Genomic DNA, 1,072,638 nt, shown 5'->3' with positions numbered 1-1,072,638 from the left:
GTGCCCAATTATACTCTGATTCTTATATGAGCCAAGGATAATAAAGCCATTGTGACATCACTGATGTGATTGGTTCTTAGGCACTTTTGGAATGAGGCATTATGACATCACAATATCTGCTCTGGATACCAGAGACTCATTCTGTAGTGTCTGTTTCAACCTCAGTCCTTCTACACCAGCATTCTTCAAAGCAAAGCTTGAGGGTCAGTGGTTGTGGCCATTCATACTCTGATTCTTCCCTCTTTCCTTAAAGAATGACATGAAGATGGTTTCCCGCGGTTATCCGCGGGGACGGGAACGGTGATGAATTTTGTCACCGTGTCATTCATAGGGAGGGTTGAAAATGACTGTCCTTGGGTTTTATTTCTAATACCTGTATGAATACCATTTGGTGCAGGATAAACATTTTAGCATATAATGGGCACCATGTGATGCAACATCCCCTCCCCTACCTACATGGGCTGCTATAAAAAGCAGTTTAGTTTTGCATAAATGCAATAGCCTTTGAAAACATAACCATTAAGGTCCCTAACGTATTGAAGCATACAATTGCTTTTCCAAGTGTAATATTGAACGTGCACTTTACTAGTACAGTACTTTTGGGGTTAGCTTTATGAAGGAAGGAGTCATGAAGCACATACATAGATTGTAAAATGTTCATCCATGCATGTTTTTCAGCTGCAAATATTCACAGTTCAAGAGATGATGTAGATTTTCATGGCTGCATTTTAGCCCACTTTTGTATTTGTCATCTATTTTAGGTGAACTGCTATTCTGTTCCAATACTTGCCTTTTTTGCTTTCTTTAGATGGTTTTGAGTTTTCATAATCTTTTCTTGGAAATAATTAGCAAAATTCTCTGCTGTAATGAGTGCCAGGGTTCAGAAGCTGATGTGGATTAGCTGAGAGGTTATGCACCATCTTAAAAAGTTCCTTAGAAGCATTGCTGCTATTTTTTTATTGGTATAATATTTGTTCTGTTCCTGGCTACTCTTTTTTTTTTTCTTTTTCTAGAAGTAAATCTGCTGCCTCTGCTCTTCTCAAATCCTCAGCTGACGAAAATTGCCATGCCCTCTCCTATATTCTTGGTTTAGTATCGTTAAGTCACTTGAACACTATGGCTCATCTCTAGATCTAGCTTGCTTATTAGCATCTTGATGAATGACAACCAAAAAGGTTTTTTTTCTCAAGTGATATAAAATATTTGTGAGATACATTTAATGACTTGCTAAACAGTCATAGTCCAGTAGGCTAATAAAGTAATAGTGAAGGAATCTGAAACTGTGGAGATCTGTTCTTCCATGAGTGGAGCCTAGCATTTTACTGACCCCACTGGCATTATTCCCAGATATTAACGTCCTGGTCCCTGTCTTGGGTTTTGGCATTGAGTATCGGGTGCTAACTCTTAGCTGGTTAAGTCTGATATTCATCATTTAATCAGCTGTGGGTTACTGTGTAGCCTTTATGTGGTCCCATTTATAAAGATAAGTGCTGATATTAAGTACTTAACTGACCACTTTAACTGCCCAGGTGCTAAATCTGTCCCCAGAATGCCCCCTAAATAGTCAGTTTGCAGTTTGGTGCTAACTGGTTAAATGCTGCTGAAAATTAGTGGTCACCCTGACCAGGTGATTAACAGGCCAAGATCCATTTCTGGCTGGTTCACTTGCTTTTAATATTGACCAGGACATCTTTTCCATTTTCCTATGTCTAGATCCATTTATTCTTCAATTACAGTGTGAAATCGTTGAATATAATCTGACTATAGTAATTCTGATAAATTCAGTTACCTATCAGGATATGCTTCACCCTTGATGGAGATTAGAGCATCTAATTTATGACCAGCATCATAGGAGTAGTATAAAGATTATTTCAGGTTTATATATAATAATTTTGCAGTAGTTCACTGAAGCAAAAATTGTGCTAATTGGTCGCCATGCCAATGTATGTATACTAAATTCAGTTTGTGTGCTGGCAGATGGGAATAGCCAGTGCCAACTTAAGCTATCTTAGGGATCCTTTTACAAAGCCATGCTAATGATTCCAGCGCAGCATTTATGATGAAGCCCACAGCAAATGAATGGGCTTTGCCACTTTTGCCACGCTGAAATTGCTAGCACATAGGAAAATGGATTACAGGACCGGAGACAACATGGATTCACTAGAGATAGGTCTTGTCAGACAAATCTAATCAATTTCTTTGACTGGGTGACCAGAGAATTGGATAGAGGATGTGCGCTAGATGTGGTGTATTTAGATTTTAGCAAAGCTTTTGACTGTGTTCCACACAGACGTCAAATAAATTGAGTGCCATCGGAATGGGTCCTAAAGTGACAGGCTGGGTCAAGAACTGGTTGTGTGGAAGGCAACAGAGGGTAGTGATAATGGAGATCGCTCCGAGGAAAGGGATATTACCAGTGGTGTGCCTCAAGGTTCTGTTCTTGGTCCTGTTCTTTTTAACATTTTTATAAATGATATTTCTGAAGGATTGTCGGGTAAGATTTGCATTTTTGCGGATGATACCAAACTCTGCAATAGAGTAGACACGCTGGATGGTGTGAATAACATGAAGGAAGACCTGACGAAGCTTGAAGAATGGTCTGAAATTTGGCAGCTAAAAATTAAAGCTAAGACATGCAAGGTCATGGTATTTGGTCTGCAAAAACCCGAGGGAATGGTACAGTTTAGGGCAGGGATCTCAAAGTCCCTCCTTGAGGGCCGCAATCTAGTCGGGTTTTCAGGATTTCCCCAACGAATATGCATTCAAAGCAGTGCATACACATAGATCTCATGCATATTCATTGGGGAAATCCTGAAAACCCGACTAGATTGTTGTCCTCAAGGAAGGACTTTGAAGACCCCTGGTGGGACTTGGGTATGATTGTATGTGATGATCTTAAAGAAGCCAAACAGGTTGAAAAGGTGACAGCGAAAGCTAGAAAGAAGCTAGATTGCATAGGGACAGGTATGGCCAGTAGGTAAAAGGAGGTATTGATGCCCCTGAATAAGACTGGTGAGACCTCATTTAGAATATTGTGTACAATTCTGGAGGTCGCATCTTCCAAAGGATGGATTCGGTCCAGAGGAAGGCTACTAAAATGGTGTGTGGTCTTAGTCATGAGGCGTATGGGGACAGACTTAAAGATCTCAATCTGTATACTTTGGAGGAAAGAGGGAGAGGAGAGACGTTTAAATACCTATGTAATGTAAATGTGCATGAGTCGAGTCTCTTTCATTTGAAAGGAAACTTTTCAATGAGAAGGCATAGGATGAAGTTAAGAGTAATCTAAGGAAATACTTTTTTACAGAAAGGGTGGTAGATGCGTGGAACAGTCTCCCAGAAGAGGTGGCGGAGACAGAGGTTGTCTGAATTCAAGACGACCTGGGATAGGCACGTGGGATCTCTCAGAGAGAGAAAGAGATAATGGTTACTGCGGATGGGCAGACTAGATGGGCCATTTGGCCTTTATCTGCCGTCATGTTTCTATGTTTTGCAAAAGGAGCCCTTAGTGCATTAGACAGACCCAACTGCTGGTTAGACTGTCATCCCTGTATGATCTAAATAATCACTGCTGTCTTGAGAAAAAGCAAACAAATATTTATGGGATAGCTAAATTTTCTTCTGGCTTGAGGGTAAATAAATGTCCTCATTTTTTCTTAAAACAAAAAAAAAGCAGACAAAACTTTAATTTAAAAAATGTACTTGCTTTGCAAAAACCTACATATATGTTAGAGTGGTTACCGTATCATTCAGTTACAATGCAAGATTAATTTTAGTGTTATACATTGCATCCAATCTTCAGTTATGACTTTACAATGTTATAGTTTAGATTTTGTATCTAAAGCAAGGGGCATTAAAATATTTCTCATACAACAAACAACATTCAAATATGTTGTGTTTAATGTGCAAATAGTACATTGAATGCAAACTTAGATTGTGAACTTTCCAGGGATAGAAAATGACCTATTGTACCTGAACATATAAGAAGAAAAATATGTATTAGTTTTAATGTTTCAAGACCACCCCCAACCTGTCAGTGACTTGATTGGTTTCTGGAGTGTTGATACGAACACACCAATTGTCTTCTACTGTGCAGACAGGTTCAGTTGATTTTGTTGTATTCTGACCTACAAATAATAACCTGTATGATAAAAAAAAGGCTTACAAAATTTACCTCTACAGTAAAGTGTCTTAACATGACAAATATAACCCCCCCTCCCATATAACCTCCATGGTTAAAAGTTGAACCGATGTGGCTGGTGCCTACCGTCTTAAGACTTCAAGCTCCTTTCTTACTAACTCAGCGTGAGAGCCACTGGAAAGAGCAATCAGTGTAGCCCAAGATGATAATTGTAAATGACAAGCTTCTTTCAAGTAGTCTTCTGAAGCGTGCTCCAGGTCATGTTTCTCTCTCTCTGTTTCTTTTATTAAAGTTAAGGCTACAAAGAAGTAGGGTTTTTATTTTTCTATTTCTTGAAGGATGGAAAAGAAAAAGACTATTTTTCTGAAGCAATATAAAAAAATTGAGATGCATTTGTCATTTCCAATTCTTATTTTGTTTCATATTTTTTAGAATTTATAGTTTTTTTGCGTGGCTAACCTTTGATTCCAAAGTAAACAGACTGCACTAACATACATAGTTTCATAAAATTACACCTTATTGTTTGCCTCTGTAACCCTGTTTTTTGTTCCCTGGATACTTCATTTTCTAGGTGTGGGTGTAGCCCTCTAGTATTATTTGTGGAGAACCTTGTGTTGCTGAGGTTGAGCAGTGGTTGGTATTCTACTTTTCTGATTCCTGCCAATTCTGAATGATTGTTCAAGATCAAAGGGGTATTTACTCGGTAGTTTGTTTGTTTTTTAAATTGAGTACAGCACAAGGTAATATGTAGAAACAAAACAAAAACATAAAGAAAAAAAATGTTCTACTGTAGAAAATAAGACAGCAGCATTTTCTTCAAACAAAATTTTACTGGGCAGAATACCATATATACTCAAATATTAATCGGGATTTTTGGGCCAAAAAATTGGCCCAAAAATGGGGGTCCTGGTTTATATTTGGGCCTTGATATGCCAACTGATAGGGAGATATACAATGTTATTCTGTGATGATTATTAAATCTCTATTTATTATTATCACAGCTCTATAGATAATAATTAAATTTAATTATAATTTATGAAGTGTTCAGACCAATACCCGTGAATTCTGTGATCTCACTGAACTGGGGTACATATGGGACCATCATCACACTTCTAATGTCCCATTGCCAGCCTCCTTCTTTTATATAATTGGTAAGACTCTTTAATACTCATTATATATGCTTGTAGATAGTTTTTTAAAAAAACCACACTTATCTTGATGGCTGTTCCACTAGGCTTGGCGTTGTTCTCTTTAACTTCCAGCTCCAGTGAGGTAAAGTGCTTAAATCATAAAGAAGGAGGCTGGCAATGGGACATTAGAAGTGTGATGATGGTCCTATATGTACCCCAGTTCAGTGAGATCACAGAATTCACGGGTATTGGTCTGAACACTTCATAAATTATAATTAAATTTAATTATTATCTATAGAGCTGTGATAATAATAAATAGAGATTATATTTGGGCCAACATCTCCCAGAATTATTGTAGGCCGCCGCTAGGCTCTACACCCTGTCCTCCCTCCCTGCCCTGTTCCTGTACCTCCTTTGCCAATCCCTGGTGGTCCAGAGGTGCAGTGGACAGGAGCGAGCTTTCCGTCCTCCTGCCCCATTTCTAACCCAGTAGGTGATGGCTGCCGCGAGATTGGGTTTCTTCAGCCGCTGAGTGGCACTGAGCAGGAGCGTGCTCCATGTGCTGGAGAAACATTATCAGTTCTTGGCTCTCCCTGTCGGGTTGGCAACAACACCCCACGTGTTCACCAAGGTGATGATGGTGGTAGCAGCACATCTGCGCAGGGCAGGATTGCAAGTGCATCCATATCTGGATGACTGGCTGATCGAATTTTGTATTAAAAATGAAATGGAAGATTCTAAGGGAAAAATCCTGAACACAACATCCGGAAATGGTTAACTTAGAGTCAGAGACTGCTGTTCCAGTCTCTAACATAGGAAGGCTTCTGTGTGAAGATCAATGAAATTTGAAACTGTCAGCTCAGGGAGAGGGGAAGACAGCCCCTCCTTTCCTCTAAGGCTGACCAATTTTCAGCACTGTTTGTAGGTGTAACATGAAACTTAGTTTTTCAAAGCAGGCTTAGAACATTTCAGCATCTTGCCCGACACATAGACAAATTGAATGACAAAAAGAATATTGAATATGTAATAAAATGTTAATGTATATTCAGAAATGAATGTAAACACAACAAATGTAATTTCTGAAATTTTTAAACGTAGAGGAATTTTCTTTGTCTAACTTTAAACACCACCTCTGTTAATTTTGATTAGCTGACAGCCAATGATGTCACACTGAGCCAAAGGAATATAATGGGGGGCTTCGAAGTATAGAGCTGAGCTCGTCATCAGAAGGCCAGCATTTTGGCAACTATAACGACCTCCCACTAATGCAACTAGCCTTTTGATGTCCATGATAGAAAAATAGAAACAATAAAATTCAATATTTTGGTAAAACCTTGCGTTAGCGTCATTTTCCGTGTTTTTTTTGTTATTTTTCACACCTTGAGTGAAAGCTAGCAGCGTAATTGGTAACTGCAGCTTTATGAGTGCGCTGGCATACAATACCCATGCTCAGAGTGAAGAAGAACTTTCTAGCATTGGTTCTAAACCTGTCCCCTTTCGATTTCTCCGAGTGCCCTCTTGTTTTTGTTGTTCCTAGTACACTAAAGAACCTGTCCCTCTCCACCCTCTCTATGCCTTTCATAATCTTGTAAGTCTTTATCATGTCACCTCTGAGTCTCCGCTTTTCCAGGGGGAAGAGCCCCAGTTTCTCTAACCTTTCAGCATATGAAAGGTTCTCCATACCCTTAATCATTTGTGTTGCTCTCCTCTGGACCCTCTCAAATATTGCCATATCCTTCTTAAGGTACGGTGACCAATATTGGACACAGTACTCCAGGTGCAGGCGCACCATCGCCCAATACAGCGGCAGGATGACTTCCTTTTCTTGTAATACCTTTCTTGATAATACCCAACATTCTGTTTGCTTTCTTTGAGGCCGCCGCGCATTGCGCCGTTGGTTGCATTGTTGTATCCACCAACACTCCCAAGTCTTTTTCAAGGTTATTTTCCTCCAGTACCAACCCCCCCATTTTGTAGCTGAACATCGGGTTCTTTTTCCCTATATGCATGACCTTGCATTTCTCTATATTGAAGTTCATCTGCCATTTATTCACCCACTCCTCCAATGTTGTCAGGTCTCTTTGCAGTTCTTCACATTCCCCTATAGTTTTAACCCTGCTACAGAGTTTAGTGTCATCTTCAAACTTTATAATTTTGCACTTTGTCCCTGCTTCCAGGTCATTTATAAATACATTGAGCAGCAACGGCCCGAGTACAGACCCCTGTGGGACACCACTCGTTACCCTTCTCCAGCTCGAGTAGTGGCCCTTCACTGCAACCCTCTGCTTTCTGTCTGCCAACCAATGTTTAACCCATCTATGTACGTCCCCTTCCACCCCGTGGTTCCACAGTTTCCTAAGTAGCCGCTCATGAGGTACCTTGTCAAAGGCTTTTTGGAAGTCGAGATATTTGATGTCTATGGGGTCCTCTTTGTCCATCTGGCTGTTTATCCCTTCAAAGAAGTGTAGTAAGTTCGTTTGGCATGATCTTCCTTTGCAGAAGCCATGTTGGCTCGTTTTCATTAGCCTATTCCTTTCTATATGCTCACAGATACTGTATTTTATCAGTGCTTCTACCATCTTGCCCGGCGCTATTTTCCATTCCTCCAGGATCACCCCTGTTTTCAAGGACAGGTTGCAAACTTTTTGGAGTATTTCCGCTATTTCAGTTTTCAGTTCCTTTAATACCCTTGGGTGGATCCCATCCGGGCCTAGGGATTTGTCAGTTTTCAATCTGTCTATCTGTCGGAGGACATCTTGGAGGCTTACCTCTAATGTCGATAGTTTTTCTTCTGGGTCTCCATTAAAGATTTCTTCGGATTCCGGTATATTGCAAGCTTAAGTTTCCGTTCACTCTAGCTCTCACCATTGCAATGGTTTTAACCAGGACCAGAATTTTCAGCACTTTTGAAAACTTTGACAGGCATTTTTATCTAGCTGGGTTCTTTTTTTAATGTTTTGATTCTGTTAGTTTGCCCACTTCTGCCAGACAATGCTATGTATTTTTCTATTCAGCCTCACTCTATAATAGTTTTCTTGTTTAGAAGTTCAGTTTCTTCTTTCTTAGACTTTGAACCCTAAATAAGTCTTTCAAGAGAATCTATTTGTCAAAGTATAAATAACCTTTTTTATATATATAATAATTGATCAACTAGAACCAGTTTTATTTTTCTGATAAGGTCTGTTGACAATCTAAGAGTACATTTTCTGTGAGGATTTCATTCATTGTGGTTTTCACTTTTAATATGTTTTTCACAGATTCTCATAAGAACATAAGAATTGCCATACTGAGACAGACCGAAGGTCCATCAACCCCAGTATCCTGTTTCCAACAGTTGCCAACTCAGGTCCCAAGTACCTAGCTATATCCCAAGTAGTAAGACAGTTTTTATGCTGCTTATCCTAGGAATAAGCTGTACGTTTCCCCAAAATATCTCAATAATGGTCTATGGACTTCTCTTTTAGGGAATATTCCAAACCTTTTTTTAAACACCGCTAAGCTAACAGTTTTCACTACATTCTCTGACAACAAATTCCAAAATTTAATTACATATTGTGTGAAGAAATATTTTGTTCAGTTTGTTTTAAATCTACTGCTTAGTACAGGGGTGTCCAATGTCGGTCCTCGAGGGCTGCAGTCCAGTCGGGTTTTCAGGATTTCCCCAATGAATATGCATGAGATCTATTAGCATACAATGAAAGCAGTGCATGCAAATAGACCTCATGTATATTCATTGGGGAAATCCTGAAAACCCGACTGGACTGCGGCCCTCGAGGACCGACACTGGACACCCCTGGCTTAGTAGCTTCATTGCATGATCCCTAGTTTTAGTATTTTTGAAAAGAGTAAACAATTCATTTCTACCCTTACCACTCCACTCAGTATTTTGTAGACCCCTATTATATCACCCTGAGCCACCTCTTCAAGCTAAAGAGCCATAGCCGCTTTAGTCTTAACTCATAGGGAAGTTGTCCCATCCCTTTGATCATTTTTGTTGCTCTTGTCTGTACCGTTTCTAATTCTGCTATATCTTTTTTGAGATACGGCAACCAGAATTGCACACAGTATTTGAGGTATGGCCATATCATAGAGCAGGGGTCTCAAAGTCCCTCCTTGAGGGCCGCAATCCAGTCGGGTTTTCAGGATTTCCCCAATGGAAATGCATGAGATCTATGTGCATGCACTGCTTTCAATGTATATTCATTGGGGAAATCCTGAAAACCTGACTGGATTGCAGCCCTCAAGGAGGGACTTTGAGATCCCTGCCATAGAGCAATACAAGGGCATTATAACATTTTCATCTTTGTTTTCCATTACTTTCCTTATAATTCCTAGCATTCTATTTGCTTTCTTAACCATCACCGCACATTGAGCCAAGGAGTTCAATGTGACCTCAACTATGACACCAAGATTCTTTCATGGGCAGTGATGCCTAATGTGGAACCCTTTATCACTTTGCTCTTGCTTCCATTAAACTTTATTTGCCATTTTGATGCCCAATCTCACAAAGTCCTCTTGCAATTTTTCACAATTCTCTTGTGATTTAATAACTTTGTGTCATCAGCAAATTTAATTATCTCACTAAGCTATTTCTATCTCTAGATCATCGATAATGTTAAAAAGCAGTGGTCCCAGCACAGACCCCTGGGGAACCCCACTATTTATCAATTGCTATACCTCAAAAAATATCAGTTTCAATCAAGTTTCAAATTATATTGTTGTCCTTGACTTGAAGAAAACAACTAAAAGCTTTAAACACCTTAGGAGGTGGAAAGCCTCAGATCCCCACATGTCACCAGAACTTATCTTGCAGGCAGTGCTAGAAAGAGAAACCAATGTTCTGTATTTTTATTGCAAATCTTACTGAAGAATTCCTTCAAATAACTGAAACAAAGTATGCAGGAAACTTATCTTTTGTGCCAATGAATTGTTCTTTAATGCTAAGAACCCCACTATCCTCCATTGAAAATATTGACCTACTCTCTGTTTTCTGTCTTTCAACCAGTTCTTAATCCATAATAGGACGTTACCTCCTATCCCATGACTTTCTAATTTCCTCAGAAATCTTTCATGAGGTACTTTTGTCAAACGCCTTAGGAAAACCCAAATACACAATATCAACTGGCTCACCTTTATCCACACGTTCATTCACCCCTTCAAAGAAATGTAGTAGATTTGTGAAGCAAGATTTCCCTTGACTAACTCCATATTGGCTTTCTCTGATTAATCCATTCTTATATATATATGTTCTGTAATTTTGTTCTTTATAATAGTCTCTACCATTTTGCCTAACACCCTTTTTAAAAATCAGTGTCACGTTGGCCACCCTTCAGTCTTCTGGTACCATGTGGAAAATATAAGAGGTGAGGTGCAGAAAGGGAGAAGTGAGCAGAGTTACTTTTAACCTTGCCCAAGGATGCTCTGAAATAATTGTACTAATATTTCCAATCAAATATGTTAATTAAAAATAACAGAGTACAGTAAAACCTTGGATTGCAAGTGTTTTGCAAGACAAGCAAAACATTTTATTAAATTTTAACTTGATATACAAGCAATGTCACATCATCACAACTGAGCCGATGGTTCTTCTCTCTCTGATGCTGCAGGAGTGTAGTGACTGTTCTAAATGAGCAAAGTCTTGCAATACGAATACATACAGTATACACACGTCACATCATCACAACTGAGCCGATTGTTCTCTTTCTGATGCTGCAGGAGTGTAGTGACTGTTCTAAACAAGCAAAGTCTTGCAATACGAGTACATACAGTATACACACGTCACATCATCACAACTGAGCCGATGGTTCTTCTCTCTCTGATGCTGCAGGAGTGTAGTGACTGTTCTAAATGAGCAAAGTCTTGCAATACGAATACATACAGTATACACACGTCACATCATCACAACTGAGCCGATTGTTCTCTTTCTGATGCTGCAGGAGTGTAGTGACTGTTCTAAACAAGCAAAGTCTTGCAATACGAGTACATACAGTATACACACGTCACATCATCACAACTGAGCCGATGGTTCTTCTCTCTCTGATGCTGCAGGAGTGTAGTGACTGTTCTAAATGAGCAAAGTCTTGCAATACGAATACATACAGTATACACACGTCACATCATCACAACTGAGCCGATTGTTCTCTTTCTGATGCTGCAGGAGTGTAGTGACTGTTCTAAACAAGCAAAGTCTTGCAATACGAGTACATACAGTATACACACGTCACATCATCACAACTGAGCCGATGGTTCTTATCTCTCTGATGCTGCGGGAGTGTAGTGAGTGTTCTATATAAGAACATAAGAAGTTGCCACCACTGGGTCAGATCAGAGGTCCATCGCGCCCAACGGTCCGCTCCCATGGCGGCCCATCAGGTCTATGACCTGTGAAGTGGTCCTGACCATTTCTGTAACCTACCTCTACATCTATCTTGCAATACAAGTACGTATAGTATTTTGTATTAAAGTTTTTGGGTTGTGGAATGAATCGTCTGAGTTTCCATTATTTCCTATGGGGAAATTTGCTTTGATATATGAGTGCTTTGGATTACAAGCATGCTCCGGAACGAATTATGCTCGTAAACCAAGGTTTTACTGTAGTCTTGTTTCAAAAGGCATTTGTTCAATGGAGACACATTGAAGTCAGAAGTTTAAATGCATCTTTATGGTCTCATATGCTGTCCTGCCTTCTTTACCTATATACCTAAAATGATGACATTTTTCTACCTTCATATAATTGGTCAAACATATTTTATACCATATAAAGCATTTGCATGCAGATTGGGGGATTGGGTTTCCCCTTAAGGAGGAATTCCTGAATTTACATTCTGATACTAACTTAAATCAATAATAAAAAGAAAACCAATTCCTTACCTTTTCCATTCTGTTACACCTCTATACATTTCCTTTTATAACCTAAAATGAATTGCTTTATGCTCTAGTCCAGGGGTAGGGAACTCCAGTCATCAAGAGCCGTATTCCAGTCGGGTTTTCAGGATTTCCCCAATGAATATGCATGAGATCTGTTTGCATGCACTGCTTTCAATGCATATTCATTGGGGAAATCCTGAAAACCCGACTGGAATACGGCTCTCGAGGACCGGAGTTCCCTATCCCTGCTCTAGCCAGTAAACTGGATATAATTTGACATCTTTTATCCTCTCACTCTGAGCAGAGTTTTGGTTCTACCCTGCCCAGGTTCAAAAGAGCCTCATCAACTCTCAAGATTTTACTAAAATTTGATCCAGCACATCTAGCTCAGTGTCTCTCCAACATTTTTAGCGCCAGCACACTAAATGGAGCAAATGTGTTTTTTTGCAGCACACTATAATTGAAATTATAACATTGCAAAACCAACCAAAAATTAAATCTGAGATTTATTGAAAGTTTTTTAAACTATGGGCTCCTTTTATGAAGGAGCGCTAGCAGTTTTAGCCGAAAAACTACCGCCTGCTTGAGAGGAGGTGGTAGCGGCTAGCACACGTAGCATATTCCACGCGTTAAGGCCCTACCGCGCCTTTGTAAAAGGAGCCCTATGTATGGGTAACTGTAACAATGGTGAAACTAAAGTAGATAGAATAGAATAGCTAATCAATGCGATGGATGTGCTTGTTTTTGAGTGCAAATTAACTAAAAACGCGACTTGATAGTTGACAAGCAGACATGCATTTCATCATCCACCATCTGCAGTCGTTCTCTCTTTTTTTAAATTTAATTTCTGTCGGAGCTGAAAATTCAAGCTCGCAAAGATAAGAAGATCCAAACAATAACAAAGCCCTGATTGCTTTGTTGCTCAAGTTAGCTTAACTACTGCATTAAACATTTACTTGCCATTAGTTTTCAAGAACCAATTGTGTCAAAGAATGATGCTTGCCTAGGTGGTTGTATCCTTATGATGCACACAGACTCTCATAACATTGTTAGACTTTGCATACATGATGTACATGTTATCTATTCTAGTGTGTACTTATGAAGAAAATTTGTAAAAATAAAGTAAAATTCTGGAATCTCTCGTGACCCACCAGGAATCTGTTTGGGGCACACCACTGTGCTGTGGCACACAGTTTGAGAGACTAATCTGTTGTTGTAAGTTGAAAATATTTAAAGTGAATTCATCTAATTATAACAGCGAATATCACCTTGCATTTCACTCATCAGTCCCAAATATATTCTACAATGCACAAATCCTGTAGTGACAATGTCGGTATTGTATAATATCAAAATTATAAGCCACCATTTAATCCACGTGCAAAAACTGAACAAGTCCCCAAATAAATATCAAACACAGCTAAACAATGAATAATAAAATATGTCTAGGGAGGCACATAGCTTAGAGTTCTCATGACATATGGGCACAGTATGTGGCATTGGAATGAGGAATGGTGACATATGGCATGAGGACTCTAAGCTTTGTGTCTTCTTAGACATATTTTATTATTCATTGTTTAGCTGTGTTTGATGTTCATTTGGAAGGTCCCCATTTCAATTAAGGAGTGGTTTTATTCATTGCATTTCCTTTCTCTATTAGGTTACTTGGGTATGTCACAATAGTCTGTCATATTTTTGTGGCATTAAAACTTTGCCATTAACCATTTCCAAAATGGTAATATGGCATTTCATGTTTAAATGTTTCAGTGGCAATTAAGGGATGATTCTTTGCCTAATTTTCAGTACTAGGGAAGCATATTAATGGTGGTATTTTATTTGCATGCATAAAAGACCACTTACAGAATACCAACTAGTGAAAAAGAATGCACTATGATTTGGTGGTGTGTACTTTGCTAGTGGGCAAGCACATGGATGGAGTTTGAGCAGAGCACAGCAAATGTACAGAAATCTTTTCCAGAGAAGGGAAAATGGTTAAAAACAGAGGACGTGAATTGCTGCGATGCGGTAGATTTAACAGTTTTGTCAGGAAATTCTTTTTCACGGAGAGGGTGGTTAATGGCTGGAATACTCTCTAGAGGCAGGTGTTGGAGATTTTAAAAAGTGATGGAACTCAAAAAGGCATGGGATGAGCAGAGAGGATCTCTGACTACAAAATGAATGGTATAAAAAACAAAACTTAAATGGTTGCATGTGCGTATCTGGCAAAGGACATAAAAAGATTTGAAGCGGTCCAGAGGAAGGCGAGAAAAAATGGTAGGAGGTTTGCACCAGAAGAAATTTGAGGAGAGACTGGAAGCCCTGAATATGTAGACCCTAGAGCACTGGTCTCAAACTCAAAACCTTTGCAGGGCCACATTTTGCATTTGTGGGTACTTAGAGGGCCTCAGAAAAAATAGTTAATGTCTTATTAAAGAAACTAGTATTTTAGCCCGTTATATTAACCGGTGCTAGAATATATGTCTGTCTGTCTGTCTGTCTTTATTTCCATCTCTCTCTCTCTCTCTCTCTGTCCTGCTGTCTTTTTCTGTCTGTATCTCTCCCTGGCCCCCTTTGTCTGTTTGTCTTTCTGTGTCTCTCCCTGTCCCTGTGTCTTTCTTCTTTTCTTTCTGTCTCCCTTCCTCCCCCTGGTGGTAGAATATATGTCTGTCTTTCTGTTTCTCTCCATACCCCTGTCTTTTTCTTTCTGTCTCTCTTCCTCCCGCTGTTTTTCTTTCTGTCTCTCTCCCTCCCTGGCCCCCTTTGTCTGTCTGTCTTTCTGTCTCTCTCCCTGCCCCTGTGTCTTTCTTCCTATCTCCTTCCCTACTTCCCTGTCCAGCAGCCGCAGCATTCCCTCTCCCTCTATTTACTGCAAGAGGAGCCTGCATGGACCTAACAGCCCGAGCCCCCAGCAGTGTAACTTCCCGGCGGCTCCTCTCACGATCGCCGCCTTCTCCGACGCAGGAGCGGCTCTTGAGAGGAGCCACTGCAGCGTCTTTGAGAAGTTGAAAAAAACTTTGGCCCGTCTCCGTGCTCGGCCGCGGCGGGCTAAAGTTGCCGCGGCCTGCAGCCGCCGACAGCCGCTGCAGCCGACATCTGCCTTGCCGTATTTTTTTTTTTAGTTGAAAGACGCAGCGGTGGCTCCTCTCATGATCCCCACCTGCGTCGAAAGTCTGATGCAGGCGGGGATCGTGAGAGTAGCCACCGCTGCGTCTTTCAAAGAACCGTAAGCCGCGCATGCGCACTTCCTATGGATCGCTACAGCTCAAGGAAAATGGACCCATGCGATGGGAGTGCGCATGCACGGCCTAGCGTTTTATTATATTAGATTACAATTTTGCATGAGGTAAAACTCCTTATAGTTTATAAATCTTTCTTTTTGGCTAAGTCTTAATAATGATCAAGAAACTATTTTATTTTACCTTTGTGATTATGATTAACATACCAATGGCCTCAAAATAGTACCTGGCGGGCCGCGGGTTTGAGACCACTGCCCTAGAGGAAAGGAGGAACAGGGGAGATATGATTCAGACGTTCAGATACTTGAAGGGTATTAAAGTAGAACAAAATCTGTTCCATAAAGGAGAAAATGGTAAAGCCAGAAGTCATGATTTGAGGTTGAGGGGTGATAGACTTGGAAGTAATGTTAGTAAATTCTTCTTTACGGAGAGGGTGGTTGACGCGTGGAATGTGCTCCCAAGGGAGATGCTGGAGAAGAAAACTGTGACAAGAGTTGAAACAAGCATGGGATAAACACAGAGGATCTCTAATCAGAAAATAATGGTTATACATTGAAGGAACTAAGGCCAGTACTGGGCAGGCTTGCACAGTCTGTGTCCTGTATATGGACATTCAGTTGAGGACAGACTGTGGAGGGGTTTGATAATTGGGATGGTTAAGATGGGCTGAAGTGAGCTTTGATGGAGACTCCAGTAGATAGAACCTAAGCACACTTCAGGGCAGGTCTCCTGTGGTTCTGGCCCAGAAATATGTAAGAAAAAGGACCATTTAAATTAAATAATTAATTTATGGAGCATGTATGGTTGGGCAGACTGGATGGATCGGCTGGATAAGTTGGAGCTGTACTCACTCGAGGAACGCAGAGAGAGGGGTGACATGATCGAGACATTCAAGTATCTCACGGGCTGCATCGAGGTGGAAGAAGATATCTTCTTTTTCAAGGGTCCCGCGGCAACAAGGGGGCATCCGTGGAAAATCAGGGGCGGGAAACTGTACGGGGACACCAGGAAATTCTTTTTCACTGAAAGGGTGGTTGATCGCTGGAATAGTCTTCCACTTCAGGTTATTGAGGCCAGCAGCATGCCTGATTTTAAGGCCAAATGGGATAGACACGTGGGATCTATTCACAGAGAAAGGTAGGGGAGGGTCATTGGGGTGGGCAGACTAGATGGGCCATGGCCCTTATCTGCCGTCTATTTCTATGTTTCTATGATCATTCAGGTCTTTATCTGCCATCATTTACTATGTTACTATGTTTGATGTGTTGAGTGGTACTTAGATGATGACTCTGGCTTTGTAGAACTAATGCTAGTACTGGGCAGACTTTCACAGTCTCCTTATATGACAATTCAGATCAGAATGGGCTGGAGAGGGCTTCGGTGGAAACTCCAGTAATTTGGAATGTGAGGACAGTGCCAGGCAGACTTTTATGCTCCGTGTTCCATAAATGATAAGATATTTTGGATAGACTGGAGCGGGCTTTGACGTCAACTCTAGTAGCTGGAGCCTAAGGACAGTGCCGGGTGGACTTCTATGGTCTATGTCCCAGAAATGCCAAAGAAAGACAAGTTAACCACAAATTAATAAACAGTATTTTTGGGCAGACTGGATGGACTGTTCAGGTCTTTACTATGTTAATATTGTTTATCTGTTTTGCTGCCCTGTTTTAACATCAGAAGCCTCAGTGATTTAAAAGCAGTGAGTGAGAGAGAATGGAAACATCAAAGCCTTCTGTGATTATTTTCCTGTGAAACAGCTGACTTGAGATAAAGATTCAGAAGAGCGTGGGAGCTTGTTACGCTCAATTTTTACATTAGAAGCCTCAGTGATTTAAATGAGGTGTTTAACGGTGTGCTACCATTCAGCACGGGGTTTAAGGAGCAAGTGTGCCTTTGCCTAGTGACTTTGATTAGCAGCTTAGCTCTGGTAGTTTAAAATTGTTTCGTTTTCAGTGGCCCAAACTGTTCCTGCGATCATGCCTGCAAGATCTCACCATGACAGTGTACACTGATTTAATTTAGGCTGGCTAAGGCTGTTTGCAATGACCTTCCCTAAGGTCGGGATGCTGTGGAGCAAAACAAAAGGGGTAATTTTACTTCTCAAACTAGTACTGTTAAGGTATCGAGGGCTTAGTTTAAAGTTTTAGAACAATAAAACTGATGCATTTACCAACTCTTGCCTCTTATCTGCAGGGGACCCGTTCTTGAAAAAGCCTTTGGGCGAAACTGGTTGAACCTTAAGGTCCTTCCCGAGGTTTAAAAAAAGAATGAAGAAATAGTTTAAGTTTCAAGTTCAAGTTTCAAGTTTATTAGATGACTTGATTAACCGCTTAAACAAATTTCTAAGCGGTGTACACTTAAAATTTACATATGTTAGGGAACAAAACAGTCCAAACAATTAATAAATAAAATTATTATGATAAAAATTAACATTACTAAACAATAGGTAAGGAGGGATGAAATACAATTCGTAAAGAAAAGAAGAGACATCAAGGGAAAATACAAGAGGGAAATAAGACATCCAGGGGGAATAAAATAAAACAAAACAATAAGATAAAAGATTAACTTGCGAATGCATCTTTAAAAAGAAAAGTTTTTAACTCATTTTTAAATTTCGCGAACTCCTTCTCCTCCCGTAAAAACATAGGGAGGGCGTTCCAAGTCTGCGGTGCTGTACAAGAAAAAATAAATTGTCTCCTTGTATTAATAATTTTTAGTGAGGGAATGGATAAAAGATTTTGTTCGCTAGATCGTAATATTCTCTTTGCAGAATAAAGGATAAGTAAAGCTAAGTACAAAAGTTTTAAAGTTGTATAAGAAAAGTTTATCGATTTGCACAAAACATAGAATATAGAGCACAATCACTTTAAAAAAAACTAAGGTCTGATGATGAATAAAAGCCAGAAAGAGAAACAAGCCTTCAAATAATTTGGCTGGTGGTTGGCTGGAACTGAAGACCATAGAGGTACTTAGAAAGGTATTATAAGACAAAAAGATCACTTAGAAATTAGGCACTTTGAAGTTTATTATATGTCATTGTGGATTGATGGTGTATATTACATAGACAACGTCATAGACAACATTGGGCTATTTTAATACATCATTCCCTAAGGTCAGACATGAATGATATGATGTCCCATAGGCCTTTGCTGACATTGGTTAGGGTAATGCTAGACTGACAGACAGAAAGGTACAATTTTATTTTCGTCAGAGAGTTTTGAACCATGTAACATGTAAATTTTGTTTTTCATGGTTGTAGAAGTTTAGTGGGAGGCCTTACAAATGTTCAAGCAGTTAATTCTATAAAAAATTGGAGTTAGTAATAGCTTTCTCAGTATAAGCTAGATTTTCGATGTTGAACAGAGACCTTCTCCCCCCCCCCCTTTTTTTTTTTTTTACAAAACTGTAGTTCGGTTTTTAGTGCCAGTCACGGCCGTAACAGCTCCTAAGCTCATAGAATTCCTTTGAGCGTAAGAACTGTTATCGCCAGGACCATCACTAAAAACCACGCTACGGTTTTGTCAAAAGGGGGAGGGGGGGCTGGTTAGCAAAAGATGATCGCATTTCAGCTTCACAAATGTGTCTTACAAACTATGCATCTAATATAATAAAATGCTAGGCCGCGCATGCGCACTCAAAAGTCGTGTTCCCTGATCCGTCACGGAAACATGAGTGCGCCTGCGCGCCCACGGCTCTCTCGCGCTTATGCTCAAGCCGCCGCCATGGCTCCTCTATCAAACCGCACCAGGATCGAGAGAGGAGCTGCAGCGGCGGCTTTCAACTAAAAAAAAAAAAAGTTACACAGCTGGGGGTAGCTGCGAGGTTGCAGCGGCCTTCCTCACCCCCGACTCTCGCTGTGCACGGAGCTGCGACGATCGGTTTGAAAAAAAAAAAAAAAAGGGAGCCGTTAGCCTTTAAGCAGCTCCCTCTTAATTTAAGGTAAGTCAGTGGCTTTCAATTGAAACACGGGCGGGCGGCTCGCAGACAGAAGGCTGCCGAAGCCAAAACGAAGCTTCCCGGGGGGGAGGGGGGGAGGACGGCACGGCAAGCGACGGCAAGGAGGGAGTGGGAGCAGGCCGCAGAGGCTATTGGTGCCTGCAGGCCGCGGCGGCTTTAGGCTGATGTCGGCATGGGAAGAAGTGCTGATGGACCGGGGGGGGAGGGGGGCAAAAAAAAAGGAAGGGAGGCCTACTGCTGGACAGGGGAAACAGAAAAGAGGTACTGCTGGACAGGGGAAGAGGTGCTGATGGAGAGGGGGGGGCAAAAAAAGGAAGGGAAGCCTACTGCTGGACAGGGGAAACAGAAAACAGGTACTGCTGCACAGGGGAAGAGGTGCTGATGGAGGGGGGGGCAAAAAAAGGAAGGGAAGCCTACTGTTGGACAGGGGAAACAGAAAAGAGGTACTGCTGGACAGGGGAAGAGGTGCTGATGGAGGGGGGGGCAAAAAAAGGAAGGGAGGCTTACTGCTGGACAGGGGAAACAGAAAAGAGGTATTGCTGGACAGGGGAAGAGGTGCTGATGGATGAGGGGCCAAAAAAAGGAAGGGAAGCCTACTGCTGGACAGGGGAAACAGAAAAGAGGTACTGCTGGACAGGGGAAGAGGTGCTGATGGACGGGGGGGGGGGGGGGAAGGAACGGAGGACTAATGCTGGACAGGGGGAGCAGGAAACAGGTACTGAGTGGTGGACAGCCGAGGAAAAAGAAAGACAGAAAGAAAGAAATACAGAAACAGGCTAAGGAGAGAGAGAGAGAGAGAGAGAAAGAAAGAAATACACACACACACACATATTCTAGCACCCGTTAATGTAACGGGCTTAAATAATAGTATTTTAATAAGCCTAAGAATTTTAAAAGAGGAGGGGGGGGGTTGGCTTTTATTTATAGAGAAAGCTTTTGTATGAAGAAATTTCTGTTACCAATCCGAGTGACATAAAATGCTTAGGGCTCCTTTTATCAAGCCGCGCGTGACTTTTCATCACGCATTAACCTCCCGCGCTGGCCTAAAACTACCGCTTGCTCAAGAGGAGGCGGTAGCGGCTGGCGTGTCCCACGGTTTAGCGCACGCTTTTACGCGTGTTAAACCCACCAGCACGGCTTAGTAAAAGGAGCCCTTTGTCATTCCCTCCAAAACATTGAAGAGGTTATGTTTGATCTTAGTTTATTGTCCTCTTAATTCTCCAATAGTTTAGATAGAATTGTTGATGGGGTTAATTGCAGATTTGTCTCTGAAGTTGGACAAACTTATGGCATAAGACTTCAACGTGCCAAATCTAGCAAAGGGTTCAAAGAGACAGTTTTGTTTTGTTTTATGGCAAAATATGGATTTCTCTCAGAAATTTACGCAGCCTACTCACTGACTAGGTAATACACTACTCCTAGATTTGGGTTTTTGCTTCTCCTTCTGTTTCATCTTTTTGGGGATATCTTTTTCTTCTTTTTTTTTTTCCATAAAATTTTTTTAAAGTTTAGCAGCAAATGTATAAAACAAGAAATCAAAAGGGAGGGGGGGGGGGTCTGGGGGGTTGGGTTGGGGGGTTGCAGTTTGTTCTGATTTCTATGAAAAATTGTGAGCTGCTTCTTTGTATTCTCTCTTGTTTTTGTTTCTTCTTGTTGAGCTCAATAAAAATAATTTGCCAATAAAACAAGAAATCATATACAAACTTCTTATTATACAGGATGAACAGAGCATATTGGAAAACAGGACTAATGAAGTAGTTGTGATTTCCCCATTGCACTGCCGAAGAAATGCAAGACTACAAGTCCCAGCATGTACTATGGTAAACCCAGGGCTGGATCTCTGTGCTGTGAATCTGGATCCAGTTGACAGCCCCTTAAATACTGTTACCATTTTATGTGCATACATTCGCTTACATCTAGGTGTGCGTATTTATACCAGCTATAAGGGAAGCGTAAGTGATCATATCTAGATGTTTGCACATTGTTGGCCATTTGTGCTAAGATTCTTTGAAGGAAAGTGGGGACCTACTTCTCTGTATAGAATAGGCTTAAAATAAGTATCCTATAGGAAATTATGTTTAATCTTAGCCCAAATGGCCAACAATGTGCAAACATCTAGATATGATCACTTACGCTTAATGTGGGTTTTCAATATTTATTATTATTATTATTCACAGTCTTTATCCTTGCTTTCTAATGATTTGATCTATAATTAAAAAACCTCAACTTGTGTTTGGTACCTGCAAAGAATTTCACTTTCAGCTATCTGTAAGTAGAATAATTAGAGCTAAGGAAACCAATTAAACATTATACTACATAAGGCAATTCATAGTAAACCTTCTGGGATTTCAGCTTGGCACAAAGGACTAATATTAACCTTTTCCTATCATGTGTCTTGGATGACGGGACATTCCAAAAATGACATAGACAGTGGATAAACAGTCTGTATGGACTAATAAAGAGCCAGGAACACAAAATATTTGAATTGACAGACTTATGACTTATTTACATTATGTTTACAATAGCCGTAAAGGATAACGGTGAATAATACAAAACTTTGCTAAAATAATTATGATTGGAATCAGCGTAACGTAAAATTTATTACGATAGGAAAAGGTTAATGTTTTTCTTTTTTATTTCAGTGTTGGATAAATGTAACAATTAAAATATACATCCCCAGGCAATTTAACGTTTCCCTTATTTCTGTTTCTAGTGTGCCATTTTTTAGTGAATCGTCCATTTCAAGGTCCCATGGAGGGGCATTTTCAATGAGATGTCTTAAATTTTACTTTGGACGTTTCTGCAAGGACGTCCAAAAGCCGGGTCGGGGAAAACAACCTTTTTCCAAACCACAAGATGTCTATCTCTTTTGGGTCCTTTTGAAAAATCAGAATGTCCAAAACAAGCCCACGTGGATGTAGGAGGGGGGGGGGGGGGCTAGCATTTTAATGGACTGGCCACACCGACATGCCACCATAGTAGTGGGGCACTGCTGTGAACTTCACATAAAGGGTGTCATGTACACATTTCACCATAACCCCCTTATAGTATATGGTGAGCCCTCCAAATCTCCAAAACCTACTATACCCACTTGTCTATCATCCCAATAGCCCTTATGGCTGTACAGTAGGTTTAGGGTGGGTTTTGGTGGACTCACACATTCCACCATAAATGTAATCGGTAGGGTGGGATATGGGCCTGGATCTCCCTCTCTCTGACTGACTATACCACCCACCAAGCTACTCTAGACAACTGCTTGCTACTCTACTAGGATTTCCCATAATATCCACAACTGTCATAGGGGCTGATATGTACTGTTTGTTTCACATCTTGGGGGTTGGGAGGGAGTTGGTGACCACTGGAGGAGTGTGAGGGGGTCATGCCTTCATGGATCCAGTGGTCATCTGGTAGTTTGGGTACCTTATTGGCCCTTATACATCTAAATGACACTTGGGTGCAGGTCTAGGGGTCTGGATTTTCCATACAACGGGGGCTGGAGCGGGCATGAGGGTGTGATGGGGTGGGCCTGGGTGCGGGCCTAAGGGTCTGGATTTTCCAGATGGAAAATCTGGTAACCCTAGTATAGGGTAGCAGCGAAACAGGATCAGTCGGTGTACATGTTCTCAGTAGGCCAAACCTCAAGATTGTGATTAGTTAGGGAGGGACAGAGGAGTTCAGTAGAGTCTATGTCTTTGCCTTCAGTTCTTAAACCTTTTTCCACACTCTGCGCTTAGTTCAGACTTGATTCTTTTAAGACTAATGTAATCAATCCAGTCTCCCTAGCACTGTTCCCTCTAAACTGAGTGGGAGTCCTCCAATCGTACTACTGCCAGTGCGGGGTGGTGTTTCAATATCATTTTTTTAATTACTAGAGACGTTACCTAGAGTCTGGTAGCGCTTTCCTCTCCTTTACCACTAAAAATGTGGTAGAGAAATAGCGCCACCCACAGCCAGGACTGTGTAGTTGGAGGACTCCCGCTCAGTTTAGAGCAGTGTCTCGCAAACTTTCTGGCTGGCGGTACACTAAATCCAGTGCCCCGGCCAGAAGGCACCCGGAGGTGCGTGGATGTTGACACGATGATGTCACACTTATGCATGGCGTCATTACATTAACATCCGCGCAGGCATGGAGGCCCATCTAACTGGAACCCACTTTGGTGGAAGGATCCGAGAGGTGCAGGGAGAGGAGGAGAGTCGTCTGCACTGGCTGACTTAAGAGCGGCCCAACAGCCCAAGATCTCACAGATTATTTGATCATACTCCATCCAGTGATCCTACTAACATCCCTACTGATTGCCAACTACCCCTTGCTAAATGCTCTACTTTTTCAAAGAGTTAATTTAAAGGGCTCTCATTCAGAGTCCATTCCTCCGTTCCTCTTAAAAAATTTTTTTTTCATGTTTTGGCCCTTTCATGCACTCCCTTATCTTAAATAGCCTTAACTCTGGTCTATTACCATCCTCATGGAAAACTGCCACAATTTTGCCAATAATAAAAGGCTATAAATCCAGCCTTGAGGATCCCTCAAATTATTGTCCTATAGCTAACATTCCATTCTTAGTGAAATTAACTGAAAGGATAGTATTTGATCAACTATCAGATTTCGTCAAATCAACTAATGCGCTACATCCAAACCAGACAGGGTTTAGGAAAAATCATTCTACGGAGTATTCGCTGATTGGCCTAACTACAAATATACTTTATTATCTAGATCATCATAACTCTGTAATCCTCTTTTCTTTAGATTTGTCAGCAGCATTTGACACTATTGATCATGTACTGCTTCTTGATAGACTAAAGGCCTTAGATATCTGTGATCAAATACTTGATTGGTTCAGCTCTTTTCTTTCTAGCCGTTCTTCTTTAGTTATCTTTAATGATTCCGTCTCTAAACCTTATACCCTTAATTACGGTATTCCACAAGGATCCATCCTATCTCCACTATTCAACATTTTTCTGTCTCCTCTATTGATTCTATGTCAATCTATAGGCTTTACTACCTTTACTTACGCTGACGATATTCAACTCTCTCATCCACTAAACCCAGAAAATAAAGAGGAAATACAGTGGAACCTTGGTTTACGAGCATAATTCGTTCCAGAAGCATGCTCGTAAACCAAAATACTCGTATATCAAAGCGAGTTTCCCCATAGGAAATAATGGAAACTCGCTTTGATACATTCCCCCCCCCAAGACCAGCGGTGCTGCTCCCTCCCCCCCTCATAAACTGGCACCCCCCACCCGAACTTGAACTTACCCCCCGTCTGGCACCGGCACGCAACCCACAGGACATGCTGGTGCCGTTAGAAGATCTTCCTGCCTCTGCCGGGCCTTGAGCATGCATCTGCGCATGCTCAAGGCCTTCTAATTCTCCGTCTCGCCGAGGCAGAGGCAGGAAGATCTTCTAGTGGCACAGACACGTCCTGTGGGTTGTGTGCCGGTGCCACACGGGGGGGTAAGTTCAAGTTGTTCGGACAGGGGGTGCTGGTTGGCGCGGGGGAGGGGGAGGCCTTTGCGAGCGGGGGGGGAGCGATGCCGGTTATAGGGGGGGGGGGGTCCTCGCAAATCGAGTCAACACAAGTTTTGCTGGAATGTTTTGCTCGTCTTGCAAAACACTCGCAAACCGGGTTACTTGCAAACCGAGGTTTGACTGTACTTGAGATCAACACAAAGCTAGAGAAGGTTAAACAATGGCTTAGTTGCCACATGTTAGCTCTAAACATACAAAAAAACAAAAGCTCTACTGTTTCCATGGAAAAAGGGAATAAGCTTGAGTGCCCCTTTCACCCTTGATAACACTCACCTGGAGCTTGTATCATCCTTAAAAATACATGGTGTCACCATGAGCATATAAGTAACATCGTAAAATCTTGTTTCTATAGATTACGAATGATCCGCTCAGTCTCTAAGTTTCTAGAGCCAAAATCATGAAATATATTAATTCATTCTTTAATTATTGCCAAACTTTCATTATTAATAAATATTACGCAGAAGGAAAAGAAGCGATTACAAATAATCCAGAACACTGCCGTTAAACTTATTCATAACGGTAAAAAATATGATCACGTTTACTCCTTTTCTGATCAAATCTCACTGGCTTCCTATTAATCACCGCATCACTTTTAAAATTTTATTACTAGTATTCAAAACTCTTGTTACTAACGAACCTCAATTTATCATTGAATCACTTATTCCTTTATAGTACGTCGCGTTCCCTGCAGTCTACTAACCATAAGCTCTTAGTAGTTCCCTCCCTGAAAATTATTGGAACTCGACGACAAGATATGTTCCCGGTGATGGCTCCACAACTGTGGAACACTTTACCTCAGCAATTGAGAGCGGAAAATAATTTGAGTCATTTTAAAAGTAACTTAAAAAGTTTTCTTTTTAAAGATGCTTTTAATCTTTAAAATTCGTTCAAAAATTTTACATTACCTTCTTCCAGGTTTCCACCTCACCCCCCCCTAATGTTTTTTCATTTATGGTTCTCTCCTGCACTCTAAAAATATTGAATTGTAGTTCTTCCCTTTTTTTTACCTAGTGTCTTGGTTGGTCTGTATGTCTGTAGGGCTTAACTATTGTTTTAAAATTTTTAAACCTTATGTTAAAATAAATGTTGGGTTTTTTTTTCAATGTTGTAACTCGCTTAGTAAAAATTAAATCAAATTAAAATAAACTTGAAACTTAATTTGTGGTGCCCAGTTATAGAATGACCCCCATACTGCCAGTCATCAATCCTGGTTCAGACCAACTTGGAAGCCCAAAGGAGAGAGAAGCTGCCAGATCACCCCACACCCATACCCCCACTCACTCTCACTCACACACACCCTCCCACTCTCTTTCTCTAATACAATGGCTTCTAACTTTTGCCATAAAATAAATTACATTAAAGTACATACTCTGAGAAAGACAGGGTTTGCTAATTCTTTTTTTTTTTTTTTTCTTGATTTCCCTGCTCTTCTATGGCATTCTTTTACTAAGTTGTACTAAAAAGTGATCTCTGCATTGAGGCTAATTTTTAGCATGGCTTTAAAATCTAATCTAATCTAATCCTTAGGTTTGTATACCGCATCATCTCCACGTTCGTAGAGCTCGACGCGGTTTACAGTAGGAGAAATAGGAAGGAACTACAACAGAGGGTTAGAGGTAGAAGTGTGAAGAAAATTTAGAGGACTTGGGATGCCAAGATATAAGAGTTTCCTTGATTCCTAAGTTGGAGGGAGACTTACATTTTTTGAGAAAAGCCAGGTTTTCAGATGTTTGCAGAAAACTTGGAGAGAGCTCAAGTTCCGAAGAGGGGCCACAATTTTGCTTTTTCTGTTAATGGCCATGCACTAATCTCATAATTAGTGCATGGCCATTAGCACATGAGCGTTAATGGCCATGCACTAATCTCAAAATTAGTGCATGGCCATTAGCACATGAGCCCTCAGTATTTTGTAGGTGACAAGGGATCTTGTGTCAATCTTGCGCTAATTAATCAATGTGTGCCAGTGCTGCCGTGCTAACTGATTAGCTTAGGGCATGCCTACTTTCTACCCTCAACCATGTTCTCTGTGCTAAGAAATAAAATGTATTTTTAATGCATGGGTGGTGCCTTCTGAGCCTGAAGTTAGGGCATGGCTCCAGCACACAGCCCACTAGCGCCGTTTTTAAGCAGTGCTAAGCAGTGGCGTACCAAGGGGGGGGGAAGTCCGCCCCAGGTGCAAGTCCTGAGGGGGTGCTCCCGGTCCGGTTCCCCCCCTGCGTCCGGGTCAGCCCCCGACGTCTGGGTCTCGCGTCTGGATTACCCCCCCCAGCCTCCCCGCACCATTTACCTGGGGAAGCAGCCTGCAGCAAGATCGCAATGCCAGCGATCTTTACATTGCTTTGGCTCTGTTTCCTCCGCCGCGGTCCCGCCACTCCTCTGACGCCAGATCCCAGCAACAGGTACTCAATAGTGTAATTCCTGAATTAATGGTAATGAGTTTATACACGGTCAGCATATGTGACAAAAACCACAATAAATTCTATTGAGTTGAATGAAGCTGCTGCAGTTTACTATGGTAACTCAGTACAGCCACACAATGACTGTGAAACATTGTAGCTACCATAGAATGATGATTCATAATGAATACAAGTCAATGGTTACATAGGAAACATTAATTTAACTCTCATGATACCAAGTCTTGTGTTATAGTTACATTATAGATTTGTTTTTTTAAATGAATGTTATATAATTATTATTGAATGATATTTATTTTTTAATTAACAGAGTACAAGATTTTTTTTGCCCGAATCACACTACTAGCAGTTCTTTGGCATTTGAGAAGTTTATATCACCTTTTGGGTTCCTTGAAAAAGAACTTCAAAACATGGTCCATGTCGGGACCTGCTGAAACACTTGAAAGCTAAGTGGGAATTTTCCCCTTTCTTTTGCCATTGAAAAATAGTCTTATTGTTTGAATAGCACGTTCACTTAAAGTTTTTTTCACAAAGTCATACACAGTGATGGGGCGGTGGGTTTGGCTATAGGAGCCACGGCTCTTGGTCAAATCTCACAATTCTGAGTGTATGTGAAGATCCAATTAATTTATTTCATAAGGCAGATATACACTTTATTTATCTACTTTTGCATTGAGAAGTCCTACCTAGCTATATAATACTTAATTACTTTGACTTCCTAGTCATAGTAACATAGTAACATAGTAACATAGTAGATGACAGCAGATAAAGACCCGAATGGTCCATCCAGTCTGCCCAACCTGATTCAATTTAAATTTTTTTTTTTTTAATTTTTTTCTTCTTAGCTATTTCTGGGCAAGAATCCAAAGCTTTACCCGGTACTGTGCTTGGGTTCCAACTGCCGAAATCTCTGTTAAGACTTACTCCAGCCCATCTACACCCTCCCAGCCATTGAAGCCCTCCCCTGCCCATCCTCCACCAAACGGCCATATACAGACACAGACCGTGCAAGTCTGCCCAGTAACTGGCCTAGTTCAATCTTTAATATTATTTTCTGATTCTAAATCCTCTGTGTTCATCCCACGCTTCTTTGAACTCAGTCACCGTTTTACTCTCCACCACCTCTCTCGGGAGCGCATTCCAGGCATCCACTACCCTCTCCGTAAAGTAGAATTTCCTAACATTGCCCCTGAATCTACCACCCCTCAACCTCAAATTATGTCCTCTGGTTTTACCATTTTCCTTTCTCTGGAAAAGATTTTGTTCTTTATGTTACGATAGAACATATTTCTCCACTTAATTTACACCTTGTGACATAGCTGTACTTTTGCCATAAAATAGGTTGGTATTACAGTAAGACAAAATGAAGAATCCAATGGGTCTGTAGTAGACGTCATAACAGCAAGAACAAACGAAGATGCAGAGAAGATGTACAAGATTCAGGATCTTTATTGAAGACAATTAACTGTTGCTTTCCAAATTATGGTTCAGAAAAAGAAACCAATGCCTTTCTTCCTGAACAGTGCCAAATATAGACAGCAGATGTAAATTCTCAAAATTGACACAATTCAATCACTAAATTGAAAATAAAGTCATTCTCCCCCTACCTTTGTTGTTTCCCTCGCTCCATGCTGTGCCTCAACTAGGTACCTCCCTCCGGTGGGTGCCTTACCTTCTGGCTGGCTCCTGTGAGGCTGTTTAATGCAGCCCTCGGTGTGATGTGGTGTTTTCATTGCCGCCCCTGGTGTTATCTTCTGGCCGGCTCCCTCTTCCTCACTGCTGCAGTGTGCACAAAGCTGCGGGCAGTGGCTCTTCACGCGTCCCGTGCCTCATCCAGAATCATCCCCTCTGATGTTGCAACGTCAGAGAGAAGGCTTCTAGTTCAGGCACAAAACGTGCGTAGGAGTCGCCGCCCTCGGCTATATGCACACTGCGGCAGTGAGGAGGAGGGAGCCGGCCAGAAGATAATACCGGGGACGGCAATGAAAACACCGCATTGCGCCGTGGACCGGATTCGGCCTGCGGGCCTTGAGTTTGACACCTGTGCTCTAGGGCATGTTACCCTGTCAAGAACTACTGATTGGAATAAATTCAGTCTGTAAACACAATGGAAAGCAAAAGATGTGAATCATGAAAGATCACCAAGGTAGAACCTTTTAAAATTGGCACTTTGTTGCTCGTCTTAAGTAACAATCATATTGTATCAGTTTTCATTTGATTATTGTTATTGAAGACAGGAGAAGGTTTGCTTTTCAGTCCTTCAGTCCCTCCTTTAGATGTTTCCTGCACGAAGAACCTGGGCATCCACAGGAACATTAAGATTTGCTTATATTCTTTACGGAAATTCTTATTAAGTAGTCCATATATTATGGCATTAAGGCAGCTATTGAAGTATGCCATAAAGTAGCTTACAATGAACAAACACTCTGGAATTCTTGATGCGATTTCCGAAGGGCTGATGGCCACCGCCAACCCAATGAAGTTCAGTGGCGCCCAACAGATGGCAAAAATCACGAACACGACAAACATCGTGAGAAAGTTTCTGAAATCACTTGGCTTCATTCTGGATTTCATCTCAGACTTGACTTTTCGTCTCACCTGAATGACTAAAATCCAAATCTTCAGGTAACAGAAAGTCACGACAGCGATAGGTACTATGAAATGAATGAAAACCAAAGTAATGGTATAGGAAGAGCTTACTGTCTGAACAAAGGTGCAGGAGTAGACTCGTGGATCGTATTCTAAGGAACCAACAAAGAAATTTGGCACAGTTGCAACCACAGTTAGTGCCCAAATTAGGCAGACATAAATCATTGTATTCCAAGTACTGTAAAGCTTATCGTAGACAAAACTATGGCAAATGTAGCAGTATCGGTTGAGTGCAATTCCTGTGATGTTGAAGATGGACCCGATCACACTGAGTCCCATCACAAAGCCACTGACTTTACAATGGATTTCGCCCAAGGACCATCTATTTTTGAAAATGGCCACCAGCACGAGTGGATACGGGTATAAGGCCACCACAAGGTCTGCAAAGGCCAGGCTCACCACAAATGCATTACCTGAGGAGAGAAAGAAACACAACACATAAAACAGCAGCATTTTTACGCAGTTTTGAAATTGTGCTTTCATATGGACAGAGGAAGAATGCAGAGGTAAGTATGGAGAGAGTTATTTTCAAAGCTGTGTGTGAAGCAACAAATTTGAAAATTGCCTTCTTGATATGCAGGAAAGGTTTATGCATGTACAGCTGACAAGGTTCTTGAATTTCCCCTTATCGCATTATTTGGCATCGATAGAACTCCTGAGGATATATAGGAGAGATGTTTTACAATATAATCAGGTGGATTTATTCACACCCGATAACCTATATTACAACTAAAGAAACAAGAAGGAGAATTGATAACATTGTTTCTCCTGATAGTTTAAATGTCTCCCAGCTTCTTGAATCATCTAAAGATGTGATTACAAGACCATTCAAGGCAACATACGCTTAACTTCCGTCTTTTAAATATCATGTTTTTACTGCAATGACTTTTTGATTTTAAGTTTATTAGTATTGCCTGTAAGGTCCATTCGCAAAATCATTTATCATTTTCCTTCCAATCAGTGCAAGTTATTCATGTGTGCACAGAGCCATGCCTAATGTTATCATCATTTTTTTTCGATAAAAAGGGCAGTGTCATCTACTCTGTTTTAAAGGTTAGACCGTATGTGACCTTTCATATATAAACCCTTCTCGGCTGTATGTTTTGCTAACTCATTTGTTTATGATTTTTAGCCATGACATGTTATAATCAGTCCTTTCTTTATTCATTCATTACTTTCTACTAAGTAAGAGAATTTATGTATAAGGTGGTTTGTCTGCCTATTAATTATCCACGGTTGGTCTTCCACTCCAAGATAGTAATTTTGTCCTTTGTACATTTTACATATTGTATTGGGTACTATATGGAATTTTTAAATGTGTTCATTTAAGATATATTAACGTTTTTTACACGTGAGGATTTAATAATTTTATAACAAATATACTATATAATTTAATTAAATTTAAATTATTTATTATTTATGGTAAGTCTTCCACTCTATGATAATTATTATAGTTTTTATAATATATTATATTAGGTTATATATGGTATTTTCATATGTGTCTATTCATGATATATTAATGTTTTCATATGTGATGATTCAATTTGTTTACGATAAATGTTTTATATACATTATATCATCTATTTTAATTTAATAACGGTGCTTCATTTGATCATATGTTGTAATTTATTTTAAGTCCATATTTTAACTTCTCTTTTTCTTTTATGGTCCATGATAGTTTTTTTACTGCAATCTTTTCTACTGCAATTTTTTGTGACCCATTTTTCTTCCCTTTTCTACCATATAATTTTCTCACAATTGGGTCTCTCTTCTTCTTTTAACATTCCCTTTTTCTTTTTTCAATATTTTCTCTCACTAGTACTGTTTCTTATGTTTCCTTATTTGTCTCCATTATGTCTACTTCTGATGCTATTAGTCAATCACTATCAACCGACTCGTATTTAATTTTTTCCTGTTGTTCTCTCACAGTTACTTACGTCCCCCCAATGTCTATTTATACTTCACACTACTATTAGCTGCTAAACATTAAAATCTGGTTTGATGTTATCTTTCCTGCATGTAGTCTACCAATATTGCATGCGGGATTGTCACTCTTTTAAAACACATAAAATATATATATATACTTGTCTTTACGTCATTAGATTACAATGTTTAATATTATGATCAAATATGATCATCATGTCCTTCTATGTTTTTTTATTCGTACCTTTCAATCCTCACCTTTTTATCATCATTTTATTGTATTTTTTAATATTGTTTAATATGATTTTAACATTGTATTTTGTGTTACATTTGTACTCAATAGGACCCCTGATGAAGGTTGTCCGAAACACGGACCGTGTTGAGTCCCTTGTTTGGTAAAAAGGTTTTTAGATATATTTTGGTTGTCACAATAAATTTTGCCTACATCGTTGTACATATCTGCAGTTCTGGTTTGTTTGCTCCTGGTTGGTTTTTTCACTCCAGACAAGGTTGGACCTTCCTCTTCCTTTGGTTTTCTTGCTTTGTGATTACAAGACGAGCCACCTTGTTGGTTACTTTTAAATTGGAAATCGAAAACCAACTTATTCTTAAGTTGTATTTTGTGAAGAAACAAGCTTTGTTCTGTGGACAGCTAATGGTTTTTCCTGATGTGTCCAGACAGACACAATATAGGAGGAAACAGTTCCTATTGCTTAAGCCTTAAGTGCTGGCAGTGGGGGCTAATTTCTTCCTAAAATTCCCATGCAAGGGTCTTGTAAATTATAAAGCTGATTCATTTTGTGGATCCATCACAACTGGAGAATTTTTTGATTGCTAAAGTTGTTTTGAAAAGTTTCAGATACTAATTCAGACATTGTAGAGAAGGGATCTCTAAGTTCCTCCTTGAGGGCCGCAATCCAGTTGGGTTTTCAGGATTTCCCCAATGAATATGCATGAGATCTATGTGCATGCACTATTTTCAATGCATATTCATTGGGGAAATCCTGAAAACCCGACTGGATTGTGGCCCTCAAGGAGGGACTTTGAGACCCCTGTTGTAGAGGATTAGTGACATATTGGAATAGGCCTTTGCCTGTAAAGGATGATTATAAATGGTTACCTATACAAAATTCTTATTACGTTTAGCACTGAGAGGCCTCGTTGATGTGGACTTGAAGGAAGTTTTATTACGAATAGTAAGTTTTCATGTTTGAATTTGCTTTTGTCTTTTTCCTTAATTTTTTTTTGTTATTTATGTAACAAATGCCAATAAAATATTAATTAAAAAAAAAAAAAAAAGTATGGAGAGAGTTAATTTCAAAGCTGTGTGTGAAGCGATGAATTTGAAAATTGCCCTCGTGATATGCAGGAAAGGCTTACGCATGTACAGCCGACAAGGGCCAGATTCATTAATTGATGCCTATAGATAGACCCCCGACTGCATGCCAATCACACTTAGGTGTCCTTTAAAGGACTGCGCTTAATGGTACCTAACTTAAAACTTACCACGCATTAGCATATAGCGTGCGCTAAATCGATTGGCTAATCAGTTAACGCACCTTAGTAAAAGAGGGCCCTAGGCCAAGTCTACATTGCAACCTAAGTCTTTCTCAACCCCTAAACATGCCTACTTTGGTGTTAGGTGCGGCTAGGCACCATGCGATGGGCATTTATTGTTTGTAGAATCACGCCTAAGATGATAGGCATCTATCTCTCAATTAAATTTTATTTTTTTTCCAATTACGAGCTTGTTAAAGCTCATTATTGAAGCCAGTTTGCTAAGGGCTCCTTTTACAAAGCTGCGCTAGCGGTTTTAGCGCACGCACCGGATTAGCGCACGCTATAGCGCACACTAGCTGAAAATCTACTGCCTGCTTAAAAGGAGGCGGTAGCGGCTAGCGTGTACTTTTCCGCGCGTTAAGGCCCTAGCGCAGCTTTGTAAATGGAGCCCTAAGTAACCCCCCCCCTCCTTTTTTAAGCTGTTATAGAGATTTCGACCATGGCGTGGAGCGCTAAATGCTCACTATGAGCGTCGGAGCAGCATCAGAGCATTTATCACTCTGGGCCATGGTAGAAACCGCTTACTGCGGTTTTAGATCTGAGAAATCTGTACTGAATCAGGTAAATCAATAAAACCTCGTTGATACCTTTTTCTTCCATGAGCCATATTTTATGCATGACCTGCATTTAGGTTGACGCCAGCAGTTGTCGTCACGATGGGAATAGATCTCGTCCAAGAACAGGTCTCGCTTGAATGGTTTCTCTAACGTATTAGACATGTACAAGCTTTCTTAAGCCATTAGACAGGCGTGTCAATTTTTCCAAGTTCCAAGTTTCCAAGTTTATTTACAGTGTGATATACTGATGATCAGACAAATATCTGGACAGTTTACAGGTGATTAAAATTAGAGTTTAAAAAAAGTAATAATAAAAATAAAAGTAACATAGGGTAACATAAAACCCAGATAAAGACAAAGATACGGACAAAGGGCAGGATTCACTAACCTGCCAGATCAGGCCAGATTCGGGCCCGATCCGGGCAGGTCCAACTAATTCAGTAAACTTTAACATGCAGATGAGGGTGGTTGGAAGGATGCCCCCATCTGCAGGCATGGATCGTGCTATAGCGATCCTCGCACATGCACAGACCAGAGTTTTTTGTTTTTTTTTCTTCTTCTTAGCACAGCCAGGGCTGCAAGAAAGCCTACAAAAAATGCTATTGCTGGAGCTCAGGGCTGTTTTGGCGGGTTAAAACCACAGGCTTGCAGTGCGGGGAAGGGTGGGAGAGTTGGGGCAGGCAGGCATGTTTGGGGCTGCAAGAGATCGGGGTTTTATGTAACTGCGATCCAGTTAAGATTTATTAGAAAGAAAAAAAAAGATAATAGTGAATTCAAATAAATATCTAGAATGCTGCTTCTTTTCATAAATATTGTAAAAAAAAGGTTCACTATTTTGGTCTGTAGCAGCAAAACTGAGACACAGGTTGGTGGTGCCTTATAGAATAAATGATTTCTTGGAGCATAAGAATATCTGTGCCCATGATCTAAGTGGATGTAGCTGTTTTTCCGCCAGAATACTGGAGCTGTGAGGAGTTGATATATTTGGGTTTGATAGCTGCCAGAGGTGAATGAAAGGCCTGCATCTGTATTTGTAGACAAGACTATAAACAGAGTGGAATGCATTTAAAATGGAGCAATTATGGAGACCTGTATTTTTCTATTTTTCATTAAAACATGTTCCATTTACCTTTCCATTTCCAGGCGCTAAGGCACAAGGAAGTTTTTTGTGATACCCTGGCTTTTCCTGACATTGCATTTTAAACAAGAGCATATAATCATTTACATAACAAAAGAAATGGCAGCGTCCTAAGCTCCCTTCAGGTATTCTCTAACAGCACGGTTCAGTACCGTTTGAAGGTTTTAGAAAGCGCACAGCTCAGATTATCTCCTCAGAATTGCTGAATATTTGTTTATTTATTTTATTGAGTTTCATTAGCCGCCTTTATGAAGAGATTCACCCAAGGCGGTGTACAGCAAGTACAATTCAACATAAACCTTATAATTTTTTTTGTTTGTTTTGTTAAATCTTTATTCGTTTTTAAAGCCAAGACAAAGTGCAACATATTATCATATGTAGTTAACAGAATAAACAGCACTGAAATTCATCAAATATTATTGTATGTACATATCCCCCTCCCCCCCCCCTCCCGAGAGTGTTCAAAACATTCATACGTTCAAACCTATAGGTTTGGCATAAGGTTTCCCACCAGAAGCAATAGTTTCAGGTGGGAAACTATTCTTATAATTTTAACAGCATAACAGTAGTAAAAAGGCCAAATTGACATAAACATAAATAAACGACTGAGGTAAATTGAAAATCATCACATTGAAACTTAATAATAAGCCTACCATGAAACAATTTCAAAAATAAACTTATTTAACAGCACTGAAATTCAAATAGCAGAGATATACTATAATACAATGTGAAACATCTAATAAGGGGCCCGTTCAAGCTGGACTTCAGTTTTGACTGTTTTGATTTTATTTTCAATTCTTTTTAGTTTATGATATATTTTTTAATCTCACTTATTGTTTTACCACTTATTTTGTTTTATTTTATCATTCAAATTTCATTTAAATTTCCCCAGAATTCTATTGCTTCAACGGTTCTCCCTCTGCATCTATTCTTATCTCCCCTCTTTTTTCAACCTTTCAAAGTCCTTTAGATCATTGTAGTCTTATTAGAATGTTTATTTTCTTATTTTTCTCATCTATTCTCTATTTTATTTCTTCATTACTCTACTAATTGTCATTTTTCCAGGTACTTTAGTTAGATTGTGAGCCTTCGGGACAGTAAGGGAATTTCTAAGTACCTATTTTACTTATAATTTTAATGCACCCTATTGTCTATTTTTCTGTAAACCGCTTAGAATCCTAACGGAGTTTAGCGGTATATAAGAAATAAATTACATTACATTACACATATTAGACCATTCAAACAACATAGATAGGATGCTAATGCTTTTCTACAATACAGCTTATCATAAAGCCGAGGTGTCAACTGCAGATATTAGATGAGGACAAGATAGGTAGTAGAGAGTCTGTTGGGATAAACAAGTGTATCATGGCTCACTAGTATGCTTCCTGAGATGCTGGGGAGGAAGAGAGGTGCCAACGCCAGCTGACTGCCTACAGGACATGCCTCTCATGGTGGCAATCAGCCAGCACCAGCCCCTCTCCTCTCCATGTGTCTTTCCTGCCAGCACCCCTCCCCCCCCCCCCACTGGCAGCTCAGGGCTCATCTGGAGGACCTTCACACATGCGTGGATATGGACGTGATGACATAATGCAAACGTGTGATGTCATCACATTGACATCAGTGCGCTTCCAGATGCCTCGATCGGGACACAGAGAGGCTATGGGACCAATGGGAGGCTAAACTCAAGGTCAGTTGTTTGTACAGTTAAACAAGATATAAGGACCAGATCTAAGTTACCACGATTGTGGTAAGAGTAGGGTTACCAGACGTCTGGATTTCCCTGGACATGTCTGGACAGCTCATTCTCTGACTCCTAACACAAAATTCCCTTAATGTATGACTTAGCACACGGTAACCTTTGAAATACTACAAAAGCAGTTAGCAAGTCTGTGTATTAACTGTTACTGAATGCTAACACACTTTGGTAAAAGGTTCCCTTGAGTTTGCTTTTTCTGAATATCTTCATTGTCTCTTTTTTTCGTATTGATGTATAGAAATGCCTTTTAAAATTGCCCTTTATATTTTTACCCCTTTTATTTTCAGCAGCTTGCAATGCTGGTCTCAGGGTGGCTGCAATTTTCAAGGCTGTATTGTTTATTCCTCTGATGAGCCAAAACATTGGTGAAACAAGGTCGCTTGGTGGGAAGATTGGAGAAGACGTGACTGCGTTAGAGCTCAAGTCATCTTTTGTCAGCTAAGCCCTTGAATGTGCCTTCGGGTGACTTTGCCCTTTTCTAAACCTGAACTGTTCTGTGAGGGAGTTTTTTTTGCCAGTGAAAGTATTAAAAGCTGTTTTGATTTGTACCTTTTGGTTCTATACTGCTACATTAGTCTGAGGCTTTTTCTCCCTCTTTTTGGGTGCATGCTGGGTTTGAAGAGGGGATGCCATGATCACACATTTTGACTCATTATATGAACATATTATATATTGTGCGTCCTCGTATAATATGCAAATTATTATACAATTTATGCTTAATGTGCTATTAAACTTTTAATATTTCTTAGTTTATATTCCCTTAAGCAAACTCGTTTTCATGAGCAACTGTGTCTTTTAACTCTCTATTGCCACCTGGTGTTAGATGTGAAAAATAGATCTGCTGAAAGAGACATGAGGGGAAAGCTACATTTTGACCAAAGTGAGCATTTTTAGAATAAGCACTATGGTGCCAACTGGTCCAGATTCTCTTGACAGTACTGAACCCGTCCTCAATTTACCCAACTGCATGCAATTGCATTCCCTAAGAAAAACAAGGTGAGAAGTCCTTGCATGCAGTGGGGGGTCAACCCAGGACTGTAATCATTCAAACCCAGTGTGAGAAGTTTCATTTCTAAAATTATGTAGTGCCTTACAGTTAAGTATATCAACAGACTGGTATTTTCCATACAGTTCTGTTTTTTGACTTCAAGCTGGCCCTAATTATTATTATTTTTTTAAACCAAAGCTGCGCAACGGCCGATTATCAAGCCTGATAAGAAACAATGGGGCAGCATTCTAAACTATCAGGCATATGAAAACCTGTTCCCAGCAGAGAGACAGAGATAATAACTGGTGGATAAACAGCGCAAAATATTCTAATCAGGACCCAGGAGGGGTAGCAATGTAATAATGACACAGTTAGTTCTCAAGCCAAAATTCTTTTGCGTAATCTGACATTTAGGGTTTCTGTAAAATAGGAAATGGTTAGTGTTTCATTCTTCAATCTGCTCTCAAGTATAATTGTCAAGGAATTCTTATAAAAACTCCTGTATTACCAGTGGCGTAGTGAGGGTAGGAGGAGGCTGGAGTGGAGGCACCCTCCCTCCACTCCTTCCCACCCCCCACTCCACACTTGCATTATCTCTTCCCCCCATGTACCTCTGTAAATCTTCACCAGTGCGAGTGGCTTCACCAGCATGCTGCTCACACCAGCGTATGGTTTTCCTCTGATGTCACTTCCTGGCCCCACGACCCATAAGTGATTCAGAGGGGAGCCAGGCCGGCGCGAGCAACAGGCAGGAGAAATCACTCACACTAGCAAAAGTCTACAGTGGTACAGGGGAGGGATGGTGCAAAGCATGGCTTGGTGGGGCAGAGCGGAGAGGTGCCAACGCCCCCCATTGAGACGACTCCCAGGGCAGTCTGCCCCCCTTTATGACCCGATTTCCCTCTGACCTGATTCACTAACCTGTGTACTGATCCGATTCTGATCCATGCATGCAAATGAGGGAAATGGCATGCAAAGTAGGCAGGGACACGATTCACAAAACAAAAATCTTGAACACCGACTGGGCTGGCCAATCAACAAGAAGCAACTGCTGGGGACCAGTTGCTCACGTCCTTTCTGACTGTCCTGCCAGTCCTGCAGCCCTGAAATAAACCCACTCTCTGCCTCTGCTCTCTGCCGTGACCTGCTCTCTGCCTCCCCCGTCTCTCCTGCTCTCTGCCGCGACCTGCTCTCTGCCTCCCCCGGCTCTCCTGCTCTCTACCGCGACCTGCTCTCTTCCTCCCCCGGCTCTCCTGCTCTCTGCCGCGACCTGCTCTCAGCCACCCAACTTTCTAGCTGATCTCCTGCCCTGTTCAGCCCCGACTCACCTGCCCTTCCTGGCGGGTTTAAAGCAGGTTAAAACCATGGGCTCATGAAGTAGAAAAAAAAAAACAGTCAAAAAGTTTTTAAAAAAGCTCTGCCGGACATGAAGGGCTTGCAAAAAAAAAAAAAAAAAAAATGCTGAGAGCATGAGCAGACCATCTACAGGCAAGGAAGATGGTCTGCGCATGTGTCAGGATCGCACACTAGCGATCTGTGCGATTGGAGGGGGGGACGTTCCTCCGATCGCCCTCATTTTAATTTTTTTTGTTTTGTGAATTGGTCGGGCCTGCACAGATCGGCCACGGAGCGTCAGGTTTGTGAATCTAGCCCTATGTATTACCTTAGTTATCCACTCTATTACCTTACATACTGATTGAAATTTGATTCAGGCAAACAAGCTACTTATTCTTATCAAATAGTACTTATCAAATAGTGTGTGAGACACAAAACGTAAATATATGCACAAAAGTGTAATTATGCATTTTGCCCTAAGGGGAGGGGTTCGATATTCAAGAGATTTATTCAGTTACCTTCAGAAGTTAACAGGTAAATATTTATTTAATTAAAATTCAGGTCTGCTGACTGGTTAACATATAACCAAAATTGTTGCCTTGTTAAACTTTTAACCAGTTGAGAAAAGGAGGGTCAGAGACATTCCAGGACATGATTAAAAGTCAGCTGGATAACACTGATATTCAGCCTTCTCTGATAACTAGTTATCACTCAGAGAATAGTTAAGCTCTGGAACGTGTTGTTAGAGGATGTGGTAAGAGTGGATAGCGTAGCTGGTTTTAAGAAAGGTTTGGACAAGTTTCTGGAGGAAAAGTCCATAGTCTGTTATTGAGAAAGACATGGGGGAAGCCTCTGCTTGCCCTGGATCGATAGCATGGAATGTTGCTACTCTCTGGGATTCTAGAATCCTGTTACCCTTTGGAGATTCCGTATGGAATGTTGCTACTATTTGGGGTTCCGGAATCTTGCTTACTGTGAGATAATGGAATGTTGTTACTCCTTGGGTTTTGGCTAGGTACGAGTGACCTGGATTGGCCACCGTGAGAACGGGCTACTGGACTTGATGGACCATTGGTCTGACCCAGTAAGGCTATTCTTATGTTCTTACGTTAAGGCTATAATTGAATTATTTTCCCTTCAATACATGTTAAAAGGCACTAAAGCACGTTTTAGTAGCAAACTCCACCAACATATTAGGTTACCCTGGATTATTCACTAATGAGATGCAAAACATGCAAATGCATGTAAAGCAGGTCATTAGTACATGGATCACAAGTAACATTATCCCAGGGAAGCCTTAATCTTCACAAACCCAGCGCCTTAAGGACATGCACCCAGAAATGCCATTCAGAGTCAACGCACCTACGCCACCTACTCTCACCAGATGCTGCTCAGTGTAATATGTTTTAGTGTCCTGTCTATATTGTAAATTATGTCACCTCAGTCCTGTCTCAATTATATTGTGGATGTACTTTGTAACCCATTCTGGTCTCCTTTGGGAGGACGGGCTCAATAATTGAACAAATAAATAAATAAAAATAACCCCAGCCAGATGCTGGGGTTATTTTACACCCTGGGTGCACTGTGCAGCAAAGCCATGTCCTGATGTAGTTAGCATGTTTGAAAAGAGCCACTAAAACACAATGTAAGCCGTCCCCAATCTCATCCCATCACAATCATGCCCTCCTAAAAATGAATCCCTTAAAATTCAAACCCCACCCCTTCTGAAACTCCTCCCCAATAGACTACATCTTCACCCCAAAGGCATCAAAGCTTCCTCCCCTCAACCTACCTTGTCAGTTCCCTAGTGTGTAGTGGGCTCAAACAGGAAGTGATCCTCGGTCGTTCCTGTTCTTTCTGGCACTGGGTTCAAAACGGCACTGGCAATCCCTAGCAGTAGTATCACAGTGGGAGTCAAGTTGCTGTATAAGGGCCTGTTTTGCCTCGTATTCAACTGGACCTCTAGCTGTAGTACCACAAGACTACCACAAGGGCTTGTCAGCACCCTTTTGAAACTGGCACCAGCGAGGGCAGGATCATTGGTGATCATTCCTGATCAAATTTGGGCACCAAGTATAGAATCTGGGGAGATAGCATGTGGACACCATGGAACTGACAAGGTAGTTCTGGGAGGCCTTCAAGCCAGTTGGGGAAGGCTTTTCATGCCTGGGGGGGACTTCAGGGTGAAGGGATAATCAGTTGGAGAAAGACTTTGGAAGAGTTGGAGCTTTGGATTGGGGGGGGGGTCTCAGGTAGGGGACCTTTAATTGAGGCGTGTTCTTTGGAAGGGTAGATTTGAATTGGAGGGGAGGACATTCAGGGAATAGTACACATGCCTAGGAGCATTTGGCTGCATCTTTAGTTTGCACATGCTGAGGAAAGTCAGGGCACAATTTTATCAAGAACATTATTTATTACTGGTACAATCCACTGTATTGGCCCAGTTGGACTACTGTAATTCTATTTATTTGGGTATTAAACAGGGCAGTTTAGATCATCTCCAGTTAATACGGAATACAGCGGCCAAACTTATTTTTGGAAAGAGAAAGTACGACCATGTTTCCCCATTGCTGAGAAAACTCCATTGGCTTCCGGTCCATCATAGGATCCAGTTCAAGTGTGCATGTGCGGTTTTCAAACTCCTTTATGGAATATTTGACTCTTTGATTCCCCTCAGTGGGAATTCTTTTAGATCCTGCTATTCAAGAATTACAACCATTCACAAATTAGCATTTCCTTCTCTGAAAGGTATTAAATGCACTGGGAAGCTTAGTAAATCCTTTACTTTTAAATTGGTGAGAATTTGGAATGGACTTCCAAATTCTCTAAGACTGGTAGATCGATTATTTCAATTTCGAAAAAGTTTAAAAACCTGGTTGCTTTCACAATAGTTAATTTGATTTTAGCTGTCCTATGGTAATTTTAAGCAATTCAACACACTTTTTTCTAACTTTCTCCATCCATCTATTCTAACCAATTTCTGTTTTTATCCCTCAATTTTTACTTGTTACGTTTCATTTTTTAACGAACTGTAAACCGAGTCGAGCTCCTTAGGGAGTAGATTTGGTCTATAAAATGAAGATTAGATTAGAACATAAGAAGTTGCCTCCACTGAGGCAGACCAGAGGTCCATCTTGCCCAGCGGTCCTGCGGCGGCCCATCAGGCCTATTGCTTGAGCAGTGGTCCCTGCCTATTTCTATAACTTACCTCTTACTCCTATCCCTATAACCTATCTCTGCTCCTATCTGTACCCCTCAATCCCTTTGTCCTCTAGGAACCTCTCCAAACCTTCTTTGAAGCCCTGCAACGTGCTTCGGCCTATCACAGCCTCCGGAAGCGCGTTCCATGTATCCACCACCCTCTGGGTGAAAAAGAACTTCCTAGCGTTTGTTCTAAACCTGTCCCCTTTCAATTTCTCCGAGTGCCCCCTTGTACTTGTGGTTCCCCATAATTTGATTAGATCTTGGTGGCCTGATGAGCCCAGAATGGTAGAATAATGCTGCTTATGAGGCTGCAAACAGGCAGCATTATTCATTTAACATGAGAGTCGGTAATCTGAGGTGCTGAATTACCACGGTTGCGAATTAAAGCGCAATAAAAGTCTGACTTTCTCCAAATTTGATTACCTTAGCACGGTGTGTTGCAAACTTTTTAAGCCGCTGGCACACTAATCTCAGGGCTGTGGCTGGAGGGCACCCGGAAATGCGTGGAAGTCGACGTGATAATGTTTTAAAAAGAATTTCCCTGCAACTTCATCGAGTGTCCCTTAGGGCTCCTTTTACTAAGCTGCGCTAGCGGTTTTAGTGCATGCTTAGCACGCACTGCAATACCAAACGTGCCAAACGCTGATGCCTCCGCAGAGCCTGCGTTAGTATTTTTCATTTAGCACATGGTTAGCGCACGCTATGTGCTAAAAACGCAAGCGTGCCTTACTAAAAGGAGTCCTTAGGGCATTTTTAGCGCGCGCTAGCCAAAAATCTACCGCCTGCTCAAAAGGAGGTGGTAGCGGCTAGCGCCCGTTGCAATTTGGCACGTGCTATTCTGCGCGTTAAAGCCCTAGCGCACCTTCGTAAAAGGAGCCCTTAGTCTTTAATTGTTAAATGATGAAAGAAATTTAAAAAAACCAAAAAAAATACCACCTTGTTGTTGTTGGTAGATACAATTGTACCAGTTATACTTCTCCCTCCTTATTCGCGGGGGATAGGGGCAGAGCCGGACCGCGAATGGCGAAAAACCGTGAATATCCATCTCTGACCCACCCCCGCCTCCCCCCCGGCATACCGGCCTTACCTGGTGGTCTAGCTGGTTTTCGGGACAGGAGCGATCTTCCTACACTCCTGCCCCGTGCAGATAGCCATAAGGAAAATGGCTGTGTGGAGTTCCCATAGTCTTCCCACAGCCATTTCCTAATGGCTATCTGCACGGGACAGGAGTGTAGGAAAATCGCTCCTGCCCCGAAAACCAGCTAGACCACCAGGTGATGCTGGGGGAAGACAAAAATATGGGTTTTTTTTTCCTCCTCTCCCCCCCCCCCAAAAAAAAATTGCGATTATGTGAAATCGCGAGTAGGGAAACCACGAATGGGGAGGGGGAAGTGTAAATGAATTTTTCCCCAACTAGCTCACTTGGCACAAAGAATAAGCATTTTGGGCCGTTTATGACAGATTTCACAGATCTGCTAATACGAGATGGCATTTTAGCTACAATTTTCTCATCAAGCTGTGTGTGTTATTGTTCCACTGAAGTTGCCCCTTTGAAAATAACTATGTATGATCACTTAGGTCTGCCCTAGGCAGTCTGTAGACATGCCTTCCAGTGTGTAAATGAAATATTTCAAGCTCCCCTGTTAAGAAAATTATCTGCATTCAGCTGCCTTATCATCAAAGGATTAGTGGTTTCCCATCTTTTACACTACTGCAATTGTGGTATTACAGAATGATGGTCATTTAAAACGGTGTTTCTCAGCTCGATCCTGGAGCACCCCCTTGCCAGTCAGGATTTCCACAATGAATATGCATGCACTCGATTTGCACGCACTGCCTCCGTTCTATGCAAATTTCTTTCATGCATATTCATTGTGGATGTCCTGACTGACAAGGGGGTACTCCAGGACCACTAACTTAGAGCACCAGATTATAAAGAAGGTTTCAGGAAGATTTATATTATTATTGTCATTAATAAAGCATATTTATTTATTACATTTCATGAGATAAGTTTCTCTGTTGCTTGCTGCCTATATTAAAATCGTTGCTATGATAAAACTGATCTAACAATGTATCACAGAGTGTACATTACAAAACACAGTCGTCATATATATAAAAAAAATTGTAAAATTTTAAATTTTTTTAATGAAGTGTTCAGACCAACCACTTATGTGCTCAATGGGTTCAAGCAATAGTGGCACATGGGTCCATCACAGCACTTCAAAAAGTCCCATGCCGTCCGGAAACTTTAAATAAAGCCATGGTACATATCTTTGCCTTATCAGCGGTGTTATTCCATCTCTGCTACTTCTTGCTACCCCTTGTATGCTGTTACACCGTGTTAAACTCCCTTGTGAAGTAACCCCCCTCCCCCCCGATCCAAATGCTTCATCAGGAAGGGAAACTCTCAGAGACTACATAAACAGTAATGTAATGTACACTCTGTGATAAAGTGCTAGAGAAGTATTTTCCTACACAGAGGGTTTTTGTAGCATATTTCTCCCTATTTTGGTCTATATGATAAAACTGAGCAATATGATTACACCTAGGGTTGTCAGATTTTGCAATTGTAAAATCCGGACGCCCTAGGCCCGCCTCCAGGCACTGCCATCTCCACCCTAGTCCCGCCCAAGCTCCGCCCCCCTCCCACTGCCTGCTTTGGTCGGGCAGGAGGCAATCCTCGCATGTGTCCTTTAGACCTTCTGGAAATTGCCTTCCTCCCCTGCACGGGGGAGAAGAATATAGACAGTACAGGGGAGGAGGACAGTTTGCAGAAGGCATTGCTCCAGGAATAGACAACCATTTACATACAGAAACCCTTTGCATTAAAATGAGTTCAATAAGTTCTGCATGTTATTTCTTGAGTCCTCGGTCAGGTGTAGTGCAGCCACACTAATGAGCTGGGCAGCATGCAAACGCGTGAAGAGCAGCTCATTTGCATGCCAATGAGGAGCAGAATTTGCATAAAAATCTTTACGAGCTGCAGTACTCATAGTTATTCTTTTACCAAGCTGAGGAAAAGTAGGCCATAGCATGTCCTTACATGGGTTTTCCCTATATATTAAGGTCATTTTTCCCATAACCACAAAATGGAGGAAGTGCAAGGGGGGGAAGCACATGGGGGGAATGGCACGGCGATGCCAGCTGCCACTGCCCCAGGTCTCTCCTTCCCTCACTATGATGCTGTTCAAGAGGTATAGCTATTTTTGCAGGCCGATGCTCGGAACCTCCCGCCAATGCTAGACGATTAGCGCCAGAATAGCGCCAGCATTAGGGTGTTCAGAATGTTCAGAGAGCACTAACGCTGGGGGACAATGTGCGTGCTAAAGACGGCTGGAAGCAGCATTAAAATGTAGTCAATCCTATTCAAATAAGGTCTTTAGCTATTCCCTCCCGATGCTCAGAAACAGCGCACAAACTGAACCCTGCCCTTACCACTGAAAATTCAACACCAGCTTGGAGCTAGTGTTAGGGCGTCTGAAGAGAGATTAAATAAAAGTCCCGACACTAGCCTCATGGGTCCATGAGCAGCAGGGGGAGGGGTTAGGCCACTGCAAGCACCCTGAACTGTAACGGGCCCCCTTCTCTCTTTATGCATCCTGAAACAGGCTCATTATTAAAGTATCCTGTTTCCCTGAAAATAAGACCTATCCCGATAATAAGCTTAGCATGATTTTTAAAGATGTTCCTAATATAAGCCTTACCCCAAAAATAAGCCTTAGTTAAGATCAACCAATGAAGACTCCTCCCAAAATGTTCCCGACGTTCCCCAGTTCCATTCATGACACTAGTGCTGCCCGATTCGCTGAAAAAATTGGACTCGTCAATTCAGCGACCCCCACCCTGGTAAGACTTGTTATACCTCCGCTTTGAGGCCTCCTAAAGCAGCAGTGGTGACAGCGCTTCCTTCCCCCCCCCATGTGCGGCATCTTTCCTCCCCTCTCACCCATCCCCTTGTGCAGCATGTTTCTATCCCTCCCTTCCATCACCCTGTGCAGCAGAACCCCACTGACCCTCCCACCATGAGACTGACATGCCGTACCTCAGTGATGTGGCAGAGGGAAGACCCCGGCGGGGAAGGCCGCAAAGCAAGCCCCTTCAGAGCGTTGCTGCCACTGCTGTTTTTGGAGGCCTCAGAGTGGAGGTATGTCAGTCTCACAGTGGGAGGGTCAGTGGGGTTCTACCGCACAGGGGAATGGGAAGGAGGCATAGAAAGATGCTGCACGTGGGGGGGTGGGGGGGAAGGAAAGAGGAAGAATTGGGGTGGAGGAAAGGAAGGGAAAGATGATTATTGTACAAGAAAAAAAATGACATCCCCCCAAAATAAGCCCTAATGCATTTTTTAGACCCAAAATTAATATAAGCCACTGTCTTATTTTCAGGGAAACACAGTAGGTGGTGAAGGAGATGCTGAGTCAGGCATCAGTGGTGAGCGCAACTGCATATAACTAGTCATGGGAGGGAGAGGAGCTGAATAAGTCCCCATTTAACCATAAGCTCCCTGCACCCTGGTTTGTAGTAGGAGGGGCCTAAGACTCTGATTGGCCCAGGCACCTAAGGCCCCTCCCATATAAGGGGCTTTAAGCACCCAGGCCAATCAAGGCCTTAGGCCCCTTCCCGGAGCCTGGGCCAATTACAGTCTTAGGCCCCTCCCAGTGTATCCCAGGGTGGGAGGGAAGGAGTGAGTGAATGAGAGAGAAGAATCAGGGATCTCCCTGTTGGTGATAATCACGACAGGGGAATCCCCGATCAGGTGAGCCAGCAGGACTTCCCAAAGCTGCAGTTTGGGGGAGACCTTCCAGCTCACCTGATCAGGGATTCCCCTGCCATGATCAACTGATGGCTGGCTATGGACTTTTGTCGGGATCCCCTGGCAAAGATAGATACCAGAAATGTAGGCCAGGGTTTTTCGGCCTACATTTCTGGTGCCTGTCTTTGAATGAATCGCGCTTACAAAGGTGCGATTTTCTAACTGGTGCTGTTGTGTGATTAACACGCAATCAGTGGTCGCTTTTAAGGCAGGGGCCAACATGGGCAACGGTTAAAGCATCTGGGGGCAAGTGCCTATCTAGGTGCCAAATTTGGGCCAATGAGTGTTATATCACAGGTACTACAGGGAACAGTACAGTTTAGGGCAATGGTTCCCAAACCCTGTCCTGGGGGACTCCCAGCCAGTCGGGTTTTCAAGATATCCCTAATGAATATGCATGAGAGAGATTTGCATACCTGTCGCTTCTATTATATGCAAATCTCTCTCATGCATATACATTAGGGATATCTTGAAAACCCGACTGGCTGGGGGTCCCCCAGGACAGGGTTTGGGAACCACTGGTTTAGGGGGTGAAGAACTTATGTGCATGACAGAAGACCAGGACTTGGGTGTGATTGTATGTGGATGATCTTAAGGTGGCTAAACAAGTTGAAAAGCTAGAAGGATGGTTTTAAGAAAGGTTTGGACAAGTTCCTGGAGAAAAAGTCCATAGTCTGATATTGAGAAAGACATGGGGGAAGCCACTGCTTGCCCTGTATTGGTAGCATGGAATAATGGTACACCTTGGGTTTTGGCAAGGTACTAGTGACCTGTATTGGCCACCATGAGAACGGGCTACTGGGCTTGATGGACCATTGGTCTGACCCAGTAAGGCTATTATATTCTTATGCTAGGTTGCATAGGGAGAGGTATGGCCAGTAGGAAAAAGGAGGTATTGATGCCCCTTTATAAGACTTTGATGAGACCTCATTTAGAATATTGTGTACAATTCTGGAGGCCGCACCTTCAAAAAGATATGAAAAGGATGGAGTCGGTCCAGAGGAAGGCTACTGAAATGGTGCATACGAACATAAGAACTGCCATCTCCGGATCAAACCCTGGATCCATCAAGTCCAGTGATCCGCACATGCGGAGGCTCCGCCAAGTGTACCCTGGCATAGTTTTAGTCCCCATATTACTGTATGCTTCTCAAGGGAGATGTGCATCTAATTTACCCTTACCCGTATCACTCTATAGGAGACAAATGCTGGACGCAGTATTCCAGGTGCATGGTCTTCGTCTTAAGGTATATGGGGACAGACTTAAAGATCTCAATCTGTATACTTTGGAGGAAAGGCGGGAGAGGGAAGATATGATAGAGACATTTAAATATCTACATAATATAAATGTGCATGAGTCGAGTCTCTTTCACTTGAAAGGAAACTCTGCAGTGAGAGGGCATAGGATGAAGTTAAGAGGTGATAGGTTCCGGAGTAATGAGGAAATACTTATTTACAGAAAGGGTAGATGCATGGAACAGTCTCCCGGAAGAGGTGGTGGAAACAGAGACTGTGTCTGAATTCAAGAGGGCCTGGGATAGATACACATGGGATCTCTCGGAGAGAGAAAGAGATAAAGGTTACTGCGGATGGGCAGCTCTATGACCTCACAATGCAGGTGCACAGAGCCTTAGCCTATAGGAAGAGGAGATGCAAATGTTAAGAGCCTTAGCCAATAGGGAGAGAAAGAGATAATGGTTACTGCGGATGGGCCATTTGGCCTTTATCTGCCATCATGTTTCTATGTTTCTATGACTCCCTTGGTACACTAAGCTGTGATAAAAGGCCAGTAGGAAATAGAAATAGGTAATGACAAGCACCTAGATTTTGTTTTTTTTGGGTTTTTTTGAAGTGAAGAAGAAATACAATATGACAAAAGCAATCAAGTGTGCTTGTTTTACCAACTATAAGTAATGCTTTGACATTTCCAGCTTTTATGGCCATATTTTATGCTTTTCTTCTATTTTCTGGTAAATAACACATTTCCTCTTACTGTGCAGATTTACACTTTCTCTTGTTCGACAACATTTTCCTTTTACCCTGCATTGAGCGGTAACAGTTTTGGAAGGAAATTTGCCATGAACACAATAAATGCTACAAGGTTCTTAGATTTTTTTTTTTTTATAATGCGATTGCTGATGGCTTTGAATAAAATGATTGATGGGGAACTATGTCACAGTTCTTATGTTAAAAAGGTCATAGGTATATTTTTTTAATAGGTTCTAATCATCCACCAATAGCAAATAATAAGTGACGTGATCAAGGTCACAAATCCCTAAAATGTGATTTTCTCTCAATGATGTAACAAGGGAATGTGTGTAGAAGAGGATAAAGAAAAGGAAAAAAATGACCTAGAGACAATAGTACAATATTAATACATAAAAGGAAGTACAATTACTTAAAAAAAGAAAAGAAAGTGCAAAGTGAAAGATAAATATTAGAAGGAAAGCATAACATAAAAATGCATTTATATGACGCAGTACCTTAGGAGTTCTATGCAGTTTACAAAAGAAAACTGAAACAGTGACAATAAAAGCAAATGACCTAGAAATTACAAAAAATTTCTTAAATAAGTAGGTTTTCAATCATTTCCTGAACTGCTGGTAAGAGACAGAACCAACTAACTCCCTCCTTTACAAAGCCGCGCTAGCGTTTTTAGCACCAGGTACGGTGGTAAGAACGCCGATGCGCATAGAAATTCTATGAGCGTGTGATTTCTTAGCACCGCCGCAGGTGCTAAAAATGCTGGGGTGGCTTTGTAAAGGAGGGGGTAGCCGATTTATAATAATAATAATAATAACTTTATTCTTATATACCGCCACAATCTTACGACTTCTAGGCGGTTTACAATGAAGAGAAACTGTACAGACAGCGAATTATAGAGCATTGAACATCTAGTGATAGTAACAGGAGAGTTACAGGGTCTGTGTATTACACGGTTTCACAATGAGTAGCATTATACAGTCGACGATATTCAGAGCATAAGTAGGAGAAGAGAAAGGAGATTTACAAACTCTTTATCACAAGAAGCTGCCTGAAAAGATAGGAGTTGTTGAAAATAGCTCTTGTATAAACGACCCTTTATCGACGGAAAAGCAAACAAATTACAATTACATCTTGGGCGTTGTGAATTAATGAATAAAAAAACGATCCACAAGATAATCAGGTGCTAAACCATGTAAGACTTTATAGCATATACAACCTTAAATCTGACTCTGGCTTTGACTGGTAACCGATGTAGTCCTTGGTAATAAGGTATAACATGATCTGAATTTTATCAGATTGAAAATTAATTGGACTGCCGTGTTTTGCATGAGGCGGAGTCTATAAAGATTTTTCTGATAACCCGCTAAGTAAAATATATTACAGTAATCCAAAACCTACCTACACAGCCATACAATAAAACTGCATCTGAGTCTTAATGGTGGTTCATTAGGCCACTAAGTCAATAAAATTGACCACCAATTGAAGAATCCAATATAAGGTGATAATGTTGGGTTTTGACAGACAAAATCACTCCTGTGATGGGAACAACACTACACTTGCATCAACCTGCTCGCTCACTGCGATCAGCAAAGGCAGTCTTGATGGATGTACCCGCTTTTAAGAGAGTCTACTCTGATGATTACTGCTCCGCTATCTTCTACATTGCTGGCCCAATCCTCTGGAATACACTACCGGTGGAATTGCATACATAAAGGAATTAAAAAATTGAAAACTGTTTCAGCAGGCATTTGCAGCCACTTGACTTCTACTGCCATTAATTAAAATGATAGCAGGTGAATTAATGTGAATGTGCTAAATTTGTTTTGCCTAATTGTTACCTTTTTTATTACTAGGAATGGTCTATTACATATTGATTTTGTACATTGACTTGTGATCTGCCTAGAACTGTACAGAGCAGAATATAAATGTTATAAATAAATAAATTTTGCCATTCCACTGTGGCTTGAGCACATCTGAGAAGCTGAAAGCTATGCTTTCGGTAGTTTTACGACCAGCAAGGCCTCCCAAGGCAGACAGGTTTCAGAGGAGATGTCAAACTAATGATGTACCGCCCAACGTCAAGTTCGGCAAGACAAAGAATGACATCTCAAGGATATTTGTCAGAAAACTGAATCGGAACATGTAAATGGAAAAACTAGATTAGCGTATCGGGATATTAAGAGATCACGGTAGAAATTCCAACTTCGATTGGGGATGCTTAACGATGCCAATTGAATGATACTGAATCATCTAGAAAGTATTAAAAAGAGACAGAAAGAATATATAGAAAATTTATACAAAAAAAGGCAATGAGGATACCATTGGGGAAACTGGAGAAGAACCAGATCTTTTAAAAGAAGTCATAGCAGCAATTAAAGATTTATTGTAAAAACAAGCCACCTGGTATAGACGGTATTCCAATTGAATTAATCAAAGGCTCAGAAGGTGCTGTCATGGCCCTCACTCAATGGTGTCAACTGATTTGGAAGGGAAAAAAAACATGGCCAACCAATTGAAAACATAAAAAAACTGGGATAGACCGAAGGTCCATCAAGCCCAGTATCCTGTTTCTAAAAGTAGCCAACCCAGCTACCTAGCTAGATTCCAAGTAGTTAAACAGATGTTATGCAGCTTATCCTAGAAATAAGCAGTGGATTTTCCCATGCCATCTCAATATTATACTGAAGAAAGGCGACACCAAGGACTATAACAACTGCAGAAGAATAGAGCATTGGTTTCAAAGTTGGTGGCCAAAATATAAATTCTCATCACTAGCAGCAATGAAGACATGCTGTATCTACTGAGAAAAGTTAAAGCTGAAAGTCATAACATGGGATTCGATCTGAATATAAACAAGATGAAGATCACGAACACAGAAAATGATGAAGATTTTGAGCTTGAAGGCAACAGAATAGAAGATGTAAAGGATTTCTGTTACAGATGCCGGTTAGAGAATTGGGTTGCCACTGAGCTGATCACGGCAAGGGAATCTCCCTGCCATGATCAGTTTAGCAGTAAGGAACCTGTCCGTCCTGCCCCCCCCCTCCCGCCTGAAGATTACTGGCAGGAGGAATTCCCAGTCTCTCATTCCAGAACCCCCAAAGCTGCCCTCTACCCCCAAATGTCCGCAGTAGGAAGAGTGCCCAATTTCTCCTGCCGCCGCTACCCCAAGACATCCCCTGGTAGGAGGAATGCCCAGTCTCTCCTGCTGGAAACCCCCCCACCCCCACGACACATCCCCCGGCAGGAGGGCTGCCAAGTCCCTCCTTCTGGAACTCCCCCACTCCACTCCTGAGATATCAAAAACCTCCCCCCCACCCCCTGACACATCCCCTGGCAGAAGGAATGCCCAGTCCCTCCTGCTGGAAGGAGGAAGTGACATCAGAGAAAGTTCCAAAGTAGATACAGCAGCAAGTTCGTCACTGTTCGTGCCAAAGTTAAAAAGATACGGGGAAGGGGTACGTGCACGCAGCAGGGGGGGGGGGCGGGGAAAAGGGCAGGAGAGAAGCACCACCGCTATGGGTGCCGGTCACCCTCACTACGCCACTGTGTAAAGGTGTGTCCTTAGATCATAGATAAAAATGGATAATGCATAAACCAATTTCAAAGAGTAATTGAAATTGTTTTGAAAAACGAGAAAACAAACAAGTCCTGAACAAGCCAGTTTAATAATCAGGAGCCTCCCCTGGCTGTTTAAATCTCTTTGAATATTCATCCCCAGCAATTTTGTTTGTCTGAGGATAATTGCCATAAAACAAACTCATAAGGGGAGTTTTATGGGAACTTTGGACTTTAAGGGAATGGTACTCATACTATAATCCATCCTATTTAAAAATTATATACTTGATACACTTCTCTGTCTTCAAACAAATCAATACATAGAAGAGAACCATCAAAAATCAGTCTAATGCCATTCTTTGAAAACATTGCCTAATTCCCACCCTGCAAAGTCCCTCCTTGAGGGCCGCAATCCAGTCAGGTTTTCAGGATTTACCCAATGAATATGCATTGAAAGCAGTGCATGCAAATAGATCTCATGCATATTCATTGGGGAAATCCTGAAAACCTGACTGGATTGCAGCCCTCAAGGAGGGACTTTGAGACCCCTGCAAGTGTATACGTACATTATAATCACTGGTCTAATCACTCTTTTAAGTTAATTTTTTGTAATGCATTTATTAAAGCATACACTTGCTGATTCATAAAGTATATCGAGGATGCCATTTTAAGTAGGACTGATTAGTGTGATTGACTGGGATGTTTATCCCTTTTCAATGTATGTTTTTCAGGGTTTGAGATCGCAAAATTGTCACAGTAAAAACACAGTCACACGGGAAATGAGGGCAGATTTTTTTAAAAGCCCCTGCATAGTCCATCCAGTCAGTCCAAGAAGGTTGCCAGAGTTGCACCTACCACTCCATGCAGATACTTTGAGGGGCGGGGATCCAGGGGCAGAGCACCCCCTTCTCTGGCCGGAGCATCCCCCTCCTCTCCTCCAGGCAGTGAGAAGGTGCGTGGATCAGTTGTGGGGCTGTGGGCTGACTGTGCATGGCCGTCGGCTCCGTTGGCCCCTCCCACCCTGGAATAGGAAGTTAATGTCAGGCCCGTGACTGCTCCAGAACCCCCAAACTCCCTGCACCCGGGGCGGACCACCTCCCGGCCTTGGTACACCACTGGGTTACAGTTCTGAATAAACACTGGTAACACTACCTGGGCAGTTGACAAGTCATCAGCATACCAACCAAACAGAGGCAGTTATATAATATAAGGTGCCACGATCCTTCAATACCATGCCAATGGTCAAAAGAGAGGTTTTGTGATTCGTCACATTCAATATCAATACCTGATTAAACCAACAATCCAGCCATCTTGCTAATTTACATTTTACTCTCTAATTTCAACCTTAAGATATCGTTCCTTCCCTCATGGAGATATGTGAGTATTTACACTCATACCTGTAGCTTATGATATAAGTGTGATATAAAATACACATATTGATCCTGATTTGTGTTTGCTATTTTTGGGACAAACTGTTGAGGTCTGCCTAGCATTGGTGTTTCCCAATCACTTACAGATTTTTGCCATTTTTGGTCCCAAGTAGGCGCATGGGCCCCGATTCTATAAATTGCGCCTAGATCAGCGGCATTTAGCCAATTTCCATGCGGAACGTAACATTTTAAAATTGGCTTAATTGACATGATAATTAAAAATATCATTAAAAGCCAATGATTACCATACTAACATAGTACATGAGACCAGATAAAGACATGAACAGTCCAACCAGTTTAAGTTCTGCATGGAAATCGGCTTGGCGCCTATCAGCACATACGTGAAAAGTAGGCATGGGTAGGGGCAGAATTTGGACATAGAAGGCATTAGGCACTGGTATTTTAGGCTGGGAAAAACCTGGGCCTAATATAATGGCGCCAAGGTTGTAGATGTCTACTAGCAAGCAGCTAATTTGATTTAGGCGCAGGTGGGCATGATTCTATAAACAGCGCTTAAATTTGACAGACATGCGAGAGCCACCATTTCTGTAGGTGCCTACTGACTTAGGCACCGTTTAGAGCAGTGGTCTCAAACCCGCGGCCCTGGGGCCACATGCGGCCCACCAGCTGTAGGAATGATGCTGCACACACAAGGCTCAGAGTGGGATTAGGCGACCTAAATGGATGGTCTCTCCACCTTTTATTGAGAATCATATTTCCATTAATTACTTAGCTAATGCTCTACAAGGTTATGATGTCATAATGCATTTACAGTGAGGATTAGACCAAGGCAATACCTTGTTTATCTATTTCATGTGATTCTCAAAGTTACTATCTCACGTGACATATGAATACATAATAACGGTTACAATAAAGTGATTCCCAATGTGTACATTTCTGATATGTCTCAAATCTTACTATGGTATGTGACAGTCCAAAGGTTATAATGCATGCTTCTTAAACTCTCTTGATTAGTCTTGCTCAAGCAGTCTGATTGTTGCCCGTATAAGGGATGCTTAAACAAGATAAGGAATAAGATAAGGGTAAACCTATGTCAGGTTAATAAGTGGCAAGAGTCGGGGAGGGGAGAATGCCTCAGCATTCTGTCTCAAGGTGCAAATCTTGTCCTTGCTTAGAATGAATACGTGACAGGAGGGAGAGGGAATGAGAAACAGGGCCTCAGATCCAAACACAGGCCAAGATCCACACACAGGCCTAGATCCGCACACAGGGCCTAGGTCAGTGTGCCGACCTGGCCTGTGTTCAGAACCGCCTGTGTGCCAATCCCGCCTGTGTTCTGATGCCCTGGATCAGAACTTATCAGATCTCCATCCCTACAGTGAGCCCACCAGGACAGACAGGGAAAAATGCTTGAGTACCTGAATGTAAACCACACAGGTCTCTCATCCAGCCTCTGTATGCCATCGTTTTCATAGGCGTCGGAATGGGGGAGGCCATAGGGGCCATGGCCTCCTCCAAAATTCTCTGCCACCGTGGATTTGGCCCTCCTGCCCACCCTTCTTCCGGTGTTTGCTTAAATTTTCAGGCAGCCACTGTGCAGCCGCTGCGCAGTGTCAAACAGCAGGCCTGCCCCGGAACCCTTCATTCTACTTCTGGAGGCAGGCCTGCTCGTGGACGCTGCACGGTGCCTGCTGAAGATTTAAACTAAAGCGCCGGGAGGAGGTGGGAGGGGAACTTGGGAGCTGTTTAGAGGTCGAGAGCCAGGGTGGAACTCCTGGCCCCTCCCCCAACAAAGCAGTGCTCTGCTGCCTAGGATTATTTTTAAGTAAAAAAATACACGGGGCTGGATTTGCACTAAGACCCTGTTTTACTAAGGTGTGCTAACCGATTAGCTCATGCTAATCAATTTAATCAGTTAGCGCACCTTAGTACAACAGGGGGTAAGTGTTCTCTAACGAGTGCTCTGCATGGAGTGCCCTTTACAAACCACTAGCTTGGCACACTTCTCGCACCTAACTTCGGGCTTCAGCACTAATGCCTGCCAAAAGCCAGGGCAGTTAAGCATGCAAATCCAGATATGCTAATATCTGGGAAATGCCCCCATCCACAAATACTCCTCCCATGACCATGCCTCCTCCTGAGTTGCATGCTATGAAATTTAGCCATGCATTTTATAGAATAAGGTAGCGTCTCTATGGGCCAAAATACCGGGAACAAATGGAATGGATACGAAGATCGGCATCTACTACTGACCTCCAGGGCAGTCTGAAGAGACTGATGGAGAAATGACGGACGAGATTAAACACGAATGCAAGGGAGGCAACACAGTTATCATGGGCGACTTCAATTATCCGGAGGTAGATTGGAACCTAGGCAACTCCAGCTGCAGTAGGGAGACCAAGTTCCTGGATGCTGTAGGCCAGTGTTTTTCAACCGCTGTTCCGCGGCACACTAGTGTGCCGCGAGATGTTGCCTGGTGTGCCGCAGGGCCGCCATCAGGGCAGTACTACCAGTCCTGCATTCAGGGGCCTGGAGCTGACAGGGGGCCCGAGGCAGGGGCGCCAGTAGCTCGCCAAGGCAAAGTGAGTCGATCACCCAGGACTCACTTTGTCTTGGCGATCTAATCTATCAAGCCGATAAGTCTTCTTCTCCCCGACGTCAATTCTGCAGTCGGAGAGGAAGTTCGGGCCAGCCAATCGCTGCCTGGCTGGGCGGAACTTCCTCTCCGATTGCAGAATTGACGTCAGGGAGAGCATGCGTCGGCGTCGGCTTTGGGGTCTGTTATCCATTGGTGGGTCCTGTTCCCCGATGGCAGCGGCAGTGGCAGTGGCTTGGGGAACGGCAGGGAGAAAGAAAGAAAGGGGGCAGGCAGGGAAACAGAAGGAAAGAAGAGAAACAGAAAAAAAGAAAGAAAGGTCAGGGAGAGAGGAAGAAAAAGTTGGGGGAGGGAATGAGGTGTGGAGGAGAGAAAGCATACAGGCTGATAGAAGGGAAGAAAGATTGGATGCACAGTCAGAAGAAGAAAGTGCAACCAGAAATCACCAGACAAGGTAGGAAAAATGATTTTATTTTAAATTTAGCAAAGTGGAGGCAGTATTACCACAGTTTTCAAAGGAATTTGCCCAAATAACTTAATAGTTAACTGGGTAAATTCCCAGAGATGAAAACTTCCCTTCACTTACTATGCACAGTTCTGAATTTATATCTGCTGTCTATATTTTACAATATGGTCACCTTTTACTAAACCGCAATAGTGGTTTTTAGCGCAGGGAGCCTACGAGCGTCAAGAGCAGTGCTGGGCATTCAGCGCAGCTCCCTGCGCTAAAAACTGCTATTGTGGTTTAATAAAAAGGATGGAGGGTATATTTGTCTATTTTTGTATGCTATAAAAACCAAATACAGAGAGAGACTGAGAGCTGTTGACGAAGAGCTACGTGTGTGTCTTTCTTCGATTCCAGCCAGAATATCAGCTTTGTGTTCAGCCAAACAGGCCCAGGTTTCGCACGGAATAAAGTATTTTATAATTTTTCACTATTCTGTTTACTTAATATTTCATAATAAAGTAATTATAAAATACTTTCTTTGTGTTTATTTGATTCCTATTCAAGAGAATTACTTTATATATAGTCAATATAGGCACAGAGTTAAATTTTTTAACATTTTCTAATGGTGGTGTGCCTCGTGATTTTTTTCATGAAACAAGTGTGCCTTTGCCCAAAAAAGGTTGAAAAACACTGCTGTAGGCGATTGCTTCCTGGAGCAACTTGTCAAGGAGAATACGAGAGGAAATGCAATTCTGGACTTAATTCTAAATGGAATACAAGGACCGGCACAAGAAGTAGAAGGGATGCTGGGAAACAGTGATCACAATATGATCCACTTCAACCTAGACACAGGAACAAAAAATTGATCCAGAACGACTGCCATGGCACTGAACTTCTGAAAAGGGAACTACGAAGGGATGAGAGTCATGGTGAGGAAGAAGATTAGGAAGAAGATAAGCACTGTAAATACGCTAGAGCAAGCATAGTCCCTGTTTAAGGACACAATCACCGAGGTGCAAAATCTATATATACCACATATCAACATGGGTTCCAAGAGGAAAAAGAACAAGGAACTGGTGTGGCTCACTGTAGCAGTGAAGGAAGCGATCAGAGACATGAAGACTTCGTTTAAGGAATGGAAAAGGACATAAACGGACGAAAACTTGAAAAAGTACAGACAACATCAAAGCAAGTGCCATAAGGTGGTAAGAGGGGCTATAAGAGACTACGAGGAAAAAAAGCCAGGAGGCAAAAAATTTTAAGTCATTCTTTCAATATATTAAGGGGAAACGACCCACGAAGGAAGCAGTGGGGCCGTTAGATGACCTGGAATAAAGGGAGTACTAAAGGAGGACAAAGCCATCGCCGACAAACTGAACACATTTTTTTGTGTCTGTATTTACCGGAGGATATATCCAATATACCGGAAGCCAACAGGCTATACACAGGAAATGAAGACGGGAAACTGACAGGGTCGACGGTCAGTCTAGAAGAGGTTTGCAGACAGATTGATAGACTTAAAAATAATAAATCCTCGGGACCAGATGGCATCCACCCGAGGGTAATCAAGGAACTGAAAGAGGTTATAGCTGAACTGCTTCAACTAATAGCCAATCTTGTCGATCAAATCAGGAAAGATTCCAGAAGACTGGAAAGTGGCGAATGTTACACCGATCTTCAGGAAAGGTTTAAGGGAGGATCTGGGAAACTACAGACCAGTGATCTGACTTCAGTACCGGGGAAGATGGTAGAGGCACTGATAAAGGACCACATCATCGATGACCTTGACGGACACAAGCTGGTGAGGACCAGCCAGCACGGCTTCAGCAAAGGAAGATCGTGCTTGACAAACTTAGTGCACTTTTTCAAGGGAGTAAATAGGCAGATAAACAAGGGTGACCCAGTCGACATTGTATATCTAGATTTTCAGAAGGTGTTCGACAAGGTCCCGCATGAATGTCTACTTTGAAAAATTGCGAGCCATGGAATCGAGGGTGATATATTCACGTGGATTAAAAACTGGTTGGCGGATAGGAAACAGAGAGTGGGGGTAAATGGACAATACTCGGACTGGAAAAGCATCACGAGTGGAGTGCCACAGTATTCAGTGCTCGGGCTTTTCAACATATTTATTAACAACCTAGAAATTGGCATGATGATTGAGGTGATTAAATTTGTGGACGATACAAAGTTATTCAGAGTAGTGAGGACATAGAAGGATTGTAAAGACCTACAATGAGAAATAAACACACTCAAGGAATGGGCCGCAAAATGGCAAATGAGGTTCAATGTGGATAAGTGCAAGGTGATGCATGTTGGTAACAAAAATCATATGCACAAATACAGAATGTCCGGTGCTATACTCGGAGAGAGCCTCCAGGAAAGAGATTTGGGAGTACTTGTAGACAAGTCAATGAAACCATCCGCACAATGTGCGGTGGCGACGAAAAGGGCAAACAGAATGCTCCGAATTATTAAGAAGGGGATCACAAACAGATCTGAGAAGGTTATCATGCTGCTGTACCGGGCCATGGTACGCCTCCACCGGAATACAGTGTCCAACAATGGTCGCCGTACATGAAAAAGGACATATTACTACTCGAAAGGGTCCAGAGAAGAGTGACAAAAATGGTCAAGGGACTGGAGGAGTTGCCGTACAATGAGAGGCTAAAGAAACTGGGTCTCTTCTCTCTTGAAAAGAGGAGAATGAGAGGGGACATGATTGAAACATTCAAGATATTGAAGGGAATTGACTTAGTAGAGAAAGAGAGATTGTTCGCCCTCTCCAAGGTGAAGAGAACGAGAGGGCACTCACTAAAGTTAAAAGAGGATAGATTCCATACAAATGTAAGGAAGTTCTTCTTCACCCGGAGAGTGGTAGAAATCTGGAATGCTCTTCCAGAGGCTTTTATAGGGGAAAACACCCTTCAGGGATTCAAGAAAAGGTTAGATAAGTTCCTGCTGGACCAGAATATACGCAGGTAAGGCTAGACTTAAATAGGGCAGCCATGTGAGCGGACTGCTGGGAATGATGGACAACTGGTCTGACCCAGAAGGGGCAATTCTTATGTTCTTAAGACATAGGGTAAATTCACACTTAACTCCTGATTACTTCAAATGTAGTGCTTCTTAGCGCCAGTAGATGGGTTGGGAGTAGGATGGTAAACTGTGGCAATGAGTTGAGGTTGGGGAGGAAGAGAGACTATCCTCTTTCCCCGAAAATAAGACCTATCCTGAAAATAAGCCCTAGTTAAGATTGACCCCTGACGTCCCTCCTCCTGAATGGCCCCGACACTCCCTGACTCCATCCTTGACACGTGCTGCCTGATATGCTGAAAAAATCATACACATCAATTCAGCAACCTCCACCCCTGCTGCTTTAAGAGGACTCAGAGTGGAGGTATGTCAATCTCATGGTGGGAGGCTTGGTGGGGTTCTGCTGCATAGGGGGGATGTGAGGGAGGGAGGGATAGAAAGATGCTGCACAAAGGGATGGGTAAGAGGGGATGAAAGATGCTGCACATGGGGGGGGGGGAGAAAGGAAAGAGGAAGAATTGGGGTGGAGGAGAGGAATGGAGAGACGATTGTTTTACATGAAAAAAATAAGACAACCCCGAAAGTAAGCCCTAGTGTGTTTTTTGCACCCAAAATTAATATGACACTGTCTTATTTTGGGGGAAAGTAGGATTTGTAGTGCTTCGTGGTGTAGTGAGGGTGAGAGGCGCCCGGGATGGTGCTGCCCCTCCCCTGTCCTCTTCTCTGCCCCCTCCTGCCATGTGCGCATCCCTTCCCCTATATCTTGTTAGCATTTCTTGTGCGAGCAGCAACCCCAACCTGCTGCTTGCGCCAGCGTCGGCTCTTCCTATGATGTCGCTTCCTAGGCACGGGTCCAGGAAGTGACATCAGAGGAAGAGCCGACGCTGGCACGAGGATCAGATTGGGATTCTGGCGCCAGGAACGTTAAAGAGGTACGAGGGAAGGGTGCATGCACACGGTAGTGGAGTGGGGAGCGGAGAGGAGGACAGGTGCCTGAGCCCCCACCAAAACAGCGCCCGGGGTGGACCCCCCCCTTACTACACCACTGGCAGTGCTACCCCTAGAATTTAATTTACCCTCAAGTAGAGAATGACACAGGGACAAAGTTTGTTCCCATCCCCCAACCTGCTCCCTAACCATGTCCACTTATACTGTAGATAACGCGCACTGGATGTGGTGCGTAATACTTTGTGCTATGCACCTACCAAGCTGTGTGCGCAAGTTTCAATTAACTCCAATTAGTATCAATTGTGAGATGTTAGTTGCCAATTATCGGCACTGATTAGGCCTATTAGTTAATTAAGTTATGCGCATACATTTGCTATGTGCGCTGATGTATGTGCATAACTTTAGGCACCTTATATAGAATTTGGACCAAACTCAAGCAAACCACATTCTTTTAATACCACAAAAAGTTTGAAATCACACAGTTCTCTCAATAGAATAGGCCAAGGCCCTGAATCTATAAAAGAAGCTTAAGTTTAGATGCCTAGATTTGCACGCCTAGCTGATCTAGGCACCGAAATTAATTTTTGTTCATTGGCTTAATTAAAAGTGCCATTAAAAACCAATTTAAAAAAACATAATTAGCTGATAGGAAAAGAAAACAAAGTTATGGATATTATTCCTAGAGTTGCACACTGTGTAGCCTAACATAGAAAAAGTCTAGGATGGGGTATACTAAGCTTTATTATCCTAGAGGCATAAACTAGGAAGACCCCCCCCCCTTTAATATATATATTATTACATGTTTTATATGATAATGCAATATAAGGGTGGGTGGGGTGGGAAAAGGGTAGGGATATGTTTTTATGTAATATATCAATGATTGTTTGTAAGTGATGTAGTTAATGTAAATCTGAATGAATATATTTAACACCTAATCTAATTTTGAAAATGAATAAAGAATATTAAAAATATATATATATTGGACCCCAGTTGGCAGTGGTAGAAGGGTCCCTTGAATATTTTTTAACCAAACATACTGGGTCATACCAATGGTCTATCTAGCCCAGTATCTCATCTTCAGGGTGGTCAATCCAGGTCACAAGAACCTGGCAAAACCCCAAATATTAGCAACATTCCATGCTACCAATCCAGGGCAAGCAGTGTCTTTCCCCCATGTCTGTCTCAATAGCAGACTGTGGACATTTCCTCCAGGAACGTGTCCAAAACGCTTTTTAAAACCAGCTACCTTAACTGCTCTTGCCACATCTTCTGCCAATGCATTCCAGAGCTTAACTATTCTCCGAGTGAAAACATATTTCCTCTGATTGGTTTTAAAAGTATGTCCCTGTAAGTTTGAGCGTCCCTTAGTCTTTGTAATTTTGATGACGTGAAAAATCGATTCACTAGGACCTGTTCTACAACAGCCTCTTTTACAAAGCCACGGTAGCGGCGGTCGTGCATCAATAGCCCTGAAGCCCTTTAAAGCATGGCTTTGTATAAGAGGCTGTTAGGATTTTGTAGACTTCAATCTTATCTCTAATCTGAAGTACCCTAACCTCCTTAGTCTTTCCTCATAGAGAGGAATTCCATCCCTTTTATCATCTTGGTCACTCTTCTTTGACCCTTTTCTAGTTCCACTGTATCTTTTTTGAGATGGGCATCCGGAATTGAATACGATACTCATGGTGAGGTCTCACCACGGAGCAATACAGAGGTATTATAACATTCTTAGTCTTGTTTATTATCCCTTTCCTATTAATTCCTAGCATCTTGTTTGGTTTATTGGCCACGTAATCTTTTTTTTATCGAAGTCAACGACATGACTGACAAAGGATTATTAGACATCCTTGTTGTTAAGTGTTACCCGCTCATCGACTCTCAAATCTAAATCGTATTGCTCAGAACAGTTAACTATTATTTCATTTGGGAGTGTGTGGGCGCAGGGGTTAGAGCTACATCCTCAGCACTCTGAGGCTGTGGGTTCAAATCCCTCACTGTTCCTTGTGACCCTGGGCAAGTCACTTAATCCCCTCATTGCCCCACGTACAGCAGGTATAGTTTGAGCCCACTGGGACAGATAGGGAAATATGATAAAGTACCTGAATATAAACCACTTAGGACATAAGTGGTACGCTTCTCCCTCTGTTATCGCGGTTTCAGCATTTGCATTTTTTTAGCTTGCTGGCTCCTCCCCCCCCCCAATTACTTCAGCTTGCATAGAGAAATCGCTGATTCCAAGCGTTTATAGAGGAAATTGCCGATTCCCGGCACTTTCTTCACCGTGTTTTGCCTCTCCTTCAGGAACAGGCCAGGTCTCCCACCATGTTATTCGCGGTTTCACCCTATTCACGATGGTTTTTAATAGAAAACAGCGAAGGGAAGGGGTAAAACGCGGACCTCACGGACCTGACGGACCTCGCGGATCTAAACCCGTACTGCCTTAAAAATCTGAGGTCCGTGTCGGTCCGTGTCCTGCCGCTTGTAGTTTCTGTCGCTGACAGACTTTGATTGAGATTTGAGCGCTGACGGATCCGTCTCAGCATAGGGAGGGAAAAGTGTTAGGATCCGTCAGCGCTAAAAATCTCTTCGAGGTCTGTCAGAGCCAGAGACTAGTGCTGGAGCGGCGGAGCAGAAGCCAAGAGAGCGGGGACACAGGTTTTGGACGTGCGTTATGGAAAAGAAGTCTCCAAAGTCCAGCACTAGTCTCTGGCTCTGACAGACCTCGAAGAGATTTTTAGCGCTGACGGATCCTAACACTTTTCCCTCCCTATGCTGAGACGGATCCGTCAGCGCTAAAATCTCATCAAGGTCTGTCAGGGACAGAAACTACAAGCGGCAGGACACGGACCGACACGGACCTCAGATTTTTAAGGCAGTACGGGTTTAGATCCGCGAGATCCGTGAGGTCCGCGTTTTACCCCTTCCCAACAGCGAATAACATATAAAAAAGTTATTCGCGGTTTTTCTGTGTTTGCGGTTCTGTTAATCCCCTATCGCAGCGAGTACGGAGGGAGAAGTGTATATCAATAAATAATCTCCAGTCTGCCAGACCTTAATAATTCAGAAGAGTTCACAAGTGAAATGGTGACGAAAAGTTCGTACGGAACTTTGGGGAAACAAATTTTTCAGCTGTGCCAAGCCTAAGGAAAGACAAGCTTGAAATGTACCAAGACCCTCCCACAGTTGCCCGATCTCACCTGAATTTCTTAGCTTCCTATTTCTGAAGACGGAGACGATCACCAGGAGGCTGCCGACGATGTCTACCACGGTGGTGAAAATCAGCACGCTGGACAGCGCAGTGACCGCCCAGGCAGCTCGGGGAGCCTCGGACAACTCCCAGCCACTCCAGTTCCTTGCGATCGAGCTGTTCTCCAGCATGTCGAAGGGCTCCGCTCCTCCTTTATCTTCTTCAGTCTCCCGAGCTTGTTAATTCAAAACTGCACGCAACAGCTTAAGGAGCCCATGGTCTACCCCTTCCAGCCTTTACTTCCGGCGGACAGACTGACTGCTAGCCTGGGTTCACAGTTGAGGGTGAGATGGATTTAATGCCTCGTCTGCTTCGGTTCCACCCGCTGGCTTTGGGATTCGGAGCGGCGGATGTGTTTTGGAGGGAGGTTGGGGGGGGGATCAAGAGAGGTGTGTGTGTGGGATGGCCAGAAACAGGCAAGAGGGAGAGAATGAAAGAGCAAGTGAGGCAATGGAAAAATTAAAAAAAAAAACCCAACAACCCCCAACCCAGGTAGGAGAAACATGCAAGAGGTGATGGAGATTCAGAGAATGTTTGGAGACAGAACGCAAAGCAAAGAAGAATCGGGGAGAAGAAAGAATGAAAGATGGAAGTGGGAAATTCAGAGAAAGAATGTGACAGAAGAGAAAGAGGTGGGAAGAGCTCTTGGTCACCCGCTTTTCTACTGCTAGCCGAGGAAATGAGGACGAGGATGACCTTTCCTCTCTAATTACACGGAACATGGGCGGAGAAAATGTGTGAGACCAACCGATGTAGATGCTGGATAGAGAAATCCTTTGTCGACAGAAGCGCACTTCTGTAGAGTAACTGGCTGCTTCTGTGTAAGACTTCTGGAGCCAACAGTTATTTGAAGAAGCCAGGGCTGCCTTGAACGAAAGCTGGGACTACACATTTCCTGGCAGTGCAGTTCACTTCAATAGCTCTGTCCTGCCCTTAAAATGAGCTTCTTTAGACAGTTTCTTCAAAGCTCTACAAGAGTTAGAATGAAGATCCAAAATGTGGATAAAGAGAGTTTCAAGTTTATTAAAAATTGGATATACCACCTTATCATTTATTTCAAGGTGGTTATACATTTTAAAATAGGGTAAAAACAGATAATACAATTTAACATAACTTTAACATAATAAATATACACGATTAGACGAAACAATAACATACACCAGAGTTGTTCCTTTTAGTCAATCTTTCTCAATGCATTCCTGGAGACACATGTAGCCAGTCAGTTTGTAAGGTTTTCAGGATTATCATAATGAATATGCAATAGATAGATTAATATGTAGTCGGTCTCCTCTGTAGATATACATCCAATGTTTATTCATTGTAATAATTCTGAAAACCTGGCTGGCATATTTTATCTAACTTTGTACAGTACATAAATGGGGCAATACTTACATAGTTACCACAAGAAGTATTCAGCTTGATGAAAAATATATAACATTAGAACTACAACTTTTTTTTTTTAATAAATGAAAAAAAGGATCTCAGACATCCATACCACTAGCCAAAGGTCAGTTGGTAATAGTTGGATGAAGATATTCATGGATCCTAAAAAAAAAACCTTTATTTAAATTTGTTATATATAAATTTTTGTGAAATTTTTAAAATAAATAATCATTTGTTTTAATCCTCAGTAATAGAGAATGACAGTTGTAATTGATGAAGTGGAGTGAAAGACCGAGGAGCATGGTGGTCTGGAACAGTCAGATGTCACGAAGTGGAATTATCACCCCTGACGCAGCGATAGTTCGTGAAACGGAGGGTTCCCCGTTGGGTGGATTGACTGCCCGGCTCTGGTGACACAGCCAATAGCAGCTAAGTTTTTCTTTTTGTTCTCTTCGTTTTACGTCTGAAGTTTTTGAGCTGTACTGTGATGTTCCCTGCTTTAACCACCCATTGATATCATCATTTTTGCTGTGTAGGCGTGCTTTGATACTGCTTTGCAGGCTACTATAGTGTTTTGATTCGGAGACATTTTTTGTAGGAGAAGTCATTGAAGGAGTGGAGTTTTTTGGCCAAATGAAGCTGAACTGAGGCCTTCTCTCCACTTCTTTTTCTTTTTCTCCTTTTGTCTGTGTGTGTCTCTTTGGTATGATTGAAGGCCTTGTAGTGGAGAGGGTGGTGGATGCCTGGAATGCGCTCCCGAGAGAGGTGGTGGAGAGTAAAACTGTGACTGAGTTCAAAGAAGTGTGGGATGAACACAGAGGATCTAGAATCAGAAAATAAGATTAAATATTGAACTAAGGCCAGTACTGGGCAGACTTGCACGATCTGTGTCTGTGTATGGCCGTTTGGTGGAGGATGGGCTGGGGAGGGCTTCAATGGCTGGGAGGGTGTAGATGGGCTGGAGTAAGTCTTAACAGAGATTTTGGCAGTTGGAACCCAAGCACAGTACTGGGTAAAGCTAAGAAGAAAAAAAAAAAAAAAAAAATTTTAATTGAATCAGGTTGGGCAGACTGGATGGACCATTCGGGTCTTTATCTGTCGTCATCTACTATGTTACTATGTTACTATATAGTGTTGCAGAGTAGAGATCTTTTTTCAGATAGGGTTTTGATATTGAGTGAATAAGTGGGTATAACTGACCCTGATCCTTAGGTGTAGTGATTTAGTGGGACAAATTTTTCCCCCATCACCGCGGGAACTCATTTTTCCATCCTGCCCCGGCAAGTTCTTTTCATGGTCCTGCCCCATTCCTGCAAGTTCTGTCCTCATCTGCACAAGCCTCAAACACTTTCAAATCATAAGTAGCAACATTCTAGAGCTCAGACTGTGATGTCATAATGCCTCATTCCACCAATATCTAAGCTCCGTCCTCATCTGCACAAGCCTGAAACTCTCTAAAATCATGTGTTCAAGGCTTGTGTGGTTAAAGCAGAGCTTACAGGAATGGGGCAGGGACAGAGACAAAAATCGCAGGGACGGGACGGTGGAAATTGAGTTCCCATGAGGATGGGGACAAATTTGTCCTTGTGTCATTCTGTACTCAGTGAGGTAAATAATCAATATTATACAGCCTTTTCTCAAAATCAGCTTTTGTGTCTGTTGTATCAAAAACAACGAGAAAAAGAATCTCCCAAGCCCCAAGAAGGAAAACTGTGTTCAGGGAGAGAGACTGCCCACAAGGACGGTTGGAGTAAAACAATTACTCGCTTAAGACAATCCTAAATGAATAAAGGATAATTTATAAAGAGAGCCCTCAGTCACACAACCAACCTCCGACCTCCGGAGGAAACGGCTGCCACTGATTTGCACCTAGAAGGTGTCAACTGTGAAACATCCTAGGGCTCTCTGTGAATTTAGTGCTAAATAACACAAAAGTGCTATGGTGCAAACAAATCAAAAACGTGCACTGCGAGCAGTCTCTTCCCCTGAACCAGGGGGGCAAAAGATACAAGTGTCATTTTCTACTATCGCCAATCTGCTGTAGCCTTTTGACTTCCAGGCTCCCGCACAGCGTCAGTCGTTCCTGAAGAAGGGGGAGTGCTCCCCCGAAATGGAGTCCCGTTGGACGTTTGGTGACTTGCTGACTGCTTACCAGAGAAGCTAAGTATCTTCTTTTGGCTTCAATAGATTGAATTCGGACACTTGTATCTTTTGCCCCCCTGGTTCAGGGGAAGAGACTGCTCGCAGTGCACGTTTTTGATTTGTTTGCACCATAGCACTTTTGTGTTATTTAGCACTAAATTCACAGAGAGCCCTAGGATGTTTCACAGTTGACACCTTCTAGGTGCAAATCAGTGGCAGCCGTTTCCTCCGGAGGTCGGAGGTTGGTTGTGTGACTGAGGGCTCTCTTTATAAATTATCCTTTATTCATTTAGGATTGTCTTAAGCGAGTAATTGTTTTACTCCAACCGTCCTTGTGGGCAGTCTCTCTCCCTGAACACAGTTTTCCTTCTTGGGCTTGGGAGATTCTTTTTCTCATAGTTTTGTCAGCTCCCTATTTTTCGGGTTTTTCTTTGATTCAGTATCAAAAACAACGCCATGGATGTCCTTTATTTCATCCCCCCAAAACTCCATGACTCGACATGTATATGTTTCGGCCCAAATGGCCTGCTTCAGGAGTCTCGTGAGTCTTCAAAATGCTGCGATAAATCCACTAGTTTGCCAAATATCCAAGGCGCTGATACAATGCTTCAAATCATCCGACAGCGTTGACAATAGCCAAAAATGTATCCTGAACGTACTGTATTGCAGCATTGTATCAGCACCTTTACCTGCCATCATGTTTCTGTGTTTCTATGTTCTTAATACTTCCAGCACTTGCATCCAGAAATACTGAATCTTGGGACAAGTCCAATAAATAAGCCAGTAAGTTCCAGAGTTTCCACAAAATCACGAACAAGAATCAAAGGCTCCTGGATCTCTTTAATCCTAGCGCCTGTATCAAATACAGTAGAACCTTGGTTTACCAGCATAATTTGTTCCAGAAGCATGCTCGTAAACCAAATTACTCATATATCAAAGCGAGTTTCCCCATAGGAAGTAAGGGAAACTCGCTTGATTGATTCTACCTCCTCTCCCCCCCCCTTGCAGCCACCGGCGCTGCTCCACCGCGCCCCACCACATCCCTAAAAAGACCCCCCCCACCCCCAAGGCCACTGGTGCACTTCCACATCCCCCTGTGAACCGGCATGCCCCCCCTCCCCCACTCACAAACGCCACTTCCCCGTAAACCGGCATCACCCCCCCTCTCGAACACTTGCCCGCCCCGAGATTCTCAGAGAGAACGCGAGCCAGAAGGCCTTGAGCATGCGCAGATGCTCAAAGCCCAGTCCAGCAAGCAGCACGATCTTTGGGCACCGGCACTGGCACCTCCTGTGGGTTGGTGCTGCATGCCAGTGCCAGATGGGGGGTAAGGCTTCAGTTTGGACGGGCGGGCGTTCACGAGGGGGGGGGGCGATTCCGTTTAGCGGGGGGACTCGCAAATCGAGTCAACGCTCGGTTTGCGAGTCACTATTTGCGAAAATGTTTTGCTCGTCTTGCACAACACTTGCAAACCGCATTACTCGCATACCGAGGTTTGACTTTACTATCCACAAAGCACCTAACAGCGGAAGCTGGAAAGGCCCGCTTTCTGAATGTTAACATCATTCTGCCCATCAAACCCTTAAACACATCCCCCAAAGAAGACACGTAAACTTGCGTGGAGAAAACCTGGCCGCAGCCCTGTTTATTGTAAATTAACATATTTAAATAACATTTAAATATAAATAACATTACAAAACAACTTTAAATAACCATTTTCTATTAACCTTCACAATGGTATCACCATTGCGACCCAGATCCCGAGCTACTGACACAGATGTAAATGGCTCCCGACCCTGCCATCTAAGCAAGGGTCCGAGGGGTGGCATGTCCCCACATGCCCCATTGTCCAAGATCATCAGACCAACCAGGCACGGCTCCCAACCGGCCCACCGCTCATCTCCATGATGAGACCAGCCGCCAGTAGCTCGGGATACCGCCAACCAAACCAAACTCTCACCCCAGGAACTAACGGGCGGGAGGGCGGGAAAGTTGTCTCGGAGGACCGGAAACCGTTAAGGTCCTCCGAGACCCTCCTTAAACAACCCTCCACCCCCCGTCCCCACCAACGGCCACGACACTAACCAATAAAACTTATCCCTCGTCAGGAAAGCCTCTACCCATACCCTTTTTCCTTACCTAACCCCCTCCCCTTTTTTCTAAAGCTTACCCGACGGACGGCCCCGCAGGCCTCCCAGCTCCACGTTAGAGCCGTCCGTCGAGACAGGCTCTCGGACTTTTTATTATAAAAGTTTTCTTATACAAGAACAAAGGGTGAAATGTTCCTATGTGCTTTCAGCATATACTCTCACCTACTGTGACTTACTAAGCTCCACCCCTTAATCTTGTTCCTAATTACACACATTGTGGTATTCAGCCTATGCCTGCTAGGTCTCTCCCCAGAGTAGTGCACAAACCAGAAGCAGAAGCACTAGAAAATGATACGGTGACAAAATTCATCACCGTTCCCGTCCCCGCGGATAACCGCGGGAAATAATCCCATGTCATTTTCTAGTGTTTATTTCAACCTCAGTCCTTCTACACCAGCATCCTTCAAAGCAAAGCTTGTGGGTCAGTGGTTGTGGCCATTCATACTCTGATTCTTCCCTCTCTCCTTAAAGAATGACATGAAGATGGTTTCCCGCGGGGACGGGAACGGTGATGAATTTTGTCACCGTGTCATTCTCTACTAGAAACAGCACACTTTAAAACCCAAGCAGACAGTTTTGAGGATATTCTGTCTCTGGCCTCTAGAGGGAGCAGGAAAGCAGTTCTGCCTGCCCCACTCCTGCAGGCCTTTGCTCCAGAGAGCAGAACAGCTAGGGAGGCAGAGCTAAAGAAAAAGCAGCAAGGAAGGCAGGAGAGCTCAGGGTTGAGAGTTCTGGGTGGACCTGGTAGAGGCTAGAACAGAGCAGCTGGGGCCTGGAAACCAGGAAATTCAAGCTAGTGAGCTGGAGCCATACCATGAGCAGCTCACTGGGACACTGCTTATGGAAGTCTGCTGTATTAAAGGCAAGTGAGTTAAAATTGCCTTGTGTGGCTGGAAGTTTGTGCCTCACTTGTTGTTTTGGATTTACTTGTGAAGAACTGAATATTTTTTGGATAAGCCTTATTGCTGTGTAACCCTGAGAAAGGTGGAACCTGATTGAATTTTAAAAGAACTGGGGTTTTTTTCTTCCCTCTGTGTGGGGGAAGGGCAGTTAGTAGTCCCAGGAGGTGGGGTGGACTTTTTGGTCTGTACAAAAATTCCCAGCTACTTTGCCATGTGATACCATGCCCTGGAATGGTATCGCAAAATTCTGCAGTGCATCTGATATTGAATCTAAAGAAATGTGATTATCTTTCTTTTATTTGTTTAGTAAATTTGGAAAATGATTATTGGATGGTTTTAATTCATAGAAACATAGAACATGACGGCAGAAAAGGGCCACGGCCCATCTAGTCTACCCACATTAATGGCCCACCCCCTAACTACCTCCATGAAGAGATCCCACATGCCAATCCCATCTTTTCTTAAAATCTGGCACGCTGCTGGCCTCAATTATCTGTTGTGGAAGATTATTCCAGTGATCAACCACCCTTTCGGTGAAGAAATATTTTCTGGTGTCGCCATGAAATTTCCCACCCCTGATTTTCAACGGATGCCCTCATGTTGCCGTGGGTCCTTTAAGGAAAAAGAGATCCTCTTCCACCTCGATACGGCCTGTGCTGTAAATTTTGTAAATTGTATAGGAACGTGATGTATCTGCAATTCATGAATATAGTTTTATGTTATGGTAACTTGCAGAATCCCCAGTTTTCGCTATTGGCATTCACCAAGTCCTCAATATGTCATCAAACTAGAAGAAGAAATGACTCTTCAGCTACCATATGAGTGTTCACTCTCCCTCAGAAATGAAATATAATTAAAGATGGAACCCATGTAACTGCATAATAAGATACAATTTACTCTTTTCTACTTTGTTAGTTTGGCAGTAATGTGATAATGATATTTTTGTACCCATGTTCTCTCAGTCAAGAACATCAAAGTGTGCCTCATCAGGTGTTACCATTCTGAATAACACATGTTTATGGCAACCAGGGACCTGCTGGGAAATGGACAGCAGGGCAACACAAAGATATATTTTCTGCTTGAATTGTTCAGGAAATTCTGCTATGCTCCGGATTAGAGATAGATCTTGAATGCCTAATGTTGGTTCATATTGCACATGGATATAATACGCCAAGACAGATGTCTGGCATTGTATAACGCTCTAGTGAGACCTCATTTAGAGTAACGTGAATAATTTTGGAGAATGCATCTTCAAAAATATAAACAGTATGGAGTCAGTTTAGAGGATAGCTAATAACATGGTCATTAGTCTTTGTCAAAGAGCATATGAGGATAAACTAAAATAATTCAATATATATATTTTGGAGGAGAGGGGAGATATGATAGAAACATTTCATTTATTTATTCAGTTTTCTATACTTTTCTCTTAAGGGAGCTCAGAATGGTTTACTTGAATTTATTCAGGTTCTCAAGCATTTTCCCTGTCTGTCCTGGTGGGCTCACAATCTATCTAATGTACCTGGGGCAATGGGGGGATTAAGTGACTTGCTTGGGTTTGAACCCACAACCTTAGGGTGCTGAGGCTGTAGCTTTAACCACTGCACCGCACTCTCCTATTTATTGCCATTGCAAAAACTGAAATCCATGCTACCATGCTGCCCCCACCTAAACCCAACCCAACCCACAACACAACCCCTTCCAAACAAAATGACCTCCATGGTATTCTGGTATAAATGCACAGGAGGTCAGTCTATTTCAGCGAATTGGGCGGTTTGAAGAGGGAAAGTCCATCTAGCACTTTGTCACTCTTTTGACATTTTTCTCTTTTGAAAAGGAGCCCCATATACTTATTCTGACATTGTTATATCTATGTTTCTATAAAACTAAAAGATGGCATATTGAACAGTCTGCAGTGGAAGTAATAATTTTCGTGCACCATGATAACAATGAAAGGAAAGATTGATTTATTCTCATTCCAGCAGAAGAAGAAAAAAAAAATAAAAAATAGAAAACCCCCCCAAATACTTAAGCAAAATAATTTTTTCAGAAGCTAGCATTGTATTAGGAAGCATTCTGTTATTTTATTTCAGGGCAGGAGGTTCCAGTAAGTTTTAAAAAATAAAGACACTGGTCTAAGGGGTCCTCTTATTATGGTGTACTAACTGATCTGGTGGGCTCACAATCTGTCTAGCATACCTGGGGCAATGGAGAATTGAGTGACTTGCCCAGGATCACAAGGAGCAGCGCAGGATTTGAGCCCACAACCTCAGGGTGCGGAGGCTCTAGCTCTAACCCACTAGGCCACTCCTTCCTCTGAAGAAGATAAAAATGTGTGCATGTATTCTTGAGCAAAAGTAGCTGCACCTTTTCTGCCACCGCCATGGGGGTTTCCCTTTGGGTAGTAGAGTCTAGGACTTGTGCTATCCTTGGCTTCAGCTGTTGCCACTTCATTCTTTCCCTTGCTCGGGTGGTGCCCTTTACTTCTTCATTTCAAAGTACACCGATTTCTACATCAAGTTATGCTGGCTTTAACTGGAAGATCGCATATGCTATAGACCAGTGTTTCTCAACTTCTTCAAGCCAAGTCCAACAAACATCAAGCAAATAACCCTGCCCAAACTCCGCCCCTGACTCCACCACCATAATAATAGCACTTCCAGCCTTTATCCCAAATTCCCTCCTCCTTTCTCCCTTTGTCCCACGATCATGTCCCCTCTCTCCCTTACTTGCTACAAAGCGCTCGCTTCCTTCAGGGCCGCTGGCCTGGCTGCTCCTTCCTGCCTTCAGCCACACAGGGACGCGTCATGGGCAGCGGCTCTTACATGCTGCACGTCGCTGACCCACAAACCTTCCTTCTGACGTCAGAGAGAAGGCTTCCGGGTCAGCCATGTGAAGCGTGCAAAAGCCGCTGCCTGTGACATGTCCCCGGTGTGGCTGAAGGCCGGAAGGAGCAAGCCTGAAGGAGGTAACTGGGATCTCCCACTGACACGGAAGGCTTCCCTGAGACATCAGCTCTGACATCGGAGGGAAGCTTTTTCGGGTTGACTTTGGTGGAGGGGGGAATGCAGGAAGGAGGGTATGGGATCCCCAACTGTGGCGCTTTTGCAGAGAGGGACAGGCAGAAAAGAGGGCATGGAAACCCTGGCGGTGGCGATTAAGGAGGAAGGGGGGGCAGGAGACCTGCACAGTGCCGCATACCCCTAAGCAGTGTTTCTCAACACGTGGTATGCATATCCTTAGGGGTACGCGAGCCACATGTTGGGGGTATGCGGCACTGTTTAAATCATTATTTGACAAAAAGTGAATTCCTATGATGGTGTGCAACCAAATAGTGGGTAATATTTGCTCATTGGCTAATTAAGCCCAGTAAAGCATGGGAGCAGTGTTCCCGCTAAGCTGTGCTGGCGTGCGCTGGCGCACAAAATATTACATCGCAGCGCACAAGTTTCTCGTCACAGCGCACACACGTGCTTGCAGGCAGGTGAGCTGGCAGTCCATGTAACGCGTCGCAAAGGTAAGGGGAGGCTGGGGGAGGAATCGGACGTCGGGGTGGGGGTGCGAGCAGGGAGGGGGGCGATCGGAAGAGGCGTACGGCAGATGGCAGGGCGGCGAGAGGAGAATCGGGCGAGTTGGCTCATAACTTGCTGGCGCCCGATATTTTTAGCTCACAGTGAAAAAAGTTTGCTCACAACACCCGCCCGCTTAGAGGGAGCACTGCATGGGAGCCTTCCCTTCTGGGTTTTGGGCTTCTTCGAGCTTATTGCCTTACACCGAGGATTCACATCATTACACAGAAAATTTTATTATATTGGGAATAAGTTCTGCACTTGAGGAGGAACGCCCGTCAGCAATTTCTTGTCTCGGGCTCAGGTTCACTGAACTCACCGTTCTGGGCTTCAGTTTGGGCGGGCGGGCGTTCACATGATGGGGGGGGCGATGCCGGTTAGCGGGGGAACTCGCAAATCGAGTCAACGCTCGGTTTGCGAGTCACTATTTGCGAAACTGTTTTGCTCGTCTTGCACAACACTTGCAAACCGCATTACTCGCATACCGAGGTTTGACTTTAATATCCACAAAGCACCTTATAAAAGTTTTCTTATACAAGAACAAAGGGTGAAATGTTCCTATGTGCTTTCAGCATATACTCTCACCTACTGTGACTTACTAAGCTCCACCCCTTAATCTTGTGCCTAATTCGTGGCCGAGTTCTGCCGAGCGAGCGATTCAGAATGCAGATTCAATATGCAAATGATCTGATTGGATGCATGCCCTACATATGCAGATTATTCTTGTTGGTTGTAGATGCCATTTGTGCATGCGCTTGCTCTTCGCACAAGTGAACCGTGCGCTGTCTACTGCAGGGCCACAGAACATGCTTTTTGTGCAGCCAGATTGCGTAACAAAACACGCTTTAAACCCGCAGGTTAAAACCACGGGCTCGCACTGCACCTTTTGAAGAAAATATATAAGAAGGGAGTAATGTACAGTTTTATTTATTTTGAGGGTTGTTTTGTAACCTCGATACTGGGATTTCAGGGCGGCAGAGAGCAGGAGAGTCGGCAAGGACAGTAAGTGATTGGTCCTCAGTCACTTCATTTTGGCTCAGCAAACCCAATCGATGTTTCTTCTTCTGTTTAGTGAATTGATGGCTTCCTACTTATGCATGCCGTTTCCCCTCATTTGCATGGGCGGAGGGATCGGGTGGGAGGTTAGTGAATCAGGTCGGGGTCAGAGAACGATCGCAAACTGGTCGAGCCACGATCGGGACATAATAGGTGCGTTTAGTGAATCTGGCCCCTAGTGGTTTGTTTGTTGTTTTTTTTTTTTGGGGGGGGGGGGGTCCTTTGGGAGAGGCACGAACGAAAAGCAAATATCCTACCTAGGAATGGCATTAAGCAGGCTGGACACATCTGTCAATGCACTTTATGCAGCAAAGACGCTGCAGCAGAATTTGTGATTTTAATGGCGGCTACGAAAGAAATGTAGCAAAGGTGAAAGCTGAAAACGCAAGAACAAATGTTTGTTACCTTAAGTAAAGATCAAACCACTGCATAGAAAAATGAATGGAAATCCAAAAGAAACTTTTGTGATTGTGTCAGCAGGAGTTGGAAAAAAAAAAAGAGAAATGGGTCAGTCGTGCCGAAAAGAAAAAAGATTTTGCAAAGTAGATCCAAGCAATTATTAACTAAAAACTAAGCTAATGGCAATTTCATTCTGCGAAAAATAGAAAAAACCATAAACGACGGAAGAAAAAGGATGTGTTTAGCTGTCAGAAGAAAGCTTTGAAATACCAGGACAGATGCTGATGTTAAAGCTTTGTAGGCACAACAGGCAGAAAAGCATGCTGAGCTTGACTACAGAGGAATGGGACTTTTATACTGCTTTTTTTCTGTGTGGTATACGTATTTTACAAACAAGAAAAAGCAATAAAGTACAAGATGCCAAGTTCTTGATAAAAAGCAAAACCTTTAATTGCAATCCTTATAGCTTTAAACAGTTTGTATCCAAAGTATGGACCAATTGTGTGGAAAACCGGGACCCGACACGGTCCGTGTTTCGAAAACACACTTCTTCCTCAGGGATCCTGCTAAGATGGAGTAAAACCCACTTTCAGGAGAACCATAAGGATAACAACTGGAAATAACACAATGGTATGGACAGAACAACAACATTTGGTGAACTGGTTGTCGGGTAGACTGCAGAGGGTCGGAGTAAAGGGACAATATTCTGACTGGCGGGGAGTCACGAGCGGTGTGCCACAGGGATCGGTGCTGGGGCCGTTACTCTTCAACATATTTATCAATGACCTGGAAAAGGAGGCAAAGTGCGAGGTTATAAAATTTGCAGACGATACCAAACTGTGCGGCAGAGTTAGGTCCAGGGAGGAGTGTGAGGACCTACAAAGGGACCTGGACAAACTGGAAGACTGAGCAAACAAATGGCAAATGCGCTTTAACGTGGAAAAATGCAAGGTCATGCATATAGGGAAAAAGAACCCGTTGTTCAACTACAAATTGGGGGGGCATTGTTGGGAGACAGCAGTCTTGAGAGAGACTTGGGTGTGCTGGTGGATGCATCACTGAAGCCATCTGCACAGTGCGCAGCAGCCTCGAAAAAAGCCAACAGGATGCTGGGCATCATAAAGAGGGGCATAACAACCAGGACGCGGGAAGTCATCATGCCATTGTATCGAGCGATGGTGCATCCACATCTGGAATACTGCGTTCAATATTGGTCGCCGTACCTCAAGAAGGACATGGCAGTACTTGAGAGAGTCCAAAGGAGAGCAACGAAACTGGTAAGAGGGCTGGAACACTGCTCATACGCCGAGAGGTTGGATAGGCTGGGGCTCTTCTCTCTGGAAAAAAGGAGGCTCAGGGGAGATATGATAGAGACCTTCAAGATCATGAGGGGCATAGAGAGGGTGGATAGGGACAGATTCTTCAGGCTGAAGGGGACAACAGGTACGAGGGGGCATTCGGAGAAACTGAAGGGAGATAGGTTCAAAACAAATGCAAGGAAGTTTTTTTTCACACAAAGGGTCGTGGACACTTGGAATGCGCTACCGGAGGAAGTGATCAGGCAGAGTACGGTACAAGAATTCAAACAGGGATTGGACGGATTTCTGAGGGATAAAGGGATCGTGGGATACTGAGAGAGGTGCTGGGATGTAACACAAGTATAGAAAGCTAACCAGGTAATAAGTATAGAAACCCAATCAGGTCGTGCATGTGCAAGACCGGAGGGTTAGGACTTCGATGGGAAGATAGGACTTCAATGAGAAACCAAGGTGGCAAGGGAGCCCCTTCTGGTGATTCAGACAGGTCGTGACCTGTTTGGGCCGCCGCGGGAGCGGACTGCTGGGCAGGATGGACCTATGGTCTGACCCGGCGGAGGCACTGCTTATGTTCTTATGTTCTTAACTCCTGTCTTGAATCCCTGGAGGGTGTTTTCCCCTATGATAGACTCCGGAAGAACGTTCCAGTTTTCTACCACTCTCTGGGTGAAGAAGAACTTCCTTACGTTTGTACGGAATCTGTCCCCTTTTAATTTCAGAGAGTGCCCTCTCGTTCTCCCTACCTTGGAGAGGGTGAACAACCTGTCTTTATCTACTTTGTCTTGAGTCCCTGGAGGGTGTTTTCCCCTATGATAGACTCCGGAAGAGCGTTCCAGTTTTCTACCACTCTCTGGGTGAAGAAGAACTTCCTTACGTTTGTACGGAATCTGTCCCCTTTTAATTTCAGAGAGTGCCCTCTCGTTCTCCCTACCTTGGAGAGGGTGAACAACCTGTCTTTATCTACTTTGTCTTGAGTCCCTGGAGGGTGTTTTCCCTATGACAGACTCCGGAAGAGCGTTCCAGTTTTCTACCACTCTCTGGGTGAAGAAGAACTTCCTTACGTTTGTACGGAATCTATCCCCTTTCAATTTCAGAGAGTGCCCTCTCGTTCTCCCTACCTTGGAGAGGGTGAACAACCTGTTTTTATCTACTAAGTCTATTCCCTTCAGTACCTTAAATGTTTCAATCATGTCCCCTCTCAATCTCCTCTTTTCAAGGGAGAAGAGGCCCAGTTTCTCTAACCTCTCTCACTGTACGGCAACTCTTCCAACCCCTTAACCATTGGTATACGTGTTGCTTTGTTTGAGTTGTTTTCTGTTAAACAAATGACTGTCGCCGTGATTTCTAGAAAACCTTTAGCTGGAATATTAAGCCAAAATTTTAGGCAATGTGTGTCTGACCTATTCAAGCTGAGCTGCAGGAAGGGCACATGTACAGTATATTTCGTCAGTCATCCAGAAGAAGTGAATTAATCTCATAAGACGATGCCTAAAGCAAAAAAAAAAAAAAAGAACAATCTACATTTACCTTATTTCATACAGATCAGAAACCTACTGGCTTATACCTCATGGGTTCATAGCTTATTTCTGAACTAAAGACAATTTATCACGAACAATGAGCCAGCTCTGATTTATAAACTTTCATCATGTGGAGGGGCATAATAATAATAATTAAAAAAAAAAACCCATGTCTAAGTCCCCTTTTGGCCTAAATGTTGAAAATGAATTTTTTTCTTATAATGGCCTGCCTCTACGTTCAGCTGTTTAAACACCCAGACTACCACTACGGCTACACTAACACCATATAATCAACCAAAAAAAGACTAAGTCCCAAACTCCCAACACAAGAGCTTTAGGCAAAGGAGGAGCCAGTTCTTTGCCTAAAAGCTGGATTCTGTAACTGGTGTCTGTCAAAAACAACACTGGTTACAGAATCCACCCCCCCCCCCCCGACAATGATCTGGGCTGGAGGGAGCCCAAGCCCTCCTGCCCCGGTAGGCTGTGACCCCCCCTCCCCGCAATTACGATCGGGCCAGGAGAGAGCCCAAGCCCTCCTGCCCCATCGAGCCACGACCCCCCCTTCAACAACGCGGCAGGAGGGAGCCCAAGCCCTCCTGCCCTGTCGAGTTGCGACCCCCCCTTCAACATCAGGGCCGAAGGGAGCCCAAGCCTTCCTGCCCCGTCGAGCCGCGACCCCCTCTTCAACATCGGGGCTGGAGAGAGCCCAAACCCTCCTGCCCTGGTGAGCCACGACCCCCTTTTCAACAACGCGGCAAGAGGGAGCCCAAGCCCTCCTGGCCCGGCGACCCCCACCCCGCCGACTACGATCTGGGCGGGAGGGAACCCAAGCCCTCCTGCCCAGACAACCTTCCTACCCCCCACCCCCACTACGATCGGGCAGGAGGGATCCCAGGCCCTCCTGCCCTCGGTGCACCCCCCCCCACTGTTTCAGCGGGTTACGACATTTTCTAATAGGGACTTCAAGTCCCTATCCCAAAGTGCTGACTGAAAAGAGAGATGTTGATGAAACTTTTTATAATGACAACCTTTTATCGGAGGAAAGTTAAAGAGACCATGAGCTTTTTGCATACGAGTTGAATGAGCAATGGTGAATGAATCCACTAAATAGCTAGGAGATAGACCAAATAAGACTTTATAACAAAGGCAGCCAAACTTCAACTTAACACGGGCCTCAACAGGCAACCAATGAAGTTCCCGATAATAAGGGGACACATGATTGAATTTCAATCTGAAGATGAGATGAACTGCGGCATGTTGTACTATTTGCAATCTTAGTAGATTCTTTTGTGTGCCCGCTAAATATCTGTCTATCTAGAGGTATATATGTTGCTTCCCTATCTACCTAGCTATTGAAAGAGCTGGCTGCTAAGCTCCGTCACTTACCCCTCGATCTAAGAGAGAATAACCACGCCATGTGCTATGTGCATTAGAACAATACTGATATTTTATTGTTACAGGAGTATAGTCTTAACAATACATAGCATATCAAATAATCTTAAAGAAGATCTCAGCATATAATCAAATTAGCACATAGGAGAGAAATTTATGATATGACAGAGTGCCGGTATCTATCAGTGTAGAAAATGGCTCCAAGAGCCCAAACTGCATTCTTCACATTCTTATACTTTTTATGACGTCACTAGAGGATCACCTGATTCCTTGTAAATTATTACTAACTTTACCCTGAACACGTACTGTTTCTGCCTCCCCCCAACCCCCCCAGGCTTCATGAACAAGAGTTGCCTCCTTGACCATATAAGGCACTACCTCCATGTTCTTTCTTCTTATCTTGTACCTGTGTAGACAGTGCTCTTTACTCTATAGAAGGGGTGTCAAATTCAATCACATTAAGGGGCTGAAATCCATAACACAGGCTAAGATGCGGGCCAGACCCCACCCATCTCTGCCCAGTCTCAGACCCAGACCCCGTCCCCATAATAGTACTAATTGCAACACCATTTTTGTCATTCATTTTTCATATATACATACACAATATAATACACACACAATATAATCATATTAACAACACATAATGGTTAACCACAAAATTAAATTACACAAAACACACTGTATGCTTCTAAACATTCATTCCTACCAGAACACAGATAACCCCTATGCAAATACGGGACCAAAACTTAAGAGCTCCTTTTACTAAGGTGCGCTAGCGGTTTTGCCACATGCGTTAAACGCTAACGCCTCCATAGAGCTTGCGTTAGTACTTTTCGTTTAGCGCGTGCTAAAAACGCTAGAGCACCTTGGTAAAAGGAGCCCTAAAAGTGCTAACATATACAAACGAAACCCTAAGATTCAAGACTCTGCATGTAGTACAACCCCAGAGAAAAAGAAACAAATGTATGTCCTTCTGAACAGTGCAAAATATAGACAACAGATGTAAATTCTCAAAATTGACACAATTCAATTGCTAAATTGAAAATAAAATCATTCCCCCTACCTTTGTTATGCCTCAATTAGGTGCCTCCTTCTGGCGGGTGTCTTACCTACTGGCCTGCTCCCGCCTGGCCTGCTGCCCGTGGTGCGATGTGCGCTTTCATTGCTGTCCCTGGTGTTATCTTCTGGCCGGCTTCCTCTTCCTCACTGCCGCAGTGTGCATAAAGCCGCGTGCAGCGGCTCCTCGCGCGTCCCGAGCCTCATCCGGAAGCCTTCACTTTGACGTTGCGATGTCAGAGAGAAGGCTTCCAGTTTTTGCATGATGCGCGTAGGAGCCACCGCCACCAGCGGCTTTGTGCACTGCAGCAGTGAGGAGGAGGGAGCCGGCCAGAAGATAACACGGGGGAGGGGGGGCAATGAAAACGCTGCATTGATCGTACTGTGGGCCGCATAAAACAGCCAGGCGGACCGGATTCAGCCCACGGGCCTTGAGTTTGACACCTGTGCTCATTCCAGTCTGCTTGGTCTGAGCTGTCAGCCAAGGACATATGAAGTCATTTGTGGATAAAGTCCAGTGTCCAGCATTGAAAGTTTCCTTTCTTGAGAAATGGAAACTTCCCCATCCATTTTGTAGACTTGGGTTTCAGTCTGCACCATTTTGTATACCTTTTTGCCTCCAGCAACTTAGACAGGTCAGGGTCCATCTCACTATCTCTCTATACCACTTATATCCTAAGTCAGGAGTAGGGAACTCTGGTCCTCGAGAGCCGTATTCCAGTCGGGTTTTCAGGATTTCCCCAATGAATATGCATGAGATCTATTTGCATGCACTGCTTTCAATGCTTATTCATTGGAGAAATCCTGAAAACCCGACTGGAATACGGCTCTTGAGGACCGGAGTTTCCTACCCCTGTCCTAAGTGGTTTTACATTCAGTTATTTTATTTTATTTCCCTCTCTGTCCCGGCGGGCTCAAACTCTATCTAGTGTACCTGGATCTGTGGCATGCACTCGACATGGTCCATTAATTTAGTATGAAACCTTCTTCTGGGGTCCGTACTGGTTGAGCCACAAGTTATAGACCGGTTTAGCGTCCATGTATTTTAGCGCTGGATTATCAAAACAGCTTTCTGTGGTCTTTTCCGAGCTTCCTAGCAGTCTCCAATTTCATCACAGCTTCTCTCACACAACAGAGGTTTTTTTCTGCCAATGAGGAGGCACCGTTTGGCTTGTGAGAACTTTGGGTCCCAAGCTGTGCCCTGAGGCTTTTCCTCCTTTATCACTGTTTGACTTTTACATCCTTTTAAATATGTTGGTTTTAATATTGTACTTGTACCTATTAGGACCCCTGATGAAGATTGTACGAAACACGGACCGTGTTGGGTCCCTTGCCTGGTAAAAGGTTTTTAATCAAAGATTTACTTGTCATAATAAAGTCTGCCTGCATCGTGTACAAAGTCTGCAGTTTTTGGTTTGTTTGTTCCTGACTTTTACAAGTGGACATTTCAGTCCGGACATTTGTTCTTTCGGGTTTAGTAGGAGGGAAACATCAGACATTTCCCATGTCAATTTTTGCCCAAAAGTACATATGTTATTGGGAAAGTGTGCATTCTTCCAAACTACTCAGTGTGTTCTATTTGTGAATATGGTGCAGTCTGTGAAGCGTGAAAGCGCACTCTGGTTGGAGAACGATGCGCACTCTTCCAAAAGAACGTGTTCTAGTTATGGTATTGACCAAAACAAAAAAAAAAGCAACAAAATGAAAATTCTTATAAACATGTGAAACTAAAATAAAAATACAAAAATATCTTGTCTGCAAAATATCAGCTGCAAAACCCATTTAATGAAATTAATGCCATTATCATGTAAATTATTTTCTGTATATTGCATGTATAGAAACAGTAGGCGATACCTGTGTATTAGACTAATTCAATACATCTGTGTCTAGCTTTCGAGAACTTTCTTCCCTTTATCAGATCACAGTTAAAAAACCCCCCACAAGGGTTACCTGGGTCTGAATAGAACATTTCTTTATTCCCCTGATGGAAAGAGTCTAGATCCCAGAAGCTAGATAGAGATGTAATGAGATTGTAATGGAAGCGGAGCCATTGAACACAAATAAAGAGCATCGGTTCTTTTCTCCCGGATGAACATGCTTTTGTTCTACCTTCGTTTCCAGGACAAAATAGATTGCAAATGATGGTAGCACAAGCATAGATTTCAAGGAAGCGGGTTAGTGCTTTTGCAACTGCTGATGTGCATTGAAAGTGGTGTTACTGCAGGCTTCAGCACAATTAATATCACTTTTCATTAGTTTACAAATTGTTTCATCATCTTCTAACAGTGTCTCTCAAACTGTGTGCCACGACACAGTGGTGTGTCCCGAAGAGATTCCGAGTGTGCCACTAGAGATTCTAGAATTTTACTTTATTTTTAAAGATTCCCTCCATAAGTATTCACTAGAATAAATGACACGTACATAAGACTTGCCGCTGCTGGATCAGACCATTGGTCCATCGTTCCCAGCAGTCTGCTCCCGTGGTGGCCTTTAGGTCAAAGACCAGTGCCCTAACTGAGACTAGCCTTACCTGTGTATGTTCTGGTTCAGCAGGAACTTGTCTAACTTTGTCTTGAATCCCTGGAGGGTTCCCCTACAACAGACTCTGGAAGAGCGTTCCAGTTTTCTACCACTCTCTGGGTGAAGAAGAACTTCCTACGTTTGTACGGAATCTATCCCCTTTCAATTTCAGAGAGTGCCCTCTCGTTCTCCCTGCCTTGGAGAGGGTGAACAACCTGTCTTTATCTACTAAGTCTATTCCCTTCATTATGTTGAATGTTTCAATCATGTCCCCTCTGTCTCCTCTTTTCAAGGGAGAAGAGGCCCAGTTTCGCTAATCTCTCACTGTATGGCAACTCCTCCAGCCCCTTAACCATTTTAGTTGCTCTTCTCTGGACCCTTTTGAGTACGGTGACCAGTGCTGGATGCAGATTTCCAGGTGGGGGTGTACTATGGGCCGGTACAACAGCATGAAAACCTTCTCTGATCTGTTCGTGATCCCCTTCTTAATAATTCCTAGCATTCTGTTCGCCCTTTTCGCAGCTGCCGCACATTGCGCGGACGGCTTCATTGACTTGTCGGCTAGTACTTCCAAGTCTCTTTCCTGGGGAGGTCTCTCCGACATCCTGTATTCATGTATTAGATTTTTGTTACCTACATGCATCACTTTACACTTATCCACGTTGAACCTCATCTGCCATGTTGATGCCCATTCCTCGAGCCTGATTATGTCACATTGCAGGTCTTCGCAATCCTTCTTTGTCTTCACTACTCTGAATAACTTCATATCATCTGCAAATTTAATCACCTCACTTGTTTTACCATTTCCAGGTCGTTTATAAATATGTTGAAGAGCATGGGTCCAAGCACCGAACCCTGCGGCACTCCACTCGTGACGTTTTTCCAATCAGAGTATTGTCCATTTACCCCCACTCTCTGTTTCCTATCTGCCAACCAGTTTTTAATCCACATGAGTATTTCACCCTTGCTTCCATGGCTTGCAATTTTTCGAACTAGTTGTTCATGCGGGACCTTGTCAAACGCCTTCTGAAAATCCAGATGTACAATGTCGACCAGGTCACTCTTGTCTATCTGCCTGTTTACTCCCTCAAAGAAGTGCAGCAAGTTCGTCACATATGCAAGAGTCTGTCGATGATATGAGCATCTGTGTATGTAAGGATACAACTGCCCAGACAAGCATCATTCTTTGACGGCCGCGGCAGGGAACCCGCCCCCCACCCATGAAGTCAGCCAGCAGGAGGGATGCCCACTCCTTTCTGCCACCACCTCGAACCTCCACCTGACACTCTCCGCAGCAGGAAGGATGCCTACTCCTTTCCACCGCCACCCCCGAACCCTCACCCGACACTGACCGCAGAAGGCGGGATGCCCATTCCTATCAATCCCCCAAACCCCTGACACTCCCCCCTACATCCAATTGGCAGGAGGGATGCCCACTCCCTCCTGCTGCCGGCCCTGTCAATCTCCTGGACTATCTTAACTCCCACTGAATATATGGTTTGCTGGATTGGCTGGTGATCGGCTCTGTCACGTGACGTAGCCAATCACTGCCAATATTCATCAGCTTGTCTGGCTAAGACTAGCGGCTAGATAGATCTACCTAAAAAGCAGGTCATCTTCTGCCGCTTTGCCTTAGCAGGCCAGCTAAGTCCGAGGCAGCACAATTTGACCCAGATATACGCCCTTGAACCAATTAGAAGGCTAAAAAAGTAATTAGCTAATCTCTGTTGTTGCTAGGTGCTATTGACAAGTGTTCAAGTCCTAGCGACTTGATGAATTACAGGTCTAAAAAAAAAATCGGTTCTGTGCTAGTTTGGTAAGGTCCTCCAGCGTCATCCCCATTGTTGTTTACAACCTGTCCAGCCATTTGATTGCACGGCACTCTCTTTGCCTAGTTCCTTCGATCTTCCCAAACATGATGTCCTTCTCCCATGATCACTCTCTTCTGATGATGTGACCAAAATAAGATAGTCGTAACGTAATCATTTGTGCTTTGAGTGACTTTTTAAAATTAAAATTTTAGTATTCATATACCATTTATTAATTTTAGTATTTATATACCACTTAGAGCCTAAGAGGCTCTTAATCAAAACTTTACAATGTCTAAAAACCTGCTTAAGTCAGCACTTTGACGTCCTAATAGACAGGACAACCAAGTGCCGATAACCAAACTGACTTTCTGGATGCCACTGTCCACCCAGAGCTGAAAAGGTCATATCTGGAGGAGTGGTCAGGGCAGTATTTGGGTGGGATGAGGGCTGAGTTACTTAGACATCCTCCAGGGATAATCAACATCCTGGACGAAACTTAGACGTTGTGAGTTAGACGATGTGAAAACAGGTATAAGTGCCAAAAACGTATCCAAAGTGACTAGATAACCACTGCAGAGACAAAGTGAAGACCCCCCCCCACACACTCCCCCAGTGTTCACTGACACCCTCACACCCCCACAAAGATCAGAATAAAAAAGTACATACCTGTCTCCAGAACATCAGCACCTGGTATAGGAAAGCCTCGTAGAGCTGCACACAGGTGTCTTAAATAGCCTAGGGGGTGGGCGCTCATAGAATTCCTATGGAAAATGTCCTTTTCAAAAGGCAAATCACTATCCCCCTCTTTTACACATGCAAAGCACGGGTTTTAGCGCTGGCAGCTCCGACGCTCATGGAAGGGTTAGGACAGCCATTATAGTGGGAGATTCAATCGTTAGGCATGCAGAAAGCGGGGTGACTGGTGAACATGAGGATCTCTTGGTCACTTTCCTGCCTGGTGTGAAGGTGGTGGACCTCATACATCAACTAGATTTTAGATGGTTCTGGGGAGGAGCCTACCGTTTTGGTACATATAGGTACTAATGACATAGGGAAACATAGTAGAGAGGTTCTGGAAGTCAAATTTAGGCTCTTAGGTAGGAAGCTAAAGATGAGTACCATTGCTTTATGTGATATGCTAAAATTAATATAGAGTTATTGACAGATGATGATGCTGGTGCATTAGTCTGTTTGGAAAAAGTTTGGTTTCAACAGCGGCACTGCTGAGGTCATTGCCAGAGGTATCTACTCTCTGGAATTTGAGATTTATATTCTTTGAAGTGATTGTTTAGTCAATTATGCTTAGTAGATAAAGATATAGGTGCTTTTTGAGATATTTGTTCATCATACTTGTGCTCATTATTTATATTTTTATGCAATCCAGTATAAAAGATAAATTAGCAAGCCACTCGCCTAACGTCATACCGAGAGCAGCAGCAAGAGCAAAACAATCCCACAAATCAATTTTCTTGTATTTATTCGAGTTATCTTGACAACTTGATATATCATTATATGTAATCTACGAGGGGAAAATGGCAGGCAGAACAGAATTGAAAATTTGTCCAGTGAGGAGAATAATGCATTACATGATGTAGAGATAAGGGAGAAAATATCTTTTATGAAGTGTGCTATTTGAAATCTTTTATTTTATTTTTTTTTCAAATCTGGTTTTCCTTTTCCGATTTGTTCAGAATAATACTTACGTTTGGCTAGTTTTGGTTTTGGTTTTGCAGTTTGTGACAAACCTAGCACCAGCACTAGTTTTGCCCTAATAGGATCTGGTGCAGAAGAGCTGACCAGGTTAATTCTGGTGACCAACTTGAGGCTGACCTCCCTTTCCAATATGACCAGAGCAGTGGTGATCTGGATCAGGGGCAGGCAGACTGGCAGCAACAGCAGGCTGTTCATAAGGCAGCAAGGGCAGCCAAAGATAAACTAGGTGAGCCTAGGAAACCTAGGCAGTACAAACAAGAAAAGCCTGCAGTAGCACCAAAGCCCATCCCCCTCTACAGGCTGAAGGGGATTGACTGTGGACTGATTAAAAGCAGGCTGAAGCAAACAGCAGGGGGAGGAGAGAGTGATGAGGGTGAGTCACTCCAGCAGCGCAAGAGCTTTGGAACCAGGAAGGAAGGACAGAGGTTCCAGATTGGCCAATGCAGGAGGTGGAAGAAAGCCTCCCCACATCAGACTTCCAGAGCCCTGAATGTGTGGAAGGTATGGAAGTGCAAGATGCTGGCCCTATGCTAGAGAGCCAGATAGAACTCATGGACACTAACTGAAAGACAGTGAGTAGCTGAGAAGCAGCTGGTGTTTTTTCCTTTCTCTCTTTCTGAGCAAGAAATGCCTTAGAAATTTACTGCCTGTCTTTGAGTTAACCATTATTTGTGGTGTAAGAAGTATACTTACCTGAATGCTGATAACTGTCTTTCCTAAGGTAAAGTTTGGAGCTAAAGAACTTGGGAACTGAATGAATGGGCTTTTGTTTTGAAACCTTACTGTGGCTACCGTTTTCTTGGTAGTGTAATCACCTGATTTCCCACAGTTGTGCTGCCTTCCAAAAGGTAGCTGCAGTGAAAGTAATCTCGGAGCAAAGCTGTGCTGTGACCTGCTGCCTATCTAAGTACATAACTTTTGCTGCTATAAGAATTATCTGGACTTTATATGTTTGCTGGAAAGATATCTTTCATACCTCAGAGACAAATACTGCTGAGAGGAAGTTTGGGTTTTGTTTCTGAATATCAGTATAAATTCATTGCTGAACCAGAGTGCAAGAACTCAAGCAAGGCAAGCTGTATTTTGGTTTTTCTTTTGTATCTTTCTTTTGTTTTGAAGCTGAATTTGTGAAATGCTGCAGATATTTGCCTTTGTGTTACACCTTTTTGGACCACCAAGGTCAGAATAAAATCCATTATTCTTTCTTGAAGAACTCTGTCTGAGGTGTGGTGACTTGAAGCCAGGACTTACCTTGTCTTCTCCCAGGCCTAGGCAGTTTCCTAGGGCCAACCAAAAGTCCTGAAGATACCCCTGGTCATAGAGGACACGTCAGAGCGTGTTGTCACAGTTGAGCTCCGCACTGAGGAATGTTTGTGACAAGTTGTTGATCTTTTTGCTCCATAAGATTTTGACTTCTTCCGTTTTCAGCTTATTCCATTTCCTTTCTAGGACTCTATAGTCCCGTTTCAGTGATAGCAGTTCTTCTGTAAACTAGGGGGAGTTTCTTTTATCTATGATTTTTTTCCCCCCATTTTTTTAAGGGTGTATTCCATCTAGCACTTCTTCAATGTTCTCATTCCATTTGTTGATGGCTAGATTATGAAGTTGATGGCTTGGTTATGAAGTTTTTCCTTCATTTTTTTGCCAGAATATGTTATTATCTAGGGTGTGTAAACTTGGTTCTGATGAATTTCAATTACAGGCAGAAAGCGTGGCATCAATCTCTGTGTGTCCGTGCTTCCGTGCCACGCATGCGCAGTGCCTGCCTCAGCTGATTTCCTGCCCCGATCTCCGATGCCAGCTAACTTTCTGCCTTCTCACTACGCTGCCAGTGCCGGGACGCCTCTTCTTCTCACCCCTGGACCAGCAGCGGCAGCAGCCACGGTTTCATCAAGCAGCCGCAGGGCATTTGCTAGGCTGGCCCACTTCGATAATGTGAGGCGGGCTGGTCTATCAAAAGCCACAAGGCTGCCCGAGTTAGTGGATGCTTGACAGGGGAAGCAGGGAAGGAGTGATGCTGGACAGGGGGAGGTAAAAGGAAGGGGGAAGGGCTACTGCTGGACAGGGGGAGCAGGGTAGGGATGCTGCTGGACAGGGGGGAGAGACAGAAAGAAAGAAAGAAAGACAGACAGACAGCGAGCAGAGAGAGAGATAGAAAGACAGACAGACAGACAAGCGGCCAGGGAGAGAGACAGAAAGAAAGACAGACAGGCAGGGGGCATGGAGAGAGACAGAAAGAAAGGCAGACAGGGGAAGAGAGGCAGAAAGAAAGACAGAAACGCACAGGGGGCAAGAAGAGAGACCGAAAGAAAGACAGACATGGGGAGAGAAGCAGAATAAAAGAAAGACAGAAAGAAAGAAAGACATGCCTAAATCTACATATCTATTCTAGCACCCGAAATGTAATGGGCTAAAAAACTAGTGATTACAATATGTCAGATTTGAAATGAGTATCCTGCCAGAGCTGGTGTTAGACAGCAAGCGTGAACTAGGACTAAAAGAGAGGAAAAGTCTTTTTAAATTTATTTTGTATCCCTATATTTCTACTAAGATTAACCCCCTACTTTGCTGGCGTGTAGCGTGGATTTTGGCACCGGCAGCGATTGATCCGATGCTCACAGAAGTCCTGTGAGCGTCGGAGCAGTTGCCGACACTGTCGGTGTGGGGCCCACATTCTGCGTTAGTAAAGAAGGGAGTAAGTATCTTAATAAAAAAAATTCGGCCTGCGACTTAGCCTGTGTTTTAGATTTCTGCCCCTTATGTGATTTGAATTTGACACCCCTGCTCTAGTGTCTTGGTAGAGATGCTAGAGAGTGACATGGTAACCATTACCGTGGTAGTTCATGCCATGGTTTTGCTCTGTCCCAGTTTTTGGCAGTTTCACCTGTTTATATCATTCTTGCTATTAATGCTTGGCCTGATCAATTGTCCTACCATGCTGTTGTTTTCTATATGTTTGTGTGTGTGTATGTGTGTATGTGTGTGGGGTTGATTATGTGTGTTTGTGTGGGAGGGGGGTTTGATTATTTGTCATTTCGGGGGGTGGGGGTGCCTAGAAAGAAAATAAAATTTGAAAGCAAACATAAAAACTGATGTTCAATTATGGATTTACGCAAGTCCATTATGGGAAGGATTCTTGCTTTAATGGGGTGTTCTCAAGGACAATGGTAGGTAGCTTTGGATAAACAAAGAATGTTTACAGCATTTTTCATTGACTTATGTAATCTGTTCAATGTGTTTTCACCAATATTTCTGCTGATGTTCCAGAACAAGTTACACAGTGATTTGAAAGAAATGTCATGGACAGACAATAAAAGGCCATGGTTGGAGCTACAGAATTATATCTGACTAGTGTTTAAGCCTGTTACATTAACGGGTGCTAGTAAAGCCTCCTTCCCTCACATGTCCCCTATTTTCAATCCCAGCTCCAAACCCATTTTTATCCCTCCCCCCCCCCCGCCCTCCATCCCCCAGTCCCCTTCTCCCATCTTTTCATCAGGAAGGAGCAAAACCAGTTCAAAACTGTTCCACCCACCCCGTGTTTCCTACCTCCGTGTTCGAAAATGGAATTCGACATGGAGGGACACAGCACACTGTCAGGAAACACGCCGTCCTAAGTGTGCATGCGCGCTTAGGATTTTATTATATAGGATATCTTTTGGTTTTAAATTGAACAATGTGTCCCTGGGCAAGTCACTTAATCCCCCCCCTCCCATTTCCCCCAGGCAGATTGTGAGCCCACCAAGACAGACAGGGAAAAATGCTTGAGTACCTGAATAAATCCATGTAAACCGTTCTGATCTCCCCGGGGAGAACGATAGAGAAAATTGAAAGGTATTTAAAAATGATAATTGAGCCTGCAGGTAAGGATGGGTGTACTGGATGAGTCATATGGTATTTATCTGCCTTCATTTTTCTTTCTTTCTATCTGACCAAACAATGAATGAGTAAAATCAATCTTCAAATGACTTTATATGTTCCTTACAATTCACATTGTCATCGCTACTCTTAGATTTCCTTCACTTGCTCTCCAAAGATTTTCATCTTTCTATGTGTGCAGAACCTTCCCCCCCCCTCAAGCTCTCATTTCCTTCTTTAACTGAATCAAATTCATGTGCTAATTTATCAAGAGTTTCACTTAAGATTTGATTCCTTAGAAATAGTTGGTCAGCTACTTTCACACCTTGTAGTTTCTGCATCCAGCTCAGGTAGAACCTCCCCTAATTCCTCCCAACATCTTGTCCATCAATAGAACCATGGTTTCCCACATTGGCACTGCATCAGACTCTAGCATGCAGTGGCATAGCAAAGGGGGGGAAATTTGCCCCAGGCGTCCTCTTGTTGTGGGGCGCCAGGGAATAGACTTAGTAGATAAAGACAGGTTGTTCACCCTCTCCAAGGCAGAGAGAACGAGAGGGCACTCTCTAAAGGTAAAAGGGGATAGATTCCGTACAAATGTAAGGAAGTTCTTCTTCACCCAGAGAGTGGTAGAAAACTGGAATGCTCTTCCGGAGGCTGTTATAGGGGAAAACACCATCCAGGGATTCAAGACAAAGTTAGACAAGTTCCTGCTGAACCAGAATGGGCGCTGGTAAGGCTAGTCTCAGTTAGGGCGCTGGTCATTGACCTAAGAGTGGACTGCTGGGAACGATGGACCACTGGTCTGACCCAGCAGCGGCAATTCTTATGTTCTCTGTGCCCCCACTCCCACACACCACTTCCCTCGTACCTTTTTAACCTTCACGGCGCGAGCAGCAACCCCCAACCTGCTGTCACGCCAGCGTCGGCTCTTCTTCTGATGTCACTTCCTGGACCCGTGCCTAGGAAATGACATCAGAGGAAGAGCCAACGCTGGCGCGAGCAGCAGGTTGGGGTTGCGTCAAAATGTTACCAAAGGTACGAGGGAAGGGAAGGGGCACACGTGCGGCGGAAGGATTGGATAGGGTGGGGGGTGGAGGGCACAGGAGAGGCACCATCACCTAGGGCACCTCTCCCCCCTCGCTCGCCGCTGCTAGCGTCACAGTACTTCCCTCTCAATTCAACATCACAAAGGCACTACCAGCATTGATGAAAACAAGAGAATTGACCCCATGATCTCCACAGACAAATCCAAGAAGAAACGAAAAACCATGTGGAGAAATGATGTTCCCGAGTTGGACTTTATTAATATTAAAATAATATATATATATATATTTTTTATTATTTATAATTTTCAAATTAAATACTTTGAAAAAACCAAAACAGAATATGATACTCCCAATTTCCCCATTGGGGACTAAAGTTTTACAATATAAATAAGAAAATATAATACAAAATATAGTCCTCAAACTGAGTGGGGGGGGGAGGGCAATGATATTAATCCTCCAGGGAGAGGAAATTTAAAACAAAAAGAAATACTAAGCCATAGAAATTGAGCAAATCTTTCAACTTTCTAACTGACTTGATTCTTACACTTTTCTCCTAGGCTGAAAATGAAATCCCCTTATCCTCTAAGAAAGGGGTGTCCAATGTCGGTCCTCGAGGGCCGCAATCCAGTCGGGTTTTCAGCATTTCCCCAATGAATATGCATGAGATCTATTTGCATGCACTGCTTTCATTGTATGCTAATAGATCTCATACATATTCATTGGGGAAATCCTGAAAACCCGACTGGATTGCGGCCCTCGAGGACTGACATTGGACACCCCTGCTCTAAGAAGAAACGGAGCTGAACTGGATAATAAAATATGTATCTAACCTCCTGATATGAAATAAAACATTTACATGGAAATCTCAATTGGAAACAAGCACCTAAGGAGAGTATTTTATCCCGATAAACTAAAAATTCCTTTCTCTTAGCTTGAGTCCACTTAGAAACGTCCGGAAAAATATATATTCTTTCACCTAAATAATTAATTTGCTTCAAGCTATAGTACTGCTTTAGAACCATCTTTCTATCTTGGTAAAAGACAAAGGTAACCAAAAATGTTGCATGGCCAGTGAACTCGATACTTGATGATTCCAGTTAAAGCTGTTCCATCTTGCTCTTCTCCACCTTCATTCTTGTCTTTAAAAGTCCTTTTCAAAAAGTGTGATAGTTTTTGTTACCGGAGGAAAATTGGTCTCAGAAATTTTCAATATAGTAATCAGGAAATTCTTAAAAATTTCCCTCGGGGGCATAAACTTAGGAAACGGAATATTAAAATAATATTAAAACTTGGCAAACCACATAAAAACCTCTAGGACGCAGTCCGCTGAAAAGCTTTGGACCCAACACGGTCCGTGTTTTGACAGAATGCCTTCTTCAGGGGTCCTATGAATAATATTATAATGAGTTTCATGCCATAGTATCCTGCGTGCATAAAGGCATCATGTGATAATTGAAATGAATGAAATGCCAGGCTTAATGTGGTATTGGGCTCACTTTCCTGATGCCGAAACTTAAACCAACCAAGAAATGTCATCTGTAGCTAGAGCTCACCACCTGCTAACCATTTTGCCCCCACTCTCTCCCACTGGTATTCGCTGTGGCCCTCTTTTACTAAGCCACGGTAAATGTTTCTACTGTGGCCCAGGGTGCCAAATGCTCCAATGCTGCCCCGACACTCATAAGAATTCTATGAGCATCGGAGCAGTAAGCACTTCAGGACGTGGCGGCTTAGTAAAAGGGGGAGTTTGTTTCTACAAATTAATATATGCGTTCTGTTCATGTTTCCTTCTTACATATTAATCATTGAGAACTCAGTTCTGCTCCTGAGTGTTCAAAGACCTCAATAGTGTCTTTAAACCAGCATTCTTCAATGCAAGGCTTGAAGGTCAGTGGTTGAGCTCATTCATACTCTGATCCTTCCCTCTCTCCTTAAAGAATGACATGGGAATGGTTTCCCGTGGTTAACCACGGGGGATGGGGGGACAAATGCTGTCCCTGTGTCATTCTCTATGACTTCAGTCAGCTAGAGCAGTCTCGCAAAATTTCAGGCTGGTGGCACACTAAACCTAGTGTCCCGGCCGGAAGGCACCTGGAAGTGCATGGTCATTGACGTGTTGATGTCATCGTGCATGCGTGAGGTCATCGTGTTGACGTCCGTGCATGCACAGAGGCCCATTTGGCTGTGACCTGCTTTGGAGGAGGGATCCGGGAGGAGGGATGGTGGGGGGGCAAGAGGACAGATGCCGGCGAGGAGGAGACTCATCTGGTCCGGCTGACTGCCTACAGGACGTGACTCTCCTCCTCGCCAGTGTGTCGTGGCACACCTGAAATTTCAGGAGGCACACAGTTTGCGATACAGTAAGCTAGAGTTTAGACAGTTTATGAAGCCTTGAAACTGTTCCTGCTCTCTGCTGCATAGTATATTATCTGCCTCATTAAACAGCATTCACTAGTTATTTCTTTTAGATTATTCTGGGATGAAAACAAATCACACAGCGCAGATTCTAATTGTACAGACATCTTTATAAAGCACATTAGCAAGCACAAAACCAGCAGGTTCTCAGCAGTTCATATAACTAAACAAATCAAAGAATTCTTCAGATTAAGCCAATTCAGAAAGGAAAACAAAGCAGTTTCTGTACCGAAGGCACTTTTTCAGGGTTGCGTGAAAAACAGTTCTCTTTAATTTTTTGTTAAAACATGTGTGTACTTTTCAGAAGCAGAGATACCTGTAGCTTATAAAATTCAGGTGTACTTTTTTTTTTTAATGCAGCTCCAAGATTCATCTCTCTGCCTACCTGGGCTACATCAAATGACCCTTGTGGGGAATAATTTCATGAGGCCGTTTCCTCATGTAAAATCTGTCTTGAAAACACTGAAGTTATACAATTGTGTGACCGCATATGTGTGCAAGAAGTACACGAAGGAAAAGTATATGCCTCTTTTAACATGATCTGTGCGCAGTCATTGTCAGGACTTACCCCCGTCTTTTACAAAGGTGCGCTAAACACTAACACGTACATGTTATCCTATGGACGCATTAGCGCACCCGTTGATTTAGTGCGCGCTAAATCCGTACTAAAATGCTTATCACGCCTTTGTAAAAGAGGGCCTTAGAGTAGGGAGTTGTGATATATACCCATATGTCATAAAGTATACAGGAATTCCAATATAAGGCTTTGAGTCTGTAAATCTCTATAGAAGGATAAATTCTATAGTATAGTTGGAGGGATGGTACAATATAAACCTCCCCTAGACACCTTCTATATAAATGTAGGTTATCATATGAGTTTTCCAGGCCCTCAGAGGGCCTGGAAAACTCATATGATAACCTACATTTATATAGAAGGTGTCTAGGGGAGGTTTATATTATACCATCCCTCCAACTATGCTATAAAGTATACATGTACACGTATAAGTATAATTCCATAAAGATTCCTTGGTACTTGACACAAATGATCAAGCTTTATCAGTCTCCTAGATCTTAAAGTAGACTATGCTAATATGAGAGTACAGGCAGTCCTTGGGTTAAGAACGAGTTACGTTTTTAGAGCTGTTCTTAAGTCAGATTTGTATGTAACTCAGAACTTGTAGATTTTAAGATTCTTGCTGCTTATCTCTGCTTCCTGCTGACAAAAGGGTCAACTGCCACTCCAGTGTTCCCTCTAAGGTACACACACTGCTCTTAATGTGGCCATTCATCATTCCTGAATCTTCTACAGGAGAAGTGTAGGAGTCTATGCCACTGGAAATACTTCTCATTGACATCAAATGAAGCCACGACCGCGTTCTTAAGTATGAGTTGTACTTAAGTTGGGCGTTTGTAACTCGGGGACTGCCTGTATCTATAGTTTCAGTAGCAGGTGCACTACTATGGAATAATCTGATAAGACAGCTGAGACTGCTTTCTGATAGTCAAACATTTTAAAAAAAGGATTGAAAACAATTTACCCCCACCCCTTTTTACAAAACCACGCAAGAGGTTTTTAGCACCTGCCAGCACGCTGAATACTCTGTATTGCTCCGACTCTCATAAGAACTCTATGAGGGTCGGAGTAGCACAGAACATTCAACGCCAGCCAGCACTAAAAACCACTTGCACAGTTTTGTAAAAGGGGGGGGGGGGTTGTTTGTGGAGGTATTTTCCTGAGTTATGTCCCCAATTGTGAATACTTCAGATGAATCTGTCTATTTGCAATATGATGATCATGTTTGTATTTTGTAAACCACTTAGGTTTAAGTGGGTTAGAAATGTTTTAAATAAATAAATATGTGCCTATCTTTTAAGTGATAAAGCTGGTGTAAATGCTAAAAAGTATGCATAAACTATTGTATTCTATCATTTCTGTGCAACTGTGTACCCTTTTGCTTTTGCTGGCCGCTAGTCCTCGGACAACCGCCGGATAGGAGTTTTCTCGTGTCTTAAGGCTTACCATATTTTGTGTTGTATGGTTCTAAGAGTTTATGGGGAGACCCAATAATTCACAGTGAAAACAATCCTCCGATGAAAACAAAAACTGTGGATACAGATGTTCTGGAGATAATTTATTAAACACTGACATATAAAACCATGAACATTCAAATGGCTCATCTAGTCTGCCCAACAAAGAAAAATGGGGAGACCCAATAATGCCCATCTGCAATAACCATTATCTCTCTCCCTATTGGCTAAGGCTCTTTATATTTGCATCTCCTCTTCCTATAGGCTAAGGCTCTTTACACCTGCATTGTGATGTCATAGAACTTTATGGTTATAGAAACATAGAAACATGATGGCAGATAAAGGCCAAATGGCTCATCTAGTCTGCCCAACAAAGAAAAATGGGGAGACCCAATAATCCACAATGGAAACAATCCACCGATGAAAACAAAAACAAAAAACTGTGGATACAGATGTTCTGGAGATAATTTATTATACACTGACATATAAAAACATGAACATTCAGTTAAAAAAGTACAATGATAAAAAATACTGTGATAAAAATCCAACCGGACCCTACACGGTCCGTGTTTCGGCGAACACGCCTTCCTCAGGGGTCCAATGATTTGCAACCTCACATATAAAGCGTTTTTTTTGCTACTTCAGCTTGTCTGCGGTGTTCTTTGCTCACATGTTTAAAGACAATAGACTGTTTTCAGTCCAATTCTTTATAAGTGAATTTGCAAACAATTGGACCCCTGAGGAAGGCGTGTTTGCCGAAACATGGACCGTGTAGGGTCTGGTTGGATTTATACCACTGTATTTTTTATCATTGTACTTTTTTCATTGAATTTTCATGTTTTTATATGTCAGTGTATAATAAATTATCTCCAGAACATCTGTATCCACAGTTTTTTGTTTTCATCGGTGGATTGTTTTCACTGTGGATTATTGGGTCTCCCCATTTTTCTTTGTTGGGCAGACAAGATGAGCCATTTGGCCTTTATCTGCCATCATGTTTCTATGTTTCTATAACCATAAAGTTCTATGACATCACAATGCAGGTGTAAAGAGCCTTAGCCTATAGGAAGAGGAGATGCAAATATAAAGAGCCTTAGCCAATAGGGAGAGAAATAATGGTTACTGCAGATGGGCATTTTTTTGCTACTTCAGCTTGTCTGTGGTGTTCTTTGCTCACATGTTTAAAGCCAATAAACTGTTTTCAGTCCAATTCTTTATATGTGAGTTTGCAAACCATTGGACCCCTGAGGAAGGCGAGTTCGCCAAAACATGGACCGTGTAGGGTCTGGTTGGATCTTTGTCACTGTATTTTTTTATCACTGTACTTTTTTTCATTGAATTTTCATGTTTTTATATGTCAGTGTATAATAAATTATCTCCAGAACATCTGTAGCCACAGTTTGTTTTTTTTTTTTTTTTTCTAAGAGTTTATGACACAAGATCATTCGGACCCCTGAGGAAGGAGTGTTTTCCGAATCATGGACCGTGTCGGGTCCTATGGACTCACACTTGAGAACCATTTTGATTATTTTTTTTATCTTTTATCCAGGGTTGAATGCTACATCGAACCCATTTTTATATCTTGTACATCGTCTTCTGCAATTTTTATTTGCTTTTGTTTTTTGCAACTGTATACCCTGTCCATGCTGGACCCAGAGTCTGCCCATAAGGATGCCATCTTCAAAGTACATACCATCACATCTAGGCACCATGTTATAGATTAGCGCATATTTGGAATTGGCATTACATGCATCCGTGCACACATACACAATATATACCAGTATTCTGGTCATTTACATGCATTATTAGCATCTAAGTGTTGATGCCATTCTTACCGAATTGCCCTCGTGGAACGTATGCATGTATTCACACCTTCTTATGCTTGATTTTATAATAAAAAGCCTGTACAAGAAGTCCAAAAAGGTACTTATTATAGGTCTACTGGCAGTGCTATAGAAATAATTAATAATAGTCATAGTAGTCTAGATTATAAGGGCCCCATAGGCATCTATGTTCCATTATATAATAAGTTCCGGAGTCCTATCCCAACAATGTGCAAATGCCAATATACAAATTTGCACCTGCTCCAAAGTAGGAGAGAATGCTGAGCTGTGGAATCCTCTCATTTGCATATTTGCATAAGCTGGGGCAAATATGCAAATGAGTCTTCTGTTCCTCTGCAGCTGAGAAACAGTGTGGGGCTATGGAAGCTGAAGCCTGGATAGCTCGTGGTATCCTCTGACATCCTCTGCTGGGGCATGATGGGAGAAGTATGCAGATGAGCCTTCTGAGGTCAGTTGAACCATCATTATCTCTTCTCTGACATATTCATATTGAAAATTAATACTGAATTCAATATCTCTGGAACTTTTTGAAATAAGCAGGCAAAACTGTGATATGTCATTTCACTATATTATCGAGAGTGAAAGAAATGAGTGGCCAAAGGTGTTTCAGAGAAAGAACTGTCAGCTTCCTCCTTTGATGTTCTCAAAAAGTGTCAGAACGATATGAATCCTTGTCATACCTGTGTTTTTTTTTTTCTGGAAGAAGGGACATAATTATTCTATAAATGAGTAATACAACTGCAGCAATAGTTTTATGCATTATGACCCAATAATGGGTAACCAACTAAATACAAGAAAAAAAAATCCCAGAACATTTCTCCTTACACTGTTTTATATAGTAGTTTTACATCGACTGTGTCAAAATGCAATATGAATTTCAAAGAAGGTCCTGAATGGAGAAGTATCAAATCTGTATCCTTCGCCACAAACATCTGCTTTCTAAAGAGCCTGAAATACCATTATATCTAATATAGGGGACCCATTTACTCAGCTGCATTTATATGCATTATTAACCAGTTAACATGGATTTGGGGGGCCACCAATGCACACGAATCGGCATTTACACAACATGTTGACAAATAAGCCAGGCGCAATATGAGAGGAAAAATAAGGTTGAAAATAACCGTGGGAATGATGCTGGAGGACCTTACTGGATTAGCACAAAACCAATCTCGTTTTAGATATGTAATTCATTAAGTCACTAAGACTCAAACGCGATGTGAATGTGCTAGCTAACAAGTTTCAAGTTTATTAAGATTTGTTATCTACGCAATATCATATATTTCAATGCGTATAACAATTTTTAAAAAAATAATTATAAAAAAGGGGGAGGACAAAACAAGACATTGTATACTAAACTAAACTAAACCTTAGGTTTGTATACCGTGCCATCTCCGCAAGCGCAGAGCTCGGCACGGTTTACAGAATTAAGAGGAAAGGAACTACAATGAAGGATAAAGGAGAGGGACTAAGAGGATAGAGAGGGACAGAATACTGGAGAATGGGAGGTGATTAGATTTTTGCAAAGAGCCAAGTTTTCAAGTGTTTGCGGAAGGATTGGAAGGAGCTTGAGTTTCTGAGTGGGGATGAGAGGTTGTTCCAGAGTTCTGTGGTTCTAAAGGGGAGAGATGTTCCAAGTTTTCCTGCGCGGGATATACCTTTTATAGAGGGGAATGATAGTTTCAAATTATATATGTTCTAATACATACTGGTACAAAAGGCAAGGGGGATGAACACTTTCAAGAACATGCCCCACCCATGACACACCCTTCCTGGAAAAATCGACTTATTGGAATCAGAAAACAGCCAGTTTCTAATATGAGAAACCTTTTCTACAAGAAGACTTGGAAAATCCAGGTGTCAAGTCTTCATGGCTTTCTGTTTGTCCACCATTAGCACAGGTCACACCATTCCCCTATTAGCTGAACCCTCTCCATACAGAGGGTGCAAACATCAGAATTGTGCACACCTGCGATAGATGTACTCATATATGATATTTAGCAATTTTTGGGCTACTGGGAAACCTGTTTCTAAAGCTCAGTTTCTCATTTCAAACTGTGATAGATTATCTGTTAACAACTGCAGTATTACCACCTAGTGGGTCTCTTTCTGTTAGATAATTGCCATGATACCAAGTCATCATTTTGCTGTACAATTTAGATTGTGCTTTTTACATATCTGAATTCCCATTTCCCATAATTTGTGTCTTTCTCTGTAATGTCATTGAAGATGTTTGAATGAGGATCTGCAGGAATTGGGGGAGGGGGGAAGCATAAAGAAGCTTGCATCGCCAGTCGAAGAAAAAGGCATGTAAATTTATCTCATGCATATTCATTGCGAGTATCCTGAAAACTTGACTGGCTGGGTGTGACCCAAGGATTGGGTTGAGAACCTCTGTGATAGAGTAAACACTAATAGAGGTTTTATCCCCTGCTACCTTTACTGAACTTTCAGTAAAAGGACTGAACATATCTCATTTGACAGACACACCTGTAAGCATATGTTTGATAGCCACATACAGCACAGTTACTTACCTGTAGCAAGTGTTATCCAAGGACAGTAGGCAGATATATTTTCACATAAGGGTGACATCATTTACAGAAACTGGCATGGTCAAAACATGCACTGTCACTTTAAATTTTTAAGACTGCCCCTCTACATTCTTCCAGTTCCACCTGGCTCCACTCATTCCCTCTCTTCCTTCACTGAATCTGTCCACGGCCCGGCAAATCCCTTCCTATGTACCTCATTATATTTGCAGCCGACAGTAGGAATGCACATCAGCTCTACACTGGTCTCTGCAGGCTTCCCCCTGCTGTGTTCAGCCAGAGGAAACAGGAAGTGATGTCATTTATTGCAGGACGTAGCAGAGGGAAGACTGCAGAGACCAGTGCAGGCAGTGCTTGTGAACATGATTAGGTACATGGGGAAGGGGAGTTGCCAGGTTGCAGGTGGGGGGCAAATACTAGATTTGGGGATGGAGAGAGAGATGCAGGAAAAAGGGAGGGGGAAGGGGTTTGGAAAGCCCACACAAAATAACCAATTTGGCTGCACCACAGATGTAAATTTAGATCTAGATTTATAGGGGTACCACAAAGCTCCAGAAAAAGGAGGATGGATTCAGACATCCGGGTTTTACTTCAATTTGTCCTCCTTTTCCTGGAGCCATATGGTAACCCTAATCTGGAATAGCTGAAGAGTTGTGAAGAGGTAGTCTTGCTAGGTGTTAATTGCTTATTAAGTGTGATCTAGAGCCCACTGAAGTTGGTGAGGTTTCTCTCTATCCTGGTGCTATGAAATAAAAAGGCCTTTATTAGGAGAGATTTCAATGTCCAGGGGGATGAATTTAACAGCTTGTTAGCCATTTACTATTTTGACACTATGGGCTGGATTGTATAAATGGCGCCAAGAGGTGCCTACATTGCAGGCTCCGCTTGGTGCGGTTGTCAATCAACCACCTGTTGCCATTTATAGAATCCTGCCTACTGGTGTCAAGGCATGCTTAGGCATCACTAGGTGTCCTGGGGGTAGATCCTGCTATATTAGGCCAGGTTTTACCAGGCCTAAATTACCGGCACCTAACTCAGATGCCTAGTGATGCCTAAGTCAACCATGCCAACTTTTCAGAAAGGCATCATTAGGTGTTGGAAGTCTCCTTGACTTAGGCATCGCTAGGCCCTGTGTGGAATTCCACGCCTAACTTTTAAAATTTTAATTTTTAAATTAATTGTTCAATTAACTTCAATGACGTGGTAAATATCCTGAAAACCCTGACTGGCTAAGTGTGACCTGAGGACTGGGTTGAGAACTCCTGTGTTAAACACTAATACAGAATTTATCCCCTGCTTCTGCCTCCCCCTCCATTCCCCAAAGCCCTCTAGAAAGAGGATCCCTCATCTCCAGTTCTACATAAAATTCCGCTCCCAAACCCAGCCTCCCTCCTATTCCTCCCTCACCCAAACACCTCTTTTGCCTATCATAATGCTCCCTCGTTGCTACTCTCTTCTCTGCCCCTCCCTTCACCTTCCTGTCCAATCCAGCTTACCTAGCTCCCACCAATCAACATTCTCTCTACCCTTTGCATCGCTTCCCATTAAGATTAAAACAATTTGCAATTACCACACCATTTATGCTAACTGAGGTAATTTAGGTTACGCATGGATTTTAGTTAGGCATCGCTAAGCGACCTCAACTAGGGCAACATTTATACATTCTGGCCCTATGTCTATACTGGTGATTGAACAACTTTTGTGGATCATACTCATGGCAGGAGGTCATATTCTGGAATTATTTTTTTATACAGACTCCTATATTCTAAGTTAGGAGTCTCAGAAATACACATAATGTTGGGACTTATATCTCATCATCACCAAATAAAACTTCCCAAACTATTATTTATGACATAAAATTGGCCACAGCTTTATTTACATTTTTCATTTAACTTTAGTATTGAATATCAAGATGAAAACAACTTACAATACTCAACAATCTCAACTTTTGGCCAATTTGGCAGATTGACTCACTGGAGCTATTTAGTGACGAAACTAGCTCCACCATTAACATCATATTTTCCATTATGACCTCTTGTGGCTTGTAGTGTCGTCAAACCACACCATAACTTATGGCGCTGCCACCCAGAAGCCCATATTTCCAATTATTTACATATCAAGTTTTAAGTTTCAAGTTTCTTATAAAATTTGATTAATCGCTTATTCAAAATCCTAAGTGATGAGCAAATCAGTAAAATTACAAAATAGGGGGGGGACAAACAAAAGAAAAAAACCCTGAACTTTACAAAACATATTGAAGACTAACTTGACAAACATAATAAAATGTGAGGAAAGGATGGAGACAGAAATACAATTTGGTTGATAGAAGAAAAGACACTTATGGTTAAAAACAATAGGAAGGGACAGAATCTTAAAAAAGTTAAGCCAATAAAAATGAAGCTCCTAGACAGTCCTTTTAGTCATTAAATGCGTCTATAAAGAGAAAGCTTTTAAGTTTGCTCTTAAATTTATCCAAATTTTTCTCCTCTCTTAAGTAAATAGGGAGGGAATTCCATGTTTGAGGAGCTGTAACGGAAAAGATGAAGTGCCGTCGGGTGTTAATAATTTTAAGTGAGGGGATGACTAATAAGTGTTGGGCATTGGACCTCAGTGATCTAGATGAGGTATAAGGAATCAATGATTTGTAAATGAGAGCCGGAGTTTTGTATATCAGAGATTTGAAGGTAAGCAAACTTAATTTGTACATTATGCGATGTGCGACAGGAAGCCAGTGTGCTTTTTTAAGAAGAGGAGTCATGTGATCAAATTTCTTAGCAATCTTTATAAGTTTGATTGATGCGTTCTGCATGATCTATAAACATCTGATTTCCTTTTGTGCTATTCCCTTAAATAGGGCATTGCAATAATCAATTTTTTGAAATAACCAAGGAGTGGATTAATATGTTAAGAGACCTTGGACATAAAAATTTTGATATTGAACGAATTTGACGAAGTCTGTAAAAAGTTGATTTAACAATGTTACTAATATGATCATGGTAGGTTAATTTATCATCAAAGATAACCCCTAAGATCTTAATGCTACTTATCAACTGTAGAGTGATACCCATAATAGAAATGGGAAAAATAAGTTTGAGACTGTCTTTCCAGGGAAAGAACATAACGTTTGATTTATTAATATTAAGAGCTAATCTGTTGATATCCAGCCACTGGTGAATCTGTTCAAGTTTCTTATTAATTGCTAATGTTTCGAGAGAACTGTTGGGATCAAGTGGATGTAAAAGCTGGATATCATCTGTGTAAGCAAATATGGTAAATCCAATAGATTGACAAAGAGTCATGAGAGGTGCCAGAAAAATATTAAACAAAAGAGGAGAAAGAATGGATCCTTGTGAAATACCATATGTTGCTGAGAAACTTTCAGAGGTTGTGTTGTTGAAGGACACAGTTGATGAGCGATTTTCAAAGTAGGATTTAAACCAAAGAAGAACCTGGTCCGTAATACCTATGGATTGAAGTCTATCTATTAAAAGATTGTGGTCAATTGTGTCAAACGCTGATGAAAGATCGATAGAGATCAGAAGAACAGATGTATGGTGATAAAGGTAGTAAAGTATGGAAGTAGACATGTCAATCAACGAATGTTCTGTAGAATGCTACTGTCTAAAACCAATTTGATTTGGATGTAAAATATTCATTTTTTCTATAAATTCTGATATTTGATTAAATACTATCTTCTCAGTCAGCTTTGCCAAGTAAGGGATATTTGCAATTGGCCTGTAATTGGATTTTTCTTCAAAACTGATTTTATGATCCTTAATAATGGGACAGATGACTGTTTCCTTCCATGCTGTGGGCATAATGCTTTGAAGACTTTCATTAATTAGAGCAGTGATTCCCAACCCTGTCCTGGAGGAACACCAGGCCAATCGGGTTTTCAGGCTAGCCCTAATGAATATGCATGAGAGAGATTTGCATATGATGGAAGTGATAGGCATGCAAATTTGCTTCATGCATATTCATTAGGGCTAGCCTGAAAACCCAATTGGCCTGGTGTTCCTCCAGGACAGGGTTGGGAACCACTGAATTAGAGCAAGATTGAAAGGACCGAAAGTTGCAAAATAATGTTTAAGAATGAAAGGGAGAATTGATTCTGCTTGAGTACCCTTAGTATTGAAGGTTTTAATAAGGGATTCGATCTCTCTAAGATTGGGGAGACTAAATTGTGCGCATTTTGAAGATAATGATGACCTTGGCTCAGTTTGATCTTGGACTGGACTACAATGTTGATTCATGGATAGGTTTTTCCTGATATTGATGACCTTATTTATAAAATAAATTGCAAGTTCTTGGTCTGTAGGCAGGGTATTAGAGGTTCGATTTTGTTTTTTAGTTGTAGAAAAGGTTCTTTCCTAGGCCAATTCCAACAACTACGATTGCCCCCACCCAATCCCCAAAGCCCTTTAGAATGAGGGCCCTCATCCCCAGTCCTACATAAAATTCCACTCCTAAACCCCTCACCCCCAACTTCTCTTTTGTCCACCAAAATGCCCCCTTGTTGCTACTCTCTTCACTGCCCCTCCCTTCTCCTTCCCATCCAGCTAGGTCAACCTAGCTAGGACAACCTAGCTCCCACCAATCAATTTTCTCTCTATCTTTTGCTTCCCTTCCCATCTTTCTTGTCCTGCTCTGCACCACCCCTAACTGAATCCCCTTCCAACTCCCTTATTTCCTGGCTTCAACTTCGCCCAATGTTATCAGTCACCTAGTTCAGACTGGGTGGCCCCCTAAGATGGATAATTCTGTAATAGTGTGCCCAGAGGGCGTCTATGTTGCACCTTTTCTATAAAAGAAAGTAAGGTTAAAGGGTCATGGGTAGTAACCTTGAATATTGGGACAGACAAAAGGTCCATCAAGCCAGTACCTAGCCAACCAAGGTCACAAGTGCCTAGCAAGATATCAAAAGAATAAAACAGATTTTATGCTGCTTATCCTAGAGAAAAATAGTGGATTTTCTCAAATTCCATTTTAATAATGGCTTATGGATTTTTCTTTTAAAATCTGAACCCAACAGCAGCTTTCATCATATTCTCTGGCAGTGAATTCCAGAGTTTAAGTACATGTTGAGTGCAGAAATATTTATTTCAATTTGTGTTAAATTTAGTACTTTGTAGCTTCATTGAGTGCCCCCTAGTCCTTGTACTGTTGGAAAGGAAAAACAACCGATTCACGTCTACCATTTCCACTCAGTATTTTATAGACTTCTCTCATATCTTCCCTCAGCCATCTCTTCTCCAAGCTGAAAAGCCCTAACCTCTTTAACCTTTCCTCTTAGTGAAGTCATTCCACCCCCTTCATCATTTTCATCACCCTTCTCTAATTCTGCTATATCTTTTTCGAGATGCATTGATCAGAATTGCAGACAAGATGCATTCAAGTTGCGCTTGCACCATGGAGCAATACAAAAGCATTATAATATTCGCAGTTTCGTTCAACTTCAGCTGACATCTTTCATTGATCTATTTTTTCAAATAACCGCAAACTGAGTCAAAATCTTCCTCAGCAAAATTGAACAGTTTGTATGGACAAAAGGAAAAGAAAATAACCCTCATGTGTAGTGAGTGACTTCATAAAACAATTCCTCTGTATCAAATCAAAGCCCAAATTTGAATTACAGTAGCTTCAAAGATGTAAGCTTGCCCGAGTTATTCTTTCATGAAATATGAAGCAGCTACACAGGGGGTCTTTTACTAAGGCGCGCTAGCTGATGTAGCATGTGCTAAATGCTAACGTGTCCATAGAATATAATGACTTATTCCTCCAAGGATAGCAATACCTTCAGCTATCTTGGTATACCCTCATGCATGTATAGTATTATATCATTCTAAAGGATCCTCAGCGGCACCACTTAGGGCTCGATTCACTCTCATTGCCCAAAGCTTTACGTGTCAGATCTTCATCGGGTCCTAATTTAACTTAAATATATCATTTTTATATTGTCATTTTTTACTTATGTTTTAATTTTATCTATTTGATCTAATTTTCAAAAAGCAACACTTAGCTTAGTGACTTGTGGTCTCTGGCCCAGGGATTGTCATACCGACATGTTTCGCTATTAGCTTTATCAAGGAACTTCCCCTGGAGAACAACAAAAGTATGCATTAAGTAGTGTACATTTATTATAGCCCTCTAAGTGCCCTAAGTATATTTAAAAGACACAAAAATAGCAACATGTATTTACCAGATATTCAATCGCCAGCAACCCGACCGCCAGCAATCCAGTAAAATGTTACTATCTCTTTAAAACCGGCAGGCCGGCTCGTGACGCTGTTGCCACGTAATCACGGGTGTACAGTGTACTCGGGCTCGGCATTATTTAACTGCAGTTTAGAACGCCGCCGCCATCTCTGTAGGTAGAGTGGTCGGGTTGCTGGCGATTGAATAGCTGGCGATTGAATATCTGGTAAATACATGTTGCTATTTTTGTGTCTTTTAAATATACTTAGGGCACTTAGAGGGCTATAATAAATGTACACTACTTAATGCATACTTTTGTTGTTCTCCAGGGGAAGTTCCTTGATAAAGCTAATAGCGAAACATGTCGGTATGACAATCCCTGGGCCAGAGACCACAAGTCACTAAGCTAAGTGTTGCTTTTTGAAAATTAGATCAAATAGATAAAATTAAAACATAAGTAAAAAATGACAATATAAAAATGATATATTTAAGTTAAATTAGGACCCGATGAAGATCTGACACGTAAAGCTTTGGGCAATGAGAGTGAATCGAGCCCTAAGTGGTGCCGCTGAGGATCCTTTAGAATGATATAATACTATACATGCATGAGGGTATACCAAGATAGCTGAAGGTATTGCTATCCTTGGAGGAATAAGTCATTGATTTGAATCCCTTGTGAAAAGTTATTGTTGTGCTATTGTGAAAATTCCATAGAATATAATGGGCATGTTAGCATCTAGCGTGCGCTAAATCAGCTAGTGCGCCTTAGTAAAAGACCCCCCCAGTGTCTCTTAAACTTTTTTAGCTACGGCACACTAAACAGACCAAATGTTTTTTGTTGCACATTATAACTGAAATTGCAAAACCAACAACTGTAGGGATGGAGATCTGATAAGTTCTGATCCAGGGCATCAGAACACAGGCAGGGCCAGCACACAGGTGGTTCTGAACACAGGCCAGATCGGCACACTGACCTAGGCCCTGTGTGCAGATCTAGGCCTGTGTGTGGATCTAGGCCTGTGTTTGGTTCTGAGGCCCTGTTTCTCATTCCTTCTCCCTCCTGTCACGTATACATTTTAAGCAAGGACAAGATTTGCACCTTGAGACAGAATACTGAGGCATTTCTCCTCCCTTCCTGTCACATATTAACCTGACACAGGTTTACCCATATCTTATTCCTTATCTTGTTTAAGCATCCCTTATATAGGCAACAATCAGACTTTGTCTGAGCAAGCCTTGACTTAAGGCTAATCCAGAAAGCTTAAGAAGTATGCATTATAACCTTTGGACTGTCACATGCTATAGTAAGATTTGAGACATATCAGAAATGTACACATTGGGAATCACTTTATTGTAACTGTTATTATGTATTCATATGTCACATGAGATAGTAACTTTGTGAATCACATGAAATATGTAAACAATGTATTGCCTTCGTCTAATCCTCACTGTAAATGCATTATGACATAACCTTGTAGAGCATTAGCTAAGTAATTAATGGAACTATGATTCTCAATAAAAGGGGGAGAGACCATCCATTTAGGTCGCTTCATCCCACTCTGAGCCTTGTATGTGCAGCATCATTCCTACAAACAACAAATTAAGTTTGAGAATTATTTAAAGTTTTTAAAGCTATGCATGGATAATTGTAACAGCGGTGAAACTAAGGGCTCCTTTTACTAAGCCGCGTTAGCGCATGCCACTTTTCATCATGCGCTAACCCCCGCGCTGGCCATAAAACTACCACCTGCTCAAGAGGAGGCGATAGCGGCTAGGGCGGCCGGCGGTTTAGCGTGCGCTATTACGCGCTTTAAACCACTAGCACGGCTTTGTAAAAGGAACCCTAAGGGCTCCTTTTACAGAGGTGTGCTAGCGGTTTTAGCGCACACATAGGGCACGCTAAAATGTTGTGTGTGCTAGCCACTACCGCCTCCTTTTAAGCAGGCGGTAGTTTTTCGGCTAGTACACGCTATAGTGCACGCTAATCTTGTGCAAATTAACTCAAAATGTGGCTTGATAGCAAATACTCATTTCATCATCCACCATCTGCAGTCGTTCTCTTTTTTTTTTTTTTTCCAATTTCTGTCGGAGCTGAAAATCCAAGTTCGTAAAGATAAGAAGATCCAAATGGTAACAAAGCCTTGACTGAGTTGGATAGCTACTGCATAAAAAATAAAATTACTTGCCATTTCGTTTTCAAGGACCAATCACGTGAAAGAATGATGCTTGTCTGGGTGGTTGCATCCTTACGTACACAGACGCTCATAACATTGACAGACTCTTGCATACACCACGTACATGTCATTTATTCTAGTGTATACCTTTGAAGGGAAGTTTTTAAATAAAGTAAAATTCTGGAAACTCTTGTGGCATACCTGCAATTTTGTCGGGGCACAAAGTTTGAGACACTGCTGTAACACAAGGAAACCAGAAAAGTTCTTCTGGCCTGTGCCTTTTTACTTCCTACTTTACGGGCTATGAATTCTGATATTTCGAGGCCACCTACTGTTTAGTTTGAAGTATTGCACCTGGATTCTATATAGAGAGATAGATCAATGTTTCTTGACCTAATACTCCCCCTCCTTTACTAACACGTAGCAAGTTTTAGTGCCGGCAGTGGCGGTAACTGCACGTCAGAGCAGTTACCACCACTGCCAGTGCTAGAACCCACGCTACTCATTAGTAAAGAATGGAGACTGAGCACTGCTGGACCTCTGTTTTCATTAGAAAAGCAAACTGGCAAGCATTATGACAAGCTGACAAGTCCATCAAGAAATTCATGAATGCTCTTTGTGATATCCCTAACCTACATCAGGGGTGTCAAAGTCCCTCCTCGAGGGCTACAATCCAGTCGGGTTTTCAGGATTTCCCCAATGAATATGCATGAGATCTATTTGCATGCACTGCTTTCGTTGTATGCTAATAGATCTCGTGCGTATTTATTGAGGAAATCCTGAAAACCTGACTTGGATTGTGGCCCTCGAGGAGGGACTTTGACACCCCTGGCCTACATGTTTAAAGAAACTACATATTATCATTAGGCTAAATTTATTGGCATGAAATCTCTAAGAAATATGTAGATTAGCCAGAACCTTAAAGCATGACTTTTTACATGACATAGAACACATCTGATCCCATGAGAGCTTAGCTACATTAAGGTCTTTGTTGAGGGACCATATTTAACGTGAGAGACTGGAAGCCTTGAATATGTACACCTTAGAGCAGGGGTTCTTAACCTGGGGTCCATGGATGGGTTTCAGGGGGTCTGTGAGGGTTAGATAAAAATTAACATATATATTCACTTTACAGTCTGGTACTGTTGATTTTTCTCGCAGATAACGAGAGAGTAGATGTAGCAGTAATAATGTTAGTAGAAAACATAGTAGATCTGTTTTAATTTGCACAAGAGGATTGTATTTCATAATTATAATGAGTGGCCATTACTTTTTTGTACAAAAAAAGGAGTGTTTTTTTTTTTTTTTTAGAGTGTTTACTTTAAAGTTTAATTATATTTTGTGTATGTTACACTTTTTGTGCTGATATTAGTTCCTTAGGGTTACACTTTTTTGTGCTGATATTTGTATGAGACAATATAATCTCGATAAATAAAGTGCATTATATTTATTGCATTCAAAGTTGTGTTTATGTGAATATTTCTGGGGAAGGGGGTCCATAGTTTTCATCAGATTCTTAAAGGGGTCCGTGATTCAAAACGGATTAAGAATCACTGCCCTAGAGGAAAGGAGGGACAGGGGAGATATGATTCAGATGTTCAAATACTTGAAAGGTATTAACGTAGAACAAAATCTTTTCCAGAGAAAGGAAAATGGTAAAAGCAGAGGACATAATTTGAGGTTGAGGGGTGAGAGACTCAAGGGTAATGTTAGGAAATTCTTTATGGAGAGGGTGGTTGATGCCTGGAATATGCTCCTGAGGGAGGTGGTGGAGAGGAAAACAGTGATAGAGTTCAAAAAAGCATGGGATGAACAGAGGATCTCTAATCAGAAAATGATGGGTATATATTGAAGGAACTAAGGCCAGTACTGGGCAGGCTTGCGCGGCCTGTGTCCTGTATATGGCCATTCAATTGAGGACGGGCTGGGGAGGGCTTTGATGGCTGGGATGGTTTAGATGGGCTAGAGTGAGCAAGTAAATGGAGCCTAAGCACAGTAATGGCAGAGCTCTGGGTTTCTGGCCCAGAAATATCTAAGTAAAGGAACAATTTAAATTAAATCATTACTTTATAGAGCATGTATGGTTGGGAGGACTGGATGGACCATTCAGGTCTTTATCTGCCGTCATTTGCTATGTTACTATGTAAAGCTGCAAAAACATCATTGATCCTTTTAATCCACATGCCTTTTGATGCATTTAATATTGTAGATCACTCTATCGCTGTGTCAATGTCTGGAAATTACTGATGCTAAATTTCAGTTAAGAACATAAGAAGTTGCCTCTGCTGGGTCAGACCAGAGGTCCATCGTGCTCAGCAGTCTGCACTTGCGGCAGCCCATCAGGTCCATGACCTGTCAAGTGGTCCCTGACTCACCCTATAACCTATCACTACCTCTGTGCGTACCCCTCAATCCCCGTATCCTTCAGGAATTTATCCAAACCTTCTTTGAATCCCTGCAGTGTGTTCTGCCCAATTACAACCTCCGGGAGCGTGTTCCATGTGTCCACCACTCTCTGGGTGAAGAACTTCCTGGCATTGGTTCTAAACCTGTCCCCTCTCAGTTTCTTCGAATGCCCCCTAGTGCTTGTTGTTCCCCACAGCCTGAATAATCTGTCCCTGTCTACCTTATCTATGCCTTTCAGGATCTTGAAAGTTTCTATCATGTCCCCTCTAAGTCTCCGCTTTTCCAGGGAGAACAGCCCCAGCTTTTCTAGCCTGTCAGCATATGAAAAGTTTTCCATACCTTTTATCATTTTCGTCGCTCTTCTCTGGATCCCCTCAAGTATTGCCATGTCCTTCTTGAGGTACGGCGACCAATACTGGACACAGTACTCCAAATGCGGGCGTACCATTGCACGATACAGTGGCATGATGACTTCCTTCATCCTGGTCGTGATGCCCTTCTTGATGATACCCAGCATTCTGTTTGCTTTCTTTGAGGCTGTCGCACATTGCGCCGATACTTGCGCGACAGCCTCAAAGAAAGCGAACAGAATGCTGGGTATTATCAAGAAGGGCATCACGACCAGGACGAAGGTTGAGGTATCCTTGTAAATGTTTTATTATCTTGGATAATCCTAATCTCATTGGTTCCTCATTTGCCTCCCCATCAGGAAGCTGTGTGCTTTTGATGCAATTGGTGTTGACTGTCTGCCAGCTGATTTGCAACACTGGACTTTTGGCAAATTGCTGTTGTATATGCCAAGGTGGAATCATCTTCATTAGTTTGGAATTATTTGACAGTACTACCAGCAGTTGTTTCTATATTTCATTTTATGTTATAAATAATAAACTGCTATTTCCAGTTCATAACTCCACTTTTGCTGGTTTCTTGGTTTACCGGTGTTCTGTGATTGGTCTAATCGTAGATATTCCGTAAGGGGATTACTGCAAACACTTATCAATAAAATTATCCCTTAGTTATTAAACACAATATATTCACTTGATCCTCAGCTGGCTCCTCCTTCATGTGTTATTTATATGCATGGGCCATTATCGTCATTTGACTTTTTTTTATACATATATTTTTATTTTATTATGAATAGGAATTTTTGTTATAAATTAATCACTTATCTTAGTAAAGCTGTGGCTCTCTCGACATCAGGGTCGAGGCTGTAATATGGAGAAAGCTAACATGAATGACAAATAAAAAAGTAGCGTGGTGATAAACAGCCTCGACCCAGATGAAGGTTGATTGAAACATGATCATGTCGGGAGAGGCAGTTAACAGCTGTACTAAGACCAGTGATTAATTTATAACAAAAATTCCTATTTATTCAGCATAAAAGAAAAATATACGTGTGTATAAGAAAAGGTACTATGACGATAATGGCCCACGCATATAAATAACGCATGAAGGAAGAGCCAGCTGATTAATTGAACATATTATGTTTAATAACTAAGGGGTAATTTTGTTTTATAAGGGCTCCTTTTACTAAGGTGTGCTAGCGTTTTTAGGGCACGCAGGATTTTAGCACGCGCTAAACCCGTGCTACGCTTCTAGAACTAACACCAGCTCAGTGCAGGCGTTAAGGTCTAGCGTGGGGCAATTCAGCACGTTAAAGCCCTAATGCACCTTTGTAAAAGGAGCCCGAAGTGTTTGGTCTAATCATAAACAATCATTCCTATATTTTTATGAGCTTTTTCAGCTGCAGTTAATTTTGGAAGGCAATGGGACTGTAGGGGATAGATCCTAATGTTAATATCAGAATATCTGAGCTATTAAGAATGATAAGTTTTAAAGCAGCTTCACTGGCTTCCTGTCGAATACGGGATAAAACTCAAAATCCTGTTTATGATATTTAAAATAAAGAGCAACAGTCCTGCAATTATTGCTGCTGGTTTACTGCTATATCAGCCCTCCAGAAACTTGGGATCAGCAAATAGTTTTCTTGGACGTTCCCTCCTTTGATGTTGTCTGATTAGATGAGTAAGAACATAAGAATAGCCTTACTGGGTCAGACCAATGGTCCACCAAGCCCAGAAGCCCGTTCTCACGGTGGCCAGTCCAGGTCACTAGTACCTGGCCAAAACCCAAAGAGTAGCAATATTCTAGAATCCCAGAGAGTAGCAACATTCCATGCTACTGATCCAGGGCAAGCAGAGGCTTCCCCCATGTCTTTAATAACAGACTATGGACTTTTCCTCCAGGAATTTGTCCAAACCTTTCTTAAAACCTGCTACGCTATCCGCCTTTACCACAGCCTCTGGCAATGCGTTCCACAGCTTAACTATTTTCTGAGTGAGATCTCTGTGTTTGAGAGAGATCCAGAGTTTGGAATTGTTTAAACAGGAATTGAAATATTTTTTTAAAATTTCATTAGCCATTTAGAGGGGACTAGTATGGTACTATGAGAATCAGCAGGAAATACTTTATTAAAACAGCAGAGACAGTTATGTATTTTTAGGAATGTTTACTGAATATATTTTTTTTATTTTAAAGGTTTGTCTGCTGATGTATTTGTTTTAATGATTATGCACATAATAACTATAACTGATTTACTAAGAACTGTATGAAATCCAAATATATAAGCACACATTTATAAAAAAAACACTTATCGTAGGTTGAATCTTGCCATATACTATGCATACGTATACAGTACACATAAATGCCATTATTCTTAAAATGTATGTGCGTAAGAGACGATAACTGTCGGTTCTTATGTTATAGACTTGCACTTGTGATGTATCTTTGTATTATTATTCCTCAGATCCTGTACTCTGCAGTGCCCCGAATAATCATTTTAAGACTATCTAGATAAAATTGCTCAGTGTAATGCAGTAACATGCCCTAGCCACAGGACAGCAAAACGCATGCTCAAAGACAACAAACAAGAGTCAACACAAGTCCCACATCTGCATCTCAATGGCCACGAATTTGGACTTTGGAGTTGAAATGTACAGCATCAGCATCTATGAGACAAACTTGGTTTTTCTTGTTGCATAGGAATTTTTGGACCCCAGTTCGTTTGCAAAAGTTAGACAGTTCTAAATCTAATAGATGCTGGCATCATCTGATGTTCTATTATCCATTGATGCTTGATTTTTGGAAGTCGACATGGGGCCAAATTAATGTAGTACTTGGGTCATCAATACCACTGACTTACAAAGCCATAATTTGTGGTACTCTATTACATGTTAAACCTTCTTTGGATCACTACAAAAGCTGGTTTTTCTTAATAAACACGGGAATAGCCATCCAGATGATAACACACAACTGGAAGAGTTATGATAGACTTAATTATACTTTCTGGTGGGCAAACCTATGTTCTAGCTACAAATATGAGAGAATGAATGCTGAAATTTGAGGATATAGTAATGCATTTGAAAGGGTGTGGAGCCCATTGACATCATTTATTGAGTCACAATAATTGTCATGTACCTTTTTTTAAAATCTGTCCTCCTTACACATCCAGGGTGGGAGGGAGGGAGATGGAAAAACATTATAATTATTATTCATTATATTTATTTTATTGAAATTATACATGTGGTTTTATTTTCATTAGTTAAGGGGAGGGAGGGGTGAAAATGTTTGTTGTTGAAATATTTGTATATTAAAGTGCTTTTCTTTGATTCGTTTATATTTAAATTCACTGTATTGCACTGTTAATAATTGAAAACTAATAAAGATTTACAAAAAAAAAAGTCAACACAAGTTTTTTTTTTTCTTTATTTGAAAATTTTGTTTTAACCATCAAATCCCAGAAGTTACAAAGCTGTACACTGTAGGTTTAGGAAAAAAAAAAAACACAAGACCTTAACACTGCCCACAGTAATACATGGAGAAACAGTTATCCTTAACTGAGGAACAAATTCCCCTTTTGCATAAGACTCATTTTCCTATTGTTCGTGGAGAAATGGCGTATCTCAACAAATATTTGAAATGGTACATAAATCGCATATCTAGTATCTGTGCAAACAAATTCATTTTAAAAAGTCAATAGAAAACATTGTCTTAAAAACAAACAGAAAACAGTTAAATGAAAGAGAACCAAAAGGAAGATTACAGTACATTTGAAATGGTTAATACCATTTTCCAATCTAAAACATTTTGTTTTCTTCATTTATGTTAAAAGTTTATTCTTCTTTAGGATGACATTCTTCAGAATTAGGTTATTTAAAGCAACCTGATTGGCATCAAATATCTATAAAAGCCTGAAAATTTTTAAACTCCCTTATATACATTTATACAAACATGTATTTTTTTTTTTTTAACATCAAAACATACATCTTTACAAACCAGCCTGTTTACAACAGGGAAAAAATGTACATCACAATCTTTTGAATACAGTGCTTTAAAAAAAAGAACGCTTCTACTTTGGAAACACAATTGTCACGTTCCACAATGCAGTAGTATGGCCTTATAAAATGTGTAATATAAGAGTGACTTAGGGGAATTACTATCACGCGGTTCTAAATGTTATTCAAAGATATGAGATTAGTGCATCCTCAGCCTGGTAAAAACGAACCATAAACGTTTGATCTAATACCACAGATTTATTATTGCTATTTATTATTAGAAAGATTGCCCTTTTTTTTTGTTTTGTTTGTTTTTCACTTTCAATGATCACGCTAAATATGGACGGGGACTACGAAAGCAGAAATGAAATCGTTGAAAAGTAGTTGTCAAAAGTCACAATGTCTTGACGCTTCTGCTGTCAGGGTGCTAATTCCAAATCTTTCTTTATAGGGTGGAGCACTCAGACGTGCTGAATATGGAAACCTTTCAAATGGTACTTTCGGCAGGTTTCACTTAGCAGTCCACATGCTGCCGGCAGGTTTGCAAAGGAACCTACAATTAGAACTCTGACCTGCCTTATTTTCTGGAGCATTTACAACAGTATTTCTCAAGTCGGTCCGGGAGTGCCCCCTTGCCATTCAGGTTTTCAGGGTATCCACAATGAATAAGATTTGCATATCATGCAGGTAATGTATGCAAAACCAACCTCATGCCTATTCATTGTTCATATTCCTGATAAACATGACTGGCAAGGGGGCACTCCCGGACCGTCTTGAGAAACACCGATTTACACAGCCATATATTTTCAAAGAGCTTTTCTTAAATAATGCAGTGGGACTATTTACTAATAGTTAACATGTTATTTGCCCTAGGGCCAAATTATGCAGCTGACCCTGTGAAAAATACCGCACGTTAACATTGTTAGCATGTGCTGTTAGTAAATGACCTCTTAATATAGATACCGTGTAAAGTGGAATGTGTACAAATACCTGGAATAATCTACTAGAGAATGACACGGTGACAAAATTCATCACCGTTCCCGTCCCCGCGGATAACCGCGGTAAACCATCTTCATGTCATTCTTTAAGAATCAGAGTATGAATGGCCACAACCACTGACCCATAAGCTTTGCTTTGAAGAATGCTGGTGTAGAAGGACTGAGGCTGAAATAGACACAAAAAAATGACATGGGATTATTTCCCACGGTTATCCGCGGGGACGGGAACAGTGATGAATTTTGTCACCGTGTCATTCTCTATAATCTACTACAAGTCGTTCGCAATGAGAGTTCATTTCATAAATTTAAGTCTTTATTAAAAACCCACTTTGTAAATTTGGCATTTAATCTGGCCTAAAACTTTACTTTAGTCTTGATTGTTTTCTGCAGACCACATTGACATTTTTTTTTACCTACTGTGGTTTTAATGATATTTTTATTTCTCTCTTGAATTGTAAGATTAGGCCTTTCCTTTTAATTTTGGCGCTCTTTTCTTAACTTGAGTTGATTGTTTTTAATGTTTTGTAAGCCGCATAGACCTATTGTAAATTGTGACATACCAAATTTTAATAAACATAAAGTTATATTTGTACTGTACCAAAAACTCCCAACTAGGGGCCCTAATTGCAGCTGCCTGGTGACGCCTAAGTTCGCAATCCGCACCTAAGTTTTATTTTTTAATTAGCTTAATTGGTGTGGTAATTGGCCATGCCAGTTTTCAGTCAGCCAATCAACCCCTCCCGTTAATTAAACAATTTAAGAGTTTGGCACTGAACTCTTAGGACAACTAGTGACGCCTAACTGGAGATGCCCTCCCACGCCTTTCTCAAACGGCAGGCGTGATTATGGGTAGAGAATAGGGGTGTTTGAGTTAGATGTCATTAGGCATCTGACATAGGCGCCACCAAGTTAGGGGGTCCTTTTACTAAGGCGCGCTAGTCGTTTTAGCACGCGCTAAACGCTAACACGTCCAAAGACTATAATGGACGTGTTAGCATTTAGGGCGCACTAGAACGGTTAGTGCACCTTAGTAAAAGGACCCCATAGTGAGTGGAAAGCTGGCCTAATGGAGCAACACCTATGTCTGGGATGTCTACTGATGCCTAAGTCTGCTCAGGCACTGCTAAGTGCGATTCTATAAATGGCGCCTAGTGGTTGATTGACGGCCACGCCGAGCAGCGCCATTTATAGAATCTGGCTCTATGTGAATAGAGATGTAGGAATGTATTTGAAATGAGTTCACCAAATAGTCTGACAAATCTGAAAAAGATATATCTGAGCTTTCCTTGAATTGGTTCAGAACATACTTTTTAAAAAACAAACAAACAAACAAACCCAAAATTCAATTCAGATCTTAAAAAAACAACAAAAAACTTGGAAGATTTTGCAGGCTTCACCTTGAATTGAAAGGATAAAATGGGGGGCTGTTTGATCTAGAATTCCCTTAGATCCACCGAGAAAAAAAAATAAAAATCAAGTGCTTAAAAGATTGAGGGAAAACCCCCTTGATATCTGCATTAAAATCAAAGCAACTGTGAATCATTCACATATCTCTCAATGAATGCCAATGAAATGTTATAGTGAATGAGCATATGATAAGGGTCCTTTATGCAACCTCTCTTCTTTAATAGATAGATTGCTTCCTTCCACTTCATGCACAACATACAAAGGAGAACAGAAGCTCATGCCTCACATTTGCAAATGGCCACCATCGCTATTTATTGCATAATCATCAAAGAGAGACTTTGAGCAATTAAGGGCCTGATCTTCAAAAACTTTTTTTTTATATTCTGTCCATTATTTAAAAACAACTTACTCAGTCAGACCCTACGTGCGTATTCTGCTCAGTCAACAAACTGTACACAGCTGAATCATCTTTTATAGCTTTCTGAAAATGGGACTTAAAAATATTTATTGTTATCAGTTCTTGGGAGTGAGATTTTCACATGGACCATCACTGTACGAGACAAGAAAGACATCACCACATCTAGGATGTGCGGAATAATGATTAAACCTGTGCATTCTTTGGTTATGTTTAAAAAGTAATATGGCTACCATTAGACTACTTGGATGTACAGTGACTAATCTGTTTTATTGGACTTTGTGATAACATCCTTAAAATAATATATATATATATATATATATATATATATATATATATATATATATATAAATATCCGCCCCTTTTACAAAACCGTGGTGTGGTTTTTACTGCCGGCTACGGCGGTAATAGCTCTGACTCTCAAAGGAGCTGTTACCGCCGTTACGGTTTTGTAAAAAAAGGGGGAGGGGAGGTATAGCAGGTGCTCTATCATCTAGAATCTACACCCTTACTGAAGAACGGCAATTTCAAAGCTCCTATTGGAACTGCTTCCACTGCTTTTGCAATTATAACAAAAGAACATTTTAAATATTGTTGTTGTTTGTCTACACAAACACTGCGATGGAAGGGAAAACATTGCAAAAGCGGCTCTGGTATGATAAGAATGTGTCACTATTACAAATATATCTAAGTCAACTAGTTACATATACGCGTAGATGTCAAATAAAAGAGGTATCTAGAGAGATCTCTTATCTCTTCACTGAAGACAATGGCTGATGGCAAACGGGATCCACTGATTTTCATGGGATATGTGCATATAGTTAATTCTGCTGCATAGATTTTAGTCTTACCCAAAGCCGTAATTCACGTACGTTTCTGAAACTAGACCACTGCTGTTGACATGCTGGTTCAGGAGTAAGCCACTTTCCCTTTCATAACCCGCAGCACTGCAGATAAGTACCGTATGTTATGTTTTATAAGGTAGGCTGCAAAGTGCTAGAAAATCACTTTATAATTATTTGCTATTTCGTTATTTTTGTGTTCTGCAGTTTTTGGGTATGAATGGCCTAAGACAAATACTCAGCGAGAAATGTCAAGGTACAAAAACAGAATGGGTACTGTTGTACATTATTTTTTTTTAAAGATTATTGCATCAGATCAGTTTGATGTTACCCATTCATGTCTAGACATCTTGTTCTCCACTAGAGATTTCTTGTTTTGCTTTTGTACATGTCTACCATATTCTTTACCTTCCTTGAACACAAGGTATCTGCTGACAATGCACTTTTAGGAGGGCATTCTCTAAATGGTGCTGAGATTTTGGTGCCAGAAAAAATTCAGCAAAGAACGCTATTTTATTAACGGTGCTCCGGGTTGAGCACTATTTATATAATATCACCTAGAGCCCAAATTCCAAAAGTTGAATACAGGCAGTCCCCAAGTTACAGATGCCCGACTTAAGTACAACTCATACTTAAGAACGTTGCAGCTGCATTTGATTTCACTGAGCAGTATTTCTGTAGCAGATTCAGGAATGATGCAGGGCCACATTAAGAACAGGGTGTGGTTGTGCATTCTGTACACTGGTAGGGACAGTTGGCCCGCTTGTCAGCTGGGAGAAGAGGTAAGCAACAAGAATCTTAAAATCTACAAGTTTTGGGTTACATACAAATCCAACTTAAGAACGGCTTTAAAAGCGTGACTTGTTCTTAACCTGGGGACTGTCTATACTTATATTTAAACCGGCTAAGCACATTAGGAATTATAGAGACTGCACAAGTTTCACATAATGGAGAAAAAAGACCTCCTACAAGTTCCAACTTCATGAGACTGAATATATTTTATACTAGTCGTTAAGCCCGTTACATTAACGGGTGCTAGAATATGTGTCTCTCTGTCTTTGTTTCTTTATCTCTCTCTCCTTGGCCGCTGTCTGTGTCCTTCTGTCTCCCTCCCCCCCCCTGAGCAAAGCTGTCTGCCTCCAGCACACCCCTCCCCCCAAAGCAGCCCCCTTTCCCTCTCCCTAACTGTCTCTCCATGGCCCTCTTCTGTCTCCCCCCCCAGTGCAAAGCTGTTTGCCCTAAGCACACCCCTACCCCCAAAAGCAGCCCCCTTTCCCTCTCCCTAACTGTCTCTCCATGGCTCCTTCTGTCTTCCCCCCAGTGCAAAACTGTCTGTCCCCAGCACACCTCCCCCCTCAAAGCAGCCTCCTTTCCCTATCTCTCCATGGCCCCTTCTGTCTCCCCCCAGCACACCCCTCCCCCAAAGCAGCCCCCTTTCCCTCTCCCTGTCTCTCCATGGCCCCTTCTGTCTCCCTTCAGCACACCCCTCCCCCCAAGCAGCCCTCTTTCCCTCTCCCTCTGGCCCCCTGTATTGATTCCCCTGCTTACCCTCCCTGCATTCCGGCGTCTTCTGGCCTGCTCCAGGCCGCGATCATGGTGGCCGGCCCCAGCGAACCTCACAAGCCGCTCCCCAACCCGGAAGCACGCTCCCTCCCGACGCAATCCCGTGTGTCAGAGGGACGTGCCACTGAGGCCGGAAAGCAGCCCGCGAGCCCTGCCAAAGCCGGCCACGATCGCAGGCTGCCCCGAAGAGAAGGATCAGCGGCAGCGGTGAGCAAGGGCAGGAGGTGAGGTGCTTGCTTCTGGTTGGTGAGGAGCTTGCTTTGGGTTGGTGAGTGAGGAGGGGAATGGCCAGAATGATCACTAGCCGCGTTCTAAAATGGAACTCGGCCACGGATCAGAAAACGCCAGGGATCACGATTTTTTAAGAGCGCATGCGCGCTCTAGGGTTTTATTATATAGGATATAGGAGCTTCTCTAGTCGGTCAAAAAACCTACACTTTAAGTATATCACTCCGTTGCAGTCTTCAAAAAAAAAAAAAAATTGCAAAAATGTTTTTAAGCACAGTTTTCATAGACGCAGTCCCATATCATTCACAACTCATGAAAAAAAGCAAAGTCCAGCTGTATTGTTTATTTCGCATTCACAAAAAAACCCCAACAGCAGCCCTGTTTCACCTTCAGCTTCATCAAGGGCTGTGACATTATTTCTCCATCAGCAAAACACAAAATTCTTTGCCAAACACAAAATTCTTCACCCTCACTAAGGGATTGCATCAAATGGCTCAAAACACAGAAGAAACTGGGTTCATCTTTCTCTGCAATTTTTTTTTTTTTTTTTTAAGACTGCAATGGAATGATATCCTTAAAGTACAGTTTTTTTGACCAATGATTGGAGAAGCTCCTTTATATAAAATATATCCAGTCTCATGATGTTGGGACTTGTTGGAGCGAGATATCTGAGCTAAGGTGTCAGGTCAAAACCGCGGAAGACAAAGGCGCGCACCGACAACTGAGCGCAGCATGGAGGCGCGCGCCGAAGAAAATAACTGTTTTTAGGGGCTCCGACGTGGGGGTGGAACCCCCCACTTTACTTTATACAAATCGTGCCACATTGTGGGGGCGTTGGGGGGTTGTAACCCCCCACATTTTACTGAAAACTTCACTTTTTCCCTAAAAACAGGGAAAAAGTTAAGTTTACAGTATAATGAGGGGGGTTACAACTCCCCAAACCACCCACAACGCCTCCGCGATCTGTATTAAGTAAAGTGGGGGGGGCTCCCCAACAAAATCCCCCCGTCGGAGCCCCTAAAAACTGTAATTTTCTTCGGCGCGCACCTCCGTCTTGCGCTCAGTTGTCGGCGCGCGCCGTTGTGGTGGATGCCCTCCCTAGGGAAGTGATGGAGAGGAAAACGGTGACAAAGTTAAAAAAAAAAAAAAAAAAAAGCATGGGATAAACACAAAGGATCTCTTATCAGAAAATAATGGGTATATATTGAAGAATTAAGGCCAGGATTGGGCAGACTTGCATGCTCTGTGTCCCGTATAGGGCCATTCAGTTGAGGGTGGGCTGGGGAGAGTTTCGATGGGCTGGAGTGAGCTTTGATGGAGATTCCATTAGATGGAACCAGAAATATTTAAGGAGAAGGACAATTTGAATAAAATCATTGATTTATAGAGCGTGCATGATTAGGACACACTGGATGGTCCTTCATCTGTCATTTACAATGTTTCTATGGGCTCCTTTTACTAAGCTGTGTTAGCGTTTTTTAGCGCACGCATTTAAGCGCGCGCTAAATCCACGTTATGCGGCTAGAACTAACGCCAGCTCAATGCTGGCGTTAGCGTCTAGCGCGTTTGCGCTATTCCACGCGTTAATGCCCTAACGTGGCTTAGTAATAGGAGCCCTATATCTTTTTCTCCACTTTTTGAAACTTGCGCAGTGTCTGTCGATATAATTGCTAATGGGCTTAGCCTGTTTTTTGATTATATTCTCTTTTCTTTTTTTTTGGTTTTGCTAGTAAGATTATATAGCTTTATAACTTTAGTGTACTTATATTTAAGCCAGCTGAAACCTGGTGGAAATGCCAGTGTCCAACTCTGGACATTTTGGTGCAGAAATGGGGCTGTTCCATAACCCTGGCGTGTAACGCCTACTTCTGAGTTGCATACTAGGGGATTTAGGCGCAGGGAGATTTCAATTACTGCCAATTAACTACACTAATTGATTAACACCAACTAATTGGCATGCAAATTTTGGTGCCATCGCTAGATTCAGGGATTAATGTTTGTGTTTGCATGAGGTATTTGAACAGGCGGAACCTCTTATTAGAAGGCAAAATAATTCAAACTTGATACTATTTTCATTGGAGAACATTATTAAATCGTAGACCAGATTCTAATGTAATAAGACCTGTGTAGCAGAAAATCACTTTACCATACCCAAGAAAAATGAAGAACTTGCTTTGGTTACTCCTCCGCTGGGAAATCATATCTTAGGTCAAATAATCCAACTTAGTACCTTGACTTCTTTCATGTATTTTGCCAAACATTAAGGGCTCCTTTTACGAAGCTGCGTCTGGGCGTTAACGCGCAGAATAGCGCCCGCTACATTGCCGCACGTGCTGGACGGTAACGCCAGCATTGGAGCTGGCGTTGGTTCTAGCCGCGTAGCGCGCGGTACTATCCCGCGTGCGCTAAAAACGCTAACGCACCTTAGTAAAAGGAGTCCTAAGACTCAGTGACCAGCTGCTATCCAGGTCACTGTAGTTTAACTTTAAACCTTTGGGATTCTATTCCCCTGGACTGCTTCCGTATTTAATACTGTACGCTCTTTTGGATCAAGTACCTGGAATGACTTTTACCAGCCTTCCTACTTAGCATCACTATACATTTTACAATACGTTCACATACTTCTTACTACAGTATCTCATTCATATATATTTAAATCTCTTTTTTTGGACTATGTCCTTGTCATTTTCTTTAGAACACATTCTCCTTGGAATGCCTCGATTACACTGATGTTTGCAGGTATCAACCCCTTTCTCAAGAAACTTTGACCTGTTTTCTACAGGAATCACATCGTGCAACCATAAATCTCCATACCTGATGGTGCCCAGTCCACCTATTTTTTTTTTTTCTTTTTTAAATAAAAGAGGAAACATTGCATAAAAGTTTCTAAGCTACCTTCAGATTTCATGGCTATGCAACAATGACCCTTGAACAATCATTTCTTGCTAATATTATCCACGGCGATGGATAATGGTGATGTAAGAGGTACCTACTATTCTATCATTTTTTTTTTTATAGCACAATAATGCCAGCATTTTAAAGCTGGAATTTATTAAAGAAAACTAAAAAGGCCAGGTTCAAAATTTAAAAGACAAAGTCTGTCTTGCTGTAAAAACACTGTACAACGCTCTTAGCAATAAATAAAGGGGACGTACCGAAAGGATTGTCAATTAATGGCATATAGTTTTAAGCGGGTGTCCTTTCTTAAGTATCTAAGCCTATAATCTGTTAACAAATTCATGTTTTAAAATATTCGCCTGCTCGCATCTTTCACATGGCTCCTCATCGTACCTTTATTAATAATAGGCCAAAAGAGCCTTTTTCATACTTGTGTCTGATGTTGGGTCTCCCCAAAAGGAATGTGAACCAGGCTTAGTTCTTCCACACTTTCATAGTCACTTATGGCTACTTCAGAGTCAACGAAGCCGCAACTCGCTGAAATATCTGAACAGGAAGCATCCATCGAGCTCTGCATAGACAGGCTAGCCTTATCGACATCAATGTTTTCCATTGTCTGGCTTGAGCCTGCTGCAAAAGTACTAAATTCTTTGCCAGTCTGAGATGAAGTTATGTCTGTTTCATTTGGGAGTTGATGGGGCGGAAGGTATTGGCTCGGATGGAAATGTGGCCGCCGCCGACAGTCTGGACTGAGAGTGCTGGCCACGGAGGTGGGTTGCGTTGGGGGCAGTGTATCATATTGGTCTGTGTATTCCTCTGGAAGCGGTGGAGGTAACTGGTCCTGGTTTAAAAATTCTTCATCCTGTGGCGGGGGAAAATCACTGTCTATATCATATCCGCCAAGATAGTAGTCTGTTTCTAGCTCCCTCGTACTCCCATGATGTACTGAGGTCCCATCTGCTGATTCGTAGTTAGGCGTCTCCTCAATGTCAGATAAACGGGCATTTGGCATCCAGTCAGAAGTGTCCCAGTGATATGCTGTGAAGTGAAATAAATAAAAAGAAAAATGAACTTCTCTAGGGTAAAATTAAACGGAAATATGTACGGCATGCACCTGTTAGAAATGGTTTAAATTCATAATTAAGCATGCAAAGCAAAACCATTGACATGCTCTGTTTAGATCAGCCAAAGTGTTATGCTGGAGGAAAAAAAGCTGACATAATGGATTATCGTTCCATAAACAAACATCAAATATCAAGCATCACAAAGCATTATACACATAGGGACATAAGCACACAGTAAATATAAGCAAAACCATTCTGGAGAACAGAAGAACTGATATCACTGACGGATTAACCAAAGTATTATTTCATGCCAGCAGTATATACTCTTATTGAACACTCGTATTAAAACAGTTTGAGCAACATTAATCGTACAATAAACGCCATGACAAATGAAATGAGTGACTTTGAGGTGATGCGCATGGCCTTGCCGTGAAAAAAACAAAGAAAAATAACCTTTTTAATATGTGCATATTTGTATTATATATGACAACTCACACATGCAGGAATTTGACACAACAGATTCAGTATGGGGAAAACCAACAAACAAATCAGTAGGTCAAACGCAGGAGGCCAAGCGTGTGCTGGAAAAGTCACCTCGGTTGTAGTTCTGCCCTTGATCCATAACAGACACTGATTGGTTTAATGAAGAAAAAAAAATAAATAAATGATACAAAAATGAGGTAATAAAAGGTACGGTAAAACTTTTTTTTTTTTTCTTCTTTTCAATTGCATGCTTTTTTGCAATCAGACGAATTGCTATTGTCATTTAAAGACAGCGAAACTAGGTCTCTCTCTCATTTGTATCGTGGCACGATGCCATGGCTTGTAACTCATTTCAAGTTGATTTAAATAAAGTTAAAAAAAAAAAAAAAGACTTATCAGTAGAGGAACAAGGTCTTCGAAAAGACCGAATATTCGTTAACATTCTGGAACTACGATTAAACTACCATGCATAAAATTTGCAGCTCTACAGGCTGAATTATGAGTACATTTATGCCCACCATTACAACCTGTTACAAGATATTGACAAATATAACAAAAAAAAAAATTAGAAATACCTTCGTTTTCTACATTGTCAACAACGTTGTTGACTAGATGTATGACAGTCACTATGGAAGCTTGTGGGCGAGGGAAAGCAAAACAAAAAGGTAAAGAAGGGGAGGGAAGGACATCTGTAAGTTAGTATTTTACAACACACATTACATGTTACTGCAGTCAATCTTTTTAACGAAGACAACATTGCAAAACAATTATACTCCTGCCTCTCGTCTCATTTCTTGCAGAATTCAGTAAATGCAAAAAAAAAAAAAAAAACCCCACAAACAACAACAACCCAACAACCCCTCCCACAAAACACCTTCATAAACTAGGTCAGCGCTTCCAGAGGAACATATGTGCAGAGGAATACTGGCCTATGCATTCAAACAAAACCGTGCAGTAGAATCATTTAACCGATGCATTAACCCGACTGCTCGACATCAAACATTTTTAATTAATTTCTCTCCAGGGATAATCTTGATCGCTCATACGGATTAATGCGCTTATTCAGGGCAATCGCACGTATGTTGGTGCCTGAATATTTTTCACAAGAAGAACCAAAAATTAGGTGCTAAGGTATAGGAAATGTCAGGACGAACGTTTAGATTTCCATTTAAATATGAATATCCCACTCAGATATACAAGGCAAGGCAAAAAAACAAACACCTGAATCCCCTAGAGTTTATTTATTTATTTTTTTTGCTGTTTTCTCAGCAACCGCTTTGAATTTTAATGAGAAACGTTACAATCTCATTTAGTCATCATACTTATGTATTATTTAGTACAAAACATTTACCCCGCCTCCCCTTTTACAAAACCGCGAAAGCGAATTTTAGCGCAGGCCAGCGTGCTAAATGCTCTGCGCTGCTCCTGACGCTCATAGGAACTCTATGAGTGTCGGGAGCAGCGCAGAGAATTCAGCCCGTTGGCCTCTGCTAAATACCGCTTTTGTAAAAAGGGGGGGGGGGGGATTAGTTGAAACAATGATTAGTTGAAACAATGATTAGTAATTGAGCAAAGTTGCTCTTTGAAAGTACTGATGTGTTCAGCTCTGCGAAACGCACCTCTTTTGTGATATGGTTTATTGACTGCTGTCCGCACCAAGTGAAACGTGCTTTCAAAGAACAACTTTACTCAATTACATTCAGCTAATCATTGTTTCAACTAAAATGTCTCCAATACACAAATCCTATAGGTATTGATTTCCTGTTACACTTCTTGACATCTTTTCAATCAATAACCAGACTCCTGAGGCAGGCCCTCCGGGCCGAAACACGATCTTGATTATACAATGAAGCAACTGAGCACCAGAGTCCACCTTCGCTGTTGTTGGTTTTTTTGCTTTCCATTTTCGAGAAGGCGATATCTCCTGCTTCTTCGCGTGGTTATACAGTACAAACATTTTTAAATGCATGACAATTGCCGGGTGGGTAGTCTGTATGTTTAAAGATCATTTCATTCCATGCTGAGTCCACGCAGGTGTGGGCGGGGTTCCCGGCAATATAAGGCAGAGCTTCAGGCAGGAGCAGAGGGAGGTGAATGGAAGCAGGCGAGACAGAAGAAGGCAGAGGAGCAGGTACCTAGCCTACACTAAAGCCTGTTGTGGAGATGTTGGAGCTGAATGAGCCTGGGCAATTAACTCCACCAGCACCCATGAGGAGTACATGGAGGTATCTGAGGAACTACCCTTTGTAGAGCAGGGCGTGGCACAGCTGCAGGACTGAAGCCACAGAGGCCATCTCGGAATCCACTGCTGCTGCTTTGTGTCTCTGCCACTGGAATGTGTGCGTTTTGCTGAAAGCCAAATTTTTACAGTGCATATTAATTTATTTGGATTTAGCTTGCACCTTTTTCCGCAGTAGTTCAAGGAAAGCTACATTCAGGTACTCTATGCATTTCCCTGTCCTCTGAGAGCTCCTTTTTCTAAGGCGTGCCAATGAACTTAGTGCACGCTAGATGCCAAGAAGACCGTTTTATTCCTAAGGGCTCCTTAGCATTTAGCTTGCGCTAAATCCGTTACCCGAAGGGAGGGAGGGTTAAGTGATTTGCCGAGAATCATAAGAATCATTGGTGAGACAAATGGGATTTGAACTCTTATGCCCCAGCAGGTGACCTACCCCAAAAGCGGAGTTTGGATACTGGTATTCTATGAAGAAAAGTAAGCACCCTATTATAGAATTACCTTCAAAACTACATGACTAATTCAGGTAAGCTTAGATAGAAATCTCTGTCCGTTCTGGACGCCTTAAATTAATTAACAAGGAAAAGAAGCCTAAGGGGCCTTTTACCAAGCCGCAATGAGCTCTGACGTGTTCTTACCGTAGTAAAAAGGGACTTCCCTCGGGGTACATGGAGGAACATTTGTGATTGGTGCCCACGTCCTACTTATAAAAATAGATTTTATTTTTTAGTGCTGGGGGTAGGTTGGGGACAGAGAGTAAGCATATTCTGGGCTAATCAGTTAGCTACACTGCAGCGCATTAACCAATTAGTGCGTGAGTCTTTATCGCATACGAAATAGGTGGCGGTAGAGATTGTGTGCTAATGGCCAAGAGCTAATGAGAAAATTAGCGTGTGGCCATTAATTCAGAAAACAGAAAAGCAGCCATTTTACCCATGCAGTAAAAATAGCCTTAGTGCACGGGAATGATAAGGACGCGCTAAAGCCAATTTTTTCCTGCAGTTTGGTAAAAGGGTCCCATAATTTATTGTATGTACTGTCCGTAATCAAAGAGTCATTGCTATTCTTTCCTAGTGACACCATCTGCATTGGAGATCTCCCAGATATTAGAATATGTATCCCCCCTCCGTATTTACGGGTTCAGAACTTGTGATTTTGATTATTCGCAGTTTTCGTCTGGGTGACCCACCCCTGCCTCCCGGACCTCTCCACTTACTTTTTAAAACCTGGTGGTCTAGCGGTGAAGCAGGGCAGGAGCGATCTTCCTAAGCTCCTGTCTTGTGCAGAGCCGGGAACAAAAATGGCTGCCGCGAGTTCCTGAGAACTCACGGCAGTCATTTTTGTTCCCAGCTCTGCATACAACAGGAGCGAAGGAAGATCGCTCCTGTCCTGCTTCACCGCTAGACCACCAGGCTTTATAAAGTAAGTACAGTGGAGAGGTGCGGAAGGCGGGGATGGGTCAGAGTTGGTCCTAAAGTTATTCGTAATTTTTTTGTATTTGGCTGGCCGGCTTTGCCCCTAAGCCCCGCGAATATGGAGGGAGGATGTGTAACCTGCTCCTGCAAGCATTCTCCAGTGGATGATTACTCTGTGTTGGATCTTAAGTGCTGCAATGATCTGATGACTCTATTGTGTAATTGGTGTTACTGATTTTTTTTTTTTATGCATTCATTTTTCGTATACACTTTTTTCTTTTATTATTATGTATGTTGCATTGTAAACCGCTTTGGTTAAGGCAGTATATAAATGTGGTAAAAAAATAAATAAACAAACCTCACATTCAAATAGGATCTCAAATTGCCTTAAAAGAGAAGAAGCCTTATGATTTCTTCTTCAAGATTTAAGTACCTTATTGCTGGCTAACCTGGAATCTGCATTTTCATTACACAATTAAAAAAATATATTTTTCATGGGCTGATTTTGACCCGGAAAGGTGATCTTCTTTGTGAACTGAGATCTTAAAAAGCCAATATTCAAAGGTTTTATACATCCAACTTTGAGAGCAAGAGGGGCATAATCGAAAGGGACGTCTAAGTCCAATGACGTCCAACTCGCAAGTCGTCCAAAGTAAAAAACAGCCTAGGACACATTTTCGAAAAATACGTCCAAAATTTTTTTACTTTCGAAAATCGTCTAAGTATACGTCCTGCCGTTCTGATCGTCCAACTCGCTAAATTGTCCATCTTTATACCACATTTCCATCCAAGTCCAAAACGCCTAGAACAAGCCCTGTTGAATGTGGGAGGGGTCTGCAAAGTGATGGACTGAACACCCAGACATGGCACCTAAATAGTGTGGTACCTTACAGGGCATTGCTGTGAACTTCACAAAAAGGGTGCCATGTCATCATCTCACTACAGCTCCCTTATAGGTCATGGTGAGCCCCCCAACCCACCTCCAGAATCCCCTAGACCCACTTATCTACCACCCTAATAGTCCTTATGGCTGCAGGAGCCTCTTATATGCCAGTACAAAAGGGTTTTAGGAGAGTGCACGTTTCATTATCAATGCAGTGATTACAGGGGCTTATGGGCATGGGTCCTCCTCTCCATGAATCCCTAACCCACCCCCAAGATGACTTAAGCTGCCTCTGTGCTGGACGACTAGGCCAGGCGGCCAGGTGATCATGATCTGGAGGCTGAATTTTAAAGGTGTGATTAATATTTTTATGGGGTGGGGGAGGGTTGGTGATCACTGGGGTAGTGTGTGGGGGGGTCTGTTTTATGTATTTGCAGTGCTTATCTGATGACTTTAGATGGGATTTTGTGACTTAGACCATGTTTTACATGGTCTAAGTCACAATGTCCAAGTTCCGTCGATCCTGGGCTGTATAACTTTCGGTTATACATGCTGTACGACTAAGTCTAAGCCGGCCCACGTCCCGCCCAACTCCCGCCCTCGACACTCCTCCCGAAACGCCCCATTTAGCTCTGGTCGTTCAGTGGCACTATGAAGGCCTAGGTCGTTTAGAAATACGTCCAAAACCCGTTTTTAGTATCGGCACTTGGACGTATTTGGGAAATGTTCGTCCAGGTGCCGACTTAGGCCAGTATTTGGACGTTTTTCTCTTTTGATTATGAGCCCCTAAGGATCTAAATTGGCCTTTTGGAAAATTTACTAGGGCTTGTTCTATTGATCACTCTCTCCTCAAAAATGGATTTCCTGTCCTATTAACCCTCTTTCTTCCTCCCCTCTTAAAGTCAATCAATTTGTACCTTTGCTTAATCTTTGTAAACCGCATAGAACTTCACGGTATTGTGGTATATTAGCTGTTATTATTATTATTATTAATTTCCCAAATAATTTATACTCATTACTAACACTGATTACTTACAGACCCAGAAATGAAGCACACATCGGCGCCATTCTTCTGCGCCTTTCAATTTTTTTTCACTTGAAAGGCTTATATTTAAGTGCACAAAACAGGTGGCAATGTGTCGAGGACATGTCTGGGGGTCCGGACAGCTTTTCAAAACCCAGCACTTTGTCTGGGTTTTGAAAAGCTTCCAGCTAAGCAGCGACATTGGGACGGCATCTGTGCATGTAACGTGGTGATGTCATATGCATGCATGTGATGTCATTGTGTCACACCAGCGCGTGCACAGATGCCCTCTCGACACGCGAACAGCTTGAGGGGGGCAGGGCTGGGGACAGAACAGGGCATGACTCGGGAGGAATGGGGCCAGGCCGGACGGAACTGGGTCCAGGGCCATGGGTCTCGATTTTCATTTTGGAAAATCTGGTAACCTGCCTTTCACTTTCACAGGGGTAGGGAACTCCTGTCCTCGAGAGCCGTATTCCAGTCAGGTTTTCAAGATTTCCCCAATGAATATGCATGAGATCTATTTGCATGCACTGCTTTCAATGCATATTCATTGGGGAAATACTGAAAACCTGACAGGAATACGGCTCTCGAGGACCGGAGTTCCCTACCCCTGATATAGAATCATGGCCACCTAAGAAGCCTTAGACTCTAAGGCTTCTTAGGTGGCCATGATTCTATATCAGGGGTAGGGAACTCCGGTCCTCGAGAGCCGTATTCCAGTCAGGTTTTCAAGATTTCCCCAATGAATATGCATGAGATCTATTTGCATGCACTGCTTTCAATGCATATTCATTGGGGAAATCCTGAAAACCTGACTGGAATACGGCTCTCGAGGACCGGAGTTCCCTACCCCTGCACTTTCGGATCTGCTCATTTTTTTCTCGTTACCAGTGATTAGAGCAGTGTCTCTCGAACTTTTTTTTTTAGCTCTGGCACACTAAACGGAGCAAATGTTTTTTTGCAGCACATCACCATCGGAAATAGTAAAATTGCAAAACCAACAAAAAATTAACCCCCCCCTTTTACAAAACCGTAGCGTGGTTTTTAGCGCTAGCCGTGGCAGTATCAGCTCCGACGCGCAGAGTAATTCTATGAGCATTGGAGCTATTACCGGCACTAAAAACCACGAACGGTTTTGTAAAAGGGAGAGAGGGTAAATGAGTTATTTATGTAAAGTTTTAAAGCTATGCATGGAAAATTGTAACAGCGGTGAAGAATTGCTAATCAATGTGGTGGATGTGCTCTTTTTTTTTTTTTTTACTGAAAATTAACTCAAAACATGACTTAATAGTCAACAAACAAACATGCATATCACCATCCAGTCATTCTCTTTTTTTAAAAATTAATTTCCGTCAGAGCTGAAAATTAGAGAATGACACGGTGAAAAAATTGGTCCCCGTCACCGCCCCGTCCCCGTCTCACCATCCCCGTCACCGCCCCGTCCCCGTCTCACCATCCCCATCACCGCCCCGTCCCCGTCTCACCATCCTCTTCACCGCCCCGTCACCGCCACTGCCACCCCATTCACCGCCCCGTCACCGCCACTGCAATCCCATTCACTTTTCTTTATTTACGTATAAAGGAAACATTCTTTAAAACTTTAAAACTTAGTTAAATATTAGTTAATAACTATACAAAAACAAAACACGCAGAGAAAAAATTAATTAATATAAATTCTCAAAACTGACACATTTTGATCACTAAATTTAAAATAGTTATTTTTCATACAGTTTTTCAATCACTAATCTTCCACCACCCCTGGGGCTAGCAATGCAAAAACAAACACGACATGTACTTTAAATGCTTACAATGTTAGCCTATATGGTAAGTAGACGCGGCCGCTGTACCTAATCGCGGCAAAGATCTCCCTGCCGTGATTAGCATAGTGACCGCGGCTACGGCTGCAAGTCTCCCCTCCCCCCAGCGATCACGGCAGGAGGGCACCCAACCCCTCCTGTAGACCCCCCCAACGGCCCTCCCGACAATCGCAGCAGAAGGGTACCCAACCCCTCCTGCCGGTCCTCCCAATGGCCTCCCCTAAGATCGCCGGCAGGAGGGTACCCAACCCCTCCTGCTGGACCCCCCCCAACGAACCCTCCCACCCCGGAACCCCCTTAGTCTTACTTTCCAAGTTGGACCGGACGGCTCCTCACACGTATGGCCAGCAGGCTTGCCTCCGTCCAAATGAGGCGGGCCCGCCCCTACCCTGCCCAACCCACAGGATCCTAGGGCCTGATTGGTCTAGGCACCTAAAGCCACTCCCGCTATAGGAGGGGCCTTAGGTGCTTGGGCCAATCAGGCCCTAGGATCCTGTGGGTTAGGCAGGGGAGGGGAGGGGCGGGCCCGCCTCATTTGGACGGAGGCAGGCCTGCTGGCCAGACGAGCGAGGAGCTGTCCGGTCCAACTTGGAAAGTAAGACTAAGGGTGGTGTTTCGGGATGGCGGGGTTTGTTGGGGGAGGGACCGGCAGGAGGGGTTGGGCACCCTCCTATTGGCGATATAGGGGGCCGTTGGGGGTGCCGGCAGGAGGGGTTGGGCACCCTCCTACCAGTGAGGGCGATCGTCGGGGGGGGGGGGGGGGGTTCTATTGGCAGGAAGGGTTGATCTGACAAATGAGGAGCACGGTGAAAACACAGGTAAATTGCGGTTCCTAGAGGGGGGGACATTGGCCTGTGGGGACAAATCTATTCACCGTTTTTGCGGTCGGTGAAAGGATTTGTCCCCGCGTCTGCGGCGATTTATTAATGAGGTCACCATAACCCGCAGCCAAACCGCAGCCACGCAGCGGTTCGCTGCGGGGATCGCTCCCCATGTCATTCTCTACTGAAAATCCAAGTTTGCAAAGACAAGGTGATCCAAACAGTAACAAAAAACCTTCATCGCTTTGGTGCTCAAGTTAGGATAGCTACTGCATAAAAAATAAAAATAAAATGACTTGCCTCTAGTTTTTAAGAAACAATCGTGTCAAAGAATGATGCTTCTCTGGGCGGTTGTCTCCTTACGCACACAAAAGCTCAGATCATTGACAGACTCTTGCATTCGCTACGCACAAGCCACGGCCCAACAAGTCTGCCCACTCTGATGACCCACCCCCTAATTTCTTCCTTGAAGTGATCCCACATGCTTATCCCATTTTCTTTTAAAATCCAGCATGCTGCAGTGGAAGACCATTCCAATGATCAACCACCCTTTCGGTGAAGATCAACCACTCTTTCGGTGGCGGTAGGTTTCCAGCATTAAGAGCAGGGGTTTGTCCTGACTTAGTACGAGAGACGCAGCGTCGTCGTTGAGAATTCTTGTTATTGAAGCCTGGGGTTACATCTTTGGGTGCTACTTTTAATTTGCAGCACCCTTGTAAATGTATTGTTTCCATATCAAGCTGTTAAATATGTCTTTTGTGACCCAAACCAGTTGACTACCTTTTTGTCCTTAACCCGTCTGGAAAAAGAACAACCCTGAGCCCTTATTTTGATGGAATTTACGCTTAACTCAACGCTTTTGACCAGCCATAATCTCAATGGAATTTTTGTTTATCTAGACCAGGGGTGTCAAAGTCGATCCTCGAGGGCCGCAATCCAGTCGGGTTTTCAAGATTTCCCCAATGAATATGCATGAGATCTATGTGCATGCACTGCTTTCAATGCATATTCATTGGGGAAATTCTGAAAACCCGACTGGATTGCGGCCCTCGAGGACCGACTTCGACACCTGTGATCTAGACTATAACATTTTGGGTTCAATTTGAGGACCGGAGCATAATTAGTCAAATTTACTTTTCTTTTCTTGATATTGTTTTATATGATGGAACTGATATGCCTAATTTTGCTTTCTATACAAGTTATGCTTGGTAATTAAGATTGAAAATGTAATAAAAACTTTAAATACAAAAAAAAAGAGCAGGGGTTTGTGTGTCGTTCTCTACGTATTGGGAGGGGACAGCAAAAGACATCATTAACATATGTTTGACTAAATTTAAATACAATCTGAGGCCATCTTTGGCGTACGTTTTGTTCCCTGCACAAACAGCCTCTTTTACAAAGCCGCGCTAGCGGCTGCTCTGCGCTAACGGCCCCGAAGCCCACGGAGAATTAAAGGGCTTCGGGGCTGTTTCTGTGCGGCTTTGTAAAAGCAGGGTTTAGTGCTGGTGCTAGTCCAGTGTTAATCGGAACCGACATCAGCGTTAGGTTGTGAGCATCGGGGCCCTGGAGAGATCAAGAGTCTGCGTTACAGAAGCACAGACATTTAAGAGAATATTGAAAACCTTTTCTAACAAATACTAATGGGATTAAAGAGAGTATCAGAACCAGCTGAGAAGGCTTGATTGCAAGTTCTCTCTTTTTCAGGATGAAAAACGTGTCCAAACATGCATCAGCAAACCAAAAAAAAAGACAGAGAAGGCAACTGAATAGGAAGTCCTGCAGATGCCCCAAAAAGGTTTTTCCAGATGCAAAGCTGTCGAGGCTAAATTCATGTATTTATTGGCTAGAAATACAGAAACATGGCAGCAAACAAAGGCCAAATGGCCCATCCAGTCTGCCCGAACGTGGCATCCTCTATCTCCTCCTCTCTAGGGTTACCAGATTTTATGATTATAAAATCTGGACCCATGGCCCCACCCCCCCCACCCCATTCCACCCAAGACACGCCCTTTCTGCCCCAGCTTCGTCCCCGGCCCCGCCCCCTCAACCTGTTCTCGTGCTCGGAGCCGCGTCGGGAGGGCATCTGCGCATGCGCGATGACATCACACACATGCACGCGACATCACCGTGTTGCATCCGCGCAGATGCCCTCCCGACGCGGTCCCGAGCTGGAAGCTTTTCAAAACCCGGACAAAAGTGCCAGGTTTTGAAAAGCCGTCCGGACATGTTCTCTAAAAAGAGGATATGTCCGGGAAATCCGGACGTCTAGTTAACCCTATTCCTCTCCCCAAGAGATCCCACACGCCTGCCCTGCCCACTTTCATGAATTCAGACACGGTTTTTGTCTCAATCACCTCTACAGGAAGACTATTCCACGCATCTACCACCTTTTCTGTAAAAAATGTATTTCCTTAGTATTTCCTAACTGTGCTGAACTACGGAAAATACAATTAAAACCGACAATGGCCTACAAATCCATTTCAACAGTATAAATAATGGTACAATGTTTGAGAAACAACCATGCAAAGTGATATCATCACAGCCTCTCTCGGATTACACAGTGGGAATGTTCAACAAACACCCCAACAGTTAAGGGCTTCTAAGCATTTACAGGACTGAAATCAGAAGGGATGCCCCTAGTGCAAAAGAGCCCGCTAAGAATGGGTCTAAATCCATGACAATAATTCACAATCCATCAAAATTCATATCAAAAAGTTTCAAGTTTCAGGAAAAAAATTTTCGCGATTTGATTCGATTCAGCCTAGTGAATCAATTTTTCGATTTGATTTTCCTGCCCAATTGGGTGTCTTTTCAAACATCCTGGTGGGTTTATTTTATAGCCTCTTCACCCCCTTTGCCCTCTCCTACCCACACTGGCGCTGTGGTGTAAACAAAATAAACAAACAAAAAAGACTTTTCCTCTCTCTGTTAAATCCTAACTCACGTTCGCGGTCTAACACCAGCTCTGGAAGGATACACATTTCAAATCTGACATATTGTAATCACAAAACAAAAAATAAAATTATTTTTTCTACCTTTTGTTATCGGGTCATTATTCAAATCATATTGGTCCCAGGCTCTGGGACAAACGTCTTCTGATAACTCACTTGCCAGGGTCTCCTGCCTATTTGTCGTTTTCTTCTTTCTTGGTGCTAACCATCCATCTTCCATCTCTGTCCTCCCCTTCCACTTCCCTTCCCTCCCTCAGAGGTCTAGCATCTTTCCTTTTTTTCATCTGCATCCCTGCATCCTCTGACGACAGAGGAGGGGCAGGACCTCAACAGAGGAAACAGCTCCGAAGCGGTACTAAGATTGATAGCTACCGCGATCTTGTTTGCAGGCTGTTCCTGGAAGGTAAACAGTGCGGGGAGGCCAGGGAGGGAAGTGGAAGGCCAAGGGGGGTGGAAGCCGGAAGCCGGGAGGAGGGGGGGAGTGAGCAGTCCTTCGGGGTGGGACAGGCAGGCAGGCCTTCAAAGTGGGGGGGACAGGTCTTCAAGGGGGGAACAGGCCTTTAGGGGGGGACAGGCAGGCCTTCAGGGGTGAGATAGGCCTTCAAGGGGGGGGCAAGCCTTCAAGGGGGGAGGCAGGCCTTCAGGAGGGAGGCAGGCTTTCAAAGGAGGGGACAGATCTTCAAGGGGGGGACAGGCAGGCCTTCAGGGGTAGGATGCAGACCTTTAAGGGGGGGACAAGCCTTCAAAGGGGAAACAGGCCTTCAGGGATGGTGGCACAGGCTTTTAGGGGTGGGGTGCAGGCCTTCAGGGGGGGACAGACCTTCAATGGGGGACAGACCTTCAGGGGATGGGGGCCCTGGTATAGAAGTACACGGAGGGAGGGAAGGGGGGGTTCAAAGAGATGTGCATATGCTGGACTTTGGGGAGGAAGAAATGGGTCTGAAAATAGAGGAGAGGGAGAGAGATGATGGACAATGGGATTTATGGAGGGAAGGAACAGAAAAGGAGAGAAGTTGGACGCAAGAGATGGTGTGGATGGGGGATAGAGATACTGGATAGGAGGGTAGTTGGGAAAAGAAAGGGAGAGATGGTGGACCCTGGGGTGGTGGGGAAGGAAGGAGAGATGCTGGATGAAAGGGTAGTTAAGAAAAGGTGGATCTGTGGAGGGAGACAAAAAAAAGGAAAGATGCCAGACCTCCTGGGAAGGGAAGAGAAACGGAAGGGGAGGACAGAGATGGAAGATGGATGGTTAGCAGGGAGAAAGAAGAAAGAAGGAGACCCTGACAAGCAAGTTATCAGAAGACAACCAGAGCCTGAGACCAACAAAATTTGAATAATGACCAGACAACAAAAGGTAGAAAAACTAATTTTATTTTCTGTTTTGTGATTACAATATGTCAGATTTGAAATGTGTATCCTTCCAGAGCTGGTGTTAGACCGCGAACGTGAGCTAGGATTTATCAGAGAGAGGAAAAGTATTTTTTGTTTGTTTATTTTGTTTACACCATAGCGCCAGTGTGGTTAAGAGAAGGCAAAGGGGGGAAGAGGCTATAAAATAAACCCACCAGGATGTTTGAAAAAAAAAAACAAAAAAAAAAACCCAAACCACCCGATTGGGCAGGAAAATCGAATCAAATTGAAAAACCAATTCAATAGGCTGAATCGAATCAAATCTAATTTTTTTCCCCTGCATCGGGCAGCATTAATGCTCACGCCGGGAACGTTAAAGAGGGAGAGGGAAGGGGCGGGGCCTGCAACAGGATGGGGGGAAGGAATGGATGGCGGCAGAGAAGGGGGCGGGGCACCATCGCCCCAGGCGCCTCTCACCCTCGCTACGCCACTGCTGCTACCTCTGAACCGTGGCGCCAAATACACGAACTAGATTAAACTGTGCTGCAGGTATTTAACATTAGCTAGTGACTGTGGGGTCCTTTAACGTGTGCTAACACTTCCATTATATCCTATGGACGTGTTAGCACGCATTAGCATTTAGCGCGCGCTAAGACGCACTAGCGTGCCTTAGCAAAAGGACCCCTGTGTGAGCTGAATACTGAGTCTTGTGTTTTTGTGCCTCAACCCTATACCGATCACCATGTGCACTCAAAGCAACATTCTGTACACAAATAATTTATGAAATTGCTCTATGGGTTCATCATTCGACATGTAATATCCATCTTATCCATCTTATAATGCACACCTCTCTGTATAAAAAAAAAATTCAAAAGCACCATCCTTCTGCTGTCATGTTTATAATATCACTTAAGGGGAGAATTCAACGGGTGCTACCCGTTGCCCAAAGGAATATAATGGGCATCTTTAGCATTTAGCATGTGCTAACACGGTTAGCACCTGCTGATGAATTCCCCTCCACGTTTCTATAACTCGAGAGCTATACTAACTTCTACCAGAATACCTATAGTGGGTTACATTATTTCACATTTAAAAAAATTAAAATAAAACAGAGGTATTAACAGGAAGGTGTGTGGCATAATACGCTCCTTAATAAATCCACGTGCCATCAGTGAACCGTCCAGATCTTAAGAGATGACCAAAAAAAGCATGCATTTCCTTATTCTGCATGGATGAAATTTTACTCGGTGGTGAGAAATCCGGGGCTTGTGTCGTGTTGGCATTCTTGATGAAAAACCAAGTGGATAAAGAGTCCCCGATGGCCAAGGAATGCAGATATTTGAATGAATTATGAAGTGAGTTGGTTGCTGCTTTGTTAGGAGATCAGTTTAGTCAAAAGGAATGACTATGAATGAGTTCTGAAGGCATGGAAAATATCTGAAGTCCCAGCAAAACACAAGAATGCAATAGAGCTACAAAGTCGAGCTTACCATTGTCATCCCCCGAGTCCGACTGGTAGGAGCTGAGAGACTGAACTTCTGAATTGCTGCCTTTATTACTTCCCGTGAAACAGGTCACCTCTTCAGCCGCATCAACTCCTTTATCTGAATTAACAGCAAAACAAAACCAGGCGTGACAAACTAATTTGGAGTCACTTAGACCCATATTTTCTAAATGACGCCTTAACTTAAGGAGCCAGTAGGTGCCCTACTGGCATCTAAGTTAAGTCCAAAACGCCATTTAAAATGGTACTTAAAAGAAATTTCAGCGCTGGAATCCCCTGGAGGCATTGCAGGAGTGGTTAATGCTGAAAGTGGCACAATTCACGTCAAAGGTAAGCGCTGGAAAAGTAGGCCTTGAAAACCCTGGCCTATATGTTTTGGGCGCCTACCTTTACCGGAGGTGCGGATTCTCCAAACAGCGTCATTGCGGTGATTGACACACGATCGGCGGCTGCTGATAACGACACCGTTTAGAGAATCCGGCCCTAAATGTGTATACTCATAGGCAAGGGATGTCATCACGTCGACATCTGCACATATGTAAAGGCCCTTCAGTCACGGCCCTGAGCCTATTTCTACGCCGGTAGGGGTTACTGATGGAGGAGAGGTGGAGGAGACGCAGGTGAGCAGGAGAGGTGCCAGCGCTGGCTGACAGTCTACAGGACGTGCCTCTTTGCCTCTCCTCCTCGTTGGCGTCTGGCAGCACACTTGGAATCCGCCATGGCAAACAGTTTGCAGTACACCGCATTAGTCAATTCAAGAGCAATTCTAAAAATTAGGCACGATAGGCGGTTGGTAGCTCAGATGTTTGGGGAAGGGCTAGGGCAGGAAGGAGCATGGCTGCCTCCCTCTCCTCTTAGGGGGAGAGGGAGGCAGCAGTCACTTCTGAACACAGCTGGGAATGATTCCTTCAGCTGTACTGTCTGGTGTAATTGAACCAGCTGCCTCCCTTTTCTCAAATATATGTACACTCCTCCCTCCATATTCGTGGTGGTTAGGGGCGGGACATAACTGTGAATACGGAAAAATCGCAAATAACTTTTTATATGTTATTCATGTTTTTTTGTAACAGCCACCGTTATTACTATTGAAATCTCGAATAACAAACTATGGTCATATTTGCGATTTTTACCCATCTCACTCAGTTCTCAACTCCCTCCCTCCCTCTCAAGATCCCTAAGATACTGGCAAGCAGCGAATTTCAGGCTGATAGCAGGCAAGCAGCGTTCTTCTCTGTGCACGCTGGGAAGCAGTGATTTTGAGGGTGAAAGCTTGGAAGCAGCGATTTTCTGAGTGAAAGCTGATAAGCGCCAAAACTTTTTATCGGTCCAGTACAGGTACTTTTCTCATGATGTAATTTTAGGGGAAGGAGTCAGCACGCGAAAAATCACGAATAAGCAAAACCGTGAATGCTGAAACCGCGAATACGGAGGGAGAAGTGTAAATATTTTAATATTTGGCTCCAATCGGCCCTAGTTTCCCAGTCCAGCATCTTTTTGTTGGCCATGTGAGCGGTGGTGTTCAGCAGCACTTAACAGAAATTCTGTGGTTATTGGCAGCCAGAAAAATGATTAGACTATCAATTTTTTTAGGTAGGCTGCCAAATGCCATCAGGCTTCAGATCTATTAACCTTTGGGGGAGGGGGGATGGGACCTATATACCATTTTTTTCTGTGTGGTTTACACAATAAAAAAACAGTTTACATATTTTAGACAGGCACTTATTTTATACCTGGCTTGCCCAGAGTCACAAGAAGCTGCGGTGGGAGTTGAACTCACAACCTCAGGATGCTGCTCTAACCACTAGGCCACTCCTTCCTCGAGATCCTCATGTCAATTTTAAGGATTAAATATTGAGTCTGAAGAGCTGCAAAGTCATTTGTCTTGACACTTACTGCAGCTTAAATATTACACATCGCTCTGGGACTATCTGGAAGTGCTGGAGTAGAGTGTTAAGTTTTCTGGAAAACTATGTGGAATGGACCTGGACCGAATGTTGCCACTTGTGACCTGCATATTCAGTGCTGCCTACTCTCTTGATATCGGCACTGAATATACAAAGCATCATTTAAGCACTGCTCTCAGTATTTAGACAAAATCCCCATCAACAGTAATGCTTCAATTTTGGGACACCTATTTATTTAGTATATAAATACATTCAACCTATATGTCATGAAATTGTACCTCTGTATGAACTAAACAAATGTAGCATATTATATAACCTCATCTATCCTGATTATTAGATGAAGCTGGTAAAGAAAATCACATTTACAGCAAAGAATATAGCAATGACGTATCTTATTCATCAAAGTTTCCATGTTTTCCCAGTCAGATCTATAATAACTTTCCTATACAGGCAATTACCACATATACTCGAATATAAACCAAGATTTTGGGGCCCATTCTTTCTCTGCAGTAAAAAAATGGAAGTCTCGGCGTCCATTTTTACAGCAGAGAAAGAATGGGTAGGAGCGAATGGGAATCTCTCCTGTCCCAACGCACCGCTAGACCACCAGGAAATCATGGTAGACCTTGGTGTGGGGGAGAGGGTGGTGGTTACTCTTGCTTGGGAAAAAGTGAACGCCAGCTCTGGTCTTGTGGGGATGGGAGCGCTGGCATGCAATGAGTGTGGCAACAAAATCTGATGGTTCAGGGGGCTTGCGGCAGCAGTGGAAGAGGAAGGGGGGGGGAATGGCATCTCAGTTTATATTTGAATGGGCTTATATTCAAGTATATATGGTATTTGTCCTTTTGGGAAGGGGTTATTAATAAGTCGGCACTGATCTACTGCCTTATATTTGAGATAAACATCCAATAGTACAACTTATATTCTCTATCATGAAAAAAATATCATAGAAGCTTCTACTCACCCTCAGTCTCTGTATCCCAGACAGTCTTTCTAAGAGAATCGCAGTCAGAATGACAAGGAGACATGGCTGGAAGATTTGGAGCAACACTGCACACTACTACACCCCGTCTTGCTGTAAGTATCCGAGGAGATTCCGGGTGAAATGTCGTCATCTCCTGATGCTCCACCCCAAGACTGTCAACCATTTTATCCAAGTTGCTCCTTGAATCACTTTGGAAACAGGGGGTATAGGCCATTGGTCTCACAGGTACCTGTGGCGGCCCAACCTCTTGGTAAATGTTTCTAGTGTCTCCACTATTCCTCAGATTTTTGAACTGAATCCCGTTGGTTTTATTAAGCAAAGCTGCGGTGGCTGGGTCTTGCACTAAGGTGATATTGTTGCGCGAGTAGTTTTTCCGAAATACTTTCTTGCGGAAAACTATAAACAGGATAATTAAAACAAAGATAACAAACAAGACAACTGCTATTCCAATCAGCTCTTCTTTCCCAACGTAGGAATGTCCAGCTTGTATGTTGGGTACCACCATAGGTCTGAGACCACAGTACTGCCCCATGTACCCAGCAGTGCAATTGCATAAAAATGAACCAAATATGTTCACACATGTTCCACCATTTTCGCATTCTTCTCTGTCACATTCATTGATATCTTCTTCACACCTTTAAAAAAAATATAGAGGTCTTAGAGGAAAAGCCTAAGCAATTGCTGAACATGCTATAAAGTAGGGTTATCAGATATCCGGGAAAATCTGGACGTGTTCTCTTTTTTAGAGGACTGTCCGGGCTCCCAGAAGACTTTCCAAAGCCCCGACAGGCTCTTCACTGGAATGGGTCCCTTCTGTCATTCTTCTCTATCCTATGTAGCAATTCTCCTTCTCTTCAAGTGTCACAGTCAAATTTCCCTGCAACTTACAGCTTTTCCATTTCACCTTTTTACTCCCCCCCCCAGGACACTCTCCTCATATAGGAAATAAGCTTTGGCTTCTTCCAGCCTTGATGCAGTCCTTAGCCACTCCTTGATAATGTGGCCTACTCCAATTGGGTCTAGAATGCACTTTGGCCCAATCGGTCCCCCCGACAACACATATTCTACGATTGGTCCCATGCAGCTGCTAGTGTCATTTATCCTTTATTCTTTTCTTTTCTATATGTTTATCTGACATGTTCGTAAACTGTTATATCTTTCCCTCTGTACTCCTGCTGTATTGATAATAAAAATCACAAAACACTGTATGTCCTGCGTAGCCTCTGGGTTAGGGTTATCAGATGTCTGGATTAGAGAATGACACGGTGACAAAATTCATCACCGTTCCCGTCCCTGTGGATAACCGCGGGAAATAATCCCATGTCATATTTTAGTGTCTATTTCAACCTCAGTCCTTCTATACCAGCATTCTTCAAAGCAAAGGTTGAGGTCAGTGGTTGTGGCCATTCATATTCTGATTCTTCCCTCACTCCTTAAAGAATGATATGAAGATGGTTTCCCGCGGTTATCTGCGGGAACGGGAATGGTGATGAATTTTGTCACCGTGTCATTCTCTAGTCCGGATTTCTCTGGACATGTCCTCCTTTGTCCGGGCTTTGAAAAGTTTCCAACAAGTGGCCATCGGGCATCCATGCACGTCCGGATGCCATGCAATAACATCATACGCATGCAACATCATTGTGTCCTGCCCAGCGAGAGCAGGCAGCAGGGGCGCGGGCTAGAATGGGATTGGGGCAGTACTGGGGTGGTAATAGGTGGAACTGGGCGGGCCTGGGGAGCGGGTCTAGGGGGTCTGGATTTTCCATTTGGAAAATCTGGTAACCCTACTCTGAGTACTGAAGAGTAAGGAGGCTGCTATAGGTGAATAGGCACCACTTAGGCCAAAGGTCCCTGGTGCTCCTTAGAGCAAACTTACAGAAGTACCGGCCCTCTCCCAAGAGGCACTTATATATAACGGAAACACACTTTGATCATTGTCAATGGTTCCCAATCCTGACCTCTGGCCCCACAGCCAGTTGGTTTTTTCCCCAGAATTTTTACAAGGACTCGGCACGAGATATTTGCATAACTGGACACCCAGTATATCTGGATTCATTTCATACATACTCTCTGCAGATATATTCTGAAAACTTAATTGGTTATCGAATGGCTATCAGCCTTCACAGTATTTATAGAATTGCTTACGTCACTCCTCTGAGTCCGATCCTGCAGCTGCAGATGAAAGCGTTCCCTCTGGGATCGCAGGACCCTCCGTTGCGACAAGGATTTGGAAAACAGGCAGTAATCTCAGATTCACAATTCCTGCCAATGAACTGAGAAGGGCAATTACACTGGTAACCTGCACAGGGAGAAAAAATAGAAAAAAAAAAGACCAAAAACCTTAAAATAAACCATAATTGATTTGGTACCAGATATACTAAAGGATTTTCCCATCTGTGAGAAAAATGTTTAGTTCAAAGGTCTGTTGATACATAGCTACAATATTGATGTATACAGTGTTCCATTCATCAGGTTTCACACTTTACTAATCAACTTAGAAATACACGGGTCAATATTGAAAAACTGTGATCAGCATTTAAATATTTTATATAGAAACATGACATCAGATAAAGGCCAAATGGTCCATCTGCAGTAATTATTATCTCCTCCTTTCCCTATTGGCTAAGGCTCTTAACCTTTGCATCTCCTCTTCCTATAGGCTAAGGCTCTGTGCACCTGCATTGTGAGGTCATAGAGCTGCCCATCCGCAGTAACCATTATCTCTTTCTCTCTCTGAGAGATCCCATGGTGCCTATCCCAGGCCCTCTTGAATTCAGACAGTCTCTGTCTCCACCACCTCTTCCGATCATGGTATTTAAGTACACCGTTACCTTCAGAAAGGGAGCAATGAATATACAAATACAGTAGAGATTGCTGTCAATGTCATACAGATAGCTGGCAAAACCCAGCCACTATCCATACAATTATATGGATAAATTTAGGACAATCGTTTTGCGGTCCTTAATTTATAGCTAAGCAGGCAGTGGCTGAAATATTGCCAGCTCTCTGCACACTCGGGTTTAATGCCTACTCTTTGCCCCGGAACTATCCAGACTAATTTTAAACAGTGCTATCTATATAGTGCCACTAAACACGCAAAGATAGAAGGATTTTATATTTAGCAGCCGGGTCATTTTTGATATGACGTCCAAATCTGATTTGGGACATTTTGCAAAAAAGGTCCAAAAATTCAGTGCCATTTTCAAACCAGAAAAACATCTATTTTTTTGTTTGAAAATGGCCCTAGTTTAGATATTTTTGTGCTCAGTGCTTCTTTCTTTAAGGGTCATTTTCAAACAACAATAACAAAAAAGGTCCAAAATGCACAAAAACAAGTCACTGGGATGTTCTGGGGGCCAGCAGTCTTACTAGACTGGCCCACACAGGCATCCCAGCAGAGTAGTGGGGCAGCCTATGGGGAACAGCAGTGAACCTCCCATAAGTGTTTGCTTAATCACTTTAATAGTAATCAAACTTATCTTAATGATTACATGCAGCCAAGTCCAATAGGACCTGTTTCACTGGAAAACCAACTTCTTCAGGGGGTCGAAATGATTTAAGACTTCTTCTACAAAAAATATATATACAATAAAACCTTGGTTTGTGAGCATAATTCGTTCCTGAAGCATGTTTGTAATCCAAAGTAATCGTATATGAAAGCAAATTTCCCCATAGGAAATATAGGAAACTCAGACGATTCGTTCCACAACCCAAAAACTTTAATACAAAATACTATAGGTACTTGTATTGCAAGACCTCGCTCATTTATAACAGTCACTAAACTCCTGCAGCGTCAGAGAGAGAAGAACCATCGGCTTAGTTGTGATGATGTGACGCGTGTATACTGTATGTACTCGTATTGCAAGACTTTGCTCGTTTAGAACAGTCACTGCACTCTTACGGAAATTATATCAATCTGACTCTAGAATGTTGATGCAGAATTCTGGGCTCCTGCACAGAATTCACATACATTAAGCATCCAGAGTCAGATTGATATAATTTCCCATAGGCCTGTGCTGACATTAGTTATGCCAACTGAAAATGCTGATTGCTAGCAATAGCTATGCTGACAAGCGTCACAGAGAGAAGAACCATCAGCTCAGTTGTGATGATGTGACGCTTGTATACTGTATGTACTCGTATTGCAAGACTTTGCTCGTTTAGAACAGTCACTGCACTCTTGCAGCGTCAGAGAGAGAAGAACCATCAGCTCCGTTGTGATGATGTGACACGTGTATACTGTATGCACTTGTATTGCAAGGCTTTGCATGTTTAGAACAGTCACTGCACTCTTACAGTGTCAGAGAGAGAACCATCAGCTCAGTTGTGATGATGTGACGCATGTATACTGTATGTACTTGTATTGCAAGGCTTTGCATGTTTAGAACAGTCACTACACTCTTGAAGCGTCAGAGAGAGAACTATCGGCTCAGTTGATATGTGTGTATATTGTATGTACTTATATTGCAAGGCATTGCTTGTATATCAAGTTAAAATTTAATAAAATGGTTTGCTTGTGTTGCAAAATACTTGCAAACAAGTTACTTGCAATCCAAGGTTTTAATGTATATTAACTTATCAATGCTTGCTGAAATAATCAGGTTAAAGCTTTCAAGTGACATGATCATTATCAAAATTTACCCCCTTTTTACAAAACTGCAAAAGTGTTTTTTTAGCACCGGCAGGCAGCGCTAAATGCTCTGCACTGCTCCCGACACTCATAACATTGAAATAATTATAAAACATAAAAATATAATATAAAATAAAATAATAATATATTTTTTGGTCTTAGCACAAAATAGAAAAAGTTTGATAATGATCATTTCACTTGAAAGCTTTAACCTGATTATTTCAGCAAGCATTGATAAATTAAACACTTACGGGATGTTTTTTAGGGGCAATGATAGAAACTTGTAACCAATAGTTCTCAGATCTTTGGGATAAAGTTGATCTTGAGTCGGTTTCCGAGACCCTTTTCCTCTCCATTATGAACATTATAGAGCCCGATTGAGAATGTGAGACTCTAGTTCCATCTAGTGGTGACAGCGCTGCAGTGAACTTCACATAAAAGATCCCAAGTACACATCAAATCATTACCCATTTAAATTGTATGGCAAGCCTTCCAGGAATAGCATAAAATGTACTGTACACCACTACAATAGCCCTAATGCCTGTAGGAGTCATTTATATGTGGGTTCAGTATGTATTTTTAGATTCTGAGGCTCTCACACTTTTCATCACAAGAGTACTAGTTAGAGTGGGATATGGGCCTTGGTCCCCTTCTCTACAATCTACCACACCAACCTCTAGGCCAGTGGTTTCCAATCCTGTCCTGGAGGACCACCAAGCCAATCAGGTTTTCAGGCATGCCTGTCACTTCCATTATATGCAAATCTCTCTCATGCATATTCATTAGGGCTAGCCTGAAAAGCCGATTGGCCTGGTGGTCCTCCAGGACAGGATTGGGAACCACTGCTCTAGCCTACTCCAGGAACCTGCATGCTGCTCTAAGAGGAACGGCCATTATATCTGCAGTAGTCATAGAGCCTGTTATGTACTGACACTTTCACCTGGTCAGTTTAGAAACATAGAAACATGATGGAAGATAAAGGCCAAATGGCTCATCTAGTCTGCCCATCCGCAGTTACCATTATCTCTTTCTCTCTCCAGTCTCTGTCTCCACCAGTCTGGGAGACTGTTCCATGCATCTACCATCCTTATGGGCAGTTTGTCATTACTGAAACTGGTATAGCCTAAAACAGGGGTAGGCAATTCCGGTCTTCGAGAGCCGGAGCCAGGACAGGTTTTCAGGATATCCACAATAAATATGCACGCGATAGACTTGCATCTCAAGGACGCAGAGTATGTTACTCCATCTCATACATATTCATGGTGGAGATCCTGAAAACCTGACCTGGCTCCGGCTCTCGAGGACCGGAAATGCCTACCCCTGTTTTATTGCCCTAGATGTTTTTACAATGTTCCATTATTGCAGAAAAAAAGCCAAATCATAAGCTTGCCTTAGTATCATCCGAAACACGCCCCCTACATGCTGGGAAGCAGTGATTTTGAGGGTGAAAGCAGAGATTTTATCAATGCACACTGGGAAGCTGGGAAGCAGCGATTTTCTGAGTGAATGCTGGTAAGCGCTAAACATTTTTATCGGTACAGTATAGGTACTTTACTCATAATGTAATTTTGACTTCTGGATATTCCTTACAAATTGAGTTTTCTACCAAGATTCTGGGAGTCCTTTTCGACTCCTCGCTTTCTTTCAAGGAACAAATGATTAAGAAATGTTTTTTTTAATCTGCGTATGCTGAGGAAGGTCAGACAACTCTTTCATCACCGTCACTTCTCTATTTTAGTTCAGTCAATCATATTATTCACCTCGATTATTGTAATGTTATCTACCTCAGTATTACAAAAACTTGCCTTTATAGATTACAACTGCTGCTAAATTGATTTTTTGGGAAACTGAATGCTACTGCTAAATTGATTTTTTGGGAAACGTAAGTTTTATCACGTGACACCCTTGCTTCAAAGTTTTCATCAGCTCCCTCTTTTCTTTAGAGTTCAGTTTAAATGTGCTTGTGTTATTTTAAAAATTCTTTATGGTATCTTCACTCCTCTAGTTTCTTTATCCTGGAATTTCTATAGATTCTCTTTTGCAAGAGGTGACCAACAACTTAAACTATCTCTTCCTTCCAGAAAAGGGATTAAAGGAGTTAAGATTTTTGGCTAATCTTTGATTTTTAAGTTTCCCCAACTTTGGAATAATCTTCCGCTCCTTTTAAGAAGTTCTGGTTCTCTTCCATTCTTCTTTAAACTTTTGAAAACCACTTTATTCACTAAGTACTTTGGAAATTAATTTTCTTCAAAAAAAAATTTTTTTTTTTTTTTTTTAAATGGTTCTTTTTGTTTAAGTTAACTATTGTAAACCGAGTTGAGCTTTCTTAGAATGAAAACTTGGTGTATAAAGCCAAGGATTAGATTAGATTAGGAGTCAGCATGCGAAAAATCGCGAATAAGCGAAACTGCGAGTGCTGAAACCGTGAATACAGAGGGAGAAGTGTACTGTAACTTTGGCAAATTGTAACCCGCTAACTGCATGTTAACCTGTAACCCATTCGGAGCTCGTTGGGGAGAGCGGGATCGAAAATGAATCAAATAGAAAGTAAAACATTTACCACCAGATGGCATACTTGCACAGCTCCCTCCGTTCTGGCAAGGGTTCCTCTCACATGCATCAGGATACAAAACACAGCCCAGCTTTAATTCAGTCAGGCCAACCACTTCTGCAAAGCTGCTCCGCTTGTTTTGAAGTGGGAGCTCATTGTTATTCAGCACAACCGAATCCAGACATCCCTGGAAGCCGCCCAATATCTGTGTCGTCCTTTTGTCAGTTAGGCTTCGGACATTCTCCACTTGCACCTGAGCTCCGAAATAAACAGAGCTATCTGTGCTTAGGGTCTGGAAGTACAGAGGGGCCTTGCGGCGCTCAACGTAACTGTCATCCAGTGACAAGCTTGTGAAATTCTGATTCAGTTCCAAGAAGACGGAGTGCCAATTTCCATCATTAACCGCTCTGCCAGAAATTCCCAAGATTCCAGGGCCACTTCCACAGTCTAGCTGGAACCACAGCTTGCCGTCTACAATCTACGAAAAGCAAAACACAAGAAATGCAGTATTTTAGTTATAAACTTGAACAGGTGTTTCTGTATACATGCATTTAAGTTTGTGTGCAAGTATGTATTTGGAACATTGAGAGCTTCTGTATTTATTCCACCTAATTGCTTTGATACTCTTTCATTGTACCCTTTATTTAATTTGCCTCTACTCGTGTTTGCAAAGTATAAAATGCAATTTGTGTGTTTTGAGCAAAAGAAACAAAAGATGCACGACTTAATGTATACTTTGCCAATAAAAATCTATATAACCAGCTTATGTAAACAGATCATAAATATTATTTTTGTAGGACATCAGAAGTAACACTTGTTGGACCAGAATAGCTACATGCTATACCACAGTGTCTTATCAGTAGTCCCTTTTTTTGAATTTTGTTTGAGCCTTAACACGTATTAGAAAGGAAAAAGGGGGGTGGGGGGGAGAGAGCCTTGAAACCACCCTGGTGGCGAAACATGATCGTGTCGGCTTGTTCATTTCCTCCCCAACACGACCACAAAGATAAGTTTGTTGATTACTAAAATGATACTTATTTTGAAAACAAAAACACCTAAGGATATTTACTGAAGATACGATGCAGTTTTAAGCACGGTTTTAACTTTCACTACTATTACATTGAAAATTCAAAAATACAGGACTACTGATAAGACACTGTGGTATAGAATACAGCTATTCTGGTCCCACAAGTGTTACTTCTGATGTCCTACAAAAATAACGCTGTAAGATTTATGATCTGTTTATATAAGCTAGTTATATAGATTTTTAATATCTTATGCTTATTTAAAAAAAAACTTTTCAATTTTGAGTGCCTTTGATACTATTTTGCTAATAAAACCTATCTTTTAACAGAGCCATAATATCTAAAAATAAAAACCCTGGGACACCTGGTATGCTAAGTTCAGGCAGGAAAAATCTGGATCCACAGAATACCATGGAGGTCATTTTGTTTGGAAGGGGACGTGTTGTCGGCTGGGTTTGGGTGGGGCAGCATGGATTTCAGATTTTGCAATGGCACCAAATGGGAGAGTGTGGCGCAGTGGTTAACCCTTTCAGGACCAAGGGACATATTTGTCCCATAACTTTAAAATCCTATAAATTTTGATTGGGATAGTCTACAGTTCTAAATTTGATACGTACGGATTCCATATGATACTGCCTTTATGTAAACAAACTGGTTCCGACATTCATTCATTAGCGTCGTTGCCAGATTGACGAGAAGATTCACTTGCCACACTGTCCATAAGCCAGAAGTGTGATTTTTTAAAATAAAAATAATGATATTTCACAAAAAAAAATCAATTTTTTGGCATCTGCAAGCCCTTTTTACCATAAAAATGTCGTCAAAACCACAAAAATTGGCCTACGATCCTTATGGTCCTGAAAGGGATAAAGCTACAGCCTCAGCACCCTGAAGCTATGGGTTCAAACCTGAGCAAGTCACTCAATCCCCCCCCCCTTGCCCCAGGAATGCCTCCTGAAAAGTGTGGATAAAAGCAGACAAGCCGTCCAACAGCATTTCATGGTGAGTGTGAGGGAGTTTCTAGGATAATGATCCTCTCCCTTTATAACACTTTTCCAAAATTGCTCTCCCCTCTCATGCCCTCTCCCATCACGGACAAACAGAAAGCCATGCAACAGCGCAAACACATACAGCTATACACAAAGTTTCCAACTTTATTTAAAAATTTCTATCCCGCCCTAGGGAGAACCTTCAGGGCATCTTACAATCTAAAACATAATAAAATAACAATACAATGTACAACCCCCCCCCCCCCAAATATAATACATAAAATTAGGGTTCAAGGGAAGAAATACATTAAGGGCTCCTTTTAGTAAGTTGCGTTAGCGTTTTTAGCGCGTGCAGCATTTTAGCGTGCGCTAAACCCATGCTATGCGGCTAGAACTAACGCCAGCTCAATGCTAGCGTTAAGGTCTAGCGCGCATAACAATTTATCACGCGCTATTCTGCGCATTAAAGCCCTAACGCGGCTTAGTAAAAGGAGCCCTAAATTTAGCAAAGAGAGAAAAATATTAACATTATTTTCCAAGATACCAATAATAATCAAGTTTCAAGTTTTATTTAAATTTGATGGTTCGCTTAATATTTCTAAGCGAATTACATAAAATGTACAATTGGGGTAAAAACATTAAAAATATTAATAAAGTTTCTACAATAAATAAAACAGAGCAATTTCAAACTGACAATACTGACAAATTATACAAAACTGGAATGAATTGGAGAGAACGAGAGGGAAAAAGTTACAAAATTTTTGTTTCCTAATAATAATAATAATAATAACAACTTTATTTTTGTATACCGCAATACCACAAGCAGTTCACAGCGGTTTAATAGTGGTACCCGTTAAACTTGAGAATATGCATCGAAGAAAAGGTAGGTTTTTAAGTTTTCCCCGAACTTATCAACGGACCGTTAATAGAGAAAATTGCCAACACACAAACATGTATGCACAGACCTAAATTTGTACTACACACTTCCTACCACACACATGAACAAGACATACAAGTACATACATGCATGCAGGGACTTTGGAAAGAATTTCATGGACCTTGCTCTGCATAGTCTCCCTCCACGTTCAGGATGTGCAGTTTTGTAAAATCAATGTCCTGCTGTACTTGCTGGCACATGCTAGTTTCCTAATATATATTTTACAAAAAGAATGAATTCAGCAGAGCTTTCTATAAAATACTTGGAGAACTGTGAACATCTCAATTCCTTTGTACGAGTAGAAGTCCTCTGCGAAATGGGGCTTTATATCATTTATCAAGCCTTGCATATCTGGGCAAGATCATCCTAGCTTCTTGTGACGACTACATTTTCAGGGCAGTGGAGTTAGGAGATATTTTTGGTGCAACAGATGTGGCTGGTTTTCATGCTGCTTGGGATATACCACTTGTAGTCATTTCTCTTTTACAGATTCTTGTTTGTCCATAATAAGAGAACTTAGAACCCTTCACAATTTGCATCACTTCCTCCAATGATGTCCTTCACTGACTGTGGAACAGTAACATATCCCTCTGATTGATAGCACCTAACTGTAATTAAATTTTGATTTGTGGAGCTGGTGGAAAACGGTGACTGACGGATGTAATGAAGATTATATTGACTCTTTCCCCCTCCCTAGTGCAAATTCTGAAACCTACTGATTTATGAATTACCACAACTGCAGTTTCCACTGAGGTGCAGGGCGGGATGGTCAGTGGCTTTAATGCTATTATGCAGAGAAAGCTTTTAAGTTCACCTGTTTTTATTCAGTTTTCATACCAGAACAAACCATTATACAACCACAAAACATAACCAAATAGCATGCTATATTAACATGAAGGTAATAAATAAAAATAAAATAGAACAAAAAAAGAAAGAGATATATTTTTTATTTGACTGATACATTTAAGTCCAATCAAAAGGCCTTCATCTTATTTTCTTTCTTTGTTCTGTTTTATTTCTATTTATTACCTTTAAAAGCAGACTAACATGGCTACCGCACCATTCTGTCCATTTTGGGCCTCAGAAAACAGTCAGACTACGCTCTACACCAGGGGTGGGCAACTCCGGTCCTCAAGGGCTGGAATCCAGTCGGGTTTTCAGGATTTCCCCCAATGAATATGCATTGAAAGCAGTGCATACAAATAGATCTCATGCATATTCATTGGGGAAATCCTGAAAACCCGACTGGATTCTGGCCCTCGAGGAACGGAGTTGCCCACCCCTGCTCTACATCAATAAGACTACGGTAGTTAACAAGTTAAAACCTTGAAGGATTTACGTGTACATATTGAGACAGCTCTGACTTTACAACCACATAGTTCATCTGTGGTAAAATCGTGTTTTTATTCATTACATCAGATCCGTTGTTTTCGTCCCTTCATTGATACCCCCAGTCAGTGGTGTAGTGGGGGAGGGTGGTGCCTGGGTTGGGGGTGCTCAGCATTGCCACACTATGACCCCCCCCACTCCTCCTGGCCACTTGGGCGTCCCACCCATGTACCTCTTGAAATGTTCACCGGAGCAAGCAGCATCTTCCGCCTGCTGCTTGTGCCGGCCTTGACTCCCTTCTGATGTCACATCCTAGTCCCGCAACCAGGAAGTGACATAAGAAGGGAGCTAAGGCTGGCACGAGCAGGAAGTGGAAGATGCTGCTTCTGATGGTGAATATTTAAAGAGGTATGTGTGTGTGTATGGGGGGGGGGGGGGCGGAGAGGCGCCGGCACCCCTTGTAAAGATGACACCCGCTGCCCCCAGTTCTGCTACCCTTCTCTATGCTTTAGATGCGCGGACTCAGTAATTCACAGGTTTTTCCACAACCTACAATGCGCCCAGTCACAGGTACCAGCTGCCCTCAGCCGGCGTGCACTCTGCAGTGAACGCAGCTCCTCTCCCTTCCCGTCTAGCAAACAGTCATGTGAGTATAACAGCTGTCCCGCCTTGCTGGAAACAGGAAGCAATCTCGGAAGAGGTTGGGACCTCAGAGAAGGGAATGATGCGGGTAATATAGGCGAGTTTACAGTATTTGCGGTTTTTCAAAATTCACAAGGGCTACAGGAATGTAACCCCCATGAATTTCGGGGGAATACTGTATATCCCATAATGAGTCCCGTTTGCATTCATTTATTTTTTTTTTCCTGCAGTCACATTGTTCTATTTCAGTGTTAAGCAAACCAAATTTCACCAATTAACATGAGAAGTCTGAGTTACATCTTTCCAGTTTGTGAGAAAAATCGTCAATGCCAATGCCAAAAAGTCACTTCCTATACAAAGACAAATTGGGAGTCATAACTAAAAATCTCCAAAAAATTACTTTATAAGACAACATCTACTGGATGTGCAGCAATCTACAAATATCTGTGCAGATATATCGTCAATCAGGCTGCAAGGCCCCACAATACTATAACATATGGACAACTGCAGCAAGACAGATCAAGATGGGCTGGAGTTAGCTTTGACGGCAATTTGGTTGCCTACTCTTTTAAAACGTACAAAGACTAGGGGACATGTCATGAAGCTTTTAAGTAGCACATTTAAGGCAAATTGTAGAAAATATTTTTTTTATTTCAAAGCTTAATTAAGCTCTGAAAGACAAGGTAAAAGTAATTGACGTAGCTGAGTTTAAAAAGTTCCGGTGGAAAAGTCCTTAAAGTACTGGAGAGAAAGTCACTGTTTATCCTACAAGGTAAGCAGCATGGGCTTTCTACTTTTTGGAACCTTGCCAGGTACAGTATATGTGATCTGAATGAGCCACTGTTGAGAAAACAGGATACTGGACTAGGTAAACCTTTGGCCCGATCCACGTGGTAGTTGTTATGTTCTTATAAAATCCTTTTTCTCATTTCAGGTGAAAGCCTGTCCCTGTATCCCACAGGCAGATCATGAACCAAAGCAACCTTCTACAAAGGCTAGTTCCTATTAAGCAAATGTTACACGACCATCCTGGAGATGAATAATTTATCTGCAAGTGTTGTCTGATGATCATTTATAACTCATTAGCAGGCTTCATCAGCAATTCATCTTAATCAATGAATAGTTGCCTTGCCAATGTATTTTTCTTGGGGTAATATCTCTCTTGAGCAGAACTAGAAAACTACACAGTACATATTATTAATCATGTTTGGGGGAGGGGGGTTTGGGGGGGAAGAGAATTTTGTTGCCAGTTGCATATTACACTACAAGGTTTTCAAACACCATGTGGGCAAACAAATTAATATCCCTATTTACAGGCACACTAGCCATCACATTTATGGAAAATAAATAAAAAAGGCTTGGATGTGTGAGCTGTTTAGAAAAACTCCAGCCATGACATATAACTCAGCATGTTGTTCCAATTCTTTTTTTTGACGAGCAGAACAAGTTGAACTACTAGAAACGACGTTAAGATAACTTGGATCTCGTACATATTAACACAAGCAATATAATAATTCTTTTGGGACACAGTCAGAGATAGCCCATCTGTAGTCGCATACCAAGGATGCCTACTAAGCTATCCAGGGAAATAGTTAGTCAGTGGCACTACATTTCATAAGCATTTCTTAAGAGTCAGTGTATTTAATTAAAACATCGCTTGCTCCAAGTTTGGGTCCTATGAGCACCTGGGATTGATTCCAAGCTCTGATCTTATGTAGCGCACAGGATCCCTGAACTAGATAAACTGAAAACACTGACAAAATCGCTTACTCAAGCCATACAAGGTAACATGCTGTCAGCCCTGAATTTATACAGGCTTAGGCAGTTAAACTGGCGTGTTTATTGCACAAAGGAACCGTTAGTATGGTTTAACCAGGCAGATCCTCTAAGCCATGTAGGGACTCTTACTGGAAAGTCCCTGAAAGATAACACCGTAATCTTATTAAAATTTCCCAACCTTTGCTTCTTTTTAAATTTCAGTAACAGATGTTAGGAGAGAATAATGCTAGCTCCATATGCTTGGTAATTACACCAAAGACAAGGAAATTGTAGAAACGTATATTTAACTTATTCCAGTTCTGTCCAGCTTTTTCCTCTCTACTATATCTATGGCCTGGATGCTCTGGTTAGGCCTGTTCTTGCAATTGGAAGCTAAGCAGACTCAGGCCTGGCTAGTACCTGGATGGGGTCCCACTGGGGAATGCCAGGTGCTATAAGTTGAATGCAACTGTGCCGGAGAAGGCAATGGCAAACCACTCCTGTATTCTGCTTTCAGCCATCACAGGGAGGATTCCTCACTGTGCATGCAGCCATTAGTGCTGCCCGTTTCACATCAGTGAATCAATTCATTTTCATAAAAAAAAATCGGGCTATCCAGTTCATTGACCAACCCTCCTCCCCGCATATCTTCGTGCCTTCTAAAGCAGGAGCAGTAGCGTTCCGGCAGCGAAAAGCCTGTCCTAAGCCCTGCCTCTTGCTGGCCGTCCGCTGCCACTGCTGCTCCTGCTTTAGGAGGCCCGATGTCAGAGCTCACAGTGGGGTGGGGAGGCAGTTGGGAAATGCCCCCCAATACATCTCCTCGCTTATCTCCCCCTATGCTCACCCCCCCCCCCCCCCCCGTGATCTCCGCTCATCGGGCAAGCCCCTCTTATCTGTACCCTTCTCTTCCACTGCCAGCTCCAGACTCTGCCCCTTCTTTCTTGCGGCGCCGTATGCCTGGAGCAGGCTGCCTGAATCAATACGTCGTGCTCCGTCCCTAGCAAATCCAAGCTAAAGGCTCACTGTGTTGAAACTGCTTTCAACTCTTAACTCCCACTCGCTGCTCAGATACCTATACCCACTGTATCATTTCCTCTACCATAATCTCCCCAACCCTGTAATGTCCGGTCTAAATTAGATTGTAAGCTCTTCTGAGCAGGGACTGTCTATTGTATGTTAAAATGTACAGCGCTGTGTACGCCTTTTCAGCCCTTTAGAAATAATAAATAGTAGTAACAGTAGCATCAGCGCTAGCACTGTGGGCACCTTCGGTTCCGCAGTTTTAGGTGGTTCCCCAAAGGCCGGCATCTTTTCCAAGTTTCCATGTTTATTTAAAATTTGTTATACTGCCTAATCAAGCTTCTAGGCGGTGCACATTACAATAAGATACATAAATACAGTGTTCCCCTGCGAATTCGCGGTTCGAGAACTTAATCATTCGCGGTCTGCTCCGACCACCTCTTCCTGTAGTAAAGTCAGGCTACACCAATCAAGAGCTGCGTGTAAATGTCTGATTTCTTTTTGTGTTATACCATTGTAAAGGACATTACAATTGTCAAGACAGGAAATTACAAGAGAATGAATTAATATGTTTATGGAAGGTGTGTCGTCCGGCTTCCCCTGGTGGGCCTTCCCGGTACATCATGGGATAAACTGGGGAAGGGCCTAAGGTCCTGATTGGCCCAGGGACTTAAGGCCCCTCGGCCAACTGGAATCTTAGGCCACTCTCCCAGTGCATTCTGGGATGCACTGGGAGTGGCATAAGATTCCAATTGGTCAGATCCCTTAGGTCACCCCCTATAGGAGTGGCCTAAGGGATCTGGCCAATTGGAATCCTAGGACATTCCCAGTGCATCTTAGAATGCACTGGGAGAGTGGCCTAAGATTCTGGTTGGCCAATGGTCCTTAAGTGCCCGGGCCAATCAGGACCTTAGGCCCCTCCCTGGTGCATCCCACGATGTACAGGGAAGGTTCACCATTCAGTGGAGGCAGGCCTGCCGGCTGGAGGGAGTAAACATCCCTCTGGCCGGCCAACTAAAAAGATACTTGTGGGGGTGGGGGGGTTTGGCAGGAGGGACTGGGCATCCCTCCTGCCAGTGGATGTCTTGGGGGTGGCAGCAGGAGGAATTGGGCACTCCTCCTGCCACAGACATTTGGAGGTGGGGGGGAGGGAATTTTGGGGTTCCGGCAGGAGGGACTGGGCATCCTTCCTACTGGTAGTCTTTGTGTGTGTGTGTGTGGGGGAATGGATTCTCTGCTGTGGCCACTAAACTGATCGTGGAAGGGAGATTCCCTTGCCGTGATCAGCTTAGCGACAACCTGATTCTCTAACCGGCGTCTGTGACATGGACGCTGGTTAGAGAATCGTGATATTAGGCGGGCTTAGGCGTCTGTCCATGAGGACAGACGCTATTCTATATAGGATGCCCGTATGCGATTCTCAAAAGCCGCTTAGGTGGCTTTGAGACTGGGCGTTCTATACAGAATCCGGCCCATTTTAATTAACTCCTGTAAATTCACCCAGGCATTTTTATTCTTAATGAATTCAGGTGGCCCTGTATCACCCTGTATGCTTTTCAACTGCAGCAAGAATATCTCCCAACTAATTTGATTGGTACAACTTTTTTAGCCCATGGAGCTGCCGGAGTGGCAACGCTGTGCTTTACATCAGATCAAGTTTCCTCATGCTTTGCTAAAACATCTTTGTTACAGGAGTGCCCCCCCCCCCCAACAAAGATGTTTTAGCAAAGCACGAGGAAACTTGATCTGATGTACATTGCCACTCCGGCAGCTCCATGGGCTAAAAAAGTTGTACCAATCAAATTAGTTGGGAGATATTCTTGCTGCAGTCGAAAGGCATGCAGGGTATGGAAGAGCGATAGCCATAGCTAAACCATGAAAATCAACAAGCAGGCATAGTTAACACATGGGGGATATCTTCACGCACAATAGTGGCAGTATGGCCTGACTAGGTGGTCCTACTGGTTTTTTATTAAAGTGTGTTATTAAGTGGGCCCATCCCATTTTGCACATGTCAGATTTGTTTAATCACATCACTGCACATCCTTCTTAACATATAGCACAGTTACTTACCGTAACAGGTGTTATCCAGGGACAGCAGGCATATATTCTCACATGTGGGTGACGTCATCTACGGAGCCCCGGCGCGGACAGCTTTTCAAGCAAACTTGCTAGAAGTTTCAAGTTTGCACACTGCACCACGCATGTGCGTGCCTTCTGCCCACTAGAGGGCGCATCCCACCTCGTGGTCCTCAGTTCCATAACTAGCTTAGAAGCCATCCCCGGGGAGGTGGGCGGGTTGTGAGAATATATGCCTGCTGTCCCTGGATAACACCTGTTACGGTAAGTAACTGTGCTTTATCCCAGGACAAGCAGGCATGATATTCTCACATGTGGGTGACCTCCAAGCCAAACCAAAAAGGGCAGGTGGGAGGATGGCAAATTTAAGAAAACAGATTTTGTAAAACTGACTGGCCAAACCGGCCGTCATTCCTGGACAGAGTGTCCAGACAGTAGTGAGAGGTGAATGTATGAACCGAAGACCAAGTGGCAGCCTTACATATGTCTTCCATCGGGGTGGAACGGAGGAAGGCTATCGAAGCTGCCATTGCTCGGACCTTGTGCCCCGTGACTCGACCCGGGGGAGGGAGGCCAGCCTGAGTATAGCAAAGGGAAATGCACGCCGCCAACCAGTTAGACAGAGTGCGCTTGGAAACTGGGTGCCCTAATCGATTGGGATCGAAGGACAAGAATAATTGCGGGACCTTCCGATGGGACTTGGTGCGTTGAAGGTAAAATGCCAACGCCCTCTTACAGTCAAGCGTGTGAAGCGCCGTCTCGCCAGGATGGGAGTGGGGCTTAGGGAAGAACACAGGAAGGACAATGGACTGATTGAGGTGGAAATCAGAAACAACCTTCGGGACGAACTTAGGATGGGTGCGGAGGACCACCTTGTCATGATGGAATACGGTGAAGGGTGGGTCCGCAACCAAGGCTTGTAGTTCCCCAATCCGCCTAGCGGAGGTGAGGGCAATCAGAAACACCACCTTCCAAGTCAGAAATTTCAAGAGGGACTTGTTGAGTGGCTCAAAGGGTGGTTTCATCAGTTGAGCTAAAACCACATTCAAATTCCATACGACTGGGGGAGGTTTGAGCGGGGGACAAACCCTGAGTAATCCTTTCATGAAGCGTGTCACCAAGGGATGGAGAGACAGAGGGCGTCCATCCAGGTGTTGGTGGAAGGCGGAAATCGCACTAAGATGGACACGCACCGAAGTGGTTTTCAGGCCAGAGCGCGACAAATGGAATAAGTAGTCCAGAACCGAGGGTACCGGGGCCGATACCGGGTCCAGGAGGAAAGATGAGCACCAGGTGGAAAACCTGGTCCATTTCTGCGAATAGCAAAGCCTCGTCGAGATCTTGCGGGAGGCTTCCAGCACTTCCCTCACTGATTGAGACAGGTCCGGAGGGGTCAGGGAACAAGAAACCAAGCTGTCAGGTGCAATGACTGCAGATTGGGATGTAACATGGATCCTTGATTCTGAGATAGCAGAGAAGGACAGACAGGCAGAAGAAGGGGTTCCCTGGCGCTGAGTTGGAGCAGTAGGGAGAACCAGTTCTGACGCGGCCACCGAGGAGCTATGAGAATCATCGTGGCCGTGGACGATCTGAGATGTACCAACGTTCGCATGATCAGAGGGAAAGGAGGGAATGCATAGAGGAACTTCCCGTCCCAATCGAGAAGGAAGGCATCCGCCTCCAGACGATCCCGCGAGTACATCCGAGAGCAATACAGTGGTAGTTTGTGTGTCTCCGGAGAGGCGAACAGATCTACCTGTGGCGTTCCCCAGCGAGCGAAGACCTCGTGCAGAACTGCTGAGTGTAGAGTCCACTCGTGGGGTTGCAGGAGTCGACTGAGTTTGTCCGCCAGACAATTCAGTTCCCCCTGGATGTAGACCGCCCGGAGGAAGATGTTCCGGGAGGCCGCCCACTCCCAGAGGCGAAGGGCCTCGGAGCAGAGGGGCCACGACCCCGTTCCCCCCTGTTTGTTCACATAGTACATTGCTACTTGGTTGTCCGTGCGGACGAGGACCACCTGGTCCTGTACTACGTGAACGAAGGCTCGAAGTGCTAGGAAGATGGCCCGAAGCTCTAGCACGTTGATGTGACAGCGACGGTCCTCTGCCGACCACAGGCCCTGTGTGCGAAGACCGTCGAGGTGGGCTCCCCACGCGTAGTCCGAGGAGTCCGTGGTCAGAACCTTGCGAAATGGGGGAGTGCGAAAGATTAGTCCCGTGGACAGATTTGAAGAGTCTGTCCACCAACTTAGCGATTTCCGCAAAAGCGGAGTCACCGAAATGAGGCGCGACTCCGGATCGCACTCCTGGCGCCATTGTGATGCGAGTGTATACTGAGGGATCCTCAGATGCAGCCTCGCAAATGGCGTGACGTGTACCGTCGAGGCCATATGGCCGAGCAGCATCATCATGCGCTTGGCCGACACCCTTGGTAGTTGAGAGACCTGGCGGCTCATCCGTACCAAGACTTCCAACCGTTGGGTCGGAAGGTAGGAGCGCAGGCGCACCGTGTCCAGCACCGCACCTATGAATTGAAGAGACTGAGCCGGCCTCAACTGAGACTTTGGAAAGTTTATCTCGAATCCGAGGGTTTGCAGGAAGGCAATAGACTGTCGGGTCGCTGAGATAACCTCCTCCCTGGTCGGGGCTTTGATGAGCCAGTCGTCCAGGTAAGGGAACACATGGAGCCCGCGAGACCTCAGGGCTGCCGCCACTACTACCATGCACTTCGTGAATACTCGTGGGGACGCGGCCAGGCCGAAGGGCAGGACTCTGTACTGGAGGTGTAGGTCTCCCACCTGGAATCGTAAGAATTTTCGGCAGGTGGGGTGCACCGGGACATGGGTATATGCTTCCTTCAAGTCGAGGGAGCACATCCAGTCCCCTTCCTCCAAAAGAGGATACAAGACCGGGAGAGATAGCATTCGAAATTTCTCCCTGGCCAGGCATTTGTTGAGCTTCCTGAGGTCGAGTATGGGGCGCATGTCCCCGGTCTTTTTTGGGACCAAAAAGTAACGGGAGTAAAATCCCGTCCCCCACTGGTCCTTGGGGACCGGCTCGACCGCCCGAAGCTTCAGGAGAGCTTTGGCTTCGGTCAGAAGGGTCGGTAGTTGCGACCGGTTTGCACAAGGCTAAATTTGGGGGACTGTCCGGTGGCGAGGACACAAAATTGAGCGAGTAGCCTTCGGAGACGATCCGGAGCACCCAAGCGTCTGAGGTAATCGCGGTCCATGCCTTCCGGAAGGACCGAAGACGCCCCCCGATGGGAAGGGGTTCTGGTGAAGGTGCGGAGGGGAACCCGCCCCGTCCGCTCAGCCCGTCAAAAGGAAGGCGCGGGCTTAGAAGGGCCCTGCGCCGGGGCTTGGGTTTGTCCCCCTCTGCCTCGTTGAGACGGACGTCTCGGAGGCGGTCTTGAGAAAGACGGGGTCGACTTCTGGGGGTACCGGCGCGGCGGAGGCCGGAAAGGTTTCTGCGGCGGGGGCCTAGGTTTGGGGCGGACCAGGGATGCTAAAGAGCGTTCCTGTTCCGACAACCGCTTGGTCGCCGCCTCCAAAGACTCGTCAAATAATTCGGACCCCACACAGGGCAGGTCTGCAAGACGTTCCTGCAGGTTTGGGTCCATGTCGAGGGTGCGAAGCCAGGCCAAGCGGCGCATGGCCACTGCGAGGGCCGACACCCTCGAAACCAGCTCAAAGGTGTCGTACACTGAATGGAATAGGTACAACCGCAATTGAGACAGGTTGGACATAAACTTATCGAATCCTGCTCTTTGGGAGTCCGGTAACGAGTTCCGATATTGAGGAAGGTCCTTCACCATCCCACGCAAGTAGGAGGAAAAGGTGAAGGAGTAATTTAGAACTCTGGTGGCCATCAGAGTGTTTGAATAGAGGCGACGGCCAAACTTGTCCAGGGTCCGCCCCTCCCTGCCGGGTGGAACCGCCGCAGAAACCCGTGAGGGCTGTGATTTTTTAAGGGCAGATTCCACCAGGAGGGACTGGTGGGAGAGCTGCGCCTTATCAAACCCTTTCGGGGGAATCGTCCTATACTTTGATTCCATTTTTGACGGGACAGACGTGCCTGTAAGAGGGCTCGACAAGTTCTTCAGCCAGGTCTGCAGGAGGACACTGTTGAGAGGGAGTCTAGGTACCTCTCTAGGGGGAGTGGGAAGGTCCTGTTCCTCTAGAAATTCCTTGGAATATTTGGAACCTACCATCAGGTCAATCCCCAGGGCTTGGGCCATGTCCTGGACAAAAGATGAGAAGGAGGACGGCCTAGCCTGGGGGGACGGGGTTCTCGACCGTCCCGCTGAGGAGCGGGGGGAGGCCTCATGGGAATACTGAGGATTCCTAACCGATCCTGAATCCCAGGATCCTCTCTCCACGGCCCTCGAGGGGGAGGGTGAAATCATCCTCCTAGGGGAGTCCCTGGGGGAGGATCCCGGGGTCCGTGGGGTCCTCTCCCGTTTCCTCGGCGAGGCGGCACGGGAAGACTTTCCCCGGGGTGAGCGGAGGAGCCTCGGATTATCGAGGCGCAACTCCGACACCTGCAGCGCCTCGCCCCCGAACGACGAGGAACGATCGCGCCGAGGCGAGCCTCGGGGTCGCTTAGGCTTCCTCGATCGGCGCCTCGTCCGAGGTCGCCTCGAGGGCGAGGCGTCCGGGGAAGATCCCGAAGCCGAGGAGGAAAGTCGGCGCACTCTGCGGAACTTTTCTTTTGGGCGGACACTGCGCTCAGGAGGCTCCCCCGAGGTCGAGGTCCGGGGCGGGGCCGAGGCCGAGGTGGACGGGGCCGCAACACCCGAGACCGAGGTCGCCGAGGCCGGGGCTCCCGAGGTCGAGGGAGCCGAGACCGGGGCCTCCGAGGCCGGGGGCGCCCCGGCCGAGGTCGACGCCGCCGGGCCCGCAGCACGCTGCAGCACTTCCAGGGCTCCCGACAGCTCCGATGAGATCAAGGCTCGAAGGAGATCCTGGAAGGCCGGAATCCCCACGAAGGTGGGGAGTTCCGAGTCCGGGGCACACTCCCTGGAGGGCGACCTCGGTCTCGAGTATTCCCTCGGGGTGTGCGGAGTCGAGGTCCGATGCGGGGTCGGGGTCGACCCACCCGCTTTGGCCTGACTCGAGGATGGCTTCTTTGCTGAAGGGGATGGAACAGAGGACTTACCCGAAGTTGGCTTCGATGACGACGGCTTCGAAGATGAGGGCCGAGGCGACGCCGAGGCCCCCGAGGACGCCGAGGCCGAGGTCAAGGCCGGGGCCGAAGCCGAGGCCGACGTCGAGGCCTTGGGCGGCGCGTCGACGGCGAACAATTCCGCCATTCTGGCCTTACGGCGACGGAGGGCCCTGTTCTGGAAGGTAGCACAGCGATCACACGAGGCTGTTGGATGTTCGGGCCCAAGACAGACAATGCACCACCGGTGAGGGTCGGTGATGGAGAGTAGTCTCTCACACCGGCTGCATTTCTTGAATCCCGTAACAGGACGGGACATCGACGAGAAAAAGAAGAAGGCCGGGAACGACCGACGTTCCCCGGCTCAGGCTTCCGGGAGCCCCCGGAGCCCAACGAAAAACAATTATTATTATTATTTTTTTTTTTTTTTTGTAAAACGGACGAAAAATAAAGCAGCACCGCGATTAATCCGATCAATAAACAAACTAAACGCGGCAGCTAGAAGGCAAAAACACTGGAGCTCAGATCCACAGGGCTTTCTTGCTCCGCGGAAAAATTTGAACTGAGGACCACGAGGTGGGATGCGCCCTCTAGTGGGCAGAAGGCACGCACATGCGTGGTGCAGTGTGCAAACTTGAAACTTCTAGCAAGTTTGCTTGAAAAGCTGTCCGCGCCGGGGCTCCGTAGATGACGTCACCCACATGTGAGAATATCATGCCTGCTTGTCCTGGGATAATCACATTTTTCACAATGTTTAAATATATTTACCTTACTGTACACGCAGTGGCTGCAGAGCGACTGAAAACAATATTGCAAAATACAGGGTAGAGGTTTAATTATCCGTAATTGCTTAAAACGCCGATTTTATGTAAGAATTTCATTGAAAAGTGCTAATTTATCCACAAAAGGCTTTTGACCCACTATGAAGAGTAATTGTCTAGGGCAGGCGCACAACCAGTCATTATCCAGCTGTAACACTTTATCTCATGGGTAATAAACGTTACGGAGAAGGAGGGGGCCCGAGTAACCACTCGCTCCTTTTTCAGCTCATTCATCAAATCTTTGGCTTCCTCATAAAGACGGTTTTAGGGCATTTCAGGGAAGGTTCTGCATGTCTAAGAACAGCTCAAACCAGGTTAACTATAAGTTTTCTTTGAGGGCATAAAGCTGTTTTGTAGGACTACTCTGAACCTTTGAGGAAGCAAATATAGACCACCCATGTACCAAGCATCTCTCCTGGATCATGAGCCCATCCGTTTGATATTTCACTTCAATGATGCAATGGAGATTTTTTCTTGTTTTTTTTTTTTTTTAAATAGATTTAGGCTTTTGGTATTGATTCCTTTCCGAATGATCACATACATTAATTTGAGAGGTTCACAGGCAACTGACCTACTATTTATTTTATGGATGGACGTGAAAGTATCTTAAATATGAATGATGAGATTAGGCCTTTTTTTTTTTTTTTTTTACATTATGGAGTCCACGAAGAACTTTTGTAAGATTTGGTGGAATATCAAATTTGAATAACCATGTTGCATCCACTACTGCTACCTCTTTTAGAAAGACTAGTCTTGCTCACAGCCACAACCCCCCCTGGCCAGCATCAGTTGCCTCTGTCCATCTGATCATAATCAGAAATTTTTGTGCCAAAATGGAGCTAGTGCAGAGAATGGAAGGAAGCCAGGGCATATGGTGGTAAGAGCCAATCAAAAAAGAAATTTACACCTGGCTCATGGCACAATCACAATATTATTTAGCTGCAGATTAACAAGGATAATTTGCATTTCTAAAGAACCTATTATCCAGATAAGGTAACCAATGTGTCTTTTAGTTCTTCAGAAAAATATCTATAGCCACCTCTGGGAAGATGTTGTGATAGCAAATTTCTGGCTCCCAAATTGTATGAATTTGTTGAAAAGAGTTGGAAAGAATGAACATTATTACTGTTCTCCCTTGAGGTCACAAAAATGAAGGAGTCAATTTTATTATACACATTAATGAATGAAAAACCCTTGCATTTTTAATCAGAAGTGCACAGTGCATGTAAATTTGCCTATGTTGATACAAAATCTATGATAATAGGCTAATGAGATTCAAACTATGCAAAATTGCTCATTACTTAGTGTAGTGAAAAAGTATGCATGTGCATTAAAATGTGGATCATAGACACATTAATTTGTGGGTTTCTGAAAGAAGTTGAAAATATTTTACTTTGTGCTTGCTTATGCTCAGAAGGGCCAAGCTGGGTATTTTAATTCAGTTTTTATGACTGGGGAAGACAACGGCAAACCACCCTGCTAATAGACTGCCAAGAAAATATCATGCAAGTAACAGCCCCATAAGTCATTCACAACTTGTGCACAGAGGGCCTATCTTTGCTTTTTAATTCTCTAATGTACCCTCATTGGATAGATATAAATGTCGGCTTTTCCTTATTATGACCGGGATAGCCATGCAAATGGTTACCCGTAATTGGAAAAATTGGGATCGCCTTAGTTTTACTTTTTGGTGGGCGAATTTATGCTTAAGTTATACGTATGAGAAGATGAATGTGGATATTCTAAGATATTCAAGTTAGTTTGGGGCCCATTGACATCTTTTGTGGATTCGTTATAGTTGGCTTTTATCTTCATTTCTGCTGGGATAATACACACACATCCGGGGAGGGGGGGGGAAGAGGATAGGGAGTGGGGTATATCATTTGTGTGATTTTATTACCTGATGAAAATGTTGGTTGGGTGGGTTTTTTTTATTGTTGTATGGATACTGATTGATTAAGTGCATATATAATTATTATTATTTGTATGTATATTGTATTGCATTTTTTTGGCAACTTTGAAAACGCAATAAAGATTTTAAAAAAATAAATAAAAAAATTCTCTAAAGTTGTAGTCCAGTAGATGTCACTAAAGTCTGTGCTTTAAGGAAAAAGGATCATTTGCAATTTTTGTCTGAATTTGGATGAGGATCCATGTCAGACAAAACCCTTAAACCAGCAGGTCTCAGTACTGCTAGAGAAACACAACTTAGAATTTTTAGCCCTTACACAAGTAGTTTAGAAAAGAAAATACTTCCCACAGAATAGAGGTTTTTTGGCTTGGTGAATTCATAACATGCTTTGAATGTCATGAAAGCATATGATTCTGCCAGAAGTACACTGCCTTTTAAATTGAATTTTCCTTATGTTCAACATATACGACACATGCACCTGTTTCAGTCTACTTTTGCATATGTGGAGGGGCATTTTTGAAAAAAAAACCCCATTTAAGTTCAACTTGGATGTTTCCAGCTGAACGTCCAAAGTTGGAGGTACAAAAATGGCCATTTTCGAATGGCAAACTGCTCGACGTCAAAATATATATTTTTTGAAAATCGTCTACTTAGACGTCTTGGCCACGACACATCTAGGCTACCAGTATGTCTAACTTTATACCCCATTTTCGATCAGAAAATTGAAAGTCTGGAAACATTCCAATTGATGTCCAACAATTTACTGTTCACATAAGAAGTTCAAACATGCACATAAAAAAGCTATTTTATGTGCATGTTTGAATTTCTCTTGTGAACAGTACATGCATCGGTAAACTGTTGGATAAAAATTGGAATATTTCCAAACTTTCAATTTTCGACTATTGAGCTATCTATTTGACAATCAAAATCAAGACTCCTGATGCAGGCCTAAAGGCCGAAACATGTACGTGTCGAGTCTTTTATCTGAAGAATAAAAGCATCAAAGTATCCCAGTGCTTTTGGCCACCTTCACTGCTTTTGTTTCTTTGAATTCTTGAGAAGGTGGTTTCTCTTAGGATGCCTAGCCACGCCTAAGTCTGAAAAGTAGACGTGGTGAGAGGCAGAGATTAGAATTGTTAGGTGTCCAAGTTAGACACTGGTAAATTAGGCCTAATATACTGGCACCTACCTCTAGAATGCCTAGCAAAGCCTAAGCACGCCTAGGTGTCACTAGGAAGGATTCTATAAAGAATGATTAGTGGTTGATTGACAGCTGTGCCAAGTGGTTATCATTTATAGAATCCAGCCCTTACTAAGTGCGTCCACGTTAACCAGTTAGCACATACTAATGCGAATGTGCTAGCTAGTTGACACTTCCACGCACATTCACCGTCCATGAAACCCTCCTAAATATATATATATCTATATATATATATAAACCAAAATAAAACCTAACATGCACCAACAAGCAAAATACCATAAAGTGCTTTTAACAGGTTTTGTCGTAGCATAATTTCACACGCTAAGAGGGCATTAGGGCTTAATACCCTTTAGCAAAAGGGCCGCTTAATGACCTAATGAGTGAAATGTTATCAGGTCACCATTCAAGTTACAAAAATGATCATGCCAATGACTTTGCTTCATTACCTTGAGGATTATACAGGGATTGGCTCTGGTGTACATGATAATGCCATTGTTTTGGAGTGTTCGGAGTCGCAGGGCCAATTTGAACTCATCCTTCTTACTATTCTCAGAAATCCGATATTTGATGTAGCTGTTTCCAGCAAAACTAAGCGATGTATGTCCTGAAAGAAAAACATTACAATGGTTTATGTTCATTTTACGACCACCAGACCAAAAAAAAAAAAAGGGAAACAAATTCAATAATAAAGCATAACACAAGCAGCAAACAAACCATCGCTAAGTGAGATTAACAAACTTTCAGCTGGAGCAGGCACAATAAATGTGCATTTTCTATTTTTTTTCCACTTTTTCTTTACTTCTGAGTGCTACGAGTAGTTCTCTATGCTCATAATCCCATTTTCCTGTGGGCTCTTCCAAACATGTCATGAATAAGTGTCCCAGTCAAACAACAGCTAAAAATAATGTGAGTGCAATGGTACACACCCACTTATCTTAGACAGACAGGACGGTGTCAGGTCAAAAGCACGCCGGGACAAAGGCGCGCGCAGACAATTGAGTGCCGCGCGGAGGTGCGCGCCGCAGAAAATTAGTTTTTAGGCCTCCGACGGGGGGGCGTGGGGAGGAACCCCCCACTTTACTTAATAGAGATCGCGCCACGTTGTGGGGGGTTTGGGGGTTGTAACCCCCCACATTTTACTGAAAACTTCACTTTTTCCCTGTTTTTAGGGAAAAAGTTAAGTTTACAGTAAAATGTGGAGGGTTACAACCCCCCAAAGCCCCCACAACGCCGGCGCGATCTCTATTAATTAAACTGGGGGGGCTCCCCAACAAAACCCCCCGTCGGAGCCCCTAAAAACTGTAATTTTCTTCGGCGTGCGCCTCCGTCTTGCGCTCAGTTGTCTGCGCGCGCCTTTGTCTTTCGCGGGGTTGTCTATGAACCAGACAGGACATATAGGGATTGAGGAATTACCCGCAGAGAGAATAAAAGGGTGAATAAAGGTAATTCTATGGTGAGTGGGAGTTAGGAGTTGAAAGTAGCCTTGAAAAAGTTGGCTTTCTTCTGCTTTTTATTGTTATGTCTTTTAAACTTGTCTGAACCCCTCAGAGCTGTCATTTTAGCCACAGCATCTGAAATTACCTCATACTCACTAAGGGTTTCTTTTACTAATCTGCGATAGCGGTTTTAGGGCGCACTAAATTGCCATGCGTGCTAGATGTTAACGCCAGCATTGAGCGCGGCAATTCTGCGCATGCTAAAAACGCTATCGCAGCTTAGTAAAAGGAGCCCTAAATATCATTGGCTCGTGTTGCCTATGGTATCATAAATAACATTGCACCCCTGCATAAACCAGTCACATCTTAATCCATATGTTAGAAAGAATTTATATTAATTTAATATTTTAAAAACGATGAATTAATTTTTTCCTATAGCTACATTTCTTTTTAGTTTTTAATTGGTTTTAAATGATGCGGTCAACTACGGTGTCTTTTATTGCCATGTAAACCAATTAAGTTAGGCGGTGAAGGATACCTACCGCCGCCCAACCTTCTCTGTTCCTACAAGAATTAGGCCAAAATGTCTCCAGAATTCAAAATCACCATTATATGTAATAAAAATGAGCCAATTAAGTCACTATGAGATCACATTGGGAAGAATAACCCAAATCATAGTTATCGGATGCTAGGTTCCACCTTTGGGGGTCAATGCCCAAGAAAAAAAATTTGGGTGCTGATATTGTTGACAATACACTGAAACCTTCGGCCAAAAGAGCAAACCAGATGCTAGGAATTATTAGAAAAGGGATGGAAAACAAGACTAAGACTGTTATAATGCCTCTGTATCGTTCCATGGTGCAACCTCACCCTGAGTATTGCATTCAATTCTGGCTGCCTTATCTAAGAAAAAAAATATAGCAGCACTAGAAAAAATTCAAAGAAGAGCGACCAAGATGATAAAGAGGATGGAACTCCTCTTGTACAAGGAAAGTCTAAAGACGGCTGAGGGGAGATATGATTGAAGTCTACAAAATCCTGAGTGGTGTAGAACAGGTACAAGTGGATTGAATTTTTACTCCATCAAAAATTACAAAGGCTAGGGGGGGGTGGGTGGGACACTCGATGAAGTTATAGGGAAATACTTTTAAAACCCATACGAGAAAATATTTTTCAACTCAAAGAATAGTTAAGCTGTGGAATGCATTGCTAGAGAATGTAGTAAGAGCAATTTAAGTAGCTGGTTTTAAAACAGTTTGGACAAGTTCCCGGAGGAAAAGCTCATAGTCTGCTATTGAGACATAAATAGGGGAAGCCACTGCTTGCCCTGGATGGGTAGCTTGGAATGTTGCTACTATTTGGATTTTTGCCAGGTACTTGTAACCTAGACTGGCCACTATGAAAATGGGTTACTGAACTAGATGGACCATTGGCCTGACCCAGTAAGACTATTCTAATGTTCTAATGCTCTTGAGGAGCGTGTGGCGCAGTGGTTGGATCTACAGCCTCAGCACCCTGGGGTTGTGGGTTCAAACCCCGCGCTGCTCCTTGTGACCCTGGGCAAATCACTCAGTCCTCCATAGCCCCAGGTACGTTAGATAGATTGTGAGCCCACCAGGACAGATAGGGAAAATGCTTGAGTACCTGATTGTAAAAACCGCTTAGATAACCTTGATAGGCGGTATATAAAATCCTAATAAACTTGAAACTTGAAACTTATGAATGAGACATTATGACATCACAATATCAACTCTGGTTACCAGAGACTGAAATTCTTCTCAGTAAGGAGTAAAGTTATCAACACGGGCTACTGTTAAGACATGTAATTAGCACAGGTCCCATTGTATGCAGTGAGGTCTAATAACTGGGACTAACATTAAAATAACCTATCTTAACAGTAGCTCACAGTGATAACTTCTTCCCCTTAAACCACTTGTGTTCACACCAGATGACTAGTAGTTACTATTAATCTGTACCTGAACAATCTCCAAGTTTTCCTGGCGGGCACTGACAGATGAATGGTCTTCGACTGAGCTCATATCCCACACACTGCATATCACCAGGACAAGGCTTCTCCATGCAAGGATCTGTGGACCCAGGGCATAGTCCTCCTAACACGAGTAGAAAAAAAAAAGGTTAATCTGGAATATACAATAGGTTATATTTGAAATAAATGAAACCCAAGCAGACAGATGGCCCCTAGGAGTGTGTATTCCCATTTATTTAGGCACCTAAAAAAAAACATATACGCATATCATTTGTATGCCACGTACCTATGATTTAACACTCGTTCAATCATTTGTGTGCATATGGGTAGCTAAAAAAGAATGGGTTAAATCAGGGGTCTCAAAGTCCCTCCTTGAGGGCCGCAATCCAGTCGGGTTTTCAGGATTTCCCCAATGAATATGCATGAGATCTATGTGCATGCACTGCTTCAATGCATATTCATTGGGGAAATCCTGAAAACCCGACTGGATTGCGGCCCTCGAGGACTGGAGTTGCCCACCCCTGAGCTAGACAAATGATGTGTCAGATTAAACCAGGGGTCTCAAAGTCCCTCCTTGAGGGCCGCAATCCAGTCGGGTTTTCAGGATTTCCCCAATGAATATGCATGAGATCTATGTGCATCCACTGCTTTCAATGCATATTCATTGGGGAAATCCTGAAAACCCGACTGGATTGCGGCCCTCAGGGAAGGACTTTGAGATCCCTGGGTTAAATGAACATGGAAAAAAACATGAAAAGTAGAAAAAAAAAATGTGTTTTTCTGACCCTGGGCAAGTCACTAACACTCCATTACCCCAGGTACATTACTCAGATTGTGGGCCCATCAGGCCAGACAGAGAGAAATACTTGAGTACCTGAATGTAAAGCCAGTTAGGCTATATAAGTGGTCTATAAATACTTACTTAAATAAATAAATGGGCTACCATTTTTTCATTAAGGGCTCTTTTAACAAAGGCGCGCTAGCGGTTTTAGTGCACGCTTAGCGCGTGCTAAAATGCCACGCGCTAGCCGCTACCGCCTCCTCTTGAGCAGGCGGTAGTTTTTCGGGTAGCGCGCGCTAATCCGGTGCGTGCGCTAAAAACGCTAGCACACCTTTGTAAAAGGAGCCCTAAGTTTTAGTGGTATGTAACAAATGATGCACAAAAACACTGCGCAGGTCATCAGATGATCAATGAAGAGTATTTTCCTGAGGATTCTTGCTATATTCCATGTTAAAACAACAAAAAAAGTAATATTTTATGAGCCTAGGCATATATGGGAGGAGGCATGATTTCTCTGTCACAGGTAATCATTTAGGAGAGAGTGGCGTAGTAGTTAGAGCTACAACCTGAGGTTGTAGGTTCAAACCCTGTGCTGCTCCTTGTGACCCTGGGTAAGTCACTTAATCCCCCCATTGCCCCAGGTACATTAGATAGATTGTGAGCCCCCCAGGAGAGACAGGAAAAATGCTTGAGTACCTGAATAAATTCATGTAAACTGTTCTGAGCTCCCCTGGGAGAACAGTATAGAAAACTGAATAAATAAATAGTGTGAAAAGATTCAGCCTCTGATCACCAGAGCTGGTACTGTGATGTCATAATGCCTCATTCCACCAATGCCTAAGAGGCAACCTCATCGGTGATGTCACAATGGCTTCATTGTCCTATACTTGGCTCGCTTTTACTACATTTTGATTTCTAGAGCAGCGCAGTGGTTTAAGCTACAGTCTTAGGACCCTGGGGTTGTGGATTCAAACCCACACTGCTCCTTGTGACCCTGGGCAAGTCACTTAATCCCCCCATTACCCCAGGTACATTAGATAGACTGTGAGCCCACCAGGACAGATAGGGAAAATGTGTGAAGTACTTGTATGTAAACTGTTTCAAGTGTGGTTGTAAAAACTACTAAAAGGCAGTATACAAGTCCCTTTCCTTTTACTCAGCTGCAATAAGTGCTGGCTTATACTTACCGCAGCTTGAAAGAGTTTGCCACAGATGCACTCAGGTGTCCAGTGATAATTTTGCACTTTGCATCATATATCATGTCTTCATTTTTTTTTTTTTACAGATGGGGCATGTCTGGGGATGGAGAATGGGCATTTCTATGCTAATCAGTTAGTGCATCAGTAATGCCAATGCGCTAATTAGCATGCAAGCTCTTATCATCTGCAAAATAGGTAGAAACATAGAACATGATGGCAGAAAAGGGCCACAGCCCATCTAGTCTGCCCACCCTAATGGCCCACCCCCTAACTACCTCCATGAAGAGATCCCACATGCCAATCCCATCTTTTCTTAAAATCTGGCACGCTGCTGGCCTCAATTACCTGTTGTGTTAGATTATTCCAGCGATCAACCACCCTTTCGGTGAAGAAATATTTTCTATTGTCGCCATGAAATTTCCCACCCCTGATTTTCAACGGATGCCCTCTTGTTGCCGTGGGTCCTTTAAGGAAAAAGAGATCCTCTTCCACCTCGATACGGCCTGTGAAGTATTTGAACGTCTCGATCATGTCTCCCCTCTCTCTGCGTTCCTCGAGTGAGTACAGCTGCAACTTACCCAGTCATTCCTCATACGGGAGATCCTTGAGACCTGAGACCATCCTGGTGGCCATTCGCTGAACCGACTCAACTCTCCGCACATCTTTTTGATAATGCGGCCTCCAGAAATGTACACAGTATTCCAGATGGGGTCTCACCATGGATCTGTACAACGGCATTATGACCACGGGCTTACGGCTGACGAAAGTTCTACGGATACAGCCCATGATTTGTCTAACCCTGGATGAAGCTTTCTCCACTTGATTGACAGTCTTTATGTCTTTGCTAATGATCACCCCCAAGTCACGTTCTGCTACAGTCCTTGCTAGGATCTCACCATTTAGGGTGTAAGTCCTGCATGGATTTTTGCTGCCAAGGTGCATGACCTTGCATTTTTTGGCATTGAAACTTAGCTGCCAAGTCTTTGACCAATGCTCCAGCAGGAGTAGGTCCTGCGTCATACTGTCGGGCATTGTGCTTTCATCTGTTGTGCGGTTGCCTACCATGTTGCACAGTTTGGCTTCTGTGCTAATCTTTTTTCATGGCCATGGGTTTTCAATTCACGTTCTTTGAGGATAGTCCCAAAACCCAACTGGCTGTGGCATTTTGGAGCCCTGTGGGATGTTCTTCCGAGAAGAGATTTGCACATGCATACAAATTGTTATAAAGCTCCCTGTTCTATACAAATGGTGAAAACCCCCCAAATTATCACCATTCCCTTCCTGTTTTCTGTACAGCTGCTCTTTCACTGCCATTGCATTCTTAATCAACTTTGACATTAAGAAAATGTAAGGTATTATCATCACACTTACAGTGTTTACTTCTCCCTAAATATAGTTTCTTGATGTACAGTCTCTTGATTCGGTAAGTATAAATATTTAAAATTCTTTTGAACACAGGAAGAAAAAAAATATATATATTGTGAGCTCTTCCAGTCAAGCTAAGTCATTTATTCTAAAAGAAATTGTCAGTGCGCAGTAAAGTTTACAGGGCAACGTATAATCAAGTACTTGAGAAGTAGGGCAGCAACTGCAGACAGGAAACAGATCCTTCTGCCACTAATGCACTTTTGTACAAATCAGGCTTGATTCAATACAGCAGAGATATCTTCTGAAAACGGAAAAAAATTACTGTTTTCAAAACTGACGAGGCTGACACAAATCCTGAAGAGGCACTTATTTTATTTTAAGCAGCAGACAGTTTAATCTACCTGCTTTATCAACGGACCTTACAAGGTTCCTAACTGCCTTCAAAGCCGTGGAGGACCATTTTCGATAGGACGTCTAAGTCTGACTTTGAACGTTTCCCGCAAGATGTTCAAAGTCGGGGGCGGAGAAAAGGCCATTTTCAAAACTGTTAAAACTGTACATGGCCAAAAATTTTTTCCAAAATTTGTTGGCTGCCTCTCACTATTTCTCTTCACTTATCTCTCCCTGTGTCCCCCCCCCCCCCCCCGCCCTTCTCGGAGCTCTGCTCAGCTGATAAGTTCCTCCTATCTGTGCCCTTCTCTTCCTCTGCCAACTCCAGACTCCGTCCCTTCTACCTTGCTGCACCGTATGCCTGGAAGAAGCGAGCTCTGTCTCTGGCAGTGTTCAAGGCCCAGTTAAAAGCTCACCTCTTTGAGAGTGTTTTGGACTCCTAACTCATCTCACCTTGGGTTCTGCATCCCTAACCTTATGTGTCGTGTCCGTCCAAGTTAGGTTGTAAGCTCTTCTGAGCAGGAACTGTCTATTAAATGTCAAATGTACAGCATTGTGTACGCCTTTCAGCGCTCTATAAGTGATAAGTAGTAGTTGTTGTAGTCTTGGCCACCAAGACGTCCAGCCATAGGACACTTACATTTGTTTGCCATTTTCAACCACAAAAACATCCAGGTTCAAAACATCCAAGTGCAGACTATATAACCCATATATAATGTATGCTAAACCCCCTAAATCTCCCCCCAAACCTACTATACCAACCTGTCTTCCACCACAGTAGCCCTTATGGCTGCAGGTGGCACCTATATGGCAATATAGTAGGGTTTTGGTGGCCTCACACTTTCCACCATAAGTGTAGTGTTTAGAGTGGCTTATGGGCCTGGGTCCTCCTCTCTACGGTTCACTAGCCCATCCACCAGGCTACGTAAGACACCTGCATGCAGCTCCACTAGGCTTTCCCATAGCAGTTACTGCTGTTCTAGAGGCAGGTATGCACTGCTTCATTCACACCTTTGTGGGGTGGGAAGGAGCTAGTGACCACTGGGGGAGTAGGTGGGGTCATTACTTAATCCCCCCCAGTGGTCATCTGGTCAGTTTGGGTTTCTTTTCGACAATGACATGCTTTTAGAACAGGTCTAGATCCAGGACATCTTGGGAAAGTTCTGATAATCACCGCAAGACATCCCAAGTGTTAAGTGTGCCCAAAGCTCACCCATAACACGCCTCGATGAAATTTGGATGTACAGTGGGCCAAAAGCCTAGCAAGATGTCCAAAAAGACGGTTTTGAAAATTGTCACTTGGACATCGTGGCGATTGGGATGTCCAAATGCCAGTTTATGCCGTCTTTTGGACGTTTTCCTTTTTTGAAAATGAGCCCAATAGTATTATTCACTCTTTCCCCCTAAATTTGAGAGGTCATAAAGGCGTGGCTTTCATCCCATAACTTATTTGATTTTATTTACAGAAAAAATTCTGAAGAGGCTTGGGGGGGGGGGTGTGCAATTTTATAAAAGGGATCCCTAGAATTAGAAAGCCTAAGGATGTGTGTAAAGAACCTATTTTATAAAGGAACATAGGCACCTGTGTTCCTTTAGAGCAGTGGTTCCCAAACCTGTCCTGGAGGACCCCCAGGCCAGTCGGGTTTTCAAGATAGCCCTAATGAATTTGCATGGAGCAGATCTGCATTCCTGGCATCTCCATTATATGCAAATCTCTATCATGCATATTCATTAGGGCTCTCTTGAAAACCCGACTGGCCTGGGGGTCCTCCAGGACAGGTTTGGGAACCACTGCTTTAGAGCAAGGGCTGTCAACCCAGTCCTCAGGATACACCTAGCTAGGCAGATTTTTAGGATCGGCATACAATGGGAGCAGTGCATGCAAATTTATCTCATGCATATTCATTGTGGATATCCTGAAAACCTGTCTGGCTGGGTATGTCCTGAGGACTGGATTGAGAAGCCCTGCTTTATAGAATATTAGTGTAACTGAATATGTACGTTTAACATTTAGGTGAGATCATGTAAGTCAGTCATAGAGTTTATATCTAAGGGTAGCAGATATCCCAATAACTTACAGTATTCTGTGAATTACACGCATAATTGGGAGCCCCGCCTATGTTCCGGCTCTGTGTACACCTACCTTACAACTACACGCAACGTTAAAAACAACACATACATACCATATGCACAGAGAGCACACATACATGTACAAGAATTGTAAATAATTCCCTATCCCTAAGAACTGTCATACTGGGACAGACCAAAGGTCCATCAAGCCCAGTATCCTGTTTCCAACAGTGGCCAACCCAGGTCCCAAGTACCTAGCTGAAACTCAAAGAGTAGCAACATTCCAGAGCTCAGAGTGTGATGTCATAATGCCTCATTCCACCAATGCCTAAGAGCAAAACTCAGGAGTGATGTCACAATGGCTTGATTGTTCTATACTTGGGCTCACCTAAGAACATAAGAGCTGCCTTAATGGGACAGAACGAAGGTCCATCAAGCTCAGTATCCTGTTACCAACAGTGGCCAACACAGGTCCCAAGTACCTAGTTAGATCCCAAGTAGTAAAACAGATTTTCTGCTGCTTATCCTAGGAATAAGCAGTGGATGTCCCCAAACCATCTCAATAATGGCCTATGGACTTCTCTTTTAGGAAATTATCCAAGCCTTTTTTGAACCCCGCTAAGCTGATTTCACCACATTCTCCGGCTACTCAACTCTGGTCCTCAAGGTCCAGAGGAAGGCCAGGTTTTTAGGATATCCACAATCCTGGGGTAGGTGCTGTTTCTCTAGTTGCCTACTGATAGTCAACTCTGGCCATGCCCCATCAGTTGGCACACAGGCTTTTCAGTTACTTAGCAGCAACTGCAAAACATGAACATACTTTACTAAACAGGCCCCTAACTATGGAGTTCCAGCAAAACTGGTTGAACCTGGAAGATAAAGACCTTTGGAATTTTATGGTCTTGAATTTCTTTATTTTCTATTTATTTAGTAAATCTATTTGCAACAGATTAAAAAATTATATATTGTTTTGTACAAAAAAAAAGCCTTCTGAGCTGGTGAATATGCATCTCTCAGTCAGATGATCCAACTGAGATTTGGGGATGTGCCTGTGTACGTTTTTCAAGCCCCCTTTAACACTGATTACATCTCTGGCTTTAAAACAATAAATCAGTCCTGGCTTCGTTATCAATCACTGCTACCTTTTAGCTGATTCCAGCTTCTGATATGCAATTCAAATTCATCAGGCCAAGGACAGAATCTGATGCAGAGATTAGGTGGTGGTGCATGCTTTTAAAGAGTATTTGTGAGATTACAGAGATCAGTCGCTTTGCTCTGACTGTATAGTTTCCGTAGCTTTGGGGGCTTACGAGCTTTCTTTGATGCGTAAAATAGTTTTATGAGCGGAAAATGTTTATCATATTGTCATTTGCATAACGTACAAAGAAATATTTCATGGTAACTGACCAGAAGGTAGATAGAACTGCATACAGATTTGATTTGAGAACATTATGACAGGTATTTTTCTCTTTTTTAATTACTTGCCTCTACGTTTGGTTTTGTTTTTAAACATACTCCCAGTGTAATATTTTCATCTGCAATAGATCCTACCATAGAGCATACCACACCATACATTTTTCTTCCATACCGCAAATTTCAGCTAGGATTCAATGCGGTTTTACAAGATTAAGAACACTGAATGAAGGATAGGAGTTAGGCTCCCGAGATTTCGTTATAGATCCAAGGAGAAAAGGTGGGTCTGAAGTTTCTTCTTGAACATGTAATACTGGCATGGTTGTCCTAGGTAGAAAGGGAGTCCGTTCCATTTCTTGGGTCCCTGGTATGCAAACTTTGATTCAGGAAGCTTCTTCCTAAATATGCGCGAAGGGGGGGGGGAATATGCATGAAGGGGGGGGAGGCTAGTTTGTACCATTGGTCTGTCCTTGCATTTAGGAAGGATTGCGTAACTATGTCTGCGACAAGTCCTGCAGAGTTATCCCCATGGATGGCTTTGCGGACCATGCAGGCTAGGCATACCTCATTCACCTCCAGGGTACAGTCAAAAAGGAACTCCAAGAGGTTTGATAAGGAAGCAAACAGTCCCCTGTGCGTGTGAATCTTGAATCTACGATGGTGCATTTACCCCCTTGCTTTACTAACGTGTAGCGAGGGATTTAGCGCTGACAGCGGCGGTAACTGCTCCGACGCTCATACAATTCCTATGAGCGTCGGAGCAGTTACCGCCACTGCCGGCGCTGAAACCCATGCTACGTGGTAGTAAAGGAGGGGGTTAGTCTGAATGAAGTTTATTTTCAAATCCCGACAGTGTATATATATATATATATATATATATACTGTATACCCACAATGATCATTGCAACTTAATCAACTTGGATTGTCCACATTTAAATTTTGCATATTTACATATCTATTTCCAGATATCTGGCTTTAAGAGAGGAAAAGAATTTGGCCAAGCCACGTTCATTGAGGATGCCTGTGTTTTGATTTTTGCTGGCAAAGTCTAGAAAGATTTTTTTCCGCTTTTATATAACTAAGTCATATTAGTCAAATGATACAAAATAGCTACCTTATTTTAATAAAATATGCATCTGCTCCTTCCTTGGCTTTGCTATGCTACCGTCTGAGGGGAATTATGCAAAATTAGATTAAGCATCAGGAGGGGATGGTTTCCAGGAAATTGCAGCAGACTATGGCTCTTTGCAAATTATACCCATAAATGTAAAATAGAGCACAGACATCATGTGTCAGAATAATTACTCTACCAAGAGGTGATAAAAATATTTGGTGACATAGAGGCCCCTTTGTAATATCTTCACTGTGAAAAATTGTGGTTATTAGTGCAGGGGGTCTCATTACAATCTAAGATGTCACTTCATTTCTACATATAATTGACAGCAGGAAATTAATGAAAACTCTCCCCTCATGCATACAATATAACTAGAAAAATCAGAGAAAATATACACTTTTCTACCTTTCACAAACCTGAGCTTTGTGAAAATCAGCGAGATTTGCTGTTTTGACATTTCTAAACAATTGTGCCTCCGAGTGCTGAACAAACACAATCTAGATAAGCAGCACACAGCTGGTTTGCGGTAAATTGCACATTTTTGGTCTCATCTGGCAGCAGTAAACTTGTACGATAAAGAAACAAGAACCAAACGATATCCCTGAAAAATCTATAGAGGTATTAAACAAAACAGACTCGTCAACCGAGAGTCAAAAGTTTATATAATTTATCCCACACACACACACACACAAAAAAAAATCTAAAGATAACATTCTAAAAATCATTCAAAATTTGAGAAAAAAATATCTAAAACATTTGAAGAAAAATCTGAAAATGTTTCACAACGGTGCACAATATAACACTAGAACCAAGACTTCTCAGAGTAAGTGTCCAAACTAGAAGTTAGATGAAATTCAAATACAACAAAGTGAATGCATTTATACATACACTCAGATATGTGTAATCCGACCAAGAGCCGTGGCTCCTATAGCCGAACCCACCGTCCCGTCACTGTATATGACTATAATGCTTGTGATATTGGGGTGCTTCTTAAATAATAAAAGTATAGGAGCCACGGCTCTTGGTCGGATTACACATATCTGAGTGTATGTATAAATGCATTCACTTTATTGTATTTGAATTTCATCTAACTTCTAGTTTGGACACTTACTCTGAGAAGTCTTGGTTCTAGCGTTATATTGTTATCGAGTTTGACCTCTCAGCCCTGCATTTTTTCCACAGTGCTTTCCCTCACCGCCAGCTATTTTTGACTTAGTCTCACGACGGTGCACGCCAAAAAAATTTTTTTCCAACAATTTATAAACAACAAATTATAAAGAACAAAAATTCCAGGGCTCCTTTTACTAAGGTGCGCTAGCGTTCTTGGCGCGCGCTAACCCCGCGCTACATGCCAATAACTAACGCCAGCTCAATGCTGGCGTTATCGTCTAGCTCGCGGGGCAATGTAGCGGCTGGGTAAAAAGGAGCCCCTCGTTGTCACATGCTTGGCCACCTGTGAACGTCCCAACCTGGATGTCCCGTGAACAGTCTTCATACCTAGAAAGAATCTAGAGAATTTTATATATCGCACCTAACGCTGTGCACTATTTCCGCGCCCATTTTTTGGGTGCAGAAAAGCGTTATAATGGAAGCAAGGCGCTGATTTGAGCCAAATGTGGCAGATCCCCGTGGAACTCCACTTAATTGCCCAGCTATAGAATAGCGCAGATCTGGAAAGGGAGCCTAATGATGGGAAGGACATGAGAAGGTCAGGAGAATGCCATTAAAATGCGCACAGTGTTATTAAATTAGGGGGAATCTGTGCCCGGATTTACACCTGGTTTCCATTGGTGTAAATCCTTGTGTCCAAAGTTGGGCACTGATTCTGGTGGTATGTGCTGCAGGCGCACTCTTTATTGTTTTACTGTATATTGTATTTGAATTAGTAAAACAAAACAAAATTAAAAATATAAATCCCTTGGACTAGGCTCTAATACCATCAACAAAAAGTGGATAAAAGAGACCTCAGAATATATACACCCAAAACAGCACAACTTCATCATGTAAAGTGGGTTATTTTCACAGTCACTGGTCTCTAAAAAACTCCACAGTCCACCCACAGTATCAAAAATCCCAATCTCCTTGAACCAAAGGATATTCTAGAACACACAGCTTGCGCAAATATCCAAAATAACTGAAATTGGTACAAAGCCAAAATTGTTTCCAATAAATCAAAGAGTCGGACTCGACAGTGGCCCTGTTTCGCTTAGGCTCTTTTAAGAGTCCCGGCAAACTTCATTCATAGAACCAATCAACTTTAATCCAAAAACATAAGCACATGTTCCATAGTGACTCACCCACAGCAAGCAAATTCAACTGAATCAGTCCTTGGTTTAAATCCCCCAGTTCTAGTTCAGTTGCACCCGATGCCAATCACTCAGGTGATCTTCATATGTCACTACATTGTCCAATGAACTTCTCAAATGTAACAAAAACCTCCAAACGAAAACTAACTAGAAATAAAGGAATAAATAAAAAGAAAAACAAAAAAAGGAAAAATACTAAAACTAGGAAATCCAAAAACCCTTTGGCAACGCCAACGTGATGATATCATAGCTAAAAAAAGATGCTGCCCAAAACAGCGCTGCGATAATCTTTGCCAACAATTTTTGTGCAACAAATCAAAAATCAAACACATACTCCAAAAACAAAACAATACTGTATCAACCACTTTTTCACTTCTTTCAGGAAGCAAACATCAAAAATCAAAAAAAGGTGTTCTACTCAATGCCACTATTCAGACCTCCAGGAAACACAGTGTAGTCATAAATCCATCTTTGCTCCATCTGCCACAAACATCTTAATGTTCCTTCTGCGGATTGAAGCTGGGATAGAGTCCAACACCCAACACTTAAAGTATGAAAAAGTATGGCCAGCAGCCATACAATGAGCCACTAAAGGAGAGTCTGTCTTGCACAAAGATATACAACTTTTGTGTTCAATCAGCCGTGTTTTCAAGGCTCTAGAGCAGTGATTCCCAACCCTGTCCTGGAGGAACACCAGGCCAATCGGGTTTTCAGGCTAGTACTAATGAATATGCATGAGAGAGATTTGCATATGATGGAAGTGATAGGCATGCAAATTTGCTTCATGCATATTCATTAGGGCTAGCCTGAAAACCCAATTGGCCTGGTGTTCCTCCAGGACAGGGTTGGGAACCACTGCTCTAGAGGATTGTTCAATGTACAGAAGTTAGCAGGGACAAACAAGGACATGGATAACATGTGTAGAAAGACAATCTGTAGTCAACTTGGATCTAACCACCAAATGCTTAGTGGGGTACGTAAACGTTTGAGTTTCCAACATAATACAACACAGAACATTGACCATATTTTATGTCCAATCCCGCCCTCAGCTATCACATTAGAATGAGACCACACATCAGACTTAACATAAAAGGTCCCTCAAATTAGTTGCGTGAAAAAACCCATAAACTTTGTATTTTGAAAACATTGATTTCAGATCACAAAGTTTATGTTTTCTTTTTCACGCAACTGTAATTCATTTTAAATGTACCTGCCTAATTTTCAAGATCCTACATGGCATTCTTCCTCCCCTAATCCTACTATCCTGGAATTCTTTGAGACCTGACACTACCAGATCCGCTCACATACTTAAACTATCTTTCTTCTCGTTAAAAGGCGTCATGTATACAGGGAAATTAGGGAAATCCCTTTTCTTCAAATTCACCTAGCTTTGGAACAACCTCCCTGCCCTGCTGCGGAACCTAGGCTCATTCCAATTATTCCGAAAGCATCTGAAAACCTGGCTTTTCTCCAAACGTAAAGCTATCTATTTAAAATGTAAAGCTAGCTATCCTCTTCTTAACCTCTAATTTCTTATTATGTCCTTCCTTCATTTATTGAATTACCTGTAAACCGTGTCGAGCTCTATCTTTATGGAGATGATGTGGTATACAAACTTAAGGTTTAGTTTAGTTTAGTTTAACTTTGGCAAGAGAAAGAGCTCTTGAGATTTCAGAAACTTGCCAAGTTGTGCCTATTTGCCAGGTATTTGGTTTTTGGAAGATCACAAGACGCTATCTTTTTTATTACTAGGGATGAGTTGGATGGAATGGGTACTGAGTTTGGAATAGGGACAGGGTTGTAGGGTATGAGGTAGGGAATGACAAATTATTTTGTAATTTGTTTTTTTTATGTACCTCACCTCAAACTATATGTTAGTTAGAGAGTTGTATAATCGAGTGGGATAATTAAATAAAATTAAATAATCTAACGCAGAACAATTGGCTGATTTATTACCTTCATTATTCTGAGAGGAAGTCTGGGTCATTTAGGTCAAAAAGATCTCCAGATGTAAATGATTCCTACCAGAGCCTGAAGAAACAGGTCCCTTTGCCTCTCTCTCGCCTCTCCCTCACACAAATTGAGGAAATACTGTCCCTTCACCCCTTCTTCTCCCAAGGCTCTTTAAGTGATTGAGGTAGGCTCAGCTTCAGAATTTGTTGACAGACAATAAAAATGTCTGGATCAGAAATTAAGCTATGAAGATTTACTGTCAGGTGAGGTAAGTCAGAGAATTGGTACAGAACTGTAATTTTCAATCCTATGTTCTGGAGGCCACTAAAGAACTGTTAAAAAATTGAAAGGGAATTTCACATGATAGTACTATGAGGTTGAGAAACTTGATTTCCTAACATATCCTGCTTTCAGATCTTCCATGACTCGTTGCATAACGCCAGACTCACATATCCAAAAATGCATGCACATGGAGATTACGTACCGTTGCAGGAGCAGCGAACGTTTCTGTAGAAGCGTGGACACACAAAACTGATTCGTGCTGTGCTGTAGCTCATCAGAGAGTGTGAATCGATCGACAGGGTTTGCTCACAATGCTGCTCTTGGCAGTCCAGTCCAGAACAATTCTTTTCCAAGATAGCAGAGATACGGACCACGTTCTCCAAATTCCTCCTCGCGTTCGAAAGCTTCTGGATCAAATAGGCTGGTTTATAAAATCCACCACTGTGGATCTGTACTGCAAAGAGCATGTCAAGCTGGTTGGTGCCCACTACAGGCTGAATGCTTATAATATGAAGGCTGTCTTGTTTTTGGGTAAGGACAGCATTCCGAAGTGTGCGTCGGAACCCATGCATGTGAATGCCAACAAAATCTTCCGGGGAAATGTTCTCAAATCGGATCGTGACAGCGTTCTGCAACATCTCCTGAATCAACTGCTCCACATGGACGGTAACATCCACAGGCACTTGGAAACGGCCATCGCTGACAGAGACATTCAGGACGTATTTACCACTATCTAGCCCTCCCAGAGCAACGATTTTTCCGTCATGGCCATTGACCTTGTACAAACTTTTCTGCTCCGACTTCAGGGTATAAGTGAGTACATCGTATACATCTTGATCTGTGGCATGGATCTTCCCAATGACGCCCCCAGGAAAGTCATCTTCCATGGTGATGATAAAAATCTCCAGTGGGATGGCTGAGGGCTTATGGATACTCTCTTCGATCACTCGAACCTGGATGTAGGACTGCGATGCCAGCTGAGGTTTTCCAGAATCCTTTGCCTGAAAAAAGATTGAAAAAACAGAAATAAAATTAAATACTATCACTTGACAAATCTGCTAGAAACTTCAGCCACCAAAACACCCCTATGCACTTTGCGGCTTTGCATATTATACAGCAGAAATCATTTGCTGAATCAGAAGCCAGGGATTTGTGTGCAGAAAGTGTTGCTAGAGAAGGAATTAAAAGCATCTTCCTTAATCCCTACCTTCTGTCTATCTACAGTTTGAAGCCTGAAATCTTTCTTGGAACATATTTTGACTGGATTTTAAAAGTCTTCTAATAAGGTGACCCCATGGGGATGGAAGGCTTTGGAAGCAGGGTTTGTCCATATAATATAATGGACACGTCAGCTTATGGATACTTCCATGGAACCTGAAGAAATCCACATGGATGAGAGTTAAGTGAAATTTCCTGACTGTTTGTGGGTTTTGAATTTTGTTTTTTCTTTTGGGCTGTCTGGAAGCACAAGGCGAGTGCAGGCAGCGTGAGCCGTGCTAGGCTCACGGCTGGATTTGGTGCCTTATTTTTGGGACATTGAAGGAAGTGTGTTTTGTGCATCCAAACAGAAAAAGGCAAAAGTAAAAATGCACAAAACACATTTCCTTCAATGTCCCAAAAATAAGGCACCAAATCCAGCCGTGAGCCTAGCACGGCTCACGCTGCCTGCACTCGCCTTGTGCTTCCAGACAGCCCAAAAGAAAAAACAAAATTCAAAACCCACAAACAGTCAGGAAATTTCACTTAACTCTCATCCATGTGGATTTCTTCAGGTTCCATGGAAGTATCCATAAGCTGACGTGTCCATTATATTATATGGACAAACCCTGCTTCCAAAGCCTTCCATCCCCATGGGAGTCCCGTGGGCCAGAGGGGGGTCCCCATGGGAGTCCCGTGGGCCAGAGGGGGGTCCCCATGGGAGTCCCATGGGCCAGAGGAGTGTCCCTGTGGGAGTCCCGTGGGTTAGGGGGGAGTCCCGCGGGACCCCCGCGGGATTTCCGCGATCCCCGTTCCCGTGCAGACCTCTAATTCCAAGATGCACTTGGAAATTCTCTCTAATCAGGTAGGTGACCCGCACCACTGGGAAAGATACTGCAGAGGCGGCTTTAGTGTATTGCAAATATCCTACTCTGTCAAAACAGTGCTTCAGGTCCCTATATCAACGTACTAAATACTGTAAATACTACTTAAGACCTTAAATCTGGCAGAGCAAATGTAAACCTTGTCATGCAAACACAAAATACCTGTACTGAAAGTAGATATTCTGTCGCAACAGTACGTTTGAAGGTAACTGCGGATCTTAAAACCCCATCCTGGTCTAGCAGGAATGCCGCCTCCTCGTTTCCAGACAGAATGGAGAAGGTGAAAGGAGGGCCATTGTGAAAAGAGTCTTTATCCGTCACCATCAGCTGCAAAATACTCGTTCCCATGGGTTTATTCTCCTTGAATTTAAATTGAATAAAAGAGACATGAGAAATACCACACTGGATCGGATCCAATGTTCAATAAGTCCAGCATCCCATCCTTAACAGTGGCCTTTCCAGATCACAAGGATCTGAAAGAACAGATATTCTCTTCCCCATCCCCCAACCAAGAATGAACCCAAAAAATTTTCAAATGTCGATATTTCATAGTGTTAGTTAAACTTAAGCTCATCTGTATGTATGTATTTATTTTTTATTTAAAGATCTTTATTGAAATATTCAAGTCAAACACAGAAAACAATGGTAAATAGAACATTTTTTAAAAATTATTTATTGATTTTCTAAACTTCAAAAGTGCAATACGCTAATATATATCATATAAGTTAATAAAAGCACATTAAACTTACAAATATACATAACCAACCATTTTCTCCCCCCACCCCCCAACCCAATGATTATTCAATAAAACACAGAAACGTGGAGGGGCATAATAAAAAAAAACGTCTAAGTCCCCTTTTGGCCTAAGTCCTTAAACGTTCAAAGCAGAAGCAGAGAAAATGTCCATAATCAAAACAAACGTCCAAAAGGAGTTTTGTTTTGATTATGGCCTGCCTCTACTAAACACCCAGATCACCACTACATCTACAAGTACACCCCCACGACGTCTACACTTTTTGCCCATAATGAACCCCAAAAACACCTAAGCCCCAGATGTCCAACACAAAGGCTTTTAGGCGAAGGAGAAGCCAGTCCTTCGCCTAAAAGATGGATTCTGTAACTGGTGTCTGTCAAAAACAACACCGGTTACAGAATCCCCCCCCAACGATCCAGGCAGGAGGGTGCCTAAGCCCTCCTGCCCTGTCGAATCGCAACACCCCCCCCCGACAACATCGGGGCAAGAGGGAGCCCAAGCCCTCTTGTCCTGTCGAACTGCAACCCCCCCCCCCGACAACATCGGGGCAAGAGGGAGCCCAAGCCCTTTTGCCCTGTCGAATCACAACCCCCAACCCCGATGACATCGGGGCAAGAGGGAGCTCAAGCCCTCTTGCCCCGGAGATCGTGCCTCCCCACCTCGCCGAGTACGAGCATACCAGGAGGGAGGCCAAGCCCTCCTGGCCTGTCGAACCGCAACCCCCCCCCCCCCGACAACATCGGGGCAAGAGGGAGCCCAAGCTATCTTGCCCTGTTGAACCGCAAACCCCCCCCTGACAACATCAGGGCAAGAGGGAGCCCAAGCCCTCTTGCCCTGTCGAACCGCGACCCCCCCGATGGCATTGGGGCAAGAGGGAGCCCAAGCCCTTTTGCCCTGTCGAACCGCGACCCCCCCCGATGACATTGGGGCAAGAGGGAGCTCAAGCCCTCCTGGCCCCGGTGACCCCCCTCCGACACGAACGGGCCAGGAGAGAGCCCAAGCCCAACTGGCCCCGGCGACCCCCCCCTCTGACACGAACGGGCCAGGAGAGAGCCCAAGCTCTCCTGGCCCCGGCGACCCCCCCTGACTGGATTAGGCCAGGAGGGAGCCCAAGCCCTCCTGGCCCCAGCGACCCCCTACCCCCCACTACAATGCGGGCAGGAGGGATCCCAGGCACTCCTGCCCTCAACACAACCCACCTCCCCCCAACGACCGCCCCCCAGATCCCCCGATCGGCCCTCCCCGCCGACCCGCGACCTCCCCACCACCCACCCCCCTTCCCCGGGACCTTTAACGTTGGACGGATGGACGGGTGCCAAACCCGCCCGTTCAGCAGGCCAGCCGGCTCCAGAATGGGGCCGGATTGGCCCAGCCGTCTGAAACCTTGCCCACAGGTGGGGCCTAAGGAGCCTGGGCCAATCAGAATAGGCCCGGGAGCCTTAGGCTCCTCCTTTGGGCGGGGCCTTAGGCACATGGGCCGGGTTGGCCCAGGCGCCTTAAGCCCCACCTGTGGGCGGGGTTTCAGACGGCTGGGCCAATCCGGCCCCATTCTGGAGCCAGCTGGCCTGCTGGACGGGCGGGCTTGAGTTAATTTGCACTCAAAAACAAGCACATCCATCGCATTAATTAGCAATTCTATTCTATCTACTTTAGTTTCACCGTTGTTACAATTACCCATACATAGTTTAAAGAACTTTAAATAAATAACTCTCAAGTTTAATATTTTGTTGCTTTTGCAATTTTATAATTTCAATTATAATATGCCGTGAAAAACATTTGCTCTGTTTAGGGTGCCGGAGCCAAAAAAGTTTGAGAGACACTGGCTTATTAGAAACAATATGGTAACCCCAAATTTGTTATTTTCTGCAAGACTCTGGCCACATTTCTTGTGGAGTGAGGAAGAAGGCAATGCATCCTCTGCAAATAAAGAAAGCAACTTTTACCCGTATGTGCTAGCGTCAGAACTCTGATCAGATGTCACCATGCTCTGAGAGGACATTGCTTGTGACCAGATATCCAGAATGTTTTTACAGGCTAGCTGCTTGCATTTTTAGCAGATGACAACGCAGCGGGGACATTCCACTTAAGATTTAAGCTTGACATTATAAACCTTCAGCAGCCTGTAAATATGCACTGCTAGAGACCTTGGCTATCTGGAAATATGTTGTGTCAAGCTGATATGGAAATGTGACTTCTGTTACCAAGATATTGAACTTTTCAGTTTGCCTTTCATATGCTAACATTTCTGACACGGTGAGATTTACTTATGTATAATATTCTGCGGAAGATTTTTTTTTTCTTTTTCAGCTTGTTCCTTTAAATACTCTGCTAGGAATGCCTGACCTTTGAACATGGAACGTTTGAAATGGTTCTTTTTTTTCTCACACTTCTGTTTCCTCCCGATTCTTTTGTATTTCCAGCTCTACTGTAACCAGGACTGAGATCTGCCACAACAAAATCTCATTTAGAACTAAAAAGAAAGTTTTCTGTATTTCATTTTTTCCCCCAATACCAACACACTGAGCCAGGGCCACTACAGGGGTTTCAGATACCCTAAGTTAGGGGTGGGCAACCTGCAGCCCACCCTTGAATTTTATGTGGCCGGTGAGATCACAGAAAGTACACACAGAAAATGGCGTGCACAAACATTAACCAGAGTTTTGTTGTCAGTGGAGCTCTGACATATACACTATGAGAGAAGACTTGTTTGATAACGTTAGTGCATGTTTTGAAAGACAGAAGTATGTGGTAACAGACCATACTGGTAATAATTTATATTCATTTCGTTTTGTTGGCAGTGAATTACATGGCACATTTGTTAATCTTCTGTGTGTGGCTGAGGGGAGATATGATCGAAGTCTAAAAAAATCCTGAGCGATGTAGAACGGTTATAAGTGGATCGATTTTTTACTGCATCAAGATTTACAAAGACTAGGGGAGCTACAGAGTAATACTTTTAAAACCAACAGGAGGACACATTTTTTCACTTAGAGAATAGTTAAGCTCTGGAACACGTTGACATAGATGGGTTTAAAAAAATGTTTAGACAAGTTCCTGGAGGAAAAGTCCATAAACAACTGTTGAGACAGACATGGGAGAAGCCACTGCTCACCCTGGATGGGTGGCATGGAATGCTGCTATTTAGGTTTTAGCCAGGTACTTGTGACTTGGGTTGGACTCCGTGAAGACAGGATACTGGGTTACATGGACCATTGGTCTGATCCAGTAAGGCTATTCTTATGTTCTTATCTGTCAGTGTCTGCTAATGACCCCCTATTCTAATCCCCTGCCCCATGGTTCTGATCCTCTAACAAACCCGTGGAGGGGCATAACTGAAAGGAACGTCTAAGTCCGTTTTCGTCCAAGTCGTCCAAAGTAAAAAACAGCTTAGGACACATTTTCGAAAAATACGTCCAAATATTTTTTTGTTTCGAAAATCATCCAAGTATACGTCCTGCCGATCTGATCGTCCAAGTCACTAAATCGTCCATCTTTATACCACATTTTTGTTCAACGTTTCGTCCAAGTCTAAAACGCCTAGAACAAGCCCTATTGGACGTGGGAGGGGGTCTGCAAAGTGATGGACTGAACACCCAGATATGGCACCTAAATAATGGGGAACTTCACAAAAAGGGTGCCATATCTTCATCTCACTACAGCTCCCTTATAGGTCATGGTGAGCCCCCCAAACCACCTCGAGAATCCCATAGACCCACTTATCTACCACCCCAATAGCCCTTATGGCTGCAGGAGCTACTTATATGCTAGTAAAAAGGGTTTTGGGGGTGTATAGGGGAGTGCACATGTTTCAATATCAATGCAGTGATTACAGGGACTTATGGGCAGGAGTCTGTATTATGTGTTTGCAGTGCTTATCTGGTCGCTTTAGGTGGGTTTTTGTAACTTAGACCATGTTTTAAATGGTCTAAGTCACAACGTCCAAGTTCCGTCGATCTGTGCTGTATAACTTTTGGTTATACATGCAGTATGACTAAGTCTAAGCCTGCCCACGTCCCGCCCAAATACCGCCCTCGACACTCCTCCTGACACGCCCCATTTAGCTATGGTTGTTCAGCGGCACTATGAAGGCCAAGGCCCAGTTTTATTATCGGCACTTGGACGTTTTTGACTGATGATCGCCCAAGTGCCAACTTAGGCCAGTTTTAGGACATTTTTCTCTTTCAATTATGAGCCCCTATAGTTGTTATTCTCTTCCATAGTCTACCCAGTGGTTCTGATCTCCCCAATCCCTCCCTCCACCCCTTGAACCCCCACAAAATTTCTAGGCACTCATGGGACTTACTCAGAGATGACCTCTAGTATGTCTATGCTTTTTGTTTTTATTAAAACTTGTTATACCGCCTAAGCATACTACAGGTCTAAGCGGTTTACAATAATAGTAGTCTAGTGGGATGGGGCAGAAGCCCCTTCTGCTCCTACTCTGTGTGCCTCTGGGTGTAAAATGACAGTGGCAATCCCTAGTGGTAGTCTTGCGGCACGATTGCTGGGAGCCAGCCTTCCATATAAAAGCGAACGCCATTTTAAACGGAGCCACACGGAGCAGGAGTAGAAGGGGACTTCTCCTTCCCCATCCCACAAGATTACCAGGGATCTATGCCAAGTATGTCCTGTGCTTGCCTAGAGGTTTTGGGAGGGCCAGGGGTGAAGAGAGGAATTGTAACCACTAGTGGGTATGATTGGAATCACTAAGGATTTAGGGGAAAGAATAGATGCATGCAGTAGGAGTGAGGGGCTCTTCAGGGAATATGGATTGAAAATTATAACTTCTATGGGAAAGAACATTAGAAGGGGAGATCTGAAAGAGGATCCATTTGGTGGATGGGCTGAAGCGTCATCCAGCAACCTGGAAGTTATGTGTCTGCTGATTTTAACTTTTTTTTCTGGGGCAAGAAAAAAATGAGGTTCACTTTATAGAATTTGACCCTCTGTGTATGAAAATAGCCTCAGTTTTCTCCTATCGTGTATAGTTTTTGAGCAAATCGCAAATATTTATAGCATGAGAAGTCATAATGTAACACATTGTGCCGATTTAACTAAGAAGCAAAAACCCTGATTCAAAATCGACGATTTAATCTCAACTGTGCTGATGAAGCTTGAAAATTGCCGATGATGCAATACAGCGCACTGATGATGATGCAATAGGCCTACAGAGAACTGCATATTCCAGCTCTGCCTCCTCACCCATAATAATTTAATTATATAGCACATTAGTACATCATCATTAGAGTGGGCAGACTTGTTGGGCCGTGGCCCTTTTCTGCCGTCATCTTCTATGTTTCTAGCTTAAAAAAAAAATCTAATTTGAGGCAAGCTGTTTTAATATTTCAGATTGTTATAATATTTACTCCAAGCATGAGAAAATATAGTGAAAATGTTAATTTTTGCATTATAATGCTCTTTTGCCAAAAATCAGAGGATTATACCGAAAAATTAAGGTCAGTTTTGAATTCAGCAACCTCAAATCACCATAGAACACCCACTATAATTCATGCCACCAAAACCTCTGTTGCACAGTGTTACTCAGTGCCAGCACCTGCACAGCTATGAGACAAAAGTGAGGAAAGCCTTTTGTGTGCTTCTATCTGGCCACTTAGGAATAGGGGCATCGACACTAAATATTACTGATACCTAAACTCCTGGCTCTCCATTACCCAGACTCCACCTGGGTGTTTACAGCAAATATTCAGCGGCACTGCCTGGCTAAGAGCCATTCAATATGGTTTAATCAGGCAGAAGCCTCTCTGGCCCACTTAAACCATGCTGAATATTGACCATTTCACGTCAGAAAACAACCATTTAACCAAAAACAAAAACGAAGTACAATGGTACCTTGGTTTACGAGCATAGTTCGTTCCAGAAGCATGCTCGTAAACCAAAACACTCGTATCAAAGCAACTTTTTCCTTAAGAGTTAGTGTAAACTAGAACAATTCGTTCCACATCCCCAAAAACTTAATTACCATTAGCGACGCCTCCACCGCTGCCTCTGCCATCCACGCGGCTCCTCCAGTTCTCCTCCTCTGCTGCTGTTCGCTGCCTCTCACTGTGGGTTGTGCGGGTGGTGATGGTGCGCCCCGGCTCCAGGGTGCTGGCTGTAAACAAACCACTGCCGCCACCGAGCCCAACTAGGCACCGTTGGCCCTGCCGCTCCAGGACGCTGCCCTCCCCCCCTGGATGTCACTACCCCCTCTGCCGGGACACTCAAGTGCTGGCTCACTCCTGCTGGACGCACCCCGACTCCCACGCTCCACCCGAGGCCACCGGCGCTGCTATCGGCTCATCCCCACCCCTCTCCGACTGGCCCTATCCTTACCCCTGCGCTGCCAGTGATAGAAAGTGACTGCCGCCGATCTGCTGCTGAGCCTTGAGCATCTACGCATGCTCAGGCCTTCTGGATCTCACCCTCTCTGAGATTCTCATGAGATCTCGAAGGTGAGGGTGAGGTCCAGAAGGCCTTGAGCATGCGCAGATGCTCAAGGCTCAGCAGCAGACTGGCAGCAGGCCATTTCTAACTCCGGCGGCACACGGGTAAGGACAGGGCCGGTCAGTAGATGGGGTGGAGACGATCGTGAAGGGAGGGAGCAGCGCCGGTGGCCTCGGGGGGAGCAATACTGCCGGTTCCCGCGGGCGGGGCGGGTAGGGGCTCGCAAATCGAGTCAATGCTCGGTTTGCGAGTTACAGTTTGCTCGAGTGTTTTGCTCTTCTTGCAAAACACTCGCAAACCACGTTACTCGTAAACCGAGGTTTGACTGTATATTAAGATTAAACATAGAAACATGATGGCAGATAAAGGCCAAATGGCCCAACTAGTCTGCAGTAACCATTATCTCTTTCTCTCTCCGAGAGATCCTACTTGCCTATCCCAGGGAGGGTCATTTCAAAGATATTTCCGCTTATATAACAAGAATTTATGCATAGAAATGGAGTATTTATGGTCAATACATGGACCAATGTACACAAATATTGGAGAGGCACTCCTAGGGGTGATGCTGGGGCTACAGGAAGGGGTACACTTATATTTTCATAGAAAAAGTACCTTTCACACAGCAGGTGCAAATCTGTCTGTGTGGTCTTCCAAAGTTAGTCTTCACAGTGGAATGTTTCCCCTTCCAAAAACTTAAGTCTAGGTAAAATGCAGACGTGTGCATTTACTTTTCCAAAGATAATTTTTTTTCCCCTTTGAGAACGGAAAAGAAGTGGGCGAAACGTATCTGCAGACTTCATACCTGTGTGCATTGTTTGAGAGTTCCCCTCATTACTGGTTCCAAGTTTCCATATTTATTAAAGGCAGATGGAGAAGATAAACGCACCTGAATAACAGCAGTGTAGTTGGCCGGCGTAAAGACAGGGGCATTATCATTTACATCAGAAATGTCTACGTTGACGGTTACGGTCGATGACAAGGAAGGCACACCACTGTCCCTGGCTTCAACCTGCAGTGAATATCCAGACACCTACAAGTTTAAACAAACAAACATAGTTTTGAATAAAAATGTTGTCTTTATGTTTGTAATTTGCTTTCCCTATCGAGCTTCTATTAACCAAATTTAGCCCAACCCCCCCCCTACTCTCACACCAAGGACACGTGTCAAGAGCGACTTCTTTGAGTTGACAAGGCAGGATGCAGGTGTCTTGAGAAGATGATTTCTTTTTTTGCTCACATTTTTTGCTTTTGTAAATGTTTAACTCTTCTCTCTCTTCTTTTGTTGCCACATTCATTCTTTATACTCGTAATAATAATAATAATAATTTATTCTTATATACCGCCAAACCGTCAGTTCGAAGTGGTTTACAATAAGAAAAAAAAAAAACAAGACAAACAGCGAATTACAATACAAAAATCAAATGCTTCTCAGAGAAATACAAATTGCAATTAAGTCAAATATTTTTCAAACAAATAAGTTTTAAGAGTTTTTCGGAATAGATAATAAGACTGAGTTTGGGGGCATAAGAACATTCCAACATGAATTCATTACACTAGCCTGAAATGCCAAGGTATTCCCTTATCAATACAGTACCTGAATAGAGTACACTGAAATAATTATGATTCCTAATGGTGCTAATGGCCGATTAGGAAGACTTTTTTTTAAATTTTTTAAATAATATTTTAAGCCTAAACGCAGATCTAAAAATTCAAAAGAGCTTGTACTTTCCAGAACAGTAAGAAACAAAATAAGCAACTGAAAATGAGAAGCTCCCTCCCTCCCTCTTCCATTCCCTCCCCACCACAATAGCAGAAAGATATCACGCTAGCAAGAACTTTAAAACTATCCCCCTCTTCTACTAAACCGCGCTAGCAGTTTTAACGCGGGGAGCCGCGCTGAATGGAACTCAATGAGCTTAGGGAGCAGCGCGGGCCATTCAGCGCGGCTCCCCGCGCTATAACCACTAGCGCGGTTTAGTAGAAGAGGGGGTATTGTCAGAAATAAATGAAAACTTAGGTCCTCTTTTACTAGGCTGCGGTAGAGGTTTCTACCGTGGGCCGGAGCAGTAAATGCTCTGACGCTCAAAGGAATTCTTTGAGCGTCAGAGCAGCATCAGAGCATAGCAAAAGGGGACGTGGTTAGTCAAATAAGAGGATCTTAATATTTTGATTTCTTGAAATGGTCCTTAATTTTTGCCCTGCATCACCTATGTAGCACCCTTCATCATATTTTTTTGCCAAGCCATCATCTAAACTAGAATATTGAAGTAAAAACAGTTAACCATTTGGACGGTTATTGCTTCCACAGGTAAAACTGTGCAGTACTCTGCAGATATGGGATTTTATAAACCTACCTCCCCCATATTTATAACTGCTACATGGGAAGGTGTGCCTGGAGGTGGGATTTGGAATTACAGTATATGAAAACATTTACATTTTCAAAGCTACTGAAAATATAAAAGTTTTACTTTACATGTTTTTACTTTAAATATTTTACTTAAAGTATTCAGACAAATTAGGAGGTATAAAAGTGTGTGGATATTTTCTGAGAGTAGTTTTCAACACAAATATTTCTAATTTAAAAACCGTACATAGTTCCCAGCGTGGAAAGCGTGCATATACTTTCACCAAAGTGAGTATTTATGAAAATTACTCCCTGTACCAATAAATAAAGGAAGAGCTATCTGCAGTTGTGTATCAGGGAGAAGGTCCCTGATATGCTCACCCTTTGCTCCCTTTTCCTCCCCCAAAGTGCCCACATACTCTCAGGGATGGCCAGCAATGGTCCTGCCTGGTCCATACCAAGAAAAGGGAACCCACAAGTCAATGGCAGGAGGATATAAGCCTGTCCCCAGCTCTCTGCAACAAAGTGTAAAATGTTAAAAGAAAAGATTAAAAGGTCTAAACTTTAAGATTTGATTTCCCATTACAGGCCCCCCTCCATATTCACAGGTTTAGGATTTGCAACTTTGGGTATTCGTGAGTTTCTAAACCCTGACCTCTCCCACCTTAGTTTAAAAGTCTGGTGGTCTAACGGTGAAGCAGGGCAGAAGCGATCTTCCTACGCTCATGCCTCATTGCAGATCCACAAACTAAAAAAGCTTCTGTGAGTTCCTGTGGTCTTACGAGACTATAGCAGGAACTCATGACAGCCATTTTTATTCATGGATCTACACGGGGCAGGAGTGTAGGAAGACTGCTCCTGCCCCACTTCACCTCTAGCCCACCAGGATTTAAAAGTAAGGTGTAGAGAGGTCTGAAAAGTGGAGGTGAGTCACAGTCAGCCCTAAGTAAGGTGTGGAGAGGTCCAGGATGCAGGAGGGAGCTGGGTCAGAGTCGGCCCTAAAATTATTCGCAAATTTTTCTTATTCGTGGGCTGGCTTTGCCCCTAACTCCTGCGACTGTGGAGGGAGGAGTGTAAATTACATTATAAGCCCTTTGAGGACAGGAATTACCTAGTGTACCTGAACGTGACTCACTTTGAACTACTATTTAAAAATGTATGAGCTAGGTCTAAAAAAATGTACACTTGGATTCAGTGGTAACTGAGATTTCAAATTCTCTCTTGGAAATATTTTTTTGGATTTGCAGTTTAACTCTCTAAACAGTAAACTATTACAAGACATATTCCACCATCTTCAATCAAAGTGTACTGTGACGGATTGAGGGATTTTCCCTCTCTAGGACTTCTATTATGCCACTGGGCAGCAAAGGGCATTGTGCATTTGGGAAAGACTACAGCTCCCAGAGGGCTCTGTGTTCCATGGCTCAGTGCTGAGTCAGAAGGGCAGGACTCAGGGAGGTGTATTTCTGCCCAGATTTTAATCAGTTAGGCCAGGGGGAGGTCCCAAAGAGAGAGATCCCAGAGAAAGAGGTCCTGAGCAGAGTCTGCATTTGGTTGAGGTAAGCCAAACCTTATTTGTAATGTGTGAGGCAAACTTAAAATAAATAAAAAGCATTTACTCGTATGCAAATGTGTTCTTTTATCTTTTGACCTCTCCAGGAAATTCAGGCCAGCCTGCCTCACCAGGCTGTCTGTTACATGTACAAAATAGAATATAAAAAATTAAAGCAAAAAGACAAAATATCAAATTACCATTTTGAAATCACACCTAAGCAGGCAGTAAATAAAGCACAGTAGCTTACAAGATGATTATGAAAGCATAAGACTTTAATCCTTACCTTTTCTCTGTCTAATTTTTCTTTAATTTTTACAAGTCCCAAAACAGGATCAATAGTAAACTGATGCTCTCGATCACCACCAATGATGGAAAACTGAATCTGTCCATTTGAAGGGCTATCCAGGTCTTCCACCATCAACTTTGTAAGAAAGAGAAACATGCACAGTGTGCGGAAAAAGGGTTAATGAAACGTTTCTACTTATGCATTAGCATAAAGTGAAATTCTATAACCTAAAGCATGCAAATGTTTAGAATGCTAGCAATCATGCAGGTATGTGTGCAGATATGCACATACATGCCAGCAGGGCACCTAAGTGTTTTTCTGCAAATACTCACTTAAGCTACACAGTGTGTATTTGCAAGGGAGGTGTACACAGGGGTAAAGCAAACTTTCACATGCTGTATGATTTATATTCTACCAGAACTGCAAGACTCACATTACTCCTCTCTTCAGGTCACTTCATTGGCTCCCCATCCATTTCCGTACACAGTTCAAACTCCTCTTACTGACTTACAAGTGCATCCACTCTGCAGCCCTCCAATAACTCTTCTCACTCATCTCCCCAAATGTTCCCCCCCCATGAATTCTGTTCATTGGGTAAGTTCCTCTTATCTGTACCCTTCTTCTCTACTGCCAACTCCAGACTCTGTTCCTTCTATCTTGCTACATTGTATGCCTGGAACAGACTTCCTGAGTCAATACGTCAAGTTCCGTCTCTAGCAGTATTCAAATTTAAGCTAAAAACCCATTTTTTTGAGGCTGCTTTCAACACTTAACTCCCACTCACCATAGCATACCCATGTTCATCCTATCTTTTTCTCTGCAAGAAACTTCCCAACCTTATATGTTATGTCTGTCTGTCCAAATTAGATTGTAAGCTCTTCTGAGCAGGAACTAACTATTGCTTGATAAATATACAGTGTTACGTATGCCTTTCAGCAATACAGAAATGATAAATAGCAATACTAGTAATATACATCCCTACTGCATTTTCAGTATGCCTGCTTGTATGTCAACTCTATAGTTGGTATAAGAGCAGATGTCTATATGTGACATTATGGTAACATTCTATAACAGAACCTAGGTACGTTTTGTTGTAGAATAACATATCTCCCCATTCCTACCTTTTTTCCAAAGTACCGGCACCCATGGGGATTGATAGTTGCCGGATAAATGTAGTTTCTGGTTTCTTGAGAGTTGCTATTAAAAATAGGCCTAACTAATACTATACCCCATACTATGTCATACCATATACTCTTTCAGACAAATTACCAGACATGTGGTAGGCAAAGCATGGGCGCACTCAGGTGTGGCGTGTCAAGTTTACTGCAGGAAATTGATTTTATTTTCATTTACACTTGGCTGCCATTTTTATTTAAAAATGGCTGCCACTTTCATTTTTATTTATTCTAAGATTTTTTTTCTGGTTGCTTGAGTTCCGGTTAACAGAGTCAACTGTACTCATTTTGAGATCTATAAGTCTGCCCCCATATGCTTTATGATGAAGACCACTGACCATTTTTATCAATCAGTGTTATGTGTCTAGCAATAGCAGGCACTGGCCTAATGTCTACAATTTTAAGTTTTGAGGGGTTTTTTTCAATTCATTCATGTTAACACAATATCAAAATCTACAGTTCCATATGTTTCCATACATCGCTAGGGTTACACAATAAACACACAGATAAGAATTACCAGAGCAAAATTAAAATTTTTTTTTTTAAAGTTAAAGACCCATGCTTACCATAATGACTGAATCGCCAATTGATGCATCCTCACTGATTACTGCACTGTAAACCTCTTGGTTGAATTTTGGGGCATTATCATTAACATCTGTTAAGTTGATATTCACTGTAGTGACGGCACTTAGTGATGGGGAACCACCATCTTTTGCTTCCACTACTAAGTAGAAATCTTTGTGTGTTTCATAATCCAGACCAGCCAGGACAGAAATCACACCTATAAAGAGTGCAAAAAGTTTCGAAAGATTTGAAAAAAAATATAATAAAATACAAACACTACAATGCCAACTGCTGAAGAAAAAAAGAACCATTTTTTTTTCAGTTCAAAAGTTTTATTGAACCATTAAAAAAATAATAATAATTTATATCCAGAAAAATCTACCTCACATTTGTAATGGACAAGTTTGTAGAACAAGTCAACATGTAGGTAGATGAAACAGGCTCTTATCCTCAAAGGCTTTTGCTTCAAGAAATCTGTTACTTTAAGGGGCCACCAGAATTTTCTAGTCAGCATTCATAAATTGAGACTGTCTAGAAGGGGCAAATTGTGGATTTTTTGGTTTTTTTTTTACAGTTTAGTGGTTTTAAGCAAACTAGAAATTTGTAAAATAAATAAATAATAAATCTAACTGTAACTGGTTAACAACCACAAACTTATTTCACATAGGCTACCACAGACTTTCAGATAATCATGATGTTTTCTCATTATAAATCTGAGCAAAATCTGAATTGTTCATCTAGATCTGAAAGATTTTGTAATTGTGTCAATTCTCTGTGTCATCCAGCCCCTTTTCCCCCTGCCACCATCAAAATAGAACTTTTAGAATGACTTTTGGAATTCACATATCACAAGATGTGTTATGTTCGGTCATAACAAAGGCCAATCAAAGCTAGATAATCCAGGTCAGCAGGATCCCATAGGATGATATCAATGATGGTTTCCTCAAGTCTATAAGGCTAATAATGGCATATAGACTTTTCCAATATCAAATAAATTTATATAAATCCTTTCTAAACCCAGCTATGCTAACTGCCTTGACTACATCTCCAGCAACTGTAGAGTCAAAATAACAACCCCCTGATTTGTTTTAACTGTGCTACTAGTTTAATCGAGACTCCTCTTAGCATTATTTCAAAAAGTAAATAATTGTTCCCTATTTGCCCCTCTTATGATTTTATATATTGCATGACTTCCCTCTCTTATCTTTTCTCAAAGCTGAAGAGCATTAGCCTGTTTAGTTTTTAAATCCTCTCTAGCACTCTGGTTATCTCTGTATCTCTTTTAGCTTCTGAGCTGGGGCAATATGAACAGAAAACAATACTACACCTCAAGTATCAACTCGGACAACTAAACTATTCCCTGTCCTAGAATCTATTCTGACAACAAATGAATCCTGCAAAAGTATACTACTTTGTTTGTAATTTTTATACCAACTTCCTAGTCCCCTGCTTTCCCTACCGAGCTTCTATTAACCAAATTTAGCCCGACCTCCCCTACTCTCTCACAAAGGACACGTATCAAGAGTTGACAAGGCAGGATGCAGGTGTCTTGAGAAGATGATTTCTTTTTTTTGCTCACTCCAATCGCCACTCTGTTTCTCTTCTTTCATTGCCACGTTCCTTCTATATACTCATTGTATTTCCTTATCAATACAGTACCTGAATAGAGTTCTGAGAAGAACTAATGTATCACTGAAAATTATGATTCCTAGTGGTGCCAATGGCCAATTAGGAAGAATTTCTTTTAAATTTGTACTATTTTAAGCTTAAAAGGGGAAGGGAATGGGACTTGATATACCGCCTTTCTGTCGTCATCATTAAAGAAGTTCACATGCTTATTTAAAAGCTTATAGCCCACCTATAAGATAAGTGGGTTTCAAAATTCATACATAAATCACAAATACATATTATGGACAAGTTCTTATTTTGTACCTGGGGCAATGGTGTGTTAAGTGACTTGCCTGGAGTCAGAAGTTGCTACAGTGGGAATCAAATCCAACCCCCCAAGATCTATTTAGCAACTGTAAACCGTCCAGTATCTGTTTGATGGTCGGTATAGTAAAATGTAAATAAACTTGAAAAATAAAACCTTGATCTAAGTCTGCTGCATTAACCACTATGCCACTGCTTCCTTCAAAGAAATTCCAAACAAGTTACATGCTTAAAGTGTCACACTCTTGTGTAGGGGTTGTTCCTTCTTCTCACACCTGGGGTTAGGCCTCTCTTTTTCACTGATGTCAAAGAAGCATGAACCATTTTATGCAAGAAAATCATCTCTGCTGCCTGCCAGGTGCATTCTGGACTTGTTTACAGGAATTCTGTGTTTCTTCAGCCAAGGACATCTGCCTAGCTCAGCTCCTGAGAAAGTTGGAGGAGGGATGAGCTGCCAGGATCGGTATGTGTCTCTCTTATTTCTCAAGGACGGTACACGAATATACAGAAAGACTACTAATTGGAATTGTTTCTGGATTGGTTGGAGGCAGGTCATCTGATGAAAATTAAGGAGAAGGTGCCTAATTAACAGTTAGTCTATGCTGAGGTATAAGGGAGCTTGGATCTTAGCATAGGTTTCTCAGCACACCTTCTATAATAATAAAATCTGATAAGTTACCTCTTATGATTAGCTCTACCAGAGAGTGAAGAAAACAGAAATCTTTATACAGATCAGGGTTCCCTCACATAAGGAAACTGTGGCAAACGTAATTTACACTTTCTCCAGTGACTAACGGACTGTTCCTGATCAGAGGAATTTTCACATCTGCTATGCTGAAGGAAACGGACGAATTCCATCTCCCTGTTCTGATGAGGCATAACCTTAAAGTGGTGAGAATAAGGAATTATCTATCTTCTCAGCTGGGTCAGATAAAATTCTATTGTTTGGGATAAGGATAGTTAAGTCCTGTGGTGATAAGCTATTTTTAGATTTTTGCTAACGAGGAATTATTAGTATAAGGAATTACTTAGTGTATAAGAATTAGTTATATTTACTCATTTACTTGGGGATTATTATGTAATAATTTTGTAATGAGATATATGTATGTATTCAGAGACATTGTGAATAAATAATTAGTTATTATTTACTGCTGGCTTGTGAATTATATTTTTCTATTTCTATAATAAAATATTTCATATAGCTCTGGTCTCTGTCTTAGTATAAACTGGCAATTACCGAATCCGTGGAGGTATTTATGGTGTCCTAGATATGAGATGTGCGCATGACTTATTTATGTAGCACTAATTTATTATACCCATAAAATCTACCTACAGTATTGAGGACTCGTCTACCTACACTTGGACCAAACACAAAGATTGGAAATCCTTAAGTCCCACTTGTTGAGGGGAGAAGTGAGTAATCAAACTGAAGTTTACAATGCAAGAGGGGCAGAATGCCCTAGCTATACATTTGTTACGTTGCATTATGTATTTTACAAACCTGTTTTGGAGTCGATCCTGAATTTTCCTTGTTCATTCCCAAACCTGACGCTGTAGGTAATCTCTGCATTTGTGCCAATATCTTTGCTTGCTGCAAAAACAGTGAGTATTTCCGTACCCGGGTATGCATCTTCTGGCACTGTAATGAGATAGTCTTTCTTTTCAAAAACAGGAGGGTTGTCATTGACATCCAGCACTGTGACGGTAACCACAGCCAGGGAGGAAAGTGACAACACAGGACTTAAGTCTGAGGCCTTTATGGTGATGTTGTAGGTTGACTGTAGCTCTCTGTCCAGTGGCTTCTCTAAAGTAATGATTCCTGATGTCCTGTCCACGGTAAAATGGCCATCTGCAGGGTTTGCCAGAGAGTATACCACTTTTCGATTCACCCCTAAGAGTACAGTAAATGAAAAAATTGAGAAATGTTTCCCTGAACAAAAGAAGGATGAAACTGATGTATTATTTGAATCACTTTTCTATCACCTTCATCCTCCTTCCCTTCCCCTCTCCAAAATATAATTAAATAAAAGCAAATTGTGGCAACTAGAGTGAGGAATATGAGAAAGAATTATATTTCTATTTAAGTCAATTTGTATATGCACCTCTAAGAATAACCTTTATTTGTTTGGGTGACAAGAAGGCTTCCCTATATCTTATGATGTATAAACCATTTAAAAAAAAGCTGAAGCTGACTCTGTATTGTAACACCTTTACAGAAGCTCATGTAAACTGCTCTGAATTGACTTCCCAGTCATTAGTAGCAGTATAGGAGCTTTCAATAAACATAGACATAAATAAGGCCTATTTTACAAAGAAACAAGATATTCGAATTGAACCCACAAATTTCCCCTGTCCCCATGGAATCTAATCCTGTCCCATCCCTGCGAGTTCTGTCCCTACCCCATTCTTACAAGTTCTGTCCTCATCTGCACAAACCTTGAACACTTTAAAATCATAAGTGCTCGAAGCTTCTGCGGTTAAGGCAGAGGTTGCATGAATGCGACAGAACTCACAAGGACAGGTCGGGGATATTAAGATCCCGCGGGGACAGGGACAAATTTGTCTCCATTCCATTCTCTAGAAGCCCAGGTTGAGCTGTGCTCAGTTCTGGCACCTTTTCTGAAATACCTGGAGGTCTACAAATATATTTTCTAAAATATGCATAGAAGGAGTAGCCATTTTAGAAATAACACGTGGATAAAATGGGCAACACGAGCCCATCCACTTCCACATGAAGTTGCTCCATTTTATAAACCTACATGTAAGTGCTGCAATTAAGTAATGAGCCCACAAGTTAATCAGTTTCATTCTGAAGGCAGAAATAAACAATGGAAACATAAAAGCATGATGGCAGATAAAGGCCAGATGGCCCATCCAGTCTGCCCATCTGCAGCATCCACTATCTCCTCCTCTCCTAAGAGATCCCATGTGCCTATCTCACGCTTTCTTGAATTCAAAGTCTTTGTCTCCACCACCTCTACCGGGAGTCTGTTTCACATATCTATCACCCTTTCTGTAAAAAAAACAAAACCAACAAAACGATATCTTTAGATTACTTCTGAGCCTATCACCTCTTAATGCCATCCTATGCCCTCTCATTCCAGAGCGGTTGAGGAGAATAACGCCCTTAAACCTTCATGTAAAGCCCTGGCCAAAACAAGCACTTAAAACCTGTGGCATAACACTGAGCTGGTGAAAACCAAATGGGGAAATTTTCCCCCTACAGACGTGCGTTCCATTTTTGAAATGTGGAATACATGTTTTATGTTTTTTGCTGTGCCCGAACCTTGCCTCCTTGAAATGTCTGTGGGTATGGATGCCCTTGTGTAACTGGCAACTTTCTAAAAATCACTATTTGCACATCGTATGTGCGATCTTTATGTGTAAGTACCACTATTTACACGAGGAGAAATTTTTAAAATAGAGGCCACTATAAAGAGCTGAATCAGTGAGTCCATTGCTCATTCATCTAATAATGCCTGATGATTTTCATATGAGGGCAATAACAAGCTAATCTGTATTTCTATTCATAGGCAGTTGTAGGTCACGGGCCATGACCTGACCAATATTTTGTCCAACACATCACCAACTAGAAAGCTGGAGATTGGTTTGTTTGGTCCCTCCAACCAAAAAGGTGTTCCACTTGATCTAGGGTTACCATATTTTGGGCTGCAAAACCCCGGACACAAGGCCATGCCCTGTCCCGCCTCCACTCTATTCTGCCTCAGCCCCGCCCAGTGCCGTGTTACTTATCGTGAACAAACTCTTCACTGGTGTGCACCAAACGTTCCTCAGTGCACGACAACTCTACTGAGGAGCGTTTGGTGCACACCAGTGAAGAGTTTGTTCATGTTAAGTAACAGATTTTTTTTGCACAGTTGAAAGAACACGAAGAGTTTTGAATGACTGAACATTTGTTGGTGTAATATCAATATAAATATGATCATAAACATAACTAATTAAATCAAGCAAATGGAGGCACGAGGAGATTTTTTAAGCCGATGAGGTTTGTTCCCTCTCTAGTATGCATACAAGATCAGCTCTAGCAGCAGACGGGGGGTTCTGAGGCTTTTTCCTCCTTTCAAAACAGCTGTCCCTCCAGCTTTAATTACTTTCACCAAGAGGGTTTAAATGATTGTGGTTTAAAACAATTTTTTGAATGATATAGTGAGAGGTTGTATTGCATAGTGGATGATTTTGAATCTCTCTACCTGCTTTAGTGTTTGCTTAGATACAGTGCTTTCTCCATGTCTACCTTAATAGCAGACTATCGACTTTTCCTCCAGAAACCTGTCCAAACCTTTTGTGAAACCAGATAGGCTCACTGCTTATACCATATCTTCCAGCAACAAGTTTCAGAGCTTAATTATTAATTGAATGGAAAAGTATTTTCTTCTGTCCATTTTAGCAACTAATCTTTTTCTTCATAAGAGAAGAGATCCATCACATTAATCTTCCTTCTCAGCAGCTCCATTTTACAATAAAATTAAAGAAATCTTACAGAAACATGGCCTTTCTAGTCTACCTATCCATGTACGCTACTATCCCTTCCTCTCTGAGATCCAATGTACTTGTCTCAAGCTTTCTTGAATTCAGATACATTTTTTTTTTATCTCCACCACCTCCATCGGGAGACTGTTCCACGCACTTACCATCCTTTCCATGAAAAAGTATTTTGTGAGACTACTTGAGTCTATCCCCTTTTACCTTCATCCTTTGCACCCTCATTCCACAGCTTCCTTTCAACTGAAGGAGACTCACCTCATGTGCATTTATGCCACGTAGGTATTTAAACATCTCTATCATATCTCCCCTTTCCTACTTTTCCTCTAAAGTATACGTTTTAAGATCTTTTAAGAATGTCCTTATATACTTTATGACAAAGACCACTGACCATTTTAGTAGATGTTCTCTGGAATGACTCCATCGTGTTTATATTATTTTTGACATTGCAGTCTCCAGAATTGTATACAGTATTCTACTTGATGCTTCACCAGAGTCTTACATAGGGGCATCATTACTTCCTTTTCTCTACTGGCCATTCCTCTCCCTATGCACCCAAGCATCTTACTAGCTTTTGCTGACGCCTTTCTACCTGTTTGGCCACCTTAAGATCATCACATATGATCACACCCAAGTTCTGCTCCTCTTTTGTGCTCATAAGTTATTCACCTCCTAAACCAGTGCATCGCAAACTATGTGCCGCCAGAGTGCCTCCTGAGATTTCAGATGTGCCGCGACACACTGGTGAGGAGGAGGGTCGTCCACGCGATGAGAGGCACGCCCTGTAGGAAGTCAGCCAGCGCAGATGATTCTCCTCCTGGCCGGTGTCTCTCCTCCTCTCCCTGCACCTCCTGGATCCCTTCACCGAAGTGTGTAGCAGTCAGATGGGCCTCTGCACATGCGCGGATGTCGACACGCACTTCTGGGTGCCTTCCAGCTGGAAAGTTTGCGAGACACTGTCCTAAACTATACCATTCTCTCAGGCTTCTGAAGGCCAAATGCATGACCCTTCATCTCTTAACATTAAATCTTAGCTGCCAAATTCTGGATCATTCTTCAAATTTCACTAAGTTCCTCTTCATGCTATCCATACCATTAGGGGTTGAGCAAGGGACATCAACGCCTTTGTGAAAGCTTCAGGTTTGAAAATAATAATACATGCAAAATGACACCAGTGCAAGGTTTTTAAAATTATAACCAAGATTTATTGAATTATTGTTTCTATTTTTCCATTATTAGATCAAAAGAATACAGCATCATTGCTTAACGTTGCGCTAATGGGAGATCGTCATTGTGGCCAAAGGTTGGCCTTCTCACAACGGTCTCGGTCTCATATCTCCGGATTTTCTATTATATACTGTTAGCTCATTATGACATCAAGTTTGACAACCAATAACATTTCATCAAAGAGGTGGTCTTAACAGTTTAGACAAAACAAAATTCCTCCACGTTTCCAAGTTAGGCAGTTTTAGAAAATTACTTTTGATTTCTGAATTAACATTATAACATTATTCAAGATAATCTACAATTATTAATAGGGTGCTGAGAAATTCTCAGCCCTAAAGGAAAAAACTCTTCCTAAGCTGACAGGTTCAAACTGCATAGCCTTACACAGAAACCTTACTCTGGAGGAGGCGGGGGAGGGGCTGGTTTCCCCCTCTCCTTTTATGCTGACAGTCTCACACACAAAGCGCAGGAGTAGTCTCTGACTTAATCACTCCCAGATGTTGCCTCAGGATTTCTCTTAGATTGCAAAAAATATATAAATATGTTTTTCAAAACTTATTCCTTTTGTTCAACACAGTCACAGCCATCACTCCAGGGGCCCCATTCATTCCATTCATAACTCGGCCATTCATACTTAATGCATTTTATATCTTAGTTTAGGACACGTGATCCTTCTTTACCAGTCTAAAGCAAGCACATCTGGTGTTAATTAACCCCACGCTGCTGGGAGCGGGAAAAACTCAGAGAGGACAAAGAAGACAGAAAACCAGTCACCGGCCCAAGATAGTGTCCAAAGACAGGACAGATATAGTACACACAGAGAACCCAAAATGGATTCCATGTAATCATGTAATCATGATTTCCACCATGATTTGGCTCAACAGCAAAGTACATAAGAAAACACCATTCTTTCCCTTATTTTAATCTTTAGTGTGTTTTTATTCTCTGGCCTTAGCTACATTATATTTAAATTTTTATTCACCTGTTTTTCCGTACGCTTCTATTTGGGCGTAGTCCTTAACTGACACAGAATTGTCTAACTAGAATTACCTAGAATCATACGAAAAACTGGCGCTTTTGTAGAAAAACGTCCACAAAAAATACTGCACTTATCATGCTCCGACATCCATTCCATTATCGTCCCATAAACAGCACCCCCTGCTGGCCACGAGCCACTACTCCTCAGGGTATCTACCCTGTTGCTGATTTTGGTATCTTCAGTAAACAGGCAAACCTTATCAGGCAGTCCTTCAGCAATATCACTTTAAAAATGTTAGAAAGAACAGATCCTTATGGCACACCACTGGTAACATCATTTTCCTCAGAGTTAGCTCCATTTACCACTACCCTCTGTCGCCTTCCACTCAACCAGCTCCTAACCTAGTCCATCACTTTAGGGCCTATACCGAGGACACTCGGTTTATTTATTAGACATTGTATGGAACAGTGTCAAAGGCTTTGCTAAAATCTAAGTATACCATGTCTAGCGCTCTCCCTTTATCCAACAATCTGGTCAACCAGTCAAAGAAATTCATCCAGAGTAGTGAAGATGCAGGAGGATTGTGAAGATCTGCAACGTGACATAAACACACTCGAGAGATGGGCTGCGACATGGCAAATGAGGTTCAACATGGATAAGTGTAAGGTGATGCATGTCGGTAACAAAAATCTTATACATGAATACAGGATGTCTGGGGCAGTACTTGGAGAGACCCCTGAGGAAAGAGACTTGGGAGCACTGGACAAGTAGATGAAGTCGTCTGCATAATGTGTGGCGGTAGCGAAAAAGGCAAACAGAATGCTAGGAATGATTAAGAAGGGAATCACGAATAGATCGGAGAAGGTTATCATGCCGCTGTACCGGGCCATGGTACGCCCTCACCTGGAATACTGCGTCCAGCACTAGTCAACATACATGAAGGACACAGTACTACTTGAAAGGGTCCAGAGAAGAGTGACTAAAATGGTAAAGGGGCTGGACGAGTTGCCATACAGCGAGAGATTAGAGAAACTGGGCCTCTTCTCCCTTGAAAAGAGGAGATTGAGAGGGGACATGATAGAAACATGCAAGATACTGAAGGGAATAGACTTAGTAGATAAAGACAGGTTGTTCACCCTATCCAAGGTAGGGAGAACGAGAAGGCACTCTCTAAAGTTAAAAGGGGATAGATTCCGTACAAACGTAAGAAAGTTCTTCTTCACCCAGAGGGTGGTGGAGAACTGGAACGCACTTCCGGAGGCTGTTATAGGGGAAACACCCTCCAGGGATTCAAGACAAAGTTAGACAAGTTCCTGCTGAACTGGAACGTACGCAGGTAGGACTCTGGTAGGGTACTGGTCTTTGACCTGGGGGCCGCCACGGGAGCGGACTGCTGGGCACGATGGACCACTGGTCTGACTCAGCAGCAACAATTCTTATGTTCACTGTTCTCTGAAATCACAAAGATCGCAGTTTAACATAATAATATGGAACCAAAGAAAAAGATCACATAGACAACATTAAAACATCTCTTTGGTACTGAGATACCAAAATATATATTTTAACTTAAATAATGATGAACTGGAATGTTGTCTTCATACATTAGCCAGCACTCCTGATAGAGCTCACAGTGCAGTCAGCTGTTGATGTATTGCAATGTAAATCTGCTTGCTGAGCCAGTCTCCCATAATGAGACCTGAAGGGAAGGCAGTGTATGCTTGTTCATTCCACATGAGCGTTGCTATTTTAAAGCTAATTAAAACAGAAGGGCTGCAACAACACTGCATACATTGCCCGACTGCCAGCTGATTCAGCAGCAGGGTCTTTGCAGAACTGGGCTGCCTTACAAGCACGAAAAATGGGCTTTGGTGTCCACATTCATATCATGACCTCAGTGTGCTGTGCTGCAATCCCAGAATATCATGCACCTACATATAAATGAATGTGATAAAGAGGGGCCACCTGGAACTCTCTTGCACCTTCTTTATACATGCCCTAATATGCAAATTTATTGAATAGTAATATGTTACCTTTGTCATATAAATCTATCATATTGCGTTCTGCAAATCCAGATAGCTCGTTACCAGCATCATTCAATAAAATCTTTGATTCTATGATTGTGCTAGCCATTCATCATATTATCTGCAATCGGAAAGATAACTCTAAGCTTAACTTCCTTGAATGGTGGAACCATCTCTGTGTTATTAGGAAATAGGAGGAAATAATAACGATTAAGTCTGACCTCGGTTCTGGGGAAAATGGCGGAAGTGCTGATAAAAGATAGCATCGAAGAGCATCTAGAGAGGCATAAACTTATGAAAACAAGCCAACATGGCTTCTGCAAGGGAAGATCATGCCTAACAAACTTAGTGCACTTCTTCGAAGGAATTAACAAACGGATGGACAAAGGGGACCCCATAGACATTGTATACTAAGACTTCCAAAAAGCCTTTGACAAGGTACCCCATGAACGCCTACTTCGGAAACTAAAGAACCATGGGGTGGAAGGAGACGTACACAGATGGATAAGGAATTGGTTGGCGGGCAGAAAGCAGAGGGTAGGAGTGAAGGGCCACTACTTGGTCTGGAAGAAGGTCACGAGTGGTGTTCCGCAGGGATCGGTGCTTGGACCGCTGCTATTCAATGTATTTATAAATGATCTAGAAACGGGAACGAAGAGCGAAGTAATAAAATTCGCAGATGACACCAAGCTATTCAATGGGGCTAGGACTAAAGAGGACAGTGAAGATTTACAAAGGGACCTAAAAAATCTAGAGGAGTGGGCGACGAGATGGCAGATGAAGTTCAATGTAGAGAAATGCAAAGTCTTACACGTAGGAAACATAAACCCGAGGTATAGCTACACAATGGGAGGGCTGTTATTGAGTGAGAGTTCCCAAGAAAGGGACTTGGGGGTAATAGTGGACATGACAATGAAGCCATCAGCACAATGTCCAGCGGCTGCTACGAAAGCAAATAGAATGCTAGGAATAATCAAGAAGGGTATTACAAGCAGAACGAAAGAAGTTATCCTGCCGTTGTATCGGTCGATGGTGCGCCCGCATCTGGAGTACTGCGTCCAATATTGGTCGCCGTACCTAAAGAAGGATATGGTGATACTCGAGAGGGTTCAGAAGAGAGCGACGCGTTTGATAAAAGGTATGGGAAACCTTTCATACGCTGAAAGATTAGAGAGACTGGGGCTTTTTTCGCTGGAGAAGCGGAGACTTAGAGGGGATATGATAGAGACGTATAAGATCACGAAGGGCATAGAGAAAGTGGAGATGGACAGATTCTTCAAACTTTTGACAACTACAAGAACGAGAGGGCATTCTGAAAAATTAAAAGGAGACAGATTCAGAACCAATGCTAGGAAGTTCTTCTTCACCCAACAGGTGGTGGACACCTGGAATGCGCTTCCAGAGGGAGTGATAGGACAGGGTACGATATTGGAGTTCAAGAAGGGATTGGACAATTTTCTGAAGGAAAAGGGGATAGAAGGGTATAGATAGAGGGCTAGTATAGAGGTCCTGGACCTGATGGGCCGCCACGTGATCAGACAGTATTGGAGTTCAAGAAGGGATTGGACAATTTTCTGAAGGACTATTGCAACGTCCTATACAAAGGGACTACCTTAAAAGAAATACGTAGACTACAAATTCTCCAAAACACCGCAATAAAAATTATCATGAAAAGAAAAAAATTTGATCATGTAACCCCACTGTTAAAAGAAAATCATTGGTTACTGGTAAACCATAGAATTACTTACAAAATAGCCTTACTCACACATAAAATATTAGTAAATAAAGCCCCAGCATTTCTAGAAAGATTTCTAATTCCATACTTCCCTGTAAAATCTCTAAGATCAGAAGAAAAATCTCTGTTAGTAATTCCCTCATTAAAAATGATCTATTCAAGGAGGGATATGATCTTTTCTGTTACAGCTCCTCAAATTTGGAACTTGCTTCCTTTCAACATAAGAGAAGAAAAATTACTTAACAAGTTCAAAGGCCTACTAAAAAGTTGGCTGTTTAAGGACGCCTTTAACTGACCCATTTAAAATCACATGACCTCACTCTGGAATATATCTGGACAAGGAACACTCTTAAGTAGAAATTAAGTGGGTAACATTCCCTACCTAACCTTTTGTCTCTTTACCTATCCTTTTTCATTTATTTTGGAATTGTATTTACTCCATTTTTTTTAAACCCCCCCCCCCCCTCAAATGTATCTTTATGTTATAATTGGTTTTAGTGTCCTGTTTGTTGGAGTTTTTATTTTATTTTTTTAATCTTTGTAAATCGCATTGGGTTTGGATATTGCGATCATATCAAATATTTTAAATAAACTTAAATAAATAAACTTGAAACTATAGATAGAGGGCTAGTATACAGGTCCTGGACCTGATGGGCTGCCGCATGAGCGGACTGCTGGGCATGATGAACCTCAGGTCTGACCCAGCAGAGGCACGGCTTATGGTCTTATTAATATTGCTAATTTTACTAGAACGTGGGCCCCCCTAGATGAGTTCTGTAAGGACTTCAATGATAGCGTTAATTGACCCTATTATGCTATAAGAGTACGCATCTTAATCTATTGTAGTATTGTATTATTGATATGCTTTATGTACATTTCTGCAATGTAGTACTGTATTTCTGTTATGTTTATCTATACATTTCTGTAATTAAAAATTCAATAAAATATTATAAAAAAAAAAAAAGAAAGAAAAAAGAGGGGCTGCCTGTTTTCATCAGGGCACATTTTCACTTAAAATCTGACAGCGCTTTTCAGTGCTACAGCTTCTGAAAAGCACCGTGAAAAAGTGAGGGGTAGGAAGTTACACGCTTCATCAGCTTTATATAGTGTGCTGCATTCATGTCAGCCTGAGTGGACATCTATTACTCTTCTTTATATACAGTACAGAGATGTTGCGACAGGGGCACAAAGATTAGCAGTCAGAACAGAAAAGGACATGGGATAGACTTGACTGAAGATAGGTGAAAATGGGAGGGGGAGGGAAAGAAACTCTTGGGAAATCTGACCTGCAGGCGTGTAATTGAATTCCGATTGTATCCTTCACCAGGGACTGTATAATGCTCTCTAAAGCCCCAAAATACCCAGGACTTCTTAATGCACAATATTTTTAAAATTGGTATGAAACGTACACAGATAAAAGTACCCCTAGAAATGCTGACGCGCAGTTAATGTAAACATAGATACACTCCTCCGACATGCTTACTTTTTATTCATGTATGTGGTCACACAGTTTTATAAATGTTCTTTGCTGTACGTGTATGTGGAAAAAGCTTTTAAAAATTTTATTTTTATTTATTTATTTAAAAACATTTATATTCCACATATCACAAAACTCTGTGTGGATTACAAAATACATACTTCTACCTTCTATGGTAATTACCTTTTAAGAGGGTAATTTTACAATGGACTTTTAGGCCTGGATTCCTGAAATGGTACCAAAAGCTAGGCTACAGTAGATGCCACACCATCGCCTACATTAATTGATTTTATTGGTTTTAATTGGTATAATTGACCGTGTCATTTAAAACTAATTAAATACTCATTAAAAAAATTGTAGGCGCCTATCAAAAGGCCGCTGGAACCAAGTTATTAACATTATATTACATAAATTCTTATATACCGTAACCCAGGGGCTGGAGGAGTTGCCGTACAATAATAGATTAGAGAAACTGGGCCTCTTCTCCCTTGAAAAGGGGAGACTGAGAGGGGACATGATCGAAACATTCAAGATACTGAAGAGAATAGACTTAGTACATAAAGGTAGGTTGTTCACCCTCTCCCAAGTAGGGAGAACGAGAGGGTACTCTCTAAAGTTAAAAGGGGCAAGATTCCGTAAAAACGTAAGGAAGGTCTTCACCCAGAGAGTGGTGGAAAACTGGAATGCTCTTCCGGAGTCTGTTGTAGGTTAAAACACCCTCCAGGGATTCAAGACAAAGTTAGACAAGTTCCTGCTGAACTTGAACGTACGCAGGTGAGGCAGGACTCATTTAGAGCACTGGTCTTTGACCTAGGGCAGCCGCATAAGCGGACTGCTGGGCACGATGGACCACTGGTCTGACCCAGCAGCGGCAATTCATATGTTCTTAACAGCTAAGAGATACTAACCATTTGTAGTACGATCATAATAAATTAATAAAAATATTTACCAAACAAGTGGGTTTTCAGCGATTTGACACACCACCTTTCAAGGGGCCAGTTTATATAAGACTGAAATTTAACAGATCATGCCAAGTGTGTCTTTGGTCTGTATGCCAGTTCCAGTGACCTGTATTTGTTATGTATATTGCCTAGTTAGTAATTATTAACAATAAAATATCCATTTCAAAATCTCTACTGCACAGAGGTACTCGATTGAAAAATTTTCGATTTGGGGGGTACTTGGCTTGAAGAAGTTGGGGAACACTATTCTACAGGATGGTACAGAGGGGGAAAGAGAGTCATGAAGTTTGTTATTCCAAGAATTTGACAGAAACCCAATGACCACTCAAGCAACATGGTGGATCCTTCCAAATGTCGAACTGGCAATCACATTACATTATATTAGTGATTTCTACTCTGCCTTTACCTTGCGGTTCAAGGTGGATTACACAAAAGTTGTTATTATAATAAGAAGCAATACACCTCAAAATTTTTGTGAAACTCACTAAATTATCATCAAAAATAGCTAAAACACAAGAGAGAATATATCCAACTCACTAAATTATTGGATATATTCTAAATTATTGGATATATTCTCTCTTGTGTTTTAGCTATTTTTGATGATAATTTAGTATTATAATAATAAGAACATATTGTTAAGACATTAAGAAGTACTTAAGGAATAGTTTGAGCATTTTCTAATTTGTTAAGGAGTAGTTGGTAATTGGAGGAGTTCAAAGCCTGTTTGGAGGTGTTATATTGGTTTTATGTATTTTTTGAAGAGCAGGGTTTTTGTTTCTTTTTTTGAAGGTTTTGTAGTCTGTGGTCGAAGTCAGCTGATTGGTGAGCTGTCGGTCCAGTTTAGCTGCTCTGGTGGTCAGTAGGTTGTCATACATTTTACTTCTTTTGACATTTTTGGTTGGTGGGTGTGTGAATATTGTGGGGGTTCTCCGGTGTCTGGTTGAGGTGGATAGGGTTAGTCGGTTGTTCCAGTAGGTAGGGCTTCACCCATCACCCCAGTGCTATATTGTCCTAAGCCCCCCACACCTACTCCCCCAGAGAGAGAAAAGCTATCTTCAGAAAAGAGCAGCAAGTCAGAGTGAGGGAGATGTTATAGATCCAGTTTACAATATCAGTGGTGCAGCTGATGAGAGAAACACATACTATCCAACCCAAAAAAAACCTCAAATACTTGGTCTCATCAAGTCCAATACCGAACTTTTGACAGCTAGGCTTAAGCAGTGGAACTTGTTGGAATGAAAGTGTGCAAGTCACAGATCAGAGGAAGTATCACCAAGATTTGGGTCTGGTTGGATTTTTACCACTGTATTTCTTATCATTGTACTTTTTAAATTGAATTTTCATGTTTTTATATGTCAGTGTTTAATAAATTATCTCCAGAACATCTGTATCCACAGTTTTTTGTTTTCACCAAGATTTTTCCACCTTCTTCATCCATCAAGATGCCAGAATGTGACCAGTCTGTTTGAGGCAATTGGAATTACCTGTAACCTGAAAGAGTGGTATCTCTTCATTGACAGCTCATCCAAGAGTATCAAAGCCGTGCTGGTACATAAAGGGACCAAGTACCCATCTCTTCCACTGGTCTCAGTGCACCTCAAAGTGGGATGCGACAGCATCAAGACCTTACTAGGCACCTTGAAGTATGATGAGTATGGCTGGGAGGTCATTGGAGACGTCAAAATGGTGGCATTCCTAATGGGTCTCCAAGACAGTTTTACCAAGTTTCCCTACTATCTCTGTTTTTGGGACATCAGGGACACAAAGGTGCACTACCAAAGGCCAGACTGCCCGCAGCAGACTGAGTTTCCTGTGGGAAGAAACAACGTCAAATGGGAACCACTAGTGGACTCATGGAAAGTGCTGATGCCACCACTGCACATAACTGGGTCTAATGAAACAATCTGTCAGAGCTCTAGATATAAATTCGGCAGACTTCAAGTTCCTTCAAGACATCTTCCCCAGTTTATCTGAGGCAAAGGTCTAAGCTGGTGTCTTTATCAGACCACAAATAAAGAAGATCCTGGAGAGCAAAGAATTTCTCAAGAAGCTAATTAGGAAGGAGAAAGTGGCTTGGAACAGATCTGTCACAGTGGCTTGGGGGCTTCCTGGGAAATCACAATTATCTGTGAAATAAGAAATTCAAGCATTATAATATTTGCATGACATGCAATTTAACTCTATTAGGAGTAAGCACATTTTCACTGACTCCAACTCTAGTAGCCCAAAAATTGCATCCAACTTCAACTCTATAGCCCTGATAAAAACACTCTTATCCTTTAAGAAAACTGTCACCTGGATTGAAAATTGGTTTAAAATCAGTTAGGCACTCCTTATGACAATCTAAATTAAAATAAAGCCATGTTTGTTTTCTGAACCTAGGAATTATTTCATAGCTTGTACACTCCTGAGCTTTTGTTTGGAACTTTTTCATAAAAAGCTCATTTATTCAACTAGAAAGAAGACGTATGTTGACTAGAGAGGTAAGACTCATTAGACCAGATTCTATAAATGGCACCTAGTTGTGATTGTTAATCAGCTGTGAAGTCCTTTATAGGATCACACCTAGCAATGCCTAATTTACTACAATGCCAAGCGATGCCTAAGTCAACCTTGCCTATTCTCTGCTCCTAACCATGCCTACTTTTCAGGTAGGTGCTGTTAGGTGTTAGAGGGTGCCTCGTCTTCGGTGTCGCTAGGCACCGGGCCAATATCCGCACACAACTTAAATTGAGAATTAAAATAATGATTTTTAAATCAGTTTTTAATGGCGAGTTCAATTACCATAACTAATAACAAGTTTGTTAATGATGAACTGCAAAAGAGGTAGTCTGGGAAAAATTCTTTAACAAATAGCAAGCCTCAAAATCAAACAACAGGCTTCAAAATGAACCAATATTAGACTCAGAAACCCCACTCACTTCACTGGCTTAAGTTTAATAGTCGGGAAAAACAGAACAGTGAAAAAACTCCTCAGTATTGTAAGAGAGAGAAAAAAAGACTGTTCTACAAAAACCCAACTTCCTAATTCATAAGAACATAAGAATAGCCTTACTGGATCAGACCAAAGGTCCATCAAGCACAGTATCCTGTTCTCATGGTGGCCAATCCAGGTCACTAGTATCTGGCCCACACCCAAGGAGTAGCAACATTCCATGTTACCGATCCAGGGCAAGCAGTGGCTTCCCCCATGCCTTTCTCAATAACAGACTATGGACTTTTTCTCCAGGAAATTGTCCAAATCTTTCTTAAAACCAGCTATGCTGTCCACTCTTCCCACAACCTCTGGCAATGCGTTCCAGAGCTTAACTATTCTCTGAGTGAAAAAAAATTTCCTCCTATTGGTTTTCCCTGTAATTTCATCGAGTGTCTCCTAGTCTTTGTAATTTTTGACAGAATGAAAACTCGATCCACTTGTACCCGTTCTACTCCACTTTGTAGACTTCAATCATATCTCCCCTCAGCTGTCTCTTTTCCAAGCTGAAGAGCCCTAACCGTTTTAGTCTTTCCTCATACGAGAGGAGTTCCATCCCCTTTATCATCTTGATCGCTCTTCTTTGAACCTTTTCTTTCGCCACTGTATCTTTCTTGAAATAAGGAGACCAGAATTGGACGCAATACTCCATATGAGGTCGCACCATGGAGCGATACAGGGGCATTATAACATTCTTAGTCTTGTTTACCATCCCTTTTTTAATAATTCCTACCATCCTGTTCTTGTTTGCCTTTTTGGCCCTCTTATGCAAAACATTAATAGTTCAGGCACTTATCTTAACATCCCGGATCACATCAGATCTAGCTAACTTCTTTCAAATAGTCTTATAAATTCCAATCTAGCCAGAGAGGATATACAGTCCCAACAATCCCGACAAGGGCCCCTTGTTTCGCAGCTTCCCACTGTGTCAGAAGAAATAAATTTACCTTGACTGCAAGAGGTCAATTACCATCCCATTTAAACCAATTAAAAATAATTAAGTTGCACGTGGAACTAAGTTAGACATCGTCAGGCGTCCGTGATTAGGGTACCGTTTATAGAATTAGGCCCCTTATCAGAATATATTAAGCAGAATAATAGAGGGGTACAAGTAGGTGCAGCTGTCTTTTGACTTGGATGAATATTTCTTCCGTACTTACCTACATCAGGGTCTGTCGCCTGCACCTTTGTTAACAGAGCTTTAGTGGCTGTGTTCTCGTAGACACAAGCGTTGTAATGATCTGATGAAAACTTTGGTGGGTTATCATTAACATCTTCCAGATATAAATGGATTTCTGACTGGCAGAAGCGGCCACCTCCGTCTGTTGCCTTGGCGATCAAGTTATACACAGGAACATTTTCTCGATCCAAAAGGAATAATGTTTTCAATTCGCCTGCAGTTGATAAAAAAAAGAAAGAAAGCAGAATTATTAAAATATGGTAGCAAAGGCTGTCACCGTTCAGCAGTCTACTTGTGGGTTCAATCCCCGCACTGCTCCTTGTGACCCTGGGCAAGTCACTCAGTCCTCCATAGCCCCAGGTGCGTTAGATAGATTGTGAGCCCACCGGGACAGATAGGGAAAATGCTTGAGTACCTGATTGTACAAGATAACCTTGATAGGCGGTATACAAACACTTAATAAACTTGAAACTTGACTAGGACAACTCAGTTGTATAGAATTATCAAAATAAAATACAATCAAATAAATTTCAAGAGAAATTCTTTTGAAGTTCTTCACAGCACAACACTGAAAAACAAATTAAAGCTACACTTTAAAATGACAAGCTGATGAAAGGGGAGCATGAGAACCCAGTTATACAGATCGAGCTTTCTGACTGGCTCAGAAGGGAATGCTTCTTTGAGACCTGATTTACTACGGCTTTTTTCACTTTCTGGCTCTGGGGGGGATAAAAAGCTTAGTTCAAGTTCAAGCTCAGGTTCAATTTAATCTTGATATGCTGCAAAATTGGGCCCCTTGGCTTACAAGTTCAGATTCTGAGGTCTGTGACGGGGAATAAAAAGAAACCTATTTTATACCTGTTTTATAAAGGCAACAGAAACAGCCATGTATCGCTATAAAATAGGCTCGCAGGGTAGCCCTCAGAAGCACACCATGATTCTCACACAAAATTACACCAGCACCAAAAGTGTACATGCATGCACATGTTCTACAAGTGCACAAAACACAAGTATACAGTGTTCAGTGGTGACTAAGAAAGCAAAAAGAGTGTTAGGAATGGAAAACAAAAACTGAGATTATAGTAATGCCTTTGTATTGCTCCATATTGCAACCGCACTTCGACTGCTGTGTGCAATTCTAGTCACCGCATTGCAGAGAATATGCAGCAGAATTAAGAGGATGGAATGACTTATAGGGAAGGTGAAAGAGGCTAAAGCTTTTCGGCTTGGAGAAGAGATGGCCGAGGGAAGATATGACAAGAAGTTTATAAAATACTGAGTGGAGCAGAACAAGTAGACATGAATTGCTTGTTTACCCTTTTCAAAAATACTGGGACTAGGGGGCATGCAATGAAGCTACTAAGTAGTAAATTTAAGCTCTGGAATTTGTTGTCAGAGAATGTGGTAAAAGCAGTTAGCTTAGCAGGGTTTAAAAAAAAGGCTTACACAATCTCCTAAAAGAAAAGTCCATAAACCATTATTAAGATGGACTTGGGGAAATCCATTACTTATTTCTAGGATAAGCACCATAAAATCTGTTTTACTCTTTTAGGATCTTGTCAGGTACTTGTGACCTGGATTATCCACTGTTGAAATAGGATACTGAGCTTGATGGACCTTTGGTCTGTTCCTGTATGGCAACGTTTATGTTCTTACATTGCTCAGCCCCACTCTATATAAACTAAGCCCCCGGGAACGCCTGTGTGCAGACTGTATAACAGAAGATGATATCTTGCTGTGCAATTACTTGTTATACAACTACACGCAGGAGAATATAAGAGCTATTTCCTTCACGTAGAACATGCTTGACACACAGAAAAGCTTTATAAAATGACCTCTTTAATGTCCAATTACAGCAGTGGGAAAAGTTATCAAGCCATGTTAGGCCTTATCTCATGAGAATCTCGGAGAGGGTGGGAGCTGGAAGGCCTTGAGCATACGCAGATGCTCAAGGCCCTTAAGCGACCCAGCAGAGAACACTGGCGGCAGGCTCTTTCAGCACCAGCATACATATGGTAAGTTGAGTGCCAGTCAGTGGGGGAAGGAGGTGGACAGCAATGACGATTGTCTTGGGCGCGATTGGAGGAGAGCAGTGCCAGTGGCCTCGGTGGTGGAGGTGACTGGAGTGGAGGGTAGCAACATCGGTGGCCTCGGGGAGGGGGGGGAGGGGAAAGTTTGGAGTGGAATGACAGCAGCAACATTTGTATTCGGAAGGGGGGGGGGGCTCGAATATAAATAGAGACCCCAATTTTTGGCCCTTATTTTGGGCCAAAAATCTCGGTTTGTATTTGAGTACTGTATATATGGCAGTTAAGCCTATTTTTAATAGTAACTCTCCAGCAATCAGAAACTACATTTATCCGGCATCTACCAATCCCCCAGGGGTTCAGGAGAACTGAGAGTCTACAAAAGTACAGTGAAATTAGAAATTAAAAATGAGGCAGAAAGAATGAACGGGGAACAAACCACATACTTTTAAGTTCTAGAATAATAAGCAATAGTATTATGCTAGAGAGGGTAGACTAATAGCCCCATTTACGGTAACGATTCCCGCATGGCAAATGTGACGCAGCCTATTCAGTTCCTATGGGCTGCGTTGCATTTGCTGCACCATGACTTGCTACCGTGGCTTTGTAAATGGGGCTCAAAGTGCAGCACTAGAAAATATTTCTTCATCAAATGGGTGGTAGATGCATGGAATTTTCATGCAGGGGAGGTGGGAGTAATAAAATTCAGTGAGGCCTGGGGTTAAGACAGAGAATCCTTACTTGTGAAGAGAAATCCAGAAATTAGCATGGGTCTCTTGCATCGCAAAAGGAAGTGCAATGAGCAGGTTATATGGGCCTTAAGGTCTTCATTGTTCTTACCAGCTGTCATAGTCTCTGTTCCTTATCTGTCCAGGAAAGCAGGGTCCAGCTGAGCTATTGCTTAGAAGGCTTATGAACTACTCAGGCTTAAGTCTTGAATACTTTTCTGATCACTGAGGCAACTGGGTCAGACCAAGGGTCCATCTAGCCTGGTATCCTGTTTCCACAGTGCTCAATCCAGGTCATAAATACCTGGCAGAAACCCAAATAGTACGAGGGGCCGCTGAAAAGTTCTCAGCCCAACCACGAAGAGAATGATGCGGAGCCATGAAACTTAGGGCTCCTTTTACAAAGGCGCATTGGCGGTTTAACGTGCGTAATACCGCGCGCTAAACTGCCGGCCGCGCTAGCCGCAACCACCTCCTCTTGAGCAGGCGGTAGTTTTTAGGCCAGCGTGGGGGTTAACGCGTGATTAAAAGTCACGTGCGTTAACTCCGCTAGCGCGGCTTGATAAAAGGAACCCTTAAAGTATTAAAGTACTTGGAATTATCATTGACAATAAGTTAAATTTTTATCAACAATTAGGCTCAGTAGTACAAAAATGTTTTTACGCGTTGCAAATAATTCGTTCAATTTCTTCTTTGTTGGAGCCCTCATCCCTTGACATCTTGATTCATTCTCTCATTACTACTCATCTCGATTTACCAGGGTCTTACCCAAAAGGAACTTCGAAGATTACAGGTTGGGCAAAATACTACAGTAAAACGTCTATCGAAGGCTAAAAAAAATATGATCATGTTACTCCATTTTTAATTGCAGCTCAACGGTTACCGATTTCACACCGATTGATATTTAAAATATTGCTTTTGACATTCAAAGCTAGGCAGGATCATGCACCAGCATTTAAAGACAAATTACTCTTACATTCCTTCATGGACACTCAGGTTACCGTAAGTCAACAAAATTTGCTTTTGGTACCATCAGTTGGTCAAATAACTTATGATACTATCTGTAGATGTACATCTCCTTATGAGTGGCATGAAGTGACATGGGTAAGGGTAAGCTAGATGCACTTCTCTTTACAAGAAGCTTAGAGCGATATGGGGACCAAAACTATGCCAGGGTACACCAGGCGGGGCCTCCGTGTGTGTGGATCGCCTGACTTGATGGACCTAGGGTCTGTTCCGGAGATGGCGCTTCTTATGTTTATTATCTATTTTTTTCTGTAACAGCCCCTACATTATGGAATGCTTTATTCATTTTTTAAATTTTATTTAAAATGTTTATAATCCACCTTTATCAAAGGTGGCTCACAATATCACATGCATAATTCCAATTTACACATTGCGGGGAAACCACATACAACAATGGGAAATATAAAACAAGGGTGCATTCATATAACTTCACATCTATAGCAACAGTACACTTCACCCATTTACCAAATCGCATCACTCTTGAAAACGGCAAAACATGCAATAAAAATAACCTGATCAGATATATCCCTTGCTTAAAATAAGAAGGGGACATCGTCATTAGCAGAAGAGCATAACTTTCTGAAAAACGAGATATTATCTTAAGAAAGCTTGCGCAAACAAGTTATAAGCAACCTTTACCTGTCATATCTTCACTATGAATCTACCTTAGTCAAATTCAGAGCCTGTTTGAAAGCCTTTTTATTTAAGGATGCATATGCCATGTTAATATAGTTTATTCTTTAATTATTTTTTAGCCCTTCTTTTTTTCCTCATGTTGTTTTCCATTGTTATTTTCTTTGCTATTACGATAATGGAGTTCTTCCTTTTTTCCCCATTTTCATTTTTATTCTATAAAATTATTATTACTATGTCTTTCTCAAGGATAATACTTTATTACTAAGCTGTGTTAGGGCATTAACGCGCATGCTACAATGCCGTGCACGCTAGACGCTAACTCCAGCATTGAGCTGGCGATAGTTCTAGCCGCATAGCGTGGGGTTAGCGCACGCTAATCTGCCCCGTGCGCTAAAAACGCTAGCGCACCTTAGTAAAAGGAGCTCTTACAGATGGAAAAAATGGAAAATACTATGAGATCTAGGAACCTCAGATTTCTGAATTTTCTTATATCTCATTATTTTTCTCCTTTGGAATTACTAAAAATGCACTTGAAGGATATACTCTGTTATATCCACAAACTATTTTTCCGGATAATCTTTACTATATACCTGGGGGTTCCAAAATGGTTTCAGAAGAGGGGGGGAAAGATCAATTAGTGTCACCCGATAGCTTAAATATTTCTCAATTCCTAGTCATCGAAAGATTTTATAGCCAAAAGAACAACATTGTTGGTCACCTTTAGGACTGAAATAGAAAAACAAGCCATTCTTAAATTATATTTTATAAATAAAAATGCCTTGTTTTGTGGTCAACAGATAAATATCTTTCCAGACGTCTCTAAACAGACGCAATACAGGAGAAAACAGTTCCTGCAACTCAAGACTCGAGTCTTGGCAGTGGGAGCTTCATTTTTTCTTAAGTTCCCATGTAAGTGTTTAGTGACATATCAGAATACCAGAGATATTTTTGTTGATCCAGCTCATTTAGAAATTTTTCTTCAAGATAAACCTAAATTAGATATATTGCCTGTAACTAATGCAGAGGTTGAGATGGAGTGAAAATAGAATATTCATTTGCCTGACTTAGAAGATTTTGGTAATATTGTTTTTGGGGTAAAATAACATTATTCGCAGATGACGCCAAACTAAGCAATGTAGTGGGCAAAAGCACAACAGACATAAATTCAATGTCCGACAACATGATGCATGACCTACTCCTACTGGAGCGCTGGTCTAGGTCCTGGCAACTCAGCTTCAATGCCAAAAAAATGCAAAGTCATGCACCTGGGCAGCCAAAATCCATGCAAGACTTACACCCTTAATGGCGAGATCCTAACAAGAACTGAAGCAGAACGAGACTTAGGGGTGATCGTCAGTGAGAACATGAAGACTGCCAATCAAGTGGAGCAAGCTTCATCCAAGGCAAGGCAAATCATAGGTTGCATACGCAGGAGTTTCATCAGCCGTAAGCCTGAAGTCATTATGCCATTGTATAGATCCATGGTGAGGCCCCACCTGGAATACTGTGTGCAATTCTGGAGGCCGCATTACCGTAAGGATGTGCTGAGACTGGAGTCGGGCCAGAGAATGGCCACCCGGATGGTCTCGGGACTCAAGGATCTCCCGTACGAGGAACGGCTGGATAAGTTGCAGCTGTACTCACTCGAGGAACGCAGAGAGAGGGGTGACATGATCGAGACATTCAAGTATCTCACGGGCCGCATCGAGGTGGAAGAAGATATCTTCTTTTTCAAGGGTCCCGCGGCAACAAGGGGGCATCCGTGGAAAATCAGGGGCAGGAAATTGCACGGGGACACCAGGAAATTATTTTTCACTGAAAGGGAGGTTGATTGCTGGAATAGTCTTCCACTTCAGGTGATTGAGACCAGAAGCGTGCCTGATTTTAAGGCCAAATGGGATAAACACGTGGGATCTATTCACAGAGAAAGGTAGGGGAGGGTCATTGGGGTGGGCAGACTAGATGGGCCGTGGCCCTTATCTGCCATCTATTTCTATGTTTCTTGGTGACTCCTACAGGACATTCAGCCCCCATAATAATGAGGACTTGATGAGATCATTTTTTCTTTTAGTTTGATGTATTTTCTTTGAATTTATTGCCTGAAGTTGTTATATGCTGTAACAAACCAATAAATTTATAAAAAAACAAACAAACTACGGTCTCCTTTTACTAAGCTGCGATAGCGGTTTTAGCGCGCGCAGAATTGCCATGAGCGCTAGATGCTAATGGCGTTAGTTCTAGCTGCGTAGCGTGGGTTTAGCGTGCGCCAAAAACGCTATCACAGCTTAGTAAAAAGAGCTCTATGTCTTTCTCATTGCTATTTATTTATTATTTGTGTGTAATTTTAATTATTTTTACCTTTTTAATTGTAAACCGCACAGACAACCGATATCAAGCCTTTAATAAACTTGAAAATACAAGTTATTCCACACTTTTCTTTAACACTTTGTTGTTTCAATGATATGAAATAATAACTTGTAAATTTCATGGCTGCAAATCATTCTGTTCTTGGTTGGGCTGAGAACTTTTCAGCAGCCCCTCCTATTGTGATGTCATAATGCCTCATTCCACCAATGCCTAAGAGCCAACCTCATTGGTGATGTCACAATGGCTTGGTTTCCTTATACTTATGCCCATTTACTAAATGCATTTGCCTCATTGAAACATTGGGCTGAGAACTTTTCAGTGGCTCCTCTATGCTATCGACAATTGAAACTGTGATACAAAACAGAAATTTTACTATGAAAGATATTCACTTTAATAGCACACACCAGTGCAATAAAGTTAAGCATCCAGGGAGTATAGTAAACCACATTACCACTTTCAGAATCAACAAAAAAATGATCTGCTCCGAGTCCATGTAATGAATACTGAATTTGAGCATTGGTCCCAATATCAGCATCTCTAGCACCAATCTTAAGAATGGCTCTGTTGACTGAAATATCCTCTGGGAATGAAGCTGTGTATGAAACCTAGGAAGGAAGCCAGACAATAAAACATTAGACTGTCAGTAATGGTTACTTTACTTTAAAATCTATGAATAATTGGCAGATTTGCTTGATTACCTTTGATTGTTTTCAGTAAAGGGAATAGGTGCCAAGTAGTTTTCCCAAACACAGATTGGGGGGGGGGGGAACCCTTTCATATATCAGACCCTTAGACTCTCTTTATGAATACATAAATGATAATGCAGAATAATATGAAATGCTAGACCAGAGATGAAACAACACTGGCAAAACTCATTTGGCTAGCATTTGCACTAACCAGTAATCCACAAGTTTAAATCGTGTTATAGCTGACTTAGGGCTCCTTTTATTGCACGTGACTTTTTATCATGCGTTAACCCCTGTGCTAGCCGAAAAACTACCGCCTGCTCAAGAGGAGGCGGTAGCGGCTAGCAGTTTAGCACATGCTATTACGCGCGTTAAACTGCTAACGTGGCTTCGTAAAAGGAGCCCTTAGACTTCCGTCCTTTTGAAGCAGGTAGAAGTACTTGCACATTTTTACTGGGTTAAATAATTGGGCAACCTAGGAACATAAGAACAGCAATGTCTTGTTTCCAGCAGTGGCCAATCCAGGTCACAAGTACCTGGCAGAAACCCAAAAAGTAGCAACATTCCAGAGCTATGACTGTGATGTCATAATGCCTCATTCCACCAAAGCTTAGGAGCCAACCTAATCAGTGATGTCACAATGGCCGAATTGCCCTATACTTGGCTCACATAAGAACAGCCCTACTGGGTCATAAGAACATAAGCAATGCCTCTGCTGGGTCAGACCTGAGGTCCATCGTGCCCAGCAGCCCGCTCACGCGGCGGCCCAACAGGTCCAGGACCTGTGCAGTGATCCTCTATTTATACCCTTCTATCCCCCTTTCCAGCAGGAAATTGTCCAATCCTTTCTTAAACCCCAATACCGTACTCTGCCCTATTACGTCCTCTGGAAGCGCATTCCAGGTGTCCACCACACGTTGGGTAAAGAACTTCCTAGCATTTGTTTTGAATCTGTCACCTTTCAGTTTTTCCGAATGCCCTCTTGTTCTTATATTTTTTTTGAAAGTTTGAAGAATCTGTCCCTCTCTATTCTCTCTATGCCCCTCATGATCCATCTAGTCCAGGGGAAGAAAGAGGAATACAGAAAAATGAATGCTTTAGCACCTGCATGGCATTATTAGAGGAAAAAGAATGGCAATGCCAACTAACCTGATCACAGATGGGGCTATTATCATTAACGTCAATGATGGACACTTCCACCACTGTCTGCGTTACAAAAAGTCCATCAGTTGCGGTAATGTTAAGAAAGTAAATGTCTTGCTCTTCCCGATCTAGAGGTCTCTTCACGTAAACCTTCCATTCGTTCTGCACCAAGCCAAGGGCAAACCTTCCTTTGTGATTGCCTCCTGAAAGTAAGACGGGGAAAATCTTTGCGTAAAGCATTTACATTGCATATACAATAAACAAGTGTAACAGCTATATCATGAATTATGCCTACTAGATGTACAATAAGAGAGCTTAAATATTAATAGTAAGGACCAGCACTCTCTCTGAGATTATTATTCATTAAAATTTTACAAAACCGTCACCATTAATGGACAGTTGAGTTCACCTTTTAAGAGCCACTACACTGAAGGAAGGACAGACCCAATCTCTCTGAAGGCTCACGCTTCATAAACCTTCAAATATGAAGAATCTTCTGCAGTTGCTATGTATCAGCTTGCCAGTACTTCTACATAGCTGATTGAACAATTTTCAGCACATAAACAGGCTTTACACATGAAGATTTATAAAATGATTCTGCTGGTCAGCTAAGGAATCTTCATCCCTCTCTGCCCACAACACTTTTATCACTCTGATCTATAAACTTTATATATGGACAGTTTTTATTGACCTCTGGAGAGCTGAATTTGCTGGCTTTCTTTCCTTCTTTTTTTGCAAAGAGATTAAAAAAATAAAATTGATGTTTTCCCTGCAGTCCTTTTATGCCCAGAAATATATTCAAGTGTCTAGGCATACGGAGTGGGGTGCGCAGTTCCTATTCTTTGAAGGGGGCAATTTTATAATGTACATGTTAACATGGAAATCCTATTTTGAACGCATTAAAGTTATCGTATAAAAAATACTCATGGATTATGCATGCAGAAACATACTGTTCTTATCTCAATTGCAGCTTTACTTCTCTGCGACTCTCCCTTAGGGCTCCTTTTACAAAGGTGCGTCAGGGCCTTAACGCGCGGAATAGCGTGCGCTAAAATGCCACGCGCGCTAGCCGCTACCGCCTCCTCATGAGTAGGCGGTAGTTTTCCAGCTAGCGTGCGCTAATCCGGTGCGTGCGCTAAAAACGCTAGCGCATCTTACTCAAAACACTACGGGAGAGTCGGATGACAGTAGCGGCACGGGGGAAAAACCTTGAAAAAGCATTACATTACATTAGTGATTTCTATTCCTCCATTACCTTGCGGTTCAAGGCGGATAAGGAGTTATTTGGACATTTAGGAATACATAAGGAGTTATCTGGACATTTCCCGTGGTATTATGGAGTAGAGCGGGTTGCTATTGGGGATTGAGATGATTCTTGCTGTGTTAGTTTGTCTTTAAGAATTTATTGAATAGCGGGTTTTTTAAATTTCTTTTCTGAAGGTTTTGTAGTCTGGGGTTGTGATCAGTACATTGGAGAATTGGTAGTCTAGTTTTGCTGCTTGAGTGGCCAGGAGGCCATCGTACATTTTTTTCCCCGTTTGACGTTTCTGATTGGAGGGTGCGTGAATGGAGTGTAGGTTTTCCTATGTCTGGTTGTGGTTGTTTGGATTAGTCAGTTGTTCAAGTAGGCTGGGCAGTCTCCGTTTATGGTCTTAAATAGTAAACAGTAGAATTTGAATAGTATTCTTGCTTGTATTGGGAGCCAGTGTGAATCGAGGTAAGCCACAGCGAAATATGTTGGACTTTATGTCTCTCAGGTCGTAAATCAATGATAGAAGTAAAGCTGCAATTGAGATAAGTACCTCTATCCTAAGAAAATTAATATTGGATAAAGGACATTGTTTTATAGTAATAATAATAACATATATATCTGATGAATAGTTGAATCTAAAGGCCGGTGAAGAACTAACACCTGAAGTTCCCCGCTAAAGAATCATGGTCATGCGGTAGAGGTGGTGAAACTGAGGCCATAAGAAGTAAATTTGATAAAGCTAAAAAGTGACTCGGAGGAAGATCGTGTATGCTATAATAACTATATAGCTCCTGAGTATAACTAATTTGGTGAAATCGACCATCCAAGTAAGAACGTTTTCTATGTTACATTTGGTATAGGTGGAGCCATAATCTATGAGCACTATTTATACAATGCATTCATATCTGCATATTTTATGCATGAACATTTATTCCTGCAAAGGCTGTTTATAGTTTTCAGGGTAAAGTATAAACTTTTTTGTTTTATGTTCTTTTTTTGTCTTATTCACAAAGCACTATGGTCTATGGCTCCTTATTACTCGACTTCTACTTTGGAAAATTTGCATCCAGCGAGATATCTCAGGTCTGCAGGTTTGAACAGAGTTTCCCTCTGGCGGGGCTAGAGGAATAGAGCAGGCCCGCCTCTGAGCTCTGGACCATGACAGACACGGCATGCTTTATAAAACACCTTCAAGCTAATCTTTTTTCACGTATGCTTTTGACGTGGTATATTAAGTTTCTCTTATGTCTGAGGTAGCATGGCTCTGTGGCATTTAAAGCTGGTGTGCTATATTTTCTATTCTCTTGTCTTGTATTTTCATTGAGATGCTTTTCTTGTTTTTATTATGTAGGTACAGTTGTGATCTGCATAGTTGGTATGTGGAATAGAAATGTGAGAAACAAATACTAACAGAGAAAAATGAAGGCAAATAAATATTTGAAGTTTCTATTTAGCTGTAATTTCTGTTGGTTTAGTAGGGTTAATTTTCTATAACGAATGTAGTTCTACCCCTGATCCCTCCCTATCTTGTCTTATTTTATTGCACTCTCCTATTCCCTATTTTAGAATTTAAGCCACTTAGATGGTTCTACCAAAGAATTTAATGAAATTGAAACTGGAAACTTAATTTTATAAAGACATATACAGTGGCATTTTTGAAAGGACATTGCGAGGGTATCTAGAATTCCCTCTCGTAAAGGAACCCAGGAATGTGGGAAAACAACAAAGGTGGTGATGAGAAACCAAAAATCAACGCCGGCCTCTGCTGCGAAACAGACTCGAGGCACCTTTCTACAAAGGCGTGCTAGCCGCTATCACCTCCTCTTGAGCAGGCGGTAGAGTGCGGTAATCCTGTGCGTGCGCTAAAAACGCTAGCGCACCTTTGTAAAAGGAGCCCTTGGTCTGTGAACCACCTGAGTTCTAAAGACAGGCCCTCCAGCTCCTCCAACAGAAGCAACAATTATTTTTCTCCAGTCTGGTCCTGGGGGGGTGGGGTGGGGGGCTTAGTCGAGGAGTCTACCATTTTATAAAAGAGAAACAAAAGCAGAGCACTTCCCTTCCTGCTGAAGGCCATGCTGGAAGATATTCAGCCAGAGATGGAAGACTGCAGTTTTTGTTACTGAAGTACCAAATTATCCTTTGTTTTCCACTTTGCTTCACAGAATTACATTGTTTTGAAAGCGGTCTGAAATATGACTGTGGGACATTACCTGCCAGCGAGTAGATGTAGCTGCACGTAACAGTATGTGGGTGGACAGAGCTTGACCCCCCAACAATAAAGCAATTATTTTGCTACTGCATTATGACCAGCTTTGAGCTGAAGGACAATTTCCTGGATATTTTTCTTATAGAACATTTCAGCTATTTGCATTAAGCACCACAGAGTGAAAAGAGGCCGGGGCCACGCCCGATAACCATCATCTGGCAGCCAATTGGGACGCATGTAAAAAAAAAAAATCTGAGGCACGACACCCACATTGTAGGTCTCCGGAGCATGTCTATTTGGAAATGCATAACGACGTTTGAGCAAGTCCAAGTCGGGGTGTGGCTTTGCCCGGAAGTGGCCTTGTGTCTCTACATGTCTACGTAGACGCGAGACAGACGCCTTACATTTCGGGACATCTGACCACACCTGTAGACGCGATTCTCTTTTGCACGCTAATGTTGATTGACACGTAATCGGCAGCTGCCGATGGTGATGTTCAAAAGAGAATCAGGCCCGGAGCATGTACTTGCAAAAGCTAGTATCCTGTGTGCAAACGATGCTTACATTTAGCTGCTAGACCAGGGGTAGGCAATTGCGATCCTCGAGAGCCGGAGCCAGGTCAGGTTTTCAGGATCTCCACCATGAATATGTATGAGATGGATTTGCATGCACTGCCTCCTTGAGATGCAAATCTATCTCATGCATATTTATTGTGGATATCCTGAAACCTGACTTGGCTCCAGCTCTCGAGGACCAGAATTGCCTACCCCTGTGCTAGACTGAGGGGGGGGTCAAGACTAGAAATGCTATAATAGTAATACATAATTGTTTAACGAATATGATTAACAGAAAAACAGAGACTCCCATCCCTACCTTTAGAAAAGCAAAAGAAGTGCAAGAAAAGATCTCGTTTAGCTTCCTTAATGACAAGAGGATTCAAACTGTGAGCAATCAATAGCAATCTCGAAATACTACAATGGGTCTCACCAGTCAGTCTCAAGAGAGGATGTAATACACTATAGCACTTGTTACCAAGACAATTGCATTAACTGTTGATTATGCAATCAAGAAATGGCAGCAGGTTTTATTAAGGAATCCTTTAATGAAGGTTCTATCATACAGCTGCCTTCATGCTCATTAGGTTTTTCAGCAGGGGGAAAAAAAAAAGGGGAAAAAAAAAGTTTACATGACACAGGAAGACACATTAGTATTAAATAGCCCTAACGAGGGGTCATTTAAGGAGCCCTTCAAAGATAAGCACTGCAATTAGGTGAAATTTATTAGAGTGGAAGCTGGTGAGGAGTGGAGCAGACGAAGCAGAACAGCTTTTTATTATGCTGGAACACTGACACTGAACCGGCAATATTACTTTTCCACATCATTTAACCGCATGCCGACAGAAACCAGCTTAGAAGAGAAAAGGAAGGAAAAGAACATGTTCCTTTGGTTAACTGGGAGGGAGGTAATACCATTCTGCTCACCGTGAGATAAATTAAGCCTGTGGGGGAGGGAAAAAAAAAAATCCTGGAATTGCACTGGCAGTAACATTTCCAGAGATTATTTACATTTGTGTAAAAAAAAAAATTGTACAATGACTTCTTCCACCTTCCCTCCTCATTCTGTAGCTTGTGGTCTACTATTAGGCATCAACCCCCTGATTCTATATATGCCGTCCAAATTGAACGTGTAAATAATTCGGAAACGAGCTCTGAACCATCAACAATCCAAATGTGTGCGTTCATCTAGATGTGCTCTATTCCAGTGGTTCCCAACCCTGTCCTGGAGGACCACTAAGCCAGTCGGGTTTTCAAAATAGCCCTAATGAATATGCATGGAGCAGGTTTGCATGCCTGGCATTTCCATTATATGCAGATCTCTCTCATGCCTATTCATTAGGGCTGTCCTGAAAACCCGACTGGCCTGGTGGTCCTCCAGGACAGTGTTGGGAACCACTGCTCTATTCTATAAGGCACGACACCTAACTCCCACGGTGTGTATCTCAAAAAAGAGGGCATGACCACGAGTGTGTCGGGGAATTTGGAATTACAAAATACTGCCTAACTGCGCCTAATTGGAGACTGGCATTTACACCAGGTTTTAGTAGGTGTAAGGCTGGTGCCCAAAAGTTAATCCATGCTAAACCCTATTCTATATTGGGCATAGGAAGAACTACTCTCTACTCCCTGACATGCACCCTGAAAACAAAAATTAAAAATGTATTTTAGCACACGGTTAGCGTTAGATAGATTGTGAGCCCACCGGGACAGAGAGGGAAAAATGCTTGAGTACCTGATTGTAAAAACCGCTTAGATAACCTTGATAGGCGGTATATAAAATCCTAATAAACTTGAACTAATTAGGCAGGTACTGTGGGATGCCTGAGCGCATCCCATGGTACACAGCTTTAAACTATGTTAGGAAGTGTGTTAGCGCTTAGCAAAAGGGTCCCTAAATTAGGCTCATAAATATAGGTAAATGAATGATAGGCCCCAATTTTTAGCCCTAACTTTGAAGCTCCTAAATTCTGAGGAGAATTTTCAGTTTGGTTGAAAATAGGGGACAAATTTAGGAATCTAACTTAGGTACCATAGAGCCCTATTTTGCATAGGAAACTGAGGAAGGAATTGGGACGTCCAGGTCTCTATGGAACAACGGGCATTTTGTAAAGGACACCGATAAATTCTTGTATACCGGCTGGCATGTACAACTAAAGCATCAAAAGGTGGCACGAGTGTAGAAAAAGAGTGGCAGTACTCAGCTTCCATCATGGGAGCCAACTTTGCAAAATGATTGAGGGTGCTAAACCCAACGGAGACTAGTCCTCCTTGGACACAGTTAAGGAGTTTGCTCAATATTGGGGGTGCTCAAGCATCCACAGAGCTGACCCCAATATATAAATGCCAATGATTATACAAGGAAGTATCAACTTTTGCTATCTCAGTGTATAAGTGGCAGCTACTATATGCGTAAAGGTATCTTGTCCCATTTCTGTATATATCTCAATTGCACTTGTACTCTTGGCTACCTAGTAAAATGTTTCATTGTATTCCGTGGCGTAGTAAGGGTAGGAGGTACTCGGGGCAGTGGCACGCCATGCCCTCCTCTCTGTGCCCCCACTCCTTCAGCACCCCTCGCCTCCCCCTTTCCACAATTGTACTCTCCCTCCCCCTCACCTCTTGATCTTCACCAGGATGAGTGGCTTCTGCAAGCATGCTCCTCGCACCAGCGTTGGATTTCCTCTGACATCACTTCCTGGCCCCGTGACCTGGAAGCGATTCAGAAGAGAACCAGGTTGGCGTGAGCAACAGGAAGAAGTTGCTTGCGTTAGTGAAGATAATATGGAGGTACAAAATGGGGTGAGGGAAGGGATGGCGTGAGGGTGGCATGGAGAGGTGCCAGAGCCCCCACTGACTTGGCACCCGGGGTGATCCGCACCCCTCTTATTACGCCCATTTAATTTATGTTATTTGAATGTTGTAATGTGTGCCTTTTAGGTTTTTTGTTGGTATTACACTGACGTCATAAATATCTGTTATCACGTTGTTATCATAAATATGTTATTACGCTGACATCATAAATGTCTGTTATTTGAATGTTCTTTCATACTATTACAGTATCATTTGTATTCTGCTAAATTTCTGTTATATGATTGTTCTATAGTGCTGTATATAATTCTGATACTGCTCCATGTCAGTATTATTACTAGAACTCGATTTGCCATCTCCAGGTTTTACTCATTGACTGAATTTATGCTTATATTTGGTCAATTTATTATTGTTATGCTGTTAATGAAATTGTAAATTTTATGTTAACCCTTCATTTGGCATTGTTGCTCAGAAGCAGCATGTGTCTTCTATGGCTCTTATGAGGGATCTGCATCTCCAAACGCCTGTTTACGTGGCACTGTTGCTCTCGTTCAACATTAAGTTAGGTAAAGCAGTCGTTTCGCCGTCTGCCAATTAACCTGCTGTACACTGCTTTGGGTGAATCTCTCCAGAAAGTCGATTAATTTAGAAAAAAAGAAATATTTCATACAATTATAGGTATGAGTGCATCCAATTAAGAAACAAACCATCAAAAGGTAAAGTTTTACATTTTAAAAGCTAAAAAAGCTACAAGACAGCTAAGCAGAATTAGTCCAGTATACAAAAAGGAGCAAAAATGTATTATAATAGCTTTGAACTGACTCTTAAAGTGGTTTCTATTGAGAGACCTCACTATTTTCAAAGAACAATTGGAATTTGTTTTGGGTTCCCTGAGGAAGATGCACTGGCTAAACACGGTCCATGTCGAGACCTGAACTATTTTTTGTAAGATAAGTGCACTTATTGTTCATTTATTGTTGTTCCACAGGTTAGTTTTGCAAATTAATACCGCATAGAAACTTATGGTACAATTGAAAAATACTAGGGAAAGAGAATGGGGACTTGTATACTGCCTTTTTGTCACTTTGGCATTTCAGAACTGACATTCAAAGCGGTGGGCACTGGAGGATTAAGTGACTTGCCCAGGGTCACAAGAAGAAACACTAGGGTTTTATCTGAAAAGCAGTGAGCCACAGCCCTTCCTCAACTAAGGGCCCTTTTTACAAAGCCTCAGTAACGATTCTTCCGTGACAAATGCACCAAAGCCCATTCAATTCCTGCGGGTTTTGGTGCATTTGCTGCAGAAGAATTGCTATCGTAGCTTTGTAAAAGAGGCCCACAGGGCCTGATTCTCTAAAGGATACTGGTTTGGACAAGTTCCTGGAGGAAAAGTCCATAGTCTGCTGTTGAGACAGACATGGGGGAAGCCACTGCTTGCCCTGGATTGGTGGCATGGAATGCTGCTACTATTTGGTTTTTTGCCAGGTACTTGTGACTTTGATTGGCCTCTGTGAAGACAGGATACTGAGCTAGATGGACTATTAGTCTGATCCAGTATGGCTATTGTTATGTGAGCCAAGTATAGGACAATCAAGCACTGTTAAGGTTGGCTCTTAGGCATTGGTAGAATGAGGCAATATGACATCACAATCTGAACTTTGGAATGCTACTATTTGGGTTTTTGCCAAGTACTTGTGACTTGGATTGGAACTCTGTGAAGACAGGATATTGGGCTAGATGGACCACTGGTCTGACCCAGTAAGGCGTCCTTTAGCGAATTGCATCTTTTTTTTTTCATAACAGACACCTTAAAATGTAGCCCAACATTTTACAAGTATACATTTAAGGCATCTGTCTTGTGCCTACGGAGACATATAGGGATGCTTACGGATGCCCAAGGCCACTTTGGGTGGAAACCACACCCATGCCGGCCTTGATGCCTCCATAGGCACGAGTAAGACACCTAAATTGTAGGCATCCTTCGCAGCATGGATAAAAAAAAAAAAAAAAAAAAAAGTGTGTCCCAATTGGCTGGTAAGAAGGCAGTAAGATGTCTACCGGCTCTTACAATCGGGACACCGTTTGAAGAATCGGACCCTAAGCGTCCAATGATTAAGGATTGAGAGATTTCACTTAGGATCCATTGATCCCTGCTGGGTCTCTTTATGTTCTCTGAGCACACTACCTTATAATGTTTTATAACATTCATTTTCAAGAGATGTGGTATTTCTGATTATGCTACAGGTGTTTCATTATCAAGCACAATTAATGCCTCAATCACTACTTTCAAGGTCTGGCTGAAACAAGCCTTTTGCAGAAGCTTATAAGTACCTCAGAGGAGATAAAAATTTAAAAAAGGCCACTGGGGAAATGTACTCTCATTGAAAAATGGTAAATAGTAAATACCTGTACAATTTTTTTCACTATCAAACCACACTCTCTTTAAATATATGCACTCCGGGTCATTTGCACGTGTATTCAATATGTGTGCTCTGGGCCATTTGTAGAGATATGGAATCTATATGTGCAAATACTGGTTATTACATGTGGAGATGTCATTTAATGCTTCTAAAATAATCTAAATTTAGTAGATCAGTTTTTGTTTTTTTTTGTTTATGGAGCACAGTGGGGTTTTTTTTTTTAGTATTGTTTTAAACAATTGCTTATCTCTGCTTTCCAAAAGAGGTTTCAGTTCTGCAATTTTCCTAAACCAAGACAACCGTTCTCTCCAGTATTATAAAAATATCTGGACCTCTGCAAATAAAGACCTGGACCTCAGTGCCACGCAAATAAAGACTAATTGTCCCCCTCCCCTCTTTTTGTCAGACAAAGTTCACAGGGACCTTCCACAGTCTTGAATCTAAAACGCTATGTGCTTCGTCCTATGTCTGGAAGAAAAGAAGTGGGGAGGGAACCATACACATAAACCTGAGATTGTATGTGAAAACAGGGCACGGTTAATTCTATGTTCTTCCACACTGTCATACTATTTGCCATCTTTGACCTAGTATACAGCCGTCATATGAATGAAGCAGTGAAGCAAAGTTACGTTATGTATATGATTACAAGGTGTTTTGCCCGTATGACACTACTCTTATTTCCTTGGCATTTTGAGCAGTTTACATCACCCTCTGGGTCCCTTGAGAAAGAATTTCAAAACATGGTCCATGTCGGGACCTGCTGACACAGTTGAAAGCTAAGTGGGAACTTCTTTCTCTCTTTTGCCATTGAAAACTAGTTGAGCACTTGAACAGTATGTCCTTTTCAAGCTTTTTTTTCAAAATAAGTCATACACAGTGATGGGGCGGTGGGTTTTGCTATAGGAGCTAATGCTCTTGGTCAAAGTTCACAATTCTGAGTGTATATGAACACTTTACTTATTTTATAAGTCAGATATATATTTTGCTTATTTGCATACTGAGAAGTCTTATCCAGTTATACTAGTATACTAGTATAATAGTTTGTTTAATAGTTTGTTTAATAGTTTGTTATGCTTTTTTATTCATTTATAAATTTATTTCCCCTTCCTATTTGTTCTTTCCTTTATTATTACTCTTCCTTTCCTATCCAATTATTGTAATTTCTTCCCTATTTATCCTCACAATTCAAGTATGTCTCGATACCCTAACTAACATTTTATTATACGTTTGTAATTAAGTATGTTTAATATTTAAGTAAATTTTAATTTATATTATCAATAACATTTAATCTGCATGTGTTTAGGTTTCAATCTGTATGTATTAAGGCTTTGTAAATCGCTTAGTGATTTAAAATAGGCGATTCATTAAGAATAAATAAACTTGAAACTTGAAACTATACTATATGCCTTATTTACCAAATTATGTCTGCCACACTGTCTACCATGCTTCAATCTCTCATGTCATGTCTGCCACACAATGTATGCTGTTCCATGTCTTCTATGCTATATTTCATCATGCACACCTGCCTTACCAATTTTGCCAAGTCACGTCATACTATGTTACCCATGCTTTGTAATACTAGGCTCACCATACATGCTTGTTATATTATGTTTTACCATGCTTTGTTAACTATGTTTTGCCACTCCTGTCACACCCTATTTGCCATGCTATGTCTGAGAGTGTGGCGCGGGGGTTGGAGCTGCAGCCTCGGCACCCTGGGGTTGTGGGTTCTGACACACGCTGCTCCATGTTCTGAGCTCCCCTGAGAGAACGGTATAGAAAACTGAATAAATGAATAGTGTGAAAAGTTTCAGCCTCTGATAACCAGAGCTGGTACTGTGATGTCATAATGCCTCATTCCACCAATGCCTAAGAGCCAACCTCATCAGTGATGTCACAATGGCTTCATTGTACTAGACTTGGCTCACTTTTACTACATTTTGATTTCTTGAGTGGTGCAGTGGTTAAAGCTCCAGTCTTAGCACCCTGAGGTTGTGGGTTCAAACCCTTGCTACTCCTTGTGACCCTAGGCAAGTCATTTAATCTCCCCATTGCCCCAGGTACATTAGATAGATTGTGAGCCCACCAGGCCAGATAAGGAAAACTGCTCGAGTACCTGAATAAATTCATGTAAACTGTTCTGAGCTCCCCTGGGAGAATGATATAGAAAACGGAATGAATAAATAAATATAAAAAGTACAGTGCAGAATTAAATTATAACGTGAACATGATCCTGCTTTAAGTTCTACATGCAAAGAGCAACTGGCATGTTTATCTTGAGTTTCTGAAATGGGGAAGAAGAAAAAAACTGAAACAGCTATGAGGAAAGTATGTAATTGCATAAATATTTAGAAGAAGCCCTATAAATCTGATTTGGTTTGATTAAAATCGTATTACTGAAATTTGCAAATCTCCAAGTTTTCTCTCAAGTAGGCCAAATTTCAGGAGTGCTGGATTTGTGGGTCCTTCAGCATGCTGATTACATTACTTCTCTGTACTGTAGCTAAGTTTCATTAGAAAGAAAATTCATTTTAAGCAGTATATTCAAATCATCTGGCCACATGTGGGAAGTGGTAAAATTAATTAAAATCAGTTGGTGGCTGATACTGTCTGTAGCAAAACGTGTTTACAGCAAATGGAAACTCTTTATCACCGTAACTGATTGGGAATCCTGCGGCTCTTCCAAACCGTATTCTGGAAATTTGTAGGGTCTGCAATTATGCAACTCGGTTTACATATATGCAGATAGAGTGGTACCTTGGATTACGAACATAATCCGTTCCAGGAGCATACTCGTAATCCAAAATGCTCTTTTATCAAAGCGAGTTTCCCCATAGGAAATAATGGAAACTCGCTTTGATACGTTCCCCCCCCCCTGAGAACCGGCATTGCTCCCCCAAGGCCCCCCCTGCGATCCGGCACCCCCCTCCGCGATCCGTCACCCTCCCCCCGCGATCGGGCACCCCCCCACGCCGCTTCTTACAGTCATCTGGGCACCGGCATGTCCTGTGCTTAGTGCCGGTGCCCGAAGATCATCCTCCTCTTCTGCTGGGCCTTGAGCATTTGCGCATGCTCAAGGCCCAGCAGAAGAGGAGGACGATCTTCGGGCACCGGCACCAAGCACAGGACATGCCGATGTCCAGATGACTGTAAGAAGCGGCGGGGGGGAGGGGTGCCCGATTGCGTCGGAGGGGGGTGTGCCGGATCGCAGGGGGGAGGGTGCTGGATCGCAGGGGGGGGGGGGCGCTCGTAAATCGAGCCATGCTCGGTTTCCGAGGTGCTGATTTTGCAAATGTTTTGCTCGTCTTGCAAAACACTCGCAAACCGGTGCACTCGTAAACCGAGGTACCACTGTACTTATTTCTTTACCTGGGACAATGGAGGATTGAGGTCCAAATTCTGTAACCGGCGCCTGTTAGGCACGTATTTCGGAGGCACCCATGTAGATAGGCGCCTATCTAAATCGAGTAACAAGCTCAATTAAGCTTTTTAATCCGCAATAATTGAAACTTATGTGCCTATCAAGGAAGAGCGATTCTGCAACAAGGCGCCTCTAAAAATTTAGGCGGCCTTCAAAAAAAATAGGCGCTATGCACGTTAGGCGTGGGCGTGGCTACATGTTAGGCGCCTTGTTGCAGAATCGCTGCTCTTAAGCGTGCTTAAGCGCTCAGCTAGACGCCTAACTTTTAGTTGTGCCTAGAGCTGGCCTATTTCTAGGGCAGCTCCAAAAGAGGTTCCGCTCAGCACCCAATTTTACTTGAATTGCGCTGAACAGTGCCTAATTAGGCGCCTAACTTTTGGGCGCTTCTTATAAAATTTGCCCTTAAGTGACTTGCCCAGGGTTATAAGGAGCAGTGCTAGGATCGATCCCACAACCTCAAGGTTCTCAATCAGCAACTCTGTCGCTAGGCTTCTCCTACCGCAGGGTGTTACCATTTCAGGATGGTCTACTAGCAACAGGATGGTCCGTGTTTCGGACAACCTTCATCAGGGGTCCTAATAGGTACAAATACAATATTAAAACAACCATATAAAAATTAAGATAATAAAAGTGCTGGTAAAAGGTTTTTAGTTAAGATTTATTTGTCAAAATAAAATTTGCCTGCACCGTGTACAAGTCTGCAGTTTTGGTTTGTTTGCTCTGGTCTGTTTTTTCACTGCAGACGAAGTTGGACCTCTGGTTCTTTTGTTGTTTTGCTATTAGCAACAGGAACACTTTCCTGAAACTTACACGTCTCAGGTAGCAGGTGTAAATCCCAAAGAACATAAATGTGCATTCCCCTTTTGAAATAGGAAATACATACAGTAGAATCCCAGTTAACTGACACTCAACCAACTGGCAAAAAAAAAATCCTCCCCCCCCCCCCCCCCCCCCCCGAGACCACCTTCACTACTATCCTCACTCCATCCTCCCCCCCCCCCAAGGCCACCGGCGCTGCTAGCCTCCACTGCAACCACTCTCCCGCTGAGGCCATCGGCACTGTTCTCCTCCCTTCGTGCCCAAGATGATCGGCTCCTTCTGCTGAACCCATGCTGACTCTTGTCTCATTAAATCATGTTTGTCTATGTGTTTCACAATTTTGTTTTTTTTATAATTGTTTCCACTATTTTTCCCGGCACTGAGGACAGGCTTACCGGTCTGTACATGGGTGGGACTCAGTCAGGTCCTCATGACATCAGGGGTAGGAGCAACAGTAAGCCTAAAGCCGTTACCCTGAAGTTATCTGGGCACCAGGCTGGTATTTAGACCAATGCTCGGTTGGCTAAAGTTAGGGTAGCCTTTTTAGCTAACTTTAGCCTCTTACTTAAGTGGCCAGCAGTCTGAAGATTCCTACTAATTGATTAAGTATTGGCTTAGCACAAGCACCATTTTCGGACCACCTCAGCACCAACCGGCTAGTGCAGGAGCGGTTAGTACTGATAGCCACTGCACTGTTCAGTTAAGTGCACTGGCTAACCACTAAAGTGGTTAGGCAGGAACAAACAATTTAACCAGGTAGGACACTCTCCTGCCCAGTTAAATCACATTGAAAATAGGTGGTTATATTATATATCTTCAGGTGATTATTTTTGTACAAGGAACGCAAACTAAACTGCCAAGTATGAAGGTAAGCACATAGAGGGAATGGGAGAGAGTTTGGCACCAGAGCTGGTATTGTGATGTCATAATGCCTCATTCCACCAATGCCTAAGAGCCAACCTGATCAGTGATGTCACAATGGCTTCATTGTACTATACTTGGCTCACTTTTACTACATTTTGATTCTAGAGTGGTGCAGTGGTTAAAGCTCCATCCTCAGCACCCTGAGGTTGTGGGTTCAAACCCGTGCTGCTCCTTGTGACCCTGGGCAAGTCACTTAATCCCCCCATTACCCCAGGTACATTAGATAGATTGTGAGCCTGCTGGGACAGACAGGGAAAATGCTTGAATACCTGAATAAATTCATGTAAACTGTTCTAAGCTCCCCTGGGAGAATAGTATAGAAAAATTGAATAAATAAATGGTGATCAAACTGCCTGCACTGATGCAAAGTAACTTGCCTCAAGTTCAGATCTGGAAAACATAAGTAATATATCTACATCAGTATATGGCCTAAACAGGAAAGTGTCGAGAACAATTTTGCACAGCTTTTTACCATGCTCTCTCGTCTAAACTATCTCTGCTTTCATTAATTACAGATTTTGCTACCATAATGGTTCTCACCTGTAATATGGTAGCTCACTTGTCGATTCACATCCTCCGTGTCTTCATCCCAAGTACTAACAACTGCCACAACTTCGCCTGGAGCATCACTCTCTTTCACAGAGCCCCTGTATACCTCTTGTTCAAAGACTGGTGCATTGTCGTTTATATCTGTCACAGTTACTGAGACCAGTGTGGTTGCTGAAAGAGTCAGTGTTTCTCCAAGGTCTGAAGCCACAACTGAAAATTTATAGGTGGGGTGTTTTTCGTGGTCTAATGCTTCCAGGGTGCTAATCCATCCACTGTTGATATCAATTATGAAAGATTCCGTGACTTTGTCCACCTCTGAATCTGAGGCAAGAGTATATGTGACTTGCCCATTTGCACCCCAGTCTGCATCTAAGGCCTTTACTTGGATAAGTTTTGTTCCTATTGGCATGCCTTCCATTATTACGGCATCATAATGACTGGATTCAAAAATAGGCTTGTTGTCATTTAAATCCAAAACTTTGACCTCGACATCCACAGTTACTACAATGTCAACTTTATCTAATGGTAAAATTGCTGAAACTTTGAAATAAAACAGAGGATTTGCCTCATGATCAAGTCTTTTATCTAGTTTTAAAATCCCAGTGTCTTTGTCCATGACAAAAAATTCATTTTTGTTATTTTCAGCCAGTTCACCATTGACGGTACTGTACACAGCATTCTGCCGTGGCATAATGTACAGGTAATCAACAATGCTACCTATAGATGTATCTTCCCGTAAAGTAAAAGAATATTGGGGTTGAGGAAAAGCAGGTAAAATAGTTTCTGAGGGCAAAACGTGAATGTACACTGGGATGAGAGAATGCTTAACTGGGATGCCACCGTCAACTGCTTTCACGAAGAAGGAAAGAACTGTACTTTTCAAAAGATTAAAATTGCCTTTGGTAACCATCCATCCATTGTCAGGGTCAATTTCGAGGAGATCGGCTACAGACACTGAGGCCTCACTATACAGTGAGTAGGTGATCCTAGAATTTGCTCCATCATCTGGATCAAATGCTTGGACTTGAGCGACCAAATGACCTTTTCCAACATCTGCTTTGACACTTGCTCTATACTCTACAGTCTTAAATTGTGGAGCATTATCATTTTCATCCACTACTATAATTCTCACAGTGCAGAAAGCTGCTCTTCCACCACCATCAAGGGCCCTCAAGGAAACACTGATGTCACTTTCCAAAGGGCTCTCCCTGTCTAGTTTCTCTGTTGTTACAATTTGTCCTGTGTTATCAACAAAGAAGCGATCTTTGGCAAAATCATTGATTATGGTGTAGCCTATTTGACTGTAGATCCCAGAATCCCCATCTACTGCTTTTATATGAATTACTTTGGTTCCAGGGGCTGCGTTTTCCCTAACTTCCGCTACATAAACACTTTGGGCAAAAATGGGATTATTGAGGTTGGCTCCAAGAATTCTGATATGTACTTGTGCTGTGCTTGTGAACAACCCATCAGAGACAGAAACATTTAGACTATACATTGGTTCCATCCTTTGTTTACGATGTTTGGAAAGTGTTATAACACCACTTTTGCCGTCTATAGTAAAGCTTATGCGATCATTGCCAGACAAGATGTTGTATTCCAATCTGTCGAAGTCCGAGCTGTCGGCATCTGAAGCTTGGACACAAGTTACAAAATGACCCCGTGGAGCTAATTCACTAACGTATGACTCGTATATTAATTGATTAAAAACTGGTGGATTATCATTCAAATCCGTCACAAAGATAGTAACGAGAACTTCACTACTGATTGATGGGAATCCACTATCTGTTGCCCTCACTTTGAAACTGCATTGTTGCACTAGCTCATGATCTAACATACGAGCTGTTAATATCAGACCACTTGTGCTGTCTATGTGAAAATAGTCAGTGCTATTAAAGATATCCTGCACTATTTGATATCTTACAATTTTATTTTTTTCAGAATCAGCATCAGTAGCAACAACCTGCAACACTGGTGTCCCAATCAAAGATGCCTCAGAGAGTGTTGCACTGTATGCTGAATGATCAAAAATGGGGGGATTATCATTGACGTCGTTAATATTTAAATCCACAGCGACTTCAGCCCGAGCACCTGTAAGAGCATCACTGGCTCTTACTGTTAGCTTAAAAACAGAGTTTATTTCATAGTCCAAAGGGCTGACGACACTGAGGACTCCAGTATCAAAATCAATATTAAACTGATTGTAGGGATCTCCATCAACAATTGTATAAATAATTCCCTGGCCTTCTGGACTGGTTGCATTGATGCTCAGAATTGGGGTATGCATTTCTATATCTTCATTTATAGAAGCTGTGTAGAAAGGCTTGTTAAATACTGGCATTGCTTTGTTAACAATAGTAATAGGAAGTTCTACAGAAGCAGATAAGGGAGGATTACCCCCATCCTTTGCAATTATTTTAACTCCATATTCTATATTAGACAAGTCAGAATTAAAAGCTTCCTTTAAAATGACGCTACCAGAATGTTTCTCAATTTCAAAGTGGCCATAGTCTTCATCTAGGGAATATGTTAATTCACCATTTGTACCTTTATCTTTATCTATGGCTGTTACACGATATATAAGGGTACCAGGCTCTGCATCAACCTGTACTGCAGCATAGTATGGAAGACCTACAAAAACTGGAGCATTGTCATTCACGTCCTCAATGTTGACTCTGACAACTACTCGTGCAACACGTAGATGGTCAAGTTCACGACTTGCTTCCACTATCAATTCATACATCTCTTGTTCTTCTCTGTCAAATGGCAGCCCAGTTGTTTGAATAACCCCAGAAGTGGATTTAATATTAAATTTGTTTCCTGCATTTAATATACTATATTTCAGAGGCTCATTGAGATGACTTCCCATTGCATTTACAATGGCTACCTTCGTAATGTTGGTGCTGTTTTCCAAGATTGAAGTAGAATAGAAGCTTCGGGTAAACTGCAGTCCACTATCCATGACTTCTTTTACTATTATTGTTGCCATAGCTGTGCTATAAAATTTTCCATCAGACACTCTTATGATAAGTATGTAGTGATCTTTGGAAAGACTATTGTTTTTGACTGTAAGCACTCCACTACTTGAATCAATTGCAAAATTGTTCATGTTGCCATCAATTAGACTGTAAGTCAATTCAGGTGGAACTTCTGAATCTGGATCTTCAGCTCTGACTTTAAGAACCTCAACGCCAACATAAGTAGGTAACAACAGGATTGTCTCAAACACGGCTTCAGTAAACACTGGTGGGTTATCATTGATGTCAGTTACTTCAATCGTGACTTCAACTGGACTTTCGGCTGTAAGTTGTGGGTTACCACTGTCTCGGACATGCACGTGGAAATAGAAATGAGCTATTGTTTCATGATCTAAATTTGCAATTGTCCTGATAGCACCGGTGCTGGAATCCACAGTAAAATATTTCTTAGCAGTAGATTCAACTATCTGATAAACAAGCAAGGCATTTTGATTGCTATCAGCATCTGTAGCTCGTATTACCATTGGGTTGTTGTCAGAGCTTCGAACTATACTGTTGATGGGAGCACCCTCACTTATACTGCCAAAATATTGTGAATAAAGAAAAACTGGAGGATTGTCATTTTCATCAACAATCTGAACGGTGACTGTGGTATTTGAAGCCATACCTGCCATATTAGTCACTTGTACAATTAGCTGGTAAGAGTGTATGCGTTCGTAGTCCAGCGCTTTCTGACTGGTGAGGACCCCAGAATAAGGGTTGATGGCAAGTGCTCCATCAACATTCCCATCCTTAATTTCATAAATTAGTGTTGACTGACTTATTGCTGAGAGCAAGAGCACCGAGGTTCCAATATCCACGTTCTCATTAACTTCTGCCTGATATTCCTTTTGAGTGAACTTTGGGTGAGAATTATCTGACATCGTCAAGGAAATGCGGACAATTGCGGTTGCAGACAGTGGCGGTGATCCCTGATCAGTCGCTTTGACGGAGAGTACAAACTGCTCAGTCGCTGACGAATCAGGTTCTTTGGATATAGTAATGATGCCTAAAATGGGTGCGATCTTAAATGTATTTCCAATGTTTCCTGGAAGAAAAAACAAACACAAAAAAAATTAAATTAACAACCCTTAGAAGGGTAACCTTGACGCCAACAAGTAGAAACATTGCTAATAGGGAAAAAGAACTAGTTAGCCTTGGGAATGTACATAATACAAGGCAAATACCTCTGAAAATTATCACAGAATAATTTTATAGTCAACATCTAAGACCTTAAAGTAATATTTTTTCACATAATTGCTATTGTAGCATTGATCATATCTTCCTACATTTTGAGATACTGGGGAACCTTACATACAGAAAATGTTAATAGGAATAGTAATTAAAGTGTGCAATGTTACTGTGTGCTGATTAATAATGCCCATTTTAGGTCTACTACAGTGGGGGCCCTCAGTCAGTCAGGTTTTCAAGATATCCTTAATGAATATGCATGAGGCAGATTTGCATACCTATCTCCTCTATTATATGCAAATCTGCCTGATTCACGGGCTTCGGATAAATTTGCTTCCTTTCGTCTGTGGTCCTCTATACTACTTTTGCTCCAGGATTAAAGCATAGGCAAACCAGGCCATGTAGGTAGGGACCAGATGTTTAGGGGTGACCCTCTCCGATGTGTAATTCACTGGTTTCCAATCTGTGATGTTGCTTCATCTATCTATGTTGCTGTCTCCCTTTGATCTGCTCATTATGCTTTAATCCTGCCTTGGTCTCCTCCCACACCATTTCTGTATTCCTGTTAACACAGAGAACCATGAAAATCTTTACTCCAAGTCCTCTGGCTAAATTACTTATCACTGACAGGACGCAGCTGCACTCTACCCATCCTAGAACTTATGGAGCTTCAACTAGAGGTATGGGGGAAGGAAGAGGGGGGTGCGGGTGGAAGGGAGGAATGGGAAGAGGCAGGGGAGGGAAGGGAGGGTTCGGGTGGAAAGGAGGAATGGGAAGAAGCGGGGGATGGAAGGGGGTGCGGGTAGAAGGGAGGAATGGGAAGAGGCAGGGGAGGGAAGGGAGGGTGCGGGTGGAAAGGAGGAATGGGAAGAGGTGGGGGAGGGAAGGGAGGAATGGGAAGAGGCAGGGGAGGGAAGGGAGGGTGCGGGTGGAAAGGAGGAATGGGAAGAGGTGGGGGAGGGAAGGGGGTACGGGTGGAAGGGAGGAATGGGAAGAGGCAGGGGAGGGAAGGGAGGGTGCGGGTGGAAAGGAGGAATGGGAAGAGGTGGGGGAGGGAAGGGGTATGGGTGGAAGGGAGGAATGGGAAGAGGCAGGGGAGGGAAGGGAGGGTGCGGGTGGAAAGGAATAATGGGAAGAGGCAGGGGAGGGAAGGGAGGGTGCAGGTGGAAAGGAGGAATGGGAAGTGGCAGGGGAGGGAAGGGGGATGCGGGTAAAAGGGAGGAATGGGAAGAGGCAGGGGAGGGAGGGTGCGGGTGGAAAGGAGGAATGGGAAGAGGTGGCGGAGGGAAGCGGGGTGCGGGTAGAAGGGAGGAATGGAAAGAGGCAGGGGAGGGAAGGAAGGGTGCGGGGAAAGGAGGAATGGGAAGAGGTGGAGGAGGGAAGGGGGGTGCGGTAGAAGGGAGGAATGGGAAGAGGCGGGGGAGGGAAGGGGAGTACGGGTGGAAGGGAAGATTGGGAAGAGGTGGAGAGGAGGAGGAGGGGTGTCGGCCCAGGGTGAATTGCTCCCCCCCTTACTACGCCACTGGTTCACCGCACTAGAAAACAACAGCAGCTTCCCCCACGCACACTTCCATTTTTACCATGGTTAAATCTGTGATGATAAAAATATTACAAACTGAATTAATTTCGTTATACACTTCCCCCTCCGCATTCGTGGTGATAGGGAAACGGCATGTCAGCGAATAGAGAAAAAATGCAAATAACTTTTCCTATGTTATTCATGGGTTTTTTTGTAAAAAAAAAAACCCCAAAAAAGACACAAGACCGTGAATAACCTGACCTGTTCCAGTAAAGAAAGTGCAGCTGGGAGCAGCGATTTTCTCTGTGCAATGCCGGGAGCAGCAATTTCCTTTGATGTAAATTTGGGGGCGGGGCCTTCGATTGAAAAACCGCAAATAACCAAAACCGCGGCCCGCGAATACTGAGGGGGAAGTGTATACACAGATCTGAATCCCCCTTGTTTCCAATTACCAGATCGTGATCTTTCAGGTTTCTGGTTTATTTAAAATTTGATAATATCACTTATAATACTTCTAAGTGATGCACATTTTTAAAAACTAGAGTCAAATGTTACAAAAATTAAAACATAAACCAAATCAATTGCTGACTAACATGATATAGAAAGACCAAGAGTAGAACTACAATAATTATAGGAAAGAAACAAATATGAGAAAACAAAATTGGTTATTAGGGGGAATGTCTGGAGCTTCATATGGTTGATGCTTCTTTAAAAAGAAACATTCAGTTAAAGGTTTAAATTAATTTCCAATGTGTGCAGTATTTATTTTCAACAACAACAAAAAAACCACCAAAATATTCCACAGGAAGAAGGAAAATCCAAAACAAAAAAACAGTGGAACCGATGTTCTGGATGACAACATTTATTAAAAATTTATTAAAATAAATTAAAAACAGTCAATATAGTTAAATGCAGCTACATGTAAAAAGTGCACATGGGATACAAAAATACACATAGTAGAGCAAATGTGTAGTACTGTATGCAGGTGGTGCGGATCCGACACGGTCCATGTTTTGGCTATAAATAGCCTTCCTCGGGGGTCCAATATATGATGATAGACCGATTTGAGTGTAAATTAAACCATCGAGTAAATGAATCCAATATTGTAAAAAGCAGCTCTAAAGCAAATCCACAAATAGTGCAATCAAAAGCAGCGAGAACAGCCTCACAAAGCATGTGGCTAGCAGGAAGCGGTATTTCTTTTCAGGAGTTCTTTATTGTCATGCTTAATAATCTGAGCTTTGGCTCATCTGCCCATCCCCCACCTCTCACTGCTTTCCTTTTTTTTGTTTTTTTATTCCTGGCCTTGTCAGTCTCCCTCCATGGTACTGGCAATATTCCTCAACTGTTGTCTCCTCCAGGGTAGGATTAACCTTTTGGTGGAAGAACATTGAGTCTCCAATGTATTATAAACATATTTTCAACTCCCCGCATGGGTCTGACAGATGAAAACCAGCAGAATAAGTGCTGCTCACTGATTCCTCTAGGCCAGTGCTTCAAAAACTTCAAGCCAAGCACCCCCTAGATCAAACAAATTTCAACCGAGTACCCCCGAGCTCTGAGCAGCAGAGATTTAAAATGGGCATTTTGTTGTCAAACAGTAACTAGGTAACATACATAACAAATACAGGTCACTGCAATTGGCATCAGTGGCACGGTATTTGGGGCACCTGTCCTCTTCACCGCACCCTGCTCCTTCTCCATCCCTCCCACTACTCCTTCCCTCATACTTCCTGCCTCAACTTCCTGCTCATACCAGCGACGGCTCTTCCTCTGACGTCACTTCCTGGACCCGCACTTAGGAAGTGATGTTAATGGAAGAGCTGAAGCTGGCACGAGCAGCTGGTTGGAGTTGATGCTTGTGCTGGGAATGTTAAAGAGGTTATGGTGGAAGGGAAAGGACACGTGTGGCAGGAAGGGTTGGGGGTGGAGAAGAGGTTGAGGGACGGGTGCCACCGCCCCCAGGTGCCTCTCACCCTCGCTATGCTACTGACTGGCATACAGACCAGGACACACTTGGTGTGATCTGTTGTATTTGAGCCTCATATAAACTGGCCAATCAGAACGGCATTTAGCACCTGTATACATGGAATTTAGGCGCACCCACTTAGGCCAATGAAAACCATTGACTACGTTTTACGTGGCGCGATCATATACATTATTGAGTAAATCCACATTGTATGAACATTTTTTTCCAAATTCTTGGTTAACTAAATTTCTGTATATCACATTATTCTTGTATTTTTCCATAGCATAATCTTTTGTTAACCGCATTGAACTAAGGGTTATGTGGTCTAGAAATTCGCTATTATTTTATGTTATTCTATAACACTGCGCCTAACTTTTAGAAACACCCATGCGCCTCCCCTTGCCATGTCCCCTTTTGAGGGTCATGTACTAGTACTTACGTGCACCACTTTTTAGAATGTACTTAGAAAGGATTGGCCCGTAACTTCTAATTAGTACTAACTAGTGTGAATTATTAGGTGTTAACTGCCAATTATCAGCGCCAATTACTTTGTTAAACAATTACGTTGTGCAAGCATATCTGTGCTGCACACAGATTTGAGCACGCAACTTGGGTCACACCATACAGAATCCATGCCTTATTGCATGGGCACTGAGTTACTATTTGCCCAGGCACATAATATGACCCAGCATAGCCTAGTCACCCTCCATCCGATCTCCCCCCCACCCAACAGTATTCCTGTTCCTCCAATCTGATGCCACCCGATCCGATCCCCTCCCAAGAAGATCCTCCCACCTACTGCAATCTGATTCCCCCCTCCAAGTCCCTGCCTCGCTCCAAACTGCCCTTCTCCCCAGTTCTCAACACAGATCTCTGGGACTTATGTGGTCATCTAGTGGGACAAGGTGGCAGCAGTTCTCTTGTGCTCCTACCCTGTCTGATTCCCTTGGTATCAAAATGGCACCAATGACTCTTAGTGGTAGTATTGTGGTTCTACCCCTGGGAATCAGCTTTCTGTGAGGCTACCACCGCTTGGGGTTGTGAATGCCATTTTGGAATTTGGTGTGTGTGTGTGGGGGGGGGGGGGATAGTATTAAAGTATAATTTAGCTGGTGGCAATCACTGTCCGCTAGATACATATGTTAATTTTCTTTAAACATACTCGCATAAAATGTACCCTTTTGGACTTGGTTTCAGTTCAAGATCCTTTTATACACATACAGGAGGTGGGAGGGGTGGGCTTATTTTTGGGGATGGGAGGTTGGTCTTAAGTTATTTATGTATAGTTTCTGAACATATTGCTAATTTATGTAAAATTTCTTACGCTGTGTATCAGCTATATTTTGCTATATAAAATTAATAAACAATTTTTAAAATAAATAGAAAAATGCTGACTGTTTATGTGCAAGTGTAAAGTCTACATTAGGTTTTACCTATAGACGTCAAACAAATTTTCAAGGTGAAAAAATTTTTCTTTCAAAATCTGACTAGGATGTACACAAAAAATTAGTATCTGGTATTTGTGCTGGTACATGTTCCATGTAAAGTTAACAGGCATACTTTTGAAAATGCAAACATACACATGAAAGGGTTAACCCTGCCAGAATTCCATTCCAAGCCTTTCTGCACATTAAATTATGCAGAGAGTGTGAGCAATTTTCAAGAATGCCCATTTTTTTTTTTGTGCTGAGCCTCCTGTTTTATGTGTGGAAATGACTTTGAAAGTCGTTTTGCATGCGTTACAAATGTTTATGTTTTTTGAGAGCTTTTATACCACTGCTAATGACTGGGGAGTCAATTCAGAGCGGTTTGCACGAGCTTCTGTAGAGAAGTTACCATACAGAGTTACAAAGAGCTTCCGCGAGGTGTTACAATACAAATAATCTGTGGAATTCAAGATTTACTATATGCACCCGTTTTGCATTCAGAAATGTCACTCCTGCTTTACTTAAAACATGAATAAATGCTATCTTGCACTTCATATATTTGTTTTTCTTTTTTAAACTTCGGCGCTGGGTTTTTCTTTGAGACCGTGAAGCATTTGAACTTTGCAGTCAAGAGCGACCTCGGCTTATCAGACAGGCAGGGTTCAGAGCAAGCTAAAGACTTCATCCTGTTACTGTTGGTCTTTGAGTCTGTTGACACACAACCTACCAACCACTGAAACATTTGCTACACGCACGGCGATGTAAATTTTTTTAGTGAGCGTGCTCTAACCTGCTTCGATTGTGTACAGCAGCTCTGCGTTTTCTCCTTTGTCTCTGTCCAGAGCAGTCACTTGTAGCACTGCGGAGCCAACCGCAGCGGATTCGAATAGAGATGCTTCGTACAAAGGGCTGGTAAAGTACGGACTATGATCGTTCGCATCTTCCACGTTAACAATGACTCGTGCCAAGTTTCGTCGATATGGAAACTCCTGGTCTCGAACCTTTCAGCAAGACACAGAATACAAACACACCTTCAGAAACAAATTATTGAACTTATTACATGTTATATCCGTATTATATTTCATATTCATAAACATGACTTTGTAGTTATATCGCTTATGCTATTTTGTTGTTACGTGCTATCGGTATTCGTTTGCATTGTTTAATGTTTGCACAAAGGGTTAGCTGAAGGGACAGGTTCGGTGACCCTCCCTGGTCTATCTTTAAATGTGCTTGTCGTTCTCTTCCAAGCACTGGCAGAATTTCCCTAATGCTACCCATACCAGTTCCAGCCATCTTTCCTCTGCTGCGCCCTACCCCCACTTTGACATAACTTCCTGTTTTCACAGGGGTGTGGCAGAGGGAAAATGGCAAAGCTGGTGTGGGTAGTGTTAGGGGAAACGCTGTCAGTGCTTGGGAGGGGACAAGAACTGCACATAAAGCTAGCTCTGAGGGGAGGATTGCCAGATCCAGGGATGGAGGCTTTGCCTGTTGCAGGGGAGCAGGCTGAGGGGAGTTTTTGGCGCCTTGAGCCACTGCTTTCCCTGATCCATGCCTTGAAACAATCCTGTTTACACACATTTTGGTTTTGTTAGGATTGAAAATTGAGTCTAAACTTTGCATTAAAGGATAGGGACTTGAATAACGCCTTTTTGTAGTTACACAACCTTATTCAAAGTTTACATATAGGTACTTAAGCATTTTTCCCTGTCTGTCCGGCGGGCTTACAATCTATCTAATGTATCTGGGGCAATGGAGGGACTAAGTGACTTGCCCAGGGTCACAAGGAACAGGGAGAGTTTGAACCCACAACCTTCAGGGTGCTGAGGCTGTAGCTTTAACCACTGCGCCACTCTAGAATCAAAATGTAGTGACAGTGAAGCCATTGTGACATCACTGATGATGCTGGCTCTTAGGCATTGGTGGAATGAGGCATTATGACATCACAGTACCAGCTCTGGTTATCAGAGGTTGAAATTTTTCATACTATTTATTTATTCACTTTTCTATACCGTTCTCCCAGGGGAGCTCAGAACGGTTTACATTAATTTATTCAGGTACTCAAGCATTTTCCCCTGTCTGTCCCGGTGGGTTCACAATCTATCTAATGTACCTGGGGCAGTGGAGGGATTAAGTGACTTGCCCAGGATTACAAGGAGCAGTGGGGGGGAGGGGGGGTTTGAACTCGCAACCTCAGAGTGATGAGGCTGTAGCTCTAACCACTGCTCCCCATTTAGGCACCCCAATGTTGCATGGCGAGAGCCTATTCTATAAGAGCACCCGGGCACCCAGATACCATTGCAAAATAATGGTGTAACATGACTTTTGTGCACCTTACAAAATTTGCGCACCCACAATGACATCAGCCACAGACCCAGCATAAGTGCAGTTGCCCACTGCCCACCACTCTAGTCACCAGATTAACCATTCCCCCTAACCTTATCCATGGCATTTGTTTGTCTATCTTGTCTGTTTAGAACGTAAGCGTACGTCTGGTAGCGCTATAGAAATAATTAACAGTAATAGGAGTAATAGTGGTTGCGTAACTGTGGGCAGATATGCGTAACTTGCAGCATTCTATAACTTACCCCCTCTTTTGCAAAGGTGCACTAAGCTTTTTAGCACATGCTAAACACGTGCTCAACGCTAACGCCTGCATGTTATCCTATGGACACGTTAGCGGTTAGCGCACACATTGATTTAGCGCGCGCTAAATCCGTGCTAAAACGCTCAGCAAGCCTTTGTAAAAGAGAGCCTTATTCACATAAGTGGGTGATATTCCTCTGTGTAATTTATTTAAGTCTGACATAGTAACATCTCGTAGTAACATAGTAAAAGATGGCAGATAAAGACCCGAAAGGTCCATCCAGTCTGCCCAACCATACACTCTCTATAAGTTAATGATTTAATTTAAATTGTTCTTTTTCTTAGATATTTCTGAGCCAGAAACCCAGAGCTCTGTGCTTAGGTTCCATCTACTGGAGTCTCCATCAAAGCTTACTTCAGCCCATCTAAACCATCCCAGCCGTCGAAGCCCTCTCAAGCCCATCTTCAACTGAATGACCATAAGTGAGACACAGACTGTGAAAGAATGCCCAGTATTTGCTTTAGTTCTGCGATATATACCATTATTTTCTGATCAGAGATCCTCTGTGTTCATCCCATGCTTTTTTGAACTCTCACCATTTTCCTCCCCACCACCTCCCTCGGGAGCCCATTCCAGGCATCAACCAGCCTCTCCGCAAACAAGAATTACCAGGTATACGCCACCATTCACAATGCTTTTCGCTGCTGCAATTACATGGTTGCAGATGATTTTGGGTGGTATTGAAGTCTGGATTTTCTAAAACCGAACTGTTGATTGTCACTTCAGATCCTTTGGAACACATGCACCTTTTTCATGCATGCTCTCAATGGCTACAAAAACAAGCGGGAGAAGTACCATGTAATTCCCAAATGCATGAACTACTCAATTTTGGGGGGCTTTATATATTGTTGCCAAAACACAGTCTGTTGGCAACAGTATATAAACCCAAAAAACGTTGTGTAGCGAGATCATTGAGCTGAAGGGTTTCGAGTTCTTTTCCTCCATAGTTTTGTGCTTTTGTAGCATGGTGAGTCTATAATTATTCCAGAGTGGATAAGAACATAAGAGTTGCCGCTGCTGGTCAGACCAGTGGTCCATCATGCCTAGCAGTCCGCTAACGCAGCGGCCCTCTGGTCAAAGACCAGCGCCCTGACTGAGACTATCCCTATCAGTGTATGTCATTGTTCAGCAGAAACTTGTCTAACTTTGTCTTGAGTCCCTGGAGGGTGTTTTCCCCTATGACAGACTCCGGAAGAGCATTCCAGTTTTTTACCACTCTCTGGGTGAAGAAGAATTTCCTTACGTTTGTACGGAATCTATCCCCTTTCAATTTTAGAGAGTGCCCTCTCGTTCTCCTTACCTTGGAGAGGGTGAACAACCTGTCCTTATCTACTAAGTCTATTCCCTTCAGTACCTTAATGTTTCGATCATGTCCCCTCTCAATCTCCTCTGTTCGAGGGAGAAGAGGCCCAGTTTCTCTAATCTTTCGCTGTACGGCAGCTCCTCCAACCCCTTAACCATCTTAGTCGCTCTTGGATCCTTTCGAGTAGTATCGTGTCCTTCTTCATGTACGGCAACCAGTGCTGGATGTTTTGTACATATACAATCTATGCTCAAAGGAACTCCTATGTAACTATCACATGAAAGAAAGTACAGTAAAACCTTGGCTTGCAAGTGACTTGGTATGCAAGTGTTTTGCAAGACAAGCAAAACAATTTATTAAATTTTAACTTGATATACAAACGAGGTCTTGTAATTCAAGTACATACAGTATTTCGTATTTAAGTTTTTGGGATGTGGAACGAATCATCTGAGTTTCCATTATTTCTTATGGGGAAATTCGCTTGGATATACAAGTGTTTTGGATTACAAGCATGTTTTCAGAACGAATTATGCTCGCAAACCAAGGTTTTACTGTATTATCTTTTAGCGCGTCTACTTTTTAATGTATATGCATCCCTTTAACATTTTATAATAGCCATTGTCCACTTGTTAAATGCTTCATATGAGGAAAATGCTTTACAAAATTACTCCACAAAGTAAAAACAAGACAGTTTAAAGCGGCAACATTTGTGTGCGATTGTAAAACATCTGCCTTACCATTACGGTAATGATGTGCCTGGACTGGGCTTCGTGGTCCAGCTTTTCAGCTGTGTACAGCACCCCGGTGTTTGGATCAATCCTAAATTTTTTCATGCTGGTGGAATCGAGGCTGCTGTGAATGGTGTAGCCCAGCTTGTGTTTCTCATCTTTGTCTGTGGCACCGATTTGCATTATTTCTGTGTCGGGGAGGATGTCCTCAGAAATAATAACTTCGTAACTTGGCTGGGTGAATTCAGGACCATTGTCGTTGTTGTCAAGCACTTTGATGAACACCTATAAAACAGGGAACACAGGTTACTGGATTTTCATGAAGTTTTCCAGAGGTACCGAAATGCACGAATGTAGGGAAAAGGAGAGTTGCAATGCACATCATTAATCTGAGTCTCCTATCGGTGAGAGAAGACTGCTCGGGAAAACAGAATTCTAAGGGAGAGCACCCCATGCAACAGCTATCAAGAACAAGGCCCAAATGAAAGTCAGAAAGATCTATAATGGCGATGCGACGATTCAAAATAATATCATCTCTTCCAAAATGCAGCTAGTTGGTTCAGGTGCAGAGCTGTCAGCTACGCATGCCAGATGCTGGGGTGCTCTCCCTTAGAATCTGTTTTCCACAGCAGTCTTCCCTCACCGATAGGATGTGCTTCGGTATTAGAGGGATGGATACTTGAGGAATTTGTCTGAAGCTGTGTTTTGCTTAGTTATTGTATGGGGTTTGTTTAGTGAAAAAAAAAAAAAATTGTCAATAAAGATTACAATTAAAAATTTAGTCCACTTCTAAGGCACAAAGAAGCATTCACATTACTTCTCTTCAACACATATTCCCGACGTTAATAAAATTCACCAGCATAGGAATGTGGTAAGAATTGGTTGCAGTTTTAGTGAGTTTATATTTAGTGAATACTTGATATACCGTCTTCCAGAAGGAGAATCAAAGCAGTTTGCAAAAAAAAAAAAAAAAAAAATTTCATAAGAAAGAAAAGAACTACAATTTAGTAACAGGATAGACAAAATAAAGAAGGAGAGGAGGGCAGTGTAGAAAGGGCAAGGGCTCATTTCTAAACAGCAGCCGGACCAGATCCGTGTGCCTTCAAACTGGCTCTGAATCAAGGATATGATCGCCTGGCCCAGATATCCCAGACGAAGGGGTTCTAGAGAGAAGGTAGGATGTGAAAGAAAGCAGAGTGGTGCATTGGCCGCAGACGAGAGCAACAGACAGAAGGAAGAGTGAGATAGTGTTAAGTGAAGGAACATATGAGTAGAGCACATGAGAGCGTATACAGAGTAAAGAGAGAGAAGAGTTAGGAGGGAATCCCTAAACAGAGTACCTTGTGAGTCAATGTCAAAAAATTATGTTGGAGTCGATAGGGTGCTGTATTAAAAGTGGAATAGCATGAATGTGTCAGTGGGCATGGGAGAGCAGTTGCCTAGATATGTATTTAAGGTAGACCACATTAATAACATTACAGTAGTCCAATGTGGACACCACAAGAAAGTAGAGAAGTGTTGCACGAGCACTGTCATCTAAATAGCTGCAAAGAGACAGGATATAATGCAAGTATTCATGCACATGGGTAGAACTGAACTGGAGTTCTCAGACATTTGCATAGATTATAAAATATGTTAATCTATGCACCACGTTTACGAATAATCTAGGTGTGGACACTTACCCTTGCTCAAGAGCAGTTGTAACTGTCCATACCTGCAAGGTAGGCACAATTTCTGTCACTTACATTCAGTAGTGTAGTAAGGGGGGAGGGGGGATGACCGCTCCGGGTGCCCTGTCAGTGGGGGTGCTGGCACCTCTCCGCCCCACCACACCATGCTCGCGCCATCTCTCCCCCCACCCCATAACTCTGTAGATCTTCGCTAGTGTGAGCAACTTCTGCCTCTTGCTCGCACCAGCCTGGTTCCCCTCTGAATCACTTCCGGACCAAGGGGCCAGGAAGTGACATCAGAGGGAAATCCGATGCTGGCACAAGGAGCATGCTGCAGAAGCCACTCGCACTGCAAAGATTTAGAGGTTTGGGGGTGGGTGGGAGGTTGAGCGCGAGTGGGGAGTGGGAAGTAGCAGGGAGGGCGCAAAAAGGATGTTGCGTGGAGGGGGGAAGAGTGCGCTACTGCCCCGGACACCTTCTACCCTTACTATACCACTGCTTACATTAGTATGTTATAAAGACGCATTAGCACCTATCTGTTTTTATAAAATAGTACCTTAGTTGGCATCTTAAACCATCTTAAACCAGGCAACTGATCATAAAATTAACCTCCACATGCATTAGCATATACCAGTGCGGTAGTGTGCTTCAGTAAGTCTAGCTGTTAGCTTGTAAATAGGCGTCCCTGACAAAGTGAGGTTGTCTTAAATCCAATTAAGGCATATTAGAGTTTAGAGTGTAAAGCTGCTAAGAAAAGAGAGATACTCATTGTTTCTGCATATAATTTGCCTTGAGCTTTGAATGAAAAGGTATCAACTAGATACAAAAGCAAAATAATGATTAAAATATAAGACTTCCCATACTGGGACAGATTAAAAGTCCATCAAGCCCAGTACAGTGGTGCCTCGCATAACGGACGCCTCACACAGCGAACGCTGCGCACAACGAACTTTATGTCTTGATCCGTACAACGAACTTCGTTTCACACAACGAAGTCGCCCGAGCTGCATCCTTCCGCGCAGGCACTGCGCTTAACTGCCCTCTCTCCGCCTGGTTCCCTCTTGCCCCCCCGACTCCCCGACACGATCGGGGCAAGAGGGAGCTCAAGCCCTCTTGCCCCCCCGACTCCCCGACACGATCGGGGCAAAAGGGAGCTCAAGCCCTCTTGCCCCCCCGACTCCCCGACACGATCGTGGCAAAAGGGAGCCCAAGCCCTCTTGCCCCGCCGATTCCCCAACTCCCCGACAATATCGGGCCAGGAGGGAGCCCAAGTCCTCCTGGCCACGGCGACCCCCTAACCCCACCCTGCACTACATTACGGGCAGGAGGGATCCCAGGCCCTCCTGCCCTCGACGCAAACCCCCCCTCCCCCCAACGACCGCCCCCCCCAAGAACCTCCGACCGCCCCCCCAGCCGACCCGCGACCCCCCTGGCCGACCCCCACGACACCCCCAACCCCCTTCCCCGTACCTTTCTGTAGTTGGCCGGACAGACGGGAGCCAAACCCGCCTGTCCGGCAGGCAGCCATCGACGGAATGAGGCCGGATTGGCCCATCCGTCCCATAGCTCCGCCTACTGGTGGGGCCTAAGGCGCCTGGGCCAATCAGAATAGGCCCGGGAGCCTTAGGTCCCTCCTGGGGGCGGGGCCTGAGGCACATGGGCCCAACCCGACCATGTGCCTCAGGCCCTGCCCCCAGGAGGGACCTAAGGCTCCCGGGCCTATTCTGATTGGCCCAGGCGCCTTAGGCCCCACCAGTAGGCGGAGCTTTGGGACGGATGGGCCAATCCGGCCTCATTCCGTCGATGGCTGCCTGCCGGACAGGCGGGTTTGGCTCCCGTCTGTCCGGCCAACTACAGAAAGGTACGGGGAAGGGGGTTGGGGGTGTCGTGGGGGTCGGCCAGGGGGGTTGCGGGTCGGCTGGGGGGGCGGTCGGAGGTTCTTGGGGGGGGGCGGTCGTTGGGGGGAGGGGGGGTTTGCGTCGAGGGCAGGAGGGCCTGGGATCCCTCCTGCCCGTAATGTAGTGCAGGGTGGGGTTAGGGGGTCGCCGTGGCCAGGAGGACTTGGGCTCCCTCCTGGCCCGATATTGTCGGGGAGTTGGGGAATCGGCGGGGCAAGAGGGCTTGGGCTCCCTTTTGCCCCGATCGTGTCGGGGAGTCGGGGGGGCAAGAGGGCTTGAGCTCCCTTTTGCCCCGATCGTGTCGGGGAGTCGGGGGGGCAAGAGGGCTTGAGCTCCCTCTTGCCCCGATCGTGTCGGGGAGTCGGGGGGGCAAGAGGGCTTGAGCTCCCTCTTGCCCCGATCGTGTCGGGGAGTCGGGGGGGGCAAGAGGGCTTGAGCTCCCTCTTGCCCCGATCGTGTCGGGGAGTCGGGGGGGGGCAAGAGGGCTTGAGCTCCCTCTTGCCCCGATCGTGTCGGGGAGTCGGGGGGGCCAGAGGGCTTGAGCTCCCTCTGGCCCCGATCGTGTCGGGGGTGCCAGGGACCACACGGAGTCACCCACCGTACCACCCGATTCGGGTAAGCGCAGGTATCGGTGGGTGGCTTATTTGCGGGGGGGTGCCTTATTTTACATTTTTTTCTAAAAAGGGGGGGCTGTCTTATTTGATGGCCCTGCCTTATCATCGGGGAAACACGGTAGAAAAAAAAAAAAAAATGAACAGTTAAGTCCCAGTTTTTGCCGCTGAGACTCTGCCCTCTCACTGTAAAATTAGACTCTACTTAGTCTGTCTTTAAATTTAAAAAATGTGTGTTGTTTTAAAAAACAATTATGTTTTTAGATGTATCTAAATAAAAATAATAACCAAAAATTTATCTTTTTTTATGTCATCTTAGCATATTTTATGCTGCAGAACGAATTATTTTGTTTTACATGTATTCTTATGGGAAAACGCGTTTCACACAACGAACGTTTCACATAACAAACTTGCTCCTGGAACGGATTAAGTTCGTTGTGTGAGGCACCACTGTATTCTGTTTCTAGTGGCGGCCAATCCATCTCAAAAGTACCTGACAATATACCGAAAGAGTAAGGGCTCCTTTTAAGAATGCCGCGGTAGCGGCTTTACCGCGCGTGACTTTTAATCACGCGCTAGCCGAAAAACTACCACCTGCTAGAGAGGAAGTGGTAGCGGCTAGCGTGGCCAGCGGTTTAGCGCGCGCTATTACGCACGTTAAACCGCTACCGCGGCTTCGTAAAAGGAGCCCTAAAAGACTTTCATTGCTGCTTATCTATATATATATATAAAATCGGAGGTATGTATGTGTGTATGTATGTGCCGCGATCACGCAAAAACGGCTTGACCGATTTGAACGAAACTTGGTATGCAGATCCCTCACTACCTGGGGTGATATGTTCTGGGGGTGTCGCAGCCCACCTGCACACGTGGGCGGAGCTACAAACAGAAAATCAGATTTTACCCATTCATGTCAATGGAAAAAATGTAAAAAGCTGCCATTCTCACAGTAATTCAAAAACGGCTTGCCCGATTTGAACGAAACTTGGTATGCAGATCCCTCACTACCTGGGGTGATATGTTCTGGGGGTCTCGCGGCCCACAACTCTATGTTGCTTGCTCAAGGGTGGGTTCACCCAAGAATTTATATGTTCTTGCTCCTGGAGGTGAAACTAAAATTGTTGTTTATAATCAAGTTTTTCGTTAGTTGTATTGTATTCATTTTGTCAAATATTTCACATTATAATTTGAATATATGTGTGTGTGTGTATGTATGTATGTTCCAGCATAACTCTTCAATGCATGGACAGATTTCAACCAAACTTGACATACACATTACTTACTATCTGAGGACAAACACTGTGGGGGTGGGAAGGGGGGGATATGTAAAAATGATTGAAAATGACAGATTTTAGTATCTACCCCATAGTGTTTTCGGGCTCACACATGAATACTCAGCATAACTCTGAAACACATGGAGAGATTTCAACCAAACCTGGTACACATATGACTTACTATCTGGGGAAAAATATTGTGCAGGTGGGACGGGGTAAAATACTGTGGGGGTGGGAAGGGGGTGATATGTTAAAATTATCAAAAGCGACAGATATTAATGTCCAACCCATAGTTTTCGGGCTCGCAGAGATGAATACCGACACTCCCGATGCCGTTTAAGTCTTAGTTCAGCCCCATAGAGAGGGACATTCCTTTGGGACATGTGGAGGGTAGGGGGTTGGGACATGGGGGTGGGGCATATGGGACATGTGGGGGGGGGGTAACGTGGGGGGTGGGACATGTGGGACATAGGGGGGTGGGACATGTAGGGGGTTGGACATTTTGGGATAAATAAATATCCGGGCAGTGCCGGGTAATCAGCTAGTCCTAGATATAAGCAGTGGATTTTCTCATCTTAATGTTTCAAGTTTCAAGTTTATTTAAAATTTCTTATACCGCCTAATCAAGCCTTCTAGGCAGTGTACAAAAATGTTAAAACCATCTATTAACTAAAATACAGTTAATCAAGGTTTATGGACTTTTCATTTAAGAAATTATCCAAACCTTTATTTGAAACCCTGCTAAGCTAACTGCTTTTACCACATTCTCTAGCAACAAATTCCAGAGTTTAATTACACAGTGAGTGAATAAATATTTTCTCTGATTTGTTCTAAATTTATTACTTAGTAGCTTCATTGAGTGTCCTCTAGTCCTTGTATTTCTGGAAAAAGTAAACAAGCTATTGACATCCACCATTTCCACTTCATTCAGTATTTTATACGTTCATTCATTTCTCTGTCATATCAGTAATTTTACTTACCTAGTAATACATAACACAGTAGATGGTATGTGGGGTCCAGGACAATGATTGTCGTGGCATAAAGATCAATAACGGCCAATGCCATTATTCATGCTGGCCTCCATTCCACCAAATGATCAGATCAAAAGGTCAAACATTACTAGATATTGAAGTCCATTGCACTTTATCTTATTCTGCCAAAAAAATGCTGCTCAGGAAGGCTTAGGAATCATTTCAATCTGCTCTTTAGATATTAAGTTCTGCTGTGTGATGGCTGAGGCATCAAGAAGTATTCCATTTTTATTTATTATTTAAAATAATTTATATTCCACCGATCCTACACTACTCAGCAAATTATAATAAACATATATAACAAAAAATGTAAACAAAATGTGGGCAGTTATAAAAGATGTACAAAATCATTTTCCCAGTTGCTTACTATAAAACTTATCAACTGAGGCAAAAGTCTCAAGGAAAGGGTTGTTCATTCAAAACTTTCCACCCCTTTTACAAAAGATTCCTTTGAGCGTTGGAGCTTTTACTGCCGCGGCCAGTGCTAAAAAATGCGCTACAGTTTTGTAAAAGGTGGTGGTGGTGTTTGTTGTCCTCCTCCTCCTGTACTCAAAATAAACATGTAGAAATTGAGAGCGTCTTCAGTCAGCTGCATAGTTACCTTCAAAATAATGACCTTCTCTTACCTTAAGCAGAAATAAATCCACTCTTGTGTATTTTCCCCCGTCCCCACAGGAACTCATTTTCCTGGTCTTTCCCCGCGAGTTCTTTTCCTGTCCCTGCCCCATTCCTGCCAGCTCCGTCCTCATCTGCACAAGCCTCAAACACTTTAAAATCATAAGTAGCAACATTCTAGAGCTCAGATTGTGATGTCATAATGCCTCATTCCACCAATGCCTAAGCTCCGTCCTCATCTGCACAAAGCCTCAAACACTTTAAATTCATAAGTAGCAACATTCTAGAGCTCAGATTGTGATGTCATAATGCCTCATTCCACCAATGCCTAAGCTCCGTCCTCATCTGCACAAGCCTCAAACACTTTAAAATCATAAGTGTTTGAGGCTTGTATGGTTAAGGCAGAGCTTAAAGGAATGGGGCAGGTATAGGGACAGCAACAAAATTTGCGGGGACGGGTCAAGGAAATTGAGTTCCTGTGGGGACGAGGAAAAATTTCCCCCATGTCCTTCTCTATTGTGTATCACAGGTCAAGTCTTGAGAAATTCTGCTTCCCGCTCTCAGCTCCTTCAACTTCTGAGTAGCACAGCTACATTTCCCACTATGGCTCTTTGTGATCTTGGGCAAGTCACTTAACCCTCTACTGCCTCAGGCACAAACATATTGTAAGCCTTCAAGGAAAAGGAATCCTAGTGTACTCACTTTGAGCTACAACTGAAAAAAAGATGTGAGCTAAATCCAAAATCCCTTCCCTCTCTTCTCTAGTCAGACTTCTCCGTTTCCCTCGTGTTATTCCATTCCGTATCGTTCCTCTTCATCATTACATCTTGCACCTCAGAGGTGGATCTTGCAAGCTGCAAAATCACAGCCTCACTACGGCCTTTTGTTTTAAGTGCTAAATATGAATGTTTTCAAAGTACGAAAGCAGAGGGGAATACGAGCACAGAAGTATCACCAGATGAAAAGAAGCTCAGTAGGCTGCAAGTGAAATTTTATTCAGACAGAAACTCAACACTGCAGTATTTCAGCAAAGTATTGCTTTAGCGATGCAAAAGTGTCGGTGTCTTTTGCAGCTACAGCATATGACTGTGCTGTTTGAACACGCATTTGTTTGTGAAATGAGGAGCCAAGGACATTAACCCAGGCAGGCAATACTTTGCTGAAACACTGGCAATGTTGGGTTTCTATTTGAATATAATTTGTCTCCGTCTTCACTTGTGCCTGCTGCATTTCTTATTATCCATGTATTTTCACAGTATCAAATGTAGTACTTCTGCTGTTTTTCAAAAAACATATTTGGATCCCTGGCGTTAAACCAAACTAAGAATTTCTGAAGGGACTCTTCCGTTTGGGACCAAATCATGAAGATATTCTTCTATAAATCTAAAGTACTAATAATTTCTGGCATGTTTTAATTTCAAAAACTGAAGGAAATTTAAGTACTAATGTTTATGTGAAACCGACAGATTGCAATAATTATCTACATTATTCTAATTGTCACCCTGAGAAACTCAAGGATTCTTTACCCATCAATCAGTTTTTATGCATTGCATAAGAAGAATTTGTCATAAATTTTTGTCCCGAGGTTATCCCATTCATGTGGTCAAAAAGGCGCTCTACGTCAATAGGGATTTATTACTGCAACCAAGGAGACAAAAACAAATGGACAGACAAATTTGTGTGCAGGGTTTCACCAAATCCTCAGCACAGATTGCTAACATTATATATAAACATTGGCACGCTTTAGCTCTTCCAGTTTTTCAATCAGGTCTATGTACTGTATAGCCTCTTTCAGAGGTCCAAACATTAGTAAAAAAAAAAAAAATAGTATATACGTATGATACGGGTAAATTTAATCAAGAAGGACAAATTAAAGCCACCAATAAAGGACACACTATGGGCTCCTTTTACTAAGCTGCGATAGCGTTTTTAGCGCATCCAGAATTTTAGCGCGCACTAAACCCGCGCTACGCGGCTAGAGCTAATGCTAGCTCAATGCTTAGTAAAAGGAGCCCTTTGTGTGGCAAGTGCTCTTTTTGCACCTTGACTATACAAAGTATATTCTGGGTGCATCCCCACATAGGACAAAGTTACACCTTACCTTCATGTGATTCAGATTTTGTTGAGTATATCATTTTATGTTCAGGTAAAAACATTTATATAGTCTGTTATTAACATGGGGGAAGCCTCTGCTTGCCCTGGATCGGTAGCATGGAATGTTGCTACTCTCTGGGGTTCCGGAATCTTTTGCTACTCTTTGGGATTCTGAATGGAATGTTGCTACTCTTTGGGTTTTGGCCAAGTACTAGGAACCTGGATCGACCACGGTGAGAACAGGCTACTGGGCTTGATGGACCATTGGTCTGACCCAGTAATTCTTATAGATCAAACAACTAGAGAACATAAGAGCCATTTGCATACAGTCACTATCACTGTCCCTATGATACTGCACTTTCTACATATGGGTCATCAATTTTCTCAGATAAGAACATAAGAAATGCCGCTGCTGGGTCAGACCAGTGGTCCATCCTTCCCAGCAGTACGTTCACGCAACGGCCCTCAGGTCAAAGACCAGTGCTCTAAATGAGTCCAGCCTCACCTGCGTACGTTCCAGTTTAGCAGGAACTTGTCCACCTTTGTCTTGAAAACCTGGAGGGTGTTTTCCCCTATAACAGACTCCGGATTAGATCACTGTATCGCAAACTGTGTGACGCAGAACGCTAGTGTGCCTCCTGAGATTTCCGGTGTGCCGCGAGACGCTGGGGAGGAGGAGAGGCACCGGCGCTCACGGCGAGAGGCACATCCTGTAGGCAATCAGCCGGTGCCAGTGCCTTTCCTTCTCTCTGCGCGTCTTCCCTTCTGGCAACCCTCACTGGTGGCTCAGGGCCCGACTGGAGGGTCTTCGTACATGCGCAGACATCAACACGATGACCACGCATGCGCATGGCATCATCGCATTGACGTCTGCGCACTTCCGGATGCCTCGAGCCGTGACCACTACGTTTAGTGTGGTGCGGCTCGACAAATTTTTTTGAGATACTGGATTAAATGGACTATTATTGACAGAGTTCCTCCTTCCCCCTTAGGAGGAGACAGAGCTCAACGTTTATTAGAGAAAGAACAATGGTGGCTATACCACCTAGGCGGCCTCTCCCAAGGGGTTTGAATGATAATATAGAGTGGAATTCCATCATATAGTGTTTTTTTTAATAAGTAATTTCATAAGTATTTTTGTTAGTATATCATCTCATCCAAATTAATTATGTTTACTCTGTGAGCAGGATTTAAGCTTGTGTTGGTTCAATACGTGACCACATGATGCCGCAATGACATCAAGTGAGTCTCGTTAGGCCTCGCATAGGATGCTTTCAAATGTTCAGGAGGCGTCTCCTTTCAGTTTACTTCAATATAAGGTGAGAATTTAAGTTTATTTTTTGCGAAAATCTACATACCCTGATTGCTTTTCAATGAAAGGCTCCTGAAGAAGCAATGAAACAGGGCACCTCGTTGAGCCCTACAGCAGTGTTTTGATAAGATCTCCGAAGGGGACCCATTCATAGAAGCAACTGCTATATACGGATTGTCAGTGAGTTCCACATAGCGTTGGAGCCAGATACAGTAACCCCCCTTTTTACTAAGCCGCGGCAGAGGTTTCTACCGCTGCCCAGAACGTTAAGTGCTCTGATGACGCTCCGATTCCTATGAGTGTTGGGGCAGCGTCAGAGCATTTAGCGCTCTGGGCCATGGTAGAAACCTCTACCGTGGCCTAGTAAAACATATAAACATGATGGCAGATAAAGGCCAAATGGCCCATCTAGTCTGCCCATCTGCAGTAACCATTATCTTTCTCTAAGAGATCCCACATGCCATCCCACGCCTTCTTGAATTCAGACACAGTCTCTGTCTCCACCACTTCTTCTGGGAGACTGCTCCATGCATTTGCCACCCTTTCTGTAAAAAAGGATTTCCTTAGATTACTCTGGAGCTTATCACCTCTTAACTTCATCCTATGCCCCCTCACTCCAGAGCTTCCTTTCAATTGAAAGAGACTCAACTCATGCGCATTTACGCCACGTAGGTATTTAAACATCCACCTTTCCTCTAAAGTATACAAATTGAGATCTTTAAGTATGTCCCCATACGCCTTATGACGAAGACCACGCACCATTTTAGTAGCCTTCCTCTGGACCGATTCCATTCTTTTTATATCTTTTCGAAGGTACGGCCTCCAGAATTGCACATAATATTCTAAGTGAGATCTCACCAGAGCCTTATACAGGGACATCAATACCTCCTTTTTCCTACTGGCCATAGCTCTTCCTATGCACCCTAGCATCCTTCTAGTTTTCGCCGTCACCTTTTCAACCTGTTTGGCCACCTTAAGATCATCACACACAATCACACCCAAGTCCCGCTCTTCTGTCATGCACATAAGTTCTTCATCCCCTAAACTGCACTGTTCCTTTGGGGTTTTCCAGCCCAAATGCATGACCTTGCATTTCTTAGCTGCCAAATTTCAGACCATTCTTCAAGCTTCACTAGGTCTTTCATCTGCAAAGAGGCAAATCTTATCTGACAGCCCTTCAACAATATCGCTTATAAAAATATTAAAAAGAACAGGCCCAAGAACAGAACCTTGAGGCACACCGCTGGTAACATCCCTTTCTTCAGAACGATCTCCATTGACCACTACCCTATGGGCTCCTTTTACTAAGTTGGCGTTAGTTCTAGCCGCATAGCGCGGGTTTAGCGCATGCGGCAATTCTGCGCACACTAAAAACGCCATCGCAGCGTAGTAAAAGGAGCCCCACCTCTTTTATGAAGCTGCGTTAGTGTTTTTTTATCTCCGGCCGCGGTGGTAAAAGCTCCGATGCTATGATAAAAAATGTTAACGCGGCTTCGCAAAAGACACCTAGTTACAGAATTGCCCTTATTATGTCTGACACACTAACAATAACTGGGATTTTTAGAAATTCCCTGCTTTGGAAATTTTAAGACTACAACTCTGAACAATCTCTGTAAAGTTATATTGTCATACATAATGCAAATTCTAACAAAAAAAAAAAATCTGCATTTCCTTAAATGAGTTGCTAATACCAATCAATATTGCTATCAACAACCAAATAAACTATTTTCATGAAATTAATGTTGACAAAAGATATTCATAACTAGTTCAGACTAAATCCCCAAATGCAATTTATGAGAATTCTAAGAAAATATTTTATGTTATGTAATATGTTTGAAAATTAATTGTTTGGTTTTATTTATTAGCATTTTGCAAAGCTACTGCAAAAATTACAACCATTTTTTTTTTTTTTTTACATATAAACTATCATGATGTACAAAGTGTTCTTTTTCCTCCCATCCCCCAAATGTATTCTTCAGGACTGCAAATGCCTTAAATTAATTCTGGAAAACTCATACATTTTACAGTATGCAGTGTGACTGGAAAGGTTTGACCCACCTCTCTTCACATTTAAGCACTGCCCTAATTTATAGTCGGAGCATGCGTTCCTCTATAAAAGATTTTCTTCTCCATACTGGCTTCCTATTTCCCACAGCCAAAGGCATTTTAAATAAAAGATCTCATGGGCCACTGAAGCTTATAAATTAGGCAAAAGTGAGGCTCAGAGTACTACTAAAGATTTTATATTCAAGACGGTGACAGAAGGACCTAAGGAAACACAATGGAATCAAAGCAGGACAAAACCCCCATGCAGGAAGTCTCCCCAAAGCCTGTTTTAATGTTGCCGAACACAATTACCTCTGGTTAATTCACAAACTCATTTTGAGAAAATGCTGGGAAAGTGCCAAGAACTGCTTTGCAAATGACTTAAACAAGAAGTATCCACTTGGTTAATTGCTTGGCCGGGACACTGTGTTGTTGTACTACAAACTATTAGGTTCCTGAAACACTTAAAGTTGGCTTATGAGTGTTCATCATCTGAACATCTAAACATCTCTTGATGAATGAAAAAGGAAAGAAAATGTTCCTTCTAATTTTTGATGGGCTGTGGACCAGATTCTTTAAATGGCATGGAGAAAAAAAAAACATTTTTCTGTGTGTGGCTACAATCAAAGCAGTTTATATCTTTTAGACAGGTACTTATTTTGTACCTGGGCAATGAAATGTTAAGTGGCTTGCGCAGAGTCACAAGGAGCTGCAGTGGGAATCAAGCTCACAACCTCAGGATGCAGAGGCAGCTACTTTAACCACTAGGCCACACCTCCACTCCACTGAGTGTTGAGTTCCGAGATGTCATCGTTTATAAAATAGGGCACAGTGCACATAATACTGACACAGCCACTTGTTCAAATGATCATCTGTAAACCAGTGAGTGGTCTCCAACTCCAACCCTTTGCAGGGCCACCTTTTGGATTTGTAGGTACTTGGAGGGCCTCAGAAAAAAATAGTTGATGTCTTATTAAAGAAATGACAATTTTGCATGAGGTAAAACTCTTTATAGTTTATAAATCTTTCCTTTTGGCTAAGTCTTAATAAAAATATTGTCATTTATAGCTAAAGAGACATATGATCAAGAAACTCTTTTATTTTACTTTTGTGATTATGATAAACATATGGAGGGCCTCAAAATAGGACCTGGCGGTCTGCGAGTTTGAGACCACTGCTATAGGCTAAGGCTCTTTACACCTGCATTGTGATGTCATAGAACTCTATGGTTATAGAAACATAGTCTATATCCACATAGCACAACCTCAAGAGTATAGGATAACAAGTCCAAGTGTTACTCTTAAGGGAGAAAAGACCTCAGTGTCTAATAGGGAAAATCAAAGCAACCCATATAGACAGGCTAGTTGCAAATATCACTTGCAGCCAGCAGACACATCCTCGGTCAAAAACTCCCAAAAAGTTGAGGACACAATTTCACAGTGAATTTCAACAGTCTTAATTCACCCGCTTCAATTTCTGTCAAGAAATCCCTGAAGAAGTGCACCAGCGAAACAGGGAACCCTGTTGGATTATGCTAGTGGTGATATTTAGTAGCTGCTATGCTCTGAGTTTGTCTCCTATGGAGTGATTTTCTCCTGCTTCCAAGCTCCAGGATCAAGTTCTTGTGTTTGCAATTTGATTGAGAAGACAACAATTTTCAGATAAGTGTTTTTTTTGAAAACTTTTTGAGACTTAGAATTAAGACTGTTGAAATTCACTGTGAAATTGTGTCCTCAACTTTTTGGGAGTTTTTGACCGAGGATGTGTCTGCTGGCTGCAAGTGATATTTGCAACTAGCCTGTCTATATGGGTTGCTTTGATTTTCCCTATTAGACACTGAGGTCTTTTCTCCCTTAAGAGTAACACTTGGACTTGTTATCCTATACTCTTGAGGTTGTGCTATGTGGATATAGATTTATTTAACAGCCTCTCTTGGTTCTATTTATTTTTTTATAGAAACATAGTAACATGATGGCAGATAAAGGCCAAATGGCTCATCCAGGCATCCACTATCTCATCCTCTCCCTATTGGCTAAGGCTCTTAACATTTGCATCTCCTCTTCCTATAGGCTAAGGCTCTTTACACCTGCATTGTGATGTCATAGAACTTTATGGTTATAGAAACATAGTAACACCATGGCCATCCACAGCATCCACTATCTCCTCCTCTCCCTTTTGGCTAAGGCTCTTAACATTTGCATCTCCTCTTCCTATAGGCCAGTGGTCTCCAACTCAAACCCTTTGCAGGGCCACCTTTTGGATTTGTAGATACTTGGAGGGCCTCAGAAAAAAATAGTTAATGTCTTATTAAAGAAATGACAATTTTGCATGAGGTAAAACTCTTTATAGTTTATAAATCTTTCCTTTTAGCTAAGTCTTAATAATAATATTGTCATTTATAGCTAAAGAGACATATGATCAAGAAACTGTTTTATTTTACTTTTGTGATTATGATAAACATACCGAGGGCCTCAAAATAGTACCTGGCGGGCTGTGAGTTTGAAACCACTGCTGTAAACTGTTTAAACTGCTACGTGAAAAACCTGTCACGCTATTCAAACAACAAAATCAAGCTTTAAAGGCACTTAATTGATGTCATCATTTTAAGTTTCAAGTTTATTAGTGCATTTGATGAATCGCCTATTAAAATTGCTAAGCGATGTACAAAATCCAAATAAAGAATAATAAAAAGAAACTAACATTTAACAATGTGGTTACATAAAATACAGACATGAATCGGGAGGGAAAAAGTTAAAAGTTACAATCTTAAATTTTTGGTAGAAAAAAGGAAAGAACAAAAGGTAATTAATCCATAGCAATGTTAGGAGCATCTCTAAAAAATATAAAAGTTTCAGATATTAAAAGCATCATTAAATAGATAGGTTTTTAAAAATTTTTTAAATGTTGCGATGTCATTTTCAATTCTAATGTATTGTGGCAAAGCATTCCACCATTGAGGTCCCATCACTGTGAACATATCAGATCTTCATGTTCCTATGATTTTCAGAGAGGGCACTGAAAGCAGATTTTGACCAGATGATCGAAGTGGACGTTGAGTTCTGTGTGGGATTAGATATCTAGATATAAATTGAGGTTCATTAGATGCTAGTGTTTTGAAAGTAAGCAACATTATTTTAAAGATAATCCTATGACCGATTGGCAGCCGGTGGGCGTCATGGTCATATTTTCTCGCGTTATATATTAATTTGATGGCTGTATTTTGTATTAACTGAAGTCTCCTTTTTTCTTTCTGGGTAATATTAAGAAGAAGTGCATTGCAGTAGTCAAGTTTTGCTATTACTAAGGAATGAATGAGTATCTTAATCGAAGTTAAACTGAGAAATTTGGCGATTGAGCGGATCAGTCGTAATTTAAAGAAGCAGTTTTAGACAGTAAGAGAAATGTGTTCGTGATAGATCAATTTATCGTCTATTATTACTCCGAGGATTTTAACAGAGGAGACTAAGTTGAGTGGAATATTATTAAGAATGAATGGATTTGACAGAGTTAAGTCTTTTTTCCAAGAGAATAGCATTGATTTAGTCTTATTTATATTTAGCGCTAATTTGTTTGTATTTAAGTGAGGCTCAGGCTGAACAAGTGGCTGTGTCAGTATTATGTGCTCTACCTTACTGCTTAAGTGCCTTTTTTCTTTTTAGATGCAGCACTTGGATCCCCTGAAGAAGTTTTAGTGAAACGGGTCCCCATCGGGAGATAAGTGCTTGCCAGTTGATGAATTTTGATTGCATGTTGGGATCAGGGCTGTGGAGTCGGTAGAGAAATATTTCGACTCCGACTCCTCAGTTTCTGGTACCCACGACTCCGACTCCAGGTACCCACAATTGTCTCCTCGACTCCAACTCCACAGCCCTGGTTGGGATAATATTACCCGGTTGGGATAATATTATTATATGTTCAATGATGGAGGTTTTTTTTTTTTTTTTTTTAATGCCAATGAAATAAATCTAGTCCATTTTAGAGGGGTTAATCCATATTGCTTTATAGTTTTGAACCCCCTCTGGACTTCTGAGGCTTTTTTCCTCCATTTTTTTGGTAGATGAGATCTCATTATTTGTTACTGCTGTGCAAAATTTGATCTTTTGCGTTTGTTTTAATGCTTGTTTGGAGAAATAGCCAAGTGGTCAATGCATCAGGCTGACAAGGAACATAACTTGGTTCAAATCCTGCTGCTCCTTATGATCTCAGACAAGTCACTTAACCCTCCATCGCTTCAGGTACAAAATATTAGACTGTAAGCCTTCTGGGGATAGGGAAATATCTAATGCCCCTGAATGCAACTCGTCTTGAGCTACTACTGACAAAGGTGCGAGATAAATCCAAATAAGCTAGCTGGACAAACCTCCTGAATAGTGATCTCTAAACTATCAACCTCCTGAAATTCCTGCTAGAACAAAACTAGTTGTGAAATCAACCTGCTGAAATTCGGAATGTGTGATCAGTTTCTGTTTCAGTAGCCTAATGGTTAGTACGGTGGACTCAGATCCCGGGGAACTGGGTTCAATTCCTTGTAGTTCCTTTTTACCCTTGATAAGGCACTTAACTCTCCATTGCCCCAGTCATAAAAATGCCTTAGATTGTGAGCCCATCAGGGACAGAAAGAGTATCTGCATATTGTGTGTACAGTGCTGTGTACTTCTAGTAGTGCTATAGAAGTAAGCAGTAGTAGCTTCCTAAAAAATCCCATTATCTGTATTTCATTTGATGTCAAAAGTCATTCACCCTTTTTTCATTTAAGTCAATGCTCTAAAGAATCCTCTTACCAAATGTTATTACTGCCTTCCAATCCAAAACACCGGATCACTGGAGAAGGACATCATGTTTGGGAAGATCGAAGGAACCAGGCGAAGAGAGCGACCTGCAATCAGATGGCTGGACACGGTGAAAACAACCATGGGGATGATGCTGGAGGACCTTACCGGACTAGCACAAAAACGATTTCTTTTTAGATCTGCAATTCATCAAGTTGCTAGAACTCGAGCATGAGTCGATGGCACCTAACAACAAGAACCTTCTATGGCTGGAAACCGTTACATTAAAGTAACGAGTATGACATATGGCTTCTGCAGAACTACTCTTCAATGGCAAAGATCTACTATTTAGTGGAAGGAATGCATTCTAAAATTACTAATGGAAGGTCAGGCTCTTCGGAAGATCCAAATAATGTCCATGCGGGCTCAGCGTGGCTGAACGTAGGAACGTGGCACCTAGAAAGCTGAAAAGGCATTTACAGATGGTTTCAGAGATGCCTTGGAACTCTGATCATTTTTCAAAAGTAAGCTAGATAGTCATGGGCCAAAATCCCTTGGGCACACGTTTGGATTTCTTTTATTGTTAGCAGCTACTATTACAAATTGATAGAGAGATTTGGGAGGAGGAAGTAAACTCTGGATCAAGTCCCAAGCAGCCCATATAACATCAGAAAGGAGAGACTCCTGAATCAGGATTCTTTTTGGTGGATTTTTTTTTTTTTTCATCTTTTGTAGCAAAAGCCCAGAGAGAACAAATTCTATCTTAGAAGGGTCATAGGAGGGCGGTGTACAGCTTCAGCCTGATAAAAATGATCTCTTTTCCAAGCATGGCCTTGAGCAAAGATGAATTAAGGGGAGTTAAAAAAAACTCACTGACTTGCCTCTAACCTAGGACTGCTAGAAGTTAATCAATCTGACAGATGCCTTCATAGCTTGTATGCCATTAATAAATCAAAATTTCTCTTTCTCCCCTGCTTGAATCACAGCATGAATGCATTTATATAGATCTTTTCTGGCACAAAATATAGCAACTGTATTCTTGCTACAGGTTCAGAAGGAAAAACTAACAAATGTCTCTGAACATTCAAGCACTCAGCTTTGTATGATGCTATAGTTTGGCATCTTTCGTTGACATTCTCATATGAGGAAAGACTAAAGAGTTTGGGGCTCTTCAGCTTGGAAAAGAGACGGCTGAGGGGAGATATGATCGAAGTCTACAAAATCCTGAGCGGTGTAGAACGGGTCTAATTGGATCTATTTTATTTTTATTTTTTTTACTGCATCAAGATTTACAAAGACTAAGGGATACTCGATGAAGTTACAGAGTACTGTATTTCCCCATGTATACGCTACGGCCTATACATGGGTTTTACAAACCCGTGTAAGGGGCGCGGCCTAGTTATATGAGGCGATCTATATAAAATTTTTAAATCATTCCCCCCACCCCTGGTATCTTTTTAGGAAGCCCTCTCGCTGGCGCGTGGCTTGGGTCTCCAGCAGTGGAGGGCCACCGCAATCTCTTCAGCATCCGGCCTGCCCCCGCACTGCTTGATGAGTGGCTAAGGTCAGTTTTCGCGAGTCCCGTGAGTCTCGCGAGAGCTGAAGTTGGCCATTCAGTGGATGGCGCAGGAGCAGACCGGATGCCGAAGAGATCACGGCTGCCCTGCACCGCTGGAGACCCGAGCTGCGCACCAGCGAGGGGGCTTCCTGAAAATGTACCAGAGGTGGGGGGGGGGAGATGAATATAAAAGGCAGAGGAGGTACCAAAAGATAAACCGCGGGTAATACCATGGGGTGGCTTATCTTCCATTTTTTAAACATAGGCTGCCCTTTTCTGCAGTCTATACATGGGTGCGGCCTATATGGGGGGAAATACAGTAATACTTTTAAAACCAATAGGAGGAAATATTTTTTCACTCAGAGAATAGTTAAGCTCTGGAATGCATTGCCAGAGGATGTGATAAGAGCACTGCTTGCCTTGGATTGGTGGCATGGAATATTGCTACTATTTGGGTTTTTGCCAGGTACCCATGACCTGGATTGGCCACAAGTAGGAGAAAAACCAATGGAGCACTTTGACTCCAAAATAGCTCAACTGGTGGAACAATAGATCATGGCTGACAGAATCAAATGCAGAAGTTACATTAAAAAAATCTGAAGAAATGCAGAATTTGGCCTTTCAGTATGGTCATTAAGTATCCACTGCACCGCAGAGAACCAGCATTTGGATTCATACCGCATCAGGAGATGCCCCTGAGGTTGCCCCTGACGAAGGATACGAAACGGGGCTCTGTAGGGCGATCAGCTGGCACCCCGTATAAACCACAGCGGTCAGCAAATTAAGATAAGTTCCTGAATTTGGAGCATTTTTTGACTTATGATAAAACTGATAAGACCGACTAAGACAGGAACTTCTTTAATGTCAAATTAGATGCGTTTTCAATCTTTGATCTTAAATTCTTCAGTTGGCTTAGTTAAGACACTAGGATATTTGGGCTGCAAGTTAGGGCTTTTGTAATAATACAGTTATACAGAAAAAAAGAAATAGAAAAACATTATTATATTAATTACAGCATTTATAGGAAGTAGCCCACTGGGTGTGCAAGGTGATGTAAGTGGGTAATGTCTGTCGGGCACGTCTGTGCTACTGGTGGTATTGAACCCGGGTGAACTCACTTTAAAAGTTGTTCTCAACGAGTTCCCACCTACTGATTGACACCCTTCAGTGGGGCTCTATTAGTTACAATGAGCCAGATAGGCCTGTAACCCTTGTGGAGCTTGAAGAATAAGACAGCTGGTCTTTATCAAGAGCATTAAGTATCCACACCATACTGTTGATAGTTAAAAAGACACTGCATATCACAATAGACTTGAAATTGCTAAGAAGAACACACTTAATTATTTTTGCCAGCAAAAGAAGGTGGGTTTCCTGCTGCATTTCTGGGGGTTGCCGGAGCAACCTACTCTTACTCTATTGTTATCGATAGTGGGGCAGTAATTTGCCACGACAACCTTTAAAACGCCATAGGATGTCCAGTGGCATAGTAAAGAGAGGGAGGGTGGCAGGGGGCAGACCGCCCTGGGCGCCCATGTGGGTAGGGGCGCAGGCACCCCTCCTCCTCTCCGTCCCTTCCCAATCCTCCAATCCATGCGCATGCCCCTTCCCTTCCCCCGTACCTCTAGTTGAAGTTTGTTGCTCTCGGCGGTCAACAACGTGCTCTTCGCGACCCCGTCGGTTCTCCCGCTGACGTCGCTTCCGGGTGCCGCGCAGAGGAAGTGACGGCAGAGGGAGAGCCGACGGAGTCACGAGGAAAACGCTGCTGACCGCCGAGAGCAACAACTTTAACTAGAGGTACGGGGGGAAGGGGAGGGGGCATGCGTGGCAGGGGAGGGGCGCTACCGCCCCGGACGCCTCTCACCCTTGCTAAGCCACTGAGGATGTCACTAAATACTTTGTTTATGTATAAGTAACATTTTGAACAGGTGTCAGAGCTAAGGACATCACACCTCAATCCCCAACATCTAAGCTTTGCAATGCTCAGCTATGGACATCATAGAAATATAACTGCAGATAAAGGCCAAATGCCTATCCACAGCATCCACTATCTCTTTTTCCCCCTAAGACAATGTCCTGCAAATTTTTTTTTGCTCTGGCACACTAATGGAGCAAATGTTTTTCTGTGGCACACTCACAACCATGCCGTTTTCTACCCCCAGCCCTGCCCCAACTCAAGCCCTGCATGTGCGGACGTCAATGCGATGACATTGCACACGATGTCATAACGTTGACATCTGCACATGCACGAAGGCCCTCAGGGAAAACAAGACGAGGTTCATGTGGGAGAGGAGAAGAGACATCGATGCCGGAAGTGACACTCATATGTGTCCTTCAGTCCCTGGCGGCACACCTGGAATCTCGCCACGGCACACAGTTTGCGATTCACTGCCCTACGGGATCCCACATGCCTGTCTCATGCTCTCTTGAATTCAGACTCACAAAATTGGCACTCGGCACTTGTTGCCCCCCTCCCCCCAAACCTCTTGTTACTCCCGCAAGTACTACACAGACTCGCCGCTCTTCGACAAAATGTGGATTTATTAATGGCCGCAGCCGTAAATGCCCTACTACAAACATATACAATCAGCAAATACCAAGATACCAAAACATAAACCATGAACATTTTGATGCGAATACTGCATCTCAGTTCATATAGCCATCAACTCATCTGTGGATTGCTCAGCATATCTGGCTAGGCTACTGTTGTGTTCGTGGGAGAGCCGTTCAAGCTGCCTCAGCCTTCTCCCCATCCCGTTCAAGGAAGGGGCCATTCACCTGTCAGTTATTGAAATCATGCCACACGGCCTTCCCACCGTCCAAGCAGGGAGACAAGCCTCTGAGTGTTTACCTCACTTGCTTCTGCAAGGCCACTTTTTTTGCTATCAACAAATGTAACGCTGTGTACTTTCTTAGCTGTATGCTGTGCCTATGACCCCACTATGATTTTCCGCCACTGTTGCATCTATGGCTGCGACTGGTTTTCCTTGGGGCGGGAGGGAGGGAAACGCCACAACGCTTCCATGGCATAGGCCGAACTGCAGCCTCCGCCTCAGTTCAGGTCGCCTCACCCTCACTCGCCCCGCTCCTTGTGCCTACGTCCCTGTCCCTAATTGGCCTCGTGCCTGTTTCACTCTGCCCCTTTTTCCCTAGCCCCCTCCCCACCATCCCCTTTCCTTCCCCGGGCAATGGCCTTGGCCCTTTTGCCGTTGCTGCCCCCCCCCCAAATACGGTGGGGCGCTTGTCCTTTTATCAAAGTCTGATCATTGGAAGCTGGTTTTAAAAAAAAAGACTGAAGTAAAATCAAAGCCTGAAATTGTGATCAGCTAAAAGGTACTGACTGAAACTGCATGAAGAGGTCACACTGACAGGGAGAAAAACAAATTTCAGTCAGGTAATGGATAACAAAAATCATTAAACAAAGATACGATCTCACCCCTTTAGAAACTTTTCTAATGGATAAACCTGTTTCCGAGAAAATGTTTTTTGTTTATTTTATTGTGAGTTATAAGCCAAATTGGTTTGATTTTTAACTGCATTTTTCCTGAGATGTAATAATGATAATGTCCCATAATGCCAACTATATAATTTATATATTTTCCTATTTTCTTTGTTATGTATAATTAGAGAGAAAATAATAACAATTAAAAATCATTAAAATTTACATCTGCCATCAAAACTTGAGTGTAATTAGGTACAGAATGGCTAAGCTGAGAGTGTCAAACCATAAAAATTGAAAAGATTTTCTCTCATGGAAAACAGAGGAAGGCCACAAGCATCACTGTTGTGGGGGGGGGGGAGAGAAAGATTGAATAGATTCCCCCTGTGCTGTCTACAGCTTTTACTGGACAGTCTTTACCATAGATTTTCTCCGGTTTTGTACTGAAAACAAGGAACTCCTCATGGCCAAGGACTACTGAACTTACTCCTCCTTTTACTAAACCACGATAGCGGTTATTAGCGCAGGGAGCTGCGCTGAATGCTCTGCGCTGCTCCCAATGCTCATAGAGTTCCTATGAGCATCAGGAGCTGTGCAGAGCATTCAGTGCGGCACCCTGCACTAATAACCACTATCGCGGTTTAGAAAAAAAAAAAAAGGGGGGGGTTTACTTACTTAGTTAGCACTTCTCTGAGAATTCCCTTCAGTTAACCCTTACTTCTGCAATCTTAGTCTTATCAATCAGACTCTGTAGTTCTTGAACAACTCTCTTTAATAACATGAAGTAAAGAATAAACACTTACAATTAATGATTTCAAGGCAGTTCAACTTTCACAGAATTTTCTCACTCTACTAACCCATCCTATTCAAGGGAAAGCTGGGAGTGTGTCCACACACCTTGTGGAAAATAACACTGTGCTCCAGATTTAGATATTACAATCTAAACTGTATTAAATTAGCAAAAATATAGGGAGAAAATCTGGTGGGAGAACAATTTTAGACCCAGATTCTCATACAGTCATGTGGTCTTACAAATATGGCAACTGTTCTAAACTAAACTAAACTTTAAGTTTATATATCGCATCCTCTCCACGGAAGTGGAACTCGGCACGCTCTCTGGGAAAAGTATATTTCCACCTGTAAAATAAGTGCTATATAACATAATCCTAATAAATATGTGAGTACTTACAGAACAGCAAGAGTGGAGTAGAATGGGTACAAGTGGATCGATTTTTCACTCCGTCAAAAATTACAAAGACTAGGTGACACTCGATGAAGTTACAGGTGAATACTTTTAAAAGCAATAGGAGGAAATATTTTTTCACTCAGGGAATAGTTAAGCTCTGGAACGCATTGTCAGATGTTGTGGTAATAGCGGATAGCGTAGCTGGGTTTAAAAAAGGTTTGGACAATTCAAGGAAAAATCCATAGTCTATTATTGAGACAAATATGAGGGAAGCCACCGCTTGTCCTGAATCGGTAGCATGTTGCTACTATTTAGGTTTTTGACAGGTACTAGTGACCTGGATTGGTCACCGTGAGAACAGGATACTAGGCTTTTGGTATTGATTCTATTCCGAATGAACATATTCATTAATTCAAGAGATCCACAGGCAACCAGCTCACTGATTAATCTTTTTTTTTTTTTTTCTGAGAATGGATTCTGATTGTATCTTAAATATGAATGAGGAGCTTTATGTCATGGAGTTCTTTTTCGTTTTCACCTTGTATTTTATATGTAATCCACTTAGAACTTTTGCAAGATTTGGCAGAATATGAAATTTTAAAAACATAAACACAGAAACCCATTAATTTTAATTTAAGCCAATTATGATGTGCTAATTGCCAATTAAGCTTTCTAAATATATACTATTTTACTTTTCTGTATATCGTTGGCCACGAATTTGGACTTGGAGGTTGAAATGTACAGCATCAGCATATATGAGACATTACATAGGACTTTTTGGACCCCAGTTTACAAAAACTAAATAGTTCTAAGTCTAATAGATGCTGGCATTGTCATATTAATATATGGACTCTGGATCACTTGTTATATTTTTGTCCATTGATACTTAATTTCTGGAGGTCAATTTGGGGACAAATAAATCTTATTCTTGAGTCATCTATTCCCTTAAACTTATGAAGCCATAATTTGTGGTACGTTACTACACGTTAAGCCTACTTTGGATAAATATAAAAGCCGTCTTTCCTTGATCATGACGGGAATAGCTATCCAAATGGTCACACATAACTGGAAGAGCCACGACAGAATAAATTACACATTTTGGTGGGCAAATGTGTGTACCACATATAAATATGAGAGAATGAATGCGGACTGTATGGGGTTTAGTAGTTCATTTAATAAAGTGTGGAGCCCATTGAATACATTTGTTACCTCGCAATAAGGGTCATGTATCTTTCCTTTTCTTAGATTTCCTTACACATCCAGGGTGGGTGGGTGGGTGGGGGGAGGGAAATGTATTTTGAGGATTTAAATTACTTAAATATAATATTGTAATCACATCATATGTCTTATTGTATTAATAATTGGAAGAAAATGATTGTTTTATGTATTACTTGTGTAGTTAATAGTGCGTTTTATGCAGTATTTTATGTTCAATTAATTTTATTGCACTGTCGAAGTTTGAAAATCAATAAAGATTTAAAAAAAAAACAACTTTCTAAATAATTTGGGCACCTAACATTAGACATCTTTTATAGAATCTGGGCCTCAGTGCTGATAAAATTGGACACTCAGAATTGTTTTATAAAATATACTTCGGGATAAAAATAGTGTCAGGCACTGAATTTGGCGCTCAGCTTTGGATGCAGGGACTTCAACTGAAAACGGGGGTAAATTCTGGCGTGCAAATTGGGTGTGGATCCATGCTATTCTGTAACACCGCGTGCATCTTTTGCGAATGCCCTGAACCACCACGCCCACTGTACGATACAGTGTAGGAACCCATTATTACAGAATCGTGCATAGTTAGATCGACACCCAGATCATAATCAGTGCCAATTAAATGCTTGTAAGATCCAGTAATTAAATCATTGGAGCCCATTAACTAATTATTTCGAGTGGGATTAGGGATCTGTCCCAAATTTAGATGACCTTTATCAAATCCTGGGATAAGTGCACAATATTGCTCACACAAGTTATAGAATAAGGTCAGTTGTGTGCATAACTGAATTTAATAATGAGCTAATTGATGTTAGCTAGCAATAAGTGGCACTTAATGTTAATTAGTGCTAACTGGCAGCAATTAGTAGTTAAGGACACAACTCATGGTGCATATTTTATAAAATATTTATTTATGTTAGGCATTTACCGTATTTTCACGCATATAACGCGTGCGTTATACACGGTTTTTACAAACCGCGCATAACCTTGCGCGTTATACGCGTGAGCGCGTTGTACAAAATTTTTTTTAACATAGTTCCCCCCCCCCCACCGATTCATCACCCGGAAGGAGCGCTCGCACTCCCACCCCGAAGGACCGCTCGCACCCCCACCCGAAGGACCGCTCGCACCCCCACAGCCTCCCCCCCTCCCCCATGGAGAAGCTGTCTACCTTGTTTCCAGATGCCAGCCCAGCTGCTTCCTCTGCCGGCGGTCCTGCCCCTTCTCAGAGCCCTGTGCTGCGCTCCTTCCTCTTCAGGCGGTCCAGCTCTTTCTCTGACATCAGAGAAAGGGCGGGACCGCTGGAAGAAGAAGCAGCGCAGCAGGGCTCAGAGAAGGGGCGGGACCACCGGCAGAGGAAACAGCTGGGCTCGCTGGCATCCGGAAACAAGGTAGACAGCTTCTTCATGGGGGAGGGGGGGAGGCTGGAAACGAGCAGGCGGGACCAGAGGAGACTCGGGGCAGGGCTGGAAACGAGCAGTCGGGACCAGAGGAGACTCGGGGCGGGCGAAAGGAGAGTCGGGCGGCGAAGGGAGAGTCGGGGCGGCATGCGCGGTATATGGGTGTGCGTGGTATATAAAAATTTCTGTACATAAATTTGTGTTTTCTGCGCGCTATACCCGTGTGCGTGTTATCTACGTGAAAATACGGTATATACCGCCTATCAAAGTTATCTAAGCGGTTTACAATCAAGCACTCAAGTATTTTCCCTCTCTGTCCCAGTGTGATTAAAATCTATCTAACTTACCTGGGGCAATGAAGGATAGCGTGACTTGCCCAGGGTCACAAGGAGCAGTGTGGGATTTGAACCCACAACCTCAGGGTGCTGAGGCTGTAGCTCTAACCATCAGGCCACACCTTCCTCCAAATTGCCAATTATTAGTGGATTTGTGTGCAAAATCCTTAGCACCCAACTGCATGAAGAGTGTGGATCAGGGAGGGGCAGGTCCAGGATTTGTGCGTACATGTTATAGAACACATACAGTTATACACTGGTGTAAGTGTTTGCACTTAAGTTTTGGCATATAAATGCAGCCTTATGCTAGTATTCTATAATGGTGGCTATACATGCAGAACCACTGTTACTGAATTAATGTTTAACTGGAAGAATTATGACAGATTAAATTACAATTTTTGGTGGAATTCAGTTTGCCATATATATAAGATGGAGCGTACATTTGCAACACAAAAAGGATATATCGATAAGTTCAAGAAGATTTGGGGACCATTAACAGATTTTTGTAATGATTGATATAATTTTCCCATAATAAGATACTTGTTAAAGGAGGGGGGGTAGGTTTATTCTCTTTGTTATAAAATATAAATAAATTATCATAATACTTGTTATATTATGTGCAACCAACAAAATAAGGGGAGGGAAAGGGATTCATAATTGAATAATAGTTGATAAAATCATTAAATTTTATATGATGTCTAAATTATAATAAGGATAATATAAGATATGTTGTATGTAAAGTATGTTATGGAGATTTCAAGTGTATTTTTAAGGTAATTGTATGAAATTTTATGACACACTTGTTGTTATATGAAAAAAAATCAATAAAAAATGTTAAACCTAAAAAAAGAATTAACGCTTAACGCCCAAATGTCTGACGCCTACCTTTTGGCAACCTTTCTTGAATATACCCTAAAGTCCCACCAAATTTTTTTAGAGAAGGGGTTCACACCCTTTAATATATGTTCACAGGTCAATTAAATGGCCTACCTGTGTGGTTGCGACATTTGTTCCGTCAGTGACTTCCACAGTCATGTTGTATATGGATCTCAGTTCTGCATCAAGTGGTTTTGCGATTACAACCGTGCCAACTCCCTTCTCGATATCAAAGGAACTGTCAAAATTTCCACCTAATGATAACATACAAACATACCAGCTTTTAGAAACGTGAACTTTTTGGTGCAATGCATTTTGGTCACTTTTTGTCAGGCTTTTGCTACTGTTGATCAGAAGCTTCATATTTGTATGAGGACCAAAGTTACAATAAGTCTTCTTTCACAAGTTTATGTTTGTTGAAAGTTTCTATATCGTTACTAATGATTGGGGAGCCAATTTAGAGCAGTTTATATGAGTTTCAGTAATAGTGTTACAAGACATGAACATTTGTATAGGTGTAACAATACAGAGTTAGTGTTTTCTGAGATGGTTTTCAATACAGACACATTTATACCATAGTCAATCATCCTACATATATACATATACATACTAGTATCGTGTACTATGTACTAGTACGTATATACATATACGTGCTAGTATCGTGTATTATGTTAATACTAAATCCTAGTTATTTGCACACATAATACCTGTATCAGAGGCTGAGTTTTTCATTTTTTTTAGCCCCAGTCATCCCTACCTCCTCTAAAACCTTGGAATCCAAGTGAAAATCCTTTAGCCCCTTTGGATTCTGGTACAGGAACATACTGTGGTTTGCCAGGAAATTCAGCTTCCTGTCTATAATAGCAAGGATTTCCTGCTTCCTAGGAGCTGTAAATGCTACCTCTAGTGTAGTTCCAGTTCTTACTGGTCTGCAGATCCAGGGTCCAGTCTTGGAATCTAATTGAGTTCTCAGACTTGGAAACAAAATCTCAAACAAGGACTGCTTTAGGAAAATCAACTTTGTTAACACTTCGCCAAACATGACTTATTTTTGGCCCCTTCGATACAAAACAACGGAGAGGACAGTCCACCAGTGACCAAGTCCACCAACTTCTCCTTAAGGCTGCCATCATAAGAACATTCAAAATGCATGGTCACAGGGTCAGTATGTCCTGATGCTGAACTCACGACCATGCCACTCAAATATTAAGGAACAAGAAAAAAGAATGCTGCTCCAGCCCAATTTTCTCCTGGCTGATGCAACTGGGGAACTCCACCAAGCATGTGCACCATATAGTTGACTCTAATTATTTTACCATTTCCCAAATTCTTGCACCCTAGGCAACTACCTAGTTTTGCCTTCTAATGGATCCAGCCCTTTCTCAAACCCAATATGGAAGCATTTAATTGGTTGCTGCTTTTTCCCACCTTTAGCTATTTACATTATAATCCTGCTCATGTATCTTAGTGTTTTAAGAGAGGACTTAACGTGTAGGATGAGGTTAGGCTTGTTAATAACTCTGGAGGAAAACAAATGTATTTTGCATTGAATATTTCTAAGAAGGAATCAACAAGAGAAAAGAAAAGGAAAGCACAACCAGGAAGGAAGTGAGCAAGCACGAACTAGTGAGATGAGAGGAGAGCTCACAAAGGGGCCCTTCTACCATAGGGTATTAAGCACGTAATATGCAAATTAGCACATGTTAAACCTCTTCTGCACAAGCACCCCAACTCTTGGGGCTCCTTTTACTAAGGTGCGCTAGCGTTTTTAGCGCATGCAGGATATTACCACGCGCTACGCGGCTAGAACTGACGCCAGCTCAATGCTGGCGTTAGCGTCTAGCATGCGCGGCAATGTTGCGCGCGCTAGTCCGCGCGTTAATGCCCTAACGCAACTTCGTAAAAGGAGCCCTTAGTGAAGTGGATTAGCAGTTTGCGGGCATTAATTAGCACAATAAGCGCATTTTGCATTTGAGGCAGGAAGTAGGCAGGGCATAGGCAGAGAACGGGTGTGGAAAGCATAGAAACTTACCACGTGCTGTCAAATATGCTTTTAGGCACTGAGGAGCGCAAATGTCAATCATCCGCTAGTTGCTGTTTAAGGGCTCCTTTTACAAAGGCGCGCTAGGGCCTTAACGCACGTAATAGCACGGGCTAAAATGCCACGTGCACTAGCCGCTACCGCCTCCTTTTGAACAGGCGGTAGATTTTTGGCTAGTGCACGCTGTAGCGCGTGCTAATCCAGTGCGTGCGGTAAAACCCGTAGCGCACCTTCGTAAAAGGAGCCCTAAGTCTAAGGCACCGGTATGCACTGAAACCTTAGGCGCATCCCATTTATACCAGAGTTTTCTTAACCTAAATGAGTGCATCTAAGTTAAACCACGCCTAAAGTCCACCCAAAATCCGCCCTTAACTATGCCTGCTTTCTGGTAGATACTTACCTCGAAGTGGAAGCCGCCAACCAGCTAATTCATTGTTTTTCAATTGCTTTTATAATGTGCCGATTAAGCCTAATTTAATAATTAAGTTAGGTGCTAAGTGCGCTGATCTAGAAGGTCCCTGACTTCAGGTACTGTTTATAGGATCTGGGCCTAAATACCTGAATTAATTGTGCTAATGTGTGGTAATGAACAATTGCACCCCCCCAACAATTAGTACACAGTCTTTATACTTAAGGCTCATTAATTTTTCCTGTTAAAAATTGCATTAAGTACAAACACTTTAGAACACTTTAGTAGAAGGACCCTAAGTTGGGGGAAGGAACTTAAAACTATAACCTCCTTCATTATGTTCCTCCTTGGCTTTGTGTTTTTGAAAGAGTAAACAACAGATTGGAAATGACCTCTTTCACTCCATTCATTATTTTATAGACCTCTATCGCATCTCCTCTAATTTCCTTAACCTTCCTATGGTCTCCTTCCTCCTCTCTCCTACCACTGATGTTCCTTTACTTCCAACCTACGTAGGGGCACTTCAATTCTATTACTGTTTTGACTACTATTGAAAGTCTATTTCAGACAATATCTGAGAAGTAGAGAAATATCCGAGAGATCTAAGACCTTCGAGTGTCCTTATATCTATGCTGGTAATGAAAGATCAGCATCTTCTAATGAAAAAGAAAATTAATAATTTAGCAAAAAACGCTCCATCCCAGTAGACTCACAAGGACCAGTAGAAAATATTTCTACATAAGTTATTCAAACGTGACTGGTTGTATATGAATATTTCAAAGGTTCTCCACTTATGGCTCAGTCATATATTGTCTACATTGCATTTTCAGGCGCTATTAGCTTTAGTAATCCCAGTAAATTTATATTTTAAATGTATATTCCAAAGATCACTACAACCAAAGAGGAAATTGAGACACTGGAATTCATTTTAGACAGTGATTAGGTTCAAATTTGGTTGGTCTGTCAAATTTAATCATTCTTATTAAATGGGCTCTGTGGTACCAGCACCAGTGTGCCTTGCATTTCATTTCTTCTTTTTATTTTAATTTTTTCTATTTGTCAATTTCATTTCAGAGAATGCAATTGTTTCAGAAATAATACTCTACTGCCCTGACAAACCTAATTACTATCTATCACAGTGTCATGCTATAGCTCAGGTTAAAAAAAAAAAAATCCTCCTTTCTGAATTAAAGGTTTAGAAAGACTGTTTGCTTCATAGGCCTTGCTCATACTTGGACCCAAAATGAAACAAATATTACATTGAGTTATTGTACTTAATACAATTGTGAGCAAAGTTAAAAGGCTCCCAGTACAAGCACGCATACAATACAAATTCTACTGCACCCTATTCAAAGCCCTAAATGAAACGGACCAAGCTATCTGAACAACCGCCTAATCAGGAAAAACACATCCAGACCAAGGAGAACTCAAGCACACTTTACCCACCCCCCCAATCAAAGGCATACAAAGCAAAAAAATATATGACAGACTATTAGCCACCAGAGCAGCGAGACTAGACCGCCACTTCTCCAATCTGCTGACCACGACGCCCCACTACAAAATATTCAGGAAAGAACTGAAAACTATACTATTCAAGAAATTTGTCAAATGATCTAACCAAACCTTATTGACCCTCCCCCAGATCCCGATGCATACTATATCTATCAACCTTGTAATCTCCCTGGGAATGCCCAGACCAATTCTTATTGTAAACCGCCTAGAACTGAAAGGTATTAGTGGGATAGAAGACACCAATGGAATGTAACTGTTAAAAAAAAAAAATGTAATGGAACTTTTCTTAGGATATGATTACTTAAGAGTATGGGTGCTTGGAGGGATAATGTTGACACTGCATTCAAACAGAGATCAACTGAATTTTGTTTTTGGTGTCTCTGGCCGAACCAGCCTGAAATCTGTATACGGCCTTGTTTCACTTTCAGTCAGAAATATCAGTGCATTTATGGCCTACGCAAACTTTGGAATAGCTGCCACTCCCTCTCTCCCTCCCCCCAGCAGAAGAAGCCTCTTTCCAGTCCCACCTGTAATAGCCCCCGCCTATGTCTACCGTACCAGATTTCCTGGATAAGTAGCCCTGCCCCTGCCCCTCCCCCACACTGACCACATACCTCCTTTCCCGAGCTCTGTTGTCTGGTGATTTTATTTTTCTACTCATCTTTTCCTAGTCTCTGGTTGCACTTCCTTCTGTCTCTGCTTTTAACTCTGTTTCCAGGTCCTTCTTATCAATTTGTTGTTTTTTTCTCCTTCATTTTCTGCCCTACATCCATCTCTGGCATTAACTTTTAATATTCAACTTTCATTTTTCTGCTTCCTCTTCAGATCTATCTACTTTTCCCTGTCTTCCATTCCCATTTATCCATGCACACTCTCTCCTCCCTCTCTCTGCACTTCCTCATCATCTATGAGTGCCATCTCCTCCCTCTTTCTTCTCCCCTATCTATAAACATTTCTTCCATCTCTCTTCCAGTCCTCATCCCTTCAATCCCGGTGCACCATGTCCTCCCTTCTCTCTTTCTCTCCCCTTCCTCTCCATACCTATGTACCATCTCCTCCCTTTATTTCCCTCTCCTGTCTTCCTCCTTTCCCGCTCCTATGGTCTGGGATCTTTATCATCTCCTTCCCACATTCTGGCATCTCTCTCTCCTTCTTCCTTTCCCTCCTCCCCCCTTTGTGATCTGGCATCTCTCTGTCTTTCCCTTCCCCTCCTTTAGTCTGGAATCTCTCCCTCCTTGTTCCTTTCCATGGTTTAGCATCTTTCTCTTCTTCCCACCTCTTCCCCATCCAGTGATCTGAGATCTCTCTCCTTCCCCCCTCCTATGGTCTACCATCTCTATAAGCCCCTTCCCTTTCCTCCCCATCCCCACTGTCCAGAATCTCTCTTACCCTCCTCATGCTATCTCCATCCCCCCCCCCCCCCCCGGTGGGATCCTGTGCTTGCTCAACGGGCGCTGCTGTAACTCTTTAGCCAAAGTAAACACGCTGCCTTCGGTGACCCAGAAGCTTTCTCACTGCTACTGCTTCCCGCCTATGCGGAAACAGGAAGCAGTAGCATCCGGGTTGCCAAAGGCAACGTGTTTACTTTAGTCACGCTGCCAACAGTACAAAGAGTTACAGCAGGTCTACGAGGTGGGGGTGGGGGAGGACTCTGGAGAGGTGTGGGGGAGGAGAACTCCAGATAGGTACGCAAAAGTTCTGAACAAAAGTTCTGAAATTAAGAAGCCACCTGGATTCCTGACACAGTCCTCAAAAAGAGGACATGTCCTGGGAAATCCGGTCATCTGGTAACCCTAACTGTACTGATGATCTAGTGTTTAGTCAGGGCAGGAATAATTCCCAATTGCTCCTTATCCTGCTGGTTCCACCATCAAAATTGCTACCAGGAACTCCAGGGGCAGGCAGCTGTAGGAATCACCACTGACCCGTTGAAGCATAATATTTGAGAGTGGGGTTGGGGATGTGAGTAAATATGTTGCAGGAGGGATGAGAGTGGTGAGACAGGGATATATGGTGGACATAAGGGTAGAGGGGAAGGAGAGATGATGCATGGGGAGAAAGGGAGATATGGACATAGGGGTGGAGGGGAGGGGGAGATGGCACATGGGGAGAGGGAGAATGGACATAAGGGGGGAGGGAAAGGAGATATGGATATAGGAATGGCGGAGAGGGAGAGATGGTGCAATGGACATGAAACAACTCTGCGGAAATACAGTGTCAAACGTCTCAAATTGTTTTTCTTTATTTTCTGTACGTACTTGAAATTTTGTTTTTGTGTTAAATGTGAGCAATGTTTACTTAAACCCCCTTCTCTACCCATTGCGGTTCTTTGTAAATCTAGGGTCAAACATTTAGGATAAAATGGCTTTGCACAGGCGCCTTAATTCTTTGGTATAAAATGGGCTTCTTAGCATTTAGTGCACATTAATTCCCTTAATGCTGCTTGATGATTGTCCTCCCCCCCCCACTCCCTAAATCCTCTATTGCCGCAGGTACAAACTTAGGTCTCCTTTTAAGGCCACGTTAGGCCTTTTCATCGCCAGCCAAGGCATTATTAGTTTTGATGCTCAAAGGAATTCTATGAGCATCGGAGCTTTTACCGCCACGGCCGGGGATAAAAAAGCCTAACATGGTTTCATAAAAAGGGGAGGTTAGACTGTGAGCCCTCTGGAGACAAGGAAATACTTACTTCCTCTCTACAAAACCGTGCTAGCAGTTTCTAGTGCAGGGAGCCGCGCTGAATGGTCCGCGCTGCTCCCGACGATCATAGGAACTCAATGAGTGTTGGGAGCAGCGCGGCTCTCTGTGCTAAGACCCGCAAGCGCGGTTTCATAGAAGAGGGGGGTTAGTGTACCAGAAAGTAACTTGCTTTCTTAAGCTACCTAAACATCTTCATAACTTCAGTCAATACAGTGGTTAAGGAATTATTCATTCAATTTCTATATCGTTCTCCCAGGGGAACTCAGAATGGTTTACATGAATTTATTCAGATACTCTAGCATTTTTCCCCGTCTGTCCTGGGAGACTCACAATCTATCTAATGTACCTGGGACAATGGGGGGATTAAATGACTTGCCCATAGTCACAAGGAACAGCATGGATTTGAACCCACAACCTCAGGGTGCTGAGGCTGTAGCTTTAACCACTGCACCATTCTAGAATCAAAATGTAGTAAAAGTGAGCCAAGTATAGTACAATGAAGCCATTATGACATCACTGTTGAAGTTGGCTCTTAGGCATTGGTGGAATGAGGCATTATGATGTCACAATACCAGCTCTGGTTATCAGAGGCTGAAACCTTTCACAATTTTCTATACCGTTCTCCCAGGGGAGCTCAGAACCATTTACATGAATTTATTCAGGTACTTAAGCAGTTTCCATGTCTGTCCAGGTGGGCTCACAATCTATCTAATGTACCTGGGCAATGGGGGGATTAAATGACTTGACCAGGAGCAGCATGGGTTTGAACCTAGAGAATGACACGGTGACAAAATTCATCACCGTTCCCGTCCCCGTGGATAACCGCGGGAAACCATCTTCATGTCATTCTTTAAGGAGAGAGGGAAGAATCAGAGTATGAATGGCCACAACCACTGACCCGCAAGCTTTGCTTTGAAGAATGCTGGTGTAGAAGGACAGAGGATGAAATAGACACTAGAAAATGACATGGGATTATTTCCCGCGGTTATCCGCGGGGACGGGAACGGTGATGAATTTTGTCACCATGTCATTCTCTATTTGAACCCACAACTTCAGAGTGCTGAGGTTGTAGCTTTAACCACTGTGCCACATACTTCCCAAATCAAAAGAGGGAAAGGATAGGGTAAAGATGACTTCAGAGGGCAGATATTTTTCAATTTAATTTACCAGCATCTGATGACCACTGACAGAAATAAATTTACAGTAGAAAAAATAGAAGCAAAAATTACTACTGCAAAGGTTTGAGGATCTGGGGCCTGGTCTGATAGAACCATTGCTTATTTCTCCCCCCCCCCTTATGCATGCCTCGGCACTTACTGCTCACAGCTGTCACAAGCACTTAATGCTCTTTAATTGCTAGTGAGCACATAATTGCCCTTGACATTTACTTAAAGTCAAAGGGACAAGAATGTAGTTATGAACTGCTATAAAATTACATAAAAAATATTTAACCTAAAAAAAAAAGATGTCATCTCTCAATTAACATTTTAAATTGATTTACAGAAGCAATAGCTAAAAAAGAGAAACCAGGCAAATACAAATAATTTGCAGAAAGAAGTTTTAATTTGTAATGTGAAACTTAATGGAATTAAATGCCAATTCGGGAGAGTATTCACTTCTGAAATAGAAAGTTTCATATTCATAACCCTAAAAGAAAACAATTTTAAATGTGCCACCAAATTTCTACAGGTGTGATCTACATAGCTGCTTTTACTTATTGGAAATGGGGGGGGGAGGGAGGGGGTTTACCAGCTTAACAGGGATCCCAGATATAAAGGCAAGCTTCAGGACAGGGTCCTTTTTGGTCTTGCATCATTTAAAAAAATGGAGGTGCCCTTAGGTGCCTCCAAAAAACAGCGCCTTTGTCGTGACAAAAGAGGAGTCTAAGAGCGCCTATGGCAACTGTAAGCATTGTAAACACCGGAAGTGGCCATAGGCGCCTCTGTAGACGCGATTGTCGTGGAAGGCTTTTAAAACCCTGGCCTACATTTCCAATGCCTACATTTCACAAAGCCGCAATTCTCCAAATGGCGCCGTTGTGTGATTTACACACGATCAGTGTCCATTTTGTAGGTGGCCTTCAATAATGGCACCGTTTGCCGAATCCGGCGGACCTTAGGAAATTGGAAGACTTGGCGTCCAAATGGTAGATGAAATTTAATGTGGACAAATGCAAAATGATGCACAATGGGAAGAATAACCTGAATCACAGTTACCGGATGCTAGGGTCCACCTTGGGGATTAGCGCCCAAGAAAAGGATCTGGGTATCATCGTAGACAATACGATGAAACCTTCCGTCCAATGTGCGGCGGTGACCAAAAAAGCAAACAGGATCTAGGAATTATTAAAAAAGGGATGGTTAACAAGGCTAAGCATGTTATAATGCCTCTGTATCGCTCCATGGTGCGACCCCCATCTGGAGAATTGCATTCAGTTCTGGTTTCCTTATCTCAAGAAAGATAAAGCAGTGCTAGAAAAGGTTCAAAGACTAGCGACCAAGTTGATAAAGGGGATGGAACTCCTCTCATAGGAGGAAAGACTAAAACAGTTAGGGCTCTTGAGCTTGGAAAAGAGACGGCTGAGGGGAGATATGATTGAAGTCTACAAAATCCTGAATGGAGTAGAATGGGTTCAAATGGATCGATTTTCCACTCCGTCAAAAATTACAAAGAATAAGGGACACTCGATGAAGTTACAGGGAAATACTTTTAAAACCAATAGGAGGAAATTTTTTTTCACTCAGAATAGTTAAGCTCTGGACTGCATTGCCAGAGGTTGTAGTAAGAGCAGATAGCATAGCTGGTTTTAAGATAGGTTTGGACAAGTTCCTGGAGGAAAAGTCCATAGTCTGTTATTGAGAAAGACATGGGAAGCCACTGCTTGCCCTGGATTGGTAGCATGGAATATTACTACTCCTTGGGTTTTGGCCAGGTCCTAGTGACCTGGATTGGCCACCGTGAGAACGGGCTGCTGGGCTTGATGGACCATTGGTCTGACCCAGTAAGGCTATTTTTATGTTCTTATGTTCTTAAGTGCGCATGCCTAGCTTTGATATATACCAAATTAGGCTAGCATTTTATAAAGGAAAATAGGTTCCATCTATCTGTGAATGAAGGCTCAGAGCGCAACACAGCCTGGGTCAATAACACAGAAATATCAACAAAGAAAGCCTTCATTTAAAACACACCAGATGTATGAAGCCTGTTAGAAGGTTAATGGGGTCAAGGTACGATCAGAGTGCGAAAGACATGCTCAGAGGGAAAGAAAAATCCATACCAGAGGAACTAAATAACTAGGTGCCATCAGCCTTTATCGCAGAGGATTGTGTAGGGATTCCCAAAGCTGAGTTCATTTTAGAGGATTCAATATCAATAACTGGCTGAAACAGATATGACAGCAGAAAATTTAAAAGAGCTGAGAAACAAAACTGTACCTAATCTGTCTATATGTTCCATCTGCACGTATACCCTATGCTGTCTAGAGTACTGAAATGTTTTAATGTATATTCTGTTGACATTGTAAGTCGCATACTATGCCATGCTGTCTACTGCTATTTGTTTATTTTTACTGCTGTAATGGTCTATTGCTAATATCCATCTTACTTTTGCTGTACGTCGCCCCGGGGGAATATCTTCAACAAGGTGGTATATAAATCTAAATAAATACAGCATTAGTCTTGTGGATATACTATTCGTTATGCTGAAATAAAAAGGTCAAAATGGCTTTTCGTGACAGGGTGTCATATCTATTGATGTTTTTCATGTTTGTCTGAAAGTACAAAGGCAAAGGAGCTCTCTAGCTAATACATTATATTTAAGTTGTTTTGATATAAGGGAGAAAAAGTTGGTTCATGGATCAAACACTGGATAGAAGGTATGAAAGGTAGAATCGACAATCCATTTCCACAGTGGGAGAAGGTAGACAATTATGTCTCACAAGGATCTACAGTATTTTGAAACTAGTGTCGCAGATGTCTGGTGGCTCAGAACTGACGCAGCGGCAAGGTCAAGGAGACCAACTGGCTACTGAGGGATGTTTCCGGAAATTGCTGGAAAATAGGGTGGAGCTCAGGGAGGCAGAGCAGGGACAGGTGATGTAGGCCTCAGGAAGTGTTTAACAATTTCCAAAGGAAGGCCAAGGGGAAGGCCCAGGTCACTGGTAATGCCTTTCAACAGCTCTAAGCTAAGGCTCAAATCCCAAGATCAGTCCCCTCAGGCAATCAAATTGGAGGCAATCAAAACGGCTTCCATCAGCCCACAAAATCATGGTTAGGATAAGCTGGAGTGGGCTTCAATGGCAACTCCAGCAGTGGGAACCTAAAGACAGTACCAGGCAGACTTCTATGGTCTATTGCCCAGAAATATTAAAGAAGAGACAATTTAACCATGAATATACTACATAATGAGTGTGACTATTGGGCAGACTGGATGGACTGTTGGAGGGTCTTTATCTGCTGTTATTTACTATGTTCCTATACCTCTACACTGAAAATTATAATGGCATTCTAGAAACCGTAATGATGTATAAAGAAATACCACTAGTACCACTTATCAATTCATAGCACTGCTAGACATACACAGCAACGAACACACAGAGATTCACAAAAGTTCTGTAAAAGGTGCGTCTTGTGGAACATTTTGAACATATAAGAGCTGAGTAAGAAATAAGCATTTACTATGTCAGAGCCCTGCCCCCTCCCCACCAAAAGAAACCCCCCCCCAAACAGACTAAGCTTTGCACTAAATTGCCACGGTTCTATCACCACAGGGGCATTTTTAGATCAAAAGAGAACACAGACATTTTGAATCTCATTTTAATCATGAGGCGTAAGTTACCCTGGGAGAGCAAATGGAACGAGGAGAATTTTATCAGCATGCTTTCATAAGAACCTTCTAACACTGACACCCGAGCAGCTCTGCAGTAGGCACGAGGCAGAGGAGAGAGAAACGTGGGCAAGCGTTGTGGCGGTATGCGCTGGCCTGGTGTCCCTATTCTGACTGAAAATGTTTCTAGGCAACCCTAGGAACAATAGCATAGTGAGGGTGAGAGGCACTCTCCCCTGCCCTCTTCTCTGCCCCCCCCTCCACGTGCACCCCTCCCTTCCTCTTTAACTTTCCTGATACGAGCAGCTTCACCAACTTGCTGCCCACGTCAGCTCTCCTTTTAACATCCTTTCCTAGGCGCGGGACCCGGAAGTGACATCAGACAGAGAGCCGACACTGGCGCGAGCAGCAATTTGTTGTTGCTGCTTGTGCCGGTGAAGAGCTAGAGCAGACATGGGCAAACTATGACCCACAGGCTATATCCGGCCCGTTTAGTTTTTTAATCCATCCGAATCCCGCCGGCCTCAATCCCTATATACTTCCCACCAGAGCAGCATCGGGCTGGCAGTACTCTAAGCAGGCTGTTTCGCAGCATTCTCTCATAGGGGAATTCCCTCTGCCACATCACTGATGATGTCATCAGTAACATGGCAGGCCCTGATGAGAGAAGGCCGTTTAGAGTGCTGTTTAGAGTGCTGCCGGCCCGACACTGCTCTGGAGGGAGGAATGTAGGGCTCGTGGTCAGCGGGGTTTGGATGGAAGGGAAGGATGGAGAATCAGTGGGGGTTCGGCTGTTCGGCAGGAGCGGATGTTCAAGGGTTCTGCTGCACGAGGGATGGAAGGGAAGGATAGAGCTGGGCAAGGGTTCTGCTGTACAAGGGATGGGAGGGAGGGAAGGATGGAAGCTGGGCAAGGGTTCTGCTGCATGAGGGATGGGAGGGAGGGAAGGATGGAAGCTGGGCAAGGGTTCTGCTGTACAAGGGATGGGAAGGAGGGAGGGAAGGATGGAAGCTGGGCAAGGGTTCTGCTGCACAAGGGATGGGAGGGAGGGAAGGATGGAAGCTGGGCAAGGTTTCTGCTGCACAGGAGGATGGGAGGGTGGTGCTCTTGGTCCGGCCCCTCTGTCAAATTTAAGAACCCATGGTGTTCTACAAGTCACAAAGTTTGCCCACCCCTGAGCTAGAGGTATGGTAGGGGGAAGTGGAGGAGCGGTGCAGGGGTGCCAGCACTCCCACCAAGACGGTGCCCGGGGCAGACTGCCCCCTCTCCCTTACTATGCCACTGCCTAGGAAGGCCCACTTTGGATTCAAGCCTGTAAGAATTTTATAATTCTAAAAGGTCCCTTCCCTGAACCACTAACCTATACATTCCACTATCCCTGGATGGATTAGTTTAAATTGCCATCAACCTTTATTAAGGAGACCACACATGGATTGATTAACATGTTCCATTCCGATAATGGAAGCATTTCTGGGTGGAACCTGTGATTTGGTGCCCTAAGGCAAATTTATACTGTATAAAAACTTGAGGCACCTCAGTACAGCCATTCTATATATTTTTTTGCATTTGATTGCATAGTGCGGTAAAATCTTTCTGCTGAGAATAACATATGAGAAATTCCAAAGATAAAGGCAAAGTAATTGGATAACAGTAATTCAGGTGCTATCAGAGAAAAGTATATCTAAAAGTCAGGTATTACATTTTGTCCTGTTGCAGGCATTTGTGAAAATGTAATTTAATTTGTTTCAGAGAACCAGCTTTTCTTTTCCTTTCCATTTTTCTTTTTTAAATGCAGGTTTGGATGGATGTATTTTAGAAATTTTAGAAAAAATGTGTTTGCACTGAGGGTACCTTCTGTTGAACAGTTCTGCCCGCAAGCTGTCTGTAGAATATAGAACATCTCTCGAGCATGCTTGCCGCCTTGCAGAAGCGCAGTCAGGAGCAGAAAAAGAACAGAGTGCAGCAAAAGGTGAAGAAAAGAGATAAACGAGGGAGAGCAAGTTAGAAGTACAAAATATATTAGGAATGATATTAGCAAAGTATGACAAAAGAATTTTAAAACACATAGGGAGCATTAACATAGCGTCAACTGGTACAGTGGGGGAAGAGATGGAGACGTCTTAAGTGTGTTACATTAACATGCAAATGCGCATTGGTTTGCTGTACAATATACACTGCAAGGCTCAACTCACCCAAATTTAGAAACTAAAAACTTTCTTGAGGAAAAATATTTGCTACAGTCACGGGGTGGCCAGTTTACAAAGGCATCTATGGGGCTAAAACTGAAATGCAACCTTTCTTTTAGTCTAGCAATGTCTAGCAGGTTAGGGTGCCTCAGAATGCCATCCCGGTAAACAATACTACTCAGGATGGTAACAGTCCTCATAGACCCTATACCACCTCTTCTCCTATTCTTATTATGTTTGCTTATTATTATTTGTGCTTTCACTGTTAACACGTTTTTAAAAACTTTTTTTTCTTTTTTTTTTGTGCACAAATATATTTAAATATTGTGCTTTTCTGTGATTACTGGTCAAAAGTTACTTATCTTAAAGCACCTCATACTCCGACGAGCCCCGTTTCAAAATTGATTTCATCGGCTGACCTAATTAAAGGGTTCCACACTCGTCCAGAGATTAGAGAGCACTGCTAAACATTGATATAGTAAAAGAAAGGTTGCATTACGCAAATTATATTAGTTGAATTCTAAAACTGAAATGGGCACAGGACTTTAGGCAGACAGAATGAATGAATTATTCTTGGCACCCGACCAACCGTATTGGCATGCTGTCTGTTTGCACAGCCATCTGATCTTCAAATGCAAATTACCCAGGTAATTTTCATCTGAAGAGCAAGTAAGTTTGTGTGGAGAGAAACTTATTTGCACACAATGTCGGGTAGGTGGCTTATTTAAACTTTGGCCAACTGCATGTTTAAAATAGCACAATTCAGTGACCTACGTCCAAAGTATGGTCTGAAACACCTTCACATGTCTTTTAGACTAATATTACCACTACTGTTTAAAATTTCTATAATACTACTAGAAATATGCATGCTATACCAGTGGCAGAGCGAGGGTGGGAGGCGCCCGGGCCGGTGGCGTCCCCCCCTGCTCCCTCAGCGCCTCGCTTGCGCCCTCCCTTCCCTGTTAACTCTTTAAATCTTCAACAGTGTGAGCAGCTTCTCCATGCTGCTGCTCATTCTGGCACTGGCTTTCCCTCTGACATCACTTCCTGGCCCTGCAAACTAGAAATGATTTCCGAGGGGAGCCAGGCTGGAGAAGTTGCATGAGCTGGCAAAGATTTAAAGAGGTACAGGGGATGCAAGCATGGCATGAGGGGGGGGGGGGGGCGGAGATATGCCAGTGCCCCCACCAAGATGGTGCCCGGGGCAGTCCGTCTCCCCCCTTGCCCCCTCTTACTACACCACTGTGCTATATACATACATTCAATCAAGTACTTAAAAAAGATGTTCTCTGCTCACTGGACTTTGTAGTCTAGTTAAAGACAAACAAGAAACCTCAAAAAATGTGTTTACTGTAGAAAAATGCTTCAATTGAAGTTTAACAGCAGGAGAGCCAGAGTTTAAGTTGTTAGTTGGGGGTTTTAGGCTGGATTTGAGAATGGCCAGAGATGGGAGCATGAAACATGACTAATCCCTTCTCCGAAATGTGCATTATTAACTTCTCTTGGCAAAAGGAGAAGGATCAGTATGCTCCCACCATGATGTAAGTTTGAATTAAAGACAGAGGGCCATACTTTGATCGCCACACTGGTGCAATTCGTGCCCTCTACACCATTCACACAGCCTTTCTCTGAGGAAACAGAATAAAGAAAAAAAAAATAATACACAGCTGTTGTTTCTGGTCATTAAAACTAATTCTATCATTATATGGAAAGAACAAAAACGATTTTATTGGCGACAGGGCTAGGACACATCCAAGGTGAAATCCTAAAAAGAATTAAAAATAAGGCCTACATCAGCTGCTCCAAAGAAACTTTTCCTTCTCAAAAAGTCATTTCTCAAACTGCTACTAAAGAAGCATCAATCTTCATCAGAACCTTCAAACCACATCACTATTTACTGTGCTTCGGAAAATTAATTATTCCATCGAGTCATTTACATCACATTACATTAGTGATTTTTATTCCACCATTACCTTGTGGATCAAGGCGGATTACAGAAGAGGATTTCTGGACATGTCCAGAGGTGTTACAGAGTAGAGTGGGTTGCTTCAGAAGATTGAAATGTTTCATATGGTGTGAGTTAGTCTTCATGGATTTCTTGAAAAGTAGGGTTTTTATTTCAATTCTGAAAGTTTTGTAGTCTAGGGTCGGGATTAGTAGATTGGAGAGTTGATGGTCTAGTTTTGCTGCCTGTGTGGCTAGAAGGCCATTGTACAGTTTCTTCCGTTTGATGTCTCTTATTGGAGGGTATGTGAATGGTGTCTGGGTTCTCCTGTGTCTGGTTGTGGTAGTTTGGATTAGGCGGTTGTTCAAGTAGGCTGGGCTGTCGCCATTTATGGATTTAAATAGTAGACAGTAGAATTTAAATAGTATTCTTGCTTGAATGATTCATCGTAGTCATATTTTAAATGACTCATGGTAGTCATATTTGGGGTTCACAACTCTTTCAGTAAGAGACCTGTCTGGGACGGAGGAGGACACTAATAAACCAAAGCATACGTAAGTAAGGGCAAATATAACTGGTGTCCCCGTTTCCCATGAGCCATCATTTAGCACGGCTTTAACACTTGTACTACATCATCAAATACTGTAATCTACTTAATAACAGACAACATAAATTAACATGAAGCAGGATTATCCACAACAGAGATTGACATGGGGACACATTTTTTCCCATCCCCGTTACCTTTGTCACTGTCCCTGTCCTATTCCTATAAGCTCTGGCGTAACTGAACAAGCATTGAACACTTATGATTTTCAAGTGTTTGACGCTTGTGCAGATGAGGACAGAGCTTAGGCATTGGTGGAATGAGGCATTATGACATCACAATCTGAGCTCTAGAATGTTGCTACTTATGATTTTAAAGTGTTTGAGGCCTGTGCAGATGAGGATGGAGCTTAGGCATTGGTGGAATGAGGCATTATGACATCACAGTCTGAGCTCTAGAATGTTGCTACTTATGACTTTAAAGTGTTTGAGGCTTGTGCAGATGAGGACAGAGCTTGAAGGAATGGGACAGGGACAGGAAAAGAACTCACCGGGATGGGATGGGATGGGAAAATAAGTTCCTGCAGGGTCGTGGAAAAATTTGTCCCCGTGTCATTCTCTAACCCACAACACATTTCAGTATCATGGTAGCTTTTGTGTTTTTTTCTTTTGGGCATTAATCGCTTTCCTTTCCATCTTCATAATGTCTGGATATGAGTATTTGCAACATACAGAATTGTCTACATTCCTTTGTGTATTGTTGCTGTGTTTGGTTTTCAGTAGCTCCCTTCACGACTCTGTTCTTTCCTTCGCAAGAGACAAGGGCCCAGATGCACTAAAGCCAGCGATTGTCGCTAAACCGGTTTTGACAGCTTTAGCGACGATTGCATTTGTTGACTTGATGCACAAAAAGGCTCACCGCAAATTTTTCCCCTCGATCGGCCATTTTCCGATCTGGCCATGCAAATTAGCTAAAACCCCATGCAAACTAGCCAAGCGATTGATGCACTAACATTAAGTGGCTATGCACAAAAAAAAAAGCAAGGGTTTTAGCGATCAAAAAAAAAAAAAATAAAAATCGACAGGTGTCATCGCAGTAACTGTGTTACAGACAGGTATGGCTGTTCTTTTTTTTTTTAATGGCACAGATATTTTTAGTATGTTACACATGCAAAATATGTGTCCCATAAAAAAGAAGAAGAAAAAAGCACCCACCTTCACCGATGATGGCCCTCACTGTCGACCCTGGACGAATGCACCGGGAATCCCTTCATCCCGCACTAGCAAAAATCGTCAGGAGGGATACCCATTCCCTCCTGCCTTGACACCCCCCTCTCCACGCAAGAAAAAAATGGCAGGAGAGATGCCCACTCCCTCCTGCCACCAAAGGCCCATCCCCTTGCCAGGCGCCCCCCCAAAATCCCCTCCCCTCCCAATCCCTCCCCCCTCAAAGGCCAATCAGGGCACAATCAAATTCATGGGGAAAACATCTATTCGCACAGTCTTCCCAACTTTAGATTTTTATGGACAACCCTTGTGTGCATTAACATACTGATTGGTTAGGCAGTATATAAAAAGTAAAATTATTATTATTATTATAGAAAAGAACTGCAATCCCTTACAGAAAAACCATAACAATCCCTTGTAGAAGGCAACTTTATATGGGAAAGTTTAATAAGAGTTCAAAAAATCACGGACAGGATGTTCTATGCTTTATCTCTACAAAAAAGACTCACAATTCCTTCATAGGACAAAACCTGTGACAAAGCTGGAAATCGGAGCAGAATCAAATCTATTTGTGTGAGAGGACTCTAAGGACATATCCAAAAAAGACGTGTGTACAGTCTTCTGAATGGATGACTGTGGGCATGTCTGGGGTAGGAGGAGAGGGTAACAATGGACAATCTATAGTGCTCCTCTTCCTGCATATTCCACATTTCTTTTGTCCCCTGTGATTAGTACTTTCTTTTAATGCCAATACCTTTCAAACATCTTCACTTACTGAATAATAAAGACTGTTTAGGTTTCTACTTTATATAGCTCACACAAGGAAAAGTAATTTGGGTGAGTCAAGCTCTATAAGTTAATTTTGTTGTTTCTTTCTTCAAAAAAACCCCCCAAGAATCAGCTCTTTAGGGTTCTACGTGCAATTGCAGGAGCTTACCAACCACATCGAACCACAGGGGGATATTAGACGGCTGCACGGTGACTACACCCACTATTTCTGTCACTCTGTCACTTTCCATGACCGTAAAGTTGTAATATAGCTCATCAAAAGTTAGTGGAACAGGAGAGGGTGGGGGTTTCTTAATCCATTCAATGTGGAGGCGTGCAGCAGAAAACTTTTGTGGACGCCCATTGTCCACTGCCTTTATCTGTCAAAAATAGAGAGAGAAAGAGATCGGTGAAAACGGATACGCATTTCCAACCGCTATGACTTGAATCCAATATTGTTAATAATTACGCCACACTTTTGTATGCATGACATACAGGTACAAAAATACCAGCAATCTTCAGTCACACACAGAATTGTAACTAAATTTTAAATGCAATTAATCTTTTTTAAAGATACATATAAACCAGCCAGTATATTTTTTTCTATTATTATAGGACCTGAGAGTAAAAATGATTTAACAGGGTAGGAGAGAACCCTGCCCAATTCAATCATACTGGACGTGTCCAAATGCTAATATTCAGTGGAATGTATTCATACAGTCCCTGATTCTATAAAAGGTGCTTAATGTGAGGCACATAAATTGGCGCACACAGACGATCTAAGCGCCTAAATTAATTCTCCAATTAGACTTAATTGGCACCGCTAAGTGAAAAAAAACAACAATTAAATTAGATTGTAGGTGTCTAGTCCAAGGGACTTACCAGAAAGAAGGCATGGTTGGGGTGAATTGTGGGCATCTCTTGGACGTGTCTAGGTGCCAAAATTGGACTTAGTTACTGGTATTTAGGTTCTTAAGTTGGTCTATTAAAAGGATATGATATGATTGAATTATTCCTTGGGGTTATGATAATTCTGACAGTGCCCACTCTATGAAACTCATTGTCGTCAATCCTCCGGGAAGAATCTTCTTTAGACAAATTCAAATCTAATCTAAAAAATTTTTTGTTTAAAGATGCCTACAACTTATAACACCTAGAATCATAGTCTTATTCTTCAATTTACAATTTCACATGAAGAGCGCATCCACTTCCTATTGTACTTATCCTATTAAATTATTGTATTTCACCCCTATACCACACGTATATGAATGTCTCGTCTCTATTTGTGATTTAGTATATGATGTCCCAGATTTTAAAAATTTTTTATTTTTTTGTACACTGCTTAGACTTTTATTAACCTTTTCCTATCGTAATAAATTTTACGTTAAGCTGGTTCCACTTGTAATTATTTTAGCAAAGTTTTGTATTATTCACCGTTATCATTTACGGCTATTGTAAACATAATGTAAATAAGTCATAAGTCTGTAAATTCAAATATTTTGTGTTCCTGTCATGTACTGTATGTCCCATGCCATGGGACATACGATGGCAACGACATTTTTGGAATGTCCTGTCATCCGGGACACACGATAGGAAAAGGTTAAGCGGTATATTAGTTCTCTGTAAGAGGTGCCGACTCCCTTGGACCTCCATGTCAGCTCCCTCCATACAGAAATTTTTTAAGTGTACTCAAGAGTTTACAGAGAAACCAGCTGGGGTATTCGATTTCAAAAAGCAGTGCTCCACTATCAGGTCCAATCGTTGCACACTATGCTGCCCACATACGAATGTGAATGCACAAACTTTTTATTGCTGAAATATTCCCCCAAACTTTTATGCTGCTGAAAGTAAGGAATCTTTATTTAACTTTGAAGAGAAATCCTGGGTTCTAACATGAACCATATTTCATCTTGAGCTTCTTCAGAGAACCCAAACAAAAACTGTTTTCATTCATAGTAACAAAGTAAATGACGGCAGATAACGACCTGAATGGTCCATCCAGTCTGCCCATTAATTAGACTCATTAAAATACATGATTAAATTAACTTGTCTCTTCTTTGATATTTCTGGGTCACAGACTGTAAAGTCTGGTATTGTCCTAAGTTCCAAATCTAATCAAGCCGTTGTGACATCATTGCTGAGGTTGGCTCTTAGGCATTGGTGGAATGAGGCATTATGACACCACAATCTCAGCTCTGGAATGTTGCTACTCTTTGGGTTTCTACCAGGTAACAATAGTAAATGATGGCAGATAAAGACCTGAACGGTCCATCCAGTCTGCCCATAAGTTATACCCATTAAAAAATACATGATTATATTAACTTATCTCTTCTTTGATATTTCTGGGTCATAAACTGTAAAGTCCACCTGGTATTGTCCTAGGTTCCAAATGCTGAAGTTGCCGTCCAAGCTCACTCCAGCCTATCCAACCATTCTGTTTGCAAGATATCTACCATAAAGTCAGTTAGTGGAGCTCCCATCGATGCCCTCCCTAGCCCAATCCTACACCAAATCATCACATATTGGACACAGACCGTTCAAGTCTGTCCAGTATCGGCCTTAGCTCTTTAATTCACATTTTTCATTTTCTAATTAGAGATCCTCTATGTTTATCCCACGCTTTTCTGAATTCCATCACCGTTTTCCTCTCTACCACTTTCCTCGGGAGGGGAAGGCATTCCAGGCATCTACCACCCTCTCTGTGAAAAATAATTTCCTAACATTGCTCCTGAATCTTCCTCCTTGCAACCTCAAATTATGCCCTCTAGTTTTACCATTTTCTCTTCTCTGGAAAAGATTTGGTTCTATATTAATACCTTTCAAGTATTTAAACGTCTGTATCATATCTCCCCTGTCCCTCCTCGCCTCAAACAGTGAAAAGTGCTCTCTCTCTCTCTCTTGTGTCATCCACACCACCCTCTTACTGGATGTGGTGAGGAATCGGTGTGCACTCCTGCACACCCTTACACATGACTTCTAAGAGGCTCTGTGTTTGGCATAGCCTTTGTAAAATACAATGGGAATTTTCCAGTGCTTGACCTGGACATCTTAACTCCCCTCTCCATGTTCTATCTGAAATTAGCCTTTATGGGAGCAATTCCGTAACTAGGCATCTAATACAAGCCTATTCTATAAAGCAGGGGTTCCAGTTCAGTGAGGACCACACTCTTAAGGATTGAGGGAAGAAGCCAAATAGGATGCAGAGAAGGATCTTGAAATCTGAGCTAATAATTTTGACGGTTATTGGCAGCATAACTATGTACTACTCTAATTATCAGCACAGTTAGGGCCAGATTCTATAAATGGTGCCCACTGTAGGCGCCACTTGGCACAGTTCTCAATCAACCGTTAAGTATCATTTATAGATACTGGCGCCTAGGCAAACTTAGGCGTCGCTAGGCGTTGGCGCCACTCCATTAGGCCAGCTTTTCACTCACCTAATTTGGTAGCATCTATGTCGGAAACCTAACTCAACCACGCCTAGTCTCCGCCCATAACCACTCCTACTGTCTGAGATAGGCATCGTTAGGCGGCCTTAAGTGTGGGAGGGTGCCTAATCACACCCACTTTTAGGTAAGCACTTTGGACAAGGGCCTGCTTTTTATAGAATCACATTTTTTGTTAGGCATCTAACTTTCAATTAAGTCCAATTAACAATTATGAGGTGTTAAGTGTGAATTATCGGTGCAGATTAAACCTATTACCCAATTAAGTTAGGTACATACATCTGCTAGGTGTGCTGATGCAAGCGCCTAACTTTAGATGGATTATAGAGAATTTGCAAGTAAATACTGGAGATAAGCACAAAGATTATGTTTATGTTTCGCCTGTGCTCTCCTTGCAAATTTGCAAGGTAGTATTTACAGGGAATCCTGGCATTTATGCACATCTGTGTGTACACTGGCATGCATATGCCATTATTCTAAACATTTATGCATAAGCATCGGAATACATTGTTAATTTAATTTTTATGCCAGGTTTGTACATATCGTATTCAGTAATACAGTATGAACTGATGACCTTTTTTAAAGAATACAAAACTATTGGTGAAACATTGTGTACATAATACTTCCTTACCGTTAAGATGTCATAACTTCCTGCTGAGAATTGCTTTCTGGAAGACACCATGCCAGTTTTAGGGTCAATAAAAAACTTTCCATCATCATTGCCATCTACAATGCTGTAGGAGATCTCTGCGTTTGGTCCTTCATCCCTGTCAAAGGCGAAAGCTCGGTATATTGGTTCACCTCTTTTCTTGCGATCCCTCTCTGGAAGCTTGATCTGATACACTTTTTCTGGAAATTGAGGTTTGTTATCATTTTCATCCAACACTTGAGCCACCACCCATACTGTTGACTGCTTAGGATTGAGACCGCCATCCGTGACTGTCACCTGAAATAATACATAAAATAGTTATGTAGTTAAAAAGAGCATAAATATAAAATCATTTTAGTAGCCACACCATTTTAGTAGCCTTCCTCTGGACCGACTCCATCCTTTTTATATCTTTTTGAAGGTGCGGCCTCCAGAATTGTACACAATATTCTAAATGAGGTCTCACCAAAATATTTTACAGTGGCTGAACAGGTAGAAAACACGACAACATAAGCTAGAAGAATACTTGGGTGAATAGGGAGAATGGCCGGCAGGAAAAAGTTGATAATATCTCTGAAGAAATTTCTAGTGAGACTTCACTTAGAATATTGTGTACAATTCTGGAGGCCCACAACTTCAAAAGATATAAACAGGATAGTCAGTCCAAAGGACAGCTACTAAAATGGCCAGTGGTCTTCGTCATAAAATGTATGAGGACAGACAAAGATCTCAATATGTATACATTGGAGGAAAGGAGGGAGAGAAGAGATATGATAGAGATTTTTAAATGCCTAAGTGGAATAAGTGCACAGGAAGCAAGTCTCTTTCAACTGAAAGGAAAGTCTGGAACGAGGGGGCATAGGATGAAGGTGAAAGGGGACAGACTCAGAGGTAACCTGATGAACTATTTCTTCACAGATAGGGTGGCGAATTCATGGAGTGGCCTCCTGACGGAGGTGGTAGTTTGGGACAAGTAAACAGGATCTCTAAGGGAGAAGAATGGAGAGTAGATGGCATGGATGAGCAGACTGGATAGGTCATATGGTCATCAACTGCCTTAATTTTTCTATTTAATCTCATAATTGACTAAATCAAATATTCCTTATGATTGTGGAGAACATGAAGATGCTATACATACGTTATCCAAAATCAGAGAGGCATATACGTGTGTAAGTACAGATTCCCTTTCTGTCAAGTCAATACTAATTTAAAGAAGGGCTGCACTGGTTTGAAAAGTCAATTTTTATCTGGATTAACAAATCTAAATCTGCTGAGTATGAGGTATTGGAAAAATGGACTCATTTAATATACAGCAAGCAAGCCCCAAAGACTCAGACATTCAGCTGAAATCCAGTATGCTTTCATCATTAAATCAATATTGGTTTCAAGATTTTTCATCTACAATTTAAAAAGGAATAGAAAGATGCACCAAGAGCTTTCTCCTCCCCCCACCCCCATAGGATCCAAACATTTTGCTTTGAATTATTCCAACTAACTCAGAAGAAACTCTTTATGACAGCATAGCAGAATACACTGTTTATCTATGTGCAGTTATAGCTAGCAGTCCCAGGGGTTACAGGCAAATTTGTGGTTTTCATCTCTTCACTGTTTCATCGCTATATAAATGGCCTTCCACTTAGCACAATTCTCAGCTTACCATTCCAGCTAAAGTATTAATATCCAGAAATTCATTGCAATTATAATTATATAGCAGTGGTTTGTAACACACAACAAAATCCACCAAAAGCTATTTATTAGATCTTTTTATTGTTCTACCTGAACTTTTTTGATGTACAGTAAGTATAACCTGGACATAGATAAACAAGAGAGAGATAATGGTTACTGTGGATGGGCAGACTAGATGGGCCATTTGGCCTTTATCTGCTGTCATATTTCTATGTTTCTAATTGCAGCAGTCAAAAATATTCAAATAACAGTATATATTATGGCAGTGTTTTTCAATCCAAGACCTGCAGGTTGGGTTTTTTCATTGCCACTGGCAAGTCATGCTTCTAATGTTGGGCTTTGCTCTTTTCCTTCCCTTTCCTCAAGAATCTCTTCCTGTTACCTTCTTCCTTTACCTGGCTCATAAGAACATAAGAATTGCCGCTGCTGGGTCAGACCAGTGGTCCATCGTGCCCAGCAATCCGCTCCTGCGGTGGTCCCCAGGTCAAAGACCAGTGCCCTAATTGAGACCAGCCCTACCTCCATAAGTTCTGGTTCAGCAGGAACTTGTCTAACTCTGGAGGGTGTTTTCCCCTATAACAGCCTCCGGAAGAGCGTTCCAGATTTCTACCACTCTCTGGGTGAAGAAGAACTTTTTTATGTTTGTACGGAATCTATCCCCTTTTAACTTTAGAGAGTGCCCTCTCGTTCTCTCTACCTTGGAGAGGGTGAACAATCTGTCTTTATCTACTAAGTCTATTCCCTTCATTATGTTGAATGTTTCAATCATGTCCCATCTCAATCTCCTCTTTTCAAGGGAGAAGAGGCCCAGTTTCTCTAATCTCTCACTGTACGGCAACTCCTCCAGCCCCTTAACCATTTTAGTCGCTCTTCTCTGGACCCTTTCGAGTAGTACTGTGTCCTTCTTCATGTACGGCGACCAGTGCTGGACATAGTATTCCAGATGAGGGCGTACTATGGCCCGGTACAGCGGCATGATAACCTTCTCCGATCTATTCGTGATCCCCTTCTTAATCATTCCCAGCATTCTGTTCACCCTTTTCGCCGCCGCTGCGCATTGCTCCCTACCACTATCATCCAACCATCTGAGTGTCTTCATTGGCAGTGATTAAGTTAGGCTGTTTGGCCAGCCCTAGGGGCATTTCCTTCTGCTGGAACTTCTGGGAGGAGAACACTGCACAAGAATGGAGGTGAAGAGAAGAGGACAGAAATGCTGCACATGGATGATGGGAGAGTGTGGCGCAGTGGTTAAAGCTACAGCCTCAGCATCCTGAGGTTGTGGGTTCAAACCCCCGCTGCTCCTTGTGACCCTGGGCAAGTCATTTAATCCCACCATTGCCCCAGGTACGTTAGATAGATTGTGAGCCTGCCGGGACAGACAGGGAAAAATGCTTGAGTACCTGAATAAATGCATGTAAACCGTTTTGAGCTCCCCTGGGAGAACGGTATATATAAAAAAAAATTGAATTGAATTGAAAAAGTAGGGGAGGGGAAGGGAAAGAAAAAGGGAGGAGGTGCACATGAATGGAAATGTGAAGAGATGAGGGACTTCAAATGATTGAGAGAAGGGGGAGGGAAAAGAAGAGAGATACTGCACACAGATGGAGGGGAAGAGAAGAGGGAAAAATGCTACACATGAATTTAAGAGAGAGGACATTAAGGGGAGAGAAAAGAAGGAAATGCTGTACATGGATGGAACGGACGGGAAGAGAGAGAGAGAGAAGATGCTGTAAATCAGGAGTGTTCAACCGGCGGCCCCGTGAAGTATTTTGTGCAGCCCGGTTGAGGGCGATGCAGTGTTTTCCTCTGCTGCCCCCGGGTGTTTACCGGCTCCCTCCTCTGTCTTGCTGCAGCGTTTGCATGTTTGTGCAGACCCAGAAACATTTTTTTCGGCCAATGCGACCCAGGGAAGCCAAAAGGTTGGACACCTCTGCTGTACATGGAAGGAAGGGAAGATCGGGAGGAAATGCTGCACATTGATGGAGGAGAGGGGAAGGGAAGGTGAGAGATAGGGAGGAAATGCTGCACATGGAAGGATGGGAGCATTGGGAGGGGAAGAGAAAAGAAGGAGATGCCGCACATAGATGAGAAAAGTTGCAGGAAAATAATCTCAATTAGAGTATGTGTGGTAAGCGAGTTCTGCTGCAGTATGAGTGACTAAATAGGAGAGTACTGTTTTGCATTGCACTTAAAGTTAGCCTGCATGGTTCACAAAGCGATCTATGGAGAAAACTCGGTGGGACTAACATCTGATATCAAAGTCCCATATTCCTTCTTCAATCCACGTGTAACACAACGCTTCAAACTACCTGTCCTGTCACTTCAAAAACTACGGCGGAAGAAGATGTTTGAGGCTACCTTCGAATACCAAGCTCACCACATTTGGAACAAACTACCAATACAACTAAAACAACCCACCACATACCTTGACTTCAGGAAGAAACTTAAGACATACCTCTTCTCCCTATACCCACTCTCTTATCTTCACCCCTTCCTTCCAACAACCACCTCCCACTCTAATGATGCATCTTCCAAAACTTGATCTAATTTTTATTATAACCCGTAGAGATTTCTTGCACTGAACTGTGGTATATAAGACACTGTATTGTATTAAAAGTATTTAGAGCTGTCATAATATGCATAGTAAGATAGTAGATGTTGGCAGATAAAGACCAGAATGGTCCATCCAGTCTGCCCAACCTGATTCAATTCTTGGTTTCCCTACTAGCCTCTCACTTAGGCTATTCCTTCATCATTCAGAAATATGTATTTTATCTTTGTGGTCAGCTCCCTAAGTTCCTGGATACTCATTATTAATATATGTGGAATAGATTTGCAAGCACTGCCTCCATTGTATGCAGATTTATATCATGCATATTCATTAAGGATATCCTGAAAACCTGACTGGTTTAGAACCATTGGGTATGTTGTGAAAAAGCTTTCAAAACAAAAGAAGCCAGCACAACAGCCAAAATTTAAAAAAAAATTATTTGTTCTTTGTTAAAATCAAACTTAGGAACAAAAAATGCCGTATGACAAACCAATCTCCAATGTATTATCTTCATACCACCATGGCGGGTCTCGCGAGAACTGACGGCAGCCATTCAAGGAGTGGTGCGGGACCAGGCAGGAGCGCGAAAAGCTTGCGCCTGCCTTGGGCGCCGCTCTGTCGCAAGAGATGAGGACTCGGAGGCAGCAGTCCAGCGAGGGAGCGCGGAAAGCTCCTGCCGATACAGCTGTGGACCGCTGGAATTTAAAAAAAGGTATGTGGGGGGGGGGGGGGGATGCCTGCCCTACCACTACCACCAGAGGGGGGACAGGGTACAGGGCAGGGCAGTGGGACAGGGTACCCAAGTTTATTTTCAACTTTCAAGTTTATTTTAATTTGATGAATCGCTTATTTAGGTTTACACCATTTGGTTCAGAATTTTTTTTTACTTGGTTTTTCCTCCTCTACAGGTAGGTGTGTCTTATGGTCAGGTGCATCTTATAGAGCAAAAAATATGTTATATGCCACATCTATACCATTATATACTCCACTCCTATATCTCCTGCACTAAGGAAAGGGAAAAAGAAAAAAATAGTACTGTAAGTCAATATCCCACTTCTTAATCCATAAAAGGACATTAACTCCTATCCCGTGACTTTCTAATTTCCTCAGAAGTCTTTCATGTGGTACTTTTGTCAAATGCCTTTTGAAAATCCAAATACACAATATCAACAGGCTCACCTTTATCCACATGCTCACAGAAGAGCTAAGAACAGGAGATAAAGGGGGAAGGGAGTACAAGGAGTCTTTTGGTTGAAAGGCAAAATTTTAGATATCTGCCTCTCATTGCTCACTGACCATCTGCTTGCTACATACTTCTTTTTACATATAAAAAAGTTTATGTTTCTTTTATGTTTGCACGTACCAACAAATGCTCCCTGCACACTCTCCAGGCTTAGAAAGGTTTGCTGTTCCCTGCTCACTCTCTTGCTCACTCAGCAAGTAGAGAATGACGTAGAAGGCCTATAAACCCAACCTCCATCCCAGAAAATTGAAAGTCTTGATAGGAGGACTAGGCTCACAAATCACACTGCTCAGTGGAGAATCATCTCGGAGTCCTAACACTTGTACCACTCGGCGGATACGCAGTAAAATTACTCATGCTGTCAACTGGGTTGCTTTGACGTTCAAGGGCGAGTCAGGGCAACAGCGATCTTCTCAAGCTTCTGCCTGCGCAGTCTCGCTGAAAAATGGCTGCTGCAAGTTCCCATGGCAATTCGTGAGACAGCTTCAAGTCTATTATTATTATTATACTATATTATAATTATTATACTAATAATTTATGTATGTTTGATTCTGTAACCTATCTAGGTAAATACATTTTAAAAATCAATAAGATTCTAGACGAATTCAAGTTTCAAGTTTAATAATAATTTGATTAATCGCTTAATCTAAATTCTAAGCGATGTACATAATAATAAAATTACAAAATAAGGGGAATAATACAGTAAATAACAAAACTAAGACTAACGAGACTATTGACAAATTTAACGAAACTAGGAACATAAGGGAGGAGATGGATAAGAGTTACAATTTGTTTAAAAGTTATAGAAACAAATAAGGGAGATACATAAGGAGAGGGAAGATAAAAATTACTTTAATAAAATTATAGAGAAAAAATAAAATTAGTTAGAAGACTAAATGACTAAATAATAAATTTACAAAGGCATCTTTAAAGAGAAAGCTCTTTAGTTTACTCTTGAATTTTTCTATATTGGGTTCTTCCCTTAAGTGGCTAGGGAGAGAATTCCAAGTTTGGGGGGCCGTGACTGAAAAGATCAATTGTCGTCTAGTATTAATGATTCTAAGGGAAGGAATCGTCAGCAAATGCTGTTCAGCGGATCTTAATGTTCTATTGGAAGTGTATGGAATTAGTAACTTGTAGATGAAAGCTGGAGTTTTAAAAAAGAAGGGATTTAAATGAGGAGATGTGTCAAATAATTCCCCCTTCTGCTTTTAGCTTAAAAGGAAAATTTCAGTGTTTTGTTATGGTCTGGTCTAGTGTCAATGGTCACACACACAAAAAAAAAAGAAAATAGTTTGCAACCTCAAATCACATCTAGAAAGGAATTTCTGACAAATTAAGAATGTAAAGCTGTTGCCTCCCACACCCTTTTATATAAGAAATGAGAGAATAGGCATAGCTTCTAAATTACAGTCCATGAATTCTTGTAAATATGGAACCTAGCAACGACACTGCGCAAACCATGGAAAGAATAACACAAGAATATCAATGCATCATCTTCTCTACTATTGTAAATCAAATTATTACATTTTGAAGCAGCATGAGTACCATCCCAGAAGTCAAATATCTATTCTGAAAATGTGATCTGCACACAATCCTATATTAAATCTCACAGTAGTAAATTTAAATAAACCCTAAAAGACTAGAAGTAATAAGTTTGATGCTTCAGATAGAGCACTATATTAAAAGTGTCAGTTTTTTAATGGGAACCCAGAATATGTTTCACTTCTAGAATCATATTTCTCTATCACTGGGAATTACTGCAGTGTCTATGTTCTGATTTCTTGCTCTGATTTTGTTTGTTCCACCATGCAATCATTTTGAAGCCCAGGTCAATGCCTACTCTCTTGCCTACACCATGATACAGGATTTTTAAACAAAGGTGGTGAGGTGGAGTAGGGCTAGGGAGCATAAGATGAAGCTACTAAGTAATAGATTTAAAACAGACTGGAGAAAATATTTATTCACGCCACGTTTAATTAAACTCTGGAATCAGTTAGCTTAGTAGGGTTTAAAAAGAGCTTGGCTAATTTCCTAAAAGAGAAGCGCATAGGCCATTATTCAGATGGCTTGGGGAAATCCACTGCATATTCTTAGGATAAGCAGCATAAATCTGTTTTACTTGGGATCTAGCTAGGTACTTGGACGTGGGTTGGCCACTGTTGGAAACAGGATGCTGGGCTTGATGGACCTTCGGTCTGTCCCAGTATGGCAGCGCTTATGTTCTTATGTGAGCCAAGTATAGAACAATCAAGCCATTGTGACATCACTCCTGAATTTTGCTCTTAGGCATCGGTGGAATGAGGCTTTATGACATCACAATCTGAGCTCTGGAATGTTGCTACTCTTTGAGTTTCAGCTAGGTACTTGGGACCTGGGTTGGCCACTGTTGGAAACAGGATGCTGGGCTTGATGGACCTTCGGTCTGTCCCAGTATGGCAGCGCTTATGTTCTTATGAGATACACTTAGTAAGATTTTAGCTATGCATAATAATAATAATAATAATAAAATAATGATATCCACAGCAATCAGATTCTTAATGAACACCTCCAATGATATTCTGTCTCAGGATTTTGGATTTAGGTCACATCTTTTTGGCAATGGTTCAAGACCAGTTACATTCAACTACAGTTCCCTGCTCCTGGCACATCTAAGTTTATACCCATTGGAGGGTTAAGCAACCTGTTTATGATCATATACTGTGTCAGGAAAGTGGGGGCTTTAGGGATCCAATTTTGCACTGCAAACTTAACATCACTATCACTGCCTAATGCAATTGGGAATTTGGGGATGGGATAATTAATCCATTCTATAAAGACCAGAAAAAAAAAATAAATTAAAATTGGTTTTGATGGGTGGGGGAGGGAAGGGCCAGACCAAGGGTATCAGATTCCATTGGCAAACCTTCAGCTGTGTGCCCCCACCCAAAGGTGTCTAAAGGTCCCAGCACCCTCTTCCCCTTCCTATGCCCAAGTTGCCAGCACCTCCCCTTCCCCTCTTCAACTCCCTTCCCTCCCCCAGGTTGCCAGCATCTCACCTTCCCTTCTAACATTTCCTCTTCCGTATTCCATCTGTTTCTGGGCCACTGCCAATGCTTCCTCCTCCTACACTAGCCCAGAGAAAATAAGAGTATTGTGTGGGCCCTGTAAGCTGAGGCTCATATTGAAATGTGCAGAGCCCACCCCTTCCAAATGGATATCTCTCTCAGGGGGAAGGGGATGAAGGAAAAGGCAGCAGGCCTATACTTACTGAGCCTATGCAACGCTCAATATTTTCTTGGTCAGCATGGTAGTTGACTCTGTTGGCTCACAAACAGCGTTATTCCTGCAAGATGGGATTCAGCAACCTGTAGTGTTGGGATACCGCAGGCTGCTGAATCCCATGGGGCATCAAGGTGCAATAAAGGGCGAAACTTTACCACAACTTAAAGAATCCCCCCCCCTTAACCAGCTATGCTTTAGCCAGCTCTGGAAACCTTGAAATTCATGATCGGTGTCCAGATAAGACCTGGCTTTGAATTTCCAGGTTTAACGTTGGCAATCAACAAAATACTGATCGCTGCTGGCTGAATATTGCTCCCTTTGAATATAAATTTCTGCATGCAGCCCTAGTAAATTTTCATAGAGCAATTTATGACTATAACTATCAAGGAGCACAGATGTTTTATTTAATTTTTAAGCCCGTCCTCCCAAAAGAGCTCAGAATGGGTTACAAATCAGGTATGCAAGCATTTTCCCTATCTGTCCCGGCAGGCTCACAGTGCCTGGGGCAGTGGAGGATTCATTTAATGCCCATCATGCCCTTCCAACACGCCTAACGTATCTGGGGCAATGGAGGGTCATTTGAAAGTACTATCTCTGGTGCATCAAACTTTAAATCGGAAGGTACCTTGTTGGTTTCAAGGTCTATGGAAGATATACGGCATAAACCTGGTAAAGATTTACGATCTGCTGGTAGCATGAAATTAGCATGTCAGTCCCCTTAAGTGTAACTTATATATCAACAGAGAAAAGCATGTTTATGATTGCAGGGATGTCTCTGTGGAATAAGTTATCTGGCCAAATACAGGTTTGTGTTGAGTATTTGCTTTTAAGAAATTAGTTAAGACAAAGTTATTTGTTGATGCTTATTTCTAACATAGCTTAATAGTTATTAATCTTAAACTGCTTTATTGGCTACTGCCATAGTTTTACTGATAGTATCGCCATGGGCGACATTTGATGTTACAGCTATATGTATGTTGATATTGAGTTTTGTTCATTGTGTTTGTGTTTTATATTTTATGTATGTTAATTTTGTAAACCACTGAGTTTCTGGTGGTGTAAAATTTTTTTAAAATAAATAAGTGACTTGCCAAGGTTCACAAGGAGCAGTGCAGGGTTTGAACCCACTTCCTCAAGGTGCTGAGGCTATAGCTCTAACCACTGTGCTACACTCTGCACTAATGTCTACTGCCGGGCTTCTGGTCCTCGCAGGCCAGGTTTTCAGGATACTCACAATGAACATGCATGAGAGAGATTTGCATACCAAGAAAATTTCAAATTTATTAGATGTTTATATACCACTTATCAAGGTTTATCTAAGCGGTTTTTACAATCAGGTACTCAAGTATTTTCCCTATCTGTCCCGGTGGGCTCGCAATCTATCTAACGGACCTGGGGCTATGGAGGACTGAGTGACTTGCCCAGGGTCACAAGGAGCAGCGTGTGGTTTGAACTCGCATCCCCAGGGTGCTGAGGCTATAGATCCAACCACAGCGCCATACACTCCTCATTGTGGATATCCCGAAAACCTGGCCTGCCTGTAGGTCTCGAGGACTGGATATGAGCAGCCCTGGTCTACTGTGTGGTATAGCCTGTGTTAGCTGCTTAACACAACTTAGGGCTCATTTTTACGAAGGTGCGCTAGGGGCTTAACGCACGGAATAGCGCGCGCTAAATTGCCCCGCGTGCTAGCTGCTACATGCGCTAATCCGGTTAGTGCACCTTCATAAAAGGAGCCCTTAGTAAGGCCCCATAGTTTCTTAGTTTTCTAGACCAGTTTCATTTCTATTAAAGGCATCTTCCAGAAGTGCCATGCTCACAGTTCAAAGGAATAAGCAGTTTCCAGTATGTTTCACTGTGAAGTAAACCTCAAATTCTAAATTACACATCCTATGCCTCACGGATTTACCTTCCCTTCATTTTCTATTCATAATTCTCTCATGATTCCAGTCTTTCCCATTAGTGGAAATTAAATACCTTCTTAGAATCTCTTTGAAATTGATGATAATCACTATTAAGTTTTATTTCGCCATTAGAAACAGATGACACGAATGTATCCATTCACAACAGGACACTTTAAAGATTTGTTCAACACAATGGCATCTGATTGCTGCCCCAAACTAAACTGAAATGTGCTAATTTCTCACATTTAGTTTCACCTTCATCATTACAGTGCCGCTAAAACGATTGAGAAATTTATTTTTCTTTTTTTTTCCCACACATCTCTAGATAATTCTAATATTAGCAAATTGAAGGGAAATTACCAATCCTCTGACCAGTCCTTCAAAGTCATAGATACATCAGGTGTTCAAACTCACCAAGGTATCCAATTAGCGAGTTCATGAATATTTACTGAAGATTTATATTTATGTTGACAAAAAACGATGGAATCAATCGTTGCTAGTCAACTCACTAACTATCTTGAGAAATTTTCGATACTTTTACCTTTTCAACATGGATTTCGTTCAAATTTCAGCACTGAAACACTGTTGGTTTCCTTACTCTCAAAAATTCAACAATTACAATTACAAAATAAATATGCCATTTTGCTTCAGTTTGATCTATCCACAGCATTTGACATAGTGCATCACGATATTCTGCTTTACTTACTCTCAGACATTGGTCTCAACCAGGTTGTTCTGGACTGGTTTTCCAAATTTTTATTGTCTTGCTCTTATTCAGCCAACATTAAAGGCGACATCTCAAAGTCTTGGTGGCCCCCTTGCGGGGTTCCTCAGGGCTCTCCGCTTTCCCTAATCCTGTTCAATCTCTATATGACTACATTGAGCCTTTACAAGTTGACAGCTTAGGAAACGTTCACCTATGCAGATGATATCTTTATCCTGATTGAGATTGATTCTGATCTCACCAGTCTCACCTTTAAAATAAATCACTGTATTTCCAATCTCCAAGCTTGGGCTATGTCTGTTCAGATGAAGCTAAATTCTGCAAACATAAAACTTTTATGGCTAGGCCCAAAATTGGACTGTCTTCCTCCATCAGTAACTTTGGTTTCCGGGGTTTCCTTGCAGATTTAATTTTCTTCCAAGATACTGGGAGTTCTCATAGACTCTTCTCTTACTTTTAAGGACCAAATAAACTCTCTTGTTAAGAAGTGCTTTTTTAGCCTTCGAATGCTGAGGAAGGTCAGAGCTCTTTTCCATCAACAGCACTTTTCTGTTCTGGTCCAATCCATCATATTATCCTGGTTAGATTACTGCAATGCAGTCTATCATGGCGCAACAAAGACCAACCTTCAAAGACTACAACTGATACAGAAATTAATCTTTGGAAAAAGTAAATTTGATCATGTGTCTCCTTTGCTTCTAAACCTTCACTGGCTCCCGGTCCATCTCAGGATCCACTTTAAATGTGCACGTATAACTTTTAAAATTCTATATGGTATTTTTACCCCTCTTGTCCCTTTATTATGGAATGTTTATAGATTCTCTCATGCAAGAGGTGCCCAACAATTCAAACTCTCCTTTCCTTCAGTAAAGGGAATCAAAGGAATCAAGAAACTCGGTCAATCTTTTGTTTTCAAATTAACTCAACTATGGAATGAAATTCCTCTTATCCTACGAGCCCAGGGGTCCTTTTCCATTTTATCGCAAATCTTTAAAACTATTCTATTTGCTAAACACTTTAGAAATCATTCGCATTAATATTCTTTGATTTTGTTATTTCTCTTTTATTTTTTTATATTTCTTTTAGTTACTGTTAACCGAATCGAGCTCCATTTTGGTTGAAGACCCGGTATACAAAGCTAAGGGCTCCTTTTACTAAGGTGTGCTAGCGTTTTTTAGCGTGCGCTAAAGATTTGCGCGCGCTAGCCATGCACTAAACAAAAAATACTAACGCAAGCTCTATGGAGGTGTTAGCGTTTAGTGCGTGCGGTAAGCGCATGCTAAAACCGCTAGCGCACCTTAGTAAAAGGAGTCCTAAGTTTTTGTTTAGTTATCCATACACTACTTTTTATAATTGAGGATAATTCAAAATGGTGTACTACTAACTACTATCCATTCAGTCGTGTCCGACCCTTGGATACTCTGTGGGCCAGATCTCACCATGCTTCCCTGTTTTCCACAGCTTCTTTCAATTGCTTGATGTTCATTCCCATGTCATTCTTGATGGGTCACTTCCTAACAGTAACCTCACATGTCAGAGCCCTCACTTTCTTCTGGAAATGGTGGTGGGATTATTCACGAGTCAACGTCCAGTATTTTAGTACAGCCACCAGGGGTCTCTGTTAAACATACAAAGCAGAACACCTTAGAGGTCTCTCTACATTCATCTTTAGCTTCATACGGTTCTAAGCTTGTCTTCACAGGCATTTTAATTTAAAAGACAAGAAACTAGTACTTCACATTGATACCAAATACTTAGATATTTTCCCAAATGAAACCTGTGTGGACCTCGTTTTTTTCCTGCACATGGTTGGAAGAATCCTTCACTTGACAACTGCCTATTAGCCAAAATAAATTCAGATCAGTATGAAAGCGGTTTCGTTCGATTCTTAAAGAGAGAAATTGTAAAAGCACTTGTCAAGATGGGACTTTTAATCCAACAAACTAAAGTACTTCGATGCTCTGTTTGACTTTTAGCTGCAATTTAATGTCTCTCTGAGTAAAGCTTCCAAAGAGATCTGAAGCAAGTGGTTGCATTCTACGGTTTCTTTTCCCAGGCAGGTGAGACTGCATGCTGTAATTTTAAGACTAATTTACAGAAGAATTTGGAGTAAAAAGCACTTCAAAGAAATCACATTATAAGACAGGTCTAAGTGAGGCTGAATTTATTGAAAGGAAAATGAAAAGGCTATGTAACAAAAAAGAAACAATATACTTGCTGCTCAGATGCATATGACTGTCCTAAGTAAAGTAAGGTGTCAGATCAAAAGCGCGCCGGGACAAAGGCGCGCCCAGACAATTGAGCGCAGCGCGGAGGCACGTGCCGCTCAAAATTACTGTTTTTAGGGCTCTGACGGGGGTGTGTGGGGGGGAACCCCCCCCACTTTACTTAATAGACATCGCGACGCATTGTGGGGGCGTTGTAACCCTCCACATTTTACTGAAAACTTCACTTTTTCCCTGTTTTTAGGGAAAATGTTAAGTTTACAGTAAAATGTGGAGGGTTACAACCCCCCAAACCCCCCATAACGCCGGCGCGATGTCTATTAAGTAAAGTGGGGTGGTTCCCCAACAAAACCCCCCATCGGAGCCCCTAAAAACAGTAATTTTGAGCGGCGCGCACCTCCGCGCTAATTGTCCGGGCGCGCCTTTGTCTTTCGCGCCGTTGTCTATGAACCGAAAAGTAACAAGGAGCTATTTCTCTGTATTACTCAATGGGCATCCCCTTGAATGAGATCATGCAAAACCCTCCAATAATTGCAATCCCATTATCACGATGAATCGCAAAACTATGTGCCATGTCAGGGATTGAAGGACACATGACGTATACCGAGTGTCACTTCCAGTGTTGGTGCCTCTCCTCCTCCACACAAACCTCGTCTCGGGGCTGTGTTTGGAAGGCCTCCGAGCATGTGCGGGTGTCGACGTGATGTCATCGTGTACATGTGGGCATGCGTGTGCTGTCATCTCGTTGATGTCCGTGCATGCTCAGAGGTCTTCCAGACACGACCCCCAAGCAAGTATAGGACAATCAAGCAAGTTTCAAGTTTAATAAGTTTTTGATTAATCGCTTAATCATATTTCTAAGCGATGAACATAATAATAAAATTACAATATTTAGGGAACAATACAATACTTAAGAATTAAGTCTATCAGGATTATTAACAGATTTGACAAACCCATAAACACAAGGAAGGGAAGGGAAATGAACTACAAGTTATTTAAGAGAAAGCAAGACACAATCAAGGAAAATACATAAGGAAAGGGAAGCAGAAAATTTCCGTAACATTATACAACAGAAATAAAATCAGCCAGGGAACTGGCTAATTAGTTATCAAAGGCATCTTTAAAAAGAAAGGTTTTTAAATTACTCTTAAATTTCTCCAGATTGCACTCTTCCCTCAAATAAATAGGAAGAGAATTCCAAGTTTGAGGGGCTGTAACAGAGAAAATAAATTACCGTCTCGTATTAATAACCTTAAGAGAAGGAATCGTCAGCAAATGCTGTTCATTAGATCTCAACGTTCTATTAGAAGTATAAGGGATTAATAATTTAAAAAATAAATGCCGGAATTTTATAAAGTAGGGATTTGAAAGTAAGTAGACATAACTTATAAGTTATCCGGTAAACTACGGGAAGCCAGTGTGCTTTCCTAAGAAGGGGTGTTACATGATCAAATTTCCTTGCTTTTGATATGAGTTTAATAGAAACGTTTTGAATAATTTGTAGACGTTTGATTTCGCTCTGATGAGGTTGGCTCTGAGGCACTGTGGAAAGAGGCATTATGATATCACAATCTCAGCTCTGGAATGTGGCTCTCAATGGGGTTCTGGAATCTTGCTATTCCTTGAGATGCTGGAATGTTGCTACTCTTTGGGTTTTGGCCAGATACTAGGGACCTGGAATGGCCACTGTGAGAAAGGACTACTGGGCTTGATGGACCTTTGGTCTGACCCAGTAAGGCTATTCTTCAGTCTCTTCTAACCAAAGAGCGGCACTGAAGTTCTGATCCAGATCTTTTGCTGTTGACGGTGACTTCAGCTGGCTTGGAATGCTGTTTGGGAAACTAGGGTATTGATGTAGTAGCAGAACTCATCTTTTACAGAAAATTTAGGGGGGGGGGAGGTGGATTTATTCAGGTGCTTCTGGATTAATATTCAAAATGATTTGTTTGGTCAGAGGGGATGCTGGCTGCACAAACACTTAAAAAAACTGCTAGGAGTTAAAAGAGATAATCTTCTCCATTAAAATATTTCTAAAATTATCTGTCCAAAAAAGTAATGGAGTGGTCTGGGGGAGAGGGGACTTGGAGACATCTAAATTATATATTCAGCTGCTAAATACCGTATATACTTGAATATAAACCGAGATTTTGGGGCCCAAAAAAGGCCTAAAAATAGGGGTCTTGGTTTTTATTTGAGGCTACCACCTGTAGTGTCCCTTCTCTACCCAGAAATGGCAGTTCCCCTACTGTCAGCCCCCCCTCTCTGATCCGGCAACTGACCCTACCTCCCTCTTCACCCCTCTTCCAGCAGTAGTCTCGCGAGGCTCAGTCTCACGAGGCTGCCACTGAGAGTCTCTGCAGCCATTTTTCAGTGCCGAGAGCACAGGCAGAAATGATTGAGAATCGCTCCTACCCCAACACCCCACTAGACTACCATGGAAGCAAGGTAGGCCTGGGAGTCCTACCGCTGGGTCCCAGAGGAGGGTAGGCCATGTCTCTTCATTGTGGGGTGAAAAGGGAGGGAGGGAGAGGCGCACTGATGGCAGGTAAATTGCCAGGTCAAAGGGGGGAGGGCTGAAGGCAGGAGAACTGTTGGTGAGGTATGGGTGAAGGGACACCATCAGGAGGGAGGGTAGGTGGGTAAGAGTGCCTGTGGGATGTAGGGGAGGAATGGTAGAATATAAATCCTCGGTTTATATTCAAGTTATCATTTTTTCCCTACAAAGGGGGGTAAAAATGGTATCTCAGTTTATACTCGAATGGGTTTATATTCGAGTATATACACTAAATAAAATAGACAAGCCACACAAACAGAAGGTGAAGTAGAGTGGTCCAGTGGTTAGAACCACTGCCTCCACGCTCTGAGGTTCAACCCCAGTGCTACTCCTTTTGACCCTGAGAAAGTCACCTAACCCTCATTTGCACCAGGTAGTTAGATTGTGAGCCCACCATGACAGATCAGGTGAAACTCTCAGAGTACCTGATCAACGTAAACCACTTAGGATATAAATAGCAAAATATAAAAAAATAAATCTGAAATGTCAACTTATATGTGGATAGAATCAGCAGTGCTCTGTAAACATCAGTGCCAAATACTGCATGCATGTGATCTGCATAGTATACATTCTCTTTGCAACTGGATATTGATGTCTACATGTCCAGTAAAGTAGAGGAAAGTCATTTTGATTACTCTTCCCCCTTAACTGTACCTTGCAAATAATCATTATTGGAGCAAAACTTCATGCCCCTCTTGCAAAATTTATCATTCCTTACTCTTCTCCTTGGACCCTCAGATCAGCTGACCAGAACCTATTGACTGTCCCCCCCCCCAATCAAGGAACTTTATTACACAAGAAACACTAATTTCTCTGTTACAGCCCCAACCCTCTGGAATGCCATGCCATCTCACCTTCGCCAAGAAAATTATCTTGATAAATTCAAAAGTAAACTAAAAACCTTCTTATTCCAAGACGCATTTGATAATACCCCTTTCCAATAGCACTGCAGTATACAAAAAGAACCGCTTTTAAGAAGCGACCTTCTCTCCTGGTGTCTTTTCCTGCCCCCCTCTTCCCCTCATTTATTTAATGATGTAATTACAAACTTTCCTTCCCCCCTTTCCCTCAAACTTGCGCACGTCAAGGTATTCGTCAATTTTAGGCTCCTTTTACAAAGGTGCGCAAGTGTTTTTAGCGCGCGCTATAGTGCGCTCTAGCCAGAAAAACTACCGCCTGCTCAAGAGAAGGTGGTAGTAGCTAGCACGCGCGGCATTTTAGCATGCATTAAGGCCCTAACGTGCCTTCGTAAAAGGAGCCCTTTATGTTGAACTTTTTCTTTTTACCCCTACTCTTAAATTTATTTTAACGTTTTTAGCTTTGTAAGCCGGACAGATTCATGATGATGGCCGGTATATTAAAATGTAAATAAACCTGGAAACTTTATCTCTGAAAAGAAACCCATAGATATCCAACATATACCACAAATTTGTACAGTTTCAGCCCAACATGACATGTTTATACAGGAAAACTGAAGATACTGAGAGACGCAAACATATGCCCCTAGAGGAGCATTCGCAGTAAGTTTTCATGATGTATAACAGAACAGCCTTCAAATAACGGAATTAAACGCCCTTAAAACATGGAAATGATTCCCCGATGTTACTGCCAGGAGACTATAACAACTGTATATCTTTATAAGGCAAGTGGAAGGATTCAATACAGTGCTATTTCTCATAATGGCTGTGCTTGTTAAGTAAAGCGTACTGTAGTGTACTCTTTTGGAGAAACTGCACAGGGATCCACAAAACCAATTTGAGCCTGGTGGGTGGACTCCAATCAATAAATCCAAGACAGAGTTATTAAAAAGCATGCAATAACTGAAATAAAAGCCTTAGAAATCTGATTCTACCTTTGAATCAAGTAACTCAGATGAGGAGGCCCAAAAACAACAACAAAAAACACCAACATAGATTATTACAGAAAGAAAAAACAATGGGGGGGGGGGAAGGAAGAGACATTTCTAACAGCTAGATTTTACTCCAGTGTTTACCGGCAACAGAATATGGCATACTTCAGGTGATCAAATTAACAATGCAATCAGTTTCTGCAGTAGAAATTATTATTATGTAAAGTGGTGCAATTTCCAACTTAACATATAAGAGGTTTATACCCTATTGAGAGCTATAGGCATCCAACCAGGCTGGTTATGATTGTTTTTGTTAATCTGAAGCAGAGTTGTTAAAGCTGTATTCATATTTTTAATATTATACATTTGTTCAGCTTTAAACTGGACTTGTAAGTCTTGACAAGGATGAAGCTTTCTGTGCTAAGTACTTGAACTGGACATTTTGATGCAGATGGTTTTCCTGAAGCAGTTGTTGACAGTGTTTTGTTTTGGGGTTTTTCAGTTTTGCAATTTAAAAAACAATTTAAAAATAGCTTTGAATGAATGGTTTAGTTTTAGTGCAATAATTAAAACTCCCGAAAAGGTTTTTCCGACACTGTTAGTGCTGGTTTTCATCTCACTAATTATGAGCACTTAAAAACCTTTTTAATATTATATTTGATTGCTTTAACACTAGTTGGGGGATTTTCTTTGAGGGCAACTTAACATTTTAGCATGGTTACCTCATAAAGGACTCCTTTTTACTAAGGTGTGTCCACAGAATATAATGGACGAGTTAGCGTTTAAAGTGCACTAAAAAGGTTAGTAAACGGACCCAAGCATTGGTTGTACGAGTGCCTAGATTGTCTATGCCTTAATCCTGCCTGGTTTAGGAGGTCAATTTTCATTGTCGTCCATAATTAGTCTGTAGCTTTGCAGGGCATCACTGAAATCATGCTTGAAGTGGCAACGTGCTTCTTCCAACCTGTGGCCTACTCCAGCTCTGAAAGACTGAAGATGATTCAATCTCAGCTCTTTTGTTGAAGTCCCCGCAAAACAGAGGGATTTAATGTGTCATCTGAAGAGGAAAATAACAGCATTCTCATCACTTCTTACCTAGGGTTTTAGAAAAACTCAAAACAAAAAAAAAACAACAACAACAACTTTACAAGCTCCCTGCAGGATTAGATAACTGCATCTCATAGTGTTTTGCCTGTGTGTCTAGTCCTTGTGAATTATAGAATACTTTGCTCTGACAGGTCTATTTGCTGTTGTCACTCTTATCTACTCCCATGATTTAACTGGATTTTTCTTTTCCTTCCTTCTGAATTGATCACTGTTGTGAGTCTACATGTTCCCTTCAGCGTTGGAGGTATCCATCTTTCTCCCAGTTTCAAGCTTTTAACCACTCTTCTAGCCGCCCCTTTTCCGTCTGTGAACAGCCCATTGCTTCGTGAATTGCTTGAACCAGATCTTTTCTAAACTGGGTTGGAGATCATCCTTTTACTGAACCTTATCAACTGCTGCACAATTAGGATTTCATAAATTCATTCCCCTCTGCTGAAAGTCTAACAAGCAAGACAGCAGTCAGAAGTTCACGCTGAGAATTTTTCCCACCTGTGCTTATTTTAAGAGATTACGTAGTGTTTTGTATTATATGCTACTCCTGGCGTTTTATAATCTCCTTTATGATCTTTCTCTTCTGATCAGTAGACAACTTAGTCTTCCCATTCATTGCATTTTTAGACAAGAGGGACATGTTTTCAGATGTTTCTTTATGCATGGTATAAAAAGAACCGTTGTATAGTCCTTCCGATTAAGTAGTACAGTAGACTCTCAGTTAACCAGCACTCTGAACCAACCAGAAAAACAATTGTCAGAAAAAAAAATTATCTCCCACACTCCTCAGACAATGCCCAAAGTCATGCTTCTGACCCAATACACCCCTCCCTCCCTCCAGCTCCAGAAGCTGCCTGTTTATCGGCACTTCTTCTGCTCACGGCTGCCACTACTGCTTCAGGTGATGGGGGGCAGGTTGTCAGGACTGGCTCTGCTGCATTGGGAATTGAGGGAGGTAGGGAGTTGTCAGGAGTGGCTCTACTGTTTTGGGAATGGAGGGAGGGAAGGGGTTGTCAAGATTGGCTCCACTGCATTAGGAATTGAGGGAGGTAGGGAGTTGTCAGGAGTGGCTCTACTGCTTTGGGAATGGAGGGAAGGAGGGGGTTGTCAAGACCGGCTCTGCTGCTTCAGGTAAGGGAGGGAGTGAGGAAGGGAAGGGGGAAGACAAAGTGGGGGGGAGAAGAGGAAGACAGAAAGTGGGAGAGAGGGAGAGAGAGAAGTGACCCAAAAAGAAGGGAAGAACAGATGCTGGACCTACAAGTGGGGGTTGATAGAGTAAAGTGGAAAGGGAGACAAAACTATTTTTATAGTAACTCTCAAGCAACCAAAAACTACAGTTAACCGGCATCCATCAATCTCCACGGGTGCCAGATAGATGAGAGTCTACTGTATGTGTAATGACCTCATTAGAATCCAATATCTACTGCTTCACTTCTTAATCCAAACTTCAAACTAAGATGTGCAAATCTCCTTATTTTTATAACATTATTCAAGTTTGTTACTGTATATACTTGACTATGAAAAAAAAAAAGTAAAAAGCCTAAAGACTGGAGTCTCAGCTTATAGTGAAGTAAGAAAAAATTCTTGTGCTTCCCCTTTCCACCCGCAGTGCCTAGCATTTCTATCTTGCTTCCTGCCCCCTCCCCCTCCATGAAGACAGACATTTCTTATCACTTCATCCTGGCTGCTGCCGCCAACACTGACACAGAAATGAAAGCAAGCCGGGTTGGTGTGGCTTCTTGAGCATTTGCGGATCCTCCCAACACGTGGCCCATCATGGGAGGATCCCCAGGCGAGTCTGTAATTCGCTCTAGAAACCTCACAAACTGTGCTTCAAAAAGAAACGTAGAAACATGACGGCAGATAAAGGCCAAATGGCCCATCTAGTATGCCCATCCACAATAAACATGATCTCATTCTCTCTCTGAAAGATCCCACATGCCTATCGGGTTGTGCATGTACATATTCTGTCCATGTAAACTGGTTTATGCGGGAAGAAGTTTATGTATGATTCGAATCAAATATAAATAGTCCAGTAAAATAAAAATAAATCTGTACAGTTCCACAGGAGCTTTTGTTCTTTATAACAGTTGCCAAACTTTCCAAAGTCACCATAGGTTAAAATCATCACTCAGAGGCAGATTTACATGTGACACTGCAATCTGCTTCTGAGTTGTATTCAGGAACGCAGTCTTACACAACAGAATAGGAAGATGTTCTGTAATGAATGTGATTATGGCTGTCTGAAGAGATGTGGCCTTGTGGACTAAAGGAGAAGATTAATGATTGACTGACTTAAGAAATAAGTCCACTGCAGTAACTTTAAATCAGAATAAAGTTATGGTTTATTGTTCTCGATATACCACCTTTCCTATGTACACAAGGCAGTTTATATCATAAAATACAATTAAAAAGAGAGAAAATGGAAAGGAAATTTAAAAAACAGCAAAGTGAGCTATAACTGTATTTCTGCAGTTTTCCTTTGTTTTGCCTATAACCATACCATACATAGTTATAATAAAGAACATAAGAACATAAGCAGTGCCTCCGCCGGGTCAGACCATAGGTCCATCCTGCCCAGCAGTCCGCTCCCGCGGCGGCCCAAACAGGTCACGACCTGTCTGAATCCCAGAAGGGGCCCCCTTGCCACCTTGATTTCCCATTTAGTCCTATCTTCCCATCGAAGTCCTAACCCTCCAGTCTTGCACATGCACGACCTGGTTGGGTTTCTATACTTATTACCTGGTTAGCTTTCTATACCTGTGTTACATCCCAGCACCTCTCTCAGTATCCCACGATCCCTTTATCCCTCAGGAATCCGTCCAATCCCTGTTTGAATCCTTGTACCGTACTCTGCCTGATCACTTCCTCCGGTAGCACATTCCAAGTATCCACGACCCTTTGTGTGAAAAACAATTTCCTTGCATTTGTTTTGAACCTATCTCCCTTCAGTTTCTCCGAATGCCCCCTCGTACCTGTTGTCCCCTTCAGCCTGAAGAATCTGTCCCTATCCACCCTCTCTATGCCCCTCATGATCTTGAAGGTCTCTATCATATCTCCCCTGAGCCTCCTTTTTTCCAGAGAGAAGAGCCCCAGCCTATCCAACCTCTCGGCGTATGGGCAGTGTTCCAGCCCTCTTACCAGTTTCGTTGCTCTCCTTTGGACTCTCTCAAGTACCGCCATGTCCTTCTTGAGGTACGGCGACCAATATTGAACGCAGTATTCCAGATGCGGACGCACCATCGCTCGATACAATGGCATGATGACTTCCCGCGTCCTGATTGTTATGCCCCTCTTTATGATGCCCAGCATCTTGTTGGCTTTTTTCGAGGCTGCTGCGCACTGTGCAGATGGCTTCAGTGATGCATCCACCAGCACACCCAAGTCATTTAAATTCAAGAGAGAAAAAAGTACACTTCACCTTCCAGATTCACGGGTTTAGTAGTTGCGAATTCGGTTATTTGCAACTTTTTCCTCTGCCTGATGTTTTAAGTTTTAAAGGCTGCCCGGACCTTCCTGGTGGTCTAGTGGTGATGTGGGGCAGGAGCGATCTTCCTACGCTCATGCTCTGTGCAGAGCAGTCATCAAAAATGGCTGCCGTGAGTTCCCGTGGTCTCACGAGACTACAACAGGAACTCACCGCTAGACCACCAGTTAAAGTCTAGGGAGTTCCGGGATGCAGGAAGGAGGCAGGGGTGGGTCAGAGTTGGCCCAAATGTTATTCGCAAATTTTCCATATTCGCTCTGCCCCTAACCCCAGCGAATATGTAGGGAGGAGTGTATTACACTCATCCCTAGTGCTGACCATTTTTCATGAATTCATTGTATGCACCTTCCAGAGGGTTCCAGGAGACAAGATAGCATCAGTCAGTTTCTTTCTCTAGCAGTGAGCAACAATTTCACTATTATGATACTGCTGTGAAACACAGAAACATGTCCCCATACGCCTTATCACGAAGACCACACACCATTTTAGTAGCCTTCCTCTGGACCAACTCCATCTTTTTATATCTTTTTGAAGGTGCGGCCTCCAGAATTATACACAATATTCTAAATGAGGTCTCACCAAAGTCTTATACAGGGGCATTAATACCTCCTTTTTCCTTCTGGCCATACCTCTCCCTATGCACCCTAGCATCCTTCTAGCTTTTGCCGTCAGCTTTTCAACCTGTTTGGCTACCTTAAGACCATCACACACAAGTCCCACTCTTCTGTCGTGCACATAAGTTCTTCACCCCCTAAACTGTACCGTTCCCTTGGGTTTTTGCAGCCCAAATGCATGACCTTGCATTTCTTAGCATTAAATTTTCGCTGCCAAATCTCAGACCACTCTTCAAGCTTCACCAGGTCTTTCTTCATGTTATTCAAACCATCCTGGGTGTCTACTCTATTGCAGATTTTGGTATCATCTGCACAGAGGCAAATTTTACCCAACAGCCCTGCAGCAATATTGTTTATAAAAATGTTAAAAATGAACAGGCCTAAGAACAGAACCTTGAGGCACACCTTTCCTCAGAGCAATCTTCATTGATCACTACCCTTTGTTGCCTTCCACTAAACCCGTTCTTGATCCAGACCATCACTTTGGGACCCATCCCCAGGGCACTCAGTTTATTTATTGGATGTCTGTGTGGAACACTGTCAAAGGCTTTGCTAAAATCTAAATACACCACATCTAGCACACTCCCTCTATCCAATTCTATGGTCACCCAATCAAAGAAATTGATCAGATTTGTCTGACAAGACCTACCTCTAGTGAATCCATGTTGCCTCCAGTCTTGTAATCCACAGCATTCCAGAAACTTCATCATTCTCTGTTTTAAAAGCATTTCCATTAATTTGCTTACCATAGAAGTCAGACTTATTGGCCTGTTATTCCCTACTTTTTCCTTACTTCCACTTTTGTGGAGAGGGAGCACATCCGCCCTTCTCCAGTCCTCCGGTACCAGTCCCGACTCTAGAGACTCATTGAAAAGGTCAGTCAGCGGAGCCACCAGAACTTCCCTAAGTCCCTTCAGCACCCTCGGATGTATACCGTCCAGCTCCATCGCTTTGTCTACCTTTATTTTAGCTAGCTCGTCATGACCACAATCCCCTGAGAATCGATCAGAGTCTACCACTCTTCCATCCGTATTCATGTTTGTCTTCTGCAGTCCTGCTCCCAGCAAACATAGCCCCGGCACTGAGGTTGGAACATGAGATTCAGGACTTAACAATGTATCCATCTCAAGCAGTAGAGTTTCCTCCAAAATTCCTCCTGCAAAAAATGCTGTCCCTGAGAGAACACTGATAAAGCTCTGAACCAACTGAGAAATTGTTGGTTGAGCAGAAGAGGTAACAGTTTTTCTCTTGCATTTACTCATCACAAGCACAGGTAAAGCAGGGGAAGAGAAAAAAAATTCTGATTCTTAGTTAAGGTTCAGAGAAATATTTCAAGCTCCAACACAATACTGCATGCAGGCGGCCATCTTGGCTTCCCTGCAACCTGTCATCTTTTCCAGGCAGAATACTAAAGATGTTTGCAGTTGCCTTGTATGCCTCCAGCAACCAGTCTTCTTTCAAGTTGCCTCCCTTAAGATTCTAGCCAGACTTGACACCGCTTAATTGCTTAGTGGTTCCAGAAGTTTGTGTGCATATAAAACACAAATGGATTGACCAGGATATCCCTAATGAAAATGCATAAGGTACATTTGCATGCATTGCCTTGTTATTTGCAAATATCTCTTGAATACTCATTGGGGATATCCTAAAAACTTGACTGGTTGCAGCCCTGATGGATTGCAGTTTAACACTGATACTCTAATAAATTGTTTCTTGTGATTAAGGAGCTCATTTTACAACCCCAATGGGCAAAACAAGAAGCTAATGTTCCAAACAGTGAGGATTTTGCTTCGTGCTTCTCTGAGAAAGTAGATGGACTCAGTGATGCAGTAAGGGAGCGTGTGGACCACCCCAGGTGACGTATCGGTGGGGGGCACAGGCACCTCTCCGCACACCCCCAAGCTACACTCACACCCTTCCTTCCCCCCCCCCGTACCTCTTTAAAATATTTTCCAGCGCAAGCAAATACTATAGCTTGCTGCGCACACAGGTCTGGCTTCCTCTGGAATCACTTCCGGGTTATGGGGCCAGGAAGTGATGTCAGAGGGGAAAGCCAATGCCAGCACGAGCAGCAGGCCGAAGAATCTGCGCATGCTAGCGAAGATTTAAAGAAGTATGGGGTGGGAAAAGAGGGCATGAGTGTGGTGTGATGGCATAGAAGGAGCTGCGGACGGGGGGCAGAGAGGAGGGGGAGGGTTGGTGTGGAAGGAGTGGGAGGGTGCAGAGGAGGGCACGGGACAGGGACACCACCGCCCTGGGCACCTCCTACTCCCGCTATGCTGCTGGATGGACTTGTATATTTCAAGCCTTGGGAAGATTAAAAGATTAACATTTTAACAACACATAACCCCTCTTTTACAAAGGTGCGCTAAGCTTTTTAGCGCGCGCTACACATGCTCTAAACACTAACGCGTGCATGTTATCCTATGGACGCGTTAGCACACGCGTTGATTTAGCGTGTGCTAAATCCATGCTAAAACACTTAGCACGCCTTTGTAAAAGAGGGCCTTAGAGATATGCATTCATTAGCATGCTTTCAATTTATTGGTATACCATTAAAAATTGATTTACCTAATAAATGTTCACCTACAGATCAATGTATGATAAAAAGTTCTAATACCCGTTAAAATATTTATTAAAAGAACACACAACTCAGACTGGAAAAGTATCTTAAATTGGCTAAATTGTCTGATCCCAAAACAAGACCCTATACCAGGTTTCAAAATTGAACAACAGTGTACTATAATTTTAACCTTGTATGTGTCCCTTTTCTTCCTTCCCTCTGTAGGTCATCTATTATTATGAGGGAGAATAAAAAATTAAAGGCAACTGTTAAATTATGCGATAACCAGAACACAGCTAGCAAAATGCAACTTATAAGAACATAGGAATTGCCGCTGCTGGGTCAGACCCGTGGTCCATCGTGCCCAGCAGTCTGCTCATGCGGCAGCCCTTAGGTCAAAGACCAGTGCCCTAACTGAGACTAGCCTTACCTGAGTACATTCCAGTTCAGCAGGAACTTGTCTAACTTTGTCTTGAATCCCTGGAGGGTGTTTTCCCGTATAACAGCCTCCGGAAGAGCGTTCCAGTTTTCTACCACTCTTCCTTACGTTTGTACAGAATCTATCCCCTTTTACCTTTAGAGAGTGCCCTCTTGTTTAGGACTCAACACATAAAACCATTTGCTCTGTAGTCCCTCGTACGTTGCCTGTTGGCTAGTTCATCCACGCACAGTGCAGTGCTCAGGCTTTAGTCGTGTGGCAGCCACAAGGTCAGAAACATGGATGCTCCATTGTAAGATTGCACCAAAGAACAGTGATGCAGTGGTGGGCTTTCTTCGGACAGAGGGAGTAAATGCCTTCATTAGAGAAGAACGACAGATAACAGTGTCTCAATTGGCTGAAAATTTGGATATCTGTCCCGTCTGGACTTTTGCCGTTGGGATTATTTAAAATATGCTGTTTATGAATTATTTTAAATTTATTCCATTGTTTTTACCCTTATTCTTTTTATTTTATTAACTGAATTCTATTGTTTAATGGTTCCTCCCTTCTATTCCTTTTTATATATTACTTTAATTCATTTACATATCATTTACATAGATGGTGCTCCTAATGTAAAGTTAGGAAGTTCTATGAAATATTCTACATACTTCTCTCCTTTCCTCCCTACCCTCTTCTACCCCCTTCCTCTATAATGTCGCCTAAAGCTTGTATAGGTATGTGCGACGCACAAATGGAATAAATAAATAAATATTAGCCATGGATCTACATTTGCCTTAAAGCATGATGACCTGTGATACAGGAAAGTCTGTGTGCGATGGTTTCCCAAACAGCTGACTGATCGTCACATGCAACAGCATGTGGAGGTTGCAACCCAGTTCCTGAGATGGTTTGAAGAAGGTCTGAGGACTCTGGAGAGGATGGTCACCGGCAGTGAGATGCGGGTGCATCACGGCGACCCGGAGAGCAAAAGACAAAGCATGAGGAAGTAAAGGAAGAGGTGCTCACCTGGCTTCGGGAGCAGTCAAAAAACTTCTCTGCAGGAATGCAAGTTGAATGAGACAACAAATGTGTCGTCCTGCATGAGGACTATGCGGAAAAGTGATATGTTTAATTGTTCACAAGTTACTTCTATTAAAGCCTTTAATGTATTTTGCCTTTACTTTATGATTTACCCTCATATTTTGTCTCTGAAATTCCTGCAACCTTTGGCTTTTGATCATTTTCATTTTACAGTACAAATTACGATTAAATCACTTTCTGTTGAGATGTTTTACCTACTGACTTTATCATGCCAAAAACTGGAGAATTAGAATTGTCAAGATATTAAGGTATATAAATCTTGGAGATTGGAAGAGAGATAAGGGTAAGGGGTCATGGATTTAATATTCTGCCTTTCTGTGATACAACCAAAGTGTTTTAGCTGTTATATGCTGGTACTTTCTCTGTCTCTAGTGGGTTTACAATCAACCAGAGATTAAACCAATGAATAAATATTTATTAAGAACCAATAAAACAGAAATTCTGTCCGCAAACAGATAAACAAAAAAACTGGATATACACAAACAGACTAATATTAGTCTAAACTAGACTGTGGTGTAAAAAATGCAAGGAAAAGGACCTCAAATACCTGCACTGTGGGTTAACGATATTATCATTGACCCCAAAACCTTGCAAAATAATTTTATTTTAAATCAACAACTTATTTATTTGGTAAATTAAGTTTTAAAAGGAAGAAACACTTGAGGAGAGGCTAAGATAGTTTAGATGAGCTGGAGTGAGCTTCAACGTGACTAACCCCCTCTTCTACGAAACTGCGATAACAGTTTCTAGCGCAGAGAGCTGCGCTGAATGGCCCGCTCTGCTCCTGATGATCATAGGAACTCTATGAGCATCGGAAGCAGCGTGGCTCCCCGCGCTAGAAACTGCTATCGCAGTTTAGCAGAAGAGGGGGGTAAGTTTTTGTACCTGGGGCAATGGAGGGTTAAGCAGGGAGCCACAGTTCCCCAGGTTCTCAGCTCACTGGAAAAAGGTCATATTTTCTCTGTTACAGCTCCCCCAAAATGGAACTCTCTTCCAACTTATTTAAGAGAAGAATGTTCTCGCGATAAGTTTAAGAGCAACTTCAAATGCTTCCTATTTAAGGATGTTTTCAACCTTTGACTCTTTGAACCAGGATATTGATTTGGATGGACCGTTGAGGTCTTTATCTGCCGTCATTTACTATGTTACCTGGCAGAAACCCAAAGAGTAGCAACATTCCAGAGCTGAGATTGTGATGTCATAATGCCTCAGTCCACCAATGCCTAAGAGCCAACCTCAGCAGTGACGTCACAATGGCTTGATTAGATGACAACTTCAGCATTTGGAACTTAGGACAATACCAGACTTTACAGTCTACGGCCCAGAAATATCAAAGAAAAGACAAGTTAATCTAATCATGTATTTTTTAATGGGTATAACTAATAGGCAGACTGGATGGACCGTTCAGGTTTTTATCTGCTGTCATTTACTATGTTACCTCTTTTCCCCTATTGGTTCTGTAAGTATTTATTATGCTAAGTTTGTGTTTTTTTATGTTGTATTACCCTAACTGTTTTAAATTTTTTTTTACTTTGTACATCGCTTAAAAGCAAGATTAAACAATCAAATTTTTAATGAAACTTGAAACTTGTGTGTGCACCATGGGCAGGGGGTAGAGGGCTACAGGTAGGTGCAAGAGGTTGTGCTTGGGACGGCTGGAGCGAGTTGGAAAAGGTGGTATGTGCCATGGGGGGGAGGGAAGGGGCTAAAGAAATATGGATGGATGTGAGTGTGTGGGGGTCTGGCGAAAGACAGGTGGAAGGGCATTTTCAATAGGAGTCTGTCTACTACTTCTACTACTACTATTTATTAATTCTATAGCGCTGAAAGGAGTACGCAGCACTGTATATTTTAACATACAATAGACAGTCCCTGCTCAGAAGAGCTTACAATCTAATTTAGACAGGACATTTCAGGGTTGGGGAGGTTATAGTGGGTATAGGTATCTAACAGCCGTGAGGGGGAGTTATCTCCCTTTCATTAGGCTGGCAGATATGGATTACCCCATAAGAGATAAAAAATTATGTGTGACAGGAAGGAGCAGTAGGCTTATACTATCATCCAGCTGGTCAGGATGAGAAGACGGGGATATACTAACAGAACTGGAAACAGACTCTATTATCATGATCTTTGCTCTCCCTATGATTAGTTCTATTTTTTTTTCTTACCTTTTGGATGTTTGGACATCTTGGGAAAGGTGTCCAGAAATCCAGTTGAGAAAACATCCATTCTTACAACAGCAAAATGTCTTTCCTTTCCTTTTTTTTTTTTTTGGGGGGGGGAGGGAATGACCTATCGAGATGTTTTGATCCTTAGTATGCCTATCTTTTATGGCCATTCTCAAATATAAAGACGTCCGCATGAAAACTGCACAAAAACCAGTTTTTCGGATGTACTACCAGCAAGCATTCTTAGCAAACTGTTCACACAGAGCCGAGCACAACAGACGGGCCCTGCAGTGAATGTCACATTTCAAAGTCCCAGGTATATCACTATAAACTGCTTACATTGTACGGTGAACCCTCCAAAACCCACCCAAAACTTACTGTACCCATCTGTACACTACAACAATAGTCATTACGCCTGCAGGTATCATCTTCATGCAGGTACAGTATAGTGATGTGTGTACCTGAGACATTTAAATGTGACATTCAATGCAGTACACCCTAACAGTGCCCCTCTGCTTTCTCTCCTGGGCTCAGTTGTATGTCTGAAGCTGTAAGAAGGTGTGCTGAAAAGTTCTCAGCCCAACCAACAAGAGAATGACGTGGATTTGGTTCAATCAATAATATGAAACAATATCAAAACACAGAAGTTTGTTTCTGCAAATTGGCACGCAAGGAAATAAGATAGCATTCTTTTCAGCTACAGTGGCAAAATAACGCTCAGAATTTAGGAAGTTGGTTGCTTGGGCTGAGAACTCAGCACCCCCTTGTAATACAGGCTAGATTAGAATGTACTGGGGTTCATTTTCACATCTTTGGTTGGTGGGAGAGGATCGGTGACCACTGGGGGATTAAGGGGGTGTCATGCCTTAATCCCTCTAGTGGTCATCTGGTCAGTTTCGGCACCTATTTAGCATTTAGACACTTTTAAAATAGGCCTAGCTCCAAACGTCTAAAAAAAAGCCCTGGATGTTTTGTTAAAGGTTTATTTACACCTGCAGAACATCCAAGTCCTAAGCCTGCCCAAAACACGCCCCCTTGAGATTTAGACGCACTGGAGACAAAGCAACCAGAAATATGTCTAGAAAGTCTGCTTTGAGAATGCCCACTTGGGCATTTTGACTAGTAAGATGCCCAAGTGCTGTCTTTTTTGAAAATGAGCCCCACAGTCATGGACGGGGGATGTGTATAAGCAAAGCAACAAGCCGTCAAGCACAGCGTGATTTTCTCTGCTCAAGCAGTTTTTTGTTGTTTTTTTTTAACCTGCATCGTTTCAGCAAAGTGTCCCCTGAAGAAGGCGTCTTCTATACGCCGAAACTGGGATCCTTGTTGGGACCTACTGTTTCTAATAAAGACTTGTTTTGGTTGTAAAGACATCCCCCTTGTCTTTCCTTGTTGTTTTGCTTGTATGCCAAGGCGAGGGGCTCTTCTGTTTGCCTCTTTGGGGGATGTGTATACCATGGGATGGGGGAGGGCTGGAAGAAGATGGATGACGGGCAAGTGCCGTGGGGGTTTGCATGGGAGAGGAGGAAGACCTCAGAGGATTTATTTGCTTTTGCTTATTTAAACAGTCTTACAGCAGGAATATTTAACGTGAAATACATTAAAACCCTTCATCCAGGCATATTTTATTTCATATTTCTGTGCTGTGGGTTTTTAATCAAAATTCATTATTGCACTATGAGTTAAAAAAACATGTTTCCTGTACTTTTCACTAGATTATGATATTGGTGTTTTATTGCAAATTTCCTGTTGCACTCTACTGTATTATGTAAGGCTAATAATATTTTGTTGTTCTTACATTTTCACATTAAAAATTATCCCATTAAATTTAAAGCAATGCAAATGTCTGTCCTAATATATAGTATGGAAGATTCCCTTGTATTTAACTAAAGCTTGTCTTGGTTTTATTGTTGTGCATACATATTTTATCACTTTGTAAATAAAAGAAAGCAATAAAAAGAATTTCCTCATGTGCTTATCTGTTTTTGTTCTTTATTTTAATGAAACTACCCACCAAACACGGCAGTTTCCATAAAAGACCTGTGATAAAGAAAACCGTAATATTTTTAATAATGAATAACATCCCTCTTCGATAGTAATTTAAGATATGAATGTCTTCCATGTGGACAGATAATGCATGCCTTTGAGAATGAAAGCAGAAAGTGAAACAGCATCGGAATCTCTATCAGCTTACTTGGCTAAAATTTAAGTAAAAGCAAACTGTGTTTGAAGCTGGTGTTTTGTGTGAACACATTTTACTGGGTGTGTAGATCATAGCTTGATGACATTAATTCTTGGTAGAGCTGAGAACTGAACAAGAGTTAAAACTGAGAGCAGGACAGGGAATGGATCAAAGTGCTAGAAACAAACTAATAGAAACATAGAAATATGATGGTAGATAAAGGCCAAATGGCCCATCCAGTCTGCCCATCCACAAACTCCTTCTCTCCCTAAGAGATCCCACATGCATGTCCCACACTTTCTTGAATTCAGACAGACTTGGACTTTAACTGCCTTCATCTACTGTAACCTTCTTAGTAATGAGAAGGAAAATATTATTACCACTACTAAACTTATCCCTCGGTATTCGCGGGGGATAGAGGCAGAGCCGGACCGCGAATGGAGAAAAACCGCAAATATCTTCTCGTCCGGCTCTGACCCTTCCCTGCCTCCCTCCCGCCTTTCCCCCAGCATCCCGGCCTTTCCTGGTGGTGTAGCAGGCTTTCGGGGCAGGAGCGATCTTCCTACGCTCCTGCCCCATGCAGATCACCAATAGGAAATGACTGCCATGAGTACGACAGCAGCCATTTCCTACTGGCGGTCTACACGGGGCAGGAGCGTAGGAAGATCGCTCCTGCCCCAAAAGCCTGCTAGACCACCAGGTAAGGCCGGGATGCCGGGGGGGGGGAAGGCGTGAGAGAGGCGGAAACGTGATAAAATATGGGTTCCCCCCCCAAAAAAAAAAAAATCACAAATTTGTGAAACTGTGAGTGTGGAAACCGCAAATAGGGAGGGGGAAGTGTAATCATTTCTATACAGCTAAGAGACTTATGCAGTGTTGTACACATTGACACTAGATGTTGTCACAAACACCCCCTAGAGAGGTGTTGGATAGTGACAATTCCTTATGACTTGGCGTGTCCCCTTCTACCAGGGGAATCTTCAGGGCTTGCATCCGACTCTAGGCGGTTGCCTGGGTCTGGAAAGGTAAGCAATTAATCTCTTTTCCCTTTCACAAAACCAGGCTGTCATGTAGTCAAAATCAATGGTTTTAATTTACACCAGCGGTCAAATGAGTGAACATAATATTTCTTAATCCAGCTTTGCAGTATCACCAACCACAGAGAATGCACTATGTCATCCAGCATTCAGAATAGCATTTCAAAGAGAAAAAATATATACAGTATTTGGAAAACAGCACAAACAAAAACATGGGCTTTTAAAGTAACTTCAACCAAACACTGCAGCAAATGATAGAGAGTTTTCAGTTCTTTGTATAAGGGCAAAGCCCTGAGTCCTAATTGCAGTATATCACAGAAAAAGAAAACTTGGAAAAGCAAAACTTATCTTCACTGAACAATACAGCTCTTGTTCAGCACTACAATTAAAGTTACTTTCTGGAAGCCAGAACTTCTTCTGTTTTGTCAGTTATTCTCAAACCTCTATTTTCACAAAATAGAGCAAACCAGCAAAAGACATTGCATACAAGAAATATGTTTCAAGAAAGGAGAACTTCTGTTATTCTCTGGGACCTCAAAGGTATCCTGCAACAACCAGGCTCTGTATAATTCTCTCAGGTTGCTGAAACAACTATCAGCAGAAAGCTCAGCTGAACGGAGTTCTGCAATTAACAGCAGCAACGGCAAACACAGCGCATAATGTCAGGAATTCATAACGCTGATTTTAAACAGTTTCCTTCAGCCTAAGCATAAGCAGTGCATGAAAATTGCAGTCTTTATAAATGGCAACAGTTTTACATTCAGGATGACTTTTAAATTCAGGTAAGGAAAACTCTCTGGCAAAAAGGCAAAACTCAAAACTAATGAAAAACATATAGCACACTGTGCCTTAAGGAGAAACAGCAAACTTCACTACAAACACTCACTCATTCAGTTAGTCTCCTTTTGCTCTGGCATTGTTTCTGTGCTGGCACAATCCTCTAGGAATTCCATGCTTTCACAACTTTCTGGAGCATAAAGGTGTGAGATGGGCAAACTCCCTTTCACCTCTTCCATGGGCCAGTCTGGGACACCAGAATCTGACCAGTTTGGGAAATGCTCCTGCCTTTCCTGAGCCTGCTTGAGCACGTCTGCCATGTCACTCTCCACTCCCCTCTCTGCTTCTTTCAGCCTGCCTTTAATCAGACCAAAGCCACTCCCCTTCAGCCTGTAGAGGGGGATGGGCTTTGGCTCAGCAGCAGGCGGTGTAAGCTCCAGCCTTCCTTGTCTGCTCTGCCTTAGTTTTAAAGGAACAGGCACCTTAGCTTTAACTGCCTTAGCTGGTTTATTGACAGAATTAGAATACTGCCTGCCTGCCTACTCAGAGTCACCCTGGCCACCTCCACTTCTGCTCTTATAGCAGGGGAAAGGGAGGTCAGCCTCAAGCTGCTCAATAGAGCTTACTTGGTTAGCCTTTCTGCACAGGATCTTACTGCTAGATCTCAGGACAAAGCTTGTGTGGGTGCTGGGTTTGTCACAATGTCCAAAGTCGGCAATAAAAAAATGCCTATTTGCAAAAGGCAAACCACCATATGGCTAGAAATAATTTTTTTAAAAAATCCTCTATCTGGACGTCCAGGCCATTGGGATGCCCAGACCGCCAGGACGTCTATATTTATACCACATTTTCAACTAAAATTTCATCCAAGTCCCAAATGCCCAGAATAAGACCATTTGGATATGGGAGGAGTCAGTCTTGTAATGGACTGGCCTCCCAGACATGGCAACAGAGCAGTGGGCTACCTTAGAGGGCACTGCTGTGAATGTCACATAAAGGGCGCCAGATAAACATCTCATCAGAACTCCCATATAGGTTATGGTGAGCCCCCCAAACCTACTATACTCACCAGTCTACAACCTGAATAGCCCTTATGGCTGCAGATGGCACCTATATGGCAGTAGAGTAGGGCTTGGGGTTTTTTGGTAGTCTCACATTTTCCACCATGAATGTAGTGGTTAGAGTGGTGTCAGGTCAAAAGCGCGCCGGGACAAAGGCGCGCAGACAATTGAGCGCAGCGCGAAGGCGTGCGCCGCAGAAAATTTCAGTTTTTACGGCTCCGACGGGGGGGGGGGGGCGTGGGGGGGAACCCCCCCACTTTACTTAATAGAGATCGCACCACGTTGTGGGGGTGTTGTGGGGGGTGTGGGGGGTTGTAACCCCTCACATTTTACTGAAAACTTAACTTTTTCCCTGTTTTTAGGGAAAAAGTTAAGTTTACAGTAAAATGTGGAGGGTTACAACCCCCCACAACGCCAGCGCGATCTCTATTAAGTAAACTGGGGGGCTCCCCAACAAAACCCCCCTAAAAACTGTAATTTTCTTCGGCGCGCGCCTCCGTCTTGCGCTCAGTTGTCGGCACGCGCCTTTGTCTTTCGCCGAGTTGTTTATGAACCAGTTAGAGTGGTTTATGGGACTTACTACTCCTTTCTATGGTTCACAAGGATACTTAAAATACCTGTGTGCAGCTCTACTAGGCTTTCCTACACCAGGTGCTGATGTTCTGGAGACAGGTATGTACGTTTGTATTCTTTTTATTTTTTCAAATTTTCAAATTTACAATTTTTACAGAATAAAGAAAAAGGAGATAATAATCCAAATATTCCAGAAAAAGAAAAGGTCTAAAAACATTAAATCAAAGAACTCCAACAAACCCACATTACGGGGGAAATTCACCTATTTTTTTAAAGATATGTCTCAAGTAAACAAAAATCTGTAAATTTGTACATAAAGAAAATAATATAAAAGAAATAAGTAAGTAAATCTACCATTAATCACATTAGTCAAATTCTCAGACAAGTTCTTCTAGTGGTGTACAATTGCTTTGAACTCCAAACTAAAATCTGAAACCACTTCTTTTAAGATATTAGTTTCATGTAATTTCAAAAACTGTTCAAGTTGCAAAGGGTCCCAAAAAATATAGGCTTTTAAAAAATATTTCACGGGAACTTTAAAAAAATGTGGCCTCTATTGCCACTACTCGTGGTTTTAACAAATTAAATGCCTCCTAAGCTGGGTGGTACGAGCCACATCTGGGGAAATTAAAACACTATCACTACATAATTTTGTACTTTTGTTTTGAAAGTAAGTCTTCATTTTAAGCATTTTATCTGCCTCACTATTACATTCAATCAATAGAGTAGATCTTTCTCTAATTAAATCTTGAGAGTCCTCAAGGAACCCAGTCAAATCAAAATCTACAGATTCTAATTGATTTACTCCTAATTCAGTTGAAACTTTCTTTTTCTGAGGTATGTAGTATTGATTAAGTACGGGAATAGAATCTGCATTGGCCAGTCCCAAGATTTCTTTAAAATATTTTCGTAATAAAATCTCAGATGTTATCAAATGAGTACTGGCCTGTAACTTATTTTCCATCATTTCAATCCTTGAGTACATAATATGGGAATCGTTTAAACCTGATACTGAAACCACATGCATAGTAGAAACCTGAGATTCAGCTATTGAGAGACATTTATCCAATATTTTAAAATTGGAATCAACGTCTTCCAACTTCTGACCTACACTTTGAGAAAACACAACGTTCTGAGTGGCTACAATCCCTCAACACTTAAATTTATGTTCCAAAGATCCTTTAAGAATATATAATCTGATGCGGTATACAAACCTAAGGATTAGATTAGATTAGATTAGATAATCTGGGATCTCCTGTGACTCCTGGGTAGATAAGGCAGTCTCCTGGAAGGATAATGCCTTAGGCATCTCCCTAAAAACCATCAGGGAAGATGTCTGTGTACTCCCAAAGGATCCACAGGAGACCTATCGGGACCCGATTCTGGTCCCAAATCCCTTGATATTTCTGGAGAGGGAGGAGTTGTTCTATTCAAGGGACTGAGTGATGCCCCTAATAAGGAATCAGCGTTGCTTAATTCACTTGTAGTTATTAAATGGTGATCCATGGGTCCGGCTAATACCAGAGTCGATGTTGAACTTTTAGTTTTCACCTTCCTTTTCACTATTTATATGAACAAAATTTAAAGCCTCAAATCAATACTTAAAAGGAAAAGAAAGAGAAAAAGGAAAAATTCCTCATACTTACTAATGACTAGTGACTCCAAGGCACTCTCAAAGCATATCTTTCTCTTTGAGCAAAGGCCAATATTAACTTTGAGCCATGAGATATCGGCAGTTCTTACTGCAGCTTAAAAAGAACCCTTAAATAAAGAATGGTTAACCACTTTTCTTTTTCACAGGATTGGATTTCAAAGAACAGAATTGGTTAGCATGGCTCGAATTCTACTACTATGCTAACATATAAATTATTTTTAATTTGAATGAGGTGCAGATTTAAGTGATATGGATATCAAAACTGGGAAGCACACGATGTTTCACTGAATTTGGAGATGCAGAACTGTTGCATTTTTGCTTTGTGCATTTGAGGTTTTAGTTGGAATCCGTTTGCAATAATCACCGGCCCGTTTTGTGGGAATTCAATTTTGCAGCTCCCTCAAAACCGTCACACTGTAATCCGGGCAAAGCATTGTTGTATTATTTCTGCTAAGCCACCGAACAGATGAATAATTAAAAATTAGAGATGTGAACAGAAAATTACTCTGCATTCTGGAGAAAACAATTGGTGCAGTACCGAAAGCAATTCCATATAACTGTGCTAATTCATCCACTGGCATGAGAGCATATTGTGCTTTGGTGCAATCCCAGTATGCTTTTCACTTTTACAGCTTAAAATGAAGATCATGTTACCCTCTCAATTAGTAGATCATATTCTCAGTCAACAAAATTAATGCTAGATTGCACTGCTGACATGTGCTTGGCCTCTTCACGATTGCTAGCACTCCTAACGAATTGCTCGGCACAGCTAGACGTGCGGTTCATGCTCTGTACTTCTCCAATACTCCCCAATGGCACAAATTGTCGATTCAGCAAAACTAGATGCATGATGGCAGCTTGTGACTTAACACTATGCAGACATGGTTGGCTAAGAACGCTGAATTGAAGCCAGGAAATAATTCCAGATTAGCCAGACGTCCGGATTTCCTTTTGAGAACATGTCCGGAGGTCTGGATGGCTTTTCAAAATCCAGCACTTTGTCCGGGTATTGAAACGCTGTGTCGGGCAGGGAGGAAGACCGCACATGCGCGGTCATCATGTGCACGTGATGTCATCACCTTGCGTCTGCACGGACTTCCTCCCTGCCCAAAAGCAGGCAGCAGGGGGGCGTGGCTAGGGTGGGCTTGGGGGTGGGATTAGGGCGGGGATGGGCAGAACGAGGCGGGCCTGGGGCATGGTTAGGGTTCGCAACTCTATCTCAACTTTGGCCCTCCTTTACAAAGCCGGCGCTAAAAACGCTAGCGTGGCTTTGTAAAGGAGGGGGAGGTTTATGTTGGCTACCAATAGGTCATAGGTCAAATCTAAGATCCTGTCTTTTGGCATTTCATGGCTTATGGGGGCGTGGACACCTCTATTTGAAGAACAAGCTGGATTGGAATGACTCACAACAGCCATTACATTCTCGTCAAGAACTCTGCTAGCAGTGCCCAGCAGCAGGGAGATAAGAGGGTGAACTGAAGCACGAGAACGTGTTTTTGCAGTGGAACCAACTGCCAGAAAATATCAGGTGGATAATTTCCTAAAACAAAAGTCCAGACTTGAGAAATCCACTGCTTATTTCTAGGATAAGCAGCATAAAATCTGTTTTATTCCTTGGGATCTTGCCACTTGGCTCTACTGAGCAGGATTAAGAACATAAGAATGGCCTTACTGGGTTAGACCAATGGTCCATCTAGTCCAGAAGCCCATCCTCATGGTGGCCAATCCAGGTCGCTAGTACCTGGAGAAACTCCAAAGAGTAGCCACATTCCATACAAATCTCAAAGAATAGCAAGATTCCGGAATCCCAGAGAGTAACACGATTCTACAATCCCAAAAGAGTAGAAACATTCCATGCTACAGATCCAGCGCAAGCAGTGGCTTCCCCCATGTCTGTCTTAATAACAGACTATGGACTTTTCCTCCAGGAAATTGTTCAAACCTTTCTTAAAACCAGCTACACTATCTGCCCTTACCACAACCTCTGGCAACGCGTTCCAGGGCTTAACCGAGTGAAAAAAATATTTCCTCCTATTGGTTTAAAAGTATCTCCCTGTAACTTCATCGAATGTCCACTAGTCTTTGTAATTTTTGATGGAGTGAAAAATCAATCCACTTGTACCCGTTCTGCTCCACTCAGGATTTTGTAGACTTCAATTATATCTCCCCCTCAGCTGTCTCTTACATGTTTAATGTACAGTGCTGTGTACATCTAGCCACTGTTTATGTATTTGAACTTTTGTATGAAGGCAAAGACACGGCCTTTTCCTTAAAGCCTTGTTGATAGATCTGGTAGGGTAAGAACCAATCATTTCTGGTGAAGTATCTATTATATGAGTGCTATACAGAATCTGGGGGATTGATCATGTTTCCGAATGAATATTAAGCTCTTTGGGTTTTATCCGAATGAATAACAAAGTCATTTTTATGAAGGGAGGACAGAGAGTAAGGGTACCGCACACTTAGGAAGACCCCCCTCACTCCGGCCCCGCTTACTACGCCACTGGATACAGAAGCACTTGGTTACCACCAAAAATGTACTGGCATCTGCCCACTGTAGTGTCTTGTTCGCTATTTTTCAGCTGAAGGCAGCTTACTGCTAGGGAGTACTATGCTATCCTGCTTGTTCTCTGAGATACCAAGTTGCTTACTTATAGCATATGTTCTCCATAGGCAAGTTTTTACATACCAACCGACATACCAAGGAGTTGTGTTCTACTCAAGCTAAACAAATAGACGAAGCTAGTCATACATGATAACAGCAGGTAAGAAGTGATTCACTTTCGCAGTGGAGTGACAAAATCGGAGTAAATGCTAAACTCGAGTAGCTTTTCCGCATTGGCCCAGTCAGTGAGGACTTGGGGTGAAGGGACAATACTCAGGCTGGCGGAGTGTCCCGAGCGGTGTTCCACAGGGGTCAGTGCTCGGACCGCTGCTGTTCAATGTGTTTATAAACGACCTGTAAACGGGGACGAAGTGTGAGGTTATAAAATTTGCAGATGACACCAAACTCTGCAACAGGGTTAGGACCGCGGAGGAATGCGAAGACCTACAAAGGGACCTAAACAAACTGGAAGAGTGGGCAAACAAATGGCAAATGCGATTTAATACAGAGAAATGCAAGGTCATGCATATAGGGAAAAAGAACCCGATGTTCAGCTACAAAATGGGGGGATCGGTGCTAGGGGAAAGCAACCTTGAAAAGGACTTGGATGTGCTAGTGGATACAACAATGAAATCAACGGCACAATGTGCAGCAGCCTCAAAGAAAGCAAATAGAATGTTGGGTATTATTAAGAAGGGTATCACAACCAGGACGAAGGAAGTCATCATGCCGCTGTATCGAGCGATGGTGTGCCCGCACCTGGAGTACTGTGTCCAGTATTGGTCGCCGTACCTCAAGAAGGACATGGCGATACTTGAGAGGGTCCAGAGAAGAGCGACGAAAATGATAAAAGGCATGGAAAACCTTTCATATGCAGATAGGTTAGAAAGGCTGGGGCTCTTCTCCCTGGAAAAGCGGAGACTCAGAGGAGACATGATAGTGACTTTCAAGATCATGAGAGGTATCGAGAAGGTAGACAGAGATAGATTCTTCAGACTAATGGGGCCCACAAGTACAAGGGGGCACTCGGAGAAACTGAAAGGGGACAGGTTTAGAACCAATGCTAGGAAGTTCTTTTTCACTCAGAGGGTAGTGGACACATGGAACACACTGCCGGAGGCTGTGATAGGACAGAGTACACTCCAGGGTTTTAAAGAAGGATTAGATAAATTCCTGAAAGATAGGGGGATTGAGGGATACAGATAGAGGTAGAGATGGGATATAGAGAGAGTTTAGATAGAGACCAAGGGGATTTAAGGGTTCAGACAATGATCACCGTACAGGTCATGGGCCTGATGGGCCACCGCGGGTGCGGACTGCTGGGCGCGATGGACCTCTGGTCTGACTCAGCAGAGGCAACTTCTTATGTTCTTATGTTCTTATATCCTACTGTCCAGAGAGAAGGTCTGCTACGGTTCATAGTCAAAAGCACGCGCCGACAACTGAGCGCAAGGTGGAAGCGCGCCGAAGAAAAACAGTATTTTAAGGGGCTCTGACAGGGGGTGTTGGTGGGGAACCCCCCCCACTTTACTTAATAGAGAACGCGCTGGCATTGTGGGTGGTTTGGGGTGTTGTAACCCCCCTCATTTACTGGAAACTTAACCTTTTCCCTCTTTTTTAGGGAAAAAGTGAAGTTTTCAATATAATGTGGGGGGGGGGTTACAACCCCCCCAAACCCCCCCCCAATGCCGGCGCGATCTCTGTTAAGTAAAGTGGGGTTCCCCCCCACACCCCCGTTGGAGCCCCTTAAAATACTGTTTTTCTTCGGCGCTCTTCCGCCTTGCGCTCAGTTGTCTGCGCTGGGTTGTCGTTGTGCCTTTGTCGTCGCGCACTTTTGACCCGTCACCGTCTGCTACAGATAAGTAACTTGGCTCACTGTGTTAACTGAATGGTAGACTCAGAAGTGCTGTGAATGATCCAAACAGTTAAAGCTCTGCACCTAAAACACCTTAATTTTTGCAGTTAATCTATGTTTAGGTACTCTTAAGACAGGTGCAAACTCTTAGGTATCTTTACTAATTAGGGGCTTATATCTCAGAGATCATGACTGAATCTGAGCTATGCGCATATGTAAATTATTTAAATTTTTGGAATCATAATGCAGTTGGTGTTTTTTTGATATTAAAATGCATGGAACAATATTCTACAAGTATATAGCAAAAGATACATGCTGAGTTTTGGGCTGTCTATTTGCTTGCTTGTCATGTTTATCAGATACTGCATTTTAATATGTTGCACATTGCTTTAGGATACCTAAAGAGGGATTAAGAAATGTAATAAGATGAAATGAAATTGAAGTAAAAATGAAATTGACTTCCTCGCTGTCACAGCTCTACCTGCACAGTATTAAATTACATGTTTTTAAGTTGCAAGTGTATTAGTAATTATTCTAAAAAAAGAAAAAAAATAATTATTTTCCCATTTGTTTGAAAGTATCATAAGAATATACTTACTGGGTCAGAGCAATGGTCCATCTAGCCCAGTTTTTCACGGTAGCCTTACAAATTTTTATGAAAGGTCTGCGCTGTCGTAGCCTTACTTTCTTGTCAGTGTCTAATTTTTTCACATGACTGTATATTAAAGAACTAAGGGCCAATACAGGGCAGACCTGCGCTGTCTGTGTCCCGTATATGGCCATTCAGTTGAGGATGGGCTGGGGAGGACTTTGACGGCTGGGATGGTTTAGATGGGCTGGAGTGAGCTTTGACGGAGACTCAAGTAGATGGAACCTAAGCATAGTACCGGGCAGAGCTCTGGGGTTCTGAATCAGAAATATCTAAGAAAAAGGACAATTTAAATTTACAGAGTGTGTTCAGTTGGGCAGACTGGATGGACCATTCGGGTCTTTATCAGTTGTCATGTACTATGTTACTATGTTAATGTGGAACTCATTCACTCCATGCACTGCAGTTACAACCACTAAAAACAGGACCTTCCAGGTCAGAGTTCACAGGTTGAAGAGAGCTTTCATCAGCTGAGGCCCAAGGTTTGATGATGAGATTGTGAACTGCTGGTGACTAAAATCTTGCAATATTTATGCAAAGGGACTGGCTCCTCTGCTTGTTCTCCGCTGCTCTTCCTTTGTGAAACCTGATTCACTGTTCATTGTGGGCAAACCTAAACAAATTCGACACTTCAGGAAGCTTGAAGAGAGGCCCAGCATGAATTGAACCACTGCAGGTCGTACAGAGATTAGTTTTCATTTTACACGTTGGTGATAAGTGCAAATTGCAGAAAGCTGTACACTAACACAGTTGTTTTTCACACCTAATCTAGACAAATGTAGACAGTATTGAAACATTTTTTTTATGTAGGACAGAAAAAGGGGTCTAGGGTCTCTTCCATTTAAATCTGTAAGACCTTATCTAGTGGCATCTTTCCTGGAAGCCACTAATATTTATGAAATACTGTCAGGCAATTTCAAAAGAAGCTATTATTAGCATCTCAGCATCTAAGTTGGGAAGGTGAGGGACTCAGTGTTGGGATGCAACAGAATTTGTTGAGTTTGCATGATCAGTGATGAGATATTCACCAGTTTTGTGGGACTTTCTTACAGAAAGAGAGCCACACCTGTCTCAACCAATGCAGGGCAATGAGAATCATGGTTCCCTGGTCTTGCCTGAGTTTCAGAAGAATCTTCTTTATCAAGGGTATTGATGGATACATGTACGGAAGACCCCCCTCCTCCCACACATACAGACCCACACCTTAATCTAGAAGGAAGGCTTCAGAGGCTAATTTACCATGTTCTTCTATCATGGAACAAAATTGAGATGCCTTCTTGTTCCAAATAGTAGCAAAAAAGACCTACTGAAGGATTGTCCCACTATCAAAATATTTTTGAACCACTTCTGCCATTAAGGGACCAATGTGCCAGTGTGTATAGTTTAGATTTGTCTGCCAGAGAGTTGTCCTTGTCTGCCAGATAAGTGTCCCTGAGGGCCATTCCATGAGAAATGGCCCACATCCTGACAATCTCCCAATGATTCTGTTCTTTCCTACTTGCTAAGTAATATATTGTAACTTGTAAATAACAATACAATTTTGTTGGGCAATCGATCTTTGAAAGCCTTTAGCATTCAAAACTGTTGTTAATTCCAGGAAATTCATCTGGTAAAGTCTTTCATGGAGGTAGGGAACTCATGGCAGCTATTTTGATGACGGCTCTGCAAGGGGGCAGGAGCGTAGGACGATCGATCTTGCCCCAGGTTGCCGCTAGACCACCAGGTAAGGTCTGCGGAAGGTCCGGGACACAGGAGGGAGGTGGGGGTGAGTCAGGGCCAGCCCTAAAAATGATCCGTGATTTTTCAATATTCACGGGCCAGCTCTGCTTCTAACCCCCGCGAATACGGAGGGAGGAGGGTACTTAGATTTATGGGACTTACATCATTGCATGAAGGAAATATTAAAATTAGTTATTACCCAGAACAAGAGGTCCTCCTCAGGAAGTTGTGGAGAAACTAACAAATGTTTGACTCTAATATATTATCTTTGGACAAACATTTGTCAGCAGTTGAAACTCAAGTTTCTTCTTTTCAGGCAGATGCGTCTTTTTGTGGGGCAAAAGTGATGCTATTTCTTGAGGGCCACACAGTTAAGGAGAAAGTCTTTTATAGCTGTGAAGCCTAAAGTGTTAGCCTTGGGAACAACTTTCATTTTAAAAATTCCATGTAAATGTTTAGCTAGTTATCAAAGTAAAGATTACATTTTCGTTCATACTTTGCAATTAGAGCAAATTCTTAAGGCTCATGGGAAATCACTAGATAAAGGAGTAAAAAGCGTATACTGCACCTTAGATAATTGGAATTAATTTTCCACTATTACCAGTTATTGTGTAAAGATGAGATAGGTATGTTTTGCTCCCTTGATGAGGGCTAGATGGAATTTTTATGATATCTATGTATATCTTTATTGTTTCCTATCGCTACTGTTATTTGAATTCCATATTTTGTAATTTCTTTTTGTAAGAAATATTATTTTGAATTAAAAAAAAAACAACTTGATCAATTTCAATAAAATTTGGGATGCAACATCCTGAATACATTTGCAATAAGTCTATACTCGCACTGGTCACCTGACGTCAATTCACTACCTGGGTTCTTCAACTGTGACAATATTTTCTTCAGTGTGAACTAATCAGGACCTGCTACTTCCTGTCTAGCAATCAGATGAGTCCATTTCTTGCAACTTCTTCAAAAAATATTCTATGCTGACCTTCTTCCACCACTTTTCTGGATACACTTGCACTAGTCTATGAGATTTCAACTTCTTAATAAATCTTGGAGCAGAACTGATAAACTTTCCTGTGATAACACTTAAGTGTTAAACCAACACAGGATACACTCATTCGAAAGCCGCCTTCCTCACATAAACAATTAAAAATACATAAATTATAGTGATAAGTACTCAGACCCAAAACCTAAGTGCTCAAATAGTGATATTAAGCAGAGGTTGTACAAGGGATCATCACAGCTTCTTATCGGTCCCTGACCGCTCCTACTGTTCTAAATAATGGCAATAGAGTTGAAAACAATTTCACTTAGCTGCACACTGGAGCAGATGTTCCTTCATGTGCACCTCTCTAATTCACCAGTTCCAACAAATATTATATTACCATTTGTGCATCTCTATAACCACTGCATTCCCTCTACTCGAGTTTCACAAAAAAGATGCTTCCTCAGGAGGGATTTAACAGTTGCATGGCTACAGGACCACTCAAGCACAGAGAAGCCAGGGAATGAGTGTATCCTGTCTTGGTTGAACACTAGTCTATGAGAACCATAACCTTTCTCCAGATACAAATTTTTAATTCTCCTGTTTGACAACCATGGTAGCTATGTTTAAAGCAAAATGGCGCCTGCGTGTGTCATGATATTTGCTAGATGGTGGCAAAATCGTTTAGGTGAGGTGGCCAATGTAAATGTAGGCTTACTGCAAATTTATTCAGGAATGATATACCTCAAATGTTATTGAAATTGGTCAAGTTTGACAGTTATGCAGAAAACAAGCTCTGCATAGGTATTTTTTTCTTCTGAAATGCAGTATACAGTATAGGTCTACATAAAGTTATACGACTGAATTCTATATATGGTGCCTAAAGATATCAGTGCAACCCCTCTTCCCCCCCCTGCTGAATGCTATTCTGTAAACAGCAATTAGAGTTAGGCGTGGTTAATAGAACAGTGCTTACGCCTGGGAATTTTAGGCAGGCTCATTTGTATCAATTGAAACGTGTTGCAAATCCTCACGCCTAAATTAGACACAGATCCCCTTGCTCTATAATTACATGCGTAAATTCTAGGAATGCCCCAATCTGCCCATGACCCTCCCATTCCAGTGTCCCCTTTATGTACTCGCAAATAAAATTTAGGTGTGGACCTATGCACCTCAATTTATGAAACTTTTTATTAAATCCAATTAGCTAATTGGTTCAATATTCAATCAAATTGTGCATGCAAATTGGGTTTACGTCCAAATTTGTGCCCATATCCCAACGTGCCAGGGGATAGAGCCCAAGGGAAAGGCAATTGGATAAAAGAAATGGTCCAACTGGTTATATTATCTGCCATCACAGCTGCTCCTGTTAAATTTCATTCTCTCCAAATTATGTAGTTATATCATTCTGGTCACTCTCTTTTTTAATCAAGAGTGTGGGACTCCCTCCCCCAGTCTTATTGGAAACAGTTATGCACACATGTATTGAAAATTATAGAGCAGTATATTTCTGTCTCTCGATGGCCACGTATTTGGACTTGGAGGATGAGATGCACAACGTCAGCATCTATGAGACAAACCTGTTTTTTCTTGTTACACAGATCTTTTTGGACTCCTGTTAGGTTACAAAAATTGGACAGTTCTAAATCTAATAGATGCTGGCACTGTCATCTAGACTTTGGGACATTGGACCATCTGTTGTTTTATTGTCCTTTGATACTCAACTTTTGGAAGTCAATATGGGGACAGATTAACCTCAGATTGGAATCGACAATCCCATTGACTTATGAGGTAATTATATGTGGAACACTACTTTATGTTAAGCCCCCCATGGATCGTTATAAATGCCGGCTTTTTCTGATTATGACTGGGGTAGCCATACAGATGATAACTTGAAATTGGAAAAACTGTGATTGTCTTAATTTTTCCTTTTGGTGGGCGAGCTTATGTTTAAGTTACAAGGACGGATGAACATCTGTACATGAAGATGACCGTTCCGGACGACTGTCAACAAGCACAACAATGGATATAGTATGCTTTGTAAATCAGTGTGCCAACAGGCGTGCAGCTGAGTGGTCGCGTTGTGTTGTTCTGTGCGATTTAGTAAGGTTGTGTTTTAGTGACTCGGTGGATTTCAGTATGACAGATTTTACTGAGCAAAGAATCTGAATCAAATTTTGTTTCAAACTTTAAAAAAAACTGCTGCAGAAACCCATTGTATGCTCCAGGAAGTCTTTGGAGATAATCAGGGCAGGATTAATTCGTTGAGGGCCCCTAGGCACACAAGTACACTGGGCCCCCTGCCCCGCCCCACCCCACCATGTGCCCAGGAGGAAACAGGAAGCTGCGTCAGAGGGAAGCTTTGGGCAAGCAGCACCGCTTGCACAATTACAGTTCCCGTTGCCTTTCTTACTTGCGTTGCTTGCTTGTCTTACTTTCTGTTGATGGGGGGGGGGGGAGAGCCGTGTTGCCGAACGGGGTGGGACCCGCGTTGCTGATCGGGGGGGCCCGCGTTGCCGATCGATGCTGGAAGGGCCCACCGCCATTTGTTATAAACAATGTTGATGCCTTCCTTCATCGGGCCCCCCTGACCATTTCGGGCCCTAGGCACATGCCTACTTGGCCTATTGGTTAATCCTGCCCTGGAGATTATGCTATGTGCCAAAGCAAAACCTTTCTTTAGTACAAATGCTTCAAGGACGGACGAACATCTGTACACGAAGAAGACCGTTCCGGATGACCGTCAACAAGCACAACACCGGAAACCATAGCAAAAGTTCATGAGACTATCCTTGAAGATCGTAGGCATATTATCCACAATGTTTGTGAGATAGTAGGACAGTCATAAGGGACAGTTCAATGAATTTTGTCAAACAAATTGAACATGAGATGAATTTCTGCGAAATTTGTGCCAAGACTGCTAACCGGTGAACAGAAGGCCCATCGCGTTTCTGTCTGTTCGGAATTTCTAGAAACATTACAGTGATTACGCACTCTCTCTATTCGCCTGACCTTGCCCCCTGTGATTTTTTTTTTCCTATTCCCCAAAATGAAATTACGACTGAAAGGACACCGTTTTAACACGATCAAAGAGATCTAGGCAGAATCACAAGAGGTCCACATCAAGGGGTTCACCCCAAATGACTTCCATAGATGCATGGACTCATGGGAAAAAACGCTGGGATCGCTCAAAGGGGACTACGTCAAAGGAGATGGTGGAAACTAGGTATTTCGGTAAGCAATTTTTTTTTACAACTGAATTCCCAAAACTTTTGGGTAGCACCTCGTAAGTACCTGTCTAAAATACGTAAACTGCTTTGACTGTAACCACAAAGAAAAGGTAGTCTATCAATTTCCATCCCCTTTACCATGATATGAGCTGCAAAGAGCTTTCCCACAAGCAGCATGTTTGACATCTGTAAACCGCTTTGGTTGAATCACAGCGAGGTGGTATATCAAATCCATGATCTTTTACCTACAATATAAAGCTTTGGGCTCCTTTTACAAAGCTGCGATGGCGTTTTTAGCGCACGCAGAATTTTAGCGTGTGCTAAACCCGCGCTACGTGGCTAGAACTAAAGCCAGCTCAATGCTGGCATTAGCGTCTAGCACGCGGAGTAATTTAGCGCGTGCTAAGACCGCTAGCACAGCTTTGTAAAAGGAGCCCTTTGTTTCTTTATTTTCTGAAATGGGATCATTTTAGAAAAAAATTTTAAGATTCACCATACTACTCCCCTTCTAACTATGCACATTGACTGCAGTAGGAGGCACTCCTGCCTTAAAATTCTTTATCACCTCTCTTCAAATTAAAAAAAAAAAAATCTGAATTCCATCTTAAATCGCTCATCTTTCCTTCATCCATCTGCTCTTCTAACAACTAAAACAGTTTTCCAAGGCTCATCTTCATCCTTGTAGTGTAATGTATTCTGTAATTCATCAACAGTTGTCTTCCCTGCCGATGTGCCTGTTTCCAGGGGAAACCCCTGCAGAGACACTTCTTCCTGAACTCCTGGCTCTCGAATTGCAGGCACGCCTATGTCATGGTAAGAGAACCCCCACATTTCCTGCTAAAATAGACTTTTCACTGCAGCCCTCCCTAGAAGGATATGGTTGTTTGTAAGAATTACCGTTCTGGGCTAGGCTCTTCATTTCATCAGGCATTTTTGTTCTGCTGCCAGAAATATCTTGCGGCAGATGTGCAATCAATCTTTTACCAGCCCGGCTTCTTAGATTTCACAGCACTGCGTTTGGTGCAGATCCAGAAGGATTACCTGTCATAAATTTAAGACTTCTCAAGAAACCTTCTTATATGTCTATAAAGTTTTAAGGAGATAAATGAAACCAACAAACCTGCTGCAACAAAAATACAGACAAAAAGAGCACTCAAAAAACGCTCTGCTAGGTTACAATAATTATTTGAATGTTCCTTGAAGAAATTCAAGTACTATTAAAAACACACTTCTTTACTATAGCTTTTAGTTCCCAATCCGGGTAAGCAGATTTAGGCCGTTTGATTTGACTTGCTTACTTTTGTTTAAAGTACTTTTTTGAGTGATTGTTTTTGGTTTGTGAGTAGTCCCTCCAATCAATAATTTTTTATGGTTTATTGAAAGCTTCTATACCGCTACTAATGATTGGGTAGTCAATTCAGAGTGGTTTACATAAGCTTCTATAATGGTGTTACGGTACATGATAATAACAGAGCTCTGTTTTCTTATATCCTTATTATTATTTTTTTTTTTTTTAAAGAAAATAAGAATAGCCTTACTGGGTCAGACCAATAGAAACATAGAAAGTGACGGCAGATAAGGGCCAAGGCCCATCAAGTCTGCCCACACCAATGACCCTCCCTTACCTCCCTCTGTGAAGAGATCCCACCTGTCGATTCCATTTAGTTTTAAAATCAGGCACACTGCTGGCCTCAATTACCTGTATCGGAAGACCATTCCATCGATCCACCACCCTCTCGGTGAAGAAGTATTTCCTGGTGTCGCTATGCAATGACCCTCCCCTGATTTTCCACGGATGCCCTCGTGTTGACGTGGGTTCCTTGAAGAAGAAGATATCCTCCCCCACCTCGATACGGTGCGTGAGGTATTTGAATGTTTCGATCATGTCTCCCCTCTCCCTGCGTTCCTCTAGTGAGTAGAGCTGCAATTTATTCAGCCGTTCCTCATATGGGAGATCCCTGAGCCCTGTGACCATCCGTGTGGCCATTCGCTGGACCGATTCAAGTCTCAGCACATCTTTGCGGTAATGTGGTCTCCAGAATTGTACACAGTATTCCAGATGGGGGTCTCACCATGGACCTATATAATGGCATTATGACTTCGGGCTTACGGCTAACGAAACTCCTACGTATGCAACCTATGATTTGTCTGGCCTTAGATGAAGCTTTCTCCACTTGAGTAGCAGTCTTCATGTCCTCACTGATGATTACCCCTAAGTCTCGTTCCGCTAGTAGTCCATTTTCATGATGGCCAAACCAGGTGACTAGTACCTGGCCAAAACCCAAGGAGTAGCAGGAGGCACTGACAGTGACTCAGAGCACCAAATCTGAGCTGAACAGGCTTTCCCTCTGCTTCGACTTGCTGTCCCTGCAGAGGCAGGACGTTGCAGCAGAGGGAAAGCTTCTGGACCGCTAAAGGCAGCTTGTCGAGCTGTGTTACACTGCTGGAAGCCTGAAGCTTGCAGGCTGCAGTATGGAGGGACCAGATACTGGAGCACCGCTCCCCCCTCCCCAATGAGCTGCCCCTGGGGAGGACTGCTCCCCCTGCCCCCCCCTTGATATGCCACTGATTGTATGTGAAAAAAAGAGTTTAAAATCTTACCAGCATTAAGTCACATACATAGTTGACTTGATCCTTGTTTAGTATACACTTCTCCCTCCGTACTCGCGGGGGATGCGGGCAGAACATAGCCGTGAATACTGAAAAACCGCAAATAACTTTTTGCATGCTATTCGCGTTTTTTGGGGTAAAATAGACCTGAAAAAGATAATAAACCGTGAATAACCTGACCTGCGATTTGCTCCATACAATGCCAGGAGCAGCAATTTCCTTCAGGAACCACCAGGAGCAGCGATTTCCAATGTGAAACTCCGGGTTCAGTGATGAAAATTAGGGGGCGGAGTCAGCAGCCGAAATATCGCAAATTAGCAAATCCGCAGATGCGGATACGGAGGAAGAAGTGTAGTTAGATTTTCTAAGAACAGTTCCAGATTGCATGGAACTCACTCCCTGGACATATTAGAGAAGAATCTGTACTAGACAGATTTAAAAATTCACTGAAAACTTTCTTTACAAAGATGCTTTTGAAAATTAAATTCTTTTTTGCCTATATAATTACTGCAGACTCCCTTTTTACTTATTTATTTAAGCATTCTGCTCTCTCCTCTCTTCCCATCCTATTATGTTACCCTTCAATTTTGTTTTTCTCCATAATTTTGAAGTTCTACCCTCTCTCCTCTTGTTTTCTGTAAGTCTGTCTATAAATTTGTCCTGTTCGTATAATTAAATGTTTTTTGTTATCCAGATTTTAACATATATGTAATTCACTTTGAAATTATTTTTATAACCATTTGCATCAAACGTTAATAAACATGAAACATTGCCGACACAGGCTCCTCCTGACAAAAACACTGTCCCATGTTGGGTCACTGCAATCTCTAAAATTTGGATAAACTGTTGCTTGGCCCTTCTCTGGCTCCTGTTGCAAGTCCATTGTCCTACCGCACTATTTGTTGCTGTGATTGTCTCCATGGTGGTTTTCAGGAATTGCTCTTCTTCCCTGAAAATATCCATGTAATTTATAGTATTCTAAGTGTGAGGAGACATGACAAGATACTGCAAAACAAATACAGTAAGACCTTGGTTTGCGAGCATAATTCATTCCAGAAGCATGCTTGTAATCCAAAGCACTCGTATATCAAAGCGAATTTCCCCATAAGAAATAATGGAAACTCAGACAATTCATTCTACAACCCAAAAGCTTTAATACAAAATACTATATGTACTTGTATTGCAAGACTTCGCTTGTTTACAACAGTCACTACACTCTTGCAGCATCAGGGAGAGAAGAACCATCGGCTCAGTTGTGATGATGTGACGCATGTATAATGTATGTACTCGTATTGCAAGACCTCACTCATTTAGAACACTCCTGCAGCGTCTGAGAGAGAAGAACCATCGGCTCAGTTGTGATGATGTGACGCTTGTATACTGTATGTACTCGTATTGAAATACTTTGCTTGTTTAGAACAATCACTACACTCTTTCAGCATCAGAGAGAGAACTATCGGCTCAGTTATGATGTGTGTATACTGTATGTACTTGTATTGCAAGACTTTGCTTGTTTAGAACAGTCACTACACTCTTGCAGCTTCAGAGAAAGAAGAACCATCGGCTCAGTTGTGATGATGTGACGCGTGTATACTGTATGTACTCGTATTGCAAGACTTTGCTTGTTTAGAACAGTCATTACACTCCCACAGCTTCAGAGGGAGAAGAACCATCGGCTTAGTTGTGATGATGTGACGCGTGTATACTGTATGTACTCGTATTGCAAGACTTTGCTTGTTTAGAACAGTCACTACATTCTTGCAGCTTCAGAGAGAGAAGAACCATCAGCTCAGTTGTGATGATGTGACGCGTGTATACTGTATGTACTCGGATTGCAAGACTTTGCTTGTTTAGAACAGTCATTACACTCCCACAGCTTCAGAGGGAGAAGAACCATCGGCTCAGTTGTGATGATGTGACGCGTGTATACTGTATGTAAGACTTTGCTTGTTTAGAACAGTCATTACAGTCCCACAGCTTCAGAGGGAGAAGAACCATCGGCTCAGTTGTGATGATGTGACGCGTGTATACTGTATGTACTCGTATTGCAAGACTTTGCTTGTTTAGAACAGTCATTACACTCCCACAGCTTCAGAGGGAGAAGAACCATCGGCTCAGTTGTGATGATGTGACTGCGTGTATTCTGTATGTACTCGTATTGCAAGACATTGCTTGCATATCAAGTGAAAATGCAATAAAATGTTTTGTTTGTCTTGCAAAACACTTGCTAACCAAGTTACTTACAATCCAAGGTTTTACTGTACATTTAAAGGCTAGAACAAGCAGTCTGAATTATATGCAGAGTCAGACAGAGAGATAATGAAGGAACTCAGGAAGGAAAATTAGAAGATCCTATTGGGGTTGGAAAAAGATAAGTCATAGATAGGATTACTAGATGTCCAGATTTACCTGAACATGTCCTGTTTTTAGAGGACATGTTCTCATTTGAGAAGACATATCTGGGCGTCCGGACAAATTTTCAAAACCCGGCACTTTGGGTTTTGAAAAGCCTCCAGCTAGGGACCGTGTCGGGAGGGCATCTGAGCATGCACAGATGCAACTCGATGACATCACACGCATGCGTGTGACATCATCATGATAACACTGTGCACAGTGCAGATGCCCTCCCGACACGGCTCTAAGTACGAGAACAGGTTGAGAGGGTGGGGCTGGGGGCGTGACTTTGGCAGAATGGGGCGGTGCTGGGTGTAACTGGGCAGGGATGTGAGCAGGGCCATGAATCCATATTTTACAATAGTAAAATCTAGTAACCCTAGTCATAGATATAGACTAAAACCAATCACGGAATCTCTTTTTTTTTTCATTTTTAAATCTTTTTTATTGAAAATTTTGCAAAGAGAAATTACACGAGTAAATCATACTGTATAAATGATAATATTGTTGGTGCACCTTACAGTCAAAAGGGGAGTCTGATTATTTAAACAATGTCTACGGTATAACAATATGCTCAACTCTTTCATGATAAGAAATGCAACATTTTTTTTACTGTCAATGTCAAAAAGTGTAATGGGTATCCTCCCTTTGGCCAGCGTTTAATCATCACTGAAAAAGATCAATATCTGCAAGCACACAATCTCAGCATTTCCCAGTGCAAATACGGTCGGGTATGCCAACTCATTTGTGGGTCCTGCAATGGGTGGGCATGAACAATGTGGTCTCTAATTTTAACTAAAGGTGGGCAAATGTTCTCGAGGGCCTCTACCAAACACTTTAGGAAAGCAGACAGTTTATGTTGCTAAATATCCTTACAAGCTCCAATTAATCTGTACCCTTAAAAGACCTACTTAACGGAACACTAAAATGCATTAGCAACTGCAGTTTTCAGTGAAACAGCGCATAATGATACCAGATGGCATGCAGGAAGACATATTCACTGAGTCTTGTGACAAAGACAGCATTCATGGATCTTTAAGCTGGAAACTATGGAACCCTGTAAGCTGAATGTTAGGCTAAATATGTTTTTTTTAATTTCTCGTTAATGCTTCCTCCAAAACGCTGAAATCTATTTATTGATAATAATAATAAGTTTATTTTTCTATACCGCCATAGTCAAAATGACTTCTAGGCGGTTCACATAGAAAGAAGGCTGGACAGTCAGCGAATTACAGAATGCATGAAGAAAGAAGTTACATAATAAATTGGAGAACCTGGAGTAAGAATACATGAGAGGAGAAAGATGTTACATAATACGTTGGGTTAAATGGGGAAAGAATACCTGGAAGAGGTCATTTGATTAGGCAAGGAATTTGTTAAATAGAGCGGTTTTAATTGATTTTCGAAATGTGTTGTAGGTCTGTCTGTCCATGATCTCTTGCAAAGTAATCCACGCTACATATGAGAGAAAAGACTAATAATAATAATAAATTTATTCTTTTATACCGCCATCACCAAAAGTTCTAGGCGGTTTACACCACAAGAAACTGGACAGTCAGCGAAATACATTCATATCATTGAAATAAAATCAGACGATAAAAGTTAAAAATATGATTACAATCTTAAAAATACCCAACTAAGTGATAAATTTATCAAACAGAGAAGACTTGACTAATTTTCGAAAAGAACAATAGGACATGTCTTGATCAATACATTCACCAAGCTGAAAGGTGTACACAGCGCTGTACATTTTTCCATCCCAAACCACATTGTTCATTCCTTCCCTCTCCCCAACCTTTTGCTTTTATTGTAACCTACCGATTCCTTCCTCTCCTCATGTTTCTATGGTTCTTTCTTTCTTTGAACTTCATGTTTTGTCTAATTTTTGTCTCCTACTCTATTTTAATTTTTAATTTCTTTTCATTCATTTTACATTTTATTGTAAACTGCTTAGATTTACCTTGGTTTTATATTTGTGGCATATTAAATAAATTGAACTTGAACTTGACATTTAATAGATGGTCTCTGCTCGGAAGAGCTTACAATCTAACTTGGACAGACAGACTTAACATACAGGGTTGGGGATGCAGAACCCAAGGTGAGAGGAGTTAGGAGTCGAAAGCACTCTCGAAGAGGTGGGCTTTTAAATGGGCCTTGAACACTGCCAGAGACGGAGCCCGCCGTAGGGATTCGGGCAGCTTGTTCCAAGTATACGGTACAGCAAGGTAGAAGGGACGGAGTTGGCAGAGGAAGAGAAGGGCACAGATAGGAAGGACTTACCAGCTGAACGAAGCTCGCGGGAGAGGGGGGGGACTTAGGGGGAAATAAGTGAAGAGAGATAGTGAGGGGCAGCTGAGAGAGTACATTTGTAGGTCAGTAAGAGAAGTTTGAATTGTATTTGGAAATGAATGGGAAGCTGATGAAGTGACTTTAGGAGAGGGGTAACGTGAGTATAGCGGTTTTCCTGGCTGAATTCTGGACAGATTGGAGGAGAGCAAGATGGCTAAGCGGAAGGCCTGAAAGTAGCGAGTTGCAGTAGTCTAAGTGCAAGGTGATGAGAGTTTTGGTAGTGTGCTCAGAGAGGAAGGGTTGGATTTTGGTAATATTACAGAGGAAGAAGCTGCAGGTTTTAGTGCTATGTTGTATCTGGGCGGTGAAGGAGAGAGAGAGGAGTCAAAGATGACCCCGAGATTACGAGCAGACAAAACAGGAAGGATGAGAGTGTTGTCCACAGAGAACGAGGGAAGCGAGGAGGTGGGTCTAGGCGGGAAGATGAGCAGCTCCGTTATGGCCATATTCAGATTTAGTATTTATATTCAGTCCTCCAACAAGTCTGCAAAGGCAATGCCAAAGAAGTGGGTTTTCAGGGCCACTTGAACCTACTACAGGAAGACTCAGAGCCTAGCGCTAAAAGAAGATTGATCCACAAAGTAGGGGCAATACAGAAAAATGCACTATCCCAGGTGGACTCCCATTGTGTAATCCAGTGTCTCGCAAACTTTTTTTTTTTTTAGCTCCAGCACACTAAACGGAGCAAATGTTTTTCGCGGCACATTATAATTAAATGTTCGCCAGCACGAGACACATCTTCCACCTGCTGCTCGTGCCGACCTTGGCTCCCATCTAATATCATGTCCTGGCCCCTGACAGGAAGTGATGTCAGAAGGGAGCCGAGGCTGGCGCAAGGAGCAGGTGGAAGATGCTGCTCGAGCTGGTGAACATTTACAGAGGTACGCCGGGGGCAGAGGAGCCGGTGGAGACAGACTCTTGCATACACATCATCTATTCCAGTGCATATTTATTTTATGAATTAAAATTCAATTCTGGAATCTCTCGTGGCACACCATTGTGCTGCAGCACATAGTTTGCGAGATACTGGTGTAATTAATGGGCCTGGAAGTACCAATCTATGATCATTTAGGGAAAGAAAAAACCAGGAGGAAACATAAGGGATGCTGTGAGATAAGAGGTAACTTGGAACACCATTATGCGATGCTTTGAATGTCAGAGTTAATATTTAAAAACTGATCCTATACTTGATGGAAAACCAGTGTAAATGAATTAATAAAGGAATGACATGATTTCATCTAGGAGCAATGGGCGACTGTGTTCTGTAGTAACCGCAGTCTTAAGATTTGTTTGAGAAATGACAGCATAAGTAGGTTTGAAGAAGATGATTGAAAAGTCAGGTTGTATAATGGACCAGAAGAATGTCATTTGCATAATAATAGGCACTGACAGTTTTATAACAGCTGCCTAAGGACTGAGGAGAACATTAAATAGCAAAGGTGACAATATGGAACAAGGGTACAAGGAAGAAACTAAGGAAGACATGGGACACTGAAAAATCAATTTTACTTCAACTTTTTTTTTAAAAAATTCATATCTCAATTTATCCATGCCCAAAGTGAAACAATAAAAAAACACTAATAAGCAGAAAAATAAACCAACCAAATGCATGGTAGAATGCACACTAATATATAATTGAATATCCTAGAATAATAAAATAATACAATATTAAATGCAATACAAATTCATATACCCTAATAACAGAAAAAAATTCATCATAACAAACTAACGACATGAATAATGTATAAACATAAAAAATGGCTGTGAGATCCAAAATGCAATAATATTAACTGTTGCAATATAAAGGAGCTTTGCAGGGATAGCATTTATCCATAAAGCTCTTAGGGCTCCTTTTGCAAAGCCACGGTAGAGGTTTCTACTGCGGGCTGGAAAGGAAAATGCTCCAATGCTCTTAGGAATTCTACGAGTAACATAGTAGATGATGGCAGATAAAGACCCAAATGGTCCATCTAGTCTGCCCAACCTGATTCAATCTAAAAATTTGTTGGTTTTTTTTTCTTCTTCTTCTTCTTATCTATTTCTGGGCAAGAATCCAAAGCTTTGCCCAGTACTGTTCTTAGGTACCAACTTGTTGGCCCATGATAGTTAGAAACCTCAACTGCAGCTTTGTAAAACATAACATAAAACTTTATAAATTGCAGATACCTCGCGGTACTATACGATTTTACAAAAGACAAAACAAGCACAAGTCATTCACTTCGGCAGACTTGAGGGCTGCTATCATTTAAAATGTGTGACCCCCAATGCAGATTCAGGAAACGTTTCTATTCTTTTACCAATGCAACTACAAACTAATCAATACATTTTATACCTAGTCTCATTGGGTTTAAGTCTAAGGTGATATCATTTCCCTTTAGATCTAGGGATCACTATTTAGATTCTCTAAGGAGCAAATTCTATAAATGGCGTCCTACTGCTGTCCAACCAGCCAATTGGGATGCACGTTTTCCCAAAAAAGAAAAAAAAAAAACACCCCGAGGCATCTGCACGGTTAAGGAAGACATGTCGGGACACTTAAGCTTGCCCAAGGCTAGGCGTGGTTTCGCTTAAGAGGTCTTGGACAAGCTAAGAGGCCCTAAGCGTCTCCCTAGGGCCACAATAGATCCCTAAAATGTAGGCTAGCAAAATGCTGACTTACATTTCAAATAGATGCAGCTTCTGAGTTGATTGCGGCAAGGAAATCTCCCTGATGCAATCAGCTGAGCGGCCGAGGCAGGGAACCCTCATCCCACTAAGTTTCCCAGCAGGAGGGTTGCCACTCCCTCCTGTCCCAGAACCACCGCCCCCCATTGAAGACCAGCAAAAGGAATGCCTACTCCTTCCTGCCACCACCCCCAAACCCCCGATACCTCATGAAGTCAAAACACCCTTCCCAATGCTACAGGCCCCCCACGTTGTATCCCTAACTCTACCCCACCCCTGTACCTTTTAGTTGAAAGTCTGGTCGGAGGGATGCTCACATCCGCCGGTCGGCAGGCCTGTCACTCTGAAATGAAGGGGTCTCCCCTTCCCGGTTGCTCAATCGGGTTTGAAGAGAGGAGTATAGGTGAAGCATGGGATGGGGCAGGACATAATTATATCAGATGGCAGGTTTTTCTCTTTCAAAAAGTTGGCAATCCTAGTGCCCACCCATCCAACCTGCTAGCTTACCCAAAAATTTACTTCTGGATATGCCACCAGTATTTGATCTTGTGAGGCATGACAAAACAAGAAAAAGACATACGAGTATATGATTTTGAACAGAAGGGAAAAATTGCTTAATTAGAGTGAAATAGATGACATGAATACTGTCTAGGCTAATAACAGATATTCCATCATTAATCTTTTCCACTTAAAATTCCCAGCATGCAACAATATAAAATCTACCAGACAAATCACCTTATCCATCCAATATCAATTAGCAAAATGCTGAAACCAACTTTCACCTACACTACGATCTTGTGACCATTATCCCAGGTTCAGAAAACTTCTAAAAGCATTTCTGTACCAAGACAGGGAGCCAACCCTGAAGTAACTGAAATGTTAATTGTAAAAAACATTTCTAAATTGCCTAATGCAACTCCTGGGACAAAACAAAGAGCCAACAATAACCTATTTGTTCTTGTAACTATGAGTTTGTAACTGAATTAACTGTATTAATAGCTGTAATGATCTACCTGTACTAACAACTCTATTGAATGTCCATGTCAAACTGTCCATTGTAACTTCCTGAAAAATTGACCCAACCTCTTGTAATGTAATCCAACCTTGAACTGAATAGGAGTGTGTAGCGCAGTAGTTGCATCTACAGCCTCAGCACCCTGGGGTTGTGGGTTCAAACCCCGCGCTGCTCCTTGTGACCCTGGGGAAGTCACTTAATCCTCCATAGCCCCAGGTACATTAGATAGATTGTGAGCCCACCGGGACAGAGAGGGAAAATGCTTGAGTACCTGATTGTAAAAAACCGCTTAGATAACCTTGATAGGCGGTATATAAAATCCTAATAAACTTGAAACTTAAACTTGAAACTTGGAATAGAAAACCTGATTAACATAACATATAGGACTTAGGGAAAACAAAGCCCCCAGATGTAGTCTTCCATCATGTTCTCATTATATTGTTCTTGATAGCGGTGTTCAAATTCCAGTATATCCTGGTGGAAATGGTCACCTTTCTCCTATGATCTTCTTGAATGTCTCAAGATGAGCATCAAGGACATGGACTTTGAGATACATCTTATAGCCCATTTTACTGTAATTCTTCACCAGATTCTCAACCAACTCCACATAATTTTCAACCTTATGTTTGCCTAAGAAGCCCCAAATACTGTGACAAACTGTTCCAAGCCAATTTCTCCTTCCTAATTAGCTTATTGAGAAATTCATTGCACTCCAAGATGATCTTTTTCTGTGGTTCAACAAAGACAACAGCTTTGACCTTTGCTTCAGACAGATTAGGGAAGATGCCTTGAAGGTACCTGATGATTGCCGATTCCTTATCTAGAGCTCTGATAAATTGTTTCATTAAGCCCAATTTGAAGTGCAGTGGTGACATCGGCACCTTCTGAGGGTTCCCATTTGATGTTGTTTCTTCCCACAGAGAACTTGGTCTGCTGTGGCCAGTCTTGCCTTTGGTAGGTCACCTTTGTGTCCCTGCTGTCCCAAAGGCAGAGATAGCAGGGAAACTTGGTCAAACTGCCTTGGCGACCCATTAGGAATGCCACCATTTTGAAATCTCTGATGACCTCCCAGGCTTCCTCATCACACTTTAAATGCCTAGTAAGGTCTTGATGCTATTGCAATCCTCTCTGAGGTTCTCTAAGTGAGCCAGTGGAAGAGACAGGTATTTGTTCCCATTATGATGCTCCTGGATGAGCTGTCAATGAAGCGAAGCCGCTCTTTTGGGTTAGAATTCCATAAAACAGACTGGTCACACTGTGGCAAAGGAGAGTCCATCTTTATGGGTGAATAAGGTGGAAAATGCTTGGTGACACTTCCTCTGATCTGTGACTTGCACATCCAGCAAGTTCCACTGCTTGAGTCTAGATGTCAAAAGTTCAGCATTGGGCTTGGTGAGAACAAGATCTCTGATCAAGTTGTTCCGGTCTTTTTGGTTTGGATCGTATGAGTTTCTCTCATCAGCTGCACCACATATATTGTAAGCTAGATCTACAATGTCTTCCTCATTCACTGACTCTTCTGAAGACAGCTGCCCTCTCTCTCTCTCTCTCTGGGGAAGTGGGTTTTGGGAGCTCAGGGCAATATGGAACCAGGGCAATAGAAGAAGTAATGTCCGGATATGTGATTGCAGATGCATGCTTACCAGTTTGATATGTGATTGGGTTTAGCACTTAACTGGCTAAATGCCGATTCTGCCCCGGCATGCTCCCAAAATAGCTGGTTTTCAGTTTGACACTAACTGATTATATTTCCAATGGCAGTAACTGGTTAGGTGCTGTTGAAAATTAGTGGTCAGCCCTGAACTTGCAATTTAACCAGCCAGAAGCCATCTCTACTATTATTTATCTGCCCGGTTAAATTGCTTTAAATATCACCCAATCATTTGTATGAGCAGCCAATGAAAGTTCTAAAGTATCGTGAGGCTACTGCTAGATATCATGGTAGTCATTTTCAGGAGGCAGCTACTAAGGGAAGGAGCAAATGGAGTTTGCTCCTGCTCCCATTATCCCCACTAGACCACCAAGGACATTAGGTAGGCCCAGGGTAGGGGGTGATTATGAAGGGCTTCATCTTATTTAGGGAGGGTGGACGGGTGGAACAGAGGATCATAGAGAGGCTGCTCCTTGTCATGGTTGGGCGGCAGAAGGGAGGAACAGAGGGAGGCTTCTTCTTGTTCTGGGACGGTAGAAGGGATGGAGAAAAGATTGAAGGGGAGCTGTTTGTTCTGTGGGGATTGATAGAGGGTGGACTGGAGGAGGAGTTCACATTGGGGAGGAGGGATGGAGGAAGGATCGGAGGCAGTGCTGCAGATTGATCGGGGGGGGGGGGGGGGATGAAGGAAGGATTGGAGATGGGGCTGTAGACTGATCTGGGAGGGAGGGGTTCTGTGACTTCAGGACAGGATCTGGAAGTTAACCAGGCACCAGTGCTTAGTTAACACTCCCTATAAAGATAAGACAGCCTTTTTTCTGTCCTAACTTTATGTTAGTAGTCTGAAAATTATTGTTTAGTGCCTAAGCTTCTGCTCCACCCTAACTCTGCTCTCAGACCGTCCACTAACTAACCAGTTTCAACATGGGTTGTTAAAGGAGACATTCCACAGCACTCTCTGATTAAGTGTTGCTGAATTTCTCCAGATAGCTCTGCACAAGCGATTTAAGCAGCCAAGAGCTTCTCCTAGCCCAGGGGTATGCAATTCTGGTCCTCAAGAGCCGGAGCCAGGTCAGGTTTTCAGGATATCCACAATAAATATGCATGAGATAGATTTGCATCTCAAGGAGGCAGTTAATGCAGATCCATCTCATACATATTCATTGTAGATATCCTGAAAACCCGACCTGGCTCCGGCTCTCGAGGACTGGAATTGCCTACCCCTGTCTTAGCCGTTTAAATCACTTCTGGATGTCAACCACTTGGATTATCACTAACGCAGTTGAAAATGTTTGAGTAGGACAACTCTTAAGAAAGGAATAAAAATCACATTATTGTTTAGTCATTGAAAATACTTTAGAGCTAAGGCTGCACAGTGCCCTTATAGGGCGGAGTGCAAAGCTCAAAAGCTCCTGTTCTCTGTCTCTATTTGTTGGTTGTCCTGAACTTGGGGGGGGAAGGGGGGTTGGGAAATGGGGAGAGTCTTACATTCTCGTGGGGGGCTCCAATGAAGAGAAAGTCAGCAGGGGGATCAAATTGGGTGATAGGGAAACTATATATCCCCCTTATATGGGTCCTGGGGCAACATTCAGCTGGGACCTGCATAAGTGTCTTATGAGAGCTGTGGCTGCACATAGGCAGGGGCCCACATAACTCCTCCAGCCAACGAGAGTCAGATATTCAATGCTGATGTCCAGACACAGCCCGGCACCAAACATCTAGAACCAATTTAGCAGAAAGCGGGTTCTTTAGGCTATCAATATCTGGGTAGCGACGAGACATTAATAAAAGTCTTAACTCTCCCCTCTTCATTTAGAAAAACAAATTGAAAAGATTGGATTCCAGTGTAACAGGCTGCACACAACATTTGATTCCGTGAACTGCGTGGCTGTTCTCCAGTCATTACTCAGTCAAGACCCTCATGAGTTCGTGTAAGAATCTGTGCTAAAAGATTATCAGCAATTTTGCTGCAGGCTCCCAAGTAACAAAGCAGTGTAATAATCAAAACACGTGTTTCCATTAAACAGCCGTCCCTATATCTCTAAATAGCAGGAAGGAAAATACACTTATGTTTGCCATTGTATGTTTACCATTCCTAGATGTGAAAATTCAGTAACAGTTATTGAAGATGAGGTTACCTCAAATGTACATTATTCGTAAGGCACAAGGGGTTGGTGGCTAAAGCATTATAAAGCCAAGTAAGAAAAAATTCATTGGGCATAAGATCAAATTCCCTTTTCCTGAATCAAATCTTAGTAGCCTAGATACAAAATACCCAGCGATTATATTTGCTTTTTTTTTCATGCAGCTAAAAGTGTGAAAGTATACATATACTTTTATCAGTTACATAGGGTACCGTTTTCATCCTGTGGAATCTATAATTACCCAGCTACTTGCTTATGCCTCGATTTATTCAAATACAATCAACAACACTGTTCACCCTCCTCTCATCCATTTAGAAATGAATAATTTGGGTGTCAGAAATGTAGCCCAGTCATTAACCCATGTTACTACTGAGGTTTGTGTTCTGCCTGAAAGAACAGCATTAGAAATCCAAAATTATTATTATTATTATTGTTGTAGGTATGAGTCTACAGAGGCACCATCTATACGCAATAAAGATTGGATTTCAGGTTTCATGTATACAAGGGAAAATTCCTCTGAGCTTACCTCAAGAAAATGTTCTGTTTGCTGTTCGCGATCCAGCTTCCGTGTTGTTGTCGTAATTAGACCTGCGAGATGGAAAGAAATGAGAAATGGCTTCATTTTCAATATTGCTCACCACTATCTACGCAGTATATTATGCATAATGAGAAAAGTTAAGCTATCTATACTCAAAAATGGTTATGAACAGTGATATTATGCTCACATTATTGTTTAGGCCTATTGGGGTTTGCTGATAATAAAAAAAAAAGGAAAAAGAAATTATAAGCAGGCAACTCTCAAACTTCTTCAATTTTACTTTCAAACAATTCTATTGACATCCAGAAAACAGCAGCAACAGGGCTTCCAAAACTGACAAACTTCTTAAATAGACAGCTCTTAATGGTTATCAAAATGACTGTAAAGAGTCATGACAGAACCATTGTTTGTTTTCTCCAAATGTTATTATAGAATGATTGATTTGCAAATCACCGAGTGCCATTCAATAATCTAAAAGTTAATGGGAAAAAAAGGTTATATGTTTTTTAAAACAAAACAAAGCTAAGAGGTTCTTGCATTCTGAAACAGCATCAATAAAATACTGGTTAGATTCTTCAGGTTATTATTTGATTTGCTTCATGACTCTCCTTCCTGTTCAGTCTGTTTCCTTTACTTAGGGGTCATTCTATTAAACCTCGTTAAGCACTTATCCCTGAATGTTATAAAAAGCGTAAAAAATTGTGCATGCAAACTTGCATGCTTGCCCAATTTAGCTGAATCCCGAACCAATTAGCGCCAATAATTGAGATCTTAAAATTTACACACCTAAATATTTATGTACGAGCCAAAAAACAAGTTAGTTGCGGTTCCCAGTGCTAAGCATTATTGTATAAACGATGTGTAACTTAGGGCCTCTTCTACTAAATCTCGCTAGCGGTTTTAGCGCAGGGAGCTGCGCTGGATGGTCCGCGCTGCTCCAGACACTCATAGGAACTCAATGAGCGTTGGGAGCAGCGTGGGCTATTCAGCGCGGCTCCCCGCGCTAAAACCGCTAGCACGGTTTAGTAGACGAGGGGGTTAGGGTGTTTTTTTGGCGCTGATTTTTATAGGCTCCTATAGAATGTAGTCTTTAATGTGTGGTAACTGGCAGCACAAAGCTGCATTAAAGGACTTTGCAGTAATTTAGCAGTTACCATGGGCACATTAAGTGCTTTTATGTCAGGGATCATGGCATGGGCAAAGAGAGGACGTGAAAGGCATTTGGCAGTTAAAACACTGCACTTACTACATGTTAACTAGCTAACATGGAGTTAACATGGGACTACTTACCACTTCCTAAATATGAGGTGCCAAAGCCCTGATTCTACAAAAAAATACCTCCCATTAGTCACCTAAATTGGCATGCCTAGCTGATCTAGGCGCCTAACTTGATTTTTTAATTGGTTCAATTGGTACTGTTAATTGAACAACGCCATTAAAAACCAATTTAAAATGATTTTTTAAAAACCAATTTGCCAGTAGGCGCCTACCCGGAAAGTAGGTGTGATTAGGGGGTGGAGTTTGGGGCTGGATTGAGTTAGGTGTTGGTAGGCGTCTACCTTAGGCACCGGTATTTTAGGCCAGGAAAACCCTGGCCTAATAGACTGGCGCCTAAGTTGTAGACACCCACCAATGCTTAATTTGATTTAGGCGCCAATAGGCGCAATTCTACAAATGGCACCTAGCTGAACGATATGCAGAAGGTGCCGTTTTCCTAGGCGATTACTGAGTTTACAGATGGGGTCCACTATGTTAGATGAAAAATGGCTATTTTTTTCTATAGTTGGGAAATTTTTTTTAAATTCCCTACCTGGAGTATCATAAGTCGTTTAAGAAACTTTTAAAAATACAACTATTTGTACATTTTTTTTTGTAAATTTAGTAGGATTTGACTCTCCAGGTTTGGGTGGTCTTCAGTTTTAAGGGATGATTAAGATTAAGGAGGAATGATTTGAATTTATCATATTATCTTAAAATGCTCTAGCAATTACTAATTTTTAAAATTATTTTTGTACTATTTGTTATTATATTGTTTGTTTTTATGATTGTGTATATTTGATATGTACATGGCTTAGATTTAAGCGGTCTATAAATCTTAAAAATAGATAATCAGGCCCTAAGGGCCTGATTTTGTGTATGGCACCTACATTAGGAACAACTAGGTGCTCTAATCAAGGATGCTGAGCAACGACTAACTTTGAAATCCAAGCTCAACTTTAAAAAAAAAAAACCTGGCACGGTAATAGACTGTGCAAGTTTTCTCCCAAAATAAACTTTAAATTAACAATTAAGATTTTTGCGCTGAACTCTTGGGATACCTAGCGGTGCCTCATGATGCCTATCTGAAAAGTAGGTATGATTAGGGGCGGAGAATAGGCACGGTTGACTTGGGTATCGCTAGGCCTCTGGGTTAGGCACTGGTAAATTAGTCCAAGTAAATCCTGGCCTAATACAGCAGCGCATACCTCTAGGTTGCCTAGCAATGCCTAAGCACTGCCAGGTGGGATTCTATAAGTGGCGCCTAGCTGTCGATTGACAACCACGACGAGCGGTGCCTTTAATAGAATCCAGGCCTAAGTGCCTCTACATTAACCATTAGCAGATATAGGGGTCCTTTTACTAAGGCGCGCTAGCCGTTTTAGTGCGCGTTAAACGCTAACGCGCCCATAGACTATAATGGATGCGTTAGTGTTTAGGGGTGCCTTAGTTAAAAGGACCCCATAATGTTTGAATGGGATTGCTAACAAATAACTTGAAATAAAAAAAATACATGTACAGTGGTACCTCGGTTTGCGAGTAACCCGGTTTGCAAGTGTTTTGCAAGACGAGCAAAACACTCAGCAAACTTTTGACTCGCAAACCGAGCACTGCCCCGATCAACGAGCACTTACAGTCCAGGAAGCGCCGCTTCAAGGGATTCCTCTTCCGTCTTCCGGCCAGCCTTCTACATCGGGTGCCTTCCGCAGGTTGGAGGACCTCTGTCTGGGCCTGCGTCAATCATCGGCGTTGTGCGTGTCGTGCACGGCGTGCAGGTGGGGCGGCGCTCGGCTGCGTGGGCATCCAATGTGGAGGGCTGGCCGGCGGATGGAGGAGGCATCCCTCTGAAGCGGCACTGCGGGGTTCTCCGGCGGCTGGCATCCCCCCCCGAAGCGGCTGTGGGGTTCTTCTTCAGATGACCGATGGAGGAGACGGCGCTGCAGCACCCGGCACCCGACAGGTATAGACCCTGGGTTCTAGAACGAATCGTTGCTGTTGCCACTATTTTCTATGGGGAACTTTGTTTTGATAAACGAGCATCTTGGATTACGAGCATGCTCCTGGAACGGATTATGCTCGTAATCCAAGGTACCACTGTACTAGGAAAACCATCTTATATTTACAGCTACCGTGTGGATAAGTCCCATATTAAAATATGGTAACTGCAAATTTTACCATGGTTTAGTAAGAAAGTCCCTTAATGTCCTACCACTGTGTCCATGTTCCAAATGTGCATTTTTCATTGTATTAAAAAAAAAAAAACAACAAACAACAATGGGGAAACTGGAGTATGCATACACTATCAACAACAATTAACCTCCAGTATTATATACCGAGAGTATCGCCTTTAATTTCTTTGACTTATGAAACGTTTCTAAAAGGAGGAAAAAGGCCTCAGGAGCTACGGAGAGCAAATGCTACATTGCAGCTATGAAGGGAAGAGCCGTACACATTTTACCAGTGCCCCTCCAACACTCTTATCATAGGACATAAGAAAACTTCCTTGTATACACGCAAATTGAAAAAGTGAATTAGAAATGCACATTGCATACGTAATATCTGAGCGTAGATTTTAGATATTTCTACTTCGAACAGGTAGGCAAAACAGCAAGTAAGCTTATCTCAAAGGTTCCTGCCATTGTAACCACATCCCCTGTTAAGAAAAAAAAGAAGAAACCAAGGGGTGTGTCATCATTTGGAGCAAAGGAAGTTAAGAGGTTGGAAGTTTAGACTCTACAGCAGTGTCGACCACACTATGGCCCCCAGGCATCTTTCAGCTGTGAGAGTGTTCCAGATGTTTTGTCCTGGTTGCTGAAGTGAGAGCATGATCCATGAGTCACAGGGCAATGAAAGAAGAGGCAGCAGAGTTGGTACAGCAGCCGCATGGCTGAAGAGAAAGGGAAAGGGATTGGGACTTATATAATGCATTTTTGTAGTTAGACAACCACACTCAAAGCGGTTTACATACAGGTGCTTCACGCATTTTCCCTATCTGTCCTGGTGGGCTTACAATCTATCTAATGTACCTTGGGCAGTTGAGGACTAAGCGACTTGCCCAGGGTCACAGGGAGCAGCATGGGGTTTAAACCCACAACCTCAGGGTGCTGAGGCTGTAGCTCCAACCACTACGCCACACTCTCCTCTGACAAAGTATATGGTCATGGGATCAAAGAAGAGGAAGTACTGAGCATTGACACCACTGGCCATGTGAATCAAATGCCAATGTGGAAAAGGAAGAACCAGTTTTACCGTCTGTGGCCACAGGCTGAAAAGGAGAGAACTATTTTTGTTAAGACTGGGGAAGGGAAGGAAGCAGACATAGTCCCGAGATAGGAACTGCTTGGGTCAGGGTATTGGGTTGAGAGGGAGACCATTAACTATATCGCAGGGACTTGTAAGAGGGAGGGAGACCATGTTTTACAGTCTGCAGACTCTCCCTATTTCCCCTCTTTTCGGATTTCATGTCTTACTCCTCATACCTTTTTCACCTTTGGAAACCTACTGGCCTCCTGCAGTTACAATCTCCAAGTCAAAAAATTTTGCCCACCTCTGGTCTACAGTAACTCAAAAATGACTTTTCATGGAAGATGGAGAAGACAATCTCCTAGTAGGTGCTGTGTACTGTAGCATCAAAGACAGTAGTGACAATTTTAAACAAAAGACTTAATACATTTTCAAATAAATTCAGTAGAACTACTACTACTATCCATTCAGTCATGTCTGACCCTTGTATACTCTGTAGGCCAGTCCTTCCCTGTTTTCCACAGCTTCTTTCAAATTGCTTGATGTTCATTCCCGATGGTATCCAGCCAACAGGCTTTTGGTCTTCCCTGCTTCCTTTTACCACTGACCATTCCGAGTAGCACCTCCTTTTCTATTGAATTCACCCTCATCACATGTCCAAAATAGGTCAGTTTCTGTCTGGTAATCTTGCCTTCCAAGGACAACTCTGGGTTTATATGATCAAGAACATCTTTGTTGGTGATCCTAGTTGTCCATGGAACAATATTACAATAGAAAGGCCATATCATAACCTGCCATCATCCTCTAGGTTTCTCTCTTTGCCTAACAAATTACTCTTTTGTTTGCTATGCTATTATATTTGCCATATACTAATCACCATGACCTGATGTTCTTCTGAGGATCAAGATCCCAAAACATCCTCCCTCCACCCCCCCCCCCCAAGTTCACTTAGATATACAGCAGTGGGAGTGACCAAGCAACAAGATAAGAACATAAGAATAGCTTTACTGGGTCAGACCAATGGTCCATTTAGCCCAGCATCCCATCTTCATGGAGGCCAATTCAAGTCACACAAGTACCTGGTAAAAATCCAAATAGTAGCAGCATTCCATGCCATCGATCCAGGGCAAGCAGTGTCTATTTCAACAACAGACTATGGACTTTTCCTCCAGAAACTTGTCCAAACCTTTTTTTAAAACCAGCTACATTAACCACTCTTACCACATCCTCTGGCAATGCATTCCAGAGCTTAACTATTCTCTGAGTGAAAAAATATGTCCTCCTATTCGTTTTAAAAGTATTACTCTGTAACTTCATTGAGTGTCCCCTAGTCTTGGTAAATCTTAATGCAGTAAAAAAAATTGATCCACTTGTACCTGCTCTACACCACTCAGGATTTTGTAGACTTCAATCCGATCTCCCCTCTGCCGTCTCTTTTCCAAATTGAAGAGCCCTAACCTCTTTAGTCTTTCCTCATCCCTTTATCATCTTGGTTGTTCTTCTTTGAACCTTTTCTACTGCTGCTATATCTTTTTTGAGATAAGGAAACCAGAAATTAATGCAATACTCAAGGTGAGGTCACACCATTGAGCGATACAGAGGCATTATAACATTCTTAGTCTTGTTTACTATCCCTTTTTTAATAATTCCTAGCATCTTGTTTGCTTTCTTGGCCACCGCCACACATTGAGTGGAAGGATTAAGCATATTTTCCATGACACCTAGATCTTTTTCGTGAGCGCTGACCCCCAAGGTAACCCCCCCTAGCATCTGGTAACTATGATTTGGATTATTTTTCCCAATGTGCATCACTTTGCATTTGTCCACATTAAATTTCATCTGGCATTTGGATGCCCAGTCTTCCAATTTCCTAAGGTTTTCCTGCAGTTTTTCACAATCCGCATGCGTTTTAACAATTTTGAACAGTTTAGTGTCATCTGCAAATTTAATCACTTGTAGTTCCAACTTCCAAATCATTTATAAATAACTTAAATAGCACTGGTCCCAGTACAGATCCCTGCAGCACTCCACTATTTACCCTCCTCCATTGAGAAAAATAGCCATTTAACTGTACCCTTTGTTTTCTGTCCGATAACCAATTCTTAATCAACAATTGAACATTCCCTCTTATCCCATGACTTTCTAATTTTCTCTCATGAGGAACTTTGTCAAAAGTTTTTCTGGAAATCTAGATACACTACATCAACTGGCTCGCCTTTATCCACATGTTTATTTATACCTTCAAAGAAGTCAAGCAAATTGGTGAGGCAAGATTTCTCTCAACTGAACCCATGCTGACTCTCTCTTTTCCTCTATTTTGCCCAGCACAGAGGTCAGGCTAACCGGTCTGTAATTCTCCAGATCTCCCCTAGAACCCCTTTTAAAAATTGGTGTAACATCGGCCATCCTCCAATCTTCAGGTACTACAGACAATTTTAGCGACAGGTTACAGATCACTAACAATTGATCAGCAATGTCATGTTTGAGTTCTTTAAGTACCCTGGGATGTATACTATCTGGTCCAGGTGATATATCACTCAACTTGTTGATTTGGCTTAGTACATCTTCCAAATTCACAGAGATTTCTTTCAATTCCTCCGCCTCATCACCCTTGAAAACCATTTCCAGTTCAGGAAGATTTCTTACAACTTCTTCCATAAAGACCGTAACACAGACTTTAAATTAAGGAGCAACTGTATAAGGGATTTGAATATGTAGAACAGTGTTAAATGAACTCAGGTATGTTTTATAAAACAGCCATAGGATCTGGGGGGAACTTTTACTAATCTGTAGGTGTGTGCCTCCTCCCTCATGTTTGAATTGGTGAAAAGCACTGTATAGCATTGTGAAATTAGAAACAACGGAGTATCCTGAGCAGAAGCATAAGAGCAAATTTTTGAAAATTGCTGGAATGCAGACCTCACAAAGTCAGTACAAATTACACCTTCAAAAAAAAAAAAAGGACCCCCCCCCCCCATTAACAAAGCTTTGCGGGTTATGACTGTGATTTACCAACCAGCCCATATGTAGATATTAAAAGTGGGCTAGATAAAGTAAAAATGAAGAAGACTTGCATGGACAAACCAAAAGCTAAGGAAGTGCTCAAAGTTCCATCAGTCATCCTTTTCCCCAACTTGAGTTCATACCCACCAGTCTCTCACTCCCTCCTCTCATTCCCTGCAGCCTGAATATATATCCCACTCGCCCAAATGGACAATCTCTTCTGCTCAACTCACACTCTCTCTCTCTCTCTCTACAGCCTCTTCCAACACTTTCTCTTCTTTAACATTCCCATGTCTCTGCATGTTCTCCTTATCCTATTCTTCACCCCCTCACACACTTTTAGTTCTTTCACTCCCCCCTGCATAAGCATAATTTGACTTTTTATATTTGGTGGCAAGAGTTTGTAATAGCTTTCTGCCTGCTCCATTCCCTACACCCCCTCAGCTTGCTCTGCTCCTTAATTTACCGTGATCCAGCTTTCGGTTTCATTCCATTCCCGGCACATTCCAACAAACCTTTCCCTAGCCAGCTTCGTTACTCTGCAGGCTTGGCTTAGGCATCCGTTCAGCACTCATCACTTCTCACCTTTCTTAGCAGGTGAAACTTCCTTTCATTGGCAGGCTCAACTCATCTCTCAATGTGTGACTTCACAGACCGCACGGGCTAAGCTCATTTCTGCGCTCTGCTCTCTGATCTCAGACATATCCTTTGTTTTCTGGGTCTAGCCCTGGTTCCCACTCCCCTGCAGCACTTCTGGCACTCGATCTCTAGGTCAGGGGCAATCCCAAATCTGTAGACTTAAATGAAATAAATGTTCTGCCATTTATCTTCCTCGAAGCTTGGAATAATAGTGAGGGTTACGGTTGGGCGGGAGAGTTACGGTTGGGTTACTGTCGCAGACTGGGTGGGAGAACAGGATGCTTTCCAACAAGAACACTGATTTGAAACTAGGGCCCATTCTCTTTATTTGGGCCTTGCATAAAAGTAAACTACAACCTTACAAGAATATAGACATAATCAAAAGAAATATGCTTATATATTAGGAAGCTGTTCATTAAAACTACATATGCCAAGAGAAAAATATTTATGCTTGCCTTCATCTAAAGATGGATTAACCTGTGACAATTAGTAAACACTGGATGGATTAAGCACTGAATTTAAAAAGACTAATACACAAATACATTTTCTAATCTTTTTTTCTTGTGCTAACGATAAGGGGCAATGTAGCTTAGAAACTACAGGCTCCCTTGGGCAAAAAAAAAAAAAAAGAAGTTTCTACTTTCCAACGTGGAGAAGAATGAACAGTGCATAAGGCTACAACAAACAAAACAGGGAAGGATAAAATCCTCCATTATAGAGAAGCACTGTCTGGATGCAAGAAGGGAGTGATGAAATTATGGAATATTTTATCAACGGAAACAAATGGTGATATAGCACAATATAACTTATGAGGATGCCTCAAAAAGGGAAGAAGAGATGACTGTGTATAATACAGTGTTTCCCCGAAAATAAGACAGTGTCATATTAATTTGGGGTAAAAAAAACACATTAGGGCTTATTTTCGGGGGATGTCATTTTTTTTTTCATGTACAACAATCATCTTTCCCTTCCTCTCCTCCATCCCAATTCTCTCTCTTTCCTTTCTCTCCCCACCAACCCATGTGTAGCATCTTTCCTCCCCTCTCACCCATCCCCTTGTGCGGCATCTTTCTATCCCTCCCTCCCATTCCCCTGTGCAGCAGAACCCCACCGACCCTCCCACCGTGAAACTGACATACCTCCGCTCCGAGGCCTGCAGCAGCAGTGGCAGTGGTGCTCTGAAGGGGCTTTTTCGCGGCATTCCCCGCCGGGGCCTTCCCTCTGCCACATCACTGATGATGGATTGGCCACCGCGAGAATGGGCTACTGGGCTTGATGAACCATTACTCTGACCCAGTAAGGCTATTCTTGTGTTCTTAAGCTCTGGATATGCAGTACCATGACGGACAAGAGCACCCCAGCTGCACAGACAGATGGGCAAAGGGACTCTGCTATTATATACAGATAATCTAATCCTAAAGCTACATGGATGAATGCCCAGATTCTACTTCTTGCTGTTTTAAAGTCCTGCAGTTGACCTGTAAAGGACGTAGGAAAAAAAAAACCAAAACCCAGCACAATCTTCCCACGCTTTAGCAAATTTAGGGCTCCTTTTACGAAACCGCTTTAGCGGTTTAAGGCGCGTAATAGCGTGCGCTAAACTGCCGGCCGCGCTAGACGCTAACGCCAGCATTGAGCTGGCGTTAGTTCTAGCTGCGTAGCGCGGGTTTAGCGCGCGCTAAAAAGCTGCGTGCGCTAAAACCAGTGCTGAAAATGTAGTTGAAAGACTTCAACATCTGACAGAAGCCACCCAATCTTTTACTATTACTGCACTAATGATAGAAACCTTCAAGATCCTGAAGGGTATAGAAAAAGTAGACAGGACAGATTTTTCAGATTACGGGGAACCACAAGTACAAGGGGGCACTCAGAAAAATTAAAAGGAGACAGGTTTAAAACAAATGCCAGAAAGTTCTTTTTCACCCAGAGGGTTGTGGACACATGGAACGCGCTTCCGGAGGCTGTGATAGGCCGGAGCACGTTACAAGGCTTCAAAGAAGGTTTGGATAGGTTCCTAGAGGATAAAGGAATTGAGGGGTACAGATAAGAGTAGCGGTAGGTTATAGGGATAGTCTGGGACCATTGCTCAGGCAATGGGCCTGATGGGCCGCCGCGGGAGCGGACCGCTGGGCGAGATGGACCTCTGGTCTGCCTCAGCGGAGGCAACTTCTTATGTTCTTATGCACTATATAAATGAGAAAACTACATATTCCATATAAAATTACAAGACACATCAGACATGTCAACCATTTTGTTGTAAGTAACTTTTCTCCTGGTATTCTCTAGAATGTGAAGAAAAAAAAAAAAGATGCTTTCATATTGCTATTTCAAATTCCAACAGAAATGGAGATCAGACATGAATAAATGGCAAGATGATCTACAGCTAGCAGACAGCGTGGAAACGATAAGTAAAAAAGTGTCATGCCTTAATTCATTTGTCAGATGATGAAAAGCACATAAAATAAGGGTAGTTGTACCGAAGCGCTTGAATATTAATATTTCACAAAACATTATCTTAAGTGAATCAAAGAAGAAAACTCAGCCAAGGAATAAAGAGGCGTTACTCTGTTCTGGGCAAATAACCTGTCCAGGCAAACACTACTTTGCAAAGACAATTTTCAAAGGAATGTAACTGAGCAAATTATCTTATCAAACTGTCCTGGCTGAAAACTGTATCCCTCGTACGAGTTAAGACAAGCTTGTGCTTTCATAATACGTACACGTCTACCGAGGTGCTCCTGAGTCTGGTCAAATCGGCTAATATGCACTTCCCTAAACGCTATACAGGTCATCCAAATTTCTGTGAGGATCCCAGATGGGCACGGAATAATTGCTGTCAATTGACGCTCATTTGGATTTATGCACGGATCTGTCTTATGCCCCGTTCTATAAAACGCGTGCCTAAATTTTATAGTGCACTCTTCGGAAGGGGGCATGGCCTTGGGAGGGGGATGGGTGTGTCGGGGCATTACCAAAAATTAGGCACAAATATTATAGGATAGGATTATTTATGCACCCGACTGCCATTAGTTATGTGCTTTCCTTTGCAGATTATTATTGTAGCCTGGAACTTCCCTGCCCCTAACTTTGGGCGCCTTTTTTTAAGTAATCCCCCCCCCATGTATGCAATTGCATTTTCAAGTGTAAGAAAGTGTAGAATCAGAAAATAATATTAAATATTGAACTAAGGCCAGTACTGGGCTGACTTGCACGGTCTGTGTCTGTGTATGGCTGTTTGGTAGGGGACGGGCTGGGGAGGGCTTCAGGGGCTGGGAGGGTGTGGATGGGCTGGAGTAGGTTTTAACAGAGATTTCGGCAGTTGGAACCCAAGCACAGTTCCGGGTAGAGCTTTGGATTCTTGCCTAGAAATAGCTAAGAAGAGAAAAATTAAAAAATTTAAATTGAATCAGGTTGGGCAGACTGGATGGACCATTCGGGTCTTTATCTGCCGTCATCTACTATGTTACGTACCTTGCCCCATACCATCACTCACAGACAAAAGCAAGTGCACAGTGTGCAGTCACGTTCAGATCAACATCTCATATGGGTCATAACAGCCAGCATGGGGGAATGACCAAAAAAAGAATTGAGGGGGGCTGCAGGCAAAGAATGGAGGCTACCAGAGAGAGGATGATGACATGAGTGTGCACAAGAATGTCATTTAGAGAATTACATAAAAAAGATGAGGAAAATCTCCCAATAATAATTAATACTTAAAAAGATCAAGGGCTGTTTAGGCGGGGTTAGGCTTCTGCCCATTAGGGCGGACGCAATTATGTATGTTTCTGAAGAGATATATACAGAAGCCCCTCTTTCATAGTCCCCCCTCTTTTACTAAGGCGTGCTAGCCAATTTAGCACGCGCTAAATATTTGCACGCGAGTCCACAGAATATAATGGGCGCGTTAGCGCGTACTAACTTGGCCAGCACGCCTTAGTAAAAGGACCCCAGTATTAAACGGCACTCCAATATCCTACTCTGTTCAACTGGGTTGATGGGACGGCAGTTTCATATGACATCACATCAAATAGCCTGGCAACGTTTTTCTACAACATACTGTAATCCAGCGGTCTGAAACTCGCAGCCAGCGGTCCACATGTGGTCCCCCCTCTGAGTGCTATTTTGCGGCCTGCGGTCTAGCACCCCATCCCGCACTCTGGGCAGGAAGAGAGGTGCCGGCGTCAGCTGACTTGCAACTGCCTGCTGCCTTCGCGTATTACGTCAAACAAATAGAGCAATTGTATATACCCTGGTATTTTGATTGGAGAAGTTTCAAGACATTCTGTGACCTCCATTGTTATAAAAAAAATTGATAGATATCATTCTTATTAATTCCAGTTGCCACCCATGGAAATTCAATCTAACTTATCTATCAATCAACTTTGGTGCTTAAGAAATTAAAGCCTAATGGACTGCATCTGGGCAATAACAAAAAATAATTTTATCATTTGGTGAGGAAGGGGGAGATTTTGTCTACATTATTTTTTAAAATAATTGTTAGAAATCCTGTATGTTTTTAAATTCAGGGTAGGTCAATAGTTCTTTTTCTCTTTTTTTATTTTATAATGAGTTATTTAAAAAGGTACTGCATACAGTATACTAAACTAAACAAAACCTTAGGTTTTTATACCGCACCATCTCCATGGTCGTGGAGCTCGGCACGGTTTACAGGGACTGTAATAAGAAAGGAACTCCAGGGAAAGGGTTAGATGAAGATCGGAGGGGAGAAGAGTGTTAGAGAGTTAGGATGTGAGAGGGGGGGAGAGATTAGATTTTAGAGAAAAGCCAGGTTTTCAGGTGTTTGCGGAAGGGTTGGAGAGCACTCAGGTCCCGAAGGGGGGAGGTGAGGTTGTTCCAGAGCTCGGTGAGTCTGAAGAGGAGGGAAGTCCCCAGTTTTCCTGGGTGGGAGATGCCTTTTAATGAGGGGAAGGAAAGTTTCGATTTTTGGGTAGGTCTGGAGGTACTAAGATTCGAGGCATTCCAGGATAGAGGAATTAATGGAGGAAGGATGCCGTGGAGGATCTTGAAGGTTAGGCTGATGCATTTGAAGCGGACTCTGGAAGTTATTGGAAGCCAGTGGAGCTTGGAAAGGAGAGGTGAGACGTGATCGAATTTACTTTTAGAAAAGATAAGTTTGGCTGCGGCGTTTTGGATCCGCTGGAGTCTGTGGAGGTTTTTCTTCGTTAGGCATATGAAGATGGAATTGCAATAGTCCAGTCTGGAGAGGATGATGGATTGGACGAGAACGGCAAAGTGATTTTGATGGAAGCAGGATCTTACTGATCTCAGCATGTGAAGGCTGAAATAGCATTTTTTTACCAGGGAGTTGAGGTGGTCGTTGAAGGACAGTGTAGAATCAATGATGACGCCTAGGACCTTATTGGAGAATTCGAGCTGCAGAGAGGAGCCGGAAGGTAGTGGGATTGAGGGGGGTAGCTGGGCTAATTTTGGGCCAAGCCAAAGTAGTTTTGTCTTGGATTTGTTCAATTTCATTTGGACAGAGTGGGCCCAAGATTGGAGGTTTAAGATACAGGAGGATATATTCAGTGGGAGATCGGTGAGGTTCGAGTCGGTCTTGAGAAGGACGAGGATGTCATCAGCATAGGTGTAAATTGTTTCAAGGGGGGATAGATGGAGGAGTTTTAGGGAGGACATATAGATGTTGAAGAGGATAGGAGAAAGAGGTGAACCTTGCGGGACTCCACAGATTGGTGTCCAGGGGGAGGAGGAGGTACCATTCATGTTGACAATGTAGGAGCGGGAGCGAAGGAATTTTGAGAACCATTCAAGGACGGTGGAGGTGATGCCAATCTCGGAAAGTTGGTAGAGTAGAATGTCGTGATGGACAACGTCGAAAGCGGCGGAGAGGTCAAATTGCAAGAGGACAGCAAATTTGTTGCGGGAGTGAAGTTGTTGGACCTTAGAGATTAGAGAGGTTAGTAGGGATTCGGTGCTGAAATTGGGACGAAAGCCGTATTGGTAGGGTAAGAGGATGGAGAATTTCTCTAGGTAGGATGAGAGTTGAGTCGATATGAGGGACTCGAGCATCTTGGTTAGGAGAGGGATATTTGCTATTGGGCGATAGCTGGATGGAGTGGAAAGGTCGAGGTCGGGTTTTTTCAAAAGAGGGGTTAAGGCAATATGGCCCATTTCTGGGGAGAAAAGGCCCGAATGTAGAGCTGAGTTTAGGAGTTTGGTAATGGAAGAGATGGCTTGAGTGGGTATTTCCTCTTAGAGGTAGGAGGGGAAAGGGTCTAAAGAACAGTTGCAGGATTTCATTTTGAGACAGAGTTTGAGGATGGTGGAATCGGATACTTGGTCAAAGGCAGCCCAGAATCTGTCGGCTGGGATAGCGCTGGAGGCCGATAGAGTAGGGTTGGGGTTAGTGAGCACCAGGGAGTTGTAGGAGACTGCAGGTGGGAAGGAGCTGCGTAGGGAAGTGACCTTATCATTGAAGAAATTTGCTAGAACGTCGACTGAGGGAGAGGAGGGGAAAGAGGTGGAGTCTTTTTTGGAGGTTAGAGAGCGCCAGATTTTGAAAAGTGTGCTACTCTGGTTATTGGATCTGGAGATTTTCTCACCATAGAAGTTCTTTCTTGCTTTTTTTAATGTAGAATTATAGTGCTTAATGTTGGCTCTCCAGGATTGTTTGTCTGTAGGGGAATTAGATTTTTTCCATTTGCGCTCCAGGGCTCAACACTTCTGCTTTAGTTCTCTATGATAAGGGAGGTACCAGGGGCTTTGCGAGGGTAAGAGATGGATTTGGTGGAAAGGGGGGCGAGGGAGTGGTAGGTGGATTCGGAGAGAGCGGTCCAGTTATGCCAGTTGGATTCGGGGTCTGCAGGTTTAGGAGCGGAGGAGAGTTGATTAAGGAATTTTGTCCAGAACAGGTCGCTTGAAATTTTTTTGTGAAAGGTGATGGAATTAGAGGAGAGGAGAGGAGCCCCGAGATGTGACATGAAAATGGGGATGGAGAAGGTCCCAAGGAAGTGGTCAGACCAGGGGACCTGTTCCCAGCAGGTGTCAGCGACTGAGGTTTTGTGAGCGGTGAGATCAAGGAAAGTAATAAGGTCTAGAGTGTGACCCTTTTCATGGGATGGGGATGGTGAGGGGGGTGAGAAACCGAGAGAGGCGAGGAAGCTCTTCAGTTCAATCGTATCCTTGTTGGTATTGTCGTCGAGGTGGAGATTGATGTCCCCGATGATCAAGAGCCTTTGAAATTTGAGGAAGGCGTTTGATATGGTTTCGAGAACGAGGTCGGAGGATTTGTTCCAAGGGGCAAGTGGATGATAAAGAAGTAGGATACCCAGTGGGTGAGGTTGGAGTTCGTCGTTGACCGAGGCCAACATGAATTCTAGGGAGGTGTGGCAGCTCTTTTCGATGAGCTGGACATCGAAGAAGGATTTGTAAATTAGTGCCAGACCGCCTCCTATTCGGTTAGTTCTGGGAGAGAACAGACCTTGGTAGCCGTGGGGGCAAAGTTCATTTTGAGTAAATATGTCTTCTTTCGTGATCCAGGATTCTGTGATGCATAGGAATCCTGGGTCAGAGTCCTCAAGAAGGTCCTTCAGGATTTGGGTCTTATTGCAAGCGGATCTGGCATTGTAATAGAGTGTTGGGACTGGGGTAAGCGAGTCAGAGGCAAGGTTGGGGAGGTTGGCGGGGGGAACAGGCTTTAAGGATGTGTGGTTGACTCTTCGAGGATTTTTTTTGGAGGGATGGTTTCTGGAGCGAAGTAGCGTGGGGATTCTGAGGCCAGGACAAGAGTTGAAATCAATTGAGGGGTCGGGAAGGTTAGGGGAAGGAGGTTTCAGGCAGGGGGTGGTGTAGGGAGAAGAGCAGAGCAAGAGGAGAAGGAGCCAGAAAGGCGGCTTCATGGTTTTTTTTTTTTTTTTGGAAGGCTTTGTCGAGGGGAGTGCTAGGCAATATGTATCAGGAGAGCCTGATCCTTGGCAGAGGGTGGGCTGTACTATCTAAACTGACTGAGCGTTAGGAGAAAGAGCTAGGTGAATTGCTAGGCAAAGGGCTGGATGGACAGTGGTAGGAGGGGTGAGAATCAGAGCGGTTGGAAAGATATACTTGGTAGCAGGATAATGACAGGCAGGAATAACAGGTGGTATTTAAACAACAGTAAAAGAAGGCTTCTCTGTGTCAGGAGGGGGGCGGAGCAGGGCTCCCACGCTCCTCTCTCGATGCAGGGTGGGCCGGAGAAGAAGGCAGGCTCCTCCGGTGATGGAAGTTTTCAAAAGTCGGCTCCTCTGTGTCGGGAGGGGGGCGGAGCAGGGCTCCCACGCTCCTCTCTCGATGCAGGGTGGGCCGGAGAAGAAGGCAGGCTCCTCCGGTGATGGAAGTTTTCAAAAGTCGGCTCCTCTGTGTCGGGAGGGGGGGCGGAGCAGGGCTCCCACGCTCCTCTCTCGATGCAGGGTGGGCCGGAGAAGAAGGCAGGCTCCTCCGGTGATGGAAGTTTACCTCCACAAATTCGGGTTTCCAATTTTGCGGGTTTTTCCGTGCGCAATTTAAAACTACGACTCCAGAGAAAGTCCTGGGGCTTAAAGGAGACACAGACTAACAGCCAATTACAGGCCGAAAAGTGTGCCAAAATTGTTCCCGGCTTGGTTTTTCAGAGGTCGGCGGTTGCTAGCGTTATCAACCCGGACGCGAATGCACTGTTCTGCAGCCGTCTCCAGCCTCTGATCCCTGCATCTAATACAGTTCAGTATTCACGGCTTTTCAAAATTCGCGGGTGCTTCAGGAACGTAACCCCCGTGAATTTTGGGGGAATATTGTATACCCTCTCATTAATTTGGCACCTAACAAAGCGCGTATATTATAGAATGCGAGCACTTACATCAAGGATCTCAAAGTCCCTCCTTAAGGGCCTCAATCCAGTCGGGTTTTCAGGATTTCCCCAATGAATATGCATTGAAAGCAGTGCATGCATATAAATCTCATGCATATTCATTGGGGAAATCCTGAAAACCCGAATGGATTGCGGCCCTCAAGGAGGGACTTTGAGACCCCTGACTTACATGCATCAGAGGTGTAAATAACTGAGAGTTAAGCATATAAGTGCTAGCCACTATTTTAGAATGTAGGCGTGAAAGTTCCTTAGCACTAACTGTAAGAGAGGCATACCTGTGGGCGGAACGTGGGCTTGTCACCAAGCAACAAGTGCAACTTATAAGAATAAGCTGCACTTGTTGCTTGGCGACATACTTGATAGGCACACCAGTCTACAGTACACCAGCCATTAACCTGTTGTAAGTGGGCATGCCTACATTTCATTGTATCAATGTGGCTTTGCACTAGTATTCAGCGTACCTTGAAGCCATTATAGAAACAGTGCTAAATGCACCCTTTTGGATCACCTAGACTAGAGCTTTATGTCAAGTTATAGAATTGCCCCATTAGTTGTTAAGGAAGCAAAACATTTTGGGTCTGTAGGTCAGGGAAGAAAACCAAGCACAACAAGAACCGGGGCATAGGAGGGCTTATGCTCAATTATGTCGCTCCTTTCAGCCGTTGGCTTGCAGAAGGATCTGGATTTGTCCAGCAGAACCACCATAAGTAGCAAGAAGGTGAGATAAGGAATCTAATTAAAAACAGATTTAAGCAATTTATTATAGGCATAAAACTAACAGAAGGATTCTGTCAGATTTCACAACTTTATGGATTCCCAGTTTGATGGACAAGGCCATATGTGAGCAATTAAATAGAGAAGCTAAAAATGAGTGAGCCAGTCCTGAAGCTAAGAATATTTTTTAATGAATCTATTTATATATAGTATATTTTAGCATTAGGTTGTGTCAATTTTGGAGATGTCATCATTTTAAAAAGCACTAGTGAAAAAATGGTATAATTTCATGGGAAAAATCAATAACTAGCTCTAAATTTTGTGTAATATATTATTTATCTATCTGGAATTTCTAGGAAATTATGCAAAAATACACACTAAGCTAAACTAAGGGCTCCTTTTATCAAGGTGCGGTAGGGGGGTTTAACGTGCGGAATACTGCGCGTTAAACCGCCTGCCGCGCTAGCTGCTAATGCCTCCATTGACGAGGTGTTAGTATTTTGGCTTGCCGCAGGGGTTAGCGCATGGTGAAATGTCCAATGCGCTAACCCCCGTAGCGCACCTTGATAAAATGAGCCCTAAAACTTGGGACTCTTTCTACTAAGGTGCGCTAAGCATATTACCACGCGCTAAACATGAGCTGAACGTTAAAGCATCCATTTTAGTCTATGGACGCGTTATCGGTTAGCGCACGCTAAAATGCTTAGCGCACCTTGGTAAAACAGGGGGTTAGCTTTGTATACCGGGTTTTCAACCAAAATGGAGCTCGACTCGGTTAACAGAAAGTAAAAGAAATACAAGGAAAGAAAGAAAATAACAGTCAAAAATATTAATGTGAATGATTTCTGAAGTGTTTAGCAAATAAAATAGTTTTAAAGATTTGCGAAAAAGTTGAAAAGGACCAGGACCCCTTAAGATAAGAGGAAGTTTGTTCCATAGTTGAGATAATTTGAGGATTAAGGATTGACTGAAATTCTTGATTCCTTTCATTGAAGGAAGGGAGAGTTTGAATTGTTGGGTGCCTCTTGCATAGGAGAATCTATAAGCATTCCATAATAAAGGGACAAGAGGGATGAAGATACCATATAGAATTTTAAAAGTAATACAAGCACATTTAAAGTGAATCCTGAGATGGACCGGAAGCCAAAGAAGGTTTAGAAGCAAAGGAGACACATGGTTAAATTTATTTTTCCAAATATTAATTTTGCAGCGGTATTTTGTATCATTTGAAATCTTTGAAGGCAGGTCTTTGTTATGCCAAGATAGATAGAATTACAGTAATCTAACCGGGATAATATGATAGATTGGACCAGGACAGAAAAGTGTTGTTGATGAAAAAGTGATCTGACCTTCCTCAGCATTTGAAGACCAAAAAAGCACTTCTTGAGAAGAGAGTTTATTTGATCCTTAAAAGAAAGAGAAGACTATGAGAACTCCCAATATCTTGGAAGAAAAGTCAATCTGCAGGAGTCACAAGTTTTCAACATAGTATTGTCATAGAGATAATCTAATATTGAAAATGCCCAAAAGAAAAACAATACTGCAAGTTTGGACTCATTTACGTCATTTGGTGGGATCAGGCAGAGAGTTATATAATTACCAACTGTCAAAAATCTCATTCGATATGGGTTGTATTTGAGAGAAACCAGTGATCAAGACAGATGAACTGGTCAATGATCTAATGACAAGATTACTTGTTCAGTCGTACAAAGGAAATCCAAAACTCAGTGGTTCTGTTATAAACAGCAATGTTGGGAGTTGAAATCCATGTGGGAATAAGCCAGCAAAGTTTCTGTGGGCAAAGCAAAACCAGAGGAAAAAGAGAGATTTATGGAGAAGCCCGACACACTGATAGACATACTTACAATTGCATTGGCTGCCCTTTCAGCAGAGTGCATTTTAAGATTATTGCAATTATTCATCAGATATTGTATCATATCTCTCCAAGGGTGTTACAAGAGTTGTTTGAAATTTACCAACCTAGAAGAAACCTAAGATCTGAAAATACAATTAAATTGAGTTTAGAGGGTAGGATGTCTATTGTGCATGTTCGGATTGGAGACATCAGAGGTGACATCAATGGTGACATCAATTGGTGACATCAATGATGTCAGTGGCTGGTGCTAAACTTTGGAATGCCCTGCCTGGTATTTTGTGCTGGGAAGATCAATTTCAAGACAATGTTGAAAATGCAGCTTTTTGTTAATGCTCTCCTATGATAATACTTCTACAGCTGCTTCAGTTTTAAGACACAGTGTTAACAAATATTTGGTCTTGAACTTAATATTCAATGTTTTTCTGCAGTTTTCTTGTTGAATTTCTGATTTGATAATGTCTGTATTGGTATTGTCTTCAAAAATCAATGGCATATGCTTTTCAATACTTCTTTAACCTGAGTCAATTCACATATGCATCATCAAATACAATTAGACTTAGGCTATATAGAAAGATCCCGTTATCTATTTTGTATGTATTAAAGGAAGCCTCAGCCCCACCACTCCACCTCTGTGTTAATTTCTCATTGTGGGAAGAATTACGTGGCAACTCATCATTGGCTGCCTATATGCATTTTTTATTATCAAAAATCATTAGCGTTTGTTTTATCTCAATAGTTCTAATATCATCCAATAAATATTTATGCCACGTAATTCTTCCCGCAATGAGAAATTAACACAGTGGTGGAGTGGTGGGGCTGAGGCTTCCTTTAATACATACAAAATAGATAACGGGATCTTTCTATATAGCCTAAGTCTAATTGTATTTGATGGTGTATTGGTATTGTGTCATCTATCTTGGGGTGATGGGAAATTTGCATCTGTCTACTGTTTGTACCATATGTGTGCGACTAAAGGGCGAGCAGGATAATATGTAACCAATGTGTTAACCGCATAGTTTTATACGGTACATATTCTAAATTGTTAAATAAATAAATAAATAAATACTTGCAAGTGTGAAATAACGAGTTGTACTGATGTGGGATGCAATTCTGCCTGTATCAATGGAATACACATACTTTGTGGCTATAAAAGAGAGAAGATGATTCCTGTGAATGAGTTAGCCTTTATAAAAGATCAAAGAAAGAAAGTTAGGAGTGTTGGACTTCATCAGATTGGACCAGTCAACCTTCCTGAGACCAGAAGACAATAACCACAGAAGGAAAGGCAGGCAAAAAGGAAGGAGGATGAAGCAAATCAGAGCAGGAAGAGTGATAAAAACAGAAGAGCAAGACATGAGGGAAGTTGCTTGAAGTTGAACAGGGAGATTTGGATGACATAGTGGAAGGACCAATGGAGGAAGCACCTGTTACTCTATAACAGGGGTGTCAAACTCAATCACATTAAGGGGCCTAAATCCAAAGCACAGGCTAAGTTGCGGGCCAGACCCCGCCCATCTCCACCCCAGACCCCGCCCCCATAATAGTACTAATTGTAACACCATTTTTTCCCTTCATTTTTCATATTGTGACAGGGAAGCCCCTGTCCCAGCCAAAAGAACTACGAAACCCAGCATGCACCCTGCCCTGGGCCCAAGAAAACCTGGCATGGAGCCGGCACAGCCAGGAAGAGAAGAGAAAAACCCGGTCATAACCTAGCCTAAGAGCCAGAGGGGGAGGGCACTTGAACCGAATTCTTCCCCCTATTACTCCTTTCCTCCTTCTCTGAAACCTAAACCCAACTCAGGAGGGGGTGGGGTTAACACTCAAGGTGTGCACATCAGAAAGCCTCAAATACAAACCAGGGGAAGTTTCAAGTTTCAAGTTTATTTAAGATTTGTTGAATCGCTTATTTAAATTTACTAAGCGATTTACAAAAACAAGAAAAATAATACAAATAAAAGGTTAGTTAAACTTTAATACAATGTTAAAAATAAAATTAAAATTATACAGACTAACGGACACATAAGGAAAGAAGGGTAAAATTACATATGTATAAAAAAACAAAAAGATATGAGGTAAAAAAAACATGAGGTAAGGGAAAGAAAAGAGGAAAAAAGATAAGTTGAGGAAGGATTAGGAAAATTGGTTTCATACGTTATATGCGTCCTTAAAAAGGAAACTTTTTAAGCTACTTTTAAACTGCTTTAAATCTTTTTCTGTTCTAAGATACAGGGGCAAGTTATTCCATAATTGTGGGGCTATGACAGAAAAAATATCAGTACGACGAGTTCCAATAATTTTTAGTGAAGGAACTGTTAAGAGATTTTGGTTGGTTGATCTTAATGTGCGAGGAGTACAATATGGGATAAGTAGTCTGTTGATAAATTGAGGTTCGTTTGAGCTCAATGCTTTAAAAACTAAAAGTAGTATTTTAAAGGTAAAACGATGAGAGATAGGGAGCCAATGAGATTCAATAAAAAGTGGTGTGAAGTGGTCAAATTTTTTACAGTTATGTATTAATTTGATTAGTTTGGGAGCTCAGCTGGTGCTAATCACAATCAGCCAGCCACCAGCAGGGAGTGCAGCTTCCAAGGAGTTCCTGTTCCTCAGCCCAGTTTGCTATCCAGGAGACAACCCAGTAGGTGGGAGATTGAAGGCCCTGAACGTGACCTTGCCTGGCTGTACAAACCCCGGGAGGGTACACCAAGAGAGGGGCGGTGGAAAGGACCGGTTGGCAAGGAGCTACCACCCAGGCAAGACGGGGGTTGGGAGAAGCAGCCCGAGGACACAGTGTGGAGAACCAGCCAGGGTTATGGATCCATGGACTGGGAAATGAACAGCCTTCCTGGGGAGAGTGAGCCCGGGGAAGACATGGACTTAGGGGAGTATGAGATATGAGAGGTCTTGCCCCTTTCCTCAATAAGCCAGCCTAGGCTAATGGAAGCCCTGGACACTAGCCGTATTTGAAGCAGGCTCAGGGCACTTCTGCCCAATTGAAAAGTTGCCTTACCTCTGGAGGACTTGGAGGGGTAAGAAGTTCCTGAGAGTTAGCCCAGGTTGGGCTTGGCTACGGTCATTAACTTTGGACACATTTTTTTGTGTGGGAGAATTTGAAAGCCAAACCTTTTGCTTTGTTTCTGTTGGGAGGTTTGGGATGTTAACCTGCTTTATGTTATGGACCGGGAAGCTCCAGGCAGGGCACAAGGACTGAAGCCCTGTTATGCTTGATGGAGGAAAATGTGAAGAATGTGCTATATGTTCCAACATGTTTTTTTTGAAAACTTTAATAAACCTGGTTCCAGTTCCTAAGAAATCCGTCCTCCGGGTTTTTGTTCATCCAGCCATATAAAAGACGCATTAATAAATCTACCTGTGGTCCGAGCCCGGTTTCCCACCCACTCAGGGACAGGCCCGGTCACAATATATACACATAATATAATCTTATTAACAACAAATAATGGTTAACCACAAAATTAAACTACACAAAACAGACTGTATGCGTCTCAACATTCATTCCTACCAGAACACAGATAACCCCTATGCAAAAAAACTAAAAGTACTAATACATACAAACGAAACCCTAAGATTCAAGACTCTGCATACAGTACAACCCCCAGAGAAATAGAAACAAATGCATTTCTTCCTGAACAGTGCAAAACATAAGACAGCAGATGTAAATTCTCAAAATTGACACAATTCAATCACTAAATTAAAAATAAAATAATTCCCCTACCTTTGTTGTCTCCCTCCCTCCATGCTGTGCCTCAACTAGGTGGCTCCCTCTGGCAGATGTTTTACCTTCTGGCCGACTCCTGCCTGGCCATTTTATGCGGCCTGTGGTGCGATCGATGCAACATTTCCATTGCCTCCCCCGGTGTTATCTTCTGGCCGGCTCCCTCCTCCTTATTGCCACAGTGTGCACAAAGACGCGTGCAGTGGCTCCTCATGCCTCAACCGGAAGCCTTCTCTCTGACATCACAACATCAGAGGGAAGGCTTCCGGTTCAGGTGCAGAAGCCGCCACCTGCGATTGTGTGCATTGCGGCAATGAGGAGGAGGGAGCTGCAATGAAAATGCCGCATCGATCGCACTGTGGGCCACATAAAACAGCCAGGCGGGCCGGATTTGGCCCGCGGGTCTTGAGTTGGACACCTGTGCTCTAGAGAAAGCTAGGAAGAGGCCAAAAATTAATAGTGAGGTTATAACTAGCCTTTGCCAGTTTAAGTCACCATACTGGACTGAGAGAGACAGCAGAGATTGCTACTACTGCCTGAATTTATGCAGGACTCATCACTCAGTTGGACACTGCTTTGGTGATTGATCATAACAAGATGAAGAGGGCTCAGGCAAGATTCATGAAAAAATTAGATGTATAGTTTGAGGAGGAACTGCAACAGAATGGCATCAGTTGCATTTTCTTTGATGGTCGTCATGATGATACCAGGGTCATGTTCAAGGCATAAGAGAATGGCAAAATATATCCAGGTATGGTGAAAGAGGAACATTACTTAGGGCGCCTTTTACAAAGGTGCGTTAGTGTTTTTAACGCACTCACCAGATTAGTGCGTGCTAGCCAAAAATCTACCGCCTGCTCAAAAGGAGGCGGTAGCGGCTAGCGCACGTGGCAATTTAGTGCGCGTTATCCCACGTATTAAGGCCCTACCGCGCCTTAGTAAAAGGAGCCCATAGTTTATATGATTAGCAAAACCTCAATGAGAAATAAACAAATGAGGTATTCCCAATTATAATATCAAAACAAAAAACTTTGTTTGTAAAAGTCTTCTTGAATGAGATGCGACAGTCACCAATAAATTAAATTATGTTTGCTATTTTTTCATTTTTCTGTTCACTTTTTTATAAATATATATACTGTATATATGTATTTATGAAGTTTGTTATGGAGAAATTCAGTAGAGGGAAACGACCAGGAGTAACAGTAATGTGCGTTCAAGTAACACGGGTCCACCGCTACATCATCGTTCTCCGTAACGTGTTTTTTTTTTTTAAAAACAAAAATGTGATATGCACTTTTATGGTGAACAATCACATTAATCCAGAGAGACTATTTTTGCTGAAAAGTCAGCGAAGCTGAAATTGAATAAACTTAACTTTTCAAAGTTCATTCACAGGGAAAATCCTACATGTTTCACTGCACATTCCCAGTCAGCATCTAAAGAAAAATCCAGACCAACAGGTATAAATCTTTAATTGCTACAAGTGTATTACAATGCATATTATATGAAGCAATCATGGTATTAAACAGGGGGACTAGATGCTGGACAGGACAATTGGGGACAAAATGTAAAATGAACAGGTAATTCGGGGAAGACAGTAACGAAAAAACCCCAAAGAGACAACAAAAGATAGAAAAATGTTTTTTGTTCTGAATTTATTGAAATACAGTATGTCAGATTTCAAAAATGTGTGTAACCCTTTATTTGGCATTGTTGCTCAGAAGCAACATGTGTCTTCTATGGATCTTATGGGAGATCTGCATCAAGTTACATAAAGCAGCCGTTTCACCATCTGCCCAATTAAAGGGTTAAAGAACATAAAGGCAAAGATGTGCTACTTAAAGAAAGTCACCAAGCGAGAAGAACTTAAAGGCTCTTTGTTTTCTCTAGTATAATTTAATGAAAATACTGGATTGTACTGAAATTCTAGATAATAAATTAGCAAAACTATTTTTCAAATGTTGTCACATAAACTTGCAGAATTTTAATTTTTTTTGTGCAGAATTCTGCCAGGAGTAATATTCTGTGTATGTGACTGAGATATTCTATTAGCATGAATGTTCTATGTAGCCCTATTGTAGTTCATTTTGGCCCCCTTTTATCAAGCCACGTTAGAGTTTTTTATTGCCAGCTGCTGCAGTAAAAGTTGCAACGCTCATAGAATTCCTATGTCAGAGCTTTTATCGCAGTGGCCGGTGATTTTTTTTTTTTTTTTTTAACCCTAATGCAGCTTGATGAAGGGGGGCCTTGATTTGTTCAGTTTTCCTGTAATATTTAGGGCCCTAAAATATCATAGCTAGGATTTAGTCTAGGTTCTGAGTGACTTTGTTTTAAAGATTTTTTTTAGAAAAATGTACTATACAGCTGTTGAGATTATACTAGAAACCAAAATGTATGGTGAGTTTTATGGGGAAATATCCTACCTCTACACCCATTGTTGGGGGAGGGCCGTGGGGAGGGGGGGGTGGAGGTTCTGTGGATGCAGAATTTATTTGGCTATAACATTATATGGGCAAAGTATGTGTGTCGGAGAAATGAGGCTCAATGGGGTTTAAAGAGAGGGGTGGAGGTGAAGCTTGGGATGAGATAGGGGCAGGAGGACATAGTTACATTAGATGGTGGGCTTTTCTCTTTCAAAAAGTTGGCAATCCTACTGTCCACCCATCCAACCTGCTAGCCCACCCAAAATTTTACTTCTGGCTATGCCACCAGTATTTGATCTTGTGAGGCATGACAAAACCAGACAAAGAAGTACGAGTATATGATTTTGAACAGAAGGGAAAAATTACTTAGAGTGAAATAGATGACATGAATACTAGGCTAATAACAGATATTCCACCAGAAATCTTTTCCACTTAAAATTCCCAGCATGCAACAATATAAAGTCTACAAGACAAATCACCTTATCCATCCAATATCAATTAGCAAAATGCTAGAACCAACTTTCACCTACACTACGATCTTGTGACCACTATTTCAGGTTCAGAAAACTTCTAAAAGCATTTCTGTACCAAGACAGGGAGCCAACCCTGAAGTAACTGAAATGGTAATTGTAAAAGCCCATTTCTAAATTGCCTAATTCCACTCCTGAGCCAACAATTACCTACTTGTTCTTGTAATTATGAATTAACTGTATTGACAGTTGTAAAGATCTACAAGTACAAGCAACTCTATTGAATGTCCATTGTAACTTCCTGGGCAACTGACCCAACCTCTTGTAATGTAATCCGATCTTGAACTGAATAGGTAAAGGCGAAATAGAAAACCTAATTAACATAACTTAGAATATTTAGGGAAAACAAAGCAATTTGAAAAAGGCAAACAATAAGGTCCTGAGTGGCACAACCAGCAGTAACCCTTTCAATGTACCTTTTGTATAAATCATTATCGTAGGCAATCTTTAACCTTATGATGAGACTATTTATTTAGTGGTATCTTCTGATATGAGAAAGCTAAGATAAGTACCGTAGCTTTCCTGATTTTCTACAGATGTAAAAGCTTTTACGTGTCAAAATCATTAATAAATACTGCTCCTACTATTTATTATTTCTATAGCGCTGAAAAGCATATGCGGCACTGTACATTTAACATACAATAGACAATCTCTGTTCAGAAGAGTTAACAATCTAATTAGACCGACAGGACATCTCAGGGTTGGGGAGATTATGGTAGAGGAAATTATACAGTGGGTATAGGTATCTGACAGCAGTGAGTGGGAGTTAAGAGTTGAAAGCAGTTTCAAAAAAGTGGGCTTTTAGCTTGGATTTGAATACTGCTAGGGATGGAGCATGATGTATTGATTCAGGCAGCTTCCAATGAACATATAATTGAAACGAAAAGTGTCAAGAGAAGTGTGGAATAACTTGTAAAGTTTCATGGTTCCACATCCTTATTTTCTTGGTTGGGCTGAGAACTTTTCAGGGGCTCCTCGTATTGTGATGTCATAATGCCTCATTCTACCAATGCCTAAGAGCCAACCTCATTGATGATGTCATAATGGCTTGATTTCCCTATTCTTGTGCCCATTTGCTAGATGCATTGAAGCAAAAAGTGTCAAGAGAAGCGTGGAATCACTTGTAAGTTTCATGGTTCCACATCCTTCTCTTCTTGGTTGGGCTGAGAACTTTTCAGGGGCTCCTCGTATTGTGATGTCATAATGCCTCATTCTACCAATGCCTAAGAGCCAACCTCATTGATGATGTCATAATGGCTTGATTTCCCTATTCTTGTGCCCATTTGCTAGATGCATTGAAGCAAAAAGTGTCAAGAGAAGCATGGAATCACTTGTAAGTTTCATAGCTCCACATCATTCTCTTCGTGGTTGGGCTGAGAACTTTTCAGGAGCTCCTCGTATTGTGATGTCATAATGCCTCATTCTACCAATGCCTAAGAGCCAGCCTCATTGGTGATGTCACAATGGCTTGGTTTCCTTATACTTGTGCTCATGTGCTAGATGCATTGAAATGAAACGTGTCAAGAAAAGTGTAGAATAACTTGTAAGTTTCATGGCTCCACCTCATTCTTTTCTTGGTTGAGCTGAGAACTTTTCAGCGGCCCCTTGTAGATGTCTGTTAGGGGAGTACAGAATTTCAGCACATTTCTGGCAGCTTCTGATTTTGCATGTCCCATAGAACTTTCTTTCAACTGTGATGAATATTTGCCTTCTTTATACAAATATCTCCTAAATATCAAATTTTACAGCAGCGATTGTGCAAGTGTGTGCATGGTGTGAAACTATATGTAAAAAACAAAAAGAATTGACCCCAAAATATCCACAGAGAAGAAAATCCAGAGAAAACCAAAAAAACTCTATGGAGTGACGATGTTCCAAAATGGACTTTATTTGAAAGTGTCAAAGTTCCAAAGGTACACTGAAATCATCCACATAAAATTAATTCAACCACATAAAAATAGGTTATCCACATAAAAGCCTTAAAGGACCTAGTCCGCTAGGGATACAGGACCCAACACGATCCGCGTTTCAACCAAAAGTCTTCTTCAGGGGCCTTTCTATTGCAAACGCAAGCAGTGTCTCACTTCCGGCTCACCACACAATTGTTTCCCACGTATTCACTTTTATAGGACCCCCAGGGACCCCTGAAAAAGACTTTTTGTTGAAACGCGGATCATGTTGGGTCCTGTATCCCTAGTGAAGCTATATGTACATTTAAGTACTAAGTGTAGCTTTGCATGGAATTTAAGATATTTGTTGCTGCTTATAATACATATAACTTTAAATAAATTTAATTTTACAGTCCTATAGATTAACCATTCATTATGACAATCCTATAAAAAGCCTTCAAGGTAAATTTTCAGTAGCAGGGCCACAGCATAATATTTTACATCAGTTTCTTAATTTCTAAGATTATTTTATACCTGTTTAAGCTACATCCAAAAAATGCTTCAAACCAGATTCAGAGCATGATTCTGATGAATTGCATAGCAACACCTGGATTTACTTACAGCTGGAATGGCTGCAATGGTTATGTATGAGAAGCTTTCCAAAACATTTTGCTTCCAGAATAAAAAAATGAAACCGTAAATAACTGGCAGTGATAGACTTATGTGATAACTTGTGCACGTCTGGAAAATGGATTGCAGACTGCATGCCGAATGAAAATAATTAAACTATTCAGGATAAGGAAAAATATCCCAACAAGAGATGAGGAGATGCAGATGCATTTTTTCTGCTAAATATTTTCTTTTCCAAAAGACCAAATATGCTAATGGCAAATTTAGAACCCAAATTTTGGGTGGTCCTACCATAATCCCCTCCTCCCATTTCTCCACACCTTTGAACTGGCAGGGAACCCCAAGCTCTGCCAGCCAAAGATGCCTGTGAAGGCATGCTGAATTGCCTCCAGTGCACCTCAGTCAGTGGTAGGAACAGGTCTTAATTTGTGGGAGTGGCCTAAGGGATCTGGCTAATTGGAATCTTGGGTCACTCCCAGTGCATCCCAGAATGGAACTGGGCATCCCTCTTGCCAATGATTTTAGGGGGGAGAATTCCGGTAGGAAGGACTGAGCAACCCTCTTGCTTGTGATCTTAGGGGGGGTTCCGGTAGGAAAACTGGGCATCCCTCCTGGCAGTGATCTTCAGGGGGTGGGCAGGAGGGACTGAGCATCCCTCTTGCCGGGGGATGTCTTGGGGGTTGGGGAGAGTTTCTGGCAGGAAGGATTGGGCATCTCTCCTGCCAGGGGATGCATATTTTTTGCCCTGAAGAAGCCGTATGTGAAACAGAGGTGCTCCATAGGGATCTTTAAGATAAGTGCTGTCATAAATTACTTTTTGCATTAAGTACAAGTGCAGACATTTATTGTTTTTGACCTATGATTAGATTGAGCTTGGGTTATGCAGCACTGCAGAATGTTATTCATCGGCGCAGTCTGTCTCGCTTACTGAGGTCTTTTTTTTCCTCCTTGTTGTTAGAATTGATTGTGAGGCAATGAAGACATGATCAAGTCTGGTGTTGGTCCATACTGTGTGTGTGTGTGTGTGTGTGTATATATATATTGGACTATATTTTTGGTGAGGAACTTATTCCCTGTTGTGAAATATATAGCTTCGTAAACAACCAGGAGTTGTTTCTGGCCGGTTAAATCACTTTGAATATTGACTCGTGAGTGTCTGTACCAGTAAAATCTTGGTATAGGAGATTTATCAGGTATTGATTGGGGACTCTATAATTCTCTCACCCTGAAATTACGCATACAGACTAAAATACTGTACACTCTCAGTTAACTGGCACCCATGGGGATTGATAGATGCTGGATAAATGTAGTTTCTGGTTGCTTGAGAGTTACTATTAAAAATAGGCCAAACTATGCTATACCTAGTGTGACCACATGGCTCCAGAAAAAAGGTGGACGGATTGAGACATCCGGGTTTTACTTCCATTAAAAGCAACCAACATGTCTCAATCTGTTCTCCTTACTTCCATTGCTTTCAATGGAAGTAAAACCCGGATGTCTCAATCCGTCCCCTTTTTTCTGGAGCCATATGGTCACACTACCCCATACCATAAACTGTTCTAGACAAACTACCGGACATGTGGTAGGCAAAGCATGGGCACACTCAGGTGTGGTGTGCCAAGTTTACACTTAGGGCCTCTTCTATCAAACTGCGCTAGCAATTTTTAGCACAGAGAGCCGCGCTGAATGGCCTGCGCTGCTCCCGAAGCTCACAGGAACTCTATGAGCGTTGGGAGCAGCACGGGCCATTCAACGCGGTTCACCGCGCTACAAACTGATAGAAGAGGCCCTTAACTTCCACCAGAAATTGATTTTATTTTCATTTTTATTTAACGTATTACAGTATTTCTTTTTTTTTTTCTGGTTAATTGAGTTCAGGTTAACAGAGAGCCTGCTGTATAGTAAAAATTGGCCTTAGCACATCCTTACTAGAGAGTCGCGTTGGGACAGAAATCCCACCCATCCCCACCAGAATCCTCTCCGTCCCCACCTGTCCCTGCAAGGAATTACCTCCATCCCCGCCCGTCCCCATAAAAAGCAGCAATTACTTCTGACAGGATCATCAATTCCACAGTTTCTTTTGTGTTTGCGTTGCTGTTTTCCTTGTGGAATCTCTTTGGTGGAATCCTTTTTTTGTTTTCTGTTCAGGAAATTAACTTATAAACCCCCCTCTTTTACTAAGGCTGACGTGTCCATTATATTACCGTATATGGACGAACCCTGCTTCCAAAGCCTTCCATCCCCTTGGGAGTCCCGTGGGCCAGAGGGGGGTCCCCATGGGAGTCCCGTGGGTTAGGGGGAGATTCCCACGGGACCCCCGCGGGATTCCCGCGATCCCAGTTCCCGTGCAGACCTCTAATCCTTACACGGGCCTGTCTACCTGCTAAAGCCAGTTTTCCACCAGGATAAAATGGTTGACTTTTTTTTCTATTTTCCTCATTAATAGCCACTCACTAATTTTTCCATTACCATGTGAGCCCCTACCAGGTCCCACGGCATTGTAGCTGCGCTAACCAATTAGTGCAGAACGCACCAACTCTCTGCTCCCAGTGCTAAAAAATAAATTGTATTTTTTTTAGTATGTGGGTAACGCACATATGGAAAACTTACTGTGGGACACTTGAGCGCACTCTGCGGAAACCCTTTTTTGCAGCAGCAGTAAGCAAACATTAGCGATTAATGCGGCTCAGTGAATGCTTCAAAATTATTTTAAAGAATATTGTAATGATTCAGTATTATAAACTGTGATTATTATAGGTAATAGTGATCTGTCTTGGGTCAATTTTTTTTGTTAAGTGTAATACAAATGTGCTATGGCATTAAATGTGTCCAACATAAATAAAAATGAAAAAATGAGATGCCACTCTCATGCCTCTTGTGTTGGGAAGTATAAAGTGATTTGGTTATACCTGTCAGATATTTATCATATTTTTAAATATATTTTGTTCAGAGCTGGCACTATGATATATTTTTTTTTTTTAATTATTCCTTGGGATTTGATAAATGTCTTACTAGACTTGGAAATGGCCACAACCTGCCCACCTAATCTTCCTGTTAGTATTTTCTTTTCCTGCTGGGAACAATATCACTTGCAATAAGGAGACCTTGATACAACTGGTTAAGAGTTAATAATGGAACAAATTTCTGACTAACATAAGCCCCAGCAAAGATAGTTCTTGCTTGTATTGCTTCACATGTGGTCTAGGTCTATAAGCTCAGGAATGCAAGATAATTTACTATAAATTGATTTTTTTTTTTTTTTTTGCTAGTAGGAGACTCCAGACGTGTCCACAAAACAGCAGCCAGCAGTAAATGCCACTCACATCCACTAAAATTTATTGACTTAAAAGAACGACTGGTGAGAAATAGAACAGCCCAATATTTCTGAAATCCCCGAACTTCAACCCTTACTTATCTTTATTTAATAGATTTGTTTGCTCTTTTGTTGGTGAGCTGCACAGGGAAACACAGATATAAAAAATGCAAGATCTTCAAACAGACAAGACATTCTCAATGTGATAGGTGTGCGTCCCCTTTAGAGTACATCAATCCTTTATTTTCAATTTCATTGCCACTCAACACAAGAGTGGCTATAAGCTAAAGCAATTCTAAACATTAAGATAGCTGATACTAATTAAAGTAACACAAACCATTACAATATTGAATTAGTGCGATAACAATAACATTTTTTAAGTTCTTAAACTCTATAGAAACTTGAACGAACATTACATGCAGCTTTTATCATCTCAATCATACTCGAAGGAAATGGAACGCTCAGTCTAGTTTGGAAACTTCTTCATTCCCCGCTCTCTGCCTTATGATATAATTACTCAGCAGAATGACTAAAGCTTCAGTTAAATAGACTATTTGCACTGAAAATATTAGAAATACCTTTTTTTGGTCTCTTCAACAGAAAGCAAGGCAGATGTAATGAAGACACATGGCCTGATTCTCAATAACGCACGTCCCAATGGCAGGTGATGGTAGACATCCTACCACTGTTTGGCAGCCAATCGTGATGCAAGTCCCAGAGGCAGGACACCCACACTGTGGGCCTCCAGAGCTCATCTACGGAGATGCGTAGTGCTGCTTAAGCAAGCCCAAGGCATAAGCATGCCTCGAGTGGGCTTAAACATCGGTACGCGTCTCCATAGATGGGAAACAGACGCCTGAAATGTAGGTCTGCAAAATGCTGGCCTACATTTCAGGTGTCTGTCTGTGAGTGTAGGCACGATTCTGCGTTGGACACCGGTGCGTGACTGACATGCGATCAGTGGCCGCTGATACTGTCATCCTATACAGAATCAGGTCTTCAAGCTGAGCTCCTAAATTTGTGCTCCGTTTTCAGTCAAACTCATTTAAGCATGTTTTCACCTCACAAATTTGCTTGACTTCTTTGAAGGTGTGAATAAACACGTGGATAAAGGTGAGCCAGTTGATATAGTTACAGGAAAATACTTTTAGAACCAATAGAAGGAAAAAAAAAATTTCACTCAGAGAATAGTTAAGCTCTGGAACGCATTGCCAGAGGTTGTGGTAAGAGCGGATAGCGTAGCTGGTTTTAAGAAAGGTTTGGACAATTTCCTGGAGATAAAGTCCATAGTCTGTTATTGAGAAAGGCATGGGGGAAGCCACTGCTTGCCCTGGATTGGTAGCATGGAATATTGCTACTCCTTGGGTTTTGGCCAGGTACTAGTGACCTGGATTGGCCACCATGAGAACGGGCTACTGGGCATTGGTCTGACCCAGTAAGGCTATTTCTATGTTCTTAGGAGTTTAAAAATTAGGCTACTATATTTTAGGCCTGTCTTTCAATTGTCTAGATCGGGGGTCGGCAACCTGCGGCTCCAGAGCCGCATGCGGCTCTTTTCCACCTTTGCTGCGGCTCCGGTAGTGTGTCATGCAGGCATGCAGCTTAAGTCCGGCGTCGCGGCGGGAAATAGCCATGCTGAGCAGTGAGCTCAGCACATACACAGATGAAAGCCTTGCTTGCTGATTGGTCCGGCGGCCCCGCCCCGCCGGACCAATCAGCAAGCAAGGCTTTCATCTGTGTAGTGCTGAGCTCACTGCTCAGCATGGCTATTTCCCCCGCGACGCTGGACTTGTAAGGTACACGCCTGAAAAAGAAATCATCCTGGCCGGGGTCGGTGTCATGCTCCGGAGATCTACAGCCTTCCTATCTCCCTCTCCCTTCTACCTGCTTCCGGCCACATCCCCTGCTCCGCGGCTCTCTTCGGCAACTCAGCAGCAGCGATCGACACAAGCTTCTGACGTCGGGGCCTACCCTCTGCGAGTCCCGCTTGTTTCAACTTCCTTTTTCCACAAAGGCGGGACTCGTAGAGGGAAGGCCTCGATGTCGGCAGCTTGTCTTGATCACCGCTGCTGACAAGTTGCTGAAGAGAGCCGCGGAGCAGGGGGGTGTTGCCAGGTGCAGGTAGAAGGGAGAGGGCCAGATGCAGGACTCGTGGGTGAGGGAGGAGAAGAGAGAGAGAAAGAGAGAGGGGAGGGAAACAAAAGGAAATATTTCATACTGGGCTGGGCCGGAGTGGAGGGAGGGTGGAAAGATTCTAGCTACAGGGTGCAGTAACAAAGGAAAAGGGGGGAAAACTGAAAATGGAGATAGTGACACAAAGAAGAGAAAGAGTAAGCAGGACCTACTGAATAAGGATAGAGATACAGAGGGGACATGAAGAGGAGGTGAAATAGAGACATAGAAGTAATGCTGAAAAAGTGTGTGGGGGGAGATAAAGACATTGAAAGGGCAAATGGTGAACATGGCGTAAAGATAAGGACAGAGACAAATGAAGATTCTGAAAAAGTGGTGAGATAGGGATATAGGTGAGATGGACACAAAGAAGGGTGATGCTGGAAAATAGGTGGAATGGTAATTCTGACAGACACAGAAGGGAAATGCTGGATCAAGGAGAGATGGGGCTCAGGCTGGATGGAATGAGGAGAAATGCCTTGTTGGCCCGGAACTTCCTCTCCTACGTCAGAATTGACGTCAGGGAGCGGAATGCTGGTCAGCGCAACACTTCTGCAGGGAAAGCTTGGGACGGCGGTGGCTTGGGGGCTGTTCCCCGATTGCGGTGGCAGCAAACCGAGTGGCTTGGGGGACGGCACGGAGACAGAAAGAAGGGGGAACAGGGAGACAAAAAGAAAAAGTTGGGGGAGAGAATGAGGTCTGGAGGAGAGGAAACATACAGGAGGCTGAAAGAAAGGAAGAAAGATTGGATGCACAGTCAGAAGAAGAAAGTGCAACCAGAGACTCATGAAATCACCAAATAGCAAAGGTAGGAAAAATGATTTTATTTTCAATTTAGTGATCCTGTATATAGCATTAAGATAAGAAACAATATATGCAGTGTTAGATTTGTTTTATAATGGTTTTGCGGCTCCAAGTTTTTTTTTCTTTTCGAAAACGGGTCCAAGTGGCTCTTTATGTCTTAAAGGTTGCAGACCCCTGGTCTAGATGCATGAGCCTAATGCTGAAAATCAGTACTAAACTCGTAACTTGTTCCTCTGCCCTAAATCTGCCCCTGTTGCCAACCACTTTTTCTGCTCCTAAATTTAGAAGTTAAGTGAAACTTTGAGCATGAAGTTATACACCCTGAGCTAGTACATTTTTGAGAGTCCAATTTATGAGCATAACTGTCTAAGGGGCTTATTTTATTAAGCTGTGTTAAGTGCTAGTATACAAAATACAGTCAAAGCTCGGTTTGCGAGTAGCGCGGTTTGTGAGTGTTTTGCAAGACGAGCAAAACATTCTCACAAATCGTGACACGCAAACCAAGCGTTGACTCGATTTGCGAGCACCCCCCCCCCCCGCTCGAACCGGCATCGCTCCCCCCCGAGAACCGGCATCGCACCTCCGTGCTGGAAGTGGCATCCCCCGCCCGCCCAAACAAGCCCCTTATCCCAACTGGCACGCAGCACCAACCCACAGGATGTGCCAGTGCCAGTGAACGAAGATCCTGCCCCTTGCCTGGGCTGGGCCTTGAGCATCTGCGCATGCTCAAGGCCTCTTTTCGTTCCAATGATATGAAATGACAAGTGTCAAGAAAAGTGTGGAGTAACTTGTAAGTTTCACGGATCTACGTCATTTTGTTCTTGGCTGGGCTGAGAACTTTTCAGCGGCCCCTCATAGAAATGATGGGCTCAATATTCAGTTGGCTGTGACCAGCTGGTGTAAAACCTGGAATTTCAATAGCAAGTCATGTCTAGACTCTGGAATTGAATACCTGGGTAAGGGGAGCACTTAACTGGCTCTGAAGAACCAAGCATAAAACTGCATTTTATGCAGGCCTATTTATGTGGTTAGGTGCCGAATAAAGCACTTAACCAGTTATGTGCTGACTCTGCTCACAGAACGCCCCTAACATAGTTTGAGCTTCAGCTTGAGCGTTAACCGGGCATTTTCAGTGGCGCTATCTGAAAATGCCCGATAAGCCCCAGACAGGTGATTTAAATGTCCAGGAACCTCTCCTTTTGAATTCGATAATTTTTCTTCACGAGTATGCAAATTCACATTCACTTCCATTATACAATGGAACCTATAAATGAGATGTACTCCACTTAAATTATGCAACACCCAAGCTGCCTTCTAGGTGAGAATGAACAGCAGTGTGGTCTTGGATGCATTCGTCTGCAATGTTTAAATATATTTAATGAAATGGATTGGTTTGTTGACCTTTATTTTTTGTGAATTTAAGTAAAATAACATGGTAACCGCATTACTTCATGCGAGCAGGACTGGAATGGCCAGTGAACAAGATGAGGGAATTACCATGACAACACAGTCACAATCACTCTGAATCTTAAGAATTGTGTCATACTGCATCTCGAAAACTGTCATCATTTACTCCGACAGCAGGAGTTATCTTTTCCAAGGAGTTATCTTTTATCTTCATTTAATTGAAGGCAAAGCAAAAATAAAAAATAAAAAAAAATTACTGAGTCACCACAGGGTGATTTGTCTATTGTCTATTTATTTTCTGGAGGGGCATGTAAGGGACGGAGAAAGGACACAGACATGCTATCTAATCTATTCTTTGATTTTTTTATACCGATTCATCCCAACAGGAAGTGCTCGACTCGGTTAACAAAATATTAATAAAACTAGTTTTTAAGCTTGTTACATTAACGAGTGCTAGAATAGATGTGTCTGTGTTTCTTTATCTCTTTCTCCTTGGCTGCAGTCTGTGTCCTTCTGTCTTTCCCACCCAAGCAAAGCTGTCTGCCCCCAGCACACACCTCCCCCAAAGCAGCCCCCTTTCCCTCTCCCTAACTGTCTCTCCATGGCCCCTTCTGTCTTCCCCCCCAGAGCAAAGGTGTTTGCCCCAAGCACACCTCTCCCCCCAAAGCAGCCCCCTTTCCCCTTCTGTCTTCCCCCAGAGCAAAGCTGTCTGTCCCCAGCACCCCTCCCCCCAAAGCAGCCCCCTTTCCCTCTCCCCCTGTATTAATCCCCTTCTTACCCTCCCTCCATCCCGGCGTCTTCTGCCCTGCTCCTCTTCAAAGCAGCCTGCGATCATGGTGGCTGGCTTTAGCGAACCTCGCAGGCCACTCTCCAACTCGGTAGCACATTCCCTCTGACGCGATCCCATGCGTCAGAGGGAATGTGCTACTGAGGTTGGAGAGCGGCCTGCGAGGTTCTTTAAAGCCAGCCACGATCGCAGGTTGCTTTGAAGAGGAGGATCAGCGGTGGTGGCAGTGGTGGCAGCGGTAGCGGTGAGCGAGGGCAGGTATGTTCCCTGCCGAGGACGCGGGCAGGGAGAGAGCTTGCCTGCGCTTCCTCGCAGCAGCAGTTGGTGAGTGAGGGCGGGAGGAGGGGAGTGGCCAGAATGTTCCCTGCCACCGGGTTCTAAAATGGACCACGGCCACGGATCACACACCACAGTGGCAGGGATCATGCCATTTTAACAGCGCATGTGCCGGTAAGCTTTTATTATATAGGATTACACAGGAGATTAGAACAGAAACCGCGTTAGCGGTTTAACGCGCGTAATAGCGCGTTCTGATTACTGCAAGTGTAACACAGGAGCCCTTAGGGGGAAATTCTGTAAATGGCACCTAAAAAGATAGGCACTTATCTCTTGTCAATCACACTTAGGCACGCCTATTACAGAATCAGGCCTAATTTGAAACTTAGGCGCCTTTAATGTACGTCAGGGTTTTAAAGGCCTATGTTATAGGCGCCCAAGTCCTTTACAGAATTGCTCCTAGCGACACTTAATCATTCTCCTCCTCTAAACACGCCTACTTTGGAGTTGATAGGCGCCTATCTTTTGTAGAATCGCACCTAAAGCCCAATTAATTTTTATTTTTTATACGATTGAAGCCAATTTGCTAATTAAGTTAAGCAGCTATCTTTAGGCACCTCTTATAGAATTTTCCCCTTAGTGCCTCCTAAATAGAAGGCAGTCAGTGCTCGTCATTTCTTTTTCTTTTTTTTTTCCAAGTTACACACGCTAATATAAATATTATTGCACAACCTGAAAAAGAAATATTGGAAATTGTCTTACTTCCTGGACATGCTAGAAATGGTCTTAGTGTGTGGGAAAGTCCTGCATTGGCATGCACTAAACCCATTTCTTAGTGCACTTCAGTAGATATACTTCTTGGTATCTCTGTTATTGAGAAAAAGCAATGCAAAGAGAGGATGCAAGACTACTACGGCAGTCAGTAGAAACCAAAAATAAGCACAAAGGAATCCTGTACAGAAGGCATGGAACCAAACAAGCTTACCAGCGATTAGGTAACCACACAGTGGCATAGCAAGGGTGAGAGGCGCCCGGGGTGGTGGCGACCCTCCCTGCCCTCTTCTCAGTCCCTCCCCCCCCACACACACGCTCCTTTCCTGCCCCTCCTGCCACGTGCATGCCCCTTCCTTTACCCCTGTGCCTCTTTACTGCATGAGCAGTAACCCCCAAGCTGCTGTCACACCAATGTCAGCTCTTTCTCTGATGTCACTTCCTAGGTCCAGGAAGTGATGTCAGAGAAAGAGTTGACACTAGCATGACAGCAGTTTGGGGGTTGCTGCTTGCGCCACAAATGCTACAGAGATATAAGGGAAGGGAAGTGGCACATATGTGTGTGACAGTGGAAGAGTGGGGATGGATTGGGGGGTGGGGCAGAGAGAAAGACAGGTGCCTGCACCCTCACAAAGATGGTGCCTTGGGTGGCGGCCCTCCCCCTCCTCTTTTACTTTGTCACTAGGCAGACCTCTACAGTCTGTGTTTTAATCATGGCTGGACAGATTCAGCTTCAGTAGTTGGAGAACAAGACCAGTGCTGGGTAGAATTCTACGCTCTGTGCCCTGTTCGTGGCTGGACAGATAGGCCGGTGCCAGGCAGACTTCTAAGGTCTGTGATCTGATCATAGCTGGAGAGATTCTGAAGGGCCAGAGTGAAGCTTCGATGACAGCTTCAGTAGTTGGAGAATACGGCTGGAGCCAGGAAGATTTCAATGGTCTGTGCCCTGCAAATGGCAAGGACGAATCAAGACCAAATATGCATATGTGGCATTACATTGCATCTTGTTGGGCAGACTGGATGAACCGTACAGGTCTTTATCTGCTATCATCTACTGTTACTATGTACTACTACTATTCAGCACTTTCTATAGCACTGAAGGGCGTACGCAGCGCTATACATTTTGATATTACACAATCCCTGCTTGGAAAAGCTTACAATCTAACTTGGACAGACAGACATGACCTAGAGGGCTGGGGATGCAGAACCCAAGGTGAGAAGAGTTAGGCGTTGAAAGCGCTCTCAAAGAGGTAAGGCAATAAACATTACAAAATAGCTGTGGCAGGGGCCCACAGCACTAAGGGTTATGGACCCCCTAACTACCTATCAAAAGCGATTAAACTAGATGGAGACTAGAGGAGAGTGGGCCCCCTGCTGGTGTGGGCCCTTGGATGCCGTTCTACAGTTCCAATGATCAATCCGACCCAGAGTTGTGGACATGTGGTCAAGTTTGGTCTGGTCACAGCTGAAGTGTCTTCCATAATCACTTTAGTCGCTCATCATTTTCCGTGCTGCTACTTCTGCCTCCCCCTTACCCTCTTTCCCCTTGATTTGCGGCAGTGTCAAGGCAGACCGGTCTTAGGTTTCCCACGGCTCACGCAACAGTGCCACCTCCCTGGCCTCAACTCGAGGCCTCCCTACCTTGGTCTACCTTCTGCTGCCAATGCCTCTTCTGCTGAAACCCCTCCCCCCACCCTAAAGAAGCAAAAGACAAGGCTTAAATGCAGTGTTAAGCAAGCACACTGTGCAGCGCTCAGCCTGGCTGTTTGCACCTGATCAGTGCTGGCAAAGAAACATTGGATCTGTATAATCTAAGCAGCCAAAACCAAAAAAACTCTATGGAGTGACGATGTTCCCAAATGGACTTTATTTGAAAGTGTCAAAGTTCCAAAGGTACACTGAAATCATCCACATAAAAATAAATCATCCACATAAGAGCCTTAAAGGACCTAGTCCGCTAGGGATACAGGACCCAACACGGTCCGCGTTTCGACAAAAAATCTTCTTCAGGGGCCCCTGGGGGTCCTATAAAGGTGAGTACGTGGGAAACAATTGTGTGGTGAGCCGGAAGTGAGACACTGCTTGCATTTGCAATGGAAAGACTTTTTGTCGAAACGCGGACCGTGTTGGGTCCTGTATCCCTAGCGGACTAGGTCCTTTAAGGCTTTTATGTGGATGGAATTATTTTATGTGGATGATTTTAGTGTACCTTTGGAACTTTGATACTTTCAAATAAAGTCCATTTGGGAACATCGTCACTCTACCGTTTTTTTTGTTTTCTCTGGATTTTCTTCTTTGTGGATATTTTGGGGTCAATTCCTTTTGTTTTTTAATCTAAGCAGCCAGCATTTTGTTCTGTTGTGGAACCTGGAGGCTCAGCTCGCACATTCATTTAATTAAAACTTTTCTCTGTTTTACTTGGGTGGGGGAAATGGGGAATATATTGCATTGTTCTATTAGAGTAAAATTGGGCCTGATATTTGCAAATGCTCAAATGTGAGAAATGATTGGACCTGGTATTGCTTTGTTGCTTATAGGCATAAATAAATAAAAGCAGCTTGTTGGTATTTGGCTTCTCCTTCTCTTTGGTTTAGACAGTGTACTCTTTTCTATAAATGAAACGACCAATAAAAAGTTTCTAGCAACAACATAAGTCATCCAATTTTATCTATTTATTCAATTTTCTATACCGTTCTCCCAGGGGAGCTCAGAACAGTCTGTCCCAGTGAGCTCACAATCCATCTAATGTACCTGGGGCAATGGGAGGATTAAGTGACTTGCCCTTGGTCACAATTTTGAACTCACAACCTCAGAGTACTGAGGCTGTAGCTACACCGCAGTCTCCTCTAGGAGGGCCTCACCTGTACATGGAATGTTTGCTGCAGAGCTCAGATTAGGACAGGGGTTCTAAGCTACCGGCGGCAGCAGCTCTGTGTTTCTATCTCTGGCAAGTAGAGGGACGTTAAGGCCGCAGAAGCCCTTCCTCCCCCCCCCTTGGGTTCCAAGTCTTGCAAAGTAATTACAAACAAAAGTAGACCCATTCCCGCAAAGTGTATAACAGTCCCCTTCCAAAAAGTCTAAAAAAAAAAATCAGCTGATAAAGTACATAGGGGTCCTTTTACTAAGATGCACTAATGAACTAGTGTATGTTAAATGCCATGCAGCCCGTAGCGATACAATGGGCTGCGCAGCGTTTAATGCATGCTAAAAATGAGCGCACCTTAGTAAAAGGACTCTGTAGTGTAAAAACCTTCATTTTCCACATGCCATTAGGGATTATTCTGGAAATCAGCACTTGCCAAACAAGATTCAAAATGTAATCTTTCAAACCTTCCAAATTAACACGCGTTTTCCTCATTTCTAAATTAATCAGTGTTCGCTTGCTAAGCTAGCACCACCTAGACGAGCAGTTTGACACCAGATGGCGTTCCGTTACGTGCCAGGGAATAATAATTATAGACATACATACGACTGTGAATTTGGAACAGTTTTTCCTACATGCTGATTGAAGCAGAAGTGAAGTATGCCATTGCATGTTCGTTCTAAGCGATCGTACCTCAAGAGAATGCATCCATGTGATTACTTTCTATATTGAAAATTAGGGATGGGGGGGAAGAAAACGAAATGCATATTTTGGGGGCGAGGAGAAACAAGTTCAGCCAGCATTTCATGTGCAATGCCTGGAACAGCACAAAAGGCGCTTTTCAAGGGGCAGTTAACCCCGCGGTAGCCTCATTGTTCTTTATTCACAACACTGACCACTTAAGGAACACAAGCGGAGAAAGAGCTCTGCCACCTGTTGCTAGGATGACATCACCCCTTTGGCTGAAAACATTCCTTTCAGGATTCTGTTTGTGTCATTAATCAGCGCTGCCCCTACGCAAGACTATTCAACAAGGTTGCAACTGTCAGCAGGCACTAGACTCCCAAGGGGCCTGCCAGAGGACTTGGCTTCACTCCCGCAGCACTTGGAACGATGCCAAGATGACCCTGGATTGGAGGTGCCTTGGATTTCATGAACTCTTTCTGGTACATGCCTGAAGTGCTGCCGTGTGCTTTTCTGTACCATGACCAGCAAAATGTACCAAATTTTAAAAAGCGCACAGTAAGAAAGAAAATTGCATATCAACATCTTAATACAGCGTGAAGAGCAATTTCGAAGGGGAGGGGTGCAATCAGTCAACCAATCAATTAACATTAACTGAATACTTCAGGGAAACTGTTAAATTCCATCAGCCAGCCGAACGGTAAGGCCATTCAGAAGTGTTTTGTGAGAAATCGTGTACTATTTGAACATATTTTTCTGTTTGTTTCTGATTTGTTTTCTGTGATACGTGGAGGGCCATTTTTAAACAAGAGCATCTACGTCCAGTTTGGACATTTCCAGCAAAACGTCCAAAGTCGAGGGCCAAAAAAACTGGGCATCCAACTATATACTTTTTTGAAAATTGTCTACTTGGGATGTCTTGGTCGACAGAACGTCTAGATTGCCAGGATATCTAACTTTATACCCCATTTTTAACACAAATCCGTCCAAGTCAGAAACGTCCAAATATGCACCATTTAGATATGGGAAGGGCCAGCATTGTAATGGACTGGTCACATAGACATGCCAACAGAGCAGTGGGGCACCTCAGAGGGCACTGCTGCAAACTTTATTGAAAGGGCGCCAGATATACTGTACATTTCACCATACCCACCTGTCTACCACCCCAATACCCTTATTGCTACATAGTAGGGTTTTAGTGGGTTTTGGAGGGCTCAGTTTCCATCATAAATGTAGTGGTTAGAGTGGCTTATGGGCCTGGCTCCTCCTCTCTATGGTTCACTAGCCTGCCCACCTGGCTACTTAAGACACCTGTGTGATGCTACTTGGCTTCACTATACCAGATGCTACTATACTAGAACCCCTTTTAAAAATTGGCATTATATTGGACACTCTCCAGGCTTCTAGTACAGTCTTTCTCAACCTGTGGTATGTGTACCCCAGGGGGTACGTGGGCTGCCTGTTGGGGGTATGCGGGCTGGCCGCCTCCCGGGATCTCTCCTTGCCTGCCCCCCGCTGTAGCTGCTGCTGATTCTTCCCTGCCACCAGATACGCTACATCCATGCCCCGATCCGCTGCCGCACCTGCCGCTGCCACAACCTGATATGCTCCATCCAATCATCCCCCACCACCACTGCAACTCTGGGCAAGGAAGGGCCAGGCGTGTGCAGCAATTGCACGGTGCTGGCTCACAAGTCTTCCCCCCAATGTCAATTCGGATGTTGGAGACAAGATTCCGGGAAAGCTAAGCAGCCAAGAGACTACTGTTTCTTCAGGACTATTTTCAGAGTTTGTTTTTCTGATTTACTTTAATTTTATTCTTTTTATTTCTTTTATCAATGGACCACTGATCTGACCCAGCAGCGGCAATTCTTATGTTCTTATATTCTTATGTTATGTTCCCGTCCCTACACCATTCCTGCAAGCTCTGTCTTCATCTGCACAAGTCTTAAACACTTTTAAAATCATAAGGGTTCGAGGCTTGTGCGATTAAGGCAGAGCTTACAGGACAGGAACAGGGAGAAAACTGGCGTGAAAATTGAGTTTCTGTGGGGACGGGAAAAATTTGTCCCCGTGTCATTCTCTAGTTTATACTCATCTTGTTAAGATGGAGTACTAATGAGAATACCGGCCCGGACATAGACAGAAGCATTTTACAAGCAATTACTGTGGGATGGTGGCATTTTTATAGGCTGCTCATGGCACTGTTACAGAATCCATTTCCCATCTCAGATCCTCCCTATGAGGAAAGGCTGCAATATTTAATGGACATTTCTCAACAACTGTTAGTTGATTTGTGTGTAATTTTTATGTTCTCAGAATCTTTCAGTAAAGATGATATGATACTGAGATTAAAATAATGAATGAAAAATCCATACACCATTAAGGCAGACTGGGGAGGGAGCCACTCCTTATCCAGAAAAAGGGGGGGGGGGGGGAGAGCAGCATGGTACATAAGAACATAAGTATATAAGAATAGCCTTAATGGGTCAGACCAATGGTCCATCAAGCCCAGAAGCCCGTTCTCACGGTGGCCAATCCAGGTCACTAGTACCTAGCCAAAACTCAAAGAGTAGCAATATTCCATACTATTGATCCAGGGCAAGCAGAGGTTTCCCCCATGTCTTAATAACAAACTATGGACTTTTCCTCCAGGAATTTGTCCAAACCTTTCTTAAAACCAGCTACGCTATCTGCTTTTACCACAACCTCTGGCAACACGTTCCAGATCTTAACTATTCTCTGAATGAAAAAATATTTCCTCCTATTGGTTTTAAAAGTATTTCCCTGCAAGTTTCATCGAGTGTCTCCTAATCTTTGTAATTTTCGACGGAGAGAAAAATTGATCCACTTGTACCCGTTGTACTCCACTCAGGATTTTGTAGACTTCAATCATATCTTCCCTCAGCCGTCTCTTTTCCAAGCTGAAGAGCCCTAACCTCTTTAGTCTTTCCTTATACGAGAGGAGTTCCATCCCTTTAATCATCTTGGTCGCTCTTCTTTGAACCTTTTGTAGTGCCGCTATAACTTTCTTGAAATAAGGACACCAGAATGGAACGCAATACTCCAAGTGAGTTCGCACCATGGAGTGATATAGAGGCATTATAATATCTTTAGTCTAGTTAACTATCCCTTTTTTAATAATTCCTGGCATCTTGTTTGCTTTTTTGGCCACCGCCACACATTGGGTGGAAGGTTTCATTGTATTGTCTACAATGACACCCAGATCCATTTCTTGGGCGCTAACCCCCCCAAGGTGGACCCTAGCATCTGGTAACTGTGATTTGGGTTATTCTTCCCAATGTGCATCACTTTGTATTTGTCCACATTAAATTTCATCTGCCACTTGGACGCCCAATCTTCCAATTTGCTAAGGTCTGCCTGCAATGTTTCACAGTCCGCATGCGTTTTAACAACTTTGAACAGTTTAGTGTCATCTGCAAATTTTCCCACCTAAATCGTCGTTCCAGTTTCCAGCACTACTCTTTGGGCTCCTGCCTTGACTGGACACTGCAGGAAAGAGGATACTGGGTTTAATGGTCCTTTGGTCTGACCCAGCATGGCCGTATTGTTTTTATACAGTAGTATCGCATTTATTTATGCATTTTTTTTTTTTTTTTTTTACAGTAAGGGGCACGAGGGCAAAGTACCATATAAAAGCTAAAATAATTCAGTGGTAGTACTCTTTTTGGTTCTAGGTTCCTGCATCCAGAGATATGGTTCTGATGTTGGATAAATTCACCGTGTGACCTTAGCTGTCAACCATTTCTTATCTGTAAATTAAAATCACTGCCTTTAATTACAGGGGATAAAAATATTTAAAGTGTGCTCTGATAATGTGCAGTGGACCTTTTAGATTACATGTCATCATTTTCTTTCCCTTACACTTCCCCTGTGGCCAAAGCTAAGGATACAGAAATATCTGGGAAATTCCCATCTATGTCACCTCTCAGACTGGGTGTATTTGAAGCTTTTCATCACACTCATGCTTGCATTCGGTATCAGCTTCTGGCACGGAGTGCTCTTATATTATACCACATTAATATCAAGCTGTCAAACACTAGAAACTTGGAAGTCTAAGTGCCAATGTGGACAGCTGGAAGGGCATCTCATCTTAGCAATATTATTAGCTGAAATCAGCAACCTTCCAACTTTTATTATTTGAAAAGGGGAGGTGGGGTAAGCATGCCGGAATCTATTTCGAAGGACTTGTATTTCAAAGATCCACAGTGCATCTGAAATGGGAAAATAGCTTTATTCATTTGAGTTATTTAAAAATAAAACATGTAAAATGTACATCATGCATGAAAAACAAGCCATCGGAGAAAATCAAACAGCCCTGGGCAAGCATCCAAAGTGAAATACCGACCCATATGGACAGAATGTTTGCACCCAGCTCCTGTGCTACCTTTCTTTGCTGCAGGTAGTAGATGAAATATGTACTTGGCTGAACTAAGACAAGAGCTACTGAATTGCCTTTTAGAGATCCATATATGCCTAATCCATCAGAAAAATGACAAAAACAATTTCTTAGTGAACAGAGAGATTTAATATCGCCTCTTAGCTCCAACGCTGAACCTGAATGCCTATGAATCACCCTTCACCAGTATTTTGGTGCAACATAGCCTTAGTCAATGGATCAAACATGTAATTAAAATCTGGAATTCTTTGCTGGAAATTTGTGGTGAAAGCAGTTAGCTTAGCAGGGTTTAAAAAATGTTTAGATAATTTCCTAAAATAACAGTCCACATAAGCCATTATTGAGATGGCTTAGGGAAATCCATTGCTTATTCCTATGATAAGCAGCATAAAATCTGTTTTACTTCTTGGGATCTTACCAGGCATTCATGGCCTAGGTTGCCCACTATTGGAAACAGGACACTGGGTTTGATGGGCCTTTATTTTGACCCAATACAGCAACTCTTATGTTCTTATCTACATTAGGGGTTCTTAACCAAGTTCTCAAGACATACCTAGCCAGTCAGGTTTTCAAGATATCCCCAATGAATATGTATCAGTAAAAAATACCAACGGGGCTTATCATAAATTTTAAATAGCTTATCCTTCTTATATAGTATACACATAACGTAACTTCCCTTCAATATGTAGTTGGGTGAGGGATCCTGGTTTGGACCTTCCAACCGTTTGAGCTGCGTGATATGAATAAGTATAATGAAACAACAGGTATGTTGAATGGGAGCGGAGCCGTGATTAGTATAAGCTCCTGAAGACGCCTGGTGGTGAAACACGGAATCGTGTTGAGCTGGATGAGCATGCTGTTTGTATGTGAAGTGGATACCATTTACCATTGAGAGATCAACTGCACATATGCAAATGGAGTGATTCATGAACTTTTTTGTATGAGAACATTAAGTCCAAGCACATTTAGTGCTGACTTTTGCTATTTATAGTTATTTGATTGCTGCTACACCCGGATGTTGGGTGAAATTTTAAAGATGAACTATTTTAGCATTTACAGGAACTGGGGTGTCTCTGTGTGTATATGAGAAATTATTGTGTGAGGTATTTGAGAATTATATATGAATTGTTAAATAAAGTATCTAATTGGTATGATCATATTTATGATATAGTGGATGAATTAATAAGTATCTAGCTTTGTGTATATTATACAATGAATATATATGAGATAGATTTGCATACAAGAGAGACAGTGTATTAAATTTATCTCATGCATATTTATAGTGGGTGTCCTGAAAACTTGACTGGCTAGGTGTGTCCTGAGAGTCCTTGCTCTACACTAAGGGGTCAATTTTATTAACGGTGCCCCAAAAAGTACTATTCTAAAAATTGTGCTTAAGGCTAAGTGTAGTTTATAGCATAGCGCTTACACCCAGGAACTGCGACTAGATTTAGGCATGGAGGCCCCATGCAAGAGATCAAAATTATGAATCTTGTAAAGTATTCATTCGGTCTATAAAGGGTCATTAATGAGTTTATGTTGCCACATCAGCACATAATTGAAAGCTTATACATAAGTTGCATCTCCAACCCTCTAAGTCATTTCTGTCTGTCCAAGTTAGATTGTAAGCTCTTCCGAACAGGGGCCGACTATAAATGTCACAATATACAGCGCCGCGTATGCCTTTCAGTGCTATAAGTGATAAGTGGTAGTAGTACTTTGGGAACAGTGCTTTGAATGTATGATATTTGGCAGAGATTAACATTATATCATTTGTGCTTTGTTTATGTATATTTGTTTACCAGTTAGAATAGATTTATAGAAGGCTGTGATATCAGAATTTTTAAATCAATCAATCAATCAATAACCCCCCAAAGTGAGCATGCACCCCCTTTGCTTTAATGAATTCCTCCGCGATGGGAATATTCATATATCAAAAGTATAAATAACAGAGCGAGAATCATTCCTTGACTGATGTCACAGAAGGGATTATGGATAGGAGACTAGAGCAGAGACTTGGATGCATTTCACAGAAATGTTTGCCAGATGTTAAGAACGGCCATCCCAGGGGATGCGACGGGCCAAAAATGGCAGAGAACAGGCACAGCTGTATGGCAGTAGCCAGGGAAAACAGTCAAATTATATACGGTAGTCTTATTTATCATGCATTGTTCTTTTCATTTGAGCACTTTGGCCAGCTTATGGGTTATACTAATTCCTCTCAAGCCCACCGCCAACAACAGATGCAAATGTCAAATTACTTACTACAACAGAGTATTATAGTTGCCTTGTTAGTACATTTGTGTAAGTAGTAACAAGACTGAAACAAATAAATTGTAGGTGATAGTCTGTTTAATTCCACACATCTGTGACCAGCTTTTTTTTTTTCCAAGTCAGCGAAGAAACGGATCAGTTACGCTGGCTATAAATAGAACAAAGCCAGCTAGCATGGAGCTGTCTGCTTATGCTGTTGTACCATGGTAGAGGAATTACTGTACTTGGGGGAGGGTTGACAGAGGTGACACAAATAGTAAAAGTTTACAGTTCCATGATTATGGGTGAACAAGCCAGCTTCCTTAATAAGCCCTTCGGCATATGTTTCAAAGCATTTGGCCATCTTAATTTCAAGTTTTCCATTTCTTTGTACTCTATAAATTTCCTTTTAAGCCTAGATTAAAAAGTCATTAAGGGGAGCAATTCTTCCTTGAGAAATAAACTCTCTAGGAATTCTTCCCCACCCCCATTTTTACTGTGCTGTAATAGTATAGGCAGGATGGCTTCATGCCTAGCTGATGTTTTATTTAAACCTAGTGAAACTGACTTTTGGACACTGACCTACACTGACAGTGACATGACATAGAAACATGATGGCAGATAAAGGCCAAATGGCCCATCCAGTCTGCCCATCCGCAGTAACCATTATCTCTTTCCACGTGTCTATCCCACGCTTTCTTGAATTCAGACACAGTCTTTGTCTCCACCACCTCTTCCGGGAGACTGTTCCATGCATGTACCACCCTTTCCATAAAAAAGTATTTCCTCAGATTACTCCGGAGCCTATAACCTCTTAACTTCATTCTATGCTCTCTCATTGCAGAGTTTCCTTTCAAATGAAAGAGACTCGACTTATGCGCATTTACATTACGTAGGTATTTAAACATCTCTCAAGAAAAAACAAGAGTAACAAAATAACTCAAAAACCCCCCTAAAATATATATTACTCAGCAGGGATGGGCTCAACACCCCCGATAAACATTACGTGCAAAACAGTGGAGAAAAAGCCTCAAAACTCTCAAATGCTTCAGCAGTAAACACTCAAACTGATATAAACTTTCAATCTGCTTAATTTTCTATCATCAGCAAAAAAACTCCACCACCGCAGAAATGTAATTATCAAAGGGGTGATTGGCAAAAAACTCCACCACCACAGTAGTAGCCTTCCTCTGGACCGACTCCATCCTTTTTATATCTTTTTGAAGGTGCAGCCTCCAGAATTGTACACAATATTCTAAATGAGGTCTCACCAGGGGGCATCAATACCTCCTTTTTCCTACTGGCCATTCCTCTCCCTAAGCACCCTAGCATCCTTCTAGCTTTCACAGTCACCTTTTCAACCTGTTTGGCTACCTTAAGATCATCACATACAATCACACCTAAGTCCCACTCTTCTGTCGTACACATAAGTTCTTCACCCCCTTAACCCTTTCAGGACCATAAGGATCTTAGGCCAATTTTTGTGGTTTTGACGACATTTTTATGGTAAAAAGGGCTTGCAGATGCCAAAAAATTGATTTTTTTTGTGAAATGTCATTATTTTTATTTTAAAAAATCACACATCTGGCTTATGGACAGTGTGGCAAGTGAATCTTCTCGTCAATCTGGCAACGACGCTAATGAATGAATGTCGGAACCAGTTTGTTTACATAAAGGCAGTATCATATGGAATCCGTACATATCAAATTTAGAACTGTAGACTATCCCAATCAAAATTTATAGGATTTTAAAGTTATGGGACAAATATGTCCCTTGGTCCTGAAAGGGCTACACTGTACCTTTCCTTCATGTTTTTGCAGCCTAAATGCATGACCTTGCATTTCTTAGCATTAAATTTTAGCTACCAAATTTCAGACCATTCTTCAAGCTTCGCCAGGTCTTTCTTCATGTTATTCACACCATCCAAGGTGTCTACTATATTGCAGATTTTAGCATCATTTGCAAAAAGGCAACTCTTACCTGATAGCCCTTCAGCAATATTTCTTCAGAGCGATGTCCATTGACTACTACCCTCTGTCATCTTCCACTCAATGTCCACGTACAACACAAGATACGAAATAAGAACATAAGAATCGCCGCGGCTGGGTCAGACCAGTGGTCCATCGTGCCCAGCAGTCCGCTCACAAGGCGGCCCTCTGGTCAAAGACAAGCGCCCTAACTGAGAGTAGCCTTATCTGCGTTCTGGTTCAGCAGGAACTTCTCTTTGTCTTGAATCCCTGGAGGGTGTTTTCCCCTACAACAGACTCCAGAAGAGCGTTCCAGTTTCCTACCACTCTCTGAGTGAAGAAGAACTTCCTTACGTTTGTACGGAATCTATCCCCTTTCAATTTTAGAGAGTGCCCTCTCGTTCTCCCTACCTTGGAGAGGGTGAACAACCTGTCCTTATCTACTAAGTCTATTCCTTCAGTACCTTGAATTTTTCGATCATGTCCCCTCTCAATCTCCTCTGTTTGAGGGAGAAGAGGCCCAGTTTCTCTAAACTTTCGCTGTATGCCAACTCCTCCAGTCCCTTAACGCTCTTCTCTGGACCCCTCATGTATAGTGACCAGTGCTGGATGCAGTACTCCAGGTGAGGGCGCAGTATGTTATACGCTATTACGCTTCAAATGTTTTCTTTTTTTGTATTTTTGTAAACTTTAAATGAAATGAAATGAAATTTTTTAAAAAAACAAGACCATGATAAGACAGAAACTGTTTCGAGGATTTAAAAATAGCTTCAAAACAGCAGACTTCTATTAGTGAGAGAGGGTAAGCAGAATTTGAATTTGGATAGAGAGGTAAATAAGACAAATCCCTTATTTGGCAAGGGTGCAATTACAGTATATAAGGTAAATAGGCTTCCCCTTTCAGGTGCCTCAGTGTTCTGCAGTATGAGCCTATTGTAGTGATTCAATAACCTGGTCCTGGTGTATGCCAGCCATACTGAGGTGGCTTAAGTAGTCTGGGGGGTGGGCTAGTGAACCATAGAGAGGAGGACCCAGGCCCCTAAGCTGCTCTAATCACTGCGTTCATCATGGAAAATGTGAGTCCACCAACCCCCCAAACCCTACTTTACCGCCATATAGGTGGCGCCTGCAGCCCTTAGGGCTATTGGGGTTGTAGAGAGGTGGGTATAATAGGTTTTAAGGGTGTTTTGGGGGGCTCACCATGACCTGCAAGGGAGTTGTGGTGAACTGTTTATGTGGCACACTTTTCTTGAAGTTCACAGCAGTGCCCTGTAAGGTGCCCCACTACTTTGTTGCCATGTCTGGGTGGCCAGTCCATCACTTTGCTGGCCCCTCCCATGTCCAAAAAGTCTTGTTCTGGGCGTTTGGGACTTGGACGATTTTTGGAGGAGAATGTAGTATAAAGATAGATGCACTAGTGGTCTGGATAACCAAGCGGCTGGACGTAGAAGTAGACAATTTTCAGAAAAAAATTTTTGGGGGGATGTACTTTTCAAGAATGGAATTTGGACGCTACCGACTTAGGCCCAAAATGGACTTAGACGTTTGTTTTGATTATGCCCCTCCACTTGTTTACATATATATCTATACCAATACACTTCTCCCTCTGTATTCGTGATTTCCGTACCTGCGGTTTTGATTATCTGTGATTTTTCGGCCGCTGACTCCGCCCCCCCCAAAACGTCATCACTCAATTTTTTTTCCGTGTTCTGTACAGTACCCTGAAATCCAGTGGCAATGGGGGGAGCGAGGGGGCAGGCTGACGCATCGAAGCAAGGAAGGCGGGACTAGGCAGACTGCCACTGGTTTCCTGCGCTGACCATCAGGAAATGGACTGCCAGTCACGTAGCCGGGATAGTTGATTGGCTGAGCGACACGTCAGTGTCGCCTGGAGGGCCGGGAACAGGGTGAAAAAGCATGCTCGACTGAGCGGCTTGCCTGACTACATAAAGTTTGGAGCTGGCGTGAGGAGGTAAAAGTAGCCGTGCAGTAAGTCACACATCTGCCCCCCCCCCCAGGCTTGAATTCGGTGGTCCTGTTGGAAGAGCTTTCCTCTGGGAGTAGAAGAAAGTGTCTGTGGTGGAAGGTCCTGCCATGAAGTGCTGCCGGGGACCCTTTGCTTGTTATGTTTTGCTCTATCCTGGCATTGAACAGTAATAGTGGTGGTGGTAGTGAGAGTTCTTCTGACAAATTGCTTGCCTGCCCTGAAATCGGTGGTTATTCGCGGTTTCATTAGTAAAAATGATGGCGTTTGTTTAAAACTGCGAATAACATATAAAAAGTTATTCATGGTTTTTCCATATTCGCGCCTATTAGAAGCCTGCATCCACTGCGAATATGGAGGGAGAAGTGTATGTATATTTACACATACACATGTATATATAATCATCTATATAATAAAACCGTAGGCGGCGCATGCGCAGTCTTATCAGCGTGCTTCCATGATCCGTATGTCCGTGGCCGCCAAGACTGCAGCATGCCCCGCGCTTACTACGGCCCCATGCGCAGCTCAGTTCGGCACGGCGGTTTCCCCAGATAGGGGAAGTCGAAAAACTCACTCCCGACGCGCAGCTGAGTTCGGCACGGCGATTTCCCCGGTTTCCCCAGATAGGGGAAGCCGAACTGCTCACTCCCGTCTCAGCGGCCTGCACATCGACGATTCAACCCCCTCCCCCCCCCCCCGGGGCTGCCTAAAGAAACAACGTTTCACGGTGCTTGGCCCGCCAAACAATTCCTGCTGTTGCCGAAATTTGCCCCACCGTTCCTTCCCTTCCTCCATCAGGTCAGTTCAACTCCGCCTATGTTAAAAGGAGCTGCTTTGAAATTGGAGCCCTGCCGCCACCGTAACACGTTCCTCTCTGCCAAGGCAGAGGGGAAAGTGCTACGGCAGTGGCAGGCCTCCGATTTCGACGTGGCTCCTTTTAACATTGGTGGATTCACTGCACCTGATGGAGGGAGGGAAGGAAAGGTGGTTGTGCGGCGCGGGAAGGGGGCGGCAAGGGACTAAGTTGGCCGGTAGTGCTGTTTTTCCATGAAGGAGGAACACGTGAAAAGAAAACAAAATAAAGAAAACGTTGGCCCCCGCCGAAGAAGTGGAATGTGGAGGAGGGGTGCGAGGAGCCGGAGAGCTGTATGTAAGTGTGTGCGCGCGCGTGTGTATAGCCAAGGAGGAAGTGCAGCAGGAGCAAGGAGGTGGGGAGAGTGGATTTCCCCTACTTGGATGTCAGTAAAAGCTTTGGTCCTGTGATCCTCACTCTTTTCCTGGGGCTACTGCTGGACAGAGGGGGAGCAGGACATAAAGGAGAAGAGCTACTGCTGGACAGGGGGAGGAGGGAATGGGAGGGGTGCTGCTGGACAGGGGGAGATAAAAGGAGAAGGGCTACTGCTATATGGGGGGAGCAGGGAAAGGGGGAGAGGTGTTGCTGGACAGGGAGGAGGTAAAAATAAGGGAGAAGGGCTGCTAGCACCCGTTAATGTAACGGGCTAAACAACTAGTATATAATAAAACGCTAAGCGCGCATGCGCACTTGCACCGCGTGTTCCCTGATCTGTCGCGGCGGCACAAGTGCACATGCGCGCCAGACAAGCTTCCCTGCTCTCCACCTCACAATACGGTCCTACCGGCTGAAGTGTTCTTAGACGCTGCCACGGCAAGGAAGTGCGGAGCGGCGGCTGCCGGGAGGAGGCCGCGGCGGCTAGCACCCCCTGCCCTCTTCGTCGTGGCTCAAGAGAGACGTGGCAGTGCAAGGCCTGGACGTCACCGCCGCGCGATGCGACGCCTGCGCACTGGAGTAGGGACTCTAGAGGAAGTGGCTAGAAGTGCAGACACCAGCTCCCCGCGACACGGCAGAGGCCCCGCACCAGAGTGAACTCACGCTGCCACCCAGAACTCCCCCACCTCTGCTGACCCTTGCCCCTGCCTGTCCCACAGGGCACCCCTGGCAATCCTGGCCCACAATAGTCGTCCCAGACCCAAGGCAGAGGAGACACTGGAACACCAACAATGCAACAGGTATTCTAATGATGCTGGATGGGGTGGAAAAAGGTGGAAATAGGAAAGGTAAAAGGGGAAATGGGAATATTGGTAGGTAAAAAGAAGGGAGAAGGGTTACTGATGGACAGGGGGAGCAGGGAAGGGGTACTGCTGGACAGGGGGAGGTAAAAGGAAGAGAAAAGGGCTACTGCTGGACAGGGGGAGCAGGAAAGGGGTTCTGCTGGACAGAGGGAAGGCAAAAGCAAGGGAGAAGGGCTACTGCTGGACAGGGGGGAGAGACAGAAAGAAAAGACAGAAAGAGAGAAAGAAATGCATAAGTCTACACATCTATTCTAGCACCCGTTAATGTAACGGGCTAAAAAACTAGTCATTAGTATATTTTTGTACTGCTTGCTAGAAGACATTTGTTTATTTTTATAATAAATATGATTCATTCATACTGTGGCATTATTCTTTCAACAAGACTGCACTAGTGGAACTACCGGCGAAGTACGAGTATCAGGTGCTTCTTCCCTAGCAGTGAGTCCAAGCTAATTACAGCATGGTGATTTTCTGTGCAAACACTCATTTACTGTGCCTTCTACCACCACTCCACTATTCTGTGTGATACGTCGAGATGGCCAGTCCATTCGAATTCTTGCCACTCTCATGTTCAAATGGTCTGCATTTGGAAGTTCCTATTAAGTTGGACGTTTCTAGCAACCTAGATTTCCCGGCAGCCTAGACGTCCAAGTAGACGATTGGACATTTAGCTGTTCGGGTTTTGAAAATGGCCATGTTTGTGTGTTCCACTTTAGACGTTTTGCATGAAATGCCCAAATCGGACATAGACCTTTTTTTTCCCCCTGAAAAACCCCTCAATATATGCAAATAAATTTCATGCATATTCATTGTGAATACCCTGAAAACCTGATTGGCAAAGGGGGTACTCCAGGACTGAATTGGAAAACACTGTGCTAGACCACAAGGGAACCTATAGTAGGCCTGGGAGGAGGAATGTGTCTAAGATCAGGACTGCTTGGGGGGGGGGGGTGATAAGAAGAGGAGTGTTAGGGAGGGGAGATGCTTAGGGGTGCAACTCCTGTGGGAGGAGCTTTAGGAACAGGATCAACCATAATGTTCACTCCTCTGCCCAATTTTTTTGCTGTCCTGTCTTTATCCAGTTAGCTAAAAATCACTGCTGCATCATTAACCACTGGCTCTTTCAAACTCCTTCCCTGGATTTCCCAGGTACGGTACTTTCTACAGTAGATAGTGTTGAGATGGTCATGGGCAATATTCAGATGGGGTTTTAACCAAGCGGGTTAAACCCTTTTTCATATCGGTAATGTTGAGTATGTATATCAAAGTTATTATATGCAGATTTTTTTAACAGTAATATTTTAGAAATCAAAAATTCTTTCACAGAAGTCATCTATACACACTTAAAAAAAAATAGTAGATATTCTCAATCTATAAGTGAATGTATTGTACCATAAGATGTCAACATTAAAACAATATATATACAAAAAAATAATTACAGTTGGTTTTGAAGGCTGATAAGAAACAGATGGCCTTTTGTATTTATGGGTTTTCTTGTGCATGCAAATGCTTTTTTGGGATCTAATTAGCCTTCCACAAAACTCAAACTGGGTAATTACTATCATTATCCCCTTTTCAAATGAATTTGAGGCCTAAACTGCAATTAAGATTTTATCATACAGTTTTTAAACATACATTCTAAAATACATTTTTCTTTCTTACCTATTAGCAAAAAAAACTTACTTTGCCCAAATAAGGGTAGATTAGTTTAGAAAAATGACATTGGGCCCCTTTCACAAAACTGCGATAGCGATGCTGCTGTGGTAAATGTCGGAAGTCCACTCAAATCCCATGGGCTTCGGAGCAGTTACTGTGGCAGCTTTACAAAGGCAGTAGATAGTGGATCGATAACATAAAATCAAAGGGAAAGCAATCCTTTTAGGTGACCTAATGATATGCAGTGAAAGCCAATTGTATAAAAAGGTAAAGTATGTACATTTATCTCATGTATATTCATTGTGGATATCCTGAAAACCTGTTTGGCTGAGTGTATCACGCCCCATGAATCAAGGAAAGGTTTATGAGTGGGTAAAAAGGTTTAAAGCGGGAAGAACAGGTACAACAGATGAAGGTAGTTCTGGTTGCCCATCAACATCGCACACACAAGAGCACATTGGCAGGGCAGATGCTTTGATTAGAGAAGACCGACAGAAAACGGTGTTTCAATTGGCTGCAAATTTGGATATCAGCTATGGGTCTGCATTTGCCATATTGCATGATGACTTGGGATACAGGAAAGTATGCACACGATGGGTTCCCAAACAGCTTGCTGATCTGCACAAGCAACAGCGTGTGGAGTTTGCAGTTCCTGAGATGGTATGAAGAAGATCCAAGTATTCTGGAGAGAACTGTCACTGGCAACGAGACATGGGTGCGACCCCTCGTGTTGATGGGCGACCAGATTGACCTTCGTCTGTTCCACCTGTTCTTCCCGCTTTAAACCTTTTTACCCACTCAAAAACCTTTCCTTGATTCCTGGGGCTATGTCCATACTGAGTCAATATCCGATAGTGAATTTCCGCAGGTTTTACTCCCTAAAGAAAGTGCACTACTGCACGTTGTTCTTCAATGGTGCAATCTTGCAATGGACCGTCCATGTTTCTGACTTCATGGCTGCTACACGACTAAAGGCCTAGCACTGCACTATGCGTGGACAAACTATCCAACAGGCAACGTACAAGTATATATGTTGCATTTCGCTAGCTCTGCTCCTGTTATCACATAATTTAACAATTGCCTTTAATTTTTTATTCACCCTCGTATATAGATCCTGTGACGCTGTTGGAAAGCTGCAGAGATTTGCAGTACAAGGAGTTCACCTGGATAAGGGGCAGGAGATTAGTGGGGTGTTAGTCAGCATTTCCCTAAACAATACTATAGATCAGGGGTCTCAAAGTCCCTCCTTGAGGGCCGCAATCCAGTCAGGTTTTCAGGATTTCCCCAATGAATATGCATGAGATCTATGTGCATGCACTGCTTTCAATGCATATTCATTGGGGAAATCCTGAAAACCCGACTGGATTGCGGCCCTCAAGGAGAGACTTGGAGATCCCTGCTCTAGATGATTTAAAAATATAACATACCACACCTAGGGCTTCAACCATGTGGAAAACTGGGGAAGGTTCTAAAAATATTTAAAAAACTTTCAAGTGGATAAAGAGTCAAGAATTTGACAGACTCACTCAGAGGACAATTCTTGGATGTGCAAGAGATACTGATGATTCAACTCCGGTGTCTGTCAAACATGGTAAGGTAGAATTAAAGGACCAGTATGACCAACAAAAAAAGATTTTATTTACTAAACATAGGGAGTGAAATACAGACAGAGCTGGAATCCTAAAGGGATAGATAAGTGCAGTTTCACACATTATCAGTGCACTTTGCTGTGTTCTTCTATGGAATATTTTATATTTAAGCAATTTAAAAGAAATGTTTAGTAAATAAAATCCAGAAATGGGGAGGCTGGGGGGGGGGGAGGAACAAATGATTAAAGGATAGGGATTGGTGAATTGGGTTCTGAAATAGTTGTGTGCTATAAGAGGCCAGGGTGGGAGGGAGGGGGAGTGGTTTGCAGTGGAATTGATTCAGGGATTTTTTTAGGTAGTTTCTTGTGGGTATTTATTTTCTTGATTACTAGGTGGGGGGGGGAATAATTGCTTATTAATACCTGTAAGTTTATTGTGCTTTTCTTGTAATATTATATGTACATTAATTATTTGCATGCATAATTGTAGTTTGAAAATTTAATAAAGATTAAAAAAAAAACAGAGGCCCCTTGATCCCCTTCCCATGTTGAATTTCTGATGTTCCTCTCCTGGTTAGTTTTAGTTCTTAAAAGAAATTTAAGAGAGTACATGTGAAAGATCCACCTGGGATGTTAACAAGATATTTTGGATATTAATCTTCTGAAACCATTTTGGAGTAGAAGACAGAAGATGAAAAGGTTTTTGTTTCATATTTGGAGTGATTCTACTCATTTGAAGCAGTGAAGTATTTTTCACTACCCTGGCGTTTCTCCTCTTTGACTAATTGGCTTTTTGCCAGATACTTGGATTAGCCTCCGTGAAGACAGGATACTGGGCTTGATGGACCATTGGTCTGACCCAGGAAGGCTATCTTTACCACCTTTATGCCAAGTTCTGTGGCAGCTCTAGGACATTGGTCATTTCTACCTCTTTGCAAATCTATACTGCCAACCACCTTTGTAATTCCACTGCTAACCTCCTTGTCAAGTTATGTTGTAGCTCGCTGACTTTGGTCAGTTTTACCTCTTTTGTAAACCACATAGAACATAAATAAAAATTTATGTTATGTTTTTTAAACCTAGATACGCTAACCATTGTTACCACATCCTTTGGTAATGAGTTCCAGAGTTTATTCGTTGAGTGAAAAAAAATTCCTCCTATTTTTGTTTTAAAAGTTATTTCCATGTAACTTCATTGAATGTCCTTTAGTTTTAGTACATTTTTGAGAGAATAAATGATTCTACAATTCATAACTGTAAAGATTCTTGATGGAAAAAAAATTGCAGAAAAAAAGGAGCTAAAGGGTTAGGCCGAGGTGCTACACTGGAAGCATTTTTCAATTTTAAGGGCACTGGACGCATGGGAATCCCAGTGAAGGCCATGTGGGTAAACAATGGTAATAGAATTTTATGATGGCATGAAATAAGCACATATAGGGCCCCTTTTTTTTGTAAACCATGGGAGTGATTCTCCCATAGCAAACGCACCGAAGCCTGTAGGAACTGAAAGGGTTTTGGTACATTTACTGCAGGGAAATCATAAGAAAAGACATACTGGGTCAGACCAATGGCCCATCTAGCCCAGTATCCCGTCTTCATGATGGTCAATCGAGGTCCCAAGTACCTGGCAAAAACCCAAATAGTAGCAACATTCTATGCTACTGATCCAGGGCAAACAGTAGCTTCCCTCATGTCTGTCTCAATAGCAGTCTATGGATTTTTCCTCCAGGAATTTGTCCAAACCTTTTTTAAACCAGCTACATTAGCTGCATATCTTCTGGCAATGTATTTCAGAGCTTAACTATTCTTGTAGCTTTGTAAAAGGAGCCCATAATCTTCAATATTGAAAAAATGAGGATAAATACAGATTTGTAATTATAGAGTAAATATGTTCTATGTATACGATAAACCTAGTATGTAAATATACAGACACGTATTGACAGAATATGTGAATATACTGTAGAATTGTAAAACTATGTACACACAAACCAAAATTGTTAAAGGTAAAGATAAAACCAATAGCTCTAATAAAAGGTATTTCTATAAAAGAGTGATGGTGTAATGAAATAAAAAGACTACCCAACTTCTTACTACATCTAAGATTTTTTTTTCAGTCAATGTGATTAGTTGAAGTCATTCTACTCTTTCTGTATGTCACATCTTTACATATTATTTGTTGATTATAGAAGACAAAGATGAATTCTAATACCTCTCAAATGCATTAATGACTGCTATTATAAATGGTTTCAGAGCATCATGCATTGCTTTTCAGCATCTTGGAATAAATCCAGAAAGCATAACTACGGATTTATAGATAATGGAAACCCGATAATTCAAATAAAATTGCATTTGGACCTGTTCCCATAACTTCCTAATTACAGAACATCAGCGCATATCTTAAAAGAGATCCTTTCTCCAGGATTCTTTCAACAATACTGTACAATAGCTGGTTCACAAAACACAATTTTAGTAACATCAGGTATTGTAGAGCCCAGAGAACATCTTTATTGTATTTCCTGAAGAGTAGATGCAAGAGGGCACATATACATAGATTTCCAAAATAAAGTCTACTACTTCTTAGAATATGGGTACAGGTTGTTCCACTTTTGGTTATTTTTAAAGTTATAATTGAGATTATGTGGTACCATGGAGTGGAATGTTCTGCTCATTGCTTTAGTAATCCTAGTTTGCGAAACAGTGTGAATTTTATTTACCTAGCTTTGAATTCTGTAGTGTGAGGGTATCAAGCCTACATATTGTAGTTCATTGAGAGTTATAGATGGCAGCTGTGACAAACCTACTGCAGTACAAAGGTTTATCACATGAAAATATAGAATATCACACAAATCTCGGGCAGAGGGGCAGACCAGGTCAGAGCCCATGACAGTAATATAGCTGACTACACTATGAGTAGTGAAGATGAGTTTGACCCAGAATGGCAGGACAGAAAAGAACAATAAAGGTTTGCCTTACCTGAGGCAGTACCAAAGCAAAGCAAGAAATCTCTGCCCTGCTATTACCCAGTTCATACAAGGCAGAAATCAGAAAGAAAGTTTTCTTTCAGAGAAACGTCACATGCTGAGGAGGAAAAGCCCTACCCCCCCCCATACAAGCCAAGGAGGTGTGGTTTGCCTCAGCTTAAAACAGGTGGAGTAGAGAGCATAGAGGAGAGACCAGAGAGACAGGAAGCTCAGTGGGGGACTGAGCTTACCACAGACCAGCAAGCTGAGGTGCACAGCACGGATTGGGAAATGACAGAGGAGCAATCTTCAGCAGGCAGTAGTTTTTGGCCAGCGCGGGGGTTAGTGTGTGATGAACTTGCCTTCAGAGTTATTTCCCTCAGAGCCAGGGGAGGCTATGATTGTTGAAGACAACAGTGCTGCAGCTGAAGCTTGGCCAGAGCAAATGGAAGTGGCTTGAAACAAACGTGAGTTTGCTGGATGTTTTCCTTTGCTGTTTTTTTCTGGTATGCAGACTGTGGGTGCTGCAAGAGAAAATATTTTGGGGACTGTAAAGTTTCTGCATTTTTTCCTCTGTACCTTAAAACTAAGGGACTGTATCCTCCACTGTACAGACAGTGGTTAAACTAAGTCAAACGCTGGGCAGGAAACTCAGCTTGTTTTGTGTTTATGAATCATTGCTAACAAAGCTCTGTGCTCAGAGACCAGCTGCTAACTGTTGCCACAGCAGCTCATTGATTGCACAGTGCCTGCATGTCTCTCTTAAACGTGGTAAAAATCTTTATGAGTGAATGCTGATATATTTTCACTGCTAACCACCATCCTGGTTTGTGACTAAGACTGTCCTTAAGAACCATTATTGTTTCTCTGCTGCATGAATGCCATAAAGCTGTCTCTCTTAAAATAAGTTTGCTGTCTCTCTCTCATGGCTTCCTGTGCTTATAGACAAGCATTGTTAACCATGGAAGCATTGCAGCAAAACTCATCTTGAAGTTCAGGACAGAAGATTGCTTTCTTTTGACCACCGTAAATGGTAAAGCAATTAACTAAAGGAACTGTATTGAAAACTTTCAAATATTCCCAGAATGAGGCTCTGGTGATGAAGACTGTGCTTAATTCATTTACCAAGCCCAGAGCCAGTGACTGGTGTAAACCTGATTTTGAATTACAATACAAATCTTTTCTGTTGATTATATTTTGTTTTTTTCTTTCACAAAAACCTGTGACGAGCTTATGTTTGTGCTGCATTACCAAGCTCATGATATGGACTATGATTTTGAGGCCATTGGCCAAATAAAATTTATGTTTTTTTCTTACAGCCATTCGAAGTGTTATTCATTGCAAGACCAATTGCAATAGCAATTCTAGGCTGTTGCCTAGGGAGTAATGTCCTGAGAGGCTCCCCTAGTTTCAGGAGGATCATGCCAGATTTAAGCAGCGTGTCACTATCTGGCTGCCCATCACGCCTTTTGGGGGCACAGGTGTGACACAGCATAACCACCATGGAAAGAAGGCTGAGGGGAAAAATGATTGAAGTCTACAAAATCCTGAGTGGTGTAGAATGTGTACAAGTGGATCGAGTTTTTATTTTCTGCATCAAGATTTACAAAGACTAGGTGACACTCGATGAAACTAACAGGAGGAAATATTTTTTCACAAAGAATAGTTAAGCTCTGGAACGCGTTGCCAGAGGATGTGGTAAGAGCGGTTAATGTAGCTGGTTTTAAAAAAGGTTTGGACAAGTTCCTGGAGGAAAAGTTCTTAAATTGCTGTTGAGACAGTCATGGGAGAAGCCACTGCTTGCCCTGTATCGGTGGAATGGAATGCTGCTACTATTTGGAGTTTTAAACTATAAGCACGGATCAATTTATAAATTATCCAACCCTCACTCCGATGTATACAAATTAGCAAAAATGGGGGTCTAGGATAGCTTATACTACCTTTATTGTGATTTTCTTGCCTTTAAAATGCTTTAAATTATGGATGATTCAATTTATTAACTCACTTGTTTTAAACCTATAGACAATAACCTAATTTAAAGATAGAACTCATCCCCACTCTATAACGAGGTTGAAGAATCATAAATATGCATAATTCTCAATAAAGAGACCTCTTATAACCTAGATGTTATTTCAAGTCTTCATTCTGAAAGCATATGATATTATCATGTACTTCAAAACCTCCTTCCTACCTATAAATTTATTTGCAGTTCATGGTCCCCCAACGTTGGCTCTGGCTGGAAAGCCACTAAGGTAAGTGTTGTTGCTCTTGTATAAAATACATATTCAGAATAACATATATATTGATTAAGTCTAATAATTTTAAAATTGTATCCCCCCAGTTAGTTGGCTTTTTAACCATTTCATTAATAAATATTTCAATAAATATTTTAATTAATCATAAAGAAACAAATAAATTTATAGGTAGGAAGGAGGTTTTGAAGTAGATGATTACGTACATCATATGCTTTCAGAATGAAGACTTGAAATAACATCTAGGTTATAAGGTCTCTTTACTGAGAATTATGCATATTTATGATACTTCAACCTCGTTATAGAATGGGGATGAGTTCTATCTTTAAATTAGGTTATTGTCTATAGGTTTAAAACAAGTGGGTTAATAAATTGAATCATCCATAATTTAAAGCACTTTAAGGGCAAGAAAATCACAATAAAGGTAGTATAAGCTATCCTAGACCCTCATGTTTGTTAATTACTATTTGGAGTTTTGCCAGGTACTTGTGACTTTGATTGGCCTCTGTGAAGACGGGATACTAGGGCTAGATGGACCATTGGTCTGACCCAGTACGGCTATTCTTATGTTCTTATGTTGGTGGACCCTGTCTCTCCAACTGCATGCCTGGAATAGGCAGCCAAAATAATTGCACCCTTATGTGAGTTTTGAGATAACAGTTGATGTTTGGAAGGTTTTACACCTTTCTAAGTGAGATTTCACTCTTTTATCATAGGCCCACTTTGCACAATCTCGCATAGAGTATTGTCCAGAAGTTTGTTTTCTGATACACAGGAAATTGGTCCCTCTGAAATCTCTGATCATAGAATGTTATGGGTAAAGCTGAATATAGAACTGGGTGCTTTTCAGTGGGCATTTCCTAAGGAACTATAGCTATGATATTGAGAGAATTTCTTCCAAACTAGTTTTGACTGCATTAGCGATGATCACATTTGCCGACCCAATGCACAAAACGGCTTACTGCATGTTTTTCCCCTCAATTGCCCATTTTTTGATCTAGCCATGCAAATTACCTATTTCATATTAAAAACCCATGCAAACAGCAATTGATGCACTAACATTGCTTGGCAATGCACACACACAAAAAAGTTATGAATTTTAGCAATCCCAAAAATGTGACTGGTCAAGACCAGTCGCTTACCTGTCTTACCGATAGTTTAGCCCTTTTTTTTTAATGGGCATAGATGCTCTGTGTGTGTTACACACACACAATATCAGTCTCATTTAAAAAAAAAAAAAGAGCCCCCCTACAAAAGATGGTCCTTCCCAATGCCTCCCCAACAAATGTCACCAGGGACTGCCTCCCCTGCAAAAATCGGCAGGAGGGATGCCCACTCCCTCCTGCCAACAGAGGCCCCCCGCACTATGCGCCCCCCAAACAATGGCAAGAGGGATGTCCACCCCTGTACCTTTGTCAGAAGTCGGGAGCAGGAGGGAAGCTTGGTCCCTCCTTCCCCGAGGCCCACCAGTCCAAAATGGTAGGAATCATTACCGGAAGGGACATCACTTTCTCAACAGGTGGCAGATGGTTCAGGGGAACATTACTATGACTTTTTGGAGGATGTGACGTGATGTAGGGAGATGTTTTTGATGCTATCGGAGAGGATGATTTAGAGGATGGGGAAATGTTTCTGAGGCTATCGAAAGTGGGAATGTTCTTGATGCTGTCAGAGGGATTCAAAGAGGGAAATGTTCCTGATGCTTTGAGAGATTTGGGAGGGGGGAGGGGATAGGGGAAGCTTGATGCAATAGGGAGCATCAATGTTAAAAGGTTGTATACACAGAACTCTAAGAAGAGCTGGATGCTCTTTTCTTCTCCATGTACAACTGGATATGCCAGCAGAGCCTTTTGAAAAATACTAGGGGAATTGTGGGCATCTGACCGGACATCTCAGTTCCCATTTCAATGTTCTCTGTAAAATTAGTGTTAATATGTTGGAATGCATACTTGTTATTTCAGGACAGGATTAGAAAGCTCATGTAGTATCCAACAACAACAACAAAAAAGATCAATTGACCTGTGATGGGAATATTTTCACCAGTATAAGTAATTTCATTTCATTTTTTTAATGCTTGCTCTGATACAAAAATCAGGCTTAAGAAAATTGAACTCAACAGATGACTAAGTACATTTAGTGATTAGATTTAACGGCCACTTTCCTCTCTGTGCTATTGGCTTGAGTCTTGTTGAGAACTCAAATTGACAATGCAATTGTGTCAAGTACGTGCAATAGGCATTGACTTCTTACGCCATTTTTTGGTGTTGACAGCAGTTGTCTATGAGGAGGGTTAAAAAGGAATAATGTTGCCATATTAACGAAGAGATTCAATTTGGAAGGCAGTTTGGAAGGCAGTATTGGAGGACAATAGTTGTAGAAAAGCCCCATGTCCTTAGTTCCTTCTAGTAAATCTTTTCACGATAAACTCCCCGCATCACCACTCACAAAATGAAAACAAACAACAAGACTTATGACTTATGCAAGAGAATATACTGAGCATAAAAAAATGTGGTATGGTATTATGAGCAATATACATAGGGCTCCTTTTGTCAAGCCGTGCTAGCAATTTAACGCGCGTAATAGTGCGCGCTAAACCGCCAGATGTGCTAACTGCTACCGCCTCCTCTTCAGCAGGCGGTAGTTTTTGGCCAGTGCGGGGGTTAGCGTGTGATGAAAAGTTGCACAAGTTAACCCCGCTAGCGCGGCTTAGTAAAAGGAGCCCATAGTACCATATTATTAATTATGATTTGATTTCAGAAATGTTGTCACGGAGATAAGATAGTGAGTTATGATTGTCTTGCAAAATTCCTTTCATGGAGAGAGTCTCATCCATAAGAGATTGTAGTGAAATTTAATGAGTGCTCGGCGGCCATCTTAGTTGGAGAACGTGCCTCTTGTTTTTGGCAATTTGATGACGGCATGGAGCTCAGAAGTTGTTCAGATTTTAAAAATTTATTTGACATCAGGTTATCGGTGTAACCGAATATATGCAGAGAAAAACTGACAATGATTTATGATATAAATCACTATATTCTGTCAGGAAACTCAGGAGCTACAAGACCATGTGACCGTGCTGTTCAGAGCCCCATTATGAATTATGCCTTAGCAAGAAGTACCATATATAACAAAGCAATATTCTATGCAATTATGCTTAATTACCAAATAAAATAAAAACACTGGAAAATACTGCTGATAGCATTATATTATATAAGACTGGAACATACCCCCTCTTTTACTAAGGTGCGCTGATTAGCGCGTGCTAATTTGATTAGCGCATGCTAAATGCTAACACATCCATAGACTAACATGCATGTGCTAAATCAATTAGCATGCGCTAATCGGTTAGCACACCTTAGTAAAAGAGGGCCATAGTGTCAAAAATTTCTATTACACTGGGCCCGATATTTGGAGTGATTTAAATGAGCCAAAGAGGCTCTTGTCCACTTAAATTACAAAAATTATACATACAACTACTTTTAATTATATAGGTGATAGTAATAATTAACCCCTCCCACCCTTTATCAAGCTGCTTTAGGGTTTTTTTTATCACCAGTCACTGCAGTAAAAGCTCCAAAAATCGGAGCTTTTTATTGAAGCAGCAGGTGATAAAAAAAACCCTAAAAGGCTTGATAAAAGGGGTGGGGTGGTAAATTAGAAATACAAAATCTGTAAGAATAAAGATAAACAAAATACAATTGGATCAATACATACTAGTTGCATCACTAAAAAGTACATGATAAAATATTTAAACTATAATAAATTACAATAAATAACCAAAACCCAGAAGCTAATGTAATTAAAACCAGTAAATAAACAAGTCAGAATGTATTCTGAATCAGTGGTTCCCGACCCTGTCCTGGAGGACCACCGGGCTTTCAGGCAAGCCCTAATGAATATGCATGGAGCAATTTGCATGCCTGTCATGTCCATTATATGCAAATCTCTCTCATGCATATTCATGAGGGCTAGCCTGAAAACCCGATTGGCCTGGTGGTCCTCCAGGACAGGGTTGGGAACCACCGTTTTAAATATTTACAAAATAACCATTGTTTTTATCAGTCCTCTAAGGGCTCCTTTAACGACGGTGCGCTAGCGTTTTTAGCGCGTGCTACAATGCCGTGCGTGCTAACCCCGCGCTACATGGAAAATACTAACGCCAGCTCTATGGAGGCGTTAGTGTCTAGCGCGTGTGGCATTGTAGCGCGTGGTAATCGCGCGCGCTAAAACCACTAGCGCACTTTTGTAAAAGGAGCCCTAAGTAAAATGCAGTATGTCTAATATCATCTGGAACAATATTTCAATGGTGTGAGACTCTGGAACTGATGATTTTAGTAAACATGCTCTTTAGAAAAAAAAAAAAGTTATAGACGGAAAACTCAGTTTCATCAATCCTACCTGTCTAGTAAGTCTTAGGCAGAATTCAATTCAATCATGCTTGGCAAGAACTTAAATCTCTCACACAAATTTACACCTTAATGAAAACTATATGTAAATATGCAGCATTATTTTCTCAACTTTGTCACAGAAACTACCCTTCTACTATCACAGAAAACTGTGTATACTATTGATTCCTTATACAGTACATTAAGTTTAAAGCTAATTTACAATCAAAGCCTGTAAAATCACGTTCTTGATGATTTTAAAACTTGTTCCATCACCACTTCTTATTCCTAAGAGAATCATTTATGTGGTCTTATACAAATGAGATATAATATTTATATTAAATATTAAAATGTGTTCTTAAGACTGTTAATATGTTAATTAAAAAATGTAAAGTGCCTGTCTCTGCATCGGAATGCAATATGTAAAACATTTTTTTAAAATTTGGAATCAGACACTAGAGGCTTCTTTTACTAAGCTGCGATAGCATTTTTAGCGTGTGCAGAATTTTAGCGCAAGCTAAACCTGTGCTACGTGGCTAGAAATAACGCCAGCTCAATGCTGGCGTTAGCATCTAGCATGCAAGGCAGTTCTGCGTGCGCTAAGCGCGCGCTAAAACCGCTATTGCAGCTTAGTAAAAGGAGCCCTAGGACAGCCACTGCCATACTGTTAGTTCAAAAATTAGACATCTATTTTTACTGTGTAGAAACAATTTACATAATATTCAGCAGGCAATCTTTAAAAATGATAGGGTTAACTTTGAACTAGAGAATGACATGGGGAAAAGATTTGTCCTACTAAATCGCTATACCTAAGGATCAGGGCCAGTTTACACCAACTTATTCACTCAATATCAGAACCCTATATGAAAAATGATCTATACTCTGCAACACTACAAGGCCTTAATCATATACATATTGTCATCCATGCAGCACACCAACCACACAAGGGGGACACAAGAAAAAGAAAAAGAAGTGGAGAAAAAGGCCTCAGTTCGGCTTCATTTGGCCAAAAAACTCCACTCCTTCAATAACTTCTCCTGCATGTCCCCATCACTGCCCTGTTCCTGCAAGCTCCAGTCCCGTCACCGTACCTGTGAGCTCCATCCCCATCACCACCCCATCCCTGCCAGCTCTGGCTCATTCCATCCACACAAGCCTTGAATAGTTATGATTTTATATTGAAATTATTTTATTAAAGTATAAAAAGAAACAATATTCTGTACAACTGTCATTTTATAAATCACATATAATAAAGAACAAGGATCAACAAAACCCCTATCTCCCTTCCCCTCCCACAAATATCCCCTCCACTAATTAATAACTGACCCAAAATGATAAACATACAGTATTTGATATTTGTGGGTTGTGTCTAAGACAGGTCTAACGTAGAGATTGAATAATAGGGGGGATAGCAGAGCCCCCTGTGGAACACCATATTTAATTGGTTTTGATAGCACGTCATTGAACAGAACGCTTTGGGATCTGTTATTTAGGAAGGAGGCAAACATTGTTGCGCAATGTCTCGGACACCAATTTCAGAGAGCCGTTCAATGAGGAAAGGATGGTCAATATTGTCAAACACTGCAATGAGATCCAGCAGAACCAGAAGAACATCATTACCCTTGTCCATGAGTTTCCAGCAGCCGAGAAGGATGATTTCAGCACTGTGGAATTTATCCGCCATCCAATCGGGATTCAGAAAATTTGAACTAGAGAATGACATGGGGAAAAGATTTGTCCTACTAAATCGCTATACCTAAGGATCAGGGCCAGTTTACACCAACTTATTCACTCAATATCAGAACCCTATATGAAAAATGATCTATACTCTGCAACACTACAAGGCCTTAATCATATACATATTGTCATCCATGCAGCACACCAACCACACAAGGGGGACACAAGAAAAAGAAAAAGAAGTGGAGAAAAAGGCCTCAGTTCGGCTTCATTTGGCCAAAAAACTCCACTCCTTCAATAACTTCTCCTGCATGTCCCCATCACTGCCCTGTTCCTGCAAGCTCCAGTCCCGTCACCGTACCTGTGAGCTCCATCCCCATCACCACCCCATCCCTGCCAGCTCTGGCTCATTCCATCCGCACAAGCCTTGAATAGTTATGATTTTATATTGAAATTATTTTATTAAAGTATAAAAAGAAACAATATTCTGTACAACTGTCATTTTATAAATCACATATAATAAAGAACAAGGATCAACAAAACCCCTATCTCCCTTCCCCTCCCACAAATATCCCCTCCACTAATTAATAACTGACCCAAAATGATAAACATACAGTATTTGATATTTGTGGGTTGTGTCTAAGACAGGTCTAACGTAGAGATTGAATAATAGGGGGGATAGCAGAGCCCCCTGTGGAACACCATATTTAATTGGTTTTGATAGCACGTCATTGAACAGAACGCTTTGGGATCTGTTATTTAGGAAGGAGGCAAACATTGTTGCGCAATGTCTCGGACACCAATTTCAGAGAGCCGTTCAATGAGGAAAGGATGGTCAATATTGTCAAACACTGCAATGAGATCCAGCAGAACCAGAAGAACATCATTACACTTGTCCATGAGTTTCCAGCAGCCGAGAAGGATGATTTCAGCACTGTGGAATTTATCCGCCATCCAATCGGGATTCAGAAAATTCCACAATATTCAAACTGTCTTTCTCGACATCATCGACGACTGCTGGAAACTCATGGACAAGGATAATGGTGTCCTCCTGGTGCTGCTGGATCTCAGCGCGATGTTCAACACTACTGACCATCCTCCAATGGGCTCAAGGTGCAGAAAATTAATCTTAGTTCACTCCCCTTAACTTTCTACCTCAGAGCCTGTGAAGAATCATTGTACGCTACCGTTAAGATGTGTTCTTTTACTGTTAATCCCAGTTACTAGGTCTCATTGCATAAAATAGGACCTGTGTTAATAAGCACAAATCAGTGTTAAAATAACATGCCTCAACAGTAGCCCACATTGATAACTACACCCTTGAATCTCAGCCAATAGTCCCAGAAGGGATGATCTTCAACTCATGGCTCAAGACAGGCATTTGGATCTCAGCCCAAAGGCTGAAAAGTGATGGATTTAAAAACGCCACTCTACATTCAGAGCTCATTTCAAACATTAGGAAATCTCTGATTGGGCAGATACTGTGTATTCTATACATGCCACGTACTTTTCTGCAATGCCGAGCATCAAATGGCCCATGAAAATATGAATTACCTCAAATTAAACATCAGCAGCAGTCACATTTCACAAATTATACAAGAGGCTATTTTTTTATTTCAACAAAGAAAATTAGGTTGCAAAAAAAATGTACAGGATATAATGTTGACAACCATTCCCACTGGCTAGTTTTCATGCACTCTGCAAGACTGGCAATTCCTACCTGTTGGAATGCTTGGAACTGGACCCGCATAGAACTTACGCTGCCTATGAGGCCAAGTTTGTCCGACATGCCCCTTCCCTTGTTTAAAACCAGACTGAAAACCCACCTTTTTGATACAGCCTTCAATCCTTAACCCTACTCCTCTGCCCACCATCTCAGCCAGCTGATTAACCGTTCCCCTTAACTGTATCCATGACATCCTGTTTGTCTGTCTAGATTGTAAGCTCTTTCGAGCAGGGACTGTCTTCTGTACAGCGATGCGTACATCTGGTAGCGCTATAGAAATAATTAATAGAAGTAGTAATGTGAAGAGTTTCAGTCTTTGGGAAGCAGAGCTGAGATGGTGATGTCATAATGCCTCATTTCACCAATAAGAGCCAACCTCATCAGCAATGTCACAATGGCTTGATCGTCCTGTACTCCTCTCTGCCCTCCAACCCAGCCTGCAGATTAACCATTCACCTTAACTGTATCCATGGCATCCTGTTTGTCTGTCTTGGCTGTTTAGATTGTAAGCTCTTTTGAGCAGGGACTGTCTTCTTTGTGACTCTGTACAGCACTTCATACGTTTGATAGCACTATAGAAATAATTAATAGTAGTAGTAGTAGTAAGTAGAGGAACAGTACAACAGGAACATTCACAACCAAATACAATAGAAAGGTTAAAGTATATTGTTTATTTGTTTTATATAGATTCCTCCCCATTCCCCAAAAAGGCTCTACAACTAAAGGAAGGAGAAACATAGAAAAAGTACTTAACAGATGCATTCATTTCTAGGAATCCCAAGGGACAAAGAAATAATTGTGTGTGTGTGTTTTTTTAATTATCTCTATGCATAAGATTACATTCTACGAAGCAGGACGAGTAAATATTTAGAAAGTACTTAAAAGATAAATCTTAATTTAATGGGACTAAATATGATGCTGCAATTCTGCTTACTACCGAGTTACTCTATGCAATTCAAATTTAATTTGTATGTGTATGCACCATTTTAAAAGTAGGCCTTAACATAATATCTAGTTTGATAAACTTTGGCTGTAAGTATTAGCTCTCTGCAATGGAATGTAATTATATAATAATTACACTATCACCTATAATTGACAAACATTAGGGTCATTTTGCACAGTGAAGTCTGTTAATAGCACTTGAAAGGATGGCCCTTTTTTAAATTACTACAAAAGATAACAAGGTTTAATTAGAATCGAAATGTAGTATTAGCCTTAAAATAAAATCATAGCCTCTACGTGCCATGCTGCATTTCCAAAGTAAACAGAGAAAGTAATGTTATATACACTTAATTTTTAAAACCCTGTACAGTTACTAGTTTGTAATTTAGAAAATCACACAGTGACTAAATTCATCACCGTCCCCTTCCCCGCGGATAACCACAGGAAACAATCCGGTGTCATTCTTTAGTGTCTATCTCAACCTCAGTCCTTCTACACCAGCATTCTTCAATGCAAGGCTTGAGGGTCAGTGGCTGAGCCCATTCATACTCTCATTCTTATGTGAGCCAAGTATAGGATAATGAAGCCATTGTGACATCACTGATGAGGTTGGCTTTTAAGCATTGGTGGAATGAGGCATTATGACATCACAATCTCAGCTCTGGAATGTTGCTACTCGTTGGGTTTCTGCCAGGTACTTGTGACCTGAATTGGCCACTTTTGGAAACAGGATACTGGGCTTGATGGACCTTATGGCAGGGATCTCAAAGTCCCTCCTTGAAGGCCGCAATCCAGTCAGGTTTTGCCCAATGAATATGCATTGAAAGCAGTGCATGCACACAGATCTCATGCATAGTCATTGGGGAAATCCTGAAAACCCAGCTGGATTACAGCCCTCAAGGAGGGACTTTGAGACCCCTGGCTTATGTTCTAATCATCCAGTGTCATTCTTCAGTGTCTGTCTCAACCTCAGTCCTTCTACACCAGCATTCTTCAATGCAAAGACTTGAGGATCAATGATTGTGCCCATTCATACTCTGATTCTTCCCTCTCTCCTTAAAGAATGACATGGAGATGGTTATCTGCGGGGACGGGAATGGTGACCAGACTGGATTTAATTCCCATACTGGCTCTGATATTATATATGAGTATCACACAAGCCAATAGGACTTCATTTCATTTAAGATCATTTTTAGTGATGATCCAAATACAGCAGAATCAACTGCTATTACCACTTATTTCTGTAGTGCTGGTAGACATTCATAGCATTATACACTAACCCCCCTTTTCTACAAAACGAGAGCCACATTGAATGGCCCAAGCTGCTCCCGACGCTCATAGAGTTCCTATGAGCGTTGGGAGCAGCGCAGGCCATTCAGTGCAGCTCCCCGCGCTAGAAACTGTTAGTGCAGTTTCGTAGAAGAGGGGGGTAAGGCCCTGATTCAATATAGGTTGCCTAAAAAAATCGGCGCCAAGAGCCGCCGCAGCCGACAGCCTCCGCGCCACCTGAAGCCAACATCCGCCTTGGGAGAGAGAGAGAGATATATGCGTGGAAGTGCGCATGTGCACTCCTACCTGCGGGGATCTACAGCGCACGGAAAACAGGAACATGCTGGTAAGAGTGCGCATGCGCGCTTAGGCTTTTATTATATTAGATGGAATTTAATGATACTAGGCATATTGACTTAGTTGTAATTGGTTTACTTTAGGACTGCTTTTGTCTCTAAAAAAGGCAATGCCTATAAATACAATACTTAGCACTTTAGATTACTGTAATTCAGTTCATATTGTGGGACATTAGACTTAAAAGAGTTCAAAATGTTGCAGTACACTTGATCTTTATTTTACTACAAAGAACTTCATTGGCTTCCGTTTGAGGCTCGTGTGTTATTCAAACTGGGCACTCTCTGCTATAAAGTCTTACATGGCCAGGCGCCAGAGTATTTACTAGAATTATTGACTTTATTTACACCAAACCATTCTTCAGGCAACGCTACTCTATTTGTCTTCCCCCTCCAGCTCGAGGTTGTACTCAAAAGAGATTCCAGCAGCGTCTACTTGCTTATCAGGCAGCGAGTTGGGACAGGGATTGGCGCTCTTTATTCACAGTCTTGTTCCTATTTGCATTTTAGAAAACTACTAAAATCAATATTATTTACAAAATTTCTAAAGCATTAATACGATTTTATGACAAGTTTTATAGATCACTGGAAATGTCCAGTTTTTATCTTTTTGTGAACCGCATCAATCCGTATGGTTTTGCGGTCTAGAAATGTAAATAGAATACAAGCTATCCATGACCTTTCTTTTGCATCTCTCCTTTTACTGGACAATTCAACAAAGCAATTTTCTTTTTGAGTTTTTGTTGGGTTTTTTTGTTCCAGTTTCTCAATGCTATCTCTATTTCTAAAACCTGTTAAGCAAACAAAAATAATCAAAACCGAAGATAATAAAGCATAAGCATTTGTTAGCAATTAGTTCATAAAAAACTTAAACGTAGCTTTTAACAGCGACACGCTAGTCTAAGTGGAAGAGCTATGCTGACTACATAACACGCTTCCCTGTTACACCTAACCTTGAGAAATGTTTTGCTCTTAGATAAATTGTAAGATCTGAAATCCTTGCTAAAGTAAGACACGTTATTCATTGTGAAACTCTTAATACTTAAATGCCTTTCTTAATATCAGGCCAAACTTAATGACCTGGAAAATGAAGGAATGGCACCTTGGGGGTAGAGAACACTCCACCTTAAGGGGTTACGTCTGTAACAGGGCACTTGCATAACTCTCCAATGACGTACCTGTTTTTATACCTTATAAGGTAGCAATTCTAGGAAACTAATAATCCACACGATCTACAAAATCTCCTTCAACCTGCCATACACATAAATCAGATTTTGTTCCCCCTCAAGGATTTCGGGATGGTTTGATCAATGTCAACACAGTGAAAATGAGAAGTTTGCCCTTTTCGTAAACCTGCCTTGAGAGACATTTTCCTAAATTATATCTGGAGGCTGCCTTGCAAAACACTTATTGTTAGTGATTTGTACTGCTTGAGGGGACAGAAAGATGTTTCACTTGCCTACTATTTTGTGTGTGTGTGTGTGTTTCTGTAAGACTATCTATTAAGTTTTATTGTTCAGCTCTTACATTCCCATCCCGTTTTTAAATTGTGCATGTATTATGTTGTTTGCTATTTGTTCAGTTATTATATTTTAAAATGCACATCGCCATGATGGAATTTGAATGTTCATAAATAAAACAAACTACTGTTCTATTTGTGGGAGTAGCTAGTTATAAAAGGGGATAATCCTGCAGAGTGTGCTCTCGAAAGGAGGTCTCAAATAAATTGCGTGGCTGAATACAAGCATACAAGATTAGGTGTATGCTTGTATTCAGCATACGTACACAGATGGGTTAAACACTGGTTGGCAGGCAGGAAGCAAAGGGTTGGAGTGAAGGGCCACTACTCAGACTGGAGGAGGATCACAAGCGGAGTTCCGCAGGAGTCGGTACTCGGACCGCTGCTGTTCAATGTATTTAATAATAACCTAGAAACGGGGACGAAAAGTGAAGTTATAAAATTTGCGGATGACACTAAACTCTGTAGCAGGGTTAGAACCGTGGAGGAATGTGAAGACCTACAAAGAGACCTGAACAAACTGGAGGAGTGGGCGAAAAAATGGCAGATGAACTTCAATGTAGAGAAATGCAAGGTCATGCATATAGGGAAAAAGAACCCGATGTTCAGCTACCAAATGGGGGGATTAGTACTAGAGGGAAGTAACCTTGAAAAAGACTTGGGTGTGTTGGTGGACACAACAATGAAGTCAATGGCACAATGTGCAGCAGCCTCAAAGAAGGCAAACAGAATGTTGGGTATTATTAAGAAGGGTATTACAACCAGAACGAAGGAAGTCATCATGCTGCTGTATCGTGCGATGGTGTGACCGCATCTGGAATACTGTGTCCAATATTGGTCGCCGTACCTAAAGAAGGACTTGGAGATACTTGAGAGGGTTCAGAGAAGAGCGACAAGAATGATAACCTATGGAAAACCTTTCATACGCTGAGAGGCTAGAAAGGCTGGGGCTCTTCAGCCTGGAAAAGCAGAGACTCAGAGGAGACATGATAGAGACTTACAAGATCATGAAGGGCATAGAGAAGGTGGAAAGGGACAGATTCTTCAGCCTATTGGGAACTACAAGAACAAGGGAGCATTCGGAGAAATTGAAAGGGGACAGGCTTAGAACCAATGTTAGGAAATTTTTCTTCACTCAGAGGGTGGTGGACACCTGGAATGCGCTTATAGGACAGAGTACATTAAGGGGATTCAAAGAGGGATTGGACAAGTTCCTGAAGGATACGGGGATTGAGGGATATAGATAAAGGTAGAGATAGGTTCATAAAAGGGTATAGATAGAAGAATAATGAGGATTGAAAGGTTTTAGTCAAAGGATCACTTACAGGTCATGGACCTGATGGGCCGCCGCGGGAGCGGACTGCTGGGCGCGATGGACCACTGGTCTGACCCAGCGGAGGCAACTTCTTATGTTCTTATGTGTCCGCAAGGTCATGAATGCTTACACATGTGTAGTTTGAGTGGAGTTGCAACATATACACATTTTATAAAATGCATTTGGCCTAGGGTTGCCAACTTTTTGAAAGAGAATCGCCCACCATGCTCTGTTCCAAGAGTGGCAGTGGAGAGTTCAATACCTTCAGGCCACATGGAGGGCTGGGGGGGTAGGGGAGTACAAAAGGTTGCACTCCATCTCCCACTAAGCTACAGTTTCACATATGCTTCCTGGCCTAAATGGCAGCGCACCTAAGGATTCAGCGCCCACTATTACCTAAATCTGCTTAGGCGTCGCTAGGTGTGATCCTATAAATGGTGCCTAGCTGATGATTGACAACCAAGCTCAACGGCGTCTACAAGTTAAATGCTAGAATCAGGCTCTTAATGAACAAATTAGCAGGTGCTATCTGGTAAAGCACTATATTTTTTATTTTATTTGTTCAATTTTCTATACCGTTCTCCCAGGAGAGCTCAGAACGGTTTACATGGGTTTATTCAGGTACTAAAACATTTTTCCCTGTCTGTCCCGGTGGGCTCACAATCTATCTAATATACCTGGGGCAATGGGGCCTATATATGGGGAAATACGGTATTTTAAAATGTTGACAAACTTAAAAGTTACATTGTGCTCTGCACACAACCCTTATATGATAACCCAGGGTATCGCAAACTGTGTGCCCCAGAGGATTCCAGGTGTGCCCCGTGATGCCGATGAGGAGGAGAGGCGCCCGATGACTGCTTACAGGACGTGCCTCTTGTGGCCAGAGGCATGTCCTGTAGTCCAGTGTTCTTCAACCTTTTGACACCTAAGGACTGGCGGAAATAAAATAATTATTTTGTGGACTGACACCAGTCTGCGGACCGGCAGTTGAAGAACACTGGGCTAAGTTGTGGGCCAGACCCCGCCCATCTCCACCCAATCTCCGCCCCAGACCCCACCCCATAATAGTACTAATTGTAACACCATTTTTTCCATTCATTTTTCATATATACATATACACAATATAATACACACACAATATAACCATATTAACAACACATAATGGTTAACCACAAAATTAAACTATACAAAGCACACTGTATGCTTCTCAATATTCATTCTTACCAGAACACAGATAACCCCATGCAATTACGGGACCTAAAACTAAAAGTACTAATATATACAAACAAACCCTAAGATGCAAGACTCTGCATGCAGTACAACCACAGAGGAAAAGAAACAAATACATTTCTTCCTGAACAGACAGCAGATGTAAATCAATCACTGAATTAAAAAATAAAATCATTCCCCCCACCGTTGTTGTCTCCCTCCCTCCATGCTGTGCGCCTGCCCCCCCCCCCCCAGTGTTATCTTTGGGCCGGCTCTCTCTTCCTCAGCGCTGCAGTGCAGAAAGCCGGGGGCAGCGGCTTCTTGCGCGTCCCGCACCTCATCTGCAAGCCTCCCTCTGATGTTGCAATGTCAGAGAGAAAGCTTCCGGTTCAGGTGCAGGACGCGCGTAGTAGCCTCTGCCCATGGCTTTGTGCACTGCAGCACTGAGGGAAGAGGGAGATGGCCTGAAGACAATGTTGCATCGATCGCACCGTGGACCAGTGGCTGAAGAGCACTATCTGGGGTCCGATGCACCTGCCGGCCCTGTGGGCCGGCAGGAAATTTCTGCGGACCGGAGGTTGGAGAACACTGCTGTAGTCAGTCAGCTGGCACCTCTCCTCCTCGCTGGCACCTCTGCTCCTTCTCCTTATCCCCTCCTTGTGCAGCAACCCCCCCACTGGCGGTAATAGGAGGCTCAGGGCCACGGATAAAGGATATTCGCGCATGCACGTGATGTCATCACATCAACGTCCGCACATCTCCGGGTGCCATCCAGCAGCAGCCCCGAGATTAGTGTGCCAGCAGCTTAAAAGCTTTGCGACCCACTGGTATAAATCAGCTCCTGTGAGCTCCCCATGCTGCTACATAGGCTTCTTCTTTATTGCAAGTCACCTTGAACCTATGTAGGCATAGTGCGATTCACAAATTAAAGGTAAAATTAGATTAGAACAAGAGTGAAAGAGAGCAGACTACAGAGTAAGGAAATATTTCAAGCAGCCTTATGGGGCAAAGACCTGGAAAAACTAATTATACACGCAAATAACTATGGCGAATTTAGGAAACACCTAAAAACATACCTGTTCTTGAATTACATAGGTAACGAATCTGTACAATTGCTTCCATCACAATCTCTCCCCTAAATCTGATCCCGTAAACTGTTACACTAACAACTGGGGAGATACACAATGTTATTCTGTGATGATTATTGAATCACTTTTTAAATTTATCACAGCTGTGATAAATTTAAAAAGTGATCCCGTAAACTGTTAGCCACTAATCTCTAACTATGTATGTTCCATTCAATTTGTAGCATCTTTCTAATCATTGTAAACCTCATAGAACTTCATGGTCATGCGATATAAGAAACTGTTATTATTATTATTTCTTTATGGAAATGATATTGAATGTATAAAACAACCCCCCAGCAGGTGGTTGGAAGAGTGGATGAAGAAAATGACAATGTTTGAATTCACGATAGCATCCAACAAGAATAGAAATGAAAAAACTGGATTGTAGAATACAGTAACTGGTATGGATGGGGCCATAATAATAATAATAATAATAACTTTATTTTTCTATACCGCCATAGTCAGACGATTTCTAGGCTTTTTGTAGTTTTCATGTACTGTATATACTTAAATATATACCAAGATTTTGGGGCCAAAAAAATTGGCACATAAATGAGGGCCTTGGTTTATATTCAGGTCTGCGCCCCCCCCCCCCCCCCTCAGAACTGTTGCCATAAGACCTGCCATATGACCTGGTGGTCCAACAGTGAACCAGGGCAGGATCGATCTTCCTACGCTCCTACCCTGTGCAGAGCTGCTATCTGAATGGCTACTGCGAGTCCTCAAAGCAACCTCATGAGACTGTAGGAACTGAGTAGAGAGCCTGACAGGGTAGAGGAGGGAGGGGGACTGGGTATAGAGTCTGGCAGGACAGGGAGGGGGGCTGGGTAGGCTGGGCTAGAGCCCCGGTTTATATTCGAGTCAACCTTTTTTCCTACATTTTTTTGGGTTGGGGGGGAGGGATTCACCTTGGTTTATATCTAGGAGTTACGATAGACAGATGTTGCACAATACAGCCCCAGATCAACAAAACAACCCAGAAAGCTTTTCTAACCATGAGAAATCTCCGTAAAATCAGAAAATTCTTTGACCAAGCACAATTTAGACTAATCGTCCAATCCCTAGTCTTAGGTCTGCTGGATTATTGCAACTCCCTATATCTTCCTTGTCCAGCCACTATGATAAAACAACTCCAGACCATACAAAACACCGCCCTCAGATTGATCTACTCACTCAAAAAATATGATCACATAACAACTGCCTTCTTAGACTCTCACTGGCTACCCATACAAGCACGAATCCAATTCAAATTCCACTGCCTGATATTCAAAGCATTACACGGCTCTTCCCCCTCCTATCTAAACAACCGCTTAAACCAAATCTCCACCTCAAGACACAGAAGAACCTCGAACCCTTTCGCCTTCCCCCCACTCAAAGGCACACAACGCAAGAAAATGTTTGACAACCTTCTGGCAACACAAGCAGCAAAAATCAACCATTCCATCTCCAATCTTATGACAATATCAGACAACTTCAAAACATTCAGAAAAGAAATCCCTGCTTTTCAAAAAATTCATCCAAATATCTTAACCCCTCCTCTTTTACCTCCAGAAGATTCACCTACCTTCAGATAACCTTCCCCCAAATGACCCACCTTAACACCTTCCAATTAAACAAATACCATAAATAGATTGTAACCTACCCTCTCTAACTGCATTCCATATGTATTTTTCATACAGTTCTTCACTGTCAGTTTAATTTCCATCCTATAAGTTCACATAGAATTTTTCTTTTTTCAACCATCTTTATTTTCTCTTCTTTATTAATTTCCAGGTACTTTAGTTAGATTGTGAGCCTTCGGGACAGTAAGGGAATTTTTTAAGTACCTTCTTACTTCTCATTTATAATCTTAATGTATATTTTCTTCAAACCGCTTAGAACCTAACGGATGTAGCGGTATATAAGAAATAAATTACATTACATTACATATATCCAGATTGGTTTATATTTGAGTATATACGGTACATCCTCAATAATTCTACTTGTAGAAAGTCTTTACAAATAGCTTTTCACAAAGCTCTCATTTTTTTTTTTTTTTAAAAGATCTCTTTATTTCCAGATTCATTAAACATTACAACTCAATCTATCAGATAATTATCAGCCCAAGTGATGCATGCTGGACTCTCTCATTTATCACCCCAAGCACATAAATTGGTGCACTCATTAATAATGAATAGAAGAAATAATTTCATACTAGGATTTCAACTCTTTTTTTTTCTATGCCTCAATGCTTTTCATTTAAAAAAAAAAGGGCTTAAGGTAAATTCTACTTTATTTTCTGTTTCCCTCCTTCCTTCCCATGCTCCCCCACCCCTTCTCTCTCTACGTCTTCTCATGTGCCTCTTCTTCGAATGCCTATAATTTTATTGTCCTGTAACTTTACTGTGAATGTCAATTGTAACCCGTTTTGAGCTTGCGGGAGAACAAGATAGAAATCTAAACAAACAGATAAATAAATGTTGAAGCACTAATAATGAAAATATCCACTGCGCATGCTCAAGGCCTGTGAGTTCACGCTCTCTCCGAGATTCTGAAGGCCCAGCAAGAAGAGAATCTTTGAGAGAGCGTGAACTCGCAGGCCTTGAGCATGCGCAGAAGCTCAAGGCCCAGCAAGAAGAGGAGGCCGATCTTCAGGCACCGGCACCAACGCACAGGACATGCCGGTGCCGGTGCCCAGGCCCAGATGACAGTAAGAAGCGGCAGGGGGGTGCCCAATCGCGGGGGGGGGGGGGCCTTTGAGGGGAGCAATGCTGGTTCTCGTGGGGGGGGGGATAGAGCAGCGCCGCTGGCCTCAGGAGGTGGGAACGTATCAAAGCGAGTTTCCATTATTTCCTATGGGGAAACTCGCTTTGATAAACGAGCATTTTGGATTACGAGCATGCTCCTGGAACGGATTATGCTCGTAATCCAAGGTACCACTGTATTTGCAACAATGGAAGCAGGGCATGTAAACAGATCTGCAAATTCACCGGGAAAGTCCAGAAAAACCAACTGGATTGCGTCCCCTTGACGTCCGACGTTGGACAACCCTGCTTTAGAGCAATATTTTTTTTAAAAAGAAGCAGAACGCCTCTCTTTGTGATCAGTTTGACACTTGGGTAAGTCACTTAGAGGCTGATGCAGAAAGCAGAAAGTCAGAGCCACTAAATGGCGTCTAAAAAGATAGGCACCTATAATGTAGGCGCCTATCGCTTCTCAATCACACTTAGGCGCCGTTTACAGAATCGCACCTAACTTAAAATGTAGGCCCCCTGTGATGTAGGCCAGGGCTTTAAAGTAGTACATTATATGCGCTAAGTCCTTTAAAAGAATCGCACCTAAGCCCTTCTCCGCACCTAAACACGCCTACTTTGCTGTTACGCGCGATTAGGCATCTATCTTTTTGAAGAACGCTGGCTTTTACAAAACTGCGGTAGAGGTTTCTATTATGGACCGGCGAGGTAGATGCTCCGACGCTCATAGAATTCTTATGAGTGATGGAGCATTTACCTTGCCAGCCTGCTGAAGAAACCCTAAGCAAGGCACCTAACTTTAGGTGCTTTTTATAAAAATTTACCTCTAACTGCATGTGCAGTTCCTGCAAAAAAATAAAAAATAAATAAATAAAATTCCTGCAGCATGCAGTAATCAATAAGCATGCAAATTACTGCTACATTAAATTTGCAGTAGTAATCCACTGCTTATTGCCAAATGTCATGACTGTCTCACACATTGACAAGGGTGATTTTTTTTAAATTGAGGGTGAGCTGCACTAGCCCCAGATCAACCTTCCTCCCTCCCACCTCCTATTACCCACCAGTATAAAAAACAAACAAACAAATCCCTGGTGATTGGTAGCCAAAACAAGACTGGTTTCTAGTGGCTCCCCTCCCTCCCAGACTTTATTTTAAAAATGTGTCTAGTAGCACATTCCCACTTCCCACCCCTCACCTAGCCAACTCAAGTACCTAATTAGGAGAGGCAAGAGCAATGCCCACTCTTTCAACTTCCAGCACCACCATCTTGAAAATTGGCAGCGCCTTTCCTTGCACCAGGCAGGACCCATTTACAAGTTTGGGCGCTGGTTGCCGAATCACAAGTTTGAGGAGTCCTGCCGCTCAGCTGATGGGGGAGGGGGAAATTCCCCTGCTGCAATCGGCTGAGAATGGACACGGCGGGAACTCCCGAACCCCACCGCAAGCCAGCTGGCAGGAAATTCACACTCCCTCCTGCCGGCACACCTCCCCCCCACAATATCCCCAGCAGGAGAGATACCCATGGGAGTGGCCTTACGGATATGGTCAATTCAAGTTTTAGGCCACTCCAAGTGCATCCCAGAATGCAATGGGAAAGAGGCCTAAGACTCCAGTTGGCCCATGTGCCTAAAGACCCTCCCATGGAAGGGGCCTTTGGCATCTGGGCCAATGAAAGCCATAGGCCCCTCCCCAGTGCATCCCAGGATGCACTGGGAAGGGGAAGGCCCGCAATCCAGAAGAGGCGGGCCTGCCGGCCAGAGGGAGTGGGTATCTCTCCAGCCGGCCTTCTAAAAAAAGGTACGGGGTAGGGTGCAGGTGGGGATGTTTGGGGGAAGGATTGGGCATCCCTCCTGCCGAAGATGTTAGCGGGGGTTGGCGGCAGAAGGGCTTGGGTATCTCATCTGTCGGGGATGTTCAGGGGAGGTGCAGGCAGGAGGGATTGGGCATCCCTCTTGCCAGGGATGTTAGTGGGGAGAGGGAAGCCGGCAGAAGCGAGTGGTATCTCTACTGCTGGCTGATTTGTGATGGGGTTCGGGAGTTACCTGCCACAGCTGCTCTCAGACAATCGTAGCAGGGGAATTCCCCTTTCCCCTTCAGCTGAGCGGCAGGGACTCCCCAAAGCCACAATTCTGTAATAAGAGCCCAGAATTTGGGTGCCGGTTACAGAATCACGGCTTTGGAGAATCCCTGACACTCAGCTGATGGGGGAGGGGGGAATTTCCCTGCTGCGGTCTAGGCAAAGATAAGCGGTAGAAATGTGGGCCAGGGTTTCCCAGGCCTACATTTCAGCTGCCTATCATGACATGATTCGCGGTTGGGTAGCCACTTTAGACTGCCTAATGCAACTTTGGTGGTTGGCCACGCCTACTTTGGCACTCCGTGGCATAAAGCGGCTTCCTAGCCATGATTCCAGCAGCCATTTCAGTTGCCTTTTATTTAGGTATTGGTAGATGCTTCAACCCATTTCTGACCATTAGCTGGGCCCTACTGACGCCTAAATTTAGACACTGGTTATAGAATTTCCCCCTTATTGTATTAAGTTTAGTGGGATTTTAGGTATTTCTTGTAAACTTCTGTTGTCCCTACACTTGCACTACTGCTGGTCATTTACAGTCTTCAGTCAGCAGAGGATAGAGAAACTCCACTGCAGGGCTGCCCAAGTCCGGTCCTCGAGATCTACTGGCAGGCCTGGTTTTCAGGATATCCACAATGAATATGCACGAGAGAGATTTGCCTGCACTGCCTTCTTGGTATGCAAATCTCTCTCATGCATGTTCATTGTGGATATCCTGAAAACCTGGCCTGCCAGTAGATCTCGAGGACCGGACTTGGGCAGCCCTGCTCCACTGGATCCTTCAACATTCCTTAACTCTGTACAGCTCTGTTTGCACTTGCACTATTGTTTGAAATGCCCCTAATAATTATATACCAACTCATATTTATGGAAAAGGTATACTGTGTAGTGATAAAGATGTCTTTTACAAAGCAATTAAAAACTTATTTGTTTGTGAAAGTTTTTTGTTCGTTTGTTTTTTACTAAGTATTGGTGCTAAGCCTATTTCATAGTTTGCTTTGAGCAAACTTTTATTAATTGAATGCTGTTTTTTTAAGCAGATGTGCTATGGGTTGGGGGAACTGGAAGAGAAATGTTGTTGTTATAATATGTCTGAATATATTTGATTATGTATGTTTTCACTGTAATCCGCTTAGGCGTGAAGCGGAGAAGAACTTTTTAAAAATAAATAAATATTTGCTATCGCGTAGTTCATAATTTAGTTAAATCCATCTCCATTATTTCCTTTAAAAAACTGATGTGACAAGCAGTAATTTTGTATACCTTCCCACCTCAACAGATATACATATTCTCTTTATAATATTTTCATTAACCTACCAAAATAGCTGCCAAGGTTAAAGGTGTTTAATTGCTGGTATATGCTAATCAGTCACAGTAATATTCTCTAACACACAGCTGCTGCCAGAAACATTAGAAATGAAATCCTTGGTGGGAAAATAGAGGCATCCTCCCTCCCCCCGCAGCTCATTCTCCCTTATCTGCCAAAATAGAAATGCTATCTTTCATAAAAGTTATTAATTTCATGCCATGTGGCTAAATTGCACATCAACTGAAGGAATACACCTGTTATACCTAGATAAAAGATTAAGGGACTGGAGACGAAGCAATGGTCACAGATATTATTGCAACAGTACAATTAAACTCCCTGCACTGTAAAATATGTTAATGGATTACAAAAAGCTTGCATGGCAGGAAAATCTGCTCATTTTAACATGGCTTAAGAATTTTAATTCAAATTTAATAGTGGAGTAAGCTTTATTATCTTAGTTTTATTCATAAACACTGTCATTACTCTTAAAGAGTTTGTTTATCCATTGCTTAAACAATTCAAATTACTGCAACTTTATTTTTTTTATCTAAATTTACAAAGTCCATCGTGAAAGCTTGAATTTTGAAGCTAGACCACATTTGACAGAGAATAAAAGGAGAAAGCAATATCCCAAATTAGAAACACACACTCATGAAACAAAAAGACTCAAATATTACATTATCTTTTTTCCAATCATTGCCTTTTCACCCATTCAAAGTCTCATTTTTGCATTCAAGTTCCATTTCTTTCATGCTTTTAAACTTGTAAAATTATCATTACAAAATGGAAGAAAGAGATAATTCTACACATGTTGCACTTGAATTACTACTGTATAATACAAAAGCTTCCATTCTGTGGTGGCCATTTTTTTTTTTTTAAATTTATGAAACAACTTTATTAAAGATTCATGCAAAGACAAACAATGTTGAAGTTGAGTATCCAGAAAACTAAAGTGATGTGTGTTGGGAGGGCACTTGGGAATGATAGATACCGGTTCCCACTTAACCTGTTAGGTACAATCCTACCAGTTGTAACAGAGGCAAAGTATCTGGGAGTTCTGGTAGGCTCAGGCCTGACTTTTAGAGGTTATGTCTAAGCAATGATTTGGAACATATACTTTAAATTACGGATGATGAGTAATCTTAGACCATACTTATTTAGTAGTACTGAGCTGCTCCTCTTTCCTTCTAAACCCTCTGCTCCTCTTCCTCCTTTCTCCATCTCTGTAAATAATACTGTCATTGTTCCAGTCTCCTCTGCTCACAACCTTGGAGTGGTCTTCGATTCTGACCTCTCATTTTCTACGTATATCCAACAAGCTGCTAAGACCTGTCGCTCCTATCTCTTCAATATCACCAAAATTTGCCCCTTCCTCTCTGAGCACACTACCCGGACCCTTGTTCAAGCTCTCGTAACCTCACTCTTAGATTACTGCAATCTACTCCTAACTGGTATCCCTCAGTGTTGCCTCTCCCCCTTGCAATCTGTGCAAAACTCTGCTGCGCGACTCATCTTCTAATAACCTCGTTAAGCTCATGTCACCCCTCTCCTTAAATTACTTCACTGGCTCCCTATCTGCCATCGCATACAGTTCAAAATCTTATTGCTGACCTACAAGTGTGTTCATTCTGCTGCCCCTCAATATCTCTCCTCGCTTCTCTCTCCTTATTCACCTCCCAGAGAACTCCGTTCCTCAGATAAGTCACTCTTAGCGTTACCCTTCTCCTCCACTGCCAATTCCAAACTTCGTTCCTTTCATCTAGCTGCCCCCTATGCCTGGAATAAATAACTCGAGTTTGTCCGTCAAGCCCCTTCCCTTGTTTAAAAAACAGACTGACAACCCACCTTTTTGATATAGCTTTCAATCCTTAACCCTACTCCTCTCCCCTCCAACCCAGCCCGCTGATTAACCGTTCCCCTTAACTGTATCCATGACATCCTGTTTGTCTGTCTTGCCTGTTTAGATTGTAAGCTCTTTCAAGCAGAGACTGTTTTCTTACTCTTTGTGACTCTGTGCATCGCTGCGTGCATCTGGTAGCGCTATGGAAGTAATTAATAGTAGTACTTTCGGACTGTTTTGCAAACAGTTGTACTATCAAGCCTCGATTATTGTAACCTGGTACTTTTAGGTTTACCCGCTTCGGCCTTGTGTGTGCCCTGCAAGTTGCACAAAATTCAATAGTCAGGACACTATTCCGGCTGAGGATGCATGAACATGTGTCGGAATGCTATGCCAACTTATATTAGTCAAAATTGAATTATAGGGATTGCTATAAACTGTTGTTATTGGCTTATCTTTGTGTGCACAACTTAGCGCCCAAATATTTGAGGGAGAGGATTCTACCACATATTCCGCCCCGTCAGTTGCGTTCGGTAGATCTTTGGATTTATATATTCCAACTGAAACTGAGGTTGAAGGTGTCTAGGAACGGTACATTCTCATGTATAGGTCCCAGGGAATGGAACGAGCTTCCATTGTACATCCATCAGCAGAATAATTTGGTTTCAAATTACAGGCCTATTTCTTTGATTAATGTAGATGGTTATTACAGGTAAAGCCTGTGTTAGATAAATACAAAAGCCGTCTTTTATTTATCCTGACAGCAATAGCTATTCAAATGATCACGAGAAACTGGAAATGTCATGACAGACTTAATTACACATTTTGGTGGACAAGTGTGTGTAACACATACAAATATGAAAGAATGAACGCGGAACGCTTGGGTTTTAGTAATGCATTTAATCAAATATTGAGCCCGTTGACTGCATAGTAATGTATTTTTCTTTCTTAGATTTCCTTATACATCCAGGGTGGGGGAGAGGGGAGGGAAGGATATTTTGAGGAGTTAATTATTTGAGTATAATGCTATATAAATAATATGATTTAATGTATTCATAATTACATTACATAATTACATTACATTACATAATTACATAATCTCTATGTAAAGATCAATATCCAAGCGACCGAAATGCAAGGGACCTGGGGAGAGGAAGAAGCGATATGGATTGCTCTGAAAAGAGAAGATGGAACTTCTATCTACGTGGGTGTAGTCTACAGACCTCCGACTCAATCGCAGCAAATTGATAAGGATCTGATTGTGGATATCCAAAAGTTTGGAAGGAAAGAGGAGGTTCTGCTGTTGGGAGATTTCAACCTGCCGGATGCGGACTGGAATGTTCCGTCTGCGGAATCGGAAAGAAGTAGGGAGATTGTGGATGCCTTTCAAGAGGCTCTGCTCAGACAAATGGTGACGGAACCCACAAGGGAAAAAGCGATATTGGATCTGGTCCTCACAAATGGAGAGAGTATCTCTAATGTTCGAGTGGGTGCTCACCTGGGTAGTAGCGATCATCAAACGGTTTGGTTTGATATAACGGCTAAAGTGGAGAGCGGCCGCACGATACTTAAAGTCCTAGATTTCAAACGTACGGACTTTAATGCAATGGGAAAGTACCTGAAGAAAGAGCTGTTAGGATGGGAGGACATAAGAGAAGTGGAAAGACAGTGGTCTAAGCTGAAAGGAGCGATAAAAATGGCTACGGACCTTTATGTGAAGAAAATCAATAAAAACAAAAGAAAAAGGAAGCCGATATGGTTCTCCAACCTAGTGGCTGAGAAAATAAAGGCGAAAGAGTTGGCGTTCATGAAATATAAAAAAACCCAAGAAGAGGAGAGCAGAAAGGACTACAGGGAGAAACTGAAAGAAGCCAAGAGAGAGATACGTTTGGCGAAGGCACAGGCGGAAGAACAAATGGCTAAAAATGTAAAAAAGGGAGATAAAAATTTTTTCAGATATATTAGTGAAAGGAGGAAGATAAAAAATGGAATTGCTAGGCTAAAAGATGCTGGGAACAAATATGTGGAGAGTGATGAGGAGAAAGCAAATGTGCTAAACAAATACTTCTGTTCTGTGTTCACAGAAGAAAATCCTGGAGAAGGACAGAGATTGTCCGGCAAAGTTACACGAGAAAATGGAGTAGATTCTGCGCCGTTCACAGAGGAGGGTGTTTATGAGCAACTTGAAAAACTGAAGGTGGACAAAGCGATGGGACCAGACGGGATCCATCCCAGGATACTAAGGGAACTCAGAGAGGTTCTGGCGAGTCCTATTAAAGACTTGTTCAACAAATCTCTGGAGACGGGAGTGATTCCTGGGGATTGGAGGAGAGCGGATGTGGTCCCTATTCATAAAAGTGGTCACAGGGATGAAGCAGGAAACTACAGGCCGGTGAGCCTCACTTCAGTTGTTGGAAAAATAATGGAAGTGTTGCTGAAAGAAAGGATAGTGTATTTCCTTGAAACTAATGGGTTACAGGATCCGAGGCAACATGGCTTTACAAAAGGTAAATCGTGCCAAACGAACCTGATTGAATTTTTTGATTGGGTGACCAGAGAGCTGGATCGAGGACATATGCTAGATGTAATTTATTTGGATTTCAGCAAAGCCTTTGATACAGTTCCTCATAGGAGGCTGTTGAACAAACTTGAAGGGCTGAAGTTAGGACCCAAAGTGGTGAACTGGGTCAGAAACTGGCTGTCGGACAGACGCCAGAGGGTGGTGGTTAATGGAAGTCGCTCGAAGGAAGGAAAGGTGACTAGTGGAGTCCCTCAGGGTTCGGTGCTGGGGCCAATCCTGTTCAATATGTATGTAAGTGACATTGCTGAAGGGTTAGAAGGTAAAGTGTGCCTTTTTGCAGATGATACCAAGATTTGTAACAGAGTAGACACCGAAGAGGGAGTGGAAAATATGAAAAAGGATCTGCAAAAGTTAGAGGAATGGTCTAATGCCTGGCAACTAAAATTCAATGCAAAGAAATGCAGAGTAATGCATTTGGGGATTAATAATAGGAAGGAACCGTATATGCTGGGAGGAGAGAAGCTGATATGCACGGACGGGGAGAGGGACCTTGGGGTGATAGTGTCCGAAGATCTAAAGGCGAAAAAACAGTGTGACAAAGCAGTGGCTGCTGCCAGAAGGATTCTGGGCTGTATAAAGAGAGGCGTAGTCAGTAGAAGGAAGAAGGTGTTGATGCCCCTGTACAGGTCATTGGTGAGGCCCCACTTGGAGTATTGTGTTCAGTTTTGGAGACCGTATCTAGCGAAAGACGTAAGAAGACTTGAGGCGGTCCAGAGGAGGGCGACGAAAATGATAGGAGGCTTGCACCAGAAGACATATGAGGAGAGACTGGAAGCCCTGAATATGTATACCCTAGAGGAAAGGAGAGACAGGGGAGATATGATTCAGACGTTCAAATACTTAAAGGGTATTAACGTAGAACAAAATCTTTTCCAGAGAAAGGAAAATGGTAAAACCAGAGGACATAATTTGAGGTTGAGGGGTAGTAGATTCAGGGGCAATGTTAGGAAATTCTACTTTACGGAGAGGGTGGTGGATGCCTGGAATGCGCTCCCGAGTGAGGTGGTGGAGAGTAAAACTGTGACTGAGTTCAAAGAAGCGTGGGATGAACACAGAAGATTTAGAATCAGAAAATAACATTAAAGATTGAACTAGGCCAGTTACTGGGCAGACTTGTACGGTCTGTGTCTGTGTATGGCCGTTTGGAGGAGGATGGGCAGGGGAGGGCTTCAATGGCTGGGAGGGTGTAGATGGGCTGGAGTAAGTCTTAACAGAGATTTTGGCAGTTGGAACCCAAGCACAGTACCGGGTAAAGCTTTGGATTCTCGCCCAGAAATAGCTAAGAAGAAAAAAAAAAAAAAAAAAAATTTTAAATTGAATCAGGTTGGGCAGACTGGATGGACCATTCGGGTCTTTATCTGCCGTCATCTACTATGTTACTATGTTACTATAATTGAGAGGGGGCGGGGGAAATGGTTGTTTTTGCTATTCTATTTGTGTATTGTGGTGCATTTTATATAATCTTCTGTTATATTATTTGTAATGCACTGTTAAAGTTTGAAAAACAATAAAGAATTTATAAAAAAAATAAAAAAAAGAATAATTTGCAGAATTTAAAAAAAATTATTGAAAAGACACCTTTATTGCAAAATGAAGTGTGGAACTTGAATTTTGAACTTTGAATTGAGTGAGGTGGGATGGTCGCTTAAGGGGTTATTTCATTGTGATTGTTTTTGTATATGTGTTGCTATGATGGATTATGTATGTATTTTATTGTGACCCGCTGTGGGAAAGGCAGGATACAAATAAATAAACTATAATGTCAATATAAAACCACAAATGCAGGAGAAGTCAACAGTAGCCAGGACCTGAACATAATAATGAACATAATGGTCCCCATAACATATTGTTATGACTAGATACCTTTCTACACTGAAAGTATAATTATAATAATGGGAAGGGGGTGATATATAGTTATATTATAGGTTTAATCAATATTTATGAATATAACACTTGTATGATATTTTTGATTACAATATTTGTAGAAAGGGAAGGTGGGGGAGGGGGTTAATTTATGTATTTAAGATGATAATTGAAAGAATTTCAAGTGATGTGTATGATTCAATTGATGTAATATTGTACACTTGATGTAAAATGAAAAAATGAATAAAGAACTGAAAAAAAAAAGAACATAATAATAATAATAATAACTTTATTCTTCTATACCGCCACAATCTTGCGACTTCTAGGCGGTTTACAGTCAAGAGAGCTGGACATTCAGCGAGTTACAATATAAGACACAACGGGGTCCTTTTACTAAGGCGTGCTAACCGATTTACCGTGCCCTAAATCAATTAGTGCGCGCCTTAGCAAAAGGATCCCCACATTTGTAGGGGCTAATTTTATAACAAGATGTGAACAGTCCAAAAAGGCACCTATTTCATGCTGGCAACATCAGCCTGTATTTGCCTTTATAAAACAGACTCCTATAATAAACCCTAGCAGTGCAGGTGTCATCTGGCACACATTTACACCTGTTCCAAAGAGGGTGTAAATGTGTGCATATGCTCTATGCATCGACAAATGCATCTCACATAATATGTGCACACATCACAACTATGTTCCAAACAAGGCTCCTGGGAACACCAAAACATGCATTCAGCAACACAATTTTATGAGACTGTTTTGTGTATAAAACCATGGTTTCCATGTGGAAAAAGCTCTATAAAAGTACAACTCTGATGACCGTGATGCCGTAGCTGGGGGAATTGAGTGAAAACATGTGGGCGAGAGGGGTCAGGATGGGTTATTGGAGAAAAACTAATGGGGGACATTGAATTACATTGTCCTATTTTGTTTAATATTATTGCTATTACTGATGTTGCTCAGGTGTGTTTTACACTGCCACGTGATGTACGAATACTGATCTATTTAGGTATGGGAGAATCGTAGTTACATGAAAGGTAGCCGCCAGAAATGTAGGCCAGGATTTTAAAGGCCTACATTTCTGGTGCCTACCCTTCACAAGAATTGCGTCTACGGAAGCATTTAACAGCACCTAAGGCCACTTTTGACATTAGCCATGCCTACAGTGGCTGTAGGCACCACAAGGTGTTGGGACAATGGTGCCTCTGTTTTTTAACAGCATTTTAATTGGTTTTTAATTAGTGCAGTCAATTACTGCACCAATTGAACCAATTAGAACAATTAAGTTAGGCGCCTAACTTACGTTACCATTTAGAGAATTTGGGCCTCCAGGTCTATGTTTCACCTTGTGCTCATACCTGAGCTGAAAAAGGGTTTTCCTAAAAAGGATATGAGAAACTATATTGTGTTAAGTATAACACTTCAGAAATAGAATTTGGATCTGGGTTGTTATCTATTTAATATCAATCTCTTTATAATTTGCCCTTGTTCAAAAATGTACTTGAAAGGGCTTGGACAACCCCACCCCCCCAGGTGAACAAATGGGATACCTATGTGGGATCCCTACGAGGTCATGCCAAGGGTTAGGGTCACTAGGACTGAATGAGCGGGTCAGTAGAGTGACAGTATAATTACAATTATTCTTTAGGGGGTCAGTAGATTTAAGAGGGTGGGTAAATAGTGTGGGCAGACTTGATGGGCTATGGCCCTTATCTGCCGTCATTTTTCTATGTTTCTATGTTTCTAATCTTCAGGTTTCATCACCTCAAACTCTAATGGGGGAGGATGTGGTAAGAGCGGATTGCGTAGCTGGTTTTAAGAAAGGTTTGTACAATTTCCTGGAGGAAAAGTCCATAGTCTGTTATTGAGAAAGACATGGGGGAAGCCACTGCTTGCCCTGGAATGGTAGCATAGAATATTGCTACTCCTTGGGTTTTGTCCAGGTACTAGGGACCTGGAGTGGTCACTGTGAGAATGGGCTACTGGGCTTGATGGACCTTTGGTGTGACCCAGTAAGGCTATTCTTATGCCACCTTCCCCCCCATTCGCTATATCAGTGAATAACACAATCATCCTCCCCGTCTCATCAGCTCTCAACCTTGGGGTTATTTTTCACTCGTCTCTCTCCTTCTCCTCGCATATCCAACAGATTTCCAAAACTTGTCGCTTCTTTCTCTATAATATTGCTAAAAATCCGTCCTTTCCTTTCCGAGCATGCTGCCAAGACCTTCATCCAAGCTCTCGTCACCTCTTGTCCGAATTACTGCAATGTACTTCTCGTGGGTCTACAGCTAAGCCATATCTCTCCCCTTCAATCTGTTCAAAATGCTGCTTATGCCTCATATTCCACCAGTCGTTATACTCATATTACTCAGGTTGCTTCACTGGCTCCCTCTCCGTCTCCACATACAATTCAAACTCCTCTCACTGACATTCAAGTATACTTGCTCTGCAGCTCCTCAGTATCTCTCCTCTCTTATTACTCCCTATACTCCCCCCTCCCGAGAACTCCATTCATTAAACAAGTCCTTCCTGTTGGTCCCTTTCTCCTCTATTGCCAATTCCCGTCTCTGTCCCTTCTATCTTGCTGCGCTGCAGCAAGTGCATTAAGAAATTGTAGATGTACGAGTTCTCATTGGCTCTATCTATATGCATGTTAAAATTTCCTAGTACGGTATTACAGTTTTGCGGGGTGATAAGTTAGTGCTCAGTATTAGCTTTGCCATAAAGTCTGTCATGATTCAATGCAGATCACGCTTGAAGTTAAGACAATAACTGAGATGCTATAAAATAATAATGAAAGTCTACAATCTGCATCTTAAAAAAATTAGCAAAGATGTCTTCAGGTTTTTTTTTTTTAATGAAACCTTAAGTAAGTCCACATTTTGGCTGCTTGGTATGGAAATAAAATAAATTGTTTGATCATAAAAAGAATCAAGATAGTGCTTTAAATTCATAACAGATGGAAACCGAATGGCTTAAGAGATTCTTGTTTCATGCTCTAGGAGGGAAAAAAAGCTGCATAGTACACATATACTGTACAGTAGGATGTGCCTAGATAGAACATGTCCCTTCCTTCTAACCTCCAACCACAAGAGGAGCTCTACTGCTTCCACAGCTGTCTTGCAAACACAAAGATGACAGAAATACAATTAAGCAGTGGAATTTGGTGTGGGCAAGGTGTAGTCAAGCAATTAACACAGCTAGCTTTAAAAAGGGATTCAATGAGTTCTTGGGGGGGGGAGGACGAATCCAGAAACCATTATTATACCCATGGGCATAGGAAAAATTCATCTCTGAGTAACAGCAATGAGAAATGGATCCAATTCTTGAGGTCCAGCTATGTATTTTTGATTTACATTGGTCCCTGCCAAAGACAGGATGCTGGGTTTCACAAGCCTTTGGTCTGACTCAGTATGAATCGTATGTTTGTAAGAGGAAATGGTTAGTCTTTTTTCCTTTCCCTGAATCCACTGTCTACAAACACTGTACATATAAATATATTATTTCAGAGAGGTATATACTATAAAAAGACAATGACAATGGCGGGGGGGGGGGAGGGGAAAGAATGATTAAATCCATGAGCTCTTTTTGTGCATACAAAAGCAGTAAATCAATACAGTAAATTACTAGGGAGCTCCACTGTGAAATTAACAGCAGAACAATTGAAGAATTTATGAGCCCATTCAATCTATTTTTATTACTGCATTATATTTACCGGGGTTTACTGTCCTCCTAGTTTTCCCAGATTTGCCCTATTTACCAACCTTGGCGGGTGAACAAGGTCACAATGCTTCTTCCTATTTGCTCTCTCTCTCTGAACTGTGACACTTGGGGTATATAAATTAAAATGCATGCTTAAGCACTGTTACTGGTACTCGCATGCACAGAACCACTCCTGCTTCAGAGAAGATCAACTCTGAGCTTTAATAATAATCATCATTTTTTTATTATTACTACCATGTGATGGTGTATCTTCCCTGCATGGCATTCTGTTATATTATCATTCTCAATAAAAGCACAGTTATCTTAAAAAATTAAATGGCTTGTGTGGTTGAAAGCCTATTTTAATGCATTATCAGTCTGAAAGAATAATTAAAAGGTCTTTGTCTAACACTGCATGGACCACGTTCTAATTTTAACTCGCAGGAAAGCCAATAATTCCAGATAACAAATGACTGGCAACCGTACCTATATTACAGTACTGATAACAAAACTAGCAGGAGAATTCATTATCCACATTACTTTGCTACCAACCTCAATAGTTATGACCTATTTCTATAGTTTAGTATACGTGGATAAGGAAACATTTTCAGAATAAAGTCGCTTCTTTCCACTGTCTTCCTGTGCGAGACTCTTTGAGAGCTCTGTTCTGGGTTCCTTTCTTTCTATTTAAGGTAGCTTTTCAAATATAGTTTCTTACATTGTTTTAGTAGATGATAAACACATCCTCCTTTGGTGACTGCACATCTCTGCTCATATTTTTTAACTATCCGCTCCCTCCCTTCCTTACGAATAACTGGCTATTTCCAGAGGCTAAGGAGAAACTATGGGCCCCTTTTTATTAAGGTGCGCTAACGTTTTTAGTGCGCGCTAAAGATTAGCGCGTGCAAACCACGCGCTAAACAAAAAATACTAATGCAAGCTCTATGGAGGCGTTAGCATTTAGCGCGCACGGCATTGAAGCGCGCGCTAAGCGTGCGCTAAAACCGCTAGCGCACCTTAGTAAAAGGAGCCCTATGTCTTAACGGATAATTTTCTTTTCTTTAGTCAGTGATACTTTTATGAACCAATGGGTGTTATTCCTTCCTACCAGCAGGTGGGGGTAGAGAAAACTGAATTCTGCCAGAGACATCACCAATGTAAGCTATGATGCTCTCTGGAACAATCCAGTATGCATTTGTCCAAGCAGTAGAAGGTCCCTTTGTAATGCGCCCATGCCCATCAACCACTGCAGCGGCAATGTTAATTAATCACACAAAAGACCACACACCTCACTACTCTGCATATACTAGGATAAAGCCATATCATGGGAACCCGTATGGCTGCCAATCACAAAATGAATTTCTCTCTCTCTTTTTTTTTTTTTAACCGTGCTGAGGTTTTGTTTTGCTGTCACTGACTAAAGAAAAGAAAATTTATCAGGTAAGACACTGCGCAGGAAGCCATATAGGATGTCAGTCCAAAAAGGTTGAGCCGGACTCCAAGCGAGAAGTCTATGAAGATTCAGAAGCTGCTAGACAGACGCAGCATGGAGTACGTAACCACCACAAATAGCAGCCTGAATGCTGGGGCCCCCACTGAAAAAGGCCAGGCAGAGCTGCTGTTCCACATACTTTTCATGGAGTTCCTTAAGACCAAGCTCCCTTGGACAGGTACCCTTGTGACCACCATAAACAAGGCATTTACAAAGAACATACAGAATATCAAAACAATACACAAAAACAAAGCACAAAACTGCTCCTGCATGTCCCACCCAATTTGCTGACACTACAACACTATTCCTATAGCAGGCTATGTAGGTGTATGCCAGTGCCTCACAAACTTTGCCAAGCCGTGGCACAATAAACGTGTTGGCCGCAGTTCGGGGCATTCGGAAGGGCGCGGACACTGACGTGATGATGTCATTATGTCGATGTCCATGCATGGGCGAAGGCCCTCTAATGGGGCCCTGAGCTGCCAGTAAAGGGGGGGGGGGTGCTGGAAGGGAGGACGCACAGAGAGAAGGAGAAGTGCTGGCGCCAGCTGACTGCCTACAGGACATTCCTCTCGCCACGAGAGACACATCCTGTAGGCAGTCATCCAATGCTTCTCCTCCTCGGCGTCTCGTGGCACACCTGGAATCTCGGGTGGCACACAGTTTGCAATACACTGGTACAGTATAATGCCACCCAATATCCAAACAAAAAGGGAACATATAGAGTTTCAGTTTGGTGCTGGACATACTCCTATAAGTGCTTTCTCAGTACTGGGCCAATAAATTTAATGGGCCAATAAGTTTACTGGAGAACACAATGGAAGAAATTAAAGTTTTTAAGAAGGATCTGCTGAAACTTATTGTCACTGCAACAAAGAACAGCGACACAAGAGCAAAGAGCCCATTTCAGAGCAGTAGCAGTGTTCGCCTACCTGTTTTAGGATTTATTGAGAAAAAGTTCTGTGGGTTGCCACTTGTGATCCTATACGTCAGTTTCTCACTTGAACCGGAATCGGGGTCCTGAGCCTGAATCTGAAGCACCGACACATCCTTGGGGGAATTTTCCATGACAACGGGATAATAGATGGGTTCTGAAGTCAAGGGTGCATTGTCATTCACGTCTTCAATTTCAATGTAGATGTCAATGGTAGAATAAAGTGGGACGACGCCACGGTCTATTGCATAGACAGTCAGCCAATATGATGATGTTGTCTCTCTGTCGAGCACATCTGCAGTACAGATAACGCCTGCAAGAGGACAAAGAAAGGACCATGAGAAACTAGAATGAGCTCTTAGCACACAAGCAAGAAGTCAACATTTCAATTTAGTATGGACAATATTTTGCAGTAATAAAATGAACCAAAAAAAAAAAAAAAAAAAGCACAAGATGAGACAAATATCTGCAAAATCAGAAAAGTTATCAAGGTTCCCAGACTTTATCAGGGACATCATGGTGCATGTAGATCCCATATCCTTCTCTATATTTTTCATTAACATTATGATCAAGTAAATGAAGGAAGGAAGCAAATCAAAACAATTGATCAGAATACATCCACTAAGCAGTGGCATACCTTGGATATGTGAACAACCCCCGCCCCGCTCCCCCCCCCCCCTTGGTATGCCACTGCCCGAGGAAGGGGATTTTGGTCTCCAAAAGTTATCAAAAAATGTATTAAAATTAATCCAATAAAAAGATTACCTTATTTCATTTTCTATTTATAAATGTTTATCAATACAGCTACAATAGTACTTTGTTCTAAAGCAAAAAAAAAAAAAAAATCTTTTTTTCTACCTTTGGCATCTCTGGTTTCTGCTTTCCTCATCTTCTCTTCACTTTCCATTCCATCCAGTGTCTTCCCTCTTTGTGTGTACCTTCCATTTTTTCTCTTTATGTCTCCACTCCCTACCTCGTGCTCTGGCATCTCTCCCTTCTCCTTTCTTTCCCTCCTTCCCACCCCAACTCACCCCATAGTCTGGCATATGCTTCCTTTCCCCCATGAACTGGGATCTGTCTCCTCTCTTCTCCTTACATCTCTCAGTCTGCCTCCATGTTCTTGCATCTCCTTTCTTTCCCCCCTTCCTTCCCAGTGGTCTGGCATCTTCTTTCCTTCCCTACCCATGCCCTGGCATCTCTTTTCTCTCCTTTCCTTCCATCTCTCCCTCCTCCTCCATATTCTAGTATCGCCTCTCTTTTCTTTCCCTCCCTCTCTCCCTGGTATGACATCTCTGTCATCTTCCCTTTCCTCTTCCCCATGCCATGGCATCTCTTCCTCCCCCCCTCCATGGCCTGGCTTCTCCTTTCCTTCCTTCCTTTCCCTCCCTACTTTCCTTCCCCATGGTCTGGTATCTCTTTTTCATCTCCTCTCCCTTCCCTGGTCTTCTCTTCCCTCACTCCCTCTCCCCAAATGGGTGCAACATTTCTCTCCCCTTCCCTCCCTCTCAATTAGCTTTGTTAAACAATTAAGCTGTGCACACAAATTAGCTGTGTGCACTGATTTGCATGCACATCTTAAGATGCCATGTACAGAATTTGGGAATGTGAGTATACCATGTGTGCATCAGCAAACCAACTGTTATAGCATTAACTCACATAACAGATGGGGTAGAAAATGGACAGGTCATGTGCATGGACTGCACATTGCAGTTTTGTGCTACCAAAGCAAAAAAAAAGTACGTATTTCAGCTTTGAAAATGATCTCAGCGTACATTTATATTTGCTATTTAGCATGCATAATACATATTTAAGAGGAGAATATGGGCATATGTTTGAAAATCCACAAATAAATCTGTTAAGTGCATACCTCTCTAAAACTCTAGCCCCAGCAACACCTCTGATTGCTACAGGTAAAAGTATGCACATGTGAAGGACAATCCTATAGCCTAGGCTCCGCATCTGCAGGTACATTGCAAAGATTAGTTTTGAAGCATTATTTCCTTTTACAAGTTTATAAGCTGGCGTTTAGATGTTTATATTGCATGAAGTCTGAGGCATAGTTATCAACATGGGCTATCATTAAAATGTATTACGCCACTAACTTGTGCTATTTCAATGAAATGAGACCTAGTTAACAAGTCTTAATTGTAGCCCATGTTGATAATTTCCCCCACCTAAACTCCAATTTTACAAAGCTGGGATAAACAGAACTAAAACTGGCAAATATGCATGCGGCAAGGGGATACAGTCCGAGTATCCTTTGGGTGCGATAAGGGCAGAACAAAAAAAAAAAAAATTGCCCTCTGCATTTTGCCTACAGACTGGCTGCACTGGGGAGGCCTGTTCTTATATCGTAAGCTAAGCAGGGGGTCAGACCTGGCTAGTACCTGGATGGAAGACCACCTAGGAATACCAGGTGTTGTAGGCTAAGGGGCTCTATGATGGGCAGCAGCGACATAGTGGAGTCACACACTGTGTCGGAGAAGGCAACGGCAAACCATTCCTGTACTCTGCTGTGAAACATCACAGGGAGGATTCCCCATTGTGTGTCGGTGGCATAATCCATCCATCCATTCCGCATTTCAGAAAGGGAATACGGGACTACGTCCGAAGACAGGCATCGGAACGTACATCTACTACCTAGGATATCTAGGGATACAGAAAGGTCCTTATTTTGTGTGGCACTCCACTGGAGGGATTTGGAGAGGTCATCACCCAGTGGTTGCTGTTTCCCCCAAATGGGTAGCTGTGGGTCTTATAAATCAGCTAGATTAATGATACCCCTAAAGCACAAATACTGAACATACTTAACCCAATACTGAGCTTATTATTGTTGGGAAAAGATAGTGAAAAAAAAGGCGCAGTTCACTTTAGACCAAGCTACTTGACTATCCAACACGAGCACTGACCAGTCAAAGTTAAACCACCCCTCAGAAACACCCTCATCATCGCCTCTTTTTCACCAGCTAACTGCTACGCAGACAACAATTTGCCCAGGTAAAATGTAATAGAGTAGGCTAGAAACTTGAAAATTCAAGCGACGTTTGGCTAATTCAAAACCGTTTCTCTTAGGTTTCCACAGCTGGTGCCACGATTGTTGTAGCTGTCCGGGTCTTGCCACATCTGAGTAAGTGGAAACAGCATTTCAGCCGTCTTGATGGTTGGTTCCACTTTAGACGCGGCCAGACCTGGACACCTGCAACAATCAATAATTCAAAACATTAACAAGATTGATTTTTTTTTGTATACAGACTTTGTTGTACACGTGAGTCTATCAAGGGGAAAAATGCAATCAAGAAATATCAAGAAAAAGTTGCCTGTTGACATTTGTACCCAGTAATAGGGAATTTCTGAAGCTACAGACTGTTCAACATAGAGCTACGTTGTTTTCTGTCTGTATATCTTCTGTGTTTTATGCAGTCTATCAAGAGAAAGTCATTATGCTTATTCTGCCTCATTAAACATTTTACTGTGCTACAATTTTTTTTTTTTTATATCTCTAAGAGGAAATGTGCTTTACTTAATGTGCAATATTTGAAAACCACATGCGTAATAATACTTTCCACTTTCACTCTGATTTTTTTTAAATTATTATTATTTCTTAAACAATTCCCTGTACCATTAAGAGTATCTCTGATTGGAAGCAGATTACTAATTACTTCAGAATCTTGGGATTGTTCCACATTGTCTCTGTCGCTGATGAAATCTCACACGAATGCACAAATACAGCTTGAAATGGATCGAATTCCATCCTGTGAGAGATAATCAGTGCCACTGCTCTCAACATGTCTGATCCCAAGATTTCAGAAGAATTGCAAGCAATCAGGTAGAAGAATTTTCAGAAATGATAATATGGCAGTACATTCTTTTCTCAATAGGAAATTGTTATATTTTCGAATAAGTCTCATCCAGCACGCACCCATCCACTAGTTCCTCCACTGAGTTAATTTATTTATTTAAAAAATTTTCTATACCGTTTACAACTAAACGGTTAAGAAGGTATACATACATAATCTTAAAACATAAAATAGACATACAATAAAGTCTTAAAAATCATAGCTAAAAAATGCTAGCAAAGCTTTACATAAAAACAAACCTTAAAAGAGATAAACATTTATATTGTGTCATGGATACACATTAATATCATAACTGTGGATCTCAAACAGTTCAAGTTTACCTAAGAAGAAAGTCTGACTAAAAGAAAACATTAACAAACAACTGGGTTTTAAATCATTTTCTAAACATACCCCTCTCACAACAATTCCATATCAGTCCTACCAAAGAGTTCCAAATCTTAACTCCTGCACAGCAGAGAGTCTTTTTGCCAGTATCGACCAACCTTGGGTTCACGGTCGTCTTCAGCAAAGCTAAGTTCTCAGAGCGCAAAGATTGTTTTGGAATATAATTAGACATGTTATTTTTTTACCATTTCCGGAATATTTCCGTATAAAAGTTGATGACAAATCATTAAAACTTTATACTGTATTCTAAAGGCGACCAGAAGCCAATGGAGTTTCTGGAGATGAGGCGAAATATGATCATATTTGGACAAACCCAATATCAATCTAGCTGCCGCGTTCTGTGTAACCTGTAACGCTTTACATCTAACCTTTGTTATTCCTCCAAGATAAAGGGCATTACAGTAGTCAGGGCATTACAGTAGTCAGGGCATTACAGTAGTCAGGTCTCGACAGGACCACAGCCTGAACAACAGTGTGACAGAGGCTATGAAACTCTGCTCCTTCCTCAGGATAGTTCAGCTCCTCAGACAGAAGGTTTCCTAGAGCAGGGATGCCCAAATGGTCGATTGCAAAGGCAACACGAATCAATCGTGTTGCCTTTGCGATCTTTTTCTCCCTGCTGCTTCCCCAAGCCAGGCCTGGTGCGCACAAGCGCTGGACTCACAAGACTTCACCTCCAACGTCAATTCTGATGTCGGAGAGGAAGTTCTGGGCCAGCCAATCGCTGCCTGGCTGGCCTGGAACTTCCTCCCTGACATTAGAATTGACGTCGGAGGTGAAGTCTTGTGGGCCTGGCGCTTGTATGCGCTAGGCCTGACTCAGGGAAGCAGCAGGGAGAAATCGCGTTGGTGGCTTGGGGTGGGGGTAGGGAAAGAATTGGGGAAGTGGAGAAATCGACACGATGGCTTGGGGGGGCAGGGGGAGAGAGAAAGAAAGGCAGAAATAAAGAGGGGGGCCAGGGGGAGAGAGAAAGAGAGACAGAAAGAAAAGGGGAAGGGGAGAGAGAAAGAAAAGCAGAAAGAAAGAAATATTGGCTTTACAGAAGAAGAAAGTGCAACCAGAGACTCATGAAATCACCAGACAAAAAGGTAGGTAAAATGATTTTATTTTCAATTTAATGATCAAAATGTGTCCATTTTGAGAATTTATATCTGCTGTCTATATTTTACACTAAGGCCCCCTTTTTACTAAACCGCAATAGTGTTTTTTAGCGCAGGGAGTCTATGAGCGTCGGGCGCTACAAGGGGCATTCAGCGCAGCTCCCTGCGCTAAAAACCGCTATCGCGGTTTAATAAAAGGGAAGGGGGTATATTTGTCTATTTTTGTATAGTTGTTACTGAGGTGACATTGCATATTTTAAAGTCAACTGCCTTGACCTCTGATAAAACCCCCGAATACAAATGATAATTAACATTTTCTCTGCCTACAGTGTTTTTTGTGTTTTTTTAAATTTTATTGTTGGTAGATCATTTTGACTTGGTCATTTTAAAAGTAGCTCGCAAGCCAAAAAAGTGTGGGCACCCCTGTCCTAGAGGAACCTCCAGCACTCGCTCTCCTGGCCAGCTGGAAGAAAGGCAAGGACAGCTCAGAAAGGGAAACAGCTTCAGGAGAGGTGGAGGGGAGGAAAGTGTCAAACCAGGAAGTACAGGAGGAGGGCTTAAAAGGAAGAGCCAGGATCAGAACCTGGAGTCCCAAAGTGAAGGAAAGATGTGGAGGACCAGGAGAGAACTAAAACTTATTCCCAACTGAGGTAGGAACACGTTGAACTGAAGTTTTTGCTTACACAGGAATAAGTAAAAAGATTGCAACTTAAAACTCTCCCTTTCAGAGGCAGGGTTGCATGAATTGTGCTCCTGGCTGGATGCAAAGGACTGTCATCCAGAACTCTGAACTGACTAAACTAAACGGAGAAGGGAAAGCAGCAGGTTTCTGAGAGGGGAAGATCTGTGAACATAAGAATAACCTTACTGGATCAGACCATTGGTCCATCTAGCCCAGTATCCCGTCTTCACAGAGTCCAATCCAAGTCACAAGTACCTGGCTAAATCCTAAATAGCAGCATTCCATGCCACCGATCCACAGAAAGCAGTGGCTTCTCCCATGTCTGTCTCAAAAGCAGTTTATGGACTTTTCCTCCAGGAGCTTGTCCAAAACTTTTTTTAAACCAGCTACATTAACCGCATTCCAGACGCCTAATTCTGCATAAATAAAACATTTGCTTCATTCAGTGTGCATTTGCTAAAAAAAAAGTTTGAGAGAGACCGCTTTAAAATCATATTGAACACCTAGTACATTTTTATAAAAAGGCCCCTTTCTTTTAACTTGACAAATAGATACTTATTACGAAATGAAGAAGCTAGATAGCTGTAAAAATCTCATTCATAAATTTTATTGGTCCTGCATAATTACCAGGCATGATACCGTTCCTAGTGACATAGTAATGAGTTCTAAAAGACATTTTGTCTTTAGAGATTCCACAAATAACTAAGATGCCAAAGTTAAAGTGAAATTACATTGAAAATATCAAGTTTGTACTACAATACCCAATATGCCCAAATTAAATAAAATTTGTCCAAGTGTAATTTGTTGTACAATTTTAACCTGATTAAGGGAATGTAACACTCAAAAGCTAATTAAAGGACTGACTGACAGATTAGAAGATGAGTATCTGATAAGTTCTTGCTGCTCTTTCTCTTTTGAAATTTGCTTTCCTGTTATTCCTTTGGTTTAAGTTAATTAACAAAAGGTTCCCAAATCAAGTGGTACAATGTCCCGCTATTCAGGTAATCCTAAGACGAAGGAATTAACATTTACGGATCAAACAGACATGTAAATATGATTAAGAACCTAAAGTCATACAACCCAGTAGTATATATCACAATCGCAAAAAATAGTATAAAATACCACTTATATGAAACAATACACAACAGTATTGTTAAGTCCTTGTCATTTAGGACATACTATACGGCCTCAGAAATGGAGCCTACGCACAGCAATGTAATCACAAGTTGAGACAATCCGCGTAGTTAAAATGCTCCTGCTCCAATCATTGGCCACTATATACCTATTTAAAGTGCTACTTTTTAGCTTATTTTAATAAATTTAGTGTTTAACTTAAGACAAATTACTATAACTGTGATATTTTTTCAAAAAATCCTCTTCAAATACTGTGTGTATTATCCAGATTTGAAAAACTAGACCACAAAAACTTATCTGCTTTGTTTAGTAGTCTTCACTGGCGGAGTCTTTATAATAAAACCTCAATACATATATAGTGGCCATATGATTGACATATATTAGAGAATGACACGGGGTCAAATTTTTCCCCATCCCCGCAGGAACTTATGTTCCCGTCCCGGAGAGTTCTTTTCCTATCCCTGCAAGCTCTGTCCTCATCTGCACAAGCCTCAAACACTTTAAAATCATAAGTGTTCATGGTTTGTGCGGTTAAGGCCGAGCTTACCGGAATAGCGCAAGGACAGCGACAAAATTTGTGGAAGGGACAGGGAAATTGAGGGACAAATTTGTCATAAGAACATAAGAATAGCCTTAATGGTCCATCAAACCCAGTAGCCTGTTCTCACGGTGGCCAAGCCAGGTCACTAGTACCTGGACAAAACCCAATATTCCATGCTACCGATCCAGAGTAAGCAGTGGCTTCCCCTATGTCTTTCTCAATAATAGGCTACGGTATGGACTTTTCCTCCAGGAAACTGTCTAAACCTTTCTTAAAACCAGCTACGCTATCTCAGTGTTCCCGCTAAGCTGCGCTGGCCTGCGCTGGCGCACAAAATATTACATCGCAGCGCACAAGTTTCTCTTCACAGCGCACACACGCGTCGCAAAGGTAAGGGGAGGTAAGGTAAGGGGACGCATTGGGGGGATTGCACTTCCCCACAATTGCCATGCTTCGGTTCCTCTTCTTCCTTCCTTCCTCCCCCCCCCCCCCGCGGGACCCTGCGGCACCATCAACTCTTACTCCCTCTAATGTCGGCCCTGCAGCTCCAGACTTCCTCGCACCTTCTCCCCTCCCCCTTTGGATCGCTATTATTTTAAATGTTATAGCCGCGGAGCTGTATCCATCAGTGGAGATGTCTAACCTCGGCCTGCCCCGGAACTCTTACTGCAACAGTGACTTCCTGTTCCTGCCTAGACGGGCGGCTGCTGCAGTAAGAGTTCCGGGGCAGGCCGAGGTTAGACATCTCCACTGATGGATACAGCTCCGCGGCTATAACATTTAAAATAATAGCGATCCAAAGGGGGAGGGGAGAAGGTGCGAGGAAGTCTGGAGCTGCAGGGCCGACATTAGAGGGAGTAAGAGTTGATGGTGCCGCAGGGTCCCGCGGGGGGGTGGGGGGGGGAGGAAGGAAGGAAGAAGAGGAACCGAAGCATGGCAATTGTGGGGAAGTGCAGAGCTGCAGGGAAGAGTGTTGCGGTACCCAGCTGGAGGGAGAAGGAAGATGAGGGAGGGAATTAAAGGAGATGCCAGGGCTTGGAGCGTAGGAGGAAGGTATGCCAGTCTAAGGGAAAAGGAAGGGGGAGATGTGAGAGCATGGAGGGGGAGCGAAAGATGGAAGAAAAGGAAAGGAGAGAGATGCCAGAGAATCAGGGAAGGGGAGATACCAGACTATGAGGAGAGGTGTGGGAGAGGGAAGGCGAGGAGAGAGATGCCAGACCAATGGGGTGAAAGGAGAGATGGAAGGGGGAGGCATACAGTTTCTGGAAGGGGCATAGAAGGAGAGAAGATGCCATATAGGGGAAGAGAGACGGCAGACAGTGGATGGAAGGAAGAGAGTTACAAGAAGATGAGGAAAGGAGAAACCACAGAAGACAAAGGTAGAAAAAAATTTCTATTTATTTATTGCTTTAGGAGACATGTGTCACTGTTTCTGTGAAGCATTGTATGCAGAGTCCAGCTTCTTGCTGGTTCAATTTAACCTTTGTCTATGTATTTTTATTTTATCCCCCCTTTTACAAAACTGTGAAGCGTTTTTAGCACCAGCCTTGGTGGTAGCAGCTCTGATGCTCAGAATTTTATGAGCATCAGAGCTGTTACCTCCGTAGCTAAAATCCACACTACAGTTTTGTAAAAGAGGGAGGGGTTAGTTTGTGATTACATATTCCTTACTAGGCGAAGGTGTTTTCTGTGTTCTGTGTGTTCGAAAGACATGGTTTTCTGTTAGGATTGACGGTGTAGGATTGATCTGTGCTGGTCTGGCTTGTTTAGTTTTACAATGGGTGTATTGATGTACTGTTCACTGCAATATGTAAGATGCTGCCTTTTCCTAGGTACTCATGTGTGACGTGTGGCTTGTTACTAAAAATCACGTTTTTCGTACAGATGGGGGGGGGGGTGCCAAAAAATGATGGGCCCCGGGTGTTACATATGCTAGGTACACCACTGCATTATGTAAAGATACCAGAAAGCTGGCGAAGCAAAAACTTTAAGTAAATTGTTATTCTTCTAAGTTTTGAGTATTTAACCCTCCCACAATCTCATGGGCACTCGTTTCAAGTTTCAAGTTTATTGAGATTTTGATTTAAACGCAATATCAAATATTTTCAATGTGTATAACAAAAATAAATTTTGGGAAATAAATAAAACCATTTGAACAATAAACATACAAACATATCCATAGATGATTAAAATTACATAAGGAGTACAAGGATAAACTACATTTGTTTAAAAATGCGTCCTCTGCGCCTGCTCATAAATTTGTGGAGTATGTAATTTGTCGCTCATGCATATTTTTTTTTGCACACACCTCATCAATCCTTAGAGGGAACACTGCTGTCAACGCATTCCAGCCCCTGTGTCATTCTCTATTATATATATGCATCTATGTGTGTACATACATGCATAAAAACCAAAATGCTGCCTATGCATGATTCTATTAAAAGTCACCTAAATTCAATAGCGTGTACTTATAGGCATATACATGGGCGCAGCATGGGTGTGATGCACAGTGTCACAGGGCTGCCCCTGTTCCTAGTGAGGAAGCCTTGCCAGAAAAGGAAAATGGGGTTAAAACCCTTGAAAGTATTCCTAAGCCTGCTAAGGAGAGTCCCAAAGCAGCTCTTTGGAATACTTACAAGCCAAGCCTTCCAGCAATGAAACCTCCTAAAGCGGGCAGATCTGGTTTAGCTTTACATAAGCCAGTTATAAAAAAAAAAACCCAGTGGAAAGACTACATCTCCCAGCAGGCACGGAGCCAGGGAATGGAAAGAGCCGGGCTGGAATACAAGCCACTGTCAAATCAGGCTCAAACTGGTTTGAGCCAGGTGAGAAGCTCTCTGAGAGCAGGCTACCCTAAAACACCTGCAGGGAGGACTAATCAGCTTCCTGCAGCGAAAGGAAAGGGAGTAGTTTTCTCAAAGCAGGGGAGCCAGCTCCAGAAGCAGTTGGAGGGCCAGCCTCGGAGTCCACACCTGCTCCCGACCCAGCAGGTTGCAAGCCACAGATGGCAAGCCCAGAGAATCAGGAAGTCACAGTCTACCTCCTGGCTACCAGCCCAGGCAGAGGTTGGTGAGATAGAAGCCACAGAGAACGGAGAGTCTGTGTTTGGGCAGACCTTGCTTATAATATGGAGAAAGGAGAAGCAGAGTTGCCCAGTATAGAAGAAATAGGAATCTTTTCCTGTTAAAGAGAGCTGGAATAAAATCTGGACTGTGTACTAGATTAAGAGAAGGCTGAGATTTTTGTTTGAAGAAAACTTTACAGTTGGGACAAGTTTTTTTTTCTCTTTTGAGATAGTTGGGCTAGGAACTGACAATTGTTTATGTTTCGAATGCTGCCATGATACACCAGGTGATACAAACCTGAAGAAGCCTGTTTTGATTTTGATCAATAAATTATACCAGGAAAGTGCACCTCTGTCATTGGACCTGTTTTTTATTAGTCCAATACCAAGCTACCAACAGAACCTCATGTAACTGCTCGGCTGAGGTTTTGTGTCACTGGGTAAGGCCACTTGCTGAGCCCAGCTTGGCCGCGCCCGGTCACAACAGCTATGTATGCAAATTACAGAATACTATACTTTGCATGCATGTTTTTGCAATTTAGGTGTGAACATTGTAACAAAGAAAAGGAGACCCTGCCATGGTGAAACGAACCCCAAGACGAGAACGGGATAGGTTAGGTTCAATTAAAACAGTCTCTTATCCAGGCTCTCGACTCCCTCATAGGAGTCCTTGGGAGGGGGTTGGGAATGAATTCCAACCGGCAGGTCTCCAACATTGTACAATAGAGCTATCAGTGGCTACTAGTACTAGTATTTATTATTTCTTTAGTGCTACCCAGTGGCGTAGTGAGGGTCAGTGGTACCCCTCCCCCACCCTCTTCTCCATCGCCATTACGCGAGGATCCCCTTCCCCCATATCTCTTTAATTTTCCTGGCGAGAGCAGCATCACGAACTTGCTGCCCGTGTCGTCTCTGCTCTCCCTCTGACATCACTTCTAGGCAGGGGGACCTGTAAGTGACGTCGGAGAGAGCCGACACCAATGTGAGATGACCTCTGCTTAAAACAGCTTACAATCTAAGTCAGGGGTGCCCAATAGGTCGATCGCGATCGACTGGTAGCTCGCCAAGGCAAAGCGAGTCGATCATCCAGGACTCACTTTGCCTTGGCGATCTATCGGGCCGATCAGTCTTCCTCTCCCTGACGTCAATTCTGCCGTCGGAGAGGAAGTTCGGGCCAGCCAATCGCTGCCTGGCTGGGCGGAACTTCCTCTCCGACGGCAGAATTGACGTCGGGGAGAGGAATGCTGGTCGGCCCAAAGCAGGGATAGCATGGGGCGTCGTCGGCTTTGGGGCCTGTTATCCATTGGTAGCAGTTTGGGTCCTGTTACCCGATGGCAGCGGCAGTGGCAGTGGCTTGGGGAAGGGCAGGGAGAAAGAAAGGGGGCAGGCAGGGAGACAGAAGGAAAGAAGAGAAACAGAAAAAAAGAAAGGGGGCATGAAGAGAGAAAGAAAGAAAGGGCAGGGAGAGAGGAAGAAAAAGTTGGGGGAGAGAATGAGGTGTGGAGGAGAGGAAGCATACAGGCTGAAAGAAAGATTGGATGCACAGTCAGAAGAAGAAAGTGCAACCAGAGACTCATGAAATCACCAGACAAGGTAGGAAAAATGATTTTATTTTAAATTTAGTGATCAAAATGTGTCTGAATTTATATCTGCTGTCTATATTTTACAATATGATCCCCTTTTACTAAACCGCAATAGTGGTTTTTAGCGCAGGGAACCTATGAACGTTGAGAGCAGCGCTGGGCATTCAGGCCCTTTGGGACACAACAAAATGCAACATTTGCATGCTCACATTTATGCCTGCTTTTTGCAGTCAGTGTATTGCAAACTGTGTGCCGCAGCAGATTCCAGGTGTGCTGTAAGACGCCGGTGAGGAGAGGCACTGGCGCTGGCTGACTGCTTACAGGACGTGCCTCTTACGGCAAGAGGCACATCCTGTAGGCAGTCAGCCAGCGCCAGCATCTCTCCTTCTCCAGCAACTCCCCCCCCCCCGACCAGCTGTAATAGGAGGCTCAGGCTGGAGGGCATCCGGGCATGTCAATGTGATGATGCCATACATGCATGATGTCATCACACTGACATCCGCACATTTCCAATCGTGGCCCCAAGTTTAATGTGTTGCGGCTTCAAAACATTTACGGCACACTGGCGTAAGTGATAGCACCTAAGCGATTACACGCAAATGCCGGCTTACCCTTCTATTCCAGTGGTTCCCAAACCTGATCCTGGAGGCACCCCCAGCAAGCCAGGTTTTCAGGATATCCAGAAAGAATATTTAAAGGAGAGAGATTTGCATGCACTGCCTCTACTGCATGCAAATCTCTCTCATGAATATTCCTTGTGGACATCTTGAAAACCTGACTGGCTGGGTGCCTCCAGGACCAGATTTGGGAACTACTGACCTACGGCGTATCTCTTTCTTGCTATTTTTCCCTCCAGCAAATCAGCGGCATTAGATTTTCAAACTGTAATCGTGTTTTAGAGCACCTAACATTACTTTAATGCTATACAAACTTAACAACAAGGAAATTAATTAATCAACTTTGTTCATTTCTCTTTTTAATAGCATTATCAAAATAATTACCTTGTTTAGTGCTGCCAAATCAAAACACTAGCAATCAGGAAAAAATAAGGGTTTATTTTGGCTCTGTGCCATCTACAGACAGAATGTCGGCTGCCAATGAGAACATAAAAGCTTGGAACTACATTAGCTGCAAAAGATTTTTTTTTTTTTTTAAAGTTATAGGCAAACACCAAGAAAATAAAGGTGACTGTTTCACCATGAACTACAGACTTATCTGTGCCTTCAGAAAGATATATCCCCCGCCTTTACTAACGTGTAGCGTGAATTTTAGCACCGGCAGCGGTGGCATCTGCTCCGATGCTCATAGAAATTTGGAGCAGTTACCGCCGCTGCCGGCTCTAAAACCTATGCTACGTATTAGTAAAGGAGGGGGATAAAGAGGATGGAATTGGTCCAGATGACCCTGGAATTCTATAAAAAGTGCTACAGTATAAATTACACATGCAAATTTAATTGAACAAGCCAATTAGTGCCAATAGCTGCTTGGGACATTGGATCTTTAAGTGATAGGAGGGGCTAAGTAGATGAAATTGATAGGCAGACTAGATGGTCCATATCAGGGTTGCCCAAGTCCAGTCCTCAAGATCTACTGGCAGGCCAGGTTTTCAGGATATCCACAATGAACATGCATGAGAGAGATTTGCATACCAAGAAGGCAGTGCAGGCAAATCTCTCTCATGCATATTCATTGTGGATATCCTGAAAACCTGTCCTGCCAGTAGATCTCGAGGACCGGACTTGGGCAGCCCTGGTCCATAGGGTCCATATCTGCCTTCATTTATCTATGTTTCTATGATTTTAAGGAAAACATTATTGTCTCAACAGCAAATTCAAAAAGAAAAAAAATAATGGCGAGGAGGGGAATTCCCCTGTCCATTGCATCTTTCAAAATGCAGTGAGCGGAGGGTATTCCCGTGTTCCCTGAATGCAAGTGCAGAGATTCAACAGGTAGGCCTCTGATGTCATGGCAACAGTGAAGCTATCATTCACACTGTGGACTCCTCCCATTGCTGGGGGCAGAGAGATACTATTGGCTCTTTTGAAAGAGTCAGAGTTTGGGAGGGGGGGTTCTGCATGATAAATATTGCGGAGAAAAGCACAGAGAGGCAGCTGGAATCAGAAGGGGAAGGGAGTAGGGAGAAATAGTTTCTCTCTCTCTGGTTAATAGTTTTGTGGGAGCTGGGAGAGAATTTCTTTAAGCAGCAGGCTACCTTGATGCATATAGCTGAGGGATCAGCATCCCAGAACCCTAAATATATTGGTAAAGGGGGAATTTCTATTTGTCCTTTCTACTCTCCTTTACCTGATAGTGTTCTTCTGGCCTGCCTCTTGTGCACATAACCAGCCGCAGGGTACTACAGGAGGTCTGGGGCTACATAATATTAATTAATATCTACTTGATTTTTTTTGGTCAACTTCTGCTGCCATTCGCAGGAAGTTTTTATATTCCATATACTGTGGTTCTGGTACTATAAATGATGTAGGTGTTTTAACTTAAAATTTTTAAATCAGTTAATTGGCACTGATAATTGATAGCACCATTAAAAACCAATTATAAAATTAATTTGCCAGTAGGCGCCTACCTGCGCCTACACAAAAGATAGGCATGGCTATGGGTGGAGTTTGGGTGTGGACTGATTTAAGCACCGGTATTTTAGGCCAAGAAAACCCTGGCTTAATATACCAGATTTTAAGATTTTAACGCCTTCTGGCGCCTATGCTGAATTAGCTGCTGTTAAGCGTGATTCTGCAAACTTTGAATGACATGTATTAGGTGGCATTTTCCTTGGCACCTACTGATTTAGGCACTGTTTATAGCACTGTCTCTTAAACTGGTGTGCCCTGAAGAGATTCCGGTTGTGCCACTAGAGATTCCAGAATTTTACTTTATTTTTTAAAATTCCCTTCATAAGTATACACTAGAATAGATGATATGTACATGCACATTGCATACACAAGAGTCTGTCAATGTTATGAGCGTCTTGTGTGTGCAAGGATGCAACCGCCCAGACAAGCATCATTCTTTGATGTGATTGGTCCTTGAAAACTAATGGCAAGTAATTTTATTTTTATTTTATATGAAATTATCCTAACTTGAACAACAAAGCAATCAAGGCTTTGCTACTATTTGGATTGTCTAATCTTTGCGAACTTGGATTTTCAGCTCTGACAAATTGAAAATAAAAGAATGGTAGATGGTGAATGATGAAATGTGTGTTTGCTTGTCAACTATCGAGCTGCGTTTTGAGTTCATTTGCACTCAAAAACAAGCACAACCATCACATTGATTAACAATTCTATTCTATCTACTTTAGTTTCACCGTTTATACAATTGCTCATACATAGCTTAAAGAACTTTAAATAAATAACTCTTTGTTGGTTTTGCAAATTTATAATTTCAATTATAAAGTGCCACGAAAAACATTTGCTCTGTTTAGTGTGCCAGAAGTTTGAGAGACACTGGTTTATAGGATCAGGGCCTTTGTGCCTTTGGCTCAACAGTGCCTTCCTACTGTGGCATCACAATAGGAAAATCCGTCGGTACTATCTTATTCTTTGTTTTGAACTATATATCTCTAGCAATTAATATATGAATAAAGAGTTGCATTTGCAAGAGCTACTAAATCTCACCTCTCCTTCTGTAGCACCCCCACCAGCAGTAATAGGATGCTCAGGACCACAGATGTTGATGTGATGACATCCGCGCATTTCTGGGTGCCCTCCAACCACAGCCCTGAACTTAGTGTGCCACAGTTTAAAAAGTTTGCAACACATTGATCTAAATAAATCTCATTTGCTGAACTCAACAGAAACAGAGATGTGCTGTGAAATGCTGAGTAACATATTATGTCCTGAACTAATTTAAAAGCAAATTCCCCGCAGAAGTCAAAGCAGAGTCAGCCCTTCCAGCAAAATCCTTCCTTGCTTACTGGTTACTATAATGAGTTCACCCCCAAAGGAACAAGGCAATAAAAGAGATCTCCAATTTCGAGGATGTTGAATGAAACTTTTGACTTTTCTTAATTTTACGGCTATTCCTCATTGACCCACAATAGCATCTTCAGATCTCAGCTCACTTTTTAATGAACTTGGAAGGTAAAAATAGCTCTGGCTTGACTTCAAGTGCCAGGTAAGCGTCTTTCCTTAGTTAATAAAAATAAATCTTAATAAAACATGTCACCAGTCACCACTTCGACGTGCTTGTTACACACAGTTTTCAATAACTATAGATATGTCAAATCTTTTAAGACCAAATAGCAATAAACAGGGTTTACTATGTTCTATGATATTTTTGCATGTTAAGAGGCAGACTTTACAAACTACACGGAGAGGGGAATTCAAACATCCAGGTTAGGATGTGGAGAATTCTCACTGTATTTTACAAGAGGCTCTGCCATAGAGCCTCCTGTAAATCAGATGCCCCTCCCTGCATGTGCGGAAGGAGCAGTGATTTGAAAGAGGTGCGAGTGTGTGGGGAGAGGGGAGTGGGGGGCAGTATTTTAACCATCTGCTCCTGACCTCAGCCATGCCACCATTGACACTATCTAAACCTGACAACCAATTCAAATTTCAATCCCTCCCAATATTCAGACTGTTCCCATTGTAGTCTCATAGAAACATAGAAAGATGACGGCAGAAAAGGGCTACAGCCCATCAAGTCTGCCCACTCTACTGACCCACCCCATTAAGTCTGAGCGCTAATGACCTAGTTCCTTAACTCGACCCTCGTAGGGATCCCATTTGGATGTCCCATTTATTCTTAAAGTCGAGCACGCTGGTGGCCTTGATCATGAGACCACGGTAACTCATGGCAGCCATTTTTGCCCAAGGTCACAAGGAGAGGTGTGGGATTTCAACCCTCCTTCCTCCATACAGTTTTAGGCAGTGTATGATTAGGGACATATTGACCAAGATTTCTGATTTTCTTTACATATATCTTTTAGATTGATCCAGATTTAAGTCTCCTGCCATTTTTTCTTTATAATTGCTAATGACTTGGATGAAAATGATTTCTATGTATTATGTATTTCATCTTTTCAGGATTCGATTGTTGCTTTTGTGTAAATGTTGATAATTACCAATAAATAAATAAAATTCATTTAGACAGGAACTCCATCAAACGGAAAAGAGTGAGTGAGGAGAACAGAGAACAGTCACACAGAATACTGCAATCTAACAATAGAAGTCAGATGCTATAACTGGCTTCCAGTCATTCAAGAAAGTGTTAAAATGGACTCCAGTCATTGAACAGGGCAGAGATTTAGGGCATACAGCATGTACATTGGCAGTATACAAGTCCCAATCCCTTGCATTGTGTTGTGTAGCCCTACAAAAACCGTTCTAAATAATTTAAGAAAAGAAAGTGCAAGGTGGGAATTCCTCTACTTGGTTGCTTTGGTTTGGAAGAGAATGGTGTTACAATTTTGGATCTCTAAAGCAGGAGTGCCCACACTTTTTGGGCTTGCGAACTACTTTTAAAATGACCAAGTCAAAATGAACTACCAACAATAAAATTTAAAAAAAACACAACGCACATTGTACGCATAGAATTGTTAATTATCATTCCTATTCCGGGGTTTTTTCAAAGAGGTCAAAGCAGATGACTCTATGCACTGTCACCTCAGTAACAACCATACAAAAATAGACAAATACCCACCCCCTCCCTTTTTACTAAACCACGATAGCAGTTTTTAGCGCAGGGAGCTGCGCTGAATGCCCAGCGCTGCTCTCGACGCTCATAGGCTCCCTGTGCTAAAAACCTCTATTGCAGTTTAGTAAAAGGGAGGGGGTGGGTATTTGTCTATTTTTGTATGTTTGTTACTGAGGTGACAGTGCATAGAGTCATCTGCTTTGACCTCTTTGAAAAAACCCCGGAATAGGAATGATAAAATATAGAGAGCAGATATAAATTCAGACACATTTTGATCACTAAATTTAAAATAAAATCATTTTTCCTACCTTGTCTGGTGATTTCATGAGTCTCTGGTTGCACTTTCTTCTTCTGACTGTGCATCCAATCTTTCTTCCCTTCTTTTTAGCCTGTATGCTTCCTCTCCTCCTGACCTCATTCCACCCCCCCCCAACGTTTTCTTCTTCTCTCCCTGCCCTCTCTTTCTTTCTCTCTTCATGCCCCCTTTCTTTTTTTCTGTTTCTCTTCTTTCTTTCTGGCTCCCTGCCTGCCCTCTTTCTCCCTCCCTGCCCTCCCCCAAGCCACTGCCGTTGCCATCGGATAACAGGCCCCCAAAGCCGCCCGCCGCCGGCCAAGCTCTCCCTGCTTCGGGCCCACCAGCATTCCTCTCCCCGACGTTAATTCTGCCGTCGGAGAAGAAGTTCCGCTGGCCAGAACTTCCTCTCCGATGGCAGAATTGACGTCGGGGAGAGGAAAGCTGATCGGCCCAAGATCAACCTATTGGGAGAAATGCTGCCGGGTCCTGCCTTTGAGGAAACAGAAAGTAGGCAGGACTTGGCAGCAAGAAGAGGAAATCGCAAGCTTAACTGACCTGTCTCCCGCTTTAGCCCGCAAACGGGGCTCTAACATGTGCGTGCCGGCTTCCCTTCTTTCTCCATCCCCCCCTCCCCCCGGAGCATAAGTTCTCCAAGCCGGTTTTTTTTTTTAAATGTTGAGCAGCGGAGATAGCAGCAGAATTCAGGAGCAGGCCAGTCAGGAAGGGAAAAAAGAGAAGGGAACCCGCTCTGCGATTGACTGGGGTCGCCTGAGCAAGCGACCTGTCGATCGCGATCGACGCATTGGGCACCCCTGCTCTAAAGAATCACCAGCACATCAAGAATGGCTTTCTAGATTCAAGAAGCTTGCAGTCTTTGAATTACGGACCTTCTCCAAACCAAAATCTCTAGATGGGCAATTCTTTAATCATTAGGGGAGAAGATCCTGCCCATTTAAGCTTATAGGCCTCTTTCTCGCTTCAAATTGGGGAAACTAATACCAATTTAGCTCAGTATATTGATTGTAATTTTGTTCTGGTTAGCTGAATCGCTACAGATTCTGCATTGTTGAACTGTGAAGAATGAAGTTAAGAGCATGTTTCAAGGGGAAAGAAGTGAGGGTAATCTTGATTTTGAAAACACACTGCAATGCAGAGATGTTTCTTTATCTTTTTATTGGACTTTGTTGTATATTTTTGGTTCTCTTCATTGTGATCAATAAACATTTAATTTCTTTATTTTTACCCTGCCTTTCCCAAGGCGGGTCACAGTAAAGTACATACACAAATAGAACCACATACAATACAAGAAATCAAACATCAATATAACATGATGATAATAATAATAATAATGTAAAGCCTCCTAAAATTACAAAGAGGCTACCAGCACCTCGCATCAAAAAACTATAAATCAAGTCCCATATTTCATCTTACAGAAGAGATGTTTCTTCAACATTTTCTTAAAACTACTCAAACTAGATTGCTGTCGTAAATATCCCGGAAGTTTATTCCACTCGCGAGGACCCACACATGAAAATATGCTAGCTCTAGACACGGAATATGTAGGTCATCGGAATATGTAGGTCATCATGAGTCACCGAACGCAACATACGCTGTGGTTCATATGGCAGAATGCTATCCATCAAATGTTTCATGATGGAAAAAAAAAAAAGCTCAAGACGAAGGACTGCCAGAAGTGCATTTCACAAGAAAGGTGCTAAAGAATAAAAGGCACAGCTTCTTAAGTTTAGTCTTGCAAAATACACCAATGGAATGTGCAAACGGAGATCAGCCAATGACTGCAGAAGTCTGGGGAGTAGGGGAGCATATGGACCAGTTACAGAGGAAAGATAGGAGAGGGATGCTTGTGCGTAATTGTGCTTTGGGATGCCTGTGCGTAAAGTCTTGTGCTTTGGGATGCCTGTGCGTAAAGACTTGTGCTTTGGAATGTCTGTTCGTAAAGTATTACGAGTTTTGTGATTTTCTGTGTTCTCGCTCCTACTCGTTTCAGATGTTATCTGATGTAGTTTTCCCATATACAAGGAGTAATTTGTGCACCGTTTTCTCCCCTTTCTCCACTGCTCTTCAACGTGTACCTTTCTTCATTGGGAAATCCGTTGTCTTGACTTGGGGGTCAAACTTTATAGTTATGCGGACAATATTACAATTGTATTATCTGTTACATCTTTGCCGTCAAAATATTGCATTCAAATTTCCCAGATAATATCAACAGCTTGGGAATTACATATTCAGTCTTGACAGTGGCTAGGGAAGTTATAAATCTTTTCCTGAATCTAAAGCATGCTTTGCATGGTAGATGTGGCTTTTATAAATGTGTCTGATCACATATACCAGTGTCTCACAAACTTTGCAAGCTGCGGCACACTAAACCGTTGACCGCGGTTCAAGGGCACTTTAAAGTGCGCGGACGTTGACGTGATGATGTCCCATGCATGCGTGACATCATCATGTTGACTTCTGTGCATGCGCAGAGGTTCTCCAGACGGGGCCCTGAGCCACCAGTGGGGGGAGGGGGAGGGGGGTGCTACAAAAGAAGACGTGCGGAGAAGAAACGCTCGTGGTGGCTGCCTACAGGATGTGCCTCTCGCCACAAGAGGCACATCCTGCAGGCAGTCAGCCGGTGCTAGCGTCTCTCCTACACCCCGGCGTCTCGCAGCACACTTGACATCTCAGGCAGCAAACTAGTGTGTGCGGCACACAGTTTGCGATACACTGACATATACAGTAAGCAAATCTGCTCCTGTTTTTACTGTAACCTGTACATGGGCATTCCTGAAGAGAGTATGCAATGTACAGGTAAGTGTATATTTTATAAAATAGGCATGTACACATTTATTTATACCTTCCTTCGAACAGGTGCAAATTTGAGCTTTGGCATTTGAGCCCTATTTTATAAGGACATCTGTGTGACCTTTATAAACCAGGCTTAAAACAGGAGCCTTTACAGACTTTTCACATGCAGGAAATTTTACATCAAAACACCCAGGATAGCAGTGAATGCATCTCCTGTTTTCTTTTTACCTTCTGTTGTTAACTTGGACTTAACCCACTCTTGGGCAGGAGGACCATTAACACGTATTTTTAGTCTTATCATCGATGAAAATGAAATTGTGATATGAAAATTTATGAACAAAGTGGAACACTATGGAGTTCAAAACACCTTTAATAAAGCATAAAACAGTCCAAATAATAAGAAGTTGCTCTCTGGGAGAACAGACTCAATTCAAAGCAGTCACTTTCTCTTCATTTTAAGCAATCTCTCTCAACACCTTTTATACTCTTCCAGTTAAATGAGAGAGGATATAAAAGATCAGTTGCCATATCTGTAGCAGAAGACAGTTTTTAGATGATATTTATTTTAATTTTATATATTGGGTTTTTCTGGGGGGGTTGAGGAATTATATTTTATTTATAGCATATATACTCGGATATAATCCCATCTAAATATAAATTGAGGTAACCTTTCCCTCAACCTCCCCAAAAAAGGTTGACTAGAATATAAACTGAACTCACATCAACCTTGCAAGGTTACTGTAGGCATGAGCGGCCTAGTGGTTAGAGGTGCTGCTTAGCACCCTGAGGTTATGAGTTCAATCCCAGCCTGCTCCTTGTGACTTTGGACAAGTCACTTAATCCCTCCACTGCCCCAGGGTACCTGATTACTATTCAATGTATTATAACAACTTTGGATGAAGCTCTTCATGAAAGGCAGTAAATAAACATAGCAACCACTGTGGGAACTTACGTGAGCTATTTTGAGTAGTGAGACTGTACGGGGCGGGAGCATCGCTCTTGCCCTGGTTCACCAATGGACCAGCAGGGCTTAAGGTAGATCTGGTGAGAGGTCAATCATGGGTCTGAGAGGTAGAAAACTCAGATATAAACTGAGACCCCCATTCTTGGGTCATGTTTTGGCCGCCAAATCTAGGTTTATATTTGAGTATATACTGTATTTTTAAAGCTGAAGTTCTAAGTATTTAATGTTATATAATGTTAACTGTAGAACTGTTTTTGGTGAGGTATGTCCTCAAATAAAATAAGACTGCTTTTTTAAATTGATGTTCGGAATGGTCAGTGGTAAAAGAAAGCAGGGGAGATCAAAGACCCATTGGCTGGATACCATCAAGAATGACATGGGAATGAACATCAAGCAATTGAAAGAAGCCGTGGAAAACAGGGAAGCATGGCAAGGGCTGGCCTAAAGAGTATCCGAGGGTTGGACAGAACTGAATGGATAGTAGTAGTAGTCTTTTTTCCAGGATACAAGTTGCCAATCAAGTCCAAATACAGTCCTTATATCTTTTTCTGTCACTTGGCAACCTAGATTTTCAACATTTTTGCTTCAGATATTCAAGTTGCCACTTCAAGTTAAACATTAGGATGACACCATTTTTATTTTGAACTCAATGACACTGTAGGTGGATACTTTTTTTGGGGGGAGGGATAACTGATTCAACAATTGGCTCCATTAACCCAGAACACAGACTTGTGCTACAGCAAATTTGGTGGTATTTGCTGGAAAGCTTGAAAGTCAAGAAGAAAGTCCAGGGAGGTGCAAAGGCTGCTGAGCAACTGGCATCAGAAGAGGAGGTAGATCAAGGAAACCTACTCCCACACCACAACAGTCGCTCACTCGAAGTTGTGGTCAAAAGTATTAATTAAAAATACATTATAAACAAAATAAATGCTCTATGAATATTGCTTAGGGATTAATTGCATTCCACATTAATAGATGGACACAAATCACTATCATATTCTTCAGCTAGCATGACAGAAGGTCCATGGAAAAACAAGAAAAAAGTCTGGAACAAAAATGAGAGTGCAATTAAGAAAAGTATAAAAAAAATTCTGATTGTTGTTTCATTGACTCTCTATGGACTAGAGCTTGTTTTCCTAAAACTAGCTAATGATAAACCCTCCTACTTCCATCTGCTTGTGATGCCCAGAGTACATGAATCCCATTCCAGTAGAGCGTTCTCCTCCTCCAGGTCCTTATGTTGAAGCCAACAAAACACGTAGCTTTTATAGTGAGGTAGGCAGAAACCATCTGTAAGCCTCAAAATTCCCCAAGATAAAATAAGCCACTTGTTCAAAGAGAAAACTGCCATTTTATTAACTATTTAAATAAAAATGGAAAGAAATCCTGGAAAGGGTTTTAATGCATTCTCCCCCCCAAAAAAAACCAACCACCACCAAAAATGAAAATAATTTCTCATATTTTTAAAGTTGGCTGCAATGACTCAATCTTAGGGGAACTGCCATTTGACAAAAGAACTTGGCTGGCCTATATTAATCCAAAAGAAAACTGATTATATTGCCAATAACAATGAAATTAAGAGCTAAAGAACACAGAATTGCCATGATTATTTCTGTACAGCCGAGTCACGTCATCAAAGTGAAATACAAGCAGTCTCTGGGTTCCGTTTTTTAAACCATTCTTAAATTAAATTTGTACGTAACTCGGATCCTGTACAATATACAGTCTATAAAAATATAAACATTAAAGAACATTAAACATTAAAGAAACAGTCCTCAAAATAAAGTACTGTAGCTTAAATAGAAAAAAAAGATGAGGTTTACACTTTCTTTCTTCATCCGTCCTACTGCTCCCTCTCCACCACCACATCCAACATTTCTCCCTCTTATCTTTCTCTTCCCCATGCATCTATACCTCATGCCTCTCCTATTACCACATCCAATATCGCTCTCCTCCGCCCTATGCCCAACAATTCCCCTCTTTCTTCATTTCCTCATGTGCACCATCTCTTACCCACTCACTCAAAACTCCCATGCCCAACAATTCTCCTTTTCTATTCCCTCTCCCACGTCAGCATCTCTTTCCCTCACTACCTCCATTCTTTCATCCAAGTTCATGCCCCCTCCCTCCCTCCTTTGTCTCAATGCGCCCCTCTTCCTCCCTTCCGTGTTCCAACCCAACCCTCGTTCTCATTCTCACTTGCCTCCCTCCCGCAGGTGTTACCTCCTCTGGCCAGCTCCTTCCTCCCCACCATACTTCTCAAAGTCGTGACCCGCAGCTGACTTGGAAGCCTTCCCTTCCTTTCCCAATGCTTCCCTCATCCTTCTTCTCACTTGCCTCCCTTCTGTGGGTGTTACCTCCTCTGGTCTGCTCCCTTCTCCCCACTGTACTTCTCTTCTCAAAGCCACAGCTACTACATGCAGCCCGCAGTTGACTCGGAAGCCTTCCCTTCCTGTCCCAATTCGCCCCTCTTCCTCCCTTCCTTGTCCCATGCTCCTTGTCCTCCTTCTCACTTGCCTCCCTCCCATGGGTATTACCTCCTCTGGCTAGCTCCCTCCTTCCTTTCGTACTTCTCAAAGCTGCGAGTGCGGGTCCTGCATGCGGCCCACAGCTGACCCGGAAGCCAAGTTAAAAATGCAGCCTCACTACTTACCGTAATTGACGGCACATACACAGGCAAGTTTGTAAAATGGGGAAGCTAGACGTGGAAGTTGTGAAATCATCTCTCCCACACAGAAGCTGCAGGTGCAGTTCAACATGCTGGTAAAGATATATGTACTCCTGTAGATATTTTTCAAAAGGCTCTGCCTGGACCGATCTTGTTTGAAACTACCATGGAACTCAGCATGTCTCAACCTGGACATCTCAATTCTGATCATTCCATTCTGTGTAAAATAGGACCCTGCATGTTTCAGTATTTATTGTAACCATTAACATAGGCAGATCTAAGAGCAGATTTTAGTGCATGTGTGGAAATAGTAATTAGCAAAATGGTCTGCATTTAAAGAGTAATAAAAAAAAATGCCTTTGCCTTTAAAATAAGTGGTTGTTCTAGGTAAAATGGGAAAAAAATCCATATTCAAATGTAAAGGAAAATGGGCACCAAATTAGATTAAATACTGGAAGCAGTGTTTAAGCAATACATCTACTCATCAGTGCTGATACATAGCCTAACAATAGGGTTCTTTTATAAAGGTATGGGGAAAAAATTTTAGGGTACAAGTGGATCGATTTTTCAATCTGTCAAAAATTACAAAGGCTAAGGGACATTCAATGAAGTTACAGGGAAATAGTTTTAAAACCAATAGGAGGAAATATTTTTTTACTAAGAGAATAGTTAAGCTCTTCAATATGTTGCCAGAGGATGTGGTAAGAGTGGATAGCGTAGCTGGTTTTAAGAAAGGTTTGGACAAATTCCTGGAGGAAAAGTCCATAGTCTGTTATTGAGAAAGGCATGGGGCAAGAACAGACTACTGGGCTTGATGGATCTTTGGTCTGACCTAGTAAGGCTATTTTTATGTTCTTATGGCTCCAGAAAAAAAAGTACAGATTGAGACATCCGTATTTTACTTTCATTGAAAGCAATGGAAGTAAAACCTGGATGTCTCAATCCGTCCTCCTTTTACTGGAACTATATGGTAACCCTAAAAAAGTGGCTAAGCACAACTTTGTCACATGCGTTAAGGCCACCTTCTACCCTGGGAGTGGAACAATCTTCCAGGATACATTAGCCAGCAGCAAAATGTTCAGAACTTCAGGAAACTGCTGAAAAGACATCTGTTCTGTAAAATGAAATATAGGCTCTGAGTTTGGTTGAGGGAAAAGGAGTGATGACTCTTGAGTGCTGGTCACGGAGGTGTTCGATGGTCAGGTTTGTTTTATTTGGTTTATTGATATCTATTATCTGTATGGCTTATGGAATTTTATATTTTGATGTTTGTGTGGCCTTAAATGAATTTTGTCATTGATGTGACGTATGTTATATGTAATTTGATTTGATATGTAAGTATGTAATTTGTTATAGTGTGTCTCTGAAGTGTTTTGTACAATAAATGTAAATCTTTTATTTTGTATGTTAATATGTAACTCGTCTTGGATAAGGGTGGGTGAGAAATAAAACAAACAAACAGCAGTAAAATGGCCAAAATCCCTTTTACAATAAATAAATAATGGCCACATTATTGCTGTCACGACCCAGATTCTAAAAATGGCGCCACTGTCAGCAGCTGCCAACTGCGTGTCAATCATGCGACAGTGCCATTTATAGAATCACAGCTTCAGAAAAGGTAAGTGCTGGAAAAGTAGGCCAAGGTTTTCAAGGCCTACATGTCCAGTGCCTACTTTTTATGTGAATCGAGCCTAAAGAGGTGCTCTTGAAACCCTGGAGGGTGTTTTCCCCTACGACAGACTCTGGAAGAGCGTTCCAGTTTTCTACCACTCTCTGGGTGAAGAAGAACTTTCTTACATTCGTATGGAATCTATCCCCTTTCAGCTTTAAAGAGTGCCCTCTCGTTCTCCCTACCTTGGAGAGGGTGAACAACCTGTCCTTATCTACTAAGTCTATTCCCTTCAGTACCTTGAATGTTTCGATCATGTCCCCTCTCAATCTCCTCTGTTCGAGGGAGAAGAGGCCCAGTTTCTCTAATCTTTCACTGTTACAGCAACTCCTCCAGCCCCTTAACCATCTTAGTTGCTCTTCTCTGGACCCTTTCAAGTAGTACCGTGCCCTTCTTCATGTACGGCGACCAATGCTGGACGCAGTACTCAGGTGAGAGCGCACCATGGCCCGGTACAGCAGCATGATAACCTTCTCCAATCTGTTCGTGATCCCCTTCTTTATCATTCCTAGCATTCTGTTCGCCCTTTATGCTGCCGCCGCACATTGCGTGGACGGCTTCATCGACTTGTTGATCATAACTCCCAAGTCTCTTTTACTAAGGCGCGCTAGCACGCTAGTGCATCTTAGCGTGGCAATGCGTCCATAGGATATAATGGACGCATTAGCGCGTACTGACGCACTAGCGCGCCTTAGGATTCCTTTTACTAAGGTGCACTATGCTTTTTAGCATGCGCTAAATATTAGCACATACTAAGCATGCACTAAACGCTGACATGTGCATGTTAGTCCATGGACGCGTTAGCGGTTTAACGCACGCATAGATCTAGTGCACGCTAAAATGTTTAGCACACCTTAGTAAAAGAGGGGGTTAGTAAAAGGACTCTTACGTTAGATGCTGGTGTATGTATCTTAAGGTGCCATTTATAGAACACGAGTCGATGGCTCTATATTTATTTATTTTAAAAATTTCTATACCGTTTTTGACCAAAGCGGTTTACAAAACTTTTACATACATAAAATCTTAAAACAAATTAAAACAACTTTTCAGAACAAATCAAGACAAATGCACACAGAAGAATTCAATTCTTTCTAGGAATTAGCAGACAAAAATAAAATTAGTAGCTTAAAGGAAGGCATTTGCAAATAATTGTGTTTTAAATACCTTTTTAAGAACTTTCTATAGTTAGAAACCAAACTAATAGTATTCTGTAAGCAGGAAACACACCCATGTCCTTCCCATGCTCCATCCACATGTATACCCCACCTTTGAATTTAGCCATTAAATCAGTTATAGATGTTTATTTGTTTTGGTTTTTTTCATAATCTTTATTCATTTTTACATTTTACAACAAGTGTATCAATAAATTGACAATTGAAATTAAGTACAATGGTACCTTGGATTACGAGCATAATCTGTTCCAGGAGCATGCTCGTAATCTAAAATGCTCGTTTATCAAAGCGAGTTTCCCCAATGGAAACTCGCTTTGATACTTTCCCTCTCCCCAAGGCCAGTGGCGCTGTTCTATCCCCCCCCCCCCCCCACGAGAACTGGCATTGCTCCCCCTGAAGGCCCCCCCTGCGATCGGGCACCCTCCGCCACGATTAGGCACCCCCCCGCCGCGATCGGGCACCCTCCCGCCGCTTCTTACTGTCATCTGGGCCTGGGCACCGGCATGTCCTGTGCGTTGGTGCCAGTGCCCGAAGATCGGCCTCCTCTTCTTGCTGGGCCTTGAGCATCTGCGAGTTCACGCTCTCTCCGAGATTCTCGTGGATAAGTGCAAGGTGATGCATGTCGGTAACAAAAATCATATGCATGAATACAGGATGTCCAACGCTATACTCGGAGAGAGCCCCCAGGAAAGAGACTTGGGAGTACTTGTAGACAAGTCAATGAAACCATCCACATAATGCGCGGCAGCAGCGAAGAGGGCAAACAGAATGCTAGGAATGATTAAGAAGGGGATCACAAACAGATCTGAAAAGGTTATCATGCCGTTGTACTGGGCCATGGTACACCCCCACCTGGAATATTGCGTCCAACACTTGTCGCCGAACTTGAAGAAGGACACAGTACTACTCGAAAGGGTCCAGATAAGAGCGACTAAAATGGTTAAGGGGCTGGAGGAGTTGCCGTACAATGAGAGGCTAGAGAAATTGGGCCTCTTCTCCCTCGAAAAGAGGAGACTGCGAGGGGACATGATCGAAATATTCAAGATATTGAAGGGCTTAGTAAAGAAAGAGAGATTGTTCACCCTTTCCAAGGTGAAGAGAATAAAAAGGCACTCGCTAAAGTTAAAAGGGAATAGATTCCGTACAAACATAAGGAAGTTCTTCTTCATCCAGAGAATGGGAGAAATCTGGAATACTTTTCCAGAGGCTGTTATAGGGGAAAGAACTCTTCAGGGATTCAAGAAAAGGTTGAATAAGTTCCTGCTGGAACAGAACATACACAGGTAAGGCTAGACTCAAATAGGGCACTGGTCTTTGACCTAAGGGCCGCCGCTTGAGTGGACTGCTGGGCACGATGGACCACTGGTCTGACCCAGCAGTGGCAAATCTTATGTTCTAAATCTGTTTTACTACTTGGGATCTAGTTAGGTACTTGGAACCTGTTGGAAACCAAATACTGGGCTTGATGGGCCTTTGGTCTGTCCTAGCATGGCAATTCTTATGTAAGCCCAAAGCAAGGGGAAGGGCCCACCTATAGCTACACCACTGCTGTGTACATATAGGAATATTCAGAATGGCTTTTATAGGCTGGAAGTTATTATACTGTATAATAATGTGTTTATTAATTTTAGTATTATGATATTGATTTTGTTTTATTATTAAATACAGTAAAACCTTGCAAGTGTTTTGCAAGACAAGGAAAACATTTGATTAAATTTTAACTTGATCTACAAGCAATGGCTTGCAATACAAGTACATACAGTATACACACATCACAACTGAGCCGATGGTTCTTCTCTCTCTGACTGTTCTAAACGAGCGAGGTCTTGCAATCCAAGTGTGTATGGTATTTTGTATTAAAATTTTGGGGTTGTGGAATGAATCATCTGAGTTTCCATTATTTCCAATGGGGAAATTCGCTTTGATATACGAATTACAAGCATGCTTCTGGAACGAATTATCCTCGCAAACCGAGGTTTTACTGTATTGTGATCAATATGTTTTATTACTATAATTAGACATGATGAGTATAGTTTGCAAACCCAAACCAAGAATAAAAGAGAATGGGTTAGCAGTCATGAAAATATTGGCAGCTAGTTAGTTATAAAACTTTGTAGTTAGGCACAGGAAGGGAAAGGAGCTGAGTATGAACCAAACAAGAGCTCTGCATGCCTATCTACCCAAAATAGTAAAGGACAAAGAGGAGAAATATCAAAAGCTGTCTTAGGAATGACATCTTACAAACTGTCATGACCTATAGCTGGCAGCTGGGAAATATACTTAACAGGTAATGCTGCAGGATAGAAGGGCCTGTCAGCAGATGATGGCAGGAAAAGACCATGCAAGTGCAAGCTTTTGAGATAAGAAATAATCGTGTTAACATCTATAGGTCAAAGCAATTTGTCTCCTGATACAGAAGCTTCTAACCGATAAGCTTTCTCAGTGTCACTCAAATCACAATTAACAGCTTTCTCTGGAATTTTATTTTTAAGAGAGCGAACCAGCACATCCAGGGTGGGATTTGGGAAGGAGGGATGGGGGTGGGATTTGGGAAGGAGGGATGGGGGTGGGATTGTGTTTGTATTATTTTAAATAAGTGTAGATTATTGAAAGAGTATATACGTGGTGATTAATCAATGGGTGGGTGGGATAAAATGATTGATTTTGAATATCTGTAAGTTGAATGTGCTTTTCTTGACTTGTTATATGTTCTTATACCTGTGTATTGCACTGTTAATATTTAAAAATTAATAAAGATTTATAAAAAAAAAAAAAAAAAAGAGAGCGAACCATGAGACATGGAGAGGAGTCAGTTTAAGCTCCTAGAAAGAATTTTAAAAATATAAATCTTGTTTAGCCACTGTTTCTGACGGTGACGGGTCAAAAGCATGCGAGGACAAAGGTGTGCCGACAACCGAGCGCGGACAACTGAGCGCAGGGCTTAATCGCGCCGAATAAAACCCGTATTTTAAAGGGCTCTGACGGAGGTGTGTGTGGGAGGAACCCCCCACTCTACTTAATAGGGATCGCGCTGTCTCACGCTGCCATGTTTCCAGTATAATGAGGGGGGTTACAACCCCCCAAACCCCCACAACACTAGCGCGATCTCTATTAAGGAAAGTGTGTGTGGGGGGGTCCCAACACCCCCTGTCGGAGCCCTTTAAAATACGTTTTTTCTTCGGCGCGATGAAGTCCTGTGCTCAGTTGTCCGCGATCGGTTGTCGGCGCGCCTTTGTCCTCGCGCGCTTTAGACTATGAATCGTTTCTGACTCTTTTTTTTCATGGAAAAAAGGAACAAGAAATCTTTGTTTTCTGCTGTGAGTGCTAGTGTCTGCAGATTATTGTATTTTTGTCTTGTGGAAGTGTTCTAAGAGAAGTTGATGTCTGTGATTTAATAATGGGAAGGGGGGGGGGCAGGTAGTTAACTTCCAAAAAAGAAACATGCAGATTTAAGAGCATAGAAAGGAGAACATGAGGGGACATAGTACTGAGCAGAAACACTTTAAAACTCAATCTGCTCTGAGGAATAAGTGATGTTTTGTCCATGTAATATGAGTTAATTTCACATTATTTTTCTGAGCCTTTTTCTGCTGGTAAGAGTGAATTTGCATCCATTACTTTGAAGGGTTGTGGACTGTGAACTTATGCATTATATGCACTGACTTTTGTTAAAGATTCAATGCTGGAGCTTTATACAATGTAGAAAGAAGCAGAGGTGAACAGCAAACCAGCGAGAACAAGTCAGCTCCTTAGTGAACAGAGAAGCAGGCCTGAAAATTTAGAGACTGAAAAGTTTTTGAAGTGACGGAACAGCTTCCTTCTGTGCGAAACCTTAGGTTTTTCAGACTCTTAGAAGGTCTTTTACAAAGGTGCGCTAAGTGTTTTAGAGTGGATTTAGCACGCGCTAAATCAACGCGTGTGCTAACCGCTAACGCATCCATAGGATAACATGCAAGCGTTAGTGTTTAGCGCATGTTAATATTTAGCACGGGCTAAAAAGCATAGCGCGCTTTTGTAAAAGAGGGGGTTAACCTTTGAGAATTATATTTAGCAAAAAGATATATTACAACTATAACGTCAGGTTTGTTGGTATCATACTGTTTTTTAAAAAATTAGCAGATGGTTTTCTATTTCATAAACTAGAGAAAAACAAAGAATACAAAACAGTATCCACAAAACTTTTAAAATTTAATATAATGTAGGTAGAGTGGGTTCAAACCCACGCTGCTTCTTGTGACCCTGGGCAAGTCACCTAATCCCCCCATTGCCCCAGGTACATTAGGCGTCAAAACCTTAGGCACTTCTTATTTATTCCAGGTTTTTATTGGCCTAAATACCGGAGTGGAAGTCGAATTTTGGCAAAACATGGCCACAATCTACCCTCTAACCATGTCCACTTTCTGGTAGGCGCCTTGGACTAAGTGCCTACCTGAAATTTGTAGGCACCGACTGAGTTTAGTGCCTACCACCCAGTTAATTTTAATTCTTTCAGAGCGCTATCATACAGAGTCAGGAAGGAGACAGTCCCTGCTCGAAAAAGCTTAAGAACATAAGAATAGCCTTACTGGGTCAGACCAATGGTCCATCAAGCCCAGTAGCCCATTCTCAAGGTGGCCAATCCAGGTCACTAGAACCTGGCCAAAACCCAAGGAGTAACAATATTCCATGCTATCGATTCAGGGCAAGCAGTGGTTTCCCCCATGTCTTTCTCAATAACAGACTATGGACTTTTCCTCCAGGAACTTGTCCAAAACTTTATTAAAACCAGCTACGCTATCTGCTCTTACCCCAACCTCTGGCAATGCGTTCCAGAGCTTAACTATTCTCTAAACAGACAAGACAGACAGCATATTAAATAATTAATTATTAAACCTATTAAATAATTCATTTAGGTGCCTAGATCGGCTAGGTATGCCAATCTAGGCACCTAACTTCAAGCACTGTTTATAGAATCTGGGCCTTAGGGCCAGATTCAGTAAATGGAGCCGAAAAATGGGAGCCAGAAAAAATCAGTGCTCAATGCAATTCTACAAAGGGCACTCTAGGATTAGCACCCTTTAAGGAACATTGCCTAGTGGAGATTCTCACATCCAACTCTGGCCATGCAGACTCATGCCAGCTGAAACTAGGTGTAAACCGTGGTGCACATTCCCCAAATTCTATAAAACTGCCCATAATTCATTAGAATTCTCAACTGAGTCACCTCCCCCACCACCCCTTCCAGCTGTCCACTCTGCTAACCTTCTCTCCTCCTCCAAATCAACCATCTGATCTGATTCCTACTCAGAGTTATCACTTCCACTGTCATCCCTCCCACGTCACATCCTCAACCTACCACTTTCCACTGCAACAGTTCCTGATGTGTTCAAACATGCCGTAGTTACACCTCTCCTCAAAAAACCCAGTGTGTACCGAGAAAGCGAGTATATATGGACAACAGGAGCCAAACTTCAAATACCTGAGAGCAGGGAGACTAATGAGGCAACATTGAAAGGGCAAAGAAAAAGAACACAGGAAACAACATGATATGTACATTTTTGGGGTTGCACACCTCTGTGGTGCACTGCCCTATAAATGGAAACTAGTTGAATACCCAAGTAAGATCTTCCACTTCCAGGGTTGGCTGGACTGGGGTGCTGAGTAGGTGGTGGAGAAGCGTCATGGTAACTAATTAAGGGTGGATTGATTCAGGTTCTGTGATTGCAGGGTTTCAGAAAATTTATTTATTTATTCAATTTTCTATACCGTTCTCCCAGGGGAGCTCAGAACAGTTTATTCAGGTACTCAAGCATATTTCTCTATCTGTCCTGGTGGGCTCACAATCTATTTAATGTGCCTGAGGCAAAAAGGGGATTAAGTGACTTGCCCAAGGTCACAAGGCGCAGCATGGGTTTGAACCTCACACGCAAGGGTGCTGAGGCTGTAGCTTTAAGCTGTGCCACACTCTCCCCTGCTACATGGTCTATGGTTATACATAATTATTTGGTTATACATAACCAATCTAAGCATGATGCAAGAATATAAAAAAAGATGGGGCGGCGGGGGGGGGGGGGGAATCCAGAGCTGTTGTAAAGGAAAGCTCATGTCACCATAAACCAGCTCTAGCTCCACATGAGCAGGAACCATAAAATAACAAGGAGAAAACTACCAGGCTGGAAAACAATAATGGGAATAATTAGACAAGTTACATGAACAGCTAACAATAATTAACTCAAAGAGCATGACCGAGATTTTCTGGATGAAATAAATTGTTGCATTTCGAATAAACAGCTCTTGAAGCCACAATAAACAATTTAATTTTGAGGTATCACACGGTCATGATTAAAACTCACAATATTAACCATATACAAGCCACACATTCTTGCAGGAGTAAGACCAAACTATAACAACATTAAAAAGAAGCGTATAATAAAAAAAAGAACAAACCTGTTAAAAACAACAACAGCCCATAACGTTAAAATACTTGAAAATATAATGCTTCGATGCCCATAGGGATTGAATGAGCATTGGAGAATTTACCTTGCCAGCCCGTGGTAAGAAGCTCTTCCACGGTTTGGTAAAATGGGCCCTTTATTATACTGAAATATCGAAATGTGCTCTACTAAGAAACATTTAAAAACAGAGTTTTGCAACCAGTGGGTAAACCTCCATAAGGGCTGGTGAGTCCAAGATTGGACGTTTTTCTAGTCTTCTGGCTGGAGGTTTATTGGTCAAGAAAATATTACCAGTGCCCTTGAAATAGCCGAATTGCAAAACAGGGCCGCTGTGGGGTCTGGCTTGAGATTTGTGGACTTGATCATATTTAAACTTGGTAAGAAATATGAGAGAATGAATGTGGAATGTTTGGGGTTTAGTAATTCATTTAAAGTGTGGAGCCCATTGACTACATTTGTTACCTCGCAATAAGGGTCATGTATCTCTCCTTTTCTTAGATTTCCTTACACATCCAGGGTGGGTGGGTGGGGGGAGGGAAATGTATTTTGAGGATTTAATTATTTAATTATAATATTGTAATCACATCATATGTCTTATTGTATTAATAATTGGGAGGAGGGTTGGAGAAAAGATTGTTTTATGTATTACTTGTGTAGTTAATAGTGCGTTTTATGCAGTGTTTTATGTTCAATTAATTGTATTGCACTGTCAAAATTTGAAAATCAATAAAGATTTATTTAAAATAAATAAATAAACTTTGTAAGCTAAGTTGAAGCTTTCATCTATTCTGCACCAGATCTACAAGGACGGGTCATAACATCTAAAGGGAAACGCCAACTTTAATCTATTAAATTACAGTTTTCACCTTAAAAGCAGCCTCTTGAGCACGTAACAATTTTCCCTTTAAACCAGAGAAGTCTCATTTCAAATCAAGTTTTTCTGTCACAATTGCTTTGATGATATCATCGCATAAAAAAACATTTCATAAACCACTTTATAATGCCATAGAATGCAGCTGAGCTCCTAAAGCTGACTTAGGATCCCGATTTTGTGCTGTTTTCACCAAAACTTCATGTTAAGCCTGCCAAGGCCTGCCAAATCAATTGGATTTATGAGCCTAGCAGTGAACCCCTCCCCCACCTTAAATCCACCACTGTTACCACCCACATTTCATGCTCCTACAGTACCAGATTTTCCGGAACCAAAATCCAGACCCAAGGCCCTGCCCCCCCCAGGCCCGACCTCCCCCTCAACCTGTTCACTTGTCGAGAGGGCACCTGCGCATGCACTGGTGTGAAGCAGTGATGCCACACGCATGTGCATTACATCACCACACTGCACGCATCCCAGCGTCACTCCTAGCTGGCAGCTTTTCAAAACCCGGACAAAGTGCCGGGTTTTGAAAAGCCGTCCAGACATGTCCGGCGAAAACCAGACGTCTGGTTTGCCTAGCAGTATGTAGCGGGCTGACAAAATGTTCCTTTTCATGCAGCTACAGGAATGAACATTCAGGGCCCCAGAGCCAGTTCAACCTATATATACCAGGTGAGGCCCTAGCCCAGGACACTGGTGATAAAGGACGCCAAAATCCCATCTGGCATCTCTCCCTCTCTCTTCTAGTGGGGGGGAGGGGGAGATACTGTATTGGGATTTGGGATTTTGGCACTCTTTATCACCAGCACTGGGGAAGGAGGGAGAGGAGGAGCTATTAGATCATGGGGTTGGGGGGGCACCTATCCCAGGCCCCCTTGAATTCAGACACAGTCTCTGTCTCTACCACCTCTTCTGGGAGACTGTTCCACGCATCTACCACCCTTTCTGTAAAATAGTATTTCCTTAGATTACTCCGGAGCCTATCACTTCTTAACTTCAACCTATGCCCTCTCATTCCAGAACTTCCTTTCAAATGAAAGAGACTTAACTGATGCGCAGTTACGCCACATATCTCCCCTCTCCCGCCTTTCCTCCAAAGTATACAGATTGAGATCTTTAAGACTGTCCCCATACGCCTTATCACGAAGACCACACACCATTTTAGTAGCCTTCCTCTGGACTGACTCCATCCTTTTTATATCTTTTTGAAGATGCTTTCTCCAGAATTGCACATAATATTCTAAGTGAGGTCTCACCAGTCTTATACAGGGGCATCAATACCTCCTTTTTCCTACTAGCCGTACCTCTCCCTAGGCAACCTAGCATCCTTCTAGCTTTCGCCGTCACCTTTTCAACCTGTTTGACCACCTTAAGATCATCACATACAATCACACCCGCTCTTCTGTTGTGCACATAAGTTCTTCACCTCCTAAACTGTACCGTTCCCTCGGATATTTGCAGCCCAAATGCATGACCTTGCATTTCTTAGCATTAAATTTTAGCTGCTGACACTGCTAGTATAAAGTCACAGGATTTTTGAGGAGTCACTTCACACTGTGGTCATCGTGATCAATTTTACTTTGAACTTCTTTCTTTTACGATTATCAGGTACTAGTCGTACAGAGACAGGAGATTCTTTAGGATGACAGCAGTTCTGGACATGGCCCTGTTTTTATGGACATGCATTTGGGCTGTCTTGAAGAACACATTCTTTGCTTACTCCAACCCAGGGGCCAGACCCCTTCTAACAATCACTTTGATAAAAGGTCACAAGGTTACTTATCGGCCCTGGAGGTGAGCGGGGACAGCTCAGCATGGTAGCAACATTAATTCTTGCGCATATAATCAACAACCTGAGCAACTTACACCTCCAACCTTATGGGTTCCCTTCATTCCTCTCCTGTTTTACTTAATCTCTGTAGTAAAGTTTTTTATTTATAATTTTTTTCCCTGATCAGTTATTCCAAAGCAATAACTCTACCAACACTCCTCGCCATTCTAGAGCAGTCCAGTCCAAACCTTTGAAAGATGTTAAAACATAATAACATACTTGAAATATTTCAAAATCAACTTCAGTTTAAAAAATTAAGCTACTTTCAGATTCAAAACTTTTCATTCTCTCACTTTCTCTGTCCAGAGGGCTGCTAAAAAATTGGTTAGTGGCCTTTGTCATAAATCATAGGGAGACAGATTTAGAGAACTTAATATGTATACTCTGAAAGAAAGACGGGAGAGAGAGGATATGATAGAGACATTTAAATATCTCCATGGCATGAATGTACAGGAGGTGGATCTTTTTAAAATGAAGGAAAACTTGGGAAAGAGAGGGCATACGATGAAGTTAAGAGGTGATAGGCTCAGGAGTAATGTAAGAAAATACTTCTTTACAGAAAGGGTGGTAGATGTGTGGAATAGTCTCCAGGTAGAGGTGGTGAAGATGAAGACTATCTGAATTCAAGATAGCATGGGACAGGCATGTGGATTCTCTTAGGGAGAGGAGGAGATAGTGGATGCTGTTTTTGGGCAGCTAGATAGGCCATTTGGCCTTTATTTGCCATCATGTTTCTATAACCATAAAGCTCTATGACCTCACAATGCAAGTGTAAAGAGCCTCAGCCTATAAGGAGAGGAGGAGATAGTGGATGCTGCGGATGGGCAGACTGGATGGGCCATTTGACCTTTCTCTGCTGTCATGTTTCTATGTTTCTAAATATATGTATGAAAATACTTGCAAATGCATTAACATTTTTTCACCAATAAACACTCCAATAATGACAGCCTCACACATGGTCACTGATAATAAATACAGTACGTCATAATGTACAATTTATAATTAATAACACTTCATATACTTCCTGATATATTACTGCACTAGAATTCATATACTTAACTTTCTGACTGAATTTATTTCTTTTGCCAAGGAAAGACAGATGGTATGCCAACTTACAAAATCTGGAAAAATAATGTCTTCAAGACAAATGTGTTCAAAATGGCCTGCCACATAAATTACAGTTTTAAAAAGAATGTCTTCATTTTTTATTACTGTTACTACCACTTTTGAAACAATCTTTTCCTAATTATCTCTATAAATTACGAGGATAAAATTTATGACGCAACATTCATTTAACAAAATCCAATCCAGCGAACCATTGCAGAAGCACCCTTTATTGACGAAGAAAGGAATAATGATGAAAAGTTTTCTGATGCAGTTTGCTTTCCTGCTAAAACTTAGTAAGCTTAGAAGCGCACGAACAAGTCGTCCCAGTTTATTGTTCTATGCCTAAAAACAAAACCATCAATCATTCAATTAAAAACATGTTGGGAAATCTATTTCTATCAAGCTAGCAAAACTAGGAGATTGACTGTAAAGGCATTAGTGAGATTCCTAGTGCATTATAAATATGGCCTGATACATAAGTTATGTGATACATTTGCCTCAGCTGTATGCGATTTTCTCTCATAAATATTCGTTTTGGCAATCCTGAAAACCCAACTGGCTAGGAGCGTCTTCAGGAGAATGTCCGATGTCATTCTTTAGTGTCTATCTCAAACTCAGTCCTTCCACACCAGCATTCTTCAATACAAGGCTTGAGGGTCAATGGCTGTGCTCGTTCATACTCTGGTTCTTCCCTCTCTCCCTTAAAGAACGACTCGGAGATGGTTTCCCGCGGATGACGGCAGGGACAGGGACAAATTCTGTCCCCTGGTCATGAAGCCCATTATGTAGTTGCGGTGAAAAAAAAGCAAACAGAATGCTAGGAATTATTAGTAAAGGGACAGAAAATAAGACCAAGAAATATTACAATGTGACTTCACCTTGAGTACTGTATGCAATTCTAGTTAAGAATCTGAAAATAGGTCTAGCACAGGGATCTCAAAGTCCCTCCCTGAGGGCCGCAATCCAGTCGGGTTTTCAGGATTTCCCCAATGAATATGCATTGAAAGCAGCGCATGCACACAGATCTCATGCATATTCATTGGGGAAATCCTGAAAACCCGACTGGATTGCGGCCCTCAAGGAGGGACTTTGAGATCCCTGCTTTTAAGCATTGGTGGAAAGAGGCATTATGACATCACAATTAGAGAATGACACAGTGGCGGTTTACCCGCGGCCACCGCATTTTAGCCGCGGGTCACCCGCCGAAAACGGGGAAGAAAACTAGCAGTCGCTGCGGCGACGGGGACAAGGCCATTCACCGCCCGCGGGGCGGTGAATGGTCTTGTCCCCGCAGTGAGGCATGAAGGATCGCGCGGTCCCCGCAGCTCACACCCGCCTGCCCAATCGATTCTAGTGTTTAGCCAGCTCTCTCCCTTCTCCTCACCTTAGTTTGTAGATTTTCTTTTTCGGCGACCCGCACGCTATCAGAGAGCCGCGCATGCGCGGCTGCTCAGTGTTCAATCTTCTGCTCTGACGCAACCGGAAACAGGAAGTTGCAGCAGAGCAGAAGATTGAACACTGAGCAGCCGCGCGTGCGCGGCTCTCTGATAGCGTGCGGGTCGCCGAAAAAGAAAATCTACAAACTAAGGTGAGGAGAAGGGAGAGAGCTGGCTAAACACTAGAATCGATTGGGCAGGCGGGTGTGAGCTGCGGGGACCGTGCGATCGCTAGTGTTCCCGGCTCAAATTGGAAGGAGGGAGTGAAAGGGAAAGGGGATGAAGTCGGAAAGAAAAACCCACAGCAGGAAAGAAAGGGAAGGACTGGCAGGTGAGCCAGATGCTAGAAGCAGGGGGGGGGGGAAAGAAAGAGGGAAAAAAGCTAGATGGGGTTGAAAAGAAGAGACACACTGGTATGGAAGAGGAAGATAGGGGAAATCTGGACACAGGAAGGTAACAGAAAGAGGGGAAATTATGTGCATGGGGCATAGGGACAGAGACATAAAGGGGACATGCCATGGGGATGGTATATAGACACAGGGGGGGGCAATGGCAGATACATATGGGAGATATTAGAAATGGGGAAAATAGGAGCACAGAAGCGAGATGGTTTGTGGGGATGGGACAGGGACCGAGCTCGCAGGCTCCAGTGGCTTGCACAAATTACATTGTAACGTGCCATGAAAATAAGAGGGAGGAAGGTAGATAGATAGGCCATGCGAGAGAAGCTGAAGGGTGGTAGAAAGGAACAGATGGTAAAGGAGGGAGGGAAGGGTGGTGGTGGAAAGGAATAGGACAGACATTGAAGGAGGGCGGAGAGGAACAGACCCCGAAGGGAAATGTGGAAGACAGAATGGGAAGAAGACAGATGCCAGACTATGGGGGAACGGAGGGAAGAAGATGGGTGCTAGACCAATTGGGGGGGGGGGTTAAGGGAGAGGCACAGTAACAGCAAATGGAAGACGCAGAGAGAAGACACACAGTGGATGGAAGGAATTCAATGAGAAGATGTGGAAAGCAGAAACCAGACAACAAAGGTAGAAAAAAAAAATTATATTTATTTATTTATTTTTTGCTTTAGGATAAAATAGTATATTAGTTGTGTTGATAAAAATTTATAAACAAAGCCCTGCCAGCTGAACATCTCTTTCTCTAGTTCAGCAGCAGGAACTTTGATTTATAAGAAAGGAATAAGCTAAATATTACAGTACTAAGGCTTATATGGATGCAGCGGGGACGGTGACGGGGCGGTGAATGGGATGGCGGTGACGGGGCGGTGAAAGGGATGGCGGTGACGGTGACGGGGCGGTGAAGGGAACGGCGGTGACGGGGCGGTGCAGAGGATGGTGGGCCGGTGACGGGGACAGATTTTTTCCCCGTGTCATTCTCTAATCACAATCTCAGCTCTGGAATGTTGCTACTCTTTGGGTTTCTGCCAGGTAACATAGTAAATGACGGCAGATAAAGACCCGAACGGTCCATCCAGTCTGCCCATAAGTTATACGCATTAAAAAAATACATGATTAGATTAATTTGTCTCTTCTTTGATATTTCTGGGTCATAGACTGGTATTGTCCTAGGTTCCAAATGCTGAAGTTGCCATCTAATCAAGCCATTGTGACATCACTGCTGAGGTTGGCTCTTAGGCATTGGTGGAATGAGGCATTATGACATCACAATCTCAGCTCTGGAATGTTGCTACTCTTTGGGTTTCTGCCAGATACTTGTGACCTGAATTGGCCACTTTTGGAAACAGGATACTGGGCTTGATGGACCTTCGGTCTGTCCCAGTATGGCAACGCTTATGGCAGGGATCTCAAAGTCCCTCCTTGAGGGCCACAATCCAGTCGGGTTTTCAGGATTTCCCCAATGAATATGCATTGAAAGCAGTGCATGCACATAGATCTCATGCATATTCATTGGGGAAATCCTGAAAACCCGACTGGATTGCAGCCCTCAAGGAGGGGCTTTGAGACCCCTGGTCTAGCAGGATTAGAAAAAAAAAAAAAAAGGTTCAAAGAGGGGCAACCAAAATGATTAAGAAGTCCTTTCATATGGGGAAAGGCTTAAGGAGTTACCACTCTTCCGTTTGGAAAAGGCACAGCTGAGGAGGGATATGATAGAAGCCTACTAAATTCTAAGGGCTCCTTTTATCAAGGTGCGCTAGCGGGGTTAGCGCGTCAGACATTTCATCACGCGCTAACCCCCGCGGCAAGCCAAAAAACTAACGCCTCGTCAATGGAGGCGTTAGCGACTAGCACGGTAGGCGGTTGAACGCGCGGTATTCCACGCGTTAAACCCCCCTACCGCGCCTTGATAAAAGGACCCCTAAGTGGCGTTGAACAGGTAAATTTGAATATTTTTTTTTTTCCTCTTTCAGAAAGTACAAAGACTAGAGGACATTTAGGGCTCCTTTTACAAAGCCGCGCTAGAGCTGTAACGCGTGGAATAATGCGCGCTAAATTGCCCCACGCGCTAGCCGCTACCGCCTCCTTTTGAGCAGGCGGTAGATTTTCGGCTAGCGTGCGCTAATCCGGTGCGTGCGTTAAAAATGCTAGCGCACCTTCGTAAAAGGAGCCTTTAATGAAGTTGCATGGTAATGCTACTCTGTTAAGACTCTGAAAAGTGGGGCTAACACCAATATCATAGAAACATAGAAGATGACGGCAGAAAAGGGCTACAGCCCATCAAGTTTGCCCACTCTGCTTACCCACCCCCTGTCTATGCCCTAATGACCCAATTTCCTTATCTTGACCCTCGTAGGGATCCCACATGGGTATCCCATTTATTCTTAAAGTCTGGCACGCTGTCTGCCTCGATCATCTGCACTGGAAGCTTGTTCCAACGATCAACCACTCTCTCTGTGAAGAAATATTTTCTGGTGTCGCCATGAAATTTTCCGCCCCTGAGTTTGAGCGGGTGCCCTCTTGTGGCCGAGGGTCCCTTGAGAAAGAAAATATCATCTTCCACTTCGACACGTCCCGTGAGGTACTTAAATGTTTCGATCATGTCTCCCCTCTCCCTACGTTCCTCGAGAGTGTAGAGCTGCAATTTGTTCAGTCTCTCTTCTTCAATTGGTGCCTCCTCTTGGTTTGATGTATCTCTCTTGATATATATTTGTATGGACATTTTTGATATATTTTTCTGTTGTTATTTTTACCCCTCATGATAGTTTTTTTTTTTCTCATTTCCCAATGTATTTATGGTATTATATTATTATATTTGTTTTTATATCTCAATGTAATTATGGTATCATATTTTAAAATTTGTTTTTATTTTTAATTCATAGTACCCCTGAAGCAGGCGTGTGATTCACGCCAAAACACAGTAGTGTTGGGTTTGAACTGTTCCTTTTGGATTTGAATAAACAGTTTTACTGCATTCTGTTGTCGTTGATCTGCAAGGCATATTGGGTGGAGGGGGGAGCCCCTGTCTTAGCCTTCTCTGGCCCCTTGAGGGGTGTTGGTACCCAGTTGATTTGGGGAATGGGGAAAAAGTCCAATTTAGAGCCGGAGAATATAATACAAGTGTGTCCCCTGTAAAACGCAGCAATGATGCAGCTGGAAAACCCCAAAAAGAGACTAGAGTCCACAGGGGCCATCTGGAGGTCCTGGTCAGGGGATTTCCCCCTGAATTGATTAAAACATGCTTAACCAGGGCTGCATGGAACCAATTGTATCTCCCTTCCCAGAGAAGGCGGCATGGTATTAAAGGACCCTCGGCCACAAGGGGCATGTTTGGCGCATGAGTGAAAGGTCCATTGTCCCGCCCCACTTTCTCGTTCCAGCCATTCAGATAGCCCCATTTTGGGACCCAAAAATCTCAATTTATAGTTGAGTATATACGGTAATAGCCTCATTACCATGTGTGTAAATATGCTCGGCGCTGGTATCTACTCAAGGCTTTGCACAAGGTTAGCCTGCACAGAAAACCTATATTTATTTACATCTGTGCACCTGCAAAATAGTGTGAAAGCTGCGCTGACTCTACACAAAGCCTAGTGCCTCCCCCCTCACCCCATCTAGTTTAAAAGATGTTCTCGCTCCTTTTCAAACCTTTGCACTAGCAGTCAGCTTAAAAAGGACAGCATAAAAATGTCACAGTAGGGATCGTATCAGCGATGGCCCATTTGTGCACCTGGCTAGTTCCCACAGGAATGTCACCACGAAAATCACATCAACTCACAGCCATGCGCTACCTCTGACAACAACCTACAGCACAAGTTTTACTCATTCTGACTGAAACAAAACCACCGTCTTCTCAACCTTTCCATACACCATTTCATTAGCTTCCAATTAGGAATACTCAACATGCCGCAGAAAAGAAATTGATTTTGCGCTTTGGCTCTACGAAACCGAAAGCCTAAATAATTTCTCCCCCCCCCCCCCCTTTTCACTGTACTCTGCCGGTAAATATCAGCCGCCATAATAGAATATCACGTAAATCAAATAAAGAACTCTTCTTCACAATCTTCCCAGCGGCTCTTGTGGCATGTTTCAATATCTATCCAGTGGAACTCATTAAGAAAGCATTATGTATAGTAAATTAAAATGCAGGGTCGGTGATCTGCTGACAAAAGGATGACAAAGCTTATCAAATGTATGCCTTGAACTTCTCATTAACTTGGAGCTTTAAACAGGATTGTCATCTCTGAGCTCGAGGAAGGGGGGGGGGGTATTTCTGCGTTCAGTGTGCTGATCTGAGCCTAACATATTTGGCTGCATTCCACATGTACACAATGCATATCGCATGTAATTTAAAAACAGATTTAAGTTTGTCATTAAAGTTTATCAGGGTTTTTCCCCAACTGGCTATCACAGTAAACAAAAATTAAATAGCAGAAACTTTTATGAGTAATACATGATTTGTCTTGGTGCAGCAAATCAGCAGTTTAACTTTCTATAATGTACCTTTATTTGGAAAAATGGGAGTGTTTATAACACATACAGTACATGCTTGCTAGTTGAATATAAACTATGCTAACTATATTAAATACATTTTAAGTCATTTCTACAGTTAATAAGATGTTTTTGTGCATTTTCTTTTTCTTGCATTGTTACTTCTTTATTGTCATAACCTCTGTTCCACGCTCACAGCGGCTTGCGATCAGGGCTTTCAATGAGTTCCCAGCACATCAGCCCTGCTTTTTCGTTGTTGTTGTTCACGTTTTTGCTTGATGCAGTTTGATGTGTTGAGCAGGCAGTCTGCTCAACCAGTCATACTGCATCACGCAAAAAGTAAACTAAAATAAAAAGCAGGAGGCTTGGGCTGGGGATTCACCCAACCCCCTGAAGGCCCTGGCTATATTGATCTGAATCTGATTGGTTTAGCACTTTCTGCCTGCTGCCCTGCTCAACCAATCAAATTCAGAGCAGTGCCCTCAGAGCCTTTAGGGCAGGGGTAGGGAACTCTGGTCCTCGAGAGCCGTATTCCAGTCGGGTTTTCAGGATTTCCCCAATGAATATGCATTGAAAGCAGTGCATGCAAATAGATCTCATGCATATTCATTGGGGAAATCCTGAAAACCCGACTGGAATGCGGCCCTCAAGGAAGGACTTTGAGACCCCTGACCTAAGACCAGGGGTCCCCAAAGTCCCTCCTTGAGGGCTGAATCCAGTCGGGTTTTCAGGATTTCCCCAATGAATATGCATTGAAAGCAGTGCATGCAAATAGATCTCATGCATATTCATTGGGGAAATCCTGAAAACCCGACAGGAATACGGCTCTTGAGGACCGGAGTTCCCTACCCCAGCTTTAGGGGGTTGGCTGAATCCCCTGATCACACACCACTGCTCTCTCATCTATATATACACTCCTTTTTTGCTTACAAGCTATGCAGTCTATTACAATGTTTTATCATACACTGTGTTGACATTGTAATGCAGGGGTAGGGAACTCCGGTCCTCGAGAGCCGTATCCCAGTTGGGTTTTCAGGATTTCCCTAATGAATATGCATGAGATCTATTTGCACGCACTGCTTTCAATGCATATTCATTGGGGAAATCCTGAAAACCCGACTGGAATACGGCTCTCAAGGACCAGAGTTCCCTACCCCTGTTGTAATGTAACATACTGTGCCATACTTTGTATTGTAATTTGAAAGGTGTTTGTTTGGGTTTTTGTTTTTGTTTTTTTAACTGCTGTAATTATTTATTTATTTATTAATTTTGACTTATTCTTCTGTACACCGCCTTGAGTGAATGCCTTCAAAAAAAGCAGTAAATAAATCCTAATAAATATCAACATTGTCAAATCACCAAACTACCAGATTCTAAGCCGAAAATCTACCGCCTGCTCAAAAGGAGGCGGTAGCGGCTACTGTGCGCTATTCCTCGTGTTAAGGCTCTAGCGCGGCGTTGTAAAAGGAGCCCTAAGCACCTCTTCAGAGCTCAAACTAATAAGTGTAATTTCAAATGGCAAAAGTGGCTATACGACAATAAGACAAATTCATTCTTATACAATCAGTCCCAAGTACAACTTAACTCAGCGAAAAACAAGTTACAGAGTGCACACATGATTGCCCCATCCTACCTATCCTTCAGAAAATCTCTCAAAGCTTAACTCTTTGATAAATTTCTCTAACCCCATCCTTCCTTCCTTTCCTCTCCTTCCTCACCTATATACGGTACTTCTTCTTCCCCGGATCTTACTATCCTCATCCTGCACTCCCTTGTAACTGTATACAGTCAAACCTCGATTTGCGAGCACCCCCCGATAACCGGCATCGCTCCCCCCGCTCGCAAAGGGCCCCCTCCCGCTCGAATCGGCACCCCCTCCGCGAGAACAGGAACCCCCCACCCAACCAACTTTAACTCACCCCCCCTTTGGCACCGGCACACAGCCCACAAGTGCCGGTGCCGCTTGAAAATCTTCTTCTTCCCAGACTCTGCCGGCTTTGAGCATGCATCTGCGCATGCTCAAGCCCTTCTAATTCTCCCTCTTGCCGAGAGGGAGAGTTTCCATTACTTCCTATGGGGAAACTCGCTTTGATAAACGAGCATTTTGGATTACGAGCATGCTCCTGGAATGGATTATGCTCGTAATCCAAGGTACCACTGTATATTCCTTTCTCTCCTCTCTTCATCCTTCCAAAGTATTTTAGATCAATGTAGTCTTGTTAGAATGTTTATTTCTTAAGAACATAAGAAATGCCTCTGCTGGGTCAGACCCTAGGTCCATCGTGCCCAGCAGTCCGCTCACGCGGTGGCTCAGCAGGTCCAGGACCTGTGCAGTAATCTATCTATACCCCTCTATCCTCTTTTCCAGTAGGAATTTGTCTAATCCTTTCTTGAACCCCAGTACCGTACTCTGCCCAATCACGTCCTCTGGAAGCGCATTCCAGGTGTCCACCACACGTTGGGTAAAAAAGAACTTCCTAGTATTTGTTTTGAATCTGTCTCCTATCAACTTTTCCGAGTGCCCTCTTGTTCTTTTATTATTCGAAAGTTTGAAGAATCTGTCCCTCTCTACTCTCTCTATGCCCTTCATGATCTTATAAGTCTCTATCATATCCCCTCTAAGTCTCCTCTTCTCCAGGGAAAAGAGACCCAGCTTCTCCAATCTCTCAGCATATGACAGGTTTTCCATCCCTTTTATCAGACGCGTCGCTCTCCTCTGAACCCTCTCGACTAACGCCATATCCTTCTTAAGGTACGGCGACCAATATTGGACGCAGTACTCCAAATGTGGGCGCACCATTGCCCGATACAACAGCAGGATAACCTCTTTCGTTCTGGCTGTAATACCCTTTTTGATTATACCAAGCATTCTATTCGCTCTCTTAGCGGCCGCTGCACACTGTGCCGTCGGCTTCATTGTCATGTCCACCAATACCCCCAAGTCCCTTTCCTGGGTACTCTTATTCAATAATATCCCTCCCATTGTATAGTTGTACCTCGAGTTTCTGCTCCCCACATGTAATACCTTACATTTCTCAACGTTGAACTTCATCTGCCATCTCGTCGCCCAATCTTCTAGTTTGTTCAAGTCCCTTTGCAATTCTTCACATTCCTCTGTAGTCCGAGCTCCATTAAATAGTTTAGTGTCGTCCGCAAATTTTATTATCTCGCACTTCGTCCCTGTTTCTAGATCATTTATGAAGATATTAAATAATAGCGGCCCGAGCACCGAGCCCTGCGGGACACCACTCGTGACCCTCCTCCAGTCGGAGTAGTGGCCCTTCACTCCTACCCTTTGTTTTCTACCCTCCAACCAGTTTCTGATCCATCTATGTATCTTATTTTTCCTCTATCTCTATTTTTCACTTCTTTGTTATTCTCCAGGTACTTTAGTTAGATTGTGAGCCTTTGGGACAGTAAGGGAATTTCTAAGTACCTATCTTACTTTTTTAATTTTAATTGTTATTGTTACTGGTTACTTTACCCTGGTTAATCTGACTCTGCATCTTCTAAATGTACAGTCTCTTCTCCTGTAAACCGCTCTGAACTGTTTTGTGGTATTGCGGTATACAAAAATAAAGTTATTATTATTATTAGTGTTACAAAAGTATGTCTCATTAGGGTAGCAGGAGCTGTGGAGATTCTCCATGAGCGGTGTATATTTACCTGTTTATAATGTGGTATATGCATGTGTGTGTATGTATGAGTGAGCTGGGGATTGTGAGGAGGTGGAGTGTAGGGTAGAAATGTACTGTATAAAGTGTGTAAGCAGTGGGATTGTAGTATGTATATCACAATTGGGGTAGGGGCATATGTGCAGTGTGTGTATCACAGTGGAGTAAGGGTATGTGAAAAGTGTGTCTGTGCGCGTTGTGATGGGGGTATGGTGTGTGAGGGTCTTTTCCACCCCTGCACCTCCCCCATCATACTGGTACTGTATCCTCACCATGCCCACAGTTTTCTTTCCCATCCCTGAACCCAATCCACATTTAAAAGATCTTGTAAATTCAAAGAAAACATAAAATTCATACTATAACTTGTTAAAATTTAACACAAAACAATTTGATGGCACTTCATTTGTCTATCTTATACTCCTCCCTTCCCCCGTCCTATCATAATTACTTGAGCTCTCCCCTCTTTTGTCATGTTTGTCTCTTCTATAATTCTATTCTTTTTCTTTTAGCCTGTAAGCATGGGCGGGGTGGCAGATTATAAATAAACTTGACACTTGATAATGCTTCTCGAGGCCACAGAATTGGAGAAACTTCTTGTGCGTCTCCCAAATCAGTATGTGAAAATAGTGACCAACCCCAAGGAACTTGAATACCGTAAAGGGCGGCATTGACTCCTTTGAGATCCTGGATAGGACAAAACATTCATCCCTTCTTTGCCATGTTTTTCTGTTTTGTATATTTTTTTGGGGGGGGAGGGGGGACAAGAACAATGGAACCCGGCATGGAACAAGCGCCCCGGGGTGTCGACTGTTGCTTTCCTCTCACTCGGGTGATAAAAAAAAAAAAAAAGAAGCCCATTCTGAGACTGCAGGGAAAAATTAACAAAACATAGAGGTTTCTGTAAGCAAACACTGAAGAAATTAAAAGGTTAAGTCAACGTTATCCTTTGCAGAAACCGTTTCCATTTACAGTAAGCCTGAATAACCACAAAGTAAACACCATGGCAATTCGGCTGGCCTCAGACTCTTACTGTTTCCCCATCCTCTGAAATTCCCTTGCAGCTTTTGAGAACAGCATTTCCCAATTGGTCTCGGAGCCCCCGAGCAGAATTCAGGGCAAGATTCTCAAAACTTTAACGCTGTCGCTAAACTGTTTTCCGGCGGTTTAGCCTGCACGCATTTTAGTGGCGGATTATCAAAACGGATCATCTCTGTCTTTAGCGAGGTTTACAGCAGTCTCCGACAATGGCATGCAAATGTCCTCTCTAACACTGAAATGAGTCCTCCGGTGGATTCTTGGCGACAAAAAGCAGCGACTGGTCCGAGGGTGCTGTTACAGTGCCAGCACTTATGTTTTGACTGTGGCTAATGAAAGGAAAAAAAAAAAAAAAGCCAACGTTTCTTCTTGAGCGCATGTATGATACCCTTGTCTTGCGTGTTTCTGGCTCTGAGTCTTGATTGATTTTACATTAAAAATAAATTACAAGATTTACCTGAATTATAGTAGGTTATTTTTGGAGAGAAAGGCATGTTTTATGTGTGATTGATAAAAGTTTCTCCTGCTGCCAGCGGGAGAGTATGGGGCTCATAATCGAAAGAGAAAAACGTCCAAAAACTGGCCTAAGTCGGCACTTGGACGATCATAAACGAAAGACGTCCAAGTGCCGATAATCGAAACAGGTTTTGGACGTGTTTCTAAACGACCTAGGCCTTCATAGTGCCACTAAATGACCAAAGCTAAATGGGACATTTCAGGAGCAGTGTCGAGGGCGGGATTTGGGCGGGCCGTGGGCCGTGCTAGACTTAGTCATACTGAATGTATAACCGAAAGTTTTACAACACAGCCTAGATGGAACTTGGACGTTGTGACTTAGGCCATTTAAAACATGATCTAAGTCACAAAAACCTATATAAAGTGACCAGATAAGCAATGCAAACACATAGTACAGACCCCCACACACTACCCCAGTGATCACCGACCTCCCACCCCCACAAAAATCGTAATCACAACTTTAAATATCTGCCTCCAGAACATCAGCACCTGGTAGCCTGCCATAGGAAAGCCTAGTAGAGCTGCACAGAGGTGGCTTAAGTCGTCTTGGGGGTGAGTTAAGGACACCTGGACCCAGGCCCATAAGCCACTGTAATCACTGCATTCATGGTGAAACATGTGCACTCCCCGCAAAAAACCCAAACCCTTTTGTACTGCCATATAAGTGGCTCCTACAGCCATAATGGCTATTGGGGTTATAGACAGGTGCTAACTAGTATGTGATTAAAGCGTGAACCCTTACCGTCTACAACATGGGTGGCGGTATGGGTTCACATGCTAATGGGGAAAATAGAAAAATGGGGCCTTAGTGCTCAGGAATGACCCACCCAGCACCCTGATTTTTATTCTTAGTATGTGACAGCATCGAAAGCATGATGCTTACAAGATTAACATCTCTCCCCATAAGAACATGAGGTAGTGAAACCTAAGGATGTAAAAATCATATACCCTAAAAGAGAGGTGATGGAGGAAGAATATTATAGATAGATTCAGGCACCCTAAAGCCTGTCTCGGTGGAAAGGAAGATTTAGAACAAGAGACCATGAGAAGTGACTGTAAAGGGTAGATTTGGAAGCGACATTAAACCCCCCCCAAAAAAAACAGTACACAAAGAGAGTGATGGGTGGAGGGTATTGACACTTTATGGCAGGTGTGTCCAATGTCGGTCCTCGAGGGCCGCAATCCAGTCGGGTTTTCAGGATTTCCCCAATGAATATGCATGAGATCTATGTGCATGCACTGCTTTCAATGCATATTCATTGGGGAAATCCTGAAAACCCGACTGGATTGCGGCCCTCGAGGACCGACATTGGATACCCCTGCTTTATGGGTACAAAATCAATAGCAGAACCCAAAGAAGCAAGGTACCAGAGCAGATGGTGCTTAGCAGTGATGAAAAGAGGGACAATGCAGAAAATCGCCAGGTAGTCGAGGCCAGTAACCTGCTCGACTTCAAGAGGCGATGGGACAAACGGTTGGGGTTACTGCAGAGTTATACTTAAAAGATGGATTCTCAAAGGAGGGAGGGTTCTTGAGTGGGCAGACTTGTTGGGCCGCCGGCCCTTTTTTGCCGTCATACTCTATGTTTCCATGTAAGATCTGCAACTTTCTAGGACTATGTCAAATGGGCATCCTAAATGAGCCATCCAAGAGTAATAATGGCACGTCAGCTTGCTTTACACTGTACAGTTTAGGAAGGTTCTATTATATAATCCTGTTTCACATCCTCATTGGCCTTCTCAAACCCAATCCTCCCCCAATGACCAGCACTACTGTCCTCCCCCTGCCCAGCCAGCATTACACTTACCATTCCAGTGCTTGAAGAAGATGACACCAATGTTCTGGGCTGGTGCGGGACCATGAGCTTTTGCGCATGCTCAAGGCCTGCTGGCTCCTGCCCTCTCCAAGCATCGTGATAAGTGCAATGCTAGCTGGGCGGGGGAGGATGGTAACACCAGTCATTGGGGGAGAAGGATTTGTGGAGGAAAGTAGCACCTTCTGTTGTTGAAGATCATAGTATTGGTCATCGGGAAGAGGGGGATTGTGGAGGTCAGAGATGCTGGGCATCAGGAGGGTGGAAAGCAGTGCCACTGATCATCACATCAGGTTGGGTGAGGAGGACAAAGGTGATGGTCATCGAATGATGACTCAAATATAATCCGAGACCCCCATTTTAGGGCCATTTTATTGGCCCAAAAAAATCTAGGTTTATATTTGGATATATACAGTAGCACCCTACAGAGAAGCTAAACTGGTTCAGACTAATAAAGTTTCATCAAACCCAAAATAGTCAATCAATTCTCTACTCAACATGCACCAGATATTACGCTGTCAACAGCAAAGACTTCTCTATATAGGCTATTCTAAACTAATTTGTAACTCCTTTGTGAATTTAGGCCAGGATTATCACAATGAGTATTCATGCAACAAATCTGTACTGTATATGCTGGAGATGCACAACCTTTGGAGAGAGCCCGATGTTGATGCACTCTGTGTGGCATTGGGTCTTGAATCTCCTGCCATGCTTGATGTTGACGCTGAATCACAAAGTCTTCCACACCGAAGTTGTCTGGTTTTAAGTTCCCTCTTTTTGAGATCTACTGAGGAAACCGTAAAAGGGAAAACCTAACCCAACAGCAGGATACAAGAAAGACTCCTAAGAATATCTAAATGAAGCTCCTGTACCGATGCGTAAGACAGTCAGGCGTGCAAAATACAAGCTGTGTGACAAAAAACCCCCAGTCTTGTTGCCTAAATGAAGCTCTCATTTTGAAGCTACTGAAAACAGGATGCCTGTACATGCAAGATATTCATGTTAGCAAATATTCTTACACCACAATATTTTGTGAACCCACAGGGACAGATAGGGAAAATGCTTGCAATACCTGTATGTAAACCGCTTTGAGTGTGGTTGTATAACTACAAAAAGATGGTATACAAGTCCCAATCTCTTTTCCCGATGTCATAATGCCTCGTTCCACCAATAAAAGCCAACTTCACCAGTGATGTCACAATAACTTCATTGTTCTTTACTTGGCTCACTTCTGATATTGTATTGGAGGAGAGTGTAGCGCAGTGGTTAGAGCTACAGCCTCAGCACCCTGAGGTTGTGGGCTCAAACCCCATGCTGCTCCCTGTGACCCTGGGCAAGTCACTTAATCCTCCACTGCCCCAGGCTCGAGGAATAGGCATCAACATGGCAGATGAGGTTCAACGTGGATAAGTGTAAAGTGATGCATGTCGGTAACAAAAATCTCATGCACGAATACAGGATGTCCGGGGCGGTACTTGGAGAGACCTCCCAAGAAAGAGACTTGGGAGTTATGATCGACAAGTCGATGAAGCTGTCCACACAATGTGTGGCGGCGGCGGCGAAAAGGGCAAACAGAATGCTAGGAATGATAAAGAAGGGGATCACGAACAGATCGGAGAAGGTTATCATGCCGCAGTACTGGGCCATGGTGCGCCCTCACCTGAGTACTGTGTCCAGCACTGGTCGCCGTACATGAAGAAGTACACGGTACTACTCCAAAGGGTCCAGAGAAGAGCAACTAAGATGGTTAAGGGGCTGGAGGAGTTGCCGTACAGTGAAAGATTAGAGAAACTGGGCCTTTTCTCCCTCAAACAGAGGAGAACGAGAGGGCACTCTCTAAAGTTGAAAGGGGATAGATTCCGTACAAACATAAGGAAGTTCTTCTTCACCCAGAGAGTGGTAGAAAACTGGAACGCTCTTCCGTAGTCTGTCATAGGGGAAAACACTCTCCAGGTATTCAAGACAAAGTTAGACAAGTTCCTGCTGAACCAGAACGTACGCAGGTAGGGCTGGTCTCAGTTAGGGTGCTGGTCTTAGACCAGAGGGCCGCCGCGTGAGTGGACCACTGGTCTGACCCAGCAGCGGCAATTCTTATGTTCTTACATTATATAGGCTGTGAGCCCACCAGGACAGATAGTGAAAATGCTTGAAGTACCTGTATGTAAACCATTTTGAGTGTGGTTGTAAAACTACAAAAAGGTGGGTATACAAGTCCCAATCCCTTTCCCTATTTTTCTGAAAAGATTTTGGACTTCAAAGATCATTACTTTAGTTCTCGTGTCTTAACAAAAATATGCCTATTATCTTCTGGTGTTATTAGTTTAATGAAATGAATATAAAACAGGCATATGTTCTATGCACACTTTCATCTTCATTAGTGGAGAATCCCCCTGGACTAGTAATTTAAAGCCCGATTTAAAAATTTCATCTGGTCCTGGTTTTCATAATTTTACCTCAATACACTTTGCTCAGCAAAAACATCTCAGAGGGCAACAGTAACCCTTCGTAAGATAAAATTAAGCTTATGAGATATGAAACAGCAAAATATTGGGGGGCATTGCATTTATATACCACCCTACTCCAAATAGACAGAAAGTGGCTCACATAAAGCCACCGATTTCGATTCCACCTGATGCATATACAGTAGAAAATAATTGCATGCCTCAGGTAGTTCACCTTTGAGATTGCTCCTGGAAATAATTCAAATGAAAAATTATTTGAATAGCTGCAGCTGCAACAAATAAGTGAACATGTCAGGAAAGAGTAAGGAAGTCTATCCTTCTAAGCCAAAATTACTACCTGTCACATCTAATATAGTGAAGTAGAAATCTATGTGCTAAAACTTCAAAAGAACATCAACACTCATGTGTGACAGCAGTCATTTTTATGTCACTGTTTATTTCAATTCCACAAAGCTAACCACTGGAAATTCCTTTTTGCACTTTGCAACCTTTTTACCTGTGTGTGTGTATGTCTGTGTGGTGGTGGTGTGGGGAGGAGGAACTGGACTTTAAGGGGTTAGTTATTAAGATGTAAGGGGGATGGGTCTTGATATACCGCTTTTTCTGTGTGGTTTACACAATCAAAGTGGTTTACATATTTTAAACAGGTAATTATTTTGTACTTGCCCAGAGTCACACGGAAGAACTTAGTGCATCTTATTTGTCCATTAAAACATGTGAAAAGGCAATAACACACATTATATAAAGGTAAAGTATGCCACTATGGAACACCTTATAGTTATGAGATGCAAAGCATGGAAATATATGCAAACCAGCTCACGACTATGTAAACTAAATACTGTAGCTTACAGTTGCAGTATACCTAGAAAAATACCAGCAGCAAAAAGGTGGCATTATTTTTCCGCCCTGGGAGTATCAGGCTTCACAGGCACATCCCAATGACCCTGGGTGTTTCTTAAAGGGGAGCCAACATGTTACGCAGAGATGCCCCCTCACCCTTTCTTATGGCCTCAATTTCAAACTCTCCCTCGATGCCCTTCCCGCAAAGCTCCGCCAAATGCCAGCTCCTGACGCACACAAAGTTCCACCCTCACAGAACCCCCAGGGCTTGACACAATCTGTGGTATCTAATAATAATAATAATAACTTTATTTTATATACCGCAGTACCACAAACAGTTCAGAGCGGTTTACAGTGTAGGAGACTGTACATTTACAGCGAAGATACAATGAGGACTGTACATATTCAGTAAAGGTGTTTATACAGCGAAGAACAATGTAGATTTACCATGCAGGAGACTGTACATATACAGAGATATTTATATAGTGGAGAAGGCAGTGCGAGAGGCTTATAAAGAACAAAGCAGTGTACAAAATCAATGCAGGGTGGTGAATGTCAAGAAAACAACCAGTATAAATTACAGGATGGAAGTATCTAGTGGAATCGAGGCAGGAGTACTCCCCATCACTTCTGCCCCTTGCCAGTGCCAGGCCCATTGAAACAGAGAAAAATGAAGGCAGATAAAGACTGTATGGCATATCCAGTCTGCCCATCCATTCCAACTACCAACCCTTTCTCTACCTTAGAGATCCTTATCCCAAGCTTAATTGAATTAAGATACAGTCTTTGTCTCAACCATCTCTGCCATGATGTGATTCCAAGAATAAGAACCTAAGAATAGCCTTACTGGGTCAGACCAATGGTCCATCAATCCCAGTATTCTGTCTTCATGGAGGTCAATCCAAGTCACAAAACCTGGCAAAAACCCAAAATTAACAGCAGCATTCCATGCCACCGATCTAGAACAAGCAGTGTCTGTCTCATCAGCAGACTATGGACTTTTCCTCCAGGAACTTGTCCGAATCTTTTTTAAAAAACAGCTACATTAACCGCTCTCACCACTTCCTCTGGCAACACATTTTCTGTGAAGAATTATTTCCTTAAGTTTATTCATGATCCTGTCTCTTTTCACCTTATTCCCAGTAGTGTAACTTAGAGGAGGGCCTGCTCTCCCCCCTCCCCCCACACACACTTTGGACTTGAGCCGTCCTCCAGAACTGCAGCATCTCCCCTTTGCTTACAGGGATGACAAAGCACCACTAGCTAAATAAATACAATGCCTGAGCCACTCCCCTCCGTCTCGTGCTGCTTCCTTAATGTAGAGATCAATGACATACCTTCAGACACCTATGCTGGGACTTATCACTAATGAGCATAAGGGACATTTGGAATTGGGGGGGAGGGGGTGACAATTAGAGGGAAGGAAAAAGAGATAGATCTGAGTAGCACGTGCCAGCTTCTTTCAGAAGCACTCAGGAGCACTGGGCTAGTAAAATAGCACAGTTTGCAAAGTTGATTAAAATCAGCATTCTTGTACTGTGGGAGTGATTAACCTGTGGTGCTGAGCTAGCCACAGGTGAGTCACTCTTGTGGCAAATTAAGGTGTGCTAAAGCCCGACTTTTATTGCACCTTAATAATTACCTCCATAAATATCATTCTTTAGGAACCCCTAGTTTGGTCTCTGAAAGGAAATAACGGTATATTAAACTGACTTTTCCGATCCTACAATTGTTATTTCTGTGTAGCAATCGCAGGACATAGGGAGTAAAGAAACAGCACTGTTTGTCATTGTAGACAATATGGTGAAACCTACTCAATGTGCGGTGGTGACTAAAAAAGCAAACAAGATGCTGGGAATTACTAGAAAAAGGGATGGTAAATAAGACTAAAAATGTTATAATACCTCGGTGTCAGGTCAAAAGCGCGCCGGGACAAAGGCGCGAGCAAACAACTGAGTGCAGCGTGGAGGTGCGCGCCGAAGAAAAAGACTGTTTTTAGGGGCTACGACGAGGGGTGTGGGGGGGAACCTCCACACTTTACTTAATACAGATTGTGCCGCGTTGTGGAGGCATTGTGGGGGGGGGGGGTTTGGGGGGTTGTAACCCCACACATTTTACTGAAAACTTAACTTTTTCCCTGTTTTTAGGGAAAAAGTTACATTTTCACTAAAATGTGGGGGGGTTACAACCCCCCAAACCCCCACAACGCCGCTGCGATATGTATTAAGTAAAGTGGGGGGGGGGGCTCCCCAACAAAACCCCCCGTCGCAGCCCCTAAAAACAGTCTTTTTCTTCGGCGCGCGCCTCCGTCTTGCGCTCAGTTGTCGGCGCGCGCCTTTGTCTTCCGCGTTACTGTCTATGAACCTAATCCTCTGTATTGCCCCAAGGTGCAACATCACCTTGAGTATTGCATTCAATTCTGGTCCCCTTATCTCAAAAAAGATATAGCGGAACTAGAAAAGATTCAAAGAAGAGCGACCAAGATGATAAAGGGGATGAACTCTTCTCGTATGAGGAAAGACTAAAGAGGTTAGGGTTCTTCAGCTTGGAAAAGAGACGACTGAGGGGGAAATATGATTGAAGTCTACAAAATCCTGAGTGGCGTAGAACAGGTAGAAGTGGATTGATTTTTTTTTTTTTACCCCGTCAAAAATTACAAAGACCAGAGGACATTCGAAGTTACAGGGAAATACTTTTAAAACCAATAGGAGGAAATATTTTTTTATTCAGAGAACGCTTTACCAGAGGTTGCAGCAAGAGTGGTTAACATAGCTTTTTTAAGAAAGGTTTGGACAATTTCCTGGAGGAAAAGTCCATAGTCTGTTATTGAGAAAGACACGGGGAAGCCACTGCTTGCCCTGGATCAGTAGCATGGCATGTTGCTACTATTTGGCTTTTTTGCCAGGTACTAGTGACCAGGATTGGCCTCCATGAAGATGGGCTACTGGGTTAGATGGACCATTGTGACCCCGTAAGGCTAGTCTTATGTACTAAAAATGTTGGAGGGGGGAATGTGTACTTCATGAAGAAAAAACAAAAAGGAATCTGAAAAAAGATTTCTGACTTGTTATGCTATAGTGAAACTGGCAATTGTGCTGTGAAATAAGACACTGTGCTTTGTTTAAAGCTTCCCCAATTATAGGTGTCAAGCCATTCCTGGAGAACTCCCTACCCAGTATGATTACAAGGATACAAACACTAATACTAATACAGAGCTTAAATTCTGCAATTACCATACCAATTCAATGCGGATTACAAAAGATTATAGTCACTGCTAGGGTGTCACAATCTCAATTCACGATATGTACAACACTGGAGATGAATACTGAAGAATTTCTTAAAGAGGTAAGCTTTCAATCTTCTTTGGAACGGCATCTAATCAGATTGAGATCTAATGTGCATTAGACAGAGTTGTGTCTACAGCAAGAAACTGTACATATATGCATATTCATTGAGGATATATTGAAAATCTAAATGGCTAGAGGCTACTCCAGGAACAGCTTAAGAAACACAGTTTTAAATAAAGTTACCGTATTTTCACTCATATACCGTGCACCCGTGTAAAACGTGCAAACGGTATAGCGCGCGGGGAACAGAAATTTATGTAATAAAATTTTCATATAGCGCGCACACGCGTATACCACGCATGCTAAAACCTCCTCCCGCCTACTGCTAACCGGCATCCTCCCCCCGCTCGCGTCACCCCCCCCTCCCCCACGATCCTACATCCCCCCCCAGCACCGCAAAGACAACTCTTACCCGATTGGGCACCAGCACCAATGCACAGGATGTGCCAGTGCCAGTGCCCGAAGATCCTCCCTCGTTGGGCTGGGCTGGGCTGGGCGGTGCGAGAGAGATCCTCCTTCTTCCTTTGCCGGGCTGAACTAGGCTTTGAGCATTTGCGCATGCTCAAAGCCTTCTGGTCTCGCTCTCTCCGAGATAATCTATATGAAAATCTTTGGGCACTGGCACTGGCACATCCTGTGCATTGGTGCTGGTGCCGGTGCCCAATCGGGTAAGAGTTGTCTTTGCGGTGCTGGGGGGATGTAGGATCGCGGGGGAGGGGAGGTGACGCGAGCGGGGGGGAGGATTGCCGATTCGCAGGGGGAATGCCGGATCAGAATGAAAAAAAAAGTTGTACAACGCGCTCACGGGTATAACGCGCATGGTTATGCACAGTTTGTAAAATCGTGTATAACGCGCGCGTTATATGCGTGAAAATACGGTAATTGCCTGCTGGTAGATGTGGGCTATCCCCATTGGTCTCTGGATTCATCTGCTGCCGTTGCTAAGGAAAGTAGCATTCCTTTGTTGTATATGTCGATCATTATGCTTTTCCCCTAACAAATCTTTTGAGAACCAGAGATAAGGGTAAGGTGGTCTTCATCAGAAAACTCAGAGAGGTAAACATGATATTTCATATTTGATGTCATGGCAACAGTGTTAGACCCACCTCACCCTCATCTTCTTACAGGGTTCATCAGCAGAATGCCTCTGGAATCAATGCTAGGTCTAGCTCTTTTGATATTTGTATAAACAAGATTGCATACAAATAAATATAAACTCCAGTGGACTGAGTATAATGCCTAAATGTTTCCTTTAAGGACTCAAAGGTGAAGGGGAGGAATATGTAGAAGTTGATAAAGAAAAGGCCGAATTGCTTAACAAATATTTCTGTTCTGTGTTCACGGCTGAAGCACCAGGAGCGGGACCGCAGAAGACAAACGTGAATAGGGATGGAGGAGTAATAGACCCTGATTTTCAGAGGGTTGTGTTTGTGAAGAGCTAGCTAAAATAAAGGTAGACAAAGCGATGGGGCCGGATGGTGTACATCCGAGGGTGCTGAAGGAACTTAGGGAAGTTCTGGTAGCTCTGCTGACTGACCTTTTCAATGAGTCTCTAGAGTCGGGAGTGGAACCGGAGGACTGGAGAAGGGTGGATGTAGTCCCTCTCCACAAAAGTGGAAGTAAGGAAGAAGTAGGGAATTACAGGCCGGTAAGTCTGACTTCTGTGGTAAGCAAATTAATGGAAACGCTTTTAAAACAGAGAATGTTCAAGTTTCTGGAATCCTGTGGATTACAGGACCGGAGGCAACATGGATTCACTAGAGGTAGGTCTTGTCAGACAATCAATCTGATCAATTTCTTTGACTGGGTGACCAGAGAATTGGATAGAGGGAGTGCACTAGATGTGGTGTATTTAGATTTTAGCAAAGCCTTTGACAGTGTTCCACACAGACGTCTAATAAATAAACTGAGTGCCCTCGGATGGGTCCCAAAGTGGCGGGCTGGGTCAAGAACTGGTTGGGTGGAAGGCGACAGAGGGTAGTGATCAATGGAGATCGCACTGAGGAAAGGGATGTTACCAGTGGTATGCCTCAAGTTTCTGTTCTTGGGCCTGTTCTTTTTAACATTTTTATAAACAATATTATTGCCTCTTTGCAGATGATACCAAAATCTGCAATAGAGTAGACACCCAGGATGGTGTGAATAACATGAAGAAAGACCTGGCAAAGCTTGATGAATGGTCTGAAATTTGGCAGCTAAAATTTAATGGTAAGAAATGCAAGGTCATGCATTTGGGCTGCAAAAACCCGAGGGAACAGTATAGTTTAGGGGGTGATGATCTTAAGGTGGCCAAACAGGTTGAAAAGGTGATGGCGAAAGCTAGAAGGATGCTAGGTTGCATAGGGAGAGGTATGGCCAGTAGGAAAAAAGAGGTCTTGATGCCTCTGTATAAGACTCTGGTGAGACCTCATTTAGAATACTGTGTACAATTCTGGAGGTCCAGAGGAAGGCTACTATAATGGTATGTGGTCTTCATCATAAGGCGTATGGGGCATAGGGACTTAAAGATCTCAATCTGTATACTTTGGAGGAAATGTGGGAGAAGGGAGATACGATAGAGACTTTTAAATACCTACGTGGCATAAACTCTGCAATGAGAGGGCATAGGATGAAGTTAAGAGGTGATAGGCTCAGGAGTAATGTAAGGAAATTTTTTTTTTACAGAAAGGGTGGTATATGCATGGAACAGTCTCCCGGTAGAGCCTTCCTAGATAAATATCTTATCCCCTACACAACCTCACAGGTCTTAAGATCTACTAACCAGCATTTGTTGACTATTCCCTCAATTAAATAACTCTTCTATACACGCAACACCATTTTCTCCACTATAGCCCCTGCTCTCTGGAATGCTCTCCCATCTGACATTCGACTTGAAGAGTCCCTCGAAAAATTTAAAAGCAAACTTTTTATTTTGGGATGCATACCAAAATATGAGATAGGATCACTTCTCTTGCTAACTCCACCCAAGATCATTGATGAAAGAAAACTACTTTTAAGAAGCAACTTCCCCTGCCCTTGTTTTTCCCCCTCCCCCTCTTAAATTTTATTTCTACATCGATATAATTTTATGTTTACCCCTACCCAAGTACCTCTCATACCAAATCTGTCTTTGTCTCATCAATCACTTATATTATTTTAAAATGAACCCTTTGTATGTTTAAAAAAAAAAAAATTATTGTATCTTAATTTTAGTATTGTAAACCGACCAGATACGTGTCGATGGTCGGTATATCAAATATAGAATAAACTTTGAAACTTGGAACCTGGAGGTGGAGACAGAGACTGTGTCTGATTTCAAGAAAGCCTGGGATAGGCATATGGGATCTCTTAGAGAGAGGAACAGATAATGCTTACTGCGGATGGGCAGATTGGATGGGCCATTTGGCCTTTATCTGCCATCATGTTTCTATGTTTCTAAATAGCCTGCGCCTAAGAGCCTGAGTAAATCAGGGATGCGAGCAGCTACGCAGGGGACAGCCCCTGAGCTCCAAAAATATAAAAGGGCTGATCCTGCCAGCAGTAGATCTCCACCGCATAGGTCTGCGTCTTCTCACAGGCAGACATCCCAACAGGTGGGAACCTCTGGGCACTGAGCCTCCAAACGAACACTACCCGAAAATACCCAAAAATAATAAAAACACAGAATAGATCAGAAACACTTCCGAGCAACTTGCTTGCAGAAAACAAACTGAGGGGGCAGGAGCAGCTGCCTGGGAAGGAGGCAGAATTGAAAACATGATTGGCAGTTTTCTATAAGCAACTTGGGAATTGGGATACAGAACCTATCGTTTCAGGACCAGTAGACACATTGCACAAGAATTACAATTATTATTATTACAATAGAACTGTAACGATATCACTTTCATTGACATGCAGGGCAAACCGGTTTACAGGCTAAAACAAAAAGCAAAGAACCACATTATAGTGATAGGAAAGACAGGCAAACATCCCAGAACAAATGAAGTAAGAAACAAAACAAAAGACAAGAAACATAGGGCTCCTTTTACTAAGCTGCGAAAGCATTTTTAGCGCGCGCAGAATTGCCCCGCACGCTAAACCTGCGCTAGGCGGCTAGGACTAATACCAACTCAATGCTGGCATTAGCGTTTAGCGCGTGCGGTATTGTAGCGCGCACTAAAACCACTAGCACACCTTAGTAAAAGGAGCCTATAATCATGTGCTTTCCAACATGTGATGTCAGTGTTGAAACAACGTCACTGGCTGCCTGTGAAATATTCCGTTCTAATTTTTCAGAATCTGTATTGTACTGTGCCTCATTCCTTTAAAATGATCATACAGTTTTATACCGCCAAAAGAGTTTTGAGGGTCAATGAGGAAAAAAAAAAAGAGATAGCTGGACCAGATTTATGACAGATTCAACATGCTATGACTATCCACGGCTGCTTCTCTGTCAAGGGAACCCAACTGTGGAATTCCCTTCCTGGGCCACTGTGATGTTATTCTAATGATTTCTAAAGACCCATCCCGACCGTGTGATGGAGAATTTGATAGAAAATGTGAGCAGGAAGAGTTTCTGGGAGTTTTTTTAGTTATTTTTTGTATTTTATTCGCCGTGCCTGTTTTTTTCTGTAAGCAGGTCATAAATGTAAAAAATAAATAAATTTGCTTCACCTTGTCTTTCCAACTGCTCCATAGCTGTTCATGCCGCAGGCTCGATGGATTCTGTAGCCTGGCTCAACGAAGCCTCCTGGAAGAACAAGTCTGCCTCCTCGGCTAGACTGTCCTCTCTAGGTGAGCTGGCTCCCTGCAGCTGTGGAGGTGGGGTCCTTGCGTCGGGGCTCAGAGTCGCGTCTAGCCCAGGGAGGTTCGCAACGGCCTCACTCACTGCCAGGACCTCCAGCGGGCGATTCCCCGGCGTTACCGTCTCCTGCTGCAGGCGCCTCAGTATTTCATCTATTTTAAGCGGAGGAGAGGTTTCCGGGCGCCGTGAGGCTCCGTCAGCGCTCTTGTCTCTCCTCTTCGGCATTCCGATGATGTAAATAAAACTTTGAGGAGAATTAATGAAAGCGTCTCCCCGCAGTCAGATCATCGCAGCCATCTTGGATCTGATAAATTGAGAGTAAACTTATTCATCTAACATGCATGTTCATTCTTGATAAATAAATATATGGGCCCTCATACACCCAGAGGCAAACATTCATGCCGACATCCCCCATGGGGGTAGTGTAATTCATCATTGAACCCCTTTTAAATTTTTATATCTGTTTTTTTCTTCTTTTCAATGTGTAAAAAAAAATAAATGCCATCAACCTGGGGTGGCGTCTAGAATCAAACCAATTTGCATGCACAGTTAGGTGTTATAAGCCTGTTGAAAAAGCCAGGTTTTAATGGCTAATTTAAAGCATTTAATAATAATAATCAATTTATATACCACAGGGCTGTAAAGTTCTATGCGATTTACAAAAAAATTTTTAAAAATCCAGATTAAGAGAAGAAATTAAATATTCTAGATGATTCATCAAGTTTACAATATCCATGCCAGTTAGTTGCCTAAATGTTTCAAGAATAAATATGTCTTCAAATGTCTCCTAAATTCCATAAAGGAATCCGAAAACATAATCAGATCCTTACCCCATAATGCTGCTTGATATGACAGAAGATTTAAGGGTTTGTTCACTATGACTTGTTAAAGGCAAGGAGTTCCAAAGAGCAGGGGCAGTAAAATAGAAAGCACGAGTCTCTCGTACGTAGTCTCAAGCTGAGCCAACTAAGGTCCAGACAAAATCATGCGATAATCATAGAATACATGTCAGAGTGTAAGGGATAAGTGAAAGAATGGTGTTTTCAGCAGACTGCACTTTGCATCCCAGTGTTCAGGAAAGGGATTTGTTGGGGTTTTTTTTAACACACAAAAATGCACTTTTCCCCGAAAGCTCGATTAGAATAAGCAGTTTGTTCCTGAATCCGTCTTCAGCCCTCTGTGACGAGCAGCACACAGTACCTCGGGAATTTCAATGACTGACATTTAACCAGCAAATTCTGACAGCTGTGCTAATTTAAGAACCATTACTGACAAAGATGAAACCCGTGATCTTCGACAACATTTTCTTCTCCATCAACCGATGCCAAGCTCTCCTGGATTACACTTGAACATGTGCACACCCTTCATTACTGCTCAACGGGCACCAAAGAGAAAATCCAGGTGCATTTAATTTCTCAACACTATTGTCAAACAGGATGAACAGGCAGTCCTGTGCCTTTATTATTATACTTCTTGTTGTGCTAGGGAGATTTTTACCTGTTCATTGTTTTAGTACAGTTAACTGTAGTTTATTTGTGTTCTAATTTAATTTTTTGAATTTACCAATATAAAATAAAAGAAATTCTTAACTATAAAAATAAATGCTCCAAAAGATCATAGTTATGGCCCCCCTTTAATCGAGCCACGTTTGAGGTTTTTATCGCCGGCCGCTACAGTAAAAGCTCCGACACTCATAGGAATTCTTTGAGTGTCAGCGCTTTTACCGCAGTGGTCAGCATTAAAAAAAATCCCTAGCACGGCTTGATAAAAGGGGTCCTTTACATACTAATTATTGTTGTTGTTAGATGCCATCAACTCATGCTCAAGTCCTAACGACTTGATGAATTGCGGATCTAAAAAGAAATCGGTTTTGTACTAGTCCAGAAAGGTCCTCCAGCGTCATCCCCATGGTTGTTTCCAACATGTACAGCCATCTGACGACTGCAGGCCGCTCTCTTCGCCTGGTTCCTTCAATCTTCCCAAACATGTTGTCCTTCTCCAATGATCTCTCTCTTCTAATGGTGTGACCAAAATTAAAGACAGTCGTAACTTCATCTTTTGGGCTTCGAGTGGCATAGACGGATTGATCTCTTCCAGAATCGATTCGTTAGTTCTTCTGGCGGTCCACGGCATGCCTAAAATCCTTCTCCAGCACCAAATGAATCAATCTTCTTAATTATTACAACATCATAAAACAAATACTGCACAATCCTGGACCCAAAATAATTCAAATCAAGGAATGATATAATAAATGTTCCTTATTTGCCAAACACTTGAATAAAAAATTTTAACCGCTTTCTTAAATCCAAATAATCAGGATTTATTCGTAACTCTGGAGGTGGAATGTTCCATACAAATGACCCAACTGTCAATGTAGCTGTTCTAATAGTAACCATTAATTGGGCACAAGACAGGGAGAATGGTTTAGCTCCACTGTTCCAACAGACTTTGACCTGGGAACATTCAAAAAGCTGAAATAATTCTTGCTAAACATCCTGGCAGTTGTTCACATACCTCCTGATGTGTAAAGACAACAAATTTTGAACTGAATTCTGTGCTTTCTTGGCAGCAAATAATGTTCCTAAATATAGAGAAAGAATGATGATCTCAAGGAACAATCTGTATTTAAACAACTAAAACTGGCTGATTGCTACAGCTGCAGATCCAGTCATGCACTGCAAAGCAAATTAAAGGGCCCTTTTATAAAACGTGGCCTTGCCACGTCTTTATGTGTGTCATTCTCACACACGTAAAGTCATTTTTACCGCCGGGTAAAGTAAGCGATTTTTCTGTTTTCTAAATTAAAATCCATGCACTTTTTCCCCCCCATTAGCGCGAGTCCCTGCTGCCACCTACTTTTTAGGTGGTTGGGACTCGCATGCTAAACCTGTGCTGATCGGTTAGCCTTTGGCAATGTCCATGCACTAACTTATTAGCATAGAACACGCCCATTCTCCGCCCCAGACGTAAGGTTTATTCTTTACAGATGATGCCGAAATCTGCAATAGGGCAAGACACCCCTGATGGTGTGCATAACATGAGGAAGGACCTAGCGAAGCTTGAAGAATGGTCTGAAATTTGGCAGTTAAGATTTAATGCTAAGGTACCAGGATCGTGCATTTGGGCTACAAAAACCCATGAAAATTGTATAGTTTAGGGCAGTGTCTCTCAACACTTAGTATGTTGTCACAATCCTATCCCTAAAACGCAGCTTTTACCAGGGCAGGTCTTAGTGAAACCTGGCCCTTGGATACAGAGGGCAAACCATGGGGATAGGATTGTGACCAAGCCTAGGGAAAAACCCAGGTTTCCCTTTGTAGCAGACAGGTCTGATCTCCAGGGAGGAGAAGAGGAGAGTTGGGACAGCCCACAACAGCCCCAGAGAAACCTTTCTTTCCCTGGGGATCATCAGCTGAAGGGGATAATTAGGCTCCCAAAGGCAGGCAGGGGGAGTAAGCCAAAAGCTCCTCCCCTCCAGAGGGCAGGGCAGTTTCCTCTGACTACTTTTGAGGCTGCTCTAGGGAGAAAAAAGGCAGTCTGTCCTGAACCAGCTCAGGGAAGGATCTCCCCTCCTGAAGGCACCTCAGAGGCTGGGGACTGGGAAATGCAGGAGCCTGACACAGACCCTTTGGACAACCAGCTACCCGGGGTAGAGCCTATGGAGTTCAGTGAAAGTTCCAGTCTGCCTGAAGAAGTCCTTATGGAAATCAGCTAAGTGGCAGGGCTGGAGAATGTGAGGCTTATTTCCCTACTGGGGCTGGGGTTTGCACTGCTTTGGAGGAAAGAGGGTTTGTTAAGGGAAAACCCTTTGAAGGACTTGTGCTGACAGTGCCTGCACTGCTTGAATTAAGCAGAGGAAAAAAAAAAACCACGTTTTTTTTTCTTGTTGCAAGTTTGATTGGTCAGCTGGGTTTTATGCTGACTGGATTTGTCAGGGTATGTGTGAGAACCTGAGGGAAGTAAAGTGGGGAAGAATTCACTAAACAACCGGTTGGGTTAGTGGGGCCATTAGTGGCATGTCTGTTATGCAGATTATTTAATTGGTGAATTCGCTTGCTCCCCTCCCCCCTTTCCAACTCTTGTGGAGCTGGCTGGGGAAGAAGCCAGAACAGCAGAAGGCTTGTGCACCTGAACTGATTCAGCAGTGCTGTGAAATTGAACTTTGTGTGCCAGTGAAAAGAACTGTTCATGCTCTTTTGTTTTTTCCTTTGAGAATTGATTTTTGTTTACTTACCTGACTAAAGGTCTGAGTTGGTCCCTTTTACTTTTGGGGACCGCTTCTTCTTGAGTTCCTGATTTAAAGTGTTTGCTTTATGACTGTGTATTGTGGAACAAATTATTGGACAAAGCTTATCACTCTTTCCACCTAATAAAGTGGATTACTCAAGATGAATGAATAATTGACTTTTTTTTGTCTTTTTGCTTTACTGATAAGGCAGAGAATAGTTTCCAGCAGGACCTTCCTCAGTTAGGAAGGCACGTCGGAGCAGTGTAACTGTGAGCGCGGGCCGGACCTCCTTGATCCACAGGTACCGGCTTCGCTACAATGTGTACTCTTGGGGGTATGTGGAATGACTGTTTGAGGGTACGGGGACTGGCTGCTGCCACAGGGGATCCCTCGCAGCCCACCCGCCCCCTGCTGAAGCCGCTGCCAGGGATCCCTCTCTCCCTACTTTCCCCCTGCCTGTCTGCCCACCCGTAGCACCACCCCCCAACCCCAAAGCGACCTTGTTACTTCGTTGGAGCTGGACTGGCTCCTTCCTCCCCCAGAAACACTCCAGGCAGTGACTCGCACGCTGCTTAGCTGACCTGGAACCTTCTCTCTGATGTCAGAATTGAAGGCTTGTGGGCCAACATGTGCAGTATGTGACTCGCTTCATGCGACGTCCCTGCACGGAGTTGCTGCTGGGGGAGGATGGAGCAAGCCCGGCTTCAACAAAGTAACATGGTCGGCTTTAGGGGTGGGGGTGAGGCGGGCAGGGAGGGAGGGAGATAGGGAGGGATCCCCAGCAGCGGCTTCAGCAGAGGGCTGGCAGGCGGGCAGGGATCCCCGATGGCACCTGCAGCTTCTGTGGATGGGTCGGCTTCAGGGAAGGGGGTGTGTGGGCGGGGCAGAAAGGGATCCTCAGCGTGCAATTTAATTTTGGGACAAAGCTGGAAGGCAGGGAGGGGGCACGAACTCGACACAGAAGGAAGGGAAGGGGCATGAACATGGGACACAGAAGGGAGGGAAGAGAAAGGGAGAATTGTTGGGAATGAGTGTGTGAGTGAGAGATAGTGAATACGAGGAAAGGAAGGAAAATTGGGCACAGAGAGAGGAGTGAGGTAGAGATGCATGGGGAATAGAAGGATGAGAGGGAGAAATGTTGGCTATGGTGGTGGAGAGGGTAGATTGAAGGGGATGCAAGGGGGAGGAATGCTGGACATAGTGATGGAGGGAGAAATGTGGCATTGTGCTTGAGAGGGGTGATAGAAGTAGAACTGAGCATGGGGGCTGGTGGGCAGTGGTGAAAAATCCTATACATGATCCGGGGAATGAGGGAGAAATGTTGGATGTCGCAGTAGAGGGGGTGGGAAGATGCCTGGATCTCTCAAGACAGATGGACAGTGAGAGAGAGGGAGACATATTGCCAATAGGGGTGGAAGAGAGAGGAAGAAAGGTTGGACTCATAGAGGGACAGAGAAAGATGTTGGTTGGGGAAGGGAATGGGGTCCAGAGGAGAAGAAACATGCAGGAGGCAGAAAGAAAGAATATTGGATGCACAGTCAGAAGGAAATGCAACCAGAAACTCATGAAATCACCAGACAACAAAGGTAGGAAAAGTAATTTTATTTTCAATTTAGTGATCAAAATGTGTCAGTTTTGTGAATTTTATATCTGCTGTCTATATTTTGCTATATATTTGTCTATTTTTCTACAGTTGTTACTGATTGCATATTTTAAAGTCATCTGCCCTGACCTCTTTGAAGGAAGCCCCGAATATAAATAATTAACATTTTTTGTGCATAGTGTGCTTTGTGTTTTTTTAATTTTGTGGTTACCATTATGTATTGATAAGATTATATTGTGTGTATATGAAAAATGGATGGAAGAAATTGCGTTACAATTAGTACTATTATTGTGGGGGTTGGAGTCAGGGGCGGAGCTTGGATGGGTCTGGGGTAGAGCTTGGGCGGGGGTACTCAGTTGGTATTTGTTAGACTTAGTGGGCACTTGGCTTGAAGAAGTTGAGAAAGGACACCTACAGTTAGGTGCCTAGATCAGTGCGCGTCTAGTCGATGTAGGCACCTAATTTACCTTTTGAATTGGCTTAATTAGCACTACGAATTGAAAAACCCATTAAAAACCAATTTTAAACAATTTTTTTTAAATTAATTAGCCAGTAGGCACCTACACCGAGGCACTTACTGGCACCTACATGGCAAGTAGACATGGTTAAGGCCAGATTTAGGATGGAATTTGGGTATAAGTTGAGTTAGGCTCTGGTAGGCATCTATGCCAGATGCATTCATTTAGGCAAAGAAAACCCTGGCCTAAATGGCACTTTACCTAAGGATTTAATGTTATGTTATATTTGTGTAATCTTATATCCTGCTGAATCCTCGTAAATTGTAGTTCTAGGTGGTTTACAAGCAGAATTATGCACAGAATCATACAGTACATGCTACACAGCTGCTACTACTACTACTATTAATTATTTCTAGAGCGCTACCAGACGCACGCAGCGCTGCACAGAGTCACAAAGAGTAAGAAAACAGTCCCTGCTCGAAAGAGCTTACAATCTAAACAGGCAAGACAGACAAACAGGATGTCATGGATACAGTTAATCAGCTGGCTGGGTTGGAGAACAGAGGGGAGTACAGGACAATTGAGCCATTGTGACATCACTGATGAGGTTGGCTCTTATTGGTGGAATGAGGCATTATGACATCATCATCTCAGCTCTGCTTCCCAAAGACTGAAACTCTTCACACTACTACTTCTATTAATTATTTCTATAGCGCTACCAGTTGTACACAGCGCTGTACAGAAGACAGTCCCTGCTCGAAAGAGCTTACAATCTAAACAGCCAAGACAGACAAACAGGATGTCATGGATACAGTTAAGGGGAACGGTTAATCAGCGGGCTGGGTTGGTGGGCAGAGGAATAGGGTTAAGGATTGAAGGCTATATCAAAAAGGTGAGTTTTCTGTCTGCTTTTAAACAAGGGAAGGGGCTTGATGGACAAACTCGGGTAATTTATTCCAAGCTTAGGGGGCAGCTGGATGAAAGGAATGAAGTCTGCAATTAGTTATACATGTTACATAAAATAAGGCATCTAAAAAAAGTATTGTCATTCTACAGAAAATGCTTACCGGCACCTAAGACCGCTTAGGCGCTGCTAAGCGCAGTTCTATAAACGGTGCCTATCGCCTAGAATTTGGAATAGGCGATTAATCAAATTTTATAATAAACTTGAAACTTATAGAATCAGGGCCAAAATGCCTTGTAATGTAGCTTTGCTGATTAGAGCAAAAACATCCATTCTCTGCTTCCCAGATACACCCCCTCCAGGAAAAAAATAAAAACTATATTTTAGCACATAGATTGAGTGCACAGATTGTGAACTCACCACAGAACACCTGAACGAATCTTGTGGTAAGCCTTTTAAGCTCCGATAATCACGCGCTAGTGCTTACTACAGCTTAGTAAAAGGACCCCATAATGTTATGTGAATGTGCCGCCATGTTGGAAGAGTTACTGAACTGTATCTTATTAAGAATATTTGTTTATAATTAATTTCGAATGTCATGAATTTATAAAATGTCACTGCGGACTAATGATTTACAATGATCCACTATTCTTTATTTATAAAGTTACTATATAAGATCTGTGTCTAGTGTAACCTCATCTCGAGTATTGCATTCAATTCTAGTTGCCCTATCTAAAAAAAAATAAAAAAATAGCAGAATTAGAAAAGTTTCCAAGAAGAGCAACCAGGACAATAAAGTGGATGGAGCTCTTAGTAACAAAAACATAGTAGATGACGGCAGATAAAGACCCGAACGGTCCATCCAGTCCGCCCAACCTGATTCAATTTAAATTTTTTAAATATTTTCTTCTTAGCTATTTAGCTCTTCTCATATGAGGACAGACTCAAAAGGTTAGGACTCTTCACCTTGGAAAAGAGACGGCTGAGGGGAGATATGACTAAACGGGTGTAGAATGGGTACAAGTGAATCTATTTTTTACTCCATTAAAATTGCAAAGACTAGGCAACACTCGGAGTTACAGGAAAATTATTATTATTATTATTTATTAATATTTGATTTATCGCTAAATCTGTTTACAAAGCGATGTACAAAATAAAACATAAAATTTCGAGATACAAAATTAAAACTCAATAACATAAGTTTGAGACAGGACAAACTTGAGGTGGAGGGAGAGAGAGGGAAAAGATTACATCTGTCTTAGTTAAGAAAACAAATAGGGAAAAAAACATAAGGGAAGGGTTAGATTAAAAGTTAAAATGCTAAGAAAAGATTAAATAATACTAAGAATTAAAAGCGTCTTTAAAAAGGTGTGTTTTCAAAGATTTTTTAAAAGAATGTAAATCTCTTTCGATTGTAATATATTGTGGGAGAGAATTCCACCATTGTGGGCCCATGACAGAGAACATGTCTGATCTTCTTGTTCCTATTGTTTTCAGGGAGGGTATGACTAACAAATTTTGGGAGGATGATCTTAAAGAGCGAATGGGGTTGTAAGGGATTAACATTCTTGATATAAACTGGGGCTCATTGTAAGTTAGAGTTTTAAATATAAGCAGCAAAACCTTATATAAAATACTTTTAAACCCAATAGGAGGAAATACTTTTTCACTCAGAGAATATTTAAGCTCTGGAATGTATAGATGGGTTTAAAAAAGGTTTGGTGAGGGCAGTTCATGAACTTTCTTAAAATTTTAAAGTGGCTATTCACTTTTAAAGCTGTCTGTACCGCCACAAGAGGCACGTCCTATAGGCAGTCAGCCAGTGCTGGCACCTCTCCTCCTCCCCAGCGCCTCGTGGCATACCTGAAATCTCAGGAGGAACACAGTTTGCGATACACTGGTAAGAACAATCACAATGACCTTGAGAAGACACAGAGCCACGGAGAGGTGAGGTAAATTGGAGGATCTTGAATGCCCACTGATGTGCGGATCGGATCAGGTGTGGATCAGATTGGGCAGAAGGTTAGTGAATCAGATCGGGGTCGCAAACTGGTCGGGACACGATCGGTGAGCTTAGTGAATTTAGCCCTTTGCTTCCCAAGATACAGAACTGTATAAAAAAATAAAGCTACATGAAATATCTTCAGACCATTAGAGCAGGAAACTTTATGTTGTTTTCCATTTTTCATCCTTAGATTCTCATGTGTTGACCACCAATTTCTACTAAGTCAGTCACTTCAAGAACAAACTGCAGAATATCATGGGAGCACAGCTGTGAGCCAGCAGCTGAGCAAGTTATCTCAGCAGTCTGCAGGTTATCACCCCAGTGGTCAAACAAGCTGCCAGACAGCCAACGTAATCCTGACAGACTGAAAAATAGGTGGTTTGAAAGTGACAGCTGCAGATTTCAGGATCTTACAGAGCCTTAAAACGAGAGATTTTAAATTTGCCTCAGCTATCGGTGGACACTCAGGATCCACTAAATAATGAGCTTCTGCATTACCACACATGTCCTCTGTGTCCAGAGCTGGCTACACACAGTCAAACTAGGCCATTGCCTAGAATAGCAACTTATTTGGGGGAGGGAGGCAAGAAATGACCACAGAGAAGTAAAGGAGGATGCATGCTGAGGGAAAGAAGGCAGGGAGTAAATTCCTGTGGAGGGTAGAAATAAGAGACTGAATGCATGAGGGGGGGAGGAGAAAGATGAGTGTTTATGTTTATTGGAAGCTAGCACACAGCTACTAATGACTGGGGAGTCAATTCAGAACAGTTTGCATGAGCTTCGGTAAAGGTGTTACAATACACGAGCTTCAGTAATAGTGTTACTGCATCAATGCAACATTCTCAGGGCAAGATTCTCAAAACTTTAGCGCTGTCGCTAAACTGTTTAGCCTGCGCGCATTTTTTTCAAAACGGATCATCTCTGTCTTTAGCGAGGTTTATAGCAGTCTCCGACAATGGCATGCAAATGTGCTCTCTAACATTGAAATGAGCCCTCCGGTGGATTCGCCGAGGCATTTTCAAAGAGCGGCGTCGGCTTTTGGCGACCAAAATCAGCGATTGCTCCGGGGGTGCCACTACAGTGCCGGCACTTGTGTTTTGACTGTGGCTAATTTAAAAAAAAAAAAAAAGTGTATCTAATATATTTTAAAGTGGAGGGGAGTAAAATCACACTTCTTTTGAGAATTGGGGAGAGACAGGCATGTTTCATGCGCGCTTGTTAAAAACCAACGTTTCTTCTTGAGTGTGTGTATGATACTCTTGTCTTGTGTGTTTCTGGCTGTGGGTCTTGATTAAAAACAAATTATAAGATTTACCTGAATTATATATAGTAGGGTTTTTTTTTTTTAAAAAAAAGGCATGTTTTATGCGCGATTGATAAAAGTCTCTCCTGCTGCCAGCGGGAAAGTGTTTTTTCTTTTTTTCTGCGCATGTGCCCATCAGCAACAGGCACATTCAAATGAAGGAAATCTTCGCTGCTGTCCGCCGATCTTACTTGTATCCACCAATCTTATTTGCATGCGCGATTTTTAAAGAATGTCTCGGGTTTTTAGATTAGGCATCAAAACGGCTGCGTTAGGAGACCGTCGCTTTTTAACACGGGTTTTTGAGAATCCTGGTTTCAGTGAGAGAACTGGGAGGAGGAGGGGGAGAGGGTAGGCTTAGGTGGTGGGACCTAGTTACACCCACAGTCAGGTTTCCAGGACACTCAGAATTGGCATGTCTGAGAATAGTCGCAAATATTAGAGGCCCAGTATATATAAAATGAATCTCATGCACTTCTACAATGCAGATACTCTAAAAACCCAAGACACTCTGGGGAGGTCGATAGAACAGGTTTCCATTTCCAGCCATTTAATAGCTGCCTGCTATGCATCATAAGGATAATTCAATAGTAAGGTGCCCCCATCTGCATGCCACTTATGCGTGTGAATGTACAGAACAGTAACATAGTAACATAGTAGATGACAGCAGATAAAGACCCAAATGGTCCATCCAGTCTGCCCAACCTGATTCAATTTAAATTATTTTTAAATTTTTTCTTCTTAGCTATTTCTGGGCATGAATCCAAAGCTCTACCCAGTACTGTGCTTGGGTTCCAACTGCCGAAATCTCCGTCAAAACCTACTTCAGCCCATCTACACCCTCCCAGCCACTGAAGCCCTCTCCAGCCCATCCTCCCCCAAACGGCCATATACAGACACAGACCGTTCAATATTTAATATTATTTTCTGATTCTAGATTCTCTGTGTTCATCCCACGCTTCTTTGAACTCCGTCACCGTTTTCCTCTCCACCACCTCTCTAGGGAGCGCATTGCAGGCATCCACCACCCTCTCCATAAAGTAGAATTTCCTAATATTGCTCTTGAATCTACCACCCCTCAACCTCAAATTATGTCCTCCTGGTTTTACCATTTTCCTTTCTCTGGAAAATATTTTGTTCTACGTTAATAATAGTGTCGCTATCACCAGTTAAGGATATATTCATGAACATTGAAACAGAAAAGAAGTCAGATAAAGACCACATGGCCTATTCAGTCTGCCCATCCATTCCACTTACCATCCCTTCCTCTCCCTTACAGATCCTATGTATCTGTCCCAAGCTTCCTTGAATTCAATACAGTTTTCATCTCCACCACCTCTGCTAGGAGGCTGTTCCATAAATTCACTGCACTTGCTCAGGTTACTCCTGAGTCTGTTCGCTTTCATTTTCATTCAATACCTTCATTCCAGAGCTTCCTTTCAATTGGAAGAGACTTCCCTCCTGTGCATTTATGCCACGAAGGTATTTAAACACACTCCCTCTCCCACTTTACTTCAAAAGCATACATATTGAGATCTTTAAGTCTGTCCCCCATACCCATGATGACAAAGACCACTTTAGTAGCCTTCTGGACTGACTCCGTTTTGTTTACATTTTGTACGCAGTGCTGTACAGAGTCATGAAGGAGACAGTCCCTGCTTGAATGAGCTTACAATCTAATCAATCAAGACAGAGAAACAGGATGCCGGGTAGGGGGTTATAGTTAGCAGGAGATGGCTAAGCTGCCAAGCAGAGAGTCGTGGGGAGTAGGGTTATGAGCTGAAGGCTATCTCAAAAAGGTGGGTTTTCAGCCTGCTTCTGAACAATTGTACGCAAAATTTTGAGCACCGTATAAAGAATCCAGAGTGTTATGTTCTTCCCTACAAGTGAAAACCAAAGAGGATTGACCCCAAACTATCCACAGAGAAGAAAATCCAGAAGAAACCAAAAGAAACTCTGTGGAATGACGATATTCCTTAAATGGACTTTATTTGAAAAATGTCAAAGTTCCAAAGGTACAATAAAACATCCACATAAAATAAAATCATCCACATAAAAGTAAAATAATCCACGACTTATTTGCGGTTCACCATATATTAGCATCTCCACGTATTCACCATTATAGGACACTCAGGGACCCATGAAGAAGACTCTGTCGAAACGCGGACCGTGTTGGGTCCTGCGTCCCTAGTGGATTAGGTCCTTTAAGGTTTTCATGTGGATTATTTTACTTTTATGTGGGTGATTTTATTTTACGTGGATGGACTGATTTATTAAATAAAAGCACATAGCACTCTGGATATTGGTGATAATCATCTGCTATCTAAAAGCAATGTAGTGTAAGTTGACGGGCATTTGTTCCCATTTTAAAGTGCATACTTCTAGGGATAATGGCAATATTCAGCACAAATTTATATAGCTGTGTGGTGTAAGTTAGGACAGCTATTTACTTTGGACTACCACAAAACTGATTTCTTTTTAGGACTCAAGCATGAGTCGATGGCACCTAACTAACTTTGGTATTGTAAAAAAACCCACATACCGTGTTTCCCTGAAAATAAGCCCTACTCCAAAAATAAGCCCTAGTCCCTGGATTCGCTGGCAGCAGTGCTTTCCCCGCCCCCCTGCCTCTGCCATGCAGCTGAACTCCCGCTGACCCTCCCATCCTTCCATCTCTCCCTCCCATCCAAACCCCGCCGACCGCGAGACCTACATACCTTCCTCCACAGAGCAGCGTCAGCAGCACTCTAAACAGGCTGCTTTGCGGCCTTCTCCCGCCGGGGCATTCCCTCTGCCGCATCACTGATGATGTCACCAGCAACGCAGCGCACAGAAGGTCTCAGTGGGAGAAGATCGCATTGCTGCACAGAAGGGAGGGATAGAAGATGTGCAAGGATGCTGCTGCACGAGGGATGGGAGGAGGGATAGAAAGATGCTTTATGAAAGGGAGGGATAGAAGCTGTGCAAGGGTTCTGCTGCACAGGGGGATGGGAGGGATAGAAAGATGCTGCAGAGGGAAGGCACAAGGGGATGGGTGAGAGGGGAGGAAAGATGCTGCACATGTGGGAGAAAGAAAGGAAAGAGGAAGAATTGGGGTGAAGGAGAGGAAGGGAGAGATAATCGTACATGAAAAAAATAAGACCTACCCCGAAAATAAGCCCTAGTGCAGGGCTGCCCAATTCCGGACCTCGAGGTCTACTGGCAGGCCAGGTTTTCAGGATATCCACAATGAATATGCATGAGAGAGATTTGCCTGCACTGCCTTCTTGGTATGCAAATCTCTCTCATGTATGTTCATTGTGGATATCCTGAAAACCTGGCCTGCCAGTAGATCTCGAGGACCGGACTTGGGCAGCCCTGCCCTAGTGCGTTTTTTTGTGCCCAAAATTAATATATGACACTGTTTTATTTTCGGAGAAACACGGTAGTTGCCTTTATGTCTTTGTGCTTTTTTAAACTAGGTACTCTCTTCTAAAGTTGCCCTCCTTTGTCTGTCATTTGAAAATAAAATATATACAATTTCACAGGCACAGAAAAGAACAGGAATTTACCACCCTACATTTAAGCCAGTGCTTCCTAATCTTTTTGTGACAGTGACCCTATGATTGCAACCAAATAAAACTGTATGACCCCCCCCCCCCTCTCCTGGAAGTTCAGAATAATAATGCTTTGGAAAAGCCCACCTACGTTGTGACCCAAAAGTGGGGTTCTGTGACCTCATTTGGAGTCCCAACCCACAGTTTAGGAAGCTCTGATTTAGGCAAAACTTAACAGGTTACTTTTATTTTTTTTTTTTAAAGAACCTGTTCTACACCAAAAACGCTATCGTAATGCTCACCACCTTCAACATTAAGTCAAGATCAAGCCAGTGCCAAATGTCTATTTACTGCATCATCTTCCCGAGACTGCTTGAACATTACATCTATTTTGCAATTACCGTGCTGCAGAAAAAGCTCCAAAAGCTACATAAAATCAATGCCAGCTTTCATACTAAAGCACTAAACTTCAACAAAGCAAACAAGATGAGGCACTGGCTGTTAGCAAAGGATCACCTGCACGAAAATTAGTGCTGTCAGTTTTAGGGCCTTGCAGGGAGAAAAGGCAAAACAGCGAACACAAACGAATACTTCTACTACTACCATTTCTAGATTGCTACCAGACGTATGCAGTGCTGTACAGAGTCACAAAGGAGACAGTCCCTGCTTGAGTGAGCTTACAATCTAAACTATCAAGACAAAACAGGATGCCAGGGTAGGGGTTACAGTTAGAGGGGATGGTTAAAATGCTGGCTAGGGCGATAAGCAGAGGGCAGGGTGGCGTAAAAGCGCTTGAGTCGAGTCTCTTCCATTTGAAAAGAAACTCTGGAATGAGAGAGCATAGGATGGAGTTAAGAGGTGATAGGCTCAGGAGTAATCTAAGGAAATACTTTAACAGAAAGGGTGCTAGATGCATGGAACGGTCTCTCGGTATAGGTGGTGGAGACAGAGACTGTGTCTGAATTCAAGAAAGCCTGGGATAGGCACCTGGGATTTCTCAGAGAGAGGACGAGATAATGGTTACTGCGGATGGGCAGACTGGACGGACCATTTGGCCTTTATCTGCCATCATGTTTCTATGTTGTTTCTATGAGTTGAAGGCTGTATCATAAAGGTGGGTTTTCAGCCTACTTTTGAACAAGGGAAGGGGTATGGCGAGTTCAAAGGAACAAATTGGAACTGGAGAAGGGTACAAATAAAAGGAATCCATCTGAGGAACAGAGTTCTCAGGGATGTGTATGAGGAGAGGGAAGAAAGAAGAGATACTGAAGGGCTGCAGAACAAACACACTTGTAGGTTAGTAAATAGCAGTTTGAACTGTATGGATAGGGAGCCAGTGAAGTGAACGTAGTGAGGTTGGCAGAAGATAAGTCGTGCAGCAGAGTTTTATACAGATTGCGGGGGGGGGGAGGGGGGCAGTTCAGTAGTCTAAGTAGCCTAAGTGTGGTCTTATGAGACTACAGCGGGAACTCACGGCAGCCATTTTTGTTCACGGAGCAAAGGAAGATCGCTCCTGCCCTGCTTCACCGGTAGACCACCAGGTAAAGTGTGGGGAGGTGCGAGGGGGGGGAGAAGTGTATATAAATAAACAAGAATTGTGCTGATTTATTTCTTCCGTATCAAGTCATAAATAAGTGACCGCCATTTTCAAAGAAACTTTCAGGGGCACGTTGAGCCCAAAGAAATAATTTCAGAATCTTCTCTCAGTCCAAAATAGTTGATTTACATGCGACGGTAATTCAAACAACTAGCAACAAAGACACAGGTTATGGCATCTATTTTAAGCTCTCTTTCTTTGTACTACTAGCACAAGTGGCTGACATGCTTGTGAAATACTTGCTCACTCTTTCCCCTGTCTTACTAAGGTGCACTAACCTGTTAGAGCGCGCTAATCAAATTAGCACGCGCTAAACACTAACGCGTCCATAGACTAACAAGCACGCGTTAGCGTTTAGCACATGCTAATCAGTTAGCGTACCTTAGTGAAACAGGGCCTAAGTCTAGGAGGTTTGCAATGAAGCTACTGAGTAGTAGATTTAAAACAAACGAGAGAAATAATTTCATCACTCAACTTGTAGTTAAGACTCTGGAAATTTTATTTATCCAATTTAACGTATCAGAATACAAAAAAAAAATTTATGGAAAAACAAACAATTTGACGTGTCAGTTAAGTGCTGAATAATGCATTAACCCCCAAATTCTGTATATGGCAACTTAAATTGTCTGTGCAACTGGTGTGCAGAGTTGATTTGCACACAGAACTTAGGGCTAGATTCACTAAGCCCACCGATCAAGTTCTGACCACTTAGCGACCCCTTTACGACCCGATTTCCCTCCGACCAGATTCACTAACCTCTGTCCCGATCATCCTCCGATCCGCACATGCAAATGAGGGGGAACAGCATTCAGCGATTCCTTTCCGACTGCCCTGCCTTCTGCCACCCTGTTCTCTGCCCTCGGCTCGATCTCCTGCTCTCTGCCCCTCAGCGTAAGCCCGTGGGTTTAAAGCAGGTTAAAACCACATGCTTGTGAAAAAAAGTAAAAAGCTCTGCTGGGCACGGAGGGCCAGCGCATGCGCAGATAATCTACAGACGGTCTGCGTATGCGTCGGGATTGCTATTCAGCGATCCCTGCAGTCGGTTGAGGGTGTGATTCCGACTGCCCTCATTTGAATGAGGGCGATTTGTGAATCAGCCCCCCGGACATGGTTTGGATCAGATCTCTCACGGATCGGATCCATGCCCTTAGTGAATCTAGCCCTTAATTGATAATTGAATATGAACACCTCATAATTGATGCTAATAGGCACTAATTAAAAATTTATGCACACAACTTGGATAGCTCCATCCTCTAAAAAAAAAAAATATACAATATGAGTGGTCCACGCACAGTTTAGGTGCAGGTATTTAGGACTGGTTTTAGCCGGCCTAAATGGGTGCACCTAAAATTTAAGTGAAGCTCTAGCATGATTTTACAAAAGGTACGCGTACCTTATAGAATCGCGTTAAGTGCCATTCTAGCTGGCGCCAATTTTTTTGAGAGCTATATACAGAATCAGGCCCTAACCGGATACGTGTTATTACATTACATTACATTAGTGATTTCTATTCCGCCATTACCTTGTGGTTCAAGGCGGATTACATCCAAACTAAAACAAAATTACATTCAAAATTTGAAGGAATAGAATAAGCGATGACATAGAATTTTTAAGGTAATATATGTTGGGTAAAGAGTTACCAAAGGGAAGTGGAGGTCTTTAGGAGATAAGAATAGGGTGAAATTATGGGTTTTAGATAACGTTTGGTAGATAAAAGAGTATTACAGAGATCTAAGGGTAAAACCAGATATTCAATGCAGGTGCCCACACATAGCCTGGTATTGAATATCTGGGGATAGTGCTGATGGCAGCCAAAAAATGCTGACCATCACAGGCAGAATGCTGACCCCTATGGTATTCTACAATTTATGTGTGTACTTGTGTGATACATCCAAACACCAAACAGCACTGATAAGTGCAGTTGTCTTTGGCAGTTTTCATTGCCACCATATGATTTAGTTCAGTGTTTCTCAATCTGCGGTACGCGTACGCGGGCCACCTGTTGGGGGTACAAGGCTTGGCCGCCAAATCCCGCCTATTCAACCGCCATTGCTGCTCGATATCGCATTCCTGCCCCCCCCCCCCCGCCACAACCTTCTTAGAGCCGCACTCACTCCTTCAGTCTTCAGCATTCGGCAATGCTCCTTGCGGTGGGCGGCGCACGCAGCGATTCAGGCGCTGCACGTAAGTGGCTGACCCAGGAGCCTTCTACTGCCCAGAGTAAATCAGGGCAGTAGAAGGACCCGAAGCAGCACGTGAAGACTGCTCACACACGCTGCTTGAATCGCCATGTGTAGTCGGGCCTGCGGGAAGGGCGGGGGGGGGGGCGGCGGCAAAGGACTCAGGCCCGCGTTTGTAGTCGCAACTGTGGGAAGGGAAAGGGGGTAGAGGAAACGCTAATGCAGGCACAGGGAACTGGTGTGAGGGGAGGGAAATGGAAGGGGGAGGGAATGCTGCTTTGGACAGACAGACAAGAGGGAGGAAGGTTGACAGAAAAAAAAGAAGAAAGACATGGGCAGGTGCACAGGGAACTGGTGTGGGGGGAGGGAAATGGAGGGGGAGGGAATGCTGCTTCGGACAGACAGACAGACGGAGGAAGGGAGAAAGAAAAGAAGACACAGGGGCAGGTGCACAGGGAACTGGTGTGGGGGAAGGGAAATGGAGGGGGAGGGAATGCTGCTTCGGACAGACAGACAGAGGGAGGAAGGGAGACAGAAAGAAAAGAAGAAAGACACAGGGGCAGGGAGATATACAGAAAGACAAACAGACAAAGGGGGCCAGGGACAGAGACAGACAGAATGAAAGACAGCGGGAGTCGTGTCAGGAGGGGTGCGGGATGCGGCAGAAGGAACTTTTCCAATGGGTGCAACTGGGCGACTGTCGGGAACCTCTGATCAGGGGCAGAGCAAGGTAAGTGTATCATAGGGATAAGAAGGAGGAGGGTGGGAGAAAAAGGAAGGGACGCCTACTGCTGGACAGGGGGAGAAGGAAAGAGGTGCTGATGGACAGGGGGGAGGTAAAACAAAGGGAGAAGGGCTGCTGCTGCATAAGGAGAGCAGTGAAGGGGTGGTGTGGACACAGGGGAGGTAAAAGGAAGGGAGAATGGACAGGGGGAGCAGGCAAGGGGTGGTGATGGACAGCCAAGGAAAAAGAAAGACAGAAAGAAAGAAAGCGGCTAAGGAGAGAGAGAGAAAGAAATAAAGAGAGACACACACACATATATTCTAGAACCCGTTAATGTAACGGGCTATAAGACTAGTTAATGAAATAAAATATGTACTTCTTCTTGTATTAGTTATGGGGGGGAGAAAATGATTGTTTTCTGAATTATTTGTGCATTCTATGTAGTGTTTATGTTTAAATTAATTGTATTGCACTGTTAACGTTTGAAAATCAATAAAGATTTACAAAAATAAAATGTCTTGTCCAAAGTCAAAGGAGCCAGAGTGGAAATCAAACCTGGTTCTGCTGTGGTTTAAGTGCCTTTTGGATAATTTGACAAGAAATTCTACAGATTAATTGTTTATTGAGTTGGATTTGGTGGTGGAGAGGGAACAGAGTGACAGATTGAAGGGGATGCAAGATGGGGGAATATTGGACATAGTGATAGAGGGAGAGATGTGGAACTTTGGATTCTGAATCCTTTTGATGGCCATGCGATTGAAGCAGCAGAGATTCCAGATGAAGGAAAAGAAAAACTGTCAGAACTTTCTTCTGACGGTGCACTAAAAACAGTGCAAAATGAGGGCCTGAGAAATACTGCAGCATTTTGGCTGATGCAGAAAAGGGAATACCCACGGCTAAGAAAAATGGCTCTTACAGAACTTCTCCTTTTTGCTTCTACAAACTGATGTGAAACCAGCTTCTCTCATTTAACAGCTCTCAAATCTAATATAAGAAACCGCTTGTGTCCAGAAAGTGACCTGATTGTGGGAATCAGTACATTGAAACCAAGATTCAAAATGCTTATTTCATCCAAACGAGCCCAGGTCTCCCTTTAAAACTGTAAGAACAAACGTGGGCCTAAAGTCATAGAGAATTTGCCCATACTGACCGACCAAATTATCTTTCATTTCTTTGGGAAAATGAAAAAAGGACTAGTCACTGTGATCAGTAAGAACACACCAGCTGACAAGAGGCCAGACAGTTTATTTTATGAGTGAAACATAACTGTTTTTGATATGTAGTTTAATTTTGTGGTTACCATTCTGTATCGTGAATAAGATTATACAGCATTGTTTGCATATTAGAAATAAATGGAAGAAGTTTATAAGAAACCAAGGCCTTGGCTGAGATTTGTTGTTTATAAAAATAAATAGAAAAAATGGCATTACAATTAGTACTATTATTATGGGGGGTAGAGTCAGGGGCGGAGTTTGGGCAGGGGTACTCAGTTGGTATTTGTTAGGCTTAGGGCAGGGCTAGGGAACTCCGGTCCTCGAGAGTCGTATTCCAGTCGGGTTTTCAAGATTTCCGCAATGAATATGCGCGAGATCTATTTGCATGCACTGCTTTCAATGCATATTCATTGGGGAAATCCTGAAAACCCGACTGGAATACGGCTCTCGAGGACCGGAGTTCCCTACCCCTGGCTTAAGGGGTACTTGGCTTGAAAAGGTTGAGAAATACTGTTTTAGTTGGTACAGTTCATCATTCTCTCTTGGGTATATCTTTAATGTTTGTTCATACTTACCTTGTTCAATTTTTTTCTGCCAATTCTCTCCCTTACGATGCTTCTATTGTATACAGAATTGATAAGAGCAGTTGTCTTTGGCAGTTTTCATTGCCACCACATGTTTTACACATCTCCCTCATTATTCGCGGAGGATAGGGGCAGAGCCGGACTGCGAATAGGGAAATACCGTGAATATCCTGCTCTGAACCACCCCCGCCTCCTACCCGGCATCACGGCCTTATCTGGTGGTCTAGCGGGCTTTCGGGGCAGGAGCAATCTTCCTACGCTCCTGCCCCGTGTAGATCGCCAATAGGAAATGGCTGTAGGGAGTTCCCGTCGTAGTCCCCCTCCCCCCCCCCAAAAAAATCACAATTATGTGAAATTGCAAGTGGGGAAACCGCGAATGGGGAGGGGAAAGTGTAGTGTTCCCTAGGACTATCATTTCCTGGGTTACTTAACATATCAAAAAAACTCTGTGGAGTGATGATGTTCCTAAATGGATTTTATTTGAAAGTATCAAAGTTCCAAAGGTACACTAAAATCATCCACATAAAATAATTCCATCCACATAAAAGTAAATCATCCACATAAAAGCCTTAAAGGACCTAGTCCGCTAGGGATACAGGACCCAACACGGTCCGCGTTTCAACCAAAAGTCTTCTTCAGGGGCCTTTCTATTGCAAACGCAAGCAGTGTCTGGGTCCTGTATCCCTAGCGGACTAGGTCCTTTAAGGCTTTTATGTGGATGATTTACTTTTATGTGGATGGAATTATTTTATGTGGATGATTTTAGTGTACCTTTGGAACTTTGATACTTTCAAATAAAGTCCATTTAAGAACATCGTCACTCCACAGAGTTTTTTTGGTTTTCTCTGGATTTTCTTCTTTGTGGATATTTTGGGGTCAATTCCTTTTGTTTTTTGCTTGTTACTTAACATATCAACATTGTGTCACTTTTTGTTCGACTTTGGATATGGCATTATTGCTTGCTGATATTTATTGATTAATTTCCCATTCACTCAACCACGGTTTTTCTGCTGTATGCAACATTGCGATTATGTATTTCTTTTATTTGTCTATATTGTGACTTTTTAGGACAAATTCTATAAGGAGCGCCCAAACGTTAGGCACCGAAATAGACACCGTTCAGCGCGATTCAAGTAAAATTGGGTGCTGTTTAGTGAATCACACTGAGCGGCACCTATTTTGGAGGCGCCCAATAAAATAGGCCAGCTCTAGGCCCGACTAAAATTTAGGCGCCTATGTGAGCGCTTAGGCACGCTTAAGAGCAGCGATTCTGCAACAAGACGCCTAACACGTAGCCACTCCACATAGGTGCATAGCACCTATATTTTTTGAAGGCCGCCTAAATTTTTGGAGTCGCCTTAATGCAGAATCACTCTTTCTTGATGGGCGGCTAACTTACAATTACTGCTGATTAAAAAGCTTAATTGAGCTTGTTGATCAATTTAGATAGGTGCCTTTCTAGTTGGGCGCTCCGAAATAGGTACCTAACATTAGACGCCGGTTACAGAATTTGGCCCACATGTACATTCTGGATATTGTGCCTTCCTTTGGCCATTCTGCTTATTGGCCCTACACATGTTTCTTTCTGGGGTATGCAAAGATGAGACTTTATATGATGTCTTTATGTACAAGCATTTTTCTGTATGTATCTCTTTTATATCGTTGTTTTTTTATATTTTAGATTTACGCATCAACAAAGAAGCCGTTTTGCTTTATGAATTCCAATTTACAGGTGTGCTTTGTCATCCTTACTTTTGCTTTTCAATGTAATTTGTTTTTAATGCACTTATGCTTTTATGACCATGTGATCATGTTTTTATATTTTTTTAAAATTTATATTAGTGACCCCTGACGCAGGCACTCATGTTTGCAGAAACACTGTACTGTGTCGGGTCCATGTTACTGTACATCCTGGATTAAAATAAACAAGGATTTGACTCATACCGCTGGCTCTTGTAGATTGCTCATTGTCCGTTCCCACTGCCTTCTCCGTGTTGGACTTTTCTTGTACATCCAAACTCTCCCTAACAAAGTAAGCATCATCAGAAAGTGGCTTAAATCTTTCCGCTAGATTAGAGGTGAGCAACTTTGCTCCTGGAAGGCCACAGCCTAATTGGGTTTTATGGAAGTCTTTAATGAATATGTACGAGTTATTTGCATACTATGGAGGCGGTGCATGCAAATAGATCTCATCCATATTCATAGGGGATATCCAGAAAACCTGACAGAATTAACTAGTAAATTCACCAAAATTCACCAGCAAATTTGCTTTGCTTTTCTATCTTTTGCATTACTTGTTGTAAACCGAGTTGAGCTTTATTCTCATAAAGATGACACGGTCTATAAATTTAAGGTTTAGTTTAATTGCAGTCCTCCCTGACGGCGGTTGCCCACACCTGTGCAAGATTGTATTTTATAAGGGGCTATTTATCCATTTAAAAGTCTGCCATTTATGCACCTTTCTGCCATCTACAGCTAATCAGCTCCTTATATTACATCCATAGAGTTCAAAGGTATATGTTTGCCCTACACAAGGTTCTCAAAACTTGACTGAGGGCAGATGCTCAAAATTCCAGCGCTGTAAAGCTTCAGCACTGGAGAAACGCCAGCCTAATTTTAGCGACAGATGCTCAACACTAACAGTATGCAAATTATATGCACACTGTTGGTTTTGAGCATCTGTCACTAAATGGTCGGAATTTTTCCTGAGCCATGCCCACAAGAGCTGTGCGATAGGCACAACACTTGTGTGCATGTACCAGGAAATTCCCCCAACCCCTGCTGCCCCTGAGCCCACGAAAAATACCCCTACAAAACAATGGTTGTCTAGAGGGCTTGCCCCCCCCCCTTCAAAGACCTGGCCAGCCCCCCTTCCCAGCTCTCGGTCCCAACCCTCCCTCCCATCTTATTCTATGAGATGGGATTTCCCAACCTCCCACATCCTTCCAATTCCCCCCTCCCCCCATACCTTATTTTGAAGACTAGCAGGAGGGATTCCCACTCTCTCCGGCCCACCTCGTCAAAATGGCAGTCTTGCTCCTGCTCAGTGCATCCTGGGATGCACTGGGAGGGGCCTAAATCCCATATAAGGCTCAGGCACTAACAGGAAAGCAAGACTATGAGAACTCAAACCTGCTGTAGAAGATGTTTGCATGCTAAAGATAGGCGCTCCTTGTAATGCATTAGCATAGGATTCTAGGTGGCTGCTAATGCTGTCGGTAAAAGCCACCAAGAATCCTTTTGCGTATTAGAGGCTGCAGTTACACAAAAGCTAGACTGCCTTCAACCAGCCTTACTCAAGCGGTATGCTTTTGAACATCTGCCCCTGGGTTAGGCTTTCCACTTTCCTGGACTGGCCAAGGCTACAGATGTTACAGGGATAGAATTCCTAGCCTTTGAGGGGTACAAATCAAACGTTATGCAACACTGAACTCTAGTGGCCGAACTTAGGGCTCACAACTGCAGACTTCTGAAAGGAGGCCCAGTGCCTAGCTCTCAGCTGAGGAATGTTGCTGCAATAACGTGGTCAAATAAATTTAAAGAGACATCAATAAGGGGATAAACAATATGTTGTGGTGAATGGAGGCTTGCGGTACAACAGCCAAGTTGAGGCCAATTCCAATTGAGCTAAATACTTGAAGGAAAAGCGAGAACTACTGGAGAAGAAAAAATAACGGTCGGATGAATGCAATTAATGTTTAAATGAACCACTTTAGAGGTAATTTTCCTTGCTATCTGATTAGAGAGCTGCACGGGAACGGGGATGATGGGAATCCCGCGGGATCCGCGGGGATCCCGCGGGTTCCCCCTTTGGGTCACGGGGATCCCGTGGGGACACCCCCTAGGGTCGCGGGGATCCCGTGGGGACGCCCCCTAGGGTCGCGGGGATCCCGTGGGGACGCCTCCGAGGGTCGCAGGGTTCCTGCGGGGTTGGATCGCAGCGGGGTTGGTCGAGCCGCGAGGGTAGTATCCTTCTCCTTACCTGCCCTGTCGCAGCACACATCCGAACGGAAATCTTCCCGATGTCAGCGCTGACGTCGGAGGGAGGGCTTAAGCAAAGAGGGGGGAGGGGGCGGACCACCCCGGAGAATGTGCACAGCCGGTCAGATCCCCCGATCGACCGACAACAGGCCCGGCCGACAAATCTCCCTGCCCTGTAGCCGCGAATCTAAATTACCTCTTACAGCAGCTTCACTACTCCAGCTGCTGTAAGAAGGTAATTTAGATTCGCGGCTACAGGACAGGGAGATTTGTCCGACCGGGCCTGTTCTGTTGTCGGTCGGGTGCAAAAGCGCCACAAAGGTGGAGGCAGGGAGGGAGTGGAGAAGAAAAGACGCTTAAGGGGGGAGAAGGCCGCTGAAAGTACTGGGGAAGACAAAGGGGTGGAAAAGAACGCTGAAAGGACATTGGGTAAACGGGAGAAAGGGGGGGGGGGAAGGACCCTGAAAGCACTGGGGAAGACAAAGGGGTGGAGAATGCCACTGAAAGGACATGGGGAAGACAGAGGGGGGAGAAGGCCGCTGAAAGGACATGGGGAAGGCAGAGAGGGGAGAAGGATGCTGCCTGACAGGACATGGGAAAGATGGTGGGGGAGAAGGACACTGAAAGGAAATGGGGAAGAGGGAATGGGAAGAAGACGCTGGCAGGGAAGAAGACAGAGGTGCCAGACTATGGGGGGAGCGGAGGGAAAAAGATGGGTGCCAGACCAATTTGGGAGGGGGGAGAAAGGGAGAGGCACAGTAACAGAGCAAATGGAAGACACAGAGAGAAGAGAGGCAGTGGATGGAAGGAATTGAATGAGAACATGAAGAAAGCAGAAACCAGGCAATAAAGGTAGGAAAAAAATTATTATTATTTTTTTTTTTTGCTTAAGGATAAAGTAGTATATTAGTTGTGTTGATAAAAATTTATAAACATTAGAGGCTCTGGTAGAAACCCGTTTACAAAGTATGTATTCTTCCCAATTAATATTTCCAAATTAATAAAGTCTTTTTGCTTATTTTTAAATGGGTTTCTACCAGAGCCTTTAATTCAGTAGCATAATTAAATGAAATAACTATTTCTGTAGTTTATAGGGACAGGCGGGGACGTAGGGGATTCCTCACGGGACGGGTGGGGACGGAGGGGATTCCTCGCGGGGACGGGTGGGGACGGAGGGATTCCTCGCGGGGACGGGTGGGAGTCCTCACGGGGACGGGTGGGGACGGGTGGGACTTTGGCGGGGACGGGTGGGATTTCTGTCCCCGCGCAACTCTCTATATCTGATCAGCTAACTAAGAAGTTTGGCAGCTAGATCTCCCTAGAGTGAAAATCAACCTATTCAGAATGGCAAAAAAATCACGTAACCATCCCTTTTCACTAGGTGGCTAGATTTAGGTGGAATGCACATTTTGCTCCTGCGAATTTGGTTTGTCAAGAGTACTCTTAAAATTCTGCTGTGTGTTAAAGTGAACTAACATATTAAGTCAATTGACACAAATTAACCCTTTATATGAGAGAATGAATGCGGAATGTTTGGGGTTTAGTAATTCATTTAATAAAGTGTGGAGTCCATTGACTAAATTTGTTACCTCGTAATAATGGTCATGTATCTCTCCTTTTATTAGATTTCCTTACACATCCAGGGTGGGTGGGTGGGGGGAGGGAAATGTATTTTGAGGATTAAAATTACTTAATTATGATATTGTATTCACATAATATGTTTTATTGCATTAATAATTGGGAGGAGGGTGGGAGAAAATGATTGTTTTATGTAATACAACCACTCCTTCTGCAAATTGGACACATGCCCACCAAACATCATGAAAGCAGCCCCGAGCCACTTCAAAGCAAACATGATGACATGAGTTAACTCCCTATTATCCACAGGAATCTTCCCACCAGAGCAAGGTCATATCATGATTACCCCCATTTTTAAAAACGCAAAAGAATCGCCAAACACCCCATCCAACTACAGATCAACATCCTAAGCGACTATCAATCTGGCTTTCGCATGGAACACAGCACCGAAACCATCCTAGCCACCCTTCTTGACCATCTCCACACTCTCTTTAGTCAGGGCTCTAGTGCATTGATTATACAACTAGACCTAAGCAGTGCCTTCGACCTGGTCGACCACACCATTCTCCTTGAATGTCTGTCACACATTGGTATCTCTGATCAGGTCCTCAATTGGTTTCAGGGGTTCCTAAAAAATAGATCCTACAAAGTACACCAGAACAACGCTCTCTCATACAGCTGGGAAAACACTTGCGGTGTACCGCAGGGCTCCCCTCTATCCCCCACCCTGTTCAATATCTACCTAGCCTCCCTAGGTAACCTTCTACACACCCTCAAGCTCAAATTTTTCATCTATGCAGATGATATCACATTAGTTATCCCTTTTACCACTCTCTCACCTGAAACACTCGATTACATTACAAACATACTCAACCAGATTGAGCTCTGGATGCTAGCATTCAGGCTGAAACTAAATTCCGACAAAACAAAATTTTTTCTTGCTTCCCCCAACGACAAAATCAAGGACACCACAATCCTTTCCCCCTTGAAAACACAGTAAAAATCCTGGGTGTTACGCTGGACAGACATTTATCCTTAGAAACTCACACCGACCTCAGCGTCAGGAAATGCTTCGCGGTACTCTGGAAACTCCGCACTATAAAAAAATACTTCAATGACTCCTCGTTCCGCCTTCTAGTGCAATTTTCCATTCTCAGCATTTTAGACTACTGTAATATTATTTACCTGAACTCCACGAAGAAAACTACCAGAAGACTAAAAGTGATCCAAAACACCACCGTCCGCCTCATCTATGGCCTAAAGAAATGGGAACATATCACCCCTTTCTACCACCAACTTCACTGGCTGCCTTTCGAATCCAGAGTGCTCTTCAAATTTGCATGCTTCTGCTACAAATCGGTAAATGGCCTCTCGCCAAGATACATCAATCCCCTCTTTAACCTTTACTGCACCAACAAGAAATCCCACAGAATTCAATTGTTCAGCTACCCCTCGCTAAAGCTCTGTCATCTTAAAAGATTCCTAGACAAAACCTTCACCTTCCAAGCAGCCAAGATGAACCCATGGATCGCCCAAATGATTCTCGAGGCTCCCACTTACCTCGACTTTAGAAAAACACTCAAAACTTATCTATTCAACAAACAAGCCCCGTAACGCCCCCTCTCAGGAATCACCCGGCCACACGTACGACCCTTTTCCCCCTCCTTTATTGATCGCTGGCTTCCCCCTCCTTCTTCATCAGCCAAGTTCGGCTAAAGTTGTTGTAAATCCAATAAACTGTGGTAAATCGGCCCGTTCGCCCCCCCCCCTCTATTGATCCTTTCCTCCTTCTCTCCTTCCCACTCCCGCTTCTTCAGCCATGTTCGGCGGAAGTTGTTGTAAATCCAATACATTGTTTGTAAATCGGCATGTCAATGCGGATCCTAATGTAATTGTTGTGAACCGCCTAGAACTCGATGGGCATGGCGGTATATAAGAATAAAATTATTATTATTATTATTATTACTTGTGTAATTAATAGTGTGTTTTATGTTGAATTAATTGTATTGCACTGTCAAAGTTTGAAAATCAATAAAGATAAAAAAAAAAAAAAGAATACTCTTAAAATTCCGCTGTGTGTTAAAGTGAACTAACATATGAAGTCAATTGACACTCATTAACCCTTTATTTGGCATTGTTGCTCAGAAGTTAACATGCGTCTTCTATGGCTCTGACGGGGGATCTGCATCTCCAAATGCCTGTTTACTTGGCACTCGTTGCTCTCGTTCAACATCAAGTTACATAAAGCAGCTGTTTCACCATCTGCCAATTAAAGGGTTAAAAAAAAACAACAACACAAATGGGGAAAGCCTGCAGAGCATGACTCGTGATAATTCTTTTCAACCTCTATCTGTCTCTATGGAGCTCATTTTCAAAACACAAACCTATCCAAAAAAAACGGCATAAAGTGGCACGTGAACATTTTATTCGCCAAAATGTCCAAATTGCCATTTTCGAAACCTATTTTCTAGATGGTTATTCTATGCCGTCCGTCAGCAGTTCATCTAAATTCCAAGGGGGCATGTTAGAGGTGGGCCTAGGGCGGGTCTATGATCTGTATGTTTTGCAGCGATAATCATTTTTGGCATAGTTTGGATATTTGGGGGCTAGACCTGTTTTAATAATGAATAAGTGCCAACAAGGTGCCCAAACTGACCAGATGAAGGCATAAAACCGCACCCACCACCACCACCACCAGTAGGCACTGACCCCCCCTTCCACTCCCCCTAGATGTAACTGGAACAGTACAAACCTACTTTTATGACAGTTGCAGATGTTACGGCCAGTCCTATTAGAGTGGTAATCAGGTGTTCGGAGTAGCCTGGTGGTCAGTGCAGTGGACAGCAGAAAAGGAGACCCAGGCCCATATCCCACCCTAACTAGTACACTTGTGGTGGAAAGTGTGAGCCCACCAAAACCCTACTGTACTGACATATAGGTGGAAACTGCAGGCATAAGGACTATTGGGGTGGTGTACAGTGGGGTTTGAGTGAGTTTCAGAGGGCTCACCATACACTGTTATAGTGAGATGTGTACCTGGCCTCCACTACTCTGCTGGGATGTCTGTGTGGGTAATCTACTAAAAATGTTAGCCCCACCTATGTCCCAATGGCTTGTTTTGTTCATTTTTCATTTGGACATGTTGTTTTTCGAAAATGGTCTAAAAAGATAGACGCACTAAACGCGAACATGTCTAATCTAATAATCTAATCTAATATACAATTAATTAATCGCACTATACCGAAAAGGTTCAAGGCGATTTACATTGAAAGAGGCCGTAAAATCTATGGGAAAATACAAAAACAATCAATAATTAAAATATCATCATAACATGACTATTACAACAAGTCATATAAAAAAGTTTTCACATTTTTACGAAACCTTAAGTAATTGATATCCGTCCTAATGTAAACAGGTAGATTATTCCAAACTGTAATAGTAGTTTAACTCACAGAGACCCAGTGTTGTAATATTACAACATCACATTTAAGGCTACAAAATAAACCCTCCCCCATTTTTTTTCTTTTTAAAACTTCATGTACATTACTAATAGAACCTATTGTTCAGTTCTGCAACACCATTGGATGGTTGAATGTGTAAATAGGTCTGTTTATCTGGCCATGAAGTCATACAACCCTGTTGCCTGCTTTGGAGTAATGATGTCCATTCCCTCTGCACACCACTGGAGTACTTTCAGAAGTTTGTGACAGAAGATATGATCATCGCTCTGGCAGATAACACAAATCAGTACAGTTTTCAGAAGAAAGGATCATCTATAAACACAAACACAAAGGAAATAGAGCAGATGATTGGCATGTATCTGAAGATGGGTCTTGTCCAAATGCCTGGAGTCCGTATGTACTGGGAAGCAGACACAAGATACAGTCCTGTCGCTGATGTAATGTCACGAAACAGATTCCAGTCTCTGTTGACATCATTACATTTTGTGAACAATCTAACCGTGTCTGAGATGGAACAAAAAAGTGACAAACTCTGGAAACTCAGACCATGGCTTGATGCTTTCAGAGAGAAATGCCTAAAAGTGGTCCCTGAAGAACATAACTCTGTTGATGAAATGATGATCCCTTTCAGGGGGAAATTCAGCAGCATCAAACAGTACATGCGTGGCAAGCCAAACCCATGGGGGTTCAAGCTGTGGGCAAGGACTGGAATCTCTGGTATACTTTGTGATTTTGATGTGTACCAAGGCAGTGTGAATGGAATACGGGCAAGATCTGAACTTGGACTATCAGGGGATGTTGTGATGAAACTTGCTTCCACACTTCCACATAGTCACAACTACAAGATCTATGCAGACAACTTTTTCACCAGCATCCCATTGATAGTTAGGCTGCTGGATTGTGGAATTCATTACACAGGAACAGCCAGACAAGTGCGCCTTCCAAACTGTAATCTTGAGGATGAGAAAAGCTTGAAGAAAAAGGGAAGAGGAAGCTTTGATGTCAGAGTGGAGTCAAATCACAACATTTGTGCTGTGAAATGGTTTGACAACAGACAGGTTACACTTGTGTCTTCCTTTGCTGGCCCACAACCAGTGGAGAAGATTCAACGCTGGGACAAAACTGCCAAAAGATTTGTTGAAGTTGAGAGGCCTTATATCGTGGCTGCCTATAACAAATTCATGGGCGGAGTGGATTTGTTAGACTCATTTGCAGCAAAATACAAGTTTCCACTGAAGTCCTACCGCTGGTACCTTTACATCTTCTGGCACACCATTAACCTAGCTGTGATCAATGCTTGGCTCCTGTACAAAAGGGACTGCAAAGCTTTGGATATCCCAAAGAAACAGATGCTAAACAGGAGAATGTTTCAGGCCCAGTTGGCATCTTCTCTTATCCTGATCGGAACGGCTGGGTCAGTGTCAAAGCGAGGGCGACCATCTGCAAGCCCAGTTTCATCAAGAGGGGGCACCTTGACTTCCCAAAAGAGGCAGTTTACAGATGATGGAGGTTCTTCAGCTGCCATGACAGCCAAAAAGTCAAATGCACACCCTCCAAAGGAAGTTTGCAAGGACATGATTGGACATTTTCCCATCAAAGCCGATAGAGGACGGTGCCGACACTGTGCAAAAGGCTATACCAACACACTTTGCAGGAAGTGCAATGTTCGCCTGTGCTTTTCAGAGCAAAATAACTGTTTTTGGAACTACCATAACTGAATAAATGAACAAATAAAACATGCACATATAGGGCTCGATTCACAAAACCGTGCTATGAAGATAGCACAAGTGCTATTTCATAGCGTGGCCGTTTTTTACCCGTATTTGCGCTAACATGAAATTTTTTGTGCAAAAACACGAAATTTCTTGATTACCGCTGATAGAAGTCAATGGGCGCTTCACAGGGAAAAATTTGCGTTTTTATATGATACTCATTTTTTGTATTAAATTGATAATAAAAATTACTTTTTTCTTTATTATACTATTGTTGTTGTGTATATACATAAACTTAGGTGGGTCTTTATAAGCTGTAAAGTACAAATAAACTTTTAATTATTCCTTACATGTGTTCAGAGAGAGAGTGACACTATTGAAATTCTGCTACCTTACAGGCCCAGCGTTGCAATTTTACAACATCCTCCCCAAAAGTTACTAAAATGTCAAAATAAAAAAAAAAACACTGATTTAGGGATCACAAGCCTCCTATAACAACATGTGAACGTTCGAAAACATTTTTTTACGTTTTTTTCTATATTTGGGTCTCTGGGGGTTAAGCAAAAGAGGACTTGAGCTGTCATTTATACCGTACTCCTCTAATCTGTGGAAAATATAGTAACAAAGTACCACATAATCTGGTGGAAGAAAAAAAAAAGCTAAATCAGATTATCTAGAAAGGTCATTTTTGAAAAACACATTTTGCGTTTTCAAAAATGGCCATTTTCTCTATCCAATATTTGGATGCATTTTCAAAAACGTCTAAATTCAGACTTAGTCGTCATATTGAAAATGCCTCTCTGTGTGTGGTATATTTGTGAGGGGTATCTGGGGGGCTTGAGGGGGGCGGTAAGGTAATTTGAAATGTGGGGCAGTTGCATAGGACAGATTTTTATGGGGAGGGGGCACAGTTTTGAACAATTTAAGGGGTAGCGAGGCAACTGCAGAGGCAGCTCTTTCGGAGGGGTACTTTGCAGGATAATGAGGCATTGTGGGAACCCCCGCGAATTTTGAAAAACCGCAAATGCAGTTTTTCGCCTGTCAAAAGGCAGGGGAGGCAGGAGAGGGCAGCTGGAGCACCAGTGGGTGAAGAAAATCACTTGCGGTCTGCTCCGACCGCCACTTCCTGTTGGGCTACACCAATCAGGAGCTGCTTTGACATGCAGCTCCTGATTGGTGTAGCCCGACTTTACTACAGGAAGAGGCAGTCGGAGCAGCTCTCGAATGAGCGAGTCCGCGATTCGCGAACTGCGAATGAGTGGGGGAACACTGTACAGCTGTGGTTCTAGGATAGTCCTAAGGAGGTAGTTAGTAAGGGAGAATTTTTTTGGACATAGGGCAGTTAGCAGGGTTGTGGAGTGGTACTGTGGGGGTGGAGTGATGCAGAGAATGATGGTTTTTGGGGTAGGGCAGTTTGGAGGGTGCCTTTGCAGTTGAGTGAAGGTAATTTTAGTAAGGGGAGCACAGTTAGTGAATTACTGGTGTGTTGCAGGTGGCTTCTTTTAGTAACGGGGCAGTTTGTGAGGTGGTGAGGAAGTTGCAGAGGTTAGGTTTTGCGGTGGTGTAGTATGCAGGTGAAGGGACAGTTTAGCTGGGGGGGGTCCTGGGTATGGAGCACTTTATGGGGTAGATGCACAGTTATGGTGGTAGTTTTAGGGGGTAGCAGCAGTTTATGGGGTGTTAGGACAGTTGTGTTGGGTTCTTTCTGTGGATGTGGTCAGTTTACAAGAAGGAGGGGCAGTTTAGGGTGTGGGAAAGTTTGTACTGGGGATATTTCGTAGCGCGAGGTAATCTGGAGCGTTGGAAGAATAGGGAATAGAGAGAGATGGTCTGAATGCTTGTACCTGAGGAAGAGGAGGGTATAGTGGCTTGCTTAGGATCACAAACAGCTGAAATGGGATTTGAACCGGGCTAAATAAATAATTACAAGCCTTTATTTACTACCAGTTTTCTCCTGCCTGCAATACACTGATAAATTCCTGAGAATAAAAGAAAAGAGCAAACAAGGAAGGTCCCTAAGAATGGTACATCACTGCCGCTTACCATCTCTATAGCTCTGCTAAATGTGCAAAGAGCTATATAGATGCACATAAGAGGCAGTCCCCGAGGCTGCAAACTATCAACTATAAAGAAATATTTCATTAACTTAACACATTACACAAACTTGTGCTGAGAGAGTCATATGCACTTTTGCACACAGAGTCCTTAAACTGTTAATGTTTATCACTGTTAACAGGGCATAGGGGCATCTTTTGCAGCTACTGAAAGAAAACAACCACCCTGGGCCCCATGGCTCATTACATTTTAAAGATTTCCTCCGGTTTTCACACACGAGGGGGTGAAGCCGTCTCAAAATTTCTCTTTATCAAGGCCATCTGTGTGCTGTTCTACCAGAGACCCACTCTTTCACTAAAAGGTTTGATAACATATTGCCATAATTAAAAAGATCCCGACACTGGCTCCCGACTCAGGCTCGGGTCTGGTTTAAATTTCATATGAAGATGCACAGAATCTGTTATGGCACTGCAGCCTTACAGTGTACAGAATTTACTCTTTCAAAAGAGTGTCAATTTCTCTCCTATCCCTTAGCGACAGGTATAAATGCATAAATCTAAAATCTTCACCCAAGAAAATGTTTTTTTTGTGGGGGGTTTTAAAATGTTCAACAGGGTGCAGACTTTCTATAGCCACTGTATAATTCATATTTTATTATTCACATTTGCCTCCCCGGTGATCTTTTGTGCTAGTCGCTCATTCCTTCATGCAAATAAATCAGCGTGAAATGAATTGAACACATTATTTATCCTGGCGATAGAGTCTTCACATCGAACAATGAACTCCATTCATACCACTCCTTAAAGAGATCCGTGTTTTACCATTTTCCAGTTCCTTTACATTATGCATGGAGCCACCACTATGAGAGCAATTCTGTAACTGGGGTCTATGATTAGGTACTCGGTAGGAGTCTGTTCTTAAAGGAACAGAGGTACTTGCTTTCCATTACAGAGTACTAGTTTGACCTAGGGGACGACTGAAACTTTTTTTTTTTGAGTGTTTTGGCCAAAACTGAACATACGAATTGCCATACTTGGTCAGACCGAAGGTTAGAAACATAGAAAGATGACGGCAGAAAAGGGCTATAGCCCATCAAGTCTGCCCACTCTACTGTCCCACCCCATTAAGTCAGAGTGCTGCTCGACCCACGTAGAGATCCCACGTGGATGTCCCATTTATTCTTAAAGTCGAGCACGCTAGTGGCCTACATCACCTGCACCGGTAGTTTGTTCCAGTGATCCACCACCCTTTCTGTAAAGAAATACTTCCTGGTGTCACCACCAAATCTCCCTCCTCTGAGTTTGAGAGGGTTCATTAAGCCCAGGATCCTGTTTCCAACAGAGACCAATCCAGATCCCAAGCAGGAACCCAAAGAGCAGCAACATTCCAGAGCTGAGATAGTGATGTCACAAAGCCTCATTCCACCAATGCCTAAGAGTCAAACTCAGCAGTGATGTCACAATGGCTTGGTTGTCTTATACTAGGCTCACATAAGAACAGACATACTGGGACAGACTGCAGGTCCACCAAGTCCAGTATCCTGTTTCGAACAGTGGCCAACCCAGGTCCCAAGTACCTAGCTAGATCCCAGCATGTGACCGAATCATCACTCAGCCAAAACTGAAACCCTAACTCTAGTGTAGAGGACAGATCAGTGCCCCTCTTCTCCTGCCCTAGCTGAGTCCAGGGTTCAAAATGGAAGCTCTTATCCATGGGTGGGGGGGGTAGTCTCTCAGCACTACTGCTAGGGGGTCCATCTGCCACATTTGAGTGGTCGTTGCAGCAGTGCTCCAACTTTCTTGGACAAAGAAGAGTAGGAACAGTTCCGTAGGCTTTAAATGTTAATGCATCTTCAGGAATTAAATCAGAATGAGAGAGAAGATGCCAAGTGATTTTCTTGCTTCTTTTTTTTTTTTCTTGGTAGTACTATTGATTCGAAAAGTTCAAACAGGAGACAAAGAGACCATATGTCATGCTGCATGATAACAAGAAAAAATAGATTTCCAGTACCACTGACCTGTGCTGTACAGTTCCAGATGCTGATCATTAAAGCTTTCAATGAAAAGCTGCATGAGAACTATTAGAAAGAATATCAATATCCACTAAGTACTTCCAAAATATACCCATCTAATCCCAAATTACATTTCTACATTCTCATTAAACGTGAAAAGCATAATTAAGACCTCAAATTCTTGCATGAAAATGTCACAATTATTCTGTTAATAACCATTTAACCGGTTCATTTCTCCTGAACAGAATTCACTGTATAACCAGGGGTCAATTTATAACGCACTGAAAATTAACTGGGGGGGGGGAAAATCTCCATTCTTCCAGAGCAGTGGTTCTAAACCCGTCCTGGGGGACCCCCATACCAGTCGGGTTTTCAAGATATCCCTAATAAATATGCACGAGACAGAATTCCATGTAAAAGGTGACAGGCATTAAGGGCTCCTTTTACTAAGCTGTGCTAGCATTTGTAGGGCACGCAGGATTTTACCGTGCGCTAAACCCGCGCTACGTGGCTAGAACTAATGCCAGCTCAATGCTGGCGTTAAGGTCTAGCGTGCACGCTAAAACCACTATCGCAGCTTAGTAAAAGGAGCCCTAAATCTCCCTCATGCATATTCATTAAGGATATCTTGAAAACCCGACTGGCTGGGGGGCGGGGGGGTTTCCCTCCAGGACAGGTTTAAGAACCACCCTGGTCTAGAGAATGACTTAGTATGTGAATTTCATGGATACCAAGAACAGGTGGATTTCTTCTAAGAGTACTTTCGTTTTGAATATTTACCTAATGGTCTCTTTCATGCCACCTTTGGATAAAAAAAAGTTCCAACATCGGCGAGTACACTTCCCCCTCCCCATTCGCGGTTTCTCCATTTGCGGTTTCAGATAATCGCAATTTTTTTCTGGGGAGGGGGAAAATTAAAAAAACAGTCTAAACTTTAAAAAACCCCATATTTTTTTCCTTCCCTGCCGCCTTCCCGGCCTTACCTGGTGGTCTAGAGGGCTTTCGGGGCAGGAGCAATCTTCCTACACTCCTGCCCCGTGCAGATCGCCATGAGGAAATGGCTGCTGGGAGTTCCCGTAGTCTCTCGAGACCACCAGGTAAGGCCTGGAAGGCAGCAGGGAAGTGGGGGTGGGTCACAGCCGGATAATCGTGATTTTTCGCCATTCGCGGTCCGGCTCTGCCCGTATCCCCCGCGAATGACGAGGGAGAAGTGTAAAGGTATCTTCATTGCAAGACCCTTTTACTAAAGTGCGTTAAGCAGTGTACTGTACAGTAGAATCTCAGTTATCTGGCACCCATGGGGAATGGTGGGTGCTGGATAACTGTATTTCTGTTTATTTGAGAGTTAATGTAATAATTGTTTTGTTTTCCTTCCCACCTTACTCCATCATCCCCTTCTCCCCTACTTGAAGGTACAGCATCTTCTGCCTTTCTTTCTCAGTCACTTTCTCTCCTTCCTTTTCCCCCCAACTCCCTCCCTTACCCGAAGCAGCAGAGCCGGTCCTGGCAACCTCCTTCCTCTCACCCTCTGTTCCTGAAGCAGCAGAACCGGTCCTGACAACACCTTCCCTCACTCATCCGATGATGTAACAGCAGCCAAAGAGCAGAGGAAGTGCCCGGTACACAGGCAGCTTTTGGCCAGCCCCAACAGGGCCTTTCCTCTGCCCATCTCTTCGAGACTGTTTTCAACGCCTAACTTCTCTCACCTTGCGTTCTACATCCCTAACCCTATAAGTCATATCTGTCTGTCCAAGTTAGATAGTAAACTCTTCAGAGCCTGTAAAATGTCAAATGTAGTGTGTGCTTTGTATGCCTTTCAGTGCTATAGAAGTGATAAATAGCAGTAGTTGTACTACAGGGTCCAGATGGAAAAATTAATCATCCAGCCGAGGGACTGTTGCTTACACATGTAAGTGTACCGTGCACCATTCACTTACAATTGGGGAAGAACATGTCTGCATCTCCAACATACGTGCATATCTTTTATAATCGTATGTCATGTGCACTACATGGTACTACCCCTATGTACATCTGCCATTGATCTGGCGAAAATGGTCACTCCTAAATGTAAGTACGTCATTTAAGGTTTACGCTAGAACTGGTGCATCAGAAAGTCTAACTGGAGAAGGTGAGTTATAGAATTGCCCCCTAAAAATTTTGATTTAAATAAAATAGAAAAGGATAGGCTCTTTTCTTTATTTCAGATGCTCAATGCATTTACTCGCTGCCACAATATTTTTATGAAGGTTCTGTCCCCAGGAATATGCAACGTCATTGACAATTCAAGACAATTCAAGAGTTAAAAAAAAAAAAAATGAGCTTCTTGCTTGTCCATTCTCACCGGGGAAAAGAAAAGACAACAGGACCAAGGACTTCCATGATATGATTTACAGGGAAAAACACCCTTCAGATATCCCTTCAGTTAATCAATGTGACAGTGAAGGGCACTCTCTCTATGTCACCATGCTCAGAGCTGGGCCACTGTGCTGCGAGATAAGTACCTTTTTTAATACTGCTCAAGAGTTTTTCTAACCTAAAATTTTTGGATGAAAAGGGGAGAACATTGGGGGAAGTTGAACCTCAAATTGACTATGGAACCATGTAGTAATATATCATTGCGCATAGAGTATGCTGGAGTGATTATATGCACGTGGAGGGGCATAATCAAAAGGGACGTCTAAGTCCGTTTACATCCATCTCGCAAGTCGTCCAAAGTAAAAAAACAGCTTAAGACACATTTTCGAAAGATACGTCCAACTTTTTTTTTGTTTCGAAAATCGTCTAATTATACTTCCTGCTGATCTGATCGTCCAAGTCATTAAATCGTCTATCTTTATACCACATTTTCGTCCAACTCCAAAACGCCTAGAACAAGCCCTGTTGGACGTGGGAGGGGTCTGCAAAGTGATGGACTGCACACCCAGGCATGCCACCTAAATAGTGGGGTACCTTACAAGGCACTGCTGTGAACTTCACAAAAAGGGTGCCATGTCTTCTCCTCCTTGCAGCTCCCTTATAGGTTACGGTGAACCCCCCAAACCACCTCCAGAATCCCCTAGACCCACTTATCTACCACCCCAATAGCTCTTATGGCTGCAGGAGCCACTTATATGCAAGTACAAAAGGGTTTGGGGGGTGTATAGGGGAGTGCACATGTTTAAGTATCAATGCAGTGATTACAGGGGCTTATGGGCATGGGTCCTCCTCTCCATGAGTCCCTAACCCACCCCCAAGATGACTTAAGCTGCCTCTGTGCTGGACGACTAGGCTTTCCTATGACAGGCGGCCAGGTGATGATGGTCTGGAGGCTGAATTTTAAAGTTATGATTTAAAATTTTTATGGGGGTGGGGGGTTGGTGATCACTGGGGTAGTGTGTGGGGGTCTGTTTTATGTGTTTGCAGTGCTTATCTGGTGACTTTAGGTGGGTTTTTGTGACTTAGACCATGCTTTACAGGCAGTAATGAGTTCCGTTTTTTAAACTGTTCTTAAGTTGAATTTGTATGTAACTCGGATCCTGTAGAGTTCACACTCTATAAAAAGATTAAACATTAAAGAAACAGTCCTCTAAACAAAATATTGTAGTTTAAATAGAAAGAAAAAGATAGAAGGTTTACACTTACTTTTGTTCTTCATCTCTCCCACTTTTTTACATGGTCTAAGTCACAACGTCCAAGTTACGTCTAGGCTCTGTTGTAAAACTTTCGGTTATACATGCTGTTCGACTAAGTCTAAGCCGACACATGTCCCGCCAAACTCTCGCCCTCGACACGCCTCCCGAAACGCCTTGTTTAGGTTTGGTCGTTCAGCGGCATTATGAAGGCCTAGGTCATTTAGAAATACGTCCAAAACCCGTTTTTATTATCGGTACTTGGGCGTTTTTGAGAGATGTTCGTCCAAGTGCTGACTTAGGCCGGTTTTTGGACGTTTTTCTCTTTCGATTATGAGCCCCATAGCATTTTTAGTGTGATTTTGCACTTTATTTTGAACACAATTTTGCACAGAAGATTCAGGGATGTTTCATGCTTAAATAACCCCGTTTGGGTTTATACAGCTTTCAGCTCAATAATACAGGCTTGTCCCGATATTTCAATTGTGTAAACTGAGGACCTATCACAAATTTATACATACTGTATATGTGGGGTTTTTTTTTTAAAGTTTGATTGCATTGCATAAGAGATTTGCAGAGATCTTCCAGTATACCCTACACTCTAGGAAGTATTTCTCTATTAGTCATACATTTAGACAATCTTCCTCATTGGGTTTTTGATCTTTTCAGAGCTGGAGAGCAAAATGGTTGGCAATCAGTTTGGAAAGCTGTTGCCCTGATTGGTACAGCATTAAAAAAACAGGGCCCATGTTATTTGGAACTTCTTTTTCAATAAGATTGCAACATTTAAAAAAACAGATTCCTCCAAAACTGTTGATACGAAACAACCAATTTATTTATTTACATTTGAATATACGCAGTAGTAAAATTTAAACTGAAGATGTGATAGAAAATATAGATAGTCCGTGGAATGAAATTAAGTGGCATGTGATAGATCAAGTGATTGAAGGGTGTGAGGACGGTAACTGTATTGAATTATAGAGAGCAAAGGTGGATTTTCACATTACACATGGTAACTTCCAAGGGATTAAAATGAGAGATAGAATGGATGACAGTGATTTAGATTTATCGTGTAACTCGTTCTGATGAGTTGATTGGGTATACATAACTTATTGGAAGTATGAATGAGGGGTGTGTATATACGATCATCCAATGGAAAGACACGGATTCAGTGATGACGTATTAAACGAGAGAGGATGCCGCCGCAACCATCTTGTCAAAACAACGGACAATTTGTATGAAAGAAAGCGGTGCAAAGAGGTACTGAGAAATGAGAATTAATTGAGATTGGATGGGTGAAGATAGAACTGTTACCCGGGGGAAGTTTTCTTTGGCAGTAATGTAGTAATGAGAGCTGTTTTGTTGAAGGACAGTCTTGAAACAGCCCAACAGCAAAACACGTCGGTGAGAGTATCCAACCAACAATGACTTCCAATAAAGATCAAAGATAAATGTTTATCTAAAGAAATATTTAAGTTGTCAATGAAATTTTAAAAAAGAGAAAAGAAAATATAAGATTACTGAATAAATGGATCGATGACAATTTTATTGCAGTTACTCTAAACTTGAGATAAGAGTTTACTGCATATACTTCCGAAGATCCAATTAATGTCTAAAATATATGTTGAATGAAAGAGGTTGCACATTACTGTACAGGCAGTAATGAGTTCCGTTTTTTTAAAGTGTTCTTAAGTTGAATTTGTATGTAACTCGGATCCTGTAGAGCAGTGTTTTTCAACCTTTTTTGGGCAAAGGCACACTTGTTTCATGAAAAAAAATCACGAGGCACACCACCATTAGAAAATGTTAAAAAATTTAACTCTGTGCCTATATTGACTATATATAAAGTAATTCTCTTGAATAGGAATCAAATAAACACAAAGAAAGTATTTTATAATGCTGCCACCACCATCAACACCGTTGGTGGCGGTGGCACTCAAGTGGCTAAAGAGCCGCAGTTTGCCGGCCTAGAGACAACACTGGAGGGTGGCCAGCTGTGCACCCCCTTGGGACGTAAACCCGGGGTGGGGCACACCGCCCCCCCCCCTGGTATGCCACTATCTGTACCTCACTCCCTCCCTATGACCAAAAATTCTCCTTTCTTCTTTTCCCCGTGCACACAACCATCTCTTTCCCTCCCTTCCTCTCTCCAAAGTCCATGCTTTCTGTGTCCAAACACTCATTCCCTCCCCTACCTCAGCATCTCTTTCCCTCCCTTCCTCTCTCCCAAGTCCATTTCTTCTGTGTCCAAAAACGCATTCCCTCCCCCACCTCAGCATCTCTTTCCCTCCCTTCCTCTCTCCCAAGTCCATTTCTTCTGTGTCCAAAAACGCATTCCCTCCCCCACCTCAGCATCTCTTTCCCTCCCTTCCTCTCTCCCAAGTCCATTTCTTCTGTGTCCAAAAACGCATTCCCTCCCCCACCTCAGCATCTCTTTCCCTCCCTTCCTCTCTCCCAAGTCCATTTCTTCTGTGTCCAAAAACGCATTCCTTCCCCCACCTCAGCATCTTTCCCTCCCTTCCTCTCTCCCAAGTCCATTTCTTCTGTGTCCAAAAACGCATTCCCTCCCCCACCTCAGCATCTCTTTCCCTCCCTTCCTCTCTCCCAAGTCCATTTCTTCTGTGTCCAAAAACGCTTTCCCTCCCCCACCTCAGCATCTCTTTCCCTCCCTTCCTCTCTCCCAAGTCCATTTCTTCTGTGTCCAAAAACGCATTCCCTCCCCCACCTCAGCATCTCTTTCCCTCCCTTCCTCTCTCCCAAGTTCATGCCTTGTGTCCAAAACGCACTCCCTCCCCCTTTTGTGTTCCGTGTTTGCCTCCCAGCCCATCTTTGCAACTTTCTCAGCAAAACGAAGCTCAAGCCGCAAAGCTTGTCTTCTGCTTCCTGCCTGACCTGCCGCGCACAAATAGCCGAACGGAAGTATTCTCCGACGTCAGCGCTGACGTCGGAGGGCAGGCTTTGCTTAAGCCCTCCCTCCGACGTCAGCGCTGACATCGGGGAACGCTTGCGATCGGCTATATGTTAGCTGCAGGGCAGGCAGGAACAGAAGACGAGCCTCGCGGCTCGAGATGTATTGAACTTCGCGGGTTCCCCGTCCAGCTCTCTCCTGTCCACGTGGGGCGGACCGCCCCTCTCCCTAGACTGGTGGTACTGCCCTGATGGCGGCCCTGACCGTACGGCACACCAGGCAACATCTCGCGGCACACTAGTGTGCCGCGGAACAGCGGTTGAAAAACACTGCTGTAGAGTACACACTCTATAAAAAGATTAAACGTTAAAGAAACAGTCTTCTAAACAAAATACTGTAGTTTAAATAGAAAGAAAAAGATAGAAGGTTTACACTTATTTTTGTTCTTCATCTCTCCCACTTTTCCCTCTCCACCACCACATCCAACATTTCTCCCTCTCCCACCACCAGGTCCAGTATTTCTCTCTCCCTCCCTATGCCCAACAATTCACCTCTTTCTTCGTTTCCCGATGCATACCATCTCCCTTTCCCTCTCACTCAGACACCTATGCCCAACAATTTTCTGTTTCTATTCCCTCCCCCACCTCAGCATCTCTTTCCCTCACTCCTTCCATCCTATGTCCCAAGTTCATGCTCCCCTCCCTCCATTATCTGTCCCTAGTTCATACTCCCGCACTCCTTTCTTCCTTCCTTCCATCCATCCTTTGTCTGAAGTTTGTGCTCAACTCCGTTCCTTCTGTGTCCCAACATGACCCTGCCTCTTCCTTCCTGTGTCAACGTGCCCCTTCTTCCTCCCTTCCTGTCCAACATCTTTCCCTCCGTCTTGCATCCCAAATTTGTGTCTCTCGTGGGTGTTTCCCTCATCTGGCCAGCTCTCCTCCCAGTCACACTTCTCTTCGCAAAGCTGTAATCGCTGGTTCCTGTAAGTGGCTCGTGGCTGACCCAGAAGCCTTCCTCGAGAAGAGGAGACTGCGAGGGGATCTGATCGAGACTTTTAAAATACTGAAAGGATTCGACAAAATAGAACAGGAAACACCTTTATTCACATTGTCGAAGGTGACTCAGACAAGAGGTCATGGACTGAAGCTGTGGGGAGATAGGGCCAGGACAAATGTCAGAAAGTTCTGCTTCACACAGCGAGTGGTGAATGCCTGGAACGCTCTCCCGGAAGAGGTTGTGGAGGAAACCACCATTCCAGGATTTAAGGGCAAGTTGGATGCATATTTTCTTGAAAAACACATTGAGTAACTAAGGTATTCGCCAGGGTAGACCTGGCTGGGCCTCCGCATGTGCGGATCGCCGGACTAGATGGACCCATGGTCTGATCCGGTGCTGGCATTTCTTATGTTCTTATGTTCATGCCAGAGAGAAGGCTTCCGGGTCAACCGCGAGCAGGAACCAGTGGCTATGGCTTTGCAAAGAGAAGTGCAACTGAGAGGAGAGGGCCGGCCAGAGGAAGTAAACACCTGCGAGAAGCACGAATTTGGGAAACAGATCAGAGGGAAAGATGACAAGGGACATGTTGGGACATGGAAGGGAGGAAGAAGGGGCATGTTGGCATAGGAAGGGAGAGGCAGACTCTTGTTTGTAAGAGTTTGACTTAAGCTGGACATTCTTAAACCAGGGACTGCCTGCATTTTGTTTGACAAAATATAGATAGTCATAAAAATTCAGTGCTAATCACATTTTAGAAATGTAATCATTTTTCATAATCCATTAAAGAGGGAATTCAAATCCTTCAATCCCAGCTTTCAACTATTAAGGGCCATTAAATCATTGGTGGTTATTTGGAACCAGGACAGAGAGAGTTAAACAAAAAAGTTGAAAATTGGGAATGAAGAGACCCTTTAAAGCCATTCAACAGGAAAATATGGCTTAAAAATATTAATCTTGAGTGGGAAAGAGGCACGATTGAAATCATGTGCTGAAAGAACAAACATGACAGAATGCAAATACTGCTCAAGAAATGAAATGAAACCAAGACAAAAACACAGATACTTCACTGTCCAAATTTATTTTAGATTTTACAGGCAAACTAAGTAGCATGATGGATAAATCGCTTCCCTTGCCTTTGGCACTTCAGCTGCCTCTTAACTGTTTAAGAGTACACAAAGTCACTGAAAATAATTTATCACAATTTTGTTCAAATGGAAATGACTACTCCACAAGATGATATACTGTAGTTGAGGTGAAGACAAATTTTCCAGGGGAAAAAAAGGCAATTTATCCCCAACACACACACCCTACTCTCGCTTTTGAGCTAGCAATGGGGAACTTCTGTTGGGGGGAGAGGGGGGTGTTGGGAGACAAAATATTAAACCTAGCATAAATGAGTGGAAAGCATCTCCACAGACCACATGCCAAATGCTGGGAGCTTTGTGTTTGCAGAAGCTCACAAAGATGTACAGGGGTAAATTCGACGTAGGTGCCGAAAAACTGGGCATTTGTATTCTAACAGAGCACAGCAGGTTTTGTACACAAGGAATAATTTTCTAGACCTTATTCTACGTATCATCGGCTCTTCCCTCCCCAAAGTTACTCATCTGCACTTCAGGGAAAAATTGAGAACCCCCACCCCCAACTAAGTATAGGCAAAACTTTTAAATTTCATGCCTATAACTCTTCTTTGCTCCTTTCAATGTATGTGAAAGACATCAATAGCATTTTGCAGGCTCCAACCAGAATGAGGGAAAGAAATTTAGACAAAGCATGCCACAGTTGAGAGCACGGTCCAGGACTGCAATTCACAAAAATCCTAGTCAAAAAAAACTATGGGGTTGATATTTAAAGCGATTTAACTGGTCAGAAGCAGCTCCTGGCTGGTTAAATGTTCTGTTTTAGGGGCTATAAATGTTCTGTTTTGGGGGCTAAGCTGCTCATTTTTAATGGCATTTAAACTGTTAGTGCTGCTGAAAATAACTGGCTAGTGCTTGAACTGGAAAAACGGCCATTTTGGGGCATTCCAAGAGCGGAGTTGGCACTTGGCTGGTTTGGTGCTGATATTCAGTGCTTAACGGGCCAAGATAACTACATTAAAAAAATCAGCCTTATCTTTATGCGGTGACCCATAGCCAGTTAAGTACTGAATATCACATTTATCCAGCTCTGCATTAGTCGGCTGTGAATATCCGAATATCCAATTTCCAAAACCATAAAAATTCTGGGTGTCACACTCGACACACACTTGACCATGGCTGACCACACAAACTTAACAGTGAAGAAATGCTTTTATACTCTAAGGAAGCTAAGGACTATTAAAAAATACTTTGACACAACATCCTTCAGGTTACTGGTGCAATCGCTGATCCTATCCATCCTGGACTACTGTAACATCGTCTACCTGGGTATCCCACAAAAAACAATAAAAAAACCTGAGATTAGTACAAAACACTGCAGTTTGCTTAATCTTCGGACTGCGAAAACAAGACCACATTAGCCCATATTACAAAAAACTGCACTGGCTACCAATGGAAGCGCGAATTCAGTTCAAATTTGCATGCATTTGCTTCAAGCAAATCTGGGGCCTAGCACCTTCCTACCTTCAAACACACTTCACTCTACATAACCCCACACGAACAACCAGAAACAAAAACATCTTCGCCTATCCTAATATTACTGGCTGCAAATACAGTACAAATCCTACCTTGACAGAGCCTTCATGTTCCAAGCTAACCGACAACAATCCTGGCTGGGAAACTACATAAATAAAACCAGACAAACCTACCATGCATTCCGAAAATCTATCAAAACCGCTCTGTTTGACAAATTCATCACCTAAACAGACCATTCTGCGCTCTCTACGCTTTTCCCCCCTTCAAACCTCTAAGCAATTCTTCAGGCAATTCCTACCCCCCCTTACTTTCCCTCCCCTACAACCCTTTTCTCCTGTAACTTTTCCCTCATGCATTTGTAATTCGCTGAATGTCCAGCCTTCTCTTGATGTGAACCGCCTAGAAGTCGACTGACTATGGCGGTATAGAAAAATAAAGTTATTATTATTATTAAATCTGGAAATTCAGTACCGATGCACCCCTAACTCCGCCGCACGCGCGCCTTCCCTTCTCCCTCCAGTACATCTAGCTCTTTGCCGGCACAAGCAGCAGCTCCAACCAGCTGCCCACGCTGGCCTCGGCTCTCCCTCTCATATCACTTCCTGGTTATGGGACCGAGAAGTGACATCAGAGAGAGAACCGGGACCAGCACGGGCAACAGGTTGGAGATGCTACTCAGGCCAGGGAAGTTAAAGAGTATGTATGGGGGGAAGGGAAAGGGCATGCATGGCGGGGGAGTGAAGAAAAGGGTGGGGGCACCACCACTCCAGGCGCCTCCTACTCTCGCTACGCCACTACTGACCACCACCTGATGAATACTGGACCCTATAAAGCAGTGTCTCTCAAACCTTTTAGCTCCAGGACACTAAATCAGTGGTTCCCACCCTGTCCTGGGGGACCCCCCAGCCAGTCGGGTTTCCAAGATATCCCTAATGAATATGCATGAGAGAGAGTTGCATATAATGGAAGTGACAGCTATGCAAATCTCTCATATGCATATTCATTAGGGATATCTTGAAAACCCAACTGGCTGGGGGGTCCCCTAGGACAGGGTTGGGAACCAATGCACTAAACAGAGCAAATGTTTTATGCGGCACGCTATAAATAAAATTATAAAATTGCAAAACCAACAAAAAATTAAATTTGAAAGTTACCATATTTTTCGCTCTGTAAGGAAATAAAGGGCTTATATTAAGACCTACCCCAAAAATGATGCAAGGGCTTATTTTCAGGGTAGGTCTTATTTTCGGGGAAACACGGCATTAATATCGTATGGCATGATGTCCCTTTCATAACCTATCCATGTTACATATTTAACATTCAAAAACACGAAAAGCAGAAATCTCCAAGTTACGCAACCATATTAAGACTTCATTTCAAAACCCAGCCACCACATCAAGCACTGACCGCAGATATAGGTTTTAATTTGAAAAGTTGACTCCATTAGAGAGAATTTTCCTTTATGACCCACAGGAAGATCTGTGCTCTAAATGCCTGGATCTGTGACAGGAATGTTGCAGAAATACCGCCTTTCAATTTCTACTACAACAAAATCCTTTTAGAAGTGTTTGTGCTAATCAGCCCCGTGGGGTACAAAGTATAGTGCACTTCATGTTCCCAGAGCTGGGGATAAGATGCCACGGAGAATCAAACAAGCATTAGTGGCCTTTCCTTGATGGCACTTACTATGTTTACCCTGAAATTGCAGTGTTTGAGAGAGGAAAGGAAGTAAGGCAGGCTAATTAGTCATTCTTATTTTTATCCATAATTACTACTAGTATGAAACAGTATACAGGTAAAAAAACAGGAGAGAGTCCCTGACCCATGGAGTTTACAATTTAGACAAGGTACTCCAACAGGTAAGGCGATTTCAGATGTGATATTTGATTGGATGTTGAACTGGATTTGAGGCATCCAGGTCAACATGCATACAATTCCAGTAATACCGTATTTCAGAAAAGGATCTGATGACATAGGGCCTTTCCTAAAATAGAAGAAGAAACACACGGGTATTTGCCAGTTCATGCAGTGGGAGCAGTCGTATCACAAAAATATAAGGAACAGAGGAATCCTGGCAACTTTATATATGCAAATCATAAAATACCAGCTCATGGGTATACATGTCAGCCATTTTGCAAACATACACATATGCCTGCTGTCTGCAGTCTATTTTTACCTTCTATTGGAAGAGGACCACCTATGAACTGTAGTGAGCCCACGGCATCAGTTGTCTCCACAATTCACCGTGAGAGGGATCCCTCTCAATAGATGAGAGGCAACAACCCACCAAGCACGGCTCTAGGGAGCCCCAAGAGAAAGGGGCAGCCTGACCTCAAAATTCTGAGAACATGGGGACCTTCATGACAACAAAGCACCCGACAGGGCTCTCATGAGTGTGCGCGCAAAAAGAACCAGGGTTGCCGCCATGAAACCAAGGACCTGAAGATAGTCTCATATCACTAGAAATATTTAATTTTGTTATATTTATTTTATTCTATATTTACTTATTTGTATTCTAAGGTTTTTTTTCAGGTATGAGTCTTCCTGCAAAGTGTTTAGTTCAAGGTTTTTTGAAATTTAACTTTCAAATCTATAAATATAAAGGGGTCAATATTTCATTATTTTTTACATTCCATTCAATTAAATGACTCAATGAAAAAATTCACAAGCTTTGGCACAATACTGGACCTGTGATGAAGAACATATGGGCATGGGTCTCCTTCAATCAGATATGGTGAATCAATGGCGCATCTAATAGCCAATGATCTGCCAACCTACAGTAGGTATCCAAGATGGCTCTTACCTGGTTATCTCCTGCTGACTGGGCGATAAATACCCAGTTCATCAGCAGCACGAAAGCGGATGGTGCCACTGCCAATCCAGGGAGATCGTCACAGCACGATCCGGTTATTGTTGGGGCAGGCTGGAGCGAAGAGAATGGAACTGGGAGTTACCTTAGCAAGAGTACCCGGAGCTATCAGTTAAATTAGGCCAACAAAAAGGCTGTCCTAAGTTACTCAGATAGCTATCCAGGCATTGCTATTGAATACTGGTTATGTATGCGTAGCTGGGTAATTCTCAACAGGCTGCCAACTACCCACAAATCAGTACTGGTACCCATTTAGGGCCCGGTACTGAATATCCAGACAAAGATCAGTTAGTAACATAATAACACAGTAGATGACGGCAGATGCACATTATCTTCCACAGGGCCCATAAGTAAACAGAGCCCTAAATGTATTCCTTCACTACTTACATTATTAAGTTGCAAGCATTATGAGACAAAGGGCTCCTTTTACAAAGGTGTGTTAGGACCTGAATGCGCAGAATAGCGCGCGCTAAAATGCCACGTGCGCTAGCCGCTACCGCCTCCTCTTGAACAGGCGGTAGTTTTTCGGCTAGCGCACTATAGCGCACACTAATCCGGTGCGTGCACTAAAAACGCTAGCGTACCTTTGTAAAAGGAGCCCAAAGGGTCTGAGATTTTCCCAGTTTGACAAAATGCTGACTACCACCAGCTGACTACCCCCAAGATTTTAAATATTTTATATATTAAAATATACGTTTAATCAGTGGTGTAGTAAGGAGGACGGACCGCCGGCACCTTTCCTCCACTCTGCCCACCCCCTCGCTCCTTCCCACTTCTCCCCTGCCACGCATGCAACTTCACTTCCCCCCCCCCATCGTACCTCTAGCTCGTGCTGGCCTCAGCGCTTCCCTCTGATGTTTCTTCCTGGTCCTGCAACTAGGAAGTGACATCAGAGGAAGAACCGACGCCAGCAGCAAGTTGGAGATGCTGCTCACACCGGGGAATCTAAACAGGTATGGGGAAAGGGGTTGGAAGGAGTGCAGTGCAGGGGGGGAGACTAGGGCAAGGAGTGTGCCAAGGCATGACCGGCAGGAGGGTGCCCAATCCCTCTTGCTGGAAGACCCCCCCCCCCACCCGCACCTGAAGTTCACTGGCAGGAGGGTGGCCAATCCCTCCTTCCGGAAGACCCTCCCCCCCCCCCCCGAAGGTTCACCAGCATGAGGGTGCCCAACCCCTCCTGCCGGAAGGCCACAGTAGTCTACATGGGATGTGACCAAGGTGGATAAAAATCAATGTAGGGTTTTTTATTTTTAAAAATTGGATTTTTAAAAATTTAAATCAGATTTTTTAAAAAATATATCTTTATTAATTTTTCAGTCTAAACACAGTGCATAAAGGAATACATACAAGTAATTTGAAAAACAGCACTTATATCCATCAATAAATCAATAAATAAAATCAGATTTTTTATTTGGATTGAATTTTTAAAAATAAACCCTCCTTTTTACTAAACTGCGATAGCGGTTATTAGCGCAGGGAGCCGCGCTGAATGCTCCACACTGCTCCCGATGCTCATAAGAGTTCCTATGAGTGTCAGGAGCAGCGCGGAGTATTCAGTGCATCTCCCTACACTAATATCTGCTATCGCGGTTTAGTAAAAGAGGGGAATAATGCTTTATTGAGGAAAAATCTATCTAAAGATAGTTTTCTAAATAAAATGCATTACAGTCTAAAAGTTATTCATCATGAAATAAGAATTAGTTTTAAATTATGTATTATGTAGCATGAGGCTGTATATTCATGCAATGTTTAAATTTTTTGGTAAATGAATTCCATTAAACCACTCATAATATCACGGATATGATTTTAATCAAGTCTTTTTTGTATTTAAGCATTTTTATTGATTTCAATATTATATCAAGTAAACTTATACTTGAAAGCAAATTTAACCACAACATATTACAATCATATAACTCCATACTTAACAATGTTAAGCAGTTTACAAAAGAAACTATTATGGTAAAATTAGCTCAAGTCCTCATTGGGTCCAAGAATTAAAAAATCAAAAAAGTAATGCTGTTCCTATAGATCGGGAAGGAATTTACTATTTTCTTTAGAGCTCAACCTTGAATTTTTTCCTTGTCCAGATGGGACAAGAAAATTAGTCAAATGTTGGGGGTTCAAAGAATACATATTTAATTGAATGGTAACGGACAATGCACTTACAGGGGTGTCTCAAATAAAATGTAGCCCCTAATGAGATGACCCCCGGTTTCAAAAGAAGGAAATCACGTCTACGTTTTTTTGCGTTTCCCTTGTAACATCAGGGAACATTTGAATTTTACAACCAAGAAATTCCTTTTGTTTATTCTTTATAAATAGTCTCAATAACCAAGATTTATCAATAGAGAGAGCCAAAGTGGCTACTAATGTTGCAGGTGTTACCAGTTCCTTATCTGACTTCTCCAAAATCTCAGTAATATTTAATAGTTGTCGTTCAGTAGGTTCCGGTTGCTGTTGATGCAAAGTTTTACTGGGGAGATAATAAACTTGAGAAAATGGTGGAAGATTACCTTCCGGTACTTCCAAAATTTCTAATAAATATCTCTTAAGCATGTCTCTAGGAGTTATCGTAGTTATCCTTGGAAAATTTATCAATCTCAAGTTATTGCTACGTGCCTGATTCTCTAATGACTCCACTTTTCTTCTAAGATTCGAGTTGTCTTTAATTATGGTTTCCTGAAGTTGTTTTATTGAAACCATATCCTGCTGAGTCTTTTGAAGTAAGTTATTAGAAGCAGTCATATCCAATTTTAATTTTCCTAATTCTTCTGAATGGTGGATAAGTTTATTTTCAATCTGTTGGAAATTGGGACTAATTACCTTAGCAAAATTTGCTATCAGATCCCATAGGGCTTCTAAGGTCACCTCAGCAGGTTTATCCCAAAAAGTAGCTTGTATTGTAGTACAGAGTCTCTCACCTTCCTTTGGATGTTCTGGTTTCTGTTCCTTCTGGTTCAGTCCTCCTCCAGCTGTTATGGACCCCACAGAGTCTTCCTTGGAGGTTACCCGAACTGGGAATCTCCATTTTCAGACTCCCCGAAGTTAAATTGTCTGCCTCTGGGGAAAGTTACCCCTTCCTTCGGGGTTTCCTGACCCCTGGGTGAGCTGGCCAACTGTGGCGGAGGAGGCGGTGCTCTAACATCCGGGCTAAGGGTGACGTCTGGCCCAAGAGGAGTCCTGTCGGTCTCACTAACAACCGGGATCCTCAGCGGGTTGGGAACCGGATTCACTGGAGCAGCTCCCTGCATCCTCCGAAGAAGTTCTTCAATGTTGCCGAAGGACGGCACCTCGCAGCGCCGCAAGGTGCCAGCAGCACTCCTGCCTCTCCTCTTTGGCATCGCGCCGCAAAAAAGGTAGGTCCAGGCCGGAAACAGCGGTCTCCAGCCGAAAATCATATAGCAAGAAGCGCTTCAATCGGGGGCTTGTACCCGATCACCTAGGCCACGGCCATCTTGGATCTTAATCAAGTCTTTCTGACTAGTGTTTTAAATTGATTTTATTTAAATCAAATCCACCCTGGATATGATTAAAAAAGTGGATATGATGTTCTTTAGTGATGTGTTCAGAAAGGAAGGGGCAGATTTTGGAGAGGTTACTGACAAAGAAACAACAGGTTTAATAATGTTTTGGATATGTGCAAAGAAGAAAACAATGGAATTAAAGATTTACAGTGGTACCTTGGATTACGAGCATAATTCGTTCCAGGAGCAAGCTCGTAATCCAAAATGCTCGTTTATCAAAGCAAAGTTCCCCATAGAAAATAGTGGCAACAGCAACGATTCGTTCCAAAACCTGGGGTCTGTACCTGTCGGGTGCCGGGTGCTGCAGCGCCGTCTCCTCCGTACGCCTCCTCTGTCCGTCATCCAAAGAAGAACCCCATAGTGCTGCTTCGAGGGGATGCTTCTAATGTCTGCCAGCTGCTGGAGAACCCCGCAGTGCCGCTTCAGAAGGATGCCTCCTCCATTCGCCGGCCAGCCCTCCATGTCGGATGCCCCTTGCATGCTGGAGAGCCCCCACCCGATCCCACGCAGCTGAGCGCCGCCCCACCTGCACGACACGCAGAACGCCGATTATTGACGCTGTGTGCGTCATACGCAACGCGCAGGCAGGACGGCACCCGGCCGCGCAGTCCCAGACAGAGGTCCTCCAACTTGCGGAAGGCACCCGACGTGGAAGGCTGGCCGGAAGACGGAAGAGGAATCCCCTGAAGCGGCGCTTCCTGGACTGTAAGTGCTCGTTTATCGGGGCAGTGCTCAGTTTGCGAGTCAAAAGTTTGCAAAACACTCGCAAACCGGGTTACTCGCAAACCGAGGTTCCACTGTATTTTATTTTCATAATGCAGATTTTCTTAATGTAAGGTACAAGGTGAAGTACATAAGAAATTGGCCATACATTATGGGGCTCATAATCGAAAGAGAAAAACGTCAAAAAACCGGCCTAAGTCGGCACTTGAACGATCATCAGTCAAAAACGTCCAAGTGCCGATAATAAAACCGGGTTTTGGACGTATTTATAAACGACCTAGGCCTTCATAGTGCCGCTTAACGACCATAGCTAAACAGGGCGTGTTAGGAGGAGTGTCAAGGTCGGAATTTGGGCGGGACATGGGCAGGCTCAGACTTAGGGCTCCTTTTACGAAGCCACGTTAGCGGCTTTAGCGCGCGCGACTTTTAATCACGCGCTAACCCTCATGTTAGCTGAAAAACTACCGCCTGCTCAAGAGGAGGCGGTAGCGGCTAGCGCATCTGGCAGTTTTGCACGCGCTATTACGTGCGTTAAACCGCTAACGCGGCTTCGTAAAAGGAGCCCTTATTCATACTGCATGAATAACCTAAAGTTATACACCACAGGATCAACAAAACTTGGACGTTGTGACTTAGACCATTTAAAGCACAGTTACTTACCGTAACAGGTGTTATCCAGGGACAGCAGGCAGATATTCTTAACACATGGGTGACGTCACCGACGGAGCCCTCGGTACGGACCTTTTTAACTAGAAGTTTCTAGTTGGCCGCACCGCGCGTGCGCGAGTGCCTTCCCGCCCGACGGAGGAGTGCGTGGTCCCCAGTTAGGATAAGCCAGCTAAGAAGCCAACCCGGGGAGGTGGGTGGGACTTAAGAATATCTGCCTGCTGTCCCTGGATAACACCTGTTACGGTAAGTAACTGTGCTTTATCCCAGGACAAGCAGGCAGCATATTCTTAACACATGGGTGACCTCCAAGCTAACAAAGAGGGAGGGGGGATGGTTGGCCATTAGGAAAATAAATTTTGTAACACAGATTGGCCGAAGTGTCCATCCCGTCTGGAGAATGCATCCAGACAGTAGTGAGTAGTGAACGTGTGAACTGAGGACCAAGTGGCCGCCTTGCAGATTTCCTCGATGGGCGTGGAGCGGAGGAAAGCCACGGAAGCAGCCATAGCTCGGACTCTGTGGGCCGTGACAGTTCCTTCCAGTGAGAGACCGGCCCGAGCGTAGCAGAAAGCAATACAGGCAGCAAGCCAATTTGAAAGTGTCCGTTTGGAGACAGGACGACCCAAACGGTTGGGGTCGAAAGACAAAAAGAGCTGAGGGGCTGTTCGGTGAGCTCTGGTACGATCAAGATAGTAAGCAAGGGCACGCTTACAATCCAGCGTGTGCAACGCCTGTTCCCCAGGATGCGAGTGAGGCTTAGGGAAGAAGACGGGCAGCACAATGGACTGGTTGAGGTGAAAAGCTGAGACCACCTTGGGAAGGAATTTAGGGTGGGTACGCAAAACAACCTTGTCATGGTGAAAAACAGTGAAAGGTGGGTCGGCAACCAGTGCATGTAGTTCGCTAACCCTCCTGGCAGAGGTGATGGCAATTAGGAAAAGCACCTTCCAGGTGAGAAGCCTGAGAGAAGTTGTGGCAAGAGGCTCAAACGGAGGTTTCATAAGAGCTGAGAGAACCACATTCAGGTCCCAGACGACAGGAGGAGGCTTGAGAGGCGGTTTGATGTTGAAGAGGCCTCTCATGAATCTGGAAACCAGAGGATGAGCCGTGAGAGGTTTTCCGAAAATAGGCTCATGAAACGCAGTGATGGCGCTGAGGTGGACTCTGATGGAGGTAGTTTTGAGGCCAGCGTTGGACAGAGAGAGCAAATATTCCAAGACAGTTTCCACCGCTAAGGAGGTGGGTTCCTGATGATGCCGGAGACACCAGGAGGAAAATCTGGTCCACTTCTGATGGTAACATTGGAGAGTGGCCGGTTTCCTGGACGCGTCCAAAATGAGGCGGACCGGTTGAGATAGGTTCTCCGGAGAGGTCAGCCCGAGAGAAACCAAGCTGTCAGGTGGAGCGAAGACAGATTGGGATGTAGCAGAGACTGATGCTGTTGCGTAAGTAGAGTAGGAAACACAGGAAGAGGAATGGGCTCCCTGGAGCTGAGTTGGAGCAGGAGGGAGAACCAGTGTTGGCGAGGCCACCGAGGTGCGATGAGAATCATGGTGGCGTTGTCCTTGCGGAGTTTGGACAAAGTCCGCAACATCAGAGGAAGTGGAGGGAAGGCATACAGGAACCGATCCCTCCAATCGAGCAGGAATGCATCCGGGGCCAGACGGTGAGGAGAGAAGAGTCTGGAGCAGAATAGGGGCAGCTGATGATTGTGAGGAGCTGCAAAGAGGTCCACCTGCGGAGTGCCCCATCGAGCAAAGACGGAGAGCAGAGTCGGGGGGTCCAACGTCCACTCGTGGGGTTGAAGGATGCGACTGAGATTGTCGGCCAGAGAGTTCTTTTCGCCCTGGATATAGACCGCCCTGAGAAAGAGATTGCGGTCCGTGGCCCAGGTCCAGATGCGCAGAGCCTCCAAACAGAGGGGGCGAGATCCGGTGCCGCCTTGCTTGTTGATGTAGTACATGGCGACTTGATTGTCCGTGCAGAGGAGGAGGACTTGAGGGCAGAGGAGATGTTGGAACGCCTTGAGGGCGTAGAACATGGCTCTGAGTTCCAGGAAATTGATGTGATGACGACGCTCCTGTGGGGTCCAAAGTCCCTGGGTGCGTAGATCTCCTAGGTGAGCTCCCCACGCATAGGGGGACGCATCCGTGGTGATGATCATAGAGTGAGGGGGTAGATGAAAAAGTAGACCCCTGGAAAGATTTGAGGAGTTCAACCACCATTGGAGAGATTGCTGAAGAGATGATGTCACAGAGATGGGATGAGAAAGAAGATCCGTAGTCTGTGACCACTGGTTGGCGAGAGTCCACTGAGGCGTGCGAAGGTGGAGACGTGCCAGAGGAAGGACATGCACCGTCGAGGCCATGTGACCCAGGAGGACCATCATCTGTCGGGCAGGAATGGAGGGATGCATGAGCACCTGACGACAGAGGTGGAGCAGGGTCCGCTGACGATCGGAGGGGAGAAAAGCCCTCATTAGTGTGGTGTCCAGAACTGCTCCAATGAATTGAAGTCGCTGGGTGGGAAGCAGGTGCGACTTGGGGTAGTTGATCTCGAACCCCAGGAGGTGGAGGAGAGAGATGGTGTGATGAGTAGCCTGTAGCACAAGTTGAGACGTAGGTGCTTTCACCAACCAATCGTCCAAATAGGGGAACACCTGGAGGTTGTGAGACCTGAGGAAGGCCGCTACCACTATAAGGCACTTGGTGAAGACCCTGGGTGAGGAAGCGAGGCCGAACGGTAGCACCTTGTACTGATAGTGATGGTGCAGTACCTGGAACCGCAGGTAGCGGCGAGAATTTTGATTGATGGAGATGTGAGTGTAGGCCTCTTTGAGGTCCAGGGAACATAGCCAGTCGTGTTGAGAAAGAAGAGGGTAGAGCGTGGCAAGGGAGAGCATTCTGAACTTCTCCTTGACCAGACACTTGTTGAGGTCCCTGAGATCGAGAATGGGACGGAGGTCTCCCGTCTTTTTGGGTACCAGGAAGTAGCGGGAGTAGAATCCCTGCCCCCTTTGATCTGGAGGTACTTCTTCGATGGCATTGAGAAGGAGGAGGGATTGAACCTCCCTCAGGAGGAGGGGGGTTTGAGATGAGTTTGAAGCAGACTCTACGGGAAGGTTGTCCGGAGGTAGAGTCTGGAAGTTGAGAGAGTAGCCGTGGCGGATGATGTTGAGGACCCACTGGTCCGATGTAATGATTTCCCAACGGCTGGAGAAAATGGTGAGACGACCTCCGATAGGTTGTGGAAGAGGTAGCAAGGGTGGATGACTGGCTATGCCCTGGAGAGAAGAGTCAAAAGGGCTGAGTTTGTTTAGTAGGCTGAGGAGGCTTAGAGGGTTGAGAGGCCTGAGATCGAGCCTGAGCGTGATGTTGCTGTTGACGGGGCCGCCTAGATTGCTGGGGAGGCGGATTGAGTGGCCTGGCTGAGAACCTCCGTTGATAAGATGTTTGTGGCCGATAAGGTCGGGTAGGCGGTGCCTTCTTTTTCGGCTTGATCAGGGTGTCCCACCTGGTCTCATGGGCAGAGAGTTTCTGGGTGGTGGAATCCAGTGACTCTCCAAAAAGCTCATCCCCGAGACAGGGGGCGTTGGCCAGACGGTCCTGGTGGTTGATGTCCAGGTCGGAGACTCTGAGCCAGGCCAAGCGACGCATGGCTACAGCCATGGCAGAGGCCCGAGAGGTGAGCTCGAAGGAGTCGTATATCGAGCGGACCATATACTTGCGCATTTGGAGAAGGCCAGAGATGTGCTGTTGGAATAGCGGGACCTTGCGCTCAGGTAGGTACTTCTGGAGGGCAGACAGCTGTTGGACCAAGTGTTTGAGATAGAAGGAAAAATGGAAGGAATAGTTGTTTGCCCTGTTGGCAAGCATGGCATTTTGGTAAAGCCTCTTGCCAAACTTGTCCATGGTCTTACCTTCTCTGCCAGGAGGGGTAGAGGCATAGACACTGGAGCCCTGAGTCTTTTTTAAGGTGGATTCCACCAGAAGGGACTCATGGGGCAATTGAGATTTGTCGAATCCAGGAATAGGGATGACACGGTAAAGGTTGTCCAGTTTACGGGGAGCTCCCGGTACCGTGAGGGGATTTTCCAAGTTTTTGTAGAATGTCTCCCGTAGGATGTCATGCACGGGAAGCTTGAGGAACTCCTTAGGAGGTTGCTCAAAGTCTAAGGCTTCTAAAAAGGCTTGGGACTTTTTGGAGTCAGATTCCAGGGGAAGGGACAGAGCAGCAGACATTTCCCTCAGAAATTTAGAAAAAGAGGACTGTTCAGGTTTAGAGGTGGCATCAGGTGCCGATGGTTCCTCATCAGATGAGGAGGGATCCTCCTCGGTACCGAGAGGAGTCTCCTCCCATAAATCAGGATCCCTGACCTCTGGTGCATGTCGGGACACCGGGGTGGAGGGTGCGGTGTGGCGAGTCTTGGACAAAGATTTACCAGAGCGCACCGAAACGGTACCAGGGGAGGACGATCGGCGTCGTTCTCGGTCCCGAGAAGAGTGCCGTACCGCCTGGTGCCGAGGAGGATCCACTGTGGGTTGAGAATGAACCACTGGATCATCATGAAGTTGTTGGGCCGAAAGGATCGGCATCGAGGTGTTTACCGGTACCGAAGGAGTGGACACCGGGGGCTCGGTGCGGGGCTCGGGCCGGTCTGGTACCGGAAGGAGCGGTGCCAGGATAGAGGGTAGCAGTTGTTCAAGTTGTTTCTTCAACTGCTCCTGAAGCTGAGTTTGTAGAATGGCCGAGATACGGTCATCTAGGGGTGGCATCGGAACCGCTTTCTTTTTCTTCGGTTCCTTGGATGCCGCTCCACGCCCCGGCGATGAGGAGGCCGATGACGAGGCACTCACCGATATCGGGGCGGAGCGTTTACGGGACCGGTGCGATGCCGGTAGGGACGGTGTCGCCACCGTAGCAGGAGGGCGCTCGAGGGAAGAGGAAGGCTTCTTAGCCGGCTTACCTGGCGCCAGTGGCGCCGATGCGGGGTCGGTCGGTGTCGAGCTTGACGGTGCCGATTTTTGCGGTACCGCCGTTGAAGGTGAGGAATCCATCGCCGACTCGGTGCCGAAGAGAAGGGTTTGCTGGATTCTTCGGTTTTTAAGAGTTCGTTTTTGCAAAGTGGCACAGCGGGTGCAGGAGTCCGCCCGATGCTCCGGACCCAGGCACTGCAAACACCAATTGTGTGGGTCAGATACGGAGATCGGGCGTGCACACCGCTGGCACTTCTTAAAACCGACCTGCGGGGGCATGAAGGGGAAGATAGCCTCCGCAAAATCGAAGTCCGAGGCCTGTATAATGGCAACAGGCCCCGCCGGGGCAAAAACGAAAGAAACAGGAAAAAATTAAAGTTTTTTTTTTTTTTTTTTTGCAATTCAAATAAAAAGGAAACCCGAAGGTAGAGGGAGAAAAATTTAGAACAAAAGCGCGAGCGGGAAGGCAAAAAGTGATTTCAACGGCCGTTGAAAAAATACACGTGTCTTCTTCGCTCCGCGGAAACGAAGAAACTGGGGACCACGCACTCCTCCGTCGGGCGGGAAGGCACTCGCGCACGCGCGGTGCGGCCAACTAGAAACTTCTAGTTAAAAAGGTCCGTACCGAGGGCTCCGTCGGTGACGTCACCCATGTGTTAAGAATATGCTGCCTGCTTGTCCTGGGATAAAACACAAAAACCCACCTAAAGTGACCAGATAAGCACTGTAAACACATAATACAGACCCCCACACACTACCCCAGTAATCACCGACCCCCCCATAAAAATATTAATCACACCTTTAAAATCAACCTCCAGAACATCAGCACTGGCAGCCTGGCATAGGAAAGCTTAGTCGTGCTGCACAGAGGCTTCTTAAGCCGTCTTGGGGGTGGGTTAGGGGCCCATGGAGAGGAGGACCCATGTCCATAAGCCCCTGTAATCACTGCATTGATAATGAAATATGTGCACTCCCCTATACACCCCCAAAACCCTTTTTTACTAGCATATAAGTGGCTCCTGCAGCCATAAGGGCTATTGGGATAGTAGATAAGTGGGTCTAGGGGATTCTGGAGGTGGTTTGTGGGGCTCACCATGACCTATAATGAATATGCATTGAAAGCAGTGCTTGCAAATAGATCTCATGCATATTCATTGGGGAAATCCTGAAAACCCGATTGGATTCCCTCGAGGACCGGAGTTGCCCATGTTTGGATTAGAATAACAGCAAAGCAAAATGCAAAATATACAGGAACACGCTGCAGAAATGAGCATAAAAAAAAAATATATATATATATATATACATGTCTTCAGATCATAATGGTACATGTTTTCCATAACCAATTAAATAAATTTAAACTTTATGCAATATACGTTAGCTCTCTCTTATCCTGTAAGAACCAGCTTAAAATGTCTGGAGTTCTGTGTTAAAAAAAAAGACCAAAATCCCAGTTTAATTTTTAACAAAAGACTAAACAAAGAACTCCCTCTTGGGAACAAATGTGACCTTCAAACAAAACAGGCTGGTAGTTGAAGTAGCCAGGAACTAAATGGCTATTAAGCACATTTAAATACCATTATTAATATAACATACAAATTCACAATTCTAAAGAATTATGAAGTTTGGCTTCAGAAATATGTATTCAGAACCTGAGTTGCTTTGGCAGACCAGGAGTAAATCACACAGCAATGGTTAGGGAACTCTATGGTCTAATTTTCATAATTGTCCAAATGTAGCAAATAATTAAGATACACATTTTTTTATTACTTAATGTATAAAAAGACATTTTGTTAAAAAAAAATAACTTAAGGTTTTCCAACTTTCTAGAGCATGCCTGGATAATTGATTTTGGGATCCTTTTCACAAAACTGCAATGTGTTTTTTTTATCGACGGCTGCAGCGATATTAGCTCCAATGCTCATAGAATTGCTATAAGCGGACAGAGCTAATACCGCCACAGCCGGCGATAAAAAAGCCTAACGCGGCTTCATAAAAGGGGGTTTGGGAGGGCTATTCTTTTCATTATTTTATTTTTTCTATTTACTTTTCTTACCCTTTTCACTCTTAATTCCTTTTCTTCTCTGGTTTTGTCTCTTCTGCATTTTGCAGCCTGTCTCTTGCCCTCCCAGATGTGTCTCTTCTTATCCCACCCACCTCCACTAACCCAGTCTATACATTCTTCCTGCACCCTATGTTCATAAGAACATAAGAATAGCCTTACTGGGTCAGACCAATGGTCCATCATGCCCAGTAGCCTGTTCTCACGGTGGCCAATCCAGGACATTAGTAGCTGGCCAAAACCCAAGGAGTAGCAATATTCCATTCAGAATCCTAAAGAATAGCAAGGTTCTGGAATTCCAAAGAGTAACAAAAGATTCCGGAACCCCAAAAAGTAGCAACATTCCATGTTACCAATACAGGGCAAGCAGTGGCTTCCCCCATGTCTTTCTCAATAACAGACTACGGACTTTTCTTCCAGGAACTTGTCCTTCTTAAAACCAGCAACGCGTTCCAGAGCTTAACTATTCTCTGAGTGAAAATTTTTTTCCTCCAATTGGTTTTAAAAAGTATTTCCCTGTTCTAGACTCTCTTTCATTCCTGTTTACACCCTTTCCAAAATTTTTTCATGCCCTTGTTTTTTTGCCATCTTCAATGTTGTTAAATCAGAAGACGACTTGGGAAAATTGCAAGAGGACCTGGAGAGACTTTTGTGCACAAGTACAAATTGATGTAATAAAGTAAAGAGCAACTCAGCCTATAGATACATGATACAAGGTTCCATATGAGGCATCAACATCCAGAAAAAAAAGAAAGAGGCATCATCTAATATAATAAAGAGCTAGCCGCGCATGCGCACTTCTATTTGCGTGTTCCGTGCGCTGTAGGTCTGTGGCCGAAGGAGTGCGCATGCGCGAGTCCTCAGCCTTGACCGCGGCTTGAGGCGTATGCGCCAGTTAGCTGCATCGGGCGACAGGAGCGGCTCTGGCAGCGGATGGTGGGAGGAGGGCTCATGGTCCTGCCGCCGCTGCCGCTCCTGTTCATAGCGGCCTGCACGTCGCCGACTCCCCCCTCCCGCAACAACCGCTACCGCTCCTGTTCTTCCCCTCCCTCCAGTCACCGCTGCCATTCCTATTTAAAACGGCCTGCTGAGGTTCGCGGCCGGCTGTAGCGAACCTCGCAGGCCGCTCTCCACATGGTAGCACGTTCCCTCTGACGCGATTGCGTCAGAGGGAACATGATACTGAGGTGAACAGCGGCCTGCGAGGTTCGCTACAGCCAGCCGCGAACCTCAGCAGGCCGTTTTAAATAGGAATGGCAGTGGTGACTGGAGGGAGGGGAAGAGGAAAAAGAAGGGCCATGGAGCAGGCAAGAAAGGGGGCTGTTTTGGTGGGAGGGTTGTGCTGAGTGCATATAGCAATCATGGGTGGGGGGGAACAGAAAGGGGCCATGGAGCAGGTAGGCATTGCAGAACAGGGGGAGAGGGAAAGGAGGCTGCTTTGGGGGGAGGGGTGTGCTGGGGGCACACAGCAATCAGGTGGGGGAGGAACAGAAGGGGGCCACGGAGCAGGTAGGCATTGCAGAACAGGGGGAGAGGGAAAGGGGGATGCTTTGGCAAGCAGGGGAGCCAGGGAGACAAGACAGAAAGAAAGACGGACAGACAGGGGACAGGGGACCAGGGAGAGACAGACACAAAAAATGACAGACAGACAGCGTCCAAGGAGAGAGAGACAAATAAAAAAAACCCAGACATACAGACATCTATTCTGGGCGGCGGTAGGAAGGCAGTACGGAGCGCTGTTGGGAGGAGGGCTTCGAGCCGCAGAAGACTGTCCCTAAAGCCCCTGCGGAGAGTTGGACCAACCTCTCCTTCCTCACCAAAGCCGAAGAAGCTGCAGGCCCCGCTCCCTGTCGCGCTCTGAGCACTCACGATTGGCTGAAGGGTGTCATGCCAGTGCTGCAGGTACAGGGGGATGCTTTTGTTGCAGACGTGTGCTGGGGGTAGACAGCTTTGCTCAGGGGGGAGGGGGAAGACACAAGGGGGTCAGGGAAAGGGAAAGGGGGATGCTGGGGGCAGACAGCTTTGCTCGGGGGGGGGGAATGACACTAGGACACAGACACAAAGAATGACACACAGGGGGCCAGTGAGACAGACAGAAAGGAAGATATTCAGGCAGCGTCCAAGGAGACACAGCCAGCGTCTAAGGAGAGACAGCCAGTGTTCAAGGAGAGAAAAACAAATAAACATAGACAGATAGACAGCGGCCAAGGGGAGAGAGAGAAACAAAGAAAGACAGACACACACATCTATTCTAGCACCCGTTAATGTAACAGGCTTAAAGACTAGTTGTGGATACTACTTTAAAATCTTCTGCTCAGGATGCAATGGCAGCCAAGAGAGCAAATTGAATCTAGTAATTATTAGAAAGGAATGAAAAATAAGACAAGAGAATATCACAATTCCTCTATTCATGGTGTGACTGCACCTTGATTGTAATTCTATAAAATAGGTGATGATAATTAATGCATAAATGTTCAAATTAGCATATATACTGTGACCAGTAGAAGGCGCTACCACCACCCTACTCAGGTCTTCAAGCTCTCTAAAGCGCCACCTGCTGGTTGCACGAGACAGAGGCTTCTTTCACTTCTGAACTACCAGCCCTATCCTAGCTTCTCAAACAGGAGATCAAACACTGAAACCAATGATTTAGAAGAATAAGCCCTTTAATTAGGGTCAAAGAAAAAGACAAGCATATACAGTACTTGTATTCAACTCATACTAGACAGAGCTTCTTGGTATCCCTACCCCTTCTGAGATAAACAGGTGCTTGATTCCCCATTCCTTGAATAGTATTCCTACTGTTTTGCTTCCAGGATTTTAGGATACCTCATACCATTGCCATACCACACCCCTACGGACTTTTTCTAGGCTTTCACTGCTGCTGGGGAGCTTTACCCCATGACAGGCTTTCACTGTCCCTGGGAAGCTTTTCCACTCACCAGACTTTCAACAGAGCACCTTTTCCCCCTCTCTACTAACCTTCCAGGAACCACAAGCCTTCCTACTTCTCTCTCTCTCTCTCTCTCTCTCAGCAGGGCAATTGGCTTAAACTGCCTCTCTCTGACCGTTTGCATTGCTGCTAATCAGTACCAGCTGGGGAGAACTGCTGCTTACTCAGTCCCTCCCCTAAGGCTGCTTCAGCTTTGAAGATCCCAGTGCGTTCTGGGACATGTAGCTTACCCTGAAAATAATTGGTGCTAACAACCAATTACCGACATTGACACCCATTAAAATTTCCGCACGCATCTGGCTGTACACTATTCTATAAGGCATGATGCCTAACTCTAATGAAGCGGAACTCTAATGCAGGCGTGGCCAAAGGAGTGGCATGGGCATGCTGGGGCATTCCAAAAAGTTACAGAAAGCTGGCTCAGCGCACCTAACTTGGGCATCAACATTTATGGTTCATAGACAAAAGCGCGTGACGACAAAGGCACGCCGACAACCCAGCGCAGACAACTGAGCACAAGGCAGAAGCGCGCCGAAGAAAAACAGTATTTTAAGGGGCTCCAACGGGGGGTGTTGGTGCACTTTACTTAACAGAGATCTCGCCGGCGTTGTGCGGGGTTTGAGGGCTTGTAACCCCCCTCATTTACTGGAAACTTAACTTTTTCCCTCTTTTTTAGGGAAAAAGTGAAGTTTTCAGTATAATGTGGGGGGTTACAACCCCCCAAGCCCCTCACAACGCCGGCGCGATCTCTGTTAAGTAAAGTGGGGGGGTTCCCCCCACGCCCCCCTTCGGAGCCCTTTAAAATACTGTTTTTCTTTGGTGCGCTTCCGCCTTGCGCTCAGTTGTCTGCGCTGGGTTGTCGGCGCGCCTTTGTCGTCGCGCGCTTTTGACCTGTCACCAACATTTATACCAGGTTTCAGTGTGCCTAAGTGCAGGGCCAATAGTTACACATGCACCCTTTATAGAATCACGCTTAGCGCCAATTTTTTCTGAATTCCCTCCTATATATGTTAAGTGCTAGTATTCTATAACTTATGCATACAACTGGTACTTAAGTTTAGGAGCCCGGTTAAAAAAAAATGAGGTGATTAGCGTTTTTGTCTCAAATACAAAATTTTAGGACAGCAAAAGAAAATTGCTCGTTTCAGTTAGTTGGTGCTTCTTCCCCGAGCAGAGATGCCGCCGTACCACAGCGTTTTATTTGCAAGAAAGTGTAAGTCCTTTGTTGTCCCCTGAGGAAGGTGACATTATCACCGAAACTTGGATCCTAGTCTAAACTAAACTAAACTAAACTATAAGCCTTAGGTTTATATACCGCATCATCTCCACGGAAGTGGAGCTCGACACGGTTTACAAAGCTTAAAAATATAAGAAGAGAGGAGAATGATTTACAAGAGTGTATGAGTAGAAGGAATATAAACAGGAGAAGAAATGATCTTATGTTAGAAAGATGATTATGTGTTAGAAAAGAGCCAGGTTTTCAATTGTTTGCGGAATAATTGGAGGGAGCTCAGGTTCCGCAGCAGGATAGTGAGATCGTTCCAAAGGCCCGTGATTTTGGAGACGAGGGACTTTCCCAGTTTGCCCGCGTAGAGGATACCGTGCAGAGAGGGGAAGGATAGTTTATGTCTGTGGGCGGATCTGGTGGTAGCAGGCCTTGAGGCGTTAAAAGATAGTGGGATTAGGGGCGGAAGGATGCCGTGAATGATCTTGAAAGCCAGACAGGAGCATTTGAAATGAATTCTGGAAAGCACTGGAAGCTAGTGAAGATTGGTAAGTAGTGGGGAGACGTGGTCGAATTTGCGTTTTGCAAAAATCAACTTGGCTGCGGTATTTTGGATAAGCTAGAGTCTGTGGAGACTTTTTTTTGTAAGGCATACATAAATGGCATTACAGTAGTCAAGTTTGGAGAGAATGGTGGATTGTATAAGGATGGCGAAATGTTTTTGGTGAAAGTAGGATCTTACTTTTCTCAGCATGTGGAGGCTGAAAAAGCATGATTTTGCCAAGGAATTGAGGTGATCGTTGAGGGAGAGAGAGGAATCGATAATGATGCCGAGGACCTTGCTTGAGAACTCAAGGTGTAGAGCCGAGCCTGTGGGTAGTGTGAAAAGGGTAGGCAGGTATTCTAATTTTGGGCCGAGCCAGAGTAATTTTGTTTTTGACTCATTTAATTTCATCTGTACTGAGAGGGACCATGCGTGAAGTCTCATTATGCATGAAGTAATGTTTTCTTGGAGGTTTGTGAGGTTCTGGTCTGTTTCGAGGAGGATAAAGATATCGTCAGCATATGTGTATATTGTTTCAAGGGGGGATAGTTTGAGGAGCTTCAGGGAGGTCATATACATGTTGAATAGAATAGGGGATAGGGGAGAACCCTGTGGGACACCGCAAGATGGTGTCCACGGAGCGGATCTGGAGCCATTTGTGTTGACGATGTAGGAACGAGAGCGAAGGAAGTTTGAGAACCATTTTAGGACGAAGGAATCTATTCCTATTTCGGAAAGTTGGTAAATTAGTATGTCGTGGTGCACGATGTCGAAAGCCGCGGATAGATCGAATTGTAGTAGAACAGCAAATTTGTTTCGAGAATGTAGTTGTTGCACCTTTGAAATTAAAGAAACTAGGAGGGACTCGGTGCTGTAGTTGGGTCTGAATTCGTATTGGAAGTGTTGGAGAATGGAGAATCTATCTAGGTAAGAAGAGAGCTGAGTGGCGACTATGGTCTCTAGTAGTTTAGTTAAGAGAGGGATATTTGCTATGGGGCGGTAGTTCGATGGTAAGGAAGGGTCGAGCTCGGCTTTTTTCAGAAGAGGGGATAGGGCAATGTGTCCCATTTCTGTGGAGAACAGGCCCGATAGTAGAGCTTTATTTATAAGGCTGGTGAGGGAAGCGATGGCCTGTGCGGGAATGTGTTCGTAAAGGTAGGATGGGAACGGATCTAGGATGCATTTGCAGGATTTAAGTTTGAGGCAAAGTTTAGCAACCTGGGGTTCGAATACGAGTTCGAAAGAAGTCCATGATCTGTCAGCAGGGATAGGGTTGGAGTCATTCAGAGGAAGAGAGTTGTAGGAGACCGCTGGGGGGAATGTACTTTTTATGGTGGTGATCTTTTCGTTGAAAAATTTGGCTAGGTCATTTGGAAATAGGAGGGAGGGGGAGGAGGTGGAGTTGTTGTTTGAAATTAGGTTGCGCCAGATGCGGAACAGTGCACTGTTTTGGTTTTTTGACCTGGAGATTTTATCTCCATAGAAATTCTTCCTAGCTTTTTTTAATACGGTGTTGTAGATCTTGATGTTTTCTCTCCAGCATTGTCTGTCTGAAGGGGATTTTGATTTTTTCCATTTTCGCTCTAAGGCTCGACATTTCTGTTTTAATTCCCTGTGGTATGGGAGATACCAGGGAGCCTTGTGGGAGTAGGAGATGGGTTTTGTGGATAGAGGGGCAAGGGCATGGTACGTGGTCCCGGAAAGAGTTACCCAGTTGTGCCAATTTGAGCCTGGGTCCGCGTGTTTGGGAGAAGGAGGAAGTTTGTTGAGAAACTGGGACCAGAACTGTTCACTTGTGATTTTTTTGCGGTAGGTGATAGAGTTTGTGGCTCGGGTTGGGGTACCAAGGTGTGACATGAAGATAGGGAGGCAGAAAGAGCCTAGGAGGTGATCGGACCAGGGGACATGTTCCCATCGGGTCTCATCAGTAGAAGTTTTGTGATCAGTCAGGTCAAGAAAGCTAATGATGTCGAGAGAGTGCCCCTTTTCGTGGGTAGGGGTGGGCGGAGGAGCAGTGAAGCCTAGGGAAGTGAGGAAGTCTTTGAAGTCAGTTGTGTCCTTGTTGGTGTCGTCATCTAGGTGAAGGTTTATGTCGCCAATGATCAATAGTCTGTGGAATTTTAGGTAGGCCCTTGTTATAGTTTCAAGAGGATTTATTCCAGGGGGTGGGTGGGCGGTAAAGTAACAGGATGCCTAATGGGTGGGGATGAAGTTCGTAGTTTATTGAAGCTAGCATGAATTCTAAAGAAGAATGGCTACCCTTTTCGAGGAGCTCGACATTAAAGAATGATTTGTAGAGAAGGGCCAGACCTCCTCCTTTCCGGTTTATTCTGGGAGAGAAGAGGCCATGGTAGCCTGGGGGACAGAGTTCGTTTTGGGTGAGTAAGTCATCTTTTTCGATCCATGATTCAGTGATGCACAAAAAACCCGGATCACAATCTTCGAGTAAATCTTTTAGTATTTGGGTTTTGTTTCAGACTGATCTGGCGTTACAGTAGAGTGTAGGGACTGGGGTGAGAGAGTCAGAGGTAAGGTTGGGTAGGTTTGCTGGGGGAACTGGCTTTAGGGCGGTGAGGTTGACTCCTCGGTGCTTTTTGAAAGGATGGGTTCTGGTAAGAACTAGTGTGGGGATTCTGAGGCCAGGGCAGATGTTATTAGTGTATGAAGAATCGGGAGAGTTTGGGTGGAGAGGTTTTTGGCAATGGGAAGTGTTGGTGAAGCAGCAGAGGAGGAGAATAAGGGGCCAGAGCGATGGCTTCATGGTGGGGGTCAGGAGGGCCAATGAAAGTGGGTTGGTCAGAGATTTGTCAGGAGGGAGGGGGGAGAGAGAGAGTACGGGGAGGGCTGATAGCAAATGGGAGAGGGGCAAAATACTGAAGAGGAATTTGTGTCCAGCAGATTCTAGTGTGATACTGGACAGGTTGGGACTTGAAATAATTGCTAATGGAGTGATATAATTTGAGGTGGGGTTGAGTGAATAAGCAGGCTGAGTAAGCAGGCTAAGCAAGCAGGCTAAGAACGTATGGTAGCTGGTTATGTATGCAGTTAACCAGTAGTACAGACTAAAACGTGCGGTAACAGATTATTTCATGCAGTAACGACTATAGATGTAGATTTTGCAAGGTTTGAGCAGGCTATAGAAGATTATATAAAAGAACAAGCAGTGGATAGATCTTGTGCTGATAGACAGTCAATTTTTTTTTTTTTTTGTGTTGGGTTCGCCGACCTGGAGGGGGTAGAGCTGGTTTACACGCCTGGTTTTAGGGAAGTGGTTTCTGTGGAGGTTCTGTGGAAGGAGTTTACCCCGGATTCAAGAATAATGCTGCGGTTTGCAGCAGAAAAGAGCCCGAATGGTTCAGTGCAGGAGAGATCCCCTCCTGCTTGAGACACGGCGTCGGGCAGTGGGAGAAATTGAGCAGGAAGTCACAGGGGGATTTCGGGACCCAATTCATTTTATATATCAAGGACGTGCTTTTGGACTTCTGAAAAACTGCTAAATAAAAGTACATGTAACTGCAAGTTGGTTTAGACATCTCCTGTGCCTCTTTTTTTTGTTGTTCTAGTTTAACCCTGAGGCTTGGTACCTTCTTTTCTTCCCTTTCTTTAAATCAAAGGACCATTTTTTCCTCTTATTTTTAAAAGACCTAATGTTAGAGTATATTTAGTTCCTCTTATTAAGCAAAGTTTGTTGTTTTTTTTTTTTTGTGAGGATGTACATTGATCCTTGCTATCCTTTTGTATTAGAAAGATCCATGATAGGTTTTCTTATGTGTTCTCCACATGTGATATTTATTCATTTATATTAGAGTTATTATGATATTATGTTTCATTATCTCAGCCATCATCTGAAAATCTCTAACACTGATCATCCCTGGAGATGGGTTTATTGATGAACTAAAAGGAGTATAATAAACATCAGAACTTTGGTTGGGTTTTTTTTTAATCAAAATAATAGAATATGTCAACAGAACATTTATTCCTATCTGGTAATATCATATTCCCATACAGGAAACAGGGCTGTGTAATCCAGCAGCTGCTTTTTGAGAGACCCTGCAGTAGCTTACAGAAAAGCAAGGCATGCAACATTCAAAAAATAGCCCTAGAGCTTCTAGCAAATGATTTCAGAAGTTAATTTCTCCTGTGGATACAGAACATTAAGTTTTAGAACTTCCACAGGATGCATTTCAAACCACCCTACATTTAGAGCACGCTAGACTGGGATGCTCCTGTAAGCAAGCCAAATGCAATAGATACACAAATATATTTCCATGAGGGCAAGAAGTAATAAGAAAAAGAAAGTGAGCAACCAATTTCGGAAGGATACTAATTCAGCTGCAAGGGTTGCTCCTGTATAGGGTTTCCAGACGTCCGGATTTATCCAGTCATGTCCTCTTTTCAGAGGACTGTCCAGGCATCTGGACAGCCTTTCAAAACCCGGCACTTTGTCCAGGTTTTGGAAAGCTTTGAGTTCGGGGCGGCGTTTGGAGAGCATCTGCGCGTGCGCATGCTCGGAAGCCCTCCGATTGCGGCTCCACGCTTAAGAGGAGGTTTTTGAGGGGCAGGGTTGGAGTGGAATGGAATGGAGAATGACTTGGGTAGAACAAGGAGGCTCATTCAAGCAGGGCGGGGTCACGTGTCCGGATTTTACTCATGTAAAAATCTGGTAACCCTACTCCTGTTTCTTAGCTGCAGTTGTCCACTCAGAACCACAAGGCCACAATCACTTTCTTAGCCCTCCCCCCCACAAAGGAACAGCAATAAAGTAAATGCATTGTTCCAGTCCCTGCCCCAACAACACCCCCCAAGTCCTACATCTTGAAATGAGGCTGGACCTACACATATTATTGCACCCCCGATACGGACGTCTCACAAGTATGTCTTGCTTGAAGAAACTTAGAAGTTTCGAGATGCCCGCACCGCGCATGCGCCAGTGCCTTCCCGCCCGATGGACCGGGCGTGTCTCCTCAGTTCAGGTAGCTAGCCTGAGAAGCCAACCCAGGGGAGGTGGGTGGGACGTGAGAATAGCTGCCTGCTGTCCCTGGATAACAACTGTTACGGTAAGTAACATTGCTTTATCCCAGGACAAGCAGGCAGGTATTCTCACTAGTGGGTGACCTCCAAGCTAACCTCAATGGGATGGTGGGAGTGTTGGCAACTTAAGAGAATAAATTTTGTAACACTGTTTGGCCAAACTGTCCATCCCGTCTGGAGAAAGTATCCAGACAATAATGAGAGGTGAATGTATGAACCGAGGACCAAGTGGCAGCCTTACAAATCTCCTCAATTGGTGTCGATCTGAGGAAGGCTACAGAGGCTGCCATTGCTCTGACCTTATGGGCTGTGACCTTACAAGGAAGGGATAATCCAGCCTGGGCATAGCAGGAAGAGATACAAGCCGCCATCCAGTTGGAGATGGTACGCTTCGATACAGGTCGTCCCAACTTGTTCGGATCAAAGGAGACAAAAAGTTGAGGAGCAGTTCTGTGTGGCTTGGTGCGATCCAGGTAGAAAGCCAAAGCACGTTTACAGTCCAGAGTGTGAAGAGCTGATTCTCCATGATGAGAATGAGGCTTTGGAAAAAATACTGGAAGTACAATGGATTGGTTGAGATGAAATTCAGAGACCACCTTAGGCAGGAATTTCGGATGAGTGCGGAGGACCACCTTGTCATGATGGAATACTGTGAAAGGTGGATCCGCCACTAAGGCCTGAAGCTCACTGACCCTGCGAGCAGACGTGAGGACCACCAGAAAAACCACTTTCCAGGTGAGATACTTAAATGGAGCCCTGTTGAGAGGTTCAAACGGGCTTCATGAGTTGAGAAAGGACAACATTGAGATCCCAAACCACAGGAGGAGGTTTGAGAGGAAGATTGACATGGAAAAGTCCTTTCATAAATCTGGAAACCACAGGATGAGCAGATAGAGGTTTCCCCTGTAGAGGCTGATGGAAAGCCGCAATAGCACTCAGGTGGACTCTTATAGATGTAGACTTGAGACCAGACTGAGACAGGTGTAGAAGATAGTCCAACACAGAGGATAGGGAAGCTCGCTGAGGCTCCTTGGAATTGGAAACACACCAGGAAGAAAATCTAGTCCACTTTTGGGAGTAGCATTGTCGAGTGGCAGGCTTCCTGCAGGGACCGCAGCGAAGCCGATATGGAGGGATCCGCACCGAAAGGTGGTCCTCCAGCACGGTCTTCGCGCTCCTTCGTGGTCGAGTGCTTCTGCTTGGAAGCTTTCGGCACTTTAATGACCACAGGTGGAATAGTGGAAGGCGGTACCTGAGCCAAGGAGACGGGGACAGGCACCGACGTCGAACTCGTGGCCGAAGCCGGGGTAAACGAAGCCGGCTTCAAAAGGCCCGGAGTAGCAGGAGTAGTCGCTGGTTTCGCATGGACAGGCGAAGCGGCCGATGAAGTCGAAGCTGAAGGTTCCTTAGCAGCTTCCATCTTGAACATCGACTCCCACAACAGACAGCGCCGCTTAAACGCTCGCGCTGTTAGAGTGGAACAAGGCCGGCACGATTTCGGGAAATGTTCTGGACCAAGACACTGCAGGCAGCGTCGATGCGGGTCCGTCAGCGAAATCGCGCGCTGGCACTTGCTACACTTTTTAAAACCGGTGATTGGCCGGGACATAGGTCGAAAAAGCTCCGCCGCTAGATCGAAGGAGCTGGGTCTGAGCCACGTGGCCGACCCGGTCGACTTGCCGGAAGAAAAATTTATTTATTTATTTATTTTAAATAAAAGAAAGAAAACACACGAAAAAGAGCAAAAGAAACACAAAATCGCGGAATTAGAAGGCAATAAAACGGGAATTCAGTCAGCGCAGAATTGAAGTAAAACTTCTCAGCTCCGCAGAAAGAAAAGAACTGAGGAGACACGCCCGGTCCATCGGGCGGGAAGGCACTGGCGCATGCGCGGTGCGGGCATCTCAAAACTTCTAAGTTTCTTCAAGCAAGACATGCTTGTGAGACGTCCGTATCGGGGCTCTGTCGGATGACATCACCCACTAGTGAGAATACCTGCCTGCTTGTCCTGGGATAATGCAAAATTAGAAAGCTGAACCCAATGTATCAATATAATAAAAGCTTACCGGCGCATGTGCTGTTAAAACAGCGTGATCCCTGCCGCTGTGGTGTGTGATCCGTGGCCGTGTTCCATTTTAGAATCCAGCGGCAGGGAACATTCTGGCCACTCCCCTCCTCCTGCCCTCACTTACCAACCGGAAGCGCAGGCAAGCTCTCTCCCTGCCCGCGTTCTCGGCAGGGAACACACCTCCCGCCCTCGCTCACCGCTGCCGCTACTGATCCTCCTCTTCAGAGCAGCCTGCGATCGTGGTGGCCGGCTTTAAAGAACCTCGCAGGCCGCTCTCCAACCTCAGTAGCACGTTCCCTCTGATGCATGGGTTCGCATCAGAGGGAACGTGCTACCAAGTTGGAGAGCGGCCTGCGAGGTTTGCTAAAGCCGGCCACCACGATTGCAGGCTGCTTTGGAGAGAAGCAAGCCAGAAGACGCCGGGATGGAGGGAGGGTAAGAAGGGGATCAATACCGGGGGCCAGGGGGAGGGAAAGGGAAAGGTGGCTGCTTTGGGGGAAATGGTGTGTTGGGGGAGACAGAAGGGGCCATGGAGAGATAGGGAGAGGGAAAGGGGGCTGCTTTGGGGGGAGGTGTGCTGGGGACAGACAGCTTTGCTCTGGGGGGAAGACAGAAGGGGCCATGGAGAGACAGGGAGAAGGAAAGGGGGCTGCTTTGGGGGGGAGGGGTGTGCTTGGGGCAAACAGCTTTGCTCTGGGGGAAGACAGAAGGGGCCATGGAGAGACAGGGAGAGGGAAAGGGGGCTGCTTTGGGGGGAGGGGGTGTGCTGGGGGGAGACAGAAGGGGCCATGGAAAGATAGGGAGAGGGAAAGGAGGCTGCTTTGGGGGAGAGGTGTGTGCTGGAGGAAGACAGCTTTGCTCGGGGGGGGGAGAGATAGAAGGACACAGACAGCAGCCAAGGAGAGAGAGATAAAGAAACACAGACAGACAGACACATCTATTCTAGCACCCGTTAATGTAACGGGCCTAAAGTCTAGTGTATCAATAAAAGAGGAAAACATATTCATTTATTTAAAAACTTTTTTACGCCGTTTACAAAAACTAAACTGTTTACATCAATAAGAACATACATAAAAATAAAAAGCAAACTAAAATCTTAAAACTAGAAAATTAAACAATCTCTTCTCTTCAAATATCAGCTAATATATCTCAAGAATACAGTAACAAATAGAATTAAATAGTTTTTTTCTCTTCAAATGCCAGCTGACAAATCACAAAAATGCAGTAACGAACTGAGGGGTCGTTTTACTAGGGCACGCGATAAATGCTAACGCTTCCATTATGTTCTAGACATTTTTGACTTGGACAAAAAGTTGAACGAAAATTTGGTATAAAGATGGACGATTTAGCGACTTGGACGATCAGATCGGCAGGACGTATACTTGGACAATTTTCGAAACAAAAAATATTTGGATGTATTTTTCGAAAATGTGTCCTAAGCTGTTTTTTTTACTTTGGACAGACATATGATCAAACCTATTAATGTACAGTAAAACCTTGGTTTACGAGCATAATTTGTTCCGAAAATATGCTTGTAATCCAAAACACTCGTAGATCAAAGCGAATTTCCCCATAAGAAATAATGTAAATTCAGGCGATTCGTTCCACAACCCCAAAACTTTAACACAAAATACTATACGTACTTGTATTGCAAGACCAGCGTCAGTGAGAGAAGAACCATCGGCTCTCAAAGGGACTGCGAGGAGCTCCAGAAGGACCTGAACCAGCTGGAGAAGTGGGCGGAAAGGTGGCAGATGAATTTTAACATAGACAAATGCAAGGTGATGCACCTGGGTAGGAAAAACAAGGAACATGAATATAGAATGTTAGGTGTAACTTTGGGCAAAAGCGAACAAGAAAGGGACTTGGGGGTACTGATAGACAGGAACCTGAAACCGTTGGCTCAATGCGCAGCGGCGGCAAAGAAAGCAAACAGGATGTTGGGCATGATAAAGCAGGGGATCACGAGTAGGTCGGAGGCCGTCATAATGCCGTTTTACAGAGCAATGGTCTGACCACACTTGGAATACTGTGTTCAACACTGGTCTCCATACCTAAAAAAAGATATAACCCTGCTGGAGAAGGTGCAGAGGCGAGCCACGAAACTAGTAAAAGGTTTGGAAAATTTGAGCTACAAGGAACGACTCGGAAAATTAGGACTGTTCACCCTTGAAAAGAGGAGACTGCGAGGGGACATGATAGAGACTTTTAAAATATTAAAAGGATTTGACAAAATAGACCAAGAAACATCATTATTCACTTTCTCGAATGTGACACGGACAAGAGGTCATGGACAGAAACTGAAGGGCAGCAGGTCCAGGACAAATGTCAGGAAGTTCTGCTTCGCACAGAGAGTGGTGCATGCTTGGAATGCTCTCCCGGAGGAGGTTGTGACGGAGATTACCATTCTGGGATTCAAGCGCAAGTTGGATGCACATCTTCTTGCATATCACATTGAGGGATACGGAAATTAAGGTCTCCAATAGGGAGCACCAAGCTTGGCCTCCGTGTGTGTGGGTTGCCGGACTAGATGGACCTAGGGTCTGATCCGGTGAAGGCGTTTCTTATGTTCTTATGTTCAGTTGTGATGATGTGACGCGTGTAAACTGTATGTACTCGTAGACTTTGCTCGTTTAGAACAGTCACTGCACTCTTGCTGCGTCAGAGAGAGAAGAACCATCGGCTCAGTTGTGATGATGTGACGTGTGTATACTGTATGTACTCATATTGCAAGACTTTGCTCATTTAGAACAGTCACTACACTCCCGCAGCGTCAGAGAGAGAAGAACCATCAGCTCAGTTGTGATGTGTGTATACTGTATGCACTTGTATTGCAAGACATTGCTTGTATATCAAGTTACGAGAAATTTAATCAAATGATTTGCTTGTCTTGCAAAACACTTGCAAACCAAGTTACTTGCAATCCAAAGTTTTACTGTATAATAAATAGCAATAAATACAGAAATAACTATGATATTGGAAAATAAATAAAAGCTAAAATTTATTTAATAGCAAATAGAAGCTAAACTATGATCAATTAATAGCCAATAAATATATATCCATCCTTTCTATTTTCAGGGCTCGGACTGTAAAAAAGTCCACCCTGCACTGGCCCTAATTCCCAGCTACTGGAGTTCTCGTCAAAACCTACTCCCCCACCTTCTGTCTTGCCAAATATTGGACATGACGTAGATCGTTAATAATCCATCCGGCATCAACTTCACTGCTGGAGCTGCTCTGGCATATCATAAATTAACGTATAGCTATTGATCTATCAAGTTTTGTTTCAATACTATCCTCTTTCTATTTAGGAATCCTTTGTGTTTATCCAATGTGTTTCTGAATTCTAGAACTGTTTTTGTTATCTGCACACATTTGTGTCTGCTAATTTAGCCAAACCCTTGTCTTGAATTAAAATGCATACATAGTTATGAAAATTCACGCAGGTAACTCAAATCTCTGCCACTTCCTTCTAAGGAAAACAAACGTTAAAAAAAAAAAATTACCACAATATGTACACTAGTACAAGATTGGAGAGCTATAAAAGTCCATTTCCTCAGCTAAAGTACCATTTTATCAATAGAAACAGCTTTGAAAATTGACCTCATAATGCACACAGAAAAGGTTTCTTTCATGAACTAGATATGGAAAAAGCATGTTATTGCAGCTGTTAAGCTACTCACAATGTACATAATACATGAACCCACTTCAAATGCCATCACTTTTTTTTTTTTGTTTGGTTTTTTTGCAAGGGTGTAGAAAGGTTGTGCAATGTATGAATATTGTTCAAATAAAAATCTCTATAAGGACCATGTTTTGCACTGAAGTTATTGGTTCTCAACTCAACATACATAAGGAAACAACTTAAAATTCTATTCTTCCTTCCTGTACTCCTCTCAGACATTTTCAGGTGTGCCTAGCCCATGATCACCATGCAATCAGCATTTCTTTTAAAATGCCAGACACAGTATTAACAATATAGGCCCAAATTCTGTATATTGCGTCCTATGCTGTGCGTGCAAATCAGTGCACATAACCGATTTACATGCACAAGCCAATCGGTGCCAATAATTGGTAATTAACACCTCATAAATGATGGTAATTGACACTCAGAAGTTAAGTGCACAACTTTGTAAGCGTGTTAAGAACATAAGGATTGTCGTACTGGGACAGACCGAAGGTCCATCAAGCTAACTATGTTTCCAACAGTGGCCAACCCAGATCCCAAGTACCTAGCTAGATCCTACGTAATAAAACAGATTCTATGCTGCTTATCCTAGGAATAAGTAGTGGATTTCCCCAACCAATCTCAATAATGGCCTATGGATTTCTCTTTTAGGAAATTGTACAAAATTTTTTTAAATCCTGCATCAGCAACACAGCAGAGGAACGCCCAGGCGTAAGAAAGCCATGATGGGGCCTGTGCTGCCAATCATGCAGTTTGTTGTAAGGTACTGTATATTGGTCTCGCGGCCGGGGTTCAGATGGGTGGGAGAGATGAAAGGGTCAGCAGGGAGAGGGGGTCCGCGGCGGTGGAGAGTGGGTGGGAGGGATTAAAAAATATTCCACGGGGGTTGGGAGGGAGGAAGGGAGGGAGGGATTGAAGCTGCATGGGTTCTGCTGCACAAGGGATGGGAAAGAGGGAGGGATAGAAGCTGCAAGGGTTCTGCTGCACAAGGGGAGGGAGGGACATAGGCTGCAAGGGTTCTGCTGCACAGGGGGATGGGAGGAAGGGGGAGGGATAGAAAGATACTGCACATGTGGGGGAGAGAAAGGAAATAGGAAGAATTGGGTGGAGGAGAAGAAGGGAGAGATAATCATTGTACAAGAAAAAAAATAAGACTTCCCCAAAAATAAGACCTAGTGCCTTTTTTGGGCCCAAAATTAATATGACACTGTCTTATTTTCGGGGAAACACAGTTGCTATATCAGTAAAAGAACTGGCATCAGAGTCAAAGTGGAGATAATATAAAGGAGTTGGAGTCGTAGGTTTTATGTACTGATTCCACAGCCCTGATAGTTACACCAGTGTGGTAACAGTACTCGTGAGCTAATGGCTCATGGTAACTCACACTTTTGGATGACAATTCAGAAGCTGCCAAAAAAAGTCCGACAGGAAGTAGACCCACAGGATTAGAGCAAATGAAGAAAACAGTGTGAACGGACAATGAGCAATCCACCAGAGCCAGCAGGATAAAATCAGTGATGGCTATTTCAGCCCAAGATATACAATAGCCAAGACCCGACACAGTGATGTGTTTCAGCGAACCAATTCGCCTGTATCAGGGGGTCACTGTATGAAGAACTTCGCTGAAGATGACGTCACATCTATGAATAATAAAACATCCATCCAGAAACGAACAAGAAAACACTAGGCCGTGCATGTACAAACTGCCAGAGCAGCCTTGTTCGTTTTTAGATTGTTTTATTATTCATAGATGTGACGTCATCTTCAGAATCCTAGTGCAAATGGCCAACAATCAACATACATTAAGGGGTGATCACTATAACTGGTGTAAACGTCTGCGAGTTAACATATGTGCGTAAATGATAGAATTCTATAAATTGACGCACGCCTCTGTGTGCTCTGCTCAAATTCTGCCCATGCACAATACATGCTCTTAAATCATGGCATACACTTTTCTGCTATTCTGTATTCTCTGAGGCTACTTACAAATGTAAATGCCTACAATGTCGTCATTTGTGTATATCATCCTGCCACCTAGGTGGTTTCTTATAGTATTATATTTATACCGTAGTATTATTGTTATAGTATCATCCTATAACTGTTTTGCAATATTCAGTAGACCCTTAACACTTTAGTGATTACCTAATATGTTAAACCTGCCTGAAATAACTCAATATATTAAGAGTGAGTGAGTGTTGGTGGGGGTTCCATAACGCTATGGTAAAATAATAAATTCAAGGGAAGAAATTTTGCAGCAGTAAGCAAATTCTCCTGACATTTCCACATCTCTAAAATGGCATAAATCAAAAGCCCTTCCTTGTTTCTTCAGCATTCACTATAAATCACTTCTCTAAGCTCTCAGTACAAATGCATTCCTCAGCCCAGACATTGTTTCCCCTGTTCATGATCTGATGTCATGAAGCAGCTGAACGCCACTTGTTCTCTGTAGGCAGTGTGTTTTTAAGCAGTAAGTCTCAGACATAAAAGTGAAGTTGCTTACCTTTAATGGACGCTCTCCAAAAATAGTACAATACATCAGACACAGTCTAAAGGTATCTGATGCCCTAGATCAGGGGTGCCCAAAAGATTGATCGCGATCGATCAGTAGATCGCAAAGGTAACATGAGTTGATCGCTTGCCTTTGCATCCTGTTCTCCCTGCTTCCCCGTCGCCAGGCCTGGCGTGTACAAGCGCCAGGCCCACAGCCTCCAACCGCCCCCCGCTGCCCCCACCCCGACGTTAATTCTGATGTTGGAGAGGAAGTTCCGGGCCAGCCAATCGCTGCCTGGCTGGCCCAGAACTTCTTTTCTGATGTCAAAATTGACGTCGGGGGAAGGCTTGTGGGCCAGGTGGTTTTACGTGCCTGGCCTGGCGTCGGGGAAGCAGGAAGAAATCTGCGGTGGTGGCTTAGGGAGGGCAGGGAGAGAGAAAGACAGACAGAAAGAAAGAAAGGGGAAGCAGGGAGAGAGAAAGAAAGGAAAAAAAAGAAAGGGAGGGCAAGAAAGACAGACAGAAAGAAAGAAGGGGGCAGGGAGTGAGAAAGAAAGACAGAAAGAAAGGAGGGCAGGGCGAGAGAAAGACAGAAAGAAAGGGGCAGGGAGAGAGAAAAAAAGACAGAAAGAAAGGGGGCAGGGAGAGAGAGAAAGAAAGAAAGGGGAGGGGCAGGGAGAGAGGAAGAAAAAGTTGGCTCATGGAGGGACAGAGAGATATTGGTTGAGGAATAGAATGAGGTCTGGAGGAAAGGAAGCATGCAGGAGGCAAAAAGAAAGAAAGAAATGGAAAAATTATGTTCTTACCTGTTAATTTTCTTTCCCTTAGACGCAGCAGATGAATCCAGAGACCAATGGGATAGCTCACATCTACCAGCAGGCGGAGATAGAGAAACTGATTAACAGATGGTCCTATTGGCTGGCACTCCTCCTGTTTATCCAGTATAGCTCCTTGCCCAAGCATCCATAACTATCAATAGGCATAGCATGTAAAAAACTTCTTTCCCATAAACAATCCGCAAGAATAACAAACTGCGAAAGTTGCAAAAGAGAAAACCGAGAGCCAACAACCAAAAAAGGGGTGCGGCTCTGGATTCAACTGCTGCGTCTAAGGGAAAGAAAATTAACAGGTAAGAACATAATTTTTCCTTCCCTAGCAACAGCAGCAGATGAATCCAGAGACCAATGGGATGTAGCAAAGCAATCCTCAATCTGGGTGGGAAGCAAACGCCGCCTCCGCAACATCCGACGCACTAAACAAATCTACTGCAGGCGCCCCCACATCCAACCAGTAATGCTGAGAGAAAGCACTCTTGGAAGACCAAGAAGCCGTGAGACAAACTCCTCCAAGGAAAATACCTCTAGACCGAGTCCAAGAAGTAGCCATCACTCTGATGGAACGGTCATGAAGTACTTTCGCCAACCGCTTCCGTGCCATCAAGCAAGCGTAAAGAATGTCCTCCTGGACCCATCGAGCCATGGAGGCTTTGGAAGCCGCCATATGTTTGAGGCGTCCCTTGAAGAATACAAAAAGGTGATCTAAACAACGAAAAGTCATTAGAAACCTTGCTCGCGGAGAACGCTATGCACTTTCAAAAAATGCAGTGAAATAAAAGCATGTCTCCCCATTTCTCCCCCCAGGAAGAAGGAAGGAAAAGGGAGCGTGTCATAAAAGAAAGGAGGACACATCCTTAGAAAGAATCGAGGTACCATCCGAACTGATACCCCAGATTTTGGAAATCAGAAATGGGAATCCCCGCTGAACAATGCCTGCAATTCCGAAAACTGCAGAGCCGAAGCCCTGGCCATAAGAAACCCGTGTTCAACAGCACAAGGAGGAAATGAAGTCTTCGGTAAACTGCGAAGAAGTACCTGAAGATTGTACTCCGGACAGGGCTTCTAAGAGGTGTTCAAATATACCGTACTCCGTTTAGGAACTGAACTACATGAAGCTGAGAAGTAATCGAAGAGCAATATACCTAGCCCTTGTAACAAGCTATGAATGGCACTTGAAGCTGAAGGGAATTGAACGCTAAGCCATCAACAATACACCTGTTCCAAAAAGGAACTCAGGAAAGGTGCAAATGTTGAGAAGTATCCAAGAAAGGAAAAACCTCCAAAAGGAAGCAGAAGCCACAGGAGAAGACGTCTGTAGCGCCTGGATAAGAGAAGAAACAACCTGCTTCGCATAACCCGTACACGTCAGTCAAGACTGCTCAAAAGCTAGGTCGTAATACCAAAGTAGTATGAATATCCATGTTGATCGTACCCAAGGTGAGCAAATCCGGAGATACCAGGAAACTTCTTAGTCCGGTTGTCGAAAGGCTCATCAGAGCCACATAGCAAGGATGGCGCAGCCAAGCCAGAGATTCTACAAATACTGTGCCCGGAAAGCGAGCTTGAGAGGGCAAATCCAAGCCATCATCAGCCAGGGGAAAACACTGAAAAAGAGAAACCAGAGGTGAGAAAGAAGCCACGCCGTTACCCCCTCTAACTCCCACTCCCTGTGCCTGCCGAAGAAGCTAGGAAGCATGGAATTGTGAGACGAGGCCATGAGGTCAAATTCCAGGAGATCTCACGTCCACAAAAAAGCTGGAACGCCTGAGCCAAAATTCCCAATATCCAGGATGTAGAAGATTTCACTATTACAACTCACTGAAGAGAAAATCTCAACAGGAGAAACATTGCCAGTTCACTGAAGAGAAACCTCAACAGGAGAAACAGAATGGCAGTCTCACTGAAGAGAAACCTCAACAGGAGAAAATAATTTTCCAGTCACAGCCAGAATCCAGGAGCTAGTTGAATAGCGACTTTCACCTGCTGGGAGATAGAGAATACTGGATAAACAGGAGGCGTGCCAGCCAATAGGACCACCTGTTAATTAGTTTCTCTATCTCCGCCTGCTGGTAGATGTGAGCTATCCCATTTGTCTCTGGATTCATCTGCTGCTGTTGCTAGGGAAATTGGATTTACAGTCAGAAGAAGGAAGTGCAACTAGAGACTCATGAAATCACCAGACAGCTAAGGTAGGAAAAATTATTTTATTTTAAATTTAGTGATCAAAATGTGTCTGAATTTATATCTGTTGTCTATATTTTGCACTGTGGCCCCCTTTTACTAAACCGTGATAGCGGTTTTTAGCTCAGGGAGCTTATGAGTGTCGGGAGCAGCGCGGGGCATTCTGCGCAGCTCCCTGTGCTAAAAACCGCTATCGCGGTTTAGTAAAAGGGAAGTATATTTGTCTATTTTTGTATAGTTGTTACTGAGGTGACATTGCATATTTTAAAGTCATCTGACTTGACCTCTTTGAAAAAGCCCCGAATATAAATGATAATTAACATTTTCTCTGCGTACAGTGTGCTTTGTGTTTTTAAAATTTTATTGTTGGTAGATCGTTTTGACTTGGTCATTTTAAAAGTAGCTCGCAAGCCCAAAAAAACTGTAGGCACCCCTGCCCTAGATGAACTTTCAGCCATGTGCCTCTCCACCACATCCCCAGGGGTGGTTCTACTCCCTAATGCCTTCATAGTCCAGTAATCTCCCCTTCTTTTCCAGGTAGCCAACAAGCCGCCTTCCCCTTCTGCCTTCCCCAGGTGACCAGTATCTCTCCTTCCCTTCCTCATCTGGGTCCAGCATCTTCCCATCCCCCTTCTTCCTCTATGTTCACCTTCTCTTTCCCTATCCTGGCCTTATGCCCAGTTCCACCCACCCTACCCAACCACCACCTTTGTGCCCCAGCCATCACCACTGTCACCCTACTTTCAATGATGGCATGAGACCTTTCAGTAGAGGTCTGTGTGGAAGTGATGTTATTCACCCCCCCCCCTGCAAACCAGAGACGCATAGGGGAAGGGCCGATTGGCTTGTTAAACAATTACATTGCATGCACAAATTGACAATGCACACAGATTTACATATGTAACCTTGGTCGCACTATACAGAATCAAGTTCAATGCGTGTGTTACATGGTCAGAAAAATACTTACGGGTCAATTTTCAGTGGGCAGGGAATTTTTTTGAATGTTGGCTTCAGCTTTATTTTTTTTTTTTTAACGTCTATTCAGTGGCACTGAATACATTGCCATAATCCATGTTGTGGAAATAGTCAGCTCCTGTACACAAGGGGCCCGATTCTAAAAATGGTGCCCTAAGTTAGGTGGCAGTGGGTTCCCCACAGCCGCCTAACTTAATTAGTTTAAATGTTGCTCTAATTAGCTGCACCAATTAAAAAACATTTAAAATGCCATTTAAAAATATGGAGGCATCTAAGAGCGCCTCCAAAAAGAGTGCCATTATCACGCCTACGAAAGCACCTTACAACACCTAACACCACTGTAGCCATTGTTAAAGCCAGAAGTGGCATTAGGCATGATAAGATAATGATAATAATAATAACTTAATTTTTCTATACAACCATAGTCGAAAGACTTCTAGGCGGTTCACATTGAAGAAGGCTGGACAATCAGCAAATTACAGAATGCAAGAAGTGAAAAGTTACATAAGAAATAGGTAAAGGGCAGTGGAATACATCGAAGTTGGCAAAGGGAAAAAATCCCGAATTACAGAGTGCAAGAAATGAAAGGTAACATGAGAAGTAGGTAAAAGGCAGCGGATTTCATCTAAGATTGGCAGAGAGAAAAAAATCCATGTGAGAGAGGGGCATCTGTTTGGGAGATGAATTGGTCAAATAGGGCGGTTTTAATTGATTTTCGGAATGCCTCCATGGATGCAATTCTTGTGAAAGGTGCCAGAAATGTAGGCCTCGAAAATCCTGGCCTACATTTCCGGCACCTACCTTTCATGTAGCCGCAACTCTGTAAACGGCACCATTGCACGATTGACATGCGGCTGGCGTCCATTTTTAAGTCGGCTGCCGATAATGGCGCCATTTACAGAATCCGGGCCAAAGACAATTCACTTTAGGTCTGATATTCAATGGGCCTACAGTAACTGTCTAATTATAAAATTGTCCCTCATGGTTTCTAAACTATTCACGTATCATCCGACTGTTATTACTTTTGAATTCAAAACTAGGCATGTGCAATTGATCAGTCTCCAATGTTTCTTGGTATGAATGCCTTCTGTTTTCTTGTTCCCAATTAATTCTTACAATTGGCAAGGTCTATGATAAATTTATACTAGATCTCCAGAGTGCAAATAGAAGCTTCAGTTGTTTGCTATTTGATATGTACTGCAGTGGCACACCAAGCATGGGGCAGTGGGTATAATCCACCCCAGGTGCAGGCAGTAAGGGGTTTCACAGGGTCAAGTGCCCTTGAGTTTGCCCCTGACGAAGAACATGAAATGGGGCTCTGTAAGGTGATCAGTGCAGGCACTCCCTTTCAATGGACTTGAATGGACTTATACAATGGATGTAATTTGCAGGCTTCAGCAAGATAAGTTCTTTTTTTGATATTTATCTGAGCTTGATAGATGGTTGAATATGGCTCTGCTCTTTATATCTGTAAACTTTTTGAAGTGATTTACCGATATGGTTGAGTAACAATTAACTCTTTATAAAAAAACTTTTTGCACTTGGCACTGTGGGCACTGCTTGGGAACTTGTAAAAAATTGTTTTACATAAGTTAACTCTGTGGTTAGTTTTTTAACAAAATATAAAAAAACATATAGAATCAGAAAATATCTAGAATCAGAAAATAATATTAAATATTGAACTAAGGCCAGTACTGGGCAGACTTGCACGGTCTGTGTCTGCATATGGCCTTTTGGGGGAGGATGGGCTGGAAAGGGCTTCAATGGCTGGGAGGGTGTAGATGGGCTGAAGTAGGTTTTGAGGGAGATTTCGGCAGTTGGAACCCAAGCACAGTACCGGGTAGAGCTTTGGATTCTTGCCCAGAAATAGCTAAGAAGAAAAAATTAAAAAAATTTAAATTGAATCAGGTTGGGCAGACTGGATGGACCATTTGGGTCTTTATCTGCCGTCATCTATTATGTTGCTATGTTTATGTTATATACGTAGGGCTGGATATAAAGGATGTTTGTGGGCTGTTCCTGCTGGGCACCTTAGGGTGCTTTCATGTGCGGATAAACCCTGGTGAACTCTCAGAACCTATGAGAAGTTCCCATAAACTAATTGAACAGCCCTGTGTTTAAACAACCTTACTTAAGGTTTCTTATGCAAAAGCCCCAACGGTAACCCACAGTCTCAAATGCTTTATTAAGAGTTGGGAGCTGGTCTTTTTTTCTATAGCAGGGGTAGGCAATTCCGGTCCTCGAGAGCCGGAGCCAGGTCAGGTTTTCAGGATATCCACCGTGAATATGTACGAGATGGATTTGCATGCACTGCCTCCTTGAGATGCAAATCTATCTCATGCATATTTATTGTGGCTATCCTGAAAACCTGACCTGGCTCCAGCTCTCGAGGACCGGAATTGCCTACCCCTGTTCTATAGTAATATTTAAAATTCCACATTTTTATATGTTGTATATTGCTGACATTTCAGGTTCTATGGTGTATGGCTACTGAAGGGGAGGAGCCATGGGTAGTTACCCCTACCCCCTAAAGTTGGAACTTTTTCCCTAGAAAATAAAGCACCGCTCCTTCTTTATCTGTTCCAACAGCTTAGGAATAGTTTCTTGAGCTCTTTACTTGCCTCACTGATTGATAGTAGAGCTTTGTTGTATTAAAGCCAGGTGCAGGCTGTGCTTTTTAAATGTACCATTTTAGCAACTGACTGAGTCGATGCCAGCATTTGCAGGCTCTAGTTTGTAGGGCCTGAAGTAGTCAGTGGATCATTATAGCTTCTGTCTCTTTTGGCGCGTCTAAATAATTTTATTGGCCAAAGATGTCAGCTCCAGGATCTTCATTTTGAAGAAGATAGATCTCATTTGGCATTTGTTGCATCGATAGTTTGAGTCTGTCATTGTCAACAAAGTTGTATCTCGGTAGTTTTGCTCGTCAAAGGCTCTGTTCCATGTCCATGGACTCTTGATATCTTTGATCTGCACTGAAAGGCACCATGGCACTCAGGCTTTTCTGTGGTGTTTTCTGTCAGCCCTATGTCAGTCTTTTTCTTGAAACTGCTGAATTTCTGGCTCAGTGGCTTGAGGCCCAAGGCCATTTTTAGCATTCTACACTTGCTTTTTCACAACAGGGCATACCAACACATGATTTATTTGGCTATTCTGACCTCTTACATAGTAGTAACATAGTAGATGATGGCAAATAAAGACCCAAATGGTCCATCCAGTCTGCCCAACCTGATCCAATTTAATTTTTTGTTTTTCTTCTTCTTAGGTATTTCTGGGCAAGAATCCAAAGCTCTACCCGGTACTGTGCTTGGGTTCCAAACTATTGAAAAGTTCTTTTTTATTATATAGACTTACACAAAAAAACATTACAATTCAACACATTACAAGTCTCCGTCAAAGCTCATTCCAGCCCATCTACACCCTCCCAGTCATTGAAGCTCTCCCATCCTCAACCAGGCCACATACTGTGCAAGTCTGCCCAGTACTGGCCTTAGTTCTTGGTGGCATTCTACCAAAACCAGCAGTTATCTTTCTCCCATGAGAATCTTAAAACAAAGGACAAACAATGCGCCCATCAGAAAGCCACTCATTCTCTTTATCACAGGCTGGGCACTTTCTGAAGCCAGCCATCTCCATGGACATGTTATAGACTTAAGTAGCTAAATTAAGAGCAGCTCTGGGAAACAGAAACAATTATTAATTTTTTTTTTTTTTAAATAAATAAAAAGTTATCAATAGGAAAACAAAATTAGAATTTAAAAAATTGAAAATTGTAGAAAACCTCATAAAGGTGGCAAACAGCTACTTTCACGCCTGGTCAGCTCGGTGGAAACAAAGAAGCCAAGGCACTATCATAGCGACAGAAACATGTGTGAATGGCTGCACGCGTTCAAAAGCGAAGATATGAGCGAGTTACTCAGTCTCAAATGATGTCACCTGCTGGTGTGGCTGATTCATCCTGCTTGGTGATGATTAATGGATTCTATCTACAGCATTAGCAGAATCTAGTCGATGATCACAGAACGGATGCCTACAATTCTCTCAGGTAATTTTACATGATTACAGGGTGGGTTCTGCATTATCCATAAAATAATTAAGTTAATTTTTAAGGGTTTAATTTTCTCCCTCAACTGTAGCTTATACTTGATTACACAGCCAAAGTACAGCAGCAAGTCTATAAAACTTTAGCAATATCATAGCATTTTCATTAATTTACTAGCTTGGAGCCAATGTATCAAACATTATAGGCAATATTAATCTACTTTTCTCCAATTCCAAGTTCAATCTTTAAAGAACCTGGCCTCAAGCCCAAAAATAGAAATTAGTTCCTCAGATTAATTTTCCTCTTCTAGAAAGGATTCTTGTTACTGTATTTAAAATAAAGGCATTAAGCCAAGACTTTTTTTTTTTTTAAATTATTGACAGGACTATTAGTCAAAGACAACAGCACTTAATGTAAGTTGGTAGCCACTGAGGCTCTTTAATGGGATAAATCAAGAGATAAATATTGATCCACCCAGAACAAGACAGCATGCCTTGCAAGCATCAGGTGTGTAGAAGTCACCACAAATACAACTACCATCACGCCAACAATGAAGGGGAGGCCGTTCTAGTACAGAGCGCCAACGTTTAGAGGCTGTATCAGCACAGGCTGTATCCTATCCCACAGAAACATTTAGGCCCGGATTCTATAAACGGTACCGGCAGCCAACCTAAGGCTGCTGACGGCGTGTCAATCACACTACGCAGCTCAGTGAAAGGTAGGCGCCAGAAGTGTAGGCCAGGGTTTTCAGGGTCTACATTTCACGTGAACTGCGGCTAAGGAGGCGCTTCATGGCGGCTAAAGCCACTTCTGGCGTTAGCCGCACACACCTGCAGTGGTATTAGGCGTTGTAAAGCGCCTCTGTAGCCATGATGCAGGCACGATTTTTTTTTGGGGGGCAACTATATTTTTCTTTTAAAACCACTTAAGTTAGGCGTCGGTAGGGCACCTACTTGCTCCGTTTATAGAATATGGGCCTTAGGGTTGTTAGTTTATATTTTAGAGAATACTAGCATAAAATGCTGCTGGTTTGCCTCAAGGTAGGCATACCCACACACACAAGGTCTATAGCTAGCATTTACGTTGCACCCAATTCAACACGTGCATGCATTAACTTACGGTATACTAATAGCAGCTGGTATAAATGATACCGTGTTTCCCCAAAAATAAGACACTATTTTATATTAATTTGGGGCCCAAAAAAGGCACTAGGTCTTATTTTCGGGGCTGTCTTATTTTTTTTCATGTAATGATCATCTCTCCTTTCCTCTCCTCCACCCCAATTCTTCCTATTTCCTTTCTCTCTTCCACATGTGCAGCATCTTTCCTCCCCTCTCACCCATCACCTTGTAAAGTATCTTTCTAACCCTCCTTCCCTTCCCTTGTGCAGTAGAACCCTTGCAGCTTCTATCCCTCCCTTCCTCCCATCCTCCCATGTAGCATCTTTCTATACCCCCGCCGCTGCACACCTCCCCCCCTCTGCCCGCTGACCCTTCTCTCCCTCCCATCTGAACCGTGAGACAGGAATACCTTATAACAAACCGGCAGCGTCGGCACTCGGCATACTGATGACATCATCAGCAGAGAACGCCCCGGAGATAGAAGGCAGCGAAGCAGTCTGTGTAGATGCTGCCGAGTGCCAACGCTGCCGGTTTATTATAAGGTATTCCTGTCTCATGATTCAGATGGGAGGGAGAGATGGGTCGGTGGGGGGGGGGTGCAGCGGTGGGGGGATGAAGCGCTGCTGCTGCCACCGGCAACTAGGGCTTATTTTCAAGGGTAGGGCTTATATTAAGACCTACCACGAAAATCATGCTAGGGCTTATTTTCAGGGTAGGTCTTATTTTTGGGGAAACATGGTAACTCAACTTATGACATACCCACCCCCTCCCCTGTGAATTCTGTCTATGGAGGTCATTTTTGAATATCCACATTCAGTGAGCTTTTTATAAAATACTGAGGAAAACTGTGTTTGTACAGGCTTAGAAGTCTCTTTTCCTACTTACATGACCCACACAAAATCAAGCTTTCTATGAGCAAAAAAGAGGAGGAAATCATAGCACCTTTCCCTGGAGCTTTCCTCAAATGATCTGGACAGTACCATTTAATTTCAGATATAAACAATTATAGGGAAACTGGTTCCTCTATGAGACTTTGGACGGTTCCAAATATGCCTTACATATTATCCCCTCCCCCATAGGGAAAAAAAATTCTATTAATGCAATTCCTCAAAGACTAAAGACAGAGACCATCCCAGCTATTAGGGCTAATTATGCAAGGCAAACCAAAGGTAAGACACACACTGCTTCTAGGGTAAAGATACTTTCCAGGTGACTCTCCACCCTCAGCCCCAATGCCTGAGATCCCTGTTGAGGAGAACAGCCAAAAAAGGCTTTTGGGTTCAATGCTCATAATGCTGACAGATGCCAAAAGCAGCAAGAAAACAGTTTGATAAAAATATTAAATATAGCATTAAAACTAAAAAAAAGATTAAACAGATGTGAATTATAAAACCATAATGCTCGCTTTGTGGTTAAATATTTATACTTTTTAGCTGGCCATTCTTTGCAAGGTCTGTTATGCCTGAAATATGTAGTGTATCTAGATCCCAAAGAAGCAATTTGTTAATTGAATTTTGTATGCCAAGCTCTCTACTGGAGCATAGCTATTAAATATGTCCAACAAGGCAGCAGCACTCTTGTTGCATAAAAATTATTTTACCTTAGTAGCAATTAATAATGGGCCCTCCTGTCAAACCTTTTTCTATTGTACTAAGGAAAACTAAAGATGGGCTGAAAGTTTTGACCATTTCCACTGCGGTAACAGAGCTCAAGTTGTTTTCACAACTGGGATCCGTGATCTTTAAATTGAAATTTCTGTTCTAATGGGTAACATCCTGGTGGGTTTATTTTATAGCCTCTTCACCCCCTTTGCCCTCTCCTACCTACACTGGCGCTGTGGTGTAAACAAAATAAACAAACACAAAAGACTTTTCCTCTCTCTGTTAAATCCTAACTCACGTTCGCGGTCTAACACCAGCTCTGGCAGGATACACGTTTCAAATCTGACATATTGTAATCACAAAACAGAAAACAAAATTATTTTTTTCTTCCTTTTGTTGTTTGGTCATTATTCAAATCATGTTGGTTCCTTCCTTACACCACAGATCATATCTTCATCATACTCTATACCTAGCCCTTTCTCAGTCTCTATAGCATGGTTCATAGTCTCATAGCACTGTCACTCCAACACTTCAATGGTATTCATCATATTTTCACCCACTGCCCCACATCCCATTTTTACAAGCTCATCATTGAGTTCTTGTAACCCAAACATATCCATATCTTGTAACCCAAACATATCCATATCATCTAAGACTTACCGACATTGAAACGTATAAGTACATCACGGGACGCATCGAGTCAGAAGATGATATCTTCTGGCTCATGGGACCCTCAACCACCAGAGGGCATCCGATGAAAATCAGGGGAGGGAAGTTTCATGGCGATCCCAGGAAGTACTTCTTCACCGAAAGAGTGGTGGATCATTGGAACAGACTCCCACCCCAGGTGATAAAGGCCAGTAGCGTAACGGATTTTAAGAAAAAATGGGATACTCACGTGGGATCTTTAAGGGAGTAAATTCAGGGGGGGGATACTTGGAATGGGCAGACTTGGTGGGCTATAGCCCTTTTCTGCCGCTTTTTCTATGTTTCTATGTTTCTATGTGTTCTCTGCCCTTTCCAAAATGTTGATGTAGATATTCTGCAGGCTCTGGACTGGAGCAATGAATGTACTTTCTGGGTCGAGAATACAGTACTTCCTTAACTTTTTCAGCAATCACCCGGAGAGAAGGTTGCAGGATTATATCTGGACTGGCTGGGACTTGAACACCCTTCTCCCATTCTTGCTGAGAATTTGGAATTTTCACGGCACTTAGGTCTTTCCGGAATACCTCTGCAGGTCTCTTTTGTTCATTAGCTGAGGGTTTTGACTTGCTCTTGTGTTTAGCACAGGAAGAAAAAGAAGCAAATTCTTTCCCCTTTTACTAAACTCTCGCGCTCTGTCCTGCTAACAGCCCAGATGCATCAGGATGAAACGCCACCGGAATTTCAGCAACAGTTCAGCGCTGCCTTCTTTACTAAACCGCCGCACCGCGCTAGCGTTTTTTAGCGCCAGGAGCCACGCTGAATGCCCCACGCTGCTCCCGACGCTCATAGGAACTCTATGAGCATCGGGAGTAACACAGAGCATTCAGCGCGGCTCCTGGCACTAAAAACCACTAGCGTGGTACAGCAGTTTAGTAAAAGAGGCATCGCTGAACTGTTGCTGAAATTCTGGTGGCGTTTCATCCTGACGCATCTGGGCTCTTAGCAGGACAGAGCACGAAAGTGATAATCTTCACCACATCCGGGCCACAGCAGGGGCCGGAGTGAGCGGCCATGGTAACACCGGAACAAATGGCTGCAGGGTGCGCATAGAAATCACCTGTTTCAGTTGCTCTGGGTGGCGTTGAACGAGAGTCTGTTCCTGGTCTAGGCAGAGGCCTAACTACAGCGGGAAGGTACGTTTTTAAAAAATGCAATAAAAAAAAACAGTGACAGTGAAAGGAGAAAAGCCCTATTGCAATCTGAAGGCATGGAGAGGAGGGTCAGTCACCGAATCGGCCAGGCTGATTTTTTAAAAATATAAATCGATTCAAATTGATTCACCCGAAGTGAATCGGTGAATCGATTTGAATTGTGAATCGGGCAGTACTAGGAAGGAGTATAGAAAGCAAATAAGTATGATGGTTTTCACAAAGTGAAACTGCACAAAAGGTTATGCTAACAATGCTAATGGTCTGAGAAACTTGCAAAAATGAAACAAGGTTCAAAGAAGAGCGATCAAGATGGTAAGGGGGATGGAACTGCTCTCATATGAGGAAAGACTAAAAAGGTTAGGGCTCTTCAGCTTGGAAAAGAGACGGCTGAGGGAAGATAGCATTGAAGTCTACAAAATCCTGAGTGGAGTAGAACGGGTACAAGTGGATCGATTTTTCACTCCATCAAAAATTACAAAGACTAGGGGACACTCGATGAAGTTACAGGAAAATACTTTTTAAAAACAATTAGAGGAAATTTTATTTCACTCAGAGAATAGTTAAGCTCTGGAACGTGTTGCCGGAGGATGTGGTTAGAGCGGATAGCTTAGCTGGTTTTAAAGAAAGGTTTGGACAAGGTCCTGGAGGAAAAGTCCATAGTCTGTTATTGAGAAAGACATGGGGGAAGCCACTGCTTGCCCTGGATTGCTAGTATGGAATGTTGCCACTCTCTGGGATTCTAGAATCTTGCTACTCTTTGGGGATTCTGTATGGAATGTTGCTACTCCTTGGGTTTTGGCCAGGTACTAGTGACCTGGATTGGCCACCGTGAGAACGGGCTACTGGGCTTGATGTACCATTGGTTTGACCCAGTAAGGCTATTCTTATGTTCTAATTCAGTGGGAAAAAACGTTACTATAAAAGCTACAAAAATCAGTTTTAGGTCAGCTCTTGCACATAAAACAGCATTTTTATGTGCAAGAAAGGGACGCTAAGAAAGGTGGTTACAGAAATGTTTTGTTCAAGTTGGACCAAAAGAAGCAAAACGCTCTGCTTGGTTGCAATTTATTTTCCCGTGTTCTACAGTTATTTTTACAGTTCAATACCTTTATCAAAGGCAAGAGGCCACCAAGCAGGTGAGAAAAGTGCCACTGAATGAGGATCTCAGAAAGCGAACCAAAATGTCTTTGTTGAACAATGGCCTGAAGGTACAAACATGTTCAATGATCTGTATCTTCCAGACTGAATCACATTATTGTTCATTTTCTTTATCAAGTATAAGTATGAGTACACAGCTAACCCTCAAACCACACGGACCGGGTAGAGCTCAGTAAACACAGCTGTGTGATTTTGCTGAGATTTTAAATTAGTTGGGGGGATAATCTAGAGTGATGCAAACTCTTTGGAGAGCTTAGTTGGACATACAGTCACACATGACAATACAGCACAAGGTTTTTCTTGTCATAAAATAACATGAGAGTTTAAAGCTTTTCTTATTACAAAGCAGTTTAAAAGGAGAATATCAGTCAATCAAGTTAATTTCTTACTAGTTCCAGAGCTCAAGGCAGAACCATAATATAGAAACATAGAAAATGATGGCAGAAAATGGCCATAGCCCATCAAGTCTGCCCACTCTAATGACCCACCCCCCTCAACTTTACCCCCCTAGAGATCCCACATGCGTATCCCATTTACTTTTAAAATCTGGCACGCTGCTGGCCACAATCACCTGCAGTGGAAGTTCGTTCCAATGATCAACCACCCTTTCGGTGAAGAAATACTTCCTGGTGTCGCCATGAAATTTCCCTCCTCTGATTTTTAGCGGATGCCCTCTTGTGGCCGAGGGTCCTTTAAGAAAGAAGATATCATCTTCCACCTCGATACGGCCTGTGATATATTTAAATGTCTCAATCATGTCTCCTCTCTCTCTACGTTCCTCGAGTGAGTACAGCTGCAATTTATTCAGCCTTTCCTCATACGGGAGATCCCTAAGCCCCGAGACCATCCTGGTGGCCATTCTTTGAACCGGCTCGACTCTCAGAACATCTTTTTGGTAATGTGGCCTCCAGAATTGTACACAATATTCCAGGTGAGGTCTCACCATGGATCTGTACAACGGCATGATGACTTCGGGCTTCCGGCTGACAAAGCTTCTGCGGATACAACCCATCATTTGTCTAGCCTTGGATGAAGCCTTCTCCACCTGATTGGCAGTTTTCATGTCTTCACTGATTATCACTCCTAAATCCCGTTCTGCTACAGTCTCGGCTAAGGTCTCACCATTTAGTGTGTAAGTTCTGCATGGATTTCTGCTGCCAAGGTGCATGGCCTTACATTTTTTTGCATTGAAGCCGAGCTGCCAAGTCGAGGATCAATGTTCCAGTAGAAGTAGATCTTGAGTCATACTGTCGGGCAAAGTGCTTTTACCTACTATGTTGCAGAGTTTGGTGTCATCGGCGAATAATAGTATTTTACCTTTAAGCCCCTGAGTCAGGTCATTTAGGGGCTTAAAGGTAAAATAACATATTAAGAACCATAATTTTAAAAAAATGAAAAGGTTATTCCATATAAATAAAATTCAACCATTAAGTATAAAAGAAAAAACAATGGGCTCCTTTTACAAAGGTACGCTAGCATTTTTAGTGCATGCACCGGATTTACGTGCGCTACCCGAAAAACTACCGCCTGCTCAAGAGAAGGCGGAAGCGGCTAGCGCGCATTATTCCGCGCGTTAAGGCCCTAACGCACCTTTGTAAAAGGAGCCCAATATAGTACAAGATCCTTTATCCATAATCTTTGGGACCAGGCATATTTTGGTTTTCGGAATGGTAATGTTAAAGTTAGAAAAAAAAAAAAATCATAAAATTGCCACCGAACCTTTTTTTTTTAAATTTCAAAATAAGGCAAACATTGAAAAATGAAGCACTTCAAACACAAACTTGGTTCACCAAAGAGTCTGCACAAGGCCCTGCCTCAAATGTTCACGTAGGACTGCCTAGCTTTTAAGATCCTACACGACATCCTCCCTCCCCTAATTCCACCATCTTGGAACTCCTTGAGCCCTGATTCCACCAGATCCACCCAAAAACTTAAACTATCCTTCCCCTCGCTAAAAGGCATCCGCTATGCGGGAAAATTAAGGAAATCTCTCTTCTTCAGAATCACCGAGCTTTGGAATAACCTCACTGCCCCACTACAGAATCTGGGCTCCTTCCAACTATTCCGAAAGTGTCTGAAAACTAGGCTATTCACAAAAATGTAACGCTCTCTTCCCCCCTATACTCAACCTCCAACCCCATTATGTTGTTCCTTCTTTGCATTAAGCTCTTATAAACCGTGCTGAACTCCATAATTATGGAGAGGATGCAGTATATAAACTTAAGGTTTAGTTTAGTTTAGTACAGGTATAAAATAAAATATCGGAGCGCATATCCCAACAATTGACAACCCTGACAACAGCTGATGAACGAGAACCATGTTGCTTATGGAAAGAGTGTGTACGTCCGCCTCAAGAACGTCTGAAAAATAATGTCACTGTGCTATTCACAAAGGGTCATTTTTACAAAGCCGCTACCACGGCATTACTGAGGAAAGAGTCGCAAACATTAAACACGTCAAGTACCTTCAAACACAAACTTGTGCACCAAAGAGCCTTCAGTTGGCCATATGCGCACACTGGCTGACATGTCCCTGCCTCAAATTTTCATGAAGGCTAAAAAATAAAATATAGGACTGCAAACATTAAACACGTCAATCACTTCAAACACACACAGTCACATTATCTTCTGTCTGTATTCAGATGGTGCAGGAACAGTGGAAGTCTTTTTTAAAGACTTCTTCCTGTGTATTCTGTCCAATTAACAAAGGTTTCTGTTTCAGTAGTCTCTCTTTGATCGAGCAGACCAGTGTTTTTCAACCTTTTTACACCTATGGACCGGCAGAAATAAAAGAATTATTCTGTGGACCGGCATCAGTCCGTGGACCGGCGGTTGAAAAACATGGGGCCAAGTCGTGGGCCAGACCCCGCCCATCTCTACCCAATCTCCACCCCAGACCCCGCCCCCATAATAGTACTAATTGCACCTTGCACGTCCCGTGCCTCATCTGGAAGCCTTCCCTCTGACGTTGCAACGTCAGAGAGAAGGCTTCCGGCTCAGGCGCAGGATGCCCGTAGGAGCCACTGCCCGTGGCTTTGTGCACTGAATCAGTGAGGATGAGGGAGCTGGCTCGAAGATAACGCCACATCGATCGCACCGTGCCGATCTACGCACATACAATATAGGCATCTTTTATAGAATCAGGGCTATAGGGTCTTATTCTATATACAGCGCCCAAAAAATCAGCGCTGACTAAAATGGCGTGATTCTATAAGGTATCTTTTACAGAACCACACTTAGCGTCTGTGTGCATCGCATACCTTAGGCGCACCCATTCGGCGCCTAAGTTGTGCACGCATCAGGTGTATTGTATAACAATACGCATAACGTTTAGAAATGCCCACGATCTGCCTCGCCCCCTTTTTAAATGTGCGCACCGCAGCAGGTGCGTACTTTTTACAGAATTGCGTTTTCCAAGTTGTGCACATTTATTTTTAATTGAGTCCAATCGGCATCAATTATGAGGTGCTAATTGCCAACTATCAGCACCCATGAGGCCAATTAATCAATTATGTTGCGCACGCCCATCATTTACGCAAGCTTAGGCGGCAAATGCAGAATTGGGAGGATTCTGTACTTTCACACACATATACTTTGAGCACTTTTATAAGGAACCTTGGGGGGGGGTTTCTTAAATGCTTTTTTAAAGTCATCTCCCATGGGTCTCCATGCTGCGTACATCTGGTAGGTGTTATACAAATTATATTAATAGTACAGAGGAGTGAGGTAATCTTGGTAGCACGAAACAGCTGTATTGATCAGTGAAGTCACCACTTTGTAAACATTACAAAATTTTTCCCTTCATCACTATGAAATCTGAGCTTCCCTGGATAATTCTGAATCTACCTATAACTCCCAGGCTACTGACTTAAAAGCTAAAGGGTAACGCCACTTCACCAAGAAAAAAGTTGGCTTTAAAATCATAAATTGCGTCTTTGCCTACCAATAGAACTTTCCTCTTAATTAGGTTTAATTTCAGCTCATTTATTCTCTAGTAGTTCACTACTTCACTACAAGTTGGGCGTAGAGGAGTAATGGTTGGTGTAGCAGCCTGAGAACCTGGGGAACTGAGTTCAATTCCCACCACAGCTCCTTGTGAGCCTGGGCAAGTCACTTAAGCATTGACCTAGGAACAAAAACTGTATTCCCACTAGGGACAGAGAAAGTAACCTATACGAGAAGTAAACTGCTTTCGTTGTGCCACAGAAAAGCCGTTTTTTTTTTTTTTTAATGCATCACCTTTACTCTTGCTTTTAAAGGAGGAGATTTCAACTTAAGCATCGCTTCACCGTGATCTAAGGCTAAGAGCGTGTAAAGTTGTAATAAGGCATAGTGGGGGGTCAGACCGAAGGTCCACCAAGCTCAGTGTCCTATTTCCAACAGCGGCCAATCTAGGTCGCCAGCGCCTGACCAGATCTGAAGCAAAACGGATTTTATGCTGCTCATCCGAGAAATAAGCTAGTCCATCTTTTGGGAAAATCGTCCAAACCTTTTTTGAACCGTGCTAAGCTAACTGCTGTGTCATCCGCAGAAAAGCAAGATCCTTCACTCGTGTGTGTGCATGTACGGGGGTGCTATTTTTATTTTATTGACTGCCTTTATGAAGAGAGTTCGCTAAGGCAGTATATACAGCAGATACAGCTTGGCGTAAAACTTAGGGCTCCTTTTACTAAGCTGCGCTGGGGTTTTTAGCGCGCTACATAAAAAAAATACTAACGCAAACTCTATGGAGGCGTTAGCGTGCAGCGCGCGGGGGTCAATGTAGTGCACGCTAAGCGCGTGCTAAAACCGCTAGCGCAGCTTAGTAAAAGGAGTCCTTAATTTCTTTTTTTTAATCATAAGCACAATATACGAGGGGATTTTGAAAAAGTAACAGCAAATTGACAACAATTCATGAAACGAACACCCCTGGCATTTCAAACTCCTGCGCAGAGAAGATGCATTCTCGGAAAAAGTGTTGACACTGCCCAATAGATGGCATGTCGTGCTTAATCGGTAGATTTATTATCTGCCTTTTTAATGAAGGGATTCACTGAACTCAAGTATTTTCCCTATCTGTCCTGGCAGGCTCACAATCTGTTATTTGTGTCCATTTTCCTATTGATTTTACCTATAAGAGGGAATATTTAAGTTCCCTAAATCATCTGCATGTAGAAAAAAAAAATGTAATAGTTTATCTGCTCTTAGTAACCCGACACACCGAAGTATCAACTTTGAGAAAACGTCAGGGCTCTTTTCCCTGGAAAAGCGGAGACTTAGAGGAGACATGATAGAAACTTTTAAGATCATGAAGGGTATAGTGAAGGTAGAGAGAGACAGATTCTTCAGACTGGCGGGGGCAACAAAAACTAGAGGACACTCAAAAAAATTGAAGGGAGCTAGGTTCAGAACAAATGCTAGGAAGTTCTTCTTCACCCAGAGGGTGGTGGACACCTGGAATGCGCTTCCAGAGGGGGTAGTTGAGCAGAGTACAGTTTTGAGTTTCAAAAAGGGATTGGACGAGTTCCTAAAGGGTAAGGGAATCCAGGGGTACAATTAGAGGGTTACTATACAAGACAAAATGCTCTTGAGTAATAGATCACTACAGGTCATGGACCTGGGGGGCCGCCGCGGGAGCGGACTGCTGGGCATGATGGACCTATGGTCTGACTCGGCAGAGGCAGTGCTTATATGCTTATGTCAGTGCCAAGTTAAAAAAAAAAAACACACAACATTTCTGCATTGAACTGGCCCCATGTAGGAGAGTCACGTTTAACCCCCAATCCCAGCTTCTGCTCTGAGCCAGCAGGTGGACACTGAGGAAAAAAGGTTAGCGATCACAGGAATACAATTTATTTCTAAACACAAAACAGCTATCATTATTTCCAGTTGAAACTATTCTGTTTAGCCTTATTATTTAATAGATAGCATGCAGGCAAATCTAATTTAAAAAAATATATATATACTGCTAACACTACTGAAGCAATAGAAGAAAAAAAAAAACAACACCTTGCTTTACTCACCATGATGGCTTTCTGCCATATGTCTTTGAACAGAGAATTAAAAAAAAAAAAAGCTTGAAGCAGCCATCAAATAAAAACTTGGCACAGAGATCTGGATGCATAAAACCTATTCGGCTAATCATTAAAGGTACCGTCTGCAGGAGGATCTCAGACTTGCTTTGCAGGTGGCACAAAAAGCAGTACAAGAGTGAGATATTCAGGTATCAACACCCTTCTTTTGGTTTCTACCTTCTTTTGTCTCTTTTATTTTCTTTTACATTGGGCCATTGTATCTCTCTGGCAGTAACGTTTAAAACAGTTCAAAAACACTTTAAAAAAAAAAAGTCTTCAAAGAACCCTGTCTTTTATTTTGCGCTTTCATTGATTTGAAAGCGGAAGGAACATCCTTAGAGAATTCATTTGTACCTAAAGTTGACTGACAATTGTTAGACATGAAAAGATTATATTCTATGGGGCTTCTGCAGTTAAACGCTCTCAAATTGTTCAGTGCACTATCCACAGGAATGTCTGTCTTACTTTTCAGGAGGTTCTATAAATACTAAAGAGCTTTTTTTTTAGGGGGGGGAAGGAGGGGCTCAACTATTTAAGAAGTTCATTCTCAAAGCACAAGTGTCGAAAGCCTTAAAATCCAAAAGATAATCTGTAACAAGTACCCTATTTTTAAAGATAATACATCAAAAACTTCAGAATGGAGGACAAAAAGCTCCCAATTGCACCCAAATCTAAAGACACACAGGATTGCTAACTGCCAACGGTAAAGTCATACAACCCTCCCTTCTGTTTATCTTAATGTAGAACAGTGGTTCCCAATCCTGTCCTGTAGGACTACCAGGCCAATCGGGTTTTCAGGCTAGCCCTAATGAATATGCATGAGATAGATTTGCATATAATGGAAGGGGCAGGCATGCAAATCCGCTCCATGCATATTCATTAGAGCTAGCCTGAAAACCCGATTGGCCTGGTGGTCCTCCAGGACAGGGTTGGGAACCACTGATGTAGAATACAGAATCAAAAGAGGATTTGGTATTTTCACAATACGAGGCCTTTTATTCTTATTATTTTAATGCTTAAGTTAATGCTATCAAGATCATAAAGAAATAACGGGTGTTGAGATTGTAGGCAGGTAGAGATAAAGCATAGTCTAATAACCCCAAAAAGATTTGATGGCAGTGTGTGGAAACATCTTCAAGCAAATCAACATTGCAATAGAAAAAAAGGGTCACATAGTTTGAGACATCCCAAGTCAAAACGGAGATATTCTTCAGAATCACTTTGCTGACCCATTCCTCAATTCCCACTTTAAACTCTATCCTCTCCATCACTCAGAGTGACTATATGGTTCTGTGTGAATTCTCCAGTTGCTGTTACAACACTTCGCTTGATAGGAGGGATTAGAGAGGCGGTTACTAAGAAAATATTTTGGTGACCTTCCGACAAAGGCTATCAATGTTCATATATTTATTAATCTTCTTGGTACCTTAAAGCAAAAGCTTATGTGAAGGAAATCTCCTCCCCCAGCTGTACAAATCATTTAGAGTGTGAATGATTCATGAAATCGTAGGAGCAACTCAGGAATGCATTACCAAGAGACAGTAAATCTACCATAATTGAAGGTGAACATCTAAAATGAAGAAAGTAAGTTTTGTTTCGGACACAAACTTTTTTTTTCCCCCCCTTTCTTTCTTGCTTTTGTGATGACAGTACAAGTCCAAAACTTCAGATGCCAGAAATCTAGACCCTTTAAAATTGCAATCTGGACTCTTGGGAGGAGAGAGAGAGAGAGAGATGGTGATGCTGGAGCTTACAAACAGGAAAAAAAACGAACATTCAAAACAAAATTTTACAGTAAAATTTCCTATGTTTTCTATGACTCTCCTAATATGATCTAATTCAATGAAACATAATATTAAGTTTTTTGTATGTCTTCCTGTAATTATACCCATTTTGACAAATGAAGAATTTGGTATTTGTTAGTGAATAAATCAACAAATTGGACTTGTTCATCTCTTCTTTATTCCTTAACAGGGTCTTTGACAAGGCCACGGTAGCGATGGTGCCCCAGTAAATGCACTGAAGCCCATAGGAACTGAATGGCCTTTAGTGCATTTACCGTGGCAGAAACGCTACCGCAGCTTTGTAAAAGGAGCCCTAATTTGAATTTTAAAAATACTGCCTGAGAATCTGGAAAATCCAAACTAACACAGTCCCTGAGCAGTCCGGATTTTTGGACTTGTACTGTGCATGGAAGACGTGCACGTGTATAGCACACACACAAAGGGGTTGACGTAGCGCAAGGTTTAAACTGTTCCCGATTCATTTTGTGATGCTGTCACTTTTGTTTTACTATGTACCGCATATACTCGAATATAAACTGGGATTTTTTGGCCCAAAAAATAGGGGTCCCAATTTATATACAGGCCAGCACCCAGTCCACATCCACCCTCCTCCCAGCCTTACTGCAGGCCTCCGCTGGGCAACTAGGCACTGCACCCTCTCCCACCTCCATGCCCTCTCCATCGTACCTCCTCTGCCGCTGGAATCCCTGGTGGTCCAGAGGTGTAGAGAGCAGGAACTAGCTTTCCACACTCCTGCCCCGCTGCTAAACAGGTTGGTTGCTGTTGCAAGTTCTGCCTTCAGCGTTTTGGCGCTGCTGGTCAGTGCTAAGCGGCTTCCTGAATGGCTCCCACGAATTCTCGAGAGCCATTCAGGAAGCCGCTTAGTGCCAACCAGCAGCGCCAAAGCGCGCTCCTGCTCGGTACCAGTCAGCAGCAAAGCCGGAACTCACAGTAGTGACCAACCGGGTTAGCAGTGGGGCAGGAGCACAGAAAGCTCGCTTCTGCCTGCTACACCTCTGGATCACCAGGGATTCCATCGGCAGAAGAGGTACGATGGACAGGGCAGGAAGGGAGAACAGGGTGGAGAGCCTGGGAGGGAGGGAAGGGGGCTGTGTGCAGTGCCTGGCAGGGAGGGGGATGGGTGCAGAGCTTGATAGAGGAGGGAAGGAAGGGAGCTGGGTGCAGAGCCTGACAGGGAAGGGAGGAGGCGCTGGGTAGAGATCCTGGCAGGGCACTTGAATATTAAGCCACCCAACTTATATTCGAGTCAACCATTTTTCCTCCCTTTTCGGGGGGAAAAATGGGGGTTTCAACTTATATTCAGATTGACTTATATTCGAGTATATACAGTAAGTAGGGAGGAAGGCAGAAGCAAGGACAAAGTTGAGCAAGAGAGCAATGAAAAACATGCTGGTCCAAGATCAAAGGGATTTCTGTGCAAAGCCACCTATCTAAAAATCAAACATGGACCAGATAAGGAAATAAATGATTGCAAAGGCAGCGTCAGTGCTGCCTTTCGGTTCTGCTGTGCTTCGTAACCAACTCTCAAAGATTTTAAGTTAAAGTTTATTGAATAGCCTGCATTTTATTGCGCTTTGCAAACGGGGCAGTCGGCAATTTGCTACAATGCCAACCCGTTATATTAGACACAACTGAAAGAGTAGCTTTATAACTCTGCTGGCAGCATTGTTGAGTTTAGCATTTTGGCGGCAACCGATTGGTGTTCATCTTTGACTCACTATGGTGCTCATGTTAAAAAAAAAAAAAAAAAGAAAAACATCCAAAAAGTGGCATAAAGGGGCAGATGGATGTTCATCTCGCCAAATCTTTCCAATCAAAATGTATTTTGTAGCTGGATTTCTACGGTGGTTGTCTGCAGTACATCTAAATCTGAAGGGGGCATGTTGGAGGCGTGACTTGGGACAGGACTAGGGGGTGGGGTTATGCTATGGACATTTTTCTGCAATAAACAAACATTTTAGAAAATGTCCAGGGCACAGTTTGAACATCTGGGGCTAGACCTGCCTGTTTTGACAACGAATAAGTGCAAAAAGGTGGCCAAACTGATCAGATGACCACTGAAGGGATGACCCCCCCCCTCCCCACTCCCACAGTGGTTAATGACTTACTCCCACCTCCCAAAGATGTAAATGAATCAGCAGATATCTGAAGCTATAATATAGGCAGGTGTTAAGAGTCAGTCCTAGTAGGGCAGCAAGCAGGTTCCTGGATCCAGGAACGGTGTAGTGAACTATAGAGAAGGGGACTCAGACCCATTTCTAACTCTAACCACTACACTTATGGTGGAATATGTGAGCTTTCCAAACCCCACCCTAATCTCAAAGTACCTACATATAAGTGACACACGCAGGCATAAGGTCATTGCTATGGTATACAGTTGAGTCCAGTAGGGAGTCCACTGTAAGGGAGTTATGGTGAGATGTGTCCCTGGGTCTTTTTATGTGAAGTTCACTGCAGTGCTCCCTAGGGTGCCCCACTGTCTTTTTAGACACCGGTAGGTGTTGTAAGTTTAAGTGCACTCCCATTTAAGCCACATTTTGGGGGGGGCCCAAAAATGCGTGCACCTATATCCACCCTGATAAGCCCAAATATCCACCCTGAATCCACCCATGCCTACTTTGTGGTAGATGCCTGCCAAGTTAGGCACCTACCAGATAATACATTTTTTTAATGCTTTAAAAATTTTTTTAAATGGCACTTTCAATTATCAGAACTGATTAAGCTAATTAAGTTAGGCGCCTAGATGTGCTAGGTGCGCCGATCTAGGCACCAAACCCTAGGCATCTTTTATAGAATCGGGACATAAGTGTACATGTGCGTTTATGGGGAGGGGGGGGTTTCATGGCTGCGCACTACTGGCAACGTTAGCGCATGACCATTGATATTAAAAAAAAAATACAAAAATCTCATTTTTTACAGCTGCAATAAGAGCACAGGAAAACATGTGAAAAAGGACATGCTAAGGCAGGGCTGACAAAGTCCGGTCCTCGAGATCTACTGGCAGGCCAGGTTTTCTGGATATCCACATTGAATATGCATGAAAGAGATTGGCCTTCACTGCCTTCTTGGTATGCAAATCTCTCTCTCACGCATGTTCATTGTGGATATTTAGAAAACCTGGCCTGCCATTAGATCTCGAGGACCGGACTTGGGAAGCCCTGAGCTAACGCAACTTTTAACCGCAGCTTAGTTAAAGTGTCCCTAAACTAACCCCCTCTTCTACAAAGCTGCGCAGCAACAGCCCCGAAGCCCTTTAAATCTCTATGGGCTTTGGGGCCGTTACCGCGTGGCTTTGTAGAAAAGGGGGTAAATATTATGGTCAATAGTTTGTTTTAGACATTGCACTGATATTTTATTTTTAAGTAAAATTTGTAAAAGTTTTTTTAAGGACCCTGTGACATGTTGAATTTGCATAGACTACGGTATTATAAACTATTAGAAAAATTATGATGAAACCAATATCTAACTAACAAAAAAACTAACAAACAAACTAACAAAAATTAACTAACAAAAAAACTGAGGGTACACTGGGTTTGATGTCCCATTTTATTTATAAGTTAATTTGCTCCTTATAAATATCGGTCAAACTTATTTCTTTTTTTTGAAGGTTTGGAGTTCAAGTTCGATACTTACATATCAGTTTCTGATTGCATTGAAAACACTGCCACTATTTTATCATGTTTAGAAAGAGGCACCTTTTTGGACCTTCCATGCAGACACCCTCTTATAAAATTACCCTCTGAACAATATCTCACAGCACTATTTTAAAAGGAAAGAATTTCAATTAAGGTACCTCCGCCAGCGACCAGTATCATTTATTGTGATGCTGCAAATTTTTTAGCTAATACTGAACAACAGGGAACTCAACAGTCAACCGCAGGACGCTGTGTTTCAAATGCTTCCAGATATTCCAGAACAGCAGGGAAACAGCTGGCTTAGCGATTTTTTATTAGTGTATCCTGTCACCTTATGGTAGTATGAGGACTGCAGCGATCTTGAATTTATAGCTCTTTAGAGCACCACAAAGGTCACACACTTTGTCAAGAGAATATACTCTAGGACTGGTAAATATGAGTCAACAAATATATCCATATATAAATATTTAAACAGTCTTTTTGCACACACATTATTCACATTAAGTTCTAGAAGTGTTCCTATAGTGTATTTTAAACTATTTTACTTCTGGCACACTAAACAGAGAAAATGTTTTTCGCAGCACATTAGAATTAATTGTAGAATTGCAAAACCAACAAAAAAATTAAATTTTGACATTTATTTATTTAAAGTTCTTTAAACTATGTATGGGTAATTGTAACAACGGTGAAACTAAAGAATTGCTAATCAATGCGAAAGAAGTGCTTGTTTTTGAGTGCAAATTAACTCAAAACGCAGCTCGATAGTCAACAAGCAAACATGCATTTCATCATCCACCATCTGCAGTTGCTCTCTTTTTTTTTCGATTTAATTTCTGTCAGAGCTGAAAATCCAAGTTTGCAAAGATAAGAAGATCCAAACAGTAACAAAGCCTCGATTGCTTTGTTGCTCAACTTAGGGCAAGTAATCAACAAACAATGTTAAGTAAGGTGAAGCTTTAGGCTACCTAGCTGGTAATAATGAAGAAAATCCACTAATTACCCAGAACATTTAGGTATGAAATCGTCAAAAGACAGCATGCAAACCTAAAGGGCATTCAACTTTTTTTTAATGCTCAGAAAACCTATAATAGGCTACCACACACACTGACAGTAGCCTACACATTACTGATTTTCAAAAATATTTTTGGAAGCGGATGTGATATTGCTTTTACTCCTGATTTGTCTTTACCTTCAAACTTTAGACCTATTGTGCTTATAAAGTATGGAGCTCATAATCAAAAGAAAAAAACGTCTAAAAAGTGGCCTAAATGGCTACTTGGACGTTCAAAAAGCCTGATTGTCCAAGTACCCATAATCAAAGCTGGTTTTAGACGTATCTAAAACCAGCTTAGGCCTTTCCCCTGCCTCTAAACGCACAGAGAGAAAATAGGCGTTTTTAGAGGAGGGAAAAGGGCGGGCGGTGGACGGGAGGTGGGCCGACCTACACCTAGGCGTGCAGCAGGTATAACCAAAACTTTAGGCAGGTTGCCTAGTCGGCACTTATACGTTCTGACTTAGACAAAGTCAAAACAGGTATAAGTGCCGAAAAGGGGCCGCTGAGCCGATCGTGGCTGGCGCGATCAGTTCAGCGGCCCAGCAACCTACCCCCCCTCCCCACCCCACCACAACCATCGTGGCAGGAGAGATGCCTCATCTCCCATACCGCGATGCGATCACCCCTCTACCCGAACTGCCGCGACCCTTGGGGGTTCGGGGGTGCCGCGGGGCAAGAGGGCTTGGACTCCCTCTTGCCCCGATGTCGTGGGGGGGATTCTGTAACCGGTGTTGTTTTTGACAGACACCGGTTACAGAATCCAGCTTTTAGGCGAAGGACTGGCTCCTCCTTCGCCTAAAAGCTCTTGTTTTGGACGTTTGGGGCTTAGGCTTTTTTTTGGTTGATTATAGGGTATAAGTTTAGACGTAGTGGTGGTCTGGGCGTTTAAACAGCTGAATGTAGAGGAAGGCCATTATCAAAAAAAACCTCCTTTTGGACGTTTTTTTTGATAATGGACGTTTTCCCTGCTTCTACTTTCAACGTTTAAGGCCTTAGGCCAAAAGGGGACTTGGACGTTTTTTTTTTATTATGCCCCTCCACGTCTTTTTGAGTAGGATGCTGGAAACTCTAGTTCATAGACAACTATCTTCTTTCACAGAAAAATTTCCCTGTTCTCAGTTCGGATTCTGTGCTAAACACAGTCCTGAGCTGTTGCTACTGACAACCAAAGTTAGACATATGTTAAGTCAAGGGCAACAGGCTATATTCTACTTTGACATATCTGCTGCTTTTGATTCAGTCAATCACCTTTTCAAGTTGACCAAACTACGGGCTCCTTTTTCCTAAACGGTGCTAGAGGTTTTTAGTGCGGGCCAGTGAGGTAAATGCTCGCGGTCATAGAATAGGTGTGGTTGATTTAGGCATCTGATATGGGCACCATCAAATTAAGCAAGTGAAAAGCTGGCCTAATGGAGCGGTGCCTATGTCTAGGATGCTCAGTCACCGCTAGGCGTGATTCTATAATCAGCAAGGGTTCTTTTGACTGACAACTGCACCAAGCGGAACCATTTATAGAATCTGGCCCATAATGCCTCTGAACATCCAGGTTAGCAGCAGTTATTCAGATGTCAGGTGCTGTTATTCTCTTAAGTTGTTGTTGTTGTTTTTTTATATTGACCTGAGAAGGTTTTTAACTCTCTACAAATATTTACAAATGCATATTAGTCCAATTCAAAGATAGTACTTGCTTATTTATCTGGATTTCCATATATTTAAGTGGATTAAAATAGAATTATTTCAATCTCTAAGTGTGATTTTGCATCAGTTATGGCATTCCAGCTCTTACTATAGCTTCTAGAAAACTAAATTAAATGTAAATTGTCTTGTATCAGACAAAAATTAATAAATATTTATTAGCCTCTCTGAATCGTAGCAAGAAGCATGCATTATCTTTTTTTTTTTTTTTTAAATAAATCTAGTAAGCACAATCAGGGGGTAAATTTATATCAGGATGCCAATGTAAAATGCTCAAAAAATGCCTCTTGCACTAATTTGCGGCTGCCCCAAAGCTGTGAACATGTGCGTATACTCTATGCATGCATTTATGTATTTTACATAATGCGCATGCATTCTGAAACACTGCCCAAACTATGCACCCTGAAATGGTCATGCACAGTATCATAAACTTATGCTTCATCTTGCAATCTGCATATACCCATTTACAATTTTATGTTAGAAAAATTTATAAAATTACCCCCAGTTAAGTACCACCTACATACAAAATATACATACCATCATGCTCTAATTGTTATCTCTTACTAACATATAATTTCGAAGTAAACTCATAGCCCATATAACCTGTTCTATATAAAATAGCCTAGAAAAAGTGTTCTTTCATAGAATGGAGGACATGCCAATATAATTTATAGTTTGACATGTTTACAAATTATATATTTCAATCATATTTATCTGTGTAATAACTCAACACCTGGAGGATGCATTATAATTTACATTGAGGGGTGAAATGTCCTCACAATTCATCAACGGCAAAAGCACTTGAACTCTATCAAACAAATACACTCTACACTGCATTAAGATAAATTACATATACTGTATTACAAACATACCTGTTTCTTCATCTATGCTAAATCTTCCAAGGCCACTCCCATCCCTGATTGAGTACTGAATCTCTCCATCTCTTCCGGTGTCTTCATCACTTGCTGCAATTTGTAGTACACTTGTGCCAATACGTGAATTTTCCTTAACCGATCCAATCATTGCAAAGTCAGGAAAATATGGCACGTGGAGATTTTCATTAACGTCCACCACTTCAACCTCCACAAATGACACTGAAGAGAGCGAAACCGGGCGTCCTTTGTCTTTAGCACGCACAGTTAAGTTGTAGAATTGTTGTTTCTCGTAATCTAGTTCTTTGTTCAAACGTATTGCACCACTAGCTTTGTCTATTTCAAACTTTCCATTGTAATCATTTATCAATGAATACCGTACTTGCCCTCCCAATCCAAGATCTGGATCTTGGGTTTCAAGCCAAGCTATTACAGTACCAACTGGAAGATCTTCAAGGACCTTCGCACTATAGCTAGATGGTATAAAAACTGGAGAGCAATCATTAACGTCATCTAAAAAAATATTCAAAGTGACAACTGAAAACTGCTGATGGCCATTTTCTGCTCTGTCCCTGGCTTCAATTTTTAAAGTGTAATTTGATTTTAATTCCCTATCCAACTGGTCAGCTACATTAACTACTCCACTAGTGCTATTAATTGTAAATTGCTTTGTATCTGTCAAAAGTGAATAAATTATTTCACCATTTAGTCCAAGATCCTTATCTCGGGCTTCAACTTGGATTATCTCTGTACCAACACTACTACTTTCCAAAATGCTAACTGAATAACTTTCTTGGAGAAACACAGGCTTATTATCATTAGCATCATCTACATTGATAGTCAACAACCTCCAAGATGATTTCTGAGGAGTACCTAAGTCATATATTGTGATATTAAGGAAATACATGTCAGTCTTTTCCCGGTCCATTGGCATGAGGACTTTAAGCAGGCCTGTTTCCATTTCTATATTAAAGCAGCTATCCACATTGCCATCAGAGATTGTATACAGAACCTTCCCATTGAACCCGGAATCTGTATCATAGGCCTTAATTCTAAGGATAATAGCACCAACAGGAGCATCTTCTCTAATGGTCACATCAGATGGAAATGACTTGTCAAAGTGTGGAGCCTGCCTATTCACAGAATAAAAATCAAGAAAGCCATCTTCTACATTCAACCTAACATTTGCTTTTGCCTTCTTTAGCAACTTCTCAGCTAATTTCTGCGCAACTCTGGTTTCCCTACAGCTAAAGCTTTTAGATGACACTTTTCCAGGTATAACTGATATGTTAACAAACATGGGATCAGCAAAGTTTTCTCCATCTGTAGCTGTTATTTGAAGGACAAAGCTGCTACTTTTCAAACTGGAATTGATCAAGGACTTTTTAAGCTGCAGGACACCAGATTCTGGATTTAAATAAAAAAATCCAAGCTCATTTCCAAAGATTATATTATATTTTACTAGTTCTAATTCATCGATATCGATTGCAGAAACAGCTGTAATGTGTCCGCCAACTGGAAAGTCATAAGAAATTATTCCTTGACAGGACACTTTTTCAAACAAGGGTTTGTTGTCATTGATATTTCCTATGTGTACAGTAACATTAACCTCACTCTCATGACGATATGGTGATCCCCAGTCTGAAGCTCTTACAATAAATCTGTAGCTCTCTGGAGAAGACTCAAAATCTAATACTTCAGATGTTGTAATCATGCCAGTAAACTGGTTTATGCTAAATGGCAATGAATTAAGACTAGCAATACTATATGTTATGTATCCGTTTTCTCCCCTATCTTTATCCACTGCTGAGACAGATAAAATGCTAGATCCTATAGGTACACTTTCATTGACAAATGACTCATAGGAAAGCTGTGTGAACTCTGGAGTATGATCGTTAGAGTCCTCTAATTGGACATGGACTCTGGCTTTCAGATCAGTTCCACTCTGTGCAACTTCTAGTTCGTAGTGTTCTTTCTCGATGATATCCAAATGACGTGCAGTGACGATTAGCCCTGTTCTAAGATTAATTTTAAAGCAACCAGAATCCTCACTGTACGTTAGTTTGTATTCCACATTTTCTGGCTCAGGTTTTAATTTAACGATAGCGACGACAACTCCAGGAGGGGAAAATTCGTCAACTGTGACCTCGTACAATTCATTTTCAAATTTTGGGTGGGTAATTCCTTTCATGGGATTGGCAATGTGCACTATTTTCACCGCAGAAAACTTCTGAGGTGATCCTTTGTCTTTTGCTTGAAGAGTAAGATTGTAACCATAAGAGAAGCTACTCCAGTCAATTGGTTTCCTCTCTTTGATTTTATATTCGTTAATCCATTTACCATCCTTTTCCAGGAAAAACTGTTCTAAAGGATCCCCTGCCACAATTGAAACGGACTCAATCTCTCCATTGGCCCCCTCATCATCATCATCCACAGTAACAATGGCATATGTAGGATCCTTGTCCAATACAAAGGGGATATGAGTAACTACATTGAGAGTTGGGGCATTTTCATTTATACGTTCAATATGAACATAAAGCTTTGCAGTACTGCTAACACCATTGTTTCCATAAAGCTTCATTCCACGGTCAACAGCAAGAATTTCCAGATCATATCTATTCTTCTCATCATAGTTCAAACGCCCACTTAAGGAGACAACACCACTCGTTGGATGAACTGAAAAAAGATCCACTTTGTTTTTAAAATAGTAATAAAATTCACCATTAGAACCGATATCTGCATCGGTGGCAGTGACCTGGGTGATACTAGTTCTTAAGGGAGTGCTTTCCGCTATTGTTACAGAATATGTTGTTGGAGAAAACAAGGGTCTCAAGTCATTCATATCCAAAACCTGTATGTTTACTTTCGTCCATGCTTCTAGGTCTTCTCCTCTGACAGAGGCTTTTATTATTAATAAATAGTTATCCTGAATTTCTCTGTTTAATATGGCGGAATTTCCACCTTTAGTTCTTATTCTGAGAAAACAAAAGTCTCCAATTACAACTTCCTCGGCTTTGAAAAAGCCTTCTTCATCTCCAGACACTATCCTGTATTTGACATCCCATGAAATATCTGCCAAGGCAACGCCTATTTTACTTTGACTATTAAGATAGGTCCGTGCCGCAGAGTTCTCGTACACCGTTGCATTGTAGGCAGAATAAGTGAAGTGGAAACTAGAAGACAACGCCCCTTGTAGACCCTGGCAGAAGCTGGTAAAAATCTTCAGAATCAAAAGGGTAAGGCAAGAAAGAGACAGCTGTGTGTCTGCCCAGCAGCCCATATTTACAGCCATTCCATCATTCTTCTAGCCTGAAAAATAAGACAGAAAATAAAATTAGGAGCCATAAGAAAACAAAGACGCCATGACCTCCCCTTAGCATCTCCCCAAGATTTTGATATTAAAACTCAACGATCACGATTACCCTACCATCATCACTCCCAAAACAATCATGTTATAAATAAGTACTCTTTTGTGTATTGTATGTGTAAACCACCGAGTTAAAAGGTACCAAAAGTGGGGTTGCATATAACAGAGATAAAGGCTATAAAAGTTTAGAGTAAATTTCAGCAACTTTCATTTTTTTAAAGTTTTATATATTATATGGTCAGTAGAATGGAATTATGAGATGATTGTTCTATGAGAGTTTGTGTGGCTGTTACAACCTGTTTTGCTTTGACTGTAGCTGCTCATTGCATCCTCTTAGAACAGGGGTGTCAAATGTCAGTCCTCGAGGACCGCAATCCAGTCGGGTTTTCAGGATTTCCCCAATGAATATGCATGAGATTTATTAGCATACATCATTGCATGCAAATAAATCTCATGCATATTCATTGGGAAAATCCTGAAAACCCGACTGGATTGCGGCTCTCGAGGACCGACATTTGACACCCCGTCTTAGATGATGCGACACTAGGCAACTACCTAGTTTGCCTATTGGTCAAGCTAGCCCTGCCACCCAGTATTTAAAGTTCCCTTTCTCGAAAGTCTGTCATATTCCCTCCATCTTCTGTAAAATTTGCATAACACAATCAAAGCCTTTTCAAAAGAAAAATGTCATTTCAACCGTATAAATGGGATTTTTGATGACAGTTTCATATCAGCAACATGGACACTTTTATAATAGTGTGGGTTTAGGAAGCATTCTCGAGGCGGGCTACATTAGTGGAGAAAATGTCACAATGTCATTTTAAGTAATTAACACACAGGGCTCCTTTTACTAAGGTGTGCTAGCATTTTTAGCGCACGCAGGAAATGACCGCGCGCTACGCTTCTAGAACTAACGCCAACTCGATGCTGGCGTTAAAGTCTAGTGCGCGCTATTCCACGTGTTAAAGCCCTAACGCAGCTTAGTAAAAGGAGCCCACAGTTTTTCCACTTAAAACAATTACTCAAATGAAAGACAGCACAAATCTGTACAGGTATTTTCGTGGACAATAATCATAAAAAAGCACGGACGCATGTTTTCTTTGACTATTTTAGCAAGCCTGAAGGGTAAAATGTACCCACTGAAATTGCAATAGTGATTTATCTATGCAGGAAAAATCCCATGCTGCAGACTAACTCAGGACCTCTGTTAAAGCTACAAAGTACATGAAGGACACCGGTAAGCAATCATCTTTGGGAGACATAACACCTTTAACCAAGAAAACAGCAAAGGCAAATAAAAGAATGAAAACAGAGCAGATAAGCGGCAAAGATGAACTGAACTGCAAACACTGGAAAAAAATAAGGAGAGATTAAAATCAGATCTAGTTTGAGGCAGAAGAGGAAGAACGGAGGTAAAGGGTTTTCTATACAAAAGGGCAACAGATGGGAACACCACTGAGAGGCTGATTTTCAAAAGCTGGGTTCTAAAGCCCACAACACAGAATCCCACAGCGCGACAACACCGCCCCAAAATTGTTCAGGGATGCTCGAAGGAAATCAGTATGCCTACGATATGCACCGTGGCATAGCGAGGGTGAGAGGCGGCTGGGGAGGTCGGGCCCCTCCCCCACCCTCTTCTCCACTCCCAAGCCATCTGTTCCTTCCCCGCCCCCTCCTGCCGTGTGCACCCCTTCCCTTCCTCTGTACCTCTTTAACATTTGCGGCGCGAGCAAACCCAACCTGCTGCTTGCGCCAGCGCTTCCTAAAGAGACTAGTTGAATGAAGAAAGTAGGAATCTTGCATTGTCACTGGCTAAAAAAACCTCCTACTTGAGCAAAGTAGGAATCTTGCATTTCCAACAATTAAGTGTGTGTGTGTGGGGGGGGTTATTATTTTTATGCATGTTCCATTTTATACATTGTATTTTTTTATATGTTATATATACTGTACTCGTATATTATAACTTTGCTCAAGCAAGAGGTTTTTTAGCCGATGAGGTGGTTTCCCTCTCTAGTATGTTATTTTAGTCCAGTACTCACAAAATATGGGAATCTGAGGCTTTTTTTTCTCCTTTAAATCAATTAATTTAAATGATCACAGTGGAGTTCACAGTTCTCTCTTCATTCTGGTCAGGACTGAACACGTTAAAACTATAAATAATTATTTGACAAGAGGGGTATATTTGGTGAATGTAGATGTTCTCTCTTTAACCTGTAATACTATTGAATGAAAGAATCATCTCTCTCCCACAAGTTATAAAGAGCAACTAAAAAAAACCAAAATTATTATAAGGGAATATATATAGAAAAAGATTCTGAAAAGATGAGTTTGCATACAAAATGATTACGTATTGGACTGTTAAAAATAATTTAGCAAGAACTTTAATCATATTTTTAAAAGATTTCATAACACTACGGCAGGGGTGTCCAACCTTTTGGCTTCACTGGCCGAAAAAAATGTTTCTGGGGCCGCACAAACTTTCAAACGCTGCAGCAAGACAGAGGAGGGAGCCGGCAAGATGGTAAACACCCGGGGGAAGCAGAGGAAAACACTGCATCGCCCTCGACCGGGGCCGCACAAAATACTTCACGGGGCCGCAGGCGGTCCTTGGGCCGCAGGTTGGACATCCCTGCACTACGGAGTCCTTTTACTAAGGCACGCGTGCTAAATGCTAATGTGTCCATTATACTCTATGGATGTGTTTAGTGCGCCTTAGTAAAAGGACCCCTAAGATGGGATGAGAGGACTTTGGATGGACCAGTAACTGAGAGTAACCCTTTGAGTTTTCAACACCAGAAGGGCAAGTATTTCTAAGTTTCTTTTTTCCTTTCCTGGCAGATTAATCACTAAGTCAATTTTTTTTTTTTTTTTTTTTGCCACAGTGTGTAAAGTGACTGTAGAGGAATGATCAGGGATGTCTGCTGTCACCTATTTTGTTAGCGCTGGCAATAAAACGCCTAGCCTGTAAACCTAGGATAATACGTTGGTTTGGAGATGTCCAGATTATCCGTTTAAATATCAGGCTTGCTTTGTTTGCTAATGACATGCTTTTTCATTTAAGAGTAAACAAAAAAAAAAACCCGATGCATTTATAGCACTGACAATGGAAACTGTGAATGTTGGCCGTTCTTCAGGGTATCAAATTAATTCTGAAAAGTCAGGCGTGCCACCTATAAATTATAAAACAAAAGGGAAGAGAAAAAGTGACTTTCCCTTTAAGGAAACATGCCAAATGCTTGTGCCAACAGGACACGTATACATGTACATAAGCACTGTTCTCCCAAGGACCTTTTGAATGGGTCTAACTTAGCAGATAATTTGATAATACTATGCAGTATTCACACACACATACACACAAACCCCGCCCCAATGCTCTTTCACCCAGTTGACAAAGATTTCTGGGGAGACCATTCAGTGGCGTAGCCCTCTTCTCTGCCCCACCTTCACATGCTCCTTTCCCACCCCCTCCTGCCACACCTCACTTTCTAGAAACGGGCCGAGGAAGTGACGTCAGAGGAAGAGCAGATGCTGGCATGACAACAGGTTGGGGGTTGCTGCTCACGCCAGGAATGTTACAGAGGTACGGGGAAGGGAAGCGGCGCAGTGGGGGGCGGGGCAGAGGATGGGTGCCTGAGACCTCATCAAGACAGTGCATGGGGCAGACTGCACCCCCCCCCTCACCCACTGAATATGCATTGAGAATTATGTTGTAAAGAAAGAAATAGATATGTACATCGCTAATGGGGCAGAATAATTCCCTGTACGTCCTTAAGTACATAAGAATTGCCGCTGCTGGGTCAGTCCAGTGGTCCGTCGTGCCCAGCAGACCGCTTATGCGGCGGCCCTTAGATCAAAGACCAGTGCCCTACCTGAGACTAGCCTTACCTGCGTACGTTCTGGTTCAGCGGGAACTTGTCTAACTGTCGAATCCCTGGAGGATGTTTTCCCCTATAACAGCCTCCAGAAGAGCGTGACGGCTTTCCACCACTCTCTGGGTGAAGAACTTCCTTACGTTTGCGTGGAATCTATCCCCTTTTAACTTTAGCGAGTGCCCTCTCGTTCTCTCCACCTCAGAGAGGGTGAACAATCTCTCTTTCTCTACTAAGTCTGTTCCCTTTAAGATCTTGAATGTTTCGATCATGTCCCCTCTCAGTTTCCTCTTTTCATTGTGTACTTTAAGGCCCCGAGTCTATAAATGGCACCTAAAATGTAGGCGCTAAGGAGCGTATGTGTCAACCCTTTTTATAATCACTAATTCTTATTATGTTTTTCCTTCCTTATGCTAAAGTTCCTGTAAACCGTGCCGAGCTCTATCTTTATGGAGAGGATGCGGTATATAAACTTAAGGTTTAGTTTAGCTTAGTTTTATTCTTATTTCAAGATGCATATCTTAACATCAAAACACCTCCTTTCCCAAAGCCAGTAAAATCTTCTCAACCGCTTTTATGAAGCAACCCTATCCCTGATGTCATATCCCCCTCTCTTCCCTTTCTTTTAAATTTTGTTTTTAACAATGTATTTATCGACCTTTCCTTTCCCTTATTACCCTCAAATTCATGTAAGTTCTTGTTTATCGTCTCTTTAATGTTCACTCCTCCCCCATATATATATATACAATTACTATTTTATTTTTTATTTTATTTCTTTTTAGCTTTGTAACCTGGCCAGATACATGTTGATGGTCGGTATATTAAAAATAATAAAACTTGAAACTTATTTATGTGTCATTTCTAGAATCCTATCTAGCAGCTCCCAAGGCGGTCTTAGGTGCCAGTAGACATTGAAACCTTAGATGCACCCTATTCATGCCAGGGTTTTCTTGGTCTAAATCAGTGTTCTTCAACCACCGGTCCATGGACCAGTGCCGGTCCACAGAAATTTCCTGCCGGTCCACAGGGCCAGCACGTGCATCAGGCCCAAAACAGTGTTCTTCAACCGCAGGTCCACGGTGCGATCAATGCGGCGTTATCTTCGAGCCAGCTCCCTCTTCCTAACTGATTCAGTGCACAAAGCCACCGGCAGTGACTCCTACGGGCATCCTGCGCCTGAATCGGAAGCCTTCTCTCTAACGATGCAACGTCAGAGGGAAGGCTTCCAGATGAGGCACAGGACGTGCAAGGTGCAATTAGTACTATTATGGGGGCGGGGTCTGGGGTGGAGATTGGGTAGAAATGGGCGGGGTCTGGCCCACGACTTAGCCCAGTGTTCTTCAACCGCCGGTCCACGGACCAATGCCGGTCCACAGAATAATTCTTTTATTTCTGCCGGTCTATAGGTGTAAAAAGGTTAAAAAAACACTGGTCTAAATAAGTGTGCCTATGTCAAAACACACCCATAATCTGCCTTTTAAATGTAAAACACACCCATGATCCATCCTGTAACCATGCCTACTTTCTTGGAATATACATCTACTGTACCATCTACTTAATTGTGATTTAATTGCAATTTTCAATCAATAGCATCGATTTAGGCTTTTTAAACAATTATAATTAAGTTAGGTATCTAGATTGGCTAGCCACTCAAATTTAGGCATCATGGCCTAAGTGTATTGATGCAGCTCTAGAGCAATGAATATTTATGGGGGAGGGGGGTTGCTCACACTGAGCATCGAGCTGAGAGGTTCAAATCCTACAGCAACTCCTTATGATTTTAGGCAAGTCACTTAACCTTTCATTGTATCCGGTACCAACAGATTGTGAGCCCTTCAAGGTCAGGGAAATACCTAGGGTACCTTTAATGTAACTCACCTTGAGCTTCTACTGAAAAAGGTGAAAGCTAAATCCAAATAAATAAATAAATGCTGTACATCTGATAGGCCAAATACTGTGGTTTACAGTAGAGAATGACATGGGGACAAATTTGTCCCCGTCCCCGCGAGTTTTGTAGCTGTCCCATTCTTGTAAGCTCTGCCTTAACTGCAAAAGCCTTGAACACTTATGATTTTAAAGGGTCTGAAGCTTGTGCAGATGAGGACGGAGCTTAGGCATTGGTGGAATGAGGCATTATGACATCACAATCTGAGCTCTAGAACAGTGTTTTTCAACCTTTTTACACCTCTGGACCGGCAGAAATAAAAGAATTATTCTGTGGACCGGCATCGGTCCGTGGATCGGTGGTTAAGTCGTGGGCCAGACCCCGCCCATCTCTACCCAATCTCCACCCCAGACCCCGCCCCCATAATAGTACTAATTGCACGTCCCGTGCCTCATCTGGAAGCTTTCCCTCTGACATTGCGACGTCAGAAAGAAGGCTTCCGGTTCAGGCGCAGGATGCCCGTAAGAGCCACTGCCCGTGGCTTTGTGCACTGAATCAGTGAGGAAGAGAGAGCTGGCTCGAAGATAACGCTGCATCGATCGCACCGTGGATCGGCGGTTGAAGAACACTGTTTTGGGCCTGATGCACGTGCTGGCCCTGTGGACCGGCAGGAAATTTCTGTGGACTGGCACCAGTCCACGGACCGGTGGTTGATGAACACTGCTCTAAAATGTTGTCACTTATGATTTTAAAGTGTTTGAGGCTTGTGTACATGAGGACAGAGCTTAGGCATTGGTGGAATGAGGCATTATGACATCACAATCTGAGCTCTAGAATATTGCAACTTATGATTTTAAAGTGTTTGAGGCTTGTGCAGAAGAGGACAGAGCTTGCAGGAATGGGGCAGGGGCAGGAAATGAACTTGCCAGGATGGGAAAATGAGTTCCCACAGGGGCGAGGAAAAATTTTCTCTGTGTCATTCTCTAGTTTACAGAATCCAAATTTTCACTCTCCTCCCCATACAAGGTCCTAATATCTGATGGCCTAACAGACAAAATAAACTTAAAGATGTACTCATCACTGTAAAAGAATGACAGACCTGAAGCAGTTTTTAGTGGCTCAGAACTAACGTAGTTCCCTCCAAACTGTGGCCATAAGCATATAGAAGATGGAAAAAAAAAAAAAAAAGCAAGCCCTTTTATTTGCAAGGAAGGAAAATGGGGCAGCAGTAAAGAGGGAGGATGGGGAGGGACCTGGCACAACCAAGTGTACCTCCTAAAGTAGGCACCACTTAGCCTAAACACCCCCAGCTCAAAGAAATCAAGAAACTCAGAACAGGAGTAAATTATCTAAGAAGACCAGGAGCTTGTGAGAGACCATCAATCCACCTGCTGGAGATAGAGAATACTGGCTAACCAAAGAGTATGTCATCCTATGTGACGGAGCTTAATTTAATGCTCTCTATCTCCACAAGTTTCTGGATTCATCTGCTGCTGATGACAAGGCAACTATATTACAATCAGGCTATGCATTTGCCTCTTCTTCCTAATGTATTACCTTTCTGATTATTTTAGAAGAGCAGTACTAGCCTACAGTCTCTACAGGTGGCTATATCTCTAGGACAGAAAACCACTTTAACCTGGGATACAAGTGAAACAGCCTAAGATTTATAAATCTGTAATGCTAACTGCTAACTCTCCTGGCTGAGTTATGGCCTTTGTACCTTTAAAGTGTCTGAATGTGTTTTCTGTGAAAAACACGGCCAACGATCTTCTTAAGTGTTTAGTACATTGGGACTATAATCTAGAGCAGGGGTAGGCAATTCCGGTCCTCGAGAGCCACAGGTAGGTCAGGTTTTTCAGGATATCCACAATGAATATGTATGAGATGGATTTGCATGTACTGCCTCCTTGAGATGCAAATCTGTCTCATGCATATTTATTGTGGATATCCTGAAAACCTGACCTGCCTGTGGCTCTCGAGGACCGGAATTGCCTACCTCTGATGCAGAGTATGGTATTAAAGAAGGGGGTGCGAACCTTAGAACACCCATCAGTTGGCACATACCTCCCTCCCCACCAGCAGACCTGCTGTGTCCTCAAAATGTTCAGCTGGCTAGAGCCACACATACAGATACTAGCAGCAGACTCTTTGTCAATTTTCAGTAAAGCCTGCCCTACTTCTGCCTTCCTTACCTCACCGCAGGATTTGGTGACTGGAAGAGCAATAACATAAGGTATCACAGCTCAATTTTGGATACCAATAGACTAGATCAAATTTCAGTATTTATTCCAAGGAATAAAGATGAAACATTAGTCCAAAACTGAGTTTTAATTATATACATTGTTCTATGAAACATTACTCTTTCATAAGAGTGCAAGTACTAGGGGAGATGCAATGAAGTCACTACATTTACAATGAATCAAAGATTTTTTATTTTTTTTTCACTGGAAGCAAAAAACTCTAGAACTCTTGCCCAGATTATGTGGAAAAGGCATAACTGGGTTTATATAAGGCTTAGACAGGTTCCTGCAGGAAAAGTACATAAAGAACTAAATGTAAGAAAATAAGAATAGCAATACTGGGTCAGACCAATGGTTCATAAGTATCTTGTGTCCAACAGTGGCCAATCCAGGTCACAAGAACCTGGCAGACTTGGGAAAAGACAACTGCTTATCACTGGAGAAATATCATAGAATCTACCAACTTTATGGGATCCTAACATATTGGCTAACAAAATTGTGGGCTTCATGACCCCTTAGGTCTGGCAAATTTATGTTACCTTCTCCAGGATTCAACCAAGCTGCCAGCCACAGAATTGAAACCTACAAGATTTCTCCATAGCCAGGTCTTTTCATGTCTTGTGCTAGACTAGTATATCGCAAACTGTGTGCCGTGGCACACTAGGGAGGGGGAGAGGCGCCGGCTACCTACAGGATAGGCCTCTTGCGGCGAGAGGCACATCCTGTAGGCAATCAGTCGGCACCAGTCCTTCTCTCCGGTCCTCTTTCCTGGTGTCTCAGGCCCTTTATGAGGGGCCTTTGCACATGCATGTGATGTCATCATGGAACACCCACGCAGTTCTGGGTGCCTCGAGCTGCGGCCACTACTTTTACTTGAGAACGTTTGCAGGACACTGAGCAAGACCATCTTAAGTGTAAGATCCCCACTCAAAACCTTATATCTCCTTGCTTTCCCGTGACTAAACATATGGTTCCGCAATAATTCTAGTATGGCCACCATCTTGGTTCCCCTGTGTAGCCCATCGGACATCGTCAGATTATATGAGAACCTGCATTTCTGCTAGAGCTCTGGTAGTTCTGCAAAATTCAGCCTGCTAGGCAGACTCAGCCGCTAGTTTGATTCTGAAATCAACAGCTAACATTAACAGTGACACTCCCAGGTCTTTTCCAGACAAATCCGCTTATGTGAGTTTTTGCATTTTCAGTAAGATTTAAGGTTTCAATTTATTGGATTTACCGCAAATACAACCAGTTAAGTCTAGGCGGTTTACAGTAATAATATATTAAAAACAAAAAAATTAAAAAGACATAACAAGGGAGGCAATAAACAAAAACAAAAATACAACCAACATACAAACAAAAATGGGTACAAGGGGGGGACCCCCCAAAAAAGTTGGGAAAGGGAAGGAGTGTAACAAAAAGGGAAGGGAAATCACAGTGAAATTCTGCCCAAGCAATTAATATATGGAATGGGTAAATATTCGGCCAGCTGTGGTCAGCATTTTTTTTTTTTTTTTGGCTGCTGCTGGCATTGTGCTGGGATGTTCAATGCCGGGCTACGCGGCTAGATATTCAACATCTAACTGGCTAAGATAGGGCTGGGATTTATGCAGTCCGATTTATCTAGCTAACATAGGTGGTTAAATGCTGAATATCGGCACTTAACCGCGAAGGTGCCGGCTCCACTCCCAAACAGCCCACAGAATTGCTGGTCAAGACTTTTAACAGTTAAGGGTGATGCTCAGCAGCACTAGAGAACAGTGCAAATGACACATTTCTGTCCTCTAGTGTATCCTACAGTTTATACGGTGTCCTCAGGTTCCACATTCCCAATCTATGGCATTACATAAGAACATAAGAAGTTGCCTCCGCCGAGGCAGACCAGAGGTCCATCTTGCCCGGCGGTCCGCTCCCGCGGCGGCCCATCAGGCCTACTTGCCTGAACAGTGCCCCTGAATTGCCTGAACAGTGCCTTATCAGTTGTCTTGTCCCCTGAAGAAGGCAGTTCTTTCTGCCGAAACCAGGATCTTTGTTGAGACTATTTATATTAATAAATTGACCCTGGCTGCATTCAGACATCTGCCTTTCCCCCTTTTCTTTGACCTAAGAAATGGCAACAGAAACAAGCCTTGCATACTCGGCACCTAATGGACGTACAAAGATGATGTTGGTACGCGCAGGCTGCACTAAATGGGACCCTCATTTAGCTTTCACAGCTACAGATATTCAATCGGTTTTCCTGCATGACAGGAGGAAGTGTTTAAGGCCTATTCCTCACACCATATGGGAAAGCCTCTTCTATTTATGATTATCTTTATTTAATTAATTTGTTTTCTATCCCGTCCACCCCAAAGAGTTCAGGATGGGTTACCGTACAGGTTAACATACACAATATACAGTTTTTACAATCCAAGGTATGGTTTTGTTTTCCGCTACATGTTTTTATCCTAACATATACTAGGGATCTTAATACTAATATCTATTGTAAATGCAATTTTCAGAGTTGTATATAATATTTTTTTTTTCAGAGAGTAGACTGCAGTGTCGATCAGGTCAGTAAATCTACCATAATCCAGTGGGATAATATTAAGCCTACAGCGGTCAGTAGTTTTAAAACCCCTGATAGCCACTGTCTAAGTTAAGCTCAGATATTCAATACTAGACAATGCAATACTAGGCTCTGTCATTGAAAATCTGGTTACAATGGCCAGCCGGGAGTTAACTGATATTTAGAATACTAGTGTTTTAGCCCGTTACATTCGTTACAGTAACGGGTGCTAGAATAGCCCCATCTATACCCTGACCCTGACTCTGACGTCATCCATGCCCCGCCTCTATCATGCCCAGACCCTGCCTCCCACTGATACCAGTTCCACCACCTCACTTTCACCATTTCCTTTGTACCCTTTTGGCCCTCCTTACTTGAAGCAGCAGCAGCAGTCCTGACGTACCAACGTTTTCTCCCTCAGTGCCCCAAAGCAGCAGTGGTCCTACCATTTCCATCTCTCCCTTTCCCCCTTTCACACCCTCTACCATCTCTCTGACCCTGTTTCACCCCTTTTGCCATCTTTCCCTTTCCTGTCCCCCTCTGCCCTTCCCCAAGACCATCTCTCTCTCCTGCCCCCTCCACACTCCCTGAAGTCTATCTCTCCCTTTCCCCTACCATCTCTCCTGGTCCCCCTAGTAGCCCCTCTGTCCTTCTCATCCATCTGTCTCTGTCTCTCTCTCCTCACCTCCTGCCTCTGCGGAGCTCTCGCAGCTCCTCCTCGACCTCCTCCAGCCAGGCTTCAGCCATCTTCCGCTGCGGCCTGCAGCCACCGACAGCCGCTGCAGCCTTCAGCTGCCGCTGCAGCCTGCAGCCACCGACAGCCGCTGCGGCCGACATCCGCCTCAGGGGATTCTCGCGCATGCGCACACTCCTACCTGCGGTGCCCTACAGCACACGGAAAACGGGAGCACGCAGGTGGGATTGCGCATGCACGCTTAGGGCTTTATTATATTAGACTGCTGCTAACTGGCTAAACAGAGTCAGGAAACTGAATACATTCTCTCAACATCCAGGCGGTGGGGACTAGGAAACCGATGTCAAGATATAAGAATTCCCCAATTCCATGCGATGAGAACTAGAGAATACCCCAATGGATTTGCTTTAGCCATCAGAAGGCTACAACAATCAAATTTCCCTGGTATGTTCTAAATCTGACTGAAGTGTTTGTCTCCAGAGGAACTGCAAGATCTAAATGAAGACATCCCAAAGAAAAGTATTATTTATTTTATTTTTAAAATTTCTATACCATTTAAAACTAAACGGTTTACATAATTTACATACATAATTTTAAAACAAAAAACATGATAAAGTAAACATACAAACAATCCTCAGAAATCTTGACTACAAAATAACCCTGTAGCTTTGCAAAATAAAGATCACGAATAGTCCATCAACTCTGCCAGAGAGAAAAATTATTGGCTAGAGTAAGTTTTGGAGGCTACATAAAAAGTTCCAGGGTTGTTGTTCTTTGGTTTTCCCATTATGAAAAGAATGAAAATTACGTTGTCTTAAGCTTCTGCGGTTGGCGTCCGGGTATGTAGCGTACCCTGAAGAAAGCCACAGCACAACGGCTGAAAGTTCAGCTCCAGTTACTCAGAGGCGGCAAGACCCAGAACTCTGCAACAATCAAAATTAGTTATGGTATATGCTTCTTTATTAGACCGTAGAGTCTGCACGTTGATTCCCCTCTCCAACAAACGGCATGCTTAGAAATGTGTTACTGGTAAGACTTCATAAAGCAAGACTTGATTGAGAACAGCCCTTCTGAGTGCTACGTCTACTGTATATGCTGAAAAGTATTCTACCTCTCAGGGCTTCTATGCGTAAGTAAGACTGATTCAAAGGACACTTATTCTTTTAAAAATTGTTGGAAATGCAAGATTCCTACTTTGCTCAAGCAGGAGGTTTCTTTAAAGTGATCTACCGGTAAATATGTAGAGAGACACAATGGGATTCATGTGAACTCCACTGTGATCATTTAAATTAATTGATTTAAAGGAGGAAAAAAAGCCTCAGATTCCCATATTTTGTGAGTACTGGACTAAAATAACATACTAGAGAGGGAAACCACCTCATCAGCTAAAACTAAACTAAACTAAACTAAACTAAACTAAGCCTTAGGTTTATATACCGCATCTTCTCCACTGAAGTGGAGCTCGACACAGTTTACAGAGTTTAAAAAAATATGGGAAGAGAGCAAAGTTATAATATACGAGTACAGTATATATAATATATAAAAAAAATACAATGTGTAAAATGGAACATGCATAAAAATAATAACTCCCCCCCCCCCCCCCCCCACACACACACATAATTGTTGGAAATGCAAGATTCCTACTTTGCTCAAGCAGGAGGGTTTATTTTAAGTGATCTACCGGTAAATATGTAGAGAGACACAATAGGATTCATGGGAAAGAGAAAGATGTTTTTAATGTTTTACGGTCACAAAGGAGCCACCAGAATTTTAAAACATAGAGATCTGAGACCAAAAACTTCCATCCAACTCAGTCCTCCCTGCAGGCACCTTTTCATCTGCATGGAATATAATTTACAACTGTATGAAAAGACACAATGTCTGGCAGGAGACAGCAGGAAGAGAAAGCACAGTTACTTACCGTAACAGGTGTTATCCAGGGACAGCAGGCAGATATTCTTAACACATGGGTGACGTCACCGACGGAGCCCTCGGTACGGACCTTTTAACTAGAAGTTTCTAGTTGGCCGCACCGCGCGTGCGCGAGTGCCTTCCCGCCCGACGGAGGAGTGCGTGGTCCCCAGTTAGGATAAGCCAGCTAAGAAGCCAACCCGGGGAGGTGGGTGGGACTTAAGAATATCTGCCTGCTGTCCCTGGATAACACCTGTTACGGTAAGTAACTGTGCTTTATCCCAGGACAAGCAGGCAGCATATTCTTAACACATGGGTGACCTCCAAGCTAACAAAGAGGGAGGAGGGATGGTTGGCCATTAGGAAAATAAATTTTGTAACACAGATTGGCCGAAGTGTCCATCCCGTCTGGAGAATGCATCCAGACAGTAGTGAGTAGTGAACGTGTGAACTGAGGACCAAGTGGCCGCCTTGCAGATTTCCTCGATGGGCGTGGAACGGAGGAAAGCCACAGAAGCAGCCATAGCTCGGACTCTGTGGGCCGTGACAGATCCTTCCAGTGAGAGACCGGCCCGAGCATAACAGAAGGCAATACAGGCAGCAAGCCAATTTGAAAGTGTCCGTTTGGAGACAGGACGGCCCAAACGGTTGGGATCGAAAGACAAAAAGAGCTGGGGGGATGTTCGGTGAGCTCTGGTACGATCAAGGTAGTAAGCAAGGGCACGCTTACAATCCAGCGTGTGCAACGCCTGTTCTCCAGGATGCGAGTGAGGCTTAGGAAAGAAGACGGGAAGCACAATGGACTGGTTGAGGTGAAAAGCTGAGACCACCTTGGGAAGGAATTTAGGGTGGGTACGCAGAACAACCTTGTCATGGTGAAAAACAGTGAACGGTGGGTCGGCAACCAGTGCATGCAGTTCGCTAACCCTCCTGGCAGAGGTGATGGCAATTAGGAAAAGCACCTTCCAGGTAAGAAGCCTGAATGAAGTTGTGGCAAGAGGCTCAAACGGAGGTTTCATAAGGGCAGAGAGAACCACATTCAGGTCCCAGACGACGGGAGGAGGCTTGAGAGGCGGTTTGATGTTGAAGAGCCCTCTCATAAATCTTGAAACCAGCGGATGAGCCGTGAGGGGTTTTCCGAGAATAGGCTCGTGAAACGCAGTGATGGCACTGAGGTGGACTCTGATGGAAGTGGTTTTGAGGCCAGCGTTGGACAGCGAGAGCAAATAGTCCAAGACAGTTTCCACCGCCAAAGAGGTGGGTTCTTGATGATGCCGGAGACACCACGAGGAGAATCTGGTCCACTTCTGATGGTAACATTGAAGAGTGGCCGGTTTCCTGGAGGCGTCCAAAATGAGGCGGACCGGTTGAGATAGATTCTCCGGAGAGGTTAGCCCGAGAGAAACCAAGCTGTCAGGTGGAGGGAAGACAGGTTGGGATGTAGTAGAGACTGATTCTGCTGTGTAAGTAGAGTAGGAAACACAGGAAGAGGAATGGGCTCCCTGGAGCTGAGTTGAAGCAGAAGGGAGAACCAGTGTTGACGAGGCCACCGAGGGGCGATGAGGATCATGGTGGCACTGTCCTTGCGGAGTTTGGACAAGGTCCGCAACATCAAAGGAAGTGGAGGGAAGGCATAGAGGAACCGATCCCTCCAGTCGAGCAGGAATGCATCCGGGGCCAGACGGTGAGGAGAGAAGAGTCTGGAACAGAATTGGGGCAGCTGATGGTTGTGAGGTGCTGCAAAGAGGTCCACCTGCGGAGTGCCCCATCGAGCAAAGATGGAGAGTAGAGTCGGAGGGTCCAACGTCCACTCGTGAGGTTGAAGGATGCGGCTGAGATTGTCGGCCAGAGAGTTCTGTGCGCCCTGGATGTAGACCGCCCTGAGAAAGAGATTGCGGTCCGTGGCCCAGGTCCAGATGCGCAGAGCCTCCAGACAAAGGGGGCGAGATCCGGTGCCGCCTTGCTTGTTTATGTAGTACATGGCGACTTGATTGTCTGTGCATAGGAGGAGGACTTGAGGACAGAGAAGATGCTGGAAAGCCTTGAGGGCGTAGAAAATGGCTCTGAGTTCCAGGAAATTGATGTGATGACGACGCTCCTGTGGGGTCCAAAGTCCCTGGGTGCGTAGATCTCCCAGGTGAGCTCCCCACGCGTAGGGGGACGCATCTGTGGTGATGATCATAGAGTGGGGGGGCAGATGGAAAAGTAGACCCCTGGAAAGATTTGAGGAGTTCAACCACCATTGGAGAGATTGCTGAAGAGATGATGTCACAGAGATGGGATGAGAAAGAAGATCCGTAGTCTGTGACCACTGGTTGGCGAGCGTCCACTGAGGTGTACGAAGGTGGAGACGAGCCAGAGGAAGGACATGCACTGTCGAGGCCATGTGACCCAGGAGGACCATCATCTGTCGAGCAGGAATGGAGGGATGCAAGAGTACCTGACGGCAGAGATGGAGCAGGGTCTGCTTGCGATCGGAGGGGAGAAAAGCCCTCATTAGCGTGGTGTCCAGAACTGCTCCAATGAATTGAAGTCGCTGGGTGGGAAGCAGATGCGACTTGGGGTAGTTGATCTCGAACCCCAGGAGGTGGAGGAGAGAGATGGTGTGATGAGTAGCCTGTAGCACAAGTGGAGACGTAGGTGCTTTCACCAACCAATCGTCCAAATAGGGGAACACCTGGAGGTTGTGAGACCTGAGGAAGGCCGCTACCACTATGAGGCACTTGGTGAAGACCCTGGGTGAGGAGGCGAGGCCGAACGGTAGCACCTTGTACTGATAGTGGTGGTGCAGTACCTGGAATCGCAGGTAGCGGCGAGAATGTGGATTGATGGAGATGTGAGTGTAGGCCTCTTTGAGGTCCAGGGAACATAGCCAGTCGTGTTGAGAAAGAAGAGGATAGAGTGTGGCAAGGGAGAGCATTCTGAACTTCTCCTTGACCAGACACTTGTTGAGGTCCCTTAGATCGAGAATGGGACGGAGGTCTCCCGTCTTTTTGGGTACCAGGAAGTAGCGGGAGTAGAATCCCTGCCCCCTTTGATCTGGAGGTACTTCTTCGATGGCATTGAGAAGGAGGAGGGATTGAACCTCCCTCAGGAGGAGGGGGGTTTGAGATGAGTTTGAAGCAGACTCTACGGGAAGGTTGTCCGGAGGCAGAGTCTGGAAGTTGAGAGAGTAGCCGTGGCGGATGATGTTGAGGACCCACTGGTCCGACGTGATGACTTCCCAACGGCTTGAGAAAATGGTGAGACGACCCCCGATAGGCTGTGGAAGAGGTAGCGAGGGTGGATGACTGGCTATGCCCTGGAGAGAAGAGTCAAAAGGGCTGAGATTGTTTAGCAGGCTGAGGAGGCTTGGAGGGTTGGGTGGCCTGAGACCGAGCCTGGGCATGGTGCTGCTGTTGACGGGGTCGCCGAGATTGTTGGGGAGGCGGATTGAGTGGCCTGGCTGAGAACCTCCGCTGGTAGGATGATTGAGGCCGATAGGGTCGAGCAGGTGGAGCCTTCTTTTTCGGCTTGATTAGGGTGTCCCACCTAGTCTCATGGGCGGAGAGTTTCTGGGTGGTGGAATCCAGTGACTCTCCAAAAAGCTCATCCCCGAGACAGGGGGCGTTGGCCAGGCGGTCCTGGTGGTTGATGTCCAGGTCGGAGACTCTGAGCCAGGCCAAGCGACGCATGGCTACAGCCATGGCAGAGGCCCGAGAGGTGAGCTCGAAGGAGTCGTAGATCGAGCGGACCATATACTTGCGCATTTGGAGAAGGCCAGATATGTGCTGCTGGAATAGCGGGACCTTGCGCTCAGGAAGGTACTTCTGGAGGGCAGACAGCTGTTGGACCAAGTGTTTGAGATAAAAGGAAAAATGGAAGGAATAGTTGTTTGCCCTGTTAGCAAGCATGGCATTTTGGTAAAGCCTCTTGCCAAACTTGTCCATGGTCTTACCTTCTCTGCCAGGAGGGGTAGAGGCATAGACACTGGAGCCCTGAGTCTTTTTTAAGGTGGATTCCACCAGAAGGGACTCATGGGGCAATTGAGATTTGTCGAATCCTGGAATAGGGATGACACGGTAAAGGTTGTCCAGTTTACGGGGAGCTCCCGGTACCGTGAGGGGATTTTCCAAATTTTTGTAGAATGTCTCCCGTAAGATGTCATGTACGGGAAGTTTGAGGAACTCTTTAGGAGGTTGCTCAAAGTCTAAGGCTTCTAAAAAGGCTTGGGACTTTTTGGAGTCAGATTCAAGGGGAAGTGACAGAGCAGCAGACATTTCCCTCAGAAATTTAGAAAAAGAGGACTGCTCAGGTTTAGAGGAGGCATCAGGCGCCGATGGTTCCTCATCAGATGAGGAGGGATCCTCCTCGGTACCGAGAGGAGTCTCCTCCCATAAATCCGGATCCCTGACCTCTGGTGCGTGTCGGGACACCGGGGTGGAGGGTGCGGTGTGGTGAGTTTTGGACAAAGATTTACCAGAGCGCACCGAAACGGCACCAGGGGAGGACGATCGGCGTCGTTCTCGGTCCCGAGAAGAGTGCCGTACCGCCTGGTGCCGAGCAGGATCCACTGTGGTTCGAGAATGAACCACAGGATCATCAGGAAGTTGTTGTGCCGAAAGGATCGGCATCGAGGTGTTTACCGGTACCGAAGGAGTGGACACCGGGGGCTCGGTGCGGGGCTCGGGCCGGTCTGGTACCGGAAGGAGCGGTGCCAGGATAGAGGGTAGCAGTTGTTCAAGCTGTTTCTTCAACTGCTCCTGAAGCTGAGTTTGTAGGATGGCCGAGATACGGTCATCCAGGGGTGGCATCGGAACCGCTTTCTTTTTCTTCGGTTCCTTGGATGCCGCTCCACGCCCCGGCGATGAGGAGGCCGATGACGAGGCACTCACCGTTATCGGGGCGGAGCGTTTACGGGACCGGTGCGATGCCGGTATGGACGGTGTCGTCACCGTAGCTGGAGGGCGCTCGAGGGAAGAGGAAGGCTTCTTAGCCGGCTTACCTGGCGCCAGTGGCGCCGATGCGGGATCGGTCGGTGTCGAGCTGGACGGTGCCGATTTCTGCGGTACCGCCGCTGAGGGTGATGAATCCATCGCCGACTCGGAGCCGAAGAGCAGGGTTTGCTGGATTCTTCGGTTTTTAAGAGTACGTTTTTGTAAAGTGGCACAGCGGGTGCAGGAATCTGCCCGATGCTCCGGACCCAGGCACTGCAAACACCAATTGTGTGGGTCAGAAACGGAGATCGGGCGTGCACACCGCTGGCACTTCTTAAAACCGACCTGCGGGGGCATGAAGGGGAAGATAGCCTCCGCAAAATCGAAGTCCGAGGCCTGTATAATGGCAACAGGCCCCGCCGGGGCAAAAACGAAAGAAACAATAAAAATCAAAGTTTTTTTTTTTTTTTTTTTTGCAATTGAAAGAAAAAGGAAACCCGAAGGTAGAGGAAGAAAAAAATATAACAAAAGCGCGAGCGGGAAGGCAAAAAGTGATTTCAACGGCCGTTGAAAAAATACACGCGTCTTCTTCGCTCCGCGGAAACGAAGAAACTGGGGACCACGCACTCCTCCGTCGGGCGGGAAGGCACTCGCGCACGCGCGGTGCGGCCAACTAGAAACTTCTAGTTAAAAGGTCCGTACCGAGGGCTCCGTCGGTGACGTCACCCATGTGTTAAGAATATGCTGCCTGCTTGTCCTGGGATAAACTGATTATCAACCCTTCTTTCCACATTCATGGACAAGTTTTCAAATATCCATTTCAAGTTGCACACAATAGCAAAAAAAAAAAAAAAAAAAGAATAATACAGTTTTCAGAAAATCGTTTCTCGGCATACAGGCCTTTAATAGCGTGATTTCTTAGACTTCTTTTACAGCTGAATAATGCAAGAGGGTTTATAAACCACCACGTACAATGAAACAAGGTGGGATTCAGCAATCTATTGACATTTAGAGAGCTTAGCTAGGAACTTTGTTTCACAAACTCGCACAGCTTCCAAACAAACCAACTTTGGGCACGGCTTTTTTTTTTTTTCTAATCTCAATGGGCATTTTTCTCTTGCACAGGCTTATCAAAAAATAAAAAGGCAGTGCTATAAATTCGAGTTTACAGGCAGGTGTATGTTATAGAATTCTAGCATAAACAAAGGTGAAAGGTGCCACAAACTGGCATCTACCTGTGCCATGTGCTAGCCACGATTCTATAAAATGCATGCAATATTCTCTTTAGGGAGTGTGTTCACGTGGGCAGGTAATATGAGGCCTACCAGATACAAGCATAGCTTGGGTGTCAAAGTCCCTCCTCGAGGGCCGCAATCCAGTCGGGGGTTTCAGGATTTCCCCAATGAATATGCATGAGATCTATTAGCATACAATGAAAGCAGTGCATGCAAACAGATTTCATTGGGGAAATCCTGAAAACCCGACTGGATTGCGGCCCTCGAGGAGGGACTGGAGAATGACACAGGGACAAATTTGTCGCCATCCCCACGGGATCTCAATATCCACCATCCCATCCCCACGAGTTCTGTCTCTGTCCTGTTCCTGAAAGCTCTGCCTTAATCACACAGGCTTCGAACACTTATGATTTTAAAGTGTTCGAGGCTTGTGCAGATGAGGACAGAACTAGCAAGAATGGGGCAGGGACAGGAACAGAACTCACGGGCATGGGGCAGGGACAGAGAGGTCCCGCAGGGATGGAGAAAAATTTGTCCCCATGTCATTCTCCATAAATACGTACAAATGCGATGGTGCTACACATCCATGATCACTTATGCCTGCTCTTGGCACGGCGTAAGTGATCAAGGCTATATGTTCATGCTTCAATGGCACCTTATTCCTGCATTCTATAATGGCAACAACCTGGGTAAATGCCTGTAAAGAATACCACTTGGCACCATGAAATTTTGTCTCAATTCTCCTGGTGCCCCATTTAAAGCCCTTTACTGAATTGCCTCTTAAAAACAAGTGAAAAAAGGATTTATAAAAAGAAAGGATGTCCCCTTTTTACATTTTTTGCTTGAAATACATTTCTGTCTATGGATTCATAAGGCTGATTTATTAACAACCTTGTTTTAAATGCATGGCGTGACAGACTAGTACCATCACACACCATTTTGCCCGAAAAGAAAACTTCTAAACTAACGGCATCATTGCTCTACATAAATGGAAACACTGAACAAACGACAATGCAGAACTTTGCAACGGTTTCTTCCAGTAATTAGGATAACATTCAAGCCCATGTGTTTAATATCTTGTGTCACTGACTGCTGTGTTGGCTCACGGCATTTAGAGCAACATTCTGCCAAAGAAAATGTTATGTGGGTAATATGGAGCAGTCAGTAACATTTTCTTATATTTAAGACTTTTAGAGTAAAAGAAATTGATGACAGAAAGGGAGAGCCTGAACAATCAAGATACATAATGCCCAATCGTTATGACCTGGGAATCAGACAATGTCCAATTACAGGAAAAAAAAACAAACCAACCCAACCCTGCCAGAAAGAATAGACTGGCCTCTTGCAACAACACAATAAAAATTTGTAATGTGCAGACCATAGGCCTCCCAACACGAAGCAAGTGTAATTCAAGACAGTCTGAGGAAGTCATCCACTGGTGTGCTATGAATACCTCCCTTTAATGTCTTTCCCAGGTGTGGAAAATATTTGTACAAAACACATTGAGTATCAATTCACCGGCAAGCATTTCAAACCAGTGAACATGATTCGATCTACAACTGTCTTCGTGAAATGCTGGCATGCTATTCAAGCGTTCAAAATTCCTCCTCCCCCTCGAGAATAAAGCTTGCCTCTGGTGGGAGGCACGGAGGAGTGGAATAATTTACCACTATGTGAGATCTGTCAAAAAGGGAATTCCAGAGAGCAATCTTACAAGGGATTCTAGTTAGTCCCCTGGTGGTCCAGTCTGCCGGAAACAAAAGATGATGTACATTTTTCATGCTTTACATGCCCTTTACTCCAAAGACAATACCCTTTTTTAAAAACCGATATTTACAGCGCTATCAAATGCAATGAAATTGGAATAAGAACATTACGTGATATCTGAATTATTTTGCGATGTTTGACGGTATCTGTTAGCAGAAACCTCACTTAAAACTCTATGCAAGAAAAAGCCTGTTTGGTCCCACCGCCACCTAAAACTAAACGTGTCCAAGGCTGAGCTGCTCCTCTTTCCTCCTACACACTTTGCATCTCTGCAAATAATAGTGCTATCATTCCTGTCTCTGCTGCTCGTAACCTTGGAGCCGTCTTTGACGCCAACCTCTCATTTTTTATGCACATCCACCAGACTGCTAAAGTCTATTGCTTCCATCTCTACACCACCAAAATTCACCCCCTCTCTGAGCACACTACCCGGACCCTTGTTCACACCCTCGTAACATCAAGCTTAGACTTCTGCAATTTACAGTGGTGCCTCGCATAAAGAACGCCTCGCACAGCGGACGCTGCACACAACGAACTTCATGTCATGATTCATACAACGAACTTCGTTTCACACAACGACGTCGCCCGAGCTTCCACGATCGCTGCCGATGTATTGCATCCTTCCGCGCAGGCACTGCAGGCAGTCGTTAGTCACTGCGCTTAACTTAAGCACGTATCGCGGCAATCGTTCTTCATTACGAATTAAATCACGCACGCACGCACGTATCACGGCAGTCGTCATTTTAAGATAAACTCAATATTTTTTATATATCATGGCTTCTAAAAAAAGCAGGAAGGTGATTTCTGTTGAAATGAAACGGGAAATAATTAGAAGGAGTGAATGTGGGGTAAAACAGTGTGACCTCGTCAAAGAGTTTGGCCTCAGCAAGACCACCATTTTCACCATTTTGACAAATTTATCTTTTTTTATGTCATCTTAGCATATTTTATGCTGCAGAACGAATAATTTTTTTTAACATGTATTGTTATGGGAAAACGCGTTTCACATAACGAACTTTTCGCATAACAAACTTGCTCCTGGAACGAATTAAGTTCGTTGTGTGAGGCACCACTGTACTTATTTCCAAGTTTATTTAAAATTTTCTATCCCGTCCTCGGGAAAACCTTCAAGGCCGCTTACAATCTAAGGCATATTTAAAATACACAATGTGCAAATACTGCTTACCCTTATATTGAGTTTGTTAATTGGATGGATATGCAAAAATAACTCCCACCTAACCCCCCCCCCCCCTTTACTTCTAACAGGTCTCCCACTGAACCACCTCTCCCCCCTGCAAAACTCTGCTGCATGACTTTATTTTCTGCCAACCTCGCAACACTCATGTTACCATTCTCCTCAAATCATTTCACTGGCTCCCTATCCGCCTTGTATTGCTCTATGATACGGCCGCACCTCAAATGCTGTGTGCAGTTCTGGTCGCCGTATCTCAAAAAAGATATAGCGGAATTAGAAAAGGTACAGAAAAGGGCAACAAAAATGATAAACGGGATGGGACGACTTCTCTGAGAGGCTAAAGCTCTTCAGCTCGGAGAAGAGACGGCTCAGGGGTGATATGATAGAGGTCTATAAAATACTGAGTGGAGTGGAAAGGGTAGATATGAATCACTCGTGCACGCTTTCCAAAAATACTAGGATTAGAGGACATGCAATTAAGCTACTAAGTAGAAGATTTAAAACAAACCGGAGAAAATATTTCCTCACACAACTTGTAATTAAACTCTGCAATTCATTGCTAAAGAATGTGGTGAAATCAGTTAGCTTAGCGGGGTTTAAAAAAGGTTTGAATAGTTTCCTAAAAGGGAAATCCATAGGCCATTATTGAGATGGCTTGGGGAAATCCACTGCTTATTCCTAGGATAAGCAGCATAGAATCTGTTTTACTACTTGGGATCTAGCTAGGTACTTGGGACCTGGGTTGCCCACTGTTGGAAACAGGATACTGAGCTTGATGGACCTTCGGTCTGTCCCAGTATAGCAATTCTTATGTTATGTTCGCATACAGTTCAAACTCCTATTACTAACCTACAAGCATGTTCATTCTGCAGCCCCTCATAACCTCTCTTCTCTTTTCTCTCCTTACACGCCTCCCTGAGAACTTCGTTCCTCAGATAAGTTGCTTTTTATCTGTACCCTTATCCTCCACTGCCAATTTCAGACCTTTGTTCCTTTCATCTCACTGCCCCATGTGCCTGGAATAGACTCCCTGAGTCCAAGCATCATGCCCCTTACCTGGTTTAAAAAGAAGGTTGAAAATCCACCTTTTCGAGATAGCCTTCAACACTGCCCTCTGCTCACCACTCTAACCAGCAGTTTAACCATCCCTGCTCACTGTAACCCTGGCCCTAGCATCCCGTTTTATCTGTCATGACTGATTAGGTTGGGAGCTCATTCGAGAAGGAACTGTCTCCTTCATGACTCTGTGCAGCACTGCTTGTATCTGGTAGCATTCTGGAGATGGTTAATAGTATTAAAAGCTCACTTTTTTGAAGCTGCTTTTAAGTCCTAACTCCAGCCTACTTGTACAGCGCCCATATCTGTTTCTCATTCCCTCCACAGTCTGCTGCAATGTCTGCCTTTCATTCCCTCTGTCTGTCATAATTTTGATTGTAAGCTCTTTCAAGCAGGGACCGTCTTTTGCATGTTTAATGTACAGTGATGCATGCCTCTGATAGCACTATAGAAATGAGAAGTAGTAGCAGCAGCAGCAGTAGTGCTATGGCAGTTAATCATGGCACAAGCAGCAACTAACAAGCAACGGCCTTGGTTATCTTAGAGCAGGGGTGCGCAACTCCGGTCCTCGAGGGCCGGAATCCAATCGGGTTTTCAGGATTTTCCCAATGAATATGCATTGAAAGCAGTGCATGCAAATAGATCTCATGCATATTAGAACATAAGAACATAAGAAGTTGCCTCCGCTGAGGCAGATCATAGGTCCATCCTGCTCAGCGGTCCGCTCCCGCGGCAGCCCATCAGGCCCATTGCCTGAGCAATGGTCTATACCTATCTATACCCCCCAATCCCTTTTTCTTCTAGGAATCTATCCAAACCTTCTTTGAAACCATTTAATGTTTTCTTGTCTACAACAGCCTCTGGAAGCGCGTTCCATGTGTCCACTACCCTCTGAGTGAAAAAGAACTTCCTAGCGTTTGTTCTAAACCTGTCCCCTTTCAATTTCTCCCAATGCCCCCTTGTGCTTGTGGTGCCCCTTAATTTGAAAAATCTGCCCCTGTCTACTTTTTCTATGCCCTTCAGGATCTTGAAGGTTTCTATCATGTCTCCTCTAAGTCTTCGCTTTTCCAGGGAGAAAAGTCCCAACTGCTTCAATCTGTCAGTATATGGGAGATTTTCCATTCCCTTTATCAGTTTGGTTGCCCTTCTTTGTACTCCCTCAAGTACCGCCATGTCTTTCTTGAGGTACGGCGACCAGTACTGGACACAGTACTCCAGATGCGGCCGTACCATTGCACGATACAGCGGCATGATGACTTCCTTTGTCCTGGTCGTAATACCCTTCTTAATGATACCCAGCATTCTGTTTGCTTTCCTGGAGGCTGTGGCGCATTGCGCCGATGCCTTCAGTGTTGCGTCTACCATCACTCCCAGGTCTCTCTCCAGGTTACTAACCCCTAGTGGTGTTCCCCCCATTTTGTATGTGAACATCGGGTTCTTTTTCCCCACGTGCATGACCTTGCATTTCCCCACGTTGAAGCTCATCTGCCACTTTTCGGCCCACTTTTCCAGCTGCGTTAGATCCTTTTGGAGATCCTCGCAGTCTGCCTTGGTTTGAGCCCTGCTGTATAGTTTAGTGTCATCTGCAAATTTAATGACTTCACACTTAGTTCCCGCCTCTAGGTCATTTATGTAGATATTGAACAAGAGCGGTCCCAGCACCGACCCCTGCGGAACTCCGCTCGTGACCCCTTTCCAGTCTGAGTAATGGCCCTTTACGCCAACCCTCTGCTTCCTGTTTGCCAGCCAGTTTTTGATCCATCGGTGGACCTCCCCTTGTACCCCGTGGTTCCATATCTTTTTAAGCAGCCTCTCGTGTGGCACCTTGTCGAAGGCTTTTTGGAAGTCAAGGTAAATGATGTCTATAGATTCCCCTTTATCCACCTGGCTGTTCACTCCCTCAAAGAAGTACAATAAGTTTGTGAGGCATGACCTACCCTTACAGAAGCCATGTTGACTCGGTTTTAGCTGCCCATTTTTTTCGATGTGCTCACAGATGCTGTCTTTAATCAGTGCCTCCATCATCTTTCCCGGGACTGAGGTCAGGCTCACCGGCCTGTAGTTTCCCGGGTCCCCCCTTGCGCCCTTCTTGAAGATGGGCGTGACATTTGCTATTTTCCAATCCTCCGGGATCTCTCCGGTTTTTAAGGATAGGTTGCATATCTGTCGAAGTGGCTCCGCTATTACGTCTTTTAGTTCCTTGAGTACCCTTGGGAAATCCTGAAAACCCAATTGGATTCCGGCCCTCGATGACCGGAGTTGCCCATGTCTGTCTTAGAGCATGAGATAAGCACTGGAACTAGAAATGAATTGAAGCAGTTTACAGCACAAATGCACTTTTCAATATAGCACTTAAAATCACCAGTGCACTTTTTCAAGATAAGTAAAACTTTTTTCAGTCGGTTCTGTGTTCTGAAATGAGCTGTAGGTTTTTTAGTATTTACTGTACGTATGAATTGAGAGAATTAGTTTAGATGAATTTTACCATTGATTAATAGAAGATTAAAAGAAGAATGAATGAAAGGTAGGGAGGATGGGTTCAAGCTGGTGATGTAAGCAGGAGTAAGAGAACAGATTTGTCTGTCTCTTTGAGAAAACCTGGAATGGGTAAAACGCCATGATCTGAGGCTTGCTCCCTGAGATAAAATAATACCTTCAGTGTCATTTTGGCTCATGTTGTTGCTTTTTTTTTGTTTGATTTAATTAATAGGTAACCACCAGATTTTTCAGAGTTTATTGACATACAACCCTGAAACACAAGTTACTAATAAAATTTTGCATTCTATTTTTAATCGTAACTAATGTTGCACTCCAGCAGAAGAACAGTGAAGATTTGGAATATCCAATATAGAATCTAGAACATAACTAGAATCAGCAGTATTTATGATGTCAGAAAGAAAAGTAGTGTTTTTCTACCCTACCAAATCTTTTTATATTCTCTCTGCTAATTTGAACCATATGAGGGATACAGCACCACCTTCTGGCTTAGTAAAGTAATTTATAGGATGCTCTCTGCTGCTGCTACTTTCCCTCAATCTGAGCACCAATCTGATAAATAAAATCAAATAAATAATACTGAGGCAGAAAAGAAATTAGTCAGTCATAGTAACACAGTAGATGATGGCAGATAACGACCTATACAATCCTATACGACCTGACCAATATGACAAATTCATAGCATAAGGTACATATGCATACTTGATCTTGATTTATCTTTGCCATTTTCAGGGCACAAACCGTAGAAGTCTGCCTGGCACTGGTTTGTTCTCTAACTACAGAAGATGTCATTGAAGTCCCACTCCAGCCCATCCAAATCTCTTCAGCCATGAGCAGCGTACGGACCATAGAAGTCTTCCCAGCACTGGCTTAGCTTCCCAATTACCAGAGTTACCACCTAAGCACCGACGCTTATTTGATTCTATTCTCTTTCCATACAGGTTTCCTTTGTGTTTATCCCACACATTTTTAAATTCTATTACTGTTTTCATCTCCACCATAGGAGGGCATTCCAGGCATCTTATCACCTTCTCCTTGAAAAAGTACTTCTGGATGAGAGGGTTAGGACTTCGATGGGAAGATAGGACTCAATGGGAAACCAAGGTGGCAAGGGGGCCCCTTCTGGTGATTCAGACAGGTCGTGACCTGTTTGGGCCGCCGCGGGAGCGGACTGCTGGGCAGGATGGACCTATGGTCTGACCCGGCGGAGGCACTGCTTATGTTCTTATGTTATTTCCGAGTCAGACCCCCGTAACCTAAATTCATATCCTTTATTTATTCAATTTTCTATACCGTTCTCCCGGGAGAGCTCAGAACGGTTTACATGCATTTTTTTCAGGTACTCAAGCAGTTTTCCCTCTCTGTCCCGGCGGGCTCACAATCTATCTAACGTACCTGGGACAATGGGGGGATTAAGTGACTTGCCCAGGGTCACAAGGAGCAGTGTGGGTTTGAACCCGCAACCTCAGAGTGCTGAAGCTGTAGCTTTAACCACTGCGCCTTCCTGTCTTTAGAAAAGGTTTCTTTGTTTATTAATACCTATCAAATATTTGAATGTCTGTATCATATCGCCTCTATCTTTCCTTTCTTCCAGGGTATACATCTCCAGGTCATCAAGTCTCTCCTCATACATTTTGTGGTGCAAATCCCGTACCATTTTTGTCACTTTTCTCTGAATCAAATCTCTTCACATCCTCAGGAAGATATGGCCTCCAAAACTGAGCATAATACTCCAAGTAGGGCCTCATCAATGATTTGTACAGGAGCATCAACACCTCCTTCCTTCTGCTACGGCCTAGCATCCTGCAGGCTGTGGCCTCCACCTTGTCACATTGTTTTGTCAACTTGAGATCCCTAGACACCATCACCCCAAGGTCCCTCTCCTAAACTAAACTAAACTAAACCTTAGGTTTGTATACCGCGCCATCTCCACAAGCATAGAGCTTGGCACGGTTTACAGGGTTAGGTTGAAAAGAAGCTACAATGAAGGGTTATAGGAAAGGAGCTAGGAAGATAAAGAAGAACAGGGTACTAAAGAGCGGGAGGTGTTAGATTTTTGAAAAGAGCCAAGTTTTCAGGTGTTTGCGGATGGAATGGAGGGAGCTTGAAATTCTGAGCGGGGATGTGAGTTTGTTCCAGAGTACTCCTAAACTGTGCTCATCAGTCTTTTGCCTCCTATCTTGTACATCTCCTTTAGATTTCTTTACCCCCCCCAACTGTATCACTCTGCAATTCTCCACATTAAATTTTAACTGCCAGACTTTTGACCACTCTTCTAATTTTTAGAGTTCTCTTCTCATAGTTTCTACTCCCTCCACTCTGAAAAACCACCCTCTGAAGATGTACCCTTCCTATGGCAGGTATGCCCCAAACTGGCAAGATACTAAAACAGAGAACAAGCAAGCAAAACAAATTCAGCTTCTATTATATGCCTGCCAGTCTGTACCACAAAGGGTCTTACCGCTTAGTTCTTTTGCATAAGCACTACTGGATTATACAGACAGACGTCCTCCGCAACGGAGTACTAGATCTGGTATATTTGGATTTCACAAAGACCTTTCACACAATTTTACCAAAGCAACTTATAAATAAACTGAATGCCCAAAAATAATTGGCTTAGAATCAGGTTGAATGTGAAGCCACAAAGGACAGTGGTAAATGGAACACACTCAGAAGAAAGCGATGCTGCCAGTAGTCTGGTGTTTTTGCAGATTTTCAAGGTGTGAAAAAATATGAGAAATCTTGTAAAGCTGAGAAATAGTGTAAAGATTGGCTACTAAGATTTAATGGTAAATAAAAAAAACCCATACAGAGTCATGCTTTTGAGCTGCAAAAATCCAAAGGAATGATACAACCTGGAGGGTGAAGTTCTGTGCAAAAAAATGAAGCAGGATCTGGGGTGAATAAACTCCCTAAATTACTACTATTAGAATGAAACAACAAAATCAGAAAAAAAAAAAAAAAAGTAAAATATGGCACTCGACTGGGGGTAGGCAATTCCGGTCCTCGAGAGCCACAAGCCGGTCAGGTTTTCAGGATATCCACAATAAATGTGCATGAGATGGATCTGCATCTCAAGGAGGCAGTGCATGCAAACCCACCTCGTACATAGTCATGATGGATATCCTGAAAACCTGACCTGCCTGTGGCTCTCGAGGACTGGATGTGCCTACCCCTGAACTAGACGATCAATATATTTAATGAGTTTGAAAGAAGGACCAGACTAATAAAAGGGAGTCAAAGATACTTCTGCACCAACATGGGACAGCTTCCTGCTGCCAGAGAGAGAAAGTAGTCAGTCACCATTTCTGCTGCCTAAGGAAGTCCTCCTACCACTAGAGGAGGCTGCTGTTAACATGCCTCAAGGCAGCCCCCTATTGTCAAGATCTTGTAAAGAGAGCCACTACATTGCAGTCTAGGACATTGTTGTGAGGTTCGGGTTACTAGATTTTCTGCTGTAGAAACTTGGACACATGGCCCCTACCCCCATTCCACCCCCAGCTAGGCCTTGTTCTGTCCCGCAACCCCCCAGCCCTGTCCCATTATGTCCTGGCCCCACCCCCATAAAGCATCCTCTTTCTTCTCTAACCTCTAGGCTGTGTTTGGAGGGCCTCTGAGCATGTGTGGATGAGTGTCATGTCATAGAAACATAGAAATTGACGGCAGAAAAGGGCCGCGGCCCATCAAGTCTGCCCATACCAATGACCCACTCCCTGACTTTTACTCCCCTAAAGATCCCACATCATCTGCCCATACTCAGAGTCCCTTAAGACCCGGCCACAGGTTGGGGCTTTCCAAAACCGAGACAAACTACCGTATTTTGGAAAGTCAATCCAGGTACCCAGACCTCTAAAAATAGGACAGGTCTGGGTTTTCACGGATGTCTGGTAACCCTATATGAGACGTGCCATGGTGAAAAAGTAGGAGGAAGGGATGAGGAAAAGGGGCGAGAGGATATTGAAAAAAAGGTTGGGAGTTGAAAACTAAAGCAAAAAAATAAAAGCAAAGGAGAAAAAGAGCGCTTGGCATACAGTTTAGCGAAGAGAAGAGGGGTCTGTAACAAAGACTGCGTAGCAGCACTGGCATTTCATGCTTGAAAAACTGTTGCTTGCAAATCTTTTGTTGAGCATCTATAGGTTGACTCCCTATCCAACATTTCCTTGAATTTCAGATACATTTATTCAAATTCTTTTCTTTTTTTTTTTACACAAATGTAACAGATTTCAAACTCAGTTGAGAAAAACTTAATAGAAGATTGCAATGAGGCAATTTCAATTACTTATCTGCCGTGTTCAACAAGGCATACATTTGCATCCAATTTTCAGCTAAAAATTACGGTTACCATTGCAAATAGAGACGACTAAAAATTAAATCTCACACAAAAAGTTCTCAACCCAGTCCTCAGGCTAAAACTCTGCCAGACCAGGTTTTCAGGCTATCCACAAGATTTCATACAAGGGAGGCAATGCATGGAAATCTGTCTCGTGCATATCTCATGCATATTTACAGTGGATATCTTGAAATCCCAACTGACTGGGTGTACGCCAATAACTGGATGAGGCGGCCTGGTCTAAAATAACCAATTCTTTCAAGTTTCAAGTTTTATTAATTTTAATATACCAACCATCGACGTGCATCTAGCCGGTTTACAATGCTAAAAAATTAAAAGTTTAAAAAAAAAAATATATATATATATATATATAAAATAATTATAAGTGGGGGAAGAATGAACATTAAAAGACAATTTACAAATACAAACTTGGACTTGAGGGGAAAGGGGAGTCGATAAATACATCATTAAAAACAAAATAAAAGAACAGGGAAGAGGGGGAGGGATATGACAACTTTACCACTATGTGGAAACATTAAGGGGTCCTTTGGCGCCCACAGAATACAATGGGCGTCTTAGCATTTAGCGTGCACTAATCTTTAGCACACGCTAAATCGATTAGCGTGCGCTAAACCGGTCAGCGCGCCTTAGTAAAAGGATCCTTAAATGATACAACCCAAGCTTGACCAAATACTGAGAAGGATCTTTTCATGTTAAATTTTCATGGGTCACTCCTCCTCCTTCCCCGCTCCCCAAAACATACCAGCACCAGAAGAATTTTGTACAGATTCTCTTCAATTTCACGATGGGAATGTTGAAGGGAAAAGGTATGATCTGCAGTCATACCAAAAGCGCACCCTAGAAAGTTGAGCATGCTATTCCCCCCCCTCCCCCGAGTTGTGTCAAGTTGTCATGACAGGCACTCAAGAGATATTTCAGCTGATCACCAGACAATTTCTGTCACTATTGGCATTTGTCAAGCCTGTAAACTCTGTCACTACCAAACTCTGTATTAGCAAAGTGACAGGCAGCCACACTTTACAAGGTCCAGTCAATTCCATTGCATATGGCAGAGATCAGTTAATGCAGAAGGACACCAAATTCAGTTCTCAAAGGCCATAAACCGGTCTGGTTTTCAGGATTTTCACTTAATGAATATACAAGGCAATGCATGCAAATCTATCTTATGCATATTCATTGCAGAGATCTTGAAAATAATACTTGTTTGTGGCACTTAAGGAACAGATCTGGGGGTTTCTGGACAGAGAATTGAGAAGATGAGGGTGACTTTTTTTCTAATCACAGAAATTAATTTCCCTTTAAACTAGAATAGTAACTGCAAATTTCATGAAAAAAAACGAAACACTGGGGGGAAAAAAATAGACCATTTTTCTGCCTTTACAATCCTTGGTATTCTTTATCATTCCCATTCATACATCAACTTTCAGGTGTTTCCTTGATGCTTTACATAAAGGAGAGAACCAAAACAAAGACATCTTACCCACCCCCACCCTGCCATATAATTAAGACTGTGCATGCAACTCTTATCTCAAAATATTTACTACAGATATCCTGAAACCCAGACTGGTAGATGCGTCCTAAGGACTGAATGGAGAACCACTGCTTTATACTGAGCAGAAAGCAGAGCTAGTACACCATAGTTGATGAGGTCTACAAAATAGAGGTGACGACATACCATGACAAATGTGTTCAGAGGAGAAGTAGTATGTGAGCGGTGTCTAGCAAAAGGAATAAAGAATACATGGTAAAGAGTTATGCAAGGCAGAGCATAAGAATACCAAACACAAACAAAGAACTGTTTTTAGAATGTTTACTAGGGAGCATTTGCATAGTAAGTGGGGTCGCCGGCAGCTCACCACCCAGCTTGTGCCATCCCTCCCCCCAACCCCATTCCTCTATAGATCTTTGCCAGCACAAGCAACTTCTCCTGTCTATTGCTCTCGCCAGCCTGGTTCCCCTCTGAATCACTTCCAGGTCGCGGGGCCAGGAAGTGATGTCGGAGGGAAACCCAATGTTGGAGCGAGCTGCATGCTGGAGAAGTCACTCGAGTTGGGGTACTGGGGGCACTAGGGGGGGAGGGAGCGCGTGACTGTGGAGTAGGGGCGGGAAGGCGCATAGGTGTGGAGAGGGCACGAAGGGGTGCCACTGCCCCAGGCCCCTCCTGCCCACACTACACCATTGTCGGGGGTTGTTTGTCATTAGAGAAGCTCAGTCATGAAAATAATAGTGGGGTAAAAAGCCTCAAAACCAACAACAGGACATTAACCAAAGGTAAGCAAGACTGTTTCTTCACATCATTGGCTTAAAAAAAACCCTCCACTATTGTACAGACTCCTCTCAAAATGCAAAAACAAACCCGCCATGTGCACAAGAAAACTTATCTGGTGATGCCAAACTTTCCTTTCCATATCTTTATTCCAGGCTCAAATCGCATCAATCACTGCAGCTGAAATCCAACAATACGTCCACAAATTAAATCCCGACAAGGTGCTTTGCTTGCTTCAGGGAAAATACTCAAAACATTTGCACACAAACAATATTTTTTTTGTTCATGCGCAAACATTTTGAGTATTTCCCCTGAAGCAGCTGGGGTTAGGCAGATATTCTCACACCCCACCCACCTCCCCTGGCTGACTTCTTCACCTGGGCATAGAACCGTCAGGCGGGAAGGCACCTGCGCATGCGCTGTGTGGGCAGTCTTAAAGCTTCTAAAGCTTAAAGTGACAGTACTCTTTTACACTGTTCTTACCAGGCTCCGTGGATGACATCACCCACATGTGAGACTATGCTGCCTGCTTGTTCTGAGATGAAAACAGTTAAGGGGGATGGTTAAGGACAAGTTTAAGAGAGAAAAGGGGCTACTTCTGAACACAAAGCAGAGTCTAGTTCCTGGGTCTGGGATTTGCTACTGTAGATTAATGGGGGAAAGGACTGAAGAGAAAGAGATAGAAGAGACTAACAGAAAGGAAAGGTAGGGAAAAAATTAGAAGCAACTGAGGAAAAAGGGGCAAAAAAAGCAGAAAAGAAAAAGCGCTTTTGACCTCTCTCCAAAGCTCAATTCAATAAAGAATTCCATCCATTACTAACCAGATCAATATCTTATAAACATTACAGAAAACTTTTGAAAACTTTTCTTTTTTCTAAATTTGTAGCTAGCTAATTCTACGTATTGCATTATCTCTGTATCCACTCATAGCATAATCTTTTGTAAGCTGCATTGAACTAAGGGTTATGCGGTATAGAAATCTGTTATGTTATGTTGTTGTTGTTGTTTTTGTGGGTTTTTTTTAATCTTTATTGATTTTCCATTACTAACAAAAAGTGCAACACAATATTCATACCAGTAACAATAACAAATAAGCACTTAAATTCAATCAGTAGCAATGCAACAATATAAGCCCCCTCCCCCCCCCATTACCTCAAGGAATCACACTAGATATATCCCTTCCCTCCCTCCCCCCTGGATGTGTTTGAAATATACCAACAAAAAGAAGGATAAAAGAACTATACCAAATTGTATGAAAGACGTCAATGGACCCCCTCCCCCCAACTAAGTTAAATATCTTAGAATGCCCTAGTTATTATGTTATGTTATTGCTTCTATCCCCTCTGCTCACCTTCACAATGACCTCTGTCCAATCACTTTCTTACTGGGTGAAATGATTTAAGACCATTTAAACTGCCAAGTAGAAAGCCTTGATCTTAAGTTATTTATCTATTTCCACTTTATAATAACAATAAAAAAGGTGCACACTCCCTGGCCAAGATAGCTATTGAAACATCTTATTTACAACCAAACAAACTCATTACACAAGATTTACTGCACTTCTTCTTCTGCCTAGAAGTTTCCAACAATACACATTTATTGAAGTGATGGCAGAGCTTTTTTATATTAAGATTAACCACACAGTATCCTAGAAAAAGGAGGATGATATATTATTTATTAGATAATTAACTTTTGATTTGTAGTCAGCTGCCTCAGGATGATGCCCCAACTTAATAAAATCTATAACATGTAATTTAAAATTATTTATGATTAAACAAAGACAATGCATACAGAAACACAGGACACAACATCAAATAAGGACTGCCAAGACCATTATGTGATAACAGAGCCTTCCCCACACTCAAGCTCTACACACTGCGATCGAGCCCGTCCTCCGGTCATTCTGGATATGCTGGACTCTCTGGTCACTCAAGTAAGATAGGCTTACCAGGGGTTAGGCATTAGCCAGCATTCATTCCCCCAAGGGTCACCTGCGGGGATCCTTGTTGCCAAGAACTCCACTCTAACCCCCCCCCCCCCTCCTTCTACAAAACTGCGATAGCCGTTTTTAGCTTGGTGAGCCGCATAGAGTTCCTATGCGTGTCGAGAGCAGCACGGGCCATTCAGCGCAGTTCTCTACACCAGTGTTTTTCAACCTTTTTACACCTATGGACCGGCAGAAATAAAAGAATTATTCTGTGGACCGGCATCGGTCCGTGGACCGGCGGTTGAAGAACACTGGGCTAAGTCGTGGGCCAGACCCAGCCCATCTCTACTCAATTTCCACCCCAGACCCAAAAGGCCCCTTTTCTCTGCAATTTGTCACATATAAATTAATATGCAAATCAAGTCATTGTCTCTGTAGACCAGGGGTGTCCAACCTTTTGGCTTCCCTGGGCCGCATTGGCCGAAAAAAATGTTTCTGGGGCCGCACAAACGTGCAAACGCTGCAGCAAGACATAGGAGGGAGCCGGCAAGACTGTAAACACCCGGGGGCAGCAGAGGAAAACACTGCATCGCCCTTGACCGGGGCCACACAAAATACTTCACGGGGCTGCAGGTTGGACATCCCTGCTGTAGACGCTCATCCGCTTTTCCTATTGTTCAGTATACACTAAGCTCAGGAGATGTATCAGGAAGTCTATCCCCGTCATCACCCACCTAGTCCTTACTAATGACCAGTACCTCCCAATACAGGGGTTCAACAAAAGGCAACCCTTACACACACGTCTTCCTGGGGGCTACCTGCCAAGAAGCCCCCTCTCTCCTTCGTGAAGGAATATACATCCTGCCACACATTTATTTGTCAAAGCATTTTATTAGATTGAATATTTTCTGCAGTAATCCTCCTCTGAATTTTAAATCTGTTCTTTACTGTGTAAAGGATTTTTGGCAGCTAATAGTGTATGATGAATGAGATGTCCTGTGAACTGTGATATACTGACAATTATTAGTCTGTAATATCTGAACTGGTTTTTATTATTGTTTATATAAGATATGTATGCTTGTTGTAATCCACTTAGGAATATGAGGAATACATTTTTTTAAATAAATAAATAATAAGACCCATATTGAGGCTTTCAGAAAGAATCTTAGGGCTCCTTTTACTAAGGTGTTCTATGCTTTTTAGCGCGCGCTAAATGCTAATGCCTGCATGTTAGTCCATGGACGCGTTAGCAGTTAGCGCACACGCAGTTTTAAAAATGCTTAGCGCACTTTAGTAAAACAGGGGGTTAGTGTTACTCTGTATGCTGTTTTAAGAGATTTTTAATTGCTTAAGTGATGCTATAGGTGTTTTAGGGTGAACTGACTATATTTGTGTATAAATCGTCTTAATTCTATCTACAGTGCTAAAAACTGTGTGTGGACACTTGAGCGTGTGTCCAATTTCTGCATGCAATTTAACTGAACAAGCTAATTAGCGCTAATAATCAATTGTTAGTGCCAAGTGGCATTAATTTTAAAAAAAATGCATGCATAAATTTAGGTGTTGGATCTGCACATAACTTGGGAAAGGGAGCATGGCCATGGGCTGATTGGGGGCGTTCCAGGAATTTTACAGAACAAGGGAGATCTGCGTTTAATTCAGGCAGGATTTGCACCAGGTTTTAGAATAGTGAGCACCGTTTATAGAATAGTGCTTTGCATGAGATTTTATCGGTGCCGATTTTTCAGCACCACTTTAAAGATAACAAACACATATTGGACACAATTCTATATTTGGGGGGGGGCTGATGTTTTCATAGGTACCCTGTTTCCCCGAAAATAAGACCTATCCCAAAAGTAAGCCCTAGCATGATTTTTAAAGATGCTCCTAATATAAGCCCTACCGCAAAAATAAGCCCTAGTTAAAATCAACCTCCGAAGTCCGTCCCCCCCCAAATATCCCTGACACTCCCTGACTCCATCCCTGACAACAGTGCTGCCTGATTTGCTGAAAAAATTGGACTCGTCGATTCAGCAATCCCCACCCCTGCTGCTTTAGGAGGCCTCGGAGCGGAGGTATGTCAGTCTCACGGTGGGAGGGTCGGTGGGGTCCTGCTGCACAAAGGAATGGGTGAAAGGGGAGGAATGATGCTGCACATGGGGAGGGGAAGGAAAGAGGAAGAATTGGGGTAGAGGAGAGGAAGAGAGAGATGATTTTTTTGTACTTGAAAAACATAAGACATCCCCAAAAATAAGCCCTAGTGCGTTTTTTGGACCCAAAATTAATATAAGACGGTAAGTACTGTGTGAGTCAGTAGTTTTGTTGATTTTAATTAGAAGTGGTGTTCGAGTCAGTGGTTTTATGATGATTTTATGGAGAAAAGCATATCAAGTTTATGTTTTCCGTTTTATTATGATTTTAGTGCTAACGATATAGTTATGTACTGTTAATGTGGATAATCCTGAGACTGCGGATAGTGAACGTAATAAATCTTTTTAAATAAACATCCCTGAATTTATCTGAAGTACTGATTACTAGTGAACTGAACGTATCAGCAGCACATACTCAGGTGCTCGCCATCCAAATTTTTTGCCTAGCCCATCTACACAGTTTCTGTTAGACGACAGCATGACCACTGGCTTGAAGCGCTGATGGATGAGCACGAGACATGAAAGCAGTACCATGTCAATGGCAAGCCTTTCCCCTCCAGCATCCACATTCTCTTGTAATCCATCTCAGTCAAATTTTATTTATTTGTTTATTTTAAAATGTTTCTGTACCACTTAAGAACTAAACGGTTCACCTGAGTCAAAACAAACATAATAATTATGACAAACTAAAACTCTTTAAATCAACAGGGGAGAACTGTCTTTTCTTTTCCCCAAAAAACTGTTAAAGTCATAAGAATGCGGTGACAAACAGTTGGGTTTTTAACTGTTTCTTGAACCGAAACCGATCAATACATTGTCGCGACTGGACCCACCAAAGCATTCCACATCTTAACACCAGCTACGCAGAATATCATAGAAACATAGAAACACAGAAACATAGAACATGATGGCAGAAAAGGGACACGGCCCATCTAGTCTGCCCACACTAATGGCCCACCCCCTAACTACCTCCATGAAGAGATCCCACAGGCCAATCCCATCTTTTCTTAAAATCTGTCATTGCTCTGGGGTCTGCATAGTAACCTTGCTTCCTTGAGGTTAATAAAATTTTTAATTGTCAAGATCGTCAAGATCTGCCTGATTTATAATTTGCAATGACTTGTTGCAAATACCACGGTGTTTGATGGTAAAAAGTTTGATGGATCGCAGAAACAACCCTGGGCTCCTTTTACTTAGGTGCGCTAGCGTTTTTAGCATGCGCTGCATTGCCCCGCGCGCTAACCCTGCGCTACCCGCCAAGAACTAACGCCAGCTCAATGCTGGCATTAGCATCTAGCGCGCGGGGCAATGCAGCGCGCGCTAAAAACACTAGCGCAGCTTAGTAAAAGGAGCCCCTTGTGTTGTACTCGAAATAAAACTTGTAACCAGTGTAATTTCTTCAAAATTGGTGTCATATGTGTCATCCTATCTGCCCCCAAAATGAACCTGGTCGCAGCATTTTCTATCAGTTGTAATGCTCTTCTTTTTGTCTTGGAAATGAGAGACTTTCAGCTCTTCACGTGTTTTCTAATATGCCACTTGGAGTCTTTTATGATGTTTGTAAGTCTAGAAGGCCTGAAAATTGGTTAGTTTTGAAGGTAGACAAGTCTAAACACCGATGTCTATAGTGTGCCTAATTTCTAGAATAGTATCACTCGCGTATGTGATCGGTGCCGATAATTGGCAGTTGCGTGCATAAGTGCCCCTATAGTACTTAGCGTGCAACTGTCAGGAGATGTACAAGTAGGCAGAGCATGGATGTGTCTCAGATTACTACATGGTGCACCCACTTACACCAGCCATTGATCCGTCATACGCAGGCATGCTAATGTGGCTTTAGCCTAGGTGTAACCTTAAGCCATTACAGAATTGGCACTAAGCAAGCCCCTTTGTGGAATCTAAAATGAGGCACTAAGATATATAATTGCCAATCTAGTTAACTGCACTTAGTAAATGTCGTCAGATAAAGATCTGCACGGTTCATCCAGTTTGCCCAACAAGGTGCCCAGAGATGTATCTGCATAGGTTCCACTTCTTCAAGGTGTCAGAGGAGAGGTATTAAACTGGTTTCGAGGTTTCCTCTTTTCCCGCACCTACCAAGTCCATTTCAATACATGGAGCAATTCATCTGGCGTGCCACAGGGGTCACCATTATCCCCTCTGCTCTTCAATGTTTATATGTCCTCACTGGGTGCGCAACTATCCCAGCTGGGGATAAAACTATTTAGCTACGCTGATGACTTCACGATAATTATCGCATTCAATACCTCTATCTCAGAAGTCACCCCCAAAGCAACAGAGGTACTAAATCGGATGGAGCAATGGATGACTGAGTTCAGACTAAAGCTAAACCCAGAGAAAACAAAATTTTTTATAGCATCGCCACACCCACTTGATACTAAAGCATCACTGTGCATCAATAACCTCAATCATCCCATTCAACCCACTATGAATGTATTGGGAGTAACACTGGACCAGAGTCTGACCATGAAAGACCAGGTAGACTCCTTGATTAGAAAGATCTTTCTCACCCTCTGGAAGCTTCGGTCCATCAGAGCTTACTTCGATGTCTCATCATTTAGAATTCTGATACAATCCCTCATATTGAGTCAACTCGATTATTGTAACATCGCCTACTTGCCACTCTCCCAGAAAAATATGCGGCTATTGCAACTGGTACAAAATGCAGCGGTTAGGCTACTTTGTGAACTGAAGAAGTTTGATCATGTAACACCTTCCTATCGACTTCTACACTGGCTGGCGATGGAGGCACGTGTGAAGTTCAAGTTTGGTTGTTTTTGCTTCAAGGTACTTTACAGCTTAGCCCCTAAATATATAACAGACCTTTTCTCTTTCACAACCAACAGACATAGGAGAAGTTCACATCCGAACTTTGTTTCTCCACCGGTTAGAGGTTGTAAATTTAAAAATCATCACCAACATCTTTTCTCACATCAAGCAGCATTATGGGGTAAAGACCTGGAACAACTGCTCGTGCCTACTACTTATAGGGAATTCAGGAAACGCTTAAAAACACATCTGTTCCTGAAGTACTTAGGCAACTGACCTATACAATCTTAGTCCTCAACAAATGATCTTTAGAACTGTTATTCACTAACTCTTAACTTTGTTTATTCCACTCAATCTGTAATACCTTTTAATCATTGTAAACCGCATAGAACTTCACGGTCCTGCGGTATATAAACTGTTATTATTATTAATAATTTCTGTCCTTCTCTGGCAGTTTTGGGGCAGTTTCTGGCAGGCTTTGTTGACGTCCAAATAGACCACATCAAGTTCTCTGGTCACCTAGTCAAAGAAATCAATCAGATTCAATTGACATGATTTTTCTTTAATAAAATGATGCCTTGGATCTTGTAAGCCATTGGATTCTATGAATTTTACTATCCTTTTCTTTAGCAATGCCTCCATAATTTTTCCCAACACTGTAATTTTCCATTTCTTGTCATCATTTTTGTGGAGAGGGATCACGTCTGCCCTTCTCCAATCCTTTAGAACTCCTCTGTCTCCAAGGATCTAGTATAATTACAAATCTTTAAGAGGGCCCATCAGAACCTCTTTGAGCTCCTTCAATATCTCTGGATGCATCTCATCCGGCCCCATGCCTTTGTCCATAAACACTTTCTTAAATGAACAGTGCAATATCTACTCCATTCCATTCCATGTCTGTCAGTCAACAGAGGTCCAAGGTCCTTCTCCCCGATTTTCTTCAATGAAAACAGAAGTATTTGTTTAGTATGCAGGCCTTTTCCTCATCATTCTCCACATATCGGTTCTCAGCTGCTTTCAGTTTCAACTCCATTTCTAGCCTTCTTCCTTTTCCAACTACAGTGGTACCTTGGAATCTGAACTTAATCCGTTCCAGAACCCCGTTTGAGTTCCAAAACGTTCGAGTTCCAAGACAATTTTTCCCATAAACTCAGATTTTCCAATAAATTTAACAGTAAACATGCTGGCAGAGACAGCAAGATCGGGCCCCCGTGGCAGAAACAGCAAGATCGGGTCCCCCTGGCAGAGGCAGCAAGATCGGGCCCTCCACTGGCATAGACAGCAACATCGGGCCTCCGCCGGCACAGGCAGAAAGATCAGCAACGCCAACCGCAAGCGGTGCTCAGCCCAAAGCTTCCCTCCCAGGCGGAAACAGGAAGCTGCGTCAGAAGGGAAGCTTTGGGCTGAGCAATGCTTATAGTTCCTGTACATTCGGATTCCGAAGCAGCGTTCGGATTCCGGAGCAAAATTTAATTTTAAAAAAAGTTTGGATTCCAAGTTGTTTGAGTTCTGGGACGTTCGGATTCTGAGGTACCACCGTATACCTGCCATTTTTTTTCTTCTGCCTGCACTTTTGCTCACCGTATTTCTCACTGCACCTCTTTGAATTTTATGCAGTGGTTTTTTTTCTATGCTCTTTCTGCATTCTTCCGTACTTCATAGATGCCACCTAATTTGCCTTTATTCCTTCAGACGTTTGGTGAACCATATAGGTTTCTTTTTCCCCTTGCTTTTGTTTACTTTCCTTACATAAAGATCTACTGCCATTTTTTATTGCTCCTTTAAGCATACTCTCTAATAATATTTACAGGTCATGGAAGGAGCTACTAGCAGAAGGTCATTTGCCTTGGGGCACCTACAGATGTCATGGTAAATGAGGTCGTGTGTGCGAAGGGGAGCTTTCCTGTCAAGGTTGAAAATTGACTTGGATAACATAAACATTCCTGCAGAGGAAACAGTGCAGGACAATAAACTTCAAATTTCATGTTATCCCTGTCATCATTACTCATTTTTGGGCAAGACGAGAAGTCCAATTAATCACTAAAATTGGAAAGAATTTAAGTATGGAAGCGCTACGGAAATAAAGCAGATACATATGATGAAAAACTAGATGAAATAAGTGAGTTTAATATTCAAAGATGCACCAAGTACCTGACCTAGGAGACCCAAATTTCATCAGCTAGGTTAGGATTTTCAGCCAAGACTAGCCAACCAGATTTAGAAGTGCAATCTAGTCATTTAAACATATCCAGCCAAGCAAAAAACTAGATTTATTCAGTGTTGTTCTGTCACTGGCTCGCCCCTGGAAAGCACATGACTGCTCTTCACCCTGCTGGAACTTTAAATCAATCATCCCATCCCTCTCTGCCTACCTGCGCTGAAAAGTCTGGGGTGGGGCTGACCATGACGTTTTTCCCTGGTCCAAACCAAAAAAAATTCAGTCAACCCTTATCCCGATCCTTCTACTGGAATCAAACAAAATAAATCTAGGCCCGAACTCGCCTCTCATCCTCTCTACCCACCAGAGATTTAAAAATGTTTTTTCCAGTCCTCGTAGACCATTTGAGCTCTCCTTATAGCCACAAAACATAAACTCCCTCCATCCCCCTCAAGCGTAGTTCCTTCTAAAGGGCTGGACTGCTGCACCTGAAAAGTTTTTGCACATAATAAACATATCTAATGTACCTGGGGCAATGGAATCTTGAGTGACTTGCCCAGGGTCACAAAGAGCAGTGCCGGGCTTGAACCTGCAACCTCAGGGTACTGAAGCCCCAGCCCTACCCACTAGGCTACTCTTCCACTCTATCTATGGCAAGGGTGTCAAAGTCCCTCCTCGAGGGCCGCAATCCAATCAGGTTTTCAGGATTTCCCCCAATGAATATGCATAAGATCTATTTGCATGCACTGCTTTCATTGTATGCTAATAGACCTCATGCATATTCATTGGGGAAATCCTGAAAACCCGACTGGATTCTGGCCCTCGAGGAGGGACTTTGACACCCCTGATCTATGGGCAATAATTGCTATTATACATTTCCCTATAGGTCAGGGGTCTCAAAGTCCCTCCTTGAGGGCCGCAATCCAGTTGGGTTTTCAGGATTTCCCCAATGAATATGCATGAGATCTGTGCACATGCACTGCTTTCAATGCATTCATTGGGGAAATCCTGAAAACCCGACTGGATTGCGGCCCTCAAGGAGGGACTCTGAGATCCCTGCTATAGGTAGTGCTTGCTATTACACAATATGGTAATTCATTAAAGAATACAAATGGCATGTTTAAGTACGGTATTTGGATGCCATGTACAACGTCAAAAAACAAGTACTGCTCTCTTTTGGATCATTTTTACCACTATGTCAAATGTTCAGCTCTCAGCGTGTATTTAGGCAAGGGGATAATCCACCAGTCCAGTGAGGGACTGGATTACTGCTTGGAGAGATAGAGAACGATTGTCAGTTACTCAGAAACCTGGAAGACATATCGCTGACTTGACTGGCAGTGCAGAAGGGGGGAAAAAAAGCAGGTGCTTATAAATAGCTGAGTAGAAACCGTTTCCCTCCTTCCTCTCTATTTTTCGCAATTCGCAAATACTGTTCAGATTAACACTGTTTCCAGGTTGTAGATATATTTTAATCCTCATTAAATTGCCAAGGTGTTCAATTTCTAGTCAGTTTCTCATCTTAGTTTAAACGACACTGAAAGCGTGAAAAGATGCCACAAACATTCAACAGAAGATATGGTTCAGGAAAACTGTTCCTGCTTCTACGTGAAATTTGTTTTCCTTAATTGTTTTTTTTACTAGTACACTTTTCATTTTCTCACATCTAAGCAACTTACCCCACCCCCCCTCTTACAAAGCCACTTTAGGCTTTTTTTTTATTGCCGGCCGCAGAGGTATTAGCTCCGACGCTCATAGGAATTCTATGAATGTTGGAGCTAATACCGCCGCAGCCAGTGATAAACACAGCTTTGTAAAAGGGGGTGGGGGGTGTTATATTGTGAATACTGTTCACAAACGTCCTCTCCAAAAGAAGTTTCACCTTTGATTGGCCTTCTCCCCACTGCCCTCCAACCCCAGCCAGAAGATTAACCTTTCCCCTTAACTGTATCCGTGACATCCTGTTTTGTTTAGATTGTAAGCTCTTTCGAGCAGGGACTGTCTTCTTCTTTGTGACTCTGTACAGCGTTGAGTGCGTCTGGTAGCGCTACAGAAATAATTCAGAGTAGTAGTGTGAAGAGTTTCAGTCTTTGGGATGCAGAGCTGAGATTGTGATGTCATAATGTCTCATTCCACCAATGCCTAAGAGTCAACCTCATCGGTGATGTCACAATGGCTTGATTGTCCAGTACTCCCTCTACCCTCCAACCCAGCCAGCTGAATAGCCTGCATCCATGGCATCCTGCTTGTCTGTCTTGACTGTTTAAACTATAAGCTCTTTTGAGAAGGGACTGTCTTCCTTGTGACTCTGTACAGCGTATGTCTGGTAGCGTTATAGAAATAATTAATAACAGTAGTAGTAGATTAACAAAGTGCTGTATTTGGTACCCAATCTGATAAGCTGTTGATGGCCAAAGGTAAAATTAGCCAAATTTGGATGGAGTTGTAAAACAAACACAGACCATTCTTGCAATTCTTGATCAGGAAATCTTTTATCCATAGAATCGCGTCTGCTTAATAAACCGAAGAATGGGCGCTATGTTAACAGAAACACTGAAAGACGACAGCAATACAAGTACAGGTTCACCGAAAAGAACCTTCTCTCCAAGATAGTGTTCCTAACGTCCCTGATTTTAGCTACAGGCACTTCTCTGAAGAGTTTTTCAGAGTTCTGCTAAATCAGTGAATCGCAAACTGTGTGCCTTTCCGGGTGTGCCGCGAGAGACGTCCTGTACACAAGTCAGCCGGTGCCTTTCCTCCTCTCCGCTACCTTCCCCCCCATCCTGGCGTAGTAATTTCAGGGTTAGCAGATAGAGGGTTTTCCAAAACCTGGCAGTTTGTTCGGGTTTTGGAAGTCCGCAAGCTTAGGGCCTGTGTCTGGAGGGCCTCCACGCCAGTGCAGACACTGGCGTGATGTCATCGTGCCGACATCCATGCATGCGTGGAGGCCCTCCAGACGCGGACCCACGTTTAGTGTGCCGGGGTAGAAAAAAAGTCTGAGACACTGTGCCAGATCACTTAGATTATCATCAAGTATAACCAATGTTATACGATATTCTGCTTTATGTAATTTGTCAAGGCACTATTTATGAATGGGATCATTGTCTTCAATTTCTTCTTTGCAGTATCTACCATTAAGTCATAGTTCTTGACTAAAGTGCTGACAGCAAAATGCCTAGATAGCCAAGTGACTTCGTTCAGAGCTTCACATTCAGGTGCCTTCGCTTTTTCCCAAAGCTGCACCTTTCTCATACTAAATATATTTTAAAAACTGTTTACGTATGGTGTGTATATCAACCCAGTTTAACTCTAAGATCACTCTTTCCATGACCAATTTGAAATCCTAGGTCCAAGAGTACTAAAACTTCAAGCAACAAGGAAAAGAGCCTACTTTTGGAATTCCACACTTCATGACTTCTTCGAGGGAATAGCTTACTCCTCCTTCTGGAAACTATTGAAACCTATTCTCTTTCATCTTCACTATGGATCCATCCAAAGTCCATTAACGAACGTCTCTAGCTAAATATCGTATCTGGCGCTAGCCTTTCTTGGATGATAAATTGAGACGTTTGTTCTGTCTATTGGGCCGGAACGAAACTCAGAACTATAAACTGTCTAGAGCAGGGGTAGGGCACTCCGGTCCTCGAGAGCCGTAGTCCAGTCGGGTTTTCAGGGTTTCCCCAATGAATATGCATTGAAAGCAGTGCATGCAAACAGAACTCATGCCTACTCACTGGGGAAATCCTGAAAACCTGACTGGACTACGGCTCTCGAGGACCGGAGTTCCCTACCCCTGGTCTAGAGTTTATTTTAGTTTAATTTTTAATCTCTCTTGTTTTCCTGTTATTGATATTTATAAAATTAGATTCTTTGTTTAACTATTCTATCTTTCCTTATAATGTAACTATAATACTAATTTTCTTAGATCTTGTGTGTGAGGGGTTCTTTGCCTTCAATGTTCTTTACTTTCCATGGGGTACTTTCTTTAACTCCCTCTTATTATATATTTCCGTAATGTTAGTGATGTCCTCTCTTGTATGCTTCATTAGACTGAGAGCCTGTTCGGGACAGAGAGAGTAGCTCAATGCCTATATTTAGTATTGTAAACTGCTTAATACCTATGTTCAAGAGGTATATTAAATGCAATAAATCCAGTCCAATAAGCATTTACTGCATATATTCTTCATAAATGTTTCCAGGTCATATTTTAAATAAAATAAAATCAGCACTGGATCCTGAAGACATGGTGGCAAGTCAGCAAAGCCCGCACCCTTCACTAGTATTATGATGTTATCAAAGCAAGTCAATTACCAACAATGCCCCGGGGACAATACCAGCTCCTTCTGGAATAGAGTGAAACATGAGTTGAGGAGATAATGGAAAAGGATCAAAATAGGTCTGAGAAAAGAAAGGGGGGTAAATTCTGTCAGAAGCAGATAGCAAGCCATTGTAGATGTTATAGAGGGCAAGCAGAAAATAAAAGAAATATTATAGCATTAAACTCATTAAGAGGCAATACCTAAAGGGAAACAGTATAGAGTCAAACCTTGGATAGCGAGTGACGTGGCGTGCGAGTGTTTTGCAAGACGAGCAAAACATTTTATTAAATTTTAACTCGATAAACGGGCGTTGTCTTGCAGTAAGAGCACCTATACGCACGTCACGTCAAGTGCGCACAACATACGCACGTCGCATCGCTGAGCGCGGCTGAACGTGATACAAGCACCCACTGTTCAAGTGCGCACATCTCCGGCCGAGCGCGGCTGAACGTAATAAAAGCATCGTGCCCAATTCACCCGCAGTGTATTGACTGTTCGAAACGAGCAATACAAAAACGTACAGTACTGTATTTTGTATTAAAGTTTTCTCAATGGCCTTCCCCAAAAAGAATTACGTCGCCTTCAATTATTACAAAATACAGCAATAAAACTTATTTATAAAAAAGGCCGATTTGATCATGTTACTCCACTCTTAAAAGAAGCTCACTGGCTCCCTATCACCCACCGTATCACCTATAAAATCATCTTACTCTGCTTTAAAATTAAACAATCTCATCAACCTTCATTCCTCGACAAACTCCTGATACCTGAATGCTCCTCCCGCACTCTAAGATCTTCTGATCAAAAACTTCTTTTCATCCCCCCTCTAAAAGATTTCTATTATACTCGTAAAACAAATTTTGCCGTAACTGCTCCTACATTATGGAACTCCTTGCCACAATACCTCCGCGACGAACAACAACTTGTTAAATTTAAATCTTGTCTAAAGACTTTCTTATTTCATGACGCTTATAACCGAACCTAGATTTTCTTCTATCCATTTTCTCTCTCTTTTCTTTTATTTCTATTCTCCTTCCTCTTGCAAGCAATTATCACTACAATATGCCCTTACCTTCACGTTTTTTTCCTACCCATTCTTCCCTTTTCTTCTTATAAAATGTAACTTTTTCCCCTCCACCCTTACTATCCTCACAGTCAAGTCTGTCTTGTTTTGTCATTTATGTCTCACTTAAATATTTTATCCATTCTTCCCTTATACCCCCTTTTTTTTAAACTATATTGTTAACCGGCCAGATATTTGGTTTATGGTCGGGATATTAAAAATTAATAAACTTGGAAACTTGGAATGAATCGTCTGTGTTTCCATTATTTCCTGTGGGGAAATTCGCTTTGATATACAAGTGCTTTGGATTACAAGCACGCTTCCGGAATGAATTATGCTCGCAAACCAAGGTTTTACTGTATATAGAACAAGGGACAGAAAAATACCAAAGACCGAATAAGGTCCGCAGCAACATACAGTGGCAGACAGACACAAATGAACCTGCCTGCCTACTATGATTATTGTTTTACAATTCTGTTAACATGAATTATGAGTTATATATGTTTTCTTGTGATCTGCTTAGTTGATGTAGCATAAAAATGAGCAGATAATCAATAAAAAATAAACCATGAAGCCCTCCTCTATCTAGAGGTTAAAGCACTGGACTGGCAACCGGGGAAGTCTAGTTCAAATCACACGACTGCTCCTTGTGATCTTGGGCAAGTCACTTAACCCTCCAATGCCTCAGTTACAAATTTAGGGGGTAAATAGTCAGCTGGCAGTGGTGAGCTTTATGGCCTGATTTAATGCCAGGCCATGTCCAAGCACCAACTGAATATCCAGGTAGAACTTATCTGGATAAGGCTAATACATGGTTCATAGACAAAATCGTGCGAGACAACGGCGCGCCGACAACTGAGAGCAGACAACTGAGCACAAGGTTGACGGCGCGCCAAAGAAAAGCACTATTTTAAAGGGTTCTGACGGGGGGTGTTGGTGGGAAATCTCCCTATTTTACTTAACAGACATTGCGCTGGCGTTGTGGGGGGTTTGGGGGGTTGTAACCCCCCTCATTATACTTGAAACCGAACTTTTTGCCTGTTTTTTAGGGAAAAAGTTCAGTTTTAAGTATAATGTGGGGGGTTACAACCCCCCAAATCCCCCACAATGCCAGCGCGATGTCTGTTAAGTAAAATAGAGGGGTTCCCCACCAACACCCCTCCGTCGGAACCCTTTAAAATAGTGCTTTTCTTCGGCGCACCGTCAACCTTGCGCTCAGTTGTCTGCACGCCATTGTCTCGCGTGATTTAGTCCCGTAACCCTAATACATACAGCTCAGTAGTCCGGAAGTGAGGCCAGTTTGAGGGTCATCACCACCAACATCTGGATGCAAACCATAAGTCATAATACTGTGCTCTGCTCATGCAAACACTCCTTTAAATTTTGGTACCATCTCATCCCTGTGGACAACAATCCAACATTGCAAAAGAACAGAGGGCCCGATGCACAACGCTCTGCCACCACAGTAAAAATTACCACGGTGGGGGTGATTTTTCCACCAACGGCTGATGCACGAATAGCATACAAATTATATGCACGCTATTCGTGCAGAGCAGCGCCAGTAAAAGGGGGAGGAACTGTGCCTAGTGCCTGCTCAGAAGAGCAATTGCTCCTCTCTATCCATCCTGTCAAATTTTTTTTGCTGCTCTCCCTGCTGGTCAATCAGCTGAGCTGGCAGGACTCTACAAAGCTGCTGATCGACGGCTTCTACGGCTTCCCCTGCCACTCAGCTATTTGGGGCTTCCCCTGCTGGCTCAGCATTGAGCCGACAGGGGGAGCCCCAAACAATTGAGCGGTAGGGAAAGCACCAAAGCCACCAATCAGTAGCTTTGTAGAGTCCTGCCAGCTCAGCTGATTGACCAGCAGGTAGAACCGCAAAAAAAAGGTGCCTTAGATGCCTGAGCCAATCAAGGTCTTAGGCCCCTCCCTGTACATTCCAGAATGTACAGGGAATGCACATCCCAGAATGCACAGGGAAGGGGAAAGCCTGCCACTTTGAAGAAGTGGGCCTGCCAGCAGGAGACAGTCTGCATCCCTCCTGCTGGATTTTCATTAAAAAGGTTTGGGGTTGTGGGGGGGGGCGTGTCCCAGCATGGTGGGCAGTTCATCAGGCAGGAAGGAGTGGACATACCTCCTGCCAATTTTTTGTTTTAAAGTATGAAGTGTTGGGGAGTTCATGGGGGGGGGGCAGCAGCAGGAGGGAGTGGGCATCCACCCTGCCAATCTGCAATTTAAAGGCAGGGGATTAGGGGAGATCATGTGGAGGATATTCTGGAGGACTCAGCAGAAGGGGGGGAGGGGGCTTGGAGGGCAAGGGATTTTTTTTTTAATTGGAAGTTGGGGGCCTTTACTGGCAGGTAGCAGCCAAGGAGAACCCTTTTGTGCATCAGCAGCCTTTTGTGCATTGGTAGCAGCCAAGGAGAACCCTATCATACATCAGCAGGAGAGTTTCTTTGCATGTAAGACTGGTGAGAGACTGAGGCTCCAACCACCAGACTGGACTGTGACATGTTTCCACTGTCCAAGGTAGCTGCTGCTGGAACGCATCCCTCTGTAGGCACCAGTGAGAGAGGGGCGAATTCTGGATAGGTTGCAAGTGCGCCCTTGCCCAGGGGACCACATTGATGGTCACAACCATTGATCCCAGCACCTGCAAATAATGCCAGGCTGCAAGAGCTTTCTCATTCCAAAACTCTCATATCTGACACAAAAGCTTCTCTCTGAAGGCTTCCGGGAGAAACACCTTGTTCTCCCTTGTGTCAAACCAGATTTGCAGGTGCTCCAAGATCTGTGTTGGCTCCGGATGGCTTTTCTGAAATTTGACCACCTGGCCCAGCTTCTACCCCAGCAGAATCACTGTTTGAACAGCTAGTCTGACTTTGGATACAGACTGGGCTCTTATCAGCCAATCGTCCAAATATGAATGTACTTGGTGAAGATCTGTGGCACTGTGGCCAGCCCAAAGGGTAAGGCTGCAAACTGGAAATGTTGCACCAGCACATGGAAAAGCAAGAACTTCCTGTGCTCTGGAAAAATAGGAATGTGCAGGCAGGCCTCTGTCAAATCCAATGAGGCAAGAAATTCCCCACGTGCCACTGACTGCACCATTTCCATATGAAAACGGGGTTTTATGAGGACTACATTTACCGCTTTGAAGTTTAGAATCAGCCTCCAGTCTTTTAAGCCTCTCATGATACCTATGAAGTATATCAAGTATCTGCCGGAGCCCAAGTCTTCCTCTGGTACGGTGGTACCTCAGGCTCTATGGCTTCCAGATCAAGCAGCCTATGTACTGCTGCTCAGACTTTGACTGCCTTTTCTGCCTTCCCAGCTGGAGAGTCCAGAAAAACGTCCAGGAGGGGACAAAATAATTTGAGGTTGTATCCCTCCTGTATAATGGCCAGCACCCAGCAGTCTGTAGTGATTTTTGCCCATGCTCCCCAATAGCCTGATAACCTCCTTCCAATGTCTGGAGGCTTGGCTGACAGCTTGGCGTTAAAACTATTTCTTAGGATTTGTCCTCCAAATTTTTGTCTGGAGCTTTGAAAAGATCTCTGGCCCTGAAGGCCCTCCCGAGAACTCCTTTCACCTTGGGTTCTGCATTACCAACCCTATATGTTGTGTCTGTCTCTCCAAGTTAGATTGTAAGCTCTTCCAAGCAAGGACTGTCTATAAATGTCAAAATATACAGCGCTGCGTACGCTTTCACTATATAAGTGATAAGTAGTAGTAGTAGTTAAATTCCGCATCCAATGGATAGAGCGTTGCCAAGGCTTTGGTCACCCGGAGGGGCCCCTCCAGAACCTCCCAGTGGAGGAGGTGGGCAGAGAGGAGGGGCCTTTTTGCAATGTCTTGAGAGGGAAAAGAGGTGGTCTGTGCTGCTCATAAGCGAGTACTGTGTAGCAGAGGACTGCAGAGCCTCTATCTTAAATTTGTGGAGGGTTTCTGTGGTTGCCCCCCAAAGCACTGAACACTTAAACAGCCTGAGCACAGTCAGGTCCTCTCTGAAATCAAGGGCTTCCATAGAGATAAAGCAGCACCACACCTGTTTTTAAGCAAAATCGAGGTGTTTTGAGACAGATAGAGGTTTTTATTTTCAAATTGGGAAACTCAAGATGGCCACCACAGCAGCTGTTTTAATGCAAAGAATGGCCTGGGGAAGCCTAACGCTACACTGGGGTCCAAAAACTAGTGATTTGGAGATTTTAGAAGTGGGAAACCTATCTCTAACCCCAGAGCCCTCCCCTTCCCCCCAAAAAAAATTTCAGGCTGTCAGCTGTATCATGCTGTATGTTGGGAACTGCAAGTGCTGAAGCTACAGACAGCTTACAGGGAGAACTTCAGCCTCAACAAGCCTGGAATCCAAATTGCTTCTCTTCAGACTGCCTCTCGGGCCAACAAACCGGCCGAAGACCTCATGTGTTCAGACATGGGGAGGAAAGCAGTTAGCCCTGAACCTGGAAAACCGCCTCGGAGCCACTCAGCCTGCACTCAAGCCCACCAAGGATGAACCTGGGGTAAGCCTTGCTCACAAGGGATCGGTCCCTGAGCCCCTGAGGCTGTCCAAATGAGTGCATTGCAAAGCAGTCTGCCCTTTGGAAGCAGACCCTCAACCTTAGAGTCTGCACTCTCCCACAGCCAGGGAAGCCTCAAGATTGGGATCCTCTGCGGCACCCAAAAGCGTCGCAATAATTGAATTAAGAAATAAATACGACCAGAAAAGACAGGCTCCTACCGTCTCGTTTGCTCAGTTTTGCAGAGATCATCATTATGAAAAACAAGACATACTCCTTGCTGACAGTGGCGTAATGAGGGTGAGAGGTGCTCGGTGCAGTGGTGCCCCTCCCCCACCCTTTTTCTCCGCCCTCCCATCTGCTCCTTCCCCATCCCCTCCTGCCACACACGTGTCCCCCTTCCCTTGTACCTCTTTAACATTCCCCAGCACGAGCAGAGACCCCCACCTGCTGCTCACACCAACATAAACTCTTCCTCTGATGTCACTTCCTAGGCGCCACCAAGACGGCGCTCAGTGCAGACCTCCCCCCCTGCTCCCCTTACTACGCCACTGCTAACTGATGTAACCCTAAACTATTAGATTCCAGAAAGACAGACTATATACAGTGTTCCCCCAGTCATTCGCGGTATTCTCCAACCGGGATTTCCTGTGCTAATGTCGGGCTTCACCAATCAGGAGCTGCATGTCAAAGCAGCTCCTGATTGGTGAAGCCTGACTTTAGTGCAGCAAGAGGCGGTCGGGAGCATAGTGCGAGTGATTTCCTTCACTCACCGGCGCTCCAGCTACCCTCTCCTGCCTCCCCAGCTGCCCTCTCCTGCCTCCTCAGGCAAAAAACTGTATTTGCGGTTTTTTTATATTCGCGGGGGTTCCTGGAACGGAACCCCCGCGAATATCAGGGGAGTACTGTATACACTTTCTGCTTGTTTAAATACTGAACTACTGCTCAGAGTTAGATAGAATCAATACAGGAGATGACACAACTGAAACAGTCTCCCATTATTTCAAAGCAGACAGCCATAACAAAGAACACTTGCTCACAGAAAAAGATTTATGAACCTCATATACACAGATGCACAAAGCCAAAATACAAACAAGAATAGTCTTTCTAACAACTGATGAAAAAAGAGAGCGTTCTTAATCCTGTCACAGCAAAGACATATTCATTGCAAAGGCGTATTTTCATTTGTTCATCAGGAATTCTGGTAAAAGAAATCTCCTCATAAACACATCTATGATTAAATATTTCCTGAGTCAAGGGACTCCAGGTCAGGGAGGTGTATGTATTTAACATAAATTTGCATATGACCTAGGGTACAAGGATTTATCTCATGCACACTCCTTATGGATATCCCCCAAGACAAGTTTGGGAAGTGCTGTCTTTGAACATATTTGCACAGCAAAATGGGGTCACATGTTTAATACGTCTGCATAAAGATGCTACTTAGGCATATTTTCCAGACCATAATTTTCCCTCTCCACATCACACAGCTTTCATTAAGAATATGAACCTTGATAAATTTTAATTTTATAAATATATATATATATATATATATGTGTGGTGTTTATCTTTAGATTTCTTTAAAAAAAACATTACTGGCACTATAAGCAGATACCAAGTGTGTGTGCATTGCTATATACAGCTGTAATTTTACACACACACAACCTAAATCAGATGACAGAATGAGCACAAGTCTCTTCCTATCTGTCTCCCATTAAATTAGTCTCTGTGGAAACAGTTGGTATGTTTCCAGAGTGTGCACTGTAATCCATGAAATTTCTATAACTGGCATAAAATGGAATCTGCTGAAGCAAGGCTTTTTTTTTTTTTTTTTTACCTTGCAAACCTGTTCCGAGGACATCTAATTCCTGCAAAAGCACATCGTGCTGCAGATACCGTGTTAAACGCATTTACCTCCCTGAATGGAAAAGAACAACAAAGAAAGTTAGTCTGAAATGTCAGTTCAGGGAAAAAAAAAAATCACACACGCTGGAAAGCTAGCAAAATTAAAGTGAAATAGCTCCATAAAAAGACCGTAAGAAAAGAGACTAAGAACACACAGAAAATTTATTTAAATAAATTTTGGACCATGTTATCTAGCTTCCTATGCAGGTAACAATAAAATCAGATTTAAAAAAAAAAAACTGCTAAAACACATAAAAACAAATAAATCTACAACACAGATTCATTAACAAGCCACCGGCCTGTGCAAACTATTAATCCTTATTTTTCTTCCCACTTAGGGAGGAAGGTTAGTCTGTCGTGCACCCACATATAAAGCCAAAAGCATGCTTATATTCAACACCTTCATGAATGATGCAAAGTTTGAGACCTGCCTTAATTCATAAGATAAGGCATTTCATAAAGTAGAGCCGACAATCTTATCAAACAAACACCTCATCTCCAACTAACTAAAGAAAATCCATGCAAGCCTTACCTTGTAGTCTGAAAGTGACAGAAAACCAGCCTGTGGCTGGTTGCTGGGCACATTTCTCCATGGTCCTCACTAGCTATTCCCAAAGCACCTAGCATAAAAACACCACGCCCCCCCGCTTCATTCTTTGGTGAGAGAAGAAAAAAAAAAAAAGTGAGTGAGAGAAAGAGGCTACCAGGGTAACAAGAGAAGCCTCAGCAGACTTACTTTCACTGAACTCTTTCACAGTGAAAATGAGAGAGAAGAGCATGAATATTTCCACCCAGTAGAACTGGTCCTTTGAGAGGGGGAGGGGGCGGGGGGGAAGAAGCCAGCAAAGGCAGAGGAGGGGGGAAGGGAAGAGATGGAGGAGATGCTGGGGAAGCTAGTGCAAGGATGTGACATACATATGGAATGAGCATTAGAACAATGCTGACAGGACTGCCCAGCAACCGTATGCTGGGACAGAAGCTTCACATTTTTTAAAGGGAGTTGGGAAAGGTGGGGGAGGAGGGGGAGAACTGACAGGACCACTACAAGTTAGTGTCTAGAGAAAAAAAAAAAAGCACGTTTCTAACCCCGTCACCAGTTTTGCCCAGTACAAGCCAGAAGCCTTGTTGCCCTGTGCTCCTCGCTCGGGCTTTCTACTGAGAAGCAACTCAGTCCCAGGGGTGTAGATTTCCAGTGGATCCAATTAGAGCTTCGCTCATGCTTTGGTAGAATCAATATAAAATAAGCACCATTTTAAGCAGTCTTGAACAAGAAAGGTCGACATGCAGTCTAAAACTGCTGGGAAGAACAGAACAGCTAAAACTATGCAGGAACTGGAAGCTGGGGGGCTGCAGAAAAAATGTGGATCTTCCTATCCCAGCGTTCTTCCTCGCAAGACCATGGGATCAGTGGCCCCCGACTCCCCTCCACCTGTTCCCCTAGACTCGCTGCTGGTATACCTCTATAATAGTTATCCTGCTTAATATTTGTACCCATGCATCTCTCGGTGAGTCTGAGCTATGTGCTGCCCAAGTTATCACTATTCTCACAAGACTTGAGGCCGGGATTCTCAAAAACCCGCGTTACAAAGTGACGGTCTGCTAGCGCAGCGGTTTTGATAGCGAATCGGAAAAAAGCGAGACATTCTTAATAAATCACGCATGCAAATGAGGTCGGTGGACAGCAGCAAAGATTTGTTAAATTTGCATGGTGGTGATAGCAATGGGCACATGCGCAGAAAAAAACAATCAAAAACAAACCAACCAAAAACACAACAGCAGCGGAAGAGATGCCCACATTCTCCTGCTGCCCTGAAATCACAGCGGCGCACCACACCCCCATCCACTCTACAGTGGGAGAGATGCCCACACTCTGCCGCTGCCAAGAAATCCCGGCCATGCACCCCCCCCCTATAAGAGAGATGCCCACTCTCCCCCACAGGCAAGTGCCCCCCCTGCCATAGAACACCTCCCCGCCTCTGATGCCCCCTTCCCCCTTCCCTCCAAATTGATGCAACGGAAAGGACGTAGACTTAATCCTCCATAGCCCCAGGTACGTTAGATAGATTGTGAGCCCACTGGGACAGATAGGGAAAATGCTTGAGTACCTGATTGTAAAAATCACTTAGATAATCTTGATAGGCGGTATATAAACACCTAATAAACTTGAAACTTGACTCCCTCTTCCCAGAAGTCCTACGTTGTCAAAAATGCATCTTAGGATGCACCGGGGAGGGACCTGAAGCTATGATTGTCCCATGTTGTTTAAGGCCCTTCCCATGGGAGGGATCTTATATGACCTAGCTTATAAGAGCCTCAGGCCCCTCCCCAGATGCACTGGGAAGAGGCCTAAGGCTCTGATTGGCCCGGATGCCCCATAGGAGGGGCCTTAGACATCCGGGTCAATTAGAGCCTTAGGCCCCTTCCTGTTGCATCTGGGGAGGGGCCTGAGGCTCTGATTGGCCCAGGTTAAGGCCCTTAAACAATCTGGGCCAATCAGAGCCTCAGGCCCCCCCTGTTCATCTCAAGATGCACCGGGAGGGGAAGACCCATTTTCGAAGCATGACTTCTGGGACGAGGGAGTCCACATCCCTCCGTGCATCAATTTGGAGGTAAGGGGGTAGGGGCATCGGAGGCAATTGGAGGTGTTCTTTGGCAGGGGAGGGTCATTTGCCAGTGGGGGAGAGTGAGCATCTCTCTCGCTGCGGAGGGGGGGAGTGCACACGGTCAGGATGTCTTGGCAGCAGGAGAGTATGAGCATCTCTCCCACTACAGGGAGGGGTGTTGCCGCCATTCCAAGGGGGGTGTTAACCACCGCTGCAGGCATCTCTCCCACTGCATCACAACACAGGCTTTCTAGCAGTCTTTGACGGCACCCCTGGACCAGATGCTTATTTTTGTTGCTAAAAGTCGACACCGCTTTCAGAAAATGGTGCAACATTTTTTAAGAATTCACTGGAGGGCTAATTTCAATGTTGAAGAGCCCATTTGTATGTCATCGCTGGCGTTAAGGTCTAGTGCGAGCGGCAATTCAGCGCGTGCTATTCCACGTGTTAATGCCCTAATGCACCTTGGTAAAAGGAGCCCATAGTCTTTTTTTAGCCAACGTTTCACGGCCATATGTCCACTTCTTCAGGGCAAACAGATTTTCAAAGTCATATAGGCAGCTTGAATTGTCCTTCATAGCACATTTCTTTAAGTGTTGCACCCGAAGCAGAAACTAAAATCCTTTTTCCAGTTGAGCTAAACCATGTGCATTTATGCTTTTTCCCAGTCTTATATGCAGAAATGGCTTTTCCACCAAAGGACTGTGTTCTTTTTCTTTTTTCTTTATTGATCTCTCCTCAACAGTTTGTGTTGCATGGAGATTTCCAATAGGCTCTGCTACTGAACAATTACAAGCTTAATAATAACCCCCCCTTCAGTAACTGGTGCAACGAGAGTGGCTGCAAGCTAGTACACGTTTGTCCTCCTTTTCTGCTCACACATTATTTAAAAACACCATCTGCTGCAGGATATGCAACACATACCAGAATTTGATATAGACCCAATACTAAATCATTCAGCAAATTTACTGAGCTGCACCCGTTTTCTACAACAAACGAACACCCATACAGGGGCATATTAAGCACCTCAGGCACACCTTCAGCCCTACCCATCAAGGACTCTAAAGCAGCGTTCCCCTTATTTTGATTAATAAACTCAACTATCCCACCTCAACCCCACATTATCTGCAATCAAATTAAGGGGTAATTCTATAAGGTGGGCCGCTAACATTTACAAGCCGATTATTGTTCATTGAAAGCTTCTTACTTGTGCTTTTGTAAATGTATTATAATACAGAGTTACCCCCTCTTTTACAAAACTACGATAGCAGTTTCTAGCGCGGGGAGCCGCGCTGGATAGCCCATGCTGCTCCCGACGTGCGGCTCCCCGCGCTAAAAACTGCTACTGCAGTTTTGTAAAAGGAGGCCTTAGTGTCGGAGTTGGTTCTCAATATAACCACCTTAAACCATAATCAATCCACCTGCTTATACATACCTACTTGTACATACCTATATAAAATTTATCATACATTTATTCATATTATACCTTCTTATACACACATATAAATATATACATATATACATCCATGTACTGTGTTTATACTACTCCTATTTAAAGTCACGCGTGAGTGTCTATATCATGATCTATGTTCATCTTTGAAGTACTAACTTCCTGATAAATCTAGCTATCTGTGCTATGATTATCTTATCGCCTGTCCCTACTGTGTTTAGCCTATAGATGATCCTAGTGGGGATTAGCCAACTATCTCCTCTTTGTTGCATTATTGGCTATAGTAGTCTATGAAGAGGAAGGTTGTCATCCCTTTCATGAACATTCCAGTGTCCTTTTCCAGTTTTAGTTCCTTGGGAAGGGCGTTCCACCACCTTGGAGCCATCACCGAGAACATTCTTTTCCTGATGCTTTTGTATTTGATGTCTCTGAAGGAGGGCATTTCAAGCAGGTGGTTTTGGCTCGAGTGTAGTGCGCGTGCTGGTGTGTGGTGATGTTGTCTGTCCGCTAGATATTATGGTTCTGAGAGATGAATGTTTTTGTGCGTGAGCAACAAGATCTTGAATTTCACCCTGCTTTCGATCGGGAGGCAGTGTAGTTCTTTCAGTACGGGATGGCACTCGCCAGCCTCGATTTTCCCAGCAGAAATTTCACTGCTGCGTTTTGTACCATTTGAATCTGCTTAATCATGTACTTTGGAATGCCCAGCAGGATCACGTTACAGTAGTCAAAGATTGAAAGTACCAGGATTATTATTACATTAGACATTGCTTGGTGGATGAGGTAGGGTTTAAGTCCTCTGACCCAGTAGAGCAGTGTATCTCAAACTGTGTGCCAAGACACACAAGTGTGCCTCCTGAGATTTCAGGTGTGCCGCGGTACACTGGGGAGGAGGAGAGGCCATGTCCTGTAGGCAATCAGTGGGCACCAGCACCTATCCTTCTCTCTGGCACCCACCACTGGTGTCTCAGGGCCTACCTGGAGGGCCTACACACACACACACGTGGACATCGACATAATGATGTCATGCATGCATGTGATGTCATCACGGCGATATCTGTACACCTCCAGGTGCCTCGAGAAAGGGCCACTACCTTTAGTGTGCTGCGGCTCGAGAAAGTTTGCAGGACGCTGTTCTAATGGAAAGTCTGAGTTGTCTATTGTGATCATCGGAGCGGAGCATGGGTCAGTCGAGGGTCCTAGCCATAGGAATTTGGTTTTGTTTCTATTTAGTCTGAGATGGTGGGTCAAGGTCAATTTTTCTATGATGCACACACATTTTTTCACAATAGTGAGGGTATTGACTAGTGCATCCATTACAATGAGATGGCGCTCTCTTGCATGGTACAGCGCACATAGCAGGGCGTGCCAGAACAGGTAAAATGATCATTATGTCATCCACATAGGTGAAATGTTTTATTTGTGCAAGATCTAGGTCAGTTCACAAGGATTGCATTAGGAGGTTGAACACTGATGGTGAAAGTGGAGATCCATGGGGGGGACTCTGCTGGGGTGCCAGCTATCAGAAAATTTGTCATCTTTACGTACCGTATAGTGCCGCGTGGTTAAGAAACCTTGGAATTAAGAGAGGACTGGGCCGCTAAATCCAAAATAGCCAAAGGTCTCAGACATCTGATCGAAGTCTACTAGGTTGAATGCGCTGCTCAGGCCAAATTGGATTATGATCGTGCTGCGACCCTTGCTTAGTAGCTAATTGCTGTACGTTACTAGTGCCGCAACCACCATCTCGGCGCTGTGATTTTTCCTGAATCCCGATTGTGAAGGGTGAAGGATACTGCAACGTTGCAAGTGGCATTTGAGTTCTTAAACTCTGTCCCTAAGTGCAGTATGATGAAGACCAATGACCATTTTAGTAGTTGCCGACTATCCAATTTATATCTTTCTGAAGGTGAAGTCTCCAAAATTGTGTATAGTACTCTAAATGAGGTCTCACCAGAATCTTCTAGGGAGAGCTAACATTAACATACTGTACATTATTAGAAAACCAGTCCTACTAAGAACCATGGGGCCGAAGAAGAAACCTACCTTGAGCCTAACTGCATGGTTACTATGACGTGTGCATGATGTTTGCAGATATAGAAGAGAAAGAAAAGGAAATGGGACTCAATATACTGCCTTTCTGTGGTTACAATCAAAGCAGTTTACATTTTATATGCAGATACTTATTTTGTACCTGATGTAATGGAGAGTTAAGTGACTTACCCAGAGACACAAGCGAGCTGCAGTGGCTGGAATCAAACCCCAAAGTTCTCAGGCTGCTGCACAAACCACTAGGCGGTACTCCTCTCATGGAAGACACGGCCATATTTATTTATTTAGAACATTTGCTAACTCGCTCCATTCTAGGTTTACCAGACGTCCAGGAAAACCCAGATGTGCCCTCTTTTTAGAGGACTGTCCAGGCTCCCGGATGGACTTTCCAAAACTTGGCATTTATCCGGGTTTTGGAAATCCCCGATGAGCTCTAGCCGCATCTGGAGGGCCTATGAGCGTCGTGGGAAACCAGTTCTAGTAGAGGGATTGTAGCCCTGATGAAACCCTTCCAGGGTGAAACATGTCGGTGACAGATCCCTTTGAATGGACCACTTAAGCTAAGTATTAGCTTTATATCTATAAAAAGTATTAGCTTTATGTTATAAAATTTGAAAAGATCGACACATTCACAATACCTGAAATTTTAGTTCAAGTGACCCGGTGAGGATTTAATGTATAAATCCAACCACTATGAAATATACTTGAGTGGCTGGTGGCATTTCTGAGGATCTGAAGTACAACAAGATTGGGGTGGATAATTACGAGGGGGCCTTTAATAGACCAACCTCTTGAGTTTTGGTTTACAATAATAACATACATAAGTTACAAAACAAATATAAAAATACAGGTGACAGAAAAAAAAGACGCACAGTAATGAATTCATTTAAGTATTCTGTGCAATGGAGAACGTATTTTGAGAAAAGCAGAGAACTTCTGCTGCAGACCGTGCAAGAATTGCTTTTTGCCAGGTTCACAGAGTATACACGATGCCTGCATTTTAGATTTAACTGCTAGTTTTGTCTTCTTTTCAACCAGAAGAAAACGCCTGCAAGTTTCAAAGAAAGACAGGCAGTAACAGACATGTGCACAGTCTGAACAAAAATCGAGCATCCTTTGTGCAAGAAATGTTTGAGAAAACAGAACAGGCAACCAGGGTGTGCACGCTAACCACAAAACCTTTCTGCGCATGCGCCCAGACGCTCTTGCCCCATTAGCTCGTAAATTTTCAGCGCATGAAATTTGAATACATTTGCCTTTCTCCATAGCGAAGTAGAAGCCGCACTCTCGTACATCCGCACACGGCTACGCCACAAGCCTTTCTGCACTGATACACCGTCAACAGCAGCTATAAACAAGAGTTAATAACCAGGCCTGACAAATTAATAATACTGTACAGCATTCACCAGTAAAACTAGATGGGCATATCGCTGAACAAGTATTTTATATCTTACAAAAATAGGCAAGTATTTTTTAAAAATGCTCTCTATCTGAGCTTTTCAACCCTCTCCTGAATCACACCTTGCCAGTCAGGTTTTTAGGATAAGCACAATGAATATTGTGAGCCATCAGCTGGGTCAGGACACCAGGGGAAATAAAGATTAAGAATTAACCAGTTGCTGTACCCAGTTAAAATCCAAAGGTCAAACAGAAAAGCAGAAACAAAGGCAGTATTACCATAAACTTTTATGGTTTGGCCCTAAAACAGAAACTTTACCCCCCTACAGTACTATTAATTTCAGGCGATTCATTGAAAATTGAATTTACATCTAAAACACGGGGTGTCCACTCTGTTACAAATCTTGGTATCATCCGCAAAAAGGCCAACCTTACCTTCTTACCCTTCAACCATGTCGCTCACAAACACTGAACAGAATCGGTCCCAGCACCAATCCCTGAGGCACTCCACTACTCACCTTTCCTTCCTTCGAGTGAATTCCATTAACCACCACCCTCTGGCGTCTGTCTGTCTGTCAAACAGGAGGAAAAACAGTGTGCATACATGAGGTTTTCCTCTCTCAACTAGAACATACCGATTGGAAAACATCTTTATCCCTTGGGTAAAAGTGTGTATACCATGGAAGACCCTATGTACTTTCAGGTATTCTCTAGAGAACAATTCTGATCAAAATAGTTTACTCCAGTAAATCACTATTAACTGCATATGTGGCTTTCAAAGTTGGCTTCAGAAAGAAAAAATTCAACAAACAAGAAGGATGCAAGACCTTTCAGCTAGATTAAATATTTTTTGTTATGAGTTTTTGAGAGTTTTTTTGATCAGGTCAGCAAAATAAATGGAGTATAAATGAAAAGTGAGCACTGGTCAGCAAAGTTTTTGTTTCTTCAACACTTTTGGGTGTATTTTACAGATTTGTGGCTGCCGATCGTGAAAATCACGTTTAAAATTACATATCACATACCATTTTAACAAATAAGTTCTTTTTTACAATTTCATGTTATACTTTCAGGCTAATGCAATTAATAATTAATAACCGACGCCATATTTAAGAAAGGCATTTTTGTCGGTCCACAGACAGACACGTCATCAGCGATGAGAGATTTGAAGATCTGTTAAGTCGGGCCAGAGAAAATCGCCTGGAAAGCATTCAAGGATGGCGCTGAGAATTTTCTTGGCCATTACAGAGCACCAAATTATATTCAACAGGTTGACAAACATCTTACAAAACCATGACAAATTATTAATCCCATATATTGCCTTTAGGACCTTGGGGTCCGTGGATCAAAATCTACTCACAAGTCCCTCCTTAAAAATAATTAATACCAGAAGAAACGAGATATTTTCAGTATACGCCTCAGTTACGGAACACTGCCTTCTTCCCTTAGATTGATTGATAGATTCAAGAGTTCCCCAAAGTCTTTTTTTGTATAAAGATGCCTTTGAAGATTAACCCCATCTTTTACAAAGGCGCTGTATGCTTTTTAGCACATGCATGTTATCTTATGGACGCGTTAGCGGTTAGCGCACGTGTTGATTTAGCATGCGATAAACATGTGCTAAAACACCTAGCACACCTTTGTAAAAGAGGGCCTAAATCTCTGCTCTAAGCTCCAATCTTCAAGGAAATAGAACCTTTCCTTCGAAATTACAGGAGGTTCCCGACATTTCCTTTGCCAACCTAATTGTATTTCCCATATTTGCTCCTTTCCTATAATTATTGTAGTACTTCCCCTGTCCCTTTTGTATCAAGTTACCTCGTCTGCATTTGTCCATGTTTTTAATTTGTAATACTATGTCCCTGTTTTTATCATGTAAATCGCTTACAAATATTATAAGCGATATCAAATTTTAAATAAACCTGAAGTGCATCGTGTCACTGAAGATGCACTTTCTACATTCACACTTGGGACTTCTTCCCCGCAAATCTTGGTGCTGTCAGCGACAAACATGGCAAAAGGCTTTACCAGGACATTGCCACACAGCATATCAGAAACTATGGGCTCCTTTTACTAAGGGTTTTAGTGCGCTACAATACCGCATGCACTAAAGGGTAACGCCTCCGTAGAGCTTGCGTTAAGATTTTTCGATTAGCGCACACTAAAAATGCTAGCCCTTTGTGCATGAAAACATGTTATAGTCAATTAAAGATACCATCGTGTTTCTCAAAATTCCTACATGGGAAATTATACTTGTGTTTATTTTGAAGGGGTCTATCATAAATCACGTTTGTTTTAAGGAAGCAAAAAACATTTGGGAAAATTTGTTCTCCAGTGTAGTCAAAGCTGCACTAATGTTGGCCTGGTTAAAAAAATGTATCATCACCACTTGCTCGTTAACTTTTTTTCTGGGTAACTTTGGGCTCCTTTTACAAAGGCGCGTTAGCGGATTGACGCGCGTAATAGCGCACGTTAAACCGCCAGCCGCGCTAGCCGCTACCACTTCTTCTTGAGCAGGCGGTAGTTTTTCGGCCAGCGCGGGGGTTAGCACGTGATTGAAAGTCGCCAACGCGGCTTAATAAAAGGAGCCCCTTATCTGATAATTATTTGAAACTACTTCGTCCCCAGCTACCATAATGGACGTAGCCGATTAAGGCCCCAGTGAACAGCCATCCTTGAGATATAAAATGACTTTTTGTTTGGCTTCACGATACAATTTTCCAGGCTTCTGCCACACTACATTTATTCCTATATATATATATATATATAAAAGAAATAGGCTATAAAAGTCCTTAATGGCCTAAAACAAGGCAAAAATCACTCGAATGCCTTGTTCACAGAGTTCACCTTCCTGGGGCTCTTGAGTTTAACAAGATATGCCCTCAACAGCAAATGACACTTTAATCAATGAGTATGATTGTATGGGGGGGGCGGTTTCCCCCCACAGGATGGAAGGATGATCTGAACAGCAGAAGGGATAAAAAAGAAGTTACAAGAAAGCAAAATCTAGTGGGCCAGCAGGCAGCTGTGAAAAAGAAAATGCGACGTTCTCTACCACAATATATAAGAGATGAAAAGGAACTCAGTCTCTTTAAAAATAAATTAAAAACTTTCCTTTTTAAAGATGCTTTTAGTCTCTAAAACAAACACTTTTCAAATAGTGTAACCAAGGCTTCCCTCCTTATGTCTTTTCCTTGAATGTTCCCTTTTCTTCTTCTCAAAATATTTGCTATGTAACTTTTCCCCTTTTATCCTTTTGTGTTCTTGTTTCGTCTGTTTATGAGTCTGTTTTTTACCTTTTATATGAGTCTGTTTTTTACCTTTTATATAATACTATTTCTATGTTTTTTAATATGTTTATATATCTTATTGTAAATCGCTTAGTAAATTATCGATAGGCGATTCATCAAATTAATAAAATAAACATAAACATAAATAAACATAAACATGTAACCTGCTCAATGGAACGAAATAACTTGGGCAAGACATGCAATTACAAACTGACAATTCTGTAATCCAAATTTACATACGAGTACAGCAGGGACTTAAATTTCTGCAAATGCTGTTTATGTGGGGGTTTGGGGTTTTTTTTTAAAGCCATTGCAGGTGTTAATATCCTAGGTATCTTTAAGATCTGGTTGTTTCAAAAGCAGGTTGTGAAGGAGGCTCTCTACACCAGATCTCGTGGGTTTGGAAACAGAACCCAAGTGGTCCAGACCGAAAGACCTCTTGCCCTAGAACTGTGATTAGTGGCCGCGTGCAGCATCACACTTAGGCGCACCCTTTTAGGCTAAGGAAAACCAGGCCGAGACGCCTGCGCCTAAGTTGTGCACAGATGGGGCGTATTCTATAACGGTGCTACTAACTTTTAGGAACACCCATGATCAGGCCTATGCTCCTCCCCTGACCGTGCCCCACCCCCTTAGAGACTCACACCACGTTAGAGAATGCACCAAGTTATGCGTATAACTTCAAATGATTGCCAACTATGAGGTGTTAATTGCAATTATTGGAGCCAATTGCTTTTTTTTTTTGTAAATCTTTATTGACATTTCAAACTTTTATAATGTATACAATTAAAGAATCAGAATAACTGTATGAAAATACAATGTTATTATCACAATTATTACATTAAACAATTCTTTTATCCCCTTCTAATTCCAATTGGTCTTGTTAAACAATTAAGCTGTTCACACAAATTGGCTGTGTACACCGATTTATGTGCGCAACTTATGGTAGCATATATAGAATTTAGTCGTATGAAAATTAAGTGGGTGTTTGCAGGAAAACAATTACATGAATACAATATTCTGCCTACAAGTGCAACATTATTCTAAATATTTACATGCTTTTTAACGCATGTACGCAAGTGTCTGGTATACAGAATGGCTCTTTGCATGCCTCCGTGTTTTGTAAAGGTAGCATTTTGAACTGTTCCTATCTCCTTTTGTCTGGCACATCTTATAACAAAATGAAAGATTTTAAGTCGCAACAGATTTCCAGTCGCTGCCTTCCATCAGCCGTGCTGTCAATCAAAGCCCCTCAACACGGGATGTCATCACCTCTTCATTTCTTTGCTACACAACAACAAAACAACCACATCATTTTACAAGGAGATTGCCATCGGAGTGGCTGAATAGTGACTTACAAGTCAAAGGCTCTGCTGACCCCTGCCACTATTTACAAACGCCCTGAGAATCTGGCTGAGACAGTTTTAGCAAAAAAAAAAAAAAATATTGACTTGGTTTAGTGCTGTAAAAATATTCCATACTTGATCATTCTCAGTATTTTCTGACCGCCTCTTCCTGGTACTAAAGGCAGTCTACACCAATCAGGAGCTGCTTTGACACGGCAGATAGCGTGTCAAAGCAGCTCCTGATTGGTGTAGCCTGACTTTAGTACCAGGAAGAGGCGGTCGGAAAATAACATGAATTACGGAGTCCGGGGTTCGCGAATCGCGAAGTCACGGGGGTTTACTGTACTATACCTGCATCTCACAGTGTAGGTATTTATACACATGGCCACATAACACTGGTGATTATATTAAAAATATGTATATATAGTATATATTTTTTTAAAAATTTTCTTTTTGCACATTTCTAGTCCAGCAAACACTAGGCAAGTTACAAATAACAAATTTTTTTTTAAAAAAAAACTATCTCCCCACCTTTTTACAAAACCGTGCAAGAGGTTTTCAGCACTGGCTGGCACGCTGAATGCTCTGCGCGGGTCCGACGCTCATAGGAACTCTATGACAACTGGAGCAACAGAGTATTCAGCGCACTGGCCAGCACTAAAACCTCTTGCACGGTTTTGTAAAAGGGGGATGTATATATATATATATATATATACATACATACACACACACAAAATAAAAAACTATATTATACACCAGTGGTCTCAAACACGTGGCCCGGGGGCCACATGCTGCCCGCCAGGTACTATTTTGAGGCCCTCGGTATGTTTATATTAATCACAAAAGTAAAATAAAATAATTTCTTGATCATGTCTCTTTAGCTATAAATTACAATATTATTATTAAAACTTAGCCAAAAGGAAAGATTTGTAAACTATAAAGAGTTTTACCTCACGCAAAATTGTCATGCAAAATTGACATTAACTGTTTTTTTCTGAGGCCCTCTAAGTATCTACAAATCCAAAATGTGGCCCTGCAAAGGGTTTGAGTTTGAGACCACTGGTATACACCCATATCCTTATCCCTCTCTCTGATATATTATGCATGTATGTGTGTGTGTATACAGTATAGATAGACAGATACACAGAGACACTGGAAGTCATGCAAACACACCCTCCCTCCGCCCTTTTTACAAAACCACAAAAACTGTTTATAGTGCTGGCCGACATGCTGAATGCTCTGCGCTGCTCCCAACGCTCATATAGAGTTCCTATGAGCGTTGGGAGCAGTGTAGAGCATTCTGCGGCTCGTTTTGTAAAATGTGTGTGTGGGGGGGGGATAAATACACGCTAATTTTATCACAAAATTTAAAGTGACCAAAGAACTATTCCCAAAACCAACACTTTTCTTCTCTGAACGAAAGATGCCATTCGTTAATTTTTATTACCTGCACATTCGCAGTACAGAAGTGACACAAATGCAACAAAGGTATACAAGATGGTTAAGGGGTTGGAGGAGCTGCCGTACAGCGAAAGATTAGAGAAACTGGGCCTCTTCTCCCTCGAACAGAGGAGATTGAGAGGGGACATGATCGAAACATTCAAGGTACTGAAAGGAATAGACTTAGTAGATAAGGACAGGTTGTTCACCCTCTCCAAGGTAGAGAGAACGAGAGGGCACTCTCTAAAATTGAAAGGGGATAGATTCCATACAAACGTAAGGAAGTTCTTCTTCACTCAGAGAGTGGTGGAAAACTGGAACGCTCTTCCGGAGTCTGTCATAGGGGAAAACACCCTCCAGGGACTCAAGACAAAGTTAGACAAGTTCCTGCTGAACAAGGACATACACTGATAGGGCTAGTCTCGGCTATGGAGCTGGTCTTAGACCAGAGGGCCGCCGCATGAGCGGACTGCTGGGCATGATGGACCACTGGTCTGACTCAGCAGTGGCAATTCTTAAATGACAGCAGATACATCATTATAGACATCAGGGAAAGTTTACGTAACATAGATGCTATGATACTCACAGCGCCAACACAATTCAAATAGAAGACTAAGGAGCGCCCATTAGAATACTCAAATAACCGAGCCATGATGCTCGTAATGTCTGTAAGGTACAGGGCAAGTTCAGTTGAGACAGTACAAGCCGGGTAGTAGTACAAAGTCATTGGGAAAGACAGATGTGGAGTGGATAAGTCAGTTGACTCGTGTGTTAAAGGCCTGGGAGAAGAGCCAGGCTTTCACCTGCATCCTGAAATAGAAATAGTCTTGAATTAATAGTGACATGTGAATTAACAGTGGCAGGCAGGGAATGGATAGCTAGGCTTCTGCTTTGTCCAGCAAGCGCAGAGTGCATTATATCATCTTTCCTGATCCTTCTCTCTCGACGCTTTCCCTAGCTAAGTGAAACAGAAGCGCAAGCACTGAATGAGTCTCAGAGCACCGGGAACCACCTGAGCCAGTTGGCGTATTAAGAGGGGGGGGGGGCGGTCTGACCTGGGTGCAGTCTCGGCGGGGGCGCTGGCATTCATCCTCCTCTCCGCCCCCTTTCCCTTCCCTCGTACTTCTTTAATGCTCGCATCATTTCCGGGACCCGCGCCTAGAAAGTGACATCAGAGGAAAAGACAACGCTGGCACGAGCAACAGGTTGGGGGGGGGTTGCCGCTCGTGCTGCGAACATTAAAGAGGAACAAGAAAGGGAAGGGGGCGAAAACGCACACGGCAGGAGGGGGCGGGGAAGGAGCGGATGGGGGTGGGGAGGTGGTAGGAGGAAAGGTGCCACCGCCAGGGGTGCCTCTCACCCGCTCTGTGCCACCGACAGGAGCAGTGGGTAGCTCTGGTGCATAACCCAAAAACTATAAATGGGAGCAAAAATTATTTCATGGATGACCGGGAAAGGAAAAGATAACAGAAATAACATGAAAACCCAGTAAACATAAGAAAACTTTCTTTATTAGAATGCTGAAAAGTGCTCAGAAAAAGCTGAAGCGTGGCCAAACTGGATTTATGCCCCAAACCTATATAATCTCTCCTTTTTCAATCACAGCACTTCAAAATAATTTTTTGTCTTCAGCAAAAAAAAAAAAAAAAACATTCATACTACAATAATCTTTTTATAAAAAATCTCAACTTATCTGTGTGAAGCATTTCAGTCTCTTAGCCGCCAGAGCTGTATCAGAAAACCCCCCAAATGGGAGACTTTTTAGTGTGCTAGTCTCACGCTATACAGTTACTTGGTTGTTTTTAAAACAGCCAAGAAACTGTATAGAGCGAGACTGTTTTTCTGAAGCAGCTCTAGTGAAATGCGTTAGAACTCACTGTATATGCATAAACCGCTTTGAATGTTTCAAACCCCATCTCCACTTTCCCTCCCTTCCCCATGGTCCAGCATCTTTCCTCTTCCTTCACTCCCCCCCCCCTCCCAATTTGATTGATTTCTACCTTGCCCCTCCGCCCATTCGGGTGTATCATTTTTGTCCTCCCTTACCCCCAAGAATAGGTACCTCTCTCTCTCTGAGGCCTTTTATCGCCAGCAGTGGCAACAGCAACCTTGACAAATCACTGGTCTAGGTCTAGCATTAGGCCTTCCTCTCTGCTGGTCCCGCCTACTTCCTGCATTCGTGAAGGCAGGACCCAACAGAGAGGACGGCCCGATGCCAGCCAGAGCAGTGAGTTGTGAAGGCTGCCGCTGTCACAAAGGGAAAGAGGTTCCCAGACCCTGGGGGCCCCATGGAGCTATGAGGCCAAGTGCAGTTGCCCTGTTTGCCCCCCCCCCCATGTGGATCTTAGGAGCACCCCTTATGTTCTACACCTGGGAAAGACTGCTTCCTACCCCCCCAATAGAGTTCCAGTTAACTGACTTTTGGTTATCCACTATCCAGATTAACTGACAGTAGGGAACCAGGCTCAGCTCACCCATTCACTCAAAAGCAGCTCCCTCCCAATGTGCCTCCCTGGAATCAGGTCTACCTTTACATGCCCTAGTGGTCCAGTGGCCCAGAGTTCAGACCACAAGTAATCCTCATTCGCTCATGCAGTCTCCATCTTCAAAATGGCTGTCGTGTACTCTGGTGGCAGCCTTGCTTAACATGGTGAAAATGGCCTAATGCAGAACGTGTTAAAGCACTGTGTGTTAGTTTTGCCATTAGTGCACGCTAAACATGTGGTATTGTATTGCTGACTTTGATTGTAACCTCTTTGCTGATTGTCCAGCGCCTCTTGCTATAAACCGCCTCGAACTTATATGGCTTTGGCGGTATATAAGAATAAAATTATTATTATTATTATTATTTATTTACTCTTCATATTTATTTTGGAAGGGGGCATGTCAGGAGTGAAGAATGAGTGTGGAAGTGCTAGTCGGGTAACATGCTCACATTAGCGTTCACTAACTAATACAGGGTTAACACAGGAGCTCTCAGCACCTCCTAAATAGGAGGCCGTAAGTGTTCCCGCATTATCCATTCACGATTGCCGTTCTTTGACGTTTTTTGGACGCAGACCATAGAAGCCCACCAGGCACTGTCCTTAGTCTCCAACTACTGGGGTTGCCATTGAAGCCCACCCCAGCCTATCTGAACCATCTTGTCCTTTGTGGGCCAGAAACATTTGGAACCCCTGAAGTGCTTTCTCCCTCACTATTGTTAAGTCCAAGTTCAGAAATTCTGGGCGCATGCACAAAGAGTGAAGGTGAAACAAATTTACACAACCAATTTATCTTCTGATTCCAAGTATGTGCAACCTGTACAAATCTGTGTTTAAACTTAGTATACATTTCTAATTTCAGCCAGTGAAATAATCCATCTGAAGTTAAAAAAAAAAAAAAAAAAACCAGCAGCAGACTTCAAGTTTGCATGAGGCAGACAAGAGGGTGCCGTGGTAAAGGTGAGCGATGGAAATGGCAGGCATTTGAACAGGGTCTATAGGGAGGAGTGACTGGGCAGACTTGGAAGACCAAGAGGCTCCTATCTGTCAACAGTTACTATATCACTAGGGTATAATATCATAACGACGCACTTCAGACATTTTTAAAGGAAGATATTGTACACATTTTTTTTTTTTTTGCAACGTCTCAGCTTCTGTGCCAGCCTCAAAATGTGAAAACAAAGAGTCCCTTCTACTAAACGGCATTAAACACTTTGGGGGGAATTCTATGAAAAGGAGCCCAAAGTTTAGCGTGGATCTTTCCGGCACCTAAGTAGTATTCAGCAAAGGGCGATCTACACGGGGGTGCCCTTTACAGAATATTAGCTTAACACAGATCTCACGCCTTTCCTTGCGTGCCACACTTACACCCGCCGAAACTTGGTGTAAAATGCTGGTGCACAACTAATGGCAATTGGGCACATAAATGACCCTATTCTGTTACATCTGGAAATAACCCTGACCCATCTGTGCCCCTCTCACGGATAGCCACACCCACTTTTGAATTACCGTATACATTTTTTAAAAATAGGGCACATAGCAATCCATGCATAAACCTGCATGACTACCAATTAACAACTTTTATTGTTAATTGGTCATTAACTAATATGCGCGTGAATCTGGTTATCTATGCTCAAATTTGGGCGTCCCAAGTTTTGGCAGCTTTTATAGAATCTAATGAATAGTGGGGCAGATTAGAATGTGTAACCACTCTTCCACAAGCCCACCAAGGTGTGGTGGTTTAGCAGTTAGTTTGCACTAATTCACACAGTAAGTTCACTTTGTGCTGGAGACAGGAAATAGGTGGAGGATGTGTGGAGAACGGGCATAGATAACATATTTGATGTGGAAAACATACCACGCTCTGTCAAATGTGCTGTTAGCACAGGATCACTTAGTGATGCCTCCTGACAGGAAGCAATGATAAAGTACATTAATGAACATTCCACCCCACCTCCTCCAACATCACTTCCTGTTTCTGCATGGGTGGGACGAACCAGAGAAAAGCTTCAATCAGGCCACAGGCAGCATATGTGCAATGCTGCTGCTGCCAGGTGAACAAGCAGGGTTGTCTGTGTATGTGTGTGTGTGTGTGTGTGTGGGGGGGGGGTGATGTTAAATCACAGGTGGGGGATTGCACCAACAGAGGCTGGGAGTGGAAGAGAAAAGAGATATTTAGAGGAAACAGGAGACACAGCAATGTGATAAAAAAAAATTAATTGTGATAAATAATTAATACATTAATCACAGAGTTAACTGCAATTATCTTGCAGACCAAATTTTGATATACATATACACGGTTGAGTCACATTATTATGACCACCTGCTAATATCCAGACTAACTACCTCTGGCAGCACAGACAGCAGCCAGATGCCATGGATTGACTCAATAAGATGCAGTGCATCTGACAGTTGCCGACGGGTGTGTGGTGGTGGATCCAGTAATCGAACATGGCGATCGAGGTGGTCCCAAATGTGTTCATTTGTGTTAAGGTCTGGGGAATTCTGAGGTCAGGAAAGTAGCTTCTCTTTATCATGCTCTGTGAAGCATTCATGAACAATTCTGTTGGCATGACACATTGCATTGTCATGTTGAAAGATCCCATTGGCCATAGGGAAGACCGTTAACATTTATGGGTCAATGATGGAGAGATATCCATATACACTGATTGTGCATTCCAGAGCATAGAACATAAGAAGTGCCATTTCTGGATCAGACCCTTGGTCTATCAAGTCCGGCGATCCGCACACGCGGAGGCCCCGCCAGGTGTACACCTGGCGTAATTTTTAGTCACCCATGTCCTTCTATGCCTCTCGTAGGAGATGTGCATCTAGTTTGCTTTTGAAACCTAGGACGGTCGATAACCTCCTCTGGGAGAGCATTCCAGGTGTCAACCACTCTCTGCGTGAAGCAGAACTTCCTGATACAAAGAGACCCAGATCTTACCAAGAAAACATTCTCCAGACTATAACGCTGCTGCCACCAACTTGTGTACCTCCAGCAGCTGTTGCTGAGTGTTTGTTCTCGGCAATTTCATATCCGACACACAAAGTCCATCCATTTTATGGAGCTCAAAACATGATTCATCAGAGAAGGCAACCCTCTGTCAATCAGTGCAAGTTCAATGTTGGCACTCCTGTGCAAATTGCAGCCTTTTTTCCGCAACGAACCCTCGTGAGCATGGGTGCAGTCACCAGCAGTCTGCTCCAAAGCCCCATTCGCAACAGGGTTCACTGCACAGCCATTTTGGACACACTTCTGGGGGCCCCCTGGTTCGTTTGGACGGTGAGAGTTGCTCCACGGTAGTTTGCCGTTCAGCCCGCAGCAACCTGCTCAGCCAACTTTCACCCCTCGTATCGATGGCTCATGCTGCCCCTAGAGTTACCACATTGGGTCGTCAAAAAGGTTCCATTCGTTCATTCATGGCACACTTTAACCACAGCAGCCCATGAACAGTTTACAAACTCCACCGCTTCTGAAATGCTGACACCCTTGGCCTGGTAGCTGATGATCATGCCTTTTTCAGTGTCTGATAAATCACACTTTTTCCCCATTTCAGCCATAGTTGCTATATTGGCAACTTGTAGACATCCACCTTATAAAGTGTGTGCACGACACGTGCATTCATTCATTGGTTGTGCATCCCTGACATCAGAGGTAAACAGTGTGTGTGTGTTTATATGTATATATATCATATATATATATATATATATATATATATATATATATATATATATATACATATATATATATAATAATAATAATAACTTTATTCTTATATACCGCCAACAATCTTGCGACTTCTAGGCGGTTTACAATAAAGGGAAACTGTAAATACAATAAATAGAAGCTGTACATACAACGAATTAAGGAGTATTGCAGTGTACATCTGATAGTATCAACATTAATAGTAGTAACAACAGTTTGTGGGCTGCAGGCCAAGAAGTGCCATGCTGCTTACAGAGAAGTAGAAATATTCCATGAATTGAATGGAGTGATCGTAGTTGATGATTAGGGGTTAGGGTTAGCAGTTTACAAGATCAGGTTTGTGATGGTGTTACAAGGGTTGATGTCCTGGTTCGTTATCTAGGTATTTTAAGAACAGGTAGGTTTTTAGGTGTTTCCTAAATTCTCCATAGTTGTTTGTGTGTGCAATTAGTTTTTCTAGGTCTTTACCCCATGTGGCTGCTTGGTACGATAGCAGTTGTTGATGGTATTTCTTATATTTGCATCCTCTGGCCGGAGGATGCACACACAAACACATATTAAAGATATTTTTTTTGGGGGGGAGGGAGGGTTCTTTCAATGGAAGGCTAAAGAAAAAGAGAGTTATATAGCAAACGCAGAAAGATGTACCATCTAAGCACATATCAAAGATCCATGTCTCACTGATTCTCATATGTCCTTGTGACCTCTGACACTGGAAGCTCAAACACCAGAAAACGTACTGGAGTGTGTAAGACAAGCCTCCAAAAGTAACAACTGTGAATTCCAAGTAACTATAAATAGTACCTAGCACAGCAAGGTACTCACAGGAGATTTTTATTTTTTTGGCTTTGTATTGAAACCCTTTTAAATCACACTATATTTTATTCACCTTCAGTTTATGAATGGAATTTGAAGACAGTACTTCGAAACATGAGAATGTTCAGCACAGTGGGTGCAACCAGGAATCAAAATATTGTAATTATTAGCGCAAAATATATTTAATATCCGACAAGCTAAGAAGTTCAGCTTTGCATTCTGGATGCCTAGTCTGAAATACTGGAAAATTTTTTAGATGACTTTCATATAACAGGGTGAACACCTGACGTCAAGGGTTGATCCTTTTTTCTGTCTATATCCTTCTACCCCTCATCCATACCCTTCCTCATTTTGGCATATGCTAATGAACACACAGGGATGATAAGACAGGCTGTGGGGCAGGGGTGTCCAATGTCGGTCCTCGAGGGCCGCAGTCCAGTCGGGTTTTCAGGATTTCCCCAATGAATATACATGAGGTCTATTTGCATGCACTGCTTTCATTGTATGCTAATAGATCTCATGCATATTCATTGGGGAAATCCTGAAAACCCAACTGGATTGCGGCCCTCGAGGACCGACATTGGACACCCCTGCTGTGGGGGGAAGGGGATTACAGGTAATGATAGAGGGAGAGTTTGATCTCTACAGGGGAGGGATCGGGGGTGAAAGCAAATCACAGGTCCACTGAGGCGAGTCCCCGATACTGTTCAGCCAGGACCCATACTGTAAGGGCAATAAACAGCTTTCCAGTCTAAACTTAGCCAGTGATATTAAGCATTTTATAACACGCCGGCTGTGGTCAACTGAATATTAACCAGTTTCTATTTTGCACCCCACAAGAAGCAATATTTTTTTGTTCCTGTTTCTCTGGTGTTTTACTGCAGGCAGAGCCCAGATTCTTGGGGTTTTTAATTCAGATTTTATCAGCATATTTCTACTTTTGATGTTTGGTCATTTAGCTTTATTTGAAAGACCTAGACAGAAAAGCCCATTGTCCTTTTCTGGGAGGGGAAGGAGGGTTCCCAGAGAGAGACCATGCAAAATTTCTCCTTCATCAAATATTTCTTTAGGCCTCAGAAGTCTAGAATAGGTGGTAGGCCTCCAGTCATTTTTGGTTATCAGAAAATACTTTTGAGTAGAACCCCCAGCCTCTCTCCTGCAGAAGAACAGACCTATTGCGTTCTTGGTGAAAGAATCTTCTGGAAGGAGTTGGAAAGATGAAGAAGAGTCTTTTGTTGGGAGTTTGAAAGAGACTCTATTGGTGGTTGCTGTGGAGGTCTGCTGAACCAACATAGGGCATTGTGATAAGAGACAAATGTTGGTGTAAAAAGACAAATCTGCCTCCGATAGGTGGTAGATTTGGAGGTAAAAGTCAGAGGAAAGTTGGCAATGATCTCTAGAAGGAAGTCAAATGGTTGACTGTTGTTTTGAATCAGATTGAGTCTGCGACTTCTGCGCTTTTTGCTGTTTTCTGTAAGATTTGATTTGATTTTAATCTAATATAATAAAACTCTAGCCACGCATGCGCACTCCCACCTGCGTGCGCCGGTTTTCCGTGAGCTGTAGGTCTCTTGCAGGTAGGAGTGCGCATGTGCGCCTAGCTGTGCCAGTGGCCTGCCTGCTCTCCACCTCGCACAGTCCGGAGTTTATTTTAAAAGAACACGCCACGACGGCTCCTCCCACGAGCAGCTCCTGCGTCGAAGAAGGCTTCCGACACAGGCGCGATCGTGAGAGAAGATACCCAGCAAATCCGCCGGATTACCGCTGCAGAGACACTCAAGTTAAGTCTTTTTGTTTACACCAGTTTTTGCATTTATAAGACTTTGGACATTACTCTCACGGTATGAAGATTTAAGAAACACTTATTATTTCATGAAGTTATTTTGAACACTTTTTTCTATTTAACAAGATGGTGCAATGATTGAGTCTGTGAAAGTCTCTATAGGGGTTTTTCCCCACGCTGAGCTTTCTTATTCCACCTTTGGATTCTGAGCGCCATCCTAGAAAAGCATCAATAACTTCAATTATTGTTCCTTTTTGTTGTTTATTGTTATTCCCTCTTTGGAACAATATCCAGTTTATTTATTTACCCAGTTGTGTTTATTGGGCACCTTTTTATTCTATACATTGTACCAATTTTCTTAAGAGCTGCTTGAACTGATGAAGGGTATCTTCATGACTTTATGTTAAGGCACTTTGATATAGTCATTTGGAGGTGATTCATAGTCAAGAAGCTCAAAAAGTTCAGAGTAAGATTCTTCTTCTGTCTCCATTTTCATGGGTAAAGCTTGACCCATTTATCTTACAAAGTCAAGAAAAGATATGCTTTCTGACAAAGATTTACGCCTTTGAGACAGAAAAGGATCAGAAGGTATGCCATCGGATTCTTCTGCTGACAAGACTGAGAGTTCCTCATCTGAGTGGTTAGAGATATCTGAATCAGACTCCTGAAAATATTTTCTCCACAGTGAAGCAGGGAGCGTGCATCAAGAAACGCGTCAAGTGTGCGTTGAGGAGTGTCGATGCAAGAGTCAATGCTCTGACCCAGGAGATAATTCCTCTGTTGATGAAGATGCATGTGTTGAATGGGTCTATGCCAACCCTGATGCTAGACATCAAGCAGGGGTGCATGACCTCATTCTCAATCGATGCTTCAATGTATCCTTGGGCTGGGCTGGGCTGAGGCAGGCATGGGCACATTTACAGCCTGTGAAGACTGCAACTGCAGTAACCCTGATAGCTCTTGTTTGAGCGTAGCCCGGATCTTCTCCTGGAGAGTCAGTGTCTGCACCTGAAGAGACAGCAGTGTACAAGCAATATGCAGTGCCAATTGCCTGGTCATGGGAGACTTCAATGTCGAGGTATGCCTGGGAGGAGACATGATCTAAATGGAGGAACTGGATGTCTGGGAACATGCTGTGCCAAGCCTAGAAGGGAAGGAACATTTATGCTTCTTAGCATGAGGCATGGACAAAGATGATGTTGAATCTTGTCTCTGAAGAAAGCTTGATGATCAATGCTCTCTATGTTGCATCAGTGCATGCAATGTCAATACCGATGCCCGAGTTGATGCAGGTTGAGCATTGGGTCCTGAATCCCCTGGCATAGTCAATGTCAAATCGAAAACTTGATCACACTGGATCTTTTAGTCTTTAAGTAACCTCTTTTGAATACACAGATAGAGGCCACACCGACCAAGACACTGAATACACCAATTATGGGGTGGGGGGGGGTCAGAGCCTCAAATGATCTGATTACATAAGAGTACATTTCAAGTCAAAATGATCTACCAACAATAAAATTTTTAAAAAAACCCACAAAGCACACTGTACGCTGAGAAAATGTTAATTATCATTCCTATTCTGGGGTTTTTTCAAAGAGGTCAAGGCAGATGACTCTATGCACTGTCACCTCAGTAACAACCATACAAAAATAGACAAATATACCCCCCTCCCTTTTTACTAAACTACAATAGCAGTTTTTAGTGCAGGGAGCTGCGCTGAATGCCCAAGGCTGCTCTCAATGCTCATAGGCTCCCTGCGCTAAAAACCGCTATTGTGGTTTAGTAAAAGGGGGGCCATAGTGAAAAATATAGACAGCAGATATAAATTCAGACACATTTTGATCACTAAATTGAAAACAAAAATCATTTTTCCTACCTTTGTTGTCTGGTGATTTCATGAGTCTCTGGTTGCACTTTCTTTTTCTGACTGTGCATCCAATCTTTCTTCCCTTCTTTCAGCCTGTATGCTTCCTCTCTTCCAGACCTCATTCCCTTCCCCAACTTTTTCTTCCTCTCTCCCTGCCTCCCTTTCTTTTTTTTTCTCTTCATGCCCCCTTTCTTTTTTTCTGTTTCCCTTCTGTCTCCCTGCCTGCCCCCTTTCTTTCTTTCTTTCTTTCTTTCTCCCTGCCCTCCACCAAGCCACTGTTGCCACCATCGGGTAACAGGCCCCAAAGCCGCCGCCGCCCCAAGCTCTCCCTGCTTCCCTGCGTCAGGCTGACCAGCATTCCTCTCCCTGATGTCAATTCTGCCGTCAGAGAGGAAGTTCCGGCCCAGCCAGGCAGCGACTGGCTGGCCTGAACTTCCTCTCCGACAGCAGAATTGATGTTGGGGAGAGGAAGGCTGATCGGCCCGGTAGATAGCCAAGGCAAAGTCAGTCTATCACGGAGCTCGGGATGGGCTCCACGATCAACTCACTTTGCCTTGGCGATCTACCAGTCTATCGCGATCAACCTATTGGGCACCCCTGTTCTATGCAGTCTAGAACTTCATGTCCCCCGCCCCCAGGCATAGGAGGCTAGAGACTGCCTGGAATAGCATCTACCTGTAACCAGAAGCTATATAACTGCTCAGCTGTTCACTCTTGCATCTTATTAAAGGAATCTATCATGGGCAAGTGCGTGCGAGTCTATGCACAATTGTCATCCAAAACTACAAAAGAATTTGCGAAGTGTCAACAGGAGTCACCGCTGTTCTAGATCAGTCAAACACCCATTTTAGGGGAAAAGAAGTTGAAAATTTCAAAGGGTTGAAAACCAGCACATAAACCTGTTTGTACTGGTGCATACATGTCTATCTTTTGCCATTTTAGAAAAATAAACATATTTTCCTAGCACTGGCTCCCATTGCCAATTTGGCATTTGGGGAGAACAAAATCATCGGTAGACCATAAGCAAGTCACTTAATCCTCCATTGCCCCAGGTACATTACACAGATTGTGAGCCCACAGGAACAGAGAGGGAAAATGCTTGAAGCTACCTTTATGTAAACCGCTTTGACTGTGGTTGTAAAACTACAAATATGGTATACAAGTCCCAATCCCTTTCCCTAATTCCTCCAGTGGAGTACTGCTCAATAGCAGCTGTTTACCAAGTCCAAAATGTGCTTGGGATCAGGGGTTACTAGTGCTGCCTGATTCAGGGGAAAAAATTTTTCGATTCAATTTGGCCAATTGAATTGATTTTTTTTTAATCGATTTGCTTTTCCTGCCCAATCGGGCGTTTTTTGTTGGGTTTTTTTTCAAACGTCCTGGTGGGTATATTTTGTAGCCTTTCCACCCACCCCTTTTTCCCCTCTCCAACTCCTCACTGACGCTGTGGTGTAAACAAACACAAAAAGTCTTTTCCTCTCTGTTAGGTCCTTGCTCACGCTTGCTAACACCAGCTCTAGCAGGATACACATTTCAAATCTGACATACTGTAATCACAAAATAGAAAATAAAATTATTTTTTCTACTTTCCACTGCCATATCCAACATTTGTTTCTTTCTCACTATCTATCATCTCTCTCTCTCTCTCCCTGCCTTGTACCCTGGGTCAAACCTCTCTATTCCCCTCCATGCAGCATCTCTCCCTTCCTCCCCTTCGTTATCATCTAACATAATAAAACACCAAGCGCGCATGCATATTCATACCTGCGTGATCCGTGATCCGTAGATCCCTGACCGGCAGGTGTGCACATGCGCGCTTACAACGGCCCCACACTCGCGGACCTCAAGGTGATGTTGTGCAGTCTGGCCTGCTCCCTTACACTCCACGCCCGAAGTTTATTTTTAAGTTCAAAGCCTTCGTCGCGGCTCCTATCATGAACCGCACCTGCATCAGAGGCTTCCGACGCAGGCAGGGATCGTGAGAGGAGCCTTTAAACTTAAAAATAAACTACGGCAAGGCACTAAGGGAGCCGACCAGACCGCGGAAAGGGAAGGGAATGGGGGGCCGCAAGGGACTAAAGGTTTCTTTGGATCAATATCCTGCAAACACAGCCAAGTTGGTGATCAGTTGGAAAAATATTCTACAGTCTCTCTAGAAGAAAAAGGCCAAGCGACTGGTAGACATCTAGCCAGAGGAATGATCAGTGCTTTCATGCTCAAAGAGTATGTTAATGGAAGGGAAGGGGGGGCGGCAAAGAACTAAGGGAGCAGGCCAGACCGTGGGAAGGGAAGGGGGGAGATAGTGCTAAATGCTGCTGCTGCACAGGGACGTGGAGGGGGAGGGAAATACTGCTGCTGCACAGGGAAGTGGGGTGGGGTGGGGGGAGGGAAATGCTGCTGCACAGGGAAATGGAGAGGAAGGGAATGCTGCTGTGGCTACTGCACAGGGAAGTGGGGGGTGGGAGAGAAATGCTGCTGCTGCATAGGGGGCAGGGAGAGAGACAGATAGAAAGACAGAGACAGCAGTAGGGAGGGAGACAGGAAGAAAGACACAGGGGCAGGGAAAGAGACAGAAATACAGACAGACAAAGGGGGCCAGGGAGAGAGACAGACAGAAAGAAAGACAGTGAGAGGGAGAGAGACAGAAAGAAAGACAGACAGACAGACATATATTCTAGCACCCGTTAATGTAATGGGTTTAAAGATTAGTGTGAAATATTTCTCTCTCTGTCTGTCCTCCATCCTATGTCCAACATTTCTCCCATGCATGTCTCTCTCGCCTCCACCATATACAGGATTTCCCCTCTCACTTATTTCTACCTCTTCTTTTCCTTTCTCTCCTCCTTTCCAAAGATTTTTCCTCTCTCCCCCCCATGTGCATCTTTTCTCCCCTCCCATCCCCCTGAGCAGCAATTTTCTTCCCCTCCCACCCATTCCCCTGTGTAGCAGCTTTCCATCCTTCCCATCCCCCTGAGCAGTAGTATTCCATCCCTCCCTCCCATCCCCCAGTGCAGCAGCACCCCACTGGCCCTACCACCCTGACATACTTCTGAGGCCTTCTAAAGTGGACGTCATCAGTGATATTGCAGAGGGAAGGTCCCGGTGGGGCAGGCCACAGAGCAGCCCATTCAGAGCGATGCCACTGTTGACCCATCCACCACCATCACTGCTGCTGCTTTAGGAGGCCTCGGAAGTATGTCAGGTTTCATCAAAGGGTTGGAGAGGGGTGTTGGTCGCTGAATCGACGAATATAGATTTTCTCGTACAATGAATCGATTCAAATTGATTCAGCAAAATGTATCGGTGAATTGAGCAGCACTAGGTGTTACTCCTGATTCTTTAGGACCACCTCCCCTCCCCCTTTGCCATTTGCACACACTTGGATTTGAGACTTTGTAAAATGGGGACAGAGTCATTTATGCAAGATAAACATTTAAGTTCTGGTTTAAGCCACATCTCAAATGCAAATAGTTGCCTGTAACATGAGGACACAATGTACTATATATGCACGTATGTGTAGTTACAGAACCCAGATGTTCTATGCCAAGCCAAATCAATTAACCTAAAAACAAACATGGTTTAATTTTGTGTTCTACTAAAATTCATTTGTCAAGATATATGAGTTTTATGTTCTTTGCCAGATGCCAAACCATGCAATAGGATAGTCACTTGAGTAAAACTCTTCATAGTGCACAAGAAATGTGTTAAATGAGGCTGACAAATGCTTGCAAGTTCTTATTTAATCCATCGTACAAAGTAATTTAATAATCTAGCTCGAAAAATAACAGATTGCTCTACATCTTCAAAGCAAGCAGCTGCTGTCATTTGCTCATAATTAGAACTCTGAGCTTTTCAGAATAAACTGGCAAAATTCAGAGTACTGACTTCCTACAAGGAATAGCAGTGCCATCACACCAGCTTGCAGGTGAAAGCCTAAAACGTAATTCTTCCAGCTCCATGGTTTCATTGTAGTGGAAATCACTATACGCCAAAGTTACCAGCAGCAGTGAGAAGCTTTGCAAAATCCCAATAACTACCAAACCAACCCTGAAAAAGAGCTTTTTATCATCGTAATTTAAAATGTAACACGATGTTATTTAAAGTACTATATTTTGTGCATACTGACATAGAAATGAACTTCAGTCTCTTAGATTTAATGAGCAGAATCTTTTTTTTTTTTTAGTTCATAAACAGGACTGGATTTAAGATTTTGGCACCCATAAGGCAAGGCCAGGCAGCAGATCTCAGAGAGCTAGGGGGCAAGGGGAAGAATGTCAGAGATGAATGGAAAGCCAGAAAGGGAAGAAAAGGGAAGCCATAGTTGCTCCTGTGGCATCCCTCTGAAGCAGCAAATGCTTATACAAAAGAAAAAAGTAACAGGCTCTTTGGGCTGGGGTATTTGATGTGCCAGGCAATTGCCAGTACCTAGATCCAGGCCTGGTCACAAACTTATCCAGTGATAATCACTGCTTATGACAGTAATCACAATGCACAGTCTGTTATTGAGAAAGACATGGGGAAAACCACTGCTTGCCCTGGATCGGTAGCATGGAATATTGCTACTCTCTGGTATTCTAGAATCCTGCTACTCTTTGGGGTTCCAAAATCTTGCTTACTCTGAGATAATGGAATGTTGCTATTCCTTGGGTTTTGGCCAGGTACTAGGAACCTGGATTGGCCACCGTGAGAACGAGCTACTGGGCTTGATGGACCATTGGTCTGACCTAGTAAGACTATTCTTATGTTCTTACAAATCAAGCAACACTCTTTCCTTACTTAAAATATTAGTGGGTGAAATGAGGCTGATAGACTGGTTGTTGTTTTTTTTTTTTAAATATACAATACAGTTTAATGTCAAATGAATTATTTGTGCTTGATGTTGCCAGAGCTTTGCATATGTCAATAGTGAAAGCATCCATCATTATTAGTGCAAAGGTTTTGAGAGGGTGTTTGTTACTATACCATAAATAAAAGTCTCAAGAATGTTCAGAGAGATGCCTGCTGCCCTGCTTTAATGCTCAAGTATTCCTTATTTTAGATTCATCTTTACTGAAATAAAATTAGCAAATATGGCAATCATGCAGACTTGGCAAAAATGCTCGGTGCTGTCATTTAAATTAATTTCAATATGTCTTTCTCGCTCATTAATTTGATCTACTGGAAATGTTTCCGCATTCAGATAACTGACATTCAACATCACACGATAACTACCTCCCAAACATCTTCTTCAAGTGACATCACCAAACTCCGAACACACATACTCAAAAGATTCTTAGCTGCATTTGATATTTAGGGCTCCTTTTACTAAGGTAAGCTAGCGGTTTTAGCGCGCGCTACAATGCCACAGAGCTTGCGTTAGTATTTTTCGTTTAGCGCACACTAAAAACGCTTGCGCACCTTAGTAAAAGGAGCCCTTAGACTTCTCTCACTGGTAGAGTTAAGTCTTGTCTTTTAATATTGCAAATTTGATAATGCAGGGGCGTCATGTACCTTCATGTCTGAAAAATGCCCTTGAAAATGGGTGATGCACTAGCTAGCTACTGTGATTTAAAAACTTTATCTTTGGAATGTCAATAATAGTAGATTCCATAAATGTGACACCTGAGTAACATGTTTTAAGAGATTGCAGTTACTATAATCAAGTGGGCAAGATTGAAATTAACACCTACATGAAGAAGGTACTACTCGAAAGGGTCCAGAGAAGAGCGACTAAAATGGTTAAGGGGCTGGAGGAGTTACCGTACAGTGAGAGATTGGGGAAACTGGGCCTGTTCTCCCTTGAAAAGAGGAGACTGAGAGGGGACATGATCGAAACATTCAAAATACTGAAGGGAATAGACTTAGCAGATAAAAACAGATTGTTCACCCTCTCCAAGGTAGGGAGAACGAGAGGGCAATTCTTATGTTCTTATTTGAAGAGCATTTCAGCCAAATGTTTAAGGGCCACCATGGAGGACTTTTGGAGTCGCATGTTGGAGACCACTGCTCTACACCTAGAACAATCCAATTACATTACATTACATTAGAGATTTCTGTTCTGCCATTACCTTGCAATTCAAGGCGGATTACAAAAGATTTATGGTAGGAGTGTTACAAAAGGAGATCAGTGGTCATGACTAGTGAGGTAAAGAATAGATCAGGTAGTCTCGGAGAGTCAGGAAAAAGATACGAAGAAGGATGGTATTCGTGAAGTTAAGACTTTTTTAGGGATTTCTTGAAGAGTATGTTTATTACTATTATCACTGAAAGGTTATTCCTCTCAAGGGAAGTTAAATCAACATGGGTACCATTAAGACGTTATTTTAGCACTATTCTACAACAGATCCTTTTTATGCAATAATTCCTAATTATTAATAATTGAGGTTAACAGTATAATAACAAACTTAAATGGTAGCCCATGTTGATAACTTCCCTCTTAGTCTTACATGGTAACACTAAATGATGGCAGATAAAGATGGCAGATAAAGATAATGAGGGGCATCGAAAAGGTTGACAAGGACAGATTTTTCAATTTGAAAGAAACCACAAGAACAAGGGGTCACTCGATGAAATTGAAGGGGGACAGGTTTAGAACAAACGCAAGGAAATTCTTTTTCACACAGAGGGTGGTGGACACATGGAACACCCTTCCGGAGGCCGTGATAAGAAATAGCACAGTACAGGGTTTCAAGGAAGACCTGGATAGGTTCCTGGAGGACAAAGGGATTGAGGGGTACAGATAAGAGCAGTGGAAGGTTTAGAGATAAGTGTAGAGGTAGGTATAAAATTAGTCAGGGACCGCTGCTCAGGCAATATGCCTGATGGGCCGCCGCGTGAGCGGACCGCTGGGCTGGATGGACCTCTGGTCTGCCCCGGCGGAGGCGACTACTTATGTACTTATGTAAAGACCTGCACATTTCATCCAATCTGCCCAAAAAGATCTGCCACTCTGTGCAGGTTACAGTCATTCAGGCTTTTAACACTGGTTGGCATCTTACCATCATGCCAACCACCTATAGGCAGTTACATATGGAGTCTTGGGACTTACATGTTATAAATACTATAAAAAATTATATATCCCAAGAGTAAACTTATATAAATCTGTGACATTTCAAAACAAATAAAAATATATATCACAGCCTTACAATTCCATATATAAATGTTAAATTAATGAAATTAATTAGTGCTCAGACCCACAACCTATTTTATTTTCAATGAGGTAACACGAAATACTATAAGAACATAAGAATTGCCATATTGGGACAGCCTGAATGTCCATCAAGCCCAGTAACCTGTTACCAACAGTGGCCAACCCAGTTCCCAAGTACCTGGCAGGAACCCAAAGAGTAGCAACATTCCAGAGCTGAGATTGTGATGTCATAAAGCCTCATTCCACCAATGCCTAAGAGTCAAACTCATCAGTGATGTAACAATGCCTTGGTTGTCCTATACTTGGCTCCCATAAGAACTTCCATACTGGGAGAGACCGCAGGTCCATCAAGTCCAGTATCCTGTTTCCAACAGTGGCCAACGTAGGTCCCAAGTACCTAGCTAGATCCTAAGAATAAGCAGTGTATTTCCCCAAGCCATCTCAATAGTGGCCTATGGACTTGCCTTTTAGGAATTTAGCCAAACCTTTTTTAAACCCTGCTAAGCTGATTTCACCACGTTATCCGCCAATATTTTGGTTAACTTGCTAATTTCAATGTTATGATGTCTTCTCCTTCCTTTGAGATGCACAGCACCCTCATCTGTACATCACTTAATTATAGTATGCTATATCTGACCAGGGTTACTTACTAAAGCGGCGGATGACGTAGTGGGAGAGCCTCGGGCAGGAGCCACAACTTCCCCCTTTGTCAGTACTTTAAGCTGGTGAAGTTAACTCAATGTAGTCTTTCTTGTGCTTTTTTATTTTTAAGCATGGGAAAGAACCTGTACTGCACTACACTGGAAGGGTGGGGAAGGGACCTTGGAGGGCCCAGATGTAGCTCCCAAAACTGGCACTGCTCAGCCAGGACACCCCACAGCTCAACAGAACCAGGTCAGCTCAGGCGTTTAGCAGCGGAGACCAGGAGCTGGAGATAGAGTACACTGGTTGACCAAGAGGCTGATATAGAACACACAAAAAGGGGAACTTTTATACTTGGACTTTCATGTGATTTTATATGCATTATATTTGTAAGTTGATTTGCATTAATAAAGATTGTCTAACCCAGGTTGATGTAGTCTATCCCACTCCCCATTTGACCAGGAAGCTGTATATCTAAGGCTGAGTTCAACTCAGTACTCTCTATTGCCATCTGCTGGTAGATGGACACAACCCATCTGCTGCTAGAACTAGGGAATTCTAGGTGATAATCCAGGAAAGCTACTCTCTCTCTGTACCTCACTTGACTTAACTACAACATCTGAATGATTACTTTAACCCCTGGAGACCCTGAGCTTGCAATGTGTATTATTACATCATCCACTCCCACGGGCGATTCCAGGAAACGTAAAGCGCATGGAGAACTCGTGAATGACAAGTTCTATGTAAATCCAAATTACTACTATTATTATTATTCTTCAAACACTGCTTTCAGCATCTTGAAAGCTGACAGCTATTCCACACCTACCAAGTGAAATGAGGTGTTGACTTCTTGCCTATTAAAGTTTGCACAGCGGCTATAAATTACTGAGGAGAAAAGGAGGAATATGGAATGTCTCGTTCCGAGACGATCCTTGTAACCCTTAAAAAATTATTATTATTTTTATTATTATGCACTAAAATGCAATTAAAATGGCCAAGTCACTTAACCCTCTATTGTCCCAGGTATCATAGATCGTAAACCTGCCAGGACAGATAGGGAAAATACTTAACAGTGCCCAATTACTATTCAATATAAATCATTTAGGATATAAGCAGTATATAAAGACATAAAAACTTAACAGTAAAAATATCAGGGCTATGGGGTCAGATCACTAAACATTTGATTCCAACTTATCTGTTTTTCTACTATCCACCTCTGACTGATATTAGGCTTTAAATTTTTTTTTTTTCTGGATCTTAAGAACTGGTAAACAGATCCAGGACAAAGATATGCATAATATGTATAAAATAATAAAACTTACCATATATTAGAATGTTTTATTATTTTGAAGCTGGAGTCAAGAATCCACCCAAAAATTGCTTCCAACTCCACAGCCTTGAAAAATATAGCAAGAACTTACAAAGATGAAGAGTGGATTGGATATATCACCATTCTGTGGTACAATCAAAGAACTTTACATATTATATGCAGGTAATTTCTCTTTCCCGCATTCTAAGTTTTTGTGCCTGGAGCATTGGAAGGTTAAATGATTTGCCCAGGGTCACAAGGAGTTGCAGCAGGAAATGAACTTTAACGCGGTCACTAAGAAGTTATCTGGCGGTTTAGCCTGCACGTATTTTAGCGGTGGATTATCTCTGTCTTTAGCGAGGTTTCTAGCAGTCTCCGACAATGGCATGCAAATGGGCTCTTTAACATTGAAATGAGCCCTCTGGTGGATTCTTAAAAATCGCCGAGGTATTTTCGAAGAGCGGCGTTGGCTTTTGGCAATAAAAAGCAGCGACTGGTCTGGGGGTACCGTTATAGTGCCAGCACTTGTGTTTTGACTGTGGCTAATGAAAAAAAAAGTGTATCTACTGTATATATTTTTAGCGGAGGGTAGTAAAAACACGCTACTTTTGAGTTTTTGAGAGAGACAGGCATGTTTCTTCTTGAGCACTTGTATGATACCCTTGTCTTGTGTATTTCTGGTTGTGGGTCTTGATTAAATTTTACATTAAAAGCAAATTACAAGATTTACCTGAATTATAGTAGTTTTTTTGGAAAGGCATGTTTTATGCACGACTGAAAAAAGTCGACGTTGCTTCTCCCCCTCCTCTCCCTTCCATTCATCCAACAGTGCAGCAGGAGAGTGGGTTTTTTAATGGTGTTTTTTGCGCGTGTTGCCCATCAGCGATATATATTGTGCCAATTTAAATAAGATGCAAAATCATTCTATCTTGGTACAGGAAACAGACCTAGGTCTGTTTTCAACGAAACCATATAAAAATATATATATACTAGTGTTTAAGCCCGTTACATTAATGGGTGCTAGAAAGCAGCCCCCTTTCCCTCTCCCCCTCCAGTTCCTCCCTGACTGTCTTTCCATGGCCCCCTTCTGTCTCCCCTCCCCCAAGCAAAGTTGTCTGCCTCCCAACACACCCCTCCCACCAAAGCAGCCTCCTTTCCCTCTCCACCTCCAGTTCCTCCCTGATTGTCTCTCCGTGACACCCTTCTGTCTTCCCCCAAACAAAGCTGTCAGCCTCCCAGAACACCCCTCCCCCAAAGCAGCCCCCTTTCCCTCTTCCCCTCCAGTTCCTCCCTGACTGTCTCTCCGTGACACCCTTCTGTCTTCCCCCAAACAAAGCTGTCAGCCTCCCAGAACACCCCTCCCCCAAAGCAGCCCCCTTTCCCTCTTCCCTTTCCCTCTTCCAGTTCCTCCCTGACTGTCTCTCAGTGGCCCCCCTTCTGTCTTCCCCCCCCAGCAAAGCTGTCTGGCTCTCAGCACACCCTTCCCCCACAGCAGGCCCCTTTCCCTCTCCCCCTCCAGTTCCTCCCTGATTGTGTCTCCATGGCCCCCTACTGTCTCCCCTCCCCCAAGCAAAGTTGTCTGCTTCCCAACACATCCCTCCCCCAAAGCAGCCTAATTTCCCTCTCCAGTTCCTCCCTGACTGTCTCCATGGCCCCCTTCTGTCTTCCCTCCCCCCCAAGCAAAGCTGTCTGGCTCTCAGCACACCCCTCCCCCAGAGCAGGCCCCTTTCCCTCTCCCCCTCCAGTTCCTCCCTGACTGTTTCTCCGTGGCCCCCCTTCTGTCTCCCCCCCACAAGCAAAGCTGTCTGTCTCCAAGCACATCCCTCCCCCAAAGCAGCCCCCTTTCCCTCTCCCCCTCCAGTTTCTCCCTGACTGTCTCTATTCCCTTGCCGCCCCCCCGCCCCGCCCCCTTCCTTTCCCGCGGTCCCGACAAACGTGCAGACTCTAGCAGCGGGCGCAGCACTCCCCCGTCATGGCTCCCCATGTCCCAGCTCTCTCAGTGAGTGAAGGTGGCTGCCGCTGCTGGCCCAGCGCCCGCAGCCCCGCCGTCATCTTGGTGTTCCAGGAATCTAGAGGCGGGAGGAGGAGAGTAGCACGAATGGAGCCGCAGCGCTCACAGGACCAAGCGCTGGAGAGGGAGACGGCTGGAGTTCGCAGAGGATCCTCCATCTCCTCTGGCGGTGAGTGACGGCGAGGGAGGAGTTGCTCCGTGTTCTGGCCTGCTTCCGTGTTTGAAAATCAAATTTGGAACGGAGGCATACCTCACAGCGCCAGGAATCACGGAGTTTCAAGAGCGCATGCACGCTCTAGGGTTTTATTATTATAGATTTACAGCGACAGGAGAGCTGAAAAGAATAATATTTTTTATGAAGTTTCCTATGGAGTAGCAGAATGCCTTAGGATAATTAGCTGTTGCTTTGGAACTGCAACCCAAAGCAAGAAGCTCTAAGAAGCTGTGAGGAAAAGCCATTTAAATGAGGACACCTTAGCACGTCTGCCTTAACATATTATACCTCAAAATGTAAACTCCAAATTGCACCTGTAAAAGCAGGGGGAAAAAAAGTGGTGCTGGTTAGTGCCCCTTCTAAAATTATGCTATCCAGTATCACAAAGGAGTAACACCATACGAATCTAAAGGAAAACATTTACTTGCAATCCAACACCTAATTGGCAAAGGTTTCTCATCATTTATTCCACGCTCTGTGGGAGAGAACCATGTGTGAGCCACACTAGTTTATTCAGAACTGGTTTATATAGCCCCTGGGTAAAAACTATCATGTTTAAAAAAAACAAAACCAAAACACATCTGGTTTCATTACATGCCTGAAGGTGCTCCGGACTCTGCTGCAGAATCTCACATGGTTGCTTAAATCCATCCGAGCCCCAAGCCAAGAAGATTCAAAGACAACTACGAAAGGTGACTTGCTGTTATGATATCAGGAATCAGCAATTGTACGAAAAGTCACCATCTTGTTTTAACAGAAAGCGTATGGGAAACATAAGTCATCAAACCAAAAGGGATTTTACTACTATCAAGCTCGATAGGAACAAACTGAGCCTTACAGAAAACAAATTAAGGAACGTTTTGGTTGTATTTTATTCACATGCAGAGAATCTGATTATTGCAACGGAAACTCAGAGGAATCCCAAAACACCCAATACAATTTAAGAGGCAGAAGGTATTTTTCAACCCAAAATATTCTGATAGGTACGAGTAGCCTAGTGGATAATGGAGCAGCCTGAGAACATGGGAAACTAGGTTTGACTGCAGTTCCTTGTGACTCTGGGCCAGTCACTTGATCCTCCATTGCCCCAGGTACAAAGTGACAGCATATATAACATGCAAACCACTTTGATTGTAACCACAGAAAGGAGGCATATCAAGTTTCCTTTCCAATAATCCTATGAATCACCTTTACTAGTACAAACAGGACTCGTTTTTAGAGGAATTTTATACCTTCCAAATGCTTTCCAGTTAAGTCTGACTATGGTCTACACCACAGGGATTCACGAGGAACCACATAGCTCTTGCCTGCTTATAAACCTGACCAGCACTTCCTATGGAGTTTGATCAGGATGTCAGAAGGAAGACGAGGCCAGCGCAAGCAGGGGGTGGAAGATGCTGCTCACGGCAAGGAACACTTCAAGTGGTACACAGGGGTGGGGGAGGGACGACACTTGAGCGGCAGGGAAAAGTAGGAGAAGCCGCACCGTCCTGGGTGTCTCCCTCCCTCGCAACGCCACTGATATTAATAAAATTAACTGGCAAGTATGAGATTTCTTCTTTTGTGTCATTTAGGCTCTCTTTTACTAAGGTACGTTAACCAATTAGCGTGCGCTAAACGCTAAAGCATGCATGTTAGTCTGTGGACGCGTTAGCGTGCGACTCCTTTTATCAAGGCGCGCTAAGGGGGTTAGCGCGTCAGACATTTCATCACACGCTAACCCCCGCGGCAAGCCAAAACATTAACACCTCGTCAATGGAGGCATTAGCGACTAGCGCGGCAGGGGGTTTAACGCGCGGTATTCCGCGCGTTAAACCCCTACCGCGCCTTGATAAAAGGACTCCCTTAGTGAAAGAGGGCCTAAATTTGAGAGTTATTTATTTAAAGTTCTGTAAGCTATGTATGGGTTATTGTAACAACGGTGAAATTCAAGTAGATAGAATTGTTAATCAATGTGATGGAAGTGCTTGTTTTTTTAGTGCAAATAAACTCAAAACGTGGCTCGACAGCCGACAAGCAAACACGCATTTCAACATCCAACATCCGCAATCACTCTCTTTTTTTCAATTTAATTTCCGCAAAGGAACAGCATGGGATTTGAACCCATAACCTCAGGGTGCTGAGGATGCAGTTCTAACCACTGCACCCCACACTCTAGTACAAAAAAAAATACAAAAAAAAATTCCAAGGCTATTGAGGGTAATTAGTTTTTGGGACGCTCAGGTCAGGGTAGATTTCTTTTCTGCCTCAGTCCATAATAATAATAATAAGCCTTTACAGCCATAGTCAAGATTAAATAATCATTCTTGAGCCTGATTCTGGAGAGCTCAAAACTACTGTCAGAGGACAGACATTTCTGGGACTTTAATAGCTCTGTGCTCGGCTTTAACCTTCAGATACACATTCATTTCAGGTTTTTTTAAAAAAAAGATTCATGGAATGCAATATTCTGTTTCTTTAAGGTTTTCCAGTGCAAAAAAAAAAAAAAAAATTATAACTATAAAACCAAAGAAATCAATCAGATGCATGCTACACTAGTAATTACATCTTCTTTCTGCTGAACAACAGTAGCACATATAATCTTGCAGAACTAACAGCATTTTATAATGGAATACATTTTCTAGCGTTTAAGCTGCCTTTTACAGCATTTTGCTAATGACTTCCACTTATATAGATAAGTCATTAAGTTTAAGTAGCAAGTGTGCAGATCCTTCATTATCAATCATCCACGACAGGTGCCTATGTTGACATCAAAAACAAGGAAAATAAACAATTACATGAATTATTTCTGTGGGTTACATTTTTAGGAAGTCACTTCAGTTCTATGAAATTGCTTAATTTTTATTTCACTAAGAAGAACAGAAATGTGTTTTCTTGGCCTCTGCTTGTCTGTCTGTGTAAGGATGAAGAAGTGCACACAACAGCAGATATTGGCGGATAGGGACCACAGAGTCTACTTAGTCTAACTCAGTGATTCCCAACCCTGTCCTGGAGGAACACCAGGCCAATCGGGTTTTCAGGCTAGCCCTAATGAATATGCATGAGAGAGATTTGCATATCATGGAAGTGATAGGCATGCAAATTTGCTTCATGCATATTCATTAGGGCTAGCCTGAAAACCCAATTGGCCTGGTGTTCCTCCAGGACAGGGTTGGGAACCACTGGTCTAGCTCTTTGCACCTGGTCATTGTGATGTCATAGATCTCGCTCGATTACTGGTCACTCCCACACTCCCTGCAGGAAGGTTTGCATGTGTGTATGTCCCAAGCATGGTTAAAATTGTGTCAGTACTTCTAGATCAGGGGTCTCAAAATCCCTCACAATCCAGTCGGGTTTTCAGGATTTCCCCAATGAATATGCATGAGATCTAGGTGCATGCACTGCTTTCAATGCATATTCATTGGGGAAATCCTGAAAACCCGACTGGATTGTGGCCCTCAAGGAGGGACTTTGAGATCCCTGTTCTAGATCCTGGACAAGAGGGTCAACGATTGCTTTCTGGCTGACTGGGAGCTGCTTTGGCTGCCCTGAAGCTCTTGGAGGCTCGCTTAGGTAGATGGTTGTCAGAATACATGTGGGTAGAGTGTGCTTGTGGAGTGACTGTTGAGTTTTGGGTGGTGTGCATGATGTTTGGAAGGTATGTGGATGTTTGATTGAGTTGGAATGTTTGCAGGGGATATAATTTCAAAATGATGGATGCGGCTCGGCTGAGGAACAACCCGCTGAGGTTTAACATAGAGTACAGTAAGCACAGTTACTTACCGTAACAGGTGTTATCCAGGGACAGCAGGCAGATATTCTTAACGTATGGGTGACGTTACCGACGGAGCCCCGGTACGGACACTTTTAACTAGAAAGTTCTAGTTGACCGCACCGCGCATGCGCGGGTGCCTTCCCGCTCGACGGAGGAAAGCGTGGTCCCCAGTTAAGATAAGCCAGCTAAGAAGCCAACCCGGGGAGGAGGGCGGGTCCTAAGAATATCTGCCTGCTGTCCCTGGATAACACCTGTTACGGTAAGTAACTGTGCTTTATCCCAGGACAAGCAGGCAGCATATTCTTAACGTATGGGTGACCTCCAAGCTAACAGAGGGGGAGGAGGGATGGTTGGCCATTAGGAAAATAAATTTTGTAACACAGATTGGCCGAAGAGTCCATCCCGTCTGGAGAAGGCATCCAGACAGTAGTGAGTAGTGAACGTGTGAACTGAGGACCAAGTGGCAGCCTTGCAGATTTCCTCAATGGGCGTGGAACGGAGGAAAGCAATGGAAGCAGCCATAGCTCTGACTCTGTGGGCCGTGACAGCACCTTCCAGTGAGAGACCGAACCAAGCATAACTGAAGGCAATGCAGGCAGCAAGCCAGTTAGAAAGCGTCCATTTAGAGACAGGGCGACCTAAACGGTTAGGGTCGAAAGATAGAAAGAACTGAGGGGATGAGCGGTGAGCTCTGGTGCGATCAAGATAGTAAGCAAGGGCACGCTTACAGTCCAGCGTATGCAGCGCCTGTTCCCCAGGATGAGAGTGGGGTTTGGGAAAAAAGACAGGTAAAACAATGGACTGGTTGAGGTGAAAGTCCGAGACCACCTTGGGAAGGAACTTAGGATGGGTGCGCAGAACCACCTTGTCATGGTGAAAAACAGTGAAAGGTGGGTCGGCAACCAGTGCATGCAGCTCACTAACCCTCCTGGCAGAGGTGATGGCAATGAGGAAAAGCACCTTCCATGTCAGAAATTTGAGTGAAGTAGTGGCAAGAGGCTCAAACGGAGGTTTCATGAGGGCTGACAAAACCACATTCAGGTCCCAGACGACTGGAGGAGGCTTCAGAGGTGGTTTGACATTGAAGAGGCCTCTCATGAACCGGGAAACCAGGGGATGAGCCGTAAGAGGTTTTCCGAGGATAGGCTCATGGAACGCAGTGATGGCACTGAGGTGGACTCTGATGGAGGTAGACTTGAGGCCAGCGTCGGACAGAGAGAGCAAATAGTCCAGTACAGTTTCCACCGCCAATGAGGTGGGATCGTGGTGATGCAGTAGACACCAAGAGGAGAACCTGGTCCACTTCTGATGGTAACATTGGAGGGTGGCCGGTTTCCTGGAGGCATCCAAAATGCGACGGACAGGCTGAGACAGATTCTGTGGAGAGGTCAGCCCGAGAGAAACCAAGCTGTCAGGTGGAGCGAGGACAGATTGGGATGTAGTAGAGACTGATGCTGCTGCGTAAGTAGAGTAGGAAACACAGGAAGAGGAATGGGCTCCCTGGAGCTGAGCTGAAGCAGGAGGGAGAACCAGTGTTGGCGAGGCCACCGAGGAGCGATGAGAATCATGGTGGCATTGTCTCTGCGGAGTTTGAACAACGTCCGCAACATCAGAGGAAGTGGAGGGAAGGCATAGAGAAACCGACCCGTCCAGTTGAGCAGGAACGCATCCGGGGCCAGACGATGAGGAGAGTAGAGTCTGGAACAGAAAAGGGGCAGTTGATGGTTGTGAGGAGCTGCAAAGAGGTCCACCTGAGGAGTGCCCCACCGATCAAAGATGGAGTGGAGTGTGGTCGGATCCAGAGTCCACTCGTGAGGTTGAAGGATGCGGCTGAGATTGTCGGCCAGGGAGTTCTGTTCGCCCTGGATGTAGACAGCCTTGAGGAAGAGATTGCGGGCCGTGGCCCAGGTCCAGATGCGGATGGTCTCCTGACAGAGGAGGGGAGAACCGGTGCCGCCTTGCTTGTTTATGTAATACATGGCGACTTGGTTGTCTGTGCACAGGAGAAGAACCTGAGGGTAGAGAAGGTGTAGCTTTGAGTGCATAGAACATGGCCCTGAGTTCCAGGAAGTTGATATGATGTTGATGTTCCTGAGGGGTCCAGAGACCCTGTGTGCGAAATTCTCCCAGGTGGGCTCCCCATGCGTAGGGGGAGGCATCCGTGGTGATGACCATGGAGTGAGGGGGTAGATGAAAAAGCAGACACCTGGAAAGATTGGAGGAGTTCAACCACCATTGAAGAGATCGCTGAAGAGACGATGTCACACAGATGGGATGAGAAAGAAGGTCCGTGGTCTGAGACCATTGGTTGGCTAGAGCCCACTGAGGTGTTCTGAGGTGGAGTCGTGCCAGGGGAGCACATGGACAGTGGAAGCCATGTGGCCCAGGAGGACCATCATCTGCCGAGCAGGGATAGAGTGATGAAGGAGCACCTGGCGGCAAAGATGGAGCAGGGTCTGTTGACGGTCGGAGGGGAGAAACGCCCTCATCAGAGTGGTGTCGAGAACTGCTCCAATGAACTGAAGTCGCTGTGTGGGAAGCAGATGCGACTTGGGGTAGTTGATCTCGAACCCCAGAAGATGGAGGAAAGAGATGGTGTGTTGAGTGGCTTGTAGCACAAGCGGAGACGTAGGTGCTTTCACCAACCAATCGTCCAAGTAGGGGAACACCTGGAGGTTGTGAGACCTGAGGAAGGCCGCCACCACAATAAGGCACTTGGTGAACACCCTGGGCGATGATGCGAGTCCAAAGGGTAGCACTTTGTACTGGTAGTGATGGTGCTGTATCTGAAACCGGAGGTAGCGACGTGAAGTCTGATTGATTGGAATGTGAGTGTAGGCCTCCTTGAGGTCTAGGGAACATAGCCAGTCATGTTGAGAGAGAAGAGGGTAAAGCGTGGCAAGGGAGAGCATTCTGAACTTTTCCTTGACCAGACACTTGTTGAGGTCCCTGAGATTGAGGATGGGACGTAGGTCTCCTGTCTTCTTGGATACCAGGAAGTAGCGGGAGTAGAATCCCTGACCCTTTTGGTCTTGGGGGACTTCTTCGATGGCATTGAGAAGAAGGAGGGATTGAACCTCCTTGAGAAGGAGGAGGGTTTGAGAGGAGTGAGAAGCAGACTCACGGGAGGATTGTCTGGTGGAAGAGTCTGGAAGTTGAGAGAGTAGCCGTGGCGAATGATGGTAAGGACCCACTGGTCTGATGTGATGACCTCCCAACGGCTGAGAAAAAGTTGCAGGCGTCCTCCGATAGGTTGAGGAAGAGGTAACGCTGGTGAGAGACTGGCTATGCCCTGGAGAAAGGAGTCAAAAGGGCTGAGAAGGTTTTGACTGAGGGAGAGGCTTGGCAGGTTGATGAGATTGGGAGCGAGCCTGAGTTTGCTGTTGCTGACGAGGTGGATGAAGAGGTCTGGCTGAGAATCTGCGTTGGTATGAAGACTGCTGTCTATAGGGGCGAACAGGCGGAGTCTTCTTCTTCAGTTTGATGAGAGTATCCCACCTGGTCTCGTGAGCAGAGAGTTTCTGGGTGGTGGAGTCTAGGGACTCTCCGAAAAGTTCATCACCAAGACAAGGTGCGTTAGCCAGGCGGTCTTGGTGGTTAACGTCGAGGTCGGAAACTCTCAGCCAGGCCAGACGTCTCATGGCAACCGCCATGGCCGAAGCTCGAGAGGTGAGCTCGAAAGAATCATAAATAGAGCGCACCATGAATTTGCGAAGTTGGAGCAGACTGGAAATGTGTTGTTGGAAAAGAGGGACCTTACGTTCAGGAAGATACTTTTGTAATGAAGAGAGTTGTTGAACCAGATGCTTCATGTAGAAGGAGAAGTGAAAGGTGTAATTATTGGCTCTGTTTGCAAGCATTGAATTTTGATAAAGGCGCTTGCCAAATTTATCCATCGTTTTGCCCTCTCTGCCAGGAGGGGTAGAAGCATAAACACTGGATCCCTGGGTTTTCTTCAAGGTGGATTCGACAAGAAGAGATTCATGGGGTAGTTGGGGTTTGTCAAACCCCGGGATAGGGATGACCCTGTAGAGACTATCCAGTTTTCTAGGGGCCCCCGGTACCGAGAGAGGGTTCTCCCAATTCTTGTAGAAAGTTTCCCGTAAGATGTCGTGGATGGGTAACTTTAGGAATTCTTTGGGGGGTTGCTCGAAGTCTAGGGCATCTAAGAAAGCCTGTGACTTCTTAGAGTCAGATTCTAATGGGATAGAGAGAGCCGCTGACATTTCCCGAAGAAATTTGGTGAACGAGGATTGTTCAGGCTTGGAACCGGTATCGATTGTGGAGGGCTCCTCGTCAGTTGAAGAAGCCTCATCGTCGGTACCGGGTTGGGATTCTTCCCAGAGGTCCGGGTCCCTGACGTCGGTATGTATAGGACGGGACGGTGGTGTGGATGGTTCTGCGTGGCGAGTCTTAGAGAGAGATTTGCCAGAACGCATGGAGACGGTACCGGGGGAAGAGGAGCGGTGCCGGTCTCGGTCGGCTTAGCGACGGTCCCGATGTCGGAGAGGATCGGCATCAGAGTGTAGTTGCACGAGAGGGTTGATGGTTTCCGCCGCGAGCACCGGCATGGACGTGTTTAATGGTACCGATGGAGTCGACTCCGGTGGTATGGTCTGAGGCTCGGGCCGGTCCGGTACCGGAAGGAGCGGGGCCAATATTGTTGGCAACAGGTGCTGTAGTTGTTGCTGTATCTGCTCCTGTAATTGAGTTTGGAGTATGGCCACAATGCGGTCGTCCAGAGGAGGCACCGGTACCGCTTTTTTCTTTTTCGGTACCATAGGTGCTGCTCTACGCCCCGGCGATGAGGAGGCCGATGACGAGGCACTCAACAAAATTGGGGCGGAGCGTTTACGGGATCGGTTGGATGCCGGGAGGACCGGTGTCGCCGCCGTGGCAGGAGGGCGCTCAAGGGAAGCGGAAGGCTTCTTAGCCGGCTTACCTGACGCCATCGACCCCGAGGAAGGATCAGGCGGTGTGGAGGTAGTCGGTGCCGACTTTAGCGGCGCCGTCGATGGTGTGGCAGACTCCATGGCAGATCCGGTGCCAAAAAGGATGTTCTGCTGGATCTGCCTATTCTTTAATGTACGTTTTTTAAGAGTAGCACAGCGGGTGCAGGTGTCAGCCCGATGCTCTGGACCCAGGCACTGTAAGCACCAATTGTGCGGGTCAGTGAGAGAGATCGGGCGTGCACACCGCTGGCACTTCTTAAAACCCGGCTGAGGGGGCATGAATGGAAACACGGCCTCCGCAAAATCAAACCCGGAGGCCTGTATGTTGGCAACAGGCCCCGCCGGGGCCGGCCAGAAAAATAAAGGAAAATAATTTTTTTTTTTTTTTTTAGACGAAAAAGAAACCCGAAGGGAAAAAAAGCAAAAAAAGGAAGAAAATTACGCGAGCGGGAAGGCAAAGTAGAAAATTTCAACAGCCGTTGCAAGCACATGCGTCTTCTTCGCTCCGCGGAAACGAAGAAACTGGGGACCACGCTCTCCTCCGTCGAGCGGGAAGGCACCCGCGCATGCGCGGTGCGGTCAACTAGAACTTTCTAGTTAAAAGTGTCTGTACCGGGGCTCCGTCGGTGACGTCACCCATACGTTAAGAATATGCTGCCTGCTTGTCCTGGGATAAACTGGGGACCACGCTCTCCTCCGTCGAGCGGGAAGGCACCCGCGCATGCGCGGTGCAGTCAACTAGAACTTTCTAGTTAAAAGTGTCCGTACCGGGGCTCCGTCGGTGACGTCACCCATACGTTAAGAATATGCTGCCTGCTTGTCCTGGGATAATACTCTTTTTGCTAATGGTTTGGTTAGTTTGTTATTCCTAGTTTTCTCTGTATAGTATTGTTCATGCTTGTTTTTTTACTTGATGGTTGTACAGTCTGTGCTGCCATTCACAATAAAAAAAAAAAAAAAATTGTGTCGCTCTTGATTTACCACATCTGCCTCAAGTGGTGCAATTCTGTAGACCAGTGAATCACAAACTGTGGATCGCAAGATTCCGGGTGTGCCGCCAGGGATTGAAGGACACATGATGTGCACGGAGTGTCACTTCCGGCATCGACGCCTCTCCTCCTCTCCACCCCCAAACAATCCGCGTCTCGTTTTCCCTGAGCTCGTGGGCCGTCTCTGGAGAGACTCCGAGCAGGAACACCAAACTTTCAACTCCAACTGCTCTATTTTTCTACTATCCAACTTCTACTGATCGCAGGCTTTAGATTTTGTGTTCTTGATCTAAAGTACTGATAAATATAACTTTAGATCCTGGACAAAAATAAAAGCATAAAATGATAAGTTTACCATATGCATTTTTTTTTTTTTTAATTATTTTGAAGCTGGAGTCAAAGTCAGAATATTTTTTTACCAATCAAGACGCAACTCAAAATTGCTTCTGGCTCCGACTACACAGCCCTGTACCCAGCATGCCTAACAGTGGTCCAGTTTGAAAGTTGCATTCTACACATTTATTAGTAGATTATTTTGATTGCCAGATTTCTATCTTTTATTATGCCCGAGTTAAAAGGGGATAGATTCCATACAAACGTAAGGAAGTTCTTCTTCACTCAGAGAGTGGTAGAAATCTGGAACGCTCTTCCAGAGGCTGCTATAGGGGAAAACACCCTCCAGGGATTCAAGAAAGGGTTAGATAAGTTCCTGCTGAACCAGAACGTACGTAGGTGAGGCTAGACTCAAACAGGACACTGGTCTTTGAACTAAGGGCTGCCGCGTGAGCGGACTTCTAGGCACGATGGATCACTGGTCTGACCCAGCAGCGGCAATTCTTATGTTCTTATCATTATTGTACATGTTTTATTGTACCCCGTGCAGAATTGTTCGATGCTGCAGGTAAATACATTTTAAAATAAAATAATAAATCAATCAATCAAGCAGCCCCTCATAACTCCCCTACAGGCTTAGCTGTGAACTTGAAATCTGTCAGGGAGAAATTTCAATTTAACAAACCAAAGAAGCAAAGAAACAGAGAACAGAATGGCAGGACAGTAAGACCCGTCTAGTCTAACCAATTTACTTCCCTGTATATACCCATAAAACCCCAGCTCACCTCTGTGATTTCCATTCACTTCATTACAATCAGGAATTCTCCGTGCTTATCCCAGGCCTTCTTGAATTTTAGTTACAGTTATGACAACCTTTCTGTAAAGGAATAGTTTCCGATGTCATTTATATTGTTAGCATTCTAACAAAGTACTTTTATTCTTGTAAGAATGCTATTACAATATATTTTTAACACTAGATACTGGTAGAGAGCATTGAAATTTAATTACAAGCTGTCTGAGATGAACCACAGAATTAAAAGCAAAAAGATATTATGAACCATATTTACTCAGACAAAAAATATATTGTACTCCCAGGTCAAATTGTTCATTCACAATTGGCCTGAGCCGTTCATTTGGGACAGACAAGGAGTTACACAGACAAGAACTGACAATGGGCTACATCACCCTCATTTTTTCTTTGTAAAAGATAAAATGAACGCAGGCTTTTGTCAATAGAATAAATTATACTTGTCTAAAAAAAAAAAAAAAATATATCACTAAAGAGACAGAATTTGCAAAGAGATTTATGTTCACAGGATTACTCTTACAACAAATGGGGACAAGAAGAAACTTCACTAACATTTATACTTCAGGGGTCGCCAAGCTAAAGTGTCTGCACATGAGGAATTACAGATTCCATCAAGAAATGCTAGTGGAAAATAAAAGTTGGTACCTTTGTATGCGTATAATTACATTACATTAGTGATTTCTATTCCGCCATTACCCTGCGGTTCAAGGCAGATGGGTTCAATTTCTGTTTCTGCTGCTTCAGCTTATCAAGTGTAATCTATGTTCTGTTTGTGTTGAAGTGTGTGTTCAATATTGTTGTTTAATATACAGTAGGACCTCTGTAAGTTGACCACCCATTGGACTGTAACAAACTGGTCAACATACAGAGGTGGTCAACATAAGGAACTAGGCCTACTGTACTGATATGTAAATGTACTTTACTTTCTTGTATAGCTTTTATTAGAGAATATAATACGAAATCATATATAATCAAAACACAGTAAAATCATACATACAGTATACAAAATTAATACATTTACTGTTTTCTCATGGCTCGATTAATTGTAAAAAAAAAATTCAGTAATTGTAGGATGTACCTACAATTCAGACCGGACTTTCACACTGAAAAAATCTTCAGCAACACGCAATAAACAATAGGACATTAGGCCTAATCTAACACGTGGTAAAACATGAAAAAAAGAACTTATACTAAAGAAAAAAATAAAACAACTAAGGGGCAAAGTCCACACCTTCTACCCCTTGGTGCTGAGTGGACTCAAATGGTCATGTTATAGAGAGTAAATTAATATTGTGTGTCACAGTCCAAGTGGTCAAGATACAACTTACAGAGGTGGTCAATATATAGGTCAGTCTTCCATTGAGTACATGTGGTGCATAGCCGATCTATGCAAATTAGGTCAACTTATGGAGGTGGTCAACTATGGAGGTTCTATTGTATGTACCCTGTCAGTGGCAGGTTTCTGTAACCATGCCTTTAAGAATGAGTCCTCCAGTTCCCCCTTGTATATTTTGAGATGTTTCCTAGAGGCTGCTGTCACTCTAGCACTGAGATGGTGCCTCTGTGTTATTCTCCAATGCTCTCCCCCTCTTATCTGACCAGAAGCTCTTATGTTTACTCAACCACATGGCTTGAGAAAGCATTGTTCCATTCAAGTTTACACCTTTGGTATTGCTAGTTTCTAAAGTACAGCTTTAGTGCTGCTAATTTATAAAATACAACATTATCCTTAACAAGCATTGAATTTACTCTTCCCAGTTCTCTAAACCATTATCAAAGAAACACTGGTAGAGAGTAGACCAATAGCAGATGTTTCAAGCCTGTGAAAAGCAGCTGAACTGTAAGTTTATTTCCTTTGTTTTAAGTTTGCATTAAAAGTAGGGTTACTAGATATCCCGAAATACCCGGACATGCCTCTTTTTAGAGGACTGTCTGGGTGCCCAGATAAATTTTCAAAACCTGGAAATTTGTCCAGGTTTTGAAAGGCCCTGAGCTGGGGGATTGCATCTGGAGGGCCTCCGAGCATGTGCGGATGCAACACAGTGGCTAATGGGGCTGGGCGCATTATCAAAAAGGGATCTTTTGCTGTCTGTACCGCAATTGTATCTCTAGGCATCCTTGCTCTATACTAATCTGTTCTCCACAAACTGTATTGTAAGTCACCTTGAACCTTTGTAGCCATAGTGCAACTCGTAAATTCCAGATTAGATTAAGAACATAAGAACATAAGAATTGCCACTGCTGAGTCAGACCAGTGGTCCATCATGCCCAGCAGTCCGCTCACGTGGCAGCCCTCTGGTCTAAGACCAGCACCCTAACTGAGACTAGCCCTACCAGCACATGTTCTTTTCAGCAGAAACTTGTCTAACTTTGTCTTAAATCCTTGGAGGGTGTTTTCCCCTATAACAGCCTTTCAACTTTAGAGAGTGCCCTCTTGTTCTCCCTACCTTAGAGAGAGTGAACAACCTGTCCTTATCTACTAAGTCTATCCCCTTCAGTACCTTAAATATTTTGATCATGTCCCCTCTCAATCTCCTCTGTTTGAGGGAGAAGAGGCTCAGTTTCTCTAATCTTTCGCTGTACGGCAGCTCCTCCAGCCCCTTAACCATCTTAGTCGCTCTTCTCTGGACCCTTTCGAGTAGTACCGTGTACTTCTTCATGTACGGCGACCAGTGCTGGACGCAGTACTCCAGGTGAGGGCGTACCATGGCCCGGTACAGCGGCATGATAACCTTCTCTGATCTGTTCGTGATCCCTTCTTTATCATTCCTAGCATTCTGTTTGCCCTTTTTGCTGCCGCCGCACATTGTGTGGACAGCTTCATCGACTTGTCGAGCAGAACTCCCAAGTCCCTTTCCTGGGAGGTCTCTCCAAGTACCGCCCCGGACATCCTGTATTCGTGCATGAGATTTTTGTTACCGACATGCATCACTTTACACTTATTCATGTTGAACCTCATCTGCCATGTCGATGCCCATTCCTCGAGCTTGATTATGTCATGTTGCAGATCTTCACAATCCCCCTGTGTCTTTACTACTCTGAATAACTTCGTATCATCCGCAAATTTAATCACCTCACTCGTCGTACCTATGTCCAGATCATTTATAAAGATGTTAAAGAGCACGGGTCCAAGCACCGAGCCCTGCGGCACCCCACTGGTGATGCTCTTCCAGTCCGAGTATTGTCCATTTACCCCCACTCTCTGTTTCCTATGCTCCAACCAGTTTTTAATCCACTTGAGTATTTCACCCTCAATTCCATGGCCTGCAATTTTCCGAAGTAGTCGTTCATGCGGAACCTTGTCAAACGCCTTCTGAAAATCCAAATATACAATGTCGCCCGGATCGTTCTTGTCTATCTGTCTGTTTACTCCCTCAAAGAAGTGCAGCAAGTTCGTCAAACACAATCTGCCTTTGCTAAAACCGTGCTGACTGGTCCTCATCATCCCGTGTTCATCAAGGTGATCAATGATGCTGTCCTTTATCAGTGACTCTACCATCTTTCCCGGTACTGAGGTCAGACTCACCAGTCTGTAGTTCCCCGGATCTCCCCTCGAACCTTTCTTGAAGATCGGTGTAACATTCGCCACCTTACAGTCTTCCGGAATCTTTCCCGATCTGATCGACAGATTGGCTATTAGTTGAAGCAGTTCAGCTATGGTCCCTTTCAGTTCTTTGATGACCCTCGGATGGATGCCATCCGGTCCCGGGGATTTATCGCTCTTAAGCCTATGAATCTGCCTACATACCTCCTCTAGACTGACCGTCAATCTTAACAGCTTTCCGTCTTCGTTTCCAGCATATAGCCTGATGGGTTCCGGTATGCTGTGTACATCTTCTTTGGTAAATACAGATGCAAAAAAGGTGTTCAGATTGTCAGCGATTGCTTTGTCCTCCTTTAGTGCTCCCTTTATTCCATGGTCATCCAACCTTCCCACCACAAGAGGGAAGGAAATGCAAGAAAGGAAAAAGCTGCAAACTCAAATGTATGTACATAAACGCAAGGAGCCTTACAAATAAGATGGGTGAATTAGAAGCCATAGCAGAAAAAGATAACGTTGACATCATAGGCATCACGGAAACATGGTGGACTGAGGAAAACGTCTGGGACACTGCTACTGGGATACAAACTATACCGCAGAGACAGAGTGGCTCAAAAAGGTGGGGGCATTGCCATATACGTCAAAGAGGAAATTGAATCTGCTGGAGAGAACACGCCACAACTGACGGATAAGTTAGAGTCTCTATGGGTCAAAATTCCAGGAACAAATGGCCTGGAAATGAAGATCGGCATCTACTACCGACCCCCAGGGCAGTCCAAAGAAATTGATGGAGAAATGACAGACGAGATTAAACGCAACTGCAAGGGAGGCAACATAGTTATCATGGGTGACTTCAACTATCCAGGAATAGACTGGAACCTAGGCACCTCCGGCTGCATTAGAGAGACCAAGTTCTTGGATGCTGTAGGTGATTGCTTCCTGGAACAACTTGTCAAGAAAAATACTAGAGGAAATGCAATTCTGGACTTAATTTTAAATGGCTTGCAAGGACCAGCACAAGATGTAGAAGTAGAAGGGACGCTGGGAAGCAGCGATCACAATATGATCCGCTTTGATCTGGACGCAGGGGAGAAACATCGGTCCAAAACGACAGTCACGGCACTGAACTTCCGAAAAGGGAATTAAGAAAGGATGAGACTCATGGCAGGAAAGAAGATTAAGAAGAGGATAAGCACTGTAAAAATGCTACAGCAAGCTTGGTCCCTTTTTAAGGACAGTCACCGAGGCACAAAATCTATATACAGTCAAACCTCGGTTTACGAGTAACCCGGTTTGCAAGTGTTTTGCAAGACGAGCAAAACACTCAGCAAACTTTTGACTCGTAAACCGAGCATTGACTCAATTTGCGAGCCCCCACCCGACCCGACCTGACCCGACCGCGGGAACCAACAGTATTGCTCCCCCCGAGGCCACCGACGCTTCTATCACCTCTTCCTCCCCCCTCCCCGACTGGCCCTGTCCTTACCCCTGCACCGCCGGTGATAAAAGTGCCTGCCACCGGTCTGCTGCTGAGCCTTGAGCATCTGCGCATGCTCAGGCCTTCTGATCTCACCCTCTCCGAGATTCTCATGAGAAAAGGAGAAGAGGAGGAGCCGCGTGGATGGCAGAGGCAGCGGTGGAGGCGTCCCTAATGGTAATTAAGTTTTTGGGGATGTGGAACGAATTGTTCAAGTTTACACTAACTCTTATGGGAAAAGTTGCTTTGATATACGAGTGTTTTGGTTTAAGAGCAAGCTTCTGGAACGAATTATGCTTGTAAACCAAGGTACCACTGTATATCGCATATCAACAAGGGATCTAAGAGGATTAGATTGTTCCAGAGAGCACCACACAATATAGCTGGTGATGTCACTGATTGAATTCAGTTTTCTCTCCCTCCATCTGGGATAACTGCCATTGGTTCAGAACTGTGACATTGACTAAAGAAAAGAAAATTAATCAGGTAAGAAATAATTTCTCCTTCAGTCATCTTTCAGTATTAGACAACCTTGTAAGTACAATGGGAAGAAGAAAAAATTGAACAATAAAGTAATTGAATAATTTATATGAAGTAGTAGGCACATTGATTTTTTTCAAACTGTCCCAAGCTGACTACTGTCCTAGCTTATTACTTTGACTTGAAGGGTCAATTCTAACTCCAACTGAAAGAACGAGACATTCAATAATTTAGATTCATTAAACAGTAGCTCTTCTCACTCAAGAAAACAGTTCTCTTGGACAAATTGTCAACAATTTGCTGATTATAAATTTGCTCTTACTATACTTAATACATTCCATGCTACCAACCCAGGGCAAGCAGTGGCTTCTCCCATGTCTGTCTCAAAAGCAGACTTCTCCTTCAGGAACTTGGCCAACCTTTCTTAGAACCAGCTACGTTAACCGCTCTTACCACAACCTCTGGCAATGCGTTCCAGAGTTTAACTATTCTCTGAGTGAAAAAATATTTCCTCCTATTTGTTTTAAAAGTATCTCCCTGTAACTTCTAATGTCCCCCTAGTCTTTGTAATTTTTGATGGAATAAAAATAAATAAATAAAATTGATCCACTTGTACCCATTCTAAACCACTCAGGATTTTGTAGACTTCAGGCATATCTCCCCTCAGTCTTCTCTTTTCCAAGCTTAAGAGCCCTAACCTCATACAAGAGGAGTTCCATCCTCTTTATCATCTTGGTCGCTCTTCTTTGAGCCCTTTCTAGTTCCGCTATATCAGAATTAAATGCAATACTCAAGGTGAGGTCACACCATGGAGCAATACAGATGCATTATAACATTTTTAGTCTTGTTTACCATCCCTTTTCTAATAATTCCTTGCATCTGGTCTGCTTCTGCCCCTGGTGGTCTAGCGGCAACGCGGGGCAGGATCGATCGTTCTATGCTCCTGCCCCGCACAGAGCCGTCATCAAAATGGCTGCCGTGAGTTCCCATTGTAGTCTTGAGGTTCTGCTGTATACCTCTTTTTTGCATACTCCTATTGTAAGCATGTATACCGCCCAGATGCACTCTGATGGGCGGCATATCAAGGTTTAAATAAACTTGAAACTTGGTAGAAACCATCACAAATATATTATTGCGCTTGACCCAAAGTACAATTATACGGATCAGCAGGATTCCCGATTATACCAATGCACTGGTACTGTCTTCAGACTCAAAGCACTTCAGAATTCAGAGACACTAAAGCACTCAGAATAGTCTTGAGATACTAAATTTGGCTGTAAGAAAACATTTTTTCTTTTCCTCTGCAAGCGTCTTGCTTGCAATGATACATGCACATAGATCGCAAGCACGTTCATTGAAAATCCTAAAAAAAAATTTATTTGTGTTCCTTGAGAAGCCAATTTGAATATTCATGTTGAAGGCTAATATTTTGTAAAATATTAGATAATTAAATCAATTCCAATAAAATGATACAAAGTTTCTTTATGCATCCCAGTAGTATTTTTGAAAGGAAAATACAGACAGACCTATCTAACCTCACCATGGGCAAGCAGGCATTACAATGCCATATCACCCAGCAAAAATGCAGATAAAATATGCAGTCAATTATATATAGCAATGCGATTTGTTTCTTTAGGGGGAAAATGCATATTTTCTGTTATTTCCTAATGGTTTCTATATAATGTAATATAACATCAAAAAAATTACATTACATTGGTGTCTTCTATCACGCCAATACCTTTCAGTTCTAGGCGGTTTACAAAAGAATTGGCCTGGGCATTCCCAGGGAGATTACAAGGTTGATCGTTGGAAAATGCATTAGGATCTGGGGAGTCGGGAAGGTTTAGTTAGATCAATTGACAAATTTCTTGATTAGCATAGTTTTCAATTCTTTCCTGAAGGTTTTGTAGTTGGGCATTGTGGTCATCAGATTGGAGAGATGGTAGTCTAGTCTTGCTGTTTAGGTTGCTAACAGTCCGACATATAATTTTTTGCTTTGTATGCCTTTGACTGGGGGGGGTGGGTAAAGCGTGCCTTTGTTCGCCTTGGTCTGGATGTGTTGCTCCTGATTAGGTGATTGTTTAGATAACTTGGTCCGTCTCCATTCAGGGCTTTGTATACGGTGCAGAAGAATTTGCATTGTATGCGTGCTTGCACTGGGAGCCAGTGCGAGTCTTGGATTGCGGAGGTAATGTGGTCGTTTTTCTTCAGCGAGTATATCAGTCTGAGAGCTGTATTTTGTACTGTTTGCAATTGCTTTAATATGTTGGCCAGGCATGACAAGTAAAGGATGTTACAGTAGTCCAGGAGTCCGAGGATTAGGGACTGGACCAGGAGTCTGAATTGTTCATTGTTGAAGTATTTTCGGATTTACCTTAAGTTGCGCATGACTGCAAATGCTTTCTGTACTGTTTTGCTGATTTGAAGTTGCATGGGTGCAGCCTTTGTCAATCATTATTCCCAGCAGTTTTAGGTTGGGTTGTAGGGGATATATGATGGAGTTTATTTCTAGGAATTTGGTTTTGTCTTGGTTCAGCTTTAATTTGTGGTCTCTCGTCCATTGTGACACTGTGTCTAGTGTTATGTGTAGTTGGTTTGTAGTATTGGGGTTGGATTGGTTGTAAGGGAGGAGTATGGTGATATCATCTGTGTAGCTGTATGAAGTTATTAAAGCTCATAATTGAAGCCAATATATTAATTAAGTTAGGCACCTATTTAGACCCTTTTATAGAATTTCCCTAGGAGTGTTCCCAGGGTCCTCAGTACTTTAAAGATCTGTAAAATTCAAAACAGACTTCTCTGTGGATAAACTTGCCTGAATTTACCTTGTTCCTTGCTTCCTAGACTATGCTTCAAATCACTGCCTGAACTTTGTCACCGTGCCCACCGTTACTCGGACTATACTTTGGATTGCTGCCTGTATTTAACTTGGATCTTAGTTTTTGGACTTCACTCCCCTGAAACTTGCTACCTGCACCCACTCTTGGATTGCTGCCTGCATTATCTTAGGACATGCAATCAAGGTTTAGCTGCCTTTGGCTGCCAGCCTTCCTGAATTTATTGCTTAACTAAAGTCAGCCTACCAACCGTTCAGGGACAGTCTGTTCCACAGTTAGCAGCCGCTGACCTTTCTCTAGCATTTCAGCTCTCAGCAGAAGTGCCAGACCTCTCACCTGACCAGGTACTTTTTCATCTTACAGCCGATTGCCTTGGTCAACAGCAGTTACCAACAGAATTTAGACAAATTTTTCAGTTCCATCAGTCTGACCACCCACTTAATGTGCAGTACCATCCGATTTGCACAAACTACAGAATCCACCTTGTAGAATGTTATAAGCAAATATACATTTTGCTGATCAGAATCAGTCTGTGAAATAAACTTACGAGGTGTAATATTGCGCCCAGAGTAGGCAGAAGTTTTCTAAACAATAGGCAGTGTGGACAAAAAAAAAAAAAAAATCCTGATATTAAAGAACTGGTATCTGGATAGTGGCTACCAATGAATATCCAGAATTTGGGGTCAGAGTTGAAGCCACCTGAATAGCAGCAATGGGAAGATTAGGCTCTTACTTCAGTCTTCTTTCTGGTAGAAGGGTACAGGAGTCTTAACAAGTACATGTTTCCCCAAATATAAAACCTATCCTGAAAATAAGCCCTAGCATGATTTTTAAAGATGCTCCTAATATAAGCCCTACCCCAAAAATAAGCCCTAGTTAAGATCAACCCCCAAAGCCTCCTCCCCCCCAAATTTCTCCGACACTTCCCAACTCTATCCCTGACACTAGTGCTGCCCGATTCGCCGAAAAAATTGGACTCATCGATTCAGTGACCCCCACCCCAGTGACACCTGACATACCTCAGCTCCGAAGCCTCCTATAGCAGCAGTGGCAGCGCTCTGAACGGGCTTCCCCACCAGGGCCTTCCCTCTGCTGCATCACTGATGACATCATCATAAAATGTTTCAAAGTTTGAATAGAGAAGGAAGACAAGATCTGCTCTCGTGAATCGCTGAAAATAGGTCAATCAACGATTGGGACAAAATAAAAATTGTATGATTGCTCAAAAGACCCCCGAGGCAGGCTAAGAGCCGAAACGCTGACAGTGTCGGGACTCTTTCTTCTGGAATAAAGAAATATATGTCTCAGCTCTTCAAGCATCTACACTCTTTATTGGGTGATATTTGGTTTGTTGTGTACTTGGAATTCCTTTTCTTTGTGTGTTGTATTTGATCACCATTACATAAAACATACATTACAAAAACTCAGTCGCACAAATCTTGCATTATAACTGAATGTTATCACAACCGTTGTAAGATAAGAAATGCCTGCCGAGGTATGAACGTCTTTTGCTCACCAGCCCTGCAGAAAAGAAAAGCAAAAGGAGGAAACTATACCGACCTAAGAGCTGAATGAAGGGAAAGCAACAGCCGCCAAAGGCCATGAATCTAACTACCAGCTAGTTCTGCGACCCCCATTAATACCTTCATTCAACCCCATCTGTAATTAACGCTTAAATAAAGCTTTTTGTACTGAGTGGGAAAAAACACACAATTATGTGCTACCAGTTTCCACCAATTAAACATATTCAGCTTGTTTCTGCGAGATGACAGTAATCTTTTTAGCTAGTAAACCTTCCAAAGGGGTAGCAATGTTAGTTTGTAAAAGTGGAACTAAAAAAAAACAACAACCCCATACACAAGAGGCTGGTGGCATCTTAAAGACAAACTGATTTATTGAGACATAAGCTTTCGAGGACAAAGAACGCACTTGTTAGATGCAAGTGGTTCGCTTTCGGGCATCCCCGTTTCTTCTCCCCCCACACCCCCAGCAGGAATGCCAGCGAGGACAGGCTCTCGCTCTCTCCCTGACAGTAATTTCACAACTGTGCAGCTCGGGCAACTCACAAAAAAAAAAGCCACACTGATAATTAATGGGCACAGCTGTTGACCTAATCTTATCACTCTTTCAAGGTTATTTAAATATTTAAGCAATCCACCTATGATGATATTTATAATAAAGCAGACCTTGACATCATCTGGAGGAAAACCTATGAATAAGCCCCTTCGCCTACAAATTTTAATCAGAAAATTCCAGAAATCAGAGATTTGTTGTATTCTTTATTCAATCTATTTGAATTTATTAACCACCTTTATGAAGAGATTCACCCAAAGTTGTGTACAGCAAGTACAATTCAACATTTAAAAAAACTTACAATATTGTTAATAGCATAACGGTAGTAAAAAGGCCAAATATAAACAAATACAATGAGTGAAATAAACTCAAAATTAGCGAACTGAAAGTACTTACATTGCAGACAGTACTGCAGGGGATAAACTAATTCAAAAGGGACAAACTAACTCAAACGGGGAAATAAGGGAAAAACTAAGTCAAATGGGAAAATCTCCACACAGACCGGGCAAACACGAAGTATGGAAGGCTATGTACATTAATGCCCGCAGTTTAGGCAATAAAATTCTGGAATTAGAGACGGAAATGAGGAGCGCTGACCTAGATGTGGTGGCAATATCTGAAACCTGGTTCTCGGATTCCCACGGATGGGATATGGCTATACCAGGATATAATTTACTCAGCCGAGACAGGGTAGGCAAAAACGGAGGGGTAGCGCTATATATCAAGGAGGAAATCAAAATTACCAGAATCACAGGGGTCAAATATACAGGGGAGTCCCTCTGGGTGAACCTTGCCAGGGGAAGTGGCAAATGCCTGCATCTGGGCATTGTATACAGACCTCCTAAACAACAGGACGACATAGATAAAGAATTAATTGAAGACATTGAGACCATCACTCTGTGTGAAGACACTGTACTGTTGAGGGACTTCAACATGCCGGATGTAAACTAGAATAAACTTTCAGCTACGACCGGCAGCAGGCTACTAACCTCTTTATGAGGAGCACGACTCAAACAAATGGTAATGGAGCCCATCAGGGATCAGGCAATTCTGGATCTCATACTCACCAATGGAGATAGCATCACAGAGGTTTTGGTAGGTGAGGCGTTGGCCTCCAGCGACCACAACATGGTGTGGTTTCACCTCAGGAAGGGATCCACGAGATCGAACACGTCAACAAAGGTCCTCAACTTTAAGGGCACTAACTTCGAGAGCATGGGAGATTTTGTCTATGAGGCGCTGCAAAACCAAGACACAACAGATAATGTGGAGGTAATGTAGTCAGCTCTGAAATCTACCCTACAGCAAGCAACCAACCTCTTTATAAAAACCATGAGTAAACAGCGGAGAAATAACAAACCCCAATGGTTCTCTGCGGACATCTCGGAACTCGTAAAACAGAAGAAAAGAGCATTTGTATCCTACAAACAATCACAACGACCAGAAGCCAAAGAAACTTATCTAGAGAAATTTAGAACTGTTAAAACAGAGGTCAGAAACGCCAAACTCCGGATGGAAGAAAATTTAGTTAGGAATATTAAAAAAGGGGATAAATCATTTTTTAGGTATGTTAGTGATAGAAAGAGGAATACTGACGGGATAGTATGCCTGAGGAAACCCAACGGCAACTTTGCAGAATCGGACTCCGATAAAGCCGAACTACTGAACAAATACTTCTGCTCAGTATTTACCTGTGAGATGCCGGGATCCAGTCCACAGCTGCAAACAAGGGAGAGCTCAGAAGACCCGTTCAGGAATTTTGAATTTTCCACCAGCAGCATCTACCAAGAATTGTCAAGGCTCAAAGTGAATAAAGCCATGGGACCGGATAAGTTGCACCCCAGATTGCTTAGGGAATTGAGAGATGTCCTAGCAGAACCGTTAGCCAAGCTCTTCAATCTTTCCCTGAGGACGGGAAAAGTCCCATTAGACTGGAAAACAGCTAACGTCATTCCGCTTCACAAAAAGGGATGCAGGTCAGAGACTGCAAATTACAGGCCGGTAAGTCTTACATCAATAGTGTGTAAACTTATAGAAATGTTGATTAAACACAAATTAGATATGGCTCTGGACGATGAGAGGCTGAGGGATCCCCACCAGCATGGATTTACAAAGGGAAGGTCCTGCCAATCCAATCTAATCAGCTTCTTTGACTAGATAAGGGAAAGTCCCTGGATGTAGTGTATCTAGACTTCAGTAAGGCTTTTGATAGTGTCCCACACCGTAGATTATTGAACAAGATGAGCTCGCTGGGACTAGGAGAAACATTAACTACATGGGTTAAAGACTGGCTCAGTGGGAGACTTCAAAGGGTAGTGGTAAATGGTACTCCCTCCGAAACGTCAGAGGTGTTTAGTGGAGTACCGCAGGGATTCGGTCCTGGGTCCAATTCTATTTAATATTTTCGTACGGGATCTGCCTCAGGGACTTCAGGGTAAAATTGCATTATTTGCCGATGATGCTAAATTATGCAATGTTGTGGGCAGAGGTACCGTGCCCGACACTGACACAGGACCTACTTTTACTGGAGCAATGAGTTTTAATGCCAAGAAGAGTAAAGTTATGCACCTTGGTAGCGGAAACCCATGCAGAACCTACACTCTGAATGGTGAGACCTTAACTAGAACTGTTACAGAACGGGACCTGGGAGTAATCGTTAGTGAAGATATGAAAACGATCAATCAAGTGGAGAAAGCTTCATCCAAGGCTAGACAAATGCTGGGTTGCATCCGGAGAAGTTTCGTCAGCCGAAAGCCTGAAGTGGTAATGCCGCTGTACAGGTCCATGGTGAGACCACATCTGGAATATTGTGTTCAATTTTGGAGGCCACACTATCAGAAGGATGTACTGAGAATGGCATCGGTTCAGCGAATGGCCACTAGGATGGTCTCAGGACTCAAGGATCTCCCATATGAAGAACGCCTAAGTAAGTTGCAGCTATATACTCTCGAGGAACGCAGAGAGAGGGAAGACATGATAGAGACGTTCAAATATGTTACTGGCCGTATTGGGGTGGAAGAAGACATCTTTTTCCTAACAGGACCTATGGCGACAAGAGGGCATCCGCTAAAAATCAGGGGTGGGAGATTTCATGGTGACACTAGGAAGTATTTCTTCACCGAAAGGGTGGTTGATCGATGGAATGATCTTCCACTTCAGGTAGTAGAGGCCAACAGCGTGCTCGATTTTAAGAATAATTGGGATAAACATGTGGGTTCACTTTGAGGAAGTGCTTAGGGGAGTGGGTTATTCGAGTGGGCAGACTTGTTGGGCCGATAGCCCTTTTCTGCTGTCATACTCTATGTTTCTTTTACGAAACTGCAATAGCAGTTTCTAGCGCGAGAAGCTGCGCTGAATGGCCCGCGCTGCTCCCGACGCTCATAGGAACTCAATGAGCGTCAGGAGCAGTGCAGGCCATTCAGCGCGGATCCCCGTGCTAGAAACTGCTATCGCAGTTTCGTATAAGGAGGCCTTAGTAATAGGACCACCATGAAACAATTTCAAAAATATATCATCACTGAAATTCAAATAAGGGAGATATAATATTAGAATAATACTTATGAAACAACTAAGTACAAATCAGAACATTCAAATAACATGATGCCAATGCTTCCTACAATACAGCTTATTCTATAGACGAAGTGCCCAGTGCAGTTATTAGATGGGGACAAGATGGGTGGTTCTTACCCACTACAAAAATGCAGCAGTATTTGCAGGCTTAGAGCTACAGAATGACACAGTGACTGTTTCCCACGGGTAGCCACGGGTAATCCGCAGGAACGGGGGAAGAAATAGACTGATTGCCACGGGGACAAGGCCATTCACCGCCCAGTAGAGCGGTGAATGGCCTTGTCCCCGCAGTAAAGGATCTGCCGTGAGTTGCCTCCCTTCCCACCCCTCCTGGTCAGCAGCCCCCTCCCTCCCTATCGTAGATCCAACAGCTCTCGCACCCTCTCTCTCTCTGGCTCCCCGATTGCCAGCAGCAAACCCCCTCTCCAAAACAACAAGTCTGCGACTCTCCTGGGTTGACCCCTTTGGGCCTCCCGGGGCGGAAGTTACATCGGAAGGAGGGACTCGGCAGCAAGAAGGTTCAAAGCAGAGTTGCGTGCAGGAAGCTTCCAAATGGCTGGTAGGCACACCCCGGGAGGTGCAAAGGGGTCAACCCAAGAGAGTAGCAGGTTTGTTTTTTGCTGCCGGCAATTGGGGAGCCAGAGAGGGAGGGTGCGAAGGCTGCTGGACTTGTGAGGGGAGCTGCTGCTGCATCCACGAAGGAGGGAGGAGTATGCTTGGGCTGCTCAACCAGCTGGAGCTTAAGGTATCTAGTTGCTGGATCTAGTTTGGGGATTGGGAGGGAGAATAATAATAATAATAATAATATAATAATAATAACTTTATTCTTATATACCGCCACAATCTTGCGACTTCTAGGTGGTTCACAATGAAGAAAAACTGTATAGACATTACAGAGTTACAGAGTATAGCATTGAACATCTTGTGATAGTACAAGGAAAATTACAGAGTCAGTGAATTACACGGTTTCACAATGAGTAACTTTATACAATCAGCGGAAATTGAGAGCATAAGTAGGAAAGGAGAAAGGAGATTGCGCGGTCAATGAGTTACAACGTGTAAGACTGAATAGATGATAAAGATAACTTAAGAATGTTGATGAGGAACTAATTTATTAACTTGGTACATTAACGGAGGACGGGCACCAGTGAGCAAACTGGTAACAATTAAAGGTGGAATTTTGGCTGATGAGGGTGGACGGGCTTCTTTGGATGGGAGGAGGCTCTGGTTTTTTTAGGGGGGGAAGTCTGGTTAGGTTATGAATTTCTTAAACAGGGTGGTTTTTAGTTCTTTCCTAAAGACACTATATGATTCTCTGGCGGCATCGGTGAAGTAGCCTAGCCAAGTGTGCAGTCTAGCTGCTTGGAATTTGAATGTTCTGTCAAAGAAGGTACGATATCTACAGCCTGTGATGTTTGGGTAGGTGAAGAGGTTACGGTTTCTGGTAGGCCTGATAGAGGAGTGGAATTCAAAGTGAGGTAGTAGGTAGCTGGGGGCCAATCCCCAGATTAGTTTGTAGCAGAGGCAGGAGAATTTGAACAGAATTCGTGCTTCAATTGGTAACCAATGAAGGAGTTTGTAGAATGGACTAAGTGATCGCTTTCTTTAGTCCGAATATTAAGCGGATGGCCGTATTTTGAACTATTCTCAGTTTTCTCACATTTTTTTTAGGTATCCCCAAGTAGACAATGTTGCAGTAATCCAGGGTGGATAAAATCAGTGACTGAACCAATATTCTGAAGGATAGCGGGTCGAAGTATTTTTTTATGGTTTTCAGTTTCCAAAGGATGAAGAAGCATTTTTTGGTCACTGAGTTTATGTGATCAGTCAAAGTCAAGTGGGTGTCCAGGGTGACTCCCAGTATTTTTATGGTTTTTTGTATTGGGTGATCATGGCCATTTACATGTATTGTAGTTGCGGAGATTTTTTCGTTTGGGCTGGCAAGGAAAAACTTTATCTTTTCTGAGTTTAGTTTCAGTTTGAAGTTTAAAGTCCATTTTTCTATTTCGGTCATGATGGAGGAGAAGAGAACAGGTGCTGGGCCCATGTGGTGAGTGGAGTGGAGCTGGACCCACAATAGGGGAAAAGTTAAGTTTCCAGTATAATGTGGGGTTACAACCCCCCACACTCCCCCCACGCCAGCACGATTCCTATTAAGTAAAGTGGGGGGGGGGTTCCCCACCAACACCCCCCGTCAGAGCCCTTTCAAAGAAGGTTTTCCTGCGGTGTGCTTAAGTCTTGCGCTGAATTGTCGGTGCTCGTTTGTCGGCGCGCGTTTGTTTTGCGCGCTTAAGACTATGAACCGTTTCCAACAGTAGCCAGCCCAGGTCCCAAGTACCTAGCTAGATCCCTACTAGTAAAACAGATTTTATGCTGCTTATCCTAGGAATAAGTAGTGGATTTCCCCAAGCCATCTCAATAATGGCCTATGGCCCTCTCTTTTAGAAAATTATCCAAACCTTTTTTAAACCCCGTTAAGCTAACTGGTTTCATCACATTCTACGGCAATGAATTCCAGACTTTATTGTGTGAAGAAATATTTTCTCTGGTTGTTTTAAATCTACTATTACTTAGTAGCTTCATCGCATGCCTCCTAGTACTATTATTTTCGGAAAGAGCAATTAAGCGATTCACATCTACCCTTTCCACTCCACTCAGAATTTTATAGACCTCTTTCATATCACCTCAAGAACTGAACTTGGACACCCCTGACCTAATGAAAGACTATGCTCCCCTGTTCTTAACTTCTGAAGTTGTGGGTTCAAACCCCATGCTGTTCCTTGTGACTCTGGGCAAGTCACTTAATCCTCCACTGCCCCAGGTACAGAAAGACTGTGAGCCCACCGGGACAGATAGGGAAAAGGCTTGACGTACCTGTATGTAAAAACCACTTTGAGTGTGGTTTTGAAAACTACAAAAAGGCGATATACAAATCCCTTTCCCTTTCGGCCAAAATGCAACTGTGATTTTTAAAAAGAGGTTTCAGAAGACATTTAGGACCAACAAATGAAAAATATTCACCATGGTTTGAATGAAGACAGATAGAAGGAAGGCAGCAGAGTCAGTATACCCATAATTACAGCTCACCACTCTACAGTGGCATTGCTGGGATTCAGTGGCTCCTGGCTGGAGGACCAAAATTAGCTCCCCCCCCACCTTGCACCCAACTGCTTAGCTGCCCTCCGGGGTCCTCCAAATGCTACAATGGCAGAGACATAAGAATATAGGAGCTAGTTGAATAGCGACCTTTTCCTGCTGGGAGATAGAGAATACTGGATAAACAGGAGGAGTGCCAGCCAATGAGACCACCTGTTAATCAGTTTCTCTATCTCCGCCTGCTGGTAGATGTGGGCTATCCCATTGGTCTCTGGATTCATCTGCTGCTGTTGCTAGGGAAATATGAATTGCCATACTGGGGCCGACCCAATGTCCATCAAGCCCAGAATCCTATTTCCAACAGTAGCCAACCCAGGTCCCAAGTACCTAGCTAGATCTCAAGTAATAAAGCATATTTTATGCTGCTTATTCTAGAAATAATCAGTTGATTTCCCCCCAGCCATCTCGATAATGGTCTATGGACTTCTCTTTTAGGAAATTATCCAAACCTTTTGTAAACCACCGCTCAGCTGATTTCACCACATTCTCCGGCAACAAAATTCCAGAGTTTAAAGGCTGCCTCTCTGCTGCTGTAATGTTTGGAAAACCTGGCGGATACGTAAGCAGCTGGGCAGGATGGGGGGAGAGGGGGAGGCGCTGGATCCAGGCATGTATAAAGGGAGGGATCAGCTGCAGGCGGTCCCTACCATTAGGTGGCCCTGGGCATTTTGTCGGGCTCGTTCAATGGTAGCTACACCCCTTGCTACTCTGCCCTCAAATTGACGCAAAAGAGGAAGTTTCCAAACACATCCCTGAGCCTCCACCTTGAAAAAGAGGTGGCAGAAATTGAGCCTCATCTGTTCAGAAGGGCTCTATTTCCCATTATCCCTACTGTTTTTTGTCATCTTTTAATGTGTTCGATATTAACAAGAGTTGTGGATTCTACTTCGACTCCTGCTAAATGCCCTTGGCCCACCATAATGCTTTGGGAACAGTCACACCATCTCCTACAAGTACTTTGGCATTACATGTATGCAATTTGTGGCACATTTCCCCCCCCCCCCCAAGGACTACCTTAGACAAGTGCAAGAAGTCAGATAAATCATCATCGTAAATTCCTGACTGAACTTGGATTATACAAGTTACGGGTTCCAGAGGAAGCAGCGGTCTGTGCCTTCTACAGCATTTGGGCTTAACACAGTTTAGTAAAAGGACCCCACAGTTTGTAACTCCTCCCCCAAAATTACTACACACGGGGGATGTAAAAAGTGCACGCCTTCTAGTCAATGCACAAAACTTTTATAGACAGGCAGCCCGAAAAACGTGCGTGTGAATTTTTCTGGGGCTTTTTTTAACAACATTCCGGAACTAGTGAGCATGTACTCTTTGCAAAGCAGTGTGCCATACGTGAAAGAGAACCCACACTTTTCCCAATCATGCATGCCTGAACCATCATTCGGACACACGCATGTAAGTACCAACCTCTTTAAGAAGCTTGCACGCTATTATTAGTGAATGACATTTTATCAAAATGACAGCCAATCCCTTATATTTTCACACATGTAACCCGTAGGGTAATTTTGAAAGATATCTTATTATGGGCAGAAAATAAAAAATCCTTTATAAAATTATTCCCTCTAAGAGTGTCAACCAATTCTAGTTCTAAATGAGGACACAACAAAAATATCTGAACATCAAACATCATAAGTCGATGGCAGGAACCATTTCCCTTCCTTCATCTATCCTGCTGACCCCAAAGGCCAACTCATTTTTTTCTGGTGATTGTCCTTTCAATGTACCCTCTGCTGCTTCATATAACAGTAGTATCAAGAGACTGTTGATCTGGTCGAGAGGATAATTCACTCTCCAGATCTATACAATAATTGGTGCCTCTGCTGAAACTGTGCCAATCTGTACAAAAATTAGAAAGGTGTCTTTGGTTATTCAGATGCTGAGCCATTTGAAACTGGACAAAAATCTTTTTTTTTTAAAAAGACTACTACACATCTTTCGAACGCCGATAACATTTTGCAGAAACAGGGAACTGGACACAAACATATCAATGTGCCACATTATACTTTTAAGCCATCTAGACCCCCCAGTCACTACAGAGCAGCAAGTATGTTAATCAGTTACAAATATGAAGTTTTATTACTGTCAGCTCCTATCATTTTAAACTCTGTGAGCATTATTGCACTTCTGCCCCAGTGGTGTTGCGAGGGAAGGAGACATCAGAGGTGGCAGTGCCCGGCATCACCGTGCCATGCGTCCCCATACTCTTCACCACTGCACCTGCCCTCTCCAGCATGCAAGCTACCCACGTACCTCTTCAAATCTTCACTGGCAGCAAGTCAGCTCTCCCTCTGATGTCACTTCCTGGTCCCACAACCAGGAAGTGATGTCAGGAGAGCTGAAACCAGCAAGAACAACAGGTTGGAGATGCCTCTCACTGCCAATGAAAATTTGATGAGGTGCCAGTGCCAGCACCCCCGCCATGAGGTGCCACTCGCCCTACACTACACCACTGATTCTGTCCTCTCTGGAATCTGTCCACTGATTCTGTCCACCTCCTCATGCCTAGTTCACCACTCTGACGAAGTCATCCTTCAATTTCTCACACTATGCTTGTGTTCACACTGTATCCTATGCAAATTTCATCACCTTGCTTATTATCCTAATGTAACCCTGGTGTATAGGCAGCTGCCTTAACCCTTCCCGGATGCTGGATAATGGGGCACACTAAAATATTTATTTGTTTGCGACCAGGGCTGAGACCAACTTCCAAACTGGGGGCCTGCGGCAAGCACGCACCAGACAATCTCTTCACTCCTTCAAGAACTCAAACCAACTTTCTCCTTTTGGTTGGTGAAAGAGACACTCTTTTTGAATGTTTCTCCAAATCTCCAACAATTCAAACTTATGCACAATCTCTCCAGTCCTTAAACAAATATGGTTCATTTGGAAGGAGAAAATGCAAAGACCCTTTTAATGCCAAAAACAGATCTTAAGTCCCCTCGAGGGGTATAGCTAATGCCACCACCACCACACTCCCCCCCCCCCCTTAAGAATTCAAGGGCTGCCTTGGCTTCTATCAAGCTTTGCTTCCAAAAACCCCTTGACCAGGGTTTCTGGCAGTTTTACTGGTGCCAGCAGATCTCGGCACACTGTAGAAACTTCCTTGGAACTCCCTATCTCCCTAGGGTGAAGCTAGTCCAAATCTTAAAGTCGCAAGGCAGCTCTAGTTACTAGGACTGCTGCAACTAAGGCTGCAGAAACAAAAACCACAGCACTAATACTGAATTACACTGACTAGTCATTGGAAACACATGCACCATTAACATAGACCCTCTTTTACAAAGGCACGCTAAGTGTTTTAGGGTGGATTTAGCATGCGCTAAATCAACGCATGCGCTAACCGATGACGCGTCCATAGGATAACATGCAAGCGTTAGCGTTTAGCGCGCATTAAAAAGCTTAGCGCACCTTTGTAAAAGAGGGGGAAGGTTTGTGAAAACTGATAGAAAGATGGATAGTAAAAAAAAAAAGAAAAAATATACAGGCAGATCATGGAGGACAACCTGCTCAGTCTGCCGCAGAACTGGAACTAGAGAGAAGGTTCACATTTCAGCAGGAAAATAATCCTGAACACAAAACAAAAACGGGAGCAATGGAATGACTCAGCAAAAAAAGTAGATGTCTTCGTGTGCTCCAGTCAAAGCCCAGATCTGAATTCAAAAGGAAATCTGCGGCAGTGGCCCAGCGAGGGTGAGAGGCGCCCCTCCCCCATCCTCATCTCTGCAGCCCACGCTCCTTCCCCAACCCCCCCCTAAGTGTTCCCCCTTTTCCTTTCCCCATACCTCTCGTTGTTCACCGCCACGACCTATGAAATAATCTGCCATTGTACTGAAGCATCCTTTCCCAAATTCAAAATCGGGGTTGAAAACATTTTATTTGACAAATCGTTGACTTGCTAACATTTTACCCATCATATTTTGGGAAAAGAAAGGCAAATATTGAGGAAATATGATTGAAGATATGATTGAAATCTACCAGTGGATCGATTTTTCACTCCGTCAAAAATTACAATGGGAGGAAATTTTTTTTTCACTCAGAGAATAGTTAAGCTCTGGAACGCGTTGCCAGAGGATGTGATAAGAGCGGATAGTGTAGCTGGTTTTAAGAAAGGTTTGGACAAGTTCCTGGAGGAAAAGTCCATAGACTGTTATTGAGAAAGACATGGGGGAAGCCACTGCTTGCCCTGGATTGGTAGCATCGAATGTTGCTACTCTTTAGGTTTTGGCCAGGTACTAGTGACCTGGATTGGCCACCATGAGAACGGGATACTGGGCTTGATGGACCATTGGTCTGACCCAGTAAGGCTATTCTTATGTTCTTATGAAATATACAACTGACGTCCCTCAACCCATTATGTTTATTAAAATCTTTATATACCGCCTATACAGCCAAAAAGGATCAAAGCGGTTTACAACTTCCTCTTACTCTCTTCTATAATATTTTCCTCCCCATACATTTACTGTTCTAAACCACCTTGATGGCACTACCGACTGGTATATGATTCTCCCAGAGCCTTAAGATCTGCCTCTCAACGAACACTACATGTCCCCTCGCTAAAAATTATTGGCACCCGTCATGCCTCCATCTTCTCTGTCACAGCACCTACGACCTGGAACTCTCTTCCATCTTATATCAGAGCGGAACAAAATACAGACAAATTTAAGGGTAGTCTAAAATGCTTCCTTTTCAAAGACGCTTATGAGTAATTTTTTCTCTCTCTAATTGATGCCTTTTTCTACTGCCCCCTCCCCTTCCCTCATTGTCTTCTTTCCTTTACAATATCGTAGTTCTTCCTCATCTCCTCTTGTATGAAAGCCTTTCCTGTGTCTAGTATGTCTTCTTTCTGTCCCACTTGTAATTTGGAGTTTGTTCCCCTTTTTATACGTTTTATTTAATTGTACAATGCTTTGAATTTTATGATTTGCTTTTAATCAAAATTTTAATAAACTATGAAACTATTGTAAGAAACTTGCAGACCTGGGATTAGTTCCTAGCAAAAAAAAGTCAGTCCATTTCTCGAGTCAACCAAAGCTAGGAATACAGGGGACGTGATTGCAGGGTTCTAGAAGCAGCTATATTGTCTGAACCAAGCACTGTCGCTGCAATAATAGAATACTCAGGTTTGAAGAATTTAAAATTGGGGATTAATTTTGAATGAAAGCTCATAGAAAAAAGATGCCAGACTTTGATTCTGAAAGAGCTAAAAAGCACAAAGAGGCAGGAATATACTGCTGGATTGGAAAAAAAAAAAAGATTATATATGGCTACCAAAATATGTAAATTGACTTATGCTGACTGATGCAATCTATTCTGGTTGAAAACAATGCCAGACACCACTATCCGTAGTTTATAGAACATATCAACAGAACGAATCAGATCCACTGGAATAAAAAGTGCTGCCCTAGGCTGTTTATACCAATATATAACCTTCAATTACAAGCTGACACAAACCAGCGCTCGGTTACCATTCCTCAACCCCACTCTCCACTTGCAATATGAGATTTATAATTTTGCAAGAAGAAAAAAATTATAGCTTCTATTTTAAAACACTAAGTAAGACAGGGCATTACCAAATGTTATAATGGTATACTGTATATCCAGATCTCATCTAACCGAAAATTACACATTCACCAAAAAAAAAAATAATAATTTTGCAGGTCTGGCCTACTACCAAGGAAACAAAACAATTCCAAACTTCAACTTGGGTCATTTTCACAAGTCTGTGATAATATAAATCAGGAATATTTCCCCATTAAGCAGTGAATCAAGCTAAAAGGGAGAGGAAAGGCTGAGGTGGTCAACGGCCTGTGAAATGTGGGAACAGAAGAATATTATGAGACTTTCAGCGGGGGGAGCAATAAGTCTAATCTGATACGAGATGATGTGGGGCTTCAGACATTCGTGCTATAAAGGACTGTGCTGATAGGAATCTACAGAAAGGGGGGGATGAAGTACAAGGTGAAAATCTTTGTGAAAGAAGTGGGTTTTAAGATATGAATTTAGAGCAAGCCAGTGTGGTAGTGCTTAAGAGCAGGCAGCGTTTCAGCATTTGAGCTTAAAACAAATGTTATTAACGATCTTCGTAAAAGTAAAGTGGGGAGTCGGCCAACAATAAAGAACCCATTACTTAATGAATCCGTACGCCCTTCTGATTGGCGCTCTGGCACATTTTTGCAAAAATTCATGCTGCAAAATCACTAGCAAACAGATGGCTTCAGCAGTTTTATCTAGCCCTTTCACACGAGCAAGCTCCTTCACCTAATGCAGTGCCTCGCAAACTGCATGCAGGAGCATACTAGTGTGCCGCGGTTTGCTTCCAGGTGTGCCGCAAGACGCCAGTGAGGAGGACAGTCAGCCAGCGTCTTTCCTCCTCTCGCACCCCTCCACGGGCGTAATGGTAACAAGCGCAGGGGCCCATCTGGAGGGCCTCCATGCATGTAGATGATGTCATCACGTTGACATCCGTGCCCTCCAGACATGCCCCCCCCTCCCCGAGTTTAGTGTTGCCGTGGCTTCAAAAAGTTTCCGAGACGCTGACCTAATGGGATAGGTAGCGGGGAATGTTCTCATAGTTAAGAAGAACTTCTGAAAATTTGGAAGCTAGAACCATTTTAGACCTAAAAGGATTCCGTACTAACTTTATTAAATTTTGAGATACTGCTCATCAGCAAGCTACCCAAGCAATGTACACTAATAGTAAAATTTTTTTAAAAAACCCTGTAGAATATAAACAAATAAAAGAGAAACAGAAGAAAGGAATTCCAATATACATTAAGGAAGAGAATGGGCACATTCTGCCTTATACACGAGACCCACACAGCCAAACGTTCAGGTAAACTCAACAAGAACATATTTTGGTGAACAGGTTAGGTCCTTAAAGAAACTCTAGTGCAGGAAGACTTTGACCAAAGGTCAAGCAATCAAAATGTGTACACTCCAAAAGTGTGTGGGGGGGGGGGTTAGTCACACAAAGTACCATTGCAATTTATGGAACTTTGGCCCTCTTTTACAAAGGCGCGCTAAAGCGTTTCAGCGCAGATTTAGCGCCCGCTAAATCAACGCTTGCACTAACCGCTGGCGCGTCCACAGGATAACATGCACACGTTGGCGTTTAGCGTGCGCTAAAAAGCTTAGCGCACCTTTGTAAGAGAGGGGGTTTGTGAGCCTAAGGGCTCCTTTTATGAAGGCGTGTTAGGGTCCTAACGCGTGGAATAGCGCATGCTAAATTGCCCTGTGCGTTAGCCACTACTGCCTCCTCTTGAGCAGGCGGTAGTTTTTTGGCTAGCGCACACTAAAGCGCGCGCACTAATCCGGTGCGTGCGCTAAAAATGCTAGCGCACCTTCGTAAAAGGAGCCCTAAGAGTTTTGAAATATTTATGTATTTATTTGATTTTTTTTTTTTAGCCTGACCTCCTATAGAAGCTCAGAACAGGTTACAAGCATTTCCCCTACCTGTCCCTAACGATGGGCTCAGCGTCTCTCTAATGTACCTGGGGCAGTGGAAGATTAAGGGGTCCTTTTATTAAGGTGTGTTAACCGATTTGGCACACGCTAAACGCTAAGGCGCCCACAGAATATAATGGGATGCCTTACCATTAAGCGAGCACCAATCTTTAACGTGCGCTAAATCGGTTAGCGTGCCTTAATAAAAGGACCCCTAAGCGACTTGCCCAGGGTCACAAAGAGCAGCAGGGTGCTGAGACGGCAGCTCTAACCACTACGCCACACTCTCCTCCAGTAATCTGGTACCTGCACAAAACTAATTTACACTTGAGACTGGTATGGTTTCCAGTAACCAATGTGAAACCCTTCAGGACTGGAGTTATGCTACCAACACCCAACATGAGTATTTTTCTCATCACTGCAATAAAGTAAATATATTTATGGTTTATATTCTGTACAGAAACTGCAGTCATTAAAAATAATAATAATCACTGGTAGAGATCTGGATGTTCCCAGTAACAGAACTCTTCCAGCTTCTCATATGCATCTCTCTATTAATTAGAAATTATGGCTGAAGATAAAATAAAATCTAAAGTTTTAGAAAAGAATCGATACGTAAAACTCCAAACCAAATCTTAACCCAACCCAGTTCTCCTAAATATCTCTCAGATTTGAGGCACCTACACTTTGGAATGCCCTCCCCCCCTTCACATAAAGCTAGAGCCCTCCCAAGAAAAATTCTGATCCGAAATCAAAACCTTCCTCTTTAAAGACGCCTTCAATATCTGAACCCCTCTTCTCTCCATTCAAGGACTTTATAACCCAACTCAACAAAACGCTTCCTTCTTCTACTACCCCACCCCTTCTCCCCACTTGAATTGGTTTTTTTTATCTCGATGTATTTTTCATTCCCTAATGTTTCTTCCCTCCTGTCCAGTTAGTTTTACCTGTCTTGTAACCCCCTTAGTATAGCGAATTTTAAATGTCTGTATTTGAAATTTATACTACATGTTTTTATTTTATTACTTACTGTAAAGTGTCTAGATAATCTTTGATAGATGGTATATCAAATGAAAAATAAACTTGGTATAGACAATAAGGAGCCAACCAACAATTTGCAAGCGAGAGAAAGCCATATGGGCATAGTGCCTCTTAGAGACAGGCCATACTCAAGTCAATCACAGGCAGAATAAAAGCAGCTAATCCCTCTGTGTCTGAAAGCTAAATGCCAAAACTACAAGAGTATTTGGCATTTTCTTGCCTTATTCATGGCTATTATACGATGAGGGTACCAGTTGTATTAATTTCTGAAAGGTAAAAATACCATGACAACTGAATCCAACCAAGAGAATGCAGCTTTTTATCCTATTTGAAATTATCTGGCAAATTTCCTAGGGAAAGGAGTAAACAGTTTTAAACCTTGCCAAAACATATCCATCAATCCGAAAAGAAAGAAACTGGGCAAAATATACTCATTAATTATTCAAAACCTAAAGTAGAAAAAGAGATCCAACCCAACTGAACTCGGGTTTTTTGGTCCAACCCTTGAGGGCTGAAAGTAGACCCTTTTTTTTTTGGAAGGGGGTTTTGGGAGGGGGTTTTCCCACTTTTTAAGAACAGGCTTAATTGCATAGTTTGGATAAACCTTGAAAATCAGACATGCTCATGACTAGTGCTGCCCGACCCAGCAAAAGAGTTTTCAATTCAATTCGATTTGACCATTTTTCCCGCCCAACAGAGCGTTTTTGGGGGGATTTTTTCAAACATTCTGGTGGGTTTATTTTGTAGACTCTTTACCCACCCCCAGCCCCCTTTGCCCTCTCCAGCCCCATGCCGGCACTGTAGTGTAAACAAAATAAACAAAAAAAAAAAAGACTTTTCCCTCTCTCTGTTAGGTCCTAGCTCATGCTCGCTGTCTAACACCAGTTCTGATAGGAGACACATTTCAAATTTGACACATTGGGCTCCTTTTACAAAGGTGCGTTAGGGCCTTAACATGCGGAATAGCGCGCGCTAAAATGCCACGCGCGCTAATCGCTACTGCCTCCTCCTGAGCAGGCAGTAGTTTGTCGGGTAGTGCACACGCTAATCCGGTGCGTGCGCTAAAAACGCTAGTGCACTTTTGTTAAAGGATCCCATTGTAATCACAAAAAATAAAATTATTTTGTCTACCTTTTGTTGTTTGGTCAATTTATTATTCAAATCACGTTGGTTCTATCTCTGGGTTCTGTTTGTCTTCGGTTAAGTTTCTCGCCAGGGTCTCCTGCCCAGATCTTCAAACCTTCTATAGCATGAGACAACTAAGACTAATCAGATCCTTCTTCCATGGTCATCACTTTGCCATACTGGCACAAATGCTTGTACTACCCCAACTAGACTACTATAACTCTTTCTACGCTAGTACAGTGCTCCCCTGATCATTCGCGGTCGGCAATTTGCGGTCCCAGTCATTCGCGGTATTTTCCGACCGCGAATGACCAGGCAGGAGAGGGCAGCCGGAGAGGCAGGAGAGAGCAGCCGGAGCGCTGGCGAGTGAAGGAAATCCGACCGCCTCTTCCTGCACTAAAGTCGGGCCTCACCAATCAGGAGCTGCGTGTCAAAGCAGCTCCTGATTGGCGAGGCCCGACTTTAGTGCAAGAAGAGGCAGTCGGAGCATACCGCAAGGAATTTCCTTCACTCGCCGGCACTCCGGCTGCTCTCGCCTGCCTCTCCGGCTGCCCTCTCCTGTCTCCCCCGCTGAAAACCATACTCGCGGTTTTCAAGATTCGCGGGGGTTCCTGGAATGGAACCCCCGCGAATATCGGGGGAGTACTGTATTTACCCTCATGCACAAACTACAACTGATACAAAATACAACAATTCAAGCTGAAAAAATATGATTCCATCTCATCACCTTCAAACTATCTGTTCCATATCCTATATACGAACTTGAACAAACTCCGCAGAGCCACTCCTATACCTTTTTGTCAACTCCAGGTCAATATCAGCCAGAAAACTTAAAATATTTCAAATGATTCTCTCTCCAAAAAGTGTAAAATAAAAGCGCCTATTTTACTCACTACTCACCTACCTCAGCACCAAGACCTGGAACAATCTTCCAATAATTATCATGACAGAACCTAACTACCCCAGGTTTGAAAACAGATACGTCATCGATACTTAACAAGTATGCTCTTCCACAGCAACCTACACAGCATTTCACCTGCCTAGAAACCACAAGAGATCCCACCCCAAACTAATAATAATAATAATCAGTTTATATACCACAAGGCCATGAAGTTCTATGCGGTTTACAATAATTAAAAAATAACAATTAAAAAGAAGTTGAATAGAACTAAAAAATAAATGGTCAATAATAAAAAAATTTCTAATTACCGAAGCTGCCTAAATATTTAATAAACAGATATGTCTTTAAATGTCTCCTAAATTCCCCAAACTCTACATAACAGGCCAGTGCGAGCAGGACTGAGAAGCTGCTCGTGCTGGAAAAGATTTAAAGAACTATAGGGGGATGTACACTTCTCCCTCCGTATTCGCAGGGGATGCGGGCAGACCATAGGCGTGAATATGGAAAAACCGTGAACAACTTTTAAAATGTTATTCGCGGTTTTTAGATAAAGCCTTCCGTTTTTATTATTGGAACCGCGATAACTTTTCTACAGCGATTTCTGGGCAGGCAGGCAAGCAGCGATTTCTGGGCAGGCATGCTGGGAAGAAGCCTTTCTCTCTATGAATGCTGGGAATCAGCGTTTTTCTCAATGCACACTGGGAAGCATGGAAGCAGCGAATTTGTGGGAGAAAGTTTATAAGCAGCGAATTTTAGAGTTAATGGTAAGCAATAAACTTTTTTATCGGTTCAGGACGGTAGAGTAAAAGGAAAAAGTACTTTAATGATGATGTAATTTGGGGAGGCAGAGTCAGCAGCCAAAAAATTGCGAATACAGAAACCGTGGATACGGAAGGAGAAGTGTAGTTGTATTGGACGCTGAAAAAGCATTTGACTAAGTCAAGTGTGGATATTTATTTGAAGCAATGAGGTGGCTCTAGCTAGGTTCTCTTTTTATAGATATGATGCATGTTTTGCATTGCCAACTCAGGGCAAGAGTGAAGAAAGGGGGACACCCTTGTCATGTATCCCACTGGAACCTCTTCTCTTGATGCTATTACTAGCAATACAATTAAATACAGTATTTAGGAGTCAAGTTTATGAGCACTTGGGAAGAAACTGTATCACTAAATGCGAAGATTCTTATCGATAGCTTACGATATATGTTCCAGATGGACTCTGTTGTGGCTCAGTTGGTGGGGCCGCCTGGAAGCTATACGCAAGATAATTGCTCCATGAATTCTATATATATTGCAAATGTTACCTTTGCCCTTTTCACCCTGTGTTTAAGTGCAAAGATGTCATACTGACCAAATTTCTTTGGTCCTGCAAACCGCCGAGATTTCATTGCTGAAGCTTAAATGTCCTCGAGAGTTTAGAGATTTTTTTTATATGCACACGCAATTCTGTTATGCTCTGTTTGTAGGTGGATCCGAGATCAAATTACTGAACTTGCTCTAGTGTGGCTGAAGATAGAGCGTAACTTACTAATGCCATTTTCGCTTTCTGCCTTCATTGGCACATATGGTTTGTGTTACTCTAAACAGCGGCCAGTTTCGAAAAGTGTCAATAAAAAGCAATACATCATTTAAATGGCATCCTAACTACTCCAATCTCAAAAACTTTTAACGATCCCTATTTGGGGGGGGGGGGGGGGAAATGACAAATTTAGCCCTTTAATTGGCATGGCTGCTCAGAAACAAATGTGTTTTCTATGGCTCTAATGGGAGATCTGCATCTCCAAATGCCTGTTACCTCTTGCTTAACATCAACTTAAGTAAAGCAGCTGTTTTCACCATCTGACAATTAAAGGGTTAAAATAGGTAAAACTTCTATTTTCTGAGAGGTATGGGCATCTCTGGTAATATGGAGTGTGGGGGACTTGTTTAAGAATACTCCTCCACCTCCTCCTATTCTTCACCCATTTAACGATATTTTGGGAAAGTATTATATTGATAAAAATCAGATACACTTCTCCCTCGTTATTCGCGGGGGATATGGGCAGAGCCGGACCGCGAATGGCAAAAAAACGCGATTATCCGGCTCGACACCCCCCCCCCCCTCCCTGCCACCTTCCTGGCCTTACCTAGTGGTCTAGCGAGCTTTTGGGGCAGGAGAGATCTTCCTATGCTCCTGCCCCGTGCAGATCGCCATGAGGAAATGGCTATTGTGAGTTCCCGTAGTCTCTTGAGACTACGGCGGGAACTCCCTACAGCCATTTCCTCATGGCGATCTGCACGGGGCAGGAGAGTAGGAAGATCTCTCCTGCCCCGAAAGCTCGCTAGACCACCAGATAAGGCCGGGAAGGCGGCAGGGAGGTAAAAAATATGTGGTTTTTTTATTTCCCCCTCCCCAGAAAAAAATCGCAAGTGCAGAAACCGCGAATGGGGAGGGGGAAGTGTACAGTAAAACCTTGGTTTGTGAGCATAATTCATTCCGGAAGCGTGCTTGTAATCCAAAGCACTCGTATATCAAAGCAAATTTCCCCATAGGAAATAATGGAAACTCAGACAATTCGTTCCACAACCCAAAAACTTTAATATAAAACACTATACATACATATTGCAAGACCTCGCTCAATTAGAACAGTCACTACACTCCTGCAGCGTCAAAGAAAGAAGAACCATCGGCTCAGTTGTGATGATGTGACGCGTGTATACTGTATGTACTCGTATTGCAAGACATTGTTTGTATATCAAGTTAAAATTTAATAAAATATTTTGCTTGTCTTGCAAAACACTTGCAAACCAAGTTACTTGCAATCCAAGGTTTTACTGTATTAGAAACATGACAGCAGATAAAGACCAAATGGCCCATCTAGTCTGCCCATCCGCAGTAACCATTATCTCTTTCTCTTCTGAGAGATCCCACGTGCCTATCCCAGGGCCTATCCCAGGCACGTGCCTATCCCAGAGCTCCTTTTACAAAGGCGCGTTAACGTAATAGTGCGTGCTAAACCGCCGGTAGCGCTAGCCGCTACCGCCTCCTCTTGAGCAGGCGGTAGTTTTTCAGTTAGCATGGGGGTTAGCGCGTGATTAAAAGTGGCGCGCGCTAAAGCCGCTAACGCGGCTTCGTAAAAGGAGCCCACAGTCTCTGTTTCCACCACCTTTTCTGGGAGACTGTTCCAAGCATCTACCACCCTTTTTGTAAAAAAGTATTTCCTCAGATTACTCCGGAGCCTATCACCTCTTAACTTCATCCTGTGCCCCCTCATTCCAGAGATTCCTTTCAAATGAAAGAGACTCGGACTCATGCGCATTTACATCACGTAGGTATTTAAACATCTCTATCATATCTCCCCTCTCCTGCTTTTCCTCTAAAGTATACAGATTGAGATCTTTAAATCTGTCCCCTTATCACGAAGACCACACACATTTTTAGTAGCTTTCCTCTGGACCGACTCCATCCTTTATATTTTTTTTGAAGGTGCGGCCTCCAAAATTGTACACAGTATTCTAAATGAGGTCTCACTAGAGTCTTATATAGAGGCATCAATTTTTTCCTAATGGCCATATCTCTCCCTATGCAATCTAGCATTCTTCTAGCTTTCACTGTCACCTTTTCAACCTGTTTGGCCACCTTAAGATCATCACATACAATCACACCCAAGTCCCGCTCTTCAGTCGTGCACATAAGTTATTCACCCCATAAACTGTACCGTTCCCTCAGGTTTTTGCAGCCCAAATGCATGACCTTGCATTTCTTAGCATTAAATTTTAGCTGCCAAATTTCAGACCATTCTCCAGGTCTTCCTTCATGTTATTCACACCATCCGGAGTGTCTACTCTATTGCAGATTTTGATATCATCTGCAATGAGGCAAATCTTACCTGACAACCCTTCGGCAATATCTTTTATAAAAATGTTAAGAAGAACAGGCCCAAGAACAGAACCTTGAGGCATACCACTGGTAACATTGCTTTCCTCAGAGCAATCTCCATTGATCACTACCCTCTGTCACCTTCCACTTAACCAGTTCCTGTCCCAGCCTGTTACTTTGGGACCCATCCCAAGGGCACTCAGTTTATTTATTAGACATCTGTGTGTAACACTGTCAAAGGCTTTGCTAAAATCTAAATACACCACATCTAGCCCACATCCTCTATCCAATTCTCTGGTCACCCAGTCAAAGAAATTGATCAGACTTGTCTGACAAGACCTAACTGTTGTGAATCCATGTTGCCTCTGGTCCTGTAATCCACAGGATTCCAGAAACTTGACCATTCTCTGTTTTAAAAGCATTTCCATTAGTTTGCTTACCACACAAGTCAGACTTACCAGCCTATAATTCCCTGCTTCTTCCTTACTTCAAACACTTGTAATTACAAGAGTGTATTACTAAGCTGCGTTAGGGCATTAACATGTGGAATAGCATGACAAATGCACGCCGCCCGATTTCCTTCCCTTTGGGGCAAAATTGTAAGTGCTGCCGACGCTGCTCTGTGGAGGGAGGGTCGGCGGGGTATGGACGGGAGGGAGAGATAGAAAGATGGGATGGTCAGCAGGGGTTCGGCTGCATGGCAGGGAGGGGGGCTGCTCAAGGGTTTCGCTGCAGCTGCACGGAAGAGAGGGATTGAAGCTGGGCAAGGGTTCTGCTGCACAAGGGATGGAAGGGAGGGAGGGATAGAAAGATGCTGTGCACAGTGCAAGAGTTCTGCTGTACAGGGGGATGGGAGGGAGTGAGGGATAGAAAGATGCAGCAGAGGGAAGGCACAAGGGGATGGGTGAGAGGGGAGGAAAGATGCTGCACATGTGGGGGACAGAAAGGAAAGAGGAAGAATTGGGGTGGAGGAGAGGAAGGGAGAGATGACCATGTACATGAAAAAAATAAGACTTACCCCAAAAATAAGACCCAGTGAGTTTTTGGGGCCCAATATTAATATGACACTGTCTTATATTCGGGGAAACACGGTAGTAATATCTTCAGTATCATCATCAAGTCCAGTAAAAGCACTCCTAAAAATCAACAGTGGGTGGAGAAAGACCCCTGTGCTGTTACAGTGAAGAGGTAAAACATGTATATGGACAACTGTTTTAAAGAAAGGCTGAAAATTCAGTTGCAAAGGGTATACAGTCAAACCTTGGTTTGCGAGCATAATTCGTTCTAGAAGCATGCTTGCAATCCAAAGCACTCGTATATCAAAGCGAATTTCCCCTTAGGAAATAATGGAAACTCAGACGATTTGTTCCACAACCCAAAAACTTTAATACAAAATACTATACGTACTTATATTGCAAGACCTTGCTCGTTTAAAACAGTCACTACAACCCCAGTAGCATCAGAGAGAGAAGAACCATTGGCTCAGTTGTGATGATGTGACGCGTGTATACTGTATGTACTCGTATTGCAAGACTTTGCTTGTTTAGAACAGTCACTACACTCCTGCAGCGTCAGAGAGAGAAGAACCATCAGCTCAGTTGTGATGTGTGTATACTGTATGCACTTGTAATGCAAGACATTGCTTGTATATCAAGTTAAAATTTAATAAAATGTTTTGCTTGTCTTGCAAAACACTTGCAAACCAAGTTACTTGCAATCTAAGGTTTTACTGTACTGTACTTTCCAATTGTTTGACACCCGGTGACTAGTAATAGGTTCCTCGCCACAATAAATAGTTCATTTTATTAAAGAAAGAAATCTTCTATGCATTTAATACAGCTAAGTTACAGTTCTTCATTCTATCTATATAATTTAACTTTCCGGTGCATTTACTTTCTGCCCTTCGTGCCTTTATCAAATCCAACCACATTTGTAATCCAAGGGGCACAAACCGTTCACTTCTCTGTCTTGATTGTTGTCTCTCAACTACTAAATTTTGTTCCTTCTTCATTCCATATATCAAATAACGCTCGTGTTCTCGGCCATTAGGGCTGACTCACGATACAGCCAGTTAGATTATAAGATAAGCTCTGAAACGACTGAACTACAGTGACCGCTGGTTATCAGAAGACATTATAGGGAGAAGACATTATGGGGTGCTTAAAAGGACTGGTTCCTTTTCTATTTCCCTGATTTTTGTAATGGTTATACGAAGGGCGGTATATAAGCCTTATTACACATTAAGCTAATATCCGGAAGCTCAGATTCCATTGCAGTAAGTTCAAGTTTCAAGTTCATTGCATTTGATATACCGCCTAAAAGCCTAGGCATTTTGTACACCGTCAATAGCGCGCAGGACATTGGCGTGCTGACAATTCCGCTCTGTCAAATGTGCGCACTGACAAGTCGGCGCATGAAGGGAGGGGAATTGTCATAGCGGAACTGTAAGTGGGTAATTCAGATTGTGTCAGCATTGAACACCCCCCTCAACGAGAGCGTGAGTGTGGGGGGGTTCTCCCCTCAGAGCGCAAGTTGTAGTTTAGTGGGAGGGTGCCCCCACACCCTCCCTCAACGACAGCACGAGTGTAGTGGGGGGGGGTTCCCCCACACACACACCCTCAGAACGCAAAAGGGAAGGCATAAGGCGGCACGCATTTGTCCTGCGTGCAAATGTCAGGACAGAATTGTCGGCGCGCCAATGTCGGGTCACCTAAGCAATTTACATAAAATGAAAAACATTTCTACAAATGTTTCAAAAAATAATAATATGATAAAAAAGGCGGGGGACAAACAATAACAAAACACTACAAAAGACCTCCGAGAATCAGCCTTCTGCACAGCCGATTCCTCCTCCTCTCCATCCCCCACCCCCGTCAGCCTTCTGCACAGCCAAACCACCTGCCAGCCTAAATATTGTTTTTTTAGCACCCACCGCTGCAGCCCTCTCCCGCCTCCAATCCGCTCCTAAACCACATTCGCGCCCCAGTTTATACTGGTAACATCACTGATACAATTTAGGTTTTCTCTATCACCACCTGCCGGGAGGAAGAGATAACACCCATTTGTATAGAAGGGTAGAGCTGGAACTAAGGAAATCCCAATAAATAACCTAGCCCAGTACTGACACGCTCAACAGTTAGACATAAACAGTTACATAAGCCCTCAATGCAGCAGGGGTGCACCAAACTTTTCTGTCATGCTCTTCCTCTGTGCACGCCCCTCTTGCAAATATATACTATGTAAGTTAAGAAGAAATTTGCAGGATAGCGTCTAGGCACCCTACTAGCACACATACGTGTATTCTAGACATTTACATGCGTAAGGCATACATAAATGGTTTATAGCATTACTCTACAAATACGTGCAGGCATCCAACTTCCATCCCAGAACAGTTTAGAAACAGAATACAAAAACCCTCTGCTCTCACTTCTTTACCACCAGAGTTCTGAAGCTATTCATAGCAAATACTTAGATCAAGCCACACTGGAGCAGATGTGAAATGACGGTGGCCGACACACTTCATGCAAAAAAACCAAAAAAAATAATTACAGAGCCGGATCACGATGGCTGCTGAAGGCGGCAATTATAAGGGAGCACGTTGGGGAAAGCATGCCGCATAACCACCTCCCCTAATGCTGGCTGCTTAACTCACTCCTGAAAAATGTTACTGTTGGAGGCAACTTCAAAAACAAGGGAGGATTTTGGGTAGAGTCATGGTTTTATGCATGTTTGTAAAATATGTGCATATTTTATGGACTAAAGAAAACAAAAAAACGGGACCCCCTACCCCCACCCAGATTGGCAGCAGTAACAGTTCAACAGTGGGGATGACCAATAACCAGCAGGCAACCAATTGTTCTTCAAGAGCCTTTATTAATACACTTAGGAAGTATGTGACTAATTGCTTTTTTTTTTTAATCAAACCTTTTCAGTTACATTCAGGTACAGTAGATATTTTCCTGTTCCTGGAGGGCTTACAATCTAGTTTTGACGAGGCAAAAGGATGGTTAAAGATTCCTGTCTATCACAAGAATTGACAGTGGGATTGGAACCCGGCTTCCCTGATTTTCAGCCCACTCTCTAAGTGTTACATGACTTCTTCAAGCATAATTGCACACTCTGCTTGGTCGTCAGTCATTTTCCACAATTATGTCTGCCCTCTCTATCCATCCCAAGCATGCTTGAATTTGGTTTTCGTTACCTTTTCCTTATATTATCCAATTAACTAAGTGATTTTATTAAAACAAGTATCATGCTCAATATCTATTTGGCTACAAGTACACAGAAAACTATTAGCCCCCCCCCCAAAAAAAAAAAAGACACCCCTCCGCTACCATATAACTATGAAAGATTAAAAGCTGCTCTTCAGACGAACCACTTTTAACCTTTAACAACACTGAAGTGGCTGTAAGTCTGATCAGATTGTTTGGGATTTCATGCTGTTCAAGTCCTGAAGCGGCAATTAAACCCTCTGTTACCTTTTTTTTTCTGTCTTTCAGCCAGCAACAGGAATGATTGCTGAACCCGGAGCAGGATAATGTAATTTTGTACATTTATAGTCAGGTTGCACAGTGCAAGCATCAGCAAGTCTCACATTCTGGGCATTAAACAGAAAAAAAAAATCAGCCCCATTTCTAACCACCGTAGAAACTAAAATATAAATCCTATATTATAAAGTGCAGAAGCTGTGACTGTGATCTGGAAAACGGCTCTAAGGATTTTGGTGAAACTGGGTCAATCTATGGCTTCTGGTGTGAGAAAGTGAATTAGCTAGGTCTGGAGTTTGGCAAAATTAATTTAGTGGGTCAAAAGGAGGATTTTTACAATATTCCCGCCTCCTCCTGCAGACCATTGGCCAGACATTCCTAATGAAGCATAGCCAGCCAATAGACTGTCTCTGTAGGTAATGCTCCCACCTCCTCTTGCAGCCTATTAGTCATACTGTAGCTTAGCTGAAATTTAAACTTGGTTAGACATTCCAAAGGAAGCTTAGCCAGCCAATAAGGGATTGCAAGGGAGAGGCTGAGGGAACAGATACACAGTGAAACCTTGGTTTATGAGCATAATTCGTTCCAGAAGCATGCTCGTAAACCAAATTAATCGTCTATCAAGGCGAGTTTCCCTATAGGAAGTAAGGGAAACTTGCTTGATTGGTCCACCTCCCCCCCCCCCAGTCACCGGTGCTGCTCCACCCCACCACATCCCCAAAAGATCCCCCCACCCCCGAGGCCACTTGTGCGCTTCCACATCCCCCCGCATCCCGGCATCGCCCCCACTCGCGAATGCTCCCCCCCCGCGCGAGGTGCCGGTGCCCGAAGATCCTGCCTCTTGCCAGACTGGGCCTTGAGCATGCGCAGATGCTCAAGGCCAAGTCCAGCAAGAGGCAAAATCTTTGGGCACCGGCACCTCCTGTGGGTTGGTGCTGTGTGCCAGATGAGGGTAAGCCTTCAGTTTGGGGGGGGGGGGCGATGCCGGTTCAAGGGGGGACAGCGTTTGCGGGTGGGGGGACTCGCTAATCAAGTCAACGCTCGGTTTGCAAGTCACAATTTGCGAAAATGTTTTGCTCGTCTTGCAAAACACTCGCAAACCGAGGTTTAACTGTATAACACAGGTGAAATTTAAACTGAGAGAAGAGATATAGAGCTTAGGCTATACTTAATGGGCTGAAGTTATGACCCAAAGTGGTAAACTGGATTAGGAACTGGTTAGACACCAGAGAGTGGTGGTTAATGGAATTCACTCGGAGGAAGGAAAGGTGAGTGGTGGATTCCCTCAAGGATCGGTGCTGGGACCAATCCTGTTCAATATGTTTGTGAGCGACATTGCCAAAGGGTTAGAAAGCACAGTTACTTACCGTAACAGGTGTTATCCAGGGACAGCAGGCAGATATTCTTAACGCATGGGTGACGTCACCAACGGAGCCCCAGTACGGACCTTTTTAACTAGAAAGTTCTAGTTGGCCGCACCGCGCATGCGCGAGTGCCTTCCCGCCCGACGGAGGAGTGCGTGGTCCCCAGTTAAGATAAGCCAGCTAAGAAGCCAACCCGGGGAGGAGGGTGGGACGTAAGAATATCTGCCTGCTGTCCCTGGATAACACCTGTTACGGTAAGTAACTGTGCTTTATCCCAGGACAAGCAGGCAGCATATTCTTAACGCATGGGTGACCTCCAAGCTAACAGAGAGGGAGGAGGGATGGTTGGCCAATAGGAAAATAAATTTTGTAACACAGATTGGCCGAAGTGTCCATCCCGTCTGGAGAAGGCATCCAGACAGTAGTGAGTAGTGAACGTGTGAACTGAGGACCAAGTGGCAGCCTTGCAGATTTCCTCGATGGGCGTGGAACGGAGGAAAGCCACAGAAGCAGCCATAGCTCTGACCCTGTGGGCCGTGACAGCACCTTCCAGTGAGAGACCGGCCCGAGCATAACAGAACGCAATGCAGGCAGCAAGCCAGTTGGAAAGCGTCCGTTTAGAGACAGGACGACCTAGACGGTTAGGATCGAAGGTCAGAAAAAGCTGAGGAGACGAGCGTTGAGCCCTGGTACGGTCAAGGAAGTATGCAAGGGCACGCTTACAATCCAGCGTGTGCAACGCCTGTTCCCCAGGATGAGAATGGGGTTTAGGGAAAAAGACCGGCAACACAATGGACTGGTTGAGGTGAAAAGCCGAGACCACCTTGGGGAGGAATTTAGGGTGGGTACGCAGAACCACCTTGTCATGGTGAAAAACAGTGAACGGTGGATCGGCGACCAGTGCATGCAGCTCACTAACCCTCCTGGCAGAGGTGATGGCAATGAGGAAAAGCACCTTCCATGTTAGAAGTTTGAGCGAAGTCGTGGCAAGAGGCTCAAAAGGAGGTTTCATGAGGGCTGATAAAACCACATTCAGGTCCCAGACGACAGGAGGAGGCTTCAGAGGTGGTTTGACAAGGAAGAGGCCTCTCATGAACCGGGAAACCAGAGGATGAGCCGTGAGAGGTTTTCCGAGGATAGGCTCATGAAACGCAGTGATGGCACTGAGGTGGACTCTGATTGAGGTAGACTTGAGGCCAGCATCGGACAGAGAGAGCAAATAGTCCAGTATAGTTTCCACCGCCAATGAGGTGGGATCGTGATGATGCAGGAGACACCAAGAGGAAAACCGGGTCCACTTCTGATGGTAACATTGGAGAGTGGCCGGTTTCCTGGAGGCATCCAAAATGCGACGGACAGGCTGAGACAGATTCTGTGGAGAGGTCAGCCCGAGAGAAACCAAGCTGTCAGGTGGAGCGAAGACAGATTGGGATGTAGTAGAGACTGATGCTGCTGTGTAAGTAGAGTAGGAAACACAGGAAGAGGAATGGGCTCCCTTGAGATGAGCTGAAGCAGAAGGGAGAACCAGTGTTGTCGAGGCCACCGAGGAGCGATGAGAATCATGGTGGCCTTGTCCCTGCGGAGTTTGTATAACGTCCGCAACATCAGAGGGAGTGGAGGAAAGGCATAGAGGAACCGATCCGTCCAGTCGAGCAGGAATGCATCTGGGGCCAGACGGTGAGGAGAGAAGAGTCTGGAACAGAACTGGGGCAGCTGATGGTTGTGAGGAGCTGCAAAGAGGTCCACCTGTGGAGTGCCCCAGCGAGCAAAGATGGAGCGGAGTGTTGGAGGGTCCAGAGTCCACTCATGAGGTTGAAGGATGCGGCTGAGATTGTCGGCCAGGGAGTTCTGTTCGCCCTGGATGTAGACAGCCTTGAGGAAGAGACTGTGGTCCGTGGCCCAGGTTCAGATGCGGAGAGCCTCCTGACAGAGGAGGCGAGATCTGGTGCCGCCTTGCTTGTTTATGTAGTACATGGCGACTTGATTGTCTGTGCACAGGAGAAGAACCTGAGGGCAGAGAAGGTGCTGGAAGGCCTTGAGAGCATAGAACAAGGCTCTGAGTTCCAGGAAATTGATGTGATGTTGACGCTCCTGAGGGGTCCAGAGTCCCTGGGTGCGTAGATCTCCCAGGTGAGCTCCCCACGCATAGGGGGAGGCATCCGTGGTTATGATCATGGAGTGAGGGGGTAGATGAAAGAGTAGACCCCTGGAAAGATTGGAGAAGTTCAACCACCATTGAAGAGATTGCTGAAGAGACGATGTCACAGAGATGGGATGAGAAAGAGGATCCGTGGTCTGTGACCATTGGTTGGCTAGAGTCCACTGAGGTGTCCTGATGTGGAGTTGCGCCAGAGGAAGTACATGGACCGTCGAGGCCATGTGGCCCAAGAGGACCATCATCTGTCGAGCTGGGGTTGCATACGCAGGGGTTTCGTCAGCCGTAAGCCTGAAGTCATTATGCCTTTGTATAGATCCATGGTGAGACCGCACCTGGAATACTGCGTGCAATTCTGGAGGCCACATTACCGTAAGGATGTGCTGAGGCTGGAATCGGTCCAGAGAATGGCCACCCGGATGGTCTCGGGACTGAAGGATCTCCCGTACGAGGAACGGTTAGATAAATTACAGCTATATTCGCTCGAGGAGCGCAGGGAGAGGGGAGACATGATCGAGACGTTCAAGTATCTCACGGGCCGCATCGAGGTAGAAGAAGATATCTTCTTTTTCAGGGGTCCCACGGCAACAAGAGGACACCCGTGGAAAATCAGAGGCGGGAAACTGCACAGTGACACCAGGAAATTCTTTTTCACCGAAAGGGTGGTGGATCGCTGGAATGGTCTTCCACTTCAGGTGATTGAGGCCAACAGCGTGCCTGATTTTAAGACCAAATGGGATCGACACGTGGGTTCTATTCGCAAAGTAAAGGCAGGGGAGGGTCATTAGGGTGGGCAGACTGGATGGGCCTTGGCCCTTATCTGCCGTCGATTTCTATGTTTCTATGGGATGGTTTGATGAAGGAGCACCTGACGACAGAGGTGGAGCAGGGTCCGGTGTCGGTCGGAGGGGAGAAACGCCCTCATCAGAGTGGTGTCGAGAACTGCTCCGATGAACTGAAGTCGCTGTGTGGGAAGCAAATGCAACTTGGGGTAGTTGATCTCGAACCCCAAGAGATGGAGGAAAGAGAAGGTGTGGTGAGTGGCTTGCAGCACAAGTGGAGACGTAGTTGCTTTCACCAACCAATCGTCCAAGTAGGGGAACACCTGGAGGTTGTGAGACCTGAGGAAGGCCGCTACCACAATAAGGCACTTGGTGAACACCCTGGGCGATGATGCGAGGCCAAAAGGTAGTACCTTGTACTGATAGTGGCGGTGCTGAATCTGAAAGCGGAGGTAGCGACGTGAATTCAGATTGATGGGGATGTGAGTGTAGGCCTCTTTGAGGTCCAGGGAACATAGCCAGTCGTGTTGAGAGAGAAGAGGGTAAAGCGTGGCCAGGGAGAGCATTCTGAACTTCTCTTTGACCAGACACTTGTTGAGGTCCCTGAGATCGAGGATGGGGCGGAGGTCTCCTGTCTTCTTGGGAACCAGGAAGTAGCGGGAGTAGAATCCCTGACCCCTTTGGTCCAGAGGCACCTCTTCGATGGCATTGAGAAGAAGGAGGGATTGGACCTCCCTCAGGAGGAGGGGGGTTTGGGAGGAGTGAGAAGCAGACTCTACGGGAGGATTGTCTGGTGGAAGAGTCTGGAAGTTGAGAGAGTAGCCGTGGCGAATGATGTTGAGGACCCATTGGTCTGATGTGATGACCTCCCAACGGCTGAGGAAAAGTTGGAGGCGACCTCCGATAGGCTGAGGAAGAGGCAATGATGTTGGGAGACTGGCTATGCCCTGGAGAAAAGAGTCAAAAGGGCTGAGATGGTTTTGACGGAGGTAGAGGCTTGGCAGGTTGGTGAGACTGAGAGCGAGCCTGAGTTTGATGTTGTTGCCAAGGTCGGCGTGACTGCTGTTGAGGCGGGTTGAGAGGTCTGGCCGAGAACCTGCGCTGGTAGGAAGACTGCTGTCTGTAGGTGCGAGCAGGTGGAGTCTTCTTTTTAGGTTTAATCAGAGTGTCCCACCTGGTCTCATGTGCTGAGAGTTTCTGGGTTGTTGAGTCCAGGGACTCTCCGAAGAGTTCATCACCCAGACAAGGTGCGATAGCCAGGCAGTCCTGGTGGTTAATGTCTAGGTCAGAGACTCTCAGCCATGCCAAACGGCGCATGGCCACCGCCATGGCAGATGCGCGAGAGGTCAGCTCAAATGAGTCGTAGATGGAGCGAACCATGAATTTCCTGAGTTGGAGGAGGCTGGAAATATGTTGCTGGAAAAGAGGGACCTTACGTTCAGGAAGATATTTCTGTAAGGAGGAGAGCTGTTGCACCAGATGCTTCATGTAGAAGGAGAAGTGGAAGGTGTAGTTGTTGGCTCTATTGGCCAACATGGCATTTTGGAAAAGGCGCTTACCAAATTTATCCATGGTTTTTCCCTCTCTGCCAGGAGGGGTGGAGGCATATACACTGGAACCCTGAGATTTTTTCAAAGTAGATTCCACCAGGAGGGACTCGTGGGGCAATTGAGGTTTATCAAACCCTGGGATTGGAATAACCCGGTACAAGCTATCCAATTTACGAGGGGCTCCAGGAACTGTAAGGGGAGCCTCCCAGTTTTTATAGAAAGTTTCCCGTAAGATGTCGTGGACGGGCAACTTCAGAAGTTCTTTGGGAGGTTGCTCAAAGTCTAGGGCATCGAGGAAAGCCTGAGACTTTTTAGAGTCGGACTCTAAGGGAATGGAAAGAGCTGCTGACATCTCCCTAAGGAATTTGGAGAAAGAGGATTGCTCTGGTTTGGAGACAGTGTCGGTCATGGAGGATTCTTCATCGGTTGATGAAGCGTCCTCCTCGGTACCGTGAGGGGAGTCTTCCCACAAATCTGGGTCCCTAACGTCGGGGTGCGTACGTTTGGACATCGGTGTGGAGGGCTCGGCATGGCGGGTCTTTGAAAGAGATTTGCCTGAGCACACCGAGGCGGTACCGGATGAGGAAGACCGATGTCGTTCCTGAGACCGGACAGGGTCGGCAGCATCACAGGTATGTACTGTAGGTGTTTCTGCCAAGAGCACCGGCATGGAGGTATTAATCGGTACCGAGAGGGTCGACACCGATGGGGCAGTGTGAGGCTCGGACCGGTCCTGTACCGGAAGGTGCGGTGCCAGCAACTCCAGCAACAGTTGTTGGAGCTGTTGTTGCAGCTGCTCCTGTAACTGTGTTTGGAGTATGGCCGCGATGCGGTCGTCCAGGGGAGGCACCGGTACCGCTTTTTTCTTCTTCGGTACCATAGGTGCCGCTCTACGCTCCAGCGATGAGGAGGCCGATGATGAGGCACTCACCGAGATCGGAGCGGCGTTTGCGGGGCCGGTGCGGGGCCGGGAGGGCCGGTGTCGCAACCGTGGCAGGAGGGTGCTCAAGGGAAGTGGGAGGCTTCTTAGCCAGCTTACCTGGGCCCAACGACCCCGAGGAAGGGTCCGGTGGTGTCGATGTCGTCGATGCCGACTTTTGTGGTGCCGTCGACGTCGCAGCCAGTTCCATGGCAGATCCGGTACCAAACAAAATATTTTGCTGGATCTGCCGATTTTTCAAAGTACGCTTTTGAAGCGTAGCACAGCGGGTGCAGGTGTCAGCCCGATGCTCTGGACCCAAGCACTGGAGGCACCAATTGTGTGGGTCAGTGAGGGAGATCGGGCGTGCACACCGCTGGCACTTCTTAAAACCCGGTTGAGGGGGCATGAAGGGAAACACGGCCTCCGCAAAATTGAATCCGGAGGCCTGTATGGCAACAGGCCCCGCCGGGGCCGGCCTGAAAAAATAAGGAAAACTCGATGAGTTTTGTTGTTTTTTTTTAAACAAAAATAAAGGGAATCCGATAAGAAAAATAGGAAAAAAGTGAGAAAATACGCGAGCAGGAAGGCAAAAAATCAGTTGCCGTTGAAAACACATGCGTCTTCTTCGCTCCGCGGAAACGAAGAAACTGGGGACCACGCACTCCTCCGTCGGGCGGGAAGGCACTCGCGCGGTGCGGCCAACTAGAACTTTCTAGTTAAAAAGGTCCGTACCGGGGCTCCGTCGGTGACGTCACCCATGCGTTAAGAATATGCTGCCTGCTTGTCCTGGGATAAAAAAAGTTTTGCCTTTTTGCAGATGATACCACGATTTGTAAAACAGAGTAGTCACCAAGAAGGGAGTGGTAAACATGAAAAAAGATCTGCAAAAGTTAGAGGAATGGTCTAATATCTGGCAACTAAAATTCAATGCAAAAAATAATGCATTTAGAGATTAGAAATCAAAATGAGCCATATGTGCTGGGAGGTGAGAGAGGCTGATATGCATGGATGGGGAGAGGGATCTTGGGGTGATAGTGTCCGAAGATTTAAATGGAAAGAAACAGTGTGACAAGGCGGTGGCTGCTGCCAGAAGGATGCTAGGCTGTATAAAGAGAGGCGTAACCAGTAGAAGAAAGAAGGTGTTGGTGCCCCTATACAGGTCATTAGTGAGGCCCTACTTGGAGTATTGTGTTGAGTTTTGGAGACCATATCTGGCAAAGGACATAAGATGACTTGAAGCGGTCTAGAGAAAGGCAACGAAAATGGTAGGAGGTTTGTACCAAAAGACGTACGAGGAGAGCCTGGAAGCCCTGAATATGTATACCCTAGAGGAAAGAAGGGACAGGGAACTTGAAAGGTATTAACATAGAATAAAATCTTTTCCAGAAAAAGGAAAATGGTAAAACCAGGGGACATAATTTGAGGTTGAGAGATGGTAAACTAAAGGGTAATGTTAAGAAATTCTTTATGGAGAGGGTAGTTGATGCCTGGAATGAGCTCCCAAGGGAGGTGGTGGAGATGAAAACGGTGATAGAGTTCATAAAAAGCACAAGATGAACACAGAGGATCTCTTATCAGAAAATAATGGTACACGTATACTGAAGAACTAAGGCCAGTACTGAGCAAACTTGCACGGTCTGTGTCCCGTTTATGGCTATTCAGTTGAGGATGGGCTGCGGATGGCTTAGATGGATTAGATGGTCTGCAGTGAGCTTTGACGAAGACTCCAGTAGACGTAACCTAAGGACAGTACCGGGCAGAACTCTAGGTTTCTGGCCCAGAAATTCCTGAGAAAAAGGGGAGTGTGCGGCGTAGTGGTTAGAGCTACAGCCTCAGCACCCTGAGGTTGTGGGTTCAAACCCCACGCTGCTTCTTGTGACCCTGGACAAGTCACTTAATCCCCCACTGCCCCAGGTGCATTAGGTAGAGTGTGACCCCCACCAGGACAGATAGGGGAAAATACTTGAGTACCTGAAAGTAAACCACTTAGGCTATAAGTGGTATATAAACATTCAAATAAAGAGATAAAATTAATCATTAATTTATAGAGTGTACAGCTGGGAAGACTGGATGGAACATTCAGGTCTTTTATCTGCCATCATTTACTATGTTACTAGGCAACCAATATAGGCAGCAGGAAATAAAACAGAACAGCAGGTTCCTAAGGCACTCACTCTATATAGCTAAGGGCTCCTGAGGGAAACAGAGGCTGAGGGAGGAGTTAATGCAAACTGGGAGAGGTATGGTAAGCGATACAAAGATAGCTGAAGCCCAGAAGTTTAGCCAACCAATAGGCTGCAGGAAATAAACAGCACACAAGGTTGCTAAGGAACTCTCTTTAGCTATTGCTTCTGCCTCTGGCTTTCCCATCCCCTGCAACCCATTGGCAAGAAATTCCAAAAGAACCTTAGCCAGCCAATAAGCTGCAGAGAAAACTAAGGGCTCCTTTTACCAAGGTGCACTATGCTTTTTAGCGCGCGCTACACGCTAACGCGTGCATGTTAGTCTTTGGTCTCATTAGCGGTTAGCGCGTGCATAGATTTAGGGCTCCTTTTATTAAGCCGCGCTAGCAGGGTTAACGCGCGTGACGTTTCATCACGCGCTAACCCCCGCGCTGGCCTAAAAACTACCGCCTGCTCAAGAGGAGGCAGTAGCGGCTAGCGCGGCCGGCGGTTTAGCGCGCGGTATCACACGCGTTAAACCGCTAGTGCGCCTTTGTAAAAGGAGCCCATAGCGCGCTATAATGCTTAACGCACCTTAGTAAAACAGAGGGTAAGGCACTGTCACTTTAGCTATTACTCCCAAAGCCCATTGGTGAGACATTCCTAAAGAAATCAAATGGCAGGGTGCTAATAGACTAGAGGGTTCTCAGAATAGAGGGCCAGACGCACAAAAATCATCCTTAAAATCTTGTGGGTCGCTGTGGGGCCGATTCATTGTCCAATTTGAAAGCAGTGATCGATGTTCAAACAACTTCGCGGGCAAATGAGTTTCATGGAGTTCCGCCGTAATCCCATCCAATCGGTCGTCGGAGAAAGTGACTGACACATGCGCAGAGCCAACAGGAGAATCCTCGAATAGCTGAGCAGCAGGGGAAGCCCTGAAGCAGCCTCCTGCCACTCGGGGCAACAAGAGTAGGGGTTTTTTTGGTTGTTTTTTTTTAATGGGCACAGATGTGCATGTGTTCCATACACACATCTGTGCCCATTAAAAAAAAAAGTCATGCTGAAACCCCACCACCGCCTACGATGACCCTACCCCGAATTTAATAAAAAATAAATATCAAGAGGGAAGCCCACTCCTTCTTTGCTCGGCTACCCAGACCCCACACATACCTGACCCCTCCACATTTAAATTAAAGAGCGGCAAGAGGGATGCCCACTCCCTCCTGCCACTGGGGCCCCCATAAACTCCCAACATCCCACTGCAAACCCCCAAAATCCTGATCAGGACTTTTCAGTTAAGTAGAGGTGTTCTTTATCAATGCATTCATACGGGAGATATATTTATAATCAGAATTAAAGAGGTTTTCTTCTGACCAATGATTGATGTTACCCTATGTATTAGGCAAGGATCATTTTACTTGCCTGTCAAGGGAATCTGAGGTCTTTTTTCCTCCTTTCATTAAGTAATTCTTTGCAGTCAGCATTTCACTGATACAACATTGACTTTTTTGATGTAGTAATGTTTGATATTTTTTTATATTTGATATTGATATTTCTTTTACACTAATATCCTTCACTTTTGCAATTGGTTTTTCAACAAGTTATGTGTGATGGGTTTTTGTTTTTTTCTTTTCTAAGTAATAAGACATTGTCCACATACTAACATATTGAAATACCGGTATCTTGGGCAAGTGTGGATAAAACTGATCTCTGGGCTACACTACAGGACAAGGTTTGAGGAGCAGAGATGTTAGAATGAAAGGAGCAGTTTTGTAGAAAAGATCTGAACTGGCTCCAAACTGATTTGCAAAACCAGTCTGCTAGGTTTTCAGGATATCCACAATGAATAAAGATCAACAAGCCAAGGAGGCAGAGTGCATGCAGATCTATCCTATGAGTATATCCTGAAAACCTGACTGGCTAGGTGTGCATCGAGGACTGGATTGAGAATTCAAGGAACTTTAAAACATTTTTGTGAGGTAAAATAGCACACAAATCTTAGTTTGGAGCAGAAAATATACTACTACTATTATTTCTATAGCGCTACCAGACGCAGGCAACACTGCACAGAGTCACAAAGAATAAGAAATATGGCATATTTTTCCCTTTTTCAGATTTTTTGGTTTTATCTGCTTTCACTTCTGATTATAAAACCTTGTATTTGAAGAATGATTTCCAGACCTCTGGACCATTAAATTGACTGGTGTTATCTTATGCCCTTAGAAATGCTATAATGGGCTCTAATGGATGTGATCCAAGATGGCCGCGGGCTACGTGATCTGAGTGAGACGCACTGGAGAATCTTCTCTTTTGGTTCCTTTGCTCTAGAGCTGTTGGCGGAGTTTCACTCTGGATAAATTGATAATGCCGAAGAGAAGAGGCCGAAGTGCTGCTGGTGCCTCGCGGTGCGCTGGAGCTACTTCCCTCGGCAACATTGAGGAGTTCGTAAGGCGCATGCAGAGTTGCGCGATGGCATAGGGGATTTCCCCGCTGGAGTTGCTTCAGAGAAGCGGGACTGAAGCAGTCACCTTAGGGCTGGATACTATCTTAAGCCCCGACCTAAGAGTGCCACCCCCGCAGCCTTGGGTAACCAACTCCCCGCAAGAAGGGGGAACTCCAGTAGCAGAGTTCTCCTCAGAGGCCAAGGAGGAAATATCTGGGAGCATGGAAATGGGCTCTCCTGTTTTACAAAAAAGCCTGGTGTCTGAGACTGAAACATCTTCAGGAAAGGGACAGAACCAGAAGGACAACGGTGTGGAAGGAGAACCAAAGGGTGAGTGATTAGTTACAATGCAATTTTCAATTTCTTACTGATAAGTTCACAGAAATAACATTGGAATCTGTGTGGGATTTAGTGGCCAACTTGGTCAAATCGAAAAGTCCACATTTTCAAACCATAGAAAAGAAACTCCATGAACACTCACAAGAAATAAGAAATTTAAAGACTGAAGTAACATCCTCAAAATTAGTGGTGAAAAAAATTTGAACAGGAGTCAACATCGTATAAACAAGTTCAGGAGACCCTAATCAAGGATAATTTAAATCTCAGGAGGAAAGTTGAAATACTAGAAAATTATTCTAGCAATAACAACCTGAGACTGATTAACTTTCCCATGGTTTCTACGGTAACACCTCAGGATATGATTAAAAGATATTTCTTGGAAATATTAGAGGTCCCTGAAGAATCTTTGCCGCCATTCTCGCAAGTTTATTATTTACCTAACAAAATTCAAAATCAACAACAAATTATTTCTCACGAACAAATAAATATCTCAACTTTATTGGAAGCATCGGATAAAGAACTGGTGACACCGGCTACCTTGATAATAACAGTGGCTCTTTCACCAGAGAAATCTTGGATTCCGAGACTTTTCTTTAAAAATAAACAAAAAGAGCTCCTGGGTTATAAAATACAAATGTATCCAGACTTATTGAGAGAAACCCAAAGGAGCAGACCAGAGTTTCTTCTATTAAAACCAGGAGTTGTTTTGATGGGGGTTACATTTTACTTAAGACACCCCTGCAAATGCTTTGTATATCATCAAACACTCAAATACGTTTTCTTCGAACCTTTTCAGTTAACAACCTCTTCCTATCTTTGTCAAGGCTAGAGATAGAAAAAGCTTAAAGCTCTTTAGCTTGAAATGCGGCACTCTTCCTCAATCCTTTAGCCATTTCTAATGTATTATTTTACTTTTTATGTTCTCGCTATAATTATTTCTTGATCCCATAATGAGGTCTTGAGTTGAATTAAGTCTGTGGGTTTTTTCTTCTTACTGAAAAGTTTAAAACTTTTATTTCTTATGTTAAGTTTTGTTTTCTTGGCTTAAATCCTTTCTGCACAAGTTTTATACTTGATATGTAATATAAAATCAATAAAAAAATAATTTTAAAAAACCAAAAAAAAAAGTTATAATCTGCCCTACTTTTGAATAAACTAACGGGATCTAACTCAAGTCCTTACATGACAGCAAGAAAACAAATTGTCCAACTAATAGGCCTTCAAAAAAAACTTCACAGTAAGCCAGAGCTTCCCAAAACTCTCAACCGGGGTTATCAGTGGATGGGCTCTCCATATGTTGATCACTATTCTGACATTTAGGGGAGTTATACGATTCCATTTAGCCATGAGAGTCGGAGCATTTATTTTGCCAGCCCATGGTTGAAACTACTGCCACGGCTTTGTAAAAGGAGTCTTAAGTTATCTTTCTCTCAAAAAGAATCAATCTAGCAAGGTGGCAGTATGGGTATGTTTGTCTGAATTTGTCAAAACATCATGGAATTTCCTAACATAGGTGTATCAAAAAAGCAACAAGATTTGGCTATCTACAAAGATTAGCTATGGCCTACACTTCTCCCTCCATATTAGCTGTGATAGGGGATTAACAGAACCGCAAATACAGAAAAACCGCGAATAACTTTTTCATATGTTATTCGCTGTTTTCTATTAAAAACCATCATGAATATAGTGAAACCGCGAATAACATGGTGGGAGACCTGGTCTGTTCCTGAAGGAGAGGCAAAACAAGGTGAAGAAACTGCTGGGAATCAGCGATTTTCTCTGTAAACGCTTGGAATCAGTGATTTCTCTATGCAAGCTGATGTAATTTGGAAGTAGGAGCCAGCAAGCTAAAAACCGTGAATAATCAAAACCGCGAATACGGAGGGAGAAGTGTATTTCTCCTATTTACGATATAGTTTATAAGCATTTATATAATCACCTTTACTAAAAAAAAAAAAAAAAAAAAAAAACACAGGCCAAAGCGGTGTTCAACTAATTAAAAACAAAAAAAGAAATACAATTCCAAACAGAACAGTCACGATCATGCAATTTGTTTATTATAAATGCCTAATAGAAGATGGTATTCCCCCAGACTACAAGTGCTACCCATTCCAACAAGGTTATAACAACATCAGACTTAAAACTTGGATTTTACCCAAAAGCCCGTAGAAAAAAAGTAAGTCAGAGTTGTTCAGAATATCATTCCGCAAGGTGGATGCTAAGAAGAAAAAAAGCACTTTTTTTCTAGCCAAAATTAACCCCCTCTTCTCTGAAACCGCGCTAGCGTATTTTAGCGCCGAGAGCCGCGCTGAATGGCCCGCGCAGCTCCTGACGCTCATACAGTTCCTATGAGTGTCGGGAGCAGCGTGGGCTATTCAGCGCGGCTCCCCGCGCTAGAAACTGTTAGCGCGGTATCGTAGAAGAGGGGGTTAGGGAGCGAATTTCGAGCCTTAGACAACCAATCTATATCATAGGCATGAACAATTGCAGGGGCTGAAGCAGAAAGCTAGCACAGACAGAAGCACGCAGTTAATACAACATCTATAGTCAACTTTCTGGGAGCTCAAGTTTCCAAGTTTATTAATAATTTAATATACCAACCATCAACATGTATCTGACCGGTTTAATAGGGATTTGCACAGAAGCAAAATCTTGTGTTTGACACCAGTGCACATTATATTAAAACAGATGCAGTTACGTATTCCATCCCAGTACAGAGAACTACACTGCAGGATTATTTAAGGCATGTGCAAAATAGGAACCTGAACACCAAATCTGAGAAGGTTGGCTCATTTTTTTAGCGCAGAGGCAGAATAGCTGACAGCCATTACTATCCACCTGACCCTCTACCCCAGAAAAAAAGCTCTCCATGCCCCAATCACCTAACCCTAGAAAGGACCCAGCCCCCAGAGTTGCCCCAGTTCCCTCCCCTTGACACTTCCAAAAAGTAATACCATGTTTCCCCAAAAATAAGATAGTGTCTTATATTAATTTGGGGCCAAAAAAACGCACTAGGTCTTATTTTCAGGGTAGGTCTTATTTTTTTCATGTACAATGATCATCTCTCCCTTCCTCTCCTCCACCCCAATTCTTCCTCTTTCCTTTCTCTCCCACACATGTGCAGCATCTTTCCTCCCCTCTCACCCATCCCCTTGTGCCTTCCCTCTGCAGCATCTTTCCATCCCTCCCTCCCATCCCCTTGTGCAGCAGAACCCTTGCACAGCATCTTTCTATCCATCCTTCCCTCCCTCATATCCCTCAAGCAGCAGAACCCTTGCCCAGCTTCTATTCCTCCCTTCTGTGCATATACAACAGAACCCTTGAGCAGCTCCTCCCTGCCGCACAGCCGAACCCCCGCTGACTATCCCATCCTTCCATTTCTCCCTCCCATCCGAACCCCGACAACCATGAGATCTACATACCTCCCTCAACAGAGCAGCATTGGCAGCACTCTAAACAGGCTGCTTCACAGCCTTCCATGCACTTCGTTGCTGATGACATCATCAGTGATGCAGCAGAGGGAATGCCCCGGTGGGAGAAGGCCATGAAGCAGCCAGTTTAGAGTGCTGCCAACGCTGCTCTGTGGAGGGAGGTATGTAGGTCTCATGGCATTTATACGTGCTCCATAGCATGCCTTGATTAAGCACTTGTGCAAATTAGCCTGTTTTGTAATCTACGTGCATATTTGCAAACTCTTTCCATTTCTATCCAAACTCTGACCCTGTACACACCTACTGGCTAAATATATATCATCAAGTCTCTGGCCCTTTAATCAAAATTCATTCTGGAGCAATTGCAAATCCGACTAAGCATAGGATGACCCAAGTGAAATGACAAACCACCATCACGTCCAGCATTCAAAGTTCTAGCAGGAAGGTCACCAGCCCAAGGAACACAAAATGATTTATCCTTTCATCCTTATGGAGGAGGAGCCTGCACTTTTCCCTAAGCCAAGAGGGAGTCCTCCAACTGCACTGTTGCCAGCAGAAGGGGGGGGGGGAATGTGCTTCAATATTTTTCTTTAAATTATGCATGATCCAGCAGAGCTTACCTGTCCCTCACTGCTGAAAATGTGATAAACAGCACCCCCTACTGGTAGAACTGTACTTGAAGACTGTTGCTCAGTTCAGAGGGAACAGTAGTAGTTGTGGCAGTGATGGGTAAGGAAGGAGATAACATTAACACTGCCCCTGCTAGCGCTGTTCTGTGTATAATTCAGAAACTTCTTTGCCACACTAGTCTCAGAAAAATATTAAATTCTGCTGAAATTCAGCAATTCAGGGCAGACTAGCAGGTGCCCTATGTATACTCCCTTTCTTACCTTCAATAGGTCAAACCATCCTAACAAGCAGCCAAGGGGCATACTTGTACTGTTAGGAATTTTCAATATAATGAGTTTCCATTTGGAGCTGAATATTTGTTTAAAGTGTTTTCTGAGCTGATGCCTACTAGCATTTACAGCTGTGCCTTTGCCAGAAGGTGCACGAGGAAAAAAAAAAAAAAAAAAGAGGAGGAAAGGTTTCTATGTCTGAAATAATTAGCAGCTCCAGCTCATTTCAACTCTACCGAGAGAAGCACATAGTCTTGCAGCCACCAAATATGTTGCAAAATATGGCAGGGTCTCCTGCGAACTTTAACCGCACGCATGTAAACGCACAGACATAAATGGCATGGAGTTGATATCATGCCCAGTGCAAAAGCTGCACTCAAGTAAAAAAAAAAAAAACAACTTATGGGGACCCATTGTGCTCTGTTTTCTGTTTCTTTCCTTTACTGCTCACCAACGCCTGCTCGTCTGACACCTTCATGAAGTCCCAAAACCTCATCCTTAAGCCGTTCTGTGCAAAAGCAATTCTGTTCATATTTGAAGACTTCTCCTCTCTCGTTAATTATTTTTGTTGTTGTATTTCAATTTCTAACAGCTTTCACATCAATACAAAATTACCCTCCAGATATGTAAATATTTGGTGTGTCTAAGGGGATAGAACCAATTTTCCCTTGAACAGGAGGATATGCAACTCCTGATGCAAATGAAAACAATCCCTACCTAGGAAATAGAGTAGAGAACTCAATTCCCCACATAGGCATTTTCATTTTAAATAGGTAAGTTTGCAATTCAATGAACCCTGCCAGAGAATGTTATGCATTTTTTTTATGTCCGTCTGGCTACATTTATTTTAATTGGATGTGGAGTTGAGACCCCCCACCCCACCGCAAAGTAAGCATATGAATTTGCTACAAGAAAATAATACAAAGCCTTTCTCTTCTCACTTTGTCATGTAAATGTTTATATAGTCACTTTTTTTTCTTACAAGCCTGGTTCCTTTCCACCATTAACATCTAAAGGCTTTTTTTTTTAAAAAAAAATCTGAGCCTTTCATTAATTCACTGTAGCCAAGTTGCAAAACAAACACACAGTACAATGGACATGTCCGATCACCTGACAGTGAAAAGTACAAGATGCAAAAATAACTTCAGACACTGATTAGGTCTCGCTCGGCATGCACACCCCGGTATATGCTGCCATTCCGCATATTTTTGTTCCACGAGTTGCGCTGGTAACCTTAGAAACTATTGGGGGGGGGGGGGGGAATGCAACATGAAAATGCAGAATCCTACAAAAAAGGAGACGCTGAACGCATCTGAAAGAGGAGCAGATAACTGCCCAACAGGACTAGCACTGATTGCTTCTCGTTTTGAAGAAGGAAAAAAAAAAGAGAGAGAGAGATGTGCAATTGCATCTAAACTACAGGCAGGCAAAGGTTAACGTGATCACAAAGCAAAATGTACAAATGTTTTTTAACAGCAGCCGGCAAGTGGGATCCGCTATTCTTACTGATCAGCAACGAGAGATCCTTTCCAACGCAACGTGGTGCGCGAGAGGCAAAGTGCAGGGGGGGGGGGGGAGTCATTTCAAATTCAAAGCAATGATTTATTGTACTGATTTATCGTCAATTAACTGGCAAGAAAATCGTTCAGCATCATCACTTATAGAACGGTTCAATTTGCTCTTTTTTTTTTTTAAATGAAAACCCACCCAACTAGCTAGCTGCCTATGGAAGATAAAACAGACAGCTCAGCACAAACGGCACTCCGGCTGCCTCCCCCCCCCCCCCCCCGACCTTGCAGAAACAGCACATGCATCCAAGCGGGGAACCCCTACGACGGTCTCCCAATGCTTTACCTCAGTGAGAGAACGAACTCCAGTCTGCGTTTTAGTTGTCGGCAGCGTCAAAGAAGCAGCCCACGTTTTGGCAGGGAGAAGGCGAGATGCATAAATAAGGTTTGCGAGAACCTACCCAACGTACGCCGCAACTTTTCCGCGGGCAGCCGCCGCCGCCGCGCTCCCTCTCTCTCTCCACGCCGGCCGCCGGCGCGCGGACAGAAACTTTGCAGCCCGGCGCGCGCTCCGCCCGCAAGGTGGTGGAAAGTTCGCACGCGCCTCGGGAGGGTCCGGCGCGAGCGAGCGACGGCCTCCGCGCCTCCTCGGCCGTTGCCGGCGCGCGGCGAAGCGGAGCGCGCGCAGCCACCCGGCTCGAGGGTGGCCAATAGCCATGCGGTAGGAGCTCCCGGCTGCGCGAGCTGGCTCCGGGGCTCTCCTGACAGAAACGGCGACGGCGCCTCCGCCTCCTCTTTCTTTCTGCCTTTTTTTTTTTTTTTTTTTAATTAAGAGGGGGGGGGGGCGCTGGAGAAAGGATCCCTCCTCAGCCGCCGCTTTCTAATCACAGCGCTGCCTACCGGGAGAGACCCCCAAATTCGCTCTGTCAGCGGCCAATCGCCCGGCGCCCCTCCTCCTCACCCCCCCCCCCCCTCACCTCACAGCCTCGCGCCTCCACAACCTCGCTGCCCGGCGTCTCTGCGGGAGCCCTGGCGAAAATCGTTGAGAGAAAACAAAGCCGCGCACCTTTCCCGTTGCCAGCCTGCAATCAAATGATAATAAGCATTAAAAAAAAATAATAATAATAATAATAGAGAGAGATTCGCCTTGTGGGCCTTTCTAGGAGGGTAGGGGGTCGTGTTCTCTCAGGAGTCACCACCCTGAGGCGACTAGGCGAACCCCTGTCCCGCGCAACACCGAGTCCTGCTTTTTTTTTTTTTTTTTTTGCTTCTGAATTTACGTTAACGTGGTCGGGTTTCTCTTCACGTGTGAGCTTGGGAGACCGGAAGGCGCGGGTTACGGCCTCGGCGACTTCTTCCCCCCCTTACCCCCCCCCCCCCCGACCGAGAAGTGGACTGCTTCTGTTCGGAGAGCGGGGGCTGGCGAGGATTCAAGTGCAGGGCTCAGGCTGAGAAGCCGCGCTAAAATGGGATGGGGGGGGGGGCGAGTTAAGGTTCAGCCACTCGTCCCCAGTGGGGACACCGCGATCACCAAAACCCTAAAGCAAAGATGTTTTTTGCCTCCACTGGACTTTCCCTTTTAAAGGTTACAAGCCAGAGAGTTTGACAGCTAATGGCTCCGGTAGCTAGATTCCCACCTGGAATTATGTTGCTCAGGTCCAGGACAGAAAAATAAAAAAAAAAGGAAAGCATAAAGTACCGGCTTCAAAGAAGCACTTTTCAAAAGGTTGCATTCCTACCTCTCATTTGTACTATCTCCCGTTTCTTCCTCTGCCTGGATCTACTGTACAGTTGGATCCCTAAAGACTAACGATAGTTCATCTCTCTATTTATTTTATGTGCTCAGTTTTTATTTGGATTTTACATTAATAAAAGTTGTTGTTTCCAAGGTTGATGTGCACAGTCCAGCTCCCCACTTGGTTTCGTTTTCTGCATTGTTCAAGGTGGTTTTGGTTTACCTGGTTTCTGTGGTTTACAGTCTATTGGATGGCCGTCTTCCCTCTCGTTATCACTACCTCTTCTTATCATACTCCTCCAGTCTGATACGTGTTTCACACCTTCTCTTCTTTCCTTTCCTTTCCTTTTGCCATGTTACCCTCTAGTCATGCTTCCTTGCCCCTCCATCCCCAGCTTTCCTTATGCCCCTCTCTGTCATTCCATCTGATCTGTCTGCAAGAGCTGGTGGGAGGAGGTCTTGCTGTGACCTCTTCTCATGACCTTGACAGGATCGCCCTGCCCATTATTTCCAACTGACCTTTTCCACACCCAGCCACAAGCAATCACCTCTTGCCCTAGCACAGAACCAGAGGTTCTAGGAGCAGGAACTGAAGCATGCAAGGTTACTTCCTTTTTCTCTACATTAGAGAAATTCCCAGGGCTACCTTTGGCATCTGGGTTCTGATATTTCTATGCACTAACATGTAATCTTCTCTCTAGGAACTAGCTCCATAAAAGTATGCAAGCAAATTTACACTTAGTACATACATGATAAAGTCAGTTGCGCTTGTAAATTAATAATGAGCAAATTGGTGTTAACAACAATAGACTAAATGGTTTTAATTGATGCTAATTGGCACCAAATTAACAGTAATGCGCACAATTCTAGAAACTGCATGTGCAAAATCTATTCAAAACTTAAAGTGGCCTTTAACGCGATCACTAAACTATTTCCAGCTGGTTTAGCCTGCGTGCATTTTAGCGGCGGATTATCAAAATGGCTTATCGTGGTCTTTTGCAAGCTTTCTAGCAGTCTCCAACACTGCCATACAAATGGGCCCTTCATTATTTAAACGAGCCCGCTGGTGGATTCTTCAGCATCATTGAGTCGTTCTCCAAGCATGGTGTTGGCTTTTGGCAAGAAAAAATTTGCGACTGGTCCAGAGGTGCCGGTACAGTGAAAAGTGCATCTCGTGGCGTGTGTTTTGACTGAGGCTAATGAAACAAAATAAAAATTACATGATTCACATAAATTAGTCTTTTTTTTTTTAGAGGGCGTGGTAAAAGCACACATCTTGAGCACATGTATTACACTTCTCCCTCCATATTCGCTGTGATAGGGGATTAACAGACCTGTGAATACAGAAAAAACGTGAATAACTTTTTAATATGTTATTCGCTGTTATCTATTAAAAATAGAAAATATGGTGAAATCGCGAATAACACGGTGGGAGACCTGGCCTGTTCCTGAAGGAGAGGCAAAACACAGTGAAGAAAGTGCCAGGAATCAACGATTTTTAGCTGTAAACGCTTGGAATCGGCGATTTCTCTATGCAAGCTGATGTAATTGGTGGGGGGAGGAGCCAGCAAGCTAAAAAAACGTGAATAATCAAAACCGCGAATGCTGAAACCGCAAATACGGAGGGAGACATGTATAACTATCTTATGAATTATAGTAGTTTTGTGGGAGAAAAGGCATGTCTTGTGCGTGCTTGTTAAAAGCTAACGTTGCATGTCCCCTCCCACCGCTAAGCAACACACCTCCTACCGCTAAGCAACACACCTCTCACCCCCTTGGCAGCAGGAGAGATGTCAACTTTCTTCCGCTGCTAAGCAACCCCCCCCCCCCCCCATGCCTCTGAAGACCCTCACCCTCTCTCCCTTACCTTACTTAGATGGCTGGCCGGAGGGATGCCAACTCCTTCCGGCCAGCAAGTCCACCTTTTCAAAATGGGATGCACCGGGGAGGGGGCCTGAGGATCTGATTGGCCCAGGTTTAAGGCTTCTCTGATTAGCCCATCTGGTATCTTAAGAACCTCCTTCAAATATCATCTTACCAAGTCCACTGCTGATATCAAAGGAGACTTAAGGAAATTTAAAAATCTCAAATTATTCCTTCTTAACTGATTTTCCAAATATTCCATCTTTTGTTGGGTTAAGGTCTTATCTTTCACCAAAGCTACTCCCAGATTCTGTACCTCTTCCACTTTCTACTCTAAAGATATTACTTTCTCAAATTGTCGAACTAAGCTTTGGGACTGAGAAACAATTTGTTCGGAAACATTTTTCATGTCACCCTCAATTTTGTCCACGCTTTTCAAAAAAAAGGAATTTAAGTACCTCTAAGGTTATAATGGCTGGCTTCTTATCTTTCACACCTGCAGAACTTTTGGAAGGGTCTTTCCCCCCACATGCCCACTCACAGCTTCAGCTGGATCCAAAGTCTGTGGAGTGGATACCCTCACCGACACACCACTGTGGGGAGGAAAACTGAACGAGAGAGGTTCCCGGACAGCAATAGAGATGCTTGAGTTCCCTCCAAGCTTCCACATTGATATTCTCTATGCAATAGGCTGCAAGGGAGGACGCTCTATTCTCGGGACTCAATGAGATCCTGTTGCCAGTAGCGCAACTCACATGTATATTTTGCACATATTGCGCTTGCTCAGAAGAGACAACCAACGTGGGGTCCAGTCGTCATTCTGTAATCTTCCAAGGTAATTTGTTTCATCGGCGGGACTTGGCTAACCGCCGGGAATCGGATTTTCGCCGTTCCCTTTCTCTTGCCCATTTTCCCGGAAAGAGAATCGACACGCTCACCATCACGGAGCTCCAAAAAAAAAGCCGACCTCTCCAGCCTTTCAGCAAAACGCCATTATGGATCCAGTTTTGGAAGTTTCAATAACAGTTCTGTCTTTTCTCATTGACGAGAAGTGTCGGCTCATGGGCAGGTGTCCCAACAAAAGTGAAAGTGCCGGCATGCTCTGCACCTGTTGTTCTCTGCAAAAATTTCAGCCTCACAAACATTTTATGTGCAAGAAATTTAATAGGCTAATGTTTATGTGCTAAACAACAGGTGCATATGTGTGTTGATATTGTCATTTTGTTGGGGCATGTGCACGGAATCTTTGTGTACATGTGTGTGGCAGGCCCCTGTTAGCAAGCAAGTTCTGGACACTTGAAATCAGTGGCCTACCAAGGGCAGGGGGCAGACTGTTCCGGGTGTAGGGAGCCCTGGGGTGCCGGATCAGTTGCCTATGTGCAGCTGTGGCTCCATCAGTCCCCCTCTGATGTCAACTTCCTGTTCTGGGGCCAGGGACCAGTGGAACTGACGGCTGTGCACAGGGGGTGCTCTAGCCAGATGGGGGGGGGATGTTCCATCCCGGGTTTCCATCCCGCCAGGTATGCCATTACTTGAAATTAACATCTCATTAGCTTACTGTAACATACAGTTTTAATTTCACAGTAGAAGCTGCATGGGTCTACAGCATGGCTTTTCTGCATCGACTCCTCTATGCATATAAACAGCATCCTTGTGACCCTGGGCAACTCACTTAACCCTCCATTGTACTCCAGAAAGGTGGTACATCAAGTCCATGACCCTTCACCCCTTTACTCAAGTCTCTAGGATCTTTTGCAGAGCTGCCAAGCTATTCAGTTCCAGGAGGGAAACATTTTGATCGGTACTGGGTTTGTTTGTTTGTTTTTTTCACTTACATCGTAAAGCAATGTGTCATTTGTAGTTCCTTATTCTAATCATTGAAATCAGCACTGCGGGTGCAATCATGATAAGGATGTTAGACATGTAGAACTGGCTCAAAATTTCCCTCCAGGATCTGTGTATCCTGGCACCTCTGTATTTGGAAGATTACAAGGCTCTCATGCATCCCCTCCTGCGTCACTTGCTGTATGGCAAGAAACTAGCAGATTCAGGCAGCAAGCAAACAGAACAGGGAACCAGACTTCCTGATTCCTGGTGTTCAAGTAGGGAAATGGGCAGGATCTCTCCAATAGCTGGAATCTGCATGAACCTTTCCACAGGAGAGAAACGGAATATCTAGAGTCAGGAAGGGGGTGAATGTTGTTGAGGGGAGCAGATTAGAGTGGATGTATTGAAGACAAAACATGGAACAGATGTCTCACATGGAGGTGAGCTGGGGCTGTGACTGAGGAGGAGGAGCGTTAGAGGTAGTTAAATGGGAAAATTTTGAGGAAGTAGGAGGGCAGAGAGGATGAAGTGGGAGTAGAGCCAGAGAGAATGAAGAAGTATAAGGAAAGAGAGGAGAGGTATGGAAATTAATGGAGAGCTGAATTGGAGGGTGAGCGAGGAGAGGGAGAAAGAAAGCATGAAAGTGAATGGAGGGGGAAGGTGTGGAGCTGAAGGGGGAGCTAGAGAGAGGGAAATCAGAGGGCTAGATGCACTAAAGGGTTCAATCATGTACTATCGATGGTTGCTAAAACAGTTTGACTGGTTTAATGACCGGCCAAATTTGCCAACCCGACGCTGAGAACGGCTTACCATGTGGTTTTCCATATGTTCAAACATTCTCCAACTCTGGCATGCAAACGACCTCATTACTATTAAAATTAGGTAATTAATATTAAAATGAGCCATCTGATCAATGGCCTAAAATTGCATGCTATAGTTGGATCGCTAATACCAACCCCATAACCCAACAGTTAACTCTGTTACCGGCAGGTCTGCCTGTTTTTTTCTTTTTTTTTCTATGGGTACAGATGTGTGTATGTAACAAAATATCTGTCCGATAAAAAAAGTCGAGCTGCCCCCCCCCCCCCCCCACATCCTGTCGACCTCCGGAATAAAAATAGAGGCAGGAGGGATGCTCACTCCCTCCTGCCTCCGTGAACTCCTCTTCCCCCCCCCCACGCCCTGTTGCTGAGCCAAACCAATCCCCCCACCAGGATCTCCCTCCTGCCTCCAGGAACATCCCCACTGTACTGACCGCCCCCTCCCCTCACAGGCCTCTCTTCCATTCCTTACTACTCCTACTTTAGAAAAAATCAGCAGAAGGGATGCCCAGTCCCTCCTGCCACTGGATCCCCCATGGCCCCAGAACCACCCCATACTTGTACTGGAAGAATACAGCAGGAGGGATGCCCAGTCCCTCCTGCTTGCAGGCCCCCAACTCCAAAATAGTGGGCCTTTCCCTTCCAGGTGCATCCTGGGATGCACAGGGAGGGGTCTAAGGCCCTGATTGGCTCAGACACTTAAGGCCCCTTCCAAAAGTGGAGAGGCCTTGTGTGTGTGAGCCAATCAGGGCCTTAGGCGCCTCCCTGTGTATTCCAGGTTACACCGGGACACGAGGCCTAAGGCCCAAATTAGCTCAGATGCTTAAGGTCCCTCCCGGGGCATCTGAGCAAATCAAGGCCTTTGGCCCCCTGCCTCGGTGAATCCTGGGATATACAGGGAGTAGTCTAAGGCCCTGATTGGCTCAAACGCCCAACACCTCAACACTTTTGGGAAGGGCCTTATATGTCTGAGCCAATCAGTACCTTAGGCCTCTCCAGGGCATCCCTCCTGCTGTCTTCTTTCTGTACAGGTACAGGGGTGGTTCGGGGGTATGGGGGTGGTTTGTGGAGAGCATCCGGTGGCAAGAGAGAGTGGGCATCCCCCTGCCGATTTTTAAGTCCACAAGGGGGCCTGGAGGGGAGGGGTTGCGGAAGCAGAAGTGACATCCCTCCTGCTTCTCTTTATTTTTCTTTTGGGGATCGTTTGGGGGGGGGTCATCAGGGGGTCGGTGTTTCGACTTTTTTTTTTAATGTGGAAAATATTGTGCATGTGTAACATAAGGTGCATCTGTGCCATTCGTTTGCATGGGCAGCCATGTGAACATCAATCGCTGTTTAGAAATCAGCCCAAAAAATTGGCCCACAGCGACTTGCACGGTTCTTAATGACGTTTTTTGTAGTACATCTAGCCCAGAAACCATAGAAGTTGAAGGGAAGCCGAAGAGAGGAAGAGGGAAGATCGGGAGGCGGTGTGGGACACATGGCCTGAGCTGTCTCCCTAGCCTGTCAGCCTTCCTTTCTGCCTCTCCTGTTTGTCGTCCCTGATGAGTACAGTGGTGGGGTCTTAGCCACAGAGTGACAGCAGCAACTCCAGAGCAGTTGTGGGACTGAACAGCAGGGCTTCAGCATGGAAAAAAAATAAAAGCACTGTGCTGTTCCTTCTCTCCTGGAGCCTGCACTTCCAGTTTAGAATGTCAAGCACTTGTTAAAGAGGGCGGAATATTTAATGAACCATTTCTAGTGGTGAGAAATAACTACAGCAAAGATAGCAGCAGTGCTATGACAGCTTTACCTACAGGAGAACCTCCCTGTGGTTGATCTTTACAGTAGAACTGATGCCAGTTTCCAAACCGTTCCTGTTCACTCTTAAAAATGCAAAAAGGGAAACAAACCACCATTTAAAAATAGCAGGAAATATAAATTCATGCAGCCCGTAATATGTAGCCCCTCAGTCAGTGTTTCAGGATATCCACATAGAATATGTATATTATATGTATATAATATTGAATATGCCTAGAAACTAACTGATAATGCGGAATAGAAATATTATTATAAATAAATGTATAAGACAGATTGGGTCTCCAAGGTACAGTATACAAAGGTATCTCCTGCATATTCATTATGTACTATATATCTCTGCTTTGATAGGTTTTGGACTTGCAGGCAGAATGTGAGAAAATTTAATACATAAATATATACTTTTTTTTTTTTTTTTAAATAAATTGCTGTATCTTCCAAGAAGATCAATTTAGAAGATCCAGATGAAAATAGTAAGGGCCTGATTCTCGAAAAAGTGTTTCCCGATGGCAGGTGACGGTAGGCGTCTTACCACTGTCTGGCAGCCAATCGGAACACATTTTTTTTTTTTTAAACCCTCTCCGAGGCGGGATGCCTACAATGTAGGCCTCCGGAGCACATCTACGGAAATGCGTAGTGACGCTTATGCACACCCAAGGTGGGACATGGGCGTGGCTTCACCCGGAAGTGGCCTTGGATGAGCTTAAGCATCGCTAAGGCCCTCTTTTACTAAGGTGCACTAAGCGTTTTAGCGCGTGTGTAGCATGCGCTAAATCGATACGTGCACTAATCACTAACACGTACATAGGATAACATGCACACTTTAGCGTTTAGTGTGCGCTAATATTTAACATGCGCTAAAAAGCATAGCGCAGCTTAGTAAAATAGGGGTAAGTGTCTACGTAGACGCAAGACAGATGCCTTAAATGTACTGCAAAATGCTGGCCTACATTTCGGGCATCTGACCGGGACTGTAGACATGATTCTCTTTTGGATGCCAATTCATGACTGACATGCAATTGGTGGCTACCTAAGAAGCGGCCGCCAATCTCATATCAATCATACGTTGGCGTCCAAAAGAGAATCAGGCCCTAATTCTCTATAGATTGTCTAAAATTAGGCATCAGGATGATGCGTGCTAAGGGCCCAGTTCTATATATGCCACCTAAAAAATCAGCATCAACTAGTGTGGTGCTAAATATGATTCTATAAAAGTTAGGCACCCATTATAGAATCACACTTAGCACTGCCTAAGTGTGCTTAGGCAGCGTTAAGCATTCTAACATTTAAGTGCAGCCTATTTATGCCAGGATTTTCTTGGCCTAAATGCTTAATCCTAAATTAGGGGCCCAATGGCTCCTAATTAAAAAAAACTCACCCATAATCCACCCCCCTAACCACACCCACTTTAACTATGAACCAGATTCTGTCATGGGCACCTAAAAAAGATAGGTGTCTATTGCATGTCAATCACACATAGGTGCCCATTACAGAAATGTGCTTAGCAGTGGCTAACTTAAAACGTAGGCGCCTATAATATAGTCCAGGGTTTTAAAGGCCTACATTATAGGCGCCTACGTCCTTTAGAGGATCATGCCTAGCGGCACCTAAGTCTTTCTTTTTTTATTTATTTAAATTTATGCATATGTTACAAACATATATCAATTACAGGCATAGATTTTGATTTCTTGCCTCAGCCAACAACCTTTATTTTATCTTCATTTCTAATTCTTTGTTATCATCTCGCTGATTTCTACATTTTGGTTCTATTATAGAGGACTTGAGTTAAAGTTAAGCTGTATTGAGTTATTTCGGACTATTGAGTTAGTAGGATATAATTTATATTGTACTTTATTTTGTTGCTTAACTTTATCTTTCTGTACAAGTGTTAACTTAATTGTAATTGAAAATTGATAAATAAATTAAAAAAAAAAACAATTACAGGCAATTACACACTGTTCAAAAATAAACTACATTAAACTTAAAGTATTATCAAGTCCACATTATTATTGGGGCTAGATATCGACCGGAGGAATCACATCAATAAAAAGAAAGTAAGAAAATAACATTCTCTGAAATCAGGCACAGTCTAATCATTTTGGCACCTAAGTCTTTCTCTACACCTCAACACGTCTAGTTTAGATCATTTGTAAAATTGCGCTTAAGAAGATAGGTAGGTGCCTATCTCCTAATTACATTTTATTTTCAATTATGAGCTTGTTAAAGCTCATTATTGAAACCAATTCACAAATTAACCCTCCCCCCCTTTTTACTAAACCGCGATAGCGGTTATTAGCACGGGAGTTGCGCTGAATGCTCCACACCGCTCATAGAGTTCCTGTGAGCGTCGGGAGCAGCACAGAGCATTCAGCGGAGCTCCCTGCGCTAATCACCGCTATCATGGTTTAGTAAAAGGGGGGGGGGTGTAAGTTAGGTGCCTAACTATAGGCTCCTACTTATTTAGATAGCTAACTTTAGGTGCCTCATAGAATTTCCCTCTATGTATTTTGCACTAGGCACCTAACTTTCAATTAACTCCAATCAGTGCCAATTAGGTGCTGAGAGCTGATTTTCAGTTTCAATTTAAGCTATTAAAGTAGACATTAGCTAGGCATACCAATGTAGGCACCTAACTTTAGCTACTCTATAAAATTTGAAGGTAAGTGTGAATTCTATAACAGCAGTCATGCTGGAACTGTTGTTATAGAATGCTAGCGTAAGTGTGCCTTTAAGCACTTAACTTTAGGCGTAAGCACTTAACACTGGCTCATTGGCTGGTGTAAATGCTTGTGCCCTCACCTGGAATACTGCATCCAGGATCACCGTACATGAAGAAGGACACGGTACTACTCGAAAGGGTCCAGAGAAGAGCGACTAATATGGTTAAGGGGTTGGAGGAGGTGCCGTACAGTGAAAGATTAGAGAAACTGGGCCTCTTCTCCCTCGAACAGAGGAGATTGAGAGGGGACATGATCGAAACATTCAAGGTACTGAAAGGAATAGACTTAGTAGATAAGGACAGGTTGTTCACCCTCTCCAAGGTAGAGAGAACGAGAGGGCACTCTCTAAAATTGAAAGGGGATAGATTCCGTACAAACGTAAGGAAGTTCTTCTTCACCCAGAGAGTGGTAGAAAACTGAAACGCTCTTCCGGAGTCTATCATAGGGGAAAACACCCTCCAGGGATTCAAGACAAGTTAGAGAAGTTCCTGCTGAACAAGGACGTACGCTAATAGGGCTAGTCTCAGTTAGGGCGCTGGTCTTTGACCAGAGGGCTGCCGTGTGATGAACCACTGGTCTGACTCAGCAGCAGCAGTTCTTAAATGCTAGTATTCTATAGCCCAACTCTCCAATACTTTACCCAACCTCCAAAATATCCAGCGTTCCCCTCCGTAGAATTACAAATTGTTAAACATACTCTCATATATTTCAAATGTAACAAAATATGGCCTCAGGTACACACCTCCACCCTTAGTAGTGTTCAATATCGGTGGGAATGCCAGTGTTTTCATTCCTCATTGGCTCACATTCTTTTGTTGCACTTATTTAAGTAAACTTTTTTTTAAAACTTTTTTATCCACCGTGCTCTTTTTAGAAGTTTCCTTGAGATTATTCTATTTAAAAATGCTCAAATAAGTTGTATACTTAGTTGTATACTTAGCTAAGTATACAACTTATTTGAACATTTTTAAATAGAAACTTCTAAAAAGAGCACGTTGGATTAAAAAGTTTAAAAAAAGTTTACTTAAATAAGTGCAAAAAAAGAATGTGAGCCAATGAGGAACAAAAACACCGGTATTCCCACCAATATTGAACAATAAGGGTGGAGGAGGTGTACCTGAGGCCACTTTATGTTACATTTGAAATATATGAGAGTATGTTTAACAATTTGTAATTCTACGGAGGGGAATGCTGGATATTTTGGAGGTTGGGTAAAGTATTGGAGAGTTGTGTTATATGATTCCCAACCATAAATGAAACAGATTTAATTAGACATGAAGTCTGCCAATCAAGTGGAGAAAGCTTCATCCAAAGCTAGACAAATCATAGGTTGTATCCGTAGGAGCTTCGTCAGCCGTAAGCCCGAGTTCATACTGCCTTTGTACTGATCCATGGTGAGACTCCATCTGGAAACTGTACAATTCTGGAGGCCACATTACCACAAAGATGTGCGGAGAGTTGAGTCGGTTCAGAGACTGGCCAGCCAGATGGTCTCAGGACTCAAGAATCTCCTGTATGAGGAACGGCTGGATAAGTTGCAGCTATACTCACTCGAGGAACACAGAGAGAGGGGAGACATGATCAAGACGTTCAAATATGTCATGGGCCGTATCGAGGTGGAGGAAGATATCTTTTTTCTTAAAGATCCCATGGCAACAAGAGGGCATCCGTTGAAACTCAGGAAATTTTATGGTGACACCAGAAAATATTTCTTCACTGAAAGAGTGGTTGATTGCTGGAATAGTCTTCCACTAGAGGTAATTGAGGCCAGCAGCGTGCCAGATTTTAAGAAAAAATGGGATTGGCACGTGGGATCTCTTCACAGAGGGAGTTAGGGGGTGGGACATTGGTATGGGCAGACTGGATGGGCCGTGGCCCTTTTCTGCCGTCAGTTTCTATGTTTCTATGTGCCATCTTTAGTGTGAGTGCACAGTATTCTATAGCCTGCACGTTTAACTGCCTGACACACTCTTGACCCAACCCATGCTCCTGCCAGAATTGTGCATCCTAGAATTTGAGCACGACTTATAGACTACTGACTAAAGATAGTTAGGCATGCAATTGCAAATTACAGCCAATTAGAGCCTGTCATCACCAATTATACCCAATAATTTAGTGTGTCTCAAACTTTTCTTTTTTTTTAGCTCCAGCACACTAAACGGAGCACATGTTTTTTTTGCGGGTATTATAGTTGAAATGATAAAATTGTAAAACCAACAAAAAATTAAATTTGAGAGTTATTTATTTAAAGTTCTTTAAGCTGTGTATGGGTAATTGTAACAATGGTGAAGCTAATTAATGTGATGGATCATGGATGTGCTTGTTTTTGAGTGAAAATTGACTCAAAATGTGGCTCGATAGTCGACAAGCAAACACGCATTTCGTCATCCATCTGCAGTCGTTCTCTTTTATTCGATTTAATTTCTGTCGGAGCTGAAAATCCAAAGTGACAAAGCTTGGATAAGAAGATCCAAACGGTAAGAAAACCTTGATTGCTTTGTTGCTCAAGTTAGGATAACTACTGCATAAAAAATAAACTAAAATTACCGTACTTGCCGTTAGTTTTCAAGGACCAGTCGCATCGAAGAATGATGCTTGTCTGGGCGGTAGTATTCTTACGCATGCAGAGGCTCATAACATTGACGGACTCTTGCATACACAACGTATATGTCATCTATTCTAGTATATACTTATGAAGGGAATTTCTAAAAACAAAGTAAAATTCTGGAATCTCTTATGGCACACCATTTGAGAGACATTCCAGTAATTGGTTACACATGCAACTAACCTTGTTCTATAACTTAAGGTGCAACTTTGAGCGCTAAGCATACGATTGGGGTTTGCAACTTTATAGAATTTTGGAGGAAAATCCATAAAATCAAAATAACAGCATAAAAAGTAAAACAAAACCCAATAAAAAAAATACACATTGCAAATCTAAATATAGTGTGAAAATGTGAATGCATATGTTCATAGAATTATGTTCATAGAATTATAAGTAGTACTGTATTGTATTGTAATCAGTTGCAGTTAACATAAAACTTGTTAAGTGAAAAGCTTTTACTGAAATAGCTATGATACCTTTGAAACCACTACTCTGGACTTGAAAGCTGTTGAGTCTAGCCTCAGTTAAGATGTTTCCTCAGCTCTACAGATCAGCCAAGGGGAGGCCCTCCTGTTGGTAAAGTTGTCATAGCAACAGTGTTATCTTTGCTCTGTTGTAGTTATTTCTCACCACAAGAAATGGTGCATGCAAATCACTGATTGTAATATAGTCCGACATATTATTGCAGTTACTTCCTGTGTAACCTTTACTCCTACTGGGTACCCCATGCATGTGACCTTCTCTCCTCCTTTAGTTCAGGCCATAGATCTTTCATCACTGCCTTCTCAGTGCCTGAGGTTTCTTTCAATGTGTGTTATCATAGAGGGATTTTAATTACATTTTCATTTACATTTGGATCATGCAGGGGATGAAGGGATAATTTCAGATTTTCTGGAAAGGATGCTGGCTTTAGGATGGTCGCAGACAGTTATGGCAGCTACACATTATTGCAGGATGCACAGTAGGTATTTGTTCTGTTAATAACCAGCTGAAGAATTCCTGGGTGTTTAAAGATCCTGAACCATGGTCAGATCATTGTTTACTAACTTGTTGGTTATCTTTTAAGTCAAAAAGAGTAGATATGGGACGCTCAGCTAGTTTAAAGTGATCCGAAAGACATTTCAGAACAAAGTGAATGGGGTTGTGGGTAAGCCACATGAATTATTCCAGTTAGTCAAGTTGAGTAGCAATGATGCTTCCCAGAACCCAGTTCTCTGATGATGAGCTCAACCTTTTTTTTTTTAAATATTAGAGGTTGCGCTAATTGTACAAACTATTCAGAGAGTAACCATAGAATGGAATGTAGACCTGGGAGTGACTGGGACGTGGAATTCATTGAAAATGGCAGATGAGATCAACTGTAGCAACGGGGGATATTTGTCCTCCAGACATATTGAAAAGCCTTGGTAGTAAAATCATACTGGGGGATCACATCGCTGATGAATTTAATATTAGGAGAGGGAGAGAAACCTTGTGTTAAAAATTGCAACTATTAGACTGCTGTTTAAAGATAAGAAGTTAGGAGTAGGGGAGATAAGTGATTTTCATCCAGTTGCGTCACTGCCGGTGCTTGCAAAAGTTCTTGAGAAACTGGTTTATTTACAACTTGACCGGTATCTTCGGGAACATAGGGATAGAATCACAAAGCAAACCCGATCGGTTTGCGACTCCTTTGCGACTAGATTTCCTCCGGCCCGATTCACTAACCTCTCCTGCGATCCGCTTCGAAACGCACGCAAAAGTAGACAGGGAAGCGATTCATCAATGAAATTTTTAAAACCGACTGGGCTGGCCGATCAACCCAAGAAGCGACTGCTGGGGACCGGTCGAAAACGTCTTTCCGACTCTCCAGCTCCATTGAAGCCCTGCTCTCTGCATGCCCTGCTCTTTGCTGCCCCGAATCTCTCCTGCCTGCCACCCCGGTGCTCTTCCCCGGATCTCTCCTGCCTGCTCTGCCTCGAATCGCTGCCCTGCTCGTCCCTAATCTCTCCTGCCTGATATATGCCCCGAATCGCTGCCCTGCTCTGCCCCGATGTCTCCTGCTTGCTCGTCCCCAGTTTTCTCCTGCCTGCTGCCCCAGATCTCTCCTGCCGTTCCCCGCACTGCGAGCCTGTGGTTTTAACCCGCGAGTTTAAAGCAGGTTAAAACCACGGGCTCGCTGGGCTACAAAAATGAAAAAAAAAAATTAAAAGAAAAAAAAAATTGCATCTTGGAGGGGTCTTGACGCATGCGCAGACCATCTACAGATGGCTGGCTGGGATCGGCCACGGATCGCCCAGGAAAAACGGGCTGGTGAATCTGGCCCATAAAGTTCTTGATGACCATCAGTATGCTTTCCACAAGCACTGAGACCTTGTTGGTTTCGATGCTGGATGAATTGTGGAATAGTTTGGATGGTGGGAGGAGATTACACAGCTGTCTTTCCTGACGTCTCGGCTGCCTTGGATACGCTACATCATAGAATTTTAAGCAGATTGAAAAACTGTGGCATCGGAGGGGTGGTCATGAAATCGTTTTCATCATTTCTGTGCCGTCGGCAGCAGGAAGTGATAGTGCATGGGAAGCTATCTTGTCGCAGAGAGGTGCAGACGGATGTTCCTCAGGGATCTGCTCTCTCAGCCTTTTTGTTTAACCTTTATCTTCTGCCACTTTATAGGGTGTTGCATGGCTTTGTGATCTCCTATAGACTCTGTGCCGATGACATGCAGTTTTTCTTCCTCATCGAAGGGGACTTTGAAGGAGCAGTGGAGCGGTTACAGATGTGAGATGACCATTTAACAACTAATATTACATTGTATAATATGAGAATACTTAGAACACAGGATTATTTGTGCATTTCGGTTTGATTTCATGTGTTCAATTCCAACTATTTATCCCTGTATTATATATACATTGCATTAATATTGAAATACCATTTAAACTAGTAAAGCGATTGGTGCTCTATGCTCTAACTTGGCTTCCCAATGCACAAAAAAAGGTGATCACTTTTAGCAATCCGAAAAAAGCTTTACCTGTCCTAACGATAGTTCAGCCCTGAAATTAATATATTTATAACATCCCAAACTTTAATTTTTTTAATGAGCACAGATGCTGTGCATGTGTTACACATGCACAATATCTGCCCTATTTTTTTTTTAAAACCCGCAAGCCAAGCTGTCGCCCCTGATGACGAACTGCTGCACCCCCTGAGGACAGCTGTGGGTCCCCGAACATCCTGACAATGTCCGCCCCTGCGACAGCTACATACCCAGAGAGACAGGAGGGATGCCGCATTGAAAACTTTAATTCATTCATTGGTTATTTCATGTTTAGATTACTGTAATGCCCTCTATAAGGGTATCACAAAAAAGGAGATCAGACGATTACAGATCATCCAAAATACCGCTATTAAGATCATTAGCGGGGCAAAGAAATATGATCACGTCACCCCTCTTTTAGTCGACGCTCATTGGTTGCCAATTGAATACAGAATTAATTATAAAATTTTACTTTTAACATTTACAACTAAAATGAATAACCAACCTGATTTTATTAACAGTCTTTTAATCCCGTATGTAACAACAAAATCCCTTCGTTCCACTTCTCAAAATCTTTTAGTTATACCATCATTAAAATCAATAAATACTTTACGCACCAACAACTTTGCTGTCACTGCCCCTTCACTTTGGAATTTACTGCCTATATATCTCCATAACGAATTAGATATAAAACAATTTAAAATAGAACTAAAAACATTTCTATTCCGAGATGCTTTTTGTTAAATGGCCTCTTTCTTTTTTTTTTTTCCTTTTTGACAATCTTTTACCCAACCTACTGTTTTAGCCTTTATGACTTATCTATCCTATATTTATTGTAGTTCTTCCCCATCTGTCCTTTTGTTGCCGTATGTTTGTGTAAGTCATTTGTCTTCCCTGTTTTAATATGTTTAATCTGTTTTGTGTAATTTTATTATGTTAACCGCTTAGAAAGTGGATTAAGCGGTCAAACAAATTTTTAAAAAACTTGAAACTTGATGCCCACTCCCTCTTTCCTCAGTAACCTGGTTGTGCATCAGGCCACCAGGATCCCTCTCCAAACACTCCCCCCGGCATTCCCCCACGCTCCCCCTAACAGCCCCCACCCTACATGAAGATCCACCTTCCAACCACCCCACAAAAGACCCCAAAAACAGGCCTGGTGGGATGTGGGGGGTCAACTCAAACCCCCCTTCCCCCAGCTCAAGCAGGAATGCCCACTCCTTCTTGCCAGCATTCCCGCCTCTTCAAAATGGCAGGCCTTCCCCTTCCCAGGGCATCTTAGGGTGCACCAGGAAGGGGCCTAATTCCCTGATTGGCCTGGATACCTTAAGCCCCTCCTCTGGGAGAGATCTTAGGTACCCAGGCCAATCGGAGTCTTAGGCCTCTCCCCAAGGTGGCTTAAGACTCATATACCTAAGGCCTTGCCCATAGGGTGGCTTAAGGTATCCAGGCCAATTAGGGCTTTATGCCCCTCCACTCTATCCCAGGATGCACCAGGAAGGGGAAGGCCCACCATTTCAGAAAGGCAGGCTTCTATAATGAAGTACGGGGAAGGGGCTGGATAGTCTGTGCTGACCCCCCAGCCACTTTTGGGGTTTTGTTGGGGTGGTGGGAGGGGGATCTTTGTGTAGGGTTTAAGGGGTGTCGGGGGAGTGCCGAGGAGAGTAGGGGGGAGTGGACCAGGTGGCCCAGATACACAACAGGGTTGCTGAGGCAGGAGGGAGAGGGCATCCCTCCTGCCTTTCTGGATGTGTCGCTGGATTCAGGATGGAAAAAAAAAAAGGGCTTTCAACATTATGATTAAGTTCAATTTGCTGATTTTGAGTTTACCTCACTCGCATTTGTTTATATCTGTTCTTTTTACTGTTATGCTGTTAATAAAATTGTAGGTTTTATGCTGAATTGTACTTGCTGTACACTGCCTTGGGTGAATCTCTTTATAAAGACAGTTAACAAATCCAAATACTGTAAATAAATAAGCATGGCAGAATGTTAGATCAGGAGTTCCACTGGGATTTGCACACTCATGTTTTATTTACTCGTAATATTTATGTTTTGTCAATTTGTAAAGTTCTCTCTGGACTTGGAGTTCACTAATGATCTACATTTCTTTTTCCCTATTAAGGGGAATCCTGCTGAAAAGTTGCCTTTCTTAATTGAGTATATCACAGAGATTCAGGTTCAGATAAGTGCGTAGGAGCTTAAGTTAAATATTGCAAAAACCCACAAATTTTGTTCCAGTCAGTCTTGTAGTTTTCTTTCAGAAGTTAGCATTATGGGAACCGTTGTTCTGACTTTGAAAAAGGCTTGTTAACGAGTATTTGAGGGTAGTTCTGGATACACTTCACTGTCATTTAAAACACATTTATTTATTTATTGAGATTTGTTATCTGTCTTTATAAAGAGATTCACTCATATGCAGCTTAATATTAAAAATATCTTTTTAAAATTAAGGATTTGTTCACAATGGAGAATTTCAGAACAGCTGTGCAATCCCTTATTATGCCACTCTTTGATTATTTTACCCCTCCCCACCCTTTTATCAAGCTGCGCTATAATTTTTTTTTTAGCTCCAGCCAGCGCAGTAAATGCCCACAGAATTCCTTTGCGCATCAGAGAACTTATCATGCCGGCCTGCACTAAAAACCTCTAGAGCAGCTTGATAAAAGGGGGCCTTCAGCAGCATAGTAAGGGGGGGGGGTGCGGTCTACCCTGGGCGCGGTCTTCCTAAGGGCGCAGCACCCCTCCTCCTGTCCTCCCCCTGCACTCCTCTCCTTGACATGTGCCCCTTGCCCTTCCTCACCCCACCCCCTGTACCTTTTTTACTTCCCTGGAGCAAGGTTGCTGCCCACGTCAGCATTGGCGCTCTCTCTGATGTCACTTCCAGGACCTGCGCCTAGGTTGAGCCGATACCGACGTGGGCATGCTGTTCATGCCGGAAAAGTTAAAAAGGGTATGGGAAAAGGGAAGGGGGTGCATGCATGGCAAGGAGGTAGGGAAGTGGGAGGGGGAAGGGCACCATTCACCTTTATTACACCACTGGGGCCCTTAATGCCCTTTAGGCATGCCGTCATATCTTATGCGTGCACTACAGATTGTATAGAATTCAGCTGCTTCTCTTTTTGGAGGGTTTGTCTTGTTTTGATCGAATTTTAACCAGTCTTGAAACTATCTTTGAATCTAGCCTCATTTCATCTGTTTGAATTACAAAGTATATGATATGTTATCACACTTATTATAAGTTTAAAAATGAATAAAGATTTAAAAAACAAACAAAAAAATGAATTACAGAGTATATCCACTTATCCCAGGACAAGCAGGCAGCATATTCTCACATGTGGTTGATGTCATCCACGGAGCCCAGGTATGGACAGCTTTAAGAGTACATCGCCACTTTAAGAACTTAAGAAAGTTTGCGAACTGCCCGCAATGCGCATGAGCGAGTGCCTTCCTGCCCGACGTAGGCTCACAGTACCTCAGTTCTTAGTTTTCTGTGGAGCTAAGAAGTCGTGCCTCTGAACGTTGTTCATTTTTTGCCATTTGCCTTCCCAATCACGCGTTTTTTTCTTCTATTTTTATATTTTCTATAAGAGTACTTATATTTTCTTTTTTTTTTTACAAAAAAAAGAGAACGAGGAAATTTTTTTTCCCTTTCTTTCCTCCTTGCGGGCTTTGGCTGGCGAGGCCGTTTCGTTTTCCTCAGCCATTGAGTTCAACTTGGCTGAGGTGCTTTTTCCATCGATGTTCCGGCTGTTATCAGGTTTTAAAAAGTGCTGCAGGTGCCAGAGGCCAGTTTCTGTACATACCGGGAATTCACAACGCGTTGGCAGACAGATTAAGAAGGATATTGCTTCCACACAAATGGTCTCTTTCCCACCCAGTGACTGGCAACATTTTTCACAACTGAGGGACACCAAAAGTGGATCTTTTTGCATTAGAGATGAATGCCAAATGTGCTCTCACTTGCTCAAAACTGCCACCACACAGCAGTCTCTCCCAGGATACTTTCAACATTCCATGGACAATCCATCTCTTCTATGCTTTACCTCCGATTCTTCTCATTTCTCGAGTTCTTCAAAAGGTGGTTTAAGATTCTGCTGACTTGATTTTTATTGCCCCCAGATTGGCCTCATCAACCAAAGTACCCATGGCTATCACTTTTCTCCATCGACACACCAATAACATTAGGAACTCATCCAAACTGCCTTATTCGACAGATATATCACCTAAACAGTAACTCTGTTAATCCTTTTCTTTTCTATTTCTATCCAATGCCCCTCCGAAATTCTTAACAAACTGTATTTTATAATTTGCTCCTATTTCTAGACAGACCTACGACATTTTTAGAAATGTCATAAAAAACTACCTTATTCGACTGATATAGCTCCTAAACAGTAACTCTGCTAATCCTATCCTGTTCTATTTCTATCCAATGCCCCTCCAAAATTCTTAACAAACTGTATTTTGTAATTAGCTCCTATTTCTAACAGGTCCCCTCTGAAAATACTAAACAAACTGTATATTGTATTTCGCTGTATTTCAAGATTCTACATACTGTAATTTCACTGACTATCTGCATATTGTAACTCGCTGTTTGTCCAGCTCTCTTCAAATGTATAAACCACCTAGAAGTCGCACGATTATTGGTGGTATAGAAGAATAAAGTTAAAAAAAAAAACAAAAAAAAAAAACCTCTCCTCTTCGATTCACAGAAGAGCTGTGAATCGAAGCCTGCATGAGTTGCTGGATTGGAAGCTATAAAGAATATAGCTAAATTGGTTTAATCCATAATATAATTGCCTGTGTTTGTTTGGGACTTAATGACTGAATTAATTTTTGATGAAACAGTGAACTCTGATATGTAGTTTTGATTGAACAATAATGAATAATGAAAACTATAAAGTGGGACTGACCTACGAAACAGAACTGAGGTCTTTTTCTCCACCATTTAGGGTTTGTATTTGAAGAAGGACGCGGTACTACTCAAAAGGGTCCAGAGAAGAGCGACTAAAGTGGTTAAGGGGCTGGAGGCGTTGTCATACAGTGAGAGATTAGAGAAATTGGGCCTCTTCTCCCTTGAAAAGAGGAGACTGAGAGGGGACATGATTGAAACGTTCAAGATAATGAATGGAATAGACTTAGTAGATAAAGACAGGTTGTTCACCCTCTCCAAGGTAGGAAGAACGAGAGGGCACTCTCTAAAGTTGAAAGGGGATAGATGCCGTACAAACGTAAGGAAGTTCTTCTTCACCCAGAAAGTTAAAGAAAACTGGAACGCTCTTCCGGAGGCTGTTATAGGAGAAAACACCCTCCAGGAATTCAAGACAAGGTTAGACAAGTTCGTGCTGAACCAGAACGTACGCAGGTAAGGCTAGACTCAGTTAGGGCACTGGTCTTTGACCTAAGGGCCGCCGCGAGTGGACTGCTGGGCACGATGGACCACTGGTCTGACCCAATAGTGGCAATTCTTAAATTCTTATGTTTGCTTACTGCAGAGGTGGGTTCTTGTGATCATAAGCAGCAGTGTGCATTGGATTAGGTATATTTCAGTCTTATCTATCCCAATTTCCCAGCACTAGCTCTCAAAACTTGGTGCCTCAAAGGTTCCCATTATCCTCATTAATAGAAGTAATTCAAGATGTTCTAGCAGCAGCGAACAAACCATCCACTCAAATGGAAGCGTTTTTCTTTATGCTGTCTCATGCACCATTTGGATCCATACCAATGTCCATTTCAAGACCTTTTACGATACGTTTGGCATCTCTCCAATTCTGGACTTAAAACAACTTCAGACTTTACCTAGCAGCCTTCTCTTCAATCCGGGTTGACTACAATAACAAACCCCATTTCTTCCCATCGCACAAACAATTTATCAGAGGTCTCTTGCACTTAACAACCTCCACTTCTACCCCCTTTACCTATGTGGGATCTTAACCTAGTCTTGTCTCAGCATCTGTTACCTCCATTCGAGCCCCTTGACTCAATGCCACTCAAGTTTCTCACATGGAAAGCGCTGTTCCTAGTTGTCATCACATCAGCAAGAAGAAGAAGTGAGGTCCATTCACTTCTACATTATCTACTGTACCCCCAGATTCTTCCCCACAAAAACAGTTCTCCTTGCCAGTCTATAAGTTCTACCTAAAGTAGTTACTCCTTTCCATCGTAATCAGGAAATCACCCTACCTGTTTTCATGCCAAAATCTCATTCGCAACCAGCAGAAGCCTCACATCATACTCTAGATTTCAGAAGAACACTTTTATGCTATTTGCAGCATACCAATACTCGTGGAAAATCATCACAGCTTTTCCTGTCCGTCAACTCGTCTCATCTGTATCAGGCAGTCTCTAAACAAACACTTTCATCTTGGACAGCAGACTGCATAACCTTCTATTATGAATAAACAAACCTTTAATAAAGTGTGGAGCCCATTGAATACATTTGTTATCTCGCAATAAGGGTCATGTATCTTTCCTTTTCTTAGATTTCCGTACACATCCAGGGTGGGTGGGGGGAGGGAAATGTATTTTGAGGATTTAAATTATTTAATTATAATATTGTAATCACATCATATATCTTATTGTATTAATTATTGGGAGGAGGATGGGAGAAAATGATTGTTTTATGTATTACTTGTGTAGTTAATAGTGCGTTTTATGCAGTATTTTATGTTCAATTAATTGTATTGCACTGTCGAAGTTTGAAAATCAATAAAGATTTTTTTTTAAAACCCAAAAAACCTTTAGTCTCCAGGAAAATTGGGAGCCACTACCTTGAAAGCAAATTCAACTACAATAGCCCATCTAAACGTAGTCTCTTATTCAGACATTTGCAAAGCAGCTACTTTGGCCTCCCTTCATGCTTTCACCAAGTATTACTGTTTCCAGGACTGATAGCAGATGTGGACAATCAGTTCATTGACTTTTCTGCCTCTTGTCTTCAGCGACCCCAGATTATTATGATTTTCTTCTGCAGTCCTCTGCCAGGGAGTCACCGGTGTGTCTGCACTGGACTGTGTCCATGGAGATGCAAAGTTGCTTACCTGTAACATGTGTTCTCCGTTGACATCAGGACAATGCTAAAAATTTAAGCAGGCTGGGGGGCTCAGACAGACTTAGGAACCATTATCATATATATAGTTATCCTAGGACACGCAGACAGTATATTTTCACATGTGAGTAACGTCATCCACCGGTATGGACAGTGCAAAAAAAGTATACTGCTACTTTAAAAATCTTGAGGACCGCTTGTACCATGCACACGCCAGTGTCTTCCCGCCCGACCTCAGCTCACAGGACCATCAGTTCTCAGTTTTCTGTAGAGCTAAGAAGCAGTATTTCATAGTTTCTCTATATGCATCAAACATTTTGGGGTTTTATGCCTTCCCATTCTCATTTTCTTTCATAGTTCTTAGTTAATTAGTTAATTAACTTTTATTTTAGTTGTGATTGTAAGGAATTCAAGTATGGCCCATTTGTTGGTAACTTTAGCGCGTAGAGGCAAGGATGTGGATATTAGTAATTCACGCCTATGCTATAAAAGCACTGATTGCCACCAGTAATGGACATTTAATAAATCAAAGGATTTCCAATTAGATAGCAGCAACCTTAAGGCAATAATTAAGAGAGTATTAAACAAGGCATGTTGAGATTGAGGTATCATAAGGTGCCTCTGACTTAAGTATAATTACATGAACCAAAATATTTGTTTGTATGCCAAAAATGGTTTGTAAAATAGACCAAGTCTCGTTCCAGAAAGTTTTTAGGCAAGAACATTCAAATAGCATATGTAAGAGAATTCCTGGAAATGCATTGCAATTCCAACACTTGTTGGAGGGTAGAAGTCCAGCTACGTGAAGTTTTTGAGGCGTCCAGTGCGCTCTATGGTATAAGAAATACATCGATTGCATTGAATTGGCTGAAGGAATGGTTCTAAGGGTTTTAGACCAAAATTTATGCCAATCTTTGGCTGAAATATGACAATTCAAGTCCATTTCCCATGAGCTCTGTAGAGAGGCATGAGTATCAAATTAATGAACAATTAATGAGTATCAAATTAATGAACAATTTGTAAATAGCCGATGCTGTACTGTTTGTCCCTTTGTACCTGTACTGAAAGTAACCCAGTCTCTGACTCAGGTGTGCCTGTGATGATAGGGGCCCAGTCAGGATAGAATTATTTCAGTTCTTATTGTGTGGAATACTGTTGCATCATGCATTAGTGGGCAAGACAGGACAGCTAAATTAATCAGTGTCATGTTGTAGTGCTGTGTAACACTGCCTATGAAATAAGAGTGCTTGGTTCCTGTCTATACGGTACGTTCCCAGAATCTAGATGGATGAGTGGCTTTTAACAAGTGAGGGAGGGTTGCTTTTGAGCAACGACAATACTAATTAACTTTCAGACTACAGCTGAATGCAATTAATTTACCATTAACCTGAAATTTAATTTCCCAAATCTATTGAGTCAATACAATTTATTTTCATTAGAACTGTACCTTCCCATCCACGCACAAGCTTTTATGTAAGTACTGCTACATTAGTTCAATGATGCCAATGTACATATACCCCCAAATTCTTTAAAAAGTGCTAAAAACTGCATGCACAATTTTGATCATGCACAATTTAATTGAACCAGAAGTTAATTAGCGCCAACAATTGTCTTCTTAATTACCGGTGCTAATTAAAATCGATTCCAAACTATGTGAACTCCTAAATTCTATAAAAATGCTAAAATTGCGTGCGCTATTTTGGTCACATACCCAAATTGTGCATGCATTTAATTGATTAAGAAGCTAATTAGGGCCAATAATTTGCTTCTTAAACAATTATTGATGCCAATTAAAATCATTCACAAGATATATGCACCCCCAAATTCTATAAAAGGCGTTATAATGGTGTGTACAATTTTGGTCACATATCCACATTGTGTATGCAATTTAATTAGATAAGCCAATTAGAGCCAATAATTGTTTTCTTAACAAGCAATTATTGGTGCTAATTAAAATCAATTACAAGTTAAACGTGTAAATTTAAGTGCAGGATCATGCCTATATTTTACATGTGAGTCAAAAAAGGGGGCGTGAACAGATTGGGGGGTGTTACTTTTAGTTATATGCGTAATTAATATAATATAGGCATCTGCACCTAAATTTAGACGCAGGCATTTGCATCGTTTCCAGGCATTGCACCGTTTCCAGGTGTAAGTGCTATTCTAAAAACCACACCTAACTTTTGTATGGCTTATAGAATATCAGGTTTTTTTGGCGCTGATATATTGGATGCCATACATAGAATTTAGCCTATAGGGGCAATACTACAAAGGGCAATAAAAATCAAGCAACCAAAATCTGTGCACTAAGGGATCCTTTTAGCGCATGCTGACAGACATTAGTGCACACTAAATGCTGGTCGTTCTATTTTATACCTAAGGGCCATTAGCACGCTCTAATATCCGTTAGCATACACTAAGATTTAGTAAATGGGTCCCTAAGATTTTATAGTGCAAATTTACAGTTGCTCTGAAAATGTAAATGTGTGAGTGTATGTGTGTGTACTCTAGGGGGGCAGACTCTATAAATGGGTGTACTGATTATAGGCAGCGGTAGGCTTTCTACCACTGTCTAATAGCCAATCGGGACGCACATTTTTAATAAAACAAGCCCTGAGGCAGGATGCTTACATTGTAGGTGTTTGTTGCAGTTGAGGGAGATGCGTCAGGACGCTCAAGCTCACCCAAGGCAGGGCATGGGCGTGATTATACCGGAAGTGACCTTGGGCAAGCTTAAGAAGCCCTAGGCGTTTCCCTAGGGCCTCAACAGATGCCTAAATTTCAAATAAACTTGGCCACTGAGCTGATCGATTGTGGCTGGGAAAACCCCTGCCCCCCTTACCCCCCCGAAGAATCCAGAGATATATTGATTGTATCTAAGATTTTATATTTTAATATATGTTTGTATTCAATAAACTCATTTCTACCCAAGGTTGATGTGTACTGTTCCTTCCCCACTCCTCTTCTCATTGTACATTCATTGTTGGGTTGTTTGCCATGGGTTTTTTTTTGACTACACATGCTAAATTTGTCATTAGTGCATGGTCATTAAAATAGATTAGTGCATGACCTCTTACTGCCCTCCATTATGTAGGTGGTAAGAGCTCATGTGCTAATTGGTTAGCATGTGGCAATGCAGGTACACCAACCAATTATCGCAGAGTATGCCTGCTCTCCACCCTCAGGCATGTCTCCTGTGCCAAAAAAATAAATTTTATTTTTTAACGCATGGGTCGCATGTACACATGGCAAAATTACCACGGGACTCCTTAGAGTGCCCTATGGTGGCCATTTCTTACTTCGGTAAGCACATGTTAGTGCTTACTGAAGTCCTGTAAAAGGGCCCTGTGATCTCACTAGGAACAGAAGTGCAATTTCTTCATAACAGGTGTAATACGGGATGTTCTTTCAACACCTGTATATAATGTGTAAACTGCTTTGGTTGTAGCTCAGAAAGGTGGTCATGACTCTGACCCTAATATGTACACATGCAATTTCCCTGGGCCAATCAGGGCCAATTTGCTTGACCTTCTCCTTCTTGATGCATCCTGGGAAGCACTGGGAGGGGTCTAAGGCTCTGATTCACCCAGGCGCCTAATGCCCCTCCCATCTGATCCACCTGGGCCATCAGAGACTTAGACCCCCCTCCCAGTATATCGGGAAGGGGAAGGCCTGCTGGATTTTCATTTAAGGTACAGGGTTAAGGGGGGGTCCAGGTGGGGGAGGAGTTCAGGTTTTTGGGGTAAGGTGTTGGGAGTTCAGGTTTTTGGGGTGGGGTGTCAGGAGAGTCCGGGTGGGGTGTTGAGAAGGTGTTCTAAGGCTGAAGGCAGTGGGCATCCCTCCTGCTGATTTCAGATGGGGGGTGTTGGGGGTGTCAGGCAAGAGGGAGTAGGCATCCCCCCTGCCGATTTCGGGTGGGGGGTATTGGGGGTGTCAGGAGGGAGAGACTGGGCATCCCTCCTGCCGATTGGAGGGGGGAGGTGTTCTCTGTCACTGCAGCTGGCTCAGCTGATCATGGCAGGAGAATTTTCCCCCCCCCAATCAGCTGAGCCGGCAGGATAAATTCCCCTTGTCACAATCAACTGATGGCAGCTGTGGGCTGGCTTTAGGATCCCACGGCATAGATAGGCTGATTAAATGTAGGCCAGGGTTTTCCGTGCCTACATTTCAGCTGCATATCTTGCTGTGAATCGTGACTTGGTAGCTGCTTTAGCCCGCCTAACGCCATTTCTGGCTTTGGCCATGCCTGCTTTGGCGTTCCACGGCCTAAAGCGGCTATCTAGTCATGATTCCAGCACCTTTTATTTAGGCCTCGGTAAGCAGTTAAACCTTGCCATTTTTTTCCTTTTATAATGACATTTTTCAACTAACTTAGGCACTGGCAGGTGCTTACCAATGCCTAAAAAGATTTTTAGTACACGCTAAATATTATCACACGCTAATGCGTGCATGTTATCCTATGGACACGTTAGTGGTTAGCACATGCGTTGATTCAGTGCACGCTAAATCCACACTAACACGCTTAATGTGCCTTTGTAAAAGAGGGCCTATATTTAGGTGCCAGCTTTAGAATTTCCCCCAAAGTGTCCACCCCTCAGCTTTAACACAGGCTCTCAGTCGTTTTGGGAGGTTCTTCAACAACCTTGTCGATCGGTTTCTGTGGCAGGCTCTCTCAGATCCTCTGCAGCGTTTCCTTGAGTTTAGCGATTGTTTGCAGCTTTGGGTAGCTTCTGTTTTATGGCATCAATGACTTGTGCTGCCACATGACAAAAGGCAGCAAGATGCAGATCCTCCTTCAGGAAAATCTGTCGCTGATGTTGAGCTTGGCAGCCGTCTCATGGGTGCTTAAGTGTTGGCTGCTCTCACCTGGATTTCCAAACTGTTAAAAACACCAGAAGTATTCAAGGTTATTTATGTCTCTATTAAACAAAAGATTTTGCTGTCTGGATGGACCTGTTAGTGTCATGTGGGCAGGATTAACTTACTCAAGGTGGAATTCTGTTTTTCTTCTACAAACATTACGAACTGCAATGAACAATCATTATGGTCTCCTATAGATTCATATTTATTAAATAACCACAAAAAGTTGTAATATACTTTATCAATGTCAACCTTATTCACCTATATGAACTTATTACAAAGTTCTAAGTACCTAATTTTATTTTATTGTAAACCACTTAGATCTGTAATATGCTTAAGCGGGATGTCAAATGTTAATAAAACATAAACATACCCCCTCTTTTACAAAGGTGCACTATTCTTTTTAGTGCGCTGTAAATATTATCGCATGCTAATCATGCGCTAAACGCTAATGCGTGCATATTATCCTATGCATGTTGTAAAAGAGGGCTATAAACATTTCTTTTCATCTTATTGCATTCCTTATGATGTTCCTGATTGATGATATTTCAGTGTCTTCTCTTCTTGTAGCTTTCAAAATGTTAAATAAATTGAACAAAAAAAAGATATAAATATTTTCATTCCTTATAAATTTAAGTGTATCCCTTGAGATATCCCAAAAGCATTTCTTGTGGACTATCGGTAAGTCCAGTTTTATGTGCAAAACAAAAGTAAAACTCAAGTAAAGTAAAACTCAGCAATTAAAGTTAAACCAAAGACCGAGGAGTATCCCAATATCCAAGCTAAGAGCATCTTACTGAGCAGTTGAACTGTTATTTGTAATAAACTGTTATTTGTAATAATCCAAGGGTGATATAAGGAAGAGGATGAGGTATGATACGCAACCTTTCTGTAGTTACAAACAGAACAGTTTACATATTATGCATATACGGGTATTTATTTTGTACCTGGGGTATTGGAGTGTTTGTTTGGTTTTTTTTAAATTAAACTTTATTGATTTTCCAAATATGAACAGTGCAAATAATCAATTGAACATCTAATAAAACAATAAAAGCACATTCATCTTACAAACATCTATAAGCAAGCATTTTAACCCACTCACCCGTCTAATCATTAAAAGCACAAATACATATAATACAAATAATCATTCACTAGCATTTCCTTATATAGAATAAGAATGCAATCCCACCCACCTCTCACCCACTCTGGATGTGTGTATTAGAGAATGACACGGTGACAAAATTCATCACCGTTCCCGTCCCCGGGGATAACCGCGGGAAACCATCTTCATGTCATTCTTTAAGGAAAGAGGGAAGAATCAGAGTATGAATGGCCACAACCATTGACCCGCAAGCTTTGCTTTGAATAATGCTGGTGTAGAAGGACAGAGGATGAAATAGATACTAGAAAATGACATGGGTTTATTTCCCGCGGTTATCCGCAGGGACGGGAACGGTGATGAATTATGGCACCATGTCATTCTCTAGTGTGTATTCAAAGGTGTAAAACTAAGATAAAAATAAGCCCCCCCCCCCCAAGTGTTAGATGACTTGCTCAGAGTTACAAGAAGCTGCAGTGGAAGTGAACCCAGCTCCCCAGGTTTTTCAGGCCACTGCACTAAAAATCAGGCTACTTTTTTGGAGGAATAACAAGTTTGGGGATATGAACTTCGACACATCACTGTTCTCTCCATATTCTTCTCCATTGGTGAGGATAGATGGGGACAGCACAGTTCTAAGCAATGGTGCTAGAGGGGAGTGACTTTTATTGAAAAATTACCTTCACTTTGAAAGGGGGAAAATCTGGGTGCTTCTGTCAAGTTTTACAGTATACTATAATGAGGCATATTATACCCCTTCTGAGTTTCCAAGCAACTAAACGTGTTTGAAATCACATTACAGAATGGAATGGAGGTGGAAATAATGGGGTCCTTTTACTAAGCGTGCTAACTGATTTAGTGCACGCTAATCGATTTAGTGCACGCTAAATGCTAAAGCATCCGTTATATTCTAAGGGACCTTAGCATTTAGCATGCACCGATCTTTAGCACACGCTAAATTGATTAGCGCACATTAAATTGATTAGCGCGCACTAAATCGGTTAGCGCGCCTTAGTAAAAGGACTCCATAACTGTTTAACATATCATTTTATTGTTATATGTAACTGTACTGCACTGTATTAGTCTGCACCTACACAAGGGCCCTCTTTTAAAAAGGCGTGCTAAGCGTTTTAGCACGGATTTAGCATGCGCTAAATCAACATATGGGCTAACCACTAACGCGTCCATAGGATAACATGCACACGTTAGATTTAGCATGTGTTTAGCATGCGCTAATATTTAGCATGCGCTAAACAGCTTAGCGCACCTTTGTAAAAGAGGGGGAAAGAGTTAAAAAAATTAATAGAGATATATACACACCGATAACATAAACCTTCTTTTCTGTCAGAAAGTAGGCTAGAAATGATGAGTTTTCCACAGATTGGTTCTGGCGTAGAGCCAAAAAACCTTTTCCTATGTCTTAATAGTTTTACTGTAAATTAGAACTTGCTTCGTTTTTGGAGCGCTTGATTTTATTGTCTTAAATATCTTGATTTTTTATTAGCTTTCTTTTCATTATACTGGATTTCTACGTTATGTGTAATATTGCCATAAAATTTAATTGTATACTTATAGATTTTATTTTTGCATTTCTGGCACTAATAAACATTTTAATAAAAACTTCATCTTAAAATATGCAAATGCCTCTTTTATGTTGATGCAGCTTATGCCTGACATCATTTAAAAAAAATATATTTCTGTAACTGGCAACAATTATGAACAGAAATAATTCAGTTTTAGTACAACTATTCAAAGAGAGTGACCTTGTTTTCTGATTTAACGTGCTATTAAATTCTCTACGCAGACCCTTATTGTACGTAGGATGCATAACAACACCAGCAGCTGTGCCTCTTTCCTATAACCTAGGTCTGTCTTTCAGAGATTTTGATATTTGAATTCACACTTGGCAGTTAGTGAAAGCTAAAACTCTGCTACAAATGGCAATAACATTGTATCGGGCATCTGGAGTACTGCGTCCAATATTGGTCGCCGTACCTTAAGAAGGACATGGCGATACTCAAGAAGGTTCAGAGGAGAGCGACGCGTCTGATAAAGGGGATGGAAAACCTTTCATACGCTGAGAGATTGGAGAAACTGGATCTCTTTTCCCTGGAGAAGAGGAGACTTAGAGGGGATATGATAGAGACCTACAAGATCATGAAGGGCATAGAGAGAGTAGAGAGGGACAGAAAGAGAGAGAGAAAGGGAGACAGAGAGAAATATGGAAAGAAAGAAAGAGAGAGAGAAAGGGAGAGAGAGATAGATACAGAAAGATTGGAGAAACTGGATCTCTTTTCCCTGGAGAAGAGGAGACTTAGAGGGGATATGATAGAGACTTATAAGATCATGAAGGGCATAGAGAGAGCGGAGAGGGACAGATTCTTCAAACTTTCAAATAATAAAAGAACAAGAGGGCATTCGGAAAAGTTGAAAGGGGACAGATTCAAAATGAATGCTAGGAAGTTCTTCTTTACCCAACATGTGGTGGACACCTGGAATGCGCTTCCAGAGGGCGTAATAGGGCAGAGTACAGCACTGGGGTTCAAGAAAGGATTGAACAATTTCCTGCTGGAAAAGGGGATAGAGGGGTATAGATAAAGGATTACTGCACAGGTCCTGGACCTGTTGGGCCGCCGCGTGAGCGGGCTGCTGGACACGATGGACCTCAGGTCTGACCCAGCAGAGGCATTGCTTATGTTCTTAACATTATCCTCCTCTTTTACAAAGGTGCGCTATGCTTTTTAGCGCATGCTAGATATTATCACGCGCTAAACACGTGCTAAACGCTAACGTGTGCATGTTATTCTATGGACACGTTAGCGGTTAGCACATGTGTTGATTCGGCGTGCACTAAATCCATGCTAAAACGTTTAGTGCGCCTTTGTAAAAGAGGGCCTATATTTTTGATAACCAGAACTGAAATTTTGCATATCCACAAATAAGGGGGTGGCTCCCCTCTGGCTGTGGCCTCCACAGAGATGGTGATTGGGTCAGTTGAGGCCCATATGGTTCACATGTGGCTGGGGATCCTAATGCCCCAGTTGACCTGCCCTACGAGTGACAGCAGGGTCGATTCACCCGCACCAGTTTTCGGCAGAAGAAGGGGAACAGCATCCCAGAAACAGGATCTTTCAACTATCTGGTATCATAGACAAAAAGATGGTTGGTCGGTAAACAGCATGGTTTTAAACGATCAAAATTAAAACATTAGAGCAGGGGTGTCCAACCTGCGGTCCTGTGAAGTATTTTGTGTGGCCCCGGTCGAGGGCGATGCAGTGTTTTCCTCTGCTGCCTCCGGGTGTTTACCGTCTTGATGGCTCCCTCCTCTGTCTTGCTGCAGCATTTGCACGGCCCCAGAAACATTTTTTTCAGCCAATGTGGCCCAGGGAAGCCAAAAGGCTGGACACCCCTGCAGTAGAGGGTAACATAGTATAATGACAGCAGATAAAGACCTGAACAGCCCATCTAGTCTGTCCAATAATATAAAATGTTGGGGTCCTTTTACTAAGGCGCACTAACTGATTTAGCAGATGGTAAATGCTAAAGCACCCATTATATTCTATGGGTGCCTTAGCATTTGGCACATACTAAATCACTTAGCATGCCTTAGTAAAAGGACCCCTTTATTTGCAAACCGCAAAACACCGTGTAGTTCGATGCAGTTAACAGGAATTATATAGAAGACCATACATGAGAGGTCAGGATACGAGTACAAATAACGTAGGCTGATGACAAGATCGGAGTCAAATACATGGTATGATAATACAAAAGAACTCAAGTAGGTGAACAGCAGCTACGTGCATTATACATCATGGTTAAATCATCTTTTTTCTTTGGCATTTCTGGGACACAGGGCTCCTTTTACAAAGGCGCACTACCCGGTTTTAGCGCACGCTAGCCGCTACCGCCTCCTTTTAAGCAGGCGGTCATTTTTCAGTCAGCGGGCGCTAACCCAGCGCGCGCGCTAAAAAAACGCCAGCGCACCTTTGCAAAAGGAGCCCATAGTTCACTCCAGACTATCAAAATCATCTTGTCTTGTCCTTGGCGGGATGCAGACCGTGACAGTCTGCCCAGCACTGGCCTCCCTTCCAAATTACCGGAGTTTCGTCAGACCCGTCCTAAACTGAATTGCAAGTCTGCCCAGTGCACGAGCCTTAATGTTATAAGATTCATTTTCTGATCAGAGATCCTTTGCGTTCATCCCACGCTTTCTTTGAATTCTGTCACCATCTTCATCACCACCTTCTCCATGAAAATTTTTTTTTCCCTATCATTACCCCTAAACGCGCGCTAAAACGCTTAGCGCACCTTAGTAAAACAGGGGGGTAAGTCAACCACCTCACAATCTCAATTCATGTCCTCTGGTTTTACCATTTTCCTTTCAGGTATTTAAACATTTGGATCATGTCTTCCCTGGCCCTCCTCTTTTCTAGAGCAGTGGTTCCCAACCCTGTCCTGGAGGACCCCCCAGGCCAGTTGGGTTTTCAGGCTAGCCCTAATGAATATGCATGAGAGAGATTTGCATATAATGGAAGTGACAGGCATGCAAATCTGCGCCATGCATATTCATTAGGGCTATCCTGAAAACCCGATTGGCCTGTGGGTCCTCCAGGACAGGGTTGGGAACCACTGTTCTAGAGTATATATAGTCAGGTCTTCCAGTCTCTTCTCACACATCTGGTGCAAACCCCATAGCATTTTCATTGCCTTCCTCTGGACCACTTCAAGCCTTTTTATGTCCTTAGCTAGATACGGCTTCCAAAACTGAACACAACACTCCAATGACCTGTACAAGAGCATCAACACCTCCTTTCCTCTGCTGGTTACGCCTCTCTTTATATAGCCTAGCATCCTTCTGGCTACTGCCTCCGCCTTGCCACACGGTTTCATTGCCTTCAGATTCTCAGATAATAATAATTTTATTCTTATGTACCGCCATACCGAAAAAGTTCTAGGCGGTTCACAACAAGGTGAGCTAATACATGGGATGCAGATAAAATACAAATTAGAATAATGGACTTAAAAGCAGATAAAGACAGAAAGCAGTTACAATATAATGCAGAAAATACCGGCATGGCAGGGAAAGAAGTAATACATAGAACAGATAAAATGCATCAAGTTGAATATAAGGAACTTGATTGAAAAAAATGGGCTCATCAGCCTCTCACCTCCTAGAACATACATCCCCCTCAGATTTCTGATCCCCAAATGCATCACTCTGCACTTCTTGGCATTGAATATTTACTTGCCACACCTTAGACCAGGGGTCCCCAAAGTCCCTCCTTGAGGGCCGAATCCAGTCGGGTTTTCAGGATTTCCCCAATGAATATGCATTGAAAGCAGTGCATGCACACAGATCTCATGTATATTCATTGGTGAAATCCTGAAAACCCGACTGGATTCGGCCCTCAAGGAGGGACTTTGGGGACCCCTGCCTTAGACCATTCTTTCTTCTAACTGTTGCAGGTCCTTTTTCATGTTTTCCATTTCCTCCAGAATGTCCACTCTGTTACAAATCTTGGTATCCTTGTGACCATGGGCAAATCACTTAACCCTTCACTGCCCCATGTATTTTCTACGCCTATACGCCCCTTTCCCATTACCTAAGCAATGTACCACCCCAGGTAGGTAGGATATACAAAGATGGATAAGCAAATGGCTGGAGAACAGAAAACAGAGAGTGGGCATAAATGGGAAGTTCTCCGATTGGGAGAAAGTGACTAGCGGTGTACCCCAGGGCTCGGTACTTGGGCCGATCTTATTTAATATTTATATCAATGACCTAGAAGAAGGAACATCCAGTGAGATCATCAAGTTTGCAGACGATACAAAACTATGCTGGGCGATCAGATCGCAGAAAGATAGCGAGGAACTCCAGAGCGACTTGTGTCATTTAGATAAATGGGCGGAGAAATGGCAGATGAAGTTTAATGTGGAAAAGTGCAAAGTAATGCATTTAGGCAGAAAAAACAAGGAATACGAGTACAGAATGTCAGGTGCAATTCTGGGTAAGAGCAAACAAGAAAAGGACCTGGGTGTACTGATAGATAGGACCTTGAAACCTTCGGCACAATGTGCGGCGGCGGCGGCAAAGAAAGCAAATAGGATGTTTGGCATTATGAAGAATGGAATCACGAGTAGATGGGAGAGGGTCATAATGCTGCTTTATAGAGCAATGGTCAGACCCCACTTGGAATACTGCATCCAACATTGGTCTCCCAACCTAAAGAAAGATATAAAACTGTTGGAGAGGTTGCAGAGACGAGCAATGAAACTAGTATATGGTATGGAGAAACTGGATTACGAGGATTGACTTGAGACTGGGATTGTTCTCCCTTGAGAAAAGGAGACTGCAAGGGGATATGATCGAGACCTTCAAAATATTGAAAGGAATCGACAAAATAGAGCAGAAAAAATTATTTACATTGTCCAATTTGACACAGACAAGAGGACACGGAATGAAGCTAAGGGGGGACAAGTTCAGGACAAATATCAGGAAGTTCTGCTTCACGCAGAGAGTGGTTGACACCTGGAATGCTCTCCCAGAGGAGGTTATTACGGAATCGACCGTCCTAGGATTCAAAAGCAAACTAGATGCACATCTCCTTATGAGAGGCATAGAAGGATATGGGTGACTAAAAATTACGCCAGGTATACGCCTGGCAGGGCCTCTGCATGTGCGGATCGCCGGACTTGAGGGACCAAAGGTCTGATCCGGAGATGGCGCTTCTTATGTTCTGCTTGCATGTTCCCACACTAAGGGCTCCTTTTACTAAGGTGCGCTAGCGTTTTTAGCGCACGCAGGAAATTACCGCGCACTACGCGGCTAGAACTAATGCCAGCTCAATGCTGGTGTTAAGGTCGAGTGCGCGGGGCAATGTGGTGCACGCTATTCCGCAGGTTAAAGCCCTAAGGCAGCTTAGTAAAAGGAGTACTAAGTTAATGCTGTAATCTCTATGCATACCAATTCTCACTGTAATCTCAATGTATTCCTCTGTTATTGTACACCGTCTTGAACTGAAAAGATATGACAGGCAGGGCAGGATTAATTCGTCGAGGTCCCCAAGGCATACACGTACACTGGGCCCCCTGCCCCGCCCCACCCCACCATGCGCCCAGGCGGAAATAGGAAGCTGGGCAAGCAGCACCACTTGCACAATTACAGTTCCCGTTGCCTTTCTTACCTGTGTTGCTTGCTTGTCTTACTTTCCGTTGATGGGAGGGGGAGGGGGGGAGGCCATGTTGCCGATTAATGCTGGAGGGGCCCATCGCCATTTGGAGAAAAACAATGTTGATGCCCTCCTTCATCAGGCCCCCCTGACCATTTCGGGCCCTAGGCACATGCTTACTTGGCCTATTGGTTAATCCTGCCCTGATGACAGGATATAAATAAAACTATTATTATTATTATTATTAGATAGATTGTGAGTCCACTGGGACAGACATGGACAATGCTTGAAGTACCGGATGGTCTCGGGACCCAAGGATCTACCATACGAAAAACGGCTTGACAAATTACAGCTATACTCGCTCGAGGAGCACAGAGAGAGGGGGGACATGATCGAGACGTTCAAGTATCTTACGGGCCGCATCGAGGCGGAGGAAGATATCTTCTTTTTCAAGGGTCCCACGACAACAAGAGGGCATCCGTTGAAAATCAGGGGCGGGAAACTACGAGGTGACACCAGGAAATTCTTTTCCACTGAAAGGGTGGTTGATTGCTGGAATAGTCTTCCACTATAGGTGATTGAGGCCAGCAGCGTGCCTGATTTTAAGGCCAAATGGGATCGGCACATGGGATCTATTCACAGGGCAAAGGTAGGGGAGGGACATTAAGGTGGGCAGACTAGATGGGCCGTGGGCCCTTATCTGCCGTCTATCTCTATGTTTCTATGTTTCTATGTTACCTGTATGTAAACAACTTTGACTGTGGTTGTAAAATCTACAAAAATGCAGTATACAAGTCCCAATCCCTAAAGATTGTATTGTAATGTTTATGCAGTAGTTATCCTAACTTGAGCAACAAAGGCAACACGGAACCTCGTGCGCCGTATCCAATCCGTGGACGCACAATTCATGAGGGTCCAGCGCATTCCTCCTTCTCCGGCATCCCAGTCGTTTCTTTTGATGATTCAGGCATCTTCAAGGTGATGAGTAGAAAAGTTGTAATGGAGAGCTGTAGAAAAACCGACCGATGGGAACGGGCGGAAACTAAAGACTGGAGACTAGGGGGAAGCAGGGGGAAATGGGTAGGGCTCGGGCATGCCCAGTGGGGCCCGGGCCCTGCACGTGCTCAAAGAAAAAAAAAAAAAAAAAATCTCTCTGAGCTATTGGAGAGCTTATCTGCAAATTGGGAGCTGTTGGGACAACACCCATATGTGGCTGACTCATCCTGCTTGTCCTAGGAGAAAGGCTTTCTATTGTATTATATCCCCTCATGCCTGGTTAAGCAGATTCTTGAGGCACTAAGCCCCTATATATTTTTCTTGATTATTTTCAGCCTCCCTGAGGAACATGTCCTTTACAAATGAAAAACTGCTATTATATGACCCAAGATCAAAGATCCCACCCAGCCAGAAACTGATTGGCAATAATGTGAAAATTATTACAATCTTCCATTTATTGCAAAAATTAAAGAATCCATAGTTCATTCCTGTCTTCTAGATTTTTCCAACAAAACACGTGCACTTCATCCTAACCAGACAGATTTTAGGCAAAATCATAGTACTGAAATAACTTTGCTAGGTATTACCACCCACATATATGTTCTGCCACCTGGATCAGGCAAAATCTTTTTGTCACAGACCTACTGTAACTGCATCTTTCAACCTTGTCAATCACTCAGGGCTCCTTTTACAAAGGTGCGCTAAGCGTTTTAGCACGCGCTGAATCAACGCGTGCACTAACCGCTAACACGTCCGTAAGATAACACCCCTTCTCTTATGGCAGATCGTGGCTGAGGTAATGTGCTGTGGAGGCTGACGGCAGCCTGCTAGGATTGCTACAGCACCAGCGATCCTCTGCAGGCTGCCATAATTAGCTGAAGGTGAGACCGGGAGGCCAGGGAGGAAGGCAGAGGACGCTAGAAAGAGCACCTATGCAGCACTTCCCGACTGACCCTCCCCCCTCGCCCCCTAAATCAGGAGCAGCAGCGGCAGCGGACGGCCAGCAAGAGGTACGGGCAGGAGGGTTAGTCACCGAATCAGTGTGCCCAATTCTTTTTAAAAAATGAATCGATTCAAATTGATTCACCAAAATGAATTGATGAATCAATTCAAATTGGCGAATCGGGCAGCACTAGTGCAGAGATGGGTTTATTAAAAAAAACAACAACAAACAACCCATTATCATATCAGCATATCACATAACACAAAGACACCAAAAAATAAAGAAAGGAATGCATATCAATAAATATTCCTGGTGAGTGAATTTTCTCCTTGTTTTTGCTTGTTCATTGGGAATAGCTTCATACTTATGGTGTGGTTCTTAAATAAGATGACTTTATTTACCCAGAAAATTCACACGCATTTTGCATGTTGCAGGAAACAGTGCTTACAGACTTGGACATCTGTATAGAAAAGTGCAACTAATGGCTTAGCAGAAACTCTACCAGTCTTTTGCTCCTCTTACAAAAACATGAGAGCATGTTCCAGCATTCTGCCGAGTCCCAGTGAGAATGAGCTGAGATTCCCTTTTAACAGACAAAAGAATTTCCTTTGCCCTAGTTCCCTACATGGGGTTAAATTGTTGCTTCCCTTGCAACCTTAGATGGGAATGCCATCTATTACTCATATCTAGGAAATGTCAGGAAAAATCCTTTCAAAGGGAAATTTCATTTAAATCCCTGACATGAAGTTCTGCAGAAGCAATTGCACGTCAAGTTAGCAAGCTGGAGGCTAATTCATCTTCCAGGCTGGTTTGCTTTCCCATGTGGTAGAATATCTTTAGATTGTCTGGGCAGGCTACCACATGGTCCTAGGCGAGCACAAAATTTATTTGGGTGGGTGTAAGGGGAACGACATAAGAACACAAACATCCGCACACCCACACATGCACACAGCAGTCTCAAAATCATTTTTTTTTCCCCCATTTAGAATGAAGGCTGGATTGTTCATTATTGAAACTTAGGGCTCCTTTTACAAAGCTGCGAAAGCGGATTTAGCGCGCTGAATTGGAGCGCGTGCTAGATGCCAACACCAGCGTTGAGCTGGTGTTAGTTCTAGCCTCGTAGCGTGGGTTTAGCGCATGCTAAAATGCTGCATGCGCTAAAAACGCTATCACAGCTTAGTAAAAGGAGCCCTAAATGTCCAAAACTTAAATTTCTGTACCTGGAAATGTCCTAGTAGCTCTTTTTGTACACATAGTTTAAAAAAAAAAAAAAAAAATCCATGAACGGGTCCTGCTCATTGATACAAGTCTAATGGAAGGAATAACTAGCTAGTCACACAGACATGGACTAACACCAGTTTCCACATCAGTAGCAGGACTTGTTTATCCATGCCTACTCTAGCTGAAATCCTTTTCCTGCATCTTTTCAAACTCCTCTTACCGACCTACAAATGCACTCACTCAGCTGCCACTCACTATCTCTCTTCACTTATCTCCCCCTGTGTGCCCCCCCTCCCCGTGAGCTCCGCTTAGCTGGCAAGTCCCTCCTGTCTGTGCCCTTCTCTTCAACTGCCAACTCCAGACTCTGTCCGTTCTGCCTTGCTGCGCCATCTGCTTGGAACAAGCTGCCCGCATCCCTACGGCGAACTTCATCTCTGGCAGTGTTCAAGGCCCGGTACATAGACTAAACCACGCGAGACAATCGTACACGGACAATGCCGGGCAGATAATCGTGCGCAGGACGTCAGCGCACTGGATTAAAACACTATTTTAAAGCACTCAAAGGGTGTGTGTGTGGGAATCCACCCCACTTTACTTAGAACTGTTGGCGCTCCCATTGTGAGGGGTGTTGGGGGGAATCCCCCATTATAGAGGAAACAGCCTTTTTCCCTCTTTTTTAGGGAAAATTACAGTTTCCTCTGTAATGGGGGGTTCCCCCCCAACGGGAGTACCAACTGTTCTAAGTTAAGTGGTGGGTTCCCCCAAGCACCTCTCTCGGAGCGCTTTAAAAGTGTTTTAATCCAGCACACTGACGTCCTGCGCATTATTGTCTACCCGGCAATGTCCGTGCCTGATTGTCTCACACAGTTTTGACTCTTCACCTGAATGCCTAGTTAAAAGCCCACTTCTTTGAGAGTGCTTTTGACTCCTTACTCCTCTCACCTTGGGTTCTGCACCTCCAACCCTATATGTCATGTCTGTCTGTCCAAGTTAGATTGTAAGCTCTTCTGAGCAGGGACCGTCTATAAATGTCAAAATGTACAGCGCTGCGTATTGTCACAAGCCGGACTCCCATTCCAGCCTTGTGCCAGTTAGGAGCCCCAGAAATTGCCCAGTGAAACTGGTTAGAGTTGACCAGTATGTCCCTGCAGTCCAGGAACAGGACCATAAAGCTCAGGCTGAGTTCAGGCAGGACTTAGTGCATAGCCCTGAGAAAACCGGTTTGGTCCCTTTAAAACCTCCATCTTTGAAATTGCTGACCAAACAGGTTGGAAAGCAGCCTCGGCTGCAGAAAGCCCTTCCCCCGCGTAGAGCTGGGCATGGCAGGCATGCTCTCCAGCATTTAGAGAGCTGGCTGTCTCGGAGAAAGCAGCAGCCCAGGGAAGCTCTCATGTAGAAAGAGCTTCCACCTCTTCAGGAGCCAGTAGATGCGGAAATGCTGAACCCAGAGACAGAAGAAGAAGTCCAGATAAACCAGGAACCTGAGGAGATGGACTGGAGTGCTCTGCCAGAATTTGTGCTTCCTGAAGAAATGGAAGTAAGCTGATTGGATTGTGTGCTTGTTTTTGAAAAGTTTTCTTTTTCTGGACTTTTTGGGTTTTGTCTGTTTTGCTGCTGGGACAATTATTTTGCTGCTCTTATGTTTTGGAAAAAGTCTCTGCTGAAGAAGTGAATTTTCTGTGTTTGCTAGAAGAAGGAAGTTTGCTAGTAATTTATTCTGGTTGTTTGAAAGGTTTTTTTTGAGCCAAGGTGGCTGCTGCAAACTGAGGCTTGATTGCAGTGAGGCAGCACTAGCAATGTCCTTCTTAGAGTTGGAAAAACCTTGAAGGTTGGGGCAGGATCTGCCCAACATCTATGTGGTGGGATTTGAGGGTTAATTTTGTTCTTTGTCTTGACAAGGAGCCGATTTGGCAAATCCACCAACCTTCTGCTCCTGAACTCTGGGGAGAAGGGAAGATCTGTAACATTGCAAAGTGATGAGTTTTTTTTAATGTTTGGATTAAAGACTACTGGAGACTGAATTGAGTTTTGTTCTATTGCTGCCACAGTGAAGTAGGACTTACCTGGGACATAAGTTGAACACTTTGAGAATTAAGCAGCCCAGGCTGATGAGTGCAACACTATTTTGCTTTCAGTTATTGTTGCTGTTATTTTTGGACTTTTGCTTTTCTCGTATTCTGTTTGGTCCTGACTGGATGACAAATAAATGTAAGTTCATTCTTTTTGATACTTACCCATGTGGTGCCATTCTGTTAATTATCCACAAGGTAAGCGCTCCACTGCAGGGACTTCCTCCCATTTGAGGAAGCGTGCTGCGGCTATTTTGTGGTTGTGTGCCGGTCCCTGCCTTATCTTAAGGGACGGCCACGCTACAGTATGCCTTTCAGTGCTATATAAATAAGTAGAAGTAGTAAATTAGTCACTCTTATTGCTATCTAAGTCCTATTATTCTACTGTATGTTATCTGCCAACACCCTATGCTGTCTGTTAAGAGAGGTTTTAATGTGTATTATGTTGACATTCTAAGTAGTCAATGAAGAGAGGGAATCAAAGTACACACCACAGAATAAAAGAGAAAACCCCCCCAAATAAACAAAAGTAAAAGATAAAAGAAGAGACAGCACCCAGAGCCTTCAAGTACAGGGCAACCAAATTTCTTTTTATTGATGGGTCCATCAATAAAAAGAAGTTTGGTTGCCCTGCACTCGAAGGCCCTGGGAGCTTTTTCTTCTTTGACATTTTAAGTAGCACATTATACCCCTCTTTTACGAACGCATAGTGCAGGCTTTAGCGCCGACAGCAGCAGTAACTGCTCCGACGCTCAAAATCCCTCCCCCCCCATCAATTCTGTAAATGGTTTTCAAATGCTAGGAATAATTAGAAAAGGGATGGTAAATAAGTCGAAGAATATTATAATGCCTCTGTATCGCTCCATGGTGTGATCTCACCTTGAGTATTTCACACAGTTCTGGCCACTGTATCTCTAATCTAATCCTTCATCCTTAACAATTTGATAGCGATGATTATTGCACCTTTACCAGCCTCCATGGAATTTGAGGTCAGCTCACATGGTTTACTGGATATACCTTCTTATAGGGTAATTTGACTGGAGAAATATTGGACTTTAATACAGTACATGTATCTGTGGGCCCAAATTATGGAATGCACTGCCACTGAATTTAAGATTGGAGCAAAATCTACAGCCATTTAAAAAAGAATTTAAAAACAATGCTTTCAGCAGGTCTATGGCTAGCGTTAGAAGCACATACTGTATGATTAGTGTGAAGACTCAGAAGTACATAGTTTACCCGAGAAGGATTTTTATTTGTGGGCCTGTGTTTTTGAGGCATGAATTACTGGTTTTAATTATGTATGCATAATTTGTAAACTGCCTAAAATTTTTTTAGATTGATTTTGCGTTATGGCCCGGATTCTTTAAACAGCGCTGTTGTCGGCGGATGCCCTAAAATTGGCCGCTGATGGTGTGTCAATCATGCGATGGCACCCTGTAGAGAATCACTCCTTCGGCAAACAGGCGACAGAAATGCAGGCCAGGGTTTTCAACGCCTACATTTTTTTGCCGCCTACCTCTGACGTGAATGGCACCTAATGCCACTTCTGTCGTTAGAAAATTTCTACACGTTTGAGTGTTGAGCGGTACCAGGGATTTGCACCAAATATTACTTAGGGCTCCTTTTATCAAGGTGCGGTAGGGGTTTAACGCGCGGAATACGTACAAACGTAAGGAAGTTCTTCTTCACCCAGAGAGTGGTAGAAAACTGGAATGCTCTTCTGGAGGCTGTTATAGCGGAAAACACTCTCCAGGGATTCAAGACAAAGTTGGACAAGTTCATGCTAAATTGGTAAGACTGGACTCATTTGGAGCACTGGTCTTGACCTTGGGGCCGCCGTGTAAGCGGATTGCTGGGCAGGATGAACCATTGGTCTGACCCAGCAGCGGCAATTCTTATGTTCTTATAAATCCTAATAAGACAATGAATTTCTAAAACTGCAATTTCTGTGTCTGGAAGGTCCAGCATTTCATTTCTTGACCTGGTAGTAACTCTGTTCTTACAGTGTTAAATAATCCCTCTCATTGTTGCACGAGGACACTCGAGTTTTCGCTTACTCCTGCCTATAGGATGTGAGGAGCGCATCATTCATCCATCAACTGTGAGCCTTTCAAAGACTTGAAGTAAGTATTAATTGCCCAGCAAATAATTCGCTATGGCTTAAGTATACATGTAACTCTAAACATGCTTCGTCTGTCAATAATCTCGCTAATTAAAGTTATTGAACAAAACAAGAAATCTCTACCTCCAGATTTTTAAATATTTTTTCCCTCTTAACCTGTGCTTTACCAAAATGACTATAAAAATAATTTTCTGCATAACCTAATTGAGAAATTATTTCAGTTGCATATGTAAAATGGAGTTGGAATTTTTTTTGCTTCCATAATCTTCATGTCTATTCCAGTGCACAAATCAGTATTCTTCATGAGGTGCTAATAAATGGATATTATACAGTTTAGAGAGAGAGAGTCTGTAAACCCCCTTGGATGGTTTGCATTCTATCACAATTTATACTTGAAACCTTATTAAAACCTAATTTAAAATCTGACAAGACAGAAAGATAAATTCAGTGAATAAATAACACTGATCAATACTGACACTAACATTCCTCCTAGTTGATTATTCTTTGGAATACAGAAACATGACAGCAGATAGAGGCCAAATGGCCCATCTAGTCTGCCCATCCGCAGTAACCATTACCTCTTCCTCTCTCTAAGAGATCCCATGTGCCTATCCCATGCCTTCTTGAATTCAGACACAGTCTCCAGCACTTCCTCCGGGAGACTGTTCCACCCTTTCTGTAAAAGCATATTTCCTTAGATTACTGCTGAGCCTATCAACTCTTAAATTCATCCTATGCCCTCTCATTCCAGAGCTTCCTTTCAAATGAAAGAGACTCAACTCATGTGCATGTACCCCACGTAGGTATTTAAACGTCTCTATCCATATCGCCCCTCTCCCGCCTTTCCTCAAAAATATACATATTGAGATTTTTAAGTCTGTCCCTATATGCCTTATGAAGAAGACCACATACCATTGTAGTATCCTTCCTCTGGACCAACTCCATCCTTTTTATATCTTTTTGAAGGTGTGGTCTCCAAAATTGTACACAATATTCTAAATGAGGTCTCACCAGAATCTTATACAGGGGCATCAATACCTCTTCCTATGCACCTTAGCATCCTTCTAGCTTTCGCTGTCACCTTTTCAACCTGTTTGGCCACCTTAAGATCATCACATACAATCACACCCAAGTCCCGCTCTTCTGTTCTGCACATAAGTTCTTCACCCCCTAAACTGTACCATTCCCTGGGTTTTTTTGCAGCCCAAATGCATGACCTTGCATTTCTTAGCATTAAATTTTAGCTGCCAAATTTCAGACCATTCTTCAAGCTTCGCTAAGTCTTTCTTCATGTTATTTATACCATCTGGGGTGTCTACTCTTGCAGATTTTGGTATCATCTGCAAAGAGGCAAATCTTACCTGACAACCCCTTCAGCAATATCGCTTATAAAAATGTTAAAGAGAACAGGCCCAAGAACAGAACCTTGAGATATACCACTAGTAACATCCCTTTCTTCAGAGCGATTTCCACTGACTCTCTGTCGTCTTCCACTCAACCAGTTTCTGACCCAGCCCGTCACTGTGGGGCACATCCTTGAGGGCACTCAGTTTACACTTCCCCCTCCCCATTCGCGGTTCCTGCACTTGCGGTTTCATATAATCGCGATTTTTTTCTGGGGAGGGGTAAAATAAAAAAACCAGTCTTAATGTAAAAAAAAAAAATCCATCTTTTTTTCCTCCCTGCCGCCTTCCCGGCCTTACCTGGTGGTCTAGAAGGCTTTCGGGGCAAGAGCGATCTTCCTACGCTCCTGCCCCGTGCAGATCGCCATGAGGAAATGGCTGCTGGGAGTTCCTGTAGTCTCTCGAGAACTCCCTACAGCCATTTCCTGATGGCGATCTGCACGGGGCAGGAGCGTAGGAAGATCGCTCCTGCCCCGAAAGCCCTCTAGACCACCAGGTAAGGCCGGGAAGGCGGCAGGGAGGTGGGGGTGGGTCAGAGCCGGATAATCGCGGTTTTTCGGCATTCGTGGTCCGGCTCTGCCCGTATCCCCCGCGAATGACGAGGGAGAAGTCTATTTATTAGATGTCTGTGTGGAACACTGTCAAAGGCTTAGCTAAAATCTAAATACACCACATCTAGCGCACTCTCCCTATCCAATTCTCTTGTCACCCAGTCAAAGAAATTGATCAGATTTGTCTGTATCCATGTTGCCTCTGGTCCTGTAATCCACCAGATTCCATGAACTTCACTATTCTCTTTTTTTAAAAGCATTTTCATTAATTTGCTTACCACAGAAGTCAGACTTACTGGCCTGTAATTTCCTACTTCCTTACTTCCACTTTTGAGAAGAGGGACCACATCCGCCCTTCTCCAGTCCTCTGGTACCACTCCCGACTCTAGAGAAGCATTGAAAAGGTCAGTCATTGGAGCCACCAGAACTTCCCTAAGTTCCTTCAGCACCCTCAGCACCCTAGGATGTGCACCATCTGGCCCCATCACTTTGTCTACCTTTAATTTAGCTAGCTCCTCACGAACACAACCCTCTGAAAATCGAACAGGGTCAGCCACTCCACCCCTATTCGTGTTTGTCTTCTGTGGTTCCGCTCCCAACATTTCAGTTGTGAACACAGAACAGAAACATTTGTTAAGCAATTCAACCTTTCCTTTATCAGCTTCTACATATTCCTCCCTTTCACTTTTGAGTCTCACAGTGCCAACTTTGCACTTCTTCCTGTCACTGATATATCTAAAAAAAAAAGTCTTGCCTCCCCATTTTACTGTGTCTGCTATTTTTTCTTACATTTCTATCTTTGTTTTTTTGACTACTCGACCAGGAAAGCTTGCCATCAGCTGATCGGGGATTCCCCTGCTGTGATCGGCAGCAGGGAGAACCCCATTTCTTCCCTTCCTCCCACCACCAAACCCCGCAGCCACCTCCCACTGAGCCCAACACCTCCAACACCCCTCCACACCCCTCCACAACTCCCGTACCTTTGGATAAAACATCGGCAGGAGGGATGCCCACTTCCTTCTACCGATAGGGCTGCCTCTTCAAAATGATGGCCCTTCTCCCTCCCAGCGCATCTTGGGCTGTCATGTGTCTATGTTTCTAACTCTATGACATTTGAGGGTTGTATCGCATGAACGCCTTGCTCAAGTCTTGCTACAGCATTCTCAATAGAATTTAGGTCAGGGCTTCGACTTGATCAAAACAGAGCATGTTTTTTTTTTTCAGCTATTCTGTAATAAAGTTACTTGAATGTTTAGGGTCACCCTCTCTTTATTCTTGGCTATCCTGTCATGAACATCGTTCTCATCCAGTTTTTATTCCTGAGGGTTGGCACATAAAACCCTCATGTCAGTCAGATTTAGAGAGGTCTGATGGTCATTATTCTGGGTTTCTTTGTGATTGTGGATGTGTATAGGGGGGGAAACATGCCTGGTCCTGCCTGCTTAAATCACAGCGGGCCTGCCGCTAACCAGGTAGTGCCACTGAATATCGCTTCTGACCCGCCATTAGAAAAGTGGGCAGGAGAAGGGCAGGACTATGGCACGCTGACAATTCCGCCCAGACTTTTGTGTGCAGGCAAATGCACACCACTGCTTCTGCCGGTTTGAGGCCTTTCCTTTTGTGTTCTGAGGGGGTGGGATTGGGGGGGGGGGAACTCCCCTATTACACTGAAAACTCCTGAAGAGGGAAAACGGGAAGGAGAACTGGAGTTTTCAGTGCACTAGGGGAGTTCCCCCCCCACAATGGGAGCACGAGCACTTGTAAGTGTAGTGGGGGAGGGGGTTCCCCTCCCACCCACCCCCTCAGAACGCAAACAGAAAGGCCAAGCGGCGGTGGGCATTTGTCCTGCACACAAATATTGGGGGTGGTATTGTCTGCGGGCCAATGTCCAGTGCGCATTCTACGATATATAGTGTTTCAGAGGTGGAGTTAGGGAGGAGGCGGGCGCTATAAGGGTGCTAGGTAGGATTCTCAAAACTTACCGTGCCCTTAAAGATGGTCGCTAAACCAGTTCCAGCCATTGTAGCGCGCCAGTATTTTAACGGCTGATCATCGGAATAGCTCACCGTGGTCTTTTCCGAGCTTCCTAGTAATCAATGACTCTGCCATACAAATGTAGTACAACAAGGTCATTAATATTAAAATGGGCTCATCAATATTTAAAGGAGCACTCCGGATGATTCTCCATCATCACCGGGTGGTTCCCTAACCTTGTTGTGCCACATTTACAGGCAAAATTTTCCAGCTGGTTCTGAGATGTCGTAGCCTTACTTTCCAGTCTATGCCTGAGTGCTGATAGGCTCAGGAACTGACAGGAAAGTAAGACTTAACAGCTCAGATCCCTCCCTCCCCCCAATTTAAAAAATAAAAAACTCACAATTTTTCCCTCTCACCAATACCTCCAGGGCTGTTTGATGTCTCCGACGATGCTGGCATCCTCGCCCCCCCCCTTTAAATTGAAGGACAGCAGGAGGGATGTCGGCCCACTTCCTTTCACTGCCGGGGTCCCCCGCCCACAGCCAACACCCCAACACTCCTCACACAATTTGTTAAGATGAAGGCTGGTGGGAGGGTTGCCTACATCTGGCTGGCAGGCCTGCCTCTTCAAAATAGTGGGCCTTCCCCTTCCTGGTGCATTCTGGAGGGGTCCTTAAGCACCTGGGCCAGTCGGAGAATCTGGCCCTAAATAGGAACGTATTGTAGCCCACTGTAGCTGAGACCAGGGCTCTACAGCGCTCTCAGTGGCTGCACCAAAATAGAACACCAGCATGTGACCCGGAATGGAGTCACCCTGCAGGACTGGATTCCAAACAGGAACCAAAAAAAACAAAGTTACCACAATTATAGTTCAAAGGAAAAATACCATTTATTCATTCCTTCATAAAGGTAAGTAGTCCTTCAATACGGCTGCCAAAATTGTCAGAATGCTCCCAAGCAGCAGCAAAACAAAAATACCAAAAGAGGCAAGCATATAACACAGCACAAAATAAAGTTCATGGCACCTGTTCCATAGCTCTAGTGCCCAAAGTTCCAATAAAGCCTCTGGACAGTTCAGAGCACTGCCAGGAAAGGAGAGTGTCACAGGTTTTGCAAAGTAAGGCCTCTAAACAGGCTTTCAAAATTCCCTCCCAGGGTGTTAGCAAAACCTCTCCCAATAAATCACACTCCTAGCTTGCAAAACAAAAAAATAGTCCCAAACAGTCAAGTGCAAAATCCAACTCACTGTTTGCAGGTGGAAGCCCAGTCCACCTGCATGGCTTCAGGAAAATCAGGAGCACACTCTGAAAGACTTTCCTCACACTCCATGGGTTGTTCTTCCTCTGGAAACAGTAGCTCCTTAGCTTGTCCAGCTACTAACAGCTCCATTGGAATGGGTTTGTTGCTCCTGCTTGGCCCAGGGGACTCCCTAGGGAGAAAAGGCTTAAACCTCCTCCCTAGCTGGCTTCCCTGTCTGTTCTCCACTGCAGGCTTAAATACTCTGGGGCAACGCCCTACTCTAGGTGAGTCAGCAGTGTTCCAGGGGCCTCTTGGGCTCCCCCGGTGGCTGGTTGGGTCAATATCACCTAACTCTTCTTCAGTTAATTTGGGCTCCCTCTGGTGGTCAAAGGAGATGTGATCAGGCTCAGGAACCGGAGGGACCTTGGAATTTCCCTTCCTGGTTTTCCTTTTCACTTTTTCCCCTGCCTTAACTGGGACCTTGGCAGGGAGAATACCTGGCTGGTCACAGTATAAACAGAAATCCTAACTATGTTCTCTTAGCTATGTAGGTGCTGGTATTGAATATTGCTCAGCACCTGTGTAGCTTCTGGGTTGTGGCTGATGCTGTGGAATGCAGTCCCCTCCCTCCCAAACTCCCCCTGTGACCAGGCTTCTCATCTCGATCAAGATCCACCCAGACAAGCACTGCAGCCACCCCCACCATGATCAAGACCTCTCCCCCCAATGGGTCTACCTCTATCTCGGCAGCCACTGAGGCAGGAGCAAAAGGGGATCGCTCCTGCCCAGTATATGCCCCACTGGACCATAAGAACATAAGAATTGCCGCTGCTGGGTCAGACCAGTGGTCCATCGTGCCCAGCAGTCCGCTCACGCGGCAGCCCCCAGGTCAAAGACCAGTACCCTAACTGAGCCTAGCCCTACCAGCGCTGAAGCTCTTCAAGATCACCGAGCTGTGGAACAGCTTTACTGCCCCTCTTCGGAGTTCGACTTCCCTCCAACGCTTCCGAAAACATTTGAAAACTTGTTTTTTCTCTAAAATGTAACTACTCCCTCCCTCTCCATTATACTAAGTCCCCTCTTTCTTTCTTTTTTTTTCTAAGCCCTTCTTCTTTCCATTGGAGTTCCTTTCTATATTAATTCCTGTAAACCGTGTCGAGCTCCACTTCTGTATACAAACTTAAGGTTTAGTTTAGTTTAGTTTGTTTGCGGTTTTAACTGATTCTCTTTTCATTTGGGACCCCTGATGAAGGCGTGCACTGCCTCCATTACATACAGAATAGATCTCTCTCGTGAATATTCATGGTGGGTAATTATCCTGAAAATCCGATTTGGCCGGGGTGCTTTCGGGGCCAGGTTTGAGAACGCCTGAGTTACCTAGTTATGCTAGTATTCTCTAATGGAAAGTAAATGCTTATTTAACTTTTTAGAATAGACTTTAAATTGATGCCCCTTTATAGAATTGCCTTCCTGTGTATAAATAGTGATATTATGAAAGCCATTACGCATTTAGAACTACAGCACACAGTTGTAGGTGGTATGTTTTTTGCACATGGTACGCATGAAATTCAGATCATGTAATGCAGTGGTCTCAAACTCGCGGCCCGGGGGCCACATGCGGCCCGCCAGGTACTATTTTGAGGCCCTTGGTACATTTATCATAATCACAAAAGTAAAATAAAACAGTTTCTTGATCATATGTCTCTTTAGCTATAAATTACAATATTATTATTAAGACTTAGCCAAAAGGAAAGATTTATAAACTATAACGAGTTTTACCTCATGCAAAGTTGTCATTTCTTTAATAAGACATTAACTATTTTTTTCTGAGGCCCTCCAAGTACCTACAAATCCCAAATGTGGCCCTGCAAAGGGTTTGAGTTTGAGACCACTGATGTAATGGCAATGCACACACATGCGTACTTTGCAAAATCTAGATGTTGGTATTTGTACCTATTCCAAAATATACGTAAGTGTTTTGCAAACCCAGACTCAAACAAGCAGTTAGACAAGCATTTGAGAAAGCACTGTGCAAGTTTGGATTTTTTCATTGGGATATGTAGTGATGATAATGATAATAACCATTTTTAAGAGTTCAGTTTTTCCACAGATACTGTATACCAGGAGAAAGCTGATAATATTATCTATGAGAACAGACTAGACATAACCTCCCCTCCCCCTTTACAAAGCCTCACTAGTGACTGCTACGAAGCCCATAGAGATTTAAAAAGCTTTTGGGGATTTTGCCGTACAACAGTCGCTATGGAATGACTGCTTGACCACCCTCATCTCTCTTGCCCCATCCTACCTATCCTTCAGAAAATCTCTCAAATCATACCTCTTTGATAAATTTCTCTAACTCCCTCCCTCCCTACCAAACTACTAAACTCAACCCCGCCTCCCTTCCTTCCCTTTCCTCTCCCTTCTCACCTTTTTACCTCATCTCCCCCGGTTTTTCCTATCTCCTTTCTGCACTCCCTTGTAATTGTTATTGAATTATTTTGTAATTGCTACTGGTTATTTTATACCCTTGTATAACTAACTCTCTGTATCTTCACTGTATATGTACAGTCTCTTCTGTAAACTGCTCTGAACTGTTTTGTGGTATTGCGGTATACAAAAATAAAGTTATAATTATTATTATTACTTATATTTAAATCTAAGATTTTCCTGAACTGACGATCTTATAGAAAATATGCAGGGTGTAAACATGTATACATCTTGACCTTGGATAGGGGGTTTATTCATCCTGGATATAATGGCTTGTTCATCCTTTAAAGGGGCAATTTTCAAACTGTCCATATAGGTACCTAATTTTAAAAGGGAAAGTATAAGTTTTTGAAATTGTAATGGGTACAAAACATTTGCAGACTTTTTGCACCTACCATTTCGGCGGGTAAAAATCTCTTGGGAAAACAACAAGCATATATTTGAATATACGGTATAGCCCCGCGAACTCGCAGTCCAGCATTCGCGGTCCCGATTATTCATGGTTTTTCCTTCCGCGTGTCACGTTCTGCTTTTTGAAAACGGGAACGGATGGCTGCCACTTCTCCGTGGCTCCAGTGCTTCTGGGCAGTGCTGGGTATGTTTGGAGCTGACTGGAGTATGCAGAAACAGGTTTGGCCCGGGGGAGATTGTGTGTGTTTGAGTTACAGCAGACTAGACCTGTCGCGATGGGATTCGGCCAGGGAGTGATAACAGACAGTGAGTCCCGAGTCTCCTCCAGGGGGCAAAAAGTAAAACCTGACCTGCTTCTACTCTTCGCTTTGCTTTTTTCTATTTCCTTTCTATACGGAAACTCTCTCAGGTGCACCGGTCTCCCGGCTCCAAAAGCTTCTTCCACTCCATTTTGTACCGCATCCAATATTCGTGGTATTTCAAAATTCGCAGGCACTCCCAAGAACCTAACTCCCAAGAATTTCAGGGGAGTACTGTACAGCCCATCTCTGTTTACTGATTCTGGGAATCTCTCTACTCGCATTGAAAGCTCAGATGTCTCTTTAGTGAAGGCCATTTTCAACCAACTTACCCGATTGCATTAAGCTTTTTATCAAAGCTTGAGATTCTGTAAGCTCCTCCCTCTTTGTCATCATCATGCTCCAGCCCCGCTATAACAGGGAGAAACCCCCTTCCCCCAAACCTCCCACTTGCAGTACAAATAACAGGTTACTTTTGTATGAGCTTCCAATCGAAATAAATCATTGTTTAATTTCCTGATTCATAAAACCTAACTACAGGTTCCAGACTAATTAGAATGTCAGACTGCTTTTTCCTTCTGGATTTCTAATTCTTTTTCCATAGTACAGCGATCCTAAATTCTATTAAACTATTCATTTGGTGCTGGAGGATTAATTTTCATCCGAAAAGACTGCAGCTGTTCTCTGGGCAGTCACCAATTACCGAGTAACCAGTACATTATTCATTTAATATGCTCTGTCTACTGGGAGTCTCCCTCCACCAAACCCTTCAAGGGCCAACCCCCCCCACCAAAAAAAAATCATATTCTCATTTGAGCCAGAAAATCAGCCCTGCTATTTGTCTTACCCATGAAATATTATATCTTTTTCCATATTATTATATTCTTACGCAATGTAGTAACACAAGATAGCTCAAATAATAGAGAAAAATCCAAGAAGCATTTGCTAAATGCTAAGCTGCCCATTCTATTTCTATGGGTGGCCCAGCATTTGTCTCGCACTGCTTGGCAGCGTAGCTTGATAAAAGGGGGGGAAGGGTAAGAATATAAGAAATTCCATGCTGGGACATGACAAGGTCCATTGAACCCTGTATCCTGTTTCCAACAATATTCATTCTGGCTTGGATTCTATAAACAGGGCCAGGGCTCTTCAGCTTGGAAAAGAGACGGCTGAGGGGAGATATGATTGAAGTCTATAAAATCCTGAGCGGAGTAGAACGGGTACAAGTGGATCGATTTTTCACTCCATCAAAAATTACAAAGACTAGGAGGGACACTCGATGAAGTTACGGGGAAATACTTTTAAGACTAACAGGAGGAAATTGTTTTTCACTCAGAATAGTTACGCTCTGGAATGCATTGCCAAAGGTTGTAATAAAAGTGGATAGCGTAGCTGGTTTTAAGAAAGGGTTGGACAAGTTCCTGGAGGAAAAGTCCATAGTCTGTTATTGAGAAAGACATGGGGGAAGCCACTGCTTGCCCTGGATCGGTAGCGTGGAATGTTGCTATTCTCTGGGATTCTAGAATCTTGCTACTCTTTGGGGATTCTCTATGGAATGTTGCTACTGTCTGGGGTTCCGGAATCTTGCTATTCTTTGAGATTCTTTATGAAATGTTTCTACTCCTTGGGTTTTGGCCAGATACTAGTGACCTGGATTGGCCACCGTGAGAACAGGATTCTGGGCTTGAAGGACCATTGGTCTGACCCAGTAAGGCTATTCTTATGTCCTAGTATTGATGGCCACCTTAAAACAGCTGCTGATCATATGCCAATCACTCATCGGTGCTGTTTATAGAGTTGGTTTTAAAACAGTCGCCTTAAATGTAGTCCAGCATTATATAGGCCTACATTTAAGGCGCCTATCTTGTGCCTATTGAAGCACCCAAGGTCATCTAATATCACTTCCAGCATAAATCATGCATGACCATGTCGGCCTCAGGCACCCTTAGGTGTGCCTAGATGATTCCATAGGCACGTGAATGGCACCTTCAATGTAGGCACCATTGGCCGCATCAATTTTAATAAAAGAAAGTGCATCTCAGTTAGATGGTTGTAGGATGCCTCCTGTCGTCTATTTTTGAGATGCCATTACTAAAATCTGAGTGTCTGGCCCAGATTCTATAAACTGTGCTGATACTGGCGTCCGCAGGCATCTTACAGGCTTCTGTAGGCACATGAACAACACCTTCAAAGTAGGAGCTGTTCGCCACATAAATTTTTTTTTTAAAAACGTGCATTCCGATTGGTTAGTTAGATGACAGTGGGATACCTACTGCCGCCTAATTTTGGGATGCTATTACTAGAGTCTGGGCCTCTGCGTCAAAAGTATCTGACAGATCCCAAAAATTAGATTTATTTCTCATAACAGAATATCATTTATAGCGGATGAGGTCCGCTGGTCCCGGCCGTTCGCCTTTATGAACATGCAGAAAATCACTGTATATAGCGGACTTGCATATAACGGACAAACAATTTGGTCCCCAGAGCCGCTTTTAGCTGTAGTTTTTTTGGGCTATAATGGACATGCAGGCTCCGCCTACAAGACGCGTGGCATGCCGGTGATACAGTATCAAAATGCAGCCCAGAAGAAAATGACAGAGTATTTTTCTTTCCAGTACAGTATGACATAATGCTTTAGATCATCTTTTAGTGTTCTGGTTTTGCAATCATTTCGTGCCATACCAATGTTTTGCTGAGTTTTGTTCTTGATGTTGCTGATATGGTTGTGCAGTGACTGTTGTTCATTGATTGAACGTTGTTTCAAGTTGACCTAAATAAAGTTTTTAAATTAATGCGACTCTGGATATAATGGACTGTTTTTCCAGGTCCCTTGAAGTCCGTTATAACGAGATTATACTGTATAGCTAGTACATAATTACATAAAATAGTTTTATTTCCAGAGATGAGCAGTGGTTCTCCCAAATCTACAAGGCTAATATTTTTCTATTGGATTTTCTTCCTGGAATTCATCCAAATTTCATTTGAATCTCACTGAATTAGTCACCTTGACCATATCTTTTGGCAACAGATTCTAAAGATTAACTATCCCCTCCCCCCCCCTTTTTACAAAACTATGGAAGTGGTTTTTTTAGCACAGAACTGGTGTGCGCTGCTCCCGACACTCATTTTCTATGAGCATTGGGAGCAGCGCAGAGCATTCAGCACACCGGCCAGCGCTGAAAACCGCTTCTGCGGTTTTGTATATAAAAAAAAAAAGAAAACCTCTCTACAATTTGTTTTGAACCTGCTGATTATTAGTTTCATGGAGCATTTTTTGTTTTTGTGTTTGACAGGTTAAATAACTGTTCCGCCCATTCATGATTTCATAGCCCCCCTCGGTCTTTTTATTTTTCCACAATGAAGACTCTAACCTGTTTATCCTCCCTTCATAAGGAAAAGGGATGGGACTTGATATACTGCCTTCTGTGACTACAATCAAAGCGATTTACATATTATAGGAAAATGCTCATTTTATCATATCGCATCGCACCCAAACAGGAGATCCTACCTTACCACAGTAGAAGCATAAAAGAAAGGACAGGAAAAATGACCTGCGATGCTTAATTCCTTTATTCCTGTACTACTGTGGCATCTAATTGCGATCCCCTGATGCAGAAACATGGGCCGTGCTGTTTTTTTAAAAAATAAAAATGGCTTCCTCAAACTCCTGACTCCGCCTTCTTGAAAATGTTGAACTCGCTCTCGACACTGACATTCCTTCTCTGGCCTATTGTATGCATCCTATGCTTAAGTGGGCTTATAAATGGGGGGAAATCCACTCTATATGTGCCAAAATAGTCTCATGTAGTTGTATTTTAAGTGCCTCTAATTTGTTCCTGTTAAATTTAGGCCCTAATACCATGACATATTCATCACGTTCTCCCAGGAGGTTAGGTAGAGTCAGGTGCAGTTTGGTTTATTCTAAGCTAAACATCTTCTCTGATTAGATTGATTTGAAGAGGGCACTGAAACTCTGTTTAAATTGGTACAAATTGTCTGCTCTAAAGCTATTTATAATATTGTTTTATTTTGTAAACCATTCTATGCCATAACGGATTTCTTAATAAACAACCAGCAATAAATTGGGACAGTGGATAACCTTGCCTAATGCCTCTACTCAAAGTAAGTGTTTTTGAACAGCCTTCATTAGGCTTCATGTGGCCTTAGGATGAAAATAAAATTTAGCTAGTGATCTTAGAAAATTAGACCCAAACACAATTTTCTGTAGGACCTCATCCATAAAATCTCATTGCACCCTATCAAATATTTATGAGCATAGACCAGTGTCTCACAAACTTTCCAGCCGGCGGCACTCTAAACTCAGTGCCCCGGTGGAAGGCACGCGGAAGTGTGTGGTCGTCAACGCGATGATGCCATGCACGTGCGTGACATCATTGCATCATCTGTGCATCATTTGGCCGTGACCTGCTTCGTTGGAGGGATCCAGGAGGAGGGGAGGTATGGGGCGAGGAGGAGAGTCAACCATGCCGGTTGACTGCCTACAGGACAGTCTTGCTGTTAGAGGCAGGTCCTGTAGGCAGTCAGCTGGCGCGGATGACTCTCCTCATCGCCAGGGTGTCGTGGCACACCTGAAATCTCAGGAGGCACACAGTTTGCGATACACTGGCATAGACAGTGTTTTCTTGTGTACTGGCTGCATGCACTCAACGTTTTATTTCTCATATATCTGATGCTTGTCTTTCTAGAACAAAATTTAATTGATCCAAATGAATTAGACCTGGGGTACATTCATAGTCTCTGTGCTAAAAATATTGGGCAATATTTTTGTTTATAATTACCAATGAGATTATGCAGATGAGGTTTTTTCACCCTGTAATATCCACCACCCAGACTCAGTAGGGTGGAGGGATTCTGAGGCTTTTTCCTCCTGTGGCAGATTCACATGGAGCCCTGCCAACATGCACTGAAAACAGCACAAACAACCACTGTACAAAGGTGCAACAACCAGAAAGTTTCTATTTTTCTAGAGACCAGAGTCTGTTTCTTCACAGTCTCAGGAAAGGCACAACCAATTGCTTAGTTTTCATAGCCTTAAGTCACTTCCACAATTATTCTCCTCTGGAGGTTCTTGCACACGTCCCTAGTCTTTCCAAGGCTCCCTCAGGCTAAAGCTAGGAAAGGAGACTTTCTCTCTCCCCAGGACTCTTTCCTTCCTCAGAGAATGATTCTCCTTTGTGGCAGGTAAACATCTCCCTGCTTGAGTCTCGCCCCCCCTGACTCAACAAGGTTACCTTGTTAAGGTGGCTTAGCACTGAGCTGTAAAGCCCAGTGTGGTCTGAGACATGCAGTCCGCTCAGTCTTGGGCTAGCAACCCCTGCTATATAAGAACATAAGAACATAAGAAGTTGCCTCCACCGGGATCAAACCAGAGGTCCATCGCGCCCAGCGGTCCGCACCCGCGGCGGCCCATCAGGTCCATGACCTGTCAAGTGTTCCCTGCCCTAAAAAACCTATCATTACTTCTATCCGTATCCCTCAATCCCCTTATCCTTCAGGAATTTATCCAAACCTTCTTTGAATCCCTGTAGTGTCTTCTGCCCTACCACAACCTCCGGGAGTGCGTTCCATGTGTCCACCACTCTCTGGGTGAAGAAGAACTTCCTGGCATTGGTTCTAAACCTATCCCCTTTCAGTTTCTCCGAGTGCCCCCTTGTACTTGTTGTTCCCCACAGTGAAGGTGGAATGGTAGTATTAGTAGAAGATAACCCCTTACTCTTCCACACCTCCCCATTTACAACAGTGGGTATATGTGCATTAGAACCTTCACATTTGCATATATAGTTTCAAGTTTCAAGTTTATTAGCATTTTATGAATCGCCTATCGAAATATCTAGGCGATGTACACTCTAAAAGCCACAGATAGTGGTTTCACATATAATTTTGACAGATTAGACATAATACAGACAATTTTAAACAGTATAAAAATTTTAGGGAACAGCCAATACAATACATTTGAGGTTAAGGAATAACATGACTAGGCAGGAAAGAAGGGAAAAGTTACATCATTTTTATCTATTGAAATTTACATGAAAGGGAAAACACAGTACGGAGCAAGGGGATTTGGAAGGTGCAATATTTGTAATAAAATGTATAAAAATTATGTGTGTTATATCATGTGTTCAAATGCATCTTGAAATAAAAAAGTTTTTAAAAATCTTTTAAACGTTTGTAAGTCTTTTTCTATTCTTATGTAGTTCGGTATTGAATTCCATAACGTGGGTGCCATAACGGAAAATATGTCGTTTCTTCTTATGCCAATAATTTTTAAGGAGGGGATAGATAATAAATTCGAAGTAGATGATCGTAAAGAACGTACGGAGTTATATGGAATGATCATTTTAGAAATAAATTGCGGTTCATTGAAAGTCAGTGTTTTATGTACTAAGAGTATAATTTTGAAAGTAATACGATGGGAAATGGGTAACCAGTGTGATTTAATCAGTAGTGGAGTGACGTGATCATATTTTTTAGCTTTATGGATTAATTTTATTGTGGTATTTTGAATTATCTGAAGTCGTCTTTTTTCTTTCTGGGTTATATATATATAGACGTTTTATAATGCATCTATGATTAAGTAGATGAGACGTTATTGGGTTGTTGTGGGTTTCTATTAGAGAATGACATGAGGACAAATTTGTCCCCATCCCCGCAGGATCTCAATTTCCCCATCCCATCCCCATGAGTTTTGTCGCTTTCCCTGCCCCATTCCTGTAAGCTCTGTCTTAACCGCAAAAGCCTCAAACACTTATGGTTTAAAGTGTTTGAGGTTTGTGTAGATGAGGACAGAGCTTGCAGGAATGGGGCAGGGACAGGAAAAGAACTCACGGGGACGGGATGGGAAAATGAGTTCCTGCGGGGACGGGAAAAAATTTGTCCCTGTGTCATTCTCTAGTTTCTGCTTAACCTGAGTAGTGGTCATAATATTTAACAATGATACATGTCTATAAAATTGCCTCATCTTTCGCTTCCTTCCACTTCGACTCATAGAATCAGAAATTTCAGTATCTTCCAAAGGTAATTGAGCAGTTGAAACATAGAAACATAGAAAGTGACGGCAGAAAAGGGCCAAGGCCCATCGAGTCTGCCCACTCCATTGACCCACCCCCCTAGTTAATTGCTCTCTGATGACCTTTTCCCTCGAAGAGATCCGACATGAGCATCCCAACTGATCTTAAAAACTGGCACGCTGCTGGCCTCAACCACCTGTACTGGGAGCCTATTCCAGCTGTCCACCACTCGTTCAGTGAAGAAGTACTTCCTGGTGTCGCCATGAAACTTCCCGCCCTTTATTTTCAGCGGGTGTCCTCTTGTGGCCGTTGGGCTAGAGTGGTCAGGGAATACGGCCAGTGCTAGGCAGACCTCTACGATCTATGCACCTAATTGTGGTTAGACAATCTGGGTGACTTGGGGTGGGCTTTAACGGCAGCTCCAGTAGTTGGAGAATAAGATCAATGCCGAGCAGACTTCCATAGTCTATGCCCTAAAAATGGCAAGGTCAGATCAAGGTCACAACAAGAAGCGAAGACCCGATTTTTCACAGGAGAAAAAGGACAATCCAAACAAAAGAAACTGTGGAAATCCAATGTTCTTGATGCTTCTTTTATTCAGTACAATTCTTTAAAATACAATATCCACATTTATTGGAAGACCCAACATGGGCTGTGTTTCGGCAAAACACGCCTTCCTCAGGGAGCCAAGATATTAAATATGCAACCTTTTGCAAATGTGGAATAACATGAATGACTTGGCAACCCAAGATGAAACCCGCCAGAGAGGCATAAAACCTGCTACAAGCACAATGCCAGCTGCAGAAACCCTGAGAGAATATGACACGTCTTGTTTCTATTTCTCTGAATTAGCCTAGAATAAATGGTTATACTTAGCTCAAGAACCAGTAGTTCTGAAACTGTATTCAGATTAAGCTCATGTAGCTCAGATAAGGCAGCCTGAAGCTTATCTCTTACTCTTTTTAAAAAATTTCTAAAGCTTCTTTTTGAGCCATTTTGTGGGAGCTCCTACTTGGCAGGCATCATTCTTCCATGGGTTTTTACCCGATGGCACAATTTTCTTCTATTTAAATTTTCTCTTTTATTCTTCTCTGTTTTCTGTATAGATTTGCTTTTAGCTGATACTCTCAAACAGTCTCATACTGAAGCCAGAAGAACTTCACATGTATCGTGAAACATAAACCCAGCCCTCATCTATAATTCCTTTTATTACCTTATCTATTTAAATTTCCAGATCTACCTGTTTGCAGTTTCATGGCATCTGATGTTCGTTTGGTGTGTTTTTGTGTGTGCAAGTCATATTTTATTCTTCCTTTTCATCTTTTTCTGTGAAAGAGCACTGCATACTATACCATAAATCGTAAAAAGGATGATTCAAGGAGTCGGTATCAGAGGAGGGCAAAACAAGGCATTGATTCCTTACTCAAAAGTCGCTGAAATAGGTTGGAACATTGAGCCATAAGGGAACAGCCAGAAATCAAACTAGTTTCACAGGAACACAGCTAGGTGGGTACGGGAGAAGCTATGAGCAGAAGGCTATAGTTAGGGATTTTTTTTTCCCCCCGTGTTGGGCTCTTTTCAATTATTTCGAAAACATCTGAAAACCTTGCTTTTTTGGCCGCTGCTGCACATTGGGCGGAAGATTTCATTATATTGTTTACGATGACACCCAGATCCTTTTCTTGTGCGCTAACCCCAGAGGTGTGGACTCTAGCATCTGGTAACTGTGATTCGGGTTATTCTTCCCAATGTGCATCACTTAGCATTTGTCCACATTAAATTTCATCTGCCACTTGGACGCCCAGTCTTCCAATTTCCCTAAGGTCCGCCTGCAATTTTTCACAATCTGCATGCGTTTTAACAACTTTTGAAACAGTTTAGTGTTACCTGGAAATTTAATCACCTCACTCGTCGTTCCAATTGCCAGATCATTCATAAATAAGTTACATAGCACCGGTCCCAGTACAGACCCCTGCGGCACTCCACTGTTTACTCTACTCCACGTTGTATATCTTTTTTAATTGAGCATCTGTAAAAAAAAAAAATTATTGCTCTCTCCAAATAGTTTTGTTTCAAGTTCTATTTTCCCTTTTCCAAAAAACAGTTTCTTAATTAAGAGCTTCCATAAGGATCATCCCAGCTGTCGGTTTGCCTAGGCCAGGGTATATGCACCCTATAGGCACATCATTTCTTTATTTCTGAGCATTTTTATTTCGCCAATCTGGGGGGAATCTGGCCTAGGAGGAGACATCTCCAGAGGAAGGGTTTTGGTGGGGACTGCACTTATTGGATTTTGAATTTATCACAACCTCAGGGTGCCGAGACAGCTGCTCCAATCACTAGGCCACTCCTCCGCAATAATAATAAATAAATAACCTATGTATGCAGTTTGTTTGCTAAACCGTGGAGGGTCTTTTACTAAGCGTGCAGGCCGATATAGTGCACGCTGAATATTAGCATGTGCTAAATGCTAACGCGCCTATTATATTCTATGGACGCATGAGCATCTAGCGAGCGCTAAATCGGCTAGCGCATCTTAGTAAAAGACACTGCGTTAGGTGTTTAAAGTGGGTTTTATGTGTGTTGTTAATGCAGAACTCAAAAAAGTAGTTAATCTACTGCGTTAGCAGCCATTAAACATGGCCGTTAATACACTCTAAAATGGCGTTTCATATTAGGAGGATGGGAAAGGGGTGGGCCGTGAACCTTGCAGTTAACATGGGTGTCATTATTCTGTGTTCACTGCTAAGGGGACAGGCAATGCATTAGCTTTCACTTCTCGATTTCTCAAATCCATACTATTCAAAACCCCAGCTTTTATTCATAAAGTTTTAATTCCTTATACTACTTCGAGAGTACTACGGTCAACAGAACAACATCTATTGGTCGTCCCTTCTTTAAAAGTTATTAGTACACGACGTCATTCTATCTTCTCGGTTACGGCTCCCCAAGCTCGGAATGCCCAAGAGAGGAAAGAATTCTAGAGCAAACTTAAGGGTTTCCTTTTTAAAGACGCTTTCAGTAATTAACTGAATTCCTTATGTTTAATCTCTCCTTAAACTACAATAAATTTCTCCCCCTTTTCCCAATGGGTTATTAACCTTAATTGTTTCTTTCATATTCAATTGTATTTCTTCCTGTAACTTTCCCATTCCTTGATCTTGTATGTAAAATTAGTCTTGTTAGTTATGTTATGTATTTTATTATATTTTAATATGTTTAGTAATAATTTTGATAGTCATGTAAGTTTCCCCTAACTTTGTAATTTTTAGCTGTACATCGCTTAGAATTTGGAATAGGCGATTAATCAAATATTTATAATAAACTTGGAAACTTGGATGTGTTTTCGTCTGTAGGATTCTCTGGTTCTCAGGGATTTCAATATTCATGCGAATCTACCTCGGTCCATCTGAGACAGAGCATTATTTACTTTTATGGATGATTTAGGGATTTGTTAAATACATTCAGTTCCCTACTCATGAGGCAGGCCAGACCATCTATCCAGTGTTTATCTCTTCTTGGTCTCTGAAGAGATTTCGATGCATCACTAGCTGTCGGCTATCTTGAACTGACCATACGCTGGTGGAATTTGATATCTGCTACCCAGAGGAAGATTTTCCTCCTAAACCCCCCCCCCCCCAATAATAACAAACTTTTGTAGAACTGAAAGGCCTTGATGTGAAGGAGCTGGAAAGGGCTATAGATGCCTTTCCAGCTAATTTCGATAGTCTCTCACTGGAGGAACAAACAACATAATGGCACAATACGTTAGTGACGGCTTTGAACGTGGAGGTCCTTTTCCATAAGCTTTCTCGTACTTTTCAGTCCTTGGTATCGTTCTCTTTTATCTTCTTTTGAAAAGGCAGACGGAGCAAACAGAGCAGAGACGGAAGAAGAATAAAGTAGAAAAGGATCACTTACTGTGTCAAGAACAATATTATTCCTATAAAGCTTCCTATATAGCAGAAATATGGAAGACAAAAGAGGCTTACATTCCCCTTTAATTCATTCCAATGCAAATTATCCTTAACAGTTGTTTAATGTCATTTTGAAATTGTGTAATTCATTGCAGCAGGAAAAGGGATTTCCTCATTGTGAGCAAATCAGTTTTTATTTATTTATTAATTTAAAACATTTATATTCCACATGTCCAAAGCTCCAAGTCAGTTACATAAATAACTTACTTTAGCATGCCACAACGGCGCAAAAGACAAAAGCGCGTGCCGACAATTGAGCGCAGCGTGCGCCGCCGCGCCGCTATAAATTACAGTTTTTAGGGGCTCCAACGGGGGGTTTTGTTGGGGAACCCCCCCCAGTTTACTTAATAGACATCGCGCCGGCGTTATGGGGGGTTTGGGGGGTTGTAACCCTCCACATTTTACTGTAAACTGAACTTTTTCCCTAAAAACAGGGAAAAAGTGAAGTTTACAGTAAAATGTGGGGGGTTACAACCCCCCACACCCCCCACAACGCGGCGCGATGTCTGTTAAGTAAAGTGGGGGGGGGGTTCCCCCCACGCCCCCCTGTCGGAGCGCTAAAAACAGTAATTTTAGAGCGGCGTGGCGGCGCGCGCTGCGCTCAATTGTCTGGTGCACTTTTGTCGCGGCGCGCTTTTGACCCGACACCTGCCATAACAAACATAAATCATATCGCCAACAATAATGCATACAATTTCTTCAACCTTTAACACATCAACAATGATTCATAAAATATCTTCAGATTTCAGCGCTGCAGCAGTCTTATCCTACATGCCGTTAGGCTTTGATTTTGGCGCCTAAAGTTTTAGGCGTCAAAAACCCTGGCATAAATTGAGGACACCTAAATGTTAGGACGCCGAGTACCACCTAAGCAAGTTTAGGCAACGCCAAGCGTAATTCTAATCTAATCTGATCAGGATTTCTGAATCGCGCTTTTCCAGTACAGGTTTACGATGATTTACACGATGAGAGGCTCAAACAATATCATGGGGAATTTATCTACAGCTCAATTGTAGAAACAGACGCTCAAGGATGATGTAATTTGGGGGGGGGAAGAGCCAGCGAGCTAAAAACCGCGAATTAATCAAAATCGCCAGCGCTAAAACCGCGATTACGGAGGGAGAATGTAAACCTCTTCCCGCCAAGTCTCACAGATGGATGAGTTTTTGCTAACGGAAGACGAGGAAACCTGCCTTTGTGTTGCACTGTCGGTGTACACAAACATTTCTTGTTTTGCTGCACTGGTTGTGGCGTTTTGGCGTTTCACTTTGCATAGCATAAACTAGCAAACTAGACTGTGTTGTTTTGTACTTCAGAACTGCTCTAAGTGGGCCAAATTGCTAATTCAGCCAGCAACAGAACACCCACTACACAACCCCCAAAATACCACACAATCGTGCTGTTCTCTGTGCGAAACCAATTACATCTGTTCATTCATTAATCTTTTTTTTTTTTCATATACACCTACGTTTTAAAAACATGCTTTCTCACTTTCATGAAAACAACCTATTTTTCTTTCCTGTTGGGTGTTAATATGTTTGGCTCTCCTGTCAGGTAGCAGGTTTTGCAGCCGCCCTTATAGTTAGTCATTGTACAGAATTCTGGTTGATTTTTACTACAGTGGTTACTGAAGAGGGCTGAGACTACTTTGTGGATATGATTAAAAAGAAACCCACAACTTGTTAGCAATACTCATCAGGGTAGTCGCTGCTTAAAAATATCTGGATATTATTTGAATAGTTTTGAGCAGATTTTCAGCAGCAATATTCTTAAGGGTGGATGTATCAATGCAGTTTCCTATTAAGTTATGCTAACATTCCATTATAACACAGGTCCCATTTTATGCAGTGAGACCTAATTATTAATAATTGGGGTTAACAGTAATAGTAGCACATGTTGATAACTTCCCCCTCTTAAATAAAGAAAAACAAAATGTCTCTAGAATTTAAAAATCACCACCATCACTAATAATAAAACCCTAAGCATGCATGTGCTTCTCCTACCTCCGTGATCTGTAGCTCCGTGGCTTTGCATGCGCAGTAAAAGGAGTCAGCGGTGGTTTCTTCTGTGCATACAGAGGCGGTGACCACGGAGACGACTCCCCCCCTCCCGCCCTCACTCCGTCTAACACAGTGGTCTCAAACTCGTGGTCCCCCAGGTACTGTAAGGTGCGCTAAGTGTTTTAGCGCACGTTTAGCATGCACTAAATCTATGCGCGCGCTAAACGCTAATGCATCCATAGACTAACATGCACGCATTAGCGTTTAGCGTGTGGTTAGCATGTGCTAATATTTACCGTGCGCTAAAAAGCATAGCGCACCTTACCCCCTCCTTTTTTTTTTTTTTTACGAAACTGCGGTAGCGGTTTCCAGCGCGGGAAGCCGTGCTGAATGGCCCGCGCTGTTCCTGAAGCTCATTGAGTTCCTACGAGCGTCAGGAGCAGCGCGGGCCATTCAGCGCGACTCCCCGCGTAGAAACTGCTATCTCGGTTTCGTAAAAGAGGGGGGTTAGTAAAAGGAGCCCTAGATTAGAGAATGACACGGTGAAAAAATTGGTCCCCGTCACCGCCCCGTCCCCGTCTCACCATCCTCTGCACCGCCCCGTCACCGCCATTCCCTTCACCGCCCCGTCACCGCCACTGCCACCCCATTCACCGCCCCGTCACCGCCACTGCCACCCCATTCACCGCCCCGTCACCGTCACTGCTGCATACATAAAAGCCTCAAACGGGTACGATTTTATATACTTTTCTTTATTTACGTATAAAGGAAACATTCTTTAAAACTTTAAAACTTAGTTAAATATTAGTTAATAACTATACAAAAACAAAACACGCAGAGAAAAAATTAATTAATATAAATTCTCAAAACTGACACATTTTGATCACTAAATTTAAAATAGTTATTTTTCATACAGTTTTTCAATCACTAATCTTCCACCACCCCTGGGGCTAGCAATGCAAAAACAAACACGACATGTACTTTAAATGCTTACAATGTTAGCCTACATGGTAAGTAGACGCGGCCGCTGTACCTAATCGCGGCAAAGATCTCCCTGCCGTGATTAGCATAGTGACCGCGGCTACGGCTGCAAGTCTCCCCTCCCCCCAGCGATCACGGCAGGAGGGCACCCAACCCCTCCTGTAGACCCCCCCAACGGCCCTCCCGACAATCGCAGCAGAAGGGTACCCAACCCCTCCTGCCGGTCCTCCCAATGGCCTCCCCTAAGATCGCCGGCAGGAGGGTACCCAACCCCTCCTGCTGGACCCCCCCCCAACGAACCCTCCCACCCCGGAACCCCCTTAGTCTTACTTTCCAAGTTGGACCGGATGGCTCCTCACACGTATGGCCAGCAGGCTTGCCTCCGTCCAAATGAGGCGGGCCCGCCCCTACCCTGCCCAACCCACAGGATCCTAGGGCCTGATTGGTCTAGGCACCTAAAGCCACTCCCGCTATAGGAGGGGCCTTAGGTGCTTGGGCCAATCAGGCCCTAGGATCCTGTGGGTTAGGCAGGGGAGGGGAGGGGCGGGCCCGCCTCATTTGGACGGAGGCAGGCCTGCTGGCCAGACGAGCGAGGAGCTGTCCGGTCCAACTTGGAAAGTAAGACTAAGGGTGGTGTTTCGGGATGGCGGGGTTTGTTGGGGGAGGGTCCGGCAGGAGGGGTTGGGCACCCTCCTATTGGCGATATAGGGGGCCGTTGGGGGTGCCGGCAGGAGGGGTTGGGCACCCTCCTACCAGTGATCATAGGGGGGCTGTTGGGGAGCTGGCAGGAGGGGTTGGATATCCTCCTGCTGCGATCGTCGGGGGGGCTGTTGGGGTAGGCAGGAGGGGATGGGTACCCTCCTGCCACGATCGTTGGGGAGGGCTGGTTCTGTCGGCATGAAGGGCTGAGGGCGATCGTCGGGGGGGGGGGGCGGGTTCTATTGGCAGGAAGGGTTGATCTGACAAATGAGGAGCACGGTGAAACACAGGTAAATAGCGGTTCCTAGAAGGGGGGACATTGGCCTGCGGGGACAAATCTATTCACCGTTTTTGCGGGCGGTGAAAGGATTTGTCCCCGCGTCTGCGGCGATTTGCTAATGAGGTCACCATAACCCGCAGCCACGCAGCGGTTCGCTGCGGGGATCGCTCCCCGTGTCATTCTCTACCCTAGATCTAATACCCGTATACATAATATACAGTTTACAGGTTACAGTGTGCCATAGTTACAGTGGAAGATCTTTTAATACAAGTTTTTATCCTAATGTGACACATAGGGCTCCTTTTTACTAAGGTGCGCTAAGCATTTTAGTGCACGCTAAATATTAGCGTGTGCTAACCACACCCTAAACCAAGGGTAGGGAACTCCGGTCCTTGAGAGCCGTATTCATTGGGGAAACCCTGAAAATTCGACTGGAATACGGCTCTCGAGGACTGGAGTTCCCCACCCCTACCCTAAACGCTAACACGTGCATGTTAGTCTATGGCAGGGGTCTCAAAGTCCCTCCTCAAGGGCCGCAATCCAGTCGGGTTTTCAGGATTTCCCCAATTAATCTGCATGAGATCTATGTGCATGCACTGCTTTCATTGTATGCTAATAGACCTCGTGCATATTCATTGGGGAAATCCTGAAAACCCGACTGGATTGTGGCCCTCGAGGAGGGACTTTGACACTCCTGCCCTAATGTATTTCCATTCCCCATTTACCTCCCTTTATTTTTATTTTATCTCGATGTACCGCAAGGGTAGGGAACTCCGGTCCTCGAGAGCCGCATAGATCTCATGCATATTCATTGGGGAAATCCTGAAAACCCGACTGGATTGCGGCTCTCAAGGAGGGCCTTTGAGATCCCTGATCTAGGAGCTTCACTTGAAAGCCACGCAGAGCACAAAATGATCATGAATTAAGTGGCTAAAGAGCAATTTCAAGAGCTAACAGAATGCGTAGGTCTGGCATGATTTAAGTGCTGGGGATAAGTACCATCTACCCAGTGAAGCCTTTGTACAGAATCTGTGAATTAAGTGTCATCAAGCTCCCCTGCTGTCAATGTACTGTGAGTGTTGTTTTTGCATATTAGCTAACGAATGAGACAGTTTAGACTCAAATAGAGCATCTTATGTTGCTTAATGGAGTACACACACTCTATGCGATATTATTAGTGGCGGAGAGAGCATCTAAGCTTACCCTAGCAGACTGCAAGCTCTAAAGGGGTTTGTAGGTTATATTTATTGGGATTTATTAATCACCTTTTCATGAAGAGTTTCACTCAAAGCAGATTACAATACACTGAATAGTAATTGGCTACTCTTAAGTATTTTCCCTATCTCTTCTGGCAGGCTCACAGCCTAAACTGTGGTACCTAGGGCAATGGAGGGATAAAGTGACTGAGCTGGCTGCGATCAAACTCACAACCTGAGGGTGCCGACGCAGCAGCTCTATCCACTAGGCCACACCCCCTACTCACTTGCAGTTTGTTTTTTTTGCTCAAGAACTGAGGAACCAAGAATTTCCCTTAATTTCTCTGACTGTAATTTTTTTTTTTTTGCTGGATTCAGTAAATCTAATCTAAATTAACCTAACCTAGGATTTGTGGTTCATTCTATGCCTATGAAGGTTCAAGGCGATTCATAATTACACATGAGCCCATTCAAACCATGAGGGCGTTTATAGAAGAAGCCGAACATGTGAGGGGGAGACTCTACAGTCAAAAACAACGAAAGCAAGTATGCCATAGGAATCGTGCTGGACAGTTGAAATGGCAAATGGAATAAATGCTTAACCAACTTTATCTCAAACGCTCTTTCTTACCAAACTTTTAGGAAGTCAATCAAAACTTATCTCTTTGACAAATTTCTCTGACTGCCTCTTCCAGCCAGAAAATTCAAGAAATGAGCCCGCAAATCAGCCTTCTGCACAGCCGATTCCTCTTCCTCTCCCCCCCAATAGTCAGCCAATCAGCCTTCTGCACAGCCGATTCCTCTTCCTCTCCCCCCCAATAGTCAGCCAATCAGCCTTCTGCACAGCCGATTCCTCTTCCTCTCCCCCCCAATAGTCAGCCAATCAGCCTTCTGCACAGCCGATTCCTCTTCCTCTCCCCCCCAATAGTCAGCCAATCAGCCTTCTGCACAGCCGATTCTTCTTCCTCTCCCCCCCAATAGTCAGCCAATCAGCCTTCTGCACAGCCGATTCCTCTTCCTCTCCCCCCCAATAGTCAGCCAATCAGCCTTCTGCACAGCTGATTCTTCTTCCTCTCCTCCACCCCCCCCCCAGTCAGCCAATCAAGTTTCAAGTTTATTTTAATTTGATGAGTCGCTTAATTTAATTTTTACTAAGCGAGTTACAACATTGAAAAGAAATAACATTTATTTTAACATAACGTTTAAATCAGCCTTCTGCACAGCCGATTCCTCCTCCTCTCCTCCCTGGAGCATACCGGGTATGATTTACTGCACGTGCCGGCGCTCCAGCTGCCCTCTCCTGCCTTTTAACAGACTCAAAACCGCATTCGTGGTTTTTCAAAATTCGTGGTTGTTCCTAGAACGGAACTCCTGCGAATTTCAGGGGAGTACTGTACGTGTATTTATGCCATTAAATGGTATGGTAAATCCAAAAACTTTAAAAGCCTCAAGGTCATTAATAAATGATACCTTGCCTTTTAGCTGAGCACATATTTAAAAAGTCTACAGATAGGATTATAGGAACCAGTGGAGTAGTAAGGGGGGGAGCGGGCGGGGGAGGTGGTCCGCCCCAGGCACCATCTTGGTGAGGTCGCAGGTACCCTTCCTCTTCTCAGTTCCCCTGCTCCTTCCCCACCTCCCACCGCCACACGTGCGCACTGCTTCCCTTCCCCCTGTACCTTTGTAATGTTCCTTGCGTGAGCAGCAACCCCCAAGTTGCTGTCGGCTCATCCTCTGATGTCACTTCCTGGATCTGCGCCGTCAGAGGATGTCACTTCCTGGACCAGCGATGTCAGAGGAAGAGCCAACGCTGGCATGACAGTAGCTTGGGGGTTGCTTGCTCACGCCAGGAACGTTACAGAAGTACAGAGGAAGGGAAGCGGTGCGTGGCAGCAGGAGGGGGCAGAGAAGGAGCTTTCGGAGGAGGGGGTGGAGAAGAGAGCAGGGAGGGGCACATCTCACCCTCGCTGTGCCACTGATAAAAACATAAAAGTTGCCATACTGGGACAGAAAGAAGGTCCATCAAGCCCAGTATCCTGTTTCCAACAGTGGCCAAACCAGGTCAAAAGTACCAACATTCCAGAGCTGAGATTGTGATGTCATAATGCCTCATTCCACCAATATCTAAGAGCCAAACTCATCAGTGATGTCACAATGTCTTGATTCTCCTATACTTGGCTCAGCTAAGAACTACCATACTGGAACAGACCACAAGGTCCATCAAGCCCAGCATCCTCTTTCCAACAGTGGCCAATCCAGGTCACAAGTACCTGGCATGATCCCAAGGAGCAGATCACCAAGCCATCTTAATAATGGCGCATTTCATGTGTGGGAACAGGGAACAAGAAGTCGAGTTAGTCCAGCGGGTTTTGGCCACCTGTTTTCTTAAGCTGTGCTCAAATACTTGAAGGGTATTAACGTAGAACAAAATCTTTTTCAGAGAAAGGAAAATGGTAAAACCAAAGGACATAATTTGAGGTTGAGGGATGGTAGATTCAAAGGCAATGTTAGGAAATTCTACTTTACGGAGAGGGTGGTGGATGCTTGGAATGCGCTCCCGAGAGAGGTGGTGGAGAGTAAAACTGTGACTGAGTTCAAAGAAGCGTGGGATGAACACAGAAGATTTAGAATCAGAAAATAATATTAAATATTGAACTAGGCCAGTTACTGGGCAGACTTGCAGGTCTGTGTCTGTATATGGCCGTTTGGTGGGGAATGGGCTGGGGAGGGCTTCAATGGCTGGGAGGATGTAGATGGGCTGGAGTAAGTCTTAACAGAGATTTTGGCAGTTGGAACCCAAGCACAGTACCGGGTAAAGCTTTGGATTCTTGCCCAGAAATAGCTCAGAAGAAAAAATTAAAAAATTAAAATTGAATCAGGTTGGGCAGACTGGATGGAACATTCGGGTCTTTACCTGCCGTCATCTACTATGTTACTATGTGATAAACCTCTGCTTTCAGTCACTTGGGCTCGTCCATGTACTTCAATTGGGCTAAAGTGGGAAAACTGAAATCCAGAAGACACTTTGTTTGTTGAACTTGTGTCTCTTGATTGATTTCTGTAGACCCAACTCCAGTTTTGCACGGATAGACACTGGCCTTCCAGTCTTTCTCAGGGTGACCTGCAGAGAGCAAACTAAAGGGGGGAAAATGCCAGCATTTAAAAATAAACAACTGAGGTCAGAGTTCTCTGCACAGCAGACTCGCAAGGAACCTGGGCTGTGCGCTGCAGAAGCTTTTGACAACACATCTACAATATAAACCACTTGCCTTTCATTAAACTTTTTTTTTTTTTTTAATGCCATGTACAAGTATGAAAGCAAATATTTTTTTTGACAGCAAAGCCGTTCCTTGAGGCATTCTTTAGTCTGACCAGCTGCTGCCAGATTATGGTATGTTAACTGCATCCAGCAGTGTGACAGGATTTGAGAAGAGGTCCTGACTGCATTAGAAAGGTGGGTAGCAGTTTGTCTGGTTAGAAATGAGTTTATTGCTCTGCATTTGTACAATATTTCATCTGGTTACTTAAGCAAATCACCGATAGGGTGCGATTATTTGGCCATATCTGGTAGCTGTTTTTGCTGCTCTAAGATTTGCATCTGCTGTGAGATTAATGCACAAGAAAGAACAGAAGAAATGCATAGTGGGTAAAAGCTAAGATGCATTGAGGCTATAATACATACTCATTAAATGGCAGTAACGTGTGTATATTACTGTCGTGCATGTTAGCTTAGGTCAGAGATTCTCAATCCTGTCCTCAGGACATACCTAGCCAGGTTTTCAGAATCTCCACAATGAGTAGCATATGCATAGGTTTGCATGCACTCCAGTGGTGTAGTAAGGGCGGACCGCTCCAGGTGCTGGCACCTCTCCACCCCCCCCCCCCCATGCCACGCTCACGCCCCTCTCTCCTCCCCGCACCCGTACCTCTTTAAAATCTTCACCAGCCTGGTTCCCTCTGAAATCACTTCTGGGTCACGGGGCCAGGAAATGACATCAGAGGGGAAGCCAGCATGAGCAGCAGGGCCAGAGAAGCTGCTCGTCCTAGCGAAGATTTAAGGAGGTGTGGGGTGGGAAGCCGTCACTGGTGAAACCAGGATCCTAGTCGTGCGGTATATGGCAGCGCTGACAGCACAAAGGTGGAGTGAATGTACTCTGAATAAGAAGTTAAAGAGCTAGCACCTAGGAAACATCGTGTCTATTGGAGAGAAGCGATATTTTTTTAAATCGCGATTTGTGGAGAGAAGCAGAGCCATTCAATATAAGAGAAGTACCCTTACGTCATCCCTTTCAGCTGTAGGGATTGTCTCTCCATATTGTATGATTACAGTGTGATGATCGAAAGCGGTGCTGTTTTATTTCTTTTGAATGTGAAATAAGCACAATAGTGCTACAAAGTAGCCATTTTCTGAGCACTGTATAAAATCATTTAAATAGTAAGAAATTGAAGAAAAATAAATTGTGAAATGAATGATATGATAAATATATTATGGAATTGAGATATTATATAAATATGATATGCCTAGAAGTTAGAACACCTAGCGATGCCTAAGGGTGGGGGTGGGGGTCGTTTAGGTGGCACCAAGCGTGATTCTATAAGTGTGCCTAAATTATATAGAATTGCGCGTAGCAGCACACTAGTGGGTGCCAATTTTTTAGGTGCCTTAAAGCATACTAATTCATTAGCGTGTGCTAAATTCATTAGTGCACCTTAGTAAAAGGACCCCTAGGGTGTTGTGGAACAAATTCCCTGGGTACTTGCTATGGTATACAACTTGACAGCCCTTTTCTGAACGTCTAAAATATCGATTTGTTAGTTTTCTGTTTAGTCCGATAATTTAGATATTTGGATTTTATGTATAATAATTGTGAGCCGCTTAGGTGCAAGTGGGCTATAAATTTTGTAAGTAAATAAAATAAATAATTTGGAACCAGTATGGGCAGGAATGATCTCCAGTTGCTCCTACCCATTCTGGCTCCAATCTCAAAATGGCTGCCATTTATGTTCCCTCTAAGCTAAGCACGTGAGGAGTCAGCCGGCACCTCTCCTCCTTCCTGGCGTCTTGCCTCCTTTCCGCGCCTTTTCTTTTTTCAGCACCCCCACAACGGGCGTCTCAGGGCCCCATCTGGAGGGCCTCCATGCATCTGTGGATGTCATCACGTCGATGTCCACGCACTTCTGGATGCCTTCGGTCCATGTCCTCTAATTTAGTGTGTCGCCGGCTCGCAAAGTTTGCGAGACACTGCTATAAACGATGCCTAACTGCACATAACTTTTTTAGGTGCTGGTCTGCACAGAGGTATCATTTATAGCACAGTTCTTCAACCGCTGGTCCGCGAAAAAATCTTGCCGGTCCGCGAAGGATTTGGTCCCCGCCGCAACGAAAGGTCGGCGTCAGCTGACTTGCAACTTCCTGTTGCAGTCGCGGTGCCAGAACTCCTGCCTTCGCCGGGACTCCTGCCTTCCACCGCGTTTGCCTCCTGCCTTGTCTCCGCACCTTCAGACCAGCAGCGGCAGCTCTGTGTATTTTTAACTTCGGCACAGAGCTGCCCCTAATCAATAGTTTAGTGCAGTTTCATAAGGCAGCTTCGGGGCCTTTGCTAGGCCGGCCCACATCGCATCATCGAAGCGGGCCGGCCTAGCAAAGGCCCCCGAGGCTGCCTCATGAAACCGCGCTAAACTATTGATTAGGGGCAGCTCTGTGCCGAAGTTAAAAATACACAGAGCTGCCGCTGTTGGTCTGGACTCTTGGGCCGCTGAAGGAAGGCAGAGCAGCTTCCTGGAGGTCACCCTTCCTCTCGCCTTTGCAGGTCCCTTTTTTTTTTTTTTTCTTCTTCAAACGGCAACGGGCCCCAGCATCGACATCAATCAAGTAAGTTCCACTGTTCCTTGCAAGCGGTTCTGCTCGGCCAAAGCTTCCCCTCTGATATGAGCCACCTCAGGGGAAAGAAAGTGACCCGCAAAGGTGAGGGGAAGGGGGGCAGATAATGGAAGTTGGAGGGGGGGGAGAGAAGGGGCAGATGATGGAATGGAGGAAATGAGAGAGAGAAGGGGACAGATGATGGAAGTGAGAAGAAGGGAGAGAGAGCAGAAGGCAGATGGATGTCAGTTGAGAGGGGAGAGCAGATGCTGAATGGAAGTGGGGAAAGAACACATACTGGATGGAAGGAGATAAATAAAGGGGGAAGAAAATAGTAAGATAATGGAGGGGTGAGGGAAAGGAGTGACAAGCTGTGGTAGACACAGTGAAAAGAGGGACTAAATAGTAAGAAAGAATTTAATTTAGATGGAGGCAGAAAATAGAGAAGGAAGACCAGAGAAGAAAAGGGAAGAGAGAGCAGAGAACGATATCAGATCTGAGTGGAGGAAATGAGAAGAGAGAGATGCTAAAAACCACAGGGGGGAGGGAAGGACAGAGATGCCAGACCATGAGGGGAACAGAAGGAAGATGATGGATGCCAGACCAAATTGGGGGGAGGGGCAGGAGGAGAGATGGAAGGGGCAGATGCTGGACTGAAGAGACAGAGAAGGTTATCATGCCGCTGTACCGGGCCATGGTACCCCCTCATCTGGAGTACTGTGTCCAACACTGGTCACCGTACATGAAGAAGGACACGGTACTACTCGAAAGGGTCCAGAGAAGAGCGACTAAGATGGTTAAGGGGTTGGAGGAGCTGCCGTACAGCGAAAGATTAGAGAAACTGGGCCTCTTCTCCCTCGAACAGAGGAGATTAAGAGGGGACATGATCGAAACATTCAAGATACTGAAGGGAATAGACTTAGTAGGGAAAAACACTATTCACCCTCTCCAAGGTAGGGAGAACGAGAGGGCACTCTCTAAAGTTGAAAGGGGGTAGATTCCGTACAAACGTAAGGAAGTTCTTCTTCACCCAGAGAGTGGTAGAAAGCTGGAACACTCTTCCAGAGGCTGTTATAGAGAAAAACACCCTCCAAGGATTCAAGACAAAGTTAGATAAGTTCCTGCTGAACAAGAATGTGCGCTGGTAGGGCTAGTCTCAGTTAGGGTGCTGGCCTTAGACCAGAGGGCCACCGCGTGAGCAGACTGCTGGGCATGATGGACCACTGGTCTGACCCAGCAGTGGCAATTCTTATGTTCTTAGGGCAGACGCTGGATGGAAGAGAGTGAAAAGACAATGAAAGCAGAAACCAGAGACGACAAAAGGTAGAAAAAAATAATTTTATTTCTATCTTGTGATTCAAATATATCAGATTTGAAGTATGTATCTTGCTAGACATAACTGGGGAGTGCAAAGCCCAGGCACTACTTCTTTAGCTTCCAGCTGGCTTAGGGCTCTCTCTGACCAGGGGGCAGTTGCTCTAGTTCTACTCCACTAACACCATTCCTGTCATGTGTGACTGTGGTATTCTATTACATGATATTTGTGTAGCATTCTGTAATAATTTAGGTTATTCAGTTTTCTTGATAGTAGAGGGGATATATGTGAAGGGGAGGGGAGACAGGGTTTTTGTTGATCTTTGCCCTGTATTATTTGTATTTATAAAATGACAATTGTATAGAATATTGTTTCTTTTTATACTTTAATAAAATATGTTCAATATAAAATCATAACTATTTGAGGCTTGTGCAGATGGGATCAGATGGTTTGTGGGACCGAGCTCGCAGGGATGGGGCGGCGATGGTTTTTAAAAAAAATTTCAGTCTTAGTAGTTTGCCGGTCCACGAAATAATTATTTTATTTCCGCCGGTCCACAGGTGTAAAAAGGTTGAAGAACACAGATTTATAGAATCACACCTAGTGGCGTCCAAGTGGACTTAGGCGTCACTAGGCATCCTTGAAGTAGGTGCTGGTATTTAGCAGCACTTATCTTGCATGGTACACTGTCAGTAGTGTGCAGGACAATTGCGCCCTGACAAATCCGCTCTGACAAATGCGCGCACCGACAAGTGCACGCATGAAGGGAGTGGAATTTTTGGAACGCAATTGTAAGTGTAGTGGGCGGGGGGAGGGGGGTTTGCGGCAATGTTCGAATTCAGAGCCCCTTGATGAGAGGGTGAGTGTAGTGTGGGGGGGTCTTTTTCGCTGGAATAGTCTTCCACTACAGGTGATTGAGGCCAGCAGCGTGCCTGATTTTAAGGCCAAATGGGATCGGCACATGGGATCTCTTCACAGGGCAAAGGTAGGGGAGGGACATTAAGGTGGGCAGACTAGATGGGCCGTGGGCCCTTATCTGCCGTCTATTTCTATGTTTCTATGTTTCTATGTTTACCACATCCTCTGGCAACGTGTTCCAGAGCTTAACTATTCTCTGAGTGAAAAAACATTTCCTCCTATTGGTTTTAAAAATATTATTTTGTAATTTCATCGAGTGTCCCCCCCCCTACTCTTTGTAGTTAAAAGGACCCCTAAATCATATCTAAGACTCAGGTGCGTTCTAGGCAGAGCAAACTCATTGAGGAAAGTTTGCATAACGTTAAGGCTTTCCTCTGAAAATGAGACTTTTTTCCCCCATGTTCACTCTTTTGAAATGAAATCAAACTCCCACCAACCCCCTGTTTTACTAAGGTGCGCTATGCGTTTTAGCACACGCTAAATATATGCACGTGCTAGCCGCTAAAGCGTCCATAGACTAACATGCCCGTGTTAGCACGCGCTAAAATGCTTAGCGCACCTTTGTAAAATGAGCCCTAAGTTTCAAGGACATCTGGTGGACCATCATAGCGGATATTTGCTGTCTTTACTCTTGCATAATATACTGTCTAGGGACCAGCGTGATTATTCAGTATTTCATTAGCATTTTCTGCAGGTGTTTGCTCAGCAATAGTTACAAAATTCCTTGACTGGAATTAGCCACAGATAATTCTATTTATAATAGGCTTTATAGAGCAAAATATAGCAAGTTGAACAATTGATCAAGGTTGTAATGCAATCAACCTGACTGGTGGAATTCATGCATTTAAAATAAAAAAGACTTGTATTTCATATCTCTGATGATATTACCAGTGATTTTTTTTTTTTTACACTTATATTGAAAGAATAGCAAATATTCTCATTCTGGTTTTCATTCTGTAATATAAAACCCTTTTTTTATAATGGGGTACATTTGCAGCTGGCATTCAGGGTTCCAGGGTGGCAAATGGGGAGAGGTTCAAAGCCTCCAAACAGGCAGGCTTGGAGCTCCCTGTAGCATGGGGAGCTGTGGCAATCATCCTGCTTGCCACCCCTTAATGCTGGCCCTGGCTAGAATGGTGACCCTACTCAAGGGCCACCTTTATGGAAAACAAGCTTTTGTTGAGCAACACCACCACAATAAAAGACAATATATGAGAAAAGCTCATGGTAACATACCAAAGCACCCTCTCCCCCCCCCCCCACACTCCCCAGGTTCCCTTAAGACAGTGGTCTCAAACATGCGGCCCGGGGGCCACATGTGGCCCGCCAGGTACTATTTTGAGGCCCTCGGTATGTTTATCATAATCACAAAAAGTAAAATAAAACAGTTTCTCTTTAGCTATAAATTGCAATATTATTATTAAGACTTAGCCAAAAGGAAAAGGTTTATAAATTATAAAGAATTTTGCCTCATGCAAAATTGTCATTTCTTTAAAAAGACATTAACTATTTTTTTTCAGAGGCCCTTCAAGTACCTACAAATCCAAAATGTGGCCCTGCAGAGGGTTTAAGTTTGAGACCACTGCCTTAAGACATAAAGAAACTGAAAACGAGAGAGGACCCGACATCTCGCTACTGGGGGTCAAAGTGTTCCAGAAAGGTTCCCAGATGGATTGTTTCCAAGTTTATTAAAATTTATATAAAACGCCAATCATAACTTCAAAGGGGCTCATAATCGAAAGAGAAAAACGTCCAAAAACTGGCCTAAGTCGGCACTTGGACAAACATTGTCAAAATACGTCCAAGTGCCGATACTAAAAACGGGTTTTGGACGTATTTCTAAACGACCTAGGCCTTCATAGTGCCACTGAACGACCAGAGCTAAATGGGGCGTTTCGGGAGGAGTGTCGAGGGCGGGAGTTGGGCGGGACGTGGGCCGGCTTAGACTTAGTCATATAGCATGTATAACCGAAAGTTATACAGCCCAGGATCGACGGATCTTGGACATTGTGACTTAGACCATCTAACATGGTCTAAGTCACAAAATCCCACCTAAAGTGACCAAATAAGCACTGTACAGGGGTTCAAGGAAGGTTTAGATAGGTTCCTGGAGGAAAAGGGGATAGAGGGGTACAGATAGAACTTGAGGTAGGTTATAGAAGTGGTCAGAAACCACTTCACGGGTCGCGGACCTGATGGGCCGCCGCGGGAGCGGACCGCTGGGCAGGATGGACCTCTGGTCTGACCCAGTGGAGGCAAATTCTTATGTTCTTATGAAAACCCATAATTCAGACCCCACACACTACCCCAGTGATCACCAATCCCCCAACCCCATAAAAATCGTAATCACACCTTTAAAATTCACCCTACAGACCATCATCACCTGGCAGCCTGGCATAGGAAAACCTAGTCATCCTGCACAGAGGCGGCGTAAGCCATCTTAGGGGTGGGTTAGGGACCCAGGAAGAGGAGGCCCCATGCCCATAAGCTCCTGTAATCACTGCATTGATATTGAAACATGTGCACTCCCCTATACATCCACAAAACCCTTTTGTACTGGCATATAAGTGGCTCTTGCAGCTATAAGGGCTATTGGGGTGGGTCTAGGGGATTCTGGAGGTGGTTTGGGGGCTCACCTTGACCTATAAGGGAACTGTAGTGAGATGATGACATGGCACCCTTTTTGTGAAGTTCACAGCAGTGCCCTGTAAGATACCTCACTATTTAGGTGCCATGTCTGGGTGTTCAGTCCATCACTTTACAGATACCTCCCACCTCCAACAGGGCTTGTTCTAGGCGTTTTTGACTTGGACGGAAAGTTGGACGACAATGTGGTATAAAGATGGACGATTTAGCGACTTGGACGATCAGATCGGCAAGACATAGACTTAGACGATTTTCAAAACAAAAAAAAAGTTTGGACATATTTTTTTGAAAATGTGTCCTAGGCTGTCGACTTGCGACTTGGACGAAAATGGACTTAGACGTCCCTTTAAATTATGCCCCTCCACCCGTTTTACAGTAAAAAAAAAAAAAAATAAGGGAGACAATCAAGAGTCAAATGAAAACAATACTGACAAAACAGTCTGAATAGAAACTGTACAGACATAACGTACAACAAACAAGAGGAAGGGGGGGGAGAACTACAATATTTAAAAGAGGACATTGAAGGAAAAGCTGAGAAGTAAGGGGAGAGATCCAAGTTTAAGTAGGTCAGAGCATTTGAGGAAAAGATCAGCTTTAGTAAGTATCTTTGAAGAAGAAACGTTTCAAACTTCCTTTGAATTGGTCTACATTATTGTCTACCCTTATATGTATTGGTAAAGAGTTCCAAATTGTAGGAGCAGTAATGGCAAATGACGTGGCCCGAAGAGTGCTGATGATTTTTAAGAACACTTGAAGGGCACGCTGTGAGTCCAGATCTGTAATGTCTCTGCGCGCCCAGGAGAGGATAGTAATCATCTGCCCCCCACCCCACCCAGTGCTAAGTCTGTAAAATGCACTTAAGAACAGCTAACAGGGACCAACGAAGAAAGGCACCTAGACCTCTGTTCCGGGGATCAAAGGAAGTAGCAATTCCAAACAGCGAATAGTAACATTCCGTGTGGATTGTACAAAATCAATGATCTGTTCCCAAAATAGAGCCACAGTTGAAGGCCCCCCCTTTATTAAATGTGAAACAATAACCTGGTGCATGGGGCTACGAGCATCGGAGCAGCGTCGGAGCATGTAACGCCCCGGGCCACGGTAAAAACCTCTACCGCGGTTTAGTAAAAGAGGCGATAATCGGCTTCATAAAAGGATAACTTATTTAGTGGCTGAATACTACCACTTTGTTTAAATGGCCAGGAAAGGCTCCTTGGGCATTTGTGCTGGGCTATCAGAGGTTATTCAGTGGCACTTACCCAGTGGCTAATATTCCCTCAAACCACCCAAGCTGAAAATGGCTACTTTTGTGGGCGGTCCATGGAAGGAGTTAGGATAGAGTGGAAACATAACCGTTTTAGCAGAGATTTTCCGGCTGAGCAACTACATAAAGTTAGGACAGAAAAAAGGCTTCCTTAACTTTGTGCAGGGAGTCAATTTTGTTTCAACAATATTATGGGTCAAATAACTATGAAATTGTAGGTTATACCAGTGACTTTAATATATATATATATATTTTTAGCAGTTCTTGGTTTATGTATTGTGCTTTTGATATGATGTTTTGTGCCTAACTTTAGGTCGACTTTATAGAGGCGGGGCCTAAGTGCTCATGTGGTAATTTTTAATAACGGCAACATACTAATGTAACATTAGCACATGATCATAAATTAAATTAATGGAAAATAAATGTTTTTTATGGTCATGGTAAAAATAGCCTTTGTGTGCAAAAGGGAAACACGTCAGAACACGTAAAGGCCAATGCTTTGTAAAAGGAGCCCATAATTTGCCTTCATCTCTAATGGGCCCTTTTACTAAAGCCTATTATATCCAAACAGACATTAGCACACGTTAAATGCTGTGCTTCCTAATTTATACCTATTGGCTATGTGACACTTACCTCCTCTTTTACAAAGGTGCGCTAAGTTTTTTAGCGCGCGCTAAATATTAACGTGTGCTAAACGCTAATGCGTGCATGTTATCCTATGGATGTGTTAGCGCATGCGTTGATTTAGCACATGCTAAATCTGCGCTAAAATGCTTAGCACGCCCTTGTTAAAAGAGGGCCTTATGTACTGATATGCAATTAACTGGGACTGTTTTTATTCCTCAAAAATTCCCCTGACGCAGCATGATTGCGAAACAGGGCCTGTCGGGAATTTCTTGATTATCTCCAGTGCTATGCTAGATTGAGTGAAACAGCACCGGGTGATATTTTTTTCACTGCGCTGCAGTGATCTTGCCCACACCAGAGGACAGAAAGACACCATTAAAGATAAGTGCAGTTTTTTATCTAAAAGATTTTTGGAAATAAGTTTTTGTGATAATAATTTATTGAACGGAGTTTTTCTCAGACCAAGGATGTGTTTCCTAGGACAACTTTGTAATTGTCATAGTGGTTCCCTGAGTTTTTCTCTTGGAACACTGCGGTCTTTTCTCCGTATAATTCTGATACCTGCTAAATTTAAGTCCCTGGTAAGGGGATTTATTGTATGAATATCCTTTAGTGGTTATATAGTATTTTTGATATTCAGCTTGTGTATAATTATTGTTTGTCAGAGCATAAGAACAGCCATACTGGGTCAGACAAATGGTCCTTCTAGCCCAGTATCCCTTTCTCACGGTGGCCAATCCAGGTCACTAGTACTTGGCCAAAATCCAAGGAGTAGCAATATTCCATGCTACTGATCCACGGCAAGCAGTGGCTTCCCCCATGTCTTTCTCAATAACGGATAATGACTGGTAATCTGCTGTAAAAATTAAAGACGACACAAGAGCGTTCGGTCTCCCTATTTAAGTTATTCTGTGATGTGGCAAAAAAGGCACAATTACTATCTTGAGATAGAATCATTTGACCCTCATGGACTGATTCTATAAATGGCACCTAAATTGACCGGCACCTAGAAATATGGCGCCAGCCATGGGTCAATCATACTTGGGCACCATTTATAGAATCGTGGCTAGTGGAGCCTATGTAAAAACTTAGGCACCTGAAATGTAGTTCGGGGTTTTAAAGGCCTACATTTCAGGTACCTAAATTTTTGGAGAATCGTGCCTAGAGGTGCCTAAGTCACGCGCCTTCCATAGAAACACCTACTTAGCCATTAGGCGCTGCTAGGCGCCATGCAAATGATGCCTATCTTTTATAGAATCAAATAGGCATTATCCTATGATACTGTGATATTTGGTATGGAAATGAGAGCAAAAAGTCAGATTTCTGCGAACAACAATAAATTATTACTTATGACTGGTGTTGCCATTCAGCAAATTACATATAATTGGAAGGATTGGAGGAGATTAAATTATAACTTTTGGTGGAACTCTTTATGCCATATCTATAAAATGGAAAGATTTATTGCATTACAACGGGGATATTTCAAGAAATTTCAGGATGTGTGGAAACCATTAACAAAATATTGTACGGATTAGTTGAAATTGTCTCCCTTAAATTTATCAGTTTAATTATGTAGGGAGGGGGATATTTTAATTATTACATATTCTATATGATAATGGAATATATGGTAGGGAGGGGTGGGAAGGGGGGAGGGATAAGAGTTTATGTAATGTACCAATGATAGCTTGTAAGTGATGTATTTATTGTTAATATGATTGAATATATATAACACTTAATGTAATTTTGAAAATGAATAAAGAATTAAAATAAAAAATCAAATAGGCGCTTATTGACCGTTTTTTTGGTTTTTTTTACCAGTTATTGATGCTATTGAGGGTATTTTGCCAATTAAGTTAGGCCCCTAAGAGGCGTCTACCTTTAGGCGACTTTTATAGAATCAGCCCTCCATTATTCAGTGGACCAGAAGCACATAAAGAAAAGACCCACAAGACATTGTAACTCCTATGGCAGGCATTTCACGCTGAAACACGACCCTGTGTTGAATCTTTTATCATGGCGATTTTTGAATAAATACCTAATCTTGATTCACCCCTGGTTATTTGGAAGATCATTGGTCCAACCCTACTCCTTCTCGCTATTAACTACAAAGGTCCCTGCATTCTGCAGGTGCTGTATTGTTGAAAACAAAGGCCAGTCCTAAACATGTAGATAGAACGCTATGACCTTTACGTGTGCAGGTGTTAAGCTGTGGAATGGCCTTGTTGGCCAAATTTGAAAATTTGGAGAGAGGAATTCTTTTAGGAAAATGTTGAAGACTCAGCTATTTGTTAATGCATTTTTCTGAGCAATTGATTCATACTATACTGAATTCATGGCTGTACTGAATATTTTTATTTTATGTACGTAACCTCTTGTGAACCGTTTTGGATAAAAACGGTATAGAAATTTTAAAAATAAATAATAGTCAAGATCCTGCCTCTGATATCGTTAGAATACATTCATATTTAAAATCATGAAAGGTGTTTTGCTACTAGTTTCAAGTTTATTCATGTTTTTAATTAAATGCTTATCTAGAGGTACTAAGCGTTGTACAAAGATTTAAAAAATAACAAGGACATTACATTAAAAAAAAAAAATTAAACATACATAATTCTTAATAAGACATACTTGGGTGACTACTTTATTAGCCATGAGAAACAATAGGAAAGAGGGGAAGAACTACAATTTTTTTTTAAGAAAAAAGGTACATAGATGGAAAACACATAAGGGATGGGATTGGAGAATTGCTGGACATATATATCAGTGTTGAAAACTGTTAAAAGCAGTGCATTAACAATTAAAGGCATCTTTAAAAATAAAGCACTTTATTTGAACTTCTGCAGGTTTAGTTCGGTTCTTAAATATAGAGAAAGGGAATTCCAAGTCGTAGGAGCTGTTACGGAAAAAATAAGATTACGTCGAGTTCCAATTATTTTCAGGGAAGGGACGTTAAGGGTGAACTGTGCTGTAGATCTAAGGGCTCTAGGGGGATCATACGGAATCAAAAGTCTATCTATAAATGCCGGGGCTTTGTTTTGAATAGTCTTGAAAACGAGAAGAGCAATTTTGTATGTTATCCTATGTATGACAGGTGATGAGCTTTTTGTAGCAAAGGGTTGACATGATCAAATTTTTTAGCACCTATTGATAAAACATGGTTGTTAAAACTTTTCTTTAAAAATAGACAAAAAAGCTTCCTTGGGTATAAAATACAAATGTTCCCAGATTTGGCACGGGAGACGCAAAGGCGCCGCCGTGAATTTCTTCTGTTGAAACCTGGGGTTTTATCTTTGGGGGCAACTTTTTATTTGAGACATCCGTGTAAATGTATTGTATATCACCGTACTCTTAAATATGTGTTTTTTGAACCATTACAATTGACAAATTTCGTGGCTATGTCTCGTCTGAATGTTAACAATCCTTGAGCCCTATATTTGGGATATTGTGACCCCATCTCAGTGCTATAGCTCTCAGTTTCTTAATATTATAACTTTCTTTTTTGATAATTTCGCCAATTTTCTTTAATTCTTGGATCTTAATTGTGGACTTGAGCATAAATAGTATATTTGTTTAATTTAGGAATTATATTACTATTGTATTTGATTTCTATTCTATTCTTGCTTTCTGTACAAGTGTTATACTTGAAATTTAAGTTGAAAACAATAAATAAATAATAAAATTAAAAAAAAATTTTTTTAGCACCTGAAATTATCTTAATTGCTGTGTTTTGAATAAGTTGGAGACGTTTAATGTCTTTTAGGTATGCACCCTTTAATAAAGAATTACAATAGTCCAATTTATAAATCACCAGAGAATGGACCAATGTGTTAAGGGACTTGTCGTCAAGTAGGGGGACCAATGATCGAATCATCCTCAACTTTATAAAAACAGTTTTTAACCAACGCACTAATATGTGAACGAAACGTAAGCTTGTTGTCTATAAACACGCCTAAAATTTTGGTGGTATCAGTTATTTTAAGAGGTATATTATCAATTGAGACTGGGGCAATTGGCTTTGCCCCTTCTTTCCCTGGAAAAAAAACACCATATTAGTTTTAGAGATGCTTAAAGAGAGCATGTTGGTTCTTAGCCAATCGTGAATATTGGCTAGTTTTTGATTGATATTAAAAATGTCTCTGAGCCTCAGGGCTCCTTTTACAGATTAGCGCGCACTAACCCCACGCTACGCGGCTAGAACTAATGCCAGCTCAATGCTGGTATTAGCATCTAGCGAGAGCGACATTGCAGTGCGCGCTATTCCGTGCGTTAAAGCCCTAACACAGCTTAGTAAAAGGAGCCCTCAGTTTCAAAGTTTTAAATTTTCTGCACTTTTTTAAGGTACTGAGAAAACCCTTGAAGTGCTTATAGAAGCGGTATAAATTTTATAATCTAGGGAAAATAACTTGAATTTCAATATCTTCTGTTTGGGGAAATCCATTTGAGTCTAGAAAACCATGTTTGCTTTAAGTGAATGATTGTATTCCGTGAAGTCACTGCTGCCAGTTTGATAAAATGATTAGCACCAGCTAAGCTTCTATTTTAAAGCTGTTTCATATCACCTCTGCTGTCTTGCTGTTGATAGTGTATGATTCAGTGATTCCAATGCAATCATTTCTCTTTCACAGTGCAGAATAACAAAGGGCAAAATACAGAGCAAAGCAATCAATTAAACCATACTAGTATAACGCATTTAATATATGGTGCAGAAAGTCACCTGTGATTCTATACACGGAAAAGTTCTAGAATTTTTGCTAGGCCTAATGAGTTCATCATTTTTCAATAGGAATGTATTTTCATTCCCAAAAGAAATAGGAAACGTCAACAGTTATTATTTTGTTTAGTTTTCTTTTATTTTTTTGCCCATATACTCAAACTATCTTTCCCCTCGTTAAAAGGCGTCATGTATGCAGGTAAATTAGGGAAATCCCTTTTCTTCAAATTCACCGAGCTTTGGAACAACCTCCCTGCCCCGCTGCGGAACCTAGGCTCATTCCAATTATTCCGAAAGCATCTGAAAACCTGGCTTTTCTCCAAAATGTAAAGCTATCTATTTAAAAATGTAAAGCTAGCTATCCTCTTCATAACCTCAAATTTCTTATTATGTCATTCCCTCATTTATTGAATTTACCTGTAAACCGTGCTGAGCTCTATCTTTATGGAGATGATGCGGTATACAAACTTAAGGTTTAGTTTAGTATAAATTCAATGCTGTCACCGTTGTCTCATCAAACGCGATCCTCTGCTTCCAACACTAATGCCTGGCAACTAAAATTCAATGCAAAGAAATGCAGAGTAATACGTTTGGGGATTAATAATCAGAAGGAACTGTATATGCTTGGAGCTGAGAAGCTGATATACACGGACGGAAAGAGGGACCTTGGGGTGATAGAGTCTGAAGATCTAAAGGTGAAAAAACAGTGTGATAAGGCGGTGGCTGCTGCCAGAAGGATGCTGGGCTGTATAAAGAGAGGTGTAGCCAGGAGAAGGAAGAAGGTGTTGATGCCCTTGTACAGGTCATTGGTGAGACCTCACTTGGAGTATTGTGTTCAGTTTTGGAGACCGTATCTGGCGAAGGACGTAAGAAGACTTGAAGCGGTCCAGAGATGAGGGTGACGAAAATGATAGGAGGCTTGCGCCAGAAGACGTATAAGGAGAGACTGGAAGCCCTGAATATGTATACCCTAGAGGAAAGGAGGAACAGGGGAAATATGATTCAGACGTTCAAATACTTGAAGGGTATTAACATAGAACAAAATCTTTTCCAGAGAAAGGAAAATGGTAAAACCAGAGGACATAATTTGAGGTTGAGGGGTGGTAGATTCAAGAGCAGTGTTAGGAAATTCTACTTTACGGAGAGAGTGGTGGATGCCTGGAATGCGCTCCCGAGAGAGGTGGTGGAGAGAAAAACAGTGACGGAGTTCAAAGAAGCGTGGGATGAACATAGAGGATCTAGAATCGGAAAATAATATTAAATATTGAACTAAGGCCAGTACTGGGCAGACTTGCATGGTCTGTGTCTGGCTGTATATGGCCGTTTGGGAGAGGATGGGCTGAGGAGGGCTTCAATGGCAGGGAGGATGTAGATGGGCTGGAGTCGGTTTTGATGGAGATTTCGGCAGTTGGAACTCAAGCATAGTACCAGATAGAGCTTTGAATTCTTGCCCAGAAATAGCTAAGAAGAAAAAATAAAAAAAATTTAAATTGAATCCAGTTGGGTAGACTAGATGGACCATTCGGATCTTTATCTTCCATCATCTATTATGTTACTGTCCATCTGCTGCTGCCCAGATGTGTGGCACATCATAGGTCTGTAGGTCTGACCAACAGTTTACTCATGAAACCTGTGGGCAATGCCAATGGTGTGCCCAGGCACTAGTGGGCCCTGAATGGACTCACCCTGGTACTAATAAAACCTTTAAATCGAAGATGAATACCTCTTGCACTAGTACTCACGTTATTTATGCGATTCAATGCCCGTGCGACTTGGTATATATAGGTAGGACAAGTCGGAAAATTATGATAAGACTTACCGAGCATAAATCTAAAATAAATACCGGGAGCCTCGAAGCACCTCTTGTGCAACACTGGCAAACTCAGAAACATAAAATCACTGATCTCAAATGGAGAATTATCGATCATGTTAATATAGGGTGGGAAGGGGTGAATTATATGGAACGTCTGAATTTCAAGGAACAACGAATGATCTATACTCTAAATACTGTTAAACCTAATGGTTTGAATGCAGAAGTAGAATGGATGACACTGGTTTAAATGATACCGGGGCTGATTCTGGATGCTGATTGGGTACGTGTATATGAGATCATGATGCTTTTATTTTGCATAAAAAACGCCGCGGCCATATTGTTCTGCCTAAACTAAACTACAATGATGGCAGTACATGTGGAATCGGCATAACAAAGGTATTTAATAAGTTATTACTTTTAAGATATAACCGTTAACTTTTTTCAACTGCTTTATATGGGCTAGAAACGATGCCCCTAGGAGCTGTTGATAAGAACTGCCGAGTAGCTGTTTTAGATTAATAACCATGATATATTATCTCTCTCTTTTTTATCAGGGGATTACCTTGATAAAGCCCTAGTGGCGAAACATAGCCTATGTCGGTGAAGAACCCCTGCTATGCTCTGATAAAGAGATGAGTAACATTTTCTAACTTATTTGAATAATAAATTGAAAAATACATATAAAGTAAATAAATAAGATAGACCGATGAAGATTTTAGTACACACTATACTGTGAATGAAAACTTTCTCACAGCCTGTACTACTGAGGTCATAAAAGATAAAAGAAAAAGAAACTATATAATTGAGGCTGTATGGACTGAAGTTTTCTGATATTTAGCCTTAAAAAATCTTTATATTACCGCCTTTTATATTTGTACATCATAGGTCTGCCATCTCCACTGAAACCTGTCCACCTTGGGAGGCCCTGCTGGTAGTGAAACTACCGATGGCATAGTTTTCAGCTTCTCAGATGCGTGTGAGCCCCAGTGGCACGACAAGCCCATATATCATGATGTAAGGGCAATATTGGAGGCAGAGGATCACGTTTTGACGTGACAATGGTGACAACTTTGAATCTATACTATGCAGAAGAAAGGCCCGGCAATCTACTTCTGTATTCTACCATGAAAACTTGATGATGCTCATCAAGTCGCTAGGACAATTTTAGTGGATACGTTTTAGAAATGTTAATTTCTTTGATGCTCTCAAGCTCTGCCAGTGATGGATCTGTGAAGTGTGCTGTGCCTGGAGTTGTATTAAGACCTGCACTAAAATATGACTGTTTGCTACCAGGCTGCTTCAGAACTTTTCTATCTCTTAAATTTGTTTTATTTTATTTTTAATTTTTTTTAATCTTCTTTCATTCTTTCTATTTCTTTGATTTTTGATCTTAGAAATGTATTACATATTTTAATTTTAATCAGGTACTTTAGCTAGATTGTGAGCCTTCGGGATAGATAGGTTAGTTTTTCTCAAGTACCTCATTTCATTTCAGTTTGATACTTTGTAAACTGCTTAGGTCAGTAAAATGCAGGAGCGGTATATCTTACATAAACATAGGACTCGAACACGAGTTGATGGCACCTAACAACTCTTTTTTTTAAAAAAAATTAAATTAATTAACTAATCTATTGTTATTATTACTAAAAATAAGCAGGTTACAATAACAACACACATAAAGTGCTCCCCTGCGAATTCACGGTCTGCGTTTCGCGGTCCCGGTCATACGCGGTATTTTCCGACAACGAAGGGAAAGCAGGAGAGGGCAGCCGGAGTGCTGGCAAGTGAAGGAAATCACTCGCAGTATGCTCCGACCGCCTCTTCCTGTACTAAAGTCGGGCCTTACCAATCAGGAGCTACGTGGAAGGAGGGGGCATGCCACCAGTCCAGGTGCCTTCTACCCTCGCTACGTTACTGGTGCTAGTGTGGATGGACCAGAATATCAGCAGTGAGGATCTGCTATTTATCTCTTGCTAATTTTCCCTCTCTGTTACTTTGTAAGGTTATCATTACAAAAGCTCTTTTGAATTTTGCAAATCACATAAATACCTTGGTTGATATGTGGCATATCAAAGTCAATAAATATATAAATTAATTGCTCACAGGACATTCTTGGTGGGAGGTCAGGGGGAGCTGGATAAGTTCAAGGTGGCTTTAATAAGCAAGAGTAAGTGGGACTGATTACCACAAATTAAAACAACAGAACAAAATGACATAAACCATCTCCGCCCACACACCAATGAGAGGTAGAAAAAGTCCTTCATATCTTTCATTTCAATGCCAAAGGCAAGATGTAATGTTTTCTTTGCCCAGGCACTGATAGAGCAGGGTTAAGTTTCAACAAAATAAAATTGCTTGTGTTGGTAATAGTCTCAGCTTACAATTAAATCACTGAGAGTAGCTCACCAGCAATAAAAGTTATTGGAATGGAATGCAGAACTCTGGACGAGTCTCCCAGGATTTGTCCAACGATGTCAGCTCCTGGAAGAACCAGCTGAAATACGAATACAGAAGAGGCTCGATGGCTCAGACACTCTGTAACACTGGTGTGTGGGCCTGAGTATGTGGCACAGATGAAGTCCTCAAGCTGAAGGAGAGAAGGGAGATGGCTATGGCTACCTTGTGCTGTCTGCCAAGGCGTCATGTATGCAGGTAAATTAGGGAAATCCCTTTTCTTCAAATTCACTGAGCTTTGGAATAACCTCCCTGCCCCGCTGCGGAACCTAGGCTCATTCCAATTATTCCAAAAGCATCTGAAAACCTGGCTTTTCTCCAAAACGTAAAGCTTTTTAAAAGTGTAAAGCTAGCTATCCTCTTCATAACCTCTAATTTCTTATTATGTCCTTCCCTCATTTATTGAATTACCTGTAAACTGTGCTGAGCTCTATCTTTATGGAGATGATGCACTATACATACTTAAGGTTTAGTTTAGTTTAGTTTCTCTTCCTCTCTTTTTTTTCCCTCTCTCTCTCTCTCTCTTCTTTTCTCTCTCTTTGTGTCTCTTTTTTTCTCTCTTCCTCTCTTTCTCTCTCTCTCTCTCTCTTTTTTTTTTTCTCTCGCTCTTCTTCTCTTATCTCTCTCTCTCTTTTTTTTCTCTCACTTTCCCATTCTCATTAAAAGGCGTCATGTACACAGGTAAATTAGGGAAATCCCTTTTCTTCAAATTCACTGAGCTTTGGAACAACCTTTCTGCCCTGCTGCGGAACCTAGGCTCATTCCAATTATTCCGAAAGCATCTGAAAACCTGGCTTTTCTCCAAAACGTAAAGCTATCTATTGAAAATGTAAAGCTAGCTATCCACTTCATAACCTCTAATTCTTATTATGTCCTTCCCTCACTTATTGAATTACCTGTAAACCGTGCCGAGCTCTATCTTTATGGAGATGATGCGGTATACAAACTTAAGGTTTAGTTTAGTTTAGACCTCGGCAAAGGTGTCTGTGATCTGCTTTACAAAAAGAATTACCTTTTAGTAGGGGGATGCTAAAAAGTTCTAAGCCCAACCAGCTTCCTAAATTTTGAGTGTTATTTTGCCACTGTAGCTGAAGAGTGCTTCTTTTTTTGTTAAGTGCCAATTCGAAGAAACAAAATTCTATGTTTTGATATTGTTTCAGATCATCGATTGAACCATATCCACGTCATTTTCTTCTTGGTTGGGCGAGAACTTTTTGGCACCCACTTGTAGCATGAAGAGTTTCAGTGTCTGGTAACAAGAGCTGAGATTGTGATGCTATAATGCTTCATTCCACCAATAAGAGCCAACCTCATCAGTGATATCACAATGGCTTGATTGTCCTATACTTGGCTCACTGAAAATACGATTCACGTGAACGGTCAAGAATACGAAATCGATCAAACCATAAAAATACTAGGTGTACCCTTGATAAGCACCTAACCCTGGAAAAACATACAGATCTATTGTTCAAAAAAATGTATATCGGTCCTATGGAAGCTTCGCATCATTAAAAAATACTTTGACGAATCGTCTTTTCATTTACTAGTACAATCATCCATCTTGAGTACTTTAGATTACTGTGATATTATATATCTAGGAGCTTACAAAAAGACACTTAAGCTGAGATTGATTCGGAACACTGCGGTCCATCTAATCTTCAGTTTAAAAAAATGGGAACACAATACCCATATGTGGCTGACTCATCCTGCTTGTCCTAGGAGAACCCTTACTTTCAGAAACTTCACTGGTTGCCTGTGGAATCTAGAGTTCTCTTCAAGTTTGCCTGCATTAGCTACAAAGCTGTTTTTGGGATGCTACCAGCTTACCTTGCCTTTCAGTTCACTCTAAACTGTTCTAATAAGAGCACCCGCTGAATAAGTCTATTTAATTATCCCTCCCTGAAATCATGTCAATACAAGAAGTTTTTTTTGATAGAATGTTATCATTCCAGGCAGCTAAATTGAACACATGGCTTGGAAAACCCATACTTGAGGCCACTTCTTACGTTAACTTTATTAAATTACTGAAGACAACGTCTGTTTGACAAGTTCTAAATCTCAAAGCAAGTTCCACCTATCTCACTAACAATTCCAAACAGCTGTCCACATCTGCTACTGTTATATCTTTTAGATTTTAGATTTAACTGATGTATTCTTCCAATTATTGTATTTCAGATTGAATGTTTACTTTGTATCTCAATCACTGACTGTATGTAGCTCTGTTGTTGCTTTGAACTTCTGGTATAGTGTTATATAAGAAATAAAATTATTATTATTATTATTATATATGAGGGGTGCTGAAAAGTTATCAGCCCAACTAACCAACTTTCTAAATTCTCAGCACTGTTTTGCCACTGTTGCTGAAAAGTGTTATCTTATTTTGTTAAGTACCAATTTGCAGAAACAAAATTCTCTTTTTTTTGACACAGTTTCAGATCATTGATTGAACCATATCCACATCATTCTCTTCTTGGTTGGGCTGAGAACTTTTCAGCACCCCTCATATATACATGATTTTATTAGATTCTTTATATTCTACCTTTCTATGGTATATAAGGCCCAAATAATAATAATAATAATAACAACAGTTTATACACCGCAATACCGTTAAGTTCTATGTGGTTTACAATAGATTAAGCGAGGTACAAATTGATTGAATTTAAGAGGGGGGAAGAGGAGAGTTAATAGGACCGGAAATGCGTTGTTGAGGAGAAAGAGATTAATAGGACAGAGGAATCACTATGGAGGAGAAAGAAGATGAGTGGGTCAGTTGTCTAGATACTTTAGGAACAGAGATAATTTAGGAACAGTTCAGTTTTTAGACGTTTTCTGAATTCCTCATAAGAAATACAGCTTGATATTGCATTCAGGCATTTTCTTGGTTCCTAATGGGCTTACAATCAAATTTTTTTTGTACCTGGGACGGTGGACTGTTACGTGAGTTGCTGAGGGTCACAAGGACCCCAGTGGGAATTGAACCCAGTTCCCCAGGTTTTCAGCCCACTGCATTAACCTTTCGTTTACTATTGATTATTAACCTTACCCTTGGGCTGATATTATTTTTTTTAAGTTAATACTGTATTTCTTGATTATACCCTTGAAAACACGTAATTGGAAGAACCATGATCACCTTAATTTCCCTTTCTGGTGGGCAAACTTATGCTCCAGCTACAAATATGAAAAAAGGAATGCTGAGATACTGGGGCATAGTAATGTATTTAACTTGGTATGGGGCCCTTTGGCATCTTTTATTGCTTCTATTTAGTTGCCATTTCTCTTTAATTTTTGTCTAATTTCCTTCACATCCAGGGTGGGAATGTATTACTACTTTAAATAAGAGTGGGTTATTGGTAGGATAATTGCATTTATATTATTGATTAAAGGGGGTGGGGGAAAAGATTACTTTTGAATATTTGTAAGTTTAAAGTGTTTTTCTTGATTTGTTATACGTTCAGATTCATATGTATTGCACTATTACTACTTGAAAATCAATAAAGATTTATATAAAAAAATAAATACTGTATTTCTCGATTATACCCTTGATAATGTTGATTTAACATCCATCCGTCTATTAAATTGAATTCAACTCTGGGATGGTGTATGAGATACTGGTTTTGGAAAGCCCCCCCCCCCCCCCAAGCTTCGGCTGCAACTGCAGGGCCTTCAACAAGCATGCGAGGATGATGTCGCACCCATCCACGCGTGCTGGAGGCCCTTCAGACGTGGCCTGGAGGTCGTCAAAAACAAGATGAGGCTTTGGAGAGGGGGAGGTGGGGCTGGAGGTGGAATGGGGAAGGGCTTGGGCAGAACAGGGGGGGGGGCATATACCCGGGTTTTCCCGTCCTTAAATAAAGTAACCCTACAAATAATGCAACTTTGAACCTTAATACAGTTTGATAACTTCCTCCCCTAATTGTTTTAAGTATTGCTGTGACTTCAGCACCAGAATAGACGAGGTCCACATCTGATGGGCATCTGCTTCTAAAGGTCAGCAGTCTTTTTAACATTAGCTTTAAATTAGAGAATGACACGGTGACAAAATTCATCACCGTTCCCTTCCCCCCCGGCGGGAACTGCGGGAAACCATCTTCATGTCATTCTTTAAAGAGAGAGGGAAGAATCAGAGTATGAATGGCCACAACCACTGACCCGCAAGCTTTGCTTTGAAAAATGCTGGTGTAGAAGGACAGGTTGAGATAGACACTACAGAATGGCAGTCTTTGGTATCCAGAGCAGATATTGTGATGTCATAATGCCTCATTCCACCAGTGCCTAAGAACCAATCACATCAGTGATGTCACAATGGCATCATTATCCTTGGCTCACATAACAGTCAGAGTATGAATGGCCACAACCACTGACCCACAAGCTTTGCTTTGAAGAACGCTGGTGTAGAAGGACTGAGGTTGAAATAGACACTAGAAAATGACATGGGATTATTTCCCGCGGTTATCCGCAGGGACGGGAATGGTGATGAATTTTGTCACCGTGTCATTCTCTACTTCAAATACATTGAGCTTCACAGACTGCTCTCAATGGTTCATAGACAATTGCGCGCGGACAACTGAGCGCAAGACAAGTGAGCGCTAGTTAATTGAGCGCGAAGACAACTGAGCATGAAGACAAACCAGCGCAAGACAATTCAGCGCAAATTATTTTCTGTAATGTGCACGAGCAGGACAATTCTATTAACATACCGAAAATATAAACATACCTGTAAATGAAGAAATGTGGAAGTACGTTCGCTCACACCAGAGGCAAGAAAAATCCGCGCAAGACAAATATTCATTATAGATGAAGTACTAGCAAAACCAGATCTTTACCTATAGCGGACAAAGTCAGGCAGCGAAAGGAAGGCGGGCTGTTCGGAGCACATATATAAAGAGGAAACGTAACCATAGTAACAAAAATGCATTCACGTGACTTATATTGAAAACACAGAGTCAAGGGAACCATACTGACAGTGTGGTGACGTGATCACGTGTTAACGTGCTGAACGTGCGCGTGGCCTTCGTTCAGCAGGCGCCATCTACAGGCGCGCTGAATTGTCATTGCGCTGAGTTATCGTTGCGCTTTAATTGTCTGGCGCTCAGTTATCGTTGCGCTCAATTGTCTTACGCTGAGTTATCCTTGTACTCAATTGTCTCGAGCGCTATTGTCTTTGCGCGGTATTGTCTTTGCGCTGAGTTGTCTTCGCGTTTTTTTGTCTGCGCGCTATTGTCTTGCGCGAATTTGACCTGTCACCGCTCTCAGTTAGGGCAAGCCTGACCCATAGTGGTACCACTATGAGATTACCATTGTTGCTATGTGGAGGAGGTTGTAGCCTTGGAGAGGTGACTTGCTGGACTGGGAGGGAGTACCATGGAAGGGAGGGATCATATATGCCTTGGATGAGTCAGAATGGGATCAGATGTTAGGGGGGCATCAGGGGGTTGATTGAGAGTTGCCCAGAACTCAGCATTTATGGCTGCCCCGTAATGGAGGCCCTTACATGTGCTTCAGGGTAGCTGTAAATGTCAACCTCTTTATTGTAGGCCTGTCCAGGACACCTCCTCAATGTCTAAATGTAGTAAGTTTCCCTATTTGTCATCTACATTAGGTAATGCTTTTAAAATAAGGGCCTGTATGAAGCTATTCTTACTAATAAAACTTCAATATCACTTTTAATACCTGTGGAGATGAATGCAAATGGTTGTTCATTTGACAATCGGCAAAAATCCCTCTCCCAGGCTAAAGTTTTGTGGTTTGCCGAATATAATATGTGTCAGAGGGAAAAGCTGACTTAATAACACCGGCCTGGATGATAACAACCAGAACTCAGTTGTACATAGTGGATAAGAGATAAAATCAAATATCAATGAAGTCTTTGTTAGAAACTGAAGCACATTCACCAAATAAAATCAAACAAGCGTCGGCAGATGGAATGCCCACAGGTGCCCTAAGCTGCTTAAGTGCTAATTTAATGCCTAACGCAGCAAAACAAGCTTACTGTGTTCATGCATTCTGCGTTAGTTGTTGCTCGCGGCTGTTCCCGTCGGCTCTCCCTCCGACGTCGCGTCCTTTGCTTGGCGCCCAGACGTGACGTCAGCGGGAGAGCACTTCGTTGACCACCGCAAACAACGTCTTCGAGCAGAGGTGTGGGGGAAGGAAGGGGGGAGGGGGAGAAATGGGAAGAGGAGGGGGTGGAGAGGAGGAGGGGTGTCGGCGCCCCAACCAACATGACGCCTGGGGCGGACCATCCCCCCCCTCGCTCCCCCCCTTACTATGTCCCTGACTGGGCTTGACGTAGCATGCTTTGTCTTATGTTATGTCTACTTATAATCTATGTATGTCGGATATGTCCTTTTAGTCTCTTAAATGTACTGCTGGTGCTCTTAATATTTTGCATTGTCCAATTATTCCTTCCATGGTAATTCTGAGAAAGGAATAACATTGTTTCGTAGATGCTTAAATGTTCTTGTTTATCCAGTTTTAATTTTTTTTTTTTGTACACTAATTCATTCTAAATGCAGGGGATAAATATCACAATGTCTTCTTTTAATAACTTTTTTAAATTTCTCACAGTGGGATAACGGGAAAGGGTAGGTAGCACCGTCATTTGGAGCGGTTATTGCATTTTTAATTGGATAGATAAAATATCCACATTAGGGCTGGCACTGCTATAGTTGCTAGGTTAAACTTCCTCAACAGGCCTTGTGTACAGCAAGTGCAAGAAAGGGACCGCTTTCCTTTCTCATCCGTTGCCGGTTAATTCAATGTTAGCGGCCAAACGTCCACTTCTGCCCCAGTGATTAGGGTTTTTAGAATATTTGCTTGTTAAAGTTACTAAGGGGTCCTTTGAATAAGCCGTGGCAAAAGGCGAACTTGGCGCACCCTTACGCAAGTTTCCGTGCGCTAAGGCGATTTTTACTGCAGCCGTAAACATTACCTTTTTCTTTTTGTATTAATAAATTTTCGGTCGCCGATTATTACCCACCAACCCTCCCGTCTCCTGATGTTATGATTTTAAAACTTTCGGGCAGGTGTCGCACAGCGTCAAACAGCAGGTCTGGCCTTGGAACCCTTTCTTCTACTACTACTATTTATTATTTTTATAGTGCTGAAAGGCATATGCAGCGCTGTACATTTTAACACACAGTAGACAGTCCCTGCTCAGAAGAGCTTACAATCTAATTTAGGACATTTCAGGGTTGGTGAGGTTATAGTGGGTGTAGGTGTCCGACAGCAGTGGGGGCAGGCCTGCTTGTGGATGCTGTGCGGTGGCTGCTCATATATTTAAAGCTATAGTGCCGGGAGGAGGTGGACTCGGGAGCTCCTGGGCCCCCCCCTATACAAAGCAGCGCTCCGCTGCCTATGAATAGTCAATTGCTAATGTTGCCATTCGTGTGTGGCCATTAAGAACATTGGCGCATGTGCCCTTACCGCTACCCGTTTTGTAGGCGGAAAGCTACTGGTTCTATAAATATTGTGTGAAGTTAGGCCCCTAAATCAACTCTAGGGGAGAAATTCTAGAAATGGCGCCCCACATCTAAGTTAAGTAACAAACGCTGTTTACAATGGAAAAAAAAAAAAAAAAATTGGCAATGTTAAAGCGCCTACTCATGCTTAGGCCACCCAATGCCAATGTAGGCGTGGCTAACACTGGAAGTGGCGTTAGGCAGCTGAAAATACCTAGGTAGGCACAATTTATAGGCCAGGAAAACCCTGGGCCCTACAATTCTGTTTTAAAATTTTCTTCACCGTTTAAAGCCTACGGGCCTTCCAACATAAACATACACAGTCATGTACGCATATATATACTCATTGCTAACATCTTTCTACCTAATTCTCTCAGCTCTTCTAATTATAGCTACAATTAGCACATAGATTTTTTTTTTTTAAAACCCTCAATAAAACAGGTTATCAAAATATAGAACTTCACGACTGGAGTACTGTGTCCAGTATTGGTCAACTTACCTCAAGAAGGACATGGCGATACTTGAGAGGGGTTCAGAGAAGAGCGACGAAACTGATAAAAGGTATGGAAAACCTTTCATACGCTGACAGGTTAGAAAGGCTGGGGCTCTTCTCCCTGGAAAAGCGGAGACTCAGAGGAGACATGATAGAAACTTTCAAGATCATGAAGAGCATAGAGAAGGTAGAAAGGGACAGATTCTTTAGCCTACTTGGAACCATAGAACAAGGGGGCACTCAGAAAAATTGTTAAAGTATAATAAGGACAACAGGGTAAATTTTATATGATACATGATACATTGTACTTTTTCTGTCCTTACTGGGCTCAGAATCTGTTATGCGAGCGGTAATGGAAGGTTGTGACTTGCCCAGGATCACAAGGGGCAGCTGAGGGAAATGAACCCAGCTCCCCTGGTTCATAGAAACATAGAAACATAGAACATGACTGCAGAAAAGGGCCACGGCCCATCTAGTCTGCCCACACTAATGGCCCACCCCCTAACTACCTCCATGAAGAGATCCCACATGCCAATCCCATCTTTTCTTAAAATCTGGCACGCTGCCGGCCTCAATTACCTGTTAAGAACATAAGAACATAAGAAATGCCATCTCCGGATCAGACCTTCGGTCCATCAAGTCCGGCGATCCGCACACGCGGAGGCCCTGCCAGGTGTACACCTGTCGTAATTTATAGTCCACCATATCCTTACATGCCTCTCTTAAGGAGATATGCATCTAGTTTGCTCTTGAAGCCTAGGACGGTCGATTCCGCAATAATCTCATCTGGGAGGGCATTCCAGGTGTCAACCACTCTCTGAGTGAAGCAGAACTTCCTGACATTAGTCCTGAACCTGTCCCCCCTTAGCTTCATTACATGTCCTCTAGTCCGTGTCAAATTGGACAATGTAAATAATCTTCTCTGCTCTATTTTGTCGATTCCTTTCAGTATTTTGAAGGTCTCGATCATATCCCCACGCAGTCTCCTTTTCTCAAGGGAGAATAATCCTAGTGTTATAAGTCTGTCCTCGTATTCCAGTTTCTCCATACCCTTCACCAGTTTTGTTGCTCGTCTCTGCACCCTCTCCAGCAGTTTTATATCCTTCTTTAGGTAGGGAGACCAATGTTGGACGCAGTATTCCAAGTGTGGTCTGACCATTGCCCTATAAAGCGGCATTATAACTTTCTCCGATCTACTCGAGATTCCTTTCTTTATCATGCCCAACATTCTATTTGCCTTCTTTGCCGCTGCCGCGCATTGTGCCGACGGCTTCAGGGTCCTATCTATCAGTACACCCAGGTCCTTTTCTTGTTCACTCTTCCCCAGAGTTGCACCTGACATTGTATACTCGTATTCCTTATTCTTATTGCCTAAATGCATTACCTTGCATTTCTCCACATTGAACTTCATCTGCCATTTCTCCGCCCATGTTTCTAACCGACACAAGTCGCTCTGGAGTTTCTCTCTATCCTCATGCGATCTGATCGCCCGGCATAGTTTTGTATCGTCTGCAAACTTGATGATCTCACTGGATGTTCCTTCCTCCAGATCATTGATATAAATATTAAAAAGGATCGGCCCAAGTACCGAGCCCTGGGGTACACCACTAGTCACTTTCTCCCAGTCGGAGAACTTCCCATTTATGCCCACTCTCTGCTTTCGGTTTTCCAGCCATTTGCCTATCCATCTTTGTATATCCCCCTCTATGCCATGGCTTTGTAGTTTCCTGAGAAGTCTTTCGTGTGGAACTTTGTCGAACGCTTTCTGGAAGTCCAAGTATATTATGTCCACCGGCTTCCCACTATCAATTTGCTTGTTCACGGTCTCAAAAAATTGGAGTAAATTCGTCAAACATGATTTCCCTTTCCTGAATCCGTGTTGACTGGGTTTCATCAAGTCGTGTGCGTCCAAGTGCCGGACCATGCTATCCTTGATCAGTGCTTCAACCATCTTGCCGGGGACAGACGTAAGACTCACAGGTCTATAGTTGCCCGGTTCCCCTCTCGATCCTTTTTTGAAAATTGGGGTGACGTTCGCTATCCTCCAGTCATCCGGTATCTGTCCAGTTCTGATTGTCAGGTTTGCAAGTTTTTGCAATAACTCTCCGATTTCAACCTTCAATTCCTTTAAGACTCTCGGGTGAATTCCATCCGGTCCAGGGGATTTGTCACTTTTAAGTTTGTCGATCTGATAGTATATCTGGTCTAAGTCCACTTCAACTGTGGTGAGGCTGTCTTCTATTTCTCCTGCAAACACTTTCTCCGCTTCAGGTATTGTTGAGGTGTCCTCCTTCGTAAAGACGGACGCAAAGAAGGAATTTAGTTTGTCTGCGATTTGTTTATCTTCCTTGATGTATTCCAGCGATCAACCACCCTTTCGGTGAAGAAATATTTTCTGGTGTCGCCATGAAATTTCCCACCCCTGATTTTCAACGGATGCCCTCTTGTTGCCGTGGGTCCTTTAAGGAAAAAGAGATCCTCTTCCACCTCGATAAGGCCTGTGACATATTTGAATGTCCCGATCAAATTTTTTCATGTCTCCCCTCTCTCTGCGTTCCTCGAGTGAGTACAGCTGCAACTTACCCAGCCGTTCCTCATACGGTAGATCCTTGAGTCCTGAGACCATCCTGGTGGCCATTCGCTGAACCGACTCAACTCTCCGCACATCTTTTTGATAATGCGGCCTCCAGAATTGTACACAGTATTCCAGATGGGGGTCTCACCATGGATCTGTACAACGGCATTATGACCTCGGTTCTGTCATAATGCACTAACCATTAGGCTTCTCCTCTGCATGATTAAGTAGCCGAAATGTACATATTATCTAGGGTTACCAGAAGTCCGGATTTCCCCGCTCATGTCCTCCTTTTGAGGACATGTTCGGGGGTCCGGGCGGCTTTTCACAACCCGGCACTTTGTCCAAGTTTTTGAAAAGCTTCCAACGTCGGGACGACATCTGCGCATGCACGGATGCAACGCGGTGATGTCATGCGCATGTGTGCGACATCATCGCATCATTGCCATGCATGAACAGGTTAATAGGAGTGGGGCTGGGGGCATGACGAGGGCAGAATTGGGAGAGCCTGGGGGCGTGGCCATGGGTCCGGGGTTTTCCTTCGGGAAAATCTGGAAACCCTAATAGTATCTATTTCCCATCTTACATATGGAATGCGCATTTATGTTAAAAATAAGTTGCCTGTGAGTTTTGCACTGGCTTGGAGACATGCCCAGATTTTAAAACATGCTTAATTCACCCACACACGAGAGATTAAAGGCATAATTTACTTTAATCTCCTGCTTATGCGTGAAAACGCTGCGATTTGCACTGAAGAGGTTCCCCTGAAAGCAGCAATATGCTGAATCATGGCTGCGTTTGGAGAGCATTTAAATGCAGAGCAAGTGTCTGCAGAGCATCAGAAGAGGCTTCGTTCCCAGAGTTCAAAGAGTAACTGCTTTTAAGTGCTATAAGCTACAATCACATCACTGTAATTAGGACTGCATTGGAAGGTAATAGATGCACAGCAGGTCTTCGGAGGACTCCGTTGATCTGGCTGCTTCCTTATGGCTTATGGTATTTTAATTCTGAAAGATATCACGGCGAGATATTTCACAGTGGAGCTGGAGAACACAGATTGCCCAATATTCAGAACTATTTAACTGGCCAGTTTCTGATTGGTTAAATAGCGTTTGGCCGGCAAATCAGTGGTGTAGCTACAGACTCACCCTGTGGAAGTACCAATTGCCCTCCCCCTCTCTCCGCCACAGTGCCTTGGCATCTTACCTCCTACTTCTCAGCCCTGTCTATCTCCAGTATACCTTTCACATATTCCCAGGGCCTGCAGGGGTTTATTTTTGCTGCTGTTGCTGGCCCCTGAAGGCATTCTGTCGCATTCCACCCTTGCTGACCTCACTTCCTGTTTCCTATCTGGTGAGATATGGCAGAGGGAAGCCGTCGAGGGCCAGCACCAGCAGCAAAAACAAATCCCTGCAGGTGCTGGGGACACATGAAAGGTACACCGGAGAGAAAGGTATACTGGGGTTGAGAGATAGGAGAGCAGATGTTGGGACGCTGAGGAGAGGGGAGAGATATTGGATGTGAGTAAAATAAAAAACCTTGACATTAAAAAAAAATATTCCCAGGAGTGGATGTGGGTTGAAGGGCCCATCCAGCTTAACCGAGAGCTCATCCAAAATACTGGATCCGGCTATGCCACTGGACTGGCTCACCACTAATATTCAAAGGGAGATAGTCAGCTATTTCCTGCTGAATATTAAGAGTTAGGAACAGATTCTATAATTGGGTGACTAAAATGATAGGCGCCTACAGTTAGACAACTATTTCATGTCAATCACACTTAGGCACAATTAAGTAATGGGTGCCTAACTAAAACATAGGTGCCTCGTAGGCGCCGAAAATCTAGGCCAGGGTTTTAAAAGCCTGTATTATAGGTGCCTAAGTACTTTAGAGAATTGCGCCTAATGGCGCCTAAATCCTTCACCACCCCTAAACACGCCTACTTTGGCATTAGACGCCATAAGATAGGCGCCTAGCTTATGTAGAACAATGGCCAAGAAGATAGTCGCCTATCACTCAACTAATTTATATATTTTTAATTAAGAACATAAGAACATAAGAAATGCCTCCGCTGGGTCAGACCCGAGGTCCATCGCGCCCAGCAGTCCGCTCACGCGGCGGCCCAACAGGTCCAGGACCTGTGCAGTAAATTTCTATCTATACCCCTCTATCCCCTTTTCCAGCAGGAATTTGTCCAAACCTTTCTTAAACCCCAGTACCGTACTCTGCCCTATAACTTCCTCTGGAATTGTATTCCAGGTGTCCACCACACGTTGTGTAAAGAAGAACTTCCTAGCATTAGTTTTGAATTTGCCTCCTTTCAACTTTTCCGAATGCCTTCTTGTTTTTTTTATTTTCTGAAAGTTTGAAGAATCTGTCCCTCTCTACTCTCTCTATGCCCTTCATGATCTTGTAAGTCTCTATCATATCCCCTCTTAATCTTCTCTTTTCTAGGGAAAAGAGTCCCAGTTTTTCCAATCTCTCAGCGTATGAAAGGCTTTCCATCCCCTTAATCAGTCGTGTCGCTTATTAAAACATCAAAATCACTGGATGAGATAAATAAGATCAATGAAAACAAATACTTTATCTCCTTCTGCAGAGGAGGGAGATTACCAGCATACTCGAAAATAAGGTGGAGAAAAAGATCTCGTTACCTACGAGAAGTGTATCCTACAGCAAAAGCCGTGTCAATGAGTAAGCCCCCTGTTCATCATAAGTCATAAAAAAAACAAAACTCCACCAAATCGTGTGTCAAACGTTAAATCTCCCACCAACGGCAGGAGCAGCCAAAGTAGATGAAGAATTAAATTCAGGCGAGCAGAATATTAACTCTTATTTATTCTCAGCTGGCAGTGCTAGAGCACATTGTACTTTTATTAAGGGCAATGCAATCCCAGGGTAGGTGGAGTATGATTACAAAGTAACCAACGCAACTGCGGATGTTATTCTCACGATAGAAAGAAACAAAAAACACCAGTTTGTGTGATCGAACAAATAAACGCCAAGCAGGAGGGGGAACATAAGGGCAGACTTGCATGGTCTGTGTCTGTGTATGGCCGTTTGGTGGGGGATGGGGGGGGGGGGGCTTCAGTGGCTGTGAGGGTGTAGATGGGCTGGAGATTTCGGCAGTTGGAACCCAAGCACAGTACCGGGTAGAGCTTTGGATTCTTGCCCAGAAATAGCTAAGAAAAAAAATTAAAAAATTTAAACTGAATCAGGTTGGGCAGACTGGATGGGCCATTCGGGTCTTTATCTGCCGTCTTCTACTATGTTACTATGTTATAAGATTTGCCGCTGCTGGGTCAGAGCAGTGGTCCATCGTGCCCAGCAGTCCGCTCATGCGGCGGCCCTTAGGTCAAAGACCAGTGCCCTATTTGAGTCTAGCCTTACCTGCGTATGTTCTGTTCCAGTTGGAACGCATCCAACCTTGTCTTGAATCCCTGAAGGGTGCTTTCCCTTATCATTAAACTTTTTATTGATTTATAATACTTCGCAAATGGTACGCTTGTTTCAGAAATACAGAACACAAAATGTAAAGAAGGAAAAGAAAAGCATCATTAGTGGTATACAGCTTTATTGTCTTTCTTAGACCACAAATTACCAGGAAGATCCATTAGGTTCATGGAGAAAATAAAGGAAAACTGATCCAGCTGATCACATCTAATCTCCAGAGATCTTTTTAAGGTCCAAGAAGGCTCTCAGTTGTGAAGGTAAAAAGAAAGTGTACTTAGTCCCAAGGTAAGGAACCAAACATTTGCAGGGGTATGCTAACAAATAAGATCCCCCAGTTCCTATGTTTCTTTATGCAGAGAAAGAAATTCTTATCTGCGATCCTGTGTTATCTTGGATACATCCGGATAAATCCAGATTCTTTGTCCAGAAAAATCTTGATACGAATTCCGAAAGTAAAGTTTCATTATATGATTTAAATCTTGTTCAAACACAAAGGAGACTAGAAGGGTCCCCCTTTCCTTTACATCGGAAAGGGGTTCCTCCAAAATTGCGGTCAAATCTTTTTGTACCATCAAGTTCCCTTCTTTACCAGCCTTAGTCAGGTTAGTAGGAATATAATATATTTTGTTAAAAGGAGGAATAGCTTGTTGAGGAATTTTAAGAATCTCCAATAAATATTTTTTTTGAAATAGTCATAGGCGTTTAAAGCTGGTGATTTTGGGAAATTTAGTACCCATAATTTTAGTCTCCTATTAAAATTCTCAAATTGTTCCAGTTTGGAGTGAACATGAATTTTATCTCTGACCAGGGTTGTTGTTATATCTTTTAAATCTTTTAATTCAACTTTAACAGATATTAATTCTTCAGCAGTCATGTTTTGATCAGTTCTATAGTTTTTGACAAATTGTCTACTTTCCTTGAAAGGCTAAGTACCTCTTGTGTCGATTCAGTTAACTTGCCGTCAAGCCTCTGTAGAACCTGCCAAATGGTTTCCAGAGTTACCACCGAAGGGGGACAATGGCAGCGGTACATTCACTGCAGGTCCCAAAGCTGTTTGCTCAATAGTCTTCTCTGCGGGTGTTCCTCCCTCCAGGCTCAGCTCCAGATCAGCAACTTCCGCTCCTAGAGTCCCTGCCAGGGCAACCCGTACTGACATCGGAGATGGTGGTGCACTAGAATGCGGAGGGGACAGTGATATCTCATGCCCCAAGAGGCTGGTCGTTCCATCGTCCGAACCTAGAACAGGGCCCTCTTCTCCGCGGGGCGGGATTGAAAGCTGACTCAGAAACCTCTCGAGAGTTTGTTGTTGCACCGGCGTGGAGGTTCTGAGCTGCGAGGGACCCGGCCTCAAAAGTCCCTTCCTTTTAGTATGCGGCATTGTGTAAGAAAGAAAACACCGTGAAAAACAAACGCGGCGTTAAAAGGCAAGCAAGGAATTAGCCGGCTCCACAGGAGAGGTAAGAGAGCCAGACTAGCATGCAGCTATTTTGGATCTCGGTGCTTTTCCTTATAACAGCCTCCGGAGGAATGTTCCAGATTTCTACCACTCTCTGGGTGAAGAAGAACTTCCTTAAGTTTGTACGGAATCTTTTCCCTTCTAACTTTAGCAAATGCTCTCTCGTTCTCTTCACCTTGGAGAGGGTGAACAATCTCTCTTTCTGTACTAAGTCAATTCCCTTCAATATCTTGAATGTTTTGATCATGTCCCCTCTCAGTCTTCTTCTTCACACAGAGGGTTGTGGACACATGGAACGCGCTCCCGGAGGAAGTGGTCGGGCAGAGTACGCTATGGGGATTCAAAGAGGGATTGGATGGATTTCTGAAGGATAGGGGGATTGAGGGATACAGAAAATGGTAGATATGAGTATGGAAAGAGTATAGATAAAAACAAGGGGGCTATAGGGCTAAATCAAGATAACCTGACAGGTCATGAACCTGATGGGCCGCCGCGGGTGCGGACTGCTGGGCGCGATGGACCTCTGGTCTGACCCAGCGGAGGCAAATTCTTATGTTCTTAAGAGGCCCAGTTTCTCTAGCCTCTCGTTGTATGGCAACTCTCCCAGTCCCTTAACCATTTTTGTCGCTCTTCTCTGGCCCCTTTCGAGTCCTTTTTCATGTACGGCAACCAGTGTTGGATGCAGTATTCCAGGTGGGGGCATACCATGGCCCAGTATAACGGCATGATAACCTTTTTAGATCTGTTTGTGATCCCCTTCTTAATCATTCCTAGCATTCTGTTTGCCCTATTTTACCACCGCCACACATTGAGCGGACGGTTTCATTGACTTGTCTACAAGTACTCCCAAGTCTCAATCTTGGGGGCTCTTTCTGAGTACAGCACTGGACATCCTGAATTCGTGCATATGACCTCAGAGACCTTTAAGGCAATATTGCTGCTGAATTTTTTAAATCAAATATAGCAGGTCGTGTCTCAATCCCTGCTCAAAATCCCAAATGCTTATAATAGTTAGTGCAAAATATGCGTTAGTGTATTCAGTGCAAGATAAACCAAATGCCGACTTAATATAATGGAGATAGCGCCAATACCTTTAAACAGCACTTATCTTTTCAAGTAAACGCTACGCAAAGACGCCAGCACTGCTTTCTTATATCCTGGCATTTCAAGACACTAATGAACCTCACTCCTAAGCCAGGGTAGGTGGAGTATGATCTCTGTCTCTCAAATTTACTGCTAACGCTCACTGTAATACTCATATCTAGTCAGAGGGCATTCTTTTGGGGGGGGGAGTCATAAGATGAAATATGTATAGACAATGCCGAGCTACGTTTGGGAATGGCTTTTAATCAAGCTCGTGGCTCCCAGCCCAAAGAGATTTTTGCGTCTTTCGGCCACATTGTCTTGGTCTGCTCTATGGATGCTCTAATTTATTTATTTAGCCTGTCCTACATAAACGAGTTACATTAGTACATTTACAATATGGCCAAGACACATACAGACAAGACGTAATTGGAAACATAGAGATGACAAAAGGGGACTGAAGAAATACCTTGTGTTATATCCTTTATATATCCTTTATATAATAATGCTTCAGTGGAAGACATTCAATACTGTAATAAAGATGCCGAACACTAGTTTTATAGATTTCAGCAAGGCCTGGCTGTGGTAGTTATTTAAGAAAGGTTTGGTCAAGTTCCTGGAGGAAAAGTCCATAGTCTGTTATTGAGAAAGACATGGGGGGAAGCCACTGCTTGCCTTGGATTGGTAGCGTGGAATGTTGCTACTCTTTGGGGTTCTAGAATCTTCTTTAGGATTCTGAATGGAATGTTGCTACTCCTTGGATTTTGGCCAGGTACTAGGGACCTGGATTGGCCACTGTGAGAACGGGCTACTGGGTTTGATGGACCATTGGCTTGACCCAGTAAGGCTGTTCTTATGTTCTTATTCCATAACGAGAAAGTCACAAATGGATTTTTAAAAAATAACATTGTTGCTATCTCACCTCCTTGCATTTGATTTCATTGCTGCTGTAACTTAAAAGCACTGTCTAAACAAGATGAGAAAAGAAGTGGAAAATATGTATATGAAATGAATTTATTACAAGCGGCACGTTCCCTGTAATCAGCACTGCAAAAGTGCCAGGTGCCAGAAAATTGGCAGGAGTAAAAGATCTGTTATAATGCATCCACAGGTTATTGGCGTGGAGAAGGGTCCGTGCTTCTAAAAGGCTTACATTTCATCTACATCTCTTCATCTACATCTCATCAATAGGATGTATGCATCTTTCATTATGAAATACATGAAGAATGCAAATGATATGTTTTCTCAAACAACAGATAGTAGTCTATGAGCTAAGCATATTCATCATTCAACCAAAATGGAAAAAAAAACCTCTTTAAAATGAAAGAGCCTAATGTGCGGCGGTGGCCAAAAAAGCAAACAAGATGCTAAGAATTATTTTAAAAAAGGGGTGGTTAACAAGACTAAAGATATTATAATGCCTCTGTATCGCTCCTTGGTGCGACTTCACCTGGATTATTGTGTTCAATTCTGCTCTCCTTATCTCAAGAAAAATATAGCGGCACTAGAAAAGGTTCAAAGAAGAGCGACCAAGATGATAAAGGGGATGGAACTCCTCTCGTACGAGGAAAGACTAAAAAGGTTAGGACTCTTCAGCTTGGAAAAGAAACGGCCGAGGGGAGATATGACTGAAGTCTACAAAATCCTGAGTGGAGTAGAACGGGTACAAGTGGATCGATTTTTCACTCCATCAAAAATTACAAAGACTAGGGGACACTCGATGAAACTGCAGGGAAATACTTTTAAAACCAATAGGAAGAAATATTTATTCACTCAGAAAATAGATAAAGCTCTGGAACACGTTGTGGATAGCGTAGCGGCTTTTAAGAAAGGTTTGGACAAGGTCCTGGAGGAAAAGTCCATAGTCTGTTATTAAGACATGGGGGAAGCCTCTGCTTGCCCTGGATTGGTAGCATGGAATGTTGCTACTCTTTGGGTTTTGGCCAGGTAATAGTGACCTGGATTGGCCACCGTGAAAACAAGCTACAGTGCTTGATAGACCATTGGGCTGATCCAGTAAAGCTATTCTTATGTTCATATGTCATATCTTAGGGCAGTGTTCTTCATTGCAAGGTCTGGGGGCCAATAGTGGCTTCTGGAGTGGCCCTCATCATCATTCTAGCTTTTTTTTTTTTTTTTTTTTTCCTGCTTCTCTTTATCTCTCTGGGAAAGTGGATGGGAGAAAACCCACATTCTTAAAAGACAAAGCATTTCTCAATAGACAAAGAGAATGCTTTAGGAAATACCCATCTTCTTGAGGATAGATTTGGCGGGGTAGATTTCATTGACAAACATTGGTCAGCAGCGTTGTGGCCTTGCGTGGGAAGATATTTGGTGACTCTCCTTCAGCTCATTTGGACCAAAAATAGAACCCAATGAAAAATTAATAATGACCACTGTCTTAGAGACTGGAAGGTGTTAGCCACGGTACTTTATATCACCCTTCTTAGAATTTATAAATCAACATAGTAACATAGTAACATAGTAGATGACGGCAGATAAAGACCCGAATGGTCCATCCAGTCTGCCCAACCTGCCCAAGTAACAAAATATGGTAGACACGAAGGTAAATAGAAAAGATTAGAACCCCCCGCCCTCCTAGAGAACTGAGGAACATAGTAACATAGTAGATGATGGCAGATAAAGACCCGAATGGTCCATCCAGTCTGTTCAACCTGATTCGATTTTTTTAAAAAAATTTTCTTCTTAGCTACCATATTTCTGGACAAATTTTTCCCCGGCCCCACAGGAATTCATTTTCCCCATCCTGTCCCCGTTAGTTTTGTCCCTGTCCTTGTCCCATTCTCGTAAGCTCTGCCTTAACCAAACAAACCGCAAACACTTATGATTTTAAAGTGTTTGAGGCTTGTGCAGATGAGGACGGAGCTTAGGCATTGGTGGAATGAGGCATTGTGACATCACAGTCTGAGCTCTAGAATGTTGCTACTTATGATTTTAAAGTGTTTGAGGCTTGAGCAGATGAGGACGGAGCTTAGGCATTGGTGGAATGAGGCATTATGACATCACAGTCTGAGCTCTAGAATGTTGCTGCTTATGATTTTAAAGTGTTTGAGGCTTGAGCAGATGAGGACGGAGCTTAGGCATTGGTGGAATGAGGCATTATGACATCACAGTCTGAGCTCTAGAATGTTGCTGCTTATGATTTTAAAGTGTTTGAGGCTTGTGCAGATGAGGACGGAACTTAGGCATTGGTGGAATGAGGCATTATGACATCATAATCTGACGCTGTCCCCGATTTTGGCTTCCCCTTGTGGCCGACTTCAGCAGAAACCATTGTTGCTACTCCAAGCAAACCCACTGTTTCTTCTAGGTCAGGAACCTGAAATTACTAAAGTCCCCCAAGTTTTCAGATATCATGATCTAACAGGCACTTGATAGGTAATTTGGAACTGCTTTTATTTACTCCCAAATGTCTTCTATATTGGGAGATTACTTTTGGTTGGGGTCACCTGAAGTCCCCGTATGTGTAGTTTTAATTCATAAATGTTTGTTTCTTATTTAAAAAGCAAGCATGCAGAAATCTAGACTCAAGTACAGTACTTACATGAAATGATTGATTTTTCAAATAAATTTTGCAAGTAATGCTTCTATGGTATTTATGCAAATCCCTTTATCCCTATAAAGCGTGAAAACTGGCTGGTAAGCCTTAATTATAATGTCAACTTTAACCTTTTTATTACCATGTAATATTTCTAAAACATAAATCCCATCTGGACAAGTTTTATTCTACTCAAGGATTTGAATCCACATGGGGTTCCTTTGTATGGATTTTTTTTTACAATGTAGAATTTGTAAAAGTGGCAACTTGTACTGGTCTTCTGTTGTTAACCGCAGTACTTCTCATTTTTCTAATCTCACTTTATTAGTGGTTTCAAAGTTCTGCATGCCACCCATTGGCGTAGTCAGTGTGGGATGGGGTGAGGGGGCGATCCACCCCAGATGCCATCTTAGTGAGGGCACCAGCACCCCTCCATCTTCTGCTCCTTCCCCCGCCGTGCAAGTACCTTCACTTCCTTAAGCTACTTCCAGTGCATCCAGGATGCACTGGGAGGGGAAAGGGCCACCATTATGAAGAGATGGCCCTTCAAGGCAGGAGGGAATGGGCATCCCTCCTGCCTGATTCTCAATGAAAGGTACAGGGGAGTAGTGTTGGGGGTGGAGGGTTCTCAAGCTGGGGGCTCTTATCCGACCCGCCCAGCCCACTGGACCACCAGAATTTTATGGGAGGAGTCAGGGATATTGGAAGGTGGGGGTGTGTGTGCTTGGTGTCTGGGGGTATTGGTGGGATGGGAAGGCGCACGTGCAGCAAGGGGTCAGAGAGGAGGAGAGGTACCGGCAGCCCCACCAAGATGGCGCCTGGGGCGGACTGCCCTCCCTTACTGTGCCACTGTCCATACCATAAAATTCTGTAGTTCCTGTGATGATGCTGTCCACACCATGAAGAAGTCATTTATATAATGCTTCAAAAAATACAATATACTCAAAATATTCCCCCCCCCTTATACAAAACCGTAGCGTGGTTTTTAGTGTCGGCTGCGGAGGTAATAGCGCCAACACTCATACAATTCCTTTGAGCGTCAGAGCTGTTACCACCATGCCAGCGCTAAAAAATGCACTACAGTTTTGTAAAGGGTGGGGGGGAGGTGAAATCTACAGATATTTCTCTTCAAATGACGTCACATATAAGCACACTACTGTGGGTGTCATCTAGGCACCCATAACTGTTATCTGTATTTGTAAAAAAAAAACATTGATTGGTTAAATTGAAAATAACTATATTCAAGAGCTATGGTGGTTGTGTGGATCAAAAACTGGATCCAAGAGCTAGACAAAGATGATGCCTCAAGATGTTGACGAATTATTTCAATGGCAGCCTGTTGGGGGATGTTGGCATATGGCACTGCAAGATCCAATGTGGCCAAAATTGCATGAGGTGGAACATTGTTTTCTCGGGACCTCTTTTACTACATCAGATGGCATAATTCGTAGTGATGCAATTATCACCACTCCCGTCCTTGCAGGAAACCATTCCATGACATTCTTTAGTGTCTATCTCAACCTAGGCCCTTCTACACCAGTATTCTTCAATGCAAGGCTTGAGAGTCAGTGACTGAGCCCATTCATACTCTGATTCTTATGTGAGCCAAGTATAAGATATTGAAGCCATTGTGACATCACTGATTGGCTCTTAGGCATTGGTGGAATGAGACATTATGACATCACAATGTCAGCTCTGGAATGTTGCTACCCTTTGGGTTTCTGCCAGGTACTTGTGACCTGGGTTGGCCACTGCTGGAAACAGGATACTGGGCTTGATGGACCTTCGATCTGTCCCAGTATAGCAATGCTTATGGTCTTATGTTCTAACCATCCGGTGTCATTCTTTAGTGTCTGTCTCAACCTCGGTCCTTCTACACCAGCATTCTTCAGTGCAAAGCTTGAGGGTCAGTGGCTGAGCCCATTCATACTCTGATTCTTATGTGAGCCAGGTATAGGATAATGAAGCCATTGTGACATCACTGCTGAGGTTGGCTCTTAGGCATTGGTGGAATGAGGCATTATGACATCACAATATCTGCTCTGCATACCAGAGACTGTCATTCTTTAGTGTCTATCTCAACCTGAGTCCTTCTACATCAGCATTCTTCAGTGCAAGGCTTGAGGGTGAGTGGCTGTGTCCACTCATACTCTGATTCATCCCTCTCTCCTTAAAGAATGATGTGGGGATGGTTTCCCATGGTTTGCCGTGGATACCCACTTTTAGTCTCTTTTGGAATTCTTTCAGTTGCGATGATTCACCCTTTCTTGAATTGTTATTTGGTATCTACTTCACAGCTTCCTTAAAAACTGTGAACAATAACATTGTGGGTATTCAGATAAAATATCTGCCAATTCTCTCCAGCCAGGCTCCTTGTGCTTCGTGCTGTGAATGTCCTGAATAATTTACTTTCTGGTTTCCGCAGCTTGATGACCTCCTTGTTATCGCCACGCAGGTGGTTTGTGACATATGGATGTTTCATTTCCGTGTCATTGGTGTGTTAATGCAGCTATAGCTGTAAAAAGTAGTGACCAAGTTTTCCTTCATAAAAATGTTGTTCTGTGAATTATAAAGTGTTGCTTCTGGTCTAAAACTTCCCTTATAGCACAGAGGGCCAGATGTGATAAAGTCTTTTTCTAATTGTGTGCCTTTGGGAAAATTGTGTAGTACATCTGGCCCATAGACTTGATTGAGAATTCAGTGTTAATTAATCCGCGTGACTGTATTGGAACGTGGCAATGCTTGCTCTACACGCAGGGGTGTCCAATGTCGGTCCTCGAGGGCCGCAGTCCAGTCGGATTTTCAGGATTTCCCCAATGAATATACATGAGGTCGATTTGCATGCACTGCTTTCATTGTATGCTAATAGATCTCGTGCATATTCATTGGGGAAATCCTGAAAACCCGACTGGATTGCGGCCCTCGAGGACCGACATTGGACACCCCTGCTCTACAGTTTGTCTAAAATGTTGACTCACACCTAACTTGTTCTGACAGTCTTTATTAATATTGCATGATAAAAGATTCTTGCAGTCTACAATGAATACCAGAGAACAAGAATCGAGAAGACATTGCTCAATAAATATGCAAATATTTTTTGGCTTTTAGGTTAGACCAGGGATCTCAAAGTCCCTCCTTGAGGGCCGCAATCCAGTCGGGTTTTCAGGATTTCCCCAATGAATATGCATTGAAAGCAGTGCATGCACATAGATCTCATGCATATTCATTGGGGAAATCCTGAAAACCCGACTGGATTGCGGCCCTCAAGGAGGGACTTTGAGACCCCTGGTTTAATCTGACACATCATTTGTCTAGCTCAGGGGTGGGCAACTCCAGTCCTCGAGGGCCGCAATCCAGTCGGGTTTTCAGGATTTCCCCAATGAATATGCATTGAAAGCAGTGCATGCACACAGATCTCATGCATATTCATTGGGGAAATCCTGAAAACCCGACTGGATTGCGGCCCTCAAGGAGGGACTTTGAGACCCCTGGGTTAGACAGAGCTTATAGGCTGGAGTTTGTTGAAGAGCTAAGCGGAAAGTAGGTATGAACAAGTCTACATAGGATTTTCGTGGGGCTAAATGGTGCCCTGAGCAGTTAACAGGGGGAAGAGGGTTGCCCGTGGACGTTGTGGCTGGATGTAGATAGAAGTCCCCTTGATGATGTGGTTAGTGCGTGTTTTGTTATAATTTTCAATAAAGTATTACACATTTTATCTCCAAGTTTTTGGACACTCCTAAACTAAAACTTAGGCCATCTTATACAAAGGCGCGCTAAGCGTTTTCACACGTGTTTAGCGCATGCTAAATCGACGCTTGCGCTAACTGCTAACGCGTCCATAGGATAACATGCACACGTAACGTTTAGCATGGGTTTAGCGCGTGATAATATTTATTGCGCACCTTTGTTAAACGGGGGGGGGGGTTAGTTTTATGGTCAAATATATTTTTATTGAGCAATCAAGAAAGCAACAGGCAACACAACAAAATACAAATCCAGCTCAATAGAGTATAAAGTGACCCCAAAAGAATCCTCCCCCCCCCAAAACCAGCCAAAGCAAAATCCCCCCCCACCCCCAATCCCACCCCTGGGTCCTCCTTCAAATACAACGTAGCAAAGAACATGAGAAAAGAAATTAAAACACCAAGCGAAACAAAAGGGTAAATACAAACAAGAGCATCAATTGAGTATTCGGCTACGAGCCAAAGGGGTCAAAGTAGACCAAAAAGGTTCCCAAGTGGTCTGGAAAAGGCGGCCCTGGCGAGAAGACATATCAGTCACATCCTTCCGCTCCCACATCAGAAGGGAAATCATTCGGCATCTCCAAAGGGAATAGTCCGGAGCTTCGGCCTCAAGCCATTTCAGCAAGATGCATTTCAGAGCAACCTGTATAGACCACTTAAGGAAAGCTGCAAGTCCTTTAGAACGTGGGAAATAATGAGGAACAGTCCCAAACAAAAGCAAAGGGGAGCTGCGAATGTGGACCTGCCAAAGATTCTCCACAAAAGCAAAGATAGCTGTCCAGAACATGTGTCCCAAGCTTGCTTCCGGAGCCTGACAACGAGGGCAGGCTGCATCGGGGCGGAAGCCCTTCTAGGAGAGATATATAAACGAAAAATCAATTTAAAATGTTGTTCCCAAAATGTGGGGGTTAGTTTTATAAACCGGGTCATCAGCGAATTTGGAGCTCGACTCGGTTAACATTAAGCAAATGAAAAATACAAAAGAACTAAACGAAAAAAGAACTAAAACAAGAGAGGTAGACGTAGTTACGGTAATTTCCAAAGCGCTTGGCGAACAGAGTTGTCTTCGAAGCCTTCCTGAATGATCAGAAGGGGCCTAAGCTTTTTAACGACAGTGGCAAATCATTCCTGCGTTCTGTCAATTTGAAGGAGGAAGAATGACTAAATTACTTAATAGATTTATTTTTACTCCTTGGTCCTTTGTCTCTGACTTTGGGCCCACTGCGGTTCACTGTGTGGCCATTCATCGGCATTGGTGGATTGTGCTTATTGCGACCTGCGCCATTTAAACCATCATAATAAACTTTGACGCCATGTACCTTGCAACCGCAGTCTTTTTGTTTTTGGTTGCCTAAGCACGATCGACAGCCATTTTTTATAGGCAGCTGCCAATTTAGGTGCTTTTTATAGAATCTGACCCTTAATGCTCAATGTTTAAATGTGCTGCAAATTGTAAAATAAAAAATAGATAAGGTGACACAGGATTCCAGTCTGATATTGGGGATTTTCTAGCACGTAGAACGATTACAAGTCTGGCACCTAGGATTTCTTATTGGTTGCAAAGTCAATCTTTCTATGGTTCACTAGTCCACCTGCAGGCTATTTAAGACACCTGTGTGCAGCTCTACTAGGCTTTCGTATACAAGGTGCTGATGTTCTGGAGACAGGTATGTACTTTTTCATTCTGATCTTTGTGGATGTATGAGGGGAGTCGGTGAACACTGGGGGAGTGTGTGTGTGTCTTTGTCTCTGCAGTGGTTGTCTTCTCACTTTGGATACCTTTTTCGCACTTTCTACCCGTTTTCACATCGTCTAATTCACAACGTCTAAGTCTACAGCCATCACAACTCTAATTCATTCACTTGTCATCTCTCACCTTGATTATTGTAACTCTCTTTACAATGGACTCCCTCAAAAAGAACTACGACGACTTCAACTCATACAAAATACAGCCATAAAACTTATTTACAAATTAGGAAAATATGACCATGTTACACCTCTCCTGAAAGAAGCTCATTGGCTACCTATAACCCATCGAATCACATATAAAACAATTATGCTAGTCTTCAAAATTAGATTCTTCCGCCAACCCTCTTTTCTAGATAGACTTCTCATCCCTTACTGCTCATCACGGACCCTCAGATCAGCCGATCAAAACCTGCTATCTGTTCCCACAATCAAAGATTTCTTTTATACGAGAAAGACTAACTTTTCTGTAGTCGCTCCTACCCTATGGAACTCATTGCCATCCCACGTTCGTCACGAGACATCAATTGATAAATTTAAGGTTAAATTAAAAACTTTCTTATTCCAAGACGCGTTTTCCTGCTCCCAAATATAATTTATTCTTCAATACCTCAACCGCTTTTAGGAAGCTATCCCATTCCTTATGTTTCATCCCTCCCTTTCAATTTTTTTTTTTTTTTTTTAATTGAACTATGTATTTTTTCCCCTTCCACTTCTTTTCCCTACCATCATTTTCCAGTATGTCCAGTTAAAGTCTAAATGTTCACAATCCTCCTTCTTTTTTCTTTTCAATTATTTTGTATATTGTATTAATTTTATTTTTTTTATCTTATTTTAACTTGTAAACCGGCTAGATATTTGCTGATAGTCGGTATAGTAAAAATTTAATAAACTTGAAACTTGAAACTTTCGTCCAGGATGTCCAGTAAAACATTTGATTGGGCCAACATGGACAGTTGATTGGGCCAACTTGTTGATTGGGCCAACAGTTGATTGGGCCAACTTGGACAGTGTCTAAGTCCAAGTTGGCCCACATCCTGCCCAAATACCGCCCTAACCACTCCTCCAGATATGCCCCTTTCAGCTCTGGGTGCACAGCGGCATTCAGAGGCATATGAAATCCCACTACACATCCAGAATGTCGGTTTGGTTATTGGCACTTGGATGTCCTATCTATTAGAACGTCAAAGTGCCAACTTGGGCGGGTTTTTAGACGTTTTAATGTTTTGATTATGAGCCCCATACACTCCAGGCTACTGATGGCCGAATCTCCTCTGACTAGAAAATTGTATTGATCGGGATCCAGTCATGCATAGGTCAGCAGCACCCATGTTAATTTTGACTCGACTTGAATTCCCACATTTTTGTCAATTTCATTAAGCCGCTGCGTCACGACTAACAAAGTAATTTCATTTTAAGTAAGGCTGTGTTGACCTGCAACCTCCGTTTTAATTATTTATTGGAAGGAAGGGAAGAACAGAAAAACCCAGGAAAATAAAGAGAAGGTTTTGTGTACTGGTATCCCTATGGACCTAAGAAATCAGATTATTTGCTAAATTTATGCTAACACATGCAGAACAGAAGACTCAGTATTTTGGAGTAATCCCCTTGCAGAAAGAACCTGTGTAGTTAATGAGTGCACAGAGGAAATATATATATATATTAATAATGATTTCCTTTCCATAACTGACTTAAGTACCTGGAAAGGCAGCTACATCAATTTATAAATAGCCACAAATTGGAGACATTTAGGTGCTAGAATAGCCACTCATAGTTTCATCATTCATAAACTGGCATTTAGATGTTCAGATTGCATGAATGCCTAAATTTTGATTTTACAAAGCTTGAATACGAACTTGTAAACTTGAAGGCTTACCAGACGTCCAGATTTGACCTGGACATGTCCTCCTTTTGAGGACTTGTCTGGGCGTCTGGACGGCTTTTCAAAACCCGGCACTTTGTCCGTGTTTTGAAAAGCTTTCCTTCACATCGTGTAGGGCAGGAGGACATCCGTGCATGCACGGATGCCACGCAATGTACGCACACATGTTTTGCCATCGCCTCCACGCATGCGCGGATGTCCTGCCCGGCAAGAGCAGCCATCAGGAGGGGCGGGGCGGGGGCATGACAGGGATGGGTGGAACTGGGCGGGCATGGGGGTGGTTCTAGGGGGGGTGGTCCAGATTTTCCAAACGGAAAATCTGGTAACCATTGCCATAAGGCATGCTCTGAGGGTGTTTTGGGTGAGAAGAGGGTCAACAAGAAAGATATTCATTCCCCATTTCAGAAGGGGAAGGAAAGTTTAGTCCAAAAAGATGCCTGTATTTAGACCTGCTACTATGGGATTAGTAATTGATATTCCCCATTCCCAAAGTGATAAAGGAAGAGATACCGGGCTCTGTTTCTAAAATGGGTCATTGAATGAACATCTACTGTGTGTTCCAGCATGATAACATTCAAGTGGCCATTTCACATCGTAGACAGTCATTTGCGGCCTTATATGTATTAAGATTTATATACAGCCTTTTTAAAGGATTTTACTCAAAGTATTGTACAGCAAGAACAAGTCAAACCATAGGCAGCAGTACCGTATGGATTCTGGGGTACCGTACGGATTACCACCGGATAAAAAGGCGATTTAGTAGACCAGTGAATGAGTTGAGTAGCTCCTTCACAGTGCAAATTTTTCCTCTGCAAAGGAGCTACTCGACTCGTTTACTAGTCTACTAAATCACCTTTGTATCCAGTTGCAATCCGTATAGTACCCCAACATGCGATTTTAGTACTTTTAGGACCCCTGAGCAAGGAATGTTTTTTCAAAACCCGGACCATGTCGGGTCCCGGTTTATTACCCATTTGGATCATATTTTGGATACAAATCGTTACATGTGCTTTTTTTTAAATTAAAGACTTGGCATCTTGTATATCATCTCTGCAGTTTTCTGCTTTGTTCGTTGGCAAACCACTTTATAGTCAGATCAGTATAAAGTGCTCATTTTTTGCACATACAGGGAGGAGGGGGGGGGGAGAGGCCTGGTGCAGCGTCTGTACAGTGCTACCAGCTGAAGCAAGTATAATGAGCTGTTCTGGCTTCAAAGTTTAGTTTTAATGCTCAGATGGAATCAGACCTAATCGATGTCTCTGATTTTACAATCGTTACACTTTTGTGATAAGGAAGGACACTTTTTAAACTTTTTTTATACAAGACTAAAATCAATTTTAATATTCTAAATTTATCGCAAGATGACACGAACGTCTTTCATATATGTTTTTAAAATAATTTAATTTTAATTTGTCTCCTTTGGATCAATTAGTTTCACCACGTATCTACCACCATAGGACGTTTTAGGGTATGTATGTTGTTCTATATAGGGCTCCTTTTACAAAGGCGCGCTAGCGGGGTTAACGTGTGTGACTTTTCATGATGCGATAACTCCCGTGCTGGCCAAAAACTACCGCCGGCTAGCACGTCTGGCGGTTTAGCGTGCGCTATTACGTGCGTTAAACCACTAGTGCGCCTTTGTAAAAGGAGCTCATAGTGTTTCTCTTCTCTTACTCCCTTTCCTCTTTGTTTTCTCTTCCTAATTTCCTCGTGTTTCATACCATTCACAACACAGGTTTTGTGTGTGTGTGTGTGTGTGTATGTATATATATATATACAGTGGTGCCTCGCATAACGAACGCCTCGCACAACGAACGCTGCACACAACGAACTTCATGTCTTGATTCACACAACGAACTTCGTTTCACACAACGAAGTCGCCCGAGCTGCCGATGTATTGCATCCTTCCGCGCAGACACTGCAGGCAGTCGTTAGTCACTGCGCTTAACTGCCCTCTCTCACTGTATACAGTCGTCCTTTTAAGATAAACTCAATATTTTTTATATATCATGGCTTCTAAAAAAAGCAGGAAGGTGATTTCTGTTGAAATGAAACGGGAAATAATTAGAAGGAGTGAATGTGGGGTCAAACAGTGTGACCTCGTCAAAGAGTTTGGCCTCAGCAAGACCACCATTTTCACCATTTTGACAAATTTATCTTTTTTTATGTCATCTTAGCATATTTTATGCTGCAGAACGAATTATTTTTTTTAACATGTATTGTTATGGGAAAACGCGTTTCACATAACGAACTTTTCGCATAACAAACTTGCTCCTGGAACCAATTAAGTTCGTTGTGTGAGGCACCACTGTATATATATTAGTCTTTAAGCCCATTACATTAAAGGGTGCTAGAATATATGTCTGTCTATCTTTCTGTCTGTCTTTCTACCTGCCCCTGTCTTTTTTTCTGTCCTTTATCTATCTGTCTCTCTCCCTGCCCCTATCCCACTTCCCTGTGCAGCAGCATTTCCCTCCCCCCCCCTCCAACTTTCCTGTGCAGCAACAGCAGTGGTATTTTGCTTTCCCTCCATATCCCTGTGCAGCAGCAGCATCATTTTCCCCTAACCCCCCTTTCACTTTCCCCGGTCTTGCCAGCTCCCTGCCGCCCTCCCCCCTTCCCTTGCCATGATATAGCATGCAGGATTAGTTTTAGTCTCTGGCCTCCCTGCTCTCAACCTCGATCGTACGAAAAACAGCCCTACCGGCTGAAGTTTATTTTTAAGTTTATATGTGCCATGGCGGCCCCTCTCACGATCGCCGCCTACGTCGGAAGCCTTCTCCGACGCAGTTGCGGCTCATGAGAGGAGCCGCCACAGCGGCTTTTAACTTAAAAGTAAACTTCGGCCAGTAGGGCCATTTTGGTGATGGAAGGCTGCGAAAACCACCGGGGCCACCGTTGCTGCTGCTGCTGCCAAGATAAGGGGAATTGGGGGAGTGGTACCACTTACAAAGGCCGACAAGAGTCCTTTGGAGGAAGGCGGGCCTCAGTGGAGAGAAGACGGCGAGGCCAGCGGCAGCACTGTACAGCGCTTTGCGGGCGGGTGAGCAGGCAAGAGGGAGGAGGGTGAGAAGAAGATGCTGGCAGGTGCGCCTGTGCCCCCCCCCCTCCGAATCAGCGGCATCAGTGAGGCGGCACTCTGGCAGTGAGTGACGGCGAGGGGGGAGTCACACCTCATAGAGCCAGGAATCACAAAACTCTAAGTGCGCATGCGCGTTTAGAGTTTTATTATATAGGAGATATATATATATATATTTTTTTTTAAATTTATAATTTTGTAATACAGTTCAAATTCAGAACAGTACAAGATGAAGATAAACATAACGCAAAACAAAATTAAACAATTTCTTTTAGAAAGAATCTTCCTAGCCCCCTACTATGAAGGAGTTAAAGGCAATATTACAAATTAAAGTATAAAGGAAAATATAAGCTCAGGAGTGAAGGTAAAGAACCCCCTGAGCTAAACTTCTTAATGCACATTTACTATCTCCCTTGCAAGATCAGCCCTTATTATCTTTCTGAACTTGTTCCCGTGGTTCTACTCCTTGCTCACGTAAATTTTAAAAATGTTGCAAGTGTATGGGGTCCCCAAAAATAAATTCTTTGTGTATATATTATAATGTGGTCACCGACCTTACCTTAGCAGAAGGTTCATTTGCACTCTGCGTTTTGTATTGATTTCTCTTCCGTTCAGTTTCTTTTATAGTTTATACTTTTATCTTTGGTTTTTCTTTTTCACCTGCTTACTTTACTAGCCTAATTGGATTTATTTCTTACACCACATTATGGGCTCCTTTTACCAAGCCGCGGTAGCGGGGTTAGTGCGCGCGACTTTTCATTATACGCTAACCCCTGCGCTGGCCAAAAACTACCGCTTGCTCAAGAAGAGGCGATAGTGGTTAGCACGGCTGGCGGTTTAACGCGTGCTATTTTGTGTGCTAAACCGCTAGTGCAACTTGATAAAAGGAGCCCTATATATTTTTAGATCCACCATTACAGATATTCTATTTTTCTGTTTATATATTACTTCATTGTACCCCATTATCCATAGGACCCCTGAAGAAGACATTTTGTCGAAACGCAGACCATGTTGGGTCCTGCGCTACCAGTGGACTAGATTCTTTAGGTTTTTACGTGGATTATTTTATTTTTATGTAGATTGTTTTATTGTACATTTGGAATTTTGACTCTTTTATTAAAAAAGTCCATCTCAGGATCATCGTCACTCCACAGGGTTTTCTTGGTTTTCCTTGGACTTTCTTCGCTGTGGATTTCCTGGGGTTCAATTTTCTCTGGTGTGTCTGGCTGCCTGAGGACCTCTTCCAGCTGGCGAGGCTTTTGCATCCCTTCCCTACCAGTTCAGTTATTTATTTTGTTGGGGGTTCCTGGTACAGGAGCGGGCGTGGGGCAGAAAGCACAGGGAGGAGGGATTATGTGCCCACCCACTTCGGACACGGACCCACCCAAAATATATGTCTTTGAATCAGATGCCAGGGCCTGTTTACTCTTGTCTTTTCCCCCTAACATCAGAAGATCAATCTACTGTATATCAACCACCAGTGGCGTAGAAAGGGGAGGGCAGGGGGCAGATCGCCACGGGTGCCATCTTGGTGGGGTTGCTGGCACTTCTCTGCCACCCCCCACCACCTCCCTTCTCCGCTCCCCCGTACCTCTTTAAAATATTCGCCAGCGCGCGAGCAACGACTGTAGCTTGCTGCTCGCACCGGCCTGGTTCCCTCTGAAATTGCCTCCGGATCGTGGGGCCAGGAAGCGACATCAGAGTGAAAGCCAACGCAAAGCTGCTTGTGCTGGCGAAGATTTAAAGAGGAACGGGGGGTGAAAAGGGAGGGAGCAAGTGTGGCGTGGGGTGCAGAAGAAGCTGGGGGGGGGGGGAGGGTTGGTGTGGAAGGAGCAGGGAGGATGGAGAGTATAGTACAGGGGGTGCCACTGCCCTAAGTGCCTCCTACTAGAGAATGACATGGGGACAAATTTTTCCCCCGTCCTGTCCTGGAGAGTTCTTTTCCTGTCCCTGCCCCATCCCTGCAAGCTCTGTCTTCATCTGCACAAGCCTCAAACACTTGAAGATCACAAGTAGCAACATTCTATTGTGATGTCATAATGCCTCATTCCACCAATGCCTAAGCTCCGTCCTCATCTGCAGAAGGCTCAAACGCTTGAAAATCACAAGTAGCAACATTCTAGAACTCAGATTGTGATGTCATCATGCCTCATTCCACCAATGCCTAAGCTCTGTCCTCATCTGCACAAGCCTCAAACACTTGAAAATCACAAGTAGCAACATTCTATTGTGATGTCATAATGCCTCATTCCACCAATGCCTAAGCTCCGTCCTCATCTGCACAAGCCTCAAACACTTGAAAATCACAAGTAGCAACATTCTATTGTGATGTCATAATGCCTCATTCCACCAATGCCTAAGCTCTGTCCTCATCTGCACAAGCCTCAAATGCTTTAAAATCATAAGTGTTCGAGGCTTGTACGGTTAAGGCAGAGCTTGATGAATGGGGCAGGGACAGGGACAAAATGAGCAGGGGTGGGGATGGGGACAAATCTGTCTCTGTGTCATTCTCTACCTCCTACCCCCCACTAAGCCACTGTCAACCGCTAAGGCAGTATGGGAACATCTCCCAGTCTAATATGGTATAATTCTCCAACACAATATTCATTTCCCTTTGATGCAGAACAAAGCTTAGTTCCAGGGATAATTTGGTGCGTCATTAGATCATTTTTTTCCCCACTGATATAAAGCATTCTCATTTCAAAGTTTCTGTTTTATAGTCTGCCCGTATTAAAGTGATCATTTAAAAAAAAGTTTAAATATCTCTTGAACTGCTGGAATTTGATTATGTTGCTAAAAATAATACCATGAAAATTTGGAGCTTGCAGAGAAAGCCCATAAGACTCATATACTATTATAAAAATCAAGCTTAGCACATGATTAAAACAGAGCTTATGTCAGCATACTTTTTCTAATGAGGAAGCAATTTTAACTGAAATGTCTGTATTATTCTTTTAACGAGAGTCTGAACGCGGGCCTGTTCCTTCCTGCTTGGTCACGCTCTGTCCTCATCGAAAAATTGTGTCGCTATTAAGCTTTTTACTGGGCAACAGATGAACACTTTTTGGAAACCACCGCTTGTATCCTTACTATAAACTGCTTTGCTCCGTAGTCTTTCAAAGGGAAAAAAAAAGTTCTAAGCAGGAACCTCAAAAGACTGCTACTTTTTTTTTTTTTAACATCAAAGTTGCTTATCTTTTACTTTCCTTGGGAAACAGATCTTGGTCTCTGCTGTATCCCATTTTATCTTTGTTTTGATCTTATCATCTGTTCTGTGCTCAGTGATGCCTGTAATTTCTCAGTGGGGCTGTGAACCACTGAGGAAAAAGCAAAAATCACACATTTTATTTGCATGATAATGAGAACGATGATAATTTTATATTATAAATATCAACTTATGTGCTACTTTCTTCTTCACTTCTTTTTAAAAGGACATCATCCATCATTTCAGTCACCTAGAGAGTTGAAGCCACCTTTAAGAACCAAGGTGTATATGCAAAAAGAGAGTGCTGAAAAGTTTTCAGCTCAACCAAGAAGAGAATGATGCTTGCTCTGGATCGGTAGCATGGGAATGTTGCTACTCTCTGGGATTCTAGAATCTTGCTACTCTTTGGGGATTCTATATGGAATGTTGCTACTATTTAGGGTTCCGGAATCTTGCTTACTCTGAGATAATGGAATGTTGCTACTCCTTGGGTTTTGAATAAAGAAAGTGGATCCTTTTAAATATAATCCAACCCAATGAATAAACTTGTTAGCAAACTAATAGGGTTACCGGATTTTATGAATTCCTCATGCCTATCGATTCATAAATAAATTTTTTTCCTCACTGCTAATTTTGTCTTACCCTACGTATGACACATAATACATCGAAAAATCTTAGGTGATAAACTAGGAGGAGGGTATATCATATATTGTTTATTATTGATGACTCTCAGTGCATCAGACCTACCATAACCTATGTCATCTCAGGTCCACATTCTGCTCTCACAGTATAATCATCTATACCACCTCCTTCCTCCCTTCCCTTAATAATCAAAACCTCACTATTTAATGTTTCTAACTTCTAATGAACTCATTTAAAAGTTATTATTTATTTAATTATTGTTATCCCCAATAATATTCAATTTTGTTACTAAAGAATTTATTTCTACTATTTAAAAAACAACAACTCTCAATTCATTGACTACCTAATGGCTCAATCAATTCAGCAGCAACACTTATCTTAAATAGCCAGTTGCTAATCCAACGTTGGTTTTGAGTATTATCTACCCGATGCTCTTATTCTTTGGGTTTGGGCCAGGTACTAGTGACCTGGATGGGCTACTGGGCTTTATGGACCATTGGTCTGACCCAGTAAGGCTATTCTTATGTTCTTATGGTTCAATATGAAACAATGTTTCTAAATGGCTTTGCCACTTAAGTTAGACGCCAGTGGAGCATCTACTTAAGGTTGTTTATAGAATATGGGCCTAAGTGCATGATAATATAGATGTACTAACTGATTAGCACAGAAATGCCCACTCGAGTGTCCTCAGACATACTGTCTCTCAGAAAAATTTTAAAAAAAAATACTTTAGCATGTGGTTTGTATGCACAGATCCAAAACTTACTGTAGAACACCTGAGTACGTCCCACGGTAAGGCATTTTCAGCTGTGGTAAATGCACACTACTGCTTACCGCAATTTTGTAAAAGAACCTCTTAATATTCTTATCTCAGACTCCCTGGACTGATAGTCTTTCCATACAAAGTAATTTGTGCATTTGGTTGCATTGCATTCATTTAATAGACCTTATAGCAGGCTACAAAGAAGTTCACAATAATAACATACAAAGTAAGATTGCACAGAAATAAAATTAGTCACCATACGAGGCAAACGAGGAACACTGGATCATGTGCTTTTCCATTGTTCAATTTAGCAACAGATTTGGAATCGAATGCATATACCCTTAACATATGCAGGAGCAATATTTAATATATTTGACACTTCTATAGATAGAAGTAAGAATAATGTACGACTAATAGCGATATTGACAGCTGTGGCCATTCAGTCTATTTTGAGAGCATGGAAGGATTCTTCTTCGTTGTCATTTCAATTCTGGTGGAATTCGGTTTGTTTAATCGGAAAGTAGGAAGCGACTGTATGGGAAAAGGAGGTGGAGGGGAGTACAATTGGATTAAGTATGGTTGCCCATTAAAAAATAAGTGGAAAGTAAGGTTTGAATGATATGGATGATTGCGTATGATTGTGTGCGCACTCTCTGTATATGGGGAAAGGGTGGGAGGGGTTACGTTTAGGTAGCAAGTGCCTCCCTTGCTTAGGATAAGAATATTAGAGTTATAAGAAATGTTTTGACATGTATGTTCTTCTGTTCTAAATATTTTGTCAGAAAATTTTTTTCTTTCAATAAAATTATTTGAGCTGCAATAATTTAAATCTAATGTAGTATAAGCATTTATAGTCTCCTTAGTCCAGAAAGAATTCAAAGCAGATTGCAAAAAAATAATTCAAATGCATCGATACATTCAAGGCAGATTACAATAACTTCTTTTAATATTTAAAACCTTCTCACTTACTATTATTTTTTAATTATTTTATTTAATTATTTTTTTTTTTAATCAGCAATTTTAAATAATTCCTATTTCATTTTTTTCTCAACTTCTCTCAATATGACTTTCTAAACCCCCAACCCTAATGTTTTTTCCTCTTTCACATTTTCCATTTCTTCTCCTCTGAGAAACGCAATATGTAACTTTAACCTACTTTATCCCTTCCCATTGTTTCTCAAGTTTGTCAGTATTGTCTGTCCGAAGTTTTTATGTACCTCTTTTAAAACTATGTATAGCATTTCTTTTTAATTGTTGCTCGCTTAGTACAAAATAGGCGATTTATCAAAATCAATAAAACTTGAAACTTGAAAGCTATGTGACGCTGGGTTCTGCGTTAGTAGTAGTGGTAGTAAGTTAGGAGTCGCTGCCCAGGAAAAGGATCTAGGTGTCATTGTCGAGGATGCATTAAAACCGTGGCCTGCACCAGCAGTGGGGGGTGGGGGGGGGGGCAACAAGGAAAAGGGCTGGAGAGAAGGAGAGGCGCTGGCACCGGCTGATTGCCTACAGGTAGGTTTAAATGCCTATTTTTTTTTTTTCAATGGAGGAAGGTAAGTAGTGGAGTGCCACAGGGATCTGTACTGGGACCGGTACTATTTAATCGGAATGACAAGTGAGGTGATTAAATTTGCAGGTGACGCTAAACTATTCAAAGCTGTTAAAACACATGTGGACTGTGAAAAATTGCAGGAAAACCTTAAGAAATTGGAAGACTGGTTTTAAGAAAGGTTTGGACAAGTTCCTGGAGGAAAAGTCCATAATCTGTTATTGAGAAAGACATGGGGGAAGCCACTGCTTGCCCTGTATTGGTAGCATGGAATATTGCTACTCTTTGGGTTTTGGCCAGGTACTAGTGACCTGGATTGGCCACTGTGAGAACGGGCTACTGGGCCTGAAGGACCATTGGTCTGACCCAGTAAGGCTATTCTTATGTTCTTATGCATCCAAAAGGCAGATGAAATTAAAGTGGACAAATCAAAGGTGATATGCATTGGGAAGAATAATCCAAATCATAGTTACCAGGTGCTCAGGTCCACCTTAGGGGTCAGCACCCAAGAAAAAGATCTAGGTGTCATCATAGACAATATGCTGAAACGTTCCACCCAATGTGTGGCTGCGGCCAAAAAAGCAAACGGGATGTTAGGAATTATTAAGAAAGAGATGGTAAATAAGACCAAGAATATTATAATGGCTCTGTATCACTCCATGGTGCGACCTTACCTTGAATATTGCATTCAGTTCTGGTCACCATATCTTAAAAAAAAAAAAAAAAAAGATATTGCAGAATTAGAAAAAGTTCAAAGAAGATGATAAAGATAATGGAACTCCTCTTTTATGAGGAAAGGCTGAAGAGGTTAGGGCTCTTCAGCTTGGAAAAGAGATGGCTGAGGGAAGATTTGATTGATTGAAATCTATACATTCTTGAGTGGTATAGAACGAGTACAAGTGAGTTGATTTTATACGCTTATCAAAAATTACAAATACTAGAGGACACTCAGTGAAAGTTACAAGGAAATAGTCTTAAAACCAATAGGAGGAAATACTTTTTCACTCATAGAACAGTTCTGGAACTCATTGTCAGAGGATGTGATAACAGTGATTAACATAGCTGGGTTTCAAAATGAGTTCCTGGAGGAAAAGTCCATAGTCTACTATTGAGACAGACTTGGGGGAAGCCACTGCTTCCCGTGGATGAGTCACATATAATGTTGCTACTATTTGAGTTTCTAAACTAAACTAAACTAAACCTTAGGTTTGTATACCACGCCATCTCCACAAGCGTAGAGCTTGGCACGGTTTACAGAGTTAGGATAGAAAGGAACTCCAATGAAGGGTTATAGGAAAGGAACAAGAAGAGAGAGAGGGACAAGGGTCCCAGAGAGCAGGAGGTGTTAGATTTTTGAAAAGAGCCAAGTTTTCAGGCGTTTGCGGAAGAATTGGAGGGAGTTTGAATTTCTGAGCGGGGATGCGGGATATACCTTTTGTAGAAGGGAATGATAGTTTCAGTTTTTGGGAAGATCTGGTGAAGTTAGGGTTAGAGGTTCTTGTGACCTGGATTGGCCGCTGATGGAAACAGGTCACTGGTCTGACCCGGTATGGCTGTTCTTATGTTCTTGTGATGGAATGCTGTCTACTGGAAGAATTTGTCTGAAACATGGACATCCTAGGCAGAAGGTATAAATCCCAGCATTGATCTATTAGAACAGACTTTCAGTACCATTCTGAAATGGGGAGGAGAATAAAGGTTTATTTTTAGGACTACCCTAATCCTACCCAGTGGCATAGTATTTCTGAGTTGATTGAATTTGCGCTCTATCCCTGCTTATAACAGGGACGATTAATGATGTTGTTTAGACATGTCTTTGTTATATGTGATAATTGTAGGAAAGCAAGATTTTGGGCTCCTTTTACAAAGGCGCGCTAGCGGGGTTAACGCACGCGACATTTCATCACGCACTAACCCCTGCGCTGGCCAAAAACTACCGCCTGCTCAAGAGGAGGCGGTAGCGGCTAGCGCGTCTGGCAGTTTAGCGCACGCTATTACATGCATTAAACCGCTAATGCGCCTTTGTAAAAGGAGCCCTTTGTGTAAGAGATATGGAAACTGCATAGTTGTATCCGGTATATAAATTTTTTAAATAAATAAATCATAGGGGGGGGGAGGGTGAGCGGACTGCCCCGGGTGCTGTCATGGTGGGAACACCGGCACCTTTCCTCTTCTTTGCCCCCCTCCCCACTCCTTCCCACTCTTCCCCCGCCGCACGCGCGCCTTCAATTCCCTGCCGCCACACCTCTAGCTCTTCACCAGCAAGCAGCACCTCCAACTTGCTACTCACACCAGCCTCGGCACTCCCCTCTAACATTACATCTGGGTCCTGCGACTAAAAAATAATGCCAGAGAGATCCTGAATAGGTATGAGCGTCCCACAAATGGAAGATTAGATTAGAGCGAGATGCTGCTCACGCCAGGGAGCTAAACGGATACGGGGAAAGGGAAGGGGAGCGCGAGCGGTGGGGATGTGCCACTACCCTGGGTACCTCCCACCCTCGCTGCACCACTGGTCCCATCCGAAACATGCCTAGACCACACTTCCTTGCCATTTGCAAACTCTTCAGTTTTAAACATGTGGATCCCAGCTTTGTAAGAGCAGAACTTTAAGTTCAGCTACCTAGGAGTTATGGGTTATAACGTGCCCACTTTGACCTGTTGCCAAACTAGACATTTACCCTCCCCTCCCCCTTTTACAAAAGCAAGGAAAAGAGGTTTCTAGCGCCGGCTGGCATGCTGAATGCTCTGCGTGGTTCCGATGCTCATAGGAACTCTATGATCGTCGGAGCCGCACAGAGAATTCAGCGCACTGACCAGTGCTAAAAACCTCTTCTCTACTTTTGTAAGGGGGGGGGGGGGGTTATTTTTTCTAAAATGAATCTTCCTGTTAAATATATAACCAGTTCATATGCATCTGTTTTTCCATATATTTTAAAACAGCTTCTACATTGGCAGATTCTGTTCTAAGACACCTTCAAAACTTGAGACATCTCAACCTGGGTGTCTCAGTTCTGGTTTGAATGTTCATTATAAAATATTGCTTAAACAGATTATGTCTCTGTTATTGATGGGCTGTTTGTTTTTTTTTCTTAAGTTTTCTGCTGTTTTCTGCTCAATGAGTGTCTGGAGCAGCATAGAGCATTCAGAGCGCCGGCTTGCGCAAAAAACCATTTTTGCGGTTTTGTAAAAGGGGTGTGTGTGTGATAGTTTTATGTCTTACATAGTAGCTTTTGTTTTATGTATTTATTAAGTGTATTTTGTTGCTCCCTACCTAGAGCAGGCAGGCTTTGAGCACCTTTAAATAATTTCTAACCTTATATACGGTAGCTCTATAGATCCATAAACTACCGTAACACAAAAAGCCCCTTTTACAAAGCGATATTGCCATGGTAAATGCACCAAAGCCTATAGGAACTGAATTGACTTTGGTGCATTTAGGCTTTCTTTTATCAAGCCGTGTATTTTTTTAAATTATTTTTTAATTGCCGGCCACTGCGGTAAAAGCCCCAATGCTCATAGATTTCCTATGAGTGTCGCAGAGTTTACCACAGTGACCTGCAATAAAAAATACTAACACACCTTGAAAAATGGGGGTCTTATAGTGGCAACATCATTTCTCCAGCTTTGTAAAAGAAGCCCATAAAGCAGGATGTATATGGTGTAAATATGCTGCTACTACTACTACTACTAGTTCTACTACTACTAATATACTACTCATAGTACTAGTTCTACTACTACTATTTATCATTTCTATACAGCTGAAAGGCATACTCAGCGCTGTACATTCAACATTCAATAGATGGTCCCTGCTTAGAAGAGCTTACAATCTAATTTGGACAGACAGACAGGACATCTCAGGGTTGGGGAGTTTCTGGTAGAAGGAATGATACAATGGGTAATCTGGAAGAAGATAAAACATATTACTGAAGGTTCAGTACATACGACAACGTTAAGAGGGACAAAGCTGCCAAAAAAGAAGAATAGGCACTTATTAGAATGTGCTAATACATATGACAATCTGGATCTAATTTGTTTTACTTCTTTTTTCTCCAGTGTAACTGTATATTGCTGCTAAGTGGCAATCTTCATCTGTCATTTGATAAACAGCAAATTTATAATTAAGGGTCCCTGTCAAACACAAAGCAAGATTAGCTTTCTCCAGGAGAATCAAATATTTTTTAATGCCTTAGCGAACACTTCCATCTTCACTGTGTACCTTCCAGAAAATTAATCCGTCAGCATCGGTAACCAGAAATGAGATCTTTCTTTTCCTAGGCTAAATTTCATAAAATAATTAGGTCATGGTTTCAGATGTTGATATTTGTTCTACCATAATTCACGGCTGATGGTTTAATTGAATTTTCGTATGTGTGAAGCAGATGCTCTAAGCCTCCTACTACAACGACGTGCTTTCCGTTAGCCACACAGATTTATAACGTCTCCTCTTATGGTGCTCGTCTTTGCGTTTATCTGAATCTGCAACTATCTCGCTTCGTAGGGAACCGAAACACCGGCCCTGCAATTTATGTACGCAATTAGAGATGTAGAATTTTTTTAAAAAAAATAAATTCTTTATTCATTTTAAAGTCTTACAGCAAGTGTACAGGAATATATATCATTAATAACAACAAATTACACTTGAAATTCTTTCTCATATAATCCTAAAAACATAAAAATTATAACCCTTCCCATCCACCCTTCCTCAATTAGTGCAATCAAACATATCTTAAATATATTATAATCACCATTATTTAGTAAAATTTCCATAACAACCCCCCACCCCCCGTTGGAAAGATATTGTAATGAGTAAACATCATTTTCCTTAGGTAGATAGATGTAGAATTTTTTTTTAAAAAAAGAAGAAAATAATAGAAATAGCCCATTTCTGCCTGCTTTTGGAAGTCTTGGAAATAATCAGGGTTATAGCTTTCTATCCTCACAGTTTGTTCCACTTGGAAACTCCATAATACCCAAACTTGCAGACGTAAAGGAAATGTTAGAGACCTTTGCTTACATGACCTGTCAGTATAATTAATGAAGTAGGGTCCGGGTGAAGCCCTGTGTTGAAAAGCAGTTTATTTGGAGCTACAGAAAGTTTTATTTTGTTTGGGTCTGGTGGGGCACGGTGAGAAGACTCTTCACCCTGCGTCAAGTCTCTCTCTTTGTTCTCTTCTCACCATCCACTGCACGGACCCAGTTCACATGGGCAGCTTGAGTTAAAAATTAATATACAGGGTGAGAGTAACTTAAGATCACACATTCGTCTGCTAATTCACAGCAGACAAAAAGGAAGAGAGCTCTCGGATGCTTTCTCTAATGGAACTCTCAGGAATTGGATTGAAAAAAAAAAAAAAAATCCTTCCTTGGGATTCTCTTTCCCGCAATTGTTTCTCCTCTCTTGAATCTTCATGTCTGCAAATCTTCATAGCACAGTAAATAAAATCTTCATGGTGTTCTGTCCCCAAAAACGTAATTTAAATTCTTACTCAGTCTTTTCTTCTGTAGGCATTACTTTAGGGAATAGGCAAATGATCTGACTCATGGTAGGCAAATGATCTGATCCTAAAATAGCACTCTGCTTACCTGCCAGTGAGCATCGGATGCTGGTAAATTGCTGAATCTGAATAGGATTAATGTAAATATGTTGCATTTTTAAGCCACTAATGATGAGCGCAACCTATCTTGCTACACACATTGTAACTAAATCAGTGTGTGTAGAAAGATAGGTTGCGCTCATCATTAGTGGCTTAAAAATGCAACATATTTACATTAATCCTATTCAGATTCAGCAATTTACCAGCATTCATATCAGTTCCTTATATCTTGTTTAACTGTACAAATGCCTTGTGTTTAGCCTCTCATCTGTTTTCCCAATGGACTCTGTACCATCCATCTTGTCCTCTTCTAATATCTGCACTTAGCCCCTCAGCTATATGATAAGCTGTATCTTATAAAAGCATCAGTGTCATATCTCTATTATTTTAATGTTCTGATGTGTGCTTATTAGGCGTTTCACAAATACTATGTTGATGCATTATATCTCTCTTATTTGAATTTCACTGCTGTTATAAGCAATGGCATAGAGAGGGTGAGAGGCGATTGGGGAGGTAGCGCCCCTCCCCCCACCTCCATCTGCTCCTTCCCCGCTCCCCCCCACTACTGCGCGAGCACGCCCATGCCTTTCCCTCGTCCCTCTTTAATGTTCGCGCCGGCGCTTCCTCCAATGCCACTTCCTAGGCGCGGGTCCAGGAAGTGAGGTCAGAGGAAGTGCTGATGCTGGCATGAGCAGCAGGTTGGGGGGTCGCTGCTCATGTTGCAAACATTAAAGAGGGACGAGGGACGGGAAGCGGTGCACGGTAGTGGGGGAGGGGGCAGAGAAGGAACAGGGGGTGGTGCTGCCGGCAAGAGGGTGCCCGGTGCGGACCACCCCCTTACCACGCCACTGGTTATAAGTATATTTTTGAAACTGTTTCATGGTAGACCTATTATTAAGTTTCAAGCTGCTGATTTTAAGTCTGCCTCATTCGTTGTATTTATATTTAATCTTTTTATTATAGTGTAGCCCGAGAGCTTGTCTCGACGGGCTTAGGGTAACACGGGGCTGGGAGGCCCGTGTGTCGCCCATTGGGACAAGTTAGAGGTAGGTAGGTAGGATAGGGCAGGAGAGTCTTTGCGCTAAGAGTCCGCAAGGGGATTGGCGCAGGAGTGTAACAGACGGCGTAGGGGCGAGGCTATAAAGCCGGGACCTTGGAGGACTCAGCTCCTTCCAGGTCCTCCAGGGTGGCTTTTTCCCACCTGCCTGTCCGTGTTTTGGGGCTTGTGATGGTAGCTCGGGAGGGTGGATCTCATCCTGGGGCTCATCCGGCGTGCTGGGGCTCATCCGGCGATGAGCGGTGGGCCGGCTGGGCGCCGTACCTTGGGAGTCAGGTGACCCGGTTAAAGGGGCATGTGGTCATGCCACCCCTCAGACTCTTGCTGCAATGTACACCTAGTAGCTCGGGAGGAGCTTGTTGATGTTGTTACTTTTATGAATAATTTAATTGATGTTAATGTATTCAATGTTAAGTAATTTGTTATGATTGTTCAATCAATAGAGTTGCAGCTATTTTTCCATATTGAAATGTGAGTTGAATTATTAGTTAATGGATAATGAGTAAAAGTGGTTGAGGGCGGTGATAGGGAGTATCCAGATCCCGCTGTTATATTGATATGCTGAGCACAAAATTGTAAGTTTTATGTTGACTTGTTCTTGCTGTACACCACCTTGGATGAATCTCTTTGAAAAGGTGGTTAATAAATCCCAATCAATAAATAAACCTGTTGAACGACCCTTCAACTAGTTCCGTAGATGATAAAATACACGAGTGATTGCGGTCCCGCTACTCTTTTGTTTGCAACTGATACATCCAGAATAATGGCAGAGGAGCTAAAGAATGAATCCTAAGACACAGATTGAAGTTCAGTGCATACTGGATCATTAAATAACGAGCAGTTTGTTTTGTTCTAATTTCTTTCTGAGAAAATTGGTTGGGGTGTTTTTTTCCCAGAGCAAGAAGACAGGAATTTAATAATTTGTATTGTGCAAATTGGAGTAATTACTTTTGAGTTAGCATACGTGCGATCTGAGCCAGATTTAAATGTTAGGCGTCCCTGGGCACAGGAGTGGAGGGAGGAGAGATGTTCTGTGGAGGACCTGGTAGATTGGTGGGGAGGAGAGAGATGCAGTGGTCTGCTCTGAAGTCGTAGCCTGGTAGCGATTTTATGACCAATGACATCCTGTTTATCAGTCCCTTAAAGCAGTGGTCCCCAGCCCTGCCCTGAAGGACCGCCAGCCACTCAGGTTTTCAGGACAGTCCTAATGAATATGCATGGGGCAGATTTGCATGCCTGCCACCTCCATTATATGCAAATCTCTCTCATGCATATTCATTAGGGCTGTCACAAAAACCTGACAGGCTGGTGCCTTAAAGGTTGGGCTGGCTGGTAGTGATTCTAATGCCAGCATGCTGTGAGCCACTGTGGCTCTGAGAGACTGGGTTCGATGAGACCCCACCACTCAGAAAATACCACTGGAAGAGAGGAGGAGCCATCCCTTTCAGCCCAACCCTCCTATGCAACTGCCTACTTTGCCTAGTAGAAAATCCAGGCTTGTTTGCCATTGGAAACAGAAGGGTTTGGATATAATTGCTCAAAAATTGATTTTATGAATGGCTTGCTGCATTTTGTTCATTCAGAGTTCCACTGGCTGAAATTAGATGGTGGGGTTACCAGCAGTGCTCCCTCTAAGCGGGCGGGTGTTGTGAGCAAACTTTTTTCGCTGTGCGCTAAAAGCCAGCAAGTTATGAGCCAACTCGCCCGATTCTCCTCTAGCCGCCCTGCCATCTGCCGTACGCCGTGCGCTGTGACGAGAAACTTGTGCGCAGCGATGTAATATTTTGTGCGCCAGCGCACGCCAGCGCAGCTTAGCGGGAACACTGGTTACCAGACGTCGAGATTTCCCCAGAAACAACTATGGCAATTAGCTGTGGCGAACTGAGATATTCAGAAGCACGATGGATAATGTTTGGGAGGTCTTTGGGCAGAGCTGGGGGAGGAGAAGTGTCTATACCAACCATAACCAACATTGAAATCAACGCAATCAACTATCCCATAAAACCCACTCTGAAATTACTAGGAATAACAATCGACAGATGCCGCACCATGCAACCGCAAATCAATAAAACAATACAAAAATCATTCTCAATCATGAGAAACTTATGACAAGTTCGAAAATTCTTTGAAAAAAAATCACAATTCCAGCTTATAGTACAGTCCATAATACTAGGCCTATTAGACTACTGTAATATCCTCTATCTCCCCTGCCCTGCAACAATAACAAAAAAACTACAAACATTCCAAAACATAGCACTAAGACTCATCTACTCACTGAAGAAACACGACCACATTACAGAAGCATATCTCAAATCGCACTGGCTTCCAATCCTTGCAAGAATAAAATTTAAATTCTACTAACTACTATTTAAGACTTTATTCGGAGACAGTCCAAACTACCTGAACAACCACCTCATCTACAACATCTCAACCAGACATAGGAAAACTCACACCCCATTCTCATACCCCCCCAATTAAGGAGATCAAATGGAAAAAACTATACCTACTAGCCACTCAAGCAGCCCAACTAGACAACCAAATTGCCAATCTACTGACAACATTCCTAGACTACAAAACTCTTACAAAAGAAATAAAGACCATACTATTCAAGAAATCCCTAAAAAAGAAATAACACCGCAAGTATCAAACACCGCCTCTCACTAAAGCCAACTACCCTAAGCAAATAACCACACTCATTTCTTACTCTCTTTGAAAATGCCCAAATCTCTTTTTGGTAAGATCTTTTTGTAATACTTCCTTGATAATTCTTTTCTAATCCGCCTTGAACTGCAAGGTAATGGCGGAATAGAAACCCCTAATGTAATGTATTGCAGCATAAACTTGATTTGCATACACTGCCTCCATTATATGCAAATTTCTTTCATGCATATTCATTGTAGATATCCTGAAAACCTGATCGGCAAAGGGGTACTCCAGGAGCGAGTTGAGAAACACTTTTATAGAATAAGGCATAGGTCAGATCTGTGCGTAACTCTTGATTACTGCCAATTAAGTGCTCGAAACGCCAAAAAAATTGATTGCTAGCGCCTAATGCATTGATTCCGAAACCCATCCTGGCGGAACAGTCAGGCTTTCAGGATATCCACAATGAATATCCCCTCCTTAAAAATAATCGGTACACGTCGAACCTCTATTTTCTCTGTAACAGCTCCTACTATTTGGAATGCTCTTCCGCTTTATCTAAAAACAGAAAATAATTTAAAAACGTTTAAAAGTAGCTTAAAATGTTTCCTTTTTAAAGATGCTTTTAATTGAAGTTGTTATTTCATTATTTTTTTTTTTTTTTTTTTCTCTTCTTCTTTTCTTTTCTCTTTTCTCTCCTTCTTTTTTTCTCCATTAAGTCCTGCCCTTTTGTTTTTTTCCCTTAATGTCTCTCTCATTTACTATAATTATTGTATTTCCTCCCTTTTTCCTTCTTGTATCGTTTGTTAGTGCGTCCTTATTTAACCTAGTACGTGTTGTAGTTCGTCTAATAATTTTGTATTTTTGTTTTTTTTAAAAAAAAAGTTTGTTTTAATGGTAATTCTGTTTGTTACAATGTTATTTTATCTAGTGCTTTGTACAACGCTTTGCAGAATCGATAAAGCGTTTAATCAAGAAACTAATTAAACAATAAACAATAAGAGAGATTTGCACCCACATCTGTCTCGCAGATATTCATTGTGGACAACCGGAAAATATGACTGGCTGCGGGTTCCCCCCCAGTGCAGGTGGGGAATCATTGGCCCAAAGTGAGATAAATCTGCTGGCGTGTGCACCGTTGGTTCAGAAAACACGGTGAACTTTGAATTTGCATCGAAAAATGAAATCAGCAGGAGCGCTACCTTTCCCACCCTGATCTAACCGTACCCTCTTTAACCAACAGCTAAAAGTACGCACATGCTGAAACCAGATAAACGTGAGTGTTTATTTCCATTAAAAAAAAAATCTCTTAGACCTGTTTCTCCAGCCCAGTCATAGATACACACCTTTGCAGTCTGGATTTCTGAAGAGCCACAATGAATGTACATTACATTAGTGATTTCTATTGCGGTTCAAGGCGGATTACATACGATTGTCAAGATGATACAGAATACATAAAGTGGATTCCATGAGAATTGTCAAGATATTAGGAGATACATAAGGAGTGGTTTGAACATTTTTGATTTGCTAAGAAGTCGATTGTAACGTAGGTGATGCTTGGGAGGATCTGTTTTTGTTATATAGGTTTTATGTGTTTTTTGAAGAGTAGGGTGTTTGTTTCTTTTTTGAAGGTTTTGTAGTCTGTGTTCGAAAATAGCGGATCGGTGAACTGTCTGTCCAGTTTTGCTGCTCTGTGGGCCAATGGGTTGCGGATGTTCCCTCTAAGCTGAGCAGGAGTCCTCCACCCACAGTCTCACCAATAGAGGGTGCTGTTTTACTGTCACATTTTTCAATTGTGAGGGACAGGCAAGTTCTGCAGGACTCCAGGGAACATACCTGTCCTTAGCGACTGAAAATATTCCACCCCCTAGTGGTAGCAATGCAGCTGGAGGACACCTGCTCAGCTTAGAGGGAACACATACATTTTTCTTCGTTTGACATTTTTGGTTGGCGGGTGTATGAATGGTGTGTGGGTTCTCCTGTGTCTGGTTGAGGCGGATTGAGTTAGTCGGTTGTTCCAGTAGGTTGGGCTGTCTCCGTTTATGGCTTTAAATAGTAGGCGGTGGAATTTGAACTGTATAGGGAGCCAATGAGAGTCGTGGTATGCCTCTGCGATGTGGTCGTATTTTTTCAGCGAGTAGATGAGTCTTAAGGCTGTGTTTTGTACTGTTTGTAGTTGTTTTATCATGGTTGCTGGGCAGGGGAGATATAGTATGTTGCAATAGTCTATTATGAGAAACCAAAAAACACTGTGGAGAGACGATGATCCACATAAAAGATAAAAATCAACATAAAAATCAAAAGAACCTAATAGGCTAGTGGCACAGGACCCAACACGGTCCATGTTTCGATACAAGGCCTTATGTTCCAGCAGTGTTTGATTCTCCACACACCAGTTTTTCCATGTGTTCATCATCATAGGATCCTTAGGGACCCCTGAGGAAAACACCTTGTTGAAACGTGGACCGTGTTGGGTCCTGTACCACTAGACTATTAGGTCTTTTTTATTTTTATGTGGATTTTTACCTTTTATGTGGATTGTTTATTTGGAACTTGGCTTCTTTTATGTACATTTGGAACTTCTATTAAAGTCCTTTTCAGGATCATCGTCTCTCCACAGTGGTTTTTGGTTTCTCTTGGACTTTTCTCTCTGTGGATTCCCTGGGGGTCAATTTTCTTTGGCTTGTGCAATAGTCTATTATGCCTATGTATGTGAGTAAGAGAGTTTTGCACGCATGGGGCATCCAGAGTTCCTGACAGGTGTACCTCTTAGGGTTGGGAACCATTGAGTTAGACCAACAGCAAACCTATTTATGATCATCGACTACTAGGGTTCATAGTCATTCGCGCGTGAGACTTCAGTGTGCCGACATTCGATAATTTGGCGCAAGACACCAGTGCGCTGCCTAAAAAGTGACTTTTAAAGAACTCCGATGCTGCCATTGGGGGGGTTGGAACCCTCCATTATAGAGTAAACTTTTCCTGATTTTTTTTAGGAAAAAGTTAAGTTTTCTCTATAATGTGGGGGTTGCACCTCCCATACACCCCCAACGGCAGCGCGAACAGTCTGAAGTAAAGTGTGGGGGGGTTCCCCCCCATGCCCCCCATCGGAGCTCTTTAAAAGTCACTTTTTATGTGGCGCACTGGTGTGTTGCGTCGAGTTGTCGGCACTGCAATGTCGGTGCGCTGAAGTCTCGCGCGCTTTTATCCCGTCACCGACTACTAGAGATGAAAACTTTCATGCTAATATAAACTGCTTTCTATACAGAGAGAGTATTCGTGCATGCTGTTTTGATTGCAAATGCAGATTTCTGTTTAGGAACGGAGATGACATGCCCATCAGCCTTCACAAATAGGAATAGATTATAATTCTGTGCTGGTATTCCAGCATTACAGCGTTAACCTATAAATTAAAATAGCTGGACTGGGAAAAGTACAATAGTCTTAAAGCGGAAGGCACCATAAATGCACAGCTTCGTTTCCGAGCACCTCCTGTTTCAGTTTACCTGCCTGTGTAGTTATTATAGTTTTTAATTGCTCTCTGATGCACAGTTGGAAATTACATTTTTCATTTTGCTTTAGTCGAAATGTTATTTGGTGCTCTAACATACCTTGTGATTTCATGCGCTTGTGGTTCACTCTAATGCATTTAACATTCCAGGTTAGACACTTTCATTTAGTAAGAAAAGGGATATAGCACTCCAGGGAGCATCTCCTTTCTATGTAAAGTATTCTGCCGTTTGTAGCTACTTTTGTGGTGAGTTTGTTTACATCTTGGTACAGAAGGAAGAAAATGGCCTGGTGCTTCGGATGAAAAATTACGTGCAGTTTACCGGAATCTTTGCACGATATATAGTTACTGCTATGACTACCAATCATTTCTATAGCGCTACTAGACATACGCAGTGCTGTACATCAAAACACAGAAGAGACAGTCCCTGCTCAAAAGAGCTTACAATCTAGTTAAGACAGATAAACTGGACAAGAAGGTGCATCAATACACAGTGTTCAGGTGGGGGAATTACAGACACTGGAGCTTAGCAGGTGGGTTGGAGTTTGGAATTGAATACTACCAGAGATGGAGTCTAATGTATCGAGTCGCGATTCCGGAATGTTATTGTTCTTTGAGATTCTGGAATGTTGCTATTATTTGGAGTCTCCAAAGAGTAGCAAGATTCTAGAATCTCAAAGAGTAGCAACATTCCATCCTACTACTACTATTTCCAATCATGTCTATAGCGATACTAGCCATTCGAAGCGTTGTACATCAAAATGCAGAAGAGACGGTCCCCTGATCTAAAGAGCTTACAATCTAGTCAAGATAGACAAACTGGACGAGAAGGTACATCAATACACAGTGCTCAGGTGGGAAATTACAGAGGGAATGATAAGACAGATATTGGTGCTTAGAAGTTGGGTTACAGTTTGGAATTGAAAGCAGCTTCAAACCTCTCGAGACTACGGCGGGAGCTCAAGGCAGCCATTTCCTATTGGCGATCTGCACGAGGTAGGAGCGTAGGAAGATCGCTCCTGCCCCAAAAGCCTGCTAAACCACCAGGTAAGGCCAGGATGCCGGGGGAAGGTGGGAGAGAGGCGGGAACATGATAAAATATGGGTTTCCCCCCCAAAAAAAAATCACAAATTTGTGAAACCACGAGTGTAGAAACCACGAATGGGGAGGGGGAAGTGTAGCATTACTTTCGCTCCACAACAAATCTCATCTTTCTTTTTAAAATATAGTTTCATTATCAAAGATTTACCCCTTCTACCAAAAGAGTAGATCTTTTTTGTTTCACATCTTGAGAATCCTCTAGGACAGCAGTTAAATTTAATTCTGAAGACACCAAACGATCTACCCCCTTGTTCATCCAGGCGCTTTTTTTTTTTTTGGAAGAAATATAACAACAGTTTGAAAAAGATAAGAGGCTCCTTTTACTAAGGGGGTCCTTTGATCAAGCTGCGGTAGGGGTTTAATACCGCACGTTAAACTGCCTGCCGCGCTAGCCGCTAACGCCTGCATTGAGCAGGCGTTAGTTTTTTAGCCGGCCGCGGGGGTTAGCGCGTGATGAAATGTCCGCTGCGCTAACCCCGCTAGCGCGGCTTGATAAAAGGACCCCCTAAGCTGTGCTAGCGGTTTTAGCGCACGCTAGATGCTAAAGCCTCCATTGAGCTGGCGTTAGTTTCTCCGTGTAGCGCGGGGGTTAGCTTGCGCTAATCTTCAGTGCACGCTAAAAACGCTACCGCAGCTTAGTAAAAGGAGCCCAAAGTGGCAGCATTGAACCCCCTTAGTTTTTGACTGAATAAATGCATGTTGAGTCCTCTACCAAGTGTCTTAGGCAGGGATCCCCAAAGTCCCTCCTTGAGGGCCGAATCCAGTCCGGTTTTCAGGATTTCCCCAATGAATATGCATGAGATCTATGTGCATGCACTGCTTTCAATGCATATTCATTGGGGAAATCCTGAAAACCCGACTGGATTCGGCCCTCAAGGAGGGACTTTGGGGACCCCTGGTCTTAGGTCAGGGGTCTCAAAGTCCTTCCTTGAGGGCCGCATTCCAGTCGGGTTTTCAGGATTTCCCCAATGAATATGCATGAGATCTATGTGCATGCACTGCGTTCAATGCATATTCATTGGGGAAATCCTGAAAACCCAACTGGATTGCAGCCCTCATGGAGGGACTTTGAGATCCCTGTCTTAGGTATTCACCATTGCTTGTGCTTCTGGTGTCTCTGCATCCGCAAGGACTGAAGTAAGAAACGCTATGAATAGATTCTGTTTTCAAGCTCTCCAGTGGAAGATTCCTCTGTGCATCCAATGCTAGATATTCCAAATTCCTTTCACCAAGCCTGCAAGACATGTTTCCCTTCAGTCAACATCCACCATCTCCTGTGTGGCTCCACAGCTGTGGAATTCATTACCAAATGATGTTAGACATGAAACTTCTCTGGCCAAGTTTAAGAAAAGCCTTGAAAATGTGGCTTTTTTTCTCAGGCATATTCACTGGGCGATATTCTGTCAGGCGATATGTGTGGTGGAATGGGAACTGGTTAATAGAGGGTGGGGTTAAATGGCCATTTATCTAAGTGGAGAAAGGCGAATAGTGGAGTGCCTCAGGGGTCTGTATTGGGACCGGTGCTATTGGTCTGGAAATAGGAGAAACAACTGAGTGCACCAATGACACCTTACTCTTAATTACAGTATTTATTTATTTATTTCTTCCATTTGTGCGTCGCACATACCTATACAAGTTCTTGGCGACATTACAGAGGAAGGGGCTAGAAGAGGGTAGGGAGGACAATGGAGGGCAGGAAGATACAGGAGGAGAAGAGGATACCAGTGATTAGGTGCCAAATCACAATGAATATGCATTAACTTCATTTGCATGCACTGCCTCTTTTACATGTAAATTTCTTTCATGCATATTTAATTTTTAGTAGTGTGCTACAAGAACCCTTATGCTTGTTAAGTGTTCTCATAGAATAAGCTCACAGCCCGTGTGAAGGGGGCAACTAAAATGAAGCACCTGATAATAGAATTGCCCCCCCTATGAGCCCAGGGATAGGCAATTTCGGTCCTTGAGAGCCACAGGTAGGTCAGGCTTTCAGGATATCCACAATGAACGTGTACGAGATGGATTTGCACACACTGCTTCCTTGAGATGCAAGTCTATCTCATGCATATTTATTGTGGAAATCCTGAAAACCTGACCTGCCTGTGGCTCTCGAGGACCGGAATTGCCTACCCCTGTTCAAACCGGCCGATATTCAGCGCTATTTGGCTGGCTGGACCCGTGCCTAAATTTTACGTGTGTCAAAAAATGGGGGTGCAGAAATGGACGGGTGATGGGTAGATCGGAGCGTTAGTTTTTCAGAGATGCCCAAGTTACCCATTTTCAAGTTGGAAACTTGGGCCAGGCCTGGATTTCTGACCGCTCTATCGTGGTGCACTATGGGACTTGCAGCACTGATTTCAATAGACAGAATCAGGAACTAGAAATCCCACACTGACTTGGGATGCAAGTTTAAAACCAGGACTGGCCAAAAAGCCTCCAGCCTGGAACTTGGGTAATTTGGCATTGCTGAGTTGAGGACACCCACTGCGTGTATGAATGAGACAGATTTGCATACAGTGGAGGCAGTGCATGCAAATTTTACTCATGCATAGTCATTGTGAATATTCTAAAAATCTGATTGGCTGGGTGTGTCTTGAGGGGAGAGCCCAGAATCCCTGCTTTAGCTAAATGAGTTACAATGACAGGAGGAAGATAAATTTCTTGACAACATGTATGAAAACCTATTTGAAACTACATCGCCCAAATTTTGATGTTTATTCAAATGCACTGTCGGTTCCCCGAAGCAGTACCGAAACGTGTCACGTCAGAACCCACAAGCTGAAAGATAAGTTTGCTACCTTTTTGCAATCTATCGGTGCATAAATAAATCGCATAGCCCATGTGGCATGTTAAAACTATATAACTGACCTACTTGAACAGCAATTTCAAATTTGTTCGTGAACAGGCGATGATCGGGTGGTGAGGCAGTAGTGTTGGGGTTGAGCATAAATTCTATCAGCAGTTGATTTATGTTCAAAACTTCTTTTGTTTGGAAATTTATTAGCAGAGTGATTATTCTTCTGATCTGAAACTAACCCTTTAGTCACTCAATGTGTATAATATATTGAGTTTATTGCCCCCTTCTACATTTTTTGACTTAGCTAAATGAGTGACAGGCCCCTACGTTTGGCTAAAAATAGAGCACACATTTAGAAGCTTTTCTTTTTGAATATCGGGCTCCTTCCCCCCCCCCCCCCTTTTACTAAACCATGCTAGCAGTTTTTAGCATCAGGAGCCATGCTGAATGCTGCGCGCTGCTCCCGACGCTCATAGGAACTCTATGAGCGTCGGGAGCTGCTCAGAGCATTCAGTGTGGCTCCATGCATTAAAAACTGCTAGCAAGGTTTAGTAAAAAGGGAGGGGGGGGGATGTTTTCCTATTATCTACTCTTTGTGTATATATCAAGCAATTTTATACATGCATAATTGAATGGGTGACGGGACTAAATCGCGCGAGACAATGGCGCGCCGACAACTGAGCGCAAGGTTGACGGTGCGCCGAAGAAAAGCACTATTTTAAAGGGCTCCGACGGGGTGTGTGGGAGGGAACCCCCCCACTTTACGTAACAGACATTGCGCTGGCGTTGTGGGGGGTTTGGGGGGGTTGTAACCCCCCACATTATACTTAAAACTGAACTTTTTCCCTAAAAAACAGGCAAAAAGTTCGGTTTCAAGTATAATGAGGGGGGTTACAAACCCCAAACCCCCCACAACGCCAGCGCGATGTCTGTTAAGTAAAATAGGGGGGTTCCCCACCAACACCCCCCGTCTGAACCCTTTAAAATAGTGCTTTTCTTCGGCGCGCCGTCAACCTTGCGCTCAGTTGTCTGTGCTCAGTTGTCGGCGCTCTCGAGAGCGAGACCAGAAGGCTTTGAGCATGCGCAAATGCTCAAAGCCAGTCCAGCCCAGCCCAGACTAGAAGAAGGAGGATCTCCGACGCACCGCCCAGCCGCGCCAGAAGAGGGAGGATCTTCGGGCACCGGCACTGGTGCCAAGTCGGGTAAAGGGTGTCATTGACTGCTTGGGAGGGGGGAAAGTAGGATCGCGGTGGAGGGGGGGGCAATGCGAGCGGGGTGGGGGATGCCAGTTCGCAGGGGGGGGAAGCTGGATCGCGGGGAGGGGTTTGGAACAGCGTCAGATTCCTCAAGGGGGGGGAGAATGGAGCAGCGCTGGTAGCCTCGTGGGAGGGGGAGGAGGTGGAACCAATCAAAGCAGTTTCCTTTATTTCCTATGGGGAAACTTGCTTTGATATACGAGCAATTTGGTTTACGAGCATGCTTCTGGAACGAATTATGCTCGTAAACCAAGGTTCCACTGTATATGTTTTAAAGCTTTGAATGGACTTTTACCCAGTTATCTTTTTTGACCATTTCAGATTCGTAAAGAGAAAACATTTACCCACAGTACGATTCTTTGACTTTCCATCAGCGAAGGGATGTGTTTATAGACGATTCTTTGGTAAAATATTAGCATACCAGGCGGCTGCCTATGTGGGAGAAAGAAGTCGGCACCCGCATATCATTTTCCACTTCCTATTTGGTTTTCAGAAAAATGTTGAAAAACATGGGGGTCCTTTTACGAAGGTGCGCTAGCCGTTTTAGCGCATGCACCGGATTAGCGCGCGTTATAGCGCACGCTAGCCGAAAAACTACCCACCTGCTCAAGAGGAAGCGGTAGCGGCTAGCGCGCGTGGCATTTTAGCGCGCGTTAAGGCCCTAATGCACCTTCGTAAAAGGAGCCCATACTTGTTTGGCAAATATTTTGATTAATTTGCTGTGATCATACTGTGTTGGCTAGTGTTTCTTGGTTTGTGAACTGCATAGAACCGTGAGGTAATTGCGGTTTACAAGAATCTATGTTCTGTTATGAAAGGCAGTATATAAATCTTTTCCAGAGAAAGGAAAATGGTAAAACCAGAGGGACATAATTTGAGGTTGAGGGGTGGTAGATTCCAGAGCAATGTTTGGAAATTCTACTTTACGGAGTGGGTGGTGGATGCCTGGAATGCGCTCCCGAGAGAGGTGGTGGAGAGGAAAACGGTGACGGAGTTCAAAGAAGCGTGGGATGAACACAGAGGATCTAGAATCAGAAAATAATATTAAATATTGAACTAAGGCCAGTACTGGGCAGACTTGCACTGTCCGTGTCTGTGTATGACCGTTTGGTGGGGGATGGGCTGGGGAGGGCTTCAAATGCAGATGGGCTGGAGTCAGTTTTGATGGAGATTTTGGCAGTTGGAACCCAAGCACAGGACCGGGTAGAACTTTGGATTCTTGCCCAGAAATAGCTAAGAAGAAAAAATTTAAAAAATTTAAATTGAATCAAGTTGGGCTGACTGAATGGACCATTCGGGTCTTTATCTGCCATCATCTACTATGTTACAATGAATAAACTCCACGAATATGATCATTCTTTTTGTATATGCAAGGAGCTGGTTTTACTGTCCTGAATTTATCCTTTCTTTTTTTTACTTTTTGTCTGTTCAGATGCCTAAACCTTTTTCCATCCTGCCAGATTTTTTTTCTTCCTAAATGTCATAAAACAGGTTTATTTTTGTTTCTAAAATACACAACCTTTGACTTGCCTATAATTAATCATCTTTGACGAATATTGATGGATCCCTTTAACTTATCAAATTACACTGTAGCTTTTCAGTTATCTGTTGAATTATTTGCTGTAGCAGTGATTTTATTTTTTTTTTTGCTATAGTGTTTTTCAGAAAGGATGAATGTTTTGAGCAAAGGGTGACAGTTTTGTAAATATAATCATTTATATTTTTATATACAGCTGCACGGTACATCGGCAATCACAACAATATAGAGCAGAAATACAGACGGGAAGGTGTTAAGTAAAACCACATATTCCTTAGAATTTCAAGTAGTCTGTAAAACGCATGTCAGAGTAGGAGACTGGTCAGAAAAACAAGGACAGGAACCATTGAGAATCTGGTCTCAAAGGGACAGTCTACAAGAATATGAATGGAACACAGGTAGGGGGCGACAGAGGGTAGCTAAGGGGGAGTAAAATTGAAAGAAGTAAAAGAACCAGACATGCTAGTAATAAATTTTAAATCAATAATACGTACTACTACATATGCATTATTGATTTAGAATTTATTACTGCATGCCTAGTTCTTCTGTTTTCCATTTATTCAGGGTGAGAGTCCCATCTATGGCATCCAAACTAGTTCTTTCCTAGATCTATTTCTTTCAAAAGACTGCAGGCCGCCACACAATCTGAATTTGACGGATGGCATCACACAGAAGGCAGGTATACTTTTATCAAGGATATGCCCCAGGTACACATACAAAAATATGATTTTATTTTGTAAACATGGGTAATATGTGGGTACATGACATGTGTTTCTTCACTTGTTAATCTGTTTATTGTTACTAAGGTGTGTGCTATTTTACTCTTCTTTGGGGTGGGGGCGGGGCTGTCCTATTTTTTAAAATAGATTTCTATTTCTTGTTTGTGTTTTATTTAATTAGTTCCCTCCTTCAATTGTCCTGTTTGTCTGATTAGACTGTAAGCTCTATTGAGCAGGGATTGTCTCATACACGGCTAACGTAATATATATCACTGCGTGCATCTGGCAGCGCTATAGAAATGATAAATAGGAGCCGTAGCATTTTATTGTATACCACTTGCCCACTCTTTTACTAAGGTACGCTATGCTTTTTAGTGCGTGCTAAACACGCGCTAAACGCTAATGCGTGCATGTTATCCTATGGATGCGTTAGCGGTTAGCATACACGTTGATTTAGCGCACGCTAAACGCACCTTAGTTAAAACTTGTTAAAGAAAAATAATGAAGAAATGAAATGCAATGAAAAATAACAAAGAAAATTTCAAAGCGGCTAACGTTAATATGTCTCTCTACAAAAGCCCATATTAAAGAGAAAAATTTTTTTAAGACAGAGGCAAGATTACAGAAAAAACAGGGAAACAAGGAAAATACTTCTTTGAAAAGCATGAATTTAACTGACGAATTAAATGGAGTTTAATTTCCTTCCGTGATGTTTACAATGCTCTCTGAGGGAGTGGATATTGCGATTGCTCTGAGCACGCTGGAATTTCTCGGAGCAGCAAGGAAGCAGCGAGGAGTGGTGATGTTGTAGTAGTCATTTTGGCTGGTGGGGTTTGGCATCCCCACCAGCCAAAGTACCATTAGCATACCTGCATGTGGAGTGCTCCTCTCTAACCCCCCTCTCCCCCATTCCTTCCCACACCTCCCCTTGCTGCGGGCGCCTTCACTTCCACCCCACCGCACCTCTAGCTCTTCGCCGACACAAGCAGCAACTCCAACCCAGTAGCTCATGCTAGCATCGGCTCTCCCTCTGATGTCACTTCCAGGACCCGCACCTAGGAAGTGATGTCAGAGGGAACACTGATGCCGGCAGCAAGTTGGCGATGCTGCTAGTGCCGGGAAAATTAAAGAGGTACAGGGAAAGGGGTGCACACGTGTGGCAGAGGGGGCGGGAAAGGAGCAAGGGGGGCTGGGGAAGAGGGCCGGGGAGGGGCACCATGGCCCTGGGTGCCTCTCACCCTCACCACGCCTCTGGGTGGGGTGGGGGAGGAGAGGAATACATTGCCACCTCCACAATCTACCCCTGAGCTTCTGATCACTTGCAGGGGTGGCTAATTTGACTCTAAATCGGACATGGGCAACTCCGGTCCTCGAGGGCTGGAATCCAATTGGGTTTTCAGAATTTCCCCAATGAATATGCATGAGATCTATTTGCATGCACTGCTTTCAATGCATATTCATCGGGGAAATTCTGAAAACCCGATTGGATTCCGGCCCTCGAATACCGGAGTTGCCCATGTCTGCTCTAAATTCTCCTTGCATCCCAGATCTGCAAAACTGCTTTGTGCGTCCTGAATGTTCACTTTTAAACCACGGAGCATAAGCCGTTAAGTATTTGGTATTTCTTACTTAAGCATCCGAAATGTGCTGATGAACACAGTTAAAACTATAGCCATTAATATGTCACCCCACAGAGCAACGGCGGATCTATAAAATGAATGAGGCGTCACGCATAATGTGATGCCCTATTGGAAATCCGTGCTTGTTGCTAAAAAAAAAAAATGGCGCCATTGCTTACTTTTCTTCCCCCCTAATTGCTACTTATTTTCCCTTTTTACACACATTTTGTGTGAAGTAAAGTGAAAATTAAGTAGCAATTAGGGGGGACGGGACGGGACAAAAGGCACAATGGTGTGATTCCAGAGTTCTAGTTCACAGCAGGCTGATCCAGAGTCCGAGAGCACGTTAAGCATCACAGCTGATGGATTACAAGGTCTTCTCCACCAGGTAATGCATTTTTATGCATCGATTCCAGCACACTGATCTGAGGATGTGATATTTAACAAGTGACAGGCTGTTTTTAAAAGGTACACCTGCAAGAAGGCAGGAAACACAAATTTATCACTGGCAGCCTCTTTTTTTTTGTGCTGATGCAGAAATGACACCTCTCAAGTCAACATAGTGCATTAATTAGATTGATCCGTGAATAATTGAAACGTGAAGAAAAGGTCATGGCGTGTTGAGATGCTGTGGCATGGTAAGGGGGTGGGGGAGGTGATCCACCCCGGGTGCTATGATGGTGGGGGCGCAGATACCCCCCTCCTCCTCTCTGCCCCCCGCCTCTTCCTCCTCCTCGCCACTTGCGCACAGCCCCTTCCCTTCTCCCGCACCTCTAGTTGTTCACCGCTGCGAGCAACAACTTCAATGTGCTCCTCGCCAACGCGTCATCTCTCAAGCCGACGTCGCTTCCGGGTGCTGCGCATAGGAGGTGGCGTCGGAGGAAAAGCCAATGGAGTCGCAAAGAGCGCGTTGAAGTTCTAGTTGCTCGCAGCGGTGAACATCTACAGGTATGGGGGAAGGGGGCGGGCGTGCACATGGCAGAAGGGATCGGGGAAGGAATGGGGGGCAAGAAATGAGGGTGGGGGAGGGGCGCCTCTCCCCCTTGCTACTCCACTAATGAGATGTGAGGTCTGATAAAACTGATACGAAATAACAAATGTTCTACACCCTTAAAAGCAGTTTTTGATCCAGAAAAGTTTCCATCACATAGAGCAGAGGTGTCAAACCTTTTGGCTTCACTGGGCTGCATTGGCAAAAGAAAATGTTTCTGGGGCCACACAGATGTGCAAACGCTGCAGCAAGACAGAGGAGGGAGCTGGCAAGATGGTAAACACCAGGGGGCAGCAGAGGAAAACACTGCATCACCCTCGACTGGGGCCGCACAAAATACTTCACGGGGCCGCATGAGGCCCTCGGGCCGCAGGTTGGACACCCCTGACTTAGAGCAACTTGTCTGTACCCTTCTCCTCTACGACCAACTCTCAACTCCGCTCTCTTCTAGTCTTGCTGTGCTGCCTGCCTGGAACAACCTTCCAGGCTCCATCTCTGGTGATACCCTCATCTAGGCTCAAAGCCCACTTTTTCGAAGCTGCGTTTAGGCCGCAACGCTTCCAACTTGTAATACACTAGTTCTGTTTCTCATTCCCTCTATCCTCTCTGCCTCGTCATCACGAACAATAAATATCGATCTGTCATAATTAGATTGTAAGCTCTTCCGAGCAGGGACCTGCTCTTGCGTGTTTAATGTACAGCGCTGCATGCATCTGGTAGCGCTTCAGAAATAATAAAAAATTGTAGTAGCAGTACTGGTATGATAATACAATATGTTTGAACATGATAAATATTCAAACGTGTGAAAGGAAAGCGATTTAAAAAAACAAAACCGCAGACGTGTATTCATTGGGTATCAGGTGAACCTGTAGACTGTATGAAAAGCTCCATCAACAAGACAGAAACGACTTTAAAACTGTCCTTGTTCCAGGAGAAAACATATGGAGGAATTCCAGGGGGAGAAGGGAGGTGTTTGATATTCCATAGGAATACGACCGCTCAAGCAAAAGTAACAGTGAGAGATTTCCCATCTGACATGCCCATGCATTTTAATGGATAACCTTGGACTTTGGTTCATTTAGCCAACACGTATACATCGAGAACTGTCCAGACGTGGGACTTACTGCTCATCTTAAAAGGGCAGCCATTTTAGTACTCGCAGCAACATGGATGCCTCTCGGTCTGTCAGGCTTTATGGCAATTAAATGCCTTAACCTCTTTCCAATTAGAACGTCACAATATCCTCCTTGTATAGGTATCTTTGTTTAAAATATGCATGTCCTCTGGACAAAATGCGGTTTATGCCAACCTGCTGATGACTTTGAGGTCACTTTGCCAGATGGTGCAGGAAAATAATTTAATAGATAGATCAACGATTGTTTGCCAGATGTTGTAGGCTGCAGTTTTGCGCTGGCTCAGATGTTGCAAAATGTGTCTGCTGGAAGGGGGAAAGGTGCAGTTGTCATATTGTTAGAGATGAGCCATATCAGAAAACCTCGCTTTGCTAACAGAAAGAGGACAATTTTATTGATTTATTTTTTTTAAAAATTCTATACCGTCTAAAACTAAACAGTTTACATGGCTTTACAAAATGACAACAGAATAAAAAGAAGTAAATAATAAAATACTCATCTAATAAAAGTGAGGTTACATACAATCGTCAAGAAAATAGCATAGAGTGCACAGCAGGGCTCATGGATAATTCATCAATTTTAGCCAAGGGCTCCTTTTACGAAAGCGCATTAGGGCCTTAACGCGTGGAATAGCACGCGCTAAAATGCCCCACGCGCTAGCCACTACTGCCCCCTCTTGAGCAGGTGGTAGTTTTTCGGTTAGCGTGCGCTAATCCGGCGCCTGCGTTAAAAACGCTAGTGCACCTTCTTAAAAGGAGCCCTAAGTTAACTAAAAAAGGCATCTACGAAAAGCTGCGTCTTTAGTAATTTTCTGAACCTACCCTTTTCACATCAGTTTCGTATTTGGCCCACTAAGGAGTTCCAGAACTTAACTCCTGCACAACAAAAGGTCCTTTTACCTGTCTCGACAAGTCTCGGATTCACGGGCGTCTTCAGTAAGGCCAGACTCTCAGAACGCAGGGATCTCATCGGTGTGTAGCTGAGTATATTACTTTTAAGCAATTCTGAGATGTTTCCTATAGGAATTGATGACAAATCATCACTACTTTATATTGGACTCTGAAGGCATTTGTAATTGTGTAAGCGCTGGATGCTTATTTGTTTGTGTTTTTTTTATATGTACAGTCAAACCTCAGTTTGCGAGTGTTTTGCAAGACGAGCAAAACATTCTCGCAAAACTTGTCTCGATTTGCGAGCACCCACCCCGAGAATTGGCACCCCCCCGTGCGAACCGGCACCCCCCCCACCCGACCAACTTTAACTCACCCCCCTCCCCCGTCTGGCACCGGCACGCAGCCCACAGGATGTGCCGGTGCCGCTTGAAGATCTTCTTCCTGCCTCTGCTGGCTTTGAGCATGCATCTGCGCATGCTCAAGCCCTTCTAATTCTCCCTCTCGCCGAGATTCTCGGAGTCTCCCTCTCGCCGAGATCTCCGAGAATCTCGGCGAGAGGGAGAATTAGAAGGGCTTGAGCATGCGCAGATGCATGCTCAAAGCCAGCAGAGGTGCATGTTCAAGCCCTTCTAATTCTCCCTCTCACCGAGATTCTTGAAGTCTCCCTCTCGCCGAGATCTCCGAGATCTTGGCGAGAGGGAGAATTAGAAGGGCTTGAGCAAGCGCAGATGCATGCTCAAAGCCGGCAGAGGCAGGAAGATCTTCAAGCGGCACCGGCACGTCCTGTGGACTGTGTGCCGGTGCCAGACGGGGGGGGGGGGGGGGGGGAGTGAGTTTCGGGTGGGAGGTGCCTGTTCTCTTGGGGGGTGCCAATTTGAGCGAGGGGGGGCCTATGTGAGCGGGGGGAGCGATGCCGGTTCTCGTGCCAGTGCCAGACCGGGGGGGGGGGGGGGAGGTCAAGTTGGTCGGGTGGGGGGTGCCGGTTCATGCGGGGGTGGGGGTGGGGTTTTTGCGAACGGGGGGAGCAGCGCCGCTGGCCTCGGGGGAGGGGGAACGTATCAAAGCGAGTTTCCATTATTTCCTATGGGGAAACTCGCTTTGATATATGAGTATTTTGGTTTACGAGCATGCTTCTGGAATGAATTATGATCGTAAACCAAGGTTCCACTGTATTTTTTATTGTCTATGGTTAAATTGTGAGCCGCCTGGGAAAGGCAGGTTGTAAATAAAAGGAACTAAAACTACATATGTACTTTAAAAAAATTGCTGCCACTTCTATGGCTAACGTTTGGCTATGTAAAGTGCCTTTTTCTATTTATTGTTTTTTTTTTTTTTGGGGGGGGGGGATTTATTTACCACCTATTTAAAAAAGATTCACCTAAAGAGGAGTACAGGAAAGAACAATAGGTAACAGACAATTCCAGCAGAAAAAAATATTCAAAATAACAGTACACATTGTGGCATAATTTGCTATTTAGAATGTCAATGTCAAAGATCCATTTTAGATCTGAGGAGGTATTTGGGGCAATCCAGGGTCAGGGCTAAAAGTTATTTGGAGAGTGGCAAAATTCAGCTGCTCTAATTGATGTGTTCAAATCTGAATACAGAAATAGCAGGAATAGCTTTACAACGGATAGGTTATCTAAAGTTAAACTGAAGTTGTCAGCATTCACACCGAATATTTAGATTTAAAGTTATGCTTTGATTCTCCTAGGACAGTGTCTCTCAGACTGTGTGCCACGACACAGTGGTGAGATTCCGGGTGTGCCATGAGAGATTCCAGAATTTTTACTTTATTCTTAAAAATTCCCTTCATATGTATACACTAGAATAGATGACATGTACGTCGCATATGCAAGAATCTGTCAATGCTACGAGCATCTGTGTGCATAAGGATAGAACCGCCCGGACAAGCATCATTCCTTCACATGATTGGTATTTGAAAAATTAATGGCAAGTAATTTTATGGCCTCTTCTATCAAACTGCGCTAGCAGTTTGTAGTGCGGTGAGCTGCGCTGAATGGCCCGCGCTGCTCCCGACGCTCATAGAGTTCCTACGAGCGTCGGGAGCATCACGGACCAATCGGCGCGGCTCTGCACTAAAAACTTGCTAGCGCAATTTAATAGAAGAGGCCATTAGTTTTGGTTTAAATTTTATGCAACGGAGCAATCGAGGCTTTGTTGCAATTTGGGTGATTTTATTTTTGCGAACTTGGATTTTCAGTTCTGACAGAAATTAAATTGAAAAAAAGAGAACGATTGCAGATGGTGGATGAGAAAATGCGTGTTTGCTTGTCGACTATCGAGTTGCGTTTAGAGATAATTTGCATTCAAAAACAAGTGCATCCATCACATTGATTAGCAATTCTATTCCGTCTACTTTAGTTTCACCGTTGTTACAATACATAGCTAAAAGAACTTACATAGCTTAGAGAACTTTAAATAAATAACTCTCAAATTTAACTTTTTGCTGATTTTGCAATTTTATGATTTCAATTGTAATGTTTCCGCAAAAAACATTTGCTCCATTTAGTATGCCGGAGCTAAAAAAGTTTGAGCGAGACCGTCCTAGTGAATATTTGTTTTCGTAACTTACAATTGAAGCCAATTTACTAATTAACGTTGGGTTTTACTAAGCCATGGTAGGGATTTCTATCACAGCCTGGAGCACTAGATGCTCCGACGCTCACAGAATTCCTATGAGCGTCGGATCAGATTTGGAGCATTTAGCGCCCCAGGCCACAGTAGAAACCTCTATCGCGGTTTAGTAAAAGAGGGCCTAGTTTAGGCACCTATCTTTAGCTGTCTATTTAGAAGCCATTTATCGAATCTGGACCCTAGGGCTCCTTTTACAAAGGTGCGCTAGGGCCTTAACGCGCGCAATGGTGTGCGTTAGATTCCTGAGCATGCGGTAGATTTTCAGCTACCGTGTGCTACAGCATGTGGTAATTTTGTGTGTGCGCTAAAAACCCCAATGCACCTTCTTAAAGGGAGCCCCTAGTGTCTGCTGAATAACATTACAGACTGCCAAACTCAGTGCTGGCTATTTTGTGGGCCATGGACAGAATTGGTTACTGAACTGCTTACATTTAGTGGTCAAATTGGACTACATAAAAGTAGAGGTCTGCACGGGAACGGGGATCGTGGGAATACCACGGGTCCCACAAGGTTCCCGCGGGAATCCCCCCTAACCCACGGGACTCCCACGGGAACCCCCCTCTGGCCCACGGGACTCCCACAGGGACCCCCCTCTAGCCAACAGGACTCCCATGGGGATGGAAGGCTTTGGAAGCAGGGTTCGTCCACATAATATAATGGACACATCAGCCTTAGTAAAAGAGGGGGTTTATAAGTTAATTACCTGAACAGAAAACCAAAAAAGGGTTCCAAAGAAATTCCACAAGGAAAACAGCAGCGCAAACACAAAAGAAACTGTCGAATTGATGATCCTGTCAGAAGTAATTGCTGCTTTTTATGGGGATGGGCGGGGATGGAGGTAATTCCTTGCGGGGACGGGTGGGGATGGAGAGGATCCTGACGGGGACGGGTGGGGACAGAGAGGATCCTGGTGGGGACGGGCGTGGATGGGTGGGATTTCTGTCCCCGTGCAACTCTCTACATAAAAGTCAGTCCTATGTTTTTGTGGTGTCGTTTATAAGGTTAAGTGCTGAATATTGCATAAGAGATAGCCGACTGCCTAAACCCAGATGCCGGTGTCCAGCGCTGGTTCATGGGTTATACCGTTTGAGGTAAGTGTTGCTTTCGCTTTTCACACATGATTTGAGGGTTTATATTTACTAATTTTGTGATTACTGGTTTTTTGATTTTTTTTTTCATTATTATACAATATATTTCGATGATACAGCTCATGAAACACACACCTGCAGATGTAGTTCTGTAGTTTTTTTTACACAAAATAGGTGAGACAGGTAGGATGGGACAGGCGTAGGTGATTAAAATTTGGAGTCAGGATGTGTACCTGAAATAATATGTAAATTATAAGAGGTCATATGATCCGATCACCCAAGATTATGATACACCTGTCTCTTACTGCAAGTAAATCTACTGTTTAGAAAAAGATTGTAGCTTATTTTGTTCTATATGGGAACAGCTAATATTGAAGATAGATACACTCAAGTTAGCCTGTGGTAGCCCTTTTTATATATTCTTCAAGTCTTTTGGAAACATCCATTATTAGACCCAATTTGCTCTACGCCATTAGTCATTCTGGGTAGGATGATTATACAATAAGGAAGTCCTCTTCTTCTTGGTTCACCAGCATTGAATATCAGCAGTGGCAAAAAAAAAAATAAATCATTCACCATCCCCTCAGTGTTTTGATGCCTAAATGTTGAAATCGGGTCCATTGTCCTTTAATGGTGTTTTAGCTGGAATATTTGGCATCACAGATGTTACATTTTTTTTTAGCATGAGTTTGAGATATAAGTTTTTAAACAGTGTCATTCAATAAGGTGCTGTGAAAGCCCAGGGGAGGAAACAGCTCTAGTTCCAGACAGAATTACGACTTCAGGGCATCAGACAGCATTGCAACTGAGCGAGCTGAAAGTTTGCAACAGTTTATATGAACACACATGGAAAGCAGAACCGTGCCAGGTCACATCTGTCTGCACTGGTGACAAAACAATGAAAAATGGAAGGGAGGAGTCGCCTAACGATTAGAGCAGGGAGCGGAGAACTATGGGAGTCTGGTTGAAAACCTGCTTGTGATAACCCTCCATTACTTTTGGTGTACACTTTGATTGTAAGCCCTCCAACAGGGCCGCCTACGTGAAACTTGCCTTGGGCTGTAACTGAAAAAGGCATGCACGAATACAGAATGTCCGGGTCGGTACTTGGAGAGACCTCCCAGGAAAGAGACTTGGGAGTTCTGATCGTCAAGTCGATGAAGCCATCTGCACAATGTGCAGCGGCGGCAAAAAGGGCGAACAGAATGCTAGGAATGATGAAGAAGGGGATCTCGAACAGATCGGAGAGGGTCTTCATGCCACTGTACCGCGCCATGGTACGCCCTCACCTGGAATATTGTGTCCAGCACTGGTCGCCGTACATGAAGAAGGACAAGGTACTACTCGAAAGGGTCCAGAGAAGAGCGACCAAAATGGTTAAGGGGCTGGAGGAGTTGCCGTACAGTGAGAGATTGGGGAAACTGGGCCTCTTCTCCCTTGAAACGAGGAGACTGAGAGGGAACATGATCGAAACAACATTCAAAATACCGAAGGGAATAGACTTAGTAGAGAAAGACAGACTGTTCACCCTCTCCAAGGTAGGGAGAACGAGAGGGCACTCTCTAAAGTTGAAAGGGGATAGATTCCGTACAAACGTAAGGAAATTTTTCTTCGCCCAGAGAGTGGTGGAAAGCTGGAACGTTCTTCCTGAGGCTGTTATAGGTGAAAACACCCTCCAGGGATTCAAGACAAAGTTGGACAAGTTCCTGCTAAACTGGAACGTACGCAGGTGAGGCTGGACTCATTTAGAGCACTGGTCTTTGACCCGAGGGCCACCGCGTGAGCGGACTGCTGGGCAGGATGGACCACTGGTCTGACCCAGCAGCGGCATTTATGTTCTTATGAGATGAAATCCCAAATCCTTTTCCCCCATGTCCTTTCAGGACAAAACGTGGCCAGAATCCTGCAGAGAGAGACGAGGGCAGCAGTCGTGTCAACACACAAGCAGTCTTGTGCAGTTTCATAAACGTGTTCTCACTGGTGTGGTGAGGGTAGGAGGTTCCCGGAGCGGATGCCCATCCCTCGCCCTCTCCTTTGGCCTCCCGCTCCTTCACCTCCCCCCTCCGCATGCGCACCCCTTCCCTTCCCCTATACCTGTTTAAGTTCCCCTGCACGAGAAGCATCTCAAACTTGTTGCCTGTGCTGGCGTCGGCTCTCCTTCTGTCACTTCCTAGTTGCAGGACCCGGAAGTATTGTCATTCCAGGCATCCACCACCCTCTCCGGGAAAAAGAATTTCCTAGCATTGCTCCTGAGTCTTCCTCCCCATAACCTCAAATTATGCCCTCTAGTTTTACCATTTTCCCTTCTCTGGAAAAGATTTGGTTTTATATTAATATCTTTCAAGTATTTAAACATCTGTATCATATCTCCCCTGTCCCTCCTCTCTTCCAGAGTATACATATTTAGGTATTCCAGTCCTTCCCACTCCTCATAAGAACATAAGAAACGCCTTCACCGGATCAGACCGAGGTCCATCTAGTCCGGCGATCCGCACACGCGGCGGCCCAATTTAGTACTCCTTTATGGAGTCCCGGATTTACCGTATCCCTCAATATGATATGCTAGAAGGTGTGCATCCAACTTGCGCTTGAATCCCAGCATAGAAGTCTCCTCCACAACCTCCTCCAGGAGCGCATTCCAAGCACCCACCATGTGCTGTGCGAAACAGAACTTCCCGACATTTGTCCTGAACCTGCTGCCACTCAGTTTCAGTCTATGACCTCTAGTCCGTGTCACATTTGAGAATGTTAGTAATGTTGCTTCTTGGTCTATTTTATCAAATCCTTTTATTATTTTAAAAGTCTCTATCAAATCCCCTCTCAGTCTTCTCTTCTCGAGGGAAAACGGTCCTAGTTTCTTGAGTCGATCTTTATAGCTCAAATGTTCCGTCCCTTTGACAAGTTTCGTGGCTCGCCTCTGAACTCTCTCCAGCAGAGTTATATCCTTCTTAAGGTATGGAGACCAGTGTTGGACACAGTATTCTAAGTGCGGTCTGACCATTGTTTTGTATAGTGGCATTATGACCTCCTGCGATCTACTCATAATCCCCTTCTTAATTATGCCCAACATCCTGTTTGCTTTCTTCGCCGCCGCCGCACATTGTACCGAAGGCTTTAAGGTACTGTCAATCAGTACCCCCAAATCGCTTTCTTGTTGCACGCACCTTTACTTCCCTCCCACTGTACCTCTGGCTATTCGTCAGCCCGAACAGCAGTTCCAACCTGCTGCTCGCACTGGCCTCAGTGCTCTCCTTCTGTCACTTCCTAGTTGCAAGACCCGGAAGTAATGTCAGAGGGGGAGTGCTGAGGCCATTGCGAGCAGCAGGTTGGAACTGCTATTCGGGCTGACGAATAGCCAGAGGTACAGTGGGAGGGAAGTGAAGGTGCGTGCATGGCAGAGGAGGAGTGGGAAGGACTGGAATACCTAAATATGTATACTCTGGAAGAGAGGAGGGACAGGGGAGATATGATACAGATGTTTAAATACTTGAAAGGTATTAATATAAAACCAAATCTTTTCCAGAGAAGAGAAAATGGTAAAACTAGAGGGCATAATTTGAGGTTGCAAGGAGGAAGACTTAGGAGCAATGTTAGGAAATTATTTTTCCCGGAGAGGGTGGTGGATGCCTGGAATGCACTCCCAAGGGAAGTGGTGGATAGGAAAACAATGATGGGATAAACATAGAGGATCTCTAATTAGAAAGGGAAGGATGTAAATTAAAGAGCTAAGGCTGGTACTGGACAGACTTGCACGGTCTGTGTCCCATATGTAGTGATTTGGTGTAGGATTGGGCTGAGGACGGCATCGATGGGAACTCCAGTAACTTGGAACATGAGGATGTTATTGGCCAGACTTTATGGGAGATATCCTGGAGTGAGCATGGATGGCAACTTCAGCATTTGGAACCTAGGACAATACCAGATGGACTTTACAGTCTGCGGCCCAGAAATATCAAAGAAGGGACAAGTTAATCTAATCATGTATTTTATAATGGGTATAACTTATGGGCAGACTGGATGAACCATTCAGGTCTTTATCTGCCGTCATTTACTATGTTACCTAGCAGAAACCCAAAGAGTATCAATATTCCAGAGCTGAGATTGTGATGTCATAATGCCTCATTCCACCAATGCCTAAGAGCCAACCTCAGCAGTGATGTCACAATGGCTTGATTAGATGGCAACCTCAGCATTTGGAACTTAGGACAATACCAGACTTTACAGTCTACGGCCCAGAAATATCAAAGAAGAGACAAGTTAATCTAATCATGCATTTTTAAATGGGTATAACTTATGGGCAGACTGGATGGGCTGTTCAGGTCTTTATCTGCTGTCATTTACTATGTTACTATGACTTTGGGGGTGGAGAGGAAGAGAGGTGCCGGTGCCCCCAGCAAGATGTCGACCGGAGCAATCCACCCTCCCCTTCCCCCTTACTACGCCACTGCATGTCCTCACAGCTGTGTAAGTACTTCAAAAGGATGAAATTGAAGAATTCACAGGGTTGTAAAGGGAGATCTTCCAGGCAGAAGTGTCCCTTGGAGCCCTGTTTGAGTCACTGGAGTGCCATCTTGGCTATGTCATTTTCCTGTCTATAATGAAGAGGGAGGGCTAATATTTACAATAATAGTATGGGGGGTAGGTATTCTAATGGGGAGGATTTGTCTAGTCACGAGTGCAATGGTTCTTGATTCAGTCCATGGGATGCACCTAGCCAGCCAGGTTTTCAGGATACCCACAATGAACAAGCATGAGATAAAATTGTATGCCCTAATGCCATTGTATGCAAATCTCTCTCATGCATTTTGTTATTTTAGGCTTCCGCAGCTGTCGTCATGATTGTTGCTGTTTTCCGGGTCTCGCCCTGTCTGTGTAGGTAGAGCCAGTGTTTCAGCCATCATGCTGTGGCTTTCTCAGGGTGTGCTGTGAGGTCTACGGCAGAATCTGTTATCTGGCGCCCGAGGGGGGATTGCTGGATGCTGAATAACTGTTGATTGAGAGCGCTGCGTTAGAAACCTTGTCCAACACAGATCTCAATTCTCTCCGCTGTTACTTCGGGGCATGTAAGTCGGCATTTAACACGATAGACATGTTTTGGGAAGTTTAGCTGCTCCTTGTGACCCTGGGCAAGTCACTCAGTCCTCCATAGCCCCAGGCACATTAGATAGATTGTAAGCCCTCCGGGACAGGTAGGGAAAATGCTTGAGTACCTGATTGTAAAACCGCTTAGATAACCTTGACAGGCGGTATAGAAAAACCTAATAAACTTGAAAATGGTTACAAAAATCATGAATGAATGACATTGCCTTCCACACTAGCAGACAAGAACTTCTAGCTGCAAACATGCAGCTTGTATTTTCATGACTGGCTTTGCATTGCAGATTACCAACGGAGATATTGACCTTGGAAGTATTACAATTATAATATTATTGCATGAATGAATTCTTCAGTCTATCCAGTGCATTAGGTAAAAATGTTATCCCCTTTAATTACAGGACTACATCAAGTTCCTCCGTTCTTTCCAATTATTTTGTCTTTAACAAACATGATAATTAGAGCCAATTTAATTTGTGTCTGAGCTTTTATGTCCCTCTCACAGTACCCCTACGTACTGTACTTTATTAACAGAAAACAGTAATTTGCCCTAAATTCTTGTACAGATAATTTGCAATAGACACCAGACTCTCTATTTTAAGATTACAGCGTCATGCAATAACTAGTGGTGTGCGACCATGTTTTGTATCACACTGCTTAGCTTTTTTGCTCAGCGTTGGCACCCTGGGGTGTTCTTTACCTTGTGCGTTTTATAAATTTGTATATTCTTTGAATCGGCTGGGTGATTTTAGTGTGGGACCCCTGATGAAGACATTTCTACATGCCAAAACATGGACCGTGTAGGGCTCTATTCATCTATTCGGTTCCTAATTTGCTATACCATTTTCCATGCTGTGCCCATGGAATCTATTGTCTGCTGTCTTTGTATATGTTAAGGTGGAATCATCTGCATACAGACGATCATTTTTCTTAACTCGCTGGTATAAACCTGGGACTATTTGTCATTACCACCAGCTGAAATTGTTTTTATTGGTTTATATATTTTATTTTAGGTTATCAATAAACCTGGGAGTTTCCAGGTCATCAACTCCACTTTGCCGGTGTTATGCATTGTGGTTTCTCCTTTGTACAGTGGAGTACTGAGGTTTCTCTTTTTCCTGTTCGTCAATGTGAAATACAGTGCTAATTTGAACACCCTGACCTGGATGTCTCTTTCAAGACCTAGGCAACCTTTGAAACAGTATTCTTTTTTGACACATTTATTGGAAGACAGAGAAGGGGAACATTTTATATTCGGTCAGCACATTAGGAAAGTCTGCGATCCTTTTGTCCTTGTTGGCAACCATTGCATTGTGGGAGTTGACTGAATATAGCTATAAAGTATATATATATATACCTTTTTGAGCCTATAGCAAAGAAAATAATTGGGCCCTTGGGGCGTGCTCTGGAAGCAAAAGAAGGTCTATAGCGACTTTTTGTGAATTTTTTTTTTTTGTTATTAGACAGCACTGCTAACAATGGATTCTTCAGAACAACAATTTCTTGAAGTTTGATACATGGCTGAATGCTTCTGACTTGTTTATTGCACCAGCAGAGTATTTAAAGAATTCGGCTCCTGTGAGGGCAGAAAACACTTTTTATTTACTTACTTCCATTAAAAAAAATAAAAAATAAAAATGAGGGTACTCTGATGTGGAATACTGTAGTACACACCTGGATATAGAATGCAGTTGAAAGATTGGGCAAATAAGCACAGCTGTTTATTTTTTTAACATTTAAGGGCTAGAGTTACCAATGCGCTCTACCACATGTTATATTGCAGGTTTTGCTTTGTCCAATTGGATCTAATTATGAAACTGTGTTGTTTATAAGGAAGAGATGATGACAATAAGGTGCTGGTCGCCTATGCATTTTATTGTTTGAATTTTTGCTTTGTGTTGTTAATAGTGTCTTGTATTGTGTGTGTGCTTATTATCAATTTTGTATGTATTTTTATACACTTCTCCCTCCGTATTCGCTGTGATATGGGCTTAACAGACCCACGAATAGAGAAAAACCGTGAATAACTTTTTCATATGTTGTTCGCGGTTTTCTATTAAAAACCATCATGAATGTGGTGACACTGCGAATGACATAGCGGAAGACCTGGCCTGTTCCAGAAGGAGAGGCAAAACACGGTGAAGAAAGTGCCGGGAATCGGCGATTTTCTCCGTACACGCTTGGAATCGGTGATTTCTCTAGGCAAGCCGACGTTATTTTGGGGGGGGAGGAGCCAGCAAGCTAAAAACCGCGAATAATCGAAACCGCAATTGCTGAAACTGCGAATACGGAGGGAGAAGTGTATGTCATTTTGTAATTATGTAATTTATTGTTGATTTGTGTATGTAATTTTGTAACCGGCATAGAAATAAATAAACCAAACCATAAACATTAGCGCATTAGGAACCCTAGCCCTAAATATGTGTTTTCTTTTTTGCAATTAAATTTGAGGGATAGATGAACTGACTAACCGTGGATAGCTGAGGATGTTGGTAGGATGTTGGTAAGGTGTTCAGGCATAGAAACATGATGGCAGATAAAGGCCGATGAAGTTTGCTAGCTGAGATTGTAGTTTACCACAGAATTATATTGCTGTTTGACTAATGATACCTGTTATGGAAAAGATGAACTGACGATTGTATGACAATGTTGAATTTATGGATTTGATTTAAGATATGTGGTCTATTCATGCCTTATGATGGTAGTTTTATGTAGTATGTTATTTTATTATGTATGTTGCACTGTACTCCGCTTTGACAAAGACGGTTTATAAATAAGCAAATACAAATGGCCCATCCAGTTGGCCCATCTGCAGCATCCACTATCTCCTCCTCTCCCTAACAGATCCCTTGTGCCTGTCGCATGCTTTCTTGAATTCAGACATAGTCTTTGTCTCCACCACCTCTTCCAGGAGACTGATCCATGCATCTACCACCCTTTCTGTAAAAACATATTTCCTTAGATTACTCCTGAGCCTATCATCTCTTAACTTCATCTTGTGCCCTCTCATTCCGGAGTTTCCTTTCAAATGAAAGAGACTTGACTCATGTGCATTTACGCCACATAGGCATTTAACCATCTCTATCATATCTCCCCTCTCCTGCCTTTCCTCCAAAGTATACTGATTGAGATCTTTAAGTCTGTCCCCCATACTCCTCATTTTAGTAGCCTTCCTCTGGACCGACTCCATCCTTTTTATATCTTTTTGAAGGTGCATGATTTTCAAAACTGTGGGTCTTGCAAAGTCTGCAGGCTACCTCATTGATGTTGCATCTGTTCTTAAAGAGATATTACACACCCACCTTCCCACTGAAAACTGTATATGATGAGGCTTTGGTGAGTTATAAATAATATATGTATTGTAAGGAAAAGTACATACAGAGAAATTCGCACCTGCTTTTTCCAGATTCTTTCTCCTGTGCCACAATGCATGTAGTTTTGTAAATGACCTATAGGTGGTGTTTTCTCCTGTGACCTATCCCTGCCTCTAAAACCCTCCTACTTTCTCCACCCTCATATACAAAGTGTGCAAGTTTTAAACTGTATATTTACACATAGATGACTTTTGAAAATAACCCTCTTAGCTATGTGTCAAGCATTCAAAATTATTTTGCTTTTAATTCAGATGAACTTGTAACCGACTACATCAAGAACATTTGAAAGATGTATTCATTGTACCTGAGGCTGAGTGGAAAATAGAAATCATACATTATATTTTTATTTCCTGTTGTACAAACAGAAGAACAAATAACAGAAGAAAAAAAAAATAAAAACCAGCTTGTCACAAAGACTCCAACAGGTGCAATACAGACCTCTGAGAACAGTGACTTATAAGGAAAATGAGTTTGTGGAACAAATTGTTAATTTTTGTGAGAGATTTTAAAACTTCAGCTTGAATAGAGTCCAGCCTCTCAGTATTCCCTTGAATCATATCCAGTATTTTTTCCAACTTATCTATGATTGGTTTAATATTTTCTCCAGCCTAAGATGGTAAAGGCACCTTAGAAGGTGTTGGGGGATCTTTCTTAAGCCTTTTCACACCTGCAGCAGTAGCAGTCTCCAAAGTAATCTGTTTCCTTGAAGCCATGATCCCAAGTTATAACTTAGATATCAAATCACTTTAAAAAAAAAAAAAAAAAAGGGTTTTAAAGTCTCTTCTAAAGCTTTAAAAGGTGCAGGAAGGAAAGAGCACAATTATACTTCCACTCTCATCGGCAGCCAAGCTCCGCCCCCCTAGCCTTCAATCCTTAACCCTACTCCTCTGCCCTCCAACCCAGCCAGCTGATTAACCGTTCCCCTTAATTGTATCCATGACATCCCGTTTGTCTGTCTTGTTAGCTCTTTTGAGCAGGGACTGTCTTCTTTGTGACTCTTTACAGCGCTGCATACGTCTGGTAGCCCTATAGAAATAATAGTAGTAGTAGTAGTAGCAGCAATAATTATGATCAATCATGCCCTGTCTTTGAGCTAAATGAAAGTACACAAAGGAACAAGGACATTTCCCACAAAATAGAAGGAGCAAGAAGGAAAGCCAGAAACAATGTACTCTAATGAAAAACAGATGGCTCCATATACATGATGATGTATTGAATTACTAATGATATATTAATGTTGTGAGGTATCAGATTCTGAAGATGTAACCAGTCAGTAACAAAAGCTGAACAAAGTGGTATCAATCATTTACCCCATTTCCATGCACCCCCACTAAGGGTTCCCCCCCCCTGCTGTCTCAGGGGATAATATACAAAAATTGCAATGCTTAACTGTACCTCGATCAGGTGCTGTTCTCAACGGCATTCAAGGTCACCCATCATCTGTCCCCATAATCACAAAAAAGTCTAACCTCTCAGCCACTGATTACATAGCCTTAATGAATCTACAAATCAAACTATATGGCTTAACTCGAATTGGCGAATTTAAGATTGTCTGGAAGCAATGGATAATAGCAGGAATACGTACTCTTGAAGATGTAATGTCCAAAGGTAAACTGCTTGATTTTTCACAGTTGCAACAAAAATTTGGCTTGAATAAATCACAAAGTTATAAATGGCTGCAACTGAAGCAGGCCATTCAGGCGGGGTTCCCTGAATGAAAAAATCTTAATAATCAATATAGTTTAGAATTCCTATGCTTCCAAGCGGACTTTCTGGGACACCAGGCCGCACAGTGGTACAAATTAATATCTGGATTGTTGAATAAAAAACCAAGGACTGGTCTTAGAGACATTTGGAGCATTGAGATTAAGCATGAAATTACGGCATCTCAATGGCCACGTATTTGGTCTTGGAGGATGAGATGTACAATGTCAGTGTCTATGAAGCAAAACGTGGTTTTTCTTACTACATAGAGCTTTCGGGACCCCTATTTGTTAAAAAAAATTAGATAGCTCTAAATCTGATAGATGCTGGCATTGCCATCTTGAAGCAGGGACTTTAGATCACTTGTTATTCTATTGTCCATATATACTAGAATTTTGGAAATCAATTTGGAACCAAATTAATTGCCTTTTAGAAAATCATGTGGCATTATCATATGACACAGTATTATTTGGCATGGAAATGAGGGCAAAGAAACAAATTTCCTCTAATAATAATAAATTATTGCTCATTTTAATAGGGGTTGCCATTCAACAGATCACATACAACTGGAAAAACTGGAATAGATTCAATTACAGTTTCTGGTGGAACTCTGTGTGCCACATATGTAAAATGGAAAGGACATTAGCTGTCCAAAAAGGAAATTATAGCAAATTTCAGGATGTGTGGAGGCCATTGATAGATTATTGGCAAGGCACAGGCGGAATAGAAATCACTAATGTAATGTAATGTAATTATTGCAAAGATTAAAAATATTCTTCCCTGATTATAATATATGACATATGAGGGAGGGTGTGGGGAGGGAAAATTTGATTAAAATGAGGGGGGTACAATATTTTAGGATGATACGATCAAATGTAAGAATTCAATTGTTTTTAAATGTTCAATTGTTAAACATCATTTACTGTACTTGATTTTAAGATATGAAATGAATAAAGATTAAAAAAAAAAAAAATGACCCAGATATTCTTAATAAGGTATATGATGAAGGCAGTATGATCATGATATCAAACACTCAAGAAGTTTAACAATAGTGGTCCAATAAGACGCTATCAGTGTTGCAGATCCACCCCTGCTCCAGTGGCTATCGTATGATATATCATAGACCAGTGGTTCCCAACCCTGTCCTGGAGAAACACCAGGCCAATTGGGTTTTCAGGCTAGCCCTAATGAATATGCATGAAGCAAATTTGCATGCCTATCACTTCCATCATATGCAAATCTCTCTCATGCATATTCATTAGGGCTAGCCTGAAAACCCGATTGGCCTGGTGTTCCTCCAGGACAGGGTTGGGAATCACTGTCATAGACAAGGCCTTTGATTGTGGTTTTTTTGAAATTGAAAGAAAAGATGTTATTGGTACCAGTGTTTCATGGTGTACAAAGATCCTCGGGGAGATCCCTCATCTTTGGGACCTATTTACTGAAGTGTGCTACACAGTTTAATGCATATATTAGTGTATACTTTCAGTTGAACGAGACTCACCTCTTGTGCATTTGTGCTATGGAGCTTTTTAAATGTCTGTATCATATCTAGCCTCTGCCATATTTCTTCTTCTGCAGGAGACATAATGGACATGCACCCAAGAGTTACCTCACAACTTTTGCACATACTCCTGGATTCTATATATGATACCAAGACTTGCCCAAAATCCATGGGCAAACTAATTAACAACTCAGTTAATATCAACTGGGTGCTTACAACTAATTACTGAAGTTAATTAGCACTCATTAAAATCTGTCTGTGCTTTACTTTGCAAAGCATGGTGCCCAACTCAGTGTATATCTCAAAAGAGGGTGTGGCCATGGGTATGTCAAGTATGTTCCAAAACGTTGCCCATGGAATTATAGAATATGGTCTCAGTGCGCCTAACCAGGGTGCCAAAATTTACACCAGATTTCAGAAGGTGTTAATCTAGCACCTAAATTTAGGTGTGAGAATTAGTGCTAAGCATGATTCTATACAGCTGCGTGCCTTATATAGAATCACGCTTAGCAGTGGCATAGTGAGGGAGGGGGGGCAGTCCACTCCGGGCACTGGCACCCGTCCTCCTCCCCACCCCCAGCTACTTCCCACTCCTCCCCCTTCTGCACGTGCACCTCTTCACTTCCCCACCACCAACCTGATGCTTGCGCCAGCGTCAGCTTCCGCGACCTGCACCCAATGCCGACGTGAGCATCATGTTGGTGATGCTGCTTGCGCCGGGAAAGTTAAAAAGATACGGAGGGAAGGGAAGGGGCAATGTAGGTACGCTTAGGTGCCATTTATAGAACCTGGCCCAAAGCACATATTGTGAATACACTTCCCCCTCCCTATTCGCGGTTTCGATGTTTGCACTTTTGATTATCCGCGTTTTTCTCCCCAGGCCCCCCCTCAGAATCGCTCATTGGCATTAAAAAAAAAAAAAAAAAACGGCCCCGGGACTTGGAGGGAGGCGATCAGAGGCGGGGTGGGGGGGCATCAGAGGCGGTGGGGGGGGGGAGCCATCGGAGGTGACTTGGGGCGATCGGAGCATGAACCTTACCTGGTCAGCAGTGACACGGGGCAGGAGCGATCTTCCTAAACTCCTGCTCCGTGCAGAGCCGCGACTTTCCGTGGTCTCACGAGACTACAAGACCACGGGACTCAGCAGCACGGCTCTGCATGGGCCAGGGGTGTAGGAAGATCGCTCCTGCCCTGCGTCACCACTAGACCGCCAAGTAAGGTCTGGGGGGGGGGGGGTCAGAGCCGGCCAAAAGTTATTCGCCGGTCGGCTCTGCCCCTAACCCCTGCGAATAGGGAGGGAGAAGTGTACATGCTTAGGACCAACAGTAGTTAAAAGAGCAGCTGTGTCTTCCTACCTAACACGGATGATGGCATTTAATAGAGGCCTGATGCCAAACGTTAGTTCTCTGGCAGAGCCGTTTTATTTAGATACAAAGGAGATGTGGAAGGAAACCAGAATTGGACCCATGGCTTTGTTTTGTTCTGCTTATGGAATTTCATCCGCCCTATCAAAACAATTTTCATTCCTGCGTTTTTATTTCCTTTCTGCTGCTGGTAAAAATAAACCTACACGTACTAGGAATACATTGCAAGGCGGTGCAGGGGCTCAATTATAGGATTTGCTGGCGGATCAAGTTGCAGTTGAAAGGTTTTGCTGCTGCCCAGTCTGGACGTTTCAAACTACTTTAATTAGTTCCAAGAGTATAATTCAAGGACTTATTTTTGGGACATGGGATGGAACTTTGCTTCTTTTTAGCTTCAAATGTAATATGAAGAACCCATTTTCTGTTAACAAACTAAGCGGAGTTTCCTAGCAGACTTCCTTTACGGAATGATAACTTGTAATCTCCATGTGCTTGTCCTGCAAATTGTTTCTATCAATCGTCAACACTAGATGAAATGGGTGAACATAAGAACAGCCTTACTGGCTCAGATTAATGGTCCATCAAGCCCAGTAGACCCTTTCTTTCGGTGGCCAATCCAGGCCACTAGTACCTGGCCAAAACCCAAGGAGTAGCAACATTCCATCAAGAATCTCAAAGAATAGCAACATTCCATACAGAGTCCCTAAAGAGTAGCAAGATTCTATGCTATCGATCCAGGGCAAGAATGTCTTTCTCAATAACAGACTATGGACGTTTCCTCCAAGAACTTGTCTAAACCTTTCTGAAAACCAGCTACGCTATCCGCTCTTACCACAACCTCTGGCAATGCGTTCCAGAGCTTAACTATTCTCCGAGTGAAAAAAAAAATTTCCTCCTGTTGGTTTTAAAAGTATTTCCCTGTAACTTCATCGAGTGTCCCCCCTAGTCTTTGTAATTTTTTGACGGAGTGAAAAATTGATCCACTTTCACCCGCTCTACTCCACTCAGGATTCTGTAGATTTCAATCATATCTCCCTTCAGTCGTCTCTTTTCCAAGCTGAAGAGCCCTAACCGTTTTAGTCTTTCCTTATATAAGAGGTGTTCCATCCCCTTTATCATCCTGGTCGCTCTTCTTTGAACCTTTTCTAGTGAAGGCTTGGCTGCCTGTGCTAAGATTATAGAGAAGTTCGTTAGGGCTGTCCTTATACAAGTGAGTGTCCTTTGAGAAAGGATCTTTATGGAGCATTTCAGTAGGGTCTGTACTTGACAGGATGGAAGAAAATTCAAGGGCCAGTATATTTCTCTGGTTAATACTGGGCAATCTGTTTCACAAAGATGTTATCATTCTTCAAGATTTAATTGAGATAAATATTTTGAAAATGGCAGTCTGGTCTCTTGATCACAGGCTTAAAGACTTTTGGGGCAATTCTACAAATTTAGGATTACCAGATTTTCCATCTGGTAAAAGAAGACGTGTGACACTGCTTCACCCCCAGTCCAACACAAACCTTGACTCTTCGGGCCAGGGCTGGAGTGCATCTGCGCCTGTGCGGATGTAACGTGATGATGGCGAGGTGCACAGCACACCCTAGAGTGGGAACTTAAAATCAGGCAGAAGTGTTTCCAGGGGGAGGACTTGAAAGTGCATTGGAGTTCCTCAGAGTGCTCGGAGGCTATGGAACGAGGCCCAAATGAGTGGGAAGGAACCTCACCTGAGGACAGTTAAACCCAGATGTAACCATGGACAGGGAGAACAACACTCCATGCCTAGAGGAGGCGGAACTGCCGATGGACACAATGTGGGGATCGGTGGTCAGGTCAGAGTAAAAGAATCCATGAGTTTGTTCCCTTTTGAAATTGCAAGGAAAGTTTGTGGGCTGCGCAGGAAAGCCTCAGGGTGTTTTCAGCCTATCGAGCCCTAATGCACTAGAGTGGGGGTTGGGAGTGAGCTGTTGGCTATTATTCAGTCCTGGTGGATGGGAACAGACTTAGGGTATTCAAGGCCACTCCAATTACCCTAACCTGAATGTTTTGTTTTATTTCTCTTATTACCTTTAAAAGTGGATTAACGCGGCTACCAATCCATGAAAGAACAATTATAAAAATATTTTAAAAAGTAATTTAGAAAAGCTAAAAAAAAAAAGGTCTTGATTGCAATTTTCCTCTTTCCTCTTCCCTGTCATTCATTTCCCTCTTTGTTTTCATGTAAACGTCTTTGATTAATAGGCACTGAGAGGCGGTATATCAAGAACCAATAAACTTAAGTCTTCCCTTTGACCCAACACTTGGCGGAAGCTGCTTTGCCAGCAATAAAAGTCAGGAATCATTTAGAATGTGTTTACCAACTTAGCACAATACTCCCGGTCCTCAAGGGATACCGACAAGTCAGGTTGTTACGATAACCCCATTGTATACAACTCTTTCTCATGCCCATTCATTAGGGTAAGCCTGAAAATATAAACTAAACTAAACTAAACTTTAAGTTTGTATACCGTATCATCTCCATAAAGATAGAGCTTGGCACGGTTTATAGGTAATTCAATAAATGAGGGAAGGACATAATAAGAAATTAGAGGTTATGAAGAGGATAGCTAGCTTTACATTTTAAATAGATAGCTTTACGTTTTGCAGAAAAGCCAGGCTTTCAGATGCTTTTGGAATAATTGGAATGAGCCTAGGTTCCGCAGCGGGGCAGGGAGGTTGTTCCAAATCTCAGTGAATTTGAAGAAAAGGGATTTCCCTAATTTACCTGCATACATGACGCCTTTTAATGAGAATGAGAAAGAGAAAGAGAGAAAAAAAAAGAGAGCGAGAGAAAAGGAGAGAGAGGAAGAGAGAGAGAGAGAAAAGGAGAGAGAGGAAGAGAGAGAGGAAGAGAGAGAGAGAGAAAAGGAGAGAGAGGAAGAGAGAGAGAAAAAAGAGAGAGAGAGAGAGAGAAAAGGAGAGAGAGGAAGAGAGAGAGAAAAAAGAGAGAGAGGAAGAGAGAGAGACAAAAAAGAGAGGAAGAGAGAAAAAGAGAGAGAGAGGAACAGAGGGAGAGAAAAGAGAGGAAGAGAGAGAGAAAAAAAGAGAGAGGGAGAGAGAGAGAGAAAAAGAGAGGAAGAGAAACTAAACTAAACTAAACCTTAAGTTTGTATACCACATCATCTCCATAAAGATGGTTTACAGGTAATTCAATAAATGAGGGAAGGACATAATAAGAAATTCGATGTTATAAAGAGGATAGCTAGCTTTACATTTTAAATAGATAGCTTTACGTTTTGGAGAAAAGCCAGGTTTTCAGATGCTTTTGGAATAATTGGAATGAGCCTAGGTTCCACAGTGGGGCAGGGAGGTTATTCCAAAGCTCAGTGAATTTGAAGAAAAGGGATTTCCCTAATTTACCTGCATACATGATGCCTTTTAATGAAATTGAGAAAGAGAGAGAGAGAAAAAGAGAGAGAGAGAGAGAAAAAAAGAGAGGAAGAGAGAGAAAAAGAGAGAGCATTAAAAGAGAGAGGAAGAGAGAAAAGAGAAAAAAAAGAGAGGAAGAGAGCGAAAGAGAGAGAGAGGGAGAAAAAAGAGAGAGAGAGAAAAAAAAGAAGAGAGAGAGAGAGAAAAGAGAGGAAGAGAGAGAGAGAGAGAAAAAAAAAAAAAAAAAAAAGAGAGGAAGAGAAACTAAACTAAACCTTAAGTTTGTATACTGCATCATCTCCATAAAGATAGAGCATGACACGGTTTACAGGTAATTCAATAAATGAGGGAAGGGACATAATAAGAAATTAGAGGTTATGAAGAGGTTAGCTAGCTTTACATTTTAAATAGATAGCTTTACGTTTTGGAGAAAAGCCAGGTTTTCAGATGCTTTCGGAATAATTGGAATGAGCCTAGGTTCCGCAGCAGGGCAGGGAGGTTATTCCAAAGCTCAGTGAATTTGAAGAAAAGGGATTTCCCTAATTTACCTGCGTACATGACGCCTTTTAACGAGGGGAAAGATAGCTTGAGTATCACCCATTTACAGTCCTCCAGGACTGAATATGACTGACATAGTGGGTTGAGGCAGAATAGCGTAATCTTTTTTAGTTTGGCTGGCAATTGGTAGCCAATGAAGTAATGTTAAAATAGGGGAGGCTCTATCCCTGAGGCTAGCCTTAAATGCAAATTTAGCAGTCAGATTTTGTGAACATGCTGGAAACACTGCAATTCATGGTCCAGCACATTACAGTAATCAAGTCACGATACCAAATAAGCATAAATAATGCCTGAAGAAAAGCAAGCATATAATAGATGCAATAGGCTGTAAAATTAATGTTTGATGTTTAATAAATCTTGGGGCTCCTTTTACAAGGCCGCGCTAGCGGTTTTAACGCACGCACCGGATTAGCACGCGCTAGCCGGAAATCTACCGCCTGCTCCAAAGGAGGCGGTAGCGGCTTCTGTGTGCGGCAATTTAGCACACGCTATTCCGCGCATTAAGGCCTTAGCGCGGCTTTGTAAAAGGAGCCCTTGATGTACCACCTTATCGGAACAAACAGGTCTAAGCAGTCTACAAATATCAATAAATTGCAAAGATTAGAAAGAGGAAAAGGACGCCGTTAAAAATAGGAAAGGCACTCACGCCAAGGGTTATAGACACGACAAAGCTCAATAATCCCAAATTACTATTCCATAAACATCTAGATACGAGTCTAGGCTAACTTAAAAAAAGTGAGATTTCAACATTGATCTAAATTTCTTTAAGAGCGGTTCCTTCAGGTTTATTTAAAAATTTGATATACCGCCTTATCAAAATTCGAAGCGGTTTTACATAATATATAAAAACAGGGTATAATAAGAACGTACATTAAAAACAAATAGCAAACAATGCTACAAACAATCAGATGCACTGACAAACATTAACTTACCGATACAGGATGGAAATGGGCAGAAATACAATACAGTGGTACCTCGGAATCCGAACGCCCCAGAACTCGAACGCTTTGGAAGCCGAACTATTTTTTTTTTTTTTTTTTGTAGTAAATTTTGCCCCAGAATCCGAATTCTGCTTTGGAATCCGAACGCCCTGCACATTGTATATATATGTTTGTGCCCCAGAATCTGAATGCTGCTTTGGAATATTTGTTAATATTTTACCTTAAAATCCAGTATATTTGCTGTTAAAATTTGAGTTTGTGGGACTCAGGAACGGGTTAATCCAGTTTCTATTATTTTCAATGGGAAAAATTGTCTTGGAACTCAAACGCTTTGGAACTCAAACGGGGTTCTGGAACGGATTAAGTTCGGATTCCAAGGCATCACTGTATATATAAAAAAAAAGAGAGGGGAAGATATATAAAGAGAAAGGTGAACTGGTAGGGTATTTCATAAAGTGGGAGCAGTGAAAAAGAATCCCGAATTATGAGTTGATTCCAATGCACTCTACACTTACAAAATAAAAGGAATAAGTTGTATTCAACTTTTTATTATGACATTACTCCGGTGACGGGACTAAATCGCGCAAGACAACAGCGCGCCGACAACTGAGCGCAAGGTTGACGGCGCGCCGAAGAAAAGCACTATTTTAAAGGGTTCCGACGGGGGTGTGGAGGGGGAACCCCCCTATTTTACTTAACAGACATCACGCTGGCGTTGTGGGGGGGGTTTGGGGGGTTGTAACCCCCCACATTATACTTAAAACTGAACTTTTCCCCTAAAAAACAGGCAAAAAGTTTGGTTTCAAGTATAATGAGGGGGGGTTACAACCCCCCAACCCCCCCCCCACAACGCCAGCGCGATGTCTGTTAAGTAAAATAGGGGGGTTCCCCCCCCACACCCCTGTCGGAACCCTTTAAAATAGTGCTTTTCTTCGGCGCGCGTCAACCTTGCGCTCAGTTGTCGGCGCGCCGTTGTCTCGTGCGATTTTGTCTATGAACCCATTACCCCCCCCACACACACACACTCCCTTTATACAAAGCTGCGGTAGTGATTGCTAGGTGGCAAATGCTCCGATTCCCATTAAATCCCTAAGGTTGTCGGAACGTTGACCTCAGCTTTGTAAAAGGAGCCCATAGTAATTTGTTGCTATTGAATAGGGCCTGATCTACGGTAATTATTTTACGCTGGCTTTTACAAAGCCGCAGTAGAGGTTTCTGTCATGGGCTAGAAAGGCAAAAGCTTTGACGCTCATAGAATTCCTAAGATGGTCAAAGCATTTACCTCACCAGCCCATGGTAGAAACCTCTACTAAGACTGAATGTTGGATTGTAACCTACTAAGATGAATGGATAAAATGGATAAATAAATAAAGTGTTTGGATTTAGAATAGTGGCAGAGGGACACATTACATTGTCTTCAAGCATTGCACAGATGTTTCTTGTTTATCAGGAACAAAATTACCATTTTAAGGAACATGTGTGGCCTAATTAGTCATTGAGTGCTAAGACCTTCATTTCGTACTGAGCTGGCATCAAACTGTGTTTACTATAATACAAGCTGTGCGAGTCTAGATTAGGGAGAGAGAATAAAAAAAAAAACAATATCCTGAGGCCTTGAGTTCCCAGAAACCTCTCCCAAACCCCCTAGATCTTCCAAGTGTTCCTCACAAAACTTTATCTACCGCCTCACTCTCATTCATGCAGTTTGCCCGATTAATTGTAGTGGAATGCAAACATTTGACAGAATTATGATTTATTTACATTGATTTTTCATTTAGGGCTCCTTTTACGAAAGTACGTTAGCGGTTTAACACGTTTAATAGCGTGTGCTAAGCAGGCGGTAGTTTTCCGGCTAGCGTGGGGGTTAGCGCGTGATGAAAAGTCGCACGCGTTAAAACCCGCTAACGCGTCTTCGTAAAAGGAGCCCTTAGGGTTTGAAATCCCTAAGGGCTCCTTTTACTAAGCTGCGTTAGCATTTTTGGCGCACGCTAAACCCGTGCTACGCAGCTGGACCTTAATGCCAGCTCAATGCTGGCGTTAAGGTCTAGCTGTGTGCGCTATTCCGCGCCTTAAAGCCCTAACGCAGCTTAGTAAAAGGAGCCCTAAATGTTTATTAAAAATTTTTACACTGCTTTTGACAAACATCTAGGCAGTTTACAATTTAAAAAAAAAACCCCAAACAAAAACAGAAATGAAATACAATAACATATAGGAAAGAAGAGGTAATAATGTTTGTTATACTTTATTTTAAAACTGGTATCACCCCTACATATATAGGTAGGTTTCAAATAAACATCCAGGGATTCAAGACAAAGTTAGACAAGTTCCTGCTGAACCACAACGTACGCAGGTAGGGCTGGTCTCAGTTAGGGCACTGGTCTCTGTCCTAGGGGCTGCCGCGGGTGCGAACTGCTGGGCGCGATGGACCACTGGTCTGACCCAGCAGCGGCAATTCTTATGTTCTTATATACGAGGGATGGTTTGAAAAGTATGCAGCTGATTCATTAAAGGGCGCCTATCTTACCTCCTGAGGAAGACAGTTTTGAAACTCGGCCGGAGTTGAGGGGCGAGATATTGAATTCATGGCGATTTTTTTTTTTTTTTTTTTTTCTGGAATGGGTTGTTTAAAGAACAAGTGGATTCTTTTATTGATTTTTGTTGTGTTTTTCACTGTACCGGGGAGTTTGGGATTACCTCACCTCTGAACTTTGGTATCAAGGAACCTCATTTATAGTTTCAATTGTGGCAACTGCGATATTATTGGCACTGAGGCTCCGTGTTCAAGTTACTTACAACGAGATAAGTACCGTTTGGTTTTCCAATTGTTTGGAGCTTCATTATTAAGGATGGGCATATTGTAGGCTAACATTATAACATCGTATTTATAATATCTTACTCATAATTGTCTGTATCAAAGGGTAGGTATTAAGGAGAATGGAGTGCTGCCATGATGGTTCTCTAATTCATTGGCCTTTTTTTTTCCCAAAGTGACCGCAGGCCCGAGGAGAGGGGGATGCCACCAGTACATCACTCCAGGGTCTATGAAGCTCAAGGGGGCCCAATGAAGCCCAAGAAACATCACGAAAACCGAATTGTGTCGTTGTCTCGAGAAGGAGACGTCCTTACAAACTAAGACAAAGAACGGTGCGTGAACTTTTGCGTACAAGATCGCGAAGTGTTGAGTGAGCGTGAAGCGATGGAAGGCCGTGACAATGATAAAATACTTTTGAGTGACATAATACGGTGCATTCAAGATTCAACGAACAAAAACTTGTGAAAGTGACTATCAATGAGTGTTCTTACATGTTCATTCCTAGCTTCAAACTTATTGCTCGAATTAGACCTCCTTGCTTTCCCACTACGCAAATATGGCTGGGAGGTGTTACCTCATGCTCCCTACAGTCCAGACATGAGTCCATGTAAATTAAAAAAAAAAAAAAAAGTGTGCATTATTTATGAAATACCAGAAGACTGGAGGATAGCAAATGTTATCCCAATTTTCAAAAAAGGTTCAAGAGGTGATCCAGGAAACTATCGACCTGTGAGCCTCACTTCGGTTCCTGGGAAGATAATTGAAACACTAATTAAAGACAACATTGTACAACATCTGGAGGATCACAACCTAATAAGGGCTAGTCAACACGACTTCAGGAAAGGGAAGTCATGTTTGACAAATTTACTACAATTCTTTGAGATAGTGAACAAACAAGTGGATAGTGGAGATTCAGTGGACATAATTTACTTGGACTTCCAGAAAGCGTTTGACAAGGTTCCACATGCAAGGCTTATGAAGAAACTACTAAGCCATGGAATAGGAGGAGAAGTGCACAGATGGATCGACAAGTGGTTAGAAAACAGAATGCAGAGGGTTAGCATAAATGGGAAATTCTCAGACTGGGAGAGGGTGACTAGCGGCGTGCCCCAGGGCTCGGTTCTAGGGCCTATCTTGTTCAATATTTTTATAAATGATCTGGAAGAGGGAAAAACTTGTAATATAATAAAGTTTGCAGACAATACAAAACTATGTCGGGTGGTTGACTCTCAAAGGGACTGCGAGGAACTCCAGAAGGATCTGAACAAGCTAGAAGCGTGGGCAACTAAGTGGCAGATGAATTTTAACATAAACAAATGCAAGGTGATGCATCTAGGGGAAAAAGAACATAGAACACGAGTATAAGATGTTGGGGGCGACATTAGCAAATTGTGAACAAGAAAGGGATTTGGGGGTACTGATTGACAGAACCCTAAAGCCTTCGGCTCAATGCGCGGCAGCGGCAAAGAAAGCAAATAGGATGTTGAGCATGATTAAGAAGGGGATTACGAGTAGATTGGAAGATGTAATAATGCCACTTTATAGAGCATATATAGAGTCAGACCGCAATTGGAATACTGTGTACAACACTGGTCTCCATACCTCAAGAAAGATATAACTCTGCTGGAGAGGGTACAGAGGCGAGCCACAAAACTTGTCAAGGGATTGGAGAATTTGAGCTACAAAGAACGCCTTAGGAAATTTGGACTATTTACCCTCGAGCAGAGAAGACTGAGAGGGGATTTAATAGAGACTTTTAAAATAATAAAAGGTTTTGATAAAATAGACCAAGAAGCAGCGTTACTAACTTTTTCGGATGTGACATGGACAAGAGGTCATAGACTGAAACTGAGTGGCAGCAGGTTCAGGACGAATATCAGGAAGTTCTTTTTCACACAGCGCATGGTGGGAATTTGGAATGCTCTCCCGGAGGATGTTGTGGCGGAGATTACTGTTCTGGGATTCAAGCGCAAGTTGGATGCACACCTTCTTGCAAATCATATTGAGGGCTACGGTATATCTGGGTCTCCATTCGGGAGTACCTAAAGGGGCCGCCGCGTGTGCGGATCGCCGGACTGGATGGACCTCGGTCTGATCCGGTGAGGGCTTTTCTTATGTTCTTATGACCCTCGTACTTTAGGGTAGAAGTTAAAATATAAACAGAATTGAAGGAAAACATTCCGGTTTTTAGGGCTCCGTTTGATTGCTTTACTTATTCAGACCATGTACTTTGCTTATCTGGATAGCTGAATAAAACAGTATTTTTTAATGACGGCTTTTCAAAACTCATCATTGCCTCTGTATTAGGCAATTTGAATGAAAACAACCACTCAAGCTTCTTTAGAAAATAGCTCTGTCTATCACGCAACCATCCTTCTCTGGTTCCTTCTTTCCTCTTACACGCACGGGCCATAGCTTCCCCATTGAAATTCAGATTTACTACTTTAAAAGAAAGAACCTGACCTCATAATAGCTTTTTTTCCCCTTGATTAGTAATTCCTTCACTTTCTGTGTTTCTGAGATAGATGAGGGGACCAAATGCTTTTGAGAGGTGAGTGACTGCAAAGTAACATAGCTTGAAGCCATGACAATGGCATAACTGCATTGAGTAAAAGGTTCCATTTTTTTCTCCTTAAGACAGTAAGATTACTGCCAGCTAAAATTAGTGCCTTGTCATTGATGAATTATCTGTAATAGTTACTGCTGAAGGTAGGGGACTGCTCATTGTAGATGAATGCAAGATGATACGCCTGGCAATTTTTCATCGTCTTATGATACTGTAGGTCTGGGCCAAGAACTTACATCTCTGTTCTATACAAACTTGAAATATAAGGTCAGGTGCATGTCAGTATTTAACCCACATGCCAACGTGCCTATGAGGAATGCGTCAATGTCGGAGGTGTATGAATAAAGCATCTTTCAGGAGAAATATGTTAAGTATGTCGGCATGGGATAAGCAGACAGCAAAATGACTGAAGTAATTACTTCTAGGTTGATGTTCATCATCTTTGAGTCTCTGTCCAGGACGGGGAACAAAAAGTTTGGCTAACACAGTTTCGCTGTAGCTTTAAGAGCCAGAGGAATGAGCAGGTTTACTTGGGGATTTTAGAATTACTGAGCGAATGGCCGTAAAGAGATCAGCCTTTCAAAGAAGAGAACTGTAGTGGATCACCAGTATTTCAATGGTTCTCTAATAATTTATTGTTAGTTTTTAACCATTTTTGACGTTTTAATGCTAAGCTAATTCACTTGTTTTCATGCAGTCATAACAAAAATGTTCCACATGATACAAGTTTCCTACATTATGCACTCTATACCTTTTAACTTTTATAAATTAGTTTCCATTCAACGCTTGCCTTGTTAGCAGACTAGACTGCTATAAATCCAGCCCCCCCCCTAGAATTTTGCAACTTTACAGTATTTCATGACCATTTCTAACAGCTGCCTTTTAGAAAATTCTGAATGGACACTATGAAATTTACCTTGCCCTAACATAGAATGTGTATGACAAGCTTGAATGCAAATTGCAAAATCTTACCTTATCAAATGGGTAATAACAATATAAACATCTATTTAGCCCAAAAAACTCTTTTAAACCAATAGAATTAAGTCTTATATTGCAGGGATCCCCAACCCCCAGTCCACGACCCACTAGCGGTCTGCGGCTGTCTGATAGCCGGGCCGCGAGACAACTGCCGGCAAAGGGCATCTCTTCCCCTCGTCTTGCCATCTCCCTCCCTTCCCCTCAACTTCGCGAGTGCTCTTCAGAGTTTTCTGTTTAAGTGTCTGGATGCGGCAACATTCTCACAAGTCCCCCGCGACTGCCCCAAAGCTTCTCCTCTGATGCACTTCCTGTTTCCGCCTTGGCGGCTTGCAACAGAGGAGAAGCTTTGGGGCAGTCGCGTGGGACTTGTGAAAATGTTGCTGTGTCTGGACACTCAGAAACAGAAAACTCTGAAGAGCACCTGCGAAGGTGAGGGGAAGGGAGAAAGGTGGCCCAATGAGGGGAAGAGGTTCAGTGGCGCAGAAGGGAACTGGAGGGAGAGGGGGAAGGGTAACAGACGCTGAAAGGGAGAGAGGAGAGCAGACTCTGAAGAGAAGTGTAGAGAGAGGGAGGAGCAGACGCTGGATGGAAGTGGGGAGGGGAGAAGATGCTGGTTGGAAGGGAAGAGAGAGAGGGGAACAGACGCTGAAAGTGGAGAGAGAGAGGGAGCAGACGGTAGAAGGAAGTGGGGGGCAGAGAAAGTGGAGCAGATGCTGGATGGGAGGGGAGAGAGAAAGGGGAACAGGCACTGGAAGGAAGTGGAGAGGAGAGAGCGAGCACATACTGGATGGAAGGAGGGGATAAAGAAAGCTGGATTGGGGGACGAGGATAAATTTAGTGAGATACTGGAAGGAGTGAGGGAAAGAGGTGGCAAACTGTAGGTAGACACAATGAAAGGGAAATTGAGGACTGTAAAGAAAATAGACAAGGAGGTAGAAAACAAATTGAGAAGGAAGAGCAGAAAAGAAAAGGAAGGGAGAGGAGAGAGAGATACTGGAGCATTGGGAGAGGGGGAGGAGACAGTTACCAGATCTGAATGGAGGAAAGGAGGAGAGAGATGCTAAAAACCACTTGGGGAAGGGAATGAGAGATGGAAGGGAAGAAGACAGAGATGTCAGACTATGGGGGGAGATGTCAGACCAATTGAGGGTGGGTGGGGTGGAGGGATAGGCAGTTTCTGGTAGAGGCATAGAAATAAAGCAGATGCCGTATGGAAGAGGCAGAGAGAAGGCAGACAGTGGATGGAAGGAAAAGAATGACAAGAAGATGAGGAAAATAGAAACAACAAAGGTATAAATTTATATTTCCTTTTTTTCTAGAAATAAAATATATATTGTGTAAAAAAAACTGCCCTACGAACCCACCCCGAATCCCCCCCCCCCAGTCCCTGGAAAATTTGCTTCTATAAAAGCGGTCCTTAGTGTCAAAAGGTTAGAGATAACTGTTATATAGCATACTTACAGGCCAATACAAACAAGGTTAGCATGAATGCTAAGTTTATAGTAATGACTTAGCCGACATCATAAACCAGGGTATCAGAAACATTAACATGAATGTGCCATTTTGCTTTTCAAATATTGCCCATGATAGCTAAATAAAACTGGGTTGATGTTTAGAATGATTTAACTAGGTAGGAGGGGCTCCTGCCTAATTAAATAGCAGTGAGAAGGCCATCCCTGGATTTTCAGTGGCATTTAACTAAAAATCCAGTGTGACCACTGCAATACTTGCTGGTTGGGGCTTGGGTGGTCCAGGAGAAGAACAGAGAAGTAGGTGGGAGTTATGTGGGCTCTGGTGAAATTAAGTGAAGGTGTTTGCATAGGACAGCACAAAATACTAATCCTAACACAAAATCCTAACTTTTCCTTGTAAACTATGCTAGTATTAGGGTTACTAGACGTCTGGATTTTCCCAGCCATGTCAGTTTTTAGAGGACATGTCCAGGCATCTGAATGGCTTTTCAAAACCCAGCACTTTGTCCGGGTTTTGAAAAGCTTCCACCTCGGGACCACTTTGCAAGAGCATCTATGCATGCGTGGATGCAACGTGATGATAACATAGCATAGTAACATAACATAGTAGATAACGGCAGATAAAGACCCGGATGGTCCATCTAGTCTGCCCAACTTGATTCAATCAAAAAATTTGTTGGGTTTTTGGTTTGTTTTTTTCCCTTCTTCTCCTTAGCTATTTCTGGGCAAGAATCTAAAGCTCTGCCCGGTACTGTTCTTAGTTTCCAACTACTGAAGTCTCCGTCATAGCTCAATCCAGTCCATCTACACCCTCCCAGCCCATCCTCCACCAAACGGCCATATACAGACACAGACCGTGCAAGTCTGGCCTTAGTTCTTCAATATTTACTTTTAATTTTTGATTCTAGAACCTCTGTGTTCATCCCACACTTTTTTGAACACTGTCACTGTTTTCCTCTCCACCACCTCTCTCGGGAACGCATTCCAGCCATCCACCACCCTCTCCGTAAAGTAGAACTTCCTAACATTGCTCTTGAATCTACCACCCCTCAACCTCAAATCATGCCTTCTGGTTTTACCATTTTCCTTTCTCTGGAAAAGATTTTGTTCTACGTTAATACCCTTCAAGTATTTGAACGTCTGAATCATATCTCCCCTGTCCCTCCTTTCCTCTAAGGCAGTGGTTCCCAAACCTGTCCTGAAGAACCCCCAGGCCAGTCGGGTTTTCAAGATAGCCCTAATGAATATGCATGGAGCAGATCTGCATTCCTGGCATCTCCATTATATGCAAATCTTTGTCATGCATATTCATTAGGGCTATCTTGCAAACCCGACTGGCCTGGGGGTCCTCCAGGACAGGTTTGGGAACCACTGCTCTAAGGTATACATATTCAGGGCTTCCAGTCTCTCCTGGTACGTCTTTTGTCACAAACCGCCTATCATTTTCGTCACCCTCCTCTGGACCGTTTCAAGCCTTTTTGTGTCCTTCGCCAGATATGGTCTCCAAAACTGAACACAATACTCCAAGTGGGGCCTCACCAACGGCATGCATGTGACATCATCATGTTGTCTCCATGCACGCGCAGATGCCCTCCTGACATGGCCCAGAGGGCAAGAACAGGTTGAGGGGGCGGGGCTTGGGGCCGAGGCTGGGGAGGAATGGGGCATAATGGGGCAGGGCTGGGTAGAAGGGGGCGGGGCTATGTGTCCAGATTTTACAGGAGTAAAATCTGTTCACCCTATGCTTGCATGGCACTGAATATACTGAACAAAGTAAAGGGAATAGAAACCCCACGCAAGATACAACAAAAAGAGATAGAACACGTCAACCTTGGGACAAACAATCTTTAATTTCTTAAATTTAAAATAAATACAGAAACATATGAATAAAAACACATGTAAGTGAACTCACCTTCAATATATGCAACTAGCTGATGTCCCGGCGTTGCACGGGTATTTAATTATAGCAATAACACTGTAAATGGATTCAAATAAAGATACTTTATAGTGGTGAATAAAATTATTTTTTTACAGCTTTATAAAAAGTACAATATTCAAATTATAATGTGAAATATTTGACAAAATGAATACAATACAACTAACACAAAACTTGATTATAAACAACATTTTTAGTTTCACCTCCAGGAGCAAGAACATATAAATTCTTGGGTGAACTCACCCTTGAGCAAGCAAAATAGAGTTGTCCATGGGAAAAACAGGGGGATCTTAAATCCACTCCACAGTATGTAATAGTCTGTCCCTGTGATTTGTTGATTGTGATAGAGAATGCAAGTCTCACTGGAATTTGCAATCTCTTAAACTGAAAAGGAAGATGTGTTGCAAGTTTCGTTCAAATCGGGCAAGCCGTTTTTGCGTTGGCAGCTTTTTACATTTTTTCCATTGACATGAATGGGTGAAATCTGATTTTCTGTTTGTAGCTCCGCCCACGTGTGCAGGTGGGCTGCGAGACCCCCAGAACATATCACCCCAGGTAGTGAGGGATCTGCATACCAAGTTTCGTTCAAATCGGTCAAGCCGTTTTTGAATTACAGTGAGAATGGCAGCTTTTTACATTTTTTCCATTGACATGAATGGGTGAAATCTGATTTTCTGTTTGTAGCTCCGCCCATGTGTGCAGGTGGGCTGCGAGACCCCCAGAACATATCACCCCAGGTAGTGAGGGATCTGCATACCAAGTTTCGTTCAAATCGGTCAAGCCGTTTTTGAATTACTGTGAGAATGGCAGCTTTTTACATTTTTTCCATTGACATGAATGGGTGAAATCTGATTTTCTGTTTGTAGCTCCGCCCACGTGTGCAGGTGGGCCTCGAGACCCCCAGAACATATCACCCCAGGTAGTGAGGGAACTGCATACCAAGTTTCGTTCAAATCGGGCAAGCCGTTTTTGCGTTGGCAGCTTTTTACATTTTTTCCATTGACATGAATGGGTGAAATCTGATTTTCTGTTTGTAGCTCCGCCCACGTGTGCAGGTGGGCCGCGAGACCCCCAGAACATATCACCCCAGGTAGTGAGGGATCTGCATACCAAGTTTCGTTCAAATCGGGCAAGCCGTTTTTGCGTTGGCAGCTTTTTACATTTTTTCCATTGACATGAATGGGTGAAATCTGATTTTCTGTTTGTAGCTCCGCCCACGTGTGCAGGTGGGCCGCGAGACCCCCAGAACATATCACCCCAGGTAGTAAGGGATCTGCATACCAAGTTTCGTTCAAATCGGTCAAGCCGTTTTTGCGTGATCGCGGCACATACACACACACATACATACCTCCGATTTTATATATATAGATTATTAGACTGACACCAGCTTAAAAAAAAATATTTTTGTTTATCACGTACAGTTTTTGCTTTGTCACATATGCAATGACCGGATGGTGGGTCCAACTATATGGATCTGTTATCTTTGGCTGGGCTACACAATTCTGAACACGTTACGAGTAAAAAAAAAACACCTCGATTAGCTATTTTTACACAAGTGAGATCATTTATATATATTTATTATTGTTTTATGTAGTGTCCAGCTTTCGCACCCGCAACTAAACCACTGAGAAAATGAAGGTGTGTTCCTTTATGCTTTTGTTAAATTTCTACATATTATCAAATTCTATAGTAATGGAGTTCAAATTCATGCTATGGGTACCACTGTGAGGGAGGATGGCTGGACTCCATCTAAAAACCAGCAACCTATGCAATGGGGGTTTAGGGAATGAGAACAAGGATGGTGCTGTGTGGAAAATGGTTTACTGTCTGTTCTGCTACTTGGGCTCCAATCTTTTTCAAAGGATATGCTAAATATTATAAGCTTTATCGATCTGCATGGTTATTAATTGGAAAGGTCCACATTTATAATTCAACCTGAACCAAAGGTTCTTGGAAATGACAATGTAAGCCTGCAGCCGGCTTAATGGGAGAAAAGTAAGATGGAAAAGCAGATGGAAGTTACATTGCATTATTCATACTAACACTTATAGCGGAATTCCATTAATTCTTGCTGCTTATAAATTAGATTTAAGATACTAGCATTACCAATAAGATACATGTTTTTGGACTGGAATATATTGTACAATTGGTGACATGAAATATCTTTGTCATAAAATTATTTCAGCCTGTGAAAACCAAGTCAAAGAAGATGGCATGTGGCATTTAATGCAAGGAGAAAATCAAATAGAGCATTAATTTTTCTAGGTTTTATGTGGTACTGTGCATATTATATGTTACACAGTTAATAAAGAAATCCAGTTCCCTTAAATTTTCTTCTTCAAATCTTGAGCATTGGACCAGTGGCATAATAAAGGAGGATGGGGAGGGGGTAGACTGCCCCAGGCGCCATCTTTGTGTGTGTGTGTGTGTGGGGGTGCCAGTGCCCCGCCTCTTCTTCGCCCCCCCCCACACCTCTTTAAATGCTCGCATCTTCCACTTGCTGCTCACGCCAGTGTTGGCTCCCTTCTGATGTCACTTCCTGGCCGTGGGACCAGGATGTGATGTCAGAAGGAATCTGATGTAGGTGCGAGCAGCGGGTGGAAGCTGCTGCTCGCTCTGGTGACCATTTCAAGAGGTACGCGGGTGACGCTCAAGCGGCGGGGAAGAGTAGGAGAGGCACCCATGAGGTGGTGAAGAGTGGAGGGGCGAATGATTTGGCGATGCCGAGAACCACTGCCCCGGGCGTCAACCTCCCTCGCTATGCCACTGCATTGGACACAGGTCAGAGATTAATTACATGCAAAACTGATCTTACCTTGACTCACTGTATGCAAATGTTCAGGCCTATAATAATCGTTATAATATCACAAATCGTGTTTGCCTAAGCAAAAGCTGGCATTGTGAATGGCACAGCAGCTCTGTTGGCAATTACAAATACACTTCTCCCTCTGTATTCACAGGGGTTAGGGGCAGAGCCGGTCCGCGAATATTGAAAATTCGTGAATAACTTTTGGGCTGACTCTGACTCACCCCCGCCTTCCCCCTGGCATCCCGGACCTTTTTTTAAACAAAACGCTGCATCCCGGACCTCCACGGAGTTTACCTGGTGGTCTAGTGGGCTTTCAGGACAGGAGCGATCTTTCTACGCTCTTGCTCTGTGCAGTTCACTCATCCAAAATGGCTACCGTGAGTTCCCATAGTCTCTCGATGGAAACATGGAAATAAGTGGGTGAAAAGCAAAGGGGGGAGAGGGGCATGTGTGGCTCACTGGTAGATCCTCTGCCTCTGCAACCAGAGGCTGGAAGATCAAATCCCCGGGCAAGTCACCCAATCCTCCAGTGCCTACCACCCTAAATGTCAGCCTTTAAATGTCAAGGCCACAAAAAGGCAGCATACAAGTCCCCATTCCCTTTCCCTTTCATCAAGCCCAGAATCCTGTGGCCAACCCAGGTCCCAAGTATCTGGCAGAAACCCAAAGAGTAGCAACATTCCAGAGTTGAGATTGTGATGTCATAATGCCTCATTCCACCAATGCCTAAGAGCCAGCATCAGTGAAGTCATCAGTGAAGTCACAAAGGCTTGATTGTCCTATACCTGGCTCACATAAGAATTGCCATCCTGGGACAGACTGAAGGTGTGGCTCACTGGCAGAGCTCCTGCCTCTGAACCCAGTGCTGCTCCCTGTGACCCTGGGCAAGTCGCTTAATCCTCCAGTGCCCACCACCCTGAATGTCAGCTTTGAAATGCCAAGGCCACAAAAAAAGGCAGCATACAAGTCCCCATTCCCTGAATGAAATATCAGGGCATTATTACACCTTTTTTTTTTTTGAACACTCTTGTTGCTGACTTTGGATTCTTTTAAGTAAGCTATTTTCAATATTTTAGATTCAATTTTTTCATTATGTCAGCTGCCAGCAAATGACAATATGTTTTGATACAATCACAAGCAAACGCCTGGAGAGGATGCATTTTGACCAGGAGCCGTATAACAAGATTTTCATCTGACTTTCTCCCTTTACATTAATTAATAGTAGCATTTTCAATTTCAATTACACCAGCCTGTGCCCAAGGCAAGATGTGTCTGGGCTTCATGGCAAGAAATAGCCACATGCTGTGTTTGTTGTCATCGTTGTCATTTAAAATATGCCTGTGATCACTAATCTAACACGTCTTCTCTCCTTTTTCCTATTGCTTTGAACTTCAATAACAGGGGTATATGTAGCCTTTGTCAACTTGACTGAATGTGGAGCAGCAAGACAAATCCCTTATTGGCTGATAGTAGAAAAGACCCCTTCTTTTATTAAAACTAGCAGCTTGGGCCAGCACGGTAAATGCTCCAGTGCCCATAGAAATTGAACGGGTGTTGGAGCATTTGCCGTACGGCACTTGGCTATGTGGCTTTGTAAAAGAATCTATTCAAAAAGTGTCTTAATTAACCTGTTACCCACATTAGATCAAAATCTTACAAAAAGAACGTGTGTGTGCATTTGGGGGGGGGGAGTGTGGGGGTGGGGAGTGTGGGGGTAATCTTTCAACATAATAGAAAACTCTAGTAAAATCTTATTTTCCTTAGTGATTACAAGTTAAAGGAGGAATGGGCATCGTAGAAAACCGTGGATCAGATCATAAGATCTCGTATAGCGCAAAGGGTGTCGGGTCAAAACCGCGGAAGACAAAGGCGCGCACCGACAACTGAGCGTAGTGCGGAGGTGCGCGCCGAAGAAAATAACTGTTTTTAGGGGCTCCGACGGGGGTGTGTGGGGGGTATGTGGGGGGGAACCCACCCCCCACCCCCACCCACTTTACTTTATACAGATCACGCCGTGTTGTGGGGGTGTTGTGGGGGGTTTGGGGGGTTGTAACCCCCCACATTTTACTGAAAACTTTACTTTTTCCCTAAAAACAGGGAAAAAGTTAAGTTTACAGTATAATGAGGGGGGTTACAACCCCCCAAACCACCCACAACACCCCCACAACACGGCGTGATCTGTATAAAGTAAAGTGGGGGGGGCTCCCCAACAAAACCCCCCGTCGGAGCCCCTAAAAACTGTCATTTTCTTCGGCGCGCGCCTCCGTCTTGCGCTCAGTTGTCGGCGCGCGCCTTTGTCTTCCGCGGTTTTGTCTATGAACCAGCGCAAAGCTATTCCAGATCCCCCATCCTGCAAAGCAGGTTCTAATCATGTGACAACTTCCTCCATCTACAAAACTAAAGTTGACGTGCACTTAAAACACAGTTCCAATTTTCATGCAACAGTCCAAAACTTTCAATGACTTCCTTTAAAAATGGCTGCAGTTCTCTTAACGGTCCCACCGGACTCCACTGCTGGCTTGACTTGAACTATTCCCGACGCTTGTTACCACTACAGATAGTTCAATGAAAGCATTTCGACCAATCAGATCTTCATCGGTGGAGCCTTCATCAACTGGGCCAATCTACAACACAAACAAACTATTATAATGACTCCCTTTCTACCATGTAAAGCTGTTGCTCACATACCACTGAAACACTTAAGACCTACTACACACAACAGATAATATATCATAACAAGCACATCTACCATACAACTACATTAACCAACAATGAGAATAGAAAGGACTCCACATACCCAAGAATAACGATAATTCCCTTTCAACACGCAGCAACACTGCTTTCTTTTCTTTCTTCCGACTATATTCAAAGGCACCGCCCATATTATACATCACTTCCTCTCCCTACGTCATCCTCTGATAACCATTCCTATTTCAACACAACAATCGTACACTTAAAGAAACCCCCATTCATTATTGTCAAAACCGGTAGCCCATACCATAGAATCATCAAGTTTTTAAACATCTGACAGCTCTCATTCCCGATTTAAACCTGCTATTTAACTGGTAAATCCAATGTTTTTATTTCTTGAGGAGAATAGCATTCAAGTCCCCTCCAAGTAATGAGGACGAAACTACTTGTCATGTTCATGTGTCATATGACATGGACTGAAGCTAAGGGAGGACAAGTCTAGGACAAATATCAGGAAGTTCTGCTTCACGCAACGAGCGGTGGACACCTGGAATGCTCTCCCAGAGGAGATTATTGCGGAATCCACCGTTCTAGGATTTAAAAGCAAACTAGATGTACATCTCCTTATGAGAGGCAAAGAGGGGTATGGGTGACTTAATTTACGCCAGGTGTACACCTGGCAGGGCCTCCGCGTGTGTGGATCGCCGGATTTGATGGACCAAAGTCTGATCCGGTGATGGCAGTTCTTATGTACTTCCAAAACCACAAAACGTAAGTCCCCAAAATAATGTTGAGCAGCGAGACACTAAAAGAGCATTGACATCTTGTAAATGCAAACGTGAACGATGTTCTATGAGCCTAGTCTTTAAGATTCATCGCATCTCCCCTACATAAATCAAAGGGAGCCAGAGTTTCCTAGAGCAGTGATTCCCAACCCTGTCCTGGAGGAACACCAGGCCAATCGGGTTTTCAGGCTAGCCCTAATGAATATGCATGAGAGAGATTTGCATATGATGGAAGTGATAGGCATGCAAATTTGCTTCATGCATATTCATTAGGGCTAGCCTGAAAACCCAATTGGCCTGGTGTTCCTCCAGGACAGGGTTGGGAACCACTGTCCTAGAGGATAGGATGTCATTTATTTATTTTTTAACAGGGTGCCTATATCAAATTAACCAAAATGGGCCTATAAAGGCCCTCAATATCAACTCTCTAATCCTGAGAGAGTTTTGTTGAAAATTTTATCAGAAGCTCTCTTTGTATATATAAAGTTGTTTCTGTGATCCATCAGACTATTTACCATCAAGCACCATGGTACTTTCGACAACTTATGGCACCCTATAAGCTACTAGATCTCAATCTGTATACTCTGGAGGAAAGGCGGGGGAGGGGAGATATGATAGAGACGTTTACATGTAAATGCGCATGAATTGAGTCTCATTTGAGAGGGCATAGGATGAAATCTCCCTATGAAATTCTACAAAGGTTCTTTGCTTCTACTTTCTCTTAGAATGGAAACCTATCTCCTTCAGGTTTTGAAGTTCAATTAACAGTATATTAAAACCAAAACTCAAATGCTTCCAAATAAGGGTAGGAAGGCAGGCAGTGTATTTAAGAATCTGATACCAGCAATGAACAGGTAAAACCACACTTTGTACTAATACACCATATCTCCTTGGTGCATGTGTAACTACCTCACCCTGTTGCTCCAAAATCTTCCTTCTGACACATTGCTGCTCTCACATTAAAGAAAGCTGGGATCTTTTCCAGATAAGCCCCGCCACTAATGGAAAAAGTGGACGCGCCGAAAGTTAAGCCCCGCCACCTTTTACCAGCGCACTCAACCTTAACCAGTGAAGTTCTCAGAACAACGGCCCCACAACGCGGCGCGATGTGTATAAAGTAAAGTGGGGGGGGGGGTTCCCCCCATGCCCCCCCGTCGGAGCACCCAAAAAAGATTATAAAAAAGAGGATATGAAACTTAACATTATAAAAAAATTGGATAAACTGTTGACCATTTTTTTAAGGGCTCCGACGGGGGGGGGGGGGGGGCGTGGGGGGGAACCCCCCCACTTTACTTTCTACAGATCGTGCCTCTTTTTTATAATTTTTTTTGGGTGGCGAGGGTTAACTTTTTGGCGGGGCTTATCTGGAAAAGATCCGAAAGCTGATTGAATTAGCATAAGTTTGAGGGTTTTGAGCAGCAACACTATCATTAAGGTTTTAATTTACCTGTTACTGTAAAAAAATAAGTTAAAAATCATAAATTGTCATCTCCCTCCATACTTTTTTACATAAAGGGTAGTAGATGCATGGAACAGTCTCCCAGAAGAGGTGGTGGAAACAGAGACTGTGTCTGAATTCAAAAGGGCCTGGGATAGGCACGTGGGATCTCTCAGAGAGAGAAAAAGATAATGGTTACTGTGGATGGGCAGACTGGATGGGCCATTTGGCCTTTATCTGCCATCATGTTTCTATGTTTCTATGATTTGAAAGTCAAAAGCTATTAGTTCCAATAGTGCAGGGAAATTAAGCAGACACTACAGCGATGACTTTCTGTATTGCTGGTGTCAAAATATGGAATGCTCTGGTGGGCCAATTGCGATTGTGTGCAAACCGGTTTCAATTTAAAAAACAGTTAAAAACTCAGCTGTTTGTTGCTGCATTTTTGTGATTTATTAGTCTGCATTTGAAGAAAAGAATCTGCAAAACCATGTTTGCGATATATTAGTTGATATTTGAAGAGAAGAAATTGTTTACCCCCTCCCCCTTTTACAAAAAAACGTGATAGTGGTTTTTAGCACAGGCCGGTGCGCTGGATGCTCTGCACTGCTCCCGACGCTCCTTCTGCATTGGAATGCACCTAATTTGTGTCTTGCGGCAGCAAGAACTTCCTACGCGTCGCAGGTTTCTGGGCCTCACTGTGTCTTGTCAGGTAGAAACTGATGTTTCAGCCATCATGCTGTGCCTTTCTTCAGGGTACACAGCGAGACCCGGAAACCTGCAACCTGCATGATGCCAGCTGCAGAAACTCTGAGAGAACATGAACTTCCTAGCTTGTCATTTCTTCCCCACTTGGAAAAGCACTTTTATCTTAGTAACATAACATAGTAACATAGTAGATGATGGCAAATAAAGACCTGAATGGTCCATCCAGTCTGCCCAACTTGATTCAAATTAAATTTTTTTTAAATATTTTTTCTTCTTAGCTATTTCTGGGCAAGAATCCAAAGTTCTACCTGGTACTGTGCTTGGGTTCCTACTGCCGAAATCTCCGTCAAAACCTACTCCAGCCCATCTAAACCCTCCCAGCCTTTGAAGGCCTCTCCAGCCCATCCTCCCCCAAATGGCCATACACAGACCGTGCAAGTCTGCCCAGTACTGGCCTTAGTTCAATATTTAATATTATTTTCTGATTCTAGATCCTCTGTGTTCATCCCATGCTTCTTTGAACTCCGTCACCGTTTTCCTCTCCATCACCTCTCTCGGGAGCGCTTTCCAGGCATCCACCACCCTCTCCGTAAAGTAGAATTTCCTAACATTGCCTTTGAATCCCTCAACCTCAAATTATGACCTCTGGTTTTACCATTTTCCTTTCTCTGGAAAAGATTTTGTTCTCAGGAAAATTTCCTTCAAGTATTTGAACGTCTGAATCCTATCTCCCCTGTCTCTCCTTTCCTCTAGGATATATATATTCAGGGCTTCCCTTACATAAGTGTGAGCTAGATTTCTTAAAGTTTACCACCACTATAATGTGTGCTGGCAACTGCAGGCCTCATTTTATGGCATGGGACTTATTTCCTAATATCATTGTGGGATAATTTAGTAAATCTAGCCCATAATGTAGTCTGATAGCGTTCCCTGACACATCAAGGTTATTTTGGCAGACGCGTAATGGCAGACCTTTTTAGTTTACATTTGTGGCAGCAGAAGTTCAGAAAACAGAGCTCTTGGTTTATTTTTGAAATTGTGCCATAACACAGCTGTGCACGGGAGGTGATCGTTCAGGACCACAGTGGTAGGCTAATGCCGCAGCGCATCTCTCCTGCTGCCTAGCAACAGGAAGGGGCTGTTCAGCTCGCAGCTCACCCAGGACTGTGGTCTGTGGCAACCAGTGAATTAGTGAGCTTCAGGGTGACAAACTACAGGCTCCACTCAGTCAAAAATCACATTGATTATGTTCAATAATTAAAGATATGCAAGCAACACCGGGGTGCTAGGATACCATCTGTTTTTAATATGTGGTTTATCTTTTCTATCGTCTTGTCGTCACCATGCAATTTAAAAGTGGCAGTACAACGCTGAAGAGTGTATTAGTAATTACAATTATATTTTCCAATTATGTTAAATAACTGTTTTAAGCACAATGTGTTAAGGGGCCCTTTTACTAAGCCCTAACAAGAGACTTTTTCACGCACTAAACCCATCTCTAGATTAACCTTATTTGTTCAATTTCTGGTCATGTGCTAATGTTAACACTAGCATGTGCACTCGCACTAAAGATGGCACTATTTAAATCTATTTCATTTATGGTTGGGAATCATGTTACACAACTCTCCAGTGTTTTACCCAACCTCCAAAATATCCAGCGTTCCCCTCCGTAGAATTACAAATTGTTAAACATACTCTCATATATTTCAAATGTAACAAAATGTGGCCTCAGGTACACGTCCTCCACCCTTAGTAGTGTTCAGTATTGGTGGGAACACCGGTGTTTTCATTCCTCATTGGCTCACATTCTTTTTTTGCACTTAAGTAAACTTTTTTTATTCACCGTGCTCTTTTTAGAAGTTTCCTTGAGATTATTCTATTTAAAAGTGTTCAAATAAGTTATATACTTAGCTTATCATGCTACTGGGTTACATGATCCGACATGTTTCGCAACAATTTGCTTTATCAAGGACCCCCCTGTAAAATATTAAAAAGAGTTTTCAATGCTTTATATCATACTAAATAAACTCAAGCCAAACTCCTAATATCTTCCACCTTGTAACACTAGCATGTGGCCATTAAAAGAAAAATTAAGGAAGGAACACTTCCCACTTCCTGTTTAGGGGGTGCTGTGTTATGGACTCTCTAACTCGGTGTATCTCAAACTGTGTGCCGAGGCATGCTAGTTTGCCTCCTGAGATTCCAAGTGTGCCATGGCGCCTGCCAGCTGACTTCTCTACAGGGTACAGCGCCAGCACTGCCCGATTCGCCAAAAGCCTGCATGTTTCCCCCTTCTCTCTAGCGTCCTCTGGCTTCCCCCCTGGCCTCCCGGTCTCACCTTTTAAAGCTAACTACAGCAGCCTGCAGAGGATCGCCAGTAGGTAAAATGATTAAATTTTTTGAAATGTGCCAGTTTTGAGAATTTATATCTGCTGTGTGTATGAAAAATGAATAGAAAAAATGGCATTACAGTTAGTAAAAGCTTATGGCGAAAATTCTTGCAACTCGCCTGGCTCGGGTGTTACCGTCGATGATTTATGAATTTCAAGTGGGCTTTGTCTGAGATCGTCCGGTGACCAAGAACATTCGGCATATTTTGCTGGCTTTGGAGCGGGCAACGGTGGAGGGTAACCCCTCCTTGCTTATTAGCTTTGACGCAGAGAAGGCCTTTGACCGGGTGCGGTGGGGCTACCTTTTTGCGGTGTTGCAGAAGTATGGTCTGGGTCCTTTTTTTCTGAATGCGATCTGAGCATTGTACATTGATCCAGAGGCGCGGGTTTTTGTTAATGGGGAACTCTCAGATTCTTTTTGTATTCGTCGTGGTACCAGGCAGGGGTGCCCCTTGTCTCCGCTGCTGTTTGTGCTTTCCCTTGATCCTCTACTTCGGGAAATTCAGTCTAATCCGGAGATACAGGATCTGATCCTGGGGTCTTCTCATTTTAAATTGGCAGCCTTTGCGGATGATCTTTTGGTATTTTTGACGGACCCTCAGCGATCGCTGCCCACCCTGCTGGACAGTATACGTGAGTATGGCGACTTTTCGGGCTTTGCCCTGAATTTGGCAAAGTTGGAGGCCCTGACTTCTTCGTCTCTTCTTCGCCGGCGTTGGCAGGGTGGTTTTCCGTTATGCTGGGCGGACTCTTCCTTTCGGTACCTGGGGATCAGGCTCACCATGGATCCCGCTCAACTGTATCGCATTAATGTTGATAAGCTCCTTTTGGATACTAAGCTTTTACTGGTTAAATGGCAGGATCTCCCGCTTTCGTTGTGTGGTAGGATTCACCTGTTCTGCATGATTATCTTTCCTAAGTGGCTTTATATTCTCCAGACCCTTCCTATATCTCTCTTACAGAGGGATGTCCGGGCCTTATATTCTATGTTATCTCGGTTCTGCTTGGGGGGACGGAAGCTTAAGTTGCGCTGGCCTTTGCTCATTGGTCCGACTTCTGAGGGGGGTCTTGGGGTGCCGGACGTCCGGCTGTATAATCAAGCTTGTTTGTTGCGTCATCTGGGGGATTGGGTGTTGGGCACCTCCTTCTATATGGATCTTTCCTTGGAGCGGGACTATTTCTATCCTATTCATCTGCTTTACCTTCTTCATGCTCCTTTGTCGCGGTTGCCAGGGACTTGTAGCCGCAGCATTCTCTTTCATCCATTGAGGGGGCGTGGCACCAGATTCTTCGGTTCTGGAATCAGGATCCTTCTGTCAGTGTATTTCTACCCCTGGTTGGGAACTTGGCTTTCCCTCCGGGGGTGGGCCCGTCTGTTTTTGGTGGCTGGAAGGCCCGGGGTGTAGAGCTTTTACAGCATGTTCTGCAGCATGATGGGGCCCTTCGGGCGAGTGAGGCTTTACTTGCTTAGGGGGTTCCGGGATCCGGGATCCGGTTTTTTCTTTGCTTATTGTCAGCTAACTCATTATGTTGGCTCCCTCTCGAGGGTGTCCCTGGGTGATGCATTTGGATCCAGCCAGTGGCGTAACAAGGGGGGGGGGCGGTGCACCCCGGGTGCCAGCCCTGAGGGGGTGCTCCCAGCCTTGCCGTTCAGTCCCCCCCACCCCCGAAGGACCGCTCGCCCCACTGACCTTCCTGCACCACCTGTGAAGCAGGATCGCGACATCAGCGATCCCTGAGCTGCTTGGGCGCTGCTTCCTGCGCCGCGGTCCCGCCCCTCCTCTGACGTCAGAGGAGGGACGGGACCGCGGCGCAGGAAGCAGCGCAGAGATCACTGACGTTGTGATCCTGCTGCGGCTGCTTCATAGGTGGTGCGGGGAGGCCAGGGGGGTGAGCGGTCCTTCGGGGTGGGTCGGGGCATCAGGCCTTCAGGGTGGGGCGGGCGGGCAGGCAGGCAGGCTTTCAAGGGTGAGGGGGGGGACAGGCAGGCAGGCAGGCCTTCAAGGGGGGACAGGCCTTCAAGGGGGGACAGGCCTTCAAGGGGGGGACAGGCCTTCGGGGGTGTGTGCAGACCTTCAAGGGGGAGGGACAGGCCTTCAAGGGGGGGAGCAGGCAGGTCTTCAAGGGGGAGACAGGCCTACAAGGGGTGGGACAGGCCTTCAAGGGGGGACAGGCCTTCGGGGAGGGGGTGCAGGCCTTCGGGGGGTGTAGGCCTTAGGGAGGGGTGCAGGCCTTCAAGGGGGTGACAGGCCTTCAAAGGGGGGGAAAGGCAGGCAGGCCTACAAGGGGGGGACAGGCCTACAAGGGGGTGGGACAGGCCTTCAAGGGGGGGACAGGCCTTCGGGGGGTGGGTGCAGGCCTACGGGGGGGGGGGGCAGACCTTCGGGGGGGGGGCAGACCTTCAAGGGGTGGGCAGGCCTATGGGGGGGGTGCAAGCCTTCGGGGGGGGGGTGCAGGCCTTCGGGGGGGTGCAGGCCTTCGGGGGGGTGCAGACCTTCAAGGGGGTGCAGGCCTTCAAGGGGGGGACAGGCAGGCAGGCCTTCAAGGGGGGACAGGCCTACAAGGGGGAGGACAAGCTACAAGGGGGTGGGACAGGCCTTCAAGGGGGGGACAGGCCTTCAAGGGGGGGACAGGCCTTCGGGGGTGCAGACCTTCAAGGGGGGGACAGGCCTTCGGGGGGGACAGGACTTCGGGGGGGTGCAGGCCTTCGAGGGGGTGCAGGCTTCGGGGGGGTGCAGAACTTAAAGGGGGTGCAGGCCTTCAAGGGGGGACCGGCCTTCGGGGTGGGGTTGCAGGCCTTTTTGGGGGTGTAGGCCTTCGGGGGGTACAGACCTTCAAGGGGGTGCAGGCCTTCAAGGGGGGGGGACAGGCCTTCAAGGGGGGGAAAGGCAGGCAGGCCTACAAGGGGGGACAGGCCTACAAGGGGGTGGGACAGGCTTTCGGGGGGGGGTGCAGGCCTTTGGGGGGGTGCAGACCTTTGGGGGGGTGCAGACCTTCAAGGGGGTGCAGGCCTTCAAGGGGGGGACAGGCCTTCAAGGGGGGACAGGCAGGCAGGCCTTCAAGAGGGGACAGGCCTACAATGGGGAGGACAAGCTACAAGGGGGTGGGACAGGCCTTCAAGGGGGGGACTGGCCTTCGGGGGGGTGCGGACCTTCAAGGGGGGGACAGGCCTTCGGGGGGTGCAGGCCTTCAGGGGGGGTGCAGACCTTCAAGGGGGTACAGGCCTTCAAGGGGGGACAGGCCTTCAAGGGGGGGACAGGCAGGCAGGCCTTCAAGGGGGGACAGGCCTACAAGGGGGAGGACAAGCTACAAGGGGTGGGAAAGGCCTTCAATGGGGGGACAGGCCTTCGGGGGGGTGCGGACCTTCAAGTGGGGGACAGGCCTTCGGGGGGGTGCAGGCCTTCGGGGGGGTGCAGACCTTCAAGGGGGTGCAGGCCTTCAAGGGGGGGACAGGCCTTCAAGGGGGGACAGGCCTACAAGGGGTGGACAAGCTACAAGGGGGTGGGACAGGCCTTCAAGGGGGGGACAGGCCTTCGGGGGGGTTCAGGCCTTCGGGGGGGTGCAGACCTTCAAGGGAGGGACAGGCCTTCAAGGGGGGGACAGGCCTACAAGGGGGGGGACAGGCCTACAAGGGGGTGGGACAGGCCTTCAAGGGGGGTGCAGGCCTTCAAGGGGGGACAGGCAGACCTTTAAGGGGGGACAGGCCTTTGGGGGTGACCCTGGTTTAGAAGTACACGGAGGGAAGGGGGTGTTCAAAGAGATGTGCATATGCCAAACTTTGGGGGGGGGAAAGAAATAATGGGTCTGAAAATACAGGAGAGGGAGAGAGATGATGGACCATGGGATTTAGGGAGGGAAGGAACAGAAAGGGAGAGAAATTGGACACAAGGGATGGTGTGGAGGAGGGATAGAGATACTGGATAGGAGGGTAATTAGGAAAAGAAAGGGAGAGATGGTGGACTCTGGGGTGGTGGGGAAGGAGGGAAAAGGTGGATCTGTGGAGGGAGATGAAAAAAAGGAAAGATACCAGACTTCCTGGGAAGGGAAGGGAAATGGAAAGGGAGGACAGAGTTGGCAGATGGATGGTTAGCATGCAGAAAGAAGGAAACCCTGTCTAGCAAGTTATCAGAAGAAAACCAGAGCCTTGGACCAACAAGATTTGAAATATAACTAGACAACAAAAGGTAGAAAAATTAATTTTATTTTCTGTTTTGTGATTATCATATGTCAGATTTGAAATGTGTATCCTGCCAGAGCTGGTGTTGGACTGCAAACGTGAGCTAGGATTTAACAGAGAGAGGAAAAGTCCTTTTTGTTTCTTTATTTTATTTACACCACAGCGCCAGTGTGGTTAGGAGAAGCCAAAGGTGGTGAAAAAGCTATAAAACCCACCAGGAGTTTTGAAAAAAATCACCCAACTGGGCAGGAAAATCGAATTGAAAAACCAATTCAATAGGCTGTATCGAATCTAAATTTTTTTTCCTGAATCTGGCAGCATTAGTTTGCGCTACTGACTTAGACTTTAGGACCTGGGATTGGGGAGAGATGGCATCCTCAGTACTTTATAATGCAAGTGAAACGAGGATTTGGTCAGACTTTTGAAGGGTCTGCAGAAAAAAAAATATTGTATAGGCCGGGGACATGAGACATCAGGAAATGGGAACTTTTCTTCCTTCTATTTTTGTGAATGGAAAGGCTGAGGATGTCAGAGAGTTCAGTTAAAATATGTGCTTTATAAGAAAATATAATAATGTGTTTTATAAAGTTAATAGCATAGCTGGCCTACCCAGTGAGGTGTTCCTAGTGGTGATGGTGGCAGCGTGTCAATGTGTTGAGAGGAAGAGGTGGTCTGGGAAATTCTGCTGAGCAAACTCCGGGCCCATTTCCACCCCCCAGTTAGTCTACTCCACTCAACTGGTTCACACACTGAGTGGGTCTTTGGGTGTTGTTTTGGGATCTCTTCCAGTGGTTTATCAATATCTCCTTCTGGCCCAAGGAAGGAAACTTTGTTATTCTTAGCATTGACCTACAGAATATGTTTGTAACAGCGCTGCTTGTGTGGCATTAGGCTATGTAGTGATCGAAAGAAAAAAACAGACCTTTGCACATTTTTGCACTATATGGTGGGTGTATGAGGAGATTCACATTTCCTGCACAGCTAAGTCCATGTGAAGTTACCTTGTGCTGTATTTGACATCTAGCAAGATCTCTGTTTGAAAGGAAAGATCTAAACTTAAAAATGAAGTGGCCAGAAGTTATGGTAAAAGCAGATAGTGTAGCTGGTTTTAAGAAAGATTTGGACAAATTCCTGGAGGAAAAGTCCATAATCTGTTATTAAGACATGGGGGAAGAGTCTGCTTACCCTGGATCGGTAGCATGGAATGTTGCTACTCTTTGGGTTTTGATCAGGTATTAGTGTCCTGGATTGGCTACCATGAGAATGGGCTACTGAGCATGATGGACCATTGGTCTGACCCAGTTAGGCTATTCTTATGTTATGTTCTCATCTGTAGGGGCCTTTGTTTTCACTTCTTACTTTAATGTATTTTTTTTGCTGGGAACTTATCAGTGTTTTTTAGAATGGGAACAAAAATGGAAGAGAATTAATGTGTGTGGGATGAGGGGGTAACTAATTTCTTCAGCTAAATAATTCAATCCACTTCAAACAGACATAGGAGAACTCACGCACCATTCACACACCCTCCAACCAAAAACGTCAAAAGAAAAAAACTGTTCGACAACCTCCTAGCCATTCGAGCTGCAACACTCGACCCCCAACTCTACAACCAATTGATATCGACCACAAACTGCAAAACCTTCAAAAAGAAATAAAAACCCTTCTATTCAAAAAACACATAAAACCGAACTAACACAATCAGAACTGTCCCAAGCATCACCTGCAACTACTCCATATGTACTTCTGATGTTATGGCAATTCAGACATAATTTATGTTATGCTATGTTTGGAATATAAGAAAATTTTCACTGCCTGTTTCTATTCTGACCATTTATTCCGTTTCATGGTCATTACAAAAAATATTTTTTTACATGGGGGGGGGTGTCAAAAAATGATGGGCCCCGGGTGCCACATACCCTAGGTACGCCACTGGGTCCAGCTTCCATTCCTTTTTAGTGGCGGATCCAGACTCTAGGGTCTTGATCTCTTATTTTCACCGACAGCTTTGGACTCTGAGCCCGCCCAGGGTTTTCCCAGGGGTTTTGGAGGCTTGGCAGTTGGATTTGGGTCGGGATCTGAGGGAGGGCTTTTTGTTGCGGGTGTTGAAACGCACCGCTAGTCTGGTCTCTAATGCAGATTTGTGGGAATGTCACCTTCGCACTGTTTTGCGAGCCTATGGCTCCCAGTGTCAGGCATATTATATGGGTTTTGTGGACACCTAGCTTTGTGGGAGATGTTCTGCTGGGGTCAATTCTTATTATCATGGTATTTGGGGTTGTCCAGAGATCCAGGCCTTTTGGTCTGCGCTAGAGAGTTGCGCGGGGACAGAAATCCCATCCGTCTCCACCCGTCCCCGCCAAAGTCCCACCCATCCCCACCCGTCCCCGTGAGGTATCCCACCCGTCCCCACCCATCCCCACCCATCCCCGTGAGGTATCCCACCCGTCCCCACCCATCCCCATGAGGAATCCCTCCGTCCCCACCCGTCCCCGCGAGGAATCCCTCCGTCCCCACCCGTCCCCGCGAGGAATCCCTCCATCCCCACCCGTCCCCGCAAGGAATCTCCTCCATCCCCGTCCGTCCCTATAAACTTCAGAAATAGTTATTTCATTTAATTATGCTACTGAATTAAAGGCTCTGGTAGAAACCCATTTACAAATAAGCAAAAAGACTTTATTAATTTGGAAATATTAATTGGGAAGAATACATACTTTGTAAACGGCTTTCTACCAGAGCCTCTAATGTTTATAAATTTTTATCAACACAACTAATATACTACTTTATCCTGAAGGAAAAAAAGAAATAGAATTCTTTTCCTACCTTTGTTGCCTGGTTTCTGCTTTCCTCATGTTCTCATTCAATTCCTTCCATCCACTGTCTCTCTTCCCTCTGCGTCTTCCATTTGCTCTGTTACTGTGCCTCTCCCTTTCTCCCCCCTTCCAAATTGGTCTGGCACCCATCTTCTTCCCTCCGCTCCCACCATAGTCTGGCATCTCTGTCTTCTTCCCTGCCAGCGTCTTCTCTCCACTCTCTCTTCCCCATTTCCTTTCAGCGTCCTTCTCCCCCCCATTTTCCCCATGTCCTGTCTGCTCCTTCTCCCCCCTCTGTCTTCCACATGTGCTTTCAGTGTCCTTCTACCCCCTCTGTCTTCCCCATGTCCTTTCAGTGTCCTTCTCCCCCCTCTGTCTTCCCCATGGCCTTTCAGCGTCTTTCTCCACCCCTTTGTCTTCCCCAGTGCTTTCAGCGTCCTTCTCCCCCCTCAGTTTTACCCATTTCCATTAAGCGTCTTTTCCTCTCCACTCCACCTTTCCTCCCTTTCTCTCTCCCTGCCCCCTTACCATCGTGGCGCTTCCCCGCCCGACCGACAACAGAACAGGCCCAGTCCGACAAACCTCCCTGCCCTTAACTGTGAATCTAAATTACCTTCTTACAGTTCTGTAAGAAGGTAATTTAGATTCGCGGCTACAGGGCAGGGAGGTTTGTCGGACCGAGGCTGTTGTCGGTCGGTCGGTCGGGGAAGCGCCACAAAAGTAAGGGGACCTGGCCGGCTGTGCTGCACCCGGGGCGGGGCGGACCGCCCCCCTCCCTTGGTAGTCACTCGAGCCGTGAGGCTACTCTCCTTCTCCTTACCTGCCCTGCCTGCAGCACAGAGAGCCGAATGGAAGTCTTCCCGACGTCAGCGCTGACGTCGGGAAGACTTCCGTTCGGCTCTGTGCTGCAAGCAGAGCAGGTAGGGAGAAGAGGAGCCGCGCGACTGAGTACATCCAGCCCCGCAGGAACCCCACGACCCTCGGAGGCGTCCCCATGGGATTCCCGCGACCCTAGGGGGCGTACCCACGTGATTCCCGCGACCCTAGGGGGCGTCCCCACGGGATCACCGTGACCCGAGGGGGGAACCCGCGGGTCCCACGGGATTCCCGTTGTCCCCGTTCCCGTGCAGCTCTCTAGTCTGCGCTAGCCTCCTTTTTACAGGGCCTTCTTCGGGTGTCTGTGCCTGTTTCCGTGTTTTCTATGCTTTTTGCACATTTCCCATTGCTTTCGGGTTACTCTTCCTCGGAGAAATTGTTCCTCAGTAAGTGTTTTATTTGGGGGAAGAAATGTATCCTGTGTTGTGGGCTTGCTCCTGAGCCGCCTATTTTTTGGTTTTGGAGAAACAGGCTGCATGAACTCATGGGCTGGGAGGCCCGGCTGGCATCTTCTTCTCGCCGCTGCAGTAAAGCCTTTGTGGACACCCGGAATCCATATTTGGACATCTTGTCACCACTGAGTCTTAGTCATGTTCTGAATCGATTACAATGGTACTCTGCCTTACCTACTTAATGTCTGTACGCTGCCTATGCACAATGGTGCTCTCTGTTGTGCCGGGGGGGGGGGGAGGGGAGGTTTGGGAGTTCAGGAGGGGGTTTCTGTGGGGTAGGGAGGGTGTATTGTTTGTAACCGTGGAGGACATCAGAGTACAGTCCTCCGCGGAGTCTGCTCTTATTGTTAAACATGGTTTTCGGCTGAAGTTCTTTTTGTAGTGTTCTTTGTTTAATAAAAAAGGATTTCACGAAACAGTTAGTAAAGGGGATGGGATCTGGGGCAGAGCTTGGGTGGGCCTAGGGAGGTCTGTGGTTGGGGTACTCAGTTGATATTTGTTAGATTTAGTGGGTACTTAGCTTGAAGTAGTTGAGAAACACTGCTGTAGGCAATCAGCTGGCGCCAGTGCCTCTCCTTCTCTCCGGCCCACTTCCCTGCTGGCAGCCCCTACTGGCGTCTCAGTTAACGCGCTGGTAAAGTCAGCGCAACACCTGAATAGAACTTTCACGCCTATTCTCCGCCCTGACATTCCTCCTCTCCTCCCCCCCCAAATATTAAAAAATAACGCACAATCCACACTGTTCTCCACTCATAACCTGCCCTATCTGCTCCCTAATATGGTATGCAATTATGTTTAAATCTATTTATTAGTTTTCAAAAACAGCGAGGAAACAAATACTCAGAAACAGTGAATAAGAACAATCACCTCCCATGCCCACCCCCCTACCCCCCTCCCACCCACCCATGGGAACAGTCAATGCCTCCGCTAACATTCAGGTAATTAATTGAGCAACCTGCTACGTACAGAGGGTTGTAATGTAGAACAAAAAGGCATCCAGCATGTGAGGTAAGAGGAGCCTGCTTTAGAGTCCATATTAAAAATGGCCAAGCGTTCAAATCCCGCCAGCTGAATCAATTGAGTCCTCCAATGGGACACAGTTGGAGTGTTGGAAGACAACCAACATTGTAGGATAGTCTTGATGCCCATAACTACAGCTTTCCGAGCAAACGCTGCCATACCCGGACGGACCGGGTGCAAGGACAGCTTCAGCGTAAAGAGAAAAGTGTCCGTAGGAGTCCAAGTGCAAGTCCAAAAAGATGCAAGGTGGTGACACACCCGTGTCCAAAAAGCCCGTATACCCGGACAAAGCCAGAACATATGACCCAGGGATGCTCTAGGTGTTCCACACTTAGGACAATGATCAGTGGTGCAAAGACGAGCATGAAAGGCTCTAACTGGAGCAAAATATGTCCGGACCAGGAATTTGTAGTAACGTTCTCTCTCCACTGCAGACACCAAGCATTTCGGTCCCAATGCAACACTCCGCTTTATCATTTCAGCAGAAATAGGGATATGTAAGTCTTGAGTCCATTTAACAGCTAACGCAGCATAGTCCAAATCACCAGCCAAGTCCTGCAGATTATGATGGTAAAATCGTAAGGGGATAGACAATTGTGCAGTAAGACACAGAGCTTCTGAAAGTTGCTCTTGTACAGTCTCAGTCAACGCAGATCCAGGAAGGGAATGGACATAGTGTTGTAGTTGAATGTAAGGGAACCAGTCACCAGCACCAAAGGCAGAAGAGTCACATAACTGCTGAAAGGGCTGGATAGAACCATCCTTTTGTAGTACATGGTATAAATAAAAGAGACCCTTTCCAGCCCATCGAGGATGTGACTCCAGTCCCATTCCCGGAAGAAAATCCCCATTACCAGCGATCGGGAGACAAGGGGTCACATTGGGTCTGAGAGCTAATTGAGTACAAAGATATTTCCATGCTATGGTATGCAATTAATGCGTGAATTAGCATGTGATGTCAAGCCGGCATGGTGACATTTACTGCACTTGTGCACTAACACCATGCGCTAATTCACATAGTAAATGCCGAACTCTTGTAAAAGAGCCCCTTCCAAACTCTTTCCAACTAGTAGGTCTTTGTCTGCTGTCATTTACGGTTATATTGTGTTACCGCAGCAGTTCTTTTATGGAGTTCTTGTCTAACTTTCTGGATGTTTTTTTAATCATTTTCTAAATCGCTTTGACTTGGCTGGTCCAGAATTACGCGATTCATCAAGTGTAAGGAATAAACATACCGTGTACACAAACTTGTCCCTGTTCCACATAGCATTTCCTCTTTATGACTAGACCAAGCGTCCTGCCAGTTCATGATCGGAGAGTTTATTTTCCCTTCTGTCTTTGTAAATTCAGAGCCAAACTTTAATTTGAGCAATAGTAAAGCCAGCTCACGTTTACTTTTGTGTGCTCTGTAGCTTACTTTCCAGTGCTGGATTTTTTATTTTTTTAACATGCTGACAAACCAATTTAGTTTATTTTCCTTCCTCCGGTCAAAATGTTCTGTCACTGAGACAAAAAGAATTAAAGGAGCTGGTTGGGGAGAGTCATCTCTCTTCTGTCAATATTCTCAGATCTTGCTTATTAAATTTCTACTACAAATTGTATTTTATACTCATGAAACTACTCAGGAGAATATGTAACTAAACATTCATTCAGTCCTTTGTCCTTATCTGGTATCTTTTTAGAAATGTCTACTCTTTCCTATACTCCCAGCCAGCCACAGGAGTCTGTAAGCTGCATTACTATTACTACCAGTGATATAGCGAGAGTGAGAGGCACCCGGGGCCGTTGCACCCCTCCCCTCATCTCCACCCCTCCGCTCCTTCCCTGATCCCCCCTGATGCATGTGCCCCCTTCCCTTCCCCTCCCCTGTACCTCTAGTTGTTCACTGCCGTGAGCAACAAGAACTTCAGTGTGCTCCTTGTGACCCCATCATCTCTCTCGCCGATGTCATTTCCTATGTGCGACACCCGGAAGTGATGTCAATGGGAGAGACGATGCGGTCATGAGGAGCACGTTAAAGTTGTTGCTCGTGGTTGTGAACAACTAGAGGTAGGGGGGAAGGGAAGGGGGAGCGCACACGTGGTGAGGGGAGAAGTGGGAAGAGGTGGGGCAGAGAGGAGGAGGGGTGCTGGTACCCCCCCAACATGGCATCCGGGGCGGACCACCCCCGACCCCCCCTTACTATGCCACTACTATTTATCATTTCTAAAGCGCTGAAAGACATACACAGCGCTGTACATGTGCATTTAACATATAATAGATGGTCCCTGCTCAGAAGAGTTTACAACTGTGTTATGAACAATGACCAAAATTCCTCCTCCCCAGTCTGCTGCCGCCCCCTGCATTTAATTATCTCCTGCTGGAACTCTTGTAAGGGAAGGGCTAGGCGCGTGCAGCGATTGCACGCCGCTGGTCCAGAAGCCTTCCCCCGAGTCAATTCTGACATCAGAGAGAAGGTCCGGGGTGCAGTTTGGGCGGGGTTTGGGGCAGAATTTGGGCGGGGGTACTCGGTTGGTATTTGTTAGGCTTAGGGAGTACTTGGCTTGAAAAGGTTGAGAAACATTGCTAAATACATACAGTTACAAAATTCTACAGCAGTGTTCTTCAACTTCTAGTCCTTGGACTGGTGCCGGTCTGCAGAAATTTTCTACCTGTCTGCAGGGCTGGCATGTCCATTGGTCCCAAGACAGTGTTCTTCAGCCGCTGGTTCACAGTGCGATCAGCGTGGTGTCTTTGGGCCGGCTCCCTGAGTGCTGCAGTGCACAAAGCCGTGGGAAAAGGCTCCTAGGCGCGTCCTGCACCTGAACCAGAAGCCTTCTCTCTGACGTCCCAACGTCAGAGGGAAGGCTTCCAGATGAGGCGCGCGAGGAGCTTTGTGCAATGCACAGCTTTGTGCAATGCAGCACTCAGAGAGCCGGCCCAAAGATGCCGCGTTGATCACACCGTGGACCGGCTCAAAGATAACACCGGGAGGGGAGGGGGGGGGGCAGGCCAGAAGGCAAGGCACATGGAGGGAGGGAGACAACAATGGTAGGGAAATGCTTTTAATTTTTTAATTTAGTGATTGATTTGTCTGTTCAGGAAGAAATGCATGTTTCTTTTCCTCTGGGGGTTGTACTGCTTGCAGAGTCTTGCATCTTAGGGTTTTTTGTTTGTATATATTAGTACTTTTAGTTTTTGATCCTGCATTTGCATGGGGGTTATCTGTTTTCTGGTAGGAATGAATGTTGAAAAGCATACAGTGCGCTTTCTGTATTTAAATTTTGTGGTTAACCATTATGTGTTGTTAATACGATTATATTGTGTGTATATATGAGAAATGAATGGAAAAAAATGGTTACAATTAGTACTATTATGGGGCGGGGTCTGGGGTAGAGATGGGCACGACTTAGCCCAGTGTTCTTCAACTGCCGGTCCGCGGACCGTTGCCGGTCCACAAAATAATTATTTTATTTCCGCCGGTCCATAGGTGTCAAAAGGTTGGAGAACACTGCTCTATAGCACAGTGTTTCTGAATACGTCATGAACAACAGAACTCACGACTTTATTAGTTCAGGGAACAATGAAGTCTGGTGCGTAAACTCCGAACGCACAAAACCATCAGTCATTAAGCATAATGGTCCTGTAACAAAAAGCAGACCTCAAAAAGTCTGTTAACGGCTTCCGTGTACATAAACCAGACACGCCAAACATTAATCAGTCTAATATGTATTGAATACGTTACTGGCAAAGTCACAGTTTCAATCCTCTTTGGAGATTTCCTTGACCCTGAAGAGAGATCTGAGGAGAGAATGTACAGTCTATTGCTTTAATGCCTGACATGCCTGCTTTTTCTCCATCGTGTTTGTTAGATCTGTAGAATACATCAGCCTAAATACCAAGAGACCAATCAGGTGAAGAGTGATTTGATAGGACTCTGAATGTTGTAGGACTGAATCGTCTTCATTCTCCTACTTTATTAAAAAAAATAATAATATATATTGAAACATAAATTCTAAATATAATAATTATAGTACCTGATAGAAACGTCGAGTAAGTTGTCATTGCTTCCTGTATGAAGGAACAAATATTTTTCATAACCTGCCAATCAAAACTTCTGTGCGGGATACAATATAATATTAGAAATAAAAGAAACACTTTAAGATAAAAGTTATTGCTAAATTAAAAAAATTCCTTCAACTTCTTTCTGAATGTTCATAAAATCAAGTGCATGCCACATGTGACTTTTTATTCCTTATCTTTCATTATAACGCTGGTAGGGGCATTTTCAAAAAACTAAGACGTCCAAAAACCGGCATAAATTGGCAATTGGACATTTATCTCGCCAAAACGTCCAGGCGCTGATTTTCAAAGCTAGGCTTATAGACGTCCTATGGAACATCCATCCTCCAGGACATCTAAATCTTGAGAGGGTGTGCAAGAGGCATGCCATGGGTTGTGGGTGGGCTTTGGGCATGCTTACACTATCGGTGCTGACTGGCTTCTTAACTAATTAAGTAAGGTATGCAAATAAGAATACGTAGAGAGCACAAATTAAAACTTAACCCTGACAAAACAAATTTCATCCTACTAGAAAACAATAAAACTCCAACATTAACTAATCTTGTAATAAACTCAATCTCACACCCAATACAACCTACACTAAAATTGCTAGAAATCACAATTGACAGAGGCTGTACCATGCAACCCCAAATTAACAAAATAATAAAGGCATCGTTCATGACCATGAGAAATCTAAGAAAAATCCGAACATTCTTCGAAAAGAAGCAATTCCTACTATTGGTACAATCTCTTATCCTTGGGATGATAGACTACTGCAACATACTATACCTACCTTGTCCCGCGACCATGATGAAGCAATTGCAGACAATACAGAATACAGCCCTGAGACTTGTATATTTCCTAAAAAAATATGATCTTATCACAGAGGCATACCATGACTCGCACTGGCTTCCAATAGAAGCGAGAGTACACTTCAAATTCTACTGCTTACTTTACAAGGCTCTCAATGGAGAGGGCCCAACCTACTGGAATAGCCGACTAAATCAATCCTCCTCAATCAGACACAGAAGATCCCACTCACTTTTCTCTCACCCATCATCCAAAGATGTCAAACGAAAAAAAACTTTATGACAACCTAATAGCCTCCAAAGCAGCTAAACTGGACAGACAAATCACTACTCTGTTATCTTCGACTTCAGACTACAAAGCCTTCAGGAGAGATATTAAAACCATACTCTTCAAAAAACACATAAAACCTATCCAGCACAACCAATCCCAACCCAATATCCAACACTCTATTTACCCTTAGATCTCTCTAATACTCTTTTATCTATCAAACGTTATCTAAAACCCATAATTTCACCCTATTCTTATCTCCTAAATACCTCTACTTCCCTTTGGTAACTCTTTACCCAATGTTTATTAACTTAAAAAATTCTATGTCATCGCTTATTCTATTCCTTTTAATTTGAATGTAATTCTTGTTTTTAATTTGAATATAATCCGCCTTGAACTGCAAGGTAATGGTGGAATAGAAATCACTAATGTAATGTAATGTAATTTGTGTGCATATCTTTAGTCGTGGTGGGCAGAATCTGGGGGATACCGCCACACAATTTCATGAAAGGCCTTTTATGTGTAAATTTTTTTTTATTGTAAACCGCTTAGATTTGCCTTCTGGTTTTATATTTAGGGTATATTAAATAAATTGAGCTTGAACTTAAAATCCCCCCTATTCAAAGCATGGGATGCAGTCCTTGACACCCTTTCTCAAACATATTTCCAGTCTTAGAAAAGCATAAGAAAGGGTTTCCTAGACCAGGGGTAGGCAATTCCGGTCCTCGAGAGCCACAGGCAGGTCAGGTTTTCAGGATATCCACAATGAATATGCATGAGACAGATTTGCATCTCAAGGAGGCAGTGCATGCAAATCCATCTCATACATATTCATTGTGGATATCCTGAAAACCTGACCTGGCTCTGGCTCTCGAGGACCGGAATTGTCTGCCCCTGGCCCAGCCTAATGATAAATGACTCAACAATTTACAGATGCTTGATAGAGGGTTCCTTATGAAATCTCTCTCTCTCTTCTTTCTCCCCCCCCCCCCTTTTTTTTTTTTTTTTAAAGGACAGAGATACTGCTGCTGCAGTGTTTGGTTCCAGGCTTTTAGGAGCAGGGAAATTGAAGCAGAGAAGTCGTTTTTGTGGTACCGGCCAGGGCTGGCCTGGCTCGATTGGGGATATGGAATTGGAAGCTGACTGAGACTGAGGGTAATGAGAATGCCTAGGATTTATTTTCACTTTTCTTTTTGCTTTATTTTTGTTGGGCTGGTTTAATTTGGCTATTTTTTCCCCTGTTTTTATTTTTGGGATTTCTCTTTGGGGTTCTTTGAAATTGAAGTTTTCCTTCTGTTGTGCCTTTTACGCACCTATTCTATTATTTTTTCCCTCTTCCTTCTCTTTATACAGGTAAACGCAAGTAATTATTTCTTTCATAGGTACTCTAGTTTGAGTCCGTTGGGACAGAGAGGGAAATTAAAAGGACCTGATTAGATTTTTGGCCATTACTTAAGTCAATTTAATTGTCTTGTAGACCGCTTTGAATCCTTTGGGAGATTTAGTGGTATATAAGACACCACATTAAATTAAGTAGGAAAAGACACTACTGGAAAGCTGTCAGACTATGAAATTTGCGCAGGGAACTGTGGTGCAGAGAATCTTACTACAAATCAAAAGCACCTTTAGTCTAGGATTTTGATCTATGACAAGAGGGAGAGGTACTTAGAAATATTTTAGACAAGCAGCCAGATTTTCATCCTTAGGGTAGAAGCGAGTAGATAAGGCACTGATTGGTTGGTTTCTAGGGAAGAAAGTCTTGGAGGAATATATTTGTCTAGCATATCACCTGGCCTTCAACAGATTAGTTAAAGGGGCGGAGGGAGTGGAGGAGGAGTGAAATCAAGGCTTAAAGGCACAGTTAGTAATGGAAAGAGGAGACTAAAATGAATGAATACACAGGAACAATTTATTTATTTTTTAAATTTCTATACCATAAGTACATAAAAATAGCCTTACTGGGTCAGACCATTGGTCCATCAAGTCCAGTAGCCCATTCTCACAGTGGGCAATCCAGGTCACTAATACCTGGGCAAAACCCAAAAAGCAGCAACATTCAAGAGGAGGCATTAAATCCATCCACATTAAGGGCCCTTTTAGTTTTGCCATTTGCACATGCTACGCGCATAATATTTTTTAAAGAGGGGGCTAAATTTTTATTTGTTTTTTCGCTAGGGAGGAAAATGACGACATATTCTTTCCTAAGGGACCTTCAGTCACAAGAGGGCACCCGCTCAAACTCAGAGGAGGGAGATTTGGTGGTGACACCAGGACGTATTTCTTTACAGAAAGGGTGGTGGATCACTGGAACAAACTACCGGTGCAGGTGATCAAGGCCACTAGCGTGCTCGACTTTAAGAATAAATGGGACATCCACGTGGGATCTCTACGTGGGTCGAGCAGCACTCTGACTTAATGGGGTGGGACAGTAGAGTGGGCAGACTTGATGGGCTATAGCCCTTTTCTGCCGTCATCTTTCTGTTTCTATTTAAAGAATGTGCCACATGTTTTGCCTGCCAAGCTGTTAATATTTGATTTTTTAAATTGATTTTCTAAGATACGGCACTTGCGGTTCAGATAATGTGGGCTAAATCACTGATAAATGATTTCCTTGAGGTTTTTTTGTTGAGCAAATTTTTTTAAATTTTTTTTTTTACTGCTGTATGAAATGGATATACAGTGCTACCTTGGTTTACGAGTGCACCGGTTTGCAAGTGTTTTTGCAAGACGAGCAAAACATTCGCAAAATCGGCGCCTCGGAAACTGAGCGTGCCTCGATTTGCGAGCGGCGACCCCCACGATCCGGCACCCTCCCCGCTGTGATCCGGCAACTCCCACCTCGATCCGGCACTCCCCAGACCCACCCAAACAGGCTTCTTACTTCCACCTTGGCCTTGGCACCGGCACAGGCATGTCCTGTGCGTTGGTGCCGGTGCCCGAAGATCGGCCTCCTCTTCTTTGCTGGGCCTTGAGAATCTCGGAGAGAGCGTGAACTCGCAGGCCTTGAGCATGCGCAGATGCTCAAGGCCCAGCAAAGAAGAGGAGGTCGATCTTCGGGCACCGGCACCAATGCACAGGATATGCCGGTGCCGGTGCCGAGGCCGAGGTGGAAGTAAGAAGCCTGTTCGGGTGGGTCTGGGGAGGGGTATCGGATTGCAACGGGGGGGGGGGGGGGTGCCGGATCACGCGGGTGGGGGGCCTTCGGGGAGAGCAATGCCGGTTCTCATGGGGGGGGGGAATAGAGCAGTGCTGCTGGCCTCGGGGGATGGGGGTGGATGGGAACGAATCAAGCGAGTTTCCCTTAGTTCCTATGGGGAAACTCGCCTTGATATACGAGTATTTTGGTTTACGAGCATGCTTCTGGAACGAATTATGCTCGTAAACCAAAGTACCACTGTACCTGTATGTTTGTTATATAACTATAACAAATTAATAAATAAAGATTTTTTTTTTTAAAGAGGGGGCAGGGGTGTTGGGGCAGAGAATGGGCATGGATCTACTATTCATCTAACACACTGACATTACTAGTGCTAACTGATTAGCATATCCATAATGTGAGAGCACTTAACCCAGGGGTGTCCAATGTCGGTCCTCGAGGGCCGCAATCCAGTCGGGTTTTCAGGATTTCCCCAATGAATATGCATTGAAAGCAGTGCATGCAAATAGATCTCATGCATATTCATTGGGGAAATCCTGAAAACCCGACTGGATTGCGGCCCTCGAGGACCGACATTGGACACCCCTGACTTAACCCCTCCTCAATAGAAGGTACTTAGGCCCTGATTCTATAAAAGACGCCTAAAGCTAGGCACCTAGATCGTGGCGCCTGGGTGATCCAGGTGCCTAATTTACCCCCTCTTTTACAAAGCTGCACTGCAGAAGCCCCAAAGCTTTGGGACAGTTACCTAAATGGTTTACATGATATCACGTACATAAGTTTATAAAACAAAATAAAAACACATAAGAACATAAGAATATCTTTACTGGGTCAGACCAATGGTCCATCAAGCTCAGTAGCTCGTTCTCACGGTGGCCAATCCAGGTCACTAGTATCTGGCCAAACCCCCAAGGTGTAGCAATATTCCAGAATCTCAAAGATTAGCAAGATTCCGGAACCCCAAATGGGAGCAACATTCCATGCAGAATCCCTCCAAAGTAGCAAGATTCCGGAATCCCCAGAGTAGCAACATTCCATGCTACCGATCCAGGGCAAGCAGTGGCTTCCCCCCCCCCCCCCGTCTTTCTCAATAACGGACTAAACATAAGTAAACAAATTCTCAAAGTATCAGCAGCAGGAAAATCGAAACCAGAAAAGGCCTAAACAATCAATTAGTAAGGTACCCTCAAAAAAATGGCCTTAGTGAGCTCTTATGCACGTCTTTCCCACACACTAAGGATATTTTTACCGCAGCCATAAAAATGGCTTTTTTTTTGGGGGGGGGGAGGCATTAATGGCCATGTGCCATTAGTGGGTGCACCTACCATTACCTGCAACTCTCCGCCCATGACACACCCAACTAAAACATTAGAACAAATTATTTAGCATTAGGGTAACGTGTACAGATTAGGAAATAGAAACATTACAGCAGATAAAGGCCAAATTACATTACATTACATTACATTAGGGATTTCTATTCCGCCATTACCTTGCAGTTCAAGGCGGATTACAAAAGATTAATAAAAACGGTGTTACAATGGGAGAGCTATTAATTAGCTAGAGAGGTAAGTAGTAGATCTTTTAAACATTTCACGAGTTGTTAAGGATAATGCGGTTTGCAAAAGAATTAAGAAGGGGGTCACAATGGAAGCTCTGTTGTTATTACTAGTGAAGTAAAGGGTAGATCAATTGTCAGTTTTAGAGTTATTAAGAGTACGTGATGTTATGGCTGCTTCAGGAATTTCTTGAAAAGTATAGTTTTTATTTCTTTTCTGAATGTCTTGTAGTCTGGGGTGGTCGTCAGAAGGTTGGAAATCAGGTTGTCCAGCCTTACGGCTTGAGTGGCTAGGAGGCCATCGTGTAGTTTTGATCGTTTTACTTCCTTGATTGGGGGGGGGTATGAATGGGGAGTGCGTTTTTCTGTGTCTGGTAGTGGGTGCTTGGATGAGGCGGTTGTTCAAGTAAGATGGGCTGTCTCCGTTTAGGGTTTTAAATAACATGCAGTAGAATTTAAATTGGATTCTTTCTTGGATTGGAAGCCAATGTGAGTTGATGTAGGCTTCTGTGATATGGTCATGTTTTCTCAATGAGTAGATGAGTCTCAAAGCTGTATTTTGGATTGTTTGAAGTTGTTTAATCATAATAACAGGGCAAGGAAGGAAGAGGATGTTGCAGTAGTCCAGTAGACCTAGTATTAGGGATTGTACTATAAGTTGGAATTGTGTTCTTTCAAAGAATTTCCGGACTTGTCTCAGATTTCTCATGATTGCGAAGGATTTCTGGATTGTTTTGTTTATTTGCGGTTGCATGGTGCAGCATCTGTCTATGGTCATGCCAAGTAGTTTTATCGTGGTTTGGATGGGGTAGTTGATTGCGTTGAGTTCTAAGTTGGTTGTGGTTTGGACCTTGTCATTTTCGAGAAGGATGAATTTGGTTTTGTCTGGGTTGAGTTTAAGTTTGTGATCTGTCATCCAGGTTGTGACTGTTTCAAGTGTTCGGTGAAGTGTGTCTGTCATGGTAGGTTTAGAATGATCATATGGGATGAGGATGGTGATGTCATCTGCATAACTATAAGTGGTTATGCCTAGATTGTCCAGATGTGTTCCTAGAGAAGCAGTGTAAAGGTTGAAGAGGGTAGGGGATAGTGGAGATCCTTGTGGTACGCCGCAGGGGTTTGACCAAGGTTCTGATTTTTCTTTGTTTGATTTTACACTGTAGGTTCTGGATTTTAGGAAGCCTTCAAACCAAGAGTATACTTTATCTGAGATGCCTATTGCATCTATGATCTGTAGAAGGATGTTGTGATCTACTAAGTCGAATGCAGCAGTTAGGTCCAGTTGTATGAGAAGCATTTTTTTCCCTGTACTAAGGTGTTGTCTGACAGTGTCCATAAGGGAGCCTAGTAGTGTCTCTGTGCTGAAGTTGGATCTGAAGCCTGATTGCATGGGGTGGAGTAGGTTATGGTCATCTAGGTAGTTGGTGAGGAGTTTGGCTTCTAGGCCTTCTATAATTTTGACATATAGCGGAATGGAGGCAATAGGTCTAAAGTTAGATGGGTGGTTTTGTGGTACTTTTGGGTCTTTTTGGATTGGGGTGATGACGATTTCACTGAGGTCATCAGGGAAAATGCCTTCTGTGAGCGTGGATTGAATCCATTGTAGAAGTATGGTGCGGAATTTTACACTGGAGGTAGTAAGGAGGTATGTGGGGCAGTGGTTGAGGTCACAGGAGGCATGGCTGTATTTTTTGTAGAATTTATTGAGTTCGGACCATTGTGTGTTGGGGAACTGAGACCATGTTCTGTCTGCTGCAGTTGACTCTTTTTCTGAAGGGTGGATTGTGATTGCGTTTTGATGGGGTGGAGTAAGGTTGAGAGTAGCTCTGGTGTTGGTAATTTTGTTCTTGAAGTGTTCTGCTAAGAGGATGGCTGAGGGAGGCGGGGTGTTATTGGTGGTTGTGTAGGGTTTGGTGTCTGTTAGATCTTTCAGGATTTGGAATAGTTTTTTGGAATCTTGGGTTTCCGTGCCTATGAGATTAGTGTAGTGGGTTTTCCTCTTGTCCTTTAGTAGATTTTTGTATTGTTTGTTGATTTTTTTCCAGTCGGTTTTTGTTTGATCTAGGTTGGTTTTTCTTCATTTTCTTTCTAATCTTCTACACTGTCTTTTGAGTTGGAGCAATTCATTATCAAACCACTGGTCTGATTTCCTGCTGGTTCTGGTTTTGGTTTGTAGAGGGGCCAGTTCATCAAGGATGTTGGTGGTCACATTCTTCCAGTGAGAGATGAAGTCTTTTGGGTCGCAGTCTTGGATAGTTTCGTCTACTTTTGACCATCAGTCACAGTCAAACCTCGGTTTACGTGTAACCTGGTTTGCGAGTGTTTTGCAAGACGAGCAAATCACTCAGCAAACTTTTGACTCGCAAACCGAGCATTGACTCGATTTGCGAGCCCCCACCCGACCCAACCCGACCGCGGGAACCAACAGTATTGCTCCCCCCGAGGCCAAATGACTCATCCAGTCTGCCCATCCGCAGAATCCACTATCTCCTCCTCTCCCTATAGGCTGAGGCTCTTTACACCTGCATTGTGAGGTCATAGAGCTTTACGGATATAGGCTAAGGTTACTAAGATTTGCATTATGAGGTCATAGAACTTTATGGCTATAGAAACATGACGGCAGATAAAGGCCAAATGGCCTATCTAGCTGCTCATCCGCAGCACCCACTATCTCTTCTTCTACCTAAGAGATCCCACATGTCTGTTCCACGCTTTCTTGAATTCAGACACAGTCTTTGTCTCCACTACCTCTGCGGGAGACTATTCCATGAACCTACCGCTCTTTCTGTAAAAGAGTACAGTCAAACCTCGGTTTACGTGTAACCCGGATTGCGAGTGTTTTGCAAGACGAGCAAATCACTCAGCAAACTTTTGACTCGCAAACCGAGCATTGACTCGATTTGTGAGCCCCCACCCGACCCAACCCGACTGCGGGAACCAACAGTATTGCTCCCCCTGAGGCCACCGGCGCTGCTCCCTCCCTTCACGATCATCTCCTCCCCATCTACCGACCGGCCCTGTCCTTACCCGTGTGCCACCGAGTTAGAAAGGGCCTGCCGCCAGTCTGCTGCTGAGCCTTGCGCATCTGCGCATGCTCAAGGCCTTCTGGATCTCATCCTCACCGAGATTCTCATGAGACTCGAGATCTCATGAGAATCTCGGAGAGGGTGAGATCCAGAAGGCCTGAGCATGCGCAGATGCTCAAGGCTCAGCAGCAGACTGGCGGCAGGCACTTTCTATCACCGGCGGTGCAGGGATAAGAACATGGCCAATCGGGGAGGGGGGGAAGAGGCGATAGCAACACCGGTGGTCTCGAGTGGAGCATGGGAGTTGGGGTGCGTCCGGCAGGAGTGAGCCAGCACCTGAGAGTCCCAGCAGAGGAGGTAGTGGCATCCGGGGAGGGGGGGGTGGCAGCGCAGCGTCCGGGAGCGGCAGAGCCAACAGTGTCCAGTTGGGCTCTGTGGCGGCGGCGGCGTTTGCTTAGCCAGCACCACCCGCAGTGAGAGGCAGCGAACAGCAGCCGAGGAGGAGAATTGGAGGAGCCGCATGGATGGGTCTGTGGCAGAGGCGGCGGTGGAGGCGTCCCTAATGGTAATTAAGTTTTTGGGGATGTGGAACGAATTGTTCAAGTTTACACTAACTCTTATGGGAAAAGTTGCTTTGATATACGAGTGTTTTGGTTTAAGAGCATGCTTCTGGAACGAATTATGCTCTTAAACCAAGGTACCATTGTATTTCCTTAGATTAATCCTGAGCCTACTGCCTTTTCACTTCATCCCATGCCCTCTCTCTCTCTGGCGTTTCCTTTCAATCAAAAGAGACTCGCCTCATGAGTATTTATGCCATGTAGCTGTTTAAACATCTATAGCGTTTCTCCCCTCTCCTGCCTTTTCTCCAAATTATACATATTGAGATCTTTGAATCTGTCCCCATACACCTTATGACATACCCTGACCGTTTTAGTAGCCTTACTCTAAACCAGTGGTTCTCAACCTTCTTAATGCCGCGACCCTTTATAACAGTTGCTCATGTTGTGGTGACCCCCCCAACCGTAAAATGATTTTCGTTGCTACTTCACAACTGTAATTTTGCTACTGTTATAAATCGTAATGTAAATATCTGATATGCAGCGTGTATTTTCATTGTTACAAATTGAACATAGTTAAAGCATAGTGATTAATCACAAAAACAATATGTAATTATATATTGTGAAATATTTATTTCTAATTACAAATAAATGTATGTGGGCGGACCCGCCTGGAGACGGATAGAGGAGCGGTGTCTCGGTTCTTAAGACCAGGGTTCTTCAACCTTTTGACACCTATGGACCGGCGGAAATAAAATAATTATTTTGTGGACCGGCATCGGTCCACAGACCGGCAGTTGAAGAACACTGGGCTAAATCGTGCCCATCTCCACCCAGTCTCCGCCCCCATAATAATACTAATTGTAATACCATTTTTTCCATTCATTTTTCATATACACACACACACACAATATAATTGTATTAACAACACATAATGGTTAACCACAAAATTAAAATACACAAAGCACACTGTATGCTTTTTAACATTCATTCCTACCAGAAAAAAGATAAACCCATGCAAATGCAGGACCAAAAACTAAAAGTACTAATATTCACAAACAAACCCTAAGATGCAAGACTCTGCTAGCAGTAAAATCCCAGAGGAAAAGAAACAAATGCATTTCTTCCTGAACAGACAGTTAGGACAGACAATTAGGGCAGATGTAAAATCACTAAATAAAAAAAATAAAAGCATTTCCCCTACCATTGTTGTCTCCCTCCCTCCATGTGCCTTGCCTTCTGACCTGCTCCCCCGGTGTTATCTTTGGGCCAATCCACTGTGCGATCAATGCAGCATCTTTGGGCCGGCTCCCTGAGTGCTGCATTGCACAAAGCTGTGGGCAGCGGCTCCTCACGCGTGTCCTGCGCCTCATCTAGAAGCCTTCCCTCTGACGTTGCGACATCAGAGAGAAGGCTTCCGGTTCAGGCGAAGGCCGTGCGTAGGAGCCTTTTCCCATGGCTTTGTGCACAGCAGCACTCAGGGAGCAGGCCCGAAGATGCACCGTGGACCAGTGACTGAAGAACGCTGTCTTGGGCCCGATGGACATGACGGCCCTGTGGACCAGCAGAAAAGTTCTGCGGACTGGCACCGGTCCACAGACCGGTGGTTGAAGAACACTGCCTAAGACCATTGGAAATATGTGTTTTCCGATGGTCTTAGGCGACCCCTGTGAAAGGGTCGTTCGACCCCCAAAGGGGTTGCGACCTACAGGTTGAGAACCACTGCTCTAGACCGACTCCATCCTGTTTATATCTTTTTGAAGGCCTCCAGAATTCTACACAATATTCTAAATGAGGTCTCACAAGAATCTTATATGGGCCATCAATACCTCCTTTTTTCTACTGGCCATTCATCTTCCTGTGTACCCAATCATCGTTCTAGCTTTTGCCGCTGCCTTTTCAACCTGTTTGGCCACCTTAATGTCATCATATACAGTACTATCACACCTGAGTCCCGCTCGTGCACAAAGGTTTTTAAAATTGATTTTCTAAGATACAGCACCTGCGGTTCAGATAATGTGGGCTAGATCACTGATAAATGATTTCCCTGAGTTCTCGCGGGAAGCGGCGTGGGATCAGGCAGGCAACCTGGTGTGCTGCTATGCCGCGAGAGAACGGGAGGCAGCCGCGTCAGCCGGCAGTTCTGGGAGGAAGCAGTGGGAGCCAGGCAGCTAGCTAGCCTTGGCTACGAACAGAAGTAAAAAAAAAAAAAAAAAGTACGCGCGGGGGCGGCGGTGAGGAGGAAGAGGGCCTGGGCCTGCTAGCCAGCTGAGGGCACTGCTTCCAGCGAGGGAGGGCAGCCGTATTAAAATTAGGTAACTGGGGGGGGTGTCGCTTTGGGTATTTGCTCCATAAGACGCACCCTAATTTTCACCCACTTTTGGGGGGAAAAAGTGTGTCTAATGGAGCAAAAAATACAGTATTTGTAGATGCCTTTCTCTAGCCAATAATTTTCCTCTCTGGCAGAGTTGATGATCTATTCATGATCTTTATTATGTAAAGCTATGATATTATTTTGTAGTCAAGATTTCTGAGGATTGTTTACTTTAGCATGTTTTTGTTTTAAAATTATGTATGTAAATTATATAAATAATATAAACCGTTTAGTTTTAAATGGTATAGAAATTTTTAAAATAAATAAAAATAAAATAAATTTACTTTGGCAAACCCAAGTAAAGAGTTAGAGTAACCAGTGGCGTACCAAGGGGGGGCGGGAGGGGCGGTCCGCCCCGGGTGCCAGCCCTGAAGGGGTGCTCCCGGCCTTGCCGTTCAGTCCCCCCACACCCCCGAAGGACCGCTTGCCCCACTGACCTTCCTGCACCACCTGTGAAGCAGCAAGCAGCAGGATCGCGAGATCAGCTATCCCTGAGCTGCTTGGGCGCTGCTACCTGCGCCGCGGTCCCGCCCCTCTTCTGACGTCAGAGGAGGGGCGGAAACGCGGCGCAGGAAGCAGCGCCTAAGCAGCGCAGGGATAGCTGACCTCGCGATCCTGCTGCGGCTGCTTCATAGGTGGTGCAGGAAGGTCAGTGGGGCGAGTGGTCCTTCGGGGATGGTGGTGGTGGTGGTGGTGGGGACTGAATGGCAAGGCCGGGAGCATAGGTAGTGCTGCTTCATAGGTGGTGCGGGGAGGCCAGGGGGGCGAGCGGTCCTTCGGGGTGGGGCGGGTGGGCAGGCAGGCAGGCAGGCATTCAAGGGGGAGGGGGGTGACAGGCATGCAGGCCTTCAAGGGGGGGGACAGGCCTTCGGGGGGGGGGGTGTGCAGACCTTCAAGGGGGAGGGACAGGCCTTCAAGGGGGGGCAGGCAGGCCTTCAAGGGGGGACAGGTCTACAAGGGGGGACAGGACTACAAGGGGGTGGGCAGGCCTACAAGGGGGTAGGACAGGCCTTCAGGGGGGTGCAGGCCTTCGGGGGGGGTGCAGGCCTTCGGGGGGGTGCAGACCTTCAAGGGGGGGACAGGCAGGCAGGTCTTCAAGGTGGGGGGACAGGCCTACAAGGGGGAGGGACAGGCCTTCAAGGGGGGGACAGGCCTACAAGGGAGTGGGACAGGCCTTCAAGGGGGGACAGGCAGACCTTTAAGGGGGGACAGGCCTTTGGGGGGGACCCTGGTTTAGAAGTATACGGAGGGAAGGGGGTGTTCAAAGAGACGTGCATATGCCAAACTTTGGGGGGGGATGAAGAAATAATGGGTCTGAAAATAGAGGAGAGGGAGAGAAATGATGGACCATGGGATTTAGGGAGGGAAGGAACTGAAAGGGAGAGAAATTGGACACAAGGGATGGTGTGGAGGAGGGATAGAGATACTGGATAGGAGGGTAATTGGGAAAAGAAAGGGAGAGATGGTGGACTCTGGGGTGGTGGGGAAGGAGGGAGAGATGCCGGATGAAAGGGTAGTTAAGAAAAGGTGGATCTGTGGAGGGAGATGAAAAAAAGGAAAGATACCAGACTTCCTGGGGAGGGAAGGGAAATGGAAAGGGAGGACAGAGTTGGCAGATGGATGGTTAGCACGCAGAAAGAAGAAAGAAGGAGACCCTGGCAAGCAAGTTATCAGAAGAAAACCAGAGCCTTGGACCAACAAGATTTGAAATATAACCAGACAACAAAAGGTAGAAAAATTAATTTTATTTTCTGTTTTGTGATTATAATATGTCAGATTTGAAATGTGTATCCTGACAGAGCTGGTGTTGGACTGCAAATGTGAGCTAGGATTTAACAGAGAGAGGAAAAGTCCTTTTTGTTTCTTTATTTTATTTACACCACAGCGCCAGTGTGGTTAGGAGAAGCCAAAGGGGGTGAAAAAGCTATAAAACCCACCAGGAGTTACCCAACTGGGCAGGAAAATCGAATTGAAAAACCAATTCAATAGGCTGAATCGAATCGAAATTTTTTTTCCTGAATCTGGCAGCATTAGTTTGCGCTACTGTCTTAGACTTTAGGACCTGGGATTGGGGAGAGATGGCATCCTCAGTACTTTATAATGCAAGTGAAACGAGGATTTGGTCAGACTTTTGAAGGGTCTGCAGAAAAAAAATATTGTATAGGCCGGGGACATGAAACAGCAGGAAATGGGAACTTTTCTTCCTTCTATTTTTGTGCATGGAAAGGCTGAGGATGTCAGAGAGTTCAGTTAAAATATGTGCTTTATAAGAAAATATAATAATGTGTTTTATAAAGTTTATAGCATAGCTGGCCTACCCAGTGAGGTGTTTCTAGTGGTGGTGGTGGCAGCGTGTCAATGTGTTGAGAGGAAGAGGTGGTCTGGGAAATTCTGTTGAGCAAACTCCGGGCCCATTTCCACCCCCCAGTTAGTCCACTCCACTCAACTGGTTCACACACTGAGTGGGTCTTTGGGTGTTTTTTTGGGATCTCTTCCAGTAGTTTATCAGTATCTCCTTCTGGTCCAAGGAAGGAAACTTTGTTATCCTTAGCATTGACCTACAGAATATGTTTGTAACAGCGCTGCTTGTGTGGCATTAGGCTATGTAGTGATCGAAAGAAAAAAACAGACCTTTGCACATTTTTGTACTATATGGTGGGTGTATGAGGAGATTCACATTTCCTGCACAGCTAAGTCCATGTGAAGTTACCTTGTGCTGTATTTGACATCTAGCAAGGTCTCTGTTTGAAAGGAAAGATCTAAACTTAAAAATGAAGTGGCCAGAAGTTATGGTAAAAGCAGATAGTGTAGCTGGTTTTAAGAAAGATTTGGACAAATTCCTGGAGGAAAAGTCCATAATCTGTTATTAAGACATGGGGGAAGTGTCTGCTTGCCCTGGATCGGTATCATGGAATGTTGCTACTCTTTGGGTTTTGACCAGGTATTAGTGTCCTGGATTGGCTACCATGAGAATGGGCTACTGGGCATGATGGACCATTGGTCTGACCCAGTTAGGCTATTCTTATGTTATGTTCTCATCTGTAGGGGCCTTTGTTTTCACTTCTTATTTTAATGTATTTTTTTTCTGGGAACTTATCAGTGTTTTTTATAATGGGAACAAAAATGGAAGAGAATTAATGTGTGTGGGATGAGGGGGTAACTAATTTCTTCAGCTAAATAATTCAATCCACTTCAAACAGACATAGGAGAACTCACGCACCATTCACACACCCTCCAACCACAAACGTCAAAAGAAAAAAACTGTTCGACAACCTCCTAGCCATTCGAGCTGCAACACTCGACCCCCAACTCTACAACCAATTGATATCGACCACAGACTGCAAAACCTTCAAAAAGAAATAAAAACCCTTCTATTCAAAAAACACATAAAACCGAACTAACACAATCAGAACTGTCCCAAGCATCACCTGCAACTACTCCATATGTACTTCTGATGTCATGACAATTCAGACATAATTTATGTTATGTTATGTTTGGAATATAAGAAAATTTTCACTGCCTGTTTCTATTCTGACCATTTATTCCGTTTCATGGTCATTACAAAAAATATTTTTTTACATGGGGGGGGGGGGTGTCAAAAAATGATGGGCCCCGGGTGCCACATACCCTAGGTACGCCACTGAGAGTAACCAAAGATAGTTGTCAACATAGCACTAATAACTGTTCGAAAATTATCTTTAGACAGATAGTCCCTTAACTTTCGAAGCAATCGAAGTTTCATCGTACATGAAAAAAAGAAATGAAAAATCATGTGTATCAAAAAACTCAGCAACATCCAGACTGGCAACACCTCAGCTCCTAATGTTCTGGATGTTAATCTAACAGAGGTTAAGTGGAAATGCATTGGTAATCTCAATTATTTGGAAGATATTTGTGTACACCTAATTCCCGATGCTGAATTTGAGCAAGCAATGACTCAAATGGAGATGCAAATGACTGGAGCAAAGAGTAAGACCCCCCCTCCATTCATCTGCAATCTTTTTTTTTAGTACTATTAAAGCAATTACCGTATTTTCACGCATATAACGCGCATACGTGTATAACACGCATACGCGTATAGCGCGCGGGTCCAAAGCATTTCTGTAAAACATTTTTTTATATAGCATGCACACGCGTATACCGCGCATGCTGCTATAACCTCCTCCCACTCCCGCTTACTCTTCTGGCCTGTGAACCGGCATCCTCCCCCCTGCTCGCATCACCCCCCATCTCCCGCGATCCTATATCCCCCCCAGCACCGCAAAACATCTCTTACCCGATTGGGCACCGGCACCAGCACCAATGCACAGGACGTGCCAGTGCCAGTGCCCGAAGATCCTACCTCGTTGTTGCTGGGCTGGGCGGTGCGAGGGAGATCCTCCTTCTTCCTTGTGCCGGGCTGGACTGGGCTTTGAGCATTTGCGCATGCTCAAAAAGCCTTCTGGTCTCGCTCTCTCCGAGATTCTCAGATTCAGGAAGAAGGAGGATCTCCCTCACACCGCCCAGCCCAGCCCAGCCCAACGAGGGAGGATCTTTGGGCACTGGCACTGGCACGTCCTGTGCATTGGTGCTGGTGCCGGTGCCCAATCGGGTAAGAGATGTTTTGCGGTGCTGGGAGGGGGGGATGTAGGATCGCGGGGGAGGGGGGGGTGACGCGAGCGGGGGGAGGATGCCGGTTCGCAGGGGGGATGCCGGATTGGAATGAAAAAAACCCATTGTACAACGCGCTCACGCGTATAACGCGCAAGGTTATGCACGGTTTGTAAAAATCGTGTATAACGCGTGCGTTATATGCGTGAAAATACGGTACTTTGCAATTTCAAATAGAAAGTGTAAGCTTGATGAGAAAGGGATAGAACTATCAGATCATGTGAAACTCTTAACTGTCTCGGTTATTCACAAGTCAAGAATGTGAAGAATTCTTCAAGGCTTTCCAGTGTTAAAACACAGCATATAAATAGGCAAGTCAGAAGGAAAGTGAAAAAGCGACTCCAGAAACCAGATACAGAAAGACAGATCTTTATTAAACAGTGCACAGCATCCAGACTTCAGGGTCTAGGACAAAAGATGCCATACTTGTTCACTGCAGAACGCAACAAGGTTCCTGAAACAAAATAATTTCCTGCAGTATTCCACAAAGTTTATATGACTTTATTATTTTAACTATAGAGTATCAGGAAGGTAATAAGCCCTTGTAAGGGGAGGTAGAGAATTTTCAGGTATCTTAAGAATCTCCATAAAATATCATTTTATCATATCTCGAGGGGCTTATTACCTTCCTGTTAAAGCTCAAACTCTTCAAAAAGAAAAAGTTGAAGAACCTCAGGAACACCCATTGGATATTTCCGCAATATTAGAACAATCGGACAGAGAAGTGGCTACGCCAGCCACTTTCCTGTTGACTGTGGCTTTGGCTCCAGACAAGGACTGGATCCTAAATCTTTACTTCAAGAATAGATCCAAGGATTTCCTGGGTTTCCACATTCAAATTTTTCCAGATGTCTCAAAAAAGAAGAAGAGAATTCCTGAATTTGAAGCCTGGAGTGACCCAAATTGGGGGGTTTTTCTTTTTAAGGAACCCATGTAAATGTGTCATTAGATATGGTTCATTGAAATATGTATTTGTAGATCCATCTCATTTGATAAGATTTATCTCAATGAAACGCCTTGAGAATGAAGTAACAACAGCTCCTAATGGAAATTAGTTCTCTGTTTTAGTAGTACTTAAAGTGCCTCTTTATATTTGTTTGCATTTAATTAAGATACTCTTTAAATCTTTGATCTAATTTAATTTAGAGGACTAGTGTGTGATCAAGGGAAGCTGATTTTTTTCTTCTTTTCCTATTATAATTTGAGTGAATTACTTTTCAGAATTGAAAATTAATTTAAACAGAGGTGTCTTGATCGTACTTTTCTGTACAAGATGTTTATGCTTGAAAATTTTTTTATAAAGTTGTATAAATAAATTAAAAAAAAAAAACAAAAAACTATAGAGTATCATAATCTTAGTTCCTTTGGGTGAACAGCTTTGCAAAAGCTGTAGAACTGCATCTTGTGTCCATATCAGTTCCTCTGAAGTTTGCCATACAGGATCTGTTATGTCTGAAATTCAATTCAGTCTTTCCGTTCTGGCATCTCTCTCTCTCTCTCTTTTCTTCCTAGTTGTGATATAATCCTCAGTGCTGGAATTCCTCTCATCGGTGTTTGCTTGGGTATGATGAGAGCAAACAGCTGGGTTGTCTTTTGGGCTCCATTGACGGCACTTAGTTCCCCTCCCCCCCCCTTTTTTTTCTTGCAGACGGTGCCCAGCTCACTTTGTTTGGCTACCGTCTGACATGCCATCTTACACCCTTCTAACTTCCAGCTGTTCTTCTCTTTCATGCTATGGATCTTTCTCTGCATTGCAATCAAACATGGTTTTCTACTTCTGGAGGGCTCATCTGTTTCCACAGCAACCTATAAAAATGGAGAAATTTGATCCAAGAACCGCCTAGAATTTTGTTGTAAGAGGTTTCACATGTGTGCTTGAACTGAATGCTTATTTACAACCCAGGGTTGTTGCTTTCAGAGGGTGGTGGACACATGGAACGCGCTTCCGGAGGTTGTGATAGCCCAGAGCACATTGCAGGGTTTCAAGGAAGGTTTAGATAAGTTCCTAAAAGATAAGGGGATTGAGGGTTACAGATAAAAGAAGAGGTAGGTTACAGAAATGGACAGGAACCACATTACAGGTCATGGACCTGATGGGCCGCCGCGGGAGCGGACCGCTGGGCGCGATGGACCAATGGTCTGACCCAGTGGTGGCAACTTATTATGTTCTTATGTTCTTATTGTAATCCCAAAATGTTCATGTTCAGTATAGGTACAATGCACAGATAAACCTACCATATTGGATCAGTTGAAGAAATATGTGATGCATGAAGGGAGGATCAAATGTCAGATGTGGAGTTTATGGACTGCTCTGATGCAGCCAATTGGATGGAACCCCAGAGTATGGAAATGTGATATAGAAAAGGGGATTCTCATATTCCTTGGAAGATATGCTTGCAACTTTCTGGTTGACAACTATGGGATGGGAGATATTGTCTAATATATGAGAAAGCTGTACAAAGGGGAGGAGCTCTTAAGGCTGGAAGGCCATAACCAAGCAAGAGACTGAAAGAAAGTACTGTACTGGATTTTTTTAAACCTCATTTGCATATGACCGATGCAATTATGAGATGTTGTGGAAAGATTACAGACTTTACTTTACCTTATTGACTTGTGCAAACTGATCTAAAATATACAGTGGTGATGCTGATGTCTGGAATTGAACTTGTTTGTTCACTCTTGAGTGGAAGAGCAGCCCAAAACCATTGCTTCAACTATCAAGATATTGGGTGTTCATTTGGATAGGAATTTAACAATGACTAAACAGGTTGATGCTGTAGTTCAAATATGCTTTTTTATGCTTAAAGAAGTATCGAGTGATTAGGTCCTATTTTAATGATAATCCTTTTAGATTATTGGTTCAGTCACTTGTTTTAAGTATTTTAGATTACTGTAATATAGTACATCTGGGAAGTTGCCGTAACAATCTTTATCAACTTCGTTTGATACAAAATTCAGCTGTTTGTCTGATTTTTAAACTGAAAAAGACAAATCATATAACACCTTGTTACAGAGACCTACACTGGCTACCTGTTGAGGCCAGAGTGCTTTGTAAGCTAGGTTGTTTATGCTATAAGGTTTTATATGGTCTAGCCCAGTGGTCTCAAACTCAAACCCTTTGCAGGGCCACATTTTGGACTTGTAGGTACTTGGAGGGCCTCAGAAAAAAATAGTTAACGTCTTATTAAAGAAATGACAATTTTGCATGAGGTAAAATTCTATATTTATAAACCTTTCCTTTTGGCTAAGTCGTAATAATAATATTATAATTATAGCTAAAGAGACATGATCAAGAAATGGTTTTATTTTACTTTTGTGATCATGATAAACATACCGAGGACCTCAAAATAGTACCTGGCGGGCCGCATGTGGCCCCCGGGCCGCGAGTTTGAGACCACTGGTCTAGCCAGTGTCTCTCAAACTTTCTCGCTTTTTAGCTCCTGGGCTGGCCTAGCTAGTGGAGCTGAGGGGTGCTTTGGCTGTGTGGCGCCAGCTTTAGGTGATACAACTGGTTACCCCAGGTCCCTTCCCCACCCTCCTATTGGGTCTGAAGTGCAGTTTCCCCTTTTCTATACTTAAAACTTATTGAACCTATATTTTTTTTCACACTTGCCATCATTATTATTCACAGCGATGCATTTCACTAGATGATGAAGCTGCCATCAGTGAAAATGACTAGATATGGGCATGGATTTATTTTTAGCTCTATTCTCTCTTCAGTTCTGGTGTGTCAGAGGATTGCGCTGGACATCTGGAAAAGGCAGATCAGGGAAATCTAAAGATCATGAGCCTAGGTGAGACTGCTTTTGATTTGAAGGAAATCCCCACAGAAATTACCTCTTCTGGCCACTTCCTTAGAATTTCAGTCTCTCTGTGTTTTCTGAATATGACTTGTCATTAGATACCAACTCTCAGTGGGGAAGGCCAGACTGAACTGTTTTCAGTTCACTGAAAGGGAAAGTGCAAGAAATAGGCAAAACTTTGTGGAAATAGCAGACATAACAATGAGATAAGAATAGAAAAAAGGGATACATAAACTTATTTCCATGTAGGAAATATTTCCCCACCCCCCACTGCCACGCACGTGTGCCATTTCCCTTCCCCCCCTAACTCTGTAACGTTCCTGGCGCGAGCAGCAACCACTGACCTGCTGTCATGCCTGTTGGCTCTTCTTCTGATGTCACTTCCCGGACCCGCGCCTAGGAAGTGACATCAGAGGGAGAGCCCACGCAGGAGTGACAGCAGGTTGGGGTTGCTGCTCGCACCAGGAACGTTACAAAGGTATTACAGGGAAACGGAAGCGGCACGCATATGTGGCAGAGGGGGCGGGGCGAGGGAAGGAGTGTGTAGGGGAGGCAGAGAAGAGGGTGGGGAGGGGCGCCACCACCCCGGCTGCCTCTTATGCTCGCTATGCCACTGACTCTAGTCTAGCAGGTCTCTGTTAATATTTGGGGTTAAGGATAATGACTATCTTGTTTATATTATATTAAATAGTTAAAATGAATGTGTTTTAACTTAAGGAGGCTCAGTTCAATTATAACAAGTCTTGTAGAAATCTAAATGGCCTAAATAAAAGATATGCAATTTCTACCTTAAAAAAAAAAAGAAGACAAAAATCTGGATTTATGTCCTGAGTGATTTTGGTGGCAATTTAAGAGAGCCTGGGTGCTCAGACCTGGACAAAGTACAATGAAACAAATTTTTCCTACGGGACATTACTAAAGAGAGAAAAAAAGGTGATGCCTGCTGATGAGAAAACCATCAGCATGTTTTAGTACTGTTGCTTTCATTTGCCTCAGGCATAAAGAGGCACCTGGGAATAATTTACCTGGTTATTATACTGCATCTGCTCCATCGGGAGGCAGGAGAATGAAGACCACAGCGACCCTAATCACTGGAACCATTATAACGGGCAAGTTAGGCATAACATGAAATATTGCAACAGGCTAAATTTATCGAGGGCTTTCACCCATATCTGTCTGTGTGTAGAAAGGTTTAAGGACCTTGCATTCACCATCAGAGGTCTGAAAACAGAACTCACAGATTGATTTATAAGGAAGCACAATTTTTATAATAAAAATGCAAAAATGTTGCATGTTCAGCTCCTGAGGATCTATTATTCAGCACCACTCCTTATGCTTTATAGTTTTACTCCGAACTAATGTTATAAATATTAAGGTGATTATTTTAGAAGCACTGTCGATGTTTTAGATGTGCATAAACCAGCATTTAGATATGTATGTTGCATATATGTAGGGTTACCAGATTTCCCCAGACATGCCCCCCTTTTGAGGGTCCGGACAGCTTTTCAAAACCCAGCATTTTGTCCGGGTTTTGAAGAGAAATCGTGTTGGGAGGGGGCATCCGCGGACGCAATGCAGTGACATCACGTGCACACCTTCTTCATTCTACTGACTACGCCTCTCTTTATACAGCCCAGAATCCTTCTGGCAGCAGCCACTGCCTTATCACACTGTTTTTTCGCCTTTAGATCTTCGGACACTATCACCCCAAGGTCCCTCTCTCCGTCCGTGCATATCAGCTTCTCTCCTCCCAGCATATACAGTTCCTTCCTATTATTAATCCTCAAATGCATTACTCTGCATTTCTTTGCATTGAATTTTAGTTGCCAGGCATTAGACCATTCCTCTAACTTTTGCAGATCCTTTTTCATATTTTCCACTCCCTCTTCGGTGTCTACTCTGTTACAAATCTTGATATCATCTGCAAAAAGGCACACTTTTCCTTCTAACCCTTCAGCAATGTCACTCACATACATATTGAACAGGATTGGCCCCAGCACCGAACCCTGAGGAACTCCACTAGTCACCTTTCTTTCCTTCGAGCGACTTCCATTAACCACCACCCTCTGACGTCTGTCCGACAGCCAGTTTCTGACCCAGTTCTCCACTTTGGGTCCTAACTTCAGCCCTTCAAGTTTGTTCAACAGCCTCCTATGAGGAACTGTATCAAAGGCTTTGCTGAAATCCAAGTAAATTACATCTAGCATATGTCCTCGATCCAGCTCTCTGGTCACCCAATCAAAAAATTCAATCAGGTTTGTTTGGCACGATTTACCTTTTGTAAAGCCATGTTGCCTCGGATCCTGCAACCCATTAGATTCAAGGAAGTACACTATCCTTTCTTTCAGCAACACTTCCATTATTTTCCAACAACTGAAGTGAGGCTCACTGGCCTGTAGTTTCCTGCTTCATCCCTGTGACCACTTTTATGAATAGGGACCACATCCGCTCTCCTCCAATCCCCAGGAATCACTCCCGTCTCCAGAGATTTGTTGAACAAGTCTTTAATAGGACTTGCCAGAACCTCTCTGAGCTCCCTTAGTATCCTGGGATGGATCCCGTCTGGTCCCATCGCTTTGTCCACCTTCAGTTTTTCAAGTTGCTCATAAACACCCTCCTCTGTGAACGGCGCAGAATCTACTCCATTTTCTCGTGTAACTTTGCCAGACAATCTCGGTCCTTCTCCAGGATTTTCTTCTGTGAACACAGAACAGAAGTATTTGTTTAGCACATTTGCTTTCTCCTCATCACTCTCCACATATTTGTTCCCAGCATCTTTTAGCCTAGCAATTCCATTTTTTATCTTCCTCCTTTCACTAATATATCTGAAAAAATTTTTATCGCCCTTTTTTACATTTTTAGCCATTTGTTCTTCCGCCTGTGCCTTCGCCAAACGTATCTCTCTCTTGGCTTCTTTCAGTTTCACCCTGTAGTCCTTTCTGCTCTCCTCTTCTTGGGTTTTTTTATATTTCATGAACGCCAACTCTTTCGCCTTTATTTTCTCAGCCACTAGGTTAGAGAACCATATCGGCTTCCTTTTTCTCTTGTTTTTATTGATTTTCTTCACATAAAGGTCTGTAGCCATTTTTATCGCTCCTTTCAGCTTAGACCGCTGTCTTTCCACTTCTCTTATGTCCTCCAATCCTAACAGCTCTTTCTTCAGGTACTTTCCCATTGCATTAAAGTCTTTACGTTTGAAATCTAGGATTTTAAGTATCGTGCGGCCGCTCTCCACTTTAGCCATTATATCAAACCAAACCGTTTGATGATCGCTACTACCCAGGTGAGCACCCACTCGAACATTAGAGATACTCTCTCCATTTGTGAGGACCAGATCCAATATTGCTTTTTCCCTTGTGGGTTCCGTCACCATTTGTCTGAGCAGAGCCTCTTGAAAGGCATCCACAATCTCCCTACTTCTTTCCGATTCCGCAGGCGGAACATTCCAGTCCGCATCCGGCAGGTTGAAATCTCCCAACAGCAGAACCTCTTTCCTTCCAAACTTTTGGATATCCACAATCAGATCCTTATCAATTTGCTGCGATTGAGTCGGAGGTCTGTAGACTACACCCACGTAGATAGAAGTTCCATCTTCTCTTTTGAGAGCAATCCATATCGCTTCTTCCTCTCCCCAGGTCCCTTGCATTTCGGTCGCTTGGATATTGATCTTTACATAGAGAGCTACTCCTCCACCTTTATGACCATCTCTGTCCTTCCTAAAAAGATTATATCCCGGTATGTTTGCATCCCATCCATGTGATTCACTGAACCATGTCTCTGTGATAGCAACAATATCTAGATCTGCCTCTAACATCAGGGCTTGCAGATCATGAACTTTGTTGCTTAGACTGCGAGCATTTGTGGTCATCGCTTTCCAGCTATTTTTCAGCGATAATCTCCTTTTTCGTATGGATTTTTGTGTCGTTTCACTTTCCGTTTCAATACTAAGAAATGAGTTGCTGATATTGCTTATGCTGCAGCCTTTACTACTATCACATCTTTTCTTTTCCAAAATGGCCACTATATAAATATATGTTCTAGAACAGTGTTCTTCAACCTTTTTACACCTATGGACCGGCAGAAATAAAAGAATTATTTTGTGGACCGGAATTGGTCCGCAGACTAGCGGTTGAAAAACACTGGGCTAAGTCGTGGGCCAGATCCTGCCCATCTCTACCCAATCTCCATCCCAGACCCTGCCCCCATAGTCCTAATTGTAACACTATTTTTTCCATTCATTTTTCATTTATACACACAATATAATCTCATTAACAATGCATCGATCGCACCGCAGACCGGCAGTTGAAGAACACAGTTTTGGGCCTGATGCACATGCCGGCCCTATGGATCGGCAGGAAATTTCTGTGGACCGGCACTGGTCCATGGACCGGTGGTTGAAGAACAGTGTTCTAGAACATACACATTTATTTTGTCTGGAATATTTATTTTTGAATACCCATCTTAATATTAAACTGTACCATGCAGTGATCACTGGATTCAAGACGATCACCCACCGTAACATCAGAAACACTTTCCCCATTTGTAAGCACTGAGTCCAGTATGACTCCATCCTGTGTAACTGGTTAGCAGGTGCTGACTAGAGGAATTTTCAAAGAATTAAGAGGGAGATTGGAGCTCCGACCCTGACGTGGACCATATTTCGCTGCTTCAGGAAGCTGAAAAAGTAATCTTCAAAAGCACATTCCTCATAATTCAACAATCTTTCAGCATGTAAGAGCATGAAGCAGCTGTTGCAAAGTGTGGTGCTGGCCTGATATTTGGCATTTGCATAGTTAATCGGCCTAATTCAGGACAGCTTTTGAACTATCCTAAATTAGGCCGTTTACATATGCGGGAGCTAGAACTGAATATCGCCAACACCCCTCATAACTTGGGGCTTGTCCCCAGTGCTGCTCCTGACTGCCCACATTTTAGTTGGGCAGTCTATGGGGATATTCAGTGGTAGAGAAGATATTTGGCTATTAGCCCTCATTAACGTGCCAAATTGCACAGTATCGTACATCAATGCCACTGGATTTTCTAATATTTTATTCACTTGACCCCAAATGGATCTCCAAAATTTAAGTATCAAGGGACAATAGAACAGTAGATGATCCAATGCCCCAACATCGAGATGACAGTGCCAACATCTGTTAGACTTGGAACTATCTAATTTCTGTAATCGAACTGGGGTCCAAAAAGCTCTATGTAACAAGAAAAACAATGTTTGTCTCATAGATGCAGACGCCATACATTTCATCCTCCAAGTCCAAATTCGTGACCATTGAGATGCAGAAATCTGCTGCTTTATCTCAATGCTCCAAATGTCACGAAGACCAGTCTTTGGTTTCTTATTCAAAAATTCAGATATTAATTTGTACCACTGAGTGGCCTGATGCCCCAGGAAATCTGTCTGGAAGCATAGGACTGGCAAACTATACTGATTTTTAAGATTTTGCCAATCAGGGAACCCCTTCTGAATGGCTTGCTTCAACTGCAACCACCTATAATTTTGAGACTTAGCAATACCAAATGTTTGTTGCAGTCATGAAAAGTCAAGCAGCTCTCCATCTGATACTACATCATCCAGAGTACGTATGCCTGCCTTTATCCAATGCTTCCAGATGATCTTAAAACCGCCAATTTGAATCTTGGAGTTCAGCCAAAGGGACTGACGTGGATTTATGAATCAGAATAGGTGTTAAATTATTAATACATTTTAATGTCTGCCAAGTGTCTAATAAAATTCTATTGTCCTTATACAATCAAGGTAACTTGATAACATGACACAATAATTATCAACTTTTGTAAGATCTAGTCCAGCTGATTTGGGGATAGACGCAAGAGCAATCTCGGAGATATCCTCTGGGTAGTGACCTGCTTTCAAAGCATGTTAAATATTTTATGAAATGAACCAAAAAGTCTGGAAACTAGGGGGGAAAAAAGGCCAAATTAAATGAACAAAAATATTTGCTCTGTGAATATCCCTAATGTGAATATCCCTAGTGTATACCTGACTGGGCCTCCGCGTGTGCGGATCGCCGGACTCAATGGACCATGGGTCTGATCCGGAGATGGCAGTTCTTATGTTCTTATGTTTACCCATTCATAATTTTATAGACCTCTATAATATCAAGAGAATTCTCACTTTCACTATTTCACCTAAATGTTAAGTACTTGTATTTGGACTTTCACCAGGTTTTTACTCTGCATGATAAATTAGTTTAAAAAAAATAAATAAATTCTATAATATAATATGTTATTGAAAAGGTGAGAATAATGAAGTTCTTACAAAGTTATCTGCAGGCATGAGAAATTAATTTTTACACATTCATAACTTGCATTTATAATTATCAGCAAGGTTTTACTGTACAGCAGTGTTTCCCATCTTCTTCATGCCAATCAGCACTGGCAAATGTGCATTCCAAAAATTGACATATTCTATTCATAATGCAGAAAATAATATTAATTTTTTTTATCTTTGATCATTTAAATTTTCTAATCATGTTGGTCCCAGTATCTGGTTATTGCTTTCCGGTATCTTCTCTTAACTGATGCCAGGGTCTCCTGTCCATTTGACATTTATTTTCCTCTCCTTGTCCATCATCCATCTCTCTATTCTGGGTCCCTATCATTCCCCATGTTCAAAATTTCCCATTCTTGTATGTGTCTTTTGCTCCCAGGCTATGCAGCATCTCTTCTCTGTGTGTCTCTCTCCCCTATGCAGAATTTCCTCTGTGTGTGTCTTTTTCTCTTCCTAGCCATGCAGCATATCCTTTCTATTTCTCACCCCCCCCCCCCCCCCAGCATCTCTACATCTTTTTAAGTTAATGGTTGTTTTTTTGCAGAAAATAGGTAGCACAGTTTTTAAAATCCCCCCAAGGAAGATCCGGTATGGATTGAAACGCCCAAGTTGAAAACGGTGTGGGGAGGATCCACTAAAGATAAGTGCTGCCTTGTCTGATGAAGGTGATAGAAAAAAAGGGAGGAGGGGGATATAATTAAGGTACATTCACACACACAAAAGTCAAGATCTCTTTCAACAGACTGAGGGATAAGAAGGAGGAATGGACATAAATGATTAAGGAAAAACGTAATACAGCGAAGAAAATGATAGGAGGCTTGCGCCAGAAGACGTATGAGGAGAGACTGGAAGCCCTGAATATGTATACCCTAGAGGAAAGGAGAGACAGGGGAGATATGATTCAGATGTTCAAATACTTGAAGGATATTAACATAGAACAAAATCTTTTTCAGAGAAAGGAAAATGGTAAAACCAGAGGACATAATTTGAGGTTGAGGGGTGGTAGATTCAGGGGCAATGTTAGGAAATTCTATTTTACGGAGAGGGTGGTGGATGCCTGGAATGCGCTCCCGAGAGAGGTGGTGGAGAGTAAAACTGTGACTGAGTTCAAAGAAGCGTGGGATGAACACAGAAGATTTAGAATCAGAAAATAATATTAAATATTGAACTAGGCCAGTACTGGGCAGACTTGCAGGTCTGTGTCTGTGTATGGCCGTTTGGTGGAGGATGGGCAGGGGAGGGCTTCAATGGCTGGGAGGGTGTAGATGGGTTGGAGTAAGTCTTAACAGAGATTTCGGCAGTTGGAACCCAAGCACAGTACCGGGTAAAGCTTTGGATTCTTGCCCAGAAATAGCTAAGAAGAAAAAAAAAAAAAAAAATTTAAATTGAATCAGGTTGGGCAGACTGGATGGATCATTCGGGTCTCTATCTGCCGTCATCTACTATGTTACTATGTTACTATGTTAGATCATAAGAGGTCCTATGATCTGTTATTGAGTATTCTATGATATGTCCATTCTTGAGTATAAATAAAGGGTTCAAAGGCAAGTTTTGAAGGTTTCTATAAAGTTGATAATAACAGATAAAGAACAATAATTTGTATTAACCCTTGATGGTTTGGGGTTCATAAGAAAGTATATAGCTTTTGGCTTTGAAACAATATTGGTTAATCATCCTGTTGCCCATTTGTCCTATACGGGTAACACAGTTACCGACAGGTCTACAGCAGTCGGGTTTTAGACAATCGCTTGGCTATTTTGCATGGGGGTTTTACAAATTTGCATGGCCGGATCGGGAAATGGGTGATGGAGGGGAAAAACATGCGGTGGGCTATTTAGTGAATCGGGTCGGCTAGCAGCGATCGTGGCTAAACAGGTTTAGCGATGATCGCTGACTGTAGTGAATCGGGGCCTTCCTCAGCAGCAATTCTCGGAAAGAAATGTCACTTTGAAGCACACATTAATACTGAAACATGGTCTATGTCAATGGTCTCAAACTCGCGGCCCGCCAGGTACTATTTTGAGGCCCTCGGTATGTTTATCATAATCACAAAAGTAAAATAAAACAGTTTCTTGATCATACGTCTCTTTAGCTATAAATGACAATATTATTATTAAGACTTAGCCAAAAGGAAATATTTATAAAGTATAAAGAGTTTTACCTCATGCAAAATTGTCATTTCTTTAATAAGACATCAACTATTTTTTCTGAGGCCCTCCAAGTACCTACAAATCCCAAATGTGGCCCTGTCAAGGGTTTCAGTTTGAGACCACTGGTCTACGTTGACACCACAATCATCTGTTACATTCTTACAAAATGGAATGTCTGGTGCCGCGAGAGTTAAAATTTAAAGGGTCCTTTTTCTAAGCTTTGGTAAGTGTTAGTGCGTGCATAGCACAGCTTAAAATGTCTCAGTTAGGGATGCTCTCTAGTAATATTTGGATATGTGAGTAATCCACATGCTATAAATTATTTGGGGGGGTCGATATTCAGCCTGCAGTAACGGCTCTTGTGTAATGTATAGATATAGGGCTCCTTTTACGAAGGTGCGCTAAAGTTTTTAGCGCACGCATCTGATTAGCACGCGCTGTAGCGTGCGCTAGCTAAAAAACTACCGCCTGCTCATGAGGAGGCGGTAGCGGCTAGCGCGCGCTATTCCGCGCGTTAAGGCCCTAAAGCCTTCGTAAAAGGAGCCCATAGACTGCTACTCCCTCGTAGATACTATTTTGCAGAGTGTTTCAGTCAAGGAAATGAAATTAGGGTCCTTAGACTGTTTTGACACGAGACACAGAGAAAATGAAGCCTGGCACATGGAATAAACACCGTGTGTCACTTTCCTCAGAATAGCTCCGTGGCTTGTGCCTATTATTGTATTACGGTGAATTTAAAATTCCTAATACCTCATCTACATTATACAACACCAGTTCTTTTTCGTACCGCACAGCACCAGAGGGACCGTGAGTTACATGATTGTCTTAAGGATCAGCCCACACTAACTGGGCCAAAGCAAATATTCACCCAAATTACTGTAAGCTAATATCAGAATGTTAATGTTGCCTAAGTTATTGGTTGCGAAATACCTTATAATCAATCCCATAAATAATGGTGGTTTGACGTTACATAGAATAATTATTTAGATTACATGGCATTGTGATTGCAATTATGTACCTTAGTAAGGATATGTGTCTATCTTCCATACGGGCAGCTGGGTATGGCAATTAAGCTGTTGAATACTTTTTTTTTTTTCCATAAGATGACAAGTGCACTTGATTAACCTAAATCTGGGATGCAAATTCCTAACTGAACGCTTTCAGACAAAGGAAAAACGTCAATACTAATGATTGCAATAATTAAACATACCTGTGCAATACATGATTCATTTATTTCGGCTATTAACTTTTCCAGAAGTTCTAGCGAATTGTTTAGTCTTTCAAACAGCATGCCTGTTGGATTAATTTATTTGGATCTGAGGACACACTCTATCAAACACGCTCATGCAGCAACATTTTAGATAAGTCATGGATGTTGGCAATACAGATGTTTTAGCGAAAACATGCCAAACTTATGACATATTTTAGATTACCAGGTCTGCATGTGTAAGGGTATAGTAAAATCAGTGTATCTCCAAACCCCTACCACGATATCTAAAAAAATGTGAAAAACATATAGGAGATAAATATTGATCTCACAAAACGTTACCAGGGTAAAAGAGGAAATCCAGATTGTTCAAAGGGTACATGTGACACAGAAACCAGCTCAACAGAGGTAAACATGTGTCAGCCTTGCCCCCACATGTGTAGTGATTAACATCCAGGAGGCCCCCTCGCCATAGGAGCCGCCTGTTTAGCGCCTGCATGGAAAACATTTAGCGGGGTTCTTGTGGGGGCGGCTATGTTGCGGTATCATGTTCCCTCTGCCGCGGTCCCGCCCCTCCTCTGACGTACGGGATCGTAGCAGAGGGAACTTGTTGTGGAGGTTGACGGCAGCCTGCTAGGTTTACTACAGCCGATCGGTGATCCTCGGCAGGCTGCTTAGAAGATAAGACTGGAAAGTCAGGATGGAGGGAAGGAAGGAACGGCGGGCCAGAGTTTGACACCTCTGCCCTAATTCTATAAAAAGTGCAAAAAAAATACTCAAATTGCATCACAATTTAATTGAATAACAAGCTAATTAGCAATGATAATTAACATTTTAACAAGCAATTATTGTTAATTAGAATCAATTAAGGGTTTAAAATATACATTTAGATGTGGGAGTCAAAAAAAGGAGGTATGAAAATGGACGGATAAGGGGTGGTCCATTAAATTATTAGAAAAGGGATGGTAATTAAGACTAAAAATATTATAATGCCTCTGTAACACTCCATGGTGCAATCTCACCTTAAGTATTGCGTTCAAATTTGGTCATCTTATCTCAAAAAAGATGTAGCAGAATTAGAAGGTTCAAGAAGAGCAACCAAGATGATAAAGGGGATGGAACTCCTCTCGTATGAGAAAAGACTAAAAAGGTTAGGGCTCTTCAGCTTGGAAAAGAGAAGGCTGAGGGGAGATATGATTGAAGTCTACAAAATCCTGAGTGGAGTAGAACGGGTACAAGTGGATCGATTTTTCACTCCGTCAAAAATTACAAAGACTAGGGGACACTCGATGAAGTTATAGGGAAATACTTTTAAAACCAATAGGAGGAAATATTTTTTTTATGCAAAGAATAGTTAAGCTCTGGAATGCGTTGCCAGAGGATGTGGCAATAGTGGTTGATGTAGCTGGTTTTAAAAAAGGTTTGGACAGGTTCCTGGAGGAAAGGTCCATAGTCTGCTATTGAGAAAGACATGGGGGAAGCCATTGCTTGCCCTGGGATTAGTACATAGCATGGAATATTGCTACTATTTGCCTACTATGGATATTCTTATGTTAGGTTTTTATGTTCTAATGCAAGTAATAATAATAATAACTTTATTTTTCTATACCGCCATAGTCAAGCGAATTCTAGGCGGTTCACATTGAAAGAAGGCTGGACAGTCAGCAAATAACAAGAAGCCTAAAAATAGAAAAGTTACATACTAATTGGAGTTCCATGGATAAAGAATACATGAAAATTGGAGCTTCTTGAGAGATTGAAATAGCGTTTACAGAGGGGAATATCATAGTGAGAGAGGGTGGTCTGTTTTAGTCAATGAATTTGTCGAATAGGGCGGTTTTAATTGATGTTGACCAAACAGTAGAGAATAGTTGGATGAGAGGGGCTGCTGAGCTTCCGTACAGAATCTGGTGTAGGATTCATGAAGTTTTGAAAATTATACGGGATGCTATTGGCAGCCAGTGTAGTTGTCTGATGAAGGTTGTGATTGAATCATATTTCTTTAATTTGTAGATTAGTCCAGCGGCTGTGTTTTGGATGAGCTGCAGTTTGTGGATAAGAGTGGTGCTGATGCCAAGGTAGGTGGAGTTGCAATTGTCCAGTCGAGGTAAGACCATCATCTGAACGATCAGAGCAAAGTGATGTGGGTGGAAGTATGGTCTTGTGAGTCGCAGTTGATGCATAGTGTAGATGGTCTTTTTCCAAAGGTTAGAGATTTCTGGTTCCATTGTGTCGTCTAAGATGCAGCCGAGTACCTTGGTGGATTTTTCCATTGTGAGAGTGATGCCTGATGAAAGAGTGAGGTTAGATATGACGTTCTGTTGGGCAGTGCGGAAACCAATGACGTTGGTCTTGGTGGCGTTCAGTTTCAACTTGTTTGTTGCCCAAGTTTGGATTTTATCTATATTGCTTGAGATTTTTTTCGGCAATATTAGGATGGTTATTGGTTATGGGGATGAGGAGGAAGATGTCGTCGACATAGGATAGTACAGTTTCGTCTTCCATTTTGATGTGTCCCAGCGAGCTCATGAATAAATTGAATAGAATTGGGGATAATGGGGAGCCTTGAGGGAAGCCACAGAATGCCTTCCAAGGGTTGGAATATACCTCTTGCTTTTTGACCATGTATTCACGATGATAATAATAATAATAATATTATATAATAATAATATATGTTCTAATGCAAGTAATTACAGAATTAGGGCCTCCGTGACTAAATTTTTGGTCTTCAGAGCAAGTGCAAATTTATATGAGAGAATTTGTGAACTATTAGGGATAGTTCTGGGAGCTTATTTCACAGAGCCACATAGGTGCCTATGATAATTTTATAAAACAGGATTTAAAAAATGTTTTTTCAGTTCCTTGCTCTGAAATGATCCCCCTGTGAGGCTATTTACCACAGTAAATGAGATATTTGGAACTTGCCTGTCTTTTCTGCAAAAGCACTTAAGTGAAGCTCTTTGGGTTTGTGTGGCTATCATCATATCCACTGTTTCGATTTGTCTGCAATTCCTTATGCCCCCGCCCCCCTCCCCTGATGCTGCTGCTCTAGTGACCTTCTGTCCAGTAAAGCTGGTCCTGGACCCGGGTAGCGCAGTAATTCAAGACTGCTCCAGGTCCTCCCCGTTTCGGTCTGTTTGCAATTATGTCACATAACTATTAACGACAGCTGAAAACACAAGCCTGACTCGGATTGTGCTCGTAGATAACATGGAGTAGGGCTAATGTAAGGAAAAAAAAAAGTCAATACGGCTTTCTAAATCACTGGCTTGTAAACTAATGGGAGTTGCTGTTGCTCAAGGCATATCATATCGTTTCCTTTCACAGTTTCTAGAGATATTACGGATTTTGCTCGTAAATCAATTGGTGAGGATGTATGCATTTAGGGACTTTAAAAAAACCTGTTTGCTTGCTTTCTTTTTTCTTATTTTATCTTCACCATCTCTTAATCTCTCAAGTACATTTGGAAGTTGTATATAATCACTGGCTTAGATATGAAATATTGCAGTGAGACTAGCAGTCACTTGTAAAATATTTGCAGAAAGCAATGGTCTGTATCCTCCCTCCCTATTGGGCTCCAGTATTTACACCCTTGGCCTACTTGCACCCATGTACCATGACCACCTCCCCATTTTTCTACTTGGGATGTTGAAGGCCTCAGCAGGGTTTGCCATGCTACCGAGTCTCCTGAGTGTTTTGGCTGTAATGCCCCAGTAGGGGGTTTCCCACGCAAAATAAAAATGTGGAAAACAACAATGTTCAAAATTTTTTTTAAAAAATTATTTCTTCAATACGGGACGTGTTTCGGTAAAACACCTTTCTCAGCGGTCCTAAAATATTAATGAGCAATTAATAAATGAACAAAAAATGAGAACTATGGGGCAAATTCTATAAGAAGTGCCCAAAAGTGAGGTGCGACATAGGCACCTTGCAGTGTGATTCAAGTAAAATTGGGCGCTGTTTAGTGAATCACGCTGAGCAGAACCTATTTTGGAGGCACCCAATAAATAGGCCAGCTGTAGGCACAACTAAAAGTTAGGCGGCAATGCGAGCGCTTAAGAGCGGCGAGTCTGTAACAAGGTGCCTAACACGAAGCCACGCCCATGCCCATGCTGTCACAGGGTAGGCCCTTTGAGCTGGGTAGTGAAAAGATGCCGAGCCCTACGGCTAGGCAGGGGAAAATACTATCCCAAAAGGAAAGAGCACTACCCACACCAACACCTCAACCCAGAACTAAAGCCAGACTAGGAAGGCTCACTGTGGAGCAAGAAAGTACCTATTTGTTTTCGCCTGAATTAAAGAAGGGAGAACAATATGCAGGTGGAACTAATAGGACTCAGGATAGTGTTCCTAGGGAGAAGACGGACCAGACAATTCCTAACATTCATGGGGGACATAATTCCAGGTGACACCAGATACATTCTAGCCCTCACTTTAGCCAAGAATGAGCAACACCTGTAGCATATTATCCTGAGTCATATAAGGACCAGCAGCAGTGCTCAGAGGGGAGGCAGCCACTGAACCAACCCACACTGGAGAGGCAACAGAATGGTGAAAGGAGACCAGTTCTAAGGACACGCAGCAGCATACTTCAGCCTAACACCCATGTCAGACCTAGTTATGTGGAATCTGAAATGTTAGAAGATTTAATGAGTGAAGCTGCAGATAAGGAAAACTATTTAGACCCTGAGGAAGTCATGGACTTTAAAGAGGGAAATGGTGAGGCTGATCAGTGGGACATGGAAACAGATGGGGTTTAACGGAGGTTATGCTGGGTCTTTGACAAATAGCAAAACTGAGAAGTTAAAAGGACTTGCTAGTTAAGGAGCTGGCTGTCTCAGTAAACGTAAGTTAAAGAAAGTTTACTGCAAAGCCTTTGCGGCTTGTGAAGGTTCCTGCATCCTTCTTGTGCAAGAACCAGAGTTTTCTGGGCTGTGGCAGTTAGCACTGCACAGCACTGGCAGTAGTTTTGAGATATTTTTCCTTTTGGGGTTTTTCTCAGACTGGATTGTGGGTCCTAGTTTGGGAGGGACCACAGCCAGTGGTCATTGTGGGAGGAGGTTCCTTCTACCCTGAGCTCTGCGTCCAAGGAGCTCAGAGGCAAGATCCATTCTAAAGCTGCCCGAAGTCGTTGTGAGCAAGAGACTGAATCAAGTTGCATGAAAGTATTTTGAGATCCATTGACTATAGCCCTAGAATAGCAAAGAGTCATTTTGGACTGTATCTTTGAAATACAAGCATTCTTTTGAACTATGAATTTGGGGTTTTGGAAACTGAAGTTCCTAATGGAATAAAGTGTTTTGAGTTGGAAGCAAACTGGGTGTTTTATCTTACTTGATCCACCAACTCCAATTAAGAACTGATAATCCACTTGGTCAGCGCCATGTGCTCCGGGCTCTTTTGGCCATTCCCACTTGGGCGCGGCCCGGCCTGGTGACGCACGGTGACAATGCATAGCACCTATTTTTTTGAAGGCCACTTAAATTTTTAGAGGCGCCTTGTTACAGAATCGCTCTTCCTTGATAGGTGCCCAAGTTTCAATAATTGTCGATTAAAAAGCTTGAGCTTGTTATTCAATTTAGATAGGCGCTTATCTAGTTGGGCGCCTCCGAAATAGGTGCCTAACATTAGGTGCCGGTTACAGAATTTGTGCCCATGTATTAGTAAATATCATGTGACAAGAAGAATGGTGCCCACTTCACATGGTGGGCACCATTCGTCTTGTCACACGATATTTACTAACACATAGTTCTCATTTTTGTTTATTTATTATTTGCTCATTAATATTTTAGGACCCCTGAAGGAAGGTGTTTTAATGAAACATGGCCCATGTTGGGTCCGTGCAATACAAATGTGGATTGTGTTTTTAGCTCTCGTTGAAGAAATAAAAAGAAGATTTTGAACACCGTTGGTTTCCACATTTTCATTTTGTTTGGGTTTCCTTTTTCTCTGTGGAAACTTGGGTCGTTTTCTTTGTTTTTCCAGTATGGGGGGTCTCTCACCAGACTCCCCTTGATCTGTAGGGAAACAGCAGCAGCACTCTTAGTACCGCCAACCTTAGGGTTCCGAGGCAGGAACAACTGGGGCAGGGAAGATGTTGGCCCCAAGGATCACTTCCATCTACTTCCACAAACTTGTAAATAGGTGTCGTAAGTGCACAAGCACTGGCTTTTTCAAATGGTCACATGCAATGGTATAGTGAGGGAGGCGCTTGAGCGCCCCGCTCCCCCTACGTACCTCTTAAAATGTTTGCTGGCATGAGCAGCATCTTCCACCCGCTGTTCGCGCCGGCATTGGCTCCCTTTCTGACGTCATGTCCTGGTCCCCCGATTAGGAACTAACCACAGAAGGGAGCCGACGCCAGCACAAGAAGCAAGTGGAAGAACATTTAAAGAGAGAGGTGGAGTGGAGGAGAGGTGTCGGTGCCAGTCCCCCCCACTTAAGATGGCACTGGGGCGGTCCACCCCCCGCCAACCCTCCTCACTACACCACTAGCCGCATGCTAATGGCAACATTAGCGTAAGGTCATTAATAAAAAAAAACTGGAAAATTGCCCATTTTACCTCTGTGATAAAAATGGTCTTAGGGTGCATGAAAGTCCTTTACAAGAGTGCATTAAGACCACTTTTACTGCAGCTAAGTGAAAGGGTCCCTTAGCTAACTAAGGACAAGAAACTACCTTAGACCTAAATTTATACCATTTAGTTTTCTCTTCAATTTGAGGTCTCCTCCTATCATTACCTCACAAGTCAAGAGGGCCCTTCCAGTTCTGGAAAGTACCAGATGACTTAACATGTTCTTAATATGTAGGTCACCTACAACAACCAATGCAACTACTAGAGGTCTCTGCCTTCTAAGGTGGTGGAATCTTTGGAATCTCTACTGGCCAACAGGTGAGACACTTCTGCTTGAACCTCCATGTAGTTTGCAGGGCTGCTAAAGACAGACAGGAAGGTATTTCAGTGGGGTGCACTCCAGCACCCGAGTTGTTCTTAGCAGACAGTTCCCATTACAGGGCATCCAAGAGTGTTTTCTGTGTCTGTATATATATTTTAACCTTTTCTCAAGGTGGAAAACTTTTCAGTATAATACATGTGGCGGTATAGAAGAATAAAGTTATTATTATTATTATTATTAAATATGGCCTGGCTTTTTGTTTAAGTCATATTTTAAAAAAGAGGTTCTACCATAATAAGACTTCAAAATTCAAGAGCCAAAAGTATAATCACTCGCTACGAGTTCTGTCTAAGCACTGGCTGGTTTCATGCACATGGGATATGGGAGTATGAAGCAAACTTGTCCTACATCTAAAAGTGTCTACACGGCTGCTTGATCAAATAGCCCTCTCTGATTTTAGGCAAACAAAAGTGACAGTTCATTTCACCATGACAGCGTAGCAGGGCAATGATCATTTTAACAGAATTTTAAAAAGAAACGAAGCCTAATTCTGGTTGAACATATAGTAGACATTTTCAATAAAGCTAATCTTGAGATGACTAGCTAAGCCACAGGGCACGTTAAGCACAATTCTTTTATTTGCTGAATTGTTTTAGTCCTTTGCGTTTCAGTGATTCCAGCATTTTCTGGGACAGCAGAATTCCTGGGCTGTTTACCAGAATCTTCCACAAAATACACTCCAAAAAGCTGCCAAAAACCTAAACTAGTAACAACAAAAGAAGGCAGAAATAGTCACACCAAGGGGGGCGCTCAGGGGTCAAAACTGTGCACACCGCGCAAGCCGCGTACAGACTGTCATGGATAATACCAGATTAAAGGGTGCTCTCAGTGTGAACAAGCAGCGATAGGAGTCAAACTCCAACACTTCACGAATTAGGTAGAGGTAATATGCCCCCACCCGCACACCATCATTGAGCACCCTGGGTGTGCTGTAAATGAAAGTGAAAATATCCACCAATCAAAACCAATAAATCAAAAACAGGTGAGTTAACAGGTGAAACCTGAGCGACCCCTAAATGAACCCTGCCAGCCAAGACCCCGAAAATAGTCAATCAAAACGAATCAAAGTGGAAAATGAAAAACGAAAAATTAGTGTACTTAACTGAAAAATGAAAAATCACATCGCTGAAACACAAAATAGAAGCGCGCCAGGCAAACAGGTTCAACTGCGCTGGTTTTGGGGAGGAGCCCTTCTTCAGGAAGTGTTGGAGTTTGACTCGCTGCTTGTTCACACTGAGAGCACCCTTTAATCTGTTATTATCCATGACAGTTTGTACGCGGCTTGCGCGGTGTGCACAGTTTTGACCCTGAGCGCCCCCCTAATGAACCTTGGTGTGACTATTTCTGCCTTCTTTTGTTGTTACCAGAATCTTCCTGCAATTCTGCTGCTTTGTCCTGAGCTGATTCCTCATGTCACTTGGAAACGAGGTACAGGTTCTGTTCATTTAATCAAGGTGTGGGAATGGAGGAGTAGCTTGCTTGTTAGAACAGCAGGCTGGGATTCAGAGAAGTCAGGGTTTAGCTCTCCCCTCGCCTTGGGTAAGTTACTTCTCTGTTTACAGACCTGTGGCATAGCCACAGGTGGACCCAGGTGGGCCTGGGCCCACACAGCTTGACCTCAGGCCCACCCAAACTTCTGGCACTTTTGTTATGGATTCCCAGACCCTGCTAGCTGGAAGAGATCCTTTGGTGACCAGAACAGCTCATTCCCCTACTTGCTGTAGCACAGTGGTTCTTAACCTTGTTGGAGGTACTGAACCCCACCAGTTTCATATGCGTGTTCACCGAACCCTTCTTTATTCCCTTAGTTTTGCCGGAGCTAGACTAAAATTACTCAACTTGGCATTGCAAATCATGCAATTAGAACGCTGACTCCCATCACGTTCCGTTATACATGTGAATCCATATTGTACATATTTGTCCGACCACTTTCGTATTTTGCTCGACATAGTTAGTAAGGGATTAAAATATTAAGATAGGTATCACACGATGTACCATCATAACAGTTACAATTCGACTACTGTGCGCATCAAATCCCCTGCAGCACAGATAGGCCAAGCGATGTTGCGTGATCACCTGCAGCCAATTATGGACAAGCGGGGCGTATCATCACAATCATAAGCGCTTCGGTCACGTTCAATCATCTATCAGTTAAATCACAAATTTTGATCAGGAATTGATTGATGTATATAAGGCGTTAGTTACAGATTGATAGATCAAGAAACCGAGTACACGATCAGTCTTGATCAAAATCACTGAATAACTGATAGATGATTGAACGTGACCGAAGCACTATATGAGTCGGAGGTGTGTTTTGACCTCCGCCGAACCCGCGAGACTGACTCACCGAACCCCTGGGGTTCGGTCGAACCCAGGTTAAGAACCACTGCTGTAGCATGTGTGGGACAGCCATTATTATTAGTGGCTGAAGCATGCCTGCTGAATTAAGTGGTTTATGGTTTACTAGGCTTGTTATGTCGCACGTTCATTTTACTGGTCCAAGCGGTTTACAAAATATAATAAAAGTAAAAGAAATGTAAAAAAAGAACTCCATTATTAGATAGTATAGACCTAGTCCATATAAATAACAAGCATACTAAGGGACATTCACTCTTACAAAAAGCATTCACTCCTAAATAAAAATCCTATAAATACCATTAAGCTTTAAAATTTCCCCAGACTGTTAACTGAAGATCTCGAACAGGGGTGTCCAATGTCGGTCCTCGGGGGCCGCAATCCAGTCGGGTTTTCAGGATTTCCCCAATGAATATGCATGAGATCTATTCGCATACAATGAAAGCAGTGCATGCAAATAGACCTCATGTATATTCATTGGGGAAATCCTGAAAACCCGACTGGACTGCGGCCCTCGAGGACCGACATTGGACACCCCTGATCTAGAACATTCAGAAGATATGAGTAATATCAGATTGATTTAAATCTTGGCCGAATGCTTCTCTTAAAAAAAATACTGTGTTTAACATAATTTTGAAAGATTTTAGATTTGCCTCTAGCCTCAGCTCTCTTGGCATATTTGGAGCTACAAAGCAGAATGCTTTATTTTGAGTAGACTCCAATTTAGCTCTATGAACAGAGGGTATTACCATTCTATTATCCTGAACAGATTTCAAAATTCATAGGGCTCCTTTTACTAAGGGGCGTGTGTGGCGCAGTGGTTAGAGCTACAGCCTTAGCATCCTGAGGTTGTGGGTTCAAATCCCTGGCTGCTCCTTGTGACCCTGGGCAAGTCACTTAATCCCCTCATTGCCCCAGGTACACTAGATAGAGTTTGAGCCCACCGGGACAGATATGATAAAGTACCTGAATGTAAAACCACTTAGGATATAAGTGGTATATAAATAAATAAATTACTAAGGTGCGCTAGCGTTTTTAGCGCACGCTCAAAATTACCGCGCACTAAACCGCGTGGTATGCTTCTAGAATAACACCAGCTCAATGCTGGCGTTAAGGTCTAGTGTGGGCAGCAATTTAGCGCACGCTATTCTGCGCGTTAAGGCCCTAATGCACCTTAGTAAAAGGAGCCCGTAATATAGAAACATAGAAGATGACGGCAGAAAAGGGCTACAGCCCATCAAGTCTGCCCACTCTGCTTACCCACCCCCTGTCTATGCCCTAATGACCCAAGTTCCTTATCTTGACCCTCGTAGGGATCCCACATGGGTATCCCATTTATTCTTAAAGTCTGGCACGCTGTCTGCCTCGATCACCTGCACTGGAAGCTTGTTCCAATGATCAACCACTCTCTCTGTGAAGAAATACTTTCTGGTGTCGCCATGAAATTTTCCGCCCCTGAGTTTGAGCGGGTGCCCTCTTGTGGCCGAGGGTCCCTTGAGAAGGAAAATATCATTTTCCACTTCGACACGTCCCGTGAGGTACTTAAATGTTTCGATCATGTCTCCCCTCTCCCTACGTTCCTCGAGAGTGTAGAGCTGCAATTTGTTCAGTCTCTCTTCGTACGAGAGACCCTTGAGCCCCGAGATCATCCTGGTGGCCGTCCGCTGAACCGATTCAATTCTGCGCACATCTTTACTGTAATGTGGCCTCCAGAATTGCACACAGTACTCCAGATGAGGTCTCACCTTGGCCCTGTACAACGGCATTATGACTTCAGGCTTTCGGCTGACGAAACTTCTATTGATACAACCCAATATCTGCCTTGCCTTAGATGAAGCCTTCTCCACTTGATTGGCAGTTTTCATGTCTGCACTGATGATTACTCCTAAATCTCGTTCTGCTGAAGTCCTAGTTAAAGTTTCTCCGTTCAAGAAGTACGTCCTGCATGGATTTCCGCTTCCGAGGTGCATGACCTTACATTTCTTAGCATTGAAGCCTAGCTGCCAGGTTGAGGACCAACTTTCCAATGTAAGCAGGTCCTGCGCCATATAATTCTGTAAACTGCATTCACTTACTATATTACATAGTTTGGCGTCATCGGCGAATAGTGTTATTTTACCTTGAAGCCCTTGAGTCAGATCCCCTGTGAATATGTTGAAAAGGAGTGGACCCAAATATGAATGTAGATAAGCAGCACCGATAGGACTCGTGCAAGAGTTGTCTTTGGGTGGTGGGTCTTGGCAACCCCGCCAGCAAAGGCAATATTTTATTGCAGCAGTGGCTGAGTGGGGAGGGCCCCATCAATTCATCTTTGGGAACTCCCCACAATGGACTTCTGGCTACGCTCCCGGTATGTTCCTATAACAACGACTGAGACCTAGTGAAATGAAAAATGAACAAAAGTACAAAAGAGTGAATCCAAAGAGCTAATGTGGGTTAAGAACCTCAATAGAGTTCAGGGGGCGGAATCCTGAGGAAAAGGGTTGCCCTGGGGTTCCAGTCACAGCTTGGCTGCCAAATTAAAAGGAGGAAAAAACAAATCTGGTGTAGGATTTTTTTCTGTTTCATATGCCTAGACCAGGGGTGTCAAAGTCCCTCCTCGAGGGCCGCAATCCAGTCGGATTTTCAGGATTTCCCCCAATGAATATGCATGAGATCTATTTGCATGCACTGCTTTCATTGTATGCTAATAGATCTCGTGCATATTCATTGGGGAAATCCTGAAAACCCGACTTGATTGCAGCCCTCGAGGAGGGACTTTGACACCCCTGGCCTAGATGCTACACTGGGTTCCAGGGATAAAGGGATTAGGAATCTAATGTACAGGTTCTGAAGACTTTCCAGAGGCACAATAGTGGAGCAAAATCCACTTAGGAGGAAAAGAAAGAAAACCCAAACCTTATGTTAAAAGGAATTTCCTTTAGCGTTTTTCCCTTCTTCTGTTTGGAGTAGTAGTGTGAAACTCTGGACTGGTACGGCAAGAGTTAAAAGATTAAAATCTCACATCTGCCCTTATTCTGTAAAGTTCCTCAGGTGGAATAGCCAGGGGCTGTCAGAAAAGATTAGAGTTCACACCAGCAGACTGTACTTGCTATCACAGGTCTGCATTATAATTATACACAGAAAAAAGATGGGAAAGAGAAGACACGATACAAATATTGAAATATTTAACAGGTTTCAATAAGGTACCAGAAGTTAGCATTTTGTATGGACTGAAATTCTCAGCAACAGAGGTCATCAGGACTTTATATAAAAAAGTGTGAGAAAACGCTGTTTTTTTCGCTGAGCTAGTGGTGGACATCTGGGAAAGGAGGCTTGCGCAGGTTTTATAAAACAAACACAGTGGCAGAATTCAAGTATGGGTGGGCTAGGCATCAAGGAGGTCGATATCCGAAGTGAATTAATCGGCTTGAAATGGTTCCTGGCCAGTTAAATCGCTTCTTTGGGCTAGCCGGTCATATTTAGGGCCTGTTTCACAAAGCTGCGCGGCAGCAGCCCCGAAGCCCTTGATGGGCCTCTACTATTAAACTGCGCTAGCAGTTTTCTAGTACGGAGAGCCGCGCTGAATGGCCCGCGCTGCTCCCGACACTCAGAGTTCCTGTGAGCGTCGGGAGCAGAGGGAGCCAATCAGTGTGGCGAATACATGTTACAAGCATTACAGCTAGCTCAAAATGTCGCCGCGAAGCTGACTGCCAATGTGCCCTAATCAGCGCATATTATACCTGTCCTTCGGGACTTGCACTGTTTGCGAATACAAACATGTATTGCGTTCAAGGTGTTATGCCTCATTTACAAAGGGTTGAATGATGATGGTTTAGTTGTTCTGGCTTCTTTGTCTCAGCGATATCACTCTGCGTTCTTTACATTCTGAGGACAGATTGTTATTGGAAGTTAAATCATTCAAACTGGTGAAACTTTTGATTAACCGGTGCTCTATGTTTTCAGTTCACGGTGTGTGTTTGTGGTCAGGTTGCAACGGTTGGATCGTTCTAAATCTAATAGATGCTGGCACTGTCATCTTGATATAGGGGCGTTGGATCATTTGCTTTACTATTGTCCTTTGATACTCAACTTCTGGAAATCCATTTGAGGTGAAATTATTACGATGTTGGAAGTTCCTTTATCGCTATCATATGACATAGTAATATTTGGAACATTATTACTAACCAGGAAACCTATAAATGCAAATCAGAATAAATTGCTCCTTATAATGACAGGAGTGGCCATGCAGTTGATAATGAAAAATTGGAAAAGTTGGGATAACTTAAATTATAGTTTTTGGTGGGAGTCCTTATGTCAAATATATAAGTTTGAAAACATTTATTCTATGCAGAGGGGACATCATAATAAATTTAAGGACATTTGGGGCCCATTAACAAAATATTGCAAGTTATGATATATTAATATTATTTCCCTTGGATTTATGAAAGATAATTATACACACCCAGGAGGGGAGGGGGAGGGAGGATGGGAGGGGGTTCTATTCATTATATATTACAGTATTTGATTGGGAACAGAGTGCTCTATGTTATATTATCTGTTTGTTCATTTGTTTGCACTATGTATTTGAATTAAAGAAATTTTTTTAAAAAGGAAGTTAAATCATTCAAACTGGTGAAACTTTTAATTAACCGGTGCTCTATGTTTTCAGTTCGGGTGGGGGGAGGAAGGGGGGATGTTTGTGGAATGCTCTACCTGTTGAGGCTCGAACTTTGCCGAGGGTCTTACAATTCAGAAAATGTTTGAAGACAATTCTTTTTGACTGAAATTTTTTTATTATTCTTTTTTTTTAAATGTTGTGATGCTATGTTGTGGTTTTATTATTTATGTTTGAATTGTAACTCAGAAGTACAACCAGACCCTAAGTGCTCCACAGAAATAAAAATCTGATAAAACCAAAGACACTGTGGAGAAGATGATCAAGATGCAGGCTTTATTAAAAGTTCAATCCAACCACGCAGAGTTTTGCAAAGAGTCGCTTTTAGCCTCTGATCCACGAGCCAGGACCTTTAGGGAACCCTGAGGAAGACAGTTTTGTCGAAACACGGACTGTGTTGGGTCCATAGTCACGGTTTGGGTCCTAGATATTCCTTTCGTGGATTTTTGGATTGAACTTTTAATAAAGCCTGCATCTTGATCATCTTCTCCACAGTGTCTCTGAATTGTAACTCACACAGAATTGTTGGATGTAGCATGTAATACATTTTTAAAATAAATAAATAATGCATACACAGTGTCTGGTTAATTGTTGAATATTGCATTTAATGAACTATGGTTTTGATGGCTCCATGTACCCGGAAATTCAATGCTAGAGCCTGAACATGGCCTAGCATTGAATTTCCAGGGTTCTGACGCGTTTCACCAGACCGGCTTCATCAGAGAACCCACTTAACTTCAAGGATTTCAAATGAGATCACTTTGGAGTTGAAATGCTTGAAGTGGGTTCTCTGAAGAAGCCGGTCTGACGAAACATGTCAGAACCCAGAGGATTTGGAAAACTTATCTGAGTTTAAGTGTTACTAAATAAGTGATACAAACAGATATGAATGTTAAATTAGGGACTATTAAATGATATTCAAGTGCAGTGATTGAAAGTAGAAGGCACAGCTTTTGGGGGTTTACCCTGCTTGTGATCTTTTTACTAGAAAATGGTTCGGAGCACTTTGACCCTTTTTTTAAATGTGTGGGGTTTTTTTTAGATAACAGTGGGGTTGTTTGGATTTTGTCAAATGTAGGAGTGTCAGGTGAGTATGACAAGTGAGTGGAGGTGTACAGGGAGTCAGTGGTGTACCTAGCATATGTGACACCCGGGGCGCATCATTTTTTGGCACCCCTCCATCTGTACGAAAAACATGATTTCTAGTAACAAGCCACATGTCACACATGAGTACCTAGGAAAAGGCAGCATCTTACATACTGCAGTGAGCAGTACATCAATACACCCATTGTAAAACTAAACAAGCCAGACTAGTACAGATCAATTCTACACCGTCAATCCTAACAGAAAATCATGCCTTTCGAACACACAGAACACAGAAAACACCTTCGCCTAGTATGGAATATGTCATCACAAACTAACCCCTCCCCCTTTTACAAAACTGTAGTGTGGATTTTAGCCACGGTGGTAACAGCTCTGATGCTCATAGAATTCTGAGCATCAGAGCTGCTACCACCATGGCTGGCGCTAAAAAATGCTCCACAGTTTTGAAAAAGGGGGGATAAAATAGAAAAGACAAAGGTTAAATTGAAGCAGCAAGAAGCTGGACTCTGTATACAATGCAACACCACAGAAACAGTGACACATGTCTCCTAAAGCAATAAATAACTAGAAAATTTTTGTTCTATCTTTGTCTTCTCTGGATTCTGCTTTCCTCATCTTCTTGTTACTCTCTTCCTTCCATCCACTGTCTCTCTTCTCTCTGCATCTTCCATTTGCTCTGTTACTGTGCCTCTCCCTTTCTCCCCCCTTCCAAATTGGTCTGGCACCCATCTTCTTCCCTCCGCTCCCCCCATAGTCTGGCATCTCTGTCTTCTTCCCTGCCAGCGTCTTCTCCAAACTCTCTCTTCCCCATTTCCCTTCAGTGTCTTCTTCCCACTCTGTCTTCCCCATGTGCTTTCAGCGTCCTTCTCTCCCCTCTGTTTTACCCTGTTTTCCTCTCCACCCCACCTTCCCTCCCTTTCTCCCTCCCTGCCCCTTACCTTCGTGGCACTTCCCCCCCCCCCCGGACAACAGGCCCGATCCGACAAACCTCCCTGCCCTGTGGCCGGCGATGTCTAAACTGCCTTCTTACAGCAGCCGAAGCGTTGTAGTTGCATATGGCTGCCGTAAAGGTCGTCTCTGATGCAACTTCCGGTTGTGTCAGAGATGACCTTTACAGCAGAAACACGCAGCTTCAACGCTCTAGCTCAGGGGTGCCCACACTTTTTGTGCTTGCGAGCTACTTTTAAAATGACCAAGTCAAAATGATCTATCAACAATAAAATAATTAAAAAAAAACCCCACAAAGCACACTGTACGCTGAGAAAATGTTAATTATCATTCTTATTCTGGGGTTTTTTCAAAGAGGTCAAGGCAGATGACTCTATGCATTGTCACCTCAGTAACAACCATACAAAAATAGACAAATACCCCCCTCCCTTTTTACTTAAGCACAATAGCAGTTTTTAGCGCAGGGAGCTGCGCTGAATGCCCAGGGCTGCTCTCGACGCTCATAGGCTCTCTGCACTAAAAACCACTATTGCGGGTTTAGTAAAAGGGGGCCATAGTGTAAAATATGGACTGCAGATATAAATTGACACATTTTGATCCCTAATTAAAAAAAAAAAAAATCATTTTTCCTACCTTTGTTGTCTGGTGATTTCATGAATCTCTGGTTGCACTTTCTTTTTCTGACTGTGCATCCAATCTTTCTTCCCTTCTTTCAGCCTTTATGCTTCCTCTCCTCCACACCTCATTCCCTTCCCCAACTTTTTCTTCCTCTCTCTCTGCCCTTTCTTTCTCCCTGCCTCCCATTCTTTTTTCTCTCTTCATGCCCCCTTTCTTTTTCTCTGTTTCCCTTCTTTCCTTCTGTCTCCCTGCCTGCCCCCTTTCTTTCTTTCTCCCTTCCCTCCCCCAAGCCATTGCTGCCGCCATCAGGGAACAGCCCCCCAAGTCACCGCCATTGGGTAACAGGCCCCAAAGCCACCGCCACCCCAAGCTCGTCTTCCCTGCATCGGGCCAACCAGCATTCCTCTCCCCGATGTCAATTCTGCCGTCGGAGAGGAAGTTCCGCCCAGCTAGGCAGCGATTGGCTGGCCCAAACTTCCTCTCCGACGGCAGAATTGACGTCGGGGAGAGGAAGGCTGATCGGCCCGGTTCAATTTTCCGGACCTGGCCGGCTGTGCACCCCCCTAAGGCTGCACCCGGGGCGGACCTCCCCCCTGCCCCCCCTTGGTACGCCACTGCAGGGAGTTGGGGTGGGTGTGTTGGTGAGCATGTGAGGAGGTGTATGGCTGTGTCAATGTGGGGGTTCATGTGTGTGGGGGGTCAAACATTTGGAGTATGTATGTTAGGATATTGATGTGTGTTTATCAGTAGGTTCAAAGGGCCTATGGGGAAATCAATATCAAGAAATAACCAATCGAGTTATTAAGGCTTAAGCTGTGATAAGAGGTTTTTACCATGGCCTGGAGTGCTAAATGTTCCAAAGCTGCTCTGACTCTCATAGAATTCCTTTGAGTAAAAGAAGGCCTAAGTTAATAAATAGAGTGTTTGAAAAAGTCTTTTTTTCTGTCTCATACTATTTCAGAGATCTTTCGGGCAAGCAAGAATCTTTGACAATATCTAAAGGATGTCTTCATTTACGAGTATCACAATGAGGAAAAGAAAAATAATGGGCTGGAAGAGGGACTTCTTTAATTTATTGAACAAAATCAGCTCGAAACAGCAAGACTGCAAGACAATGGCATCTTTCTTTGTAATTATCTCACCTACCCCACCTGGGCTGTGTGAATAATCCATTTTCTTCAGTCAGTGAGAAATTGAAAGGGGATTCTTCTTACACATCGAGCTCTTCTCTGTCATTTTTGAGTCAGTATGGCTCTTGACTAGAGCAGCCGTTGACCTTCCGTCGCTTCTCATGGGGACTGAATACAGCAGCTCCACAGGGCACCCGAATACTTCACCTCACTCATGATCAGTGAGAATAAAACCTCTATAATAGAGAATTATTATGCATTTTCTTTATGCACAGAAGATCTTCCTATAGAACATTTGGTAGCCTGGGTCTGAAACTTACAGCATTCAACCATAAGGCCTCTAATGATTTGTATGTCTGCCAAATTTTTTCTCAAAGTTTCAGTTCATTAATTATTCTTTAGTAAAAAAAATTTTTGAAGTGGCATGTCGGGGGGAGAGTGGACATTCCTGTGCTCCAGCTAATGCTTTTTCATTAGCACACACTAACTGCTTAGTGCATGGTTAACCTGGGAGCCCTTTACCACCACCTAAATAGGTATTGGTAAAAGATGGTGTGGTTTCAAGTTTTATTTAAAATTTGATACACATGCTTATCAAATATTTCTAAGTGAATTACAATACTAAAATGGGCGGGACAATAACATACATGTTGCCAGAGGATGTGGTAAGAGCAGTTAATTTAGCTGGTTTTTTTAAAAAAAAAGTTTGGACATGTTCCTGGAGGAAAAGGCCATAGTCTGCTATTGAGACAGATATGGGAGAAGCCACTTTTTGCCCTGTATCAGTAGCATGGAATATTGCTACTCCTTGGGTTTTGGCCAGGTATTAGTGACCTGGATTGGCCACCTTGAGAATGGGCTACTGGGCTTGATGGACCATTGGTCTGACCCTGTATGGCTGTTCTTATGCTCTTATGTGTGCCAAGTGTAGGACAATCAAGCCATTGTAACATCACAGATGAGGTTGGTTCTGAGACACTGTGGAATGAGGCATTATGACATCACAATCTCAGCTCTAGAATGTTGCTCTCATTGGGGTTCCGGAATCTTGCTATTCTTTGAGTGCTGGAATGTTGCTACTCCTTGGGTTTTGGCCAGGTACTAGTGACCGTGAGAACGGGCTACTGGGCTTGATGGACCATTGGTCTGACCCTGTATGGCTGTTTTTATGCTCTTATGCCTGCCAAGTGTAGGACAATCAAGCCATTGTAACATCACTGATGAGGTTGGTTCTGAGACATTATGACATCACAATCTCAGCTCTGGAATGTTGCTCTCATTGGGGTTCCGGAATCTTGCTATTCTTTGAGATGCTGAAATGTTGCTACTCCTTGGGTTTTGGCCAGGTACTAGTAACCTGGATTGGCTACCATGAGAACGGGCTACTGGGCTTGATGGCCCATTGGTCTGACCCAGTAAGGCTATTCTTATTTTCTTATTGGTTTCCATACGCCTCCCCTGTCCTCTAGTTTAAACACCAAACAAATTTAGAGATATAAATAAGAAAAATGTTGAGTAATTACTTTCTGAATAAAATTGCCAATTTTTAGTAATGTAATGCCATGCTGGATTTATTGTCTGTAGAATAATGAAGAGTCCTATAATTCACGAATGACCATTGATTTCAACATAATGGAGCCAAGCTTATATAGTAGGTAGCCATGTAAGTAGATACTGCCATACCTAAAGGCAGCACTAATTTCTATTTCCTTTCTGCCCCTTCCATTCCGTTTCCAATCATCCTCGCAATTTATTCAATTAAAATTAATTACACTTTCTTAGATTATGAAGATTTTTTATATTGTCTTTTCATCTGTTCTTGCATTAATTAGCCCTATAAAATATGGTTACATTTTCCTCAGACTATTACCTGGTGCATCCATAGTAACAAGGTCATTAAATACTGTGTCTTATTGCTGCGTATCTAAGAATTATGTGCCTACTTACATTACTTTTTTCCTTGCTAAAGCTTCCATTTTAAGAATTCAAGCTATTAAAGAGACTGTCAAGCTATAAGTTTTAAAGGGCTAGCACGAGCTCTTCAGCAGTGCTTCCATAGCATATATTTTGGGCATGTGTATAAGCTTACCCCTGAATTCTATATATGGCGCTTTGAGCTGCATGCCCAAATTTGGCGTAATAATTTAATAACAAGCCAATTAGCACTGATAATTATCTTCTTAACAAGCAATTATTATGCATTAATTGATTTTAATTTAAATGTATGCATTTAAACTTAGGTTCAGGATCCGCACCTACAACTTGCTTGTCGTGCCAAAAAGGGGGCCCAGGAAGGGAGGGTCATGGGTAGATCAGATTGTGAGTCTGTCAGGACAGATAGAGAAAATACCGTATATACTCGAATATAGGATGAGATTTTTGGGTCAAAAAAATGGCCGAAAAATAGGGATCTCATACTATATTCGGATCATCACCCAATGACCACCTAACCCTCCTCCCAGACTTGCTGCAGGCCTCTGCTGGCCTGCCGTATGACCTGGTAGGCCGGGACAGGAGGGATCCCTCCTATCTCCCGTCCTGGTCGATTCTAACAATTTTTATACTTCCCTCCCCCACGTACCTTTTTTTGCTTCCCTGGTGGTCCAACGGTGTATGGGCAGGAGCGAGCTTTCCGTGCTCGTCCCTCAGATCTCACGGTCAGCGGCAAGCAGCTGGCACGCAGGAGCGAAATTCTTGAGCTCCAGCCCTGCTTCCTGAATGGCTGCCGTCAGTTCTTGCGAATCCCGCGAGAACTGGTGGCAGCCATTCAGGGAGTGGCACAGAGCTGGGTGGGAGCTCGAAAACCTCACTTCTGTGTGCAGGGTGCACTGCTTGTTGCTGGATACTGGCCATGAGAACTGAGGGAGGGGCTCAGCGTGGGGCAGGAGCGTAGAAAGCTCACTCCTGCCCATGTACTGCTGGACCACCAGGGATGCGAAAAAAGGTACACAGGGGTAAAAAATTGATAGAATCAGGCAGGAGGGATCCCTCCTGTCCCGGCCTACCACTAGACCACCAGAGTGGGAAAAGGGTACAGGGCAGGAAGGTGGGACAGGATGCAGAGCCTGGTAGGGAAGGGGGTGGCAGGGAGTGACGGGGGGGGGGGGAGGGGGAGGGAGGGAGGTCTGAGTGCAGAGCCTGGCAGGGAAGGGCGTGAGGGAGAGGACACTGGGTGCAGATCCTGACAGGGCATGGTACTTGAATATTAAGCAAGACTTATATCCTGCAGATACCCAGTTAGTTAACTACAAGTTACAAAAAAAGGATATCGAACCATTCGTTAAAAAAATTAACCACTAAACAATCTCATTTGATTCTACATAGCTGAAAACTTACAAAAAAAAAAAGTTATAAGTAACTTTCTAAAAGCTAACCCCTCCTTTTACAAAGTGTGGCAGGGGAGACTCTGGGAGAAAGGGAAAATCAACAGGGAACATAGCAGTAAAGTGTTTTCCACATACATCTCTACAGTCACAGCAAAGTATATACAAAGCTGTGCCTAAAATGGAAATAGTGTCTGAAACCATTATACAATCTAGGGTTAAAGTGGAAGGTCCACAAACAAGCCTGTCACTGCTCAGGTAAAATTTCCCAGATAGACAGCACAGAAAGCGTAAAGTCCTAAAGCACAAGCAAAGAGACCTGTAGCTAAGCCCAGAGCTGTGCAGAACTCTCATCCAATCAGAGGGAGGAACACAACTGGGGCTGAGAACAAGAACCAGGAGAAGAAAAGAGAGGGTTTCTCCCCATTAGACACCACCAGTAGCAAAACCCCGTGGAAGCAGAGCGGAAAAGGCAGCTTTGGAGAAACTGCAGAATTCCGCTTCGAATGAACCTCAGGTATGCTCAGACACTTGCAGGGCTGCTCAAGTCCAATCCTAGAGATCTACTGGCAGGCCAGGTTTTAAGGATATCCACAGAGAACATGAGAAAGATTTGCATACCAAGAAGGCAGTGCAGGCAAATCTCTCTCATGCATATTCATTGTGGATATCCTGAAAACCTGGCCTGCCAGTAGATCTCTAATATCGGACTTGGGCAGCCCTGGCTCAGAGAGTGAGGGAATGCTGTGAGAGTAAGAGTCCCAGAGTTCTGAGCTGGCTTTATTTATGGAGGTGCAGGAAGGTGAGGGGCTGGTCCGCAAGCACGGGTCATGAAGAAAACATTTTTGAAATGTCTGAAATGGACCCTGTTTAAAGGGTATTTAAAATACTGCTCTGCTCTATGAAAATGCAACAGACGTTTAGGGGTGATCGTCAGTGAGAACTTGAAGACTGCCAATCAAGTGGAGCAAGCTTCATCCAAGGCAAGGCAAATCATAGGTTGCATATGCAGGAATTTCGTCAGCCGTAAGCCTGAAGTCATTATGCCATTGTATAGATCCATGGTGAGGCCCCACCTGGAATACTGTGTGCAATTCTGGAGGCCGCATTACCATAAGGATGTGCTGAGACTGGAGTCGGTCCAGAGAATGGCCACCCGGATGGTCTCGGGACTCAAGGATCTCCCGTACCAGGAACGGCTGGATAAGTTGCAGCTGTACTCACTCGAGGAACGCAGAGAGAGGGGTGACATGATCGAGACATTCAAGTATCTCACGGGCCGCATCGAGGTGGAAGAAGATATCTTCTTTTTCAAGGGTCCCGCGGCAACAAGGGGGCATCCGTGGAAAATCAGGGCCGGGAAACTGCACGGGGACACCAGGAAATTCTTTTTCACTGAAAGGGTGGTTGATCGCTGGAATAGTCTTTCACTTCAGGTTATTGAGGCCAGCAGCGTGCCTGATTTTAAGGCCAAATGGGATAGACACGTGGGATCTATTCACAGAGAAAGGTAGGGGAGGGTCATTGGGGTGGGCAGACTAGATGGGCCGTGGCCCTTATCTACCGTCTATTTCTATTTGTCTATGTTTATGTGCTGACCAAAACTAAGTTTTTGAAGTTTGGTGAGAAAACTGCTAAAAGTTTGCTTTAAGAGTCCAGCTCTGGCAGAGCTGTTTATAAGGAAATAAGCAGGGCTGTGCAAGCAAATTGGAAACTGCCTGCCAATCGGTGAATGTGCTGTTGGAAGTCACTCGCAGTGAAGAAGACCTAATGAGATAGTAGTATATGATTGGGTGGGATCTAAAGCAGGTCAAAGGGCAGATGATCCCATAGCTGGTTCAACACCAGTGCAGTGCTTCAATGTGCATTTGAAATTAAGGAAGCCAGCAGGACTGGGGGTGCTAATACAAGTGTGTTCAAAAGTAGAGAATGACACGGTGACAAAATTCATCACTGTTCCCATCCCCGCGGGAAACCATCTTCATGTCATTCTTTAAGGAGAGAGGGAAGAATCAGAGTATGAATGGCTACAACCACTGACCCTCAAGCTTTGCTTTGAAGAATGCTGGTGTAGAAAGACTGAGGTTGAAAAAGACACTACAGAATGACAGTCTCTGGTATCCAGAGCAGATATTGTGATGTCATAATGCCTCATTCCACCAGTGCCTAAGAGCCAATCACATCAGTGATGTCACAATGGCTTCATTATCCTTGGCTCCCATAAGAATCAGAGTATGAATGGCCACAACCACTGACCCACAAGCTTTGCTTTGAAGAATGCTGGTGTAGAAGGACTGAGGTTGAAATAGACACTAGAAAATGACATGGGATTATTTCCCGCGGTTATCCGCGGGGACGGGAACGGTGATGAATTTTGTCACCGTGTCATTCTCTATTCAAAAGCATGTAGGCAGAGCTGAAGCAAGAGGCCTAGCTCTGGCCGGGACTAGTGGGAGATAAAACCACAAACTGTTCCGGTGAGAAATATTTCTGTGGTTTGTAGGGAAAGTGTAAAGCCAGTTATAAGATTGCTATGAACTGTTTCGTTTGAGATTGAGTGCCACAAGTCTGCTTAACGGAGAGAATCATGTGTTTTTGTTGCCTTGGAAAACTTGTGATGAACCTTGTGTGCTTTGCTGCAAAAGTGAGAGTGAATAAACTGATTCGATTATTCGTTTTCAGTCCTGAATCTTTCAAGCAGCCTGTTCCACCAACTCCATTTTTGGATATAACTGCTCGGTCCAGAATCAGTGACCGGGTCAACCCTGCTAGGCACATGCCAAGGCCCACCACCCGGCCACAAAAGCCATTGTAGCGGCTGCCGTGTGCCAAAACTCTGACACCCATTAAATCCCTATGGGTGTTGGAACGATTACACACAGCAGCAGCTGCTACCAAAGCTTTGTAAAAGGAGCCCTATATAAGAACATAAGAATAGCCTTACTGGGTCAGACCAGTGGTCCATCAAGTCCAGTAGCCAGTTCTCAGGGTGGCCAATCCAGGTCACTAGTACCTGGCCAAAACCCAAGGAGTAGCAACATTCCATGCTACCAATACAGGGCAAGCAGTGGCTTCCCCCATGTCTTAATAACAGACTATGGACTTTTCCTCCAGGAATTTGCCCAAATTTTTGTTAAAACCTGCTACGCTATCTGCCTTTATTACAGCCTCTGGCAATGCGTTCTAGAGCTTAACTATTCTCTGAGTTAAAAAAAATTTCCTCCTATTGGTTTTAAAAGTATTTCCCTGCAATTTCATTGAGTGTCCCTTAATTTTTGACGGAGTGAAAAATTGATCCACTTGTACCCGTTCTACTCCACTCAGGATTTTGTAGACTTCAATCATATCTCCCCTCAGCTGTCTTTCCTCATACGAGAGGAGTTCCATCCCCTTTACCATCTTGGTTGCTCTTCTTTGAACCTTTTCTTGCACCACTATATCTTTCTTGAGATAAGGAGACCAGAATTGAACGCAGTACTCCAGGTGAGGTCGTACAATGGAGCAATACAGGGGCATTATGGCATTCTTAGTCTTGTTGAATATCCCTTTTTTAAAATAATTCCCAGCATCCTGTTTGCTTTTTTGGCCACCGCCGTACATTGGGCGGAAAGTTTCATTGTATTGTCTACAATGACACCCAGATCCTTTTCTTGGGCGCTAATCCCCAAGATGGACCCTAGCATCTGGTAACTGTGATTCAAGTTATTCTTCCCAATGTGCATCACTTTGCATTTGTCCACGTTAAATTTCATCTGCCACTTGGACGCCCAGTCTTCCAGTTTCCTAAGGTCTTTCAATTATATTTATAAATAGAGGGGGGTCTTTTTAATAAGCTGTGGTAGAAAGTGGCTTTAGTGTGCCCTTATGTGGGGTTTCCTGTATGCTAAGACCATCTTAACCGCAACAATAAAATGGCTGTTTCCCTTTTTTTTTTTTTTTTTTTTAAATTAATGGTGATATTAGCGCACAGTCACATAAAGAGACCAAAAATCCCACTTTAGAAAAGAGAAACCACACAGCGCAGGGGGAAAATACAACACAGTATCCAGATGAACACTTAAAAGTTTATTACCATGTTTCGGTCAATTATGTCTTCTTCAGGAATCCAGATTGATCCACTATTTGTTGAAAAAACAGTGGAGACCAAACATATGTGGCCACTAGGCAGGAAGGACATTAGCTGATGACCATAACAAAAATGACTGTGGGAGCACTTACCGACACCTATTCATATGGTAATACCGCACTGACGAGTTAGCATCTGGCAATATGGACGTGCTAACTAATTAATGCTGAAATGCCCATTCTCTGCTCCCTAAAAATGCTTCCTGTGCACAAAAATTAAAATTTTTTTTGTGCGCGGGTAGTGCGTGCTGATTGGGAACTTACCTTAGGATGCCTCAGCGCGTCCTGCAGGAAGCCCTTTTAAGCTGTGGCAAGCATGTGCAGATTAGTAAAAAGACCCCAGAATATTTTAATCTTTGGGACTCGAAATAGAACACGTATTTGTGCTAGCATTGAATAAAAATACTCCCATAGAATGTTATCTAATATAATAAAACGGTAAGCCGCGCATGCGCAGTTCCTATGCGTGCGTCCGTTTTCCGTGAGCTGTAGCTAGGAAGTGCGCATGCGCGGCTTACGGTCTTCTTCCTCCCCCCCCACCGCCGGAGTGAGAGGCCGGAACTAAGGGGAAGGAGAGCAGGCCCGGGATTCGACCGGACACGGCCAGACAAGACCCTCCTTCCCCGCCGCACCCAGCCCCCGGCGGTCCCTGTCGGCAGAGAAGGAAAGACAGCTCGGCGGCGGGTTGCCGTGACAGCGCTAAGGCGGCTTGAGGCGCCGTCGTGGCTGTCTGCATCGCTCTAAACTCCCATGCAGCTGACCATGGAATTGCGCATGGGAGCCCCGCCCCGCCCGCCTCCTCCAGGCCGACGCTGCGCTCGGGCCTAAGTCAGCCACCCAAACTAAAGGATCCGACACTGCAAAAACGGCCGATCACCTACTGCGCACGGGAGCACCGCCCCGACCGGCTCCTCCAGGCCGACTATGCCTTTAATAAAGGGGTAGGGAATGCTGCTGCACAGGGAAGTGGGGTGGGGTAGGTAAATGTTGCTTCACAAGGAAGTGGAGTTGGAGGACATGATGCTGCTGCACGGGGGGGGGGGGGGAGACAAAGGGGGCCAGGGAGAAAACGTGCTTTGCTTTGGGGAGAGGGTTGTGCTGGGGGGGGCCAGGGAGCAATCTTGGATTGCTTTGGGGAGGATAAAGAAGGGGGCCATAGAGAAAGACAAAGAAAGGCAGGCAGGCAAGGGGCCACAGAAAGATAGAAAGACAGCAGGCAGGGAGAGAGACAGAAAGACAAACAGTGGGAGGGAGAGAGATAGAAATAAAAAAAAGAAAGAGACAGGGGCAGGGAAAAGCACAGACAGAAAGAAAGACAGACATACATATATTCTAGCACCCGTTAATGTAACGGGCTAAAATACTAGTACTAGTATATAGCTAAGAGATGGTTTATTTCTCCAGAAATCCATAATAACCCTTTTAATGTAGGTTGGTTTCTCTTCAGTATTGCCCAACATGTTGTTCATTTCACTCTAATATACCCTTTTCTGATATGCAGTCACACTCATTGCAAACATTTAGAATTAGGGAGAGAAAGCTCAAAGGACATTCCCACACTGTGATGCTAATTCAGAATAAATCCAAGAAGCAGTTGCTTACCCAGAGTTTAGTCACTACGATTTCACTTCAGCAGGCTCAAAAACCACGTACGTAGCCCTATTCCAGAGGCGCAATATGAAAACGGAAAAAAGAAAACAGAGCTGGCATCCACTATGATCACAATTAGAAGGAAGTGTCAGCAAAAGCTATAATGGAGCAGTAAAAATTGAGGGGCCGGAACTTAGCAAGTACTTCATTGATTAAGGTGCTCCAAGACCTTGGCCCTCTTTTACTAAGGTGCACTAAGCGTTTTAGCTCGCGTTTAGCCGTGCGCTAAATTGACGCATGCGCTAACCGCTAACACGTCTACAAGATTGCGTTTAGCGCAGTGGTTCTCAGCCTTCCTAATGCCGTGACCCTTTAATACAGTTCCTCATGTTGTGGTGACCCCCCAACCGTAAAATGATTTTCGTTGCTACTTCATAACTGTAATTTTGCTTTTGTTATGAATCGTAATGTAAATATCTGATATGCAGCGTGTATTTTCATTGTTACAAATTGAACATAGTTAAAGCATAGTGATTAATCACAAAAACAATATGTAGTTATATATTGTGAAATATTTATTTCTAATTACAAATAAATGTATGTGGTCGGACCCGCCTGGAGACGGATAGAGGAGCGGTGTCTCGGTTCTTAAGACCAGGGTTCTTCAACCTTTTGACACCTATGGACCGGCGGAAATAAAATAATTATTTTGTGGACCGGCATCGGTCCGCAGACCGGCATTTGGGCTAAGTCGTGCCCATCTCCACCCAATCTCCGTCCCCATAATAATACTAATTGTAACACCATTTTTTCCATTCATTTTTCATATATATACACACACACACACAATATAATTGCATTAACTGCCTACTATTTAAGACTTTATACGGAGACAGTCCAAACTACCTGAATAACCGCCTCATCCACAACACCGCAACCAGACATAGGAAAACTCACACCCCATTCTCATACCCCCCAATTAAGGAGGTCAAACGGAAAAAACTATATGATGGCCTCCTGGCCACTCAAGCAGCCAAGCTGGACAACCAAATCGCCAATCTACTGACGGCATCCCTCGACTACAAGACTTTTAGAAAAGAAATAAAGACCATACTCTTCAAGAAAACTCTGAAAAAAGAAATAATACCGCAAGTCTCAAACTCCACCTCTCACTAAAGCCAACTACCCCAAACAAATAACCTTACCCATTTCTCACTTTTTGAAAATGACCAACTTTTTTTTTTTTGTAAGTTCTTGGATAATTCTTTTGTAATCCGCCTTGAACTGCAAGGTAATGGCGGAATAGAAATCCCTAATGTAATGTAATAATGGTTAACCACAAAATTAAAATACACAAAGCACACTGTATGCTTTTTAACATTTATTCCTACCAGGAAATAGATAACCCCATGCAAATGCAGGACCAAAATCTAAGGGCCTGTTTTACAAAGCCGCACGGTAACGGCCCCGAAGCCCAAGGAGAGATTTAAAGGGCTTCGGAACTGTTGCTGCGTAGCTTTGTAAAACAGGCCCTAAAAGTAGTAATATTTACAAAGATGCAAAACTCTGCAAGCAGCACAACCCCAGAGGAAAAGAAACAAATGCATTTCTTCCCAAACAGACAAATCGATCACTACATTAAAAAAAAAAGCATTTCCCCTACCGTTGTTGTCTCTCTCCCTCCATGTGCCTTGCCTTCTGGCCTGCCCCCCCCCCCCCCGGGTGTTATCTTTGGGCCGGTCCACTGTGCGATCAACGCAGCGTCTTCGGACCGGCTCCCTGAGTGCTGCATTGCACAAAGCTGTGGGCAGCGTCCTGCGCCTCATCTGGAAGCCTTCCCTCTGACGTTGCGACATAGAGGGGCTCGGTTTCCTGGCATGGCTCATAATAGCTTTTATCATTAGCTCTTGTAAAGCGCCAGCACTTTTTTCTTGGCTTCAATCTGTGGCTGCCAACGCGATCAACAAGAGGCCTCCCGTCTATACTTACAACGTCAGATAAGTTGCCATTTTACAGCGATGCGTTGATTCAATGTTTGGTGACTTAGGGAGGCAAGAGACTGTAAAGGCGACGATGGTCCCATTGGCAACCAGAGTCGAGTGATTACACTGAACACTGTTGGCTGTAGGGTCTGAGCACTTTACACTTTAATTATTTATTTAATTATTTGCATATTTATTTATAGAGTTTAAGAATCAGAGAGCTGTGATAGTGGATTGTGACATATGTAATTTTCTTTAGGAGGAAATCATTGAAGCGGTGGCTCATACTTGAAAATAATCCCCTGATGCAGCTGTAGGGCGAAACAGGGCCTGTCGGGATATCTCCGTGTGAAAGGAGGTTGACTTTTCCAAGCGTGATAGCTTGTTATCGCGCTGGATGCTGAAACTGCATACTGCGGTGATTTGGCAATATCAGAAGAAACTATTAAGTTAAGTGCTCCTTCTTTTTTATAAAATACAAAACTTTGAAAAATTAAGAGTTAATAAGTGATAAAAACGAGACTAGTGAGAAGCGGGGTTGTATGAGACCAAGGCTGTTTTTCTCTATGACAATTTTATTATTGCCATAGAGCGTTTCACAGGAATTTCCTGAGAAACACTGAGGTCTCTTCCGCTGTCATATATTGAAGAAGAGAAGTACTTGTTTTCTGATATTAGAAATTTAAGAATATCATTTTGAGTGGTTATTATTTTTGAAGATATTCAGCTTGTACTACGAGAACAGTGATAACTAATACATAATTGTAAACATAAGACAGAATTACAATTCTAAAATCAAAACTAAGAAGTTCTTTTACTAAGGTATGCTAGATGACTTAGCGTGCGCTAAATGCTAACATGTCCATTATAGTCTATGTAATATATTTAGAGACCATTAGAAAAATTAAAAAGTGAACACACAATTGTAAATTACTGGTTTTCACTAAATTAAATTATTAGATTATCGTTTTGTAAAAATACTCAAATTTAATAATTTATTTTAAATGTTAAATATTATACGTGTTTTGGGAACAAACCTCAGACCTTGGAGTGCATTATTCCCATCCTGGGATTTTTTCAAGAGAGAAGGAAAAACCCTACTTCCCCTGCCTCCTTCTGACATCACCGGCTTAAATCCCATCTCCCTACCAATTAATAAGCTTCTACTCTCAAGACTACCTACATCTTATTATATGAATTTCTTAACTGTATTGATTACATTATAAATGAATTTTAGTATTGTTTAAAAAAACTTATTTAAATAGTTCACTAAATAGTACTTATATGATATATAAAATTTCATTTATAGTATAGAGGAAATGTAGAGGACATATATATTACAAAATAATCCATGTGCCATTCTTGAAACTCAGGACCAATTACTGCTTGTAATTCTCAATGCATCTAATTATTGTCTTTTTTAAATTCATTTATTTTCCATTTCATTTCAGAAATTGAGCCTTTTCATTTCTTCAATTAAAGTGCTTAGTACCGAAAAACTTTCAGAGTCCTTGTTATGAATACTTAGCTCGGATTGCCCAAACAGAGCCAGCGTTGTTGCTTCTAACCGACAAAACCAAAAGTTTCGCGGGACAAACTTTTCTCACCCGCTGCATCAGGGAAAGGATTAGCGCAGCGCTGAAACAGAAGCTCAGCCCCCCAATTACCTAAACAACCGCCTGAACCAAAATCTCGCCGCTAGACAAAGAAGATCTAAGACTCCATTTACTTACCCCCCACTCAAAGGCACCCAGCGTAAGAAGATGTTTGACAGTCTGCTAGCGACGCAAGCAGCGGAATTGGACCATGCCATCTGCAACCTGCTGATGACAACAAGCGATTTCAAATCTTTTCGCAAAGAAATCAAAACCCATCTATTCAAAAAATGTATACTGATGTCATAACTCCAACCTGGATTCCCCTCAGTGTGACTCCCCCATCCTCCCTTCTTCACCAATTACCCTTCCCCTCAAAGCCCAAGCTTGTCAACTGCTTCCCTAACTGCATATATACTGAAACTGCACTATATTCAAATTCAAATTCGCTTGCACCTGTTTCAAACAAGCCTGGGGACTAGCACCTTCATACCTACAAACTCACTTCACCCTACACAACCCCACAAGAACGACCAGAAACAAAAACATCTTTGCATACCCAAAGATTACAGGCTGCAGATACAAATCCTTCTTGGACAGAACCTTTCAGTTCCAAGCGAACAGACAGCAAACCTGGCTGAAAAACCACATAAATGAACCAAACATGACTTATAATACTTTCCGCAAATCGATCAAAACCACCCTATTCGCTAAATTCATTGGCTAAAATGGTCCCCTCCCCACTAAGACCCCTCTCACGGATGTTCTAAATCTTTCAGACACTCACTTCCCTTAGATCTCCAATCAATATGTAAGTTTACCATTTAGACTGTTGTACCGCATCTAGACTCTTTATTCGGTACTGTATTTAAACTTATTGTATGGTATTGAATTTGGACTCACTCTACTGTATTATATGTGGATTTATTGTATTGTATTAGTATTGTACTGTACTTGTTATTCGCTGAATGTCCAGCCTTCTTACAATGTAAACCGCCTAGAAGTCGCCTGACTATGGCGGTATAGAAAAATAAAGTTATTATTATTATTATTATTATTATTATATCCTATCTGTACAGCATCCCGAATTGTATATCCACTGGAATAGCCCAATCCTCCATGCCGTATCCCATTCCCTAAACTTATACTACATCATTCTTCTTGTAACTCCTCTGGAAATGTTCTTCTTCTTGTAACTCTTCTGGAAAAGTCCAGAAGTCTCTTTGTAATCATCCTGGAAATGTCCAGATGTCTCTTTTGTAATCCGGCCAGAACTGCAAGGTTGAGGCGGAATAGAAATCAGTAATGTAATTATAACACAAAAGGAAAAGTATAGAAGCATGGACATGTTAGCGTTTAGCACGCGCTCATATGTAGTGTGCGCTAAATCAGTTAGCGCAATAAATCGGCTAGCGTACCATAGTAAAAGGACACCTAAGTTACAATATCAGAAATTGTGCTGCTACTGCGCATCTACATCAGGGGCAGGCAATTCCGGTTCTCGAGAGCCGGAGCCAGGTCAGGTTTTCAGGATAGCCACAATAAATATGCACGAGATAGATTTTGCATCTCAAGGAGGCGGTGCATGCAGATCCATCTCGTACCTATGCATGGTGGAGATCCTGAAAATCTGACCTGGCTCCGGCTCTCGAGGACCGGAATTGCCTACCCCTGATCTACATAATACAGGTCCTCGTCGACTTAAGACCGCAATTGGTTCCGACTGACGGGGCGCAAGTTGATCTGGACACAAGTCGGCCTATGTTAATACAGTATGTGTATCCCGCACAAAAATAAGGCGACCCCCACCCCCCTCTTTTTATCAAACTAACTTAGTATTGTGCAGGATTGGTGGAGTTAAATAATTTATAAAACTATTTTTTTTTACCCCTTCCCGCGTACTTTTTCTCTAGTGGTCCAGCAGTGTAGCCTGCACTGAGCCCCTCCTGCCAATGTCAGCGGTCAGAAGCCACAGCGCACCCGGGTCGGCACGTGCAGGAGCAAGCTTTTGGAGCTCCTGCCCGGCCCTAAGCAGCTTTCTAAATGGCTGCCGCGAGAACCGCAAGCCCCGTGAGACTTGGGCGGCAGTGTTTCAGTGAGCGGCGCAGGGCGGGGCGGGAGTTTCAAAAGCTCACTCCAGTGCGTGCCGGCCCGGGTGCGCTGTTGGCTTCTGATCGCTGACATCGGCAGGAGGGGCTCAGTGCAGGATACACCGCTGGACCACCAGGAAAAAGGTACGCGGGGAGGGGTAAAAAATAGTATGAGATGGGTAAACGCGTCATAAAGTCAAACCGTCCTAAATTGCATAGGTCATAAGTCGACGACCTGTATAAATAAATTTCTATATTATATTTCTTCTTACAAGCAGGAAAAAATAGTATTATCATTTACTATGAGTGCCATGCAATAACATTTTTCATAAGCCAAAGCCAGTGCTGACTACTGAAAACAGATGACCATTTGCTTGAAAGAACCTGATAAATGTGAGTGTACTTTGGCAATTAAAGAGAGGAAGGATTTATGTCCCAGTGTTTCTTCAGCGAATATGATAACTTTATAGGAACTTGAAGCATGTGTTGCCAAAAAGGCATGAAACAAATATTCTCTGTGTATTTCTGGAATGTCTGCGCCTTGATTGTGATGAGCACTGGCTCTTTCACCGTTTCTACTGCCCGTCTTGCTCTCTGGAACTCGTCAGACAAGATGGCGAAAATGCTCATCAGCTGAAGATGATTAATTACGTTTGATCTATTGGGCAGTCTTATCTTACCATCTCCCTGCTAGGATCAGTTCTTCCTAATCTGGAAGACTACACCCATTTGTCAGAAAATGTGAATTATGTATTTATTTGGAGTAAAAATATGAAATATATGAGTATGTGAACAACAGTGTTCAGCACCATTAATTCCTACAATTTCTAAGCCTGTATGGATTGAAGGTAAACAATGATCCAAAATGTTTACAGGCTATTGTTCTTTTTCTGTTTGCGGTTCAATTAGATACCAACCTAGGACCCCTGATGAAGGCGTGTTAACCGAAACACGGACCGTGTCGGGTCCCAAGGTTTGTGTAAAGGTGGTAACATTAACCGCAATCATTAATTGATATAATAAACATAGCCTACATCTTGTACATTTGTCTGCAGTTCTTCTTTGTTTTTCTCAGAGATCCAGAGACAGCAAAAGTGTTATTAGTTTCAGATTGAGGCTCAAGGTATAATCATTATACAAGATTATAATTATAAGAAAATCTCCAAAACATGAATACAATGGAACCTTGGTTTGCACGCATAATTTGTTCCGTAAGCATGCTCGTAAACCAAAGTGCTCGTATACCAAAGCAAGATTTCCCATACAAAGTAAGGGAAACTCGGATGATTTGTTCCACATCCCCAAAAGACCCCCCCCCCCCGAAGCCACTGGCACGCTTCCAGAAAATCTTTCTGAAAATCTTTCTGATTATAACTTCTTTAGCATTTTCCTCTCCTTCTTTGTATATAGATAACCCCCTCCCCCCGATATCCATTTGATAGTACTCAGCATTTAAAAAAAAAAAAATGGTGATCATCACTGGCTACATTAAGAACATAAAAATATCCTTATTGGGTCAGACTAATGGTCCATCAAGCCCAGTAGCCCAATCTCACGGTGGTCAATCCAGGTCACTAGTATCTGGCAAAAACCCGAAGAGTAGCAACATTCCATTATATCACAGTAAGCAAAATTCCGGAACCCCAAATAGTAGCAACATTCCAGAATCTCAAAGAGTAGCAACATTCCATGCTACCGATCCAGAGCAAGCAGTGGCTTCCTCTGTGTCTTTCTCAATAACGGACTATGAACTTTTCTTCCAGGAAATTGTTCAAACCTTTCTTAAAACCAGCTACGCTATCCACTGTTACCACAACCTCTGGCAATGCGTCCCAGAGCTTAACTATTCTCTGAGTGAAAAAATATTTCCTCCTATTGGTTTTAAAAGTATTTCCCTGTAACTTCATCGAGTGTCCCCTAGTCTTTGTAATTTTTGAAGGAGTGAAAAATTGATCCATTTGTACCTGTTCTACTCCACTCAGGATTTTGTAGACTTCAATCATATCTCCCCCTCAGCCGTATCTTTTCCAAGCTGAAGAGCCCTAACCTTTTTAGTCTTTCTTCATACGAGAGGAGTTCCATCCCCTTTATCATCTTGGTCGCTCTTCTTTGAACCTTTTCTAGTGCCTCTATATCTTTCATGACATATGGAGACCAGAATTGAACACAATACTCCAGATGAGGTTGCACCATGGAGCAATACAGGGGCATTATAACATTCTTAGTCTTGTTAACCATCCTTTTTTTAATAATTCCCAGCACCTTGTTTGCTTTTTTGGCTGCTGCCGCACATTGGGTGGAAGGTTTCTTCGTATTGTCTACAATGACATCCACCCATTATGCCCTGATATTCACTGCTGGGCCATATCCAGGCACCAGCATTGAATATCATAGTATCAATCTGAGTGGCTGGGTCCCTGTGGAAACCCTGAGAGAACATACAATCCAGCTTCATGGGGAGAACATCTCTAAACTCACCAGAGACTTTTCCATTCTATGGGAAAACCAATGAACCTTCCCTCCAAAATTCAAATTCATGACCAATGGATCTCCTTGTTCTCAATCAAATGAGCTGCAGACCTTGCAAGCATACCCTAAAGAAAGCTACAACATGATGGCTGAAATGTCGGTTTCTACCTGCCAAGAAGCAGCGAGACCCGGAAGCTTGCAACAAGCAATTTTTGACACATTTGTAAGTTGAGAAAGAAGGTTCAGACCTTTGTATTCATCTTGCATTTGATTCAACCCACTGTTTTGGGGTTCCATAGGGTAAACGTATCAGACTCTTCGAGTTTTCCTGACTAGCAGTTGTTATAATAAGGAGTATTCAGAATATATTCAAGGTGTTGAAAAAGTATTTCATCATACTTCAAAAACACAAGATTCCAGTTTCACAGGTGGAGAAATCACTATAAGTGCTCCATTAGCACCACTGCTCTGTCAGTAGACTGCCACAGAAAGGATTATTAGTCCATGCACATATGCAAAGAATTTATTCAGCTGGAACAGAAATAACTCCAGAGGGTCCCCATGCTGTAGTTGTTCAATCACGTCTACTGGAGTGATATTGTCAATTTTGTTTTGCTTTCCTCTTCTCTGCCAAAATGAGCAACCGAACTTAAACAAGCCATGCAGTCTTATTTTCCCATTTAATAAGAGAGAAATGTGGAAAAAGGTCTACTCTCTAAAGGTCATTAACCACTTTTTAATGATAAAATAACATTAATGAGAGAGGACCCCTCTCTCTGGCAACAGATCATGGCATCTACCATTTCAAAAGTACCCTTGGCTAGCTCCTGAATTATTTTTCATGGCAAAACTACTTTTAGGAAAAGCAGGTATCAATCTTTATGGATATTTTTTTTGCCGTTCAGTTTTCCAAAAGCAACGTCTATCTCCTTTGAGAATTAATACAAAGTCAGTAGTCTTTGTACCAAGTACCAACCCACAGAATATTAAAAATTGCCCCCTATATTGACAGACCATAGTAAATGCATAAGTAGTAATATCATCTTTAAAATGTAATCGAATATCCCAAAGGATCGCTATTCAAATAAAAATCACTAATCCATGTCAAAAGACCATTTATAAGAAATATTTAAAAGAGATCTGTTTGTTTTGTTCACTAATCAAAGCAAGATTTTTAACTAGCACCCATGGGAAAGAAGCATCAGAATTTCGATCGGAAAGGGATCTTGGAGCCTCTTATAGCTCCAGCTATTCCAGTACCCACTTCACCGATGCTCATCAATCGTAATCATCTGCTTCTTCCCCCCGCCCTTCCTATTATAAATAAACTTTATTCAAAAAAGTCCTTATGAAATTCTTTTCTGGATATCTCAAGACAATCATATATTGTGGAAAATAGTTGAAAATATTCAAAATAATTAATGTGAAAAACATTCCTCAACAATAACAACACCAACGTGTAAGGTTCCGCTTATCTGGTCTGCAGGATCCCAGTGAAGAGCAATTGTCTACAAAATCTTGAGTGGAGTAGAACGGGTACAAATGGATCAATTTTTCACTCCTTCAGAAATTACAAAGACTAGGGGACACTCGATGAAGTTTCAAGGAAATACTTTTAAAACCAACTGGAGGAAATTTTTTCACTCAAAGAATAGTTAAGCTCTGGAACGCATTGCAAGAGGATGTGGTAAGAGCAGATAGCGTAACTGGTTTTAAGAAAGGCTTGAACAATTTCCTGGAGGAAAAGTCCATAGTCTGTTATTGAGAAAGACACGGGGGAAGCCACTGCTTGCCCTGGATCGGTAGCATGGAATGTTGCTACTCTCTGGGATTCTAGAACCATGCTACTCTTTGGGATTCTGTATGGAATGTTGCTACTATCTGGGGTTCCGGAATCTTGCTTACTGTGAGATAATGGAATGTTGCTACTCCTTGGGATTGGCCTCCGTGAGAACGGGCTACTGGGCTTGATGGACCATTGGTCTGACCCAGTAAGGCTATTTTTATGTTCTTATGTCCTTATGTAGGTGAGAACCAATTTTGGAAAACAAAATTGAAAATGCTTCCTCATACATAGGATTGCTACGTAATGCATTTACTATACAGTTACTGTTGTTTTTCTGCAATGTGATTGACAAATTTCTATTAGCTAATCAGAGAGCGACTGTTGATACTGATAGTTAATGATGGAAGTGATAAGCCTTGAATCCCTTCCATCTGATATTTTCTAGACTAATTGAATACATGAATTACGAGTCATGAAGGGAAGGGAACCTATTATCCGAGTCAGTTCTTTGCTTGAGGAAGAAAAAAGTCATATTTCATCATGGCTTGAATTAACTTTGGGTTGATTTTATATTACTTTTATTAATGTTCTCAAAGAGTGTGAACGAAAGCACAGTTTGAAGATTATCAATCATGCTTAAATTCGGACAGATTTAGGCTTGAAGGTACTGTAGTCTGAGTCCAATTCAAATCTTCTCTTCAGCTCTCTGTCAACTGTGGAGAGTCAATTTAAGCCTTCAAGGAAATTAGGTCTCTCCTTTATGTCTACAATACTTAAACAAGGGACCTGATTGATTTTATTTTGCTTGTTCCTTTTCTTGAAAACTGGTGCTTCTATTCTTTGCAGGGCTTAGATGTTCAAGCATTATTGGACACTCCAGGGGTGGGGAATCTTGAGCCCTTCAGGCCAAATCCAGCCCACAGTCTTTCCATCTGCCCATAACAAGTTTCCTTCTATGCCTTTTGTAATCAATAGACAGAGTTCCTGCAGGCATTATACCATAATAATAATAGCTTTATTTATATCCCGTCATACCTTTTCCGTTCAAGATGGTGTACAATAAAGTGCAGATCGTCATCCTGGCCATGCCACAACAGCTGGATGAAGTGGCAGCACTGGCAGGAAGAAAGCTACCACTGCTGCTGACGTGCGCCTGAGATCCAGGCCAATGATACACATGCTGATACTCGTCTTCGCCCTGGGCCAGCCACACTACCATCATTGAATCCCAGAGCAATGCCGACGAGGAAGATAAAGCAGTGGTAAGAGGCATCCAGGGCATTGTGTGTGGTGCAGTGGTTAAAGCTACGGCCTCAGCAACACACCGCTCCTTGCGACCCTGGGCAAGTCACTTAATCCCCCATTGCCCCAGGTACATTAGATAGACTGTGTGAGTCCACCAGGATAGACAGGGAGAAATGCTTGAGTACCTGAATAAATTCATGTAAACCGTTCTGAGCTCCCCTGGGAGAACGATAGAAAAAATTGAATAAATGAATAGTGTGAAGAGTTTTAGCCTCTGATAACCAGAGCTGGCATTGTGATGTCATAATGCCTCATTTCACCAGTGCCTAAGAGCCAACCTCATCAGTGATGTCACAATGGCTTCATTGTCCTAGACTTGGCTCACTTTTACTACATTTTGATTTCTAGAGTGGCGCAGTGGTTAAAGCTACAGCCTCAGCACCCTGAGGTTGTGGGTTCAAACCCACGCTGCTCCTTGTGACCCTGTGCAAGTCACTTAATTCCCCCCATTGCCCCAGGTACATTAGATAGAGCATGAGCCCATTGGGACAGACAGGGAAAAATGCTTTAGTACCTGAAAGTAAACCACTTAGGCTAGAAGTGGTATATAAATACTACTGCATATACTCATGACGCTCTGAGTAAAATATTTACAGCTCATAGGGGAATCTAGGGGAGGAAAGAAGTTTTCCTGATTCCTATTTTTTTTTCACCCCATTTCATTTCACCCAAAACTGAATGGAGATATCTGGTGACTTTTTCTCTCTCCGATACCTGTTGCCCCTTATTTTACCTTCCTGAGAGAAGCAGGAAGGAATGGATGTCTACTTTTTGTTGCATGGGAACAGTCAGCAACATGTATCAGTGCCTAGGCGGGCAAGAGGGTAATGTGCTTTGATGGCGAAGGAAGGGGTTGTTTGTTGAGTATTTGATGGTGGTGGTGGCTGGGGATGGGGGGTCATTTGGAGGCCTCTTTGCAGGAGCTCATCATTGCCCTTCATTTCAAAATGGTTTCCTGCCTCTGGGCTACTGGAAGCACACACACCGCTATCAGGGTTCATCTTTCTCCTTAAATTGCAGAGCAATAAGTACAGTTACAAAAAGCATTAAAACAAAACAGTAGTGGAACATGAAACGCCTTTTATTTGCTCCATCGCGTCCTCTGCCCTCATTCCCACAGGAGGAAAGAAAGCTTAAGGCATTTAAATATTCTGAAAATCTTGCTCTTATCCTGCACCAGCCTGGAGTAGAGTTAGCTTGTATACATTTTATATAAACAGTAGTAGTGAAAGATGACAATTTTTTTTTTGGGGGGGGGGGTTTGTACAGGAGAAATCAAAACTCTTATGAAGTATGGGAGACCTTACAAATGACCTAAAGAAAAAAAAAGTTCCCTCTTTGTGTTCTAAAAATTAAGTGGTTGATATTCAGAGGTTTAGCAGGACAGTTTCTTCAGCAACACTTGCCCAGTAGTATCACTGCATATCTGCTCCGACTACATCTAGGCCCTCTTTTATTAAGGTGTGCTAAGCATTTTATAATTTATAATTTAATAATAATTTTTTTTTTATATACCACCCTACCACATAGTTCTAGGCAGTTCACATACATTACTAAGATTATACAATCGATGAATAAAAATACAATGCTCTACATAGTACTAAAATTATACAGTAAAAGAATAAAATACGATTTACTAAAATACAATAAAAGAATGTTCTAGCTGTAAGATCAATTTGCCTGTCAATATTCTGGAACCTCAGTTTACAAATTTATCAAATAAATCAGTTTTTAGTAATTTCCTAAAGGACCTACATGAGTGGGCCTGGGAAATAATAGCGCACCTTAGTTAAAGAGGGCTAAAACGTTTAATGCGCCTTTGTAAAAGAGGGTCTTAGTTTTAATCAGACTCCATTTGAGCAGAATTTTACCTGTCAATTTGGGCAAACAGAGTGGGTAAGCCAAGCTGGAGTAAATATGTTGTACAGACCTTGTGTGGAAACATAAGATAACGTCTTATTGAGACGGAGAGAAGATATTTCATTAATCAGAACATAATGAAAATTGGTATTTAATCTGTAACTATTAATGTATGCTAAATAAAAGTCATTATTCATTCATTCATTATTTTGTTACCTTAACATCCTAGTATACGAATTAAATATAGCATTGGGAGAGGCCATTTAGGGACTCTGAGCCAAGAGCCCACTTTCCTCTTATATGTGCAGCCATGCATTCATCTCAAGGATGCAAGTTGCTCTGCCTTCATCTTTACCCTTAACAGGGAGGATTGACAAGAATAAACAGTTACTTACCTATCTGCTTCGCTCTCCCAGGGCCATGAAAGGACAAATTCTATAAGAAGCGCCCAAAAGTTAGGCGCCTACTTAGGCACTGTTCAGCGCGATTTAAGTCAAATTGGGTGCTGTTTAATGAATCACGCTGAGCGGAACCTATTTTGGAGGTGCCCAAGAAATTGGCCAGTTCTAGGCACAACTAAAAGTTAGGCGCCTGGCTGAGCGCTTAAGCACGCTTAAGAGCAGCGATTCTGCAACAAGGTGCCTGACATGTAGCCACGCCCACGCCTAACGTGCATAGCGCCTATTTTTTTGAAGGTTGCCTAAATTTTTAGAGGCGCCTTGTTACAGAATCGCGCTTTCTTGATAGACGCCTATGCTTCAATCAGTGCTGATTAAAAAGCTTAATTGAGCTTGTTATTCAATTTGGATTGGCGCCTCCGAAATAGGTGCCTAACTTTAGGCGCTGGTTACAGAATTTGGGCCGAAGTCACTTTTCTTATGTTCAGAGGTAGGGTTCCCAGACGTTTGGATTTCCCCAGACCATCCTCCTTTTGAGGACATGTCCGGGGATCCGGACGGCTTTTCAAAACCCGGCACGTTGTCCGTGTTTTGAAAAGCTTCTGGCAACGAGCGACGTCGGGATGGCATTCGCTTATGCAACGCGGTGAAATCACACGCATGCGTATGACAGCATTGCGTCACACCAGCGAATGCCATCCGATGCCGCTCGTTGCTCGGACAGGTCGAGGGGCTGGGGGCGTGGCCAAGGGATCCAGATTTTCCATATGGAAAAATCTGGTAACCGTATTCAGAGGGGTACCATTTGGCCTTTAACTAATGTCGTGTTTGCATGTTTCTACGGTCGAACAGCATCAGATAATAGCAGCTTTGATGAGTCTCAGTAGGCTCTGCATAATATTTCAAATCTTGGCACCCAACAGACAGCACACCTCCTGGGACATCATGTCTGGTCTGCAGATGGACACCTCTGTAACCCTCACAAGGGAATTGCCAACCATCAATGCTTTGCGCTTCCTAGTGGTCACTGATCCAACTACTTTGTTGATTTCGAGCCTTGATTCCTCCTGTTCCTGGCGGGCTCTCACATCCTATACTTCCAGGGATGCATACTGGTTCTTCAATTTGAAGGCAGGTGGAGTCCTGGTACTGATCCTTTGGGAAAAGGGCAATGTCGATGGGGTAGGAAGGATCTCATGGGGAGGTGGGTTTGAGACAGGAAGGTGAAGTTGGCATTTTGGAATGACAGGGAAGCAAGATTGGAAAATCAGGCAGATTCAATTATATGGGTTCCATAATAATGGCTGGGGCCCACATAAGTGCCGGCAGCCAGAAAAGGTCTGGTCGTACCTGGATGGCCTGGCTTTGAATATCCAGGTCTAATTCGGTTGATGATGGTCGCTGCTTAAAAACCTCCCAATTGCTGCTACTGTAGCTGAATATTGACTGGAAAGAAAATAAAAAAGCATCTTCTACCAATTTCAACAGCCCACAACACTGAAGGGACTCCAAGAGCACAAAATGGCAGGGCATTGGGGGGGGGGGGGGGGAAGAAAAGAAAATTAGTAAACTGTAAGGAAGATTAAGGAGATCCAAAATCCAAAAGGCTATTTTTTACTCTGAGCCAGCTGGAATAGGTAGAAAATAAAATCAAACAAATAAAATCTCTCCCTTGCTAACTGACCAAAAATAAAAAAGAAGCTTGTTAGTACTACAGAAAACATTAAGAACTGGTCCAAGGGAAGTCATTTTGTTATTTGCATGGAAGGATAATACATTTTTTAAAATCTGGAAACAAACAGCGTAATTTAACCCAGGAATAAAGGAAAGGAAGCTAATACATTCAAACAACTTACATCCTCCAAATAAACTCCAGAGAACCACAAAAAGAAGGAAAAAATCCAAAGGAAATAAAGAGCTTAAAGAAGAAAAGAGGCCAGATCACAGGAAAGGATATAATCAAAGGAAACCATACAGCGTTTCAAATTTCTAGCCCAACCTAAGCCCCAGGGACCATCACCCCCCAGTCACCAACTGTTCCCCGGAGTCCAACAAGACATACAACTGAGTGGATTAATCTGACATTTCCTAAACTCTTCGGTAACCTTATTTAAGTTAGGGAACATCCAAAGCTTTGAACTCCCAAAGAACTCGACTCTTTTGAGGGAAAACACATGATCCTGCAAAAAAATACTGCCTTAGTGGCTCTCTTCTAGGTATCTTCATGATGTCCTTCAGTTATCCTGGTCAAGTTCAGACTGCCGGCTGAACCCTCTTGATCCTGAATAATAATAATTAATTTTCTTATATAATATTTTATTTTCTTGATCCTGCAGTATTTGCCTTCTATCCTTCTTCTCCATTGGGAAATACAGTATAAAGACACAAGAATCCACTT

The 1,072,638-nt window shown here is 43.1% G+C and overlaps 2 protein-coding genes across 8 annotated transcripts; both read right to left on the bottom strand.

Annotated features, from left to right (window-relative positions):
* Window positions 1–29,341: 29,341 nt before the first annotated feature.
* Window positions 29,342–64,535, bottom strand: MTNR1B (melatonin receptor 1B). Its single transcript, XM_033948585.1, has 2 exons — window positions 64,355–64,535; window positions 29,342–30,334 (listed from the first exon to the last, which is right to left on the bottom strand). The coding sequence occupies exons 1-2, from the start codon at window positions 64,533–64,535 to the stop codon at window positions 29,466–29,468; spliced, it is 1,050 nt and encodes a 349-aa protein (XP_033804476.1). The 3' UTR covers window positions 29,342–29,465.
* Window positions 64,536–124,447: 59,912 nt separating this feature from the next.
* FAT3 (FAT atypical cadherin 3) lies at window positions 124,448–793,847 on the bottom strand. Of its 7 annotated transcripts, none has more exons than XM_033948992.1 (29): window positions 793,203–793,847; window positions 636,295–639,603; window positions 466,722–467,036; window positions 369,609–369,670; window positions 306,453–306,767; window positions 302,545–302,755; window positions 297,558–297,626; window positions 284,335–284,474; window positions 256,901–257,176; window positions 253,004–253,214; window positions 243,082–247,155; window positions 228,141–228,337; window positions 226,757–226,910; window positions 219,502–219,735; window positions 203,965–204,354; window positions 200,534–200,748; window positions 198,790–198,927; window positions 195,494–195,637; window positions 187,572–187,769; window positions 185,531–186,329; window positions 172,442–172,576; window positions 169,476–169,633; window positions 150,161–150,629; window positions 145,116–145,269; window positions 142,950–143,605; window positions 140,068–140,181; window positions 126,653–126,712; window positions 126,189–126,224; window positions 124,448–125,568 (listed from the first exon to the last, which is right to left on the bottom strand). In XM_033948992.1, exons 2-29 carry the CDS (start codon window positions 639,584–639,586, stop codon window positions 124,955–124,957), a joined length of 13,830 nt encoding a protein of 4,609 aa, XP_033804883.1. In that variant the 5' UTR covers window positions 639,587–639,603; window positions 793,203–793,847; the 3' UTR covers window positions 124,448–124,954. The 7 variants fall into 7 exon arrangements, with proteins under 7 accessions (XP_033804883.1, XP_033804886.1, XP_033804885.1 ...); XM_033948995.1 differs by having other exon boundaries at window positions 150,176–150,629; XM_033948994.1 differs by lacking the exon at window positions 793,203–793,847 and adding an exon at window positions 695,025–695,147.
* Between the last annotated feature and the right edge of the window lie 278,791 nt (window positions 793,848–1,072,638).

Source organism: Geotrypetes seraphini, chromosome 6 (assembly GCF_902459505.1).
Source record: "Geotrypetes seraphini chromosome 6, aGeoSer1.1, whole genome shotgun sequence".
NCBI classification, from domain to species: Eukaryota; Metazoa; Chordata; class Amphibia; order Gymnophiona; family Dermophiidae; genus Geotrypetes; species Geotrypetes seraphini.
Note: the sequence above shows the minus strand (reverse complement) of the source record. Positions and strands in the feature narration are given on the sequence as shown.

Excerpts from the sequence above, each read along its gene's own strand:
- MTNR1B (XM_033948585.1), bottom strand. The coding sequence starts at position 64,535 with ATGCTGGAGAACAGCTCGATCGCAAGGAACTGGAGTGGCTGGGAGTTG. Across the intron at positions 30,335-64,354 it reads TAGGAAGCTAAGAAATTCAG|GTAATGCATTTGTGGTGAGC; the intron begins GTGAGATCGGGC and ends TTCTCTCCTCAG.
- FAT3 (XM_033948992.1), bottom strand. The coding sequence starts at position 639,586 with ATGGCTGTAAATATGGGCTGCTGGGCAGACACACAGCTGTCTCTTTCT. Across the intron at positions 257,177-284,334 it reads CAAATGTCGCAACCACACAG|GTGTTCATCAAAGTGCTTGA; the intron begins GTAGGCCATTTA and ends CCTGTTTTATAG. Across the intron at positions 145,270-150,160 it reads TGCAAGTATGCCATCTGGTG|GTTACCAGTGTAATTGCCCT; the intron begins GTAAATGTTTTA and ends CTCCCTGTGCAG.